Source organism: Schistocerca americana, chromosome X (genome assembly GCF_021461395.2).
Source record: "Schistocerca americana isolate TAMUIC-IGC-003095 chromosome X, iqSchAmer2.1, whole genome shotgun sequence".
Classification (NCBI taxonomy): Eukaryota; Metazoa; Arthropoda; class Insecta; order Orthoptera; family Acrididae; genus Schistocerca; species Schistocerca americana.
The window spans coordinates 965108776-966262208 of record NC_060130.1 but is presented as its reverse complement, the minus strand read 5'-3'; the positions used below and the strand labels follow the sequence as shown (position 1 = coordinate 966262208).

Here is a 1153433-nt window from a genome sequence, read left to right as displayed (position 1 = left end):
TAGAAGTGCAGAAATAGAAAAAGGAGATGTAATGTATCGCAGTTACTATGTGGCGTGTATTTAACCACACAGAGGAACAAAAGGGATCACATGAGCGTGTTTCGAGATGAATGTTACGTCTCTCATCACCTCATCATTGTATCAAGGCGTAATGAAGCCTAAAATGGTAAGAGTCCAAGTGGGTGTGTGGCTACAAGTCGACTGCTCGTCGATATACCGAAGCGTTCTGCTTGAAACTAACATTGACTCCTTGCTTAACTATTCACTTGAGATGAAGTTCATAATTCACGATAAATCTTCGGAGGATAGTTAAAAGGGGACACAGTGCAATGGGAGGGGCAATACCTCAGTAGTAATTGCTGGAAAAGTAACATAGAACTGGTACTGTTGGAGTGACGTAGTCGAGATTAGCCCAGACTAGTCTCTCCTCAAAAGAAGAAGAAAAACAGAATAGGTTCCATGACACAGTAGTAGAGTAAAAAAATGACGGAGGGAGCTAAAAAAATAACTGCAACGACATTCGACTACGATAGCACCGGGGTCACACTGGCAATAGAGGCGACTGTATTTGGTTCCTTGTCAATAGCTTAAGAAACCATGTCATTGAGAAGTTGTCCCCGTTCGTCCCTGTTCCCTTGGGTGAGAACTACGCAAACTAGCTAGCGGGTAACCAGGTCAAATGTGGCTAACGCAATCCCCATTTTCACGTGCTAGCACCATAAGATGGCCTGACAGCAAAACGGTGCATCCATGGATCCACTCGTATGTTTATTCATAGCCGGGGTAGTATCAACATAATGGCTACTCAAACATTAGATTTTTTAAATATGAGTAACTACTGCCAGGTCTTGATCTGATTAGCGTAACTACAGTTGAGAAAACAGGACAATGTTACTCGACCATAGTACATGTAGTCTAGTTCACGTTACCAAAACACGATGGAAAGATAACATGTATCACTTTAATACACAGAATAAATTTTCCCAAGGGATATTAAATCAGTCATCGGGTTATCCACAAAAGAAAGAACTAAAAGGAGTTTTAGAAAGAATATTAACACATCAAAGTATTTTACGAGTCAATTCCCCGCTGTTACAATTAAACACATAAGAAATGGTGTACACTGTTTATACATCATACCAGATAACTAGCCCTTAATCTTCAATATGACTCTATATACAGTACTGGCCATTAAATTTGCTACACCACGAAGATGACGTGCTACAGACGCGAAATTTAACCGACAGGAAGAAGATGCTGTGATATGCAAATGATTAGCATTTCAGAGCATTCACACAAGGTTCGCGCCGATGGTGACACCTACAACGTGCTGACATGAGGAAACTTTCCAACCGATTTCTCATACATAAACAGCAGTTGACCGGCGTTGCCTGGTGAAACGTTGTTGTGATGCCTCGTGTAAGGAGGAGAGATGCGTACCATCGCGTTTCCGACTTTGATAAAGGTCGGATTGTAGCCTATCGCGATTGCGGTTTATCGTATCGCGACATTGATGCTCGCGTTGGCCGAGATCCAATGACTGTTAGCAGAATATGGAATCTGTGGGTTCAGGAGGGTGATACGGAACGCCGTGCTGGATCCCAACGGCCTCGTATCACTAGCAGTCGAGATGACAGGCATCTTATCCACATGGCTGTAACGGATTGTGCAGCCACGTCTCGATCCCTGAGTCAACAGATGGGGACGTTTGCAAGACAACAACCATCTGCACGAACAGTTCGACGACTTTTGCAGCAGCATGGACTATCAGCTCTGAGACCATGGCTGCGGTTACCCTTGACGCTGCATCACAGACAGGAGCGCCTGTGATGGTGTACTCAACGACGAACCTGGTGCACGAATGGCAAAACGTCATTTTTTCGGATGAATCCAGGTTCTGTTTACAGCATCATGATGGTCGCATCCGTGTTTGGCGACATCGCTGTGAGCACACATTGGAAGCGTGTATTCATCATCGCCATACTGGCGTATCACCCAGCGTGATGATATGGGTGCCATTGTTACACGTCTCGGTCACCTCTTGTTCGCATTGACGGCACTTTGAACAGTGGACGTTACATTTCAGATGTGTTATGACCTATGGCTCTACCCTTCATTCGATGCCTACGAAACCCTACATTTGAGCAGGATAATGCACGACCGCATGTTGCAGGTCCTGTACGGGCCTTTCTGGATACAGAAAGTGTTCGACTCCTGCCCTGGCCAGCACATTCTCCAGATCTCTCACCAATTGAAAACGTCTGGTCACTGGTGGCCAAGCAACTGGCTCATCACAATACGCCAGTCACTACTCTTGATGAACTGTGGTATCGTGTTGAAGCTGGATGGGCAGCTGTACCTGTACATGCCATCCAAGCTCTGCTTGATTCAATGCCCAGGCGTATGAAGGCCGTTATTACGTCCAGAGGTGGTTATTCTGGGTACTGATTTCTCAGGACCTATGCACCCAAATTGCGTGAAAATGTAATCACATGTCAGTTCTAGTATAATATATTTATCCAATGAATACCCGTTTATCATCTGCATTTCTTGTTGGTGTAGCATTTTTAATGCCCAGTAGTGTAACACATACCATTACCCTGAACTTCCTAACAGTATAATTAATAGTTTCTATAAACCCCAAACTTAAACGTAGAATTTCATTTAAAGTACTTTCGCAATATGCCTACAGAACTAGTCTTGGCGAGCCTCAGTGGAAAGGGAGTCATAACCTTATTTCTGTTGCGTGGCAAAATGTAGAATAATACAGTGATGAGCCAAAACATTATGACCACCCGCTGAATAGCTTGTTTGTCTGTCTTTGGAAAGAAATACATCACTGATACTGCACATCAAGGACCTGGTAATTTGTTGGTAGCTTTGTGGAGGTATGTGGCATTAGTTATCTATGCACAGGTCATGTAATTTGTATAAATTACGGGCTGTTATTTGCATATATGGTGATGTTGCCCAATAATGACCCAGATAGGCTCCATACGAATTACATCAGGCGAATTTTGGCGCCAGGACATCAACGTGAGTTCACTGTAATGCTCCTCAAACCGCTGTAGCACCGTTCTGGTTCCGAGACATGGAGAATTATGCTGCTGAAAGATGACATCGGCATCGGGGAAGACATCAAGCATAAAGGGATGCAGGTAGTTCGCAGTTTTCTGCGTGTCTTCGATTCCTATCACAGGTCCCATGCAAGTGCAGACGAATGTCTCCCATAGCATAGTACTGCTCCCACAAGCCTGCATCGATGGTGTGCTACACATGTGGGCCACCGTTAGTAGGGGGACAAGGACGGCACCGTCCACATTGCGGATTTCTATGTCAGGGGCAAGTATACATTCAGGGGTAAACCTATTGTTCTCTTTTGATTGGCAAGTCCGTAACATATTGTTCGGTTAAGTGGTTTTCCATGTCACCTTTCCCTTTACCCTGCGAATCCTTCTCCTCCTCCTCCTCCTCCTCCTCCTCCTCCTCCCACACCTCTCTGGGGACTCCCCTCGCCGTTACAAGCACACTTTTGATATCAATTTGATTGAATAATTAATTAAATCTTTTAATTAATTAACCCATACCCCTCTGGGAAACCCCCACTATCCCCCTCCCCCACCGAGAAATTGGTAGGAAAAAGACTCAGTTGATTGGAGATTTGGTGGGAAACTGATTGCAGCGTATGGCATATTGTTTAAACAATTTACACAATGTGTGGAATATTGTTTATTTAAACAAAATGTGGGATACAAGACTGGTTATGAAAATAGCTTGTTTATTTATTTATATAAAGAATTTTGTGGGAAATCGATTACAGTGAATGGAAAATTGTTTAAGCAAATCAATGTGTCGAATATTGTTTATTTAAACAATAGGTAATATATGAAATATTTAAATAATGGCGACGGTTTTTCATTCCGATCACGTAAGGAAACGTGTTTACACTATTACAGACCACTTAAGCATGTCTGAAAAACTTTCTGGCGTCTCGCCACGCGCACGGGCACCCCGTGGGGCGACGTGTCCCACGCGCTAGTGTGCTCGCCGCACCGCTGTCGGCGGCTCCACAGCTGCGTGAAGTACCGTGCTAATCCCTAAACAAGAGCTTTGGGTGGCGGCAACCCTTTGATATTGTTACCTTAGAAACTCCTGTCGCCATCACCCCGCCCCGCCATCTCAAGTGGTCTGTATGCATGAATCAACCTGTTGGATACCAGCGCAAGCGATAGACACCTTCCACCCAAGTCAAGTACCTGATTGGGAACCGATCCTGAAATACTGCTGTAGTTAATAAATAATTAGTTTCCCGATCACATGATCCTGATTGTAGGGGATATAAGGCGGACATTGTAGCTATTTCATACACACACAAATTGACAATGTCATGAAGCTTGTAGCTTGAATCGAAATACACTTTAAAAAAAGATCGCTGCATACAAAGAGAGAGAGAGAGAGAGAGCGAGAGCTGTAGTTTGCTTTGCAGATGACATAGGAACTAGCATGGAATATTTCATTTCACCATGGGCTCTAAGCTGCCCCAGCCTTCCTGGCGCACTTTCTTGTGCTGCATTTAACGACTGCTTAAGGAGTTATTAAATCTGGTGCTGAGTATCACATCTTGAAGATGTCACAAATGTTGCTTCAGAAGACATGCCACAGGAAATATTAATTAAACCGTTAATAAAGCGTTTAAAAAATTTGCTTCACACAGTTTAAAACTTTTGCCGATGATGCTGTAGTATATCGAGAGGTTGTAACATGGAAAATTGTACTGAAATGCAGGAGGATGTGCAACGAATTGACGCATGGTGCAGGCAATGGTAATTGAATCTCAATGGAGACAATTGTAATGTGCTGTGAATACATAGAAAGAAAGATCCTTTATCATTTAGTTACAATAAAGCAGGTCAGCAACCGGAAGCAGTTAATTCCATAAATTATCTGGGAGTAGGCATTAGGAGTGATCTAAAATGGAATTACCATATAAAATTAATCGTCGGTAAAGCAGATGCCAGACTGAGATTCATTGGAAGAATCCTAAGGAAATGCAGTCCGAAAACAAACAAAAAAATGGTTCAAATGGCTCTGAGCACTATGGGACTTAACATCTGAGGTCATCAGTCCCCTAGAACTTAGAACTACTTAAACCTAACTAACCTAAGGACATCACACACATCCCTGCCCGAGGCAGGATTCGAACCTGCGACCGTAGCGGTCACGCGGTCCGAGACTGAAGCGCCTAGAACCACACGGCCAAAATGACCGGCCCGAAAACAAAGGAAGTAGGTTACAGTACACTTGTTCGCCCACTGCTTGAATACTGCAGAGATAGAGAAGATCCAACGGAGAGCAGCGCGCTTCGTTACAGGATCATTTAGTAATCGCGAAAGCGTTACGGAAATGATTGATAAACTCCAGTGGAAGACTCTGCAAGAGAGACGCTCAGTAGCTCGGTACGGGCTTTTGTTGAAGTTTCGAGAACTTACCTTCACTGAGGAGTCAAGCAGTATATTGTTCCCTCCTACGTATATCTCGCAAAGAGACCGTGAGGATAAAATCAGAGAGATTAGAGCCCACACAGAGGCATACTGACAATCTTTCTTTCCACGAACAATACGAGACTGGAATAGAAGGGAGAACTGATAGAAGTACTCAAGGTATCCTCCGCCACACACCATCAGGTGGCTTGCGGATTATGGATGTAGATGTACTCGGAATAAAAAAGATCAACACTGCACAGTAGTTTGCATGCATAGACAACGGCGTTATGTTTTTGACGACTAATTTCATTAAATATTCCAAACCTATTATTATTTGACGTCACGATTGGAACTGGTGATGTGTGGAATGATAATTGGAATTTATACTGTCACGGTTGTAGAGTTCTGGACCGCTACAGGTCTGCTAAGTGTATTTTCTTTTTTAAAGCGCTATAGAATTATTAAGTTGACTGGTTCTCTCCGCTACAGCAGAACGAAGAAGGAGGGAGGATAGGGTCTGCCACGTGAGGGGATAATAGTAACAACAACAACAACAACAAATACTTATGCAAGACAGAATCCACGGCGATGTATTCAGGAGTACTAAACACGACACACTTAAACCACGACCCAGTCCATAGCAGTAGTTGCTGTAGATAGATTTCGAAGATCGCTGCAACACCCGCACATCCCATGCCTCACCTTCCAGACATCCACATACAGTGCGCACATCGCCTCGTACACCACCAGCGCCGACGTTCAGGGACTAGAGGAAAGCACTACAGCAGTTGCAGCCACAGGCGTGCACTCGCGTGTGTGCCAGAGTGCACCGTCCCCCGGCCTGGAGGACATCAAGGGATAACTGGAGTGGTAGGAATTCGAATATTATCAATGCGCCTAGTCCATGTTTTTGAATCTTCACACACACACACACACACACACACACACACACACACACACACACACACACACACGTACGTCTGCTTCTGTCGCGCGCATCCATGCCGACTCCTCGTGACAGTCGCTGCAGCCATTTGTGGTGCACCGTGAAACAAGCAGCTACCGCTTGCACGATACTGTAGTTCTAAACAATTTCATCCCGACATAGACCCACCAGTTTAAAAAAAATCCACTTTACCCAATCTGAAATAGCAATGTTGTTGACCATACACCTCTAATTTATCACGTGAAATGTAGATTCCTCCTGTTTATACGAGTTATTTTCGAAGATAGAAGAAATCGGACAATATGTGCGTTTTAAATCGCGTAAGTATCGTTACTTCTTGTGAAAATCCTGTTCAGAACTATGGCATAGGCTATATTCCCTCTAAGTATTCTTTCATCACGTAGAAAAACATCTTTTCTCATCCGTCAAATTCTGCACCACTGGACTAGAATATTAAACTCATTTTTGGCTCATGATGGACTGCTCAAATCTACCTCTATCACAGGACACCTCCTCACTTTCGGACTCTTTCTTATGGTAGCAGCGCAGGGAAGTTGTAAATATAAGGTTTATACTACATATAACTCTATAAATTCGATAATACATCTGATATTATTATGATGATCGTCTCTCCCTTTATAGGCGAGAGATTCAAATATCATTAAAAGGTAACTTCGCAACGAAAAAAACGCCAAGTCAGTAATCATATCCGTGGTGCCCTAGTCATCGCCTCCATCTGACAGGTGGCATGTAACTGATAGTAAATTGATAAGCTAAAGCTATTAAATTGATCAGAGGAATCATTTTGCATGGCGAGTAATTTTTCTTTTCCAGTAGTCGAATTACGCTCAACAGGTAGTTCAAATGGGAATCCCTGGAGGGCAGGCGCTGTTCTTTTAGAGAAACGCTATTGAGAACCGACATTTGAAGCTGACCACAGAAGGACTCTACCACCAGCAACATTCATTTCGTGTGAGTAGCACACTGTTAAAAACATCATGACAACGACTATGTTACCGTCACCCTTCACAGAAACCGGTCTTGGTTCTACAGGCACACACAAGAGTCGCTGATAGCGTTATGCCTTCTAGTAGAAATGCCATCTGCGATTTGGAATCAAGTCTATGCAGTCAACCACATAATCGTGTGGTTCCTATGGAGATGTGTTTTAATGATTACAGCCACTGGTGAATCATATTCATGCCACTCTTATATCTCGAAACGAGTCACCTTTTTTGAACCTATTTGCTTCAGCAAAACTCCGGTATGGCTTTATACAGTCCCTCTGCGTCTTGTAACTGTTCGTCAGCCTTTGCCTGCCCTTCCTGCAACTTCGTCCATGTGATTGTCCCAATTTAAGTCGGAGTGTGCTGTATCTGCCACCTTCGGCATCCCATGGAGATAGAGGTTGAGCTGAGGTAATGCGACAGGACTGTCTTTATTGACCACTCGGTGGAAATAGGGACATTTTGTCGTAGCTTTGCCAATGGTGTACAATGTGTAAGCCCAGCGCCAGGATGAAGCTTTGTCCTGCAACATGAGGTAGCACGAAAGACAGTACAGGCACTGAAAGGAGGACGAGGATTTTGCTACTGTATTGCTGCGTGTATCTAAACTACTTAAAGATACTACAGTGCAGACGACATCTGTGCCCCTCAGGGTGCATTCACGTCTGTCACTCAAAAATTCTCTCTATCATCGTTATTTTGTACCATCCAACAGAGGAAAACTACGAACTGTGAAAGCTCCGCTAACCACATCCAACAGAAAACTCGTTAAGATTTTACCGCATCTCTCTCTCTCTTACGATATATCGAAAACAAATACCACCCGTGTGCTAGCATCTAGTATATGAGGCGATCCTATTAAATATGCAGGTATTGACCCACTGGAGCAGGTGGCCATTGATTGAGGTAACTTACACAGACCAGTGTAAAGTTTCATAGCCTGTAGACCCATACCCCACAGACTATCAGTCGCAAGAGAGGGTCCCTGTTTCCCTGTCTGATACATTGTTTTTTCTGGTGTTACTTGTCCAAGAAGTGTATTACTGCAGCTTTGAACACCGCCTACATTTTCTTTTTTTTTTCCCCCATCATGACTCCGAGGCCTGTGTCAGTTTCTAAACTGACATTAACATGTTTTGATCCATTGGCTTTCACAGAAAACTGGACATCGCATGGTGTAGATCATGTTGCTGCTGCTCCCACAGCACACACGCTGGATGATTGAAATAAAAACAGCCACAACATAAGGAAACTGAAGGAGTTTCGCGGCATTGCTTAGCGTTTCCAAACAACTGTACAAACGCGATTGATGACGTCTACATTTAAACTCATCTTTCACCGTGACGGGGTAGCAGATGACTCGTTGTTCTGTTTCAATTGATTCCTCATATTGCAGTCATGCACGTGATCACTGTTTTGGTGCTGGATATCCCCGGAAGGTGTTGTCCCCACCAAGACTCTCCATCTCAAACAAGTAATGTCAATCAATCAATCATTGTGTGGTAATCAACAGCATACCGGTGGACGGATGGGATGGAAAAGACACTGTCGATGTAATAAGTGCCACAGTTGATAGAGCGATCAATTCTAGAAATTTTACGAGTTTTTTCTGTAATTTCAGTGCTGACCAATGACAAGGCAGCATGCTTCCCAGTTTCTGTATCATCACTAAACCTTGCACTACTTTGCGAGTACTATTGCGAATTTAGATAGATGACTGTGCAGTACGTCCATTCATTGTTAATTCTCAAACATATACACCAAAGTATACCAGTCAGCGATCTACATATTTCTAGCACTTCGATCATAGGGTGTAATGTACGTTACGATTTATCATCTTTCCCTATATGGGTGGCAGTCACAGAGCATTCTCGATTTCTTCGGATAAAGTTAGAGGTTAAAAGACCTCCTCATGTTGTCTTTGACCACCATTCCCTGCAACATTGTCGCCGATTTAATTTGCAGATCACCAGAAGTAGATCGCTACATTCCACGTCTCGTGAAGGAACAGAGCAAGCCGAATTGGTAACTGCTGTCCCTCACCAATCTTACGCACTGCACCCATCCAGGTGAACTAGACCTCTCCATATGTGCACATTTCGAGGAGGTTAGGACCTATGATCGGTGTATAGTAGATATGAGAGTGATATGGTGATACAACAGATGGTTATGAAGAATAAACGTGTGTTAATGCATGATGGAGCTCCAGACAGATGGAGTTTGAGGCATTTTACGTAAACCAACTGCGCTATCAGTTCAGAAGTATTGTTCTAGTGTACGAGGTCAGTACTAAGAAGGTATTGATCAGAGAGAACATAAACACATGCACTCCTATGGCTACATGGTTCTGCACTTAAAACTTGCTATAACACTAGAGCAGTGCAGCTCCCGACCTATTAGCCGTGCGGAACGCAACACTTTTAATATTCCAATGTAAGAATTATATCCTCAGTGCATGACATGCATTCTCCTTGCAAGTTTCTCTACGATAAACCATGGTGACAAACTACAAAGGTTTCGAGAGATGTATGACACCCGCTGTTTATGAAGTTCATGCCCGATTACGGTTCTGAAATTGATATGTTCACAATAGCCCAATAAAGTGATCGCTGACAGCCGAAAATGCATACGAAGAAACAGTGACAGCTTAAGGAGTGAATAAACACTACGATCAGTAGCCAGGGGAGGTGTAACGGTCGTACTGCAGTTTACCACTGCCCCTGGTAACCTTCCCGTTGCACACAGACGTCATGGTCCGATGTGAGGCTGTATTGCTCATGTGCGGGATAATATTGCTGTTTCGTGTTGACGTCATGTCTGTAGAATGCCTCCTCTCTCCACTATTAAGGTGTGTATATGTAGCATCCGTACCCTCCTCTTCCAGAGCACGCAGTTTTATTGATTTTTCGCAGTACTCTTTTCATGGTATTTGTCTCTATTGCGTAATTTTACTAGGTCTTCGCGATTTTACGTATTTCATGGACTTTCCGTCAACTTATCTCACATAAATTTTTCGTGATTATACCACGTTTTCCTCGAATTTTACCTATTTTATGTCACCTTCCATATTTTTCCACAGTTTTCCGTATTTATGTGGTCATGTTGCTGACATACCTATGTGCGGTTTGATTTTCTGCGAGAGTATCTGCGCTTATTATACACCCACCTACCAGAAAGTCCTAAGACTTGCCCTCTCCCCAATGATCCACTTGAATGCATTTAGGATAGGACGAACATGAGAAGTATAGTAACAGTCCTTTCGTACCTATATGAAACTGAAGACTCGATTTACGTCCAAGATGTGGCAGTGAAATGGCCTACTTTGCGTAGATCTTCGTTCGTCTCCAGGAGGGTACCGAGACAGGTTTCCCATCGATGGACATGTTTCATCACACATGAACTGGGAGTCCTCTGGTGATTTTGGTTTGGAGAGGTTTGCTGTTAACGATCACATGTAGATAGTGCTCTAAGTCTCACACAGAACCGGTAGTTGTATACAAGTCTATCGCAGGTTATAACATACAACTGCCGCACACCGATAGAACAACGGAAAAACATGGTTAAGTGCGTGATAAATGACATGCAGCAACATTTTTCTCTGTCCCTCTCAGTTGATCACTCCCTGTACTTCCTATCGTCCTTTAACACAGATCCATTTAACGTTAGAGGTAGATGGCTCTCTTTCCCAGGAAAGCATCAAAGACAGCAGTCATCTTGCATGTATGACGATTACCTCAATAGACATGCTATAGAATGTTGCCATTCAGCAACTGTTTGCTAGCTGACACCGCAAGATTGTGACTGATAGAGAGTACAGAGAAACACATTGTAAATACTGTTTGTCCGGGTTAAGAACACCTAAACCGTCCTGTGCAGGATCAAACAAGCCATCCATTCTGTAGTTGTATACTGCAGTCACACCAGCAGGTAATACAACGCTCTGTAGCTAAGGACACTTTATAAAAATCTATAAGGCGTTTGCCAATAACTTTTGAGGAACATGTGGACTTGTGATCCGATATATACATATAAATTTTTTACTCTACATTTGGTGGTCATCCACGTTAAACATTCTATCCCAACCGTCTTGTAGCTGTCGACGAAAAATGACGTCGAAATTTGAAATTCCAACTATCATTTCATATATCACCACTTCCAATCGTGACGTCAGATAATAATAGGTTTGGATTATTTAATAAAATTTGTAGTCAAAAACATAACGCCGTTGTTTGTGCATTCAAACTAATGTGCATTGTTGATCTTTTTCATTCCGAGTAGTTTAAACTGTGTGAAGCAAATTATTTAACCGCTATATTAACGAGTTAATTACTATTTCCCTTGGCATATCATCTGAAGCAACATTTGTGACATCTTCAAGATGTGATACTCTGCACCAGATTTAATAACTCCTGAAGCAGTCGTTAAACGCAGCACAAGAAAGTGCGCCAGAAAGGCTGGGGCAGCTTGGAGCCCATGGTGGAATGAAATATCCCATGCTAGTTCGTAAGTCTCTGCAAGACAAACTACAGCTCTCTCTCTCTCTCTCTCTCTCTCTCTCTGTGTGTGTGTGTGTGTGTGTGTGTGTGTGTGTGTGTGTGTGTATGCAGCGATCTTTTTAAAAGTGTATTTCGAGTCAGCCTGCTACAATCTTCATGACATAGTCAAATTGTGTGTGTGAAGTAGCTACTGTATTCGCATTATATCCCCTACAATCAGAATCATGCGATTGGAAATTAATTATTAGCTTCAGCAGTATTCCAGGATCGGTTCCCAACCAAGTATTTGCTTTGGATGGAAAGCCTTTGCGCACGTATCTGACAGGTTGGTTTATGCATACAGACCACTTGAGATGGTGCGGTCAGGTGGGGAGGGGGGCGGGCGGTGATGGCGTCACGAGTTTCTCAGGTAACAATAGCAAATGGTTACCGCCACTGCCACCAATGCGCGTGGCGAGATGCGAGAGGCTTCTCAGATACACTACTGGCCATTAAAATTGCAACACCAACAAGAAATGCAGATGATAAACGGGTACTCATTGGACACATATCTTATACTAGAACTGACATGTGATTACATTTTCACGCAATTTGGGTGCATAGATCCTGAGAAATCAGTACCCCGAACAACCACCTCTGGACGTAATAACGGCCTTCATACGCCTGGGCATTGAGTCAAACACAGCTTGGATGGCGTGTACAGGTACAGCTGCCCATGTAGCTACAACACGATACCACAGTTCATCAAGAGTAGTGACTGGCGTATTGTGATGAGCCTGTTGCTCGGCCACCATTGACCAGACGTTTTCAATTGGTGAGAGATCTGGAGAATGTGCTGACCAGGGCAGGAGTCAAACATTTTCTGTATCCAGAAAGGCCCGTAAAAGACCTGCAACATGCGGTCGTGCATTATCCTGCTCAAATGTAGCGTTTCGCAGGGATCGAATAAAGGGTAGAGCCACGGGTCGTAACACATTTGAAATGTAACGTCCACTGTTCAAAGTGCCGTCAATGCGAACAAGAGGTGACCGAGACGTGTAACCAATGGCACCCCATGCCATCACGCCGGGTGATAGCCAGTATGGCGATGATGAATACACGCTTCCAAAGTGCTTTCACCGCGATGTCGCCAAACACAGATGCGACCATCATGATGCTGTGAACAGAACCTGGATTCATCCGAAAAAATGACGTTTTGCCATTTGTGCACCCAGGTTCGTCGTTGAGTACACCATCACAGGCGCTCCTGTCTGTGATGCAGCGTCAAGGGTAACCGCAGCCATGGTCTCCGAGCTGATAGTCCATGCTGCTGCAAACGACGTCGAACTGTTCGTGCAGATGGTTGTTGTCTTGCAAACGTCCCAATCTGTTGACTCAGGGATCGAGACGTGGCTGCACGATCCGTTACAGCCATGCGGATAAGATGCCTGTCATCTCGACTGCTAGTGATACGAGGCCGTTGGGATCCAGCACGGCGTTCCGTATCACCCTCCTGAACCCACCGATTCCATATTCTGCTAACAGTCATTGGATCTCGGCCAACGCGAGCATCAATGTCGCGATACGATAAACCGCAATCGCGATAGGCTACAATCCGACCTTTATCAAAGTCGGAAACGCGATGGTATGCATCTCTCCTCCTTACACGAGGCATCACAACAACGTTTCGCCAGGCAACGCCGATCAACTGCTGTTTGTGTATGTGAAATCGGTTGGAAAGTTTCCTCATGTCAGCACGTTGTAGGTGTCACCACCGGCGCGAAACTTGTGTGAATGCTCTGAAAAGCTAATCATTTGCATGTCACAGCATCTTGTTCTTGTCGGTTAAATTTCGCGTCTGTAGCACGTCATCTTCCTGGTGTAGCATTTTAATGGCCAGTTGTGTACTTTTAAGTGGTCTGTGACAGTGGAAATATGTGTTTCCTTACGTAATCTGAATTATAAGTCATCGCAGTTGTTTAAATATTTCATATATCACCTTCTATCCCATAAATTGATTAAATAAACAATATTTTGTACATTGTCTAAAGTGGTTAAACAATATTCCATACACTGCAATCGATATCCCGCCAATTTCTTTATATAAATAAGTAAACTATATCCCATACATGGTCTCATATCCCATCAATTGTTTATTTAAACAATATTCCACACATTGTGTAAATTGTTTGGACGCTATTCCATACACTGCAATCTGTTTCGAATCAAATCATGACTGAACTGAGTCTTTTTCCCAGCAATCTCCAACTGAGGGAGGGGAAGGGAAGACAAGACTGGGCTTTCACAGAGAGGTGGGGTTACTTAATTAATCCATTTAATTAATTAGCCTATCAAACTGATATCAAAAGTGGGAGAGGGCGACAGGGGGTTCCCAGAGAGATGTGCAAGGTGGTGGGGGAGAGGTGGCATGGAAAACCACTTAAGTGAACAATAGGTTAACGACCTGTCAATCAAAAGGACAGATTGTTCCGAGGGGGACATAAACCTTTAGTAGAACAATAGGTTAAGGACCTGTCAATCTAAAGAGAACAATAGGTTTGCCCCTGAATGTATATTTGCCCCTGACATAGGTGAGCTGCAATGTGGGGCGATACCACCCTTGTCCCCCTACTGCCATTCACCTCGATGATGCCGTTTTTGGAGAAGACCAGCGACCTAGTGTAGCAAAAATTTAATTCACCCGAAGAGCTGAAATGTTTCCATTGATCTACGATTGAATACTGATGGTCCCATGCCCACTGCAATCGTAATTGACGACGTCGTCGGGTCAACATGTGAAAGCTGCATGTTCACCATATACGATGAACTGTGTGCTCTGAAAACCTTGTACGTGCACTAGTATTGTACTCTTTGGGCAGAGTTGCCAGATATCATCATCTGTTCTACTTTACACAGCAGACAAGCCTCCGCACCCCACGTTCTGTGAAGAGTCGTGAATGTCCAACCATTTAGCGCCTAGTGGTAGTTTCACTGTCCTTCTACCTCTTTCTGTAGATGCTTATGACAGTAGCACATGAACATTCGACCAGCTTCGCCGTTTTCGAGATACTTGTTCTCAGGCTCTGCATACTAATAATAACAATAATCTGCCGTTTGTCAAGTAGCTTATCTCAATTGATTCCCCTTTTTCAGTCCACATCTTCGTTAGGGTGATCCTCTGTCTGCGTATGCTTTGCTTGAATGCTTTTGTTACCACATGATGTGTCCGCAACGGCACGAGGTAGCTTCTAACATTGCGGTGGGCAGTGGTCATAATGTTTTGGCTCACCAGTGTAACTCAAAATAGTAAAGCAGAGGCTCATACCATTTAAAATGACACAAATAAAATATATAAGCATATCATGCATAGCAAAGTAACTGGAGCAGGAACATGAGCAGTTAGCTCGTCATTGTGCAATTACCCTGTCCAGTCACATTAATATGACCATCTGTCAAAAGCCGAAATAACCACCTTTTGCAGGGTGGACCGCTGCGAGATGTGTGGGAAAAGATTCAGTGAGATTCTGGAAGATACGGAGAGTGATGTGGAGCCATGCCTGCTCCAGTGCTGTGGCCAGATACGCTAGATTTCTCGACTGAAGATTCGTGGTGCAAACAGCTCAACGAGATGTTTCCACAGATTCTCGATTGGGTTTAAATCAGGAAAGTTTAGTGGCGAGGAGAGTACATTGAACTCTTCCTGGTGCTGTTTGAGCTACGTGTGTACACTGTGAGCAATGTGACACATTGCATTATCGTGATGGTAGATGTCATCGTGCTGAGGAAAAACAAGCTGCATGTAAAGGTGGACATGGCCGCCAAGGATAGGTGCATACCTGCATTGATCCACTGTGCCTTCCAGAATGACGAGATCACCCAAGGAATGCCACGAAAACATTTCCCAGACCATAATGCTCCCTCCTCCTGCCTCGACCCTTCCGCCTATTGTTGCAGTGTGTTTACCATCTGCCCGATGGAGCATGAGAGGGCATATCATAGCGGCTGGCTTCGCTGACATATGGATCTCTGCTACTTACTCCTGTCGTAAATGGCAAAAAAGCACCCTGAATCTAACGAAAATTGTCGAGCATTTAGGGACCTAACAGCAATTGACAGTCATTTTCGCCACTAGAGTAAAGGAATCCACTGCCCATACTCTAGGCACACATTAGTTGATCTCAAATTGTTCATCGATGTTTTAAATTTAGCAATGAGTTTTATGTGTTGTACACTAAAAATGAGGATTGGTGACCACAGTCAACGCTGAACAACCCAATGAAAAGCAAGCAAAGCAACCCCAACAACAGAAAATTTCTAATACAGATTACAGTGTTGATAATGACAGGGGGCTGTAGTATATCCAGGGGTTTGTTCTAGGATAATTAGTTTTACAGGGTAGCTCACAGTTCGAGCGAGTCTTCTTTTGTGTCATCTCGGTAATGGATTACTATTGATCTTCATTCTTCGGCAGTCGGGAGCGACACGTGGGTTTGGCAGTGGACGGAGGTAGCGGTAGCACACGCTATCTCGAGCTGATATCATCTGACTGGCTAAGGCGACCAATGGCCATGCCCTGGCAGAATTGTTGTGGAGCGGGCCACGTGAGACGCCGAGGGCAGTCAGCACGGCTCACAGCTGTTTGTTTGTCATAGGCCTTTAGTCACAACTCGCAATTTCCCATAAAACTTCCAGTTAATTGTTATGCTGCCATTATACGACAGAATAACACTAAAGTCCTCTACCTGTTACCCCAGATTTGTTACTTGTTGAGTAGCTTGTTTCACTAGGTGAATCTTATAAAACACGGTACTCTACGCCTCAGATCATGAAGACCAGACTTACCTTTTGTTGTATTCTCATTTGCGTACAGAAAGCAGAATCATCTAACGAGCACAGTTGTTGGCAAACCATAACCGATGCTGCATCTTGTATGTGGGTCTGCTTGACTACTACCAAACTGTTGTAGTGTAAGTTGTTCATTGTTTACAAACGTTTAACACAACTCCCAGATACTGTTGCTCTATAAATTATCATTTTCCGCTGGTGTATACTACGAAAATCTTGGGCAACTTCAAATAATTGTGAATTGTAGATACTGTGGGAATGTGGCAAGTATGTGAAAGGATATTGCGGAGACATGGCTTAGCCACAGTCTGGGGGATGTTTCCAGAATGAGATTTTCACTCTGCAGCGGAGTGTGCGCTGATATGAAACTTCCTGGCAGATTAAAACTGTGTGCCGGACCGAGACTCGAACTCGGGACCTTTGCCTTTCGCGGGCAAGTGCTCTACCATCTGAGCACAACTCACGCCCCCTCCCCCAGGCTGTTGCTAAGCCATGTCTCCGCAATATCCTTTCTTTCAGGAGTGCTAGTTCTCCAGGGTTCGCAGGAGAGCTTCTGTAAAGTTTGGAAGGTAGGAGGCGAGAGACTGGCAGAACTAAAGCTGTGAGGACTGGGCGTTAGTCGTGCTTGGGTAGCTCAGTTGGTAGAGCACTTGCCCGCGAAAGGCAAAGGTCTCGAGTTCGAGTCTCGGTCCGGGACACAGTTTTAATCTGCCAGGAAGTTTCATATCAGCGCACACTCCGCTGCAGAGTGAAAATCTCATTCTGGAAACCTACGATATTGGTGGGAATTTTGGCGGGGATTTCTTTGGCCCAGGGTTGTGCTGACGTCCCACCCTACCCGGGAATTGACGGGAAATTAAAATTGGCCGTGCCCCTACTGAGACTTGATCCCTAGTCCTCCTAGATGGAAAGCCCAAGTGGATCCCCCAACACACTGAAACTGACCAGATACAGGAGATGAAGGTTAGGTTAGTATACTTTATTTATTTTGGTTGGGAAACTGAAGTGAAGATTGGTCCTAATTATGTAATTAATCATAAATTGACGATACCATACAACTGGTGTTATCCTGCTGGGACAAAATTTCGCAATACCATTCGAAACTAGCTACAGACATACTCAAACTTTACCCTACACCTACAAGCTAGCGGGAAAAAAGACTGGGATGTAAGGTACTATAAGAATTTTTAGCATATTGTAGCCCCGTCAGCAACTGTGATAGACTAATGTACTGAAAAATCCGGCTCAGTTGCGAAAATTTTCTGGTCTTTACCTATGTTTCGGCTAGAAGCTTAAAGTCGTAAAGGTAATTCTTAAACTTTATATACCCAACCAAGTAAATTCCCTACCATTTAATACAATTTGCGTATAGGTAATACACATAGGAACTTCATCTACATAGTGCTTAGTTTGCTTACAATTACGATTATCAGCTCCCAATACGTTATATACAGACAGCCAATGATATACAGCCTTGATTCTCCGTATGCGCACACGCACGAGTTGCTATGTGCTCAGTGCAATTCCGTGTGCAAAGGTCAGTGCCAACGTAGTTACCGCTGCCAAACGACCGCGTGGTGAAGTGATGCCGGGGCTGGATTTCAGTTAAGTAGTTTTAATTCGACACAGTTAAGGAGTTTTAATTCGACACGGTACCACGGTACTATAGGTCTTGATTTTTAATGTTGACTGTGCCTTACTCTGGCATGTTATAGTAATTTTGTGCTTCTGAAGGAGGCTAGATTACTCTAGCTGAAACCTAGTAAAGACCAGAGGATTTTCGCAACTGAGGCAGATTTTTCAATATATTAGTAAGGTACTATCTTTATTCTTTCTGACTAGAAATATGTTCAACTGATGGGATGCAGGTGTTGGACAGAGATGAGAACGGCCAGCCGCTCCGCCGAGCATCTCGCAGTCTTTCTCTGCCTCCGCTGCTCGCCGTTCGCTGTTTTTCTGCCAACCCTCTGCAGCCGCTGGCCGCACTTGGCCCTCCGTGATCACTCGCGATGCGCGGCATGCCTTGAGGCGGCGCCCCTTAGCACAACCCCGTCCCTCTGGAGAACGGTGCAGATGGCTTTTTCAAAAGTCGACTGCTTGCAAAACAGGAAGCCCCTTCCGCCTGAAGCGACCGCAGCCACACACCTCAGTGCCTTCAGTACACAGCGCGACGCCGGCATTCCTCAGAACATAACCATGATAAATGAGCGCTATCCCGACTGCCATTCTGTGCTGGAGAACAATTGTATTTGACGTGAATGCATCTATAATCAAACATCTATTAAAAAAGGAAAACACAATTGCTACGTAGTTAAATGTCCTCTTTCTAGGAAAATAGACGAAGTCCATTTTCTTTTAGTTTTATGAGCAAAATCGGTGTAGCTTTCATGTTGGACTGCAGGATACGATTCATATCTCATTATTTTGTGACATCCAGCAAAGTGCGGTGTCACCAATCACGAATGATCAAAATGGTTCAAATGGCTCTGAGCACTATGGGACTTAACATCTGCGGTCATCAGTCCCCTAGAACTTAGAACTACTTAAACCTAACTAACCTAAGGACATCAAGCACATCCATGCCCGAGGCAGGATTCGAACCTGCGACCGTAGCGTCTCAAATGATCAGCAAGACATGTCCATCCTGCGCAAAACCAGGAAAAAAAAAACTTCGACTATTTTGCTGCGAAAATTACCGATCACCGCAGAATGGCCTCGTTATCTCGAAACCATCACCAGAGTAAAGAAAAGGCGATAATTTAAACACAGAAGAGAATTTCTTTATGCTTGATGGACGAATTACATGACCTGAGAGCGTCTTTCGCGTTCAGTATCTGTAAATAAACTGTCATGCACGTGAAATAACATTAGAGAATACAGTCTATCAGGCCATTGGCTCACAAGTCAGAAAAAACACGATCATTTTACATTCGACAACAACAATCCACAGTTCAAGGGAACATAGCTGTTTTGTACACTATGACAGGTCCCCTTTTATCAATGCGATGCTATATCATACTTTCGTTAACGAAACAAATTTTGAGAGCCTGCCTTGCCCTGTGTAGGTGGGGGATTGAAATTTCGTTAAAAGATATCGCCGCAACGAAGAAAAAAGAAAAGAAAAATAAACTCTTGTCGAGAATCATTCCGTGGCGCCCTAACCTGAGAGTCACTGCATGGCGAGTATTTTCTTTTCTTTTTTTTTTTTTTTTTTTTTTTTTAGTAGTCGGATTACACTCGCCAGCTACGACAACTGGAAATCCATCGAGGGAACACGATGTTCATTTCGAGGAACACTATTACTAACGGGCTCAAACCTCTTTTGACAATTATCTATCATTCTCCAACTACAAACTTGCATTTAAATTTTCGACCTATCTGAAACCAAGTCACAATTCTGTCAGCACATAAAAGCATCCTAAGTTCCTCAATTCAGTCTCTGATTTTATCAAAGTATCTTTAATATCCTTAAAATTCTTCAGTTTCCTTAAGTGATCAGACACTTTTATAAAAATGATCTTTTTAAAAGATTATTTCAACAGTCAGCTTGAACTTATGGTAACCAACTGGCGATCAGACCCTGAAGAACACGCAATAGTCGACCGCCAGCCGTGTCATTCCCAGTCATTCATCATCGGATGCGGAATGCACGGGCATGGGGTGAGAACACCGCACTCCTGGCCGTTGTTACCGTTCCGATCTTGGGAGGCGCTACCTCTCAGTCGGGTAGCTCCTGTGTTGGCGCCACGAGGCTGAGTGCACCTCGGTCCAGTTACCACCAAGGAAAAATCCCGGGCAGTGCCGTGAATACAACCTGGGTCCTCCACATGAGAGACTGTCGTGTTGAGCTCTCGGCTACGGAGTCCAACTATTTGTTTATAAATCAAGGCCGAATACACGAACACTGTGCGCTACAATTTTGGAATCTTAACGTTGATTCACGGATTTGTATGACGTTTATTTACAAATACGTTAGAGTTGTGACGGTTGGACTCATTGTTCTGAGGATATTACAAATAAGATATTTCACAGTAGAGCATCGCTCTCGTAGTAAAATTTGAAGACATGATATATCGCTGTTCCACAAGTGAGCCATCCATTTGCACAGATACATTGTAAAAAATGACGATCGCTATCTACCTTCCAGTATAAATATCCCTGAACTACGCATCTTGGCGAAATCTTGCGCAAACCAACATTGTAATTAAATATTGTCTGCCCGAGAAAAAAATAACTATTCCCGAAATCAAAATAAGTACTATTACAAAAGTAACGAAAACATTTTTATATCTATGTTTCTACAACTTAAAAACATTACAGTTTAATGATAATCATAACAAATTTAAAAAAGCTTCAGTTAATTCACTATTACAAGAGTGTGGAGCGTGAATGGATCAGCACGTAAACGTGGTTGGGCGGGGGGGGGGGGGGGGGGGGGGCGAAGATGCAGGGCGCATTAGGCTCGGACGTACTCAAGCAACCCCCTGAAAAAACCCTTTAAATACGAACGAACCATGCCCCTTTCGCTCTCTACAGACCCTTTCTCCATCGTTCCGTATATTCGGTACCGGTTTTCATAATTAAGCACCGCCCAGGAGACGAAACTGGGCGATATTTTAATATTTGGGCTACTAATGAGAGAATTTTGAACAAATTTTTTAATGAAATGCAACCGTCGCCGCTTGGGCGATATTTTTGTTGATCAACGCGGTTTTTGGAAAACGCAGGTAAATCCAATAGTATTTTTATGCAATGATTTTAATTTCATGTTATTTGTAATGATGTTGATAGCTCAATTGCCGGCCGGAGTGGCCGTGCGGTTCTAGGCGCTACAGTCTGGAACCGAGCGACCGCTACGGTCGCAGGTTCGAATCCTGCCTCGGGCATGGATGTGTGTGATGTCCTTAGGTTAGTTAGGTTTAATTAGTTCTAAGTTCTAGGCGACTGATGACCTCAGAAGTTAAGTCGCGTAGTGCTCAGAGCCATTTGAACCAAGCCATAGCTCAATTCTGAAATAGCAAAATGTTGCAATCCAAAAGTTCTACCAGCCCCCAAATAACAACTTTACTGCTAAAATTACACTGCTGTATATAGGGAAGTAGGCAGTTCACACTGAGGTGACAAAAGTAATGGGCTACCTCTTAATATAATGTCGGGCCTCTTTTTCCCAGCATCGTGGAGCAACTCGGCATAGCATGGACTCAGTAAGTCGGTGGAAGTCCCCTTCTGAAATGTGGAGCCATAACTGTGAAAGAGTCACCAGTGCAGGATGTTGTGCACGAACTGACCTGCCTATGATGTCCCATAAATGTTCCATTGGGATACTTGTCGGACGATCTGAATGGCCAAATCATTCCCTCGAATTATCCAGACTGTCTTTCAAACCGACAACAAACGACTGTGGCCCAGTGACACACCACATTGGCATCCATGAAAATTCCATCCTTGTTTGGGAACATGTAGTCCATGAATTGCTTCAGATTGACCCCAAAACACAGAACATAACTATTTACAGTCCGTGGACCAAAGGACCCAGTCTATTCCATGTGAACACAGCCTAAACCTTTATCGAGCCGCCACCACCACCTTGCACAGTGCCTTGTTGACAACCTGGATCCATAGCTTCGTGGCGTCTTTGTCACACTGGAATCCTACCATCTCCTCTTACCAATTGAAATCGGAGTTCATCTGGCCAGGCCACGGTTTTCCAGTCGTCTAGGTTCCAACAGATATGGTCATGAGCCCAAGAGATGCCAACTGCAGATGTTGTGTTGCTGTTAGCAAAGGCACTCGTATCAGTTGTCTACTGCCATAGCCATTAACGCCATATTTCGCAGTACTGCCCTAACAGATACATTTGGTGTACATCCTACACTGATGTCTGTGGTTATTTCACGCCGTGTTGTTTATTTGTTAGCAATGACAACTCAAAGCAAACGCCATTGCTGTTGGTCTTTAAGCCAAGGCTGTCGCGCACTGCATTGCCCGTGGTCCGAGTAATGCCTGAAATTTGGTATTCTCAGCACACTCTTGACACTGTGAATCTTGTAATATTGAATTCCCTAACGTTTTCCGAAATGGAATGTCCCTTGCGTCTAGCTCCAACTAAAATTCCACATTCAAAGTCTATTAATTTCCGTTGTGCGGAAATAATCACGTCGGAAACCTTTTCACGTACATCAAAAGATGGGTCCGCCAATGCACCGCCCTTTTATACCTGTGACGCGAAACTGTCGCTATCTGTATATGTGGATATCAGTATCGGAAAACCTGCATACCACCCCAGCAAGTACCATTATCCAAGATGGCTACGATGACGTCATCCATGATGGCGGCAATGGTATCATCTAAGATGGCGCCTGTGACGTCATTCAAGATGGCAGTTTTGGCGGGACGTTTGAATTTTCGCGGGAAAGTGAACGCCCCCCTCGCCCAGAAAAATGGCGGGAAGTTCAAATTCCAACAGAATAATGCGTCACACCAAGAAAAATGGCTGGAAAAATGGACTTGTCTTTATTATATAACCAATTTCAAGCATGTGTGTTCTCCACGAGCTCTAGAGCCCAACTGGCCTAGTTTATATCGTTCGCCACCAGAACGCCACTGTGATGTCATCCAAGATGGCAACCGTGATGTCAATCAAGATGGCTGCGCCCAGTGTATCCACCATGTGGTGTAAGATTGGACACTTGGTCTTCCTCCACTAACCTAACCCCCTCCCCAATAAAATCGCGCTAAGTTCAAATTCCAACATGATAATGCGGCACAACTACGATAATGGCGGTAAAAACGGACTTGTCTTTATTATTTAACCAATTTCAAGCACATGTGTTCTCCACTGGGTCTGGACTCCAACTGGCTTAGTTCATATCGGTGCCGCCAAAGGGCGCTCTCCTCACGTCAGATAATGATCCAAGTATCGTTATTCAAGATGGATGCACTTGATGCATCCACCACGAGCTCCAGAGCTCAAGAGGCTTAGTTCATATCGTGACCACCAGAGGACGCTACCATGATGTCGAATGAAGACACAAGATCGTCTGCTCTCTCTCGTGCACGCTTTATAACCGGACACGTGCCGTGCCACCGGCCCGCGGGCGTCTAGCTGCTTACGTCACACACCCTCGGCCGCCCCTCCATAAACGCGCTGGACATAGTCTTCTGTAAATATGCTAACACTCACATCGCGCATCTAACCTATCAATTAGCTAACTAATTAATTGCATTTCAGTTTTAATCACATTCAATAATTCAATTTACAGTTTCAATCTTCAATGATGAAATTAAAAGTTCCACATTTTCCCACTATCAGCGAGGCGTTCGGTCATGACCTAGCACTCCCCCAGCCCTAGAACGTTGCACCAATAGTCACGTGACTCTACGTAAGAAAATTGTGGGAAAGAAAGGACACTTGTACTAGCCTCAGCCACCCGACCGCCACATCCTGCTAGGAACCGGTGCCAAGTTTGAATTCTGGCAGTAAAGAAAGGTCGCTTGTGCTTTCACTACCAACATAAGAAAATTGTTGCAAACGAAGCTCACCACCATCACTAACCTTAGTCACCAGGCCGCCACCTCTTCCTAGGGGTGGGTGGAGAAGGACTCAGTCCGCACTAGGCTGATGGAGAGAGGCAGGAGTGTACTTTATTTAACTGGGATCAGTTTATTTATGGATGGATTATATCTATCAACGAACACATGCTCTGACATGTCCCACATCATACAGACCTGCAAACTACTCCTACATAACACACTCTTGCTAATTGAAAACCATCAAAAATAACACATTGCACAGCCTACAGACATGCAAACCACTCAAAAACAATGCAGAGCATTTACGTCCAGATAGCCAAACAACTCCTAAATTGTCAAAATAATGATCCATGTAAAAGACTCTGCTTGCTAATCCTCAACTGTCGAAATCATACACCAGCCTTTATTTAAACAATTAGAGACAGCACCACCACTAAGTGTATTCGCCACTGAGTCCATAACCCAACTGACGTAGTTCATATCGATGCCACTAGAGGACGCTGTAGTGACGCAAGTACCGTAATCTAAGATGGCGTCACCTAGTGGGTTCACCACAAGCTCCAGATCCCAAGTGACTTAGTACATTTCCTCGCCGTCAGAGGATGCCACAGTGACACCAACTGATGACACAAGTACAGTTATCCATGATGGCGGCAAACAGTGTGTTCTCCATGAGGTCTGATAGTACCACCAGCAGAGGATGCTGTCGTCCATTTCCTGACGTAAACCAAGATTGTGAGGGAAAACGACTCAGCCTGCTCTGTGCTGCTGGGGAGAGCAACGAATGACTGTACTCTATTTATTTTCGAACAACTTATTTAGGCATGGATTATATTTATCACAAAACACCCACTCAGATGTGCCTGGGGTCATGTTGCACAGCCCAAAGACGCGCAAACAACTCCTAATTTCAATACACTACAGCAAACTGCTCCTAAATAATGCAGTATACATATCTGCAAACACGCTCAGTACACGTAAACTGTCCAAATAATGCATGTACTCTGGTACCCGAATATAATAATTTACACACAGGTATGCAGTTTTTAATATATTTTGTAGGCAAGAGAGTAATTTATGATATAAAATTAAAACAACGTTCTTACCCTAATTAATAGGTTTGTGGATGAAGTCTACTTTCCTCTCCTTCCTGCCAGCAAAGTGGTCAATTACAAGTTCATTAAAATTATGCTCATTCAAAAGTGGTTTTCTATAAAGTAAATAACTAACACACCAAGTCTGTCTTCTTTCATTATATTTCGGTTAAAAGTCTTCATTTTTTTCAGTGTTAAGGAACACTGTTGCTTTCCGCTGTTATCACAGGTATTCTACAAAGAATTCGCAAACATTTCTCCGAATCTGAAAAAACAGTTTCTAAGTTATTGTCGCAGATACAGTTCAGATGTGTTAAATCTTCGTTTGCAGTTTGGAAATCACTTCTACTTTATATGACTCTCAATTACTGTCGCAGTTCAGTTTTGCTTAAGTCATATAATTTAACCGTGGTCAGATTTTTTTTTTAGGCAATAACACCTTTTGTTTTAGAAACCAACTGGGCTGGAATAATATAGCTACTGACAAGTGATTGCTAAATGCGAAACGCTCGTCAGTGTTAGTCGTAATAAGGTCAAAGAATTCCATTGCAACAGTTTTATGGAAGTCTACGAAACGAAAAGGTTTTGGGCCGGAATACCTTCATTTCTACTCCCATTATTCCAGTGATGACTGCGGTCAAGAGAATTTCTCGCCACTTGTATCTCTGACTTGAAATCAGAGACGTTCTAGAGACTTTTCGTGCCCTCAGGGGCTCAGCATTCGTTCGCTGAGTACGGCTTGGCGATTCCGGTATTCGTGAGCTGGGGATTGGTAAGCGCCGCCAATCTCTACCGTAAGCTCTGGACATGCTTCAGTGACCACTGTATGGTGCAGCAGCGGAACGTTGTGTATCACAGGGAATGGGAATCTTGGCTTGACTGCCCGGATCGCGAGGGTGGTAAAAACCTCTATAAAAAAAAAAAACCCTCAATCTCAGGGTGTGCTGCGAGTGATAAAGATGCGTGGCTGTTGAGGCGGAACAGTCGTTAGCGAGCAACCTCGGGAGAACCTACCGCACCTCAGTTGTATAAGGCTTACTCAGGCACGCGAGGTTCTGTCTGAGTGGACCCTTGTTTCCCTAGCCGCTCGTGGGACCAAGACGGAACCCTCGAAATTATCTTCTCCTCCCACTGGGAAGGGTGTACCGCCTGGGAGTATTCACACCCAATTCTCCAAACGAATGAGGGAGGATAGCCCTCCTGGTAATCTGCATCAGTTGATTTATAATAATAGGGCTCAAGATGTGATAAATCAAAACGTGTTTTTGGTCACTAAGAGGAAGGAGGGGACGTTTGAAGAAGTGGCCCCCTTCTATATCCATAAAGACTGGGAAGGACTTGCGGGAAACCTGAAGTCTATTAAGCGGCTGTGGAATAGTTCCCTACTGGTCGAGACTATCAAGGAAGACCAGTTGGAACTACTTACAAAAACTGAAAAATTGGATGACTATTGATGTGTCGACAAAAGTGCCGACACAGTGTGATTTGAGGGGACCGCAATGCACGCTATAAACACACGAAGGATGGCGTGAGGTCTGAAACAGGATACGTAATGAATGCTATAAAGAAAAGTACGTAGCTTTTGGAATACTTAACTTTAATCCATCCTTGTTGTATACATCGTTCTTGATGAGACATGCTTTATACGATAAGTATCAATTGCTATGTAAGGCTAATGGCGCCTTGCTAGGTCGTAGCCATGGACTTAGCTGAAGGCTATTCTAACTATCTGCTCGGCAAAGGAGCGAGGCTTCGTCAGTGTAGTCGCTAGCAAAGTCGTCCGTACAACTGGGGCGAGTGATAGTCCGTATCTCGAGACCTGCCTTGTGGTGGCGCTCAGTCTGCGATCACTGACAGTGGCGACACGCGGGTCCGACATGTACTAATGGACCGCGGCCGATTTAAAGCTACCACCTAGCAAGTGTGGTGTCTGGCGGTGACACCACAACTGTGATGTAACTGTTGAACTGCATTTAATTCTCCAACGTTGCCTGACCACATCATGGCAGGTTTCCTCCGACTTAGGGTTAAGCCTTGTGTACCTAACTGTATGCGGTGCTACAAATGCCAGCGTTTTGGTCACACAATGCTGAGTTGTGGGGATGGAGCGACCTGTGGAAATGTGGAAATGGAGCCAATGAAGCTTTGGTTGGCTGTCCACCTTCAGCATTCTGCGTTAACTGCTCTGGGAGTTGCCCAGTCTGGAGGTGAGACTGCCCTGTTTTTGCAGAGGCACGAAAAATTCAAGAACTAAAAGTCACCTAATGGTTCCCCTATGCTGAAGCCAAAAAGGAGTATAAGGCGACGAAACCACCTGTCTTTACCACTTCTTATGCTTCCATGGCGCAGAAATTTGTTCCTAAGTTCGACCCTTCGACATTGACGTCGTCCAGTGTACAACCATCCACCACCACCACATATACTTGCATGTGTTCATGCCAAGGCAAAACGCCCCCTTTTCCCCTCATCCTCGAAGAGACAGTGCGCAGGGAAAGAAAGGTTCAAGATGTTTGGATCAAAAGTTGTCCTGAGCGCCATCAGATATCATTCTTTCATGTCTGAGTGATGAGGAAGACATCATAGAGTTAGATGTCTTGGCTCCAGGCAACCCCTCCACTCCACCTCGATCTACAAGTGCTTCACCTCCACAGTGCAAAGATAGGGGTAAATTAAAACCACATCGATGAAATGGCTCCTGTCCTGCAGTGGAACTTGCAGGGGTTCAGGATGCATGTGGAGGAACTCCGTCTCTTATGTCAGGGTAGACCACTATGTCTGTACCTCCAGGAGACTCATTTCCATCAATCCTATACCCCTAAGCTATGAGGCTATGTACGCCACAAAAAGGATGATCTGAGTGGAGAGAGAGCTAGAGGGGGTGTAGGCATTTTCGTCAGTACCAACTACCATGATTCACTTGATGAAGAGGCCCTAACCGACCCTATTACACAGCTACTCCTCCCCTTCATCCTCAGTGGTGCATTTAATGCACACAATCTGCTTTGGGGCTCTGCACTACCTGCCCCAGGGGCAAAGCAATTGAGAGGCTTCTTGCGTCATCATGTGTATCCTTGCTAAATGCAGGACACTTCTGCCCAGCAACTGGGTCGTTCTCTGCCATGGATCTCTCGCTTTCCTCTCCAGCTCTTGCTCACATTACTCAATGGGAAGTGGTCGATGTCTTACACGGAAGTGATCACTTCCCAACCTGGATTCACCTTCCAGATGTGCTGGAATCCAAAAGGAAACCACCAAAATGGGTGCTCAGTAGAGCCAACTGGACACTTTATAGCCAGTTGGCCCAGTTCAATTGTCGAGGTATGGGTGGATCATATTAACAAAATGATCCACCACGCCGCTGCAGTATGCATTCCACACTCCACAGGACAACAGAAGAGGCAAATTGTCCCTTGGTGGAGTGCCGAGTGCCACTCTGCAATCAGGACCAGGTGTGCGGCTCTGTGAAAGTTCAAGCATCGGCCAACTGCAGAGAATCTTGCAGCCTTTCGGGTGACGAGGGCAAAGTGTCGCCGAATTACTCGAGAGAGGAAGAAGAGGTCGTGGCAACAATTCCTGAACACCATTTAATCATTCCACTAAAAGTTATGTTGTGTGGGAGACCATCATGAGAATTTCTGGGAGGGAGGCAGGTGACTCCTGGCTGCTACAATGGAGAACAGCAGTCTCCAAACCAATCCGCGAGACATTCCCTCAGACTACGGCGGCGTATTTTGCCACAGTTACTGCAACAGCCAGTCAGGATCCAGGTTTCCAGCGCCGTAGAGCGGTTGCTGGGGGAAGTAGTTTGGACTTCTGGTTAGCCTCTGTTGGAGATTGCAGCTGCTCATTTTCCGTGTGTGAGCTCGATTCTGCATTGTCTGCAACTCCTGACACATCCCCTGGTCACGACAGGATCCATTACAGTATGTTTCAACACCTCAGAAGGTGAAACAAAAATCCTCTTCGCAGTTTTTAATGCTATTTGGTCATCAGGTCACTTTCCTGACTCGTGACGTGAGGCAATTTTAATTCCTCTTTTAAAACCTGGGAAAGACCGTACATGCCCAAGTAGTTACCATAGTGTTGCCCTCACCAGCTGCATGTGGATCTTAGAATCCAGGCAACTTCTTAGTCGCTTTCAGTGTGGGTTCAGGAGGTATCGCTCCACCTTTGATAACCTTGCCCTCCTGGAGATGTCTGTACAACAGGCTTTCCTACGCCGGCATCACCTTCTAGGTATATTTTTTTACACCGAGAAGGCCTACGATACTACTTGGAGGCGTCTTATCCTGGAGCAGCTTCACAAATGGGGTTTTCGTGGTTGTCTTCCCATTTTTATTCAGTCCTTCCTCTCGCCACGATATTGTAGATAACGAGTCGGTGACGTCCTGTCTGATCACTTTGAGCAGGAGAACGGTGTCCCTCAAGGTAGCGTTTTAAGTGTGACTGTCTTTACCATAACTATTAATAGCATTACGTCCATAATGAAAAGTGCTGTCCAGTGTTCTGTGTTTGTGGATGACTTCTCTGTGGTTTGCTTTTCTTCAAGCCTCGCAACGACAACACGTCAGTTGCAACTAACTCTTCGATGTTTGGATGAATGGGTGCAGAAGAGCGGTTTTAAGTTTTGCACCGAGAAGTCTGTTTGTTTTTTAACCGTTCTTGTTCCATTTTAAACTTTCCTGAGCGTAGGATGAGGGACACTCTCCTTACTGTTAAAGACACCATGAGGTTATGGGCCTCATATTTGACTCTACGCGTAAGTGGTTACCACATCTTAAGGACCTGAAAGAAGGTCACTTAAGGCTTTAAATATTTTAAAATGTCTTAGCCCCAGTACATTGGGAGCAGACAGGACTTGTCTGCTCCGGTTTTACAGGGCATTTGTGCGATCTCGGCTGTATTGGAGGTGCACAGTGTATGGGTCTGCGACATACTCTTATTTAAAGATGTTGGAACTCTTATTTAAAGATGTTGGACGTGGTGCACCATGAAGGGTTTCGGTTGGCCACTGGGGCATTCAGAACAAGCTCTATCCCAAGCCTCTGTGTAGAGGCTGGGGAACCGTCAATTCACGTCAGGCGACAGCCACTTACAGTGCGCCAGGCATATAAAACACTGTCCACACCATGCACACCCGCCTACCATACCATTGCTCAGCCTCCACTGGAAAGGCTTTTTTGTAACTGTCAAAAGGCAACGATGCCCTATGGGATTCATGCACAGGATTGCCTTCTAGAAATCGGTGTGGCTGGTCTTCATGTTTTACATCACGGTGGGAGCAGATTTCCACTTTGGCTTCTTCGGAGACCCAGGCTTATTTTAGACTTGACTAATTTTAGGGAAGATCGTACGTCAGATTTTACATTTCAATCTCTGTTTTTTAACATTTTAGATATGCATCACGGTTTCACAGTAGTGTACACTGATGACTCCAAACAGGGAATTCCTTTGGCTGCTCTTTCGTGTCCCACGACCATGTCACCAGGATTCGCCTTCCTAACGAGTATACCGTTTTCTCAGCAGAGCTCCGCGCGATCCTCAAGGCACTGGAGCAGATGCGTCGTATTCGGGGCAAACAATTTCTCATTTGCTCAGATTCTCTTGGAATCTGTACCCAGCTGAGGAGTTGGTACGGCTGATATATGACCAACTGTACTTACTCCAACAGCAAGCTGAGGAGTTGGCGCGGCTGATATATGACCAACTGTACTTGCTCCAACGGCAGGGTAAGTAAGTTTCATTCTTCTGGGTGCCAGGTCATATAGGGGTATGGGGAAATGAACAAGCCGATCGGGCTGCCAAGGAGGCCTGCAGAGGACAGGATGTGGCACAGTGTCCTATTCCCTTGCAGGTTGTCGTTTCTGCACTACACAGAAAGTGCATGCAGTTGTGGGATAAGGAATGGCTGTCGGTGACGGCTAATAAGCTACAATTGGTGAAGTCAACAACGCGGCTGTGGCGATCCTCCTGCCAGTTGCTCAGGCGAGATGAAGTGACCCTCACGCGTTTTAGAATTTGGCACTGCGCTCTCACACATAGCTTTTTACTATGGCGAGAGGATCCCCCATTTTGTGATGCTTGCGGCGTGCACATCTCTATCCGCCATATTTTAACGCAGTGCATTTTATATCGTGATGCAAGGGCAGAAGCAAATATTGGTTTATATCTGCCCTCTATTTTAGCTGATGATGAGACGAGTGTGACTAAGGTTTTAAAGTTTTGTGATGTGTGTGGACTCCGGCCTAAACTTTTAGGGTGGGTGTTTTAGTGTGTTGCAGAGTGGCGGCTTCTTCTTTTTTTATTCTTGTTGTCAGCCAGCCACAGCCATCTGCTATATTGTTTTAGGTCCTTATACCACTTTCTTCCTGTGTCGTTAATGTTTTACTACTGACGCAATACTTTGTTCCGTGGTTCTGTGCGGGTACGCACATAGTTTTCCAACTTTTGTTTCCTGCGTTTTTCGTGCTGTTTTAATTTCCTGTTTTGTGTATTTTACTGACACTCGTCTCAAACTGTTTTCGCGGGGGCGCTAAAGACCTTGCTGTCGTGCACCCATACAAATATGTCCATGTCCACTGAGAGCTCTCACAGCATCAACATTTGTAAGTTGCAGCTGTTCAAACAAAATGTCGCAGTATGGGAAGACCTTATTGAAAAACTCAGGCCAAAAGAGAGGAACTGTTGGTCGTTGTTGAGGAGTTTCCGAAGTCCAGGTGCTTTCCTGGTTGTTGAATATTTATTGCCATCATTATCCTCGATGATCCCAAGGGACTGAGCTATTTCTTTGTTATATTTAAATAGGTGCTCACATATCATGTTCTAAAATTCCATCTGCTGGCTGCATTTCATTCGATAAGATTCTTCATAACATTATACAGTACGGCAGTTCTCTTCTCTGACTTTAAGAAAGAAGCTGTGAATCCTGTAAATTGCCAAGCCAAGTTTTTTGGGTTGTGTTGCACAGCGCTCTACACTGAGGTTGAATTGGTGGGCATAGTAGTGTATAAAATTCATACTTACAATTCTTCCAGTATATTTTTCATTTGACGAAGGAGACAGGTACAGCCGACAGCTGCAAACCATTTATTCTTTACCGGATTTGGATATACATCATTTATCGTTTTTCAGAAACTGTAAACATTAGCACCTGCAATAGTACTTTCGGAAACAAACCACTCGCAACTGTTGGATGTATGTGGCTCCTTCGCCAAATAACATTGATATGCAGTGGCCGACAACAAGTTTATGACACTGAAATTCTGCAATGCAGGGAAAAAGATTTTTAAATAGATAAGTCATTTTTTTTACAAATTCTTTAACTGCATCCACAAAATCACATCCTTTTGTGTGGCCTTTCATGGTTATAATTGCTAAAAAATCTTCCTTTATTACCCCATCATTTGTGCAGTAACGCACAAATAATGAAAACTCAGCCATCGAAGCTAAATCTGTACTGGAATCACATACAAGACTGAAGTATTTGCATAGTTTGACTTTATTAATTACTGCCTGAAACATATATTTTGAAATATCTTCTATACGACGTGGACAGGTAGATTCTGAAAGTGTGAGCTTATTTATTTTAGCTGATATTTGTTTACTGTTGGAGAAATTGTGAAACAAAGTTTCAGAAACAGTCATCATACACTGCTTCACTAATTCAGCATCAGTAAAAGCTTTCATATCTTTTGCCAGAATATTACATACTTGGTATGGTGCTCTTGTGACAGCCTCACTTTGCCCAACTGCTGCTAACATAACGTTTTGTTGACGACGCATGGTAGATTTTGGATGAGCAATTTTTTCATTTCTTTCAATTGCATTCAGAGGAAAAGCTACTGTAAATTAATTGTACTTACTTTTGTAGTGGCGAAATAAATTGTATCTCTTCAGTCCCACAATCGTATCCCAGCATATTAAGCAAGTAGCAGTACGTTCTTTGTGTCCACTTATAAAGCAAAACTCTTCCTCCCATATTTCTTGGAAACATCTTTTCTCTTCACATATTTTCCTCTTAGTCACTGCTATTGAGGGTACGGCCGACATTATTTATTCCACTAATAATTATATCACCAAATATGAGCACAAATACACTCAATACGCGACGAACGCCCAGGGGCACCGAAACTTAGTTCACGACTGACACACTGACACGACAAAGCTAACAATGAGGCGGCAATATTGAGTGTGACCTGGTAAAAATAGCATCTGCAACGAACCATACAAATGTTGGCTTGGTTCCTGCTTTCATGCGGTATGACCGGCCCCAATTGAACACCTCTGTCAGGAGGGTCAATATGGAGGGAGATCAGCTGCTTCGGGCGGCTACTTTGTCATGCATAAGTTTGGTTCCTGTTGATGGTATTGGTAGATGGGACTTCACAAGACATGGTCTGCATCTCAATAGGAAAGGGAAGGTAAACTGGCTGGGATGATAGCAAGATCTTTGGGAGGGGGGGGGGGGGGGAGGGCACTGAAACTCATGGGAGTACTCTTTTAGGCTAAGATCAGTATCAAATCATCCTACATTGATTGAAATTAAGCTTAATGAAAACTCCAGACAGGCAGGTACTAGTGATGTGAAAATATCACAAAATTCTCATAACAGTACAGTGAAAATTAATGATAGTATGTCACAAGATTCACATAAAAGCACAGTATCAGGGGATTAAAAAACAAAGTAGATGAACTTCTTGTTTGTAGAGAAGATTTAGAAACTGAGGGTGGAATAGATGTACTATGCCTGTTTGAACATCATATAGTCACAGGTATGGAAATGGTAAATGCAGGTGGATATAAACTTTCAACACATGTAAATAGAGACACTATGGAGAGAGGAGTAGTTGCCATATATGTTAAAACCAGTCATAGTGTGAAAAATTGAAAAATAAAAAAGTTTGCGTAGAGCAACACATAGAAGCATGTGCATGTGAGATTAAATAAAATAAACGTACTTTAATAATTGTCGCCGTGTATAGGTCCCAATTGGGAAATTTTCGACTATTTTTGAAAAATTTGGATTCTTTGTTGTGCTACCTGTCAGACAAAGGAAAGCAAATTATTGTTTGTGGGGATTTCAACGTAGATTTTCTGAGAGTCAGATAGAAAGCGTGACCTTGAAGTATTACTTGGTTCTTTCAATTTGATATCAGTTATTGATTTTCCTACTCGGGTGGTACAGGAAATCAGCACACTGATAGATAACGTTTTCATAGACCAAGATAAATTCAATCAAATAAAAACTTTTCCTGTTAAGAATGGTCTGTCTGATCAAGATGCACATCTAGTTACAGTATATGATATATCTCTATGCAGTAATGAAAACCAGTCCTCCAAAATAGTGCGTTCCATTAACGATTTAACACTTCAAAATTTTAAGGAAAGCTTGCAACAGTTAGACTGGGATGAGGTGTACAGGGAACATGATGCTAACTAAAAATTTAACCTATTTCATGATACCCTTGTGAGTATATTTGAAAACAGTTTCCCTAAGAAAACAGTGAAATATAATTGTGTGAAACCATGTAAAAAGCCATGGCTTACTAAAGGGATAAAAATATCTTGTAAACAGAAAAGGGAAATGTATCTTATAGCTAGGAGGAGTAATGATCCCGAAACAATGAAACATTATAAAAACTATTGCACTGTATTAAGAAAAGTTATTAAAAAGTCCAGAAGTATGTGCATTATGTATGAGATTAGCACATCTGATAGTAAAAATAAAACAATTTGGAATATTATGAAAAGGGAAACAGGGCAACTGAGAGCACAGGAAGACTTTATTTCTATCAAACACAATGAAAAGTTTGTTAACAAGAAGTCAGAAGTAGAAAACATTTTTAATAATCATTTTTTAAGTGTTGTAGAGAACATAGGTTCCAGCTATTCATTATAAAATGCAAGGCAGTATATGGAAGAGGCAGTACCTACGCAATTTTATACAATTTAAATTCAACCCTCCCCCCCCTCTCCTACTGAAGTTAGGAATATAATAAATTCACTCAAAAGCAAAAGCTCACATGGAATTGATGGCATTTCCAACAGAGTACTAAAAGCTTGTTCCAAACAAATAAGTAGGATTCTCAGCCACATCTGTAGTAGCTCACTGAAATAGGAAATTTTTCCAGATAGACTGAAATATGCTATTGTTAAAAGGGGATAGATCTGATGCTAACAACTACCTCCCAATCTCACTTCTGACAGCTTTATCCAAAATTCTTGAAATAGTAATGTATTCAAGAAGAGCATCACAAATTTGTAAAAATGAATTACTAACAAAATGTCAATTTGGTTTTCAGAAAGGCTTTTCAACAGAAAATGCTATATATGCTTTCCCTGATCAAATATTAAATGCAGTGAATAACTGAGCATCACCCATTGGGATATTTTGTGATCTCTCAAAGGCTTTTGATTGTGTGAATCATGAAATTCTTCTAGATAAGCTTAAGTATTGTGGTATGAGTGTGACTGTGCACGAAAGGTTGAATTCATACTTAACTGGAAGAATGTAGAAGATTGAAATTAAGGGTACCGATAGTCTACAAAACGAGCAGAGTCCTCTAACTGGGGAGGTATCAAGAATGGTGTCCCACAGGGTTCAGTCTTGCGTCCCTTATTGTTCTTTATATATATTAACGACTTGCAACTCTGTATTCATGAAGATGCAAAGTTAGTTCTTTTTGCCGGTTATACAAGTATAGTAATCACACCCAAGAAGTAAGAATCAGCTGAGGAAATTGCAAATAATGACTGTCAGAAAATTATTAACTGGTTCTCTGTAAATGGACTGTCATTAAATTTTGAGAAAACACAGTTTATACAATTCTCTACAGTGAATGGCATAACACCATTGATAAATATAGACTATGAACGGAAGTCTGTTGCTAAGGTAGAATACTGAAAATTTCTGGGTGTGTGCATTGATGAGAAATTAAATTGGAAGAAACGCATTGATGATCTGCTGAAACGATTATGTTCAGCTACTTATGCTGTTAGAGTTATTGCAAATTTTGGTGATAAACATATCAGTAAATTAGCCTACTATGCCTATTTTCATTCACTGCTTTCATATGGCATCATATTTTGGGGCAATTCGTCATTGAGAGAGAAAGTATTCATTGCACAAAAGCGTGTAATCAGAATAATAGCTGGAGCCCACCCAAGATCACCTTGCAGACATTTATTTAAGGAACTCGGGATATTCACAGTACGTTTGCAATACATATATTCACTTATGAAATTTGTCATTAAAAACCCATCCCAATTCAAAAATAACAGCGAAGTGCATAGCTACAACAATAGAAGAAAGGATGATATTCACTATTCGGGATTAAATCTCACTTTGGCACAGAAAGGGGTGAATTATGCTGCCACAAAAATCTTTGGTCATTTGCCAAATAGTATTAAAAGTCTGACACATAGCCACCCAACATTTGAAAGCAAATTAAAAGAATTTCTGAATGACAACTCCTTCTATTCAATAGATGAATTCTTAGATATGAAGTAGTAACTGAAAAAAAAAAAATTAATTAATTATTTTCTGTAAAGAAAACTTATGTTAAAGTGACACGTTCCACATCATTACGAAGTGTGGTATTCATGATCTATGGAACAAGGATTAATGTATGTATGTATGCTGCAGGACAAGCCCGCCGCCGACAAACGAGCGGCCGTGGGCACGCGGCGCGTTTGATGCACGGCTCACATTGTTGGCCGCTCACGCCTTTAGCGCTGCAGAACACCGGCAAGTGGCGCGTTAAATGAAAGTGGTGGATGGTTTTCAGTTACCTAAGTACTTCCCCGACTTTAATCACAATTCTACGCAGTTTCCGTAAACAAAACACCGCTACGCCAGGCAAGTAGATAACTAATGCTACCCGTGCGAAGCCGATGAGGGTCGCGGACCGCACGAAAACATGATCTGGGCAGCATGCGGCCCGCGGGCCACAGTTTGACGACCACTGACCTAGAACGATGACATTTGGAAAGGAGCAGGATTTCAGAGACAAGCAAAGGAAAAAATCTGAAAACTTTAGTTTGTAGTTGTATCACATGAAAAAAATATTTTTTGTCATCTGTCATCCGACTGTCTGTCTCGGCATCAGTTAAGACCACCTTTTCTATGGAATGGGTAGATGTATATCTTGCCTGTATCGATATCAATAACAGATAAAAAACGAGATTCGCGGTTCCCGGTATGGATCTATCGGTAATTTAGTTTATACGAAACCCTCTTTGCGCGAGTCCTACTCACACGCGTCCGAATTTTGTTAGTGTTAACAGCAAATATATGATCTAAGGTCTCACTGGTTGTCGGAAATTTGGTTCTCGACCATTAAATGAACGAGTTCAGTTATAGGTCATACAGAGCGGTGAAATAGGTAGGCCCTAACAGCAGAACTTCATCAAGCAGCATTAGATTATTAGAATGTAAGTCCTACACTTGATTAAGTAAACCTGATTACTGGTAGCAGATGATTGAAACAGTGTGTTAGGTAACACCTTCAACACTGGGTGAGTGTTTAATAGGCATGAAATCTTAATCTCTTATCTCCAAAGTAGTTACGTATTTAAATAAGTACTTTGCTTGCTCATATATTCAATAACTTATTAGAGCATATCAAAGGTCCTGTAAGTGATAAAGATCAGTTTCAGAGTGAATTAAAGAACTTCCTGTTGGCCAACTCCTTCTACTCCATTGATGAATATCTTCACAAGGATTACAGCTCATAACTCTGTCTACATTAGAATTGTACAATATCCATGTATCTGAGGGGAAAAAAAAGAAAACTTTGACTCTTTCCACGTCTCAGAGACTCCTCTCCAAGGGATCCATGGAAAACGATAAATGTAATGTAACTGCAGACGAGAAAACAGTGAAATCTGACAGCAAAATTTGATATTAAAATGATGTTTGATGGTCAGTTCAAATACAACTCTTATGGGTATGTATTTGTCCATATGAAGCTCGATCAAAGAAGATATTTAGTGATGTAAGAAAACTCTCATAACTGGTTGGTGCCTGAAACACACTTTGTTACTTTAACTATTCCAACTGTCTGGTTAACATCAATATTGCATATGAATTGGTACAGTAAAAGTTCCTCTACCTCAAAACTTTAATTCTAATCTTCCAACAGCCAAGTTTTGATTAAATATCGTTTGCTATAGTGTGAATGTATTAATGAAAAGTCCATCTCACATTGTGTAAAAATCTTCGCCGAATGAAACTCAAAATTAATTATTATTTCGTGTATCACCACAGTGTTTTTCTCACTTCAAAGAACGTCTATATCAACATGTTAAAAAACTCAAGTTGGTGCTGAATAGTAGCACCCTCACATTCCTGTTAAGTGATGTATTTTTACTATGAAACACTGAAATGATTTCACATTAACTGTTGTCCACTGTATCACCAATTACGTTCAGTAATCAATTTAAACATTTATATTCTCACTTTGTCACAGCTCTCGTCACTTTGATCTTAATATACCATAACGTATAGTACAGCATTGTGCACTTATATTTTAGAAAGCAATTCATGCAGCTTCCTACACAGCAAAACCACAAATGGAGAACAGCAACTTAACTTTAACTGAAAACTGGTGCTGACAACCTAGCACAGTTTCATCATACTAAAATTCAAAACACAAAATGACTGACCAAACCACAAAATTATTGTCTTTAACATCAGTAAATCACTTTACCCCCCAAAATGAAATCCATTTCTACACAATAAAATACTGCATAAAATTCTTCGACAATGCATAAGGGTGCTTGTTTCTCAAGGCCTATCGAAGACTTCCTGGAGTAGGTTCAAATGGCTCTGAGTTCTATGCGCCTTAAATTCAGAGATAATCAGTCGCCTTGAACTTAGAACTAATTAAACCTAACTAACCTAAGGCCATCACACACATCCATGCCCGAGGCAGGATTCAAACCTGCGACCGTAGCGGTCGCTCGGCTCCAGAGCGTAGCGCCTAGAACCGCACGGCCATTATGGCTGGCTCTGGAGCAGGAACCTGTCCTTTTTCTTCCTGACTTTCTCCATAACAGTATCTCTATGTTGCAGTGAACTATTTTGAGATGGACTGGGTGACACTGCTGGGGGTGCTGGAGTTTCACTGTGATGTGGCTTTAACCGGTCAAAATATACTACCACATTACAGTCAGAATTTCTGCGTTTACAGGATGGGTCACTTGCCTGATGGATAAGGACCTTCATATTGAGACATGAATTTCTTGGTCTTTCGCTTCTTAACCACAGGGTTATGAAACTAGATCTCTGGGTCTATATGGGGGAGCACAGCTCATCTGTTACTTCATTGATTCTGTTTCTGAGGGGCTTACAATTTTTTTTGCCTTACCTAATTCGAGATAGCCATGAGACAGCGTGTCAGATCCACCCTAGGCAGAAATTTGTCAAGTTCGAATGGGGAGTTCATAGGCCATCCGTATACCCAGCTTATTCATGTCTCCAACTATTGTATGCAGAAGCTACGTCAGCAATATACATGTACAAGTCGCTTTGCGAGTGATTTACACTTGTAGACAACGTTCAAAATATTGTTCTATGGGCTAATTCAATGCGACCATTTGCCCTAAAATGAAAAGGTGTTGGTCTCCATTTTTTGATTTACAACAAGCTGCACATTTGCACAAACAGAGCGGACATGAAATTAGTCCACTGATTGGTGAAAATAGCATCAGGACTTCGGAAAGGTAAAACTAAATGATTGACAAAAGCACAGCCACTGTTTCTGCAGTAATATCTGCAAGTGATGCTAGAATTATGTAGCTAGAAAAGTCATGTATGACCTAAAGAAACTGGTACACCTGTCTAATATCGTGTAGGTCCCTCGCGAGCACGCAGAACTGCTGCAACATGACCTGGCATGGACTCGACTAATGATTGCAGTAGTGTTGGAGGGAACTGACATCAAGAATCCTACAGAACTGTAAATCTGTAAGATTACAAGGGGGTGGAGATCTCTTCTGAACAGCACGCTGCATGGCATTCCTGATATGCTCAATAATTTTCATGTCTAGGAAGTTTGGTGGCCAGCGGAAGTGTTTAAACTAGAAGAATGTTCCTGGAGCCACTCTCAGCATTGGAATCTCCAGTAATTTGCGGAAGGGTTGCACTTCTCTCACGTTGAATGATTTTCTTCAGTCGTCATTGGCCTCGTTCTTGCAGGATCCTTTTTTCGGCCGCAACGATGTCGGCGATTTGATGTTTTACCGGATTCCTGATATTGCGGTACACTCGTGAAATTGTCATATGGGAAAATCCTCACATCATCGTTATCTCAGAGATGCTGTGTGCCATAGTACGTGCGCCGACTGTAACACCACGCTCAGACACACTTAAATCTTCATAACCTGCCATTGCAGCAGCAGTAACCGATCTAACAACTGCGCCGGACACTTGTTGGCTTATATAGGCGTTGCCGACCTCATCGCCGTATTCTGCCTGTTTACGTATCTCTGTATTTGAAGCAGCATGTGTACACCAGTTTCTTTGGCGCTTCAGTGTATCTGCAAACTTAAAAAAAAAAAAAAAAACGTTTTCCTGTGGGTACCGTTACTTCTTCCTCTAATCCACTAATGTTGTAGTGCGATGGCTTAAGCGTGCGATTATCACAATGAGAAACAAGTAATACACTAATTTGAGACCCTGTATCCACTAATAATTTGACAGTCCTTCCTCTGTTTCTGCCTTTTAAAATTATGTTAGCCACCTCATTTACATTTCCGTATTGGACAGTATTAATTACTCATGTTGGGGGCGAGAGTTGGTGAAGGAGCCTGCCCTCTAACCGTTTCCCCACCCTGTATTCGTATTTTGTCTATTATTTTGCAGAGGATTCGCTGTTGATAATTCTGTCTACAATTTTGTGGGCAGCCATTAATTGCGTGTCGCGCCATATGGCATTTTGTACAACACAGTGTGCGACAGCACTTAGTGGTGTGATTTGGCGATGGAACGGAAGCTATTTGTGCAGCCTCCTCGTGTCACAGTTCTAATCTTACTGTCTCGCGTCGTTCTTCAATTCCACCAATACGTCAAACAGCACTAATGCTACAATGTTTGTTTATGAAACAAACCCTGATGAAATTAGGAACATAATAAAATTGTTACCCAATAAAATCTCTAGTGGCTATGATGAAGTACCTGACCTCATATTAAAGGTGTGTGCTCCCCATATAGTAAAGCCATTATCAACCATCTACAACCAATCATTAAAAACTGGCATTTTTCCAGATGCTCACAAAATAGCTAAAGTCTCACCATTACTAAAGAAAGGTTCCCCTGATTTAGTATCCAATTATAGACCATTATCCATATTAAACATCTTTTCAAAAATCCTAGAAAAACTTTTTTATGACAGGCTTATAAATTTAATAAAAAACCACGCACCAATCAGCATTCAACAACATGGTTTTAGTAAATCTTTATCCCCCAGACAGCAATTTTTGAACTGTTGGACCACATACTGAAATCAATTGACCAACATAATATAGCTGCAGGTATCTTCTTAGATCTCTCTAAAGCCTTTGACGTACTAGATCATAAAATACTGCTTGCTAAATTGGAAAGAAGAGGAATAAGAGGTGTGGCTCACAACTGGCTATGCTCTTACCTACAAAACCGCAGACAGAAGGTATCACTTCAATGCGATATTAATGTACAGAATAAAATAAATAACACAGTTTTCCTCTCGGAAGAAAGAACAATAAGATATGGTGATCCCCAGGGTTCTGTTCTAGGGCCATTACTTTTCCTCATTTACATAGATGATCTTGTTGAACATATGAGCCCACAAAAAACTATCCTGTTTGCTAATGATACAAGCATAGTGTTGACTGGCTCTAGCCCTGAATCCCTTCAGACAATATCTGATAACTCTATGAAAAAACTTTCTGAGTGGTTTAACAAAAATGGCCTAATTGTTAATAGTGGGAAAACTGTATGTATCAACTTCCATCTAATTCCCACATCCAATCAAAAAACTATCCAAGTAAAGTTAAATAATGATAAAATTGAAAATGTAAATGCAACAAAATTTTTGGGTCTACGGGTCCAACAAAATTTAAAATGGGACACAAACATAAACAACTTATCAAAGAAACTCTCATCATTGTGCTATGGACTAAGAATACTAAAATCTACTACAAGTAAATCCACACTAATGCAAGCATACCTGCGCAGTTACACTTATTGCTCCGCTATGGAATCATCTTTTGGGGAAATTCAATTCACAGCACAAATATATTTAAACTACAAAAAAGAGCACCGAGGATAATCTGTTGCCTCGACTGCTCTGGCTTCAGCTTCCTCGATTGACACGTCATTATATGTAGCATCCCGTCCTCTCGTGTATGTGCGGCATGACACAGCTTGTGTTCTATTGCTGAAAGCTTTGAAATCTTCATTCGGCTTTTGCTGTAGCGTGGATAGATGGTCTCCATAGTAGATGATGTCTCTTTTGTCTGAATAGTGCTCTGCTACTCTGTAAGGCAGGGCCTCAGATATTTCTGCGTCTTGTAACAAATCAGAGCAGATTCCACATACATATGTACATCACCTGTCAACTTTAGTCCCGCTATTTAGCAAAAATCCCTCTGGCCAAGCCCAAGTGCGCCCTAAATCATGTTTATTATGTAGAAAAGTGTTAACATTTGCCTTTAGCTTTCCCGAAAAAGTTGGTATAAAGCAGGAGCGCCCAATATTTCGGCTCATGGGCTGTGCGTGCACGGGAGTGCGAAAGTGCTCAACCACGATTCCCATTCTCCCCACCGCCATGCACACTGTCTAATCGTGAGGGAAAAGGGGAGAACTGGGAACGCGCTGCATTTAAATGAGTGTGCAGTCCCACTGCATTCTACTTGGTTTTATGTTTAACATTTCTCAACAACATAGGTCACAAACAAAACAAATTTTTAGTATTATTTAATTATTTTTGGCGCACTGAAAAAGTAACATAATTTAAATCTGTTACAGACTGTTGGCATACGGACAGATGCAGATAATTTCACAGAACTTTGCTCTCAAGTTGCCATGTACTATGACAAAAAAAAAGAGTGTCAGAATACGCCAGTGAAAATTAGGTGCTAGTGTTTTACATGGAAAGCAGCAGTGGTGATGACAAGCCATTAACAGTAGGGATGATGATGACGACGCTCTAAAATGTGGGTGCTCCACATTGGGCAGTGTCGGCGCACGCGGCAGCTCAAACTCTCATCGAATGTGGGTGTATCAGCGGTGGCAATGAGTGGCCTCAAGCACCCATGGCGGTGTGGCAGCAGGTCGACCTAGAGAATGAGTACACACAGGAAAGGGTCCATATCTAGTGGGAATGCTGTGGTCTTGTGCCATGCACATTTTTCACACAGCTCGGCATATATGGACACATCCGAATGCCAAGAAATGTTGCCTTACAGCACAGTCTGGCCCAGGTTTGCCACATATCTTAAGACAATGTAGCAATGCTGTGGGCTAACAACATTCAGGCAACTCCCTATCATTGACTTAATAATGCGGAATCCATCCACAAAACAAAGCATTCATATGTCAGACCAAACGGTGTGTTCTGCTCCTCCAGTTGACACCAGCTGTTAAAGACTGGACGAGGGTAAAGCGGCTGCGGGGTGTGTGCATCCCATCTGGGAGTGTATAAATTTCAGTGAATGTTAAAGTCGAACAACTGAATGAGTTTCAAAAACTGGCTGGTGTGCAAGGCTTATTCCAGAAGTCTACCTCTAAAGGATACAAGTGGCACCTGGGAGGCCGCCAACAGACTAAGTGGCATATTGGCCAAGAGGGGGATGCAGAAGGCACGTCTGATTGGGTTGAAAGCTGGCTGCCAAGAGAACATCAGCTCGGTTCTAGCGTGCTCTCGTCAGCCATCTGTGTGGTCCCTATACACCATTCACAGCCCTCTGATTGGTTGGTAGAGATATGTTCGAAGCATATCCTCATCAGCGACACTTGTCCTAAGTGTCATCTTGTCACCATTACTCACTGTGAGAATGGTATGCACATTAACAAGGTGTGTTTTGGCAATGCTATCCAGTGATAACCAGGCCTGAACCAGCCCATGCCAAGCCACGGCTCTGCAGTGAAACACAGTTCAGCAATATAAAGAAAGAAACTCTGAAAAATTATACATTTTGATTAAAATAAAACTTTTCCCACTCAGTTTGTCAGTCCACCAGTCACTCATCAGAACAAAGCAATCATAGTGCCTGCCCATGTTAAAGACAGGGGAAATATGCTTCATACCATTATTAAAATGTGGAACTATGCCTGATAAATACATACACACAAATGAAATTTAAGAGTTTAATCTAAAGAGCACACAGCGAACTCAAAATAAGTCACTTTGTATTAGCAGCTGCAGGGACAGAAGCTACCACTTGACTTGAATCCCAATGAAAACGTGTGGGCCAAAATGAAGTTTCACACGAATTTACATTGGCCTTGGGACCTAGATGGATGCATGGGAGAGTCTTGCGGATGATGAGATGTATTTCCAGAGGCTGACTACCTCAATGCATCATTGCGTGAGACAGGTAACAGATGCCAGTGGTTGGTGGACCTCATAGTAACCTCATCCCTGATGTGAAACATTCCTCAGCTTGCATTACTTCACATTATATTATGTTTGTTAATTTGAAACCTACATGAAAGAAGAATGTAATCATTCCAATCCCAAAGAAAGCAGGTGTTGACAGATGTGAAAATTACTGAACTATCAGTTTAATAAGTCACAGTTGCAAAATACTAATGCAAATTCTTTACAGACAAATGGAAAAACTGGTAGGAGCCGACTTCAGAGAAGATCAGTTTGGATTCCGTAGAAATGTTGGAACATGTGAGGCAATACCGACCTTACGACGTATCTTAGAAAAAAGATTAAGGAAAGGCAAACCTACATTTCTAGCATTTGTAGACTTGGAGAAAGCTTTTGACAATGTTGACTGGAATACTCTCTTTCAAATTCTGAAGGTGGCAGGGGTAAAATACAGGGAGCAAAAGGCTATTTACAATTTGTACAGAAAGCAGATGGCAGTTATAAGAGTCGAGGGGCATGAATGGGAAGCAGTGGTTGGGAAGGGAGTTAGACAGGGTTGTAGCCTCTCCCTGATACTATTCAATCTGTATATTGAGCAAGCAGTAAAGGAAAAAAAAGAAAACTTCAGAGTAGGTATTAAAATCCATGGAGAAGAAATAAAAACTTTGAGGTTCGCCGATGACATTGTAATTTTGTCAGAGACAGCAGAGGACTTGGAGGAGCAGTCAAACGAAATGGACAGTGTCTTGAAAGGAGGGTATAAGATGAACATCAACAAAAGCAAAACAAGGATAATGGAATGTAGTTGAATTAAGTCGGGTGATGCTGAGGGAATTAGATTAGGAAATGAGACACTTAAAATAGTAAAGGAGTTTTGCTATTTGGGGGGGCAAAATAACTGATGATGGTCAAAGTAGAGAGGATATAAAATGTAGACTGGCAATGGCAAGGAAAGCGTTTCTGAAAAAGAGAAATTTGTTAACATCGAGTATTGATTTAAGTGTCAGGAAGTCGTTTCTGAAAGTAATCGTATTTAGTGTGGCCATGTATGGAAGTGAAACATGGGCAATAAATAGTTTGGACAAGAAGAAAATTGAAGCTTTCAAAATGTGGTGCTACAAAAGAATGCTGAAGATTAGATGGGTAGATCACATAACTAATGAGGAGGTATTGAATAGAATTGGGGAGAAGAGGAGTTTGTGGCACAACTTGACCAGAAGAAGGGATCGGTTGGTAGAACATGTTCTGAGGCATCAAGGGATCACCAATTTATTACTGGAGGGCAGCGTGGAGGGTAAAAATTGTAGAGGGAGACCAAGAGATTAATACACTCAGCAGATTCAGAAGGATGTAGGCTGCAATAGGTACTGGGAGATGAAGAAGCTTGCACAGGATAGAGTAGCATGGAGAGCTGCATCAAACCAGTCTCACGACTGAAGACCACAAAAACAACATGAAATCATTGCACTTCAAATTGTATTTATTGAATTCATGCTACCTAGCACATAATACATCCAAATTTGAAATAAGCTCAACAAGTCAATTTGAATAGCATTAGAAATGGTGTCCTAATGTCAGACAGTCAGAGAAAACACTTAAATCAACCAGTATGAGAAGAGGTAAACTATAAGAGGGTAATATTCTCTTTCTTATTGCCTCCCCAACATTTTCTGCATTTATTGTACAAAAGCAATGCTGTTAGGGTGTACAAAAGCTCTTTTTCAAGACAACATTCTTTGGGAGCCCAAGGATAGCATTCCATGGCCCTGTGCCTATTTGTCTATGTTAATATTCAGAGAAACAACCACAGCAGAATACGGATTGAGTGTCTTCTTCTTCTTCTTCTTCTTCGGATTTTTCATCTGAAGCATTGTCCTCAATTAAATTTGTAGCCAACTACAAATGACTGGAAGACTGTTTCCTGCTTTTACCTCTTTTTCCTTGTCAAGAAGAAATCTTGCTTCTGCCTCCTATGACTCCTCTACAGGTTTTATCCTTTTGAATTGTTGCATACATTAGATTATGTTAGCTACTTAACAGTTTCAGAATCTGCGCATTTTACTAGATAAGGTGGCTCTTGAGGTAACTTCATTTTGGGAGCTGGCCAGATACCAGTTGGACTCACATTTACTCTATTGTTTGAATCTAGCATGTCCAGTTTTCCAGAAGTCTTTTATAGCATTTTCCATTGTTACTGCTTTCAAGTAGGCCACTTCAAGTAACTTCATAATAAAAGATGAGATGGCTACTTGACTTGGGTTATTTGCCCACCAGGCTTCTATTTCTCGGAGATAATGTGTTTTAAATGCTCACATGAATTCCACACAAGGGACTGTATTTTACATGTGGAATGGGGTAATAATCACACAATGTGAACAGTTTTCCCTTGATTTGTTGTGTCACGAAGATGAGAGATGATTCCCATCGAGTATTAGCACAACAGGATCACCTTCAGATGGCTTCACAAAATTGTCAACTCATTTAGTGAAAGCATCGGTCTGAATCCAGCTATTAGAGTGGCAAGATGAAATTACCCTAATATGACATAGAATGTACTAGGGTGGCAAAATGAAATTATCCTAATATGAGATGCAGTGTTAGTGTCACATATTAGGATACCCACGGTATCGCGTGTTAGGAATAAGCCATCTTATGCTAGAAACCTAGCCACATTGTTATACTGCTGGGTCTGAAGGACAGTTCATTATAGCGAATGAAAGAGTGCAGTGTGAAGAATGTAAACTTATGGATATTGTTGCAACAGCTACTCAACTTCAGATATTAAAATCCTACAAGTACACCTACTCAAAACACTTGAAACACAACACTTTTAAAATCAAGGACTCTTTACAAAATCCTGCTCCATAATTGTCTTATTGTGACTGCTGTACGCCTTGGACATTGTGAACACAAAGTTCTAATACCTCCCAACAGAGCTGAGTGCTTACTTTAGTCAGGTTCTAGCTTCCTCACAATATTGAACCCTCCCATAATGAGCAACTTTCCTCTATATTCAAAGTCATTTTTAGTAATGATAGTATCTTGTGGGTAAATTAAAAATAATCTCAAACTGGAACATAGATGGTCATTTTCTCAAATTAAATTCTCATTGCAGTAAGGCAAAAAGCATTGCATTGCATATGTGGCATCTGTAGTTGCATTCTTTTCTCATTTTTTCCTCATAGTGTAGTTCTTAAATTTCATATTTTTTTTTCTGTTTAAGAGATATAAGCTTGCATTTTGTAAGTGTAAGTTCAGGCAGTCTGTCACACAGTTTTTATTTCTTATGAAAAGCCAGCTATATTGGTCATCAAGGCATCTGCATCCATTAGTGACATATCAGGAGGGCAGCAAGTTGCATATCTAGGATTCTGTTTGCTTTTAAAGTTTCAGTTAGTCTTGCTAGGATGGGTAGGATGTGTGCATGCTGTGTGCAGGTGCAGGAGAAACTGGCTGCAGTTCACGAACAGCTGAATGCACTTTTGGCTATGACCAGTCACCTCCAGTCTGCTACCTCAGGGTGTAGAAGTGTCAGAGAATCTGACACATTGCATGGGACACCTCATGTGTTGCTTGTCCTTTGGTTTGGAGCTGAGTGGAGGATCTCAGTCAAAGGATTTGTCAACTCTGTGGTGGTCTTGGCTGCATGTTTCCAAACCTGCATAATCGGTTGGGGATTTGTAGAACTCCCCTTGATAGGTCAGGGTGCACTACACACTCGGGTAGTGGAATGCTTGTGGAATGCACAAGAGGATTCTTTAGGTTAGGTGGTAGTTTCAGATACAGTGATGAACACTCACCAGTCAGTATGCAGCAAGGGAAGTCAGTCGATATTCAGAATAAAGACATTTAGACTGCCAAAATTGTATCAGTAAATTGTCAAAGTATTCCTAACTAAGTTCCTGAATTTACTGCCCTCCAGGAAAGTTTTCACACTCAAATTATTCTCTGGACCAAGAGCTGTCTCAAACCTGAAATGGAAATGTCTTAGATGTTTAGCGAGTCATGTAATGTATATTGGAAAGACAGATCTGAGGCCATAGCATCTGACAAAAATATTCTCTTCACTGATGTCAAAGTTGAGTGTGACAGTGAAGTTATCTGGTCACGTATAACAGATTTAGGTGGAACCACATTATTGATTGGATGTTTTTACCGGCCACTCGATTCTGCTGTTACAGTTCTGGAGTCATTTAAAGAAAGCCTATGGTCAGTAGCGATTAATACCCAGATCATGCAATACTACTTGGAGACGACTTAAACCTTCTAGGCATAGACTGGGATGTCTATGGATTCATTGCAGGGGATATAGACAGATGGCCATGTGAAGTACTTTTGGACACGTTTTCTGAAAATGGTCTTGAGCAGCTAGTTCGGCAGCCCACACACGATGGAAATATCTTAGACCTTGTAGCTACAGACTTGGACCTTATCAATAACTTCAGTGTAGAAACAAGGATTAGTGGTCATGATGTCATTATAGCAACTATGGTTATAAAAGGTAATAAATCAGTTAAGAAGGCTAGGAGAGCTACTACCACTGTCATACCTTAGCAGAAGATCTGGCAGAGAACCTGAGAAAATTCAGGTCTTACGTAAAATTGCTAAGTCAGTCTAAGGCCTCCATCCAGACACTTGTTGACCAGTATGGTGTGGCAGTTGAAGATAAGAAAACAAATGCCAAATGCTGAAGTTTTAAATTTCACGTTTAAGAAATTATTCATGTAGGAAAATCATACAAACAAACCAGACATTTGACCATTGAACAGACTACCTTATGGACAGCCTAGTAATAAGCATCCTTGGTGTAGAGAAACAACTGAAAGAGTTGAAAACAAATAAGTCACTAGTACTGGATGGAATCTCAATTCAGTTTCTCAAAGAGTACTCTTACAACAGCAGACACTTATCTAGCTTGCATTTATCGTGAATCTCTCACCCAGTGTAAAGTCCCAAGTGAATGCAAAAAAGCACAAGTGACTCCTGCATATAAGAAGGGCAAAAGAATGGCCTCACAGAATTACAGACCACTATCGCTAACATCTATTTGCTGCAGAATCCTTGAACACATTCTCAGTTTGAATATAATAAATTTTCCTGAGACCAAGAATCTTATGTCCACAGATCAGCATGGTTTTAGACCATAACTCGTGTGAAACTCAGCCTGCCTATTCTCGCATCATGTACTGCAAACTAAGGATGAAGGGCAACATGCAGATTCCATATTTCTTGATTTCTGGAAAGCATGTAAATGGTGCCCACTGCAGGCTATTAAAGAAAGTATGAGCATATGGAATAGGTTTACAGATATGTGAGTGGCTTGAATACTTCTTAAGTTATATAACCCGGTATTTTTGTTTTTAACAGGGAGTATTCATCAAAGACAAGGATATCGCCAGGAGTGCTCCAGGGAAGTGTGATAGGTCTGCTATTATTCTCTACATATGTAAATGGTTTGTCAAACCAGGTGGGCAGCACTTTGTGGATCTTTGCTGATGAAACTGTAATGTATGGCAAGGTATCAGTGTTGAGAGACTGTAAGAGGATATAAGATGACTTAGAAAAAACTTCTAGTTGGTGTGATGAATGGCAGCTTGCTCTAATGTAGAAAAATGTAAGTTAATGCAGATGAGTAGGAAAAACAAACATGTAATGTTTGGAGACAGGAGTAGTGGTGTCTGCTTGACACAGTTACATCATTCAAATATCTGTGTGTAACAATGCAAAGCAACATGAAATGGAACAAGCATGTGAGGATTGTGATAGGGAAGGTGAGTGGCTGACTTCGGTTTATTGGGAGATTTTTAGCAAAGTGCGGTTAATTTGTAAAGGAGACTGCATATAGGACGCTAGTGTGACCAATTAGTGAGTACTGCTCAAGTGTTTGGGATCTGCACCAGGTTGGATTAAAGGGAGACACTGTAGCAGTTTAGGGACAGGCTGCTTGATTTGTTACCAATACATTCGAACAATACATAAGTGTTATGGAAATGCTTTGGTAATTCAAATGGGAATCCCTGGATGGAAGGCAACATTTTTTCAAGGAACACTATTGAGAAAATTTAGAGAACCAACTTTTGAAGCTGACTACAGAATGATTCTTCTGCCACCTACACATATTGCGTGTACAGACCATGAAGATAAGATACAAGAAATTAGGGCTAGTACAGAGGCATATAGGTAACCATTTTCCTTCACTCTATTTGTGAGTGGAACAGGAAAGGAAATGACTAGTATTGGTACAGGGTACCCTCCGCAATGCGCCGTATGATAGACTGCGGAGGGTCTATGTAAATGTAGATGTAGATGTACCGGGTGATTATAATTGAAGTAAAACTTTCAAAACACTGTAGAAATAACACCACTGGCCAGAATGACATCAAATTGCAATGGAATACTATCAGAGAAGGGGAAAAACCTATCGCAGAAGAAAAAAAATTGTGTGAAAATTGATCAATAGATGGTGCCATATGTGTCAGAATATGTAAATGAAAACACCTGTCATGTGCACGCCCCATTGAAGTTGGTATAAACATGCTGGGTTCATGGCTTTTCCTCCTTTCGCATCTGCGACGTTCACCACAACTGTCTCAATGCAGGATCATGCTCTGCTTGTAAAGCTGTATTACAAGAATGATGACTGTGCACACATCGCTCTGCAGAAATTTTGGACACTGAAGGGCTTGTAAAAAGGCATTGGTCTGATGACTGCCATGGGTCTGAAGAAAATGATTCAGAAATTCGAAAAGATTGGTTCTTTTGTTGTGCAACCTGGTAGAGGGAGGAAACGAATTGATTCGGGGTCAGTGGAAGCAGTGGCCACAGCAATGCAGGAGGAGACGAGTGGTGGTGTGTAAATGTGTAGTGCACAGAGAACTGCCCGAACATTGGACATACCCATGAGCATGGTGCGTAAAATCCTATGAAATATCCTTCTTTAGTATCCATTCAAAATTACCCATGTGCACGAGTTGCTTCCTGTTGACCTGCCAGCAAGAGAGACCTTTGCTATAGAAGTTCTTGCTCATATGGAAGTGGACAATGATTGGCTGTGAAAGATTTTGTGGACAGACGAAGCCCACTTCCATCTGACATGATATGTCAGTACACAGAATTGTCAAATATGGGAAACAGAAAATCCACACACAAATCAGCCAGTAACACTTCATCCTGAAAAGGTCACTGTGTGGTGCGGGCTTATGACATCATTTATCATAGGGCCATATTTTTTCCGAAGAGACAGGTGCTTCCGATCCTGTTACCCTTACCATCACTGGTAAGTGCTATGAGTGTCTTCTGCGCAACCACGTCATTCCAGCTCTCCAACAACATGTATGTGTGACTGGTATCATTTTTATGGAAGATGGCACTCCTCCACACATCGCAAATCCAGTTAAGCAGTTGCTGAAGCACCATTTCAGAAATGCTAGAATTATCAATCGCCATTTCCCTACCGCCTGGCCATCCCAATCATCTGATCTTAATCTGTGTGACTTCTGGCTGTGGGGCTATCTGAAAGATGTTGTGTTCAGTGTTCCGATTGAAAACTTAGCTGCATTGAAGGCACCACTGCGCAACACGATCTGAACATGACCCTCTAAACACTTTGATCAGTTGTGGAACATGCTGTTTCTCAATTTCAACTTGTTGCAGAAAATGGTGGGCTGCATATTGAACATGTTTTGTGCCAGTCACATGGAAATTAGTAATCTGATTTGATTCTGAGTGATGCTTTTTATGCATTTTTTGGCCTCATGACATTTAAAAACTGATGTTAGTGATGCTTTTTATGCAGTTTTTAGCCACAGGACAATTAAAAACCACAGTTTGTTTAGTGTGAAAAGTACACCTTAGGCATTGCTGTATGATTCATTTGTCATTTGTAGTTGACCACTATTAAATTATAATGCTTACAGCATCATCTATTGCTACATTTTTTAACTATTTTGTAACTGCAGTAGCATTCTGTTACTGCAGTTATGTCACAGAATTACATATCTCTCTCTCTCTCTCTCTCTCTCTCTCTCTCTCTCTCTCCCTCCCCCTCTCTCGCCTCCCCCTCCCCTCCCTCTCTCCAGAATCATGTGGAAATAAAACATGTATTACGGAAAGTGCATGTTCAGAGTAGCTGGTGTCTTTGTTTCAGAGTGTGGAAAAAAGCACATAGTGGAAGTGAGATCTGAGAGTTTATTGAATTACTTTTATTTCAGGCATTACAGCCATGAAGCCATATGCAGTCAACTGGATACAAGTATAATCTCCTTTATAAATTTTTATGGAATAATATTAACATAACATAAACCTCAGACTGCATTCTGTGTTTCCTTGAATGCAAGCTGAACCTGAACTCCACCAACAAAATTTCTGAAGTTGTTCAAGGATATTATCTGAGTATTTTGTTATAAGAGACTGGTGGCTTCCAAGGCTCTTTGCAGAGTAATAAATTATTATACAAGATACTTATGATTTATTCATTTAGTTATCCCAGTTACCTTTTTTTCTGTGAAAATCTGTTGACAGCAGAGAAAAAGCTTGTAATATGCAATTTCCAAAATGTACAACAAAAAACGCGGTAAAGTGCAACAACACTCAGACAGATACAAATGTACTATGAAGTAGTGGCTGTTGCTGAGGGAAGAGCTCAGCATAGTATTGTCATGCTGCTCTTTCACTGCATTCAGTTAACCCGTACATGAGGTGCATGTTGGCAAACTCTTTATCAGTAGATCTATTCATACTGCCATGTATCACAATTAATATGCAACTAACACTGGCAGAAAAACACAGCTGAGGCAGAACTGATCAGTACTGAATTGAAGCTTGAGGGAAAAGGCTGAACTGGGTATTATTGTTGTCACAGTACTTTGAGTGATTGAAACACATTTGTGTCCAAACAAGACACACACTCTGTGCCACTGACATTTGCACTGTTGAATGGATGTCTTCAATGCAGCACAGATGGAAAGCTAAATGGGAATAACAAACAAAATGCAATTAGTCTTTAATGAGCCATCAGAAATCACAGGTTCCTCATACCAAATTATCCCAGACCAACCTCCAAAATTATTTTGATGGAGTTCTGGTTCACACTGTATAAGCATCTCTCTCTCTTAATATTCAAATATTGTGTAATAGTTACAGAATTGTTGGGGCTTTTCGCTCATTCATTTGATTTATCTTATGATTTTAGACCCACAGTTCATGCTTTCGAGATCAAGAAAGTCAAAATATTATGGTAAGTATGCATCCAGTTTTCAGTCTTAATACATGACCAGTTTTCAATTTTAATGCATGACTATCTCAGTCTGTTAACCTTTTAACCTTGTTGAAGAATGCAGTTACTGTGAACATTGTGTCAATATTTCTACAGCTTACTGTGTTTGACTGTATTCCATCTACAATGTTTGAAATGAAAGACATGAAACTAGTAAGTCACTGAATAAGTTGTCTATTAGTTGAAACTTTATACTTTTGGAGATGTTCATACTCTGTTGACTACTTGTGTATGCTGCATACTGTGTGTTGGACTATGAGTCAAATCTGGGCTCCTATCTTTCAAATTCCATTTGAGCCATCTGCCATTCTTCGTTGACCAATTCACTGATTCAGCTTATCACTACTTCTTGAGATCTTTATCAAGCTCATCTGCTTAATCTGTAAGGGTAGAGGTTACTTTGAAGAGGCTGACTCTCCAAAAGCCTCAGGGCTGTTAATATACTAAAATCTTATACTCCTGGCAAATTGTTAGATATTGTTAAACTTCCTTCTGATCTGAGAACCAAACAGTAGCTTCCCATGGAGGTGCTCTTCCATTTAAGTCACTTGGGCACAACTGAAGAATAGATTCACAGCTTTGACCTGCAACGATCTTTTTCTTTTCATTCCGAGCTTCACTGCGGCCTTTCAGAATTAAAAGACGTGAATCTGTAAACAGCCCCAAAAATGTGTGTAATCTAGTCTCTTCACAATATTTTCCCACTCAGAGGTACTTTAAATGCTGGCTTATCAACAGAGTGTCTACAGTGTTTGGAACTGAAGGAGAGCTGTACTGTCAAGTTAAGGAATGTGCCAGTAAGAGAGTTGCTCCCAGATGGCTTGATTGGAGATTCCCAATTGCTATCCATTTTAACCTACCATGACTATTTAATATATAGGCTTTGTTTAAAGGTCTGAGGATAACTATTTATGATATTGCAATGAAAAAATTACTGAGAAAAAATCTCATTTGACATACATGAAACCTCCCCCCCCCCCCCTCTCCACACAAACATACATACACAAATTTGTTTTTAAAATTGTGAATTAAAAGAGTGTTTTTCCCAAACAGACACAGACAGATAGATAGATAGATAGAGAGAGAGAGAGAGAGAGAGAGAGAGAGAGAGAGAGAGAGAGAGAGAGAGAGAGAGAGAGAAATTCCACAAGGCTATTTTCTTAACTATATATTGTGTTGATATTCTCATTTTCAGATTTTGAAAAAACAACTAATTAGTTTGTAAACTACAGTTGTGTAATTTTGGACCTAAGGAAATCATACACACTGGTAATGTGTTTTTAATGTGCACTTTTCAACTTTGATGTGAATCAAAATATTTGATCAAGTGCATATCCACAGCTGAGGAAGATATTTATAGAATAAAAAACTGCTGCAATTGCCAGTAATTTCTTAATTTTTTCTGTGATTGCCTTCTGCCTAGTCACTTCCATGTCATGCTGTCTAGGTGGGCACAACAGTTGTTGAAAGAATTCCTTTTCTCAGCTGAGATTTTTTTAATGATGACAGTAGTTTTCTTGAAAATTTTGATGCAATATCTGCTGTGTAACACATTTTAAAATAACAACTGAAGGATAGCTTGTTTATTTTGTAATTGCTACCTCTGTATTGTAATTAAGATAGTACCTTAGGTTATTTTTCTGTTCTAGATGACTACATGAGGAAACTGAATTACCTTGTACATGATGCAAGATTTTTTGTTATGAAGAGCAGCTGTGTTGAAAATATAACATTATCAAAAGCAAAGGGAGTGTGGTCAACTTTACCACAAAATGAAGTCAAATTGAATGAAGCCTTCCAGGAAAATTCTAATGTGTTTCTTATATTTTCAATTAAGGGGAGTGGAAGGTTTGCAGGTAATAATAAGTTCTATAGTTTTGTTTTTATTTTTGCTGCATTGAAGATGTTTGTCTTTCTAAATCCATGATCAAGTACATTCAGCTTTGATTGTTGGACTTTATTTGATGCCAGGATACTTTAAAATGAGAGATATTACATTTTTTTGCATGTATAGCTTTGGGCAAAATCAAACTAAATGAAACTTGAAGTGCTAAGGAAGTGACAGTGTGACAGGAACTAGTGCAAACTGATTGCAAGGAAATATGACACCATTTGCAATCAGAGTTATTTGTTCAGCAGCTTAATCTTGTGTATTGGTATGTATGGATTTCTACAGGGTGATTGGAAATGGTCAGAAAAGGTTGCTAGGGTGTTACAAGATAGGTTGTTCTGAGAAATAACTCTTAAGAAAAAATTGTGATACATTGCATCATTTCTGAGTTGATTAGCATTGAAGATAGCCATTCAGCACATGTAAATTCAAGGAGCTCATCAAAGACAGTGTCAAATCGAAAGACTTGCACCCGGTGAATGGTCTACCCAACAGGAGGCCCTTGTCACACGACATTTTTTTTATCAGATCACCAAATGTGTTCTTTGTTTGGTTTCCCAAAACCAAACAAGAAAGTAATACAAAAATGGGACATGGGATGGTAGTAAGGACTGAACCCAAGCTAAAGGCTGAGCAGTCTCCTGTGCTATCATCTATGCTATACGAACAACTGACACTAAATGTATCTGGCAGACCGCTTGAATTTGTGCACACAATGGCCTGATTGACTAAATTCAATGCTAGCTAACTCAGAAACAGTGAAATATATCAATTTTTTCCTTAATGATTATTTCTCAGCACAACCTATCTTGCAACACGCTTACAAGGTTTTCAAACTGTTTCTGACCACCCTGTATACATAGGAATGTATCAAATGTAAATTTACACAAATTGCCCATGAAGATTTGAGACAGAGTTGTGATACACACTTAAGGTATGATTAAGACTGTTTTCAGGGATTTGCAGTGGAGCAATATAATAAAGGAAAAACTTCTAAATTTTGGTACCAATTGGATTCTGTTCAAGGCGGCTTGTTAGTTAAGTTTCAAAGTACTCATTCAAAGGTACAAGGTTTGATCAAAAATGGTTATTTTTGTGTCACATAACAACATCCATGTGTCACATTTAATTCATGCAAAGCTGAATGGGATATAAGTATTGCTGTAGAATCTCAACTTATCTGTTTGATGGGTCACTTGTTAGATGAGTAAAGATTCCACCTTTCAAATGATTTACAAAACTACTAAGAAACACTATGTATGTGGTACACACCACCTTGTTTTTTACTTATATTGGCATGCATATGAGTTACTGGTTGCTTGTAGAGTTACTGTCGCCTTCAGTTCTGGGGCTAGGACACTATGGTGGGTGGTGTATCAAGGTCAGAAGGTCGGTGGTTGACCACCCAAGTACATAAACCACAGTGAATTTTTGGAGGGTGGATACCTGTCTGGTGCACAAAGGCATTATTAAAGCAGTATAACAAGTTAAAGCATTTATTGTACTCAAAATATAGCAGTTGAGATATCAACTTTCACACAGCTTGCATGGAGAGGACCGGTAGCAGCATTCCGCCATGGGATATGCCAATGAGCACTCAGCACACAGTTGGGTGGTGCATTGTCTCAGCTACCATGATATCACAAGGCTGGTGACCTCATTCATTTTGGAATGCAGCTTTGTCCACACCAAGTGGGGCTGCACACAGTTTCCAGGAGATGATGGACAGGGCACCCATGACCCTGTCATAGACAGCACACAGGTTAGGTCTGTACCAGCTCTGATAAGGATACATGAGGTCACACAGAGAAGTGCTTTTGCCTCCTGATAGGAGTGAGAATGGCAGTATGAAAGTCTGCCACAGGAATGAAGGCGGGCGGTAGCAGCAGCAAACTGGTGCGATGGCAGATGACAGTCTGCTCCAATACCCTGTTAGTTAGGCCTCCAGGAAGCTTTTCAGATAGTGGCAGCCACAGCTATCAGAACAGAAGTAATATTTATGCAGGACAGGCTGATGTGCTCTGCTACAGTGTGGTAGCAATAACATTATTTGTCCTGCTTTTCTCATCTGGTCAGCTCTTCAGCTCTCTTCTTTGCTTCGCGATTTCACAACTTCACCTTTCAGACACTCTCTCTGGAATGTCAGTATACTAAATAGTTACTCTTGCATTTGACTAAGCTTTCTTGCAAGACTTTATGCAGTCATGATTATGAAAATATCTGTCTGTCCCTATGAGGTCATTTTGCTATGTTGCTGGCTTGAGTGCCCAGCTCATTCAGGGTGTCACAACAGCTTCTGTATTCACTGCTGTGTTGGCAATCCTTTCTTGCTGGAATTCTGCATGGCTATTGATCCACTTTCCTCTGCTTTTTGGTTGCAAAGGTAGGTCTTTGAAATATTTCTAGATGCACTAAGTATACTATTCTGCTGTGGAACATTCCACCAGCCTTTAAGAAATCTACCTCAGATTTCTCTCAGGAGCCTATGAAACAGTCGTGACATACATGCACAGAGTACAATTTATACAATGTTACTGGTTTAGTTCCTCCCTCATTCTGTCTAGTTTGAACCACATGGTTCCTCAGTTATGCTCTTAATTCTGTAACCTTATTTTCTTAAACTCACTTCAGGGAACTCATATTCTTAAGAAAACACTTTTATCCAAAATTACCATTTATACACAAATACAATCATTTTTCACATACCACACGCAAACATACAATTCACAAATGCATGCACTTATCCCCATTTAACTAGTAATTCATGACTCTAATTATTTGTTAACTACTTCAGTAAATCAGTCAACTTCTCTTGTTTCCACACATATTTATTACTCTATTAAATAATCATGTAAAGAACTAGCACAGTAAAATTACAAAACTCTTTCTCCTCAGCAAATTTTTCCTTTAGTGTTACCTTATGTTCAGCAGCTTCCTTCATCTGTCAGGTGATTGCTTAAACCACTATCTTGGTACACCATCGGGAACTTTGTCTTTGAAATAGAAGTTTTCCTTTGCTTTCTTAAAACAACCATCTTTAAAACTATGCTTAGACAAAAACTGCTTACAGTATTACCACATAAAATATGCTGGTCAGTAGTTCCAACTATTTCCTTTACAACTAGTTACAGGTTGTTGTACATTTCCTTCAACAGTAAACTTTCTTGTGCTCCTCGGCAATTTACCATCTACACTGTATCTTAGTGTTACCATACCCAGTTTATATGGTTCTGCTTTTGGGATAATAGATTCTTGTGAAAGTGTAAAACTTATGATTGTCTCCTTTGGCTAAAACAATTTCTCTCTGAGTTTGACTGTGCTTTTAAGAATGAACACATGATGTTTCTTCTTACCCTCATTACCTATAACATTGCTCCCCAGGCAAACATTCATGATAGGATTCAGTCTTATGGGCTCGATCTTTTACCTTAGAAGCATTGTTCTCCTCCTCTTCCTCCCTCCCCCATTTGGAGAAGGCAGTGCCACCAGAAGTGGCAACAAATCTGTGACCTACAGAAATAAAAGTGTCTGTACTTTTTACTCATCTGCAACAGAACTGACATCATCAATAGCTTCCATTGCATTCTCCATAGTTGTTGTTGTGGTCTTCAGTCCTGAGACTAGTTTGATACAGCTTTCCATGCTACTCTATCCTGTGCAAGTTTCTTCATCTCCCAGTACCCACTGCAACCTACATCCTTCTGAATCTGCTGAGTGTATTCATCTCTTGGTCTCCCTCTACGATTTTTACCCTCCACGCTGCCCTCCAATACTAAATTGGTGATCCCTTGATGTCTCAGAACATGTCCTACCAACCGATCCCTTCTTTTAGTCAAGTTGTGCCACAAACTCCTCTTCTCCCCAATTCTATTCAATACCTCCTCATTAGTTATGTGATCTACCCATCTAATCTTCAGCATTCTTCTGTAGCACCACATTTCGAAAGCTTCTATTCTCTTCTTGTCCAAACTACTTATCGTCCATGTTTCACTTCCATACATGGCTACACTCCATACAAATACTTTCAGAAACGACTTCCTGACACTTAAATCTATACTTGATGTTAACAAATTTCTCTTTTTCAGAAACACTTTCCTTGCCACTGCCAGTCTACATTTTATATCCTCTCCACCTCGACCAACATCAGTTATTTTGCCCCCCAAATAGCAAAACTACTTTACTACTTTAAGTGTCTCATTTCCTAATCTAATGCCCTCAGCATCACCCAACTTAATTCAACTACATTCCATTATCCTTGTTTTGCTTTTGTTGATGTTCATCTTATACCCTCCTTTCAAGACACTGTCCATTCCGTGCTCCATTGTATCTACAATAAAATCACTGTCTGCAGCTTTCCTCTGCATGACACTAAAGTCAATGGCACATGTGCTTCCCTCTACATCTGGTCCAGGCTCCACGACCTCAAAACAATAACAATTATCACCCAGTGGTGTATAGACTACTACTGCATGTAAATCACTATCATGCTTGGTGCTAATCACTCACTTATTTACTTCATTACATCACACATTCACTCCATCTGGTAGTACAGCCACTTCAGACTCTACAGTTGCACAATATATTGAAACTGATACTTTTACATTACTTTCTGTAACTTCCACAATGCCAGTACTCTGTGTGTCAAGTAAACTTACTGAAACTTCCACAACTTTCGATTCCTGACACATGTTCGGACTGTCTACTTCCACAGAAGCACCTTTTAGCCATAATCCTCCTGCTTCCTCCTAGCATTCTTTACTGCTGAACAGATATAATCAGTATTTTCCTCAAACCTAGCATTCAGATTTTTCCTCCTATCTCTTCTCCACTCCCTCTGGAATGGCAGAATGCCAATCTCACTTCCTCTCCTTTTCTACTGTAAAGCTGCTACGTCTGTATTCTTAGCCTGTACTTGCTTAAACATATTTGCATTGTTCACCTGTAAATTTGGTACTTCAATTGATTAAATTGCAGTGTTTCCTTTTGGCTAGCCCCCTGTGGAATTGACAGTGATACAGTTGACAGTCTAACAGTCACTCAACAAAACAGAAAAAACCAAACCAACATTGCAGGCATTTAAATACTCTGTTATAAAAACTTATTACAGCCTAACATTCTGCCCAAATGGCTATTCATGAACATCACTAATCCATACTGCAATACAATGAGCCCGATGCTCAAATGAAAATGCTTCACCTGTTCCTCATGGTACAGATTGACACACACTATCTTTGAACAGCATCTGCGTCGATGTCCTTCGTCTTCTGTGTACATGTGCAACTAGACATCTGATGAAAAACCCATTGACCTATCATTACCCTTGTGGTCAAAGAGAAACATGTGCATGCACCCCGCCACTCCCCTCTGCCCAACCCCCCCCCCCCCCCCCCCCCCCACACACACAAACACTCTCTGCACACTCACCAAACTGTAGTACTGGACTGCTAGGCAATGCTGCAGTGGAAATCCTGGAGCTGAACACACCTCTGACATTTAATGCCATTGTATGCCAACAGTTCTGATGCCTGGAGGCATTATTAAAAGAGTATTACAACATAAAACATTTATTATCAACAAAATGCAACAATTGAGATATCAACATTAAGGCACCAGTGGTGGTAGGACAAGTGGAGGTGTCCTGCTGTGCAGTATGCTGGTCAGCACAAGGCTTGCAGTTGGGTGGCATGTCGACTCAACTATCATAACATCTTGGAGCCGGTGACCTCACCTGATTTAGTGTGAAGTCATGCCCACACCAAGTGAGGCTGCACACAGCTTCCAGGAGGTGTTGGACATGACATCCACTACCCTGTTGTACAAAGCATACAGAGTAAGTTTTAGCAGCTCTGCTTGGAATACATGAAGTTGTGTAGAGAAGTGCTGTTTCCTTCCAATAAGAGTGAGATTAGCAGCATCGAGGTCTGCTACGGGAACAAAGATGGACAGCAGCAGCAGAACACTCTCGCGATGATGGATGATGAACTGCTCTCAGGCCCTACTAGTTATGCCTCCAGGAAACCTACCAACTGGTGATGGCAACAACTCCCCATCAGTCTTGACTTGGTAGTCAGTGCTGCAGGTCAAATCACCTAAGTCCTCCCAGATAGGTTTTGCTGCTTCATAGAAGATCAAAGGTGACTAGGCGAGCAGAGGGCTGACCACCGTGGGCTTTCCCTCTTTACAGGACAGCTGAAAACTGAATAGAATGGTGTGAGAACAGAAGTAATGTTTACACTGGACAGGCTTGTGCAGTTTCCTATGTTGAGGCAACAAAACATCTTTTTGCAAATTATCAACATGAGTTAGGTATTCATAGTAGAATTTCGTGATCTGATGGGTTCATGTGAAAGTCTCCAGCCATAAGGCATGCTCACATGGCTCACTAGTGTTACATGGTTGTTTACTCAATGCCTGATCTGCCCCCTTTTGTTCCTTGTTAATGGTTACTCTCTCTCTGTCTCTCTCTGTCTCTCTCTCTCTCTCTCTCTCTCTCTCTCTCTATTTATTTATGTCAAGCTCCATAGGACCAAATTGAGGAGCAAATCTCCAAGGTCATGGAATCTGTCAGTACATGAAATTACAACATAAAAGTAATAACAGATAAAAATAAAATGTTTATGAACCCAAAAAAGCTCAATCAATAAGTTTAAGTAAATGCAATCAACAATGCAACAAGAAGCAGCTTAATTTTTCAAAGAACTCCTCAACAAAATAGAAGGAGTGACCCATGAGTAAACTCCTCAGTTTTGATTTGAAAGCACGTGGATTACTGCCAAGATTTTTAAATTCGAATGGTAGCTTATTGGAAATGGATATAGCAGTATACTGCACACCTTTCTCCACAAGAGTTAAGGATGTCTGATCCAAATGCAGGTTTGATTTTTTCCGAGTATTAACTTAGTGAAAGCTGCTTATTCTTGGAAATAAGCTAATATTCTTAGCAAGAAATGACAGTAAGGAATATATTATATATTGGGAGGCCAATGTCAAAATACCCAGACTCGTGAACAGGGGTTGACAAAAGGTTTATGAACTTATACCATTTACTGCCCAAACCGCCTGTTTCTGAGGCAAAAATATCTTTTAGAATGGGAAGTGTTACTACAAAATATATTACTATACATCATAAGTGAATGAAAATAAGCAAAGTAGACTAATTTTTGTGTCAAATGATCACTCACTTCAGATACCGTTCCAATAGTAAAAATGGCAGCATTATGTCTTTGAACAAGATCCTGAACGTGGGCTTTCCACAACAGTTTACTATGTATCTGAATACGTAGAAATTTGAACTGTTCAGTTTTACTAATCATATGCCCAATATGTGAAATTAAAATGTCGGGTTTTGTTGAATTGTGTGTTAGAAACTGTAAAAACTGAGTCTTACTGTGATTTAGTGTTAGTTTATTTTTTACAAGCCATGAACTTCATAAACTGCACTATTTGAAACCGAGCCAGTGTTGCACACAACATTCTTTACTACCAAGCTAGTGTCATCAACAAACATAAATATTTTAGAGTTACCTGTAATATTAGAGAGCATGTCATTTATATAAATAAGGAACATGAGTGGCCCCAGCACTGATCCCTGGGGCACCCCCACTTGACCATACCCCACTCAGACCCTACATCACAGCTATTCTCAACGTCTTGAATAACGACCTTTTGCTGTCTGTCGCTAAAGTAAGAGGTGAACCAATTGTGAGCTACTACCTGCATTCCATAATGGTCCAACTTCTGGAGCAATATTTTGTGATCAACATAATCAAACACCTTACTTAAATAAAAAAATATGCCTAGTGTTCAAACCTTTTGTTTAACCCATCCAGTACCTCACAGAGAAAAGAGAATATAGCATTTTCAGTTGCGGAATGACTTCTAAAGCCAAACTGTACATTTGAAAGCAAATCGTGTGATATAAAATGATCAATTATCCTTAGAGACACAGCCTTTTCAATAACTTTAGCAAAAACTTATGGCATAGAAATAGGTCTAAAATTGTGTACATTATTTCTTTCTCCCTTTGTATAAAGCAGCTTTACTGTTGAGTACTTTAATCGTTCAGGAAACTGACCATTCCTAAAGGAAAAATTACAATTATGGCTAAACACAGGGCTAACATGTGCAGCACAGCACTTTAATATTCTGCTAGGCACTCCATCAAAACCATGAGAGTCCTTAGTCTTCAGTGATTTAATTATTGACTCAATCTCCCCTTGGCTCTATCACAGAGGCATATTTATTTTATTTATTGTATTTTTTTTGCATGGAGACACCAACTGGTGTCTTTTGCAAACGTCATAGCATTTTTTTACAAGTTTAGTACAGTCATATATACATATGTGATTACATATACATGATACAAATGTACCATTGTACCTAATAAGACACAATATTGGGTGTTACATCATACCTATTACAAATATTCAGATTTTACGCTATATATATATATATATATATATATATATATATCATCTTTGTTTTTAAATATATTTTTCCCGCGTGGAATGTTTCCCTCTATTTTTTTTTATATATATATATAATAGGGGGAAACATTCCACGCGGGAAAAATATATTTAAAAACAAAGATGATGTGACTTACCATACGAAAGCGCTGGCAGGTCGATAGAAACACAAACAGACACATACATACACACAAAATTCAAGCTTTCGCAACAAACTGTTGCCTCATCAGGAAAGAGGGAAGGAGAGGGAAAGACGAAAGGAAGTGGGTTTTAAGGGAGAGGGTAAGGAGTCATTCCAATCCCGGGAGCGGAAAGACTTACCTTAGGGGGAAAAAAGGACGGGTATACACTCGCACACACACAAACACACAAATCCATCCACACATATACAGACACAAGCAGACACACACACATACACACACACATATATATATATATATATATATATATATATATATATATATATATATATATATATATATATATATATATATAATTTATTTTAGTTTAATATTAATATTCACTTAAAGAATACAAACACTTGTCAATCAAGAAATATTTCAGTTTCACTTTGAATAAGTTCCCTTTGTGGCACCTTATAGAGCTCGGTAATCTGTTGTACCATATTTGACCACTAATGCGTGGACTATAGTCTGTTGTTTTTAATTTTGTTCTTTGTCTGTAGTAGCAGTCTTTATTTCTTGTATTATAGGCATACATATCAGAGCACTTTGTTGCTTTGTTTTGATGTGTCACAAAAAATATAATTAATTTGTAAAGATACAGTGAGTAGACTGTGAGGTATTTATGATGGACAAAGATTTCCCTGCATGAATCTCTATACCCTAGTCCATGGATAATTCTGATTGCTCTTTTCTGTAGGGTTAATATTCTGTTCATATGTATGTCAGCAGCACAACCCCATATCTCTATCCCGTAATTAATCTGTGCAAAAATGGTTCCATAATAAATTGTTTTTAATGTCTGATGTGGGACTACTTTTGATAACTGGCTGATTAGATGTAATGAACTGCTGATTTTATTGCATAAAAATTTGATATGGTTTACCCATCTTAGATTTTCATCTAGGTGAATACCTAGAAATCTGCAGCCTTCTGTGTCCACTACTTCCATTCCACCTATGTTACTGATAGAGGTTTGGTGTGAGTTTGTAAGTTTAAATGGCAATACCTGAGATTTACTGATATTAACTTTCAAACCTTGATCTTGGAAATAAGTAGTTATTTGACGTAGGCCCTCAATTGCTACCAACGTTAACTCATCATTTTGTTTACCAAGAAATAACAGTGAGGTATCGTCTGCATAGGTTACCAATTGGGAGTTGAAAGGTTGCTCTATATCATTTATGTACACTAGGAAAAAGGAAAGGGCCCAAAATTGAGCCCTGGGGTACACCTTGCGTGACTGTCTCATATTTGGACTGGAAATTAATGATCTGATTATTGATTTTGTAAGTCAGCTTTGTACACTGCTTGCGGTTAAATAAATATGTAGCCAGCAATTGCATGGATGCAGCATTTACATTGTATGACTCAAGTTTACTTAAAAGTAACTCATGGTTTACTGAGTCAAAGGCTTTAGTGAGGTCTAGAAATATGCCAGCTGTTTGCATTCCTTGATCAAGGGCACCATACGTTTTGTGAAGAAATTCCGTAATTGCTGTGATAGTACTATGATCCTTTCGGAATCCATGTTGTGTGTCTGTTAGGAACTTATTTTTCAAGAAATAGTCACTAAGTTGTGTCAGCAGCACAACTTCAAATACTTTGCTGAAGACAGGTATTAATGATATGAGCCTGAAATTTGAAACCTCTTCCTTGGATCCTTTTTTATGCACTGGTTTAACTGTGCTCCATTTCAATACATTTGGAAATGTATGTTCTCTAATACTGCAGTTTACCAGGTGGGTGATTATTTTAACTAATTCCTTATTACATTTTTTAATCAAAATACTACTCAAACCATCCCATCCAGATGAGTACTTATTCTTTAGGTTATTTGTTATCCTGCCTATTTCTTTTTCACTTACTTGTTTGAATTCAAAAGGTGGCTCTTCAAAGGGGCAGAGCTTTACCTCACTACTCTCAGTTGTGTTATTAACTGAACTAACAGCTGCAGATATAAAGTATTTATTGAAAACACTGCAGACCTTATTAGGATCTTTAATTGTGTTTCCTTCATGTCTTATATTTACAATTTCAGTTTCTGGCTTCGGTGTGGCTTTGCGGAATTGATTTTTCAATTCTCCATGAGGTCTTGGCTATATTGTCTGACTGAGCTATTTCACTGCTGTATATCTGTTTTCTTAGATTTGAAAGCTCTTTCTTAAAGATTTTGTTGGCTTCATTGTGCTTGGCCTTAAAAACCTGCAGGTTTGTTGACTTGTGTAACACATCCAGGTCCTGGATGTTTTGCCTGAGTTTTATCATATTTGCTGGAAGTATCAGTCTGTTGGTTTTTGCACTTTGGTTATGGGTGAACACTCTTTGTATTTTTTTAACAGGGCAGCATCTGTCAAAGTGTCTTAGCATAGTATCATAGAATTTGGTCCATTTGTTTTCAGATCCTTCAGTCTGGTAAACCAGATCCCTGTCCTCTATAGCTAATTTATTTCTTATGGCAAGGATGTTACCCTCTTTTAGGATTCTTTTATTTGCGGTAACTTTTGTCATTTTTGGGATGCTTGTGTTTACATACTCTACAAGCTGGCATTTGTGGTCAGAGTAGTGAAAATCCATATTCCAGCACCTAACACTGTCTTTAATATGTTTACATAGTATAACGTAATCAATTCTGCTAGATGTGGACTTTGTTACCCTGGTATCACTATTTACTACATTTACGAGATTATATGGGTTAAGAGTATCTATTAACCTCATATTACACAAACTGGAAGATTTTACCTCAATATTCAGATCACCAAGTATAGTTAGGTCACTGGGACCACAACGTCCCACTACTCTACTAAATTTGTCTATGAAGCTAACTACATCAGACTTTGGTGGATGATAAATCCCAATAACTTTATGTTTGCTCATAACCTCTCTACACTCTTTGGTGTGGACTTCGATGCCTGTCACTTCAATCAAGCCTTCTTTGTTGTACTGGTCTAGATAGTTTAATTTCTTGTACTCAAGATTCTCACTAATGTAAACTGCCACACCACCACCCTTATGTTGCTGTCTACAATAACTATTTGCTAAGGAGTAGCGCTCTAGTTTACAGTAAATAATTTCATCAGATTTTAATCCATGCTCAGTTAGCTTTACTATATGAGGTGACTGTTCATTTACAAAAACCTGTAATCTATTAAGCTTATTTCTAAGGTACTGTATGTTTAGGTGCATGAGCCTTAGTGGTGTTTTTAACTGGTCACTCTAATTATCTTCCTTTAAAATGCACTGAGTTGGTTCACTAACAGTTGGCTTTAAATGTAATAGTTCCCCTTCTTGTAATATACTAAGCACTTCACTTGCTCCCTTTGCTTCTGGTACTATGCAGTGATTTTTTTCAGTTTGTGTCATTAAACCTGGATCGTATCTTTGTCCGGTGTTTATATTCCTCTCACTATTGTCACACTGGTATTTAAGCTGGACAGTTTTACTTACATCTTTTTCCATGTTCTCTTTCTGCTTACTTGGTACCATAAAAAATCCTCACTTAGTGTAGCAGGTCTCCCAGTCCTCAGACATCTGTCTTGATTGGAAGCTGCTTCTGCTGTTGATCTCCCAGGCCTCAGGTACCTCTTCTGTCTGGTTGCTGTTGCTGGTGGCTCCTGTGCTCCCTGACTTGGTGACTGCCCTTCTTTGTTAGCTGCTGCAGCTAATGACCTTTGTATATTTTCCTCACATGCATTTTCATTGCCTTGAGGTAGTATTATGGGGTCTGCTGTTCTGGATGCTGTTGCTGATGACGACAGCTCCGCTGATGATTGTGGTGATTCTGCTGCTATTGGTTTATCTGACACTGCTGCTGAGAATATCTGAGCCTTTGCTGCTGCTACTGGTGTTTGTTGTAGCTCTACTGCAGATAATGATGGTTCCACTGTTACAGACAACTCTTGTTTTGGCGGAATTGGGATTGGAGACACTTCCATTACAGATGACTCATTAATAAATTTAAGTATTTCGGCACTAATAATCTTTTTCCCTTTTACGTTCATGTGGAGACCATGTCTTGTGAAGTGCTCTCTGTGAACACTGTTTATCTCTACGAAGGTCGTATTCTGGAAACCTCGACATATTTTCTCAAATAGCCTGTTTGCTGTAACAATATCGATGTTTACGCACGAGTTTTCCATCAGATCGTGTCTCCTGGGGATGTTAACAATGTAGAAATGCACTCGAGGCATCCTTTTGATTGTTTCCTTTAGGATTCTTGTTGCACTCCAAGTTTCATTACAGTAAACATCATTTGCGCCTCCAATTATGATGCAGCTGTTACCCGTCATTAATATGTTGTCACTGTTTTTCAGAATTTCGCGTAATGGCGCGCCTGGTTTGATGATGCCTGTTACATTAAGGTCTGGGTGATTTCTTCTCATAATTTCCGTAACTCCTCTCCCATGACTATCTGCAAAAATATATGTCTGTTGCTTGTATCCTTGCTTATACATAACCTGGTTGTTTACTTTTTTTTCTTTATGAATATTTACCATGTGTTTTTCTCCGTTTAATCCACTTGTATATTTTTGTGTGGGTAGTTTGTTCATATTTTTATCCATAGATGCACTATTAACACTTTCTTTTCTTGCGTTTAATTCACTTGTGTCTTTTTGAGTGATCAGTTCGTTCATATTTCTAGTTACAGTCGTACTGTTTACACTTTGTACATTTGGTTGTGCAGACCTACGAATTTTATGGCTAGCATTAATGAGATCTTGTTGCCTTGATGATTCAGACAGTTCCCATATGGTTAGTACTAAATTTTCCATTGTTTTTATATATTTTTTTATAATGTCAAGTTCTTTTTGAAGTTCGTCTTGCACGCTGTCTTCTATTCCCACGTAGCACTTTTCACTCGCGATCTCGCGGCCGTTACACTCTATGTCACATTTACACTGTATTTGTAAATCATCTTGAGCATAGCAGTGTGAATGGCACCATTTATATTTCAGACATCAATCTCAGAAAGGCATTTGCCAGGAAAGTTAGATGATTTCCTGCAGAAACTAAATTTTTATTTAATTCACCAGCAATGCTCAGAAATGGTTGTTAAATACTGTACATATATCTGATTTATCAGTAAAAGAAATATTTTTACTATGAACTGACTTTATATCGTCGACCTCGTGCTGCTGACCAGACACTTCCTTCACAACTGACCATATGGTTTTAACTGTATCCTGTGGGTTAGCTATTCTATTTGTATACCATGTACTCTTTGCCTTCCTAGTAACATTTTAAGCACCTTACAGTACTGTTTGTAATGGGCTACTGTAGCTTGGTTGTGACTACTTCTAACATTATGATGTAATTCTCACTTTGTTCTACATGATATCCTTATCCCACTAGTCAGCCAACCAGGCTGCCTATTACTGCTAGTACCCTGTTTAGACGGTTCTAATGGAAATAAACTCTCAAAGAGCACAAGAAATGTGTTAAGGAAAGCATTATATTTATCATCTCTGTTATCAGCTCTGTAAACATCCTGCCACTCTTGTTCCTTGACAAGGTGTAAAACACTCTCTATTGCTATTGGATTAACTTTCCTACATAGTTTGCAATTGTATGTGACATTTGTTTGAGTACAAAAGCCTTTTAGTGTTAACATTTGTGCATCATGGTCTGAAAGGCCATTTACCCATTTACTAACAGAATGCTGCTCTTCTTTGAACTGTCTCGATGCACTCTGTTAATTGTATCTGGTAAGGATCCCAGACTACACAACAGTACTCCAAAAGAGGATGGACAAGCATAGTGTAGGCAGTCTCTTTAGTAGATCTGTTACATTTTTTAAGTGTTCTGCCAATGAAATGCAGTGTTCCCCAGAACATTTTCTATGCTTAGTTTCCAATTTAAGTTGTTCATAAATGTAATTCCCAGGTATTTAGTTGAAATTGCATCCTTTAGATTTGGCTGATTTATCATTTAACTCAAGTTTAAAGGATTCCTTTTAGCACTTATGTGGTTGATATCACACTTTTCATTATTTAGGGTCAATTGTCAATTTTTGCAACAGACATATAGCTTTTCTAAATTGTTTTGCAATTTGTTTTGATCTTCTAATGATGAATTTACTAGATGATAAATGACAGCATCATCTGCAAAGAAATAAGATGGCTGCTCAGATGGTCTCCTAAATCATTTTTATAGATAAGGAACAGCAGAGGGCCTATAACACTACCTTGTGGAACACCAGAAAGCTTTCTGAAAATCTAGAAATATGAAATTAATTTGAAATCCCTTATCAATAGTACTCAGCACTTAGTATGATTAAAGAGCTAGCTGTATTCTTCAAGAACGATTTTTTTTTCTAAATCCACGTTGACTGTGTGTCAGTAGACCATTCTTAACATAAATTCACATTCTGAGTGTTTTTAGATTTGTTGTGTAAATAAGTTTATCTCTAGTTCCTCTGAGGCCCCATTGAATATAAATAGGGCTCCTGGATTAGGGCCATGTCCACCTCCTATCTTCTCTGAAGGTGACTTGATGTGGCAGTTGCCCCCTTAATGTTTTTCAAGATAATCTGGAACACTTCCATCCACCAGCTTGTGACTATTGTTGCTTCTGATCCTTAATCACCTTGATAGTAAGATGCTACAGCTCTAAATACTACTCTATGTCTTACCTTGCATTGCCTTCAGGGATTTTTCATAGATTTCCACTACAAGGGTTTGGCCATTAGATGCAATCTTCTGGTTATTTATCTTCCAATCACATGTTGAGACTCTCTGTTTCTGCATCCATACTTTCTCAGACAGGGTCCTTGGATAACAGATTTAAGTAGCTTAGGTATCCAGATTGATATCTTCATGGTCTTGAAGAGTTCCTTTAGTGTATTGACCAGCAGCTTCACCTCCTTCCATGGAGTTATCTTGTGCATGATCTCCTTCAGCCACTCTATTGTTGACATGCCCTCGCAAACAAGGATTATACACCTTTATCCAGGTGGACCCTCTTGATTTTGGGGCTTGACTTGCTCGCATCTTCCCCAATCTTTTCAAAGAGGGCTATTTGAACTAGCTTCTCCTGCTGTAAGGAGATGTTAACAAGCAAATATCCATGTTAGATTACAACCATCCTAAAAACTGAGACTGCAATACTATGAGTCTGTTTCTCTATTTCCTGCCTTGACTTTTTCTGGGTCTGGCTATTCATGGAAAAGAGAGTAACAGACTCCTCCCTCATTCTCTTATTCCCTGTCTTGAAATGGGAGAGATCTGTTTAGCCCCTTCACTCTGAGACACTCTTTTCTTGGAAGTCTTAAATATCTTTTAATTCTCTTAACTTGTCCTTAGGAAGCCATTCTTTCCCTTCCTTTTATCTTTCTCTTAGATGTTTGCATCTCCATGCCCCAGACGAGGGTCTGATCTTGATCTTGTCCAACTTCTCTGTGACTTTTTCCACCTCTTGGACTGGCCTGTCTCCCGATCCATTTGCAGAAACAGCTTCAGTCAGTTCCACACCCAATGTCTGACTATTTGAGGTATCATCATGTTCCACAGTATTTAAAATTTGTGTCTGTGTTCTCAGTTTTGATCTCATTAAAATTGTGGATACATCAGGTCAACACCAGCAGGGCTCTACACTAAGGCTAATTACTCAGGGAGATCACCAAGTATCCCTTAGGCTCTGCTTATGACACATCTTCCTGTGTGTCACACATCCCTCATTGCAGATTTCATCACACCTTGGTTTGGGGAAAGGGCTATAGGAATCAATGGAGCAGTGTGGGACATGCTTCATCAGGTTCATCCAGTGAGACCTGTCCAGCTTGGGAGACCCCGCCAGTAGCTGCACTACCACCATCATAGCCCTCAGTTGAACAAGAACATGCAAACCACTCTGCATGCATGGTCCATGGTGCTATAAAGCAGTGTCCCTTGGGGAGGACCTATTTGTCATAGGATGGACTTTAGAACTATTAGCCTAGCCAGCGATGTGAATGGCTTGCCTGAGAGAGTAAAGGTCATGGTTTATAGGTGTGATCTAAAAAGCTATTTTCTTCAATGCAAGGGAGACTTGTAGGTGCCTAAGATTTGGATCGGTATCTTCCCACTGAGGCAACGGCCTTGCCGCAGTGGATACACTGGTTCCCATGAGATTGCTAAAGTTAAGTGCTGTCGGACGTGGCCGGCACTTGGATGGGTCACCATCCAGGCTGCCATGTGCTGTTGCCATTTTTCAGGGTGCACTCAGCCTCATGATGCCAATTGAGAAGATACTGTACCATATAGTAGCGGCTTCAGTCAAGAATGCTATCTTACAACTGGGAGAGCGGTGTGCTGACCCCACACCCCTCCTATCCGCATCCTCCCCTGAGGATGACACGGCGGTCAGATGGTCCCGGTAGGCCACTCATTGCCTGAAGACCGAGTGTGATCTTCCCACTGAACTAATGAACCTAACTATGGGATGTGTGGAAAGACAACACATGAGGGCAGACTTTCTGAACAACCCCCTACATGCATAAACTTTATTCACCAAAATGTCCAGTTTTTAAGAGGGAGAAGAAATCAATGAGTGTAAAACTCCTGACTGCCTGTCATAACAAGATGTTGTGAAAATGTTTGAATGAATCCATCCATTCGATATGATGTCAAACTTTACAAACACTGTGACAAAAACCCCACCTAGAACAATGATGATGGGTCTCAAACACTAGTACCTGGTTCTAAACACATGTAGAAAGCCATTTTTTCAGTTGAGGGATAGGACATCAACTTCCTAGAGCCCCCAAAAACCACAGCACCGATGGTAACCACAACATCTTATTTTCCTCCAGCACACCAGGGAAGAAGGCACCTTCCAAACTGCCCTCTCCCAGAACAAAATAGACAAACAGTCCAACCCCAACCACTGACTGAAAGAGCCATAGGCTGCAGGTCATAGAAAAGAGCTGCAGGTCATAGAAAAGAGCTCTCACTTTCATCCCAGATGTTAAGACTGGAAAATCCTCGCAGACCGAGAAAGGAAAAATCAAAAGTGCAACCAGTTTATGCTGTTCTGTGCCATTGCACACCTCCCCTCCTAACACCCCCCTCCACCCACCCACCCTCCCTCGAGGTCGAGCATATGAATACAGATGTAGAAACACACATTCAGGTGGAGCATGAATCAACAGCAAAGTAATCCGTACTCCCATTTCCCCTTTGCTGCCTTTCCACATCCCAATCTCATGTACCTCCAATGAAACTGGAAGGAAGATTGGGTTTTATGTCCTGTTGACATCAAAGTCATTAGAGACGGAGCACAAGCTCAGGTTTTGTCAAGGATGGGGAAGGAAATTGGCCATGCCCTTTCAAAGGAACTATCCCAGCATTTGCTTGGAGGGGTTCAGGAAAATCACAGGAAAACCTAAATCTGGTTGGTCAGACGCAGGTTTGGACCATCGCCCTCCCGAATGTGAGTCTAGTGTGCTAGCCACTGCACCACTTTGCTCAGTCCTTCAATGAAATTGTAATATGTGCCTTTACTCCTGGCCAAACTCCATCACCTGTTGACTACTTACCCTGCAGTTAGCATGGCAGTTACAGAGATATGGTTCCCAGAAACTCAACTCCCTAACATTAAAATTACAAATGCTACTCTAAAAAACATCACATTATTACTAAGAGGGCATCCAGAGGAGTGTGCACGCTCATATCTGTGGACAGTTTCAGTGAACACATGTTTCTTGACACTGCAGTAGAAACTGTGCCAGTCCATGTCCACTTGTGGGTTAGATATACACCAGTACCCCATACTAGTACCTACGATGAAAAAAAAAAAAACCGGAACTGCAGATTTTGAGATGTGGTATAAGAGAACGTTTGCTGTGATTGAAGCAAAAACCATGTATTCACACTATTAAAATGCTCAGAAAACTATTAAAATAATGTTTTAAGATGTTTATGGTATTGGAACCTTTTTACAATCAAACAATGAGTTAGGTTAACAGTATGTAATATCTGTCTACCCTAGACAGATACACACCATATCTTGAGCTGCTGGAGCTAGCGAAACTGCCACCTCCACCCTCTCACCTACAGGAGGGTTTTAATGCTCACGGTCCTCTTTGGGACAGCAAAAATCCCTAGGTAGAAGTAACAGAACAGTTAATTTCAGGACTCAGAGTAAGCCTACTTAGCTCTATAACTGCAACACATTTCAGTATGACCCGGAGAACGTACTCTCCATATTACATTCTGCAACCTGAGCATTTCACCCTTGATACAGTGGAATGTCAGTGGTGACCTCTGTGACAGTGACCACTTTCCTATCACTTTCTCTTTCTAAAACCACCAACCAGTGGAACAAAAACCACATTGGTCACTTTGGAAAGCCAGCTGGCAAGCTGTCACATCCAAAGCAACTTTTAAAGCCAATCAAGAGAAGAATATCAAAGTAGTAGTACAAGATACTGTTAATATGACTATACACATTGCAGAAGCAACAGTACCCTATTATTTGGGCCCTTCCTGCCAGGAAACTGTGCCAAGGTGCTGAGAAGAAATAGCTGCAGCTATCAGAGAGTGTAGAAGGGCAGTTAAAAAAAACACAAAAACCATCCTTCTACAGAACATTTAATAGCATTTAAGAGACTTTGATTTAAGGCATAGGTTTTGATAACAAAGTAGGAGTGTTGGGAACAGTATGTGTCATCTGTGAGAGTCCACACCTGATTGTCTCAAGTATGGACTAAACCCTGCTGCATTTGTGTCCACCAACTGTCCACCATAGTTCCTGGTAGAACACTGTATATGCATGGGGAAGATGAGTGAGCAGCAGTCATTCCCCATCACTCGCTATTCATGCTGCACAGCCTCTCTTGCTTTCAGCAAGCAGGTACTTGCTGAGTGCGATCAAACAGGCATATGGCCTCTTCCATGTGGCTAAGTAAGCACAGTGGTTAGCTGTATTACAACACAGAGGAGCACTGAGCCTGCATAGACTGGAACTTTGCAGCCTACTAGCATCCATGTGCTATCTACATGCTATGCAAGCCACGCGAGTGGGTATGTCATTAGAACAGGTTGTGTCTGTTATCATCAGCAACTTCTGCCAAGCTGTGCAGAATGTATTTGCTGTCTTTCTTGCATGCTACAGCCAATTGAACTCCTCACAGCAAGGGCATGCACTTGTGGTATTCTAGTTCATGGCATCTCTTTCAGTTTTTACTGATCCCTCAGTCATTACTGAATGTTTTGCAGCACACTTTGACCAAGTGTATGCATGTAGTAACTACCATCCAAATTTCCTCACTGATAAATGCTTGATGGAGTGAAACTACTTACCCAGATGTGTACCAGACCTCGAATCATAAACTGTGGCATTTAGTGAATGGGGTCTGTGTGGCACTATAGCAGAGTGTCGAGAAACAGCCCATGGACCCAATAAAGCCACAACCAAAAATGCTTAAACTTTTAGCACTGACAGTGTAAAACAAATCCTCAGGTTCTTTAATCATATTTGCTGAGAATGGGTATTTTCTTACTAATGTCAGATGAGTATTAACATTCATATCCTGAAACCATGAAATACCCACAAATTTTCATTAATTAACAACCAATCTGTTTACTGAATGGATTGTGTAACTTTTTTGAGAGAGTGGTCTGTTGCCTGGAGGCCAGAGGACATTTATCACAATTTCAAAGTGGCATTCTGGTACTCTGATCTACTACAGACCATTTTGTACATCTGGACTCTGCAGTGCACAATGTTTTCACACATTGCCAAAGCCAGATCACCACCTTCTTTTACCTGCGGGGTTTGTACAACATCACCTGGCCCTATCACAGCCCATATTCACTGCACAAGTGGTGTATCTAGGGTTGCTTACCCATTTATGTACAGAATTTCCTACTGATCCAACTGTTCTGGACCTAGATAGTTTCAGCCCTCAGCAACCAATATAACAAGAAAATGGTGTCCCTTAGGGATCAGTTCTGAACATTACCCTCTTTGCCATTGCAATCAATCCTGTTGCGCCAATCAGAGTGGGTCCTGGCCAGGACAGAAGAAGATTTAGGCATCTGAAGGGAGTTCTTATAAATAAAATAATTAAATCTTAAACCAGATCAATATCTTATTTGATCCAGAATACATTTGGGCATGCTCGATGTGGTCTGTGAGGCTGTTAGTCAGTCAAGGTTGTCATGAAAAGACTTAGTTTTGCTGTCAGAACAAAGTCTGAAAAATAAGGAGAAAGAGGAGATGGTTCACTTCATAGCTAGCTGAAAGTGAGAACAAGAAAGAACATCCTGTCTTAATACAATGTTTCTAGCAATGGCAGGTACCCAACACAATTTCTCTTCCTCACTCTCTAGTGGCGATTGAAAGTGGTACATAGCAGCTTGTTGCTCAGCAAGTTTTCTAGGAATGAACAACCTCTGCTGAAGTGGCAATACTGCCCGGCATGTAAGCCACTGTGAATTTTACTCAGTTTACTTTATGTTACAGAATAAAATTTAAGTGAGAAAAATTTTGAAATAACAATAAAAATTCATAATACCCCCTAGACTGGCTAGGTGATCTGTGCATTCCTTCCCCTTTCTGTAAGTCCAGGTGTAGTTGCAGGTGATGACCCATTTGGGGGCTTGTAGCATGGGGTAGCAAGCCTTATTAGGTAAATTTGCCAGCTAGGTTTGCTACAAAAATTGTTTCCAACAATACTTGCTTTTCTATTTGACTGACCTGAACAATGACCAGAGGATGCTCTGGTGGTTGCTGGACACATGAAGTAATGGGTGTCAGACATGTGCAGCAGTTGAGTAACATTTGCAACAGGTACGTTGAGTAACATTTGCAACAGGTACAGTTAGTCTCCTGCAACAATTGTGTAGTTACCATCAGAGAGAGTATTGGGGAAAACATTACAAATCAGTATGGACATTGGGTAATGAGGCAAAACTTAACAAGTCATATATTGTTTAAATTCTGTCAGTTAATTTTACTCATAAATTTAAACATTTAAGGCCATACAAAAGAGAGTCAAGATACTAGCATAAAACTGCACTAACAGTGCCAATCAATTGCCTATATCATAAGTATTATGAAACATTATAACTGCCATAACATAAACATTCAATTAAATGACTATAAAATGCAAAAAAGAAAATGTCAGTCTATTTACTCATAACCATAGCATAAAATGGAGCATTCAGATCAATGTGGTCAATTCCTAAAAACTCATTACAGCTAAATCCAGTACTAAGAATGAGGGCAACACAAGTGAGCACACTTACTATATAAAAGTTTAATGAAAATGATTTTATGATGTAAAAATTCAGTGTGGAACAGTAAGCAGAAATTAAACTAGTAAGTTGCAAGTAAAGATCTAATTGAGGTGGAAAAATCCTTTTTAAAGGTATTAAAGCTTGAGTTACAGAAGACAGCCAATTAATCCCATTAGTTACTAAAAGGTGTGACCATAGTGAGATCTAAGGCCTCTGTTGAACTGGTGTAAATTGTCTAAATGGCATGCGTATTAAGGACAATCAACAAGATTGTTTAAAAATAGCATGTTGAAATTACAAATTTAGGTATAAATAAACATACTCAACAAAATTTGGCTGGGGAACCAACCAGAATTAAACTTTAACAAAGCTAAACTGAAGTTCCCTGAGGCCAAATAATCATAAAACATAAAAATGCAATGTAATTGGGGTTGGGAATCATAATTGCTTCAGAGTGAGTGTGCAAATTACACATAAATGTAACAATATTATGAAAAGGATAGTTGCTACTCACCATATAGTGGAGGTGCTGAGGATCAGATAGTGATCTTTCATCCAACAAGGCCTTTATCAAAAATATCCAACACACACACACACACACACACACACACACACACACACACACACACACACACACACAAATGCAACTCACACACACATGACCACAGTCTCTGGTAACTGAAGCCAGACTGCGTGCAGCAGCACAAAATGCAACTCACACACACATGACCACAGTCTCCGGTAATTGAAGCCAGACTGCATGCAGCAGCGCATGATGGAAGAAGCAGCTGTGTGGTGGGGGTAAGGATCATGCTGGGGCAGGGAGTGGGAGGGATAGCAGGGTAGGTATGGGGGACAGTAAAGTACTGCTTGTGGTAACGTACAGTTATGAGGTGGAGAGAGGGTAGGGCAGCTAGGTGCAATCGGGAGGTTAGAAGACGAGGGAGAGGGGCAGCGAAAAGGAGAGAAGTAAAAGAACTGAGGGTGCGTTGGTGGAATAGAGAGTTGTGTGGTGCTGGAATGGGAATAGGGAAGGGGCTAGATGGGTAAGGACAATGAGTAATGAAGGTTGAGGCCTGGAGCATTACTGGAATGTAGGATATATTACAGGGAGAGTTCCCACCCGCACAACTCAGAAAAGCTGGAAGGATCCAGAAGGCACAGTCTGTGAAGCAGTCATTGAAATGAAGAATGTCATGTTGGGCAGCGTGCTCAGCTATTGGGTGGCCCAGCTGTTTCTTGCCCACAGTTTGTCAGTGGCCATTCATGTGGGCAGACAGCTTGTTGGTTGTCATGCCCACATAGAATGCAGCATAGTGGTTGCAGCTTAGCTTGTAGGTCGCATGATTGGGTGCCCATAGCTGTACCCTGGATTTGTTTGCAGGTAATCCTTTCAAAGGAGAAGTAATTGTGGGTGAGGTTATGGTTGATCATGGTGACTATGGAGGAGGTTGTTGGTTTGGATTCCGTTGGGAGTTGGGAAAGGTAGTGTTCAGAAGCGGGAAGGCCATGGGCATTAATGATGGCATCAAAAGTGACAAGCAGGGCACCATGTGGTAAAGGAACAGGAAATGTGGAGAGGTGGTGGATGAAATGATTTGTATCTTTTATATAGAAGGGTAGGTTGCATGTAATAGGCTGAAGGTGTTGGTCTATGAGAGCAGAGAGTCTCGCAGTGGGGCCACAGTAACTGGCCACAGTGAGGTGTCCTGAGTGATAATATTGCAGTGCCTCTGTTGTTCAGAAGTACAATGAAGTGTTTCTCCAGACATGCATGCTTGCATGATTTTCTTTTAAAATGTCTTCCCTGTACCAGAATAAACACAATGAGTGTATGGTTGCAGGTCGTAGACACATGGTTGATGACATATGGGAGTTTGGGTTTGGATGTGAGTCATACTCGGATAACGTAATGGTAAGGTGTCTACTAGTGATAAGCAGGAAATTCGAGTTCGAGTCCCAGTCCAGTACAAATTTTCATTGTCATCATTCCATTGCACAGTAGATGGTTGTCCATATTTGCAACTGCAGACACATTTAATGTATTTCATAATGGCTGTAGTCACCACAGTGCCTGTTCTTTCAGACATGTAGAAGTTAGCGTAGTGGACTTTGATTCATGAGGACAATGGTTCAAACCCATGTCTGGCCATCCTGATTTAGGTTTTCCTTGATTTCTCGAAATTGCTTCAGGCAAATGCTGAGATGGTTCCTTTGAAAGGGCACGGCCAACTTCCTTCCCCATCCTTCAGTAATCTGATGGGACTGATGACCTTGCTGTTTGGTTCCCTCCCCCAAACCAACCAACCAATCCTTTGGATGTGCATGCATCTCCAAAGGAATATTGCATTGTACTTCTGAACAACACAGGCAGTGCATTATGATATTGTCTTTAATTTTAGGTTCAGGTTAGCTATTTGTAAATACAACAGAATTCTTCGTAACTATTTTACATGTTCCTTAATTGACCAAGAGAAGATGAATTGCTGGAAAGTATCAGGTGCATTTCTCAGTCCGGAAGGCATTCTGAGGGATTCGTATAGCCCAGAAGGCAGAACAAATATCTTCTTGGGTCTCTTCTGAGGAGCGGTGGGTACTTGATGGTAACCTGACCATGTATCTTGTGTGGTATAATGCTTGCAATTTCCAAAGTGTTAGTGTTTCATTGACATGGGGTAGTGGGCACATGTCCAGTATCATGTGCATTTTACTGCTCATGTCTCAGTACAGAGTTGGTAATGTGAGACATCAGTTTCTTGCAGCATATGCAATGCTCCGGTAACTTGCAGAGTTGCAGGTAAGGGATGTTGTCAACATCCACCCCTGATATTTCAGCAGGAGCACACCCTGCCATTTTAAAAACAAAACTGCAGCAAGAAAGCACTGTGCAAAGTAATTTAAAACCTCAGTTTGCAGAGAATCTCCAGAAAGATAACACACAGGATTCCTACTATTTCACTATCAATAATTCCTGACATCGGTCATCTTTATTTTGTGATGATACAAGTGTTTACAGAGAGAGGGGGAGAGAAAGAAAGAGAGAGATGGGGTGGGGGAGGGAGGGGAAAGAGAGAGAGAGAGAGAGAGAGAGAGAGAGAGAGAGAGAGAGAGTTTTTAAATTCTGTCCACCGCACTTTCTCACTGCAGTTTTGCCTTGAAAATGGCTGTCAAAATATCGATGATTATCAATGATGTCACCTGGCTGCATTAATGTAAGTATTTTTCTCCTGTGATATTTTTCGTGGTTACTGTGACAATGGGCAGTGCCCATGGGCTAAAAGAATGTTGAATAATTCCCAGCCTGACCACTGTTGAATACTTTCTTTTATGAATTGACTGTAAATGATAGGGAATATGGCAAGGTTTATGAGCTATCAGTTGATACACATCCCCAGGTAGAATTTCATGCTGTGTTATATCTGTGGCCAGTAAATACTGTCTTCCCTCAAACAGCCATGCAAATTCTTACAACACCAGATATGACAAGTTCCTGTCCATCTCTGGCAAATGCATTAACTTCGCTCTCAGTGTCTTTTTTTTCTTTTAATAGTTGGAATGTTGTATACATCTTCTGTTCAGCAGCCTTTTCTGATTCTTCAGACTGCTCTCTGTGTCTTCTAACACAATTGTGAGTCGTTGAAATTTCCTGGATACTATTTCTTCCATTTGATACTGTTCATTAGTTACTGTTGGGGCCAGGTATATTCAATAATTAGGATAGTTATAAGAATTGTATTAAGATTCAATGGGAAAATAATGAACTCTGATGCCCAAATAGCCCAGAAATTATGTCCGACATCATTACAGTGTGCTATGTGAAATTGTATGGAAATAGCTGAATGCACACGTGTGCATCACCCATTGCTGGAGGGTTCATACTTTTGGCTCAGCAAACTCTCTCTCTCTCTCTCGCTCTCTCTCTCTCTCTCTTTCTTGCCATGTACCTGGAGATGATCTAGCAGTGAGCTGATTGAACAGGGAGATCAGTTGTCATCCAGAGACCTCTCCCGGTTGCACCAAGGCTAATTTCAGGAGTGTATACTTCCTACACTAAGGTATGCAGTTTGGCATAAAATTCAGGAATAGGACTTTTTATGAGGACTACTCGTGCTTTTACTGTGTCATCACTACCAAATCAGTACACTAATTACTGTGTTAGAAAGCTTGCGACTGAAAGTGTACAATTACCATAAAATGGTGCAGGAAATGAAATCCTGTTCTCTTCTTCAAAGTACTTCCATATCAAATTTATGCTTCCTTTCACTGATCACCATTTTGACATGGCATGACCCCAGTGGACTAATATAGTTTCTGTAACCAGTCAACTGATGCAACAGGAAGACAGCTGTAATACCTCCTAATTGCCAAAGGCTACTATTAAAATGTTTACTGGTTTTCATTCTATGTTGTCTTTGACAATCACATTTGCCACCTCAGTTAACTCTGGAGACTAACAGGATTAACAGACAGTGCTCCTCCTTCCCAGGAAGTTAGGAGACTGATAAACAACTGCTTGCAGCTAAATGAACAGCCCTGTTTGGCTGTGATGCCAGTGCCCACAACCTGGTGTGGGGAAGCAGCGACACCAACAGCATAGGTGAGTACCTTCTTGAATACTTATTGGAGAGCAATATAGAGATACTGTATAGGGATAAGGAACCTACCTTCAGGAATAGAAGAAGGGAAGAAGTAGTTTACACAACTTTTGGGTCCATCTTAATGGGCAGTAATGCCAACAATAGCCTGTGGCAATGGAGTCACCCTTATCCGACCACATATATATTAAATTGTGGTTCAAATGGGTGCTAAACAGACCATAGTCTACAGGAATCCTTGACAAACAGACTAGGACTCATAAAGGAAAGACCTAAACTCACACTTATAAGAAATTAAAACACTGATAAGAAATCTAGCAGATTTAGAGGAAATAACAGATGAAGTGGCTTTTGCCATATGGGCCTCATGCTTAGAAAATTATCCAGTCACCAAGAAATGCACAAACAGGAATATACCTCATTGTAACAATAATTTTTGAGTTGCAAAAGAAGTAATCAAGAAGACTGTTCAACTCGGAAAGAACAATGGGTAAAAATATTAGGAGGCCCTTGCCAAATACAATTTTGCTGTTAACACATTCATCAGGCCACAGTGACTGCTGTAGTCCCCCAGCAGTTGTAAACTTTTTCAGCTTTTTTGTTTGGCTCCTGCTTTTAAGATGAAGGAGCAAAGGAGAGTACCATCTGTTTAAGAAAAACTGACATCGATTTCAAAACCATCATTGTCAATTTCAGAACCAGATTCTTCAAGCAGCTTCATCAGTAAAACTGTTCCCCATTTTATGACAAATTTTTGCGATCAAAACACCTATGGAAGAACACTGCGACAATGATTGTGCGGGAACTGGTCACACCTGTAATATGTTTATCAAATCCCATAGCACATGTTAAAGCAGAAAAATTCATCTAGCAGCTCTCCAAAGTTCTAAAAGAGCAAACAACTGACTTCAAGCTATCACTGTTCAGAAATAATGCATTGTGAGGTTACAATCCGAAAAGCCACACTCAGAGATACTTCAAACACTGACATTTAGGGCAATCACAATGTGCCCATAATTTTTATGGGCACTGATCAGAATGTATTAAGTAAGTGAAAGGGCACTGATCAGAACATGTTGAGTGAGTGAAACAAGCATCGTGGTAGGTATTCTGTGAGGAGTGGATGGTACAGCTGTCAGGGCAAGACTTCACAAAATCCTCCCAAGAATACCATCAAATCCAGGAAGTATGCAAAGGAAGGAAGAAGGTGGATACACAAGGACAGCGCAAGAGACGGTGGCCCTGCTCCTCAAGTCTGACTTCCCTCAGTACACTCTGGCAGATGGTACAGACCAAGATTCAGTCCCTGTGAGGTATTGGTTTACAGGTAACCAATGGGAGAACTGTTAATCTGCCAGATCTTGACTCAAAGAAAATACATTAGGCATTGGGAATGCTTTAACTGTTCAAGCAACCAGACCTAGAAGGAATTTTTGTGGCTGAATTGCATCAAGAAGGATAGAGATTAAATTCCTGGCTGAATTGCATCAAGAAGGATAGAGATTAATCAGACTCCTGCGCGGTCTGTTTGGAGTTAGTCTAGCAACAGGAGTCATTCCTAACACATAGAGGTTAGCAAAGATTGTTCTCATTCTGAAACCATGAAGAACTGATCATATCGATGCTAAGGATATTAGAGAAGTTTGTCTGTTCTTCTTTCTTTTAAAGATCTTAGAAAAACTGGTTAATGTGCATGTTAGTGAAAGGAGGCTAACTGAGGTTCCTCTGCATGATTTAAGACAACTGTATGAAGGTGATTTAAAACTATTCGGAGCAGACAAAAGGTAGAAGCTACGATGATGGATATGTAAACTGTGATCAACAGTACCAGAGGGTGTTCGAAAGGAGCGGTTTTATTTCCACTACTGTGTAACCTACTGGTTATGAGCTCATTAAGGAGTTAAATGCTAGAGATTACTATATCCAAGGGTACACAAATGTGATGGTAATACTTAGAAAATTTGCAAGTTCTGCTAGACAATAGCACAATGTGCTATGAACATTGAAATTCTACCAGTAGAGATGATAATGAAGTAACTAGGAGTAACCCTGGATGTGAAACTAACATGGATCCCTCACATAAAAAAGACAAGTTTCAAGGAAATGTGTTCTCATGGGCACTAGAAGGGCCTATAGCAAAAACTGGGATCCAAGCTGCAGGAGCTATACTGTATGTAGAACTCTGTAATAAGACCTATGATAATTTGTGCAGTTACACTATGGTGAAATAAAGTAGAACAAAAGGTGGCTGCTAAGAAAAGTGCAGAGATAAGCCTGACACACACAATGCTGGTCTGGAGACCATGGTGGACATGTCTCCAGTACACTGTTGGATTACAATGGAGGCTGTGGCAGTGTCATACTGGTTAAACATGGGGAAAAAACTGGAAACCTTTAGCAGACTCCCACACTAATATAATAAATGTGATCAATGTAGGAATGGTTGGAGTAATACCGGCTAACTATACAAAATCTTCCAGCTGCTTCAACAAACCTTTCAAAGTAACTGTTGAAAGTAGGGAACAGTAGAAGACTGAACCACGATACCCTTCATGAGGACCTTGTTTACTGATGGGTAAAGAACAGACAAAGATGCTCAGGCTGGGGTATACTGCATACAGCACAGACTAGAGAGTGCAGTATGTGTAGGGAAGCTGGTTGCCACATTCCAGGAGGAGATATCTAATGTCAGAGTGTGTGCAGAGGAGAATCTATAGCAGTGCTATTAGGATAATAGAATCTGCATTCATTGAGACAGCCAGGTAGCTCTGAAATCTTTATCAGACCTAGCTACAAGATCAACTGTCAAAGTCTCTCAGGAACTGGCGGGAGTGAACAAGGAGATAGGCTGGCTGGGGCTGGAACCTGTCTTAACCATCACTAGGGCGATGGTAAAATGTCAACAACATAGCTGATCAGGAGGAAGCACATATAATATCAGACTAAAATCCAGAAATAAAAATATGGTAAGCTCATGGTGTTGAAACCATGTTTTAAACAAGTTCTGCAATCTTGGGCTGGAACAAAAAGCAAATTAAACTCATTGTAGGTCTGATGACTGGCCATAGGTGTTTCAGAAACACCTGCACACAGTGTGTTGTGGGGAATGAAACCACACCACATTTAACATTGTAATGCGATGAACTGAAGGCCACATGACACACAATATTTGGGTCACTAATTCCTCAAGAGACTGTGTCTAACAAAGACCTAGTAAAGGGTCTCATACTTCTCTTCAATGGTACTGTCTGACTTCACTAGAATGATATGGAGAGAAACTGCACAATAAACTTAGTTTGGTGTGGGCAACAGGAGGCTAAGGTCGTTACTGTATTGTCTCCATAATTAAATCAAATCAGATGGGATTAACAAATTTTAATGACAGCTTGGAGAGGTAGCTGTGCTAACTCCCTTCCCACATATTGATCCAATCAAAATCCTCTGTGGCCTCTGTTTCCCCTATTCTGTGAGTGGTTGGAATTGGCACTTATGTGGTCAGTCTCTCTATAGTGAGAACAGCAAGGTGTACACCAACTATTGACTGTGTGCCTGCAGTGATTACAATGCCTAAAACTGGTCTCTGCTTTCAGTACACAATGGGAATCATTATTGTGAGAGTAGTGTGTAGTGCACAGCATTTTGTAAAGACAAAAGTGACAATACTTTATTTCTCTGCCAATTTGTGAATTTATCTCGTAAATGAACATGTCCACAGCTCTCATATCTGCTCCTTCAATGAGCTCATTATTACTCCTTTTGTCCAATTCCAGGACATAAGTATGACTGGATGTGTTTGGCTCAAAACCTTCTGTGGGCCACTGACAAACAGTGGGCAATTTGTCATGGCAAAATCTCATACCCTTTTTATTGACAAAATTGTCAGAAAACCTCTTGGTCAATGCATCCAAGCTACTGGAGTTCCATAGCGATTCTACTGATTCCACATAGGATATTGCATCTCCAGCCAACTTTAGACATGCAATATTCAGCTGAAACTTATCAGGACAAGAACACAAGTGGCCAACATCACACACATTTTCCAAAAATGTGATGATATTTGTAGATGTCTTCCTCAAGAATGTGAGTATGAAATTAACAGTGAGAAAACTATTTATCGCATCAGGTTGTGATACAAGTGAATGAGTTTCATCATGGGTAATGGACACACCTAGAGTTGCCTGAAGGCTTAAGTGTACTTTTTATCAGATGTTGGTGGTTGTTTTGCTTGCAGCTGATCCCACAGTTCCATGAACTTAAGAGCAGAAGGGGAAGAAATGGGCATAGATGAAGATGAGATGGGAGATATGATACTGCGGGAGAAATTTGACAGACCTCTGAAAGATCTAAGTCAAAACAAGGACCCAGGAGTAGATGATATTCCATCAGAACTACTGATAGCCTTGGGAGAGCCAGCCATGATAAAACTCTTCCATCTGGTGTGTGAGATGTATGAGACAGGTGAATATTGTCAGACTTCAAGAAGAATGTAATAATTCCAATTCCAAAGAAAGCTGTTGCTGACAAATGTGAAAGTTAATAAGTCATGGTTGCAAAATATTAACATAAATTCTTCACAGAAGAATGCAAAAACTGGTAGAAGCTACCTCGGGGAAGATCAGTTTTGATACTGGAGAAATGTAGGAACATGCAAGGCAATACTGACCCCACAACTTATCTTAGAAGCGTTTTTAAAGAAAGACAATCCCACATTTATGCATTTGTAGATTTAGAGAAAGCTTTTGAAAATGTTGACTGGAATACTGTCTTCAAAATTCTGAAGTAGCAGGGGTAAAAAGGCCATTTAGAACATGCACAGAAACCAGACATTAGTTATAAGAGTCGAGGGGCATGAAAGGGAAGCAGTAGTTGGGAGTGAGACAAGGCTGTAGCCTGTGCCTGCTGTTATTCACTCTGTACATTGAACAAGCAGTAAATAAAACCAAAGAAAAATTACGAGTAGGCATTAAAGTTCAGGGAAAAGAAATCAAAACTTTAAAGTTTGCCAATGATGTTGTAATTCTGTTGGATACAGCAAAGGACTTGGAAGAGTAGTTGAAGAGAATGATTATTGTCTTGAAAGGAGGATTTGACTTGAACATCAACAAAAGCAAAACAAGGATAATGTAATGTAATCAAATTAAATCAGGTGATACTGAGGCAATTAGATTATGAAACGAGACATTTAAAGTAGTAGTAGCTATTTGAGCAGCAAAAATGGTGATGGCTGAAATAGAGAGGATATAAAATGTAGACTGGTGATGGCAAGGAAAACATTTCTGAAGAAGAGAAATTTATCATCGAATATAGATTTAAATATTAGTGAAGTCTTTCCTGAAAGTATTTGTGTGAAGTGTAGCTATGTGTGGAAGTGAAAGATGGGTGATAAACAGATTAGACAAGATGAGAATAGAAGCTTTTGAAATGTGGTACTACAGAAGAATGTTGAAGATTTGATTGGCAGATCATGTAACTAATGAGGAGGTACTGAATGGAATTGGGGAAACAAGAAATTTGTTGCACAACTTGACCAAAAGAAGGGATCAGTTACTAGGTCACATTCTGAGGCATCAAGGGATCACCAGTTTAGCATTGGAGGGAAGTGTGGTGGGTCAAAGTTGTAGAGGGAGACCAAGAGGTGAATACAGTAAGTGGATTCAGAAGAATGTAGGTTGCAATAGTTATTTGGAGATGAAGAGGCTTTCACAGGATAGAGTAGTGTGGAGAGCTGCATCAAACCAGTTGTCACACTGAGGACAACAACAGCAGCAGCAGCAGCAGCAGCAGCAGCAGCAGCAGACAACATCACCATAGAAATACTGATATCCTTGGGAGAGTCAGCCTTGCAAAACTATTCATCCTGGTATGAAATATATATGAGGAAGGGGACTTACCCTCAAAATTCAAGATAAACATAATAATTCCGGTTCCAGAGTAAGCAGGTGCTGACAGTTGTGATTATATTACTGAACTGTCACTTTAATAAGATGCGATTCAAAATATTGACATGTAATTTTTACAGAAGAATGGAAAAATGGGCAGAAGCTGACCTTGGGAAAGATCAGTTTGGATTCTGGAGAAATGTGGGGACATACAAGACAACAGCACTGATAGTACAACTTACTTTAGTCATAGGTTAAAGAAAGGCAAACCTATGTTTATAGCATTTGTAGACTTAAAACATTTTTACAATGTTGATTGGAATACACTCTTTGAAATTGTGGAGGTAGCAGGAGTAAAACACAAAGAGCAAAAGGTTATGCACTGAGGTGACAAACATCAAGGGATGGCAATATGCACATATACTGATGGTGGTAATATCACATACACTAGGTATAAAGGTGCTGTGTATTGGCAGAATTGTCATGTCTACTCAAGTGATTCATATGAAAAGATTTGCGATGTGATTATGGCCACACAATGGGAATTAACAGACTTTGAATGCAGAATAATAGTTGGAGCTAGACACGTGGGACATTCCACTTTGGAAATCATTAGGGAATTCAATATTCTGAGGTCCACTGTGTCAAGAGTGTGCTGAGAATACCAAATTTTGGGTGTTACCTCTCACCATGGGCAATACAATGGCCAACAGCCTTCACTTAATGACTGAGAGCAGTGTAATCTGCATAGAGTTATCAGTGCTGACAGATAAGCAAAACTGCATGAAATAACCACAGAAATTAATGTGGAATGTACAGCAAACATGTACGGTAGGATAGTGCTGCGAAATTTAGCATTAGTGGGCTATGGCAGTGAACAGCTGATGTGAATGCCTTTGCTAGCAGCATGATATTGCCTGCAGCACCTCTCGTGGGCTTGTGTCCGTATTAGTTGGACCCTAGACGACTGGAAAACAATGGCTTGGTCAGGTGAGTCCCAATTTCAGTTGGTAAGAGTGATGGTAGGGTTTGAGTGTGGGGCAGATCCCATGAAATTATGGACACTGGCTGTCAAGGCACTGTGCAAGTTGATTGTGGCTACATAATGGTGTGGGCTCCATTTACATGAAATGGACAGGGTTCTCTGGTCCAACTGCACTGATCATTGACTGGAAGTGATCATATTCTGTTACTTGGAGACCGTTTGTAGCAATTCTGGGTTTCCAAACAATGATGGAATTTTTATGGATGACAGTGTACCATGTCGCTGGTCCAGAATTGTTTGTGATTGGTTTGAAAAACATTCTTGACAATTTGAGTGAATGATTTGGCCAATGTGATCATCCAACATGAATCCCATTGAACACGTATGGGACATAATCAAGAGGTAGTTCATGCACAAAATTCTGCACCAGTAACCTGTAGAGGCAGCACGGCTCAATATTTCTGCAGTGGACTTCCAGTGACTTGTTGAGTCGATACCACATTGAGTTTCTGCACTATGCCAGGCAAAAGGAGGTCCAACACAATATTAGGGGTATACCATGACTTTTGCCACCTTGGTGTATATAAATTGTATAGAAACCAGATGCCAGTTATGTGAGCTGAGGGGCATGAAAGGGAAGTAGAGATTGAGAACGGAGTGAGCCAGGGTTGTAGTCTATCCCAGATGAAGAGGAAAGGAAACCAGAAAAAACTTTGGAGAAAGAATTACAAGGAGAAGAAATAAAAACTTGTATGTTTACTGATGACATTTTAATTTTGGCAGAGGCATAAAAGGATTTGGAAGAGCACTTGAGTGGAATGGATGGTGTTTTGAAAAGAGGATGTAAGATGAACATCAATAAAAGCGAAAGAAGGGTAATGAGAAGTACATGAACTAAATCGGAGTATTCTGAGGGAATTAGATTAGGAAATGAGACCTTAAGAGTAATAGATGAATTTTGCTATTTATGCAGTAAAATAGTGGTGATTTCCAAAGTAGAGAGGATATAAAATGTAGACTGGTAATGGCAAGGAAAGAATTTCTGATGAGAAATTTGTCAACATCAAATATAGATTTAAGTGTAAGGAAGTCTTTTCTGAAGGTATTTTTCTGGAGTATAACCTTTTATCGAAATGAAACATGGATGATAAGCAGTTCAGACAAAAAGAGAACACAAGCCTCGATTGTGGCTCTGTAGAAGTAGGCCGAAGATTAAATGTGCAGATCATTTGACTAATCAGGAACTACTAAACAGAATTTATGAGAAAAGAAATTTGTTGCTTAACTTGATTAAAAGAAGGGATCAGTTGATAAGGCACATTCTGAGACATCAAAACGGATACAGGGATTAGTGAACACAGGGTTGTTTAGTGAGACTGAATATTGTAACTCCCAAATCCTCCAAAAATAAATGAAAAATATACCTGTTCAAAAAAGCAGTTAAATATGCACTTGATGTCTTCCTTAGAGACAATCTTAACTCCTTCCAAATTAACAATATAAGTGTAGACCAGATGTGGCTTGAATTCAGAGAGATAGTATCAGCAGCAATTAAGATATTTATACCAAATAAACTAACAAACAATGGAGCTGATCCTCCTTGGCACACAAAATGGTTCAGAATACTGTTGCAGAAATAACGAAACAAACATGCCTAATTTAAACAGACTCAAAATCCCCAAGATTGTCGACCTTTTACAGAAGCTCGAAATTTATCATGGACTTCATTGCAAGATGCTTACAATAGTTTCCACAACGAAACTTTATCTCAAAACCAGGCAGAAAATCCAAAGATATTCTGGACGTATCTAAAGTATGCTAGCGGCAAGACACAATGAATGCCTTCTCTGCATGATAGCAGTAGAGATATTATCAAAGACAGTGCTGCCAAAGCAGAGTTACTAAACATAGCCTTCCAAACCACCTTCACAAAAGACGATGAAGAAAATATTCCAGAATTCAAATCAATAACAGCTGCCAACATGAGTAACGTTGAAGTAAATATCCTCAGAGTAGTGAAGCAATTTAAATAAGTTAATAAGAGATGGGACTGATCCACCATGGTACACAAACACGTCGGAACACTGATGCAGAAGCAATGAAAAAAGCATGCCAAATTCAGAAGAACGCAAATTCCCCAAGAGTGGCTAAATTTCATGGAACGTCAAAATTTAGTGCAGACGTCACTGCAAAATGCTTTTAATAGTTTCCACAATGAAACATTATCTCAAAATATGGTAGAAAATCCAAAGAGATTCTGGTCATATGTAAAGTACACCAGTGGCAAAAAACAATCAATACTCTCACTGCGTGATAGCGATGGAAATGTTACCGATGATGGTGCCACTAAAGCAGAGTTACTAAATATAGTTTTCCGTAATTCCTTCACAAAAGAAGACAAAGTAAATATTCCAGAATTTGAAACCAGAACAGCTGTTAGCATGAGTGACATAAAATTAGATAGCTTAGGTGTTGCGAAACTACTCAAATCACTTAAGAAAGGCAAGTCTTCCAGCCCAGATGGTATACCAATCAGGTTCCTTTCAGAGTATGCAGACACAATAGTGCCTTTCTTAGTAATCATATACAACTGCTCACTTGATGAAGGGTCTGTTCCTAAAGACTGAAAAGTAGCACAGGTCACACCAATATTCAAGAAAGGAAATAGGAGTAAGCCATTGAATTACAGACCCATATCACTGACTTCAATTTGCAGTAGTAGGATTTTGGAGCATATTCTGTACTCGAACATTATGAATCACCTTGAAGAAAATGACTTATTGATACTTAATCAACACGGGTTCAGAAAATATCATTCTTGTGCAACATTTATTCCCATGAAGTAATGAGTGTTGTTGACAAGGGATCTCAGATCGATTCCATATTTCTAGATTTCCAGAAGGCTTTTGATACCATTTCTCACAAGCAACTATTAATCAAATTGTGTGCGTATGGAGTATCGTCTCAGTTGTGTGACTGGATTCATGATTTTCTCTCAGAGAGGTCACAGTTCATAGTGATAGACGGTAAATCATCGAATAGAACAGAAGTGATTTCTGGTGTTCCACAAGGTAGTGTCATAGGCCCTCTGCTGTTCCTGATTTACATAAATGATCTAGGTGATAATCTGAGCAGCCTCATTAGATTGTTTGCAGATGATGCTGTAATTTACCAACTAGTAAAATCATCAGATGATCAATTCCAATTACAAAATGATCTAGAGAAAATTTCTGTATGGTGCGAAAAGTGGTAATTGCCACTAAACAAAGAAAAGTGTGATGTCATCCACATAGCTACTAAAAGAAATCTAATAAATTTTGGGTATATGATAAATTGCACAAATCTAAGGGCTGTCAATTCGACTAAATACCTAGGAATTATGATTACGAGCAACTTAAATTGGAAAGACCATATAGATAATATTGTGGGGAAGGCAAAACAAAGGCTGCGCTTTGTTGGCAGAACTCTTAGAAGATGCAACAAACCCAGTAAAGAGACAGCCTACATTACACTTGTCCATCCTCTGCTGGAATATTGCTGCATGTTGTGGGATCCTTACCAGGTAGGATTGACGGAGGACATCAAAAAAGTGCAAAGGAGGGCAGCTCATCTCGTGTTGTCACAGAACAGGGGTGAGAGTGTCACTGATATGACATGCAAGTTGGGGTGGCAGTCACTGAAACAAAGGCAGTTTTCTTTGTGGCGAGGTCTATCTATGAAATTTCAATCACCAACTTTCTCTTCCGAATGTGAAAATATTTTGTTGACACCCAGCTACATATGGAGAAATTATCATTATAATGAAATAAGGTCTGCAGCTCGTGGTCTTGCAGTAGCGTTTTCACTTCCTGCGCACGGGGTCCCAGGTTCGATTCCTTGTGGGGTCAGAGATTTTTCCTGCCTCGAGACGACTGGGTGTTGTTGTGTCATCTTCATCATCATCATCATTCATCCCCATTATGGATGGAGGAAGGCAATGGCAAACCACCTCCACTAGGACCTTGCCTAGTTTGGCGCTGCAGGTCTCCCGCATCGTCCACAATGCTTCTCAGAGTATGGGACATCATCAATAAAATAAGAGAAAGAAGAGCTCAAATGGAAAGATTTAGGTGTTCCTTTTTCCCCACATGCCATTCGAGAGTGGAGTGGTAGAGAAGTAGTATGAAAATGGTTCGAAGAACCCTCTGCCAGGCACTTAGGTGTGAATTCCAGAGTGACCATGTAGATGCAGATGTAGATAAAAACAAGTCTTGTGGTTCAGATGGTATACCAATTAGGTTCCTTTCAGAGTATGCTGATGCAATAGCTCCATACTTAACAATCATATACAACTGTTTGCTTGACGAAAGATTCATACAAAAAGACTGGAAAGTTGCACAGTTCACACCAATATTCCAGAAAGGTAGTAAGTTAAATCCAGTAAATTACAGGACCATATCATTAATGTCAGTCTGCAGCAGGGTTTTGGAACATATATTGTGTTCAAATATTATGAATTACCTCAAACGAAATGGTCTATTGACATACTGTCAACATGGATTTAGAAAACACTGTTCTTGTGAAACACAACTAGCTCTTTACTCACATGAAGTGTTGAGTGCTATTGACAAGGGATTTCAGATTGTTTCCATATTTATGGATTTCTGAAGGCTTTTGACACTGTACCACACAAGCGGCTTGTACTGAAATTGCGTATGGAATATCATCTCAATTATGTGACTGGATTCATGATTTCCTGTCAGAGAGGTCACATTTCATAGTAACTGATAGAAAGTCATCAAGTAAAACAGAAGTGACTTCTGGTGTTCCCCAATGTAGTATTATAGGCCCTTTCCTATTCCTTAGCTGTATAAATAATTTGGGAGACAATCTGAGCAGCCCTCTTAGGTTGTTTGCAGATGACGCTGTCATTTATCGACTGATAAATTACAAAACAATTTAGAAAAGATATCTGTATGCCGAAAAAATTGGCAGTTGACTCTAAATAACAATAAGTGTGAGGTCATCCACATGAGTGCTAAAAGGAATCCATTAAATTTCAGTTAGACAATAAATCAGTCAAATCTAAAGGCCATAAATCAACTAAATACCTAAGAATTACAATTACGAACAGTTTAAATTGGAAGGAACACACAGAATATGTTGTGGGGAAGGCTAACCAAAGACTGCGTTTTATTGGCAGGACACACAGAAAATGTAACAGATCTACTAAAAACATTACCTACACATGCTCGACTGTCCTCTTTTAGAATACTGCTGCATGGTGTAGGATCCATACCATATAGGATTGATGGAGTACATTGAAGAATTTCAAAGAAGGGCAGCACATTTTGTATTATCGCGAAATAGGGCAGAAAGTGTCACTGAAATGATACAGGATTTGTGTTGAACATCATTAAAACAAAGGAGTTTTTCATTGTGGCGGAATATTCTCACAAAACTCCCATCACCAACTTTCTCCTCCCAATGTCAAAATATTTTGTTGACACCATGATGACCATGATAAAACAAGGGAAATCAGAGCCTGTACGGAAAGATATAGTTGTTCATTCCTTCCACATGCTATACGAGATTGGAATAATAGAGAATTGTGAAGGTGGTTCAATGAACCCTCTGCCAGGCACTTAAATGTGATTTGCAGAGTATCCATGTAGATGTAGATGTAAAAATCAGTTTAGTACTGGATGGAGAGGGGGGGAGGGGGGGGGGGTGGCGGAACTTGTAGTGGGACACAAGAGGCGAGTACAGTAAGTAGGTTAAAAGTGATGTCGGTTGCAACAGTTGTTTGGAGATGAAGAGGATTGCACATGATAGAGCAGCTTGCAGTGCTGCATCAAACATATCTTCAGATGGAAGACCACAATACCAAGAAAAGCAAGAAATGATATCTGATCTTGCGACACTTTAAAAAAACTACTACAGTCCGCCTATATTGTACCTTCAATCTGCAAGTGGGTAATAGACATTTTGCTCACTAAAGTTACTAACCAAAAATATACAGCAAATATTTAAATACAAATGTGCAAATATGTTAGGAGTTCTTCCTTGCGCTCATCACCTGAAAATGCATCAACATACAATCATTGTTTTCTCTTCAACAGCTGTTGGATCTCTGGCAAGATGTGGACTCCTGAAGTCACTCCTTTTAAATAACAGAGTTAATGTGAAACCAGATTAATATTTTCTCTGATATGGAATACATTCGGTATGTGTCTGAGTCAGTGTATTAGGCCATTAACCAGTCAAGGTGGTAATGAAGAGGTGTAGTTTTGGTTTTGGAACAAAACTTGAAAAGGAGTGAGGGAGAGAAGATGGTTCACATCATAGTGCCAACTTCAGGCAGCCTGGGTCCTGAAGCATGGGTATCAGTTTTCTCCCCCAAAAACTCATGTCATACAGTTTTGTTGACTCAGGACTGTGTATACTCATACAGAACATAACCTAGGTAACTAGTTGCTTAAAGTTGATGAAAATTTCAAATTTTTGGTCCTTTTATTCAACAGTATGTTTTTTTAAATCGTTACCACAGTCATAGTAGCTAAAGGCAAATTACATGAGGAAACTTAGTACCCAAAGATATATGAGCAATGCCTCCTGGAGAGCAGACCATACAGTTCTTCTGCACTCCTACAAAGCTTTGATCTTATCGCCCCCCCCCCCCCCCTCGCCCCCTCTCCCCCTGCATGCCATGGACTATGGATGTGTTGCTGACAGACTGGTAGCACAGTCAGTACTGAATTTGTTAGATTTTGCCCACCACAGTGTTGTATGTTTGGAAATTGGAGCCTGTCATACAAGTGTCATAGACAGTTTCCTCATGGAAGCTGGTATCTCAAAACAAGAGAAAGACACCCGAAACTCTTGGTGTCCTTTATTGTCACAATTCGTCAGATGCCCACCCAGCCATGTTACTTCAGCCTGTTTCACAACCAGCTGTTCATATTGCTCGCAAATCACCCAAAAATTGGTAGCCAAATGGGGTACCATTGGAAGCTCTGTGCAAGGATGTCCAATTTTCCCCTCCTGTCTGTGTACAAGGAGGTTGCTCGTGGCACTCTCCGTGGGGTATGCCCAGTCCTGTGATTGGGATGCACCTCTCCTGAAACCCCTGATGAAAATGAAGACTCAGCCATTCTTGTATACTTACACTGTTCAGTTCTCCACCACTACCCAAATTCAAGATGCGTCTACATAGGTGAATCGAAAGTCAGTGACACAGTTGGTTAGGTCTGTGCATACACAGGGTGGCACGAAAAGCATTCTCTGCTGAGTGCCTTCAGTATATTCACTGCAGAGTTGATAGCTAAATCTTGCACTTTCCAATACATTAAAACTCTCTCTACAAAGGACCACCTCACTTATAGCAAATTCATCAGCTGCTTACAAGGAATATATCAGTGTTACCACACAGATGTTTTTGGTCACTAACATCTGAGACATATTAATTAATCTCCACAGCTTAGGAGTCACCCTGACATTCACATGGACCCCTAGCCATGTGGGCATACCTGGAAATGAACTCGCTGGCAAAAGAGCTGTATAAGTAACCACAGGAGAAAAAGCTGAACTTGGAGTACCAGTCACAGACCTATGATTGCAACTGATTTGAAAACCTTGGATATGGAATACCAGGCTACCACATCTGCAAACAAGCTGGGGTGGTTAAAGAGAGCACCAAGGCATGGCATACTTCTCTCTGAGCCTCCCAGGAAGATGGATTTTTGCTGTGCCAACCATGTATCAGCCACACAAGACCTACCCACGAGTTCCTAGTTCATTGAGAGGACTCGCCCCAGTGCAGCTGTGGTATCCTTTAACAATAGTCTATATTCTCACAATGTGTACTCTGCTGCCTATTCTGAGATGACCAATGAACCTGTCTACCTCCCTACCCCAGATACTTGTGGAAGATGGGAAGGGAGCTTAGAAAGTCATACATTTCCAGAAAAAGCAGGTATCATAGGAAAATTTAATGCACTTCAATGTTTGACATCTTGGGCAGATGTGGAGGGAGTGCCTGTCACTGCGATGTGTACCCTGAGAGGCCTCCAGCTGCTATCTTCTCCTGCTTTGACATGCACCATTAAATATTTATATCGCTATTGTATTTATCACCAGCGTCACCCAATAAGATCTGTAGTGCATACAAGTCTTCATTTTCTTGCTCCATTTTAGTCACAGTGAATCTGATGGTCCATCTTGATGTACACTTTAGCAATGTCAGCATGGGATGGATACAGATGGTGTATTTCCTGCCACAGATATCTGCCATGGCTAGCTTTTAAGGTGCTGCTTCTGCATGCAATCCCTGTATGAGGGTTGGAACTTTAATAGTGGCAACTGTTTATTAACAGCTCATACAAATTAGATACATGTTTCAAAGTTTTACTGACCTTCAAAGTAGTCACCAGCATTGTGTATAACCTGTTGCCAGTGATGTGGAAGTCGTAGGATACTCTTAGCAGCGCCAGTTGTGTTGACAGTTGGAGCAGTGCAGTCTATTGCCTGACAAATTTGCAGCAGTTCTGAAGTGAATGCCTTGAAGTGTTTCCTTCAGTTTAGAAATCAAGTTGAACACATGAGGGCTTAAGTCAGGGGAGTGCAGTAGGCGGTATAGCACTTAGCAGCCCCATCAGTCAAACAAATCAGTAACATCTTGCACTCTACATGCTTGAGCATTATCCTGCAAAATGATGGTCAGGTCCTGCAGAAAGTGTCATCACTTCTGTCTCTATGTTGCTCGTTTTTGGAACACAACTTACGATCATAATGGATACAGCTGGTTTTTCATAAAAGTCCAGGAATGTTTTAAATTTGATTGTTTGCATGCATGAAATTGAGGTATGGTATGAAATGTTAATAGATCTATGAATATCATATTAAGCCCTCTACAAATATCATATTAAGCCCCAGCCTGGCATACTTTTCTAAACTTGTAAATATTAAATTTTAATCATTTTTTCCTTTGGGTGTGTTATCAAAATGTCAACAAAGGAAACCATTTTCAATGAAGAGTAATTAGATTCTGAAACAAACCCTTAATTTATTAGTTAAGGAAAGGACCAACCAATATACAAGGTTACTGTGACAAAAGGAAAATATCTTTTGATTTATCCAACATGGAATGTGACTTGTAATATATCATACTAAAGGAGTAGCTCATATGATTTTCCTTAACAGAGGATCAACCTTCTGTTAAAAACTTTTTTCTGTAAATCTACAAATTTCCCAAGAGAAAGAGGAAATGTTACTAGTAACAGCAAACTAGAAATCCACCCACACAGTCAATTACAAGCAAGTACTGATGTTTCAAACAAACTTTAGATAGTCAGTGTGTTAATGACAAAAACCTGCCCAGCAGTCAGTTGAATCATGTTTTATGAGGGGTGATGTTACGAAAACTGAAGCAATATGGACTTTGAAATTTTCATGAAATTTGTGTTCAGATGTTGGCAAGGCATCCAAACTGATGTTTCCAAACAGTGTAGTTGCTACTGAATTCACAGTGGGTGCAACAAAGTGCAAATATATTGTAAACTATTGTCACACTTTCAATTTCCCTGATGATCTTAAAAATAAGCTGTGTCATTGTGATTGTCTTATGTTTTGAAGAGTCATGAAGTTTCTTGATGTTAGTAGAATCAGAGTTCATACATGGTAGTTTAACAGTGTGGTTTTAGGTGGAGCTACTGCGCAAGATTTACATTGAAGTTATATTGTATGAATCTGACCATTAGATAAGGAAAAAAAAATAATTCTTCTGCTTTTTTTGGACTGACCTAATGTGAATCTTAAGTCTTTTGAGTAGGTTAGAGGAGACCATGGTGGAAGAGAATACTGATGGAAAAAAGCTCATTAACATTGGAGTTTGTGGGCTACATATTGTGAATGAAGCGAGAAAGTCTGCTCTGCAAACTGCAGAGTGGGATGGGGATGATTTTTTTCCAAAATGTGTATTGTATTATCAGTGACTTTCCTACCTGCCACATGAAACATAATTAAATGGAAAAAAGGTTTCTTTTAAAACACTGTACTACTTGATTGTTGGAAATTTGTCATTTGTTGATAGTTTTGCCAATTGTGAATGATATTATGTCATTGATTGATTCAAGAAAAAGTCTTAGTTACCAAACCATTAAGAAATATTTCACCACAAACGTAAGAAATTTAGATTAAATGTAAAACATAATCTTCCAATACTATTCCTTAAGAACATGAATCAGTTTTAAGATAGTTTCAAACTTCTGACCCATGTGTTCCCTATTTATTTTCAGATTTACAAATTCTTCTTAAAAATAAACCAAAAGACAAACTTACTTGATGTAAAATATATAGATATTGATTTTCAAATGAAAAGGTTTCTTGAAGAAGTAAAAGGAAATTATTCTCATATTCAAATGACTGGAGTGTCAAAACATACTGAAAATTTATTAGAAAAATACCCAATCAATTACAGAGCTGCACAGTGTTTAAGATTATTAGAGCCTAATAGAATTTTTAAATGAACAGACAAAGGATAATTAAGGGTTAACATTGTACTAGAATGATTTTACGCTGCTAATAGAATCTGTGACAGCATTGTTGAAAAATCCAAAATCCAGAATAGTAGCAGAATTACAATGAAGCATATACTGAACTAAATTTGAAAACTTATTTGGGAAAATGCAAATTTGTCTTCAAGACTAGATGACTTTTATTCATGTTTCATGTGCTAAAAATACCAGGATCTCTGGCAAGCTATGAAACTGAGTTTAGTCTTTTCACATGGGAATGCAAGAGTAGGGAGTTGTTTTTTTCTATAAATAGAAATGTAGTTGTTGAAAACTAACGTGAACAACATTTAGTTATCCATAGGACAGTAGGAAATGTAATAAGTTTCCATCAGAGCATTCACAATAGACATTACCCAAGCATTGTTGACAATGTTTAGAGCTGCCCACAGAAGATATGAGGAAAACCTCCAAGAATCAATAAAATCTGAAAAAGAATAGGAAAAGAAAAAGTTATCATTGGAAGTACCGAAACTTCAGAAGATGAGGAAAGTGAACAATCTTAAAGATTTAATAAAAGAAGAAAACATAAAATCTAAAATTAAAATTCTGGAGGAGAAAAAACAACAATAATGAATTTTTGTGGGTGCAGTAATGTTTGCATATTTCAGTCTTGTTTGTTGTTACAGATGCTGAAATTTGTGTTATTACTGTTAGTAATTTAGTACTATATATGTAATATAAAACTGATGTACTTCTTTACTGTTAGTTCTGTGTTTGAGTTCTGTAGGCTACAGTTTCAAATAAACTATATGAAAAATGTAACTCCCCAAGAAATTATAGAAAGGAGGGTGTCAGATGGCTGTGGGGATTGTGGAGGCTGATAAATAAAAGTTTAAAAAAAAGTCCTTAGAAAGTGACTGAAAATGTGTGTATTGAGAGTTGAAGGTTAGGGAAAGTTTATTTATTTATTTATTTAGTCATGAAAAGTCCAGGAAATCAATACCAAAATGAAAGTATGGACTATGTTAAGGCTGCTTTAAACAGTGTACACCATCATAGCATTTAACTGTTTGATCTCCTTAGTAGAGGTACAAAAAGAAAATATTCTGTATGTTTGTTTCATCTGTTTTGATTCAGGATTTGCAAGACTCAGATGTGAATCCCAGTGGGATATTCTGCCTGTATCCTGGATGCTACCTCCACAAATACCAGCAGAATCACTTGGAGGTGTGTTCAAAATCGACTGGCTGTGCAGGTGAGTGATATACACTACTCCTAAATTTATATATGCATTTGTCTGTGTGCATATGTGTTTGTGTGTGTGTGTGTGTGTGTGTGTGTGTGAGAGAGAGAGAGAGAGAGAGAGAGAGAGAGAGAGAGAGAGAGAGAGCGAGAGAGAGAGAGAGAGAGAGAGAGAGAGAGAGAGAGAGAGGATGCCAACAGTCTGGTGCAAGTTTTTTAGTGAGATGCCAATTTGGTAATTTGTTTGTTCATGAGCCAATGACATCTGGCATGCCCTGCCATCCAAGTACGAATAAGGCACAATGTTGCTTACATTAGGTGATTGGGTGAAAATCAGTGTTTCCAATTCAGCAAGGCCATTGGCAGACAGAATGCCACATACACACATATGCTGCCTTTGTCATTATTTGCTGCAGTGTCCCCCCACCCCCCCACCCCCCCTCCTCACATTTATTTATTTTTCGTTTTTCAGTGGTATTGCCTAACTCAATGAACTGCATCAGCCTCTAAGTGACTAGACTGTTGATGGTGTTGTAAATATTAAACCTTCTAAAACATATGGTAATTTGGCAGGTAGATATCATGAGTTCCAACAAACTAAATAAGTATTTTAAAATGAAGAATGTTACCTGGTTAAACAACACCAACTGGGGCAAAAGTGGTGACTAGAAGAAAGGAAGATAAATGTTTGATGTACAATCCATATCATGGAAAGCAGGTTCTTTTTTAATGAGATCCAAAACTTCCATGTTGGAGTCAAAAATTAAACGACTAGTGTTATGGAAAAAGTAATGTCTCTTTTGCCATGATGAATATGTAGCTCTGAGGGTTAGATTAAAATGGTGTGCATTAGAAAGGAGTGTATTTTACCCATCTAACTATGTACCTGCTTGTGTCTGAAAAGTGATCTTTCAGAGTAGGTGTGACCAATATACACCACTTCCCTCTTCACTTCATTATTATATGTGCAGAAGTCTGTCTGTGATGTCCTCAATGATTTTTTAGTACGATATATCATATATACAGGGTGGTCCATTGAACATTACCGGGCCAAATATCTCACGAAATAAGCGTCAAACAAAAAAACTACAAAGAACGAAACTTGTCTAGCTTGATGGGGGAAACAAGATGGAGCTATGGTTGGCCCGCTAGATGGCGCTGCCATAGGTCAAATGCATATTAACTGCATTTTTTAAAATAGGAACCCCCATTTTTTATTACATATTTGCGTAGTATGTAAAGAAATATGAATGTTTTAGTTGGACCACTTTTTTTGCTTTGTGATAGATGGTGCTATAATAGTCACAAACATATGGCTCACAATTTTAGACAAACAGTTGGTAACAGGTAGGTTTTTTTAAATTAAAATACAGAACATAGGTACATTTGAACATTTTATTTCAGTTGTTCCAATGTGATACATCTACCTTTTTGAACTTATCATCTCTGAGAACGCATGCTGTTACAGCGTGATTAACTGTAAATACCACGTTAATGCAATAAATGCTCAAAATGATGTCCGGCAACCTCAATGCATTTGGCAATATGTATAACGACATTCCTCTCAACAGCGAGTAGTTCACCTTCCGTAATGTTCGAACATGCATTGACAATGCGCTGACACATGTTGTCCGGTGTTGTCGGTGGATCACGATAGCAAATATCCTTCAACTTTCCCCACAGAAAAAAATCCGGGGACGTCAAGATCCGGTGAACGTGCGGGCAATGGTATGGTGCTTTGACGACCAATCCACCTGTCATGAAATATGCTACTCAATACCGCTTCAACCTCATGCGAGCTATGTGCCGGACATCCATCATGTTGGAAGTACATTGCCATTCTGTCATGCAGTGAAACATCTTGTAGTAACATTGGTAGAACATTACGTAGGAAATCAGCATACATTGCACCATTTAGATTGACATCGATAAAGAGGGGGCCAATTATCCTTCCACCCATAATGCCGCACCATACATTAACCTGCCAAGGTCGCTGATCTTCCACTTGTCGCAGCCATCGTGGATTTTCCATTGCCCAATAGTGCATATTATGCTGGTTTACATTACCGCTGTTGGTGAATGATGCTTCATTGCTAAATAGAACGTGTGCAAAAAATCTGCTCCCTACCGTCGTTGGATAAGCAGCTGCAGCAGCAAGTCGTATACTCCTAGCTCACTCATTTGCTACATAGTTTAATTCTTAATTTCTTTGCGTGTTTTTGGTACTTGCATTGTTTAATTCATAAATTTCTGGCGTATTATAGTATTTGAGAGTTGTAGCATCGCGTTTTAGTACCTGAATAGTGTAAATTCATGTAGTCTCCTTCCGCCGCCGAGCAGTGTGTCAGCAGTGCGCAAGTAGCAGCATTACTGCATTTACTAGGCAATCTTGTATTTTAATAACTGTTTAAATTTTGTGTCGATTTGTTTGCGCTCTCTGTAGATTAGTTCAGACATTCTTTGCACAACAGTTTTTTAGCATGGATAGGGACTGCAACTGCTGTGTTCGGATGCAGGCTGAGTTGGCATCCCGTCGCTCCCATCTTCAGGCGGTGTTGGCTTCGGTCACACAGCTTGAGGCTGTTGCCAATGGGCATCACTGTGGGGTTCCGGATGGGGGTTTGTTGGGGACGGCCAGCTCGTCCCACGCATCCCCCGATCGGACTATGACTGTGGTTGCCCGGGATCCCTCACCTGTGGTAGAGTGGGAGGTCGTCTCAAGGTGTGGCAGGGGGCGAAAGACATTCCTGGGGGCTGAACGGAAGGCCTCTCCAGTTTGTCTGACGAACCGGTTTCAGGCTCTGTCTCAGGCTGATACTGATCTTCGGCCTGACATGGCTGCTTGTCCTGTTCCAGAGGTTGCCCCTCAGTCTGCAAGATCCGAGCGGTCGCAGAGGGTGGGCTTACTGGTAGTTGGGAGCTCCAACATCAGGTGCGTAATGGGGCCCTTTAGGGATATGGCAGCAAGAGAAGGGAAGAAAACCAATGTGCACTCCGTGTGCATACCGGGGGGAGTCATTCCAGATGTGGAAAGGGTCCTTCCGGATGCCATGAAGGGTACAGGGTGCACCCAGCTGCAGGTGGTCGCTCATGTCGGCACCAATGAAGTGTGTCGCTATGGATCCGAGGAAATCCTCTCTGGCTTCCGGTGGCTATCTGATTTGGTGAAGACTGCCAATCTCGCTAGCAGGATGAAAGCAGAGCTCACCATCTGCAGCATCGTCGACAGGACTGACTGTGGACCTTTGGTACAGAGCCGAGTGGAGGGTCTGAGTCAGAGGCTGAGACGGTTCTGCGACCGTGTGGGCTGCAGATTCCTCGACTTGCGCCATAGGGTGGTGGGGTTTCGGGTTCTGCTGGATAGTTCAGGAGTCCACTACATGCAACAAGCGGCTACACGAGTAGCAGGGGTTGTGTGGCGTGGGCTGGGCGGTTTTTTAGGTTAGATGGCCTTGTGCAAGTACAGAAAGGGCAACAGCCTCAACAGGTGCAGGGCAAAGTCAGGACATGCGGGGACCAAGCAGCAATCGGTATTGTAATTGTAAACTGTCGAAGCTGTGTTGGTAAAGTACCGGAACTTCAAGCGCTGATAGAAATCACCGAAGCCGAAATCGTTATAGGTACAGAAAGCTGGTTGAAGCCAGAGATAATTTCTGCCGAAATTTTTACAAGGGTACAGACAGTGTTTAGAAAGGATAGATTGCATGCAACCGGTGGTGGAGTGTTCGTCGCTGTTAGTAGTAGTTTATCCTGTAGTGAAATACAAGTGGATAGTTCCTGTGAATTATTATGGGTGGAGGTTACGCTCAACAACCGAGCTAGGTTAATAATTGGCTCCTTTTACTGACCTCCCGACTCACCAGCATTAGTGGCAGAACAACTGAGAGAAAATTTGGAATACATTTCACATAAATTTTCTCAGCATGTTATAGTCTTAGGTGGAGATTTCAATTTACCAGATATAGACTGGGACACTCAGATGTTTAGGATGGGTGGTAGGGACAGAGCATCGAGTGACATTATACTGAGTGCACTATCTGAAAATTACCTCGAGCAATTAAACAGAGAACCGACTCGTGAAGATAACATCTTGGACCTACTGATAACAAACAGACCCGAACTTTTCGACTCTGTATGTACAGAACAGGGAATCAGTGATCATAAGGCCGTTGCAGCATCCCTGAATATGGAAGTTAGTAGGAATATAAAAAAAGGGAGGAAGGTTTATCTGTTTAGCAAGAGTAATAGAAGGCAGATTTCAGACTACCTAACAGATCAAAACGAAAATTTTTGTTCCGACACTGACAATGTTGAGTGTTTATGGAAAAAGTTCAAGGCAATCGTAAAATGCGTTTTAGACAGGTACGTGCCGAGTAAAACTGTGAGGGACGGGAAAAACCCACCGTGGTACAACAAAAAAGTTAGGAAACTACTGCAAAAGCAAAGAGAGCTTCACTCTAAGTTTAAACGCAGCCAAAACCTCTCTGACAAACAGAAGCTAAACGATGTCAAAGTTAGCGTAAGGAGGGCTATGCGTGAAGCGTTCAGTGAATTTGAAAGTAAAATTCTATGTACCGACTTGATAGAAAATCCTAGGAAGTTCTGGTCTTACGTTAAATCAGTAAGTGGCTCGAAACAGCATATCCAGACACTCCGGGATGATGATGGCATTGAAACAGAGGATGACACGCATAAAGCTGAAATACTAAACACCTTTTCCAAAGCTGTTTCACAGAGGAAGACCGCACTGCAGTTCCTTCTCTAAATCCTCGCACAAACGAAGAAATGGCTGACATCGAAATAAGTGTCCAAGGAATAGAAAAGCAACTGGAATCACTCAACAGAGGAAAGTTCACTGGACCTGATGGGATACCAATTTGATTCTACACAGAGTACGCGATAGAACTTGCCCCCCTTCTAACAGCCGTGTACCGCAAGTCTCTGGAGGAACGGAAGGTTCCAAATGATTGGAAAAGAGCACAGGTAGTCCCAGTCTTCAAGAAGGGTCGTCGAGCAGATGCGCAAAACTATAGACCTATATCTCTGACGTCGATCTGTTGTAGAATTTTAGAACATGTTTTTTGCTCGAGTATCATGTCATTTTTGGAAACCCAGAATCTACTATGTAGGAATCAACATGGATTCGGGAAACAGCGATCGTGTGAGACCCAACTCGCTTTATTTGTTCATGAGACCCAGAAAACATTAGATACAGGCTCCCAGGTATTTGCTATTTTTCTTGACTTCCGGAAGGCGTTCGATACAGTTCCACACTGTCGCCTGATAAACAAAGTAAGAGCCTACGGAATATCAGACCAGCTGTGTATGCGGCTTTTCGCGGATGATGCTGTAATATACAGAGAAGTTGCAGCATTAGAAAATTGTAGCGAAATGCAGGAAGATCTGCAGCGGATAGGCACTTGGTGCAGGGAGTGGCAACTGACCCTTGACATAGACAAATGTAATGTATTGGGAATACATAGAAAGAAGGATCCTTTATTGTATGATTATATGATAGCGGAACAAACACTGGTAGCAGTTACTTCTGTAAAATATCTGGGAGTATGCATGCGGAACGATTTGAAGTGGAATGATCATATAAAATTAATTGTTGGTAAGGCGGGTACCAGGTTGAGATTCATTGGGAGAGTCCTTAGAAAATGTAGTCCATCAACAAAGGAGGTGGCTTACAAAACACTCGTTCGACCTATACTTGAGTATTGCTCATCAGTGTGGGATCTGTACCAGATTGGGTTGACGGAGGAGATAGAGAAGATCCAAAGAAGAGCGGCGCGTTTTGTCACAGGGTTATTTGGTAACCATGATAGCGTTACGGAGATATTTAACAAACTCAAGTGGCAGACTCTGCAAGAGAGGAGTTCTGCATCGCGGTGTAGCTTGCTCGCCAGGTTTCGAGAGGGTGCGTTTCTGGATGAGGTATCGAATATATTGCTTCCCCCTACTTATACCTCCCGAGGAGATCACCAATGTAAAATTAGAGAGATTAGAGCGCGCACGGAGGCTTTCAGACAGTTGTTCTTCCCGCGAACCATACGCAACTGGAACAGGAAAGGGAGGTAATGACAGTGGCACACAAAGTGCCCTCCGCCACACACCGTTGGGTGGCTTGCAGAGTATAAATGTAGATGTAGATGTAGATGTAGATGTCCCGTAATTTCCCTTGTGTCCAGTGGCAGAACTGTACACAACGTTCAAAGTCGTCTCCATGCAATTCCTGCTGGATATAAATATGGTACGGGTGCAATTGATGTTGATGTAGCATTCTCAACAGCGACGTTTTTGAGATTCCCAATTTTGACGGAATTTTGTCTGCTACTGATATGCGGATTAGCCACGACAGCAGCTAAAACACCTACTTGGGCATCATCATTTGTGCAGGTTGTGATTGACATTTCACATGTGGCTAAACGCTTCCTGTTTGCTTAAATAACTTAACTATCCGGCGAACGGTCCAGACACTTGGATGATGTCATCCAGTATACTGAGCGGCATACATAGCACATGCCCATTGGGCATTTTGATCACAATAGCCATACATCAACACATTATCGGCCTTTTCCGCAATTGGTAAACGGTCCATTTTAACACGGGTAATGTATCATGAAGCAAATACCGTCTGCAGTGGCGGAATGTTACGTGATACCACATACGTATATGTTTGTGACTATTACAGCGCCATTTATCACAAAGTGAAAAAAGTGGTCCAACTAAAACATTCATATTTCTTTACATACTACACAAATATGTAGTAAAAAATGGGGTTTCCTACTTAAAAAATGCAGTTGATATCCGTTTGACCTATGGCAGCACCATCTAGTGGGCCAACCATAGCGCCATCTGGTTTCCCCCTTCAAGCTAGATGAGTTTCGTTCTTTGAAGTTTTTTCATTTGATGCTTATTTCGTGAGATATTTGGCCGGGTCACTATCAATAGACCACCCTGTATGGTGGAAGAAAGATGTGTGTTAACAGCTAAATCATCAGAAAACTGTTAACATGCAAAAGAAGTGAATTGTCTATTAGTTCCTGAAATCATTCTATACAGAAATGACAACCAACTAGTTTTCATCTGACACAAATAACTACTGCCAAACTGTCAATGAGTGTAAAATAACTTATTTAGTCGTTGTGTGTACATAGCCTGTTTTACATTTTCTGTATTCCTTTTTTAAGAGTTATTTCTTTATTAGCCTTGGTCCCATTTTGCTAGTACATTTAGCTGGTTTCTTCTTTTATAACCACACTTTTCATTCTGCATCTTCCTCTATCATCATCATCATCATCATCATCATCCCCCCCTCCCCTCTTTCTGCTTGTTATCTTTCCCTGCTCAGTCTAGATCATTGGTCACATCTGTTGTACTGCTTGTGTTCTAAAGAAGAATGGATGTCTGAAAGTTCAGCATTAATCTTCCACTAGGCATCTAACCCAAAGGGATCATGGTAGTCTTTCCACTCAGTCCTTACTCTGAATGAAGTCATATTCAGAATGAAATTGTTACTGTAAGGTGTTTAAAATTAGTTCTATAGTACTGTTACTGTTCACTTGTTTTGGACAGCTTAATGAAGCAACCTACAAAAAAACTGAAAAATTCTTTTTGAGAAATTGGCTTTTGGAGTTAATTGCCGTTAAATCATTTATTATTTTAAAATTGTTATTTTACTGCCAGTTATGCCCTTCTTAACTAGTGAAACAAGAATGTTCCCATTTACATTTGCTAATTAAAACTGTGGTATCAAATTATGTAAGAGGCAAGGATATTGATTTTGAAATATCAAAGATTAAAAGTAAAGCTTCCCTCAACCTTAATGCTGGTTTGAACAACACTCTGCTTTATTAGGCATGGGTCTGTTGCACATAACATACCCTTTCTTTGCTTGAACTGACATACTCAGCCAATTATAACACCTTTGAATGTTGTCTCCTGCAAGTCAAAGTACTATAAGTGACATTTTTTGTGAAAATCAGTTATGGCATATACGATGAATCGCTCGATATTGAGCATTGATTGTTAAAAGTTTCAACAGTGTAGATCTTGATTTTCCTACTACTACTGGTTTGAACTTGAACTGTCATCTCCACCATCATGTTAGATAAGAACTGTAAACACCCAGTAAAAATATCATATGTGCCTTGACAGTAATGTGGAATATCATAACTAACTGAACTACTATACCATAACCACCACAAATGTGCCAGAAATATTGGTACATTGCCAGTCTGAATTGAGGTGGCACTCTTGGTACTCATTTTTGCCAAATCTAAATTTGTAAGTTGTTAGGATTGTGTAATAGTCAGTCAGTCAACATGTCTAGAGCATTAGAGATGTTAAAAAGGGGTGGTGTGAAAGTCAAGTAGACCCATCGTAAGTAGTGCAAAGTCTGTATTCCAAGTGAAGCCGAAGCAAAGTGTGCTGGCCGTCTGCTCTTCAAGAACTGCCGAAAGTCGATAGGTGCTCTTAGAGCTCCACAGCATCGGCCAGAGGGCACTGTGGACAGTGAAGATCTTCCGCTCTCGTAGTGCCAACCTATGCTGTGGCATCAGAACTGTCGATACCACATCCCTTCACCCCTGAAACAGCACACCGCCGTGGAATAGGGCTTCCGATGGTGGGTGGATGGACCCAGGGGCAGCACAACTGAGAGGCCAGACAGCAGATCTGCCGGGGCATGCTGCCCACCCATATCCTCGAATTGCTTGCGAGGGGGCAAGGAAAACGCCCCGTTGAAAACCTCCCAGGGATGCGAACCGCCACTGGGTATGGTCGAATGAGGAGGCGGAGCAACAACCTCCATGGGCGGCGGCGGTAGTGGCATGACTACAGCCTCAGTGTCCATCGGTACTGGTACCACGAAGGCACACGGCAACGGCGGTGGCCGGATGTGGGGCCATGATGGTAGTGAGAGGCACTCGCCCAGCGCAGGAGACTGGACTGACAGAGGCATGAGTGCTCGCAGCGGCAGCAAGAGCGCCCACGGCGGAGGCGCGAGCGGCGGAGGCACCATCGGTGGAGCTGTGGGCTGAGGCAGTGGAAGCTGCAAAGCCTCCAATTCTGCCGGAAAAGGAACCAGTGGCAGAAAATGAGGGCGGCACAAACAGATCTGGTTCCACTGTCACTTGACAGAAATTAAAAACAAGGTGCGGCCAAGCTGGCAAAAAATGTACCCCTGCTCCCAGTGCTGCTTGGCAGAGAAAACGCGATAGAACACAAAATTTTGCGGCGCCAAGCCAGAACGAGGCAAAGCGGTGAGAGTGTGCAGCGGCGGGTGAAATAGCTGCAAGAGTGACCGATGGGCATGGCCATGTACCAATTCTGCTAGGGAAAGGGTGCTGCATGGCTGGGAGTGATAGGAAGCAAGGAAAGTCCATAGCACGTGCTAGCAAGAGTGCGTGGGGTTCAACTTGCTCATCTGCAATGTAAGCGTACGCACAAAGCGTTCAGCCTCACCGTTCAACTGGGGGCGGAAGGGGGCTGAGGTCAGATAGCGAATGCCATTACCAGCACAGAATGCTTCAAACTTGGAGGACACAAATTGGGGGCCATTGTTGGAGACAATAACTTCAGGAAGGCCCTCAATGCAAAAAAATAGACATAAAAGCCTGAATAGTATGGGCAGATGTAGTAGAAGACATAGGCACAACAAAAGGTAAGTTGCTGTATGAACCAGCGGATGTCCCAGACAGGACCCTCAAAATCAATATGAAAGTGCTGCCAAGGTGCAGTAGGAGTCGGCCGCACAAAGAAGCACTGGCGGGGAGCAGATTCATGCTCCACACAAGAGCAACAATTAGGAAGCAAATTCTCAATTTGTTTATCAATGTCAACCCAAGTGCAGTGACGACACACTAATTGCTTCATCCGCACTATACCCCAATGACCAGTGTGCAGTAATCAGACTGTTTCCGACTGCAACGAATGAGGAACAACCACACGAGATTGATCATTGTCAGTTCATAAAAAAATAACACCATGGTGTACGGACAAGTTGTGACGTTGCCCAAAGTAACGTTGAACAAGGGGAACCCTAATCTGCATTGCAGATGGAGGCAACTAAGTACGAATATACTGCAAAATAATCTGCAAAGAAGCGTCAGCAGCTGTCGCAGAAGCAATGTGATGAAAATCCACTGGAAAACCATCAGCTAATTCCTTATCTTGTGAATCAATAAACATGCATGAAAATTCGGAAGAATCAAACACTTTGTCAGGACCGATAGGTAGACGAGGCAAAGCATCGGCATTACCATGCTGGGCTGTAGGCCAAAACAAAACTTCATAGTTATAGTTAGACAAAAACAAAGACAGACATTGCAACTTTTCAACTTTTGTGCAATACGGGCTGGAACTGGCTTCGGTGGGTGAAACAACGACATCAAAGGCTTAAGGTCGGTGACCAAATAGAACTTGTGACTGTACAAAAAAATCATGAAACTTGGCCACTCCATAGACAATAGCTAAAGCTTCTTTCTCAATTCGAGAATAGTTTTGCAGGGTAGAATTGAGCAACTTAGATGCAAAAGCAATGGGGCAATTGATAGAATTAATGCGGTGCATGAGAACCGCCCCGGTGTTGTGAGAAGATGCGTTGACAGCCAAAACAACTGGTTTGGAGGGATCGAAAGGAATCAAACAACGATCACTCAACAAAGCAGATTTGAGCTTGTGAAAAGCAGCAACACATTCCGAAGAACAAACAAAAGGAACGTTCTTACGCCTAAGGTGATGCAAAGGTGCTGCAAGGTGTGCTGCATTTGGTATAAACTGAATATAATATGTAATTTTGCCCTACACAGACTGTAGTTCTTTCAAGTTCCTGGGTGCTGGCAAGTCTCTAATCGCACTGAGATGTGACGGTGAGGGGTGGATACCCTGTCAGTTAATCATATGTCCTAAATACTGAATCTCAGTTTGAAAAAATCTGCACTTGTCTCTGTTACACTTGAGTCCTGCCTGCAAAAGTACAGTAAATAAGGCACACAAATTCTGCAAATGTTTGTCAGGGGTGTGACATGATACAACTATATTGTCCAGATGATTGGAACAACCAGGGACAGTGGCACACACAATTGCTGCAAGTAAGACTGAAAAATAGCAGGAGCTGAAGTACAGCCAAACGGAAGGTGGCAAAACTTGAACAATCCAAGTTGAGTGTTGATCACAAAATAGTGCTGCAACTGTTCGTCGAGTGGAATTTGAAAGTATGCATCCTGCAAGTCTGTCATGGAAAAGAATTTTCCCGCACCAAGCTTATCAAAAATGTCTTCAGTACATGGTAAGGGAAACATAGCGACCACTGTCTGGGGATTTACTGTAGACTTAAGCTCAGCACAAATACGGAGACGACCATTTGGTTTTTTCACACACACTATAGGCGAAGCCCATTGTGAAGCAGAAACTGGTTCAATGACACCACTGTCTTGCAAATGCTTAAGTTCAGTTGCTATGGTGTCACGCAGTGCGTGCGATACCGGACATGCGCTCCGGGAAATAGGCATGGCATTCTCTTTAACTACAACATGTGCTGCAAAGTCTGTGGCATAACCCAGACCATCAGAAAAGGGTTCCGAAAAATCATCGCCTAGTGGGGCAACACTGGCGGCATGGTCACTAGCGTTGATGCACAGTATATTGTCCTTAATTGCGAGGCCAAAAAGTTTAAATGTGTCCATGCCAAAAATGTTCATAGCATCACTAGAGTGGAGCACATGGAAAGACACTGTACATGTCATTGCACCATACATGGCTTGCAAACTACACACGCTGAGCACAGAGATTTCCTGTCTAGTAAATGCAGTTAGTGTGGAATGTGAACGACAAAGCAGGAGCAAACCAAGCAAGTCGTATGTTGATCTGTTCAGTAAAGAAACAGACACACCAGTGTCCAGCTGCATGCAAACAGAACGTCCACAAATGTTCAAAGTCACAGAAAGTTTCCTCACATTGCGCTGAATGCGAGAGGAAGTGTCTGGCAAAGCTTTTGTATTCGCACGACGAGCTTTAGAAGCACATGAAGCTGAAGGCTTAGTATAAATGCCATCAACGCACATAGGCTGATGTGAATCATGATCACAGTGGTTCCCCTTTGTGGTGACACCCACACGAGTCACGCGAATGGGAGACAGGCTGGGAAGGAGAGTTTCTCTTGCTACACACAGCTTGCACATGTCCTTTCTTATTACAAAAATAACACTGCGCTTGATGGGATGGGCAACTGTCCTGTGGGTGGGCACAAAAACAGTTCGGACATGATTTCAGTTTCTTAGTGGGTGCCAGGCTTGAAACTTGTTTACTCGCATGTGAGCGGCGTGGTGTGGCCCGCTGTGCCGGGCCAGGGCGGGAGGGCACATGTTGCACCTCACTAACAGTACACACTCCCGGGGTCACGTTGAACACAGAGGTAGCCATGTCTAATGTATCTTGACTGTCTAGCAATTCCACTATTTCCTGCAAAGACGGATTTTTAAACCATAAGATTTGCTTGCGGATGCGGTGGTCTGCCACATTCTGCGCAATAGTGTCTCTAATAATGATATCCGCATATGAGCACCACAGGAGCAATTAAAGTCGCAATTAGGTGTTAGTCGCTGAAGGTCACCTAACCATGATTTATTTGACTGAGTAGGACCACGCCGGAGATGAAAGAATTTGTAGCATGCAGCTACCACATTTACACTGTCATGGAAGTGGGAATTCAAAGCATCAATCACTTCTGCGTAAGTTTTAGTCTCTGGGCGGGTGGTGGGAAATAATTTTATGAGCACACGGTATAACACAACACCTGCGTTGGCAATGAAAAAGGCAAGCTGCTCTGTACCTGGTATGTTGTATGCTGCGAAGTGTGCCTTGAGCTGGGCGATGTATTCTGGCCGGCGCTGTACGTCAGGATTGAAGGCATGAAATGGCGGCATTGGAGGCGTCATCGGCGATAGAGGCAGTGGTGTCGGAGGTGCCATAGTAGCTGCAGTTTGTAGTGTGACCAATCCATTTACAGCAGCAAGCAGCTGCATCATTTGCTGAGCTTGAAACCATGCAAGATCAGACAGCGAAGCCTGTTCCTGTGGTGAAGCCATCATTGATACAACTAAAAGTCTTACAGTGAAAGGTGGAAACACACACACACGCAGTCACACTGGGAAATGGACAAAGCTAAAGCAGTACTGAAAAGGGGGGGGGGGCAGATAAGACGAGAGACAAAAAAATTTTTTTGAATCCTCGTCAGCAATACTCATCACCAATATTTTTTTATCCCACCTGGAAGGGGGCACGTGGGTCTGAAATTTTAAAGGTTGGCCGAATGAAAGAGCGAGTAGGAGCAGGTGAGGAAAATCACGTCGGTACTGCAAGTAAAGTAGTAGAGAGAGAGAGAGACACACACACACACACACACACACACACACACACACACACACACACACACACACGCAACTTTGTACAGATGAGCATGTGTTGGTATGAAGCCTTAGACACGTCGTAAGTAGTGCAAAGTCTCTATTCCAAGCAAAGCTGAAGTGAAGTGTCCAGGCTGTCTGCTCATGAAGAACTGCCGAAAGTCAGGCGGAGCTTGTAGAGCTCCACAGTGTTGGCTAGAGGGTGCTGTGGTTGGCGAAGATCTTCCGCGCTCTTAGTGACAACCTATGCTGTGGCATCAGAACTAATGATACCACATTCTGAAAGTAAACCGTGTTCAGAGAATAAGAATGCACGTAATGAAAGTATTAGTGCAAGTGGAAACAGCTGTAATGATAAAAATTTAGAATAGAATGTATCTTTCATTTTGATGCCAGGTAATGAATTGCTGAATATTATATTAAGTACCATGGTTGTCAATGGGAAACCAGAAACAGTTGGTAGTCGAACACTGAAGCTGTCTAGTAGTGAGGGAAAAAAAGAAAACAATGATGGTACTCAAATTACAACACTTGAGCCTTCCTGTAAAAAGTACAAGGCAATCAACACATTCCAGTTGTTGCATCAGTAATTTTGGGCAATAGAGAAGAAGATAAAAGTGCTTCAGAGTATGGTATTGATGATCCTACCTGGAAACCATTGAGTGATGATGGAGAAGAAAACTGTGGCATACAAACAGTATTACAACCCAGCTATAAAGAAATACAGATTAGATTAGATTAGAGATTAGATTAGATTAGTACTTGTTCCATAGATCATGAATATAACACTTTGTAATGATGTGGAACGTGTCAGGTTAATAAAAGGTTTCTATACAAGATATTACATTACACAAAATATTACATGACACTTAATATTTTTAATTTTTTTTGGGTTGGGGGTTGGGGAAATTACTAACTTACTATATCCAAAAATTCATGTAATGAGTAGAAGGAGTTGCCATTAAGAAATTCTTTTAATTTCCTTTTAAATGCTATATGGCTATCTGTCAGACTTTTGATGCTATTAGGTAAGTGATAGCTATACTTGTATAATAGGCAAAAATTACCAGCTTTGCATCTTCGTGAATATAGAATGGCAAGTCATTAATATGTATTAAGAACAGCAGTGGACCCAAGACCGAACCTTGTGGCACCCCATTCTTGATTGTTCCCCAGTTTGAGAAATCACCAGTTTTTTGCATATTATGTGAACTGCTTATTTCAACTTTCTGCACTCTTCCAGTTAGGTATGATTTAAACCATTTGAGCACTGTCCCATTCATACCACAGTATTGAGCTTATCTAGAAGTATTCAAAGATTTACACAATCAAAAGCCTTTGATAGATCACAAAAAATCCCAACGGGTGACTTCCAGTTACTCAGAGCATTTAATATTTCATTAGTGAAAGTATATATAGCATTTTCCATTGAAAAACCCTTCGGGAAACCAAACTGACATTTTGTTAAAACTTTATTTTTACAAAGGTGTGAAGCTACTCTACAATACATTACTTTTTCAAGAATTTTGGATAAGGCAGTCAGAAGAGAGATTGGGCAGTAGTTGTTGACATCAGACGTATCCCCTTTTTTATGCAGTGGTTTAACAATGGCATACTTCAGTCTATCTGGGAAAATACCCTGCTTCAGACAGCTATTGCATATGTGGCTAAGAATCTCACTTATTTCTTGGGAACAAGCTTTTATTATCCTGCTGGAAATGCCATCAATTCCATGTGAGCTTTTATTCTTGAGAGAGTTTATTATCTTCCTAATTTGAAAAGGAGAGGTGGGTGGAATTTCAGTTGTATCAAATGGTGTGGGTAAGGCCTCTTCCATTAAGTGCCTTGCTTCTTCTAATGAACATTTAGATCCTATTTTCTCTACAACATTTAAAAAATGATTATTCAAAATGTTTTCAACTTCCGGATTGTTGTTTATAAAGTTTACTTGAGGATCAACATATCATATAGTCTCTCCAGCAACAAATTTGTGAGAATGTGAAGAAGCAGAAGGTAGAGGTAAGCAAGACATTGTTAATAATATGGGTAAGTTCACATTTAAAAAAAAAAGAATCTAAACAAAGGACAGGTAAAAAAAGAAACATACAATGGGGAAAGGAAAACCGATGAAACCAGATCCTTGCTATGGAAAAAGATGTCAAAATGATTGCTTATCAGTTAGTAATGATGAGCGATTATTGTTGTTTAGTGAGTACTATAAATTTAAATCTTATAAATTAAAGAAAAATTGGCTGTTAAATTGCATGACATACGGAAAAATTAGAAGAAAGAGAACAAAAACTGCAGTGCCTTGAAGAAGTAATACAACAGGATATGAAGTTAATAGTGCATGGGACAGAAGAAAGGGTGTGTCAGGAGTTTTTGTTGAAAACTTTAAACATTAACCGCCGGCCGGAGTGGTCGTGCGGTTCTAGGCGCTACAGTCTGGAACCGGGCGACCGCTACGGTCGCAGGTTCAAATCCTGCCTCGGGCATGGATGTGTGTGATGTCCTTAGGTTAGTTAGGTTTAATTAGTTCTAAGTTCTAGGCAACTGGTGACCTCAGAAGTTAAGTCGCATAGTGCTCAGAGCCATTTTTTTAAAACATTAACCAGATTACTTTAAGGCATACTTTTAAAAATGCTGTGAGTACTCACAACGTAAAACCAAAAATTTGGGGTTGGCATACATGTAAAAATAAGAACCCACAAGATATGGCACAAATTGAAACTATTTATCTTTATTGTGACAACTGCACTGTTCAGAACTAAATCAAGCAGTTCCTTGTCATGTTACAAGTATTTCTGAAAACATCTAAATATATAAAACAAATTGACCTAAAGTATCTCATTGTTGGTCATACGTACATGACTACAGATTCCATTCACTCTTCAGTTGATTCATTTATCTCTAAGAAGATAATTTAAGCACTATCTCAATGGCTAGTGGATATCTTCCTGGCAAGGTATGAACCTGAACCATACAAGGTCCCCTTTGTCTTACTTATTTTGATGACTGGGCCTCATCTGAAACAGAATCTAAATGTGTATCGAACTCCTCAGTACCTCTGCCTATAGAAGAAGATATGTCTGTTTCTGAACAAACAACTGCAATCCAAACCACGAAAGGAAAAGTCATTGCCTAAACGAAATTTAAATGTACTGGGACACCATTACATATTTTAACCGTTAATTCGACCTCAGTGAGCAAAACCGGTAAATCAGTGTTTATGAAAAACAGTTACGTAAATGGTCAGTGGAATGTATTTTTGGATGGTGTAAAAATATTAAGAGTGAAGAAAAGTTACTCTTCAAGAATTCCAATTTCCCCTAGTCCCATGACATTTACATTTACAATGCTCCCTCTGATCTTGATGAATGGTCACTTAGGAAAAATAACATAGTCCCTTATGGTATTCATACTCCTCATTAGAAATCAGTTAGAATAAGTAATGACTCCATGACAAATATTTTTAAGAGTAGTTTACAAGAGATGACCCAGGATGAAATTTGTAATTAAACAAATGCTAACTTAAAATTTGATCTGTTATATGATAAATTCAGATCATTATATGAAAATAGCTTTCAGCGTAAGGTAATCGGAAAGGACATTAAACAACCATGTTTTAAAAAAAATAAGGTTCACTAGAGGGATGAAAGTATCTTGTGAAATGAAATGAAAATATATCAGTTGACAAGAACAAGTAGAGATTCTGCAGTAGTTGCACACTATAAAAATTACTCAAAATTACTAAGAAAAGGTATTAAAAATCAAGAAACATGCACATAATTGAGAAATTCTGACAATACGCTTAATGTAGTGAAATGTAGTGAAATGAAAGACAGGATAAGCAGCCACAGAACAGGATAGCCACAGAACAGGATAACAAACAGAAGGGCTATAATGATGAGTCACAGGTAGCAAATATATTTGATAAACATTTCGTAAATATGGTGGAAAGTATAAGGAAAAACAGTTCAAGACAAAAATGGCAGGAGTGTGTTGAAACAGCAACTCTTATAAAATTCAGTCATATGAATGTATCACCAGCTTCTCCTTCTGAAATTAAGAAAATTATATATTCTCTCAAGAATAAAAGCTCATCTGGATTTGATGGTGTTTCCAATATAGTAATAAAGATTTGTTCCCACATAGTAAGACCCGCCTTGTCTGAAATATGTACTGCATCTCCAACTTAAGCCATTTTTCGAGGGAGAGTGAAATACACCACTGTCAGACCTTTCTTTAAGAAAGGTGATACGAGAGATGTAAATAACTACTGACATGTTTCACTACTGACTTCATTTTCTGAAATATCTGAGAAGGTGATGTATTGTAGAATAGTATCTCACCTTAGCAACAGTAACATCGTCAGCAAATGACAATTTTGGTTTCTGAGGCCATTTACATGTTCACTCATCAAGTTTTACAAGCCTTAAATAATGAAATAGTGTCAGTTGGTACTTTCTGTGACCTATCTGAGGCATTTGAATGTTTAAATTACAACATTCTGCTAGATAAACTGACATTTTATGAGAGGGATGGTATAGTCAACCAATGAATAATGACATATCTAACCAAAAGACTGCAGAAACTAATGTAGTCTGAAAACATTATTCTGACTGGGGAGAAATCACATATGAGATTCCCCAAGGCTCAATCGTAGGTCCACCATTGTTTTTCATATATGCAAATGATTTTCTGTCTAACATACAAGAAGCTGAATTAATTCTTTTTTCAGGTGACACTAGAATTGTAATCAATCTAAGACTACACACAGTAACAGAAGAAATGGCAAACAAGGCTCTTAAAAGTGTCATTGACTGGTTTTCTGCAAATGGACTCACCCTCAATTTTTAAAAGAGAGAACATATTCAGTTCTGCGCATCTAGGGGTACTACACCAATTATAAGTGTAACACACAGTAAGAAATAATAAATGGGGTTGAAACTTCAAAATTCTTAGGTGTCCATACTAATGAGAATTTAAATTGGAAAAAACACATTTTGGAACTTCTAAAAAACTTAGTTTAGCCACATCTGCACTTAGAATCATTTAAAATCTTGGGAGACACAAATCTGTAAGTTGACATCTTTTGCATAATTTTCTTTCAGTAATGTCATTTGAAATTTATGTGGTGCTCTCCCACATTAATCTTGTACATGTCTGTTTAAGGATTCCCTGCCACTAGGAACATTCAGAAGGAGTGTAGCACAGGACCTGAAAGAACATGCATTGTACTCCATTGGTGAATTCTTTTAATAGTGACCAAAGTGAATGGACAAACAAATATTGTTTCTATTAAGTATAAATGTCTTAATTTTGTGAATAGTTTTTTAAATGTATATATGTAATTGATCTTGATGCAGTGTGTCCAGTCATGGCAGGTAACTGACACAGATCTAGTAATTGGGGCATAATGAGTACTGCTTCACAGTAGACGTATTCCCTCATGAAGTTTGTAGTAAATAATCCAGTGCAGTTCAGGAGGAACAATGATGTGCGTAATTACAATACCAGAAGGAAAAATTACATTCATTACTCCACATTAAGCTTGTCTTTAGCACTGAAAGGCATGTACAGTGCTGCAACAAAAATTTTGGATCACTTACCCAGTGATATAAAATGTCTGACAGACACCAAAGTATAATTTGAAAACAAACTGAAAAAGTTTCTCCTTGATTACTCCTTTTATTCCGCAGAAGAATCTCCATTGGTGTAATGTGTAAAAGGTGGTTAGTAGGAACTACTAACTCAAATATGCATTTTTAATAATAATAATAATAATAATAATAATAATATTAATAATATAATTATATTATTAATGTAATTAATATTAAAAAACTCATATTAATGATCAGCATGTAGCCATATTTATAAATTAAGTTCTGATGTGAACATAAAATGACTCATTCCACATCATTACGATTTATCATACAAATCATCCATGGAACATGAAACTAACTACGTAATTAGGCTCCAGTAAAGCATACCGTAAGCATCATTGGCTATTGATTCCAGTGTTATCTAATAAAATTGTAAGCACCATTTATTTCAGCAGTTTTAGTGAATTTAATCTTTTACATCAAATGATTTGTTCAGTTACTTCAAATATGTCATTGTGGATATTAGAAAAGAGCATCAGTAATTATTTGTTGACCTGGAGACATATTCAGTTTTTATTGTCTCCTCTAAAGTTGGGATAATGGTGCTTACACTACTTTGCCTTATATGCATTGATATGTGTAGTATGACACTCACATTTTTGAAAAGTTATTATACGTAATCAGAGTGATTACTTCCAGGTATTAAGTTTATTAGCTTAACTGTATATTACAGTTGGTGACAATGCTACAGTTATTACTATGTTAGTAAAATATTTAATATTGTTGTATCATTCTTGCTGAGGGTTATACTGATGTGCATAGAAAAGGTGTTTAAAATTTGTCAGGGAAGTCCAGTCACACAGTAGTGATGAGAGACAGCTATTTCGCATACATAGTTTATTTGTAGCAACTGTTTCATGACAATAACTCTTTGCTATATACAACTGAGACACAAATAGTGTATTTATGTGAATATTTAAAGGTGAAACTATCTGTAACCTGCAATGCTGTACTAGGTAATCAACATACGCAGTTATCTGAACCTACAGTTAAATACGGTTCCTGAAAAACAATACAACTTGGTATTTTCACAGGTACAAATCATTGCCAAATGTAAATAATGCAGTAAATGACTTATAGAATGGCCTTTGCCCTCTACTTTGTCAACTGAAACATTTTTGATCTTCTTGATTTCACTAGCCATCTTCATTGGTCCTAATTGCAGTTTCGTGTGTGAACAGAAGCTGAAGAGACGGGCACTTTCTGAAACAATGTAGATGTTTAATAGTATACAGCTTGCAGGAAAATAAAATTTTATGGTTGATGTAAATCCTATAACCCTGTTTATATGTTTCTTCTCTTTTTTGTAGGAAAAGCCTTCTGTTCGTAGAAACAAACCATTTGTGCAACCCATGGAATGATGATAAACCTGTTAGAATAAGCAGAGATGGGCAGGTTTGTAAACTATTTTCAAATTTTTTGTGTTAACATGTTGCATTTCAACCTTCTTAAGATTTCTGTTTGTTTCAGGAAATTGAACCCCATGTTGGGAAGAAGCTGTGCAGATTATTTCCCATAGATGAAGGAATTGACTTAACAGCAATCCTACGTAAGTCAAAGATTCCAAGAAGAAGGCACAGAAGTAGCCATTCCAGGCACCGGTATATAGAACAAGAAGAAAGAGAATTCGATACCTATGGGCACAGCCACTCTTTTGGGAGGTATGAAGTACACTGTAGTTGTATGGGTCTGAATCAAACTGGGCTCTATTTCCTCTTGGACAGTTAATAAGTGAATCGAAAATTTCTTTAGTCTAAATTTAGTGTGTGAGATTCCACATTCGAAGGTCTGCTTAGTCGCTTCTCACAACTTGATGTAGTACAAATTTAGCATTTGAGATTCCACATTCAGTGGTCTGCTTAGTCCCTTCTCACAACTTGATTTAATTGTGATCCAGATGAAATGTGACATATTATTATTTCTCCCTCTCTGCATATACTGTGGCCACAAAGAAGTAAGAAGATGACTACATCGTGTATCAGTCGTATTACTTGTTTGAAGCAGGAAAGATCCAGTTTGTTTACTAATTTTATTCAGCAGAAGGGTACTCTGGATGTAGAAATGAGGTGCAGGGGTGCTAGATGAGTGTGCACAGCAATACTGGTGCCATAAGCCCTGAGTGAGTGTCCGTTAGTAAAATCTGAAATAAGCCTGCTTAGGTAAACTGTCTGTAGCTTCTAATCTGGAATAATGGGACTGCAGAGCTAAAATTTGCCTTACATGAGAGAGCAATATGGTGCCATCCCATTGAGGGAATAAAAACAGAATGTAGGAGCAACCGAGTGAGGCGGCACAGTGGTTAGCACACTGGACCTGCATTCAGGAGGATCACAGTTCAAACCTATATCCGACATTCCTGGTTTGTTTTCCATGATTTCTATGATTTCCCTAGATCACTTTAGGAAACTGCCAGGATGGTTCCTTTGAAAGGGCACAGCTGATTTCCTTCCCCATTGTACCCTAATCTGCACTTCTGATCTGTCCTTAAATTTTTTGGACCACACTTTAAATGTGGTTGACAACCGCATTGAATTTAATATTTTTTGGAAAAACACATTTTCCAACAATATTATACCTGCAGACTCAGCCCATCCGTATGCCCATAAGATGCCCTTTTTTCATTCTAATATTCATCGAGTTACAGCTATCCCTCTTGCACCAGATGCAGTAGAAACTGAACTGGTCACACTTGAGAATATTGCTATAAATAATGGCTATAGGCCTCAGTTGGTAAGACAGATGTATAACAAGAAAATAAATAAAAATAATATTATGTCTTCCGCCCTAGGGGATGCGTTAGATGACAAACAGGTGGCAGTGATATCTATCCCTTACATAGGCAATATAAGTTACAAATTGGGGTGTTTACTCAGAGCCCATGATTTCAGAGTCACATATTCTACTAATAATAGTTTACATAGGAATTTAATTAACTCCTTGCGGATTAAGAGCGATAAACTTTCCCAATCAAGAGTATATAAAATTACATGCGGGGATTGTCCAAAATTTTACATTGGACAAACGGGGCGAGCTCTGGGTCTCAGGTATAAAGAGCATATTCCTACTAGAAGCGGTGATGGTACTAAGGGCTCTACTTATGTGGAACACCTTGTGCAAACGGCTCATGCGCCAAGCCCTCCAGTTAATATCAAGTTACTTCATGCCGAGGTTAAGTGCTTAAAACTGGATGTTTTGGAAGAAATGTAGATCTTTAAGCATCTGCAACATGTTAAAGACAATATCCTCAATGACCAACTACTACTAAGAAATAAAGAATTTTTTGAAGGTTTTGCACCTATACTTTGTTCTTCATACTTGCAAATCTGATGATCTGGTGATTATCACATGCGCGCACTGATTGGCGAGTGCGGTTGGTCAAGCTGTTCATCTTCTTTCTTTTTATCCTCATTTTCCTTTTACAATGAAGGTGATTTTAGCCCGTTGAACACCTCACGTTTTATCCCTATATCTTTATTACCACAACGTCTTTAGATTACGTCCCCTCAGCCCCCCCCCCCCCCCCCCCCCGCCTCCCTCCCTAGGCTAAGTACAGGCTTTAGGTATAGTTTTTAAGAGTTCCTCCTGTTGTCATAGGTAGCTTCATATATAAGTTTCTTTACTAGCATAAGCAACTGTGTGCGGCTATTTTTATGTTTCATCTCCTATGTAGCTCGTCTCTTGTTCTATCCATTTCATTTTTTGATATACGTTGATCCACGCTTGGGAATACATGGGTTATTTAGCCCCGACCCATGTATAAACTTTCTCGCATTCGTATGCACAAGCGCATTCAAGTAACTTCCCTTGTCTTGCGAATGTGCATAGATAGCGGATCAGGCTTGTAAGCAAGCGACCATTTGTAGCTGCAAGTTTATGGTGAGTCATGGCCCATCGAACATAGGCTGGTGTGAGGTGGAGTATATACCATTAAGTTAAGTAGTGGTTTTGACTTTGTACATATGTACTGTTTGTGTTTTCCCTTTCTTTTTTGTTTATAAAAGTATAGCTATGGTGTTCTTTTAATCATTGACAAAGGTCTTCTGAGGCACTTGTTGGTTTTATTGTTGTACTGAACAAGGTGTAGTTATCTACGCCGAAACCTGGATCAACACTTAACACTAGGCGCTTTTTTCGCAATCGAGGCGGGTTTTTAGTTTTTTAATATATTAACCAACTATTGATGATGTGCTGTGATGTTAAAGGTACTATAAACATATGTTTGCCTTCCCTTAATCTATCCTCTAAATAAGTTGTGAAGTCAGTATCACTTTGTGTGTTGCTACATTTCTCCAAAATCCAACTAATCTTTTCTCCAAAATCCAACTGATCTTCCCAAGGTTGGCTTCTATCAGTTTTTTCATTCTTCTGTAAAGAGTTTGTGTTAGTATTTTGCAGTCATGAGTTATTAAACTGATAGTTCAGTAATTTTCACACTTGTTAGAACCTGTTGTCTTTGAATTTGCAATTATTACATTCTTCTAGAAATCTCATGGTATTTCACCTGTCTCATACATCTTGCACACCAGGTGGCTTTGTTTGAACTTAGGTCTTTCAGTGGTCTGTCAAATTCTCCTCGCTCTTCCCTTTATATCTCCAAAGGCCTCTTTAATTTCCCTGTAGGCAGTATCTAACTTTCCTCTAGTGAAATATTCTTCTAAGTCCTTATATTAGTCCCCTAGTCATTCCTGCATATCCATTTAACACTTCCTGTTAACCTCATTTTTTAGACATTTGTATTCCCTTTCATCTACTTAATTTGCTGCATTCTTAAATTTTCTCCTTTCATCAATAAAAATTCAATATCTCCTGTGTTACCCAAGGATTTCTACTTGACCTGATCTTTTTACCTATTTGATCCTCTGCTGCCTTTACTATTGCATCTCTTAAAGCTACCCATTCATCTTCTAGTTTTCCTTTCTCCTGTTCCAGTCATCCGTTGCCCAGTACTCCCTCTGAAACTTTCAACAACTGTAGTTCTGTCAATTTATGTAGGTCCCATCTTCTTAATTTCCTACCTTTTTCATTTTTTTCAGCTATAATCTATAGTTCATAACCAATAAAGTGTGGTCATAGTCCACATGTGCCCCTGGAAATGTCTCACAATTTAAAATCTGTTTCTGAAATCTCTCATCTTACCATTATGTAATCAGTCTGAAACATTCTGGTGTCTCAAGATCTCTTCCAGGTATATAACCTTCTGTCATGATTCTTAAACCAAGTGTTTGTGATGATTAAATTATGTTCTGTGTAAAATTCTATCAGGTGGCTTCCTCTTTCATTCCTTTCCCCCAGTCCATCTTTCCATATTCACTTACTATTTTTGGTTCTCTTTCTTTTCCTACTATTGAATTACAGCGCCCCCCCCCCCCCTCCCCCAATTACAATTAAATTTTTGTCTCCTTAACTATCTGAAAAATTCCTTTTATGTCGTGATACATTTCTTCAGTCTCTTCATCATCTGCAAAGGTAGTTGGCATATAAACTTGTATTACTGTCATTGGTGTTGGTTTTGTGTCTGTCTTCACTTGCAATTATTCTTCAATCCCTGAAAGCACTCAACATGTTGATAAAACCATTGAAGAATCAAAATTCAACAGGTGACAGTCTTAGAGTCACATTGAGACCAATTATGCCATCCACTGTGCTGTTCGTAGTAGCTTACCGTCATTCCTATTTTGTTATTCATTATTAAACCTACTCCTGCATTACACGAAATTTATTTTGTATTTATAACCCTGTATTCACCTCACCAGTAGTCCTGTTCCTCTTGCCACCAAACTTCACTAATTCCCACTATATCTAACTTCAACCTATCCTTTTCCCTTTTTAAATTTTCTAACTTACTTGCATGATTAAGGGACATAATACTCCACGTTTTGATCCATAGAGTGCCAGTTTTGTTTCTCCTGATGACAACATCCTTCTCAGTAGTCCCCTTCTGGAGATCTGAATGGAGGACTATTCTACCTGCAAAATATTTTACCCAAGAGCAACCCATCATTATTTAACCATACAGTAGAGCTGCACGGGCTCGGGAAAAATTATGACTCTAGTTTCTCCGTGCTTTCAGCCATTTGCAGCACCAGCACAGCAAGGTAATTTTGGCTAATGTTACAAGGCCAGATCAGTGTGTGTGTGTGTGTGTGTGTGTGTGTGTGTGTGTGTGTGTGTGTGAAGTGCTTCTGTTTGTGGGGGGACTAGTACAGGCAGAATGCATCAGTGTTGAATAGAGGCTAGGTATCATACAGAGCAGTGTAACCATGATTGACAAAATCTGGCTTTCAGTCAGTCCATGATTACTGTGTGTTGTTATTTTTCCATCTTTGCCAAAACTAGTTATGTTCTGTACTTGATGATGTCAGTACAATGCACAAAATGATATCTATTTGTCCTGATAAGCAGTGTGTAATGTTCATCAGACTTAACCCAAAGACAGTTTAGCTTACATGGGCACCAACTAATTTCTGACGAGAGTGAACAGGGGTTATATTCAAGTTTAATCGTGATCCAAGTTTGTGATGATTAGTCAAGCTTCAAAAAGGTATTACATGAGATGGCGAAGTAACAGTTCGCAACTATACTTCAAGCTCAGAAAACACTCAACCTGTTGATAAAACTGTTGAGTAGTCGGACTTCAAAAGTCTTAGGGTCACATTGAGATCAATTGTGCCATTCACTAAACTTCAGGTTTTGAATTTGGTATTTCTGATTTCTGGTGTAGGAAGTGGAGAAAATCATTCTTGCCTACAATGTTTGACAATGTCCCCAGATTAACCAACAGTGCTGAAATATTCAACAGAGTAGAAAGTTTTTACCAAAGTTTTTATCACATAAGACTGATTCAGTGAAAAACTAGATAGGGATTAGCATTTCATGTGCTGTATGATAGATAGGTGAAATGTCTATCAAGATTGCATGTGGGCTGAGTATGCATGCAAACACGTATGTCTGGGGGCGTGGGTGGGGGCATGGGCATGGGTGGGTTTGTGGGTGTGCAGGCATGTGCACGTAGTATGCCTCTCTGGAATGGTGGGTGATGGGATGGCATGGTTCTCACATAAGATGTAAATGAGTGCGTATGCAAGGTACTTTCTGGGTGGGATTCACTACAAACAATTTGAAGTAAATGACATGTGAAAAATCTGTCCAATTCTTAAAAAATTTCCCTGGTAGATTTGAGCATCAGTATTTTTATAGTCAGATGTTATTTGTCAAAGATTACGTAAATTGTAAGTATTTTGGGGGAAAAGCACAATGTAACTGAAATAGCTGAAAACTGAGTTGATGTGTATGTCATTGTGCAAGGGACACTTAGTCATGCTGAAATAGAAACTGAGTTTCTATACAGAATTTTGAGGGTAAAATGTTGTGTAATTCATCCTCCCTTTTGAGTGCTTCAGTTATAGTTGCAAAAGTGAATATCTTGTTTTTTCATGAGATTGTGATCATCTATGACACACTAATCACTGATTTAGTGTCTGGTGAGACAAATATGTGCCATATCCTCTCATGTTCTCAGTACCTCTTCACCGACATATCAACCAGCCACAAGGAAACACTACCATTAACATGCAGCACCATCACAGGCTGCAGCTACTGTAACAAATAATGTTGCGAATGTTACAAAGTACTTGTTCAAGGCAGCATTATCTACATTGGTTGCAATTAAACCAAAATTTTCTCATGATTAAACTTTTTGTATGAACTAAGAGCAATCTTTTGTGTGGCCCACCATGTTTTGACAAACTCTGTTCTGAGAAACTGATGTTTCTATTTTGTTAAGTTTGAATATTTTTGTAATAAAATAATTGTATTTAAAATGGTTCTGCATTGTTTTATCTTGCTATAGAACACTTGTAATATTGTTTTTATTTTTTTCTCTTAACCGTTAAAACTGTTGGTACACAATTCCAGTTTCATGGAATAGTGCAAAATGTATGGCAAATATCTAAAAACAAAGTTTTAAAAATTCCAATGAAAAAGCTTTTATTTTGAAATACCAGTAAATCCATTATCTCGAATTCTGAGAACACTTTTATTCCAATTATGAGTAAAATTGGAAAGGAAATATGAAGAGTTTGGCTACAATTTTGGAGCCATTCCCCTGCATGTGTGCCACACAGAAATATAATATTGCACTGTCATCAATTTAAACTGAAATTCTATTTGCATGCTGTAGACTGTAGAGTGAATACTGATTGAAAACTGTGAGCCACATACCCACACTTGCAAACATATTAAGTTCAGAAAGATTTGAATCAGAATATATTAAGAAACAAAAGCAAAGGAGAGATTTGTAGCAACTTTCAATCAAATAAAAATGAGGGGCTGGGGGGGGGGGGGGGGGGGTAAACAGTTCTAGAAATGCCCTATGTGACTGAGGTCAAGATGTTGAGTTGGCCACTTCATTTGGTGAATTGATTGCTGTTAGAGATATCTGTGCACAGGACAAGTCCATTGTAATGGAAAAATGTCATCTTATTTTGTGAAATCACCACCTACTGTAACAACTAAAATACTTGTATGAGCATGAAGGTTGTTCATAGAAGTCTACCAGTCTTCATGGTCATTATCAATATGAGTAAAATCTCTGATGTTGTTAGGACACATTATTTTCTTCTTCTCCATCATGAGCTCGATGTTTAGTTCCACTGTTGGGATTTTCCTTGCAATTTATCACACAGATGTATATTGCCAAATGGCAGAGCACATATGCTTGCAGTAAATGTTTTCACACTAAGTTCCTGGAGCAAGAACAAACTTTATCTGTTCACTGAAACACTAATGTGAACAATCCTCTAGAAGATAAGAATTGAGCACTGCATGATTCTTAGTTCAGTGACTGGTGTGAAATGGCATCCAAATAGCAATTAGTTTTAGCAGCCTTTTTGTAGATATATTCCTGGAGTCATGTAAGCTCTTCAACATGAGGGTTAATGCCTCTGAATTTTTTATGTAAAAACTCTTTAAGCTTTTTAAATAAAATGAATGTTATAAACCTTCTACCCCTTTATTCCTCGTGTCTACATATTTGCAGACCTCTGCCACTAGAGGGCCCTGAGTTTTAGCATGTTAAATGGTGTTCTGTAACTTCACTACATTATTGCCTGAGAAACAGTGTGCTACAATCAAGTTTTGAATTTGAAGAGTTTGTCCACACCTCAAGCACCATCTTCTTCAGCATGACAATGCCAGACCACACATGAGCACTGCAACATCTGCAACAATCAGACACCATAGGTTCACTGACATCCCTCATCCTCCACCCATCATGACTTGGCCCCATACAATTTTCATATGTTTCCAAAACTTAAAGAACACCTTTGAGAACTTCACTTTGATAGTTGTGAAGTGGTGCAAACAGAGGTGAGGTTTTGGCTCTGTCAACAAAGTCACACTCAAATATTCTACTGTGACGATATCAACAAACTGGTCTCTTGTCGAGAGAACTCTGTTCATTGTTAGGGTGACTGTGTTGAGAAATAAATATGTAGGCATGAAGAATAAAGATGTAGAATGTTAATAACATTTGTTTTATTAAAAAAGTCTTAAGAATTTTCACATAAAAAATTCCTAGGCGCTACTTTCCAGCAATCCCTCATAGATAAACATCTCAAAAAATGATGTTTGGAATTTAAGTGAATACCAGCATGCTTTCTTCAGGTACGTGATGGTTTTGTCCATCAGTACTATCAGTGTTTCCACATATGTACATTACATGTACGTACTCAGTATTAAATGCATGGTAAATGACTGATGGAATCACGTACTAGTTTTTACTGCACCCTCTGCCTCTTTTCATACCATCCACAGATGCTGCACAAGAGTGATGACTATATCCTACATGAATATGCCCCACCATCTCGAGTTTTATCATTATTGACTCTATATTATTATGTATGACTGTGAGAGGGAGACTATGAGCAGCATTTTTGTTGAAATATTCTACCAAAACAGGTCCTGCCGCAGGTTACTCACAACTCATTTGTAAGTATGTGCATGTTGAACATGGGGTCCTGAGCTATTGAAGCACTTCTTTCTTTCCTGTGCTACTATGTTACTTTCTGACTATATCTTTTCTCAGGCTTGGTCTATAGCACAGATTCCTTGGTGACAACCTAACTTGTATATAGTACGTTGATTACTGTTTATTTTGAAACACACATTTATGTTAGCTCATATTTGGTTCCCACATCTGGGTTTGATCTCTGTTTAATCATGACCTACCATTGTGATGTGGTACTGTATTTCTCCTCTGCGACATATTGCCTTAAATGCCAGCACTTCAGGTGTACATCTACCCATCATGTGAACAATCAAATTTGTGGAGACTGTGGATTCCCCATTACTCTTCTGAACAATGGCTTTTTTGTTGTGGTGAGATCTTTTCACGGAATTCCATTCACAAACTTTGACCTCCAAATATAGAAAATATTTTGTTGACTCCCACCTGCACAGGGAGGAATGATCATCATAATAAAATAAGAGAAAGCAGAGTTTGCACAGTAAGATTTAGGTGTTTATTTTTCCCATGTGCTACTAGACTGTGGAATAGTTGAGAAATAGGCTGAAAGTGGTTCCATGAACCCCAAAGGTGACAGATGGTCATCCTGGAGTGTGACCAGTCCTTTTGGTCCTTCTTGGTTAACCAGGATGACCACCAGCATGACCTTAACATGGTAATTCAGTGAAACGACAAGGGATATGTTACCTACTGTAAATGCAGTATCTAATGTCCTGTTCCGTGATACATGTCTCAATGATGGTACCATTACCCACTTAAATGCTGTTCACAAACCTTTTGCAGGTATTAATTTTATGATATCTTCCCCCAGGCTTGTGACTTTGCAACAGTGGTTGCTATACCATGATCTTTGTGACAGCAATCACTTTCCCCTCATTCTGTCACTTTCTTGTTACCATCTAATGGACCAATTGTCATGTTGGTGGATCTCTGATAGCCAATTGGCTGTATTATACCTCTGCTGTCACCTTTGTGTCACTTGTGTAAATGAAATTGTTCGGGACATCTCCACTGCAATCACCTGCTCCATTGGAACTGCCATCATCCTTTCTGGAGCCCTCCCCCAATCTGCCAACAACTACTCAGTCTCAAATGACATTTTTCACAGACCACTCTCATCTGTGTTAAGAGGCTCCTTGTAATGGCTTGCTAACTGATTAAACACAGTAAGAAGGAATTCTAGAACACTACGTCTCCTCTTTCAGAATGTATGCCTCTTCATCTCAGATGTGGGCTAAACTGCATGGTCTATTGGGCCACAACAGGGCAACAAAATTTTCAGGTTTGCTTCATCATGGTGATTCTACCAATGTCTCGGTTTTTGCTGAACACCTCATGATACACATTGCTATAAAGTTGGTGCCCTTTTCGTACCCGGTTACCTTTCAAACATATAAAAGACAAACTGACTACGCTGTCTGCCCTGTACCCTCCATAACTCTGAATTATATAATGAATGTTTCACTGACTCATCTCATGATAAAACCACAATCCCTGATTCGATTCATAATCAGATGTTTCAACATCTGAATGTGAATCACAGGGTCTTTCCCCCCCCCCCCCCCCCCCCCTATCAGTGTACTTTCTGGGAGACATGATACATAACTGATCATCTAGTTATGTTGGGAACAGCAATTTGACAGGTTTTTTGCAAACACCAACATGTCATTGGAGTCTTTCTTGACCTACATTAGAAATACAACACCACTTGGTACCATTACATTCCTTACATACCATGACTGGGGCTTTTGTGGTTCCCTTTCAGTTTTTATTTGTTGGCTTTTATCCCTCTAATAATTCTGAGTTAGAGTTGATGAATTTGATATATTCCTCTTATCCCCACGGCTACAAGAGAAAGACATCTGTCAGGGCTCCATGATGAGTGTTACATCCTCGCTTTTGACGACCGATGTGCTAGTGACCTCTTTTGGTCCAGTGATTACCCTGTACTGTAAGTTGATGTCTTTTGTATTTGATTTAACTCCCAGACTGTAGCTTTGGCTGAATGGCATGTTCAAAGGGCCTCTACTCCTGCTCTTTACCATGGTTTCATAACCCAGCCTCTACCTGGGTACCTAGCCCTAAGATATTGTGCAGTTCTGATTTTTGCGGCTCTTCTTTGATAAAAGCTGACATGACTGCTTCATATTTATAAACTTAAAGACTAGGTGTATATGACAGTTGAATGTTCTCTGCTCCCTTACTCATACTTCTTGGAGTGTGGTTCATGCTACTCTATTCCATATTTACCAGGCCCTAGTCCCATCACAACTGAACTGTGGTTGCCAGGTCTACTTCTGTGTGGCAGCTTCAGCCTTGAAATTATTGATCATCATTATTATCGCCTTACCAAAGTGAGGAACTTACCATACCAACCCTTGCTTTCTTATGCTATTACCACACAATAATTTCTTGATTACCAACTTATTGATTTCATTTTCATACAGTAGGTGACAACCCCTTGTGGCGACATCTGCCTACCAACCTCTCCGCCACCTCTCTTGGAGAATATTCTTGTGCACTCCTCTTTAGTTGGTACCCAGACCATGACTTAGGACCGATCTATTTCAAGGAGCTAAAGTTTAAGTTACCACCACGATATGTTCTTCTCAGTTCTTCTGGAGTATCAGAGTGCTACCGTCATTTACACTGACTACCCTAAAATCATGAAAAGGATGCTTTTACTTCTCATTCTGCTCAGGAACAACATTCTTTGCTGGGGACATGTGGTGTTTTTATGGTGGAGCTGAGCTGATAGCTGTTAATATAGTGTGATGTTTTATTAAACAGATCTCCCTCAACTGCATTTTAATTTGTATTGACACAATGAGTAGTGTCCTGGCAGTTGTTCGATGTTACTCTTCTCACCTTGTGATCTGCTGTTCTCAGTCTTCTCCCTGACCTTAGTCATACCACCTGACCAGTTGTCTCTCTCTGTATCTCAAGTCATGTGCATATCCTGGGTAATGCATTGGCTGACCATTGGCTAGAGAAGAAATTGCTCACCCAGCATTCACTGTGATGACCTCAGCCACAGATTTGTGGGCACAGATAAAATCTCTACTAACTCAGCGATGGAACAACATCTGGCAAGCTACGGTGCCCTCTAATAAACTCTGCACTGTCAAGGAGATTGGCTCCATCACATTCTTCCTTCCTTCTTCCAAGGAGAAATTCACTGGCCTATCTCAACTCCACAATTTTCATACCAGATTACCCCATAGTTTCATCTTATTTAATGAGCCACTTCCACTGAAATAGTATTTTAAAAAAGAAAGTTTTCTCTTTCGTGTGTCGCTCTTTAGTGATAAATGAAAAATACATTTTGATAAGAGCTAATTAAATGGAGTGTCATTAATTAAAAGAAGCAGCCAAGTTTAAATTATCACACAGCACAGATAAATTTACCACTAATAGAGAGAAAATTAATAACTCAAGATTTTATCTAACCTGCTTTGATATCATGGAGTGGACTGACCATGCACATCATTTGTTGGCCATATGCTGATCATTAATATTATGTGTTAAGCACAGAAGTGCTGCCTCCAAACTGCATTTACAGACTGGCTCAACAGATCTCAGGTATGTCCAAGTGGCCACTACAAATTCGAACATCAGTGATGTTCTGCAGCAGCAAGCAAATGATATGTCGGCAATCTTGCAGTTCACCTAACTGAAACATAAAAAAGTTGGCAGACAAAGTTAATGTTGTTGAAATGAAACATTGGTAAACAATAACAATTATTCATGTACTGAATATCTAACTATTTACAAAATATATGCATATTAAACTTGTTTACATTGAAACCATGTCTGCATAGAAATATCGTGTTGCTATAGAATTTACTCCAGTGGTCTGTTTTAACATTGCTACTGAGTGGCTCATATGTGCAAGATCATTGTCAACACATATGTGAGGCCATGACTATTCCATGTTGCCTAGTACAGGTGAAATTCCTATTCACGGCAAAGGAAAAATGACTGCAGAGATCAAAACATGAGAGATTCCCAAAAAAAGGTAAGCTAAACCTGAAGTTCATGTTTGCAAAATTAAACATTCTCAAAACCACATATGTCAAGCCTGTGTTTCATCTAGCATAAATGGTTCATCTCTTGGTCTGACAAAATTATGTTTACAGCAAGGCACATAAATGGCTGTTAATACTCCTTTACTACAGTGTTATCTGTGTCATGAATTGTATTCACAGAAAAATAAATTTAGATATATGTAATAAACAAACATCAGTAAAAAGAAAAATGAGCCAAAATTAACTAAATGTTTACTAACTATGAGTTCAAAAACTTAGAGCTAATATTTACATAGATCTGTGCATTTTATTATTTCTGTTGCACATTTCTGGTGGCAAATATGAGAATATTCTATTCGTGAAGCAAATATATCAATAATAAACCTTCTAATAAAACATTCGTTGAATAACTCAGCAAAGGTTCTTTAACCCTAGTAAAATGAAACATTAATAGGAGTCAGTAACACGACTGTATAGTCGTAGAGCTGTTTTGACAGTTTACTTTCCTGGCAACATTTCTCAGTTCATTTCAGTTCACATTTATTTTCTGTAAGCACTGAAGATGCTGTCTTTGTTCAGTTCATTAGTGACAGTGTCTGAATGACAATTATTAATGCAGGAATAAGCATAAAATATACAAACAAAGAGAAAACATAGAAATACGTATCTGCATTAGACTAATGTGTACATTGTATGCACTACTGTGCTTTCTCATTAATTAGTCAAATCTGGTTCTTTTGTTTATGTACAACTTTATAGTCTCTGTTTGTTCCTTTTATAGTCCATATTCTGTCTATCTTAATAAAGATATTAATACAAAATCCATAAGATAGCATAGATAATAATAATAATAATAATAATAAGGAAAATAATACAAAATGCTGCATGCCCTTGTTTACATAGATAAATATGAATTCTGTTCATCATTGTACATATTTCTTGAGATCATTTTGATGATATAAGCTCTTGATTTTCCTAAATTCTAGGTAGGCAAGCAAATAACTGCCTTCATGAGAAATGCATACTTCTGCCGTAGATGTAAAGAAGATTTTGGATGTGATCTCAGGAGGATATGATCTCTGACTTTATACTCTTGCACTTTGCCAAGCTTCCTGTCATAAGTACGCTTCCTAGTCTGTGCCGCAGCATTAATAGCAATGTGCTCGACTGATTCATTCCCCTCTGAATAATTCAGCATCAGAAAATTTTGGCAGAGGATTGACCCATTCATTCCTCTTTTTAGTATTGAATATAATACATGCTGGTGTAAGTTGTGTCATCATGTGGGGAAGATTGTTTACCACCTGCTCGAATGGTGAAACAAATCCCACCCATTTGGTTTATTCATTCGGTCTGTATGTTCGAATGAACCTATTGAATTCCTGGAAAATCCTTTCATGGGATTTAGTTCTGAATGGAAATTGATTATTAATATCTGGCAGAGACCATTTTACTTTACGAAGTTTCTCCATCTCTTGCCATTGAAATCTGGTGCATTGTTGGATAGAATAGCATCTGGCTTCCTGAAGCTGGGAATGAAATCTTCCCAGATTTGTTTAATGATGGGCACTGCTGTTGCTGACTTAGTGGCATACAAACATATATATTTTGAGAAGAGGTCATACAAGGTGACAATGTATTTGACACCTCCCCTCACCTGGGGGTTGGGACCGGAGATAACAATGGCCACCACCTCTCCTGGTTTATTAGTGATAATTGGATGCATTGCTATTTTATTGGAAAGATTAGAAGGCTTACTTTTCTGACAACCTCTACAGGCGTGATGTAATTTATACACACACCAGGGCAGGTTTGATATGTAACAGTACTGCTGAATTTTTCTCTTACACTTCTTCACCCCAAAGTACCGCCATGTGATATGGGTCTACCATATCACATGTTCCTTATACCTGTCCGGTATGCACACACACCATGACTCTGGCTGCTTGTGTTGATGGCGGAAAAGCACATTATTATGGACCGTAAAGTATTGTGACAATTTGTGGTGCGGCTGCTCGGCAAGCGTACGCTTCACTTGGACCTACCTGTCATCTGTATCCTGTAAATTAGCCATGTTCCTACACATTTCTAAATAGTACTGGTGGTGTAAAGGTTCTTCCATCAACATAATTTTGAAATTGGACATTTGTTCCACTAAGTCTGAATACTCAGGTAAACCTTGTGGTAAACAAGAGAGCACCTCTGCTACAATGTTCTCTCCACCACTTATATGCACAATCTCATAATCATATTCTTGGAGTAGCAGCCACCACTGTGCTGGTCACTGATACAACAATTTGCACGTTCAGAGAAAACTAAGTGCCTGGTGGTGCAATGACTGATAGTGAGATATGAGTGAACAGTGTGGCATTACATTATTTAATAAGTTATTTATAAAAAAAAGTATTGTATACCATGAGTAAATCTAATGATTGTCTCCTACTAGAAGTCTGGAAAAGTATGTGTATACGAATTAGCATATTTTAAATTGTTCTAAACTTTTAAATACTTTGACATGTCCTATATCCTTATAAAAAGAGATCTATGGATGAATAAAGCTACTACTACTACTACTACTACTACTACTACTTTCTGCTACGGCTTGCACAGCAGCCTGTACAAATTCACAATTCTGTTCAGAAGTCATTCCATTTTCTGTAAACAACCCCTGCCTCATGACCTGGTCATCATTGTACTGGAGCATACGCACATACTCTAGAACATTTCTGTCCCCAGTCTGTCCCGCGGCTGCCATCAGGGAGCACAGCTCAGCCGCACTTAGTTTGTCGATGGCGTCGTAGTTGAGGTTGGCACCTCTGCCACCTCAACTATGCACACTTCTTGTCTGTCAGCTCGGTCATCATTTTGATTCTGGGCACGCATGTTCGATGTGCTACATTGCCCTGATAATTATGGTTCCGGTTGTTGTTATTGTTTCTATAACCATTTCCCTTATTCCCGTTATTGTACTCAGGGTGGTGTCTGTTGTTGTTCTTGCATGATCTTTGCACGTACAATTGTTTTTGTGCCGTAATGCGATGCACAACCATTATGGTGTGAACCACTGGTGTTATGGCGATTTTTGCCATGTCCGTTATGCCTGTCATTCCATGTTCCTTGGTGCTGGTTGCTACTTCTTGCATCCTCTTGTATCAAATCAATATTGTCCAGGACCAAAAGGAAATGTTCTAAGTCCTGGTCTGGAACAGTAATTAATTATTGTAACTTTGCCTTTAACAGCTGGAGCACATCTCCTGCTGCCCACAAGGGGAATCATGTTCCTAAATGACTGGGTAAATACAACCGGGTGCACTGGATTCTTATCTGGTATGAATATTTGAAACTGCTTGTATTTTAATAGACTCTCATTCAGTAAAGTACCCATCAAATCATTGTTGCCCCAATCACCCTAGGTGAGTGTTGTATGTGGGGGTGCTCTCTCTGATACTCTTCATAAACTGATCCTGCACTTTCCGGATCAGATTCATACCCTTCACACATGTGTACGTCAGGCTGTGGTACACTATGTGATTGTTGCGCTAATTTTTCCCCAATATGATGAACTTTCTGCAATTGTGTCGCGGTTTCTTCGTGCCACTTTGGTATTTTGTCAGTCGAACCTGCTTAAGCTGCTCTATCCTGGTAGCTATTATTTTCTTAGTTTTGTTTAATTCTGCAACTTCTTCACTGCTAGCACTGGCTATCATGCTCTTTACATTGGATTTAATCAGATCACCTATCATTTTGCCTTTTTTTCTCAACCAGTCATGGAATTCTTTATTTGTTGTTGTTGTTGTTGTTGTGGTCTTCAGTCTAGAGACTGGTTTGATGCAGCTATCCATGCTACTCTATCCTGGATGATAGAATTTTGTCAGGGCTGGCTCTCCCAATGCTATCAGTAGTTCTAATGGAACGCTGTCTACTCCTGGGACCTTGTTTTGACTTAGGTCTTTCAGTACTCTATCAAATTCTTCACGCAGTGTCATACCTCCCATTTCATCTTCATCTACATCCTCTTCCTTTTTTATAATATACATACATTGGGCTTGTATAGACCCTTTATATACTCCTTCCACCTTTCTGATTTCCCTTCTCTGCTTAAACCTGGTTTTCCATCTGAGCTCTTGATATTCATGCAAGAGGTTCTCTTTTCTCTACAGGTCTCTTTAATTTTCCTGTAGGCAGTATCTATCTTACCGCTAGTGATATATACCTCTAAATCTTTACATTTGTCCTCTAGCCATCCCTGCTTAGACATTTTACACTTACTGTCAATCTCATTTTTTAGACATTTGTATTCTTCATTTATATTCTCACTTTGCTCAGTTATTTTAGCAATAGCAGCTAGATCTGGTTTGAGAGATAAACTATTTACTACCTGTGCTAATTGCGTAATGGACTCCTCCATCTACTTTTGCACCATTTGCACTGATTCTATTGTCTCTTCAATGGTTTTCTGTGCAGTTTGCACAGTACTGACATCATCCATTAATTTAGTTACTGTTTCAGCCAGGTCTTCAGTGACATTTTGCTTTGCTGAGACTTCTTTCATAATACTTTTGAAGCCAGCATTCAATTTCACTGCTAGTGCTTCATGGCATTCTTTCTCTTGCAGCTTCCATTTCATTGTGTTCTCTTTCTTTCGCCACTCGCATTTAATCACATTCCCTGTTTTGTTCTGTGGTTTGCTTAATGAGTGCTTTATCGTGTTCTCTTTCCCTAGCAGCTTGTGCTTTCTCACATTCTCTTTCTTTTGCAGCTTGCACTTCATCATGTTTGTTCATCAAGTGCCTGATTCTGTGTAATAAAGCTGCAATAGGGTCTACAGCGGGTGCAGGGCTTCGTTTGGCACCCCCTGCAGATTGAGACTGCTCAGTCATACCAACTGCTGTATTATCTGGCTCAGTTTCAATTACTACTGTGTCAGATGCAACATTGCTGACATCAGCAACATTTTCATTAGTAGTTTCTTGTACAGGGTCCATGTTTGCGAATTTACCAATTTTGGTCATTTCACAAACAACTGTGGCTAGAAATGGAACCCTCCTTTTATCTAACCTGAATAACAAAACAAAACTGTATAGACACAACAATGAAATTACCTAACTGGCAGAATAACAAGATAACTTTAACATAACACATGAAAATTTGCTTGCAGCTGGCACCCAGCTTAGCTAGCGATAGCTCTAATTCTATGGCACAGTGCAACAATAGCTACACTATTCTATGCTGAAAGTACAATAAAATGATTCTACTGACCACAGAATGATGTGACTGTGCACGGCAAAACTATTGCAATATACTGTGATGGCAACATGCAGGCGACCATACCTTTTATACACAACCGCAGCATGGAGTGGAGGTGAAACACATCATCTACTATAGGAATCTATTTTCTGCTTCAACATCTATTTCCACTAGTGCAGTTGATTCATGAAAAAAGAAATTTTTCTCTATTTTGTGTGGCACACCTTAGTGGTAACTGAAAAATAAATTTTGATGGGAGGAAATTAACTGGAGTGCCATTAATTAACAGAAGCAGCCAAGTTTTAATTATCACATGGCACAGATAAATTTACCACTAAGAGAGAGAAAATTAATAATTCAAGCTTTTGTCTAACCTGCTTTGATACTGTGGAGTGGACTGACCATGCACATCATTTGTTGCCCGTATGCTGATTGTTAATATTATGCATTATGCACAGAAGTGCTGGCCAGAAACATCAATGATGTTCAGCATCAGCCAGCAAATGGTGAGTTGGCACTTTTGCAGTTCTCGTAGCTGAAATGTAGAAAAGTTGGCAGGCGAGGTTAATATTGTTGACATGAAACATTGGTAAACAGTACCAGTTATTCATATATTGGCAATACTTTTACATAGATAAATACTTTACACCCCTTGAAAATATCTTTCGAGTACAACTGCCTGTTACAAAATCATTTGAGAGAGCAATCAATAAGAGAAAGTGATCAACACGAGTGAAGACACCAATAGAGAGCATGCCTCAGGAGAGAGAGCTGCATCACAATGTTTTGGAAGTGAAGACAATTGGCCATTCAGAACCGTCTTACAGCTTGGTACAAAAAAGTACACTGAAGTGGAACTGGTATAGGCATGTGTATTCAAATACAGAGATATGTAAGCAGGCAGAATACAGCACTGCAATTGGCAATGCCTACATAAGAGAACAAGTGTTTGGCACAGTGGTTAGATCAATTACTGCCACTACAATGACAGATTATCAAGATTTTAGTGATTTTGTATGTGGTGTTATAGTCAGTGCATGAGCATCTCCGAGGTAGCGATGAAGTGGGGATTCACCCATATGACCATTTCACGTATGTACCGTGAATACTGGGAATCTGGTAAAACACCAAATCTCCATCTTCACTGTGGCTGGAAAAAGATCCAGCAAGAATGGGCCTGTCAACACCGACATTGGACTGTTGATGACTGGAAACATGTTCGCTGGTCGGACGAGTCTCGTTTCAAATTGTATCGAGCAGATGGACATGTACGGGTATGGAGACAACCTCATGAATTTGTGGATCCTGCATGTCAGCAGGGAACTGCTCAAGTTGGCGGAGGCTCTGTAGTGGTGTGGGGCATGTGCGATTGGAGTGAAATGGGGCAGCTGATATGCCTAGATATGACTCTGATAGGTGATACATAATTAAGCATTCTGTCTGATCACCTGCAAATATGACTCTGACAGGTGATACATACATAAGCATCCTGTCTGTTCACCTGCATTTATTGATGTCCATTGTGTGTTCTGATGGACTTGGGCAATTCCAACAGGACAATGCGACACCCCACACATCCAGAACTGATACAGAGTGGCTACAGGAACACCCTTCTGAGTTTAAACGCTTCTGCTGGCCATCAAACTCCACAGACATGAACATTATTGAGCATGTATGGGATGCCTTGGAATTTGCTGTTCAGAAGAGATCTCCACCCCCTAGTACTCTTATGGATTTATGGACAGCCCTGCAGGATTCATGGTGTCAGTTCCCTCCAGCACTACTTCAGACATTAGTTGAGTCCATGCCACATTGCATTGTGGCACTTCAGTGTACTTGCAGGAGCCCTACACAATATAGGCAGGTGTACCAGTGTCTTTGGCACATCAGTGTACCAAAATTCTGTACTGGTACATGCCTGTTGTGAGCGTCAATGGCAGTCCTGGTGTGTATGGCATCAGACATGGCCCTGCCTTGAGACCATCCTAAGGTGCTGAAAAGCCTGTTGAGAGGTAGGTGACCACACAGATTTGATGTCCTTCCTACGTAGCTGATTTAGGGGGGCTGTGATTTGCACTGCTTCAGGAATACACTTGGCATAGTATGTGATTTTATCCAGGAACAATTGCAACCTTTTAAGGTTAATAGGGGTTGGCATATTAGTTGTTTGTTGGAATGGTCACACATGGGTGTGATACCCTTGTGGCTTAAAATGTGACTCAGCTAATTGATGCTGGCAGCAAAGAAACTGCACTTTTCCAGCTGAAAACTTAAGCCCTGTTCCTGGAGCCATTTGAAAAGCAATCTGAGGTTTCTGCTGCATTCCACGTGTCCTGACACCATAAAAAGGATGTCGTCAAAATAATTAACACAGCTTGGATTACCTTGAATCACTCATTCTATATGTTTTAGGAAAAGAGTGGGCGCACTAGCAACTACAAACAGTAAGTGGTGGTACCTAATTGTACATTTAAGACTAACAGCTGACTTGATGCATCATCAGCAGTAACTGTTGATACACTTCCTTTAGATCTGTCTTTGAAAAGTTGTGTTTTTTGGCCAGTTTAATTAACACATCTTCCAGACAAGGAACAGAATAGAGATTATTGTTAGACTAGGCATTTATGGTGGACTTAAAATTGTCACAAATGCACAAAGGCCTATTAGGTTCTTAAGGCAACCCTAGGCATCACCCATTGGCTGGTTGAAACTGGATATATGATACCTTGGTCCAGAAGCCATGCAAGTTCTGCTTGAACAGCCTCTTTAACCAAAAACAGTACCATGTGAGTTCTACAAAATTTTATCTCAGTTAAAGACTTCATAGAGACGGGAGCAGTAAAATTAGATCCTCACCTGAGTGTTGGTTCAAAAGTCTCTTTATATGTCACAGGGAGTGTCAAGGTCAGAATAAAGCACCATTTCAGACACTAAATTGACTTGGTCTACTACTTTGAAGCTAAAACTGGTAAAGGAAGAAGGGTGTTTCTGACCTACCCAGTTAACATTAAAAAAAAGAGTCACTTGACACTGAGAGAGGGAGCAGAATGATCAATTTATTTAAGTTTCTCACAAGACACTAGCAACCCAGATGACTATGGACTTAGATGCAAAATGAGGTAATTAGATGATGATGAATTAGAATCATCAGCTAGCCTTTGTTTGCAATGACAACTAACTACTTTTGAAACATGAATTTCATTTGTGAAATCTGCAGTTTCTGCACCTCTAAAGATTTAACAATGTCAAGCACTTCACAGAGACTCTGGTCAGATGTGACAAAAACTTTTGCTGTGATCTCCCTGGAGGCAAAGTGCACAATCCCATTCAGAATCAGTGATTCCACATACTAAACCTTACACTTCTGACATGTGAAATACGCCTGAGTGCAAGGCCTTGCAAGTCAGCAGCCCTTGCAGTATAAGACTATCCATATTGTTTATGACACTGACTAAACTTTAGCCTAGCCTGTACTGGTTGTTACCTATCTCGTTTCTTAGATAACTGAAAAATTGTGGAATCTTATGCGGTATATTGTGGTAGGACCACACTCTCACGACGTGTTTTTGAATAAGAATAATACAAGTAGTTCCAGCACAATTTCAGCAAGACTTATTTATAAGTAGCTGCTGAAAGATTACACACTGCAGATCTTGTTTGTCTAGGGGTTCTTGAAGTTTTGTCTGCAATATAATCATTCCAACAAGCATGGCCTGGGTTTTCTTCCTGTTTGAAATAAACACTACCGGATCTGAAATAATTTCTGCTAAAAATTATATTTATTCGTACTTTTTGTTAGTAACTACACCATTTTCACTATGAACATTGATACTCTAAATGCATTATACTGCACTTGTCACATAAACATGTCCATCTCCCTCCAATACCAACAAAGAACTGGCAGGCAAGCCAACATGTGCCCGGAAGTTGCAGACATTCCTGCATTCTAGATTCTTTGGTTTACTGACCTTAATAAACTCCAAAGATACGTATAAATAAATACATATAAATATACAGCATTTATCATCTCAAACGAATCCATTATTTATCATAAAAGACAATATTCATAATTAAATAAATTAAACACATTTTCTGGCAACATAATGAAATTGCCATAACTCTTTACTGTGGGCATCGTACTTTTCACATGTGATAAACTTTATCTCCAACAGTTAATTACATTACAATCCACAACAAGGGGTGTCTGATAACTATAGTATTCAGTTAACACAGTGCAGAAATCAGTGAAAGACAAAGCACTTGGGTCCAAGGGTGCTTGCAATTTCTGCACCTCTTGATATAAACAACTGTTAGAAGTAGAGACCACAGTACTTTGATTCTTCAAGAAATTCTGTAGGCAAAACAGTATGGTTCAAAATGACAGAATTAAGCTTCCCAGTTCTCTGAATATGCATTGAAAAGGCAGCTGAGACAGGAGCTGCATGAGAACAACATGCTCTTCTTGATGTTCCTGCCATTGTTCTGGGTACTGATGATGTTACAGTGACAGCTGTTGCTGGTACCATTCCTCATGAGCTGCAGATTGTTGCTGTTGTTGTTAGAGCTGTTGCTGCCCAAGTTCCAGAAACTTGGGATCAATAATATTGGCACCAGGTGTGAACATGTTACCAAAAGCACAATAAAGTAAGATCTATCACCACTTTTCTGTCTGCTGCCTGTGTGAAAGGATAATCCATGAACAAGCCATATTTATCAAGAGCAGAAGACTGAATAAAAGCCAATAACAAGAACAAGAAAGTTGAGGCACAATGCGGGACTGAAATAAAATAAGCAGAATGGTGTGATTGATAGTAGCTCATGCAACAGACTGTACAAGTTACATATTCCTGACATTGTCAGTTTGGGGGTGATCTGCAATGTATGATAACTGAAAAAAACTTCACAAACCAAGATCACTAAAAAAAAAGCATTTCATTGGATGCCCACTTTCAATAGATCTATGCTGACATTGTTGTATCTTATGCTTTAAATTTTTTTACAACATATTGTCCATCAGTATTGCAAGTTGAGATGCCAGTTTGTAGTGATCTTCATGGTAGTGGGAAGTACTTATGCAGTGTGAAGTGCCTTGCAAAACTGATAGACAGTATGTTGTAAAAATGTTAAAGCATAATATTTGATGATGACAGCATAGCTCTGTGGAAGATAACTGCTCTTTTTAGCAATCTTGGTTTGTGAAGTTTTCTTCAGTTATGAGACTGTACCAGACTGAATCATAGTCGTTTGGCCTATGTGGCATGTTGTGCATGCCCCTGGTGGCCATCATCTACATCTACATCTACATCTACATCCATACTCTGCAAGCCACCTGACTGTGTGTAGAAAATCATCAATGCTATGTCTAGTGCCTCTGAGCTGTGATTGTTGTTGGTCATTCGTTGGAAGGTTAAATAGTGATGGGAATGACCTGTATTCAACCACACTAAACTTTGCATTTCAGTACTGAATTCTGAGACAGAAATTAGCTGACATCTTTGTGTAATAGAGTTTGACATTTTTTTCTATTTATTATACCTTGCTTGTGTAATTTGCATTAGGCGCAGATGTAATGCAAATAACTATGCCTATAGACCACATGTGAAATGAAAATTTTTGAAACTGATCAGAATATACGAGTAGAAAACTATCTACTGATAACCTAATTATATTACTTCATGTTAAATAGTATTGACTGGGGGAGCATGTTACTATAAAGGGGGCACTGTAGACTTTTGACCTTTCTTGTTTCTGACACTCGCGACATCCCAGCCCATATCTCTCTCTCTCTCTCTCTCTCTCTCTCTCACACACACACACACACACACACACACACACACACACACACGCACGCGCGCACGGACCAACAACTGTCACAACTCAGAGGCACTAGACATAGCATTGATGATCACTGCCAGGGGCATGCACAGCATGTCACATGGGCCAAGCCTCTATGATTCAGTCTAGTACTGTCTCATAACAGAAGGAAACTTCACAAGCCAGGATTACTAAAAAAACATTTCACTTTGACAGAGCTATGCTCTCGTCATCAAATCTTATGCTTTAAAAATTTTACAACATATTGTCCGTCAGTGTTGCAAGTTGCTTCACACTGCATATGTACTTCCTACTACCATCACAACTGAACGGATATTTGGCCAGATCATGTGTCACATTATCTGAGCTGTAGTGTTTGTTGTAATAATTGGTGTGTCGCCCTCTGGGAAAACTCCTAAAATATGCCTAGTATTTACATACATGATTTATTTTATGAAGTAACTAGTGTATTAGATTCTTAGTTGTCGAAGTGTGAATCTTGGGCATGCTTAGTGTTCTAATATTACTACTGTAATAGGTGAATGTCTAGGGGCGGAAGATAAAATTTGGTATGTAAATACTAGGCATATTTTAAGGGTTTTTCCAGAGGGTGACAGACCAATTATTACAGCAAACACTATAGCTCAGATAATGTGACACATGATCTGGCCAAACATCTAAATCAGTTCAGCTGTGATGAACAAGTTTCTTAATATTTTGTGTAGAAAGATTCTTGCCTATTGTAGGTAGTTCACTAACATTTGTGAAAGTTTCAGCATAAACTAAGAATGGCCCAGTTCATATTAAAACTGGTTATAGAAGAGTGTGCCAGCATTGCTTTTCCTTTTGTGACAGAACATTGCCTGTGTTACACCAAACTTATTATGTACAGAGCCACCAACTGAAGAGTAAACAAGAAGGCAAGTGCCAGTATGGCTTGTCAACATGAAAGGGCTAAGTCATGTGAATAGAGTTCTTAGTTGAGGAAAGGATCCTGTTGCAAGGATGATTATCTTTAAAGCAGTTTATTCCACATAAACAAAGTTTATTTGTAAGTTTTTAAAAAATTGTACTCTGCAACAGTGGACTAGTTATGTCTTGTATTTTATTCTATATACAGGAACAAAAGCAGAAATCTGGTTCAGTAATACTGGGAAAAGTGGCCATGCATCAATAATGATATACTACTGTTTTGTGTTGACAACTGATATTGAAGTGCTGAATTATTTCTTTAACTTCACATACACTGAAATTTGTAGGATCATGCCAAAATTGCAGGAGAAGCTGAAGGGAGGTGGGATTCAGTTTATGTCAACAGATTGTGTGATGAGAGAAGTGTGGACGTCGGTCCCCATTAACACTAGAGAAATGCTGCCAGAAAGACTGATGGGAAGCCATTGAATACCTCAATAAATTGTAATGTGTGGGAGCAGTTGACCTATCAGAGATGCTACTGGATTTTGCTGTGTCTGCTCAAACAACTGTGAAATGCCACAGGAAGCTCAGTTTTCATGTTCTTGAGCTATGCATTTCAATTTCTGAAATTCTGCATAAGGTGGTGACAAGGTTACCATCTCGACATCTGGGGTAGTTTCCATCACCTCGGACACCGGCAGTTCACAGAGTTCACTTTGAGGTAAGCCATCAAGTCTACAGCTACATCTACATACATACTCCACAAGCCACCATATGGCACATTGTGGATGGTACCTTATACTGCTACTACTATTCTCTAACTGTCCTTACGGGAAATGTACACTGGCAGCAGCAGAACTGTTCTGCAGTCAGCCACAAATTCCAGTTCTTTAAATTTTCTCTATAGTGTTTCTCAAAAAGAACCATCTCTTTCCCTCTAGGAATTCCCATCTTAGTTCGCAAACCATAATACTTGCATGTCGATTGAGCCTATCAGTAACAAATCTAGTGCCACAGCTCTGAACCACTTCCTTTAATCTGACCTGGTGGGGATCACACACACTCAAGCAGTTTCAAGACTGAACCCATTTTCCTAGCATTCTCCCAATAAACTAAAATCAGCCATTGACCTTCCCCACTAGCGACCTTACCTGCTTATGAATTTACTACTGTGTCAAGCAGCACACCACCAATGCTGTATTTCATCATTACAGGATTGTTTTTTCTACTCATCTGCATTAAGTTACATTTTTCTACATTTGGAGCAAGCTACCAATCATCTAACAAAGCAGAAATTCTGCCTAAGTCACCCTGTATCCTCCTACAATCACTTAACAACACTTTTCTATTCATTACTGCATCATCAGAAAACAGCTGCAAAATACTGCTCATCCTATCGGCCAGGTCATTTATGAACTGAGAGAACAAGAGCAGTCCTATCACGTCTCTGTCACACTTCTGACGATATCCTCATCTCTGATGAACAGTTGCCAAGAAGCACAATGTACTGGGTTCTAATGGTTAAGAATAGTGTTTCATGGGGCTGCTCTGGTTGGGCTCTACTGGTAGACAGTGGAAAGCTTTTGAGACCCAAAAACTAAAGAGGACTGAATCGGTTGGTCCTCATGGTCCAATATAAGTAGGGAGCACTGTGCTTGCAATTGTTCAGGGTAGCCACTTGTGCCTATGGGTTGTATAGTTTTCTACTAGGGCATTGAGTGCTTGGATCTTCTTGGTGCAGCATGTGTGTGCAGTGGAGAGCTTCATGTGGTAGAAGGTACTAAGGGTAAACTGCCAACTGCATAGGCAGTTGGTTACAATGGTGGGTGACCCAACCACCTGTTGTTTTGACCTCCACCCTGTTCCAACTGCAACAGGTTTAACCTGGTTGACACCAGATTGTGCACATCAAGACATGAGTGCTTAAATGGTAGAAACCAGGATGTCAAGTAGTGACTGTCTGCAGCTGTAGATGCAGGATGTGCAGAAGCACCCCATGGTACTAGACAGGGAGCTTTCATACGGACTGCCCCCATTGAGTGGCACTCCCCAATAGTGTTAAGAAACAGTGTCAGTTCTGCCAGATGACTCCTCACACATGGCGTTCATATGAATGTTGAAATTGTGAGCATTTCCTCAGCCTCTACACTTAACTGTAAGTGGATCAACAGGCTAAGGAAGTGCTGGGTACCGTTATTTCTCCTGGATTCTGTGAAATTACGAAATCTGAATTGTGATCTATTGTCTGTGGTGATGACTCTTAGAAGTGCTTAATGTTGAGTACTTCACTTCAGTATTGTATGAGCATTGAAATTATTTTGCAACCTTGTTTAGATGATAATATAAATTCATATGTGCTGTTGCACAAATCATCTACACTGCTGGCCATTAAAATTGCAGCACCAGGAAATACAGCAAATAACAAAATTTTATAAGTTTCCTTTAATTTACGTCTATGGTCACAATCTTTTCTGTTTAATAGATTACTGGTTTCAGTCTTTAATGACCATCATCAGATCTGCAGCAAAAATGGGAAAAAATATAAATACACTCGCAAACTGTATACAGCTTAAGAACAATACATAGAGCATATTGAAAAGCAATACTGACAAAATTTACATTTGTGCACTTTAAATATGAAGAGGCATACCTGTCTCATAAAAACAAAGTCCTAATGTACTGCAGCCATAGTGGCATCATTAAATGTTAAATGAGGAATCAGCACCAGCATCGTCAAATACATATAAATCACATCAAATGCACGAGTCATTTTGTCAGTAAAACTACTGTTTAAAACAAGCTGCCGTACAGTAGCCACAAGATGTTTGTGTAGTAAGTTGACCAGATGTCGCTAATGTTGGCAGACACTAGTTTTCAATAATTAATTGAAACAGCGAAAATTTTTGCTGCAGATCTGATGATGGTCATAAAAGACCAAAACCGCTAATCTGTTAAACAGAAAAGATTGTGACCATAGACATAAATTAAAGGAAACTTATTACATATACAGGTCACTGTGTTTTTTCGTGACAATGTCACAGCTTGTGAAACTAGTGCCATGTCTGGCTTACGACAGCCCCCCCCCCCCCCCCCTCTTATTTTCGCTGTTCCAATTAATTATTGAAAACTAGTGTATGCTGACATTAGCGACCTCTGGTCAACTTACTGCACAAACATCTTGTGGCTATTGTACGGCAGCTTGTTTTAAACAGTAGTTTTACTGACAACATGACTCGTGCATGTGATGTGATTTATATGTATTTGACGATGCTGGTGCTGATTCCGCATTTAACATTTGATGATGCCACTATGGCTGCAGTACATTAGGACTTTGTTTTTATGAGACAGGTATGCCTCTTCATATTTAAAGCGCACAAATGTAAATTTTGTCAGTACTACTTTTCAATATGCTCTATGTATTGTTCTTAAGCTGTATACAGTTTGCAAGTGTATTTATATTTTTTTCCATTTCTGCTGCAGATCTGATGATGGTCATTAAAGACCGAAACCGGTAATCTGTTAAACAGAAAAGATTGTGACCATAGACATAAATTAAAGGAAACTTATTACATATACGGGTCACTGTGTTTCTTCGCGATGCTGTCGCAGCTTGTGAAACAAAATTTTATTTCTTGCACATATCCAGTATAGTTGGGAAAAACATGATTAAATTTGTAGGTGATTTGGAGGTGTGCAGGATGTGAAATTTGGTACACAGAGCTGCAACATCTGGCATCAACAATACCTCTATCCAGGCTGGACATCGAATCAAACTACTCTAGGATGGCAGATATGAGTACATCATTTTGTGCTGCTTCAACTCCAGTCCAGACTTTAATCAATCTAACACAGTGACTGAAAAGTGGTGCTCTGCCAGTTTGACAACTTGTGACCAGGCGTTTTCAATGGGTGAAAGATCTGGAGAATATACTGGCCAAGACAGCTGTTGAACCCCCTCTGCATTGAGACAAGTGATGATAGCACCATCAGAATGTGGTATTGCGTTATCTTGTTAAAAACGGAGACATCAAGGATAAGACACAGCTGCTTTACAAACTACCAGCTGTGCAATTCAGATGTGATTATTTTGTGTACCCAATGGCACCTCATACCACTAATGAGGGAGGCTATCTGTCAGTGTTCACTCTCAATCAAGCTTCCACACGTGATGCTGTACACAAAGCAGGAATTAGTTTGAAAGGATGATGTATTCCCATTCCTGTGTCCAGTGATGTTGGGCATACCACTTTCAGCACCCCTCTCTCTGTTACTGTGTCAGGGAAAGCCTTATCAGTGGTCACTGTGCTTGCAGTCAGCAGTGCCCCAGGCATCATAGAGAGCCTCATACAGATACTAGTCGTGCTGCAAATGAACCCATTTCCTGACTCAGTGTATGAGACCTGGCTGCACCATCCTGCATGGTGGAAAATGGTTCAAATGGGTTTGAGCACTATGGGACTTAACATCTTAGGTCATCAGTCCCCTAGAACTTAGAACTACTTAAACCTACCTAATCTAAGGACATCACACACATCCATGCCCAAGGCAGGATTCGAACCTGCGACCGTAGCAGTCCCGCGGTTCCGGACTGCAGCGCTAGAACCGCACGACCACCACGGCCGGCTGCATGGTGGAATAAACATTGTCTGCCCTCTCAGGCATTAGCAGTGTGCAGCCACTGAGAGGCTGCATGGTGTTGACTATGGCCCTCCTGAACCCAAAGATTCCATGCTTGCATGGCAGTCATGGGATCACAATCAACAATATTGTGAAACATCAAACTACAGTCTCATCAGGCCATAATCGTGCTGCTGTTGAATTATGACATGTGCTGGTGGACATTTCGCCTCCCTACTTGAGGCGTAACATGATCTTCTCACAAATGACAGACATTTGAATGCAGTTTCTTAATAAGGGAGCGATGCATAATCTTTCCTTATACACAATATATAAATGATGTTTGTCCTACCTAATTTGTGTGGTTGCACTGAAAAGGTAAACATTTGCATATCCAACCATGTAGTATACTTCATGATAATTTAATATTCATTGCATGCTGTCTTCATGGTGTTACAATTTTAATGGCAACCTGTCTATTTCATGAATGGGCATTGTATTTATTAATTCTTCCTGTGATACTTGTCCTAGGGGTGGGAAACTGCCCCTAAAGGCAGAAGAATCAGCAATGATCAATGGCATGGGGATGCAGAAGGCAGTGGAAACCACTGCATTAAAGACACATAATGTGTATCTGCAGGACATGTGGCCTGTAACTGAAGAAGTGTCATGATGATCTCTCCGTTTGAAAAAGATTCTGGAATAGGCCCCCATTTGGATCTCCAGGAGGGGACTGCCAAGGGGGAGGTTACCATGAGAAAAAGATTGAATAATCAACGGACAGATAACATTCTAAGAGTGGGGGTGTCTAATGTTAGAAGCTTGAACATGGTAGGGAAACTAGAAAATCTGAAAAGGGAAATGCAAGGGCTCAATCTAGATATAGTCGGGGTCAGTGAAGTGAAGTGGAAAGAAGACGAGGATTTCTGGTCAGATGAGTAGAGGGTAATATCAACAGCAGCAGAAAATGATATAACAGGAGTAGGATTCATTATGAATAGGAAGGAAGGGCAGAGAGTGTGTTACTGTGAACAGTTCAGTGATGGGGTTGTTCTTATCAGAATTGACAGCAAACCAACACCGACAACAGTAGTTCAGGTATACATATCGATGTCACAAGCTGAAGATGAAGAGATAGAGAAAGTGTATGAGGATATTGAAAGGGTAATACATTATGTAAAGGTATATGAAAATCTAATAAAAGGGTACAGGAGTATGTTGGCTTGGGACAAGGAATGAGAGAGGAGAAAGACTAATTGAGTTCTTTAACAAGTTTCAGCTACTTACAGTGAATACTCTGTTCAAGAATCACAAGAGGAGGAGGTATACTTGGAAAAGGCTGGGTGATATGGGAAGATTTCAGTTAGATTACATCATGGTCAGACAAAGATTCCAAAGTCAGATATTGGATTATAAGGCATACCCAGGAGCAGACATAGACTCAGATCACAATATGCTAGTGATGAAGAGTAGGCTGGAGTTTAAGACATTAGTCAGGAAGAATCAATACACAAAGAAGTGGGATACGGCAGTCCTAAGGAATGATGAGATACGGTTGAGGTTCTCTAAGGCTATAGATACAGCAATAAGGAATAGCTCAGTAGGCAGTGTAGTTGAAGAGGAATGGACATCTCTAAAAAGGGCCATCTCAGAAGTTGGGAAGGAAAACATTGGTACAAAGAAGGTAACTGTGAAGAAACCATGGGTAACAGTAGAAATACTTCAATTGATCGACAAAAGGAGGAAGTGCACAAACTTTCTGGAAAACTCAGGAATAGAGAAATACAAGTCGCTGAGGAAGAAAATAAATTGGAACTGCAGGGAAGCTAAGATGAAATGGCTGTAGGAAAAAAGTGAAGACATTGAAAAAGAAATTATTGTAGGAAGGACAGACTCAGCATACAGGAAAGTCACAACAACCTTCAGTGATATTGAAAGCAAGGGTGATAACACTAAGAGTGCAATGGGAATTCCACTGTTAAATGCAGAGGAGAGAGTGGTTAGGTGGAAAAAATACATTGAAAGACTCTATGAGGGGGAAGATTTGTCTGATATGATAGAAGAAGAAACACAACTCAATTTAGAAGAGACAGGGGATCCAGTATTAGAATCAGAATTTAAAAGAGCTTTGGAGGACTGAAGATCAGAATTTCTAAAATAATTGGGGGAAGTGGCAACAAAATGGCTGTTCACATTCGTGTGTAGAATGTATGAGTCTGGCTTTCGTAAAAGCATCATCCACACAATTCTGAAGAAGGCTAGAGCTGACAAGTGTAAGAATTACCGCACAATCAACTTAACAGCTCATGCATCGAAATTGCTTTCAAGAGTAATATACAGTAAAATGGGAAAGAAAATTGATCGTGTGCTAGATGACGATCAGTTTGGTTTTAGGAAAGGTAAAGGCATGAGAGAGGCAATTTTGACATTGCTGTTAATAATGGAAGCAAGACTAAAGAAAAACCGAGACGCGTTCACAGGATTTGTTGACCTGGAAAAAGCATTTGATAATGTAAAATGGTTCAAGATGTTCGCAATTCTGAGAAAAATAGGGGTAAGCTACAGGGAGAGACAGGTCATATACAATATTTACAACAGCCAAGAGGGAATAATAAGAGTGGATGACCAAGAACAAAGTGCTCATATTAAAAAGGGTGTAAGACAAAGATGTCGCCTTTTGCGCCTACTGTTCAATCTGTACATCGAGGAAGCAATGATGGAAATAAAAGAAAGGTTCAGGAGTGGAATTAAAATTCAAGGGGAAAGGATATCAGTGGCACAATTTGCTGATGACATTGCTATCCTGAGCGAAAGTGAAGAAGAATCACATGATCTGCTGAATGGAATGAATACAGTAATGAGTACAGATTATGGACTGAGAGTAGATGGAAGAAAGATGAAGGTAATGAGAAGTAGCAGGAAAGGGAACAGCGAGAAGCTTAACATCAGGACTGATGGTCACGAAGTAGATGAAGTTAAGGAATCCTGCTACCTAGGCAGTAAAATAACCAATGGTGAACAGAGCAAGGAGGACATCAAAAGCAGACTAGCAATGGCAAAAAGGGATTTCCTGGCCAATGGAAGTCTACTAATATCAGATATCATTTGCAATTTGTAATTTGTAATTTATTTGCGTGAAACATGTAATTACATGCCTAGCAATTGGTAGTACAATACAACAGTATACAATCTAATTTTCCTTCATAATAGGAACTTAAGAATGTAGTCCAAATTTTTGACATAATAGTACTTTAGATTTTAGTTTCTACAGTAGGCTATAGAAGCAGTGCTCAATGAGTCACAATTTTAGATGTTTTTTGAATGTCTCTCCAGTTATTACCTTCAGTTCATTTGGCAGTGCATTGAAGTATTTTGCTCCATTAATATATGGACTGTTTGCAGTTTTTTCAGTCTTGTGTGTATTACATGGTAATATTGTACTTATCTGGTGTTGTGATCATGAATTTCTGCATTACGATATGTATATTTCTTATCTTCTACAGTTAATACTGTTGTTTCAAACATATACATAGAATAGATAGAATTTTAAATTCTATAAACAAACCCTTACATGATGTTCTAGCATCTTTTTTGCTTACTATTCTCAAGGCTCTTTTCTGGAGTTTAAATACTCGGTCTACGTGAGTTTTGGAAGCCCCACTCTACAATGCAAGACCATATGCTAGAAATGGATGTATTAAACCAAAATACGGTATCCTCATTGTTTGGGTATTGACATATGGAGCTATTCTTCTTAAAACATATAGGCTAGATGATAGCCTTGCACATACATTGTCAATTTCTTGTGTCCATAGTAGTTTGCTATCTATGCATATACCTAGGAATTTACACTCACTGCAGATTTTCCCTAAAATATTACTATCTTGAGAATCAATACAAGTTTGAAAATCACCAGCATTGAAGGGGATTATAACTGTTTTTTGTAAGTTGACTTTTAGATTGTGGTTTTCAAACTTTTCCTTTGGAATATCTACACTCCTGGAAATTGAAATAAGAACACCGTGAATTCATTGTCCCAGGAAGGGGAACTTTATTGACACATGCCTGGGGTCAGATACATCACATGATCACACTGACAGAACCACAGGCACATAGACACAGGCAACAGAGCATGCACAATGTCGGCACTAGTACAGTGTATATCCACCTTTCGCAGCAATGCAGGCTGCTATTTTCCCATGGAGACGATCGTAGAGATGCTGGATGTAGTCCTGTGGAACGGCTTGCCATGCCATTTCCACCTGGCGCCTCAGTTGGACCAGCGTTCGTGCTGGACGTGGAGACCGCGTGAGACGACGCTTCATCCAGTCCCAAACATGCTCAATGGGGGACAGATCCGGAGATCTTGCTGGCCAGGGTAGTTGACTTACACCTTCTAGAGCACATTGGGTGGCACGGGATACATGCGGACGTGCATTGTCCTGTTGGAACAGCAAGTTCCCTTGCCGGTCTAGGAATGGTAGAACGATGGGTTCGATGACGGTTTGGATGTACCGTGCACTATTCAGTGTCCCCTCGACGATCACCAGTGGTGTACGGCCAGTGTAGGAGATCGCTCCCCACACCATGATGCCGGGTGTTGGCCCTGTGTGCCTCGGTCGTATGCAGTCCTGATTGTGGCGCTCACCTGCACGGCGCCAAACACGCATACGACCATCATTGGCACCAAGGCAGAAGCGACTCTCATCGCTGAAGACGACACGTCTCCATTCGTCCCTCCATTCACACCTGTCGCGACACCACTGGAGGCGGACTGCACGATGTTGGGTCGTGAGCGGAAGACGGCCTAACGGTGTGCGGGACCGTAGCCCAGCTTCATGGAGACGGTTGCGAATGGTCCTCGCCGATACCCCAGGAGCAACAGTGTCCCTAATTTGCTGGGAAGTGGCGGTGCGGTCCCCTACGGCACTGCGTAGGATCCTACGGTCTTGGCGTGCATCCGTGCGTCGCTGCGGTCCGGTCCCAGGTCGACGGGCACGTGCACCTTCCGCCAACCACTGGCGACAACATCGATGTACTGTGGAGACCTCACGCCCCACGTGTTGAGCAATTTGGCGGTACGTCCACCCGGCCTCCCGCATGCCCACTATACGCCCTCGCTCAAAGTCTGGCAACTGCACATACGGTTCACGTCCACGCTGTCGCGGCATGCTACCAGTGTTAAAGACTGCGATGGAGCTCCGTATGCCACGGCAAACTGGCTGACACTGACGGCGGCGGTGCACAAATGCTGCGCAGCTAGCGCCATTCGACGGCCAACACTGCGGTTCCTGGTGTGTCCGCTGTGCCGTGCGTGTGATCATTGCTTGTACAGCCCTCTCGCAGTGTCTGGAGCAAGTATGGTGGGTCTGACACACCGGTGTCAATGTGTTCTTTTTTCCATTTCCAGGAGTGTATAATTTTTTTTTTACCTCTATGCCAAGATTAAGAATATCATTTCCCCAACAACGGCCTGAAGTGTCATCTGCATACATTGTTATGAAGGTATCATTTTTGACCATCTTTGGGATATCATTAACGTAACATATAAAAAGGAAGGGACCAATTATCGATCCATGAGGCACACCATAGTTAATATTCCTGACCCTTGATGTATAACTTTTTAATGTTTCTCCATTATTGTGTGAGATTCAGGTACACTGTCTTCTATTTTTTTAAATATGATGTGATGGGGAGTTTTCCACTTATGCCACCTCTGGTCAGTTTTGTCAGAAGTCCTTTGATAGGTCTAGGAAAACTTCAGCTACTTGCATGTCTTCATCAATTTTGTCAAGAGCTTTCAGCGTAAATTGAAGTGTTGCAGTCATGGTGTTATGACCACTTCTGAAACCATGCTGAAAATCTCACAGGATGTGCTTATTATAATGCTCTAACATATATTTCAGAAATATTTTTTCAATTAACTTGCTAAAAATGGAAGTTAAAGCAAGTGGTCTGTAATTTTCTACTAGTTGTTTATCACCTTTTTTGTAGAAAGGTTTAACAATGGCTAATTTTAGTATGTCAGCAAACACTCATTCTTTTAAGACATTATTTATTAGATGCACCAAAGGATATGCAAGATTGTTTTTGCACTGTTTAAGTAAAAATGGAGAAATTTCATCCCAGCCAGTGGATTTTTTGTTTTTACATTCTCTGATGAGCTGCAAAATATCCTTGATTACAAGTTCATGAAGTTGATTAGCTTCAAAATTGCCCTCAGCAAGACTTCCAGCAGGTACTTTATCTGTGGTACAAAAGTCAGATTCTATGATATCTATGAAACCGTCATTAAAAATGTTACTGATCTCTTGAGGATTGGTGACATCAATATTGTTATTAGATATCTGTATGTTGATATTACCATTTAGTTTTGTTTTATTGTCTCTTATTTCATTTACTATTGACCAGCAGGTCTTGGAGATACAATCTGAATTTTGTATTTTCAAGTTAATCTGTTCAGCCTTCAATCTTTTGACTTGCTTGCAAAACTGGTACTTGTATTGTTTGTATTTGTCCCTGAGCTCATTGTTTTTGGTCTCCCTTTGTATCATATACATTTCTTTAATGTTTCCTTTCTGTTCTTTGGTAGAATTATCAAATTGAATGGGTCTTGACGGTCTTGCCTCATTCTTATTAATATTTATCTTTCAGATGGGAACAGTATTATTTAGATGATAAAATAATGTATCTATAAAGGCATCCCATTTATTATTCACTCCTTCGGCTTGAAATACTAGATGCCAAGATTCATGACCAAGGCACTCTCTCAGTTTGACAATGTTGATAACAGAGAGATTTCTTCTGTATTCATAAATTTTCTTTGGTTTTATACAAGGATCTCCCTTTAGCACTAATAGTTGGCCTAGATGGTCAGAGATGTGACCATTTACAACAGCAGCTGTGGCAATATTTTCACAATTAGTAATAACATGGTCTATAGAGCTTATACTAGCTGGAGTGATTCTAGTGGGTATGTCTCCCAACAGATCTTTTGCGCCATAAGAATAGATGCAGTCTTTGAAGCATTTACTTTCTTGGGAATCTTGTAACATGTTGACATTTATATCCCCTAATAATACAACATTTATATGTTCTTGCTTGGACATTAATTTACATATACTGTATCAAGGGGATTAAGAAATAATTCAAAATTTCCATTTGGTGATCTATGCAATGCTAAGATAAAGTATACAACAGACAAGAATTTTAACTTAATGGCTACAATTTCACAGTGCAAATCAGTGGAATACTCTTTTACCCAAGTGATATTTTCATAAGATTCTACTAAGTTATTTGTTCTCAGGTAGATAGCCACTCCTCCACCTTTATGGTTAGAATGACAGTAAAAATCAGCCTTAATTTGAGGAAGAAATTTCTGAGAATGTACGTGCGAAGTACAGTGTTGTATTTTGGTGAAAAATGGACTGTGGGAAAACCGGGACAGAAGAGAATAGAAGCATTTGAGATGTGGTGCTACAGACAAATGTTCAAAATTAGTTGGACAGATAAGGTAAGGAATGAGGAGGTTCTGCGCAGAATCAGAGAGGAAAGGAATGTGTGGAAAATACTGGTAAGGAGAAGGGTCAGGAATGATAGGACATCTGTTACGACATGAGGGAATGACTTCCATTGTACTAGAGGGAGCTGTAGAGGGCAAAAACTGTAGAGGAAGACAGAGATTGTAACACATCCAGCAAATAATTGAGGACGTAGGCTGCAAGTGCTACTCTGAGGTAAAGAGGTTAGCACAGAAGAGGAATTCGTAGCAGGCCGCATCAACCCAGTCAGGAGATTGATGAAAAAAAAAAAAAAAAAAGATATTTGTGTGTGAAATTCCTCTTGTCAGTATAAAATATGTGGCTAATTGTCGGTGAATTGGTTACTGTGGTAGTGAACTTAATTTTTAAAAAAGTAACCAAATTTGTAAGAGTGATGGATTTTCCAGTTCTCCAGAATCAACTTGGAATGTAACTTCCTGCTTCATTAGAAATTACATCTTGGTGTAGTGAGCTTAAACTTACAGAAAATTCGCTTTATGTAGATTCATGATGCTGAGGATAATATCATGACAATAACTTTTCACACATTATCTTAATGTCAGTCCTAATCGATCTGTAAAAAATTTCGTGTGCAGCCCTTCAGAAAATGGAAGAACGTTGTTGTTGTCCAGTACTTGAAATGCTGTGAACAGTCATTGCAGCACATGCAGCTACAATTCCCATCCTTCCTATGAGTCAGAGCAAGGCGGAAATGCAGGCAGCAGTGCTGGACTTGCTGTTTTGTACAGCCTTTACACTGATTGGAATTATTTGTGGCACTCCAGTTTTTCTCTATCAAAGCTGTCTGCTCCTTGTTGCACAGTTTTCGTGTTGCCGGTGGAATTTAAGCAGGTCAGCATCAAAGGTACACAAGTTTTGTAGAATGTTTTCTTGTTGCCTTGTGTGTCTATTTCTAAGAGGGAGTTGTTAAATCCCAGTTTATACATACACATATTACAGCCACAAAAGTCAAACATACTGACAATTACAAATTGTAATTGTTGGCAGAGAATAATTGAGCCTAAAATTGTATTGACACTTGTGTGTCCAGTGACACAGCACATGGCTGTCATAAAAGAAAACCAAATCTGTCCAAGAAAGTGAATCACATAAGTTCAGGGAATAAATAAGCACAGTTGTTTGGTTTCAGATAGTGAGGCAATTCTTAGGCAACTGTGAGGTCACTGAGGTACAGATGAAGTGTTGGCTTTTGGCTGTGTCAGTGACTGTGAGCTACAGTGCTGACCTCAAAGTTGACCAACCTTAACGGAACCATGGGCTCATCTCCACATCACACACCATCTGTAGAGTTCTCAACTCCATGCTTTCCAGCAGGCTGTTGAACTCACTGTTAGGACAGCATGTTAGAACAGTAACCCTATGAAAATTTGTACTGGGGTCATTACTCTAATACAGGTTTCTTGTTTTTCAAGAGCAATTGCATTTAGTGTTAGTCTAGCTAAACATACATTCAACACTAATTCTAATTTTCACTTTTTTTCTCCCAATTCCTGAAAACATGCACACAGAGGCTCACCCAACATGGAAATAGTGTCATTATAAGGGAGGGTGTTAACATGCTATATTTCTAAATAATTTTTAGACCTACTGTATTTATTGATTCTTGACAGTGCCAAAATCTAGAGCAACTGGTAGTGTGTTCAGTGTCACAAAAATATGAGCATAGGGCAAATCAGGCTGCAATATGCCATTCAGTCAGCAGCTCAAATGCTAGATGTTCAGAACAGGTACAAAGCAAGCCTACAACAAGCAGAGAGTTAATGGTAAACAAGAGCACCATAAGTCCATAACGTTTTAGGACATTATCAAAAACAGTCATGACAACATTTTTCCTAGTTTTACTGTCACAACCAAAGATTCACCTTCAGTTCTCAAACATACAAGTATTCATTCAAGAGAAAATGAGGCAAAAGTAAATGGAGTCACTGTTAGTATAACCCCCTAAATTGTGGCATCCAGTTATTTTTCACTAAAAAGGAATGTGTTCTCACAGGACATTCTTTCATCCACTGTGTAAATGCGTTCTATGTGTGATGTCTATATTTTGATGTTGTATGCCTGTGTTTGATTTATTGTGTTTATGTTATAACTCTATAATTTTAATAGTATCAAGTCAGCACAGGAGTTATGCACTGTTTTGTGTGCAACTTTGTAGCCATAAGAAATACTTTCTTTTAATGATTTAATGATTTTGATATCATCTTCAGTGGTCCCGTCACTGAAACCACTGGGTATTAGTGTTACATATAGTGTTCACTTTAGTAAATTTAATTCATGTGCAATTGTTTCTTTATAGTCCCTTACACTTTCTGAAGGAATAAGTCATAAAATGTAGTGACCAGTGCATGTGGTTTATCACAATGTGTCTGCTTGCTATTTTCTGTTTAGTCATATGCATGAGTTTTTGGTTTATTGTGGGTGCTTTACATTGTTTTATTCATGATGTGAGATTTTTTTCACACTTGGCAGAATGGAAGATGTGGCAGTACTGCTTTTAATGTAGTTTCTGGTTACAGACAATTTTCAGAATTGGCTGAAACTTCTTTATCTTGATACATGATACTTAGAGCTAAGATGTGAGCAAACACTTGTTATTCTCCCCCATTTTCTGTTGGCATTTATACTCCTCTGTTCTTGGAGAAACTATATTTAGAGTACGAACATATTTAAGAAGGTACCACATATCTCATCTACAATGTGTTCTTTGTAGTTCTCCTCCCCTGAGTGCAGTGTTGGATACAGAGAAACCTCAAGAAGGGGTAGCTAAAGATATCTTCAGCTACCTTTACTTTTATGATAATAAAAAATAATCAAGTCACATACAAAGTTTAGGAAAGTTTTATTTGAACTGATATACACATATACAAGACAATGCCATCTTACACTATAAAAAAGTTACAATTGTGGTTCTCTTATGATGAGTTCTATGCACCCTTCAGTCTAGATATTTCTTCTTCTGAATGTAAACTAGCTTTCTATTTGGCGAATAGTCCGTATTTATAACGCTACATATCGAAGGTTCTCTGTACAAGAAAACAGTAGAATATTCACAACTTTTCTTGAACAAATTCCAGACAGAATAATGTATCAAGATCACAAGAATGGCCGTGAGTTTTCTCGTAGGTATGTGTTAGCTAACTATGTGCCTGACTGAAACATATAAAATAGAACGACGTGGATGTGCGTGCTGCATAGGAAAGTACAACTACTCGATAACTCAATTCAGTTGAGTCAGCTGATGAAAGACATGAATGAATAGTATGTGGGCTGGTGCGGGTGGCAATGCGGGTGGCTCCGCAAGGGGGGCGGCCACGCTTTCCGCGTGCCCTGCCCCCCCCCCCATCACCCTTATGTTTCCGCCACTGCCTGAGTGTATATCATGCAAATTCTTGCAAATATTGTGACTGAACTACTATGTATAATTGTTTCCTCCAGAACCTATCTTTCAATAGCTAAACTCAGCTGGTATGTTTTGTTGTTGTCATTTGATCATTACAATCAGACAAACAGTTTATTGCATATTCTAATGTGCTTAAAACAGTTGGATGTAAAAACAAGTTTGCTGTGGGTGCTGCACTATGTAACTATACTCATCTACTGTAGACATTATTTTTGTGAAAAACCCTAACCTCGGTATCAGTTGCAGTATGTAGGTTTTGTCAGCATTATCTTTACCAAAATAACGCCAATTAATGAAAGTGGAGAAGATTTTGTTCAATGTATCATAACTGTTGTTTATAGCTTGTGGTTAGTCATTTGTCATAAACATCTTAAAGGGAACAAGACTATACTATAACACTTTGTCTCTCTCTGTCTGGCTGCTTAAACGATTTTCTACAAGACATATTGCAGTGGGCACTGTATACATTTATCTCATATTTCTGTTTCATGCATGTAAGTGTAGATTGTTGAAAAGCATCAGTCTGTGGGGCAATAATGAGCGAGAATGTACAAAGAAGCTACTGAAATTGTGACTTTCCTGCCATTTAGTAGCAATAATAACCAGAAAGTATAAAAACATTGAACATAGGCATTTAAGATTGTCCATGCTGTGCTAGCTCTAGTACATATTGTCAATCAAGATGATGCAGTAGTTAGCACACTAGACTCATGTTCAGTAGGAGTGGGGCTCAAATTCCTGTCTGATTAGCCATATTTAAGTTTCCATGAATTGATTAAGGTGAGTGGGATGATTCTGTCAGAAAGAGTACAGCCTACTTCCTCCCCATCCTTGTCTTATCCAAGCTTGTACCTCATCTGTAATCATCTTGTCATCAATGGGATGTTAAAGTCAAATATTTCTCCTTTTTCTTCAAATAAATAAAATACTGACTTGATGTACAGAGTTGATCTATGACATACTGTCTAAATTAACTAACAGTATATTTGTAGAGCATTACATAAAATTGTTTTATCAGATTTTTTCATCACCCCCATTCTACCATTAATGTGTTACTACAAGGGGAGTTTGGTGTAAAGCTTACATTACCAAATAAAAGAAATTTTCGGTGGGTTGGAGGGGGGCATTTAAAGGTAACTTTGTAATGTTTTTCTTGAATAACACGAATATTGCAAACAAGACAATTAAACTACATTACATTAAATTTTCTACAAAAAATGTCCTATTCATATTTTTCTCTAGCACTAAAAGATTGATTGTGACTTGTGGCTGTTGTACAGGCATAACTAAATAGTATTTTAATGGTATAAAATTAATCTTTACTGTGAAATGAAGTGGATTAAGAATGAATATTAAATGTTTGCACCACATCTATGTGCAGTAGAGCTGTAGACATGAGGGGAAGTGAGTCACCAGATTGTGGTCAGGCACTGTCCTCCTTCATAGGTCTGCAGACTGAAGAGTGAGTAGATGAGTCCCCACTCTTATCTACCCCTTCACACCACAAGAAACAACTACAGTGTGTTTCAGAAAGTTATACAAGTTATACCAACCCTTGACAGTGCACCTTGCTATAAACATGGCCGGAGGTACTTATTTTCCACGAAGTGAAGGGAATGGCTCATTGTCTGTGTAGCACCATATGCACAGGACACATCTCTGTTATTGCAGAGTCCCCATTTTAACACGGTGGTTTCAGTTCAGCCAATTCCAACATGAAGACGATTAAATGATCTCCATGATGGCCACAGTACATTGTCTCCTGGAGGTGGCTCCTCTTTTGGCGGTATCCAACCATGTTAAGCTCTGTCCTGCCAGCATGGAAATATCTCTTCTGTCATTACCTTCACTAAGGGACAGTACTTCCAATACCTGCTGTGAGCAACAGGTGAGTGGCTGTGAAGAGAGTATCTGTCATTGGTATCGACTTTGCTCCTCTCGGATTTGGCTGTTACTGTGTGTCTGATGTCAGATGGTGCTATAGCGGTCAGAATTTGGATCTTCTCGATTGGAATTGGTGTTGAGCATCTTGTCACCTGGCGGCAAGTTTGATGAAGAGCAATATCGAGCTGTCTAGCACTGGAAGATTCATACCTCACAGGCTGAAGCGTATGTGAGCTTGCTCCTCAACTTGTGCCTTTTGCATTTTCCTACGATATAATTTCTCGCTGTGATCTTCATTTTGACACTGCCACATTGCACCGTGAATTTCAGACCCCTATCGAGAATAACCCTGAGGTATTTAGTGGTAGAGTTAGAACTTCCCAGCCATAAGACTTCAAAATTTAATTGGCACATTTGTTGTGGAGGGGGAAAGCAATGACTGCGGTTTCGCCAAGATTTGGCTTAAGGCTGTGGGCTTCGTAATACTCTCCCAGGTTGTCAAGAGCAGAGGAAAGTTGTCTTTTGATGCCTTCAAATGCCTTGTATTGGGTCAAGAGGGGCAGGTCATTGACATAAATAAATGTGGTGCAAGCCTTGTTACATAGTTGGCGATTTGTGTAAAAGTTAAATAGTATGGGGGTGAGGATGCTTCCTTGGGAAGACCACTGTTTTTGTTTGCTGACACTAACTTTTCGTCTTATGAAAGCTAACATACATTTTCTGTTGCTGACTAGCTCTGGAATGATATTCATAAAGCTGTAATCTTTTGTAGCTCTGTACACCTTTGGGAGAGGTCTTCTGATGTTTACTGTGCTGTAGGCCGCACTCAGCTCAAGAAAGGCAACACCAGTTAAGAGGCCTGTTTTGGAGCCACCCTTCATCTGCTGGATAAGATACAAAACCTGCACTGTGCAAGACTGTCCATGTCAGAAGCTGGCTTGTCCTCTAATGAACTTACATTCGATAAGTAGAGTGAGGTGGGCCAAAAGAATTCATTAAAATAGCTTGAATGAGTGGTAGACAACTTTTTGGGTCTGGTAATTTTCCAGGCTCAATCAGAGCAATAAAATGAGCTTGTCTCTGGGGATTCAGAATGTTGAACATTTGCATGCAGTTGTTAAACATTTGGAGCAGCCAATCAGTACCTCTTTTCTGAAGATGTATTAGCAACTCTCGGTCGTGAAAAAAGATTCACCTGCCATTCCCTATAACAGTGCTATTGGGCTGGCCAAACCTCTTGCCATGATGGCAACCTAACATTTACTACCAGGTTAATAAATGGAAATGAAATTGTAGAATTATTTGAAATGAAACTATCAGAGCATGTTCTTTTCTTAATTGCCTTATTGCCAACTTCTGCCTCTCACTTCTCCACCCTATTTCTCTATTAACTCTCCATCTCTTGTCTAGCATTCTCTAGCTGTGACTGTAGGGCACATGTTGTCATTTACTGCTCCACTACAAGTTTATTCCTGCTATATATCCTGTAGGTAGAGGAGAGCACTTTGCTCAGTTTCTCACTAGTGTCTTCACAATGCAACCAACAATTAGCTTACCACAATTAATACACTTCTTGGTCATGATTAGATTTCACAACAGCTTCAAACACAATGAAATAACAGGAATTGTATCATAAAAAACATGCTATAAACTACTATGTAGCACATCTTATTAAAAACACAAAAGTTTTATTGGAGTATATACCTTTCCCTGTTTCAGTTACAGGTTGACAAATAAAAACTTTAAATACACTTGACAATGTTCAAGTGTGGGTGAGATCTACAGTAATGTGAAATATGGAAGTAAAAATACTCAAAAGGCAAGATTGATAATAATAACTGTATTTCTGATAGCTGGTTTCAGCAAATCTAAGCTGCCATCATCAGATCTTTAAAAGCATTGTTGTTGTTGTTGTTGTCTTCAGCCCTGAGACTGGTTTGATGCAGCTCTCCATGCTACTCTATCCTGTTCAAGCTTCTTCATCTCCCAGTACTTACTGCAACCTACATCCTTCTGAATCGGCTTAGTGTATTCATCTCTTGGTCTCCCTCTACGATTTTTACCCTCCTTGCTGCCCTCCAATGCTAAATTTGTGATCGCCTGATGTCTCAGAACATGTCCTACCCACCGCTCCATCAAGTTGTGCCACAAACTCCTCTTCTCCCCAATTCTATTCAATACCTCCTCATTAGTTATGTGATCTACCCATCTAATCTTCAGCATTCTTCTGTTGCATCACATTTCAATAGCTTCAATTCTCTTCTTGTCCAAACTATTTATCGTCCATGTTTCAGTTCCATGCATGGCTACTCTCCATACAAACACTTTCAGAAACGATTTCCTGACACTTAAATCTATACTCCATGTTAACAAATTTCTCTTTTTCAGAAACACTTTCCTTGCCATTGGCAGTATACATTTTATATCCTCTCTACTTCGACCATGATCAGTTATTTTGGTCCCCAAATAGCAAAACTCATTTACTACTTTAAGTGTCTTATTTCCTAATCTAATTCCCTCAGCATCACTCGATTTAATTCGACTACATTCCATTATCCTCATTTTTCCTTTGTTAATGTTCATCTTATACCCTCCTTTCAAGACACTGTCCATTCCCTTCAACTGCTCTTCCAAGTCCTGTGCTGTCTCTGACAGAATTGCAATATCATCGGCGAACCTCAAAGTTTTTATTTCTTCTCCATTGATTTTAATACCTACTCTGAATTTTTCTTTTGTTTCCTTTACTGCTTGCTGAATATACAGATTGAATAACATCGGGGAGAGGCTACAACCCTGTCTCACCCCCTTCCAAACCACTGCTTCCCTTTTGTGCCCCTCGACCCTTATAAGTGCCATCTGGTTTCTGTACACATTGTAAATAGCCTTTCACTCCCTTTATTTTACCCCTGCCACCTTTAGAATTTGAAAGAGAGTATTCCAGTCAACATTGTCAAAAGGTTTCTCTAGGTCTACAAATGATATAAACTTAGGTTTGCCTTTCCTTAATCTTTCTTCTAAGATAAGTCGTAAGGTCAGTATTGCCTCCTCCAGACATACATCCTCAGAAATTTCTTCCTCAAATTAAGGCTGGTATTTGATATTAGTAGACTTCTCTTGGCCAGAAATGCCTTTTTTGCCATAGCGAGTCTTCTTTTGATGTCCTCCTTGCTCCGTCCATCATTGGTTATTTTACTGCCTAGGTAGCAGGATTCCTTAACTTCATTGACTTCGTGACCATCAATCCTGATGTTAAGTTTCTCGCTGTTCTCATTTCTACTACTTCTCATTACCTTCGTCTTTCTCTGATTTACTCTCAAACCATACTGTGTACTCATTAGACTGTTCATTCCGTTCAGCAGATCATTTAATTCTTCTTCACTTTCACTCAGGATAGCAATGTCATCAGCGAATCGTATCATTGATATCCTTTCACCTTGTATTTTAATTCCACTCCTGAACCTTTCTTTTATTTCCATCATCGCTTCCTCGATGTACAGATTGAAGAGCAGGGGCGAGAGGCTACAGCCTTGTCTTACACCCTTCTTAATACAAGCACTTCGTTCGTGACCGTCCACTCTTATTATTCCCTCTTGGCTGTTGTACTATTGTACATGACCCGTCTCTCCCTATAGCTTACCCCTACTTTTTTCAGAATCTCGAACAGCTTGCACCATTTTATATTGTCGAACGGTTTTTCCAGGTTGACAAATCCTATGAAAGTGTCTTGATTTTTCTTTAGCCTTGCTTCCATTATTAGCCGTAACGTCAGAATTGCCTCTCTCGTCCCTTTACTTTTCCTAAAGCCAAACTGATAGTCACCTAGCGCATTCTCAATTTTCTTTTCCATTCTTCTGTATATTATTCTTGTAAGCAGCTTCGATGCATGAGCTGTTAAGCTGATTGTGCGATGATTCTCGCACTTGTCAGCTCTTGCCATCTTCGGAATTGTGTGGATGATGCTTTTCCGAAAGTCAGATGGTATGTCGCCAGAGTCATATATTCTACACACCAACGTGAATAGTCGTTTTGTTGCCACTTCCCCCAATGATTTTAGAAATTCTGATGGAATGTTATCTATCCCTTCTGCCTTATTTGACCGTAAGTCCTCCAAAGCTCTTTTAAATTCCGATTCTAAAATGGGATCCCCTATCTCTTTTAAATCGACTCCTGTTTCTTCTTCTATCACATCAGACAAATCTTCACCCTCATAGAGGCTTTCAATGTATTCTTTACACCTATCTGCTCTCTCCTCTGCATTTAACAGTGGAATTTCCGTTGCACTCTTAATGTTACCACCGTTGCTTTTAATGTCACCAAAGGTTGTTTTGACTTTCCTGTATGCTGAGTCTGTCCTTCCGACAATCATATCTTTTTCGATGTCTTCACATTTTTCCTGCAGCCATTTCATCTTAGCTTCCCTGCACTTCCTATTTATTTCATTCCTCAGTGACTTGTATTTCTGTATTCCTGATTTTCCCGGAACATGTTTGTACTTCCTCCTTTCATCAATCAACTGAAGTATTTCTTCTGTTACCCATGGTTTCTTTGCAGCTACCTTCTTTGTACTTATGTTTTCCTTCCCAACTTCTGTGATGGCCCTTTTTAGAGATGTCCATTCCTCTTCAACTGTACTGCCTACTGCGCTATTCCTTATTGCTGTATCTATAGCGTTAGAGAACTTCAAACGAATCTCGTCATTCCTTAGTACTTCCGTATCCCACTTCTTTGCGTATTGATTCTTCCTGACTAATGTCTTGAACTTTAGCCTACTCTTCATCACTACTATATTCTGATCTGAGTCTATATCTGCTCCTGGGTACGCCTTACAATCCAGTATCTGATTTCAGAATCTCTGTCTGACCATGATGTAATCTAATTGAAATCTTCCCGTATCTCCCGCCTTTTTCCAAGTTTACCTCCTCCTCTTGTGATTCTTGAACAGGGTATTCACTATTACTAGCTGAAACTTGTTACAGAACTCAATTAGTCTTTCTCCTCTTTCATTCCTTGTCCCAAGTCCATATTCTCCTGCAATCTTTTCTTCTACTCCTTCCCCTACAACTGCATTCCAGTCACCCATGACTATTAGATTTTCGTCCCCCTTTACATACTGCATTACCCTTTCAATATCCTCATACACTTTCTCTATCTGTTCATCTTCAGCTTGCGACGTTGGCATGCCCTCTGCCCTACCTTCCTATTCATAATGAATCCTACACCTGTTATACCATTTTCTGCTGCTGTTGATATTACCCGATACTCATCTGACCAGAAATCCTTGTCTTCCTTCCACTTCACTTCACTGACCCCTACTATATTTAGATTGAGCCTTTGCATTTCCCTTTTCTAGTTTCCCTACCACGTTCAAGCTTCTGACATTCCATGCCCCAACTCGTAGAACGCTATCCTTTCATTGATTATTCAATCTTTTTCTCATGGTAACCTCCCCCTTGGCAGTCCCCTCCCGGAGATCCGAATGGGGGACTATTCCGGAATCTTTTGCCAATGGAGAGGTCATCATGACACTTCTTCAATTATAGGCCACATGTCCTGTGGATACACGTTACGTGTCTTTAATGCAGTGGTTTCCATTGCCTTCTGCATTCTCATGTTGTTGGTCATTGCTGATTCTTCTGCCTTTAGGGGCAATTTCCCACCCCTAGGACAAGAGAGTACCCTGAACCTCTATCCACTTCTCTGCCCTCTTTGACAAGGCCGTTGGGAGAATGAGGCTGACTTCTTATGCCGGAAGTCTTCGGCCGCCAATGCTGATTATTTATCAAAATTTAGGCAGTGGCGGAGATCGAACCCGGGACCGAAGACGTTTTGATTATGAATCAAAGATGCTACCCCTAGACCACGGGTTAGTAGGTGAATATGGATTGGGGCTAAGAAATGAAAGAGGAAGCCGCCTGGTAGAATTTTGCACAGAGCATAACTTAATCATAGCTAACACTTGGTTCAAGAATCATGAAAGAAGGTTGTATACATCGAAGAACCCTGGAGATACTAAAAGGTTTCAGATAGATTATATAATGATTAGACAGAGATTTAGGAACCAGATTTTAAATTGTAAGACATTTCCAGGGGCAGATGTGGACTCTGACCACAATCTATTGGTTATGAACGGTATATTAAAACTGAAGAAACTGCAAAAAGGTGGGAATTTAAGGAGATTGGACCTGGATAGACTGAAAGAACCAGAGGTTGTACAGAGTTTCAGGGAGAGCAAAAGGGAACAATTGACAGGAATGGGGGAAAGAAATACAGTAGAAGAAGAATGGGTAGCTTTGAGGAATGGAATAGTGAAGGCAGCAGAGGATCAAGTAGGTAAAAAGACGAGGGCTAGTAGAAATCCTTGGGTAACAGAAGAAATATTGAATGAAATTGATGAAAGGAGAAAATACAACAATGCGGTAAGTGAAGCAGGCAAAAAGGAATACAAACGTCTCAAAAATGAGATCGACAGGAAGTGTAAAATGGCTAAGCAGGGATGGCTAGAGGACAAGAGTAAGAATGTAGAGGCTTATCTCATGAGGGGTAAGATAGATACTGCCTACAGGAAAATTAAAGAGATCTTTGGAGAAAAGAGAACCACTTGCATGAATATCAAGAGCTCAGATGGAAACCCAGTTCCAAGCAAAGAAGGGAAAGCAGAAAGGTGGAAGGAGGATATAGAGGGTCTATACAGGGGCGATGTTCTTGAGGACAATATTGTGGAAATGGAAGAGGAGGTAGATGAAGATGAAATGGGAGATATGATACTGCGTGAAGAGTTTGACAGAGCATTGAAAGACCTGAGTCAAAACAAGGCCCCTGGAGTAGACAACATTCCATTAGAACTACTGACAGGCTTGGGAGAGCCAGTCCTGACAAAACTCTACCATGTGGTGAGCAAGTTGTATGAGACAGGTGAAATTCCCTCAGACTTCAAGAAGACTATAATAATTCCAATCCCAAAGAAGGCAGATGTTAACAGATGTGAAAATTACTGAACTATCAGTTTAATAAGTCACAGCTGCAAAATACTAACGTGAATTCTTTGCAGACGAATGGAAAAACTGGTAGAAGCCGACCTCAGGGAAGATTAGTTAGGATTCCGTAGAAATGTTGGAACATGTGAGGCAATACTCACCCTACGACTTATCTTAGAAGAAAGATTAAGGAAAGGCAAACCTATGTTTGTAGCATTTGTAGACTTAGAGAAAGCTTTTGACAATGTTGACTGGAATACTCTCTTTCAAATTCTGAAGGTGGCAGGGGTAAAATACAGGGAGCAAAAGGCTATTAACAATTTGTACAGAAACCAGATGGCAGTTATAAGAGTCGAGGGGCATGAATGGGAAGCAGTGGTTGGGAAGGGAGTTAGACAGGGTTGTAGCCTCTCCCTGATACTATTCAATCTGTATATTGAGCAAGCAGTAAAGGAAAAAAAAGAAAACTTCCGAGTAGGTATTAAAATCCATGGAGAAGAAATAAAAACTTTGAGGTTCGCCGATGACATTGTAATTTTGTCAGAGACAGCAGAGGACTTGGAGGAGCAGTCAAACGGAATGGACAGTGTCTTGAAAGGAGGGTATAAGATGAACATCAACAAAAGCAAAACAAGGATAATGGAATGTAGTTGAATTAAGTCGGGTGATGCTGAGGGAATTAGGTTAGGAAATGAGACACTTAAAATAGTAAAGGAGTTTTGCTATTTGGGGGGCAAAATAACTGATGATGGTCAAAGTAGAGAGGATATAAAATGTAGACTGGCAATGGCAAGGAAAGCGTTTCTGAAAAAGAGAAATTTGTTAACATCGAGTATTGATTTAAGTGTCAGGAAGTCGTTTCTGAAAGTAATCGTATGGAGTGTGGCCATGTATGGAAGTGAAACATGGGCAATAAATAGTTTGGACAAGAAGAGAATAGAAGCTTTCAAAATGTGGTGCTACAAAAGAATGCTGAAGATTAGATGGGTAGATCACATAACTAATGAGGAGGTATTGAATAGAATTGGGGAGAAGAGGAGTTTGTGGCACAACTTGACCAGAAGAAGGGATCGGTTGGTAGAACATGTTCTGAGGCATCAAGGGATCACCAATTAATACTGGAGGGCAGAGTGGAGGGTAAAAATCGTAGAGGAAGACCAAGAGATGAATACACTAAGCAGATTCAGAAGGATGTAGACTGCAGTAGGTACTGGGAGATGAAGAAGCTTGCACAGGATAGAGTAGCATGGAGAGCTGCATCAAACCAGTCTCAGGACTGAAGACCACAACAACAACAACAACAGGTATCAGTCATAAAGAAGTGCAAAAATCAAATTTTTGGGCCAAATAGTTTTTGGGAAATCGAATGATAAGTGTGTCAAAGCAATCAGATAGCGCTGCTTCTCTTGGCGCGTGTGTCGTTTGCAACTGGCAACGCAGCAATCTCTCGCGTCTGGGTGGGCGTGCGCGAGCCGCCAAGATAAAAGAATTGAACTGTAGTACAGTCCTGAAACTAGAGATGTCTTAAGGCAGATGGTGCTGTTATACTAGAAAGGCATTTAAGCAGGTAGGTTTTACAGGAGATTATTGTACATATATAACTGATGTGCTTCTTCCATGTAAGATGTTCATCTACTGTAACACTCAGGAATTTATATTTATCAATTGTTTCAACTGATAGCCCTGGCTCAGCATCCACTTGTCTTGATTTATTATTTAGCAGAAACTCCATCAGAATTGTCTTGCCCTTATTAAGTAACCTTCTTTTTTTTTTTTTTTTTTTTTTTTTTTTTTGAGATATTCTGTGATGAGGCTAATGTTCTTTGTATTATTTTGCGCTGCCAAGTGTTTTGTAAAGCCACAGCTCATGAAAGAGATATTGTCAGCATAATGTACTAGGTAATTTCCTCAGCAGTTAAGTCCCATAGTGCTCAGAGCCATTTGAACCAATTTAGGTTTGAATTTTGTGGAATTATTATATTATTATATCATTGATGTACACAAGTTAAGATGACTTGGTGTGCATGACTACCTGTGACACATTTCAAAGACTTTTTTTTTTGCTTGATCGTCAAGAGCATGACATCCAATGTATATTAATTGCCAAAGAAACTTGTCAGGAATACAGTGCATGAAAATGTCTGTCCACAAGCTGCTGACTCATTGTTTAACCAGTAGGTAATCTTCTGATAGAAAGAAAGTGACCTAAAGTGATGCACAACAAATTGCAGTCATTGAAACCAACTGTCCAATCGCGGTGCACCTCTTTCCATTCACAGAGATGGGACAAAATGTGACTGATCAATCTTCCTTCAGGACATTGCCCTTGGACCCATGGTTTTGTAATCTTTTGAGAGGATGCACCTTTTTATGTTGCCTGTAATGTGTCTATTTCAGTTTTATGTCATGTGTGTTTTGTATTCTAGCTAAAGGGCAGTGTTAAATGACTCTGTCCTTCATTCTCCACATTTTTATCTACTAAGGATTAATTATCGTGATTCCATTTCATATTTCATCTTCATAAGTATGTCATTGTTATATGCCTTTTTGTGATTTAAATGCTAAAGCATCATTCAAAGATATTAATTAATATTTGTTGTCACCAGGGGAACATGGGGACATGACGAACCAGATTCCAGGAAGCATGCCAAGAAAGCAAGAGGTATGTTATTACTCGTGTACATGATGGTGATTTCAAGTTAAGTTAATAAGCAGTTGTTCCAAAAACTTTCATAAGAATCTCTTTCTACTGTTACACATCATTGAGAATTATCTGTCGGAAAATTGATGTGGTAGTACAAATTATTTATTTATTTACGTACTTACTTACATAATTACTTTCATACTTCCTTCTGTACATCTGATTATAGCTGCTACAGGCAATCAATTGAAAATGGGTCAGTGGAATGAAGTGTTGTTGAAGATTATTTTTGAAATAATAATTATTCATAAGTTGTGAGACATTTTTTCAAGTTTCTGGTTTGCTAAAAGAACTCAACTTTTAGAGTGGTATGCCTCACATTAGTGAATCCCTTACTTCACATTTTCAGAAACATGGCTGTCACATGGTGAAGCATTCCTCAGCCACAACCTTTGATTGCAACCCACATTTCATTAGTTTTAGAATGTGTAGGGAGATCTAACTACGAGTAAAGATAATACCATACAACAACATTATAATACACATTGATTTGAACTTGTATCACTGTATGAGTTTAGTGTGTTTCATGTTCCTAGGAAAAATATTCTTGGTTATTATTTTGTAAAGAATGAGGAAGAGACAAGTGTGTGATTTCATTTTTGTTAGAATTCTAGAGCCTTCTGTGCAAAGGGGAAAGAAAGTCTTGTATTTTAGGTTTGTACATGTTGCAACACATAAAGATGCTACTTTTAAGCTTTAAACTTTCAGCAACACATTTTGCTGTCTGGCATATTTTTATTTGTTTACTCCCAGTATTACATGTGCATCTGTACTTCACATGCCAACATTTGATGTGTTGGGGAGGGTAATTCTGGTACCATTCTGATTTTTAGCTCTCTTCTTGTTCCAGTTACAAATAATATCAGAAGAACAAATATCGGTAAGCCTCCATATGAGTTTGAATTTCTATGTTTTGCCTTATTAGTGACTACATTGATTTTCATAAATACATTTTGAATTTAGTATGTAATAGGTATTGATTGTGCCTGTTGCTGATGGATTCAATAAAAAGTGGGAAATGCTATTTTTTGTAGGGTTATCTCCTGGCAGCTCCAAGAAGAAAGAGAGACATGATCGGCATCCACAGCATTACCAACAGGAAAATGAAGAAGTAAGCTAGACTTATAATACAATAACATATAATATAAAACCAAAGCAGGCTGCAATTAATAGTATGATATGTACAACCATGCTTAATTTGTACATAAACTCTTTTACATCCTCTTCAGTGTATTCTTTCAATTGCTCTATAAGTTGTTTTGATATAAGTGGTTTGTTTATAGTTCATGTAGCTGTATATATGTGGCTGCTTTGTTTTTATATTTCCTTATATTGTCTCCCTAAGGAAGGAACAAACAGTTCTAAAAGCTGTGAATAGTTTTCTGTTCTTCTAAATGTGTATGTTAGCAATAATGAATTTTCCCTTCTGATGGTAAGCTGTGGGCAGCCATTCCATTTTCACGAGTACTTGATGTCACAAGTTATTTCATACTGGTGTCATTTACATTCTTTTTCAGCCCCATTACAGTCAGGTTACAACAATTTATCTGTTCATTCTAGACTTGCCCCAATTTGTATCTGATGATATCATTGTGTTAATTCACTGAAGCTTACTACTGTGGATGCGGAACAGAATAACTATTACTGAAGACAGACAGTTGTAATTTTGCCAGTGGTTTTCATATGTAGGAAGATGCCCTTATCTGTGTTAGTTCCCTCATTCATTTATTCTTTCTTTCATTGCTGTATTACAGTCTAGTTTGTGGAAAATGGTGATAGACTATGATGGTTCCAGTTTTGAATTATATAATGACAATATTACATTTACAGTAATGGGTTTGTTACATGCTGAATTTTAACATAAATTTACTGTATTTTTCATATTAAATGTATTGTAATTCTTTACTTGTGCAATTACATAGCTAACATTTTATTTATTACCTTCATGCTAATTGATGTGCTGTTTTCTATGACTAATTTTCCGATCCACAGTCAGGTGTCATTTTTGAGAAAAAGAGCAGTAGATTTTCGTAGGTTGTATGTGTTTTACATTTAGTTTTGTCACCCTTCTGTTGTTTGTTCTATCACTTGATTAATGAATATCTCCACCACCACCACCACTACTAGTACTAATACTTAGGCTACTAATACTATATTCCTATTCAGTGGTGGCTCATAGCTAAAATAAATGGGGATGTTTCTCCAGAAAATTATTTTTACCTTTTTGGTTTATAATTGTGTGAAAAGAAACATGTATAAAAACTAAATTTACTCAGAAACTTGATAAAATTCTAGAAGAACAAAAAGAAAACAACATTAACCTAAATTGTTGTAGTCAAAGCTTGATCTATTCATTTCAAAATCAAATCCATTCTTCTTCTTTTAATTTGCATGACAAGATCAGTATTTTTCCCCTTGACCTTTGGATGACAGTGCCCATTGAAAGTGTATTTAGTATTTTAGAATCCACTGGGCTTCTCAGAAAAAGTCTTTACGCTTTTCAGTGGTATATTATGGGTCAGGAAGGTTGAGTGTGTGGCAAATACAAAGAACCAGTTCCTTGGCCATTGTGGAATCATAAGTGCAGTGGTAACAGCAGCATATTTATTCAGCAGAATTCATACAGTTGAAGCAGATAATTTCCCAGTGGTATGCAATGACCCCAGGCAGTGGTGCTTGTCCAGCTTAATGCACAGCAGCAGAAGATGGTCACCAGTGAAGGAGCAGTGCGAGTGCCTCAGTGGGCATATGGATACATCAGACCTGCAGACATCAGGTGCAGAGCAGCAGCACTCTCATAAGCAGACCAGCGACACTGTTAGGCATGAATGCAGCACCCAGCTAGAAGCTCTCAGTTTGTTGGGTGCAGGAGGCATCACAGCATGGGTAGTGAACCAAAGATGCCTTGTAAGAGCCGAGAAGTCAGTTGATGCCCACCTGTACCAGGTCCAAGCTGGAAGGCAAAAGTTCAGACCCCAGTGACATTATTTCTAGGTGTGGCCCATAAAACTAGTGGCAGCTAGTTTTAGGTGAGACTGGATGACCCACATTGTGTCTACTGCTGACATGGTGACATTCCTGGTGTAAGTAGCAATAGACAATAGATACTGCATGGGTGGAGTGACCATTATTTACACAGGTATGCCCTGGTGTAGTTATGCAAAAGCGCCACTTCTTTTCACATATAGAGATCAGGCAGCAAAGGCCTGGTATGTGGTAAACACACTCACTATAGTGCCAGTGTTTTTGTGCTCCTCACATCAGAACTGAATAGGCAGCAAGCTATCCTGTCTACCCACAGACTGAGAGGTCACTAGGAAGATGTTGGCATAACAATTGAGAAGCAGCATTCTGCCTCAGATCTAGTCATGTTAACTGTCAAGAGGATTTTTATCAGTTTCATAACCTCACACAGAACATCATTTAGATTAGTTTTGAAGATAAATTTCAGCAGCTCAATAAATTTGCAATATCCATGAATGTTAACCACACACTAGAATACTTTTAGTTCAGTTTCAAGCTTTTCAGTGTCAATCATGGGCTGCACTTCAGTGGCCAGTACACTCTCTTTTGTATGATGTTAATTCTTAAAACTAATGAAGCATTTATTGTAGAACATTTTAGCCGGTACTAAGTGTTTAGCGAAATAATATCTGCCCATTACATCAACATAGGGTTTGTGAAAAAGATGGGAACACCACAAACGCAACACATTACCATGCCTCATACAGTGTAGGAAACTTGTTGGCATTCAAAACATCTTCCAGTCACCTCAGAATGTGTAAATACAGGTCCTGTATGGTTTATAGTGACAAGTTTGTGTAACTGTTCTCCTGGCAGATACTCATCACACACCCTTCTCACCAAAGTAGATAACGAAGGCTCAATAATATTGAGATCTGGCAACTGTAGTGGCCAGGGGAGATGTGACAATTTATGCTCATACTCTCAAAATCAGTCCTGGATGATACAAGCTGTGTGGATGGGAACCCTGTCATTTTGAAACACAGTATCACCACTGGGGACCAAACTTGGGTCTAATCACTCAAAATGGTTACATAATCCTTGACAGTAATGTGACCTTGCAGAATTTCCATGGAGCCCATTGAATATCATGAAATGGCTGTTCGAATCATCACAGAGCCGACGCCATGTTTCACTCTTGGAACATAAACTTGGTTGGACATTACAGTGTAACAAGACTCATCCAACCAAATGACATTCTTCCACTGCTTAATAGTCCAGGTTTTATGGCTTTGCCATCATATTTTACTATTACAGCGTTTTCATCACTGATTTTGAAATTCCAACTTGCCCTACAAGTCCCAGCTTGTGGAGCTCCCCTCATGTTTTTTTAATGCTAACAGGGTTCGCAAGTGTGACATTCAGTTCTGCAGTGAATTTTGCAGCTGTCATCATCCTATTTTTTGTCAGAACCATCTTCAATGACTGCCCATCATGACCAACCAACACACACTTTCATTCATGTTGTGACTTAGCAGCAGATGTTCTTCCAGTTTCACACAATGCCCCTCTCCATACCTGCATCCAGTGATACCTGTGGGCTAGGGATGAAATGGTGGCCGGTCGGTACCATTGGACCTTCATGGCCTGTTTGGGCAGAGTTTAATTTTCACTATGTGGTATAGATATTCTGGCACAATGCCTCTTGAAACACCAAAAATTTTTGCTACCTTGGTTATGTAAGCACCTGCCATACAAGTAACAATTTTCCCACATTCAAATCACTTAGCTCTAACATAATGCACTCAAAATTACACAGAACAGTGTTTTGACCACAACTGACACTTTCAACATGTTAAGGACTTTGTGCAGGTGCCATTCATGGTCAAATACAACAGTGCAGCCTGCAGGCTTGGCTAACATCATCATTTATGTTCAAGCATGCAATTCTCATAGTGTTCCCATATTTTTGTCCAACCTCTGAACAGTCACACTGTTCTTTAGCTACTGCCATCCATGGCTTTGAAGGATTCTCAAAGTACCTTGAATTTTGTAATTCAGAAATAGCTGTTTTGAAATTTGTTGTATATTCAGTAACTGAGGCACCTAGTAACAAACCGGCCAAGTCACAAAATTTTGAAAGTGAGCTAAAGTTATCAGTTTAATGCAGAAGTGTCTCACTGTCAAATGAAAAAAGAATATGCTTAAAAATCGGCCATGTCTTCATATTACAGAGTGCTGAATTCCTGGTTGTGCAACAGAATGGGCCAAGTCTTACAGGCAGTGAATTCATAACCCATCAGTCGAGGAACAAGCAACGAGCTTCGTGTCATAGGATTTTTGCCTGTAATTTTGTGTTGTTATATTATGCAACAATGTGACCATTTCAGTAGGCAAAACAAATCTTTCTTTTCTATATTCTTTGAAGTCATAATATTTCATTTGTTTGTTGAGTAACACCAATCTTTTGCACTAATTACTGTGTTCACGGTCTTCTTACTCTGATGAATATGAACAGATATTATCTGCTTTTCATCTGGGTGTGGCTTGTGAGTTGAATGATTGGAAATCACAGGCTGCTGATATATTGAAGCCTCCTTCTCAATGGCATTTTCCATTAGCTGCGACCAAAATAATTATTAAGAAGAAAACTGAGAAGGCACAAAATTCTGTCCATGTAAAATGTGAGGTATTTTACAGTAATGATATTGGGAAGTACCAAAGTCTGTGTAAAAAATGAAAACCGCTGACTCAAATGGCACCTCACATGGTGATCAAAGACATTACTCATTCTGTCTCTAAAACAAAAGATGTAAAAAATCTCCTGCAAGAAATGTTTTGGTCCAATCTGGGAAGATCTTCAGTCATTGCAGTTTTATAGAAAGTCATCAGCAAGTGGAATAGCTTGCACTAGTTATGAGAGTTTCAGAAAACTCTCTGAAATTTGGATTAGTGATTCATGTGAAATTCCTTGTATTGTAATCTAAATGAGAGCAAACTGAGGACAACAATATAACTCAGTAAGTGTTAAGAGGTCTGTCATAATAATCATTCTATTAACATACTTGGTTATGTGCAGATCATTTTCTTTGTATTGTATTCAAGATCTAAGTGAACTGCAAACTTTTAGTGAGAGAAATCCTGTTTCATATTCCCCTCAGTTTTCTGATAATCTCCCCGATATATTATTATCCAATTTAAAAACTTTTTTTTATTGCTATAAACAAGAGTAGTTACAATGTCACTTTATTGTCATTTAACTGCTTTTTCACAAGATTTTGGGATATAAAAAGAATACATTATTATGAAAAAAGACAGGGATTATGTAAAATTGCAACAAATATGGCCAAGTCAAAACTTTTAAGTTAACCAAAAAATGGGTTACTTATGAAGCAGATTTCAAAAAATCTAGAGGATTTTCATGAGAAATATGCATACAGTGTCCTGGCCAGTTTTGATGCTAGAAGACTCAGATTTAAATGCAGTAATTTCTCAAGATTGCATTTGGTTGTAAATTATTTCAGTATGAGATATAATCTGAGGAATATGCCCTAACCATATCTTGAAATTGTCATCATTCAGGTGTTTTAAAATTCTTGTTGCTTCTGCAATGGTTTTACCTGCCTTTGATGTTGACTGAATTTCAGTTAGACAGTTTTTTAAATGTTGCAAATTTTCATGAACACCCTTTTAAAATTAATATTTTATTAAATAAAATGTGTACAAGGATTTATTAGTTAACTAAAATTATCAACATTTGCATAGTGAAATGGTGACAAAGTTCTTTGTTTACTCTCAATGGTGTGATATGTATTGCAATATCTTCTGTGTGTGGTGCACTGTCAACTATCAGTGGGGTTATGATATGCTTTGGATGAGCATATTTGGACTGCCACCCTCATGTACAGGTGGTACAGCTGGAAGGTGACTTCCTTCCATTCACAGTTTATCATTGCTGGGGAGTTGAGGAGTCCATGATGTGTATCTCCTGTTTTTTTTGCCTCATGTCTTCCAGTCGTCTGGTGCTTCCTGAGGTTGATATCTGGTTATGAGCCACCATCAGGTCTTCAGTGAAGTAGGCTGTGTCTGCCAAGATGTAGGTTACTCTGTTCTGAGTGTATTTTGAGACACATAGTATTCTTTTCAGGTATGCTGACTTGAGTTTCTTTATAGCCGTTCAATATTTCGTTACATGAGGTGTCTTTGTATAAGCTGCATGCCATATGATGCATTCAGCACAACCTTTCTGTTGAATAATCTCACTGCTGTTCTTACAGGTAGTGGATTCAATAGGTGCCTTTTTTGCTCTTACTACTCTGCTTCAGTGTACTTGGAAAATGTATGATCTGTCATCCACAGTGTAATTCCTAGCTTTTGTCTATTTCCAGATCTTGTTCCCAACATGTGAATTTGCCTTTGTTTGCCAGGCCTCCACCTTTCCTGAATTTCATTCGTTTTATCTTATATTTATTTATAACCAGGTCATTCTCTTGGGACAATTTTTCCAGATTGTTAGTGTCTTCTTGCAGGGACTCTCTTCTTTCTGATGACAGAACCATATCAACAGCATACAGCCACCTTCTCAGTTCTTCTGACTGTATCCTTGAGATCACTTCATGGGTAATTATAGTGAATACAGTAGGACTGGTAGGGTCTCCCTGCAGTACTACATTTGTTCACTGGATTCCTTGGGCCTGAATTAATCCATCTGAATTGTGACTCTGTTTTCTTGGGGGAGGCTTGCTATGAACTCGAGGATCTGACTTTCTTCACCTAGTATTGTTTCTAATTTTTTCAATACTCTACTCCTGTTTATCCCATAAAAAGCTTGTTTACACTCAACAAAGACTGCATCTACACATCCTTTAGGTTCAGACAGGGCTTCGACTATGAACTGGAGAACATGTCCACTGCTTGGGTGGTTGACCTTCCAGGAATGAAGCTGTGCTGTTCCCAGGGTGTTGCAGTCAAGGGGTCGATATCGGTTTCCTAGGGGTCGACATAAACGAAAATTGATTTTGGGGGTCAGCGAGGTCTAAAAAATCGACCCCTATTAAATTAACACAAGAGTTGAGTACCATCAGCACAGATGAAGAGCTTAAGCAGAAGTTCAACCAAGGCTATCAGAAGTTCTGGTTGCAACGCAACATTGAAACACAGTATCCTACATTGTATAACATTGCTGAAAAATACCTTATCGCTTTTCCATCCTCATACCCACTTGAAAAAAGCTTCAGTGTGGTAACAAACATTTTGACAAAACAAAGAAACTGTTTGAAAATCAACGAACGTGGAGATTTAAGGCTGCAACTCACCAATATTGAACTGGATGTAGCTAGATTGGTAGATAGTCACCAGATTCATCCATCACACTGAATGTTTTATTTTCTCTTTGAGAATTAATACTTTTTTAAATATGATTTCCTACCTACTTAAGATTCTTTAAGTACTTAATTTGTAATAATCATTATAAATTAAACTTGATATTTACTGAATTGTACGTCTTTTTATTTTGTTAAATTTTGATGAGAAAATGAAGTCCACTTTACTCACTTAACCAAGTGCAAAGTTTTCCACTTGGTCTTATAGTACCTAGGTATTTTGTATCAATAGGAAAAAACTAAAGATAGGCCCCCTTATTCATAATAGTCTGCTAACTTAAAGCATTGCTAATTCTCACTCTGTCTTCCTCCATTGACCTAAATCAGAATGAAAAATAACACTCTGTAGCAGCTGTTTTAAGTTAGCGGACCGTTTTGAATAAGGGGGTTGATCTTAAAAGTAGGTAATTTGGCCATGGGGGTCTGAGGTAACAGTTGATTTTGGAAAAGGGGTCACTTGTCCAAAATAGTTTGGGGATCCCTGGTCTACATGAATCTGGTGAGTTCTGTTATCCTTTTCCTTTGTACATAACTTTAACTGTTAATTCTCTCCATGTTTTAGGGATGTCCACGATTTCTAGGCACTTGTTGAATAGTGCTGTCCAGAGTTTCACAGCATATAGCATTGTTCCTTTCATTAGCTCATACATGTTATTGTTTGAACTGACTACATTTTTGGTTTGCTTGTTTCAGTTACTCATCAGACTTCAGCTTCTGTTGTTATTTTGTTTTCAGGTAAAGACTGTTTCCCTCAAGCTGATAATGCGAGCTCTGCTTCTGGAGTAGGTTTATGAAGTGTTGTCATGAAGATGCTTGGAGTCATCTTTGGCTTCCCTGGTTCCAGGGCTTTGCTTCTGCTTCCTGTAGTAATTCTTCTTTCATCAGGGTATACTGTTGTTTCTTTTCTTTCAGCAGTGAGCTATATCTTGTTCTTGTAAGTATATAGCTTCATCACAGATTTTCGTTGCTCATGTTTTTCTTTCTCAGCTTATTCAGTTTTTCCAAGACTGCATCAGGGATTCAGTTGATCTCTGCAGTGCATCATTAGTGTTGCGTCTTTCTATTGTGGTTACTATTTTTCTGTCACTTATGTTCTATGCTGGTAGGCTGGGGGTGATTTTTCTTGGAGCCCACTGCTGTTCATTTTGTCTCTCTCTCTTTGTTGTCATGATCTGAAATTATGTCCTTACTAGGAGGTGTTTCCTTATATGCATGCTTGGAGAATCTGTGGTGGTTGTTAAGCTTTGGAGCATTATCTTATTTCCTCAGTAAAATATAAGATTCATGGCACTGGAAGCATTTTGTGAGGTGTAGGTTTTATTCTGTGCTCCGTTTGATGTGGGTAAAGCCTTCCTCTTCTGTGAGCTCCATAAGGACCTTTGTTTTGTTATTCGACCTGTCTATTCAGCAGTTTGGTTCTCTTGCCAGTAGGTTGGGGTCTCTTGAACCATTCTGGTCTAATGATTTCTACCACTTGGTCTTATATAGATTCCTATGATTTTGTGTTGTTCAACTGTATTATGATAGTCTTTTATCTCTGCATGCTTTGCTTGACCTAAGGCTGGGTTTTAGTCACTCCTACTGATGGGCTCCCTTCCATCTCAGCTTTAGCCAGTGCATTTGTGATATAGAAACTGTTTGTATTCCATGTTTCTTGGAGAAAGGTTTTGCAAAAATAGGAATATCACTGCTCAACATCATTTTGTCTGGTAAAATACTGAGTATGGATTTTCAGCCTTTTACATTCCATAGCAGTTTCAACATCATTATCTGTTTAACAGTCAGTTGCAAAACAGGAAGGGACAGAAGATTACTCCTTCTGGCCATAATTTCTGTCTCTCAGTTTTGTTTTGAGTGTCTTCACTGACTTCCAGTTTCAAACATTTGTTTCTTCCTCTGGTGCTTAATTCTAGGCATTCTTGTGTATCTTTGATGCCTCTCTTCTTTTGCTGTTTCATGATGCCTGTTCATCTGGACAGCCTGAAAATAGCCAATACAGTTTTGTTGCAGATTTTACCTTGCTGGTCTTTACCCTCCTCTTACTTTTGACATTGGAGGGGGCATTCTGCTGGCAGCTTGTAGGTTTCCCCCTTGACTTTCTGGTGTGCATGTGTTTTTTGGTAATCTGTTCCCACATCTCTACCTCCATGTGATTTTTGTTTATTATGGTTCTGGTAAGATTGTAGATTGTCTTTACCACACTTTGTGTTATTACCTTCCAGTTGAGTGGTGTTTTCAGGTGATATTATGTCCTTTTGATACAATTAATTCCATCATGGATCACTGAGCTGTGTTCAGTTTTTGAACTGTTCTCACACTGAAAGTCTAGGTCTGACTGCCATTAGTTAAAACTGGGAATTCACACTAATTGAAAATTTTCATCCATGTAATCGCTGTGTTAAGCTGCTCTAGACACAAGAAGTCATTGCCTGTGTTTTGTTCTATATTGCTTTGCAGGCCTGCTTCAGAACTTGCTCTGTTTAATTCGTCCATTCATTTTTGAAATTTATTTCCACTAATAGCTACCAAGAAAACTAAACTGAAGTGCCTGGGCATGGCAACAGCACAGTTATATTTATTCTCGAGAAACAAATGAGGGAGGTATTAATAGAGTACACTCCAGTATTCTTACCAGTGGAATGCTGTCATGCACATCAAGTCTGTATGCCAATTTCCTTCTTAGCAAAATAATTACTCCTCAGACACTATCACCTTCCCATTACTCATTCATTGTAATACATAAAAATACACATTTTGTCTAAATAAACCACTGGATACTTTAATTTAAATGTTTTCATAAAAATCTAATGTAGAATGCCTTTTTTGAAACTGTTTCAGCTTGTTTCCACAGTTTGTTTATTCTGGCACTTTTTGAAACAAGATCTCATAGACAGCAATTTTTCTCAGAGATCCTTTGCAACTCAAAGTCCACTTCTGCGTGACAAATGCTGTGAGGTTTTCACAGAGTTGGTATTTCCATGTAATATTCATAACATAGCTGAAATTGCTGCCTAATTACAGATTTAACTATATCAATGAGATATTTATTGTGTGCAGTTTGCTTCTTCTTTAGGGTTGATACTTACCACTCTGCTCAGCATATTACCCTTCCGATAGCAATTTGCATTAATCAGCTTACACCACTATAACATTTTCCCTGCATTACATGTTATTCACTTTTTTCATCCTTCTCACCATTAATAAATGTAACGGCTCTAACAGTGATACCCCACGACTGTCCACAGAGGCGTACCCCTGCAGTCACTTTCTGTGCTCCACTGTGAGGTAATGACACACACTACTTTGAACTGGGATGTGGCTGTACTTAGGCAAGTGATCGAGTCATTTCCCACTAAGCCTAGGACTATGACTCTTTTTGTCAAGTAATAGTAATTGAATTGATGCCTTAGTTCTCAAATGCTGATAGTACAGATTTTGTTGAAACTGAGCCAAAAGCATTCTCATAATCTATGCATCCCATGCAGAATGGGAATTCACACTCATTGCTCTGTTCTATAATTTTGTTCATATCTTGAGCAAGCCCTCATGCTATAACTACTTCTAAACACAATTTGTTCTCTTGCTTTATTATAATTCAATTGTTTTTTCTGTGTGGTAGTTTTAAGTCTAGAGAATGTCTCATATGCTATGAAGGGGAGAATGACAGGCCTATTGTTTTTCAGGTTTGGTGTTTATCTTATTTCATGTGAAGTAGAACAATGAAAACATTGGTAGCAGATGAGATACTGGCAGACGTCAAGCTCTGAGAGTTGGTTGTGAGTTGTGCTTGGGTAGCTCAGTTGTTAGAGCACTTGTCCACAACAAAGAAAGGTCCGAATTTCTTGTCTCAGTTCGACACACAGTTTTAATCTGCCAGGACATTTCAGTTAGAGCGTTGTTAAAATTTTGGGGAAATAACTTCCTCTGCAGGCATAGTGTAAAGTTATTTTTCAGGTTCCTTTTGTATTGCTTTTTCTTGTGGGTTTAATTATTTCTATTGAAATATCATTTTCTGTTGGCATTTTTCCTTCCTTTGTACATAGAATATATTGCATGCTACATCTGGCATAGCTTCTTGTATGTCATTATTTTCGTCATTACTGTCTTTTTTAAATCTATCTCTTGAACTAATCCAGTGTCTATAGAAATCTTTGAATGTTTGTAGAATTTTTATTCCTGATATTAGTTACTGTGTAATCTGCAATGTTAATTGTTAAAATGAGATGTATATGCAAGATAAGCGTGTAATTGACCAGTATTGTTTGCATTTTTTCTCTCAACTAATTTTTGTTGTACCTTCTTACTTCCTGTCAAAGATTTTTTTTCAAATTGTTTTGCTTATTTCAGCGAACTCTAACATGGCCTATTATCATTTGCTTGGAATGCTCAGTTTCTCCTTAACTGTTGTTTTGTTCCATTTGAAAGTACATTTTCTTTTGACTTCTCTAAAACTTGGGCATATTTTGCTGTTTACCTGTCTATCTTTTTAAGTAACTGACCCTTTTGTATATGCCTAGAAGGCAGCAATGAATCAGAGCATTCACAGTCGCCCATCATTAACCAGCCACACACAATATTAATTCTCTGCTAAGAACTGGAAATCTCAAGAACTGTACCACTGAAATTGATGAACCAAAATATTTTTTATAGCGGGGCTTCAGAAGATGAGAATTATCACAGAGGAGCCATTCAAATTTTGAGGATACAGTGTTTCACAGGGAACCTAGACAAATGGTTGTGATGCAAAACACCCAGTTTCAAATGGAGTTTACTATGAATGTAAAAATAATACATTCTATAATCGACTTCCAAGCCATTCCATCAGGAATTTCACCCTTAACCTTGAAAACTACAAACAAAATTTGTAACAATGAAAACATTCAATTATTGACAAAATTATTTAATTGGACAGATAAAAATCTACTCACCAAGCAGAACACATGCATAAAAGACTGTTGTAATTGGCAAGCTTTCGGAGTCATACACCCTCTGCCTATGCCCATTGTTCCTAATTGATAATTTGGTGGTAGTCATTCCAATGTAGCAGGCTGTACAATGTTTACATAATAGACGGCATATTATGTGTCGTTTCGCAGGTGGCTCTGCCTTTGGTAGTACATGTTTTGCCAGTTCTAGGGCTATTATAGGTGGTTGTAGGAGGGTGCACAGGGCAATTCTTGCAGTGGGGATGGTCACAGGGATAGGGGCCATAGGGTAGGGAGATGGGTGCAGAAGGAGCATAGGGCCTGACAAGAATATTGCAGAGATTGGGAGGGTGATGGAAAGCTATTCTAGGTGTGGTGGGCAAAATTTCCAACAGAATGGATCTCATTTCAGAGCATGATTTTATTAAGTCATGGCTCTGTCGATGTAGGTAATTAACACATTCCAGACCAGGATAATACTGAGTCACCAATGGCATGCTCCGAAGCTGTTTTGTGCTGGGATCAGCACTACCAGGATTGGATATGATGGCCCGAAAAATCTGCCTTTTAACTAGTTTGGTGGGGTCATGACATGCTGTGAAGGCTGAGGCGAGAATGGTGGTGTATCGCTGTAAGGAGTCTGCATCCGAGCAAATAAGATTTGCCTCAGATGCCAAGATTGTATTGGAGGCAACATGAAAGGATGGCAACTGTCAAAATGTAAGTAATGTTGTTTGTTGGTAGTAGTACAAAGACTCCTCTCCTATATCAAAGATACCAACCATTTCCTAGATCATCTGAAATCTGTGCCTGTCTCACTCCCACCACACCCCTTGCATGTCACCATTGATGCCAACTCCCTCTAAACCAATATCTCCCACATACATGGTCTGTCTGCTGCTGAACATTTTCTCGGTAAGTGCCACCTGATTCCAAACCTATGATATCCTTCCTACTGACCTTAATCAACTTTGCACTTACCAACAACTACTTCACCTTTGAGTGGCAGACATACAAACAGATCATGTGTATGGTCTTGGAGACAGGATGGCTCCTTTCTATGCCAACCTTTTCATGGGTCACTTGGAGGGGGCTTTCCTGGGATCCATAAGTCTTCAGCCCTTAGTTTGGTTTGGATACATTGATGACATCTTTACCATATGGACTCATGGTGAGGCTGACCTGTTAAAATTCCTAGAATCTCTGAATTCCTTCTCCCAATTAAATTTCACATGGTCCTATTCTGAATCTCGTGCCACTTTCCTTGATGTTATATTGTCCTCGCCAAAGGCCATCTACATGATTCCATCCACGTTAAACCTACCAACAAACAACAGTACTTACATTTTGACAGTTGCCATTCTTTCCGTGTCAGACGTTCCCTCCCATACAGTCTGGGCATCTGAGACAAACATATTTGTTCGGATGCAGACCCTTTACAGCAATATACCACCATTCTCACCTCAGCCTTCACTGCACATTGTGACCCCACAAACCTACTTGAAAAGCACATCCAATCCTGATCCCACTACAAAACAGCTTCAGAGGATGCCACTGGTGACTCAGTATTATCCTGGTCTGGAATGTGTTAATTACCTACTTTGACAGGGCCATGACTTCCTAAAATCATGCCCTGAAATTAAATCCATTCTGTTGGAACTTTTGCCCACCACACCTAGAATAGCTTTCCGTCACCTTCCCAACCTCCGCAATATTCTTGTCAGGCTCTATGCTCCTTCTGTACCCAACTCCCTACCCTATGGCTCATACCCCTGTGATCGTCCCTGCTGCAAGACTTGCCATATGCACTCTCCTGCCACTGCCTATAATAGCCCTGTAAATGGCAAAACATATACTATCAAAGGGAGAGCCACTGGCAAAACGACACATCTCATGTACCAGCTGTTATGTAAACACTCTACAGCATGCTACATCGGAATGCCTACCATCAAATTATCAATTAGGATCAATGGGCATAGGCAGAGGGTGTATACTGGCAACTCACAATATCCTATTGTAAAGCATGCTCTACAGCATGACATTTGTGACCTCGACACCTGTTTTACCACATGCACCATCTGGATTCTTCCCTTGGACTTCAGTTTCTCAGAACTCCGCAGGTGGGAACTAGCACTACAGCATGTCCTTGGTTTTAGCCACCCACCTGGCCTTAATTTACATTACTTCTTCTGTATCAGCATTTCTTCACTGTAACTACCCTTTGCTTCTCTCCATTTTAGTTTTCTACATCTTTCATTGTCTTTTCCGTCTATTTTCACTGCCCCCCTCCCACCTCTTTTATGTACAATGCACTTAGCTTTTCACTCTTATTAACTCGTGCATGGTGTTTAAGCAGTAATCTCTGTCTGCATATTACCCTGTCTTCTACCTTTAAGCTCTCAGGTTTTCAAATCTCATCCAATGCAGTCCCCGACAGTCAGTCTTTTCTTCTCATCCCATACAGTAAGTCTCCCCTCGCCTGCAGTTCTGGGAGACTTTCCCAAAATCTGCCACTTTTGCTAGACCTCTCCAGTCCTTTTCGTTCACCCCTCTTGCTTCCCCTTCAACCCTTCTGCCTGAAGAAGGAGTGACTGGCTCCAAAAACTTGGCAATTACAACAGTCTTTTATTTGTGTGTTCTGCCACCACTTGGTGAGTAAACAAAATTTGTAACATCATAAATGCCCATGCCTGAGGTAAAGAGAGAAATTTTCTAAGAAAAACCATGAAAGAAGTAGAAAAGTTATGAAATGTACTGAAGTACACAATGTCTCTTTAAATAAAACATGGTTAAGTTATTATTAGAGGATTTCAGTATGCAACTCCAGAAAGAAAACACAAGACATTGAGATATAATCTGGAAATAGGCTCCTCAGAAATACACCATCAGGAATGCCCAGAGACTTATTGAACTCTGTAGACAGCAATATCTCATCTCCAAACCCAAATAATTCAAAGGAGACCAAACAAACTTAAAACTTTGAAACGCCCTGACCAGATAAAAGGAAGTTGACAAGTGGAACAAATATAGATGGACACATTCTTTCACAGAAAAATCTATAATGTCAAGATCAAAATTAGTTTCCACCTATAAAGAAGGAAAAACTGAAAACCAAAGAAGATGAGAGGAATTATGATACCAATTAACCAGAAATAATAGTTGTTGAGAAATTACACAAACCATAAAATTAATGGACAGTTTAAAAGAACTTTACCAATTATGAAACAAGTTGAAAATTTAATCTCCGTAGACTCATGTTAAGTACTTGCCTGATAGACCTCAGAAAGAGACAAAATTCACGAAGAAAGTTACCAGGAGTGGCAACCTCAAAACTGCCTGAAAAATTTCACCCAAATTATTAGGTGAATCAAGAGAGAATATCAAAAATAGGTGATCAAGTTAATAGTGGAAACTAATACAAACCCTTTGAAAGATAAATACAAAAATAAAGTCCCTGCATCAATGCTACAAAGTGAGGACAAAAAAATGGCATACAGTAATAAGAAAAATGCTGCATTCGATAAACTTTTGAACTGCAAAGAACACCGGGAATTTTTTTAAAATTTGTGTATTAACATTAACATGCTAATAAAGGCCAACCATGAAAACATAAACTCCCTCCCCCTCCATTCCCCCCCCCCCCCCCCAAAAAAAAAAAGAGAAAGACAGAAATCCCAAGGAGTGGAAGCAGCAGTTAAGGAGCTGAAAACTTATAAAGTATGTGGGAAAGACCAACAAGTTTTCATAGAAACATGGAAATATGCCAGTGCTACAGTTTGGACACCCCTATACATGGCTGTACAAAAAATTGAATAACTATCCTTTTCATAATATTGTAACAGAAACAGTCCATATATATTGCATCATGGCTGTAATCCACCCCACTCCACAAAAAAGGAGATGAAGAGAAATATAAGTAATTACTAAGGTATAACTCCCTTACATGCAAAATTTGTTCTGAGTTTGATATTACAGAGTAAAACAGCTGTTACAGCCTGCCAGGGGAGAGGGATGGGGGGACTTCAGACTATTGAGAAGCTGAGCAGAAAAGATTACCACCTTAAAATTAGTGACAGCATATCACAAGAAACAAAACAAGCCTTTCGAGCCTTTCGCAATAACCATTGTAACTTTTAACATGGCATGACTGTGTCCATGAAAATCTTAAGAAATTTTCGACTTCACCTTAAATTAATCAAATTAATAAAACTTATTTTAAACAAGACAAAATTGAAAGCCAAGTTAAGAGAAGAATTTTTGGAGCTACACTCCATAAAGGCAGTTGTAAGACAGGGAGGCTGCTTGTCACCACTTCTGTTTAACTGTATATTGTGATACATGATGGGAGAATGGTACAAGGTTAACCAGAAGAACATCAAAGCTGGAATGTCTAAAGATAAGATTAAATTTAGCTGCCTGGCTATACAGATGTCCAACAACACTTATGAATCATAGCAAAAAGTTAAATCACCACAGGAAATAGTGAAGAAAATGAGGTTCAGTATATTCTTTGAAAAAACTGTCATTTTTTTAACCGAGTCATCCATCACAAAAAAGGACACAAGAAATCAAAATCATATGGAAAGTATATATTTAGGAGAAATCATGACATATAGCACCAACAAACATGCTGTGTGGCATTCAAGAATAAACAAATCGATGTAGCCACAATGTATCACCAAAATTACAAACAACAAAAGAGGCCTCACAATAACATCAAAACATTTATTTGCTGGTTTATCAGGCTTCAGTATAGCTATGGATTTTGTTCTTTTGAAGACTCTTGGTATTGTACCCAATAGCATAGTATTGGTGAAGAAGCCCATACGTCTTTTATGTGTCTTGTTTCCACAACTGATGACCTAATCTGGATGTATCCCATCCAATCCTGGAGTGTGCTGATTTGACCTCTTATAAGGGGAAGTTTCTGGGTTATTCTGATTTATTGTGTGCCATATTGCTTCAGATTGAGAAGCTCTTTCATAACAATTCATGTATGTGTCTTATATTAGGGTGCTGTGGAGAGTGAAGTTATTCTATGTGAAATCTGGTCTGGTGTTGCTTCAGAAACTTCGCAGGTAGGCTATCAGCTTTCTACTAGTTTTCTTCAGGTACTCATGCCTCTCTGCTTGACCTTTGAAAATCCATATTCTCTGTTTCTTTTCCCCACTATTTTTATGAGCTCCACCAAGATGTTTTAACAATTCCTTAACAGTGTCACAATCATTGATCATTAAATAGGGCCGACATAGGTCTTTGTTACTCTAGTCTGAAATATATTCTTTCTGGAATCACTTAGGCATGCACTTTTTGCTGTTGCTGAAACTACTTCATCAAATCTCATATTTTTTGCTTAATGGGACACTCCATCTGATCATTTTATCAAGTTCTTTGAAGAATTTAGCCCAGATAGCTTTTATGCAGTTTCACCTCGGTGTAGGGTTTGATCTAATTACAGGTATTTGAACTCCTACAGCAAGAATTGCAGAACAGTGTTGGCTATTTGGAATGCCTCCAAGGACCATCCTTAATGTATTGAGAGGTTGTCGCTGGGAATTATGACTTACAAAACATAGATCAGGTTTGGAATCCTTCTTCCAAGCTGCAGATTTAAATGTCCCCTTGTCCTTTGAGTAAAAAACTAGGTTAAGGTTGTTATGTTTAGCTCAGTTTATAAGGTCCTTACCATTTTCAGCTTTATCATTGTAGTTCCAATCACTCTGATGAGTACTGAAATTACCAAAATACCCTGAAGCACAAAAGGAACTGGTATAGGCATGGAAACTCAAATACAGAGATATGTAAACTTTCAGAATATGGTACTGTGGTCGGCAACACCTGTACAAGACAACAAGTGTCTGGTTTAGTTGTTAGATTGGTTACTGTGCTCTAATGGCAGGTTATCAAGATTTAAGTGAGTTTGAACGTGGTGTTATAGTTGGTGCACGAGTGATGGGACACAGCACAGCATCTCTGAGGTAGCAATAAACTGGAGATTTTCCCATATGACCATTTCACAAGTCTACCATGAATATCAGGAACCCGGTAAAACATCAGGTCTCTGACATCGCTGTGGCTGGAAAAAGATCCTGCAAGAATGGGACCAATGTTGACTGAAGAGAAATGTTTAATGTGACAGGATTGCAACCCTTCAGCAAATTGCTGCAGATTTCAATGCTGATCTATCAACAAGTGTCAGTTTGTGAACCATTCAATGAAACATCAATGACATGGGCTTTTGGTGCTGAAGGCCCATTCGTGTATTCCCGATGACTGCACGACATTAAGCTTTACACCTTTCCTCGCCTGGGCCCGTCAACACTGACATTGGACTGTTGACGACTGGAAACATGTTGCCCGGTTGGACAAATCTACTTTCAAATTATATCAAGTGGATGTATGTGTATGGATATAGAGACAACCTCATGAATCCATGGACCCTGCATGTCAACAGGGGATTGTTCAAGCTGGTGGAGGCTCTGTAATGGTGTGGGGGGTGTGCAGTTGGAGTGATATGTGACTCCTGATATATCTAGATATGACTCTGACAGTTGGCACATACATAAGCATCCTGTCTGATCATGTGTATCCATTTATGTCCATTGTACATTCCAAAGCACTTGGGCTATTCTAGCAGGACAAAGGGACACCCCACACATACAGATTTGCTACAGAGTGGCTGCAGGAACACTCTTCTGATTTTAAACACTTCCATGACCACCAAACTTCCCAGACATTAACATTAGCAAGCATATGTGGGGTGCATTGCAACGTGCTGTTCAGAAGAGATCTATACTCCCTGGTACTCTTCACAGGTTTATGGACAGTGGTGCAGAATTCTTGGTGTCAGTTCCCTCCAGCACTACTTCAGACATTAGTCAAGTCCATGCCACACTGTGATGCGGCACTTCTGCATGCTTGTGATGGCCCTAGACAATATTAGCCAGGTGTACCAGTTTCTTTGGCTCTTCAGTGTGTATTTTTGGATGCCAGGAAAAGGGGAAGAACCTGAGCTGTCCAGTTATCTGCTGGAGGCTTATAGACATTTGTTATACCAGCACCTTCAACTTCAACTGAGATAGTCTCAATATTTTGCACACAGTTCGCAGATATCAGGTGCATATTTTCAATATTTGTGCATAAATAAGTAGCACAGCCATAGATCTGATGATACATAGCTCCCAGGACTTTGTAACTAGCTATATGTCCTCTCAATTATAGGCTATCCTCAGCACCTATGTGTGTCTCTCGAATCACCGCCACATCCACATTGTTTTCAAGCAGTGTACTAGAGAGGTGTTGGGATTTGGAATGGCTATGTCCTTTAACATAAACTCTAAAATTTGAATGTTATGACCCAACTGTCTGATTGATTGGTCCTGAGAATAACAATCATGATGTAGTTGTGCATTTATGATTAAGCCAGGAGATCTTTATCTATCTATCCTATCTAGGTCTGGCTGCCAGCTTTGATATTCATCTAGCCATAAAATGAATGCACTGTATCAAAAATGCCTGTAAAAAGTTATTTTTATTAATTATAGGTTTGCCACCTCTTCAGTAAGAGCCAGGTGTTCTTCTCACATTGAACAGTAGTGACATCATTAACATCATTTCTTCTGTCAAGGCTTACACTACCTGACATGTAGGTCATACTTTCTTTTCAACAGCAGGCACTGCTCTAATAGCCTCTGCCAAAAATAAATAAATAAATAAATAAAAATAAAACCAATGCACATGATGAAAACGAAACTTCCTGGCAGATTAAAACTGCATGCTGGATCGAGACTCGGAACTCAGGAGAGCAAGTGCTCTACCAACTGAGCTATCCAAGCATGACTCACGACCCATCCTCACAGTTTTAATTCCACCAGTACCTCTTCTCCTACCTTCCAAATTTCACAGAAGCTCTTTGCGAACCATGCAGAACTAGTACTCCTGGAAGAAAGGATATTGCAGAGACATGGCTTAGCCACAGCCTGGGGTTTGTTTCCACAATGAGATTTTCACTCTGCAGTGGAGTGTGTGCTGATATGAAGCTGTCTGGCAGATTAAAACTGTGTGCCGGACCAAGACTCGAACTCGGCACCTTTGCCTTTCGTGGGCAAGTGCTCTACCAACTGAACTACCCAAGCACGACTCACCACCCATCCTCACAGCAAGTTTGGAAGGTAGGAGACGAGGTACTGGCAGAATTAACCACACCACATCCGTATATAACAATGCTGACGCTGCGCCAATGTGGGACAAAGGCAGAAGAAAAAGAAGAAGCAATTAAATATGATAAAAATAAAAGAAGTGAAGTTTCCAAAAAACAGTACCCGTATTGACAAAGAATAACAGGTTCTACATGTGCCATGTCATTGAAATCCTCTCTGAATGTTTTAATACAACAGAAAAAAGTATATAGTTTCATTAAAAAATAAAGGAAGTTTTTATCATAATTTCACAGTTATAAATGTTAAAAATTACTTCTATATGTCAGGGAATTCCTAACATTGCTCACTACAACTAAGTGGAACTGTACCTCAATATATTTACTCATTATGAATACATTTATAGTGGATGCTCTCAGCTGCCTCACCATGCATACCTGTACTGTTGTGGTGAATATTGTCCTTCTGTCTGTCTTTCTTACGATAATGAGTTTGCTGTGCTGTTTATAACAGCTTGTCTGTGTTTCCTATTTACATGTTAGTAAGTTAGTCAGTGAGTTACATGTTCCATAGCTTGTTTGAACAATTATTTTAATCAAAATTTTGTGGTATGAGTCAATTTACAGTATATGTATACATGATAAGTGTCAGCATTAATGAAGATATTATTTTCAGCCCTACTCATGCAAATACACTTAAAATTATTTTTTTTTAGTTAATTTTTGTACAGGCTGTCAGTTTTAGATAAAAATTCATCTGTGGAATAGAATGAGTTGTCAACAAGAAATGGTTTTAAGCTAGGTTTAAAACTTGCTTTTCTGCCTGTTAAGACATTTTATGTTATTGGAAAAATGATCAAAAATTTTTGTAAATGCATACTGAACACCTTGCTGAGTCACTGACAGTTTTAATTATGAATAATAAATGTCATATTTCTTCTAGTGTTGCAGATACGGACCTCACCATCCTATTCAAATTATTTTCTTTTTGGTTGGGCCCATAGTATACATCATAATGTGACATTTCATAGCGAATTTTTCCAGGCAAGCTGCATATAGTTTAATTAGTAGTGCTTCTTCCATACTACAAACTTGTTTCAGCTATAGTGCCATTCTCAAGTAAGCCCGTAGATGTTACAGTTGGTGGGTCAACTTATGTTTATAAAAGTTGCACATAAGGCTCAGCTTATGTATATACTTACAAATATCAGAATAGATGCCCATGTTGCATCAGTGAGTAAACTGTTGACTGTCTGTTTGTTGCTAGACTGTTATAAGTCTTGTAATTTCTGTTTGCATAGAATTTTTTAGACAGCTAGATTGACAATTTGTTCCCATTGATGCTTTATGTTTACAGTATAATTTTTGCCAGTCAGTGATGATGGTTGTATTTCATTGGTATTATAATTTTGTTATGATTTGTATCTATGGCTATCTTTCATTTTTGTTTACTGTGTGTTTATATCTGGTCTCATTTTCCAAAATATCAATAAAATTTTGTAAATAATTTTTGTGTTTAAGATCAGTTTGTTCATTGAGAATGTCATTTGGATGATTTTTCACGTGAGTATTTGAGGGGTGTTTGAAAAGTCCATGCAAAGTCCAAGAGATGGCACCACTGGCGTGTATCGAGGTCATGCCTAGTTAGTAGCATCTTTGGAAAGAACACACACCAAGTTTCAGCTGTAATGGTCTATTTCTTTGTGTTTGACATTTGTGTGAATCAAGGAAGTCAAATGATTGTCCAAAAAGAATTTCGTGTGGTGATTAAACATTACTTTTTGAAAGGCAAAATGCCTTAGGAGACTTAAGAGGTGCTTGATAAACATTACAGTGACTCTGCACTTTTGATTAGAACAGTTTATAAGTGGTTTCAACATTTTTGGAGTGCCCATATGTGCACAAGTGATGCTGAACGTTCTGGACGCCCTGTGGAGGTTACGACTCCAGAAATCATTGATAAAATCCATGATATGGTGATGGATGACAGAAGAGTTAAGGTGCATGAGATTGCTACTGCTGTGAGCATCTCGAATGAATGGGTACATAATATTTTGTATAAACATTTGGACATGAGAAAGCTATCCGCAAGATGGGTTCCATGATTGCTGACACTTGACCAAAAATGGAATCATGTGAAGTTGCAGCTGTTCAGGAGAAGTCGACAGGATTTAATGCATTGTTTTGTCACTGTGGATGAAACATGGATACATTACTATATTCCTGAGACCAAACAACAATCTAAACAATGGGTTACCAAGGGAGAATCTGCAACAAAAAAGGCGAAAACATTCCTTCAGCTGGAAAGGTTATGGCAACTGTCTTTTGGGATTTGCAAGGGGTAATCCTCATCGACTACCTGGAAAAGGGTAAAACTATTACAGTTGAATATTATTCATCATTATTGGACCGTTTGACAACCGAGCTTCAAGAAAAACACCGGCGATTGGACCACAAAAAAATCCTTTTCCATCACACCAATGAACCAGAACACACCTCAGCAGTTGTGGTCACAAAATTAATGGAAATAGGATTCCAACTCATTTCACATCCCCACTATTCTCCAGACTTGTCTCCCTTAGACTACTGTTTGTTCCCCAATTTGAAGAAATGTCTGATGATTGCAGCAACTAATAGCTGTTTTGCAGACTTGGACAATTCCTATTATTCAGAAGGGATCAACAAATTAGAACAGCATTGAATGAAATGTATAAGTTTAGAATGAGACTGTGTTGAAAAATAATAAAAGGTTTACCCTAAACACGTAAGTAGTTTTTATTTTTGCGCAGAATTTCCAAACATCCCTAGTATATACCTCTAATTCTTCCAGAATGTCCATAGCATGTCCTTTTGGTACTTTGTGTAGAGCTTGTAATGCATTTTTGATATGCTGTACTTTGTTGTGTTGATTTTTCAGATGTAGATAAAAGCTTGATTGACTGCTATCAAATTTTTTTGTGTGTTCTTTAAAGAAGTTCCCTTTAGAAGTCTCAGACATTGAGTTTCAATGATTTTTTCACTTTAGCATTATGAACTTCAATGATTTTTTCTGTAATTTAAATTTTTCCTTTCAGTGAATATTAAATATGAATAATCTGATCAAGGATTACTTAAGTTGTGTCACTCAAGTTGTAGATAATGTCACCTCTGTAACTGTATCATCTTATGTGAAGCAGGATGTTGAACAACTTGTTGCTGAAATGACAGTTCATATGCATCATCTTTTACCATAGGTTGATGATTCTGTGGAGCCTCAGTATCCACGCTATTATGATGGAGCACCTCTACCAGAATATTATCCTAGTATGAGAACCCACAACAGACATAAGTATTTGGTGAGTATGTTGTGATGTTGAGCATGTAAGACTTTTGTGTAGTGTACTTTATCTTTTCATAACTGACAAGTAGTGTCTCACATAATAGGCCATCAGTACATAAAACCATTGTCATGGCTTGGCTCTTCTGTGTATCTTCGATATGTATTCTGATATATACTGAGGTGACAAAAGTCATGGGATACCTCCTACTATTATATTGGACCTCTTTTTATCCAGAATAGTGCAGCAACTCGACATGGCATGGACTCAACTATTTGTTGAAGTCCCCTGCAGAAATACTGAGCCATGCTGCCTTTATAGGGTAATTGAGGTGTTGAGTTCAAAAGGGGGACATGTCACTCAACAATAGTTTTGAGATATGTTGAAAAAACTGTATAATCTTGAATAGTATTATTCCCTAGTGTTATAGTTATTCCCACATGCTCCTCAGGAAGAATACAATCTTATACGAAAACCTGTAATCACAGAATAAAGGCAAATAATAGAAAAAAGCAATATAAATGACTGACTTACCCCCTTTTTGATATAAGAAAGATTGTTTTGTTGTAAATACTGTGTAACTAAAAAAGGCATCTTTTTAACCAAAATATTTTTTTATCATCTGAACATGTTCATACACACTTATATTTGTATAAACATTCATAATTGAACAATACATCTCGAAATAGACAATATAATGGATGTTAGCATCCTTGTTACCACCCTTGCTTGTAATACAGAAGAGTTAATTCCACAGTTTTTACTTATTAAACAATCCTGTTTATTTTGACACACACATATGTTAATAAACTTGTCACTCTTTATCATTGTACCAAATGTCACTTCCAGATTCATTGTCTTCCTCTCCAACAGTCACCTTATTGATGACACATTTCTTTAAAATATCAAAATACTCTCAAAACTGCAAAGGGATAATATCAACCACGCGTGAAACATCTTGTAGTTTCTCAGGTGTCGGAGGAGTGATGTCCATATATACTTTCAGCACATTATGAAAATGAGGGACTATCCCAGTCTTAACCAGAATACTTCACTATTCCACCGCTACTGAGTGAAAGAGAGATGCGTTTTGACTGAACGGTGTACTCAAATGTTTTGTATTGTGTAACAGTCCATTTTTCTCCTTTCACAGTTACAGACTTCTTAAAAAATGAATCTATACATTTCTGATAGTCAAGAAATGCAACTTGTGTGCACAGTTCAACATGCATATGTTTCCTTTCTTTCTGTAGTACTATGAATCAATGGTGGGGAATATACACTATGTCCTGTTTCCTTTTTAGTAATTCCTGTCGCAAGCAATAGTATGAATGTCCCTGGGTTGAGAACATGTGGAAAACACTTGAAAATCTACCACTATGAACTAAAGTGTACCAAAATCGAACCATTGTGCAACTCCTGTTCTTTCCTGTACAGGAATCTGAAAATGCATGCAGGGTTTTCCCATTAGTGGCCAAATCTTTCGTTGTGAAATCCATAAAGAGAGAAACAATTGTATTAGGATCCTTCTTTGCAGTTACTTCATTGTATGTATAGATGAAAGCTATGTTATCAGAAAATCTATGAATTCCACATATAAATAACAATGACTGCCACAAATAAAACACATCAGTTCCTGCTATGTGTGTCTTTCTTCTAAATTCATGTAAATCATCTCTGGACTCAACTAATGGTTCCATCGCTGAAGTCATTTTGAAAACTCAGAGCTGTTTACTGCATCACACGATAGTGCTGCCATTATGTCTCAAGTTCTTTCATCCAATAAAGGGACTTGTCTCTGTGGCAAGTCCTCTTTTTGCATGAAACAAAATTTCAACACTGGTTTAGAACCAAAAAATGCAGAATTGTGTGAAAGTAACAACTGCAGTAATAAATCATACACCCCAAAAATGGTGACATGTCCCATTTTTTATTTCAGTGCCTCAATTGCAAAAGTGATGCCAGTGCAGTATTATGTGTGTGAACCGACCTTTCAATTATGTCTCATAAATGTTTGATGCGATTTATGATGGATGATCTGTGTGGCCAAATCAGTCGCTTGAATTGTCCAGAATGTTCTTCAAACCAATCATGAAAAATTGTGTCCAGTTGATGTGATGCATCATTGTCTGGGAACATGAAGTACATGAATGGCTGCAAAGGGTCTCCAGTTATCCTGACATAGCCATTTCCAGTCAATCATTGGTTCAATTGGACCAGAGGACCCAGTCCATTCAATGGAAACACAGCCCATACCATTATGGAACCACTACCAACTTGTGTAGTGCCTTGTTGACAACTTGAGTCCATGGCTACAACTAATTTGGTCCCGCTATGTACTGTCATAGCTTAAGCCCACTCTACAAACTTGAATGTGAGTGACAGTGAGTTAGTCCACCAGAGACTGGATTGACTGAGCTAGTGACTGCACTAGTTACTGAATGAGGCCCTCTGGTCAGTGGCAGCAGCCTAAATACTTGTGGTGTTGGGAGGGCGTTGGCGGCATGTTGCTTGCGAGTCTGTCCCTGGCCTCTCTTGTGAAAGGCGTGATTGATCGAGCACCTACTTCATGCTACATCTTTGCCAAGTGGTGTGTAGGTGACAGCTTACACCAGCACAGAATTCTCTAATGATTTCTAAAATGGAATGTCCCATACATCTAGCTCGAATTTCCATTCTGTTTTCAAAGTCCATTAATTCCTGTCATGTGGCCATAACCACATTAGAAACATTTTCACAAGAATCGGTTGAGTACAAGTGCAGCTCTGCCAATGTCTTGCCCTTTTGTACCTTGTGTATGTGATACTACTGCGACCTATATATGTGCATATTGCTATCCCAGATTTTTGTCACCTCATTGTAAAGACTGCAGATTTGTGTGGGTGTGGTGCCGAGGAGGGGGGGGGGGGGGGGGGGGGGGAAGAGCTTCTGGTTCTGTTTAGTGAACTTTGAGTGATGCTCAGTAACATTAAAAATGTCAAATTACATTGTATGGTTGTGTGGTGTAATGGGTACGATAACAGTTTCATGCAAGAAGTTGTGAGTGTTCAAATCTCAATAGATGCAATAATTTTTTTATTTTTAAATCTTTATCAAAATGACTCTGATCATTATTTTTGTACAGTTAATTAGTAAAATGTAATTTTTTATTTCTATTCCTTTGCACGTTGTTTTAAACACCATATGAACTTTTCTTAATGTTTTAAGTGTTTTCTTTATATCATTCTTTCTCTAACTGGAATTTTTGTGAATATGTATTTAATTATAATTATCTGTTATAATATTCAATTATTTGAAAATTCTGATCCACCAGTTAAAAAAAAAATCCAAATACTCTATTTATGTTGGCTGTGCAGTGGTGAGAAAAATGTATTTTTCATTACCAGATGTACCATTTTTAAGCATTGTTATCATCATACAAACATTTAAAACATAACGTAAATAGCTATTGCACTGTGGACAAAGTAACAAGTAAATAAAAGAATGATTTGTAAGTAACGAAATTCAAACAAAATGAGTAATAGATATAATGAATGGAAAAAAGCAGGATGATAAAACAAAAATGAATACACAAAATTAATTAAAAACAAATGAAGAAATATTTCAAGCAGAAAAAGAATGATAAGAAGGAATATGAGAGCAAACAAAGAAGTTATATTATGAGTCAAATGATGTGATAAGGGAATAGAAATAAAAAAATTACGTTTAAATCTGTTAAGTGAATACAAGTGATGATCAAAGGCATTTGATAAAGATTTAAAAATAAAATTACTGTATGTAGTGAGATTCAAATCAAAAGACTCATGTGAAGCCACTATTCTTACCATTCACCATGCAACCACACTACACAATTTATCTCTTCAATGCTATTGAGTGTTAGACAAAATTCTGATTTTTTTTGTCAATTACTCACAAATAAGGGCCCATCAGGGTGTACAGCTGGGGTGTGTGATACCTGGGATCTTAACCTACATGACTGTACAGACAGTTTAAAAAAGTTGATCCCACTACTGGGGATCTCTCCTTGTTAGTAAGTGTCCACAACTGTCCACTGTTGAAGTGAATGATGTGTCATAAGCTGATGCCACAAATACCAAGTTTCATCGCCAGTTCTTAGTAGACTTGTGTCTGTGAGTTATACTTGTATGAACTGCATGTTTTTTGTTTTGTCTACATCTGATTGACTAAGTCCAATAGCTGAATGGTATCTAGGAGTCTTTTTAAATGTGTCTGCCATTCAACAACCTCCTCTACATGGTGAATACCAATTGATCCTTTCCATATTTTTGTAGTTCTTAAATCTCTACCTTCCCAACTTGATCCACATATATAATGCTCCTCAAACTAGTTGTATACATCTTAAATTTGTTCTTTTAAAACTTATGTCACATTAGAAATGCGAGAAACAACACAGCAGTAATTGTGTAACTATAACAGGGGTAATTTGAAGTACATATTGCAAAAAACTGTTCAAAGAACTGGATATAATAACTACTGCTTCTCTATATATGTATGGCATTTGGTTTAAATGTCTAATTTTTCAACTGGCTCAAAGGCACTTACTTTGGTTCAAAAATGTATCCATTATCCAGAAGCATGCATTTTCAATAACTTCCCAACAACCATAAAAACTTCAGTTCTCCATAAAACAGATTAAGAAGAGTCTGTAAGATTTGTTGGTGGCCAAATTCTCCTACTCTACTGATGAGCTCTCTAATATCACATAACATTACTGCATTGTACTATAAGACTTCTGCACAACTTCAGGACAGTAATAAGGCAAACATATAGCCCACCTTTCCCCCAGTTTGGTATTGTTTGGCTACAGTAGTTAAGGTTATTTTAAGTAGTATTCTTTCTGATATCATCTATATTCGTGAGGACCTCTCTTATGAAACAAGTAATCTAATCTGAGTATGCCATGTAGCTCTCTGTTTCATATCCACTTTCTTCTTTTCAGATCTGAATATTTGCCATTGCCTGTTGAGATAGTTTCTAATCATTTTTGCCATCTGTTTTAAGTAGAGGTATCTTCTTTGATTTCTTAACTTTTTATTCTACACAAGAGATGTGTACTGCCATAATATCATTATAGTCACTGACTGCTGTATTTATAGTCACAGAATCTAATAGTCTAGCTATAGCAGTTGCCCTTCCTTATGAGTTGTATAAGCAATTGCTCAATGTAATTTAAAGGATATATGTTTAGTACAATGTTACAAGAATTTTTATCCTGACAACTGGTACTATGTGCAAGTATTTTCTAGTCTATAGATGAGAGATTGAAATCTCTGTTTATCACTATGGCATGATCAGTGAATTTATTTGCAATGTTTCTCAGATTTTCTGTGAAGCATTGTACCACTATAACACTTATGCTAGGCAGATGACAGAAATGTGATTTCTGTTTTCAACCTAACTTTGACATTTGATCTTGATCCTGACTATCCCACTTTCTGATGCTGTATTTATCTCACAAGATATTACTGAGTTCTTAAAGGTATTAAATATGCCACCACCATTTGTATATAACCTATATATCCTGTTTATTCTACTCTGAACTTCAGATTTTACCAGTTGTGGTTTCCTGTACCAAGTGTCACTCAAAATGTTTCTACCATTTATAACTTTGTGCAATTCTGATATGAACACTGATTGCTTTATATTAATTTTCATTATGGCAAGGAATAGTCTGTAACAGAAATAGCAAAGATAACAACTCACTGTACACTTGTGGAGTTGTGTGCATAATTGCCGCATAGACCAAAAACTTTGTTGAGCTTTCAGACAGATCCTCCTTCAGAGCTAACAGAATCAACATATTTCCAGAATGAGATTTTCACTCTGCAGCAGAGTGTGCGCTGATATGAAACTTCCTGGCAGATTAAAACTGCGTGGCCCGACCGAGACTTGAACTCGGGACCTTTGCCTTTCGCGGGCAAGTGCTCTACCATCTGAGCTACCGAAGCACGACTCACGCCCGGTCCTCACAGCTTTACTTCTTATCAGCGCACACTCCGCTGCAGAGTGAAAATCTCATTCTGGAAACATCCCCCAGGCTGTGGCTAAGCCATGTCTCCGCAGTATCCTTTCTTTCAGGAGTGCTAGTTTTGCAAGGTTCGCAGGAGAGCTTCTGTAAAGTTTGGAAGGTAGGAGACAAGATACTGGCAGAAGTAAAGCTGTGAGGACTGGGCGTGAGTCGTGCTTCGGTAGCTCAGATGGTAGAGCACTTGCCCGCGAAAGGCAAAGGTCCCGATTTCAAGTCTCGGTCAGGCGCACAGTTTTAATCTGCCAGGAAGTTTCATATCAGCGCACACTCCGCTGCAGAGTGAAAATCTCATTCTGGAAACATCCCCCAGGCTGTGGCTAAGCCATGTCTCTGCAGTATCGTTTCTTGCAGGAGTGCTAGTTCTGCAAGGTTTGCAGGAGAGCTTCTGTAAAGTTTGGAAGGTAGGAGACGAGATACTGGCAGAAGTAAAGCTGTGAGGACCGGGCGTGAGTCGTGCTTCGGTATCTCAGATGGTAGAGCACTAGCCCGCGAAAGGCAAAGGCCCTGAGTTCAAGTCTCGGTCGGGCACACAGTTTTAATCTGCCAGGAAGTTTCATATCAGTGCACACTCCGCTGCAGAGTGAAAATCTCATTCTGGAAACATCCCCCAGGCTGTGGCTAAGCCATGTCTCCGCAGTATCCCTTTTTTCAGGAGTGCTAGTTCTGCAAGGTTCGCAGGAGAGCTTCTGTAAAGTTTGGAAGGTAGGAGATGAGATACTGGCAGAAGTAAAGCTGTGAGGACCAGGCGTGAGTCGTGCTTCGGTAGCTCAGATGGTAGAGCACTTGCCCGCGAAAGGCAAAGGTCCCGAGTTCAAGTCTCAGTCGGGCACACAGTTTTAATCTGCCAGGAAGTTTCATATCAGCGCACACTCCGCTGCAGAGTGAAAATCTCATTCTGGAAACATCCCCCAGGCTGTGGCTAAGCCATGTCTCCGCAGTATCCTTTCTTTCAGGAGTGCTAGTTCTGCAAGGTTTGCAGGAGAGCTTTTGTAAAGTTTGGAAGGTAGGAGACAAGATACTGGCAGAAGTAAAGCTGTGAGCACCAGGCGTGAGTCGTGCTGCGGTAGCTCAGATGGTAGAGCACTTGCCCGCGAAAGGCAAAGGTCCCGAGTTCAAGTCTCGGTCGGGAACGCAGTTTTAATCTGCCAGGATGTTTCAGAATCAACATATATACACATGTATATACTGAACGGATACACGGCCCTTTTTATCTTCATGACACTTACACTGTAGCTCTGCTGGGTGAGCAGTTGTACAAGGTAGGATGAGTGAGTGGGTAAGAGGTTTGGGAGGAGGGGGAAGAGCTAGAGGAAAGGGTAGCTGACAGGTGGGAGTGAGAGGCAGCAAACACATTGGGTAAGAATTTGGCACCTGTCACCTTGCTATGGTGTTGTTGCACACAATGATGTTGCGGAGTGGACTGGGAGAGTGTAACAGAACAGAGGAAGGGAGAGAGAGACTGTGTAGCGGAGAATATGAGTGTAGAATAATCCAAATGTGCAGAGGGAGGGTGTGGGGGCGGGATAGAGCTAGATCTGGGACCAGGGCTAGCAGAGATTGAGTCTGAGACAGTTAATGGATTGGGGGATGTGTTCAAAGAACAGTTGACAGTTCAGAGAAACTGGTATTGGAAGGGAGGATCCAGATGGACAGCCATTGAAATAGAGCACCACTGAGTAGTCAGCTCTGCTCTTGGCCACAATTTGGCAGAAGCCATTTGTTCGGGTCAGTGGTAGGTTAGTGGTATTCACATATACACTGAAGTGCCAAAGGAACTGGTATATGCATGCATATTCAAACACATAGATATGTAAACAGGCAGAATGTGAGACTGTGGTCAGCAATGCCCATATAGGACAACAAGTGTCTGGCACTGTTGTTAGATCATTTACTGCTGCTACAATGGCAGGTTATCAAGACATAAGAGAGTTTGAACTTGTTGTTATAGTCTGCACACAAGTGATGGGACACAGCATCTCTGAGGTAGCAATGAAGTGGGGATTTTCCCATAAGACTATTTCACAAGTGTACTGTGAAATCTCTGACATTGCTACAGCTGGAAAAATATGCTGCAAAAATGGGACCAATGATGACTGAAGAGAATTTTTCAACATGACAGAAGTGTAACCCTTCCACAAATTGCTGCAGATTTCAATGCTGGCCCATCAACAAGTGTTAGTATGTGAACCATTCAATGAAACATCATCGATATGGGCTTTTGGAGCTGGAGGCCCACTCGTGTACCCTTGATGACTGCACAACACAAAGCTTTACACCTCACTTGGGTCCATCAACTCTGACATTGGACTATTGATGACTGGAAACATGTTGCCTGGTCGGATGAGTCTTGTTTCACATTGTATCGAGTGGATGGACATGTACGGGTATGGAGACAACTTCATGTGTCCCTGGACCCTGCGTGTCAGTAGCAAGCTGATGGAGGCTCTGTAATGGTGTGGGGCATGTTCAGTTGGAGTGATATATGACCCCTGATACGTCTGGACATGACTCTGACAGGTGATACATACATAAGCATCCTGCCTGATCACCTGCATTCATTCATGTCCATTGTGCATTCCGACGGACTTGGCCAGTTCCAGCAGGACAATGTGACACCCCACACATTCAGAAGTCTGCCGTTACACTCTTCTGAGTTTAAACACTTCTGCTGGCCACCAAACTCCCCAGACATAAACATATTGAGCATATCTTGGATGCCTTGCAACGCGCTGTTCAGAAGAGATCTCCGCCCACTGGTACTCTTAAGGATTTATGGACAGCGGTGCAGGATTCATGATGTCAGTTCCCTCCAGCATTACTTCATACATTAGTCGAGTCCATGCCACATCGTGTTGTGGCACTTCTGCATGTTTGCAGGGGCCCTAGATAATGTTAGGCAGGTGTACCAGTTTCTTGGTTCTTCAGTGTAAAAGGCTGTGCAGAAGTCACAACAAAGCTGATATACAATATGACTACTTTTACAAGTGACTTTGTCTCTGATAGGATAGGATATACGTGTGATGGGACTTGAATTTAATATGCTGGTTACTTGCGTGGGGAAAGTCTTATACCTGGTCCTTCCAAAGGGGTATGGCAAGATGTTGGGAGCAGGTATGCCATAAGGATGGACCAGGATATTTTTTTATATTGGATGCATTAGAGGTAAGTGTGGATATGGTATGGGAAATCTGTTTGCAGGCTGTATTGGTAGGGTAAAACCTATATGTGACAGCTTTAGTAATCACTACAGATGCACCATCCACAGGTTGACAGACACTATGGGATGGACTTTTTAATGTTGAAGGGGTGGCAGGTAACAAAATGGAAACACTGTTGATGGTTAATGCACATGATAATGTTAGATGTTTCTACAGAGCCCACAGAGAGCTGGAAGTCAGTGTCAAGGAAGGTGGTACATTGGGCTGAGAAGTACCAGGTGAATTGGATTTGAGGGAAGGTTATTATGAGACTGTGGATGAATGACAATAGTGTCTTGCCCCTCAGTCAAGGTCATGAAGATATCATCGGTGAACCTTAACCAGACACATTGTTCCCATATTTATTTCATGTGATATGGGTGAAGAAATAAGGAAAATAAGTTTCCTCTCTTTATAGTTGGCACATTCCCTCATCCACATCTTCCTCACTTTCTAGTGGCCACATTCCCTTACCCACACCCACCTCCATCCCTCCCACATCACTCATTCTGCACTCATTCTCCCAATCCCCCATTCTCCCTTATCCTCTGTACAATCACTCCTGCACTTCATTGTGTGCCATACGCAAATTCCTGACCTGCACCAGGGTAAGATCACATGTGTCATGTTCCTGTCCTGTACTCATGATGCCTCCCTATGTGAGCCATCCTTCTCTCCACTCATCCCTTCCCCTGCTTGCCTCCTTTCACCAACTCCACTCAGCACAATTCCTCACCCAGGTTCAGTGTGTGTGTGAGTGTGTGAGGGGTTCAATGGTATACTGAATTGTTTCCTTTATTGCTTCCATTATTATTTTTACTTTCTTCAGTTATGGTGCAAATACTCCATAGATTAGTATGTGTGAGCAAACTGCTTGCATGTGGAACAAGACAGTAAGAATATAAATAGAAATTGCTTATCCTAACCATTTCATACAATTTCCTTTTCCTTGTGCATTGTATACTAATCCCTTGTGTATACCTCTATTTCTTTTTTGATGTCTTATTGGAGCCATATTTTACTGTTTCCTGAGAAATGCAACTGTTAAAGATTGATAGGTATCCATGTAGAAATACAGTAAACACAGGATTGAGATTTTTTACATTATAAACAACATTCTAGTCTGCTTTCTTTGAAGTTGCCTTGAAACTGCATTTATTCACTCTAGCTGCATTGTCCATAGTGAAGTCCTGCTCTGCATATTATGGTACAATCTCATGTCTCTTCTGCATGGTGTTTTAATGTCCTTAGTTACTCAAACTGGTTGCTTACAAATACTCCATTTCTGTTTGCAATGTTTTAATGGTAAAGAAATATCGTTAAAAGTTATGGCTTGTACAAATCAGTTATTTTTGTCATTCTACTTTTCTGCATCATACATTTCTTGCCAATTGTGTCTTTTGATACCCCCTCCTGGGGGACACCTCTTTTTCGTAGGCACCTTTAGTGCCAGGTGGGACAACTTGTGTGCCGCAGTGACACTGAGGGCTGTGCCGGTGATAGCACAGCTACTTGCAGGGTCTTCCAAGCTGGATGGGCCTCAATGGAGGGGCCTGATGAAGAGTGTCCCATAACTTGGGAAATAGGAGGCTGTGTTTTTCCCAGGGAGATCTGCCAGCAATGGTTGGGTAAGGGTATAGTGATCCCAGGTGTCCCAAATTTGGGACTGACCAGTGCTGCCAGATGTCCTCTACGATAAACTCTGAGCATACTTCAAGGATCATTGCTAGGCACAGTGGTGGAACATTTTATGTTCCAGTGAGTGGGGGCTTTGGCTTCATCACCTGGACTGTGATAAAGGTACATACTCTTTTTTTTTTTTTTTTTTTTTTTTTTAAATACCTCTTAACCTCAAAGTGTGCTAAATGCTGATGAGGTGAGTGGCTGTTGAGATAAACCAATATCCAACAGGCAACCTGTGGGGCACCTGCCAACCCTCGGTTGTATAAGGCTTGCTCAGGAATGGGGGGCTCTCTCTGAGTGACATTTGTTTCCCTAGCAGCTCATGGAATCACTATGGAGCAACTTAAATTAATACCTATTCCTGATGGGACAGGTGCACCCACCTAACAGAGAGAGCTTATTTGGTCAGTCAATCCAAGAAGTGTCAGATTTATAGTAACAGGGCACTAGTCTGCCAAAACGTTTTCATTGCAATCAAGAGAGCAAATGGAATGTTTGATAAGGTCTCCTCTTTCTATATTCACAAGGCATTGGAGGGCCCTTAAAATGTGTTACATGACTTTGTAATGGAACACTTCTAGTTGAAACTGCTCCTAGGTAACTATCATGCTGCGGCTGAATTGCACAACACCCATAACTTCTGTAAAGGCATGGTTACTTGCTACGATATAATGGAGATGGACCCTGAGGAGTTATATGAAGAATGGAAAAATAGGGATGCCTTGGAAGTACAACACTATATGAGGAGGGTCAATGGAACTTGGAAAAAACTGCAACATTTATTCTAGCATTCAACACTCCAGAATTACCTGAACATATTCTTTCTGGCCATATCCATCTCAAAGTCTGACCATTTGTTCCCAACCCAATGCAATACTTCAAATGTCAGAGATTGGGTCATGCCACTATGGCATGTAATGGGAGGGCTACATGTGGAAATTGTGGAAGCTCAGCTCACAAGTAAGGCTATTCTTTTACACTTCCTCCAAAATGTATAAGCTGCTCTGTGTTTCGCCCATTATGGAGCAGGAAGTATGGGGTTTATAACAAGGCGTGAAAAAGTCAGGATTTGAAAGTTATGAGACACATACCCCATGGTGACGCCAAAAATGCTTTCGAAGCTATGCCACCTGCAGTGTTTGCTACTTCTTTTGCATTGGCCCTTAAGATGCCAGTTGCCAAGTGTGATGCCTCCACATACACCCAAACCACAAATTGAAGTATGAGCACATGTATTTGTCAGAGTACCTGTGAGGAACAAGCCATACGGGAACCCGAAATCATTCGGAAGCGGTGGAAAATGGACTTGGAACCTCAGCCATATACCACTGCACTCCATCAGAAACCCAGTGAGCCATCCTCTCTACCCATGCAAGCAATTCCTCCCATCAGTTAGGAAAACGTCACAACAATAGTCATTTGAAATCAAAGAAACTGGCAGCTACACCTTCAGATTTGTGAGCGCTCTTCCTTTTCATAGTGATTTTACTATTGAGGATATCAATATCCACGTGGAGGAACCAGAGAGCTGAGAACTGTCTATTGTTCTCTCTGACCTCTTGGTTAAATCACCACCACTGAGGGAGAAGGACAAGGACAAGGACCACCACTGCTAACAATTGGCTCCCACAGGGATTTCTGTGTCACAGTGGAACTTAAACATATGCCAGTCACATTTGGAAAATTACAGCTCGTGGCCCAGGAGAGACCATTCTGCATCTGCTTACAAGAACTCATTTTAAACACACTGACACACCTGTATTAAGGGGCTACCAGCCCTACAGGAGGCACGATGTTACTGGAGACAGTACTATGGGTGGAGTAGCTGTTTTCGACAATAACAGATTAATTGACGCCACTCCTCTCCTGTCCCACTTACTGTGGTCATACAAGCAGTTGCAGTGGAAGTTCTCAGACCAGTTAAAATCACTCTCTGTTCTTGGTATCTTCCACATCATGATCCACTAAAAGCAGATGCACTGACAGAAATCTTCTTGGCACTGCCCCACTGATTTCTCCTCGTGGAAGACTTCAGTGCACTCAGTATGCTGTGGTGCTCAGCTATGACTTGCTCCATGTGTCGAACTATCGAGTGCCTTGTCCAGTCGGAGAATATGTGCCTTTTGAACTGTGGTCAGATGACACACTTTTCTACAGCTACAGGGTCATTTCAGCCATTGACCTTTGTTTTTGCTCCACAGCTTTTCCAGACTCAGTTAAGTGGGAAGTGGCCACAGATTTGCATTCCAGTGACCACTTTCCAGTGTGGATTTGTCTGCTGACTCAGATGGTGGTCAACAAGAGATTGCGAAGATGGTTGGTTCAAAGAGCACATTGGTTGTGATACAGTCAGCAGGCCATCTTTCAATAACAGGACTATGTCCAGGAGATGGTGGACCATATCACCTGTGAGGTCTAATGAGCGGCCACAGATTCCGGTCCTCATTCTAGTAACCACTTCAGATGACGGCCTGTCCCTTGGTAGAGTGATGCTTGCCATCTCATAGATCTCTTCTTTCTTTCTTGTTCTAAAGCAGAATGTGGTATGAATAAGGAAACTGATTTGATTGTCTTATATGACATTTCTGAATGGTAATAACCATTTATTGTTACTGTTAACTTTCTCCACTAGGAGCAAACTTTGCAGAAGACCACATACCACTGCTTTCTACTGAGCTGTCTGATTAGCAATTTAATTGAACCGTGAACCAGTTCGTTCTGCAAACTTTCTTATGATCCGCAGATGAATCATTTCAAAGTCAAATTGTCATGATCAAGCCATACAGTCATTCACTATCACCACTTTCCAATGACTCTGCCAATGATCTTCTACTGCCCGTGGTGCTAAACACAGGGGGAAATTCTCCCATTGTTGTGGTGAGATTTACAGTGTTACTTAGTCTCAAAACTCAACACTGCTATTGCTTGCTTTGCTCATTTTGATACTCAGATGAGCTGTGAAAACAGTAACCATTCAACTTCCTGCAAGCTGCCTGACCTACACATCAGAGACATATGTCTGAAATTGAGGCACTTTCATTACTTCGTGGAGTTAGTTCCTAATGAAGGAAATAAGAATCTGTCTGCACCTACATAAATAATTCATAAGTCACCATATGGTGCATGGTGGAGTATACTTTGTACCACTGCTAGTCGTTTCCTTTCCTGTTCCACTTGCAAACAGTGTGAGGGAAAAATGAATGTTTGTATGCCTCCATACAAGTCCTAATTTATCTTATGTTATCTTCATGGCCCTTAGGCAGAACATACATTGGGAGCACTAGAATTGTTCTGCAGTCAGCTTTAAATGCAAGTTCTCTCATCTTTTTCAATAGTACATGAATCCTTACTGCAGAAAGATAACTAGTCCAAAATTTATAAATTTCTGTTTTTTCTTGATTTTGGTTCTGAGCAATTCAATGCATTGTTTACCACAAAAAGGAAATCTATTTGCACAATAACATGTGTCTGGCTATGTACAATTCTATTTTAAAACAAGTAACTGAATCCTAAAATTAATTTGAAAATCCAATATACTGCAGAAAGGGAATTTGCCCAACAACAACAAAGCCATCCCCCTCTTTTGACTTATGTCATACTTGACTATTACACATATATAATAAGAAAGTATATCTCTATCAAGAAACAATAAATACATGCCAGGAGAGAAACTGAATCAAACAGGTTTTATTCAGTTTTTTGTCTGTACTGTAAAAGTAAGAAATGTGTACATGTTTCCTTTCTGCAGTAAGTGGTTCATATACGGTCAACATCGTGTGAGTATGTGGGTGATCTAAAGTAATATGAAATACAGAAGTACCAACTTCAACAGCAAAGATTGCTAATTATAATTTTATTAATATTTTTAAAAATAAAATTACAATTATTGATCGGGGAGTGTTGGAGTTTTTACTTCTGTATTTCATATTTCTCAATAGTGTTCTACAAAAAGAACATTGTCTTCGTTCTATGCATTCCCATTTCAGTTCACAAAGCATCTATGTAATATTTGTGTGTAGATTTAATCTACCAGTAACAAGTCTGGCGGGCTTCCTCTGAGTTACTTCATTGTCTGCCTTTAATCTGACCTGCTGGAAATCCCAATCACTCAACCAGTACTCAAGTATGGGTCACATGAATGTTCTATATGCAGTCTCCTTTAAAGATGAGCCACACTTCCCTAAACTTCTACGAATGAACCAAAGTCAACCATTCACTTCCCTACTACCACCCTCAAGTGCTCGTTCCATTTCATGTCACTTTGCAATGTTACATATTGATATTTAGTAAATGTGAATTTGTCAAGCAGCACACTACCAATGCTGCATTCAAACATCATCAGATTCTTTTTCCTACTCATCTGTGTTAACTTAAACTTATCTAGATTTAGAGCAAGTTTCCATTTCCTGCCAACTAGAAATTTTGTCCAGGTCACCTCGTATCCTCCTGCAGTCACTCAATGACAACACAATCCTGTACACCACAGTGTCATCAGCAAACAGTGTGGTGTCATCATCAAACAGCCTCAGATTGATGCTGACACTGTCCACCAGATCATTGAAGTATGTGGAGGATAAGAGTGGCTCTATCACACTTCCCTGGTTACTCCTGACAATATACTTTTCAATGATGAACACTGACTATAAAGGACAGTGTACTGGGTTCTGTTACTTAAGAAGCTATTCTCATGTTTGGGAACCCCATGTGTATGCTTGAACCTTCATTATCCATCTGCAGTGGGGCACCATGTCAAATGCCTTCTGGAAATCATGAGCATGAGCATGAGCATACATTGATGAGCAAAGCATCATGACCACCTGCTTAATAGTTTGTTTGTCCATCTTTGGGATGAAATACAACACTGATTCTGTGTATCAGCAATCCAACAGTTTGTTGGTAGGTTTGTGGAGGTATGTATCATTAGGTGTCTATGTACAGGTCATGAAATTTGTGTAAATAATGGACTGCTGATTTGGGTGTACTGCAAAGGTGCCAGATAGTGACACAGATGGGTTCCATAGGATTTACATCAAGCAGATTTGGTCACCGGGACACCATCTTGAGTTCAGTATAATTCTCCTCAAACCACTGTAGCATGGTTCTCACTCTGAGACATGGACAATCAGACTGCTGAAAGATGACATCACTGTCGGGGAAGACGTCAAGCATGAAGGGATGCAAGTGGCCCGCAGCTATCAGCATGTCTTCAATTACTACCACAGGTCCAATGCAAGTGCAGGAGAATGTCTCCCATAGCGTAATACTGCTCCCATCAGCTTTCACTCGTGGCATACGGCACATTTTAAGCCACCATTCACCTCAGTGACGGCTTTTTTGCAAATGACCATCAACGTAGTGTACCAAAAAAGGTATTCACCCATAGAGCCGACACATCTCCATCGAGCTATGGGCAAATCCCAATGGTCCTATGCCCACTGCAGTCTTAATTGGTGATGGCTTTGGATCAACATGTGAACACATGGGGATGGTCTGCTGCGGAGCTCCATGTTCAACAATGTACGATGAATGGTGTGCTCCGAAACACCTGTGCATGCACCAGCAGTGTGCTCTTTCAGCTGAGATGCCACAGATCACCATCTGTACTACTTTACAGAGCAGACAAGCCTCTGAACCCCATGTTCTGTAAGGAGTCGTGGACACTCAACGATTTAGAGCCTAGTGATAGTTTTGCTGTCCTTCTACCTCTTTCCGTAGATGCTCACGACAGTAGCATGTGAACAGTTGACCAACTTTTGCCATTTTTCAGATAATCGTTCACAGGCTCTGCATAATAATAATCTGCCCTTTGTCAAAGTTGCTTATGTCAATGGATTTCTCCTTTTTCAGGCCATATCTTCACTAGTGTGATCCCCCATCCATGTCAGCTCTGCTTACATACCTTTGTTACCATGTTGTGTCCACAACATCACCAGGTGGCATCCAATGTTGCAGTGGGCAGGGGTCATAATGTACTGGCTGATCAATGTAGATTCCACCTGTTGCTCTTCATTGATGAGTTGCAGCATATCATGTGAGGAAATCTGACCTATGTCTCATGTTTTGTGCTTCACCACAATTGGACTATTAACAAAGCTGTTGTTCATATGGTATCAGAGGAATTGCAAACAATTGGATTGCTACATTCCTAACCAATCAGATGCAGAGAGTCAGCATGAAATACACTAATAGACAAAGCAACTCAATAACCAAAATACACTCCTGGAAATGGAAAAAAGAACACATTGACACCGGTGTGTCAGACCCACCATACTTGCTCTGGACACTGCGAGAGGGCTGTACAAGCAATGATCACACGCACGGCACAGCAGACACACCAGGAACCGCGGTGTTGGCCGTCGAATGGCGCTAGCTGCGCAGCATTTGTGCACCGCCGCCGTCAGTGTCAGCCAGTTTCCCATGGCATACGGAGCTCCATCACAGTCTTTAACACTGGTAGCATGCCGCGACAGCGTGGACGTGAACCGTATGTGCAGTTGACAGACTTTGAGCGAGGGCGTATAGTGGGCATGCGGGAGGCCGGGTGGACGTACCGCCGAATTGCTCAACACGTGGGGCGTGAGGTCTCCACTGTACATCGATGTTGTCGCCAGTGGTCGGCGGAAGGTGCACGTGCCCATCGACCTGGGACCGGACCGCAGCGACGCACGGATGCACGCCAAGACCGTAGGATCCTACGCAGTGCCGTAGGGGACCGCACCGCCACTTCCCAGCAAATTAGGGACACTGTTGTTCCTGGGGTATCGGCGAGGACCATTCGCAACCGTCTCCATGAAGCTGGGCTACGGTCCCGCACACCGTTAGGCCGTCTTCCGCTCACGCCCCAACATCGTGCAGCCCGCCTCCAGTGGTGTCGCGACAGGCGTGAATGGAGGGACGAATGGAGACGTGTCGTCTTCAGCGATGAGAGTCGCTTCTGCCTTGGTGCCAATGATGGTCGTATGCGTGTTTGGCGCAGTGCAGGTGAGCGCCACAATCAGGACTGCATACGACCGAGGCACACAGGGCCAACACCCGGCATCATGGTGTGGGGAGCGATCTCCTACACTGCCCGTACACCACTGGTGATCGTCGAGGGGACACTGAATAGTGCACGGTACATCCAAACCGTCATCGAACCCATCGTTCTACCATTCCTAGACCGGCAAGGGAACTTGCTGTTCCAACAGGACAATGCACGTCCGCATGTATCCCATGCCACCCAACGTGCTCTAGAAGGTGTAAGTCAACTACCCTGGCCAGCAAGATCTCCGGATCTGTCCCCCATTGAGCATGTTTGGGACTGGATGAAGCGTCGTCTCACGCGGTCTGCACGTCCAGCACGAACGCTGGTCCAAATGAGGCGCCAGGTGGAAATGGCATGGCAAGCCGTTCCACAGGACTACATCCAGCATCTCTACGATCGTCTCCATGGGAAAATAGCAGCCTGCATTGCTGCGAAAGGTGGATATACACTGTACTAGTGCCGACATTGTGCATGCTCTGTTGCCTGTGTCTATGTGCCTGTGGTTCTGTCAGTGTGATCATGTGATGTATCTGACCCCAGGAATGTGTCAATAAAGTTTCCCCTTCCTGGGACAATGAATTCACGGTGTTCTTATTTCAATTTCCAGGAGTGTACTATCAAGTAATAAAACTGTAAAACAAGGTGTTCCACAGGGACCCCTACTTTTCTTCCTGTATATTAATGACTTGAGCCTGACTGTTGATGCACACAAAATAATAATATTTGCTGATGAAACAACTGTACTCCTCAAAGGGGAGAATACAGAGGCTGTGCAAAAAGCTGTGAACTTTGCCACTAAACAACTCAGCAACTGGGCTAAAATCAACAGATTAACTATCAACACCAAAAAGACAGCTTCCATGAACTTTCACACAACACAAAATGCAAATTCCTCTCAGCCATTTGTCACTGTAAATAACCAGCCAATAGATACTGATACTGTTTGCAAATTCCTGGGTCTGTGGGTTCAAGATAACCTGAAATGGAATACACATACAGGAAAGGTAAGTGCCAGGATTTGTATTGGCTGTTATGCATTGAGTGTACTGAAATCATGTGCTAGCCTGAAAACATTAACCAGCACGTACTACGCTTACATACAAGCCCACCTAAAACGTGGTGTAATATTATGGGGAAATTCTGCAACTGCTCTGAGCACATTCAGAATCCAGAAGAGAGCAATGAGGATTATTACTGGGAGCAAACCCAGAGACTCCTGCAAACCCATCTTCAGAAAGTTGGAAATCTTTACACTGCCTTGCCTCTACATTCTTGAGACTCAAAAATTTTTCAGAAACCACATAGTGCCAACTGACACCAGAGTTGTAAAAAATAATGAAATACATGAACACAACACCAGGAAAACACAAATCTGCATGATATACGTACAAACACTCAACTGTGTAAAAAGGGGGCTTTCCACATGGACCTCCAACTGTTCAACAATCTTCCCACTAGTATTAAGTCCATCGAAGACAACATAAAATTTAGCAAAGCTGTGAAGTCATATTTCTTGTGTCACTGTTTTTACCCTGTAAATGAATATTTAGAACAGTAATCTTGCTATTTGTGTTAAATTGAAAACATTGAGCAATATAATACATTTGGATACTATAGGCCTATGTTAATATATGTTAACAATGTCAACTGATATTTTCTGACATTTGCAACACACTGTGTACCATCAGATCACATGGAATAAATAAATAAATAAATAAATACCTGTGGGAATGCACAATTAAACTCAAGTTCAATGAAAGCTTTTGGTGGCCAGTCTTCTGACATTCAAGATCAACTACTTAATTCAGTACGTGTAATCACACTTTATGACAAAACAGGCAATCTCAGGAAAATAACAATATTCAACATTAGTTTAAATGTGTCATGCATGTTTAAAAAGAACCTCATTCTAAAATTTGTTAAATAACTAATTTGCTAGTATGTTCAGAAGATACAAATCCCAGTACACTTTGTGGCAGTACTGACTTGCATTTCATAGTCACATGAAGAAGCACCAATCTTGATCACCTCAAAGCCGAAAGTTTAAATGAGTGTCAGATAGTGTTTGCATAACAATGTACACAACACCATATTTTAGATAACCTCACCACACACATTTTATGCTTTTCAAAGTTCAGTCATTAATTTTGGTGATCTGTTTTATATTACAAAAAAATATTCACACAACTATCCAAAAACAGGGCCCACAATTACAATGGTGAAGTTAGTTGTTCTATTGTGGTACAAAATAAACAGTTTGCATTGATGCAAAACCATCAAAGGTCACAATTAACACTATCTTGCATGGGTTTATAGAAGAAGATCAATTACGTCAGTCACTAATGAGATTCACCATTCTCAAAGGTCACACAACCTGATGACAATTACATTACACAGTACTTGTTGATTCAACACATTTCAATGAAATTATTAAATCTTCATGTACAGAATGGACATGTAGTGGCATGAGCCAACACTGAAAGCACACATGATCATAGACATTACTCGTGTACTTCCAAACCATGGACTGGCAGTTTTGGTTGACATCTGACTACCTATAGACAGGTGTAAGAACAAACTTATTTTGAAAACTGCATTATGCTTTAAAATTTGCCAATATTGGATTTTACTGTTTATGATGAACTACAAGATGTAATGTGATTTTAATTTATAGAAAATGTTGTAGGTCAAAAATTTAGAAACATATACGATCACACAGTGTGAATCCCTCTGTTTATATGAATGAGAGCCATAATGAAAATTAGAATGAACTACATGAAATTATTAAATGTTGTTGTTGTTGTGGTCTTCAGTCCAGGGACTGGTTTGACGCAGCTCTCCAAGCTACTCTATACTGTGCAAGCTTCTGCATCTCTGAGTAACTTCAGCAACCTACATCCTTCTGAATCTGTTTAGTGTATTCATCTCTTGATCACCCTCTATGATTTTTACCCTTCATGCTTCCCTCCAATACTAAATTGATGATCTCTTGATGCCTCAGAACATGTCCTACCAACCGATCCCATCTTATAGTCAATTTGTGCCATAAATTCCTCTTCTCCCCAATTCTATGCAGTACTTCCTTATTAGTTATGTGATCTACCCATTTAATCTTCAGAATTCTGCTGTAGTACCACATTTTAAAAGCTTCTATTCTCTTCTTGTCTAAACTATTTATCGCCCATGTTTCAATTCCATAAATGACTACACTCCATACACATACTTTCAGAAAAGACGTCCTGACACTTAAATCTATAGTCAATGTTAACAAATTTCTCTTCTTCAGAAACGCTTTCCTTGCCATTGCCAGTCTACATTTTATATCCTCTCTACTTCGACCATCATCAGTTATTTTGCTCCCCAAATAGCAAAACTCATCTACTACTTTAAGTGTCTCATTTCCTAATATAATTCCCTCAGCATAACCTGATTTAGTTTGATTACATTCCATTATCCTCATTTTGCTTCTGTTGATGTTTATCTTATATTCTTCTATCTAGACACTGTCAATTCTGTTCAACCGCTCTTCCAGGTCCTTTGCTGTCTCTGACAGAATTACAATGTCATCAGCAAACCTCAAAGTTTTTATTTCTTCTCCATGGATTTTAATTTGTACTCCAAATTTTTCTTTTGTTTCCTTTACTGCTTGCTCACTATGTAGATTGAATAACATCAGAGATTGGCTACAACCCTGTCTCACTACCTTCCCAACCACTGCTTCCCTTTCATGCCCCTTGACTCTTATAACTGCCATCTGGTTTCTGTACAAATTGTAAATAGCTCTTCGCTCCCTGTCTTTGGCCTGCCACCTTCAGAACTTCGAAGAGAGTACTCCAGTCAACACTATCAAGAGCTTTCTCCAAGTCTACAAATGCAAGAAATCTAGGTTTGCCTTTCCGTAATCTACCTTCTAAGATAACTCATAGTGTCAGTATTGCCTCATGTGTTTCAACATTTCTATGGAATCCAATCTGATCTCCCCGAAGGTCAGCTTCTACCAGTTTTTCCATTCATCTGTAAAGAATTCTTGTTAGTGTTTTGCAGACATGACTTACTAAACTGATAGTTCAGTATTTTTCACACCTGCTTTCTTTGAGATTGGAATTATTATATTCTTCTTGAAGTGTGAGGGTATTTTGCCTGTCTCATACATCTTGCCAACTATGCATAATTTCCTGTTTAACTGACCTATCAGTGTATTTTTTATATTACTGATATCTTAGCAGTATATTTAACAGCAGATTTAATGGCACTTTAAAATATTGTGTACCTCTGTGTGAATATTTACTGAAATTTGGAAATAGTTATTTAGATTTTAAATATGCACTATACCATTTAGAATGTTTTAAAAAATTTTGATTATCTGTGAATTGAAATGATAACACATGGAAAGTTCTGGTTGAGAATTATGAATTATTTAAGAATGAAGGAGACAGCTCACCGAAGCCAGAAGCACTGCATCATCAAAAGGTACACAAACAAAAGGTACAGAGCTTTGCTAGCTTTTAAAATGAACTACCTTTTTCAAGCTTCAAGGAAAAACATGCACATGAACACACACACTCACTCACATGCACATGCCTGTCTCCATAAATTGTGCTCAGTTGACTCCCAGCCCTTGCCTGGCTCACAGTGAGTGTACAGGGATAAGCTGGGGGTGTGGGGTAGAGTGAGGTGAGAGATGGAGAGAGGTGGGAGGCAAAGAAGGGTTTGGGGGGAAGCTGGTGTGAGAGTGGGGAGCCATCTGTGGCACAGCTGGGGTGCAGATAGAGGGGGCAGGTGGCTGACAGATAGGGACACGGTTACAGTCTAGAGCATGAGATAGCAGCACGCAACTACCTGACACGAATTGGGTGGGGTTGCTGGTGCAGGGGATGGTGTACATACACACACACACACACACACACACACACACACACACACACACATAGATAAAAAAAGCTGGTGGTAGTGGGGGACATCCAGATGGAGGTTGTGAAGAAGCCATTGAGATCTCACATTTTGTGCTCTGCTGCATGTTGTGCCACTGGGTCCACCTTGCTTATTGTGACATTTGGCAGTAGGCATTCATTCTAGTTGACAGCTGATTGGTTGCCATACCAATGTAGAACACTGTACAGTGGTTGCAGCAGAGCTGTTATATAACATGGCTGCTTTCACAGGTGGCCTGGCCTCTGACAGGGTTAGGATAATCCTGTGACAGAACTGGAGTAGGTGGTCTGAGTGGGTGGTTTGGGCAGGTCTTGCATCTGTGTGTTACACAAGGGTAGGATCCCTGTGGCAGGTGACTGGGGGTGGAAGTGGCGTAGGGATGGTCCAGGATGTTGTGGAAGTTGGGTGGGTGGTGGAACTCCATTTTGGGAGGGGATGGAAGTTTCTTGGTAGTTTCAGGCATGATGATAGATAATCAAAGGCCTGACCAGGAGATGGTTCAGTTGTTCCAGTCCCAGTTGGTATTGGGTAACAAGAAGGGTGCTTCTTTGTGGTTGGTTCTTCAGATGGATATGAGAATCAGGTGTGTGGGTGGGATATGGTGTGGGAGAACTGTTTATGAATTAGGTCTGGAGGATATTGCCTATCTGCAAAGGCCTTTGCGAGGCTTTCAGCATACTGGGTGAGGGAGCTATCATCACTGCAGATTCTTCTACCATGGGTGGCCAGGCTATATCTGAGGGATTTTTTGGGTGTGGAAGGGGTGGCAGCTGTCAAGTTGCAGGTACTGTTGGTGATTGATGGGTTTGATGTGGACCGAGGTGTGGATGGAGCCTTCTGAGAGGGGGAGATTGACATCTAGGAAGGTGGCATGATGGGTGGTGGAGGACCAGGTGAAGTGGATGGGAGAGAAGGTATTGAGATTGTGGAGGAATGAGTATAAGGTGTCCTTGCCCTGGGTCCAGATTATAAAGATGCCATCAATAAACCTGAACCAGACCAGGGGTTTGGGGAAGTTAGGAATGTTTCCTCTAGGTGGCCCATGAAGAGGTTGGCACATGGGGTGCCATGTGGGTGCCCATGGCTGTGCCACAAATTTGCTTGTATGCATTCCCTTCAAGGGAAAATAGTTATGGATTAGGATGTAGTTGTTCAAGTGTACTAGGAATGAAATGGTGGGTTTGGAATCTGCAGGGCATTGGGAGAGAGAGTGTTTAATCACTGCAAGGCCATGGGCATGAAGGATTTGGTATATAAGGAGGTCACATCAACAGTGATGAGTAGGGACCTGGGAGGTAAGAGTGTGGGGATGGCGGACAGCCAGTGCTGGTATCTTCCATGTGGGAGGCTAGGGTGTGGACAATCAGTTGCAGATGTTGGTCAACAAGGGGTGAGATTCTTTCAGTGGGGGCACTGTAACCTGCCACAATGGGGCACCCAGGATTGTTAGATTTGTGAATTTTGGGGAGCGTGTAGGTGGGTGTGTGGTCTGTTATTGAGGTGAGTAGGGAGATGGTTTCTGAGGAGAGGTAGTGTGAAAGGCCTAAGGATTTCAGAACTGATTGGAGGTTATATTGGACTTCTGGGATGGGGTCACTCTGGCAGAGTTTGTAGGTGGATGTGTCGGACAACTGGCAGAGGCCCTCTGCCAGGTAGTTACTCTGGTTCATGACAACAGTGGTGAAATCTTTGTCTGCCGAGAGGATAATCAGGTCAGGATCCATTTATAAATTGTGTAGGGCAGTCCTTTCTTCTGCTGAAAGGTTGCTGTTCTTAGGGAGGAACCTGGGCAAGGATGGTGAGGTCAAGTTGTAAGTTACGAATTCCTGGAAGGTGACTAGGGGATTGTTAGTCAGGCATATTGGAGGGTCACAGTTGGATGTGTTATGAAGTGGGGCAGTCAGGGTTCAATGTTGGGATTGAATTGGCTTTCACTGGGTTGGTTTGTGGAAAAGAAGTGTTTCCACTGTAGGGAGCGGGAGAAGGAGAGTAGGTCTTTCACAAGTTCAACATGGTTAAAACTGGGAGTAAGGCTGACCGTGAAGCCTTTGGATAGGACTGAAACTTCTGTGAAGTGAGGATTTTGGTGGAGAGGTTAACAACAGTGTTCTCAGATTGTTTTGGCTCTGAATTTTGTGGAGTGTTAGTAGGAGTTTTGGAGGATGTGGGAGGTTGAAAAGGTCAGCCGGGCAGGGTCTAGGTGCTATGAGGTGTTGATGAGGAGGAATACTGTGGGCAGGTTTGGGGTTGAATAGTGGTGCCCCAAGGTGGGAGTAGGATGTCAGCAGGATGGATAACTTGTGGAGGGGTGTTTGGAATGTTCTTCTAGGTGTTAAAGTGTAAGGATCTCAATTTGGCTGATGAGGTGTATATAGTTGGGATTGCATAGTACCAGTATTTTGCTGAGGAAATAGAGGTGGCTCAGTTATGCCTGTGCCACAGAGACATGTTTTTGTAGAACCACATTTGTGAGGGAAAGGGGCTGGCGGAATCTGAAAAGGTGAAGGTTATTGTGGAAGGAGGGGTGGGATCCAGAAATAGAGATTTTTATGGTTAGGCCATTGGGGTGGGGGGTGGGGGGGGAGATTCCATGGCTTAGGCAGTATTTAAGGAACAGGATGTGGGACAGGGTTTTGGCTACAGAAAGAGAAATTTTTCGAACTGATGCAGATAAATAGAGCAGGTTCCCATTGTGGAGGAGGGGGGGGGGGAGGGGGTTAACTGGGGAAAGAAGTTGGCACTGGAAATGGCTAATAAAGGTGTCAGGTGATTGCAGGGGGAGTTGAATCACGTTGACGGGTGTAAGGAGTGAAAGGAATTGTGATGGGGGCAGAGGGTAGTATTGTGATTGAAGTATATCTTATTGTGCTTGATATATCGTCATGCACACACAGTAAATTTGATTGCCCATGATTTATCATCACACATAAGAGATAAAAAGAAAACAAGGACAGGCAAATTGGGAGCAATATATGAAGGAGGGAACAATTTTGTGTTGCTAGAAGTGTGTTATGCTGTTATTGGGAGTCACATGGCACATGGAGTTGCATGCATGGCTGTCATAACAGATGCGGCCGTAAAAAGAGGGTGTAACAAAAGTCGCATGTGACCACACGTGTCGTGGCCATTATGGAGTGTGTGGTGAGAGGGCAGAAACATAAGAGAAAGAAAGGGACAGACAATAGAGTGGGAGCTAGATAAAGGAGACAGTAACAAAGGATGGACAACATGAGGTTTGGATTGAGGAGATCCACTAGGCAGTATAATAATGTATGGAAAGTTCTGGTTGAGAATTACGAGCTATTTAGGAATAAAGGAGATGACTCACTGAAGGGCAGAAGTGCTGCTTCATCTATAGGTACACAAACAAAAGCTATAGAGCTTTGCTAGCTTTCAGAATGAGTGCTTCTATCTCATGCCCTAGTCTGTGAAATCACGTGCTCAGCCATCTGCCACATGCCCCCTCTACCTGCACTCCCAGCTAGCCCACAGATGGATTCCCACCCTCCTACAAACCATTAGACACTTCCCCCCAACCTCTTCCCTGCCCCCTACTTCTATCCATCCCTTACCCCACCCCACACTGCACCCCCACCTAACCCCACCCTGCACCGCCACCTCACCAGAGTACACTCACCATGGGCCAGGCAAGAGCTAGCAGTCTACTGAGCAAAATATAGGGAGACAGGCATGTGCATGAGAGTGAGTGTGTGTATGTGTTTGACTGCATGTTTTTCCTTCAAGCTCAAAAAAGGCAGTTCATTCCAAAATCTAGCAAAGCTCTGTACCTTTTGTTTGCATACTTATCAATGACGCAGTACTTCTACCTTTCAGTGAGTCGTCTCCTTCATTCATTAATAATCGGTGAATCAAATTAGATTTGTAAGAGTATACATTTCCACAATATTCATTAAACAAAATGTTTAGATTTCATCATTGAATAAAACTTATTTATCTCTTGCACCGTCCAATTTGCATTATACCTCAAGCTTTCAGTATTGTCCTGAATTGCCTTTCATGTATTGTGGTAGTTTAAATATTATATGGTGAGGAATGCTGTGTGAACATGCCAAAAAGGCCAGAGATAAGGTCAGTGCCACAAGTATATGGTTACTTGAAGCTCAACGCCATCACATCAGAACATAAACCATCAAATATATGCATCTGTGATTTCTCTGCCTGTGACTGCATTATACCATATGCTTGCCAATTGTTGGTTGACCCCTATGAAAGGAAAATCCCAGGGAATTACTGGCTCTCAGTTACTTGCTCATGATAAAAGTGGTACATGCAGACTTGAAAGCAAGACTTTTTTTTTTTACACAGTTCTACGTGAGAAGAAGTAAAAAACATTGAAGCCAAGGACGTCATCACCGAAGACTAGCCATAAGTCTATTTGGCTCATTCTTGTTACCACTAATATTTCTTTAATACTACTGAGGAAACACCTCAGCAGCCTGTTAGATTTAGGTATCAGTTCGGAGACACACCACTGGACTATCCAGTGTGTCATGGTTTTCTCCTTCTGTATAAGTGGAAGTCGAATGAAAACAAAAAAGTGAGTAACATGTTTATTACTTCAAAAGTAATCACAATAACTATTAATACTTTTATCCTATTGTGAGGTAAGATGGTCAATGCCTTCATGGAAAAATGTTTGCAGTTGCCTACGGAACCATGATTGTACCCAGGTGTGGACCGCTTCGTCTGAAGTTGACAGCCATGAATGTCCATCTTCAGGGCTCCAAAAATATGGAAGTTGCATGGTGAGGTTTGCATCTGTATGGAGGCTATGTAAGGGCTCCCCAATGAAACTTCTGCAGTGTAATCAAAACAACTTTGGCAGCTTAAGGGCTACCCACATGTTGTAAAGTTTCTTTCAGTTATGCTGCAGAAGTTTATCTGGGAAGTCCTTACACATCCTCCATACAGCTGTGATCTCTCGTCATGATATTTCCATATTTTTGGAGCCCTAAAGATAGGCTTTTATGGCCATCGCTTTACTTCAGATGAAGTGTTGCCCACCTAGACATGCTCATGGTTCTGTAGGCAATTGCAAACATTTTTACATGAAGGCATTGACCATCTTGCTTCACTATGGGATAAGTGCATTAACAGTTATGGTGATTACTTTTCAAATAATAAACAGTTTACTTACCTTTTTCCATCTGCCTCATTTTCATTTGACTGCCCCTCATAAGTGTAGTCACGCCAACTTCTGCATTTTTCTTCTTCTAATTAATAAGTAAACTGTGTTGTACTAGGTTGTTAAGAGCTTCGAAGTATGTCCAGGATCTGCTAAGTTCAACATTCTGCATTTGAAAGATGTCAGTGAATAAACCGTATGTAGCATATGAAGAGCATGACAGTTATTTCAAAACTATATATGTATGTAATGATTTTTTTACTGTTTTTGCAGATTCAAGCATATATTTATAACACTAATTTTAGTGTAACACTGTGTAACTGTATGGTGGCTTTCATTGAAGCTGGTAGCAGCTACACTTTCTTTTGTGTTGGAACATGTATAGTGTTCTCTGCAATATTGTTATTTGAATCGTGGAATCAAAATATGTGAGCTCCAATTTGTACTTACTATCTGTGCATGCCTAATATTTTACCCATAGAAATATTCTGTAATCCTGCAGTTCAATACACAAATAACTTCATTTTGCTGTGATTAACTTTAGAACAAAACTTGTACTAGTCATTTTCAAGTTTATGTATAATCTTTAACATGTGCCTGCATAAGATGCAAATTTGGAGCTAAGTTTCTTTATTTAATGCCATTTCCTGATGTTATTTTTACCAGTTGACTGTTGTATGTCAGTATGTTCTCTTTTAAGTAGCAGCAATATTTTTTGTGTCTTCTACATTAATTGCAGTTTTTTATCCCCAGTGTGACCAACTGGCAGAAGATTCCCCAAGTAAAACAGCAGAAGGAAAACATATGAGCGATGAAGATCGCCACAAAAAGAAAGCCACTGATTAAGTCATAGTGTCTATGAATATCTTATTGTGTTTTTTAAAATTCTAAATGTTGTGTCAATGTGCTTTTCTTTAATCTAAATTTGAAGATTACTGAAATTTTGTTGAGTCTGAGAGAAACTGTCAATTGTTAGAAAACCTGCTTAGCCGTTATACAACATTCCATATTAGTTTGCAGCCACTGTGTACCATAAATATAGTTGATTTTACTTGATGTATTGGGTGCTACATGTGTAAAATGAGTGTTATATGTGTTGACTGGCTGTTCTACAAGTGAAAATGCATTGTTGGTGAATGGAGGGTGCTGACACATTCATGTTTAATGTATTGTCCACAACGTTAGTAGTATCAAGAAGCGTTAGATATCTATGAAGTGGTTCATTGTGATCTGCTGTTGGCTCATTGCCCGAAAACTTTAGTAACAAGTGTAATGGGTGTTAAGTCAATGATACCAATTTCTGTTTAATAAATGATGTGGTCATCTTGAGCAGATATTACCATGTGGAAGAGGGAAGGACAATTTGATTGTAATACTTTGAGTTAGAGCTATTTTATCCTCAAGATTTTATAGTGGTGCGAGACAAGACAAGAGTGTTAGGCAAGACAAGTGTGTTCGATATCCATAAGTTGGCATTTTACATATTATTGTGGTACTTATGGAAAGAAGGGAGATACTAGTCTGTTACAACTTACATGGCTCACTTAAAAGGAAAACTGAAGATTTGCAACTGAAGCAGTGGCTTTGCTGATGGATTAAATACTTCATCTTTGATATGTACCTAAAACAAAGTGTTCTTTTCCTGTCATTTACTTTGAAACACATTTTGATATTGAACAGATTGTAAATTCCAATACTACTTTATTGTGACTAACATCAAAGTAACATAACTGCCTCAGTGTATTTAGTTACTATTTGTAATGACAACATTGAAAATGTTGCACTTGTTTCATTGGGAATATTTGGTACTGTTACTCTCACAAATATTTAATTTCATTGCTATCACAAACATTTGGTGTTGTTGCTCTTTTGCTTCCTCGTTTGCCCATTTACCATTGGTACACAAAAACAAGTACTGTAATAATTTTCACACCTGTCCAAAAACTTAAATTGTAATTTGCTTTTCCAAATATCAAGCTCAGATAATTTCATAGGGATTGTATTGCACTAAATCTCTGTGAGACAGTATATCTAATGCCATAATACAAAATTTATGGACTGCAACTTCCATTGACTTCTGCAGTGCTCACTTTCATGCAAGTGTCCTATGAATTATGTAAATAGCAGGATATGGGTAGTTGGGGATTTGAAGAAAACGGTGAAAGAGGGTGACAGCTGAATGTTTGCTTTCATTGTGACCATTCATTTTTATACTTGTAGTTGAAAATTGGCTTGTACCCTACAAGAGATTTATTTCAATTAATTTTCTAAGAGACTAGTTCTCAAAGACTTTGAAAGTTTAATTTAAAAACTTAAGACTCATTAAAACTGGAAGCAGCTGCATGTGTACACAGCATGCTTTGCCCAATAGAATTTTGTAATGTCAGACTCCCTACAACACTTGACACATAGTTTTTGAGGTTCACTTGCTCCCTGTGCACTGGTTGCTTTTTTGCAGACATGAGCAACTATTCTTGTGATTACAGACATATGCCATTATAATCACAATAATGTGTACAGTGTACGATTCCAAATCATATCTGTCTCACATCATTGTCTTGTTTTTTTTTTTTTCCTCATATTTGTATTTGTCATGAGACTGATCACACATGAACATATGTTCCAAGCCAAAATCAGGTAAAGTCTAAGTTTCTTCAGAAATTTTCTATACTTTCCAGCTGTATTCTGTTCAGAAATTAGGTGGAGATCTGCTCTGGTAGTGAGGGAGTAATTACACTCTGTCTCCAGTACATTAAAAGAATTTATTTTTATTCAGTACAGGAAGTTTGGATGAGCTTCTAATTTAATTTTGTGGTGATAGGAAAAAAAAAACTTCTAGTGTATAGATAGTTATTACTGTTTATCTGTGTCTGGAGAGAGTGGGTAACACAGATTGGGTTAAGTGATTGTATGACACTGTAATGGTGATGTGATAACACTTTCAACAGGCTCAAAGTTGAAACATATTGTGTCCTTGTGTACAGCATTTGTGGGTTTATTGGTTCTTCAATCCATTTCAAAACCTCCACTTCAAATTATCTTAGTGCATAGTATGTCTAAACTGAGTGAAACCCGAACAAGTTTTTAGTCTTGCAAGCTTGGCATCAAATTGCATTCTGTTGAGCTGTAGATACGTTTGTCACATAGCTGTTAATGTTGATCAGCAGTCTGCACATAATATTTCATTAGAATATGATGTTATGTGAGATACAAATTTCTGTGTCTAAATTCCAGTAAAATGAAGATGAAGTTTTGATTTTGTTACATTATCATTCACTCATTTATTCAGAACTAATAATTGTATGGCTGGGGAAGTTATAGGTTAATTCACAACTGGAAATGATATTATTTCAAATCACAATTCACAGTAACAGCTCTTATGTCAAACATTTCTAATGTACAAAGAAGTGTCACAAAATTAACATCTTTAGCTGAGATGTAACTGTTCCCACAGTACCTTCGCTGTTGTGCCAAAGACTCCATGTAGTATTTACTTCAAGCCTCTCTCCATGTCTTGTGGAACATTACATATGTTCATGTTTTATTGACTGTGAGAATAATAGCTGATTTTAATTTCTAAGTACTCAGGAGATGCCAAAAATGTGCTCATATTTAAATGAGATTGATGTTTTGTGTGACCTGTAGTATCAAAATAATGTGCTCATATTTAAATGTGATTGATGTTCTGTGTCACCTGCAGTATCAAAATGTATGAAATATGTTCATTATCTCATGTACTATATTCTTAAGTTTATTTTATGTATGTTTTAGTAGACCTAGAATTCATTTCATACAGAAATTTATTCAGGTCTGGGAAGTATCAAAAGAAGACTGTATTTTTCACTTATAAATTATGAAATTATGGAAATCAAGAATTGCATGAATATTGCATGTGTTATTTGTGTCATTAATTTTCTATGTAAATGTTTATAAATTTTGGATGTTGTATAATGATGTATTAAAGAATTTTCATAATGAAATACATGTATTTAATATCTGAATCAAACATTGCTTTCTTTAAAGAGTTCGTTCCAAATTAGACAGGTTCTGTGAACAATAATGACAGTGTCTGCTAAAATCATTGTGCAAGATTCAAAAATCATTTTTTCTGTGGTTCTCAGCGAGATGTACCCAATTTACATACATAACATTTATAAGTTGCTTTATTGATAACTGTTGAATGACCATTTTAATTTACAAGTGCTTGTTGTTTCCTTATGAGTTTTTCACTTACAAAAATGAAATTTAGCAGATAATGTTTAGTAAGTGAGAGAAATGGCAGAGAAGAGCAATGGAGTAATGGAAAAGTGTTGGAAAGAAAAAGAAAAAATGGATGGAGAGAAATAACAACTCAGTATGTAGTCATAGGAACAGATAAAATATTTTAGGAAGGTTGATGGGGCTTGGGATGGTTGCAATCAAACTGGAGAGAAGGTCCATTGAAACTGCGTAAGTAATGAAAAAGTACAAGATAGTTGAGGGTTAAGCAGATTCAGCCATAGTCTTCAAAGGAAATGACCTATGCTGAACAGCAACTGAATTAGAGGTAGCTAATATCAGGGTGCCACTGATGTTGGCAAGTGGTACACCATGTGATAAATAGATGGAAGCTGTGGATAGCTGGAGTGGGAAATGGTTTGTGTCAACACTGCCAATGATAGCACTCATGTGTGCATGAGATGTGCTTGCTTGTGTGAATATGTGTGTTTCTTTTGTTGAAGAAGGCTTTGGCCAAAAGCTATAATGTGTAACAGTCTTTCAATTGTGCCTGTCTGCATCTCAGCAGATCATCTTTGTGGTGAATAACAGTCTATCCTTTTCCTAATATTGTTGATATTCCAACCAGGAGTTTCAACAGTAGAAAATAGTTGCACAAAACATGTGTGGATAACACAAATATTTCCACACTCAAAAATGGAAAACATGCATGCTGTCTTATTGAACACCAAAAGTTTGGCATTACATCAGTGTCACTTGTTTGCTCATCATTACCTATTCATCCGTAAGACAGCTGCTAATATTCCTTCTGATTGTTAGTTTTCCCAAGTGCTTTGCATAATGCCTATCCTTGTACAAAATTTTACTATGTCCTGACTTCAGCAATCATTAGTATTGCCAAGATGAAGCTCATGTTACAGATTAGTTCATTCTTTCATGCCATTTAATCAACTTTTTTATTAACTGATGGGCTTTGGCTACATAATTGGACATTAAGCAGTTTCAGTCCCAGTCAATGACTTATGCGGAACCCCAACTGAATCAGAGGTAGCGAACATGAGGGTGCCACTGACTTCAGCAAGTGGTACACCTGTGATAAACAAACAGACTGTTGGTAGCTGGTGCAGGAAATGGTTTCTGCCTTTGATCAAGGAGGGTAGGCTGCAAGTTAGGTGTTCGTCTACAAGCACAAAGATACTTTTAGTGTGAACACAGCTCAGACACACACACACACACAGAGAGAGAGAGAGAGAGAGAGGGAGGGAGAGAGAGAGTGCATGCCATATCTATATTCTGGTTTGCCTGATTCAGCTCCTCTTATATCTTGTACTTGATGAGCAACAAAATAAAGAATACATATTTTATATTTTGTTTACTGTGTTTATTATTCCATCGATTTGACAGATCCTAAGTCAAGTGGTCCTCAAGGAAGTGGAACAAATAAAAAAATCTGAAACTCATTTCAGTTTATCAATTAAAATGATAATGTTATAAACTTTTAAAAGTGTGCATTTTGTGTACTTTATTTGAAGCCATAGCCATACAAGAACCCATAGCAGTAATCCTCAATAGTTTATTGGAAAAAGTACCATAGACCCCCATATTCTGATTGCTAGATTTACTGAATTTGTCTACCTTATCGTAAATAATAACTGCTTCACTTTTATTTTTAACACTTATAATAATTTAATGACCTAGCGATGGGTAAAAAAAACAAAAAAAAACGATCAAAGACTGAAATGCCATAGTAGTAGTTCTATTGTAGCAAACAAAACAAACAAATTGAGAAAAATAACAAATCATGAAGCACAATTGCTGTTTGCTACTTACCATCAAGATGTGAAATGCGTAGTATTGCCAGTAAGCACATATACAAGTTAGTGGCACACTATTCTAGCTTTTGGATCTAATAATTCCTACCTTAGGGATGAGAGAGGGATAGGGCAAGGAAGGTTAAACAGGAGGGACAGGTCACTCAGAACCCAGGATAAGAGAGACACATCTCTCGTAAGGACATAGGTAGAAATTTTACTGCAGTACAGTAGATCTGTGACTCTACTGTATGTCTTATTCCAGTGGCACCTACTCTGATTTCCTAAAACATTATGACCATTACCCCACCACGGGACCGAATGTCACCTATTGGGATTGCAGGCATGTGATGTGGAAAGGAAAATCGATAAGCAGAGCAGAGATGAATGGCAGCTCATTGTAGTAATGATGGCCTGACATAGGGCAGATTGTTATGTCCAGGCAACTGGGAATGAGTACCCTTAAAGCAGCAAAGCTGGTCAGCTGTTTGCATACTACTGCTTTGAGCATCAGTCAAATGTCCACAAAGGACTGTGTAAATGACAAAGTGTTGGCCGTCTGTGCCTTGCAATGAATGTGGAGATCAGAGGTTTGCCTTCTCTGTAAAGCAGGATAGGTTGTGATGGCCTGTAACAGATCTGATGACAGAGTGCAATACTGGTATAGGTACAAGTTTCAGAACACACCATTGAGCCCACACTGTCGAACATGGGACTCTGCTGCAGAAGATCCCTGTGTGATCCTGTGTCAAACCAATGACATCAATAATTATGATTTATCAAGATTGTACTGTCAATCAGTAAAATTGTGTAGCCTGATTGGATGAATCACATTACTCATTATGCAGGGTTGTGTGTTAGTACACTGTCTGTGAACGAATGGCTATTCAAAATGTGCACTGTGCCATGGACTCATGCCGGTGGGAGAAGTATTATGCTATAGGGGCATTCAGCTGGATTTCCATGGGAGCTGTGGCAGAAATTGTGGACACCATGAAAACTGCAGACTATGTGAACATTATTGTGAAACACCTTCTCCCCTTCATGGTCAATGTTTTCCTGATGGTGATAACAGTACCCAACATGATAACTATTCATATCACATGTTACAGTGATTTGAAGGACATGACAGTAGGTTCATGTTGATGTGTTGGCCACCAGATTCATTTGATTTAAAACCAGTGGAAAACATCTAGTCTACTATTGAACAGCAGCTCTGGGTCCACAAATGATTGGCCTGCGATTTACAGGAATCGTGTGCTCTGTAGATAGATATAGGGTGCCACACAGCTCTGTAAACCTACCCAGAAGTTGACAGATCCAAGTCACAATGAATCACTGCTGTATTGCTTTCGAAAGGTGCATCAACACACTATTAAGATGGCTGTTATAATGTTTTGGTTCATCAGTGTATTTGTAAGGATGAGATGGCTGTACAATTAGAGATCCTTTTTAATCAATATTCTTATAAATGGACAGTACTTTTGTATATACCAATCTTCCTGCAAATAAGATTATATCGTATACAGTTGATAAAGGGGGCTGATGAAAGGGCCTCTATGAAACCAGCACACAATTTCAGTATTTTGTAAAGGACAGATTGTGACTCACCATACAGAGGAGACACTGAGTCACGGTCATGATGTCTGTGACGTTGTGCCTGTCTACAAATTAACATCTTCTCTGTATGGTGAATAGCAATCTTTCCTTTCCATAACACTATCGTTTAACTTCAGTGTTTTGTTAAATACACACTGACAGAAAAAAATCACAAAAAATTAATGTAGAGTGGTGAAATTTGAGGAATACGTACATGTAGGTAACATATTTAAGTGATTAAAATTGCAAGATCACACATTAATGAAAGTGCAATATAAGTCACAGCAAATTTGAAATGCTGGTTCAATTGATTTAACTGCCAGAATATTGAATTTGAGCATACAAATGTGCATGCATTGTGTTATACAATTGCCAGATGTCAGTTTGTGCATTGGAGTTCCACATCTGTTGCACCAGGTCAATCAGTACAGTGCTGGTTAATGCTGTTTGTGGATGATGCTGGAGTCGTTGTTCGATGTTATCCCATATGTGCTCATTTGGAGACAGATCTGGTGATTGAACAGGCCAAGGCAACATTTCGACACTCTGTAAAGCGTGCTGTGTTACAACAGCAGTATGTGGGAAAGCATTATCCTTTTGGAAAATACTCCTTGGAATACTGTTCATGAATGGCAGCATAACAGGTTGAATCACCAGACTGATGTACAATTTTGCACTCAGGGTTTGTGGGATAACCAGTGAGCTCTTGCTGTCATATGAAATCGCATCCCATACCACAATTTCAGGTGTAGGTCCAGTGTCTCCAGCATGCAGACAGGTTGGGTGCAGGTTCTCAACTGTCCTCCTCCTAACCAACACACATCCATCACTGGCACCAAGGCAGAACCAGTTTTCATCAGAAAACACAACAGACCTCCATCTGGCCCTCAAATGAGCTCTTGCTTGACACCACTGAAGCCCCAAATGGTGGTGGTTTGGAGTCAGCAGAAAGAACACTACAGGGCATCTGACGTAGAGATGTCCTTGAAGTAACCAATTTATAACAGTTCGTTGTGTCACTGTGTTGCCTACTGATGCTCAAATTGCTGCTGCAGATGCAGTATGTTGCAACAGAGTCATACTTCGAACATGACGGTCTTTTCAGTTTTGTAGAAATTTGATTTTTTTAAACAATGCAGTATTTTAAACACTTTGACAATTAAAAGAAAGCGAAATCTGGAGTATATTTTTATTTTATGAGTTACTAAAATAACAGCAAATAGTTAGCTCTCTACTCACACACAGATTTTCATCAGAGGGATTATATTACAAATTGATAATATAACTAGGTGGAAAAATCCAACTTGACATACGACAAATTGTGTGCTAAGTCAGCTTTCAGTTTATGACTCATCTTCGCAATGTAGAGTGAATATTTCAGTCCAGAAGTCTATGAATGGAGAAACTTTGTCACATTTTACTTCTAAAATTACAAGTAAAAACTAAATACTTTTACTCATGTGCCACTGAATCATACTTTAGTCAATTTCCACCTGCAAACACTTCACACAGACCTTCCTGGAACACTCCAAACAAATTGGAACACCACACTGTTGACATGGATACCTTGTTTTCCTCTTCAGACGAGGAGGGCAAAAGGCACACGTTTTTCGATCTCCGAATTCTTCTTTCGGTGTCTGAGGCTCATCTTGTAACTGAAGTATTCTTCTGATGGTGTTACTCAGCTATCGTGGCAAGTGTCCAATAGAAACTCTGCGCTTCATAATTATGAGGTTCAACTAGGTCTATTGCTAGAGTCTTCATGAAGCCCAATCTCGTCATTACCTCTGCCTTTGGATAAGATTGATGTACCACATAACAATTTACACTGCAAGCAACATCCACTAATTTGAAGGAAATGGCCAAAGGCCATCTTCTTGTCCAGCAACTTGATGAATAAGCTGCAAATCTTTGGTTGAGACAGTCCACACCACCTTTTGTTGTGTTATAAAACAGGATGATCTCAGGTTTTCCTGATTCAGGATCATTGTTTACTGAATGGTGCATAGAAGGTATTAGTATTGCAGCTTTGGACTTCTTGGGCATGAAGGAAACCAGAGTCATCTCTTCTGTAAAACCGTAAACAGATGTCTCCACACCACATTCCTTATTAGGTAAGAAGTTCTGTGAGATCTCCATTTTGTTCTTTTTCAGCGTACCAATGTATGTGAGACCATTTTTTTCTTTGAAAGTTCATTGACTAGTTCTACCGATGAATACCAGTTGTCACCTGTAACATTTCTCCTTGTGTTTTCAATGGGTTTCACCAATCAAAGAACAGACTGTGTGGGAACACTGTGACCTTTCTCATGGCTGGGAACGGTGTGACCGTCGCTGGCTTTTCCAGAATAAATGTATGCATTGTACAAGTAATTTGTATGAGCATCAATCAAACACTGAACTTTCAAGCCATACTTTGCCAGTTTGTTTGTCATGTACATTCTAAACCCACACCTTCCACAAAAAGGAACAAGCATTTTATCTACATACACTGTTGCACCTACAGAGTAGCAAAGTTGACTGTTTTCAATGAAACGCAAAAAGCTTTGTGTAATTGCTGCTGATTTGTCTATTTTCTTTCTTTCCACCCAATCATCTGGATTGTCAAATGGTAATGCAGACAATAAAAACAGAAATCTTTCTCTTCTACCAGTGCATCTGAAAGCATCTCTGCCTGTTCTATCATTTGCAAACAAGCTGTAAACAGACTCGTTCCCTGACTTGAAAATGGCTGAATACACTAACAGACGAATTAGAGCCTTCAGTTCAATGACATCAACATCTTGTAGACAGGATAAGCGATCATTAGCATACTGTGCTCTAAGCTTAGTTATTTTCAGATTTGTCCATCGAATGATTTCGTCTAGAATGTCTGGTGTAAAGAACAGTTTCCATACCTCCAAAACAGCAGGGATTTCTCTAAGACGTTTTGCCATCTGTCACAGTTCAGGAATCTGCAAGACAGTGTTGTGTTGCCTTGTTCTTATGTTAGCTGGTGGCTGCTTTTTTCTCCATCGAAAACATCTGTTCTTACCGAAAATGTAAGCTCCATCGTCATCAGCTGTCACACCTTCATCACTTTCAGTTTCCTGCTCTGAATTTGTGTCATGATCACTAAATATCTCAAAATCAGGGTCATTATCGCTGTCATCAAAGTCTTCATCCGAAGATTCAATGGGGTGATCTTGAACATCCACATGTGTCTCATATAACACACGTCACATAGAAGGCCTAGCTTTCCCCGCCATGAAGAAACAGTAGCATGCAACAAAAATGTGGCATGCAAACACTATGGTACGTCTGTGAGACCTCTCAAAGCTAATAATTACGAAACAGAGAGCAGCAACAATGCAAGAATGCTGGCACGTGTAGCTTGACAGCCAGTAGGAAGGTACGCACATGAGTCCATTTGTCTTTGCAGGGGTGTGAGAAATATTTCGACACAAAAATTTCTAGCGGTCTGAGAGATGGTCGATAGTAGTTAAGGGTTAAAGGCATTCTTGACTAACATCCAACTCACCATTTCCAATCTCAAAGGTAACTAATGCTCACAATCATTACTGCATGTATTCAAATCAAAGCTGATTTGGATACTCATAGTTGTGCTACTAGGAAATTTGAGCAGACATCATCTTCTAGTTGTAGAAATGCACCTAACAACCATCATTTATGTCAAACAACTCATTCTTGGTACTGCAAATTTTTTTATCCATCAATGTACTGCTGTGTGAAGAAAGGGTGCTGCTTTTCAATGTTACAATGAATTTTAGTGGTCTACTTTGTCTTATTTTCTTGTAACTATGTAATCCTATTTTCTTGTAACCAACATTTTGAAGAATGGTAGTTACAGGGAAAATATCATTAACACTTTAGTAAATCTAATGCATTTAAAACTGTTTGTTTAATGTTGTATGCTTTCTTCAGTGAATGGGAAGAGTGTACTTACTGATTTATTTAAAATGCGACTTAACATTCCTTCACAAACATACAGAATTACTTTTCAGAAAGATCGTATTTTGCTTCTATAAAATTACTATGGACAAACATCAAAGTTTCTAATATCTTCAACAGAGTCCTCTATGACCACTTGGAACTTCTCTATATTACCAGGAAATGCTTAAATTTTTTCCTTGTTCCGCCAAGTTCACATTGTCAATCGGTGCTATAGTTCTGTTGTTTATTTTTAAGGAGTGGTCACTTTGATGCTTTTTGTAGGATATGTGAAAGTTCATAGCTGCAGGATTTTCAATGTTTATTATTTGTGGTGTTGCATTGGAGTCTTCAGTCTGTAGACTGGCTAAATGCAGGTCCCACACTAGTCTATCCTGTGGAAGTCTCTTCATTTCTGTGTAACTACGCCAACCGACAATTGCTTGCAACTGTTTACCATATGTGAGCCTTGGTCTCTTCACACCACTGTGGATAATGCAGAGCTTGATGTTTCACTCAGAGGGGAGGAGGATTCACACACAGTTGTGACTGATGCATTGTCCCTCACTTGTTCAAACCATAAGAGCTGTTGTTAATCATACAAGCTATTGTATGCATCTGATGACGATGATGATGATTGGTTTGTGAGGTGTTCAACTGCGCGGTCATGAGTGCCGATACAAAGTCCAAATTTTTTCACACTCCAATGTTCTACACAATCCAATTGAGCCATTATCACAAATAATGATGATGATGAAATGATGAGGACAACACAAACACCCAGTCCCTGGGCAGAGAAAATCCCCAATTTGGTCGGGAATCGAATCTGGGACCCCGTGATTCAGAGGCAGCAACACTAGCCACTAGACCACGAGCTGCAGACAGATGCATTTGAACACTTCTACTAAGAGACTGCTTGTACAAATGATTACCAGAGACATCATATCTGACCAAAGTAATATCAGTGCTATAACAGTAATTTCAACTGCAGTTGGGTAAATGTAACCACAATTGGAAAAGGTACTATCCAGTTAAACATCGTCTAAGCAGTGAACATGTGGAGCTGAAAGAACATGCATTTGTTATCTTCCACCAAGATATAAGAACTCCCATAAATATATGATAGATTAACATTTAATATAAATACAGGAACATAAAAGTGCAAATGGACTATCAGGAGATGTGTTATGCTTAATTTATTTTAGTTATTTGCACATTCTGTGGCCTCACTAGGATGTGGAATGTATCATTATATTTACAAAATCATACATTTTCTCTCTCTCCACCCCATTTACAATATGTACAGAAACCAGATGGCAGGTATAAGAGTCGAGGGAAATGAAAGGGAAGCTGTGGTTGGGAAGGGAGTGAAACAGGGTTGTAGCCTTTCCTCGATATTATTCAATCTGTATATTGAGCAAGGAGTGAAGGAAACAAAAGAAAAATTGGGAGTAGGAATTAAAATCCATGGAGAAGAAATAAAAACTTTGAGGTTTGCCGATGACATTGTAATTCTGTCAGATACAGCAAAGGACTTGGAAGAGCAGTTGAACGGAATGGATAGTGTCTTGAAAGGAGTATATAAGATGAACGTCAACAAAAGCAAAACGAGGATAATGAATGTAGTCGAATTAAATCGGGTGATGCTGCAGGAATTGGATTTGGAAATGAGCCACTTAAAGCAGTAAATGAATTTTGCTATTTGGGGAGCAAAATAAGTGATTATGGTCGAAGTAGAGAGGATATAAAATGTAGACTGGCAATGGCAAGGAAAGTGTTACTGAAGAAGAGAAATTTAATAACATCAAATATAGATTTAAGTGCCAGGAAGTCATTTCTGAAAGTATTTGTATGGAGTGTAGCCATGTATGGAAGTGAAACATGGACGAGAAATAGTTTGGACAAGAAGAGAATAGAAGCTTTCGAAATGTGGTGCTACAGAAGAATGCTGAAGATTTTATGGGTAGATCACATGACTAATGAGGAGGTATTGAATAGGATTGGGGAGAAGAGAAATTTATGGCACAACTTGACTAGAAGAAGGGATTGGTTGGTAGGACATTGTTCTGAGGCATCAAGGGATCACCAATTTAGTATTAGAGGGCAGTGTGGAGGGTAAGAATCGTAGAGGGAGACCAAGAGATGAATACACTAAGCAGATTCAGAAGGATGTGGGTTGCAGTAGGTACTGGGAGATGAAGAAGCTTGCACAGGATAGAGTAGCATGGAGAGCTGCATCAAACCAGTCTCAGGACTGAAGACCACAACAACAACAACACATTTTCTCAGTGAAAGTATGACTAGATGCTGATCTTTTTTGAAATTGGACTTTTATGTTAATCTTAACATATCATAAGATTTGATAAATATGAGTCAAACATACACAGATCTTACCTGTTCAGAGATTCATGTATGGACTAGGAAGAGTTATAAGTAGAAATTATTTAAACGTGTTTGAAACCTGTTTGAATTTCCTGCCAGCATCTATTTTTCACAAGGTAGGTGGGCAAAACCTGTTGTGGCTGCATACTTTGCTCCTTTCTGCACGAACACAAGGCTGCATAGTGGACAGTAGATGCTATTTAAATGCTAGTGTTATTTTTCAAATTTTGAGTATTTCTTCACAATAAACTTCCTAAGTGTATATGCATTGTAGAACTGTTGTTAGTTTGCTTTGTTTGTTAAACATTTACTGACATGAAGTTCAAATTTGGACACCACGTACTATATTTGCAACACATTTCTGTGAAAATTCAACAAAATACATAGGTATTATAGTTATAAATACCTTAAATTGGAACAATCACATTGGTAATGTTGTGGAGAAAGCAAACCGAAGACCATGTTTTATTGGCAGAACACTTAGAAGATGCAACAGGTCTACTAAACAGACATCCTACACTACACTTGTCCATCCTTTTCTGGAGTATTGCTGTGCAGTATGAGATCCATATCAGGTAAAATTGATGGAGGACATCAAAAAAGTTCAAACAGAGGCAGCATGTTTTTGTTTGGACAATATCAACAACATTCTCCTCTGAGTGTGAAAATACATTGATGTAAAGAAAAACACAACACTAAAAAATAATTAATGTAGAGTAATGAAATTTCAGGAATATATTTGTGCAGGTATCATATTTAAGTGATTAACATTGTGTGAGATAAGCCATTGCAAAAATGAAATGCTGGTACTTTAATAACCAGTATAACAGCCAGAATGTTGAATACAAGAATAAATGTGCATGCATTGTGTTGTACAGGTGCTGGATGTCAGTTGGTGGGATGGAGTTCCATGCTTGTTGTGCTTGGTTGGTCAATACTGGGGCAGTTAATGCTGTTTGTGGAGGATGCTGTAGATAGCATTCAATGATGTTCTATATGTGCTCAATTGGAGACAGATCTGATGATTGAGCAGGCCAAAATAATACGTTGACAGTCTGTAGAGCATGTTGGATTACTACAGCGGTATGTGACAAGTGCCCCAGCAATGCTGCTCAGGTTGAATCACCAGGCTACTGTACAAATTTGCAGTCAGGGTGCATTGCATGGTATAATGATAAGAATGGTCTTGCTGTCACACCCCAGACCACAACTCCAGGTGTAGGTCCTGTGTATCCAGCAAGCAGACAAGTTTGAGAGTGGATAAGTAAAGAAACAGTCTAAAGAAGAATCGTCCTCCTCCTAGTCAACACACAACCATCACTGGCGTCGAGGAAGAGCCATCAGAAAACAGATAAGATCTCCATCCCACTCTCCAATGAGCTCTCACTTGACACCACTGAAGTTGCAAATGGTGGTGGTTTGAGGTCAGTGGAATGCATGCTACAGTGTCTGGTTTGGAGATGTCCTTGAAGTAACCTATTTTTAATAATTCATGTTGTTACAGTGGTGCCAACTGCTGCTCAGATTGCTGCTGCATGGGCAGTACAATGTGACAGAGTCGTATTCCGAACACAACAGTGTTTCTACTTGGTACTGCCATGTTGCCATCCAGAGCCCAAACTTCTTGTGACCATACATTCTTGTGATCACCACTGCCAACAGCCATGTACAATGAGTAAATTCCTGTCAAGTCTTTCTGCGATATTGCAGAAGGAACATCCAGCTTCTTGTAGACCTATTACATGACCTTGTTCAAACTCAGTGAGGTGTTGATAATGGCAGCTTCGTTGCCTTAAAGGCATTCTTGACTAACATCAGCTCACCACATCCCATCTCAAAGGTAACCAATACTGATGATCATTACAGCATGTATTTAAAGCAAACCTGAATTGCACCCTTATAGTGGTACTGCTAGCGCCACTCTTACAGGACTTGAGTGAAATTAAAAAAGACACCATCTTTTGTATGTAGAAACATGCCTACTGACTTTCTTTTATGTCGCACAACTCCTTCCTGGTGTTGGAATTTTTTTTTCCGTCAGTATATCTTGTTGGCACCCTTCTACACTGGGAGAAATGATCATAATAATAAAATAAGAGTAATCACAGCTCACCTGGAAAGATTTAAGTGTTCATTTTTCATAGAGTAGCATGGAGAGCTGCATCAAACCAGTCTCAGGACTGAAGACCACAACAACAACAACACATTTTCTCAGTGAAAGTATGACTAGATGCTGATCTTGTTTGAAATTGGACTTTTAAAGAACTAGTCTGAAGATGGTTCGATGAAGCCTGTGGCAAGCACTTAATCCTTGCAGTACCAAATGGTGGGTGTGGCGGAATTTGGGGGAGGGGGTACTTTATGCCCACCATTTGAAAATATTGGAATCTAGTCAGTTACTTCACACAGGGTGGGGCAAATAAAATTGGCCTGGAGAACAGGGTTTCAGGGTACAAACAAACACAGCAGAGGAAAGGAAATACATTATGAACCTGACTATAGCAGATGTTGAAAGTGACCACCATTCAGCTCTTGGCACTTCTGGGCCCTGATCAGCAAGTTGCTGAGGGCTGATAGAAACTGGAGTGCTGGAATTTCTAGTCTCATCAAAAATTTTCTGTGCAGTTCATGAAGACCATAAGGATTGTTGTGATACAACTTTGACTTGTGGGATCCCCACACAAAGTAATAGCACACTGACAGGTCAGGCGACCAGGGTGGCCAGCTAGGACTGCAACCAAACTGATCTCTGTTAACAACTCTGTCATGTGTGAAGAATGTATAAATGTGGTCCAAGGTTCAGCCAGCTGTATTGGCAATTGCTCCAGCCTGTTGGATGTGACTTTAGGTCTTTCCCTCCTCCATTAATGCTGCCATAAATGGTTTCAAAATATTGGCAATGTAAAGCACCCAAGTCAACCTCTGATGAAAGAAGATGGGAACAATAATGCGGCATGCAGACATTGCATACCAAATGCCAACCTTCTGATCATGCAGTAGTGTTTCGTGGAAGTTATGCAGATTCTCTGCTGCCCAGAACTTGTGATTCTGTGAGTTGACATAATCATGCACATGAAACCAGACTTCATCAGATATGAGGAATAGACACACGTCCAAGCCATTCATTGTTATCTCAGTAAACAGCCACTCACAAAACTGGAGGCACTGAGAAGCATCTGCTGGCTTTAATGCATGAACAACAGACTCTCTGTAGGGATGTATGTGCAGGTCTAGGTGGAGAATTTGTCCGCATGATTGATGTGATATGCTGGCGTCTTGCACCAGGCAACGGGTTGATTGGTAGGTCTCTGAAGCATTTTTTGGTGAACTGAAGCCACATTTACTGCTGTGTGGGCACTTTTTGGAATGTTATTTGACTTGTTTGAAACAGATCCTGTCTGACGCCATTTTTGGACTAACCATTGCCTGGCACCCTTTGCTGGCACCTTGACACCATTGAACTTCTCAGCAAACAACAGACCACACTATTTCCATGACTTTATTGTCACATAACATTTCATAACGTACACCTGCTGGTCCACTGTGAGTACCATCATTCCCTTTTCTCCACTCACACTGACACTGCCCACACTATGCTCTGGAATGGTGTGGATCACATGGTGGGTGCAGATGTGCTGTGCACATCTTGGGGTGTGGTTATATGCATACATTTACGTCCACTTTTATGCACTATGTGATCAAAAGTATCTGGACACCTGGCTGAAAGTGACTTACAAGTTCGTGGCACCCTCCATCAGTAATGCTGGAATTCAATATGGTGTTGGCTGACCCTTAGCCTTGATGACAGCTTCCACTCTCGCAGGCATATGTTCAGTCAGGTGCTGGAAGATTTCTTGGGGAATGACAGCCCATTCTTCACGGAGTTCTGCACTGAGGAGAGGTATCGATGTCAGTCAGTGAAGCCTGGCATGAAGTCAGTGTTATAAAACATCCCACAGGTGTTGTGTAGGATACAGGTTAGAACTCTATGCAGGCCAGTCCATTACAGGGATGCTATTGTCATGTAGCCACTCCGCCACAGGCCGTGCATCATCAACAGGTGCTCGATCATGTTGGAAGATGCAATCACCATCCCTGAATTGCTCTTCAACAGTGGGTAGCAAGAAGGTGCTTAAAACATCACTGTAGGCCTGCACTGTGATAGTGCCATGTAAAACAACAAGGTGTGCAAGCCCCCTCCATGAAAAACCTGACCACACCATAACACCACCGCCTCAGAATTTTACTGTTGGCACTACACACACTGGCAGATGACTTTCACTGGGCATTCGCCATACCTACACCCTGGCAGCAGATCACCACATTGTGTACCATGATTCATCATTCCATGCAACATTTTTCCACTGTTACGTTGTCCAATGTTTACGCTCCTTACACCAAGCGAGGTGTCGTTTGGCATTTACTGGCTTGATGTGTGGCTTATGAGCAGCTGCTTGATCATGAAATACAAGTTCTCTCACCTCTCGCTTAACTCTCATAGTACTTGTAGTGGATCCGGATGCAGTTTGGAATTCCTGTGTGGTGGTCTAGATAGATGTCTGCCTATTACACATTACGACCCTCTTCAACTGTTGGTGGTCTCTGTCAGTCAACAGACAAGGGTGGCCTTGTGCTGTATGTGCCCCTTCATGTTTCCACTTCACTATCGCATCCGAAACAGTGGACCTAGGGATGCTTAGGAGTGTGGAAATCTCGCGTACTGACGTATGACACAAGTGACAACCAATCACCTGACAATTTTTGAAGTTTGTGAGTTCCGCAGAGCAACCCATTCTGCTCTCTCACGATGTCTAATGACTAATAAGGTTGCTGATATGGAGTACCTCCCAGTAGGTGGCAGCACAATGCACTTAATATGAAAAACATAGGTTTTTGGGGGTGTCCAGATACTTTTGATCACATAGTGTACACTTGTCTGGGCCACTTTTATTTGCCCCACTCTGTATTTTAAAATTCTGAAGAAATAGTAATTTTTTAAAATGAATTCTTCTACCTGATGTTTTAAACTTTTCAGTTAAACTTGATCCAAAAATTTATGTGTTATTAGATGTCACTTTCCCCAGTGAGTGTCATTATAAATATTTTCAGGTTCAGGACCTTACTTACACATCAGTATCTCTCTAAAAAGTATATTGTGAGCAAAAATCAGCAAGAAATAACAAAATCTGCATTTTTAAAAATTATTTTTTAGGGTGATCATTAAGTACCTCTCCCCCCTCCTCCCCCCCCCCCCCCCCCACTCCACCCGCCACTCATCCCCCATAACATACATTGTTGAGAGTGTGTTGATATTGGTACAAGTGTGCCGAAAGATATTTTCATGCTTTCATGCCTTGGTATTGCTAGAGTTAATTGTGAATTGCAGAGTAGTCATGTAGATGTACAACTAATACTTTGTTTCTAATAGTGGATTTTCCCCAGAAAGTTTTTCTATATTAATAAATGGAAGTACACAAAGTAAGCCAACTTTCTGGTTCTTTTTTTCAACAAAATTATCAGTTACTTGCACAGCGAATGGACTACATTCAATGAGTTTTGGAAAACTGTGTGAAAAGTATGTGACCTCCAATTCAAATTCTTATCAATATGCACACCTAAGAATTTTGAACATTCAGTGGCAAGTTACTTAGATCGCAGAATTAGTGGGACCATCTGTTTTGAGGAAGTGGGGAGAAAAATATCGTTGTTGACTCTCCAAGCTCTGTAGGAGCACCCACATGACATATGATTGAGAGCTTACTAAATTTCCTAAAACGAGACCTAACATATGGAAACACTGCTAACTCATTCAAATTAATGTTCGTAATGTCATCCTGAATTATACAGAAGTTGAGTTTAAAGTGTGAACTGTTACCCACATCGCCATAATCATTCTTACTAATATATTTCCCTATATATTAATGTACAAATATCAAATGGCCCTGTGTTTATTTTCATATTCTTGTTACCTATGTTTTAATGTATTCTTAAAACTGGATAGTGAATTTTGATTTAACAGCACACTCACAGTTTTATAGTATGCTAATCATGGGAAAAGTCTGATGTCTCTTGTGATGCCAACACCCTCAATTTTTAAATGGTGTTTCAGTAATAGTAATTAACTTATCACCACCATCTTCTCTCTCTTTTTGCTAAGTATGACACTGAAGCCATAACCCCCACCATGATGATGGCAACCACCTCTTCTTTCTCTCTCTCTCTCTCTCTCTCTCTCTCTCTCTCTCTCTCTCTCTCTCTCTACCCCCGGCACCCCTCCCCCTCCTCCCCCCTCCATCCGGCTGGAAAAAAAAAATCATCATCTAATACATCAAAAACTTTTCTATCTGTATCTGGTTATCGGATTATGATGTCAATTGTTAGATCATTTTCCAAATAAATACTTGAGGATAGTATCTTGGAGATGGATGTCTAACACCATAACTCACATACAAATTACTGTCTGCTCTTAATGTTTCCTGAAAAAGATATTTACAAGATGAAAGTCATTTCTGGTTCTCAATAATTTAATGTAAAACTGATGGGGCAGAATGTAGCCTACAGTGCAATAATGATGCTATAAAACTGGTATGAAAGAGAATAGGTAACTACTCATTGAAAGGGTAAGGCACCAGGGAATGGACAAAACAAGAACACAGAAATGATAAAATGTTCAGCTTTCACACAGTTCATCATCCTTTTTCTGTGCTGTAGATGCCACTGCAAAGGACTCTTCTATTTAGTGAGTAGTTATATGCACTTATGTAAGATTTTTCATCAATATATACCGAAATACACAATGGTGTGCTATGACAAAAGTTCTTTAATTACAAGCTGTCACATAAATTACAATTCAGATGCTTTCATAACATGCAGAATTTACATAATATTTACATATCACACACACACACACACACACACACACACAGAGAGAGAGAGAGAGGAGAGAGAGAGAGAGAGAGAGAGAGAGAGAATCTGTCATATCTTTTCAACAATTGTGATTCAAAATGATGTATTTACAGTGAAAATATCTATCAACTTTTTACATATAAATAAGACCTCATTTATAAATAGTATAATTTTCAATAATAATCATCATCATCTGTGTAGTCAATACTTGACTGATATTCTATTGGAATATCCATGTCTCTTGTAAACTCCTGCAAAGTAAAGAGACATTAATCACTTTATAGCACAGTTCAGAGCAGATACAGTTCTTATTTTCACTTTTATATGAAAACTAGCTTACATTAATTTAAGGAAGAACTACAACTCAGGATGTAAGTTAGACATTAATAATAATGTATTAAAAGATATCTAAATGGTATGAACACACTTACTGGATCTATGTGTGATGGTACTGGATATTCACATGGAAAACATTCTGTGTAGCTTACACCATTATTGTGTGCAGTGCATTCACAAGCTTGACAGGTGAAAGGGGCAGCACTGTTGACAACTCTCTTAGAGAAGACATTAAGATATTTTTTAACAAAGCTCTTCTTCTCCATTTCAAGTTTCTTAGCCATAAAAACTGATCCTGCAAAAGTCACATGGGAGTAAAGTGTGATGTATGAACCTTTCAAAACTACAAATATTTGTTATTTTTATGTTGCTGTAAGCCATAAGTTACTGACAAAAACCCACTGACAGTTTTATCTCCTGGCATTAAAGGCAAATATAAGATAAGAGGATGTGGTCTCAGGGTCAATGTTTCAGTGCCAACATGAATTAAAAAGGAATGTGTATAGTTACAAACATGGTTTTGAAACAATATTTTAACACTTAAATATACTCACTTCAGTTATCCTGTAACACTAATAATTTCAGTAAATACTGACTAACAATATATTGTTTAATGCTGGGATGTCCAACCTTTCTGCTTACCTGGGCCACATTGGAAAAAGACAAGTATATTTGGGCTGCACATAATATACTTAACACTAACAATAATGGCTGACAAAAAAAGGATCAATGAGAGAATAGCAGGAGTTTGAAACTGAAAATGTCTATAATCACCGTAAGTGACAATGTGCAACTATTGACATACAAAGATTGAAGAATTCAGTTATAATGTAGGTAAATCAATAAATAAAGTTAAAAAGAAAAAGAGGAAATTTGATGCAGATATCCCTAGATTTTAATTAGGTTATAACATATGCAATGGCCTTTACATTCATATAAGACTACAGAAAGCTGTGAGTTATGAGTGCTTAACATAAAAATAATTTAGCTTGAGTCAGTTTCAGCAGAAACCACGAAACTTGGCAAACTACTTTCTCACAAATACAATTCACGAAATGATCATGGAAGAAAAATAAGAGAAATTCTCTTATGGGCTGTATGTGTATGGAACTGGAAAGGAAGGGAAACGATATTGATACCAGAGGTAACTCCTGTCACACACCATAATGTGGCTCATAGGCTACAAATGTAGATAAGTAAAGCAGTTATCAATTGGAAGACTGTTTTGAACACCACAGTGCTTTCTTAGACGTTTTCATGTTGGAGGTGGTATGCTGTTGCCTTTCTCTGACCTTTGAACTGAACTACACAGCCAGTTATAGGAGGACCTACAGTTTTATATGGATTCTGAAGCACTATGCAACTCAGAATTTTTCACATCAATTATAATTGCTAGAGGTGAAAGAAATGATGAGTGATGGATAAAAATCCTATGACTGAGTTAGAAACAACCTGCCCATTAGAATTGCTTCAAATACAAAGCAGCCCAAATCATCTGTCAATTGTAAGGGCATTTTGAACTTCTTCAGTAATGCTGAACTTGCTCTTCAGGAAGTGAAAGGCACAACTATCTACAATTATGATGAGACCAACATACAGACAACCTGGATCCAGAAACACAAAAAGGATAGAAAGGGTAAAAGAGCACAGCTGTGCTTCAATTAGCCAGATGGTATGCACATCTGCTTCCTCCTATGGTTGTGTACAAGGCACAGAATCTGTACAACAACTGGACTGCAGGTCTAAGGCTTCCATTCAATCACTCATCGACCAGTCTGGCTTGGCAGTAGCAGACAGCAAAAGAAAGTTTTAAATTCCACATTTAACAAAGCATTCATGCAATACATCGAAGCAATTCATAGGTGAGCTGCTAGATTTGCTACCAGTAGATTTGATCAGCGTGCAAGTGGGAGTCGCTGGAAGGAAGAATTCATTCATTTTGAAGAACACTATTGGGAAAGCTTGGAGAACTGGCATTTGAAGCAGATTGCAGAATGAACCTACTGCTGCCAACATACATTTTGTGTAGGGACCACAAAGATAAGATGCAAGAAATTAGAGCTGATGCAGAGGCATATAGACAGTCATATTTCCTTCACTCTATCTGTAAGTGGAACAGGAAAGGACATGACTAGTTGTGGTAGAGGGTATCTTCCACCACACACCGCATACTGGCTTGTGGAGTATCTATGTAGATGTAAATGTAGATGTAGAAGGTGGACCAGCTGGTACAAAATATGCCAGCAATCCAAGTGGTTGGTTTGACAGGAACCTCTCAAAGCATGGTTCTTTAAAATTTTATTGATACATTTGAAGCTACTCATGATCCTGAAGACTCAGTGATGTTATTAGGAGACAATCTTGCTAGTTACTTTTCTACTAAAGAGATTGAGACATGCAGACATAGTAAAATTTAAATCACTCTATTCCCACCATATGCAACACCTCACGTTGATGTTGCAGTATTTGCCCATGGAAATGAAAATGGAGAGGAATTTCGGACCAATGGAGAAAGGAGAGTTAGTATCATGGTTGTATTCCAAAAGAACAGTTTCCTATCTCATTAAACAGACTATAGATTGGAATTAGTGAAACCATGAGCAAAATTTTAGTATCAGCATTTATTGCTACTGGCCTACATCCACCAAACCCTACTGAGATGTTGAAAAGAATTCCTGATGGATTAGATGGTGAGGAAACAGACAGAAATTTAGGCAGGAGTTTGGTACATGCATATGCTGCATGTGTGCAGGAGATTGAAATAGAACCTCCTGTGAGTTTTTGTGTCTCAGCATTGACATAATCCTGCCAAAAAGGACTTTCATCCTCAAGTACCCAAAATCTTTGCAAAAACAGACCAGATTGTGTTAGGTGCAAAACAACTGTAGACACATTTATGTTTAGTATTTGCCACATAAACTGGGAAGGTTATAGAGGCCAATCTCATTGGATTGATTGTGTGAAATGTTGTAGATGGATCTGTAGCCCATGCACTGGTGGAAATACTGACATGTACTACAACTGCCCCCACTGTGAGGATTCAGATGATGAATCTGTAGAGGACAGTGACATGGACAAAAACTACATACCAGATCGAAAATCACAGAGCTTCAATGTGCCTTGCAATTACATTTAACCCTTTGAATACCAGTGTTTTCTGTCTGAAACCCCATTTATTTACTTTTATTTTAAAGTACCAGTGCACTTAGCATGAAACTATCAATCCTGTTGCAAGACAGAGACATCTTATGGTAAACTGAGGTGCTACAAATGTAGTGCATTGTTGCAGTCACATTAGTGTTCAAAACAATTTGGCACAGAGATTGTGCTATGTGTGGCTGTACTTAGGAGGTCATTGACAGTGAAAGCGATTATATCTAATGTTATTCTAGTGTATATTTGAGTTTGTGCTACCTCTTTTATGAGTGGTTTTGAAATAAAATCACTGGGGCAGTACATAGCTTTGATACAAAATTTATTAAATTTTAGGCCAATTTTTCTTGTTATTTAGAACAATAATTAGTTTTTGGCATTATTAGTTCATGAAAGTTTAGAGATGTGTGATTGTGTTTAGGGAAAATTGGGATTTTCTTTCAAATATATCACATGAATAATAGGTGGTTGAAAACTATATGCCCTAGTGGTTACAAAGTGAAACCACATCCTTAAGACAATATTGATCATTTACTTTTTGTCAGTTTCTTCTTTTAGTCATTCAAGAATGTGCATAAGATAGTTTGTGGGGGTGGGGCATAGACCTGGGGGTTTGAAGTATTTTTAATATTTGGAAGATGAATGGTTACTTGAAAGTAGCCATAAAAGGTTCCAGTTCCAGCTGTGTTAAAAAAACTGTGTAATACTGACTTTGAAATCTTTTCTTGAAAGAAAAACTCCTGATTACATTACATTTCTTCCTTTCTCTGAGAGCTAGGGCAGGGGTATGGAGATGGGAATGGTTCCCCCTTGCTCCTGGGCATGAGTGCCATTGTATCCGCTGATTACTTTGACAATAAACATTAATTTTGTGAAAAATTTTAAAACTGTATTCAAAAATAAAACAATTTGGTGTTACCTTTTTGATAATTTCTTCTTATATTCGTTGCTTGCTATGATTACAAATCTTAATTCTGTGACAAATTTCAAAATTTTATTAGTTTTTCATATGGTTGGGTTAACGTTTCTTAGATGTTAGTGATTTGGATGGTTTCCTATGTTATTAGTATTTTGATTTAATTTAATCATTTCATGTTAATGCATTGTTTTTCAGTTCATGTGTCATTTATGTATTTTGGACTGTCATGCCTGTGTGAGTCGCAGTTGTTGCTAGAAAGGCACCAAGAGCAGGACAAGTGTGGGCAGATGTAAGAGACTATAATAACATTAAGATCCTGCCCCACAATTGGTCACTGCAAATCCAGGTGTGGCCGCAATATTACATGGAGCAATGAGAGCATTGTAGATGACAATCAAGACGATGACTTCACATCTGCAATGAAGTGTGAGAATGTTGTATTTTTGTTCATGTCATAAAAATTGTGAGGTTTTACCTAGCAATGTCAAACGGTGTGCACTGGCAGGCCAATGTGAGGCACAATTGTTGCTAGTGAGACAACAAGATCAGGACAAGTGTGGACAGATGTTAGAGGCTAGATCCTGCCCCATAACTAGTCACTGTGAATCCAGGTGTGCACACAATATTACATGGAGTAATGGGAGCACTGTAGACAACAATGAAGGTGATGCTTAACATCTACAACAAACTATAAGAATGTTTTATTTTTGTTCATGTTATAAACTTTGTGAAGCATTACCCAGTGACATTCACAGTTAATTTTATTTCAGTAATAAATGTTGTGCATAAAAAGTATAGGTACTTGAGCTTGTCATTAACCTCAGTTATTGTCATCTACTTAGGGTTCCATTCCTTTGCAGTTATTGAATACCTGAGTGTTGTTATTTAAATAGTTGAAAGAAAAGTATTAAAAGTCTATCATCATAAATTCTGTTTGTTTCCTAAAAAGATAATTGCACGTAATTAACAATGAAGCCTCAATAAGCTAACAGTGTTGTTCAATTATATTCAGAGGCAATGCCATTCTTGCTAATTGAGTGCAACAAAGTAAAGTAAAGTAACTAAAGTTAAAGTAACTCTGGCAATCTCAAATTAAAGAAAAGAATAAATTAAATTTATATGTTTCATATCTGTGTCTATTGTAATAATGCTATTATGTACTGCCATAGTTCGTATTTTGCTGAAAGTCAACAGTTGCTTATTTGATCCAGTATATATATGTTCATAGAAATTATATTCTACTGAAAGTTAATAGCTTGCCATATCGAGGAAAACAGTGAATTTAAGCAAACATTAATCTTAGGTAATGTAGATTATTGCTGTAACAAAAGTGCTATCTCCAGTTAGTCATTTACTTTTCCACAATGAGTTTATTATTTAAATTAAAATAGTTGAATATTAATGATATAAGATGATTGCTTTCTTTGTTCATTATTATTTCATAATTTATTGTGATGTCAGGAATGTGTGTCAATTTTCTGTTGCCACATGTTCAGCCAAATGATTACATATTCAATACTGTCCACATTATGGACCAGATATTGGACAGACAGTGCCCAATTGGGCTGATAATCATACTAATTAATTTCTCTGTTATTTCAATTAGATTTGTTGTGAACACTGTAAGTCACGTATTACTCCTTTTAGTTTCATGAGTGATGCCACTGTTTATGTATTAATCCAAATCCAAATAAGTAGGAAGTGCAGCAGTAGAATCAATTGCTCATTAGAACAATTTGTTGTAGACTTCTTTCCACCAACCAGTCATATTTTCTTTGGAGACCGTAGTGTTGTCAAAAATAAAATTCATTAGACATACGCAATCACGGTAATATCATCACGTTAACCAAATAGTAAGGTGGGGCAGGGGAGGGGGGGTTGGAGGGAGAGTGCATGAGAGATACAGAGTTTTAAGGAAGTTTCTAAGCAATTGTTTTGCCCACAAATGCTGTGAATGTGAGAAGAGTTTGAGGTATGGTTACTCTTGTACCTGTTCATTCTAACTAAGTTCGATGTCTGACCTCAGTCCTTACTGTGAGGGCATATATTTTCAGTTTACTTAATGCAGTTATAATATCCATATCTATGAACATGCTGTTATGAATCGCTTAATTGCTGAATGCTTCACAAATTAAAATGGTCACTCCTCTCATAAAGGTTTTAACATAAAGCTTAAGTTTAGAATTCAATAGATATAGTCATATGCTACATATACATATTTTACACTAGTAACACATGTTGTGAAGTTTGAAATGCTCTTTTTGTGAGGTAGTCTTCAAATGGATGAATACTTTGTGTGTGACCATTTATCCTGTGTTGATGTGATTTTGTAAATGAGCAATTGTGTCCATCCTTTGCTTAAAATGAGAGAGAGGCCTAAAATTACTTAACTTTGTTGCACAAGATTTGTGTACTACCTTTTTGCAAATGAAAATTGACATGTCAAAGATTCCAGTATGGTATAGTGCTTCCTCTCACATCATAGTCTTTTTGATCACTTAAGCTGGATGCTTGTACACAGTGACGCATGTATATATAAAAACTGAGACTTTACACCAGTGAAGATAGATGCTCTCAAGATGGGCTTTTACAACATCCTGGATCTGATAGCAGATAAGTCAAAATATATATTTTTGCATATATTTTGCAAATTTTTGTAGATTACAAGTGAAAACAACTTTCATAAGCACTGTAACTTCAACACCTAGCTTCATGTAATCTACAAATTAAAGTTCTGATGATGAGTCTGTGGTAGTTTTAAATGTGGATAGTAGGAAAATAAATGTCTCCACATGTTAATAATATGATTTAGAGTTTCTTTCCAGCACACCCACTATTCAAACAATCATAGTGTTCAGAAGCTAGTAACGATAAGGTATAAGTCCCAGTCTCCTTTGCTCTACTGCTCATTGCTGCTGTGTTTGTCCTTAACCTAGATTCTTTGAGTCATTTTCAACACACAGTCAACATTAGCACATCTGAAAATGGCTGCACACTTACTCGCTGCATCATACTCTGACATGCACCAACACACCTCTGCGTATGTGGACTGCTGCCAGCGCCACTGTGCGACGACCGCAGGTCAAATGCACTGCATGGTCATACCCCGAGGTGATTTAAACCCGCAAACTGCCCACCAGAGTGTTGTTTTACCATGTATCAGCATTATCCCTAATTTATGAGCATGAGTGTAGTTACAAAAATAATGTTTTTGGTAATGTTACTGTATTACTTGTTTTAGTGGTATGTGGTGGGGGTGGAGGTGAACTGGTGGAAGGGTATTATGAAAATGCCTGATTGTTCAGAAATTATTTTTTCTTTGATAAATAATAGTTCACTGAACGTTAAACACTGAAAAACATGATATGAAAAGCTTTACGGCACTGAAAAATTAGGAAAAAAGTGAGGTGTAGACATTTACATAAAGAAATGAATGAAAATTGTATTCTGGAGGTCTATAGTGTAGTTGTTGTGAGAATGCTACCACACAGCACATGTTAATCCAATCACATTTTTTCAGAAAGTAAGTAAGTGTGAATGTCAAAACTGCTGAAATGGTTAACAAACAATGTTGATTAACTCTGAAGTGGAAATGCTGGAATGTAAGACAAAGAAAGGTAAAGATAAAATTTAGTTTCTTTAATCCTGTGATCTGTTAACTGAAGAAGTAGCACCACATAATATAAAATGCTCCACAGGATTACAAGCAGAGGCAAACTTTAATTTGCACATGAAAACGCAAAGTAGGGAACTTCCTCATTTCATTGGTAAATATGAAATTCTTAAAAAAAGCTGGAATAAATGTGTTACCTACCATTTGTTTCAAGAGCCAGTGCAGTACATACTCCAAGCAGAGTCTTTGGTAGTTTCACTTGCCGTCTCAGACCTTTGTCTCCCTTCAGATTTTTCACATCATTCTTGGTAAATGCAGTTTTTCCATCAATTCCTGTGATTCAAAGTGTAAAAGTAACTTGTAAGATCTTTTTTACAAACAATAATGTGTATATGAGACAAAATAATGAGGGAGAATCAGATCATTTTTGTATGGTTTTACTTCAGTTGATGCAGTAAATGAAAGAGTCACACACTAATTAACTGTTATTATTACAGAAGTAATTCCAGTAATTCCTGGGGCACAGGATGGCTAAACAAATCAGTGATAAGTTACCACACTGAAGAATCAGTATTAGATCAACTGAAGACATCATAATCCCATCAAAAGTATGGTCTAGTGCACTTACTAATAATGAAATTTGTTGTACAATACATTTTCAGCTTTCTTGTCAGGTGAATCTGAGTAAAATATTGAGCTTTTAACACAATATTACATTCACTTTTTCAGAAACAACTGACTAATATGACTGCTATTATGGTGACCATTTATAATTCAAAGCCCTTTGATGGCTTGCAATTAATCTATGTGTAACATCATTATGTCATTCTGGCAGAGATTGTATCCATGTCCATAGCAGTAGCACCACCACTCTCTCATAGGAAAGTAAACAGTCCGGCACATTTCTCTGTGTCTTCTTGGCATCAAGAGCCTGCTTCCACATACCACTAAGATTATAGCTGCTGTCCTAGTTGAAATTGTTCTTGCACATTCTGATTTCTACTGCTTGTTTAACAACAAAATACCCATTTCACAGGATGTACACTGTGGTTAAGAAATGACAGCCCAACAGTGAAACAGTATTTCATTCTAAGAAAAGTAAATTTATTTTATGGCCTTCCCTGGACCACTATGCAATTATACAAAAGTTTATATTATGAGGTATTATTCAATAATATAGTTGAATTCAATAAAAATTCAATAATACTATGCAATGGTTCTGCACACTGATGTGACAAATGTCATGGGATACCTTGTAATATTGTGTCAGACGTACTTTTGCAAGGCGTAACTTAATGTGGCATGGACTCTACAAGTCATTGGAAATCACCTGCATAAATACTGAACCTTGCTGTCTCGATAGCAATCCATAATTGCAGATGTGTTGCCACCTTTATTTGTAGTTTGGTTTGCTTGTCTAGCAATATTTTGTTTTGTATATTTTGTTTTTTAGGTCATCTATTGTAATTTGTAATTAACTTATATTTTCCTTAATTTCTGTAATCCATTCAATGTTGCTCTCACTATTTCACAATTTTCCTTTTATTCTCTTACTCATTTTGTTTTCTGCTATTCTGATCAGAAGTTTAAGAATGAAATGTGTTTCTTCCTGTTTCCACTTCCCTGTATACTGTTTCATTTGAAGCTATTCTCCAATCTCCATTCACTTGATATTGTTTTTTATTTTTTTACAAATGTCCTAATTATTCTTCTTTCTGTCTTTATGTATTCTGCCAGTTTCTGATGTATTAATTGTTTTGAAGATGGCTTCAACTGCATATGTTATTTCTGGGTATGTAGCTGTTTTATAATGTTTTAATTTTGCAGTTGTTAACAGGATTTATTGTTGTATGTGTTTTTGGTGATGTAATTTGCTCTGTTTAATTTCTTTTAATCTATTTTTCTATGTTAGTTTCTCATTTAGGTTGTAAGTTATGGTTTTACATAAATATCTAAATTTATCAAAAACTTTGATTTCCTGTTTTTCTATCGTAATTTTGTTTGCAATTGGTGGTTGAGTTAGCATCCCCCTCCTATCCAAACAGTAATTTTCTGTGAAATTTCTTGTAGCAGTTTAATCTGTTGTCTGGTTTCTTGAACGTTGGCAGCTGGGAGAGCAAAATCACCAGCGAAACCCAGACACTTTTGGAGCTTCTAATTCTTATGTTCCATGGGTTTTCCTTGTACCAGTCTCTTATTATCCCAGTGCACAGTTGAATAGTAATGATATTACACAGTAACCCAGCCTAAGGTCTGTTTTTATGGGGAATTGTTCAGAAATGTCTCTAAACTTGACTTTTGGTTTGGTGTTGGTCTGGATAAGTTCTACTAATTTATTCAGTGTTAGATGATGCCCAATAAGATTTAATACTGAATGTCTATGGAGAGAATCATATGCTTCCTTACAGTCTAGAACTGTTATTGCAAGATATTTTTTCTGTGTCCTGTAATATGCCATTTTTAACTTTAAACTAATGATCTGCTCTGCACAGTTTTTCCATGGTCTGAAACCTATATGGTGTTTCCTACCTACTTTTCTAGTTGTTTCTTCATTTTTCCACATAGCATCTTGGATAACATATTGTATGTGCAGTCTAGGAGAGGTTCCTCTGTAGTTATGCAAATTGCTCTTACCACCCTTCTTGTGTAGAAGGTTGGCGATGGAAATAGCCCAATGTTTGGGGAATTGTTCAGTTATCCAAATTTTTGTTATAGCCTTGTGTAAGGAGATTTTGACTGCATCACTTGAATATTTCCACATTTCAAAAAGATCCTGATCATCTCTACACATCATATATGTATTTATTTTGTCAGCAGAATGCTCCTTCTTGGTGAGATGGGGAAGTCTAACTTGTTGGGGTTCTGTTTTATTGGTGTATTTACATTGATTTGTAAGGGTTATTTTTTTTCATTAACAGAATGAATTTGATTTTAATTTTAACTGAGTAGTGGTACTTTAACTTTGTAAATTTCATTACTTTTATCCATACAGACATGGTATAGTTGCCATCCCCTTTCTCCAATGTGCATGTTTCACTATTTGACACTTGTCTGATTTCCTCCTGAATTATGTTGCTTTAGTTACAAAGTTGCGACCTCTGTAGCAATGTACAAGTCTCTACAGCATTCTACAAGTCTTTGTCTATTCTCATTTGTAAAGTTACGTTGACCTCATCCAGCAATTATATTTCCTTCCTTTATCAAACAGGAGATTTAAATCTCCCAGTAAGATCTTTTATCTATTCTGTTCACAGTTTGTTTGAAAAGTTTCCAAAAATTACTTATCTCTTCTCTTGTTTTTGTTAGATTTTTTTTTCATTTTTAGAAGCATGAGGAGTTATTATTATGTAAGTTGTATTCATTGTTTTAAAAGTTAGAGCAGCAATTTTTGGTGATGTTGCTTGAAAATCAGTTATTGAATCTGTTATTTTTATATTTACTAAAAATCTTTTATTACTGTGGAAATAGTAACAGAGAGAAACCCATTTTTAGCAACATGATTAAGAGTCCAGGGGCCCCACTTTCATCAGGAATGTCCCAGTTTGATGCTATGCTAAATGTTTTCTCGGAAATCTACATATAACAAATAGTTCAGTGGCCCACTCCTGATAGAAGGATAATTAGATCTAGCTAGTGTCCCATCCTGACTTCACACATGTAATACTAAACGCACACAGCCAGATGACTTCTTCTCTGTAGTGGTAATTTTTTTTACAGGCCACTGTCTAGAGTTATGATTAAAATTAGGTAACTGAATATCAACTCCAACTTCTAATCACTTAAATATAACTTAAACAATTTGAGCAGCTCATGCCATGTCAGTTCTCAGAAGGCATGAGTTATTCAACAACTAATATCAGAGTTAGCCAGTTTGCACAAAGTAAACACACATACTGTCCTCCCTTCACATACAGACAGAAAAATGCAGTGGGGACTTTAATGTGTAATATGTATAGACAGACAGATATAGACGTAAATATGTATAGTAAATATGACATATTAAAAATTAATTGTTTGACATAAGTTACTTGTTGATCATTGTTTATTTTACAAGACTAGTTTTGGGCACTGCCTATCATCAGTGATACCTGGATTACAAAAAAGTCACAGTTCTTTCAATAAGTTACTTAGGAGTATATATAGCAATGTTTTATGCACATGTGATTTTTCATATCCTTATAAAGTTACTTGCCTTATATGTAAAGCTTTCTAGCATATGTCAGTGATGATTTTTGATAAATATCTTGTAATAATAGAATTAAATGTTTTATATGTACATAAATGCAGTCAGCATTAGATATTTTTTATGTTTTTATGAAAATACGTGCAGTTGTCATTGGCAATAGCTGTACCTGCAAAGATTATTTTTTATTATATATTAAGCTAAAAAACACCAAATGTACAAGACAAAATATATATACATTCTGATTGAGCTTTGCTGCTCTCAGGAGCCCTCAGGGGATCAACATTAGTTTACTGGGTATGGACATGGCGACACGAGGCTTCCTAAGATGGGGAATGATAAGTGCCAGCAGTTCTTTGTCTCCGTAAGCTCTGAGAATGCTTCAGCAATCATCATACAATGCAGTGGTGGAACATTGTGTGCCACAGGGAACAGGTATCTTGGCTTGACTGCCTGGATTGCAAGGATAGTAAAAAGTCTACAAAAAGTTCTCATTCTTAAGGTGCTGTGTGCTATGTATGCTGATGAGAAGCATGGCTGTTGAGGTGGAACAGTCAGTAGCTGGCAACCTCTGGGAAAACTGCTGCAACTCAGTTGTATAAGGCTTACCTAGGTATGTGGGGCTCTGTATAGGTGGACCTTTATTTCCCTAGCTGCTTGGGGGCAGAGATGGAATCCTTGAAATTTTCTCCTGATTCTGGAATGGGTGGGCTGCTGGTAGGTACCACCACCTAGTCTAACAAGAGAGCTCGTGCAGCTAGTCCTCCTGACTCAGGGACTAATTCAGAGACTATTGTTTCTAATAATAGAATGCATGCTGCTAGTTGAAATGTGTTTTTAATAGAAAAGAAGGCAACTTTCACAAAGTTTCATCTTTCTACATCCAAAAAGGTTAAGAGGGCACTGTTGTCACCTCAAAATCTGTCAAGCAGTTACATAATGGAGCACTGTTGGTTGTAACCTCTAGTCCCCAACAGGTAACAAACTTGCAGAAAGTGAAAAGCCTTGGGGACTATGCCATTGAAAGTAAGGTCCACAACTCCTTGAAGTACAGCAAAGGCTTTGTGACATGCAGGCATTTGGTGGAAATGTTCAAACATTAACTTAAAGCTTAATGAGCCCAAGAAGGCACAGTTGACATCCAAAATACAATTAAAATGGTGGATTGCAATCTGGTAAAGTCAGACTCATTCACATTTACTTTTAACTGTATACCTACACTTTGGGCATACTACTCCTTGGAGTAAGGGAGAAGCCACTTGTCAGAAATTTGGTAAAGCTGCTGACCCTGGGAGTCGCCCTGTCTCGAGCAGGGATTGCAGTGTATATCTTGAAGCATGGAAGATACAAGAGCTTAAAACTATGAAGTGAATCCCATATGATGAGGCAAAAAAGCTGTAAAAAGCTATGTTGTCCCCTGCCTTCGCTACCTCCTTTGCTTCTGTTCTTAAACAGCCAGTTCAGAAGATAGGTGTGGCTACACAAATGGAGGTTGTTAGTGTCAGCACTAGTACCTGCATTTATCAATTTACTTGAACTACTGCAGTGCTTTTGAAGGCCATACCTCTTCCCAGTACATCAGAAAAGGCTATGTTGCCCCTCTAAAGGTTCAGTCTGGTCCACCATCCAGTGCTGCCACTACCACTTCTATGGTTTTGACTCTGGAGCCTCCCCAGGCAAAAAAGCCAAAGGCAGAGCATAAACCTCTAATTAAGACCGGAAGTAAGCAGTCTGTGGATGTTAATGTCACTCTCTTTGACATCTCTCATGATTCATCTTCAGCACCAATGGACTTTGATGTTGGCCTGGGTCCGCAGCTCGTGGTCGTGCGGTAGCGTTCTCGCTTCCCACACCTGGGTTCGATTCCCGGCGGGGTCAGGGATTTTCTCTGCCTCGTGATGACTGGGTGTTGTGTGATGTCCTTAGGTTAGTTAGGTTTAAGTAGTTCTCAGTTCTAGGGGACTGGTGACCATAGATGTTAAGTCCCATAGTGCTCAGAGCCATTTTTGTTGGCCTGGGGTACTCAGCTCACCCAAAAACTGAGCCTCCACCCACTACAGGTTCCCCTCTCCAGCAGAAAGACAGAGTGAAAGCACTATCCCCAAGATAAATGGCTCCCACACTACACTGGAACATTAATAGTTTCAGGACAAATGTGGAGGAACTGATACTCCTAGCACAGGAATGACCCCTGTGCTTGTGTTTGCAGGTAGTGCATTTTAAAATGACTGATGCCCATGTACTACAGGGCTATACTCTTCATCACAAAGATGACCTGACTGGTGAAAGGGCCAATGGAGGGGTTGTTGTGCTTGTCAGTAATGCAAACCACTCCTTTGTTCTCCTTGTTGTTACTGATGTGTAAGCAATTGCAGCTGAAATTCATGTGTGTCTGAGGATCACTGTTCACTGTATTTACTTCCACAAAATGAGACAGACTCTGAGGCCATAACAGACCTCACATAACAACTACCCTGACCATTTCTTCCACTGGGAGACTTCAATGACTATCATGTATTGTGGGGCTCAATCTCTACTTTCCATTGAGGTTGGGATTTAGAGAGCATCATGAAATCTCATCAGCTGTGCATCCTCAACTCTAGCACTCCCACTCATTTCTGTGCTGCTACTGCGTCATCCTCAGCCATACACCTCTCTTTCTGCTCTCCAGTCCTCATGGACTCTGTTCAGTGGGAAGTTACTGATGACCTTCATTCCAGTGACCACTTCCCACTCTGGATTGATCTCTGGATGGAGCTTTCCCTGAAAGGATGCAGCCAAGACAGATGATTGGCAGAGCCACCTGGATGATTTTCAGCCAGCTGGCTGTGCTTGACCACATCACACAAGGGTTCCACAAAGCCAATGATGTCTTTGTCTCAAAGTCCTCAGGTCATTTATGGAGGCAACCTGTCCCTTGGTGGACTGATGAGTGCCATTCAGTAAGCCAGGTAAGAAATATGGCTCTACGATGGTTTAAGTGACACTCAACAGTGGAAAACCTCACAGGCTTTCGAGTGGCAAGGGCCAAGGATTGATGCATTATCATGGGGAGCAAGGAAAGGACATAGGAAGCATTCCTGGTCTCCATCAACCATTACACTTGTTTAACTACAGTATGGGAACCCATCAGGAGGACTTCTGGTAAATACAGTTGGTCACCTACAGCAACGTTGAGACAGGGGTGCCTCCAAACACCACCTGGAGACGTTGTGCAGACAATGGCAGAGCATTTCATAATGACTATTATAACTGCCACTGCCAGCTAGGATCTAGTGTGCTGTCATTACTCACAGAGTTTGGAGTCCTACAATTGCAAACTCTCCATGTGGGACCTGGATTTGGCACTCAGTGTGGCTCGTGATGCTGCATCTGGTCATGACAAACTCTAATGCAGCACATTGCAGAACTTGAAAACAGCATCAAAGGAAGTCACCTTACAATGTTTTAATTCAATAAGGCAGACAGGTCGTTTTCTCAACTCCTGGACAGAGGCAATTTTGATACCTTTCCTCAAACCAGGAAAGGACTGAACATGTCCCAATAGTTACCACAGCATGACTGAGGAAAGAACTTGGAGCAAATGATTAATCATCATCTGATCTGGATGTTAGAGAGCAGGCACTCCTAATTGTTCTCCAAGTGGATTCAGGAGATGTTAATCATTATACAAGCTTAAAGCATTCATACTACTTATCTGTTCGAACAAATAATAAAGCATGTTAGTTCAAGAAACTTTTTTATCCTACATTTGTTGTTACCATTAGATACTACTGCATGAAAGCATCTTAACAACAGCATCTAAAATGGGAGAGTAACCTCTTGAAGATCACACAATCTGAATGCAGTCATGCAGTCTCTCCAGAGAGACTAGTATACTGATAAAGAGTGTAAACACACCCATAACAGAAACAGGCAGCAGAACAATGAAAGAGGCTTACAACTAGTTAATAGCAAATACTTAATCTTGCAGAGACTTGTATTATGCATTGCCATATATCACAATGACTTACAAGTCTCAGAAGATGAGGCACCAGTGCATGTATAAGTTTACCAAAAAGCCCAGGTCTGCTTGGTTTCCACTCAGAAATGTCTCTAATTGTGTTTACTTACATATGGGATTGTTAGCACGCTCTCATTGGAAATGAAAATGAGCCTTTGGCATCACTGGCCGGGATGATAAAGACAACACAAGACACAGTCCAGTCCCTGAGCAGAGAAAATTCCTGACCCACCCAGGAATCGAACCCGGGCCCCTTAGGACGGCAGTCCGTCACGCTGACCATTCAGGTATCAGGGTGGACACTTTCATTCAATATTGTGGCATTGCATAATCTTTTGGGACAATGAAACTAAGCCAAGTATTTGTTCTACAAAAGGATGCAATAAGAATAATGTGTAAATCTGATAACCAAACATCTTGCAGAAGCCTCTGCATGGACCAAGGGACATTGACATTGAACATCCAACACATATAATTCCTACAGGTAATGGCATCTGTAGTTAATTAGAAGAGTGAGTTGAGAGTGACCTGAGCAATTCACAGTGAGAATGCCATAAGTAAAAATAATTTCCATATAAAACAACCTTTCTAAAATAATCACGCCAAGTTGTTAAAAGTTTTGTTTTATTACTCTGGAACTCCAAACCTGACAATGCCATGCTATAAGCCAAGGCCACAGATTCCCATTGTGGTACGTAATCATGGTTTACATTTTAAAATTATAGTCATGTTGTATTCATCAGAAAAAATAAAAGTTCTACAGAATAGTGACCATTTGGTTGAAATTAGTTGCAAAATTATAAAAAAAACTGTGAACAGCTTGTTGCGATTATTGTGTATTTTATACAAGCTATGCTATATACTCTTAAGAAGAATTTCCATATAGTCTATGATAGGCTAATAACACATCAGGCAATAAATTGAAAATCTTCAGATAGTCAAAAACAGATTAAAAGAATACGTCATCACACTATTTGGACTCCTCAGGGATGCAATTTCCACATAATTATAACATTTATGTTGGCAGATCTTGACTTTGTCAGTCTATAGACAGCTGATAAAAGATATATGGAAAGGTACATAGATGATTTGTTTGAAGTATAGTAAAAGAAGCACACGAGTAGTATAGGAGGAGGTGCAATGGCTTTTTTTCAAAGAAGCTGTTTCTCTGCTAAAGTATATAAACATATACACTGAAGTACCAAAGAAACTGGTATAGGCATGTATATTCAAATACAGAGATATGTAAATACACAGAATACAACGTTACAGTTGGCAACACTTATATAAGACAACATCTGTCTGGTGCAGTTGTTAGATCAATTACTGCTGCTACAATTACAGTTTATCAAGAGTCAAGTGAGTTTGAACATAGTGTTATAGTTGGCACGTGAGCAATGGGACACAGCATCTCCAAGGTAGCGATGAAGTAGGGAATTTCCCGTACGACCATTTCATGAATGTACCATGTATATCAGGAATCCAGTAAAGCATCAAATCTCCGACAGCACTGTGGCCGGAAAAAGTTCCTGTAAGAATGGCACCAATGACAACTGAAGAGAATTGTTCAACATGATAGATGTGCAATCCATTGGAAAATTGCTGCAGATTTTAATGCTGAGAAATCAACAACTGTCAGTCCATGAACCATTCAATTAAACATTATCAGTATGAGCTTTTGGAGCCGAAGGCCCACTCCTGTGCACTTGATGTCTGCACAGCACAAAGCTTTACGTCTCAACTGGGCCCGTCAACACTGACATTGCACTGTTGATGACTGGAAACATGTTGCCTGGTCAGATGAGTCTCATTAAAAATTGTATCAAGCGGACGGATGTGTACAAGTATAGAGACAACCTCATGACTCCATGGACCCTGCATGTCAGCAGTGGACTGTTCAAGCTGGTGGAGGAACTGTAATGGTGTGGGGCATGTGCAGTTGGAGTGATATGGGACCCCTGATACATCTAGATGTGACTCTGACAGGTGATACGTATGTAAGCATCCTGTCTGATCACTTGTATCTATTCATGTGGATTGTGCATTCCAGCAGATTTGGACAATTCAACAACCCACACATCCAGAATTGCTACAGAGTGGCTCCAGGAACACGCTTCTTAGTTTAAACACTTCCGCTGGTCACCAAACTTCCCGGACATCAACATTATTGAGCATATCTCGAATGCCTTGCAATGTGCTGTTCAGAAGGGATCTCCACCTCCTCATACTCTTATGGATTTATGGACAGCCCTACATGATATCAGACAGGTGTACCAGTTTCTTTGGCTCTCTAGTGTATAAAGTAATTTTGAAGTAATTTCATAATATCTGTTGTTATTAATATGAGTAGATTCACACTAGTGATAATTTGTTATTAGTATGCTTCACATAAGCAGTGCCTGGTTCTGCCTATTAATGTTTAACTTGACTCCTTCCACATTCGTGAAGGCTGTCCTTCATGATGGGATCTGTAGGACATGATGTATGAAGAGAAAATGAATGCATGAATGGTATCTGTATGTCTATGTTTTAATACAGAGTCAGAAATAAAAAGCACATATTCATGGTCCAATGAAGCTAATTTGGTGGACAATCTCAGAAGAATGAGCAATACTGCAGCTGAACCAACAGCAACACCAGGAGCTGAAGAGCCATCAGTAGCAACAACAAAAGTGAATATGCAGTCAGGGTCATCGAGGAAAACACCAGAAACAGTTTTAGAAAAGAAGAAGGTATTCACAGTCAGCACTAAGTCACCAACAACATCCTATGCAAATATCTCGTCAAGTGCCACAAATCAGTAAGCCCGCGACATCCAAGTGGAAACAGCAAAAAATGTGCAGCCAAACTCCAAATCAGCACCACTGGAAACTGTGACAAGATCTTCAACACGAAAACGCAGACCTCCAGCCCACAGCCAGGATTTTTTATGGGCAAGAACACCAGTAGCTCCCTGCTAGCAGCAAACCAAAGGAAAACAGGTGCAGAGCAAAATTTTCATGAACCAAAACTACAAGAAAACCCGGTGAGTGGTGTCAAAAATCATTCCATTGGAAAACAGTCACTATTATCCTTTAAAATATTACACTATAATATGCAGTCAGTGGTTAATAAGTTACTAGAAATAGATCTCTTCCTAAAAACAAAGCCACACTTAGATGTTCTCTGTATTACTGAACACTGGTTTACAGAAGACAAAATTAAAATAACCCCACTTGGCGAATTTACTCTAGCTGGTTATTCTTGTCGGAACAAAAGTAAGGGAGGTGGTACAGCAATCTATGTCAAAAAATATTTAAGATACAAAAGCCTCACAAAGTACAATAATATGCAAATAGAAACAGACTTTGAATTCTCCTTAATTATCTTAACAGACTATAACCTATTGATACTGAATGTATATAGAGCCCCTGATGGAAACATCCAAACCTTCAAACACTCCCTCGAAGCATTACTCACAAAAATTCACTCACTAAACAAAAATCTATTAATAAGTGGAGACTTTAATATTGACTTCCTCACACCTGGAAAAAACAAAGACGAATTGTTGAATATTACAAATTCATTCAACCTATCCCCAACTGTAAACACACCAACCAGGATCACAAAAAATTCAAAAACAGCTCTAGATCAGATTTTCATAAACACAGACAAACTGCACCACTCAATCGAAGTCATCAGCACAGGTTACAGTGACCATGAAGCCCAAATACTAACAGCGAATTTAAATTACATAGGACAATATCCCACAATAACTAAAATGCAAAGGCAATTTAATGATGATAATATAAGGCTTTTTAACTATCTGTTAAGGGCTGAAAACTGGGCAGAGGTCTATAAAGAAAATGATGTAAACTACATATTTAATTCCTTCCATGAAACATTTCTCCAACACTTCAATACTGCATTTCCACTGAAATCCAGGAAAATCGGAAACAAACACACAAACTCATGAGTAAAAAAAGGGATAAGGATTTCCAGCCAAAAAAAGCGTGACTTAAAAAATCACATGAAACACCATGACGTCGATGATCAGTTTAGGTCATATTGTAAGACCTATTTTGCAATCTATAGGAAAGTTATCCAACAAGGAAAAAAATTATACAATGATAAATTTATAAAGGAATCTAACAATAAAATGAAAGGCTTGTGGACAGTTGTAAAAAATGAAACAAACAGTAAGCAGCATGTTATAAACAAAACATTAAAACTAAACCTAAATGATGAAGTCACAGCAGATCCCCAAAAAATAGTAAATGGTTTTAATGACTATTTTAGCAAAATAGCAGAAAACATGATAAAGAACAACTGCCACAGACCAAATGCTCAACACCAAACAGTAATAGAAACCGCACCGGTACAGGCATCAATGTTTCTTCACAAAGTCTCCAATCCTGAAGTACTTACAGTTATAAAAGGACTAAAGAATAAGTACTCCAGTGGTAGTGACAATATTCCTGATTTAATTGTTAAGAAATGTGGAGAATCCATTGCAGAACCCCTAACCCACATAATAAATGCATCCTTTACAAACGGAGCTTTCCCTGACCAACTAAAGACTTCTAAAATTACCCCACTTCACAAAAAGGGCTCTAAAAATGATGTAGCCTATTACGGACCCATAGCACAACTCAGCTCATTCTCAAAAATATTTGAAAAATTATTTTACACCAGATTGGAAGACTTTACTAATAAACTATCCTTATCGACAAAACACCAGCATGGTTTTAGAAAGCAAAAGACAACTACCACAGCTATTTATGAATATCTCAACGAAACCTTAAAAGCACTGGATAATAAGGAAATCACTACTGGTATCTTTTTAGATTTATCCAAAGCGTTTGATGTAATTGACCATACCATACTCCTTAAGAAGTTAGCAAATAAAGGTATAAGAGGAATTGCAAACAAATGGTTAGAATCTTACCTGTCAAACAGATTTCAAAAAGTTGAAATTAATTTTGAAAAAAGAATACAACCACCCATCAATCTACTGTCCACTCCTCTGACACAATGCCTATTAGATATGGTGTGCCATAAGGCTCAATCCTGGGACCCATACTGTTTCTGCTATACATTGATGATATAAGCACAAAGCTTGCTACAGGACATACCACACTATTTGCCGATGACACAAGTATTCTAATAACGGGTACTGATACAGAGGACCACAACCAAAAAATTAAACCGCTTATGTCGTCACTCAGCAAATGGTTCAACAAGAACAAACTGATTATAAACATACAGAAAACAACCTACATCAACTTCAGACTCTCATCCCAAAAACATGAAATGCCTGATGTGATTCTAAATAACGAAGAGCTTATGTGTGTGGACTCTGTCAAGTTTCTTGGCATATGGCTTGCAGAATTTCTTAAGTGGGAGACACACACAAATTATATCTCAAAAAAGCTCTCAACTGTGTGTTACATTTTAAGGATACTCAAAAAATCAGTCACAAAATCAGTTCTCATACATATATATTATGCTTACTTCCATTCTACATTACAGTATGGAATCATATTTTGGGGGAACTCACCTGGAGGTAGATATATTTTCAAAATGCAAAAAATTTTGCAATACGCATAATATGTAATCTAAGACATAACGAATCATGCAGACAACATTTCAAAACAAATGGCATTATGACACTGCGCTCTGCTTACATTTATAATATCGTCTCATTTGTCAAGTCATACCTGTTAAACAATGACTGCACACTAAAATTCAATGGAGATATTCATAACTATGCAACAAGGCAGCAATCTGACCTACATATGATTCAGTCCAGAACTACCTGCTACCAAAAAAGTGTTTTAAATGTTGGGATAAAAATGTATAATAATTTACCCAATGAAATCAAAGCAACAAAGAACCCAAGAGCCTTCACACATAAGTTAAAAAAATATCTCTTGGACCATTGCTTTTATGCAGTTGATCATTTTTTTGAAATGGGTTAAAAATGTAAAAAAATGATAAATGTTCAATTAGGTCTGAAAATTATATACTGTGCATGTCTATGAAATACACTGGACTACTTTACTATTACATTTGTATTGGCTGTTTGTATTTTACCATACAACATTTGCATTTACTGTTTTGTTAAAGATAGCTAACTTCCTCATTGCAAAATAATGTAAAATCAATTTATTAAATATTACCTGCAAATATGTTCCCTTGACGTATCCAATACCGTATGTAAAACCTTACATCTCTTTGATTTGTATTAACTGTTTTGTTGAAGATAGATAATTTCCTTGCTACAAAATAATGTATACATCAATTTGTAAAAATTACTGTAAATAGCTCTCTTGACCTATCCAATATCATATGTACAGCTGTACAATACTATGATTGCCTGGATCAATAAAAATACAATACAATACAATACAATACATTTGGGGTTTTAGAAGTTGCTCGCTTACCATACAATATTTTTTGCAGGCGTGGTTTTTCAAATCTAAATTCCTCATTCATGAGAATGTGGAGAGTAATACCATGGTCTAGAAGGCCCTGGTGGAGTGCAGAATAATCCAGCTGAAAACAACCATGAAATATGTAGTACTTTCCATTTGCTTTTAGTAAACTACAATATTTTACGAACTGAAAAATATTAACGTAATGGCATAAAAATTTTGTTTCCATAATTGAATTATTTTTATTCAGATGCAATAATAGCTTGACACAATTTTGTGTTGAAATGTTGCACTTAACACTATTACTGTTTTCCTCTTAAATACACAGGGTGTCCAAGGAGGATTGGTCAATATTCAGGGATATGACAGGAATGATCATTCAAAGCAAAAAATTCTAGTAAAAATAGGCTCTAAAATGGATACCTTTAGAGCTGTGATTACTTCCTCTTCGATAGTGTGAAACAAATCTCTTTTTACTGTGAGCTCTGTAATTTCCATATTTTTGAGAGGTGATAGTGTCAACCAGAAACAAGAAAAAGGTCCAGTAAATATGGCCTCTGAAGTGCATAACTTAAGAGCATGAGCATTTGTTAATCTTTGCTGGTGTGCAAAATGTCTCTTCTGCAGAACAGCTGCACATAGATCTTCGGGTATGCATTTTAGATCCTAGACCATATTTTCTTGTTTTGTTTCATACTAGGTCCTCCCAAAATACGGAAAGCAAGGAACTTACAGTAGAAGAGATGTGTTTCACAGTATCAAAGATGAAGGCTGCGTGGGGTAGCTGTGTGGTCTAGGGTGCCTTGCCATGGTTCGTGCGGCTGCCTCCATTGGAGGTTCAAATCCTCCCTCAGGCATGGGTATATGTGTTGTCCTTAGCATAAGGTAGTTTAAGTTAGATTAAGTAGTGTGTAAGCCTAGGGACCAATGACCTCAGCAGGTCCCATAGGAACTTACCACAAATTTTAAACATTAAGGAAGGCTCATACTCCTTAAGGAATACATTTTAGAGCACATGTTTTTGAGACTTTTTTGCATCAACGTGCCATATGCCTAAATACAGACCATTCCTCCTGGGACACCCTTTATACCACCTCAAACTACATCATCTCTAATGATCTCATTTTTGATCGGTTATTCAACTCTAATACTCCTTCTACAAATTACATGTGGTGTATTTTCAAGAATCATATGTCCTCCTTGTTAGTACATGTAGAACTAGTTTGATACAATGCCTTTCTCTACCTAATTTTAGAGTATAATTTATTATGAGGCCTGTACAGAAAGTAAGATTCATTTGTATTTTGTTCCACAACAGCATTACAGTCAGTTTGGAACATATGTGTTAGTTGCTTTGAGTCAAGATGAAGTAGATGACACCACTTTGATTTCTTTGTGGATTGTTTATGCTGATAGCGCTTGTTTGGAATGACAAAGTTGATTGATGTTGGATCAGTAACTTGTTTTCAGAATGCAAGAAACAATAAATGACATTTGACATTCATCGACAGATTTGTGAGGGTTATGGAGAAAATGTGATGAGTGATTCAATGGTAAGATAGTTCAGATAGGTCAATGAAGAATGCCATCAAATGTATGAAGACAAACAACGTGGGTGTCCAAGTTTGGTCAACAAAGAACTGGTTCATGAAGTTGAGGAACTCACAAAGGAAAACTGCTGCAATTTTACAATATCTTATCTTTCTATGAACTCTCTGAAAAATTTCAAGATCATTTCTTCATGAAATTGTTAATGAAAAAGTGAATTTTTGAAAACTGTGTTTTCACTGTGTGCCAAAAACTCTTACAGAGCAACAGACAGAATAATGACTGGTTGGTGCACTTGACTTTCTGACATGTTACAACAAAGAGGATGGTGATTTTCTAGTGGATGGTGGTGAGACATTTGATTTATTGATCCATTTTCATCTAAAGCTGCACACTGTGCAAGAGATATTTGGATTTTTATGTTAATATTAGCAGTTTTACATATAATATACCTTTGTACATAATAACACACATTAACATACCAATTAATGATGAATACTTAAATAAATGTTGTATCACTATATACAGAGAGATAATATACAAATGTTCTTCTGTACGAGACTACATTGGGTTAACATAGAAAAAATTGCTTTTGTAGGTATTCATTTACTGTGTAAAAGCATTGATCAACCAAGTACGACTTCAATTTAGATTTGAAGTGACCAATGTTTTGTATGTGTTTAATGGTACCTGGTAAGGCATTGTATAGTTTGATACTAGGATGGAAAAGACAGTTTTGAAATAACTTTGTGTTGGCACTTTGAACATGTACATCCAATTTTTGTCTTTTAGATGTTCTGAATAAGAGTTTAGCGAAAAATTTTTTCCCGTTTTAAAATCTTTCCGGACACCTCTTTAGTACATTACATTCTGCACAGAAATTAGAGTCATCTTAGATTTAAAAATCTAATCAATTGCCATGCTTCATTTCTGACTGTATCACTATTCGGCATCAGAATAATACGAATATAAACATGATATGATATCTATATACTCCCCGTTTGCTGTTGTCTCACACTAGTTTTGTAGTTTATTAGGCAGACAGGATTTAAATGAGATAGCAGCAAACACGAAAGAATACATGGCAAAATGTTTATATTCGTATTATTATTATGGTGAAGAGAATACTGCATGTAATTCACAATTCATAAAAGTTCCTATTAGCAACCATCTCTTCTCACAGGTAGGAAAAAATTCAGAACGCAGAGTTGGCCATGTTGACAAACATCCCAAACAGTCTTGCCAGTCAGATTTTCGTAGTACATTGAAATGCTGCTACATTCAAAGATGAACAAAACGGAATTTGTATTTACTTCATTGGATAATGTATGAAAATGCAGTGGTCGAAACTCAGGGCGGAGAAAAAAAGCTCTTCTTTCACCTTTTTTTTAATTTATTTACTGACGCAGAGGTTTTGGTGCCAGTATTTATCTTTGTGCCTGCGAAGCGCTACATATATTCGACGACAGAAGTTAGTTGTGGCAGCACCTACCAACGTTTTTCAGAACTTCTTCCGCTTTGCACTCGATTCTAAGCCGCAGACGGTTTTTTGGATTACAAAAACCGGAAAAAAAGTGCGGCTTGGATTCGAGTAAATATGGTATATTTTCAAGTATATATATGCAAGGTGCAAGGAAGTGGCAGGATCATCCTTTTTTTTTTAACAATGGTCTACATGATTTGCGATTATCTACCCCTTCCATTATTCTTATATATTTTTTTAAAATTTTGTATGTTTTGATGACATCCCATACCGGAGGTTAGAGTGACAACTTCGTAATATACACACTGAACAGTGTTGTAGCTGGTACAATTTTTTAATGTGTGTAACACAAAACAAGAAGTACTTAATTTTTTGTTCATTTGCTCAATATGTGTTTTCCATTTCAAGTTGTCTTGTAGATAAAGTCCAAGAAATTTGGTACAGGATGTTTTGGTAATTGTCTGTCCATTTGGGTGATATTAGTTTTTTTTTTTTTTTTTGGTGCTATGTGTATATCCATAGCTACAAATGGTTCAAATGGCTGTGAGCACTACGGGACTTAACTTCTGAGGTCATCAGTCACCTAGAACTTAGAACTACTTAAACCTAACTAACCTAAGGACATAACACACATCCATGCCCGAGGCAGGATTCGAACCTGCGACCATAGTGGTCGCTCATTTCCAGGCTGTAGCACCTAGAACTGCTCGGCCACCCTGGCCGGCTCCATAGCTACAGATTTCTAGTGTTTATTATTAACTCATTGTTATCAAAGTAACATGTTAGCCTGTCAGTGGTTTCTCTCATGTTTTTACAAGAGTTTCTTCTGAGTTTCCTGTAACTAGAACACTTGTCTCATAAGCAAATTGAAATATTTTACTGCTGTCATTGCTTATGTTTAGGTCATTTACATAGAGTGAGGACAGAACAGGACCCATTATTGATCCTTGTGGCACTCCATATTTAACAGTCAGCAGTCAGTAGCTTGGAATTATATGTCCTAATGACATTATCCCTTTCCTGATCTATTCCACATATTGTTCCCTGTTCTTAAGATAAGAGCTGAGCCAGTTGTTAGCTGTTCCCCTACTGCCAAGATTTTCTGGCTTGTGTAGCAATTTGTCATGATTTATGGTGTCAAATGCCTTTGACAAATCTAAAAATATGCCTATGGTAAGTACTTTGTTGTCTAATGCTATCAGTGCCTCTAATACAAAGGAGTGAACTGCTGATTCAGTTGAACAGTTTGCTCTAAATCCATGTTGAGATTCTGACAGAATGCCATTATCCTCTAAGAAGTCTGTTAGTCTCTTATTGAAGAGTCTTTCCAATATTTTTGAGAAAACAGACAGAAGTGCCAATGATCTGTAGTTGGAAATACTGTATCATCTTTGTTTCCTTTCTTGTATAATGGCTTTACTTTTGCCATCTTCAAACATGAAGGAAAAGTTCCTGTAGCAAAAGATAGGTTACATAGGTCAGTTAATGGCTCAGTGATCAAGTCCCCACATTTCTTTATAATGAAATCAGGTATATCATCTAATCCTGCAGAGTGTTTCATTTTGAGAATTTTTAGTGTAACCTGTAGTTCTTCTACATTTGTTGGGTACAGAAACATTGATTTGCTTGACACTTTTTTTGCCTGTTTTCTACCGCAGGTCTGTTCTAGTAGTTTCTCTGTTACATTTATGAAACAGCTCAATCAAAACAACAATCAGTAGAATATAAGCACATTGTGTCATCAGTAAAGACTAAAGCCAAGCAAATCTTGACACCTTGAAAAGTCATGAGCACAGTCACTTAGGATAGACACTGTGTTCTACCTGCACATTTTATACCACATGGTGAAACAATCAATGCAAATGTTTGCTGGAAAATGCTTGTGAAACTGCACTGTGCAATACAGAATAAGTGCTTCACATAGCTCACAAACAGTGTTGTTTTGATTGATGACAATGCCAGACCTCACACTTTGAACAAGACATGACAACTCTTACAGGACTTCAACTGTAACTGGTTAGACCACACTCCATACAGCTCTCCCATCGGCCCTAGAGACTTCCATCTCTTTTTGCACCAAAAAATGTTACTTATTGGTCAAAAACTGATGATGAGCTCAAAGATGATAAGCTCAAATAACACCTTACCACATGGTTGATAACAAAGATAGCAACATCCTATGACAAATCTCTGTTGGTCCATTATGGACATGGGACATTGGCTGGTTAAGTAATTGTCAGTGTCAATGAAATTCACCAACAGCTGTGTAGCTTAAGATGTTATTTTATTTTATTTTGAAGGCTACCAGTTTCAGCATTTCATTATGCTATCTCCAGGCTTGAGGTGGTATAATGAAATTCTGAAACTGTTAGCCTTCAGAATAACATATCTTAAGTTACATGGCTGTTGATGAACGTTCACAAAAACATTGTGAAGAGGCATTAACTCATCTCCATTAACATAATAACCATAATTAAATAACAAAATATAAAAAGTGGCTGCAAAAATGAAACTTTTTTCAAGGAAATTTCTAAAATGAAAAATAATGCAAATAGATAGATAAGAAATCTACTCACCAAGCAGCTGTAGGGGGACACGCATACAAAATGATTTAACTTGCACAAGCTTTCAGAGCCAGAAGAAGGAGCCACTGGCTCTGAAAGCTTGTAAAAGTTAAATTCTTGTTTATGTGTGGTCCCCTACTCTCACTTGTTGAGTAGATTGCTTATCTATCCATTTACATTATAATATCAATAACTGATACTATAAGAAGTTAGCTATAAGTGTTACTTTCTCATGTTATATACCTTAACATAAATTCAGAGCACAGTTATTCATTATTTGATGATTTAATAATGAAAATACATTTCTGAGTAATTTCAACTGCTATTATGTTGTAAATTGGAAGGAATTGGTTAGCAATATTCTTTGTAAACTTGATACAATACCGTCATATTTTCAGGTGCACATTCACTGCAGGGCAGAAGGATAAATGTTTTTGAAATTCCAGGTCTGTATATAAGTTTAGTAGCATAATTAATTGCACCAAAAATATCTCTGTTGCCATGTCCTAGGGGAAAAAAAACAAAATTTCAATTGAAGGTGTCAATTCAGATACATAAGACAAATAATAGAATGAATAATTCACTCTGCATGAGAGTGTGCACTGACAAAATACTGTTCAAGATATCATGAAAATTTAACAGAAAGTTATAACTTTTAACAGACCATAATCACAATACTACAAAATTTACAGAAACTATTTTTGTATCAGCTAGTCTAATCGCTCTGAAAATGCCTGTTTACTGTTTCTAACTTTAAAAAATTCCAAGTACACATGTACAGTATTAGAAAAAATGCTCAGAACAAGAACACTTGGAAAGTTCTTGCAATATTGGGAGTCAGGCTAATTTCACTGAGACCTTTACACATAGTCTGATTAAAATACTAAAAATTACTGTAATATTATTGGTGCATATGTTCTTTTCACTTATTTTACTCAGAGAACTTTGAATATTTCATTGCCTAAATTTCTTAAACATTTCAGATGATGTTTAGTTCTCAGCATAGTTTTAGTGGTACATTCTAAAATGACCACTGTATAGAACATACTGTATAGAAGATATTACAGTCATTGGTACAGTATGACATTGTGAAATCTCGTGACAAAAGAAAAGGTTATAATTTAGATCTAATGCTAACTCCTTATCTGAAATAATTTTATGATTCTATCTATTTGGCCGTTTTCCAGTGCCTTCTTACCTGTAACAACATTGTTAAAGTAGTCAGCTATGTGCTCTGATGATGTGAAGATCTTGTTGTTCATGACAATGCTGCGTGGTGCATCATAGACACCATCTCCTCCAAATACAATAAGAGAAAATCTGCAAAGCAAGGTTATAGCAGTACACTTGGTGTATAATTCAGTACATTAACATATGTTACTAGCTCTTAACTGACAACTGAACATCATAACCAGAAAATCTAGCTAGTATTAAAAAATTAACATTTTTAATAGCCATTGGGACATAAACAACACAAGATCTCATCAAGCAACTAGTGTAACAGCCATTGTGAAGAACAACTTGGAAGTCATGTCCATTTAAATAACAACACACTCTTTAATCAGCATATCTGATGTATCTCCACAACATATCAACAGAATGTAAGTATTTTATGAGCCATTTAGAGTTCATCTGTGACTTGGTGTAGTGCTGTCATGTTTTCTCACCATACAGAAAAAGACAACCACATATCATGATGTGCAGAAAGGACTGAGAAGGGGAGAGATACATTGTGGACACACACACACACACACACACACACACACACACACTTGTTGCTCTCTCTCTCATAATAGGGGCACTGATTTCTTGATTTCTGGAAACAGTCAGTCTTCCACAAGCCAGGTCCCTTTGGTATTCAGACATCGTATAGCTCCAACTAGTGACAGCTGTTTGTTTTCTGACATTACAGTGAGGTGGCTATATGTACATGTCGCAACCATGTAGGTGAGCAATGGCAATATCTTTAGTTACATAATGACAGCAATTGCAGCACCTGGATATGAAAAGGAGTGTCTCATTTTTGTGGTGGTCACACTGGTATTGTTTGGGAAGATGTGACAGAATGCTTATAATGTGACTGTCGAGAAGTGTATCTAGCAAACACTGCACGAAACTGATAAATGACTTACTGACTTGAGTCACCTTGTAAATATTTTGGGGACCGGACCATGGTATCTTTTAAGGGACTCAAGAAAAGCAAACTCTTTTTGTATCAACAGCAAAGTGTGAGGAGGTTACATTCATCTGAGGCCCTGCCTGCTCATGCCTTCATCACAATCCAATAATTTTCAAGACAGGTGCCTCCACAGGTGGACTCAGTAAAGTCATTTCACACTATGTGGTGGACAGCTCCAAACAACATATAACCTAAATTTCAAATGTCACATCTTCGGCTGAGAAGGGGGAAAAAAAATCTTAGCCACCAATGTGGGAACCACAAGTTTCATGATTCTTCAGTGTCCAATCTGAATGGATCATGGATCACCAATGGCTCTATGTCACTGTTGACCCTGAATGAAAATAGAGTGAATGGCACAATGAGTGTACTGCTGGTCATATTTTTAAAGCAATTACAAGTTCAGTATCATTTTTTAGTCATATTTTGGTGGCATTTTCTAGTGAAGTCCAACAATTTTTACGCCTTTGCTGATGTTTGGTGCTATGCAGAAGAGCCTTCTGCCACACCCCTGAAAAGACTTTCTGTTCATTGCGTTACACATCACAAATGTTGCAGCAATGGGCCATGTTCTGCTGTGCATCTGAAGCCACATTCAGGAAGGCCTTTGACCAATGCACCCACTACTTACATGAGTATTTCCCTCTAACATCTCTTGTGAATCTATCATCTGCATATGGAAATTGGACAATAAAACACATTCCAACTATAGTTATTTTCCTTTGTATATAAAGCTCACTGAGGCAAGTCCCAGGTGAAAGAGGCTGCAAAATGGCTATCAGTCAACCATAAAATTATGGTAATAGTTGGCCAGTCCCAGGAAGGTGTTGGAACTTTGCCAGAATTTTACGTGGTTGACCATCTTTTTACTGCATTTGATATTGAATCCATGAACCCTTTCTTGGGTTTTTTACACTGTTAAATTGACACTTTTTAATACATCAATGTAGTCACTTCACTCTATGGCTGACAATTTCAGATCCATATTTCCACTAAACACAGTAAACGGCACATGTTATTACACTTTCAGCCAGGGGCAATTCTAGAAGTTGGTAAGGTTGTTGGTTGTTTTTTGGGGAAGGAGACCAGACAGCGAGGTCATCGGTCTCATCGGATTAGGGAAGGACAGGGAAGGAAGTCGGCCGTGCCCTTTGAAAGGAACCATCCCGGCATTTGCCTGGAGCGATTTAGGGAAATCACGGAAAACCTAAATCAGGATGGCTGGACGCGGGATTGAACCGTCGTCCTCCCGAATGCGAGTCCAGTGTCTAACCACTGCGCCACCTCGCTCGGTAGTTGGTAAGGGGGATGGCTAATGGTGGGGGGTGGGAGGGGGGGGGGATGGAATATTGTCTAACAAAAGGAGAGTTGGGGGCCTCCACTGACAAACTGGTAAAATTTGGTGTTGCTTAAAGCAGTTTTTGATAACTGTTTTGGAGTTCAGAGTAAAAACATGTCCACAGAATGTGTGTGCCCAGGAAAACAATATGATTTGACCCAGATGTTCAGCGATCTCAAAGTTGTTGTCTGGGATCAGCAATTTAAGTGTTGGTAGGCATACCTGGCATATTTAGCTTTCTTGATTATTATTAAGTGGCACTCATACATTAATATACATCCAATGTATATTAATAAATAATGAGATGCCCATTTTAAGTTAACCCTTTGACTGATGCTGATATGTTAACTCGTCATGCCTCGCTGTTCCCCTGGCTTGCCTGACATGTATACACGTCGCCTTGGGTTTGCCCTACAGCGCTGAGGACGTGTTCAAGCATCCCATGCCACCGGCCTTCCCACCACTAGGGACGAGTTTAGGCACAATGAGACAGAGCTTCCTGAGTGCTATGGACGTGTATACATGCAGAGCTGTCTTTCCACCCTGCTCTTCTAGTAGCTGTTCAGTGGTCTGACTGTGTAGTTCAAGAGTGCATATATCTTTGTTGCTGTACTCGCTCTTTGCAGAATTTGACTTAGATTCCTGTAATTTTGTCAGCTTTCTTGTTTTCTATGTCCATGGTTGCACAGATAAAGAAATCCTGGATATGCTCACTAAGAGTGACAGTGAGTGTGAATTATCTGAACTTGCTAACAGTGATGAGTCTTCAACAGAATCTTGGAGTTGTAGTCCTCAGCCTTTTACATCAGAGGGGAGAGCAAGAAATACAGTCAGCAGTTCCTCTGAATCTGAGGAATCAGAAAGTGACAGTGAAATGGTTCAGAAAAGAGTGCACTTCAGTGATACATTTGACTGGAAAGAAACTGATTTCCATCCGTTAAACCATTACTTCGATGACTCGAGTGCAGGACAAAAATGTCAATTAGATACTGACCCAAGCATTCTTTCATTTTTTGTGATATTTCTGTCTCAAGATGTGTTGCAATTTATTGCAGATGAAACAAATCATTTTTACGTTTACACAAAAGAAAATACTACAGAATCTGTGAATTCTCGACCGTAAAAGTGGAAAGACACTGGATTTGTGGAAATGTATTGTTTTTATACTGTTTTCCTTCTAATGGAACAAGTTAAGATGTTAAAATTTAGTGATTATTGGTCCACAGATACACTTTTGAACACACCAGTTTTCAGCAAAATTATGTCCCGAGACCATTTTTGTCTGCTTCTGAGAATGTCACACTTCAGTGATAACTCTGAAACTACTGGAGGCAACAGTCTATTTAAAATTAGGATGATTGTTGACAAAGTTCGTAAGACGTTTCGTAACTCATATCACCCACATCACAAGTTTTGTATAGATGAAAGTCTCTTGCTGTTCAAAGGACGATTATCTTTTAAGGAATTTATTCCCACCAAGCGAAGTAGATTTGGAATAAAGACATTTGTACTGTGTGACTGTCAGAGTGGGTATATCAACAGGAACCACACCAATGTGTGACCCTGCACCTAACATAAGCAGCCGTTCCAACTCCAAATTAACTCTCTTGACAGAAGAGTTCAAATGAGGTTGGTCATGGTGCCCAAGAACAGATACAAACTCAACACTAGTATGCTTCAATGCTGATGCAATCTTTACCAGGCCACACTCTATACTGTACCCAGGATCTCTGTCAATACTATTACCTGCCCCACCCACTATAACCATGGTGACTTCCTTAGTGAAATCATTGCAAAGTGATCCTAAATCCTCTGTCACTTGCTAGAGACCATCACTAGGTTTAAAAAAATTGGTTACCTGATATTCTGATTCGAGTTCATCCTGCAAAAGTTGGCCAACACCTCTCCCATGGGAACTACCTAACAACAACACTTTCTTTCTCTTTACTGATTTCCCACCATTCTTACTTTTCAATTTGCTGTTGAAAGTTTGTTGTGCCCTGTCTACACCTGCAACTGTTTGAGGTTCACCAGCTTCTAACTGAAGAAACAGGTCAAATCTATTTCCACATTCACCATGAAGTTGTAAGACAAAGTTCTAGGCCTGTTTCTCCTGTTGCCTGTTGCCACTTCCCACCTCTCTTTACCCTTCTCCCTCCTTAACCTGTCAAGATTTCCCCTGGCCTTGTCTAACTCAGCCTGAAGGGCAGAAATTTTCCCCTCTTGTTCGAGTATCTTCCTATCTCTACTACATATCCTACAAAACCACTGATGAGTCTCATTTACTTCCCCTATTCCCACGCCACTACAGTCACCCACATGGAAAAAACTACAGCACCCATCACACCAAAAGCCCTGACCTAACAATTCTACAGCAAGTCAAGCACTTTTCACTCATGATAAACATAATTGTTTATTAAGAAAAAGTCAGTTAAATTACAGATAAACACGAAAATATGGTTCCACAAATTTGGCCTATATGCAACTGTGTGTAAACAAAAACAACAGTGGAAAGTTTCTGAAACAACAACTTAAAATTTACGCTACTTTCTGGAAATGTGAGTTAAATAATGTAGAGGTATGCTACAGTTAAATTTCTGGAGAGAGCAAAGATCAACTAAACAAAATTATATAGATTTGCTACGGCAAAACATAAACAGAAAATACGAATGTACAATCTTTTTGCATTTTCTGCTTTATTACATAAAGAAAAATGAAACCATTAATGGTATGCTTAAAAGGCACATTAATACACCTACTTTCCATGTAATCAATACTAAACTATATATTTTTATAATCTAAGAATGACTTATCTTTACGAGAACCCCCAAACTCGTGCTAGTCACCTGGCTGCAGCATGTGTGTCCAAGAGTTACGTGATTTAAAAAAAATATGTATTTAAGTGTAAACTTTGCCTTTTTTATAAAAATCTGGAAACAAACTGTTGCACAACTACTCTGGTAATTGTAATACAGTTCTCTGATAATGGAATGTGGAGGACAACTATGAGTGATGACATATGAAAAGTTAGGTTAATTTGATTATGTTATTCATTAATTGCAGGCATAAATGTAGAAACTCATATTTTTCCAGAGTGAATTTGGACATGCCATGGATATACAAAAATAATATTGGGTCAGCTGGCTGTAAAAAATACTGTAAGGCAAGCCTGCAGAAAGCTGTCAGTGATGTCAAGGCACGTAAATTATCAGTCAGGAATGCGTCCAAAAAATATGGAATACCACCTAGTACACTTTCAAAGAAATTAAATAACAAAAATTCTTTGAAAATAGGTGGACAAACTGTTTTTAGCTTAGAAGAAGAGAAGACATTAATCAGTGGATTATTTAAATGCGCAGAATGGGGCCAACCATTAATGACAAGTTAGATAAGGAATATTGTAAAGAGCTATTTGGACCAAAGGGGAAGAGTGGAAAAGAGGTTTGAAGACAAGAGGCCTGGATATGAGTAGGTGAAAAATCTGCTTTCATCGCAATAATTTGAGTGTACATTTGAGTGAAAATGTAAAGAGAGCTGGAGTTAAAGTGAACAGAGATGTCATAGCAAGCGATTTCAAGAATTTGGAGGAGACTGTGAGAGGGGTTCTGCCTAGCCACATAGTCAACTATGATGGAACCAGTTTCTCTGATGATCCTGGTGCTGTCAGTGTGTTAGTCAAGAGGGGATGTAAACTTCCTCATAGAATCATAGACTCATCCAAAACAAGTACATCTGTAATGATGGCTTCTGCAGGAGATCTTCTGCCACGTTATGTAGTTTATAAGGCCACTCATCTGTATCCAACCTGGATGGAAGGTGGAATGAATTGTACAGCATACAACAGAAACCAGAGTGGATGGCTGGACCTCAGTACATTTGAAGGTTGGTTTCAGACACTAGCTTTGCTGTCTCTTAAGATGGCTTGAAGGGGTCAAAGTTCTGATAAGAGAGAATCTCTCAAGCCACATTTCCTTGTTTGTAGTCTCCCAATGCGAGGAAAACAATATTACATTTTTGTTGCTCCCGCAAATGCAACACACATCTGCCAGCCTTGAGACATGGCATTCTTTCGCCTAATGAAGATGGCTTAGCGAAAAGCTTTGACTGATTGGAAGAAAGGCAATAGGGGTGTTCTTCCTAAAAGCGACTTCCATAAGACATTGAATGTCACATTTCACTACAAGGATGAGAAAACTGAAGACAATGCTATTGCAGGATTTCGTGCTTTTGGTGTTGTACCTTTCAATCCAGAAAAAGTATTATCCCTCTTACCTGTCAGTAGTTTGGAAAATGAAACAGGCGACCCAACGCAGGTTTGGTCTGACACCTTTGTGGAACACCTGAGAGATGTTCGTTATGGGTCTATTAATGCCCAACCCAAAGAAAGCCCATGATAGGAAACTGGAAGTTCTCCCTGGGAAAGGTGTCATGTAAGAGACAGAAATTTCAAATGATATAAGAGTGGACAGCAAGGAAAAGGAAGCCGATGATCCCAAAGTTTTGGAGCAAGAAACTGTAATATCTGAGACAACAACTGAAGAGGAATATGGACCTGGACCTTATGAGACACCTCCAATGATAATGGACAAAAAAGATTTTGTCTTTGTTAATCTTCCTGTTACAAAGTCTACCCATCCAAAATTATATGTAGGAAGGATTGAGGCTATGGAGCTGCATGATGACGTTTAAGTTAATTTCACGAGGAAGAAAATCAGTGAGAAACAAGAATACTTCTTTTTTCCTGACATTGTAGACATGTGTGTGGTGTCAAAAGCACAAGTTGTGATGAAGGTGACAGAAACTGATTTCCAATGAGGAAGAATGATATTTAAAACTCTAGAAGGCATTGACATCATGTAATGTAAACTGTTGTATTAAGTAATGAATGGTATGGTTTGTCTTTTGTAACATCAGTCTTATAAATGCATTTGTAAACTCAGAGATTTAATGGTTAATAAAGCTGGATGGTAATATTAAAAATATCAATTGGCATTAATTAATATAAAGTTGAGGTAGTATAAATGCATTTTTCTTAGTAAAAGTCCTGGGGAGATTTGAAACACTATTCAGATTAATATTTGAAGAAGGGTTATGGTAGAGCATTTTCATTCTTTTAACACATTGCTGTAGGAAGGATTAGAGATGCTGTATTTAAAATTTCAAAATTATAGTACAATATTTAGATATTAATTTTCAGTAAAACTTTCATTTTCCATCCCAGTTCACCCCAATTTACTGTATACCACCAACTGTGACTGCAGGTAAGCACAGACCATGTAACACCTACTGGAGTGTCTACTGTGCTCTGCATCTTGCACAGAAGAAGATCTCCTGCTTGCAACTCTGAGGTCAGCAGTAGTGTAGCTTGATACTTCTTTCTTTTATTGGCTTGTAGTGGCAATTACCATGTATTGTGTTTGCCTCTGACCCTAATAAATAATAATATACAGTGTTTTTTTAGGATTTTGTTTGTCAGTCCTGAGGTGTATCCAGCAAAATAATTTTGCTCCAGAGAATACCGCAGTGGTTTCATACATGCCATCAGGGATTGCATCATGCCATACTACCTGTATATAGCCACAATGATTATTGTCAGACAGTGGCACATTTGCTTGTAGTGTCTCAATCATTATAACTTCTTGTCTCAAGACCGTCACCTACCCTAGAAACTCCTGTCTCAAAAATAATTTCTGCCACCTGTGTAGGCACTGGCTCTGATAACTACAGGTCAGGGTCAACTGACGAGACTCAGAAACTGAGTAAACTTTTCTACAACCTAAGAGCCCCTAAAACAACTATAGATATGTCCTCGTAGTGCCAGTTCATCTTACATGTTGCCTTAGTTTACATTTTTTCTCAGACAACAAACAGTACAAGCTACCTCCATATCCTGAGGACAACAGCGCAGCAAACCATAGCAAAAAAGTCAATGCAGGAATTATTTTGTCATCTTGCTGTAGATGGCCTTCCATCAGAAGTCCATAACACTATTTTCTTAGGTTATTACCACAATCATTTGATAAATATCAACTGTCACCTTTTGAAGCTCAGTTGTTTTCACCAGAGGTTGTGGCACCCCAGATTATGAGGATGTTGAAATTACTTCCAACCATACTCAACATGCTTGGGATAGCAGGAAAGTAGAGATCATCTGCTTACTTTCAGCTGAAAATGGTTATATATGTATATACAAAGGGGATAAAATTCTGAAAATAAAGATTCCTCCATTTACCCATCAGTTACCGCTATTTTGCTAGCCACATCAAGCTTATTTTGGTTGAATGAGGGTTAGAAGTAGCTGCCATAATTCTCTCTCTCTCTCTCTCTCTCTCTCTCTCTCTCTCTCTCTCTCTCTCTCGACCATCACCCACATATATTTACAGAAATCATAGCAAACTGTGTTCCAAATGCTCTTTGTGTGTCCCTACACTACTCAATGCCTGCAGCATGTACTGAATGTTCATCATATAATTTTTTTTACTCCACCAAGGAATTTTCATTATTGCAAAAGAAATTGACTATCACTTATAGGTAATAGCACATCACTAGACATAGTCAAGATGGCACGCACTGGAAAGTGCAGTGACAAAATGCTCATAAATAGGTGAAAGCTAAATGGTGCATCGTGTAAAAAGTGTCAGAAATGGGTCGTATGAGGAGTTCTATGTGTGAAGAGCAACATGTGGCTGCATGAAAGATATGCAAAAATATGCCTAAAATTTATTTGTGAAGATATTCGCTGGCCATGCCTTGACTGTTTGCAGGATGGAAACACAAAACTAGCTTCCACAGTGAGTTTGCAGGAAGAAATTCTTAAAGTGCTTTGCAGAGGCACTGATGCTTTAAACACAGAATTATCAGTGCAGAAGCAAGAAAATTTTGACCTGAAGTGTGGGAAAAAATGTTTTTGCAAAACAGCTGAGTCAATAGACAAAAATAGCATAAAAATGGGTGGACTTATACAGTTAGCTCAAACAATGAGGCTGCTGCCCATAGGGAAGAAACTCATATGGGAGTCTCAAGAACCGAAAATAAATACAAGTGGACAAGTGTAACTTATAGTAAAAAGAATTCAAAATGTCTCAATAATGAAAAACAGAAGGAAAAAAAAATGAATTCCTTGTTATAGGTGATTCTCTGCTGAAAAACGTGGTAGTGCTGAATTCCACAATAGACGTTCATCCAGGTATCAGGACCCACCCTTTGAAGAAACACTTTAGCAACATATAAAGCTCACAGGATGGTTTAGCAGAGGCATCTTGGAAGAATTACAAAGGTGTCTTCATCCATGTATGTAACAAATTTTCTTAGAAGCAGCACTGAAGAGTAAACTGTAAGTGAAACAAGAAATATAATTCGATCTGACTGTAACCTCTACAGAATGTCTAAAATCTTGGTGAGTGGTATTATCTACAGAAGATCAATCAGTCATCAATATTTTGGAGAATAAACCATGATTTAAATGAAAACTGTAACAATCTAGGAGCTATGTTCATAAATCCCAATAAATTCTTAAGCAATAAATGTTTGGGTAAAGACAGTCTTCATTTAAATAGGTTAGAATCCAAAATTTTTAGTAAAATGTTTGCTGATACATGTAAAATTCTGCAAAATAGAGGAAACTTAAAAGAACTGATGGGGATGAGAAACAGTGTTTGGCAATGAAAATGGCAGGACTGAAACAGTCCCAAAGAAAGAGTATGCTTGAGACCATAACTAGAAAAGAATGTCCCTACATAATGCACTATAAATGGACTAACATGTAAATACTGACTTTTCAACCAAGGTCATAAAGTGGATGAATTACAAATCATTCCATCTGAATGTTGAAATATCAAAGTTATTTGCCTCAATGAACATTGGGTTACATCTGAAAATATTAAACTTCTTAATAAAATTGAAAATTTTGAATTAGCTAACAGCTTTTGTAGATGAGAGAAATCACATGGAAACTCTTGTATACATATTCATTCTGATATAAAATATGAAATAATAAATGATTTAATCATCTGATTGAAGAGTGTATATTTGAAAGCTGCTGAACTGAGTTGAGGGACCTAAATGTCATAGTAGTTTCCAATTATAGAGTACCAGAGGAAGCTACAGTTAAAGCTTTTCTCGTGAAATTTCATTGCCTGCTTGAAGAACTCAGTAAAGAAAAAAGGAAATACATAGTAATAACTGCTGATTTAAACATTAATATCATTGTTGAAAGCAATGATGTGTCCAAATTCACTGACTCACTGACTTAATAAAAATCTTTGGCTTCAAAATAAAATTCATGCAACCCATTAGAGTAAATGCACAGCCAACTACCTATATTGATAATATTCTAACAAATTATGTATTTGAAGATGTTTATAAATTTTAGATAGATTTAGGAATCACTGACCACTCTGCATTATTCATTGAACTACCAAAAATTAGGAAAGAAATTTCATATAACAAAAGGGATATGAGAAGAAACTTCAATGAAAAAAAATGTGTATCAGTTGTATTTAGAAATAAGTTAAGAAAGGTTGAATGGCCTTACAACAGCTGTATTTCAATTAATAGTAACGTCTGACAATTTTTAAAGTTGCTTTCTTGAAATATTTAAAGAAACTCTTCAACTTAGAACCACATGCAACAAAACGACTAATAAACTTAAATGGAGAACTCAGGGTACAAAAATGTCTAGTGCTAGGAAGAGGAAACTCCACAATTAACTGAAATATAATAAAAACAGACATTTTACTGAGTATGTTTGTCATTGTAAAGCTATATTTTAAAAAAAAAAGTTGTGAAGGCAGCCAAACAAATGGCGAACAAGGAGTTTATTGTACAAAATAAAAGTACAACAAAAGCAGTATGGTCTGTTGTCAAATCATAGGTAGGTGTTAGAGTTAGTAATAATGAACTATCTAGGATTAAAGTAGATGATAGCTATATTGTAAACCTGGCTCAAATATCTGAGTGTTTAAATGAATTCTTCATAAATGTGGCAAAGTCAGATGTTGATGCAGATTAAAGAAAATCCCTTTGGACTCCACCAAGAAGCTGAGTATCTTACAGATTTTAAAAAAGTCACAATAAAGCATGTGGAAAATGTTATAGTACCATTACAAAATTAAAACTCTGCTGGGTGGGATGGGATACCACTAAAGTGATTAAAACAGTGTGTAGCATAATAGCACCTCTCGAAACTAAAATATTCAACCAGTCTTTTGAACAGGGATGCTTTCCCAATGTTTTGAAGTATGCCAAAGTTAGACCTCTGTTCAAGAAAGTGTTGAGGGAAGACATGGGAAACTATCACCCCATTTCTATTCTTCCAGTTCTGACCAAAGTGTTAGAGAAAGTAGCTGCAAATCAGATGAAAAATTTTCTTGTGAGAAAGATATTATTATAAGTAACCAGCCTGGATTTAAACCAGGAAAAAACACTCTGGATACAGTGAATAATTTTATTGAAAAGATATGTAAATCACTGGGTCAGAGGAGTAAGTTGCAGGTATCTTCTGTGATCTCACAAAAGCAGTTGATTCCATCAACCATGACTTGCTTATCTACAAATTAAACATATACAGGATTAAGAACAATGCTCTAAACTGGCTAACATCATACTTACACAACAAAAAACAAAGGATAACTATAATCTCAGATGCAGTGAATTATTATTCTCAATGGAGTACAGTATCACAAGGTGTGCCTCAAAGCTCCATTTTGGGGCCAATCCTGTTCCTATTCTACGTAAATGACTTACCCATAAATAAAAATTCCTCTTCGGTTCTGTTTCCAGATTATTGAAGATGACAATGCACAAAAAATTATGAGCTCCATTGTAATCACACTGGTTCTAGTTAAATGGGTTGAAACTTGGTCCATTTCAAAACCAAACATTCAAAATTCGTGGAACTCAAAATACAATATAACAATCAACTTATGAAAGAAGTTGATATGGTTAAATTCCTGGGACTAAATGCGGACAAGAACTTAAGCTGGAATACACATATTGACTTCCTATCAAATAAAGTAACAAGTTTCACATTTGGAATGCAAATACTAACAAATTCCACTGACTAGAGTACATGCAAAATTTTGAATCTGTCATTAGATATGGGATAATATTCTGGGGAAATTGAAACAGTGATCTTGAATACTGGAACCGCAAAAGAAAATTTTTCGATATATGAGGGTCACTCCAAAAGAAATGCAAACTATTTTCAATTAAATACATCTTTTATTCTATTGTTTGAAAGTTTTACAGTGTGTAAATACATCCTTTAGGAACAATATTTTCATTTCTCCACATAATTTCCATCCCTCTCAACTGCCTTACGCCATCTTGCAACCAGCTCCTGTACACCCACACAGTTAAATTCTGGACCAACCTGTTGGAGCCACTGTTTGGCAGCGAACACAAGGGAGCCAACACTTTCAGTATTCTGCAAACACTTCCGTCCCCTATCCTAATGTAGTGTGACATTCGTTCACTGTGATGCGTCTGTCAGCAGTCACCAATTCAATAACTCTCTGCACATTGTGTGGAGTGTGTGCAGTACGAGGCCTGCCACTGTGAGGAGAATCCTCAATATTGCCATACCCACTTCCACCATGTAACCTGCTTGCCCACCAACTAACTGTACTGCGATTGACAGCAGCATCTCCATACACCTTTTTCAACCTCTTGTGGGTGTTTCCCACTGTCTCGTTTTCACAGCACAGGAATTCTATGACAGCATGTTGCTTCTGACAAACGTCTAGATGGCTGCTACAATCTTGAAGAAATGCTGTGACGGTGCCACTCACGGGAACAGTTTGAATTAAGTTTGAAAACAAGCGTGAAGGATGTGGTGGTGGTGGTTAGTGTTTAACGTCCCATCGACAACGAGGTCATTAGAGACGGAGCGCAAGCTCGGGTTAGGGAAGGATTGGGAAGGAAATCGGCCGTGCCCTTTCAAAGGAACCATCCCGGCATTTGCCTGAAACGATTTAGGGAAATCACGGAAAACCTAAATCAGGATGGCCGGAGATGGGATTGAACCGTCGTCCTCCCGAATGCGAGTCCAGTGTGCTAACCACTGCGCCACCTCGCTCGGTCGTGAAGGATGTATCTACACACTGTAAAACTTTCACACATGCAGAATGAAAACTGTATTTTTACAAAAATAGTGTGCATTTCTTTTGGAGTGACGCTCGTATCTGTACTGCACAGCAAACAGGGTCTTGTTGCCCATTAGTTTGGACATTACAAATCCTAACTGTTCCCTCCATATACATTTATGAAAATATAATCTTCTTACTGAGGAAGGCAATGGCAAACCACCTCCACTAGGACCTTGCCTAGTAAGGCGGCGCGGTTCTCCCGCGTCGCTCCCCTATGCTCTGTAAAGAAGTATGGGACTCATCATCATCATCAATCTTCTTACACAGCAGTCAAATATTATTTGAGGAGAATCATTTCAACCACACTTAGAACACAAGAAATTAAAATAATTTTAAACTACTCACACAACTGTTGAAATTATATGCATGGAGTCCACAGTACATGGTGATGACAATATACAGGGCAATTATAATTAGAGTTAAACTTTCAAAATGCTGTAGAAATAAGACCATGGATCAGAATGATGTCAAATTGCAAAGAAATATTATTGGATAAGGGAGAAAACGTATTGCAGAAGAAAAAAAATAGTGTGAAAATTGATCAATAGATGGAGCCGTATGTGTCAGAATACGTAAATGAAAACACCTGTCATGTGCATGACCCATTGAAGTTGGTATAAAGATGCTGGGTTCATGGCTTTTCCTCCTTTCGCATCTGTGACATTCACCATGTCTGTCTCAATGCAGGATCGTGCTCTGCTTGTAAAGCTGTATTACAAGAAAGATGACTGTGCGCATGTCGCTCTTCAGAAGTTCCAGACACTGATCATTCATTGTCATCAATCACAACATTTTGCTTAAGAAACTTGAAGCTGAAGGTATTAGGGGCCCAACCTATGAATGGATCAAATTTAATCTCCAAAATAGAGAGCAAGTAGTTGAGTTTGCTATCCAAGAAGGGAACAAGATAAAGTCCTACTGCTCAAAAAAGCAGAACATTAAGTACAGTGTACCACAAGGCTCAATTCTAGCACCAATTCTGTTTCTACTCTTTCCAAATGACTTGGAACTGACCAATTCACACCATAATTACATAAAATTTGCAGATGACACAAATGTGATAATAAAAGGAAGGGCCAGAATGCACGAGATTAAAAAGTGTACCACCCATATTTTAACAATTTAGTAATAAACATAGAAAAAACAGTTACAATGCACTTACACACCATGCAAAATAATTGTCCACTAACATCAGATATAGAGATGTTCACCAGAACCCTTGAAAATGTAAGCTCTACAAAATTTCTTGGCATATGAATCCAAAAAGATCTAAGATGGATCCAACATGCAAAATGCACAAATAAATTGAATACCATGTGTTATACTGTCAAAATTCTTTCTGGTTGTACCTTGAAAGAAACACTAAAAAATGTATACTTTGCCCAGGTAGAATCTCTACTGTAATGTGAAATAATCTTTTGGGGAAATGCATCTGCCAGCAAAAGTTGTTTTATATGCCAAAAGAGAATTTTAAGAGCAATAGAAAATGCTACCACCAGAAGCTCACACGAGACCTTATTTAAGGAACTTCTCATCCTTCCACAACCATGTCTAAATATCTTACAATAATAATATTGTTTAAGAAATAGCAACAGTCTTTTATTGACTAACCGGAGTATCCATCTGTGCAACACATGGAGAAAGCAGTATGTTCAACATAAATACACAACACTAAAACAGAATGGACTACTGCAAACAGGGAGCAGACTCTGCGATAAGCTACCTTATAACATTACAAAAATAAAAAGACACCTCAAAATTTAAAACTGCTGTCCATAAATATTTATTGCAAAGTATTGTTATAGTATGGATGAATATTTTGAAATATAAAAATTTGTTTTGTCCATGTTCTGTACTTTGTATGTAAACCCAAACACCTTAATGCGGAAGTATGTCATCTTTACTGTTTTACTATAGTAATGGATTTTTATTTCCATGTTACTTGCTTATAGTTTCTTTCCCTTAATAATGTGAACTTATTTAGAAATAGTGTGCAATTCTTGATTTTTCACGAAATATCCACCTATACACTTTTCTGTCCTTGGGATTACACATGTATTATGTGAACATTTGTATCATCATAAGATCACTGTCATACTCATTTTACCCATCTATCATCTCATCTCCATTTTTAACTTGTCCTATATCATCATGTGATTCTCTGCACACAACGTATGATCAACAGGATAAATAAAATTACAATTACAACTGAAGTAATAATAAGTACTGGGTGAAGCTTGTGTAACATTGATATATTTTTGTGGCAGCAAGATTATTTTGATTGTAAAATGTAGCCTCTGACAGACCATAAATATCTTTAAGTTTGTAACTTATGTTTGTCAAATCTAGCTCATTCATTAGCATCATTATATGCATATCTTCTACTGAGGACCAATGTCTCCACATTTTCTTTGGCTTTCAATTTAACAATTTTTTCTCAATAACAAAGAAACATACTTTACAGGTAAGTATATGTTAATTTACATTACTGATAACAAGAATCAATAAACACAACTTTAAAAATAAATATGTGGCTGCAGTGTTAAAATAGAGACTATTTACTTCTTTTTACCTGTTTGATACAAATCCATTATCAGTTAATTCTTTTGACAATGCGGATATCAACAAATCTATATTTCGATTTTCCCTGATATTTTTATTACACTCTGAAGCTTCAACAATAAAGACTATATCTGTGGAATGGGGAATAGAGGTTCCATTCAGCTGTAGAAAATCTCCTTCCACAAGATTTGTCCCATTTGGTAAGACACACCTGGACAAAGAATGATTCAATTAATTGATTAATAATAATAGTCTCCAAAGATTTCAAAAAGTTCTGACATCTTCAGAAGCTTGGATGTAAAATAAGAGTACCAAGAACACTTTCTGAAAGTTTCATAAGAGTAGATTTTAAATCTGAGGTACATGAATGGAAATAAGTTCCAAAACGTATTAAATGTTGAAACTGAGACAATAAATACTGTCATGAGATCAGTAAGTTTTACAATAATTGGAAAAAAATAATTTAAAATTTTCGCACGATTCCATACAGCTTGCTTTACATGTTCAACAGGAACATAATGTAGTTGTTTTTGATATTTAATGAATACACACACATTTGAAAAATAAATATATTAATTACATGTGTAATACAGTTATATATTTAATTTAAAACAGTGAGATAATAAGTACAGTGTCATTGCCAAATACAACTTGAAAATCATCCACAAGTCTTGAGGGATTTCTAAAGTTCAGTGAAGCTGACTGCCAGTTACAAAGGCATGGTTGTCTGTTATTGACATTCTCATTTATTACAAATGAGAATGCAGCATGAAAAGCGTATTCAATTTTTCATGGTGCACTAAATCTAATCTAGAGGAACTGCATTGGTATGAAGCAAAGTTTTCCCAAAATATGACACATAATCGTAAACTTCTGGGACCCCATATTCAGTACTGAGAAATGAAATGGACAAGATGGAAAGCTGTCAAAAAATAGAAAAATTATCAAAAAGAGCAACAGAATAAGAAAGAAAAGTAATGCAGGAAGATAACACAAAGGACAGAATGGAATGGGCAAAGTTAATAATATAAGGCTGAAAACAGACATTCATACCAAAACTGGGAATGTGTGCTGATGCCTTAATTAGGTTTGAGAATGAGGAATCATCGTAAGAAAAGACAAGCTGTTGCAACAGAAAAGAGAAAGAAGAAGGAAACAAGGAGAAATTCAACAGATAACCAACTTTATATTCATTTGCTAACCTGTTCAGTTTCTTGTCTTGTCAAAACTCTCAGTTCATGTAAGGATTATAAATATCTGGATGTTGCCCCCTATTCCATGAATTCCAGTGCTTGCATGCAGTGTCTCTTCTAATGCATCTCTATGTTGATTCCTAATCTGACAGGCTTGCCCCTCCTTCAATAGCCTTGACCACCTTTGGACCTTGAGACTTCTTTCATTTTACATTTGGCTTCTAAGTAAGGAAACTTTGCCATAAAAATCTCACACTGAATGTTGACCTTCTGGCATTGGTGTCAAGTGAATTATCATATTACCTACTTTTCATATTCTTGTCATTTTAACTGCATACTTCAGTTTATTTAGAAATGAACATGACATATCATCAAGGGACGCAGAAAGAGAATTGTGTTTTCTTCAAATAACAGCTGTCAGTAGCACAGTTCCAGAGTACTGAAAGACTTAGATGCAAGTAAGGGTATTGTTTCATTTCAACAAGAACAAACACTATGATAGATGTAACTGAGTTAGTTGTTTATCTGGTGGAATGTGTTGAAATACGAGAGAAACCATTAGGACATTTAGTAACTCTGAATGCTTTGTTTGTCATTTCACATTCACAGCTTCATAACAGAATTCAGCTGAAAGGTACCACACAATAAGTAAGCTGAAAAATATAATGTCAGACAAGAAAAACAAAGGCTATAATGAAATTAGTTATACATGAGCTACAGGTGCTTTGCAATATTTGATATTTGCAATGAATGTAAAAACACAATAAAAATACAGTATCACTCAATTTAAGACCTGGAAGCTGCTTAACAAGCTTCAATAACACATCATGAGACATAATGCAGAAACCAGTTATCAGCTTCGAAAGCTATATTTAAACAGATACTGCTTTGTTTATTAGAGCAGCCAGCAGTAGGATATGACTAAATAGAGAAGGATTGATAGATCATTCTCAGTATTTACAAGCCGTAGTCTATATAAGGAGTGAAATGTAGTTTCAAGAATGATAAACAATGCTCAAAAAGGATAGTGTACACCTAAGTGACCAAGTAACCAGAATGAGTCTATGTACTGTAGTGAAATCTCTGTATAGGGTTCATCAGGATAATTAATTGTGTTCTCTGCACAATAATCTACAGGCATTATGATACTAAATCTATGAACAATACTTTTCTTAGCTTTAGTATGACAGCACTTAGTTTACTAAATACCGTCTAAGACATATAGAGTCTAAAGATGGCCAATGTACTGCTGAAGCCAGTAATGACTCTTTAGAATCTGCAGAAGGTGTGACACTGCTGCTACTCAACATGGTTACCATGGATACTACACAGGCTGATGGTGATTTGGTAACAAACAGGGAACAGAACCCTGTTGTGGAATGAACTTTCCATGTGAACTGAACCATGGGACATGGAGAACCTGAACCCTTTTAGATACATGCACAATGATATACTCGGCATGTTGCTGGCACAGGTGGCTAATGACTGAACACCTGAAAACTTTAGGTATGAATCACAAGGCTAAGTCATGGCAGTCTAACTCTGCAGGAGCACTGGCGTGCTCTGGTTACTGCTAATTCCAAGTAAAAAGGTCTACCTATTGACACAAAGTGTGTGCCCTCCATGTTAGATTTTTGAACTACTCTGCTGTTCTACAAATGCCAGCTCATCTGCCTTCATCTGTGACATCTAATGGCAGGGATACTAAATCTCTCCCCCAGAGAAGGCAATGAAATGCTGAAAATTGCTAGGCCTGGGCCACAACCTCTGGTGTAAAGCCGGAGAATCTGGCAATGGGCTGACCACTAAAGGAAGCAACACCAATGCTGCTGGCTCCACTGGAGGGGTGAAAGGACATGGAGGCAGAGGATGGCAGTAGGGACAATACCACCTCCATCAATGAAAGGGGTGAGGAAGCAGAAGGGAAGGAGCAGGGGGAGGGGGTCAAAATCCATGGGCTCCACCATGGCAGGTGAAGGCATGAGCTGTGCTTGGACTCGAGACTGCAGGCAAAGGGAGGATGGTGGAGGGCATGGAGGGGGTGGCAAAGATGAGGTACACTGCTGCAAGTGTGGTCCTGCTCAAAGAACAACATTGTGATTGTCCCTGAAACTCAGCTGATTGGCAACTAATTGGCATCATGTGTCAGCTGCTCTCCACCAACATTAACCATAAAAAAACTGCAGACATTTTGTGGCCCACCACAACCCTTAGCAGCTACCCCAGTCACTGCCATAGGTCCAGGCCCACATGGCAGCCCAGGAGGAAAATGCAGCGAGCCATGGTGGTCAGTGGCATGTGACTCAGGGTGCAACAAATCCAGGTGGACCTGGGGCTGGTGCCCATGTAGACGTTCTGTCAGACTGAGCTGCACCCACTGACTGGCATTGCCCAGTACATAGACAGACAACTCAACAATACATCAATGTGGGAAGAGGCATGAACAGACATCTTCACATGAGTCTCGAATGTACGCACGAAGCACACCATCTCTGAGTTAGAAGTTGGGTGAAATGGGATGGTAGTCACTGTTTGAATACCACTGAAGATGCTAAAGTCTTCAAGACTCCAGTGATAAAAATTGCCTACTAGTATTGGTCGTGAGGGTCCTAGGGATTCCTCAATGGAAAAAAGTAACTGACAACAGGCAACTAGTGGCTGTTGATAATGTGGACGAGAGCTTAGCCAAGTGGTATGTGAATTTTGCCAGCACACTGACCACCAACAACCACATGCTGCTCAAAAATGGACCCACAAAATCATTATGCACGCTGTCCCAAGGACAGGACAAGGACTCTGGGTCTGACTAAGGAAGGAACTGGCACAGTAGTGCAGCCTGGTTCAGCAAGCCTGCACCAAGTGTTCAATGTAATGATCAATGAGTCAGTAGACATGACATCACACCAATGGCTTTATTTTGTCATATCCCAGGGGAAAGCATACAGCAACTGGAGAATGTGAGGACACAACACCTGGTGGCAGCCACTCAACAGCAATGCTCTTCTGTGGCAAGCATGAGGATTCCCTGCACAACATTGAGTTGAAAATACGCATGCCACACTGGATCGGCATCTGAAGAGACACACTCTGGGGACTCATCTGGACCACTGAAATGATTTTCTGGAAAAGCAGGTCAGCAGCCATGGTGAACATGACCTCTTGTGCTGTCAACTGAAAATCTGACAGGATTTGCTACAATTAATCATCCAATGTGAAGATGAGAGTCTCCAGCTGATCAAACCCCAGATCAGGCACTCCCAGTAACTGTGAAAGTGGATTAGTATTGGCACGCTAGGCATTGGAATGGTAACAAACGTCATAAGAATAGTTACTGAGAAAGATGGTCCCAAATTATATAATTTGGGACACCATGTATGTGACATCACAGATGGGCACACAGGTTGTCTTTCTATAGGAGGTGGTGACTCTACACACTTGAGCAATATTCTAAAATGGGACACACATGTGCTTAGTAAGCAATCTCCTTTGTATACTAATTGCACTTCTGCAGTGTCATACTAATGATTCCACCGTATGCAGACAGTTATGTTCATTGTGAGCCTATGAGATAATTTCATGAATGAGAGCTACAAGTAACGTTTTTAAACAGGCACTCATTTCAACCATTTTTGAACACACAGTTACCTAGTATCAGAGGCATACAGATCATCGCATACAGATCATCACAAATGCTTTTTACTGGATAATATTAGGCGTAAGAATTTTTCAAAATTACCTCCTCCATTTCACTTAGGTTATTGTTATTATTTGGAAAAATTTTGGATCAAAAATCTACATGAGGTGAAGTAGTATGAAAAGTAAATGTGTATAAAAAAGGAAATACTGCCTCAGAGTGAATAGACTTACCAAACAGTCTTCCACAGAAGTTGCGTTAATAATACTTTGGGCAGAACATTCATATGTTTAGCTATTTCTGTTACAATATTATTTAAAATAAACAAGAATTTTTTTTAACAATTTTAACTGTCTGAAAAAGTGTTCTGGCTAATTTTTGAGCTACATTTAGAACAGGCAAAAGTATATACATTGTGGATGTTCTGCATGCAAAGGATGCAGCCCATATCTCCTTGCCAACAACCACATTTTTGTTGTGACAAAATCACCATTACCATCATCAGATGGCACGGAGAATATTGTTTGTGCGTCACATCACTGCAAGTAGCTCAATGTGAACAGTTGCTAGGTTAATACTCCTGGCGAATTGCAATGTGCTTGCACCAAGCAGTGACATGCTGGCAGTGAAGTTGGAGCATAAATGTAGCCTTAGTCTCACTAGACATACAGGAGAGCTTTTGTGAAGTTTTGAAAGCAGGAGAGCTTCTGTGGTAGGTAGGAGTGAGGTACTGGCAGATGTAAAGCTGTGAGGGTAGATTGTGATAACTCAGACAGTAAGAGCATTTCTTGTGAAATGCAAGCTTCTCGGTCTGAATGTTGGTCTAGCACACAGTGTTAATCTGCCAGATATTCACACTGAAAGTTATTTCTGTGTCTACTGTTTGCTTTCCCTCAAAGATAATATGGGACACTCTGGCAATGAAGAACTGAGATATCGATATATTCTCTTTAATAGATATTTAATTGGTCATGAGTTACAGGATTTTGGCAAACGAAGAAACTTTCACTTTGTCTGTGCCTTTAGAACATCACGTTACAAGCATGAATTGTGTTTTGTGTGATTAATGTTTGTAGAATCTGTGCTAGTTATTATTATCTACTAAACGGGTCACTCTGTTCAGAGTTACACTGATATTAAATGGTAGTTCTATGACACTGCTCAGGAGTTTGCATCATTTGCATGATTTGTATGATTACAATCACACTAACTCAGTTATTGCAAGAACCTTCTTAAAACAACAGAAGTGTAGCATACAGAATGTTCCTAGTTTCAGTATAAAAATTTGAAATTACTTTTGTTGATGGACTGTTGAAAATAACAATGCACAATTTTGACACCTTTCCGCCCTTAAACTACAGAACTGGAGCCCATGTACAGAATGGTTTCCTATATTGTGTATATTAATTAAAAACAGTTCCTTTTAAACTAGAACATGACATGAAGTCTCAAGAGGAGCATTTATGCATGAAAGACAAAAGTAAAATTCAAAAACTTTTGAACAGTGGGAATGTAACTATACTGTAACATAGCTCTGAGATAGTATTGAATCCTTAATGACAATAACTCACTTTACACATGTATCTGGAATTCTTAATGGGGTGTGTTCCAGCAGACAAGCCTGCATATATGCAATTGCAGTTGCACAGGCCTCATTTTCATTCACTGGGTCACTGTTTGTGCACATATTCCAGAATGGTGTTGGATCAACCTGTAATTTTATTCAGATATCAGTCAAAATGAGCACCTCTAAATTGTATAAAAAATATTTCCACACTAAAATGATAATATAAGCTTCTTGAAGCATATACATGTATTCCATAAAAGAGAATCACATGCAGGGCGATCTGATGAACTGGGAACTTTGTACAGGGCATAGTACTCTGACCAAGGAAAACAAATTATTTAAAAAGGAAAATTTGCACAAGTGAAATGAGGCTCTAGTACTTCATTTAGCCACCTTTACAATAAATACATAATGTGGATAAATAGAGTTCCTCTATATCTTATTAATGTCAAAACTGAATATGAATGTCTTGCAGAAAATATCTTGCCTCCAGTAAGTTTTATATCACCCGTGTGAGAAGAGCCCTTACAACATGTATCACTATTGGTTTCCTGTTATGTACCCCTAGTTTGTACAATTTTCAGTAATCTCTAGTAGTGACATGAAGAATAGCGGTAGTACAAACATTGTGCAAATCATCTTGTGGTCATACCAATTATACACACTACCACTAGGCCTTTTATATTGAGTTACATTTAGAATGCTTCTGTCTGTTTGTATTGGCACATACAAGAACACAAAAATCTGCTCAAATGCAACTTGAAAAGCAAGAACTGGTGGAAGTGGTGTAAATAAAAAAATTAACCTTCAAGTACACTGCATAATGAAGCCACGCAAAAGAAAAGTAAAGATACGGAGTGAGTGGGTTGGTGAGTACAAATGCATATATATGTCTGATGAGTGCTGTGTTATTAATTGTGTAATGCTATTGTGGTGTAGCTGCATTTGTAAATTTCTAGTATGCTTATAAATTCTTCGGATAATTCCATACATTGACATGATCAGCATCACGTTGTACTATATATGCTGTTTTGCCTTTATGGCGTACAGGACTGTCTCCACACGTCTATAACACTTCTATATCCTATTATACTGCCTAATGTCTTGTCAATACAGCATAAATCAGAAGATCTGGCATACAGTTACCAAAATCTGTTGGCATTGAAGGTGTATAGCTACAATAGTAGACAACACAAACACACACATCCACACATTTCAAGGTACCATAAAGAGCTTGCACACCTCCATCTCATCGTTGGTCACATTCTGAATTTTTTTATTAAAATAGAAAACCACCTGGATGCAACACATTATCTTTGGGTACTTTTAAACACTCCTTATTATGCACTTTTTGGCAATGATTGTGGATTAAATTGCAATTTAAGACATGTGTCACTGAATATGAGTTGGAAGTTTCTACATTTACATCTGCACTCAGGAAAGCACTGTGGAGTGCATGGCAGAGAGCACTACCCACTGTATCTGTCATTACAGTTTCTTTCCATTCCATTCATGTGTGGAGAGTGGGACTAATGACTGCTTAAATGTCTGTGTGTGCTCAATATTTGTCAGGGATAACAAGTTGCTTGGGTGTCTCATGACAGAAGAATTGTAAATAATCTAGTAAACTGTACTTAAAGTAGGTTTTGTTCCTATATGAGGATAACAACAATTTGGCTTTAATACATTCAACAAATATTCACATTTTTTACTAACAAAAGATGTATCACTTGCAAAATTGGAACTTTCTTTAGTTCCTTTCTTAATCACCTCTGTTGTTTAATGATTTTTCATATCTGTCTATTAGTTTTATCATTTTTTGTCATAGTCAGTTGCCACAAGTCCTTTATATCAGTTGTTCAGTGCATTTTTGTCATCAGTTTCAATATGTTTCTTGCCCTTGAGTTTTGTGAAAGATAAAAATCACTAGAACCAACACCCAGGTCAAAATTTTCCACACAGATTGATTTAACAAGTGTATGGTTGCAGCAGCATGATGAAGCAAGGCATCGATGTGGAGAAGCACAACACTGTAGAAAGCATACTATGTCTACAATTTTGGAATCTTCATTGTAGTTGCCTTAGTATATCAAAATTTGACCTGCAATGGTTATAGTGCTTTTTGCATGAAATCCACCAAGGGAGCACCCTTACAATCTGGAAAAAAAAAAAAAAGTTTCCTTCTGTTTTTGTTTTCGGAGCAGTTTATTTCTTAGGTAATGAGAGTTGATGCCATTTGAGTGACTGATACTTGGTCTTTGGTGTGAAGTGAGATGCTCATACAGTATTTCATCACCAGCAAAAATTTTATCAAGAAAGGCATTTCCATCTACATTATACCATGTCAAAAATGTCAGTGATGCAGCTTTCAGTGTCTCTTGTGTTTGTCACTCAGCTGCAGGGAACCCACCGTTCATAAATTTTACTGTACCTGAGACGAATGGCCCCAATTTAAACAAGCAAAGAACAAAATATATTTGAGAAAGAAATGTGTGATGCATCTAGAGTTACATATCTGTCTTCCACAATTCCTTTATTCAATTTATTCTTCCAGTCATTGGTGATGAGTGGCAGAGATCTGGACTGAATTCCACTGTGTGCATTTGTCTGTCCATTGTTGAAAATTTCATACGGCTTCCTCTATTTCTCTTCATTCAGTACTGTATACCATATGACATCCTTACTTGACAGTAAATTTCTGCAGGTTTAAACTTCTGAGAGTTCAAAAACTGAATAACATGACTTCATAGTCAGCCATATTTTTATCATAGAGATGACAAACAGTCACAGTATTCATAATAATAACTTGTTTTGGGTGGATCTCAGATGACACTGACAAGATATTATGGAAACCATTTGACCTAGTATAACAGCACCATATCACACAGGGAATAGGTTTTTATTTCCCTGATTATTCATGTACATAATGAAAGGAATGAAACTGTGAGCAGCAACTTTCTCCAGTTATGTGCTGACTATAAGAGTTGGTAGGAAAACACTTTCCAGTTTCTCTTCATTTTCTTCACATTTCTCTTTCCTTTTGACTCCTAGTGTCTTTCCCATTGTTTTAAATCCTAGGACACCTGGACAAACAGTTGCTGTCATTCTTACAACATGTAACACCTTTATCAGCCTTGAAAACAACTGCAATTCACTGACTCTAAAATGGCTTTGATAACATTCAGAATATAGGAGTTACCAATGTCAACCTGTGAATGTCAGATGCTTAGCATACACTCTGTCGCTAACACTAAGCCAGCAAAATCCTGAGGCTTCACAAGTGGTAACTAGTGGATATCAGTTTCTTGAGTCCTAGCAGCTCTGTGTCATTGCTCTGATTCACAGAACCTGTCACCTTTAACATATGAAAGACAGATTAGATATTGCAGAATGAATTTTAACTCTGCAGCAGACTGTGTGCTGATTTTAATTTTCTGTTAGATCAAAACTGTCTGCTCAACCAGGAATTGAAACTGTGATCTTTGCCTTTTGTGGGCAAGTGCTCTGCCAACTGAGCTATCCCACCATGACACATGACCCGCACTCACAACTTCATTTCTGCCAATATCTCTCTGCTACATCCCAAAAATTCATAAAAATTCTCCTCATACATCATGGGTCTAGCACTCATGGAAGAACATACGGTCACTGCATAGGTCATTTGGTACAGTACTTGCCTGCAAAAGGTAAAGGCTCCAGGTATGAGTCCAGGTCCAACACAGAGTTTTAATAACCCAGCTCATTTTAAATTGTATGGGGCATTCAAAAAGAAATGAGCCACAAGCATAATTACATAAACCAGTAGCAGTATGTTAGAAGTACTGACCCTGGCTGTTGAGAAATTTGTCCCACTGCGACACATGGCGGTGAATGGCTGTCTCATAAAATTCCCGGGGCTGAGATGTTAACCAGTTCCGTTCATACCGCTGGATGTCGTCGTCCGAGGTGAATCATTTGCCGCCGCCTTTTAAAGGGGACCAAAAATGGTATAATCACAAGGAGAGAGGTCCAGACTGTATGGAGGGTGGCTGAGAACCTCCTATTTGAATTTCTGCGGGAGTGCTGCGATTGTGTTGGCTGTAAGAGGCTCTGCATTGTCATGGAGCAGAATGACCCCATGGGTGAGATTGCCTGGATGTTTTGATTTGATCACTTGGTGAAGGGTGGTCAAGGTTTGCGAGTAATGCTGGGCATTCACTGTTGTCCGGTGCTGCAGGAAGTGAATCAGAAGGGGGCCATCTTGGTCAAAGAAGAATGTCAGCATAACCTTTTGATTCACCTTGGATGATGACATCCAGCTGTACGTGCAGAGCTAGTTAACATCGCAGTCATTCACCACCTTGTATCACAGTGGAACAAGTCTCTCAACAGCCAGGATCAATACTTCTAACACACAGATACTGGTCTCTGTAATTATGTCTCTGGCTCATTTCTTTTTGAATGCCCCTTGTAGGAGACACACCAATGCAAAGTGAACATTCATAATGGAAACAATTCCCTAGGTTGTGACTAAGATATTTCTTCACAATATCCTTTCTTCCAGAAGTGCTAGTTCTGCAAGGAATGCAGAAGAACTTCTGTGAAGTTTAGGCAGTATAGGAAGAGGTACTGGCGGAAGTATAGTGTAGGTAGTGAGTGGTGCTTGGAAAGTTCGGTTGGTAGGGCACTTGCTCACAAAAATCAAATGTCCTAGGTTATAGTCCAGGTCAGCACACAGTTTTAATATGCCTGCAAGTTTTGGGTTAGAAATTCATGCATTTTTCTAATACACCTGGAAATATTTGTTATTTGAAAGGCACATCAACTATGAAGCTAAAAACATATCTAAAACTCAACCAAGTTATCGCTTTGTACCTAACATAATCAGCAACTGTTCTTTTATTTCTTCTAAATAGACTTATTTTTTTTCCTAGTAATTAGCCCACTACTATGTAATATGTTGTATCTACCATCTAGGACTCAATATTCCTTGAAAACTTAAAACATGTATCCATATATCAATAAACTACAATTTTCCTCTTACCATGGTGAAACAAGTGCTGAACTGAGAAGATTTACTTTTAAAAAATGCCTGGCACAAGTTTCTTAATTTTTCATTTGGCTGTGCTATATCTATTGCAAAGTTCTTATCTGAACTGCATTTGTGAGGTTCTAGAATCCAACTTTGGGTAAACCTTTCTACATCAGTTTCCACCTTTCCATATGAAGTTAAGAAATCATTTATTGGCTCATTATCCATTGTTCCCAGCAATCCAAATGTCTTGCCATAATGCCATCCTGAGAACAAAAATTGTATAGTTAAACATGATGTGGCAAAAGCAACTTTGATTTCTCCTGGACATTTTATAGTAAAGTGTTCATGTTTCTTTATAATTAACACAAAGTTTTAATGTTAATACCACTGAAAGCAACAAATTTCAAATATAAAAATACAAAATTTTTGTCTTTTATTCCTTTATAATAATTTTTTTGAAGGAATGATTCCTTTAATGTACCTTCACAATTTTAAGTAAGTAGTAACTTAGGTGAATGCTTTCTCATAACATAGTTATAGCCAAATTAGGCAAGGGGAAATGTAAGAGTATTGTAATGTTGCATCTATTAGATGTATATAAACTTCAGAAAATCCAGGATGGAATAACAAAAATATGAAAAGTATAGTTTGCCATTCACCATACAGAGGAGACACTGAGTGGCAGACACAGTGAAAATGACCACTAGATATTATCCACATGTTGGACTAAGTCCTTCATCGTAGGTAGACACGCTGCAGTCACAGGTTCGAATTCTGCCTCGGGCATGGATGTGTGTGATATCCCTAGGTTAGTTAGGTTTAAGTAGTTCTAAGTTCTAGGGGACTGATGACCTCAGAAGTTAAGTCGCATAGTGCTCAGAGCCATTTGAAACATTTGATTGCAAGTAGACAAAACCTGACTGTAACTGTGTCTGAGGTGACCAGCAATTTTTGCTGTGTAGGGTACTGGTGGTACAGAAGAGGTGTGGTGTGAGGGGCAGGTTGGATAACAGGTCAGATGTGGGGGGGCTGTGCTAGTGCTGCCCCTTGTGGGAGCATGTGGGGACAGAATTGTGGGCTACAAGGTGCAGCACCAGGAGACTATATTCGCGGAGGAGTGTGGGGAGAGGGATTGGGGGGAGGAGGGGACAGACCAATAGCAGAGAAGTAGAGAAAGAGAAAGGACTACGTAGGTGCCCTGACAGGATAGGAGGTGTGTGTAGGACTGATTGTGAGCAAGGAAGGGGTAGACAGGTGAATGACAGAGAAAACCAAAGGTTGAGGCCTATGGAGTTATGAGAATGAAGGATATACTACAAGTTCAGAAAATCTGGAGTTGATGGGAAGAATACATAGGCCCACTCTGTGAAGCAGTCACTGAAGTAATGCACATCATGTTAGGTAGGATGTTAGCAACCGAGTGGTCCAGCTGTCTCTTGGCCTTTGTTTGTCAGTGTCCATCCATGCACATAGGCAGCCTGTTAATCATCATGCCCTTGTAGACTGCCCATGTAGTTACAACTAAGTTGGTAGATCACATGGCTGTTTTCACAGATGGCCCTGCCTCTGAAGTGGTAGAAGATGTCATGACAGGACAGGAGTAGGTGGTAGTGGGAGGCTGTATGGGACAGGTCTTGCATCTAGGTCTATTGCAGGAATATGAGCCATGGTGCAAGAGGTTGCGAGCAGAGGTATAATAGGGACGCACAAAGATGTATAGGTTTGGTGGGCAATGAAATACCACTATGGGAGGGATGGGGAGGATACTGGGTTAGATGGGAGGATGTTTATCATTTCAGGGTGTGACAAGAGGTAATCAAAACCTTGGTGGAGAGTGTGATTCAGTTGCTCCTGTTGTGGGCAGTACTGACACATGGGAGGGCCACTCCTATTTGGTTGGACAGTGGGTATGTGGGGGACTGTAGATGACTGGTGGGACAAGACATGGGGGATGTCTTTCTGGGTAATATGGGAGGGTAATTTCTGTCTGTGAAGGTCTCAGTGAGGCCCTTGGCATATTTGCAGACGGGCGGTTCATCACTATATGAGTCACGACCATGAGCGGCTAGGCTGTATGGAAGGGACCTGTTGGTGGGGAATAGGTGGCTGCTGTCAAAGCGGAGGTGTTGTTGGTGTCTGATAGGTTTGATGTGGATGGAGGTAATGATTTAACCATCTTTGAGATGGAGGTCAACGTTGAGGAAGGTGGCTTGTTGGGCCAAGGAAGGCAGGTGAAACAATTGTGTTGAGGTTCTGGAAGAATGTGGACAGGGTATACCCACCCACAGACTAGGGTTTTGGGATTCTGTGAGGGTAGTAAGGATTCCTCTACATGGTCCATGAATGAGTTAACATAGGATGGTGCCATGTGGGCATCATCTTAAAATATGTCAAGCATCTGACTCAAGCCTTCACAGAATGAAATTACCTCCCCAACCTTATACAAAGAGAAATGTCCTATGTCTTCGCAAAATAATTGGCAAAAGTGTCACATGTTTCGACAGTTTGGATGCTGTGTCATCTGTTATGAGCTTTAAAGGATGACACATGTGAGAGCAGGTGTGAGGCAGTGAGACTTGGGCTATGCAAGCAGCAGGTAAGGATGTGTCAGTAGCTGGAAAAATCCACATGAGAGGGGTGTATGTTCTGTAACTAATGCTCACCTACTGGAAATGTACCATGATAGAAGAAAATGGCTACATGTGTATGGCAAAATGCTTAAATTGACAGGAAATTAGGAATATAGCTTCCAGATATGCTAGCACAAAAATTAACATACCTAATTAAGCAGAGCAATGAGATGACATGTTTATTTGTATTTGTATTTCTTCATTGGTCCTGTAAATCATGTTTAGGTACATATTTTGCACAAAAAATGTAGGACAGGTCAGGATAATGTGATGTCTGGCTTAAAAGTTATTAGCAATGATTACTTTAATGTTTATAAAACTCATAATGTGTACAGAGAGTTCAGAAAAAATGCTTCTGATAGCTTTAATAAAAGCTTACTACACCAGATACAAGATAAGCACAACTCAACAAATATGTGGTTCCATGATTTAATCTTCCAGGAAGTTCCAATATGTGGTTGTTCATATTTTTTGCAATAAACATGCCATTAGTAAAGAACTCCACAGAAATAAACCATACAAAACAAGCAAACATCCTAATGTGTTACCCAACCTATTGCTTGACTTGTACATATAAATTTTCTGGATAGTGTATAGTTTGAGTAGTAATGATAATTGTGACAAATTGCTGTTAAACTATAATATGTACATGAAATGAGCTGAATCATCCCCAGTAACAGATGAAAAAATGACCAAGAATATTTGTTTATATGTTGTTTTGCATTTATATGGCGAATTATTATCATTAACCAAGACAGTGTTCTTTCTTTAAATGTTTGTACTGGGTAGAGTAGTTGTCACATGACTGAATCTATACAAGGGTGAGTTCAGAAGGAAGCAGGGCTGTTTGGTCACTCGGCCATTTGAGCAAGGCTGGCTGTTGGCAGTTACACTGTTGCAGAGTTAGTAAGATTTGTGAGCAACATTGTAGGGCCTAAGAGTCATGTTTGAAGAACTTAGAAATATTTTCATTGGTGGCATGTTTGAGACTTTAACTTTTACGATACTGGTGGATTTTCATAACAGTGAATGTAGATTTTACATCAAAATGACTACTCTACAATTCAAAATTAGTTGCCTGGCAGAGGATTCATTAAACCACCTTAAAGTTATTTCTCTGCTGTTCCATTCTCAAACAGTGTGCCTGAACAATGAACACTTAAATCTTTCTGTGTGAGCTCTACTTTCCCTTATTTTATTACAATGACCATTTCTCACTATGTAGGTGGGTGCCAACAAACTATTTTCAAATTCCAAGTAAAAAGTTGGCGATTGAAAAAATTCAAGATACTATCGCAATGAAAAATGCCTTTGCTTAAATGACTGTCATCCCAACTCATGTGTCATATCCATGACGCTCTCTCCCCTTCTAATGCCATCTGATGTAAACCCCATACCATGCAGCAATACTCCAGAAGAGGACGGACAAACATAATGTAGGCAGTCTCTTTAGTAGATCTGTTGCATCTTCTAAGTGTTCTGCCAATAAATTACAGTCTTTTGTTAGCTTTCTGCACTACATTACCTATGTGATCATTCAAAATTTAAGTTATTCAAAATTGTAAGCCCAAGGTATTTAGTTGCCTTCACAACCTTTAGATCTATATGATTCTAAAAAGTGATGGGATTTGTTATTTCTGAGTACTGTTCAGTGCTTATATTCATTTGTGATTACATGAACTTTATTACTTTCAAAGCAGTTTGTGCAACAGTGAACTGTGTTCTTATGCTGCATCTCTGTTTTGGTTAAATCTGTTTCAGAATTTATTTTATTTTGCTTTATGTAGGTTGACACTGATGAAGCTGAGGCTTGGAATCTGACTTTTAGAAATTCTGTGGGAAACTTTAACGTACTTTGCAAACAGTTACTGAATACACATTGGCTGCACTGGTGAAAATTATGTGCTAACCTCTGCTGACACCCTGCATGCACAATGCAATTATTGTTCTGTTCTGTGAAGTTTTTGTACACCATCATTGTCACTATAGTATGTTAGACAAAAATATATTATATTTAAAGGTATTTCTGTAATTGGAGATGTTTATGTCCTTTGGGATTCAACCCAGTCATTCCTCAATTATTTCTTTATCTTCATTGTGTATCAATTTATTAATTTGGTAACACTGTCATACTACTCTTAAATTTCCTATTTACATATGTATTCCACAGTCCTCCTCACATATCCCACAGTGGTATTTTGCTGCCTGTTCACCTCATGCAGTATCCTGATCTGTCCCTATTCCACTCCTGCTCCCAACCCCTTGCCTCATGGCTCATATTCCTGCAATAGACCTTGATGCAAGACATGTCATATACATCCTCGCACCACTGCCTGCTCCTGCCCTGTCAAGGAAGCTCCTATCCCATCAGAGGCAGAGACAGCTATGGAAGCAGCTATGTTATCTACTATCTTAGTTGTAACTACATGGAATTCTACATGACCATGATGACTAACAAGTTGCCTGTCAGCATGGACGGCCACTGACAAACTGAGGCCAAGAGACAGCTGGACCACCCACTTGCTAGCATGCTATTCAAAACAGTGTGCTTACTTCAAGGACTGCTTCACAGCCTGTGCCATTTGGATTGTTTCCACCACACCAACTTTTCTGAACCTGCAACATATCCTTCGTGCTCATAACCCCCTCAGCCACAAACTTTGGTTCTCTCTGTTTTCTGCCTTGTATCCCCTACTCTGCTCCCATTCAGCCCTACACACACTTTCTATTTTGCCAGTGTACCAACATAGTTCTTTCTCATTCTGTCCCTGCATGCTTCCACAGGAGGCAGCACTAGGATATTTCACCACCCCTACCCTGCCCTACCCTGCTAGCCCTACTGCTAAAATCCCATGCCTCTTCTGTACCTCCACTAACCAACCCAGTAAAGATTACTGCCCAACTCAGATGCCATCACAGCTTAGCACCTGGAGAAGACAGTGACCATGTGTGTGCTGTCCTTCTGTGAATATGTGAATATGGTCTATGTCTGATGAAGCAGAGAGCAGCAGTCTATCTTTTCATATTCTTGTACATAAACTTTATATGATGACAATAGCTGCACATAAACATGTTTAAAGATGAATAAATATTCTGTTTTGTCCTGAGACACTACTGAGCAGCCTCTCTCTTTCTTTATGTAAATTTGAAGCATGATGCTGAAAATATACAATAATGATTTTTGTATTGATCAAATGTTTTCTTGTTGTTTGGTATATTTTGAGGTGAAAGAGCTGAGGTCATGGATAACTCAAGTATGAGACTTTCTTGCACTGGCGGAAGGGAATTAACTATCACATTAAATGTAGTTTCATGGCTACAAACAAGTAAAACAATACTTAACATTAGAGCAGAATTTTACGGAAAGAAAGTAGAATAGTGAAGCACATTTCTGTCACTCTACTATTGGCTTAGAAAACATAATAGACAAAAACTTAAAATATAAGTTCTGATTGTATCTTGGCTTCAGAAGCAAAAATTATTACAGACAAGTGAAAAATGGAGTCTGTGAAAAGCATTTAAAAGATAAGCAAAAGCCCTACTACAGCTCTCATCATTAATACAAGAAAACTTTTGAAACTTAATGTTCTCAACAAGTAAATCTGAGCAGCCACAATTCAGATCCTTGAAACTGAAGGGGGGAAAAGAATCAAATGGTTTTATAGCAAAATATTTTTTTTGTACCAGAATAATTGAGAAAGGAAGGAACTACACACAAAGACATGTATTATCATAAAGTCAGTTGTAAAAGCTACAGCTAACTGAGGACACACAGAGCAGTGTGGAAATATATCTATATATTAAAAAAAGCTATTATCAGTTTTAGATACAAATATCAGAATATTTACCTGAAAGTGTTATAGAGCAAAGATCAAATTTAAGATTACACTGTATGTGAACGCCACGAGCACTCTCTATAGTAATAATTTCAGTTTCCTGGTAAATGTACATATCTCCAACTTGGGCAGGAAGATGTGTAATAGCTCCCCTTTCAACTGTTACTGCCTGAAAAATAAAGAAGAGATTATTTAACAAATGTAGTGTGGAACAATTACTGAATATAAGAAAATCATACCATTCTAGCAGGTGGAAATATTTCACCATAATATAATTTTGTTCTGAAATGCAGCAAAATTTACAGAGTCTGTGAAGTTCAGGAAGGCAGGTAGCTATGGGGCATTGGAATGAGTCAAGAAAAAATAGAAAACAACTTCTTGCTAAGTACATGTGACAGTAAATATCAGACTTGTGAAGACTTTTTTGCACCCCAGAAGAAGGAGAAAACCAACTCAGCACCACACCCAACCAGGTCTCAGCAGAGAAGAGCAGCAAATGGAAGTAAACCAGAAACTTCTGAACTAAGTGCTGATCTTATAAGGTTTCACCAAATGTGCAGTCACTAATAAATAAAACTGATAAATTTCAAATACTGTACTGCTAGAAACTTAACTTAAAGATGTCACAGTCCAGAGTCTAACTGAAGACTAGCTGCAGGGAGACACACTGAAATTTGTATATCTTCCAGACTTCGCACTAGGCTGTCACTTCTACAGGAAAGGAAAAAGTTATGGGGGCAGCTGTATCCATGTTAAAAGTCATATCACATTTGTGCCCATTCAGTTCTCAGAAGATATTCCCAGAGAAAGCGGTCTGGAAATATTAGGTTGTGAACTACTACAGGGAAATATGGCCATAATTTGTTTGTACAGGACAATCAATAGTGACATGAATGCTTCGTTACAAAATTTAGAACATCTCCTTTACAAGATATCAAAAAATAACAGGTGTCAGATTATTCATGGTGACTTTAATATTGATTTTCCTGTGCAGTCCAAATAAAAAACTGACATACTGAACCTCCTCGTATTACACTGCTGCAAATTATGGTGCAAGGAGTGTGGCATAGTGGCTAGTGTCACTGCCTTGCATGCTGCAGGTTGCCAGTTCAAACCCAAGCACCAGCAATTATATATTTATGATTTATCATTTCTGGAAGTTTCTTGAAGCATCTTATGTTTGTGTATTCTGGAGTATTCAATATTTGTACAAATACCAATATTCTATAATATTCAATGTTTGTATAAATAGCTATAGTCTCTGTCCAAATCAGTACTATTCTGGATGTACATTTGTGATCCCAATGAATGTACTTTCAGTGCTAAGTATTGTATTTCACTGATGACCTAGCTTTTGGATTTGAACTTTAATGTGGTTACAGCATGATATCGTTTGGTGGAGACACTGGGTACAACCAAAACATCTATATCAGTGTGGCTCCAATTAGGCAATAAAAAATCTGTTTCCTAAATGGACAGGAACCAGAATACAAGTAGTACATCATTCCCATGATTCATAGATTCAGGTGACCAATGGATTCCAAGCTAGCTATAAGTCACAAGCACATCAAGCACCCATATCAGTGTTCTCTGAAAATTCTGGTCAGGACCTGATGAAATGACTACAAGATCCTGACTGATTCATCAAATACAAAAGGTAGAATGACATGATGTGTTTGGCAAATGTGTGGTTTTTACTTGGATGACACAGGCCAGCAGTAGTTTGATTGCAACAAACAGATGCTCTCAATAGCTGAGATAGGTTCCAGGCTGAGGTTTGGTGACAATTAGCAGCAAGTCTGCTTACTGTAGGAACAACTGAATAACAGGGTTCAACATCATGGGAAAATGACACAGTCCTATGTACAGATTGCTTTGGCCTATGTCATGCTGCGGGTCCAAATATTACAAAAGCTAACAAAATATCACACTAGATGAAAGAAGTTGCAAAGACATGTACCAAGCTCTTTTGGTAAAGAATGTCATAACAACCTAGGAATTCATCGAGTGGTGCCAGCACATCAAGAAAATGCAACAGAAGGGAGCTGGATAAAAGTATGGCTGACTCCCATACGTGGTCAGTACTGCAGTTATGGGATATTAGCAAAACTTTACCATGTGATATAGTACAGTGGTTAGCACACTGGACTCACATTCTGGAGAACAACAGTTTGAATCACAACCTGTCAATCCATATTTACGCTTCCTATGATTTCCCTAAATCACTACAGGGAAATGCTGGGATGGTTCCTTTGTAAAGGCCTCAGCGGATTTCATTCCCAATCCTTTTCTAAATCAACTTTGTGCTCTGTCCCTAAAGACCTTGCTGTTGACAGGACGTTAAACTCTAATCTCTCTTCTTTTTAGCATGACCTCACCTCCCTCATATGTCAGGTAGTGAGAGAAGCAATACAGTTGTTTATGGCAACCATAACTGTTGGACCAAGTAAGAAAGAGATGGTGGCAATGAATGTTGACCCTATAAATCAGGAGGTAACAGAAAATATTGAAGAAGAGGTGTATTGATCTTAAGCACCAATTTCTGCCATCATTTGAATATGCCAGGGAGAACAGACTAAGTCGGACTTCTCCCGCAGTCACTAAACGACAACACAGCAGCGACCGACGCAGGTCAAACCAACTCCTGCTCCAAATATAATGCCCCATAGAAGAACAGACATTTGGAAGACAGAGGACAACATGCCAGCATGTTTCCACTGTGTACACATTGCACGGGATTCCAGAGAAACAAAGTGAGTTTTTTTTAACGTTTCATCCACATTTTGCAGCTGTGAATGTGACTGTATTCAGTACTCAGGGAGTTGAATAAAAACGCCTTCAGCCAAAATTTTTTGTGTTTTATTAAATTATATGGTGCATTTCAGACTCTGTGGATCCATCTTCAGGTGCAAATCATCTCATACATAATTTACATTTGCTCTTAAGTGAGATGAAATGCGTTTTTCTGTTCTGAAAAAGTTAGATTTTAAGTTATTATTTTGTGAATCAAGTGCAGAAAATGTGGGAGAAACAGTGGAAAAAATAGTGAAAAACTTATTGAACAAAGAAGGGAGAACATTTTTAACCTTTTGAGGTCAGCAAACATTGACTTATTCAGTCTCTCATCACACACCATGTCACTAATAAATAAACCAATGTATGGTGACAACAAAAGGTTAAAAATGTTCTTCCTTTGTTTGTTCAGTATGTTTTTCACCATTTTTTCACTGTTTTTCACATATATTTCTGTGCTCAATTCACAAAATACTAAAACTTACAACTAACTTTCTCATAAGAGGAAAATACATTTCACCTCACTCACGAACAAATGTAAATTATGTATTAGATGATTTGTACTTGAAGATGGACCCACAGCTTCTAAAATGCAGATTTTAACAACCTGTGGGATGAAGACTATTGCTATACCTTGGATGACATTGCTCCCCAACATGTAATATCTGCTTCCCATTATCGTACCAAGGTACCAGCTGCTTGCCTACCAACCAACTTCAGGACAACTAAGCAAGGTGACCACCTATGGAGGTGAGACTGCCATAGATGCTATCTGGGGAACATCCACAAATTAGAAAGTGCTCATATAAAATGTCACCATCTGAATGACAGATAATTTGGGAAGAATAAAGACAGCTCATGGAATCTCCACACCAACTATCAATGACTGAACAAAATCATGAAGAAAGATTTCTATGAGTTTTAAGTTACGTTGTTTGGTTTGTGTAACACTCCAGCCACCTTCAAATGCATGACTGATTACCTGTTTCAAAACCTTAATGGACTCTGCATATTTGCTATCTGGATGTTTTTGAAGATGTACGAAGAAAATTTAAACTGCCTGACAACCATGTTAAAGTGTTTTCAGACTGTTGGCTTCCACCTGAATCCAAGAAAGTGCCTCTTTGGCATCTAACAAGGTGCTAGCATCTTCTCTAGTTTGAGCAATGCATAATTAAAATGCTGAGCCAGAACTTGACACTGATGCAGGGGTTACCAGATAGATGCACTTATAGTGCAAATTCAGGAAGGTGATGAAAAGGTGATATCTTATACTTCCAGATTTCTCTCCAAGTGTGAGATATTAAGCTATAACAGTGACAGAATGACCTGCAGCGGTTTGTGTCACCAATAAGTTGTGGTTGTATTTATTTGCTAATGTATGTGCTGGACACACCATTCTCTGTGCTGAGTGTTCAGTCTCGAAGATCTATTGGCTCAGCTGGCAAGGCAGGCACTGACGCTTTAGGAGTATATTGTCATAGCAGTACACAAAAGTGGGCACAAATACAAGTCTGATGATGTCTTTCAAGGAATCCTTTCTTGGAACCCAGCACCATGGATAACATCTTAGTTATCACCACATTAAATGACATTGTTGCTGAACAGAGGGAAGATTCAGCACTGCTAAAAGCCATAGAAGTCTTGAGGAAGAAGGAAATGACTAAAGGAGAATTCCAATTTATAAACAGAGCACTGTATAAGAGGAACTATGATCTAATGGGTTGGAAATGGTTGCTCATCTTAGTATATTCTCTACACCCAGCTATCCTTAAGTATTTCCACCTGGGATTCGTGTAGACAGAATCGGATGCAAATACCACTGACCAGAACTCTAACAATCCATTACACACTATACGTTCATTCTTTCAGCATCTTTAGGACATTCTCACATGGTTGAAGCAAACCTATGACCATTCATGCTGTCCTTCTTGATATCCAGTCAATATGCCCTCTTAGTTGTATTTGGTATGTGTCCCACACATTTGAGCAATACTCTAGGCTGAGTCACATGAGAGTTTTTATGGAATCTCCTTTGTAGACTCACTGTATTTCCCTAGTATGCTACCAATGAGCAGTCTGATACATGTTTTACTATGATTGAGCCCATGTGATTGTTTCACTTCATGCCCTGCAAATTGCTATGCTCAGGTATTTGTGTGAGTTGACCAATTCCAACTGTGACTCACTGATATTATAGTCATAATCTACATCATTTTCTCATTTTGTAAAGTGCACAATTTTATATTTTTGAACATTTAAGGCAAGTTGGCATTCTTGTAGACAATTGGAACCTATGCTTTCTTCCAGCTACAGGGCACAGCTTTTATGTTTATGGGATCTACAGTAGATTGTAGTTAAAAGATGGACTAACACTGCCAAAAATTCACTATGGAATATGATAGTTATTCCACTAGACTCTGGAGCTCTGTTCAGTTTTAATGATTTCAGCTGTTTCTAAGTGCCTCTGACATCAACATCTATTTCATTCATGTTTTCAATTGTATGAACATAAAATTGGAGCAATGCTCCTGGATTTTCCTGTGTAAAATGAACATTTGAAAATGGAGTTAAACTTTTCTGCTTTTTCTTTGCTCAATTTCAGTTCCTGTTCCATCCATGAGTGACTGGTCAGTATCTTTGGTTCTAATAACAATCTTGACATGTAACCAGATTTAGTTTAGGTTTTGTAAAAGATCTTTCACCAACATTCAACTGCAGTCATCACAGAAAGCTTCATGCATTGTTTTCTTGATAACCAAACATGTTTTATTCAGCATCTCTGTATCTATAGTCTTATGCTTTGTTTTACGCCTATTACACAGTATTCTCCATTTCTTTAGAAGTTTCTTTACTATGACTGTATACCACAGATGTTCCTGACCATCATGAATTGTCTTACTGGATGCCTGTCCATCCACAGCATGGTCTCCTATTCTTTTAAACTTGAGCCATAATTCATCAATGTGCTCCTGTCTTGAGCTAAAAGTTTCAAGTTCCTCATTGAGATATGACACTACTGCTTCACTATATGGTTTAGCAATTACCTAAATCTGTCTACTTCTTTTAGTTGCCCTTTGCACTTCAGTGGTCACTATTCCTAGGTCTGACTTGAGGTTTGCTGATAAAAGTTTTGATGTGGACATCCTCAAAAAGGTCAGATCTGTTTGTTTCCATTATATGTAATATGTTTCCAATATGAGTGCAGTTCCATACTGCCTGTGATAGCTAGTTTTCAGAGACATTATTTAATAATATTTTGCAGGATATCTTCTCATGCCTAATACTACCAAAACTGTGGTTATCTAAATTCAGTGTTGAATGATTAGTCTTCTGCTATAATAGCAGTATGATTAGCGCACTTACGTACTTGTGAGCTGAGATCTTCTCTTAAGTTTTCAGATATATTGGGAGATGACTCTGATGGTCAACAGAAGGATCCAATTATAGTTTTATGACTATCCCTCACACTTAGTTTACCCCAAACAATTTCATATGCAGCTCAGTGGATTTGAGTTTCTTGTCTACTCCAACAAATACATCACTTCCCATTAGCATTAGCATATCCTTTGATATGTGCTTAAATTTTCCCCAGAACCTCACTGCTGTCAAGTTTTAATTATAACCAACTTTCTGTACCTAATATTATAAGAGCCTCGCTGCATTTTAGGAGTGCTTCAAATTCTAGCACTTTGTTGTGAATGATTCAGCAGTTAACCACTCTGATTTTAATACTGTCACCTGCAGGAGGCACTGATTATTCCCAGTCTCCTACAGATTTCATTATCTGGACTGGGTAGAGTAACCTAACCTAAAAAACCTTTGTGTGCACACTGTGAACAGTCAGCTAACTAGGAAACAGCCCCTAATAAGAAGTGCTCACTTGATTCATATAGGGGAAACTTACAGTCTCACCCATATTATGAAAGTCTAGCAAATCACAGCCTAGCTTGTCACAGAATCTTTGAAGCCTCTGGTTCAAGCCCTCCACTTGACTCAGAAATAATGGGACATGATCTGTTCTGAGGAAAATACTGCAAATTGTGAGCTTCATTGGAACTTGAGCAGCTGTTCCTGCTAATCACTGGAATGATCCAGGTGTGACCTCAGATCCCAGATATCAGGCATCGTTTGTCCAAATGTATGGCACAACCTGCAGTGATTGCTAGAATAGCCTCTTCATCATGTTGAATGAGGCCCCCAGGCACACAGACAGGATGCTGACATGTCACTCACAGTCAAATGGAGAAGTACTGATAGATTATCTATTTCCTGCAGGAGAGGCAGGACCCACAGTATGTGAGGTATATTTGGTACCTCTGGTAGATGATTCTCAGTAGCTCTCACAACACAACCATTCACAGTAGTTTCATACTGCTTGACAGTAGTCAGGATGGTTTCTAGCTGATAATGAACAGCAACTAACTCAACCCGATCCTGAAAAGAGCATACACAGTGGGACTCCATTATCCCTGGTGCAATATTTTACAGAACAGTAAACAAATAGCTGCTGATCCTCTTTTAATTTATGGGTCTGGTATACTACAAGTATCACCACTACCCTTTGAGAGTTTAATCAATTGACAGCCAAATAAGATATCTATTATGACAACATAAAAACTTGGTACAAAATTTTGCTGTTACTCTCAAACATTTTATGGCCACTAACAAAGTTGACAATAGTGTTACTATATGAAAAATACAGATAACACGCTTCTGTTAAAATAGAAAACTAATCTTAAATGAAATGGTGATTATTTATGGTAACTGTAAATCACAAATACTGATTCACTACATAGTAGCTTATGCACAAGTTTCATAAATTATGAAACTTCTCGAAAATGTACATTTCCAAGTGTCTGAAAATAAATTATTCTCACATTAATATATAAAGATATCAGGGAATGACTGGTTTTGAATCAGGAGACTGTAGCCGAAAGTTTCTAGTTAACAACTGATAGACTTGTTTTGAATGAGGATACTGTAACCAAAAGGTTCTAAAATGCACAAATTAGTTAACAATTGATAATATACAACACGTTTTTCACACCATTCACATATTTTTGAAAACACACAATATATCACAATATACATGAGCATTAACACAAGCAATGAAAGATTATCTGAAAACAGCATGAGCAGTAGAATTTTAGAATGTAGAATTTTGAATTTGATCTTGTGGTATCAATAGTAATGATGCCACAGTATAGTTTCATAGGTTGGCACTACCACGAGACACCGACAACAGCGCCCTCTAGCTGGTGCTGTGCAGCTCTATGAGCTCCACTACAGATTCGCCCATTTAATCAGGTGCAGTCAGCCAGGACACTTTGCTTCAGTATCGTACCTACGTACAAAGTTATGTAATCATTTATCACCTTGTTATCACCTTGTTTTTGCACCAGTAAACCACATTCTTGCACTACCGAGTTGTATTACCTTTTCCAGTTCCTACCCACATGCTGCCTCACAGGTGGGATACAAAAAATGTTCAAATGTGTGTGAAATCTTACAGGACTTAACTGCTAAGCTCATCAGTCCCTAAGCTTACACACTACTTAACCTAAATTATCCTAAGGACAAACACACCACCCATGCTTGAGGGAGGACTCGAACTTCCACCGGGATACAAAATTTTGGCGACGAGGATGCCGCATTTCATCTCATATCATTTTCTTTTTTTGCTCGGTACTGCTTCAGCTTTTTTTTGTGATTTCACAGTGTGACTGTGTGGGTGTATGACTGTTTCCCCCAGTTGCTATATAACTTTCATTTGTGTACACCATGGCTTTGCCACAGTAACAGGCTTCGCTGTCCGATCTTGTACGTTTTAAGGCTCAGCAAATGATGCAGCTGCATACTGCCATAAATGGACTGGTCACACTACAAACTGCAGCCACTTCGGCACCTCTGACTCCACCGCCTGTACCGACACTGTCGCCATCGGCGCCGCCATTTTGTGCCTTCAATCCAGACGTTAAACACTGACCACAATACATCGCCCAGCTTGAGGCACACTTCGCAGCTTACAATGTACCAAGTACAGAGTGGCTTGCTTTTTTCATTGCCAACGTGGGTGTTGTGTTGTACCATGTGCTTGTGAAATTGTTTCCCACCACCCATCCAGAAACTAAAACGTACGACGAAGTGTTTGATGCTTTGAACTCCCACTTCTGTGACAGTGTAAATATGGCAGCTGCATGTTACAAATTCTTTCGTCTCTGGCATGGCCCTTCTCATTCAAATAAGTCTTGGTTAGTGGACCTGCAGGGACTAACTTCTGATTGTGATTTTAATTGCTCATGCAGACACTCATATGTGGATATAATGATTAGAGACGCTATTGCACAGAAAGTGGTGGATCACCACATCCGCAACAAATCCTCAGATTTAAAAACCTGTCTTTGCAGGAAGTAGTGGACTTGCTAGACAGACAAGATACTTTAGACATGGCTACTTCCATGTTCAATGTGACCTCACGTGTGTGTACTGTTAGTGTGGCACAACACATGCCCTTCCGCCCGGTCCCAGCCCAGCCAGCCACGACGCACCACTCACGTGCATGTAAACAAGTCTCAAACCAGGCACCCACTAAGAAACTAAAATCATGCCCAAACTGCTTTCATGCCCACCCACGGGACAGTTGCCCATCCCGTCAAGAACAGTGTTACTTTTGTAATAAGAAAGGACATGTGCAAGCTGTGTGCAGTACGAGAAACAATAATTCTGAACTTGTCTCCTGTTTGCTTAACTCGCGTGGGTGTCACTGCAATGCCAACTGCCATGATCATGATTCACATCAGCCGATGGATGTTAATGCCATTTATTCAAAGCCTTCTGCTTCTCATGTGACAATGGTTCATCATGTGAATCAAGTTTTGCCGGACACTTCCTCTCGCATTCAGAGCAATTCGAGGAAACTTTTTGTGACTTTGCACATTTGTGGACATTCTCTTTGCTTGCACCTGGACACTGGTACATCAGTTTCTTCACTGAACAAATCTACATATGACTTGCTTGGTTCGCCCCCACTTCATCATTCGCATTCCATACTGACTGCATTTACTGGACAGGAAATCTCAGTGCTCAGCGTGTGTAGTTTGCAAGCCACATATGGTGCAACGACCCATACAGTGTCTTTCCATGTGCTCCACTCTAGTGATGCTACAAACATTTTTGGCATGCATCCATTTGAACTTTTTGGCCTTGCAATTCAGGACAATGTACTTTGCATCAATGCTAGTGACCATGCTGACAGTGTTGCCGCACTGTGCAATGATTTTGCTGAACTCTTTAATGATGGCCTTGGTTGTGCAACAGACTTTGCAGTGCATGTTGTAGTTAAAGACAATGCCACGCCTATTTTCTGGCCCGCACGCCCAGTACCGCATGCACTGTGTGATGCCGTAGCTGCTGAACTTAAGCATTTGCAAGACAGTGGTGTCATTGAACCTGTTTCTGCTTCGCCATGGGCTTCACCTATCGTGTGTGTGAAGAAACCAAATGGTTGTCTCCATATTTGTGCTGACTTTAAGTCAACAGTAAATCCACAGACAGTGGTAGCTACATTTCCCTCACTGCGTCCGGAAGACATTTTTGATAAGCTTGGTGTGGGAAAATTCTTTTCCACGATTGACTTGCGGGACTCCTACTTTCAGATTCCACTCCATGAACAATCACAGCGCTATTTTGTGATCAACACCTGCCTTGTATTGTTCAAGTTTCACCGCCTTCTGCTCGGTTGTGCTTCGGCTCCAGCTATTTTACAGTCTTATTTGCATCAGTTGTGTGCCACTGTCCCTGGTTGTGTCAATTATCTGGATGATATAGTTGTATCAGGTCACACTCCTGACGAACATTTGCAGAATTTGGGTGCCTTGTTTACTGTACTTTTGCAGTCGGGACTAAAGTGTAACAGGGACAAGTGAAAATTTTTTCAAACTGAGATTCAGTATTTAGGACATGTGATTAACGGACAGGGTATCCACCCCTCAACACCACATCTCAGTGCAATTAGAGACTTGCCAGCACCCAGGAACTTGAAAGAACTTGAGTCTGTGTTGGGAAAAATCACTTACTATATTCGGTTTATACCAAATGCAGTGCAGATTGCGGTGCCTTTGCATCGCCTTTGGCTTAAGAACGTTCCTTTTGTTTGGGCTTCGGAATAAGCCACTGCTTTCCACAAGCTCAAATCTGCTTTGTTGAGTGATCGCTGTTTGATTCCTAGCGATCCCTCCAAACCAGTTGTTTTGGCTGTCGATGCATCTTCTCACACGCATCGGCGCGGTTCTCTCACCCTGCATTAATTCTGTCGATCGCCCGATCGCTTTTGTGTTTAAGTTGCTCAATTCTGCCCAGCAAAACTATTCTCAAATCAAGAAAGAAGCTTTAGCTATTGTATATGGCACAACTAAGTTTCATGATTTTTTGCATGCTCACAAGTTCTATTTGGTAACCAACCATAAGCCTTTGACATCGTCGATCCATCCATCAAAGCCAGTTCCGGCCCGTACTGCACCAAAGTTGTAACATTGGTCTTTGTTTTTGTTTAAGTACAATTACGAAATTTTGTTTCGGCCTACGGCCCAGCATGGCAATGTTGATGCATTGTCTCATCTGCCTGTCGGTCCTGATGAAGTGTTTGATTCTTCCGAACTGTCCTGCATGTTTATTGATTCGCAACATAAGGAATTAGCTGATGGTTTTCTGGTGGATTTTCATCGCATTGCTGCCACAACAGCCGCCGATGCTTCTTTGCAGATTCTTTTGCAGTATCTTCGTACTCAATGGCCTCCATTCGTCAACCACTTGTTTGACGTTACTTTGCATAACGTCACAACTTGTCTGTACATATCTTGTTACGAACTGACAATGATCAGTCTCATATGGTTGTACCTTGTTCGTTGCAGTCAGAAATCCTCTGACTGCTGCACACTGGTCATTGGGGTATAGTGCGGACAAAGCAATTAGCGCGTCATCACTGCACTTGGGTCGGCATTGATAGACAAATTGAGAATTTGCTTACTAACTGTCACTCTTGCTTGGAGCATCAATCTGCTCCCTGCCAGTGCTTCTTTGCGTAGCCAACTCCTACTGCGCTTGGCAGCACATTCATATTAATTTTGCGGGTCCTTTCTGCAACACCCACTGGTTGATCATTATTGATGCATACAGCAACTTTCCTTTTGTTGTAAATATGTCTTCTACTACATCTGCAAGTACTATTCGGGCTTTGACATCTATTTTTTGCATTGAGGGCCTTCCTGAAGTTATTGTCTCCAATAATGGTCCCCACTTTGTGTCCTCAGAGTTTGAAGCGTCCTGTGTTGCTAATGGCATTTGCCATCTGACCCCCGCCCCGTTCCACCCCCAGTCGAACGACGAGGCTGAATGCTTTGTGCATACATTTAAGTCACAGGTGAGCAAGTTGCATGCCACGCACTCAAAAAGACATATAATGTTTTTGACTGTCAACAAAACACCAGATACTAAAACAGCTGCAAATGAAAACATACATCAGAAACATGGCAAAAAAATTGGATGATTCAAGCCCAGAAATTAAAAAAATCCCATTACTTTCGCATCACAATTCTTAAATGAATGGTACATACCAGCAGATAAAGTTAACATATGTCAGCCATTATTTAGAGGAAGTCAAATTTTGCTGCCAATCGGGTTTCAAGTGGCCATGGTGCGCCCATCATGTCCTCACACATGAGGGTGTTTCATCCATGCCATACCTCCAGGAAAGAAAACAGCACATAGAGATAACATATGAAGTAAATGGGACATTCAAAACTCATCAGTCAAATTTAGTAGTTGTCAGACATGGAGTTCCCCAAGGTTCCATATTGGGACCAATTCTCTTCTTATTATATGTAAACAATTTACATATAAACAGTGAAAACAGTAAGCTATATCAATTTGTAGATGGCACCAGCATCTTAATTACAGGAAGTAGCAAAGAAAACTTTGAAAATGACATTAAGACCATTACAGCGAAGATAATACAGAACTTTGATGCAAACAGTTTGATTATAAGTCTGGAAAAAACTGTTCCACTGGACCACCCAGAACAGGACAACAGCAAATCCTCCTGTAGAAATAAGTGGACAAAAAATGGGGAGTACAAAATTTCTTGGTATATGGATTCAAAAAAATATGAAATGGGATACACACTTGGACTATGTGAACAAAAAACTGAGTAAAACATGTTTCGTAATGAGAGTAATAGAAGCTGTATATCAAATGATAATCTAAGGATCATATATTTTGCTTGTGTTCATTCAATATTGAAATATGGTGTAGTGTTTTGGAGAAATTGTGGAGCTGGACAGAAATCATTAAGATTGCAGAAAAAGATTATTAGATTACTGGAAGGGTTAGATCAAAGATCATCATGCAAGCCACTATTTAGGAAAAATAAAATACTACCACTTCCATGTATTCATATACTTCGAAATGTAATTATTATAAAAGAAAAACTAAAAAGCGGCAGTCTGATCATGACCCGTAATGAATCTGTACGTAGCTACCACACAAGACAAATAAATGATGTACATGTGCAACAGACAAACACAGCACTATTACAGAAAGGCATACTCCACCCTGGCATCCAATTATACAATGCACTACCCAAATCCACAAAAATAATAATGGACTTAAACAAGTTAAAATAAACTGTGAAGGATTACTTGGTTGAGCACTGCTTGTATACAGTAAGAGAATGCCTAGAAAAACAAATCTGCCTCACCGATTAAGACTGTTTTTACAAAATGTGTAGAGTAATAAATATTGTATAATTTTATCTCTCGTTAAAATGATGTCTGGAAAATAAGAAAAAAGTCAATGAATGTGTATTGTAATTAATGATTGGTCCAGTATCTTTTGTACACTGTACAGTCCTGTATTCACAGGACCAATAAATAAACAGGTAAATAAGTAGGCACCACGTATTTTTTGGAGGCTTTCAAGATTTTTACCATTGAGTGTGATGCTGCTTGATGAGCTGGTGACCATAGACATTCCCTATTTTTAAGAGATATCTGATCAGTGCAATTTGAACTCTTGGCATGTATAGTCCAAGAGAGACTATGCTAAATAACAGCTGCAATGTATTAACTTTACCTGCTGGTATGTTCCATCCACTTGTATGTGAAATTTATACAATTGTACATTGATGTTAACACATATGTGATTGTATTCTAATTAGTTCGTGTATTATCTCTAGCACTCATGATGGTCACTCAGTGACCAAAATCCAGATCTGCTACAATAAACACAAGTTGTGACTGATTACTATACTTTCTTTCACCAAGTGAGATAGCTACAGAGATTGGTGCTGTACCACATGGGTGCAAATGGTCCAATAAACTGATAACAGAAAGGCAAGCAGAAATAAATTGTATTTGCATCGTGCAAATGACACACTCATACAGCTAATATGTAAGAGTCACAAATAATTTTCATGGAACTATGTGATTTATAAAAGATAAGGTTAAGTAATCTCAAATGTTCATTTCAAGCAGGCACAATAGAGATTAGTACAGTAAAATTATAACTGCTAGAGTACAGTATATTACCAAAATGATATTACCACTGCCCACCATGGGATTGAATGCCACCTGGTGATGTTGTGGGTGCATAATACAGCAAGGAAAGTCTATAACTAGAGAAGAGACAAATGGCGTTATCATACCAGTGATAATATTGGCAGCAGATATGGAAATCACTAACATAGGTGACTCTGTCAAAGGGCAGATTGTTATGGCCTGGTGCCTGGGAAATTCCATCTTGGAAACTGAGAAGCTCACTGACTGTGCATTTTCTACAGTCATAGTCATCTACAGAAAGTCGCTGAAGGATGATAAAACCATGATTAGATGACAAGGCATTGACTGTCCATGCTTCACCACAGAATGTGGAAGTTGGAGGCTTGCATGATATGTAAAGCAACTCTAATGACAGAATACAATTCTGGTGCCCAGGTTGATGGTTGTGCCTAGATAAAATATCATCCAGGTGAACAGCTACTTGAATGGTGGCTGGTGAGGGCATTATTATGCCATAGGGGAAATTCACCTAGCCTTCTATGTAAGCTGCAGTAGTAATTGAAGGCACCATGGCAGCTGAGGGCTACATAAACATTATTTTCGGGGAAATTCAGCTTGACTTCTATGGGGTCTGCAGCAGTAATTAAAGGCACCATGGCAGCTCAGGACAGCATGAACATTACTGAAGGCCACCTGCATCCCTTCATGCCTGATGACATCCATGAGAGTGATGTTATCTTCCAGGAAGATAACTGTCCATGTCACAAGGTCATAATCATGCTACAGTTGTTTGAGGAGTGTGATAATGAATCCACGCCGATGTTTTGGCCACCAAATTTGCCTGATATACCATCAACATGTAATTCTGAGAATTATATGAGCTATACTAAGACATCTGGTGCCCCATACCTCCAGAAATCTGCCAACAATTTTTCAAATCCATTCCACCCACAATCACTGCTTCACTGATGATGATGATGATAATGTGTTATGGGCATGTAACAGCAAGGTCTTTGGTGTCTTGGTTACACTATTATATTTCAAAGGTCAACCAACACACTACTAATAAGGTGGTAATAAAGTTTGGGATAACCAATGTATGTTGCAAAGCTGTGTAACACACTCACTAGCAAATAAAGTTAAACACCTAGGAGGAATGGTATGACATACATGCAATCACATACACAAATATACCATCAGCAGGTATGTAAATCATTAAGAGTTGCCACTATCTATGACGCCAAACAGAGTGCATTAGTGTTGTCATTATGTGATCATGTTATGAGATCTGACAGTGTATGTACTGTGTCTGATGGTTACTGAGTATTGTGAAGAACCAGCACACTACAGCAACTACAAGAACAATGAGAACAACAACAATAATAATAATGTCACATACAAGAATAACCAGCGAGGATAGTTGAGCACTTTAAAATGATGCTTCTGGGAAATGGGGAAGTCAGTCTGTTCTGGATCATATCCACCTCACAGACTAATGATGAGGGCTGGAGGCATGGGTGAGGCTATTAGGTGGTTTTTGACATCCAACCAGGTAAATACTGCCCTGGTATTCACGTTGTGTCTCAGATACAAGCTAGCATGTAGAAAACTTTTCCCACACTTGAACACACATTTACCCTAGACACAGACACAGACAGATTGCATACATAGATTCCATACTGGGATAGTGATGGCCTCAGGAAGAGAATCTGGCCTCCAACTACCACTAACATTGCCCCAATCCTTATAACAATGCCGGCTGCATAAAAGAAATAGAACAAGGAAAAGGGACAAGAAGAAGATAAATAAATGAAAAAATAATAAAAGCATGTCCAATCCCATTAGAAACAGAAAATTCCTAAATTTTAAATCTTTATAGTTTATTCGTTGGATTTTAATCTTTTATCACTATGCTTGTGTTTTGTATGCTGTCCAGTCACATTAATGTGACCACCACCTATGTTTGATGTCAATGTGCAATAACCACTCACATGGATGGCAGCTGGTGACACTTGAAATGGAGAGTATATGAACTGTGTACGAAAGATGCAGAACATGTTATCATAGTGTGGAAATGGGAGCAATTTACCTAACATCCAAAAGTGTATGATCATTGGCTTTTGGGCCAAGGGTGGAATCATTTCCAATGCACCAAGTTCATAAACTGTGTTAAAGTATACCATGCATGGCAAAATGATGCTAAAAAAAATAAAATAATAGTAATAACAATAATAATATGCCAAGGTAACTGTGGTGTATCACGGGCCAGAAGTGACAGGAGTGAACGATGACTGCAGAGATGTGTATGGTTGAGTAGATGTGCAACTCTTGAGAAACTGACAACCCAGATGGATTGAGGGGCTATCAGCAGCATCTCCTTAATGGATGTTCAGTGAATATTGCTGCATATGGGACTGTGCCGCAGGTGCCTGGTTCATGCACCCATGCTGACTGCTGTTCATCGGTGGTGAAGGTGTGGAACTTGCACACCAAAACAACTGGACATCCACTGAGTGGCGACAGGTTTACTTTTCAGATGAATCATATTTTTTGCTGCATCGGACAGATGCCCTTTTGTGTGTACAGCCCTGCAACTATTGTTCAAAGGGTCCAGGACAGAGGAGGCAGAGGAGCAGGTCTGGGTATTGTTTTTGTGGCATTTCCTGGGTGATATTGTCATTCTGGAAGGCACAACAGACCAAGACAGGAATGCATTTGTCCTTGGGGAGCATGTCCATCCTTATGTGCAGTTTGTTTTTCCTCGGTATTATGGCATCTATCAGCAGGAAAATATGTCACACTGCTTGCAGTATATGTGTGCAATTCAAAAAGTAATAGCATGAGTTTACCATACTCCCCTGATCACCGTACCCCCCTGCCCTCCTCCCAGATTTAAACCAAATCAGGAATCTGTGGGACCACCTCGATTGGGCTGTTCATGTGCATGGACCCTCAGCCATGAAACCTATTGCAGCTGGCCATGGCCCTGGAATTGGCATTGCTCCACATTCCTGTTGATACCTTCCATATCCTCATTGACTCCCTTCATGTACATCTGCACTGCAAAAGATGGTTATGTTGGCTTCTGACAGGTGGTCACATTAACGTCACTGGACTTTGTACAACACAGTATAAAAATAGTGAAATATTAACTTGCCATCTTTATGTTTTAAATATTATTGCAGTAACCATATCATGGATGATCTCACACACTTACATCATTAAACAGATCCACTTGCACTTCGTGTTCATCAATTAGTAGCACAATGTCATACAAATGTCCTTCCATCACTGGGTCACTGACCAGCAGTATTGAAAAGTTCCTATCAGAAAAATCTGTTGACAGAAGGTAGGAGCAAGCTCCCCGGAATTCAAAAAATTTCTGATCAAATGTCATGAAGTGTTGTGGTGCAACTATCAATGCATGACCTGTAAAAAATAGTATATAAACAATTAATAGTGCAAAAATTTACTCACATTTTGTTCTTATTAGATATTTACTTATATTAACTAGAATAGATTCCACAGTAATACAAAAGTCCATAAGCTACAATATTATGTGGTAATGTGATTGTTGGTCTCAACAGAACAGTTACTATAGAACAAGTAAGTTTGGTTTGCATTAATAACTGTTTGCTAACACAAAACAGGAAAAATGAAAAGCCATTTATATAAATAATATCAGACCAGAAAAAGTTTCAGGTAAAAGCTTGATGTTAATAAGCCACAACAAGCCTCTCTGCATGTTTAAAACCTTCTACACAAGCATTTCAACCAAGAGATAGAACTCATTTTTGCATCACAGTTGATCAGTTAATATCAAGATATGTACAGATAAAGAGGAAAGGGTGCCAAAAAGCTGCCTTATCACATAATTTCTCAAGGAAAAATCAAAATAGAGAAAGTCATTTGCAGGGCCAGATATAATCCTATGCTTCCTTCTCCATAAAAGCAGCAAACTTATTAATGAACCATTACCTCACATTATAAATTCCCCATTCCTGAATGAAACACAAACTTATTAATAAACCATTACCTCACATTATAAATTCCCCATTCCTGAATGAAACACAAGATTGCAAAAGTTATACCTATACACAAAAAAGGAAGTAAAGATGATACTAGCAACTAAAGGCCAATTGCAGTACTCAGAATTTGGCAGTATGAGCCCATGTACTAGTATGATGTTACACCCTCTCTGGCATGGGTGCATGCACTGATTTGGTTAGGAACGGTATCATGAAGCTGTTCTATCCTCTTCTGAGGCAAACTGGTCCACAATTCTTGTAAATTGTCCTTGATACACTGGATATTCGCACTGGGACAGAATTGACATCTGAGCTGATCCCACACATTCTATCAGTACAAATCTGGGTTTCTAGCTGGCCACAGGACAGCCTCAGCCTCAGTGCACACAGTTCATAGAGAAGCGTGCCACATGTGGACAACCATTGTCCCGTTAGAAAATGGTGCTACGATATCGTCATAACAGAGGTAACATGTAAGGATGCAGGATGTCCCCGATGCTGTGAGAGCTCCCTCAATCACTACTAGCCATGACATGAAGTCATACCTGGTGGCTCCCTGCACCATTACACTAGTAATATCACCTCTGTGCTTGGGTGCTTCTCCCATTAGAAGAATGGCATCTCTCTCCAGGTCACCATCATATTTACCAACGATGGTCATTCAGGATAGTGCAGCACTGCAATTCATCACTGAAGATAATGCAATGGTGTTCATCATAGTCCATGATTCCCAGTCATGGAACCTTGCCAAATGCACCCATTTGTGTTGTGGTGTTATTAGCAGCCTACATATGGAATGGTAATTTCCTATTCATTTGCTACTATTCTCCAAACAAAGGTGTGGGATGACACACAATGTTGCTGGGAGTCAATTATTTGTTCTTGGATGGCAGGCCCAGGTGTGAAGGGTTATGTGTGCTTGGTGCACAGTATGACAATCCTACCCTTTGGTGGTCAGACACGATCAACTAGAAACTTGATGAAAGTTGCCCTACTGTTCCCACACAGTCCAATATTTTATCACTGTTACATCCAAATGTGCCACAAATCTGGATACTGCATGATTCAATCAGCTAGCCTAATAGAGACCAACAATAAGGCCCCTTTCAAACTCTGCAGTTCACTGATACCATTGTTTGATGTTAGTATGCAGCATTTCTGTGTCCTTCAAAGTGATCACTCAACATCTGATGCTGTTTGCACACCTTATATACCCTGGTAACAGCACTGAACATGAACAATACTAATGCACTCTGGTGGCTGCTCTATCTGTCATAGAGAATTGTGAATCTCATCATTTAGTTATCAACCAATGTTATGAACATTTAAGAAGTTACATTGAATGTGACCAAGTCTTCAAGTTGCTTCACTTTTCAAGTGGTGCATCTGAGTACATCAGACTAAATACATTCCTGAGGAACTGGAAAATTTTATCACCTGCTAAGTTTGGTTTCCAGGGAAAGAAAACAACAGCTGATGCACTACAGGAATTCCCACATTTTACCCTATGTCTGGCTGGGAAAAAACTACCAGCCATAGGTATTCTTCTTTATTGCACAAAGGCCATTAACACAATTAATTACAATATTTTTCTGCTAAGGAATTGTTATTATGGAATAATATTAACTGGCCATGCTTAGTTTAAAAGTTACCTCAAAGACTGAGAACAATATGTTCACATAAATCAGATCAAGCCTTCATGAATTTCCAGTAATGCAATTTAATCTACACAATTCATAAAACATGGGGTTTCACAAGATCAGTATTAGACACCTTATTGTTCTTGCTTCACATAAATGATCTTCCCTTAAAGTTACCCACCAACAAAATCTTTCTATTTACTGATGACACTATAATTCTCATATCTGATGCAATGAATAGCACATTCTAACTAAACTCATGGCTTAAATCAAACTGACTGCATCTTAATGCAGATAAAACAGCTGGCCTCAGAATAAAATGCAACTGGTCCAAAATAAAACTCTACTGGTCCCCACTGTATCACTAAATGATATCCATTTTGAATTTGTCAATGAAACCAATTTCCTATGATATCTATCGCTGACAAACTCATGTGGAAATGCCGCACTGACATAACCAGTACCAAACTGAGTACAGTATGTTTTATGGTCAGATAAATAAGAAATGTGGTAAATATTTGCACCTTGAAATTATTTTACTATGCTCTCATTCATTCAGTACTCATTTATGGAATTACAAAAGAAAGCAGTCAGAACAATACTCACCAAACAGTGTGTGTGTGTGTGTGTGTGTGTGTGTGTGTGTGTGTGTGTGTGTGTGTGTGTGTGTTTGTGTGTGTGTGGGAACCATTGTTTAAGAAACTGAATATATTATGCTGCCCATGTCAATTCATACTAGATAAACTATATTTTACAAAGAAAAATGTCAGTAAACTGGACAGGAACTATTTCTGTTCCTATTATGACACAAAATTGGTTCCTGCTGCTGCTTCATCTATATATTTGTTCCATTGAAATACAACAGGGCTTCACCCATCTGACTTCTAGCATGAATATATAATGTCTGAAGATAGCTTTTGTTTATTAATGTAAGTGACTGTTTGCATGCATAACTGTATGTCTCTATCTGTTAGTCCCTAAATTGTCTGGTAATTGTGGCTATTGGTCTATTATGTGGAGCAACAGGGTATTGTGTGTCTAGCTGGTGGATTAGTTGGTGGGGCAACGTTTAAGTCTTCTCATGTATAGTTACTGACTTTCTTGTTATGTATGTAAGGACAGACAGTTCACCTAACAGTTTTTTGACATGTGCATTGGGCATACATCTATCTTGATTTGCTATGGTACGGAGGATTCTATTACGTAGTGTTTGAAGTTTGTGCAAATGGATGTCTGCTGCCCTTGACCAAACTTCAGATCCATAAAGTACAGTAGGGAGGATGATAGCTCTGTACAGTCATAACTTTGTTTCTATTGTCAGCCCCACACCCTTGAGGAGTGGATATAGTTGATTAAATACAGCACAGCATCTCCTATGTGCGTTTTTACCTGTTTGGTGACTGTTAGCTTTTGTCTAATTGTAGACCTAGGTAGATTGCTGATTTGCTTGACTCGATATTTCTGCCTGCTACCAAAATCTGTCTGTTTGGGGGAGTTAGTTTTCTGGCAAACATGATTGCACCGTTTTGCCTAGATTTATTTTAATTTTCCATATTTTGCATCAGTTGACTATTTCATCCAGGTGTTCTCGTAGCTTCCTGATGATGAAGTTGAGGTTGCTATTACTTTTGTTCACCACTATGTCATCAGCGTATAGCACCGGTTCATTGCCTAACAGTTTTAGTACAGCACTCAAAACTGACCCCTGCTGGACCTCAGCTACAGCATCCCTGATAGTACTAACATGATTACCACACCTAACAGAGTATTGCCTCCCCATCAAGAATGAGTCAATCATGTGTATTATGTGTCCTGGAATGTATAACTAGAGTAATTTGTATATTAAGCCATCATGTCAGACATTGTTGAACACTTTCTCAATGTCGATAAATACCACTCCTGTGCTGTGTATTAAATCTCTCACCTTGCATATGTGTTTGGTATAGAAGCCAGACTGCTCAGGGGTGATTATGTTGTTGTATTGCAGGAACTGGATAAGGTCTCTGTGAATAAGGCAGTCCAGTACATTTCCTAGAAAGTGCAGGAGTGAGATGAATCTATACCTCTCAGGGAGGATGACATTTTTATTGGGTTTGGGTAAGGTTACAACCTGATCAGTTTTCCAAATGGTCCCTAGTGTTGACATTTGGTCACAGAGGTTTGTAGATCGAAATTATCTTTATCATCTGGTTACCTATTTTTAGTTCTATCTCGGCCACCTAAATCATTCAGTTGCTCAGTGGCAAATTGTCCACCTCACAATTACCGAAACTCCTCCCCCTGGGCGGTCTTGTCAATTGACCCTGTGGACCAAGTAACTGCGCATCTTAAATCAATCAGTCAGCAATAGATGCATCTCCATGATGCAGGTAACATCTATGGTGTGCCAGTCAAGAACGGACTGTAGCTGAAAGGTTTTGTCAGTGATGCCATAAGCATTCCAATTTAAGATTAAGAAAAATCTTTCTCTATTAAGGTCCATTGTCGAATAGCAACATCATGGCTTCTACTGTTACCATGAACTTTGAAAATCTATCGGTCTCTGCATGAACTTTTGTCAGTGTCTCTGCAGCTTTTTGCACCAGGGTACTCAGGTTTAGCCCCACAAACAGTGTCTGAGTTCCTTCAGTAAGCTGATGAGATCACCACTAGTACTTGGTGCCACCTGAGGTGACTCTGATGGGGTTTTTGGAGCTGTTCTAATAGCTTCATCTGTAGTAGCAGTTGACTGAGTTACTGGAGGATCCAACGGAAGGGACGCAGCTTCATCTCCAACAGCAGTTGAGTGAGCTGCTGGGGACTCTGCTGGTGGTTGTGCATTCACCTCTGGGACCACTGGAGGGTGTACCTCCACAGTGGAAATAGAGGGGGTAGGCCATACGGACTGTCCCGGACATTTTTCTGGAAATTCCCATGGCTGCAACTTAAATGGCTACATATTAAACTTTTCCTGTTTCCGAGCTTGGTTTTCAGGGGCAGTGCTAGCTGTTTCTGCTGCCTCTGGTTTTGTATCCTTCTTGCAGCAGCCTGTCCCTTCCCCTGGCTTCGAGAACTGGTGCACTGCTGACATTGAAGCCTTCATCTATCAGTTCCAGCTTGACATCTGGTTCCATGTCACTTAGTAGATGTTTTAAAACCAGCCTCAAGGCCTGTTTCAGTTGTATTGAGTATGTATGAAACTCTGCTTCCTTCTTTTCAGTTCATCTTTAATGAACATATAATCATCAACAGATTCTACCTATATTTTTGTTGTTCTTGCACAATAGAACAACATCAATTTTCCCTTTATCCCTCTGTGCAGTTCCTTCAACAGGGCTGAAATGCTTTGCACAATATAAGCTATGATAGGTGGAACACACTTCTTTTTTCATCTGACAGTCTGCACTTGATTTTTGCCTTCCGCATCTGCATCTCCCAGGGCAGAAAAAGCATTTGCAATTGACAAATTAGCTATCACCTGTTGCTCTTCTGTCTCTGCCTCTCCTCCGAATTCCTTTCCAGTTTTGTCTATGTGCCACTTGTCATCATCAGACTTGGTGCCTGAAACGCTGTCCTCTCATACTGACACAATCCTAGCCCTGTCTTTGAGTACAGATGTTGTTTGCACAGCCCTGCTTTGGTTTCACGTACTCACGCTAGTACCATGACAGACATGATGATGAGAATTCCATTAAAGTATTTGACATACCCACACTACTTGTGGTGGCAAGGAAAGAAAAGGATGTGGCAAAGAAAATGCAAAATGAACACCTCAGTTTTACAATTCAAGCCTGAAGCCTCTGCACCCAGCAGTATACCGGAGAACGATAGTGATACATATGCAAAATGCAAATCTGTCAAGATGCAACATGACAACTTTCCTCCAGAGCAGCAAGATACATGACAGTTTTGCATTTACCCATTCTCTCCAAAGGAGAGAGGTCCCTAACATGTCAATATGATAGTCAGCAAGCAGCATAGATTATATGTTCCTCTCGACAGTCCCCCCTTGACAGAACTGTGCATAAAAGGTGTTAAATATATTTTTCTCAACCGATTTGTCTGAGGTGTATCTGCAGATCCCATTGATGAAAAGTATCGATGAGTTTTGGTTTTGAATAATCCTTTTGGTCTCTATCAATATTTTCACCTTCCTTTTAGTGTGACTAGTGCCCCTGCTATTTTCCAATGACTTTAAAAGGAATTGACTATGCCTGTCCTGGGTAGCATTAATTATCTGGATGATATTGTTGAAAAATTTGTGCACTTTATTTTCTGTCTCACAGTCTGCACTCTTATGGTGCTACCTCTGCAATTTTGTCAACTTTCTGTTGTTTGTTTGGTGTTTGAGGTCTTGTGGAATGGGGTTCACCCTCTGAAAGATCACATCCTCACTGTTACGAGTATGCCTCGCCCCTCGTCGAAGGAGCTTCAGTCCTTCCTAGGGAAGATAGACTACTATCATTCTTCCTTCGGGCAGTCACATTGGCTTGCCATTGCATGCCTTGTTATGCAAGAATGTACCTTTTTACTGGAACCTAGATTGTGAACATGCTTCTCAGTTGTTGAAATCTGAACTACTCTTCGCAAGTGTTTAACGATGTTCTCTCTTGTACAGCACTTACTTTTGATGGCTGACACCTCAAAGTATGGGGTTAGTGCAGACCTAATGCACTGATATGCCGATGGCTCTGAATTACCTCTTGCTTTCAACTCTAAATCTCTCACACCAGCCCAGCAGTGTTACTTTGAGATGTAAAAAGAGGCTTTTGCCATAGTAAATCCTCGCCATAGTAAAATGCGTTTTAGACAGGTATGTGCCGAGTAAAACTGTGAGGGATGGGAAAAACCCACTGTGGTTCAACAACAAAGTTAGGAAACTACTGCGAAAGCAAAGAGAGCTTCGCTCCAAGTTTAAACACAGCTAAAACCTCTCAGACAAACAGAAGCTAAACATTGTCAAAGTTAGCGTAAGGAAGGCTATGCATGAAGCGTTCAGTGAATTCGAAAGTAAAATTCTATGTACCGACTTGACAGAAAATCCTAGGAAATTCTGGTCTTATGTTAAATCAGTAAGTGGATCGAAAAAGCATATCAAGACACCCTGGGATGATAATGGCATTGAAACAGAGGATGACACGCATAAAGCTGAAATACTTAACACCTTTTTCCAAAGCTGTTTCACAGAGGAAGACCGCACTGCAGTTCCTTCTCTAAATCCTCGCACAAACGAAAAAATGGCTGACATCGAAATAAGTGTCCAAGGAATAGAAAAGCAACTGGAATCACTCAACAGAGGAAAATCCACTGGACCTGACGAGATACCAATTCGATTCTACACAGAGTACGCGAAAGAACTTGCCCCCCTTGTAACAGCTGTGTACCGCAAGTCTCTAGAGGAACGGAAGGTTCCAAATGATTGAAAAAGAGCACAGGTAGTCCCAGTCTTCAAGAAGGGTTGTCGAGCAGATGCACAAAACTATAGACCTATATCTCTGATGTCGATCTGTTATAGAATTTTAGAACATGTTTTTTGCTCGCATATCATGTCGTTTTTGGAAACCCAGAAATCTACTCTGTAGGAGTCAACATGGATTCCGGAAACAGCGATCATGTGAGACCCAACTCTCTTGATTTGTTCATGAGACCCAGAAAATATTAGATACAGGCTCCCAGGTAGATGCTATTTTCCTTGGCCTCTGGAAGGGGTTTGATACAGTTCCGCACTGTCGCCTGATAAACAAAGTAAGAGCCTATGGAATATCAGACCAGCTGTGTGGCTGGATTGAAGAGTTTTTAGCAAACAGAACACAGCATGTTGTTATCAGTGGAGAGATGTCTACAGACGTTAAAGTAACCTCTGACGTGCCACAGGGGAGTGTTATGGGACCATTGCTTTTCACAATATATATAAATGACCTAGTAGATAGTGTCAGAAGTTCCATGCGGCTTTTCAGGGATGGTGCTGTAGTATACAGAGAAGTTGCAGCATTAGAAAATTGTAGCGAAATGCAGGAAGATCTGCAGCAGATAGGCACTTGGTGTAGGGAGTAGCAACTGACCCTTAACATAGACAAATGTAATGTATTGCGAATACATAGAAAGAAGGATCCTTTATTGTATGATTATATGATAGTGGAACAAACACTGGTAGCAGTTACTTCTGTAAAATATCTGAGAGTATGTGTATGGAATGATTTGAAGTGGAATGATCATATAAAATTAATTATTGGTAAGGCTTGAGATTCATTGGGAGAGTCCTTAGAAAATGTAGTCCACTAACAAAGGAGGTGGCTTACAAAACACTCGTTTTACCTATACTTGAGTATTGCTCATCAGTGTGGGATCCGTAACAGATAGGGTTGACAGAGGAGATAGAGAAGATCCAAAGAAGAGCGGCGCGTTTCGTCACAGGGTTATTTGGTAACCGTGATAGCGTTACGGAGATGTTTAGCAAACTCAAGTGGCAGACTCTGAAAGAGAGGCACTCTGCATCGTGGTGTAGCTTGCTCGCCAGGTTTCGAGAGGGTGCATTTCTACTTATACCTCCCGAGGAGATCACGAATGTAAAATTAGAGAGATTTGAGTGCGCATGGAGGCTTTCCGACAGTCGTTCTTCCCGCGAACCATGCGCGACTGGAACATAAAAGGGAGGTAATGACAGTTGCACGTAAAGGGCCCTCCACCACACACCGTAGGGTGGCTTGCGGAGTATAAATGTAGATGTAGATGTAGATGTAAATGTTCTACGAAAACTTTTTATTGCTCCAAGTTTCACCTTATTACTAAATATAAACCCTTGGTTTCCTTGTTTAACCCTTACACTGCCTTACTTGACAATGCAGCTTGCTGCCTACAATGCTGGGTGCTGTTTTTGTCTCACTATCATTATGAAATCAATTTTTGAACTATGCTAAATATGCCAATGAGGATGCCTTTCTCATCATCCTGTGGGTCCTGATCCTGACTTTGATCATAAGGAATCACTTTGATTCCATCTCGATACTGAAACACAGGCTGCAGTTGAGGGTTTAACAATTACAAGTTCTTGCACAGCAGCTGCCATTGCCACCGACCCAGTCCTTCACTGGGTGGTTCAGTTTGTTCAACAGGGCTGGCCAGATAAACCACCCTGTGCAACTATTTTGCTTATGGTTCCACCTCTCTTTTTTTGATCATGTTTTGATGATGTCCACAGAAGACCTCTCAGCATAGTCATTCCTACCATGTTACAACATGAGGTTCTACACCTTCTCCACCAGGGCCATTGGGAAGATTCTAACACTAAACTGTTAGCTAAGAGACATGTCTTTTGGCCAGGTATTGATGGCAAAAGAATCCATTCTACTCCAACTAGTGAGCAGTGCGCCCAACAATAGGCTGGCCCACTCCCTGCTAGCCACTGGAATGCATTCATTTAGACTTTGGGGGTCCTTTTTTGAATTCCTATTGGCTATTAGTTGTGGATGCATTTTCCTGGTTTCCTTAGATTCTTTGGTGTGTGTTGATATTGGTTGTGGTCACAATTTGTACACTTTTGAGGATTTTTTTTTATTGAGGCTTTGTCTTGTACCTTAGTTTCTCATAATGGGCCCCAGTTCATTTCTCACACCTTTCAATTGTTCTGTGGTTCAAAGAATCAGGATGCATTTCAGTAATTACAGGATGCATTGTTAAGTAGTCATTATCTGATTCATTTTGCTCCAGCTAAGCCTGTTGTGTTAGCTGTGGATGCATCTTCTTATGGGATTGGGGCTGTGCTCTCCCATGGAACTGGTTCATCAAATCAACCCATTGCTTCTGCCTCAAAGGCTCTCAACAAAGTGAAGTGCAATTACAGTCAACTTGAAAAAGTTCCAACAATGTTTGTATGGTTGGAACTTCTATTTGATTAGAGATCAACAGTCTTTAATAGTATTGTTCAATCCTTTCTAGCCTGTCCTTCCATGGACAGTGCAAAAATATCAAAGTTGGGCTCTGTTATTGTCTACTTATCAATACTAATTGTTGAAAAGCACAACATACAAACACTGACTTAATGTCTTGGTTACCAGACACAGCATATGATTCATATGAGGAATTATGTTATCAATAGGACACAGCACTACACGACAATGGTGTAGACATTTTGGGGAGAGTAATATGGTGTTGGCCACAGAAGGAAGTGTCATGCCAAAGTTGGTATGTCAAGATGGCACCACAAGCAAAGAGTCACTGAAATATGCAGTAACAAATCACACACATCAGGGTAGACATGCCGCCAAATGTTTCCTTATGCTGTCACAGCCATAATATTATTTGTGTCTGAGTACAGTGTCATTTAGCCCATTCTCTATGTAACTAGTGACCAGCTGTAATCCTCACTTATGACAATAGTATTATCACAATACAGATCTGGCTGTGTGTGACTACGATAGTTATACAGAAATTTATGTCATGTGAAAGGCAATTGGACTCTGATGACAATCCATTAGTCTGTAATGAAATGATAAATGTTATAAGCATCAGTGACGGCATTAGTTTCATGTCATCTGTGTGGATACTACTTCTTTCCAAAGTTAAGTATTTTTCATGTTCAGATTGTGATAAATTACTAATAATATGTGTGTGTAGTATCTGCTCGACCTCCTCCTGAAATAGACTTGTTGCAATATGCCACAGAAAGGTTTTTAATCTAAATCTAAGGTTACTAATAATAAAGCACTGCTTTTACAGCATACAGGAATTCTTACAATCTGACCAGCTGCAATAACCAGCAGCATGTCTGGAAACATGAGGCAAGTGTTTAAGTAATTTTATCCACCTGTGTTTACATATGAGTGCATGTAAATGGACAAATGAGTATAAATTTTATTGTTGCAGATCTAAAAGCCTGCAATTTACTCATATAATGTGGTAATGACACTGCCTGTAGAGTTCAAATACACCTTGTTATTTGTATGTGGATATTCTTTTGTAAATGTCTATTAGTTGTTTTTTTTCTTAATTATTTAGTATCCTTTTCCTCTCATATTATTAGCCATTTTGTAAAGCAATGTTTAAACATATTTTTTTTTAAATACGTTAGTCATGAATTTTCTGAAAGATTTAGTATATATTCTCTTCCATATTAACACCCATTTTATGACCAGTGTGCAACACCTATTAAATGAAACTTTCACAGCACTCCCCATCATCTACAGTACCTATTAAAATGTGACTTTCACAGCACTCCCCGTTATCCACCATCACATCACCCACTCTGACAAGAAACAATAAAAATACAATACAATACAGCACAAAAGTGTTTTGAGGAATGGATGTATACTTGGAGAATACTGTTGACATTTCCCTAATCTATCTGAATGACCCAGATTGTTTCATAGCAGTAGCTTTAATCTCAGGGATGTCCCTAATCAGTAGTACTTTCTTTATTTCTTCATCACTAAGCAAGGGTGTGACCTCAGAATTTTGCAGATGATGCAATTATCAATAATGAAGTACTGTCTGAAAGAAGATGCATAAATATTCAGTGAGCTCTTCATAAGATTTCAAAATGGGGCAAAGACTGGCAACTTGTATTAATTGAAAACTGTCTTGGTTGCAATTTTAGTTTTTTTATTTATCAACTACATGTTTCACATTATTTAGGCATCTTCAGGCTGATCTTAATTTGATATTTCTTAGGACAATCCTTTAGACAGTGTAGCTAAAGGGCATTGTTGAGTACATCAGGCCAACATCATCTTTGTTAACCTCAGTAAATACTTTCTAGATGGACATGAGTGACTCCAAAACCTGCATAACGCGTATACGATCACAGGAGCAAATTTTGCATTATTCAGCAAAATCACACTCCCTAATTAAGCACAGTTCTTTGTGAGTAGTAGTAGTAATAGTAGGTTTATTCGTCTGTTGATCTCTTTTTACAAGGATATAGGACATGTCAAAGTATTTACAAATTTAGATCAATTTAAAATAAGCTAATTTGTATACACATATATTTACAGACTTACAGTTAGAGACAATCATTAGATTTACTCTTGGTATACAATTTCTTTTTGTACAAATAACTTATTAAATAATGTAATGCCACACCGCTCACTCATATCTCACTATCAGCCACTACACACACTATACACACATTGATTCATAATACATCATCACTACACACACTAAAACACACACACACTCTCACACACACATTGGTGGTCTCTGGACCATTTTCTGTACCACAACTTCTCATTTGCTACTCTGAAAAACTAAGTCAGCATCCCTCCATAATGAGATAGATGTTGACCTCAGAAAGGGGAAGAGGTGTTAGTATTGTGCTGTGCATGGCTTGGGGGTAAGTATTTATAGAAAGGAAAGAAGAAGGAAAGAAAACATAAAGTGAAGGTGTTATATGGAATGTTGGATGTTTCATAATCATTATTATTGTTATTTATTTATATAACATTTTTTTATCAAGCCCCTACTCTGTTTTATCTAAGTAATCCTTCAATGTATAAAATGCATTGCATAACAGGTACTTTTTAGCTGCCTTTTCAAATAAGTGCCTTTTTGCAATTTCTTTAATCTCTTTTGGCAATTTATTGTATAGTTTTATTCCTTGGTAGAAAATGCTGTTTTGAGTTTATGTTTATTTTTTCTTGGTAAATGTAAGTTGAGTCTATCTCTTGTTGCATGGTCATGGACAGAGCTGTTTGTGCAGTAATTACCAATGTTATTTTTGATGTGTACAACTGACTGGTAAATAGAAATTTTGCATTTGTTGCACAGTCTATAGAGGTGCCATCCACATTTAATTAAACATTGCCATTTTTCCTCTTCAAACTGAAATTCATGGCATTAGTTTTCTTTATGTTCAGTATCACTTTATTGCTTATTGACTAATCATAAACCTCCTTGAGAGTTTCATTCGCTTTCTCAGCAAGGAGTTCTCTGGTTTTCTCAGTGACTATAATATTCCTGTCATCAGCGAAGAGAATTTTTTCACTATGAGTAACACTACTGGGAAAGTCATTGATGTATATCATGAACAGTATTGGTCCTAATATGCTACCTTGCGGAATCCCTATATTAATGTATTTTGATTCTGATAAGTGTTTTACTAAGTGTTTAGATATATTTGAAGTATATGTTATCTCTACTCTTTGTACCCTATCTGTTAGGTATGCTCGAAACCAGTCATTAGCTACCCCTCTTATTCCTAATGCTTCTACTTTATTTAATAGAATCTTGTGGTCAACTGTATCAAACACTTAGAAAGATCCAAAAATATGCCTGTGACACACTCATCTTTATCAAGAGCATCAAGTACAACTTTTGTGAATTCTACTATGTCTGACTCTGTATTTTTGCCACTTTGGAAACCAAACTGTGGTTCACTTAAAAGATTGTATTTATTCAGGTAATTTACTAATCTGTCTTTCATACTTGCTTCTATTATTCTTGAGAATGCTGACAGCAGGGAAATGGGACAGTAATTTTCTATGTCTTCTGCATTACCTTTCGTAAGCAAAGGTACAACTCTTGCCTGTTTTAACTGCTCTGGAAATGTCCCCGATGTGAAGGATCCATTTATTATATTTGTTAAGGGGTCTTGAATAATCCCTATGCATCATTTCAGTACAAACATTGGTACTTCTTCTAAGCCTACAGACTTTTTATTTTTTAGTTTTTGAACAGTTTTATTGACTTCATTCTCTGTGGTTGGAAGTAACATCATTGTATTTAGTGCAATATTATTTACAGGTGTTATATTTGTTTTGGGGAATTTTTGCTGTAACTTCTCTGCAATACTTAAAAAATGCTCGTTTACATAGTTTGTTAAATGTTGTGGATCATTTATTACCTTATCCCCCCTCCCTTAGCAGTATGTTATTCTGTGATTGTTTGCTCTACCGTTTCCTTTTTTATAACCTCCCAGACTGATTTGCTTTTATTCTCTGCATTATATATTATTTTGTCATTAAATGACTTTTTGCAGCAATCAGCACCTTCCTACAGATCTTTTTGTACCTGTGATAGAAATTTAAGAATTCTGGATCATTGTGAATCTTTTTCATGGAACTGAGGTGTTTAAGTGTTTAGGAGGACTTCTTAATACCTACTGTTATCCATCTGTTTTTGTGAGATGTTGATACAGACATGCATACCTTTGGAAATGCCTTTTCAAAGTTCAATTTAAATAATGAGGAAAATTTTGAGAATTTCATTATCACATTGGTTTCCTTGTACACTTCATCCCAACTTTGTTTCTCTAGCTCTTTTGAAAAATCTTTTATTTTGATTTCTGATCGATGTTGTTTATAGGTTTGTAGTTTAGGGTATGATTCGATGCCTGATTTTACTGTTGTTATTTGACTGAGATGGTCTGATAGTCCAAGATCTTTTACAGCTACATCCCATTTTTCCCTGTCCATATTTGTGGCCGCATGGTCAATTACTGATGCAGTCACTTTAGTAACCCTTGTTGCACTATTGACCGATAGGGACATGCCAAAACTTTGAAGGATGTTTATGAAGGTGTTGTTGGATTCATTTATGATATCAGTGTTGATGTTAATGTCCCCGCACAGAATTATGTTGACCTTTATACTTGAGACTTTATCTGAAACTTCTGTTAATTTATCAAAAAAGTGTCCACACTACCACTGGGAGATCTATACATGCACAAAATGATTAATTTCTTGGTGATATACAGCCCTGTTAATTCAATAGCTGATATTTCAAAGTGTTTGTTTTCACTTATGGTACTGAGGTCATGTCTTGATTTGAACTGTGTTCCTTTTCTGATATAAATGCATGATCCTGCACCCCTTGAAGTAGTTCTGCAGTAAGAGTTTGCTTTTTCATACAATTATAATACTACATGTTGGATTTCTGTGTCTCTACACTAGTGCTCAGTAATACAAACTACTGTGCAGTTCAAAGATTTGAGCTCAACTTCTAACAGTTGTATTTCATTTTTTATTGATTGCATGTTTTGATGGAGGATTGTTAAGTCTGTGAAATGCCCCCCATTACTCACTCCAATGGTTTGTTTTCCTTTGTGATATCTGGTTTATGTGATACTTGAAGTGTTAAAATCTGTTTTTAAGTGTTTTTTTCAGTATTTTTTAAACTGCTGGAGATACTCTTTAGGCAGTGGATACCTGTTGTCTGGATTTATCCTAAAAAAGACCTACTTCTCCTACTTATGACAACAGGTATTTGACTACGTGTGGCCCGAGATCCACCCCCTATACTTTCATGAATCAGATGTACCAATCTTCCCTTCCCAGTCCTGTTTAGGTGTAGGCCATGGCTAGTGAAACCCCATCTGTTGATAGTCCCGACAAGCACCAGAGAAACATAAGCAAGTTGGCTGTTCAGAGCCATCCCTAACCCCACACTGATTCGCCTCACAGCTCCATCAAGGTGTGGTCGATCATGATGCCAGAACAGCTTGACAAAGTGTATGTTGGTGCCAAGAGTCAGGGAAGCTATCTTGTACAGGTCACCACCTATGTCATATGCCCGATCCCTGTCCAATCTGTTTCCCGCCCCACCCACTACAACTACATGGTCCTCTTTTGTAAAGTCCTTACATAAAGACCCTAGGTCCTCTATCACATGACTTAGCCCTGACCAGCCACTACCACTACATGGTCCTCTTTTGTAAAGTCCTTACATAAAGACCCTAGGTCCTCTATCACATGACTTAGCCCTGACCAGCCACTACCACTACATGGTCCTCTTTTGTAAAGTCCTTACATAAAGACCCTAGGACCTCTATCACATGACTTAGCCCTGCATTTGGCTTGGAGATACTGGTGGCCTGGTACATTGTCCCTAACCTTTCCTGTAACTGAGGGCCTACACCTCGCTCATGGCTACTACCTGGCAGCAGCACTTTCTTGTTCCTAGCACTTTGTACATTCCTAGGCTTCTTGGCCTCGGTTGAAGTGTGCTGCACATTTGCTCCTCATTCTACCTGAGGCTCTTCTCCATTTAACTCTGGCAGTGGTAGATACCTGTTTCTGATGTTGATGACAAAACTGTCAGATCACACTCTCTATCTTTCTACCCTCCTACCAGCTGCCAGTTCCCAACCACCCTTCCCCCCCTCTCTCCCTTGATCGTTATGAGTTCCTTCCTTGCTTTCTCCAACTGTGCCTGAAGGGTGCAGATTTTCCTTTCCTGTTCCCCTATCAAAATGTTCCTACTTCATACTCTGCAGTTCCAGGAGAAAGCCTCTTCTGTTCTCCCAACATTCTCCCCACTGCATCCCTCGTAGTGAAAATATTTCCTACAAGATTGGCAACAAATCCCTCTACTCACTACCCTATAACAGCTCCTATATTTCTCACTCATGGTCAGTTTTGAAAGAATAATTAAGTTTATAGAATGTTTTAAATTTGTCAAGGATGTGAGATTGGCAGTGTGTAAACAAGAAACAACACAAAGGTCTTATGTGCAGTGGTTGTTGTTTTTGTACTGATTTAAAGATACAATGACAGAAGAATGAATTTGTAATTACTTTGCTTTTAGAGAATCTATGTTATCAGGCATGTTTGGTCAGGTTTTTAAACATTTATAACTCAGAAAATTTAGGACTAGATAGTGTCTATCTAGTAAACAATATGAAATGTGTTAGTTAAATATGATTTAGCAATGTTTAATTACTCTTTCATTGCAACAATAGACACTAATAAACTAGTAGCTGTCTTTGTTAAATTAATTTTGCACTAGCAAGAAAACTTGAATGGAATTTTTTGTGTTTATGTCTCTCAAAATTTCGGGTTATGTAGTGATTCTCGGGACTTCGCCTAAAGAACAAGTTTTTTCAAGAAAAAACTCTGCTGTGATGCTAATATTCAGTTGTCTGACGAGAACGGACCCTACAGCAAGTGTACAAAACAAAGAAAATTAAAATTTGACACTATTAAATAAGTGGACGAAGAAAATACCTGTGATCTCACTCAGCAGTTTGTCATGGCCTGAAAGGCCTCTGTCAATTGTTTTTGTAATATAAATAACAAGTAATAACTCGCTCAATAGTAAGGGTATGTAGTTGCCAACAGATACATAAAAGAGAGTAAAAACTATCTAGCTTTCTGATGAATTCCTGATGAATGTGGCAACTCTACTTTCCTCCTCTATGAAAGTGAGGTGCTAACCTAAATCCTGTGACACTTTACACATCTACACCAATGATCACACAATGTTCAGAGGGGTGGAAAATGTCAGCTAGATTTGATGGTTTTAATTCATCAATACAAATAAGCAAGCCATTAATTTTACTCCCCAGTCCCTGAAAATCCTGGTGCAACGAGGGAAGCTTTGCAGTTCATACTGACTGGGATATAATTATGTGGAAATAAAATGTCTAGTGATTGTCAAAAGTTTTCCATTCACAGCTGTTTGTAGTTGTGCTAGCAGTAATAGGAGTGTTTTATTCATCCATGGATCACTTTTGCAAGGATATTGGATACAGTATGCCATGGTGTTACAGTTCAAATAAGAAGGAAAAAAAACATGTCATATCTACATGGATTTACATGTTTACAGATATAGTTTGACAAGTATGATAAAACTGTGTTGTTTAGTTTATTTTTCAAAATGAAAATTAGTTTCACTAACAACCTCTGTTGAAACTTGGTACCTTTCTTTCATCTCTTCTCAAAAAGCTGGAAAGCTGACAACTGTAACCAATGGTATTTTATATCTCATGACAGTGACTTCCTCACCATATGAGACTGACCACGATGAATGAGAAAATGTACAAATTTAACACTAGAATGTCTTTATTTTAATATTATCTTTACCAGGCCAAGGTCACACTCTATTTTGTACTGTTCGTACTACTGCCTAGCCCACCCACTATAACCATGGTGACTTCTTCACTGAAATCTTTAGAAATTAATCCTAAATACTCTGACACTGGTGATCTAACAATTAATTATAATAAAACTAAAATAATCTATAATCAACATGTCAGCAACAAAATATTATAAATTAACAATGAAGTCATATAAAACCAGATGATGAGCTATTGTATGCAGATAGTTGAACAGAATGAATTGATGGGGAAATAAATAAATTAACAGAAGAGTAAAATGGTCTGTGATGACTTGTTGTACTGAATAGTGCTGTCAAAACTAAACTGTCATTATGTCTACGATGGATAATTTACAATAAGTATGTACTACCAATTTTGAATTATGCAAGTAAAACAAAGACTTTCATTGCAAAAACAATTCAAAAACTGTGGTTTCCTCAGAGAGCAATGGGGATGAGGGATGTATATTAATAAAAACTTGGAAAGACAGCAAAATAAAGAAAATTATCACAGAACAAACTGGAGTGAAAGGTGTAGTTATAATGATAATGAAAACAGAATGGAGTTGAGGGAGAGATGTGGCCCAGAAAGTAAATGTAAGGTAGACCACAAAAATTTTTTTGCTGGATTCCTAGAGATAATGGAAGATTAATACGATGACTCATGGGAACATTGGTGTATGACATTTGAAAACATTTAGGAGGATTTGTGGCATCTATTGCTGAAAGATGCAATGTATGGAAAACCTTGTATGACTTTATACAACAGTGGAAGTCAAATGCCTGGTGATAATGATGATCATGGACTTGAAACACTGTCATCAGAGTGTGTCCTGAAGAGATAAAAACATTCTTTTGTGAGTACTTATAAAAAACAGTTTTAAGCTAAAAAGAGCTAGTCCAAGAACTTTCCACAAGCAGAGAAAAAAAGCATTCACCTTCACATCTGGTATCCATATTTTATTTATTTATTTACTTATTTATTTTTCTTTGAACTGTTATGCATAATAGATGATGTGTCAAATACAACACCAAATATGCACACACACACACACACACACACGCACACACACACACACACACACACACACATGCACACACACACTTAGGCTTCACCACCATATTTCCAAGGCAATGGCACAATTACAGCATTGAGAGATGCTATTAACTACAGCTATAGAATTAAATTTTAAGCCTTCAAATGACATTCTAATGCTCAGACTTTTTCTCATCTTCCCGTGGCATAAGACGAGAATTTTGATACCTCAGCAGACATATATTGCCTGCAACAAGATCAGCTTCCAACATGTGTCGCAAACCTGCCACTAAATTCTCAACCCAATGTACATGCTACAGCACAGTAGGTCCCATAGTGAATTTACATCTTTACATGAGATTGATGACTCCATAGTTTCTAATCATGTCAAGCAAACCTACAAAATTATTTCCTCCTCCCATTATTAAAAAAAGTATAACATGATGGTCCCCACACTTTCTCCAAAAAATGAGACTAGTTTGTTAGCCCTGATTGCTGCAACTCCAGGTTTAGCTCTCCTGTAGGAGGCACACTGAAGAATGCAATGGGCCAGACAATTTCTTCTACCTGGTAATGAATAGAGACATCAACAAAATATTCAGCCAGCTCTGGATGTGAGTCTGACATCAGCCAGCACTATAACAGCCACTAGTGCGCCAAATCTTAGCCCCTACACATGGTTTCTGGGACTACATCCACAAAAAATTTTAAGTGATAGTTTACAATCTGAGGCTGATATGTCTCCCTTCTTTTGCAGATTGGATGACATTCACCATATTCTATCATCTCCATAAGATCCATCATCAAAAGGAACAGATGAGCAACTCATGCAAATCTTAAGGTTACACATGACCATTATCACTGAGAAGAGTCTGGCTGAGACTCTACACAGGAACCAAACAAGGATGGAATTCTGCCTTCTCTTTCCAGAGGATCAGAAATATCCAGTGTGTGCTCATATGCAGATACTGCCATTAATCCAGATGAAGGTACACTGATGGTGATGATGCAGATATCACTTGGGATACTACAGTGCCACGTCATCAAGATGTTACTTCCTCTCTGATGGGCCATCCACAATGGCAAGGGCCAGACCATTACAACATTGGCAATCAGGGAGCACATTGAGTGTACTCTCACACCAAGAGAAGCACTACCACTTTGGGTGACTGTAGCTCATTTCCAAAGATGGAGATGGTAAATGAAGTGTCGTGTGGCTAGGGCCTCCCATTAGGTAGACCAGTCGCCTGGTGCAAATCTTTTTAGTTGACACCACATCAGCAACTTGCATGTCGATGGTGATGAGATGATGATGAAGGCAACACAACACCCAGTCCCTGAGCCAGGAGAAACTCTGACCCAGGCGGGATCAAACCCTAAACCCCTTTGCATGGCATTCCGTCATGCTGACCACTCAGCTATGGCAGCGGAATAGATGGTAAATCAATCACCCACATAACGCCACCATAAGTACTTACTGAGGACATCATTCACCTCTACACCCTACTGGAAAACCATTGCCATTGAGCATGGCTGGCCTGCCAGGATTAGTAGCAGCACTGGCAACATTGAATTCCAGTCACACTTATCATTGTTGTGGGATAAGGGAGCTAATTCAAACTTTTCTCAAGCCAAATGATGCTAAATTGTTGCAGCTGCATTGAACTGTCCACAGAAACACAACTGTAGGCTGTTACCCTGTGAGGGGGAGCTGGGGCTTGTTTCACTGCACAGTTCCTAGCCATCTGGTAGCCAAATTCTAGTTTGTGTATGCTCATGGCCATCTGCCACTATATCGTGCTCACACTCTGTGCTGAAGTTCTTTTCCCAGTGTTAAAATAATTACTTTTGGTCCTAGTTCTACACTAAGTGAATTGGTAGTTCTATCTTTAGTGTTGTCAAGCATGGGCCACATGGCTGTGGATGCCCATGAAAGGTCAAAATTACGATTCTGGAGATTCTGCAATCATCGAATTGGGTGGGAAAAGGCAAATAATGTCCAGAAACACGTTAAATCAGAGACACATTCACGTCACTGATGGCAATATGATGCTGTTTTTCAACTGAACAATAATGTTTTGAAAGCTTAAATAAGCCAAAGGAAGAAAACAGAGGCCACAGTGGAAAAAAAAGCCGTTGAAGTTTTTGAAAAAGCAATCTTTCCAGTCATAAAGTTCACAATCAGCACCTTTTTAACAGTAAATTTCAAATAACTAAATCTTCACTTGCTTTCATCTACTTAGCATGACAATCTTTTAAATTTGTGCCCCTAATCAATCATTTATTTTTTATTCAGTATAGATGAAAATTTGGACAAAAATAGACATGAATTTTGCAAAACATAGATGCAAATTTTACCAAAAATATGTCCTACAGTCCCTAAATATAGTATACCTTGTCTAGTTCAGCTTTGTATTTGAAATTAGACACTATAAAGACATAATTGTATAAGGGGTAAAGGCACATGCTTTGAAGGGTGATTGTATTTGTGATTCTGAACAAAAAACTTCAGACAAGCAAATGCACAATTCCAAATGGTTTCTGATTAGATTAGATTAGATTTACTTTCATTCCAATTGATCCGTAGTGAGGAGGTCCTCCAGGATGTGGAACATGTCAGAAAAACAACAATACATGACAAATATTTAAACTAAAACAAATAAGCTAATGTACCATTCCACAGGTCCCAAGTGGAATGATCGTCATTTTTTAATGAACACTAAGAGTCATTTTACAAATACTATTGCACTGAATTTAAAATAAAAAAGTTTTATATTTATTTATAAGGTAAGAAACATGTAATACAACTACTGTAATACTTATTTACAATGAACACATTACTGCACTGAAATGGTGCAGAAGTTAGATTATACTTACACACACACACACACACACAAATTTTCAGTGAACACATTACTGCACTGAAATTGTGCAGAAGTTATGTTGTACTTATATACAAATCAGTTGGTTTTCCTCAGAAATTCATCAATGGAGTAGAAGGAGTTGGCCACCAATAAATCCTTTAGGCTTCTCTTAAACTGAATTTCATTGGTTGTTAAGCTTTTTATGGCTGCTGGCAAGTTATTGAAAATGTGTGTTCCTGAATAATGCACACCTTTTTGTACAAGACTAAGTGACTTTAAATCCTTGTGAAGATTATTCTTATTTCTAGTATTGATTCCATGAATTGAGCTGTTGGTTTGAAAAAGTGATATATTTTTAATGACAAATTTCATTAAGGAATAAATATATTGGGAAGCTGTAGTTAGTATCCCTAGTTCCCTAAACAGGCTTCTGCAGGATGTTCTTGAGTTCACACCACATATAATTCTTACTGCACGTTTTTGTGCCCGGAAAACTTTAGCTTGGCTTGATGAATTACCCCAGAAAATAATCCCATATGACATTATGGAATGAAAGTAAGCATAGTATGCCAGCTTTTTCATTTTTATATCCCCTATGTCTGACAAAATTCGCATTGCAAACAGAGATTTGTTAAGACGCTTCAGCAGTTCTGTGGTGTGCTCCTCCCAGTTGAATTTATTATCAAGCTGTAACCCCAAGAATTTAACACCGTCCACTTCTTCTATCTTCTTGTCATCATATGTTAGACATATACTCTTGGGACACCCCTTACAAGTTCTGAACTGCATGTAGTGTGTTTTTTCAAAGTTTAGTGACAAAGAATTGGCTAGGAACCAGTGATTAATGTCTACAAATATTTTATTGGCTGATCTTTCTAAGACTACACTTGATTTGCTATTTATTGCAATGTTTGTATCATCAGCAAACAAAACAAACTTGGCATCTGGTAATGTTACTGATGAAAGGTCATTGATATACACAAGAAAAAGTAAGGGCCCCAAAATGGAACCTTGTGGGACCCCACATGTAATTAGTTCCCAGTTGGATGATGCCTGATAGCTTGATACATGTCTCTTTCCTAATAACACCCTTTGTTTCCCGCCAGAGATATAAGATTTGAACCATTTTGCAGCATTTCCTGTTACACTATAATATTCTAGTTTACTTAAAAGGATATTGTGATTTACACAGTCAAATGCCTTTGACAGATCACAAAATATACCAGTTGCCTGCAATTTTTTGTCTAATGAATTAAGTACATTTTCACTGTAAGTGTAGATAGCCTTCTCAATATCAGAACCTTTTAGAAATCCAAACTGTGACTTTGACAGTATGTTATTTGAGATAAGATGGTTATAAAGACGACTGTACATTACTTTTTCGAAAATTTTTGAGAATGCTGGCAACAGTGGAATTGGACGGAAATTTGATGCTATTTCTTTATCTCCCTTCTTAAACAATGGCTTAACTTCAGCATATTTCAGCCATTCGGGAAATATTCCACTGATAAACGACTGGTTACACAGATAGCTTAATATGTTACTTAGCTCAGAATCACATTCTTTAATTAACTTTGTTGATATTTCATCATACCCACTAGATGTTTTTGATTTTAAAGATTTTATGATGGACATTATTTCTGTTGGGGTAGTGAGGGTCAAATTCATATTATGGAAGTTACTTGAAATGTCTGGTCTAAGGTAATCCATAGCAGCATCTACCGAACCTGACAACCCCATCTTTTCAGTAACAGTTATAAAATGTTTGTTAAAAAGTTCTGCAACACTATACACATCTGTCACCAATGCATCATTTACTCTTAATGCTATTTGTTCCTCTTCATGTCTGGTTCTACCAGTCTCCTCCTTCACTATATCTCATATTGTCTTTATTTTGTTATCTGATATGACTATCTTTTCCTTGTAATATATTTGCTTTGACATCCGTATTACAGTCTTTAATATTTTGCAGTATTTCTTATAATGTGCTATAGCATCAACATTGGAAATGTTTCGGATTGACAGATACAGTTTTCTTTTTGTTTTACAAGATACCCCTATTCCTCGAGTAATCCATGGCTTCTTTGTAGACTTTGCTCTAACCTTGGTAAGTTTTGGGGGAAAGCAGTGTTCAAATAAGGTAAGCACTTTATTAGCAAAAATGTTATATTTTTCATTCATGCCATGAGCACTGTAAACATCAGTCCAGTGAATGTCTCTGAGGAGTGTCCTAAAATAATCAATTTTTGGCTTACTGATTACCCTCTTGAGCTCAGATTTAACAGATTTTATATCCTGTTCAGTATTAACATTTAACAGAAGGAACTGCATGTCATGGTCTGAGAGGCCATTGACTATTGGTTTTGTAATATAATTTTGTTCATTTGACTTTTCTATAAAGATATTATCAATGGCTGTTTGTGAGCAAGTGGTTATCCTAGTGGGGAACTTTACTGTGGGAATTAAGTTGAATGATAGTGTTACTAACTCAAATAGGTTCTTATTGGGAGAGTCTTTAAGGAAATCTACATTGAAATCACCAGCAACCACTATTTCTTTGTTTTTGGTTGTTAAATGGGCCAGTACAGCTTCAAGGTGGTTTACAAACAGATTAAAGTTACCTGCAGGTGCTCGATATACACTTAATATTATGAAAGATTTTTTGTGAAAATCTAATTCTGTTGCACATGCTTCCATATGCTGTTCTAGGCAAAATTTATGAATGTCTATGTTCTTAAATTTATGACAGTTCCTGATGAATGTGGCAACTCCTCCTTTCTCCATTTCTGATCTACAATAGTGAGATGCTAACCTAAACCCTGTAACACTTAAAAGTTCTATACCAGTGGTCACATGATGTTCAGAGAGGCAGATTATGTCAGCTGGGTTTGAAGACTCTAATTCATCTATGCAGATAGTTAATTCATTAATTTTATTTCTCAGTCCTCGAATATTTTGATGCAATAAAGATAGCTGACATTTCACATTGTCTGACTTAAAATTGGATGGAGTTAAAATATCTGCTGACAGTTGAAAATTCTTAACCAATGGCTGTTTATGTTGATGTAAGCTGGAATTATGTTTTTTGATTTCTTTTTCAAACTGAAGGTTTGTCTCAGTTCTAACCTCTCTTAAAATTTGCTTTCTTTCTGTCCTCCCTACCCTAAAAAAGGGTCTTTTCTGAATCCTATAACCACTGGTATTTTACCACTCATGACAGTGCCTCCCCCCTTTAACTTTCCTGCTATTTCCCCAGCCAATTTACCCTTCCCCTTCCTGTTGAGGTGAAGGCCATGCCTAGTATAATCCCACCTACTGACAGAATCAACATGAACCACACCAATGTGTGACCCCGCACCCGACATGAGCAGCCGTTCCAGCTCCAAATTAACTCTCTTGACAGAAGAGTTCAAATGAGGTCGGTCATGGCGCCCAAGAACAGATACAAACTCAACACTGGTATGCCTCGATGCTGATGCAATCTTCGCCAGGTCACACTCTATGCTGTACCCAGGATCTCTGTCAATACTGTTACCTGCCCCACCCACTATAACCACGGTGTCTTCCTTAGTGAAATCTTTGCAAAGTGATCCTAAATCCTCTGTCACCTGCTCCAGACCAGCACTAGGTTTAAAAAAAATTGGTGACCTGGTATTCTGATCCTAGTTCATCCTGCAAGAGTTGGCCAACACCTCTTCCATGGGAACTACCTAACAACAACACTTTCTTTCTCTTTACTGATTTCCCTACATTCTTACTTTTCAATTTGCTGCTGAAAGTTTGTTGTGCCCTGTCTACACCTGTAACTGCTTGAGGCTCACCAGCTTCTAACTGAAGCAACAGGTCAAATCTATTTTCCACATTCACCATAAAGCTGTCAGACAAAGTTCTAGGCCTGTTCCTCCTGTTGCCTGTTGCCACTTCCCACCTCTCTTTACCCTTCTCCCTCCTTAACCTGTCCAGATCTCCCCTGGCCTTGTCTAACTCAGCCTGAAGGGCAGCAATTTTCCCCTCCTGTTCCAGTATCTTCCTATCTCTACTACAAATCCTACAAAACCACTGATGAGTCTCATTTACTTCCCCTATTCCCACGCCACTACAGTCACCCACATGGAAAAAACTACAGCACCCATCACACCAAAGCCCCGACCTAACAATTCTACGGCAAGTCAAGCACTTTTCACTCATGATAAACGTAATAATTTATTAAGAATAAGTCAGTTAAATTACAGATAAACACGAAAATATGGTTACACAAATTTGGCCTATACGCAACTGTGTGTAAACAAAAACAAAAGTGCAAAGTTTCTGAAACAACAAGTTAAACTTTACGCTACTTTCCGGAAATGCTAGTTAAATAACGAAGAGGTACGCTAAGTTAAATTGCTGGAGAGAGCAAGGAACAACTAAACGAAATTCTATAGATTTGCTGCAGCAGAACGTAAACAGAAAATACGACTGTACGGTCTTTTCGCGTTTTCTGCTATATTATGTAATGAGAAATGAAACCTTTAATGGTACACTTAAACGGCACACTAATACACTTATTTACCACGTAATCAGTACTAATCTATGTGTTTTATAATCTAAAATAACTTATCTTTACGACAACACATTTCATGCTCATTGTTATTTATTTCTGTATTATTCAAATATTGTCATTTTTTACAATGTACCACAGTAGTGTATGAGGTGTCACTGAAGATTTTCAACATTCTCATGCTGTCTTCACAGAAACTATTAGTCACAGAGAAGAAATGAATAGGACCTTTTTGTATGAAATGTAATGTAGTTTAATTTTGCACTGCACCAACTTTCACTGGAGGGAACGTTTTCAAGCTATCCAAGAAAAAAATCCAAAAAGTTATTCAAGAAAAACTTAGCAATGTTATATTAAATGTGTTCTATCACAGAAACCATTCAAAATAGACCATATGTCTATATGAAGTTTTTTTTTTCAGAACTGCCAATACTATCACCCCTCAAGACATGTACCTTTCCTCCTGGCTGATCCTGTATTGTGATTAGGACAACCAGAGAATTTCAATTTATAGAATCAGTATACTTACTGAGAGTTATAAAACAAACTGTATATACAATGTAGTAAATATATACAATGAAGTAAATATTTTATAGATCATGCATTGACTATGGGTGGACTGCACACATTCACATAGTTTTTGTGTTTACCATGGTGTTGAGACATCAAGCTTCTAAATAAAAGCATTGTGTATAAATTTGCTTGTAGGCAGATTGCACTTGTTAAAAGGAAGTTGTCAAGACCTTGCCAATGGCCTTGCCGTAGTGGTAGCAACGGTTCCCATCAGATCACTGAAGTTAAGCACTGTCAATTGGGGTACCCTCCGCCCTTGTGAGGCAAAACTGAGGAACTACTTGATTGAGAAGTAGCATCTCCAGGGTCAAAAACAGACATATGGCTGGGAGAGTGGTGTGCTGACCACATGCCCCTCCATATCTGCATCCAATGATGCCTATGGGCTGAGGATGACATAGCAGCCGGTCAATAGTCAATACTGTTGGGCCTCCATGGCCTGTTTGGGAGGAGGTCTTTTTTTTTTCTTCTTTTTTTTTCTCCTGCCCCCCCCCCCCCCCAAGGCCTTAATGAAGGCATCATGGTTGCCAGTTATATAGTGTGAGTCTTTATGTACTTATGTGGGACATAATGTTACAGAGACAAGAATCAATATTGCTTGAATAAGAACCGTGCGATGTAAAATAATGCTACTGCTGACGGTTAACAGCCTTGTTCATAGCTGTTTACCAATAAAGTTATATGTTATATACATTGTACTGAATGGGCTCCCATTGTTTTGATTACACTATAATCAATTTAAATAAAAAACTAAATCTCTTAAATTATCATGCCACTAACGTATGTCCTTACCTCTCTTGAGCCAACTGACTGCAATAGTAATTGGAAACCTCCAAGTACTTAAAAACCTAATCACCCACTGCATAACTGGCAACTTCCTTATAAACTGTAAAGAATTGTCTTGAGAAACACTTAGCTTTGATTGGTACAGCTACACCTAAACACTATAATATACATGCCAGATGATACTTTTTTTTACACCATATTCAAAACGTATTCCCAGTTTACTCATTGATGACATGTAAAGAGAATGATTGCTCATATGCCTCTGCATAAGCTGTTATTTGTTAATCCCCCAACCCTCCCCCACCAGATTTTAAGGACACGATGTGAAGGACACTTTAAGAATATTAGTGGAATTCCCATTGAGTACTGTTTATTGGTAGTATTTGAAAGATATTAGGTTTACCTCTCATTTCTAATATTCTTGAAAACTAATTAATTTTAAATTATGGAAATTTGGCTCTTTTTCATGTGTCAAACAATCTTCTTTGTGTACTCATTATTTTTCAAACCTGATGGAAAATTTATTACATTTTAGCACTTACCTTTGAATGGAGGCAGCCAGTTTGATGGGTCAATAAGTGACTTGTATTCATAATAGAGTGTCCAGAATGTCGTGTTTGATGTTGAGAAATAGTTTTGCATATCGCTTAACTTCTTATACTCTGGAATCTCCTGAAACATAGAGTTGATAAATGAAAGATGCTACAGCAGTTTATTATAGAGACATTTAAAGTATAGTCTTATTGACATTAATTTATCAATATGATACTCACACAAATACAATGAAAATTCCAAAATGAGATAACAATCTGTTACTACCAATCCAATGGAATAGTTTTACATACCACAGTTATATTACTATCTGTATAAATCCCAAAATGATTTTTTTCTTTATTAGTAAACTCTTCCCAGCAAGAAATGAGTAAACCCCCAATTGTTTACAGAATCAAACTCCCATGTATAAAACAGCTTTAAATAACTGACTACTTTCTAAATGAGTTGATGCGTTAAATATTTGACTTTAAGCATGTAAGTGAGAAGAAGTTTAGGAAATGTTTGAAATTATGCTTAAAGTTCATTGTAAGTCACTAAGTGCTCTTATTATGAAACACTGGATGAATGAAGTCAAGGAACTTTTACTTCATTTTAAGCAGAAGCTAGTTTTTCAAGCACCTTAATATTTATGGTGTCATATCTCCTGAACTATGTGTCATACAATGATATAATTTTACATGTGTGTTCAGTAACACATGTAGATTCTGTGTGCAAAGAGTGTTGCAAATATAATTAGTAGTGAAGATATAATAAATTAAAACATTATGTTTGATGCTGAAGTCTTACTAAACACCATTTTAAGCAAATTGTAGTTTTCACACATCTAAGTATTTATGACATCATTTCTCCTGAACTGTTTGTCATACACCTGTTATATTTTTGTAAGTACATTTATTGGTATATGTGGTTACTGCCTGCAAATTGTGTTGCAAGTAGAGTCATTGGTAAAGAAGTAATAAATTAAAATGTCATGCCTAATGTGACCACTTTACTGTATGAAAAGAGAAAATGTATTAAGTGTAAAACTTTTTTCCTTTCACCTGTGAGAAAGAGATTTGGAAAGGTTTGAAATAATGTGTAATGATTTTTGGATGTCACCAAGTGCTCCAGTTCTCAAATACCGGATGGATAAAGTCCAGATATTTGTGTGCTTTCAATTATGTTGCTTTGAGACAAACACACAGTTTCTAACTGTGATACTTCTCTTGTAAAACATGTGTGTATGTAAAATGTTTAACATAAGATTATACCTCTTAATGAGTAGATTATGATAGCATTTTAAATTTTTAAATTTGGTCAATAATTATACAAAATATTCAAAATCAAATTTTTTGTCCCTGGAAACCTGCAACTGGTACCAAGTTCCAGGTTCTAGGATAGCCACTTAGTAATATAGATAAATCTCTCTTAAAATATAATATTTTAAGTACCATTTTAGATGTTCTGTTGTTTTAATTTTACTGTAATCACCATCCTTGATTTTCCAGTTACTTTGTTTCCGTGGTGCAATACCTTAACTGTCACCATGACATGCATTATCATAAGATATCTGCAGAAATCATGTAGGCCATTCAATTATGAATTACGTTAACCTTGTTGTGTGTATTTGCATGTTTTAACTGTTTTTGTGTTGTGTTTGCACGGTATAGATTGGAAATCAGTTGACGTTCACTTACATGCCTGTAGGGGTCTGTCTAAATTTCAGTCCTAGGTTTGTCTGTGTACTAAACCAATAGATCAAGAATGAAGATTACTTGTGATGGATCTGAAAGAACTTCATAATATGTGACTACAGAATCAGTAAGAGCCTTTTCATGAATAAACTGTATATTCATAATTTTAATCTTTTGCTACTCATAAATTCAGAAAATAAAAAAATAAAAAATAAGAAATAAGACCAATTTATGAATGTACATACTTTGGGAAATATGCAGTGACAAGTATGGATGAAGGCCTTAAAAATATGAGAAGTGTCATAAAGTTGTTAATAAAACTGGTTTACTGCTCAGTAATACCAAGATTTCAAATAAGTTTTGCCATATTTCTATATTAGATAGTATTCATTATGGTAGTAGTTTAATCTTCTATGCATTAATGGTGACAGAAACTTTTCTCACAGAGGTACATATTTACGCTTCTTGGTTGCATCAATGAAGCTTATGAATAATGGCATGACAGTTTGTAACAGGATAAATGAATGTTTGCACTTAAGAAAGGTACAGTAACAGATAATATGATTCCAGTAACTTGATAGAAGGTAGTATTAGTGGTTACTCAGTGTGTATAGCTTCCAGTTTCAATGCCTATATCCACTGAGAGAACGTAAAAAAGATTTTGTTGTCAGAACATAGAATTTCACTTTGAATTCTGGATGTAGATAAACTGCTTTATGAGCAATGTTTTTGTATCCTATGTCACAGAGGAAAATTTCACTAGCCATACAAATCAAATTTTTGTTACCAGAGAGAGCTATCATTAAATAATGTGATATTCTACTAACAAACACTACTGTTAATTGTAGTAAATGTAACTTCAGCACAGGCATTAAAATCTTAAATGTAGACATATTGTTATAAATCAATTATTCTCAACAAAGGATGCATCATAAACTAATACAGAAACACAATATCAAAATCAGAACTTTATTCTTTCATTACATAAATATATAAGACCCGGATTTAATGTTTAGGAGACTAGTCAATGTATGTAATATAAATAAGGTAAATATAGTGGCAAAGTTCTGAAAGAATGTAAATTGTTTAGGAGTAAAGGAGACCACCAGTGGCCTTGCTGCAGTGCTAACACCAGCTCCCGTCAGATCACTGTCAGGCTTTGGCTTACACTAGAATGGGTTTCCAGTCGGGTCTGCCAAGCTCTGTTGGAAAGCAGGATGTACTCAACCCTGATGGGCCAACTGATGAGTTACTTGATTGAGAAGTAGCAGCTCTGGCTGTAAAAAGTGATAATGGCTGGGACAACAGTGTGCTGACAACATGCCCTTCCAGATTCGCATCCAATGATGCCTATCAGCTGAGGATGACACGGTGGTTGGTTGGTACCATTGGGCCTTCCAAGGCCTGTTCATATCGAGGAGAAAGGAGACCACACACTGGATAGTGAAAGCATTACAATCTTATACAGGTACACACAAAAGAGAAACAAAATTTGCTAGCTTTCAGAAAAATCTTGTCTAGAGCTAGAGTACATACACAAACACACATGACACTGTGTGTCCAACCGGCACTATGTAGAGGAACAGCTTTGTGTGTGTGTGTGTGTGTGTGTGTGTGTGTGTGTGTGTGTGTGTGTGTGTGTATACTCTAGCTACAGAAAGGATTTATCCTGAAAGCTAGCAAGTTTTCTTTCTGACAAAATTGAAATTCCGATCTTAGCTGTAATCAGGCATTGAAAAAAATTCAATGGTCACCGGTGAAAATTAGTGGTGCACCAGGACTAAAATCCGGATTTCCCACTGTATGCAAGCAGTCACCTTAACAACTTTGGCTACCAAAGCACACTTTCTGTCCAACCAATATTCCCAGCTTTTCACAAATTACAGGCATAGTGTCCCCTGTCCATTACCCGCAATCTTCACAGCCTCACTCTGACTCCTGCAGGAGTTCAGGTGAAGAGTAAATCTGCAGTGAATGGTGAATGATTATTGATTGTCATCAAGGTGCTTATATTTATATTTGTGTCGAGTCCATTCTTTTGGACATGTCCAAAAGAACAGACACCTTACACAAACGAAAGCAATCTTTCTCTATCGTGTGTGCCTGTCACTGACTCAGCACTTCTAATATTCAGTGAGTAGTCTCCTTTACTTATAAATAATGTAAATTAGATACAAAGAAAGCATCACAAAACCATAAATTAATTTGCAACAATCAGTACAAGTATATTACACTATTCCCAAAAGAAAGTTTTACTGCCATTTAAAAATCACGTGTTTTAACACTTAACATTTTTGTACTAGGATGCCATCTATTTTTTTCCTAGAAGATAATCAAATATGTTTATCACTTTACTCTACAAGTAAAGCTTTATTATTATTATTTAAATTTCTGTGTTTTAATAATGATACTTTGCACAAGGATAGCATCTAATTTTCCTTTCAGCAAACCTAATTGTGAAAGTCTTTTAATTTTAATTTATTATAAACTTTCATAGCCATGTACTGTAGAGTCTAAGAGTACAGTTTTAATCTATAATATGGTAACATTAAATTAACTTTGTTTCTATCATATGTGTTGTGAAAATAGTTTCCTACAAATAATTCTGGATTGTTCTGTATGAAGATAAACAGTTCATAAATACAAGTACATGGAATAGTTGAGTCTTCGATAGGCACACGTGACAGAATGAAACTTCAAAAGTAGCTGTACACATTTACATACCTCTGTTTGTGTGTGTGTGTGTGTGTGTGTGTGTGTGTGTGTGTGTTTGTGTGTCCTAGCTCAAAAAATTATTCATCCGATTGCTGGTGAAGATTCATTCTTTTATGTATGCCTGTACACAACTCAACATTACCACTATTTAGTAAGTTGTTTCCTTTACCACTAAATTATTTAAGTTCTACCAGAACTTTCCTTACAATATTTATACAGGGAATAGTTAAAATATTTAGATACCTAAATAGTGATGAATCCCAACGTCTAATGTTACACATATTTGTAATAACAGTTTTTAATAGTAATAATATCCTTTTGAAACCAAAGAAAGTATTTCATGTTAATAAAATTCCTGCTGAAATACAGTCTTATTAGTGATACTAGTATACATAAAATCCAAGTAAGAATTAGTGTGCATAATGGCTTGTAAAAGGCCCTAGAATGTGTAAACCTATACTTACTTCAAACCTTGGGGTTTCATTAAAGGCATGCCAAGACATTGGAAGCTTTTGTTCTAGTTCCACGTCACCATTTTCAGGCTCAAAGATAAATTTTGTTTTTGCCTCTCGATATCTGTAGGAGCAGATTATAAAAGATTAGTTAATATAACTGCAAAACTGCATTTGTAAATTGTGATACATTTAATTACATTTTTAAAACTTTCCTCCAAGTAAACATCCTGAAGACTTGTTTAAACACCACAGTGCTTAACCAGGCATGGTCCTGTTAGAGTTGGTATACTAGTGCCTTTCGCCAACCTCTGAACTGATTTACACAGCCAATTATAAGGGGGCCTACAGTTTAACATGGATTCCAAACCACAGTGTAACTCAGAATTTTTCGCATTAACAAACCTTGCCAGAGGTGAAAAAACTGAAAAGTGGTAGATAAAAGTTCTTGGACTGATATAACCTGAGACATTTCTATCTATAGACTAGCACTGTACCACTGACCCACAGTTTTTCAAGTTGAAAAGTAACCAGATATTATAACAGATAAGGTCAGAAGGAGTTCAGACATTAATTTATGAACTGATGCATCATTACTGAAATATATATGTTACAAACTAAAATATACATGCATAAGGTGTCTTTCAGAACAGGTAAACAATAGTAGAAACCATTTTACAAAATGAAAACACTCAAAAGTCCCTTTACACTTCATGGCATTGACAGTGGACAACTGTCTAGTAGAATAGTCTGGTGCTTGAAACACTAATGCAATTCTCCAATGAATGAACTTACAGTTCTACTCAATGGCCACCACAGAAAGATTAAGTTCTCCAAATGGAACTATGTCATATTTCTACTACCCATCACCCACTAATGGGACTGTAGCAGTGACTACATAGGAAAATAGAAATTACTAAACTAGACACTATGTGCACAATAGTCTCGGGAAGGTCAGTAGGTTGACTGGAACATGATATTTAGCTGATCCTCCACGTGCCACAGACACGATTACACTTTATCTTACAGAACTAAGGGAAAAATGCATCTACCCTTTTTTTTTCCTTTTTGTGAGGTTCACAAATATATGCATTTTCTAATTTCTGTGATGAATGTGCTTGTTGGGGGTCATGTTTTTTGTGCAATTTTCAGTATGGTATTTGCAGCTTTTAAGTAAAATATATATGGATATCTGAAAGACTATATTTGAGGGAAACTAATCTAGTAAACAAAAAAGTCCACAATTCCACAGCATCTGAGACTTACACATCACAATAAAATTGTGATGGGAGGAATGTCTGAAGAAACAATAAACCAAAACAGGTTTCAAAGTGCTACATCAAAATATTCAGTATCTAAGCAAAAAGTGCATACAATTACAGCAAACACTGATTGAGGAAAACCAGGTCAGATCCTTCTTGCAGAACATTTGTTTGTCAAACAATTTTTTTATTACAACTGTCACTCTGTCAAGCAATTTCAGTCAATCAGAGCACAAAAGTCAGGGCATGCTATATACTGTTCACAAAACTGGATTCCATCAGCAAATGAAGTGTCGAAATGACATCTGAAATTCCATCAATAAAGCTAGTGGTACAGAAAATGCAACTAATTGTTATAGGGCTGTATAATCCTCCTAAAAGCATAGCAAAAAATTTAAAAAAATTAACATTATATGTGGCAAATATAAGAACACAGATATTCTTTTAACTAGGGATACACTGATGGAAAAAAAGCAACACCAAAAAATAATTAATATAGAGTAATGAAATTTTGGGAATACATTTGTCTAGGTAACATATTTATGTGATTGACACTGCAAGATCACAGGTTACTGTAAGCATGAGATACACAATTGCAAATGTGAAATGTTGGTATATTAGTAACTGGTGTATTCATCAGAATGTTGAATGCAAGCATGCAAACGTGCATGCATTGTAAAACTTCCTGGCAGATTAAAACCGTGTGCCAGACCGAGACTCAAACAGAGCACATTGGGTGGCACGGGATACATGCGGACGTGCATTGTCCTGTTGGAACGGCAAGTTCCCTTGCCGGTCTAGGAATGGTAGAACGATGGGTTCGATGACGGTTTGGATGTACCGTGCACTATTCAGTGTCCCCTCGACGATCACCAGTGGTGTACAGCCAGTGTAGGAGATCGCTCCTCACACCATGATGCCGGGTGTTGGCCCTGTGTGGCTTGGTCGTATGCAGTCCTGATTGTGGCGCTCACCTGCACGGCGCCAAACACGCATACGACCATCATTGGCACCAAGGCAGAAGCGACTTTCATCGCTGAAGACGACATGTCTCCATTCGTCTCTCCATTCACGCCTGTCGCGACACCACTGGAGGCGGGCTGCATGATGTTGGGGCGTGTGCGGAAGACGGCCTAACGGTGTGCGGGACCGTAGCCCAACTTCATGGAGACGGTTGCGAATGGTCCTCGCCGATACCCCAGGAGCAACAGTGTCCCTAATTTGCTGGGAAGTGGCGGTGCGGTCCCCTACGGCACTGCGTAGGATCCTACGGTCTTGGCGTGCATCCGTGCGTCGCTGCGGTCCGGTCCCAGGTCGACGGGCACGTGCACCTTCCGCCGACCACTGGCGACAACATCGATGTACTGTGGAGACCTCACGCCCCACGTGTTGAGCAATTCGGCGGTACGTCCACCCGGCCTCCCACATGCCCACTATACGCCCTCGCTCAAAGTCCGTCAGCTGCACATACGGTTCACGTCGACGCTGTCGCGGCATGCTACCAGTGTTAAAGACTGCGATGGAGCTCCATATGCCACGGCAAACTGGCTGACACTGACGGCGGCGGTGCACAAATGCTGCGCAGCTAGCGCCATTCGACGGCCAACACCGCGGTTCCTGGTGTGTCCGCTGTGCCGTGCGTGTGATCATTGCTTGTACAGCCCTCTCGCAGTGTCCGGAGCAAGTATGGTGGGTCTGACACACCGGTGTCAATGTGTTCTTTTTTCCATTTCCAGGAGTGTATTTAAAGCCAACCTGATTTGCATTCTTGTAGTGGTGCTGCTAGTCCCATTCTTATGCGAATGATGAGAAATTTAAGTAGACATAATTTTTCAGATGTAGAAAAATACCTACCAACTTTTAATTGTGTGACACAACTGCTTCCCGATGTTGAAATTTTTTCCCTGTAAGTGTAGATTTGTTAAAGTACACTAGACATCATGGCAAGTAAAATGATATTCTATTTCGTTATAATTTGTCAAACAGAATTGATGGGCCAACCATAGTACCTAAAGACACTTATGAAAAATCATGTTTACACCAATTTAATTGACTGTAGAGTTGATGTAATAAACCTCCACCTCTCTAATCACCTTCAGCAGACCATTGAAATACTGAATAAACACAATTAATGAAGTATGCATGAGAAAAGGAAAAACAGACATGCAAATTAAAAATCTTTAGAGAACTTAAAGGCCTTATTTCAGTCTTTTGACATGGGATATTGTACATTGTGCAGAAATAGTGAAACAACTGAAGGAGAAAATGTTTATCATTATAAAAAAACCTACAGTGTTCCCATGGACATCTGGAAGGGATAACTGCCAACCTTCTCAGAGAGTCTATAAACAAGCCTTGAATATACACATAAGAAAATTTTAAACCAAAAAGTTACTAACTCAAGTAACATTAGCAAATCAGTATGCAACTCTGTAAATGAGAGACTTAACAGAAAACTAAAGTGTAGCATCAGCAGTATCCACGTAAGGAGTGACAGTGTAAACATTTTAGAACATTGCATGTTCAATAATGCTTTTAATTCCCTGTTTTATTAATGCAGGTAACTTAAGTGAGAATGCTGGTTAAGGTGATTATAGAGCTCCTATTAATGTAAAAAAAAAAACTGTGTATATTTATGAAACACATACAATTGATACTGAGAATGAAGTCTCTATTGGACAGAATGAAATTTTTGCGTTAATCTCTAAAAGATGTGAATGCTCACTCAGTACTGTTCTGGTTCACCGATTCAATGAATGTTTAAAGAAAGGTGTATTAAGGAAGGCAACTCAGTGTCATCTTGCTTAGGCAATCTGGTGCAAACGCTATCAATGAAAATAAATGAGAAAGAAAGGGTGACATGGTTCTTACTAGATGTATCACATGCATTTGACTCAGTATCTCATGAGGTGTTAGTTGATAAACTGGAAACATATGGTGTCTGACGAATAGCAATTAAGTCTCTTTAATAGTACTTGCAAGACAGATGTAGGGTTGTAAGCTGTCACACACAGAATCAGTAATATTATTACAAAGTACAGCACCAGTCCAACTAGAATAAAGTGTGGTGTGCCCCAAGGGTCAATTTTGCATTCTTTATTGTTCATCCTATTGTTGATGTGGCACACACAGTGCACAATAGCAATGTACTGAATTATAATGACAAACCCAACAATAATTATCTGACCTTTAATTGTTCTGGTGCCTTACTTGGCTTGAAATGTTACTTCCAAAATAACTGCACAAGTTTAAATTTCAATAAAACCACCAACCAGATGGATTGCAGTAGAATGTTGACTCTCATGATGGTATGGAAATAAAACTGGATGATACAACTGCCTTCCTTGGTGTAATGTTAGACAGCTACCTCTCTTGGGAACAAAACATTGATCTTCCTTGTCACAAATTAAGATAATCAATTTCTGCAATAACAACAATGTAACAAGTTCTCAATTATGAGCACATGAGTATGATCTATTATGTTCCACTGTACGCATACCTCACATATGGAACTGAAGTATGTGGGTGGGCTGCTGCCACACATGTACAAAGAGCACTCATACATAAGCTTTTTAACAATTCTCAAAATACAAAAAAGTACAACAGTCTAAATAGAGCTGTATATATTTACAACATTACTCTGATTATGCAGCGAGGGTAACATAAAAGGTACAGACAGCATCCCCTCTTACAATGAGATAAAATTTTAAATGTAACTTCCAAAGAATTTAAAGTCTGTTAATGGAAATTCCTTTGAAACAAGCCTTGATGGAGTTTTTGCCAATAATTATTTTTATATAGTTAAGAATCCCTTTCAAAGTTATAGAATACTTTCATTTGTACCAATAGTATTTATAAGTACCAGTGGTAGTTTGTTATTTAATGCTTGTAAAATCTGGTGAGTGAATAAGTAAATATCATTCTCAGTAGAGGAACTGTTCTGAAATTCAAACTGTGATTTGCTGAGGATATTACTGTTGCTCAGGTGAGATACTGTTTTAGAATACAGTACCTTCTCAAAATTTTTGGAAAACGATGTCAGCAGTGAAACAGGTTAGTAGTCATTGATATCTATCCTATTACTTTTCTTAAAGAGAAGTTTAACAATGGCATATTTCAGTTTTTCTGGAAAAATGCCTCAAGTTAGTGATGTAACACATATTTCAGGTAAGACAGGGCTTATTATATGGGAACAAATCTTTAGTACTCTACTGGAAACAGTATCAAAAGCAGATGAGTATTTGTTAGAGAATGAGTAATTTTCTTAATTTCAGAATGAGAAGTTGGTCACATGTTCATATGATTGAATTTTATGAGAGTTGCTATTTCAGCATATTTCTGTGATTTTTCTCCTGAACTGTTTGTCCCTGTTTTCTACTATATTTAAGAAATGATTATTAAATATATTTGCTACCTGTGATTCATAATTTACAACAGCCCTTATAAATTTTATCCCAGATGATTTTTTGTAAACTAGTCTCAAAAACATTTGTTTATGAGTAATTAATTATTCTAACTGATTTCCATGTAGGAGAGTGAATACTTTAAGGCACTATCTTATTTATCCTAACTAACTGTGCATCATGATCAGAGAGAGCATTTGTTACTGGGTAAACAGTTGTTTCATTGATTTGAGCTTCACCATAGAAAACATTATCAACTTGGTCCTACAGTGTTGGAAAGTTAATAACTGAAATGAAATTGTAGGATCCATATAAGGTTTTCAGAAGATTTTTCCTATCAGAATCCTTTAGAAAATCTACACTTAAGTCACCACAGACTATAGACTGCTTGTTGCCTTCTGACAGATAGCTTAGTAAGAGATACAAATTCCTAACAAACAGTTTATAATTATGCAATGGAGATGTATATACAGTTACAGTTAAAAGTGGACTATTTTTAGTATTAATTCACAAGCACACACTTCTACGTGCTGATCACTACAAAATCTGTTTGTCACAATGTTTTTGGACTTTACCAGAGAGTAATCTTTTATATGTAACTCCTCTAAAGTTGTGGATATGTTGTGCTCAGATAGGCACAGGATGTCTATCTTTTCAGAGCAATCTAAATTTTCCAAACAGACCAGAAGCTCTTCTACCATATTGCTCAATCCTCAAACATTTTGATGAAATAAACTAACCTTACTTTACTGTGCATTCTTATGCATTTTTGGAGCTCTTCTATTATTTTGACTTCTTTCAAAACTTGGTACCTAAAAGAGGTACTGCTTTGATACCAATAACCACAGTGAGCTTGCTTGGGTGATCATCTGCCCCCCCCCCCCCCCCCCCCACACACACACACACAACATGAAGGACACATTTTTGTATTTTATTAATATAAACTGGTACAAGTGAATAGAGACCTACAATTCTATCATCACCATTACTCATCTCTGTTTCTTCTAATGTTATCTACACTACATTACCTTCTTCCTTATTGACAACTGAATTGCCATGCTTGCCACTACTCAGTTTCCCAGAAACATAGTCTTAATTTATTCTACCTTTATCTTTGTAGATATAGTCACACTCTCTGCATACAAAAACATCCTGAAAGATGGTAAATTATTTGGGTCACTGTCGAACATTTACATTTTCAAAGACATGATTCTGCATTTCATTCCCATTGTGAAAATAATGTAAGTGGTCACAGAATGTTTTCACAAGTTTTCCTGGCATATATACTGCTTGAAAGTCTCTTCGGCATGCAGCCAGAATGATAGATCACTGTAGAACTTAATTTTTACGGTTTAACATGCCATAATCATCCATTTACACTTGCTGACTGATATCCTGGACCATACCAGTAGTCTCTCCCCTGCTCTGTCTCCATGTGTGGCCCACATGATGTGCCGGGCATGGTAGTGGTGGTAGCTCACAATCGGGAGCCGAGTGGCAGTTCTCAGTTTGCAATCTGCCTTCACCATGCTCATTGTTCCATTTCTGCTGTGTATGGAGAATTTTCAGTGCTGGAGCCCATGCCTGACTAAGACGAAAACCAGTCCAAATAGTGGGATGTGTTGTGCAGGATTTTTGTATCTTCATATTTCATTTCGTGGTTGGTTTCATGCAATGTTCAGCAATTTCTGATTTTGTGGGCTGACGAAGTCTGGTGTGTCATTTGTGTTCCATGCACATTTCTCCAATTGCATGTGTGATTTGTCCAACATACTCACTCTTGCAGTGGGCTGGTATGTAACACACTCCAGATTTGCAGAGTACCAGGTCATTTTTTACTGTCCCTGAAAGGAATTTGGTCTTTGCCAGTGGGCAGTATACATATTTGATATTTTGTTGTCATAAAACTCTACTGATTTTTCCCAATGCATTGCCTGCATATGGAATGTATGCTATCGTTTTCAGTTGGTCTTCATTAGGTGTTGACTGTGGTATGGTCTTTTGCTTGAAGACATGTCAAATTTTGTCAATGCTATAGCTGTTTTTTTGAAATGTGTTCCTGAAGTAGTCCAGTTCCAGTTCTAGGCTTTCTCCATCTGAGATGACACAAGCTCTGAGGGCCAGCATATTTAGCAATTCTTCCCTTTGTGATTGGTGATGACAGCTAGAGGTGTGAAGGTACTGGTCTGTGTGGTGTTCTCACAGATGCTATATTCCTGTGCTCTGTCTGGTTTCTCCATACAAGAACATCCAACAATGGCAGCTCACCATTTTACTCCCCCTCCATGGGGAATTACATTTGGTTGTGGATACAATTCAGGTGTTGCAAGAAAACATGAAGCTCATCTAGCTCCTGAGGCCAGATGATGAATGTATCATCAACATATATGTACAAGACTATTGGTTTTAGTGGTGCTGAGTCTAGTGCCTTGTCCTCAAAGTCCTTGATGGAGAAATTGGCCACCACAGGTGAAAGAGGACTACCAATAGGCATGCCATCAGTCTGTTCATTATACTGTCCATCAAAATGAAAATATGTGGACATGAGCTTATTTTCAGTAAGTTCCAGCGACTCACTGAGTGAAACTCTGGTGAAAAATGACAACATCATAACTGATCATGATATCCTGAGTTGGGCAGTTTGAATTTCTATAGATGTTCCATGAACTGAACTGAGTTTTTGATGTGGTGATCACATTCACCAGCCAATGGACTCAAGCTGGTACATTGGCACTCCTGTTGTACTTACCATTGGTCCCAGAGGTGTGCTCTCTTTGTGTACCTTTGGAAGCCCATAGAAACTAGGTGGTGGGGCAGTACCTGGCTGAAGTTTCTTCACTGTCTCTTCTATAAAGGTACTGCAGAGAAGTTCAATTGCCTTGCACTGCATCAGTTTGGTTTGATCTGTTGTCATCATCTTGTAAGCCTTGTTGTCTAGGAGTTTGTATATTTTCTCTGTGTGTTGGTAAGATGGTTATGTTCCCCTTATCTGCAGGGAAGATGCCAGTTTTAGATGTAGGGCAAAGAGTTTGCATCCTGGTATCATGTGTATTTGATCCTTTCAAGCAGCATAGTTGCTGGGAAAACCCTACAAACACAGATTAGTTTCTGCTCTAGGGAGAGACCACTACAGCAAGTCAAGAAGCTTGATAAGCTCTGAAATAAGAAACAATGTCTGCTGAATGCACTTGCCTTTTCGGAAAGGATTTGTGACATCCGCATTGTGCAAACCTTTGTCAAGATCATACATTATATTAAGACAGCAGCAAACCAAATTACCAGAAGAACCAACCTGACTGCAGTGTGCAAACAGATCAGAGACACATGCCATCAACTTGACTCTATAGGATGCAAACTCTTTGCCCTACATCCAGAATTTGAGTCTTTGCTCTCCCCCGTTACCTAGGAGTGTGTGGGCTGTTCGTCCTGAGTGCAAGCAGAGCAGGTACAAAGAACTGCATCTATGAAACAGTCTGGAAAATTCAATCAAAAAACATCAAAAGAGCCAAATGAAAGACTAGACAAACCATCATGAATTCTACAGTGAAAACCATCAATGGCAGTGCTTTGTCTATCCTTCAGAAAGGCTTAAACTTTTCCCCAACAACAGCAGCACTACCTGTTGCAGAAATCACCAGCAGAATGAAACAAGTTGCCTCACTCCACCACATGATATGGTGGGAGATACAGTGGGAAATGTGCCATGCTCTCACCAGCAGTGCATAACATCTCCAGATGGGAAAAAGGCATGTGCATTCTCTAAGTGATGATCCTGACATTGTATTCCTCCCAGTGGATAAGGGGAACATAACCATCTTACTGGGTGCAGAATACAAAGAGTAAATGTACAAATTCCTACAAGATGGTGATGGTGACAGATCCAACTAGCCAGCTGTAGTACAGACACCTGAACCTCTCTTCCTTTATAGAAGAGACAGCAAAGAAACTTCAGCCATGTGCTGCTGCACCATCTAGCTTCTATGGGCTTCTAAACGTACAAAAAGAGGGCACACCTCTGAGACCAATAGTGAGTACAATGGGAGTGCCAATGTAAAAACTAGTGAAACTCTTTATGTTAGTTTGAGACAGTTGGTTGGCAAATGTGAACACTACATCAAGAACTCAGCATGTTCATGGAACACCTACAAAAACCCAGATTGGCCAGTTCAGATCTCATGGTCAGTTTTGATATTGATTCACTTTTCTCCAGAGTTTCACTCAATGAGCTGCTGGAACTTATTGAAAAGAAATTTGAGCCCTCATTCACCAACCTTTTCAATTTTGTGCTCACGTTCACATATTTTCTTTTTGACAGACATTGCTATGAACAGACTGAGGGTGTGCCTGTGGGTAGCCCTCTCACCTGTGGTGGCCAATATGTGTGTAGAAGACTTTGAAGACAAGGCACTAGAGTCAGCACCACTAAAACCAACAGTCTTTCACAGATATATTGATGATACATTCATCTTTTGGCCTCATAGGCTTGCAACACCTGAATGCTGTCCACAACCAAATTTAATTCCCCATGATCAGCTGCCATTCTTGGATATTTTGGTATGAAGAAAATCAGATGGAACACTGGGACACATCATTTACCAGAAAATAACACACACAGACCAGTAACTTAACACATGCAGCTGTCTTCACCCATCATAAATGAAAGGAGTGTTAACATCCATGTCCACAGACTTTGAGTGGACTCTGATGAAGAAAGCCTGAAACTGGAACTGGACCATCTCAGAGATCTGTTCAAGAAAAACACATGGCTGAAGTTTCTTTGCTGTCGCTTCTATAAAGGAAGAGAAATTCAGGTGTCTGTACTGCAGCCGGCTAATTGGATCTGACATCATCATCATCTTGTAGGAATTTGTACATTTACTCTTTGTATTCCGCACCTAGTAAGACGGTTATGTTCCCCTAATCCAGTGGGAGGAAGACAATGTCAGGATCATCACTTAGAGAATGCACATGGCTTTTTCCACCAAGTTCAATCACACCTTCAAGCAAAAGACCACAGCACACCCAACACCCAATGAAGAACACCTAAAAAAAGATAACCTACATTCCATATGCAGGAACAAATTATCTGGAAAAATTGGTAGAATTTTACGATGACAAAGTATCAAATGTGTATACCAAACTACCCACTGGCAAAGACCATATCCCTTTCAGGGGCAGTAAGGGATGACCTGGTACTAGGAATGTAAATTTTCAGTTCTGTTTTATGTGTATCTATCGGCTGTACTGAGCTGAGGTAAGTACTGGCCAGCCCCTCTATCTCTTTGTTAGTATTTGTTTCACATCTTATATGAGATTTTCCATTAATCATTTAGATCACCTATATGGTCCACATCCTTCATTGTTTTGTCCCTTTTGTTAGCTATCACTTACGTCTGTCATCTTAACACTTTCTCTTCTTCAGTGTTTTATATATACATAAATAAATATTTTCGTCACCAACTGTGCTAGTTTTTTATTTATTGATTTATTTATTCAACATTCCATAGTTTTAACGTTCGTTATTCGCTGTTTCCCAGCCAACAATCACTGCCATCAATCTCTTCCACACCTACCAGTATCATCCATTTCCGTCGATTTCTTGTTGCTGGCGATATTTTTGTGCCATTGGCTATCTTTCTCTGCCACAAGAAAAATTTTTTGGGACATTTCTGCCCCACCCGCGATCTTTTTTGCGGCACGCGCGATCTTTCTTGCGGCACGGGCGATCTTTTTTGCGGCACGCGCGATCGCTTTTGCGGCACGCGCGATCGCTTTTGCGGCACGCGCGATCTTTTTTCGCCACTCGCTATCTCTGTTTTTGAGCTACGTGTGTTCTTTTTCCCCTGATCTGGACATACTTGCTTGGTCTGGTCAACTTTTTCCGTATTTTTCTTATTTAGTGGTCTTCCTTTGGTATTGAACATTACCAACACAATTTCTTTCCTTCTCGTCCTTCCCTCCGTGTTTTACTCCTCCTTATGATTACTATTTCAACTTTAGTTATTTAATTTCCCTACCCACCATTTACCCACTATGTACCCTAATCCTATACCACATTATTTACATTCATTCCGGAAACATGCATTCACCGTAGCCAAACTGCAATCCCACATACTTTTCCTCCAGTCCTGCTTAACCTTTGGAATTACCCCTAAAGGGCTTACCTTAAAAGTTCCCATCTCCGGGTGCAATTCCTCCTTCCACCAGTCTCTCCTGGACTTCCAGAACCTTCAATCCTTAGCCCTTACCCAACTTGTCCTGAATCTCTACACTACTTCATGTAACCACCACTCCCAACAGCTCCTATCTCTCTTCAAAGTCCTCCACCTCTCAAACCCTTGTTTGGAGAACACACTGAGGAACATCATCCTAGAAGCCAGCTGCAAACTTGAGTTCCATGCCAAACACCACCTGAAAAAACTATCCACAGTGCTAGTGCAACACCTAAGAAGTGGGGTCCCTCTCCCTATCCCTCACAAACACCAACCACAACAGAACCTTCAACAAACCCCCCTCATAGCCAACAAACCTAGCCTAGCCACCCTACTCAATCTCCCCATCCCAGCACATACCCCACACAGACCAAATCTCAACTATAACCACAGTCAAATGCCACATATCACCAGTCCCAATTCAGTCCTAAACCTCTCATCCAGATCCCTCTCTCCTCCAGAGACATCTGTTCTATCAAAAGGCTTAACCTTTAGCCCCACACCTAAATTCAACCACACTGCCCTGGTTAAAGATCTCCTCTCATTCACCCGGAACCTCAACTGGAAATATCACTTCACTACCCAAACACAGCCCCCAAGTACTAGACCCAGTGTTGAACCCTGTCTAGAACAGTTCCGACTGCCTTCTCAAAGGGTTCCTCCTCCCCTCCCCCAAAACCATCCCTTGCAGACATTTCAGGAATTCCTCACATCCAGTGTTGCCTCCCAGTCCTTCTTGAAGAACATCCCGACAACGCCCAACATCACCCCAGCTGAATCCTGTGCCATTAAGGAGCTGAAAATAGACTGCTCTATTGTCATCCTCCCGGCGGATAAAGGCTCCACAACTGTCATACTTGACCGTGTGGAGTATGTGGCAGAAGGACTGCGTCAACTCTCTGACACCTCAACCTACAAAGCTGTTACCCAGGATCCCATTCCCTCCATCCAGACTGAGCTGCAAAAAAATCCTAAAAATCCAAGGTCCCTCACAAGGCCTCACAACGGCTTCCATAGACTTACTCACTCCACCTGAGCCACGTACCCCTACCTTCTACCTATTACCCAAAATCCACAAAGAGAACCATCCTGGCCGTCCCATTGCAGCAGGCTTCAAATCCCCAACCGAACGTATCTCAGCTCTGGTAGACCAGCACCTACAACCTATCACCCGCAGACTCCCATCCTACATCAAAGACACAAACCACTTCCTAGAACGCCTCAAATCCATTCCCACTCCTCTCCCACCTGAAACCTTTCTTGTCACCATAGATCCTACATCCCTTTACACAAACATCCCACATACCCATGGTCTCTCTGCCCTTGAGCACTACCTCTCCCAACGCCCACCCAAAGATCTTCCAAAAACCTCGTTCCTTATCACACTTACCAACTTCATCCTCACCCATAATTACTTCACTTTTGAAGGCCAGACCTACAAACAAACCAGGGGAACGGCCATGGGAACCAGGATGGCTCCCTCCTATGCCAACCTCTTCATGGGCTGCATGGAGGAGGCTTTCCTGAAGACCCAACAGCTGCTTCCCCTGACCTGGTATAGGTTTATAGATGACATCTTTGTGGTCTGGACTCATGGTGAAGAAACACTCCTTAATTTCCTCCATAACCTCAACTCCTTTTCGAATCTGAATTTCACCTGGTCCTTCTCCAAAACCCACGCCACCTTCCTGGATGTTGACCTTCATCTTGTTGAAGCTCACATCCACACCTCTGTCCATATCAAACCCACAAACAAACAACAGTACCTTCACTTTGATAGCTGCCATCCTTTCCACATCAAACGCTCCCTTCCCTACAGCCTAGGTATTCGTGGCAAACGTATCTGCTCCAGTGACGAATCCCTCAACAACTACACCAATAACCTGACCAGTGCTTTCCTCTCCCGCAACTATCCTGCAGACCTTGTCCACAAACAGATTTCCCGAGCAATACATTCCTCCCCGTCCAACAACAATGTTCCTACCCCCAGACCACACAGAAGCATCCCCCTTGTCACCCAATATTATCCTGGCCTCGAAAACATCAACAAATTACTCCGCCAGGGATATGACTTTCTCAAGTCAACCCCTGAAATGAGATCATTCCTTGACAAAATTCTCCCCACACCACCCAGAGTCGCCTTTCGTCGCCCCCCTAACCTCCGTAACATCCTTGTTAAACCCTACAATATTCCCAGACTACCTTCTCTACCCAGCGGTTCCTACCCCTGTAACCGACCCCGCTGCAAAACCTGCCCCATGCATCCCCCCACAACCACCTACTCCAGCCCCGCTACTGGTAAAACATACACAATTCAAGGCAGGGCTACGTGTGAAACTACACATGTCATTTATCAACTGACATGCCTGCACTGCACAGCCTTTTACATCGGCATGACAACAACCAAACTGGCTGAGCGCATGAACGGACACAGACGAACTGTCCACCTAGGAGATGCCCAATACCCAGTAGTAGAGCATGCCCTCCAGCATAATTCTAGGGACCTAGGAACCTGCTACACTGTATGTGCCATTTGGCTTCTCCCACCCAACACCAGTCCCTCTGAACTGCGGAGATGGGAACTTGCACTCCAACACATCCTTTCATCCTGCCATCCCCCTGGACTGAACCTACGTTAAACAACCTCACTCCCATTCACTCTTCAGTCTTCTCCTCTTTCCCTTTCCTCTTTAGCCATTCACGCATCTTTTCATCCTACATAGTTGTGTTTATCTTTATACTATATACCTCTTTACTTCTGTATGCATCCTCTTTGGTTTGAAGCTGGCACAGTACTTACAGTAGAATATCTTTGGCTTCCCTCTGACAACCATGCCTCCATCCTTGCTACCCTCCCTGTTTACCTTTCCCTGTTGCTTCATAACCTGGGTTGTGAGTAACTGAATCCACTTTCCCTTCTTGCCTTTTTCCCCTCTCTCCTTCCTGATGAAGGAACAAAGTTCCGAAAGCTAGGAATGTAAATTTTCAGTTCTGTTTTATGTGTATCTATCGGCTGTACTGAGCTGAGGTAAGTACTGGCCAGCCCCTCTATCTCTTTGTTAGTATTTGTTACACAAACCATTCACACAGTTAGAGAAAGGTGCATGGAACACTAATGTCACACCTACCTCTGACAGCCATTCCTGAACATTGCCTTGAAACCAACAAAAAAATGATATATGAGGATAAAAATTTCGCACAATGGACTCCAGTGCTGAAAATTCTCCACATTGGAAATGGAATACAAAGAATGGTGAAGGTGGAGTGCTGACTGAAAACCCCACCACACAAGTCCCAACCAAGAGCTAGCTACCACCACCACCATGGCCAGCACATTGCTTGGTCCATACATAGGGTGAGTGGAGGGTTGGGGGGGGGGGGGGGGGGAGGATAAAAACTCTGCACAATGGACTCCAGTGCTGAAAATTCTCCACATTGGAAATGGAAATGGTTGTGTTTATTTGTGTGTCTATCGACGTGCCAGTGCTTTCGTGTGGTAAGTCACATAAGTCACATCATCTTTGTTTTTAAATATATATATATATATACAAAAAAAAAAACAAAGATTATGTGACTTACCATACGAAAGCGGCTGGCAGGTCGATAGAAACACAAACAGACACATACATACACACAATATTCAAGCTTTCGCAACAAACTGTTGCCTCATCAGGAAAGACGGAAGGAGAGGGAAAGACGAAAGGAAGTGGGTTTTAAGGGAGAGGGTAAGGAGTCATTCCAATCCCGGGAGCGGAAAGACTTACCTTAGGGGGAAAAAAGGACGGGTATACACTCACACACACACACATATCCATCCACACATATACAGACACAAGCAGACACTGACCAATCAATTCAGCTGCATGCCCAAGAGACTTCCAACTAGTGACCACAGAATCCCAAAGGAAAACTTCCAACTTTAAAGCTTTGCATACTATAGCACTGTGGGGTGAAAACGTTGTGCCTTATGCTAACAACTGTAAGCACATATGGAATTACAGCACCATATTATCACCATGAATCTTGTAAATGTTCAGCAATATTCCAAGAAAAAACTACAATTTTTAGGCCACAAGAGTGTCTAATTTAAATACTCCATATTTTCTAACTTACAGTTTAATGCTAATAACATTGATATTTGGGTGAGTATGTAAAGTGGCAGAATCATAATTATGCTACCTTCTGTTCCATCTTAAATATAAAATCTCACAAAAACATCTGAACTATTTTCTTGCTGTGAAAGGTTCATTTCATTATGCTGGTATAATTGAAGGAAATAAACTTACCGATTTTCTGCCTGTAGTGCTGTTTGTGTCATGTCAGTAAGTTTTGAATGTATCAAAATCACAGTCTTCTGTATTTTTGTGCCTAAATCAAAATAATTGTAAAACCAAATAACCTGAAAAAATTGTGAGTATATCAGATTAAATGGGTCTTCCCTATGATTGAGTTATTTTTCTCATGTTTCTAAGGAAACCTATAAATTAACATTTGAAATGGCATGTGCAGGTACTAAATTATCAAAGAATGTTTAAAAAATAAGCACATAACGAGAAGCATTTTATTTGTGGCATAAAGATACAAAGAGAAATCAAGAAAGCTACAAAGTGAATAAGGTAACAGAATGTTGTCACCAGAGAGATACTATCAACATAAAAAGTAAGTTTAAAAAATGCAAACTGAATTTTTATAAGCACATGGACAACTCTGCACAGTACATAACATTTAAAAGTGCAAGACAAAAAATTTTGCTCACCAGTAGTGTCTGTTTCTAAAGTATCACTCTAATGCAGCCTTCTGCATTACATTTGTCAATCACTCAATTCCATAAAAATGTATAAACTAATGTTTGTGGATATTATAAAAAAAGACATTTGACTGAACTGAACTTTATACAAAAGATTACATAAATGTCTATGCACAAATTATTATGATTTTGTGAGAATGGATTTTCATCTCAGACTTAGTGCAGAGGATGTAGCTATCTATAATGTAGCTCCATCTGGAAAAAGCTGCATAAATTCCCATTTAAATATGGATAAAATTTCAAAGTGACGCAAGGATTGGAAAACTGCTTTAAATGTTCAAGAATGTAAAATTGTAGGTAATCAAGTGGTAAAAATTAGTTCAGTAGCAGGATACTGGGAAAAAGTAACTTGTGTATAAACAAGGTCGTTTACAAATCCCTTGTGCATCTCATCTTAGAATATTGCTCAAGCATGTTGAACATGTACCAAATGAAACTAACAGTCTTATTGTAAATATTATTTGGGCCAGTTTTATTTTATCAACCCAGTACAATGAAGTGCATTGCGACTGGTCATAGGTTTGTTGGACTTACACAAAAGTGTCATAGAAAGATTGAAAGCCTTCAGTTGGCAGGCCCCCGAAGATAGATGCCAATTATCCCAAGAAAGACTACTTAGAAAGTTACAAGAACTTGTATTAAGTGAAGAAATGATACACATTCTTCAGTCCTCTACATATCATTCTTGTAGAAATCATGAAAACAAAATCAGAATAATTGCAGCATGCACAGAAGCATTTATGCAGACATTCTCCCACACATTGAATGTGATGGGAATGGTGAGAAGCCATAACATGTCATACAATAGGACATTCCCTCTGCCATGCACTTCACAGTGGTTTGCAGAGCATATAGGTAGAATTATTGATAAACAATGTAAATGATAGTGTGCATGTTTTTAGTACTGTAAAACATGGAGCTGATTTTGATTACGTAACTGCAAGTGTTAACGAAGAATGTTCTGATCTCACAATACATGATTGTTTTGTTCTTATAGGAGGTGATAATAACGACTACAGAAACAAAGCTAGTGCTTTCATTAAAAAATTGATCACAGTACTGCGGATCCTGCATTTCACCAATGTAATTGTAATGATGCTGCCACTACGACATGACTTACCAGACTGGTCATGCGTAAACAACGAAATTAGACATACTAATTTGAAAATAAAAAGCCTATGTTCAAATTTTGCAAATGTTAAGTTGTTAGAGGTTAGCAATTATGAAAGAAACTGTTTTACATGGCATGGTATGCATCTTAACAAATGTGGCAAAAGGGTGCTTGCATCTGTTATAAGTAGGGGCCTCGACGAGATAGCTATCGTTAATGAAAGGAAAAATAAATCTGTCGTTGTTCTAGGTGCTCCTCCTCAGAGAAACTAATAGATTGGATTAATTCCCATGGAATTTGGTTCAAAAATAACAAAATATCACCAAAATGCAACGTAGGAACATAGTCTCCCCAAAACTCAGATTCAGCTTTCGTTATATACACTCCTGGAAATTGAAATAAGAACACCGTGAATTCATTGTCCCAGGAAGGGGAAACTTTATTGACACATTCCTGGGGTCAGATACATCACATGATCACACTGACAGAACCACAGGCACATAGACACAGGCAACAGAGCATGCACAATGTCGGCACTAGTACAGTGTATATCCACCTTTCGCAGCAATGCAGGCTGCTATTCTCCCATGGAGACGATCGTAGAGATGCTGGATGTAGTCCTGTGGAACGGCTTGCCATGCCATTTCCACCTGGTGCCTCAGTTGGACCAGCGTTTGTGCTGGACGTGCAGACCGCGTGAGACGACGCTTCATCCAGTCCCAAACATGCTCAATGGGGGACAGATCCGGAGATCTTGCTGGCCAGGGTAGTTGACTTACACCTTCTAGAGCACGTTGGGTGGCACGGGATACATGCGGACGTGCATTGTCCTGTTGGAACAGCAAGTTCCCTTGCCGGTCTAGGAATGGTAGAACGATGGGTCCGATGACGGTTTGGATGTACCGTGCACTATTCAGTGTCCCCTCGACGATCACCAGTGGTGTACGGCCAGTGTAGGAGATCGCTCCCTACACCATGATGCCGGATGTTGGCCCTGTGTGCCTCGGTCGTATGCAGTCCTGATTGTGGTGCTCACCTGCACGGCGCCAAACACGCATACGACCATCATTGGCACCAAGGCAGAAGCGACTCTCATCGCTGAAGACGACACGTCTCCATTCGTCCCTCCATTCACGCCTGTCGCGACACCACTGGAGGCGGGCTGCACGATGTTGGGGCGTGAGCGGAAGACGGCCTAACGGTGTGCAGGACTGTAGCCCAGCTTCATGGAGACGGTTTCGAATGGTCCTCGCCGATACCCCAGGAGCAACAGTGTCCCTAATTTGCTGGGAAGTGGCAGTGCGGTCCCCTACGGCACTACGTAGGATCCTACGGTCTTGGCGTGCATCCGTGCGTCGCTGCGGTCCGGTCCCAGGTCGACGGGCACGTGCACCTTCCGCCAACCACTGGCGACAGCATCGATGTACTGTGGAGACCTCACGCCCCACGTGTTGAGCAATTTGGCGGTACGTCCACCCGGCCTCCCGCATGCCCACTATACGCCCTCGCTCAAAGTCCGTCAACTGCACATACGGTTCACGTCCATGCTGTCGCGGCATGCTACCAGTGTTAAAGACTGCGATGGAGCTCCGTATGCCACGGCAAACTGGCTGACACTGACGGCGGCGGTGCACAAATGCTGCATTCTGAAGATCCTGCTAATTGAAAAATGCCTTTGTCTTAATGACTACCACCCCAATTCCCACATTATGTCCATTGCATTGTCTCCCTTATTTTGAAATAGATAGAAAATAGATAGAAAATGAGGTGCTCTTCGTTGAACTTTTTCAGTGTCCCCCATCAGTTCCATCTGAAGCAGATCCCACACTGCACAGCAACACTCTAGAAGATGGCAGACAAGCATGGTGTAAGCAGTCTCTTTAGTATACCTGTTCCACATTCAAAGAGTTCTGCCAATAAACTGTAGTCTTTTATTTGGTTCTCTACAATATTATCTAAATGGTAATTCCAGTTTAAGTTATTTTTAGCTGTAATCCCTAAGTATTTAGTTGAATTTACATACAGCCTTTAGACTTGTGTGATCTGAGGTGTAACTGAAATTTAGCAGATTTCTTTTAGCACTCATGTCAATGACTTCACCCTTTTCATTATTTAGAATAAATTGTCACTTTTTCCACCATAAAGATATCTTGTCTAAATCGTTTTGCAATTGGTTTTGATCATTGGATGACTTTACAAGGTGGTAAATGACAGCATTGTGTGAAAAAAATTAGAGAGGGCTGTTCATATCATCTCATATACCATTTATGTGGATCAGGAACAGCAGAGGGCCTATATTATTCAATACACATGTTTCAACAAAGGAAATGTTTGCACAGTTTGATTCACAGAGATACCAGTGCAACCAAATTTCTGTATATTCCAGAAAACAGTGTGGCTGCTATGATGAGTAATACAATTACTACAACAAAAGCACAAAAACAGAATTTATTCCTCAATGGGTACCAAATTTATCACTAAAATTTAGAACTTGGAGATCTCACATTGTCCCTTTCAGTTAGGTATTGGTTCCAAGGAGGTTATTAGCCAACTGCAGCGTAGTGAAATCAGTAATAACCTACCAGTAGCCTGACGAATTTCTACTGCAGCTTTATCATAAAAGAGTAAAAGAATTTGAGAGGACACTTCAAATACTTTTATTTTGACTCAGAAACAGTCTGTACTCCCAAAACATGACAGTACAAGAGAGTGAACTGATGGTTATGGAGTAATTAGAAACTGCATGTATAAAACTAGAATAAACTTGTAAATTAGACTGATACTAAAAAATAAATCTTGTGATAATATATGATAGTGAACTGTGCACCACAAACAGTGCATAAAGTTTATGCAGATGTACTTACCTTTTCAGTTAGTTCATTCGTCTTCTCTATCACAAAGTTAACGGACTGAAGCTTCCTTAGTTCCTTGAATTCATTTATAATTTCAGTGAATACTTGTTTAAGTTCTTTACCTGAAAAGAAGGCACAACTTTCCATCTGTAAGTACATACCAAGTAATCAAGCTATGGTAATCCATGATTATCATATGCTTTCAAAATAAATATCTTCGAATATATTGAACAGTTAAGGAGTAGAGACATATTAACCTCTGCATGAAGTCTTATCATTTGCATTGTTATTGTACTGAGGAAAAAAAAATGCAGTCTACGATCAGAAAAATAGCAATATTCAGGATTAATGCAGTTACATTTTAAAGGAGTAAAATCAGTTTTCCTCCCATACCTACTTCTAGAAAAATACTAAAATCATAGTAGCATTATATTGTCAGCAATCAACAAACACATAGACATAATTTCACAACTTATGTTGATGGCCAGCAGTATATGGCAAGCTCCAATGCCATATAATTTAATTTTCTATATGTAATGCTTTCAAATTGAAGCACTTGATGCTGAAGTACTTTTCTCCTTTCACACAGCTGTCACAATACACGTATAATAACTCCTTGTAGTAAGGAAAGTTTTAGATTAGATCTATGGGGAATGACACAGATTGACACAATTTGCAAGCGATTCTCTCAGAATAATGAATGAGTTCAGGATGTTGTAAGATTCTTCCTCTCTGTCACAAAGTAAATTAGTTCAAGTATTTAATTTTACATTGCATTTTCCTCAACAACAAAATGAGGAGTTTTGCAAATCAGAAAAGTCTTAGAGCAGGAAATTGTACTTTCATAATGAATACTTAACTTGAACATTTTGTAGGTGATGCTCATTACTGTTCATGCTTATTCACTACAGAGGACATATGTCCATTGTAGTTTTGGATTATGGTGCATTTTTTAGCAATTCTCCTATTTTTACTACACTCCAACACTGATATTCCTATTATTTTCTTCATTTATTCAATCCTGACAACTGGCTGCAACTGTATTACAGCCTGAACTACCTGCTTACCAACTTACATTAACAACAACCTGGTAAAGAAGTAATTTGTGGTATTTGCAGTATTATTATAATTATATTTTATGTCATTTACAATGGTTTAGTTATGTGTCACAGTATATTCAGCCGAAAACATAGACATATTTAATATACATATTTTTGGAAAGACCAGTCTCTCTGAATTTTATATGATGAAAATTTTTAACAGTTAACATAACAATATGAAAATTTTCATTAAAAATAAATTATATTTCACTTGCCTACAGTCATTCACAAAAGGCAAAGGTCTCAGGTTAGAGTCGTGCTCTGGCATACAGCATTAATCTGCCAGGAACTTTCATTAAGCCCTCACTGAAAAGTCATTGCCACCAAACAATAATAAATAAAAATTAAGAAATATGAAAGACACAGCACATATCAAATTTCTTGGAACACTTTAGAAAATCTGGTAATAACTTACCAAATGGAACCAGAGCAAAATATTTATCTTCCAGGAATTGATAAATTATGTAAGAATACTTTTTTATGTTTGTAAGTGCATCATTTTTCAGCAAGTCTTTATAAATTTTGTCCAGATCTTGTGTGAAGTTGGCAAATTTGGAGAAATAGGGAGATTCTACAATCTCACTTCGTCTCTGATACAAGAAATCTAAAAGTGAAAGAAAACATAATCAAGAGGTAAGATGTTATACCAAGACAAATTATATGCAAGTGCATTTGCAGCCGTATTCCCATTCCTACTCCCACTCCCATCACTCCCATACCCACTCCCACTCCCCCCCCCTCCCTCCCCCCCCGGGTCTCTCTCTCTCTCTCTCTCTCTCTCTCTCTCTCTCACACACACACACACACACACACACACACACACACACAGATATGTAAATGAATAAACTCTCTATAATGGCTCAACAGACTAAGCATATATCAAACAGTAGATGGGTTATTATAATTATATTGACTTGAAATTGGATATGAGAGCAAAGCAGATGGGCAGAAAGTAAGTTGTAAAACTTCTTGCATTTTATCTTTCTTTCTGTTCTAGGTTTTACTTTCCGTTCATTCAAGTTTCTATCACTCTGAAATACCACTGCTTTATTGTCTCTGGTGTTCAACCTCATTTTCTGCTTTCTCTCTCTTTTACTCCTATATCACCTGTCTCTCTGGATACGAAAACAATGTAGCAGGGGTAAAATAAAGGGAACTAAAGGCTATTTACAACTTGTACAGAAACCAGATGGCAGTTATAGGAAATAATGGGCATGAAAAGGAAGCAATGGTTCAGAAGCAACTGAGACAAGGTTGTAGCCTACCCTTGATGATATTCAATTTGTACTGAGCAAGCAATAAATGAAACTAAAGACAAATTTGGTGAAGAAATTAAAGCTCAGGGAGGAGAAATACAACTTTGAAGTCTGCTGATGATATATTATTGTTTGAGAATTGCACTGATTACCATACACAGGGGATAGAAATAAGCATCCCTAGTGTAGAAAAACAACAGAAAGAGTTGAATGCAAATAAGTCACCAGGTTCAGACAGAATCACTGATTGGTTTTACAAAGAATACACTATGGCATTGGTCACTTAAATAACTTGCATTTATCACAAATCTCTCACCCAGTGCCAGGTCCCAAACAACAGGACAAAAGCACAGGTGACTCCTGTATATACGAAGGGCAAAGAATGTACCTTACAGTCCAATATCCTTAACATTGGTTTGGTGTAGAATTCTGAAAACATTCTGAATACAAGTATAATAAATTTCCTTGGGACAGAAAGGCTTTTATCCACAAATCAGCAGGGTTTCAGAAATCATCAGTAAAGTAAAACTTTGCTTGCAGTTTTCTCACATGATAGCCTGTGAACTATTGATGAAGGACAACAGTCGGACTCCATATTCCTAGATTTCCAAAAAGCATTTGATACAGTGTTCCAAAGTAGATTGTTAACAAAGGTATGAATACATTGAAAGGGTTTCTAGATATGGGAGTGACTCAAAGAACCCATTATGTTGTACTCAATAGTGAGTGTTCATCAGATACAAGGGTATTGTCTGGAGTGCCCCAGGGAAGTGTGATAGGACTGCTATTATTTTACATGTAAAAGAATGATCAGGCAAATGGTGTGAGCAGCAGTTTGCAGCTGTTTGCTGATGATGCAGTGGTGTGCAGGAAGGTATTGTTGTTGAGTGGCTGTAGGAGTATACAACATGACTTAAACAAAATTTCTAATTGGTGTATTGAATGGCAACTAGCTCTAAATGTAGAAAAATGTAAGTTGATGCAAATAAATAGGAAAAACCAACCTATAATGAGTAGATACAGCATTAGTAGTGTGCTGGTTGACACAGCCATATCAATGAAATATCTAGACATAGCACTGCAAAGCGATAGGAAATGGAATGAGTATGTAAGGATTGTAGTAGGAAAGGTGAAAGGTCAGTTTCAGTTTATTGGAAGAATTTTGGAAAAGTGTGGCTCATCCATAAACGAGACCACATATGGGACACTAGTGTGACCCATTATCAACTGTTTGCGAGCCCCACCAGGTCAGATTAAAGGAAGATGTCAAAGCAATTCAGAGGTGGGCTGCTAGATTTGTTTCCAGCAGGTACAAACAACACACAAGTATTACAGAGATACTTTGGGAATTCAAATGGGAATCCTTGCAGGGAATGCGAGTTTCTTTTGGAGGAACTTTATTGAGAAAATTTAGAGAACTGGCATTTTATGCTGACTGCTGAATGATTCTGCTGCTGCCAACATATATTTTTTGTAAGCACCATGAAGGTAACATAAGAGCAATTAGGGATTGTACAGAGGCAGACTAATAGCCATTTTTCCATGGCACTATTTACTGTAACAGGAAAGAAAATGACTAGTAAAGGTGCAGGTACCCTCCACCATGCACTGTATGGTATCTTGTGATGTACATATATAGATATAGGTGTAGATGTAGGCACTGTAATTCTGTAAGAGACAGCAAAGGACTAGGAATAGCAGCTGAATGGAATGGACAATGTCTTGAAAAGAAGATATGAGATGAATGCCAACAAAAGCCAAACAAGGGTAAGGGCATGTAGTTGAATTAAATCATGCTATGCTGAGAGGATTATGAGTAGATTAGGAAGGAATAACAAAATGCAGTACATGATGTGACTTCTGAATGCAGTACATGAGTTTTCCCATGTGGGAAGTAAAATAACTGATGATGGCCAAAATAGAGAGGCTATAAAATGTAGGTTGGCAATGGAAAAAAGACTTTCTGAAGAAGAGAAATTTGTTATCATCAAACATAGATTTAAGTTATTTATTTACTTACTCATCAAGTTCCACAGGACCAAATTGAGGAGCAAATCTCAAAGGTCATGGAATGTGTCATTATATGAAATTACAATATAAAAATAATAACAAATAAATATGAAATGTTTGTGAACCCAAAGAAAGTCAAGCTGTAAGTTTCAGTAAATGCAGTCAACACTATAACATAAGAATTAGCTTATTTTTTTAAGGACTGCCTCAACAGAATAGAAGGAGTGACCCATGAGGAAACTCTTCAGTTTTGATTTGAAAGCAGGTGGATTACTGCTAAGATTTTTTAATTCTTGTGGTAGCTTATTGAAAATGAATGCACCAGTATACCACACACCTTTCTGCACAAGAGTTAAGGAAGTCTGATATAAATGCAGGTTGGATTTCTGCCGAGTATTAACTGAGTGAAAGCTTATTCTTGGGAATAAGCTGATATTGTTAACAAGAAATGACAGTAAAGAATATGTACATTGAGACAAGTGAATAGGGGCCACAAAAGGTTTGTGAACCTACACCACTTATTAACCAAACTGCCCATTTCTGAGCCAAAAATACCCTTTTAGAATAGGAAGAGTTACCCCAAAATATAATACCATATGACGTAAACAAATGAAAATAAGCAAATCAGACTAATTTTCATGTCGAACAATCATTTACTTCAGATACTGTTCAAATTGTAAAAATTGCAGCATTAAATCTTTGAACAAGATCCTGAACAGTTTACTGTCTATGTGAACACCTACGAATTTGAACTGTTCAGTTTCACTAATCATATGCCCATACTGTGAAATTAAAATATTGGGTTTTCTTTAATTATGTGTCAGAAAATGTAAAAACTGGGCCTCACAGTGATTTAGTGTTAGTTTACTTTCTACAATCCATGAACTTATGTCATGAACTGCACTGTTTGAAACTGAGCCAGTGTTGCACACAACATCATTTACTACCACAAACAGAAATATTTTAGAGTTACTCGTAGTACTAGAGGGCATACCATTTACATAAATAAGGAATGGGAGTGGTCCCAACACCAAGAGACAAATGAAGCAAGCAGGTTCAGAAGAATGTAGGTCTCAGCAGTTATTTGGAGATGAAGAGGCTTGCACAGGATAAAGTAAGAGGGAGAGCTGCATCAGGCCAGTTGCTGGGCTGAAGACAATAACAATAACCGGGATAAAAGAACGGCAGTGTCATATTATGAAATAATATCATGAATTTTCAATACTGTTTACAGTTTTATCTAAAATACTTTTTTGTCTACACTGTTGTACAGTATGATTTTTTATCAACATTTACAAATGTACTGCTCATGAGAAAATACAGTGCAGGTCAGACAGTACTTCATACCAGTATTAGATATGCTTGGTGCTGTTAATTTTGTGAATATAGTGACAGAAAACGGACCTCATATGCCTCCACATGTGCCTTACTCTGTTTTTTCATCATTGTCTCTACAGAAGATGTAAAAGGGAGGCAGGAGATCTGTTGCACAGTCTACATCAAATAAGAGTTCTTGACATTTAGCGAACAGGGTTACTCAAGAACAAGGTTTTCTTTCTTCCAACAATTCTCACTTAATTTCCTATTAAAATGAAATCTGAGATTTGCAACACATTACAATCAAAGCAATGCATCACTGAGTTCCTCACACCAGTCATCACTGAGTTCCTGCAATGTCTTCCATAGGATTTACTTTATAATGAGGTTGGACACTGAAGTATCAGTAGAAGGAATCCATATTAGTCTTTTACATGGCTTGCTTAACACATACATGGCACTTTTCCTGATTACCTATGACAAATCCAAGCTTTCTATTCACATCTCCTACTAGAGGTTTCATGTGCTCATTCACAGTCTCAGACCTAAGTATTTAAACAATTTGTTTTGAAGGTTTGTTACTAATGTAGCATCAATGATAATAGGTGTTAAAAGGAATGTTAATATATTTAGAATAATATTTCTGCTTAGAATTGTGACAGGAAACAGACTGCAGATTACATGAGTAATCACCATCAAATTATCTTATCTGAGTAGGAAGATATGGAGTACCTGTGGATAAAATTCGAGAGTATTGTTTTATTTATTTATTTAGATTCCATAAATCTAATACAGCAATACTTTCACATGGATGAAGAATATGTCAGATTATTACAAACTATACAAAAGGAACACATAAAAACTCTCTAGCAAGAAGAGAGATAAGTATAAGACAAAATACACACATTAATTGGTATAGACAAAATTACATTTAAAATAGTTAAAATATAGGTAGATCTTAATAGCTACATAAAAGACATAGTAATGTTAACAATGATTCCAACTATCATAATGCACATCAGATTTATTTAAAAGAAAAAAATTGATTAGTGTTAACACAATCAAAATATTCTGCAATTGAATAAAAGGAATTATCTATTAGATACCATTTGAGCTGTTGCTTAAATTTGGGAAGATCATGGACAAGTGATTTAAGTGATGGCAAGAGAGCATTGAACACCTTGCAGCTCATGTAATGGACTCCTTTTTACCCAATACTAAGGTTTTTAAATTCATAATGGAGGTCCATCTTCGTCCTGGTATTGTGGGTATGGTATGAATCATTGGTTTTGTATAGTTGCTCATTTTTACCAATGAAACATAACAGGGAGTAGATATATTAAAATGAAGTTGTCAGTATCCCTAATTTTCTAAAAAGGTTTCTACAAGAATGTCTAGTCAGACTCTGCTCATTGTCCAAATAACTCTTTTTTTGGGAAATGAATACTTTTTTGGAAAGTGGCCAATTATCCCAGAAAACTATGCCATACAACAATAGTGCATGGAAATAAGCAGTTTTTGTGGTGTTTGAGTCACAGACAGTGAATTGCAAATGTTGCTGAGCTGAGTTTTTTGAGAAGTTATAAAATATGTTCACATCATTTTAGATTGCTGTCAATGTGTACACCTATGGACTTGGATTACTCAACTTGTAGTAAACTCCCTACCATTACATGTAATGCTTAACTGATACTCCACTTTCTTACTTACTTATAACTGAAAAACCTGGGTCTAGTTAACATTTAGTGATAACCCATTATTTTCTACCCAATTTAGTACTTAATTAAAGACAATACTGGTGGAATCCTCAAGATTATTTTTGCGGGGTTTGTTGATGAGGATGGAGGTGTCATCAGCAAAGAGAATAAAATGGGTTTTAAAGCTAGTACACAACAAAAGATCATTGATAAAGATGAGGAAGAGAATTGGACCAAATACAGAGTCCTGAGGAACACCACAGCCAATAGATCCCCAGCCATATGACACAGAGTGTCCCTCAGAGTCATTCAATATGACCTTCTACTTTGTCCTAGTTTGGTAGGATTTAATCCATGAGCCAGCTAATCCACTTATACAATAATATTTAGTATGCTTTAGAAATACAGTTTTGTTTTGTTGATTAACCTATAAATCTTTCCAGACTGTGGGATATGCTGAGCATTTCTTTGAAGAGTGGGAAAGAACTGCTGTGAATCAACAGACATATTAGAAAGATGCTTCAAAGGCACAGATATCTTCATCAAATATTTTAATGCAAATGAAGCCTTGTTGACAAACGTAATACTGCCTGCCACACACTGTAAGGGGGTTAGCAGAGTACTCTTTCATGGTTTTATACACATCATTTAGCAGTTATGCAAACAAGTAGTAACGGCCGCTGCATTTAGTCACAAATGATGTTCATTGCATATCTAGATTTTGGTCACTGTGTAGCCATCTTCAGTGCTAAATAAATGTAAAAAACCAGTTACAATAAGGTAACATGCATGCCTTATTAAGATACAGTTGGATAAGCTTTAAGTGTAAGCCAGTCATAAAATACATACCAATAAATGTAAGTTAAACCATTAAAACCACATGCACATACACCTAGTCCCAACTGGGCTATTCATGTGAGAGTTTACGTTCACAATGAGTCTGCTGTTTACAATTGCAACACAACTGGCTTCAGTGTTCATTACAGCAATCTACAGCACCCTCCTTACATGAATGATGGCTTGACAATATGTATATCATAGTATGTATGTTTTATCTTTTGATTTATTATTTTACACTTCATAAAAACTTATGTAACTAAAGCAAGGTGTAGCACAGGGCTCAGTATTGGGACCTCTACTTTTCCTCCTGTATTTTAATGACCTGAGCCTGAATGTAGATTCACACAAAACAATAATATTTGCTGATAACACAACTGTAATCCTCACAGGGGAGAATACAGAGGCTGTGCAAAATGCAGTGAATTTGGCCACTGAACAACTCAGCAACTGGGCTAAAATCAACGGATTAACTATCAACACCAAACAGACAGCTTCCATGAACTTTCACACAACACAAAATGAAAATTCCTCTCAGCCACTTGTCACTGTAAATAACCAGCCAATAGATACTGAAACCATTTTCGAATTCCTGGGTCTGTGGGTTCAAGATAACCTGAAATGTAATACACATACAGGAAAGGTAAATGCCAAAATTATTAATGGCTCTTATGCATTGAGTGTACTGAAATGATGTGCTAGCCTGAAAACTTTAACAAGCTCATACTATGCTTACATACAAGCCCACCTAAAATATTCTGGGGAAATTCTCCAACTGCCCTGAGCACATTCAAAATCCAGAAGAGAGCAATGAGGATCATTACTGGGAGCAAACCTAGGGACTCCTCCAAACCCATCTTCAGAAAGTTGAAAATCCTTATACTGCCTTGCCTATACATTCTCAAGATTTAAAAATTTTTTGGAAACCACATAGTGCAAACTGACTCCAGAGGCATAAAAAATAATGAAATACATAAACACAACACCAGGAAAAACTCAAATCTGCATGTTTTATGTACAAACACTCAACTGTGTAAAAATTGTGGTTTCAACATGGGCCAACAACTGTTCAACACTCTTCCCACAAGTATAAAGTCCAGCGAAGACAACATAAAATTTAGCAGAGCTGCGAAGTCATATTTGTTGTGTCATTGTTTTTACTCTATAAATGAATACCTGGAACAGTAATCTTGCTATTTATGTTAAACTGAAAACATTGAGCAATGGAGTGAAGTAAACTTAACCAATCTTTGCAATATAATATATCAGGACATCTGTAACATACTGTGTACCATCAGATCACATGGAATAAATAAATAAATAAATGTACATAAATCAAATAAGATATCTATAACTAAAACGAGTGACTAACGTTTTGTAGTTATCAGTGGTGGTAACTTAGTGAACTAGCCAATGGTGTCAGTTACTCCTGCACATTTTACAACTAAACATAATTTTAAAAATACAAACATCTTGCTCAAATACATACTGTAATAAATATTTTATTGAAACTGTGTTACATAGTAAGTGCAGTTAAAGGAATTTGAACAGATAAAATGGTGTTATAAGTCATCATACCATCAGCTGTATGTCAAAAGGGCAGGAATTTTTCTGGTTTAAAATACCCTCTTCTATGAGTTTCATACATAAATCCATTAGATTTTACACAGTTTGGCATTACAACAAATAAACTGTCATCTCTGTCATGTAATAATGTGGGATTTGGCTACTAAGCATCAATTCCAACAGCTACATTGAGCTGACAATAACGACCTAAATATTATTACACTCCTCCTAGATCACATATGAGTACAAAGTATCTGGAGACAAATGTAATGTATTTTCCACATTAATACATGATTTAGTTGACAGTCTATTAGTTTTAACATGAAACTGCATACATTATAATGGATTTGTTACTGAAACTCGTAAGAGACGACATTTAGAAGCAGCAACATTCCTGGCCTTTCTACATACTACTGCTGGAACTATAACTTGTAGCACCATTCTTGTCTGCTCCTTTTCCTTTACCGTATTTACTCGAATCTAAGCCGCACTCAAATCTAAGCCACACCTGAAAAATGAGACTCGAAATAAAGGAAAAAAAAATTTACCGAATCTAAGCCGCACCTGAAATTTGAGACTCGAAATTCAAGGGGAGAGAAAAGTTTTAGGCTGCACCTCCAAATCGAAACAAAGTTGGTCCATAGTAATATGAGACACAATTTAGGTCGAATGAATGACGATACAGCTACAGTAGTTTGGTTCGAGCCGTAAGCTTAGCAGTTAAGCTTTACCAGGCAGCCATTGCTATGCGTCAGGCGCTCCGTCCGTATTTATACGGGTACCCTTTGTTTTTCACGTGCTTCGTCTGGTTTGAATTGATTCCTTATTTTTCTTTGATCTGATAAGTGCCGTTCTCTTTGTTATATGTGTTTACATCACTCTAAGCTGAAAATGCATTACTGTACTGTGTCATGCATTGTTTGTCGCATTCTGATAATGAGTGTTACGACCTGTCGCCGCTCGCGGCATGGTTTGCTTTTGCGAAACAATGGCAAGAGACTGCTATTTGTTGTTATTTACTCTGCTGCTTGGTTTGATAATGATCAACAAGAACCAAATAATAAACTGCGTATGATAGAAGATGTTCTGAACGAGAGTTTTGCGAAAATTTTTCTCCGTTTGAAAATCTTTGCAGACGCCTCTTTAGTTCATCACTTTCTGCACAGAAATTAGAATCATCTTAGATTTAAAAATCTAGTCAATTCCATGCTTCATTTCTGACTGTATCTCTATTAGGCATAAGAATAATACGAATATAAACATGACATGATATGTGTATACTCCCACGTTTGCTGTTCTCACTCTAGTTTCGTAGTTTATTAGGCAGGCAGGATTTAAATGATGTAGCAGCAATCACTAAAGAATACATTGCAAAATGTTTATATTCGTATTATTCTTATGGTGAAGAGAATACTGCATGTGATTCACAATTCATAAAAGTTCCCGTTACCGACCATCTCTTCTCACAGGCAGGAAAAAATTCAGAACGTAGAATTGGCCGTACTGACAAACATCGCAGACACTCTTGCCAGTCAGATTTTTGTAGTACATTGAAATGCTGCTACATTCGAAGATTAACAATACAGAATTTGTATTTATTTCATTGGATAATGTATGAAAATAAAGTGATCGAATTTCGGGGCGGAGAAAATAAACTCGTCTTCCAACTTTTTTAAAATTTATTTACTGACGCAGAGGTTTTGGCGCCAGTATTTATCTTTGTGCTTGCAAAGCATGCCTGTGTAGCACTACATATATTCGACGGTAGAAGTTAATTGTGGCGGCACCTACCAACATATTTCAGAACTTCCGCTGACTTTGCACTCGATTCTAAGCCGCAGGTGATTTTTAGGATTACAAAAACCAGAAAAAAAGTGCGGCTTAGATTCAAGTAAAGACAGTAACTGTACTTAATATTTAGCATGGTTTTAATAAAAATGTTATTAACTGGGGTATTTGAAAATCATGTTTTGTATTTTTTAAACTATTTTCAATAACCACTATGTATAATGGTAAAACATTAGTCACTGGTTTTAATTACAACCACCTTATTTGCTTTATGAGCATAAGTATTTTGGTTTTATGTTCATAAGATTTTAGAAGGTATAAAATAACAAACAAAATGATAAAACATATGAACTGTAAAATAATGTTAATGCATTTTGTCAATCCATCATAGATGTAAGGAGGGTGCTGTAGATTGGTATGATGTACACTGAAGTCAGCTGTGTTGTAGCTGTAAACAGTGGACTCAGTGTGAACTCAGCCTCTGACATGAGTAGTCCAGATGGGAATATGTTCATAAACAAGTGGTATGGATTCTATGACTGACTTACATTTAAAGCTTATGCAACCAACTAACAGTTTAACAGTCATCAGATGATGTTTGAAGTGATTGCTGTATCAATCAGAAATCTACAGATACCAATCTTTGAATGTTGGCCCCTACTTTGGCTGAAACCAAGGTTGGAATCTTTCTACACATTGGTCAGAGGACCTGAAGATGGCGTAATATAATACTGAAACTGGTAGCCCAATAAAATAACAGTTTGGAAATTAGAGGGCTTCAAGGTGTTTGATTTGACATTCACTACTGACAAGTGGACTGAGTTTTTCTATAAGGTTTTTTGTTCAACTTGGTAAATGCCCCAGACGGCAAAAAAGTGTTCAACAACTGGTTTAAGAAAAGTTTTGTCAGTGCCGTCCTTTGAGTGTGAATTACACTTTGTTTGGATACTTCCTATTAATCTCAGAAGGGAATTTGCCATTCCCACAGTTATATTTGTGCATTAATTTCGTTTTGATTCATTCTGGTCAGTTATCCCTAGACATTATATGGTTGTGGCTAAGTCCTGTGAGTGATTTCAAATGTTTAATCCAATGATACCAGTTCTCTTCATCTATTAAGAAGAAATAAATGCTCTTCCTACATACAGTAACAAACTGGAAATGGTGTTACCTTACCATGCAAAACTGTGCCATTTGTGAATAGCCTCAGATAGCTGCAAATACACTCCTGGAAATGGAAAAAAGAACACATTGACACCGGTGTGTCAGACCCACCATACTTGCTCCGGACACTGCGAGAGGGCTGTACAAGCAATGATCACACGCACGGCACAGCGGACACACCAGGAACCGCGGTGTTGGCCGTCGAATGGCGCTAGCTGCGCAGCATTTGTGCACCGCCGCCGTCAGTGTCAGCAAGTTTGCCGTGGCATACGGAGCTCCATCGCAGTCTTTAACACTGGTAGCATGCCGCGACAGCGTGGACGTGAACCGTATGTGCAGTTGACGGACTTTGAGCGAGGGTGTATAGAGGGCATGCGGGAGGCCCGGTGGACGTACCGCCGAATTGCTCAACACGTGAGGCGTGAGGTCTCCACAGTACATCGATGTTGTCGCCAGTGGTCGGCGGAAGGTGCACGTGCCCGTCGACCTGGGACCGGACCGCAGCGACGCACAGATGCACGCCAAGACCGTTGGATCCTACGCAGTGCCGTAGGGGACCGCACCGCCACTTCCCAGCAAATTAGGGACACTGTTGCTCCTGGGGTATCGGCGAGGACCATTCGCAACCGTCTCCATGAAGCTGGGCTACGGTCCCGCACACCGTTAGGCCATCTTCCGCTCACGCCCCAACATTGTGCAGCCCGCCTCCAGTGGTGTCGCGACAGGCGTGAATGGAGGGACGAATGGAGACATGTCGTCTTCAGCGATGAGAGTCGCTTCTGCCTTGGTGCCAATGATAGTCATATGCGTGTTTGGCGCCGTGCAGGTGAGCGCCACAATCAGGACTGCATACGACCGAGGCACACAGGGCCAACACCCGGCATCATGGTGTGGGGAGCGATCTCCTACACTGGCCGTACACCACTGGTGATCGTCGAGGGGACACTGAATAGTGCACGGTACATCCAAACCGTCATCGAACCCATTGTTCTACTATTCCTAGACCGGCAAGGGAACTTGCTGTTCCAACAGGACAATGCACGTCCGCATGTATCCCGTGCCACCCAACGTGCTCTAGAAGGTGTAAGTCAACTACCCTCGCCAGCAAGATCTCTGGATCTGTCCCCCATTGAGCATGTTTGGGACTGGATGAAGCGTCGTCTCACGCGGTCTGCACGTCCAGCACGAACGCTGGTCCAACTGAGGCGCCAGGTGGAAATGGCATGGCAAGCCGTTCCACAGGACTACATCCAGCATCTCTACGATCGTCTCCATGGGAGAATAGCAGCCTGCATTGCTGCGAAAGGTGGATATACACTGTACTAGTGCCGACATTGTGCATGCTCTGTTGCCTGTGTCTATGTGCCTGTGGTTCTGTCAGTGTGATCATGTGATGTATCTGACCCCAGGAATGTGTCAATAAAGTTTCCCCTTCCTGGGACAATGAATTCACGGTGTTCTTATTTCAATTTCCAGGAGTGTATCTGCCAACTCATTAATAAAGAAAAATGATAGTCCCATCACACTTCCATGATCTGTGCCCTATTTTATTTTCACTTCTGATGTTTTCACAGTAAAACTTGCCTACTGATATCTGTTTGACTGGAAGACTTCAGTACATTTCTAGATTTATCCCATTATTTGGTAGACTTAGAGTTTGTTTGCTGGATGACAGTATGGAACTGTATAAAAACTTCCAAGGAAAAAATCCGCTGTAGGACTCTACTACATACAGTCTTCCTTGTTTCATGAATAAACTGTCAGGTTTGGGGGGACGGTCTATCGTCTGCCCTGCATTCTACAGTGGCATGCAGAGTATATACATGTAGGTGTAGTTATTATCGTTATGAAAGTGTCAACAGGGGTTGGCTTCTGACACATCACCAGCCTCTACGAAATAAATTACTGCACAGTAACAAATTTTCTTTACACAGAGAGTGTTTCAGCAGTGAAACTGCAAATTACTTGACTATAGACACTAACACACATGTGTACAAAACATTATGAAAGACATCTACTGAAATGAAATTTGTAGCATGATGTGTACCAGCAGGAACAGCCCACAATTTAAAAAAAGAAGTCAGAATACACTAATTAATTTTGTGTGAAGCTTTTGGGAAAATCAGTGCAAACATTTTGCCCTTTTTTTAGCTCCATTAGACACACACACACACACACACACACACACACACACACACACACACACACACATACACACAAGCCACCATAAATTCACTAGACATTACTGAAAAGAGTGCAATAATTTGGAGCCATACGACACACCATTCATTACTGTTTTCTGCTTGCAAGTGAAAAATCATTATCTGAATGAAATTTAAGATTTGTGTGTCATGCACCACATTTACACATCAGTTATAGGTAAAGTACGCACTAAAAATTAAATGCAGTAACATTTACCAAATAAAGAAAGTAGGTTGTTATAGAAAAATTATAACATATGGATAATCAACATTACCTAAAATTTCATTGCTTACTTCCAACGCAGCTGTCTCCACATAATGAGCAAATGTTACGAAACTAGGCTCAAATGTTCGGAGGAACTTATTCCAACATTCAAAAAGAAATACAGTCGTCTTATCCCACAAGTCTACAATATGCTTCCTGATTGCCACATTTAAATCTTTCATAAACTGCAAAGAAAGAAAATTATTAATGTTTTAATAACTCCACAATATTTCCATTGCACACCAGGAATAAACTGTCTTACATATTAATAAAATATTGATTACCTTGTCATATTTCTCAGCAAAGTTTTCAAGCATTTCTGCAATTTGGGCTGTTGATTCTCCTTTCAGGAAAGAGTTTATAAAATCCATTATCTTCATATATGAATTTTTAATCTGCAAAATAAAACACTGCACTGTTCACAGATTCCACAGCAATGTTTTAGTTTTAGAACTTATATTGATTTCAAAATAGTTACAGCTATGAATGTGGCCATTATGCAAATTCACAGACCAGACCTGAGAGAATTCCAACCATTCTCAAGGCTCATATCATATTAATTTCTTTTGTATTTTAATGATATGCCAAGTTATAGAACAATGACATATACACAACAGCAACATCTAGTATTGTTTCTTATATATGTTAATGACCATATGTCTAATATAAAACAAACAGAATAAGTTCTTTTTGTAGATACACTAGTATTTTAATCAATACAAAAACACGTACAACAAAAGAAGAAGTGGTAAACAATATTCATGAAAGTATTATTGAGTAGTTTTCTGACAATAGTCTCACTCTCAGTTTTAAAAATTCATAACATATTCACTTCTGCACTTCTCTCTGTACTCAACCAATGATAAATGCAACACACAGTGAGGAAATAATAACTAGGTTGGAAGTTTCAAAGTTTTAAACTAGAAAAAACACATTTTTAATTTCTACAACAACTCGTTTTACCCACATTTTCACTTAGAATCACTATAAATGTTGGGGAGAGATGAGTAACCATGTTAACATATTTTGTGTATTTTCATTCAATAATGTCATATGCTCTGGGATAATTCATCTTAAAGAAAGGAAGCTTTCAATGCTGTAGGTAAAATGAATGGCACTCACACACTATCATCTTATAGAGATCAGTTTAAGGGGTTATGTGTTTTGACTACTGCTTCACAGTATGTGTGTTCCCTCATGAAGTTTGTATGGCACTGTTGGCCAGGAGGACCCTATTCGGGGAAGTTCGGCTGCCAAGTGCAAGTCTTATTTCATTTGACGCCACGTGCCAGTGATGAGGATGAAATGATGATGAGGACAATACAACACCCAGGCCTCATGCGGAGAAAATCTCCAACCCAGCCGGGAATCAAACCCAGGCCGACTTGCATGAGACGCGAGTACTTTACCACCCAGCTAAGCAGACAGACAGTTTGTTGTAAATAACACAGTACAGATCAAAAGGAACAACAAGAACAACAATAATAATAGTAATAATGAAGATTTTATTGTCTTTAGGCCATTACAGCAACTGACAATGTCAAATGAAGATACAATTTGTAATACAGTGTGGTAAGGTATTGACTACTGAAATATTTTAGCTTATATTACAATAAATGTACAGTGGGTCATCTGTTGAATTACTGCATTTTACAGTTGAAGAATTCATTGATATCATAGAACAGGTGGTCAATAAACCATTCATGCAGTCTTTCTTTGAATGTATGTTCAGGATGATCCTGTATAGCATGTGGCAGCTTATTAAATAGTTTGTGCCCTGCGACTTCATAGCTATTTATAGATTTTGATAATCTGTGGTAAAGCGTGTATATGTGTTTGATGCTTCTTGTGTTGTAACAATGTATATTTTCTCTATGTTTGACATCTTGTAGGTTCTTCTTCATAAAGATTAAGACATTGTATATATAGAGGTTTATTACTGTCATAATTTTTTATTTAGTAAATAAGGATTTGCAGTGAGCCTTATGTGAAGAATTTTTAACTATCCTAATGGCTTTCTTCTGCAATAATAGGATGTCATGTATATGACTACAGTTACCACACAAGAAAATGCCATAGGATATTATACTTTGGAAAAATGCAAAATAAGATGATCTGATGTATGTTTCCGGTACACAATTTCTGAGTTGTCTTAATAAATAAATTACTCTAGATAGCTTACTACTAATATAGTTTGCATGTTGGCCCCAGGATAACTTTTCGTCTAAATAAACTCCTAGGAATTTACCAGAACTAGGGTCATCAGATAGTGGCTTGTCTCTTAGAGTGAAGATTATCTGCTGAGTTTTATTTTCATTTAGCAGGAAACCATTTGCTCTGAACCAATAGGTTGCGTGAGTGAGTGTATTTTCAGCACAGGTTTTAAGATCATTAAGATTGTTACTGCTATGAAGAAAAGTTGTATCATCTGCATACAATACAGTGGTGGATCTAATAAACAAGGGGAGGTCATTGATCATTAACAGAAACAGGAAGGGGCCCAATACAAATCCCTGAGGCACACCTACTTTAACATTTTCTATGTTTGACTTTTCCTTACAAACACAAACTACCTGTTTACAGTTGTTGAGATAAGCTTTTAATGCCGTAGACTTTGATACCGTAGAATTCTAGTTTCTCTAGTAGTGGCGTGTACTCAAAAGAGTCGAAGGCCTTGCTTAGGTCACAGAATGAGACCTGAGCAAAGCCTTTGTTCTCAAAAACTTTGAGGATGTAACTGATTTCTGTGTTGATCGCATCAATGGTCAACAGATTCTTGCTAAACCCGTATTGTGTAGCATTAATTATTCCTAGATTCTCAAAGTGAGATGATAATTGTTGGTACATGATGCATTCTATTACCTTGGAAAATGAGGGTACTATTGAAATAGGCCTGTAACTAGATGGAGAGTCTTTATCTCCCATTTTGTATACTGGGACGATCCTAGACAGTTTTAACTCATCAGGAAAATATCCCTCAAGTAAGCACTTGTTTATGCAATGGCTTAAAGGGTACAGAATGCCATCACACACTTTTTTAGCAGGTTGCATGATATGCCATATATATCTAAGCTATCAGATGATTTCAGTTGCTTTATGAGCCCTTGTACAAATATAGGTGATACTTCGGAGAAGGTTAGCATGCTTGTATTTAGTGACTGTCTACCCCAATTTTGGGAGAGTAACTCTGATGGACTAATGTCTGGTTTGATAATTGTCTCTCCTATTTCTTTCACTGAATTAATAAAAAACTCATTGAGTGTTTGAGGTGGGATATTAATTTTGTCTTTTTTAGTATCTGTGGTAGCACTGTTAATTACTTTCCAAGCGGTTTTGCATTTATTGGTGGAATTATGTATGCTGTTGCCATTGTAGGTTTTTTTGGCTTGCAGGATGGCTTTTTTGTATTCATTCCTGCATTCCACATAGGCTGATTTGGCATAGTCAGGCTTCATACTATTGTATATGTTGTACAGCAACAAAACTTGTTTCTTTAGATCTGTCAGCTGTTTAGTGTACCATATATTTTGTCTGTTTTGAGATCTGGATTTGAGGCCGCTGTCCATTATTTTGATTTTCTTTATGGGAATACTATGGTAAATAGGGTCAAGAATGCATTAAAAAATCTATCAAGTATTATTTTGGCTGGCAGGTCATTACTTTATGTGTAATGTCCATTGACACTACAATGGCCAAACCAGTCTCTGTCAGCTAGAGAATTATGAAATGAGAATACCAAAAGAAAAAGGACATCATTGTTCCACATTAAGGTTGTCTTTAGTGCAAGAAAGTGTGAAGATTGCTGCCACAAAATTTTTTGATCACTGACCCAACAATATGAAAATTTTGACCAACAAAGCAGTTAAATTTGCAAATGAAGCAAAAACGTTTATGCTGAATTTCTATTTATACAATATATAAAAGATGGTGGGCAGAAATTAGTAATTCACATGTGCATCTTTATAAAAATGTAACATGATTCTCAAATGCCTCATCCCACATCTTTGAAGTTAACTGTAATGAACTTTGCAAACCATATTAAAGAGGAAAAGTAATTGTGCATTATACACTCTACTATGAAAGTTTTTAAATAAGCTACTTCACCCCCCTCCCCTCTTATCACCCTCAAATCCTTTCATTCACTCATTGTGTTCCATAGATCCTATCATGAAGGAGAACATTCAGGGATGTGAAAATAGTTAATGCATACATTAACATGACCACAAAAATATTTAGCACAGAATAAGAATTTTAGAGGCCTATTTACAATGAAAATTGCTGCTTGTCATGAAGCTAAGAGCAATTTAAAATCACTGAGGCAATGTAATCATATAATTACCACATGAATAATGACCACATGAATATTTCTCACAGAATATGAAATTCAGAGGCCCACTTACAATGAACATTGCTGCTTGTCATGAAGCTAAAAACAATTTACATTCACTGAATCTATGTAATTATATAATTTGTAGAAATGGTAGCTAATACGTTATGACTTTAATTTAAGTCAGAATTTGTAGGGAATTCAATTTTGTTTTAATTATCAGCAAGAAGAGTCATTACGGAGATGCAATGGGAAAATTTTTAAAGGAGCCTTGGAAGATTTGCAGTTATCTACCTTACAAAATTTTTGTACTGCTCACTTTTGCTGAATAAATACCTCATTTGGTTTGGCAAGAATGCCTCAGAAGAAAATTCCATAATGCAACAGGGAATAAAAGTATGTTAAAAAGCCAGCACTATTGTCTAACACGAGCAGAATATGAACTACTACTAAGAATGAAACATGCTAGAATGAGCATGTATGTTATGTTATTCACATGTTGCCATTATTATAGCTCATTATTCTGTTGGACATCAATGACCTTCTGATATAATCTTTCATTTAATGTAAGACCATTAATGTGTGTTTTTCACACAGGCATTAGACAACTTCTTGTGAAATAAATATTTAAATTGTTTATTGTATTTTGAGTTATCATTAATGTTTAATTAAGATCCCTTACACTTTCATCACAAGCATTATAAATTCTGAACAATCCGTTAATGACAATGAAAGGGCCATTTATGTAGGCTTCAAGCAAGATTAAAACCCACATCGAACCTTGTGCTAACTGATGCATACACACACACAAAAATGTACACTGTACAATTTACTGTAACTTTTTTTTCGTGTGGTTGTATTTTTTACTTTTATCTTGTAATACAACATACAAGGTGTACAACTTTGCTTCCACCATTTTTTCACCAACATTTGAGGCTTTAATGAAACAAATTGGTTACACAAGTATCATTCAAAGTATTTTCCATCGCTGGCCACTACTTTCTCTCATCTTTCGGGCAGTGTATAAATCCCGCATCAGAAAAATTGTTCATCTTTTGAACTGATCCAAAAATCAATCCAAGAGATCCCATTTTAACATTTCCAAGTACGTTTTGACCTCTTTTGTAATGTGGAGTCGAGTGTTGTCGTGCTGCAAAAACATTTTATTGTGCCCTTCTCTGTATTGTGGCCGTTTGTCTTTTAATTCTCTGCTCAAATTGCATTCGATAACAAGCACCTGTGTTTGTTTCACTTGGTTTTAACACCTCATAGTACAAGACGCTGAGCTGGTCCCACCAAATGCAAAGCATGATCTTGGAGCCATGAATATTCAGTTTTGCCGTTGATGTGGAAGCATGGCCGGGATATCTTGATTTTTTTTTTTGCATTTAAGGTTATCATAATGAACCCATTTTTCATCCCCAATCACAATGCAATGCAGAAATCCCTTCCATTTTTCCCTCTGAATCAACTGTTCACAAACACACAAACACCATTCAACGTCTCTTGGTTTCAGCTCACACAGGACACAAGTTCCTTCTTTCTGAATCATGCCCATAGCCTTGAGACATTTTGAAATAGCTTGCTGTGTCACTCCCACTAACCATGCCAATTCTTCTGGAGTTTGGCATGAGTCTTCACTCAACAATGTCTCCAATTCAGCATTTTTGAAAACATTCTCTCTCCCACCACTATGGTGGTCTATGATGTTAAAATCACCGTTCTTGAAGCATTGAAACCACTCATGACATGTTCTTTCACTACTAGCGTCCTTACCATATGTACTTGAGAGCATTCAATGAGACTCAACCACTTTTTTCTTCATATTGAGATAAAACAGTAACATCTCCTGCAGAAGACGAGAATTAGGCTCGTAAACTGACATTTTCAATCAAGTACAACTTTATGATGCAGACACAAACCGACTAATGTCTGAATGAGGTTAGGTTGGCCAAGGTCCAAGCTAACTTCCTGATGTCTACAATCTGTTTCTTTCAACCGCTACTTACCGTTGTCGCCACCTATCAGCAAACAGTGGAAACAAAGTTGTACACCTTGTATAAAATTAAATGTACTAAGTTAACATACTTTTTATTCTAATTATTCTCTTTATTTTCTGATGGAGGAATCTCATTTACACTGTTCAAGGAACTGCTTACTGATGTATGGATGACTTGCGCACTTGTCATATGACTGAATACATGTCTTCCCTATTTCACTATCTGTACTTTTTTTATGTAGTTTTATGTTACATTCTTACTACAACTCACAAACTGCACATTGCTGCACTAGATATGAATAACTTCATGGTGCTCTTATGTTATCTGGAGTACCATTGGTGGTATTTTTTATAGTGTTACACTCATGTAATTTTTATATAATTACACCTCATTCTTTCTTTACCAACTTAGGTCTGAAGGTTATCTGTCAGTCAGATTAAAAATGATCATCAGTAATGATAAAATAATGATCCAGATGGTATTTTCCATTCACAAAGCTTTAAAAAGTGTCTGTTTTTTCAAGAAAATATGAAGTCAGCAGTAATGGATTAACAGCAACTACCATGAATAACTGGAAAAGTGTATCAGTTTTTAAAGCACTACCTGTTCTGATACTTATAGTATGTTCACATATAGCCTTCCTAGCAAAACAAATTTATTATAGTTATTTGTTAGTATAGCCAACAGAAGCTTTTTTCTGACAGTTACTTTCTTCTTCTAACTTATTGATCTCTTTCATGTATAGATCCTACGATAGGGCTGTCAATGACAAAGTGCATAAAGGTGATCTCTAATTATGGACCATCTCCCTCTTTTTGATATTTTCAAACTTTTTTAAACGTAGCTTATAACAGAATATTGAACCACCTTTCTGACAACAGCTTCTTAATGATCAGCAGAACTCAGGCTGTTAGTATAGGTTGTTAGCTGTCCCTGCATAGTTCAGTTGTTGAGAGCATTGTCCATGAAAGACAAGGTTTAGGGTTGAATTTTGCTCTGACACAGAGTTATAGACTGTAAAGAAGTTTCAAAACAGTGTACCCTTGCTGTAGAGTAGAAGGTTTATTCTGGATAAAGCCCCATAAGCTGTGGCTAAACAATTTCTTCACAAGATCCTTTCTTTCAAAAATCGTAGTCACAAGGCATGCTGGAAAGCTTCTGTGTATTTTGAAAAACAGGAGTGTGGTACTGACAGAACTGAATCTGTGAGGATTGGTAATGAGTTGTGCCTGGATAGTTCATTCAGTAGTAGCATTCTCAGTGAGGAGAAGGTTTCACATTTGTCTCTCAGTCCATCATACAGTTTTAATCTGTCAGAAAGTTTTAATACAAAACACACTCCACTGCAAACAGAAATTCATATAACAGAACCAGTCTCTTAGCCATGTCTAGGTCATTTCTCTGTAATAGTCCTTCCAGGAGAGCTATTCCTGCAAAATATGCAGGATAGCTTCTGTGCAGTTTGGAAAGTATGGGTGAGGTACTGGCAGAATTGAAGCTGTGAGAACAGATTATGAGTTATGCATAGATAGCTCAGTAGGAAAGAGCATTGCTCACAAAAGGTAAGATTCTGGTTTTCACAGTCCATCACAACAAATAATAATTACTTTTACATGCCAGAAGCGCCATTGGATAAACACTAAATGTAACACCACATGCTAAATTCCTTGTTGGGCATAGGTGAATGCAAGGGCTGGAGGGTGGTGGCTACATTTTTTATTAATTTCAGAATTTCACCTATTTCTAGAAATGATTATCTCTGATTCTACTCAGCTGCAGGTTAAGCATTGCCAACTGCAAGGAGGGATGTTGTATCTCAAGTAAACACTACATTGCTAGGTTATCAGGTTGTTCATAGGAAAACTACAACACTTTCTTGTCATTGTCATAGTTTACCCATTGTTTTGCAATCTTAGGGGTGTGAATCCTCACACGACATTACTGGAATAGAGTACCCAATCTTCTGTGTCTCACCTCTGTGTATAGCACTTCACAAGCAACAGAAAGGAACAGTTCAACATCTAGAGCACACTGGAATCGCATTCGGAAGGACGACGATTCAATCCCGTGGCCAGCAATCATGATTTAGGTTTTCTGTGATTTCCTTAAATCACTTCAGGCAAATTCCAGGATGACTCCTTTGAAGGAGCACAGCCAGATTCCTTCCCCATCCTTCCCTAATCCTATGAGACTGATGACCTCGCTGTTCGGTCTTGTTCCGCAAATCGACCCATCTCAACGTCTAGTTCAGCAGAAATATGACTGCAGTGTGCCTGCCTGACACCTGTCCCCAGTTACCAGATGATGAGTCCTGCTTGTTGCACATCTTAATTTCAACAATCGAATTACACTTGATCCATCAGGGCTTGCGAGACTTCATTCCATGTCACATGGTAGAGTGATTGTAGCAGACTATGAAGAAAACAAGCATGCCACGCTGTAGGTGTGGTCTGCTATACTTCACATATGGACCAAAATGCAGAAGAAATATCAATTTGTGCACTGGAAGGGAGGAAAAATGGTGAAATATCATGGTTAAAAAGATGTTTGGCTCTTCTTAAATTATATAGGATGCAACCCAGTGCGACATACAGCTACAGATTTATGAGTTCTGGATTCTAGTTATAATGACTACACACCTATGTGCAAAACAGGGGGAAACAAGGCCCATTTTGGTCCAGTCCTAGGCTGACTCAACTAATCAATTATTTTTAAAAAATGCCACTTCTGAAGTCTTGCCCCCTCTTGGACAAATTTCTGTGGACTCTCACTTTAACATCTATGTAAATAACAAACTGAGTAGCACCAGTACTTGGATAACAACAAATTCATTTGTCTCTTGCTATGATGATCTGCAGATGGTATACATAGTGTTGTTTGCATATTTTCACTCAGGACTGTTATAGAATAATAGACTGTGAATTTGGGTTATTAATAACAGTGCATTTAGCATGAACTGCAAATTTTAGAACCATACTACTGAGAGTAAAGCATTTTCCATGCAGACTATGTGTTCCAGTCTAGGATTCAGACAGAAGACAGAAGACTCTGATTGTTGTTGTGGTGGTCTTCAGTCCTGAGATTCGTTTGATGCAGCTCTCCATGCTACTCTATCCTGTGCAAGCCTCTTCATCTCCCAGTACCTACTGCAACCAACATCCTTCTGAATCTGCTTAGTGTATTCATCTCTTGGTCTCCCTCTATGATTTTTACCCTCCATGCTGCCCTCCAATGCTAAATTGGTAATCTCTTGATGCCTCAGAACATGTCCTACCAACCGATCCCTTCTTCTGGTCCAGTTGTGCCACAAACTTCTCTCCTCCCCAATCCTATTCAATACCTCCTCACTAGTTATGTGATCAGCCCATCTAATCTTCAGCATTCTTCTGTAGCACCACATTTCATAAGCTTCTATTCTCTTCTTGTCCAAACTATTTATCGTCCATGTTTCACTTCCGTACATGGCTACACTCCATACAAATACTTTCAGAAATGACTTCCTGACACTTAAATCAATACTCGATGTTAACAAATTTCACTTCTTCAGAAATGCTTTCCTTGCCATTGGCAGTCTACATTTTATATCCTCTCTACTTCAACCATCATCAGTTATTTTGCTCCCCAAATAGCAAAATTCCTTTACTACTTTAAGTGTCTCATTTCCTAATCTAATTCCCTCAGCATCACCCGACTTAATATGACTACATTCCATTATACTTGTTTTGCTTTTGTTGATGTTCATCTTATACCCTCCTATCAAGACACTATCCATTCCATTCAACTGCTCTTCCAAGTCCTTTGCTGTCTCTGACAGAATTACAATGTCATCGGCGAACCTCAAAGTTTTTATTTCTTCTCCATGGATTTTAATACCTACTCCAAATTTTTCTTTTGTTTCCTTCACTGCTTGCTCAATATAGAGATTGATTAACATTGGGGAGATGCTACAAACCCTGTCTCACTCCCTTCCCAACCACTGCTTCCCTTTCATGTCCCTCTACTCTTATAACTGGCGTCTGGTTTCCTTACAAATTGTAAATAGCATTTTGCTCCCTATATTTGACCCCTGCTACCTTCAGAATTTGAAAGAGAGTATTCCAGTCAACATTGTTAAAAGCTTTCTCTAAGTCTACAAATGCTAGGAATGTAGGTTTGCCTTTCCTTAATCTTTCTTCTAAGGTGAGTCGTAAGGTCAGTACTGCCTCATGGGTTCCAATATTTCTATGGAATCCAAACTGATCTTCCCCGAGGTCTGCTTCTACCAGTTTTTCCATTTGTCTGTAAAGAATTTTCGTTAGTATTTTGCAGCTGTGACCTATTAAACTGATAGTTTGGTAATTTTCACATCTGTCAACACCTGCTTTCTTTGGGATTGGAATTATTATATTCTTCTTGAAGTCTCACAGTATTTCGCCTGTCTCATACATCTTGCTCACCAGATGGTAGAGTTTTGTCAGGACTGGCTCTCCCAATGCTGTCAGTAGTTCTAATAGAATGTTGTCTACTCCCAGGGCCTTGTTTCGACTCAGGTGTTTCAGTGCTCTGTCATTCTCTTCACGCAGTATCGCATCTCCCATTTCGTCTTCATCTACATCCTCTTCCATTTCCATAATATTGTCCTCAAGTACATCTGCCTTGCATAGACCCTCTATATACTCCTTCCAACTTTCTGCTTTCCTTTCTTTGCTAAGAATTGGGTTTCCATCTGAGCTCTTGATGTTCATACAAGTGGTTCTCTTTTCTCCAAAGGTCTCTTTAATTTTCCTGTAGGCAGTATCTATCTAACCCCTAGTGAGATAGGCCTCTACATCCTTACATTTGTCCTCTAGCCATCCCAGCTTAGCCATTTTGCACTTCCTGTCGATCTCATTTTTGAGACGTTTGTATTCATTTTTGGCTGCTTCATTTATTGCATTTTTATATTTTCTCCTTTCATCAATTAAATTCAAAATTTCTTCTGTTACCCAAGGATTTCTACTATACCTTGTCTTTTTACCTACTTGATCCTCTGCTGCCTTCACTACTTCATCCCTCAGAGCTACCCATTCTTCTTCTACTGTATTTCTTTCCCCCATTCCTGTCAATTTTTCCCTTATACTCTCCCTGAAACTCTGTACAACCTCTGGTTTAGTCAGTTTATCCAGGTCCCATCTCCTTAAATTCCCACCTTTTTGCAATTTCTTCAGTTTTAATCTGTTCATAACCAATAGATTGTGGTCAAAGTCCACATCTGCCCCTGGAAATGTCTTACAATATAAAACCTGGTTCCTAAATCTCTGTCTTACCATTATATAATCTATCTGAAACCTTCTAGTATCTCCAGGGTTCTTCCATGTATACAACCTTCTTTTATGATTCTTGAACCAAGTGTTTGCTATGATTAAGTTGTGCTCTGTGCAAAATTCTACCAGGCGGCTTCTTCTTTCATTTCTTACCCCCAATCCATATTCACCTACTATGTTTCCTTCTCTCCCTTTTCCTAATATCAAATTCCAGTCACCCATGCCTATTAAATTTTTGTCTCCCTTCACTATCTGAATAATTTCTTTTATCTCAGCATAAACTTGTACTACTGTAGTGGGCGTGGGCTTCGTGTCTATCTTGGCCACAATAATGCGATCACTATGCTGTTTGTAGTAGCTTACCCACACTGCTATTTTTTTCTTCATTATTAAACCTACTCCTGCAGTACCCCTATTTGATTTTCTATTTATAACCCTGTATTCACCTGACCAAAAGTCTTGTTCCTCTTGCCACCTAACTTCACTAATTCCCACCATATCTATTTTTAATACCTTTCCATTTCCCTTTTTAAATTTTCTAACGTACCTGTCCCAATAAGGGATCTGACATTCCATGCTCCGATCTGTAGAACACCTGTTTTCTTTCTCCTGATAACAACATCCTCTTGCGTAGTCCCTGCCCGGAGATCCAAATGGGGGACTATTTTAACTCCAGAATATTTTACCCAAGAGGACTCCATCATCATTAACAATACAGTAAAGCTGCATGGCCTCGGGAAAAATTACAGCTGTAATTTCCCCTTGCTTTCAGCCGTTCGCAGTACCTGCACAGCAAGGCTGTTTTGGTTAGTGTTACAAGGCCAGATCAGTCAATCATCCAGACTGTGGCCCCTGCAACTACTGAAAATGCTGCTGCTCCTCTTCATGAACCACACATTTGTCTGGCCTCTCAACAGATACCCCTCCATTGTGGTTGCACCTACAGTACGGCCATCTGCATTGCTGAGGCATGCAAGCCTCCCCACCAACAACAAGGTCCATGGTTAATGGGGGAGGATACTCTGATACAAAAGTTTTTAATAGGTTTCCAACAGACATAGGCATGAAATCAAAATTCACATTCATTAAAAAATAGAAAGGTCTAACATTATTTACTCCACTGGCAGAGTGAAGCCTCAGGAAAGAGCAGTGACAATGAGTTCATAGGTTGTCAACCACAAAGAGCCTGTGCCAGGTTAACACCATACAGATTTGAGGCAGCATGGCAAGGGTTGAAAATGAGTGTAACACCAACATCTGCTGATCTGGTTTCTGAATAGTAATTTCTTGTGTGAATGCATGAAGAGGTTGTTATATGTTGCTGTTATTTGGTGCATGAACTGGAGGTGACTGCTGACGCTCAGTGCCATCTCATTAATCTAAAGATTAAATTTTGTTTGGTTCAAATTGAGGACCATTTCTAGTAATCACTATACAAGAAAGTTACTTTATGGCAAAGATTCAGGACAGAACTGTGACTGCAATCTCGGCTGTGGTGATGCTATTCATAGTGACTAAGTACAGAATTTTTGTAGAATGTTAATCATGATGAGAGAAATTTTGTTGAACAAAGTGTCCACATAGCCCATGTGCCAATCTTACATAGGTGAGTGTGTAGGCCACATCTTGAAAATTCTGCATGATACAATTTAATTTTTAACACACAGTGTACACTCACAAATAAGCCATACAATGTCAGCCAGACGTATTTGGTTGGTAAGAAGAAGGAGAACTGAACAATTTAACAATAAAACATGTAATTACTCATAAAATACACAAAGAATAGAGAAGTGCAAAATCTTAGTAGGCCATGCTAAACATTGTCTACCACTGGGCCACTAACAATAGCTTGTGCTAGAGCAGTGGCCACAAATACTTAAATCAGTAAGCATTTGAGATCAAACAATTTATTGGCAATCCAAGATGTTATTGGGTTACACTGGGAGCCTAGTTAGGGAATCTACAGTCATATATTTGTCTACTGGTTTATAATGAATCTGATAATGGTAAAGCTCTTCAGAGTATTTATCACCAGGATGGTAACATTTGTACTTTTCTCTGAGAGATTTTGTCATAAGTCTCAAATATGACAAGCACTGATTTGTGTTTGGTCATATTATAAAATCTTCCCCAATATAAGTATATACTGCAGTTCTTCATACAACACACTGTCACAGGAGCTTCAGTCATGTGTTGGGCATGGTTTAGCGTTTTCTACTGACATCTTCATTGAAAATCATAGTTCTGATTGAGTGTCTGCAGTGACTTACAACTGATTGGCAAGGATACAAGTCATGAGGCAAGTTGCTCAGTTTAGAATCTGTATGCAGTATCAAACACAGATGACCATCAAAAGAGAATGCCTTACGATTGGAGACACTTTGATCAAAACACAATTTGAATGGCATTTGTTATAAACTTAGCATCTTAATAGTCTTTCCTAAGAAAGTCTGCTGCTCGGTAACTTTTTTTAGGAATAGGTAGGACTTCATAACATATCAGTGTTGCATTAAAGGTGACATTCTACCAGTGCTTAGGATATGGCCCACATAGTCTATCTGTTCTTTTGAAACATTTTTATGTGTTGGATCTGCCTTTCAATCCAGTATTCTGTAGCTTTGGAAAAACCATGCACAAGTTCTTTATGTGCTGGTCTGTGTCACAGATGACAATATAATCCAAATGTTGTTGTTGTTGTGGTCGTCAGTCCTGAGACTGGTTTGATGCAGCTCTCCATGCTACTCTATCCTGTGCAAGCTTTTTCATCTCTCAGTACCTACTGCAACCTACATCCTTCTGAATCTGCTTAGTGTATTCATCTCTTGGTCTCCCTCTACGATTTTTACCTTCCACGCTGCCCTCCAATACTAAATTGGTGATCCCTTGATGCCTCAGAACATGTCCTACCAACCGATCCCTTCTTCTGGTCCAGTTGTGCCACAAACTTCTCTCCTCCCCAATCCTATTCAATACCTCCTCATTAGTTATGTGATCTACCCATCTAATCTTCAGCATTCTGCTGTAGCACCACATTTCGAAAGCTTCTATTCTCTTCTTGTCCAAACTATTTATCGTCCATGTTTCACTTCCATACATGGCTACACTCCATACGAATACTTTCAGAAATGACTTCCTGCCACTTAAATCAATACTGGATGTTAACAAATTTCTCTTCTTCAGAAACGCTTTCCTTGCCATTGCCCACCTACATTTTATATCCTCTCTACTTTGACCATCATCAGTTATTTTGCTCCCCAAATAGCAAAACTCCTTTACTACTTTAAGTGCCTCATTTCCTAATCTAATTCCCTCAGCATCACCGGACTTAATTAGACTACATTCCATTATCCTTGTTTTGCTTTTGTTGATGTTCATCTTATATCCTCCTTTCAAGACACTGTCCATTCCATTCAACTGCTCTTCCAAGTCCTTTGCTGTCTCTGACAGAATTACAATGTGATCGGCGAACCTCAAAGTTTTTATTTCTTCTCCATGAATTTTAATACCTACCCCGAATTTTTCTTTTGTTTCCTTTACTGCTTGCTCAATATACAGATTGAACAACATCGGGGAGAGGCTACAACCCTGTCTTACTCCCTTCCCAACCACTGCTTCCCTTTCATGTCCCTCGACTCTTATAACTGCCATCTGGTTTCTGTACAAATTGTAAATAGCCTTTCGCTCCCTGTATTTTACCCCTGCCACCTTTAGAATTTGAAAGAGAGTATTCCAGTCAACATTGTCAAAAGCTTTCTCTAAGTCTACAAATGCTAGAAACGTAGGTTTGCCTTTCCTTAGTCTTTCTTCTAAGATAAGTCGTAAGGTCAGTATTGCCTCACGTGTTCCAGTGTTTCTACGGAATCCGAACTGATCTTCCCTGAGGTTGGCTTCTACTAGTTTTTCCATTTGTCTGTAAAGAATTCGTGTTAGTATTTTGCAGCTGTGACTTATTAAGCTGATAGTTCGGTAATTTTCACATCTGTCAACACCTGCTTTCTTTGGGATTGGAATTATTATATTCTTCTTGAAGTCTGAGGGTATTTCACCAGTCTCATACATCTTGCTCACCAGATGGTAGAGTTTTGTCAGGACTGGCTCTCCCACGGCCGTCAGTAGTTCCAATGGAATATTGTCTACTCCGGGGGCCTTGTTTCGACTCAGGTCTTTCAGTGCTCTGTCAAACTCTTCACGCAGTATCGTATCTCCCATTTCATCTTCATCTACATCCTCTTCCACTTCCATAATATTGTCCTCAAGTACATCGCCCTTGTATAGACCCTCTATATACTCCTTCCACCTTTCTGCTTTCCCTTCTTTGCTTAGAACTGGGTTTCCATCTGAGCTCTTGATATTCATACAAGTCATTCTCTTATCTCCAAAGGTCTCTTTAATTTTCCTGTAGGCGGTATCTATCTTAACCCTAGTGAGATAGGCCTCTACATCCTTACATTTGTCCTCTAGCCATCCCTGCTTAGCCATTTTGCACTTCCTGTCGATCTCATTTTTGAGACGTTTGTATTCCTTTTTGCCTGTTTCACTTACTGCATTTTTGTATTTTCTCCTTTCATCAATTAAATTCAATATTTCTTCTGTTACCCAAGGATTTCTACTAGCCCTCGTCTTTTTACCTACTTGATCCTCGGCTGCCTTCACTACTTCATCCCTCAAAGCTACCCATTCTTCTTCTACTGTATTTATTTCCCCCATTCCTGTCAATTGCTCCCTTATGCTCTCCCTGAATCTCTGTACAACCTCTGGTTCTTTTAGTTTATCCAGGTCCCATCTCCTTAAATTCCCACCTTTTTGCAGTTTCTTCAGTTTTAATCTACAGGTCATAACCAATAGATTGTGGTCAGAGTCCACATCTGCCCCTGGAAATGTCTTACAGTTTAAAACCTGGTTCCTAAATCTCTGTCTTACCATTATATAATCTATCTGATACCTTTTAGTATCTCCAGGGATCTTCCATGTATACAGCCTTCTTTCATGATTCTTAAACCAAGTGTTAGTTATGATTATGTTGTGCTCTGTGCAAAATTCTACCAGGCGGCTTCCTCTTTCATTTCTGTTCCCCAATCCATATTCACCTACTATGTTTCCTTCTCTCCCTTTTCCTACACTCGAATTCCAGTCACCCATGACTATTAAATTTTCGTCTCCCTTCACAATCTGAATAATTTCTTTTATTTCATCATACATTTCTTCAATTTCTTCGTCATCTGCAGAGCTAGTTGGCATATAAACTTGTACTACTGTAGTAGGTGTGGGCTTCGTGTCTATCTTGGCCACAATAATGCGTTCACTATGCTGTTTGTAGTAGCTTACCCGCATTCCTATTTTCCTATTCATTATTAAACCTACTCCTGCATTACCCCTATTTGATTTTGTGTTTATAACCCTGTAGTCACCTGACCAGAAGTCTTGTACCTCCTGCCACCGAACTTCACTAATTCCCACTATATCTAACTTCAACCTATCCATTTCCCTTTTTAAATTTTCTAACCTACCTGCCCGATTAAGGGATCTGACATTCCACGCTCCGATCCGTAGAACGCCAGTTTTCTTTCTCCTGATAACGACATCCTCTTGAGTAGTCCCCGCCCGGAGATACGAATGGGGGACTATTTTACCTCCGGAATATTTTACCCAAGAGGACGCCATCATCATGTAATCATACAGTAAAGCTGCATGCCCTCGGGAAAAATTACGGCTGTAGTTTCCCCTTGCTTTCAGCCGTTCGCAGTACCAGCACAGCAAGGCCGTTTTCGTTATTGTTACAAGGCCAGATCAGTCAATCATCCAGACTGTTGCCCTTGCAACTACTGAAAAGGCTGCTGCCCCTCTTCAGGAACCACACGTTTGTCTGGCCTCTCAACAGATACCCCTCCGTTGTGGTTGCACCTACGGTACGGCTATCTGTATCGCTGAGGCACGCAAGCCTCCCCACCAACGGCAAGGTCCATGGTTCATGGGGGGGGATCATCCAAATAATTGGTATATTTAAGCATATGCAGGGTTTACTGTTTTCAGAAATGTTTAAATATACACATATGCTATAAATGCCACATGGAAACATTTGCATTTATGCATTCCAAAGAGATTACAGATGACTGTAATCTCCTGTGATTACTTGCAAAGTAAAAGTTTCAGGTACACATCTGTGAGGTCAATTTCTGCAAAAAGCCTGCAATATCAGTGATATCAACCAATACAAGGTGACCTGACAACTGGCTTGCCCTCAGTTTTTCCTTTGATGGCTGCTATAATCCAACTCTGCCTCTACAAAGTGAATTACTACCACTGCTGCCATTTGCATGGACTGGATTGGACTTGTGTATTCGGATGGTGGCTGCCACATTTTCCAAATCACTCCATGGTTAGTGATGGGTCTGTAACCTGCAGTCCATGAGGTGGTAAAACCATAGCTGTTGCTCAGTAACATCACTTCATGTGTTCAATAATCCTCATTAATGTAATTCAGCTAGTTCTGATTTAAGCTAGTCTTAATTTATTAATGGTATTAGCCTTTGCAAGGAGACAATGGATGAGCATCTGGTTTAAATGCACAATGAACTTGTAAGTTTTGTAGCATCACTACCTAGTATTGGGCAAAACTTGTAAAAATTTGTAAGAAACTGCTGTGGAGCATTGGGTTAACTATCACTGGCCAGTAAGCACAGTGCAGCAGCATATAGGTTATACCAAGATGTGTACAAAAGGAATGCAAGATGAACTAGCCATGCTCTGTGAAACCTGCACCATACAGTAAGAATAGCCAGAGTGGGCAGAATGTTGTCATCACATCAGGGCAAGGACCATGTTACGAGCTATGTGACCAAGAGCTTGGCATTAGTGCAACAAAGGCACCCCATAGCATTATAAATAACTGTAAATTTTGAGACAGATTCATTTGGAATCAGTAGTACTACCATGACACCAGGGCAATGCTAGATGATGTGACGACTGGGTGCTACCAGTTGCTGACAGATTTTCAAGAAGGAATAAGTGGTGGAGAAGCCAGCTCTTGCATTAAGTTCACCCTGTAAGACTTGGTGCATCAGTGCAACAGACCTGCCCTCTGTGCCTGCCACTGTCACACTCTTGCCTGGAAGCAGCGCATTGTGTCTTGTGAATGGCAGTCTTCCCTTGTCACCATAGAAAACGCAAGCTGTGCCTGGGTCTCCTGGGCCTGGGCGTTCAACAACAGAAGACATACACTGCAAGAAGAAGAAGCACACCATTGATGTTAGGGCCTTTGCCTACTGATGGACCTCCAGCTTGCTTTTGGGCTTGACATCAGCATCATAGGATGAAGAAGCAAGTACCATCCCAATGGGGAAAGTTGTCTGCTGAATATTGCAAGCTTGCTGGACTGGAATGGCATATGTCTGCCTCATACTGATGATGGAGAAATGTGCAACTGAAAAGTAATAAAGTGTTTTCCTTGACCACCAGTCTATCACTGGGCCCCACTAGTCTGCCTCTCAGTCCCACCCTTGGCCAGCCAGGCCACCTCAAGAGTGATCCAACACCTTATGGGTGGTTTATGGGTGGTACCAGAGGCTGCTACACTATGTGTCAGAAGTGCTGGCGATGCCACCTGTTGACAGTGGAGGGTGTGCCATCCCACACAGTGTGACATTTGAGCTGCAGCCTTCAGTGTGGCGTGAATGAAACAGTTGCTCTTAGTTTGTAGTAGATGTGGGGTCACAAATTAAAGTTCATCATAACTGCAAAGTTACTTTTGTGAGACCAAAAGTACTCATGGGGGTCTCCAAATTTAGGGGTAAGTGTAAGAATCATTGGTTGGAACCCACACGATATGCACAGTGTAATTCACTAGGTCATTCTAATCCTCAAGCTGAATCTGTGGCAATTGTCTGATTTGCGTGTCTTGTTGTATAGTCAAATAATGGTGGAACCTGAGATAATGGAGGAAGCCCAGGTGGCTCACAATTAGGTTTATGGAACAAGTATGATAGTATTGTTGACTAAGGATTGTTCTGTTGTTGTTACTGTTGGGTTTTGTAAATTATGAGTAAGAGTAGTGCAGTGGCAGAATCAAAGACACAAGATGTCACTGGCCCGAAAAGCAGTACAATCATTAGATAATGAAGAGGGGTGATTAAGAGCAGAAAACACATTTGCAAATAATGAGTTAACAGTAAGGAAGGAGGCATTGGAATTATTAAAATCATAGAGTCTAAGAATAGATATAGTTGTTGCAAAGCTTGTTACTCATTTTTCTGGTAGATCATCTGAGGTTGTATTATCATTTGTGGAGGATCTCTTGTCATTTGCTGAAATAGAGGGTTGGTTGAACACACAGTTGTTGTAAATAGCAAGATTGCCCCTTTGAGGACAATTGTAGTCCTTTGTATGATGCATGGGGTCACTAAAAAAGGCAGAGAATTCTGGCAGCTAAAACAAGAATTGTTGCCAAGATATAAGAAGCAGATTAGTGCAAGGTTTTCCCACAAGCAATTGCTAAGACATCTAAAGAAGGCATAGGGGATTTTTCAGAGGGGATTAAGATGTAAGAATTATGGCAGCATGATGAGGCAACCAAGGTGTTGTGTGTAGAGTATTATGGGAATAACAATAGGCGTGATCTGGTTGGTACTAACCATATATTAAACTCAAAAGGCAACCTCAGAATCACCAAAATGTGTTCCCAGTAAAAATGAATGCAGGAAATACGAATGCTGAGGTAGAATGCACCATACATACTTGGTGTACAAAGGTATAAGGTTCCATTAGACACAGGGGTGCATACGTCAGTGGCCTTGAGAGATTTAGTAGGCGGGAGACAATGGGACACTTACTGGGGCCCATGTATGGGGTGGGGACAGTAATATATAGTCACTGGGGTCAGTAATGGTGAGTTTTGGATTAGAGGCAACCAGATTAGGCCGTGTGTTGAAGTAGTGTCTTGTGTAAGCGAGGGCTACAGCGTGGTCCAAAGGCTAGACTTTGTCCATCAGCATCATGCCATAACTGGCCTTCAACACTATGTGATGTAACTTACTGGGGAAACATTCTCAGTAGAGGAAGCTGTTGTCAATGTTGATCAATAATGAGGAGTGTCGGTTGTAGTAGGTAATCCTGTTAACCATGGTTATTGCCATTAGTGCTTAATTTGCATGACTGTAAGTTAAGCGACACTAGGAAGTCACTGTAAATGGATACGGAGCCTGACTTACAGTTGGTACTTTATGTATAGTGGAACTTCTGGTGGATAGTGGCTTATTGGATACACCAAGACAAAGTAGTGTACACTCACGGGAGAATGACAAAGGCAAGGTAGTACACATCAATCTGGATAATTTTGGCAATGAGGAGGTTAAGTTGTTGAAAGGAACATTAGTGGCAATGTTAGAAATTCTGGAAGAGGAAGATTGCTGTACAAAAGGTGTACAGTATGAACAAGGACGGGGTGTCACTAAGAACACACTGCATGGAAGGTTAAGGATTTGAGGGGAACAAAGAGATCACAAATGAAGAACTGTTGTTAGAGTTCCAAGATTTGTTCTTTCCATGAAGGCGCCTGCAACATGTGATGCAACACAGGATTCCTAGGGGAATGAAGTGCTGGTGTACTGGAAGATGTACAGAATAGCATGATCCCTGCAGTCAATTTTAGGAGATTTTATCACTCAGCAGTTAGCTGACTGTAGTAGTAACCCAGTGAGGGCAGGAATTATAATTGTACCTGAAAAGTGTATGGATGGTTCAAGGAATTATTGATTCTGCTATGATTACCACAGCCAAGGAAGATATAAGAAAAAACGTAAAATCAAGATTTATTCAGACAGTTACGCTAGAGGATTAGCAGCTATGTTAACGGAAAGCGGACCTCGTGTGATTAACGAGTTTGAAATAGAAGGTACTGTTAAATCAGGAGCTGGTTTACTAGATGTTTCAACATCAATCAAGAAAGAAAGCACAGTCCTCGCGGACAGAGACTTTGTAGTGGTAATGGCCGGAGCAAACGATGTCAGCAGAAACGAAAGGAAGATTGCTACTTTGACACTGAAGAAGACTGTCGGAATGTTAACCCACACCAACGTGATTGTTGTTAATGTGCCACATCGACATGATTTGCCCCAGTGGTCACATGTGAATAAGGAAGTGGAGCAGACAAACAAGGAGTACAAAGCTATCTGTAAGCACTTTAAGAATGTTTCACTAATTAACACCAGTAATTGTAGCAGAGAATGGCATACCAAGCATGGTCAACATTTCAGTTATCTAGGTAAACGTGTTTTAAGTGATACAATTATCGGAATAGTATTGGTTAAGCTAGAGAAGGAAAAAAGACCAGTAATGTGTTTGGATTATGTTTCAACTGAGATGGCAAAAAATTTGTATGCATAGACCAGTTTGGGTGTTCTAGTAACATAAGGACACAACCTGGTCAACTTTCATGCAGTAACAGTAGGTCATGTCAACTAAGAGAATACGCAAAAAAAGAAATGCCTAAAGTAGAGTTTAAAATATGCTACCTCAATATTCAGGGCATGGCAGATAAAAACTTAATTGTCAACGAATTTTCAAATGAAAACATGATAGATATTCTATGTTTAAGTGAACATTGGTGTAAAGAGGATGAGCTTGGGTACAAAGTATTGGATGATTGCACACTACTTAGTTGCTATTGCAGAAAACAGCACTTACGTGGTGGGGTAGCAATATATGCAAAAACACCTCTTGCACCAAACTGTGGCGGGATAGATCTCAATACCCTTTGTGATGAAATGCATATATTTACAAATATTAAGAGAACTTGTATGTCCACTGATGTAATTAGTTTCCCTTTCTCAGACCATGATGCAGTATATCTTAGTCTTAATAATGTAACTTCAGACTGCACCAAACCAGAATCTAAAACTGTGATTACTAGACCAGTGAGCAGAGAGAGGATTGATAGGTTTAGACCCGCCCTCACTTATTTCAGTTGGGACATATGTTTTATTAGGCTTCAACACTGTTCAGCTGATATTGTATTCACAAAGTTTTTCTCCATCTTTTTAAATGTATTTGAAAATAGTATCCCTCTGAAAAAATGTAGAGTGAATATTAGTAGTAATTACAAGAAAAGGAAAACGAAGGAATGGTATACTCCACAGTTAGGGCAACTGAAAAATACTGTTATGCTGTATTCTAGTCTGTACAAAATCAGTAAATCAGAACTGTATAAAGACCTGTATGCTAAAGATAAATGCAAGTACAGGAAGGCAATAAATGAAGCAAAGAAACTGCATAAGATAGTAAACATTGAAAAATCTAACAATAAATGCAAGAAGGCCTGGAGTGTAATAAACTCCATTGCACACACTAAACACAAAGAGGAAATTGCCATTAGCCCAGAAGAATTTAATAAATATTCCATTGAGTCCATTGAAGAAATTAGTAGTTCTATAATCAAACCACCTGAAAATGCACTTAGTATTATGGACAGCTGCTTTGAAAAGCTTCCCCCAAGCACCTTCACTTTCACGGAAGTGAGCCCAAATAATATCCTAAAAATAGTGAAAAATTTCAAACCATCAGTTAGTGTTGATTACTATGATATGTCATGTAATTTGTTGAAAGATGTTATTGATTGTGTGATTTATCCTTTAACCTTTTGTGTTAACAAATGCCTAGTTGAAAGTAAGTTCCCCGACATACTAAAAATTTCTAGAGTTGTGCCCATATACAGAAAAGGGGAAAAGAACTGTCCCGCTAGTTACAGACCTATATCCATGACCCCAGTTTTTTCAAAAATTTTAGAAACGATTATGTATGAGCAAGTTAGTGCCTACTTGGGTAAACTAAATATAATTAGTGATAAACAGTTTGGATTTAGGAAAGGTAAATCCATAACAGATGCAATGGACTCCCTCGTAAAATTAGTCCTAGCTGTGTTCGAGGCTAGGGACTATGCCCAGGCTACATTTTGTGACCTGAGCAGAGCCTTTGACTGTATAGAGCATGACACTGTGCTGAATAAGCTAGTTTACTATGGTTTTGATGACAACAGTATAAATATGTTCAGGTCTTTTCTAGAGAACCGTCAACAAGTTGTGTGCATTAGTAGGGAGAAATCAAATTTGGTTCATGTTAGGTACAGAGTGCCTCAAGGGTTGGTGCTTGGACCTTTACTGTTTATACTAATGATTAATGACCTGCCCTTATTCATAAAATCTCATACAATATTGTATGCTGATGACACAACTTTTATACATAAAAGCTCTGATCTAGGTACACTGAAAACACTGACCGAAAATACCCTTGCTCAGTCGTCATTATGGTTCAAAGCTAATGGCTTCTTGCTAAATGAAAACAAAACCCAGACACTTTACTTTAGCCTCAGAGAGATTCCTAACTACCAGGAGTTAGAAACTGTTAAATTTTTAGTTGTTAGTATTGACAATAAATTGACGTGGGAACCACACATTAAAAATATATTGTCTAGGCTTTCAAGAGTGATTTATCTAATTAGAAATTTAAAAAGACATGTTCCCAATGACTATGTGAGATCAGCATATTTTGCCTTCTTCCAAAGCATAATCTCTTATGGAATTTTACTGTGGGGTAGTAGTTGTCATGTAAATGACATTTTACTTTTACAGAAGAAAGTAATAAGAATAATAACGGATTCTGATAAAACAGAACATTGTAAACCTCTGTTTATTAAATTGCAGTGTCTTACAGTAGTAAACATATTCATCAACAATGTTTTAATGTACATTAGAAACAATGTGTCTAATTTTGTGTTGAGAAGTGATATTCATAGCCATAATACTAGAAACAGAACATCTGTAGACGTACCATATCATAGATTATCAAAATTGCATAACTCTTACCTAGTTCTTGGACTAAGGATGTTTAATAGACTAAGTGCTGACTTTAAAGAACTGCCTGTAAATATCTTTAAAGCTAAATTATACAAGCTACTAGTGAACAATCCGTTTTACTCCATTGATGAATTCTTTGAAGATGAAAATACTGTATTCTAACGTGTACCTATTTTATGTAAACCAATTCACTTCGATATAGTAGTTTATGTAGAAATATATGCTCTTGACTTTGTCTATTGCTGTAATCAGCTGAACGACAATAAAATTATTACTATTATTATTATTATTATTATTTGAACTATAAGATGACTGCAGATGCTGACCCATTTGCAAACATCATGGAAACAATTGATACACTTGGACAGTGTCGGTATTTCTTGATGATGGATTTGCGGAGAGGGTACCATCAGTTGGAGGTGATTCCAGAAGACAGACCAAAGACTGCATTTTCATTACCTTGGGGAAATTATCAGTATAGAAGAATGCTGTTTGGTTTGAAAATTCATCAGCATTGGTTAGATGGTGTGTTGAAGGGGTTAAATCCTTGTCAATGTTTAGTGAATTTCGATAACTTATTTCTCAGAGAGCTGAAAGAACATAGGCAGTGACTGAGAGAAAAACAGGAGGTTACAGTCTGTACATTTAATTTGGATATGTAATTAGTACAGGTAGTGTGAGTACTGATCCAAGATTGATACAGGTAGTACAAGATTTTCCAGTACCAGGGTCTATTCTGGGTGTCACAAATTATTATAGTAAATTTGTGAGAGGGTCTACAGGTATAGTGTGACTGTTTACGCAACAGTTAAGAAAGGGTATCAGAATTCTGTGGTCTGAAGAGTATCAGAAAGCATTTGATGGATTAATGGAAGTATTGACATTGAGTCTAATGTTGGCATTCCTGAATTTTGAGAAGAAATTTATATTATTCCGCGATAGGTTGACCCATGTTCTTGGGCAAATTTTGAGTCAGGAGTTCAATGGAGAAGAACATTCTATTGCTTTTGTATTGAGATGACTGAATAGACCTGAAAGAAATTATTCTACTTCAGAGAAAGAGATGCTTAGCTGTACTTCCAGTTTTATCTTTACATGAGAAAGTTGTAAAAAAGTGATGGATCATGCTGCTTTGAAGTGGTTACTTAGTTTGAAGGATACTTCCAGTAGACTGGTGAGATGAGCACTAAAACTCAGTGAATTTGGATATGAATAAATCCACAAACTGGGGAAGAAACACTGGAATGTGGACACGCTATGAAGGAAGGTAGGGTGCACCAGCACTAGGTCGAGACCTCGCTGGGTGGCAAGCAGTGCAGAGTGCTGAAAGAGAGTGTAAGCAGTTCAGTAAGCAGCAGCATTTCAGCATGTGTGATGGGTTGCTATGTAAGGAGACAACACTGGGACCCCCAGTGGCAGCATCAGTGAAGCTGAGGGATAATGTGCTAAGAGAGATGAATGATCACATTTTGTTTGACCATGGAGGATGCAGAGCAACAAATTGGCTGGTAACAGAGAAGTTCTGGTGGGAAAGAAGAAAAGGTGATGTGAATCAGTATATCGAGCATTGTGTGAATTGAGCTCAACATGCAAATATGAATGGAAAATGAGTACCGTGGCAGAGATTGCTGCAAGTAATGAAACCATTTAGGTTTATTGGGGTGGATGTGTTAGGACCATTTAACTGAACACCAGCAAGGAATTGTTTTGTGTTCACCATTACAGACCATTTCTCTCATTATATCAAAATGGTGCCAATGCTGAACCATCAGGCAGTCACAGTCAAGGGAGCCAGCCACCCACTGACCATCGCTGGCTTGCCATGCCAGAGTGGAGTATGTCTGCCTCAGACTGATGTTGGAGGAATGTGTAACTGAAAAGTAATAAAGTGTTTTTCTTGACCATCAATATATGACTGGACACACCGGCCCACCACTCAGCCTCACCCTCAGCTAGCTGGGTCACCTCAGAATTATCACACCCATTCCAGTTGCTACCAGAGGATGCCATGCTATAGTTTGTCTCACAGTTAAGTTGGCAGAAAATGCTGTAGAAGATTTCCTGTACAATTATTCACTAAATATGATCGGCAATGAAAATGACTTTAAAATAAAAGAACTCTAAATTTTAAAAGCAAAGGCAGTGACTGTAACTAGTCACAATTCACATTTTGCTTAACATCTTGCAACCTAATCTATTCACGTGGAAACCATTTTTCCATGAACATTTGCCACCAAAAAACTTCTTAGGATCTCTTGAATACAGTTCCTAGTTAGTCATATTGCTATCTAATATTACAATTTATTATTGCTTTACATTTTTTGCCTAAACTGAAGTTGTCATCCATCCAGAGACTGGTTTGTGCACCACAGTGCTTTACTAGGAATGGTTCTGTTGTAGATGGTATGCTGTTGTCTTTCTCCAACCATCAAACAGACTTTCCCAGTTAGTTATTGGAGGACCTGCAGTTTACACCAGAGTCTGGATCATGATGCAAGACAGCATTTTGCACATCAACAACATTGCCAGAGGTGAAAGAAATGGTAAGTGACAGACAAAAATCCTAAGACGACCTAGGATTGAACCAAAGAACTTTTGATCCACAGGCGGGCACTTCACCTATTGAGCCACCACCAAGCCATAGTTCCTCATCTACAGTATATTATGTCACTAATTAAAGCTCTAACAGTCATGTAAAAGTTGCAGACCATTTGAAATATGTTCATTGTTTTACTGACCATATCTTCCTCAAATAATTGGCCTCCACATGTATGGAAACACCTGTACATTTCCTGCAAGATTCATCTGAAGATCCTTAATTGAAGTTAATATGTTCAAATGCTTACTAAATTTATGAAATCAATTTTCTGAACAGTCATCAGTATTTGAGTTAGACACATCAATATTTTTTAGTAAGGAGATGCCTATAATGGGAGATTCAAGTTTCACTACTGTTTCACCTATTTCTGTTTCTATTGCACATGACACTTATCTTTTATATTGTTTCCTGATTTAGGTTTTACAGTTAATTTTACATATGCATCTGCTACATACATGTTTGTTGAAACCTGAAACCTGGGTTTTGTAACTTCACAAGTTTCTACAGTTAAGTGTATCTGCTTCACTGCATGTGCTTGTGACTTCTCTGTACCAGAGAAGTCTGCCTCAGTTCTGTCTTTCGATTCTTATTGAATTTGAAGTGTGTCAGTTTCATACATTCTCATAACAGTAGGCAATCAGAATTTAAAGCAATTATACATGGTGCTGCACAACGTTCTGTCTTGTGGCCTCTATTATTTCTGATATACATAAATGATCTTCCACTTGCCATATCAGAAGACACAAATTTTGCCATTTTCAAAGGTGCTACAAGCATAGGAATAGAACATAGTACCACTCTCAGTACTTGTTTCCCTAATAATGGGTTACAAGAATTAGAAAGTGCTAAGTTTTTGGGACTACAGAAAGTTCACAGTTTTAATTGGAAAACACACTGCATACAATTTATCAAGCATCTTTGAACAGTTAAGTTTGCTGTGTGTATAGTGACTGTTGTATGTTATTTAAAAATGATGAAACTAGTATATTCTGTGTATTTCCATCATTCTACATCTACATCTACATTGATACTCCGCAAGCCACCCAACGGTGTGTGGCGGAGGGCACTTTACGTGCCACTGTCATTACCTCCCTTTCCTGTTCCAGTCGCGTATGGTTCGCGGGAAGAACGACTGTCTGAAAGCCTCCGTGCACGCTCTAATCTCTCTAATTTTACATTCGTGATCTCCTCGGGAAGTATAAGTAGGGGGAAGCAATATATTCGATACCTCATCCAGAAACGCACCCTCTCGAAACCTGGCGAGCAAGCTACACCGCGATGCAGAGCGCCTCTCTTGCTGAGTCTGCCACTTGAGTTTATTAAACATCTCCGTAATGCTATCACGGTTACCAAATAACCCAGTGACGAAACGCGCCGCTCTTCTTTGGATCTTTTCTATCTCCTCCGTCAACCCGACCTGGTACGGATCCCACACTGATGAGCAATACTCAAGTATAGGTCGAACGAGTGTTTTGTAAGCCACCTCCTTTGTTGATGGACTACATTTTCTAAGCACTCTCCCAATGAACCTCAACCTGGTACCTGCCTTACCAACAATTAGTTTTATATGATCATTCCACTTCAAATCGTTCCGTACGCATACTCCCAGATATTTTACAGAAGTAACTGCTACCAGTGTTTGTTCCGCTATCATATAATCATACAATAAAGGATCCTTCTTTCTATGTATTCGCAATACATTACATTTGTCTATGTTAAGGGTCAGTTGCCACTCCCTGCACCAAGTGCCTATCCGCTGCAGATCTTCCTGTATTTCGCTACAATTTTCTAATGCAGCAACTTCTCGGTATACTACAGCATCATCCGCGAAAAGCCGCATGGAATCTTCATTAATGAGTTAAGAAATCTTTTTTGGAGACACTCAACTTATAGTGACAGTATCTTCTTTATAAGGAAGTCTGTTATAGTAAGTATATCTGGTGTTAATACTAAAACATCCTGCAAAGCCCCATTAAAAAGGATCATATTTTGACAAACAGTTCACATTATTTGTTGACATCCCCTGTCAATACAAATATTTATTTTTTCTCATAAAATAGTGAAAAGCATGAATACGAGTACAGACTCAGATACAAGAGTACACATGTAATCAACAGCTTGTCAGAACACATTAAATGTCACATAGAGAATGTGGTGAAGTTAAAGATGAAATTAAAGACCTTTCTGTTGGATGATTCCTCCTACTCCATTGAAGAGCATCTTTACAGGAACTAAGGAATTTAAAAGTTTAGGCTACTTCGAGTTAGGACATTAATAGAGTAGTCTTTTAGAATTCTTTTAGAATTGCATTTAAATTAAATATATGTTTTTTTTTAATTTCTTTCCACATCCCACATGCCCCTATATATGAGATCAGTGGACTACAGCTAATGTAAATGTAAAATGTAAATGTAACTGCAGCAGATTCATTCAATATTCACAGCATTTCACATTTATCACATCTAACAAAATTTTGTTTCAGTAATTTCTGTCATATTTATCATTGGGACTATCAGCCAGATAACATAGGGTAGTAACAAGCACAGTAGCTTCACATAAGTTAATAAGTCAAGTACAGAATCTTCTTCACCAAACGTTCTATATTCACAAATGTTTGGTGCTTTCTATGGAAAATGCAGTGAAATTTTTCATGTATTCTTGTTGCTTGTTGGCAGATATGTATGGCATAACTAGTAGATATTTCTAAATGTCTTCAGTTTAGAGTATGTACTTACAGTATCAACTATCCACAAAATTGATTCCCTAACAGCTTCTCCTGATTCACCCATCATTTCCCATATTTCATTTACAATTTTTGGAAGTGATTCAATATGTTCCCTGTGAAAAGAAATGGAAAAAAGAATAGAGGTTCTTTTCCACCAATAATTAAATATGATTTCAACTTATATTCACTTTATGGCATGTGTACCACATCCATATTTCATTTTATAAACTGGAGTGGACATCACTCCTTATAATAGCTAAACATTTGATAAAACTAGCTAAAAATTTCATAACTGTAATAAAAGTGGGATAATACTTCTTATTAAATGTAAAAATGTGTGATGCACTAGTTAAGTAAGATATATCTAGCGTTAGGGTGTGTTGGTGGAGAAGGGGTGGGGTGGGGGAATCACCTTCAAATTAAAAATGAAACACTAAGTTATAAACAAAAGACAATGGAAAAAACTTTCTCAAAATCATAAAGGCAATGCCACTGATAAATCACTTCATTTATTGTATAATTTATTAGTAATTGCAGTCATAGTGTTGACAGAAACTATTTCATGTTTTAGGCTTTTATATTACCGAAAAGATATGATTCAAAATTTAAATAAATACCCTGTCAGTGGTCTCTACTGTAGAAGCAGTAAACAGTGTGTAGCTCAAGGTGCTTCCTGAGTTAATCTCCACCTCATATTGAGTTTACATATTGCCCAACCAGTCCAATACTTATTTCAAATTTTTCATTCAAATACTTTCTTGTAATGTTCAAGTATAATCCATTGTGGTCTATGTGCCAAGTAAATCTGTTGCTTCAGCAAAGATTGCTTGTTCCCATGGAACATAAATGTTGAAAAATCTGCCCACAATGCACTCCCTTTATGCTGACAATAGGGTTCGTATTGACTTTTGGCCATTGCCCAAAAGCATTAGCTCAAAGCCACGAGCTCTCTTTGCACTGGCTCAAAGCTAGCTAGGACATGTTTCCCTCCTAATTTCTTTCTGGACTCTAATTCCATAATGACTAACTTACATTTTTAAGGCAACATCTCTCTGCCCTACCATGAGTAGCTGGGAACTTGCAAACCAACCCAGGTGCACACAATTGTACTCTGTATATAGAATAAACTTACTTTTTATTCATAAAAATCTATGTCTTATGTTTAACATCCTCTAAAGACCGCCACACATTGACTATCGTGAGCAGATGCACTCTGCATCTACACTGAACTGCAGCATGAATTGACCTACACCTCAGTTATAAAATGTTTGATAGAAATTTGTAATATTCTGCTGTGCATATTCTGGACAGTATTGTGACAAATCCTATATCATGTAAATGATGAAAAGGATGATAATAAATGAAATGAAATTGCGGGACTCTGCTTAGTCCTTCAGCAATGTCAATATTCAGTTAATATTTGAATGAGTTCCAGCTTCCAACTATATTGTTTAAAAAAAAGATACATCTTTAACAACATGAAACTGAAAATCTTTTTTGTAATATTACATGATTCTGCTTTGAACCTTGGGCCTGATGGATGATCTTACAAGAAATTAGCAAATGCTTGCTTCTCGACAATCTGCGACCCTCCCCCCCCCCCCCCCCCCCCGCCCTGCCCTCCAACCCAATCACGTAGGGCACAATACAAGTCCATTATTAACATGTACTATTAATAAAATATAACTTCATCTCCAAGACACACTAAAGAAACTGAGTAATGGCACAACCAAGACTAGTATACATGTGATTGTCCTGATAATATGCAAGTATGCTGACTAAATATGAATGACACTGTAAAGAAAAGTGTCAAAAAATCTTAATTTCACTGAATATATTGCTACATAAGAGAATTAAACTGAGGCACAAGAGCTTGCAAGCATGACATGCCTATCTGTTACCAAGCCAACATTTGAAAAGAAAAACACACTTACTATTATAATAATCTAAAGTTATATATGTTAATATAAATTTGAATGTTTGCAAGTCTTTTCCAAAGGTATTTGTCTGGAATGTAGCAATGTTTGGAAATGGAAAGTGGGTGTTAAACAGTTCATGCAAGAAAAGAATAAATGTGTTTGAAGTGCCATGCTATAGGGGAATGCTGAGGGTTAGATGGGTAGACTGGCTAACTAATAAGCAGCCACAGAATCAAACTGGGAAAAAAAGGGAATTTATGTCACAATTTGACTAAAAGATGGGGTTAGTTAATAGAATACATCTTACGGTATAAAGCAATCATCAATTTGGCAACTGAAGGAATTGTGTAGGGAGAGGTATGCCAGCGTTTGACTATAGTAACCAGGGATGTAGACTGATTGTTGTTATACAAAAATGAAATGGCTTGTGAAGGACAGACTAGCTTAGATAGCTGTATCAAACCAGGCTTTCGACTGAAGATCAAAACTACAGCATTTGAAGAGACATTACAAATGATGTAGACAGAAAATAGCTATTTCACTTTAGGGCAACACCAAAATGTATTTGAATATTTTCTCCTGCTCAGTATAATACTTGCAGTTGATCATCTTCGCAGTCATTATTGTACTGGTTTCATATTGGGTCATAATTATGTGTTTTAAACACTTTTAAGTAGACAGATTACAGAGGTTGACTTCAGAAACTTGCATTTGTCATGTAGTCTTCAGAGTTTGAGCCTGTACACTCAAATTACTGATGGGAAACAATAAAGATAAAACACAATACATGCAACCCAGTAATGAACAATGCCTTACCATGCCATTAGCAATAATGCACAAGGGTAGATTAATAAATGATATACAATATTCTAAATTCTCAGGTGTTTATATTGGTGGGTTCATTGATCTAGGAGAAGGGGACAAAACAGCAAGGTCATCAGTCCCATCAGATTAGGGAAGGATGGGGAAGGAAGCTAGCCATGCCCTTTCAAAAGAATCATCCCACCATTTACCTGAAGTGATTTAGCGATATCACGGAAAACCTAAATCAGGATGCCCGGATGCAGGTTTGAACCATCATCCTCCTTAATGCGAGTCTAGTGTGCTAACCACTGTGCCACCTCACTTGATAGGTGTTTATATTGATAAGAACCTGAACTAGAAGTGACATGTTACAGATCTTTTTAAACATCTTAGTTCTGTAACTTTTGGATGACGTGTAACACCACAATTTGGAGATGAAAATGAGAAAAAAAACTTTACTTTCTTTTCTATTTTCCAACTCACCACTGAAGAAAGAAGTGTTTCTTGCACAGAGCTTTTAATAAGGATAATGTGTGGTGTCTACTATAAAACCTCTTATAACCAGCTCTCTGAAGAGTTCAACGTACTGACAACAGCCACAAAGTACATTTACTCACTCATGAAGTTGGTTTCCAACTCTCAATCACAGTTTGAAATCATCAGTAACATTCGCAAATATAACACTAGGAGGATAAATAATTAATACTATCCACCACTCAGCCTTAGTGTGGCACAGGAAGGAGTGAGGGATCCAGCCATCAAAACATTTCACCACCAACTCACTGATATAAAGAATGAAATGGATAATAAAGTTAACTGCAGTCACAAATTATGATCCCTGTAACATATAAATAACTAATTAGATGAGTAATTACCTAATAATATGAATGAAAATCCTCTTCCAAAGCATACATTTGAATAGGGTGTCAAATGAGAAATACATATATGATAAAAGAGGAACGTCATCTCCCTCAGCGCAAATTCTTCGCTCTAATACAGTTTAATTTTTATGTTTCCAAACTCATTTCAGTATCACTGGCACAAGACAACAAACATCATTTTGGTTCCTTATCTCTTTGATTAATGACATTTATTTTGTCATGAGTGGTATGATATTATCTCTGACACATTCACTCATTCATTGCATTCTGTTGATTCCATCATGATTGATGTTGAATCAGTCTAATTTTACTTTAACAACGAAAATTATCTTTTAATAAATGGACTGCTAATTAATTACTGCCGTAATTATTCTGCTTATACATGTAATTATCAATCAAGAAGCCTTAATTACATAGTGACACTGAAAAATAAAATTAATAAAATACATATTTCTACTAACTTAGCTTTTAATTGCAAAGAAATGTAGAAAGGATAAAATTTGTACCAAGAAATAGATGTTCTATGTTACATTTGGTTTTATGAGTCACTACAAATACCTGTGATCAGAATGAATGGATGAAAGAAAATTCTTTTGATTGATGATTGTGTCAACTAAAATTGTATTATATCCTGATATACAGAAAATGTGTCTTCCACAACTATGTCTTTTGACTAGTTCCTTGGTATGATACACTAAGAAGCATTCCTCAATGTTTGAGGCTTAACTACATCAGGAAAAAGTGTCTGGATTCTTTCCTGATTACCAAGCATGTTTCTGTCAGTCACTTCATCAGCAAAGTTGAGCAAGTAACTCTTTAAATGTTATTTGGGTGTTGGTTGCTGAATGATGCAACAAGCCACAAAAATTTTGGAAAGTTTTCTTTTAGTGTCATAACCAGTTTCGGACCACCATTCCCATCTTCAGATGGCTAATCATTTTCACTACACAGATGTTTTGATCAACAGCAGTCATCTGCTTCACACTGCACAAGAATATGTGCACAAGTATATGTTCCAGTAGATGGCGATTTGTTTTGTCATCTACTGGAATGTATGTAAGTGAAAACAACTATTTTGCTGCATGTATATAAAAAAATGTAAGCACTTCAGCATATTTTTATTAATGAAACAATTGATAAAGTAGCACTTAGTACTCAAATATTCTTGTGCAGTGTGGAGCAGATGACATGCTGTTGATCAAAACATCTGTGTAATGAAAATTATTAGCCAACAGAAGATGGGAATGGTAGCCTGAAACTGGTTGTATCACTAAAATACAACATTTAAAAGTATTTGTGGCTTGCTGTGTCATTCACCAACTAGCATTAACAGGTGTGGACTTCACAATATCCAACATGGATAAAATAATGTTGTTTAGGTAATTCTAAGGTCAGAAGCAAACCACAGCAGTTGTTAACTAAGGCACTTTATTCGAAGAGAAACAACTGAATTTGTTGATGCCCAGGATGAAGGCTGTGCTGTGGCCTTGCTAGATCTACAGGACTTCATTAGTAAGATGTTACAAAAGATCCACTGCTTATCCAAAGAAAACAATGAAAATGAAAATCACTACTGTACTCAATAGCAGCTCATTTACACGGGAAATCATACAAAAAACATTTCATTTTTGTTATAAAGTCTGCCCATCCTCCATTTCCCAACAAGATTTAGTCTATCAAAAACTCATAAATTGGCCTATTATGGACTACAATATGTCACATATCTCAGCTACTCACAACAATGTTGAGCACTCTGGTTTAGGGGGCTAAGGAAGTAGCTATACTTAAAGTTAAACAGGTATCTTATGAAACTTACAAGAGCTCTGTTCTGGTAACACCAGTATTTTATTAACTTTATATGCAGCTTCTCTTTTTAATTTTTCAATCTCGTTTTTTATAAACAACTGGCATTTATCAACCTCCACATAATTATTATTCAATGATCAATATAATAGAAGGAAACATTCCACGTGGGAAAAATTATATATAAAAACAAAGATGAGGTGACTTACCGAACGAAAGCGCTGGCAGGTTGATAGACACACAAACAAACACAAACATACACACAAAATTCAAGCTTTCGCAAACTGTTGCCTCATCAGGAAAGAGGGAAGGAGAGGGGAAGACGAAAGGAAGTGGGTTTTAAGGGAGAGGGTAAGGAGTCATTCCAATCCCGGGAGCGGAAAGACTTACCTTTGGGGGAAAAAAGGACAGGTATACACTCGCACACACGCACATATCCATCCACACATACAGACACAAGCAGACATATTTAAAGACCAAAATGTTTACAATCAGCAGAAGATTAGATGCCCTCTGTGGTGTGAATACATAAAAATTCCAGAAACTGAAAGGACAAGGGGAGATGCTCCCTATAAGATAACCTTTTTGGCCTATAAAGGGAACTGTTCAGTTGAAATTGGTTCTGTTTAATGAAAATACTATTAAAAAGGTGTTTTTCTTTAAGAACAGTTCCATACTCAGTTTTATTATTGACGACAGAGGCCTCCACAAGACTATGTTTACTGTGTTCCATGAAACTTTAGCATGTAATATATAGTTTTGACCACCAAGACTGCAAAAGATGACTCTAGTGAACATAAATTATGCCCTTGTTTACAACAGCCAAGCAGGTTTGTAATAGGAGATCACTGCCTCATTCCTTTTTCTCTTGTTACTCGTCTTTTTTATTTTGTGTTACAACACAATTGATTTTTATGTTACAACGTCTTGAGGGAATCAGTTTGGATTAAATTGGAGAATAACATCAGAAACAGGAAAGAACGGGTGTTAGCTAGATGTGTGTGTAAGCTGGCTCTTTGAGGAAACACCATGGGGATTAAGTGGGCCCACAGTGATGCCATAAAAATGTCTTTGCCGACAGTTATGTCTGGTTTTAGTTGTTGGGAACTGTCATTTATTCTAATTACAGGTATTTTACATTCTCTTTGATAGTCTGCACTAGTGTGGCCCTTCTCACCTTTGATTAAATTCATGAAACACCAACTGTATCCAATGCAGTTCATGACTTGCAAATAGCAGAGGATTTGCCAAATGAAATATCTATTCCATTTTTATGTTTATACACACTGAAATCAAGGGAACCTATTAAACCTTCCAGAATTACTTTCTCAAAATCATAATCATAAAACTTTTTTCTAATTATTGAGAAGCCTCATTTGGAAAAAAAAATAATCAAAATGAGTGTGATTATTCAACAGCTGCAAATAACTGAGTTGTTTACATTTCAAATTCAACTTACAGCAGTTACATGCATTTTCTTATTCTATTGTGAGATTTGTAAGAACTTACCTAATGGATAATTTATCAATTATGTACTGAAAATAATTGAAAATATCTTTAATGTAGAATTCATTTGCATTGTAGGAGTTGTTAAGGAATACTTTAAACTCTTCAAAATCGTCATTTACAGCTCTCAGTGACCTGAAACAGATAACCTTATTGAAAAATATTTAGCATCACTGTTTATTCCTGTCAATTTGTGTGTGAAAATAGAGGATTACTTTGCACCCTTTATGTGTCCTATAATAATATAATGAATAAGTGCAAATAAAATCAGTGTGGTGTGTCCTCAATGAGTGCATGCTGCAACAGAGCCAATCAAATTCAATTTACCTACAATATAATCTACAGTATTACAGTATCTTATTGGAACATATACTATTTATTGACATTTGAATCTAATCTGGAAGCAGCAGGGGATAAAATAAGTAGGAAGAGAAGGATTAGTAGTGTTGCTGACAACATTGCAATTCTGTAAGAGCCAGCAAATACTTTGGAAAAACAGTTGAACAGAATGGATAATGTCTTGAAGAGAGATTAGAAGATGAAGTGTAATCACATTATATCAGCTGATGACAAGGTAAATAGATTAGGAAGTGAGAAACTGAAAAGAGTAAATTGTTAGATATTTGGGCAGTAAAATAACTGATGGCTGAAGAAGACAGAATATAAAATGCAGACAGGGAATAGCAAGAATGTCATTTACGTAAAAGAGGAATTTTATAGCATCTAATATAAATTTAAATGTTGGGCCTTTTTTCTGAAGGTATTTGTCTGGAGTGTAGCTTTGAACGGAAATGAAAGGTAGATGTCAAGCATTTCAGACAAGAAGAGAATAGGAGCTTTTGAAATGTAGTGCCATAGAAGAATGTTGAAAATTAGATGGGTAAGTCAAATAACTAATGAGGAAGTACTGAATCAAACTAAAGAGGAAAGACATTCGTGGCACATTTTGACTGAAAGAGAGAATCAGTTGATAGGACACATCGTAAGGCTTCAAGTAATAGTCAAATTGGTAATTAATGGATGTGTGGGATGTAAAAATTCTAGAATGGGACATAGGCATGAATAGAGCAGGCAAGTCCAAATGGGTGTCACTTTCAGCAGTTATTTAAGAGATGAAGAGGCTTGTGCAGGATAGACTAGCATGAAGAGCTGCATCAAACCAGTCTACAGACTGAACACCACAGCAACAACAGCTACTACTACCAATAGTACTACTACTATGACCACTGCTCCTGAAAGGGAGTTCAATGAAGAGGTATGCAGTTTAGTCTAGAGATGTGACTTTAATGCAGCTGTTACAAAGGAGCAGGAAAAGACAAAGAAAAAACATTTCTGAGTGGTCAACAGATTAAGAGATTTTACTCTTCAGAAATGAAGTAGTAAGACACAAAACTGTTACAGTAATATTTATAACTGACCTTAGTCAAACATTAGGTTCTGTTTTCAACAAGAAAAACTGATCACAGTGGACAAATTAAGAGAGCATACTTTAACAACTAGAACAGTACAATAAAAAACCATAAATTTGTTGAAAACATAGATTGGTGTATTGTCGAGATAAAACAGACGTCTTATTTTTCCATTTTTCTGGTCTCTATTTCTTAATATTTTCCCACAGATGATTTAGAAAATCATCGCTGACTCTTCACTCACTTTGAAGGAACTTTATATTTGTGCAATGCCATTTCCATTAAAATCTAAATACATTTTATTTATTTTATTATCATTACTGTCTTTTAATTACTGTGCACCTACATGGCCATGGTGGGAATTATTATGGTATACAAAGAGTGTGTACATATGCTCAGATCGTTTGTTTATTTCTTTCAGCATCATAAGTGGAAATTAAAATCCTGCCACCCGATATAATTGTTTTGAGAATTTCAGTGATTGAAATTGCTTGTAGCTACAGTTTTGAATACATTCTTTATTGCTTTTGTCTGTAGCCATTCATCAACAGTCATGAGTCAACTTTGGTGATAACATATTGACCATATCACTTTCTGTCAACAATTCACAACCTCTTATACTCATCACCATGGACACTTCACATATATGTCACCCCACAAAACAACTGAGAGTGAATGACTTTAATGAACTTTGTTTTTAATTGCTATCAACCACAGGCTGATTACTCTGAAATTAAGAAATCAGTTAAATCATTTGAGTTTTATTCTTAGCCTTGTTCCAAAATCTGACTTTTCATTTTCTATGAATAAATAACCGTTTATCTCCGTCTCCGATGCTGATACAAACATGCAGGTCATCATTCCTACACATCAAAGGGATTGAATAAAGCATGTTACAAATGTCTCCACCAGCAACCACTCAAAAACATAGGACATCTTTACTGATCGTGAATCAACAAGGTCGTTACCTGGTGCATTACTACAGAAGTATTTTTGTTAGGGTGTGTGAGAGAAGTACCTTTAACCCGATCAAACTCAGCTAATAGTGTAAAGTGACACACATGAAATTATATGATAACAGAACCCCAAAAGTTCCAGTAAATATGGGTCCACAAACAAGCCATGTGTGTGATAATTGTGTACGTGTGGCTATGAGCCACCATTGACTTCAGTATGAAGTACTGCCATGTTTAATACAAATGCATTTGAAATTTAAAGTTTCTGCCCATGTCCCCATCTAACTTGGCTCAGATATCAACCATAATCTATATTAACAAGAAATTTAATACAATTTTTTTTTCAGAACTCCCCCAGATCTTCTTATAAATCCTGACATGATTGTACAGCTAACTGCCCTGGTTCTCCAACTATATCAAAAGAGTGCTGCACACTTCACTTTATGAGATGGGCCCAGAAAACAAATCCAGATGATTGAGGTCATGTGATCTTAGAAGTCAGGGTAAAGTTCCTGCTTGAACTGTCCATCTTGGATCACACTGGGGCATAAGATATCTTCTTACATCAGTAGCAAAATGTGACAGTGCCCAATCACACATGACCCACATTCTCCAATCATGGGCCATGGATGAAATTTTATTCCAATTATATACATTTCTACTAACATGGGCAGTATTTTGTACTGATTCAGTGGTGCCTCATAACCACACATATGAAATTATCATGCAAATGCCTCATTTGTGGACCTATCTTTACGGACATTTTTTGCTTAACTGAAATTTTTTGCTTTTATTATCACATACTTACATCCATGTCATATTTTGCTGTTAATTTTTATACGTCCTGTATATGCATAGGCAATGGAATTTGAGACACAGTTCTAATAGCATATAGCATCCCTGTTTACACTAATGATGACAATGATATGTTACTGCATAGACTCCACAAAACAGCAACAGCATTAGAAAGTGATCCTGGTCCACCTGGTCCATGACTGCTCAACAGCCTCCACAGTGTATGGGCATTGGTTGGAGATGGTAAAAAGTCCCACACACCTCACTTGATGGAGTCTCACATATAATGGGTAAAACTGTTGTCAATGACATACAGCATCTTCATCTCTGTAAATATTTCTCAAATAATTTTGACAGATTATGAGGGTGATGGACTGGTGCAATATCTTGCTCAAGTTGTACGTGTGGGATACTATAGTTAAATGACTGCACATGACTGTACCGATCAGTAGGTCCCTCCACTGTTCACTGGTGAAATATTGTGGCAGATATATCAAAGGCCACATTACAACCCTACAAACATACTTAAACATTAAAATACCTCTACCAACTCCACAAACAGTGTCCTGTTGATAAGCAGTATGCACTGCCCCATACAGTTTTTACTATACCTGTACCTCATCATTGTAACTTATCCTTGAGATAACCTTTTCCCTACTTTGAGCACCCAGTAGTATTTTTCCTGTATGTCTGTGTGTCCTTAGTTTACATGGGATGCTCAGTGAGCAACGGTACAAGTAAGGAGGGGGAGGGAGGGGGAGGGGGTGGCTTCTGTATCCAACAGCAAGTAGGTGATTCTGGATGCCATGGCAGTTCACTGATTGTAGTTATCTGGAATCAAAATGGTGAGTAATGATAAGAACTATGGTTCATCTATTACCTGTCATGAAACATAATAGATGGTTTGTCATCAACACTTTTTTGTTGACACTGGTGGAAGTGGTTTTCCCAGAGTTGAAATACTTGTGCCACACCTTTGATATAACATCACATTGAAAGGCCAGTGTCTGCAAGGGAATGGAGTGTTCCTATGTGATGTGCTGAAATATTCCTTTTGTCATTATGATAGAAACATTCTCACTCCAATGCAGCATCTACCCCAAATTCAACTGGTCATTAGTGTGAGTTTACAGTAATTTGTATTTACTTTTGTACAGAAGTTTACTGGAGAAGTGAGAAAAGATTATGAAGGTATTTTAAGGCACTAACTAAATTACTACCTATTTGTTATAAGACATCTTAGTTATTCATTTTTCTATAGAAAAAGTGAATGAAGGCACAAAAGTAATTATTGTGTAATTCTGATATGCTTTCCTATAAATTACAAGAAAATAATGTTCCCAATAAACACAATCAGCTATGTGAATTGAAAGTATAAATGAAAATGTGTTGAATACATACCTTAAATCATATATGAAGTTTTCTAAATATGGTTCGGCACTATCCCAAACACCTTTTAGTGCTTCATGAGTCTCAGATCTTATATATTTTCTCCAGTAATCAATTGTTTCATTTATACCTTCATGAAAGGTTCGGAAGCAGTACTCAACACCTTTCTGAAATGGAAAAATAGTTGGTAACTGTAGTGCGTATGACTTTATGATTATATAACAATATGTTTGTTATACATTCCAGTGTTGCTGTATACTCTACATCTGCAAACCAAACAAGCAAGTAAAGCAATTTGATCCAATTTTATTTGGTTGCAGTAAACATACTTAAACGATGCTGACAAAAACTCCTACTGATGAGGTTGCATACAGCAGGACATGTAAAATATTTTGGAAATGCATTCAGTTGCTGATGTTACTAAGTCTGTTGTCACTTAAGTGAAGAATTATATGTGCTTATGTGCTTGTGTTTCACTATAAAGCAGTCAGTTAAAATGATACCAAAGACAATCACCTCATTGCCATATACAGGTATCCAAGTTTGGTCAAAGCATTAGTTGCTGGCACTGCCAGTTCATTGTTCCCTGGTGGGTACTATCTTTGTTGATGTCAGGCCTTAAGTAACACTGAGACATAATTCCACATTTGCACAACTTGTATTCTGCTCACCTGAATTGTTATACTTTATTCTATGTGAATTTCCATGCAGTATGTTATAAAAAAACCTAAATACAGGGCTATTACAAATGATTGAAGCAATTTCATAAATTCACTGTAGCTCCATTCATTGACATATGGTCACGACACACTACAGATACGTAGAAAAACTCATAAAGTTTTGTTCGGCTGAAGCCGCACTTCAGGTTTCTGCCGCCAGAGCGCTCAAGAGCGCAGTGAGACAAAACGGCGACAGGAGCCGAGAAAGCGTATGTCGTGCTTGAAATGCACTCACATCAGTCAGTCATAACAGTGCAACGACACTTCAGGACGAAGTTCAACAAAGATCCACCAACTGCTAACTCCATTCGGCGATGGTATGCGCAGTTTAAAGCTTCTGGATGCCTCTGTAAGGGGAAATCAATGGGTTGGCCTGCAGTGAGCGAAGAAACGGTTGAACGTGTGCAGGCTAGTTTCACGCATAGCCCGCGGAAGTCGACGAATAAAGCAAGCAGGGAGCTAAACGTACCACAGCCGACGGTTTGGAAAATCTTATGGAAAAGGCTAAAGCAGAAGCCTTACCGTTTACAATCGCTACAAGCCCTGACACCCAATGACAAAGTCAAATGCTTAGAATTTTCAGCGCGGTTGCAGCAGCTCATGGAATAGGATGCGTTCAGTGCAAAACTTGTTTTCAGTGATGAAGCAACATTTTTTCTTAATGGTGAAGTGAACAGACACAATGTGCGAATCTGGGCGGTAGAGAATCCTCACACATTTGTGCAGCAAATTCGCAATTCACCAAAAGTTGAAATGTTTTGTGCAATCTCATGGTTTAAAGTTTACGGCCCCTTTTTCTTCTGTGAAAAAAACGTTACAGGACACGTGTATCTGGACATGCTGGAAAATCGGCTCATGCCACAACTGGAGACTGTCAGCGCCGACTTCATCTTTCAACAGGATAGTGCTCCACCGCACTTCCATCATGATGTTCGGCATTACTTAAACAGGAGATTGGAAAACCGATGGATCGGTCGTGGTGGAGATCATGATCAGCTGTTCATGTCATGGCCTCCACGCTCTCCCGACTTAACCCCATGCAATTTCTTTCTGTGTGGTTATGTGAAAGATTCAGTGGTTAAACCACCTCTGCCAGAACTGCGAGTTCGCATCAACGATGCTTTCGAACTCATTGATGGGGACATGCTGCGCCGAGTGTGGGAGGAACTTGATTATCGGCTTGATGTCTGCTGAATCACTAAAGGGGCACATATCGAACATTTGTGAATGCCTAAAAAAACTTTTTGAGTTTTTGTATATGTGTGCAAAGCATTGTGAAAATATCTCAAATAATAAAGTTATTGTAGAGCTGTGAAATCGCTTCAATCATTTGTAATAACCCTGTAGTTTAATTCAGTTATTTACCAGATCCACAGATCATGATTACAACCTCTCCCTGTGATATAAAGTGAATCAGCTTTACAATTACAATACACTTTCTCAGAGAAAAAAAGACACTATCTCCTGATTCTTCAGATGATTGTCTTAATCTACCTTTTTTTCTTAATACTAATTCTACAAAATAGAAGGAGTTTTCAAACAGATATGTTTTCAGTTTTTGTTTGAAGTTAATATCATCTAACAAATTCTTTATATAACTGGATAGATGTCAAAGGTTTTTATAGCACAATGCTTCATTCCTTTCTGTGCTATCCAGAGGATAAATTATAGATGGTGTAAGTCATTTCCCCTTCCAGACTTATATTTATCAATGTTATTATTGTTTCAGAACTGTGACTGACTGTTGACGACACATTTCATGAGAGAATAAATATACTGGGAGTCTGTTTAAAGACCTATCTACAAGAGACTACAGAGGAGGCACTGTATATTATCCTTACGAAAAGCTTCTCTACAACAAAATCTTTTGCCTCACTGATTAGTTTCCCAAGAAAGCTGTGAATAGGTTAGCTACATGTTTTTGACAAAGCACAGTAAATACCAGTTGGCAATATTTCATCATTTAACATGTTTAAATTTTGTACAATCTGATTATTGAAATGAGAGAGAGCATGTTCTGTGGAGAGTCCATTCTTAAATGCAAATTGAGATTAACCAATTATCTTATTTGGAGAGAGCTGTATTATAGTTTTTGCACCCATAACCTTTTCCCATACCTTTGAGCAGGAGGTAAGTAGTAAGACTGATCAGTAATTATTAATTTCTCTCTTACCACATTCCCTGTAAAAGGGTCTGACAGTAGCATATAGAAGTATATCACTTTGTGAGAAATTTTGGTATTCATGGAGTTAGTTACATCTTTAAATTCTTTGGCAGAGCATGGAGTAATTGTTGCATTTCTTCTTGCATGTATCATGTTACTTCATCCCTTCAGCTGTCCTTGCTAATAGTTGGAGTTACTTACAGGAAGTTGCTATTAAATATGTTGACTAACTGACAGCTATCATTACTTACATAGCTGTTTTCTTCCACATTCCTCAACTGGTTTTCCCATTTCTCTTAATTACAACCCTGTAGCTTTAACATTATTATCTGGTTTATGACATTATACAGAGGTTTTTTGATTTTTCAGTTACTATTCCTTATGACAGCACAATATGTATTATAATATTAAATTGGTTCTATTTCTGTGATTGCTCTAACAATTTTGTACAGTTTCCTTTTCCTTGTACTTGATATTTTGATACCTTTTGTAACCAACACTTTCTTCGTGTCACCTGAGTGACATACTTTATGGGAAAGTAGTATTTAAAGATTGAAAGAAACTCATCCAACAAAAAATTTAAATTTGGAATTGATATCTGTGTCATTATACACTGGTCTCCAGTCAGCTTCCTGTAGGACTGCCCTGAAACTTTCTATTTCCTCTTCATTAACTACTCTGTTTCTAAATATACCACTTCATCACAATTAGGTAAGTTATTTAGTATGGATACATGTGCATTGTGGACAGAGAGGCCATTTACTAATGGGAACATGTTTATATCATTGATTAAGTGTTCATCTACAAAAATGTTGACTACTAATGTACTGCTTTTCTGCGAGATACTGGTGGAAAATTAACAACAGGCCTCATATTATAAGTGTTTCATAAAATTCCAAATAGTTTCCATTATTTCAATTTTTCATAAAATTAATATTAAGATCTTCACAGATTATCATTTCCTTTCTTTTGTCCGTTGGTGAGATAATAATGACTCAAATTTTTTACAAATATTTGGATGTTCCCAATGGGGATGTATACACTGTAAAAACTATAAATGTCTTTTCTAGTAGCAGCAGTTAACAAGGAGAGGCTTCCAGCTATTGCTGAATGATGGAAGTGCACATTTCTATTTCAGTGTGACAAATAAATAGTTAAATTACATTTTTCATTGTGATTTAAATTAAAATACCATAACTCTCATTGTCAAACTGTTTCATTAGCAGTCATTCATTGGTTTCCAAAATCTAGGCATAAACATAAAAATGATTAGATTAGATTAGATTAGATTAATTATTCATTCCATAGACCCACAAAAGAGGGGATCCTCCTGGGTGTGGAACATGTCAGATAAATACATTACAAAAATGAAAGTAAAAAAAGACCTTGAGTTTCATTAATTTTAATGATCCTCAGTCAATAAACAGTAAAATTATGTACATGAATTAAAATTAAAATTCTAATATTTACAGGTTTAATACTTACATCTGCTTTCATTAAATCCATCATTCACACAGTAGCTAGTTACTTGGCTATTACAACCAACTATAGTCAAAAATTAAAGTAAATTATTCATTTCAAAGATTCTCAGTTATGAACAGTCAAATTACGTACAAGATTTAAAATTAAACTTCCACTATTTACAGACTTAAGAATTACATCTGCTTTCCGTACATCCATCATTCACACAGTAGGTAGTTACTTGGCTGTTACAACAAAAATTAAAGTATAATAAATTTTCATTAAAATGGTCTACTGCACTTGTTGAGAAATTATGTTTAAGTTGTGCCTTGTCAGAAACTGAACTCTTAATGGTTGCTGCTGACTCATTGAAAATATGCGTTGCTGAATACTGGACTCCTTTCTGGGCAAGAGTAAGTGATTTTAAATCTTTATGTATATTGTTCTTATTCCTAGCACTGATAATGTATACTAAGCAGTTAGTTGGAAAATGAGATGTATTATTTACAACAAACTTCATTAAGTAATAAATATACTGAGAAGCTGTGATCAGTATGCACAATTCTTTGAATAGGTTTTGACATGATGTTCTTGGATTTACATGACACATTACTCTAATTATATGCTTCTGTACTCTAAAAATTTTTTCTCTGTTTGTGGAGTTACCCCAAAATATGATACCATATGGCATAATGGAATGAAAATAAGCAAATATGCCAGTTTTTTATATTTATTTCTCCTATGTCTGACATCATTCGCATTGCAAACACAGACTTGTTTAGGTGCTTTAGTAGTTTGTTAGTATGTTGCTCCCAACTGAATTTATTATCAAGTTGTAATCCCAAAAATTTTATGCTCTCAGCTTCTCCTTTTTCCATGTAATCATATTTTATACACACACTAGAATGAAATCCCTTGGGAGTTCTGAACTGCATATAGTGGGTCTTTTCAAAGTTTAGTGACAGTGAATTGGCTATGAACCACTTATTAATGTCAGTAAAAATTTGATTAGCTGCTCTTTCTAAATTTATATTTGATATATTATTTATTGCAATGTTTGTATCAACTGCAAATAAGACAAACTTGGCATCTGGTAATGTAACAGATGACAGGTCATTAATACACACAAGAAAAAGTAGTGGACCTGGTATGGAAACTTGGGGAACACCACATGCAATTTCTTCCCAGTCAGATGATGTCTGATTGCCTACTGCTGAAGTGTTATGTAATGACACCCTTTGTTTTCTATTAGTAAGATAGAACTGAAACCACTCTGCAGCACTATCAGTGATTGCCATAATATTTTAATTTGCTTAAAATAATGCTGTGATTCACACAGTCAAAACCCTTTGACAGGTCACAGAATATGCCAGTTGCCTCTAATTTGTTGTCTAATAAATTAAGGACATTTTCACTGTAAGTGTAAATGGCCTTCTCAATATCAGAACCCTTAAGAAACCCAAAATATGACTTTGACAGTATGTTATTTTCACTAAGTTGTTTAAGTAGACGCTTGAACATAACCTTTTCAAAGATTTTTGAAAAAGCTGCCAAAAGTGAGATCGGTCTGTAATTTGGCAGCATTTCTTGTCCCCTTTCTTATGCAGAGGTATAACTTCAGCATATTTAAGCCAGTCTCGGAATGTTCCTGTGATAAGTGATTGATTACACAAATAACTTAAGATATGACTACTCTCAGATGAACACTCTTTTCTTAACTTTGGCGCTATGTTATCATAACCAATAGAATGCTTTTATTTCAAGGACTTTACCATGGATTCTATTTCTTTGGGTGAAGTAAGTGTCAGTTCCATTTTACTGAGATTGCTTGTGTGCATTGGCCTCAGATATTCCATTGCATTACTTTTTGAACCTGACGACCCCTGCATAATTTACTGAACCTGACGACCCCATGCTATCAGTAAGAGACAAAATATTTGTTTAAATGGTTTGCAACACAACATGCATGTGTTACCAAGGTTTCATTTATCTTTAGAGCTATTAGTTCCTCCTCATTTCTGGTCCTACCTGTCTCCCATATTGTTTTTATTTTATTGCCAGATGTATTTATCTTCTTCTCATAAAGCAGATGTTTTGATTTCTGGATAACCTACTTCAATATTTTGCAGTAATTTTTGTAATGAGCTATAATGCTAATATCAAAGGTGTCACTACATATCAGATAGAGTTTTCTTTTTGTCTCACATGATATCTTCATCCCTTGTTTGATCCATGGTTTCTTATTAGACTTCTGCTTAGTTTGAGTTACCTTCAGGGGAAAAAATCTTTCAAATAAGGTGATAACTTTATTAATAAATGTTTTATATTTTCCATTTGTGTCTTGGATGCTGTAAACATCCATCGAATTAATTTCTTTGAGCAATCTCCTAAATTTCTCAATTTTTGACTGTTTTATTGGCCTTCTGTACTCACTTCTGATAGAAATTTTACCCTGACAATTTTCAAAATTTAATGTTAGGTGTAGCATGTCATGGTCAGAGAGCCAATTTACTACTGGTTTTGTAATGTGGCTTAGCTGCCTAGAATTGTCTATAAAGATGTTATCAATGGCAGTCTTAGAACATTTGTATACACTAGTTGGGAAATTTACAGTAGAAATTAAATTGAATGACAATGTAACTGATTTCAATAACTTTTCACTGACAGTGTTTTTCAGGACATTTATATTAAAATCACCAGCAACCACTAGTTCTTTGTTTTTTCTTTTCTTTTTTTTTTTTTTTTTTTTTAAATTTTAGATGAGATAATAAAGCTTCAAGACCATTTCTAAACAGGTTGAAATTACCTCGAGGTGCTCTGTATATGGCTACTATTATAAAGGACCTATTATGAAATTCTATCTCTGTTGCACATGCTTCTAAGTGTTGCTCTAAGCAAAATTTATTAATGTCAGTATTCTTAAATTTAAAACTGTTTTTAACAAATGTGGTAACTCCTCCTTTCTCATTATTTTGTCTACAGAAGTAAGAGGCTAGCTTAAATTCTGTGCAGTTTAACATATCTATACCAGTGGTCACATGATGTTCAGAGAGGCAGATTGTATCAACTGGGTTTGATGACTAATTCATCAATGCACATAAGTAGTTCATTAATTTTACTTCTAAGCCCTCAAATATTTTGATGCACCAAAGATAGTTGGCATTTCACATTTACCGAGATGAAATTGTGCGGAAATAAAATTTCTGCTGATTGCTGTAAATTTTTTCACAACAGCTGTATTCGCTGAAGCAATTGGCCAGGATTATGCTGTTTGATTTCTTTCTCAAAACTGAAGATTTGTTTCAATCTTTACTTCTATCAGAACTTGACTTCAATCTTTTAAAGCTGTTTCCTATAATAAATGAAAGTGAGGAAGAGGTAATTAGCAAAAGTTTGTAGGTGGTGCCTTTAAATGCATAAAACATTAAATATAAATAGTTAACTAAATGAACAAGTTACTTGAACGCCACTCTCCCTTCATAAATTTCCATGGAGTAACGGTACGTTCCCTGATAATTAGGTGTGTCTTGTAACGGGACACCCTCATCTAGCATTACTTTTCCTCAACAGCAGTAGTCGATCCCAGTATTATTTTTTGAATTTTGCCCACGTCAGTATTATCTCAGCCGTCTTTTTCAAAACTTTCATATAAAATTTGTAGAGGGAGACCAAGAGATGAATACACTAAGCAGATTCAGAAGGATGTAGGTTGCAGTAGGTACTGGGAGATGAAGAAGCTTGCACAGGATAGAGTAGCATGATAGCAGTGCCACTTGGTGAGGAATAACTGCTACTCGGACATACACACGGTGCATCTAGTAACTGTGAGTGTGCTGTCCATCTGTAGATATTTTGTAAGAAACTGTACTAGTTTTCGTTGATCCATCCCCCTTAAGAAAATAAGACTTATGCCCCCACCACCCCGTCGCAACTCAGATTCTGGGGACGATCTTCACAAAATAATTTCACATTCGGGAGAGAAAGTTGGTGATTGAAATTTGGTAAATAGATCTCACCACAAAGAAAACTGCCTTTGTTTCAGTGACTACCACCCTAACTCGCGTATTATATCAGTGGCACTCTCACTCCTATTGCTTGATAACACGAAACGAGCTGCCCTTCTTTGCACTTTTTCGATGTCCTCCGTCAATCCTACCAGGTAAGGATCCCACACCACACATCAATATTCCAGCAGAGGATGGGCAAGTGTAATGTAGGCTGTCTCTTTAGTGGGTTTGTTGCATCTTCTAAGTGTTCTGCCAACAAAGCGCAGTCTTCGTTTCACCTTCCCCACAAAATTATCTATGTGGTCTTTCCAATTTATGTTGCTTGTAACTGTAATTCCTAGGTATTTAGTCAAATTGACAGCCCTTAGATTTGTGCAATTTATCGTATACCCAAAATTTATCAGATTTCTTTTAGAACCCATGAGGGTGACCTCAGTTTTCTTTGTTTAGTGCCAATTGCCACTTTTCGCACCATACATAAATCCTCTCTAGATCATTTTGTAATTGGAATTGATTGTCTGATGATTTTACTAGACGGAAAATAACAGCGTCATCTGCAAACAATTTAAGGGGGCTGCTCCGATTATCAGTTAGATCATTTATGTAAATCAGGAACAGCAGAGGGTCTATTACACTACCTTGCAGAACACCAGACATCACTTCTCTTCTACTCGATGATTTACTGTCTGTCACTATGAACTGTGACCTCTCTGAGAGAAAATCATGAATCCAGTCACACAACTGAGAAGATACTCCATATGCATGCAATTTGCTTAATAGTCACTTGTGAGGAATGGTATCAAAAGCCTTCTGGAAATCTAGGAATATGGAATCGATCTGAGATCCCTTGTCGACAGCACTCATTACTTCATGGGAATAAAGAGCTAGCTGCATTGCACAAGAACGATATTTTCTGAATCTGTGTTGGTTATGTATCAATAAGTCATTTTCTTCAAGGCAATTCATAACGTTCAAGTACAGTGTATGCTCCAAAATCCTACTGCAAATTGAGGTCAGTGGTATGGGTCTGTAATTCAATGGGTTACTCTTATTTCCCTTCTTGAATATTGTTGTGACCTGTGCTACTTTCCATTCTTTAGGAAGAGACATTTCGTCAAGTGAGCGGTTGTATATGATTGCTAAGAAAGGAGCTACTGTGTCTGTTTACTTTGAAAGGAACCCGATTGGTATACCATCTGGACCAGAAGACTTGCCTTTCTGAAGTGATTTGAGTTGTTTCCCAACACCTAAGATATCTACTTTTATGTAACTCATGCTAACAGCTGTTCTGGTTTCAAATTCAGGAATATTTACTTCTTCTTCTTTCATGAAGGAATTATGGAAACCAGTATTTAGTAACTCCACTTTAGTGGCACCATCATTGGTAACATTTCCATCACTATTGCGCAGTGATGGTATTGACTGTTTTTTGCCACTGGTGTACTTTACATATGACCAGAATCTCTTTGTGTTTTCTATCATATTTTGAGACAATATTTCATTGTGGAAACTATTAAAAGCATCTCGCATTCATGTCCACACTAAATTTTGAGCTTCCGTGTCACTTATCCAGTCTTGGGGATTTTGCGTTCTTCTGAATTTGGCATACTTTTTTCATTGGTTGTGCAACTGTGTTCTGACGTGTTTTGTGTACCATGATGGATCTGTCCCGTCTTTTATTAACTTATGTGGTATGAATCTATATTGCTGTTGATACTGTATCTTTGAATTTGAGCCATATCTGGTCTACACTTACTCAGTACCATAACATAATTCCCACCATCTGATCCAGAGTAGTGGTCCTTTTGCAGTGGTTTGGCTGTGGGTTGCTGCTGTTAACTTTGTGTGTTAACAATGAATGAGTAGGAGGCACAGTTTAGACGGAATGCCTGGTGCACACATGAGCATGGGCGCACTATCTTGCTGTGTGTAGGCCATTCTGCAGGTGCTGTTTCTGCCACTCCCTTTTGCCATGTTGAATCCTGGCCAGCCGTCACACCATCACCACCCAGACCCTTCGCAGCTCACTGCCAGTTGCTGTCTACCTGATGTCGAGCTATGACTGCTGCCTTTTCTTGTCATTACTGGGATGTTCATGGATTTGACACTCACAGTGTCCTTGCCTCACTGTTGTTGTCTCCAAGCCATTGTGACTTGCTTCCACTGCCACAGTCTTCCTGTGATGTCATTAATTTGAATGTCATTAGCCTCTGCTTTTGTATCCCATGACTCATCTGCCAGCAAATGTGCATACCATTTAGCAGCCTGGAGAGATCAGAATTTTAGTCTGCAGAGTCTGCTGTGAAGTCAGTATTATGTAATTCATTGTGCTCACAGTAGACTCCATTTGTTGTACCATGCCTCCACAAACTCGACCTCGAGATGAAAATGATTCAGAGAATGAAGAAGAAGATTATTCAGAGGACTTACAGCAAAAGTTTAGTGATGTGATGGTCAAAAATATAGATCGTATAACAAAACATCCCAAACAAGTAGGCTGGTCACATCAAAGGTAGATTTCAAGGGGCAAACTACTCTTGGTGAAGCCAGAGGATTGAAAGTAGATCTGCAACAACCTCATCTGCCCTATCTACTATTGTAAGTATTTTTCCACAGCCAATCTCATGCCATCCTTCTCAGGAAAGACCATAGGAAAAGCAGAAACCTTTTTGTGAATGTCCATGATGTATATTGCATTTGTGCCTTGACAGTTACTTTCTTGTTGAATGTGTCATGACTTAAGTTAGCTGGGGACACATCTGTCGATGTAGACTTGGTAGACACTTTAAAATATGCTACCAGATTTGAAACCCTTGCCAAAGAATTGACATAATGGTATTCCAACAAGCATGGCATTAGTTACTACCATGACAAACTGCCTACCCTACTATGGGGAAGATTTCAAACAACCTGCTGATCATATCCAAACCATTTCATGTAAAACCTATAGACTAGGCCAGGGTACAACCTACTTTGATGTTCTCCTAGAAGGAACTGAAGCACATGCATAATTTATCTGTGGTAATAATCCACAAACAGGTGAAAAGGTTGAAGTATTTTCCCTCATATCATGACATGAAGTAATTCATGTGGCATTGCTTCATGAGGATGCCAGCCACTTTCTTTCTGCTCAAGTGCAGAACAGCAAGCAGCACCATAGTTTTGCTACTAAAACAGAATGTGGCTGATGTAAATGCACTGGTCACACATCCAATACCTGTTTAGCACCATACTGCCCTCATTGCCAAGAGTTTGGATATTTAGGAACACACAGTCCACCTAACCAAAATTGATCATTCTGGGGCTGTGGTTACTGATCCAATAGCAGGGGAAATGTTTATTCTAATCCAGGAAACTGCAGAGGGGTGGCAGAGCCATCCAACAAAACCCCTGGTATAGGTAGTAAATCAAATGAATTATGGAGGTTTAAAGATGATGAGTACGACTATTAGAGGAGAGATACCAGGAAAGCCAGCCAGAGTTCTAGAGGATAAGGGCACAATTGTTTCTTTCTCCTAGTGACAAATTGCCCTTGAAACCATCCTGATGTTGTATCAGTGGTTTGTGTAGTGAAGTAGTAAACCCTGCAGGTGCACATTTACTTAAGCTGAATATTGATGACACTATCTATCAATTTGAGATGGAGATGATAAGGTAGAGAAGGTCTGATTTTCATGTCATACTGGGAAATTATTTATTATACCAGTACAAGGGCATGACTGGTTTATAGTCACATACTGTCAAATTCAATGAAGCAATTCACCAATTTGGCAGTGGCAGCACCATAAAGATTCAAGGAAATCTGGGGAAGGGGCTCATTCCCTGAAATTCCAACACACTGGTAGCCTGGTGTTGAAAGCAACCACCCCTGTAAAAGTAGATGGTGGTACTGGAAGGCTTCTAATGCCGAATCCTATGGGGAACTTCCTTTTGATTGACCAGCTAACGTGAAATGACATCATAAACAAACTGCAAGTGCATATTGAATGAAGCCTATGCTGAGTAGAATCCATAGGAAGTAAAGTCTGAATTCCTGTGTGTGTGGATAATTTTGGAATCTGAGATGTAGAAATACCCAGAGGAACCATATTGGCAAGTGCGCAAGAGGCAGCCAAGAGTGAAAAATCTGTTCCTGAAAAGAAAGTGAAGAGAACCGTTAGCAGCCAAAGAAGTGTAAGCAATTATACCACTTTTGTCGCAACAACTGCAGAATTAGACTCTGAGGAGGCATTTTTATACCCAGTTTTGCAGGAATTTTTGTGGCTATTCAAAGACAGACAATACTTTCCATCTGCTGATCTAGTATATCATGAGATTCCCACAGGAGATGCAAGGCCATCTGCCCAGAGACCATATAGAATTCTGTATCAATTACAGTCCATTGTGAAAGAAACACTACAACAACAACTTGGTCTCAGAATCATTCACCCATCTGATAGCCCTTGGATGAGTATGATTGTCATTGTCCTGAAGAAGTCTATTAATGGAGAGAAATCCTACAGTTTGTGCATGGACATGCGATCATTGGATAGATTAGGAAACTGCAAGTTTTTTACTACTCTATCATCAGATTTTGACAGCTCCTCAGGACCAACCTAAAACAGCTTCTGTTGTACCCTCTGGGTTATGTGAGTTTTTACAAATACATTTTGCCAAAGGAACACACTCAAAACATTTCAGAGATTAGCTGAGTTATTGTTAGGAGGTCTGTGATTAAACCCTTAACCAAGCATTAAAGAAAAGAGTAGCCTTTGAGTGGACCATAGACTATGAAACCACCATGCAAATTTTTAAAGGAGTTCTGATGAGTTCAGCTCTATTGATATATCCTGACTTCAAAAAACCATTTATACCATCATACAATGCCTTGAAGCATGTTGCTGGTGATGTTTTACTTCAAGAGGATGATAGTGAACAAAAACTTATTGTTTATGCTTCTAGCAGTTCAATAAAGCCAAAATAAATTACAGTACCACAGAAAATTCTTGTTGGCCTTGATGTTTTGCGTGAACTACTTTAAATGCAACCTGTATGGCAAAAAATTTACTACAGTAACTGACCATGCTGCTTTGTTATGGATGACAAATTTAAAAGACCCCTATAGCCACCTGACACATTGGGCTTTAAAACTAGTCAAATTTGACTATGAGGTATGCCACAAAATTCTTATAGCCTTCGTAGAAAAGTCTGAGAAGTACAAGCTTATGAGGTATTAATACCAGAATTAAGAGATCCCCACGGAAAGGATTCCAGTTGTTGAAAATTACTTGGTGATAGTTAATCCATAGTATCTGTTCTTGGGCGCCATGACCGACCTCATTTGAACTCTTCTGTCAAGAGAGTTAATTTGGAGCTGGAACGGCTGCTCATGTCGGGTGCGGGGTCACACATTGGTGTGGTTCATGTTGATTCTGTCAGTAGGTGGGATTATACTAGGCATGGCCTTCACCTCAACAGGAAGGGGAAGGGTAAATTGGCTGGGGAAATAGCAGGAAAGTTAAAGGGGGGAGGCACTGTCATGAGTGGTAAAATACCAGTGGTTATAGGATTCAGAAAAGACCCTTTTTTAGGGTAGGGAGGACAGAAAGAAAGCAAATTTTAAGAGAGGTTAGAACTGAGACAAACCTTCAGTTTGAAAAAGAAATCAAAAAACATAATTCCAGCTTATTACATCAGCATAAACAGCCATTGGTTAAGAATTTTCAACTGTCAGCAGATATTTTAACTCCACCCAATTTTAACTCAGACAATGTGAAATGTCAGCTATCTTTATTGCATCAAAATATTCGAGGACTGAGAAATAAAATTAATGAATTAACTATATGCATAGATGAATTAGAGTCTTCAAACCCAGCTGACATAATCTGCCTCTCTGAACATCATGTGACCACTGGTATAGAACTTTTAAGTGTTACAGGGTTTAGGTTAGCATCTCACTTTTGTAGATCAGAAATGGAGAAAGGAGGAGTTGCCACATTCATCAGGAACTGTCATAAATTTAAGAACATAGACACTCATAAATTTTGCCTAGAACAGCATATGGAAGCATGTGCAACAGAATTAGATTTTCACAAAAAATCTTTCATAATATTAAGTGTATATCGAGCACCTGCAGGTAACTTTAATCTGTTTGTAAACCACCTTGAAGCTGTACTGGCCCATTTAATAACCAAAAACAAAGAAATAGTGGTTGCTGGTGATTTCAATGTAGATTTCCTTAAAGACTCTCCGAATAAGAACTTATTTGAGTTAGTAACACTATCATTCAACTTAATTCCCACAGTAAAGTTCCCCACTAGGATAGCCACTTGCTCACAAACAGCCATTGATAATATCTTTATAGAAAAGTCCAATGAACAAAATTATATTACAAAACCAATAGCCAATGGCCTCTCAGACCATGACATGCAGTTCCTTCTGTTAAATGTTAATACTGAACAGGATATAAAATCTGTTAAATCTGAGCTCAAGAGGGTAATCAGTAAGCCAAAAATTGATTATTTTAGGACACTCCTCAGAGACATTCACTGGACTGATGTTTACAGTGCTCATGGCATGAATGAAAAATATAACATTTTTGCTAATAAAGTGCTTACCTTATTTGAAAACTGCTTTCCCCCAAAACTTACCAAGGTTAGAGCAAAGTCTACAAAGAAGCCATGGATTACTCGAGGAATAAGGGTATCTTGTAAAACAAAAAGAAAACTGTATCTGTCAATCCGAAACATTTCCAATGTTGATGCTATAGCACATTATAAGAAATACTGCAAAATATTAAAGACTGTAATATGGATGTCAAAGCAAATATATTACAAGGAAAAGATAGTCATATCAGATAACAAAATAAAGACAATATGGGATATAGTGAAGGAGGAGACCGGTAGGACCAGACATGAAGAGGAACAAATAGCATTAAGAGTAAATGATACATTGGTGACAGATGTGTATAGTGTTGCAGAACTTTTTAACAAACATTTTATAACTGTTACTGAAAAGATGGGGTTGTCAGGTTCGGTAGATGCTGCTATGGATTACCTTAGACCAGACATTTCAAGTAATTTCCATAATATGAATTTGACCCTCACTACCCCAACAGAAATAATGTCCATCATAAAATCTTTAAAATCAAAAAAATCTAGTGGGTATGATGAAATATCAACAAAGTTAATTAAAGAATGTGATTCTGAGCTAAGTAACATATTAAGCTATCTGTGTAACCAGTCGTTTATCAGTGGAATATTTCCTGAATGGCTGAAATATGCTGAAGTTAAGCCACTGTTTAAGAAGGGAGATAAAGAAATAGCATCAAATTTCCGTCCAATTTCACTGTTACCAGCATTCTCAAAAATTTTCGAAAAAGTAATGTACTGTCGTCTTTATAACCATCTTATCTCAAATAACATACTGTCAAAGTCACAGTTTGGATTTCTAAAAGGTTCTGATATTGAGAAGGCTATCTTCACTTACAGTGAAAATGTGCTTAATTCATTAGACAAAAAATTGCAGGCAACTGGTATATTTTGTGATCTATCAAAGGCATTTGACTGTGTAAATCACAATATCCTTTTAAGTAAACTAGAATATTATAGTGTAACAGGAAATGCTGCAAAATGGTTCAAATCTTATATCTCTGGCAGGAAACAAAGGGTGTTATTAGGAAAGAGCTTGATACATGTCTATCAGGCATCATCCAACTGGGAACTAATTACATGTGGGGTCCCACAAGGTTCCATTTTGGGGCCCTTACTTTTTCTTGTGTATATCAATGACCTTTCATCAGTAACATTACCAGATGCCAAGTTTGTTTTGTTTGCCGATGATACAAACATTGCAATAAATAGCAAATCAAGTGTAGTCTTAGAAAGATCAGCCAATAAAATATTTGTGGACATTAATCACTGGTTCCTAGCCAATTCTTTGTCACTAAACTTTGAAAAAACACACTACATGCAGTTCAGAACTTGTAAGGGGTGTCCCAAGAGTATATGTCTAACATATGATGACAAGAAGATAGAAGAAGTGGACAGTGTTAAATTCTTGGGATTACAGCTTGATAATAAATTCAATTGGGAGGAGCACACCACAGAACTGCTGAAGCGTCTTAACAAATCTCTGTTTGCAATGCGAATTTTGTCAGACGTAGGGGATATAAAAATGAAAAAGCTGGCATACTATGCTTACTTTCATTCCATAATGTCATATGGGATTATTTTTTGGGGTAATTCATCAAGCCAAGCTAAAGTTTTCCGGGCACAAAAACGTGCAGTAAGAATTATATGTGGTGTGAACTCAAGAACATCCTGCAGAAGCCTGTTTAGGGAACTAGGGATACTAACTACAGCTTCCCAGTATATTTATTCCTTAATGAAATTTGTCATTAAAAATATATCACTTTTTCAAACCAACAGCTCAATTCATGGAATCAATACTAGAAATAAGAATAATCTTCACAAGAATTTAAAGTCACTTAGTCTTGTACAAAAAGGTGTGCATTATTCAGGAACACACATTTTCAATAACTTGCCAGCAGCCATAAAAAGCTTAACAACCAATGAAATTCAGTTTAAGAGAAGCCTAAAGGATTTATTGGTGGCCAACTCCTTCTACTCCATTGATGAATTTCTTAGTAAAACCAACTGATTTGTATATAAGTACAACATAACTTCTGCACAATTTCAGTGCAGTAATGTGTTCACTGAAAATTTGTGTGTGTGTGTGTGTGTGTGTGTGTGTGTGTAAGTATAATCTAACTTCTGCACCATTTCAGTGCAGTAATGTGTTCATTGTAAATAAGTATTACAGTAGTTGTATTACATGTTTATTACCTTATAAATAAATAAAAAAACGTTTTTTATTTTAAATTCAGTGCATTAGTATTTGTAAAATGACTCTTAGTGTTCATTAAAAATGACGATCATTCCACTTGGGACCTGTGGAATGGTACATTACTTTATTTGTTTTAGTTGTAAATATTTGTCATGTATTGTTGTTTTTCTGACATGTTCCACATCCAGGAGGACCTCCTCACTAAGGATCAATTGGAATGAAAGTAAATCTAATCTAATCTAATCCCAAACTATTTCTCAATGCCATGATAGCAAACAAGCCTGTCATGGTGGTAGACAGGCTAAAAACACTATTATTGCTACATGATATTGGTGGCTTGGTCAGTTCCATGACATTGTAAGTATATCCAAACATTCACCAAGAAGTGAGAAGTCACAGCTGAATTGGTCATAAATTCCTTTGCAAACCTTAACAGAAGCTTCTGAAGCATTCAAAACTATGACTCTTGACGTAATGGAACCTTTCTATCAAATCCAGCAAGGAAACATGTACATACTGCCAATAATTTATCATTCTCCAGATACCAAATATCAGAACCAGTTACCAGTCAGGGGACTGAGACTGTGGCTAGAGCATCTGTAAATCACCTAGCACTCCATTTGGCAGTGCTGACACTATCTTAACTGATCAAGGCACAAACTTTATGTCCTCATTATTTGCACAAGTGTCTAAACTACTCAGAATAAAAAATGGCCAATCACACTTTCTCATCCTAAAGTGAATGGCCATGTTGAATGAGTTCATAAGATGATTAAATGGATGCTATCCTACTATGTAAACAGGGCACACGCAGAATAGGGTCACTATGTTCGTTTTTTGCATACAACAGCTGAGTGCACAAATCCACAGGACATACCTCCTTTGAGGTAGTCTATGGCCACCCCATGAGTTTACCCTTTGGTACAGATAAGCTACTGCCAGGAGTGGGTTTGAAAAGAGTAAGAGGTTTAGCACACAGACTTACAGCAATCTGAAATCTAGTCCAACACAATAATACAAAGACAGCACCTAACAGTTACCAGTCAGGGGACTGAGACTGTGGCTAGTGCATTTGTAATTCACCTGGCACTCCATTTGGCAGCACTGACACAATTTTAACTGATCAAGGAGAAAAAGTAAAAGAGCAGTACCACACCCTATCAGCCATGTGACTGGGTAAGGCTACACAGCCTTGCAGTTAAGAAAGGCAAAACTAAGAAGTTCACTCCACTTTTTGGTGATCCTTATCAAATCATACATTTCACTTCCTCTGTCAATGCATAAATATAATTGCCAGATTGTCCTGTGATAGTTAATTTCAATAGACTCTGTCATTGTCAGAGGAACACTGTGCTGCCCCAGCCTGTTGCTCTAACAGAGCCTAACAAAATGGTCAAATGGTTAAAATGAGACAGTCTGCATCAGAACTCTCCATCTATTCTTGCCTGCAGAATAGGCTGTCCAACATTTTTCAAGTATTCAAAAGTCTTCCACACCTAAACTTTTCATTTGTAATGAATACATTTATAATTTTATAATCAAACATTATTTTTCCTTAATTAATATCAGATACCACCTCATTTTCTTAGTTGGTATGGGAACAAATTTTTGATCTCTCAGGAGATAAACAAACAGAAAAACCTAACTAAACCTTGTCTCATTCAAAATTTTTGTGTTATTATGTGATTACAATTGTCAGGACTCTGTGTTAGTGAGCATCTTAATCACACAGTATCATACTCTGGTATGGTAATTCCTTATGCTTTTCCCACTAGATCTCGTAGCACCTCCTTCTGAATTTGTTTTGTACCCATAATTAAGGTTTAAAAACGTTTACACTGAACAATGTTGATAGCATAAGGAAGGTGTTAACCAACATTAAGTTCTGCTGTTGCCTTGTTTTCCTATTGTTCTTCTCCACAATTAATATTTTATTTCACTTACAAATGGCATGGTACCTAAAGACATCTCATTTCTACAAAGCTCAGCAGCACATCATATTAGCAACACAGTGATTGGCTGCAAGGGTCTTTTCAAGGAATATCCAGTTGTTAAAAATGGTGTGTATTCCATGTCCTTATGTCCACATGCCCATGTGTCCAGTAATGTAGTAGTGAAATGACAATGTCATGTAAATTGTGATGGTGGGGCAGGGAACATCTTGTAACTGTGTATATACTGATATGGCAACATGTTGCCAATACACAAATTTAAGCTCTAAGCTGAATGCAAGCTTACAGAAAAAGATAATAGCTTGCTAATCTATTGAACAAAGTTTTTCTTCAGAGCTAACACACACACACACACACACACACACACACACACACACACACACACACACACACACACACACACACATTGTGTTTTAATATTGTATCAACAATTAGACTGCAAGAAACACAGTACAAGCACATATAAGACATAGTTGGGGAAGGAAATTTGCTGTGTTCTTCCCAAAGTAATCATCATAGCATTCATTTTAATTAATAGTAAGAAAACAAGGAAAATATAAATCTGAATAGCTGGACAAGGATTCAAATTCCAATCCTCCTGGATTTAAGTACAGTGTCTTAAGCACTCTACTATTCATTTAGTTGTGTAGTCATGAACGAAACTTCTGAAGTTTTCAGTATTCTTACATGCACAGACTTGCCTCTCAGACAATGCTGCTGCTTTAAAGTAGTAAATAAGAGTACTGTAGATTTTTCTCAAAAAATCTGCTTTTCAAACTTCCTCCAAGATGATTATAACCCATTTGTGAAGTATACCACTGTGATTTATGCTTTTAATGCAATATGTTTATGAACAATACAATAAACTCTCTGCCTTGATCCAAAATCTCTCACGAGTGCTATACTCACATAATACTGCACCTGTGTTTTACATTGTGTGTTTTTCCCTTGTTAGTTCTCTGGACAGTTCAGATTTACATGGAACCCAGTTTAGAGTTGAATTGGTGACACCATATGATGGACTTTCAACAACAGGGCTACAGTCATTTGCATCAGTTGTGCTATGATCATGATTTGGAAAATCTGGTCCTCTTCATCATTAGAGCATTCAACAAAAGAAAACTTTATAACAGATGTTTACTTACCTGAACATCAGTTTGAAGATCAGGTCTCCAAAGCAGTTTCGATGTAATTAATCTCGAGTGGTTTAATCGGAGATAGAATGATATGTCGGACACATGGACATCATCATACTCTCTCCATACATTTAGAAGTGTGTTGCGAGAATCTGGTATCTTTCCATCCACATAAAAACTTTCTAAGACATCTGAAACAATTATTTATGAAAAATATTTCAATAAAGTACTGTTATAAATTCCTACTCTAATGTAAAATAGAGAAATAAATATTTAATTATTCTCAATTATGCAGTGTATGATTTATGATAGAAGACGTACTGTAAAGACAATATATGTTTTATCAATACTGTTTTAAGATACAAAAAAAATACTAGGTGAAATCCAAACAGTTTATGCTGCAAAAGGCATTGGAGGCAACCAGTTCTAAAGTTATGGAACATCAAAAGGATTAGTCACAAAATTATTGTCTGAAATTAAACTAATCCTTTCATTAGTGAGCTCTCTACTGTGCAGAAATTCCCTAGAGCAGTTCGAAACATTCTCGTCTATGATAATACACACATGTATACATAATTTCACAAATATCTTACTTTCTATAATTATAATTACTATCATCATCATCATCATCATAATCATCATCGTCATGCACATAAAGTCAGAAATCAATAATTCTGACAACAGATTTGAGGCTCTATGGAATTTAGTTAAATGGGAAACAGGACAAATGGCCGCAGAATAGAATAACTTCACTGTTGAACTGAATGGAAAGGCTATAAATGATGAGTCACAGGTAGCATATATATGTAATAATAATTTCTTAAATGTTGTAGAAAGTATAGGGGCAAAAAAAAAAAAAAAAATCAAAAAAGAAGCCACAGCACTAGGTGACACTCATAAACAGAAGCTCATCTGGTTTTGATGAGGTTTCCAATAGAGTACTAAAGATTTTTTCCCACATAATAAACCCAGTCTTATATGAAGTACATAATGCCTTATTAATTGAAGCTATTTTTCCAAAGAGACTGAAATATGCTATTGTCAAACACCAACTTAAGAAAGGTAATAGGAGAGATGTCAGTAACTACTGACATGCTTCACTGTTGAAATCACATTCCAAAATTTTTGACAGGTGATGTACTGGTATAGCATCCTAGTATCTCACCTCAGCAAATCACAGTTTTGATTTTAGAAGAGTTGCTCTACTGAAAATGCCATTTAAATAGTAACTCACCAAACTTTGCAAGCATTAAATAACAAAATAGCTCCAGCTGGTATTTTCTGTGACCAATCCAAGGCCTTTGACAGTGTGAATCACAATATTCTTCTAGATAAACTGAAGTTTTATGGGATTGATGGTAAAACCAACAAATGGATAACGTTATACCTAACCAAAAGAATGCAGAAAGTTGTACTTAGTAGTTCAATCAATATAGTCTGGGGATGTAATTATGACTGGGGAGAAGTCGCATGTGGGGATCCCCAAAGCTAACTCTCAGGTCCACTACTGTTCTTCACATATGTAAATGATCTTTCATCTAATACACAACAAGCAGAATTAGTACTTTTTGCAGTTGACACTAGTATTGTAATCAATCCAAGCACACATACAGAAAAAGAAGAAATGGTAGACAATGTTCTTAATAGTATCACTGACTGGTTTTTCGCAAATGGTCTCACCCTCAATTTTAAAAAGACATCAAATATCCAGTTGTTTAGATATAGAGATACCAATACCAATGATAAGGGTAATACAAGGCGAGGAAATAATAAATAGGGTGGAAACTTCAAAATTCTTAGTTGTCATATTGAAGAGAATTTATACTGGAAAAATCACAATTTTGAATTCCTAAAACAACTTAGTTCAGCCACATTTGCACTTAGAATCATCAAAAATCTTGGAAGGGACAAATCAGTAACTTGACAATTTTAGCTATTTTCAATCAATAATGTGATATGGAATAACATTCTGGGGTAACTCATCATTAAGAAAGAAAGTCTTCATTGTTCAAAACTGTGCTTGTACACATCTGTTTAAGGAACTGCCCATTCTGACTATTGCTTCGCAGTAGGCCTATATTTATTCCCATATGAAGTTTGTTGTAAATATTCAACTACAGTTCAAAAGGAACAATGATGTATGTAATTACAATACCAGAGGGAAAATGACAGTTATTACTTCACATTAATCTTTTCTTTAGCATGAAAAGGGGTGCACAATGCTGCAACTAAAAGTTTTGATAACTTATCCTGTGATTTAAACCATCTGACAGACAACAAACTGAAAAAGTATTTCCTTGACACCTCCTTCTGTTGTGTAGAAGGATTTCTGTTTTTTCTTTTTCTTATTTTTTTTCATTTTCCTCTCTCTCTCTCTCTCTCTCTCTCTCTCTCTCTCTCTCTCTCTCTCTCACTCACTCTCTCCCTTTTTGTGTGTAAAATGTGATCAGTAGAAATAACTAACTAAGATTTGTATGTTTAAAAAAATTATAAGTGGCAGCTTGTAGCCATATTTAAAAATTAATCTGGGACATGAATACAAAATAACTTGTTTCACATCATTACTATTTACTGTGCAAAATTACCCATGGAACGTGAAATAAACTAACTCATTAACTATGCCCGAAAGTTTTCATATTATGGCACAGTAGCTTTGGGAAAGATGGTTCAGTGGAACCCAAGAAGATCAATAAAAAGTAAAAATAACTGGTTAAATGACAATTAAACAAATAGTAGATGTGTTGAGTCATCAACAGGCACATAAATGACACACACCCACACACCCACACACCCACCCACACACACACACACACACACACACACACACACACACACACACATATATGCACCAGTACAGCTCCATTCTGGCAGTTGACAACACAATGAAGAGACTGCAGTTCAGCAGGTTGAATACTTGCTGTAGTTCCACCATTGTGCATTCACCTTTCACAATGCAGCTGCTGCACAAGTTTTTGTGTGTATGTGTGTGTGTGTGTGTGTGTGTGTGTGTGTGTGTGTGTGTGTGTGTGTGTGCATGCTCGCACCATTCTAAAGTAAAACTAAAGGCCCCCCGAACAGGCCATGAAGGCCCAACACTGACCTGCATGTCATCCTCAGCCCACAGGCATCACTGGATGCAGATATGGAGGGGTATGTGCTCAGCACACCACTCTCCTGGCCATAAGTCAGTTTACGGGACTGGAGCCACTACTTCTCAATCAAGTAGTTCCTCAGTTTTGTCTCACAAGGTCTGAGTGCACCCCTCTTGCCAACAGCACTCTGCAGACTGGATGGTCACCCATCCAAGTGATAGCCCATATCACCTTCAGTGATCTGATGGGAACCAATGTTACCACTACAGCAAGGCGGACGGGTTGCCCTGTGGCCTTGCCACCCATGTCCCCTGACCTCACATGTTTGGATTTCTTTCTCTTGTGACAGTTGGTGTATGAAACCTTGTGGAAATAGAAGACCTCACGGCTACAATTGCTGTCACTGCTGGTACCATTGGGGACATGCCGGGAATCTTCGGACGGACACTACAATCAAAGGCCCAGAACTTTCAATGCCATGGTCAAATGGCAAATCAGAGATACCAACTTTGTATAAAAAAAGATTCAAAATATAATTAAAACAAAGAAAAAAGTTTTATATAAATATTTTTATAGGAGTGAGAGGCTTAACATAGCATTTCTAGGGTGTGCCTATCAGCTAGTGCTGAGTGCTCTTATGAATGGCTTCATCAGTTTTTGGTGCCTGTGGGACTGTGGCTATTCTCCAGCCTGGACATAAAGAGTGGGGTTCCCCTAATCTTACTGAAGCAAAGTGGTATTATAAGACTCAGCTGTTTTTAAGGAATAGTGGACCCACTTAATGGTTCATGTTTCCTATTAACCTTTGGGAACAAACTACTGACAGTGTTGGCAAACGGTGGCATCTTACATCTGTACTATGAGCATTAACAGCAAATGGGCAGTCGAGGAGCATACTTTCTGTTCTGGTGGCTAACTGACTGACATGTCTGCAGATTAAAATAATTTAGTGGAGCTGTTGGCAGCTTGAGAAATTCAGAAGTCAGGCAGTGGCCCTTGTGCAATGCAGGGGCAAGTTTGGAGCCCTCTGTGGTGGAGGTGGTGTGGAGGTGTAATTTGGAAGCCTGTATTATGGTGTTGGTAAATTTATTCTCGAGAAAAGTTTGAAAATTTTTGGAAGTGCATTCCCTTGTGTTTGCATGGGAACCATCTTAGTCAATTGCCTGCTTTCTAAGGGGCGTTGCCATTTACCACGTGTACATTGACTGTTTAGGAAGAGGCCACCAATTGGAATGTGGAGCAACAAGCTAGCTGAAGCTGTTGACTAATGAATGATGAGGGTTAATGGAAGATGATAATTGTGCTTTTGCTCCAGTTGAAATTGGAAGTGTGGAGCTCTTGTGTATGCCCTTCCTTTTGTGAGTTTAGACTGTGGTGTTCTGTTGTTTGTAAAGGAAACAATAGAAAGTGGTTGGTGACAATGTGATAATTGATTACCCTTATTTAATTTGGTAGCATATGTGTAGAGGTGTATAGGCACTATCCAGGTCTCCGCATTATCCCGGTCCTTCAACAAATATTTTGAAGGAAATCTACAAACCAGTACATCATGTGATTTGTCTTCTACACAGCATGGTATGAAGAATTTGTGGACTCTGGCCATGGTTGTGACTACACATGCTACAGAAGGTCCAAGATGATGCATGGGAAGGAACATTTTACAAGGTCTGAGGAATACAGTGTAAAGATCCATCTACAAACTCATCCTCCATCCAATATGGCAGAAGGTATTATTTCAGAGCCACAACTGTGAAACCTTTTCCATCCAGTGTATTGTAAATGTCAATTCTAGAGTTCTACATATATTATGGTCTTCATATTTATGCATCCAACTTCCTTCTGAGCACTTTCTAACATTGATTACTTACCTTCCATCAGAACTATGATTTTTTGTAAGCAGCAATATGGAGATGAGTTGTTATTCAATGAATAGACGTGATGTTGAGCAGCAGAGAGAGAAAAGAACGTCAACCAGCTAAGCTTATGGACCAAGCCTCTGCTCAGAAACCTAACAAAGACACTACACAGATGTCACACTGACACATATCATTCACTGTAGCAGTACTGTGGCCTCTAGCCTCCAGTCTGCACATATGAAGAGACTGAGTCAGCATTCTGATTTTTATTCTATAGTATAAGGCATTCCCCACACTGACAAGGCAGAAATTGAGCTGCAACTGCCATGGCACATCTGATTCTTGTAACACATGCATGTAATGGAGCTGCACACACCTACACATTTCTCTGCCAGATAGTGCTGTGACAGCTTTTCCATTGAGCACCTTTTTCTGCATACTGTCTCCTGACTGCTGCAGACCATGTTTTCTGCTGTGGTGCTGTAGAACTATGCTACTGCACTGTGCATGTGTCCTTGATGCACACACGAGAAGACTGTTTGGTTAAATACTTTGATAGTTTCATGTCTTTTACACTCATATCACTACCTGACAACTAACTGGTAATCTTTTTATTATTGGTTATATTCATTATAATTTGAATTATATAACTTATTCACTGAGTTTGCATGGAAAAATGTAATCACTGGTTACTTTACATCTAGTGCGCTTTATTTAATACACCACTGCTTAAGAAATGTCACTAGCATATCAAAATTACTTTTATAGCTGAAAGCAATGTCATATCTATTTCCAGTCATGACTAACTAGATTTTAAATAGTGGAGGTGTGCAATGCCAAGCTGAATCATCACAGACAGAAATGTGTCCATCCAATTTCATTTCTTCATTTTCTGCCACAGTTAATGCTAATTCTTCTGTATAGGCATCAGTTCATTGCCAGCAGGCCATTTCTTACCTACAGTCATGGTTTTGGGGCTTTGAAATGTTGGGTCAGCAAGATACATCCTACTGTCTGTTGTATGTTCATCACTGTACTCATTATCATTCACTGTCACATTCTCAGGAGATACTGATACAGGTAATTATGCACGTCATGAATATGCCTTAAAGAGTATGGGGAACTAGTATATTGCACTTTTTTGTGATTCCAGCTATTTTTGGTGTGACAGAAATAGGAAACTGTTGTGCACCCACTGGTTCTCTCCATACAATAGAAACAGCAAAGAACACAGCATGTCACTAACATGACACATGTGACACAACGGAGGGTATCTGCCCTGGGCACCAATTTCAGGGGATGCCAAATTCATATTCATGAAGAAAAAAACTTTGTTTTACAAAGTGCCTTGTATCTAGAGCATTGTTGGTCTATCGATTATTCACACAATTTTGAAACACATCCCAATTAGTTTTTGAAATCTTTGAACACATTCTAAGTTGATTTCTGAATGAATCACAAGCTGATTTTTGAATGAGTGCATAGTGTGTGTAATGTCTCTGCTAGGGGAATCCCTCTTGCATCTAAAAATAAAAAACTTTCCCACACACAAGGGGACAGGTCATATGAGCTGAGACAAATAAACCTGAATGAGTGAATGCCAATCACTGTTTGTTTATGTGGTTGATTGAGTGTGCAAATGATCAATTTTGTTATAATTATTAGTAAAATCCATAGATTCAGACTAATAGAATGGAAGCAAATGACTAACCGGTATAACAGGTACATATTGATCTTCTTTGTGTATCCAAGAAAATGAAATTCCAAGTATTTTGACAGAAATGTTTTGCCAGATTGCTACACTACTAAGGGCCACATCTACAGTCCTATTTTTGGAATAGCATGGTAAATGTGTTTTATGAACGCATAACAACACCGAACCGGAAAATAAATGCAGGGTAACTAAACTGGTATTTCAGGCAGGGTTAGTGAAGTTAGCCAGAGAATAAGTTTTGAGACTGGCAGGAACTGTTACAGAATTAGTGTTGACAAGATTGTTTGCTGAGAAAAAATCTAAACATTACACAAATTATGTAGAAAATTATGATGATTCTAAATTTATATAAAAATTTCATACTATTACTTTTTGATCTCAAGCTTGGGAAACTGGAGTGTATGAATGAAATGTGAAACTATATCCAAACATAAAACTTGTTGCCTGTAGTAGGCCTAATATACATTGGTACTACGTGAGTTATGTTCTATCATGTTATTTATGTACATGAAGTAGATAAAAAGCCAAAACAGTCTCATTTATTTTGCATGTATAACAATTGCTGCAATATTAGAAAGGCTTATTTAATTTTATCTAGCAAACAGTGATGAAGTAGATGCAATAAAATCAAGAAACAACACCAGATTTGGGTGCTATTCATATTAACAGCTTTTTCGGTATTTGATGACAACATTTTGGTTTTTCATGTAGCAAATCTTCTGGCGAACTTCGTTGAGGTAATAGATACTTTCACAGAAAGGAAAGCACACTTGTGTAAAGCTACGCTGCAACCTAAGGATTGAAGAAATGTGTAAAGTCTTGCTTGTCTCTTGCCTTTTCTGGTTTTATGATTTCTGTATTTAATTTTGTGTCACACATTAGAGAAAGTTATTAGCTAATAGGCAATAAAGAGTACAAATTTTCTGAAGAGTTCTTATTCTCCCAGTTACAAATCATCCCACCCCATATTAATTGTGAGTTTTTTTAAGGGGGTAGGATGTTAAACCAGCTGACTGGGAGCAGGAGAGGCACCATGGGACACTTTCATTTCCACTGTCCTGCATACAGATTTGATGGCTTCCATTACAAAATTTACTTGTTTGAATTTCACAGAGCAAAATACAGTGACATGCGATGCAAAAATGCGGTGTGAAGAGGCATGGCTTTGCACTTTGGCACACTTAAGACCAAACAACATGTCTTATATTTCCTTGAACATATATGTTTTGTATATCAAACTCTTCAGAAATATGTGCACCACAAAATAAACATATTTTTTGAAAAATTTTTGACATCCTATCTAAAACACTCAAAAAAATGGTGGGGGGGGGGGGGGGCACTATAAAGGTTTGCCCTGGTTTGGAAATATAGTAGATCTGGGACTGCCATACATGAGCCACATTCCACAACCACAGCTTTATTTCCATCAGTATCTCATTTCCCACCTTCCAATCTTCACAGAAATTCACCTACAACATTGTGGGACTTGCGTTCTTGGAAGAAAGGACACTTCAGAGACAGTTTCTTAGCTACAGACAGAAGGATTGTTTCCACATTGAATTTTCAGTCTGCAGTGGAGTGAATGATGATTTGAAACTTCCTGGAAGTTTAAAACTGTGTTTCAGACCAGTACTTGAACCTTGGACCTTTGCCTTTAATGGGGAACTACTCTACCAACTGAGCTATCCTCACATGACTCTCAACCTGCCCTCACAGCTTTCCTTCACCAGTACCTTACCTCCTCCCTTCCAAACTTCACGGAAGTTCTCCTGGAACCTTGCAGGAGTGGAGTGTATCAGGCAGTGTCATACTGGACTGATTCCATTCATCATGGTGTGGGTAGTTACAATCTACAATGACAAAGTTTGTCCAACTGATTCTCAACAGTGCAGTATACATAAGTATCATGAATCCCACCTATTCTTGGCATGACCAGTGTTCAGCAGCTGGGCAGTCAGACAAGGAATGCTTGTTTTTGGACAAAGATGCTACTATATGCACTGTCCCCTTCTTCACAGTAATTTATCTCACCAGTTTCTAAGGCAGCATGTGGAACAAATCAACAACTAAGCAATATCTGGTGAATGTGCAAAACGTACCATGACCTGGCAGACAGTACTTCAAAAGTACATTAACCACAGCTCTGTTTAAGAAACAAGATACAGGAAAACTACATGTCTTTTATTTTTGGCCAAAAGAATCATTTCTAACTAGGAACCACACTGTAAAGTGTATTTTTATAGATTCTGGAGGCAAAAAAGGTGACAACATGGAAAATATCTCCTACAATATACAGTGTCTAACAAAAATATTGAACATCTAGAAGGGGAGGAGGAAATAAAATGTAACTTCATGGGCTGAGAGTGTATGTGATGTTATTTTCCTGATTGCAAAGTCAGGCCAAATTTATGAAGAACTTGGCAGTATGAGCCCACTTATCAGTACACATCCCCTTGGCATGGATGCAAGCGCTGATGCCTCTCCTGAGGCAAGCTGGCCCATAGCTATTGTAACTGGTCCTTGATATCCTTGATACTGGCCCTGGTACAGTGTTGACATTAAAGCTGGTCCCACACATGTTCTATCTGGGACAGATGTGAACAACTAATCATTTACATACCTGCCAATGTTGTGTAGATGTATGAGGGTAATCCCAAACATAAGGTCTCCTATTTTTTTTATAAGTACATTGACCCGTTTATTTCTACAATGGTTTGCATCAGTTTACAACTTAAACATTTATCTATTTTTCAACATAATCACCATTTCTATTAATGCATTTTTGTAGACGATGTAGCAGTTTTTGTTTGCCCATGTCATACTAGCTCACTGCCATGATGTTCAGAAAATTATGAACCTCTTCTTTCTCCTCATCACTGGAGCTGACTCTTTTTCTGGGCAAATGTTCTTTTAACCTAAGGAACAGGTGATAGTCATTGGGCACCAAATCAGGACTATAGGGTGGGTGGGTGATTAAGTTCCACTGAAACTGTTGCAGGAGAGCAACGGTTTGCTGAGCAATGTGTGGGCAATCGTTGTCATGGAGAATGTGTATGCCCTTGCTCAACATTTTTCTTCTCCAGTTCTGAATTTCCTGTTTCAGCTTTTTCAGAGTCTCACAGTACCTGTCAGTGTTAATTATGGTCCCAGTGACTCAGCTCAGATGACAAGGTGAAAGAAGAGGTTCATAACTTTCTGAACAGCATGGTGGAGAGCTGGTATGACACAGGCATACGAAAACTGCCACAGTGTCTACAAAAATGCATCGACAGAAATGGTGAATATGTCGAAAAATAGATAAATGTTCAAGCTGTAAACTGATGTAAACCATTGTAGAAATCAACAGCTCTATGCACTTACAAAAAGAAAAATAGAAGACCTTAATTTTGGGATTACTCTCATACAAAGTTACATCAACATCCAACAAGGTCTTTTGTGTGCTTCACTATTTTGTTGTCAGGCAGTGTATTTGGGAGCTCTCAGACATATTTAGTATACTTATTAAATTCATTAAATCCACAGTAGTGCACTGACTCACAAAACCCTGAAGATTGGACTTTTGAATTACTCTTCTATCTCTGTTTTTTATAAGTGTTTTCAAATATGACTGAATTATTGTAATTGCCATTATAAACACAACCTCTTATGCTTTTAAAAACTGCATCATTTATTGTGAAGAAAATAATTTCAGTATGTTCACTAGAAATCCAGTAGTGGTTGAACAACAAACTCCGTTGGACAACATAATGAATACTGTAAATAATGTATTAAATAATATCAAGCTGCAAGTTGTCATAATCAATACGATGAATATTTCTCGTTACCTGGCCTCTGGTTTAGAACAGTAACAGCCACAAGTTTCTCATCGAAGTTCAGGTAGAAGTGTCCAGTAGCATTCATTTCCTTATCTTTTAATACTGACCCATTTACTTTGTACTCTGGATATTTCCCAAAATATTTACCCTTCAGGTAAGACAGCTCATCCTGTGCTCTTTTCTGAAATAAGGTGAGAACAACAATTAGATTCACTAGTTAAATTTATAGTGAAAAATAGAAAATTCACAGGAAAATAAAATTTGAACCAGAAGTGAAAGATTTATGAGTCTTTACAATCCAATTCAATTCACAATTTTTTATTAATATTATTCTAAATTGAGCTATCTAAGCAAGACTAATATTTATAGGTTTATTTAATTTGCAAAACACAAGACAAAAATTACCCAGCTGTCAACAAAAGACTTTGAGAAGAAGAGCATGCCTCAGTTCTGAGAGTGCAAGTGTGTTATTGATGTTCCCAGCCCTTGAAATGAAACAAAGTCCACAAATTAAGAAAACCATTGAATTTCTTTCCCTTCAACTATTTCTCACACCTCAGAAACATCACACAATTGAGGGTGAATTACATTTACATTAAACCCTTTGACATTGCAAAAATTACAAGAAGTAGGGTTGCTTATTTTATAAACCATTCCATTTCGCTGTCATAAAAAGGAAACATGAACATATGAGAATCTTTGTGTACTGACACAAGGAGGATCTGTATATGCTAAACAGCGAATGGAAACCAGCTAAGCACTGTAAATAATCATATTTTCTGTTTCTTTGCTAGTCACTTAACTTTTAGTTACACCTATGTTAAAGTTTATTGTAAGGAGTATGTAAACAAAAACAGAAGGTATAAACAGGGTTGTGTAAATTGTTCTTTATCAAAATACTCATATAATGAATGAAGCACATAAATCTTATGAGACTTACAGATACAAAGGAGAATGTACACGCATCAAAAAAATTTTGCATGACCCCGGATCCCAGAACTCCTGAAGATAGACGTTTACTGTGGATATTGTATCACAGACACAGTCCCTTTGACTGTTCAGAGATGTCACTAAACCTGACCAAAGATGTAAGAAATTGCACATGAGCAGCACCTATTAGGCGGAGAGGATCCAATAGCCGATCAGTTCCAGTCATTCCACCAGGAAGAAGGTATGCAGCTCATGTTGTCTGTAGTCCAACCATGCCTAGACAGTCAGTACCATGGTTTGATCATGTCTGCATTGTTACTTTGTGCCAGGAAGGGCTCTCAACAGGGGAAGTGTCCAGGTGTCTCTGAGTGAACCAAAGCGATGTTGTTCGGACATGGAGGAGATACAGAGAGACAGGAACTGTCAATGACATGCCTTGCTTAGGGCACCCAAGGGCTACTGCTGCACTGGACGACCGTTGCCTACAGATTATGGCTCAGAGGAACCCTGACAGCAACAACACCATGTTGAATAATGCTTGTCGTGCAGCCACAGAATGTCATGTTATGACTCAAACTGTGTGTAATACGCTGCACGATGCTCATCTTCACTCCCGATGTTCATGGCGAGGTCCATCTTCGCAACCACAACACCATGCAGTGTGGTACAGATGGACCCAACAACACACCAAATGGACTGCTCGGCACTGGCATCATGTTTTCATCACCGATGAGTATCGACTTTGCCTTCAACCACACAATCATCAGAGATGTGGTTGGAGGCAACCCAGTCAGGCTGAATGCCTAAGACACATTTTCCAGTGAGTGCAGCAAGGCAGAGGTTCCCTGCTGTTTTGGGTAGCGTGATGCCGGGCCGACGTACGGCACTGGTGGTCACTGACGGCACCATAAGGGCTGTACGATATGTGGATACCATCCTCTAACTGATAGTGCAACCATATCAGCAGCATATTGGCATGGTATTCATCTTCATGAATGACAATTTGTGCCCCCATCATGCACATCTTGTGAATGACTTCCTTCAGGACAACGACATTGCTCGACTATAGGGGCAAGCATGTTCTCCAGACATGAACCCTATCAAACATGCCTGGGATAGATTGAAAAGGGCTGTTTATGGACAATGTCACTCACCATCCACTCAGAGGTATCTACACCAAATCGTTGTTGAGGAGTGGGACAATCTGGACCAACAGTGCCTTGATGGATTTGTGGATAGTATGCCACTACAAATACAGGCATGCATCAATGCAAGAGGTGGTGCTATTGGGTATTAGAGGTACCGGTGTGTACAGCAATCTGGTCCACCAGCTCTGAAGGTCTCACTGTATGGTGGTACAACATGCAAAGTGTGATTTTCATGAGCAATAAAAAGGGCAGAAATGATGTTTTTGTTGATCTCTATTCCAACTTTCTGTACAGGTTCCGGAATTCTCGGAACTGAGGTGATGCAAAACTTTTTTTGATATGTGTATAATACAACAAAATTATGTACTCCTCAGACAGCTGCCACTTGTCAAAATATTTTTTCAGTACTCTGAACAGTTCTCATCTTTCTTTTCTATTGGTAAGCCAGTATCTGACCTGTAACCCATTTAGGCTTCATTTGTTTTATGCCCACGGAAAGTTAGCTTTTTTCTTTACATACAGTTCCTTACTGAACCTCAAGCAATAAGTAAAATCATATGCTGTTACTTTTTTTCATTTTCGTTAGATACTTCCTACATTTTTTTCTCTACAGTATTTCTGAAAGTTCCTTTTCTGTTATTTCTCTCTGACACATTTAAATATCCAGGTATGACTATGGTATTGCAGTATCTAAAGGGTGGAAGGAATATCTATGTGTAATGTTCCATGGACAACAAGCTCATTAGAGAAAGAGCACATGTGGATGTAGACGTATTTATTTATTTATTTATTTATTGTTCTGTGGGACCAAATTAAGGAGAAGTCTCCATGGTCATGGAATGAGTCAATACATGAAATTATAACATGATATTAGAAACAGATAAAATGAAATATAAAAAAACATATTCAGGTGACAAGTCGTAAGTTTAAATGAAGAAAATCAACAATGTAACACTGGAATTCGGTTAATTTTTTAGCTCTTCCAGGAGCTCCTCGACAGAATAGAAGGAGTGAGCCATGAGGAAACTCTTCAGTTTAGACTTAAAAGAGTTTGGGCTACTGCTAAGATTTTTGAGTTCTTGTGGTAGCTTATTGAAAATGGATGCAGCAGAATACTGCACTCCTTTCTGCACAAGAGTCAAGGAAGTGCATTCTACATGCAGATTTGATTTCTGCCTAGTATTAACTGAGTGAAAGCTGCTAACTCTTGGGAATAGGCTAATATTGCTAACAACAAATGACATTAAAGAAAATATATACTGTGAGGGCTATGTCAGAATTCCCAGATTTTTGAATAGGGGTTGACAAGAGGTTCTCGAACTTACACCACATATAGCTCTAACAGCCTGTTTTTGAGCCAAAAATACCCTTTTTGAATCAGAAGAATTACCCCAAAAAATAATACCATACGACGTAAGTGTATGAAAATATGCAAAGTAGACTACTTTTCGTGTTGAAGTGTCACTTATTTCAGATACTGTTCTAATGGTAAATAAAGCAGCATTTAGCATCTGAACAAGATCCTGGACATGGGCTTTCCACAACAGCTTACCATCCATCCGAACGCCTAGGAACTTGAACTGTTCCATCTCGCTTATAATATGCCTATTCTGTCTGATCAAAATATCGGTTCTTGTTGAATTGTGAGTTAGAAACTGTAAAAACTGAGTCTTACTGTGATTTAGCATCAAATTATTTTCCACAAGCCACGAACTTATTTCATGAACTACATTATTTGTTACTGTTTCAATATTACACACAAGATCCTTCACCATCAAGCTGGTGTCATCAGCAAACATAAATATTTTTTAATCACCTGTAATACTAGAAGGCATATGATTTACATAAATAAGAAACAGCAGTGGCCCCAGCACCGACCCTTGGGGAACGCCCCACTTAACAGTGCCCCAATGAGAGTTCTTGGTCTTTAGTGATTTAATTGTTAACTCAATCTCCCTCAGGTCAGTATCATGGAGGAGCATTTCAGGTAACAGTCTCGGAACATTTTTTTCGAAGAGCGCTATATGATTCCCTATTGGGACTAGGTTTATATTTAGTTCGCCTGCTATATTCAGAAAGTGATTATTAAATACTGTATATATATGCGACTTATAAATCCTCGACCTGTCTCTGCAGACCAGCAACTTCCTTTACGACTGACCATATGGTTTTAATTTTATCCTGAGACTTAGCTATTCTATCTGCATACCACATACTTTTTGCCTTCCTAATAACATTTTTAAGCACCTTACAATACGGTTTGTAATGGGCTGCTGCATTTAGATTTTGACTGTTTCTAATGTTTTGATATAATTGCCGCTTTGTTCTACAAGATATTCTTATCCCTCTAGTCAGCCACACAGGCTGCCTGTTTGTGCTAGTTCCCTGTTTTAAATGTTCTAATGGAAAGCAACTTTCAAAGAGCATGAGAAAAGTCTTGAGAAAAGCATTATATTTATCGTCTACTGTATCAGCGCTATAAACATCTTGCCACTCTTGTTCCTTTATAAGGTTTACAAAGGTCCCTACAGCAACTGGATCAGCTTTCCTGAACAGCTGATGACTATATTTAACACGTGTTGCAGCACAAAAATCTTTTAAAGTTAAAATTTGTGCATCATGATCTGAAAGGCCATTCACATTTTTGCTAACAGAATGCCCTTCTAGTAATGATGAATGAACAAAAATGTTGTCTATGGTTGTTCTACTGTTCCCTTGCACTCTCGTTGGAAAGAATACGGTTTGCATAAGATTATATGAATTAAAGAGGTCTACCAGCATCCTCTTCCTTGCACAATCACTTATACAATTAATATTGAAGTCACCACATATAACTAACTTTTTGTATTTCCATATAAAGTGAACCAAGAACCTCCTCTAGCTTTAGCAAAAATGTTGTGAAATCGGAGTCTGGGAATCTATAAATAACAACAGTTAGAAGTTTAGCTCCGTTAAATTTAACCACATCTGCACAACATTCAAACACCTTTTCAGTGCAGTACTTTGAAACATCAATTGACTGAAATGGGATGCCGTTTTTCACATACATGGCTACTCCCCCACACCGCAAAGAGCTCCTCGAAAAGCTGCCAGCCAACCCGTATCCTGGTAAAGGAAGCCTCTGAATTATCTCCTTATTTAAGAAGTGTTCAGATATACCAATAATTTCAGAGTCAACATCTATAAGCAGTCCACTAACTTTATCTCTAATACCTCTAATGCTCAGAATCCAGAAGGATTGTGAGGAAAATGTAAATGTGGGTGGCTGGATGGGGATTTGAACTGCTATCATCCTGAATCCAGTGTCTTAATTTAGTACTACAAGATAAGAACTCACAATAAATAAGAATTTGGACTTGTAAATATCCTGGCATAGCTTTATTTATTTACTGTTTTCTGGTTAACATTTGGTTGTTCAGTCTTAACTTTCTGTGCCCTGAGATGTTTCCTCCTGGTGTTGTCAGGAGTAGGTTTTGTTATAATTTTTAATATTACTATTGCTATTACTACTATCCTACTGCTGCTGCTACTACTACTTCTACTACTAATACTGTTTCTTTCATGGTCAATACAACACAACTGTGACAAAATTTGGTTGTGATAATAAAGTCACCACACTGAACAAATAACCTTTGTAAAACAGGATAAAAGTCCCATGATATGTTCTGTACGACATGTTATAAGGTACTCAAGTGAAAGAAATAAAGAAAAAATCACTATTTATTGACATTATGTTTTGGAGTGAAATGATTCTGCCACCAGGAGGATTCAGTGTATGAGTATACATCTACATCTACATCTACATGACTACTCTGCAATTCACATTTAAGTGCTTGGCAGAGGGTTCCTCAAACCACAATCATACTATCTCTCTACCATTCCACTCCCTAACAGCGCGCAGGAAAAACGAACACCTAAACCTTCCTGTTCGAGCTCTGATTTCTCTTATTTTATTTTAATGATCATTCCTACCTATGTAGGTTGGGCTCAACAAAATATTTTCGCATTCGGAAGAGAAAGTTGGTGACTGAAATTTCCTAAATAGATCTCGCCATGACGGAAAACGTCTTTGCTTTAATGACTTCCATCCCAACTCGCGTATCATATCTGCCACACTCTCTCCCCTATTACATGATAATACAAAACGAGCTGCCCTTTTTTGCACCCTTTCGATGTCCTCTGTCAATCCCACCTGGTAAGGATCCCACACCGCACAGCAATATTCTAAAAGAGGACGAATGAGTGTAGTGTAAGCTGTCTCTTTAGTGGACTTGTTGCATCTTCTAAGTGTCCTGCCAATGAAACGCAACCTTTGGCTCGCCTTCCCCACAATATTATCCATGTGGTCTTTCCAACTGAAGTTGTTCATAATTTTAACACCCAGGTACTTAGTTGAATTGACAGCCTTGAGAATTGTACTATTTATCGAGTAACTGAATTCCAACGGATTTCTTTTGGAACTCATGTGGATCAGGAGTAGGTGTTGGTAATTTGTGGCATTGTTGTTTGGACACAGGTGACTTTTCCACACATGTGTGTAAATTGCATGCATCACTTTTCAGAAACTGGTATTAGTAGTCAACACAGCTTATGCCACATCAGTTCATGAGATGGAATAAGCATTTATGATACATTAACTGAATACTCAAGATGATGGAAGTAGCATACTCCAGAAGTCTGTGGCAACATACATTTAAGAACATGTAATAAATAACACAATAATCTCACAGTTGATCAGAGCATAATGAATACAAAAATTATCAAAATCATTAGTATAAGGTACAATTGTAATCAGGCATACATGAGGAAAACAACCAGCAAAAAATTATCCATAAAGAAAAGTAAGTTCTCTGGGGAAAGTGGATCTTGTTGAGAATCTGCAAATACATTACTGGGAATGCCTAACTTTCACATAAGATGGTGAGGACCCAATTAAGTTATTCCTCACACTGACATGGTACAAAGCACACTGCAACTGCTGCAGCATTTCTGAATTTTGTGACATGTGGTGTGTGATGGAGCTGCCCATACTGACACATTTGCCTCCCAGGTGGTGCTGCAGCAGATTTGGAGCTATGCAGTATTTCTTCTTGCACTGCTACCCGGTTTCAACAGACCATGTTTTCTGTTGCATTGCCTCACATTCATGTTGCTGCACTCTGCGTGATTACTTGAAATGCACACAAGAATTAAACTGTTCTGAAACTATTTTCATGAAAGTGTATGGTTAAAAAAAATTGATAATTTCATGTCCTATACTGACACCTCCACTTTACAACTGACTCGCAACTGTTTTATTATTGGTCATAGTTCTTATGCTTTGATGTAACTAAACCATTCTTTGAAATTGCATTGAAAAATGCAGTCACTGGCCACTTTCCATCTGCTTCACTTTAGGCAATATATTACAGAACAAGAAATGTAGCTAACACACTGAAGTCACTATTTAAGCTGAAAGCATAGTTATATCTATGTTCAGCCTATCATAAATAGATTTTAAATAGTGAAGGTATGTCATGTCACATTGCCCTCAAAACAGTGGAAAAAGACTATCAATTTCATATAATAGATATTCCACCTTGTTATCTGCAGTGTGAAAGCCTTATTCACAAAACACCATCCAGTTACAATTATTGCTAGCATAATATCAACAGCAGTTTTAAAAAAATTGAGTAAATATAGATGATTTTATGTTCAGTACATACACTTTCTAATCTGAAAGGGACATTAAAAAGATAGAATCATGTAGGACTGTTTGTGTCTTTTACTGATGCAATTTACAAAGCATCGTATCAGCTTTCAACTAAGTGATGAAAAAGAATTTAAGGTAATTGAAATGGCCAGTGGTTTTTTTGGAGGCTACTGATTCACAATTATTCGTATCCAGTTTAGAATGAGATTCTAAGTTGATGTAAAATAAATGCATGTTATTTTGACATAAGTATAAAACCATTTATTATCTTGATAAACCTGTGGCATTATTGGTATCTTTCTAAATTTATTTCACTCAGCAGCTGTCATGTTTCTTTTTTTTATCCCACTAACATGTATTATAATAATGTCTTTGGGTTTAACTGAAAAGCCTTTTAATTTGGCCACTATAGTTTTTGATATGAGGCTGAACATCTCATGTACATATGAGTCAGCCCTCCTTGTTTTCTTCATTTTCTAGCATAGACAATATTAATTTTTCACATACAGGCAGTAGCTCATTTCCAATAAGCCATTTTCCCCTACAATAATGCCTGTTTCTGCGGAAAGCTATAGTTTTGAAATACTGGGCCAGCAAGTAGATATCCTTTTCTCTCTTCTGTGTTCCTTTCTGTATGCATCTTCATTGAACACATTCTTAAGAGTCACCGCTATTGTACAAACAACTGTTCAATTAGGAATAGCCGATATAATGGATGGAGAATTAATATATTTCACAATTCTTATTTTGATTTTGAGGTGATTCCTACAATTTTTTGTGAGACAAAAATAGTGACCTGTTGTGTGATCATTTTGTTCTCTCAAAATCACGGAAACAGAAAAGAACAAGAGGTGTGATCCCGTCACCCAGACTGTCAGTAGTGATATATGTAAAAAAGTATACATCTGGAAACTTTCTTATACTGGTCACCAACCTTACACCCAAAATGAAATTCATAGTAGTTTTTTACAATAGGATTAATTTCCTTAAAAGCAATCAGCAGAAATTTTATGTCCATCCAATTTCATCTCAGTAAAGTGCCAGCGGTTTATAGAACATCAAAATATTTGAGGACTAAAAAGTAAAATTATTGAACTGCTTATCACAATTGATGAATTAGAGTCATCAAACCCAGTTGATATTATCTGCCTCTCTGAACATCATGTGGCCACCAGTATAAATGGGTGAACTGTCACAGGATTTAGGTTAGCATCTCAGTTTTGTAGAGCAGAAACAGAGAAAGTAGGATTTGGCATATTCATCAAGAACTGTCATAAATTTGAGAATGAAAATTCATACATTTTGCCTACAGTAGCATATGGTAGAATGTTAGACAGAAGTAAAATTTCTTAATAAATCCTTCATATCAGTATGTTTATGCTGAGCACCTACAGGTAATTATAATCTGTTCATAAATCACCTTGAAGCTCTATTGGTCTATTTAACTGCAAAGAAATGAAGATGTAGTGGTGATTGCAATGAAGATTTTTGTAATCACTCTTTCAATAAAAATTTATTATAGTCAAAAACAATCACTCAACTTAATTTCTACTGTAAACTTCCCAACTATAGTAGTTCACTTCTTCAAAACAACCATTGATAATATCTTTATAGAAAGGCCTAATGAAAGAAGTCAACCTCCATAGCTGACTGCCATGTGGGGTACCCAGTTTCAATTTCTGGTACTGCCAAAGATTTTTCCATGGTGGAAAGATTGGTGCAGTGTGAATTTAGCATTGCGATACCAACTGAGCAGTTACTTGATCAATCAGTAGCAGCTCCAGGTCACAAAATCTGAAAATCATCCAGAGAGCAGTGTGATGACCTCAGGCCCATCCACACAGAATTCAATGATGCAATTGGCAGAAGATGACACAGCAGCCTATTGGTACCAATGGGCCCACCATGGCCTGTGGATGGAGTTTATGTTTACTAATAAACAGAATTATATCACAAAACCAACACTCAATGGCTTCTCAGAGCATTACATGCAGTCACTTTTGTTAAATGTTAATACTGTACAGGGTATGAAATCTATTAAATCTGAAACTTCCTGGCAGATTAAAACTGTGTGCCGGACCGAGACTCAAACTCGGGACCTTTGCCTTTTTCGGGCAAGTGCTCTACCATCTGAGCTACCCAAGCACGACTCACGACCCGTCCTCACAGCTTTACTTCTGCCAGTATCTTGTCTCCTACCTTCAAAACTTTACAGAAGCTCTCCTGCAAACCAAGCAGAACTAGCACTCCTGAAAGAATGGATATAGTGGAGACATGGCTTAGCCACAGCCTAGAGGATGTTTCCATCATGTATCTGAATTGGCAGATGCTTGAAGATAGACACCAATTCATCCATGAGAGTCTGTTAACCATGTTTCAAGGAATAGTGCAAAATCTAGGAATATTCTACAACACTTTATGTATCACACTCAAAGGGATTTTGAAGACAGGATTGAGATAATTATGGTACGCAAAGAGACGTTTAAGCAATCATTTTTCCCATGCTTCAGATGAAAATGGACTGAGAAGAAATCATAATAAGTGGTTCAATGGGAAATACTCTCTGTCAGGCATTTGACAGTGATTTGGATAGCTTAGTTGTAGATTTTAAGGCTTTGAAAACCTTGCCAACTACTGATCTATGACATCCATTGTTTATTACAATACTATACAACCAGAACAATTCTCTGTCCATTTAAGTAGCCTGCTTATTAAATAAAAACTGTTTTTGTGGCTTCCTAGTATAACAGCATCTGTTGTTGCTGGCTAATGAAAAATGCCCAACACTTTCTTTTGCTGCATATTGGTGAGTAACAAACCAAACAAATAGTACTATTGTTATTCTGACCCTCTACTAAAATTTAACACTTTGTGTCCCGAACCCTTTGGAGCATGCATGTAACAGAATTCCGGGCATTTTTGGCATCTCTTTAATTAACTACCATTTCATTCTTGTAACCTTATTTAAAGATATGGAAACATTTTTTTAGAGGGAAAGGTTCCTATTTGATCCATTTGTAAAATAAAGCACATTTAAATACAAATTAGGACACAAATTTTATTTACATTGCAGTACATATTGAGTGAAAAAAAATTCTGTGCAGATTCTTATCTGTACATGTAACAATAATTTGCCATTGTATGGTACAATTTGAAACACTCTGGCATGCACAGTGGAATTTTACAGTCAGGACACCACCATACTGTTTCTTTTCTTGAAGACTTTCCATTGGACAGTTTTTTTTTTTCTGCACAAACTTTGCACACTCATGTGGGATGCACCTTCTTTTCAGTGGAAGGAAACCTGTCTGCAAAATGCCTTCCTAGAAGTCTGCTGCTACAGACGTTTTGGGGAGTACCAGTATGTTGATGTACAGCACCTTTCTTTGAAAATTCTTTACTTATTGCAGAAGAAAATTTGCCAAATGGCAGCCTTTGTTGTAATTGTTTCTTGTTTTACAGTACAAGATGAAAGCATTCACTGCTGCCATTATAAAAAGATGGGAAAACAGTTTCTTCCACCATTTCATTTGCCTTCTCTTGAAACGGTAGTAAGATATAAGTTGGTCATTTCTGTCTACACCTGTCTTGTTGAGGTTGTAGTATAGAATGGCATCAGGTTTCATTTTCTTTGTCAGCCCTATTTTGCTACGTACTTCTACTTCTGTTTTGGTCATCTTGTGAAGACTTGACAAACAGAGAACATCTCTTGGGTCCCTCCACTGCAGGGACAACAAATGTTCCTCCCTCATAAATATACAGTCACCATTTTTCAGTTTTTTGCTGACTACACCTTGCTGAGGCAGTCCTCTATGATTAGGCATGCACATCCCCACTGCTTTCATCTTAATCTCCCACAGGAAATCAAAAACAGCAGGTGAAGTGTAATATCTGTCCATATAAACAGTATGTCCCTTTATGAGGTAGCCAGACAGAAGTCTCTGAAAAAGGGCAGTGACTGAATTGTCTTCCTGCCCTTTAACTGTGTAAACTTCAGTGCGTAAAACATATCCTGTCTTTGCATCACACAAGGTAAACAGTTTGATACCATACTTGTCAGGTTTGTTTTTTATATAGACATGAAAAATAACTCTTCCCCTGAATCCACAGACACCTTCATCTATAGTGAGGTTTTCCTCAGGTGAAAATGATGCTGGTAACTGTGTGAGTAAATGATTCAGGAATGGTCTGACTTTGTGCATGGGATCATGCCCAGTTTCATTTCTTGGAACGTATGAGACATTGTTGTTTACATGTAGGCAAGAAAGAATAGCAAAAAATCTATTTATAGCTAGAACTGAACCTGGAAAAGCATGGAAACAAAGCTGTTTGTAGACCAGTAATCACGCAACCTATTTTCATTCACCCGGCACATGTGGATTGTGACATAAAGAACAAATACATTTCATGAAGCTGTAACCCAGTTCATGAGCTCCACATGCTACTGGGTTTCATTTTGCCTGATCTTTTCATTTTATCTGCAATAGATTTTGCATACCTGTTATTTTCTGCCTTGATGTGTTTTACCATTGATTTAGGGATAAAAATTGAAAAAAATATCAAAAGGACTGCTGCTGTCATCCACTTCTGCCACACATCCACTTTTCTCTTTGAATTCAGGCAATGAAGGTTGCATGTCCAATATAGTCCACCCTAATTCCGCATCTGAAGATTTTGGAACACTAGAATGCCTTCTCTTGCGTGGTGACTCTGTAGATGGCACTACATTTGAAGTACTGCCTTCAGTATTAGGCAGTACATTATATACTGACGGAAGTGAAAATTTGTCTGAAAACGCAATGGACATGTAACCTAAATAGCAGACTTATTACACAAAACAATGTATAACGATGGAAAGTAAAAATAATGTTGCTTTTGTACCTGAGTCTGCTTCAGAAGCTAAATCACTATATTCACTTTTAGAAACGTCCCCTTCAGAACCAGAATCTTCAATGCCTCATTCAAAAGCTTCTCAATCTCACTATTAGTCAAATACTTTGACATATTTATTTCAAAATGCACTGCAAGTGCAACAAGAAATACATGAAAACTATGGCACCACGTGTCAGTACAGTGGTTTCGAACAACTGAGGATTGTCCTTGACAATGCTGAAATAGTTTCAGAAATATCCACTTGATGGCAACACCATACAGTGAGCAGATCACAGCATGCCAAGCCTGAATATTAGATGTGAGTGCAACGAAAACAAAGCGAACAGGGGAAGACGAGCGGAGCTTGGGTATGGGATGCTCACAGCGCTCTGGCTTAGGACTAAAAGTGTTAGTACATAATCCAGTTACATTAATGTGATCACCTGTCAAAAGCTTAAATAACCAACTTTTGCAGCACAGACGTGAAAGACGAGTGTCAGTCAGGGTCTGGAGGGTACTGACAGGGGTGTGGAGTCATGTCACTCCAGTGCCATGGCCAGCTGTGTTAGGATTATTGTTGGTTGAGGATCCACAGCATGAACTGTCTGATCAAAGTGGTTCCAGAGATTTTCAACTGGGTTTAAATTTGGGGAGTTTGGAGGCCATGGAGTATGGTAAACTCTTTCTGGTGCTCTTGCAACCACACAAGTACACTGATAGCTGTGTGAATGTTGCATTATCCTGCTGGTAGATGCCTTTGTGACAAGAAAAAAACAAATGCGTGTAGTAGAGGACTTGGTCCCCAAGGGTGGATGCATACTTATTTTGATCTACCGTGCTATCCAGAATGATAGATGACCCAGGGAATGCAACATAAAACATCACCTAGATAATAACAATCCATTCTCTGGCCTGGCCACTTTCAATGATTGTTGCAGGGCCATATCTGCTAATGGTCATCTGTCCGATGGAGCACGAAACATGATTCATATGAAAAGGCCACATGTTACAACTCAGAGGACGTGCAGTTGTGGTATTGGCAAGCAAAAGTCAGCATTCATTGCCACTGAAAAGCAGTCAGCATGGGTGCTTGAACCAGGCACCTGCTGCAGACATCCACACCGAGCATGATTCATTGAATGGTCATTGAGGAGATGCTGTTGGTAGCCCCTTGGTTCATTTGGATAGTCAGTTATTCAACAGTTGCACATCTGTTCATCTATGCACATCTCCAGCTATCATTCACTGGTCATCTACGGCATACGGTGCAACACAGTTTCCTTGGCACCAGTTTTGGATAGCACCATTTTGCCATGTACAGTATTTTTAAATACAGTGGCATGCAAACAGTTAACAAATTTATGTGTTTCAGAAATGCTTCCACACTTGACCTGAAAGCCAATAATCATGCACTTTTGGATGTCAGATAAATCCTTCTGATTCCACATTATAATGACAACTGCACTGTTTTCAGTGTCCTTCAAGATGCTTTATGTACCCTCTGTTGGTAGTGCTGCCACCTGCTGTCTATGAGTGGGTACTGCATTTAGATGTCGAACATAGGTGATGGTCCCATTAACGTGAATGGGCAGTGTGTGTTTATTGAATGCACAGAATGCTTAATATCTTTGTGGAAGCCCTGAAGCAGCAAACGAATATCATCCATATAAAGCTTTTTGTAGACTAGATTGTGTGATATCCTGGTCTGGTGCATGCAAAGTATTCTAAATGACTGATAAAAATATCAACATACACCTGTGATGTTTTACTATCTACTTGCATTAGAATCTTCATTACACGGCATAGACATGCTCCCTGCTGTAACATATGTTTCCATATATGTGTCTTATTTTATTTTACTTGCCATATAGCATCAACCATATCTTCTTTCAACATTTATTACTTCAATTTTTTTAATTTTAAAATTATCTATTATATTAACACAATTTAAGGAAAAAGTTTGTTTCCTCGCTTAATGTAATAGGCTACACTCATCACGTTCCTCACTGACAAGTCATTTGCCACTGACTGCTATAAAATTACTGTATTTGATTGTCCTCTTACTTTTGATATTGTTTGTGTTTCGGAAAATGTAGGTTACTTGTAATCAAACAACCAAATGTCTCAGAAAAGAAATTATTAATCAAGCAAATTTCTGAGGTAATTGGTTAAATAAACTGCCAAGTATAGCACAAATTTTGGGAGTCCCATCATTTACAGTAAGCGAGTTATGTAATATCTAATAATGTGGTAGGTTACATTTGACATATGACAACTTCTGAGCTTTAAATTAGTGCAACCAGTGTCAATAAGAGCTCAATTTGCAATAAAAGATGTATTAAATTACCTCTAAGTGAATTTCTTTCTTGGCTGAGTTGTACATCGCCTTCAGTTCTCCAGTCTGGAGCGGGAGGTAAGATCTTCTATAACTTACAATATTATTAGTGCTGTATATGGAGTCACCAGTCCACATCCCACCTTTCATCTTCAGATCGAGGCTGCATCACACATAAATCATGAAACAATATACAGTGAAAATAATAGAAAATACATAGTAATAGTTCAATAAAATATCCTCAGTTTTCAAGCCACACTACTTCATCAATTTGAAGAAACATGACTCATAAACTGAGAAGATATGAGTCAGGCATGCCATCATGAAATACTCTGTGGTCACAGCACTAATATTTATGATAGTAATAAATATAAAATTAATAATACACTAAATGCCATACCTTTTACACCCTGTCTCTTGGAAGCCTTGTTTAGGCAGTTATTTTCCAATTTATAGGACAATAAATACCAGCAATTGGATTTCTTTGTAGTGTAATCACAACATGTATGATGATGAGGTCAGTTTATCTGGATGTTTTCAATAATGAATATTTAAAAATTGAAGAAATATTGGTCAAAACTTCTGGTTTCATTACAAAGTCTAATCTAGATGCGTTCTCTTTCTATCCTATTCTGCATAAATAGAACAAAATTTATGATCACGCATGCTGGTGGCAACTCAGAGACCAGTGGAATGAAAAGGGGGTTCCTGAGGTCAATGACAGCACGGTTTATGAAGTGAACAGTTATCCAAAAACAAAGTCCATAGTTTAGTGAAGTCATTGTAAGTGTGCACAAACAGCCCAGGGAGCAATCCAGATCAAAACATAATAATGTCAATCACTCATATAATCAATGGCATAAATCACAGAACTTCTAAGGCTAACTGGCAAGTGTTAAACCATGGTATTGATGTGGCTATGGTGGCATCCCATGCAGGAGCAAGCTGCAGCCATGTGATATTTACTCCACACTCATGTCAGTGGATGCAGTATGTTGCACCTGCATTGGTACACCATGCAGGAACAAGCTATTACCAGATTATGGAGCCTGAGTATATCTGAGCTGTCTTCCATGTCAATACCGAGGCTGGGCAGTGAATGCATATCATAGTTGGATACTAAATTCCTCTCCACTTCCACTGGCACATTGGGCAGAAAATTGCTTCACCTGTGCCATACTTCATCAAGGAATGGTCGGAGAGGTATTGGAAACCCCACCGAAGGCTTTTGTGGTAGTTACCCCAAATGATGAGCTGGAGTGGGCACTGGACTTCTCTGTAGCAGTCACAGTCAATCAATGAGTTCTAGGGCACAGTTTGGTCCTGTCTGCAGGAGACAGAGTGCTCCTGTGGCAGAGATTGGGACAATGGTTTGGCCTCTATGGGCACCATAGTTTGAAAACCCACATCTTCTATCAATTGTGTTGTTAGATGTTTCCCAATGTTGGTGGGAGCCAGAAGTGGTCCAGAGGGTGGAAGCAGATCTGCCATCACAGGCTCCCATAACTGACCATTGTCAACGCCCAGTCAATGCCTAACATGAGGGTCAAAGTTCTAGAAGGCGATTTGTCTTTGGTATGGCAGGTCTTGCCCAGTTGGTGGCTGATGGAAAAGGGTGGGGTGGGGGGGTGGGGGAGTGGGGGGGGGGGGGTGGGGGGGGTGGGGGGTGGGGGTGGGGGGGGCATTATGGCTCGTTGCATTTAGAGCTGATTACAAAATCTGACCAGATGCTCCTGGCTGACTGAAACCTCAAACATTTGCCACCTCCTATTGCTAATACTGATGCCTTATGTCCAAGTGGAGTGCCTGCCAAATGTACAAGCCCAGACTTGGGAACCCATGTGGTAACCGTCGACGTGGGATGTGGACCCGCTGAGTTGTGCACAGTAGGTTGATGAGGGTGCAGGGTCTGTTCCCATGTATAAGTTTGGCTGGACTACATCCATTTACAGGGGTGGACTGGTAGGTGGCAAGGAGCTGGTGAGTGCTTTCCCAGAGTTGGATATCATCATTGTGTTGAGCATCTGCATTTTCAATATAATGACCATTCATTTGGCTTGTGAAAGGGATGCAGGAAGGAAAGAGCTGATGGTTAGGTGATCAGTGTTGTTGCATTTAAAAACCTCCCAAAATGAAGATGCGTAAATTGAGTGCCATTGCCAGAAACCAGGGTGGAAGGAACCCCCTCTATTGCAAGTATGATGGACAGGGCACCAACAGTGGCTGCTGTGGTGGTACCCTTCTGAAACACACATGGAACATTAGGGAGAGCATGTATATCTAGCTACCACATTGCTCCCAAAACTGGTCTTGTGAAATCAACATGCACTCTTTGCCACAGGTGGTCAGTGAGTGGCCAAGTGTTGAAACACACTACTGGGGCAGATTGATTTTTGACGAAAGCCAGGCAGTTCCAGGTGGTATGTTTTATGCAATGTCAACTCAAGGCTATTGTCTCCATTCTGCGCGTTCCCCAAAGTGCAGTGTGGTGGGTGGAGTGTGGGAGGACGTACCATCCACCATTCAAAATCATCTGTGGCTAACAATATGATCACCATGAGTGACGTTAAGCTGGTACCATAATGAAAAATATGTGTGCCAAGCCAGGCTGGTGCTCCAGCCATCCCAGCCATACTGTAGTCAATGCCCTTTAGATAAGTCAATCAGGTCCTGTTTCTGTTTCTACTTTGTGTGCTGTAATCAGTAATTCATTGGGGGTGTGTCACTAATTTGTGTCTAAGACAGAACATAGTGCTGTGTGCCTGTCAAATTCTGCATCTGCGCCACAACACCAGTGGGAAAGTGCAACTGCATTTGAGTCCCACATGGTGGGCCAGTAATTGATCTCATAGGTATACTACTGCAGCCACTACATCATCTTATTGGGAAGTATTGAACGTGGAAAGGATAGCAAAATATGGGGCTTGTGAGTGGTGATCTGGTGAAAATTAGTACCATAAAGACATACATGAAACTTCTCAATGCCTCTTTGTTAGTTTGCAAATACTTCTCTGTGCTGCATTTAATGTTGTAGATGCAAATGTAGAAGGGTATTATGTGGCATCAACATATTTGTGGTGCAGCACTTCACCAAACCCACAATCTGACACATCAGTGGCAAGTGTTAAGTGTTGCCTGGTGGAACATTGCTAACCTAGGGGCTGCTCTAAGGAACTTTATAAGTTGCAAGAACGCTTTCTGGCATGGTTCTGACCACACAAATTTAGCACTTTTTTGTGCACCTGATTAAGCAGATGGGAAATCTGGGTTGTGTTTCACCTAATAATTGATTTTGCTCAGGGATGACTGTAGCCCTTTGATGTTTTTAGGAGCTGATAAGTTAGTGACTGTCCACATGACCATGTGTGAACACGAGTCCTTCTTTACTTAATGTATGTCCTAGGTACTTTACACTTGGTACATATAAACTACAGTACATTAGTCTAGATGACATTGCAGACCATGGGTTTGGAGCTACTTAAACAACATCTGCAGATTGTGCAGGTGCTGCCCATGCTTGACCCTGGTAATAAGCAAGCCATCTAAATGATTAAAACAGTTGAGAACACCTTGCATGAGTTGCTCACGTATCTTTAAAATCACACAGGAGCACTGGTGACTCCAAATGGGAGACTGTTACTAAAGTACATGACAAATGGCATATTGGTCACAAAAACTAGTTTCTCTTATCACCTACTGGCAATTCAAAGTAGGCATCTTTGAAAAATAATGGCCACAGCCAATTTTTCCTACAATTCTTCTTGCAGAGGCATCCAAATCAATGTTGGATACTAAATACTCAATTACAATAGTGATAAAAATATGGCACTGAGAATATAATGAACACTATTGGTAGGTAAAAATAGTCCATATTAAACAGAAATTTTTACCATGAATGGTGTTATTTCGTGAATTAGAACTGACAAAGGCTGTGCAAAATTTGAACAATATAAAAAAACATCCTGTTGAAGTGGGAATGGCAGTTAATTTACTTAAAATAGTCAAATAATTGTCATGGTTTACCATGTAATATACTATACATGGAATTTAGCAGCAGTCAGTGGTGAGCCAGTGGGTGTATTGGACCTTCCATCAAGCTACGGACCACCTTGAAGATGTCTCCCATAGTCGGAGACGAAACGTTGGGAATTGACACAGAATTCATCAACGGAGCACGGCATAACAGCCCGGATAATTATAATGGACATGATATCCATGCCTATACCTGTTTCTTTGGCACTTCAGTGTATAAATGTGAGAACTAACAAAATAAAGTTTCTTGTGTGTCCTTTTCCATCAGAAATGGCACTACCTGTCAGCTATTAATCACACATACATTTGCATTAAATTACCTAAGTAGTTGTCAAGTTTCTAATGAAATGAATTTTGAAAGAAAATATGTCATTCCCAGCCAATTTGTGAGTCCTACCTTGTCAGCATACAGCTAAATGGTTCAAATGGCTCTGAGCACTATGGGACTCAACTGCTGTGGTTATCAGTCCCCTAGAACTTAGAACTACTTAAACCTAACTAACCTAAGGACATCACACACATCCATGCCCGAGGCAGGATTCGAACCTGCGACCATAGCAGTCGCACGGTTCCGGACTGCGCGCCTAGCACAGCGTACAGCTAAGTAACTCTAGGAAGAAGACTCCCAGTCAGGGTCAAAATGACAGTGGAAGACCACAGGGGGAGAATATAAGTATCCAAAATGTTTTATGTTATATATCATTAATTAACTGATATTCCGGGTAATACCGTGATGTACTAAATAAAGCAAACTTTTCCTAAGTTAACTGTATCAACACTGTGAAGAATGCTTGCAGAATTCAGGATATGCATTGCTGCTATTGTGATAATCATTATAGGGTAATGCTACAAAGATGTACAATTCAAACTAAACAATCACGCAGATGTAATTTGTGACAAATGAGGCACATCCAAATTATTTGCACGGTGCTAAAGAAAATATAAGAAAACCTTTTTCTCATGATGTATCAATTATTATTACTATTACTATTATTATTATTATTATTATTAGTATTAGTATTGATATCATACTTCTGAAAAGGTAATCATCTTCAGTGGGACCAGGGTTTAAACAGTTTCTGGTTTGTTCAATTCTCAAAAATCTTTTGTAAACAATTGTTTCCTCAGCTTTCCAGGATTCCTATTTGAGAGCTTTGGTTGTTTTACAGTAGTATATTTAATGTTGTGGCTCTATCTAGTCATGCCGCACATTCCTTTCATTTGTTCCTACATTATATTTTCACCCCATTCAGATCTCATTTCTATGTCTCCATTCCTAAGCAGTAATGTGTATCTTGTCATCTTCTGAGAAGTCTCATGTTTATTTCATTGGACGTGATTGTAAATATATCATTCACTTGCGCACCATATTACTAAATCCCAATAACAAGGAGAACATTCACAGGTATGGTATGAGAAAGTACTACATCAGTCAACAGATGCAATTATTATATGTTTTCTACGTGTCAATAATTAATATATGTCAGCACATTCTTTTCTTCCAGTTATTTTCAATCAGAGTGTTATGGTACTAGCTATGCTGAAGGATGTAGTATTGAAACAGGCACATGATAATGTGTTGGCACACTAATGGGTTTGAAAAACCATGGAATGATGTACAGCCAAATAATCTTGGTAGAAACAAACCAGCAGATGTAGAACAGTATGTCAAGAGCTGTGTAACATGCACACAACAAGCTAAATTGAGTCATCAGCATATTTCGCTGCAGAGATCATCAGAAACCAGTAAACCATTTCAAATGATTGAATTGAACATCCCATGGCCTTTTTAACAAACACCGTCAGGGAATTGTTATGTATTAACAGTAATTGATCACTTTTTGCACTACCAAGAAATGGTGGATACTCCATAGCACCAAACCATCATAGTGGCTTAGGCCATGAAAAATTATTGGTTATTGAAGTTCAGTAGTCAATAGAAATTGAATAAAGATGAAGGCACTAAACTCATGTTGGAGTTAATGAAGCAGTTTTGTAATTTATTACCAAATCAAAAATTAAGAACAAGTGTGTAACACCCATGATCAAATGGGCAAGTGGAACAAGTTAACCTGGCAATAGGGAATACATTATGGCATTATATCAACAGTCACCACAATGATTGAGTACACTGTTACATTAAGTTGTGGCATCATATAATTCTAAGGTTCATAAGAGTATGGGTCTATCACTGTATGAGGTATTGTATGACCAGAAAATGCCATCATAATCTGAAGTAATGAATCAGAGTGCAGGGAAAATGAGGAATTTGTATGGAATTCCATGACAACTTCATGAAGGGTATGGGGTCAAGTGCAAAAAGTGTATCTGGAGGCCTTGAAATGATGAGAGCGAATGGGGCAATGGAATGCTAAGTTACTTAATTAATGTGTAAGGCAGTGGGTGACATTAACTAGCCCTTTCACCCCATAGGTAAAATAATAATAATAAAAATAATAATAATAATAATACTCATTATCAAGGTCCATACCAAGTAGTCAAGATGATGCCACTGGTAAACATGAAACTGCAGGTTCCTATTTCAACAACAGTAAACCACATTAGGAATGTTCAACCCTTTCTGGGCATGGTGGCATCTCCACCACCTTTATGAGCGTCATTCCCAAAAAAGGGGGGAGGGGTTTAGAAATGGAAGATGACACTGCAAGTTGAGCAAACCACTCCTGAGGAATGAAGTTTGGCATTTTCGTGAAGCATTCATGGGGATTCATGAGAAAGCTATAGAGAAAGGAGTGCTGAACAGAGTTCATGGGAAATATGAGGTGCTTTTGGACTCCCACGATCACAGCAGGACATAAATTTAGTTGTGCACTCTGAAAAGGCATCATCAGGGATGGATAGATGGAGGAGGAAGATTGTTAAAGGCTCTTTTTGGAACAGCTGATGCTGAAGATATAGGGAAGATGAATGACACATTGATTCACATGCAAGTAGAAACAAAGGGCAACAGAATTCTGGTGAAATGGCATCCTACCACACTGGCAAACCTGGAACACAGGATACCGAATAACAATGGGCTTTTTTGGGGCTGATGGTGGAGATGATTAGCTACATAAAGACTGTGGCCAATACGGTCAATTGAGATTTGGGTATACTGACAGCTCAACTAGACCTCCTACATACATAGTTAGCCTTGGCAAGGCTTCTGCACACTCTTGCCAATAGTATGAGAGATGCTCATGTAGAACTGGCAAAATTACAGGAAGCTATTCACCATGGGGTACAAGGACAGCTAACTCCTGCCCAACTACCACCAGGAAAATTTCTGGCAGTCTTTGTAAACATATTAGGACAGCAGCAGTGGCAATAGTCTAGCAATAAAATATTATATGGAATGGTCTTTATCATATAAAAGCACTTTTATTCATAAATGATGACCAGTTTTGAACCACTGTGGATGACCTTCAGATGTTACTCTGTAAATTAGAAATCAACAGAATAGCGGGAGACGCTTACTATTATTAACATTAAGTGAAACATAAATTATATGACGTTACACCCAGTAATGCAAAAATAGATACTGCCTACAGGAAAATTAAAGAGAACTTTGGAGAAAAGAGAACCACTTGTATGAATATCAAGAGCTTAGATGGAAACCCAGTTCTAAGCAAAGAAGGGAAAGCAGAAAGGTGGAAGGAGTATATAGAGGGTCTATACAGGGGCGATGTTCTTGAGGACAATATTATGGAAATGGAAGAGGATGTAGATCAAAAAGGTACGATACTGCGTGAAGAGTTCGACAGAGCACTGAAAGACCTGAGTCGAAACAAGGCCCCGGGAGTAGACAACATTCCATTAGAACTACTGACAGCCTTGGGAGAGCCAGTCCTGACAAATCTCTACCATCTGGTGAGCAAGATGTATGAAACAGGCGAAATTCCCTCAGACTTCAAGAAGAATATAATAATTTCAATCCCAAAGAAAGCAGGTGTTGACAGATGTGAAAATTACTGAACTATTAGTTTAATAAGTCACAGCTGCAAAATACTAATGTGAATTCTTTACAGATCAATGGAAAAACTGATAGAAGCCGAACTCAGGGAAGATCAGTTTGGATTCCATAGAAATGTTGGAACATGTGAGGCAATACTGACCTTACGACTTATCTTAGAAGAAAGATTAAGGAAAGGGAAACCTACATTTGTAGCATTTGTAGACTTAGAGAAAGTTTTTGACAATGTTGACTGGAATACTCTCTTTCAAATTCTGAAGGTGGCAGGGTTAAAATACAGGGAGCAGAAGGCTATTTACAATTTCTAAAGAAAGCAGATGGCAGTTATAAGAGTCGACGAACATGAAAGGGTAGCAGTGGTTGGAAAGGGAGTGAGACAGGGTTGCAGCCTCTCCCCAATGCTATTCAATCTGTATTTTGAGCAAGCAGTAAAGGGAACAAAAGGAAAATTCGGAGTAGGTATTAAAATCCATGGAGAAGAAATAAAAACTTTGAGGTTCACCGATGACACTGTAATTCTGTCAGAGACAGCAAAAGACTTGGAAGAGCAGTTGAACGGAGTGGACAGTGTCTTGAAAGGAGGATATAAGATGAACATCAACAAAAGCAAAACGAGGATAATGGAATGTAGTCAAATTAAGTCGGGTGATGCTGAGGGAATTAGATTAGGAAATGACACACTTAAAGTAGTAAAGGAGTTTTGCTGTTTGGGGAGCAAAATAACTGATGATGGTCGAAGTAGAGAGGATATAAAATGTAGACTGGCAATGGCAAGGAAAGCGTTTCTGAAGAAGAGAAATTTGTGAACATCGAGTGTTGATTTAAGTGTCAGGAAATTGTTTCTGAAAGTATTTGTATGGAGTGTAGCCGTGTATGGAAGTGAAACATGGACGATAAATAGTTTAGACAAGAAGAGAATAGAAGCTTTCGAAATGTGATGCTACAGAAGAATGCTGAAGATTAGATGGGTAGATCACATAACTAATGAGGAGGTATTGAATAGAATTGGGGAGAAGAGGAGTTTGTGGCACAACTTGACTAGAAGAAGGGATCGGTTTGTAGGACATGTTCTGAGGCATCAAGGCATCACCAATTTAGTACTAGAGGGCAGTGTGGAGGGTAAAAATCGTAGAAGGAGACCAAGAGATGAATACAAAAAGCAGATTCAGAAGGATGTAGGCTGCAGTAAGTACTGGGAGATGAAGAAGCTTGCACAGGATAGAGTAGCATGGAGAGCTGCAACAAACCAGTCTCAGGACTGAAGACCACAACAACAACAACCCAGTAATGATGTGTGGAGGTGATGGAATTGAGCAGGAGCTGTCAATACCACTCACTGATGTCAACTGTTGTGGCAATGTCATGGGGTTAAATAACAGAAGACCTGCGCCTTGCCTGTCATTCTAAGTCATTTTTGTCAATAGGATACAACATACATGATATGTGTCTTATGGTATACCTTAATACTATGGTGGATATTATTGAAAGTTATATGTAAGTAACACTTTATATGTCATACAGCTAAAATTTTATGTACTATAATGTCAAAAACTATAACTGACCAGCCAATGTCAATTAACAAATTACTAGACTGCTTTCTGGGGTCTTTGAGTACACCAAAGGTGGGCTGTAGGACGCTGCTGTTACCTAATGTCATGGAAGCCATATTGATATCTATCAAAAATGCTACACTGCTGCCATACTGCATTCAATTTGGCCATTTACTATCTTCACATTGGCACTGGTTGTAAGTTGTCCTTCAACGGTAACTGCCAACATTTTATGTAGTGCCATGTACTTCAGAAAATCCTTGTAACCATTGTGCAGCTATGTCAGTAACACAGTCGCCCTAATAATACATACAGAATGCTTTGTAATCATTGTCCTGAATTTTATTATGAATACTTGTTTGCAAAAGTTTTCTGCATTGGAGCTAAAATGTATAGGAAGTAGCATAATATATCATAAAAATTTACGTGTTATACAGTTAAGAGATTGCATAATATAACATGAAAAAATGTAATTAACAAGACAACAGCCTTCATTAACACATCAGGGGACTGCATTCTGCAGGATGTTGTGGACAACAATGATGGGCTGTAGGCTGCTACAGGTTGCCTAGCAACTGTGACGTCTTATTGACAGCAATCAAAAATGTCATGCAGCTGCCCTATGCCATTCGGTTTAACTGTGTATCATCTTTATAACTGCATTGGTTGCTAGAAGTCTTTCAGTGCCATCTGCCAGTTTTAATGCAGTGCCATGCACTGCAGAAAACTCATTTTGAATTTAGGTACAAATAACTGTTAAAATTTATTTTTGCAGTGGTGCTAAGACATATAGGAAGTAGCTTAATATACAAGTCATGAAATACATGATTGTCAATATGTAGTTAAATTTAAGAGAAGCAAGCAATTTTTTTGTAGCCAGTCATCAAACAGATCAAAAAATATCTTTCTTTGAAATCTGATGCTCAATGGGTAATAATGACTGATCTTTATTGTGCTGTAAGAAAATTTCAATTTCTTCCAATTTATTTACCAATAGATACTTTGTGGCACTGCATAAAATTTTCAAGTTATTTCAGTAGATCTGGAAGAATGTTTATTCTGTATTACATGCAGTCCAAATAGTGATTTGCTGCTAGCTATACTTACTGTGTCTTCACAAAATCTGATGTGGAAGTAATGTCCAATTTGCCCATTACTTTTTGTTTCTCCAACAAGTATAAAGTAATGCACAATAAGTAAGAATCCAAAGCAACCAACCAATTGCAACCAAAGGCAGTTTTAGTCAACCTTGACCACTATTTCAACCTCCTTCACAGATACATGTATCTAAAATATCACACAGGACAAACACCAAATAATAAAGCAACTGACATTTGTCCAATAAAAATATACTGTCAGCACATACCATTGTATAGATTATTAAATTTGTTGGCCCCTATAATCAGGGATTATCAAGTAAGAATGGTTAAATCCAGATGTAAAACCAAACAAATAATCAAATAAAATGTCAGGTCACGTTATGACCAGTCATTTTATGTGTTTGGTTTTATTTCTAGATTTTAACTATTCTTACTTGACAAGTCCTGATCACAGGGGCCAGCATACTTAATAATGTATGCAGTGATGTCCACTGACAATATGTTTTCATCGGACAAATACCAGATCCCTTCATTATTTGATGTTTCTCCAATGTGAAATTTTAGTTAGATGTATTTCTGAAGAATACATTTTACATCTGTTGATACAGTGGTCAAAGGTTGAATGAAACTGGGATTTGTTGCAACTGGTTGGCTGTTTTGTATTCATTTCTAACCACTGCTGAAGAGCAACCACATTCAAAATATTAATATGTGATATGTGTGACAGACAATACATCAGACAATGTGGCTTAATCATTGGTGAGGCTGGAAAAAGATCACATGTGTTTTCTACAGTGGAAGATACTGCACACAATATTGGCAGTTGGTACTAAAGGATGACTTGTGACCAATGCAAATATGAAGATCATACACAGCCAGACCGAAAGTAGTATGGTAGCAGCACAGCGTCTTTTATCACATCCCCATCACTGAGCAACCAGCAGCGGCCAACAGCCCAACTTTGGTGTCCACAAAATCCTGCTGGATGCAGTCACCAATACCTTAATGAATGCCCTTGGCTGGCTAATTACGTATTTTCATGTTATACTATGTAAAATTTTAACTGTATAAAATAAATATGTCTGCTTGTGTCTGTATATGTGTGGATGGATATGTGTGTGTGTGCGAGTGTATACCCATCCTTTTTTCCCCCTAAGGTAAGTCTTTCCGCTCTCGGGATTGGAATGACTCCTTAGCCTCTCCCTTAAAAAGCACATCCTTTCGTCTTTCTCTCTCCTTCCCTCTTTGCTGATGAGGCAACAGTTGGTTGCGAAAGCTTGAATTTTGTGTGTATGTTTGTGTTTGTTTGTGTGTCTATCGACCTGCCTGCGCTTTCGTTTGGTAAGTCACATCATCTTTGTTTTTAGATATATAAATAAAATATTATATTATATTTTAAGCTGCTTTCTATATATTTCAACTCCAATGCAAAAACTTTTACAAACAGTTATCCATAGTAAAATTCAGGACAATGGTTTCACAGATTTTCTGAAGTACAGGGCTATTACAAATGATTGAAGTGATTTCATAAATTCACTGTAGCTCCATTCATTGACATATGGTCACGACACACTACAGATACGTAGAAAAACTCATAAAGTTTTGTTCGGCTGAAGCCGCACTTCAGGTTTCTGCCACCAGAGCGCTCGAGAGCGCAGTGAGACAAAATGGCGACAGGAGCCGAGAAAGCGTATGTCGTGCTTGAAATGCACTCAAATCAGTCAGTCATAACAGTGCAACAACACTTCAGGACGAAGTTCAACAAAGATCCATCAACTGCTAACTCCATTTGGCGATGGTATGCGCAGTTTAAAGCTTCTGGATGCCTCTGTAAGGGGAAATCAACGGGTCGGCCTGCAGTGAGCGAAGAAACGGTTGAACGCATGCGGGCAAGTTTCACGCATAGTGATGTGAAAGATTCAGTGCTTAAACCTCCTCTACCAAGAAACGTGCCAGAACTGCGAGCTCACATCAACAATGCTTTCGAACTCATTGATGGGGACATGCTGCGCCGAGTGTGGGAGGAACTTGATTATCGGCTTGATGTCAGCCGAATTACTAAAGGGGCACATATCGAACATTTGTGAATGCCTAAAAAAACTTTTTGAGTTTTTGTATGTGTGTGCAAAGCATTGTGAAAATATCTCAAATAATAAAGTTATTGTAGAGCTGTGAAATCGCTTCAATCATTTGTAATAACCCTGTACATGGCATTACATAAAATGTTGGCAGTCACTGTTGAAGGACAATGTACAGCCAATGCCAATGTGAAGATTGTAAGTGGCCAAACTGAATGCAGTGTGGTAGCAGTGCAGCATTTGAAATGCAAAAGAGAGCAGTAAGAATTACAACGAAAAGCAGTAAGCAGGCCCACTGTGGCAAACTTTTCAAGTTGTTAGAAATTCTAACTGTTTCTTGTGAATTTATATTCCAAACCATAGTGTACATAAAAAAAATATAGAAAATTATAGCACAAATAGAGTTTTCATAACTGTAATACAAGAACAAGTCACTGTCTTCACCTAGACAGGAAGAATAAACATAAGACTCAAAATAGCTTCTTGTATGAAGGTGTAAAACTGTATAATAAACTGCCGCAGAAAATAAAAGAAAAAGATTACATATACCACTTTAGGAAAAATCTTAAATTGTTTTTGCAGGAACACTGCTTTTACACTGTAAGTGAATTCCTTAGTACAAAATGATTGTAAATAACTTTTGTTTCACAATATTTAACTACATGTAGCAACAAACTGTATAAATACGAGGCGTGGCTAGAAAAAAACCGGACTAGTACTGGTGAAACAATAAAACGAATGCAATAAGGCTGAAAGTCGCGTGGCCTGTCACGTGACTCTCGCTCCGCCTACTGCTCGAGTTTCATCTGCCTCCTGCACTCAGTCTGCCCGTGGCGTCTGTTTTAAGTAGTTGACATTTTGTCTGTGCGTCGGAAAATGTTGAGTGTACAGAAAGAACAGCGTGTTAACATCAAATTTTGTTTCAAACTAGGAAAATCTGCAAGTGAAACGTTTGTAATGTTACAACAAGTGTACGGTGATGATTGTTCATCGCGAACACAAGTGTTTGAGTGGTTAAAACGATTTAAAGATGGCCGCGATGACACTCACACTGGCAGACCATTGTGAGCAAAAACTATTGCAAACATTGAAAAAATCGGTAAACTTGTTCGACACTTCCCTTATCAACTCCTGTTAACTCAGGCACTGCTCTGATTGTTAAACGACGATCTTGTCAAACAAGTTTACCAATTTTTTCAATGTTTGCATCAGTTTTTGCTGACAATGGTCTGCCAGTGCGAGTGTCATCACTGGTGTCTTCGCGGCCATCTTTAAATCGTTTAAACCACTCAAACACTTGTGTTCGCGATAAACAATCATCGCCGTACACTTGTTGTAACATTACAAACGTTTCACTTGCAGATTTTCCTAGTTTGAAACAAAATTTGATGTTAACACGCTGTTCTTTCTGTACACTCAACATTTTCCGACGCACAGACAAAACGTCAACTACTTAAAACAGACGCCACAGGCAGACTGAGTGCAGGAGGCAGATGAAACTCGAGCAGTAGGCGGAGCGAGAGTCATGTGACAGGCCACGCGACTTTCAGCCTTATTGCATTCGTTTTATTGTTTCACCAGTACTAGTCCGGTTTTTTTCTAGCCACACCTCATATATGAATGTACACAAGCTGGCAACATTCATACATTTTAAAATGTCCACAGAGGCCAAATAAAATAAATAATTAAATATTTGATTGATATTGATATGTTGTCAATGTTGCTTGGTAGCCAGAAGCATCCTACAGCCCAACTTTGTTGTACACTAATTCCCCCAGGGAGCAGTCTAGTAACATGTCAACAGACACCATTGGCTGGTCAGTTATACTTTTTAACATTAAATTACATAAAATTTTAACTGTATCCATATGAATTGTTACTTACAAATAACTTACAATAATACTGACCATAGTATATACATTGTATATGTTGTATCATATACAACTTACAATAATACTCGCCATAGTATATGCATTGCATATGTTGTATCCTATTGACTAAAGATGACTTAGGGTGACAGGGGGCAGGTTATCTGCTATTTAACTTCATGACACAATCACAATCACATAGTCAGCAGTCGACAACAGTGTGTGGTATCTACAGTTCGTGCGCCATGCCATTGTCACCACACATCATCACTGGGTATAACATCATGTAACTTATGTTTAACTTAGTATTTATTACATTATATGTTTCCCTCTATTCTGTTACACTCTAAATTACAGAGTATTGTCTGAAGATTATCCATATAAAGTCAAAAGTGGTCACCCCTTATGAATGAAAGTGTTTTTATGTGATGAAGACTAATTTCTGTCAGGTCTATGATAGACCTGGTCTGAGATATCAGTCATGCTAGAATTTATTATGTCCCACAGGAAAATACCTTGCATGGACTGCCATCTCACAGCAGTGGAGATTGACGCTGTCCATGCCTGTCAACATTGACTGTGCCCACCTCCATGTGGTAATATGCTTACCAGCAGTGGGTACTAATGCCAAATACAAGTACAATGCATTTCATCCATATCCTATAAAATGGGGGACTTTAGGGAAATTTGTACATATTAGAGCAAAGCAGATTCTGCTGGTTGCAGCAGATAGGAAGAACCATGCACTGATGACAGTGGAAGAACTGCACCAATGCCACCAGGAACTATTTGTGATAGTAGAAAATGTCATGAGGACATTTCTTTGAGTGACAGATGTGGGGGTATGGCTAAGAACACATCTACATTATGAAAAGGTAGGACCTTACAGGGTATACTCAGTGATGACCCTGTCCTCCTGTAAGACAGGATACTCAAGGGGAACAGATCACTTGGAACTACAGGACAACGGGATACTATGGAACGGAACTTATTGTGACAGAACTGGTTTTTGGGCTTCCAGGAACAATGTAGGGTCTAAAGCTCTGAACCTAACATATCATCTTCTGTATTTACCCAATAATACCTCATAATGCCCAAAGACAACTAACATAAGTGAATAATAACCTAGATAACACCATACCAAGTTCTCTCAATGAGCTTATAGCAGCACAGAATGGAAAAAACAAGTGCAGGAAAGATGTTCCCCCATTTTAGATAAAAATGGAGTAGGTTTCAGCAATGGGTCATGGTAACAGGAATTTTATCCTCGGGAACCATTTTGATCCTTGTCCTTGCTTGTACAACCTATGTCCATCAGTCAATTACATACTAACCCAGTTGGTCATTCTTAAGTTTTGAATAAATGTGGATGTGCCAGTTGCCATATGTTGTGTAACAGAGTGTACAGGGAAGAAGAACAGTCAATGTAGAAAGTGTAAATAAGGATACTAGAGAAGAATCAACATAGTAGCAAGGGGAAAATGTAGACACAGCAGCAGTCTGAAAGTTAGTGCACTGAATTCTTCTACAGGGGAAGGAAGCATTGTGGCATCAACCACAGACCAGACTTCTCATGTAGGGCATGCTGATGGGCCAATTGAGAAATAATACTGCTAAAATATTACTGGTGTACTACACAGCAATACAGCAGCCTGCCACAGCAGTGGTCTGGTACACAACTGCCATGGCGCAATATTGCACATCTATAGCCAACTATGAGACAGGTGGGGGTCTCATGTAATGAAATACTTGTCTGGAGCAACTATAAATGCTCACTGCTCAGTGATTACCAGCACCTGTACTTGAATTGGTTCCTGGGCTTCTGTCTTAGCTGACACTTTGACAGTCTCCACACCAGCTGATGGTGCAATTTGAGGCTGAGCAGCTTCAAATTTGCCGAACAGTACCATCAGCTAGCCGCTAACTATGAGTTGCCAGTTACATATGATGGTCCCGTGTCTTGAGCTGGTACCATCAAGTGTTAGTCACCTCCATGGTCTTATCATCTGACACTCAGATTGACCCTGATGGTCCTGGATTTAGAACAAGTGAATGTGCTCCTAACCAACAGTTGGAGGCTGCCGGGAACCCAGCATAAGCATACCAACAGATAGGCTGATGCCATCCTTGCATCAGTAAGGCCACCCACAAGCTGCTGTTATTCTGCTGCAGTGGAAACCCACAGCCTAGCACACAGGGTAGTTATGCTGCGGTAGTAGGTCACTGCCTTCATGACCACACAGACTGCTAGGATGCTGTCAAGGACCTCTTATATGGAAGTAATGCTGAAGAATGGAGTACATTCACTCTGCTGTATTTCATCCACTCAGCATTTCCTCTACAGTAAAAAGTATTCCATTTATCACACTACTATCTACACTGATCAGCCAGAATACTATGACCACCAACCTACTATCGATATAAACTCATCTAGGCAATAGCAGTGCCACCTTGTGAGGAATGACTGCTACTCGGACATACACACAGTGCATCTAGTAACAGTGAGTGTGCTGTCCGTCTGTAGAATGAGGAATGCACACAATCCATCTGTGTTTGACTGAGGACAGATTTTGATGGCCTAGAGGTTTGCCACAAGCAGTCAAATCCTAATTTTCAACAAGCAACTGTATCTCTGTCAGTACCTGCTATTATGTGTAAAATGTCTGCACCTAGCCACCAGTCAATTAACGTCCCAATGTTGAAGTGTTCATGGAGGGAAAGTATTATTTAAAGTCCTGTCATCATTGTGGTCATTAGAGATGTTGCACAGGCTCAGATTATGGAAAGATTGAGAAGCAAATTGGCCTCACTTTTTTCAATTTAACCATCCCAGCATTTGTCTAGAGCAACTAAGGGGGTGACAGAAAACTTCAATCTGCACATCTTGGTGGGGATTTGAACTTTTATCCTCCAAAATGTGAGTCTAATGAGCTAACCACTGTATCACCTCACTCAGTAGAAGCACTCAATACAATTACATCATGTAATAATGTGTCTGAAGGTTTGTGGTTGGCAATCATCACTATAACATGTTTGTGTAAAATGTTCACAGTAAGAATTCATTTGGTTAACATCTCTTTCCCAAAGTGAGTGCAAAAGTCAGTCCTATGCTACATGTGTTTCTGACTCTATATGGATTGTCTTACAAACTGTGATGTATGGAAGATTAATGAGTAAGAAGCAAGAATGTCTCATACAGCATATCTTGTCACTAATAAAGTTCACAAAGTGTATGAGCTGGCCTGGTATTTGTGAAATATAGAAAGAAGTGTAAAGCAAACTGGTCACTACCCACATGTGATTTAATCAAAATAAATGTGCCAATAAGTCAACTTTAAATCAATTTTGTTTTGTTTGTTATTGATTAACTTAGTTAAAAGCCAAATTAATTTTTAGCAAGAGACTAAGAGTTACTTAATGCACTACAAGGGATAAGCCAGCTACAACCAATTTTGTAATATTAGATGGAGAAGTTATACTCTACCTATTAAAGGCAAGTATTACAGCTAGTTTACAGAAAATATCTCAATGCAAATGCACTAATGTAAAGAAAACTTTCATTAAACATATATAAACTACTAATCACCACTATGTTTACTTTCATCTAGAAGACAAACAAAATACAGGGATACCTTGTATCAGGGTGACTAGTCATCAGCTCAAACCCATAATTCCTTCTTTTCTTGTCTGAGTTATTTAATAATCTGCCAGATAATGAAAACTTTTTTTCTGGATCTGTAGAATATTCAAGGTCCATGTTAACATTCATAATGTCTATTTCATTACTCAGGTAGTGACCATTCAGAGTAACATCCTACAAAAAGAAACAAAAATTGATTATATAGCGTCACACAAATAATCAGACAGTTGAAGTTTAAAATTATGAATGCTTTTATTTTAAAGATTAGTACAAATAACATGCATAGTAAATATTGCTAGCCACATGAAAATTGTAGGAGATAAATATCATTAATTATGATACAGTATTGGTGTTAATTTAGTCACCAACAAAACTTCAGGAAATTTTCATGTGTTGAAAACTGGGATACAGTCACATAGAAAGTAGGGCTGCTGATAAAATATCGATATATTGATATTTTTTCCAGAAAAAATACGTGAAGAAATAGAACACCATTTGCATAAAAAAAACTATTTTTAATGCAATTAGTGTGCTATTCTTCACATCAGCATCCTTCAAAAACAGTTGCTGAAAATGGTGAACACAAATCTAAAAGACAGGATTGGTCTTTGCTGTGGATGGAGATGTGTCAAGGGAAATGCTGACGTAATTGGCGCTCAGCGCTACCAACACAAACTGCAACATTTAACTTTACCATGCAATTTTGACAGTATAACTGCTAGTTCACTGGCATTTGCAGAAGTAAAAAACAGAGAAGTCAACATGAAGTGTTCTGAACAAATCAGATAAGTGACAAAAGTGAATGACAGAGGCATTGGACACCTTTTATTGTGCCACTTACATGCAGTTGCCATTGCTGGCAAAGTGGGTCTTGCCTGGTGTGAATGTGTTTTGTGTTTCTTTCAATTCTTGCTCTGAGGGGGGACAAGAAGGCTGCTAGCATGATGATTTACGGAATATCTAATAATATACCAATACTTAAATGTACAGCTCTGAAAGTGGCAGTAAGTTTTTAATGTGCAATCAACATTTTTATAAGCTGGAACATTGATATTTTTTCAGTTGATATATTGATAGTTTATTTTGATATATCACGAGTGACAATGAATTTTTTTAAAATATCGATATACTAGATACCCGACTCTTTGAAAAATATCAACAGTTCTAATAGAAAGTATCTTATAACTCCAGTGGATTTTTCAATGAATGATGCCACAGAATGGAATACTTCACTACACCTATGTCTGGAGTGGTAATTACAAGTGGTGAACAACACAGCACCTCTGGCCAGAAGGTCAAATGGGCCCATCAACAACCAATTTAAGACCAAATGGTAGCAGGCCCAGCTCACTTCTGTTTTGTTAGTGATAAATGTATTAATAACAACTCTTTGGATCACCAGTTATTCTTTGATCTTAACTGTCTTATGACTGGGGCTGCTTGGGATCAGAATATACTGCTGTCTACCTATGGCTATTAATTTCTACTCCAGCAAACTGTGAGACGTTTCAGCTGAGTGACTAATTTCAGCCTTGCCTATGAGTGGTTTTCATCACCATAATTTATCTTATGCTACTACTAATTGTTTTCAGATGTAGTCCTGGGAAATTCACAAGATTAGTGACTATTACAAACTTTGTGTCATTTGTGTTGTATTTCAATGTGATTTACATAGTATTAATAAACAACTTATGTGACCTAAATTATTGACTACAAAATAGTATATCAATTTTATAACATAATTTTCTGACATAATACTGCAATCAGACTATCTGGAACACGGATCACATTTCAGATATGTTTTACAGAATATTAGGCAGAAAAAGTAAGTTTAATGGGATATTCACTGTTTACAAGAAGTTCATTTCAAAATAAATAAATGAATAATAAGGTGAAATATGCTACAATAAGCATTTGGAGAAGCAGTAGATGTACCTCAGTGGCAGTGGAATTGCCCAAGACCCATCTGACTAACAGTCACTGAATTCATTATCAATTAGTGATAGTAGTTAAAATCTAAAATTTTTGTTCAGGTAGATCATAATAATACATTTATTTTTCACAGCTCCAATAGCATTGTGTTCCAAGTGTAGAATTTACTTGAGTGTAATTTTATTGACTCATTTGAGTGAAAATATCTGTGATAGTATGCTGTAGTCAATGATGGCAACAGCTGTGATCTTTCTGAACTCTGAAAGGAAGAAGTTCCTGCTTGAACTTTCATTTTAAAGAGTTTGGGATGCACCATTCTCAAAAATAATTAATTATGAAAGAGAGAGTAATGATTTACTTGAGTAAATAAGACTTTTAAGTGAATCGCAGATCCGTTTCCACTGCAGTACAATTACAAAATAAGCCATAGTAGAATTCACAAAAGTGATACTTGACAATCTTGACACAAATGAATGTGTCACAGGTATATGTTTAGATCTCACTAAAGCTTTGGATACTGTTGACCATAACATTCTACTAAATAAGTTAGAGGCATTAGGAATACGAGGGTAGGTTATGAGTGGTTCTGATCATATTTTGCAGATATGGTACAAAGAGTAGAGAAGACATACCTCAAATAAGTACAATTTTAGCAAAACATTTATCAGAACCAAAATAAATTAATATGGGAGTTCCTCATGGTAGCATGTAAGGACTAATGCTGTTTTTGATATACATCAATGACTTTCTCAGTACCAGTACTATTAGTCATGCGGAAAAAGTCTGACAACAGCAATATTATAGTCACTGAGAAAACAAGAGAACTTCTTGCAGAGAAAGCAAATGAAACTCACAATGAAGTTTACAGTTGGTCAATAACCAATAAGGAGACATTAAACATAAACAAAGCTACTACCAGGAATTTCAGTCTGAGGAGAAATAATGACACTGTTAAATTAAACGTAGATGGTGCCTCTACATAAACAAATGCAAAATTTGTGGCAATGAATATTGACCTTCAGTTGAAATAGTGTGAACACACAAATATACTTGCAAACAGAATGTTATGCCCTTAGACTCCTATCATCAGTGTTTAATAGCCAGTGCCATTTAGTTACACACTATTTATATGTGCACTCAATTCTTAGCTATGGCATTCTTTTCTGGGGAACAACTACACAAAACTGAACACAACTTTCAAATGGCAGAAAAGAGCTATAAGAATAATAACCAAAAATAGTGGCTGAGCTTATAGTAAAAAAGCACATCAAAAATAACACTGATAATTACTGCTAAAACAGTTCTATTAATGACCATGGAACAAGAGATAGGCTGAACTTACATTCAGCAAGAAAGAGTAAACATAAAACTTAAAACAATATTTTCTACTAAGGAGTGAAACTGTACATTAAACTGACAAAGAAGATAAAAGAAATTGCTAAAACAAACGTATTTAAAAAGGCAATTAAAAAGTACCTGTTAAGCAATACATGCCATACATTGAAGGATTACATAGATAACACAGTATAGTAGTTTCATAAAAAAAGTGTAACAGATATTAATAATAATACCCAACATTCCTCATAACACTTTCTCACTATTTTTCCCTCCTTTTTTTCTTTTCTGGAAAAATTTACTACCATAGCTATGTATAATACTAACATCTTACTCTCCTTCTGAGCTCAACATCTCACTTAAGTCTTTGGTCACTTACCAAATAGTATCAAAAGTCTGACAGATAACCAACAAGTATTTAAGAAGAAATTAAAATAATTTCTGAATGACAACTCCTTCTACTCCATAGAGGAATTTTTAGATATAAATTCAGAAAAAAAGAAAAAGAAACAAACAAAAAAATTATAAAAAAATAAAAAAGTTGTTATATATAAAATCAAAGATGAGGTGACTTACCGAACGAAAGCGCTGGCAGGTCGATAGACACACAAACAAACACAAACATACACACAAAATTCAAGCTTTCGCAACAAACTGTTGCCTCATCAGGAAAGAGGGAAGGAGAGGGGAAGACAAAAGGAAGTGGGTTTTAAGGGAGAGGGTAAGGAGTCATTCCAATCCCGGGAGCGGAAAGACTTACCTTAGGGGGAAAAAAGGACAGGTATACACTCGCACACACGCACATATCCGTCCACACATACAGACACAAGCAGACATAACAGGATACCCTGTTCAGTGCAGTGTCTTTAAATCTGTCTGCTTGTGTCTGTATGTGTGGATGGATATGTGCGTGTGTGCGAGTGTATACCTGTCCTTTTTTCTTTCCGCTCCCGGGATTGGAATGACTCCTTACCCTCTCCCTTAAAACCCACTTCCTTTTGTCTTCCCCTCTCCTTCCCTCTTTCCTGATGAGGCAACAGTTTGTTGCGAAAGCTTGAATTTTGTGTGTATGTTTGTGTTTGTTTGTGTGTCTATCGACCTGCCAGCGCTTTCGTTCGGTAAGTCACCTCATCTTTGATTTTATATATAATTTTTCCCACGTGGAATGTTTCCTTCTATTATATAAAAAAGTTGTTATATTAACTTAGGTATGTTGTTAAATTAACTTAATTATGTCATGTATTGGAAAATTTGACTCGTTCCACATCATTACGAAATATCGTATTCATGATCCATGGAACTAGTGTTAATCTAATCTAATCTAATCTACTCATTACATAGGGATGCTGACTCAGTTCATCAGGCTAGAAAATGATAAGTTGCAGTCCACAAAAAGGTGCTGGCATCAGCTGATGGTATGTGTAGGGTTATGAAACAATGTGTGTATGGTACGTGTAGAGCGTGAAGCGACAAGGAGTGAGAAATGAATGGATAATGTAGTATTAGACTTTTACATTATTAAATAACTTATTTGTAAAATAGCATAGTACACTATGGATAAACCAAATGAGGTATCACAGCTTCAAATAGAGTGGCCATGTATTTAGGAGGATGAAGGCTCCAGTCTTCATCCACCCATCCTGATTTATGATTTCCATGACTTCCCTAACTGACTACCCATCTTTGTCATACTACATCTGTAAGTATGTAAATGCCTATGAGAATTACTTCAATTTTATTATTCTTAAATTTTAATATCAAAACATGTCCAATATCCTTGGAAAAGTGGTCTAAGGAAGAATAAAACTACTACTACTACTACTTCTACTACTACTCTGTTACTGCTATCTCATCTGCAATGTACTTCTGTTCTAGAATGGGTGTTAATGTACAGAGTGGCAATTACTGAACTTTATTAAATAAAATCATCATAGCTTCTGAACAGTTTGTGTTAGGATGTTCAAACAGCATGGTTCACGGTGGGGCATGATGGGAATTGGTATGCACATGCATACCATGCTCTAGCAACAAAGCCCACCTTCATTTGGCTGGTTTCATCAATACGCAAAATTTGCATATTTAGTGGACTAATAATCTGCATTTCATGATCGAGAGGTCTTTTCACCCTCAACAGGTGACTGTGTCGTGTGCAACGTCCAGTCATGGAATAACCAGTGCAGTGTTCCTGAATGGCACAGGGACTACCAAATTTTACATGAATGTTTTGGAAGATGATTTCATCCTCATTATCAAAAGCGTCCCTGTTTTCTACAAGATGTGGTTCATGCAAGATGGAGCTTGACCCCATCAAAACAGCATAGTGTTTGATGTCCTGGAGGAGCACTTTTGGGACCGCATTCTGGCTCTAGGATACCCAGAGGCCACTGGCATGGGTATCCATTGGCCACCATATTCTCCAGATCTGAACACTTGCAACTCTTTTTTGTGGCATTATTTTAAACACGAGGTATACAGCAATAACCCCAAAACCATTGCTGAGCTGAAAACAGCCATTCAGGAGGTAATCGTCAGCATCAATGTTCCGACACTTCAGTGGGTCATGCAGAATTTCACTATTTGTTTGCACCACATCATCGCCAATGATGGCAGGCATATTGAACGTGTCATACCCTAAATCTGAATGTCTGTAGTGATGTTTACATGTTGAATAAACTGTGTGCACACTGTAGTTTCTAACTAATTTAAGTTTCTTTCATATAGTTCAGTAACTGTCACGCTGTACATGTTATGGACAACACACACAAGGAAACTAATTTGTCTTGTATTAATTAATAATTCCTAATAATGCATAACCTGACCTTAATACCTGTAACTGCAAATTTTTGTCTCCATTGCTGAATCAGCAATGATGTATGGTACAGTGGCATGTTACCTTAAGAGAAAGACTTTGTCCCTGGTGTTATAACCACTCAAAAAGAGACAAAGAGGGTAAAGAGAGCACAATGTAAGGAAAGTTTTTATCGGATGCTAAACATCATACCCCGTAAGCATGAATATTAATCAGCTTATGATGCAAAAAAGTCCATTAGATGGCTGAATGATGAGGATTTTTAGTTAACCCTCAAGTGCGTGTGCCTATGTGCACAGTGTGCCAACCATAAATAAAATTATTTTGAGCTGTTCCATAGTTGTTACACAGTTCTAGTCCCATAAATATTCCTTCATTACTGCTTCAGCTAACACAGTCATAAACTGTGTTGCAGTACTGTCACATAGAGGAAGGTGTAAGAAGATGAATAACAAAGGTTTATTCAGCACTTGCACATACAAGAGCACGGAACGAACTGCCTCTGGCTAGAACACATATGGTATATATAAAGTTACAGAACATTCCAGTACAATGCTTTTGCCATTTGTGGATACTTCTAGAATGTACTTGAATCAAATATAAAAATTGAAATTTTTCAGTTCAGGTGAGTATTGAACTCACAATCCTCGATGCAACATTCTAGTGTCATAACCACTTTTTTTTTTAACTCAGTTTTTTTTATTACAGAGGGCAGATAACCCTCTGACCGAACACGCTTAGCTACCATGCCGGCTCCACTAGACTATGGCGACTGCTTTACTTGGCTTCTTCTGCAACATTGCTCCCTCATTAAGAGAACAGTGTCTCGATGTTATGTCCTCCTAATCCGGGAACAAGTCACCGATCCTGCATACTCCAACTCCCGATGACTGATGTTCATCCTGGCGGTGATCTTAGAAAATCCATTGCCACTACATTCTTCATTGCCTTTCTGCTTGTTGCCTGTTGCTGGAGCTTTGATTGTACCCTGGGTTGCAGGACCCTTATAGAGCTTCATTCGAAGGATGTGGACCATATCTCTGATCTTTCGTCATCTTGTGTCATGGTCAAAATCTTCAAATTCATAAGCAACATCAGACAACTGTCTTACAACTTTATAAGGTCCAAAGCAGCATGTGAGGAGCTTCTCAGAGAGACCAAGCTTCTGAAAAGGAGTGAAGATCCAGATGAGGTCACAAGGCTGGTAGAAAACAGGGCAGTGGCTTGCGTCATACCTACGGCGATCGTTTTCTGGAGCCTGTAGTGTGGGAAGTCGTGGTAACTGTTGAGCTTCCTCAGGTCAGGTTAACACCTGGTCAATGCAGTCATTGTCCACATTATCAGGATGTAACAGAAGCACAGTGTCCATCGTCGTAGTTGCCTCATGCCCATGCACCAGGAAAAATGGCTTAATCCTGTGGTGTCTTGTTTCGCGGTGTTGTAGGCAAACATCACAAGAGGTAGCACCTCATCCCAGTTGCTCTGCTCAACATTGATGAACATTGATAGCATATCGGCCAAGGTCTTATTAAGGCATTCAGTAAGCCCATTGGTTTGTGGATGATAGATAGTCGTCATGTGATGTGTAATGTTGCACTGACAGTTTATCTCTGTTACAAGATTTGACTGAAAAGCTTTCCCCTGATCCGTAATTAAAGACCTTGAGGCACCATGTTTTAATACAATGTCTTCTACAATGAATTTTGCTATCTCGAATGCTTTGGCTATTTTCACGGCTTTTGTAATGGCATAGAGTGTAGGGTAATCAGTGCAAACAATAATCCCTCTATTGCCACTAGCACAAATTGGAAATCATCTGAGGAGGTCAATCCCAACATACTGGAAATGCGTTTCGGCTTGTAGAATTGGTATGAGTCAGCCAGGTGGTCTCTGAGGAACTGCCCTTCTCCTCTGGCACTCTCGACAGTGCGACACATAGTGACGGTCACTCCTAAATAAACCTGGCCAGAAAAATCTCTTGTGGATTCTATTACATGTCTTAATAAATCCTAAATGTCTGGCCTCCAGTGTGTCATGGAATTTCTGTGGAACATCTAAGCGCATGTGTTTAGGAATCATTGGTAGCCACCTCTTTGCAAATGGATCAAAGTTTTTCTTGCAAAGTAATCCATTAACTACCTTAAATTGTCCTTTCACAGTCTCTGACCGATTTAAGGCAAGCATAATTTGAGATATCTTGGTGTCCTTTTTCTACTCAGCAGAGAGATCCTGGAGTGCAGTGAGACAGTCACTACCTTTGTCAAGTCTTGATGGTCTTGCACAGGGTTTCTTGAGAGACAGTTGGCAACTTGGTGTTTTTTTCCACTTTTGTACACTATGGTAATGTCATACTCTTGAAAACTTAGTGCCCACCTAATGAGTCGTCCTGTTGGAACCTTAAGACCTATCAACCAACAAAGTGAATGATGGTCTGTAACAACTGTGAATGGCCTACCATAGAGATACTGTCAACATTTGCACATGGCCCAGATCACAGCAACACGTTCTCTTTCTGTAGTTGAGTAGTTTCTTTTGGATTTTGTAAGTGTCCTAGAAGCATAGGCTATAACCTTCTCTTTTACATCCGAAATCTGCACCAGAACAGTACCGACCTCATACCCACTGGCATTTGTGTGTAGTTCTGTAGGTGCTCTCTCATCATACAGACCAAGTACAAGGTCAGTCATCAGAGCTTTTTGCAGCACATCAAAAGAATCTTGTTGAGCACCACCACAGATAAATTTAGCATCAGCTTTTAACAACTTTTGGAGTGGCCTGGCTTTGTTAGAAAAGTCTTTGATAAAACAACGGCAATAAGAACACAACCCAAGGAAGCTTCTCACATCTCTAATACTTTTAGGAATAGGAAATCCAGTTATAGCTCTCATGTTTTCTGGGTCTGTCCACACACCTTCATTTGACACAAGGTGCCCAAGCATTTTGATTTCTTTTGCTTCAAAGAGATGCATTCTTGGATTAACTTTCAGTCCGCCTTGTTGGATACACTTAAGAATGGCCCTCAGTCTTTCTATGTGTTCATCAAATGTCTCTGAGAACACTATTATGTCAGCTAAATAACAAAGACACATTGTCCACTTCAAGTGCTTTGGAAGATTATCCATCATTTGTTCAAAAGTTGGTGGTGCATTACACAAACCAAACAGCATTACCTTACATTCATACAAGCCCTCTGGTGTGAGAAATGTAGTTTTCTCACGATCAGCCTCATCTACTTCGATTTGCCAGTATCCCGAGTACATGCCCACGGTTGAGAAAAACTTAGCCCCCTTCAGACAATCTAGTGTATAATCAATTCGTGGAAGGGGGTAAACATCCTTTTTAGTTATCTTACTAACCTTCCTGTAATTAACACAAAAACGCCAACTACCATCCTTCTCCCTGACAAGATCCACTGACAATCATGGGCTCTGCAAAGGCTGAATGATGTCATTCGTCATCATTTTCTCTACCTCATCGCGAATTATTCCACATTCTGTTGCTGACACATGGTATGTTTTCTGGCTTATTGGCTGATGGTCTGCAGTGCTAATCCAGTGCTTCACCACCAATTTGTCTAATTTGCTCTTCACCTGTAGATTGAAGCATTCAGAGAACTCTTGAGGAATGGCATGTAGTTTCTTCTGTTGTTCGTTAGTGAGATCTGGTGATAGTCAAGCTAGATCTTGTCTCGTAGTGGTAGTGGTAGTTTAGCCCACAGACTCTTCATAGGAGGTTTCTACGACACTCAGCTGTTCTGCAATTAACGACTCAGCATGTGCTATGCATGTGCATCTTGGAAGGATCTGTAGTTCTCGGTGACAGTTAACTATCCACTATTCACCGAATCTGTTCTTAAACGAGATGACACAGGCTGGGATGACCAAGTTATTCTTCAGTGGTATGCTTCTCTTACATTCCACTACAAGATCCGTGGGTTGATGCATGGCATGACACATGACAGTTACCTTTCTAACACTGACTGCAGGAATGATCACTTCATCCAGCACACATAGTCTCCACACACTCAGATGTGCATCTTCCTGTCAACAGAATCTCATCTTGTCTAGCATAATCTTCGAGCGACCACAATATATTATTGCCTGAGAAGCTTTCAAAAAGTCCCATCTGAGAATGACGTCATGACTACAATCGTGTAAGACAGTGATTTCTAACGGCTGTGTATGGCCACTCATACCCACATCAGTGGTACATCTTCCTATAGGGTTTGCATATTTCCCATTAGCCACCTTCAGCAGAGATGTTTTGTTGTCAATGAATGCGGTTTTCTGCAACTGGTGATGGTACTTCTCCGAAATGACTGAATATGATGCTCCAGAGTCCACAAGAGTTTGGGGTGGTCGGCCATCCCTGATGTAATTTCCCATCATTTTTGTAGTTGTCAATGGTGGAGGATTTTCTCTTTAGTGGCGTCACCTCCACGGAAGGTCGTACCCTTTAGTTCTCTAGGTTGTGGCAGCTAGGTGATTGGCTGGAGCTTCTAAACGGTGATGGAGACCTTGATTGACATGTTGGGGAGCATCCTCTCCAGCAGCTAGCTTGTGGCAATGGTGACCCATGTCGTCCTGCAGCCACATCTTCTTGTTCATCTTCATCATCTTGGAGTTGGCGTTGTCTAAGATTGGGCTGCTATCTTCTGGTGTGGGCATCATCAAATACCCTCCGCATTTCTCAACAATAGCACACCACATTTTCCGGTCGTCTGCAGTGGAAACATACTGGTTAGTTATCTTGGGTCGTCCAGACATCAGTCTTCCTTGGTGTCCAAACAGGTTCCTCATGCAACATTGGAGGAACATAACTTCACCTGGGTCTCAATTTTTTTTACTGTTTTAAAGGGAAATGAATGATGAGAGACTGGGTTCACTGTCTGTTCCACTTTCTCCCTTATGACCTCTTGAAGCATCTTGGTTCTCAGCTCGCCATGCAATCCAGGTGCCTTCTGAACTTCCTCTCTGACTATCTAATGAAGAACACTTGCAAAATCAGTTTCTTCCACCATTACAGACATCAGTACGATGTTTGGAAGCCATCTAAACTTCTTGTGTGTAATTCTGTTTTGATGCATTGTGTCAATATACTAGCAGCATTTTATGAACTTGTCTGCTGTCGAAACCTTCTTCAGGAGTAGGACTTGATACATGTCTTCAGCAACACCTTTCGTGAGATGTGCAACTTTATCTTCCTCCTTCATTCAAGGATCCACTCTTTTACACAGCTCCAAGACATCTTGAATTTAGGATGCTATCTTTTCTCCTGGAAGCTGTGCCCTGCACTTTAATTAATCATCAGTCTGTCAATGTATGTCACCGAAATACTTATGCAGTTTCGCCTGGAATACTTCCCAGCTTGTGAACTTCTCCTTGTTGTTCTCATACCATTGCCTGGCAGTGCCTTCCAAGCAGAAAAATACATTAGCCAAACACACAGTGTCATCCCATTTGTTAAATTTGACTATACGCTAATATAACTTCAGCCACTTGTTTGGATATTGACCATTGTCACCAGAGAACGCAGAAGGATGTCTCATGTGGTGGCACACAGTTGCTGTCATCGTGACGTCCTCTTCTTCTCCTGTCTCTGATAGACTGTGATCTGTGGAATATGCCTTGAACTCGCCACGTAAATGTCATGGCCTGATGGAAGCCACTGTGTCATCAATAATGTGCGGTATCACAAGTTCCAATACCATCACCTCCACCAGAATAATGTCATGTAGAGGAAGGTGTAAGTAGATGAATGATGAACACTAACTTCACTTAACGAAGGTTTATTAAGCACTTGCACATACAAGAGCATCTACTGAACTGCCTTCAGCAAGATCACATATGGTATATATAGAGCTACAGAACATTAAAGTACAATGCTTCTTGCAATTTGTGGATACTTCTGGAATGTACTCGAACCGAATATAGAAATTAAAATTTTTCAGTTGAGGTGAGTTTTGAACTCACAAACCTTGAAGCAACAATTTAGTGTCATAAACACTTTTTTTTCATTTTGTTCATTATGGTTCAATGTATTTTGTCATAGCAGGCTTCACATGATATCTGTTGAAGTTTGTTGTTGATCTTTACACTCATTTTTTTTTATTACTCATGCCAGCCATGCACTAGACTACAGCAACTGCACTACTTGGCTTCTTATGCGACAATATGTCCAACTAAGGAAACAGTAATATAAAATAAACGATCAACCAGGTGAGAAAAAAATTTAAGTTCTGTGAAATGAAATGATGCAGATTATGAGCTAGCAGCACATTTCCACAACAGGGCAGTAGTCTACAAGATAATTAGTAATTCAGTAAGTGGCTGACTGGAATCTGATGAAGCTGCATTGCTTAATGTTTCGAGTGGTTCATTACTGTGAAGTAACACCTGTCCATGGCGTTACAGTGATATATTGAAAGTTTGTTTCATTATTATTTAATTAAATAGGGCTTTAGGTCATATTATATAAGTTTTTTTGATCATTGTTGAATGAAACTAAGATTAAACATTGATTATGCTTAGACATGTTTACCTTGGTAACATTAAGTCTGCTATTGTTCACATGTGTACAAAGTGCACCATGTGCCCACCAGTTTTATGAAAAACGGTATGCCTGTTTGAGCATTAAATTTATCACACCAGCATGTGTCTTTTATAGTCATTATTGTCTTTACTGTGATTACATTTATTTTGCAGTGTGAGATTATTTTTCTTATGTTGGAAATTAGCAGGAGTGATGTAAGACACAGTAGAGGCTATAACCAGATCACATATATGATCCATGAGCACATGATTAATGCAGAACAAAATCAGCTAAGGATAAAAAAACATTATTTATCTTTTGGTTGTGGCATCTGTGAACTTTTATCCATACCACACTATTGGTTAGTGGGGTACATGCTTTGTCATTGTCATTTGTTCTTGAACTTTTGGGTGCAGTCCTTTGCATAATTTGGAAGAAATTGCTAGTAATGAGTAAATCCTCAGATAGGGCACACAGACATTTTATCAGAGCTGCATAGAGTGCCTTGTGGAAGTAAGTAGGAGACACAAGAAAACATGTAGGAAAGTGGAGACAATTTATGGATGAGAAGCAATGTGCTCAATAAGTTCCTAATTGATACATAGAAGCTTTAACTGATTATGTATGGTAGTTACAGGAGGAAATTGGGTACCAAAATCAGGAAGTGTAAGGATAGCATTAAAAAGTGTTACAGAATAGTTAATAAGTTGAGGAAACTTGAGGTGAGTGTAATAATGTTTAGAAGAGCATGTGAGCTAAAATAGACCTTAAAAAGTTATGTCAATTGTAGAGTAGACTACATTAAATCTTGCATGGACATTGAAGCTTGTAAAATAGGAAAATGCCTATGTGAGAAGTGGAGGACACAAAGATTACCTCAAATAAATCATTGTTGGGGAAGCAGATAGCAGGACTGGTGTGGAAGGTGATAGAAGATAGCCAGGCATTTGAAAGAAAGTGATAAGATGTGCTGGTAAGACTAGATGAGAATAATGAGAGAATTGCAGTGGTGGAGAAGGACAATAAATTAATGCTGAATTCTAATGAATGGATAAATAGTGAAATAAATTGCACAAGGAATGAAATGAGTTGCAGAAAATGCAAAGTAAAGTATGTGGTTTAGGCTGTACAGATAATCAGGATATCGAGAAATTCCTTGAGGATACAGTATGGGGTATGGAGGTGATTTCTGGTTTGGCTGATGATGTGGTATTCATTACTAGGGACAAGAAAATTTTGCAAAAATTAGAACATAAAAAAAAATCCAAAAACAATTTTTTTAGTGAAATAATGTGAAATCACCAATTTTTACAAGATATTTTGAAATTTGTAATTTTACCAATAAACACGTTATAAATCTGAGGATGGCAGTTTCTTAATATTTGTAACCGTCAGTTACTGAATGTTAGTATTGCTTTTTGGCTTCTTATCTTCTCAAGGCTGAGGTTAGCATGCAATCTTAAAATGATAGTTCACCTAATTCATTTCATGTGTAAGTTTTCAAAAAAGCATCACCAAATTTGGCAGAAACATCCTCAAATGTAATAACAGAAACAGAATTTGAAAAAAATAGTTTGTAAAGGAAAAAAAAACACTGATTTTGAAAAGACACCAAATTTGGCATGAAAACAACATGGAATTTGGAAAAAAAACTGAACTTGGTGAACAACAATGAATTTTGAGAAAACACTGAATCTGGAAAAAGCACAGAATGTTTTAAAAAATAACACTGAATTTGGCAAAAAAAACCATCAAATTTAAAAAAAAAAAATCTGAATTTGGCAGCAAATATGGAATTTTAAGAAAGCAAACACCAAATTTTGAAGAAAAAAAATATGAAATTTGGCAAACAACAGCACCAAATATGGCAAATTACAAAATTGCAAAGGGCAAAAAACAACAAATTTGGCAAAAACTAACAATAAAATTAAAAAAAAAGGTATTTGGCTAAGAAATATCACTGCATTTGGAAAAACAGCATTGAATTTAATAAAAACACTCCTTATTAGACAAAAACCAAATCCAAATATATCTAATAACTTTCAATCTATATTTAATTATAGTTGTAAATCATATAATAGGTCAAGTTACTGTTTCAACTCGAGAGCTAGATTTAGTGATTTATACTTTTAGATTTGTTCAAAATTGTTGAAATAATGCAGCAATGATTTTATTAAGAGATCACCCAACTGACTGTAAAGTTTTTCTATATGTTTTAACATTAATAGTTATATGAAATTATTGTGAACATTATGAATGGTGGTCAAGATGAAAGTATCTGCACTGAAAGACCATATCTTTCAATAAGTGTGCAGGGCTGACATCATGACCTTTTGTCTGTCATGTTGTGCCTGGAGTCTTGATGAGTTATTTTTATCTTGGTTTTATCTGGAGGTGGTCAACCAAGGTGGTTGGTGGTAAGGTTACAAGAGGTGTGTATGCCACCAATTCCAATTTTTTTGTAGCAATGCTTTCCTATCTTGGGTATGTGTGATAAACTGTAAATCTGAGGACTCTGACTTCAGTCTTTAAAGGCAGTTTTGTTCCATGAGATCTCGTATGAGTGACTTTAGTTTGTAATTGCATGTCATTGCAGTTGTAAAGACTTTTGGTTATAATAGATTTGTATTGTGATGGACTTGAACTGATTTCGTTGGAATAGCATTGTTGACTGTGAAATCTAGAGCTATTGAGAATAACTCATGCTAATGAAAATTCAAAGATAGCTAGGTATTCAAGAGTTTATTGCACTACTGTGCGCTATTTAGCACATGTTGTTGGGTGTAAATGCTATGTCTGCACAAAATAATTACAAATATTGCACTGCTGATAGATACTGACCAGTTATTCAGTGAGTTATTTGTATGTGTCAACCATTCACATACATTGTGCATTTCTGAAAAATAAAAATGATTTATGTCAATGACAAAAGTGAATCTGTTTCGAGCAATATTCTTCTTCTTCAGGATTTCAACTAACAAATTCAACCTCAGTTCATTTATTATTAATTTATTCACTGATGTATATGACTGCTAGTATAATGTTTAGATAAAAGTCATCATTATGTTGAGTTGTTGGGCTGTAGAGCAATGGTGTACAGTCACCTCCTATTGATGATAGTCAGCCAGGTTCAAAGTTAATAAACATATATTGCCTGCACTCTGACAGAAATTATTACCATCTCATAATCATTTGTATTGAAAGGGATACACGACATGAGGAGGAGGAGCAAGACCCTATGAGTATCACTGTAAAGTGATATTATGAGTGAGTATAATATGAAAGGGGTTGCTTGCAAAAGAGAAGTGGGAACCATATCTAAACCAACTTAACAATATCAGCTGGAGGTACTAGGTCTGTGAAATTTATTTTTAAAGGTTTTACCAAGAGTGTGGAAAAATTTTCTTAAACTGGCCCTGCTCTAACTTCAGTTTCATGTGTCTAAAAATCCCAGATAAAGAAGTCCTTCCCCTTACTCTCTTCCAATGAGTCTGCATTGCCAATCAGTCTGAGACAACCTGAGAGAATTGTTGATATTTGAAACAGCACCTTCTCCAATGAATCTGTTGACTGAGAACAGTATGCCCAAGGAGAAAATGTGCCGTAATTGATGGTGGATACCTTCTACATACTGTTGTATATGACTCAACAGCTATGTTCAGATCAGTGTGCAAAACCTATGTAGATTATTTGCAAAAACACTGTGGATGTAATATCATAGTAGTTTCTGATGGATATCCTAGCAACATCTGTTACCAAAGAACGAAAGTAGCGTGTATCAGATGGAACTACCAAAAGCAAACTCATTTAAATTTTGATGGCTGAAATGGCTGCAAAGAGCATTGTGGTTAAGCAGACAATAGATAATCCATAAGATGGCATTGGTATCCTTATATTGCTGACAGCACTGACCTCTTCTCAAAATAACATCTGTTTCCTGAAGAGTGGGTGGGATAATTCTGTCAGTATTCTGTATGCATCTACATCATAAAAATTTAATCCTCTGGTTGTTCTTTCATTTCACACAGCAAGCAAGTGTGGCACTACCTCAGTCCCCTTTGGGAAACAGAAGAAGAATGTTAGCACCCTTTACATGAAAAACACTTCCCTGTCTGACTTTTTCTCCATCTGCATTTTCAAGCGGCTGGATGTAACAGCACATCAAATTTCTGAAGCAAGGGAAAGGTTTCTTGTGACACTATATGGCTCAATTTGATTAGCCACATAGGGCTCAAGGCATTAACTTCTTTGTGTGAATCTGTATTGTGTTATATGTTATTTTTTCCATTAACAGTAGCTTTCATTTTTTATATATAGGACATTTAGCTGGTAAGAAACGACATTATATAAGGAGAGGCAGAGGGGTGCTTTTGGGGTTACTAAATTTTGACATATAGAAGCACCTACCATGAGAAACATGAGTTTCTTGCCATTTTTATACAGCCTTAGCAAAATGAACATCCTATTGAGAACAGGGTTAGAGAGAGGGAAGGGGATGTAGGTTCTCAGTGGTAAGTATGGTTGGTATTGATCATTAGGGGCACCTGCCATCATGTCATTATACTTTATAAAATGTACAATCCAAATTACAAGGCTGAAACATGTGTCTCTCTCTCTCTGTCTCTCTCTCTCTCTCTCTCTGTCTCTCTCTCTCTGTCTCTCTCTCTCTCTCTCTCTCTCTCTCTTTCACACACACACACACACACACACACACACACACACACACACACACAAACACTTTTTTAAGAATTTTGTCATTCCTTTGAAGCTTTGTATCTTGGTATTTACGCAGTATCCATGCTCTATAACAAAGGGCTGAAGAATTCTTGCCACAGGAGGCACAGGAAAAAAATTATGGAGAAAAAAGCTGCATAATTTGACAATTTTTTCATGGCCCCCAAAGTTAGCACAGTGTTCTTGAGGTCAAAAACATTGATTCTATGCTAGACACAACCTACATACAGCATAGTGAAAGTTCATGAAATCAAGACCTGCTGCAAAGTCCAGCGTATCTGCTGTCCTCACAGCTTATTTATATTAAAACATCACTTTCAGTAGCAGGTGAGGTCAGAATTTTCTGTTAAAATTCTCATGGTCATTGCATGACCTTGTTATGAAATCATGAATCAGTAACTATCTCTCAGATGCTATGGATCGTAAAACATCTTTTACATCACAACAGTATCTTAACAAGTAAAGATATCTGTACATGGCTTTCTCCTGCTTCAGTATTTCAAGAATTCTCAGGTAGTGACAAGTAGCATAAATGTTTATGTGTCCCAGTTTGGAGAAAATGAAATACGGAAGAAATCGGCTCTCTCCAAAACTAAACTCGCTTCAAACTGTCAACATTCTGTCAGCCATTCTTAATTCTTAATGATTTTGTCAACTGAAGTGCCACATGTTTGAGTGGGTGCCACTGGGAATTTGTCATGAGGAAGCATTGGGTTTGAGAGGTGAATCTTGACTTAATTCATATCAGCTGTCCAATGAAACAGTCAGCTCATATGACATGATTATGTCTATGTATTTTACGCTTACAAGAGGACCTGTTCCACAGTATTAAAACAAAGAAATTTTTATGTTAAATTTTGATAATAATGGCCACTAGGCTGCATCATAGATAGTCTATGTTAAGTGCAGCTTCATTATATGGCAATCTTAAGAAGGTGTTCCATGTTACCACATTGGAGCCTAATGGGTTGGCATTCCAGTTAATACTCAGATCTTGAGGAAATCTGCTACAATTTACAATTTTTTAATAAATTTACTAATCCACTTATCCTCTTTAGGCAGTATATTAGCTTAACCTTCCATACTTCCTCTTTATGAATATGTATACTTTTAGCACAAATAAATTATACAGGGATTTGTAGGTATTACTCTAAAGATACTGTTTTTCAGCATTTTTATTTTTCCCCAAAGTGGAAAAAATTTTCATAAGTCATAGGGAATGGTAGGCTATTGATTTAACATCACTTGTCAGCAGGAAATACTAAATGCTTCATTTATAGATACAGTGTTTTATTGTGAAATGTTTATTTCACATGTTTACAAATTAGAGAATGAATCTTTCAAAACACTCAGGAACACAAAGGCCTGAGTTATATGGTCTACAGAAGTATTTGGTCTCTTTCCTCACTACCTTTCCTGCAGCTTTCCCTTGTTCCCAACAGGCCTTGCATCTTCGAGGGGTTTGTTTCCTTTTCTGTTGGTGGCAGTTTCTCAGGAAAATGACATACTGTGAGTCTGTTTGCACTTGCAGTTCCAGATGCTGAATGTGAGTCTTTATTTAGTTCTGCTCGTCCTTGTTGAACGAATTGCTTTGCTGATTTACAGATAAAATCTGATAATGCACACTTTTTTGACATTTTGATATTGTGAATAATGGTGACACTTACAACTGCCATCATAAAACTATGGAAGAAAATCTTTTTCCCCCATTTTGCAGTCTCTCACTGGAAAGGATAGTAACTCATCAGCTGGTCTCCTCTGTCAACACCTGTTTTAGACAAGTTGTAGTCTAGTATAATGTCTGGCTTTACTACCTCAACATATCCACTCCTGGTTTTTACACTGACATGTGAAGCAGTCATCTTATGCTGTGTTGACAACATGTGTACATCATGTTTGTCTTTCTATTTCAAGCAGAAAAAGTGTCCGTTGTGACAAAACATCCTTTCTCCTTTCTTTAGTTTTTGATTTATTAGGTTTCTAAGCAAACCTATCCTGTTCTTCATCACAGTTCCAACTTCCAATGCATTTATTTCCCATCGCTCTTCAAGGACTGCAGGACTTGTATAAAACCTGGTCATTTATACCACATGTCATTTTCCCAAGTAAGAGGAACATAGCCTCAGGAGCAGGAATTTGACAGAATTGTCAATATTTCCTTTCCCTCCAGTATAAACTTCAGCATTGCACATATAGCTTGTTTGAGCATCACTTATAACATACAGTTTTATCTCATATTTCTCTGGTTTGTGTTTCATATCTACACGGAATCCAGTTCTTGCTCAAAAAGGACATAGTGCTTCATCCACAGTCAGATTTTGTGATGGATAAAAGACTTTTCTGCATCTTTCTGTGAAAAGGTCCCAAACAGGTCTTATTTTATGCAGATGATCATGGCCTGGTTGTTGTTAAGGTATTCATAGCACATTATTGTTAACATGCAATATCCTTAATATGGCAAAAAATCTCTATCATAACATTAGCTGAGAAGCAAATTATGAACCAAGCACAGGGTCTTCAGAGCAATAACCCATATGTTTAGGTTTCTTTACAATACACGTATGCAAAACAATTGCAAAAAATGGATATACTTCATGTACCCTCACTGCTCTCCACTTCATGCATCCTCACTGCTCTCCACTTCTACTATAAAGATTTTGGTTTGATTCTGTTCTGATGGTGAAGTTCAGAAATATTATCAGTAGCATATGTATTTGTCTCTGACTTTACTTTTAGAAACATGCTGTGATCAAAAGATTGCAACAAACAGTCGAGTTCTGTTGATAATGTATGAACAGGAACCTGAATTCCACTCATTTCTTCAAACAGAGGTAATTCAGGGAGTCCATCAAAATGACACTATTCATTATGAAGGATGGGCTATTGAAATGAATGACAAACCTGACTAAGAGAAACTTGTGCATTAGCTTCTTCATACTCACTACCATCGTTTCTATCAGCAGCACAGATTTCACTCTCCAGCTCACATGGGTCATCGTTGTCTTCTGAAAAATCGCCCATGTTGCCCAAACGATTGTCAAGTTCTGAACCATTGTTCAAGAGTTCTTCAATCTCTAAGTTTGACAAGTGATGTTTGTTTTCTATATTCACTATTTATATGTTGTTACACATGGGAAGGATGCATACAATACCACAACCCCGCAGAGGACATAGAACAAAACAACCTTCAACAATATTCCGAGCGTGCGCGCAGTTCACATAACACTGGTACCATTCATGAGAGACTGGCGCCTGCTAGCCATCAACAATGCACTTATGACAAGCCAAACAATTAGTCTCACCATTTACAAATGTAAATCACATATTTAAATCACAAACAAATAAGTCAGAAGTGAAGAACATATGACATACATCCATCGGATTTTATGGTTAAAACATAGTGAAAATATCTATTATGTCCGTCGGCTCCAATGTGTTAAGAAGCAACAGGAAATGGAAATAATTGTGGGGATAAATAGTGTATTTGTGTAAGGTACATGGCTAAATCAAATGTGTCACAACGGAAATTTAGGTATCCTGATAGATATTAACTGGGCCTATTTCATTTGACAATGTCCTGAAATTCTGTTCTTGAAAACTTTGATGTGAAATGGACTAATTAATAATGAGAAAGGAAGATTTTATAAACTGTAATAACAATAGTCAAGAGATCTGAGGGTGTATGACTGACATGTTTAGCCCATGGAATTGCATATGTGATCTTTGGTGCAAGCATGCAATAAACATACTGGCTTTGTGTAGGGAAGCAAAGAATGATTCATCTTGAAAAATAATTGGTCAGATCCAATGTATTCATAAATGCTTGAGAGTTGCTTGAACCCTATAATAAAGTTGTAGTGGTACTTACAGTATATGAGGTGCTATTCAAAATTTTTGGGACTGGTGCTGCCATCTGTTGAAAACTTTACCTTTGGACTAATGGTCACTATCACCATCGAAGAAGTTCCAATCCACACATATACACTGGTCCCAGCACTTCTGTCACTGGTCAAACGTTTTCTGGAAGTCCTGTTCTTTGAGGGGGCTTATCACCGCAAGCAATGCTTCTTGAATCCTCTCTAGAGTGTCAAACCCTTGGCCTTTCAACTTGAGTTTCAGTTTTGGGAGTAGCGCAAATTTGCAAGGTGCCAAATCTGGTGAGTATGCTGGGTGGGGTAAACCGCCATGTTGTTTTTTGCCAAAAGGTCCTGATGAGGAAGGATGTGTGACAGGGCACGTTGTCATGATGTAGCAGCCAGTTCCCTTGGCACCAAAGTTCGGGCTGTCATCACCACACATTTTCACAGAGCTGTCACAAAACATCACAGTAGAATGTGGAATTCACTGTTTGGTTGGGTGGGATGAATTCTTTGTGCACAATTCCCTTGGTATCAAAGAAAAAGATGATCATGCTCTTCACTTTGCTCTTCACCTGCCTCATATTTTTGGGTCTTGGAGAGTACGGGGTCTTCCACTGGGACAATTGTCCCTTTGTCTCTGGGTCATAACCATAAATCCAGCTCTCGTCGCTGGTGACAACATGTGGCAAGAAGGTTGGACCATCAGATGCGGTCTGACGAAGGTCTGTTTCTGTTCGCAGATCCATCATAAAATTGCTACATGGCAAACACAGAGTATTACAGAAATCACTGTGGACATGCAACACTTCCTCCCAGCTGAATGCCACTCTGCACACTGACTCATCAGATATGCAGCTCTCGCCACCTAGTGGTGCAAAGATCTACTACTCCTACTTTCCAGATGGCAGCACCAGTACCGAAAATTTTGGATTCCACCTTATAAGGCTATTCCAGAGAAAGAGCAGTATAATTAGTTCCTTTGATGTAGAAGGCATGGAAACTTGGCTGGACCACCATCAAGGCTTGTGAACTTACTGAATCGTGCAGATATTACAGCTATTTTCAGACCAAATTAAGCAGTTTGTATGTGATATGTATTTTTAGTGTAATTTTATGCAATAATTGAAAAGAACATTGTGGACATCTATGGCGATTTTTGTGTGTGAGCATGTGTACTCATAACTTAATGTAGCTTGTACCATTTCCATTCAGTTTCATTAATTTTCTATATTTCCTAATAAATTTTTTTTTTTTTTTTTTACCAAATAGGTGAGCATATGCATTATTCAGGTACTTTTGACAAGAATTCTTTTTGATTTTTAAGTTAATATCTACCGCTTTTTCAAATTGTTGTCTGTCCCTGCAGGTTTATCCGGCCTGCTCTGTTTTAAGCAGGATCTCAGCATTATGCTTGCAATGCTGTAATGGCACAAGTAGCTTCAGAGATCCTCTAGAATTTGTAACAGCACGAAAAAAGCTGCTATTTAACTGATTATTACTCGGAAACACTTAACTGATTAGTACTCAGAAACACTTCATACTTCATCATCCAAGTTTTCTCCATTTACTGTTCCCTTCACACGTCAATTACCAAAAAAATTAGCTGGTGTATTTCTCTGAACAATATTAATGACTGCAGCTAAATTTCAATTAAAGTCAAGAGATACATCAGTTTATAGCTTTAAATACAATTACTCACTGTCAATAATATATTAATTATATTTTACATAAGGATATTTTTAAGAGGCGGAAAGTTTTTGGATTTGTTTTCAAATTATTACTTTTGCTTCAAAAATCAACTTATCCTTACCTTTTCAAATGAAGGATGTTTGATGACAATAAGGGCATGTTGAGCATTTGGAATTTCACTTATTCTTTTCCAGTCAATAATACCAGTAACAGTTTTCACATCTGCCTGTTTGTCCCACATTAGTGTCACCTCTGAGGACAAGGAATTGTTATCTGAACCATAGTGCCCAGTGACTGTGTAATTCCTTCGAGGATAAGCAAAATTAATTTCAAAGTGTTCTTCTTCCTTGTTGAGCTAAAACACAGTTAAAACAGATTTTAATGTGGTAACATACAACAGGAAATTGAGAAAAGATGAAATATACTCAATACTTACAGATGTTTTGTTGGTGAATGTAGTATCACAAGTGATCCATGCATCTGGTGTCAGGTGCAAAGTGGTTTTCTGCCAGAACTTAGAGTCAAGATATTGATAGTCTGTTTTAAGTTCCACTGTCCTGTTTGTATGTATCGCTGAAACATAATATAACTCCTTGACTGTGGCAAAAATAGTGTATAATCAAACCTAGGAAAAACTTGTATGAATCAAGACAAGTATGAGTTTATAAGGTCACTGAAATGAACAAAAATATTAAGTAAATAAGTTAATGGTTCATTAGTTTGTCCCACAATTTTACAATGATATTGCACATGCCATATCAACACAACAATTAAACACCAATAAAATTTAAGAATAAAACATAAATATTAAAAAAAAACATAAATGAAGATACACAATTTCTTACATATCTAGTGACACTAGCGTTTATAAATTGTATAATATGAATTTTTCTGGATAAGAATATGAAAAAATGTAGCTGATAATTCCAAAACGAATACCTCACTATTCATTCACATTTCATCACATACTGCACATCACTGCATTTTGGTCCAAACCCTTTCAGTTACCCATTAGAGACAAGTTGATACCCCTGCCTTCCACCAGAGTCTCCCTGTTTTCTTATTTGTCTGTCTGAAAAATCTGAATTTCCACTACTCCATTCTGAGCACAGGAAGGCAAAATTTAGTTAGCATGATCCATCACAGATTCTAGGCATAACAGTAGCTTGCATTAATTAGTGAATCATGATCCAGTCTCCATTGGGGAAACATCAGGAGAGTAGCAAGTTACTTCTTTACCTTTTTTGTGCGTTTCCATAGTTTAATTCTTGAATTCCTTGTGTGTTTTTGTATTTAAGAAGTGTGGACTCCCATATTAGTAACTGTAAAGTGTAGATCTGTGCATTCTGTGGTACAGTTGTCACTTGTTTGTTTAAAATGGCCAGCGGCCATTGGTCACAACTCAGTCAGGCTCCAGCCCCTGTTGCTGACACACTAAAAGTGTAGCAAGTTACATGTTTAGCTTTTTCTGTGAGATTCCATAATTTGATTTTTTTTCTTGCAAAATTTTGTATTTGAGGGGTTTTGCCTTGAATTTTAGCAGCTCTAAAGTGTAGATTTGTGCATTTCTTTTGAATGGCCAGCTTTACAGCTCAGCTAGGTGCCAGTCTCCATTGGTGACACACCAGGAGAGTAGCAAGTTACATCTATAGCTTTCTCTGTGTGCTTTTACAGTTAATTCTTAAGTTAGTAGTACTAGGATGGACAGGATATCTCCATGTTGTGTGTGGGTGCAGGAGGAGCCAGCCATAGTTCATGAACAGCTGAAAATGCATTTGGCCATGGTCAGTCATCTTCAAGCTGCTGTCTGAGAGTGTAAAGTAAACAGAATCTGGTACATCACATGGTACATCTCGGGTGCCACTTATTTTGCCCACGGGACCTGCTGCTGAGGCACCTTGCAGTGTAACCAAGATGGTGGATCTGCCTCCACCTCACAGTGAGTGGTAGGTTGTGACATGTTTGCATTGCTCAAGAGGGAATGTCTGATGAATGCTCACCAATCAAAATGCAGATAGCAATCCCCAACACCCAGTGACCCATAAATATGCTGCTTTTCAATCCATGATACATTGCCTAATATCCATCCCCATGAGTGAAGCTAACTTCCAAATGGAATTAAATGCAGTCAAACAAATAGTATCAAATAATGGCTATCCTCCTACCTTAGTGGACTCCATAATACACAAAAAGCAGAAACAACATGTATACTCTCATCTGTACTTTGCTCTTAGCCCACCAACTCAAGAATGCAATAAATGGGGCACAATCCCATACTTACGAAAAGTCTCATTGCATGTAGCCAGAAAGCATACATGCAGGAATGTAAAAACATGTTATGTGCTCAACACTGTTCGACACTTTTTGCCCAATGGGAAAGACAGTACTCCAGCTTTGGATAAGAGTGTAATATATAAAACTAATTGTAACTGTGGCAAATTCTATATAGGTCAGTCTGCCAGGGCATATATACCCACTTGAAGGAACACCACAGAAGTTGGAACTTAGAAAAGGAGACTCTACTTTTGCAGACTACCTGCTTGATGAAGGCCATGCTTACAAAGTGAAACATGAAGTATTACATCACCTCCACAAAGGAAGGAAGATGAACTGTCTTGAAACAATGGAAATTAATAAACATATACCCATCAACCTCAGCCTAGTACTGAATGACCAGATACAGTTCCTTTATTCACCACTTCTAACTGCAAAAACTACTTATCATTCCATCCAGGCCATGTTGTAAATTACTCCTCATACTCACATGCTCGATTTCCTTTATTTCAGTTACGATAATTTCTATTGTTATGTTTAAAAAATTTTGATTTGTATAATTACAGCTGCATCACTCACTGCTTAATATCACTGTTGCACTGAAGAGCCACAGAAACTGGTACACCTGCCTAATATTGTGTAGGGCCCCTGCAAGCATGCAGAAGGGTCACAACATGACATGGCATGGGCTTTACTAATATATGAAGTAGTGCTGGAGGGAAATGACACCATGAATCCTGCAGGGCTGTCCATAAATCTGTAAGAGTATGAGGGGGCAGAGATCTCTTCTGAACAGCATGTCGCAAGGCATCTCAGATATGCTCAATAATGTTCATGGCCAGGAACCTTGGTTGCCAGCATAAGTGTTTAAACTCAGAATAGTGTTCCTGGATCCACTCTGTAGCAATTTTGAATGTATGGGGTGTTGCATTGTCCTGTTGGAATTGTCCATATCCATCAGAATGCACAATGGACATGAATGGATGCAGATGATCAGACAGGACGCTTATGTATGAATCACCTGTCAGAGTAATATCTAAATGTTTAAGGGGCCCCATATCACTCCAACTGCACACACCATACACCATTACAGAGCCCCCACCCTGCTGACATACAGGGTCCATGGATCCATGAGGTTGTCTCTATGCCCATACGCGTCCATTCACTCAATAGAATTTTAAATGAGACTCATCTGATCAGGAAACATGTTTCCAGTCATCAACAGTCGAATGTCACTGTTGACAGGCCGGTGAAGCATAAAGCTTTGTGTAGTGCAGTCATCAAGGGTACATGAGTGGATCTTCAGCTCTGAAAGCCCATACTGATGATGTTTCATTGAATAGATCACATGCTGAAACTTGTTGATGGCCCAGCATTGGAATCTACAGCAATTTGTGAAAGGGTTGCACTTCTGTCACATTGAACGATTCTCTTCAGTCATCACTGGTCCCATTCTTGCAGGATCTTTTTGAAGCTGCAGTGACATTGGAGACTTTATGTTTTGCCAGATTCCTGATATTCATGGTACACTTGTGAAATGGTCATGTGGGAAAATCCCCATTTCATCAGTACCTTGGAGATGCTCGTGCATCGACTATAACACCATATTCAAAGTCACTTAAATCTTGATAACCTGTCATTGTAGCAGACATAACCGTTCTATAACCTGTGTCAGACACTAGTTGTCTTATACAGGATGAGTCACCTAACATTACCGCTGGATATATTTAGTAAACCACATCAAATACTGACGAACCAATTCCACAGACCAAACGTGAGGAGAGGGGCTAGTGTACTTGTTTAATACAAACCATACAAAAATGCGCGGAAGTACGTTTTTTAACACAAACCTACGTTTTTTTAAATGGAACCATGTTAGTTCTGTTAGCACATCTGAACATATAAACAAATACGTAATCAGTGCCGTTTGTTGCATTGTAAAATGTTAATTACATCCGGAGATATTGTAACCTAAAGTTGACACTTGAAACCTCCAACGTTCAGTTGCGTGTTGTAACAAACACGGGCCACGATTAGCGAGCAGCATCTGCAGGGACATGTTTACGATGACGACCGTGTTTACGAGTGTGGCTGTAGTGCACTGTTGTGGTTTGGTCTAACTGTCACAGTGTCCGCTTGTAGCGCTTGCTACTATTGTTATTCTGCATTTGTCTCCACCCACAGACCGACTGTAGTACACTGTGTTACCAGATGTCTGTGATAGTGTAGTGTTGTAGGAACTGTGACCATGGTGTATTCGAAATCTGAAAAGGCGGAGATGATACTCATCTATGGCGAGTGTTGACGAAATGCAGCTGAAGCCTGCAGGGTATATGCAGAACTGCACCCAGACAGAGAGCATCCAATGTGCCGCACATTGCAAAACATCTACCGCCAACTGTATGCAACAGGTATGGTCGTAGCACGCAAACGGGTCCATAACAGGCCCGTCACAGGAGAAGCGGGTGCAGTTGGTGTGTTAGCTGCTGTTGCCATGAACCCACACATGAGTACACGGGACATTATGAGAGCTGGTGGACTGAGTCAACGTAGTGTCATGCGCATACTGCATCATCAATACTTTCAGCCGTTTCATGTGTCGCTACGTCAGCAATTACATGGTGATGACTTTAATCATCGAGTGCAATTCTGTCAATGGGCATTAACAGAGAATGCGTTGCAGTTCTACCTGTTTACCAATGAAGCAGGTTTCACAAACCACTGGGCAGTGCATCTACAGAACATGCATTACTGGTCCGTGGACAATCCTCGCTGGCTCAGACAGGTAGAGCGACAGCGACCGTGGACTGTAAATGTATGGTGCGGAATCATTGGCGACCACCTCATTGGTCCTCACTTCATTGCAGGGGCCCAAACAGCTGCAACATACACCACATTTCTACAAAATGATCTGCCAACGTTGCTCCAAAATGTCCCACTGGAAACGCGTCGACGTATGTGGTATCAGCATGATGGTGCACCAGCACATTCCGCAATTAACACTAGGCTGACCCTTGACAGGATGTTCGACGGGCGTTTCATAGGATGTGGAGTACGCATAAATTGGCCAGCCTGTTCTCCTGATCTTACACCTCTGGACTTCTTTCTGTGGGGTACGTTAAAGGAGAATGTGTACTGTGATGTGCCTACAACCCCAGAGGATATGAAACAACGTATTGTGGCAGCCTGCGGTGACATTACACCAGATGTACTGCGGCATGTACGACATTCATTACGCTAAAGATTGCAATTGTATGCAGCAAATGATGGCCACCACATTGAACATCTATTGGCCTGACATGTCGGCACACACTCTATTCCACTCCGTAATTGAAAACGGAAACCACGTGTGTACGTGTACCTCACCCCTCATGGTAATGTACATGTGCGTCAGTGAAAAAGACCAATAAAAAGGTGTTCGCATGTGGACGTAATGTGCTGGTCCAGTCTCTTCTGTACCTAAGGTCCATCATCATTCCCTTTGGATCCCAACGTAATTCGGTGCTCTCCGATACACATGATCGAACAGCGGAGGAGTGGTACTCAAGCGTCAACTTGAGCTTACAATATCTCTGGATGTAATTAACATTTTACAATGCAACCAGGGGACTGATTACGTATTTGTTTATATGTTCAGATGTGCTAACAAAACTAATGTGGTTCCATTTAAAAAAACGTAGGTTTGTGTTGAAAATCAAACTTCCGTTTTTTGTTTTTTTTTTATGGTTTGTATTAACCAATTACACTAGCCCCTCTCCTCACATTCGGTCTGTGGAATCAATTTGTCAGTATTTGATGTGGTTTACGAAATATATCCAGCGGTAATGTTAGGTGACTCACCCTGTATAGGCGCTGTCAGCAACAGTGCCATATTCTGCCTGTATACATATCTCTGTATTTGAATACTCATGCATATACCAGTTTCTTTGGTGCTTCAGTGTATGTCTTACCTGTTTGTAATTTAGGATCTATTAAAGACAAGGTTATTTTGTTCGGCCACATCTTTGGAGTGCTTCAGCAAAGCTTATTGCTCAATTATGTTCTTCTGTGTACAACTGTTGTAATTTGTCTACAGTACATTCGTTAATGTGTCACATATTTTATCTTTATTAAATAATCTTACATCAAGTTTACACTGAAATAACCTTGCTTGTTTTATTCCTATACTAAAATTATCATCTTCATCTCTTTAAATGGTGATACTCTGTACATGCACTAGTTTAAAATCTTTGATCCAATATAATTTCACTGCTCCACATACTGATCTTTGTACCTGATGATGGCATAGCAGCCAAAAACTGGTTTGTGTAACAAACAATAAGTACTGTAGAATATTACACTGGTGTTGTGTATCTTTCACTCATAGAGTATGAAAAACAATCCCACTATGTTCAAATACTGCATTAGCATTTTGGTTCTTCAAACTGTCACATCAATTAAATATCTAGGCTGTTTTTTGTAAATGATTCTGTTGTTGTTGTTGTTGTGGTCTTCAGTCCTGAGGCTGGTTTGATGTAGCTCTCCATGCTACCCCTGCGCAAGCTTCTTCATCTCCCAGTACCTACTGCAGCCTACATCCTTCTGAATCTGCTTATTGTATTCATCTCTTGGTCTCCTTCTACGATTTTTACCCTCCACGCTGCCCTCCAGTACTAAATTGGTAATCCCTTGATGCCTCAGAACATGTCCTACCAACCGATCCCTTCTTCTAGTCAAGTTGTGCCACAAACTCCTCTTCTCCCCAATTCTATTCAATACCTCCTCATTAGTTATGTGATCTACCAATCTAATCTTCAGCATTCTTCTGTAGCACCACATTTCGAAAGCTTCTATTCTCTTCTTGTCCAAACTATTTATCGTCCATGTTTCACTTCCATACATGGCTACACTCCATACAAATACTTTCAGAAATGACTTCCTGACACTTAAATCTATACTCGATGTTAACAAATTCCTTTCTTCAGAAACGCTTTCCTTGCCATTGTCAGTGTACATTTTATATCCTCTCTACTTCGACCATCATCAGTTATTTTACTCCCCAAATAGCAAAACTCCTTTACTACTTTAAATGTCTCATTTCCTAATCTAATTCCCTCAGCATCACCAGACTTAATTCGACTACATTCCGTTATCCTCGTTTTGCTTTGTTGATGTTCATCTTATATCCTCCTTTCAAGATGCTGTCCATTCCGTTCAACTGCTCTTCCAAGTCCTTTGCTGTCTATGACAGAATTACAATGTCATCAGCGAACCTCAAAGTTTTTATTTGTTCTGCATCGATTTTAATGCCTACTCCGAACTTTTCTTTTGTTTCCTTTACTGCTTGCTCAATATACAGATTGAATAACATCGGGGAGAGGCTACAACCCTGTCTCACTCTCTTCCCAATGACTGCTTCCCTTTTCTGCCCCTCGACTCTTATAACTGCCATCTGGTTTCTGTACAAATTGTAAATAGCCTTTCGCTCCCTGTATTTTACCCCTGCCACTTTCACTCTTCACGCAGTATCATATCTCCCATTTCATCTTCATCTACATCCTCTTCCATTTCCATAGTATTGTCCTCAAGTACATCACCCCTGTATAGACCCTCTATATACTCATTCCAACTATCTGCTTTCCTTTCTTTGCGCTAAAACTGGGTTTCCATCTGAGTTCTTGATATTCATACAAGTGGATCGCTTTTCTCCAAAGGTCTCTTTAATTTTCCTGTAGGCAGTATCTATCTTGACCATAGTGAGATAAGCCTCTCCTTACATTTAACCTCTAGCCATCCCTGCTTAGCCATTTTGCACTTCTTGTCGATCTCATTTTTGAGAGGTTTGTATTCATTTTTGCCTGCTTCATTTACTGCATTTTTATATTTTCTCCTTTCATCAAATAAATTCAATATTTCTTCTGTTACCCAAGGATTTCTACTAACCCTTATCTTTTTACCTACTTGATCCTCTGCTGCCTTCACTACTTCATCCCTTAGAGCTACCCATTGTTCTTCTACTGTATTTCTTTCCCCCATTCCTGTCAATTGTTCCCTTATGCTCTCCCTGAAACATTGTACAACCTCTGGTTTAGTCAGTTTATCCAGGTCACATCTCCTTAAATTCCCACCTTTTTGCAGTTTCTTCAGTTTCAATCTACAGTTCATAACCAATAGATTGTGGTCAGAGTTCACATCTGCCCCTGGAAATGTCTTACAATTTAAAACCTAGTTCCTAAATCTCTCTCTTACCATTATATAATCTATCTGATACCTACTAGTATCTCCAGGATTCTTCCATGTATACAAACTTCTTTTATGATTCTTGAACCAAGTGTTAGCTATGGCTAAGTTATGCTCTGTGGAAAATTCTACCAGACGGCTTCCTCTTTCACTTCTTAACCCCAATCCATATTCACCTACTGTGTTTCCTTCTCTCCCTTTTCCTACTCTCGAATTCCAGTCACCCATGAATATTAAATTTTCATCTCCCTTCACTACCTGAATAATTTCTTTCATCTCATCATACATATCATAAATTTCTTCATCCTCTGCAGAGCTAGTTGGCATATAGACTTGTACTACTGTAGTAGGCATTGGCTTTGTGTCTATCTTAGCCACAATAATGCGTTCACTATGCTGTTTGTAGTAGCTTACCCGCACTCCTATTTTTTTATTCATTATTTAACCTACTCCTGCATTACCTCTATTTGATTTTGTATTTATAACCCTATATTCGCCTGACCAAAAGTCTTGTTCCTCCTGGCACCAAACTTCACTAGTTCCCACTATATCTAACTTTAACCTATGCATTTCACCTTTAAAATTTTCTAACCTACCTGCCCGATTAAGGGATCTGACATTCCACGCTCCGATCCGTAGAATGCCAGTTATCTTTCTCCTGATAACGACGTCCTCCTGAGTAGTCCCCGCCCGGAGATCCAAATGGGGGACTATTTTACCTCCGGAATATTTTACCCAAGAGGACACCATCATCATTTAACCATACAGTAAAGCTGCGTGCCCTCGGGAAAAATTATGGCTGTAGTTTCCCCTTGCTTTCAGCCGTTCGCAGTACCAGCATAGCAAGGGCGTTTTGGTTAGTGTTACAAGGCCAGATCAGTCAATCATCCAGACTGTTGCCCCTGCAACTACTGAAAAGGCTGCTGCCCCTCTTTAGGAACCACATGTTTGTCTGGCCTCTCAACAGATACCCCTCCGTTGTGGTTGCACCTACGGTATGGCCATCTGTATCACTGAGGCACGCAAGCCTCCCCACCAACAGCAAGGTCCATGGTTCTGTTATTATTATTATTAATTTTTCAGAGAGACTTGATAGTGATCTGCCTCTTGAGCATTTTAAATACCATTGGATGCTATCAGAGCTTGAAAATTCATTCATCGTGTTACTTAAGAGACAATATACTGTCTATGAAATCTTTCAGTGCCCTCCTATTGAACTTTTTTGTACTGCTTTCCCCAGTATACTCCTGCTGAATTTTTTTGTGTCGTTTTCCTGACCTTGCATTTATCTTTTGTTCAATAAATAATTTTAGTGCACTATTTGTACATATGATTCAAGAAAAAGTAAAAAGTAATACAGTTATTTTATATTTATAGTAATTAATACCAGATTACAAGTTCAACAACACCAGTGTAAATAATAATATAAACATAATATAAGGTGACAATAACATTGATAATATTTGTTAAATCATGTTTACTTAGTACAATGGTATAAAAATTAAGTGGTAGGAGAGAAACAGTGATAAAAAAAGCACAGTTTCAACTTTACTTAAAATGTGTTTAACATTGACATTTATTTTAGATATGAAAGCATGTGGCAGTATAACAACTCCAATATTATATACCATCTTGTACATTTTTGAGTACTTATTACACTTAGCTGCTGGTTAAATATCTACCTAATTCCTTATGACTGAAAATCATAGCTATCTTTGAAGATTTTTCTTCTTTCAAGATGATCCTTTCTGTGAAGTCTACTTTTTCGTGTTGTTGTTCTGTGGTCTTCAGTCTGAAGACTGGTTTAATGCTAATCAATACTGTGCATGCCTCTTAATCTCCACATAACTGCTACAACCTACAAATCATTTGAAAAAGCTTACTGTAGTCTCTATAACTCTCTTTTTCCTTTGATCTTCACTCTATTATCAACTTTCAATGGATGTGTCATATGAACTGATCCCTTCTTTTTCTTTCTTTTCTTTTTTCCTCAATCCAGTTCAATACCTCCTCATCAGGTATCTGATTTTACCATCTAATCTTCACCACATTTCTCAAACTTCTATTCTCTTCTTGTCTGAACTGTGTAGCATCCATGTGCTGCTTCTGTAAGAGGCTACTATTCAGTCAAACACCATCAGAAAATACTTCCTAATACTTAACTTTATATCTGATTTTAACAAATTTCTCTTTTTCAGAAGCTATTTTCTTGATATTACTAGTCAGCCTTTTACATTTTCTGTGATTCTTCCACCATTACTGATTTTGCTGCTCAAATAACGAAATTCATTAATTGCTTTTACTGTCTCATTTCCTAGTCTAATTACCTCTGGATTCCTTGATTTAACGTAATTTACTTTTGTTGCTTCCATCATATGAACTTCTCCTTGGTTTCCTTTACCACTTGATCAATGTAAAGACTGAGTAATATCAGGGATAAGCTACAGCCCTGTCCCATTCCCTTTTCAACTTCTGTGTCCTTTTCATGTCCTTCAACTCTTATAACTGCAGTCTGGTTCATGTACGAGTTTTAGACAATGTTTTATACATGTGTTTTATCACTGTTACCTTCAGAATTTTAAAGTGTGTCTTTCAGTCAACACTGTTAAAAGCTCTCTAATTTTGAAAATGCTATAAATGTAGGTTTGCCTTTCTTCAATCTACCTTCTAGGCTATGTGATAGTCAGTATTGCATCACATGAGCCTACATTTATCTGGATCTCAAATCTATCTTCTCCCAGGTTGGCTCCTGCCATCTTTCCAGTCTGCTGTATATAATTTGTGTCAAAACTGCAATGACTTACTAGTATTCACACCTGTCAGTAGCTGCCCTCTTTGGAGTTGGAATTATTACATTCTTCTTGAATTCAGAAGGTATTTTGCATGTCTCATATAAAATGCATACAAAGTGAAATAGTTTTGCCATTACATGTTCTCCTATGGAGCTCAGTAATACTGAGTTAATGGCTACTCCAGATGCCTTGCTATGACTTTTTTCTTTCAGTGTTCTGTTAAATATTTCTCACAGTATCATATCTCACTTAATTTTAATTAACTTCCTCTTCCCATTTTATAATCTTACGTTCAAGTTTGTTTGATTATAAAACAAGGTAGATGCAATATTTTCAGATTTCAAATAACAATCTTAAGGACTCCTTGAACTTCTTACTTTACCACTATGAAAATCTTTTTGTATATTCTAAAAGTTTTTTGCACATGATTGGGTTCCCCTTAGAAACAGTTATATACATGGTACAGTGTCATACTGAATGTCTCCTTCTATTTTGAGTGAGGGTCCTTACAGCATTTCTAAGTGTATTCAGTTTTTTTATGTAGACTTCAGAGTTGCATCTCCCATTTCAAGTACTCCTAAATACATATGCCTAAAAATTTTGTATCAATCACATTTGAGCTAGACTTGCTCATTAAGATAAAGACAGACTTTGCAGAGCAGAAATATTGTGTGCAGTTCTGAACCATTGCAATTACCTTTGTATTACTAATGGCCCAGTTTCCTATTGATTTTCCTCACTGTGTGTTATAACTAAAATATCTTTGTCACCAGCAAAGAGTATTGTGTTTCCATCAGTTTTTACTTTTCTACAAAATCATTTACATAGAGCAGAAATAGGAAATGTTCCCAAAATAATCTTTGAGGGACTCCGTACATGATTATTCCACATTACTTCAACGACTAGTTGATAATGGTAATCTTTGTTTTACTCTGTCTTTATACTTCATTTCTGTAGTCTGTTGATGATCACTGAAGTATGATGTGACAACCAACAACATTAAAGGCTTTACAAAGTCAACAAATACACTAAGTAGATGTTCTTTATTAATCACTGCTGTTAATATTTCATTTAATAAGGAAAAAAAATTGAACTCTTGCTTTCATACTGCCCACTTGTCATTAATAGAAATTAATTTCCACTTCGCAATAAAGTATGTGCTGCAATGAAACTTCCATATAGGTGAAAAGTGTTTGGTGCACTATTTGGAACTTTGCTTTTCACAATGTAAGAATTTCATAATGTAAGAATGCATAATTTTTAGGTGGTAACATTTACCAAAATATTTTCAGGCTTCCAGCTACATAAAGTGTTTAAAATGGCACAAGCTTTCAGCCAACTACTCCTTGGCCATGCTGCTGATGGGCTGATGGTATATCCTTATACACCCATGTTGTGATGTTATTGATGCTCATGGTGTCTCCATATATATGGACATACATTACCTTAGCATTAAATGCAGCCCATTCAATCACATGATCAGTGGATTGCACACCACATGAAGCTACAGACTGCTGTCTCTATCAACAGTTAGTTTGCTAGTCACTATATAGTGGAGATGTTGAGTCATAGGTAGGCAGAACAAAAAGACTGTCAGACATGTAAGCTTTTGGCTGAAAATGCCTTTGTCAGAATTAAATAAGATACACACACACACACACACACACACACACACACACACACACACACACACACACACACACACTCATGCAAATGCAACTCATACAAGCATGACTACAGTTTCTGGCTACCAAAGCCAGCCAGAGACTGTGGTCATGTGTGTGTGTGTGTGTGTATGTGAGCTACATTTGTGTGAGTGTGTGTATGCATGTATTTTGTGTAAGTCCAATGAAGGCCATTTTGGCTGGAAATTCATTGGTCTGACAGTCTTTTTGTTGTGCACATCTGTGACTCAGCATCTCCGCTATATGATTAGTAGCAAACTATCCTTCCCATAATATTTTATGTATATATACTGAAGTGGTGAGTGAAAATTTGTACCAAGACTGAGAATCAAACACGGGTCTCTTGCTTACTAGGCATGTGTGCTAGCCACTAAACCACATTGACACAGCATTTCACACAACTCCATGGGTTACCCTGGCTCACCTTCCTCACTCCTGCACCAGTCTACTTTAAATTCCCCCTTACACACAAAGAGTATTGCCGAGGCTCTCCATGATCTGGAATAGCATTTCAGCATCAAATGTAAATGCAGATTCAGCCTGAAACCCAGGTGCAGGTACTTATACAAACGAAATGACACGATTTCAGAGACTTTACTGGTCTCATACAGATATGATTTTATGTATATTGGCTGAAATAGCATGTGAAAATTTGTACCAAGGCTGGGAATTGAATCCAGGTCTCCTGCCCACTAAGCAGGTGTGCTAGTGACTAAGCCACCTGGGCACTGTGGTTCGCACAACTGCACGGATTACCCTGGCATATCTTCCTCCTCAATCCAAATTCTCACTGCCACCCCAGTCTACTTTAAATTCCCCATGAACAGAAACCAGTAAAGTCTCTTAAATTGTGTCATTTCATTTGCATAAGTACCTGCTGCTGGATTTCACACTGGATCCCCACTTTCTTTTGATGTTGAGGTGCTTTTACCAGAATCTGGAGAGCCTTGGCAATTCTGTTTGTGTGCAAGGGGGAACTTAAAGTAGCCTGAGGTGGCAGTGAGAATTTGGACTGAGGGGGAAGCCATGCCAGGGTAATCCATGCTGTTGTGCAAACCACTGTGACAAGGTGCCTTAGGGGTTAGCACACCTGCCTAGAGCAAGCAGCAGACCAGGTTCAATTCCTAGCCTTGGTACAAATTTTCTCTCTCCACTTCAGTCTATATGCATAAAATCATAGCTGAATGAGACCAGTAATGTCTCTGAAAGTGTGTCACTCCTTTTCATAATATTATCATTATTCCATTCCAAATTTTCCATTGCCTCTATTAATGGTATTGTTGCTAATTACACTGTCCTTAAAACCATTAGTTTGAGCTATATTAGTTTGAGCTATGATAGACATGTCAGCAATGGTCATTTTGTGATCATTTTCCGGAGCATGCTCAGCTGTAGCAGATTTTTTTAAGTACACTAGGTGATAACACCTCACACTCTTTTTTTGCATCCCTATGCAGTGTGCACTATTTGAGTAATGTAAGGATTTCTTGCACTCACAGGGTATTTATCAATGTGAGTTGTTTTGAGACCTGCTGCATCTTTTACTGGTCTTAGTAATTGGAGGATTGTTGATGGAGGCCCTAAGATCAATTTGGTTTTGTGTCTCTTTAAAAGGTGGCTTATCTTACAAGGTCAACAGCTGTGATGTGGTGGATACACTGGTTCCCATCGGATCACCAGTGTTAAGCACCATTGGACATGGTTAGCACATGGATGGGTGACCATCTGGGCTGCCATCCACTGTTGACCTATTGGGTTGCACTGAGCCTTGTGAAGCTAATTGAGGAGTTACTTTATCCTAGTAGCAGCTCTAGTTCATGAAAATTGACAATGGTGGGAGAGCCATTGGAAGCCATTCAAACTTCTTGCGTGTAATTCTTTTTTGATGCATTAACTTGATATACCAGCACCATTTTATGAAGTCAACTGCTGTCGAAACCTCCTTCAGGAGTACGGCTTGATACATGTCCTCAGCAACACCCTTCATGAGATGTGCAACCTTATCTTCCTCCTTCATTCTAGGTTCCACTATTTTACACAGCTCCAAGTCATCTTGAATGTAGGATGCTGTAGTTTCTCCTGGACACTGTGCCCTGCACTTTAATTTATCTTCAGCCTTGCCCTTCTGTTGTTGTGTGCCACCAAAATACTTGCGCAGTTCTGCCTGGAATACTTCCCAGCTTGTGAACTTTTCCTTGTTGTTCTCATACCATTGCTTGGCAGTGCCCTCCAAGTAGAAAAATACAAGGCCAAACACACGGTGTCGTCCCATTTGTTAAATTTGGCTATACACAGCCACTTGTTTGGATCTTGGCCATCGTTACCAGAGAACCCGGAAAGATGTCTCATGTGGTGGCACACAGTTACTGTTATCATAACATCCTATTCTTCTTCTACTTCTTCTGATCTGTTGAATATGGCTCGAACTTGGGTTTCCCGCCACGTAAACGGCAGCTCTGTCATGCGCTATCACAAGTTCCAGTACCCAGCGTCTCCACCAGAATGTTGTCACATAGAAGAAGTTGTAATTAGAGGAATGATGAACACTAACTTCACTTAATGAAGGTTTATTCAGCACTTGCACATACAAGAGCATGGAGCAAACTGTGTCTGTCCAGAACACATACAGTATATATACAGCTACAGAACATTCCAGTACAATGATTCTTTACATTTGCGGATACTTTCAGAATGTACTTGAACTGAATATAGAAATTAAAATTGTACAGTCCAGGTGAGTATGGAACTCACAACCCACCATGCAACAGTTTAGTATCATAACCACTATGCCATGGTGCTCCTCAGCTTATACTGCGACAATAATGTAACACAGTAAAAACAATAATTCTTGGAAGATTGTGGTGATAACACTCCATGTTATTATGGAAACTGAATAGCTGGGACAACATTACTGTCAACCAGCATTGCACCACTACACAGGTAGCACTTGTAAAGAAACTGGTTCAAGTCCTGCTGACACAAGTGTAACTCCCCTTTTACAAAAAAGACTACAAATTCTGTGGTATGTTATTGATAGTGCAAGAATGCAGTGGATTAATATAATATAAATTAATTTCTCATTTGCAAAAGAAAAAAAACTGTATGTAACATTTCTATTTACATAAAATGGAGAATGGACAATGTTCACAACCAAATTGACGGTGCCCTAGCACTATGTACTAGAGATACAATAATACCTCAAGTGGCAGTGTATTGGACCATCATTTTATGATCAGGGAATGAGAGGTTCCTCATTTTTAAAAGAGAGAAATAAAACTTGATAAACTTCTAACATTACAAATATAGAAATAAGAGATATATTATTACCTGTTAATTTTATTTCTTGTCCAGTTTGTGTTGTCCGGATATTAAGATCTCCACTGAGGCTAAATGCTGAGCGATTGTCTAGCCTAAATAAATCAATCTGCTTGAAATCCTGGAACAGAAATGATTAATGAACAGAAAGGAGCAACACATATGATCTCTCAAATTATGTAGCATGTAATGGTTTGTTTCATCCATGTTAGGAAAATTCAAGAACTTCATATATATACACAAAAAGAGAACTGTTTAACTAATATAGTATTTTGAATTCCTAACTATAAATTCAAGTTTCATCTAACAGTTTAACTGAAAAAGTATTGACTTTTGTCTATGAAGGTTTCCAATTCCACATCTTCATTTCGTTATTTTTGAAGGGGACCACACATTTCTCGTTTCAATGGCTATAATTTTTCTAATTTTGGTAATTCAGTTATTTTTATTCATTTACTTTCTCTTTCATCAGACCCATTAAAGTGATGGCTTTTGGAAACTTAAAAATATATTTTCCTTAAAACAAATAATGCAATTTATGTGAATTTTACTTGTGTATTGCACTGTACTTCATATGATACAATGACTGTCAAAGAAAGTGAAGGTATCAGATGGGATTGAGGAAATGAAACCTCACAGTTGAGAGGGTGTGTGATGTTATTTCCACGATTATAAAATCGATTCAAATTTACAAAGAACTTGGCAGTATGGGAAAACTTATTCGTAAGACATTGCATCTGCTCCAGCATGGATGCATGCACAGATTTCATTGGGAAAGATGTCTTCAAGCTATTGTATCCTCCCCTAAGGCAAGCTGTCCAGCAAATGTTGCAACAAATCCTTGATATTCTCAATACCGGCACTGGGACAGAGTTGATGACCAAGCTGGTTCCACACATTATCTAGCATGCACAGATTTGTGGATCTTGCTGGCTACTGGAGCATCTCACATAACACAGTTCATAAAGGCACATGCCATGCACGAAGAGCATTGTCCTGTTGAGTAACAACATGATGATACTGTCACATGAGAATTAATACATGAATATGCAGGACATCCATGATGTACTGTTCTGCCACCTGAGATCCATTGATTATTACCAGACATGAACTGAAGTCATATCCAATAGTTACCCTCACTATGTTTCCAGGAGTAACACTCCTGTGCCTCTCCAAAACACCAGAAGAATGAGACCTGTCACCAGGTTGCCGCCATTCTTGTCAATGATGGCCATCCGTGATTCAAAATGGGAGACAATGTAATGCTATTCATCAGCAGTCCATGATTCCTGGTCACAACACCATTCCAGACACAGCCATTTGCGTTGTCATTTGTGTTGTCATGTTAACCGCAGTCTATGCATGGGAGAGTAATTCCTAGTCCTGCTGCAGCTGGTCTTCAACCAATGGTATGGGATGACACAGAATGTTGCAGGAGTCCATTACTCATTCTAGAGTGAAAGGTGTAGATGTGAAGGTGTTATGAGGTGCTTGGCCAACAGTACAGTAATTCTCCCTTGTGGTGGTCAGGTGTGCTAAACTGGAACCTTGATGACAAGTATGGCTTCATTCATGTTCACATACAACCCACAATCAGGCCACTGTGATATCCAAATACCGCAGAAACTGGATATTGCACAATTCGACCAGCTAGCCAAACAGTGACCCACAACAAGATACCTTTCAAACAGTAAAGTGCTGATAATGTTGTATAACAAGTATGTTCTAAGTTCATGTCCTTCACAGTAACCATTCAATATCTGCCACTGTTCAGATCCCTTATATAACCTAAACAGCCTGGCAACAACACTAAACACAAACAAAACTATTCCACTCCGGTAGGTGTTCTACACATCACAGAGAATTGCAACTATCATCTACATACCCACCTATGGTGGGAACATGTGCCAAGTTTGACTGACATCCAGCAAAATCTTTAGAGTACTTCATCTTTTTATCAGGCAATTTGTATCACCAGAGAGCATTGATTGAGAAGGGAGTGAGACATGGTTGTTATTCAATCTACATATTCAGCAAGCAGCAAACAAAACAACAGAAAAATTTGGAATAGGAATTAGAATCCATGGAGAAGGAACAAAAACTTTGAGGTTTGCCAATGACATTGCAATTCTGTCAGAGACAGCAAGGGACCTGGAAGAGCATCTGTATGGAATGGGCAGTGTCTTGAAAGGAGGATATAAGATGAACTTCATAAAATTCTTCCAGTGAATCTCAGTCTGGCATCTGCTTTACCAACGATCAACTTTATATGATCATTCCATTTTAAATCACTCCCAATGCGAACTCCCAGATAATTTATGGAATTAACTGCTTCCAGTTGCTGACCTGCTATATTGTAGCTAAATGATAAGGGATCTTTCTTTCTGTGTATTTGCAGCACATTACACATGTCTATATTGAGATTCAATTGCCATTCCCTGCACCATGCGTCAATTCGCTGCAGATCCTCCTGCATTTCAGTACTATTTTCCATTGTTACAACCTCTCGATATACCACAGCATCATCTGCAAAAAGCCTCAGTGAACTTCTGATGTCATCCACAAGGTCATTTATGTATATTGTGAATAGCAACGGTCCTACGACACTCCCCTGTGGCACACCTGAAATCACTCTTACTTCGGAAGACTTCTCTCCATTGAGAATGACATGCTGCGTTCTGATATCTAGGAACTCTTCAATCACACAATTGGTCTGATAGTCCATATGCTCTTACTTTGTTCATTAAATGGCTGTGGGGAACTGTATCAAAATGTAGACTGGCTATGGCAAGGAAAGCATTACTGAAGAAGAGAAATTTGTTAACATCGAGTATAGATTTAAATGTTAGGAATTCTTTTCTGAAAGTATTTGTATGGATTGTTGCCATGTATGGAAGTGAAACATGGATTATAAACAGTGTAGACAAGAAGAGAATAGAAGCTTTTGAAATGTGGTGCTACAGAAGAATGCTGAAGATTAGACTTGTAGATCACATAACTAATAAGGTGGTACTGAATAGAATTGAGGAGAAGAGGAATTTGTAGCACAACTTGACTAGAAGATGGGATCAGTTGGTAGGACATACTCTGATGCAGCTAAGGATCACCAATTTAGTATTGGAGGGCAGCGTGGAGGGTAAAAATCATAGTGGGAGTCCAAGAGATGAATACAATAAGCAGATTCAGAAGGATGTAGGTTGCAGTAGTTATTCTGGGATGAAGAGACTTGCACAGGATTATGTGCTTACAGATGATTTAATGGCTATAAATGCAAATTATGAAGAACTTCGGGAGAAATATCAAGAACAGGAAATGAAATAGAAAGAGATAGAGCGAGATCATCATCTAGCGCACAACAGTGTTGTTAACTGTCGTTCTGTACAAAAAACATGGTGCATGCCAAATAAACAAACAGTGACTACAGTTCCTGTGATTCCACTATCAAATAAATTCACAGCACTGGACACAGATTATGATAAGACAATAAACAATGGTGAACTAAAATCAGTGACAAAATTTCAAATAGAGTGCACAGCCAAGGAAATGTCTAATACGAAAAATAAACCAGTGAACATCAAACGACGAGTTGTTGTACATGGTGATAGCCACGCCAAGAAAATTACTGACAAAATAAGTGAATACAGTATGTTATTCACGGCAACAGGTATGATGCACCTTTGACTGACATAATGAAGAACAGCAACTCACTTAATGAGCTATCTCACAATGATGCCATCATTATCATGGGTGGAAGTAATAATGTATACAGAAATAAGGGTAAACATATGACCCAGTGTCTAAAAACTACATTACTTGATCTCAAAGTTCCGAACATCATAGTTACTAGCTTGCCTCACAGATACGACCTGCAAGACAATTCCATCATAAGTCTGGAGCTTGCAAAAGTAAACAGACAGTTCTACAAAATATGCAAGTCCCATCAAAATGTAACATTTTTTTATTTTCCTGATGCAAGAGATTTGTTTACAAAACATGGACTACATTATAAAAATGCTGGCGAGTCATATGTTGGCAAAATCCTAGTGAAATTAATGCAAAAATATGATGATGTTGCAAGAAAACCAATTGCCATGCAACCAGTTTTGACCAAGGAAATGGAAAAATGGGAAAACAATTTCAAAATCACATACATAGTCACAGCCACAGCACCAGCTCAAACAGGATCAAGTCCAGAAGATGAGATGGTGCCAGTACCAGCCTCAGGAGATGCAGCAGAGATTGAAATTATTGTCAATAAAACTGTACCTACTCATTATCCAGACACTCACACACAGGAAAACTGATGAAAGGGGCCAATTCTTTCTGAATGTGGCCCAATACAACAAATCCATGACAAGCAGTCAACACTCAGGTGGACGCTCCATTACTTTATAGTCAAATTAGTTTTGAAGGCCCTCTACCTAATAATATATGCAGTAGTAATTTCATTATTCACTTAAACATCAGAGGTCTGTCTGAAGGAATGATCAGGAAGCTTTATGATATAGAAATTTTGCTAGAAAGTGTGAAACAATCTGTGAAAGTAATATGTTTTAATGAACATTGGCTAACATCTGAAAATATCAGTCTCCTGAATAAATTTACAGACTATAAACTGGCTACCAGCTTTTGCAGGACCAATGGATATGGAGGCTCTTGCATACTAGTTCATTCCTCAGTAGACTATGATATCAGACAGAATTTTAGCCATCTGAATGAAGAAGGTACATTTGAAAGTTGTTGTATAGAACTTAAAAAGAGTATAACATATTAATTATCAGCATATATTGCACTCCTGGGTACCATATAAGATCTGTATTTTTAGATAAGTTTGATACATTGCTACATAAATTAAAAAGTGAGAAACTGTACAAGAAAGTGGTTATATGTGCTGACTTCAACACAGATGTAAGGACTGATGACAAATTTTCTTCACATTTAAAGAACCTGGTAGCCACAAATGGGCTAAATCTCAATTTTAATCAGTATACAAGAATTACAGCAACCTCTGCAACATGCGTTGACAATATTGTAAGTAGTTATAATTATTATGTAGAAGAGAAGTTTCTTCTACATTTAGGAGTATCAGACCATAAAGCGCTATTTGTATCACTACCAAAGCAAAATTCAGGCTGCACAACAAAAAGATGTAGGAATTTCAGTCAAGAAAATGTGGAAGTATTTTGTAAAAAACTAAGCCAAACCAAGTGGACAGTCAGCAAACACAATTCCACATTCTTGTGTATATTCAATGAATGCTTCCCTTTTGTAACAGTGAGGACCAGGTCCCATAAAAGTAGATTATGGGTAACAAAAGGAATTAGCATGTCTATTGCTACTAAGAGGAAACTGCATATGGAGGCAAAAGTAAGTCACAGCCCTGAATTTCTTAAGTATGTAAGCACATACAAAAAAACATTTGACAAACTAGTTAAACTAGCAAAATGTACTGTGAATAATAACTTCATTTCAAATGCGAAAAACAAATAAAAAGCTGTTTGGTCTGTTATAAGAAGTGAAGTTGACAGTGAGGCAGAGAGAAAATGCCCCTCTAAAATAGTGATAAATGGTAGAGCTGTTACAGGAACCAGTGCCATTTGTGAATCATTCAATGACATTTTCATAAACTGTAACAAATTTGGTGACTGTTCACCACCAAAAACAAAGCCCATTATGAGAGACAGTAATTGCCCAAGTTTTAAGTTTTCTCATGTTTCCATCTCAGATGTCATCAAAATCATAATGTCCCTAAAAAATTCCAAATCTGTGGGGTGGGATGAGGTCCCCACTGAAATAATAAAAATAGTCCATCACAGATTATCCACTCTTTTTTCATAATCAACTAATCTTTTGATGAGGGATGTTTCCCAGATCCATTAAAATATGCAGAAGTTCAGCCAGTACATAAAAGAGGCAAACAAGATGAATTTGGCAACTATAGGCCAATCTCACTGTTACCAATTTTTCTCGAAAATATTTGAAAGAGCTGCATGTGATCAGATCGAAAATCACAAATCATCTTACAGCATTATCTTACACAATCAATATGGTTTCAGAAAAGGCCGCAGCACAAGCCATGTGATAAATGAATTAGTCACAAAAGTCAGCAGATGTCTTGATCATAGAATTTGTGTGTCAGGCATCTTTTGTGACCTGTGCAAAGCCTTCAACACAGTAAATCATGACCTGCTTCTCCAAAAATTGGCACGCTATGGTTTTCAAGGCAAATCTCTTAGCTGGATGCCATCATGCTTGGCAAACAGAAAACAAAGAGTACTTATTAACATCAATGGAAGAAATTTCTCTCTGGCTGGAAACACACTCAACTAGGTGTTCCACAACGTTCAATATTAGGGCCACTACTTTTTCTGTATTATATTAATGATATGCCATGCCAGGTCCAGTCTGATACTATCCTCTATGGAGATGACTCAACAGCTGTAGTCTGTTGTAAAAATGAGGTAGACCTAATTCGTCATAATGAACAAACACTTGGGGAAGTTTGGAGGCATGGGTCAAAAACAATAACTTGATATTAAATTTTACAAAAACAGAAATTGTTCATTTCACCACAAAACAATCTGCATATGTATGTATTATTAAATGGGAGGTAAGTGCTTGTGCCATGTCATTAGTACATTTGGGAAAGAGAAAAGGACCAAAACTAAACTAAGCTAAACCAAGAATGGAGACCAGAGGTAAACCTTGAATGGAGACCATTGGTGCTCCTGCATTACTATGTCACTGGTTGAATGAAAATTTAATTTATTATCCATTTTATATATCAGTTTTGTACAATGGATATGTGAATAGAAAATGCTTAGATAAATTCCTGCTATATGACTTCAGCTTTAATGGAAGTAACTCACACTTTACTGAGTTGAATTCTTTTGTCAGGCTTAAAATTATACCTGCAGTCAGCGTCCTTTGCTCCAGAGGACAGAGTAACTCCTGTGACTGCAGTGTAACTGTTAAGATCACGCTAGTTCTCTTCCAACACCAAGCTGTGCTCACACAACCAGATTGATATTTAAAGGGGTAGAGGGAGGAGAGGAGGTGGACCCCTCCCCCCCCCCCCCCCTTTTCATTTCACCATTTCACCACTTGTTCCTTATCCTTTTCCTCCATCTCATAACCAACTCACTCTCCATCCACTACTTTGCATTTAGTGTTCCATCTTTCCATTCCCCCACACCCCCACAACACCACACTACTCACAGTTTAAATCTTTAACTCCACCATTTTACTTCAGTTTCTCTTATCCATTAAACAAATTCACAGTAACACAATGAAATGACATAACACACAACATGATGAACTGAAGAGAGAGAACAAAAGAACAATTAGCAGTTAAATTGATTACATTACACAAAACACACGAGACATGTTCAGCCAAAAGGATGCAAACTAACAGTAGCTACATTGCATTGTGTTTTTCATTAAAAATACATAGTTCTACAAATTAATGTGAGATTAGGCCAGAATAAAAATGAAGGTAAACCTCAAAGAAGTGCAAGTAGACAGTGCTTCCTGACGTGAACAAAAATCACACATAAAATACTGTAAGTAAAAATCAACATTTTTCATAATATACTCTTTTTGACATAGTAACAATACAAATTGTAAATATCTTCCATTACAGACCACTAATGATGTTTTATTTCAGTAAAACAAAATATGTTTTCTGACAGAAATATGCATTTTCCTGCAGTTGAAATATGGATTGCTATTATCATTTAAAAGTGAGGTCCAAAGATAGGTTATTAGGTTACTTATTTCTAAGCCACGCTTTTCTCAAAGCTCTTCATCTCTGCATAACTAGTAAAATCAATCTAGATTAGATTAGATTGGATTAGATTAATACTAGTTCCATGGATCATGAATACGATATTTCGTAATGATATGGAAGGAGTCGAATTTTCCAATACATGACATAATTAGGTTAATTTAACAACATACTTAAGTTAATATAACAACTTTATTTTTTGTGTTTTTTTGTTTTTCTTTATTTTTTATTTTTATTTTTTTATTTTTTAAATTTTTTTAAATATTTTTGTTTTTTTTCTTTTTTTACTTAATTTATATCTAAAAATTCCTCTATGGAGTAGAAGGAGTTGTCATTCAGCAATTCTTTTAATTTCTTCTTAAATACTTGTTGGTTATCTGTCAGACTTTTGATACTATTTGGTAAGTGACCAAATACTTTAGTGCCAGTATAATTCACCCCTTTCTGTGCCAAAGTTAGATTTAATCTTGAATAGTGAAGGTCGTCCTTTCTCCTAGTATTGTAGTTATGCACACTGCTATTACTTTTGAATTGGGTTTGGTTGTTAATAACAAATTTTATAAGAGAGTATATATACTGAGAAGCTACTGTGAATATCCCTAGATCCTTAAATAAATGTCTGCAGGATGATCTTGGGTGGACTCCAGCTATTATTCTGATTACACGCTTTTGTGCAATAAATACTTTATTCCTCAGTGATGAATTACCCCAAAATACGATGTCATATGAAAGCAATGAGTGAAAATAGGCATAGTAAGCTAATTTACTAAGATGTTTATCACCAAAATTTGCAATGACCCTTATTGCATAAGTAGCTGAACTCAAACGTTTCAGCAGATCATCAATGTGTTTCTTCCAATTTAATCTCTCATCAATGGACATACCTAAAAATTTGGAATATTCTACCTTAGCTATATGGTTCTGATTAAGGTCTATATTTATTAATGGCGTCATACCATTCACTGTACAGAACTGTATGTACTGTGTCTTATCAAAATTCAGTGAGAGTCCGTTTACAAGGAACCACTTAGTAATTTTCTGAAAGACAGTATTGACAATTTCATCAGTTAATTCTTGTTTCTCAGGTGTGATTACTATACTTGTATCATCAGCGAAGAGAACTAACTTTGCCTCTTCATGAATATAGAATGGCAAGTCCATTTGAACCTGCTTACTGTAGTACTCTCTAAATTTTTGCCCTACAATACTTCCCTCCATTACCCAACTGACTATTCCTTAGCGCTTCAGGATGTGTCCTGTCAGCTGATTCATCCTTTTAGTCAAGTTGTGCCATAAATTTCTTTTCTCCTGGTGAAACACACTATATACACACCTACATTACATATACATTCTGACAACTCCTGTGAAGTGCACAGCCAAGGATGGTTAGCATGGTACCACATGTTTAGGTTTGTTCCCACTAGAATCATGAATGGAGTATGAGAAGAATGGTGGCTTAAATGCTGCTATCTATGCTATACTTGGTCTAATATTGTCATCATGTTTCATACAGAAGGTATATATAGGAGAATGAAGAGTTTGTCTATATTCTTCACTTGTATTAGTAATTGAATTTTATGGTCTAATCAGTATCTGTCTTCCAGCATCTGCCAATTCAGATTTTCCAGAATTTCCACGAAACTCTCCCATATAATGAACCTGCGATCATTTGTGTCACCCTTCTTTGTATACACTCCATATCCCTTGTTACACCTATATGGTAGTTGTTCCACACACTTCAACAACATTCAAAGATGGCACACAAAAGTGACTGTAAGCAGTGTCCTCTGCAGAGCGACTGCATTTCTCCAGTATCCTGCCAATGAACCAAAGTCTACCAGCTGCCTTGCATACAACTGAGCCTATGTGATCATTCCACTTCATACCCCTACAAATTGTTACACCCATGTATTTGTATGTGTTGACTTATTTCAATTTTAATTCACCAATGTTGTAGCCATCTACTTTCCTACATTTTGTGAAGTGCACAGTTTTATATATCTGAACATTTAAAACAAGTTGCCAATCTTTGTACCACTTTCATATCTTATTAATATATCTGTGCAGCTTTTTCAGATATTATAGATAACTGCATCATCTGCAAAAAGTCTGAGGTTAACTATTAACATTGCATGGCAAGTCATTAATTATACACTTGAACAATAAGTGTCTCAGCACACTTCCCTGGGCATGCCTGAAGTTACTTCTACTTCTGGTAATTACTCTTCATTCATGATAACATGCTGCATCCCCCTTACATGAAATACTCAATCCAGTCACAAATTTTGTTTTACATACTGTATAATTGAACTTTTATTAATAAGTTAATAATGTCTTCATTAGTTATCTGACTGAGCACTCTAATCTTCACTATGCTTCTGCAATGCCAAAGTCTCTCATTATCTGTACTATTTAGCATCCACATTACACTTCTGTATAAGACTACACCCCCAACAAATATATTTCGGAAAGTTCTCAAAAATTTTAATTTATATTTAACATTGGTAAATTTCTCTTTTCAGATAATACTTTTTTGCTATGGCAAATCTGCATTACTTCAGTCATTATCATTTATTCTGCTTCCCAAATAGTGAAACTTATCTCCTACTTCCAGTGTCACATTGCCTAATCTAATTCCCTCAGCATCACTTGATGCAGTTTGACCAATTTTCATTACTCTTGTTTAACTTTTGTTGATGTTCATGATGTAGCAGGTTTCTAAAACATTAACACATTTCATTCATTTTTTCTTCCAAATTCTTTGCCATTTCTGACATCATTAGTAAAACATAAAGATTTTATCACTCCGTCCTGAACTTAAATTCTCTTTTGAAATTTTTTATTGGTTTTCTGTACTACTTCCTCAATGTGCTGATTGAGTGACATACAGGATATGCTAGAAGGCCATCCCTCTTCCTTCTCAATCAATGCCTCCCTCTGTTTTATTGACCTTAGGCTCTTTCATCCGCAGTTGAGTGAAAGTTGTACAAGTTGTAGATAACATTTTGCTATGAAATGTCCAGGAGAGGACTGTAGTCTTCAAACTAAGCTATCGTTTGATTACCCTTTTACTATTTTCCTTTCTCTCTATCTCTGTCTCTCCCCCTTTTTCTTCTTTTTCTTCATCATCATCTTCCTTTTCTTCCTAATGGCACAATCATCACACACCACCACATGCCTGTAATACTGTTTGATCTAATCACACTTCATCGATCTAATCACCCATCATACTGACCTCCAAGTGTGGAATACCAAACTGACAAATCCATTTTGAATGAATAACCTTCCTCTAAGTTCCAATCAAAATTTTTACAGGAGACTGTTTATTATCATTTATTTGTGTCATGCCTTGTATACTGCTCTTTAGTTTAATTTCACATTTTTCTGAGATTCGCTGTAATTTTTTAGAGTTTATCCTCCATTTATGGAAACCACTACACATGTGATAAATTCTGCATCTAGGGTAACTTGCTATATTCTTGCATCTAGGGTAACTTGCTATGTTCTGTCTGTGAAAACATTTCTGAACAATATAATTAATAATCACATTTTGTATGGTTTTTGAAACAGCTTTTCATAACTCTATGCTTTCTTCACTTAAGTAATTGGTAATAATGCAAACAAAGCATGATGTTTTGGGAAGAACACAGTGCATGTATTACAGAGGTGGCAGTACCTTGTTCCCAGGTTGCTAAAGTTCAAAGAAAAGATAAGGGGAATTCTTATCTTGGCACTGTTGCACCTCTTTACCAGGAGTAGAGTGGGGACTGTTTTGAGTACTACCATTGGAAACTAGAGTATTTTTCATGAGGCAACAGGATGTAGTACTTACAAGCTGTCATTGGACACTGATGCTGATGTCATACACTTGTGAAATCGATAATGAGATGAGACATTTGGATTATGTGTTTATGGAATTACAGATGGAAATGGAAGGAAAAGGTGTACTGAAGGAGATGAGAAGTGAATATGTCAAGTTGCACCAGTCATATGAGCAACTGGGATAACAAATGCTGCACATAGTGGAAGTAGTGCTATACATGTTACAATGAAGTAAGTGAGATTCATTAGATGTAGACGGCAGTCTACTGAAAATGGTTTTTGTGACTGTGGATGTCAATAACATCTGGGAACTGAATGGCATGACAGAAAGAGTGAGTCATGAAGCAAGGATGTATAAGGCCACCATGGAATGGCACACTACACAGTTAACCAGTTTGAAATAAGGAGTATTGAACAACACACGGGTTTTACGGAGGGTAGCAATGGAGGTAATGCATCTGGTAAAAATGACAGTAAAGACCGTGAACCAGAACCTGGAAGTCATAGACACAGAGGTGCATACGTTGAATGGTAGAATGGCAGTAGCAAGATTGTTGCAATCTATTGGTGATAGCTTGTGGGTATGCTACTGATAGATTTTGACATAACTGGGCAGACCTTTCACCACTCAGCCTCTGTTACAGAGGAAAACAAGTTGAACATTACACAGCTGTAGTTGTACTGGTGAGAGAAGACACTAGCGATTCTTCCAGTGATAAATCAGACCTACCCGAATGAAACAGCAACCCCAACCTAATCCTAGTTTTAAACTGGCTAACAGATAAACAAGAAAGACATGTTTCAATAGAGAAAATGCTCTCACATGTACAGTAATACTATGAGGAGCAGCAGCTCATGATCAAGACTATAAGTGCCCCAACCACAGGCATCATGCCAGTTTTGACTCTGTTTTGTGCAACCTTCATCTACCTTAAGTGGAAGGCAACTCATCAATGCAGCCTACATCTACATCTGTATCTACACTCCTGGAAATTGAAATAAGAACACCGTGAATTCATTGTCCCAGGAAGGGGAAACTTTATTGACACATTCCTGCGGTCAGATACATCACATGATCACACTGACAGAACCACAGGCACATAGACACAGGCAACAGAGCATGCACAATGTCGGCACTAGTACAGTGTATATCCACCTTTCGCAGCAATGCAGGCTGCTATTCTCCCATGGAGACGATCGTAGAGATGCTGGATGTAGTCCTGTGGAACGGCTTGCCATGCCATTTCCACCTGGCGCCTCAGTTGGACCAGCGTTCGTGCTGGACGTGCAGACCGCGTGAGATGACGCTTCATCCAGTCCCAAACATGCTCAATGGGGGACAGATCCGGAGATCTTGCTGGCCAGGGTAGTTGACTTACACCTTCTAGAGCACGTTGGGTGGCACGGGATACATGCGGACGTGCATTGTCCTGTTGGAACAGCAAGTTCCCTTGCCGGTCTAGGAATGGTAGAACGATGGGTTCGATGACGGTTTGGATGTACCGTGCACTATTCAGTGTCCCCTCGATGATCACCAGTGGTGTACGGCCAGTGTAGGAGATCGCTCCCCACACCATGATGCCGGGTGTTGGCCCTGTGTGCCTCGGTCGTATGCAGTCCTGATTGTGGCGCTCACCTGCACGGCGCCAAACACGCATACGACCATCATTGGCACCAAGGCAGAAGCGACTCTCATTGCTGAAGACGACACGTCTCCATTCGTCCCTCCATTCACGCCTGTCGCGACACCACTGGAGGCGGGCTGCATGATGTTGGGGCGTGAGCGGAAGACGCCCTAACGGTGTGCGGGACCGTAGCCCAGCTTCATGGAGACGGTTGCGAATGGTCCTCGCCGATACCCCAGGAGCAACAGTGTCCCTAATTTGCTGGGAAGTGGCGGTGCGGTCCCCTACGGCACTGCGTAGGATCCTACGGTCTTGGCGTGCATCCGTGCGTCACTGCGGTCCGGTCCCAGGTCGACGGGCACGTGAACCTTCCGCCGACCACTGGCGACAACATCGATGTACTGTGGAGACCTCACGCCCCACGTGTTGAGCAATTCGGCGGTACGTCCACCCGGTCTCCCGCATGCCCACTATACGCCCTCGCTCAAAGTCCGTCAACTACACATACGGTTCACGTCCACGCTGTCGCGGCATGCTACCAGTGTTAAAGACTGCGATTGAGCTCCGTATGCCACGGCAAACTGGCTGACACTGACGGCGGTGGTGCACAAATGCTGCGCAGGTAGCGCCATTCGACGGCCAACACCGCGGTTCCTGGTGTGTCCGCTGTGCCGTGCGTGTGATCATTGCTTGTACCGCCCTCTCGCAGTGTCCGGAGCAAGTATGGTGGGTCTGACACACCGGTGTCAATGTGTTCTTTTTTCCATTTCCAGGAGTGTATATACATACACCACAAGCCACTGTACACAGCTACTAGTAATTTCCTTTCCTGTTCCACTCACAAATAGAGTGAGGGAAAAACAACTGTCTGTATGCCTCTGTACAAGCCTTAATTACTCATTTCTTATCTTGTTGCCCTTATGTGAAATGTACAATGACAGCAGTAGAATCATTTTGCAGTCAACTTCAAATGCTGGTTCTTCAAATTCTCTCAACAATGTTCCCTGAAAAGAACATCACCTTCCCTCCAGGGATTCACAGCTGAGTTTCCAAAGCACCTTTGTGAAATTTGCCAATCATTTGAACCCACTAGTAATACATCTAGCAGCCCACCTCTGATCTGCTTTGATGTCTCTCTTTAACCTGACTTGGTGCGGATCCCAAACGCAAAAGTAGTACTCAAGAATGGGTCACACTAGTGTCCAACATGTGGTCTCCTTTAGGGATGAACCACTCTTTCCTAAAATTCTCCCAATAAACTGAAATCAACCACTTACCTTCCCTACTACAATCCTTATATTTTTGTTCCAGTTCATACTGCTATGCAACTTTACTCCTAGTTATTTAGTTACTGGGACTGTGTCAAACTGCACACTACTAATGTGTATTCAAATATTATAGGTTTGTTTTTACTACTCATATGCATTAATTACATTTTTCTACATTTAGAGCTAGCTGCCATTCATCAAACCAACTAGAAACTTTGTCTAACTCATCTTGAACCATTTTGCAGTCTCTCAATTACAACACCTTCCCATACACCACATCATCAGCAAACAGCTACAGATTGCTGCTCATCCTGTCTGCCAGATCATTCCTCTGTATGGTAAATAACAGGTGTGCTATAACACTTCCCTCAGGAACCCCTGACGATGCCCTTCTCTCTGATGAACCCTCGAAGTCAAGGAAAAGGTATGGGATTCTGTTATTTAAGAAGTATTCAAGCCAATCACATATCTGGGAATGTATTATGCATGTTCATACCTTCATTAATAGTCTGCAGTAGAGCGCAGTCCCCAACACTTTATGGAAATCTGGGAATATGGAATCCACCTGTTGCCCCTCATCCACAGTTCACAGGGTATCATGTGAGAAAACTGCAAGCTGAATTCCACTCAAGCAATCATTTCTTAAACCATCTGATTTGTGGACAGAAGGTTTTCTGTCTCAAGGAAATTTATTATACTTGAACTGAGAATATGTTCAAGAATTCTGTAGCAAACTGATGTTAAAGATGAAACTTCCTGGCAGATTAAGACTGTGTGCCCGACCAAGACTCGAACTCGGGACCTTTGCCATTCGCGGGCAAGTGCTCTACCAACTGCGCTACCGAAGCACGACTCACGCCCGGTACTCACAGCTTTACTTCTGCCAGTATCTCGTCTCCTACATTCCAAACCTTACAGAAGCTCTCCTGCGAACCTTGCAGAACTAGCACTCCTGAAAGAAAGGATATTGCAGAGACATGGCTTAGCCACAGCCTGTGGGATGTTTCCAGAATGAGATTTTCACTCTGCAGTGAAGTGTGCGCCGATATGAAACTTCCTGGCAGATTAAAACTGTTTTAATCTGCCATGTAGTTTCATATCAGCACACACTCTGCTGCAGAGTGAAAATCCCATTCTGAGTTTACTCTTCTTATATACAGGAGTCACCTGCACTTTTTTCCATTACTTGGGACTTTCTACTGGGTGAGAGATTTGTGATAAATACAAGCTAAGTAAGAGGTCACTGCCATAGAGTACTCTTTGTGAAACTGAATTGGAATTCTGTCAGGACATGGAGATTTATTTGCTTTCAACTCTTTCATTTGCATCTCTACACCAGGTATGCTTATTACTGTGCCATTCATATGGGAGTCAGTTTGATAGTCAAACAATTGTATGTTTGTATGATTATCCTTTGTGATCTTGTATGATTCTCCTGTGTCAATCAATTCTTGAATCCAAAGTTTTCATTTTGCTGTCTTCTGCTGGCACACCAAACTGGCCAACGAGTGACTGGATAGAAGCCTTTGCCTGATAAGTGATTTTACATAGGACCATAATTTTCTTGTGTTCTCACCAAGATATTTTGCTAAGCTATAGCTTTGGTAGTTGTATATTTCATGCATTGATCTTTTTACAGATGTGTGAATTTCTATTAACTTTTGACTTCTGTCATTTGCACTTTCTCTTTGAATTGAGAGTGCAACAGCCTTAGCTTCCTCAGCATTTCGTAAAATTTGTTGTTGAATCATGGTGGGTCTTCTCCATCCTTAATCCACTTACTTGGCACATACTTCTCCAGAGTAAGATTTACAATCTGTTTAAACTTTGCCAATAGTTCCTTCTCTATCCATCATACTGCAACTAAATGAAATCAATTCATTGTCTTAAGTGGGATGCTGACAAATGCTTATCTGCTCTTTCTAGCAGAAATACTCTCCTAGCCTTCTTCATTGATTTATTAACTTCAGTAAACTTATTCACTATGATGACATCATGGTCACTAATCCCTCTCTCTATACTGACACCATCAATAAAGTCAGGCTTGTTTGTAGCTACAAGGACTAAAATATTTCCACTGCTTCTGGTCTGGCAAACTAGCTGCTCAAGACAGTTTTCAGAAAATTTGGCCAGTAGTATTTGGCAAGACTGTCTTTCTGTACCCCCCCCCCCCCCCCTTCCACAATAAATTCATAGACATCCCAATCTATACTCAGCAGGTACAGGTCACTTCCAATTAATACTGCATGATCTTGGTATTTCTATGCTACTGATGTAGACATTCTTTGAAAGACTCTAAAACTGTCACAGTGGAGTCAGGTGGTTGCTAAAAACATCCAACAATAATTTGATTTCATCTAGACCTGTTACATGTGACCAGATAAATTCACTCTCACATTCAAATTTGACCTCTATGGAGGCAACATTTTTGTCAACTACAATGAACATTCCCATCCTGTGGGACAACTGGGATGAACATTCCAATCCTATGGCATCTAATCTGTCTTTTAAATATACTTTCCATGAATTGCTCAATATCTCAGAACTTTTTAGTTTTGGTTTCAGGCAGCTCTTGGACCCAAGAAATTTCCTGGAGGGAAGTACATTCCAGAACTTTGTTACACATACTTTGACAATGTACTGATACAATTTTCGCATTCAAAGTGTCTTTACTTTTCATGTGGTCTGATTTTGCTATCTGTGATCCTCCAGTACAATGGATTTGGTTGGACTGGTTAACTGCTCATACATGAGAAGGTACAAAGGGTGAAAGAAGCTATATATAGTAATAAGAGAGTTGTATTGTAGTATATTATTAACTGTGACTCAGAAGAGAAGGGAACTTGAGTGGTGTTGAAACGAGCATTGTTGCTTACAGCATGAGATGCCATAAGGGCACAATGAGGTGATATTCATGTATATAGTTGTTTAATATTTTGGAGGGGTTAATGTTTAAGAGGTAGGTCAATGGAGATTGGAGGTGTTGTGTAGTCACATAACGACATAGAATGTGCCCCACTTTCTGAGCTTTGTTGCTTAATGTAAGGCAAAAAATGTAAATAGACTATGTTGTAATTTTGTATGTGAAGTCTCCTTTTACAGACTGGTCATGAGTTTGGACCCAAGATGCAGGACTTCCCAAAGAGGGTTAGGATATAATGCCATTGCTAAATTTCCTGCATTACTGAATTAAAAGCAGTGCCATTGCAGGTGTCTGTTGAGCAAGCAGGCAGGCACAGAGGTGCTAACATTTCACTAGTGAGCCTGTTTGTACACTGCAGTGTGGCCAGGCCAAGCTGCACAATCATGGTGACATTGCGGAAAGGACACACAACTGCAGTTCAGCCTGTGGGGAATTTCCACTCCATAGACAAACAGTGGTGTTAATTTGAACACGTCTGGGTACAATGTATGAGCACAAGTGTGCTATTAATCACAATAAATACCCTCTGATTGTAGCACAGTTATGCACTGTTTGTCAGCACCCTCCATGACATTGGGTCCCCACAAGTCCCCATCACTCTATGGGCCGGTCAGCATGCAACACTGGTCTGGACAGCCAGCTCCACCAGATCAGTCTACGTCCATGCCCATGGACTTAGAACAATGCCCTGGATGAGCCATCTCTCATACTATACAGTGGCACCAAATCTTTGTCTTGGAATGCAGTGGTTCACAGCTGGGGCACCACTTCTGCCATCCTTCCACACCAGAGTGAGCTTCTAACCCAGTAGCAGTGGACACATATGATGTATGCATTGGTGGCACTTATCACTAAGGACCACATGATGCCAACTCAGGCATATGCTGTCGAGTGGAGTAAACAGTAAAAGCAGAGCCGGATGGGACAACATATGGCCTTCTGACTTCATCAGCACCATCAGTGGACCATGCACCTGCAGACAGAATACTCAGGGGCATCACAGTACTCCAGTGTTGTAACACAAGGTGAAATAAAAAAATGTTGTATCTTGCAGTGGAGTATTCCTAGCCACCTGTTGCAAGCACCACCACATACACAACCCACCACTCTACCACCTCTACACCATAACAGCCCCCTAATCATTCCACAATGCTATAACAGATACATATCATACATAGGGCTTCTTGCATTTATTTAAGTAGAGAGAAGACAGCACTTGTATCTCACAAAATTATTACCGTCTGTTGACCATAACTAAATAAGAGCATATAAAATTAAGAATGTGTTTATTCAGCTTCTAACAGCATTTTCAATTATTTACAAACAGTTCTGTAAAGTTTACAAGAGCATAAATTTCCAATCCACACATGAACTCTTTATACAGGAGGTTCCTCATTATTCATTTATCAGTCCTTTCCTTTTAATGGTATATATTGACATTATCCAGCTTTCATCTCACACAAGGTAATATATATTGACATTATCCAGCTTTCATCTCACACAAGGTAAGTTACACAGATGACAGCCTCCTTCAGCTCTGCAGGAAATCTTCTATTGTTAATTTCATGTAGCTAACAGTTTCAAAGAAATAGTCAAATACTTCTTTGAAGGGTTGCTGAATATCAGTGGAATCGCATACATCATGGGATCAAATCTCAGGTGCACCACAGAATATTGGAGTTGGCCCTTAAACCGAGGCTTTACCTCTGAGTGATGTGAAGCTTCACCAAGAGTGACATGTGTTTCAGATTCCACATTAAACTGTAGGACACAAATAGTCAGCAGAATACCTAGGTTAGGTTAGGGACATGCAAGTCATGAAGTGGTGTAAAGACCATTGACCCACATGTAATTATTATTATTATACAGTCACAAACTGAATAAAAAAAACACAATACAAGTTGTCGCTGAGACAAGATAGCTTTTCCTTTTATACTCCTGGAATATGCCATGTTTTCCAACGTAAATGAGATGCTCAGAAACAGGAGCAGAGAGGGGGGCAGGGTTTGCACATATTCCATTGGTCACAATAAAGTCAATGATCTTTTTGAATCAGATATCAAACCAGAAATCTTACTCAGAAAATCTGGATTACTTACAACAGTTGGTAAATTTAAGCCATCCACACCATTACTGTATTCAAAGGAATGCACATAGTGTGTGCCTAGAGGAAAGTATTTGTTTTGTAATTCAATGTCTATTATGTCCTTCTCAAACCCAGCAGATGATTCTGATACACAATTATACTTTCCATCAATTTCTTTTTCACCATTGTACTTCACTGCAGCTACTCCATTTTGATGCAATGGTGTTTCCTTAAATGAAAAGAAAGGAACATAAAATTAAGTTATTTATACTTTATTGGAAAATATGTTAGGAGAATTAGGATGATTCCAATGTACCTGGTAGTTGTATTCAACCAAGCCAATGTGTCTTGTTGCTAAAGGAATCTCAAGATTGATTGTGCCCTCTACAAATGTTGCATGATTTTTAACTTCCCATTTGTTGATTGAATTAAACAATGCTGTATTGTTTGGCCAAATGAATTCAAAGTTGTAGATGTTATTAACACTGTAAAACACATGTAAATCTTAGCAGATTTGTAGCAAAAAACATAAAATAAAATAAAAAATAAGAATGTAAACAAACATATGAAAGATGGTACTACTATGCTGCTATCAGTTGTAACAATGGAACCACAACTGCTGTTTAGTTCAGCATTAAATCTGAGGGAATTCATAGTAAATAACTAGGTTAGTTTCTTCAACTATTTTTTTTATTTTTCATTCAGAAGCATGCAAACATAATACTTAAGACACTAAAAATAGCATACTTATTAGCTTTTAAATTGTTTTGGTATTAGAGTTCTGCACCTTTGGTCTAAAAGTAGACAAACACATACCCAAATATGTGTATTATGACAACAAAGAAATACTGTGCAGGCCAATATTGCGTTCCTCAAGTCGCGTGAAGTTTTGCAACTGAAATACCTCTACATCTCCACTAAAATGAAAACAGCACTGTAACCTTACTCAATCTGAAAAATAAATCTGTTCGATTAATCTATAGGTGAGTGAGTATTCTTACAAGCATACATTCAGGGGTTGGACAAATATAGAAACACCATGAGAAATCAATGCTTGAACATAAGCGCAGATGCTAGCCAGATACAGGGAAATCAGAAAAAAAAAAATCATCCACCAAGTGACAACAAGGACAAAAGTGTGTGTTGTGTGATCATGACAAACAGTCATTGAAAAGTTTTGTGATGAATAATAAGAGGATGCTGCAAGAGTCACTGAAGAATTGAGTGTTCCACTTCTGAACACTGTCATCAACAAAACAACATGAAGGAAGCTATATAAGTTGAGAACTGCAGGGTGAGCTGGAAATCCAAAACTACTAATTAGTGACGCAAATGCTGGTAACACAAAAATGTGGTGTTGAGGCCATAAAACCTGGACTAAGAAGCAATGGAAGCCTGTAATTTGGTCAAATGAGTCTTGTTTCACACTGATGAAGTTTTCTCAGGTTATCAGCTCAGTCAAGGCATTGTTCTGTGGCAGTATTTTGACAAGTTTCCTACTTTTCATTGTCAGCCTGAAGATGATGAGTAGGAAACTTGATAATCTGATAAAACTTCATAATTGAAATTTTCTGAAACAGCCTACATTTCCTTGTTTCACTGTTTCCACCCTCTGGGCAAGTTTGCATCACAAAAGCATGCATGTGGCACTTTCTGTGATGATTTGGGCAGCTATATCATGGTATTCTGAGGACCCCATGGGTGCTACAAAAGGTCACAGAAATGCCAAGGATTATGTGAAGGTGATGCTGTATTGTAAGATGACAGGGCTCCTGTTCACACGTCTCACATTGTCCAGGACTGATTATCTGAGGACTATGATGAACTGTTGCATCTAACCAAGCCACTACAATCACCAGATCTCAATATTATTGGTAATTTGTAGTCTACTTTGGAGAGAAGGCTGTGAGATTGCTATCTACCTCCATCATCAATATCTTAAATTGACACTATTATGCAGGAATAATAGTACAAATTTCCCTTAAAAATCACACAGGATATGTATATATCCATCCCAAGGCAACTGGAAGCCATTTTGAGTGCCAATGGTTTTCCTACAGTGTGTTAGGCATGGTAATGTGTTGTGTTTGTGGTGTTTAAATATTCTTATCCATTCCCTGCAGGAGATAGTGTTAATGGATAATCAGGAGCTTGAATTTTCTATTAGAGAAGGAGTATCTATTATTTGGAGGTAGCGCCTTTTGTTCCCATAGAATGTACCATATTGGAATAAAGAAATGTGTATGAACAACAGAGTAAATCAGGGTTGGTGCTTGACTTTGTTCTAAATCATGCCTGGGTAGTGAAGTGTGGTGATAATGTGTTGTGCCTCCAAAAAATTACAGAAAATCATACCATCAGAACTCCAAAATGTGAAAAGGTGATCAACATGATCCCACCAGTTGCTGGTTGCATTCTAAATTTCTTATGGACAGGCAATTCTACGTGTTTCCCCTACAGACTCTGATGCTTGCACTCTAGCTCATGATGATGTAATCAGTTTTCATTACAGATTTAAACCCTGTCCAAAAAGCACCTTTATTACTGAATAGATTTTTGAGATTGGTGACAATAAGCTCTCTAGGAACCCACCTTGTACAAGTCTCATGATAGTTCCATTTGTTTTGAGTGGTGATACTTGCAGTTCGTTCAACTGTAAGTTGCTGGTCTTCTCAGGTAAATGAATCAATACAAGCTTGCAACATGAAGCGTGATGCTGCTACTGGATGCCCAGAGGAATGTTTCTTAGTTATGCTTTTGCAGCCACATTTAATGATTTCCACCTATGCTTAAAAGCTCTTATGGTTCATGCATGTTAAACAGTCACCATAAAGGAGCTTCTACAGAAACAGAGACTACTGTATAACAGGTATAAAACAAGGCATAGGCCTATTGATAGAAAGCAATGAATGAAGTCTTCAATGACTCCCATAGCAGAATACCCCCAATCATAAGAAATTGCGGCTGTATGTAAAGGCTGTTAGTGGTACAAAAGTTAGTACACATTAATGGATAAGACATAAAATAAAATTGAGACTAGCAAAGCAAAAGCAGAAATGCTTAACTTTGTTTTCAAATGTTTAATTCTCTTACCACTGAGCAAATGAGTGAAATAGAAACTAGTATTAATAGAGTTGTTATGTCCAGTAGCTGGAAGAAAACACAAGTCACTTTTGTCTAAAACTAGGGCAGAAGTGATCCACAAAACTACTGCCCAATACCCTTGACATCCATTTGTTGTAGAATTTTAGAACAGATTCTGAGCACAAACATAGTGAGGTATCTCAAACACAATGACCTCCCCCATGTCATCCAACATGTATTTCGAAAACACAGATAATGAGAAACCCAACTCACACTTTTTTCACATCACATCCTGAAAGCCATGGATCAAGGCAGTCAGGTAGATGCAGTATTTCTTGATTTCCAAAAAGCACCTGACTCAGCACCACACAAATGCTTATTATCATACATACAACCATATGGGGCATCAGGTCAAATTTGTGCCTGAACTGATAATTTCTTGGTAGGGAGGCTGCAGCATATTATCTTTGGTAGAGAGTCATTGACAGATACAGAAGAAACTTAGGGTGTAGCCCAGGAAGTGTGTTGGGTCCATTGCTGTTCATGTTGTATATTAACAATCTTGCATACAATATTGATAGTAACCACAGATTTTTGCAGATGATGCAGTTATCTACATTGAAGTACAGACTGAACAAAACTGTACAAACATTCAGTTAGACTTTGATAAGATTTCAATGTGGTGCAATGATTGGCAGCTTGGTTTATATGTTAAAAAATGTAAAATTATACACTTCTCAAAACAAAAACAAAAAAAGCATAGTATCATATGAATGTAATATTGGTTTAATGCTTAGCAGGGACATGAAAAGGAATTATCACATTGGCTCAGTCGTGGGTAAAGCACATAGCAGACTTCAGTTTATTGGTAGAAAATTAGGGATATACAATCAGTTTACAAAAGCAATTGCTTACAAATCACTCATGTGACCCATCCTAGAATATTGCTGAAGTGTGTGGACCCATACCAAATAGGAGTAGCAGGAGATATTGAATGCCAACAGAGCACAGCAGAATGAATGGTCACAGATTTGTTTGATGCATGGGAGAGTGTCACATATATGTTGAAAGAACTGAATGGCAGACTCTTGAAGACAGATATAAACTATCCTGAGAAAGTCTACTAACAAAGTCTTAAGAACCAACTTTAAATGATGATTCAAGGATTATACTACAGCCCCCTATGTATTACTCCCACAGGGATTGTGAGGACAAGATTAAATTAATTACAGCACACACACACAGAGGCATTTAAACACTCATTCTTCTCATATGTGAATTGAATGGGCAAAATCCCTAATAATTGATGCAGAGGGACACATCCTCAGCTATACATCTGACAGTGGTTTGCAGAGTATGGATATAGATATAGATGAAGATGCGGCAAACATTTAGATCAGGAGCAGAATGCAAGAAATACACATCACTTATTTATTTCTAACAAGTGCTCAAACATATCCCAATATGAGACAAGAGAAACTCTCTTGTAACAATACAGTTACTAGAGAATAATGAACATACTATACAGATATATGACGTAAGTTCAGAGAAGACGTACAGATGGAATAACAAAACTATAATTAAGCTAAAAGAGATTATGTTCATTTTTACTGGATGCTTAAATGCTACATAGTACATAAATACAAATAACTTTGGTCCAGTTTCAAATATATCCAAAACACAATACCATATGTTTAGCTACTCACTGAAGAAAGTAGAAATAGGTGCCAGCACAATGAATTCAATTTGCTCCTTGGAAATTCAGTAATGTTTGCCAGTTACACTATAAGTTGCTCGGTTCTTTACATAACTAGCAAAAATGTGAATATTTGAGCATCATTTAATAGTATTGGTAAAGTTAGTGACTACAGAAAATCTACAAACTTGTTTGGTGACACAAAATTTGTTTTCAAGTGCAAAAGTGATTATGTATTGATGAATCTTATGAAGAGTATTCATAAAGTTTTAATAATCACTTCCAAAAATTATGTTTATGAGATTAATTTTTTATTTGATGCAGATCCCTGTCTTCATTCCTGGTACACATTGAAATCCCAATTCCACAGGACCACAGCACACCTCTAGAGGAACCAAAACAAAATGGCATAATCTGTTGGTAAAGTTCGGAATCAAGCAGCAGTAGAAATGTTGCATCTGTGTCAACATAACCCAGTGTCAACATAACCCAGATGACTTCTTTAGCCACTCAGATTTTCCTGATGCAGCTGAAATACTGCCAATGCTGCAAAAAATTAATTGCCTCATGATACCACATTTTATCAATGGGCTGTGCCATTTGATTTTGGCCCCTCTAGTAGTGCGATACAGTACTGTGATGTGAGGATTTCAATGTCTGCTAGGACTGCTGAAATTTACCTGCAAACAAACAAAAAATTAATAACAAACCTTTATTTTTTGCAGTGATAGGTAAAACTTTATTAGTACCCTTGTATAAGGGAAGACAATGTCCTGTGAAACTTAGTTATTATCACCATGTCTTACCTTTCATTCTTGATCAAAAAGTTGAGGGCTGCCCATGGAAGCATTTTGAATGGTGTAGTAGAATTTACAGTTCCTTTCATATCTGAAGCTGTTACATAATCAATATCAGCAGTAGCTACTCTACTACTTTCAGGCCAATACACATTTGCCCTGTAGAAAAATTAATATCTTCATCAATGTTATCAAACAAATAATGTCATGTAAATCCATTATTTCTACACCTACTTAACAGGATCACAGAAAATTATCTCTTAATTTGAATCTAATTTACATACTTCATATTCTGCTGTTTTCCCAGTGGTTTGAAAAGAGCTGTAGCAATGAATGTCTTTTCCGTATACATAGGTGTTTTCAGTGAATAAAACAAGTCTGTTAGGTCATTGATGTATTTCAGCTGCAATATATTCAGAATTTCTGATATCTGTCCATTTCCCCACTGTATCTGCAAACGACCATTTGTCCCTCCTTCCTGTGAGTCAAGCTGTTAAAGTAAAAGAAAACACCAATTTTGTAAACCATCTCTCTGTGGTAAATTCTGTAGCAGTAACACTATAAATGTTTTTTTAATTTTTTTATTGCAAATATAGTGATTAATATATTCTTACCAACACAGAATATCCATACAATGATCTTTTCTTGTAAGTAGAATATCTTGCAGTGCTATCAACATATGAATATGTTTCAGTAGAGTTCAGTTTTGTAAACACAGTGTAAACTTCAAAGTATGGTGGAGGCAGTTTTAGGTTGCATTCCATTTCAACATCTTTCTCAGAACTTGCCTTCATTGAAGCATTTGTGCCAAATCTGAATAACAACAAAGTTACAAATTTTTAATTTCAAGTGAAATCAAATGCATGCAATGGTGATTTCTTCCTGCAAATCATATCTGAAATTTTAGATTAAATCACACATTTTCTCATGGGGAATGTTTTTAATTGCATTAAAAATATTTTTTGTAAACTTGTATAGAATCATTACACACTGCATTCGAGTAAATAATGGTATAAATTCCCTTAAAACTGCCAATAATTATTACAAAAAACCCACACGTTTATGACAATTTAATTTTCCTTCACTGATTTCACTGCATCACATGCTTTCTGATATGGGGCACAACTTCTCTTCCTTCATTGTCTCCCTTCACCAGCGTCACCTCTATTTATTGTAAAAGAGTAAACATCCATCATGTTTGCAATCTACCTTCCATCTTTAGGAAGTGCTGCAGTGAATCGTTTCACTAACCAAAGCTTGATGTGAAGAGGAGGTAATAGTATCTTACTCAGTTGAACAACTTGTTCTGTTGTTACCATGTTTTATGGACTATAAGATGCTATGAACTATAAGAAGCACCTTAACTTTTATGCAGTTTTCTTTAAATAACATTTTTACCATTTTTATTACTAGACTGCAAAGTCACATGAAAAAAAAATCTTAGTTTTTAAAGCAAAGGTGACCTCTAAAATCCTTGAAAATCATAATCTGAACTTTCTTCTACTTCTTCCTCTTTGTCATCACCATTGTCCTCTTCATACATAAGATGGTCCTCACTGCCATCAAGAGTGTTACATCTGCCGCACTTCTTGAAAGGTTTGACACTGATGTCTTCTCTCACCCTGGTCGTGACTGTTTTATCCACAGACAAACTTGTTTGATAGTAAGTTGTTTTAAAGCTCCCTTCAGTGTGAATTCATGTTGGGTTTCGTCCATCATACATTTGTTCCATTCCTCTCTCAAATACACTTGAAATGTTTTATTTATAGAGACATCGAGAGGTTGCAATTGTGTAGTAAGTCCTCCTGGAATAATAATAAGCTCTGTATTTCCCTGTCTCAATTTCTCTTTCACAGAATTTTTCAAATGACTACTAAACTATCCATATATAAACTGGCCATTATAGAAATCCAGCACAAGAAGAGAAATCTTCTTCAATAAAGCACATTTCCTTCTCTCCCACTCTCTGTTGATCCATAACTGCATACAAGCCTCATCCATCCGATCCTTGTCATATACATGAACAACAACACCTGGCAGTATTTCAGAAGGTTTTGGCATTGTTTTGTGCTTGAAAATTATCATTGAACAAAGTTTAGTACCACCAGCACAACATGAAACGACAACAGGGTAGTGCATTTCTTCATGTCCACTTGTTTTTATAGTTACAGTTTTAGTACCTTTCATGGCAACAGTTCTATTGCTCAGCACATCAAATGTCAGAGAATTTCCATCCATATTAACTATTTGGCTTAGTTCAACACTGTTTTCTTTCAATATTGAATAATAAAGCAATGGAAAGATATAATCTTCTCTTCATACCTTTGTGACATTTTCTGAGTTATTTTGGCTTTGGTTTGCATGCTAAGTTCATGACACTTTATAAAACTGTTGCACCAACCAACTCCACCCTTAAAGACTTTTAAGTTCCACTGTAGCACCAGCTTACGTGCATGTATTTGAATCATTTTTGTATTAATTCCAATACCATTTTGAAGGTGTCCTTGAGTTCATTTCAATTGTTATCTTCTAATTTTGGCCATTTTACATTCAGTCCTCTATTTTCAGATTTAGTCTTCCTCATTTTTTTTCAGTTCTTTTTTCCTGGCATGCCAGTCATGAATTGCTTCTTTCTGTTGGTGGAGGGCTGAAATGCTGCTCAGCTGGTCTGTCTCCATATTCTTCTGCATATGCTATTACTTTCATTTGTAGCCTCCCTCATATGAATAACTTTTATTTTTTTCCATTACAAAACTAGCTATTAACAAAAATATTGTACTGTTACCGATGACACAAATCACTTTGAATTCAAGTACACTGGGACGGCAGACTGCAGTGATGCAGCATAGGGTAGGTACTGTTCTGGGTTTGTGATGGTGGGGTGGGAGGGAGACAGTGTTAACAAGCTTGTGAATCCCTGCTACTTATGGTCGTCGCATTGGTTCACTACTGTTACTAGCTGTATCCAGTGTTGGCATACTGAGATAGGTTTCCTGCAGCATTGAATATATGGCCATTTTTAAGGCTGGACATTTTTATATTAATTTCGAGTATAAGATGTGCCTGAATTTTTGAGGCAATTTTTCAAAGAAAAAAGTGCAACTTATTGTCCATTAAATACAATACATTCTCTGAACTGATCTTGAGGGGTTTTATTTTGAGCCAGTTAGTTACCTTCCAAAACTTGTCTTTGGTTTGGCTGTTCTATTCACAAATAAATCATAGATTTTTTATGTAGTTGGATTTTTGATCAAGTAGTGTACAATCTACATTCAAATCCCGAATATTGACCATGAATGGTTTTCATATTTCACACATTTAACCTCTGATTTGAGAGGTTTTCATACATCTCCTTGTGGGTACTGAATAGGCAACAGGTACTGACCCAAAAAAATTTTCATTTACTGAAAGTACATCTTTCAGGCTATGTTCTAACAAGTCTATAAATAACGCCCACTGACATGGATCATAGATGACATTTCATAAGTTCAAAAAACCTTCAATATCACAAACAAAAACTATATGGTCTTCATCTTTAAAGAATTTTATTAATTCCTTTTCCCTTTTGCTTTCAGTCTTGGTCCACATAATTCAGCGGCATCTCTTGTCAGATTCAAGTCACGAGTTAAATCATTTACTTTGTTTTGATAATATAATTCAGATGCAGAATCTTCTTCTGGTTTGTAATCACGATTATCATTGCATTCATTTTCTGAGCTGCTCTCATGTTGCAAATCTTCAGGTGGAACTGGAAATAGGGAGAGATTTACTATGTTTAATTGGTCATTACACCACAGAAACATTAGCATGTTTTATATCCATCTTACTTTTGCATTATGACCTTCACCATTAACCGCACAAAAATAATAATTCTACACATGATTTTGTGACTCCCTCCAAACCACTGGAATTCCAAAAGGCACTGATTTCCTCTTCCCATTTTCTTACAGTCTCAGACCCTCAGCACTTGTATGGCATAACTTGGGTGGTATCCAGCTTTTTTCTTGATCACTAAGCCTTACACAAAAGTATGCATAGTAGACTTTGTCATTAGACTATTAAAGTCCCTGTCTTTGCGTATTTGTGCTATTCAAACACTTATGAGAATATAAGAACCTGCAAGATTACATTCAACATCATAAATACAACATCACAGATTGGTAACATGTAAACAATAGGGTAAAGTTTCTCACCTACCAGCCAGATGGGCGTGACAAACACGGTCGACTACTTTATCTTAGTAACCTACAATTTCCCTTACTTGTACTAAAATTTCTCTGCATGGAACTTAAGTTTAAATGAAAAATGAATTTACTTGATACTGATAGGAAAAAAACTAATAACAGATCTGAAATCAGTGCAAAAAAGTACCTCTGGAACTGAAAATTACACAATATAAAAAATCATGATGCACAGTGTAATTAATGAGAATGTGCTGAACTGAATTGGGGAGAATTGAAATTTATGGCACAGAATGACTAAAAGAAGGGACCTGTTGACAGTACACATCCTGAGGCACCAGAAAATTGTCAATGTGGTAATGAAGTGAAGTTGGTGGGGGGAGGTGATGAGAAGATTGTAGGGGATTGAATACAGAAATCAGGTTCAAATGGATGTAGGTTGCAGTAGTTAGGCATAGCTGAAGAGACATGCACAGCATATACTAGCAAGGAGAGCTGCCTTAGACCAGTCTTCAAACAGAAGACTACAATAGGTATTTCTGTCATCCACTATACAGAAAATTAAGTATTTTAACTACATCATGACTATATATATATATATATATATATATATATATATTTTTTTTTTTTTTTTTTTTTTTTTTTTTTTGCAGGAAAATCAGGGTATTTAATTATCTACATATTTTAACTGTCCTCAGCCTGTATTATTTATCAATTCTGCATCTCTGAATATGACTATTTGGAGGAAATGATTTCAAGCTGTCTACAACAGAAGAAACAAATAAAATTTTATTTTTTCTTCTCAGATCAAAACCCAAACCTGCATGCCTTTCAAGAATGTGCATTCCAGGAGACTTTCTAAAAATGGAAAAAATGTTGTGAGTGGTATATTACCAGTGGAGGTGACTAGTTTGAGGGAGGTAGTGCTTAAAATGTAGTTCAATGGGCACTATAGGTGTTATAATCAAAGTTTGAAATCAAATCAGTGAAGTGGTGTGTATGTTTCATTTGGTTGTATGGAAGCAGAGCATTATGTTGTGGCAAGGAAGTTGCTCAATTTGCTGGTATATCAACATGGCTGTCCCATGCCTCTACAAGGAATGGTGCACCACTTGCAGACACATAACACAGCATAAGAACAGTGGTTTCAAATCTGACAGGAATTACTGCTATAAATGAATGCAGGTCCATTAAACCAGTTGCCTAACCAAACACTGTAGAGGGAACTGCATGCAACAGACATTTGGAGTTCGGTACCTTGCTAATTGACATTTTTCACAGTGGCACACTTCAATGGGCCGAACAACACAGAAACACTACAGTGGATCCAGAATGAGATTTCACTCTGCAGTGAAGTGTGCACTGATATGAAACTTCCTGGCAGATTAAAACTGTGTGCCGGACCGAAACTTGAACTCGGAACCTTTGCCTTTCACGGTCAAGTGCTCTACCAACTGAGGTACCCAAGCATGACTCATGCCCTGTCCTCACAGATTTACTTCTGCCAGTACCTCATCTCCTGCCTCCCAAACTTTACAGGAGCTCTCCTGCGAACCTTGCAGAACTAGCACTCCTCAAAGCACTTGCCCACGAAAGGCAAAGGTCTCAAGTTCGAGTCTCGGTCTGGCGCACAGTTTTAATCTGCCAGGAAGTTTCACTACAGTGGATGATTACAGGCATGTGTTGTCCAAAAAGTCACAATTTTGCTTCTTTTGAAACTATGGAGAGGTATTAAGTGCACCAACAGACCAATGAGACATATAATTTGCTGTGTGTTAAGAGTTTAGTTCAGGCTGAGGGGGTTTTGATAGTTTTTGGGGATGTTTTTTTGTGTCATGATTTGGGCTCACTCATTCAGGTTACTATGAACATGAGCCAGTATGTTTACTTCAACATGTTTGGCAAACTTGTGTTGCCCTTTCTTCTAGAGCTTTATGATGAATGCACTGTGGACAGCCCTGTCTTCCAAGATGACAACAGGGTTGCAAGGATTTTTTCCTAGTTTGGTGAACACTTAGGCATCAATAGTCCTGCTAAATCACCCCATCTTGATCACATAGCATTATCTGAAACCGTTTGGATAGCAGGTCAAACATAGCAGTCAACATCCCCACAATTTGGTAGCTCTACGGGATCTAATCACCAATGAATGGAATTAGCTCATTACGGAATATGTGAAAGAACATGTGGACTTTCTCCCTAACCAAACTGAGACCATTATCATGGCTATAGATGGTGTTAATGGCATTAGCATTACAATGAGGTGACAAAAAGCATGGGATACCCCTAATATCAAGTCAGACCACCTTTTCCAATTGGAGTGCAGCAACTCGATGTGGCATGGACTCAGTAAGTCATTGTAAGTCCCCTGGAGAAATATTGGGCCAATTCTCACTCTATAACCACCCATAATTGCAAAAGAGTTGCCAACACAGGATTTTGTGCAGGAACTGGCCTCTCAATTATGTCCCATAAATCTTCAATGGGATTCATGGGATCTGGGTGGCCGAATCATTTGCTGGAATTGTCAACAATGTTCTTCAAATCAATCATGAACAATTGTGGCCCAATGGCACAGCACATCATTGTTTGGAGACATGAAGTCCACGAATGGCTGCAAATGGTCTCCAAATAGCCAAACATTACCATTTCCACTCAATAATCAGTTTAGCTGGACCTGATTATCCAGTCTATTCCACGTAAACAGAGCCCACACCTTTATGGAGCCACCACCAACTTGCACAGTGGCTTGTTGACAACTTGTTTCCATGGACTCGTGGGATCTGCACCACACTTGAACATCATGATCAGCTCTTACCAACTGAAGTCGTGACTCATCTGCCCCGAGCACAAATTTCCAGTTATCTAGGACAAATTCCCTAACAATTTCCAAAATGAAATGTTGCATGCATCTAGCTCCAACTAACACGCTGTATTCAAAGTCTGTTAATTCCCACTGCGTGGCCATAATCATATCAGAAACCTCCCCACATGAATCATCTCAGTACTCTGCCAATGCACTGCATTTTTATACTTTGTGTAAATGATACTTACACCATATGTATATGTGCACATTAATGTCCCATGACTTTTGTCATCTCAATATATGTCTCCTGGGGCTGATTAAGTCTTTTGTATATTATGCATTTTCTTAATGGCAGCATTACAGTCAGTAGTAGCTAGATTTTTCTATTATGAGCATGAAGTTTATTTCTATGGATAACTTATGAAACACACTAATATTGTTCTATATGTATCTTTCAATTATTTCAAAATGTTCCTAATTATCACTGCAAAACAACTTAAAAATGGTAAAATTCTATTCAGAACATAATGAGCTACGTTTAAAAAATAACTGAACTGTGCTAATGGACTGAGCTAAAGCTGCTTCTGTCATCCATCATGACAGATCCTTCTTGTCTCACTGGTCATGTAAAATTGACACATGATTATGAATCTTCAACATGTTGTGTCCAAGTTTGTTGCACTTTCATCACTATACATTTCAATATTTATTAAGAATGAGTACTGTAATGAACAATAAGTCATTTGGACCATGTATGTTCTCAAATTTATGATCTTAACCTTTCTTCAATCTTATCTGAAATGTTTTAAACTCCAACTGTAAAATAGTGTATGACATGCTAACACAAATAATCCCTGTGATTAAAAAACAAATTTCATAAAATTACTGTACTACAAAAAGATATATTTTTGTTTATGTGAATATACGTTACCACAGTTGTTCTGTTGTGCTATTGAGTAAATTTAATTTTCTGTAAATTATTTATGATTTACTGTTCTATGTTTCATTCTTAGTATGACTTTATCTTTACTGATGTACTTTGGAATGATGTTAACTGGATGTGAGTTGGTTGTATGTTGTCTGGCAGGAAGGAAGGATGGAGAAATGGAAAGTTTTTTCTGGATTTGCGTATAAATGGAATGTATTTCACTGAGTGAACATTGTAATTGATGGCAGCAAGGCATCTAGGACTATTAAAAATGAAAATTAGATACAAATCAGTTTGTAATTTACGTTATTTCAAGAAACACATCAACCTATAAGGTTTCCAGACCTACAAGAGAACCTGGCTTCCAGACACAGGAAATTCAAGCAACAGATTGAAGGAGATCCTTAAAAAACAAGATGAGTATTTTTTCTTTAAAACTACCACTAGACCTGGTCAACAATATTTTAACACAATGAACATGTATTACAATTAAAGAGATTCCAATTGTGAATAACAAATGAGGTTGTTGAAGTGGTGGCATTGTGACCATGATACATTTACGTTTGGATTTTTGACTGTGTTTATGTTTCAGGTGAACAAAAAGGATATAATTGTGTTGCAAAGTGGAATGATTTTAAACTAAATACAGTTTGACATAGTACATGTGAAGAAGTTTTGGAATGATGCAACACTATGGACATACATGGTTGTAAAAGGTTGAAGCATTATTAGTAAAGTTGATGCCACCTACCCAATCCAGGACAATAATAAGCTAAGTATCAATTAAAACATTTATTTTTGTATTTTCTCAGTCCAGTGTTGTGTGAAAATTTTAACTGGTTTTTTCTTGCATTGACAATTTATGAACAAAGTTAAGAAAAAATGGATCAGGATCAGAACAATGAAATAAATATTCCGGACCTGCCAGCTTCAACTAGTGACTTTAAACAGGACATAGCCAATAAGACATGTTTCAGGATGTATTAGACAATAGTCAACCCAAACAGTTAAGGTGAACTGGAATGATGAAAATGACAAAATTAATGTTTTTTGGTTTTTTCATTATAAAATTATTTGGAGTTTTCTGAGTAAAACAAATCAAGTTTCACCCTTCTAAGTGAATTCTAAGTGTGTTTTTTATTGTTGCAAAGTTGACACGCTGTGTAAACGGTTGTAGCGACTTGGTGTGTCACCTCTGATGGCACTGCCCGCTGGCTGCAAGCAGGGTATCTCTGTGGAATTAGACAGTGTTTTGTTTTCCAACGTTGTAAGGTTTTATCTCTGTGATAAGTGACTGTTCATATTGGTAAACATAAATGCTATACCATGTGTGTTGACTTCTGGAGTTTGCTTTGTGTTGTTTAGCTGTTTAGTTTTGGATATTTGATAAATTTTGCTCGTACCTGTTATACGTATTTGGTTTGTGGGTATCAATATGCTCCATTTCAGTAATCGAGTGCTTAAGAAAAGGCACAATGAGTGGAAGAGGAAATCTTTTGTTGTTTTGGAGGGACATGCTGCTCAGACTGCTTCACCGACTACTCGAAATGAACGTGATAGAACTTCCTCCAGTAAGAAACTTTGTGACAGCAAAGAAAAATTTGAAAACTATGAAAGTGACAGTAATGATGTGAATGAAATAATGAACATTTCCTTGCTCTCTAATATTTTGAAACATAACATATTATGCCAAGTTTGCCAAGAAAGAGGACTGGAATTGAAAATAACTTCACACATTGGTTTGGCATACAAAATGTTATTGAAGTGTAACAAATGTGCTGCAGAGATTTTGTTTTCTAATTCTAACAGTATTTCTCATAGTGGTAATAGTGCAAAGAAGGTGTATGATATAAATGTTAGGCTATTGTTTGGCTTGCATTGCATTGGCAAGGGCAGTGCTGCAAGGACAATGTTATGTGGAATTATGAATTTGCCAAAACCACCAACCAAGTTTGGATTTTATAATGAATTGGTGGGCTCTTCTGCTGAAGATATTGCTCAAGCAACAATGAAGAAAGTAGTTGAAGAAGCTATGACAGATAATGGGAATTGTAGAGATTTAACTGTTACTTTAGTTGGATCATGGCAATGTAGAAGACATAAATCTCTAAATGGAGTTGTGACAGCTACCAGTGAAGACAGTAGCAAAGTAATTGATGTTGCTATTCTCTCAGAACATTGTAGATGTAAGGGCAATACCAAGGATGAACATAGTGAAGGTTGTGAAGCAAATTTTCTCGGAACGAGTGGAGGGGTATAAAGCTGTAGAGGAACTCAAACCTTGTGGCAATGAAATTCACATTAAAAAATAGGAGTGCATTAGACATGTGCAGAGGCGCATGGGGGCTCACTTGCGCAAACTAAAGCAGACATTGTGATTCCACAAGCTTAGTGGTGGTAAGACCCTTGGAGGAAGAGGAAGATTGACAGATGAAGCAATTGATAGATTGCAGAGGTATCATGGGTGTGCAATTAGGCAAAATACAAGAAGCATTGAGCATATGAGGAGAGCAGTATGGGCATTATTTTTTCATACTGCATCGACAAATGAGCACCCACAGCATGCACTGTACCCCACAGGTGATGACTCATGGTGTAAGTACCAATCAGGAAAGAAATATGCCCATAAAAACAGTTTGTCGAATGCTGTAATTGACGTAATTAAGGCCGTATTCAGAGATTTATCACAGTCAAGTTTATTGTAAAAGTGTTGACATGGGAAAACGCAAAATCCAAATGAAAGTGTAAATAACTGAATTTCGATTAGGATTCCCAAAAGAGTGTTTGTACAGATAAAAACATTGCATTTTGGAGTGTATGATAAAGTGGGAACATACAATGAAGGAAACATTATCAAATGTGATGTGCTGAAACGTTAAGGTTTCCAACCAGGACCCAACACCATTTCCACAATGCACCTAATTGATGAAGAAAGACTAAGAGGTGCAGCAAAACGAGACAAAAGCCTACAACATGCAGCAAAATGGCACAAAAGAACAGTGAAAAGGAAACTAACATTGGAAAAAGAAGAGGATGCTGATAATCTATCACATGGGGCAAGAATGTATTAAAAAACTTTGGAAGCTATGTCCCGTAACTTTAAAATTTTCATTTTTGAGGAACATTTTCTCAAAAACTGCTAACAGTACATCAATGAAATTTATACACAATATTGTTTACTTCTTTTCCTTCATTCTTATAACAAATGGTAAAAAAAATTATAATTCTAGCGTTATAGAAGAAAAAGTGTAAAATTTTAGAGAAAAAAATTAGTATCTGTTTAAAAAAAATTGTAAAACAAAAACCAATAAATATTTCTTAACATGGCGTTATAACTTTGTAGAGAAATATTCACTGAACATCTAGTCCAAATTTCAGAGCAATATATTTAACAGTTTTAGAAAAAATGTTCCTTCTATTTGCTGAATTTGACATGGAGGAGATCGATTGTGCTGGCTCCCCTTAAATGAAATCAGTGCAGACTCAGGATTTTTAGACAGTAGTGTGTTAGATTCGAGTTGAGACTGTGGGAAACAAGTACAGTCACACATACGCAAAACGATGCTGAGTGAAAAACCCAAACGGTTAAATTTAGAAGACATGTTTACTGCATTAATGTCATCAATGGAAAAAGAAGTGAAAAACGAAAAAAATTGTGAAAAACTTGAAAAAAACTGTCATCAATGGAAAAAATTTGTGAAAAACTTGAAAAGTGAATAGTCTTAGAATGTAATGTCATTAGAGCAGAGCTTAATGCACAAATTTCTATGGAGAAGTTGACAAGTATCTCAGATCTGAGATAGGTGCTGTTGAAGTTGGATGTAAAGATGCTCTTGGAGACACTAGTAAACAAGCTGTAAACTTTATAAATAAGCTAAATGAAAAAAATATACAGTAATGCCTCAGATGTAGATGAAAATGTTCAGAAGATAGCTAAGCTAACAGACTCAAATATGTCAGACTTACACAGTGATGTCACTATTATCAAAAAAACAAGTACAACTGTTAAAAGATGAGGCTTATCTAAAAACATTCTGCAATGTAGGACACCCAAGTTATCCTACTATCTACTAAAGAGTTTCACTGCTGACAAACTTTTTCATCCAGATGGTTTTATACAACATTGTCATGATAGTTTTCTCCGTAATATGAGTGTGAATTAAAAATTAAATTTATTAAAAGATCATTAGAAGGGGAAGCCTTGTCATGTGCCACCAACTTGACTGTAGCAATTTAACCACAGATGAATTTGAAAAGTGTTTATTGAAAAAGTTTTGGTCTGACACTGAACAGGCAAGGATAAAGAGTGAGTTTTTAAATGGTTTGATGTACAGGGAGCAGAGAGGGGGTATGAAAGAGTTTTGCAAAGACCAGATCATGAAACTTTAAAATTTTCATTTTTGAGGAACATTTTCTCAAAAACTGCTAACCCGACATCAATGAAATTTATACACAATATTGTTTACTTCTTTTCCTTCATTTTTATAACAAATTGTAAAACAAAATTGTATAATTCAAGAGTTACAGAAGAAAAAGTGCAAAATTTTAGAGAAAAAAATAAGCATCTGTTTGAAAAAATTGTAAAACAGAAATCAATAAATATTTCTTAAGATGACATTATAACTTTGTAGAGAAATATTCACTGAACATGTGATGAATTAACTCACATAGATGCACTTAAGAGAAGGCTACCAGAAAGAATTCAAATGGGGTTAGTTTATGAGCCAGATGATTCAGTAGACCAGTTCCTAAAATACGTAAAGAAGTTGGACAGGGCGTATAACTGGTTTGGCCAATATAGTACTGATTTCAGGAGGCCAAACTGGAGTAACCACGATCATAATAAAAATGCTAATAATAATGACAATTTTAACCAAGGACATAACAACAACACTCTGGGGAGGAATGGCGGGAATCCAAATAATTTTAGAAATTATCAGGAAGTAGAACCAAACCATGACGATTAACAGTTTTATGAGAATAGAAATCCTGGGAACAGAAATGGTGGTAGGAATTTTGAAAATAGATGTGGACAGTGGACAAATAATAACCAGCCCCCCCCCCCCACATGTGAGAGATAATGACAGTAGAGGTGATAGGTTAAACTGAAACCCTCTTGGTTGGCAGAAACATTGGTGAAAAGCCACTTTTGACAGTAAACAGAAACATAAAACCTATACTACACTGCTTATGTAAAATTCACAGAGTTAACATCTATTTGATCATTTTCTGAGTACAAAAGTAATGTAGGTGGATGTTTTTCTGTTTGTAGTAAAAAAAACTTGTTCGATTATACCAAAAAGGTAAGGTAATGGAATTTTACAAAATGTACAAGTATATCAAACTATGTTGCACACCCTGAGTACCCAGTAAACAAGTAAATGTAAAAGGTTGTATAATTGCAGGAGTAATGAGATTAGCACACAGTGTATTATACACAATTCTTGGTAAATTTTGATGTAATGATTACATACAGCAAAATAATAAAACATGTAAATAGTGTAATGTCAGTTTCTATCGTTAGAGGAAAAGCTATACCAGTTGTGAGGTCTGCTGCTATGTGGTGTTTTGTGTGGTTGATCTATTGTGTAATATGAAGCAGGTGATTTTTCTTACGTGATTATTATTATGGAGTACTTAGTGGAGTAATGAGGTGATATTATGAGGATATGAGGTGAAGTTATTATGTTGATGCAATGAGGAGATATTTGATGTATTTAATAAACTACTGATCTACTAGTGATGTAATAAGGAGAATGATCAAACAAATTTCGGGCTTGCAGCCGGTCGTTGTTCAATACTTTGCACGATATTTCAACTGGGCACGTGCCAGTCATCTTCATGTGAGCCGTCGCGATGGCTCACCTGAAGATGATTCGCAGGTGCCCAGTTGAAATATCATGAAAAGTAATGAACGACGGCTGGCTGCAAGCCCGAAATTTGTTTGAACAGTCAATTCGCCGGGAAAATTTTAAAATTCACAAGGAGAATGATATTTGCTAAGGACTGGTTAGGGAGCCTGTCTCTTCTTACTTTGGAAAAGTTTATGAAAAACACACAAGCAAAGTTTGTAATGCAAGTTGTTTTTGGAACAGATGCAAGTAAATACTCAATAAAATTTATGCAGAAAGATTGAGTCTATGTGCAGTGTGACATCTTTTGTAATTAGGCAATATGTCAGAAATCTGTACACTGAAAGATGATTAAGCATCTTGATGTTAATTAATGTGAAGAACGTGGCACTTGGAAATAGGAAGTAAACTGGAGAATGTTTTTAGTGAATTAACAACTACACCTATACATGCTACATACTTGTACACTGTTCAGAGGTAATGAGAAGCGAAAACTGTTTATTTCGGAACTCATGAAATTTTTTATACTTACACTAAATCATATGAGGTAAGTCAGGATGACACATTTGAACACTTGATGGTTGATGTATTCAGTACTCAAAAGGCTTTATAAACTGAACTAATTATTGTATCAGACTATATACTTGAAACATATAATTGTTTCATTACTGTTTCTGAAAATCTGTTGAGAGGTGGAAGTTATATTGTTACTTTTCTGAAAACATGATGAGGTTTATACTAGGTTTTTGAAACATTTTACCCTGGATGGGAGACTTTATGCTGAATTTGTCTTGTGCTTGGTGTGCACCAAGTGTTACAACTACATAGTGACTTATTGAAACATGTAATGATCAGCATTTATCTGTACAGAAATTCTAGTTTTAAAGTGCTTCAACATGACCATATCCCACACAATGACTTGTAAATATCTTAGTGCTATTGCATTTTTTCTTTGATGTTTTGTTATTTATGTAACTAACTATGAGTATGGGGATGGTTCTTGAACGATACTAACACATACAAAGCTACTTTGCCATTGAATACTATACCTATACCCCATAAATAGTGCATAACTTTTCATCATCTTTGTAAATACTTTGAAGATACTGTCTGGTAACTAGTAATATACGTATACTATGAACTACGTGTAAACAGTGTAGAAGGCATCATGCAATTTTACACAGATGTCTATGACACGAAACTCTGAAACAAACAAACCCTACCTTCACCGAAGTGCGTAAAAGGTATTAGAAGAGTTATTGAAACCGGTGGGTACTTGTTCATAAACTTTGAAACATAATATCATATGTGTACAGTATATAATTTTGTGTATTACCTAAGTGGACATTGTTCAGTTCTACGTAACTTTAAGTGAATTTTCAACCAGAAATGGTATGTAAATTTCAGACAACCCCATGATCTGGAGGAGGACATTTTCATATTTGTGCTTTAAGTGTTGGTTACATGACATGTTTCTATGGACACTCACCATAGGGGCTTATAAATATGTTATTTCATTGATGATGTATAGTATCCTCAACCATGAGTTGAACGAAATTGATAGTGAAGTTGGCTTTGTGTCTAAACACACTTCATGGTATCCTCAACTAGACTTGAACTTAAATTGTCAGAAAGTATAGTATCCTCAACCATGAGTTGAACCAAATTGATAGTGAACTTGGATTTGTGTCTAAACACACTACATGGTATGCTCAACTAGACTTGAACTTAAATTGTCAGAAAGGACTTTTAGTTTTGTGATAGATTTTACAGTATGGTATCCTCAATTGAAGTTGTGCCATGTTAGCACACCAGACTTATATTTCAACTACTATACACATAATCTAGTATGTAGAACACAGAACTTTACCAAATGCTTTGACATTTTAGTGGTTTCTATGCAGCACACAGTATTTCATGAACTACTGACAATATAAAATGGTATTGTAAGCCATGGTAGTGCCAAAAAGGCAAAGAGGACTTGCTTCTGAGATACGGTATCTCATTTTTTGGTTGTGAATTTGGTATCATAATCTGCAATTTTGCAAGTGGTATTGTATTTTACAGTTATGATGAAACTAACAGAAAACACTGTTTTCAGAACAGTATTAACTTTTCAAAAAATTACTTTGGGATGTCCAGTGTATAAGAGAACAAACCATTTATCTTATTATTTTCTGCATCCAAGTTAAAATGTACTGATTGTTGAGTGTTAGTTTTAGTCTTGATACTCTTAATACATTAATATTTGCTTTACAATTTTGTCTTAGTAGAAGTGTTTTCTTAATATTGCTAATTAGTATTTGTACAAAATTCAACAACATAATTACATCTGACAAAATGTAAAATTATTTTTGTGAAAAGCAAACTTTTTTTTATTTTATTTTATTTAAAAAAAAGATGAGTTAGCATTTGCTTTTCACATAACTTCAAATCAGTTAAGAAGTCATTTTGACATTTCTCTGTTTCTTTCTTTTTTTTCTTCAGATTCTGAGAGCCTTGATTACCTTGCAATTTTCTTATGAAATATTTCATATATGTGATTAGGGAACATTGGATTCTGAAGCTGATACACTGTGAAATGTTGTAGGAAATACCCTGGGAGTTGTGTCCAATCCTAAAAAAAAAAAAAATCATCAAGACCATCAGCAGAATGAAGAACCGTCGGGCACCACTCTCCAATTCAGCGCACAACAGCTGCCACTTTATACCCGTCTTCAACTATTCAGACAACCTATGATGCTATTTCGAAAAAACTTGTTTTACTGCATGTTCCACTTTTCAAATTTGTAAACATTGTGCATTCCTGCAAGACTTTCATTCGCAGTGGAATGCAAGCAAAACTCTCAGTCGGTGTGTAACAAGCAATAAGCCATTTGGACCACGTATATTTTCAAATTTATGATCTTATAATTTCTTCAATCTTATCTGAAATGCTTTAAACTCATACTGTAAAATAGTATATGACGTGCTAACACAATTAACCCCTGTGATTAAAAACAAATTTCATAAAATTACTGTACTACAAAAACATATATTTTTGTTTATGTGAATATATGTTACCATAATTCTTCTATTGTGCTACTGAATGTAATGTATTTCACTGAGTGAACATTGTAATTGATGGCAGAAAGGCATCTAGGAATATTAAAAATGATAATTATGTACAAATCAGTTTGTCGTCTATGTTATTTCAAGAAACACATCAACCTATACGGTTTCCAGGTCTACAAGAGATCCTGGCTTCCAGACAGAAGAACTTTAAGCAATGGATTGAAAGAGATCCTTAAAAAATAAGATGAGTATTTTTTCTTTAAAACTACCACTAGACCTGGCGAATAATATTTTAACTCCATAAACATTTATTACAATTAATGGTCTTCCAATTGTGCATAACAAAGGAGGTCATTAAAGTACTAAGAAGTTTTTTGTAATTCTTACACATGGTCCGTAAGCTCTTTCATTACCACAGTTTTTCAAACAGTTACTTGGATAATTTTTTTGTACACATTTGTTCTTTAGTTTGTTGAGAACAACTTTCCTTAACCATGAAACTTACTGCCAAATGCCTTTGTTGAGATTAACATCCACTCCAATAGCAACATATCGAGTTCTGCTAGGTATATTCTGGTAGAACATCTCCACAGTTCCATGTTTTGTAAAAGATTTGCTTTCCACAGAACCTTCAACCAAAACTTTCATATCTTCCTTCAATATCCACTTCCATTCTCCTAGAACATGTCCTTTAACAACTGGTAGGTTAAGAGCCGCTTTCAAAGCCCCAGAACTTTTCTGAAAACTAAAAGTATTGTTAAAAGAATGAATCAGAATTTCTTTAGTGAATACTGAATTCGCCAGGATTAATATAAAACACATTAAATTTAAGTAAGATATACAGTGATAGGAATGAAGGTTCTTAACATCTAATCAAAGATAACAATGAATTGACTGAAGTTGCTTGTACTCACTAATAATGCCCTATGGCTTCAATTTTTTCAAAATCCTTGAATGGAGTTTCTCCTGTAACTTCAACTGTGTAATTCATGTTATCATATATTAATATTTTTCCAGTCAGGGCACCACGTTTGTAAAATTTATGTGTACTACTTGCCTGTGGAAAAAATTGATGGAAATACACATTACACAGGATAAGAACAAAACTTGTAGCCTTTACCTCACAATAAAATTTCTGACATATGGATACAAAAAGAAGAACAATATTTATAAGAACAGAGTATATGCAGTGAATGTAGTAAAAGCTGTGTAGCATTGATAGTGTGCTGTTTGAAGCTTTCTCAACATAAGAACTGCTTGAAAGCTTCTAAGGCACTGCATTAGTTAGTGCTGCGGAAGTTGCACACTATTTCAATGAGACAGCTGCCTGTCACCATCAAGTGCAGCTGACAGCAGCTGTAGAGGTATTGATTATATACTGGTTTACTGTATAAGTACAGGTGCCAGAAGGTGGGGCTCAGTCATAGCTGAGGACCTTGATATCCAGAGCCCCTGCAATAAAAATAATCCACTGATCCAGTATAGGAAAGACCAGCTACAAGCAGTCATTCCTGCTTAAGTGGACCACAAGGTTGTCTGTACGTAGCTTAGTTGTCCTAGCTTTGAGCTCCCATCAGTGTGATCTCCCTGAATACAGTTCTCTGTTGCTGATGATTCCTTAGTGGTGCCACTGCTGACTCCCAAACTTTGTGACACTGAAGTCCTGTGTCTTTAGGAGTATAATGGTAAGATTACATTGGAGTGATGGGATAAAAGGGGGCAAACTATGAGGTCACCAGTCTCTTCATCCTGTATATATCAAGGCGAGCTGAGTCCTCAGAGGAAAAGAGCACAGATGATAAATTCTGATGAACCTTATTGTAATCGAGAATCAGTAAAACTGAGATATATAAGCAAGTTGAAGTGAGACAGAGATAAGTGGGTGAAGTTGTGTGATAAAGCAGCTGGAGGCCTCCAGGGTGCATTGTATAATGGGAGACCTGATCCCTGCATCTGAACATTGTTTCCTTACCTCCATTACCACAAGAAAACTAGTGACATTGGCACATTCATAAAATCTTAAGTAAGAGAACAACAGTGGTGAGACTGTAAACTGATGGCAGATGTAAAAGCATAAGAAGAATTAAAAAGATGGAGAGGGCAGGTGCCAGGCCATACCACTGAGCAACGGCAGCCATGGGCCCTGCAGGTGACAAGGTAGCCCTACAATCCCAGATGCAGCTGATGAGGAGAATGTGCCCTATCTCACAGAGGAGAACAGAAACCATCCACGTTGGCATCATCTACTAGCACTAGAGACAAAGTTTCAGCAAGTTTAAGGTTTTGCCATAAGGTGGCAGTCCAGTAGGATGTGGGCAATCATCAGGTGGGCACCACACTGACAGTGATATGGATCCTCATATCATAGGATGTGGCCACTGGTCAGTGAGGTGTGGCCCATGTGATACTGACAGATAATGGTACATTCCTTAAAAGAACCACAAAGGGACAACTGCCACATAGTCATGCCCCCTTTGTTGCTCACAGTTTGCTCACACAAACCAGGGTACACCAATCCATATTCCAAGTATCCAACAACTGACAGCACAGAGTTGAGTGAAGGTCTGGTTCCTGTACCCCCATCTCCAAAGTTGGCATCCTGGTAGACAACTCGACCAACTGGGTACTGTTTAACATGTTCATTCCCTGAGATGCCAATGTGACCTGCAGTCCAGACAAAGATGGCCAACCATCAAACTTGATGGAGGTCAGAAAGGTGATCCTGGATAGACATGACCAAAAGTTGTTGAGAATAGCACTGGTAAATAGCCCGAAGATTACTCAAGGAGACACTATCAATTCAGGATGTCTCATCGGTGCAGAGGAGCGAATGTGACTGAGGGTCCGTGCAGTGGCCACCAATTCTGCAGTAAATACACTGTGTCTGTTCAGCATGGAGTGTAGCTCACTGCACCTTGCATGTGTGTAGGCAAAACCGGTTCACCAATCGACTGTAGTGTATACCACATCCAAAGCAGGCTATGCAAGGATGGCCAGGAACAGATGGTGTAAAACCACTGGGTCAACAGACTCTTGTGATGATCTAAAGGATAGATTGAGAAGGATTGAAGTATGGGATACACACAATGGGGGCTGATGTGACTACTTCCTGACTAGAGGCGACAGTTGGGAACTTTGGAATTCAGGGAAGAGACACTGAATGCGAACTGCAATTGTGACTCCAGTCCTGGGCAATTGTTGTGGAAGGTGGATCCCCCTACAAGGAACAAGTGCATGGTAGTTTGAATGCTCAGAGGAGCAGCAAATGTGTATTGGATAGTTACAGCAGTTGTTGGCACCTGATCTGTACTGGAGAGGCTCCAGCCTCCACAAGTATGCTGTTCACAGGGCTGGTCCAAAATGTTCCTGTCGCAAGTCAGACCTCTCAATGTTGCTTTGGGTCCAGCATCTGCAATGCTGAAGGTCATGCTGACCCATATGCCAGACCCTCATAATGAAGACAAGATAAGATCAAAGCTTTGTAAAGCCACAAAAGTGTAGTGGTGTCTACAACCCAGCTGGTGTTACTGAGGCAGCAAAGAATATTAAGGTTTGATCAGCAAGTTCACATACATTGGCAAAGATAGGGAAGCCACATCAACTGGGAATTGGAGATTGGTCCCAGAAAGTGATAACACTCCACCACTCAGAGTAATTTGTCATCGAGGTAGAGTTCTGATTGTGGATGAACAGTATGACACAACAGAAATGTATGACATATGTCATGGTAGTTGAAAACTGGAAGTCATGGATGAGAGCCAAGGACTGGACCTTTACTATGGCACCCTGCAGTCAGCATTCATCGACACCCACAGTGGAGGAGCAATTGTAAATGCAGAAATCATCAGCATACAGGAAGGGTGACACACTAAAACACACAGCTGAATGTAGACCACTAATAGACACTATAAAAGATAGCACACTATATACAGAACACTGTGAGATGCAGTTCACTTGTATGTGGAATTACTGTGAGAAGCAGCAATTTGAATGCAGAAAGAATGGTGTGACAAGAAGTTCCAGACACAAATTGGGAGTGGGCCCCAGAGACCCCCCTTTCATGTAGGATAACAAGGATGTGATGATGCCATATGATGTCTTAAGTCTTTTGCAAGTCAATGAAGAGAGGAATAAGGTGTTGACATGAGGAAAAAGCTGGCTGAATAGCAGACTCCAGGCAGACTAAATTGTCAGCAGCAGAACAGCCTTGGAGAAAATTGCCCTGGGATGGAGCCAAAAGACCCTGAGGCTCAAAGCATCATCAAGGCTGCAGGCTCACCATACATTAGAGCAACTTGCAGAGAACATTAATGGCTGATAGCTGTCCACCTCAAGGGGTTGTTTACCTGGTTTCAGTACTGGAAACATCATGCTTTCTCACCAATAAGATGGGACCTCAACCCTCACTGCAGATACAGTTGAAAATGGCAAGGATGTGATGCATTCAATCCACCAATAGGTGTTTGGGCATTTTGTTGTGGATATTGTCTGCCTCTGTAAGCATGTCAGGGCAAGGGGCTAGGACATTGAGGAATTCTCACTCACTGAATGCGCCATTATATGTCTCTAGGTGAAGTGCAGTGAAAGGTAAGTGAATTTACTCCACCTGCTTTGTGAGGGCATGAAATGCAGAGGCTTGAACGTAATTCAGAGAAAAATGTTCAGTGACAGCATGTGTGTCAGTGCAGACAACACCATTCAGGGACACACCAGTACACCTGTGGGGGATTGGTGTCCATAGGGGCATCCAGCCTTTGCCTAAACCTCCACAGAAGGGGTACACAATCCATTGGTAGTGACACATATTTCACAGCTTTCTTGTTTCTGTCATTTTATTAGACAGCAAAACTGGGCATGGAGGCATTTAAAAGCAGTGAGGTGCTTCATTAATGGATGGTGCTTATGGTATTGGAGAGCCTGTCTGCAATCTCTAATGGCCATGGTCATTTCTGAAGTCCACCAAAGTACTCTTTTCCAATGGGACAGTCCAGAGAAACAGGGGATAGCTAAGCCTGCTGCCAATAGAATGATTGTGGTTGTGTTCTGGACAGCTGCATAGATACCTCCATGTGCCATGGTGGTAAGGTTGACTCGAGAGGCACAGGCATTCCAGTCAACATCGTTGAGAGCCCATCTGGGCCCAGGTGTGTGATACTGAGGAAGGGACTGGATGATAAGAAAAATGATCACTGTCACACAGGTCATCACTGACTCTTCAATATATGGAGATGAGAAGACCTGGGCTGCAAAAAGAAAGATCAATGGCTGAATAAAATCCATATGCCACAGTGAAGTTTGTGGGGGCACCGGTATCAAGAGACAAAGATCGAGTTCTACAGATTAAGTTTCAATAGCTTTACTGTGGCCTGTGGTCATAGTTCCACCCCACAAAGGGTTGTGGGCATTGAAGTTACCCACAATGAGGCAAACAGTGCAGAAAATGCTTTCTGAGGCACATCACCATCATGTTGGAGATTCATATTAAAGATGGTAAAATCCAGACACATCCTCACACAAACAACCACAGCCACTAAAGTTCAATTGAGTGGCATGTGTTAATTACAGACAGAGCCCAGAATGTACATGCAAACTCTGCTTGACATTCTGTCATAGTCACCACAATTCTTAAAACAGTCACAATAACCACGGAGGGTAGGTTTTTACAATGCCAATGGTACCAGCTGTTTATACACATCACAACTTACCAGGTCAGGTGGCCCCATATATTGAATCACACAATGTAGTATGCTGAGTATGCTGGCAAAAAGGGTATTACACTAGGCAATTATGGATAGCACTTGGTTGGGACAAGGAAGTTTGTGAGTACCAGGTCAGGTCAGGCCAATGCAGATAGTGGCTGATTGTATGCCTAGTTTGTTTAAATAGTGTTTCTATGTGAATTAGGAATTCACCAGTTGTCCAAGGGTCTACACTAGTAGATATGTGGTTTGATGTCCACAGAATGCCAGAGTCATTTGCATTTCTGTGCAGCATTCTTTCTGTTTATATTATTTCCTTGTGAAGTAACTGCAGAGCATGGTACAGTGCTGACACAATATCACAGCAATATCTTATAGTTTGAGTTTCTTGCCTTTACATCATGTAGGATAGTACGGTGGGTGCTGCAGGCTAGACGGAGGGCTGGTGAGAAGTGGTGAGGACGGAGGGGGGGGGGGGGGGGGGGGGGGGATGGAGGAAAGTAGCGGAAAAGGAGAGAGAAAAAAGAAAAGCTGGGTGTGGTGGTGGAATGCAGCTGTGTAGTGCTGGAATGGGAACAGGGAAGAGGCTGGATGGGTGAGGACAGTGACTAACGAAGGTTGAGGCCAGGAGGGTTAAGGGAATGTAGAATGTGTTGCAGGGAAAGTTCCCTCCTGTGCAGTTCAGAAAATCTGGTGTTGGTGGGAAGGATCCATGTGGCACAGGCAGTGAAGCAGTCATTGAAATGAATGATATGTTTGGCAGTGTGTTCAGCAACAGGGCGGTCAACTTGTTTCTTGGCCACAGTTTGTGGGTGGCCATTCATGCAGACAGTTTGTTGGTTGTCATACCTATATAAAATGCAGCACAGTGGTTGCAGCTTAGTAGCTTGTAGACCACATGACTGGTTTCACAGGTAGCTCTGCCTTTGATAGGATAGGTGATGTTAGTGACCAGAATGGAGTAGGTGGTGGTGGGAGGATGTATGGGACAGGTCTTGCATCTAGGTCTGTTACAGGGGTATGAGTCATAAGGCAAGGGATCGGGAGCAAGGGTTGTGTAAGGATGGACTAGTATATTGTGTAGGTATGGTGTATGGTGGAAAACCACTGTGAAGGGGGGGGGGGGGGGGGGGGGGAAGGGTAGTGGGCAGGACATTTCTCATTTCAGGGCATGACAAGAGGTAATCAAAACCCTGGTGGAAAACGTAATTCAGTTGCTCCAGTCCTGGGTGTTACTGAGTGACGAGGGGAATGCTCCTCTGTGGCTGGATGGTGGTACTTTGGGAGGTGGAGGGAGACTGGAAAGATAAGGCATGGGGGATTTGTTTTTGTACAGGTTGGGAGGATAATTACAGTTAGTGAATTCTTCAGTGAGAGCGACTGCTCGTCACTGCAGATCCTGCAACCATGGGTGGCTAGGCTGTACAGAAGGGACGTCTTGGTGGTATGGAATGGGTGGCAGTTGCCGAAGTGGAGGTATTGCTGGTGGTTAGTAGGTGTGATGTGGACTGAGGTACTGATGTAGCCTTCTTTGAGGTAGAGGTCAATATCTAGGAAGGCGGGTTGTTGGGTTGAGTAGGACCAGGTGAAGTAAATGGGCGGAGAGGTTGTTGAGGTTCTGGAGGAATGTGGATAGGGTGTCCTCATCTTTGATACAGATAGTGGTTGCAGGTGAACCAGATGAGAGGTTTAGGATTCTGAGCTTTTAGATGTTACATTCCACCACCACACCCAGTTTTTTTATTTCTCTCCTTTTCCTCTCCTCCCCCCCCCCCCCCCTTCCCCACCTCAGGCCTGCCTTCCATCTAACCTGCAGCACTTCACTGTCCACCACACCATATTATCCCTTCCCCCCGCCCACCTCCCAGCCTCCTCCTTACCACCACCCAGTCACTACTCCCATCACATGCTGGTGCTGCTGCTCGCAGAGTGGTTCCAATTGCCTGAGACTGCAGTCATGTATGTGAGTTGCATTTGTGTGAGAATATGTGCGTGCATATGTGTGTCTATTGTCAATGAAGGCTTATGGCCGAAAGTTTTAATTGTGAAAGTGTTTCTGTTATGCTTATCTGTGACTCAGCATCTCCACTGTTTGGTGAATAGCAACATTCCTTCTTATAATATTGTCTAAACCACTCAATGATATAATGAGTCATTGTATCAGGTATTAGGGAATTATGACGAAAAGAGAATTATTGAGTATTATAAAGTTGTATCAAGGGGCACAGACTGCAGCTAGTAAAACACTTTTGGTTGAGTCAATACATCAGTGGTATTACAGAGCTCATGAAGCATGATACATTGGATGGTTCCCTAAGGGATGAGAGGTGAAGTTTAGGGTTCAGGCAAAAGTTCTCTCATTATTATGATCTGCACTGTGACTGTATGATTTTATCACAGATTACTTTTTGTAAATAGATCACTCTAAGGTCTTCCTTCCAAACTTCACAACTTATTTAATATAATGTAGTGATAAGGTGCAACAGGCCACTGGATAGTGTGTCATGCGAAGAATGGGATAATTAGGTTGAGGAATACGTGTGGTACACTGTTAAGGTTAAGCACGAAGTCAAGGAGGTAACGCATGGGAAATGGTGGGAGTGGAAGTCTGTAAGGTTAACTTTTGTAGAATGCTTCCCAGACTCCCACCGACCTATTCCCATGAGATTGTTTGACACAGCAGCCATCACAGACTGAGAGAAAGTTATCGACTCCTCAGTGAGACAGCTTGGAGGGTGCCACAGGAAGCAGTGAGTGAACCATGACACAGAACTTAATTGTCAGTAGTGTAAGTGTGATAACATATCTTTGCTGTGTTTTCTCAGGACTAGGATCAGTTTTCAAGGGCTGCAACCATAAAAATTGTGGAGAAATTTCAATTATGTCTCAGTACCCATCTTAGCTACTGAAGTATCACAGATGGATTCTTATAGGTGTCGGCAATAAACTGTATGGAATTAGCTAGTTCCAGGTGCATTAACAGAGAGAATTTGTTGGGTCAAATTCTTCAAAGAGGGGAAGAGCAAAGGAACACAAGCCAAGGCAGATGTCTTGCCCATTTTGGCATGCGCTGAAGTAGCCAGTCATCGAGTCATCGACCATCATATGGGGTGTGTCCACCGTGAAGTCACCATTGCTTGTCATAATACTGACTGAACCACCTGCCAAAGGAGGGCAGCCAAGTGTTGAACTGTGGCTCTTCTAGTAACTGGGCTACTGGAGTGCTCACCAGTGCCAGCTGCTTTCAGCCAGCCTCCAGTCCAACTTTCACTCCCTGAATAAATCTGCCCATTACTGGTCATGGCCATGTAGGACTCAGCATCCTTCACTCACTGAGCAGTCACAGCCTGCTGCATCAGCCCTAATGCAGCACAGCTGCTGGGTGAAAGTGTTTGCAATGCAAGGTCCAACCATGCAAAATATGCTGAGCATAGCAGTGGGTTGTACCCTACTACAATATGTCAGTGCTATGGGGTCCATGAGCCACGGTCCACCTTCGAGTTGCCACGAGATGAGGGCTTGAGCTTGTAATTAATTGACACGGGGAGTCTGCTACCTTCTCCATACACATAATCTCAGGCCCGTGGAATGTGACCAGGCTTTTCTGCACAATGTACGTAGGGTCCATGGCTCATATCTCCAACAAAGGAATCTGGATATCAAGTCTCACAGGATAATGTTATAGCCCCACATCCTAAGGCTTGGGCTTCTGTAGCCAACCAAAATATGAACCGAGAGACCACTACAGCCTCCCAACAGCTAAACCCGAAGGTGACACATAGGTGTCTCATTGAAATACTGTGTAGTTTGCACAATACCATCCAATGAAACATTCTAGAAAACATTTTTACTATGTGAAAATACACTTGTAGGTGTTACTGAAACTGTACAGCCGACAGTTACTGATATCAATACATGAAGTTTATTCAGAACTTCTATAAACAATAGTGATTCAAATAATGTCTTTAGTCAGAAATAATTTTATTTTCACTCTTATAAAACATCATTTCTGGTTTTTTGAGACCAAAGTCAGGTATGTTGATTTCTACATCATGTCTAGAAATGTTCTCACATGATTCTATTTATGTCATATTATCACACAGAATCAAAAATGAAATACCAGTTACAAGAGTAGGACCATCAACAAGAACAAACACTTCACACTGAAAGTAACTTTATAAATAGTAAATGGAAGTACACACAGAGTTTAAATGACCTGCCTCAATGTGAAATGCTCCTGTGTAAACACATATAGAATGTTCTAGTATGACCCCTTTCTTACCAGTCACTGACTATAACTGCAGTGTCTTGGGTAAAAGAGCATTACATGCAAAAAATAAAATTTTTGAATCATCTGCCATGTTTAATGGCAGATCATTGATATATATGAAGAAAAGTAAGAGATTCAGAGCAGAATTCTGTGGCATGACCCCAGTCAGATTCAGTTATCTTCCATGTTTGTTGAGACAGTACAACAACATTTGCTTCCTCTTTTCTGGATATGAAGTGAAACATTGTTAAGCATTTTCCCTAATTGTGTAAAGTAACAACTTATGGAAGCATATTCCAATTAAGTGCTACCATTAAAGCAAATAAAATACCTACTGCCCTCAACCTATTATTTAACCCTGCTACCTAAGGCACAAAAGAATATGCATTTTACTGATGCCATACTGTGAGTCTAACAACAATTTATGTACTGAGGAGTGTCACTGCACTCTTATTTACAGATTTCTTGAAAACTTTGGAAAACTCAGTAGCAAAGAAAATGACGTAATTATCTCTTTCTCCATATTTAAATCTGTCGGGAAACTAACCACACCTGAAAGGCACACGGCGTAGAACAGAAATAGTTGATGTGATAGTCAGTACAATCCTTTTTATTCCATTTGTTGACTTATGAAACCTCGCCAAAAGGTCAGTTTCCATCCAGTGAAATGAAGAAACCAAAGGAGGAATTAGTATCAGATGGCTTGTGATAACTGAGGTACATGCACACATTTTTAGAATTCCATATGGAGGCTCATGTAATATCTGACAGATCAGTTGAGACTTGGCCAATGATACCTGTTTTATGTTTTATTAAGTGTCTTCACAAATTCCAGATGACCTGATATCAGAATGTTGTGAAAATATTTCAGAATGTCTGGCCATAAACAAGCTAAAATGCAAGCAACCTTTTGTCGTATCATTGATTCATAAACCCTCTCATATTTTCTTCCACCTTTTCCTTGGAAAACACAAGCAGAAATAATGCAGAATGGGTACAAAAAGTCCCAGAAGGCTTATGTGTCTATTTCAGTGGGCTGAGGGCTCTTTCAGGGCAGCATAGATTCATAATCTACAACAACAACTTATTATAAATGAAACAAGTGAACTTTATAATTTATAATGTACACTTGCTTTTTTAATGTATTTTTCTAATGTAATTACTGCTGCAAACAAAAATAAAACAATTATATTGATTGAAAGCTTGTACAACCTTATGTTTAGTATTTTATCCAGCTACAGCAACAATAGTCATATGTAATGAAATAATAAGTAACCAGTTGCATAAAAGAAATTTAATTTCTTTACTGGTTTTTGGCACTTAGTGCCCTTCTTCATAAGGTTATGCCTATTGCATTATTTGCAAGTGTCTGTATTACTGACACCTGCAAAAAATGCAATAGGCATAACCTTCTGAAGAAGGCCACTAAGTGCCCAAAACTGGCAAAGAAATTAAATTTCTTTCATGCCACTGGTTGCTTATTATTTCATTATATGATATGATGTGTATACAGTGACAACTGTATCAAGAAAATTAAATATCTGTGCTCACTGGGCAACCAACTTGATAATATTTGTCAATTCTGTTAACTGCTACAACTAAAATAAACATTTCTGTTTATTTTCATGGCCCCAATATCTACAATTTCTCCTGATATTGTGGACAACTAGCTACCAGGCAATATGTGATCAGTCAGGAACTTCATTTTTTTCAAAGGACTACATGGTACTTACATATGCATCTTCCAGTCCACTTCCCAAATCTTGTCATTTACTTTTTTCAGTTCTTTGCAGAAATTTGTTCAAAGGAAAACGAATTTTAACAGTAATAATTGGTAGCATTCAACCATTTTCTCTTCTACACATGGCTCAACAACGGGTTTCTAGGGACACTTTTGTCATCATCAGGTTGTCAAACTTAGCTCAAGAGGTTAAAATAGTAAAAAGCCTACCAAGACATTTGTGGCATTTAGACAATAAAATAGTACAAAAACACATTAGACTGAGTGTCCTCATCTTACATTAAAATCATTAACATCTGTTGGTAGTCATTCTGTCTCAAACCACATACCACACCTGGTCATGTCCCGATCTGGTATGCGCTGCAAGACAGTCAAGTTGACACTTCACCAGATGACTGGGGGATTGTTTTGAACTGATACACCCACAGAATTAATGTGTAAGTTAGCTATTTTCTCATCCATAATGCTATTCAATTGGTCTCCTACTTTTCCTCAGTTCCAAAAATGCTACTTGCATGGCATGGCGTCTGTGATCGTCAGCCTGTAGCTATTTCATCTAATAAATACTGCAAATTTATAACTATGCATCTGCTTTAAAATAATTATAAAAATCTGTTAAGAAATCTCATTCTGTTGACTTTCACTTTTACATTAAGAATATTGTTATTTCTTTTATCATGAATTGCAATCTACAATCCTTCCAGCATGTCAAGTTTTCATCCTTTCTTTTCTTATGTACGGGATTTCTAAGCCCTCTCCAATCCCCTTAAGAGGATTGCCTGCTTCATATGCATTGTTTCCAACCACTGATTTGTTGTAGTTATTTAGTCTGAATGTATGTTTAAGTTCCTTGTACATGATAGGAAACATTCTTCCCATCTGTCCAGTATACTTTGAATCACTGGATGTGCAACATATTTTATAAACACCTGATCTCTCAGATTTGTTTCCCTTCATACAAACATCATGCTACAAGCTATATCCAGCCACATTGTTTGTCTGGTACACAATTTTGATACCATGCTGGTTAAAAATATTCACAATCTTTTACAAGACTGTTCTATAGTACGGCATAGTGACTACATTAATTCCTTCTTTGTTAAGTTTATTATTTATATTCTTATTACTCTCACACTCATCTTTCTTCAAGAACATCTATTTGGTATACATTATAAATTCCTTCTCATTGGCACACAAACTACCATGAGTACTAAGGTATGAAAAGCAGACTCTTTATAAGCTTGTGAATGGTATGAGTCAATGGGAATTATAGCATCAGTCATTACTGGTTTCCTGTGGACAATGAATGCTTACTTACTGCCCTGCTATTTAATTTTCCAATAAACATTCAAATTTGACAAAGCCATTACAGGTAAAATAATTCTTATAATATTATGTAGATACACATTGTCACTTGTTGATGGTTCTGAGAAATATACAGAGAAAAAACTAATGATTCTCACAGATAAATTGAGTTTTTGATGGAGCATGACAATTACTTGATTTGAACATTAAAAGACAGGGAAATAAGCACACATTTACTGTCTACAATAAAGCAATGACAACTGACGCTGTAATTCATAATGATTCAACACACCATTGCCATCTAGCAAGTATTTGCACATTCGTCAAAGGAAGTTCTAGAAGTGGACAATGTGCATGTAACTCATGCCTTAGCAAAAGGCAATGGACTTTCACCCCTCGTAGTGCACAATGTGTTCCACTGTTCCACTGTTGTCCCAGAGCTGGGGACATAAACCTGTCCTGCAATTACATTTGGAAGAGATGCCAATCTTCTCAGCAGGTGGTCTGGGTGGTGCATCTTGACCCATCTCATCATGTTCTACAGTCTTCCGCACACACCCATCACACTGCCAGAACACTTCATCTCACATGAACAGCAATTTCCTAAGTGGATGCATCACATTATCTCATGCCAATAATGTGCTCTCTTTCAGACTCACTGATTTGACTGTACAGTTCACTCATACATCTTTGAGGCATCCTGCACGTCTGCTCAAGTCACACTGATCCATTACCTTTGATTTATTGTGACAACAAGAGCCACAGCCACATTTTACCAATAGGTGATGTTACGCCACAATATCAAAGTTGACCTTGATCCCACGGTTCGATATGGTTCAAATGCTAATCATTTCTGCAAAGCATACCGATGTACAAGTCCTGTGAATATGAACATCCTATCTCTAGTTGTTCAGGGAGTTCTGGTTTTTTTCTGAACAAGAGTGAAATAACAGAAAGAATAAACTTAAAAAAGAACACATAAAAGTGATCACTATACAATACTATGGAACAGTCTTGCAAAAGATTGTAAATATTTTTAAACCTGATGGTGTCAAAATTGGTTTCCAGACAAATAATATAGCTAATTACAGCCCAAAGCATGATGTCATAAAAAGAGAAACAAGTTTGAAAGACAATAAGGTTATAAAATACGCTGCACATCCTATGATGCAAAGTACTCTGGACAGATGGGAAGAACATTTTTGATTTGAAGTAGAAGCAGATCATCCCCTTAAGGATGTGGAAAATGGCTTAGAACTCCTGCACATAGACAAGTAAGGATGAAAAACCAACTTGAAGGAAGGAATGTTGATTGCCATTCAAGAAAAGAAACATAATAATATTCTTAGTATGTAAGCAAAAGACAACAGAACAAAGTATATTAATGGCTCTTTAGAAACGTTTTGAAGCAGATGCATAATAATAAATGTACATTACTTCTTTGACAAAATAGATGCAGCAGGGCCAGCCACAGCATGCAAAACTGCACCCAAGTAGGATTTGTCATCCATGTGTGTGCTGAGACCCACTTGCTTCAGCTTTGCTCAGTGAGTCTTGGAAGTAACCTGTACAGTGCAACATTTGATTTAGTACTGCAGTGTGCCATTTTTCAATCAGTACAACTCTCTTCATTTAAGCAGAATTGTGATGTCAGTGCCATTTACCCTCTGCTATTTGTTTACTGTATGAAGGATATTCACAGATCCATTGGCTGTTTGCACAAAAAGAAGCAGCATAGCAAACTATCATCATAAGCCTTTAAAAATGAATGGGAGTGACAGAAGACAGGGATGAGAATTTTCCACATCTGTTATGCAGTCACATAATCAATGGTTACTGCAAATTTGCTATGAAACAACATTACAGTACCATGCAGAAAGAATTTAAGGATTTAGCTGACAATCAAAGAGCAAAATATTACATTGTACGACAGATAGGATTCTGTTTTCTGTTCATTATGAAGCACTTTGCACAAAATTTGTGATCACAGAGGACATGTAGAAACTGATGGTATGAGTAGTAAACTTTCTGACGATGCTAGGATTATTCCACTGTCAGTTGCAACCGTTTTTGATAGAACTGAGCAACAAGTATGGAAATTTTGTATATTAATGCAGAGTATGTTGGTTAAGTCAAGGGGCATGCCTGGAATGATTTTTTTTAAATTTAAAACCCACTATTGTTTAATTTAGGTAGGAAAAATGAAATCAGGAATAATAATTAGAACATATGGAATTGATTGCAAATCCTCATATTTTAATTGGACTTGACCGCACACTGCCCACAGTAAGATACTGCAAGCCGGAAATGCCCACAGTAAGACACTGCAAGGTGAGAATCAACTTATTTCTGATTTGATGGGATACATTTCAATAGAAAATTGTATTGTGGAAGGAATAAATTCTGACCAACTCAGTCCACTTTCCTATGCTCACTGACATTAAAGAAAACATCAGATACAGAGAGTCCATTGGGGCCTTGAAAGAATCACAAGGACAGTTTTCTAAATGTTTTGCAGATACACACTTTTCTAAATGTTTTGCAGATACTGCCAATCTTAGAGCTGTTTCTGAGACTGATAGGCATTTTAGTTGAAAGTGCCCCTGTCTAAGTGCATAGGTAAGTGATGATATACTATGTAATTTCCATTTTAAAGATAGTTTAAAGTCGTACAAGATACATACATTGTTTTCCACAGGTAAAGTATCCATGTCTCCATAATGAGGTTGCAAAAGTGATACAATATTGCAATGGATATATGCATGTGAAAGACCTTTTTCTGATTATGAAGCTAAAGAAGTCATGATTATGTGGCAACCTGAGTTGGAAAATCATTCAAATTATCTGTGTCTGACTGTATGCCAACAATCTGAACCAGACAAAAATTATAGTGTGACTTCATCACAACAAAGATAATTAAATAATACTGACAATTTGTTTCATTTGTGATCTATGTTTCTGAAAAATATGAAATATGAAACAAAGTCATTTGCAGTGCACCTGCACTGCCAACTAAATATGACACTCTCACCATTTCCTCCCTCTTCCCTCCATTCCTGCTCACACCATGTGATGTGTTGGGGGAGGAAGTGTGCAGCCAAGTACAGAACTATGGCACGTGAGCTAGGGCATAGCTTGTGGGCCAAATTCTGGGCTGCCCCTGAGGAAGAGACTGACGATTGTAGACAACATGCAAAAGTCATTTTTGAAAATGATGGAAAGTAGGAGACCAATAGAATAACATTATGATTAAGCCAGTTGCTGTACTTACACAATAATATCATGGGCATGTCAGTTCACGAAAACCCTTGGAAATTTGGAGAAGTGTCAACTTGACACTCTTGAAGCCCATAACAGATCTGGAGAATATGACCTGGTACGATATGCTGTGTGAGATGGGATGACTCATCAACGTTAATGTAAGATTAGGACCCATAGTCCAATGTGTTTTTATTCTGTTTTATTGTTTGATTGCCACAAATGTGTCAGTAGACATTTTGGTCTTTTTACATCTTGAGCTAAGTTTTGACATTCTGATGCTGAAAGCATTGTCTCTAGAAATGCATTGTTGAGTATGTGTAATACAGAAAATGGTAGACTGCTGCCAATTATTACTGTTAATATACAGCAACTGCTACCTCACATAATTACTACTGTTGATATATAACAACCATTGCCTCACATGCTTAAAATGGATAATATTAAACTGTATTGAATTCCTTGGTTTCAGCAGCAACTAAGGCATATTATGAAATACTACCCTTACATGGTATAATATGCTGCACAATACACTGAGCAAGTGTCAATATTTTTAAAACTTTGCAGTCTTCCTAAGCATATGGTGAAAACCATCAATTCTAATTTATATGGTCAATATTATTGCACAAACTCATTGTTGTGCAATAGGTATTGAGTGTATGAGGGATCCTTCAGATTTTTATAATCTTCAGTAACTCAGGTTCTTCTCTTTGTTCATTTGCACTGCTTGGTACTGCAGTGATGACTGGGATATTACCAACACTTTGAAGTTTCTCCAGTAAAAGTCTCAAAAGGAAATTAGCACCCTTGTGTCTGCGTCAGTTTTAAGTGTATTACTGCAATGTATTCCTGAAGCTTAAATGCACATCTTGCCAATCATCCTGAAGGATTCTTCACGTTTGTCACCAAGTGAAAGATTGGGGATTGGTCACTGAATTGTCTACCATGCAAACAGGATCAAACTTACTGATTGCCCAAACAATTGCAATGCATTCTTTCTCTATCACATAATAATTCTTCTACTCAGAGAGTACTCTGGGAGCATATACAGTCACTCTTTCAGTGCCTTCCTGGATTTACACTGCAACTGCACCTACCCTATAACCACTAGTATGACTGTGCAGTTCCATCTTGGCATCATCATCAAAATGTGCCAGAGCTGAGAAAGAGTTCAGCATCCCCACATGCATACAGAAAAATCATCCTCATTCCTCACTGCAAGGATATTTGGTGTTTCTCTATGGCAATCCTTGCTGTAGTTGTGATTGGGAACTTAAATTTTTTTATGAAGCAACTGTAGTGGCAGCAGGAATTCTCTCACATCATGAATGTGCTGAGGAGTTAGAATATCTGTTATGGCTCTTACTTTCTGTGGATCAGGACAGCCTATATTTCCATTAACTAAAATCCCAAAGATTTTTATTTCTTGGGCAATGAAAAGCCACTTTCTCTGATTGAGACAAAGACCTGCATCATGTGAAACATTTAGTACAGTAGTCACACAGCTTAGATGCTCTTCAGATGCTCTGGAGAAAACTTTAGTGTCATCCAGGCACAACAGAAACATTGTCCATTTAACCATTTAAGATGCTGAAGTTTCCAAAGGTGGCAGGAGAACTGCAAAGCAAAATGGTATAATTTTGACCTCATATAGACTATCACATGTTCTGAAAACAATATTTTTATGGTCAGCCTCATCAGCATTGATTTGTGAGTAACCTGTCTGTACATCCATAATGTTGAACTACTTTGCTGTCTTCAGATTGTTCAAGGTATCATTAATTTCTGGCAATGAATGAACCTTCTTTATGGTTATTTTGTTCATCCACTAGTAATAGGTGCAGACACAGCTTGTGCCATCTTTCTTCTTCACCAGGGCACAATGAAAGACCATGGTCCTTCTAATGGTTAAACAATATAATCTCACAGCTTATCCTCCAGTTTCATCTGAATTATCCATTGCTGAACAGGAGATACCTTAGCTGAACAGTGTCTAATGAAGAGACAATCCACAGTGTTGATATGGTGTTATGTATTGGGTCATTTTGTCTACCTTGTTTCCAATTCAGAGTTGAACACAACCAAAAGTTGATACATAATAGCCAACACTCAGTAACATTGTTAATCAGTAACAATAGAACCTACTGGTAGCTGAACAAGAGGTTCCTTCAGTGAGTATTTGAAAAAAGTAATTACCATGATTCTCCATTAATGGCAGGCACTACTAGACTAGTTTTGCTGCCCCTATCCACTGTCTCTTAGAAATGAGCTGTTCATGGGTGACTCTGACCAAGAATCCCCTTATCCAGTAGTCATGGTTAATATTGTTGGTGCATATATATTTCTTTTGGGAGGTTGAGTATTCTGTTGCACTTGATTAGAGCATCTATTTAACTGAGCATCCAGACTGTAGACTTGAATTTATCTCATTGATGATTGTCGGATAAGTGTGTTTTCAATTGTAGACAAGAGCCCACAACAATCAATTTATTTCCAGCTTTTCTCCCTTTACCCAAGAAGTTTAGTGTAGCCCGCCACTTTGAGCAGCATACATTCCTGCTTAGTGCTGATGAGTAAGTGTTTCTTATAACAGATTACTCAAACAGCTTCATTGTTCTGAAATTACATTCTTCCACAGACTGTGGCTGTTTGTGATACATGCAAAGAGTCCCATCTGAGGATAACATTATGGCTGTATTTCAGTAAAAGTCAAACACAAAGGGTTGTGTTATGTCATTGATCGTTATTCCCACAGCAAAAGTTTTTATTTATTTATTTTATTTATTTATGCATTTATTTTACCTGGCAAGATTAGGGCCTTCAGGCCCTCTCTTACACCTAACCAGGCATACTCAGATTCAACAAATTTCAGTTTCTACAGAACATTAAGGACATATAACATGTTATACAGTATTAATGTTAAAGAAAAAAAAAATAGAGGTTTTAAAAGTAGTACAATGATAACTATAACAATCAAAAAAATAATTATAACAATCAAGAATAATAATAATAGTAATGACTATGTATATGAAAGTAAACATTGTCAGTCCTATTGCTAGTTGGGAATTTTCTCGTTATATTCTTGCAGCTTGTGAGTTATTGTCATCAAGCAGAGACATAAGACGATAGAATGGGGTGAAAGAGATATAGAAGAGGTAGATAGGTTAGAGGAAGAGAAATAGAATGGTAAAATTCGATGCTATGATGGAGAGGAGAAAGAAAGAGATGAGAGGGGCACAACAATGGTGGGTATACTGTCCCTAATATGTAAGTCTTGAGTTCCCTCTTGAATGTTGAGTGGTTTTTGGCAGTGGTATTTATTTTCCACTGGCAGCTTTCAGCACAATGGAATTTGGATGTCAGGACATAAATTCTCTTTAGCTTTACAATAAGTAACTGATATCACAGAAAGATATGCCCCACAATTAACAACGGTAATTATAGATTGGACGCATCACTCGAGGTGGAAGGCCAATGCGGAGACTGGCCACCTGGCCTCACCCCTTCACCCTGTGAATGGTCAGGTGGCTGCTCCTTCAGCAGGTTCCAAGCAGGTACATGGGGGGGATTTAGGTTTACTAGTTATTGGGAGCACCAATTTTAGGTGCAATATGGAGCCCCTTTGGCAGACAGCATTCAGGGCTGGAAAGAAAGCCAGTGTGCACTCAGTACGTCTGCCACGGGGCCTCACCTGAGATGTGGAGGCAGCCTTCCCTGTGGCTATCAAGCATGTAGTGTGCAGTCATCTGCAAGTTGTGGCTCACATCAGCACCAATGATGCCTATCACATGGATTCACAGGCCATCTTCAGTTCCTATTGGTGGCTGGCAGAGATGGTGAAGACTGCTGGCCTTGCACGCGAGGTGCAAGCAGAGCTTGCAATTTCCAGCATCATTCCCAGAGTTGATCATGGTCCTCTGGTATGGAGCTGAGTGGACAGTATCAACCAAAGGCTTTGTTGACTCTATGTCAGTCTTGGCTGCAGATTTCTAGTCTTGCATTATTGTGTGGGGATTTGTAGGACTCCCCTTGATAGGTCAGGAGGTGCAGTACACAAAGGAACAGCTACTTGGGTAGCAGAGTACTTATGGGGGGCACATGAGAGTTTCAAAGGCTAGACAGTAGTTTGAGGTGCTCTAATGAACTCTCACCAGTCAGTTCTCAGCAAGGAAAGTCAAACGACATTCAGAATAAAGACACTTTGACTGTCACAATTTTATCAGTAAACTGTCAAAGCATTCATGATAAAGTTCCCAAATTTACTGCCCTTCAGGAAAGTTCTTGCGCTCAGATTATTCTTGGGACTGAGAGCTGGTTGGAACCTGAGATTGAAAGCTCTGAGATATTCAGCAAGTTGTAGAACATATATTGGAAAGACAGATAAGAGGCCATAGGACGGGGAGCAATCATTGAAGTTGACAAAAATATAGTCTCTATTGAGGTTGAAGTTGAGTGTGATAGTGAAGTCATGTGGTCACGTATAACAGGTGTAGATGAAACTAAGTTAATTGTTGGATGTTTTTACCAGCCACCCAATTTCACTGTGACAGTTCTAGAGTCATTCAACGAGAGTCTACGGTCAATAGTGCATAATTTTCAGATCATGTAGTACTAGTTGGAGGCGACTGTAACCTACTGAGTGTAGACTGGAATGTCTATGAATTCATTTTGGGGGTTGCAGACAGACACTCTTGCGAAATACTTTTGAACACGTTTTCTGAAAATTGTCTTCACCAGCTAGCTCGGCAATCCACACAATGGAAATATCCCAGACCTCATAGCTACAAATAGGCTGGAACGTATTGGCAATGTCAGTATAGAAACAGGGATTAGCCATCATGATGTCATTTTAGAAACTATGATTATGAAAGTTAATGAACCAGTCAAGAAGCCTAAGAGAGTGTTTCTGCTAGACAGAGTAGATAAGCAGTTATTAACAACTCATTTAGACAGTGGATTGGCATCAATTAGTTCCAGTATGATGGGTGTAGAGGAATTATGGGCAAAGTTCAAGCAGATTGTAAATGGTGGTGTCAAGAGTTACATGCCTAGTAGTGGATAAAGGGTGGAAAAGGCCCACCATTGTTTAATAACGAAATTGTGCGGATGCTGAGGAAGCAGAGGCTGTTGCACTACAGATTCAAAAGGGGATGCACAAATGGTGACAAGCAAAGGTTAGTAGAGACTCATGTGTCTGTGAAAAGATGTATGCATGATGCATACAACAACCACCACCATCACACCTTAGCAAAAGATCTGGCAGAGAACCCTAGAAAATTCTGGTTGTACGTAAAATCGCTAAGCAGATCTAAGTCCCTTGTTGAGCAGTGTAAAGTGGGAGATAGCAACATGAAAGGCAAAGTTTTAAATTTCATATTCAAGAAATCATTCACACAGGAAAATGGTACAAACATACCATCATTTGACCATTGAAAACACTCCTGTATGGATAACATAGAAATAGGCATACCTGGCATAGAGAAAGAACTGAAAGATTTGAAAACAAATAAATCACAAAGTCTAGAAGGAATCACAGTTTGATTTTACAATGACTACTCTATGGCATTGGCCTCCTACCTAGCTTGTATTTACCATGAGTCCCTCACCCAGCACAAGGTCTCAAGTCACTTGAAAAAAGAGCAGGAGATTCCAATATGTAAGAAAGGAAAAAGAACAAACTCACAAAATTACATACCAATATCCCTAACTTCTGTTTGCTGCAGAATCTTTGAACATATTCTCAGTTCGAATACAATAAACTTTCTTGAGACTGAGAAACTTATGTTCATGAATCAGCATGGTTATAGAAAGCATCATTTGTGTGAAACTCAGTTTACCCTTTTCTCACATGATATACTGAGAACCACGGATAAAGGGCAACAGGCAGAGTCCATATACCTAGGTTTCTGGAAAGCATTCAACACGATGCCTCATTTCATGTTGTTAATGAAGGAATGAGCATGTGAAATTAGTTCACAGATAGGTGAGTGGCTAGAAGACTTCTTAAGTAATAGAACCCAGCATCTTGTCCTCAACAGCAAGTGTTCATCAGAGACAAGGGTATCGTTAGGAGTACCCCAGGGAAGCGTGATAGGACTGCTGTTGTTCTTTATATACATAAATGATTTGGTGGACAAGTTGGGCAGCAATCTGTGGTTGCTTGCTGTCATGGTGTACGGTAAGGTACCAAAGTTGAGTGACTGTAGGAAGATACAAGGTGACAGATAAAATTTCCAGTTGGTGTGATGAATGGCAGCTAGCACTAAATGTGGTAAAATGTAAGTTAATGCAGATGATTAGGAACAACAAACCTGTAACAGGGTGTATATGCGGACACAGAAAAAAAATTCCTGGAAGTTTCCCGGATTTCCCAGTTAAAAATAAACATTCTCCCGGGTGAAAACACACATCTTCTGTGTTAAGTGACATTATATTTCCATGGGAACTGCAAAACTTATCAATCCTTTGAATGGTTATGGTTTCATACACAGGGGTAGAATTTCCCGGCACTTTATAAAACGAAACTTAGGGAAAAAGAACCGTTTTTGGAAATATCTATGATGTGCAGCAACATGTACGTTGCGTATTTTCATATTACAAAAGTATACATTGGAATTCCACCAAACACCGTATGTTACTTTCTGAATCATTGAAATTGAGACTGTGATGCACTTTTGTAAGCCAGTCATAGCTCATGTTACATGATCTCGAAAGCTGATGACAGCGGATATTCAGAGCATAGAGCACGTGATGTAGTCAGCTAACAGCACCATCACTGTTAAGCAACACAAACACACAAACAGGGAAATTAAATTAATATACATAGTGTTGTTACAAGAAAAGCAAGGCTTTCACATATAAAATTGGTCTCCAAGGTTAATAAGCTGCAAGAGAAGTTAAGCTGTTGCACATAATGTTGATCTTTTTTCCTGCATGTTACACTTTAAGATATATCACACAAATGTGGCAGTAAAATTTTTAATGATGACATAAATGTCTGATCTTCAGGGTTTAAAATACTTCTAGATGGCTCATCATCAAAGAGTTGATTTTTAAATGAGGGTCAAACAATGTTTGATTTAAGAAATTCTTGGTACATTCTCACACACAGTTCAACTTACATATAAGTATATTTACTTTGAAAGTAATGCTTTTCAAACTACCATTCACAATATTTTCCCACGACCTGTTAGAAATAGGTTCATTTCACCAGTTGCCAGAGAGCACCAGATAACATGCGACACCATGCTTGTGCAGCTACCATGCTGTAGGAAGCCTGTATGTACGTACGTGTAAAACATTGAAAGATCATACATTATGTCATAAAAGAAACAAAACATCAGAGGATACTGCGAGAGCCACGGAATTTTGTGAACCATACTAAAATGTGCAAATTTGAAGTGCATACTTAAAGTGCACATTCATATGTCCAGATTCCCAATCAAGTAGACCTCGAGCTGATATTAAGCTTTTCAGTGTGGTTTACAGGATGTAAATTTTCTTGGAGCACCAGTACTGTATTATATCATGTTTGGTTCTTTATTGTGGCATAATGCCATAAATGCAGCAAACAGTTGAAACTAGCCAGTACCGTGGAATTAAACATTTCGTTTCAAACAGATTGAAAATGGTTCAAATGGCTCTGAGCACTATGGGACTCAACTGCTGAGGTCATTAGTCCCCTAGAACTTAGAACTAGTTAAACCTAACTAACCTAAGGACATCACAAACATCCATGCCCGAGGCAGGATTCGAACCTGCGACCGTAGCGGTCTTGCGGTTCCAGACTGCAGCGCCTTTAACCGCACAGCCACTTCGGCCGGCTCAAACACATTGACTTCCTCTGCAGGAAAGATTAATAAAAGTCAAATATCTTTAGCAAACAGACAAAAATAACTTCCTGTTCTGCAAGGCGATTAATGCTTGACTGTCAGAAAGGTGGAAATAAAATAAAATCTGAAACTAATAACATATTTTAGCCTTCCATAATTATGTGAATGTATTTTAATTCACTTGATAGCTCCCGATCACAGATATCTATTTTGTTTTCATTTGACGTGAGAGTAAACGAAGAGGAAACAGCAAAATCACTAAATGTAAACACGGGTCATGTGGAGACTACCCACTATAACTCAGACTGCTCTGTACATCAGCCCCGGATCTATGATATTTGCTAACTGGATCAATACTAAAATAATCAAATTTTCAAAAATATGTTCATCTTGTAGCGCACATCTTTCTGAAAAGTCTGAAACATAAAATGTGTGTTCGAGGAAATGTAAGACATGTTATTTGGTCTTAAGTGTGCCAAAGTGCAGTGCCACACCTCTTCATACAGCATTCTTCTATAACTCATCACTGTATTTCAATCTGTGAAATTGAAATGTGTATATTTAGTAATGGATTTCATCAAACCTATGCAGGACAGTGGAAACTGAAGTGTCCTGTGGCGCCTCTCCTGCTTCGAGTTGGCCCGTTTCACAGCCTCCCCCTCTTAAAAAACATCTCGCAATTAATAGCAGATGGGATTATTTGTAATTGGGAGAACAAGAACTCTTCAGAAAATCTGCACTCTTTATTGCCTATTAGCTAATAACTTGCTGTTTTGTGTGACATAAAATTAAATATAGGATACAAAAAACCAATAAAGACAAGAGACAAGCAAGAAAGTACACATTTCTTCAATCCTTAGCTCCTAGCATTTTTTTCTCTCTAATCTTGCTATAGCTTTACACGGCATGCTTTCCTTCCTGCAAAAGAATCTATTACCTCATCAAAGTTCGTCAAACGTTTTGCTACACGAAAAATCGAAATGTCGTTATCTAATACTGAAAAAGCTGTTAATACAAATAATATCCAAGACTGGTGTGGTTTCTCGATCTGATTACATCTATTTTATCAATGTCTGCTAGATAAAACAAAATAGGCCTTTCTAATACTGCAGCAATATTGTAGCACACACAATATAAATGAGACTATTTTGGCACAAATAGTCATTTTTATAACAAGACAGAATATAATTCATGAAGTACCAATATCAAATGCCTATAAGGCCTACTACAAGCAAACAGCTTTATGTTAGGAAATAGTTTCACATTTCATTCATACGCACCAGTTTCTCAAGCACGAGATCAAAAAGTAGTATCACGAAATTTTTTTATAATTTCAGAATCGTCTTATTCTTCCATAATTTGTGTGATGTCCCTGTTTCTTCTCCTGCCTCATTCTAACAATCACTCTTGTCATCAAGAATTCTGTAGCTATTCCTGCCATTGTCAAAATTTGTTCTCCAATTAACTTTACAAACCCTGCCAGAATCACAGGTTTAGTTAGTTATCCCACGATTATTCTCCGGTTAGGCACTGTTACATATTCGTACAACATGTTTTCCACGTTACTTCCAGAATAGAACTTAAGTGGCTGCTAGCCGGGGACTGTACAACTGGTCCTTATTAGTGTAGCAATCTGGTCAAAAATTTTCTGTCAAAATTTCATTTTCTTGGATACACTGAGAAGATAATACATAATCTTCTTCACCTGTTAGTCATTTATTTCTACTCTGGTAGTCTGAATCTATGGATTTTGCTAGTAATTATAACAATGATGAACATTTGCAAACCCAATCAACCACATCATCAGACAGCGATTGGCATTCATCCATTCGGCTTTACTCCGCTCAGGTCATATAGCCCCATCCCCTTTTGTCTGCAGAAAGTTTATTTCTAGATGCGACGAGGATTCTCCTGCAGGAACATCATGTACACTGTGCACAAATTCAAAAATCAACTTATGAATCATTCAGAAATCAACTTAAAATGTGTTAAAAAATGTTCAAAAACCTACAGGGATGCATTTCAAAATCATATGATTAATTGATAGACCAATGTGCGCTGGATGGTAGGCACTTTGTGAAACAGGATTTTTTCCCACAAGAATATGAATGTGGCACCCCCTTTTGCCAGTAGCATCTAGCTGCTTGCTGCGACTGCTTGCACAGCCAACAGCCACCAGCCACATTCCTGTTGCCAGAAGTGGTAAAATCTACTACTCAAATGTGACTCAACTGCGCATGCACATGAGCCCACTCGTAACTGCTAAAACAAATCTAATGTAAACAGTTGTGACTTCATGCTCACTGGAGGCAATTTGTTGTTATAAAGCATTGGATAGGCTTCCTAAAACCTTTGATACATTTTACTGTTGGTGGATGCTTGCCTCAGCACTGTCTGTCATTTCCTTTGCAATTTATTTTCATTTTTTTTTCTCGTTTATGTTTTATTGTTGAAGTATTATTTTGCAGTATGGGGATACAGTAATATCCTTTGGTAGAGTATCGGTTCTTACCAGTCAACATTACAAAAATTTAAGTGAAAACTAAAACAATGGAAAATTCCCTGAATTCTAAAAAAATTCCCAGGTTATTGCCAGTTTTCCCCCAGATGAAAAAATTCCCAGGTTTTTCCCAGATCTCCCGGTTGTCCCGGGTTGTATACACCCTGTGTAATGTTTGGATACAGTATTACTAGTGCCCTGGTTGACACAGTCAAGTCATTTAAGTATCTGGGTGTAGCATTGCAAAGCTATACGAGATGGAATGAGCATGTGAAAACTGTAGTAGGGAAGGCAAATGGTTGACTTCAGTTTATTGGGAGAATTTAAGGAGAGTGGTTCATCTGGAAAGGAGACCACATATAGGACACTGGAGCAACCTATTCTTTACAACTACTTGGTGTTTGTGATCCATACCAGGTGACATTGAAGGAAGATACTGAAGCAATTAAGAAGTAGGTTGTAGATTTGCTACTGATAGGTTCAAACATCACATACGTGTTACAAAGATGTTTCAGGAACTCAAATGGGAAGTTCTGGGGGGGGGGGGAGGGGGGGGGGGGTTCATTTCTAGAAACACTATTGAGAAAATGCAAAGAATTGGGATTTGAAGCTGGCTGCTGAACGATTCTATTGTTGCCAACATATATCATGCGTAAGGACAACAAAGATAAGATACAAGAAATTAGGTCTCATACGGAGGCATACAGACAGTAATTTTTTCCTTGCTCTATTTGCAAGTAGAACAGGAGGGCAAATGATGAGTAGTTGTATATGATACCCTCTGCCACACACTGTATGGTGGTTTGCAGAGTATCTATCTAGATGTAGATACATATAGATGTATACATCAGAAACAATGTAGACATTATTTCCTGACATCCTGTCAACTGTCATCCATGGGAGATTTCCATCTGCTGTGGCCTCACCTCTGTATATGGTCACACTTTTTGTGATTTTCCTGATTTCAGTGGCTGGGCAAAATGCTGAAACCTTCATACAGTATTGGGTATTGACTGAAATGCACTGGGGAATGACCTTATTGATAGGATAGATTTCCAAATGCTGATGATAATAGCAAAATTTAGTTCTAATGGAAACATTTTCTTTAAAGAAATATTAGTAGTTAATTATACATGCAAATCAGGTGAAGGTGAAATTTTTACTATTAGCAAATAGCTGTTTGTTTCTAAATTACTATAGTTCATTAGAAGTCCCTCATTCTCCTCTTTTCAACAAATGTTTTATTTTTTTTTCAAAAACTTCACATTTCAGAACTTATTCATAGTCAAAATTTTCATGTTCTAGGATGTTACAATCTTAAATAGTGATTATCTCCAAAATTCAAAACCATAGTTTCACAGCCCTGATTCCATAAATGCCTGCTTTCATCAAAATAACTAGTTAATTCGTTAATTATTTAAACAGAAAGTTTCTCTTTCTCAAGATCTTTCTAGCGAGCTTCAGAAATCGCCTTTTTGTTAATACTGCTCCCTCACAAAATAGCACTGCTGGTTTGAAAACTTCCTAATTATTCAAATATTAATGAAAAAACTGTGCTATTGGCAGATGAGCTGGTTGTAACATTGTTGTTGTGAACCTTGGATGTTGTCTGACAGTTGTAACACAAGTCTTAAGAGTTTCTAGCTATATTCTCAAGGTTGGTTTGCCTTGAAAATGTTAGTGCCAAGTATCGATGAACCTACTCTTAAATTAATAATACTAGCTCCTCCTGGCTGGACAGATCTTCTACACTGCTACTCCTGTCTATCTGGGATCAACATTAATAACTGTCATAAGCCTTCACATCTCTTCTCTGGTTGCCACATTAGTGATGCAATGTCATGATGGTCTTCCATGACTGCCATCAGTATGACACTGAGAATTCTGTCAACCTTCTTTTAGTGTCTTCTTTTCTGGTCCAGTGTGCCAATTTGCTGATGATATTGTCATGTTGTAACCACACTCAAATCCAAAATCCAAAAGCTGGGTCATCAGTTAAATACAACACTTAGCACTGAAAGCATGCTATTTAGAACACCAACATACCACGAAAACAGACACAATCTCCTGGGTGGAGAAAACAGGTATTTGTACAAACACAGAATGTCCCAGAAACCTAGTACTTATACAAGCACCAAATATTGCAGATATACAAACATTACACACATAAAATATGTAGAGCACCTTCCAGAAATGATAAATATGAAATAGCTGGTGGTCAGGTTCAAACTGGTGACACACATCACATCAGGAAGTGATACTAACCACTACATCACACTGATGGCACCGGAGCTTGTAGCAATATTAACAAAATAATATTAAATAAAACACCTACAACAATATTTTGAAAATATCACTTAGATGAAATCATGTGAAAATGTTTATGCTATTTAGTGGAAGAACAGGAAGAGACACATTCCTAGACTGAAATGTTACTGTGTTACTGTGAAAGACTGGAACTTAGGTAGTTTATGACTGAAGATGGCACTTACACAACTATTCTTTAATAATACATGATTTTTGTGTTATAGAACATAATCTATTTGCTGTGATGTACTACTGCTCTTTTTGAGAGCCTTCCACATCACATAAAATACAGCATAAATTAATGGGATGGTTGTGGTAAAAGTCACATTAAAAACAATTATATATATATTACTCACCTTGAAGTTCACACTATATTCTAAACCAGGTTTTGAAACAAAGTCACAGTGAAACTCTGCTTTTTCATTTGCTTTTGTTACAACAGATGTCAGCTCATAACCATAAGACTTCTTTGCTACATCCACTGTAAATGAAACCGTTTCCCCTTTGGTAGGAGAACTCAGCCTGGAGACAATCTGAAATTTAGAGTGATAGTAATGAATAAAATGTCTTACAAATACAAGTGTAGAAATTACATGAGAATTTGAAGTAACTAGAATGAAGAAATTGCTTTAGAACCTATCACTAGCAGCATCATATCACCTCCACCACCACCAGCATCAACAACAACAACAACAAAATTATCCAGCTACACTCTCTCAGATGTGATGATCACTTTCCATTCATAAACTTATTTTGAATTAAATTTATACTCTTGCCTACATTTTGATTGTCACATTACTTTTCCCATTTTACTTCTCTACACAAATATTTATACACTTATTTTTCAGTCTTGGTATTGTCTAGACTTGTTATATGCTCCGACTGCTGAATTCTCCGACTACATATAACATGAACAAGAGGTACTGTAATATTATTTCTGTTGTGACTCACTGATCATTCAAAGCGCCGCTGCGCAATTACATGCGTCCTCTACGTGCAGCGCTGTCTGCCAGCCATGCGGCAGCTGCACCACCTAAGCAGCCAGCCGAGCAGCGGCCGCTAGACTGGGACTCAGTGCTTATTCGAATGCTAACGTGTACACTTGTCTTGCTTCTCAACTTACTCTGTGACTTATATGTGTTGTATCATTCTGAAATATGTGTGTTCAACTTGACATTATAACAATTGGCGATGAGGTAGTGGATTTTTCCTTTTCACCGTTGACCCACAGGTTTCCATGGCTACTGTCGAGCAACTATTGCAAAATCTCCTTGAACAGCAAATGCTTCTAACAGCGGCGATTCGCGATTTCGTCGTGGCGTCAAATACGGCGCATTTCTCATCGTTGGCTATACCTCCTTTTCCTCCTTACGACGAGACGGCGGAAGACTGGTCTGATTATGGAAAAACGTCTTCGACAGCACTCCTTGGCATTTCATGTCATGGACAAACAACCATGTAAGTCTCTGTTCCTTTCCTGGATTTCTCCTCAAATGTGTCAGTTGTTGTTGCAGTTGGCTCCTTTGAGGGATCCTGCATCTTTGTCCTTTGCTGAAATGTGCTCACTTCTGTCTGTCTATATTCAAAAGCAAACACATGTGGTAGCCTCTCGTGTTGCCTTTTATCATTGTCAAAAACAGCGATATCAATCCTATCGCACTTGGGCTGCTGAACTTCACGGCCTCAGTCGAAAGTGTCAATTTGTTACTGATGTTCACAAAGAATCCTATGCCGATTCCATGGTATGGGATGCTATTATCCGGTCGGCGCCCGACAAAGAAGTTCAGCAACGTGCCCTTCAGTTGGCAAATCTGCCTCTAGATGAAGTTCTCTCCATTGCACAGTCTTTTGAAATTTCTCGCGCCACTGGGGCGCAAATAGATGGGGTGATGTCGGGGCAATACAACCTCTGTGCGCTGTTGACGACGCGTCGGCACGTCCCCGCCGGCCGACGTGGCCGCAATGCGATCCCACCCGCAGCCTCGGCCTAACCATAAACAACCCGATAAGAAACTGCAGCAAAACCCCCGGCAACTTCCTTCATGTCCGTCGTGTTTTACGAAACAGTCACGCGAGGATTGTCCCCAACGTTGGGCGGTGTGTCACAATTGCAAAAAGAAAGGTCATTTGTCTTCCATTTGCAAATCCGACCGCATACATGATGTTCATGAACATGACGCTGATTCTGATTCTGTGTTATCTGTCAATTGTACTTCTTCCCTTTCAGGGAAGTTATTCCTCACTGGTCGAGATGTTCGCATGCAGGTGGAAACCGGTTCTGCTGCCACTATAATTAATTCTCAGACGCATCTTCAGTTGGGTTCTCCACTCCTGTCACCTGTCACTCGGCAATTATGGACGTACAATAAACAGAAGAGTTCTCTCTTGGGACAGTTTCATGCTGAGGTATCTTACAAATCCATTGTTTGCACTGTTCCCATATTAGTGGTCGACCAGAGCAACGCGGAGAATCTTTTTGGTTTCGATGCCTTTCGCGTTTTTGGGTTCTCCATAGATGACTCTGTCAATATTGTCTCTGACGCTATTCCTTATGCTCAACTGGATTCCTTGTCGACGAAATTTTCGTCCCTTTTTTCTCCTGGGTTAGGCCGTGCAAACGACTTTGAAGCTCATATCACGCTCAAACCCACTGCTCCACCTAAGTTTATTTGAGCTCGGCCCATTCCTGTGGCCCTTTGTGATCAGGTAAAATGGGAGTTGGATCGTCTCACTATTTCAGGGGTCTTGCTTCCTGTCACTTCCAGTGAGTGGTCCTCTCCTGTCGTTGTCGTTGCTAAGCCAAATGGCGATATTCGTCTCTGTGGCGATTTCAAAGCCACTGTAAATGCTCAATGCCTCATCGACACTTACCCTATGCCCCGTCCTGAAGAACTGTTCACTAAACTTGCTGGAGGCCAGCATTTTTCTAAAATTGACCTGTCAGAAGCTTATCATCAACTTCCTCTCGATGCTGCTTCCCGGCAGTTTCTGGTCCTTAACACGCCTTTCGGCCTCTATCAATACCAACGCTTGCCATTCGGGGTTGCTAGCGCCCCTGCTCTCTTTCAGCGATTCTTGGAACAATTATTGCTCCCTGTCCCTGGGTGTATCAATTACATGGACGACATTGTTGTCACTGGCTCCACCACTGACGAACATCTTCAAAATCTCTGCACACTTTTTCATGTCTTACAGACTGCTGGTCTTAAGTGTAATCTTCAAAAATCAAAATTTTTCAGCCGTCTATCATGTACTTGGGGTTTCAACTCTCTCGGGATGGTATTCGTCCACTTCAGCAAACTCTCACTGCGATCAATGCCCTTCCTCACCCTACATCTGTTAAGGAACTGCAGGCCTTCTTGGGGAAAATAGCGTACTATCACAAGTTTTTACCGTCTGCGGCTTCGGTGGCTCAGCCATTGCATCACCTGTTGCATAAAAACGTGCTTTTTCACTGGTCTGCATCATGCGATGCGGCTTTCCAGAAATTGAAGACTATGCTGAAGCAGGCCCCATGCCTGGCTGCTTATCGACCTGGCCAACATCTTGTTCTTGCCACAGACACCTCTCTATATGGGGTTGGTGTACTCCTTGCGCACCATTTTCCTGACAGTTTGGAACAACCCATTGCTTATGCCTCCAAAACGCTCACGGATGCCCAACAAAAGTATTCTCAAATTGAAATTGAAAAAGAAGCTTTGGCCATTATTTATGCTCTTTATAAGTTTGGTGTTTTTCTCTATGGATCCAAATTTCATCTTGTTACGGATCACAAACCATTTGTTTCCTTGTTTCATCCATCAACGTCACTTCCCAACTAGGCTGCACACCGCCTCCAGCGTTGGGCTCTTCCCTTGTCTCGTTTCAATTATGAGATTCATTTCCAGTCAACGGCTCAACATGCAAATGCTGATGCTCTGTCTCTCCTTCCCATGGGTCCTGATCAGGCATTCGATAGGGATGAACTTTTGTGTTTCCACCTGGATGTTGCCGAGCAGCGGGTTGTGGACGGGTTCGCCATAACTGGGGACAGGCTGGTGGCTGCTACGGGTTCTGACCCTTCCCTCTCCCGGGTTTTACGTTGTATTCAGAAGGGTTGGCCAGATCGCCCATCTGCTAAGACTTCTGATCTGTTGCGGAACTACTACGCTTTGCGCTACCACCTCACGGCTAGGGATGGTGTTATCCTCCTTTCCACTGACAATGCTTCGCCGTGGGTTGTGGTACCTGCATCTTTGCATGCTTCGGTCTTGTGCCTCCTTCACCAAGGGCACTGGGGTGTGTCTCGCACAAAATATCTGGCACGCCGTCATGTGTATTGGCCTGGCATCAACTCTGAAATAGCACACATGGTCGCTGCCTGCGGCCCTTGTGTGTCACAGGCCGCTGCCCCGAAGTCATCTTTGTCACCGTGGCCTTCGCCTGAGGAGCCCTGGGAGCACATTCATGCTCACTTTGCGGGACCCTTTTTAGGTACATATTGGCTCCTCTTAATTGATGCCTACTTTAACTTTCCTTTCATTGTCCGTTGCACGTCGCCTACCACTGCGGCAACCACCAGTGCTTTCGCCCGTATTTTTTCTTTGGAAGGCCTGCCCTCTACTCTTGTTACTTATAATGGTCCGCAATTTGCCTCTTCTGCATTTGCGGATTTTTGTGCTCGACACGGCGTTATGCATGTCACGGCCCTGCCATTCCATCCACAATCCAACAGTGAGGCTGAATGACTGGTCCGCACATTTAAGGCTCAGATGCGGAAACTTCTGACTTCTTCTGCTGCTAATGATGCGCTTCTCCAATTTCTGGCATCTTACCATTTGACCCCCACGTGTGTCCACAGCCCAGCTGAGCTCTTACATGGCCGACAGCCCCGCATGCTACTTCATCTTCTGCGGCCTTCCATCTCACGGCCGCGGGTGCCTTCACTTGGCCGGTTCACTGCCGATGACCTCATCTGGGTACGGGGATATTGCAGGCGGCCAAAACAGAGCCCGGGCCATATCTTAAGACACCGTGGCAGACGCCTGTATGAAATCCAGATGGACACGGGTGTTGCAGTGCGTCATTCGGACCAGCTTTGGCCTCGTGTGCCGGCAACGCCTGTTCCGAATGCCGCTACACCACCTTCGGCTCTACCTGACGCTCGGGATCTTGGCATCTCTCAATACTCACAACGCAGCCCTCTCACCATCATCACGATGCCAGCACAAGGATGGACACCACCAGGAGACGTGCCCATGCAGGAACCAAATGACCATCCTCTGTCAGAGCAAATCTACTCGCCTCCTCCTCCAACGGACGCCGAAACTTCGCCCATGTCTCCTGTCATATGAACTGGACTTGCCGCAACGGGCGGATTGGTGCATGGGGCCCCAGCAGATTCGACCCCTACGTCTCCTGTCATCTTGACCCGTTATCCACGGGGACACTTCCGTCCGTACGGGAAGCCTCCTCCTCGAGACTTTACGGCAAGTCAAACAATGCCTATGGATGTTAGCCATCTCCAGGACACCTCCATCAAGACCAGTGCAACAATTTCAAAGGGGGGAAAAGTGTTGTGACTCGCCAATCATTCAAAGCGCCGCCGTGCAATTATGCGCGTCCTCTAGGTGCGGCGCTGTCTGCCAGCCATGCAGCAGCTGCGCCACCTAAGCGGCCAGCCGAACAGTGGCCGCTAGACTGCGACTCAGTGCTTATTCGAATGCTAATGTGTACACATGTCTTGCTTGTCAACTTACTCTGTGACTTATATGTGTTGTGTCGTTCTGAAATATATGTGTTAAACTTGACCTTATAACAATTTCTTTCCCTAGTTGACTCCATAGCAGACTCTGCCTTTAAAAACTTTCCCTTCAACAAAGGCATTATAATATACAACAGCCTGCCATCAGAAATTTAAAAACAGTAAGTCCCCAACTGTATTTAATAAAAAATTAAAATCATTTCTTCTTGATCTATGTTTCTACAGTGCAAGTGAATTTCTGCTCCACATGGGTGGAAAGAAACATGAAACAAATTGCAGCAAAGAATTTTGTAAAAAGTAAAACATTAATGCAACTATGTGCAAAAATCTTGCATCTATCTCATTTGCTACTAAGCAAATTAAGTGCAGAAAGAATATCGAACCAGCTAATGTTGTGTATATGTGTGAGAGGAACACAGCAGCAAAATACAAATGTGTAACTGAGTATGTAACTTGTGTGTTCATAAATGTATGTGTTCATAACTTCTCAGAAAATATGTATGTAAACTCATGTTTGTGTAAACTTTCGGCATATTACTTCATGCCAGCAAATTATCATAATGTCCAACATCAAATGTATGTTTGTGCATCACCATGTGCATGTCATGTACAGTATTGATTACAGGACAATAAAAAAATAAAAAAATCAATAATTTTACCCACTTTGGAATCAGAATCAGTCGTTCTCATGAACTTATATTTCTGCTACTAGGATTCTACTATGGTATCTTTTTTTAAGTATATGTTCCTAGTTTGTTAAATAAAAACTGGCATGAAGTATGTATGAAGCATTTGTTCTTTGATATTTTGCCATGGTGCAGAAGTATTCTCACTTCAGTTCAGAAATTTACTGCTTATTGGAATATTACGACCACTTCCTTAGAGTGATACTTAAAGCTATTTGAAGATCTATGTTAATAAATAATCTCAACCAAATGTGTAAATCATGCTGAAAACCAGAGTTGAGGTAGAGTTTTCAGTGAGAGAAGCACTGGATAAACCTGCACGCTGGGTGACTCATTGCTGTTTTCTCACTCTGTCTCTGTCTCTTTTCACGTACACTGCAATTCTTTCTATCCCCTCACTAACTTTTTACTGATTGATTAAAAATTTAATTCTTAATATTTATCATGCTTTCATTCATTTATCACTTCTTTTTTCAGTTCGATTAATGTCAGGCCTGGTGGTCTTGTGGTAAAGCACATGCCTGGAAACTGAGAGGTTGTGGAGGTCAAATCTTGTTTGGACCATGGATTTTTCAGTCTTAGTTTTAACACAGTCTTCACCTCTCAATGATGTGAGGAGACACCAAAAAAAACATGTGGTTTGGAGTCCATGTTAAACTAAAAATACCCTTTTACTGCTTGGATAACTGGGGTAGTTGAGGGACACACAAGTCACCAAAGTAATGACCAATGAAACACTTGCATGAGGCAATTAAGCCTCATGAAATTATTACTATTATTATTAATTCAATTAATCATAAAATCAAGCATCTCTGAAACTCATACTAATGCAGAAAATGGAAGTCCCATAGGCCAGAGCACATTTCAATTTCATGATCTTCATTTAATGTGCAAAGTTAAAATGAGTGACTGATACAATGTATTAATTATTTATTATGAAATGTTTTGCTGGCTATCAGAATCCCAGGATAAATTTTTGTCAGTCCCAAAACTCTTAAACATAATTAATTTCAATTACATAATATCTAAGTTTCCAATATGTGAATAATTCCGAATGACACCACGGCTTGGGTTTCTTAAAAACATCCAAGTCATTCCATGCAAGCTACATGATTTGTTTGTATAATAGAGGGTGATGAAAGTGAATGACTTTTATTGGTCTTGCCACAAAATGGTTACCTTTTTCTTAGAAAATTGTTATGGAAATAGTGTTTTAAGCATCAAACCAGTTGTAAGACTGATTACTTGAAGAAAATACAGTGTCTATCTATGAATGGATGTAGGTTCTAGCCTTGTTATACCTGGTAGTAATTCATTAGCTTATATCCATATGCTGAATACTGACTCAACAGCTCACAACATTTCTTATGAAGCCAAATCTTTTACAACAATGTTAGTAAGAAACATTCTACTCAGAAGGCAGAAATGTATGTGTAACACAATCAGAAATTAAAGCTACCTAAAAGTATGATATTATTCTTATAGTTACAAAGTACTTGCTATGTAATAATTGTGGAATCCAAGGGAAAACTGTTTATAGCACACTTTAAAAAATTAGAATTCCTGAGCTGTTACTACAGTTAATAGTGGGTCATTGTCCTAAGCTTATGCAGAAGTCTTCCCAATTTATGTACTAAAAATAATTTAATTAGTTAATACCAGTCATTATTGTGCTGTGGGTTCAAGTTCTGAATGTTCGTTAATGTAATCTGTTTCACATGACAACATACAAATTTATTTATCTTCCTACTCTTCATGCACTTTCAACCTCAAACTTCTTAGCAATAAGCAGTATTTCAGTTTTTCCATGATGTTGGAATCAGTCATTAGACATACTACACCAACACCTTCCTAGCAGACTTCACACTCTGTGGTCCAGGAAAGTGCTGAGGGCCATGATGCGGGCCACCAGCCCACTGTCACAGAGCACTGGGTTCGCTCGCATGCCACACTGCCTGGCTTCTCCATGTGACTTAAAGCAGCGCCTTGATTTGGGTGAGCCAGTATAAATAAAAACTGCTCCAGGCATTAACAATATCTGTTATCTAATGCTACCTACTCTTAGACTGCCTGCACGATGACTGTCAACCCAATGGGCATCACCCAGACTCATCTACAATTGGCTGCTGCTGCCGCTAGCAGCTGGTCTGTGGATGGCACCTATATCCAAAGCCACTGGGTTCTGAACTGGAACCACCTGACATCAACCAACCCTTGGGTATCTCCAATGGGTCTTTTGACCATAGGCTGCACCTGGGTGCCTCTCGCAGCTGCTGGGCTCACTACTGCCAGGCTACCGACACTACTGTCTGGTGTATTGGGACACACTTGCCAACACCTATCAGTGCTGCACGGTGCATCCAGTGTGAGGCTGGCCATGCAGCATCCCCATGTGATGCATCACCATGGGGAAATGGTTACAGTAGAAGGCAACTGCGCTGCTCTGCATTGGTGGGTGGAGGAACTACTGCTGGCACTATGTACTGCAGCATATTTTCTGTGGTAGGCACTGCTGCCTAAGAACAACAGCACCACCATGACACCATCCACAGTGGTTTATGAATTCTGCTGAATAAAATATGTTGGTAATGCTAATACGCTTATGATTCTTTGGTAAAGGGGAACTGGTTTTTCACACCTGCTGCTCAGCCAACCATCATGAGACAAATTCCTGATGTTATAGTGTCATTAATACTCATACAATCCTGCCTCCATAATAACTGTTGTATTTGGTCTGCATTTGGTGACATCAGTGCAGCACATTGAATGAAAATAAACTGTTTTCTTCTCCCTGTATTTCCATCGAGTACTGAGCAATGTTGAGATAACCAGATTGGCCAGCTCGTTTTAAAGTGAAATTTTTAAAGTTCAATGCAAGCGTAGACTTGAGTGAGTTTGAGGGTAATACGAGACAGACATATGCCAGTATGAGTCTGGTCAGGTGTGTGCAATGTAATTTATTAGGTAACAGTGTCCTCTGGGCTCAGTTGTCACCTCTAGTTTGTTTTAAGTATAGCAGGTATATTCATTAAGCCAGGGAAAGTCATGAGTGTTCCTGGTTGGCTCTCAGGTGTCAAGGATAAATACTGTAGGATGTGTTATATAATTGATAATATCTTCCTTGCATTTGTTCTATTGTGTTTTGTCCTGGCATGTTCAGTATAGGCTTCACAGTGAGTGAATCAGGGACACAGACATTTACCACTCAGGAAGTGGTTCAAACTTTTTTAGATCAAGTGGCTCAAATGAGGGTAGATAATATAGACTTCCATAGGCAGGTGCTTTCAAGGAGGGCAAATACTCATCCAGTTTGTTGGTATTCATCCTAGATGCTGGCACTGCAAGCCTAGTAGATCCTTTTTCAGGTAAGGCAGGAGAGGATGGAGTCGCATTTATGGATAACTTGTTCACAGCTATAAATCTGTGTTGTTGGACAGATAAACAGTTGTTACAGATGGCCAAATTATATTTAACAGGGAATGTTAAGACATATATAATGTAACATGATGACCTAAGAAATACATGAACTTTTAAAGTACTGAAAAAGGCTTAGTACAGTGGCACAGAAGACAGAATAGTTGTAGGTCCTATCACAATCAGTTAAACAGCATGTCACAGAAGCACAGCAAATCTATTGAAACTTTCATGAACAGAATAAAAAAACTCAATGTTAATACATATGAGTTAATGAACAGTGATGATATGAATAAGGTCCTTCTGCAAGAAGCAGAGCAGAGCATGTTAGATGCATTTTTGTGGGGGCTACCACCCGATGTGTCAAGGAAAGTACTCACAGAATTTCCAAAAGGTTAGCTGGAGCCATCGGCACAGCAATGGCTTATGGCTTAAGAGGAATTAAATGTGGTAAATTGAGACTATGATAAGAGAAGTACTTTTTCTACTGATGTCAAATGTTACTGTGTCAATGCACGGGCCACATAATGGCAAGATTGTCATCAGCCACAATGTAGGAAATGTGGGAAAGTTAGAAATGCAGAACAGGAATATAGTCAAAGTAGAGGGCATAATAAGAAGGTACAAAATGGAAATAACCAGCTGTTTAATAGCAATTGGAGTCCCAGAACCCTGGCCAAATGGCACACTATGCAGCTAAGATGTCTGAATCATGGAGTGTTGAACAATACCAGAATGCTATGTGAGGATGAAACTTGATTCGCATATAATAAAGGCCCAGCTAGACCAACTGGATGCCTGGCTGGCTGTGGCAAGGGCCATGCATGCCGACAGTATAGGTGAAGCCCACATTGAGATAACAGAGTTACAGAAATCCATACACCACTTGGAAAATGGCCAGTTAACCTTTACCCTGTTCCCACCAAGTCAATTCCTAGTTGGCTTGTGTCAGACATTATACTGATGGAGGAGAAAACTTGCTGTTTTACCATCTTGTGTCAGTGGGGTCAGAACTGACCACACTCATCTATATGTGCTAATTACTTTCCCAGTAGCAGGCATCAACATCCAATATGAGTATGACATGATTCACCCATATCCAGTGAGGTGGGTGGCTTGGAGAAGCTTGTGCAAGTCAGGACGAATGAAATACTAACAATTATGCCATGAGGGAAAAGCCACACACTGACATCATAAAATGAACTGTGGTGTTGACAATGAGAACGAGTTACAGTATGCTCATACAGGATAATCCAGACAGCCACTGGGAAGAGCAAAATAGAACTGGTATTAGGAGGGACTAGAGCAGGTGTGTGCCTGCAGGACATCCTTGCACTGCAACCTCATTTGCAAAAAGCACATGGGTGTACTCAGCATATGATCCAGTGGTAGTTATTGCAAATTGCTATGAGCAATGATCTAAAGGTGCAGGACATTTGGAACTGCAAGGTAGTAGTATATGTACAGTATGATGTGTCATGGTTTGGGACCAACTTCTTGGCTCACTTCCTACTACAACAGCAGTTACAATTTTGAACCTGACTTATTCCCTACTGCACCCGCCCAATGAAGCTTTGGTATCACAACCTCCAAGAACCAGAATTTCCTGAACAATGCCTTGGATTCCAAACAACTCAGTTCTCTAGTCAAGTTTATGGCAGTACAGAAGGGGCATATTTGAGCATAGCAAATGTTTTAACACATACAACAGTATTGTGGTCAACATCAACATAAAATCACAGTGATACATGTTGAATCATCAAATACCAATCTAAATCTGGTTTTCGTTTGGGCACTCTATATCTATCTATCCCACCCTCCTGAACTCTGCACCCACCATATACCAATTGAGCGGGTCACACTTACAGTGTAAGTAGTCACAAGGATACCAGTCAAAGGGAAGTTTGATTTCAACAGTACTATTGGAAAAACACAGAGGAAAATGTAAATAGCTACAGAAAGACAAGTGTAAAATGCCTGATACAGTGTTAACAGATTTAGCAGCAACCTGTGATTTGGTAGATCAGGTATTCTAAAGGAAAGAGAAGTGTGCGCAAGCACCTTCCTTGTGGACTTCACAATCCGTGGGCAGATGGACCAGCCTGCTGCCTGTGAATTTCTGATGTGTGGGACAGAAAAGTGCCGAGGGGCATGATGTTTGCCACCAACCCAATGCAGTGGAGTATTACCTCATGCTGCACTGCCTGGGCACCTCTACATGACACAAAGTGAGACTGGGGTAAGTCAGATTAAATAATAGCTACTGCAGTCTAACATTATCTATCATTGACTGCATCTGCTCAGAGAACTCCTCTACACCAGTCATTGATCCTATGTGGGGCATCCAGTTCCATCTTCCCATCTACAATTGGACCCTGTCTCCATCAGCCATTGGTCTATGGGTGGTGTCTTCAATCATTGTCATGGGGTCGGAACTGGTGCCATCTGCTTGGGGCCACCTGCTGGCTGACATCATCTGACCCCTGCGTGTTTCCAAAAGGTCTTTGATTTGGAGTCTGCATCTGGGTCCCTCCTGCACCTCACCTACTGCCGGGCTAATGATGGTCTACTCATCACCAAGGTCCTGGTTTCAGGGCACCACTCTCCTCACCCCCACACTGCCATGTGACACTGCGAGCAGCAACACCAGTGCACCCAGTTGGTGCATCCAGTGCACAGCCAGCCTTGTTGCAGCAGTTCAGCATAACTTGGACATAGTTACAGCCCAAGGACACCTCACTACTGTACTTTGCAAAGTGGAGCAACTACTGCTGCCACCACATTCTTCCACATGTTTTAGGGGAGGGCGCTGCTGCCTAGGATCAATGACACCACCATGACACCTTCAACAGTGGCCGTATAAATTCTGCTGAATAACAGTGGCCATATAAATTCTGCTGAATAAATTACGTTATTGATACCACTGCTCTTATGATTCCATGACAGCCACAGAACAGGTTTCTCCCTCCTACTGGCCAGCCAACCATCTTGAGAAAACTCCCTGACATTTTATGGGATGAATAATGTTTGGAACATTCTGGCAACATGATATGTAGGCATATTTCTAGTTTTCTTTTGTACACATATACAATTTACAGGGTGTATACATGGACAAGGAACAAAAATTCCCGGACTTTTCCTGGATTTCCCGGTTAAAAATACACTTTCCTTCAGGTGAAAACATGCTTTTTCCATGTTAAGTGACAGTATTTTTCCCCCTATCAATCCTTTGAATGGTTGAGGTTTTATACACGGGCGGAGAATTTCCTGGCACTTTAGAAAACGAAACTCAGAGAAAAAGACGCGTTTTAGAAATATCTTTTATGTGCAGCAACATGTACATTGCGTATTTTCGTACTACAAAAGTATACATTGGAATTCCACCAAACACCGCATGTTACTTTCCGATTAATTGAAATCGAGATTGGGATGTGTTTCTGTAAGCCAGTCATAGCTCATGTCATGTGATCTCGGCAGTCGATGGCAGCAGATACTGAGAGCATAGACAGATGATGTAGTCAGCCAACAGCAACATCACTTTTATGTAGTGTTGCTACAAGAAAGCAAAGCTTTCACATATAATATTGGTCTCTAAGGTTAATAAGCTGCAAGAGAAGCTACGATTTTGCATATAATGTTGATCTTTTTTATGCGTGTTACACTTTAAAAAGCACACAAATGTGCCAGTAAAATTTTGAATAATGACAAACCACCATTCGCAATATTTACCAGCAACCTGTTAGAAATAGGTTTGTTTCAGCAGTTTCCAGAGAGTGCACTGATAGGCAAACATTGAAAGATCATACATTATGTGGAAAAAAAAAAAAAAAAAAAATATCAGAGGATACTCCAAGAGCATCGGAATTTTGTGAACCATAACTAAAATGTGCACATTTAAAGTGCATACTTAAAACGCACATTCGTATGTCCAGATTCCCAATCAAGTAGACCTCAACCTGATATTAAGCTCTTCAGTGTGGTTTTCAGGATATAAGTTTTCTTGGAGCACCAGTACTGTAATATATCATGTTTGGTTCTTTCTTATGGCATAATGCCACACATGCTAGAAGATGAAAACGTGCACTTGAAATGCAGTGAACAGTTGAAATTAGCCAGTACTGTGAATTTTCATTTTTTTTCTTGTTTATGTTTCATTGTTGAAGTATTATTCTGCAGTAGCAGGATACAGTAATATCCTTGGTTCTTACCAGTCAAAATTACAAAAATTTTACTGAAAACGAAAACAATGAAAAATTCCCGGAATCCTAAAAGATTCCCGGGTTTTACCTGGTTTTCTCCTGGATGAAAAAATTCCTGGGTTTTCCCGGATCTCCTGGTTGTCCCAGGTCGTACACACCCTGAATTTACGAATCTGAATTCTGTCCACACCTAATTACTATGAATAAATACCACAAATCATCATAACACTTTCTATCATTTCTATTTTACGTTGTACAGAAGTAAATTAGCTCCCAAGTTTACACATTAGCATTTTTGCATTATTTATTTCCTCTATCAAACATTCTGCCTTCTACTGGAGTGATTTTTTCAATATTCTGTCACTTTTTGTGAGAACTAAAAATGGTAGAGCTCATGATCAGATCCCAAGTGAAACCTTATGAGCAAAATGAAAGTTAAATTGAATCAATTCACAACAAGACAAACATATTAAGCATTCAGTTACTGCTTCCACAACATAAAACATTCATCACACGTGATTAAATTAATGTATTTGTAAGCAATATAATACACACACACACACACACACACACACACACACACACACAAACATACACACACAGTAAATGCAGATTTATCATTTACCTTTACTGGATGCTGAGTATCACGCTCTATACTTCCAATCAATGTGTATGATGTTTCATCAGCATTTACATTCGCATTAATTAAGTTATTATTTTTTTGAACTTGTGAAATGGTGGCTTGCAAAACTGCATGCCTGTAAAAAATAAAGTAGGAAACACATGGATCATAAAGGTTCATTCCAATAAAACAATTTTTGATTGAAGATGTAGTTTTCCTAAAAAATAAAAAGCTTTTTAAACAAATCAAGATTTTTTAAAACTATAAAAATATTTGTGTGACCACAGATGCTGCCAAAAGATGTTTCTTCTATCATAATATGCATATTAAGAAAAGGAAAATTTCCTAGACTGAGGTACCATTTAACTCCATGTTAAGAAGTGTTTCATGCTGTGGAGCATATAAGTATAAAGAAACAGCTACTTGCACATACAGTTTGGTTGCTCAGTGCTATCTTTTCTTGTGTCACTCCATTTCTCAGACTGTTTCAGTTTTGGGACAAAGGTACTAGGCATGCTCAAATGTGGAACAATTAAAACAAACTTAAAGCATTACAGTTTATACGAATAATGAATACTGTAGTGCAACAAGATGATGACATATAAACTGTGCAAGCCATAATGGCATTGCAGAGTGATCTGTGGTCTTTCTGGAACAACTGTGTAGCTATGTGATGTTAGCATCTGACAGGCAGAATCAGCAGTAGTCATTATTAATACATTAATATATTCACTTCAAGAGATGACTTTTATGTAACTATATGCAAAAAAAATTGTTTCATGTTTGTGAAAGTAAATTGTGTATCTGGTTGTACAAATGTTAATACCGTAATTCTGTTTTGTGAACTATTTTTGGTCTGAGAGGGATATTGATCAAATCAATTTTGATTTATATAACAGATGGGAAAAAGCATCTGATACACAATTCTGTTACTGAATGCTGGTAACATAAATACCTATGAAAGAACATTGAGATTCCATGGCTTGTGTGTGATCCAAAACGTATGGACAACACTCACAAAAATGGCATGTAAAGCTAATTTACCAGTTACCATTAGCATGAAGAAAGTGGTGAAATGGGAATTTGAAGTCCTTGGCTTAGTTAAAAATAAATGGATATAATTTTATAAAAGAAGGATCCGACCAAGCAGAGCCATTAATATATCTATACACCACAGTATAATTACTTAAAGATCATTTACAATTTTGGAGATACAGTGGTATGTTTGGTACATAAAAAGAAGAATCACTTAGAGTGCCCCGGGTTGCTAAAAGGACTTACTTTTCTCTTACTATGATTTGTATGTATAACTTTTCATGGTCTCTCTGGTGTTGCTCAAATCCAAAAAGGTAATACATATCTGTCAGTACAAGGATCAGACTTCAATAGTTTATCTGCCATAAAGTAACTGGAAGTATCTATGTTTAGCTCATTTAGTTTTTCTGAATTTTGTGGCTAGGCCAGTTGCTGGTACCTCCATACAGCAATTGGCTTTGGTTATGATGTATTGTGAAGTGAGCTCGACAAGGGTACAGCAATAAGCTTTGTCCAAAAGCTTGATTATATTCACCTATAGATGACTAATGTGATTAGAAGAGTTGTGATGGTTGACATCTGACGGCATAGTAGTCATAAAAACTTGCTTTCTTTCTTTGCAGTAATGTACAACTTGTCCAGGGCACCATCATATTGACCTCTGTCCTCCAAATATATGTTCTTCAGTAGGGTGTTATACTTAGCAGAGAAGTCAGTTGTACTTGCTTTGGTTAGGCACTGGTTTGTTGTTTGATTGCAGCAGCATATGTCAGAGTAGACCGAGTCCATTCTTCCTGGCTCATTCGACTAGTGGCAGATATTGGAACAGAACCTTCTTCTATGTTCTCTATTACCTACTGTGGTATGGAATCTATATTCATGGCTGCTATCTCTCATTTACTTGGTGCCACAGTACTGGTTGCCATAAAATGCTGTTTCTCTTCTCTCACTACCTGGCATGTGTGAGAGATGAGGTCACCATGGCCTTTCATAACTGCCACAGGGGTCAGATTTGGCATTCAGTGTTACTTCTTTTCCCTTATTCTTTTCTGTTGCATATCCTAAATGTTCTGTCAACCCTTGATGATTTCCTCAGATGTTGCGACATCCTTTACTAGAAGGGCTTGATACATGTTTTCTGCAACTTTTTTGATCAAGTCTGAGATTTTATCAGCATCAGTCATATGTGGATCCAGAACTTGGCATAGGGCTAACACATTCCGTATGCAGATCTATTGTTTTAACATGATATTGGACTCTGTTCTCCAGTTGTTCTTCAGCTAAGCAGACTTGCTGCTGTTTGTTGCCCTGAATTTATCCCACCTATTGACTTCTCCTCATTGTTCTTGAACCAATGCTGTGTTGTGCCATCCAAGTAAAAACACACACTTGCCAAACATGTCATTTCATTCCACCTGTTGTATTTGGTAACTCAGCTGAATCATTTTTACCATTTTGTCAGATCCTGAGAAGTGTCTCTGGACAACACCAATGGAAGCAAGATGTGCAGCTTACTTACTGTTGGGTAGCAATCCATTGGGCTCCTGAATATATGGACTGCGAGAATGATGTACAGCTCATATTCTGGTTCTAGTCTGTATAGGCAACTGCCTTTATATTTAAATGCAAACATTTTATGTTTCCTATTTGGAACATTGGTCAAGTTCAGAGCTGAAAGCAGTCATCACTGAAATAAAACACTTATCACTGAAAGTACATTTATTATAAACACCAACAGACAGACAGAACAGAACTGAATTCCTGGACAGAGAAAACAGCTATTTATGAAAACATCAAACATTCCAGAATGCTGGCATTCACATACATTGAACATTCCAGAATATACAAGCATTATAAACAAAATAAATTTCAAGAACCTTTCAGTAATGGTAAATATTAAATAACAAATATTTACTGTTGATTAGGTTTGAACTGGCAACCACAGCACACTTATTAACTGAAATATATAATACTCCTAGAAGGTTTCTGAATGCCATTACCTACTGAAGTATGTCTAATTCCAGAAAATTAGTACCTCTGTACAGGCAAATTATAGCTGCAAGGGTGTACTGTGAGTTGTGCCTGCACAGTCTGGACAGCTCAACCAGTAGAACATCTTATTGGGAAAGGGAAAGTTTTAAGGTGTGCGTCCCAGTTTATCATACAGTTTCTTTTTTTTTTTTTTTTTTCAAAATGAATCTTATTTTTAAACGTACTGACATGTTCAACATCATTGAGAGTTATTGCAAATATAGTGCTCTGGTCTGTCAGTGTTCATATCATCATCTCTCTGCTCAGTTCTGGCATGATAAAAGTAATTTAATGTGTGTGCAAAAAGTGAGATGTTTACCATAGGTGCACAAACTGAATACAGAGGGCAGCTACATGACACTGACCTCTCTCAACATTGAAAAATCAAATTTTCATTACACTACATGCACAAAATAAAACCACTCAAACTACAATCTCCACATTTAATTCTGAGCTGGAATAATGGAGGTGGTATTCCCTTTTGAAAGATCAGTTTCAAGTAAGTGTACAGGAATGTCTCTCAAAAAAATATTTCCTTATGTAGTTTGGGACATTCCCAAATGATATACATCATTTTCCAGGTAGACATCTAGCCACACTTGAAGAAATCTGGCCTCTGCAGTTTCATGCTTTCTACAGCCACATCAGTATCTTCCAAATAAGTATGAACTGTGTGGCATAGAATAATTTTTATTGTACCATATTTAAGTTTTTCCCTGTTCAATTCATAGATGGGGTGGGGGAAGAATGACTGTATACTTTGTGTGTGATGTTATTGACTAACATCTACCTTTTTTATGTCTATGGAATCAATTTGTAGGGTAATAAAGAGTATTCACAGTTTCTGGCCTGAGTGTCAGTTCCTCCGGATTTCTAGGTAGGTTCTCATGAAATGTATTGTGTCCTTCAACAACTGTCTGCTTCTTAAGATTTCTGCTGTGGCTATTCACTGCGCTTCATTGTATATACACAATGTCCCACGTAAGACCAATTCCATATGGATCCAGTAGACTTCTGCAGCATTCAAGTAAGAGTCACACTAGAGTTCATTTATATCAATATCTACATACATACTCTGAAGCCCACTACAAGATGTATGATGGAGGGCACCTCGTACCAATCCTAGGCATTCCCTTTCCTGTTCCCCTTGCAAATGGAGCAAGGGCAAATGACTGTCTATATGCTTCGATATAAGCCCTAATTGCTCTTATCTTGCCTTCGCAGTCCTTACATACAATGTACATTATTCTACACCCATGATGACAATTTCACTTTGGATCTGTGGAAGATAAATTTGCTTTTTTTTTTTCTTTGTAAATATTTATTGTGTATTCTTGTTTTGTGACATGTTTTGCATCCTGAAGGATCTCCACACAATGGATCTATTGGAACAAAAATTACATCTAATCTAATCTCATCTATGCTGGTGGCAGTAGAAACATTCTACAGTCATTCACAAATGCCAGTCCTCTAAATTTCCTCAACAACATTACATGAAAGGAACACTGTCTTCCCACCAGGGATTCCCATTTGAGTTCACACAGCAACTTTATAATACTTAAGTATTGATTGAACATACTGGTGACAAATCTACCAGTGTGTACTGAATGCGTTTGATGTCTTCCTTTAATCTGACCTGGTGGTAACTCCAAACACTTGAGCAGTACTCAATATGGGTCACATGAGTGTTTTATATGTGGTCTCCTTTAAAGATGAGCCACATGATCCTTAAATTCTCCTAAGACACTGAACCTGATCATTCACCTAGACTACCACAGACCTTATGTGCTCATTCCATTTCATATCATTTTGCAATGTTACACCCAGATGTTGAATTGACATGACTGTGTCAAGCAGCACGCCATTAAAAAGGTATTTGAACATTACAGGATTGTTTTTTGTACTCATCTGCATTAAAAAGTATTTTTCTACATTTAATGCACGCTATCATTTATCATACCCAATAGAAACTCTGTCTAAGTCACCCTGTATCCTCCTACAGTCATTCAATGACAATACTTTCCTGTATACTACAGTGTCATCAGTGAACAGTTACCATTACAGCGACATTCCTGTATATCTATCCATCAGATAATTTATGTTTATGGAGAACAAGAACTGTTCTATCACACTTCCCTGGGGCTCTCCTGATAATACACTCATCTTTGATGTACACTTATTAATAAGGGCAACATACTGGTTCTATTACTTACGAAGTCTTTGAGCCACTCACATATCACCTATTCATCCATGGTTCACAGGATATCTTGTGAGAAAATGGCAAGCAAAGTTATATACAACAATGCTTTCTACATCCATGCTGATTTGTGGACAAAAGCTTTTCAATCTCAAGGAAATTTATTAGATTATAGCTTAGAATATGTCCAATGTCCAAGAATTCTGCAGCAAATCAATGTTAAGAATATTGGTGTGTATGGCTGTGGATCTATTCTTCTATCCTGCTTAGATTTAGGGATTTATAAGGGTCACCTGCACTTTTTTCCAGTCACTTAGGACTTTGAACTAGGCAAGAGAGTCACAATAACTGCAAGTTAAGTAAAGAGTCAATGCCAAAGGGTATACACTGTTAAACTAAATTGGAAATTCTGTCTGGGCCTGGCAACTTACTTATTTTCCATTCTTTCAGATGCTTCTCTATGCCAAGAATACGTATTACTATGTCCTCCATATAGGGGACTGAGTGACAGTATGTCTGAATGATCCTCCTCCATGAATGATTTCTTAAACATGAAATTTGAAACTACAGTTTTCATCTTGCTGTCTTCTATTGTCACACCAGAATGGTGAAAAAGTGACTGGACAGAAGGTTTCAACCTGCTCACTGATTTTATGTAAGACCAGAATTTTCTTGGGTTATCAGCAATATCTTTTTCTACATTATGATGTTGGAAGTTATTGTATGCTTAACTCATTGATCTGTTTTACAGATGCAAGTATTTCCACAAACTATGTCTGTCAACATTTCTGTTTTCTTTTTTCACTGACAGTGCAACAATCTCAGTTTCCTCAGCATTTTCTGAATTTTGTTTTAATCCATTGTTGGTCTTTTCCATCCTAAATCAGCCCATACTTCTGAAGAGTGCAATTAACAGTCAGTTTAAACTACGCCCATAGTTCCTCTACCTCCATCGTATGGTAACTAGGTGGTGTCCATTCCCAACGTAGGAGGCCGACAACTACTTATCTGCTCTTTCCAATATAAGTACTCCCTTACCGTTCTTGATGGATTTATTAAATTTCGTAATAATTGTCACTATAATGACATCATCAACAAGGTCAAGCACGTTTGTAGCTAAAAGGTCTAAAATATTTCCAGTGCATGTGGGTTGTCGAACTAGCTGCTCAAGAGAGTTTTTGGAAAATGTGCCCAGAAAACTGTCTGTACCACCTGCAATTAATCCATAGATGAACTTCCTGGCAGATTAAAACTGTGTGCTGGATCGAGACTCGAACTCAGGACCTTTGCCTTTCACAAGCAAGCACTTGCCCACGAAAGGCAAAGGTCTCGAGTTTGAGTCTTGGTCTGGCACACAGTTTTAATCTGCAAGAAAGTTTCATATCAGTGCACACTCCGCTGCAGAGTGAAAATGTCATTCTGAATCCATAGATGTATTAGTCTATACTCAGTAGGTTAAAGTCAGATTCAACTAACGTAATGTGACTGGGGTACATCCACAGTGCTGAGCACAGATTTTTCTCTGAATTATTTTACACCAGAATCAGGTGAACAATAAAGCAGCTGATGATTAATTTAGGGTCACTTGGGGTAGTTACTTGCTTCCAGATAACTTGGTAGTCAGACTCAATTTTGACCTTGATAAATACAATACTTTTGTTGACCGCAATGAACACCCCTCCTATGGTGTCCAACCTGTCTTTCCAATAAATGTTCTATGCCACATTAAATATTCTGAAGTTTCCTATTTTGGTTCCCTCCAGCTCTCTATTGTGAGTATAATTTCACCCTAACAATTTTACTGAAGGGCAGTTAATTCAGGAATTTTTTTTTATAAATGCTTCAACAATTTACTGCTAAAATTTTGACACGTGAGGCTGGCAAACAGCTGACCACAGACAGCAGTGTCTTCAGCTGTTCACAAACTATGGCCAGCTCCTCCAGCAACTGCACACAGCATGCCTACACCCTACACATTCTACAACTGAAATTTTAATGGGAAAATAAACCACACACAATACCAAGAGCTGTTGTCTTCACCATGAATTATCACTATAAAATTTGTTGAAAATGGAAACACAAGCTACTTGAAAGCACTGAGCCTCTCTGTGACCTTAGTTCACTGCATGCTTGCAAACACAAACAAACAACCTTCTCTCCTAGTGATTCAGGAATGGAGGCTGGTGCCTGGCTGAGCTATCTGCAATGATCATTAGTTGTTCAAAACAAATGACAACTGCACAACAACCAGTGTAAATCTGCACTAAACAGTTACTAAAACATGACACTACACCACTTAAATACTCAAACACACAAATAATTTGTGAACTGAATTATAAAAGTGCACAGAAAAATCGAAATACATAAGTTGATACTCTCCTGGTGGACCACAAACAGATTCTGTTTTGTTGGGAATCAGTATTGTAGACAAACTAAGCTTTGCTTTTACATATTGTGCAATAGGTGGCATTTGTCAAAAATTTCCTGATGTTGCTTGAACAGAAAGTGAGATATCTGTCATTTTAAATTATTCTGTTAGGTTTACATCATTCTATAACTTGAAAGACAACACATTTGAACTTGCACCACAGTTCCTCTAGATGTTCATCGTTCTTCACTCACACTACAACTGCATATAAGTTTTGTGGGGTTTTGTCAGCCAGTACTTTTTCTTTCTCTTCCCTCTTTAGTCTCCCTTCTCTAAATAAATATTACCCACACAGTAGTAGAAAAGCAATCGTTTTTGCTGATTCAGTTTCACTGTTTTATTTGTATTGTTTTAAATATCTTAATTGGAACTCTCCACATATTTTGTATTGCCAATAGTGTTGAATGCTGCAGTTAGGTGTTACACTTCTGCCCATGGACCTTCATAATCAAAGACAGTGTAGGCTGTACATAGAAATGTAACAAGCCTTAGAGTATAAATATTAGCAAATTTAAATAGCAGCCTACTGTAAATGTATGAATACTGCCTTATTTTGGTAATATACCACATCACTGAAGCACCTTTCAAAATTGGTGAATTATTCAGGCACTTTTCCTCAGAATGATATGATGATGAAGATATCCTTTGTAGAAGGGAAAAAAACGGGTAGTTTGAGGATTTTTCTGAATGAGCATGGAACTTCAAGGATTTTTCTGAATGAGCATTCATTTGTATTCACAATAAAATCTGTACCGAAAAGCAGATTAATAAAGAGAATGAGGTGTTGAAGCATGGGACTGATAGTACTATAAAGCCTGTTAAAAATTAATGGAAGAGATGTAAAGAAATTAAATTTCAAAAATATCAATATTTGGTATTGGCTGAATGAAAAATGGTAGATTCAGCAGTGGTTTTTATTGCCATTAACAAACTAAACAATTTCTCCTTACATAAAAAGTTACAATAAATAATTGATGTAAATTAAAAGCAGTATTGGGCAAAATACTTCACTTCACGGACACTTACAGTGAAAATTTTCTTAATCAGTAATTTGTGTATCTATAGATTTAAATCCATATGCAGAATGTGAGCTCACCATTCATTTGTAGTTTATATACTTTTTCTGGCATAGATTAAATTTGAAAAAAATGATGTTCCTTCAGTTTCAGGAGGTTGATGTGAGCATGACATAGACAAAATTTAGAGATCATTTTCGTATCATACTTACAGTATTAATAGTTCAAAATGAATGTATCACTAAGCTAACTTTGCTCAGTGATTAGAATACACATCGGCCATATAGATAAAAGTTTCTGTGGAACTAAATGTGATTAAAACCTACATCTACACTCTGCAAACTATTGCGATGGGATGATTTTTTCAGATGTGGCAAAGCCTCCATATGTCCATTTAACTGTAATAGCAGCAATAATTTATTTCACATCTACTGAACTATAAGAGGCAGTCAAACTACCACAATTCATTACTGCTTACAGGTAAATTAACATAGCCAATCATAATAACTACAAGATATACAATTTTATCTCCTATGTATTTATGGAACAAATTACAACTCAAATATAGACACAATTTTTCAACATATTAACTTCTCTGTAGGAGTGACAGCCACCATGGGTAGATGAAATGTCAGATTACCCAGTTCCTTAAATGAAAGTAGCTAATCAGTAACTGCATGTTATGTACAAGAGAAAATGTAGCCAAATCTACAGTGAAATGAATTTCTTGTCACCTCGAGTATAACACATTTTTCTGGTCTGAGAATTATAAAGAACTAGAGATGCAACGTTAACTATGCCTCATAAGTATCACTATATCAGATAATACTGCAAGGAATTTCACAGCTTATTTCAGATGGCACTGCAATACAAGTACCAACATTTTATAATAATAATACAAACCAATTAAACTAATGATATGGTTATTTAGTAATTCATACTATTGTAATTACACAAACCTTAAATTCTTTGATGGTGTATTCAGTTCTGCTGACAAGTGATCTTCTGTCATCATAGCATAAAATTTTATTTCATTTTCCACATTATGTTTGATCAAAAAGTTTAGACTACAAAAGTTTTCATCAAAATTAGAGGCCACCAGCCACTGTGATTCTAATGACTGTAATTTTTCCATAGGAGTAAGCAATTTCAGGGATGCTTTAATACTTGTATCATTTAAAACAAGCCAGTGACATTCTGTTTTGTACTGAAAGAAAATTATATTTTTAGTAAACATCATTTTCAGTTTGCTTCTTATAATACTAAAACTGTATTTTGTACAATGCACTTGTGCCACTGACATTCTCTGAGCAATAAAAATAAATTTCTCTTGCTATTAGATGGCCTAAGTCCTGAGGACCAATTATGATTTTCAGAGTGAATACAAGCAAACAAGGACATCAGTGTCACCAGAGGAAGACTTGGTAATGTACACTTTGGGAAAACAAGTTAACAAGTTTCCATTATGACTGTAATGTCATAGCAGTAGCTGAATTACTTTACAAATTGACTCGAGCCCGTTGTTTGATGTCTGAAACATTTTAACAAATTTTGTCATCTAAGGTTTAAATATATTAAAACTGTAAATTACTGTTTTGTGCAGAGACACTCTCAGTAGTTCACTTGATATTCACAACTCTCACTTAATATTATAACACATTGGGAAATGTCATATGGATTGAAGATAACGTGATGCATAACTACTTTCTGCAAAAGGTAGCAAGTGTGTTGTTTGTGGAACACTTTGCACAGAGCACAGAAATGCTGTCAAAAAACTGAGAGTAACAATGGTCTCAATGGCTTCTGCAAGCACTGAAATCCAAAAATCTAACAAGCATAATTAAAATGCCTGCCACCTATCTGAGGGACCAATGACCTTGCTATTTGGTCCCTTCTCCCAAACAAACCAACCAACTACCTAACTGATCAGCACTAATGTGCCTGAGTATTGATATATCATACTCTCGTGACAGCAGAATACTGACACTTCATTTGCTGTTGTGTACATTCCCACAAAGTTTATAATCAGTACTTAAGTGACTGAGAGAACGTGCAGAAATGGAATTAACGCACAATTACATTTTTACTGATAAATGGTACACTTGTGGTAGGAAGAGACTCAGAATTAATTTTCTGTTGTGTACATCTTTTTTTAGATGTCAATGAAAATGCTTGAATAACTCTTCAATATTTGTTTTTGCCATCATACCAACAAGAATGAAACATGTAAATTAAACACATATATTAGGTTTTTTAAACACTTCTCCCTACAGCAATGACAGAAGTGATAGCATAGTTATTTAGCACGTAACAGAAACTGCCCTTGCCAGTAGCCTTGACGCAGTGGTAACACCAGTTCCCGTGAGATAACCAAACTTAAGAGTGGTCAGGCAGGGCTAGCACTTGGATGGGTAACCATCCTGTCTGCCAAGCACTGTTGGCAAGCAAGGTGCACTCAGCCCTTGAGAGGCAAATTGAGGAGTTACTTGATAGAGAAGTAGTGGCTCTGGTCTTGTAAATTGACATATGGCTGGGAGACAGGTGTGTGGACCACATGCTCCTCCATATCTGCATCCAGTATTGTTTGTGGGCTGAGGATGACACAGCAGCTGGGTGGCACCATTGGGCCTTCACGCATTGTGTGTGGGAGTTCAGTTTAATTTTTTAGAAACTGTACTAGCTCAATAAGTGTAGAAAATCAATATTAGGTTCAGTCAGCATATAATGGTATGCAAAATGGAGAAACACAGCCAAGCTGCTCACTAGCTGTCCATGGCTTCCAAACGTATGCGAGTAGAGAACATGTCATTTTACAATTGCTATCGCCTGACAATGTTTCTCTTTAGATTATAATAGTCCATAATTTTTTTCATGGGAAGTACTGTGATGCAGTTACATTGAACTTTTACATGGTACTCATATTTTTCAAAAAATTAATAAAAACACCTTCAAACATAGTACAAAACTACGAATCTTGCCAAAGCATACTGTACATAGAGCTTTTGATGTTTATGTAATTTCTACTTCTGTCATGTCACCTGTTGTTATCATAAAAAGAGAAAATCTTTCATTAGAGAACAGAATAATAAGCAGTACCACTTGCCTTAAAGTGTTCCCTGGAACTTATACAAGGCTAGACTCTAGAACACAGCATACCTCTACCATGCCAACTCATTTCATTATTGTGTTGGCAACCAACCCTAAACATAGCTTCTATAAGGAACAACATCTATATGTTATAGAGTCAATAATATTTTCTCCTATTAAAAGTTGTTTACTTACTGTCTGAAGAGGTTTTCCCAGACGGTATAATGACATTCCTATCATATTCCCTGCTTTGCTGAAGTTTCTTGTAATTATAACATTAAATGTAGGTATACTCAAAATTGAGGAATTCAGGTTCATACCACCAGAGATTTCAGTGTATTCGCCATTTATCTAAAACAAAGAAAGTTTTATCAAGGCATAAAAATTGATATTAATGTCTTGAATTGAGTGATAATGACATAATTTCTGCAAAAGAATACACTTCTTAATACATTTATACACATTACTTTTACTTTTACTTTTAATTTTGTGACACAAATGGGATTAAATACACAAATATCACAAGCAAGAGATGAAGAACACTGACTATAGATCTCACTGTTCATAACTACAGATCAGCATCATAAATTCAGTTTGAGTAGAAAAGCTTTTTCATTGAGGCATTTCTTGTAATTGATGGAAAATTAATCAAAAGGAAAATCAGAACACATAAAATATTATTTTCAGACACAGAGAGCAGATGTTAAAAATGTAAAAATATAATAAAAAAGTTACAAGCAGCAAAATTTGATTAGAAATTAGTTAAATTTGAGTCTCTCAAAAGCAGTAATTTCTTCTCTTATATGCAAAGAGGAAATAAGAGAATTGGAAAATGTGACAAGGGGTTACAAGTTGACTGAGATAGAATCCAGTAAATAGTGAAGGTTCACTTTTAATATAATTTTATGTAATTATTCAGATAAATCCATGAAGTGGTCTCTTTGGAATGGAAAACAACCACTAAATCAAAAAAAATATTTCAAATCTGTACCCACTCTTGTTTATGTAAGCTACTTGGGAGAGTGTTCTAACTGTGTTATATAATTCTAATCAACTCACCACACCTTTATAGATCTGAGATTGAATGTAATCATTCAGTATATTCCAAAGTGCTGCTTCAGAGGGAAACTGCTTTGTTCATCATAACCTAGATTCTATGTACCAGTAACAAAAGTTGGTTCAGATATATAATAACAGACACTTATGGCCAACACACAAAATTGCTTGAAATTATCCAATTCTTTACATATCAATATTCTTACCCATATTTACTTTATCAGCTCTCTTCACGTGTTTCAAGTTTATGCATTTGATCTGTATTTTAAAAATTATCCCCAACTTTACTACAATGTATTGAGAGTCAGAACCCCCTCTTATACACACTGACATAACAATTGATGCATTCCAATCCTCGTGTGTGACAGCTACTTTTACTTAAAAGATAATGTTTTACTATTAATTGATTAAAACATCAATAAAGACATATCAATAATTTTCATAATACTTTGCCTACATAAAAACCAATTATGTTTTTGTAATCCTCTGGTCAAACAGAGTAATCTGGGATATATTTTGATAGCATTTTTATATTTTTATTTTAAGATTTTTCTGGTAATTTTTGTTTCTGTATATTTTTAACCTTTTCCAAACCTTTCACCCTGGTTCAATAAAAACACTGAAAACACACTCTGCATGCAGTCGTACCGGCAACTTATGAAGGATTCCCAATGTGATTTGAATACACTGAACGGTTTGTATTATTAGCCACCAACATAGTTTAAATTTACACAATATTTAATTTGAATCATTAGACATATTGTAATTCAAATGTAGGGCTTGTCTGATGATATGGGAATTATGTCATTAGCCCACAAAATAAAAGTGGCAGCCTCAACTGAATGGACATCTTTCTGGCTACAGCACTTAGGTGAGTGATTGTTGTGATAGGAGCCTTAACAGATGTGTGTATATTTACAAGAAGCAATGTTCTATTTTTGTCTATGATGAAAGTGGCAGTACTGACTCACTAATCATTCAGTGCACTGATGTGATGTTGTTTATGAACAGAAAAGTAATAAACCAAAATTAATCAGAGTGTCCATTTATTACTTATAAAGTTCAAAGATCACATCAGACACTCAGATAAAGCTGAGAACCAGCACTCTGGAGCAAACAACCACAAGTTAAATATATCCACAGGAGTTGTGGATCTGGGACTCCTCATTATTCATGAGGGTTTCAGTTAACCCCTATTAAAATAAACAATAGGCACACTACAAATGTAGTCAGTAAAATGTTCTTGTTATCTAAAAGGACATTTTCTCTGTTTTCTTGGACTTTCAGTAGTTTGGTGCATGTGATTCAGTACATATCCTATTCAAACAACATCTCCAGAACAGTCCTGACTGATACAAAAGCCTATGTACATACAAATATATTTGCTCAATTATAATAGGTAAGTGAATATTTACCTGTATACATGGTGATGCAGCTAAGACAGGGCACATCAAATGTATAAAGAACAGGAAAACATACCAGTGTGTGGACCCCACTAAGTTATAGGGACCAATGATGCAAATTTTCTGAAGTATACAAGAAATTTTTAGTGTTTTTAGCTGTCTAATTAAGCATTAACTGCACGTTTGTTTTATTGCTGAACTATACATTTCTCTGTGACATTTGAGATGGCCTTCAAAGAGACCCTCGAAAAGAGCCTTCAAAGCAAACTTCTATGACATAACATGTGTGTAATGTGATCAAGCAGTAACATGATAACACTGCCACAAACCACTGTCTTGTTGTCAGGAAAAAAAGGTCCGAAGAGTGTCTGCCCTACTGAACCACATGTAGAAAAACACATAACTCAGGTATGATTTATGTATTTATCTGTGCATTTGGAACCAATCAGTCTGTGCTCTGCTATTATAGCTATCAGATAACTGGCCTGTGAAACTATTAAGAATTTTACAGTGTATACAACAATCAAAAATATGGATACAGTTTGAATTTATGGTGAATTTCATCAAAATGTTAAAGCAGCCCTTACAATCTGTTCTTGTTAACATTATAAATTAAGTAAATAAATAAACAGTCTGTAAATGTGTAAAATGAAATTTAGTACAAAGAGCAGCCATCCAAGGCAGCACCAATGGCTCTACCTGAGGCGAGTATTGAGTCACATGAGCTCGGTTGACAGATATAGTTAAATCATTCCATGATGCTTCAACTCTACATCATAGTTGAAAAGTGGTGGCGTGCCAGTCTTTCAACAACCTATGACCAGATTTTTCCAGTTGGTGAGACATGCAAAGAATGTGTAGTCATGGGCAGGAGTTGAACAACCTCTGTATTTAGGTAGGTCAGGTGAGGATGAGAAACATGTGGTCTAACAGACAGAAAGCTAATGTCATAGGGACATCAAAGTTGGTGCACAGTCATCAGCCTTAGCCTTAGCCTTAACATATGAGAAATACAATAGTTTCTGTCAAATTTTGAACCAAAAGTGATTATGTTCTTAACTTTGTGGTACTCCATACCATCACACAAGATGCTGGCCCAGTATGATGATAACAAATGCAATTTGGCAACTTTTGTTCTCTTTGAAGCATCAACATCTGGATATATCAAATGTAATAGTGTAGGCAGAACCAGGACTCATGTTTCTGTAATGTACACAGAACTGGAATTCTTCTGCAACATCAACATGCGAATGCTGTGTCAGTGCTATCACTGGTCACATGACTGTTGACCCATTCAGTCTAAATAGAAGCTCCAACAGTGGTCTCTGCACTGACAGTCCATAGTGCTCTGGACACTGTCACACTGTCTGTGTTGATACTTGTCTTGCTGCAAGCCAGCACATTTTCTAAATCATGTTACAGGACACAGCTGTATGGTCCTGCACATCTGAATGAACAATGTGACTATGCTCTTGAGTGGTAATAATGTGATGTTGTTGAGATACTGCCTGGCATTAAGTATGACAGTCATGGGATGCACCAGAAATGAGCAGCAATATTGTGATATTGTGTAATAATAATCCACAATGCCATGATCCTGCTGTCAAATTCCAACATGTGCAGCTAGATGTTTCTCTTTCTGCATGTGACAGTCTCACAAACAACCAACACCCAAATACAAGTTATGATTGAGAAACCTGCTGCATTATGTTTCCTTACATATGGAATGTGCATTGCTCTGAAATGTTTATCATTTGTGTATCCAAGTCTGAAGTATGCTTCATGACAATTTGAGTGTTGTATAAGGCTTTCATGGTGTTGGAAAATTAATGGTCAGCAGTGATTGCAGTATATTATTCACAGATGAAGCATTTTTTATAAACTATGGATAGACCAATATTAATATTAAATGCTGGTTATTAATTAAATATCCACTCTGGAAGCATCACTGGTCACTGTTTAGTTGATGAGCCTGTACATCAATTTAAATTACTTTCAGCAAGTTGGGTGGTGGGACCAGCCACCACCCAATTGTAGTTCTTTCTCCAGTGCCATGATCTCTGTGTTCCTTTTCTGTAGGTATTTGCAGTGTCTAGTGAAGCATAGATGGATGCATGCTGACAACACTGCCCTTTCCCCCCTCCCCTTACTACTATCTGTCGATCACAAAGTAATTTTAATCAGAGTAAGAGATATGCTTATATACAGATCATACAAGATATGCTGTCGCACTTGGGAAGATGTTCCATTGGACATATGGTAATCCAAGTGGTATCAACATGGTGGGCAAAAAACCAAACAATGCAAACTCTAGGTTGGAATATCGGCAATATAAGGAAAAGACAGGTTGCTATAAAGATGACACATTGAGTTGCAGACAGGCACAATAAAGAGACAGTTATGCACTTAGCTTTTGGCCAAAACCTTCTTCAGAAAAGGGAACAGACACACATTCATTCACACAGGCAAGAAAACCTCACACACACATGACCACCATCTCTGGCATTCCAGTCTGAACTGCCAGAGATGGCAGTCATGTGGGCTTGAGGTGTGCTTGCTTATGTGAATGAATTTGTGTGTGTTTCCTTTTATGAAGAAGAATTTGGCCAAAACCTAAATGTGGCACTGTCTTTTCATTGTGCCTGTTTGCAGCTCAGTATGTCATCTTTACAGTGATCAACAATGTATGTTCTCTTCATATTGTCAGCATGATGGATGATGAAATTCGGCTTGCAATATTGACCGTCTGGAAATCCTTACAGCATGTATCAATGGCTTGATTTATGTGTTTGCTTACATTTGGTACAGTATGGCGGATGTTTGTGGGATCTCTTCTCCTGATGATATGGCAGTGGTTTGTGGTGTTTACCTTGTTATTACTGGTTCAAGTTCCACACATGTCTAAGTATTATTTTAGAAACAGCAATTAATGAAATTCTTGGGGACATTAATAAATGGTTCCTAGCCAATTCTTTGTCACTAACCTTCAAAAAGACACATTATAAGCAGTTCAGAACTTGTAAGAGTTATCCTTCCAGTACGTAAATGAAATATGATGACAAAGAACATAGAAGAGGTCAACGCAGTTAAAGTTCTTGGTACCAAAGTTTGATAGTAAGTTCAACTGAACTCAAGAAGGTCCTGCAGATATACCGGGTGATCAAAAGTCAGTATAAATTTGAAAACTTAATAAACCATGGGATAATGTAGATAGAGAAGTAAAAATTGAAACACATGCTTGGAATGACATGGGGTTTTATTAGGGAGGGAAAAAGTTCACAAAATGTCCAACAGATGGCGCAGGACAGCAAAACAGCAGTGACTGCACATGACAATCATGTATAAAAGGAGCTGTAATAGAGAGAGATAGAATCAGATGCGCCAGCAGTTGCAGCATGTTGACATTACCTGAAAAGGCGCTTTTAGTGAAGCTATATTATCAGATTGGGGAACGTGCTAGTTCAGTGTTATGATCCTATCACCATAGAAAGGGAATTCGAATGGGTAAAGGTCTGCTGACAAATGCAGCTGTGGCGAGAATGATTTCGAAGTTCAAAGCCATGGGTTGTTTAGACGATAGACCCTATAGTGGCCGACCGAGCACAAGGCGTATGCTGCTGAGGCAGTTCAGGAAGAAATGGAGACTGTAGCGGGTTTTTCTGTGCATGGGGAAGTCAGCGCACATGCAGTCGCACGTCGCATTGGCATTCCATACACTACTGTTTGGTTGGCTCTTAGGTGTACCCTCTGATGCTATCCGTACAAAATCCATCAGCATCATGAACTGTTACCTGGCGATTTAGTGAAGCAGAGAGCATTTGCGGTGTGGGTTTTTCAAAAGATGGCGGAAGATGACGATTGGTTGTGTAATGTGTTGTGGACCGACAAAGCTCATTTCACGCTCCGAGGGTCTGTCAATGCCCACAACTGCAGAATTTGGGTTACCAAAAATCCTAGGACTGTCGTGGAAACTCCATTGCATGACAAGAAAGACATGGTATGTGTTGGATTTACCACACCTACCATTATCGGGCCTTTTTTCTTCGAGGAAATGCGTGATTCTGGTTTTGTAGCTGCTACTGTGATGGGTGAGAGGTACGCCAATATGTTACAGAATCACATCATCCCCAGCCTGGCTGATAAACACCTGCTGCAATGTACGATGTTTATGCAGGATGGCGCTCCACTCCATATTGCTAGATGCATGAAAGGTCTCTTGCGCGCATCGTTTGGTGATGATCATTTGCTCAGCTGCCACTTTCGTTATGCTTGGCCTCCCAGGTCCCCAGACCTCAGTCCGTTCAATTATTGGCTTTGGGGTTACTGAAGTTGCAAGTGTATCGTGATCGACCGACATCTCTAGGGATGCTGAAAGACAACATCCGACGCCAATGCCTCACCATAACTCCGGACATGCTTTACAGTGCTGTTCACAACATTATTCCTTGACTACAGCTATTGTTGAGGAATGATGGTGGACATACTGAGCATTTCCTATAAAGAACATCATCTTCGCTTTGTCTTACTTTGTTATGCTAATTATTGCTATTCTGATCAGATGAAGTGCCATCTGTCGTACATTTTTTGAACTTTTGTATTTTTTTGGTTCTATTTATTTATTTATTCCATGTGATCTGATGGTACACAGTGTGTTTCAGATGTCGGAAAATATCAGTTAACATTGTTAACATATATTAACATAGACATATAGTATCCTAATGTATTATATTGCTCAGTGTTTTCAATTTAACACCAACAGCAAGATTACTGTTCTAAGTATTCATTTACAGCGTAAAAACAATGACACAACAAATATGACTTCACGGCTTTGCTAAATTTTATGTTGTCTTTGATGGACTTAATACTAGTGGGAAGATTGTTGAACAGTTGGAGGCCCATGTGGAAAGCTCCCTTTTTACACAGTTGAGTGTTTGTACGTATAACATGCAGGTTTGCATTTTTCCTGGTGTTGTGTTCATGTATTTCAATATTTTTTATGGCTCTGGGGTCAGTTGGCACTATGTGGTTTCTGAAAAATTTTAGAGTCTCAAGAATGTAGAGGCAAGGCAGTGTAAGGATTTCCAACTTTCTGAAGATGGGTTTACAGGATTCTCTGGGTTTGCTCCCAGTAATAATTCTCATTGCTCTCTTCTGGATTCTGAATGTGCTCAGAGCAGTTGGAGAATTTCCCCAGAATGTAACACCATATTTTAGGTGGGCTTGTATGTAAGTGTAGTATGCACTGGTTAATGCTTTCAGGCTAGCACATGTTTTCAGTACACTCAATGCATAACAGCCAGTACAAATCCTGGCATTTACCTTTCCTGCATGTGTATTCCATTTCAGGTTATCTTGAACCCACAGACCCAGGAATTTGAAAACAGTATCGGTATCTATTGACTGGTTATTTACAGTGACAAATGGCTGACAGGAATTTGCATTTTGTGTTGTGTGAAAGTTTATGGAAGCTGTCTTTTTGGTGTTGATAGTTAATCTGTTGATTTTATGCCAGTTGCTGAGTTGTTCAGAGGCCAGGTTCACAGCTTTTTGCGCAGCCTCTGTATTCTCCCCTTTGAGGAGTACAGTTGTGTCATCAGCAAATATTATTGTTTTGTGTGCATCAACATTCACGCTCAAGTAATTAATATACAGAAGGAAAAGTAGGGGTCCCAATACTGAGCCCTGTAGAACACCTTGCTTTACAGTTTTATTACTTGATAGTATTTCGGTTATTGAGTTGCTTTGTCTATTAGTATATTTCATGCTGACCCTCTGTATCTGATTGGTTAGGAATGATAGCAATCCAGTTGTTTGCAATTCCTCTGATACCATAGTGTTCTAATTTTTCCAGTAATATTTTGTGGTCAACAGTGTCAAAGCCTTTGACAGATCCATAAATATGCCAGTTATGTATTGTTTTCTATCTAACAGTTCTAATAGTGTATTTATGCAATCATATACTGCAGTTTAAGTAGATTTGTTGCTTTTGAACCCATGTTGAGCTAAACTTAGGAAATATTTTTTTCCAATGAAGTCCATAATTTTTTGTACATTATTTTTTCAAAAACTTTAGAAAAGCAGGATGAGATTGAGATAGGCCTGTAGTTATTCATATCTTTATTATCACCTTTTTTGAAGACAGGAATTGCTTTAGAAAGTTTCAGAGCTTCATGGAAGATACCTGCCTGATAAGAACAGTCACAGAGGTGAGTTAATGGTTTAGCAATTGTGTGTTCACAATTTTTGATTACAGCTCCTGGGATACCATCAATTCCAGCTGAATATGAATTTTTTAACTCTCTGAGGACTTTTGCAGCATCATTTTCAGCGACTTTGGTAATGAAAGTTGACTCTGCACATGTGTGATATTTTTTATTTGCTGGTTGGTAATTTGTGTTAGGATTATTTTGGACCAATTTTTCAGCAATGCTCGTAAAGAAATTCGGGATTAGATATAGATTCATTGTTGAGTTTGATTTCTATGTTCGTGTGTGAAGCTTTCATTTCCCCTCTTTCCCTTTCCATGAAACCCCATGTCATACCAAGCATGTGTGTCAATTTGTACCTCTCTATCTACATTATTCCGTGATTTATTCAGTTTTCAAATTTATACTGACTTTTTGATCACCCGGTATGTTCAAGAAACTGTGGGTATTGACTATGCTTCCCAATACTTTTATTCTTCAATGAAATTTGTTGTAAATATCTCTTCTACATTCCAATAGCTCAGTTCATGGAATCAGTACTACAAATAAGAATAACCTATATAAAGATTTAACATCACTTACTCTGGTCCAGCTTCAGGAACACATTTTTTTTAAGTTAATAGACTGTGTGCTTTTTTCTATGGAATAAGATAGAGCCTTTGAAGAAGACTTTAATTAGATTATATATGTAGACACACACTAAGATGCATATCATTATTCTTAGGCTGTTGTGCGCTGCATCAATGAACAGAAAAACAGTTTGCAACACTTATTCACATGGATCACGTATCTACACAGAAGATGCATAGGTAGCAGCTAATCCTGTAGGCTTCTTTTGAACTGAACTTTATTAGCAGTAGCTAAACATTTTATGTCTGTTTGTAAGATATTAAAATGGATATTCCTCAGAAATATGCTGTGGTGCTCACACAGTCATCCTGTAGACATGTGTAAGGAGTTGGACATTTTGATTACTGGTATTGCTCCACAGTATATTTACTTCCTCATGAAGTTTGTTTTAAATAACCACTACAGTTTAAAAGGAACAATGCTGTACATAATTAAAACACCTGAAAAAAAATGACATTCATTAACCCACTCTAAGATGTTAAGTTTGACTTTAACACAAGAATGGGTGCACAATGCTACCACAAAAACATTTATTCAGTTACCCAATTAAAGCCTCAGAAAGAGAGCAAAGTTAAAATTGAAGAAGTTTCCTTGGCAACTCCTCCTATTTTGTAGAAAGGATTCTATTTATGTAATATAAAAGATGGGGGGTAGGAATTATCCAATCACGTATATATTTGGAATAAATGCAATAACCTTGCAACTGGTCAACACACATCGATATGTACATAAGAATGTGTAATATGAATGTAAAATGGCTCATTTTAGATCACTATGTTTAACCATACAAATGATCCACGGCACATAAAACTAACTAACCTGAATAATAAACACCTTTCTGGACCATAGTAAGTGATTCTAAGCCTTATTCATGAACTGAGCTTATGGCATTATTGGTCATGGCATCCCATCTAGGGTAGTTCAGCCGTCTAGTGCAAGTCTTTCTATTTGATGCAATTATGGTGACTTGCATGAGAGGCAAAAGATACTCTCTGAACAATGTGGGAACAAATAAATATTCTGAAACATAATGCTATGAGAATGTAATACAATTTGTGAGGATCTGAGAAATATTTAATTTAGTACTGGAAGATGCTCCAAAATAAAAATAAAATTGAAGACATGAAAAAGATACACAATACAGAGCTCTGAGAGAATCTCATAAAATTATTGACCTATATGAATAAAATCTTAGGCTGATTGTAAATACTTTCTACAACTTTACTCAAATATCTAAATTTCACACCATTCTGACTGCAGTATAGGTACACAAATACACTGATGGTCTAAAACTTTATTAGCACATGCTTAATAGCATATTGGTGCACTTTCAGATGGCAATACAGCAGCAATTCTGCACAATATGGGTTCGACAAGTCCTTGGTATGCGGCACTGACTTCTATGCACAGGTCACACAGTTTTTTTGTGTGGATGGTGCGGATGCTGGATAATGTACCAGACATGTTCTACCAGGTTCAGACAAAGGAATTTGGTGGCCAAGATACCAATTTCAGCTCCTTATCATGCTCCTCAAACCACTGTAGCATGATTCTGGCCATCTGACGTTGACAGTTGTGATACTGGAAGATGCCATCACTATCAGGAATGACATCACTCATGAAGGGATGCAGATGGTCTGTAATAATGTTCACATAGATCACAGCCGTCATTATGACTTCAATTACAATCATAGGACCCAAGAAAACCCAATAAACATGACTCATCTGATGATGTGACACCTCCTCAGTCACCAGATGCTACAACAGTGCCTCCACACACCATAACAGCAGTTCCATCAATTCCTGTAGTAGCAGCCTCATCTACAATATCATCACAAGGAGGGAAGAGTAGGCATACAACAGTAGATGTGCTACCACTCCAAGTGAACAATTTTTAGTAAAAGGCAACAAGAGGCAGAAATCCAAAAGATAAGCCCTAAAAAAGGTTTGAAAACCAATCACCATAGTGTTCAGTGTGTAAGCAATAAGAGCATGGATCTTAAAATCTGTTACCTTAACGTTCAAGGACTGACAGATAAAGAACTTATCATAAATGAGTTTGGTCTTGATAACCAGTTTGATATTTTTTGTCTGAGTGAACACTGGGCTAATGAGAATGAACTTGCAGTTGCCAAATTTGACAATTTTAGTATAGTAAATAGCTATTGTAGGAAAGAGCACATTAGAGGTGGTGTGGCAATTTATTCCAACCAGTCACTCAGTTGAACAATAACCAAACTAGACCTAAATTCATTGTGTGATGAACAGCACTTTGAAGTTACGGGTATAATCATTAATAGTCATAAGCTAATAGTAGTATCCATGTACAGATCACCAAAGGGAAGCATTAACATATTTTTAGAAAAAATGGACATGCTATTGAGTGAATTAAGTAATATTAAATGTCTACACTATGATATTGCAATAGGAGGTGATTTGAATGCTGATTTTGATGTTACTAAATGTAAGGGTAGTGTTGCAGATCTGGAAAACTTACAAAAGACAATACAATTTACATCATGTTAATAACAGGCCCACAAGAAACAAAGCATGTTTAGATAACATCTTTGTATACTTCAAGACCACTGAAAAAACATGTGAAGTTGTAATGTTCCCATTCTCTGACCATGACTCCGTACCTCTAAATTATGCAAGTAAAATTCCCCTCAATAGGAGCAATGCAAACAGACCTGTCCCAACAGTTGTGATTACCAGACCTGTAACTGAGGATAAAATTAACACATTTCGTAATTCCCTTGCTGACAGAGACTGGTTTGGCCATTGTAGTGTCGATGGACATTACACATCAAGTAATGACCTGCCAGCCAAAATAATATTTGATACATTTTTTAATGCATTCTTGACCCTATTTAACTATAGTATTCCCATAAAGAAAATCAAAATAATGGACAGCAGCCACAAATCCAGATCTCAAAACAGACAAAATATATGGTACACTAAACAGCTGACAGATCTAAAGAAACAAGTTTTGTTACTGTACAACATATACAATAGTATGAAGTCTGACTGTGGCAAATCAGCCTATGTGGGATGCAGGAATGAATACAAAAAAGCCATCCTGCAAGCCAAAAAAACCTACAATGCCAACAGCATACATAATTCCACCAATAAATGCAAAACCGCTTGGAAAGTAATTAACAGTGCTGCCACAGATACTAAAAAAGACAAAATTAATATCCCACCACAAACACTCAATGAGTTTTCTATTAATTCAGTGAAAGAAATAGGAGACACAATTATCAAACCAGACATTAGTCCATCCGAGTTACTCTCCCAAAATTGGGGTGGACAGTCACTAAATACAAGCATCCTAACCTTCTCCGAAGTATTGCCTAGATATGTACAAGGGGTCATAAAACAACTGAAATCATCTGATAGCTTAGATATATATGGCATATCATGCAACCTGCTAAAAAAAGTGTGTGATTGCATTCTGTACCCTTTAACCCATTGCATAAACAAGTGCTTACTTGAGGGATATTTTCCTGATGAATTAAAACTGTCTAGGATTGTCCCAGTACACAAAAGGGGAGATAAAGACTCTCCATCTAGTTACAGGCCTATTTCAATAGTACCCGCATTCTCCAAGGTAATAGAATGCATCATGTACCAACAATTATCATCTCACTTCGAGAATCTAGGAATAATTAATGCTACACAATACGGCTTTAGGAAGAATCTGTCCACCATTGATGCAATCAACACAGTAATCAGTTACATCCTCAAAGTTTTTGAGAACAAAGGCTTTGCTCAGGTCTCATTCTGTGACCTAAGCAAGGCCTTCGACTGTGTTGAGCACACGCCACTACTAGAGAAACTAGAATTCTAAGGCATCAAAGGAAACAGTCTCAGACTATAAAAAGCTTATCTCAACAACCGTAAACAGGTAGTTTGTGTTGGTAAGTAAATGTCAAACATAGAAAATGTTAAAGTAGGTGTGCCTCAGGGATCTGTACTGGGGCCCTTCCTCTTTCTGATAATGATCAATGACCTCCCCTCATTTATTAGATCCACCACTTTATTGTATGCAGATGATACGACTTTTCTTCATAGCAGTAACAATCTTAATGATCTTAAAACCTGTGCTGAAAATACACTCACTCGTGCAGCATATTGGTTCAGAGCAAATGGTTTCCTGCTAAATGAAAATAAAACTCAGCAGATAATCTTCACTCTAAGAGACAAGCCACTATCTGATGACCCTAGTTCTGTTAAATTCCTGGGAGTTTATTTAGACGAAAAGTTATCCTGGAGCCAACATGTAAACTACACTCCTGGAAATGGAAAAAAGAACACATTGACACCGGTGTGTCAGACCCACCATACTTGCTCCGGACACTGCGAGAGGGCTGTACAAGCAATGATCACACGCATGGCACAGCGGACACACCAGGAACCGCGGTGTTGGCCGTCGAATGGCGCTAGCTGCGCAGCATTTGTGCACCGCTGCCGTCAGTGTCAGCCAGTTTGCCGTGGCATACGGAGCTCCATCGCAGTCTTTAACACTGGTAGCATGCCGCGACAGCGTGGACGTGAACCGTATGTGCAGTTGACGGACTTTGAGCGAGGGCATATAGTGGGCATGCGGGAGGCCGGGTGGACGTACCGCCGAATTGCTCAACACGTGGAGCGTGAGGTCTCCACAGTACATCGATGTCGTCGCCAGTGGCCGGTGGAAGGTGCACGTGCCCGTCAACCTGGGACCGGACCGCAGCGACGCACGGATGCACGCCAAGACCGTAGGATCCTACGCAGTGCCGTAGGGGACCGCACCGCCACTTCCCAGCAAATTAGGGACACTGTTGCTCCTGGGTATCGGCGAGGACCATTCGCAACCGTCTCCATGAAGCTGGGCTATGGTCCCGCACACCGTTAGGCCATCTTCCGCTCACGCCCCAACATCGTGCAGCCCGCCTCCAGTGGTGTCGCGACAGGCGTGAATGGAGGGACGAATGGAGACGTGTCGTCTTCAGCGATGAGAGTCGCTTCTGCCTTGGTGCCAATGATCGTCGTATGCATGTTTGGCGCCGTGCAGGTGAGCGCCACAATCAGGACTGCATACGACCAAGGCACACAGGGCCAACACCCGGCATCATGGTGTGGGGAGCGATCTCCTACACTGGCCGTACACCACTGGTGATCGTCGAGGGGACACTGAATAGTGCACGGTACATCCGAACCGTCATCGAACCCATCGTTCTACCATTCCTAGACCGGCAAGGAAACTTGCTGTTCCAACAGGACAATGCACGTCCGCATGTATCCCGTGCCACCCAACGTGCTCTAGAAGGTGTAAGACAACTACCCTGGCCAGCAAGATCTCCGGATCTGTCCCCCATTTAGCATGTTTGGGACTGGATGAAGCGTCGTCTCACGCGGTCTGCACGTCCAGCACGAACGCTGGTCCAACTGAGGCACCAGGTGGAAATGGCATGGCAAGCCGTTCCACAGGACTACATCCAGCATCTCTACAATCGTCTCCATGGGAGAATAGCAGCCTGCATTGCTGCAAAAGGTGGATATACACTGTACTAGTGCCGACCTTGTGCATGCTCTGTTGCCTATGTCTATGTGCCTGTGGTTCTGTCAGTGTGATCATGTGATGTATCTGACCCCAGGAATGTGTCAATAAAGTTTCCCCTTTCTGGGACAATGAATTCACGGTGTTCTTATTTCAATTTCCAGGAGTGTATATTAGTAGTAAGCTATCTAGAGTAATTTATTTATTAAGACAACTCAGAATTTGTGTACCTGAAACATACATCAGATCATCTTATTTTGCATTTTTCCAAAGTATAATATCCTATGGCATTATCTCGTGGGGTAACTGTAGTCATATACATGACATCCTATTATTGCAGAAGAAAGCCATTAGGATAATTAAAAATTCTTCACATAAGGCTCACTGCAAACCCTTATTTGCTAAACAAAAAATTATGACAGTAATAAACCTCTATATATATATATATATATATATATATATATATATATATACAATGTCTTAATCTTTACAAAGAAGAACCTACAAGATGTGAAACGTAGAGAAAATGTACATTGTTACAACACAAGAAGCATCAAACACATATACACGCCTTACCACAGACTATCAAAATCAATAAATAGCTATGAAGTCACAGGGCACAAACTATTTAATAAGCTGCCACATGCTATACAGGATCTTCCTGAACATACATTCAAAGAAAGACTGCATGAATGGTTTATTGCCCACCTGTTCTATGATATCAATGAGTTCTTCAACTGTAAAATGCAGTAATCCAACAGATGACCCACTGTACATTTATTGTAATATAAGCTAAAATATTTCAGTAGTCAATACCTTATCACACTGTATTGTAAATTGTGACTTCATTTGACGTTGTCAATTGCTGTAATGGCCTAAAGACAATAAAATCTTTATTATTATTATTATTATTATTATTATTATTTCATTGATTGATCTCTATGATCCCATGCCAATCACAATCATAATTGACTATGTCTTTTTTACAGAGTGGGCAAGTCAATGATCTCAGTGAACTCGTGATTTCACTGTTCGTCAACCTCTTTCCACAGATGCTCATGCCTCTAGCATGAAAAAGCCATCTAGCTGTACTGGATCTCAGATGCTTGTTCATGACAGTCTGCCCTTTGCCAAGGTCATGTATGTGGGCTGATTTCCTGTCTCCAACACATTTCTCACTAGAATGATTTCTCATGCATCTCTGCTCTGCTTAAATACTCTCCTTACTGTGTCACATTCCCACCATGATACCAGATGCAATTCAACCTCACAGTGGGCAGAGGTCATAATGCTTCAGTTCACCTTTGAATATCTCTAAAACTTCTTTTGAATTTCTAGTTGACTAGTTTTACATTTTTAATTTTAAGGTAGACACAAAAATGACTCAATGCTCTTACCTTAAGATTCCCAGTGGCAGCAACTGAAGTGTAATCAGTAGATAAATTAAAATTTGTATGATATAAGCCGTTTCCTGTTTGCAGTCCAGCTTTGACATCTACATTCTTGAATCTCTTGAATGGTGTATAAATGTTCATGTGCATATAATGAGTTTCGGGCCTATATATAGTGCTTTCCAAAGCTGTGTAATTCAGTAACATACCTGACTGTGAATAAACACAAATGTGTAATTAACAAATACATTTTAATAAAAATGAGTGTGTATTGTCATGAAATCAAATAACTTTCACTTTGCTCAGTCAAGCATAAGAGAAATTTATTTCATACATACCACTGCCCAGTTTCCATCTGTATCTTTGGATTTGAGGTCAAATAGCAAACCAAAAATTGTCTCAGTTATTTTGTAGTCCAGATCAGACTGTATCTCTTTAAAAGATGTAAATGGAGATGTTATAACCAACTTGTTAGTGATGGTGAAATAATCCTGTGAAAGTTCATATTAACACAAGCTTAATTTAAGTTTGAGATACTATTATGTACTATTTCAGACTGATCTATCCTGATTAACACACAACTAAGTAAAAAAACAGTATTACTTTTTAAATAGTATAGTAAAACTAAATTTGCATTACACTTAGTTCACAATTTATGGCAAAAATTAGAGAAACTTGGAGACACTGCATTGCAACATATATTGAATCCTGAGAAAAACTGGTTCATAAACATTAATAAACTAATGTTTGTTAATGTGAATGAAAAAGATAGTAAATTATACTTGGATCATCTATAAAATCTCCAAAGGAAAGGAAATAATCAAGGCCAAGGCAGTACTGATGGAAGTCAGTTTAAATGGAATGGCAATGCAGAGAACGTCTGACACATGTGGGAATAAACTGCAGAAAATAAAACTGTAGATAAATACATAGCTACAAAAGAGGAGAGCTGTCTTTCCAAAACAATGTAGGGCAGCAGACATTAAGTAAAATATTACAGATTTGATGAGACACATACTGGTAATTCATGATATTTTAACTCTTTCATGAGAGTATCACTGTTCACAGAATTTAAGGTATTGCCTCAATCACAAAATATTATATTATATATGATAACAAATTCTGATCTTTCAAAATGAACATAGATTAATATAGCCTATTTGAAAAGTAGCACACTCTTGAGGACAGAAACTAAAAATCCTCTTCCACTTATCCAGATTTAAATTTTCCATTGCCTCTAATCTGTTTAAGGGGAATGCTAAGTGTTTTTCTACATAAGGGATATTGCTATTTTTCTTCCGCATTCTTTCACAACCTGAACTTGTGTTCAATCCCTAATCAATTACTCATCACTGCTGGTTGTTAAACTCCAGTTTCTTTTCCTGTTCTTTTACTGAGAGTCTTTCTCTGTAGCTATTGTTTATAAACTCTATCCTACATGAAATTACACTAGCTACAGCAACTGAAGCTGAAGGGCAACACTGGATGTCAGTCTATGAAAATGCAGCATAAAATTACACAGAATTGCTGGCCAGTATCTATATACAGATGGCAAAAATCTTAATAGTTGCAATAGACACATATAAAAGTACAAGAAACTACGCTAGCTGTTGGAAATATTAGACCCTGCTTCGAGGAGGAGAGAGGTCACACAAGGTTAAAATGGAAGGATAAATCACTCGGACCACAGGATGATACGGACGAACCTATACTTAAGGCAAGGGCAGGTGGTTCAATGACTCAAATGTGATTCATCATTCCATGTCTGATATTTTAAAGCATATGGTAAAATGGGTTACAAGAAAGTAAATCACAGCATAATACACCATATTATACATGGTATAAACATGAAACTTCCTGGCAGATTAAACCTGTGTGCCAGACCAAGACTCGAACTCGGGACCTTTGCCTTTCGCAGGCAAGTGCTCTACCAACTCAGCTACCCAATCACGACTCACGCCCTGTCCTCACAGCTTTACTTCGGCCAGTACCTTGTCTCCTACCTTCCAAACTTCACAGAAACTCTCCTGCGAACCCTGCAGAACTAGCACTCCTGAAAGAAAGGATATTGCGGAGACATGGCTTAGCCACAGCCTGATATAAACATACTAAACTATAAAAATGATGTGACAAGCAAAACTATTTCAACTCAGAATTGCCATGTATTACTATCCTATTATCCCACTGTCCTTCCATTTCTGTAATTTTTGCTTCTTCCTATCCTTTGTCTTCCCTGAACCCCCACAACTGTGTTATACTGCCCTGAGCCATATAAGACAACTTCTAGAACCAGTCATGCCTCTGCGCCATAACAGAAGCTACCTGCATGTGTGTGTGTGTGTGTGTGTGTGTGTGTGTGTGTGTGTGTGTGGGTGTGTGTGGGTGGGTGGGTGGGTGTGGGGGGGGGGGGGGGGGGTTGGGTTGGGAACATGCACTCGCATTGGTGGACACACATGTGTGTCTAGATGCACGCCATCTGACTGAAAGTGCAAATTAAACTTCAGTGTTACAACATTTTATTTGTGTGCAAAATAAGTACTCAATGCTTCTTCTGTATGGTGCATGGTAGTATTTCCCTATAACTTTTTTTCAGTTCCTAATTCTAATGATATACTAAGGAAATGCTCCTTCTTGCTTATATATAAGTCTCTGAAGATTAATTGTAGTAAATGTAAGGCAGTAGACAGGTATATCAGAACACATCCCAGGATAAGCATGGAAATGTCATGACAATATAATATGCAATCCAAGTTTTAAAATCCACAGGAAATATGGATTAAGGTTCACAATAAAATGAGCCACTTGAGTTACTTTCAAGCACAAAATAATAATGATGAAATCAGAAAATTAAGGGAGGCAATCAACTTCCACAATGAGGCTCACAAGAAAGTTATGTTTCTTTTAGACTTAAGCACTATATGAGAAAGAGATTTAAAATAATTGTAACAGATGCAAGAAAATGTAGTTAATAATAATGGCAAATACATAGTTTTTGTGGTGCATGGTAATGGATATGAATAATTTTAATGGTCACTACTGTAAGGTACTTATGAACTGATAAATGTGCAAGTACTGTGGCGCATGCTGAAACATTTAAAAAAATGAAATCTGAAATCTGCTGTAATGCCAACAGTAGAGCTGCACCACTTGTTTGTCAATGAATCCCATACTGAAAACAGAATAGAGAAAATTTACAAACAATGCTGATTCATTAGCTATGTGAAGAATGAAATAAGCTACTAACAGGAAATTTATCAAAGGGTTCAAATACATATTTTGGGAAGATTTAAAGTCAAATGTTTCCTTTGTTTAGAAATGAAAAATTTATTGAGCTGTATAACTTTCTTCTAGGATGGCAAGTAAGTATTGCTAGATTCATTAAAGTATAACCTACATGTCTGGGCCAGTCTTATACACACCAAATATTCCATCATCCCCCAAGAAACATCTGAAAAGGAGCAACCACTCATCATCCACTACTAATCTCTACCCTGGACTAAACCATATCTGTTGCTTAGGCTTCAACTGTTCATCATTGTGCCCAGATATGAAGAACATCCTATCTCAGTCCCTTCCCACATGGGTAATGTTCCTGTGGAAGATCCAGGTGCAGCACCTGTCTGATGCACTCATCCAGCACTTCCTATTCTTGTCCCATCACAGACTTATTCTATCCCATCAAGTCCTTCCTGTGAAACCAGTCATGACATATACTAGCTCAGCTGCAGTTTCTGCACAGTATTTTATGTGGTCATGACCACCAACCAGTTGTCCACCAGAATGGACATCCACTGTCAAACAGTGGCCAGAAACAGTGTTGATCACCCAGAGGTGGAAAACGCTGCTAAGTACAAATATGCTTCAACTCAGTGGCTACTTCATAACCTGTGCCATGTGGATCATATCCCCAGCACCAGCTATTCTGAACCACAAACACTGGTGTTATCCTTGCAGGATATTCTTTGCTCCTGTAAGCCTCCTGGCCAAAGTCTCTGCTAACCCACTGAACCCACACTCTACTCAACAGTCTCCTATTCCTCTGTCCTGTCATCCACTCGCAATACATGTCTCCACATCATTGTCATCATGTGCCACACAAATCAACTGGCTCTGGTGCTCGTCTACGTGCTGCCTCTCCCTCCTGCACCCCTATCCCAAAAACCTGTGGCCTCCCTCTGAGTAGCCAGCTACTCCCCAGCCCTACCACATCCCCTATTTCTGCTGCCTCCTTCTCCTGGCTCTTAAATATTGTACTAACATGACACCCAGAATTGATCAAAAAAATTTCTCTGTAATATTCAATACACCAAAGATATGAACTGCTGCACAGTTTTAATGCAATATGAGCAGAAAGTGAAATTTCTTGAGAACCAAATGCACAAATTATCACAATTGTATCAAAGCAGTCTCAAATTATGTTTCAATTGGTGGTTACAACACAATAAAACTTTTGCACTGTTTCACTACAGCTGATAGAAAGAGAGGAGTATCATTGGCTATTTAAGCATCCTGATGGTTGATACTGAAAAAAACCTTCACTACGGCACATTACCTTACAGTATACTAGCAACATTGCCTCATTTTTGCAAATATTGGATCTAGATGATCCACATATTTGTCTTCATTTCAGAAAAATTATTTTCATCATAGAATTATTTGCTATTTGATGCCCCCTTTTAAATGCTGCATTAGTGGTACATATGGATAAACTATTTGGTCCCACTGTTCATGTACTACAATACACAAATGTGTCTGCATATATACGGCATCTGTCAGCTTAAAACTGTGGTGATCATGATTGAATAATGCAGCTGATCTATCTTAATGGTCCCTTGGGAATGGTCTTAATATATCACCTTCTAAATATTCTATGGTTTTCTTTGCACAAAAATGTGAAAGTATTCTGTGAATATGACAAGCTTTTGACCTTACAAACTGAATCTCAGAACATCAGAAAAGGCATTGAGACTTATTCTGGACAGAGCATATTAATCATATTGTTACAAAAATAGAAAAAGCTCTGAATGTCTTACATGCTGTTAAGTCATGAGTGGCGAGGAACTCAACTGGACATCCTCATCACATTATACTAGGCTGTTCCAGTGCCATCCCTGAAGGACGCAATCTCTCCCAGATACCCCTGAGATCCCTTGCAGGCTGGCAAAGCTAATAAAAGCTACCACAGGTGGCTCAATCACATGCATTCAGCATGTGCACTAACTATGTGACAACCCTGTCGGTTTGTGCTCAGCATGTTCAGAACCGTTGTGTTGGATCTGGCGCAGCTGCCTGGCTGCCTATACATCAGCGATTTGCCCACTTGTGCCCATGGGCATTCAAGCTGGAACAGTATATCTTATTCTATGGACTGAAACACTGGACTATAGGAGTCTTCTTTTTGCAAATGCCTCACAAAATGTACTACAAAAACTAAATGGACATATATGGTTCCTAGAATCATTTATATTGTCACCAACTAATGAAATTCTAATAGTGGCCAAAGAAATTTCTGTTGGTATCTGTAGAGAACTATTAAAAAAAATCTGATTAAAAAATCCATAACAATTAGTCATCCTATCATGGATAAAGATCAGTACTTTGCAGAAATAAGATATGCAGAAGGAAACAAATTGTCACCCCTGTTAGGCTTCTGCTGTCTCAGATTGACGTTTTCTTTGATGCAGAAGCACCAAGTGTCATCACTGTTTAGCCTAGATTATAAACAACAGTCTGTCAACCCTATGTCTTTTACCTGTGAGTCAGAACAGGTCACAGTGTAGCATAAATAATGTTATAATAAATTACTTTTAAGACAGATAGCCACATTTTCTGCTTATACACAGGGTGAAAATTAATAGGGACAAATTCGTGACTGGAAAAGGAGGAAAAAAAGCCCTATGAATTTATGTCCAGAAATGCATCATTGGTACAGTAGATGGTGCTGATAAATGAAAGTTCATCTGACCATATGCTGTGTGTTCCCTGTGTGATGCATGCTGCATGACTGACACAGTGTACAGTAAACAGCAGAATGATTCAGTATTCATGTCAGGAACAAGCCAAAATGGTGTTTGTGTATGGCCAAGCAGATGGAAATGGTCAAGAGGCAGCACAGCTATACCAAAACAAGTACTCTCACACACACCAATCACATCGCCCTTTTCAAGCCCTTTCTGGGTGTGATTATGAATACTTTCAGACAGACCAAAAGAGGTGGCATACTGTGCATATGCCAGATTTGGAGGAACAGGTTCTACACTTGTGATGCTATTTGGACAGAGGCCAGAATGTGTGAAAGAGTGCAGCAGTCCATGACGAGACATATGAATGAGTGCATCGCATCCCATGGAAGCCATTTTTATTCATCAGTGCCATCTAGCACGGCAGCGATGCATTTCCAGACACATGTTCATATTTTCCTCCATTTCCAGCTGGGAATCCATCCCTGGAGTTTGTCGGTTTTATTAATGTTCAACCTGTATATATGCAGAAAATGTGGCCAGTTATCTTACAAGTAATTTATTACAATATTATTTACTCTGCACTGTTGATCCATTCTGATTGGTAGGTAAAAGATATGAGGTTGATAGACTGTTGTTTATAATATTTATAAACACTGGTGACACTTCGCTCTCCTGTGTCAAAACATCAATTTGAGACAAGCCTTCACTATCAGTGGTGATGGATCCTCCCTTCTGGGTATCCTCTTTCTGCTGAATACTGAGCTTTATCCTTGACAGGATGTCTTTGACCATCCGTTGTGACCTGGATGCAATGCAGCTCCGTATCATGTTCTGGGATGATTTGTTGTTGCTGCATGCACACTGCCCATTTCTGGACACATGTTCATAGTAGGACCTTTTTTCCACCATTTCCAGTCAGGAATCCATCCCTGCAGTTTGTCGGTTGTATTAATGTTTACCTTCTATTTTGACAAATCCAAAACATACAAGGAAGTGGACTGTGAATATTATTGCCTATAAAAAGTTTTTGATGGTGTTGAGCCATAGTCATGCAACATTTTTTAAAGGAGTAAACTGCTATTTAATAGTGTATTAATATATTTATCTTCTGTACTATCTAGATTTCAGCTTTCATGCCTTTATCGGGTACAATGCTAAAAGTTGTTAGACAATTACTATGTTATATCTGTTAAGGCAGTCCAAAGGGCCAGCTATGGACTGTCTTAATAGATGTGACACAATAATGGACTAAAAACTTTTACCATGGTACTTGATAATGGCATAAAAGCCGAAATCTAGATAGTACAGGTTATACATATAGTAATACACAGTCAAATGGTGTTTTAAAAATTAAATTATCAGTTACATTTGGAACCAAAAAAGGGAGCAAATCATTAATTCTGACTATAATTTCTTCAGAGCAATTAGAGCATTGGAAGTGGAAATATGATAAAGCTGTATTTATGATGTGGTGGAATTAATAACAAAATTCAGGAAAGAAAATATAGTTGTTCATCTAAAGTGGTTAAAGGGGAACCCAGGTGTTCAGCATAATGAGGTAATAGATGGTCTTTCAAAAGTCACCATCAAAGAAGAGAATCCACTATTTGTACAGCTTCCATATTAAGACCTTCTTCGTGTTTCAAGAAATGAGACATAACAGCAATGGGAACAACAGTGGAAAATATCATGGGAAAAGAGATTTTCAATTGTTTCTGTACAGCACACTAATCCAACAAGAGCATAGTACACCCTGAAGGATCTTCCAAGGAGAACGTGATAGCAATTATTCAAATAATGTTGAAACATATGTTTTCTTGTATGCCTCTAAAGGAACAGAATGATAGACTCTTCCACATGTAGAAAACATCCACACAGATTTTAATCAAATCATTTTAGGATGTCCTAAATGTATGCCACACAAAAACAAACTGTGAGAAAAACTTGCAAAAATCAGACTCCCATGCCAACAAATGTTAAACTCTGATGAGTCAGAGCAGTTGACCACCCAACAGTTGTCAACAATGTGTGGGGTGGGGGGGAGGAATGGAATGCTCTCCTACAAGATCTCCATACCAATCTTGTGGACACCATGGGTGCACATTGCAGGGCATGCACTGCAGTCTGTGGTGATCATACACCATATTAAGAACCATCTCCCACATTTCCAAAAAGCCAGGGGATCATTATAAATTGCAGTGACTTCACTGTTATTATTGTCTTTGGATAAACATGTCACATCTGTTTGTCTCATTGTGTGTTTCTTTCAATTACTTTCTGCACTAAATTCGAGTAGTTCTTTCTATGTATGGTCCAAGTTTCAATGAGCTATGTTGCATGGCAGTGACACGTTGTGTACAAGTTACTTTTGTCTTTTTCACACATCAGTGTATTTACAAAATAACTAAAATAGTATCTATATGATATCTAAAATTCTTGTGCGGAAAAAAAATTGTTCATGTAGTATCATAACCATCTTACTTTGCTTGTCCTGTATTAGTAGTACACTCCTTGTACAACATGTACTCTACATGAGCAATTAAAAAATAAAATGCAATATGTTACAATCTTAAATTTAGAGTTTTTTCATTAATTCTTGGAGTGTACATGACCCTTTAAATGTCATGACTTGCTCCACATCATTACAATTTATGGTATAAAATGATCCGCAGAACATGAAACTACCTAACTAATTAACTATTCATTAAAAATGTAAATAGGTGCTCTATTTTTCTACAAATTCAGATTTTAAAATTTACAGTTGCAGTTCTGATACATTATTGTACACGATCTAGATAATATGCAATGGTAAGTCATTTTTCTACATTCAGCTTTAAAACAAAATACATAAATTTAAGTGCAATTCTGCGATTGCTCCATACTCACAATGAAGTCAAAGTCATCATAAAATTCTGCTGTTCCATTAGGCAAAACCAAGTAGCCATGCACTGCATACAGAGTGTCTTTCTCATCAATTTCCAAAAATCCTTTAATTGTTGGGTAGATAACGGCATCCAGTTCAACAAGACCTTCCCAGCTAAGTGCCTCTTCATATAGAGTATCATCATAATAGTCATCCTCTTCTGCTTCCAGAAAATTCAGTTTCTTGTTTGCTATTTGCAGATCAACTGGTGGACGTGGCTTATTAAGTCCTTTCACTTTCACTCCAATCTATAACATGCAATAGCTATGTTTCAAGGTGTCTGAGGCAACAAAGTATTTATATTGGTTCTCAAAGTGATTAAAAACTTCATTATATTGTAAAATTATATATTATTATACATACCTTCTTTCCGGCTAGTAGGAGGCTCATGTCAAAATCAAGTCCATTTCCATATAAAATCTTGGCAGTAAAGCCAGTCTCTTCAAACCTCTCTACTGGTGTGTAAATTTTATATGAATACTCAAAATTTGTAATATTCATATAATACCAAATTCCAGAAAATCCTAGGATTAGTTTGTTCCAGCCAACTTTGAAATTTGCCTGTAATAAATGAGAAGTATTGACAAACTTAATATTCTTTAAAATTACTTAAGCAATATTTAGCACTGTATTTCAAAACTAAAATAAATAAAAAATAAATAGAAGCATGTAGAGTAATGGAAAAATGATGAATGCTTGAACAATGAAAGTCCACCTGAATGAGCATAGTAAAAGGAATGTTAGCAAGTACAGGGACAACCACAGTGCTACATAGTGCTTAGCAAAGATGTTAAATGTGTAATTCTGGGCAGGATAGTACACTACTGCAAGGGAGACTGTTCCAGATTGGTTGGCCTCATATTTGGGCTGGCAAGTGCCCTTGGGTGACACAGGGAAGCAGAGCTCCCACAGTCAGCAAAGAGTGTACTGATACTGGTTATTAAGGGAATTGCTAGTAAGTAAATGTGAATATAATGGTATATGTTGTATGAAGATAGTTCAAACTATAAAGATATTGTGCTGTTTGGGACTTTCTTGATGTAAGAACTGCTTGAAGATTCTCAGGCACAGTGTCAGATCCTAGAGCCTAAAATGCATAATATTTACATGAAGCACCTGCTTGTCATCTCTACCTGTGACTGTGGCTAGCTGTTGTGTCTTGTCAGTATATACACTGGTTCACTAGAAAAGCATAGGTACCAAGAGGACTATATCATCGTCACAGGGAACATTGACATCAATACCCCTGTGTGGGAGGCTAGTGGCAGATGCTGCATGCATGGCATGGCAAAGTACAGGCACAAATTTTGGACCCCTGTGACTGGGTGTGGGAAAGATGTTGGTGCTGGCTTAGCTGAATTAGTTTGTCGGCAGCTGATGATTTCTTTGTTCCACCAATACTGGTTCCCATGCTTTTCTGAACTGAAAATATGTGTCTCTGGTCATTAAGTTGGTAGCTATAAATATTTCAACTTCTTCTTTTAATGACAAAAGTGAAGTATATGGAGGCTAACAAGATCTTGGTCTCTCCATAATTCATGCTGTGTCCTGTATCAAGATTGTTTTCACCAATAGATTTTTGGCTGACTTAATCTCATGTTTCATCTGGTTCATTGTATCTGCTTTCAACAGAGTGACACATTGGCTAGATGTGTCACTGCATTAAATACAGATATGATGAAGATAGACATCTGCCTCCACAAACTGAGACCCCATCATTAAAGAAGTAATCAAAGTCATACAGCTAACAACTTAATTAACAGAGGCAAAGCTTTTCAACTCAGCAAATTATGCGAACTATCACTGGTAGCACTAAGGAATCATCAGTCACAGACAAATAATTTCAGTGCAATTATACTGATGGGTAGTCAAAGCTGGGACAGTGTAAGTAACAACAAATAAAAGTCTCTTGCCACTGTTTCACTTATGAGACAATTCCTCTCTTTTTTTTGTTGTAAGTGGCGGTAGCAGGCACAAAAGCAAGCCATGCCACGAGAGGCGACAGGTCGAAAACACCCATTATCAGAATGCGACAAACAATGCATGACACAGTACAATAATGGTTGGTTGGTTGGTTGGTTTGGGGAAGGAGACCAGACAACGTGGTCATCGGTCACATCGGATTAGGGAAGGATGGGGAAGGAAGTCGGCTGTGCCCTTTCAGAGGAACCATCCCGGCATTTGCCTGGAGTGATTTAGGGAAATCACGGAAAACCTAAATCAGGATGGGTGGACGCGGGATTGAACCGTCGTCCTTCCGAATGCGAGTCCAGTGTCACAGTACAATAATGCATTTTCAGCTTAAGAGTGATGTAAACACCTATAACAAAGAGAACAGCGCTTATCAGATCAAAGCAAAATAAGCAATCGATTCAAATCAGACGAAGCATCTGAAAAAGGAAGGGTACCCGTATAAATATGGACAGAGTGCCTGAAACATAGCAATGGCTACTTGGTAAAGCTTGAATGTTAAGATTACAACTCAAACCAAACTACTGTAGCTGTATCTTCATCCATTTGACCAAAATTGTGTCTCATGTTACAACTGACCAACTTTGTTTTGATTTGGAGGTGCGGTCTAAAACTTTTCTCTCCTATTGAATTTTGAGTCTCAAATTTCAGGTGCGGCATAGAGTCAGGAAATTTTGTTTCCAATATTTTCAGCCTCATTTTTCAGGTGCGGCTTAGATTTGAGTACAGCTTAGATTTGAGTAAATACGGTAAATGTTTTGACAAGTAGATATGAAGTGAGGAAAACGAGACCAATGGTGGAAGAATATAGAGAGGAAAAGAGGGAATAAGTTATGTAGGGTGAAGAAAAGGCATTATGAAAGGAGGGAGAAAGAGTGATTGGATGAAATGAGGGACAATAATGAGATATAGAAATTTTATGAAAGGTGTACAGAACTGATGAGAGGATTCCAACTGAATGCAGTCTTCTATAAGGATGAAGATGGAAATGTATTTGCAGATAAAAGCAAAGCTTTGGTAAGATTGCAAGAGTATTTTACTGAATGACTGAGTGTAAAAGGCAGATTTAACAGACAGGAAGCCTTAAATGAGGAAGAGGAGTAACTGGATTTGGAACTGGAGTAAGAATTAGAAACACAGGAGCAGGAAGTAGAACCACCAGACATAGAGGAAGTAAAGAATACAAGTAAAAAGCAGCAGGATAACAAGGCACAGATGCCAAATCATTAAAATGTAGGGGGGGGGGGGGGGGGGGGAAGATGGAAATAGCTGTTAATGAATTAATAAACCAGTTATGGATAAATGAGGAAAAGCCTAAGGATTGGAGCATGGGAGTAATCTGCCCATCATCTAAGAAACACAATAAGTCAAGAGTGCAGCAGTTACCACAGGAATATTGTCTTGGATATATTGTATTAGTTCGTTAGTAAGATTTTAACCTCTCAACTAGAATACTGTGTGGAAAGGATACTGAAAAAAATATCTGGCTGTATTTAGGAGAAATAGATCTACAATGGACCAGATATTGTTTACTGGGGCAACTGCTCAAGAAAGCAACTTCATATGTTGTACATTGGTTTTAAAGAAGCGTGTGACAGTCTAGAGAAGAATAAGATTCCCCTGATTATTAATGATTTTATAATTCCACTAAAATTTGAGAGCCTGATGAAAATGACAATGAAAGTAACAGTTATCAATGTCAGAACAGGCAAGAGTTGTCAGAAGGATTCCATTTAGGGAGAGGGCTGCACTTCTCTTTAACTTAGGAGTAGAAAAGGTAATACATCAAATGCCAAAGAAACCAGGGGTAACAATATTTAACCTCAAGTCCAGCTGGTGGCATATGCAAATGATGTAGCATTAACTGCAAGAAATGTCAGAACTTTGCAGGATAATTACACTGCATAAGAAGTAGTGGTGTGGAGGTTAACACTGTATGTGAATACAAGCAAAACAAAGTATATGATGATAGGAGATCCTGGTAGGGATATAAAAGAAACTTCAATAAAATTAAATGGGAAAGAGTATGAAAGAGTGCAAGTGTATAAATATCTAACAGAAGATGATAAGACAGGAGTAGAAATTTAAGAAAGGACAGTAAGTGGAAAATTCCTTGTAGAATCTATTCAAATCTAGAAATGTTAGTAGGAATACAAAAATCAAAATATGTTTGTCTATTTTAAGATCTTTAGTAATAAAAACTTTGATGTTTGCCGATGACATTGTAATTCTGTCAGAGACAGCAAAGGACTTGGAAGAGCAGTTGAATGGAATGGACAGTGTCCTTAAAGGAGGATATAAGATGAACATTTACAAACGCAAAACGAGGATAATGCAATGTAGTCGAATTAAGTCAGGTGATGCTGAGGGAATTAGATTAGGAAATGAGACACTTAATGTAGTAAAGGAGTTTTGCTATTTGGGGAGCAAAGTAACTGATGATGGTCGAAGTAGAGAAGATATAAAACGTAGACTGGCAATGGCAAGGAAAGCATTTCTGAAGAAGAGAAATTTGTTAACATCGAATATGGATTTAAGTGTCAGGAAGTCGTTTCTGAAAGTATTTGTTTGGAGTGTAGCCATGTATGGAAGTGAAACATGGACAATAAATAGTTTGGACAGGAAGAGAACAGAAGCTTTCAAAATGTGGTGCTATAGAAGAATGCTGAAGATTAGATGGGTAGATCACATAACTAATGAGGAGGTATTGAATAGAATTGGGGAGAAGAGGAGTTTGTGGCACAACTTGACGAGAAGAAGGGACCGGTTGGTAGGACATGTTCTGAGGCATCAAGGGGTCACAAATTTAGCATTGGAGGGCAGTGTAGAGGGTAAAAATCGTAGAGGGAGACCAAGAGATGAATACACTAAGCAGATTCAGAAGGATGTAGGTTGCAGTAGGTACTGGGAGATGAAGAAACTTGCACAGGATAGGGTAGCATGGAGAGCTGCATCAAACCAGTCTCAGGACTGAAGACCACAACAACAACAACAGTAATGTATGGATCAGAAGGGTGGGTGATGACTACAAAAGAAGAAGGCTGGATACTGAGATTTGATAGGAAGGTTTCAAAAAATATATTTGTGGCAGTGAGAGAGGAAGAAAGCTGCAGAATAGGGACAAATGCAGAACTATAGACACTTCTTGAACAGATGAAAATTGTAGCAAAAATCAAGCATGGAAGAATAAGATGGGCTGGTCAAGTATAGAAAATGCAGTAAAAATCAAGCATGAAAGAATAAAATAGGCTGTTCAAGTACAGAGAATGCCAGAAACTTGGAGTGTTAAGAAATTTTTTACAAGAAACCTCAAGTGGAAAAGGAGAAGAGGAAACCTCAGGAAAAGGTGGCTTGGAGAAATGGAAGAGGATCTAAAAGCAATGAGAATCAGGAACTGGAGAAGGAAAGCAACAGATAGAGATTAATGGAGATAGGTGAAAAAGGTGGCCAAGGTTCTACAAGGACTGCAGCACCTACCAGTAAGTAAGTAAGTGCACAAATCACTGAGCCACAACAACTAGCCACAGTCACACATGCCGAAGGTGAGCAGCAACCTTGTGGAAAAATTGTGCTGTGTAGACAATACAATTAGATTCTGAGCCCAAGAACCTTTCAGACTATATACATTTTATATGTTTTCTGAAGCACCATATTTCTTTTTACTGACAAGTGTCAAATGAAATGCTTTCACACACTGAGCTGCTGAATGTGCAGAATCTTCATCAATAGTGGACAATGTAGATGGTATCTCCTTGGATTGTTATTAGTTTCATGACAAAAAAATAGTTGTTCACACAAACATGTATGCAAATATAAATGTGATTTGGCCTCACTGATGTGCATCTTGGGAAACACTATAAATCTGTGTTACACTATCACCATAACAAGTTCATTGTGGTGTATTAGATCCCCTTCAGCAGAGCAGAATTTATAAGAAAGTTATGTCTAGTTTTATTTCCAAAGGTACAAGTGATGCAAGTGGAAATAAAATACTACATAATTTAATATTTTATGCAACACTGGTCCTGAAAGCTTGTGTCTAAATTCTCATGGGGTTTCAAAATGTTTTGATGATAAATTGTGAGAATTCTTTATACATATCTAAGCCATTTACATGTTCTTTGTATCAGCAAAAAAGTCATTTATTACAATACATTTATGACAGAGTCACTCCTTTAATTTCCATAAACTGAGTGATTTACACCTGAAAAGAAAAGAACATATCTGAAAGCATTGTTTCTGTTAAATCATTGCACCATCCAAAAATTAAAATTTTAATTTACACCTCTTGCATTATTAACAATTCCATTTTGCATACATTAGTAATCTAGCGAAAATTGTATTGTGATCAGTATAAGTATTTCCCTATTATGAATTTTCAATAATGAACACCAAATTATTTGTAAATTACCGTGTTAGGCTTTAATTTTGCCATTATTACTGCTTCTCTTAGAAATTCCATTGGAGACAAAACTTGGAACACAATATCAAAATTTTTGGAGTTGAGAATATAGAATTGCACTTCTACTCCCAAACCACCAACTGGACTCTTCACAAGAGCAACCAAGTGTCGTTCTTCTTCAGAATATCCAAAACGACCAACTATCGTGCTATAATTTGGTATTGGAGTAGTGATATTGAAATAGAGGAAACTGTTTGTGAGCTTCTCAAAGTGACCTGTGTGTGAAAGAAAAGTTCATATATTACATATTGTAGTACTATATTGATAAGTACACAAATATAGACAATGGAGAAAAAACAGTAAAAGAAACAAAATTACTTCAATATTTTTGTATCTGTATTAAACAGTGTGGAGGATATTCATGGATATTGTTTTTTACTGAAACTTTCAGTGTGATAAATGAATGTATTTATGTATCTCATCACTTTGATCTCTACAGTAATGAAAGAAAGACAGAAAGGAAGGAAGAGTACGAGATGCCTTCTGACTAACTATACTTTTTTAATTTAATTACCCTACATCACACAAAAAACATGGTTTTGTATATGTTTCACAGGTTTATATTTTAGAAGACCTAGGTTTCAGGCTAGAAGCCCATTTCCAGTGTTACTGTGTCAAAGATGTTATTTGTGTGCTCTGGTGCATTAAAAATAAAAAAGTCTACAACATACAAAGAAATTAAGTGGTAATCTGAAATACATCAGAGCTTATGCAACAAAGAAATTATATGATGATATGAAATATTGCTGGTAGAATATCTGATGGATTACAGATTAAATATTAATTTAAGTTAACTGATTATTCTATCGCTTCATGAGAGAACACCATAATAACAAATAAAAATCACTATATTGCTTATGTTCTATAGGATCTTGTGATTTGTGCTAGAATTTCCCATCTCTTCCAGAGATGTCATAGCAGCCACACCTAAGGATCCACCATAGTGATAAGCTAGCAATTCATTCAATCTGGATTGCGGCAAGTACTTCCTTATGCAGACTCCACAGAACTTCATTTTTGAAAAAGGTGTCATGCACTTAATCTTTTCTAAGATGCCCTATTATTGCATCTGCAAGACAGCCAGTGTCAAGTAGTGATTACAGAGATTCTGTGCTCCCACATATTGCAACTCATGCATCAGTTCCACTGGGGCATTTCCAGAATGAAGGGTCTTGCCTGGTGGTATGTGTTCTGGCCATGTGTAGATGAGGATATTGTGAGAGTAGCTCAAAAATGTCAGGCATTCCAGTAGCAGCAATAAGTACTGTCCCAAACTATCCAGCCATGGCCTATGCCTGCTCACCCATGCATGAGGTCAAGAGCATGCTAATTTTACATGAAAGTTCCATGGGGCCACTTGGCTGATTCTAATATACAATCTTCTCATTTCCAATATGTAATAAAATGCATCAAAGCATTATGGAAAATACTGCCAAGATCTTGCAACTACATTTTGTACTCAGGACCCCCACTAACTCTTGTCTGAGGTTATGGTCTACCATTTGCTCTTTTGAATGTTCAGCAGTTTTGCACTCACAACGGAATTAACAATTTTACCACTACTACCATTTCACTCTGTGTCTAATGCCATTATATAATGTTTGTGATAATGTTTAAGATGCAGACTGAAAAAATCTTGACATCCACATCTATCAGTCTTGCACTGATGTCCTATTTGTCCTCATATCAGGCAACACCATTCTAAGATTGAATCCCTGTGAAACTTTTGTATGGATGCACTCATCACTTATTGCTAGAATTGATTCAGCCCCAATCAGCACAAGTTTGAAGAAGAAGTAGCTGCAACTTTTACAGTCAGAATCCTCATTTGGAAGTACATGTTCAGACACATATTTGGCTGGATATGTGACTCCATCTCCACCCAGCGAGGCCACCATCTGGTCCTGGTAGCCAAACCCAGAAGCATCCATTGCAAGTGCTGGACTCACACTTGTTGGGCCAACTCTACCTCTGGATATGCCACACTAGTGAGGGCAGCTTGCCTCATCCACTCCAAAGACTGATGAAAGCAATCTTATTATCCAGTAGTAAGATAACATTCATGCCAGTGGATGCCTGGCATTCCCAGTTTTTCAGCCATCATACATCACCCCAATGTATCTGGACCCAGATGATACATAAGAGGAAGGCCAATATGTGCCAGATCTGATTTCAGACCCACAGTCCACTCAGGAACCAGCAGGAAGCTGCAAGTCCAACCCACTGCCCACTTTGACATCTCTGGGGCCAGACTTAAGAGTGCCTCCTCTAACACCACCAGCATCAGGAGCTGCACCCCAGCCTTCGCAGCAGGCTGTTCTAAACTCACCTTATCCTGCCCCACATTGGCAAGGATGGTTCAATGGCAAATGAATTTTGTATTCCCGCTGGATATACAGGAGAGATCAGCCAGGATTTAATTAAACTATTATGCAGTTTCTTGTAATCCCACTTGTGATATGGATGGATCGGTTGACACTATTATGCATATGCACAGTGAGGTCACTTGGCGTGGCAAGGATTGATACATCCACCAGTACCAAGTCACATGGGTGAACAACAGTGGCAGATTTAAGAGCTACTGCAGATTGTTATTGTCTCACTTATCTCAGCTTGCTGATGTGTACTAAATGCTCTCTGATTGACAACCTTGTGATACTTGGCTATTTCCTGGACAATGATTTGGATTCTGTTATTCCTGACTGTCAACATTTATCTTGCATACAGACATTTTTATTTTCCTTGTGTGGAGAAGTCTCCATTCTCCATTCAACTGCATATTGTGTGTGACATGGGTGAATTAAGTGTGTTTGTGTGGAGACTTACAGAATTTTAACTGGAATTTGAGAGGCTACTGCAGGGTTTATTATTTCCTTTGCCTGCTTTCTTTCTTTTCTTTTTCTGCAGTATGCAGGAGTACACAGGGTGGGTTGACAACCATTGTTTAGAGCTTTAGTTTTGGCAATGCAGTGTTTTTAATGAACATCAGTTGTGGATATATGGACAGATGCCAGATATATATCATAAAGTGAAATGCAGCATGTTTATGCAGAAATGGATGCTCTGAAGGAGCTGGATAAGAGGAGTCTGTGAACGTATATTTACCCTGTACTTTAAACAAATTGTTGCTTCTTGTTTGGATATCTATACTTTGCTTTCATACTGATTTTATGTTTCATGTAAAAAACGAAACAGGTACAGCATAAAAAAGGGACAGAATGTTATCAAGGCCTTAACAACAGAGAGACAACAATGTGTTTAGCTCTATATAATTTTTTTTTTTTTTTTGGGGGGGGGGGGGGGGTGGTATGTATTTCCCCACAGTAAGGCTGTAGCTATTTTTCTATCAATGTATTCCTGGATACTTGTGTTTACACATTTCACTTCCTTACATTTTCTATTTGCTCCACAAGAAGGATGGGAAGCTTGAGATTATCCAAACCATATCCTCCTTCCATCTGCATTACTGGTGCACTTCATTTTTGGTAATTTGTATATCAGTTAAGTGGAACTGTTAAATACTAGTATACATTAGTTTAAGAGGCAAAGGTGTTATAAGTGTGGCAAATGTTTGGAAGTTATGCTAAATGTTCTCATTATATACTTTGACTTCATTTATCAGAATTGCTTTACTCTGCAATGGAGTTAATGTTAATAAAATATCTATTCAGAAAAAATAAAAACTTTAAAAATATTAAATACAGTGAACAGGAAATATATCTTGTAGATTCTTCTATTTAGATCTTATAATTATACATTCACTTCACATTACATTCACTTCTCAAATGTATCTGTTGCTAATAACAAAAACTAGCTTCTCATGAAATGTGATTTATCAACAATATATATATATATATATATATATATATATATATATATATATATATATATATATATATATATATATATATATATATAAATTTCTATGCAGATTTTGCCTCCTTGTCCAGGGTTCAGAGTACAGTTCAGTATTCTGGTTTAATATCTTCAACAAGCTCTCATCATACATATGGCAGTATATTGGCAATCATTCTACATTTTAGTGAAAATTAAAAACATATTATTAGCCACAGTTTACACAAATTATCCAAGTACATAGACTGCAGGATCAAACAATTTTGTAAGATGTATGACAGTGCTCACTGGGACCAGAATTCAGTTATTACAGGATGTAGGGAACTGTTATTCTCAATAAATATCAGAGTAGGCATGTTATAATCTTCGGCCTGCAGACTCGTTTGATGCAGCTTTCCACACTACTCTATCCATTACTAAATAAACTGTCCCTTGATAGTTCAGGATGGGTTCTGTCAACCTATCACTTCTTTTAATTAAGCTGCAACATAAATCTCTTCACCACCCAATTCAGTTCAGTACCCTTTCATTAGTTACCTTATCTTCCCTCTAACTTTCAGCACTGTTATATGGCACCACGTTTCAAGAGTTTCTATTTTCTTCTAGCTTGTACTGTTTATCATTCATGCTTCACTTCCATATAAAGCTACACTCCTGACTAACACTTTCAAAAAAAGAGTCAAATTTATACTTGATGTTAACAAATTTCTCTTTTTCACAAAATATTTTCTTCCTATCACCAGTCTGTGTTTTAGATCCTCTTTGTCATTATCAGTTATTTTGCTATCCAACTAGCAAAACTCATCTATTACCACTTGAAGGATCTCGTTCTCTCAGCATTGCCTAATGTACTTGGGCAACAATCTATTACCTTTTTTAAATTTTTGTTGATTTTCACAATGTAGCCTCCTTTCAGGCTGCTATAAGTTTCATTCAACTGATCTTCCAAGTCCTTCATCATCCCTAACATAGTTACAATGTCACTGTTAAACCTTAGAGTTATTATTTCCTCTTCTTGAGTTTTAATTCATATTCCTAATGCCCTCATTGGTTCCTTAATTTCTTGTACTATGTACGGGGTAGATAACATTCGTCGTAGGCTACAAATTTTTTCACTCCCATCTTTACTTCTGCTTCTCTTTCATGTCCATTGATTCTTGCAACTTGAAGTAATGTGTGCAGACTTCAAAGCCACACACATTAGCAGTGTGTTATCATCTGTGAGAATGAGCCATGAAAGAGCAATACTGTGAACTTCTAATAGAGCCTGCCACAGGTGAGTGCCTATTTCAATCTTGCTGTGATATGCTCATGCTCAGTTTTGTGTTATTATGTTTCACATTCATTTACCTTATCTTATTGTGTTCAGTGTATGTTATGGTGTTTGTCATACGTCCCACATTCTAATAAAGTTGTAGTAATATTCTTAGTTGTGTTCTGTGTCCAAGTTACAACACAAGTGATGATGAATGTGGGACTGTTCTTCACATGGTTTAAGCCTCCGGTTAGTACTTCATAGTGTCTACAATGTCTGACAGTGCTACTGATGAGCTTTTACACCAGCTGGTTGATCAGCATGGGGTTCCTGTTGTGACACTGCAGCATCTCAGTCAGCAGCAGGAGGTGTTTGCCACAGTTCAACACACTCAAACCCAAGTATTGCAAACACTTGTCTCTGTTTTGGCCAATTTGGATCTGTTTCAATTTAGATTGCCTACCATGTTACCTCTTGCATTTTCTGTTGTTTACCCCGCACCATTTCCAGCTTACAATGAGTCTGCTGAAGAATCGGAAGCCTACAAAAAATGGTTGTGGCAGCATTTTCATGCATCTGAATTGACTGATGTTACCTTATGCCCTGCTTTATTTTGGTCTTGGTTATAGCCTCACATGTATCAACTCCTTTGCCAACTGGCCAACCTGTAGGATCTGTCTTCACTCTGTTTTGATAACATGTGTGCCTTTCCTTTGAAATACTACCATAAATGGATGCACATCATTGTCACTCGAGTTGACTTCTATTGGTGTTGCATGAAACTAGAACATTCCTATAAGACTTGGGCAGCTGAGCTTCATGGTTGAGGCCATCATTGTCACTTTGTCACTGATGTGCATACGACCAAATGGTTTGTGATGCAATCATTCGCTTGGCCCCAATTTTGAGGTTCATGAGTGGGTCCTTCAATGTGAAAACCCCTCCCTCTCAAACGTTCTGGCTATTGCAACATCATTTGAGGTTTTGGGGGCTCTGGGTACTCTGGGTACTCAAACTGAATTGTGGTGTGAGGTGAGGTTGCAGAAGTTCAACCCACTTCCCCCTGCCATTTTCCCGACAGTTCACAGGGGAATGATACGGTGGCAAAGGTCCATGTGAAAGCAAAACATCATGCAAAATGCAAGCCCATCTCACTGTGCCCGAATGAACTTTTTGCTAAGCTTGCAGGTGATCAGTATTTTTTGAAGATCAACCTCTACAATGCATATTTGCAACTTCCCCATTGATACTGCCTCTCTATGGCTCTCAGTTGTTAACACACCTTTCGGCTTGTATCCATACTTGTGGCTACCATTTAGTGTGGCCAGCACCCCAGCAACTTTTCAATGGTTTCTTGAAAACCTCAAAGGGTCTGTGCCTGGCTGTGTCAACACCCCTGATGATATTGTGGTGTCCAGTTCTTCCACTGCTGAACATCTCAACGACTTACATACACTCTTTTCAGTGTCACAGACACCCAGGTTAAAACACAATTTGGAAAAGTGCAACTTCTTGCAGCCTTCTATTGTTTTCTTGGGTTCAAGGTCTCTAGCACTAGTATCAAACCACTTCATCAGAATGTCTCTGCCATTGTGTCTCTTCTGCATCCTACATCAGTGAAGGAACTCTAGGTTTTTCTAGGTAAGATTGCTTAATATCATCAGTTCTTGCCACATCCATTACATGACTTACTGTGTAAGGGGACATGTTTCCATTGGTTGCATGCATTTGAAATGGCATTTTCCAAACTGAAGTCTATGTTACAATCTGCATCTTGTCTCATAACCTACCAACCGGAAGAACATTTAGTGTTAGCAACAGACGCATCCCAGCAGGGGCTGTGGGTGGTGTTAGCTCATAAATATTCTGATGGCTCCAAGCAGCCTACTGCATATGCATTGAAGATGCTAAATGCAGCTCAGACTAGGTATTCACAGAGAGATAGAAAGAATCCCTCACCATTGTTTATCAGTTGGTGTGGGCTAGTACTACCGATCTGATTTTACAGACTGTGATAAATTGCGTACAACATGGCTGGCTTGAGACCCCTCCATTGTGGGCATCTGACCCCCTCCGTAACTACTATGTGTGTCAGCATAATTTCTCTGTCATTGATGGTATCCTATTCCTTGATATGGACCATTCAGGCCATCATGTAGTGGTTCCCTCAGCTCTCCATTCAGATATCATGCAATTGCTGCACTCTGATCACTGGAGGGTCTCACACAACAAGTGTTAGCCTGCTGTCATGTTTCTTGGCCTGGTTTGGATGGTGATATCACTCATTTGGTTACGGCATGTTCTCAATGCACATAGCAGCAAGCTGCTCCACAGTTGCAGCCTTCACAGGCCTGGGATCATCTCCACATTGATTCCACCAGCCCTTTCCTTAATGCATACTGGATAATAGTTCTCTCAGTTCCCATATGTTGTTTTTTGCCCATCAACTTTGACCTCTAACACCGTGGCAGTCCTGTCAAAAAAAATTTTCTATTGAAAGACTTCTGACAACATTGATCTCTGATAACAGCCATCAGTTTGTGTTGCTGGAGTTTGCTTCTTTCTGCAACACTTGCAGGATTCACCACATTTTGGCCCTGGCCGTCTGGACATGCGGGTTTGGTCGTCACCCAGAACGAATTCCCACCATCATCTCCTGATGCTACGGCTGCTGTCTCTGCAACATCCATACAGAGGAGGGTCTCTGTGCACATCATTATGACAAGTTGCTTTTGTGTATGGAACACCAGACAGCCCTATACAGGACACTGACATCGCTACGCCAGTCTGCATCTTTCAACAAATCACCTCATGTGGCTGGATCTCTGCCATGATGTACGAGGGGTCCCCCATCATTGGTGGAGGAATCTTCCACAACTTCTTCAATACTGCTACCAGTACTGATGCACCTGCCATCCACACCGGAGTTGTCTCCTCCATTTCAGCCGCCAACTGTGGGGGCACTACCACCAGCAGGCCCTGGACTTGATGTAGACATGGAGGTCATGCTGATGTGAACCATCCTACCGTATTGGTTGACACGAGAAGGTGGACTGTGATGCTGCCTGCACCCCAAGTACTTCCAACCATATGCCCCAGTATCAGTACATCATCTCAGTCACAGCCTCGTGGAGGAAGATGCCATGGACATCTCATGAATTCAAGCTGTTCCCCTAGGGAAGATGAATGAAGTAATGTGTACACATTGGCAGTGTGTTGTCATCTGAGAGAGTGCGCCATCAAAGAGCAATGCTGTGAACATCCAACAGAGCTCACCACAGGTGAGTGCCTATTTAAACCCTGTCACGCTACGCTCACACTCAATCATAATATTATTACAGTTCGCATACATTTGCCTAACATTATTTAGATTGGATTGTTAGGGGGAAGAGACCAAACAGCGAGGTCATCAGTCTCATAGGATTAGGAAAGGACAGGGAAGGAAGTCGGCCGTGCCCCTTCAAAGGAACCATCACGGCATTTTCCTGGAGTGATTTAGGGAAATCACAGAAAACCTAAATCAGGATGGGCGGACGCGGGATTGAACCATCGCCCTCCTGAATGCGAGTCCAGTGTGGTAACCACTGCGCCACCTCGCTCAGTGGTTCCTTACATTATGGTGTTCAGTATATGTTATGGTGATTGGTGTACATGCCACAGTCTAATAAAGTTGTACTAGCATTCTTAGTTGTGTTGGGTGTTCAAGTTGCAATACAACTGTAGTTGGGTTCCTTTACAAGTACCAAATAACATTTCCTCCCCATATTTTATCCCTGATGACTTCAAGATTTCAAAGAGTGTATTTCAATAGTAAGCATATAAATAATAAACAAGAATTAATATGTAAACTGCTATTACTTAGAATAACTGAAGAGGCCACAGCTTTTTCAAAGCAGTGTCTGCCCTGCTAAACTAATGTTGAATAAGCATGAGTTGCTTACAGAAGTTTAGTAGTAGTTAATTATTAAAGATGTTCCAAACTACTGCCTCTCTTTGTTGATGTATGTGTTGACCTATTTCACATTCCTGAAGGTTCAACTACATTAGACTGTTCCCACTTGAGTGAGCACCCATGGGCAAAGGTAGGAAAGTGTTGACAAACAGTTGACATGTGGGCAAGCAGGAAGTCAGTGCACTCATAAAATTCCAGCTGAGTAGCTGCAGGTAGGGATGCCCAAGTAGATTGCACATGGACAGAATGCATGCAATAGGACTGCCTGATGGGTAGTCTATAATATCTGCATTGCCTGTTAGGTAGTTGTAAAAGTTGCAGATAACATTACTCTACATATTTTATTCCTGACATTCTACATAGGCGAGCATTAGAACAGCCTGGACTACATGATTAATTATTTAATTTTCTACTGTTATCAATGTGATGTAACTGTCACACAATAGTTTTAACTGAAATTTGATAACACAAGAATAAACGTGATTGGATATCATTGCTACTTTAATGTCTGTCATACAATAACAAGTTAAGTAGTACAGTGGTTAAGTCATGGAATTTGCACTTGGGAGGATTTGGGATCAAATCCTTATTTAGCCATTCTGATGTCAAACTTTTGTTCTTTCTCTAAACTTCTCCTGGTCAATGCTTGAATGATTCTTTCAACATGACCTTCTTACATCTATATCAGTGCTCTGCAAATCACTGTTAAATGCTGTGGTTACTTTCCTATGTACCACATATTGTGGTTTCTACCCATTCCATTTTCTAATGGAGTGTAGGCAGAATGATAGCTAAAATGAGTCTGTGTAAACTGTAATTAGGCTAACCTTGTCTTTGTCATCCCTATGGGAGTTATAACAGGGGGATTGTAGTATTTTCCTAGTTTCTTCAGTTAACATTGATTTTTCAGTGTTTCCATGATACTCTGAGTGACCAGTCACGTTGCCCTCCCTTACATGCATTCACTATCCCCTGCTTGTCCAATTTTTTATGCATACCACACACTTGAGCAATATTCTGGAATGGGCTACAAGGAATGTTTTGTAAGCAATCTTCTGTCTGGATGAATTGCATGTTACAGTGTCCTACCTGAAACCAGGCAAAGCAAATCCCAGAAGACTTTATATCATTGGTTTAGAATGAAAACCTCATATCACAAAACTAAAACAGAATTATTTTTATTGAATTATTAGGTAGAAAACCTCTTATGCCTAGTGAAGGGAAAAGCAAACCATGTATATTGTTAGGCAACCATGTTAAGTGAGAAAAACCACTCATAACTGTTCTGAGATACAAGGTTCTCATTATAAGTCAACAACATTTTTCCAGAACCTTGTATCTCAGAACAGTTATGAGTGGCTTTTCTCACTTAACATGGTGTGTGTGTTAGGTTAGGTTAGTGATGTTTAACGTCCCGTCGACAACGAGGTCATTAGAGACGGAGCGCAAGCTCGGGTAAGGGAAGGATGGGGAAGGAAATCGGCCGTGCCCTTTCAAAGGAACCATCCCGGCATTTGCCTGAAACGATTTAGGGAAATCACGGAAAACCTAAATCAGGATGGCCGGAGACGGGATTGAACCGTTGTCCTCCCGAATGCGAGTCCAGAGTTGTGCCAGATTCTGTCCCGTTGACACATTAGATCATCAAAATCCCAAGCTGGTTGGAGGGCCCTGGCCCCTAATGCTCCAAATGTTGTCAATTGGGGTGTGATATGGCAATCTTGCTGCCCAAGGTAGGGTTTGGTAAGCACAAAGACAAGCAGCAGAAACTTTTACCATGTGAAACTTTTACCTTGCTGAAATCTAAGCCTAGGATGGTTTGCCATGAAGGACAACAAAACAAGGCATAGAACATCACTGACATATCACTGTGTTGTAAGAATGCTGTGGATGACAACCAACAGGGTCATGCTATGAAAAGAAATGGCACCCCAGACCATCACTCCTGGTTGTCAGGCTGTATGGCGGGCGACAGTCGAGGTCATATCCCACCACTGTCTGGGGCATCTCCAGACATGTTTTTGTTGGTCATCGTTGCTCAGTTCAAAGGAGAACTCATCACTTATGACAATTCCACTCCAGTCAATGAGATTCTAGGACAAAGATGTGGTGGGATACCAACCTGAATGTCACCCACCACATGGCCTGACAACCAGCAGTTATGGTCATGAGTGCCATTTTTTTTTCATAGCAGGATGCCTTTGGTTGTTATCCCTAGCACCATTACAGTATAGTGGTGCATTGACCATATTCTAGGCCCCTTTTTGTTGCACTTCAAGGAAAGCCTTCTTGGACTTACATTTCGGCAAGATAATGCCTTCCCACACACAGTGAGAGTTTCTACAGCTCGTCTTTGTGCTTTCCAAACCCTACCTTGGCCAGCAAGGTCACTGTGCGACCTCCAACCGTCTAAGGATTTTGATGATTTAACGCACCAACTGGGCAGAATTGGGAAAGGATATCCAACAACTCTACAAATCAATGCCATGGTGAATAACTGCTAGCATGAGGGCCAGAGGTGGACCAATGCATTATTGACTTGCTCAATTCGTGAAGCTCCTTCTCTTGAATAAATCATCCATTTTGTTTTCTTTTATTTATTTATTTTTTTTTTTTTTTGAAATTGTAATCATTTGTTTGTCTGTACGCATACATTACATCTACTGATTTCTGTATGATTCAGATAATTCCTTAATAGTGCATCATTTTTTTTTTGTCTTAGAGTTTATGATTCCTGCTGTTAATAGCCAACAAAATATAATTGCTCCCTATTATTAATGTATGATCAGGAAACTTGTATTTAATATCCTCAGCATTCTCACTGTAGTTTACTTATTACGCAGTAAGTAAGAATTTTCAATTTCCAACTGACAGAAAAAATTATCTGTCCTATACTTCACATCTTTTATGTGCAGTAGTCTCACTAGAGTAAACTGCATTACTTCTAGCAGTGGCTATACAATTTCTCTTGGGATCCAACTTGACTATCTGATACCTGATACAAGACTTGCTTGTGAATAATGCTTTCAGCAGTAATTACTAATGGTTTCCATCAGATAGTAAAACATTTCTATCACTGCCTTTGATAAGTGAGACTAATGCTGGAACACTACCAATAAAGGGAAGAAGGAAAGAAGGACAGTGAGGGTATAATGTTCTGATGAGGGCATTGGACATGATGGACAAGACAGGACTGGAGAAGGAATGAGAGCATCAGCCACTTACTTTTAAAAGGAATCATCCTGACATTTGCCACAATGAATTTAAAGAAACTGCTGAAAACCAGAATTTAGGTGGATATATAGGGGCAGTGCTTTAATCACTGTGCTAGTTCACTTTGAGGGAGACACCTCAAGTAAAAATGTCCTACATAGATTGTTCTCTATGATCCTTTTATAAATAAATTAGAAAGAGTTTATTTTTGAGAATTGTTAGGTGTTCACAAAATTATATTTTTGAAAATTTTTATAAGTTACCAGTACGAGTGTTGTGGACAACTTATTTAATAGGAAATCAGCGATTTTGATTCACAGTCACTGCAAAGAATAGATCACCTTGAATTTCAGTGTATAACAGTGCAAATAAATTTACATTTTCGAGAATTTTTGGAAGTTACTGTTATCTTATGCATAACCCAATTCATAGTAACTTAGCATTTGTAATTTAGTTACTATAGCAGATATTGTAGCTAACATATTGCATCACATCTAGGTTACCCTTCAAGAGAAGTATTTATTAACTATATTCATCATAAATTGACTCTGTTTTTGACTTTGTTAATGACTGTAACTAAACTCAAAAAATTTTAGGAAACTATTAATTTTTACCACAGGTTTTTATGTTGCCTTAATGGAAAACCCATTTTGTGTATTTGTTTCAATTCTGATAGGAAATTGGTAATTTTTTAGCTCAACAGGTTAAAAGACAGTTATCAGGTTTAGTTTAAAGTTATTTGTTCACTATCCTGTAATACTCTGCACCAGCCTCACTGTGAATGCTGTTCTAAAACACAGGATGAGTTGGTTGACATTTGTAATCAGTCGACTGGCAACTGCTATGTATCATTGTGTTGGAAGATCTCCTGAGAGTATTGTACCTGTGGTATAGGTACCACAGGTACCTCCAGTACTATCCTCTCCTGTGAATCGAGTCTCCTCTGCAGGATGTACAGGATCCGTCATTATCTATCCACTTGATCACAAGTTGTAGGTCAATGGTACATATAGGCATCCTGTGCAGGGTACATGGGTACCAGGGAGGACTCAGGGTGTTATACCAATCTTCCTAACCAAGTTCAAGGTGATTTCTTTCAGTGAAACAGTGGAACTCACTTCACCAGTTTTGGGAACCTTCTTTTGTCCTGTGTTGAAAGCAGGCAAACACAAAAGAGTAGGAGGTCTATTAATAATCCACAATTCTATCATACAGTATAATGGAATCTCTTCAGAAACTGGCAGCAAGAGACAGGGAAGAACACCAGGTGCACTCAGTGTGTATATCTAGGGGCCTCATTCAACATGTTGAAGAAGCTATTCTGGCAGCAACCAAGTGCAGATACTGGCAACAGTGGAACAAACAATACCTGTCACCTGGGCCTTAAGATCATACTTGGGTTATTCCAGCAACTGATAGAGAAGGTTAAGAAGACATACCTTGCACACAGAGTTTCAATGAAGTTTACTATTTGCAGCATTGTATCCTGATATGATCATGGCTCTATGGTTCTGAGCTGAGTGGAAGGACAGAACCAGAGACTTTTAAGGTTATGTGGCATGTCAGGCTGTGACTTCATGGAATTGCGCCATAGGGTTGAGAAATATAGGGTCCCTCTAAATGGATCACGCATGTGCTATACATCAGAGGCTGCTACCCAGGTAGCTGAATGTTTGTGGGGTGCACACAAAGGTATTTTACTTTAGGTAAATCTCCATCCAGTCCAGATAATGACAGCTATAGGAAACCCAAAAGTATAACATCCAAAAGAATGACCCACACAGGTGAGAGTATTATAATCCTAGTAGTTAACTGCATTTGCAACAAAATGGCACAGTCTGAAGTACTCCCAAATAGCAGTGAAGCGCACATAATACTGGGTATCAAAAGCTGGTTGATATCTGAAATGGATAATAGTGACACTTTTGGGAAAATTGTAAGTGTATATTGAAAGAATAGGCTAATGGAAAATGGTGGTGGTGTAATTGCTACAATAGACAAGAAACTCAAATCCTCTGAGATAAAAATTGAAGCATGTGAGATTGTTTGGACAAATCTCAGTATCAGGATTAGCATCAAATGGTAATTGGTTCCTTCTATTGCCCACCAGATTCATCTCATGATGTAACCAAAAACTTTCGAGGAAACCTTAGTTCATTTGTACATAAGTTACCCAATCATGCTGTAATCATTGGTGGATACTTTAATAATCCAACAATCAATTGGGAAAATTACAGTTTTGTTAGTGTTGGGCATCACAAGACATATTGAGAAACATTAATCAGTGCCTCCTCTGAAAACCACCCAGAACAGATAGTTCAGAACCCCACCCATGATGCAAATATATTGGATCTAATGGCAACAAATTGGCCTGATCCCTTGAGGATGTCCACATCAAAAATGGTATCAGTTACCATGATGCCGTCATAGCAACAATCATTACTAAAGTCCAAAGGCTAAATAAAACAAGTAGAAAGACATATATGTTCAGTAAACTAGATTAAAAAGCAGTATTGTCATATCACACTGAGGAACTTGAAACTTTCAGCACAGGACACAAGCATGTAGATGAACTGCGGCTGAAGTTTAAAAGAAGAGATGCCCATGCACTGGATAGTTAGGTAACCATCAGAGCAGGTGATACAGGAAGAACCCTCAATGGCAAAGATGCTTCTAGAGAAACAAGAGACTACTATACAATAGATGTCAAACAAAGCATAGGACTAAAGTCAGAGAGGTGCTGAATGAAATGCATTTGTCTGTCAAGAGAGCAACACATGAAGCCTTCAATGTCTACCATAGAGAACACTGCCAATTGATCTTTCACAAAACCCAAAGAAATTCTGATCATAAGTAAAGGCTGTTAGTGATGTCAAAGTTAGTGTCCAGTCACTTGTGAACGAGACAGGGACTGAAACTGAGGGTAGCAAAGCAAATGCAGAAATGCTTAAGTCTGTTTTCAAATATTCCTTTACATAGGAAAACCCAGAAGAATGGCCCCAATTTAATCCTTGTACCACTGAAAAGATAAGTGAAATAACTGCTAGCCTCAGTGCTGTTAAGAAATACAGGGTGACTATAATTAAAGTTAAATTTTCAAACTGCTGTAGAAATTACCCCACTGGTCAGAATGATGTCAAATTGCAATGGAATATTATCGGAGAAGGGGGAAAACGTATGGCAGAAGAAAAAAAGTTGTGTGAAAATCGATCAATAAATGGCACTGTATGTGTTAGAATACATAAATGAAAACTCCTGTCATGTGCATGACACATTGAAGTTGGTATAAACACACTGGGTACACAATCTTTCCTCCTTTTGCATCTGTGATGTTCACCATGACTGTCTCAATGCAGGATCGTGCTCTGTTTGTAAAGCTGCATCACAAGAATGATGAATGTGCATACGTTGCTCTTGTAATGTAATTAACTGTCAGAGATAAAGTTTCTCATGCAAAAAGTACGATGCCCACAGTTAAGAGTTGAGGTAATTTCATTATGTTGCCAGAAAATGTGTTTAATTTAACTATGCATATTTTTGTTTATGTTAAATAATGGATTCGTTAAAGATGTTAAATGCTGTATATTTATATGTATCTTTGGATTTTATTAAGGTCAGTAGACCAAAGAATCTAGAATGCAGGAATGTCTGCAACTTCCGGGCACATGTTGGTTTGCCCACCTCTTCTTTGTCGGTTTTGGAGGGAGATGGACGTGTTTATGTGACCAGTACAGGATAATGCATTTAGATTATCAATGTTCATAGTGAAAATGTTGTAGTTACCAAACAAAAAGTACGAATAAATATAATTTTTAGCTGAAAGTATTTCAGATCCAGTAGTGTTTATTTCAAACAAGAAGAAAACCCAGGCCATGCTTGTTGGAGTAATTATTTTGCAGACAAAAACTTCGAAAACCTCTAGACAAATGAGATCTGCAGTATGTAATGTTTCAGCAGCTACTAATAAATAAGTCTTGTTGAAATTGTGCTGGAACTAATCGTATTATTCTCATTCAAAGACACGTGGTGAGACTGTGGTCCTACCACAATATACCGCATAAGATTCCACAATTGCTCAGTTTTGAAGAAACGAGATAGGTAACAACCAGTACACTCTGTAGAAGTTCCGGACAGTGAAGGGTTTGCAAAAAGGCATTGGTCTGATGACTGCAGTGGGTCTGGAGAAAATGATTTGGAAATTCTAGGAGATGGGTTCTTTTGGTGTGCAACATGGTAGAGGGAGGAAACAAATTGATTCGACATCAGTGGAAGCAGTGGCAACAGCAATGTAGAAGGAGACACGTGGTGATGTGCAAACATATAGTGCACGGAGAACTGCCCGAACATTGGATGTACCCATGAGCACAGTGCGTAAAATCTTAGGAAACATTCTTCTTTGCTATCCATTCAATATTACCCATGTGCACGAGTTGCTACCTGTTGACCTGCCAGCAAAAGAGACCTTTGCTTTAGAATTTCTTGCTCACATGGAAATGGACAATGATTGGCTGTGGAAGATTTTGTGGAGAGACAAAGCCCACTTTTATCTGGCAGGATATGTCAGTACACAGAATTGCTGAATATGGGTAACAGAAAATCTACACCCAAATCAACCAGTACCACTTAATCCTGAAAAGGTTACTTTGTGGTGTGGGTTTACAGCATCATTTATGATAGGGCCATATTTTTTCAAACAGACAGGTGCTTCCAGTCCTGCTATCTGTACCATCACTGATAAGTACTATGAGTGGTGCAATCATGTCATACCAGCTCTCCAACGGCATGGATGGGACCATTTTTATGCAAGATGGCGCACCTCTGCACATTGAAAATCCAGTTAAGCAGCAGCTGAAGCACCACTTCATAAACCCTGGAATTATCAGCAGCCATTTCCCTACAGCCTAGCCATCCCAATCAATGGTCTTAATCTGTGTGACTTCTAGCTGTGGGCCTATCTGAAAGATGTGTTCAGTGTTCCGACTGCAAACTTAGCTGCGTTGAAGGCATGCATTGTGCAACACATCCTGAAAGTGACCATGGAAACACTTCAGTCTGTTGTGGAACATGATGTTTCTCAATTTCAACTTGTTGCAGAAATGGTGGACAGCATATTGAACATGTTTTGTGTCAGTCACACGGAAATTATTAATCCGATTTGATTTTGATTAATCCTTTTTATGCGGTTTATTGGCCTCATAACAATTAAAAACTGATGTGATTGATGCTTTTTATGCAGTTTTTGGCCTCAGGACAATTAAAAACTGATTTTAGCCATCTGATGTGATACGACCTCGCCTTGATCAATGGGCTTTTGTAACTACCAGTATCACACCTGTACACCCATCCACACTGAGTAGTAGAGTTTGTTTAATATCAAATGTACACCTTAGGCATTGTTGTATGATTCACTTGTCATTTGTAGTCAACCACAATTAAATTATGATGCTTACAGCACCATCTATTGCTACATTTTGTAACTATTTATTTTTCTTCTGCCATATGTTTTCCCCCTCTATGATAATATTCCACTGCAATTTGATGTCTTTCTGACCAGTGGTGTTATTTATACAGTGGTTTGAAAGTTTAACTTTAATTATAATGACCATGTAGCTGAAATTGTTAAAACTGAACAAAGCTCAAGCACCCAATGGAATCCCTATCAAGTTCTATACAACATTTGTGGCTGAGTGAGCCCTGTTATAACTATAACCGATCATGGGTCCCTTGAAAAAAAAACTGTGCACAGCAGTTGGAAGAAAGCACAGTTGACACCCATTTACAAGTAGAGCAATAGAAGTGATTCACAAAACTATTGTCCAGTATCCTTGACACTGATTTGTTGTAGAATCTTTGAACATATTCTGAGCCCACACATTCTGTGGCATCTTGAACATCATGACCTCCTCCATTTCAACCACCATGAAATCCAAAAACATCATACATGTGAAATCAAACTCACATTGATGAACACTGTCAGGTAGATACAGTAGTTCTTAATTTCCAAAAGCATTTGATTCAGTGCCACATCTACACTTATTGTCAGAAGTACAATCATATGGTGTATCAAGAGAAATTTGTGACTGGACTGAGGACTTTTTGGTAGGGAGCATGCAGCAAGTTATCTTGGATGGAGAGTCATCATCAGATGTAGAAGAAACTTCAGGTGTGTCCCAGGGAAGTGTGATGGAATGTTTGCTGTTCATTTTGTATATTAATAACCTTGCACATGTAACCTCAGACTTTTTGCATATGATGGTGTTATCTATAGTGAAGTACCATCTGAAAGAACCTGCATAAATATTCAGTCAGATGTTGATTCTATTTCAAAGTGGTGCAAAGGTTGGTAAACTGCTTTAACCATTCAGAAATGTAAAACTGAGCACTTCACAGAATGAAAAAAAAAACCCTAGTATCCTATCACTATAATATCAGTAAGTCACAGATGGAACCAGCCAACTCATAGAGATACATGGATGTTACACTTTGTAGAGATATGAAATGGAATGATCACACAGGCTCAAGCATGCATAAAGGCAATGATAGACTTTGGTCTATTGATATATTACTGTGCAAACGCAATCAGTCTGCAAAGGAGATTGCTTACAAATCACTCATGCATCTCATTGTAGAATTTGCTCAAGCATGTGGTATCCATACCAGATAGGACTGACAGAGGATATTATAGAGAGAAGGGCAGCGCAAATAGTCACAACTTTGTTTGACCCACTCAAGTGTGTCACAGAGATGCTGAAGAAACTAAACTGGCAAACTCTTGACAATAGACACAAATTATCCCATGAAAGCCTACTTACAATGTTTCAAGAACCAGCTTTAATTGGTGACTCTAGTAAATGTACTACAATCTCCTATGTGTTGCCCACACAGGGATCATGAAGACAAGAGGCAATTAAACAAGAATTCTTCCTGCACTCCATATATGAATGAAATGGGAGGACACCCTAATAACTGGTACAATGGCATGTACCTTCTGCTGTGCACTTCAAAGTGGTTTGCAGAGTACAAATGTAAATTTATATGTATTTCTTTATATTATTTCTTAAAGTAATCATGTTATGCATGTTTTTCTTGAATGAGTTAACTTGAATGCCCATCATAAGGTTATTTTGCTGTCTACCAGCAGTGGAAATCCATACAAACTTTGGTGATGGATTAGAAGAAATCTTCTTCTTCATTCTCAACAGCTGAGAAATGCATGGCTGAATTAAAACACATACTTCTATTAAAGATGATCTGTGTGAAGGATATCCCATACTGGCAATTCAAATATGAAATATCAAGAAACTGCACAATTGTGTATTGCTATTGTGTTGGATTATCAACAATTAAAAGTATATGAACTACCTGACACCATAGGGACATCAGATGAAAGAGTATGGTGCACTTTACATGAAGAATTAACTATGAGAAAGCTTTATGCAAGATGGGTGTCGCATGTATATTTCTTAGCAATGTTTTGACTACTTCAAAAAAGGTCCCACTGATTCTGTGAACTAATTTCATACTGTAGATCCACATCTTATACAAAGGTGAAATAAATAAATAAATAAATAAAATAAACAGCAACTCAAGCAGAGGATATAAGCTAGCAATCTGCATCACAAAGGGTGAAGTTCATTTTATCTGCAAGAAAGGTAATGGAAGTGTTTTCTTGGGTGCAAAAGAGGTTCTTCTTATTGGCTGCATCAAAAAACTAAAATAATAACTTGAAAATACTATACATGTCTTATGGACCAAATGTATAGAAAAACTCTATAAGAAGATTGCAAAATTGTGGAAGGAGGATGGTGGGGGATTCCATCAGAATGAAGGGGGTGGGTATATGTTCTTATTACAGTGAAAAAATTATGATAGTCATGGATGCCCATTTTTCTGACTTTCTGAGATCAGACTTCAAAGATGTGAGCTCCTCACTAGAAAAAATATGTAAACTGCAATGATAATTGGTGTAATAGTTTGCAATATTGAAAAATAAGTTGATTTTGTACCTAAAAACATAATAATTGCCTGCAAGTCTGAGAAAGTTTCACCTTGAGTCATTATGTAAAGGACGTCAACAGTTGCCCAATACCTCACTGTCCAACACATGTGCAGGAGGTTCAGTATTAGAAACTCTGTCAACAGATTCTTCATAGGTTAAATTTTGGCAGGTTAAAATTAATATCCAGCATCATTACTTGTGATTAAATGTGGCTACACTGATTTCACCCTAGTCAAAGTATCAGCCAATGACTCTCACCTCAGATGCTGCCCCAGTGAGGCTCAAGGACACAAAGAGTTTAGTCAAAATAAACATATGCACTCCCTTTGATGTAAATGAATGCCTCACCACTATCATCATTTGAAGGCAGAAAAATATGGTGAAAAATAATGTTTGCTTTAATAAAGAATCCAGGATAAAAAGGCAAATGACAGCTCAAAAGGTGGTCAAAAAATATGCATTTCTAAAAAAAGTCACAAATGCACAACTTTCACATCCACCTCACGTTACAGCCCAAAACAGTTTTTTATGTAATTTTGTATTTCCTCAATCGTCAAACAGCCATCTATGTACTTTTTTCATGCCATTGGAATCAGCTAATGTCTACAAAGAATTCCTGAATAACTTATTCAGTAATATATATCATGCAGCCTTTGCTAAGTGGCATGAAAAAGATGATATCCAGAGTACTGAGGAAAGATGTGAAATTGTTTCAAAGTACCAGGAGTCCCAGGAGGAATCATTAATGTTCAGGGATACAATAGGAATGCTCTTATGAAGCAAAAAACTTCTTATTGACTTATGCCCTACTCTGAATGGATTTGAGGTAGAACACATTTAATGTACAGCTATTTTTGGGCTAGTGGTGTGCACATATGTGTCTTTAGAAGAGCAAATGACAGGGCAGAATTACTTGGATTTTTTAGAAAATTTGTTTGTTGAAAACCTTGAGGACATTTCTTTGGCAACATGGATTGCAATGTACTTCAAGCATGATGGAGGCCCTCCACATTTTACCTGTCATGTGACAAAACACCTCAATCGCATTTAACAAACTCACTGGATTGATCATGGTAGTACAATTAAGTAGCCACCAAGATCACCAAACCTTGGGCCATTCAGTTGTTGTTTATGGGGCTGGATGAAGTCTGAGGTGTTCAAACAAAATTTGAATATGCAGGAGGAACTGCTTTGTCACATCATGGACATGTATCCCTCATTATCGAACATGAAGATGCACTCAGACAAGCAAAACAACATGTCCTCCCAAGAGTGCACAAATGCACTGAAGTTGATGGTGGGATATTTGAAGATATACTGTGAACTGTACAACAGCTGTGCTGTTGTGTGTACAAGAATGCTTACAGGTGAGTGTTAAAAAATACATACTTTTCAATTGACAGTTTGTGAAACACATTTTGTAAAGTTTATTAACTGTTGTACATTTGTAAATGTGTAAACCTGACAATGTACTGAATAATACAGAATATAAATATACAATGCACATTAAATGTGTTCTCTCTCAAAAACCATTCTCAATAAGGCATATGGCCATATAAAAATTTTTGCTTCAAATGATCATTCCTGTCATATCCCTTAATATTGATTATTCCTTCTGGGACACCCTGTATTGTCAACATTTAAAATTAATGCAGCAGAATTCAATGAATTCTTTGTATATACTGCCCTGGTAAAATGCTTCCACATAACTCAGTGGAGCTACATTGTACTTTCTTTCTTTTTATTCATACAGCTTTACTACTTGTCACCTCTTGTCGGCTCTGGTTTACAGTATATCTTCACATATTTCTTTTATCTGTACAAGACTTATCTTACCTTTCAGTGTTGTTGTATATTTTCTCCTGTTCATAGTTAATTCAGCAACTCCTGTAACGTCATTATCAGAGTCTACATGTATACGAGTGATTAATACTCCTTTCCGATATGATGAAAATGGAGAAATCAGCGACACCGTTCCAGTAAGATTTGTTGATTCTGAGCTTTGCTCTAATTCCCATAAACTCTTTACTGAAATTATGTTCTCTGGCATATACTGCAAGGAAAGAAGAACAGTTAGGCATTATTTTATAATAGTTTCTTTTAAAAATTAAGTAATAAGTGGAAGTTATGAATCACAGTACACAAGATATAATGACTGGGTTTGCAGAATCCTTGTACTTCAGCAAAAAGATTCATTAGTACAGTAAAATGAGATTTAGCTGTTTTATTTGTCTCTTAAATTGTCTATGGCATGTGACTTTTCAGGCTTTATATTTGGTTGATCTGTTGCAAATACCCTTGTGGAGAGGAGTTGGATAGGGATGTAGGCTGCAAGTGCAGATAATGTACACTTCATCTGCTGATACTGCAGTACACAAGACGGTGCATGTGAGCACAGCAGCTGTTCAGAGCAAACTTCCAGTGAAAGGCAGTGCTGTAGTAGAGCTCTGTCCTGCTGGCCATGCACAATATGTAGAAATTTTTGAAAGGTGCCTTCTCAGGTTTGGTGCCAGATAATATTGTGCATTTTCCCCAGAACTTCATCAAAACAACTGTTCAGCATCATCAGGTGATGCTAGTACTTGCTGTTGCCACTGCTGCAAGACATGACTGATGAGACTCACATGGGGGCATTGAAAGTTATCGGGGCCAAGAGCGGTTTTTAACCACATCAGTATCCGGCAGCTCTGTCGTTTCCCAATGCACACTCGTGGAAAGCCTCTCTTCAGTTCCTTGCAAGCTGCGAGTGCTTTTGCAACACATAGTTCCTGCTCGTGGACCCAACAAATTTAGACACTGTCATGTGAGTCTTACCAATTGCATCTTGCACCACTGATGACATAAAATACTACCACAGACAATGTTGAACAGTTATTTTGATTAGATATTGTGGGAATTGCACAATTGTATCCAGCAGAGTCCCTGAGAAGTTTTTTTCAGTCTAGGATATATTTTCCCTGTATGATCTTGCTGTATTAGATATAAAATCAGCTTCTCAATATATTCATTACATGATTTTACTGTAATGCTTAAATAAACACTTAATTTCTTCAACAAAATGTAATATTTGAATATTAATTTCCGAATGTGCAGAGTAGCAAACTTTTCTGACATTACTGATTATTTTAGCAGAAATATAAATGAGTAATTGATGGTTATATGCACAATAAGTAGAAATTTTTGAAAAATGTAACATGTTATATTTAGCCTATATATTTTTTAATCTGGTGATTAAATATATACTTTCAATGCCACAAAATTATTACACATTAGATTCATTCCTGAGACTAGGTAGGACTATGCTTTTAACTCAAAGATAGAGCAGCTGCAATCTGAACCTATTACAGTAAGAAAAAATATAACTACTACCTATTTTTACACTATATGTAATGGAGGTTTCAAGTCATAAATATGCTGTACACAGACATATTTACTCATTAATTCATTCACACCTACTATTCTACAAAACACCCTCAAGTAGGAGAGCCAGCAGGGATGTGCCAAATAACACATTAACATGCTGAAGCAACCACTGAGCACTGCTGGCCATCACTTGTCCTCAGGAGGTGAAATATTTAGTATTGCCACTAGATACATATAAAAGTGCGAGGGGAAGAGAGAGAAAAAAGTTTGCAAGGCTTAAAAATTAAGAGAGGTCACTCAGGCTCCTGATGAGAGGGACCAACCTCTATATGCAAAGAGAGGGTCAGTGCTTTCAGGAAATGTGTTCAGTGCTAGCAAAATATGGAGTAAATCACTCTATTCAAAGATTCTGAAAATTACGTAGGGGTAACTTAAGCCTTGCAGGCAACTCATGCTGAACTTTTCCATGGAGCACTTGAGAGAATATTGAATATGAAATCTAGTGGACAAATATTGGTGAATTATGCAAAGAATTTATGATGGCATCAAGGGTAAAAGTAAAGCATGTGTCTTTCCAAATAAAGTCAATTATTCAGTTAAAAGAAACCATGTGAAAAATGTATGGACAAAATTAGCAAACTGAATGAACTTGGAATAAATGCATAACTGTTGTGATGCGCCGATCATTCAAAGTGCCGTCGCGCAATTATGCGCGTCCCCTACTTGCGGCACTGTCTGCCAGCCATGCAGCAGCTGCGCCACCTAAGCGGCCAGCCGGCCAGGGTCCACTAGACTTGAACTTAGTGCAGATTTGACCATCACCATGTACACACGCTTTATGTGGTCTACTTGCTCTGTGACTTACATGTGTTGTGTCGTCTTTTGAAATATAAGTGTTCAACTTGACGTTATAACAATTGGCGACAAAGATGGGATTTTTCCTTTTCATCATTGACCCACAAGTTTCCATGGCTACTTTAGAGCAACTATTGCAAGGTCTCATTGAACAGCAAATGCTTCTCACATTGGCAATTTGCGATTTTGTCACGGCAGCCAATGCGGGGCGTTTCTCATTGTTGTCTATACCTTCTTTTCCTCCTTATGACGAGACGGCGGAAGACTGATCTGATTATGAAAAACGTCTTTGACAGCACTTCTTGGCATTCCATCTCAAGGATGAACAAACATGTAAGTCTCTGTTCCTTTCATGGATTTCACCTGTATCGATTGTTGTCGCAATTGGCTCCTTTGAAAGATCCTGCGTCTTTGTCCTTTGCTGAAGTGTGCTCACTTATGTCTGTATATCTTCATAAGCAAACGCATGTGGTAGCCTCTTGTGTTGCCTTTTATCATTGTCAGAAACAACCGAATCAATCCTATCACGCTTGGGCTGCTGAACTTCATGGCCTCAGTAGAAAGTGTCAATTTGTTCCTGACGTTCACAAAGAATCCTATGCCGATTCCATGGTATGGGATGCTTTTATCCAGTCGGCGCCCGACATAGAAGTAAGGCAACATGCCCTTCAGTTGGCAAATCTGACTCTAGATGAAGTCTTCTCCATCGCGCAGTCTTTTGAAATTTCTCACACTGATGGAGTGCAAATAGAGGGATGGGGTGACATTGGGGAAATACAACCTCTGTGCGCTGTTGAGAAAGCGTGTGGCATGTCCCCGCCGGCCGATGTGGCCACAGTTTGCTCCGAAGCACAGCCTCGGCCTAACCATAAACAAACCTCTAAGAAACTGCAGCGAAACCCTCGGCAACTTCCTTCATGTGCCCAGTGTTATACGAAACATTCATGGTAGGATTATCCCCTACGTTGAGCCGTGTGTCACAGCTGCAAAAAGAATGGTCATGTGTCATTCGTTTGCAAATCCGACTGCATACATGATGTTCATGAACATGACGCTGATTCTGATTCTGTGTTGTTCATCAATTGTACTTTTTCCCTTTCAGGGAAGTTATTCCTGACAGTCCAAATACTTGGTCGAGATGTTCGCATGCAGGAGGATACTGGTTCTGCTGCCACTATCATCAAGTCTCAGACGTATCTTCAGTTGGGTTCTCCAACCCTATCACCTTTCACTAGGCAATTACAGACGTACAATAAACAGAAGATTTCTCTCTTGGGACAATTTGATGCTGAGGTATGTTACAAATCTGTTCTTTGCACTGTTCCCATATTTGCGGTAGACCATAGTAACACGTAAAATCTTTTTGGTTTCAAAGCCTTTCGCGTTTTTGGGTTCTCCATAGATGACTCTGTCAATATCGTCTCTGATGTCATTCCTTATGCTCAATTAGATTCCTTGTCGACAACATTTTCGTCCCTTTTTTCTCCTGGGTTAGGCCGTGCAAACGAGTTTGAAGCTCACATCATGCACAAACCCACCGCTCGGCCTAAGTTTTTTCAGGCTTGGCCCATTCCTCTGGCCCTTCGTGATCGGGTAAAACAGGAGCTGGATCATCTCACTGCTTCCGGGGTCTTGCTTCCTGTCATTTCAAGTGAGTGGTCCTCTCCTGTCGTTGTCATTGCTAAGCCAAATGGTGATAATCGTCTCTGTCGCAATTTCAAAGCCACTGTAAATGCTCAATGCCTCATCGACACTTACCCTATGCCCCGACCTCAAGAACTGTTCACTAAACCTGCTGGAGGCCAGTATTATTCTAAAATTGACCTGTCAGAAGCTTGTCATTAATTTCCTCTCGACACTGCTTCCCGGCAGTTTCTGATCCTTAACAGGCCTTTCAGCCTCTATCAATACCAATGATTGCCATTCGTGGTTGCCAGTGCCCCTGCTCTCTTTCAGCGATTCTTGGAACAATTATTGCTCTCTGTCCCTGGGTGTATCAATTACATGGACGACATTGTTGTCACTAGCTCCACCACTGAGGAACATCTTCAGAATCTCCGCACACCTTTCATGTCTTACAGACTGCCAGTCTTAAGTGTAATCTTCAGAAATCACAATTTTTTCAGGAATCTATCACTTACTTGGGGGTTCAAACTCTCTCGGGATGGTATTCGTCCACTTGAGCAAACTGTCGCCGTGATCGATACCCTTCCTCACCCTACATCTGTTAAGGAAATACAGGCCTTCTTGGGGAACATAGCATACTATCACAGGTTTTTACCATCTGCTGCTTCAGTGGCTCAGCGGTTGCATCGCCTGTTGCATAAAAATGTGCATTTCACGGGTCCACGTCATGCGATGCGGCTTTCCAGAAATTGAAGATTATGCTGAAACAGACCCTGTGCCTGGTTACTTATCAACCTGGGCAACATCTAGTTCTTGCCATGGACGCCTCTCAATATGGGGTTGGTGCAGTCCTTGCGCACCATTTTTCTGACAGTTCTGAAGATCCCATTGCTTATGCCTCCAAAACGCTCACGGATGCCCAATGAAAATATTCTCAAATTGAAAAAGAAGCTTTGGCCATTATTTATGCTCTTTATACGTTTGGTGTTTTTCTTTATGGATCCAAATTTCATCTTGTTACAGACCACAGACCACTTGTTTCCTTGTTTCATCCATCAGCGTCACTTCCTGACAAGGCTGCACACCACCTCCAGCGTTGGGCTCTTTACGTGTCTCGTTTCAATTATGAGATTCATTTCTGGCCGACGGCTCAACATGCAAAAGGTGATGCACTGTCTTGCCTTCCCATGGGTCCTGATCTGGCATTTGATAGGGACGAACTTTTGTGTTTCCACCTGGATGTTGCCGAGCAGCGGGTTGTGGATGGATTCCCCATCACCGGGGACCGGCCGGCGGCTGCTACTGGTTCTGACCCTACCATCTCCCGGGTTTTACGCTGTATTCAGAAGGGTTGGCCAGATCGTCCGTCCGCTAAAACTTCTGATCCATTGTGGAACTACTACGCTTTGCGCTACCACCTCACGGCTAGGGATGATGTTATCCTCCTTTCCACCTACAATGCGTCGCCGCGTGTTGTGGTACCTGCGTCTTTGCATGCTTCTGTCTTGCGCCTCCTTCACCAAGGGCACTGGGTTGTCTCTCGCACAAAACCTCTGGTGCGCTGTTATGTGTACTGGCCTGGCATCAACTTTGAAATCGCACGCATGGTTGCTGCTTGCATTCCTTGTGCGTCACAGGCTGCCGCACCGAAGTCATCTTTGTCACCGTGGCCTTCGCCTGAGAAGCCCTGGGAGCGAAATCATGCTGACTTCGCAGGACCTTTTTTAGGTACTTATTGGCCACTCGTAATTGATGCCTACTCTAACTTTCCTTTCATTGTCGGTTGCACATCGCCTACCACCGCGGCAACCACAAATGCTCTAGTTTGCATTTTCTCTTTGGAAGGCCTTCCCTCTACTCTTGTTACTGATAATGGTCTGCAAATTGCCACTTCCAAATTTGCGGATTTTGTATGGGTACGGGGATATGGCAGGTGGCCAAAATGGAGTCCTGTCCGCATCTTACGACACCGTGGCCAATGCCTGTATGAAATCCAGACAGACACGGGTGTTGCAGTGCATCATTCGGACCAGCTTCCGGGTGCAGGCAACGCCTTTTCCGGATGCCACTACACCACCTTCACCTCTACCTGACGCTTGGGATCTTGGCATCTCTCATTACTCACAATGCAGCCCTCTCACCGTCATCTCTGTGCCAGCACAAGAACGGACGCCACCAGGTATGTGCCCATGTAGGAACCGGATGGTGCACTGGGCCCCAGCAGATTCGACCCCTATGTCTCCTGTCATCTCGACCCTTTATCATTGGGGACACTTCCGTCCATACGAGAAGCCTCCTCCTCGAGACCTCATCAGTCAAACAATGCCTATGGACATTAGTCATATACAGGCCACCTCCATCAAGACCAGTGCAAAAATTTCAAAGGGGAGGAAAAGTGTTGTGACGCGCCGATCATTCAAAGTGCCGCCGCGCAATTACACGCGTCCTCTATATGCGGTGCTGTCTGCCAGCCATGCAGCAGCCGCACCACCTAAGCGGCCAGCCGGCCAGCGTCCGCTAGACTTGGACTTAGTGCAGATTTGACCGTTATCGTGTACACATGCTTTACGTGGTCTACTCGCTCTGTGACTTACATGTATTGTGTCGTCTTTTAAAATATAAGTGTTCAACTTGACGTTATAACAATAACTAGTTTCCAGTTTATCATCAGTACTTAAAAAACTGATATTGAAAAATTACAGCTCAAAAAAAGTGAACTGCACAAGCTGAAATTCCCACATGATGGTGGAAATGCAGGTCTGTGTAGTTCTCATGAATGAGGTGAAGAGGAAAAGGACAATGTGAATAAATCAACAGAAGAAAATTTATCAATGCTGACAAAAATATGAAACCAAGCATAAATGTGAACAATGCAAATCTGCCAACCTAGAGGTGTGCTGAATTGTTAAGTGAAACAATGCAAAATGGCTTCCAGACTGTAAACTCCAATAGCAAACTGTTTGAGCTTCCAGGCAGCCATGGCCATGGTCTTACAAATAAACTAAGAGAAAAAACTAATATATATTCATGTGGTAGAGTGAAACTGGGAGCCCCACTTAGTGAAATTAAAAAGATGATTGCATCTACAGAGGTAAAAAATCTAGAGGATAAAAGACTTTGTCATACTTCTAGGAGGTTCTAATGATGTACATAAATGTGAAAAAGTGAGTGCTATATATGATCTTAAAAAGTCTCTGAAAAATATCACACATACAAATGTTGGAATTGTGAACATTCCATGTCACCAGTCATGTGTCAATACAATGTGCCAATAATCAGTTTGCTAAAATCTGCAGACATTTTAAAAATGTGAAATGCATTGATCTGAGTAATATAGAATATATATTCCACACATAACATGGACTACATCTGAATGGCTTAGGTAAAGAATATCTAGTTAACCTGATAAAAAAGGAAATAAAAAAAACACCAAAATAACTTCAAAACCAAACCAACAGTCACAATGCCAACGCCAGACCCAACAGGAACAACAAAAACATCTCAAAGAAATGTACAAATGAAAGAACCATCATCATCAGCAACAAAACAGGCAAAAAAGACAAGGAGTCAGCAGAAACAACAGTGGGTAGTGAAGGTAACAACAAGAAAACTATAGCTCCTCATCATCCAAATGGTTTTTTAGACAAAGACAGAAGAAAAATGAGAAGTCTTCAAAGTAAGAAGTGCTCAGTGTTCCTCAGTTCTCCACCACAATGCCCAATCCATAAGAAATAATGCGCAACAGGTAGAAGTGGAACTGCAGACTACTGATAGTTCATTTGTTTGCATGAAAGAACATTGGTGTAGCGATGGTGAAATTACACATATAGCTCTAAGCTAATATGATTATATTACACGCCACTGTAGTAGAAACACCATGAGAGGTGGTAGATCATGTATATATGTAAAGGAAAGTGTTATATATAAAGTTAGAAATGACATTTATTTCATTAAGTGGAGAAAAGCATGTAGAAATATCAGCTATAGCAATAAGAAAGCCACACGTTATAAAGACTAACTATATTATGTATTTACTGTTCTCTCAGTGGAGGCATAGATACATTCATAGCAAAACTAATCCAAGTATTGGACATGGTTACTAATCCTAAGGGTAAAATTCTCATTTATTAACACAGCCACAAGGGTAACTAAGCATTTGGCATCGATCATTGAGCATATACTAACTGATCCGAAAAAAGAACATTGTGATGTTATTGTAGGTAACCTAGGCCTTTCAGAACATTCCAGTCAGCTCTTAAAATTAAATATTGCTGTAGAAAACAAAACTTAAACACTCACACACAGAATGGCCTTCTCTAAGCAAGAAAGGGTTAAATTTACCATTTAAATGAACAATGAAACATTGGAAGAAGTGTACATGGAGACTAGCTTGGCTAGGAAGTTTTCAAAGTTCCTATCAAAATTTAAATTCAGGTTTGAAGAACTGTTTCTGTGAGTAGTATGAGTCACTAAAACACAAAACAAAAGTGACTGGGTACCCAACAGAATACGAAAATCCTCTGTAACCCTCAAACACCTCAGCAGCATAAAAAAACAACCAAAATCATCCTCCATTACAAAAATACTACCAAACATACAAAAACATATATAGAAAAGCTTTAGTAACAGCACAAGTATGCGATCTGAAGATTTTCCGGCGTATTTCAAATTTGAACAGTTGTTGGGTATCAGACCGTGTAGCATCGTCATTTCTCCACAATATTTCGGCAGACGTACATGCTGCCACCTCCAGGTGGTTCCTGATGAATGCTGTACTGTTCCTCTCAACACCCTATATATGTTAGCCATTACCCCCTCCACCGTTCCTCTCCTGGTGTATTTGGTGTGACCCAGCTTGCGGTCAGGTTTCCATTTCACCAGAACGTCAAGAAATGGTAGGGCACCATCCTGCTCCATCTCCATCATGAACTGTATGTTGGGTTGCAGCGAGTTGAGGTGTTCGAGAAATTCATTTAAGCTGTCCCGTCCATTTGACAGGACAGACAGATGGCGTCGCACATGGGGTGCCTGCTTTCACCGGGTGTAGCAAACTTTTTATGGAGAATTTAGAGGAGAAGACACTAGACAAGCCAAACAAAAACCAACTTGTTTCTTCTGCTACGTGGATGACACATTTGTTGTTTGGCCATGTGGATGGGACAGCTTAAATGAATTTCTCGAACACCTCAACTCGCTGCACCCGAACATACTGTTCACGATGGAGTTGGAGTAGGATGGTGCCTTAATGGAAACCTGACAGCAAGCTGGGACACAGTGTATACAGGAAACCTACACACACTGATTTGTACCTAAATGCCTTCAGTTGCCACCACAACTCCCAGCGTGAAGGCGCTTTGCACACACTTATTCACAGGGCACGATCGATCTGCGATCAGGTGAGCCTTCCAGCAGAACTGCAGCACGTTGAGACAACATTTCGGAAATATGGGTACAACCAGAAGCAAATAAGAGACGCATTCAGACAGACTGCACCAGGAGAACAAGAAGAAGAAACAGAAGCACACAAGTCATTGGCGTGCATTCCATTTGTAGGAAACACCTCAAGAAAAATCGGTAGAATCCTGGGGAAACAAAATGTGAAATGTGTATTCCGACCCCCTGCAAAAACCTTGACTCTACTGGATTCAGTGAAAAATGACCTAGGCTTTCAAAAACCAGGCGTTTATCAAATTCCCTGTCAGTGCATAAACTCATACACTGGGGAGACAGTCTGCACTGTAGAAGAGAGGTGCTGTGAACACAAGTGCCATACCTAATTACGCCAGGCCACTAAATCAGCCATGGTTGACCACTGTATGAAGACTGACCATACTATGGACCATGAAAAAACAAAAATACTCTGTCAATCCTCCTACTTCTGGGACTGCATTACTAAAGAGGCCGTCGAAACACGACTACAGGACAATCTAATTAATAAAGACAGCGGCCTTCAACTTAGTCAGGCTTGGAACCCTGCACTCAGCCTGGAGAGAAAGATGAGGTCCCAGAGATCGAGGACTGCCCCTGACGGTGGCAGCAGGGAGACTGCAGATTCCAGTTCAGACCCAGGCACTGCTTCCCCCACCACCTCCAGTAGTCGTCACGCCGGCCGCACCGAAGACACCAGGAGAGGAATGGTGGAGGGGGTAACAGCCAGTATATATAGGGCACTGAGGGGAACAGCACAGAATTCATCAGGAACCACCTGAAGATGGCAGCGTGTATGTCTGCCGAAATATCTGGGAGAAATTACGACACTACCCGGTCAGATACCCGAGAACTGTTCAAAAACAGCACAAGTGTCTCAAAATGATATAATTACAGAAAAGGCAGAAAATAAAAGTGGCCTAGAATGTCACCACACAGATGACAAATGGAAAAAATACAAAGCAGGTAAACATACAATTACAGCATAATGGTAATACAGTACATGATCCCAAAAAAATTGCAAACTATGCAAATCAATATTTCAGCATCATAGAAACCAGTTACACCACAAATTTGAAAAACTACAACCAGTACCAACACTGAACTATGTTCCAAACACAATGATGCTGCAACCGATCACTTCAGCAGAAATAAGCAATTTTGTTTGGAATGTAAAAAATAAAAACTCAGCAGGTACAGATGAAGTGCTTGTGTGCTTGCTGAAGGACCATATATACAGTATCAAAGACCGTACAGTGCACATCTTAAATGAATCATTCACCACAGGTTTCTTCCCAGAGGCACTAAAGCATGCAAAGGTCTTGTGCCTACATAAGATAGGAGACCATGAAAATATAAAAAAATTATAGGCCCAGCTCTTTCCTGTCGCCATTTTGAAAAGTAGCAGAAACCGTAACGAAAATTACACTCATGTGGTACCTACAAAGCAAAATCTTCTGTGTAAAGAACAGTTCAGATTCAGGCCTGGTAGAAGCACACAATCACCTATAGCTCATTTTACAAATGATGTTCTGGAAGCACTAGATAAAGGAGATCATATAACAGGCATCTTCCTTGACTTCAGAAAACCATTTAGTAGGGTATACCATGCAGTTCTGTTAAATAAACTGGAAGCTCTAGGTATAAGAGGAATAGCAAATTAGTGGTTTTGTTCATACTTAAAAAGCAGAGTGCAATGTGTAGAGATCTCTCAAACAAACTGCTGTCATACCATAAAACACATTTTTTACCCAATACATTAATATTGGAGCCCCCAGGGAAGCGTGTCTGGTCCAATACTCTTCTTGATATATATCAATGATTTTCTCCAGGGTATCAAACATGGTGAAATACGTATTATGATAAAAAGTAACAAGAATACTCACTGCACTGCACTGTTTAAATCTATGGGAATTTTGATTGTTCCATGTGAGTACATATTGCAAACAGTGATCCACATTCAAAAAGACTTTTATCAGGAAAAGGACTCTACATGCACATGGAAGCATATCCTCCCACAAATTACATCTCAATAGAAAAAACACAACAAAAACCTAAAATAGTGCGCTATGTAATGGAATTAAACTATACAATAAAAGTTAGATATAGTGGGAATTAGTGAAATTCGGTGGCAGGAAGAACAAGACTTTTGGTCAAGTGAACACAGGGTTATAAAAACAAAATCAAATAGGGGTAATGCAGGTGTAGGTTTAATGATGAATAAAAAAATAGGAGTGTGGGTAAGCTACTACAAACAGTGTAGTCAATGCATTATTGTGGCCAAGATAGACACGAAGCCCATGCCTACTACAGTAGTGCAAGTTTATATGCTAACTAGCTCTGCAGATGATGAAGAAATTGATGAAATGTATGATGAGATAAAAGAAATCATTCAGGTAGTGAAGAGAGACAAAAATTTAATAGCCATGGGTGACTGGAATTTGAGAGTAGGAAAAGGGAGAGAAGGAAACATAGTATGTGAATATGGATTGGGGGTAATAAATGAAAGAGAAAGCTGTCTGGTGGAATTTTGCACTTAATCATAACTAACACTTGGTTCAAGAATCATAAAAGAAGGTTGTATACATGGAAGAAGCCTAGAGATACTAGAAGGTATCTGATACATTATATAATGGTAAGACAGAGATTTAGGACCAGGTTTTAAATTGTAAGACATTTCCAGGGGCAGATGTGGACTCTGACCACAATCTATTGGTTATTAACTGTAGATTAAAACTGAAGAAACTGCAAAAAGGTGGGAATTTAAGGAGATGGGACCTGGATAAACTGACTAAACCAGAGGTTGTACAGAGTTTCAGGGAGAGGATAAGGGAACAATTGACAGAAATGGGGGAAAGAAGTACAAAGTACAGTAGAAGAAGAATGGGTAGCTTTGAGGGATGAAGTAGTGAAGGCAGCATAGGATCGACAGGAAGTGCAAAATGGCTAAGCAGGCATGGCTAGAGGACAAATGTAAGGATGTAGAGGCTTATCTCACTAGTCGTAAGATAGATACTGCCTACAGGAAAATTAAAGAGACCTTTGTTGAGAAGAGAACCACTTGTATGAATATCAACAGCTCAGATGGAAACCCAGTTCTAAGCAAAGAAGGGAAAGCAGAAAGGTGGAAGGAGTCTATAGAGGGAATGTACAAGGGCGATGTACTTCAGGACAATATTATGGAAATGGAAGAGAATATAGATGATGATGAAATGGGAGATACTATACTGCGTGAAGAGTTTGACAGAGCACTGAAAGCCCTGAGTTGAAAAAAGGCCCCGGGAGTAGACAACATTCCATTAGAACTACTGATGGCCTTGGGAGAGCCTGACAAAACTCTACCATCTGGTGAGCAAAATATATGACTCAGGTGAAATACCCTCAGACTTTAAGAAGATTATAATAATTCCAATCCCAAAGAAAGCAGGTGTTGACAGATGTGACAATTACCGAACTATCAGTTTAATATGTCACAGCTGCAAAATACTAACACAAATTCTTTACAGACAAATGAAAGAACTGGTTGGGGGCCGACCTTGGGGAAGATCAGTTTGGATTCCATAGAAATATTGGGACACGTGAGGCAATACTGACCTTACAACTTATCTTAGAAGAAAGATTAAGGAAAGGCAAACCCATGTTTCTAGCATTTGTAGACTTAGAGAAAGCTTTTGACAATGTTCACTGGAATACTCTCTTTCAAATTCTGAAGGTGGCAGGGATAAAATACAGGGAGCAAAAGGCTATTTACAATTTGTACAGAAACCAGATGGCAGTTATAGGAGTTGAGGGGCATGAAAGGGAAGCAGTGGTTCGGAAGGGAATGATACAGGGTTGTAGCCTCTTCCCAATGTTATTAAATCTGTATATTGAGCAAGCAGTAAAGGAAGCAAAAGAAAAATTTGGAGTAGGTATTAAAATCCGTGGAGAAGAAATAAAAACTTTGAGGTTCACCGATGACATTGCAATTCTGTCAGAGACAGCACAGGACTTGGAAGAGCAGTTGAAGGGAATGGACAGTGTCTTGAAAGGAGGGTATAAGATGAACATTAACAAAGGCAAAACGAGGATAATGGAGTGTAGTCGAATTAAATCGAGTGATGCTGAGGGAATTAGATTAGGAAATGAGACACTTAAAGTAGTAAAGGGGTTCTGCTATTTGGGGAGCAAAATAACTGATGATGGTCGAAGTAGAGAGGATATAAAATGTAGACTGGCAATGGCAAGGAAAGTATTTCTGAAGAAGAGAAATTTGTTAACATTGAGTATAGATTTAAGTCTCAGGAAGTCGTTTCTGAAAGAATTTGTATGGAGTGTAGCCATCTATGGAAGTGAAACATGGACGATAAATAGTTTAGACAAGAAGAGAATAGAAGCTTTTGAAATGTGGTGCTACAGAAGTATGCTGAAGATCAGGTGGGTAGATCACGTAACTAATGAGGAGGTACTGAATAGAATTGGGGAGAAGAGGAGTTTGTGGCACAACTTGACAAGAAGAAGGGTCTGGTTGGTAGGACACGTTCCGAAGCATCAAGGGATCACAAATTTAGCATTGGAGGGCAGTGTAGAGGGTAAAATTGTAGAGGGAGACCAAGAGATGAATACACTAAACACATACAGAAGGATGTAGGTTGCAGTAGGTACTGGGAGATGAAGAAGCTTGCACAGAATAGAGTAGCATGGAGAGCTGCATCAAACCAGTCTCTGGACTGAAGAACACAACAACAACAACAACCACAAGAGATCAAAGACAAAAGTGAAACACATTCCTTTCAGGCATATCCTAAAAAATTATCTGTTAGAAAAGTGCCATTTTTTACCATAAGGGATTACCTAAAATGATGTGGAAATTTTGTTGACAATTATGTTAATGATTAATAACTGCAATGAAGAGACATTTTACAATATGTTGTATAGAACAGTGGAATACAATGTATAAATGGGTAACTCAGTAAGGCAAGTAATGTATGCATTTATTTATGTGTGTAATTATGTATATTTATGAACCTCTCTGTCTGTATTTTATGCATTTGTGTGTTGACATCATCCACAAAATTTACATTGTCTACAGATGGATTAATAAATAAATAAAAAATAAAAATAAAAAACTAATTGAGAAGTCATAGTGTCAGGAACCTGTGACCACAAACACATTACTTATTGATTACCAGTATCCTTAAACATTTTTGAAGATTTGCGGATTTCAGTTTTTAGCAAATCATCTTTAATTAAATCAGAAGGCAGAGCTAGTCATTCTTACAGATGACAATTCTCTATTGTCAAACCAAGCAAAGAAGTGTCAACAGCAAAAATAGTAAATGATGTTTTTGTTACAATTATTGAATTGTTTTAGGCAAATAGGGTAGCTTTAAACAGCTCATCAAATCTGAACTGTCAAAAAGTCCCATCTCTAATTGCTAAAATTTGTAGGCTCAGTTGCTTTTCCCATATGAATAATTGACAACTATGAGGACATAGCAATCAGAAATTCAACTCATTTCAGATATTTTACTCATTGATATCTTGTGGAAAGTATTTGGATGTAACTCCTCATGTAAGGAAAGTGTATTCATTGCACAAAAGAAAGTTATTAGAATTATTTAAGTTGTTCATAACATGTACATCTAGCTGTAGGTTGAAGAAACTATTCACTCATATCCACAGCATATCACTACATTTATTTACTGGTGAAATTTGGTTATAGCAATCCACTGCTGCTTCAGAATAATATAGATGTTCATAAATGAAATATTAGAAGGAAAAATGATTTGTAATTCCTCCTGGTGATTCTAACTTTGGTACGGATAGGAGTATACTTCACTGCTATAGAACTCTTTAACAATTTCTTTATGGAAATAAAATGTCTGATCAGACAGCAGAAGTATTTGCAATGTAAATTTAACTTGTTTCGCCATAATATCTCTTTCCGTACCACAGAGGAAGTCTTAAACATGAATAAGTATTCATCATGAACCTGTAAATAGCTGTATATTCAATTGTTTATATAATATTTTGTCCCATTGACACATTCCATATTGTAATGTTTATAGTAAATATGATCAATGGAACATAGTACTAACCAAATTAGATAAGCTCATTCTTTGCACTATGACAGTAGTAGGTTTGTTCAATGAAAATGTCTTATGGCATGCTATGGCAAACCCAGAGCTTGCCATAAGACTTGGTGTTGAATTGACCCATTATTGTCATAATGCAAGGTATCATAAGACCTGATCTGAAGATGGTTTGCAGAAGAACCGCAACTGGTAATAAAAAAAAATTATTCTAATTCTGGCAGTTAATAAATATGCTGGGAATATTTCTGTGTGACAATGGAGGATATGCACCTGCTTCTAGTCAATCAGTTGAAGAGAAAGAATCTTTTCCTTTTTGTGAAAAAGGGAGATACTGCTTTTTATAAATTTATAAGTTATGACATCTGTACCAAAGTTGGAACATGCAAGGAAGGTGATTCACTTATTGGCAAATATGGAACACACAAAGAAATGGCAGAGGTGTGAGATTGGTTCAATTTGCAAAATGCAAGAAAACACCTATTATGAATATATTTTCTAAGAAGTATCTTAGTTGCAAATTGATTTGGATGGATCCTAACTCTAAAGTGAAAAATGAGATGGACTTTGGTTTAGCAACAGGCCTCAAAGTGTTAAAGATGTCTCTGTGCCGAACAATACAAACAGTGACCATCAATTAATAAGGGCAGGATTTGAAATGAATACAAAAGATGAAAGACTGCAATTAATTAAAGGAAAAAGAGTTTTAAATTTTAAAAACCTCAAAGAAAAGAAAGAGGAATTTCAAGAATGAATCAAGAGAAAATTAAAAGACTGAACTAGAAAACATATGTACTAATAACGACAGCTGAAGAGGTGGGTGTTTGGGAAACTCTAAAAAACAACTGAAGAAGCTGACAAATAAAATGATAAGTTTGATGAATAAAAGAAGAAAGGTCAGATAAACTGTGGAGTCCTAGAAGGCTCAGTACTGGGACCTCTCCTCTTTCTGTTCTTTATCAATGACCTCCCATTAAATCTAATGCTTCTCTTGTGTTGTTAGCAGATGACACAAATTTGCTCTTCCAGTTGGACTGAGCTCTGCAATTGAAGCTCATAATTAATGATACAACAGAAAGACTCCTCTCATTGCTCCACTCCAATAAATTACTGTTAATCAGAAGCAAGACAGCTCATGTGCTCTTCTACCAATCCCAAAACCATCCTGCCTGTATGGAACCCTTATATATTGGTGCCAAACCAATTAAACTAGTCACAGAAACAAAGTTTTTGTGAGTGTGGTTCAACAGTTCAATACCGTGGGACCACCACAGGGTAAAAATGTTAAGCAAGCATGGTTGTCTGTGGTATGCTTTCAGAATTCTTAGACAATGATGTGATATAAACAAACTAAAAACAGTTTGTCACAGGCTTGCACACTCAATAACAGCATGTGGCAGAAACAACTGAAATGATGAAAATGCCCAATAGAATCCCTATCTGATTCTATACTGAATTTATGGCTGAGCTAGCCCCTCTTTTAACTGTATTCTGTAATAGATCTCTTGTGTAGCAAATCCAGCCTGGTAGTTGGAAGAAAGCACAGGTCACACCCATTTACAAGAAGGGTAATAGAAGTGATCCACAAAACTTTTGCCCAGTAACACTGATTTGTTGTAGAATCTAGGCACATATTTCAGACATACTTCAGACATAGGAATAGAATGAGCAATAAGCCAACCAGCAGTGATTCTGAAAACATCTAACATGCAGAACACAATTCACACTTTTCTCAAATGAAATAATGAAAGCTTAGGATCGAGGTAGTCATGTAGATGCAGTATTTCTTTATTTCCAAAATGCATTGGATAGATATGTACCTATTAGAATAGTAGATAATGGAAAGACTCTCCTTGGTATACAGTCATGGTAAAGAAACTTGTACAGAAACAAAGACAACCACATAATACATATAAAACAAAGCATAGGCCTACATATAGAGAGATGCTTAATGAAACATATTGCCCCAATTTAATTTTCATACCACTGAAAATATGAGTTACTTGGATATTAGTGTCAGTGGTGATGAGAAGAAACTGAAATTGTTAAAAACTGAACAAAGCTCAAATGTGCAATGGAATCCCCAGCAGATTCTATACTGAATTTGCAGCTGAGTCAGTCCCTCTGTTACTGTATTGTAGACACTTGAACAAATAGCAATGTCCAGTAGTTGGAAGAAAGCACAGATCACACTCTTCTACAAGAAGAGTATGTCCAGTAGCTGTAAGAAAGAACAGGCCACATCCATCTACAAGAAGGGTAGCAGCAAAAGTGACACCCTAAAACTACTGTCTGATATCATTGACATCAGTTTGTTACAGAATTTTAGAACACGTTCTGAGCTCAAACAGAATGAAGTATATTGAAGTGTCTGATCTCCTCGATATTCGTCCTAAATAATATATCTCTTTTTCCAACAAACAGCTCAGTTCATACATACAATACCAGGAACAAAAATGATCTGCACAAGGACTTAAAAGCACTTACTTTAGTTCAAAAAGGGGTCCACTACTCAGGAACACACATCTTCAATAATTTGCCAGTAAACATAAAAAATTTAGTTACAAATAAAGATCAGTTTAAAACGAGCCTGAAAGACTTACTAGTGGCCAACTCCTTCTACTCCATTGATGAATTTTTTAATAGAAACAAATGATGTATTGTATATATTCATACTATTAGTATTGTTATTTCAGCGTAAAAAAAAATAAAATAAATTGACATGTTCCACATCCACGAGGATCTCCTCAGCACGGATCTATGGAACGAAAAACTAACCTAATCTGATCTAATCTGATATCAACCATCATGGATTCCAAAAGCATACATTGTGTGAAACCCAACTCACACTTCTTTCACATGGCATACTGAAAGCCTTGGATCAGGGTACTCAGGTAGAAGCAGTGCTTTTCAATTTACATAAAGCATTTGACTCAGTTCCATGTCCATGCTTATTGTCACAAATATGATCACACGGTTTATCAAGAAGAATTTGTGACTGGACTGAGGAGTTTTTGGTAGACAGCATGCAGCAAGTTATCTGGGATGGAGGGTTACTGACAGATGTAGAAGTATCTTCAGGTGTGCCCCAGGGAATGCGTTGGAACCTTTGCTATTCATGTTGTATATTAATGACCTTGTGGACAATGTTAATAGTAACTTCAGACTTTTTGCAGATGATGCAGTTATCTATAATGAACTACTGTCTGAAACAAGCTGCATAAATATTCAGTAAGACCTTGATATGATTTCAAAGTGGAGCAAGGATGGGCAGCTTGATTCACATGTTCAGAAATATAAAAGTGTGCACTTCACAAAATGAAAAAAAGGCAAGTTTACTATGACTTTACTAACACTGAGTCACAGTTGGAATTGGTTAATTCATGCAAATGCGTGGGTGTAAGGGTTTGGAGGGATATGAAATGAAATCATCTCAAAAGCTCAGTGATGAGTAGAGCAGGTGGCAGACTTCAGCTTATTGGTAGAAAACTAAGGAAACACAATCAGACTGCAAAGGAAATCGCTTACAAACCAATTGTGTGACCCACTCTAGAATATTTCTCAAATGTGTGGAATCCAAACTGATAGTGTATACTGAACAAATAGAGAGAAGGACTGCACAAATGGTCACAGATTTGTTTGACTTGTGGGAGAGTCTTACAGAGATGCTAAAGAAACTCAACTAGCAGACTCTTGATGACAGACATAAAGTATTCCAGGAATGTCTATTTACAATGTTAAAAGAACTGGTTTTGAATGATTAACTGGTTTTGAATGATTTACTGGTTTTGAATGCTGATGCAAGGAATTTACTACAACCCTCTATGTATCACTTCCTGTTGGGATTGTGAGGATGAGATTAGATTAATTACAACACACAAAGAAACATTTAAACAAACATTCTTCCTGTGGTCCCTATATGAATGGAATGGGAAGAAACCCTAATAATAAGTAAAATGGGACATACCCTTTGCCTTGTACTTCTCAATGGTGTTGCAGAGTATATACTTAGATGTTGCTATAGACTTCTTTGTGTGGCTTTAAAACTATGGGACTAAACATGTGGTAATGTTTGTATGAATGGGCATCACATGTCAAAACTATAGGAGAAACTGAAACAAGAAGAAACCCAGTTTATATTGCCCTATAGTCTACTAGACAATCAACACAGGCATGTATGATAATATCCTAAAACTCACAGAAATGCTTGAGATGTAACAAAATACCAGAATAACTGCAATTTGTTGTGGGTTAAAATTTCAATAAGGGCGCAGTTGAATGCCCTGGCATGCTACTGAGATCAGTGGAACAATGTGTAAGACATGAAATGGTACCAGAAAATTAATTTTTTGTGTCATAGGTTTATGCATTTTAATTTGTCATTGTTTCTACATAGCAGTTATGAGGTAAAATGCATCAATATTAGAAGACGATTTGTAGTAACTTGTGGAACAGGAAATGCAACATTTAATAGAGGAAGATCCTCTTATGCTGAGAATTACTTATTATTTACTGAGAGGCATCCTCCTCCAAATGTTGTTTTAAGGAAAAATTCCAAGGGAATTTATTAATGTGTAGATCTAAAATTAATTTGAAATAGAATGCATGCCAAGAAATTCAATGTGAATGCAAAACATGTAACTACCATAAGAATAACCATAACCAACAGCAAAGCCGAACTAAGACTAATATTTCTCCATTCCACCTGATCATCTGAAGATGACAGCAATTTTTAAATATATTTCATCAATAACTGCACCCAGCTGGATGCCTGAAAGCAATATGTACAGCGGTATCACTAGGAAACCTTAAGAACAGGCAATATTCGTGATGAGTGATTCAGAAATACCTGTTAGACCATTAATGGATTAATGCTTTTCTGGAAGTAGTACAGTAAAGTAATGCATGCTAAATGGCAGGAAAGGAGTCCTCTAGTCATCAGTCTGAATAATTTTACAATACACAGTACAGTTTTCAGAGGGAAAATTTGTATGATAGTGGTTATCACTAAGTGGGATCCAGAAACATTGAGCACAGGGTGAAGCAAACCTCTTGGGTAACTCAGGGCACATGGTGAAGGTTGCTGGATCAGACAATAATAACTCAGCACGCAATGTACCAAATATTTATGCAGTAGATGAGGGGTTGTAACAGTCTCTTGTCTAATTTTTCATTATGAAGTCATCAGATAGCTGTGCATCTTTGTCAACACAAAGTTTTTGATAAATGTTACACACAATTGCTAGATCTATAAAGTTCGCAGAAAACAACATTTTGAATATGTGAAGTAAACTACACGAATGCAGTTGTGTGAAAGTGAAAACTGATAACAATAAAGCTATGATTTTAATTTCTAGCCTTTGAAATATTTTACAGTTCTTGTGAACATTCCAGTCTACAACAGTAACTTGTTGTCTTTATTGTAAGCTTTATCTTTTGTAACTATCAATGGAACCCATTCAAATAAGCTGGGATGTTAATCCCACAACCCAGTCCAAATAGCTGCAGGCTTTGAACATTTTCACTTCATTGTTGATGGAGCATTAAAACTTACTCTTCCCATCTTTCTTCTCTGAATACATGCCTTTGATGATGAAATTACTTTCAATACTGGTCCTCAAAATTAATATGTTTGTTTACACTGAGACTCCATTTTTAGACTGAGACGAATAATTTCAGCTTACATTAATTCAGCTTTCGGGAAGGCTGCTTTTCTGCCAGAATCTGTACTGGTTTCATCTTGCTCAAATACCTACTGTCTTGATTTTATGTCAGTCTTTGGTAGATGAGGTACATACATGTATTGTATTTCTTGGCTTTGCTGGCATTATCACAAAGAAAAATTCACTGACATTCTGTGTAGTGTTACTCCATTTCATCTTCCACAAGCAATTTCTAAACATTGTTCTGATGTCTTCTTCCTGAATAGGATCAGAGAAAGTACTCCTTCTATGGAATCACATTTTTCATGATGAATTTTATCCCAGGGGACTCTTGAATAGTGTGAAAAAAAAAATAGCATTTACACCATGTTTTGCTACAGTTAGTGAATGCAGGCCATTTTATATGGCAATGAGTTAAATGTTGAATTATATATTCAAATATTCCTTCACAAGGGGGTGTTGTCATCATTCAATAGACACATTGCAATAAAAGTGAGCAAATGAATTATAGATGGCTGTTGTAGTGATAGAGAGCACTCCTATCATTATGACAAACTGAACTGTACGGTAAATCACACGAATGGGCTGTTGTCAGATTTTGCACTTGCAGTAGGCATGGAAGTCCAGCACAGGATGTTCAATGCATACAGGCACTGCATATTCACTCAGCAGTATGTTAAGTGTGTACCATAAATACTTCAATTAGCAGAAACCTGTAAGTTTCAGAGTCAACTGCTATGGTGAAGGACATGTTGATGATGGCAGTCACAGTTGACTGATGGATTTCAAAAGCCTTAGCACAGTAACTCACTCACCAACTGAATGCTGGATGAAACATCCAGTGAGCAGATGTATCAAGCAAAACCACATCCTCACTGTCTGGTGGAGAAGCCACAATCCTTCACATCTGCGTCTGCTTACCAAATGTCACAATCACAGAGATTAGCAAGGGCACATACGCACTGGCATTGGATGTTCAAAGGACAGAAAATGTCACTTTATCTGGTTCACCATGCTACGTGGTTCTGCATGATGATGGGAGGATATGAATGCATCAAAATCCACAGGAGTTTATGCACCTCACTTTTTAATAGGGCACTATTCATAAAGATGGTCTGTGTATCTCATCTAGGGTTGCTCACATGGCTGCTTGAAAGCCCCTCAAGTGTCTGCCATTGAATTTCACAGACAAATGATACAGAAATTTCCTGTCTGATCATGTCCATCTGTTCATTTATGTAGCACCCAACAGGTGATCTGTTAAAAAAAAATGGTTCAAATGGCTCTGAGCACTATGGGACTTAACATCTGTGGTCATCAGTCCCCTATAACTTAGAACTACTTAAACCTAACTAACCTAAGGACATCACACACATCCATGCCCAAGGCAGGATTCAAACCTGCGACCGTAGCGGTCACGCGGTTCCAGACTGAAGCGCCTGGAACTGCACGGACACACCGGCCGGCTAGGTGATCTGTACCTTCATCAAGACAATGTAATACCCCATCAGTCGCAAATTGTGTTAGTACAGTCAGAGGAAACACCTATGGGTATGACGATGCTCATGTGGATTCCCTAGTCATCTGAGGTAAATCCCTATCATTAAATGATGTCTTGGCATCTTGCACAGAGCTCTGAGCAATTTCTGTCAGTGGTGAGGGCTGACTGAGAAATACTGGTACAGGAGCTCATGCATGTAGATTGCAATACCAATAAGCCTGAAATAAAGTTGAAATCACAAAAACTCATCAAGGCTCTGACCTAACAAGGTCCATGTCAAGTTCTATATGATTTTAAGTTAATTATCTCCATAATTTACCACAGATCCTTAACAAGGTCCATGTCAAGTTCTATATGATTTTAAGTTAATTATCTCCATAATTTACCACAGATCCGCAATGATTTCAATAGATAAAATCTACAAAAAAAGTCGCAGAACTTATCAGTAGAACTACTGGCTGTGTCAAACCTTTTTTTATAGAACTGCAGAGTATATACTCAGTTCAAATAGGATAACTTACTTGGAATGTAATGACATTATCTGTGAGAACCGACATTGATTCATAAAGCACCTATCACTTGAAATGCACCTCCTATTCTTGAAACATGATCTCCTAAGAGATGTGAACAAAAATATCCAGATTATTTAGTATTTCTACATTCTCAAACAGATTTCAATTCAACACCCACTATGACACCTTCAGAAGAAAATATTTTTATGTGATGTACAGTACCTAGATATGTTTGTCAGAATAATGAAACAGACAGAATGCAAATTCTTACACTAGATGGAAGGTCACATAATGTCACACAGTCACTATCAGGTGTGTTAAAGAGAAGTTTGAGCAGATCATGACTGTTCACGTTTTATATTAATGATTTAGTGGGATTTATACAGTTTTAATGTCAGAAAATTTTTTGCAGGTGACAATTGCGTAGAAGGAAGTATTATCTAATGTAGAATCTTATATTCGATGGAGGGTCACACACTAATACACAAGCAACATCAGTTATATAACACAGAAGTGAGATATAGGGTCATTACTGTTGATTTTATACCAGGTGTCTCTCCTAAGAGTCACTCATAGACTGTCTTTGCCCACCCAGACTGCTGCTGCCATGCAGCACTGCTACTTAGTCATTACTAGAGTACTGGTTATTCTTGATCTTTTATTGTCTCTTTTAATATATATTCATAAAATGAATATCAGGCTGGACTAATTTTGGACCCCACTATTGAATGGTCACATAAAATTCTCTTTTCAAAATAATTTTGTTTGTAACAGGAAAGAAACAGACACTTTTCATAGACAGTGGGCATTGCATAAAACATGTGATGAGCAGTACTTATATGACGTGACTTCATCTACACATTGCAAAAGTGAAACTGCAAATACCTGTTGTAACATCAGAGAAAATGCACCAAGCAACTCTTAGGAGCAACACACTGTACATTAAGGATTTAGAGCATAGTAGTAGTAGTAGTAGTAGTAGTAGTTTATTCACCCAGAGACAATACATATTGCATGGATTTTGTCAGAAAATATGCATAATAAAAGGTACAAGGGTGTACAGTACCCTACATGATACAAGAGTGCACAGTACGAGGGTAATCCCAAAAGTAAGGTCTCCTACTTTCTTTATAAGAACATAGACCTGTTTATTTCTACAATGGTTTACATCAGTTTACAGCTTGAACATTTAGCTATTTTTTGAAATAATCACCATTTTGGTCAATGCATTTTTGTGACCGTGGCAGTTTTTGTATGCCCATGTCATACCAGCTCGCCTGTATGCCCATGTCATACCAGCTCGCCGCCATGCTGTTCAGAAAGTTATGAAACTCTTCTTTCATCTTGTTGTCGGAGCTGAATCACTTTCCGGCCAAATGTTCTTTTAACCTAGGGAACTGGTGATAGTCACTGGGTGCCAAGTCAGTAGTATAGGGTGGGTGAGTGATTATGTCCCATTGAAACTGTTGCAGGAGAGCAACGGTTTACCGAGTGATGTGTGGGTGAGCGTTGTCATGGAGAATGTGTACACCCTTGCTCAACATTCCTCTTCTCCAGCTCTGAATTGCCCGTTTGAATTTTTCAGAGTCTCACAATACCTGTCAGCATTAATTGTGGTCCCAGCGATTCAGCTCCGATGACGAGGTGACAGAAGAGGTTCATAACTTTCTGAACAGCATGGCGGTGAGCTGGTATGACATACGCATACAAAAACTTTCACAGCGTCTACAAAAATGCATCGACAGAAATGGTCATTATGTTGAAAAATAGTTAAATGTTCAAGCTGTAAACTGATGAAAACCATTGTAGAAATAAACAGGTCTATGTACTTATAAAAAAAAATAGGAGATCTTACTTTTGGGATTACCCTCGTACCTGACCCAACATCACATTCAAAATTGCAAATACAATTCTAATTAGAAAATGTGTAAGAAAAATGTATTCCATAGTTTACATTTACATACAAACAAAATCTCAGCTGCAACACCTATGTTCAAAGCATACATTCACATCATAGCAAGCACGTGGTTAAAAACCTTCTTGACAGATAGTAAATGAATATACTTATTTGTTACAAGTTTGTTACTGGTATTAATTTACACTGTAATGGCAGCAAGTCACTAAAAGTTTGGATACTGCTTCCTTAAATGAAGACAATTTTTTTTTATTTCTCTTATCGAAATCCGTTGTACAATTTTTTTTTTTTTTTTTTTTTTTTTTTTTTTTTTTTTTTTTTTTTTTTTTTTTTTTTTTTTAACAATGAAGATCTGAAACAAGTTTTGAAACTGTCAATTTAACTTTTTATACTAACTACACTTTTTGTATATAGAGTCAGAGAAAAGGCTGTTGAAATAATTGCTTGGAAGCTGTTAGCTAGAACTATTGGTAATTATTATAATAGCTTGTTTTTACACAGTGAAGATGGTTTTTAGGTTTGTCTTGTTATGATCTCAGAAGTTGATGCCTGGTTAATATCAAACTGGATGCATGAAGACTAGACCATTCAGCTAAACTATATACTACATATCTGCTATGCTGCTTAATACACACAGAACTAATTACATGTGCTAAGCAAATGGAAATATTTTCCATTAACATTGGTAGTAATATCTGGGCTAATCTTATAAAAATACTATACTGGTGCAAAAACTGTCAAGTAAATGTTAATTTAAAGTGAGAAATTTTAAGTCGCTTACTTAGTGAAATGCAGAGATCTAATAACCTCTGACCATGCAATTAATAAATAGCAACTAAAGTTATTCTATACCAATACTAGCAAGGAACAACAAGTTGATGTATAAGGTGCAACTATCAAACAGGTTATGTTGTGGTAAAGCTATGATTTATAAGTTGGATACTGGCAAACTGCAAATTTTTGACAAAAGAGATTTTTCATAAAACACTGTTCATGCCTTGTTTCTAAAATACTTTTCAAGTGTGTGTGATCCAAAACAGCTTGAACCACAACAGAACATCATGCATGTAAAAAGAAGGGCACTATGCATACTGATAAACTTATTTATTTCACAGGAGGGTTTAACTGAAATTTTGAAATACCTCAGCTGGCAGGTGCTGGAAGAATGATTAGCTTTTGCAGATCTACTTGCTAAATTCCTTGTACCTGTTTTCAGAACAAAACTAAAATACATGGTACGACAAAAAGTATACTTTGGCATGCACTCTAAATTGTATTGGAGAATATAGATGAACTAGATATAGAATAAATCAAAAACATATGCTATGACTAACAATTGGTATACATTTGAACTAAAAATATATAAAACTTCATGAAAAGTATAACAAAACAAATTTACATACCTTTAAGTATATCTTTGTTTCATATTTTTTGTTGCCTTGCTTGTGGAAAATGCTTCCTGACAGTGAAGGTATATGTTCAACTGTGCTCCATACTGAGGTGTTAAATTCACAAATAAATAGTTCATCAGACAAAGAATAATCACCAAACAGATTCAGAGCAACATTCTGATCATCTTTCCAGTGAACACTTCCATTAGCATGAAATAAATTTTCTTCCAAGTACAATCTGGAATTATTAATATAAAAGAATTTGTACTGAATTAAAAGCACTGAAATGGAATTAACAGATAGTAGAAAGAGTTTATTACATAAGTTACTGCCAAAATCAGGTTTTTACTGACACTGTGAACGCAACATTAAATATGAGTTGATATCATTATCTACCTTCCTGAGGCAGCAGTTGTCTTCCAGTTCTCAAAAGGAGTCAACAACTCTGACATTCCAGACACCATTACAACAGTGTCATATCTGTACGATGCTCCAAGTTTTACACTGATTGCTTCTGTAGGACTCCATTCCAAGTAAGCCTGTGATTCAAAAACTGGATCTGCAATGGTATTTCAAAATCATTTATATGTGTCATAAAACTAGACATAAAAGATTCTTGTATATGCTACCTGATGAGTTATCCTAAACTAATGTGTGAACTCACTACAAACTCCCATATATTTATTAAATTGTTCACAACAACTATTAAATTGCTACAGGCACAATATATTACCTTTTGCAGCAAAGAGGGCTCCTGCATTAATTGAGCGACCGGGATATGAAAGTTTAAATTTGGCACTGTAATTTAAGAATGCAGAGTTATCATAACGAGCAAATATAATGAATTTTTTTAATGGGTCTCTATTAGCATCCCATTCTATTTCCACACCAGCTTCCTTCATTGTTGGTTTGTTGAGACCTCTTACCAGCAGGTGTATATCTCTGCTCCTGCAAAACAAAAATCAGTGGTAGAATGTGAAATAACATTCAGTTGTATCACATTTATTTATTTATTTGTTCGCATTTTGTCCAATAAACCATGATTTAGCACATTGTTTGCACATATGATGTACAACAAGTCAGAGATAACAAAAGTAATTTAGAATAGCTCATACAATGTAGGCTTCCACTGCTAGCATTTCCTTCAGTTAAAACTTCTAGGGTAAGATGCCATGGTTCATGTATAAAACTGCTTCCTAACATTTACGTAGTTGCACAAAGTTACCAATTATCATTTATCTAAATATACAGAACATAACATAAAGCCTACATATGAGAAAGGACACAAAAAATGTTAAAAGTTAAACTTAGAATATGATATGGAATATAAATAATCCAGGAGTAAAGATAACAACTCACTGAATAAATGAGGCATTGATTTGTCAACAGTGTAATGTAATAGGCCAATATTCAACAAGTGAATAATACAGTACACACAGCCAGTACACATCAGGATATAGAATAATTTCATTATGTAAACATACATGTAGGATGATGTCCCAAGTTTTCAACTTATAACCCTGTATAGTGATATGATAATTAGTTGACAAAAGGAAGTAACTAAATGGAATTCTATTTACTGATGAACTTGCTGATCATAAAGTAAACAACTTTTGGTTTATGAGTTTTCAGTACAAAATGTATATGATTTAGTATTAGATTTGCCACTGTTATAAGCAAGTAAAATATTAATATATTTTTACTGAAAATTTGCATATGGTAATATTAATTGCTCATCATATTCATCTTACTAGGGTTATCATACAAAAACTTTGCATATTATGAAACTATTCATATGTCTGTGTTTCCTGTTGACCCCATAATCACATGTGATTTCATTTTTAAATGTTAATATTCACTGTAAATCACATAAATTACTGATTGTAATAATACGAAAAATACAATGCTGTATAAGTGCCAATGTTAGACCAATCAGGTGAAATTGTTATTTTGTTAGGGTCAGTGGTTGATGTAAGAAATTTGGCATAGTTTCATGAATAAATGAAGAAGATCAACAGGATATGTGTATTGGACGCTTTTTATTCCAAAGAACAGAAACCTAAATTTTGAATAAGAATCCAGTTAAAAACCAAAAAGATACATGTGTTGGACTTCTGCAGTAAACAAGAACGATGTAACAACTAGATCACAAATATGGACACCTTCAATATGTCAAGGCAAGTAAGAACAGAATGGTTAATGGTTTCCTGCTTGAAGAACTATTTTGCTGTAATTTACAGGTAACCCTTCTACATTTAGAATACAATGCATTGTATGAAATGACATATACATTAGACAAATACTTTTTAGCTCTAGAGTCAACATACATATGCTTCCTCTCGCAACCCCACATGCACACACACACCTGTAACACAATGTTGTGCCAGATGAATACACAATGCTGGAACTCCAGGTACACTTGGGTGAGGGGTCATGTCGCATGGAGTGGGTGAGAGGGGAACAGAGGCAGGAACAAAATGGGGAGTTGGGGAATGGTGGCTGATGGCTTAGAGGGAGGCAGAAGATGAACAAGATAGAAATGCAGGAGGGTCAGGCAGCAGGTTCACAGGATTGGAATGTGACACATGACAATAGAGACAGAGTGTAATTATTTCAGTCAGAGATGGAAAATAAATAATTTAGAAATACATAAATGATTGTTCTTGCTATGTTTTGATACATGTGGTGCGTGGTGAAATGATCTCAGCGACAAATCTAAAGTGTTCAGTGAGAACTATTTATGTGTGCAACAACGAGGATGCAGTGTGAATGCATTACATCTGTTGGATGAATGTTATGAAAACAAACACTTGAAACCGACGTTTCATGACAATTAATCTGTAAAAACACACCATATGTCATAAAGAAAGCATGTAAACCATCTGAGGATGAATCACAATGATTCAAAACCGGTAACGGTATCCTTTGAGTAAAGGAACTGAAAGTAAATTTGTGGCTGGTTGCTGTCCTCACACCATCAACAAAGAACTCTGTCACACACCATCAGTATCAGGGTCTGTATCAAGTAACTGAAATCACCTCACTGGTGAATGTAAAGCTACAGCTTCTGATACACACAATGGCAGTACATGTTGGATGTGTTTGTTCTTTTCAGCATGCACTACTGTCATTACTTCCATTAATAACATCAGTCATGAGAAAGTGGGAAGAAGGTAATACGAAGAAGGAAGGATAGGCTACAGCTATGCTACCTACTTGGACATTGATGTACACATTAAGGCCATAGAAGTGATGTGTAACTAGAATTTCTTGGGGTTTTTGGGGTTTATTAGGTACATGAACCATGGACCTTGCCATTGGTGGGGAGGCTTGTGTGCCTCAGCGACACAGATAGCCGTACCGTAGGTCCAACCACAACGGAGGGGTATCTGTTGAGAGGCCAGACAAACGTGTGGTTCCTGAAGAGGGGCAGCAGCCTTTTCAGTAGTTGCAGGGGCAACAGTCTGGATGATTGACTAATCTGGCCTTGTAACACTAACCAAAACGGCCTTGCTGTGCTGGTACTGCAAACGGCAGAAAGCAAGGGGAAACTACGGCCATAATTTTTCCCGAGGGCATGCAGCTTTACTGTATGGTTAAATGATGATGGCATCCTCTTGGGTAAAACATTCCAGAGGTAAAATAGTCCCCCATTTGGATCTCTGGGAGGGGACTACTCAAGAGGATGTCGTTACCCAGGAGAAAGAAAAGTGACATTCTACGGGTCGGAGCATGGAATGTCAGATCCCTTAATCGGGCAGATAGTTTAGAAAATTTAAAAAGGGAAATGGATAGGTTAAAGTTAGATGTAGTGGGAATTAGTGAAGTTCGGTGGAAGGAGGAACAAGACTTCTGGTCAGGTGACTACCGGGTTATAAACACAAAATCAAACAGGGGTAATGCAGGAGTAGGTTTAATAATGAATAGGAAAATAGGAATGTGGGTAAGCTACTACAAACAGCATAGAGAATGCATTATTGTGGCCAAGATAGATACAAAGCCCACGGCTACCACAGTAGTACAAGTTTATATGCCAAATAGCTCAGCAGATGACGAAGAAATTGAAGAAATGTATGATCAAATAAAAGAAATTATTCAGGTAGTGAAGGGAGATGAAAATTTAATAGTCATGGGTGACTGGAATTCGCCAGTAGGACAAGAGAGAGAAGGAAATGTAGTAGGTGAATATGGATTGGGGGTAAGAAACGAAAGAGGAAGCCGCCTGGTAGAATTTTGCACAGAGCACAACCTAATCATAGCTAACACTTGGTTCAAGAATCATAAAAGAGAATTGTATACATGGAAGAAGCCTGGAGATACTGACAGGTTTCAGATAGATTATATAATGGTAAGACAGAGATTTAGGAACCAGGTTTTAAATTGTAAGACATTTCCAGGGGCAGATGTGGACTCTGACCACAATCTATTGGTTATTAACTGTAGATTAAAACTGAAGAAACTGCAAAAAGGTGGGAATTTAAGGAGATGGGACCTGGATAAACTGACTAAACCAGAGGTTGTACAGAGTTTCAGGGAGAGCATAAGGGAACAATTGACAGGAATGGGGGAAAGAAATACAGTAGAAGAAGAATGGGTAGCTTTGAGGGATGAAGTGGTGAAGGCAGCAGAGGATCAAGTAGGTAAAAAGACGAGGAATAGTAGAAATATTGAATTTAATGGATGAAAGTAGAAAATATAAAAATTCAGTAAATGAAGCAGGCAAAAAGGAATACAAATGTCTCAAAAATGAGATCGACAGGAAGTGCAAAATGGCTAAGCAGGCATGGCTAGAGGACAAATGTAAGGATGTAGAGGCTTATGTCACTAGGGGTAAGATAGACACTGCCTACAGGAAAATTAAAGAGACCTTTGGAGAAAAGAGAACCACTTGTATGAATATCAGGAGCTCAGATGGAAACCCAGTTCTAAGCAAAGAAGGGAAAGCAGAAAGGTGGAAGGAGTATATAGGGGGTCTATACAAGGGCAATGTACTTGAGGACAATATTAGGGAAATGGCAGAGGATGTAGATGAAGATGAAATGGGAGATACTATACTGCGTGAAGAGTTTGATAGAGCACTTAAAGACCTGAGTTGAAAAAAGGCCCTGGGAGTAGACAACATTCCATTAGAACTACTGACGGCCTTGGGAGAGCCAGTCCTGACAAAACTCTACCATCTAGTGAGCAAGATGTATGTGACAGGCGAAATACCCTAAGACTTCAAGAAGAATATAATAATTCCAATCCCAAAGAAAGCAGGTGTTGACAGATGTGAAAATTACTGAACTATCAGTTTAATAAGTCATGGCTGCAAAATACTAACGTGAATTCTTTACAGACAAATGGAAAAGCTAGTAGAAGCACACCTCAGGGAAGATCAGTTTGGATTCCATAGAAATATTGGAACACATGAGGCAATACTGACCCTACGACATATCTTAGAAGAAAGATTAAGGAAAGGCAAACCTACATTTCTTGCATTTGTAGACTTAGAGAAAGCTTTTGACAATGTTGACTCGAATACTCTCTTTCAAATTCTGAAGGTGGCAGGGGTAAAATACAGGGAGCAAAAAGCTGTTTACAATTTGTACAGAAACCAAAAGGCAGTTATAAGAGTCAAAGGACATGAAAGGGAAGCAGTGGTTGGGAAGGGAGTGAGACAGGGTTTGTAGCCTCTCCCCGATGTTATTCAATCTCTATATTGAGCAAGCAGTCAAGGAAACAAAAGAAAAATTTGGTGTAGGTATTAAAATTCATGGAGAAGAAATAAAAACTTTGAGGTTCGCCGATGACATTGTAATTCTGTCAGAGACAGCAAAGGACTTGGAAGAGCATTTGAACGGAATGGATAGTGTCTTGAAAGGAGGATATAAGATGAACATCAACAAAAGCAAAACAAGGATAATGGAATGTAGTTGAATTAAATCGGGTGATGCTGAGGGAATTAGATTAGGAAATGAGAGACTTAAAGTAGTAAAGGAGTTTTGGTATTTGGGGAGCAAAATAACTGATGACGGTCGAAGTAGAGAGGATATAAAATGTAGACTGGCAATGGCAAGGAAAGCATTTCTGAATAAGAGAAATTTGTTAACATCGAGTATAGATTTAAGTGTCAGGAAGTCGTTTCTGAAAGAATTTGTATGGAGTGTAGCCATGTATGGAAGTGAAACATGGACGATAAATAGTTTGGACAAGAAGAGAATAGAAGCTGTCAAAATGTGGTGCTACAGAAGAATGCTGAAGATTAGATGGGTAGATCACATAACTAATGAGGAAGTATTGAATAGGATTGGGGAGAAGAGAAATTTGTGGCACAACTTGACTAGAAGAAGGGATCGGTTGGTAGGACATGTTCTGAGGCATCACGGGATCATCAGTTTAGTATTGGAGGGCAGTGTGGAGGGTAAAAATCGTAGAGGGAGACCAAGAGATGAATACAATAAGCAGATTCAGAAGGATATAGGTTGCAGTAGGTACTGGGAGATGAGGAAGTTTGCACAGGATAGAGTAGCATGGAGAGCTGCATCAAACCAGTCTCTGGACTGAAGACCACAACAACAACAATAGGTGCATTATTTTGTTTATTGTATGTACCTTGGTAATGAGAGTATGCAAAGTGGTTGTAATACAAATTATGAAGAATGATTTGTTTTTATTTATATGTAGGTATATATTTTCTTGAGAATTTATATAAATCTGTGAGTGCGGACTAGTTGTACCAGAAGACTATTGATACCTTTCCTCACAAGTGACTGTTAATCAAATTGCGTGCATATGGAATATTATCTCAGTTGTGTGACTGTATTCGTGATTTCCTCTCAGAGAGGTCACAGTTCATAGTGATAGATGGTAAATCATCGAGTTGAACACAAGCGATATCTGGCGTTCCACAAGGTAGTGTCATAGGCCCTCTGCTGTTCCTGATTTACATAAGTGATCTAGGTGACAATCTGAGCAGCCCCCTTAGATTGTTTCCAGATGATGCTGTAATTTACTGTCTAGTAAAATCATCAGATCATCAATTCCAATTACAAAATGATCTAGAGAGAATTTCTGTATGGTGCGAAACATGGCAATTGGCACTAAACAAAGAAAAGTGCAAGGTCATCCACGTGGGTACTAAAAGAAATCCAATAAATTTTGGGATAAATCTCACAAATCTAAGGACTGTCAGTCTGGCTAAATACCTATGAATTACAATTATGAGCAACTTAAATTTGAAAGACCACATAGATAATATTGTGGGGAAGGTGAAACAAAGACTGCACTTTGTTAGCAGAACACTTAGAAGATGCGACAAACCCACTAAATAGACAGCCTACATTACACTTGTTCATTCTCTGCTGGAATATTTCTGTGAGATGTGGGACTCTTACCAGGTGGGATTGATGGAGGACATTGAGAAAGTGCAAAGAAGGACAGCCCGTTTCATGTTATCGTGCAATAGGGGTAAGAGAGTCACTGATATGATACCCGAGTGGGGGTGGCAGTCACTGAAACAAAGGCAGTTTTCTTTGCGGCGAGATCTATTTACCAGATTTCAACCTACAACTTTCTCTTCCAAATGTGAAAATACTTTGTTGACAACCACTGACATAGGGAGAAATGATCATCATAATAAAATAAGAGAAATCAGAGCTCAAATGGAAAGATTTAGGTGTTCCTTTTTCCCAACCACCATTCAAGAGTGGAATGGTAGAGTAGTATGAAAATGGTTCAATGGACCCTCTGCCAGGCACTTAAGTGTGAATTGCAGAGTAATGTTGTAGATGTAGATGTAGATCATATGGCTGCAGATGGACATTCAAGTGTTGGCAGATGACAGGTACAATGTAATTCAGGGGTTATAATGTGTGAGTAAATTTTATTCTTGTGACAGGTAAACAGTTCTTTGGGGTATATCATGTGAATTTTTGTTGTACTACTTTAGGATTTTGTTGTGATTTCCTATGAGTTGTAGAGGATAGGCAATGATGTGTGTTTATTTTTCATGTACTGTAAGCAGCATTTAGTTATGAGTATTTTCAGATTGTATATTTAGATGGCATGGCAGAGGATGTGACTCACAGATAAAATGTGATGTATCATTCCAGAGTGCATCATGTCACAGAAATATAAGAAATGGAGCTGTTTCTAGGAGCGACAGGTGTGGAAGGGTGCCTAAGGGACATCCTTGCACTGCAAGTCTACACTGTGTATACTCAGTATATGATCCAGTAGCAGTTATCGCAAATTGCTATGAGCAATGATGATCTACGGGAACCGAACACTCAGAGCTGTGGGGCAGAACAATACTACTAAATGGTACAAAGTGTGACTTTTGGGGGAATCTTTTCTGCTTCCAGCATTTATAACAGGGGCTACAGCTCTGAACCATCTGCTACTGCACTTGCCTGATAAAACTTTAGAAATATTACCAGCTAAGAACCTGATCTACCTATACAACACCTTGAATCCCACCCACTCAATTCTATGGATAAGTTTACAGAGGCACAGAAGGGGTGTTTTAGTACAATAGAAATCTTCCAAGATATTCAACATACATCACAGTAGATACCATCACAAGATCATGGTGATAGGGATCTCATCATCAAGTATTATCTCTATGCTATTTCTTACTTCTGCAACCTGTGTCTGACTGTCTATGGCAGAGAACCACACATCCTGTCAAAGTCGCCATTCACTGTATACCAACCAAGTTGGTCACCCACTGAGTTTATGCAGTCATAAGTTCATAAGTCATTGTGCATTGTGAGCTGGACTGGACTAGTGGAAAGACAGTGTAAAAATTTAAATTGATATAGAAAGAGAAACGTGAAAATGTACTATCAAATACCGAAGAAATTCACAGATTTGATAGTGGAGGAGTTTGGTGCCAACACTTGTAAAAGCAGACATCACCATCCAAGGTCAGTTGATTTCCTGTGAAATTCCACTGTCATGGGCAAAATTATGCTGAGGCAGCACTATGCAAGACACCAGCCCTGAGCAGTGATGACCAGTGCTATCTCAGACCATCCACTAACGCTGCACTGCCTTGGCTTCTATGTAAATAGAGGTGTGACCTGGTTATAACAATCTGGGCAAAATTTGCTACAAATACTCACCACACCAGATGTAGCTAAGTCTGTCTTCGATGGCTGCATACACTGAGAGCTACTCCACACCAACTGTCCATCTGACGTGGGTCACCCATCCTTGTCTACAACTCATTGTCACCTCAGCTAGCTGCCAGTCTGTGTCCCACTCCTAAGTATGATGTTGTCAGTGTTTGAGTGGGCGCCATACGAATATGGCCTCCTCCAAGCTGTCATCAATCAGCTCCTCGGTGCCTCCGAGGAGTCCTCAATTTGCAGTTCACACTTAGACCTGCCTTGCACCTGACCCACTGCTGCTGGCTGTTGGTATCCAGTGCATATGCACCTGGCTGTCACTGGAACACCTGACTTAGCCATGCACCATAAGGCCACTGATGCTGCAACTCTGCCTGCTCCTGTCTGTGCATGACTAACATGCCCCCTTGTGTTACTATGAGGTGGGCTCAGCCACATGGAGTCAATACCCACTGTCAAAATGCTGTCAGTGGCTACTCTACAAGTTCTTGCTAAATAACATATGATGTTGATTTGGCTGCATTTCTGGTTCCACTAGTGCTAAGGAACTGGTCCCCCACACCCACTACACTGCTCACTATCCTTAGTCGATATCCTTTCATTTCACAGTGTAAATAGCCAATGGACCACAATTGACCATTCCAGCACCACAAAATAGTCTGTCCTGTGTAAGGCTCTTCATCTCTGAATAACTACTGCAGCCTACATCCATTTGAACCTGGCTACTGCACACATCACTTGGTCTCAATTCACAATTTTTAACCCCCCCCCCCCCCTCGCCGCCTCACTTCAATCCGTTATGAAATAAACAATTCCTTGATGACTCAGGATGTATCCCATCAACTGATTCCTTTAGTCGGTGATGTTGTGCCATAAATACTACTTTTCTTCAATTTAATTCAATATATACCTGGTAGTTACTTAACCAATGTGTCTAATCTTCAGCATTTTTCTGTAACACCACATTTCATAATCTTCTATTCTCTTCTTGGATGAACTGCTTATTGTGCATGTTTCACATCTGTAAAAGGCTATATTCCAGACGAAAACCTACAGAAAGAGTTTGTACCACTAAAAATTATGTCAGATGTTGACAATTTCTTCTTTTTCAGAAATGCTTTCTTGCTATAGCAAGTCTCCATTTTATGTCCTCTCTTCTTCAGCTATCATCAGTTACTTTGTTCCCCAAATAATAAAACTCGCCTTCTACCTTTATTGTCACATTTCCTAATCTAATTTCCTCAGAATCACCTAATTTAATTTGACTATATTCCATTTGTTAACATCGAGTATAGGTTTAAGTGTCAGGAAGTCGTTTCTGAAAGTATTTGTATAGAGTGTAGCCATGTATGGAAGTGAAACATGGACGATAAATAGTTTGGAGAAGAAGAGAATAGAAGCTTTCGAAATGTGGTGCTACAAAAGAATGCTGAAGATTAGATGGGTAGATCACATAACTAATGAGGAGGTACTGAATAGAATTGAGGAGAAGAGGAGTTTGTGGCACAGCTTGACAAGAAGAAGGGACCGGTTGGTAGGACATGTTCTGAGGCATCAGGGGATCTCAAATTTAGCATTAGAGGGCAGTGTGAAGGGTAGAAATAGTAGAGGGAGACCAAGAGATGAATACACTAAGCAGATTCAGAAGAATGTAGGTTGCAGTAATTACTGGGAGATGAAGAAGCTTGCACAGGATAGAGTAGCATGGAGAGCTGCATCAAACCAGTCTCAGGACTGAAGACCACAACAACAACAACATATTCCATTACCCTTGTTTTTCTTTTGTTGACGTTCATCTTATAACTTCTTTTCAAGACACTATACATTCTGTTCAGCTGCTCTTCAAAGTCTTGAGTGTCTCTGACAGAATTACAATCTCATTAACATATCTCAAAGATTTTTTCTTCTCCCTGAACTTTAATTCCTAAAAAGGAAGGAAGGAAGATTAGGGTTTAATGTCCTGTCAACATCGAGGGCACTAGAGATGGAGCATGAGCTCAGATTGTTTCAAGGATGAAGAGTGATTTAGGGAAATCATGGAAAATCTAAATGTGTATGGTCAGACACTGATTTTAACTGTCACCATACTGAATACAATGCCAGTGTGCTAACCACTCGACTACCTTCCTTGGTTTCAATGTAAAAATTGAATAACATCTGGGATAGTCTACAGCTCTGTCTCACTTCCTTCTCAGCTACTGTTTCTTTTTCATTTTTTTGACTCTTTGTAACAGCAGTCTGTTTCCCCTTCAAGTTGTGAATAACCTTTCACTCCCTGTATTTTATTCCTGATACCTTTGTAATTTCATAGAGCGTATTCCAGTCAGCACTGTCAAAAGCTTTATGTAAACAAATGCTGTAAAAGTAGAGCTATCTTTCTTTAACCTATCACCTCAGATATGTCATAGGGTCAGTACGGCCTTGCATCTTCCTACATTTCTCCATCCAGAACCCAAACTGATCTTCAGTGAATATGGCTACTACCAGTGTTTCCATTTTCCTGTGAATAACTGTTAGCACACAGCCTTCTTTCAAATTGGAATTATTACATTCTTCTAGATGTCTTAGGGTATTTCACCTGCCTCATATATTTTATACATGAGATGGACTACTTTGTTGGGCATGCATATTGGAATTACAATATTTAGCAAAGTTAAAATAAGTCTTATGGTGGTGGAAATCATTTGCTCATGAAGTAGTGTCAGTCTACAGAAATGTTATACCAGATCGTGCAGTAATCATGCCTATCACACTAGTCAGTAACTCAGTAAATCAGAATGCATGGCAGCCACTAACCAGATACATGCCAGTCCAGGTAAACAGGAGCATCAGTTGTTATTCACACCATAGAGACAGAATCAGATAGTAGCAGATAGCACAGGGAAACAGAAGGAGGGTAGGTCAGCTGCTGAGCGGTCTTACGTTGATCTGCTGCAATATTTAACATGGTTAGCCTGCAATACCATCAGTTTCCCTGCCTGAGGCACCCTCACCAGACACAGGTGATATTATATCAATACCTTCCATTTGCATGCCTGGTGAGGTTATCAAAAAGCCAGTCAGGTAGATGTTGTAATTATCAACTTTCAAAAAGCATTTGACTCTGTATCATACCCAGGTTACTGAAAAGTGTGATCATATGGGGGTATCAAATGAAATTTGTTACTACAGGAGAATTTCTTGGTAGGGAGGACACCTTACCCTTGGATGGGGAGTCATTGACAGATGCAGAATTAACTTCTGGCATGTCCCTGGGAAAATGTGTTGGGACTCTTGGTGTTAATTCTGTATGTTAATGAAGGGGCAGACAGCATTATTAACAACCTTTTGCTGAGGATGCAATTATCTATAACAAAATACTGCCCAAAAAAGTTATGCAAACATTCAGTCAGGTCTGGGTAGGATTTCAATGTGGCTGAAAAACTGGAAACTATCTTTAAATGCTCATAAATGTGGAACTTTGCATTTTCAAAATGCAAAAGTGTAGTATCCTATGCTTACTGAATTAATGATTCACAACTGGAATTAATGAATTCATACATATACCCAGGTGTAAACGGACTCTCACTGAATTTTGATAAGACACAGTACATACAGTTCCGTACAGTGAATGGTATGATGCCATTAATAAATATAGACCTTAATCAGAAGCATATAGCTAAGGTAGAATATTCCAAATTTTTAGGTATGTCCATTGATGAGAGATTAAATTGGAAGAAACACATTGATGATCTGCTGAAACGTTTGAGTTCAGCTACTTATGCAATAAGGGTCATTGCAAATTTTGGTGATAAACATCTTAGTAAATTAGCTTACTACGCCTATTTTCACTCATTGCTTTCATATGGCATCATATTTTGGGGTAATTCATCACTGAGGAATAAAGTATTTATTGCACAAAAGCGTGTAATCAGAATAATAGCTGGAGTCCACCCACGATCATCCTGCAGACATTTATTTAAGGATCTAGGGATATTCACAGTAGCTTCTCAGTATATATACTCTCTTATGAAATTTGTTATTAACAACCAAACCCAATTCAAAAGTAATAGCAGTGTGCATAACTACAATACTAGGAGAAAGGATGATCTTCACTATTCAAGATTAAATCTAACTTTGGCACAGAAAGGGGTGAATTATACTGGCACTAAAGTCTTTGGTCACTTACCAAATAGTATCAAAAGTCTGACAGACAACCAACAAATATTTAAGAAGAAATTAAAAGAATTTCTGAATGACAACTCCTTCTACTCCATAGAGGAATTTTTAGATATAAATTAAGAAAAAAATATTTAAAAAAAATAAAAATAAAAAATAAAGAAAAACAAAAAACACAAAAAAATAAAGTTGTTATATTAACTTAAGTATGTTGTTAAATTAACCTAATTATGTCATGTATTGGAAAATTCGACTCGTTCCACATCATTACGAAATATCGTATTCATGATCCATGGAACTAGTATTAATCTAATCTAATCTAATCTGTATAGATACAAACTGGAATGCTCACACAGGCTCTATTGTAAGTACAGCTGGTGGTAGACATCAGATCATTTGTAGGATACTGCAATGCAATGGGTTTACAAACAACACTGCTTACAAATCTCTCAAGCAATCCATCCTAGAATATTGCTAAACTGTGTGGGACCTATACCAAACAGAACTAACAGGGAATACAAAATGCATACAAAGGAGTTCAGTACAAATGATTATAAAAGTTATTTGACACAGCACCAGTGAGATTGTGAAAACCTGAACTGGCAGATGCTTGAGAAATGTGAAAGTTTTCAGGAAACAGGATGAATTGTGTAATCTAGCAATATTCTAAAAACCCCTATGCATTGCTCCTGTACTGACCACAGGATCAAGATTAGACTAACTGAAGTGACCTCAGAAGCATTTAAGCATACATTATTGCCATGCACCACATGCCAATAAAATAGGAATATGACGCGACTATCCAATAAAACATATTCTAATGTACATGATGTAACAGTTTTGTATTTGATTTATAGATATTTGAAGATAAAAGTGCCACACAAGTAACCCACAGAATATTGCAGCAAAGAAATAAAAAGAGGTATTTAAATGTGTTCTATCGATTATGATATATAATCCAGGAATGCTTTATTTACTTGGAAACTTAAATTTCTGGTGTTACTTACTGATCTATATGTAAATCTAGTGATATTTCTTTGTAATCTTCGAACGCAGCTGCTAGAGCAAGTGAATATACTTTTTCTATCCAACGCACTTCAACATACATTTCATAGTGTTCTGTAGATGGAGACACTTGTTTCACCAACACAGAATATTTGTCATCTTCGTGAGTAACCTGCAAAGATACAAAATATAGTACAGGTTGTCTTTGTTAGTTTTATCTTAATACACTAGTAATTTGCTTAAAATGTGTGAAGAAAAATACTTTCAATTAAAGCCATGAGAAAAAAAACATAATTGTTAAGACATTTACTCATTTTAACAAGAATGTTGTTAAAAAAAAATAAGAATTATGTGATGCATTGTCTAATGTTAAATAACAAAGATCAATGAAAACATGCTTCTTCAGCACAAATATTTGAATGGATTTATTTTGGACTTTAAATGTATTTCAGGACTTCCAAAGTATTTTACACAATAAGAATCAGGTATTTTGGAAGTATGTTTATTTAGTATAGCTTTCACCAAAATTATATAAGTTCATTCTTTATTTTGAAATTTACGCCTATGTCCCTGTAGTTAGCAATCAGATGCTATTTATTCAGCAATACTAATGAGCACCTGCATCACAACTGTAACAGTACTAGTAGTTTAGAGGAACTCATATACTTATATTGCTTCAAAACGCCATAGGTGAGATTTTGTTCACCAGCATACATTCCGTTAACACCATCTGTGAGATTTATTTATTTATTTTGGTTCCAAGAATCTTGTGTTATACAGTGTACAAAAGATATAGGACAAGTCATGCACATAATGATACAAAACTGTGGCTGAGAGATATGGTAAGGTACAACAATAAGCTATAATAATAAAATTATATAGCATATCTCAGCAGAAAGTATGTAATTTATGTGTCAGATTTATTAACTACAATTTAATAACAATGTAACATTCAAAGTAATATGAATTATTACACTAACAACAAGTGCACTAAAGATTCAAGTAGATTTACTACAAATTTACCTTTAACTCTGGATAAATTCAATGTATAAGTAAAATATTCTTAAATTTCTACATCTACATCCATACTCTGCAAGCCAGCTGACGGTTTGTGGCAGAGGGTACTTTGAGTACCTCTATCGGTTCTCCCTCCTATTCCAGTCTCGTATTGCATTTCCAAAATGCAAGAATGTAGTATCCTACATCTATTGTTATCACTGTTTTAATGACGTGAGGTTTGATTTATTGTACAGCACACTGCCCATATTAGTTGCCTCAACTAGATTCCTGGTCAGTCTTTGGCCTACACAACTAATGTTTGTACTGGAATGTGTACAATAATTATGAAGAGACTTCTTGACCTCAAACAAATGAAGTTATTATTAACAAATATCACAATCTCAAAAACACAGATACAGAGAGCAGGCAATATTTTTAATTATCTGAATATTAGTTTATTGGATATTTGAGGAGATATCTTATTCATTGTATTTATAAGTCTCTTTTGTATCTCAAAATTTTTCCTCTGCATTTGCCACTGGAAGAGATAGTTGAATGTACTAATGTAAAATAAACTGCCTTTAGTGTTGTGATATCACAGGACTGATATTGCAGGACTGACTAAGGGTTTAAAATGTCTGACACATTGTGCTCAATCTTTTGAGCAGCTTTTCTCTGTGAATATTTCATTGTAAGTGATTATCTATCCACACTAAAGAAGTTTATCTCCCTGGCTTGTTCTATTGCTTCATCACTTATTAGTATGGGGTACACATGGGGTGCATACGGGAAGATCCCAGTTAGATTACATCATGGTCAGGCAGAGATTCTGAAATCAGGTATTGAAATGTAAGGTGTACCCAGGAGCAGATATAGACTCAGATCACGATTTAGTAGTGATGAAGAGTTGGCTAACTTTTAACAGACTAGTCAAGAAGAGCCAATGCACAAAGATGTTGGACACAGAAGTATTGAGGAATGAATAAATACATTAGAAATTCTCTTACACTATATACTGCTGTAATGAATAACTCAGTAGTGAGTTCAGTTGAAGAGGAATGCACATCACTAAAAAGGGCAAGCACAGAAGTTGTAAAGAAAAACTTAAGTACATAGAAAATAACAGTGAAGAAACCATGAGTGACAGAAGAAATATTTCAGATGATCGACAAAAGAAGGAGGTATAGAAATGTTCATTGGAATTCAGGAAAACAGAAACACAATTCCCTTAGGAATGAAATATGTAGGAAGTACAGGGAAGCAACCATGAAATGGCTACATGAAAAACGTAAGGAAATAAAAACAGAAATGATTGTCAGAAGGACCTTGGTGAAATTAAAATCAAGGGCAGCAACATTAAGTGTACAATAAGAGTTCCACTGTTAAATGCAGAGGAGAGGGTGGATAGGTTGAAAGATTACATTGAAGGCCTCTATGGGATGGAGGACTTGTGATGATGTGATGGAAGAAGAAACAGCAGTCAACAGGGAAGAGATAGGGAATCCAGTATCAGAATTTAAAAGAGTTTTGTGTAACTTAAGATCAAATGAGGCAGAATGGGTAGATAACATTATATTGGAATTTCTATAATTATTGTGGGATGTGGCAACAAAATGACTATTCACATTGGTGTGTAGAATCTATGAGACTGGCAATATATCATCACACTTTTGGAAAAACTTCATCCACACAATTCTAGCCAACAAGTGCAAGAATTATCACACAATTAGCTTAACCACTTTCACAGTCAAATTACTGACAAGAATAATATACAGAAAAATGGAAAAGAAAATAGAGGATCAGTTAGATGACATTCAGTTTGGCTTTAGGAAAGATAAAGGCACCAGTGAGGCATTTCTGATGCCGTGATTGATAATAAAAGCACAACTGAAGAAAAATCAAGACATGTTCATAGGATTTGTTGACCTTGAAAAGCATTTGACAATATAAAATGGTGCAAGATGTTTGAAATTCTGAGAAAAATAGGGCTAAGCTCCTGGGAAGGGCAGGTAATATATAGTATGTACAAGAACCAGGAGGTAACAATAAGTCTGAAGTGCTCAGATTAAAAAGGGTTAAGATAGGGATGTAGCCTTTGGCCCCTACTGTTCAATCTATATGTCAAAGAAGCAGTGATAGAAATAAGAGAGATTCAAGAGTGGGAATAAAATTCATGATGAAATGATATCAGTGATAAGATTTGCTGAATACATTGCTATCCTCAGTGAAAGTGAAGAAGGGTTACAGGAATTGTTGAATGGAATGAACAGTCTAATAAGTACAGAATATGGATTGAGAGTAAATTGAAGAAAGATGAAAGTAATGAGAAGAAGCAGAAACTTAACATCAGAACTGGGGACTACAAAGTAGATGAAGTTAAGGAATTCTGCTACCTCGGCTGCAAAACATGATGGACAGAGCATGGAAGACATAGAAAAAAGACTTGCACTGGCAAGAAGAGTATTACTGACCAAGAGAAGTCTACAAATATCAAAATTAGGCCTTAATTTGAGGACAAAATTTCTGAGAATGAACGTCTGGAGCTCAGAGTTGTATGGTGGTAAGATATCGACTGGGGGAAAAATGGAATATAAGCAAATCAGAGCATCTGAGATGGGGTACTACACTGTAGACCAATGTTGAAAATCAGGTGGACTCATAAGGTAAGGAATCAGGAGGTTCTCCCCAGAATCAGCAAGAAAAGTAATATGTGGGAAACACTCTTCCATTAAGACGTCACAGATTAACTTCTGTGGTACTACAGGGAATTGTGGAGGTTAAAAGCTGTAGAGGAATATATCCAGCAAACAACTGAGGATGTAGCTTACAATTGTTACTCTGAAATTGAAAGTTTGGCTCAGGGGAGGAATTTGGTGGGCTGCATCAAACCCAGTCAGAAGCCAGATCGAAGGTTGGGGGGGGGGGGGGCTATTTTGAAGCATATCTATGTTTACTATTATTTAATAATAGTCTATTTGCTGATAACCTTGCTGTTGAGTATCCCTAAATGAGAAAATACACATACAAACACCCACAATGGTCTATTACCATACAGCCAGGTAACTAGTTTGTTTGTAGTGTCAGGTAATTCACTCACCATCATTTGAGTCAATGGATTTTGGAAAAGGGAATTTCTGTCACCTGAAAACAGTACAAGTAAGGGTTTAAGTAGATTCAGAGGAAGATCACTGATAGATAAAAGAAAAAGCAGGGGCCCCAGAACTCAGCCTTGAGGGACACCTTACTTAAGCACAGGTTCATTGGACAGAACTTTAATATCATCTTTACTAGAAATTTCAACTACTTGCTACTTGTTTGTAAGGGAAGACTGAAACAACTTTTCCCAAGCAGGCCCATACCGAGATGATCCTGCACCCTTGGCAGAACTACCAAAACTGCAACCCTGCTGCCTTTCCCCACAGAAAAACTACCTTTCTGCAATTTTTTCCTGCACTGATGTAGTAATTTTTAAAATGGGTTCAATAAAAGTTAACCTTCATTGAAAAATATTACATAAATGAGAGAAAAAAAAAATGCACACAACAAATTTGATGTGCTGTTGCAGTAAATAAATTACAAACTTTCTAAACAATTGAAAGTGAAACAAAATGTATGTCTTAATGTTTGTGGCAGCTACTGTACACAGATTTTATCATGAATCATAATAAAGAACAGATTTTCTATGCCTCCATTAAATTATTAACAGTGTATGAATCATTAATAGGAAATAAAAGAAGAAAGGGCTATAATTAATGTATTCCTTTTCAAGAATTGTGTTCTTATTATAATTTTACTTCCCATTTTCTTGTTATGACTGCAGAAAACTCACAGATAATGCCACTGAAGTCAAATTTAGCAGCTGTGTCACATAAATAAATAAATATTCTGTTGACAAGACAGCTGAATTTGATAGTCTGCTTCGTCTATACTCAACATTAAATAGTTTTTTAATCCACCTTAATTACCTGAAGCTGCATTCTAATTTTCATAAATATTCTCAAAACTATTTTGATGTTTAGATAATCACCTTGTAACCCATACTCTGGAGGGGGAAAAAATCAAAATGCCCCAATGGGAATGTGTGTCTGTGCTCTTCATCTTTCTTTGAAACCAGCTATTTCATTAGCTAGCTCTGCTGCATCAATATTTCTATTATATTTGTCACCAAAATCTGCTTGTGATTTTTCAGAATAAGATACAGAGTTCTCATTTAATGCTTTCCTGACAGCAAATTAAAGTGACATGAAATCAAATATTATATGTGAGAGCTGTTTCCCATTTCACTCAATATTTTATCACATATTTTGAACAGTCTAGCTTAAACAGTTTCACTCCAATCCTCAGTTGGAAGAAATCAGCAAAAATAGGAATCCTTTGGTTAAATAGCAAATTATTTGCTTCAAGACTCAGTGGCCAACCTTTTGAGATCCTACAATACTGTACCAAAGTAGGAACAAAAACTCTATTGTTGAACAAGAGCTAGCTGTGTAAGCAGGAGCAGTAGAAACCAAGTGCAATACTGACACATAATCCAACTGACACATGGTTGATAGTAGTCATTTCATTATGTGCTACTTGGATGAAATGACACTGTGATAACAGCATGCATTTTTAGTCCTTTGGCAAGGAAAAAGCTTCATCTTGCAGAAAGAAGATAGGAAGACATGTGGCAGGAAAATTCATGTGCCTTTCGTAGGTAAACTGGTCAGATTTCGCACCCCCTGTGTGCCTGTACCCTTTGTGGGGAGAGACATTTTGCCTTGCTCATGGCCAGACCTTAGATATTTCTGTATATTTTTAAATACACATGAAAATTGGGATCATCATTTTCTTTGCTTTCTACATGTAGAGTTTTCTTTTCATTGCACAAGAAGTGATTATTCCCACCATTTTTTTACAAACTCTTCTTCTTATATTTTGAATGTATGATCTTTTGAGGGGAAAGGCAATATTAAAATAATGGTGAACAGTGTCAACAAATAATTTTGTTGTCTGATGAGTATCATCCTCACTCCACACCTCCTCCGAAGACTCATATTTCAATGTGTATCTAAAATTATTTACATTACTAGGAACTTTAATTTGATGCCCATATGTAACTTTCGGATTTTTGGATGTATAAGTGTGTGGCAACTTCAGTTTTAATAAGATTCTGACAGGGTTTGTTAACACATCTGATATATTTTGAACATTCAGTAGCTTAATGCAGAAATTATCAATCAAAATTGCATTGGCAGAGACAGATAGAAGTTATTCTCTTGGGGGCTCCAAGAATATTTTCCATATTAAAGACAGCTATTTAATTACTTATATCAAAGGAATTGTGTGAAATACTGGCAAAAATAAAATGTATGTCCCCACATAAAATAATTTTGTTTCCCTTTGAAGTACACGTTCACATGACACAGTCCGGATTTGCTAAAAACTTGTGGCAAATACCACATGCAAACTGCATCTTCAAATAATGATTAATTTTAGATGTTTATGTTTTAGTACAAAGTAGTCAAAATATTTCTCAACATAAAGCTGATTCGTTTTGTTGGATTTACAGAAATTAATCCTGTTATTCACAAGAATTAGACAGCCACCATCCCCTTTACATGAGTGACTGGATCTACTACCAATAGTATAATTTGGAAAATTAGAGCCTGAGAGCCCTTCATTTTTGACCCAATACTGCTGTATTGTATTGCATTTTTATTGGCCCTGTTGTCTACAAAAGCAGTATATGCAGAAGACACTGGACAAGTCAATGTACGGGAGATGACATCTTCATAAGGAAGAGCTGTTGAGCAGAAAACTTCAAATTCTATCAATTTCTTTCTTACTGAGTGAACTGATCCAAACCAAAGTAAACCCAAGTTGCTGCTATGTTTCATATTTTGACACATACACTACTCGTCTCGAGGATCATGACAGCTGACCCCTTTCCCATACAATGTTCCAAGAATTTTGTTTATTCTCTTGTACTATGTTAATTGATTTTTGTTCTGAAGCAAGTATTGTTTCTTTTGTGATTAGATTCCTTAATAAACTCATCGTTAACTTTAATCTCCATACAATTTTATCTGTCTACCTGTAACTTTGGTAGAATAAATGCAGAGTTCTGAAGGCTTCAGATTAAATTTTATAATGTTTTCATCTTTGCTATTGCTACATAATTTGCTGGAAATATAACTACTTATTTATGTTACCTGTAGTGCTAAATATTTGTCTGCAGTAATTATGAGATGTGTTGCAAACAAATTGTTAAGACTATACAGCAGAAGTTTCTTCATACATACAATGTAGAGTATAGTGCAATTAAGTTCCTTGTGAAAAACAAATATATGAAAAGCAGCATACAGTAATAGTGTTTCTTACAAAGCAAAAAAGTCTGCAGTGTTCCCAAAATATGCTGACTAACATATAATCATGCCAATGATTAATTTCACCAACAGAATGAAACAGTAACAGATAATGTCCTTAATAAAATAATATATTACAGACAAAGGTGGATGAACTTATTTCTGTTCTGATTTAATTTTCAAACTACATTTTTGTATGAACTGAGGAAATATATTACCAGAATATTTGTTTTGAATTCTGTATCATCTTGGATTAACCGGAATGACACCGTAAGTTCATTAAAACTTGGAGACTTGACAGCAAGTTTCAAATGATGGTTCATTGTTTTTGAAGTACTTTTGTCTTGATACAGTCCTTTACCACTTATAGAATGTCCACTAAACCATGATCCAGAGAATTCAATCTGCCAAGAGAAAAGAAAAATGGATATAAGTGTTTACTAAGAAAGGTTGGAATAACTGCCAAAATGCAATGGTGAAAACTTCTAGACTATTTCACTGAATTACTTGAGAAAACACACACACACACACACACACACACACACACACACACACACACACACACACGATAAAATTAGGTAATATTTACTATTAACTTAACAGCAGCTTACATCATATTCTTTTGGAGATTTCTCATGTAACTTTAGTTCCACAACCATTGGATTGAAACCTGGTAATGTCAAGTTGAACATTGCCTCAAAAAATGTAAATGATGTATGAGGCATTTTTAATTTGAATTGCATAAGCACTTCTTTACCTGAAATGAAAAATAAAATGTATATTTGTGCATGATATACATGAGCAGATTGATGTTTATAGCTTTATGCAAGTATGCATTCCATGGCCATTATTAATAATGTATGAGTTCCACATGCCTCCACAAAGATAGCATATTATCAGAAGTTATTAAACATCCTCTGAGTAATGGTAAACTGCTACCTAACCATATGCCTAAACAGATATCTGAAAATTGGAGTTAATACAGGATGAGCTTAACTCAGAGATAGCAAAAAACAGCAGTCTGAGTAGTTTTGACAGGTGAAAACAGCAGGTCAAAGTTTTATGGGACTAAAATTTTTCAGATGACAGATGTGTTAACTTGAAAAAATTTTGCAAAGTATTTCTGAGAAGGTAGCAAATTTTTGAGCAACAGCTTTGTACGTTTCAACATTTCCTGCAGGTGTAGTGTAAAAAAAAAAAAAAAAAAATAAAATAAATAAAATAAAATAAATTAAAATAAAAAATTGGGACTCATTGGACTTTTAATTCATTTTCAACAGTGAATCACATGAACTTTACTACTGAACAGTAATGTACTGCACTGCACTTAGTATTTTTGTAATTGCAAGGGACTCAGTCTGTTATTGTGTTAATTCACAAACTTGACAATACAATAAACATTTTTTTTTTTTTATTTCCAAACATAAATCAGCTGGTATCTTGGACTTTATTAATTTTCACTACTGGTTACAATACTCCTTGCAGTTATTCATTATAAAGGAGTTAGCAGAACAATTTACAGTGACAGGTGTGTGTGTGTGTGTGTGTGTGTGTGTGTGTGTGTGTGTGTGTGTGACTAAACCTTAGGTGACAATGTAGCAAGTGAACATTAAAATCAGTCATTCATCTGACTGAGTTGCCAGAACTTTTAGAGTAAGCACTGGATGCTAGTATTACACAAAATGAATAAACTCCTAAAGCAAATAATATATGACTCCCTGGTGACATTGGGAGTGAGACATGAATTATTCCTAACAGTTCACTGAAATTCTCATTCTGATTAATAAGCCTACCATCTGTGGTACATTGGCAGTCAGTCGATGAGTCAATGTGTATATCCTGTAAGACTGAAATATACAGTAGCATGGAAGTGCAAACAAATTAAACTTTCTTCCTAGCTTTTTTAGATGTGAACTCTTTTACAGTCCTGGTATAATAAAATGAGTGGACTAACTCTGACTCTATTGTGATCAGAGTGAATCCAACATGCCACTCTTACTTGATTGTAACTTTCAAAGGATTTAGTCTTAACGTCTGCAGCAAAACTGAATGACTGCTCTGCAGTAGAAGGGCAGAAAATCTGTAAGGCTACCAATATATTTGGAAATAGCCTATGTTATTAAAATGGCTCTTGCGAAGACCATCTCATTTCCGATAGCCTGTGAAGGGACAGTCCAATATTTTCTTATAAAACTCTCCATCTTTGGGAACAGAGAAGTGTGGCAAGCAGGAGGTGCAAAAATTGTGGAGATAAACCAACACTCAAACACAGTAAGCAGATTCAAATTGATGTAGGTTGCAGTCATTATAATAACTGGTCTACAGAAAAAAAATCTTATCTTGTTAATCTTACAAAAACTCATACTGTGCAATTACAAAAAGATAAAAATTACTTGCAGGAACTAGAAGCAGCTCAGATGAAACTCTGCATTTGAAATTATTCAGTATTTACAGATATAACAAAGTTAGGTGAGACCAGTATGTGGCTAAGTTAATCAGGTATCTCAGTTCTGCTTGTTTTCCACTTATAAATCTTTTTCACCCATGGACAAAATGAAATTCTCTTTGATAATAAAACAACTTATGAAACCTGACTTTGTAAGTTATTAAACAGTTCATAGATCAGCACAATCTGAAGACTGTATTATACGTTAGTTTAGCATTTCTAATGGTGTTGGATGGGTGATCAAGGAAAGGTTTTAACATAACAGAGGAAACAATGAAATCTGTAGAAACCTGCCAGATACTACACCTACCACAGCCATAAGTCAGACCATCTTGGTAAGCATTCAATCGACGTGCTGCACAAGTACTGAGGCAGCCACCAGGGGCAGACAAATCACTGACAGCAGTCACCTTGTTCAATAAGTGTGTGCAGTGCAACAACAGTGGCACCAGCCAGGAACTGTATCTTTTTATGTGCATACTCAGAATCTGAACTCTCAGTTGTCAAATGTATTCTAGCTGTGTGTTTACTCTCTGTGTACTCATATTCTTGTTGTCATCCCGTGACCCAATGAAACTTAGTTATTTAAGACTATGTACTTCCTTGTGTCCCTAGTTAGAACAAAATCAAGCACCTTATCAGTATAGTGATAGGGGAATCAAGCACAATATTCTAAGATACAGGCACTGTAAATGCCAAGGTATCAGAGTGTACACTGCTAGTCGACAGTCTCTGTGAAGTAAAATTATATATGGATGCTTGTTTCCTGAAGAAATTACCTATGTCTCTGGATACTGCTCTGTCCTTTATTATCTTGTTATTAATGAATACTTGAGCACAGGTGCGGAACATACATTCAGCTGAATGTAGTGATTGTTATACTTTTTCCATTGGACAATGCATTTCAGTTACACAGCAGTACACACAAGTCAAAGATATCTGTAAAAACCCTTAGTTCTGTAATAAAATTTACAAATACTATCCATATAACATCTCACCTGGAGCATATCTTACTGTCACAAGTATGCTTGTTTCTGGTCCTGTATTGAGATATCCCAAACTAAATCTCATGTCAATGGATGAGATTGGTTTACTGATATGTACAGATGCATCAAATCTTACATTGTCATGGCCTCTTAGGAAACGAATCAATGTTGTTAGAACAAATTTTGATTTTATATCTTTCTGATGTGGTCCAACAACAATCTCCATCCAAAAATCCATTCGGTCACTATTTCTCTGAGACAGTAGAAGCATATATGTTACAATAATGATACTGATGGAAGTTTTCTTTATTATTAAAATTCACAAATGCTCTAAATAAAGCTTTAAAAATATACCACAGGCAGGGCATTACTGTTACACTAACTGCACACTGTGTTCTTTGAGACACAATGATCATCACACTAGCACAAGATAATGAAAGCACTGGTCAAGTTTATCAATTAATAATTGTTACCTTTCCATCTGAAATGCACAGAATGCCATTTGGGAACATAAAGATCCCTAATCATAGCTGTTAATTTAGAACTAAATTATTTCTCTCAGTTTATGTTGCTGTATGTTTTTAAACAGCTGCTTATGTGGGTTTAAAAAAGAAGCAAAAACTTAAAGTTTGAATCTGATGTTGGCTGAAATATCACCTAAAAATTAAGATGTTTTTTAGCAGTAAGAAAATGTTGGATACGTATAATTTATTTAAAAAGCAGTGTGTTGCTGAGTGTGTTGGTGAAATTTAGATAACTGGTTTCGTGATGTCATAGATTGAAGATTTTTAGGTAAACATTAAACTTCATATAATTTCTATGAAATGGGAGTGTGCTGAAAAGTAATATATCTGAATATTTTTATGTAAAAACTCTTAAAACTTTTTTAATAAAACAAATGTTATTAACATTCTATGCTTCCGTTCTTTGTGTCTACATATTTATTTCTCAACAAAGTACCCTGGAGACAAACACATTTTTCCTAATGAGAGACCAGTTTGTTGATACCATCACTGCAGAATGTTTGGTGTGAGTAATGGAGCCACAACATCACCTCTGCTTGCACTACTTCATTACTATGAAAGTAGAGTCCTCAAAGGTGTTCTTTAAGTTCTGAAAAGAGATGAAAATTGGATGGGGCCAAGTTGGGACTGTATGGAAGATGACCAATGACAGTGAACAAAACATGTCTCACTGCTGCACATGCTGCAGCATGCATGTATGGTCTGGTATTGTCATACTGAAGGAGAGAGTACTCCACGTGTGGACAAACTCTTCAAATTTGAAACTTGATTACAGCATACCAACATAGTCATGTTATGCACTGCCATGTTACATGCTACAGTTCAGAGACCTCTAGTAACTGAGGACTGCAAATATATAGACACAAAGAATAAAGAAGTAGAATGTTAATAACATTTGTTTCATTTAAAAATACATAAAAATCAGACACATTACTTTTCAGCATGCTCCCGAAAATATCACCCTAATAACACTACAGATCTACTATACAGTATTCATATATACACAGATATTAGTATCATTACAACATTTAATAGTACAAAAAAAATACTAATCAGTGGTGGTGGTGTGTGTGTGTGTGTGTGTGTGTGTGTGTGTGTGTGTGTGTGTGTGTGTGAAAAAAGAAAGAAAATACTGCAAATGAACTATGTTATCACAAGATTGAAATTATAATGTCAAAAAACACAAAGAGACACTGCTATACTCTGGCATGAAAATTTGGGTATCCAGATATGACATGTTCATGTTACTGAACTCCTCTAGTGACTATTGGATGAAGTGGTGAAGGTAAAACAGTACATCCAAGCGTAAGCTTGGGAAGTAAGAAGGTGAAGGAGAGGACTATTGGATACTGGCCACAGTATAAAAAAAATTTTAAAAATAATTTTAATAATGGTGGCACTAATTTAAAAGAGTCAGATTTATAAACAACATGGGAATATGTATTATGAATATATGTTTACTTTTTATTTGTACATAAAAAGAAAAAATGTTTACTTTAGATAGAAAATTGACTGTGGTGATGTTTATAGCATCCCTTTAGGAAAAAGCATTCCTTTAGGTACAAATTTATCACCACCAGCAACAATTTCAGTTGTTACAGGAACAATGCATGGTAGCAAATCCAAGAGTGCCTTCACCCTTCCCAGTGTTCAATAAAACTGTGGCTGATTTGGACAGATATCTACATCAACTACAACACTTCAAAGTGTTCCAGGTACTGAAAAACAACCTGCAGTACCCACTGTTTCTTTTTTGGGCTTGCCCTGATGTAATTTTTTCAGGTATGAAAATGAACTGTTAGTGTATTGTTCTTATGTTATGTTGCAGGTAAGAGACTAAAATTTCACCAAGAACTTAAGCCACAATAATAGTCATACTATATGCAAATCACTAGTTTACAATGGCTCAGTAGAGAGTGTACATCTACAAATCCCAATTAAGAACGCAAACAGTCCATACCGATTTGTTAACAATTGTTATGTCACCACCCCCATGAGTTACTGATTGCTGTGATCTATACACTGCTGACTTGTCACTTATGGCACTGAAAAACTTCTCATAAAAGGCAAGTTCAAAATAGAAGTATCCAATAAATGAACAGAATTATTCATTATTCAGCCCAGAGGCTGAGAACATATTTGGAGTGGATGCATTCACTATTTTCTTTATTTATCCCAGACAAGATCCATGTTGGTTTTGGCAGACACTCATTTTAAAAGCTTGAAGACTTACAGTCATAACTTACAACTATATTATGCTCGTTACAGTGCACAAACAATTAAATATAAACATCAAAATCCCATGGTTCTGCCAGGCATACATTATCTATTTTACATTACAAGCAATAGCCAAACAGGAATTAGACAAATGAATAGATCAAGGTGTCATGGAACCAGCACCACCCAGCATATGGATGACACAGTTGTATTATATGTGTCTAATGGATGGTTCTGTTCTTGCAGTTATTTTATCTTCTGCAGCTGCACTCTGCACACCAGCATGAAATGCACAGTGGATGGTACTTCCAGTTGTAGCATGTACTTCAGTTCCTACCCATTTCATTCACATATGGTGCATGAAAGCATGATTACTTGAATGTCTATGGGTACTGCAATTAGTCTAAACATGTCTTTACAGACCCTAGGTTTGTGGTTCCCAGAGTTATCCAGGTGGATCCCCAGAGGTCCATGGGAGACCAGACGGGGGTCCACATAGGTGTGAAAAAAAATTGGGGGTTCACAAGTTGTAAGTGGGGTTCCATGAAAATTTCTAACCACCTTAATTTTTTTGAGTATCTAGTGTATTTTAAGAAGGTCAGTGACTGCCACTTGCAAAAACAAGCATTTCGATATTCAGTACAATTCATGTAGAGACTTGTAAACTGCTGCCCGCACACCCACTCGCCCGGAATGCTTGTTTAGTCATGCAAAGGGATGAAATATGACTTGTACTATGTTTCCAAGCTTCACTAATATAAATATGAATGCCAAGGACAAAATGTTACTCATTTGTTTTCAGAATTTTGAGAATTTAAGTGTGAGTGAATCGATGTCAGTGTTTGCCAGTGTGAAGAAAAGTACTTGCCAATTTGTTACTCATATTTTTATTTTATATTATAATCATATTATATTTGTTATACTTGCATGTAGTAGTTACATAACAAAAATTAAATGCTGAGAGGAGCGATTATTCGATACTTCTATAAAAGAACAAAATAGCCAAGAAAGATTGAACTTTTAGTACTTTGTATTACAGAAATATTTATTTAGGCCACAGTGGCAATTCATTAAAAGAGAGATGTATGACTGACCTGCATGTTTGTACATATTTCAAAGTCCTCGTAGCTGCTAATGCTAAATGACAAAAAATATTTGGAAATGTATTAAAATGTAATTAATCAAAAAATATTTTATATTATAATAAAATAGGCTCAGCCTTTTTGTGAAAACCTCTATATGGGTATTAAAGCACAAGTGCAATATAACACGTTTCCACTATTAGCAGACGCAAAGACTAAGCTAGTTAATGAACGCCCCACCAGGTTGACAAACCATAGTCGATCTTGCCACGTAACGCTCAACATTTTTGACAGTAATATCTGTCCCTTGCACAATACCAGTTTATTGTATACTGGGTTGTTTATAAATTTAGCAATATACTAAATTTATAATAATTAGCTTTTCAAGGTTCTCAAGTCTTATTGTTTATATTAACAATAAAAACCAGTACTAATCAATAAGGCACTGCTCTTATTGAGTGCAGTACAACTAAATAATAATACAGTCCACTATTAAAGAGAATCTATGCTTATGAAATGAGGCATTGGTCTGATGAATTAGGTATATATTTTCTTTAAGCATTAATTAAAAACCAGCTATTTAAACTCGTGGCTGCTAAAGCTTCAACAATTAAACAATGGGTCTTAGCATTTTATTGCTTTTAATAATTAGAAACAGTTTTTCTGCTGGCATTTTGGTTTCTTTGTTGCAATAATTAATTCTATTCTATTCCGTTAAAATAGCCATATCCTGTTAAAATTGTCTCATGATTACTAAAACAAACATTTTTTTCTTTACTGGTTACAACTGATACAAAAAATCACTGCATCTAAGAAGAAATGTCGACCATACAGTCCTGATTATTTGAAATTTTGGTTTTCTTCCATCAAAGGCAGATAAACGATTGCCTATAAATCTTTTATGCAACACAGATTTGAGTAATGACTCTATGAAACCATCTAAGCTCGAAGATCATCTAGGAAGGTGTCATTCTGATGACATAGGTAAAGATTTGAAATACTTTCAAACATTGAACCAAAAATATGAAGAGAGACCCACTGTGGACAGTATGTTTGCTTCAACATCTCAAAGTAATGATGATGGCTTGCGAGTGTATTACAATACTTCATTGCTTGTAGCGAAGTCTGGAAAACCGTACACCATCAGAGAACAGTTAATTTTACCTGCTATTGAAGAGGTTTTAAAAATTGTTCTGCAGAAACCTCCATTTGATGTACTCAAAAGAATTCCTTTAAGTAACAACACTGTACAAAGACATATTGATGAAATGAGCTCTGATATTGAAAGCATCTTGTGTAATTATCTGCAAACCACTCATATTTCTATTCAGTTGGATGAGTCAACTTTACCTGATAATGAAGCATTATTATTGGCATATGTTCCATTTGTTATGGATGAAGAAATCCATGAAGAGCTGCTATTCATGAACACTCTGAAAATGGACACTAAAGGCGAATCAGTATTTAATGTCCTGAGTGATTTTTTTTAAGGAAAAATCAATTCCATTTACAACCATTATTTCAGTGGCAGCAGATGGAGCTCCTGCCTGTTCAGGCAATATCGTGCGCTTATAAGTCATCTTAAAAGAATGACTAACTACAATTCACCGCGTCATCCTCAGACAACACCTTGTAGCAAAAAATTTGAATGATACATTGCACCAATTGCTTCAATTTGTGATTAACACAGTTACCAAAATAAGAAGCAATGCATTTAATACCCATTTATTTGCACTATTGCACAATGAAAGTGGTGAAGGTTTCCAACAATTGCTCTTACATACTGGTTGTCGAAAGGTGCACGTTTATCAAGATTTTACTCCCTTTTTGAAACAGTTATAGAATTTCTGGAAACTAAAGATCCAAATTTAAAAGAAAATCTGATCAAATTTAAAGAAGACATTGTGTACTTGACAGATTTCTTCAACAAATTTAATGACTTTAACTTGCAGTTACAAGGTGACAGGCTAAATTTAATAAAAACAAAAGGTTTCATTTTGGTTTTTCTTGGTAAATTGAAATTTATGAAGCAAAATATTAGTCAGTGCAAATTCTCCCAGTTTCCGAAATTGTCACAGGCAGAATGTCTTGATGAGGATATTCAAACATATGCTTGACATTTAATTACCCTGCATGATGACTTCAAAAATAGATTTGAAGCTATTCTGGCAATGGAAACACCACCATGGATCATATGTCCATTTGATGAAATGGAAGTGGCAAATGTGGTATTACAAGAGGAGCTACTTGAGTTTAGCACCAATGAGGAGCTGAAGGTGAAATTTAAAAAAGGCTATCAAACATTTTGGCTGCAGGTAGAAATTCCCAAACAATAACCTGGGCTGCAGGAAATTGCAAGAAAATTTTTGATAGCGCTCCCCTCATCATATCTTGTCAAAAAAAAGTTTTAGTGTCATTACCAACCTAGTAACAAAATAAATCAGCAGATTGAACATCACAGAACAGGGAGATTGGAGGTTATCCCTTCCAAAACTGAAGCCAAATATTGATAATTTGCTGTCAATTCATCAAGCACATCTGACTCATTGAAATTATGACTATTTTTTTTTAACTGTTTATTTGCATTTTAAAGTTGATTGTTGATGTTTTGCCAATTGTTGATTAGTAAGTTATCAATATTTATTTTTAATCATATTAAATATATAATCATAAGTATTATTTTAATAAATAGAACACTTGAAAATGTGTTATTTTTCTTTTTCTTTTTACCACTATGAATTTAGGGTTGGGACTCCATGACATTTTTTAGGAGTTTTGGGAATATAGTAGAAATGCAGCAGCAGGGGGTCTACTGAAAACAGTAGAACTTTGAAAGTGGTGTATGAGAAAAAGAACTTTGGGAACCTCTGCCCTAAGGGATCAATATGTAGGGTGTAGTGGTACATTCCTAGATTTCTCACATAAAACTGTATCTTGAAATTTTGTATGTAGGCTTTTGGGCATAGTTGGAATCTATCTTGAAGCATCTGATAGGTCAGGTTCTTCAGCATCTCACTTGACATTCTGTCATGGGACAAACAAGCATGTAACAATTCATGCTGTCCTTTTTTGTATACATTCAATATCCCATTAGTCCTATATGGTATGAACCAACACATTTGATCATTCTGAGATAGGTCACATCAGTAAGCAATCTCTCTTGCAATCTCATTGCATATTTCCAATATCCTACCAATGAACTGAAGTCTACCATCTGCTTGACCTATGACTATGTCTATGTATTTTCATGCACCTACAGATAGCTGTACCCACATATTTGTAGGATTTGATTGATTCCAATTGTGACTTATTAATTAATTAGTCATGGGATACTATGTTTCTGCATTTTATACAATGAATAACTTTGGATTTTTGAACAACTGAAGTAAGTCATCAGATTTTGCAACAGTTTCAAAACTAATCAAATTCTGACTGAAAATTTGTACAGCATTTTTCAGACAATACTTCATTATAGGTAACTGTATCCTATTCAAAAAGTTTGATGTTGTAATTAATATTACCAGCCAGGCCATTATTACACAAAATGAACTGCATGGGTCCAAACATGCTCGTCTGTTGTATACTGGAAGTTACTCCTAAATCTGTTGATGACACTCTATCCAAGATTTTATGCTGTGTCCTCCCTGCCAAGAAGTTCTCATACAATACCAAATTTCATTTGATACCTCATACAATTGTACTTTCATTATCAAGAGCTTGTGTGGTACTGAGTCAAATACTTCTTGGAAGTCATGAAATACTGCCTCTACCCAACTGTCTTGATCCATAGCCTTCAGGATGTCTTGAGAAAAGCAGCATGAATTGGGTTTAGCATGCCTTATCTTCGCTGAATCCATGCTGATTGGCATGGTGTAGATCACTCTCTTCATAATTCCTCATTATGTAAATTATTTTCTTAGATTCTATCGCAAATGGCTGTCACTGGTATTGGAGGGCATTGTTGTGGATCATTTCTGCGAATCTTCCTGTAGACAGGTGTGATCTGTGCTGTCTTCCAATTAATGGGCAAAGTATTTTATTTGAGATATCGACAGTGATGAAAGAGAGGCTAGCCCAGGCACAAGTTGTTTTTGGAATCTGTTAGGATTCCATTAGGACTTGGAACTTTGTTTAGTTTTAGAAATCAATTATTTCTCAATTTTGCTGACAGTAAGATCTATATCATTCATCTTTCCAATGGTGTGAGAATTAAACTGGGTCAATGAACCTGGATTTTCCTTAGTAAAGGAACACTTGAAAACAGAGTTTAGCATTTCTGTTTTTGCTTTCCTGCCCTCCAATTCAGTTCCTGCGTCATCAGTGAATGTTTGTACACAAATTTTTGTGTCATTGGCAACCTTTATACGAAACCAGAATTTCATCAGTTTTTTGAAGAGTTCTGTCAAAAAATACTCCTATAACAGTCACTGAAGGCTTCATACATCACTCTACTGACAGGCAAACACATTCACTCTAGCATCTCACTATCTATAGCCTAGTGCTCTGTTTTAGATTTATCATAAAGTAATTGCTGTTTCTTTAGACATTTATTTACAGAAATTGTATACCACAGACAAGCTCTCTCAAAATTAACTGTTTTGCTAGGTACTATCTATTCATTGACTGGTCAATTATTCATCTAAAATTGAGCCACAGCTCTTCAAAATTCTCCTGCCCAGAGGTAAATGTTTTAAGTTTTTCATAGAGATATGACACTACTGTCTTTTTATTTATGTTACTGAACATGTAGATCTTTCTGCTAGTTTTATTTGCACTTTATACTTTGGTAAACATTCTTGCTAAAATTGTGTGTTATCTAGATCACTGTAAATCTTCCTACTTCTTTCAGTTGTCATTTGAAGTTTGGTAATCATTGCACCTACAAATGACTCATGGTCACTGAGATCAGTTTCAACACAAACACCCTCAAAGAGGTGAGGTCTACTTGTTAGTATTACATATAATAAATTTGCATGAAGATGGCAAAGACCATTATCCCCTACAACAGGGTTTGATCCAGTATGAACCATCACGTCTCCAGGATCACAGAAAGGAGCAAGTATTCTGGGCCTTCATGTATTTTCTGCAAGTTCAAGAAGACAGTAAATATAAACAATTGGTATCACAGACTGTCTCATAAGAGAATCCTAAATAAGAATGTTTTAAGACTCATTTTATGACTAGTACATGTTTGGAAAAGTGTCAAGACATATCTACTGCTTAGGCTTCATTTTCAGTACAAGCTTAGAGTTGACAGCTTTAAAATGACTTATAAAAGCAATTTTCCTACTGCAACCTGACAATTCAGTCTGCTATGCATTAAGGAAATTACTGGAAAGTTGCCAACTGTCATGGAAAATCCTCCATAATGTTCCAAGATGTGGTCACCTGGGATTCATGAAGGCTCTAGACACAAATTCATGTAGAAATCACTGGTTGGGCCTCTACCAACCCGTTAGAGACTGTGTGAGCCACTGTAAGGAATGCCAGCACTGGAAGCACATGCCGCAGTTCACTCTAAAAACTGAACGTCAACAAACAAGAACTGAATAATACCTAATCCATTATAATATCACCATAGCTGTGTCATCCAATGAAGTTTTGAAAATTGTGAAGTTCCTTGTAGAAGATATTGTTTTAAAGCACTGAGCACTCTGTGTGATCATCTGTGATTGTGACGAAGTTTTCCAGTCAAGACTTGTATCAGATGTAACTTCAGATTGCAGTGTCACCCACAGCAGGGCAACTACATATGATAGACTGATTAATTCCCTGATAGAACACAGATGTTGGCAGATATTTTCTCAGAGTACACTGATCTCAAACAGAGAGACTGGGATACAATACAGCATGTCATGATGTTCACATACAACACAGCACAGCAAGACACTACAGGAATCACACCATTCTTTCTGTTCCACAGTTGCTAGGTGGAAATTACATTGGATACATTGATCCCATTTCAACTGGACCATATTCAGGATGACTATGTGAAACATCTCATCACCAGGACCAAACAAGCAAAACAACTGGCTTACATACAGAACTTGGATACCCAACAGAAAGACAGAGATTTCTGTAACACCAAGCACTGGCAGTGAGATACAGCCCAGGAGTCTTGGTATTTAGTTTTATGCCTGGGTAGAAAGTAGGACTAGTAAAGTTACTAAAATATTATTTTCAGCGACATTGTATCCTTCATCTCTTGTTGGATGTCACATATGAAGTCAAGGACTGTGACCCTTTACCAAGAAGACAAAAGTGCAGAGACACTCTTCATGTCTTCTGTATGAAGCCCTGCTACAGCCCAGAGGTGAAGATGGAAATTTCAGGGACATTGAAGACAACTCACTGACTCAGAGGCTTCAATGGGATGGGCTAACTTAAGAGCGCACTACAATGAAGAGGATGCATCAACTTGACCAGACTTCAAGGAGGCACCAGCACCACCATACAGGAGACCACTGACAAGATCTAGATCCATGGTGCAGCTGTCAGTTTGAATGAGGACTTCTGCCTAGTGGTTCACTGGTTCTCCAGGAGAGTGAGCAATACTGCCAGCTGTAGTGCATGGAGCATAGTGTAATGGTTAGCATCATTGACTGCTGTTTTGCAGGTCATCAGTTCAAACCCAACAGCAAGTAATTGTTTTTTTAACTGAGTATTATCATTTCTGGAAGATTCTTGAACTATGTTATGTTTGTAATGTTGGTATATTCTGGAATATTTAATGCATATATAAATACATACAGTCTGAAATATTCAATGTAAGTATAAATAGCTGCACTCTCCATCCAGGAGTTCAGTTTTTGTTCTGACTGTAAGTTGGTGTTTCTAATAAATTTGAAGTGTTAAGTACTCTATTTGACTGATGACCCTGCTTTCAGATTTGGACTTGAGTGTGGTTACCACATTACAATATAATTTAATTATAATAAAGAGACTGATAATGAACACTTTCTAAGTGTATCTGAGTAGAAAGGCTGTACATCAGACTTACATGAGGCAATAGATATTCTCAAGCAGCAACCTCCTATAACCACAAAAAAGCTCAAAAACACCATTGCCTCATTAGAAAAGAAACATTCATATGGCTTTAAAAATATATCAAGTAAGCTATTGAAATGCTGCTCAAGAATGTAGAATACTGAGCCAGGTCCTTAACTCAGCAAGGTATCAAGTAACATTCTCAGAGAAGATGAAATATGCCACTACCTCAAATGTGAACAGTGAACAGTTAGAGATAAATAGCACTTCTTACAGTTTTAAAAATCTTTGAAAACTTGTTGCATGCTACGATTGTTAAACATGATTTTGTGCACAGATGTAGTTCAACAGCTGCAGAATATTTCAACACTGATAAAAAGTTAGTCATCAGCTGCAAAAGAAAACTTTATTTGGTCACTTTACTGGGTTTGACAGTCTAAATTGTCATCTTCAGAAGTGAAATTGGCCCACATAAGAATCAAACAGTAGTGTCTTTTGTTACAGAATCAATTAAATACCAATTGCTAAAAATATTTGATATGTGTGATATATGCACATATATCATATATTTTTAGTGATATCACTCCATTTTATCTTTGATACTTAAACTCCTTGAACACTTCAGTATGGGGTTTTAAATAAAAGGCAATTTGTTTTTCAAATTAATACATCAATTCAACAGGCAATCTTCACATTTGTAGGGTACTCTTAGAGTCCCTGAACAAGAGCAGTCACCAGTGGGTATCTTCTGTGATTTCACTAAAGACTATTAGAGAAAGCCCAGCAATATGGTATTCAGGTCCATTAAGCTACCTGCTGAAATTGTATCTCATCAGAAGAAGCAGAAAGTAATTTTGGGAGCTTCTTTCTTCTTCTGTAGTGGTCAATCCAAGGATTGGTTTGCAACAGCTACAATGGCAGCTTGTCTCCATTCTGTGTGTCTTTCAGCTTTTCTCTTCATTTCTTTATAGGTGTTACATCCCACATCTTTCACAATTTGATCCATGTACCTCAGTCGTGGTCTTCCTCTTGGTCTTTTTCCCTCGTCATATCTCTCTATGATTGTGTTCAGGAGTCCTTTATGTCTTAATACATGGCCTGTAAATTGCGCTCTTCTTTTAACAATGAAACTCCAGAAGCTTCTCTTCTCACCTGCTCTTTCCAGAAACACTTCATTTGTGACCTTGTCGATACATTTTATTTTGAGCATGCGTCTATAGCACCACATTTCAAAAGAATTTAGCTTCTGGTCTTCCTCTGTCCCGAGAGTCCATGTTTCACACCTATAGCATGCCACACTACACACATATGATTTCAAAAATCTTTTCCTGATTTCAAGGCTGATGGTCTTAGATGTTAATATGTTTTTCTTCTTGTTAAAAGCAGCCTTTGCTTGAGCTATTCTACTTCTCACTTCTGCCTTGCTCCTTCCATCCCTGGTAATATTACTGCCCAGATAAGTAAATTTATCAACTTGTTCAAGCAGTTCATTGCCTACATGAACTTCGACTTTCACTTGATCTTCTTTATCCATGCCATTACTTTTGTTTTTGCTTTATTAATTCTCATATTATATTCTTCACCCATAACTTTATCCATTCTATTCAGTAGGACTACAAGATCCTCTTCACTTTCAGCCAGGACAGCTATATCATCGGCATATCTTATCATATCTATTCATTGGCCATGAATTACTACACCCGTCTGTGAATTTTCCCTTACTTTTTTCAGTGCCTCTTCCTTGTATACGTTAAAGATAACAGGGGATAGTGCGCAACCTTGTCGGACACCTTTCCGTGTCTGCACCTCTTCTTGTTTTGTCCATCCACGGATAACTGCTGTCTCATTTTTGTAAAGGTTCCATATCATTTTTCTATCTTTATGGTCTAAGCTATGGCTTAGAAATTAGGAGTTCTTGTCACATGAGACTGGGCTGTTAATTATCACAGAATCCCACAGATTTTTGTCCTGGGTCCTTTATTGTTTTTGTTTTATGATACACACCTGCCTCCAGCTGAGAATGGTGATGAGTGCAAATTTGTTGCATTTGCAGCATCACTGACATTGTAATAGAAAATCTGTCAACCACAGTCATCTATAATTCTTTACACTTATTGTTTAACTCTCATTCTGCCAACCTACAGAATACAAATTTTATTCAAATCAAATCACAAAACCCACAGGAATACACAGTGATATACAGCAGCCAACAGCTACAGAGAATTGATAGCAGGAATTTCCTGGGTGTTCATTTAGAATCCAAACTAAACTGGTAACATCACACACTTCAAACTGTGGAGAGTTTGCACTCAGATGCCACTGCATTACAAGTGCTCTCTCATACTGGAAATTAAATGGGCACAAAGATAGTTTATTTTACTATGTGTCCTCCATTACATCACACAGCATAATCTTCTAAGGGAATTCTTTCATTTACTCAAAAAATCTTCATTGCTCAAAAAAGAGTGGTTAGAATCATTTGTAGAGTAAGTCCAAGGATCTATTGTCAAATTGTTTAGCCAGCTGGTAATACTTAAGCCTGGTTCTTACATGTTTTATTATAAAGACATATGCATGACACTATAAATAGTAATTACATACACTACCAATCAAAAATCTGTTCTAGATGCAGAAAGATGCTTAGCAGGCCAGTGAAAAATTTTCAGCTTTCTCTCCACTGAGCTTAAAAACTTCAGGTATCACGTTTTTTATTTATTTATTTATTTATTTATTTATTTTTTCAAAACAAAACATTGCCAACTGTTCTTGAATACCCTGTTCTAATCTGCTGAGGAATTTGGGGATGAGAAGTCCTTAATGTTAATAAAAGTGTTTTATGTAGATCAGATTATTTTAACTCAGTCTCTGTACAGTGTTAATATGTTTTTTATTACGTACATGTTGCTGAACTGTTTGCCCAGTAGCATGATAACAACTGTGCCTCTCAAACTGTTCTGAACATGTCGACACTGAAGAATGAAGATAATTATTTATTCATTTATCCATAATACTGTAGTTTATGTTTGTAAACCTGTTGAGTATTCAGTTGTAATTCAATATACATGTAATCATTATCTCGACATGCTCCACATCCATCATAAGCTGATCACTGCATGGAGTCATTGAGCACACAAAAATAGATAAAGTAAAATAAATCTTTACCAAATAATTGATAACACTTACAAGAAACATAAGTGAGGAAGTGAAATCAAACTGAGGGTATGCAGTTGATTGTAATTGTATTGATCCTTGTGCCTTGGTCATGGTTTTTGAAATAAATTTGGCCTCCATTTTGATGCTTTGTGGTTTTTCATCTTTAAATCTGTAATCCAGTCTCAAACTAGTAGCAAGAACTGTATCTGTCTTCTTTACATAGCCAAAGAGTTTTGTGAAAAATTTTCTTGTATTGAATTCCAGACTCACATCACACTGTGAAATATTCCTTTTTTCAACCCAGCGTACACGACCTGGAAAGAAAACAACACTAATGCGTCAATACCTATTTACTTCATTGTTACTATTTTTAGAAATGTGATCAGTATAGTAATTAAAGATTTTGTTACCTGACAGTTCAACGATTCTCGTGTCATTGATTGCCAGGAAGAAACGAGGTTCATATGTATTTCCATATTTTCCTGGTCTTGTTTTTAAGCTTATTTCAGCATCAAAGTTTTTCCTTCCATTTACATCAAGGCCAAAATTTAGATATTTGTCATTGGGTGTATTTTTGTACTTCCCTGGAATGTAAAACAAGTTGTAAATAATGTGCTTGAACCTTAGGAAGAAAAGTGTCTCAAGTTTTAATTTCTAATTACTCACTGAATCATCTATTATACAGAACCGCTTTTTGTCCTATCCAATGCCCCCCCCCCCCTCTTGTACTGTAATTGACTGATTTATTTTTGAAGTTTGTCATTCCTTTCCCACTCATTATTACTTGTTGACAGTAGACTGCACCTGCTTCGATTCTCAAACATTATTTCATTTGCTACATTTAATAACTGTTTAACATTTCCCTTGTTCTTTTTATAATTCTTATGCTTTCCATTTTGCAACTTTTTTGTCTTATTGTTTGGAAAATTATAACATTCCTGTAGCTTAAACTTTCATTCCTTAGAAGCAAAATATCACAGCTTAGAACATACAAAATAAACTGAAAACTTGAAATGTGACCATTTAACTCATGCTTTCACAATTACAGTTCCCACAGATTCCCCTTTCCACTAGCTATCTGTAACTTCACTAGATCACTACACAAAATTGCACTAGACAATTACTGGAATCTAAATAAATCTAATTGTGTGGAATTTGTACATCATTAACCTGCCATATAGCTGCAATTCATTATGGAATGGATTCATACAATGCATGCAATATTTCAAGATAACTGCTATACCTTTCAGCACTTTGTGCAACCATCAAGAATGAGGTCCATAAACTAGAACAAATTTTATTCTCTAAAATTGACTTCACATGTTTAAGATTTAAGACAGGAATTTGGAAGCACTGGTAAGGTGCCAACATTCACCGGCATGTTAACACCTCAATGAAACTACAAACACAGACTGGGGCATTGTCTACACAAGATGTATTTAGTCTCCTAAATTACTGGCATAGTCGTTGGTCAGAATTCCCTTTGTCAGTAACTACAGAAATGATGGTACATCATATGAAGGGCTCAGTGGAAGAAAGTTCTAATCCACAGTAGCATACTTTATTGCACATTGTAAGTTTGATTAAATTCAAAGTCAAGAACATAAAATAACAAGACAAATTAATTTATATAGAAGACAGTGATTTCTAGTGAGGTATAGGAAGTAACTGTTAGCAATATGTGGTGTATTCAAAAACACAATTCATTAAGATCAGCACTTTCGTCTGCCAACACCATCATACGTGTACCTGCAAACTACAGTATCACAGAGATATCTGCACATTTAATGACAGTGAGCACATAAATCAGACATGTAGCCAGAAGCAATGTGAAGAGACCTTCCTGGGCCAGATTACTCCTTTCCATTCATTGTTTCTTCATGTTTTTCCTGCCTGCATTTCAGTCACTTTGGCACACTCTTTAATGGTATCAGACATTAGCAGAGTGTCACCTGCACATGCAAGCTGACTTCAACGCAGACTGTTGTTGTGGAGGTTCTGATTTATTTCTGAGATCACTTGGATCACACTCACATTACCATTCTCATAAATGTTTGATAGTCCAGATTATGCTACTCTCTGATTAGAACCTCTTCTAACTCCTGTAGTGACAAGGGAGGCAGAAATCTGCTCTGGAGACTGTGTTCCAATACCGCCCACAAAGGTTCAATGATGTTCAAGTCTAGGGACTGTGCTGACCAGGGAAGACACTGCAGTTCAGTTGCATGCTCCTCATACCATGATTGTATTGTCCTGTCTGTGTCAATGTGTGCATTATTGTCCTGAAATATGGCATCACTGTTGGGGAACAACATTTGAATTCTGGGGTGCACCTGATCACCTAAAATGTTCACATAATCATTGGCTGTAACATGGCCTTTGACAGTAATGATGCGACCAGCAGAATACCATCATATGGCTGTCCAGACCATCACACTTCCACCTCCATGCTTAACCACTGGAAACAAGAAATCAGGATTGTAGGCTTCTTTTGGTGTTCTCCAGACGTAAACCTGGCCTGATGTTGGAAATAAAGGAAAAGTCGACTCGTTGGACCATATGACATGTTTCTATTGATCATTCATCCAGGATTTATGCTCCTGACACCATGTTTTATGCTTCCTTGCTTTGGTTGTTGTCAGTAATGGTTTCAGTATACAGTCCACCCTTGAATATTCCTTTACAGAGTTCTCGGTGGGCAGTGTCAATAGATAAGGGGTCTCGAAGATGGCTATTGAGCTCTGCAATCACTTTAGCTCCCCTAGTTTTGAACTGTTTTGACACAATTCATGTCAGTGTATGATAATCTCTGTCATTTAGTTTTGATTTCCGCCAACTATTACATTTACACAATGATGTCTTTCCAAGTTTTGTGTAGGCTGTCATGACTGTTGAAACAGTTGCTCTTGAAACATTCAGTAGGTTGGTTGTCTTGGTTACTGATGCTCCAGCTAATCGGGTCCTAACAATTTGCCCTTTTTGGAACTCTGTTAGGTCTTTTGTTGCAGGTCAACCTCAGCCTCTGAATGCAAATACAGAGTGTGCACTAGTCGTAAATGACCTGCACTGATGCCTAGTACATACTGAACATGCACAGTCCAGCGTGACACATGCCTTACCTGCCTTGTTGACCATTAAACATATCCGTCCCATTACTACCATTGTTCATATTATTTTGCCTATCCCCTCTATGTAATCTTAAAAATATTATCAAGCACTCAAAAAGTTTTCCCATTTATACTCAATGATATTTCAATGGACAGCCATTCTCTCACGATTGGCAAGTATTACTGTTACGCACACCTTCTACTATTAGCATGTTATTTATATTAAATTTCAAAGCACAATATATCTACTCAAATTAATTTCTTTCGAATTATATTTAATATCTTTTCAATTAATGATAAAGGGCAGTATTTCAGCACTCACCTAAGGCCTCATATGTATTGTTCCCAGAATGTATTAATAAAGTGACATTTTGACTATTTTTATCTAGATTTATCTTGAAACTAAGTTCACGCTTCAGTTTAGATCCTGGTGTGTCAAAAATGAAGCTCACAAATGTGGAATTCTGTTAACAAAGAGGACAGAAATAACTTTTACAACAATTTTGGATGCTTTATCCTGTATACTAAAAAGTACACAAGACACGTTACACCATAAAAAATAGTAATGTATATTAAAACCAATAAATATAAAACTACATGAAATAATGCACATAATTAAAATAGTCAGTGAAATGAATTTGTCTAAGTTTTGTAGAAGAGGAAACAAAGTGAAGAACCTTTTTCTCACAGGAGAAAGATAATACATAATCCATGTAAACATAATTTGTCGTATACTTCACGAACACAATCTACTCTCACCATCTGAGCCAACAACAATTATGCATGCTGGTTTGTCCCACACACTTGGAGTGTCAGTTCTCTTACTTTGTCATTTTTTGGTCTTGTCTTTTAAATCAACCACTCAGTGTAAACCTCATCAAATAAATGTATCATTCTCTATTATTGTACAGAACATCCATAATTAAAATTCCAGTTGCAAAATGCTGTAGAAAGAGAACCACTGCCCAGAATGAAAAATTAAACAGAATATTATTGACACCGGGGACAAGGTCATGAGGGAAAAAATTACCAGCAGATGGCACTGTAAGCATGTTAACATAGATGGGGCTCAGCTACAAATGACAGATGAATCACAATAGGACTCCTATGGTTTGAGTTGTACATTATGCCATCCATATTGTTCAATGTGCATGACTGCACAAGTTCGGCAGTCAACAATAGTGGCAATGTTGGTTAGGTAAGCCCACCGCTATGGCAAAGTCATACCACATTTGATGGGAAAAATTGGTTTTTAATCATCCTCAAGACCAAAAACATAAAAAGCAAAATGATATTGGTTTTTAATTGTCTTGGGGCCAAAAACCACATAAAGAGCAAAATTACATTTGTCTGTAATTGTTGTGAAATTGGTGCAAGACAGGTTCAATATGCTGTCCACTGTTTTCAGCCGTAAGTTGAAATCAAGAAACAGCATATTCCACAAAGGATCAGGATGTGTCAGGTGTCACATTTAGAATGTGTTGTGCAGTGAATTCCTTCAGTTCAGCCTTGTTTGTAATTGGAGCACTGAACACATCTGTCAGACAATCCCACACCCAGATCTTACATGGATTAAGATCATGTAATCTGGTCAGCTAGGCTGTATGGAAATGAGGGCTGATAATTCTAGCATTTCTGAAATGCCTCTGCAGCAGCTGCTTCACTGGCTCTGCAATGTGCAGAGAAGCACTTTCTTGCATAAAAATGATCTCGGCCACACATCCGTGTTGTTGAATGGTTGGAATGACACTGGTACACAAAAGACTCTCATAGTGTTTACCAGACACCATACAGGTAACAGAACCTGGAGAACTTATCTACTCAAAAAAATATGGCCTTATGATAAACAATGCCACCAACCCTCACAAACAGTCACCATTGCAGAATGAAATGGTATCAGTTGATGTGTTGCAGATTTTCTGTTGCCCACATTCAGCAATTCTGTATACTGACATGTCTTTGGAGATGGAAATAGGCTTCATCTGTCAACAGAATCTTCTTCCATGACTCTTCAGTGTCCACTTCCAGGTGATCAAGAAACTCTAGCAGTTAGCAAACTGGACTCGCATTCAGGGGGACAATGATTGAAACCTGCATCCCATCCTGATTTAAGTTTTCCATGATTTCCCTAAATTGCTTCAGGCTAACACTGGGATTGTTCCTTTGAAAGGGCATGGCCGACTTCCTTCCTCATCCTTCCCTAATCTGCTGGGACTGATGGCCTTGCTGTTTGGTCCCTTCCCTCAAATCAACCAACCTGGTAAACATTTACCTTGCTAGCATTTCAGCAGGAAGCAACTCCTGCAAATGAGTAATTTTGTACATACAGCAATGCAGGATGTTTCATGGGATTTTATTCAGAGTGCTCATGGGCATGGCCAACATTTGGCAATTCGCCATGCAATGCATGTTTGCACACTACCACTTGACCCCTCCTGCAATGCTGAGGACATATCTTTGACAGACATCAGATCAACTACGTTCATCCCTCTGCCACACTGCAATTCATAAGTACCTGTGTTTTTGAATTTTGTAATCAATTTCCCCATACCCTCAGCAGACATCAGAACAACACCTTTTTCCATACCGTTGAGTATCCGAAACTTATGCAGGGATACTGGTGCACATCCATCATTCTCGTAAAAGAGCTGTCCCAGCAGCACACAATTCTTCATGGAGACAAAAATTTGGGCATTTGAGATGGAAACTGAGGAACAGCAATGTGCTGTGTGTCTGGTGGTGTGCATATTATGGTGCTTACATTGCCATCTTTTGGTCAAATTATTATTATTATTATTATTTTTCCCCCATGATATTTCCCGTGTCAGTAATATGCTGACCAAATTTGACATCATTCTGAATACTGGTTCTCTTTCTACACTGTTTTGAAAGTGCAATATTATTTATGGGCACCTTGTATTAATTATATTTACATTGTATTAATCACATCCTATGAAACATCTTTTTTACCTTGCAGTTTAAGTTTAAACTGGATAAAACTGTAGCTTATTCCAAAACTGTGTTTCTCTGATTTAGGACAATAAAAGAAATTGGTGATGAAGAATTTGGAACATCACAAAAATGTTATTTGTTTCATAATGAAGATATGAGTGATTCCCCTCCATTATGCAACAAAGCATTCTAAAAGTCATAGAGCATCAGAACCAATAAAGCAATGGCATCTGCAACAACACCAACTACTTCTGCAGCATCTCATGGAATGCAGGCTATTAAAACACTGTCCACACCATACAGAACCTCATATCATTCAGTTGCTCTGACTACAATGGAAAGTTTCTTTCATAATCAACACCAACCAACTAGGCCCTTTGGGATTTGTGTGAAGGATTGCCTTTTAGAGATGGGTGTGGCTGGTCTTAACATTTTACACCAAAGCTGGAGAAGATTTCTCCCTTGGCTCCTACAGAAGCCCAGAATTATCTTAGACTTGATGAATTTTAAGAATGACTGTCCTGTCAATTCTACATTTCAGTTTCTAATTTCTAACATTTTAAATAGACATCACAGTTTTACAGTTGTGAACTCAGATGGCTCCCTTCAACGTTCAGTCGTATTCCCCAACCATCTCTTCAGGATTTGCTTTCCCCATTCCTACACTATCTTTTCTGCAGTGCTCCATGCACTCCTGGTGGCAATGGAGTTGATGAGGCATCTTCAGGGCAAACAATTTCTCATCTGCTCTGACTCCCTTAGTGTTCTACAGCCCTGGCAGCATAGGTACCAAGCAGAAAAAACAGTCCACATTATAAATGGTCAACTGTGTTTCCTACAGTAATGGGGGAAGAATGTGTCATTCAGCTGGGTACAATGACATGTTGGAATTTTGGGGAATGAACAGGCTGACAATGCTGCCAAGGTGGATTGCAGGGAACGCAACATTTTAGAATGGATGGTTCCCCTAAAGGCAGTCATTTCACTGGTTGGTCACATACCATACATTGCAGGAGCAAGAGTGGCTGGCAGTGATGGACAATAAGCCATAGTTGGTGGAGTCAGCTGTTCAGGTGTGGCGATTCTCATGATGTTTGTTCTGGTGAGATGAGGTAGCCCTGACCTGCCTTCAAAACAGGCACTGTCCTCTAACACTTGGACTTTTGCTCCAGCAAGAAGACCCCCAACTTTTTGATACCTGTTGTGTGCATGTCAGTGTATGCCACACTTTAACTCAGTGCATTTTAACTTGTGAAGAGCAGGCAGAATTTAAGAGGAATCAACCCTCTAGTTTATCTGGCAATGAGACAGGTGTGGTCAAACTTTTAAAATTTGGTGGTGTGTTTGGACTCTGACCTAAGCGTTTAGGCTGGAGATTTTAGTGTGCTGCAGAGTGGCTGGCTCATCATATATTATTCTTTCTTATTCCTTTTTTATGGCTTCTTTCATTTCCACAATTTGTTTCCATTTTTACTGTGTGTTAGATCAGAAAATGTGAGTTTTGTTGTTTTTGTGTGTGAGAGCATGTGTGTAAGTTTTCAGGACTTCCATTAAATTTTTATTTCCAGTTCTCATTTTATTAATTTTGCTATCTACCTCTGCAGTGTCTCATTGCATTTTTGGGCCAGTCCTAAGACCTTACTGTTGTACAACCACAAAGACTTTTCATCATCATCATTTTCACCACCACCACCACTTCTGCCATAATAGATGCAATATCTTCAATAAATTCAGTGGCAGCTACCCCTTGTCCAAATACTTCTATAATAAAATGCACTGTTGACTATATTTCCATCACTAACACCTTGAACCCTTGTTCCATTCTTGGCATTTGACAGTGTCACTGAGGAGTGGTTTTCATGGTTATTTCCTGGTCTACTGGGGCTGGAATTCTTCTGACTACAGCTAGAGGGTTTTTCTTTGATGGGAGTCTTTGTCATTCTGCCATAAGGAAAGGAAACTGTGAAGATGTCACCACAGTATTTTGACAGAAGGATGTCCAATTGTTTTTGATTCTTTACAATAAGGGACAATAATGTCAGACTTATGTACAACAGACCACCAGGGTCAAGGTTTAAGTCAATGTTAACATTTTATGTGCTGCAGCTTGGTGTGGCACAAGTGACGTTACATGCTCAAGCCCTCAATCTAGACATTTCATCTCTTAGAGACATTCTCAAAATTGTTGTATCAATAGAAATGATGTATGCTGCTCCAAATATCAAATCATGGGATACAATCATATCATGTGTCTATCAATGGGGACAATCACAATGTCCAGATTTGACATCCCAGCACTTCCACGATTTCCCATCATACTCCAAATGGTTCAAGTAGTATGAAGCAGTACAGTGGCACCACCGATGTGCTTCTTGTAACACTATTGGTCATACTTGTCACACAGCATCAGCCTTGTTGTAGAAACAATAGGAAGCCATGCAGGTCACTTCTGGAGACAGTGGGTGTATGTGCACAGCTCTTATTTTCATGGTGAGGGAAATATTGTTAGTCTTCTATCACCCTCCTTTAACTGCTATTCAGAGACTCCAGTACTTGTTATTAGCACAAGTTATATTGATGCAGTCTGCATGACCTGCAGCCTTCTCATTTCTGTTTCCCATTTTTCTGTGTCAGTGTGTAAATTATCATGATGAAAAATGTGTGTATTGCACAGTCATAAAGTCTAATTGTAATTAACTTTCTTGTTCAACAACTCAGACCTATAAACATCATTCTTAATTATTTTTGAAAATAAATATTAGACTGGTGCATTGATTTGTTTCCATGTCTTGCTCTGTATACCAGAGTAGTATTTTGACATTAAAGAAAAATTGTAAATCCTGAGTTAAAAGTATGTGGGTGTGATGAAAAGTAATGCTCCTGAATTTCTAATGCAAAAACTCTTAAGGCTTTTGAAATGAAACTAATGTTCTTAACAGTCTACATCTTTATTCTTCATTTCTACATATTTGCAGCCCTCAACTGCTAGAGAGCTCCAAATTTTAGTGTGTAACACGTCAGTGTGGAATCTAACTCTGTCACTGTGTGACAAACAACATGCTGCAATTGAGTTTTGAATTTGAGGAGTTCGTCCACACATGGAGCACCCTCTCCTTCAGTATGACAGTACCAGACAACACATGAATGCTGCATCATCTGTAACAATCTGATGCTTTGTGATCACTGTCTCGATTATACTCCACACAATTCCAACTTGGCCAAATCTGATTTCCATTTGTTTTCAAAACTGAAACAACTGCTTTGAGGACTTCACTTTGATAATGATGAAGCGATGCAAGCAGAGGTAGCATTGTGGCTCTGTCAATGAAGTCGAACATCCTACAGTGATGGTATCAACATAATGGTCTCCCACTGGGAGAAATATCTTTGCCACCAGCGTAATTATGTTGAGAAATAAATATGTAGGCATGAATAATAGAGATGCAGAATGTTAATAACATGTGTTTTATTTAAAAATCCTTAAGAGTTTCCACATAAAATCCACAGGCATAATATTTTGGGGTTCCACAACAGGGTGCCTAAAACAAATTTTTTTGTTGCAGAAGAGGGCCATCCGAATAATAACTCACAGTCATCCACAGACACACTGCAAACCCATATTCAAAAAGCTTAGAATACTTACTATACCATCATTATACATATACAAATGTGTATTGTATGTCAGGACCCACATTGCAGATTTTCAGACAAATGCCGACGTTCATAACTACAATACCCGTAATAGCGCAGCACTCCATACTCAGCGAACAAAAAGAACGAATACACAAAGGCATGTGAGCCATATCGGTGCAAAACTGTACAATGCACTGCCAGTCAACATCAGGAAGTTAGAAGATGATGACAAATTTAAAACAGAATTTAAAAAATTTCTATTAGAACAATGTTTTTATTGTGTAAATGACTATGTAGCTCAATAAATATTTTCTGATGATATTTATAAAGGCAAAATGGAAAATACTCAATATGTAGGCCCTACCTAATCATTCATTACCTAATCATTCATTACATTACATACTTAAAGGACAGCTGTTGTGTGATGTAAATATATACTTAAGCAGTGTGGTGTATATAAGGACTTGCCGTTTAGGGAGGACAAAACTAAAGCCTTATGAAGAACAGACTATGCATTTAAAATAACAAGCAGGGATGTATATAGGCTATATTACTTACATTGTATTATTATTAACCTCATTGTATTATTTTGTTTTGTACTTTTTTACGTATATATTGTTTGTGTCCATTTCTTTGAAATGGCTTGACAACATCCATACAATATTTATTGTCAACGGATGGATAAATAAAATAAATAATTTTCAGCACACCCTGTTAATATAAAAAATATAAAAAGGCACTTACTTCACTAGAATCCCATTTATACTCCATTAGATATTTCTTTGCAGTTGGATCTGCTTTTTTTAGAAAAATTTGAAACTTTGTTGGGCCGTTCAATATAAATGCAGCTACATCAGTTCTGAAGCTTGTATTGGGAAACTGATAATCAGCACAAACCATTAAACCTAGTGTCTCATCTACAGAAGGCCAAGTGCAGACTTTTTCTTGTATTCTGTCTTCCTCAATTCCACCCTGCTGCTCCTCTGCACCATGTTTCATCACCAGCAATTCAGACCTACATGCAGACAAAATCACTAAATGAATGAATCTTGGATTTTAATGGCACTGAATTTTTGTGAGTTATTGTCAAAGATGGATGCACAGTTATTTGATAAATATAATATTGGTGGTTCAAATCGAAGTCAAAGAAAAAATATTTTTGATGGATAGATAAATATCATATACGAAAAATGCCCTTGTTATGGTATTATGCACCACTTACAAGGAGCCAACAAATGAAACATAACTCAGCATAAAATTATGGGACAGGATTGTACTGTTCTGTATATTTGTTTCACAAGAACATTTAGGGATAATAAATAATACTAACACAAAATGAATTTGGCTTAAAGTTCCATGTAACAGTACAAACAAAAACATATAGTTGTGTTATGCATGATCTGACATCAAAAAAAGGCTGACACTATTCTGTTTGAAATTTAAGTTGTCTGAGTTTTATCTCTAGAAGTAAAGATATAAGGACAAATATACCCGTGCTAAAATATAGACTTCCTACAAGTAAAAATATGTTTTTTTTCTATTTTTTGTAAAAACTTTATAAAACATTCATTACTGACAGCCATTGATCACAGATTACAGTACTCTTACTTAGCTATATTATCAGCAGTTTTGTGAATGTTATCTGTGATTAGCTTACTGTAATAAGGTGAGATTTTTTCTTTTATTAGCAGGACTACTTTATAACTAATCCAGTAACATTATAAAAGAAATGTCTTGTTTCTTCATCTACATTTACATCTACGTAACTACTCTGCAATTCACACTTAAGTGTCTGGCAGAGGGTTCTCCGGACCACCTTCAGAATACTTCCCTGCCATTCCACTCTCTAACAGTGCATGGGAAAAATGAACACTCAATTCTTTTTGTATGATCTCCTAGTTCTCTTATTTTATTATGATGATCATTTCTCTCTATGTAGGTCGGCAACAACAGAATATTTTTAACATTCAGAGGAGAAAGTTGGTGGGGGAAATTTCATGAAAAGATCTCACTGCAATGAGAAAAGCCCTTTGATTTAATGATTACCAACCCAACTTGCTTATCATATGTTACACCCTCTCCCCTATTTTGTGGTAGTACAAAATGATCTCCCTCTGTTGAACTTTTTCAGTGTCCTTCATCAAATCGATATCATAAGGATCCCATACAGCACAGCAATACTCTCAAAGAGGATGAGCAAGTGTAGTGTAGGCAGTCTCTTTAGTAGACCTGATGCACCTTCTAAGCATTCTCCCAATAAAATGTAGTCTTTGGTTTGCCTTCCCCACAATATCATCTATGTTATCATTGCAATTTAAGTTGTGTGTAACTGTGGTTCAAGGATATATAGTCAAACTGACAGCATATAAATTGTGTGATTTATCATGTAACCGAAATGTAATGGATTTCTTTTTGTACTCGTATGGATGACCTCACATTTTTTCTTACTGAGAGACAATTGCAACTTTTCGCACCATACAGACATCATGTCTAAGTCATTTTGCTATTGGTTTTGACTTTCTAATGACTTTCTTACATGGCAAATGACAGTATCATCTGCAAACAAGAGGGCTACACAGATTGTCTCCTATTATATGTATTGGGAACAGCAGAGGGCCTATAACACTTCCTTGGGGAATGCTGATTATCACTTCTGCTTTTATCAATGATTTTCTGTTCATTACAATGTACTCTGACCTTCCTGACAGGTAATCATGAATCCAGTCACACAACTGAAGTGACACTCCATAGGCATGCAGTTTGATTAGAAGTCTCTTGTGAAGTACAGGGTCAAAAGCCTTCTGGAAATCTAAAAATATGGAATCAATTGGAGATCTCCCGTTGATAGCACACACTGCTTTGTGTGAATGAACAGCTAGCTGTGTTTCACAAGTACAATATTTTCTGAATCTGTTCTGACTAAGTTTCAATAGACAGTTTTCTTCAAGGTAACTCATAATGTTCATACACAGTATACGTTCTATAATCATTCTGCAAATTGACATCAGTGATACAGGTCAGTAATTCATCAGATTTCTTTTACTTCCTATTTTTTATAGTATTGGTATGACCTGAGCAACTTTCCAGTCTTTTGGTATGGATCTTGTGTTGAACGAGTGGTTGTATATAATTACTATGTATGGGACTACTATACCAGCATACTCTGAAATGGACCTAAGTAGTACGCTATCTGCACTTAAAGATTTGTCTTGTTAAGTGATTTAAGGTGCTTCGTTACACTGAGGATATCTACACACCTGGAAATGGAAAAAAGAACACATTGACACCGGTGTGTCAGACCCACCATACTTGCTCCGGACACTGCGAGAGGGCTGTACAAGCAATGATCACACGCACAGCACAATGGACACACCAGGAACCGCGGTGTTGGCCGTCGAATGGTGCTAGCTGCGCAGCATTTGTGCACCGCCGCCGTCAGTGTCAGCCAGTTTGCCGTGGCATATGGAGCTCCATCGCAGTCTTTAACACTGGTAGCATGCCGCGACAGCGTGGACGTGAACCGTATGTGCAGTTGACGGACTTTGAGCGAGGGCGTATAGTGGGCATGCGGGAGGTCGGGTGGACGTACCACCGAATTGCTCAACATGTGGGGCGTGAGGTCTCCACAGTACATCGATCTTGTCGCCAGTGGTCGGCGGAAGGTGCACGTGCCCGTCGACCTGGGACCGGACCGCAGCGACGCACGGATGCACGCCAAGACCGTAGGATCCTACGCAGTGCTGTAGGGGACCGCACCGCCACTTCCCAGCAAATTAGGGACACTGTTGCTCCTGGGGTATCGGCGAGGACCATTCGCAACCGTCTCCATGAAGCTGGGCTACGGTCCCGCACACCGTTAGGCCGTCTTCCGCTCATGACCCAACATCGTGCAGCCCGCCTCCAGTGGTGTCGCGACAGGCGTGAATGGAGGGACGAATGGAGACGTGTCGTCTTCAGCGATGAGAGTCGCTTCTGCCTTGGTGCCAATGATGGTCGTATGCGTGTTTGGCGCAGTGCAGGTGAGCGCCACAATCAGGACTGCATACGACCGAGGCACACAGGGCCAACACCCGGCATCATGGTGTGGGGAGCGATCTCCTACACTGGCCGTACACCACTGGTGATCGTCGAGGGGACACTGAATAGTGCACGGTACATCCAAACCGTCATCGAACCCATCGTTCTACCATTCCTAGACCGGCAAGGGAACTTGCTGTTCTAACAGGACAGTGCACGTCCACATGTATCCCGTGCCACTCAACATGCTCTAGAAGGTGCAAGTCAACTACCCCGGCCAGCAAGATCTCCGGATCTGTCCCCCATTGAGCATGTTGGGGACTGGATGAAGCGTCGTCTCACGCGGTCTGCATGTCCAGCACGAACGCTGGTCCAACTGAGGCGCCAGGTGGAAATGGCATGGCAAGCCGTTCCACAGGACTACATCCAGCATCTCTACGATTGTCTCCATGGGAGAATAGCAGCCTGCATTGCTGCGAAAGGTGGATATACACTGTACTAGTGCCGACATTGTGCATGCTCTGTTGCCTGTGTCTATGTGCCTGTGGTTCTGTCAGTGTGATCATGTGATGCATCTGACCCCAGGAACGTGTCAATAAAGTTTCCCCTTCCTGGGACAATGAATTCACGGTGTTCTTATTTCAATTTCCAGGAGTGTACTTCTAAGTCACTCATGCTGGCAGGTGTTCTTGATTCGAATTCTGCAATATTTATTTTTTGGTGAAGGAATTTCATAAACCAACGTTAGCTTTAGTGACATTATCATCAGTAATACTATCATCACTATCACACAGTGAATACACTGATTGTGTCATGCCACTGGTGTACTTTATGGATGCCCAGAATTTCTTTGGATTTCTTGTCAGATTTTAAGGCAGAGTTTCACTGTGGAAGCTATTAAAAGCACCTCACATTGAAGTCTGCACTGAGTATTGAGCTTCAGTAAAACATTGCCAATTTCAGAGATTTTGTGTTCTTTCAAACTCGGTATGCTTTTTTCACTGCTTCTGCTACACTGTTATGATCTCTTTTGTGTACGACAGAGGTCAGTACCATCATTTATTAATTTATTCAGTATAAATCTCTCAGTTGCCTCAGATACTTTTTCTACAGTGAATTTAATCCGAATCTAGTCTACACTTATTTAGTTAGTTGGGAACAATTGGAGGCTGACTCTTAGGAAGGTGCCAAACAAATTTTTGTGTGCTTTTTTAAATAGATATATTTTGCATTTAATTTTGATAGGTTTGGATGTTGCAGTAGGCAATCTCACTACAATGACCTTGAGGTCACTAATCCTTGTATCCACCTTGATGCTTCCTATTTGCTCAAGACTCTTTGTTAGTACGAGATCAGACATGTCTTGACAACCAAGTACAGTTTGAGTGGGCTCCTGAAAAATTGCTCAAAACAATTTTTGTAGAAAGCATTTATTGCAGTTTTACAGTTTCTGACAATGTTTTATGCCTACTACTGGCTTTGAATATGTATTTTCGCCAACACGGTGAGAGTAGATTGAAGACTGTAGGAGTGGGGTACCTGTTTGTGATGAGACTCAAGTTTTCTTTGAAATGTTCAGCAACTGAAACATATTAAACTATATGATTCCAGAGACTCTTTCAAGTCTCAAGCATCTATGATTTATATACACAGACTGAAGTGACAAATGAAAATTTGTACCAAGGCTGCGATTCACACCTGGGTCTCCTGCTCAATAGGCAGATGTGCTAACCACTATGCCACCATGGCACAGTGTCTTTCCACGAATGCAGAACTACCCTAGCATGTCTCCCACCTCAACCCAAATTATCATTCATGCCCCTGCCCACTTGGAGTTCCCCTTAAACTCGAACAGCATTGCAGGGGCTCTCCAACTGCATTGGAATAGCACTACAGCATCAAACAAAATGGGGTTCCTCCCTAAAACCCAGGCATAGGTGCTTTAATCAAATTAAACTACATGGTTCCACAGACCATTTCAAGCCCCAAACATATATTACGTAAATATGCAGACTGAAATGAGAAATGAAAATTTATACCAAGGCTGAGATTCAAACCCGGGTTTCCTGCTTAATAGGCAGATGCACTAACCACTATGCCACCAAAGCACAGTGGCTTCGCACAACTGCATGGATTACCCTAGCACTTCTCCTCTCCCACCTCACTTGAATTGAGGCATGCTAGGATAGGCTATGCAGTTGTGCAAAGCCACTGTGCCAGGATGGCATAGTGGCTGGCATATCTGCTTTGTGAACAAGAGACCCAGGTTCAAATCATGGCCTTGATACAAATTTTGATTTGTCACTTCAATCTGCATGTATACACCATAGATGTTTCATTAGATGCTCAGCTGCTGTTCCAATACAGTTGGAAAGCCTCTGCAACACTGTTCATGTTTAGGGGGAATGCCAAGAGGGCTGAGGTGTGAAGGGGTATTTGGACTGTGGAGGGAAACATGCTAGGGTAGTACATGCAGTTGTGCAAAGCCACCATGCCAGGGTGGCATAGTGGTTAGCACATCTGTCTAGTGAGTAGGAGAATGGGTACCATATTTACTCGAATCTAAGCTGCACCTTTTTTCCTGTTTTTGTAATCCAAAAAACTACCTGCGGCTTAGAATCAAGTGCAAAGTAAGCATAAGTTCTTAAAAATGTTGGTAGGTGTCACCACAACTAACATCTGCCGTCGAATATTTGTAGCGCTACACAGGCATGCTTTGCAGGCACAAAGATAAATACTGGCACCATAACCTCTGCGTCAGTAAATAAATTTTAAAAAATGTGGAAGACGAGGTTTTTTCTCCACCCCGAGTTTTGACCACTGCTTTTCATACATTATCCAATGAAGTAAATACAAATTCTGTATTGTTCATCTTCGAATGTAGCAGCCTTTCAATGTACTATGAAAATCCGACTGCAAGACTGTTTGGGATGTTTGTCTGTCAATATGGCTAACTCTACATTCTGAATTTTTTCGTACCTGTGACAAGAGATGGTTGCTAATAGGAACTTTTATGAATTGTGAATCACATGCAGTATTCTCTTCACCACAAGAATAATACAAATGTAAACATTTTGTCATGTATTCTTTCGTGTTTGCTGCTATCTCATTTAAATTCTGTCTGCCTAATAAACTACGAAACTAAGAGTGAGACAACAGCAAACACGGAAGAATATACATATCATGTCATGTTTATATTCATATTATTCTTATGCCGAATAGTGATACAGCCAGAAATGAAGCACGGCAACTGACTAGATTTTCAAATCTAGGATGACTCTAATTTCTGTGCAGAATGTAATGTACTAAAGATTTTCAAACGGAGAAAAATTTTCGATAAACTCTCGTTTAGAACATCTTCTATAATACGCAGTCTATTATTTGGTTCTTGTTTATCATTATCAAAGAAAGCAGCAGTGTAAGTAACAACAAATAGCAGTCTCTTGCCATTGTTTCGCTAATGAGATGATTCCTCTCTTTTCTTTTAATTGTAAGTGGCGGTAGCACACACAAAAGCAAGTCATGCAGCGACAAACAATGCATGACACCATACAATAATGCATTTTCAGCTTAGAGTGATGTAAAAACCTATAACAAAGAGAATGGCACTTATCAGATCAAAGAAATATAAGCTATCACTTCAAACCAGACGAAGCACGTGAAAAAGAAAGGGTAGCCGTATAAATATCGGTGGAGCACCTGACGCATAGAAATGCCTACCTGGTAAAGCTTAACTGCTAAGCTTACAACTCGAACCAAACTACTGTAGCTGTATTGTCATTCATTTGACCTAAATTGTGTCTCATATTACAATGGACCAACTTTGTTTCGATTTGGAGGTGCGGTCTAAAACTTTTCTCTCTCCTTGAATTTTGAGCCTCAAATTTCAGGTGCGGCTTAGATTCGGGAATTTTTTTTTCTTGATTTCGAGTCTCATTTTTCAGGTGTGGCTTAGATTCGAGTGTGGCTTAGATTCGAGTAATTACGGTATTGAATTCCGGCCTTGGGACAAATTTTCATTTTTTGCATGAATCTGGATATATGAATCATGTGAGTGAGGGGAAGGGGGGGGGGGGGTTGATAAAAGGAGCCAATTATTAACTTATTCCAGTTGTCATGTGTCACCTTTAACCATACTAGCTCACAAGAAATATCTACTTCCATTTCACTATGAGGTAAATTACTTCTAACAGCAACAAAGACACCAACAACAATTGTATTTAATCTATCCTTTTTGAACACCACTAGGTCCTTTGTAAAAATTTTGGCTGAACTTATCTTCAGCTTTGGCCAGCTTTCAGTATCTATAACAATTTGAGCTTCAGTGCTCCCTATTAGCACTTGGAGCTCTGGATCTTTCCCAACACTGTTACTACAGTTTGCAACTACAATATTGATTGTTGCTATGTCTACCCTCTGTCTGTATTCTTCCTGCACCCTTTGAAACTGAAGCCCTTTGTGCACTTTCCCCGAGACCCTCTGACCTAAAATGCCACCTGGGCCATCCCGAACAGTCCCTGCTAGCTGTGTAGCCACCTCGTACGTATAGTGGACACCTGAACTATTAAGTGGAACCCAAAACCCCATCACTCTATGGCACGAATCGAGGATTCTGCCACCTTCATGGTCAGAGAACCATTTACGTCTCTGATTCAGGCCCTCCACTCAGTTCTATACCAAATGTCCACAACCAGTCCTCTTTCTGTCTGAGCTACTGGACATTAATAACAGCCTCTTTTTACATTTACAGTTAAAACTCTAAGAGTGCACATTTCATGAAGAGTCAGGTAACATATTTCTTCTTCCAGCATATGTCTCACAAAATTTAGGTAACTGCAAGCTCCCAACTGTCATTCTTCTAGCTGAGCATGGAGCAGGAACATGGGGAAATTACAGTAGTACCAGAAGGACTCTCTGCCACATATCATATGATGGCTTGTGGAATATACTTACAGATATAGGTATGTTGAGAAGCTGGTTGTTAGTAACTTTCATTGTAAAGTGCATAACCATATTTTTCACTTTGCTGAGGAACATACAGGCTTCCTCAGTATAGTGTACACAACTTATATCATGACTATACATGTCATCAGTTGCTACAAAAATACTTATCTTGTTGCTCTATGTGCTATCACAGCATTTAAAAATTAACAAATGAGTCTCAAAGCATGAACTGTGGTGACTGACTAGACAGATCAATTTGCCATCATGTTTCTGTATTATAAAAGGCTATTAATTTTTTCTTGGGCTAGTAATCATAATTTGAAACAAATAGTTAAGAAGCATAGTAGTTTTAGTAAAACATTATTGTTAACTAAGATGTATCACATGTGCTACCTTCCATTCACTAATTAATATCAGTGAGGCCCACTGAAAAGGTAAGGAGTGAGGACATTACCCACAGAATCAGGGAAGAAAGGAATGCATGCAAAACGCTTACAAAATGAGTGGACAGGATAATAGGACATGTGATAAGACATCAGGGAATAATTCCCATGGTACAAGAGAGAGCTGCGGAGGGTAAAAAGAGTAGAGGAAGACAGAGATTGGAAAACATATATAAATAGTAGAGGATATGGACTACTAATGCCACTCTGAGATAAAAGAGTTTAGGACAGGAGGGAATCTGTGGTGGGCCACATCAAGCCAGTCAGAAGACTGATGACTGAAATTGTATCTTAAGTTATCTCACAGAACTCATTAAATTACATAATTATTCATAGGTACAAATTACACACACACACACACACACACACACACACACACACACACACACACACACACACACACACACACACATTTAATACGAGAGGACAGAACAAAGAACAGGTAGGGTCAAACAAATATACTTACTGGGCCTTGATGATTTCAAATTTCTGCTTTGGCAAGCTAAATGAGAGGCTTACTAATTTAGTTCCTCTGACTTTCAACTGACCCTCCACAGCAGAAGATGAGTACAAATTTGTTTTCAGCTTTATACCAGTCTTTCCATAGTAAGCATCCAGACCCATGGTACCAACAACATCAATAGCAACACTGAAACATGACATATAAGAGGTAACTATGACATCTCGCAATTTCTTACATTCTGTTAGATGACATAAACCATTAGTTCTTATATTGTAAAATAATACCCACATAAAGAGGAGTATTACATTTTCTAGGATGTAATGTAAGTCAGTAAGAAATTATTGACTTTATAGTAAAATATTATGTAGTAATGCACACATCAAAAAAGTTTTTCATCACCTTGGTTCTGAAAGTTCCGGAGCCTGCACAGAAAACTGGAATAGAGATCAACACAAACATCTTTTCTGCCCCTTTTTATTGCTCATGAAAACCACACATTGCATGTTGTACCATCATACAGCAAGACCTTCAGAGGTGGTGGTCCTGATTGCTATACACACCAATACCTCTAATATGCAGTAGCATGTCCTCTTGCACTGATGCATGCCAGGACAGACTAAAAGAACTTGTTAAAGACTGATAATCAGATATGTTCTAATAAAATGTGGACCCAGTAAGATACTGGAAAGCCACTACAACAAAAACAAAGGGAAAATCATAGCAAGCAGAAGGATATAAGTGTCCCCTCAGTGCAATGAATAGTTTTTAATCTATTCTATGTTAAACAGCTTGTAAACCGTAAGAATTTTAAAAAATTGTAACTCAGTGAAAACTACACCAAATTTCATAAACAGAGTGTCAATGGGTAGAGCCCATGGAGATCTATCAGAGAATTAAACCAAAATTGTGATAAACATTAATATTTTTCAGCTATAGGCTTGAATGTACATTCCATCAAAAAAGTTGGCAAATTTAGCCATAAGATTAATTTATATCATAAAAGTAGCAGCAGCGTTCAAGAATAACTATAGTTAGGAAATTAGAGATAGATTCACAATTAATTGTTTATATTTATTAACAATAATATCACTAAAACAAATGTTTTTCATGTTGAAAGTGTGATTTATGTGAAAAACCAGTTTATGTACTAAAAATCTAACTTCAGCACTGAAAAGCTGTTAAAATTTGGAAGTGAGTTCATAAATAATACTTGTATATAACAATAAATTTATATTTTGACATGATCAGCAAGCAAAAATATTTAATTTGACTCATTTTCTAGAATATAAATACCCAGCTGCCACCCTGGCTCAGCCTGGCAAGTTTGGGCAGTATTTGTAAGCTGTCTTAGATATGAAGTAGTATTCATGATCTATGGAACATGGAATAATGTATGTATGTATGTATGTATGTCTCTGTGTGAGTTGGATGGGTGGTGAGTCAGTCACTTTGTGAAAGTACTGCGATTTTTCTAAGTGCCACGTTGGGAATCTTCTGCACTTGTTGCCAGTGAACATGTAGGAATATTTTCACACTGGGCACTTAGAAAATTTTTGAGTGTGTCACCGTGAAATATTGTTTCATAATGGACTTACGTAACTTTCATGCATGTCACCAGTGAACATTTAGTAACATTTTCAAGCTGTGAACTTAAGAGTATTTTCCATCAGGGACAATTCTGAACTCTGAAATTTTACTACTGATCTAGTGTATATATTTGGATATTTGGACTTGTGGTTTTTGCTAGTTAGTATCTGAAGTCTTTAACTTTAATCTGAAGCATACTGGACTTAAAATTTTTTGAGGATTTGGAGTGAGTGAGGACCTAGTTGAGATACTGCCTAGTTATTTACATTCTCACATAGGATAAACATTCACCCTTGGAAGTTGATTAAACTTGTTGCTGCAGATCATAAGGAAAATAATTCTAACAAATTCATGCAACTCAGACCCCTGTGAGTTTTAAACTTCATTACACAAATCCCTTCCTGCATTTCTGACTGGTAATTGTAATTTTCCATTGAATAATTTGGGCAAATGCAATGAGTGAATGGTTGGTCCCTAGAAGTTAATGCAGGCAGACTTTAGAAAAATCCATCCTTTCACTGTGACCCATTAATGTGTGCTAATAACTAAAACTTTAATAAATAGATAATTTGCATAGTAGTGCTAGGGCCTCAAAGGTGTTTCAATGATCCATTGGACATTGAATTTCAAGTAACATTTGTTGAGGTAAGTATTTCAATTTTACGTTTACATTTTCAAGTTAGCTAGTGCATATAGGAATTAGTGGACAGTGCATTACAATCACATATGGGGGCTCATCTGGGACTGTTCATGCTGGGATCCAGAAAGCAGAGTAGGGTTGCTAGTGAAAACAGTACTATGATCTATGAGGAACACCGCAGCAGCAGCAACAGCAGCCTGAGTATGAGCTACACCTGTCACTCCACTGGGGATCACAGCTTCAATAACCGAGAGTCAGCATAGCACTGCACCCCATCATGTGACTTAGCAGCTCAGCTAGCACTTGGTGGGAAGCAGTCTACAGCAGTTCTACATACACCTCACTGCAGCAGCAGCTGTCACCAGTGTCAGCAGAGGCACAGCTAGCAAGAAAGTTTCACAGCAGACACATTAATTGTTGCTTTTAATTTCAGCTCTCTTGCTCTTGGAGCACAAGATGAAGCAGTCACCCAGTAATTGTGATTTAATGGGAGTGGGAATGAGCCTCAGAGTCCACAAAAACAAGAATTACTAGAAATGACCAAGGAAGAAATGCTTAATATTTTGTTGATTCAGGTGGAGAGCTTAGAAACCAAAATTAAGCTGGTCTAGAAAGCTCTAGGGGAAATTCGGACAGCAAAACTGTAAATCTAAAACTTTCAGTCAATAAAAAATTGGAAGTTTAGAAAATTGAATGAGTGGATTAAAAATGAAATAATGGCTGATTGAGACAAAAACTTTTAGGATGTGATGGGAAAATTTGGGGCAGTGAAACAGCACCTGCTAACCAGAATTGGCACTGTTGAGGTTGAGTTGAAGGGAGGGAGTGACTCAGTGAGACAGGTGTGTGCTGCTATAAATGAAGACAGGCTCTAGTTAATGTGGATAAGAAGATTGTGGCCAGCTGTGATGAGACCAAGATGATGCTGATAGGTAAACTGGAAAGCACAGCAGGCATTTGGGAAAGAGGCAGAACACTGGAAAGCACAGCAGGCAATTTGGGAAAGATATGGAACAGATGGCTGCTGAGAACAATATTGAAATTAACAAAGTAAACAACACTTTAACTAACATAGAATTGTGTAGAGGTGGTGGCCTGTATGCAGATACCCAGTGATAAGACTTTTTCAGGTGAGAGTAAATACCATGCTGTAGATTCTGTTGCAGCTTGCGAAGATTGTTTTATGCCTGGTATGTCTGACCAATGTATGTTTAAATTTGTGAGGAGGTAGTTAAAAGTTTCTGCTCAAACATGGGCAAATAAAAGGGCTGATCAGTTTGTTTCAGTTGAAGCATTTGAAAAATTGTTTTTGAATACGCATTGGAGGCAAGCAAAGCAAAGTAGGTTGCAAAATGTGAGACCTGAGTTTCTCCTGGCATATACAACTTTCAAATAACTTCCGGGAATTCAGCCAGGTAACACTTTCAGCGACCGCCGATATTTCGGCGGGAGAACACCCCGCCATTTTCAAGGCAAACTGCAACGGACAGGCGACATACATGCAAATTTAATACCTCGGTTCTCGGACCCAAGCAGGAAAGATAACACACACACACTGAACACTAGTGCCACCAAAGATGGCCAAAGTCAGAGCTATCGATAGTGAGACTATGAATTCGCAGGTGAGGTAGCATTGAGTCTGTCCCTCTGTTTCTTGACAAGGGAGAGAGCCGGATTCCAAACAGAGTTTAAACAGAAACCTCCATCCCTGTTAACAAGGTTGCTCGCTAATTTAATCTCAACTGCCTCCCGAATCACACTGTCCCAATAGCTGGACGTTCACGTCAATATCTCGGTGTTATTATATAACATGGAGTGACCAGTATCCAAGCAATGTTCGGCAATGTTTGCTCTCTCCCTTGTCAAGAAACAGAGGGACAGACTCAATGCTACCTCACCTGCGAATTCATAGTCTCACTATCGATAGCTCTGACTTTGGCCATCTTTGGTGGCACTAGTGTTCAGTGTGTGTGTGTTATCTTTCCTGCTTGGGTCCGAGAACCGAGGTATTAAATTTGCATGTATGTCGCCTGTCCGTTGCAGTTTGCCTTGAAAATGGCGGGGTGTTCTCCCGCCAAAATATCGGCGGTCGCTGAAAGTGTTACTTGGCTGAATTCCCGGAAGTTATTTGTAGGTTGCAAAATGATTTTCTGAATGGTCCAATATACTGGGTGGGGAGGGGGGGGGGGGGGATATACCATGAAATAATTTTTCCACGAAGAGTTAAGAAAGTTGGCACATTTAGACAGACCATTGTGTCTACCCACTGAGATTTATACTTTTAGGAGGAGATTGCCAGAAACTTTTCAGTGGGTTGATACATTGTCCAACCCATTCTATTGAAAATTTTCTAGGTTTTATTGGAAGGATGAATCAGGCACTGTCCCGCAAACCAATTTACAAGGGAAATGATCATGTAAGCAGTAAGAGGGAACAGTATGATAATAGGAGTAACAAGAACTGGAGAAATAGCCAGCAGAATTACACTTTGTGATCAAAAGTATCTGGACACCTGGCTGAAAATGACTTACAAGTCCATGGTGCCCTTCATCAGTAATGCTACAATTCAATATGGTGTTGGCCCACCCTTAGCCTTGATGACAGCTGCCACTCTCACAGGCACATGTTCAGTCGGGTGTTGGAAGTTTTCTTGGGGAATGGGAGTCCATTCTTCACGGAGTGTTGCACTGGGGAGAGGTATTGATGTTAGTCAGAGAGGCCTGGCAAGAAATCAGCGTTAAAAAACATACCAAAGGTGTTGTATAGGATGCAGCTCAGGACTCTGTGCAATACCGGTCCATTACAGGGAAGTTATTGTCATGTAACAACTATGATACAGGCTGTGAATTATGAACAGGTGCTCGATCATGTTGAAGGATGCAATCGCTATCCCCAAATTGCTCTTCAACAGCTGGAAGCACGAAGGTGCTTACAACCTCATTGTAGGTCTGTGCTGTGATAGTGCCGTGCAAAACAACAAGAGATGCAAGCTCCCTCCATGAAAAACACAACCACACCGTAACACCTCCACCCCCGAATTTTACTGCTGGCACAACACATGCTGGCAGATGACATTCATCAGGCATTTGCCATACCCACACCCTGAAATCAGATCACCACATTTTGTACCATGATTCATCATTCCACACATTTTCCCACTGTTCTATTGCACAATGTTTATGCTCCTTACACCAAGGGAGGTGTCATTTGGCATTTATTGGCATGATATGTGGCTTATGAGCAGTCGCTCGACCATGGAATCCAAGTTTTCTCACCTCCCGCCTAAATGTCATAGTATTTGCAATGGATCCTGATGCAGTTTGGAACTCCTGTGTGATGGTCTGAATAGATGTCTGCCTATTACACATTATGACCCTCTTCAACTGTCGGCGGTCTCTGTCAGTCAACAGATGAGGTCGGCCTGTATGCTTTTGTGCTGTAGGTGTCCCTTCACGTTTCCACTTCACTATCACATCAGAACTGTGGAGATAGGGATGTTTAGGAGAGTGGAAATCTCATGTACAGACATATGATACAAGTGACACCCAATTACCTGACCACGTTCGAAGTCCATGAGTTCCGCAGGGCATCTCATTCTGCTCTCTCATGATGTCCAATGACTACTGAGGTCACTGATATGGAGTGCCTGGCAGTAGGTGGCAGCACAATGCACCTAATATGAAAAACATATGTTTTTTTTTTTTTTGGGGGGGGGGGGGTCCAGATACTTTTGATCACATAGTGTACAATAGACAGAGGAATATGGAAGAAAGTTGGGGATGAAACAGGGGAAGGTATGGCAATGAGAATAGGTATCAAAGGGGTTCATGGGAAAATGATAACAGAATTGAACCAAGGCCAATGTAAGACAATGGAACTAGGAGAGGAGAGCAGAATAATAGAGATCAACAGGGGTGGAGTTCAAAAAACTAGTAATTGTTCCAAATGAAGTCCACTTTGGGACAAGAAAAATGCAAGAAATTGGACCAAGAGATGGGATAATAGTTACAGGCAGAACACCAGAAAGTGTTTCAGGAATAATAATAACCACAGCAGGAGAAAGAGGTAAGAGGAGAAAGAATTTGTGGAATCAATGCCCTGGTAGTGCAGTAAGTATTGAAGAAAATAGTATTGGTTTGGCCTCTGTATTGAATGAATCAGGATCAGATGTACAACCTGAGAGGATGAATGCGTGTTGTGATGTTCAAAGTGAGTGTGTAAATGACAACAGTAATAATATTGATTTGGGTACAGTTGAATCAGCTTCAGTGGATTCTATTGTTGTTACTGTTGAGGCCATAGTCCCTGAATGTGGTGGTTTTGGGGATGGTAGAGGCCACAGTGTCTGCACAGAGTGTTTCTGTGAATTGAGGTTTACCTAAGAGTACCCACTCCAGTGATATAGATGAGAGTATTTATAAGCAGGTAGGGATTCTTCCATCAAATGATTTTTATGAGCAGGCAGTGGGACTTGTCTCTAAAGGTCATGGGGAAAGTGACTGTGATTTGCAGGATGCAGCTGCAAATAATATCTTTGTTGTAGAAGCTGTATCCAATTCAATGGAGCCTGATGAAATAAACGCTGTTGACATCTGTGTGAATAAGGTTGGGTGGCCATCTTTATTTTTAGAACCATGGGAGGATAAAAGGGAGAGTAATTTTGATTGGGTAGACATGGACATGTGGATCTGGAAGTGGGCACCAGATGATTGGGCATTTAGCAAATGTGATTACATTAATTAGTTATGGAAGTGAAGTGAGAAGGATAATGGACACAATGTGCCCTTACAGAAATATTTGATGGAGATAGAGAATTTGATGTATTAAGGGGAGAGTATGTGTTCATGGTGAGAAAAGATAGGATGGGGAGTAATAAAACTACAGTAATCTATAAATGACGTAGTGGAAAAAGGGATGAAGATGATGAATTCAAGAATTTCTTGATTTATATAGATGAATAGTATATGGGTGTGAGTGAGGATGAATAAAATACAGAGTGGATGGAGAAAGATGAAAGCAACTGTGAGGCCAGTGATTCGGACAGTTTTGCAAAATATATCCAGAAAATGGATACAAAAATATGGGAGAAGGAAAAAATTAAATTCATCAGGGAGCTACGGAGGTTGAATTTAGGGAATACAGAATTTCAAAATTCATTTGAGTTAATATTTGCAGAGGATGATTGAGATAGAACCACATAGTGGGGGTCAGGTGTGTACCATGGTGAAAAACTGTTTACATGAAGTAGAGGAGGACCTCCTAGATGAGAGAGAATTAAAGCATGAATACATTCATAAGGTGCAGCCAATAATTGATGATAAAGTGGGAAAAGTATGTGAAAAAGTATGTGAGACTGCTCTGGTAGTCACTAGCAGTTCCATTAGTCAAATAGCAGAACATTTTTATAATCATCTCAGGACTGGCAAGACAGTTGAATTTCCAGTCAGGGGGATGAGAATTAAAAATGCCATTGGGAATAATAGAAAATCAGTGAGGAAGGACACTGTATTAGATACAGACATAGGGAGAGAATTGAATAGTTATGCATTCCTTATGAGTGGAAAATTTGGTGCTTGGCATTGATTTTTTGAGTGAGAATGGGGCACATATTAACTGTAGGGGTACATATTAACTGTAAAGATCATGTGTTGGAACTGAGTGTTGGAGGAGGCATGAATAGAGTAAAATTCAAAGGTGCAATAAATGATGATGTCTTTTGGCAAGCTTCCATCTGGCTCAGTGTATAATGGATGAGGTGAAGGTTGAGGAAGAGATAAAAAGAAAGGTAGTGAATGGAAAACTAGAACATTGTAGTACATCCTTTGGAAGTAGGGTCCTGTCAAAACATAACACACCTATGGCATGTCAGAGAATTTTTGGCAGTTCCAGTAACAGATTGAACATAACAAGGAGACGAATGATGTAGTTGTTGAGAAGTTTTCACATATGCCAGTGGGGGGTGAGGACAATGCTGAAGAGGAGGAGGAACATACTGAATTCATAATGATGTACGCAAAGGAGGTAGGTGAAGAGAAAAATATTAGAAGTATATGCAACGACATAAGACAGATACAGAATACTGATCCTAATCTAAACATACTGAAGAGCAGGTTCACAACAGAGGAGTAAGAGAAACTTGATAAATTTTGAAAATTTGCAAGGGGGTACTATTTCATAGAAAAAACATAGACAAAGAGGAGTGGTGACTGTGTTGGACTGAGGAAAATGTGCAGTCCATCATAAATTACGTACATTTGGGCCATGATCACCATGGCACACATAAATGCTTGGGGGTGTTACAAGACTATGTCTCATTCAATAATATGGATTGTAGAGTTAGGAAACAGCTGGGTGCATGTGACAGGTGCTAATGAGTTAAGCACAATACAATTACCGGTCAAGGGGAGACACAAAACATTCAACCTCAGGGTGTGGGAAAAAATCGAAATGAGCATATGGCATCATTGGCCAGGAGACCCTATGAAGAACTGTACAGAATTAAAAGAGCTACTGGTAAAACTTTGGTATCATAATTGGAGATGGATTATTTGAAAAAACTCAGGAAGCTGGACGGCACTGTTTTCAGATAACAGTTCACAATTTATTTCCATGCGGTGGAAGGATTATACAGCAAGCAGGCATAAAGTAAGTTTACAACCAGGAAAATAACCCAGCTGAATACTATACGCACAAGCTCAAAAGATTATGCCAAACATATTGCTATCAAAATCATACATCATGGGCTGAACACATTGCCTCATTCAAGGATGTGATGAATAGCATTAAAAACAAGGCAACAGGATTCCAACCATGTGAAGTGATGCTAAATAAGAAAGCAGGAGCCTGATAGGTGAAACTGTGGAATTTCCACCTGGGCTGCTATTGTCAAGCAGGAATGGATGAAGTCAATCATAGTGATATATGCCAATTTGAGACATTATAACAAAAATAATCAAATAAAACAACAGTTAATTCTGGTTTTTATTATAATTAACCGTTGGTTAATGCTATTATTTCGGTTATAATGTCTCAAATAGACGTATATCACTGTCTGTGCCTGATAGGTGGCGCAACTTGTGTCTTGTTTTCATAGCAGCAGTGTAAGCTACTGGGCCTTTCAGTCTGATGTTGTTCCTTGCAGGTACATGCACTGAAGGCTGGAAGTTTTTAATTTTTGACTTGAGCACATCTGCTCTAAACTTTGACTATTGCCTTCTTGCAAAGCAACTTTACCTAAGTAACCTCTCTATGTTATGACATTCTTCATTTTGGTTTCTGTCAAACTTATTTTTCAATGTACTATGTTATAGGGTTTTTAAATTTTCATTCTAATAAAGACACCCTTGGAAGTGTTAAAACCTAGGTAAGTGTATTAAACAATTACTTGCAACTGGTTGACTGTGTTATTTCTCCATTGAAAAATATTTTTACAATTTTTATTATTAGATTACAAAATTGGGGTAAAAAAATCTTAGTTTATGAAATTGAACTAACCTTTAAAAATCCCTGAATACCATCATCTGAACTTTCTCATTCTTCTTCTTCTTCATTGTTGTTCTCTTCATACATAATATGGTCTTCACTGCCATCAAGAGAAATATTTAACAGTAACTGCCATCAAGAGAAAGATTTAACAGTAACGTCTTCTTTCACTCTAGACCATGACTGTTTTATATAATGACACACATATTTGATTGCAGGTCATTTTAAAGCTTCTTTTGCCATGAATTCATGTCGGATTTCATCCATCATCCATTTGTTCCATTCCTCTCTCATATACACTTTACATGGTTCATTTACCAAGACATTAAGAGGTTGCAATTGCAAAGTAAGTCATCCCAGAATAACAGCAAGCTCTGTATTTCCCTGTCTCAATACCTCTTTCAAATGACTACTAAACTGATCTAGCACAAGAAGAGAACTCTTCTTGAATAAAGCCCTACCCTTCCCTCCCACACTCTGTTAATCCATAATTTCAGACCAGCCTTGCCCATCCAACCCTTGTCATGTACATTAACACCTGGTGGTATTTTTGAAGGTTTTGGCATTGTTTTGCACTTGAAAATGATCATTGGATTAAGTTTAGTACCATCAGATTTCGCTTAGTTCCACATCAGTTTGCTTTCAATATTGCATAATAACGTGGTGGAGAAACAACAATACTCTTGTGGAAATTTCTGAGATATTTTGGTTTTGGCCTGCATGCTAAGTCCATGATGCTTTCTAAACCTGTAGCACCAACCAACACAACCCTTAAAGTCTTTTAAGTTCCACTGTAGTAGTAGCTTAAGAGCATGTGTTTCAAACATTTTTGTATTAATTCAAATGTCATTTTGACAGTGTCCTTGAATGCATTTCAATACATCATCTTCTAGTTTTGGCCATTTTGCATTCAGTCCTCCTTTTGCATACTTAGTGTTCCTCATTTTCTTAAGTTCTTCTTTACTAGCCCACTGAACATGAATAACATTATTGGTGGAGCATCAAAATGCCACTCAGCTGCTCTGTTTCCATGTCCTTCTGTGTATGCTATTACTTTCAATTTATAGCCCGCATCATATGAATACCTTTTTTTTTTATTACGAAACTACCTACTAACAAAAATATTCTACTGTTACCAATAACACAAATCACTTTCAATTCAAGTTCACTGGCACCATAGACTGCAATGATGCATCATAGGCTAGACATTGTTCTGTGTTTGAGATGGCAGAGCAGGAGAGAGACTCTGTTAGCAAGCTTATGAATCCCTGTAACTCATATTCATCTCATCAGTGCGCTGCTACCGCCAGCTGAATCTAATGTTGCCAGATAGAGATAGGTTCACCAATGCATCAAATATATGGCCATTTTTAAGACTGGTGGGAATTTTAAATCAGACACTCGAAATTTTTTTTATTAGTTTTGAGTATGGGACCCACCTGAATTTTTGAGGCAATCTTTTGAAGACAAAAGTGCATCTTATATTCCATAAAATATGGTACATGTTTGCAATATTTGACATCTGCTATTGGAGCAGTCACCCTGTATGACAAATTCTGATGCTTATCAGATGACAAAAACTCCCTCTGAAAGCATGTGGCCAGATTTCCCAGTGCTGAAAAGTCGTTGAGTAGAAAAAAATGTTGGAAAAGGCCACCATGACAGAATAAAGGAACCTATGAAAGACTGAAAATCAGGGATGTTCAAACAAAATGTGAACCCAGTAAGATACTGTAAAGCCAGTAAGCACAGAAATAAAGGGAAAATTATAGTGTGAATGAGAGTATAAGTGCACCCTCAGGGCAATGAACAGTTTTTAAGTCATTCTGTGTTAAACAACTTATAAACCAAATGAATTTTAAAATTTTTTTAACTTGGTGACAGTTGCATCATTTTCATAAACAAAATGTCAATGGATAGGTCTCATAGAGACCTGTTAGAGAATTAAACCAAAATAGTGATAAGCACCAACATTTTGTAACTATAGGCCAGAATGTGTATTTTGTGTTGAAAACTTGGCACATCTGACCACAAGATTAATTTATATTATAAAAGTAGCAGCGGAATTAAAGAAAAACAATAGTTAGGAAATTATAAATGGTTTCATATTAATTGTTTATATTTATTAACAATAATATCACCAAAAGTGACGTTTCTCATTTTAAAAGTGTAATTTTTTTGAAGACCAGTATGTGTATTAAAAATCTAATTTCAGGACTAAAAGCTGGTAAAATTTGGAAGGGATTTCATATATAATACTTGTTTGACTCATGTAACCTATGCAAGAATTTAAATATCTGGCCACCAGTTAACTCATGCAGTCTGATTTGTGCTGTATTTCCCAGCAGTCTCTATGTGAGTTGAAAAGGTGGCAAGTCAATTGCTTTGTGAAAGTATTGAGATTTTTCTAAGTGCTGCATTGTGGACTTAGAAAATGTTTGCCTGTGTCACCAGTGAATTCTTTAAAATATTGTCATATTGGTAAATTAGAAAATTTTTGAGTGTGTCACGGATACACACTTAAAAATACTGTCGCATTGTGGACTTAGAAAATTTCACGTATTTCACCAGTGAATATTTAGTAATATTTTCAAGTTGTTGACTTCAAGTATTTTATTCAGTAGGGGATGATTCTGAACTCTGAAATTTTACTGCTGATCTAGATTGTAGATTCAGTCTTGTAATTTTTGCCTGTTAGCATATGAAAACTTTAATTTGAATCTGAAGCAAGTTGGACTTGTAATTTTTCAAGGCTTTAGAGTGAGTAAGGATGTATTTGAGATAATGCCTGGTTACTTACATTCTGCATAGGAGAAACATTCATTCTTGGTAGTTGATTACACTTGTTGCTGCAGGTCACAAGGAAAATAAATCTAACAATTTCCTTAAACACAAACTCCTTTGAGTTGTGAACTTTATTCAGCAAATCCCTGTCTGCATTTTTGACTGGTAATTGCAATTTTCTACTGAATAATTTGAGCAAATGCAACAAGAGAATGGTTGATCCCTAGAAGTTAATGCAGCCAGAATTTAGAAAAATCCATCCTTTCACTGTGGCCCATGATGGTGTGCAACTAACCAAAACATTAATAAATAGATTAAATGCACAATAGTGCTGGGAGCTTAGAGCTGTTTCAGTGATCCATAGGACACTGACTTTCAAGTGGCATTTTTTCAGTTCAGTACTTACATTTTCACGTTAGTTAGTGCATATAGGAATAAGTGGACAGTGCAGTACAATGTTGTGTACTACATATTAAAATTCCAGTGCCAACTTGTTCCAGTGAGTTCTAGTGAGTTAAAAAAATTCCCTGGGAGGTGCTAAAATGTTGTATGGACATATTCCAGTCAAAATTATCCCTGGCACTGTTGACAACTGAGATAGTACCTTGAAGTCTCTCCATAATTACACAACTGTTAAACTTGAACTCTGCCCCTGTATGAAGATATCAAGCTACATTCATGCTCATGATCCAACATTAATTTTCTCATAAGCTTTGACATTTTGTATAGCTTCACTTTCTACATATGATTTTATAATTTTAAAATCCTTATTTTGTAAGCAAATTAAGCTGTTTATAAACATTTTAGTGAAAATAAACATCTTAGATGGTCCTGAAACCGAATTACTGTAATATAAACTGATAGCCTCATTTTCAAATCGCTGTGTTCATACATAATAAAATTTGGGATGCATAATAACGAATCAAATTAGGATAGAATGCTACTAACAATTTATAGGAGGTGCTGATTGCCAGACAGGCACATTTAGAAGTAGGCTGTTGGATATTATTCTGCTACCAAACAAAGTTGTTCATCAGATGCAAAAAAGCAAACACACACTTTCATACATGCACAACTTGCACCCATATGGCTACAGAGTCCAAAGCTGAAAGTGGCCATGTGAGTTGGTCACTTTGTAGAATAGCTGAATAATAGCCAATCATCTTCTTTTAAATGTGCCTGTCTGTTGCTCAATGCCTCCACTATGTGGTGAGTAGCACTCTCCATTATAATTCTTATGTTTAAATAATTTTATTCGTATTTTAACCTTTGTAATAAATGTACTAACAACACATATGCATACATCACAATGTATGAGATATGGAGCTAACATTTATCAAGATGATAACACCCAACAGAGATGTACTTTCATATACAACAGTGGAGCTGTTGACAATTTCCTGCTGATGCTCATGGTAGAAAGTGTCTTCTTGTGATTTAGGCAGCCTGACACATTTATTATGTGTATCTCTGTCAGCTGTTACTACAAATAACTTATATGACTGGGAATAATTAATGGTTCTAGTTTTATTTTCTCTTTATTCTAAATCTAGAGCTGAAAATGATCTAATATGGACAAAACCAGTTAGTATAGTTAAATAAAAAGTGTGATCAAAACTGTTCTCTTCACCACACAAGAGATTTGTCGTACCTTGGTTTTATTTCTCCTTTTAAATCCAGGTGACCTGAAGAATTGAAATCAGTAATATTGAGCTGACCAGACATTTTTAGATGAACAGCAGCAGTGCCGACAGCATTCAAGTTGATTGGAAATCCACTTCCAGTAGGAACAACATAGTTTGTATCCAAAAACATCAAAGACTTCTTGAGAAATACTTCCTAGAAGATATACACATCTAATTGACATAGGTTACAATAAAAACTTTCCCCATCATAAATGTTTCAGGCTAAAATTAAATGCTTTAGAATTACACAGTTAACAAACAACTTAAATACAGTTTGCTGTTTCAGTACATCTATCAATGAAATCAGCACAATATGGTTAGGAACCACACTGCTATTCATGATATTAGCAATACAGTGAATTCCTGCTTTAACTGTTAGAAAGGAAAACTATTTATTGATCAGAAATTATAAGAATAGTTAAACGCGCAAAAATTTCATTTCCATATTAATAAAAAAATGTTATGCTACTGAGCCTATATATCACTGGCATCAAAACAGAAGCCCTTTAAGTTTTGTGTTAAAAAAAAGTAAGTTGAATACTCTTCAGTATTTAAATTTCTCTTTTTTGGTCTAAATTAATGATTTCCCATCACACATTAGGGATTCTGAACCAGTACTGTTTGCAGATGACACCAGATTGTTGATTGAAGGGAATAAAGAAGAAAATTTTACTGCATCTGCGAAAGATATTACAAAACGAGTGTCTGAACGATTTACCAGAAACAGGCTAGTAGTTAAGCCCCAAAAATCGGTACTCATGAATTTCCACACTGATCAAAATAAAAATCTGGCACAACCTGTAATATTTATAGATAACCAAAACATTAGTGCTGTCAATGAAACTAAATTTCTTGGGATTCATATCAAGGAAAATCTTAAATAGAGCACTCATATCACATCCCTAAATTCAAAACTAGCAAAAATGAGCTATGTAGTAAGAATTCTTTGCAACAACACTAGTGCAGAAACAGTTGGGGCTGTATACTTTGCTCATGCACATTCAATACTGAAGTACTGTATCATTTTTTGGGGAAATGTACACCAGGCCATAACAGTTTTCAGGAAACAAAAGGCAATTATAAGAATAATGAAACAAGTAAGCAGTATAAAACAATGCAAACCTTTCTTTAAAGATCTAAAGATCCTACCCTTTCCCTACAATTGTATACTGGAAGTAGTCATGCATGTCAAAAAAAGCATACTGAGAAAAGAAAACCTTTTTCCTCAAAACAAAAGTGTCCATGATTACAGTACCAGGTCAGACAGTGACATACATGTTAATCATTGTAGCACCACATTATGCCAAAAAGGTGTATATCATGCAAGAACAAAACTTTACAACAGATTACCAAGACATATAAAATCTCTTCCTGAACTACAAAGCTTTAAAAAGTCTGTGACAGCCTACCTTCTGAAAAATTGCTACTATTCAATCTCACAGTATCTTATGCAATAAAAAATGTAGTTTCTATCTTTAATTGTAGAAATAAGTTATAATATACAGTATTTCAAAAAATTTGTAATTATTAACTGTATAGATCCAATTCACTATAAAAAATAAATAATGTATGTTAGATGTTTGAAAAACCAATAGATAAAAAGGTTTTCTGTCCAATATCCTATGTAAAATATATGTACTGAAAAAGAGTTTTATATGGACAAATAAATATATAAGTAATAAATAAATCAACTAGTTTTACAGCTAGGCTTACAACATACAACAAATATTACTGAGAACTTTGAAAAACATGTAAACTATAAAAACACATTAAAATTGATTTAATTAAACTTCAGGTTATTTAATTATAGATTAACTAATGAAATTGCTATCGGAGCAATCAAAAGTTCTTTATCTGAGTAAATCATCCTTTTTGGACCTACAAATTGTTTATGTGCCTGTCTGCAACTCTCAACTATTCAGTGAGTTGTGGCCTTCACTCTGAAATTATTTAGAACTGAAGACACATTTAGTAATTTCTCTCAGCACTGTATTCATGTAAGTTACTGTTACTTAGAAACTGGAATTGATTATCAATGAGAGAATCGATGTCCTGTAGAACTATTAGTAATTTAACTACTGCTTGGACACATACCTATACACAACTGTAGGTGAACATAGCATACGGTTACCATTACATCATTCTGTGCAGTTGGGAGGTTCTTCAAAATAGGTGACTGCCAAGTCATTTTTGAATAACAGTACTCTGATGTATCATCACTCATGTCATGTGCAATTCCAGAGACTGCACATCCATACAGTTCACAGGCCTGCTTATAGAGGCCACTTGGGTCAGCCCCCTGGCATGCACAGGTGTGCCGCCAAAGAAACACTGTTATTTAAGTAAACACAATCAAGTGCTCATCCTACCCTGTACCCGGTTTTACTGTTGTCCAATCAACATGTTCAGGGCAATGCACAACCTGTGTCTTACAAGTTGCTCTATAAAGTACTATGTTCCATAAATTGTACCAAGCAAGGTGGCACAGTGGTTAGCACACTGGGACTGGCCAGCCTGATTAAGTTTTTCACGATTTCCCTAAATCACTTCAGGCAAATGCTGAGACAGTTCCTTTGAAAGGGCATGGTCGACTCCCTTCCCCATCTTCTGTAATCCAGTGGGACCAGTGACCTCACTGTTTGGTCCCTTCCCCCAAATCAACCAACCAACCATCCATAAATCATGTTTGTTCTTATTTTTAACAATTCAAATATGAGTAATTACATAACATTTTACACTTTACAGTTAGTGTTCTGAAAATGGATGTAACGAAACTATAAGAAGACAACACTGAACTGAAAATGCTAAAATTAGTGCATGACAGAATGATCCTTCTGAAAAAATGGACAAAAATGAAAATCAGTAGCTACAAACAGAAAGATAAACATTGAGAAAACTGTGAAAGCAATTAATGTTTGGCACATGACGACGTCTTTCATGAACTTTCTACAACAGATTGTAGAAGTGCAGTACACAGTTCTCGTTGTCATCCTTTATACAGCTGATAGTTGTTCATATTTGAAACTGTGAATACATCTCATGTACTTGAAAAGTAAGGTATTTGAGGTCGATCCAATGTTTGGATCAGTTTATTCCTGAGCAATTGTAAACAAGTGCATCAAGCACACTAATGGCAACCTTAAAACTGTTTCTGAATACTTATCAGAGTGTAATCTAATGAAACATATTGTACCTCAAGTACCAGGAATGGGGCCACATCTGTTCCTTTCGCCCATTAATGATCTAAGCTGAAACATGGATTCTCATAAAGCAATGTTATTTGGAGCACCACAAAAAAGGGAAACTGAGTAAAACTTACAGCAATCAGTAAATTCTGTTACAAAAAAACTTACCAGCTTGGTGTAGAATTAAATTTTTTTTTTAAACTATCACATTAAAATTTCACAATGCTCCAAATAAGAATATGTCCATTCCATTTCTCTTAAGCAACAATGAATGACTTGTTCCGTCCCTGGTACGAATTTCCGTTCTGACCTCCATGTATTTTCTCTTTAATGGAGAATACTATGAACAAACACAAGGAGTCGCAAAGTCCCAATGGGGAGCCCACTCTCACCTGTGGTAGCGAATTTCTATTTGGAGTACTTCAAGGAGGAAGCTTTGGCATCATCCAAATGGAAACCTACTTGTTTTCTACATTATGTGGATGACTTGTTAGTGATCTGGCCCCATGAAAGGGAAAAGCTCCTAGACTTCCTTACACACCTGAACTCCATATATCTGAACATCAAATTCACTATGGAGACCGAAGGAGAAGGAAGATTATGATTCCTGGATGTCATGGTCAAAAGAAGAGGCCATGGGGTGTAAAGGAAGAAAATGCACACTGACCTGTATTTGCAAGCAGATAGCTGCCACCACACTGCGCAGAGGAATGGGGTGCTAAAAACACTGGTGCACAGGGTATACACCATCTGTGATGCAGAGAGTCTGCCCTGAGAGCTGGAACACCTCAAAACTGTATTCAGGAAAAATGGGTACTCGGAATGGCAGATCAGATATGCTCTCTGCCCCACCTCTACAGTACAACGTGTGGAGATGGAAGAAGTCATGGAGAAAGAGATAGCCACTGACTATATACTGTATACTGGCACACTATCAGGACAAATATTGAGGAAACACCGAGTAGGAACTTTTTTTTTCCCCACCAAATAAAACATGAGCACTAGTGGGAAGTGTCAAAGACGATCTCAGTTTGTGGAAGGCCGGCATATACCAAATTCCATATCAATGTGGGAAGACTTATATTGGACAGACAGTGTGCACCGTCAAAGATTGTTGCCGACATCAGAGGCACACTCAACTTGGGCACCCCAACAAGACGGCAGTCACAGAGCACTGTTTGTCCAAAAATCACGAAATGGACTACCAACATACCAGGGTCTTGGCACAGACATCTAAATAATGTGACAGTGTCGTTAGAGAGGCTATCGAAATTCGTACCAGGGATGGACTTGTGGCGATGTCATTTATCCACTGCACCAAAAACAGCGGGTGAAAGCTGCAGCTGATAGATATTTATCTTTGCCATAGTCGGCTTGGTTACGAGTTGTTTATTCTTGTTAGTTTTTGATGTGTGCTTGGAAAATAAAATGTTTTCTCATCTCATGAAAAAGCTGTTACTTCATAAAATATAAAGGCTTCCATAGACTCATCAACCAAGATTGCAGCTACAACCTCAGCCGAGCATGGGAATCAGCACTGAGTCTAATTAAAAAGATGCTCAGCAAAGGAAACAAACAGGCAACTAGGGTGGATGAGGCAATTACCCCGACGTCACTACAGACGCCGACGCCAGCATCTCGGTGACCACTGATGTGTGGGCACAGACCACAGGGAGTACCGCTCATGAGGGGAGGGGATTTAAGACAGCCGCTCACCCTCAGGAGCTCAGTTTGTCAGCGCACCTGATGATAGCAACATGTCTTATCGCCAAAATATTGTGCCCGTTGGATACTATGGACCGGCAGTACACCTGTGGACTGGTCGAGCAAAAAAAAAAAAAGTACTGATTTAGTGTTGTGGGGACCTCACCATCAATAAAGTAAAATATTTTACAACAAGACTCTGTGATGACAAGTGTGGTCTCTTCCAGAGAGACTATGTTTCACTTGCTAAGTTTGTTGTGAACAATTGTCTGTGCATACATATTTATTTTATATAAATGTTTACAAATACAGTGTGTAGTAAGTGCATTTACTGGCATTCTGCTTCTTCCTGTGAACATTCCCAGCTGGAATTCCCACAATGGTAACACACCGGATATGGATGCTGTGACTCATCAAACTACAGTCATAGATACAGCTGGCAATGATCTCACACAATAGCGAAATGATGGAAAGCAAATTAGTCCTGGCTGACAGATTTTTTGCTAACCTACAGCAATGACAATAGATGGATGTCACGGACTACAATGACTGCCATCAGTACATTCCTGGTGTAACACATTTCCTGCAGCCATGACCAACAGACATGATCTGAACGATTACATACACTCACAGGTGATGTCACTAGGCCTAACATTCCTGACATAGCCAAGCTGACACAACTGGCTGTGTTGGGTTCATGCTCAAATTGGTGACATGGCATTCAACAGCTCCACACTGTGCAAAATATATGAATACAATGAACTTGCTTAAGCTACTAACAGCTCAAACAAGTGGACCAAACTAGTTTTGCTCCACTTCTGACTGACTGTAGTAGACTCTACATGTAATGCAACTCAACAAATCAATACTACCTCACTGACACTGGTTTGGAAGTATGCAAAAAACTACCAACAGAGCTTACAACATTTGCCATTCAACTATGGGCTGCAAATGATATCATATCAAACTTTTCAAAACTGTCACATGCACGTGGACCGCAGTCTATTTGAGAAATTGCCATGGCATTTTCTGGTTGCACATGTTCAAGAATGAATCTTGGATGCAGATTTTCTCTGTTACATTTCTCTCTTCCCAGATCTAATATGAGATAACCTCAGATAGACCAGCAGTGAAGAGTCAGTTCCCGATATCACAGGAAATCCAACACCAGTTCCACAGGCAGTTCCTGAAGGGACTGTGCATGAACACCACACTCAGTCTCTACACATGACACCTGTCTGTAAATGCTTCATGACTGTCAAGTTTTAGAATTGGAAATACAAAAGGTGACAATGAGTTATGAAAAAGTGAAAAAGGAGATCAAGCTACACAATGTGAATCTTGAAGCACATACCACAATACTTTCATTATGTAGTGAAATAGATTCCACACATTCTTACATGTGGCACATAAAGCAGGAATGTCATCATCATCTCCAAATAATACCCACTGCGAACCAGACAGCACCTTCTGTGATGCCAGCAGGTGACACATACAAGGGTGAGTCAAATGAAAACCTTAAATTTGTAATAACAAATAAAAATTTTCCACAGTTATCCTCAAATTTGGTAAGCATGCTACAAACAGCATGCAGAATCACCTGTAGATGGCTGCATAGTGCAGATGCACAGATGCTGTCGCAGTATCAGTATAAAGATGGCCGTCCCACTTGCGACTTGCACCAGGGAAGAACAGTGTTCTGTTATTTGGTTTTTGCATAGTGCAGGTGTGAAACCTATTGAAATTCCTTGATGAACTAAGGTTAAGTATGGTGATACATGTTTGTCATAGCAGCAAGTCTACGAATGGAGTAGGAAGTTCGCAAATAGTGTGACTTCGGTGGAAGATGCTCCTCATCCAGGTCAGGCACAACGAGTAGTGACTCCACAGAACATTACAGCAGTTGAAGCCATAGTGAAGGAAAACCACTGAATGACATTGCAGCATGTTTACAGATTAGTCATGGGTCAGCACACCACATTGTGCATGATGTGCTCCAGTTTCACAAAGTGTCTGCAAGATGGGTGCCACAGTAGCTGATTCCTGAAATGAGAGAATGACGTGTTGATACTTGTGAAGAACTTCTTCAGCGCTTTGAATGAGAAGGTGATGGCTTCCTTGCAAGAATCTTTACTGGGGACAAAACCTGGGTTCACTGCCAACAACCGGAAATGAAGAGAGCAAGCAAGGAATGGCGCCATTCCTCATCACCAAAACCAAAGAAGTTTCGAACAGGACCATCAGCAGGGAAGGGTATGCTGACTCTCTTTTGGGACGAAAAAGGCGTCATTTTGGAGCATTACATGCCTTGAGGGACCACTGTCACCAGTGCATCATACACAGATCTCCTAAAAAATCATCTGCAGCCTGCAATCAAATCAAAGTGACTTGGATTGCTGTCAGCAGGAGTGTCTTCCTCATCCACCATACTCACCAGACCTTGCCTCAAGTGATTTCCATATGTTTGGACCACTTAAAGATGCGATGGGAGGAAAGAAGTTCCGTTCTGATGAAGAGGTACGCCACGCGGTGCATGAGTGGTTATGTGGACTACCAAAAGAATTTTTTTCCACAGGAATATAAGCACTTTGTAAGTGTTGGAGGCCTTGCATTGAGCGTGGGGGAGATTATGTTGAAAAGTGATACAGCTTTGTACCACTACTACACAATAAATAATATTTCAAAAAATATTTAAGGTTTTTATTTGACTCACCCTCGTATGTACAGCTGGGAGTCGGGACATATCACACTCCGCAACTCATCCCAAATACAGGCCAGTACAGTGAACTTTTCTAACAGTGTGCATGCATCTCCCATGCACCAACCTTGCTGACCCTCCATTTCCCTTCCTTGTTCACCAATGAATGGTGTGCCATTTAAACAGAGGAGACCAGACGTACTACAAGCAGCTAAAACTGCTATTGATGACTTACTGCAAGGTGAAATAGCCAGGCAGTCAGATGCCCTGTGGGCTTCACCCATACATTTAATTCCCAGGAAAGATGAAATGTACAAATTATCTGATGAATACTGGGCCCTCAATGCTCACACAGTACCTAACAGTGACTCAATACCGAACATCCAAAACTTTACTCACACTGTAGCAGGAGCTGCTGTGTTTAGTGTTCTAGACTGTAAAAAAGCTCGCCTGCAAATTCCCAAGGCTACTGTGGACATATCCAAAAATAAGATATCACCACCATTTGGACTCTACAAATTTTTGTTCATGCCTTATGGTTTGACAAATTCAGTCCAAAGTTGGCAACACTTCACTAATAACATACTCTTCAAATTTCCATTCTGTCACACAAACCTGGATGATATTTTGATTTTTTTGGCATAACTGAAAGATCTTGAGGAGCCTTATGCACTCATTGTTGTGATCCTTCAACATTAAGGTGTAATGATAAATGACAACAAGAACCAATTTCGACAAACTGAAGTGACACTCCTGAGACACTATGTTACTCTAAATCGGGTTCAACCCAATGCCTAACACACAGAACTTATTTGTTACCTTCCGTGGCTCAGGACTTATCATGAGTTACAGGAATATATTAGCATAATTAATTTCTACAGACATCACTTGTGACCTATGCTGGCACCATTGACAGATGCATTGGCTGTTAATAACACATGCAGCAAGCAGGCTCTCACTTGAACCCCTCAAATGGAACAACAATTTAACTGAATTAAATACAACTTATTCTATGTTATAATGGTAGTCTATCTAATTAAGACAACTCTCACATCAATTACTTCTGATGCGAGGGATACTGCAATCTAAGCTGTGCTTCAGCAGAAAGTTGCAGGTGAGCTACAACCATTATGCTTCTAGATACAGTTTTCTAGCATATGCTAACGACTTACATTCAGACTTGTTTTGCCACCTTGATTATGTTGCACAACTAACATTCAGCATCTCAAGGGTGGGGACAATGTTACTGCTGATTACCTATCTCAAGCAAATGTATTCTCAGCTGACATCAACTATGATGAACTGACCAAGGTCCAACAACAGTATATGCAAATCTTCAATCTTCTGCAAGATACTATAACTGAATTGAAGCTTGAGCAGCACACTATCCCTGGTTCCTCCGTGTAGATCTGGTGTGATGTGTCACAACACTATCATCTTTCACTGGTCCCACTCCCTTGGAGGAAGCCATTTTCAATAGCTTGTACAGACTGTCACACCTGAGGGTACATCCCACTACTAAACTTGTTAGGACCATTTTTTACTGCCCAGATGTGAAGTGGGACTGCAAACTGTGGACCAAAACCTGCTTGGTTTGTCAGCATTGCAAGACTGATTGACAAACATATTTGAAATGCAGATGGCATGAAATACACAACGTCTGGTTGCAGCATGTCCACTTCAACCTGGTCAGCCCCCTACTGGAGTCAGAAGGTTTCCAGTATATGCTTTCCATGAGTGATCGCATCATCTGTTGGGTGAGGCAAAATTCACACCAGACATAATGGTGGAAACATGGCAAGGACATTTTCACAACTGCAGATATTGCGTTTTGGCTGCCTAACATTCATCACTACAAACCAAGGCCATCTATTTGGCCCTATGTTGTTCTCCAAACTACACTATGTGATCAAAAGTATCCCAACACCCCCAAAAACTTACATTTTTCATATTAGGTGTATTGTGTTGTCACCAACTGCCAGGTACTCTGTATCATCGACCTCAATATCATTAGACATCATGAGAGGGCAGAATGGTGTGCTCCGTGGAACACACGGACCTTGAACGTGGTCAGGTGATTTGGCGTCACTTGTTCATATGTCTATATGTGAGATTTACGCACTCCAAAAGACATCCCTAGATCCACAGTTTCTGATGTGACAGTGAAGTGGAAACATGAAGGGACACATACAGCTCAAAAGCGTACAGGCCGACCTTGTCTGTTGACTGACAGAGACCGCCGACAGTTGAAGAGGGTTGTAATGTGTAATAGGCAGACATCTATCCAGCCCATCACACAGAAATTCAAAACTGCACCAGGATCCACTACAAGTACTATGACAGGTAGGCAAGAGGTGAGAAAACTTGGATTTCATGGTCGAGCGGCTGCTCATAAGTCACACATCACGCTGGTAAATGGCAAATGACACCTCGCTTGGTGGAAGGAGCGTAAGCATTGGATGACTGAGCAGTGGAAAAACATTATGTGGAGTGATGAATCATGGTACACAATGTGACGATCCAATGGCAGGATGTGCATATGGGAAATGCCCAGTGAACGTCATCTGCCAGCGTGTGTAGTGCCAACAGTAAAATTCGGAGGCGGTGGTGTTATGGTGTGGTCAGGTTTTTCATGGAGGGGGCTTGCACCCATTGTTGTTTTGCATGGCACTATCGCAGCATAGGCCTACAATGATGTTTTAAGCACCTTCTTGCTTCCTACTGTTGAAGAGCAATTTGGGGATGGTGGTTGAACTTGCAACGCGATCGAGCACCTGTTCATAATGCAAGGCCTGTGGTGGAGTGCTTACACGACTTTAACATCCCTGTAATGGACTGACCTGCACAGAGTCCTGACCTGGATCCTATAGAACACCTTTGGCATGTTTTGGATCACTGTCTTACTGCCAGGCCTCACTGACTGACATCGATATCTCACCTCAGTGCAGCAGTCCATGAAGAATGGGCTGCCATTCCCCAAGAAATCTCCCAGCACCTGATTGAATGCATGTCTGCAAGAGTAGAAACTGTCATCAAGGCTAAGGGTGGGCCAACACCATATCGAATTCCAGAATTACCGATGGCGGACACTATGAACTTGTAAGTTATTTTCAGCCAGGTGTCCAGATACTTTTGATCACATAGTGTATTTATCCTTTACGGTGCACAGTGGTACCACACTACAGGCTACCATCCACAGAGCAATTGTTTGGTGGACTGCTTGTATTGAACACACAAAGAGGCCCTTATGTGTCACGGAGGTCAGCAGACAGTCCTTACCATTGGTTCATTTAGGTTTGCATTTCGTGTTCAAAGAAGACCTCCATGCCTCTCTACTAGCACAGATTTATTCATGGAACTGCTCAGTTTACCAGCAGATTTCATCTTCCTAGCGCAACCATCAATGACTAAGGAGCTACCAGCTCTAATACAGACAGTGAAACAACACACTCCATAACTAAGAATACTGCCGACCCATGGCTTAACAAGAATTTTTGTGCACGAGGCTTTCGCAGACTGTGGGTATGTCATGTTACAGGATGATCAGACAAGCACTGCAGCCACCATATTCTGACCCACTTCAGATACTGCATAGGGAAGACAATTCTTTTCATAATTTACTACATACGAAGCCAGTCACCATTTCAGTGCATTGTCTCAAACTCACCTGGGTTTTACATTACACAAGCAGATAGCTGATGCAGTGACTGCTTCAACTGATGACAGCACTCACCTTACTCTAGAGCATGACAGAACATCAAACAGAAAGAATACTAAAAATGCATTCAAGGTGAGCCTTGATGAGCAACCATGTCAACCAAATGACGTAAATATGAAACTGGTAGATGAATTCGTTGTGGTTAAAGGACAGCATGAGGAATGACTGGTTGAGAATGTTTTTATTTCTAGGCAGTTCACATGCTATTTCAAACTACTTGATGGCATTTAACCTGCAGTGATAAGATCACAGCTATCAGCTTACAGTTTTGTAACAACCATGGCCACTAGGAAACGACTACCACCAGTAAGCATGTAAGAATGATGGGTAGCACTGCATCTTCTCTACTATCACCCCCACAGCCATGTGCTCCATCAACGCAACTTGATAATTTCAACACCAACCAGCAATCCTGCTATGGTAACCCCCCCCCCCCCCCCCCTCATCCCTCCAACCTTCATTATTATCACCTGTACTAATAAGGGGAGAGGGACACCAGCACAAAGTCTTCCCTTCTCACCAAGAAGTGGTCCAACCATGTCCTGCACTGCAGCCACCTGTGGCATGGCTGGACATACAGAACTGCATGAAGATAATGTCAGCAACTGCAGCCTTCAGTGACTTCTTTCTGCCAGTGCGCTGCTCTTTCGGCAGAGGGTCGAGGGGGAAGGGAAGAGGGGGGAGTAGGGAGGTGGGAGAGGTTCTGTGGGGACTTCACCATTGATTATGTAAAATATTAGGAAACAAGACTGTTTCTGTAGCAAATTTAGCCTCTCATAGGGTACATATCTTTGACTCATTCAGTTCATTATGATCAATTGTGTCATGCAGAAGCGTTTTTTGTATATCCGTGTTTGGTAATAATGAGTGTTTTAATAGTATGTAATGGCATTCTGCTTCTTTGAGTGAGCATTCCCAGATGGAATTCCCAGAGGGTTATTAGATCACAGTACTTGGGTCATCAAAATTACTTCAATGCCATTGAAAGAAAAAAAGCTCACTTAATAAATATAAATGAATTTTTTTACAGTAGACTGTGTAATCTTTGTAAATATCTCAAATAATGAGTCCTCAGCATAAGTGTTGTCCCAAACAAATATCAATGATGGGCATAACTCCTTTTCTTCAATCTTCATGAAATAGTTTGAGATTTGCTTACCAAAGAAGCTGTCAAGAATTAGATACCATGGCAGCACAAAGCCAAGTTCTTGGATCACATTTGGCATTATATATTCTGTCAGGACTCTAAACCGAACTTATTTTGAAAATGAAAACATCAACAAATCCACAGCTTATAGAATATATAAAGAATTACAAGAAGGTAGATCAAAATTTAATTGCTCCTGAAAAATTTCTGACCAATGACAGCTTAATAGGGCAGTCTGATAACAGGTAGAAAACTGTATGGGGAATTGTGAAGACTGAAACAGAGAAGAGAAATGAAGACCAGGACATCATTCTCAAAAATGAAGAAAATGTTGATATTAGAAAAGACAATTGGCCAGTATAATTAAGCTCAAAATTCACAAATAAAGGAAAACCAGAATATTCAAAATTTGTTTGCAGCATGCAGAATGAGTATAGATCCAACAAATTAACATGAAGTGTTAAAAGTGAAGAGAGCTGGAAATCTAAAATACCAGCAGGAGTTGATGAGGTGCTGGTGTCTATCTCTATCGAGACAGCTCCTAAGATTGCAATGCCCATGGCATGCATTGTCACCTTGTCGTTTCATTAAGGAGAATGTTTTGAAAGATTGAAAATTTCATAAGTGGAGCCATTATTTTAAGATGGCAACAATTACATGTTAAAAAGCTGTCAGTCAGTATCAGTCCTTCTGGCATTCTCAAAAATAAGAAAAATATATGACACACAAAACCAAAATATATCTAAATGGTCATAAGTTGCTGAAAAAAAAATCAGTGCGGCTTTCAGCCAGGTACAAACACACACAAACCTAACAAATAATCAGATAGAAACCATAGCAATATAGATATCTCCAAAACATTTGATACTGTCAGTCATGACATTCCATTAGAAGAATTGGAAGTGCTAGGTATTTAAGGGACAGGCTATTAGTGGTTCATACCATACCTACAAAACTGAACACAGATTGTGGGACTGATGTCAGCTTACTCTAATGACAAATTCAGTTTAATATCAGATGCAGCAGGAAGGGGAAATACGGGTACCACAAGGCAGCATTGTATATCCCCTATTATTTCTTATTCATATAAATGACATACACTCCTCAGATAGTATAGCCAATATCATGTCATTCACACATTTTGCTACTTTGATTATAAGTGCTGATCAAATCCTCAAGTATGTCTACTCTTGGTTCAATGCAAAGAGCTTGACATTAAATCTAGATTTGGGAAAATAAGTAAAAATGTAAATCTAGATATAATATTGGGTGACAAAGCCATACACAGAGTAATCTTTACTACCTTGATGGGTGATTCACATTGATAGAAACTTAAATTTTAATGGTCATGCAATAAAACGTACAGAGAAACTTAATTCAGCCTGCTTTACTTGAAGAATTATCACAAACTTTTGTATCTCAGAAGGTGCCAGGAGGCATACTTTGCCTATTTTGAGTGCCTTGCAACACATGGAATAATATTTATGTGTTTTGCTACCTGACTACTAAACTAAATTTTGTCGTTACAGAAGAGAATTACTTCAATCCAAATAATACCACACCATCCTCCACAGACAACTGCAAACCTCTCTTCAGAAAATAATACCCAAAACATCACAGCATTCCACAAACAGTACAACAGTACAAAGAAAGCTGACGCACATAGGCATTGAACCGCGTCAGTGTTAAACTTTAGAACAGAGCAATAGTCCTCATTAGAAAGTTGTGAATGAAAATAAATTTAAAGCAGACTTTAAAAAGTTTCTACTCAAACAACATTTTTGCTCAAATATTTGAACAAAGCAAGAACAAGAAATTATTGTTCAAATTTTTACAGCCAAAGAAAAATTAAGAAATGGACAAATGTGGTATCAAATTGACCACTGTGAGGTCCACTTTTGCAACAGACTGGTTTACGTGCTTGAAGATAATCAGGGTAATCAAGGAAAACTTAATTATTGATTTCAGGGAAAACTGAAATTTTTCATGAGAAGTTTCCACTAGCTATGTAAACAAATTGTCAAAAACATAATCTCTTCAAGTAGGTTTTGCACATAAAAAGTAAGATTGGTGTGATATTTAACTGTTAATAAAAAATTTTAAATAAAAAAATGGAAAAAAGTTAAATTTTTGTCCAATACCTTGTCTAAAAGTAATAAATGAAACAGATTAGAGTAACATTTGTAGGACCTCTGAACGATGCTTGAATTCGTATAATGCAAATTAGATGGTGATTGTAAATTTAAAGTTGAAAGTTTAAACTAAAATCTTAGAATTTTAAAGAGCTCTTGAGGATATTTGGTGAACTGTGCAGTCTTATTTGCTGTGGTTTAAAGCATCATTTGGAGATGCGTCAAATGTTTCTCTAATTTCTTTCAGTTCTTACATTTAGACTAATCATTTCACAAAACATTTGACCTTTTTTTCAATTTTTCTATTAACTGGAAAGCAACATTTTTCTGATAGTGTTTATATTACGCTTAAACAAAAATGTCCCTTAACATTTTAATTACACGTTCATATCTAAAAGACAGCTGTTGTCTGATGTAAAACCTTTACTGTACTGAATCACTGTTGTATATAAAAGGCTTTGTTGGTAAGGACAGTCATAAGTAAAAGCCTATGAGGAACATGCTATGAACTTACAATAAGAAAAGTATGTGGGTATACAAATTTGTATTACTTTATAAATTATATCACTTTGTATCATCTTTTGTGTATTATTTTATGTATGTGTTTGTGTTTACCACTTCCTTGTAATGATTTCACGTAACATTTATATACACATTTGGACAACATTCATACAATATTTACTGTCTATGGATGGATAAAAGTTAAATGTAAAATAAAATAATTAATCTTTTCATCATGTTACTAATGTCTGATATTAAAAATTTGTCAAGTTGTACTATTATTATTTCAAAGAAAAGCCAGTAAATACAAGGGTAATCCCAAAAGTAAGGCTCCTATTTTTATATAAGTACATAGACCCATTTATTTCTACAATGGTTTACGTCAGTTTACAGCTTGAACATTTAGCAATTTTTTGACAAAATCACCATTTCTGTCGATGCATTTTTGTAGACGCTGTGGCAGTTTTTGCATGCCCATGTCATACCAGCTCACCACCATGCTTTTCAGAAAGTTATGAACTGGCGCGATTGTTGCTAGGTCTCAGGTGTAAAGTGGTATGCCCAGGTTTCGTCAACCCATGACAACTGAGTACAAAAAGTTGTCCTGTTCAGCTGCAAGACTGTGAAGAAATGCACAGGAAGCATCAAATCATTGCTGCATGAGGTCTTCAGTCAGCATGCGTGGCACCCATCTTGCACACATCTTCCAGTAGTTCAATGTTTCCGTTAAAATTCTGTGATTGGTGCTTCTGGAAACCTCAGGAACCAATGTGCAGAGATCATCCAGGGTGATATGCCAATCTTCACACGTGCTTCGTTCAACTTTCAACACTGTCTCCTCAGAAATTGACGGTCTCCCGCTTCTTTGTTGGTCGTGAATTTCAGTCCGACCAGCTGCAAACTCTCTACACCACATACGAACATTTTTGACATTCATGCACAACTCACCAAACACTTCTGTCAATTGGTGATGGATTTCAATCAGTGCAGTGCCCTTTGCATCCAAAAACTGAATAACTGTGCACAATTCGCACTTAGCGGTAACATCCAACGGGAGCTCTGTTCTCAACGGCTACCAAGCGAAGACTGAGAGCCTCAGCGTGGCGTGTGCATGTTTACACACAGCGCATGAAGCACTCTTCATAACAGTGTGATCAACTGCCACGCTAACAGAGTTTTATGTATATATATATATATATATATATATATATATATATATATATATATATATATATATATATATATATATATATGAAACCTTACTTTTGGGATTACCCTCGTGTTTTTTTGTATGATTTCAATCTTACTATTTTTAACACCTCTCATTAAATACAGAGTTCATGTTATTTTTCTATATAAGACAGGATACAACTCATTCAAAATACCAGAACACAGAGGAAAGAAATATTTCGGAGTATGTTTCTTGGTCACAGCCATAATTGTAAATTATCTGTGTTTTCTGAAATGCTCCGGATCAACAACTTCTGCTCTGGGTGTGATAGCTGATTAGTGCGGTGGAAGCATCAAAACATTGGCTTGATTTCCATATTTCTAATTTTCATTTCATCTGAAATAACAACATACTGGAACTCTTGTACACTTAGACACAAAGTACGCCATAGGCAAAGATGTAAAATAAGGATGTATGTGGTATACTTCCTTAAACCTCCTACATACGCAACAGCACATTCTAATAAGAGTTCTAAGTCTGTCACTGTGAATCCATCACAATTTGACAACACTGGCATTCATAAATATGCCACTATAAAAAAAAATTATCTTCATTTGTCATGACTTAAACTGGCCGTGGTACAAAAAATTATGTACCTACAGAACAATTTGTTGGTAAGCAAATAAAAGAATTTAGACATAACAGAAAACATTTTTTATTGAAACCTTATAGAAGAATTTTTGAACGAGAGAGAGAGAGAGAGAGAGAGAGAGAGAGAGAGAGAGAGAGAGAGAGACAGAGAGAGAGAGAGAGAGAGAGAGAGAGAGAGAGAGACAGAGGGAGAGAAGAGAGAGAGAGAGAGACAGACAGAGGGAGAGAAGAGAGAGAGAGAGAGAGAGAGAGAGAGAGAGAGAGAGAGTGAGTGAGTGAGTGAGTGAGTATGTGTGTGTGTGTGTGTGCGTGTGTGTGTGTGTGTGTGTGTGTGTGTGTGTGTGTAAGTGTGTGTGTGTGTGTATGTGTGTGTGTGCGTGCTCATCATAGTGTGGACAATTTACAAGATACATCTGCAAATAAATATCGCAAAAAGAAATTCATTGAGAAAAGAGAGTAGCCTTATCAAATTAATTCGAAAACTCTGCACAACAGTTGCTAATCAACAGTGTGTTCTATGGAGCATGCAGTTAGCAAAGTGCATAGCTAACTACTTTAATTCTTCTTTGAAGTTACTTCAACAGGCATTTATTCCAGATTTAAAACATTTGCTAAAATTCTTCCAATGTATGATCATGCACATATTTTGTTGTTCAGATTTTAAAGTAGGCCAATGATCATTACCTTTCCTGAAAGGATCTGCTGCAGCTTTCTGAATGGGTTCAGAGACTGCAGGAGCTCACTGACTTCATCCTGACCTTCAACGCTCCCATATTTGAGTTCATTTCCAAAAATCTTGAGCCCTAGAGAGGCCTATGACAAAAATAACATCACATTCTGAGGTAGTCAGCATATTTCTAAATCACAAAGAAGATATTTTCAACTGCTGTACAGCCTATACTGCTGAAATCAGTCTATCTTCTGTAATTTTTAACATACTAATTTCAGAGAGCAAGTACCTGTTTTTGAATGTTATATCTTGGAACTAGGCAACTGATTGCTTCAGAATTATGGTTTTTATTGTTTCAACTATATGAACATCTATTTCACTGTAATTATATAACAAAAATATTCTTAACCACTAGTGTTATATCACTTACTCCTTGCTCATCATTTTAAAAATTAAAATTAAAAATAAAATACATTTAAAAATTAAAAAATAAAATATAGCTAACTGTAGCAACCAATATCAAATTATTGCTTTATCTGAAACTTCTTTTAATGTATTTATCTACCAGCTGTCATTAGCACATCATATCAAATTGCTAACTAACAAAATTCAGAAATTATCAGGTGAAAGTTCAGTGTTCAAATAAGTCATACCATTTCAGTCATTCCAGAGAATGCATACAGAGAAGTGAACACTAAAGTCTATGTCAAAACAGAAATGACAGTTCAGGTACTTCATGTTAAATGAAGAGACTGCTAGTGGAAGGTGATATAGATGTATTTGTATAATGTACTTCACTGGTAATATGTGTATTTGCTTACTTATGCAGTTGAAGAATCACGATAGCTCCCTACTTAGGAATCATATACAACCACTCGCTCACCGATAGATCTGTACATACAGATTGGAAAATTGCGCAGGTCGCACCAGTGTTTAAGAAGGGTAGTAGGAGTAATCCATTGAACTACAGACCTATATCATTGTCATCGGTTTGCAGTAGGGTTTTGGAGCATATACTGTATTCAAACATTATGAATCACCTCAAAGTGAACGATCTATTGATACGTAATCAGCATGGTTTCAGAAAACATCGTTCTTGTGCAACGCAGCTAGCTCTTTATTTGCATGAAGTAATGGCCACTATCGACAGGGGATCTCAAGTTGATTCCATATTTCTAGATTTTTGGAAAGCTTTTGACACCGTTCCTCACAAGCAACTTTTAATCAAGCTACGGGCATATGGGATATCATCTCAGTTGTGCGACTGGGTTCGTGATTTCCTGTCAGGAAGGTCGCAGTTCGTAGTAACAGATGGCAAATCATCGAGTAAAACTGAAGTGATGTCAGGTGTTCCCCAGGGAAGAGTCCTGGGACCTCTGCTGTTCCTGATCTACACTCCTGGAAATTGAAATAAGAACACTGTGAATTCATTGTCCCAGGAAGGGGAAACTTTATTGACACATTCCTGGGGTCAGATAAATCACATGATCACACTGACAGAACCACAGGCACATAGACACAGGCAACAGAGCATGCACAATGTCGGCACTAGTACAGTGTATATCCACCTTTCGCAGCAATGCAGGCTGCTATTCTCCCATGGAGACGATCGTAGAGATGCTGGATGTAGTCCTGTGGAACGGCTTGCCATGCCATTTCCACCTGGCGCCTCAGTTGGACCAGCGTTCGTGCTGGACGTGCAGACCGCATGAGACGACGTTTCATCCAGTCCCAAACATGCTCAATGGGGGACAGATCCGGAGATCTTGCTGGCCAGGGTAGTTGACTTACACCTTCTAGAGCACGTTGGGTGGCACGGGATACATGCGGATGTGCATTGTCCTGTTGGAACAGCAAGTTCCCTTGCCGGTCTAGGAATGGTAGAACGATGGGTTCGATGACGGTTTGGATGTACCGTGCACTATTCAGTGTCCCCTCGACGATCACCAGTGGTGTACGGCCAGTGTAGGAGATCGCTCCCCACACCATGATGCCGGGTGTTGGCCCTGTGTGCCTCGGTCGTATGCAGTCCTGATTGTGGCGCTCACCTGCACGGCGCCAAATACGCATACGACCATCATTGGAACCAAGGCAGAAGCGACTCTCATCGCTGAAGACGACACGTCTCCATTCGTCCCTCCATTCACGCCTGTCGCGACACCATTGGAGGCGGACTGCACGATGTTGGGGCGTGAGCGGAAAACGGCCTAACGGTGTGCGGGACCGTAGCCCAGCTTCATGGAGACGGTTGCGAATGGTCCTCGCCGATACCCCAGGAGCAACAGTGTCCCTAATTTGCTGGGAAGTGGCGGTGCGGTCCCCTACGGCACTGCGTAGGATCCTACGGTCTTGGCGTGCATCCGTGCGTCGCTGCGGTCCGGTCCCAGGTCGACGGGCACGTGCACCTTCCGCCGACCACTGGCGACAAGATCGATGTACTGTGGAGACCTCACACCCCACGTGTTGAGCAATTCGGCGGTACGTCCACCCGGCCTCCCGCATGCCCACTATACGCCCTCGCTCAAAGTCCGTCAACTGTGCATACGGTTCACTTCCACGCTGTCGCGGCATGCTACCAGTGTTAAAGACTGCGATGGAGCTCCGTATGCCACGGCAAACTGGCTGACACTGACGGCGGCGGTGCACAAATGCTGCGCAGCTAGCGCCATTTGACGGCCAACACCGCGGTTCCTGGTGTGTCCGCTGTGCCGTGCGTGTGATCATTGCTTGTACAGCCCTCTCGCAGTGTCCGGAGCAAGTATGGTGGGTCTGACACACCGGTGTCAATGTGTTCTATTTTCCATTTCCAGGAGTGTATATAAATGACCTGGGTGACAATCTGAGCAGTTCTCTTAGGTTGCTCGCAGATGATGCTGTAATTTACCATCTAGTAAGGTCATCCGAAGACCAGTATCAGTTGCAAAGCGATTTAGAAAAGATTGCTGTATGATGTGGCAGGTGGAAGTTGATGCTAAATAACGAAAAGTGTGAGGTGATCCACATGAGTTCCAAAAGAAATCCGTTGGGATTCGATTACTCGATAAATAGTACAATTCTCAAGGCTGTCAATTCAACTAAGTACCTGGGTGTTAAAATTATGAACAACTTCAGTTGGAAAGACCACGTAGATAATATTGTGTGGAAGGGCAGCCAAAGGTTGCATTTCATTGGCAGGACACTTAGAAAATGCAACAAGTCCACTAAAGAGACAGCTTACACTACACTCGTTCGTCCTCTGTTAGAATATTGCTGCACGGTGTGGGATCCTTACCAGGTGGGATTGACGGAGGACATCGAAAGGGTGCAAAAAAGGGCAGCTCATTTTGTATTATCACGTAATAGGGGAGAGAGTGTGGCAGATATGATACGCGAGTTGGGATGGAAGTCATTAAAGCAAAGACGTTTTTCGTCGCGGCGAGATCTATTTACGAAATTTCAGTCACCAGCTTTATTTTCCGAGTGCGAAAATATTTTTTTGAACCCAACCTACATAGGTAGGAATGATCATCAAAATAAAATAAGAGAAATCAGAGCTCGAACGGAACGGTTTAGGTGTTCGTTTACCTGCACTCTGTTCGGGAGTGGAATGGTAGAGAGATAGTATGATTGTGGTTCGATGAACCCTCTGCCAAGCACTTAAATGTGAATTGCAGAGTAATCACATAGATGTAGATGTAGACAAATCATGTAAAACTGGGAGAATAATGTAAGAATAATGAATTACTAGAGGTGGGGGGGGGGGGGGGGGGGGCTGGGAAGAACATGACATAGTGTCCAATACATACTGGATAAAAAGATCTAGGGATTACAATTGCTACTTGCTATTAAACATTTGAGTGCCCTGCAAAGTATGAAGTCATTGAGAACACTCACCCAACACTGCTTTGCGAATGTATAGCAGAGCTCTATGAATATACTTTAGATGCAATGGGACAGTCTGTTCCTACATAATGTGATAAATTTTTGAATTTTTGACAGAGGAGCTAGTCAAGCTCCAAGAAGTCTTCTAAACAAATCTTAGACATCCTCTATACCATTTACATTCACAGACCACATCTGCCATTCCACTTGAATCAGACCCTCATCTGTTTTTCTTTGGAGACAAGCACTCCCATGTACTAAAGACCAGTATTACCAATGGCACCAGCACAAGTCAGAACAAAGTACCATATGATCTTATGGATAAACCTTCAAGTGTTTATTTTTGATGAATTGGAGATTCATACATCTCTCAGTTCTGATTTTTGGGCACACAATCAGTCCCAATCACATTATACATTATTTTGCCCATGATTCTGAAATGACATTTGTCCTGCCATATTGCTGATGTAGGTATTTTGTCAATGTCTCATTCATACCAAGGAATGGCCTTGCTAGTTCATGACTGTAAAAAAATGATAACCGGATAACGGATAAACCATGAAGTGAAAACAGCCAGAGAGAACCTTGAGGCTTTTCCAATCTGCAATGCTAAAGAATAGCAATAATAGTAGACTAAATGTAGAATTTAAGAAGTATCATGATTATGACATAGATCTGTTGATAGAAACTCAAAGAAAATACATAGCCGCAATATTAAGTAACTTTGTTAACACTGGGTTGCCTATTTGGGAAGCTATAAATAGCTTTCGACATTGTAATGACAAATAAAACAGTTATCTTACGATCAACTATTATGAGAGTATCATCAAATGCCAATATCAGATCACAGATGTTTTTAATGAGTACTTTTTCTGTTGGAAAATCCATCAAGACCATCTCAACAATCTTCAGTACAGACATAAGGGCATTCCAGTCAAACCTAGCATATACTTGGGCCCAACTAACAGCAAGGAAATAAAATGCTTAGTAAGGTCACAAAAATTACAAAATTAGCAGGCTATGATGGATTGTCTATCAACACATTAAAAATTTGCATAGACAACATTTCTGAAGCCATGGAAACAGCAATAAATGGTAAAACTACATCTGGTAGTTTCCCAGACTATTTAAAGACAGCATAAGTAACCATGATTTACAAGATAAAATCTAAACCTGAAAAATACCAACCCATCTTAATCATACCTGCAGACTGAGAATGTCATCCCTGAGTCCTCATTAAAAACATTTGTGATCTGATATTGGCATTTGATGATAATCTAATAATAGTTGATCGTAAGATCACTGGTTTATTTGTCATTACAATGTCAAGACAATCTAATATTTCAGAACCAGAATGGTTTTATGAAGAACAAGTCTACTTCAGTAGCTACAGCACAACTAACAGACAATTAATAACTGTCATAGAAACAAGGAGTATGTTACTGGAGTGTTCCTTGATCTAGAAAAACTTTTGATTGTGTCAACACCACTATATTACTTGACAAGCTGTGGATCCTGGGTATTAGAGGAACTGGCAGTGAGTTAATAAAATTGTATATGAGCAATAGGACCCCTTCTTTTCTTGATTTATGTTAATGATATACAGTACTGTTCTCCTACCTGTAAAAAAATATTATATGCAGACAATACATCAATTGTGTGCAAACACAAAGCCTACAACTGTCTGGAGGTGCTGTGCGACAGTTTAAATGATAAAATAGCCAAGTATGTCAATGATAGCCATTTAAATGTTAAGTGTTTTAAACACTGCAATAATTGAATTTAACACCAGGGAATAAATAGAATTTCATATGAAATTATCCATCTGAAATGACATTGTAAGAAAGCAAAAATGGACAAAATTCTTGGGAATCGCAAACTAGGACATCCTAAAATTGTACATGCATATAGATTCCTTAGCCCATAAGCTGTCCAAAATGTATTTGCAATAAACATGATTAGCAAATTTTGTAAGGCTGTGTCTGTACTAAAAACTGTTGATAATTCATTACCTCATCAAATTTAAGCTATGTAGTAGAAATACGGGGTGCAACAATACAAACCAACCTAAGCACATTATTAACACTACAGAAAAGCTATCAAAATTACTGTGATGTCAAACATACAGAATCATGTTGGTACCTGTTTCCACAATTAGGTGTGCTTACCATTATAGGCTATATGCTATATATATTAAAAGTAATATTTCTTGTGAAAACAATAAATCCAAGCTTAAACTGCGATCTACAGCAGCATGCTTAAACTGTGACCTACAGCAGCATAATACAAGACAAAAATTGAAATACAATGCAATAGCCACAGAACAACTTCATATGAAAAAAACTGCTCTCCATCATGAGCTGAAGCTAGCCAGTGCCCTAGCAAAAAGTCTCACAACCCTTCCTACCAGTGATTTAAAAGACCAGCTAAAAATAATTTTAACTGAAAATCCGTTATGTTCCCAAGATGAGTTCTTTATCTATATCAACAGTGCTTTATATGTATGTCAAGCTCACAGTTTTAGATGATACACAAGTGATCTAATGATAATACAAACTACTCATAATACTTCTATTTGTATATTAACAAAAGTTAAATGCTATAAAATGTAAAAATTATTGTATCACACAAATATTTAGTTTGTGTGTTCTAACCTGTCATATTCTGAAGAATAATCTGTACAATGTCTTGAAACTGTATTATTTTCAGGAACTGTATTTGGCAATTTGACGTTGAATAAAAATTATTATTAAAAACATTTGATTAATTTAATAGAAGTAAGTACATAAGAGTGAATCAACCTTACTTTGGGGTCATAGAAGTTAGTGTCAATTACATTCGGCAAGCTGTTGACACTCTCCTTCAGATCACCATTTGCACTTCTGTAAAAGCGTTTGTGTATTTCTTGTTTCACTTTCTGTCCATTAAAGGGTCCTTTTGGTCCAAACATTGTTTCCACATAATGCTCAAATCCCTCCATTCTTCCTGACAGCTACAAAATTACAAAACCATGATATTCAAATTAATTTCAGACACATATACATCAGTTTTGAAGCTAACAGTTGTAACATGTGTACAGTACATATATAAATAAACAATGGAAAATCTTGGGTGGAATATCAATAATATGAGATGGATAGAATGCTCTCACCACTTAAAGGAGACATTGAGTGGCAGATAGGAACATTGAGTAAAAGACTGCTAGATATTATTAACTACCAGACTATGTCCTTCATCAGACAGAGACAAAACAAAACACACACACACATTCACATATGCATAACACACACACACATGGCCACTGTCACCTCAGGGTAAAGCTCCAATTTCTTTTCTCAGTGTGTCTGTCTGCCATTCAACACCTCCTCTGTGATTTTCCAAAATATCAGTCACCAAAGAAAACTACAGCTACTACACAGTTGTTATAAAAATTGCACATTGTTGATATCTAAATGAAAGTACCTAAATTATTATAACTGAGTGCTATGCTAGAACTCAACTTTGACTCATTGTGTTTCACAGGAAATTATTTACACTCAATTCTATAACCAATGTTATGATGTGGCTAAATCTATTCTTTGTCATAGTCCTTCTCCCAAACTTGCTATTCCACCAGGATGTTAAGAAGAATCTCAGTAAGGTTTAGAAAATTGAGCTAAGATACTAGAAAATCTAAGGCTCAGGTTAGGTCACAAGACATGCAATGATTGCTCAGTAGAATGGTTTCCTCGGAAGGCAAAGAACTGTTTTTGAGTTTTGGTATGGCACAGAGTTTATTCTGGTGGCAGTTTTCTTTCCTAGGCACACAAGCAAAAATAAGTCAGGAATCCAAGAAAGTACTTGCAAGGTGTTAACGCCCACACTGGCTTTAAATTGACCAGATATTTGACAGTTGCAGTCTTGCAGGTAAAACCATATTGCTCTACCATTTCATGAGATAAATGTATAAATATCCTGAGTGACCTACCATATAGTTTGTTAGGAAGTGGTCTAGTTGGGAGAAATCACCCATTGCATTCAACAGACATAAATGCTCACAAATGTGATAGAATGTGCCCAAGCACTTCTCACAACCTTATATCAAAGTAAATTCCTGTGATTCTCAGTGTACCAGTGAATGGAAGTGTTAATATGCATGACAGCAGTAATCACTTAGAGACTCATGGTAACAATGATACTGACTGTTTGGAACAAATGCACAAAAACAGTGAAGAAAATGGCAGATGGTGAAGACAAGATCAAATGTATTACATCAGTGAGAAATGTGAAATGAAGCAGGTTGGAATTGTGAAGAAGTTGAAAGCTCTAACATGCTTTGAAAACAATGTTTGTTGATAAATGTACACCTACAAAACAGGTATTAAACACACCAATTTTCTGAGCACCAAGACAGATTCAAACCACTTTGCAGATTCTTCATTTTGTAAGTGATGAGACACTGAATGCATTTCAGAGGAATAAAATATTGTTCAAGCTAAGCTCAGTTATACAGCACTTGAACAATAGTTTAAAAATTCATTCAACATGGCAATGAAAATCCACCAACCTCTAAAAATCAGCAAATTTAGAAATAAAGTCCAATGGGACTTGCAAATTATCTACAGGATATTTGCGATAAATTGTTGCTTATATAGTTAGTTCCACAGACATAAAAATGAAATTTCTTTCCATGCAGACCTCAAAAACCAGTCAGATTGTTGTAAAGATTTCTGAGCCTCTTTTTAATGGATGGAGAATTATTATAACTTATATTTACATATGTTTAGAGGAACAGAACTATGAGTATGGCTGTCACATTAAAATCAAATAGGAGGAATGTATCTGATGCCCCAAAATTTGCACAATTCCAAAAAAGTGAATTCATACCAATCACTCACAGGGCATTATGATGCTGAAACGAGGGGACAAGAAATATGTGGCCTTTATTTCAACATTCTATAATGTTATAGTTGCTACAGTAAGCAAATGGTTCAATGAGGTAAGTAAGCCTCAAATTATGAAATAATACAATTCTTTAATGGGGAATGTAGATTCAAAAGATCAGGAGGCACAAACTTGCCTCATGGAAAGACAAAAAAGGTGTAAAGTGGTATCAAAAATGTTTAGTAGGTTGATGAATATTTCTGTTCACAATGATTTTATTGTTTATCAAGCCAGCAACAAGACAAAGGACATACATTTCAGGCTGTCTCTCATATTAGGATTTCTAGAAATCAATGGGAAGATTTTAGCTTCATCTTGATGTGGACAATCTTCAAAAGCTGCTAGGCCTAAACAGTTCACAGAAAGACATTTCACTTAAAAGGTCCCACAAACAGAGAAGAAGAGTAAGCCTACAAAGAGATGTTCAGTATGCTATAAAAAGATAGGGAAATGGAATATAAATCCGATGCAGAGAATACGGCATAGGACTTTGTTTAAAGATAGCTTCAATGTATAATACAGAAAGAATTAATGTGCTAATGTATGTTTTAAACATAATAAAGGCATGTTATTCGCAATTCCTGAACATTTCATTACTTTTCCACAAATAATTCCTGTGTTAGAGCAGTTCAAATAAAATGCTGCATCCCTGTACAAAACGGTCACATAAACTACCACCAGTATGTAATGTACAATGGATAAAAGTCTTACCACCAGTATGTGTTGCACGTGAACGGAATCCAGGTTGAAAGGTTAGAATGTATGTTTATTTGAAAGATTAACATAAATCTTTGGTGAAATGGGAAAGGGATGAAAATAATTAGCTTGGAAGCATGCTGAAATTATGGGTTAAAATGAGAGTTACAGATACTCAAATATAGTGAAGCAAACAATTCAAAAATATTCAGTATGGTTCAATAAAATGCAATGGTTAGTCTGAAATATCAAGGTAACACTCATTAACATTTAATTAAAGGTGGATCGTTCCCATAATTATTTAGTCTGTGGCAGTTAAAGTTACAATAATGTAAAATAAAACAGCTTTGGATTGGCTCTAAAACACATAGTATTAACTGTAAATATTGTACTAATGTAATTATTTGTTCTTCTATGTGTTGTTTAATGTTTCATCTGAGTATAGTTAAAATGAAAATGGCAGTTCCCACAATGGCACAGGTCTATGGCATTCTGTTGCTGTAGCTGGGCTTATTTCACTCAAAAAATTCATATGTCCAGTTACCAGTTTGAGTACTTTTTTGGGGACATTATGTAATAAAAACTGAGGTTGTTGCTATAGTAATTTAATGATCTGTTTATTGTGATGGATCCATCTATCATCATTGGTACTTATATCCATCCATCATCAGTTGTCACTGTCACTCTGTATTGTATTACAGCATAATATAGGTTTAAGATTATTATGCTATAAGCTGTTTTGTGGTTTGTTCCTGTTTTTAGTCATTCTTTCTTGCAATTTTCTAATTTGACATTTCATCATCAGATGTGACAGACTGACAGTTGTCCAAAGATGGTATGTGGTTAGAGTTGCTATGGTTTGTTGATGTTATCATTTTGGGATGTATGTATGAACTTTCTAATCAATGTTGTCTGTGGATAGTTTTTTGTGTCTATGTGTTATGTTTGGTTAAGAATTCAATAAAATTGTCTGTGTAATCCCACAGACAAATAATAACATCAACACACCATACCAACTGTACCCATACAGTATCTTTGGCTAACTGTCACAAGTGTCAGTCTGTCAACTCTGAAAATAAAACACAAAATTATAAAATTACAAGAAAGAACTATTAACAACAGGAGAAAACCACAAAACAGCTTACAGCATGAGTCCTAAACTTACACCACATAGTAATACAATAGAGTGTGACCGCCACCACTGATGATGAATGGACCAAGTATCAAATTTGTTTTTCCAAATATGTGATTAACCAAAATTATAATAAAACAGAAAATGTTATATAGCTTTTTCCAGATGGTCTGAAGATGGTACTCTAGCCAAAATGCATCCATCACAATAAATACATTATTAAACTACTATTGTAGCAATCTGTATTTTGTTACATAATGTCTTTAAGGGATATCTTAAATGCTGCAGGCCCACTGGATCATAATTTGACTACAATTTGAGGGAATTTAAATTCCCATCATGGAGTTTATTAAACATAATACCAGAATGCTCGAACTGGCATGATTTGTTATGAAGTTGTTCAAATAATAAACATTTGTGGTGTTGATCCACGAATTGATAGGCCAGAACATCATATGTGTATTATGTCTTCGAGTTGATCTTTGTTTTATATACTTCCGGGACCTCAGTTCCCACCTAGTCTTCGACCTGTATGTTTGTCATGTAGTAAAAGTATTGATGATTAGAAGAAAGAACTGTGGTCATTATCTTATCACATTGATATCCCCTTCAGTGGTGACCCCGAAGTTTGAATAATCTGTTGAACCGAGTACAAAGTGACTACCGCGCCAGCTTCCACATTCTGCGTGGACCTTTGTTCGCTACACAATGGCCTTCTACAACACGCCACTGCCACCCAGTTTTCACCAGCAACAGCAACTAAATTCAAGCACACCAGCTGTAGTCAGTGCCCAACGTGAATTTCCACTGTCCTATAGCCTCGAGAACCCAGGGACCTCGTCAGGTGCAGTGGTTTCGAACATGACATCAGCGATCTCCTACTCCAGCTTTGTTAGCCCTGAAGTGCTTCAGTTTTTGCTGCACAGCAGTACAAGAAACCACTGCACATTGATACTGAACTTTAATGCAAGTACTGTAAATAGTGGGGAGCATAGTTTTCATAATGTGCCACAACAGGATGCCTTTTTGAATGTGAAAGCTCCACATGTGTATCACTCCATGCCGGTTGCACACTATGTGAATGACATTTGCCAGCCTGTTACTCAGAGTGTTCATCAGTGCAGTAATTTGAGTGCATCAGGTTCCACCAAGCTCATCAGTGACTCTGTGATGGACAATTTCGCTGCAGATGTGGTGGACCAATTGCATAATAACCTGTCAAGCAACCGCCGTGGCCCCTTTGACCTTCCGCCGCAACAACCGGTCCCACTTCCCTCCATGCTGGGCTTCCTGCTAACGGATTTTGCTTCCCCTCCAGCTACTATGAACACAGCCAGCACATCTGCTTCCTCTCTACCACCCTCATGACGCAGAGTTAACTTTGACTTGGCTACTCCTGCGTCCGCAAGTGGCTGCCCGCATTCTTCGACTGCCAGTTCGTCAAATCTACCGAAACTTTTGGCATTCAAACCTGCCCACCTGGAATTCTGGTTCAAACTGGTCAAACAAACTTTCAGTGTCTGTGCACTTGATGACAACACCCATTTCACATGCCTCATGAACCACCTCCACGACCATGTCGACTTAATTTATGACATGGTTAAGTCACCTCCACCAGACGAGAAGTACGCTACAGCTAAACAAACAATACTGTAACGCGTCTCCAAGACAAGAAGAGAAAATGTTCGGCAGCTCGTCTATGAAGAACACCTTGGTGACAGATCTCTGTCCCAGCTGTGGCGATGCCTTCGACTTCTCGTCGGTGAATGCGACATGCCGGACGCCACACTCACCGAGATTCGGACAGAAAAGCTGCCTCTGTCTGTCCAAACGGCCATCTCCGCCTATGAAGATAGACCAAATAGCGAAAGCTTGCACGCCGTGACCAAGCTTAGTCCACTCTACTACACAAATGCCGTGCCCAGCAGTCCGGCAGCTACGCCAGTTTCCAACGACAACCAGGGCCCCAACGTGGACACCCCACTAAACCTAAGTCTGTCAAGCTCACCGCACTACCGGCACCTTCACATCCACACAACAACAGCACATCTGACTCTGCGGAAGATACTGGGCCGCTGCTGTCTGACCACTCTCAGGAGCAGAGGTTTGCCCATAAATACTGTTTCTTCCATGCAAAATTCGGGGAACAATCATGCAATTGTAAACTGCCGTGCTCCTACCCAAACTCCAACCACAGGTAGGCAGTGGCGCCACCTCCTGCAATGTAAACAACAGGCGCCGTCCCACACTCCATTCTGTGTGCAACACTAATGCTCCAAATGGACGAGTCTATGTCTGCGACTTGAACTCTGACACATACTTTCTCATCGGCACGGGCGCAGATGTTTCCCTACTTCCATCTCGTCTTACTACCGAAAAGGTTCAACTACACAAAACTGTCCTATGTGCTATAAACTCATCTAGTTTGTCATGCTTATGTTCTACTTCATATGCAGTGTCCCTCTCGCCTGAGTGCAACCTGAAGTGGTCCTTCCTGGTGGCTGACATCGACGATCCCATTTTGGGCATCGACTTTCTCCAACGGCACAAACTGTGGCCTGACCTTGTCAATAATCAGTGTTCTACCACCCTATGCAGGAACACATCCCGTGTGCTTCATCGAGTGTCAATAGTACTGCTAAACAGGTCCACCTGGCTAGGAAGTGGACCAATAAGTGGCTCACGGAGCGTGTCGAGTCCACACGCCTGCGTTTGGAAAACTTGAGCTACGCTGTCACCTCAATGACTTAAGTAACGAGTTATCTTCAGCACGGCAGCAGCTTGCAGCAGATGATGCCTCGGCAACACACGAGGTTAGTCGGTGCCACTACAGTATTCTCGCACCCGAGTGCATTTGTGACTGTGTGCCACATAAAATGTACAGTGTCCGCACTCCTGGCAGCTCTAACTGTGTTAATTCGAGCACACATTCACCCCCCTCCTCGCTTGGGCAGCTAACTTCGCAAGCGCAGGTTAATGTTTTTGATTTACTGCCACCAGCTGCTCATTCACGCCCGCTACTGCCACCAAGCTCGACAGCAGCGCCTTTGGTTACTAATAAACAGTGTACCAACCTTGTTTCGAATAGCTCACTGGTTTGTCACTCCCAACCACCCAACAGTTGGCACTTATGCAAACTTTCGCCATCCGCACCACAACCCCGCCTAGCAGCCGCCGTGCACACTATACCACAGACAGCCAGCTGGAGTGGCCGAGCGGTTCTAGGCACTACAATCTGGAACCGCATGACCGCTATGGCCACAGGTTCAAATCTTGCCTGGGGCATATATGTGTGTGATGTCCTTAGGTTAGTTAGGTGTAAGTAGTTCTAAGTTCTAGGGGACTGATGACCTCAGAAGTTAAGTCCCATAGTGCTCAGGGCCATTATACCACAGACAGTCACCTCGTGTACCGCGTCGCGCATTTTCGTGGTTACAGATGGCACCGCCCACAAACTTCGCTTGCAAGACGGACCGCCTATCTCTTGCCAACCATGCCATCTCAAGCCAGAACTCATGAAAGTGGCTTGCGAACAAATAGACGATCTCTTAACAGCCGGTGTAATCGAGCCATCTGCCAGATGCTGGGTCTCGCCTGTCCACTTTGTCACAAAAAGCGACAGCACCTGGCATATGGTTGGCGACTATACTAAGTTGAACTCTCATACTATCATAGACAAGCACCCAGTTCCTAACGTCGTGGATTTTAACCATGCTCTTGCAGGCGCCAAATATTTTTCGGTAGTGGACTGTAGGAGGGCCTATCATCAAATTCCGATGGCACCAGATGATATTGAAAAGACAGCTGTTACAACACCTTTCGGCCATTTCCAGTACTGGTTCATGCCCTTTGGCATCCGCAACGCTGCACAAACTTGGCATAGATTCATAAACCAGGTGTTGTTTCATCTGGATTTTTGTTTTGTTTACTTGGACGACATTCTTATTTTCAGTCTTACTTTGCAAAAGAACAAGGAACATTTGCAGATTGTTAAAGACACTCTTACCACTGCCGGTGTTGAATTGAATAATAAGAAGCTCCAGTTGCACCAGACTTTGGTAAGATTCTTAGGCTACATCATGTCAGCTAAGGGCCTGACTCCTCAAGAGGGTAAAATCAAACCTGCTTTGGATTTGCCACACCTTCACTCATTTAAAGAGCTGCGCAGATTTGTCGGAACAGTTATCTATTATATGAAGCACTTGCCTGCCGTAGCCAAGGTTCAGGCTCCCCTAACAGACGCCCTTGCCGGTTAAAATACGACCGCCATCCACCCGATCCCCTGGACCCCTGCCATGGAACAAGCTTGTGACAAACTGAAGCACCTACTAGCAAATGCAGTGACTGTTGCCCAACCGCATCCGGATGATACATTTTTTATTACTGCGGATGCCAGTGATACTGCAGTAGGTGCTGTCCACAGCCAAGCCGTCGGAGATACTACCTGTCCTTTGCAGTTCTTTTCTAAGAAGCTCAACGGCGCTCAAAAAAATTACTCAGCCTTTGATAGGGAGCTCTTGGCAGTTTACGAGGCTGTGAAACACTTTCACGCCGAGGTTGAGGGTAGGGACTTCTACATTTTAACCGACCATAAACCCTTGGTGGCTGCTGTAAAAAACCTCCACCTAGACGCTTCCATCATTTGGACTTTATATTGCAATTTACCTCTGACATACGATATATCAAGGGTGCAGATAATGTGGTCGCACTTTTTTTGTCTCGTGTCAGTGCTCTCACAACTCTGATAGACCTCTCTAACTTGCGTCAGCTGCAGTCTGCCGACACGGACACTATGGACCTTATTTCTGATCACAGCTCATCACTCAAAGCTGTGCGATCCACCTTTCCCGGTGTCATAGGCGAGGCTTGGTGTGACAAATCAACTGGTACACTGCGTCCCTTCATACCCAAACCTCTACAGAGACAAGTGTTTGATAAATTACACAACCTAGCTCATCCAGGTGTGAGAGCCTCTACCAGACTTATTTCAGAGCGCTTCGCCTGGTGTGACATGCATCGCGACTGCCAAGCATGGGCCCATGCCTGCATTCTGTGCCAACAAAATAAAGTTTCACGGCACACATCACCTCCACTAGGCAGCTTCAGTTGTGAAGCAGTGGTTTGAATTTTACCTTCAAGATAGAACTCAGGTGGTAGAAATAATCGCAGAGCATTAAAATCAGAAAATCAAGTGGGTCTCAGATGCAAAGAAATTGGAAATAGGTGTCCCACAGGGCAGTGTTCTCGGTCCCTTATTATTCTTGCTTTATATAAATGACATAAAAAATCCTAATATTTCTACCAAATAATGTTGTTCGCAGATGACACTAGCATAATTATAAGTAATGATAAAAAATCATTAACCACCACAGCTGATATAGTCCTGAAATATATTCAACATTGGTTTAATGCTAATGAGTTAACACTTAATCTAAGTAAAACAAATTATATACAGTATGGCAAAGCAACTCAAGATATGGACCTCCAGTTAAAACTAATGGATAAGAAGATAGAGAGTGTATAACCCACAAAGTTTTTGGGCATGCACATTGATCAAAACTTAAGCTGGAAAGACCATCTCAAGTACTTATCCCACAGGCTCAATTCGGCATGTTTTGCATTGAGGATATTATCTAGAGTATGCTGTACAGAATGTACTAGAATAGTGTATTTTGCTTACTTTCAGTCCATCGTGTCTTATGGCATAGTGTTCTGGGGTAAAACTAAATCAAGCTTAACAGATATCTTCAAATTTCAGAAAAGAGCTGTACTAATCATAACACATAACTCTCCAAGAACTCATTGTAGGCCCCTTTTCAAAGAACTGCAGATACTCACAATACCATCACTGTATATTTTTAAAAGCATTCTGTGTACAAGAGCACATATGAAAAATCTATGTACAAATGAGGACTGCCATAACTATAATACTAGAACTCGTAAGAATTTGTATGTAGAAAGGGTAAGGACAACACAAACCCAAAAGCATGTAAGTTATTTTGGAATAAAACTCTACAATTCTCTGCCAGTGTACATGAAGGCAATAACAGATGAAGTAAAATCTAAGACTGAACTTAAAAATTACCTTTTAAGCAAAACTTTCTATGACGTAGATGAGTACTTTGATTGTGTGTAAATTTATTGCCAAAAATTTTAATTTGTATGTCTAAATTTGTACTTTTAAAAAATGCCTTGAAAGTGATATTCTATTATTATGTCTGTAGTACTTGTACTAGTATGATAACTTTTTCGTGACAATTCCTACATCATGTAAATGATATACAGGAAGATAATAAAATGAAATGAAATGAAATGACTCACTCTAAAATCTCGCAATAAATGCAAATAACATTCTCATTTACCCTACTTTTAGTTTGTTCATGTCAATAGGCATTGTTCCATTAAGAAAAGTGTATGTTTGCACTTCTGTAAATACCACACATCAATAGCACTTTCCATTTCTGCAATATATGTGCGTAAGTTTTAGGTGATTCACCCTGTATATCACTGGCTTCAAATGCTATTTGTGACTATTTAGTGCAAAAAGTGGATGTAATTGTATTAATATATTCAAAATAGCTTCTCTCATAAGTATAAATACTGTTTTTATGTTTTTTAAGACAGCTGGCTTGAGATATCAGTGAACAAGAGAGTAATGGTATGAATATTTACTGATGGCCTTTGAGGCACTTGTCTTCAGAGCTGTTTTTGTGTTGAGGTAGCATTTTCCACCTGTGGATGTACCATTCTCATTCTTCTGATGTAAATGATGGTAAATTCAATTCATGGTAACATATCCTATGTTATAAAGTATGAAATCAATATGTGAATCATTTAAAAGCATAGCTACAGTTAGTTTTCTTCCAAATATGTAATCAAATAGGTTGTCGCGAATTATGTTTGTAGTTACATGGAATTGCACTGATTATATTCCACAAAATGCTTCTTATAATAAAGGATGAACATTGCAGTTAATAAATTCTCAAAAATATTACCTGGTGAGATAATATAAATTATTTCTGCTAACAGCACACATGTAGGATCATTACAAAAAATATGCAACATGACAAAAACAATTTAAGCACACATTTGAATGTAACAGGCATGTTGTTTACTTATTTCTTGCTGGTTTCTACAGTTAGAGTGATCATACTGCCATTCATGAATACTTCTTTTAGCTCTATAAGACTGACTTCACAGAGATGGCATAGTTCCAGGACAATTGAAGTTCTGGCTGACGATGCAATGAACTACTGGGAAAAGGTTACAGAAGAGCATGCAGAAGATGTAGAATTTTGAATAAACCTTGATTCACATTACATAGCTATTATTTTTACACTTTCCAACACTACTACAGTAACTGATGGTAGTCCGGATAACACAGTGTCAAATGGACCAATGGGTAAAACATATAATACAGATACTGCAGGTAAGGTAGACTGATTGCATGTGCCTGAAGAAGCATTTAATGAAGCAGGTAGTACATTCTGCCATTTACTTATTCACAGTGGTTTGCAGGGTATAGATGTAAATGTACAGTAGATGCAGAAAGTCATGAAATTGACTCTTATACTGAAGTGATTACAAATGTGAATTTATATGCTGGGTATAAAGTTGGTCATGCATCCTAGTCCTTTCAAAATTATCTTCCTCCTGATGGCATATGTTTACTATCAGAAGCTAACATTGCTAAGTTCTTGGAGATTTTTTTTTTTTTTTTTTTTTTTTTCAAACTGTTGTGACACAGATTTTGTGCTCCTGATTCATTAGTATGAATATATTCCACCCCAAAACTCATGGTGGACTTAGAATTAGATAACAAATTAAGCAGTTTAATTACTATTTCAAAAGAGCACATCCTGACATGTATTTTGCTGTTATGCTGGATACAACATTTTGCCACTTAAAAGTTTAGTGACTTCCTTTTCCAAGAAGGGGAAAAAATAATTGAAAAAAATAAAACAATGTATTCAGTTATGTCTTAAAATTACATTTGTGCTGATACTAAGCTATACTTCGACTTTTTCACATTGAGTAAAAATTGATAGATGTATGCACAGTACAGCCCTACTGTAGCTCATAGAAGCAAGATCTAAATGGAGCTGTGATTTATTTGTAAAAGTATCAACATTTTATCACTCAACAGATAGTTAACAAGATACAGTATTGTGAACACAGATCATGAACAAAATAATTAGTGAGTTACACATACCTCTAAGATGTTAATAGAGTGTCCAAATAAATCAACTGTCAAGTTTAATGATCCTGAGCGTGGAAGGTAAGACCGTGGGGAAAAAATAATATTTCCTTCATAATTTCCACCTAAAATGAGATTTTTACAATTATGTTATAGTTTTCAAAAGAACAGATTACATAACAAATAGCACGATTTACAATAAATTGAGATCTAATCTGCTACATCTCTGACATTACTTACCAACATTATATTCATCAACAAATACTGAGCCCTCGTAGTTATGAGAAAATTTCCTTATATCACTGCTGAACTTCTTCCCTATGTCAGTATCTTGTAGTAAACCTTGAATTTCCACCCTGTTTGGATTAGATGACTTCAATAAATTTTTTAGGTGACTCCATACAAATGACCCCACTGTAAAAAAGTAACCTTATTTTGATACTGTCTAAACAGACAAGAATGTTGTAAAATATTTTATGAAATTTCTTTATATAATAAAAATGCTTTTCTTGTTTACACTTTATGGGGAACTTAAAGTTCTGAACTTGACTTCATTGTCAGCAACCATTTGCAAAGTAAAATTAACAGCAATAGCAGCACTCGGTCACTAAAATAGAGTCTTTTGACCTAGGTTTCGGCACTGCTATGAGTGCCTTCATCAGAAATAAAAGTCCCAAATTGGCACGTCATGTATTAATCTAAAATCAAGCAATAAATTTTTAATCACAAAAAGCTTTCTTTCTTGATTTTTAGTTTGATATGTGACATGCCAATTTGAGTGTTTTATTTCACACTCATAGCAGTGCCGAAAGCTAGGTCAGTAGACTTCTTTTTTGCAACTGACAGCTGCTATTGCTACTAATTTTATTTTAATTTATGGAGAACACTCATTAATTTGATATATTGATTCATTCACACATGCATCATGTTGTATATACTATATTATGAATGACAACCTGTAGGTACGTAGAATGAGGCAAGATGCATATTACCACTGATATCAAAGCCTTGTACCATGTAATGAATTTATTATCAACTACCACTTGTCAAAATTTACACTTTTGTGTTTACATAGGCAATAAATAAAACATGGTAACACTTAGCAGAAAAGCAACTACTTTGGAAAGACTTTGGAAAGAAACCTGCTTCTCCAGTTACACTACTCCAGTACTTCTCAACTGCACTATTATGTTTCTGTTTACATCCTGCAGCTTGTTTTATGTTGGGTCTTTATTGATTATTTTAAAGTTTTGACATAAAATTCATATAGTATGTTGCCAGACAAGTCAATGTGCAATATTTTTTTACTTGTTATCATGAACAGATATACATTTGGAACTGTACATAACCACATACACATTTACAGAACATAAGAAAATTTAAGTAAACTTAATGTCAGCTGTGCCTTCACTCAAGATGGTAGAATTAAGACAAAGTTTGGTCAGCTGTCAAACATGAACCAGGAAGCAAATTAAACAGTCAAGCAATCTGAAAAATAAAATAAAAACATTAATGTTACGTAAACATTTGTATCTGAGTGACATATGATGCATACACACACATGGTGTTGTTGTTGATGATGATGATGTTGATGTTATTGTCTTCAGTCTGAAGACTAGTACCATGCAGTTCTCCATGCTAGTCTGACCTGTGAAAGTCTCTGAATAGCTATTAGAACTACTGCACACTACATCCACTTAAACCTGATTACTGTAGTGAAGCCTTTGTCTTCCTTTACAAATTATATTCATACATCCCATCATTATCAAATCAACTATTACTTTATGCTTCAGTATGTGGCCCATCAACAAACTACTTCTTTTACTCATGTTGTGCCATAAATTTTATTTCTCCCCAATTTGCTTTATCCAATCCAACCATCTAATCTTCACATTCAGATATAACATGACATTTCAGAGGCTACAATTCCCTTCACAATAAGAATGTCAATCAAAACACTTTCAGCCATCTAAATTTCCAGTTTTACTTTATTTTTGGAACCAGTTTCAGCACTGCACTAAGCCATCTACAGGCCTGTATGTAAAGGCAATAATGATAAAAATTTAAGATACATAAATAACAAAAGAGACAGTGTAAAATTTAAGAAATCAAATTATATACAGTGATATTTTGGGTAAACTATGACATAATTACATATATTTTGTTCTGCAACACATTTATGGCTTCTCGTGTCATAACTTTTGCCCTCATAAGAATCTTGTCATAAGTATCTTGATATCCCACCCCTCATAATCATGTTTTTAATATGTGACAAGTGGATCTGATCAATATTGGAGGTTCATTTAACCTGTTGTTTTTCTGGTTGTAGGTCACACATACCTCTGTCATACCATACATAGTGGCTGTATGTCATATAGAGGTATGTGTCTTTCATTGTTCTCATTGAAATGAATGTGTTTCTGATTTATTGTGTATGTATTGCAGTACATGTCTTTAGACTTACTTCATAGTTTATAGTTTGGTATATCACCTAGCCACATCCCTGCCTACCAACAGACTTCTCAATTTCATGATAATGTTTGTTATGACTTTTTCCAAATGATATTTTGATACTTCCTGCTTAGTGGGAATTCATTGTGGTATATTACATTAGCTTTACATTTTAGTTCATTAAAATGTTTTTTTTACATAACTTTATATTCTTGTTTTATTAGTTATTAGTTAGGTAGTTAATGTGGGGGTTGACCTCCAGCAAATGGCTTTATGTTTTATTACTAGATGACAACATATAAATGAATATTTTACCTTTAGATTGCACTCATCAGTATACAACTGTGATTGTTTTGCTTCAGACTATTCACATGTTTTGCCATCAGCATTACATACTGGTTATTTGTGAATATGTGACACCATGGTTATCAATGAATAACATGTAACTGTGACCTCCGATTAGGTGGTTCTGTTTTACTATTATATGACATGTATATATATTGGTCCCCTAGTCTACATTAATATACTGTGCAACTTTTCTCTCTTTTTACTCCTTAATTTATTTGTAACTTTGATGCCACTCCCTGTACAGTTGCTTTTTATTATGTTTTTACCACGTATTACCACTGTATATAATCTGATTTCTTAAATTTTACACTTCCCCATTTGTTATGTATTTCACACTGTTATCATTGTTGTCTTTACACAGGGGACTGAAGATGGTGTAGTATAATGCTGGACCTGGTAGCAAAAATAAAACAAAACTGGAAATTTAGATGGCTGAAGGTATTTTGATTTGACATTTTATAGTCTACTGAACAGCTAAAGTCCTGTAACCATCCAGTATAAGGATGGACTTACAGAGACAATTACCTTCTTCTTTTTACTGTTTATGATACACATTTTGTCTCCATACAAGGCTACATGCCACATAAATACTTTCAGAATAGACTACTTAGGACTTAAATTCCCATTAAATTTTAACAAATTTCTCTTTTTAGAAGAGTATTTCTTGCTATGAAAGTCTGTATTTTATATTCTCTTCACCTCTGACTTAGTCAGTTATTTCATTATCACCATTTAGCTTTTGTTGCAGGAAATGAAGGTACCCATTACCAATAAGTCACGCTAGTAGGAAATTTGGCCCTATTAACTGCTCACCAAAGTCACCTGCAAACATTAACAGAAAATCTCTGTTGATGTTCCTTCTCAATGGTAGTGTGTAGGTTCTCAAAAGCCCAAATGTGCTGTCTTGGGTAAAGCAAGCATCATCTATAAATACATGCACATGGAACTGTGGATCATTCCCACATTGCACTGGCAGTAGGCAACCCTATCTGGAAAGTTGGATGTGGCTGGAGTTTGCACACTTTGAGAAGAAGAAATCTATATCACAGACACTTTTTGACTTTAGTAAGGCATTTGACTGCACTCCCCATAAGATGCTCCTAAACAAGGTCAGTAAATATGGTGTTGGAGCACTGTTCTGGCAACCCTCTAATCTTATTTTGAAAACAGAAGGCAGATTGTATCAGTACGAAGTGCACTATCATGTGAATACAAGTTGGAATATGGTGTGCCAAAGGGATCAGTAATGGGCTCCCTCCTGTTCCTAGCGCTTGTAAATGATTTAAACTCTCATGGACAGTACATGCAATTTGCAGATGATGCAACCCTGTACTCGAAAGGAATTGGTGCCAGCAAGACTCAAGAAGAAGTAGATACTTTGTTTGATGCTACAACAGAATGGGTTGTTACAAACAAAATTTAAAAAAAATGAATAAGAAATAAAAAAAAAGGATTCCTAAAAAGCGCAGGAACTGTGAAGTTTCTGGGGTTCATGCACATATATGTGACAAAGTGTCATGGGTCATACACCTGCTGAGGAAACTGAAGCATGTGATAACTGAGCAGTATCTGCTGATGGTATATTATTCACTGTTCCACAGCCATTTCAGCTATGGCCTAATACTATGGTGTCACAATACAGTCTGCAAGAGAATTTTGCTACTAAAAAAAAAAAAAAAAAAAAAAAAAAAAAAAAAAAAAAAAAAAAAAAAAAAAAACCAATGAGGATCATAACATCAAGCAGGAAACTGGACCACTGCAAACCCCTCTTCACATGTCTAGGAGTGATAACAATTTTCAGTCAGTATGTCTTCACCTGTCTCATGTACAGGGTGACAATTATTGACTATACGAAATAAAATTATTATAACTTCTGAACAGTTTGTGTTAGGATGTTCAAACTACAGTGTTGGCCAAGGATCATGATAGGAATTAGTATGCACTGTATGGTTTGGTTTAGTGACAAATTCCACTTTCATTTGGATGGGTTTGCCAGTAAGCAAAATTGGCACATTTGGGAGACTGAGAATCTGCGTTTCATGATTGAGAAGTCTCGTCACCCTCAACAGGTGACTGCATGGTGTGCAACGTCTACTCACAGAATAACTGCTGCAATATTCCTCAATGACACGGTGACTACTGAATGGTACGTGAAGGTTTTGGATGATGATTTCATCCCCATTATCCAAAGTGACACTGATTTCAACAAGATGTGGTTCATGGAAGATGGAGTGTGACCCCATCAAAGCAGGAGAGTGTTTTATGTCATGTAGGTGCACTTTTGGGGCCACATTCTGGCTCTGAGGTACCCAAAGGCCTCTGGCATAGGCCTTCATTGGCCAAAATATTCTCCGGATCTGAACACATGCAACTCCTTTTTGTGGTGCTATATTAAAGACAAAGTGTACAGCAATAATCCCAAAACCATTGCTGAGCTGAAAACGGCCGTTCAGGTGGTCATACACAGCACTGATGTTTCAACACTTCAGAACGCCTTGCAGAATTTTGCTATTTGTCTGTGCCACTTCATTTCCAATGATGACAGGCATATTGAACATATCATAACATAAATCCAAATATCTGAAGTGACGTTTATATGTTGAATAAAGTGTGTGCATGCTGTAGTTTGTAACTAATTTTCATTTTTTCCATATAGTTCAATAATTTTCACTCTTTACCTGAAATAAAATCGTGAAACATTCACCAACAGGAGTGACATCCACAATTCTAACACATGTGGTATGAAGATACAGACATCCCAAGCTGTTGACTATGATATGGGACAGTCTTCCAGCAGTAGCTATTAAAATATTCAAGCACCTAAACACTAAAATACAGTTTTTGGACTTGGTGAAATTTGGAAGAATGATATCACAAAATCTATGCCAAAAACCACTGTACAGTTTAAATGAGTTCTTTAACAGTGGAACAGCAAACTGGACTCCCTAAACAACGCACTGCCATATGAAATGAAGTGAACATCTACTTGTAAAAAATTTCTGACTCTATATGTCATTAAGTATTATGCTATACTTATGCAAATTTGTTCTGTGTTGTATGCACACTCACGCTAATTTTTTTCTGTGTTATACAAGGGGGGAACCAAAAAGAAGCAAAAAAAAATTGTTTTAAAGCTATATATTTTCAAATGGTTAACAAAACAATCTTATCCTCTTCAAAATACTCTCCATTACAACTAAAATTTGTCCCACCTGTACTTCCACTGTTTGAAACATCTTCAGAAATGGCTGACAACTTCTCCATTGCTTTTTTTCTCGACTTCTTCAGTGTTGTTAAATCGGTGTCATTTCATGCTCTTTGTCATGGGTGGCAATAAGAAAAAGTTGCACGGAGCTGGGTGAGGTGAGTGAGGTACATGGGGCAGTGGAACCATGCCATCTTTAGCCAAAAACTGTTTAACAGAGATGGCTGTATGTGCAGGTGCATTGTCATGGTGGAAAAATCAGTCTCCTGTCTGCCACAAATCAGGCCTTTTTTACGAACACTGTCGTGCAATCCTCTTAAAACTTCCAAATAAAAGATTTTATTGATTGTCTGACCTGGGGGAACAAACTCTGAATGAACTATTCCCTTGACATCAAAAAGCAAATCAGCATTGTTTTGATGTTTGATTTGACTTGATGACATTTTTTTGTACTGTCATGATTATGTCTTCCATTGGCTTGCCTGTTTCTTTATTTCTGGGTCACAACCATAGCACCATGACTAATCACCAGTAATGGCCTTTAACAGAAAATCTGGATCAATTTCAAACTGTTGTTTCAAAGCATAAAATGTTTCAACCTGACACTGCTTTTGATTGTCAGTCAAAACTCAACGAACAAACTTGACAGCAACCATTTTCATTCCCAAATCTTCCACTAAAATTCACTGAACCAGGGTCCAAGATAACCCACTAATCTCCGACAGTTCATTGATTGTCCATCGACAGTCTGTGAGTACAAACTCTAGAATTTTTTCAATATATTCGTCAATTTTGGCAGCTGATGGATGTCCAGAATGAGGTTTGACAGAAATCGACATGTCACCATTTTTAAACTGAGCAGACCACTTGTACACTTCAATTTTTCCCATAGCATCATCTAGGCAAGATGTTTTCAGCATTAAAACATTTCCAGTGGCATTTTTGCCGTGTAGAATACAAAGTTTCACAGGTGCACATTGTTGAATTAAATTTGCCATCACAAAAAATGAAGCAAGTACAAAACAGTGTTAGCAAAAACAATCAAACAGAATGAACCAGGTCAACAACACAGGCAGCACTGAAATTCCAATGAGATGCGCTATACATGCCTAGAGTCAGAAAAGAGTACTACACCAGCTCCACCCGTGGCAATATTATTCTGACTTTTTTTGGGTACCTCTCATAATGCTTGTGTAATCTTAACCTTGTAATTCTGATGCAGTCCATCCAGTCTTGACTGATGAAGAAATAGCTAAATGATAATGATATGCATACAACTGCCCCTCATGTAATATCTGATATACTGTGGAGAGCAAAAAGCATTCTGCTGGAGCAATCCTTCTAACACTTGTGCCAGGTATTGCACCATGTCTTGCAATACTTGCCCCTCCATTCATGGTGTCAACACTCTTCTTGGGGCACCTGCATGTTGGATGGTGGGTTTAAATAAAGCACTCTCATGCAGGCATTAATGGGACTTCACGAACACTGCTGTATGGCTGTCTTCTCTGAGGATACACTTCATGATACATTCATACTGCCTCCCATGCATTGTCATTAGTACTCCAAAACATGAAGTTGATGTCAGTCATTTCTTCTTTTGAACATGTGTGGGGAGCCATGGCAACTGCTTCACGTGCTAGAAGTTCACTGTTCACGATAGAAAATGGTACCTGGAAAATAAGTCTGCATTTATGCTGCAGCCTTGGCATTTGTGTATCACAGGAACTACCCAAAAGTTGAGCTGTGACTGCTTGCTCTGGATCACTCTACACTTCACAGCAATGAACTTAACATACTCAATCAACAGACAGGAATTTGCTGGCATTGAAGCTGCACCTTAAATGTAGCCTTGTGCATATGTCGTATCGGAGATTAATAGAGTCAAACATCTGCTACACATGGTACTTCCATTTCATATAAATATGACAATGCTTGTTTGGTTTATTACTTTGACTGTACAATTTTTACATATGCTTATTCGACATGATTAGGAAATTGTGTATATTCTGGTCTGAAGATAGTCATTACTGAGTGAAATGAATCAACTGCAATAAAAATTTTGTATCTATGACTGAGACTACTCCCTTTCATATAACAACAAACTGTTAATCCAGATATTTCTATGAATTGGCTACTTTCTGCATTTTGGGAAGTGCATAGTTTTACCTTTCTGGGCATTTAGAGCAAGTTGTCAATCTTTGAACCACTTTGAAATCTTATCAATATCTGACTAAATATTTTCACAGCTTTTTTTCACACAGTACTTCATTACAGATAATTGCATTATCTGCTAAAAAGTCTGAGGTTACTATTAACATGGGCTGTTAGCTCATTAATTCAAATGGACTTGACACAGTGGTAACACCAGTTCCCATCAGATCACTGAATTTAAGTGCGATAAGGTTTGGTAAACACTTGGATGGCTGACTGTCTAGGTCTGCCAAGCACTATTGCCACATCTTGACTGATATGAGAAGTATGGACTCCAGTCATGGAAGCTGTCAACAGTCAGGAGAGTGGTGTGCGGACCACATTCCCCTCCATATCCGTATCCAGTGACACCTGTAGGCTGAGGATGACACACTGGTTAGTCAGTACCATTGGGCCTTCAAGGCTTGTTTGTATGGAGTTTATTTTGTTTGTCAGATTGTTAATACACAACATGAACAGCAAGGGTCCTCCAAACACATTTTCCAGTGGCAAGTCTTTAATAAGTTTAATATCTGTCAATGATTATTCATTAAAGATAATATGCAGCATACTCCCTACCAATAAGCCCTCAATCCAGTCATACGTTTCACTTGATACACCACAGGTTGGTAATTTTGATAATAAACATTGGTGTGATAGTGAGTCAAATGCTTTTTGGAAGTCGAGATCTACTGCGCCTATCTGACTGACTTTATCTATGGCTTTCAGAATTTCATATGAGAGAAGCACTAGTTGGGTTGCACATAGCCATTGTCATTGGAACCCATGCTAGTTGGAGGTAGGAGTTCACTCAGTTCTAAATACCATATGTAAGCTTTGAGGATGTTCCAAGATTCTACATCAGATGGATGTCACAGATATTATATGGTAGTTTTGTGGATCACTTCTTCTGTCCTAGGATATGTATGCTATTTTGTGGTTAAAAGAGTGAGTAACTCAGTCACAAATTCTGTATACAGTCTGATAGGGGATTCAATGGGGCCACTGGGCTTTATTGTTTTAGCAATTTCAACTTTGTCTCAATGCCATTCACACTAATGTCTATTTTACTTATCCTTGCAGTGGTGCAAGAATTAAAGTGGGATTTTCTTTTGCAAAGAAACATTTGAAGATATAGTTTGACATGTCTGCTTTTTCAGTTTCAGTTTTTGCCATACATGAGTATCCTGAGAATAACTTTCATGCCCCTAACATCCTTCATGTGTAATCAGAATTCCTTTGGGTTTTGTGAGAGATCATCCCATAATATTCTGTAACAACAGTCATTAAAGGTTTCACAAATTATCCCTTTGACAATCAAAGTTTAAAAGGAGCCTGAAAGACATACTAGTGGCCAATTCCTTCAACTCCATTGACGAATTTTTTAATAGAAACAAATGATGTACTGTACATATTCATACTATTACTATTGTTATTTCAGCTTTAAAAAAAAAAAATGTTCCACACCCACAAGGATCTCCTCAGCATGGATCTATGGAACGAGAAACTAATCTAATCTAATCTAAAAGATGTTTCATTCAGTGTCTGTCCATATATATGCCTATTCTTTGTTTCACACCTATTATGTGGTAGTCTCTGTTTCTTTAGAAATTTCTTTCTGATAGTGCAAAATTCATTTTTAAAAATGACAGCTACTAGTTTCACCAGTATCTACTGTCACAATAAAAGTGTAATTAAACGTTTCTAAATTGTATTTAACTAACACATTTCATACTGTTTTCTAGTTAGATAGACATGATCTAAGCCAAAATTTTCCAAGTTATAAACTTGTAAAAACCTGACCAAACATGCCTGATAAAGTAAATTCTCTAAAAGCAAAGGGATTACAAATTCATTCTTCTAAATCAATACAAAAACAACAACCACTGCAGATAAGACCTTTGTGTCATTTTTCGTTTATACACAGCCAATCTCACATCCTCAACAAATTTAAAACATTCTTTAAACTTAATTATTCTTTTGAAACTGACCATGAGTGAGAAATGTGGGAGCTGTTATAGGGTAGTGAGTAGAGGGATTTGTTGCCAATCTTTGAGGAAATATTTCCAAGGGGTGGGGGGAGTATTCAGTAGGAACATTTTGATTGGGGAATAGGAAAGGAAACAAGGAAGGAAACTCTTAAGGATCAAGGGAGATAGGGGGGAGGAGGGTGTTTGGGAACTGGCAGCTGGTAGAAGGATAGGAAGAAAGAGAATGTGATCTGACAGTTTATCATCAACACCAAAAACAGGTATCTACCACTGCCAGAGTTAAGTGGAGAAGAGCCTCAGGTAGAACAAGGAGCAGGAAATGTGCAGCACACTTCAACCAAGGCCAAGAAGCCTAGGAATGTACAAAGTGTTAAGAAGAAGAAAGTGCTGCTGCTAGGTAGTAGTCATGGGCGAAGTGTAGGCCCTTAGTTACAGGCAAGTTTAGAGGCAGCATACCAGGCCAACAGTATCTTCAAGCCAAATGCAGGGCTAAGTCATGTGGTAGAGGAGCTAGGGTTGTTATGTAAGGACTTTACAAAAGAGGACCATGTGGTGATAGTGGGTGAGGTGGGAAACGGTTTGGACAGGGATGGGGCATATGACATAGGTGGTGACCTGGAAAAGATAGCTTCCCTGATTCATGGCACAAACATACACTTTGTTGAGTTGTTCTGGTGTCATGATTGACCACACCTTGATGGAGCTGTGAGGTGAATTAATGTAGGGTTAGGGATGGCTCTGAGGACAGCCAACTTTGCTCATGTTTCTCTGATGCCTGTCGGGACTATCAACAGATGGGGTTTCACTAGGTATGGCCTACACCTAAACAGGACTGGGAAGGGAAGACTAGTACAGCTGATTCATGAAAGTATAGGGGGTGGATCTCAGGCCACACATGGTCAAATACCTGTTGTCACAGGTAGGAAAAGTAGGTCTTTCTTAGGATAAGTCCAGACAACAGGTTTACCTGTCAAAAGAGTATCTCCAGCAGTTTAAAAAATACTGAAATAATTTCGCACAAGACAGATTTGAACACTTCTAATATCACACATACCAGATGTCACAAAGAAAAACAAACCATTGGATAGAGTAACATGGGGTGTTTCACAGACTTAACAATCCTCCATCAAAACACGCGATCAATAAAAAATAAAATGCAACTATTAGAAGTTGACCTCCAATCTTTGAGCTGCATAGTAGTTTGTATTACTGAGCATTGGTGTAGAGACACAGAAATCCAACTTGTAGTATTATAATTGTATGAAAAAGCAAACTCTTACTGCAGAACCACTTCAAGGGGTGCAGGATCATGCATTTATATCAGAAAAGGAACACAGTTCAAATCAAGACATGACCTCAGTACCGTAAGTGAAGACAAACACTTTGAAATATCTGCTATTGAATTAACAGGGATTTATATCACCAAGAAATTAATCATTTTGTGCATGTATAGATCTCCCAGTGATAGTGTGGACACTTTTTTTTATACATTAACAGAAGTTGCAGATAAAGTCTCAAGTATAAAGGTCAACATAATTCTGTGTGGGGACATTAACATCAACACTAATATCATAAATGAATCCAGCAACACCTTCATAAACATCCTTCAAAGTTTTGGCACGTCCCTATTGGTCAATAGTGCAACAAGGGTTACTAAAATGACTGCATCAGTAATTGACCATGCGGCCACAAATACGGACAGGGAAAAATGTGATGTAGCTGTAAAAGGTCTCTGACTATCAGACCATCTCTGTCAAATAACAACAATAAAATCAGGCATCAAATCATTCCCTAAACTACAAACCTATAAACAACATCAATCAGAAATCAAAATAAAAAAATATTTTTCAAAAGAGCTAGAGAAACAAAGTTGGGATGCAGTGTATAAGGAAACCAATGTGATAATGAAATTCTCTAAATTTTCCTCATTGTTTAAATTGAACTTTGAAAAGGCATTTCCAATGGTATGCATGTCTGTATCAACATCTCACAAAAACAGATGGATAACAGCAGGTATTAGAAAGTCCTGCACACCTCAGTTGCACGAAAAAGATTCACAATGATCCAGAATTCTTAAATTTCTATAATAGATACAAAAGGATCTATAGGAAGGTGCTGATTGCTGCAAAAAAGTCATTTAATGACAAAATAATATATAATGCACAGAATAAAAGCAAAGCAGTCTGTGATGTTATAAAAAAGGACAGGAAGAGGCAGACAAATGCAGAATAACATACTGCTAAGAGAGGGAGATAAGGTAATAAATGATCCACAACCCTTAGCAAACTATGTAAATGAGCATTTTTCAAGTATTGCAGAGAAGTTACAGCAAAAATTCCCCAAAACAAATATAACACCTGTAAATAATGTTGTACTAAATACAATGATGTTACTTCCAACCATAGAGAATGAAGTCAATAAAACTGTTCAAAAACTAAAAAATAAGAAGTCAGTAGGCTTAGATGAAGTACCAATGTGTGTACTGAAGTCGGCCGGGGTGGCCGAGCGGTTCTAGGTGCTACAGTCTGGAACTGCGTGAAAACTACGGTCACAGGTTCGAATCCTGCCTCGGGCATGGATGTGAGTGATGTCCTTAGGTTAGTTAGGTTTAAGTAGTTCTACGTTCTAGGGGACTGATGGCCTCAGAAGTTAAGTCCCATAGTGCTCAGAGCCATCTGAACCATTTTTTTCTGTACTGAAACACAGGGATTATACAAGGCCCATTAACAAATATAATAAATGAATCCTTCACATCAGGGACATTTCCAGGGCAGTTAAAACAGGCAAGAGTTGTATCTTTGCTTAAGAAAGATAATGCAGAAGACATAGAAATTTACTGGCCCATTTCCCTGCTGCCGGCATTCTCAAAAATAATAGAAGCAATTATATATGACGGATTAATGAATTACCTGAATAAATACAATCTCTTAAGAGAATCACAGTTTGGTTTCTGAAGTGTGAAAGATATTGAGTCAGCCTTAGTGGAATTCACAAAAATTGTACTTGATGCTCTTGATAAAGATGAGTGTGTCACAGGTATATTTTTGGATCTTTCTAAGGTGTCTGATACAGTCGACCACAAGATTGTATTAAATAAATTAGAAGCATTGGGAATGAGGGGGGTAGCTAATGACTGGTTTCGATCATACCTAGCAGATAGGGTACAAAGAGTATAGATAACACATACTTCAAATAGATCTAAACATTTTAGTAAAACACTTATCAGAACCAAAATACATTAATATAGGGGTTCCACAAGGTACCATATTAGGACCAATACTATTCCTGATATACATCAATGACTTTCCCAGTAGTGTTACTCAAGGTGAAGAAATTCTCTTTGCTGATGACAGCAAGATTATAGTCACTGAGAAAACAAGAGAACTCCTTGCCAAGAAAGCAAATGAAACTCTCAAGGAAGTTTATGATTGGCCAATAAGCAATAAAGTGACATTGAACATAATAAAAACTAATGCCATGAATTTCAGTTTGAAGAGGAAAAATGACAATGTTAAATTAAATGTAGATGGCACCTCTATTGACTGTGTAACAAATGCAAAATTTCTAAGAAGGAATATTGATTCTCAGTTGAAGTGGTGTGAACACACAAAGGTACTTGCAAACAGAATGTCATCAGCATGTTATGCCCTTAGAATCCTATCATCAGTGTGTAACATGTAGTGTCTTTTAGTTACATATTAATCATATGTACACTCAATTGTTAGCTATGTCATTCTTTTTTGGGGAACAAATGCACAAAGTATGAACACAATTTTCAAACTCCAGAAAAGAGACATAAGAATAATATCCAAAAATACTAGCCGAGCTCATTGTAAAGATCTGTTCAAAACACAGGGGACTTTAACTGCTCCATGTGAGTACATTTACCAGTCATTGCACGCATCAAAAATAAAATTGGTAATTACTGCACAAACAGCTCTGTCCATGGCCATGCAACAAGAGATAGACTCAACTTACACTTACCATGAAAAAATAAAAATATAACTCAAAACAGCATTTTCTACCAAGGAATAAAACTGTAGAATAAATTACCAAAAGAGATTAAAGAAATTGCAAAAATACACTTATTTAAAAGACAGCTAAAAAGTACCTATTATGCAATACATTTTATACATTGAAGGATTACTTAGATAAAACAGAGTAGGGGTTTGACAAAAAATGTTATACAAATAAATAATAGTAATAATAAGAAGAATTATTATAAAACACCCAACATTCCACATAACACCTTCACTTTATGTTTTTTTCCTTCTTTTTTCCTTTTGAGAAATGCTTACTCCCAAGCTATGCATAGCACAAATCTCTTCCTCTTTCTGAGCTCAACATCTCACTCATTATGGAGGGATGCTGACTCAGTTTTTCAGAATAGCAAATGGAAAACATACATACTAGCAAACTGTTTTTTTTTTTTTTTTCTAAAGTTTTCAGTTACATCTGGGGATGAATCTGGTGGTTGATAGAAATGGCATCATTACGAAATGTCGTATTCATGATCTATGGAACAGGGATTAATGTACGAATGTATGTATGTATCCAATTATAAGTTTATGGCTCTCCTTGGTAAGTCTTATCCACTGTCTTGCCCAGGTTTCTGCTTTTTCATCCCATCTCAGCACAATATTTCAACAATGTAACTTGTCATCATCACCAGTTAGTACCTGATGTACTGAGCCCACAGAGCTGCTGTTACATGAACAAATTGAAACAAAACAGCAATGGTAGAGAGTAAACTAATGAAAATAATTTTGTGGAATTTACACCAATACATGCTACAGTCATCCATTCAGGCAGTATGAAATATTAACCACAGCCTCCCCACAAAGAAAATTTGTTGTCAAGAACGAATTTGAATTTGAGCAAATAAAACTAGAAGTAAACATTATATGCATTTCTATTAAGTGAATCAAGCTGTGGTTCTATCTGGGGCAGTGACAGGAAAATGTAGCTGTGTATTTGTGTGTTCAGCAGTCAAAAGGCATGAATGAGAGCTGCGGTGTATAATTGGAAATATTGTTTATGTGTTCTTCTACTACCTAAAACTTCCTCTGTATGATGAGTGATTACCTTTTCTTGTCTAACTGCTTGGCTTGAAAGAAATCAAATAATCAAATGTAGTTTGACAATCTACATACAGTCATAAAACGTGTGCCTGGCAAAAGCGTTTTTTTTTTTAAATGCAAAGGGAACTTGTTTCTCTGTCACATCTCTTTCCACTCCATTAGTGCACCCTTGAATAAATATAACAAGCCTTTTATACACTTGTGACCAAAACACTTCTCATGATTATAATCTATTAAATTTAAATAAATTACCTAGAATGAAATCTACCATAATAACATAGAATATCCCACTGTGAAATGATGTGCCAATCCAAAAATAAATTAACTGTAATTACGTAAATAGAACTTGTGAAATACGAATGAAACTAAAAACAACAGCACTGTAAAGGGTAGAAGAAGCAAGAAACAAAGCAAACCTGACAGGGACAGAAAAGAAAAGCAAAAAATTAACACACACATCTATTGATGGAATTTATGTCATCGTTATATGAAAAGAATTGGAGAATAGAGGGAATGTAAAACAGAATGGAAAAGCCAGAAATACATGTGAGAGACCAGGTTTTCATATGGAGACTGTAAAGCACTGTGTTTGTATGGGATAGTTAATGATTAGGGTATAATGTCTAATGAAGGTGGGGTGTTATAAATGGAGCATAAGCCAAAGTAATAGTTCAGGCACACAGCAATTTTACTATGAAAGTTTTGAAAATCTGCTCATGTATTTTTCTAATTTTACCACCCTGGAATTTGATCAGAGATATTTAAAAAAGGAAAAAAGTTTTATACTATTCTTTAATTTTAATTAGAAAACAATTCATTTCTGAGTATCATCATTATCTACCATATTATAAGTTTTTTTTTAATCCTCCTTGCTTCCTTACTGATAGTCTGCTTCTCCAATACACTTTCTCAGTAATCACTATTATAAATATTACTCCCACTAGTAAGATGGTTTGGCTCAAGCCAATATGAGGAGCAGAGGAAGAATGACATAGCTTACATATCTAAAGGGGTCATGAGCAGGGGAATGTTTACTTGTTTCTGGGTCAATACTGCCAACCCACTGATGCGCTCATCTTGTATCAACCAGCAGCTATGGTATAAATAAGACACAGAAGTCACAAGGATTCATAAAAGTGGATAATAAAGTCATTCATGTTTAAACACACTCATCAGATTATTTATTTCTCAAATGATTCACACAACACAACATTTTGCAATGCATCAAAAGAGTCAGTACTGATTGGTTGCTTTGCACTCTAAAAACCTTCTCTCAATTTGTGGAGCTATTCCAAAATATGATACTGTGTGACAGAATAGAGTAGAAGTAAGAAAAGTATGCCAGATTTTTTCATATATATTTATATCTCCCTTGTTACCCATTATAAGAAAATGTGATGCAGCTGTCCAGTTAGAATTTATTGTGAGTAAATCTCACTTAAACCTCATTTAAAATTATGGTCAGATGTTTGTCATCTCCCTTAAAACCACAGTCAAATATTGTTCACCGTAGTACTAAATTTAAGAAACTAAAACCCAGCTAAAATCCCCTACAATTTTGAACCCAATGACTTTTTAATCCATTGCATCATTTTGCAGTAATGGCTAGTGACAATGACTGCAGCTGGTGTCATTTCAGTTCATTTTTTTGTCATTTAATCATACACAGGAGATATATTGTCATGTGTGTGTGTGTGTGTGTGTGTGTGTGTGTGTGTGTGTGTGTGTGTGTGTGTGTGTGTCGAGAGAGAGAGAGAGAGAGAGAGAGAGAATTACAATTTGTAGACAAATATTTACAACAATAAAAACATTTCACTCAATCTTTGCACATTACATTCGTTAAATTACAGATGTAACAAACTTTTTTTCATATTGACATCCAGATAGTTAAAAAAATTAGACTCTCTTCATATATTTGAAGAGATATGTGAGATCTAACTGTATGTGTTCTAGTGATTTGTGTCACTTGTCATTACAGACAAAGTTCTAATTTTGATAATTTGTTCTATTATTCATGCAATTAAAATACTTCTTACATTCTTATTTGACTTGTTCTTATTTCACAAGGCAGATGTTGGTCAACATTCTTAATTATTTTTATAAAAGAAAAAAAAAACCTGTATGGCTGCTCACTTCCATTGCTGAACAGAATATACTATCCATCTGTTGCTATTATGTCTGGAAAAGTCTGAAGACATTGTAACAATGTTTGTCCAAACTCATCATTGAATTTCTCAGGTCATTTTGTACATTCCCTGGAATCTTTTTTTCAGTCATTGTATACAAAATTTAATTTAGTCTTATGAAGTTAGATTTTATCATGTAGATACTGTGATATTATTGCCAATCCACACAATAAACAATTAATTTTAATTGTGAGGACAGTTATAGTTGACCACAACTGTTTGGCATGACCTTGTGGGAGTCAGAGAAAATAACTGCATGGCGAATCAAAGTGTTGTGGCTAGGAGGGACTGGAGAGACATTACTACTACTCTTTGTTGTTTTTAGTACTTCTGTGGTTGTTAAGGATTTGTTATTCGCAATTTGTTTCTGTTCTCACAATGCTGAATAAAGAGTTTCTTCATAATTTTAAGTTGGTCTATGTTATTTGCATAGCACTTGTAGTGAATATTGCCATGAAGTGGTGACTCTGCAAGCAACTAGAGCTAAAGTTTGCACAAATGGATGTGCAAAATCAGGTGGTATAACAAGGTAAAGACACGTCAAAAGAAGAGACGAGGACTCAGTTGCCAGCATTATAGGGCAAATTGCAGAGACAATTTGCAGACCTGCAATTAGTGATGTCAGAGCAAACAAGTCCAGCAACCAGTCTGTAACCACAAACTGGGACTATATGTGCTATTATGGGAAGGCTGCACTGCATGTATGGATGCTGAAGCTCCTACTGAACAAACTAGCACTCAGTTTTTGATGCTAGAACTGGCATTTGAACAAAATGAGATAATAGGTGGGGGTACAAAATTCACAGCCGTGGTCAATGAATTAGATGCCAGGGTGGGCACTATCGGCACAGACAAAATACTCGAGGTGCCTGAGAAGCAACAATACACATGCTTGAAAAAAAGCACTAACCAACTGCATGAGTAAGCCACTGGATCAGTGCATCCAGCATTTGTCACATTAAGAGGGACAAAACTATCTCTGAGTATTAGCAACACTTGTATGGCATTATAGGAATTGCAGATTTACCAGCTGGAATGCTGAGACATGTATGGTTAGCACAACTACTAGACCAGTAAAACCAGCAGTGGTTGCTTTGGAAAATGATGATATTATTGCATTGATAATGCTAGCAGACAAAGGTCTGTGCAACATTAAATAACTTAAAGACAGTGAGCATCGCACTGGTTTCTGACGACTGTGAAAAACAAGAGGCAGTAGTTATACAGAGAAGCCAACAATCAGATCTTAATGAACAGCTGCATAAACTACAAAAGAAGGTCAAGTCATGACAGAAACAGATGTTTAGTTGCTTTGAGTGACAGAAGAGCTCAACAATGCAAGACAATAGGAACAGAATGAGATGAATCAAAATAGTTTTCAGCAGCAGGTCTTTTGCTGCCATCGGCAGTTAGGTGACAGGACGATGAGGTGCAAGGCATCGTGCAGCTATCATAAAACACTGGCAGCAAGGAGGTGAGCAAAGGAGCTGAACACAATGAGCGGTTTGCGTGAAAACGCTACAGAATTTTTTACAAGCTAATAAATGCAGAAACACAGTAGTTGCCACACTTCCTCATAGGCATGATCTGATTTATAATTCGTGTGTAAACAAAGAAATTCGGAAAACAAACATTAAAATAAGGAAAATGTGTTCTCAATACACTAAGTGCGATGTACTGGATATAAGCAAGCTGCATGGAAATCTGCACACGAAGCATGGAATGCATTTGAACTATGATGGGAAAAGATTTGTTTGTGATCGTGTTAGTGAAATAATCAAAGAAAGACTTGAAAGGGATAGAACAATTTATCAGCTTCCTGAACATCCTTCCAACAGCGAGGAAAACAAAATAAACAAGAAAGAAGAACGAAAATACAACGCTGCTGACGTTCCTAATTTAAACTAGAGGTATGTGATGCTGTAAATATGATTCCCAATTACCAAATCGTGAATACGCCCGAACTAAAAATTTATCACCATAATGTGCAATCCCTGCGTAATAAGATCGATGAAATTAACGTTATATTAACACATGAACTTAATGATATCTCAGTGTTATGCATTTCTGAGCACTGGTTTAACCCAGAATTAATCCAGAATACGAAAATAAACAAATTTGTCTTGGCTGCTTACTACTGCAGGAAAAACAGCAAACAGGGTGGGGTAGCAATTTACACAAAGGAAAATGTAGATTTTATTACACTACCTGACTTAACTAGGGCAAATGTCGAAAAGGATTATGAAATTGCAGCTATAAAAATTACTCAGTTCAACCTGGTTATTGCTACAGTTTACCGATCACCGTCCGGGAATTTTGAACTTTTCTTAAACAAATTGGAGTCATTGCTAAATAAAGTAAATAAAATAGATTGTGAATTGATAATCTGTGGTGACTTCAATATTGACTTCCTCACGAATAGTGGAAATAGGGAGACCATTTTGAACCTTGCAACGTCCTACAATTTAAAGGCTGAAGTAAAAGCAGCTACCCGAGTATCAGAAACTTGTCAAACAGCTCTTGATCAGTTTCTAGTAAAGAAGAGTTTACATAACACCTCACTAAAAATTTTCAATGCAGGTTTTAGTGATCATCTTGCTCAAATATTAAGCGTAAAAGTACAAGGCAGTATTATTAACAACATGTCTCTTAGAACAGCATATCGAAGCTATAATCAGCATAATGTGAACTACTTCAACAACTTATTACAGAAAGAAAAATGGCTAGGAGTGTACAAAATGAACGATATAAATGAAAAATTCGACACTTTCATTGATACATTAACCCATTTCTTTGAACTTGCATTCCCACTGAAAACATTAACCATACAGGGAAACTCTAGAACAAACAGCTGGATCACAAAGGGAATAAGGGTTTCATGCCAGAAGAAAAGACTACTTCATGATATATGTAACTCAAAAAATTCCTCACCTGTAGTACGCGCATACTATAAAAAATACTCCAATATATTAAGAAAAGTAATAAAAGCAGCAAAAACAATGCATAATGATGAAATCATTTATAATTCAGCTAATAAATCAAAGGCTATGTGGAGTATTATAAAAAAAGAATGTGGAGAATACAGACAACCTTGGAAAAATATAACACTATCACATAAAAATAAAAAAGTAACAAACCCCTTAGAAGTAGCTAACAAATTTAACAACTTTTTCACAGGTGTTGCTGAAAATATGTTACAATCAAACTTTAAGAGCATCCAGGCAAATGAATATAAAATAAGTACATGCAGAGGATCAATGTACATCAGTTCTGTTTCACAAGATGAAGTAGCTAAAGCAATAAAAGGACTAAAAAATTCCAAATCGGCAGGTATTGATGGTATACCTGCAACAATGTTAAAGAAGAGCGCATCAAACCTAATTGAAGTACTCACACATTTATGCGACTGCTCACTTCAGGCAGGCACTTTCCCTGATGTGTTAAAAACATCAAAAGTTATTCCTGTATATAAAAAAGGGGATAAAGACAATGTAAATAACTACAGACCCATCACAATTTCCTCCTGCATCTCTAAAGTACTGGAAAAAGTTATGTATGAGAAACTTATGAAATTTATAAATAAAAACAGCATCCTATGTAATGAACAACATGGATTCAGAAATAAGAGGTCAACGACAACTGCTGTCTATGAGTGCATCAATTCCATCCTAAACCTGATGGACAAAAAACAGGAAACAATAGGAGTCTTTATTGACTTGTCAAAAGCTTTTGACATGGTGGACCATAAAATTCTGCTATCAAAGCTAGAAAGATATGGTATTCGAGGTCTGTCCAACAAGTGGATCAGTTCCTTCCTGACAAATCGTATGCAGGCAGTGTGCGTCAAGCACACAAATATTGAACTAAAAACTGTATCTAATCACTTATCTGACTATAAACAAATAAAATGTGGTGTACCCCAAGGATCTGTATTGGGACCCCTTCTGTTTCTTCTGTACATAAATGATCTAAGCTTAAATATTGATGCACACAAATCAATCATATTTGCAGATGACACCACGATTCTATTAAAAGGAGATGACGATGAACAGTTACAGCAGACAGTAAACACGGTCACGAAACAACTTAGCAGCTGGGCACAGAGTAACCAGCTTGTAATAAACAGTAAGAAAACCGTTGCTCTAAAATTCCACAATGTTCCTAACAAGGACATGTTTATCCCATCAGTCTCTATCAATGACGAACCAGTTGGTAACGGTACTGAAACCAAATTCTTAGGACTTTGGCTGCAGAGTAACATCAGATGGAATAAGCATATTGAATGTCTCAATACAGAACTGAGCAAAACATGTTATCTTCTTTGTTCATTAAAATCATGCTGTAGTGAGAAAACAGTAATGAGTGCATATCATGCGTACTTTCATTCTCGTCTTAGATATGGGGTCACCTTCTGGGGAAACTCTAAAATAGCTAATAGCACATTTAAACTACAAAAAAGGGCCATTAGAATCTTGTTTGGGTGCAAGCCTAGAGACTCTTGTAAACCCCTGTTTAAGAAATCTGGTATTCCCCCATTACCGTGTGTATACATTATGGAAACCCTTTTGTTCTTTAAATTAAATGTAATAGGCAAGGACCAGAGGCTACAAAAAAACTGTGATATACATGAGCACTTTACCAGACAAAACAGGAACTTACATATGACTCAAATCAGCACAGCACTGTGCCAAAAAGGTACTTTTCACATGGGAGTTAAGCTTTATAACAAACTTCCTGAAAACATAAAAGCTATCACTGAGGTCAATACATTTGGAAAATCTCTAAAGTCATATTTACAGCATCACTGCTTTTATTCCATTGATGAATATTTAAATTTATGAAATGTGTTATATAAATACTTGTGTGTAAAGTATATTATTGTAAGCTTAAATATGTATGCCTTGAAATTACTTTCAGCCTGTATATTTATAACTTGACTTGTCCAGTGTCTTATGCATAAGCTGCTATGTAGACAACAGGACCAATAAAATACAATCTACAATCTACAACTTACCCCATGTATTTATCCTGTCCCATACACTGTATGTCAGAGACATGTGTTCAGGCCATTAATATCTCATAGGCTCTTGATCAAACATTAGTGTACTGTTGGCATGAAGCTGTACAGTGACAGGAAAATCTCCACAAGAAGGCCTCATGGCAGCCAATAAATTACTGATGTCCACGCACAGTAAATGTACATTAAAAGTCAGCTTGGTTTTCTGGCATAGTCATGAGTGAACTTTTCTTATAGCAGAAGTACTAGATTGGACTGATTTTCTTTAGCACACCAGAATGGAAGTCAAAATTAGTGCTGCACTGGTTTGCAAAGGCAATGGTCAGAGGCATATTGGGACAGGCAGTGACCCATGTGAGTATATTATCATCATCAGGTTTGAGCAGCACTGAAGCATCACCTATACAGCAAGTAGCACACAATATGGTGTACCACATTCAAATGACAACAGGTCAGCCAGTATTGCAATGCCCAAGGGGTTTAGATCCAGAATTGTATGTAGCAGTGAAAGCAGAATTTGAAGACTTACTGCAAAATGGCATGATATACAGATCTGACAGCCCATGGCCCTCACCATTGCATTTTGTGAAGAAAAAAGGTGGTACTTGGAGGCACTGTGGTGATTATAGGGCACTTAACACCCTCACACTCCTGAATCGGTACCAAATACCCAATATCAGAGACTTATCAGTGTACTGGCAGGTATGGCTGCAAGAAGGCTTACCACAAAATTCTGGTCAGTAACAGATGATGACATTGACAAGACAGCAGTAGCTAGTTCAAATATGCAAGACTGCCTTTTGGCCTAAAAAATGTGGCATAGATGTGGCAATGCTTTATTGATGAGGTACTGCATTGATTAAAGTGTTGTTTTATGTAGTTATTTAACATTTTAGTATTTTCAAAGTCAGTAAGTCATCATCAAGGACACCTCAAGGTTGTATTCAAGTGCATAAAGAGATATAGAGTTGCAGTCAATGAAGAGAAATGTACACTCCGGCACAAAAGAGTAACATTTCTGGGGTACAATGTATCTGCCCTCTGAAGGACAAAATAGCTTTCATAAAGAAAATACCACCTCCACAGATTATTAACAACTAAGAAGGTTTCTCAGAACACTCAGTTTCTATACTCAGCATTTACCAGGTAGAGCCAAGATGAGGACACCATTGAGAGCAACTCTAGTGGGCAGACACATGACAGGCCAACATCCCCTAAAATGTTCCCCTGAGATGCAAAAAGCCTTTGAAAAAGTAAAATCCAGCCTGCAGAACACTTTCCTGTTGGCACATCTGGTTCCATGAGCACATTTAGTCATAGTCATTGATGCCAGTCAACAGGCAATTGGAGCAACCTCCAACAAAATGTAGATGGACTCTGGTAGCCAATAGGGGTCTTTCCATGCAAACTTACAGCAGCACAAATCAAATGGAGTGCCTGGCAGAGAGTTACTTGCAATATGTGAGCCAGTGCAATACTTTCTCACATACAGAGAAGCAAGAGCACGTACACTCTACACTGACTCTAAGCCTACCACCCGCACATTTATCAAGAACACGGTCACCTGCTACCCATGATAATTTAGATGGCTAGAATTTATTGCCCAGTTGATGACAGATGACAGATGACAGAGATATAGAGTTGCAGTCAATGAAGAGAAATGTACACTCCGGCACAAAAGAGTAACATTTCTGGGGTACAATGTATCTGCCCTCTGATGGACAAAATAGCTTTCATAAAGAAAATATCACCTCCACAGATTATTAACAACTTAGAAGGTTTCTCAGAACACTCAGTTTCTATACTCAGCATTTACCAGGTAGAGCCACTGCTGCCTACTACCCAGTCAGTAATGGAATGGTTGAGAGATGGCACTGGACATTAAAGGACATGTTGTTGTGTCATAACAGCAGAGAACATAATTGCCTATTTCTTGTCAAGGGTGGAAGCCATATCACAAACAACTGATTAAAACCAACTGGCAATGGCTCAAACACTTGACCCACAACATAAAAAGTACAGGCACAACATCTCTATAGGACAGCAGTTCAAACAAGTATGACAAACAGGAACATGGACTGAGGTTTGTTGTGGCATGTCACAAGGCAAGCCACACACATTTCTCCCTGTGGGACAGAAAAAACATGCTTCGAAAGTATTCATGGACTGACCCACTCAAGTGCGAACACCACATAAAGCTCATGAAGGACTGGTTCATTTGACCAAACATAAAGAAAGATTACCATAGATGAGCAAGGGCATGCATGGCATGCCAGACTAGCAAAATCAGCTGCCTTGTCCACAAACCAGTAAGAGACTTTCCACAAATGATAGATTAGTTGCACACATTTTCTTGGACATTGTGGGACTACTGTCACCATCTTAAGGCTTTTGTTATCTCCTGACAGTAGTAGATCAATATACAAGATGGACCTAAGCAGTGTTTCTAATGGAAATATCAGCAGAGGCAGTAGCATGGGTCTTTCTGGCCACATGGATGGCAGGATTTGGTTACCCTTTGCACATGACTGCAGGCCAGGGATGCCAGTTCAAGTCTATTTTATTCACAGAGCTGTCCAGACCATGCAGATTCAGATATCATCACACTGCTGCCTACTACCCAGTCAGTAATGGAATGGTTGAGAGATGGCACTGGACATTAAAGGACATGTTGTTGTGTCACAAGACAGCTGGGCCTCAGCCTTGCCAGTGGTGCTACTAGAACTGTGAACTGCTTACAAACCATATTTAACAGCATCTATGGTAGATATGGTCTGTGGAGAGACCTTGCAGCTATTAGTGGAGTTCTTTGTGGTTCAAAGACAGTTGATGACCATGTAACTGCCACATGTCTTACAACATGTAAAGGACCAGATACCTAAACTCTGACCTTCACCAGGACCAAGACATGGAGATGTAAGAGCATTCTAAAATAAGGAGCTTCACACCCTCCCACATGTCATCCTCACAACAGACTCAGTTAAACTGCCACTGCACCTGCCTTATTCAGGGCCATACAGGGTATTGATAAGGGGTAAACATTCATTGCAGATAGATATAAACAGCAAGACACAGACCATCTCATTAAAGGGAGCGAAGCTCACTCACATACTAGCAAATGATGAAGAAATCACTGAATCTTTGTTCCCACAAGGAGTGCAGGAAAACAGACCAGGACATAGAAATGCCACACGACCTTCAAGAGATCAGACACCCATGGGAGAGAAGATGCAGGTGACACAGGGACCAAAAGGATGCTCTCAAGCAGGTCATAAGATCACATAAAGATAACCATATATCCCAGGAGCTCTACTCTTCCACAGTGGTGCTGTGTGGGAGTCACTGTGATCAGAGAAAATAAATGTACAGTGAAACAAAGAGTTGTGTTCTGGAGGGAGTAGAGTGACATTACCATTACTATTTGTTTTTATAACACTTCGAAAGTTGTTATGGATTTGTTATTCTCGATTTGATTTTGTTCTCTCAGAGTTGAGTAAAGAGTTTCTTCATAGCTTTATGATGGTGCATGTTATTTGCATAGTATTTGTAGTAAATATCACCATAGCCTCCTTGTTGAAACTTCTTTGTATGAGCAGCAAACAGTTTTTCTAGGATACATCATTTCTGACATTTTTCATGGAATGTTGATATTCTTTCTTGACATGAATGAACTTCCACACACCCAGCTTTTTCAAATATTTACAAGCTATTGTATTTTATTTCTGTCATTGCACTTCCACCCTCCACTGCACTTTTAACCCTAAGGCATTATCACAAGAAAACACTTGAAGCTCATCACTTTGTTTGAAACCATAACACCAACACATGGAATACACTGTGAAAATAAACAAAAATAACTGGTAGTGCCTTGTGAAAATGAAGTTAAAGCTAGTATGGGATTATGGCAAGTGAAAGAATGAAGAATCAGACAAACGAGCCCCACCTGCAGGTGGTATACGTAGACTGAGACAAAAATAGGTAGTGAAAGTGGATAGAATGAAGGGAGTGAATGAGAATGCAAAAAAGAAAAGAGCACCCTGGAGACAGAAAATGCTGCAAAAGACACCTTATTTTGATGCACACCTGCTCCAAACCAGCAAACCAAACAATGAAAAATGTTAGGTTCAGAACTTTTAGGGAATTTAGACCTGGTTAATTTAGTGTAGAAAATTGGATTTCTATTTGGATATTAGCCAACACTTGCATGGCAAAAACTAGACAAAAAGTGATTTTCTGTATATTTCAAGGATAATTCATAGATCATTGCCACCTATGATTTGACACCAAAAAGTTAAAAGTAAACTAAACTTGATTACTCCAGGCTTAAAAGTATCTAGTGCTCAAAAATGAGAGCTACACAAAGAAATGAAACACAATAAAAACCCTGAATTTGTTAACTATCTGAGATGTTATAAAGTTGTATTTAAAAGTGCTGTTAAAGTTGCCAAATGAATGTCAAATGAGAAGTTCATTTTAGGACATAAGAATAAGCCTAAAGCAGTATGGTCTGTTATTAAATCAGAATTAGCTACAACAGTTAATCAGAAGGAAATTTTAAAAATCAAACAAAACAATGATACTATTTCAAACCTTCTCAAATAGCTGAACATTTTTTATAAGTTTCTCATAAATATAACAAAATCTCATGTAAATGTGACTACTAATCAAAACAGTGTGAATTTCTTTGGCCTTGCTGCCCTTGTGACATTTAGTAAAGTCTCAGCCCAAGATGTAACAAATTCTATTTTGGTCTTAAAAAACAAAAACTCTGCAGGGTGGGATCTAATACCCAACAAAGTAATTAAATTTGTATATGATAAAATAGTACACCCCGTGTCCTTAATAATCTATCAGTCATTTGAGCAAACTAACTTCCCTTGTGTGCTTAAGTATGCAGAGGTAAAATCACTTCACAAAAAAAGATCAGAATAGGATATGGGAAATTACTGCCCTATCTCTATCCTCCTAGTGCTATCCAAAGTATCTGAAAAAATATCTGCAGTCCAGATAAATTTTATTTTGAAACATGGTGTTATTCTTAAAAACCAATATGGATTCCAAAACGGGAAAAGCACCATGAGTGCTATGAATGAATTCACTGAAAAAAATCTGCTCCTCACTAGACAAAAGCAACAAAGTAGCAAATATCTTTTGTGACCTTACAAAGGCATTCGATTCTGTGAATCGCTCCTTGCTGCTTCATAAACTAGACACATATGACATCAGACTAAATGCACTGCAATGGCTCAGGTCTTATCTGACAATCAGGATGCACATAACATCTAACACCATAAATTATGCACCTCTGTGAGATGCAATATCACAGTGAGTCCCTCAAGGATCAATCTTAGGACCAATATTGTTTCTCTTTTACATAAATGATTTACCTCTTAATATCAATGCCAAGCCACTCATGTTTGCTGATGATACTTCAGCACTCCTTGAAAAACAAACTGTGGGAGAAATTCCAGATGGTGTTATAAACATACTAAACAACCTAGATTCATGGTTTCAACAAAATGGCCTTAAACGTAACTTCTCAAAGACCTTCTTTATGCAGTTTAGAACCAAATAATAAAAAAACAGCGACATCACTATTGCACATAAAAATCAAGTTATGGGCAAAGCTCAGTCCATTAAATTCTTGGGACTAAACTTGGACAAAAATCTAAGCTGGCAAGCACATATAGATCATTTAACTACAAAATTAAACAACCTTGCCTTTGCAATGGATATACTATCTGGTATAACAGACATAAGCTGCAGGAAAGTGGTGTACCACAGTTACTTTGAATCCATAATTAGATATGGTTTAATTTTTGGGGAAAATTCAAGCTACATGTCAGGAACCCTGTTACTTCAAAAAAGAATTGTTAAAAAAATGTGTGCTGACCCTCCAAGAACATCCTGCCTCCATTATTCAAGATTCTAAAAATATTACCTTTCCCTGCATTGTAAATATTTGAAATTATCATCTTTTTACATAGTAAACCCGAGCCAATGGAAGAAAACTATTTCAAACATATCACTTAAAACTCTGCCAACAGACACACCAGTACTTGGATCTAAACTTACAATGAACTCAAGGGTAGATATTTACTGAGGATATATAGAGGTTCACTGAAGGAAAAACTATATGATCTACTGGTGGAAAAATGTTACTATTCCACTGAGGAATTTATAAATGATAAAATTGTCATTGGCATAGTGTGACTGTTTAATATTATAGCATTGTGTGTGCGTAAAATATATATATATATATATATATATATATATATATATATATATATATATATATATATATATATATAAACAAAGATGAGGTGACTTACCGAACAAAAGCGCTGGCAGGTTGATAGACATACAAACAAACACAAACATACACACAAAATTCAAGCTTTCACAACAAACTGTTGCCTCATCAGGAAAGAGGGAAGGAGAGGGGAAGACGAAAGGAAGTGGGTTTTAAGGGAGAGGGTAAGGAGTCATTCCAATCCCGGGAGCGGAAAGACTTACCTTAGGGGGAAAAAAGGACAGGTATACACTCGCACACACGCACATATGTGCGTATACCTGTCCTTTTTTCCCCCTAAGGTAAGTCTTTCCGCTCCCGGGATTGGAATGACTCCTTACCCTCTCCCTTAAAACCCACTTCCTTTCGTCTTCCCCTCTCCTTCCCTCTTTCCTGATGAGGCAACAGTTTGTTGCGAAAGCTTGAATTTTGTGTGTATGTTTGTGTTTGTTTGTGTGTCTATCGACCTGCCAGCGCTTTTGTTCGGTAAGTCACCTCATCTTTGTTTTTATATATAATTTTTCCCACGTGGAATGTTTCCTTCCATTATATATATATATATATTCAGGGTATTACAAAAAGGTACGGCCAAACTTTCAGGAAACATTCCTCACACCCAAAGAAAGAAAATATGTTATGTGAACATGTTTCCAAAAACGCTTACTTTCCATGTTAGACCTCATTTTATTACTTCTCTTCAAATCACATTAATCATGAAATGGAAACACACAGCAACAGAACGTACCAGTGTGACTTCAAACACTTTGTTACAGGAACTGTTCAAAATTTCCTCCGTTAGCGAGGATACATGCATCCACCCTCCGTTGCATGGAGTCCCTGATGTGCTGATGCAGCCCTGGAGTATGGCGTATTGTATCATAGCTGTCCACAATACGAACACGAAGAGTCTCTACGTTTGGTGCCGGGGTTGCGTATGGTACCGGGATTGCATAGACAAAAGCTTCCAAATGCCCCCATAAATGAAAGTCAAGAGGGTTGAGGTCTGGAGAGCGTGGAGGCCATGGAATTGGTCCGCCTCTACCAATCCATCGGTCACCGAATCTGTTGTTGAGACGCGTACGAACACTTCGGCTGAAATGTGCAGGAGCTCCATCGTGCATGAACCACATGTTGTGTCGTGCTTGTAAAGGCACATGTTCTAGCAGCACAGGTAGAGTATCCTGAATGAAATCATGATAACGTGCTCCATTGAGCATCAGTGGAAGAACATGGGGCCCAATCAAGACATCACCAACAATGCCTGCCCAAACGTTCACAGAAAATGTGTGTTGATGACGTGATTGCACAATTGCGTACAGATTCGCGTCAGCCCACACATGTTGACTGTGAAAATTTACAATTTGATCAGTACATACTGACGAAACTAAAATGAGCTCTAACATGGAAATTAAGCATTTCCTGACACATGTCCACATAACATCTTTTCTTTATTTGTATGTGAGGAATGTTTCCTGAAAGTTTGGCTGTAACTTTTTGTAACACCCTGTATTTATATATATATATAAGAAAACAATTTAATAATATTACTATGTCCAATATCTACCTGAACTCATAAAAAGTAGTGTTAGGGACATATGTAATTATGTATATCATTAGGCTAAAAATTTATGTCTCCTGTACAGCATGATCGGATGATCTGTAAATGTATGTTATGAGATGAATAAAGTACAAATACAAATAGCTAACTTCAAATTTAAAAAATTAAGAATGTCTCCAAAACACCCCAACAAGAGCTGTTTCTGGTCACCACATCACTGGAGGATGGTGGGACAGGAAATCGGTCATGTCATTATCAAAGGAATCATCAGAACATTAACCTTAATCTGTATTAGTTCTTGTTTCTTCTATACAACATCTTATTTCACCTCATGTATAAGTACAGGTAACAACATAGATGCTGATGATCACAACAGTAACTAGTAAGTAAAGTTTTAAAAAATGCAACCCTTTGGTTAGTTTTTCCTTAAGCAAATGTTGCTTTAAAATTATCAGAAATTCATACCTTGGTTGACTTCCTCTTCAATTAGAGCATGCTTTATTGTTTTTATGACAATATAATTTGGACATCTCATTATCTGCAAATATGCAGCAATCCGAATTTCAGGATCAATTGCATGATTTCTATATATATCAATGAAATAGTCCCTCTCTGGTTCACAAGGAAATCGTCTGAAAATACATTTATTGAAAGTTACATAACAATAAAGTTTATGAAGGTTGTCACTGAACTGATGTGCACCAAGTATTATAATGGTGATAATAATAATAATAATAATAATAATAATAAATAATCTTTAAGTGAACCAAAATGTAACTCTATAGTGCGAAAAATGAAGAAAAACAGTAGTAAACAGTGCATACCTGTTTACTGGTTAACAGTTTCATAAAACAGCTTTTCCCTAGGGTCCAGAAAAGAGTGTTTGCAATATATTTAGGCATTTTGGAGATGTTCTCACTTCTACTAATGACAGATCTGTTCTATGAGAAGAAATCCAAAATTTTGGGACTGGTACTGCCATCTGGAAAGCAGGAGTAGTAGATCTTTGCACCATTAGGTGGCGAGAGCTGCAAATCTGATGAATCAGTGTGCGGAGTGGCATTCAGCTGGGAGGACGTGTTGTGTGTCCACAGTGATTTCCGTAATACTCTGTGTTTGGTGTGTGGTGATTTTATGATGGATCCGTGAACACAACAGCACATGTGTATCAAATTCCGTACAAATCTCGGGAAAAGTGCTACAGAGACCTTTGCAATGACTCAACAAGTGTTCGGTGGACAGAGCATGAGCCATACGTGTGTGTTTCAGTGGCATGCTTGGTTCAAGGCCGGCTGTACAGACATCGAAGATAATGCTCACACTGGAAGGCCTGTTGTGCGGGTCGATGTCGAACCATTCAAGACCTTGCAGATGAAGTGGGTATTGGTTATGGGACATGTCAACGAATGTTGACTGATGAACTGGGCGTGCATTGTGTGAGTGCAAAATTTGTGCCAAGCATCTTGACTGCAGATCAGAAGGCACAGCATGTTGAAGTGTGCACAGACCTTCATCAGACCACATTTAATGATCCAACCTGCTTGTCATGGATTATCACTGGCAACAAGAGCTGGGTTTATGGTTATGACCCAGAGACAAAGCAACAATTGTCCCAGTGGAAGAGCTCAATAAAGTGAGACAGGTGAAGAGCAAAGTGAAGAGCATGATCATCATTTCCTTTGATACCAAGGGAATCGTGCACAAAGAATTTGTCCCACCCAACCAAACAGTGAATTCTGCATACTACTGTGATGTTTTGTGACGGCTCCGTGAAAATGTGCAGCGATGATGGCCCAAACTTTGGCATCAAGGGAACTGGCTGCTGCAACACGACAACAAGCCCTGTCACATGTCCTTGCTCACCAGAAGCTTTTTGGCAAAAAACAACATGGTGGTTGTACCCCACCCACCATACTCACCAGATTTGGCACCTTGCAACTTTGTGCTATTCCCAAAACTAAAACTTAAGTTGAAAGGCCATCAATTCGATACTCTAGAGAGGATTCAAGAAGCATCACCACGCCCTCAAAGAACAGGACTTACAGAAAACGTTTGACCAGTGGCAGAAGTGCTGAGTCCAGTGTGTACATGTGGATGGGAACTACTTCAAGGGTGATGGTGAAAGTTAGTTCATAGGTAAGGTTTTCAACAGATGGCAGCACCAGTCCCGAAAATTTTTGGATAGCACCTCGTACATGATGAGATATGCTTTTTTGAGAAAGACTTGTATTTCATATTAGTCTGATGTCTTTTTATATATAAATAGATATATAAATAAGTGTTTGTACTTTAAAATGGCCTCAGGCTGAAAACTGGACTGTATAATAATGAAAGGAAAATTATTATACTCAAATGATGGCAGTATCATTAAAAAAATGTGCCATGACTGTGACTCCAGCCAAAATAAAAATTACCTTCTCATGTTAGTGTGGCAAGTCCCACCCACAGTACTACTCCATAAGACAAGAAAGGGTACACTACTCCAAAATATACAGTCCTTAGGGTATCAGAATTAATGTATGGTAAAAATCACCTTAATACACATAGACTGAAGTGTTTCTCCCCCCTCTCCATCTACCGATCTGTTTTGCACTTTGCCAAGAGCATTAGTAACTGTTACACCAAAATTAAAATTCATAATTATGGAATATGAGACAACCTCAACTTACTTGTCGTAAGAAAAAATAAACACAAAGCGTCATTTTCTATCTGGGAATAAAATTTTAGAATAAATTTTCCAGGAAAATCAAAGTGCTAACCAAAAGTCAAATATTTAAAAAGGCCATAAAAGCATGCCTCTTAAATAGTACAAAATACAAAGCCAAACATTATTTAGTGAGCACAATGTAGGGCTAGGTATAAAGTTAACATAAACCAATAATAAACATCACTGACATTCTTCTGCACACAGTTAAAATATAATGCATGTCACTGTAAATTCTGAGGCCCAAGATCTGAGGTGGATAACATAAAAACCTTCTTCCACTTTCCTGAGCTCAATGTCCCATTCACAAGCTGATGGCTGTGGCCAAAATAGCATTGAACACAAAATAAAAATATCCAATCAGGAAAAATTGTCTGTGATTATATGGCTGTCTGTACAAAATCATCAACTTTTTAACTGTTTATTTTTGTATTAGGATGACATGTAAAAATTATTATGTAAATGTTCATGGATGGATAAACTAACAAATTAACAAAGGGAAGCTAATGCTCTTTGAAAAATTGCTTAAATACATACACTCACAAAGATAAATCACACTATAATTGGAAATTTGTTTCGTTTTATACCACATTATTTCATGTCATTACTTCATTTACTTTCTGCTAACGACCTATCACATTTATCTACAATTTTATTCAGTTGCTTCTAAGAATACTGATAGTGATATCCTGCTAAATTCATTGATTTTAACATCTCACTGACTTAATCACTCTAGGACCACAGACAGAAAGAAACTGTCCAGTGTTATCTATTTAAAACATAATTATTGTGTTCAGTTGTATGTAACAAAAATTACCTGCTAAATAAATATTTTCTGGCTATTAACAGACCCCCAAATTACCTGTATGTTTCAATGGCAGATACTCTCAGTTCCATTGGTAGTTCTTCATTTTCTAAGCAGTTATGCAAAACAGATGATAAATTTGCATTATTCACACCAATGTTCCCAAGTGTTTTAAGAGCAACTATCACCTGAAAAATTCAAATCTGTTACTCATCTTTAAACATTTTTACATGCAATCAGTGTCCTCCAATGAAGTAATTACATATGCATCAATAAGTATATGAAAATAATTCAAGACAGTTACACTGCACAATTAAGTAAATGACAATAAAAATAAATAATTAGATGATACATTACTTACAATAGACACATTTAGGAGAATGACGAATACAATTAATAATTATACACATAGGCGTTAAAGAGATTTGCCCCTCCTTTCTAACTTTCAACAACCATCACCCGTTTTCCTCTCTGATGAAGAAACTACCAGTTCAGAAACTATGTATAGATCTTTCTACTTTTAAACGTATTTATCAGCAGTAGTTGGGAGTTTCACCCCCTGAAAATAAGTTCTTACCATCCATTCTGTCTAATAGTGGTTTTAGTTTCCTCAAGTGAATTTTCCTTTTAAAACAAACAAAATTCAGTTAATATATAAGCATCCATTGTTGGTAGCATGAAAATAGGAACTATATCTTTTTCTGAAATGAATTGTAACAGTGAACATCCAGTTTTCAGATATGCATTCCACCAGTTACTGGGAGGTTTTCCACTTAACAGTCTTATAGAAGAGGAGTTTTGATATAATGGATCCCCAGATAATTTAGTGTACAATGTTCATGAATGCATAACCAGACTTCCTGTGAAAACTGACTTGGCTGAAATGCCATCTTTATGAAATATCTAGAATGCTTGTGACTTTCATATAAGAAGTTCAGGGATATTTACTTAATTTGACAGTGTTTCCTGTAATGTTGTCATATATACATCCAAACTGGAATGATTTTGAAGATCTTCAGTAGGTGTAGTCTTTGTAGCTGCATTATAATTTAGTTTTTAAATCTATGAAGATTTTTTCTTATTAAACATTAATAGGTATTGCAATAAGGTATGGACTGGGCTTACAATTTTGGAACAACTTTTCTTATCTTAGACTGCATTATTTCCCACTCAAAAAATCCAACAGTTAGTAAATCACCTTGTACAATGTGGATAGATACGCTAATGGAATCAATGTTGGAAACAGGCTATATTACTTTATGCACAATATGAAATTTGAGATCAATATTTTTGGTAAAATACAAGGAAGAATGTACATTACTTCATGCTAAATCTGCATTCCTGTAGTTGAAAGGCAATTTGTTGAAAAAAATAAATATAAATAATTCAAATGAAAATCAATGCAAGGGTTTAAAATCATGATGTAAACAAAAAATGAGTGGCAGTTTTTATTCCAGAAATTTACAAAGTTGTAGTAAAGGCACCGTAATCTGAATTACATGCAACCAAATGAGAATTACAATTCTGCATCAATAAAATACACTCCTGGAAATTGAAATAAGAACACCGTGAATTCATTGTCCCAGGAAGGGGAAACTTTATTGACACATTTCTGGGGTCAGATACATCACATGATCACACTGACAGAACCACAGGCACATAGACACAGGTAACAGAGCATGCACAATGTCGGCACTAGTACAGTGTATATCCACCTTTCGCAGCAATGCAGGCTGCTATTCTACCATGGAGACGATCGTAGAGATGCTGGATGTAGTCCTGTGGAACGGCTTGCCATGCCATTTCCACCTGGCGCCTCAGTTGGACCAGCGTTCGTGTTGGACGTGCAGACCGCGTGAGATGACGCTTCATCCAGTCCCAAACATGCTCAATGGGGGACAGATCCGGAGATCTTGCTGGCCAGGGTAGTTGACTTACACCTTCTAGAGCACGTTGGGTGGCACGGGATACATGCGGACGTGCATTGTCCTGTTGGAACAGCAAGTTCCCTTGCCGGTCTAGGAATGGTAGAACAATGGGTTCGATGACGGTTTGGATGTACCGTGCACTATTCAGTGTCCCCTCGACAATCACCAGTGGTGTACGGCCAGTGTAGGAGATCGCTCCCTACACCATGATGCCGGGTGTTGGCCCTGTGTGCCTCGGTCGTATGCAGTCCTGATTGTGGCGCTCACCTGCACGGCGCCAAACACGCATACGACCATCATTGGCACCAAGGCAGAAGCGACTCTCATCGCTGAAGACGACACGTCTCCATTCGTCCCTCCATTCACGCCTGTCGCGACACCACTGGAGGCGGGCTGCACGATGTTGGGGCGTGAGCGGAAGACGGCCTAACGGTGTGCGGGACCGCAGCCCAGCTTCATGGAGACGGTTGCGAATGGTCCTCGCCGATACCCCAGGAGCAACAGTGTCCCTAATTTGCTGGGAAGTGGCGGTGCGGTCCCCTACGGCACTGCGTAGGATCCTACGGTCTTGGCGTGCATCCGTGGGTCGCTGCGGTCCGGTCCCAGGTCGACGGGCACGTGCACCTTCCGCCGACCACTGGCGACAACATCGATGTACTGTGGAGACCTCACGCCCCACGTGTTGAGCAATTCGGCGGTACGTCCACCCGGCCTCCCGCATGCCCACTATACGCCCTCGCTCAAAGTCCGTCAACTGCACAAACGGTTCACGTCCACGCTGTCGCGGCATGCTAGCAGTGTTAAAGACTGCGATGGAGCTCCGTATGCCACGGCAAACTGGCTGACACTGACGGCGGCGGTGCACAAATGCTGCGCAGCTAGCGCCATTCGACGGCCAACACCGCGGTTCCTGGTGTGTCTGCTGTGCCGTGCGTGTGATCATTGCTTGTACAGCCCTCTCGCAGTGTCCGGAGCAAGTATGGTGGGTCTGACACACCGGTGTCAATGTGTTCTTTTTTCCATTTCCAGGAGTGTATACAGGTTGTCCCCAGAGAAATGGACAATATTGAGGGATATGATGGGAATGAAGCAAAATAGCCTAGTAAAGATGTGCTCTAAAATGTATACATAAAGAGCTATGAGCACTTCTTCATCCTCCAGTAGAAGAGATCTGTTTCACAGTACCAAAGATGAATATGTGCTCATAGCTCTTAGTATATGAATTTTAGAGGCCATGTCTAAAAGCCCTCCTTTGCTTTGAATGATCATTCCTGTTAAATCCTTCATGGGACATGCTCTATATGCAAGGAAATTCTACAGTAAAACAATACATACAAATCTAGGAATTTAACTATATCTTAAGTCTCCTAAGTTCTCATAACCTCCCTGGCCTCAGTCTTCCTTAGTTCCTGTCCTTCACCCACCTATCCCCTTCCCGGATACCACTCCAGCAGCACACAGCCTTCTATTCCACCAATGCACCCTCTAGTCTCTCTCTCTCTCACTCTCACTCCCCCCCACCCACCCCCCCCACACACACACACCTTCCTCTACTTCTCTCCTTTCCTGATTCCCCCCCCCCCCCTCCTCCTCCTTCCTGTCTGACCTCCTGATTGAACATAGCTGTCCTACCCTGTCCTCATGACTTCCCCACTTCCCCGCATGTTCTCCCAAGCAGCACTTTACCATTCCCCACCTCTACCCTGTTCTCCCTTCCCACCCTTGCCCCAGCCTCTCCCTTACCCCCAACACACAGATTGCTACTCCCTTCACACGTAGTTACTCGCAGTCTGGCCTCTGTGTCCAGAGACTGTGGCCATGTTTGTGTGAGTTGTGCTTGCATGAATGTGCACATGTTGTCTACTTAAGAAGAAGGGCTTTGGCATAATCAGTCTTTTTAGTGTGCCTGTCTGCAACACAATAGCTCCTCTATATGACAGGTAGCAGTCTGTTCTTTTGATAATACTGTGTCAAGAAACTTGGTTCAAATGCTCATCAGATTATTTTGATGTAAGTTATCTGAAGTTTCCCTAAATGATTGGAAGTAAATTCCAGAAAGGTTCCATCAACAAAGTTGAGGCTAATTCACTGTTCCATCTTTGTGTAACTGTGATACTGGTCCTTTTATATTTAGTTAAAGTCTGACTATCTTTCATTAACTTTTGAGCTCCCCAATGTATTTTACTCAAAAATTCATCTTTTAATGAACTTTCCACAAAATAATGATTTTTCTGCCACTCAAATAAGTGTCTGAATAATCTGCTTTGCATAGTTTTGATCGTTTAAGAGAATAAAATTGTCATCACTGATCTTGTTTCATTAGTGAGTGACTTAGCCCAGCTTTATATACTTGTAGCACACACATCCATTTCATTAAAGGTGTCCAATTTGTGTTTAATAAGTAATTATACACAAAAAAGATTGATATGTTTTGCACAGTTAAAGCTCATACCTTTCCTTTATCTACATAGGTGTTGAAGTAACTGAAGTTTGTTTGTAAATTTAAGTAATTTACAATCTTTTATCACTTTCAATAGCCCATGAAAAGGGAAGGACTCTGGTAAAAGGTGTCAGTTATTTCACTGAAACGTTTTTCAGTTTTAGACAAAATACAGCCTGAACCCTCCCTAAAACCATACAGTTTTACCTGTAATGAAGAATAAAATGTGATACCTTGTCTGTTATGTCAGCCATACAAACTAGAGTAATACTGTTCTTATGTTCTCATTGGTCACCATTTCACTTGTGCTAATGATCCAAAAAAATTACTTCTTCTACCAATGTCAGGCAGTGGTGCAAATGATTAGAATATATAATTTTCTACACCAATTCATGTGCAGAAAATGAATCAAAATTCACAAAATCTCATTTCTCCCAACAAATTTTTCAACCATTCTACTAATATTCCTATAATGTGAGGGCACACATGTAGTCTACCAACTGACCTCCAAACAGATGCAAATTTCAATCAACATATTATATCAACTTGACCCACCAAGCTGCCATGTCCAATTACTGTTGACTATGCTACCAAATACAACAGGAACCTGAGCACTTGTTTCAATACTTGTGGCATTCAGAACCTCCATTAGCACCAGTGGTTCCAAACTTCAAATATGTGGACTGACTTGCAGACTAGTACTAAGCACTTTCCACTCATCCGTTCTTACATTGCATCAGCTTTCTGTACTTTGCCCCTCCATTTCTTCTCAACTGTCCACCTTTCTTTTCTATTTCTGTTTTCCATCCTTCCTGCCCCCCTCTCTCTCATTTTCTCCCATCCCCATTCTCCCTCACCGGTGTTTGTCTCCAAATCTGTGGTGAATGGAGCTGAAATATGTCATGACTCTGTAAATTAATCTTACATTTTGTTTCAGAAAAAAGTTTGTAATTCTATATTGTATTTGAGGGTTGCATGAAAACACAATGAGACAGTAATCTGCAGCACTACAATACGAAAAACGTAATGATAATTGCCAAAAATGAGGTAAACTGAAGTAATCAAAAAAGTATAGAAGAAGAAAAGTACTGTAAGTGCAAATTTTATTTTTATTTATTTAGTTATTTTTTGTTTGAAAATTTTTCGTTATCTTTGTTAATATGGAGGACAACAGGGAAGTTGACGTAAATAATTAGAATGGTGTAAATGTTAGTGGGGAGTAGTGTCTTAGAATATATTTTGCAAGAAGCAGGTAATTGCTTAAGTAAGATGTGCGTCAGTGTTGTAAGCATGTCAGTATAATTATGACATGATTTAGAATAAAGGCTCTGAAACGAAATGTTTGTATTGATCATTCATGGTGTAAAAACCATGTTACAGTTAACAACATGAGCTTGTGGCAGCAGCAGATATAAAGCAAATGGATGAGTACACCTTACAAAATTACAAGCTTTGTTAATATTAAATTTCACATGTGGCGAATTTTGCAGTGTGCATTGCAGCTGTAGTGGTTATAAAGCTAAGTACTGACAAACTTATTTGTGCACTGTTATACAGTTATTAAATGTAATAATTTTCAGAGGTGTTTCATGCCCTTTGTGGCAAAATAACGATTTAACAAACTTTTGGAATCGTTTTCTGTGCATTGAAGTCGTTTAGTAAATTTCTTGCTTTAGTTTTCAAGTGATGTTTCTTATTGTTTCTAGTGAAATATTTCAGTAAAATTTTCATTTAGTGTTTTAACTTCTTTTAGTGTCCCAGTGGCCATTTGAATCTTTTGGTTTTAGATAATAATTTTGTGAAGTTTTGTTGGTATTGGTATTAGCTGTGGTGTAGTAGTATTAATACAAGTAGTTACTTTCTTAGTAGGCGGAGAATTTTGAGACCATTATTGTTAGTTCTATAAATAGTTCTACTGGTGTAACTGAACTTTTACAGATGTATAGCTTTTTTCAGTAACTGTGAAATTTTACCATGAGTGAGAAGTTTGGGCTCTGTCGTAGGTTTGTAAGTAGTGGGTTGCAGTGCGGGATTTGTTCAAAGTATTTTCACTGGAGGGAATGCAGTGGGGAAGCCAATGGTCATTTTAGTGAGCTCCCTTCCTGGGAATGCAGAATCTGTAGTAGAAATAAGTTGACAGAGGAGCAGGAGAGTAAGATCTGTGCCCTTCAGGTGCAGTTACAATGCACAAAGGAGGAACTCGATAGCGTGAAGGGTTGTGATGAATGGGAACTGGCAGTTGGCAAGAAGGCAGCTAGGAAGAGGAGGTATGCAGACAGTTTTACTTTGCATGTATGCAATAGATTTGACCAACTGTCAGAGTTGAGTGGAGAGGAGCCTCGTGTAGCTGTAGATGTAGGGAACATGCATCAGTCCTCAGCAATAAGGGGGCCTAGGTTAGTCTCAAAGTCTAGCAGAAAGGAGAAGGTTCTGCTGCTAGGTAGTTCTCATGGTAGAGGTGTGGGCCAGGAGTTGCAGGAAGTGTTGGGGCATGAGTACCAGGTCACCAGCATTGTGAAGCCTAGTGCAGGGCTGGCCCAAGTGACTGACAGCATAGGGGAGTTATGTAGGAATTTTATGAAGGAGGATCAGGTAGTGATAGTGAGTGAAGCAGCGAACAGTCTTGATAGGGATGGGGAATATGATGTAGGGGGTGACCTGGTAAAGATAGCTACTCAAACTGGTGGCACTAACGTGCATTTTGCACAACTGTTTCAGCATCATTATTGGCCTCACCTTAATGTGGCTGTTAGGCATATTAACATGGGGCTGGGGAGAGTGCTGATGGCAGAGGGCATGGGTCACATCCCAGTGGTGCCAGTTGGGTCTATCAGTAGATCGGGTTTCACTAGGCATGGCCTGCACCTCAATAGGTATGGGAAGGGGGGGCTGGTTAAGCTTATTGGTCACAGTGTAGTGGGTGGTGGTAGTGGTGGTGGGGTCACTCATGGAAAAATTCCTGTAGTAGTTGGAGTCAGAGCTGCACATTTTTTAGATTGAAGTCAGCTGATAGGTATAATTGCTTAAACTAAACCTCTAACTAAGGGCTCACCTTCCAAGGATGTAACGTTCCCAAGTAGAGAAGGAATTAGCTTATTTCATCAAAATATAAGAGGCATTAGAGATAAAGTTAGTGAACTGCTTATAGATGTTGACTGAAATTATTGGTATATCAGAGCATCACTTAAATAATTTGACAATTCAGAGGCTTCCTTTACAAGGATACAGATTAGATGGCTGTTTCTCAAGGAGCTCCTTGAGGGGTGGGGCAGTGGCTATGTACGTAAAAAACAGTATTCCATTTGAGTCAATAGACTTATCACGACACTGCACTGAACAGATATTTGAATAATGTGCAGGGGTAGTTGAATTTAGTGAAATTAAACTTCTAATTGTTGTTGTTTATAGGTCCCCTAACTTCAACTTCAGAGGATTTCTGCTCAAGCTACATGGTTCTTGACTCACTTCATAGGAAGTACGACAAACTAGTTATATGTGGTGACTTCAATATAAATTTTGTATGTGATGGTGCAAGAAAAATGTTGTTGGTGGATCTCCTAAATTCGTATGATCTGATGCAGACTGTGTTTTTTTCCAACTAGGGTGCAGGGGAAGAATACTGCAGCCATAGACAATATTTTTATTCATTCTTCATTACTAGATGGGCATTTTGTTAGTAAAAGTGTGAGTGACCTTTGAGACAATGATGCACAAATTTTTCACACTAAAAGGCTTTTGTACTCAAAACAATGTCATATTTAATTACAAACTATGTAGGAAAGTTAATCCAACAGCAATAGAGAGTTTTTTATACCTTGTCAAGGAACAAGAGTGACAGGGTGTTTATAGTACCGAGCCACCGTGGTACAACAACCAAGTTAGAAAACTGCTGTGGAAGCAAAAGGAACTTCACAGCAAACATAAACATAGTCAAAGCCTTGCAGACAAACAAAAATTACACGAAGCGAAATGTAGTGTGAGGAGGGCTATGCGAGACGCGTTCAATGATTCGAAAGTAAAGTTCTATGTACTGACTTGGCAGAAAATCCTAAGAAATTTTGGTCTTATGTCAAAGCGGTAGGTGGATCAAAACAAAATGTCCAGACACTCTGTGACCAAAATGGTACTGAAACAGAGGATGACAGACTAAAGGCCGAAATACTAAATGTCTTTTTCCAAAGCTGTTTCACAGAGGAAGACTGCACTGTAGTTCCTTCTCTAGATTGTCGCACAGATGACAAAATGGTAGATATCGAAATAGACAACAGAGGGATAGAGAAACAATTAAAATCGCTCAAAAGAGGAATGGCCGCTGGACCTGATGGGATACCAGTTCGATTTTACACAGAGTACGCGAAGGAACTTGCCCCCCTTCTTGCAGCGGTGTACCGTAGGTCTCTAGAAGAGCATGGCATTCCAAAGGATTGGAAAAGGGCACAGGTCATCCCCGTTTTCAAGAATGGACGTCGAACACATGTGCAGAACTAAAGACCTATATCTCTAACGTCGATTAGTTGTAGAATTTTGGAACACATATTATGTTCGAGTATAATGACTTTTCTGGAGACTAGAAATCTACTCTGTAGGAATCAGCATGGGTTTTGAAAAAGACAGTTGTGTGAAACCCAGCTCGCGCTATTCGTCCACGAGACTCAGAGGGCCATAGACATGGGTTCACAGGTAGATGCCGTGTTTCTTGACTTCCGCAAGGCGTTCGATACAGTCCCCCACAGTCGTTTAATGAACAAAGTAAGAGCATATGGACTATCAGACCAATTGTGTGATTGGATTGAAGAGTTCCTAGATAACAGAACACAGCATGTCATTCTCAATGGAGAGAAGTCTTCCGAAGTAAGAGTGATTTCAGGTGTGCCGCAGGGGAGTGTCATAGGACCGTTGCTATTTACAATATACATAAATGACCTTGTGGATGACATTGGAAGTTCACTGAGGCTTTTTGCAGATGATGCTGTGGTGTATCGAGAGATTGTAACAATGGAAAATTGTACTGAAATGCAGGAGGATATGCAGCGAATTGATGCATGGTGCAGGGAATGGCAATTCAACCTCAATGTAGACAAGTGTAATGTGCTGCGAACACACAGAAAAATAGATCCCTTATCATTTAGCTAAAAAATAGCAGGTCAGCAACTGGAAGCAGTTAATTCCATAAATTATCTGGGAGTATGCATTAGGAGTGATTTAAAATGGAATGATCATATAAAGTTGATCGTCGGTAAAGCAGATGCCAGACTGAGATTCATTGGAAGAATCCTAAGGAAATACAATCTGAAAACAAGGGAAGTAGGTTACAGTATGCTTGTTCACCCACTGCTTGAATACTGCTCAGCAGTGTGGGATCTGTACCAGATAGCGTTGATAGAAGAGATAGAGAAAATCCAACGGAGAGCAGCGTGCTTCATTACAGGATCATTTAGTAATCGCAAAAGCGTTACAGAGATGATAGATAAATTCCAGTGGAAGACTCTGCAGGAGAGATGCTCAGTAGCTTGGTATGGGCTTTTGTTAAAGTTTCGAGAACATCCCTTCACCGAAGAGTCAAGCAGTATATTGCTCCCTCCTACGTATATCTCGCGAAGAGACCGTGAGGATAAAATCAGAGAGATTAGAGCCCACACAGAAGCATACCAACAATTCTTCTTTCCACGAACAATACGAGACTGGAATAGAAGGGAGAACTGATAGAGGTACTCAGGGTACCCTCCGCCACACACCATCAGGTGGCTTGCGGAGTATGGATGTAGATGTAGAACATATGTGATAAATACAATGCTTTCCTTAACACATTTCTCATGCTCTTTCGGATTTGCTTTCCATTGGAACATTCCAAATGGGATACTAGCAGTAATAGGCAGCCCGGGTGGCTGACTAGTGGGATAAGGATATCTTGCAGAACAAAGCGGGAATTACATCAAAATGTTAGAAGTAGTCACAATCAAGCTACATTAGCCCATTAGAAACAGTATTGTAAGGTGCTTAAAAATGTTATTAGAAAGGCAAATAGTATGTGGTATGCAAATAGAATCGTTAATTCACGGGATAAAATTAAAACCATGTGCTCAGTTGTGAAGGAAGTGTCTGGTCAGCAGCACAAGGTCAACAATATAAAGTCAGTTCATAGTAAAAATATATCTTTTACTGATAAATCAGATATTTGTACAGTATTTAACAATAATTTTCTGAGCATTGCTGGTGAATTAAATAAAAATTTAGTTTCTACAGGAAATCATGTAACTTTCTTGGCAAATGCCTTTCCGAGATTGATGTCTGAAATACTCCTCTGTGATACAGGCAAGAGGGAGATTGAGTCAATAATTAAATCACTGAAGACTAAGGACTCTCATGGTTATGATGGAGTGACTAGCAGAATATTAAAGTATTGTCCTGCATATATTAGCCCTGTATTCAGCCATATTTGTAATTTTTCCTTTAGGAATTGTCAGTTTCCTGAACGATTAAAGTACTCAGTAGTAAAGACACTTTATAAAAAGGGAGAAAGGGATAATGTAGATAATTTTAGATCTATTTCTGCTGGCCAGTGTGGCCAAGCACTTCTAGGCGCTTCAGTCTGGACCCGCGCAACCGCTACGGTCGCAGGTTCGAATCCTGCCTCGGGCACGGATGTGTGTGATTTTCCTTAGATTAGTTAGGTTTAAGTAGTTCTAAGTTCTAGGAGACTGATGACCTCAGATGTTACGTCCCGTAGTGCCCAGAGCCATTCGAACCATTTGAAGACCTATTTCTATGCCATCAGTGTTTGCAAAGGTTGTTGAAATGGCTGTGTATGTAATGATAATTGATCATTTTATATCACACGATTTGCTATCAAATGTACAGTTCAGCTTTAGAAGTCGTTTAACAACTGAAAATGCTATATTCTCTTCTCTCTGTGAGGTACTGGATAGGCTAAACATAAGGTTTTGAACACTTGGCATATTTTTGATTTAACTAAGGCATTTGATTGTGTTGATCACAAAATATTGCTCCAGAAGTGGGACCATTACGGAATACGGGGAGTAACTCACAATTGGTTCACCTCTTACTTTAACAACAGGCAGTAAAATGTCATTATTCACAATGTTGATAATGGCTGTGATGTGGGGTCTGAGTGGGTTACTGTCAAGTGCGGGGTGCCCAGGGATCAGTGTTAGGACCACTCCTGGTCCTTATTTGCACAAATGATATGCCCTCCAGTATTATGGGTAACTCTAAAAAATTTCTGTTTGCTGATGACACTAGCTTGGTACTAAAGGATGTTGTTTGCAACATAGGCTCGGTTGGAAATAGTGCAGTAGATGACCTAAGTTCATGGCTTGTAGAAAACAGACTAATGCTAAATCACAGTAAGACTCAGTTTTTACAGATTCTAACACACAAGTCAACAAAACCTGACGTTTTAATTTCAAAGTATGGGCATATGATAAGTGAAACTGAACAGTTCAAATTTCTAGGTGTTCAGATAGATAGTAAGCTGTCATGGAAATCCCACATTCAGGATCTTGTTCAAAGACTTAATACTGCCATTTTTACTATTCGAACGGTATCACAAGTGAGTGATCATTCGACATGAAAATTAGTCTACTTTGCTTATTTTCATTCACTTACGTCATATGGTATTATATTTTAGGGTAACTCTTCCCATTCTAAAAGGATATCTTTGGCTCAGAAATGGGTGGTTCGGGCAATAAGTGGTGTAAGTTCACGAGCCTCTTGTCGACCCCTGTTCACGAGTCTGGGTATTTTGACATTGTCCTCTCGATATATTTATATTACTTACTGACATTTCTTGTTAACAATATTAGCTTATTCCCAAAAATAAGCAGCTTTCACTCAGTTAATACTTGGCAGAAATCAAACCTGCATTTGGATCGGACTTCCTTAACTCTTGTGCAGAAAGGTGTGCAGTATACTGCTGCATCCATTTTCAGTTAGCTACAACTTAAAAATAAATTAAAAAATCTTGGCAGTAATCCACACGCTTTCAAATCAAAACTGAAGGGTTTCCTCATGGGTCACTCCTTCTATTCTGTTGATGAGTTCCTTGAAAAATTAAGCTAATTCTTACTGTATTGTTGATTGCGCTTACTTAAACTAATGGACTGTCTTTTTCTGGCTTCATGAACATTTATTTTTATCTGTCATTACTTTTATGTTGTAATTTCATGTGCTGACACATTCCATGACCTAGCAGATTTGCTCCTCAATTTGGTCCTACTTAACTTGACAAGTAAATAAAATAAAAATAAATCTAATATTCTATTCTTTATATCTGTGTATTATTACACCACTAAATTAATGTTTTCCCAGCATCTTGTTAACTCAAAATATATGTTCTATAGTAACTCATATGATGTATGTATGAAAATGAATATTTAACATCATACATGACAATTCCTCACACTTTACCTGAGAGTATGGAATCTTGTTATTTCTTGTATTTTGACAACCACTTAGCACCAGTTCTTGTAGGTGTGAGACAGTGTCCTGTACTTGAGTAGCATTTTCACAACCACTATTCTTCTTGCAGTATGTATGAACCACAGATGATAAACTGAGTAATGCTTCAGTATTGGATGTCTCACTTGATAATAATGGAGACATAATAGTAATTGTTTCAAGACTGGGTCTGAAATTAACATTTTTAATTATTATTTGGATAAGTCACAGTTTTTTAAAATACATTTACAACTGAAATATGGAAACGTACAAAGGAAATAAGATAAAAATGTTTATACATGTATCTCTGTTTCGAGATCTTTATTTCTTCACAGCTTTTCCCTTTTATACTGTAGTTTCTCACAAACATTCTAAGGATATTACACAGCAGCTAAGTTACTAATAACATAACTTAAGCCAGCATGTTAGCATTTAATAATTATTGTCTTTTGGTCATGTATGCATTAACTTTCATAAATCTGCTCATAATTGTATTAATCTGAAATATGCAATATTTTTCACCCATAAACAATAATCATCTTGGAGACAGGTTTCCACTGTTTTAAACTCTCACAATTCTGGTGGATGTCATACTGAATGTTAAGGAACACATTAGTGCAGTGTCTGTTGCTACAATTGAGAGATGGGTATGAAGTAGACACGGCCTACACCTAAATAAGAGAGGGAAAAAAATAGGTCACCTGAGCTTTTGCAGAAAATGTGTGAGGGGCCACCATCATATAACGCAAGATCCGAGCTTCTTGTCTGCTTCAAAGATTCAGAGAACTCTGAAGAAATAGATGTCCTTTGCCTATCTGAGAACCACATTGTCTTAATCTGAGATATAGATAACAATGCAGCCCCAATTAACCTCAGTTTATTCATCCAAATACAAATGAACTACAAACATAGGAGTTGATACAAGTAGGATTCCAGTAGGTGGCACGGCAGCTGCCTTGCCATGTGTGCACATCCTGTGACCCACCGCTGGCAGCCTCTTGTCGCTGGCCCATGCAGGTGCCATTGACAGATGATTTGAAGTGTTGCCCACTGGCGACCTGGTGCCACAGCATGAATCCAGGTATTGGAAACAGGCTTATAGCAGACACAAACACAGGGTTAGAAAAGTTAAATATAAGAGATTACACACTAACATGAACCCTCCCCCCCTCACCCCCCCCCCCCCCCCCCATTAACCATGGAACATTGCTGTTAGTGGGGAGGCGTGCATGCATGCATGCATCAGCAATACTGATAGCCGTACTGCAGGTGCAACCACAACGGAGGGGTATCTGTTGATGGGCCAGACAAATGTGTGGTTCCTGAAGAGAGGCAGCAGCCTTTTCAGTAGTTGATGGGGCAACAGTCTGGATGATTGACTGATCTGTCCTTGTAACATTAACCAAAACAGCCTTGCTGTGATGGTACTGTGAACAGCTGAAAGCAAAGGGAAACTACAGCCACAATTTTTTCCAAGGGCATGTAGCTTTACTGTATGGTTAAATGATGGTAGCATCCTCTTGGGTAAAATATTCTGGAGGTAAAATAATCCCCCATTCGGATCTCTGGGCGGAAACTACTCAGGAGGACATCGTTATCAGGAGAAAGAAAACCGGTGTCTTACGAATCAGAGCGTGGAATGTCAGATCCCTTATTTGGGGAGGTAGGTTAGAAAATTTAAAAAGGGAAATGGATAGGTTAAAGTTAGATATAGTGGGAATTAGTAAAGTTCAGTGGAAGGAGGAGCAAGACTTCTGGTCAGGTGAATACAGGGTTACAAATACAAAATCAAATAGGGGTAATGCAGAAGTAGGTTTAATATTGAATGAAAAAATAGGAACGCAGGTCAGCTACTACGAACAGCATAGTGAACACATTATTGTAGCCAAGTTAGACATGAAGCCCATGCCTACCACAGTACTACAAGTTTATACGCCAAATAGCTCTGCAGATTATGAAGAGATTTAGGAGATGTATGAAGAGATAAAAGAAATTATTCAGATACTGAAGGGAGACAAAATTTAATAGTCATGGGGGACTGATCTTTGACAGTAGAAGAGAAGGAAAAGTAGTGGGTTCATGTGGAATGGGGGTAATGAATGAAAGAGGAAGCTGCCTGGTAGAATTTTGCACAGGGCATAACTTAATGATAGCCTAATACTTAGTTTAAGAATCATGAAAGAAGGTTATATATGTGGAAGAGGTATGGAGACACTGGAAGGTTTCAAATAGATTACATAATGGTAAGACAGGGATTTAAGTACCAGGTTTTAAATTGTAAGACATTTCCAGGGGCAGATGTGGACTCTGACCACAATCTGTCGGTTATGAGCCGTATATTAAAACTGAAGAAACTACAAAAAGGTGGGAATTTAAGGAGATGGGACCTGGATAAACTGAAAGAACAGCAGTTTGTAGAGAGTTACAGAGAGAGCGTTAGGAAACAGTTGACAAATACGGGGAGAAAGACATACAGTAGAAGAAGAGATGAAATAGTGAAGGCAGCAGAGGATCAAGTAGGTAAAAAGATGAAGGCTAGCAGAAATCCTTGGGTAACAGAAGAGATATTTAATTTAATTGATGAAAGGAGAAAATAGAAAAATGCAGTAAAAGAAACAGGGAAAAAGGAGTACAAACGTCTCAAAAATGAGACCGACAGGAAGTGCAAAATTGCTAAGCAGGGATGGCTAGAGGACAAATGTAAGGATGTAGAGGCATATATTACCAGGGGTAAGATAGATATTGCCTACAGGAAAATTAAAGAGACCTTTGGAGAAAAGAGAATCACCTGTATGAATACCAAGAGCTCAGATGGAAAACCAGTTCTAAGCAAAGAAGGGAAAGCAGAAAGGTGGAAGGAGTATACAACATTCTGTTAGAGCTACTGATAGCACTGGGAGAGCCAGCCACGACAAAACTCTTCCACCTGGTGAGCAAGATGTAAGAGACAGGCGAAATACCTTCAGACTTCAAGAAGAATATAATAATTCCAGTCCCAAAGAAAGCAGGTGTTGACAGGTGTGAAAATTACTAAACTATCAGTTGAATAAGTCATGGCTGCAAATACTAACATGAATTCTTTACAGAGGAATGGAAGAACTGGTAGAAGCTGACCTCAGTTTGGATTCCATGGAAATGCTGGAACAAGTCAGGCAATACTGACCCTACAACGTGCCTTAGAATGCAGATTAAGGAAAGGCAGACCTACCTTTCTAGCATTTGTAAACTAAGAAAAGCTTTTCACAATGTTGACTGGAATACTCTCTTTCAAATTCTGAAGGTGGCTGAGGTGAAATACAGGGAGAAAAAAGCTATTTGCAATTTGTACAGAAACCAGATGGCAGTTATACAAGTCAAACGATGTGCAAGAGAACCAGTGGTTGGGAAGGGAAAGAGACAGGGTTATAGCCTATACCCATTGTTACTCAATCTGTATACTGAGCAAGCAGTAAAGGAAGCAAAATAAAAATTTGGAATAGGAATTAAAATTCATGGAGAATAAATAAAACCTTTGAGGTTTGCCAATGACATTGTAATTCTGTCAGACAGCAAAGGACCTGGAAGAGCCATTGAATGCAATGGACAGTGCCTTGAAAGGAGGATATTAGATGAATATCAACAAAAGCAAAACGAGAATAATGGAATGTAGTAGTGTTAAATTGAGTGATGCTGAGGGAATTAGTTTAGGAAATGAAACACTTAAAGTAGTAGATGAGTTTTGCTATTTGGGGAGCAAAATAACTCGTAATGGCCAAAGTAGAGAGGATATAAAATGTTGACTGGCAATGGCAAGGAAAGCGTTTCTGAAGAAGGGAAACTTGTTAACATCGAGTGTAGATTTAAGTGTCAGGAAGTCTTTTCTGAAAGCATTTGTATGGAGTGTAGCCCTGTATGGAAGTAAAACACGGGTGATAAGTAGTTTAGACAAGAAGAGAATAGAAGCTTTTAAAATGTGGTGCTACAGAAGAATGCTGAAGATTAGATGGGTAGATTACGTAACTAATGAGGAAGTACTGAACATAATTGGGGTGAAGAGAAATTTGTGGCACAACTTGACTAGGAATGTAGGTTGCAGTATGTACTTGGAAATGAAGAAGCTTGCACAGGATAGAGTAGCTTGGAAAGCTGCATCAACCCAGTCTCTGGACTGAAGACCACAACAGCAACAACAACAACAACTAATATGGAAAAAAGAGGAGTTGTTACATATATTACAACAAAATGCAAATTCAAAAACATTCAGACAAGTAAATTTTGTAGTGATTAACACACAGAAATGTGTGCTTGTTAATTAATTCTGAAAAATATTCGCTTTTAATTGCAACTGTACATAGATCCCCCACTGGGAAATTTTGGATTCCTTACTGTGCTATCTGTCAGACAGCAGCATGCAGTGAATACCCTCTGGTTATTTCAGTGTAGAACTTCAGAAAGGTTATCATAAGAAAAAATGAACTGTACACGTTATTTGGATCCTACAATTTAATTTCAAATTTGTACCAAGGCTGGAATATGAACCTGGGTCTCCTTCTCACTAAACAATTGCATTGAACCAACAACTGTGCCGCCCTGGCACAGTGGCTTTACTCAACTGTACAGACTACCTAGCATACCCCCTCCATCAATCCAAATTCCCACTGATGCCTCAGCCCACTTGGTATTCCCCCTAAAAAGTAACAGCATTGCAGAGGCTGTCCAAATATGTTGGGGTAACACCCCATCATCAAATGAAATGGTGGCTCATAGATGTTTGAGGCTTAGAAAGGTTCCTAGAACCATATAGTTTCATTTGATTAAAAATACCTGTGCCTGGGTTTCAGGCAGGATCCCACATTTTATTTGAAGATCAAACAGATCTACTAAAGAGACTACATACACTATGCTTGTCCATCCTCTTTTGGAGTACTGCTGCACTGTATGGGATCCTTACCAGAGAGGATTAATGTAGTATATCAAGAAAGTTCAAAGAAGGGCAGCATGTTTTGTATTATCGAGAAATAGGGGAGAGAGTGTCATGGCCATGATATAGGATTTGTGGTGGACATCATTAATACAAAGGTGTTTCTCATTGCAGCAGGATATTCACATGAAATTTAAATCACTGATTTTCTCCTCTGCATTCGAAAATATTTTGTTGATGCTGACCTACATAGGGAGAAACAATCATCACAAAAAATAAGAGAAATAAGAGGTCACATGCAAAGATATAGGTGTTCATTTTTTCCACATGCTGTTTGAGAGTGGAATAACACACAATTATTGTGAAGGTGGTTTAACAAACCCTCTGCCAGGCACTTAAAAGTGATTTGCACAGTAGTGATGTAGATGTAGTAAATATATTTAACAATCATTTCTTAAATTTGGTAAGAAGTATAGGGATAAACAGTTCAAGAGGAAAATAACTCTCACAAAATTCAGTTCTATCAATGTGTCACCAACATCTCATTCTGAAATTAATAAAATTACTTATTCTCTTGAAAATAAAATCTCTTCTGGTTTTGATGGTGTTTCCAATACAGTATCACAGATTTGTTCCCACATAATAAGCCCAGTCCTTTCTAAAATATGTAATACATCACTGTCTCAAGGCATTTTGCCAGACTGGACTCGCATTCGGGAGGACGACGGTTCCATCCCGCGTCCGGCCATCCTGATTTAGGTTTTCCGTGATTTCCCTAAATCGCTCCAGGCAAATGCCAGGATGGTTCCTTTCAAAGGGCACGGCCGACTTCCTTCCTTGTCCTTCGCTAATCTGATGAGACCGATGACCTCGCTGTCTGGTCTCCTTCCCCAAAAATAGAACAAAAAAAAAAACATTTTGTCAGAGAGACTGAAATATGCCATTGTTAAACCACTCTTTAATAAAAGTGATAAGGGAGATGTCAATAACTTCTGACTTTTTTCACTACTGACATCATTTTCCAAATTTGTTGAGAAGGTAATGTATTCGAGAATAGTATTCAATCTCAGCAGCAATAATTTCCTCAGTAAATCACAGTTTGAATTTCAGAAGAGTTGGTCTACTGAGAATGCCACTTACATGTTCACTCATCAAATTTTACAAGCTTTAAATAACAAAGTGGCACCTATGGGTCTGTGACCTGTCTAATGCATTTGAATGTGTGAATCACAATATTCTCCTAGATAAACTGAAGTTTATGGAATTAATAGTATAGCCTTCCAATGGGTAATGCCATAGCTAACCAAAAGAATCCAGAAAGCTGAACTTTGTAATTCAGCCAGTGTAACCAGGGAAGCTTCCACTGACTGGGGAGAAATCATGTACAGAGTTCCTCATAGCTCAATCTTAGGTACGCTATTGTCCCTCGTATACATAAATGATCTTCTGTCTAATATAAAACAAGCAGAGTTAGTTCTTTTTGGGTATTACAGTAGTATTTTAATCAATCCAAGCATAAAAACAACAGAAGAAATGGTAAACTATGTTAATAGTGTCATTGACTGGTTTTCTGCAAATGGTCTCAGTCTCAATTTTCAAATGACACAACATATTCAGTTCTGCATATCTAGAAGTATACACTCAATATGAGTATAAGACACAGTGAGCAAATAATAAGTAGCTCAACCACGTTTACAATCAGAATCATTGCAAATATTGGGGGCAGGAAGACAGTAAGTTGACTATTTTCCATATTTTCATTCAATAGTGTCATATGGAATAATGTTCTAGGATAAATATTCTTTAAAAAAGGAAGTCTTCGTTGCTCAAAAATGTGTTGCAAGAAAAATATGTTGTACTCAGCCATCATCCTGTACACATCTGATTAAGGCCTTGAAGGCCTTGGACATTGTGACTACTGACATTATGAGGGGGTACACACACACACACACACACACACACACACACACACACACACACACACACACACACACACACACAAAAAAAACCAACAGAATAACATTGCTGTGGGCGGGGCTTCTGTAGTACACATTTCGCCCACTAGGTGTGTATAGCGCAACTCATTGCCAGTTCAGTGCCGCCTGTGTTATCACCATGGCTTGTTCTGTTCATCTGCAGTGATTGTTTTTGCTAGCATTGTTTTGTTCTTGTTTTGTTTTTTATGATACCAAGTTTAATTGAACAAAGTGCAGCTGTGAAATTTTGTTTTCTGCTCAATAAAAATACTGCTCAAACTGTGTTACTGTTGAGAACAGTTTACCAAAATGATGCTATGGGAAAAACTCAAGTGTAGGAGTGGTTTGCTTGATTTAAAAATGGTGACACATTGACTGATGACAAACCTCATTTTGGACAGCCATCATCTGCCCAAATTGACAAATATGTTGAAAAGATTCAAGAATTTGCACTCACAGACCATCAAAGAACCACTGATCAACTGTCAGAGATTAGTGGGTTATCCTGGAGCATAGTTCAGTGAATTTTAATGGAAGATTTGGGAATGAAGAGTGTTGCTGCCAAGTTTATTCCTCGGTTTCTGACTGGCAATCAAAACGTACATCAAGTTGAAACATGTTGTATTTTGAAACAACAGCTTGAAACTGATCCAGATTTTCTGTCAAAGGTCATTACTGGTGTTGGGTAATGATGATATGGTTATGACCCAGAAACAAAGCAACAGTCAAGCCAATGGAAGACGTCATCATCACCCAGCTGAAAAAATGTCATCAAGTCAAATCAAATATCAAAACAATGCTTATTTCCTTTTTTTATGCTAAGGGTGTAATCCATTCAGAGATTATTCCCTCAGGTCAGACAATCAATCAAACCTTTTATTTGGAAGTTTTAAGAATATTGCACAACAGTGTTCATCACAAAAGACTTGATTTGTGGCAGGCAGGAGACGGGATCTTCTGCCATGACAACACACCTGTTCACACAGCCATCTCTGTTTTTGGCTAAAAATGGCATGGTTCCACTGCACCTTACTCACCTCACCTTGCTCTGTGCAATGCTTTCTTATTTCCATGCACGAAAAGGGGCATGGAAGGTCACTGATTTGACAACACTGAAGAAGTCAAGAAGAAAAACGAGAGAGGATCTGTCTGCCATTTCTAAAGATGGCTACAAAAAAATGTTCTGAATGGTGGAAGCACCAGTGGGAAAAATGTATCACTTGCAATGAAGAGCATTTTGAAGGGGATAAAGTTGTTTTCTAAACAATTTGATAATACATAGCTTTAAAAAATAATTCCAGTTTTTTTGAGTACCCCTCATATATTTACCTCCTCATAAATTTTGTTTTAAATAATCCACTGTAGTCCAAAAGGAATGTTTGTGTATGTAACTACAATACCACAAAGAAAAATGACATTCATCACTCCACATTAAGGTTGTCTTTAGCACGAAAAGTGATACAAAACACTACAACAAAAATTTTTTATCACTTACCCAATGATATAAAATGATTGAGAGACAGCCAAGTAAAATTTGAAAACAAACTGAAAAAAGTTTCTCCTTGACAATTCCCATACCATAGAAGAATTTCTATTATTATAATGCGTAAATGGTGGTGGGTAGGAATTGCCTCATGCCTGTATTTAATAATAATACTAATAATAATAATAAGCAAAAAACTTAGGAACCAACACAACTGGATACAGATCACAAGTATACACAACATTTATTACCAGATGCCCAGAATTAAAATTTTTAACAGAACAACGAGTAGCTGATCAGATCCGTGTAATAATCAAAAATAACAGGATACCACAGTCAGAATTAGAAAACATCAAACAACAAGTACAACTAATACTGGAACAAAATAATGTGCAATCAGAAGAAGAAGAAAATACAGTAATGGACTCAAACATCCCAGAGCAAACAAACAAAGAACAACACGCATCAATTAAACAATCAGAGGAAAACGAAATATTAAGACAGCCACCAGATCAAGTACAAATAGAACATGAAGTGACACACATGTTAGATATAGAAGAAAAATTTAGCTGACATATATCGAATACAGAGACACAAATACAGACATTAGACCATTCTTGCATAGACCACCAAATAACCCACAAGTCGAAACAACAATAACAACAATCAACACAATCATACACAACATAACAAATGAAAATACAACTATGGAAGAGTTACAACTACTGGTTTATATAGGAGCACTCACTACACTAAACATACACACTAGGCAGAGATCAGAACCAACCAACACACAGCAGAAACCCACAAAACCAGCATGGCAACACAGGCTACAGATCAGAATAGAAAAACTGAGAAAAGATATTGGACAGCTAACACAATTTATAAGAAACGAAATATCAGACTAAAAACGAAAATGGTTAGGTAAAATCTCACAACAAGAGGTGATAGAGCAATTAGATGAAAAGAAGTAGAAATTACAAGCATTGGCCAAACGACTTAGAAGATACAAAAAAAGTTAAAATAGAAGGAAACAAAACCAAACATTCAACACAAACCAAAAGAAATTTTACCAGAAAATAGATAACACACACATTAAAATAGACAATCCACCAAACATAACAGACATGGAACACTTCTGGAGCAACATATGGTCAAACCCAGTACAACATAACAGGCATGCATGGTGGATACAAGCAGAAACAGACACAAACAAGATGATACCACAAAAGCCTGAAGTGATAATTTTGCAACATGAAGTCACCCAAGCAATTAATTCTACGCACAAATGGAAAGCCCCTGGAAAAGATAAAATAGCAAATTTCTGGCTAAAGAAGTTCACCTCAACACATTCACATCTAACTAAATTATTTAACAGTTACATTGCAGACCCATACACAGTCCCTGATACAGTTACACAAGAAATAACTTATCTGAAGCCTAAAGATCAAGTAGACAAAGCAAACCCAGCAAAATATCGCCCCATAACATGCCTACCAACAATATACAAAATATTAACTTCAGTCATTACACAGAAATTAATGACACATACAACACAGAACTAAATTATAAATGAAGAACAAAAATGCTGTTGCAAAGGAGCACGAGGATGTAAAGAGCAACTGATAACAGATGCAGAGGTGACATATCAAGCTAAAACTAAACAAAGGTCACTACACTATGCATACATTGATTACCAAAAAGCTTTTGATAGTGTACCCCACTCATGGTTACTACAAATATTGGAAATATACAAAGTAGATCCTAAATTGATACAGTTCATAAACATAGTAATGAAGAATTGGAAAACCACACTTAATATCCAAACAAATTCAAATAATATCACATGACAGCCAATACAGATTAAGTGTGGAATATACCAAGGAGACTCATTAAGTCCTTTCTGGTTCTGCCTTGCTCTGAATCCACTATCCAACATGCTAAATAATACAAATTATGGATATAATATTAGTGGAGCATACCAACACAAAATCACACATTTGCTATACATGGATGATCTAAAACTACTGGCAGCAACAAATCAACAACTCAACCAATTACTAAAGATAACATAAGTATTCAGCAATGATATAAATATGGCTTTTGGAACAGACAAATGTAATAAAAATAGCATAGTCAAGAGAAAACACACTAAACAAGAAGATTACATATTGAATAACCACAGTGACTGCATAGAAGTGATGGAAAAAAACAGATGCCTATAAATATCTAGGATACAGACAAAAATAGGAATAGATAATACAAATATTAAAGAAGAACTAAAAGAAAAATATAGACAAAGACTAACAAAAATATTGAAAACAGAATTGACAGCAGCTATAAATACTTATGCTATACCAATATTGACCTACTCATTTGGAGTAGTGAAATGGAGTAACACAGACCTAGAAGCACTCAATACACTTACACGATCACAATGCCACAAATATAGAATACATCACACACATTCAGCAACAGAAAGATTCACATTAAGCAGAAAGGAAGGAGGAACGGGATTTATCGACATAAAAACCTACGTTATGGACATGTAGACAATTTAAGAAAATTCTTTATAGAACGAGCAGAAACTAGCAAAATACACAAAGCAATCACTCATATAAATACATCGGCTACACTGTTGCAATTTCATAACCACTTCTACAGCCCTTTAGATCACATAATATCAGCAGATATGAAGAAAGTAAATTGGAAAAAGTAAACACTACATGGCAAGCACCCGTATCATGTAACACAGCCACACATCAATCAAGATGCATCCAACACATGGCTAAGAAAAGGCAATATATACAGTGAGATGGAAGGATTCATGATTGGAATACAGGATCAAACAATAAACACCAGATATTACAGCAAGCATATTATTAAAGATCCGAATACCACAACAGATAAATGCAGACTTTGCAAACAACAAATAGAAACAGTAGATCACATCACAAGCAGATGTACAATACTACCAACTACAGAATACCCCAGAAGACATGACAATGTAGCAAAAACAATACATCAACAACTTGCCATACAACATAAACTAATAAAACAACACGTTCCCACATATAAGTATGCACCACAAAATGTACTGGAGAATGATGAATAGAAATTATACTGAAACAGAACCATTATAACAGGTAAAACAACACCACATAACAAACCTGACATCATACTCACCAATAAAAAGAAGAAATTAACACAACTAATCGAAATATGCATACCCAATACAACAAATATACAGAAGAAAACAGGATAAAAAATTGAAAAATACATCCAACTGGCTGAGGAAGTCAAGGATATGTGGAATCAGGATAAAGTTGACATTATACCAATTATACTATCAACTACAGGAGTCATACCACACAATATCGACCAGTACATCAATGCAATACAGCTACATCCAAACGTATATGTACAACTACGGAAATCTGTAGTTATTGATACATGTTCAGTTACCCGAAAGTTCCTAAATGCAATGTAACATATACCGTACAGTTAAAAGGAAATCACGCTTGATCAAGGTCCGCGTCACTTTCCATTTTTAACCAGACATAACATCTGAGAAAGGAAAGAAATAATAATAATAATAATAATAATAATAATTATTATTATTATTATTATTATTATTATTATTATTATAACAGAAAATCTTATAAATGTTCAACATGCAACTATATTTACAAATTAATTTGTGATGTGAATGTAAGATGACTCTATAACATGACCTTTGAGTGCATGCTAAATTATGATGATGTTACTGGCTCCCACAGAGCCATTAATTGAGGCACATACATTCCACTGATTCATGGTTTGAGGAAGCAGATAATGATAGGCACAGTGAACAACAGTTACTGTTAGTAATTTGTTAACAAAATGACTTACTGTCAAAAACACAGCTCATAGCAAACACTTTCAAATATGCACAATTAATTAAGGTACTGCGTGCCACTGTGCAACATTGATCATTTCACACTGAAACTCTCAAGGGAACCAATGTGGCATGAATTAGCATATGACGAATGGATCAACAATTTCAACCAAACAGTGCTATCTTGCGGATGGTCTCAACCCAATAGCTTAACTCTGCCTTCCGACTGCTACTATGTACTTGGGCCCACCAATTACAATCAGACATTCTCAACCAGCAACAAACACTTTGAAATTGTGCCTTGATGAAACCAGAGGTAGCTACACCATACTCACTGTGATGAAGTAGTTTGATAATTGACTCTCACATGAAATTAGTAGCATATCATCATATCATCTGGTTGACCAAATTCATTTAATATAATAATTAATGTCCTATATTATGAAAATGAAGGAGCAATGATGTTCATGTGTCTGGTACCCCAGTCCGACAATTTGGACAGTCTGCCAGAAGGCATGAACGTAGACAACAGCCGCTAGTCAGTGCCCCCATAACCTGTAAGCACTGCTGTTGCTGCCACCATGCTGCATGCAGGCCGTGCCTACTGCACCAGACTATCAGCACTCATAGGGGACCTATAAAGCCAGCAGTGCATGGGCTCAGAAGTCAGTCATGTTCCGACTGTGCTCTTGTGTTGTTCAACATATGCATCGTTGTCAATTTCTGATCTCGCTGCATCTAGGTTATCGATTTGGTTCACTTTTCAGACTTTCAGACTGTCATATCTATCTGCAGCTGTTGTCTTCATTGTTGTCCATTGCTGTCATCTTTCTGTGATTTTCTGGTGATTCGCCAGCAATGCCATTGGCCGGTTGGCCTGCGTCTCCCAGTTGTGTCAGATTCCGGTTACCAGAATTGGCAATGAGGCGAAATGTTAACAGTGCATTATGGACGCAAAACCTGCACTGCTTATGGAACAGCAACATCAACAGCTGCTCCTGCAGCAGCAATTGCAACAGTGGTTCCATCAGCAATTCCAGCAGCAAATGGATCTTCTGCATCAGGAAATTCAGCTGCTGTCAGACCGATTACAGCTGCAAGGTTCACAACCCATCCCCACTGTGGTCATCTCCCAGACAGAGTCTCACCCACCCACATTTCCACCATTTAATGATACCAAGGAGGATTGGGACACATATTTGCAGTGGCTGAAACAGCAGTTCCCTGCTTTTCTGATGACACTCTCCGATGGCCGCGCTTTCTTTCTTGGGCTTCCCCAAAGACATTTTTCTTATTTAGGAAGTTGGCTCCCCTTCCAAACATGGTTGTACTCACTTTCTAGCAAATTTGTTCATTACTGTTGACGTATTATTCACACTGGTTCCATGTGGCCGCATTGCACCTAGAGTTCCATAAGTACCACAAGCAAATGGGTCAGTCTTATCACTTGTGGGTGATAGATTTGCAAAGTCTGAGACATAATTGTAATTTTACCTGTGACAACCCATCTTGCAAAACCACATTTGCTGATTCCCGGATCTGTGATGTAGTGGTCCAATTGACTCTCAATCCAGAAGTTCACACTGCAGCCTTCCAACTCAACAATCCCTCCTTGGACAACATATTGAAAATCGTGCATGCTTTCAAGATCACGCAAACAGCAAATGAATGTCTTATGGACCAGCCCCAGTTCACTGTGGTTCAACCACCACCATGGGGATGGAATTGTGACAAGCCTTCTTCCCAATGTCGGCATTGTGATTCATCACTTTCGGACACATCAATGATCTCTGAGCAGCCAGTCCAGCCACATCGGCGCAACCATCATGGTCTGCCTTCTTGTCCTGACTGTTTTGTGATGCACCAGCAGGCAGACAGCCCTGATTGTTGGGCACACTGCACCTGTTGTTGCAAGGATGGACATCATCTCTGAATTGTCTGCCATCACCATCAGGTTAGTCTAACTCCAGTCCTAACTTGCATCATGGGACACTGCGTGAACTTTGGGCCATCATGCCCCAGGGCAATCCTTAATATTTTGGGGAAAGTGAATTATTATTCTAAGTACCTCCACAGGCAGCACACATTATGCATCCCCTCATCCAGTTGCAGGAGAAAGGCATTCCATTTCAGTGGTTGGCAGCCTGCGAGCAGGCCTTCACACAGCTGAAGCACATGTAACATTCTGCACCCTGCCTTATCACCTTTTCCCCATCCCTGTTCCCTGTTCTGGCTGCAGATGCTTCTCCCTAAGGCACTGATGCAGTCTGGCACACTGTAATGATGATGGTTTGGAACAACCTATCGCCTATGTATCCAAAGCTGACACCTGTCCAATGTAGTTACTACCAGATCCAGAAAGAGGCATTGACGATCATCTTTGTCTGGAGAAATTCCATGTGTACCTATTTGGGTCCCAGTTTACCTTCATTACAGACCATAAAACATCTAGATCTACATCTAAATCTACATTTATTCTCCGCAAGCCACCCAACGGTGTGTGGCGGAGGGCACTTTACGTGCCACTGTCATTACCTCCCTTTTCTGTTCCAGTCGTGTATGGTTCGCGGGAAGAACGACTGTCTGAAAGCCTCCGTGCGCGCTCTAATCTCTCTAATTTTACATTCGTGATCTCCTCGGGAGGTATAAGTAGGGGGAAGCAATATATTCGATACCTCATCCAGAAATGCACCCTCTCGAAACCTGGCGAGCAAGCTACACCGCGATGCAGAGCGCTTCTCTCGCAGAGTCTGCCACTTGAGTTTGTTAAACATCTCCATAACGCTATCACGGTTACCAAATAACCCTATGATGAAACGCACTGCTCTTCTTTGGATCTTCTCTATCTCCTCCGTCAACCTGATCTGGTACGGATCCCACACTGATGAGCAATACTCAAGTATAGGTCGAACGAGTGTTTTGTAAGCCACCTCCTTTGTTGATGGACTACATTTTCTAAGGACTCTCCCAATGAATCTCAACCTGGTACCCGCCTTACCAACAATTAATTTTATATGATCATTCCACTTCAAATCGTTCCACACGCATACTCCCAGATATTTTACAGAAGTAACTGCTACCAGTGTTTGTTCCGCTATCATATAATCGTACAATAAAGAATCCTTCTTTCTATGTATTCGCAACACATTACATTTGTCTATGTTAAGGGTCAGTTGCCACTCCCTGCACCAGGTGCCTATCCACTGCAGATCTTCCTGCATTTTGCTACAATTTTCTATTGCTGCAACTTCTCTGTATACTACAGCATCATCCGCGAAAAGCCGCATGGGACTTCCGACACTATCTACTAGGTCATTTATATATATATTGTGAAAAGCAATGGTCCCATAACACTCCCCTGTGGCATGCCAGAGGTTACTTTAACGTCTGTAGACGTCTGTCCATTGACAACAACATGCTGTGTTCTGTTTGCTAAAAACTCTTCAATCCAGCCACACAGCTGGTCTGATATTCCGTAGGCTCTTACTTTGTTTATCAGGCGACAGTGCAGAACTGTATCGAACGCCTTCCGGAAGTCAAGAAAAATAGCATCTACCTGGGAGCCTGTATCTAATATTTTCTGGGTCTCATGAACAAATAAAGCAAGTTGGGTCTCACACGATCGCTGTTTCCGGAATCCATGTTGATTCCTACATAGTAGATTCTGGGTTTCCAAAAACGACATGATACTCGAGCAAAAAACATGTTCTAAAATTCTACAACAGATCAACGTCAGAGATATAGGTCTATAGTTTTGCGCATCTGTTCAATGACCCTTCTTGAAAACTGGGACTACCTGTGCTCTTTTCCAATCATTTGGAACCTTCCGTTCCTCTAGAGACTTGCGGTACACGGCTGTTAGAAGGGGGGCAAGTTCTTTCGCATACTCTGTGTAGAATCGAATTGGTATCCCGTCAGGTCCAGTGGACTTTCCTCTGTTGAGTGATTCCAGTTGCTTTTCTATTCCTTGGACACTTATTTCGATGTCAGCCATTTTTTCATTTGTGCGAGGATTTAGAGAAGGAACTGCAGTGCGGTCTTCCTTTGTGAAACAGCTTTGGAAAAAGGTGTTAAGTATTTCAGCCATCATCATCCCGGAGTGTCTGGATACGCTGTTTCGAGCCACTTACTGATTTAACGTAAGATCAGAACTTCCTAGGATTTTCTGCCAAGTCGGTACATAGAATTTTAATTTCTAATTCACTGAACGCTTCACGCATAGCCCTCCTTATGCTAATTTGACATCGTTTAGCTTCTGTTTGTCTGAGAGGTTTTGGCTGCGTTTAAACTTGGAGTGAAGCTCTCTTTGCTTTTGCAGTAGTTTCCTAACTTTGTTGTTGTACCACGGTGGGTTTTTCCCATCCCTCACAGTTTTACTCGGCACGTACCTATCTAAAACGCATTTTATGATTGCCTTGAACTTTTTCCATAAACACTCAACATTGTCAGTGTTGGAACAGAAATTTTCATTTTGATCTGTTAGGTAGTCTGAAATCAGCCTTCTATTACTCTTGCTAAACAGATAAGCCTTCCTCCCTTTTTTTATATTCCTACTAACTTCCATATTCAGGGATGCTGCAACAGCCTTATGATCACTGATTCCCTGTTCTGTACATACAGAGTCGAAAAGTTCGGGTCTGTTTGTTGTCAGTAGGTCCATGAGTCAGTTCTCTGTTTAATTGCTCGAGGTAATTTTCAGATAGCGCACTCAGTATAATGTCACTCGATGCTCTGTCCCTACCACCCGTCCTAAACATCTGAGTGTCCCAGTCTATATCTGGTAAATTGAAATCTCTTCCTAAGACTATAACATGCTGAGAAAATTTATGTGAAATGTATTCCAAATTTTCTCTCAGTTGTTCTGCCACTAATGCTGCTGAGTCGGGAGGTCGGTAAAAGGAGCCAATTATTAACCTAGGTCGGTTGTTGAGTGTAACCTCCACCCATAATAATTCACAGGAACTATCCACTTCTACTTCACTACAGGATAAGCTACTACTAACAGCGACGAACACTCCACCACCGGTTGCATGCACTCTATCCTTTCTAAACACCATCTGTACCTTTGTAAAAATTTCGGCAGAATTTATCTCTGGCTTCAGCCAGCTTTCTGTACCTATAAAGATTTCACCTTCGGTGCTTTCTATCAGCGCTTGAAGTTCTGGTACTTTACCAATGGAGCTTCGACAGTTTACAATTACAATACCGATTGCTGCTTGGTCCCCGCATGTCCTGACTTTGCCCCGCACCCGTTGAGGCTGTTGCCCTTTCTGTACTTGCCCAAGGCCATCTAACCTTAAAAACCACCCAGCCCACGCCACACAACCCCTGCTACCCGTGTAGCCGCTTGTTGCATGTAGTGGACTCCTGACCTATCCAGCGGAACCCGAAACCCCACCACCCTATGATGCAAGTCGAGGAATCTGCAGCCCACACGGTCGCAGAACCGTCTCAGCCTCTGATTCAGACCCTCCACTCGGCTCTGTACCAAAGGTCCGCAGTCAGTCCTGTCGACGATGCTGCAGATGGTGAGCTCTGCTTTCATCCCGCTAGCGAGACTGGCAGTCTTCACTAAATCAGATAGCCACCGGAAGCCAGAGAGGATTTCCTTGCATCCATAGTGACACACATCATTGGTGCCAACATGAGCGACCACCTGCAGATGGGTGCACCCTGTACGCTTCATGGCATCCGGAAGGACCCTTTCCACATCTGGAATGACTCCCCCCGGTATGCACACGGAGTACACATTGGTTTTCTTCCCCTCTCTTGCTGCCATATCCCTAAGGGGCCCCATTACGCGCCTGACGTTGGAGCTCCCAACTACCAGTAAGCCCACCCTCTGTGACCGCCCGGAACTTGCAGACTGAGGGGCAGCCTTTGGAACAGGACAAGCAGCCATGTCAGGCCGAAGATCAGTATCAGCCTGAGACAGAGCCTGAAACCGGTTCATCAGACAAACTGGAGAGGCCTTCCGTTCAGCCCTCCGGAATGTCTTTCGCCCCCTGCCACACCTTGAGACGACCTCCCACTCTACCACAGGTGAGGGATCAGCCTCAATGCGGGCAGTATCCCGGGCAACCACAGTCGTAGTCCAATCGGGGGATGTGTGGGACGAGCTGGCCGTCCCCGACAAACCCCCATCCGGAACCCCACAGTGATGCCCATTGGCAACAGCCTCAAGCTGTGTGACCGAAGCCAACACTGCCTGAAGCTGGGAGCGAAGGGATGCCAACTCAGCCTGCATCCGAACACAGCAGTTGCAGTCCCTATCCATGTTAAAAACTGTTGTGCAAAGAACGTCTGAACTAATCTACAGAGAGCGCAAACAATTCGACACAAAATTTAAACGGTTATTAAAATACAAAATTGCCTAGTAAATGCAGTAATGCTGCTACTTGCGCACTGCTGACACTGCTCGCCGGTGGAAGGAGACTACGTGAATTTACACTATTCAGTACTAATACGCGATGCTACATTTGTAGTACTCTTTGGGCCGCACTCCCAGCTCCATAGTGGACAGCCCAAAGGCTCCAGCATTGGACTCTTTTCCTTAGTTCATACAATTACACCATCAAGTACAGGCCTACATCAAACATGCAAATGCAGATGCTCGCTCATGTTTACTCTCACCACCAGACCCAGCATTTGACCAACTGGAGCTCTCTTGTTTACACATCAACATGGATGACAACCCACCTTGGATGGGTTTCCCGTTACTGCTACTCACGTTGCGGCAGACACACACTACAACTCTATCTTGTGGGATGTTGTACACTAGGTCCTCCATGGGTGACCAGCTTATTTTTCAAAGTCAGCTACTCCCAGTGTCGTAGCGGTCCCTTATCTGTTACAGGGCTGCTGACCTCCCTTCAAGAGCTCAGATCAAAACATCACCAGTGGGTGCAAAGATCAACAGACTTTCTGCACAAACATGGCACTACATCATGAAAAGCCATATGACAGAGATCGGCCAACTGAAACTAATGTTACTATAAATAGCACTCCGCTGAATCAATGTTATAAGCACGCCAGCAGTCAGATCGGCCGTGTGTACATACAGCTAAGACAGCTCTGGCCAATACCTACACGGGCTGTAACCTAGTAGACACTCACCACAGACTTCAGTAGAAAGTTGTATCTTGTTGGGCGTAATGTCACTTTGTAATTGTGTAGAGTAGTATTTTGGTTATTATTTCTTTTCATTGTCTTGTACTCTTATCTGGCTTATGCCATCACAAGAATTGTTGTACTTTTTGTTGGGCTTGCATTTTAAATTTAGTGCATGCCAAGAAGGTGTTTTTGTTAAATAAAGTATGTTCAAACTTGATTGTTAGTTCCTTCCTGCTGATGGCAGGTCACTACAGTTACTGGGATTTTCATTTTAGGATGAAATGGTCTCCTTAGCAGAATTTCTTCAGTCCTTGACAGAAAATCTGCAGCAGATTCAGCCAACACTCACAAAGTCAGCACATTGCCCTCACTCCTGAGCTTTGCAAGAGGTAGCTCACAGAGTGGATTCCATTACAGGTAAATTGGGACACTTTGCACGTGTCTCCACCAATGTTTCCAGCTTTCGATAGGTCTGTTGAAGCGTGGTCAAAGTATGTCAAGCAGTTGGAACACATTTACTGGCACATGGGATCCACAATGAAAATCAAAGTCGGACTTTTTTTAGCAACAGTCGGTCCACAGGTGTATCATTTAATTTAACAATTGAATCCCGAGCAGTCCCCTCGAAATATCTCCTATACCCATATTAAGGGCTGCCTTTTTGAATACTTTGACACACATATACAAATCACCTCCGCTCATCAGACTTTCTTTTCTTGTCAAAAGTCCCCATGTCAGACATATCAGGAATGGATTATGATGCTCCAGCGTCTCTCCCATGATTGCAAATTCCAGGGCACCAACGTTGCCTGCAAGCAGTCTCATGCCTCTCTGTAGATTTGCGATATGGTGGTGTTTCACACAGCAGACAAGGGTCTTCGGGCTAATATTTTAAAGTTACAGGGCCCTTTATCTCGACACCTGTCTGCTGATCATTCATGTGTTTGAACAAGCACCGCATCTTGATCCAGCTGTTTTTGCAGCTCACCAGTTCCCTAGCACCGAGTGGGAGTGTCATCAGTCCATTAGTACGTCCCATGACAGAAAGTCTTTTGCCTGTTTTCCATACTGTTTCCAGACTCACCAACAGTTGGAGTGCCCCCACCGGTGAGCAAGGTGCACGGCTTGCAGCCAAACGGGCCATATCGTCGTTGTGTGTCAGGCTTCGCAGAAACATTGTGTGGATACCATGCTTCCTGCAGACACACAGGCCCATCAAAAATCATCACCACAGGACCTGCAAGCCTCGCATTCCATTGATGAACAAGTATTCTCCATCATTGTGCAGTCAGGAGCCCATTTCCTCCTTAACTTGGAGGTCACACATATTCCTGTGGTCTTCCAAATTGAAATGGCATCTTCCATTTCTATTGTGATTGGTGCTACACAACAACACATGGGCTTGCCGGATTTGTATCCATACACTCATGCCTTGCACAGTTTCAGTAATCATATATCAGCCGATAGCATTTTTTCAACACAGATATCCTACAACGGTCATTCCTTTACCTCTCAGTGTTTGTTGGTTGGCTCCCCTAGCACTATTAACCTTCTGGGTGTGGACATGTTTGCTCGTCTGGGTTTGTCCGTGCAGGATGAGGTACAGGTGGTTTCGATACCCTCCTTGGATATCCTCCTCGCCCCATTGCTCAACAAATATGAAATGTTGTTCTCATCCACCACACCAGGTGTGAAGGGTTTCACTGCACATATTCAGCTTTTTCCGTCTGGATATGTCATTTTTTAAGACCTGCCCAGTCCCCTTTGCTCTCTGAGATAGGTTCCAGGTGGAACTTCGCCACTTACAAGACAAAGGTACCCTTTCTCCCATTGTGCACAGTTGCTGGGTAGTGCCTATCATGTTAGTTGAGAAGCCAAGGGCGCTTTACACATCTGTGGCAATTTTAAAGTCATGGTAAATTCTCAGTCTGTCATCGATGCATATCCTGTCCCATTGGTGGATGACACTCACATATCATGTGGGTTCAACCGTTTTTGCCTAAATTGATTTGCTCATTGCTTATTTGCAGCTCCCATTGGATGAGGTATCACAGCAGATCCTAGTTATCAAACCCCATGTGGCCTTTTCTGGTACAACCGCCTCCTGTTTGACATTGCCAGCACCCCTGCCATTTTTCAACATTATTTGGAACGTCTCACAAGTCAGGTGCCTGGTGCAGCAAATTATCTGGACAATGTCATCACCAGTGGATCATCCACAGTGGACCTCATGGACAAGCTGGATAGGCTGTTTCAGGTTTTTTCTAATGCTAACCTGCACTGCCAGAAAGAAAAGTGTGACTTTTTTGCATGCGAGGTCAACTATCTTGGGTTCATGATAAATGCCCACAGCCTACATGCCTCTAAGGAGTATGTCAAGGTGATTCAAAACCTGCCTCCTCCCACCAATGTGAAGCAACTACAATCTGTCCTTGGTCAAATTAACTATTATCAGCATTTTATACCCCACACCGCCAAGATTTTGGCGCCCCTGACAGGGTTGTGGCGCAAGGGTGTGCATTGGTTTTGTGACACAGCATATGAGCAGGCTTTCACTAGTCTCAAGTCAGCTCCCTTTCACCCTTCTTGTCTGCCCACTTGTGACCCTTCCCTGTCCCTTATCGTTGCCACCAATGCATCGGACCATGGTCTGGGTGCAGTCCTCTCGCAAGTGGTCCATGCTGTTGAGAGGCCAGTGGATTTTGCATCCAAAAAAATTGACCAACACTCAAACCAAATATTGTCAAATTGAAAAGGAAGATTTAGTACCAGTTTTTGCCCTGATAAAATTCTACGATTTCATGTATGGTCATCATTTCACTCTGCAGACCAACCAAAAACCTTTGGTTTCTTTATTTCACCCGGGTGCCACAGTGCTCACCCAGACAGCATGAAGCCTCCAGTGTTGGGCGCTCTTCCTGGCGACATTCAACTTTGGAATTGTCTATCACACCTCTGAATGGCATACAAATGCCGATTTCCTTTCCTGGCTGCCTGCTGGAGTGGATCATGAGTTTGATGCCTCCCACTTGGTTTGCTTCCATGTGGAACCAAACGTGGATGTAGCTCTGAACATGCCTCCGTTGGATGCTGTTGTGGTCCAGTGGGCCACCAATCAGGATCATACGCTGTAAGCTCTCTGCCGCTAAATCGCTGCGGGTTGGCCGACCAGCCATCATTGCACCCACGATGGGGAAGTCCAGCGTTTTTAGGATCACTGGCACAGTCTCTTTTACTGCAGTGCCATCATCCTTTTGCATAGTGATTCGGATGTTCCATGCGTGGTCATACCACATGCATTGTGCTGCCGTGTTCTCAACCTCCTCCACACTGGCCATTGGGGAACAGTCCTCACCAAACAGCTGGCCCATGACCAACTTTATTGGCGAGGATTGGATAAAGACATTGCTTCCTTTGTGACCACCAGCACCACGTGCCAAACATGTCAGGCAGCACCACCGCACCAGTATTTTTTGTAGCCAGATGCAGCTGCTCTGTGGGAATGTCTCCACTTGAATTTCACAGCGCCATTTCATAATTCCCAGTGGCTCATCCTGATCGACTCTGGGTTGGGATACACTTACATATCCTGCATGATGAACATCACATCTGCTGAGACTAGAAAAATTCTCCAGTGCCTCTTTGCTGTTTAGGGATTCACGAAAATGATCATTACGGATCATGGTCCACATTTTACTTTGACCAGGTTTAAGCAGTTCTGTGCTGCCAATGGGATTTCCCTTGTCTGCACCACCCCATTTCACCCTGCATTAAATGACCAGGCTGAACATTTTGTGTGGACATTCAAGACCCTGCTCGATAAGCTGCTGAGCCATCACCCGCCATCACCTGCTGGAGGAGGCTGTGCCTCTATTTTTGGCTACATACCACCCATGCAAGTAAAAGTCCAGCAGAGGTACTTCACGGTTGACCATTCCGCTTTCCCTTATCTGTCGTTGTCCTCCTCCCCCCCACTCCTGTGCACACCGTCCACACTGGGGGCAGGAGGTCTGTGTGTGGATCTTCTATCATCAGTGGGTGCGCTGGGCATCTGCCGTCATCACCAAGCTCTGTGGCCATGCAATGATGTCTCTCCAGTGGGCCCTTGGTTCCGAAACCCACTGGCACCTCAACCAAGTCTGCCCCCTCTGGTCGACCACGATGCCCTGGGGGAACTGCCAGTGTTTGTTGCCACCCACCCTGTGACAGAATCTCCACTTCCGCCTCTTCCTCAGCCACTGCCTCCACCACCTCCAGACCCTGCCAGCCATGAACCATGGATGTTGACCAGGACACCCCTACTTCTATGGATGTTTGTGGTGCTGTGCATTCTTTTTCCAGGGTGAGAAATGTCGTAGGAGCCCTTTATCAGTTAGAGGGCCCACACAAAAGACAAGCAAGGTTGGCTGCCGACCTCCCTCCAAGAGCTCAGAGTAAAACATCGCCAGTGGATGTAAACATCAACAAACTTTCCGCATGAACATGGAACTACTTTGTGCAAAGACATGTGACAGAGATCCACCAATTGAAACTAATGTGCCTAGGTGTAGCACTCTGCCAAATTGATGTTGTAAGCATGCCAGCAGAATAAGACCGGCAGTGTGTACCTACAGCTAAGACACCCCCAGCCTGCCAGCCGGAGTGGCTGTGCGGTTCTAGGCGCTACAGTCTGGAACCGGGCGACTGCTATGCTCACAGGTTCGAATCCTGCCTCGGGGATGGATGTGTGTGATGTCCTTCGGTTAGTTAGGTTTAATTAGTTCTAAGTTCTAGGTGACTCATGACCTCAGAAGTTAAGTTGCATAGTGCTCAGAGCCATTTTTGAACAGCTCCAGCCAATACCTACGCTGGCTCCAGCCTAGCAGACACTCACCATAGCCTTCAGTAGAAAGTTGTATCTTGTTGGGTGTTAATGTCACTTTGTAATTGTGTAGAGTAGTATTTTTGTTATTATTTCTTTTCATTGTCTTGTACTCTTATCTGGCTTTTGCTGCCACAAGAATTGTTGTGCTTTTTGTTGTTCTTGCATTTGGAAATTAGTGCACACCAAGAAGGTGTTTTATTTAAACAAAGTGTGTTCAAACTTGATCATTAGTTCTTTCCTGCCAACCGCAGGACACAACACCCAGGCACTGGGTCTGGGCTCATCTCGCTCATCATTTGTACATCACCTCCAATGTGCTCCTGCTGGATGTGGAGGCAGGTACCCACCATAGTGTCATCCTGACTATCTTACGCACTCACTTCTTGAGACTCCTCCATCGTAGGCACTGGGGCATGTCTTGGATGAAAGCAATTGCCAGGCAACACATCTACTGGCCTGAACTGAGTAATGATGTGGAGGCTATGGTGCGCTGCTGTTATCCCTGTGCCCAACATCAGGCTTCTCCACCTCAGTTTTTTGTCCCCTTGTCTACTATCCCATTGCCCTTGTGACCACATCCATCTAGATTTTGCTGGCCCCTTCCTCAGCTTGAAGTGGCTTATTGTCATGGATCCTCATTCAAACTACCCCTATATGGTCAACATGATGTCCACCACCACAGCTGCCATGCTCAATGGCCTTCTGCAGGTTTTTGCCACTGAAAGGCTTCCCTGCATCATTGTAACTGACAATTGGCCTAATTGCATCTACCATGATAGTAGCACTCACGATGTTCCTGAGCACCTACAGGTCCACCTCTGTCTATGACCCTAACCCAGCAGAACTTCTCCATTGCTGACAGCCACGTAACCTCCTCCAATTCCTGGTGCCCCAACCCAAGGAACCCCAGACCAGACATGCTGGTCGATACCCTCCTTGTGCAGCTGCTTGGGCATGTTCCTATGGGGCAAAACCCACATGGATGCCAGCTATGGTACTGGCCACTGATGAGTGGTGCTTTATGACATTTGATACGCCGAGAGGTTTGGAGTGTTGGCACATGAACCAACTCTGTCCCTGCTACAGCCTACCCCTCCAGCAGTGGATCACTTGGAGTTGGAGTACCCACCCCCACACATCCCTCAGCCCCATGAATACCATTTGAGCTCCAGGGCGTGATCAGCAGCTCCTGTAGGCACAGGCATGGAGGAACAGACATCACCACAGCCCCTGTCTGCTCCACAGTCATTCCCCACACTGTAATTCCCCAGTGCAGTGCCCGATGTCTCATGTTCATTCTCCCAGCTGGCGGCCTCCACTGATGGGACACCACCTTTTCACCTCCCACAACATCAGCCAGGGCACTTGAGGCCCTATGTGCTCATTTCAGGGGGAAGCAATCTGGCATCCCAGTCCAACAATTTGGACAGCAGGCACGGACATAGACAACAGCCCCTGTAACCTGCAAACACTGCTGTTACCGCCACAGAACTGTGCACGTGCCATGCCCACTGTGCCAGCCTAATGGCACTTATGGTGTCGCCGGCCGCGGTGGTCTCACGGTTCTAGGCGCGCAGTCCGGAACCGTGCGACTGCTACGGTCGCAGGTTCGCATCCTGCCTCGGGCATGGATGTGTGTGATGTCCTTAGGTTAGTTAGGTTTAAGTAGTTCTAAGTTCTAGGGGACTGATGACCACAGCTGTTAAGTCCCATAGTGCTCAGAGCCATTTGAACCATTAGAACTTATGGTGTCCCTATAAAGCCAGCAGTACAGAGGCTCAGAAGTCAGTAATGTTCTGACTGTACTCTTTGTTGTTCACTTATGCATCGTTGTTGGTTCCTGATCTTGCCGTGTCTAGGCTCTCAATTTTGTTAACTCTTTGGATTTGCATACCGTCATATCCACTCGTAGCTGTTGTCATCTTCATTGTTGTCCATTGCTGTTGTCTTCCTGTGGGTTTTTGGTGACTCACCATCGATGCCCTCGGCTGGTCGGCCTATGTCTTCCGGTCGTGTCAGATTCTGGTTACTAGAGTGTGTACACTGGCTACTATTGAATTATTTATTTACAAAGAACAATATTCCCTACAGCAGGCTGTTCCACAGCTGCCCCGTAGGGCACATACATCCCCGGACGCCACCTTGCTCACCCAAGGGCAGGTACAGCTAGTAAAAGCTACCAACCAGGTGGCCCCATCATAGAAGTTCTGTGTAAGTGAGCTACATGCCCACCTCTGCTGTGGCAATAAGGTCAAGTGTGCTATAGCCTGACTGCCCAACTGCCCATGTACCACTCTACACAGAACCTACCCTACAGTACTAACAGTTTTCTGTTAACAGAATAGAGCTATTCAGATAATTTATAGGACTAATGATGTAGAGGGTACACTTCTAATTTTGTTATGAGCAGAGGAAAGAAAACACTCCTTTTAATGTTCCACAAATGAAAACATCATTATAGGTGGAGCTGTAGCCTTTGTTGAGGAAACACTCTACCACTCACCACAGTGATTCAGGTGAACTGCACACAACCAAACTGAATGTGTCTGACTGGGGATCTGGACATTGCTTCTGTCTAATATAAGTTTAGTGATTCAAATGCTATACTTCCTTTCTCAGAAGTTTAATTCCAGATTTCTGAAGGCTTCTACAGTTTTTCCATATAGCTCTTGGCAAGGTGTTAAACACTTCTTTTAAAAGCAAGATTGAAAAACTTCACTTTGTGTAGCATAGACAGTTGTGCAGAATACATATCAGTTTCCTTTTTATATAAAGCAGAAAGGTTTCTTATCAGGGTGTATACATGGGCAAGGAAAAAAAATCCCGGATTTTTCTCGGATTTCCCGGTTAAAAAAACACTTTCTCCCAGGTGAAAATACACTTTTCCGTGTTAAGTGACAGTATACTCTTCCTCAGCACAGTAAAACTCATCAATCCTTTGCGTATTTTTGGTTATATATACTGGAGTAGAATTTCCTGGCACTTTAGAAAACAAAACTCAGGAGGGAAAGACGCATTTTGGAAATATCTTTGATGTGCAGCAACATGCACACTGCATATTTTCGTATCACAAAGGTATAAATTTGAGTTCCATCAAACACCGCATGTTACTTTCCGAAACTTTGAAATCAAGATTGCAATGCACTTTTGTAAGACAGCCATAGCTCATGGCATGTGATATCACCATCTGATGGCAGCATAGGGCATGTGATGTAGTAAGCCAATAGCAAGATCACTCTTCAGTAGCGCAAACACACAAATAAGAAAAGTTAATAGTTTAAATTAATATACATAGCATTCACATATAACATTGGTCTCGAAGATTAATAAGCTGGAAGAGAAGCTAAGCTTCCACGTATAATGTGGATCTTTTTTGCGCGTGTTACACTTTAAGAACATCACACAAATGTGCCAATAAAATTATTAATAACGATGTAAGTGTCTGATTTTCTGAGCTCAAAAGTTTTCTAAATGGTTCTCCTCAAAGAGTTGATTTTTAAATGAGAGTCAAATGCCTTGTGATTTAAGAAATTCATTGTACATTCTTGCACATAGTTCATCTTGCGTAAAAGAAAATCTGCTTTGAATGTAACGCTTTTCAAACCACCATTCGCAATATCTTCCCACGACCTGTTAGAAATAGATTCATTTCAGCAGTTGCAAGAGAGCGCCAGATAACAGGCGTCACCGCACTTGCGCAGTTACGATGACACAGGAAGCCCGTATGTTCATAGATGTAAAACATTAAAAGATCTTACTGAGCCGTGGTAAAAATTGCTGTTTTGAAGAGCGCGCCGCAACACGTAGTGTGAAGCAGTTGCCGTCCATTTCTGGCGGTGGCGCCACTGTGGCAATAGCAGCTTTGGTGTCTCCCTCTGGTGGGAAACGTGCATTTAAGGGGCGCTATGAGCTCGCCAGTGCTGCAGTCTGGGTCAGTCTCTCATCCCCAGCTTGCTAGTCTGTCTCTCGTCCGCATTTGTTAGGCAGTTAGTGTCTGTCTGTCATTCAGAGTGCTAGTGTGTCTGTCGTTCGGGTCAACCTTTAAAGCCAGCAAAATGAGAGTCTTTCCACTCCGCCAGCAAGAGAACTCAGCGAGTGGTCACCCGGTCGGGGCTTAGCTCCTGCATCTGAGTCTGCACGTTAGGCTGCCAGTCTGCTCGAGTTTGCTCATATATTCATATATGCTCATATATTCAAAGAATAATCTTCGAAAATAAATCATGGTTCACTTACATTATTTCATAAAAGAAACAAGACAAAAGAGGATACTTCAAGAGCATCAGAATTTCGTGAACTATTAACGCAGAATTCAGCTTAAAATGCACATTCATATGTAAATTTTCTTGTAATACCAGTACTGTATTATCTCATGTTTGGTTCTTTATTATGGCATAATGACATACGTGCACTTGAAATGCAGCGAACAGTTGAAACTAGCAAATAGTATGAAATTAAACACTTCATTTAAAATAAATTGACTGCCTCAGCAGAAAAGATTAATTTTAAGCCAAATCTCTTTAGCAAACTGGAAAAAATAACTTCATTGTTCTGTAAGGCAATTAATGCTTGACTGTCAGAAAGGTGGAAATACAATCTGAAACTAATAACATATTTTAGCCCTCCATAATTATGTGAACGTATTTTAATTCATTTGATAGTTCCCGGCCACAAAAATCTGTTTTTCTATCATTTAATGTGAGAGCATTAAATGAAGAGGAAACAACAAAATCACTGAACGTAAACACAGGTCATGTGGAGACTCCCCACCTCAACTCAGACTGCTCTGTGCATCAGCCCCAGATTTACTGTATTTCCGAACTGGGGCAATATTAAGTAGTGCCGCCCAGCCACACCTCTGTAACCAGAAGCGGGAGAAGGTATTACTCATGCGCAACTCAACTGTGCATGCTCAAGAGCCTACCCACAACAGCTCAAATGAATCTAATTTAAACAGTTGTCACGTCATGCTCATCGGAGGCAATTTATTGTTATGAAGCATTACATAATCTTTGTACAGTCTTTGGCACACTTTGTTGTTGGCAGACGTTTGTATGAGCACTGTTTTGTTGTTGTATGTGGCGTATTTCCTTAGCAACTTAAGTTTTTTTTCCGTTCATGTTTTGTTGTTGCAGTATTATTCTGCAGTAGTGGGATACAGTAATATCCTTTGTTAGAGTATTGCTTCTTACCAGTCAAAATCACCAAAATTTAACTGAAAACTAAAACAATGAAAAATTCATAGAAATCTAGACAATTCGTGAAATTTTCCCAGTTTTCTCCTGGATGAAAAAATTCCCGGATTTTTCCCAGATCTCCCGGTTGTCCCGGGTCATATACACCCTGTTTTTGTTAGTTAATCTGAAACTAGCTGTTATTATTACCTATGAAATATATAGAGCAGATTTCTGCAGAAGTAATTGTTTATTAATCATAGCCCTAGAATAGCACCATATAAGATGACAGGACGTTCAAGTAAGTAAATATCCTAGCATTATTGTGCAAAAGTAAAGTGAATTAGTATGGTATGATGCACTGAACTGAGGGTTTTGATTAACTCATTAATTTGTTGATTATATTTTAATTTATTATTCATCCAGAGAGCAGTCATAGCTTAGTTTTACTCCAGTGATTATGTCAGTTAATGTGACATTCTGTTTTCTGTTATTGAGATAAGACTGCAGTGCTACAAGTGGGGTTCCAAGGATACCCACAATGTAATAATAAATTATGTGGAAGTTTATGATATTTCCAACAAAAGGTGTTGACTGTACTATATAAAATGTAAGCAGGATATTATAGCTCACCTGGCTGAAAAGTTGAAGCAACTTCCATACCACCTAAAGTGAGCACAACTTATGCACCGCATCATCACTATTCTTGGAACATAACATATTAATGGATAAGCGCTCTAAACATACCCACAACAGCTGTTTCACATAGCAAAAAGGCTGCTTGCTAATTCAGTTTTTAATGACTAGAATTAAATTAGATGAAGAAATAATAATGATGTAATACAGAATAATCAGTCCCCAGACAAACTCTCTAGCACAATAAAAAGAGTGTTGGTAGTCCCTGGAATCACTGATACATGAATGTAATATACCCATTTATATGTAACATGCAGCCATCTCTCTTTGAGACATATTACAGTATTAACAATTCTTTTGGTGTCAATCTGCACTAAATTATTCAGTCTACCATGTGTCTCTCCTTTGTACATCACATCTCTCCTCTTCCTCTTGTATCAGCCACTCTGTCTTCCTGCTCTTTCTACATGGCTGTCTTTCAGCACCTACTTTCCATTTGCATGATTTTTGGATCAACTAATCTCCTTTTATGCCTCTGGCATACTAGAGACCATTCATTTCACCTTGCAGGTTGGTATCAGATATTTCACTATCTTTGCAACCAATGAAATCATTTACTATTTTTTTATGTCAGATAAGAAATAAAATTTGTTTTTTTTTTTTCTTTATTTTGCATACATGTCAGTAAAAGTGTCATGATAGCAATCAAAATTATAAAAGTATTTCTTACCTTGGGATGAAAGCCATAGCAAACAACCACTCATTTGCGGTACTTGTTGGAATGTCTCCCTCTAGAATTGCATCTGTCATTACTTGTACGGCAGCATTGCTTCCGAGCAGGGGTAATGCATCAGTCATGTGCCTCCTAAAAAAAGTAACTATCTTATTAAATGGTGTAAAAAGTTTATCACTACATTAATTTACACTTACTGAATGCCAGAGACAAACAGAAATGAATTACTGAGTATTAACATCAGTATTTTCAAGTAACAGAAATCTCTATGGAATATAATACTGGGAAACCATTTGTTGAATATAAACAACTGAATGGTAAACAACGACTACACACAGTACAGTAAAGGCACTGACTCAGATTAATCACATAAAGAAAACTTGAATATATTAACTTAGATATGAATTTTAAACATTTCCCCAACAAATCGGATGTTCAAAGACATTTTGTGCCTGCAGCTCATCATCATTAACTATGCTTCATGATATTTTCACTTCATACCTGCTTGTCATCCTCAGTTTCGCCATTGAAGACTAACAAAGACATCCCCTATTCTGGAAGTTATTAGTGTATGGAGAACATTCTGTGCATGTATCAAGGTAGTGATGAAGACTGGCCACACTACCCAGTGGGCAGTGCTTTCACTGGAGGATCTACAGTCTCAGTTGTTCACAAGGTCTGGTGGAAAATCTGATAACCGCGATAGTTGCTACCAGTTGGATAATACGTGGAACACTATCATCTCCATAATTTGCACTAACTGTAGATCACAGTGTATGCCAATGGGCATGGGTCAGTGGCAACCCTGAGGAGAGATGAGGCTGCAATTCCACCAACGAAAGCACTGCCCACTGGGTAGTGTGGTCAGTCTCTCACCACAATCTTGATACATGCACAGAATACTCTCAGCACATTAATAATTTGCATAATAGTGGACATCTTCATCAGTCTTCAATAGCTCACCTGAGGATGACAAGAAAGTGTGCAGTTAAAATATCATGAAGTTTAGTTAATGATGATCAGCTGCAAGCATAAAAGGTGTGTGAAGTTTCAATTTTTATGGGAAAATTTTTAAAATTCGTATCTGCACTAGTATGTTAGATGGGTTCTTTCATAATGAGCATCAAAAAAGATTTTGTTGTGACCAAAATTATTGTTTTACCATACTCCACTGACTGTCTGATGGATATACAATGTTCAACAACAGCAGACTTGTTTGGTTGCAAAAAGCATGCCTAGCATAGATGTTCAGTGCAGCATTCTTCTACAGTGTTCATGGTCTTGCCTATGTAAGTCATACCATATTAACAAGGCACTGTGTAAAATCCAGCCTTCTGAAAAAACAAATTGATTCCACAAGCTCTGCAATCAGTGACCCTTAAACCAACTGTATTTTAGTGGTATGTGCATGAAACTTACAAAGTGTGGCCTCATGGCAATAATATAGCATGCTAACTCTGCCAAAAGAGGTAAGAGAAACAACTTTTCTGTATACTTTTATTTACAAAAGTCCTGATATGTGTAAACATCATAAGATTACAGAATACCAGCTGAAATCAGACAGAATTTTCTCAGTTAGCATATCTGGCTATACATTAGCATCTCACTACAGCAGAAAAAGTCAGAAAGGTGGAGATACTATGATATTTATAAAAAATTCCATAAAATATAGAAATTTTCACCAGTATGGTCAAACCACTCCAGACGTGGAGGTACTGGAAAATAGACCACCTGGTGTGGACCAAAACTAGTACAGGCAGGAGAGGCTCGCAAAGCCATTGTGAAGGTAACTTTCCAAGGCGTAGAGCACCTCAAAATCAATACAGCTAGCCCTACAGGTTGGGGGTTGTGCAGAGGGTTACTAACCCACACTTAAAGTGGTCAGGATACTCAGTGCATGCCTCACAAGCATGACAGGATATATGGGAACAAAATTTGGCAAAGCTACAATGATTTCTCTTTTGGTTCTTGGAATATCATAAGCCTATACCACCCTGAAAGTGCCCAGATACTAGTAAACAAACAAGAAAAATACAGGCTACAACTGATAGCTCTCCAAGAAGTAAGATGGCATGGAATGGTGTCACTGAAAATGGGAGACAGGACATTAATGTACACAGATTGCAGTCAATGCAATAAAATTTGGAACTGGATTCTACATTCGTAAGTTAATAGCTGACTCGATAAAGAGTTCAAACATGTTTTTGATAATGGAATATCAAACCTCAGTATTCAGGCTAAGTAGTTAACTGAGCAGTGATTTCCCTAAATTGCTCCACGCAAAAGCTGTGATGGTTCATTTGAAAGGGCATGACCGATTTCCTTCCTCAATCTTGACACAATCTGGGCTTGTGTTCCATCTTTAATGATCTCAGTGCTGCCAAGACATTAAACCCAATCTTCCTTCATTCCTCCTTCCCACCAAATAGTTCAACATTACATTTTTAAATGCACATGCACCAATGGAAGGAACAATTCTACAGTCAGCTGGAACACACATACAAGTCAATAAGTATAAATAATGTACAAACAGTGTTAGTAGATTTTGATGCCAGAGTAGGAAGTGAGGAAATTTACAAGCCAACCATTGGAAATTTCAGATGACACAAGGAAAATTAAGAAAATGGGGTTTGACTTATAAAGTTTGCAATGAAGAATGATCTCACACTAAGCAACACAAACTTTGAACACAAACACATTCATTTACAGACTTGGATATCACCAGATGGAGAGGTAGTGACTGACCATGTAGCTATCCAAAAGAGATTCCAAAACAGTATTAAAGATGTTAAAACCTTTAGGAGTGCAAATTGTGGTACAACATAGGAAATCTGGCGGGAATAAATACAAAATAAAACTTTAAAAAAGAAATGGAAAGTAACCTAACAAAAACTAGACTGGCCAACAGGGAACAACAAGATGACAAAAGCAGACACCTGAAGAACAGTAATCAAGAAGTAACTTCCAAAATTATAGGAAAAAGAAAATGACCTAACAAAATTTGTTTTAACATAAAGAGCCAAGAAAAAATGCTGGGGAGAAGAAATGTGAGAAAAGCATAGATTAAAGACAGGAACAACATGTCACTGAAGAAGATATGCTATAAAATACACCAGGAAACATTGAGACAAGAGAAAAAGGAATACTGCAACAATATCATAAGAGAAGCAAAAGATGATTTCAAGCATCACAGGGCAAGGTAGATTTATCAAAATATAAAAACAATCTTTTGGTTAATTTTCTTAAAGAGAACAGTTTATAAATGATTAGCACAGGAAAAAACTGACCAACAAGAGCGATATACAAAAAATTTGGAAGACATAATTTTCACAACCACTCAACTGCAGTGACTCATAGTCTTACTTTAAATCTGAAGATCCTGATACAGCTGATATACAAGTCATCACCCCATGAGTAAATGAAATACAGCAAGTAATAAAGAAATTAACAGGGCTCATGCTGAAGACCAGATATGCACTGAACAGTTATAGGATGGTGGACTGCAGCTAGAATTAGAACAACGGTCCTAAATAGAAACAATTTGGGAGACAGAAACCATATCTGCAGACAGGAAAACCCATATTTAAAAAGTATGATCCCCTTGTCTGTAATAATTACATAGAATTTGCATTATTGGATGTGACCTGTAAAATCCTATTGATGTGCCTATTAAACAGACTGATCCCAACAACTGAGGAACTAATTGATGACTACCAATGCGGTTTCCACAGAAATATATCCACATTAGATCACTTATACCTCCTAAAAAGGCTGGCTGGAGTGGCCGAGCAGTTCTTGTCGCTACAGTCTGCTACCGCACGACAACTATGGTCGCAGGTTCGAATCCTGCCTCGGGCATGGATGTGTCTGATGTCCTTAGGTTAGTTAGGTTTAAGTAGTTCTGAGTTCTAGGGGACTGATGACCTCAGAAGTTAAGTCCCATAGTGCTCAGAGCCATTTGAAACTCATAAAAAAATAACTGAGAAAGCTTGGGAATTCACTGTATACGTCCACATATTACTTATAAATTTAGCTTACACTGGAGACACTCCTAAATGTAATGATGGAATTTGAAATAGCATCAGAGCTAATCAGATTAGCTAAAATCTGTATAGATGAAACTTCATGTGATATATAGTTCCTGTAAGAGAACCCGAAAATTTTAAGGTGACAGGGGGATAACATTTCACTTATTTATTTAACCTTGTCTTAAAGAATCCATGAGGAAGCCAAATGCAGAAGTTGAACGTTAGTAGACTTGCCTCTGCAAATGATGTAGCATTAATAAATACTTCTGAAACAGAATTAGTCAAAATCATGTAAAATTATTACAAAATTGCTGACAAAAGTTCGACTGCTGTGTTCAGATGCGAGCTGAGTTGGCACCCCTTCACTCCCAGCTTCAGGCAGTGTTGGCTTCAGTCACATGGCTTGAAGCTGTTGCCAATGGGCATCACTGTGGGGGTCTGGAGGGGGGTTTGTTGGGGATGGCTAGCTCGTCCCACGCATCCCCCGATTGGACGACGACTGTGGATGCCCAGGAGACTGCCCACATTGAGGCTGACCCCTCTCCCGTGGTAGAGTGGGAAGTCGTCTCGAGGTGTGGCAGGGGGCGAAAGCCATTCCAGAGGGCTAAACGGAAGGCCTCTCCAGTTTGTCTGTCGAACCAGTTTCAGGCTCTGTCTCCTGCTTATACTGATCTTTGGCCAGACATGGCTGCTGGTCCTGTTCCAGAAGTTGCCCCTCAGTCTGCAAGATCTGGGAGGTCACAGAGGGTGGGCTTACTGGTAGTTGGAAGCTCCAACATCAGGCGCGTAATGGGGCCTGTTAGGGATATGGCTGCAAGGGAGGGGAAGAAACCCAATGTGCACTCTGTGTGAATACTGGGGGGAGTCATTCCAGATGTGGAAAGGGTCCTTCTGGATGCCATGAAGGGCACAGGGTACACCCATCTGCAGGTGGTCTCTCATGTCGGCACCAATGATGTGTGTCACTATGGATCGGAGGAAACCCTCTATGGCTTCCGGTGCTATCTGATTTGGTGAAGACTGCCAGTCTCACTAGCGGGATGAAATCAGAGCTCACCGTCTGCAGCATCGTCGACAGGACTGACTGTGGATCTTTGGTAAAGAGCCGAGTGGAGGGTCTGAATCAGAGGCTGAGACGGTTCTGTGACCATGTGGGCTGCAGATTCCTCGACTTGCACTATAGGCTGGTGGGGTTTCGGGTTCCTCTGGATAGGTCAGGAGTCCACTACACACAGCGGGTGGCTACACAGATAGCAGGGGTTGTGTGGCGTGGACTAGGCAGTTTTTTAGGTTAGATGGCCTTGGGCAAGTACAGAAAGGGCAACAGCCTCAAAGGGTGTGGGGCAAAGTCAGGACATGCAGGGACCAATCAGCAATTGTAAACTGTCAAAGTGGCATTGGTAAAGTACTGGAACTTCAAGCACTGATAGAAAGTACTGAAGCTGAAATCATTATAGGTATGGAATGCTGGCTGAAGCCAGAGATCAATTCTGCCAAAATTTAACAAAGCACAGACGGTGTTTAGAAAGGATAGATTGCATGCAACCGGTGGTGGTGTGTTTGTCACTGTTAGTAGTAGTTTATCCTGTAGTGAAATAGAAATGAATAGTTCCTGTGAATTATTATGGGTGGAGGCTATACTCAACAACCTCCCAATTCAGCAGCATTAGTGGCAGAACAACTGAGAGAAAATCTGGAATACATTTCACATAAATTTCCTCAGCATTTTATAGTCTTAGGTAGAGATTTTAATTTACCAGATATAGACTGGGACACTCAGATGTTTAGGATGGGTGGTAGGGACAGAGCATCGAGTGACATTATACTGAGTGCACTATCCAAAAATTACCTCTAGCAATTAAACACATAACCGACTCATGGAGATAACATCTTGGACCTACTGATAACAAACAGACCCAAACTTTTCGACTCTGTAAGCGCAGAACAGGGAATCAGTGATCATAAGGCCATTGTCGCATCCCTGAATATGGAAGTAAATAGGAATATAAAAAATGGAGGAAGGTTTATCTGTTTAGCAAGAGTAATAGGAGGCAGATTTCAGACTATCTAATAGATCAAAACAAAAATTTCTGTTCTGACACTGACAATGTTGAGTGTTTATGGAAAAAGTTGAAGGCAATCGTAAAATGCTTTTTAGATGGGTATGGGCCGAGTAAAACTGTGAGAAACGGCAAAAACACACTGTGGTTCAACAACAAAGTTAGGAAACTACTGCAAAAGCAAAGAGAGCTTCACTGCAAATTTAACCACAGCCAAAACCTCCCAGACAAACAGAAGCTAAACAATGTCAAAGTTAGCATAAGGAGGGCTATGCGTTAAGCGTTTTGTGAATTCGAAAGTAAAATTCTATGTACCGACTTGACAGAAAATCCTAGGAAGTTCTGGTCTTACGTTAAATCAGTAAGTGGCTCGAAACAGCATATCCAGACACTCCGGGATGATGATGGCATGAAACAGAGGATGACACACATAAAGCTGAAATACTAAACACCCTTTTCCAAAGCTGTTTCACAGAGGAACACCGCACTGCAGTTCCTTCTCTAAATCCTCGCATGAATGAAAAATGGTTGACATCGAAATAAGTGTCCAAGGAATAGAAAAGCAACTGAAATCACTCAACAGAGGAAAGTCCACTAGACCTGATGGGATACCAATTTGATTCTACACAGAGTACGCAAAAGAACTTGCCCCCCTTCTAACAGCCGTGTACCGCAAGTCTCTAGAGGAATGGAAGGTTCCAAATGTTTGGAAAAGAGCAGAGGTAGTTCCAGTTTTCAAGAAGGGTCGTCGAGCAGATGCGCAAAACTATAGGCCTATATTTCTGACATCCATCTGTTGTACAATTTTATAACATTTTTGCTCGCATATCATGTCATTTCTGGAAACCCAGAATCTACTCTGTAGGAATCAACATGGATTCAAGAAACAGCGATCGTGTCAGACCCAACTCGCTTTATTTGTTCATGAGACTCAGAAAATATTAGATACAGGCTCCCAGGTAGATGACATTATCCTTGACTTCTGGAAGGCGTTCAATACAGTTCCGCACTGTCGCCTGATAAACAAAGTAAGAGCCTACGGAATATCAGACCAGCTGTGTGGCTGCATTGAAGAGTTTTTAGCAAACAGAACACAGCATGTTGTTCTCAAAGGAGAGATGTCTACAGACATTAAAGTAACCTCTGGCGTGCCACAGGGGAGTGTTATGGGACCATTGCTTTTCACAATGTATATAAATGACCTAGTAGATAGTGTTGGAAGTTCCATGCAGCTTTTTGCAGATGATGCTGTAGTATACAGTGAACTTGCAGCATTAGAAAATTGCAGTGAAATGCAGGAAGATCTGCAGCTGATAGGCACTTGGTGCAGGGAGTGGCAACTGACCCTTAACATAGGCAAATATAATGTATTGTGAATACATAGAAAGAAGTATCCTTTACTGTATGATTATATGATAGCAGAACAAATACTGTTAGCAGTTACTTCTGTAAAATATCTGGGAGTACGCATACAGAGCAATTTGAAGTGGAATGATCACATAAAATTAATTGTTGGTAAGGCGGGTGCCAGGTTCAGATTCATTGGGAGAGTCCTCAGAAAATGTAGTCCATCAACAAAGGAGGTGGCTTACAAAACACTCGTTCAACCTATACTTGAGTATTGCTCATTAGTATGGGATCCGTACCAGGTCGGGTTGACAGAGGAGATAGAGAAGATCCAGAGAAGAGTGGCGTGTTTCGTCACAGGGTTTTTTGATAAACGTGATAGCATTATAGAGATGTTAAGCAAACTCAAGTGGCAGACTCTGCAAGAGAGGTGCTCTGTATCATGGTGTAGCTTGCTGTCCAGGTTTCGATAGGTAGAGGTCTTGGGCACAGTGACCACTATAGCCTTCATCCAGAGGTTCTTTGAAGTGGTACAGACAGTTTATAAATATCTGCTCTAGAGTTGTTTTGGTGTGATTTTTACATCCTGTGGGCAATGTTGATGTGGCTTGTAGATGGAACAAGTTTGCAAGATTCCATAGACATTCTCTCACATGCCATAGAGACTGAAAATCAACATTAAATTCACCACATAAAATTAGTACTTCTTTGCTTTGGTGAGGTTTGTTTAGGAGTATTTCAAGATGTTTAAAAAATTGCCTATTTGGAAATGGTAAAAGCATGCAATGATTCTATACTTTCCTTTTACTTTACTTTACATGTGGCATGTTGAGTGCACTGTTCACCCATTTTGTGTTGATGTTCATCCTAACTGTTTCCTCCTGGATGCTAAGTCACCACCTAATTCTGGGACTTCCCCTTCCTCTTGTTCCATCTGGTGTCCTGCTGAATGCGTATTTTAGGTAGTCTATTGTCTGTCGTTCCTGCTGTATGACCAGCCCAATTCAACCTTTCCTCTTTTACACTTTGACAATGTTACAGAGTTTGTGCAGGTCTCTGAAGTGATAATTTTTTCTCAGCCTCCATTCCATGTTTTTTCATCATATATTGGTTTCAAACTTTTCTTAGAATTTTTCTTTTGACTATTAACAGTTTTTCTCCATCTTGCTTTCTAAACATTAATTCTTCACGTTCCTTTAATGTTACAAGTATAATAGTTTATTTATAGAAGCAGATTTTGAAGTCAGTACTAAGTGATACGAGGTGTGGCTAGAAAAAAACCGGACTAGTACTGGTGAAACAATAAAATGAATGCAATAAGGCTGAAAGTCACGTGGCCTGTCACGTGACTCTCGCTCCGCCTACTGCTCGAGTTTCATCTGCCTCCTGCACTCAGTCTGCCCATGGCATCTGTTTTAAGTAGTTGACATTTTGTCTGTGCGTCGGAAAATGTTGAGTGTACAGAAAGAACAGCGTGTTAACATCAAATTTTGTTTCAAACTAGGAAAATGTGCAAGTGAAACGTTTGTAATGTTACAACAAGTGTACGACGATGATTGTTTATCGTGAACACAAGTGTTTGAGTGGTTTAAACGATTTAAAGATGGCCGCGAAGACACCAGTGATGACACTCGCACTGGCAGACCATTGTCAGCAAAAACTGATGCAAACATTGAAAAAATCGGTAAACTTGTTCGACAAGATCGCCGTTTAACAATCAGAGCAGTGTCTGAGTTAACAGGAGTTGACAAGGAAAGTGTTAGGCAGATTCTTCATGAAAGTTTCAACATGAACAAAGTGTGTTCAAAAATGGTTCCAAAGTGTCTCACAATTGAACAGAAGGAACGCCGAAGAATGATTTGTTCTGACATCCTGGAAAACATTGAAAGTGATCCCACCTTCTTACGAAATGTTATTACTTGCGATGAATCGTGGGTTTTTACTTATGATCCCGAAACTAAACGCCAATCGATGCATTGGAAAACTCCTGGTTCTCCATGACAAAAAAAAAAAACACGAATGTCAAAATCGAAATTCAAGGCAATGATGATTGTGTTTTTTGACATCAAAGGGATTGTGCACATTGATTGGGTACCAGAGGGACAAACAGTGAATCAGGATTACTACATTAGCATCCTGGCTACCCTACGTGAGCGAGTACAGAGAAAACGGAACAATTTGTGGAGAAAAAAGTCATGGATCCTTCACCAAGACAATGCCCCAGCTCACAGTGCATTGTCAGTGAAGACGTTTTTGGCAAAACACAACATTCCCATCTTAGATCATCCACCCTACTCACCTGATTTGGCCCCCTGTGACTTTTTTCTTTTCCCTAAAGTCAAGTCAGCTTTGAAAGGAACTAGATTTGAGACTGTTGAAGCAGTAAAAGAAAAAGCAACGCAAGTAATGTATGGACTTACCGAAAATGATCTGCAGCATTGCTATGAACAGTGGAAAATTCGTATGGAGCGGTGTAGAGACCGAGGAGGAGAGTACATTGAAGGAGATAACATGAAATTGTAAATAATTGTAAATAAATGTTTTTTCCAGCATCAGTCCAGTTTTTTTCTAGCCGCACCTCGTATTTTCTTTAAGATTTTGATGAAACTAAAAGGTGTTTTGTTTGCTGTTGCTAGATGGGCTATTTCTATATACATTCTATTGTTGTTACTGAAACAACTCTAAGTATTTGAACAATGAACTGTCTTGAAAGTGAATCCAACTACAACCAATGGTGCATCTCTTTGGACTTTCCTGCTTATGACCAGATATTCTGTCTTTTCTTTATTAACATATAATCTACATCTACATCTACATTTATACTCTGCAAGCCACCCAACAGTGTGTAGCTTCTTCGCATAGAACTTCCCAGAAAAAAAGGCAAAGATGGGGGAGAGAAGTTCTGGAAAGACTTTTAATGAAAAAAAGGAGAGAAGTTTTGGAAAGACTTTTAATGAAAAAAAAGGAGAAAAGTTTTGGAAAGGCCTTTGATTTGCAGCAACATATACACTGCATATTTTTGTATTACAAAAGTATAAATTCGAATTGCACCAATCACATCGCGTTAGTTTGTGGATCATTGAAACCGAGCTTGCGATGTCCTTTTGTAAGCCAATCATATCTCATGCCACTTGATCTCACCAGCCGATAACAGCAGATATTCAGAGCATCGGACACATGTTATCATCAGTCAACAGCAAGATCACTGGTTACATAGCGTGAACACACAAAGAGCAAAAATTAACAGTTTACATTAATATACATAGTACAGCTACTAGAAAATCTAAGATTTCACATATAATATTGGTTTCTAAGATTAACAAGCTACAACAGAAGCTAAGCTTTTACATGTAATATTGATATTTTTTTGCGTATGTTGTACTTTAAGATACATTACACAAATGTGCCAGTAAATTTAAAATTATGACATAAATGTCTGAGCTCAAAATTCTTGTAAGTGGCTGGTCCTCAAAGTGTTCAGTTTTAAACGCTCTGTGATTTAGAAATTCATCCCACTTTCTCACATGTAATTCATCTTGCGTAAAAAGAAATTTACTTTGAAAGTAATGCTTTTTGAACCACCCTTCACTATACTATCCAGAGACTGTTAGAAATAGGTTTGATTTACCAGTTGCCAGACAGCGCCAGAAAACATGCATTATTGCGCATACGTAGCTGTAGTGGTGTAGGAAGCCCGCATGTTCATATGTATGAAGCACTAAGAGACCTTACATTACACCATAAAAGAAACAGGGCATTAGAAGATATTCCCAAGAGCATCAGAATTTTGTAACCATACTAAAATGCATAATTCTGCTTGAAGCGCACATTGGTTTTTTCCAGATTCACAATGAAATAGGTCCCATCCGATATTAAGCTTTTCAGTGTGGTTTTTGGGATGTAAATTTTCATGGAGCACCAGTACTATACTATCTCATATTTGGTTCTTTATTATGGCATAATATCAAAAATGGCAGAAGGTGAAAAATCTGCACTTGAAATTCAGCAAATAGTTTGTACTAGCCAGTACTGTGGAATGAAACCATTCATTTCAAATAAATTGATTGGTCCAGTGGAAAGATTAATAAAGCCAAATTTCTTTAGCAAACTTGCAAAAATAACTTCATTGTTCTGCAAGGCAATTAATGCTTGACGGCTAATAATTTGTAAATAAAATAAAATCAGAAAACTGAAACTAATAATATATTTTTGCCCTCCATAATTATGTGAATGTATTTTAATTCACTTGATAGCTCACAGGTACATAAATCCATTTTGTTTTCATTTGGCATGGGAACTGTAAACGAAGAAAAGCAGCAAAATCACTTAATGCAAATGAGGGTCACGTGGAGACTAACGCCCTCCCCACTACAGCTCTGTGCATGCACGAATCTGGCAGCTAGGGTGCTCAAGAAAATGTTTTCTCATTTGCATCTGGCTGCTTGCTGCTACTGTCGATACAGCTAACGGCCACACTTCAAGTAGTGTAAAGTGGGAGAAGGTACTGCTCATATGTGAGTCAACTGCCATGCACATCAGCCAGCTGGCAAGTGGTCAAATGAACCTAATGTGAACAGTTGTGACATCATGCTCATAGCAAGCAGTTTATTGTTACGAAGAATTACAGTCTTCGCCCTATGGCCTTTGACGTATTTTTGTTATTTGCAGACGCTTGTGCGTGCTCGGTGTTTTGTTGTTGTGAATTGCACATTTCCTTTGCCACTAACATTTTATTTTTTTCCCTCTCATTTATATTTTATTTTGCAGCATAATTCTCCAGTAGCAGGATACAGTAACATTCTTCACTAGAGAATCAATTCTTACCAGTCAAAATCCCAAAAATTTAACTGAAAGCTAAAACAACGAAAAATTCCCGGGTTTTTCCCAGTTTTCTCCCGGATGAAAAAATTACTGGGTTTTTCCCGGATTTCCAAGTTGTCTCGGGTCATATACACCCTGATTAAGTAGGGTACTCCACTGCAGTTGGTCAGTGGGCACGGTTGGAGCATGAAGGAAGTTTTAATATGAGGTCAGTCATTATGTCAATGAAAAGAGAATATGTGGTTGGAGTATTGGGAATACATAGCATGGGAGATCTGTCCTTAGTCCAGATATGTGATGGAGGTACAGTTTGCAAAGGCCTAGTTCAGGTCTTAAGTACAGTGGGCATGAGATTGCTCCTCTGTGCATATGTGATGCTTGCAGTTAATGAGACTGTACAAAAGACTTTTTGGTGTTGAATGTACGGCAACTACAATCAAAGTTGAGCTATTACTGATGGTTGGTGGATTTTATATGGATGGGGGTTTTCATAGAGCCATCAGGAAGGTGGAGGTCAAACTCTATGAAAGCAGCCCATGGGGCTAATGAGATCCAGTTGAAACACAGGGGAGAAAATGTGATAAGGCTGTGAAGGAATGAAGACACATTTTCTTGGCGCTGAATCCTGTTCATGAATCTATCATCAGTAAACTTAAACTGTATAAGGAGTTAGGAACTTTTGGCAGCTTAGAAGGACTTCTTTTGGTAGTCCATAAACTTTTAATGTGTAAGGGCATCACGTGAATGGCAGTGGTTGTGCCACAGACTTCTGCGAACACATTTTCCTGCAGGAGAAGTAGTTGTGGATGTGGATGCAGTCCATCTTTTGTGAAAGGAACAATGGGGTAGATTTGGAGTTGGCAAGCACAGTAAGGTCACACAGAACTTGTAATGGATGTTGTGTGACTTCAGATTCCTGAAGAGATGTGTTTGCATTCACAACAGTTCATTTGATTTATTAGTACCACACAAGTAAATCAATTACAGCTCACACACACACACACACACACACACACACATACACACACACACACACACAGAGAGAGAGAGAGAGAGAGAGAGAGAGAGAGAGAGAGAGAATTAAAAATAGTGTGCAAAAAAAATCTGAATGTTTACTGCAATTGTTTTACAGATAATAAGTGTTAATTACTGAGTGATAAAATTTATTTTTAATTTCGATAATTAAGAACACATTTCTTACAGTGCACTTTCACAGAGTGTAGGAGCTTCATCATACAGTGCCTGGAGTGCATCATGGGACAAAAGCCGAGCAATGTGTATGAAGTGGGAGAAGGCATCAGGAAACTCTGGCTCGACACCATCCTGAAAATTTGAAGACATAGAAAATAATAATAGAAATCTCTCATTTACCTCATATAAGAGAATTTGAAAGAAAGTCAATAAGGGAAAACTTTAAAATATAGAAATATTTATTAAAAACTTATGAATATTGATGGTAAAGAGAAACAGAAATATATGTGATGCTTGAATTAACTATGAAACAGTGAATACATTGTAAATACTCAGAGATTGGTACAGAATCTTGTGTTTACTGAAAAAAAAGTTTACTTCTTGTGAACATCAAAATAGAGAAGTTGAAAAAGTTGTGTAAAATGAGATTGTTGTTCATGCTATTTAAGTACAACAACTGAAATCCACTCAGATATGGGAGCAATGGAGTACATACGAGTTTCTGAATCAAATTTTTGTCATGGCCTATGAAATGGTACAATACTAGGCCCTGGTAGGCATCTGTTTTATGGGACTATAATCATCAACATATATTCTACAAAGCAACTGGTAGAACACAAACATTTTTTTTAAAATTTGTATTAACTTTGGACAACCTTTATTAAAGTTATTCAGTGACAGACTGAATCATAGATCAATTTACTTTAACTCTTTTAGTACTGACAGTGATTCCAAAAAAATTTGCCTTGATATCAGTCAACAACATTATTGAAGGTTAACACATTGCACCTAGAATGCATGTCTGCAACTTACTATTTTTTCAATCACACTGTAGAGTTATAGATAAATCCTGAAAATCATTACACTGATAGCAAAAAGAAATGTGACAAAAAGAATCATACGTTACAATCTACATCAGCATCTACATGATAAATCTGCAACTCACAATTAAGTGAATGGTAGAGAGTTCAATGAACCACCTTGAAGCTACTTCTCTGATGCTCCATTCACAAACAGCATGCATGAAAAACAAAGCTCCAATTTCTCTTATTTTATTATAATGATCATTTCTCTCTAAGCAGATAAACACAAACAAAACATTTTTGCATTTACAGGAGAAAGTTGGTGACTAAAATTTCATGAACAGATCCTGCTGCAGTGGAAAATGCCTTTGTTTTAATGATTACCATCCCAATTTGTGTATCATATTCACATCCATTATAATTATCCGGGCTGTTATGCTGTGGTCGGTTGATGAATTCTGTGTCAATTCCCAACATTTCATCTCCATCTATGGAGGACATCTTCAAGGGGGTCTGTAGCTCAATGGAAGGTCCAATACACCCACTGGCTCGCTACCGACTGCCGCTAAATTCCATGTCCGCACGCTCGCATGCCGAGGTGTGACATTTGAAAACGTCAGTGCAATTGGCCGCTGTCCATTGCCATCGATCAGCTGTTGTGGAGCATGCTTTCCAGCCAGGTAACCACCATATTCGTTTTGAGGAGACACAAGTACTAATGGCCACAAGCGGATATCATGAAAGGCTCTACAGGGAGGCAATCAAAATCGTCAAACACCCTAATAATTTCAAACGAAAGGAGGAGGGCGTGAAATTAAATGGTATATGGATGCTGGTGTTGAAGAAGTTGTGTACCACCTGTCCACTACTGGGTGATGGCAACGGCAATCGACAGCAGTGGACAGCGGCCAATTGCACTGACATTTTCAAAACAAGTGATGTCACGTCTCGGCACGGGAGCGCACAGACACAGAATTTAGCGGCAGTCAGTAGTGAGCCAGTGGATGTGTTGGACCTTCCATTGACCTACAGACCCCCTTGAAGATGTCCTCCGCAGACGGGGATGAAACGTTGGGAATTGACACAGAATTCATCAACCAACCACGACACAACAGCCCAGATAATTATAATCGACATGACATTTCTGGCCATGAAAGTCTACATTTTAGTATCATATTCATAGTAATCTCTCTCCTATTTTGCAATAATTCAACATGATCTGCCCTTCTTTGAACTTTTTCAATGTCACCAATTACTATGAACTGTGACCTTTCAGAATGGAAATAATGAATCCAGTCCCACAACAGGAATAATACTTTGTAGGTGTGCAATTTTATTAGAAGTCACTCATCAGGAACAGTGTCAAAAGCCTTCTGGAAATCTAAAAATATGGATTAAATATGACATCCCCTGTTGATAGCACACATTACTGTGTAAGAATAAATAGCTAGTTGTGTTTCACAAGAACGATATTTTCTGAATCCATGTTGACTACCTGTGAATAAATTTGAAGTGATTCATAATGCTGTTACTTATTTCTAAAAGTAACCTTAAGACTTAATGGTAGTCATGAAAAACAAAGGATACGTTACAGCAACAAAACATCTGAGAATATTGTACAGAATTATCAAGATTACTACAAAGACCTTCTGGTTAAGTTTAGATGTAAACATGCAGTTACAATATTAATGGATTCAAATAAAATACAAGTAGGTGTTTGTAATACAGTACATAGCTTTAGATATGTGAAGTTTAATAACATCTAGCGAACTCATCATTAATTTCAATGAGAAAAGGTTGTTCCATCACTACAAGTAGGCTCAGACTAGGCAAGGACATGAAAAGAAACTGGCTGTGGTCTTGCATGCAGTGTGAAATAACACACACACACACACACACACACACACACACACACACACACACACACACACACGCGCGCGCGCGCGCGCGCGCACATGCTGGCACACTTTTGTAGGGGGGAGGGAGAGGGGAGAAAAGAGAGGGAGGGGAAAAGGGGGGGGAGATAGAGAGAGAGAGAGAGAGAGAGAGAGAGAGAGAGAGAGAGAGAGAGAGGATGGAAGTGGGAGAAGAACTGCTTCAAAAATCTAAGTACCTTGAACTTTACATCTGTGTACATACACTCCTGGATATAGAAATAAGAACACCGTGAATTCATTGTCCCAGGAAGGGGAAACTTTATTGACACATTCCTGGGGTCACATACATCACATGATCACACTGACAGAACCACAGGCACATAGACACAGGCAACAGAGCATGCACAATGTCGGCACTAGTACAGTGTATATCCACCTTTCGCAGCAATGCAGGCTGCTATTCTCCCATGGAGACAATCGTAGAGATGCTGGATGTAGTCCTGTGGAACGGCTTGCCATGCCATTTCCACCTGGCGCCTCAGTTGGACCAGCGTTCGTGCTGGACGTGCAGACCGCGTGAGACAACGCTTCATCCAGTCCCAAACATGCTCAATGGGGGACAGATCCGGAGATCTTGCTGGCCAGGGTAGTTGACTTACACCTTCTAGAGCACGTTGGGTGGCACGGGATACATGCGGACGTGCATTGTCCTGTTGGAACAGCAAGTTCCCTTGCCGGTCTAGGAATGGTAGAACGATGGGTTCGATGACGGTTTGGATGTACCGTGCACTATTCAGTGTCCCCTCGACGATCACCAGTGGTGTACGGCCAGTGTAGGAGATCGCTCCCCACACCATGATGCCGGGTGTTGGCCCTGTGTGCCTCGGTCGTATGCAGTCCTGATTGTGGCGCTCACCTGCACGGCGCCAAACACACATACGACCATCATTGGCACCAAGGCAGAAGCGACTCTCATCGCTGAAGACGACACGTCTCCATTCGTCCCTCCATTCACGCCTGTCACGACACCACTGGAGGCGGGCTGCACGATGTTGGGGCGTGAGCGGAAGATGGCCTAACGGTGTGCGGGACCGTAGCCCAGCTTCATGGAGACTGTTGCGAATGGTCCTCGCCGATACCCCAGGAGCAACAGTGTCCCTAATTTGCTGGGAAGTGGCGGTGTGGTCCCCTACGGCACTGCGTAGGATCCTACGGTCTTGGCGTGCATCCGTGCGTCGCTGCGGTCCGGTCCCAGGTCGACGGGCACGTGCACCTTCCACCGACCACTGGCGACAACATCGATGTACTGTGGAGACCTCACGCCCCACGTGTTGAGCAATTCGGCGGTACGTCCACCCGGCCTCCCGCATGCCCACTATACGCCCTCGCTCAAAGTCCGTCAACTGCACATACGGTTCACGTCCACGCTGTCGCGTCATGCTACCAGTGTTAAAGACTGCGATAGAGCTCCGTATGCCACGGCAAACTGGCTGACACTGACGGCGGCGGTGCACAAACGCTGCGCAGCTAGCGCCATTCGACGGCCAACACCGCGGTTCCTGGTGTGTCCGCTGTGCCGTGCGTGTGATCATTGCTTGTACAGCCCTCTCGCAGTGTCCGGAGCAAGTATGGTGGGTCTGACACACCGGTGTCAATGTGTTCTTTTTCCATTTCCAGGAGTGTATATAAAGCAACAATATTGCTACGAGATGTGCCATATGCAGTGAGTAGCAATGATTAGCATCACTGGCTGATGTGCTGTAGGTTGCCACTTGAAGTCCAGTTACCTTAAATACTTATTATTTAGTACTATATTTATCATTTCTGGAAAGTTCTCAAAATTTCTTATGTTTGTAAAGTTTGCACATTCTGGAAAATCTGATAGTACTCTACAATCTGTCTGTATATTGGTGTCCATAACAAACATGCTTTCAGTGCTATGTGTTGTGCTTCATTCACAAATGTGCTTTTGGATTTGGGCTTGATTATGTTTATGAAATGACATTGTTTGGTGGATACACTGGGCATTCAAAACATCTGCACTGCCATGGCTTCATTAAGCAACGTAAAAACCATAGTCTTAATGGACAGGGACTGAAAACAGATTGTACATCATTTCCAGGGTCTCTATATTCAGGAGAAGAATGAATTCTAAAACAGCAGGACGTCAGCTGCATATCAGGCATCCATCAGTGTTTTCTGAAGACACTGGTCAGCAACTGATGAAAGGATTTGACCAAGTCACCAAATACAACAGGTTAGATGACATGAAGTGTGTGGTATCTGTGTACTTTATCTTGGATGACACAGCCCTGAACTGGTACAAGAAAAACAAAGGTAAGCTTGCCACCTGAGATAAATTCCAGGCTGAACTGACAAAAACTTTTGGTGACAATTGGCAGCAAGAACAACTGAAGAACAGGGCTCAACATCATGGGCAAATGACACAGCCTTGCATACAGAAGGTCTTGGCAATATGTCACAGAAGCCAACAGAATCTCACATTTGGTGACAGGAGTTGCGGAAGATATGGACCAATCTCTTCTGGTAAAAGGCATCATAACAGTAGAGGAATTCACCAACTGATGCCATCACATAGAGGAAATGCAACAGAAAAGGGTCAGAAAAGAGAGTTATGACCATCTCCGAAATGTGGTACCTACAGTAGTTGTGGAAGATCACCATGACCCTACCTCTCTCATACTCCAGGTAGCAAGTGAAGAGATACAGCAGTTTATGGCAGCCAGAAATGTTAGACTATGTACACAAGTGATATCAGCCATGAATGTTGAATGTTAATCCCATACTTTAGCAAGTAATGGAGAATGTTAAAGAAGAGATGTGTTGATCTTTAGTAACAATCTCCTTCTCCAATTGAACATGTCATAATGAATGGACTGGTTTCACAGCCTTCAAACTATGACCAATAATCTGAACAATGCAGATATAGCCCACTTCTATGCCAAGTATAATTCCCCATGGGAGAGCAGACATTTGGAGGGCGGTGGACAACAGGCCTGTGTGTTTCTACTGTGGACACCTTATACACTCTGCATGATCCTGCACCAAAGAAGATGAGTGTTCAATAACTATCTCATGGTGAGACATCAACCATCACAACACTTCTATCAATGCCAGTCAATTGTAAAATAATTATAGTCAACTTGTCAGACGAAGCCCATCACCATACTCTGAACAAGGTTGCTCCACAACATGCCATAACATTTTCTCCCTGCCATACAGAATTAATAGCTCCTTGCCTAGTCACCAAATCCAGGAAAATGAAGCAAGGCAGCCACCTATGGAGGTGAAGCCACCACAGATGAAAACCCTCCACAGATGACAGCTACCAAGGTGTCAGGAAATCTCCTCAAAAGTCATCACTGATGACCAACCTGTCTGGCCAATAGTCAACTAAGAGGATTCTTTTCCTGTAATGTCACATGCGTTTTGCCACCAACTAAAGGAGACTATGTTCTGTGACACAAAAATAGTTGTGCTGCACATCACAAATGGGATATACACTGAAGAGCCAAAGAAACTGGTACACCTGCCTAATATCGTGTAGGGCCCCTGCGAGTATGCAGAAGTGCCGCAACACCATGTGGCATTGACTTGGATAATGTCTAAAGTAGTGCTGGAGAGAATTGACACCATGAATCCTGCAGGACTGTCCATAAATCCATAAGAGTATGAGAGGGTGAAGTTATCTTCTGAACAGCATGTTGCAAGGCGTCCCAGATATGCTCAATAATATTCATGTCTGGGAGTTTGGTGGCCACTGGAAGTGTTATTTGGTAAACCACTCACTGTTGTTGTGGACCACCATTTCTGATGGAACACCATTCTGTATGTTGGCTGACTAGCCTGAAGGATCTGTTGGATCAAATGCAGAGATGGGCACTGAGACTTCTGGAGTACAATGTGACAGTGGTATACAAAAGCAGATGCAAACACGAAGAGACTGCCTACCTTTCACGGAACCCTTTGATGGAACACAGCACTGTGGGTGATATGTCAGTCATCATTGCATTAAATGACATTATTCCTGGACAGAGGTGATCCACCATTGCTGAAAGCCATAGAAGTCCTGAAGGAGAAGCAATGACTGAAGGAGAATTCTAATTAATAAACAGAACTTTGAATAAGAGCAACTATGATCGAATGGGGTGAAAACAGTTGCCCTTCACTCCAACTCATTTATAGCAAGCTATCTGGAATTATTTACACAGAGCTCCTTTCGGGTGCTTCAGTCCAGGACGGTGTCCAATCATTACCCTATTCCACATTTGCACAGCAATGACCTGTGTGGTGCAACTGTTTTTAGCAAAGTGGACTGTGCAAAAGTATTTATGCAGATGCCAGTTACTCCTAATGATAAGGTGTAAAGAGCCTTTAATGCATCTTTTGGCCTCTTCAAGAATGTTTTCATGTGATTTGGGCTCTGAAACGCCATCCTGACGTGGCAGTTCTTCCTTGAAAACATCTTACGTGGTGGTTCAGGGTGTCTTGCTTACTTGGATGATATTCTGATTTACAAATGCAACTTTACAGAGCACCACTGCTGTTTCTGGGAGGTATTCTCTCATCTCCAGGAGGTGGCTGTCATTATCAAGCTCGTGAAATGCATTTTTAGTATTCTGGAGATCAACTTCCTGGGGCACAGGATATCATCCACAGGCTCCTGCCCCTTTGACGAGAAGGTGTGGACTGTGTCTTAGTTCCCATGCCCCATTACATAGAAGGAACTCAAACTATCCTGAAGGACTTCATGAGCGTGCAAGCGCTGATCATGGCCACATTCCATGGTGACCACAGAAAGGTCAAGAGGTCCATTCACTGGATGGTACACATGTCAGACATTTTTGATCAATAGAAGCATGAACTCTCACAAGCTGCCCTCCTATCCCACCCCTCACTAACCGCCTTCTTCACAATTGCTGCCAGTACCAGCCAGTCTGCAACAGGCACAGTCCTGCAGCAACATATCGACTGGACTTGACAGCCTCTGGCATTTGTCTTAGCAAAGTGCACTGAGCTGCAGCAGCATTGGGCCAGGTATAATCACATGCTCCTCACTGTGTGTAAGATGATTAGGAATTTCTTCCCCTCAGAGGAGGGGTGCCATTCAGAGTTTTTGCTGATCACCACCTCAACAATGGGTTTCTGTCACAAGGAGAGCACATAGAACTCACCCCAACAATTCTGACAGTGGAAATATCTTGCACAGTTTACTGCGGATGTGTGGCATGTGGCTGGCATAAAAAATAATCAATTGCCTCATTGATTGTGGGCCTTGCTGCTCCCCTTGACTACAAGGCACTTGCCGCCACCCAGGCTGTAGACCCCATTCTCCTGTGGTTGAGCAATGACAAAAATACAAGTCTTAAGTTGCAACCCCACCCACTGTCAGGTATCCATAAAATGATCTGGTGCAACATTCATTCCAGTACTGGCCACCACGGCCCCCCATCCCCCAGACTTCCACAAGGCGGCTTATGAAAATCTGGATGGCTTGTCCCACTTCTCATACATACACGTGAATGTCCCTGCCATCATCCAACAGATACTCATATTCCCTTACTGCAACTGACAGATTCACCTGGTAGCCAAAAGCTGCTGTCAGACATAATAACAGACACAGTGGCCTAGGCCTTTATTAACATTGGGGTCTTGTGTGTTGGGTGCCCCCACAATGTCACCATGGACCGCAGATGGTAGTTCATGTTTTGTTTATTGAAGGCTCTCATGTAAACTTGTGGTATGCTCATGTGCTTTACAACAAGCTAAACCCTACCTCCAGATTCATGATGGACCATTTTCATAGGTCTTTAAAAGCTGCCCTTACATGCCACCCCAACTTGGTATGCCAACTCCCTTTAGTCCTCTTAGGTCCACTGCCAAGCTCATGCATGGGCAGCTGCTCATCATCTCAGGTGACCTTACTGAGCCACCACCCTGCCACCCATGACCTGTGTCCCAGCCTTTGTGCAGCAGCTGCACAACTCACTGGCACACCTGCACCCATCCCCCACCCCCCTCTCCCTCCCCCGAATGGCATGATGAGGGCCAGCCTACCATGCACTGCGATCTTGGAATGTACACACACGTAACGCTCCAGGCGAATGCCAGTCAGTCACCACTCCACCACAATACTTGGGTCCACACCACGTCCCCTCATGTGTCACCAAGGAGTTCTCCATGCAGCTCCAAGGCACCATCACTAATGTTTGCAATTATCATCTGCTGCTGGTGTACACTCTCAACACCATGAGCACATACATATTGCTGCCCATCGAGATTGAGGTGGCGCCGAACAATGCTGAAGGCGTCTCAGCAAACACTGCTGATCCAAATGGTGGCCCATGGGACCCTGTGTCTGCAGCTGCCCTGCCATTTGTGCCACCTCATGCCCTGTCAGAACCATACAAGAGGTCCACCACTCCACCCCTGCTGCTGAACATGTTCCTGGCCACCAGACCCAAATGATTAGGCAGTAACACTGCACTCCTGGCGCCAAGGGACTGGTCACTGTCATCACAACACCAGTGTACACCTCCGCAGTGACATGTGACCTAGCCTAGCAAAGAAGGGCACCAGCAGTGGGTACACACAGCACTGGCACAGGACGGTGCACATTGCACCATCAATGCAGGGTGCATTTTCCACCACCCACCATGCATTACCTGCTCAAATACCAGCACAATTGACTGTGGTGCTATACCACCCCTTGTCCTGCCTGGCAGTGCGGCATCATGTCACCCTCGCACTGGGCTCGCTGTGGGGCAGCACCAGCTATGCTCGTTGCTCTACCTGCCATCATGGCACACAAGCATGTTCGCAAGTTATAGATTGCTTGGTGCCTTTTTGATGGGGTCATGTGTGATAAATGGTGTCCACACTTCAAACTGTGGGAACCCACTGTGTCTCACCCACCACAACTTATTTACAGTTTGTTTCTGCTCCCTCTAAGACAAATACAGACAGCCCCCCTCTAATCAAATGTACACCAAAGGGTATTACGTTAAGTGACACAGATACCTTCAAGTTAGTACGTTAGTATTTAGTTTTGCTTTGGTACATACACAAGATCCAAGTGCGTGCAAACAGTAATGTCCATAAGGAGAGAACCAGTGTTTTTTTTTGGTACAGATTAAGTTAGTACATTATCCTATGTAATCGTACTATATGTTATATGTAGTTGTGTCCTGTTGAAGCCTACTTACGTAGTTATGATGACTAGTTTTAGGTGTGTAAGCTAAGAACATACTACAGCCCACTATGTATCACCCCCACAGTGACCATGAAAATGAGGCTAAATTAATTACAGCAGACACAGAGGTATTTAAGCAGTCATTCTTCCCATGTCTCATAATTATTTTTTAAAGTTTAAATAGTAGAATCTGTAAGCTAAATTAAACAGTAAAAATGTAAACAGTGGAACCAGTTTTTGGATGATCTGAAGATTTTTTCATTCTCAGAATGCCTCCCCTGAAAGTAGACTGTTTAAAATTTGTGGTTCTGATAGTATCAGTAACTACTCCACTCTAGTAACTTTGAAATTCCTCCTTTCCTCCATTGTAACCTTTGCCACTCTTTCAAATATCACCATTTATTTTTCATCCTTTACATTTTCTGGCATATGTTTTTATTTCTATTTTTCTTTATCTCCACTAACGGCTTCTTTTTTTGTTTTTCATTTGCTGTCATTTCGTTGTTCATTTGATTCTGGTCTTGTACTATTGTGTTCCCCTTCAACCACACTACTAAATAACTTTCTACATGATGTATCAGTGGCTCCATTACAGGTAACATTTTCCTTTCTTTCTCCACATGTAGGATCCTGCAGTCCCAAAAGTTAGTTTTCTTCCATCTTCATTGGGGTGCAGTTTCAGTTTCCCTTGCTTTAAGAAATTTGTCTGTATGACATTATTTGGCTCCTAACATTCAACAACACACTTAAAAATAAGATGCACCATGAAGGAGCTACACAAATTGGCCACAAATCAATATTCATATGGGTATCAATGGAAAATGCAAAACTGTAAACTTCGGTGGCTGATGGCTGAATGTGTGATGCTGCAGCACAATTTCACGCACAGATGGCAAAAATAGTAAATGGGGACATGTAAATACCAGGGTTTAAATTGTTTGTAAATTTCATTCCATGTATTCAGTTGGACAGTAACTATGCCATGCGATCAGGTGCGTAAAAAATATACGCAGATGTCGAGGACATGCAGTTGGGCTCAAAGAAGTTGGTTATAGTAATCAAAAAATTGTTTGACATCTGAATAGGAGCGATGCCACTCTTTGACAATGTTGGAAGGAATGTGTGAACCACAGCCAAACAGAGTGTCAAGATGGAAGTGCTCAACCTAGGGAGACGACAGAATTTGATGATCAAGCAATCATCAGAGAGGCACTCTGGCCCTCTGGATTCATCATTATCATTGATTAAACATGCAACTTGTGCTTCAGTGACCAAAGGACCATTAATAGGTGGCTCCCAGAAAGGGGCTGAGATCATGGCACCCCTTCCACTGACTACCATTGTCCTCTGTACACCAACAAGCCCTTTTGAAGTGGTATTGGGCACATCCAGCCTGGAATTTCACTGACAAGAGTAGAATTATCTCCACTGATGAGTCCCTCTTCAGTGATGAGTCCCACTTCAAACTGAGCCCTGAAGACATGTCTGGAGAGACTACGCACAGTGGTGGGATAACAATTTGAATGTCACCCGCCATCCTGTCTGACAACCAGGAGTAAGTCTGGGGCACCATTTCATTTCATAGCATGACCCCTTTGGTTGTCATCTGCAGCACCCTTATATCACAGCAGCATAGTTTTGTTGCCCTTCATGGCAAGCTATTCTGTGCTTACATTTCAGCAAGATAATGTCTGCCCACATATAGCAAGAGTTTCTACTGCTTGTCTTTGTGCTTGCCAAATTCTACCTTGGTCAGCAATGTCACTGGGTCTCTCCTCAATTGATAATATTTGGATTTTGGAGCATTATCGTCAGGGCCCTCCAACCAGCAAACGATTCTGATGTCCTAATGTGACCTAGCCCTGTGGTCTAGGGGTAGCGTCTTTGATTCATAATCAAAACGTCTTCGGTACTGGGTTCAAATCCCGCTGCTGCTTAAATTTTGATTAATAATCAGCATTGGTGGCCAAAGACTTTCCACATAAGAAGTCACCCTCATTCTGACAATGGCCTTGTCAAAGAGAGTGGAGGAGTGGACAGAGGTTCAGGGCACTCTCTTGTCCTAGGAGTGGGAAACTGCCCCTCAAGGCGGAAGAATCAGCAGTGATCAACAGCATGAGGGTGCAGAAGGCAATGAAAACCACTGCATTAAAGACACATAATGTGTATCTTCAGGACATGTGGCCTGTAATTGAAGAAGTGTCATGATGGTCTCTCCATTGGCAAAAAATTATGGAATAGTCCCCCATTCGGATCTCCGGGGGGGGGACCTCCAAGGGGAAGGTTACCATGAGAAAAAGATTTAATAATTAATTCATGACAGGCCGCTTCAAACCAGTCAGAAGAGTGATTGGGGGAAAATAATAAAAAAATAAAAAGGTACTTCACATCTACCAATTTCGATCTCACTCAGATAATTCCTTTGTGGCATGTCTTTGTTTGTCCTAGAGTGCATTTTTGGTAGATGCAAATAACTCACAATATTATGGGATAAGGAAGGTTTCACGTAAGTTCATATTATGACTCCTAGGTCATATTACAACATAATGTCATAATCCTGTTATGTCTCTTAATATTGTGGTCTATTTGCAGCTATGATAATCGAGTGAAATGATTATTGAGGCCCATAAGTGTGTGTAGAGGCACTGTGATTTGATTTGTAGTGATAAGTAGGAAACGTTCAATATTAAGTATGTATTCATATTGCACTGTATCTTTTGTGTTGCTAAGATATTATATTTTACATTCAAATTTATTTGAATGCAGTTTATATGTTATACTATATTACACAGAAAACACTGCAATAGACCTTACTTGTGAAAAATATATTAATAATGGTTGTCTTCCCCTCCCAAAGAGTTCTGCAACATGAGATGCAAATGATACTTAAGTACACAACTTACATCATTCAGTTCACACATTAACATAAGAAGGTCTCTTGATGTTCCAAGATCAGCAGACATAGGCTTTGGAGTTTGTATATGGTCAAATGAAAGGGATGTTCTTCTAGTGATTGTATCTGAAAACAAGCATGTAACTTTAATTTTATTTTTCAACTTTTCCAAATGTTCCTTTTTTAAATTTTTTACTTTTGAAATTAAAATTTGAACATTATTAGCTTCAAATTTTCATACCTATATCATCAATTGTTACATTTGACTCTGAGGTTAGAGTCAAAACTTGATGAATTATAGTTTTCGCTCCACTTTGCTTGTATGAAAATGGTTGGAATAAGTGAACTTCTTCACAATCAATTTTGCTGTATATATTGTGGTCCACATGCAGTTGACATGAACTGTTTGACTTCATAATTGGAAGAGGCTGGAAATTCTATGGGAAAAAAACATAATTTAGATTTTAGTTTTTGAATAATTCATTTTTAATGCATTTACAAACAAAACAATCCACAAATTTAAGGTGACATAATTTTGACAGGATCAGCTGCACAGAGTTAATATGATCATTGAACAGGTCCTTTGTAAAAATCAACGTGTCGTCTACAAGCAATAATCATGAGAAACTCTGCTTGCTGCGTTTGTTTACTAGTTCCAGAAGGTTGTAGATATTATAGACTATATCTATTACATGTTTCATGACTTCTGGAAAGCCTTTGATAGAGTTTGGTACTGTAACTCATTGAAAAAAACACATACTTATGGAATATACGAAGAGGAATGAAAATGGACTGAAGACTCCACCAATATCAGTATATAATTCCTAATGGAGAGAAATAATCAGAATCAATAGTATCATCTTATTTACCTTACAGAAATGCAGTAGAACTGTTACTGTTCATGATAAGTATAAATGACATGGGATATTAAATTTCTGGGTCCCTGATGATCGTTGCAAATGATGCAGTTATTTAGTGAGGCTGTCAGAGAATTGTTCCAAAAACTAAGATGAGATGCAGATGATCAGCACTTGGTGCTCAGGTCAACTGACTTCCAACACAAATAAATATAATTTAATATGTACAAAGAGACACAAAATATATTAATTGTCTAAATGATCAGTGATGAGTCAATGGAAACAGTCACAAGTTTGAAACATCCAGAAGTAGCTGTCCAAATAATCTAGAGTGAAATAACATTGAAAATCTAGCTGTGTAGAAGCCAGATGTTAGACTAAGATTTAGCAGCAAAATATTGGTGTTGCTGCTGCTGGTGTCTTCAGTCCATAGACTGGTTTGATTGTTTACAAAACCCTTGTTTGACTAATTTTTTGAGTATTATTGTCAATGAAAACGTCATGGAAAGAGCAAATAGTTTATGTTTGTAAGAAATTCAGTACTAATATATATCTATTGAAATATGCCTCAGTCTTCCTGGCCCATGATACCTTAAGGCATACATATTTTGGATTGATATATCAACAACTTCACAATGGTATTGAGATTAGGGGTGGTTAAAGTACTTACCATCAACTCTACATACATCCAGCAGGAAATCATGACAGTGAAGCTAAACCCAGAAGATAATGTAATACACAGCAATGTACATGAAACTGCCTGTCAGATTAAAACTGTGTGCCAGACCAAGACTCGAACTCCGGATCTCTGACTTTCACTGGGCAAGTGCTCGGCTGGCTGAGCAACCCAAGCATGACATACAGCCCATAGTCACAGCTTTACTTCCAATTGTACCTCATATCCTACCTATCAGTATCTCATCTCCTACCTTTCTAATTTCACATAAGTTCTCCTGTGATGGTTGTAGTACTAGCACCCGTAGAAGAAAGCATATTGCAGAGAGGTATGTTTCCAGAATGAAATTTTCATTCTGCAGTGGAATGTGCACTGATATAAAACTTCCTGTCAGATGAACTCCGTGTGCTGGACCGAGACTTGTACTCAGGACCTTTACTTTGTTGGAAAAGTGCTCTACTGACTGAGCTATCCAAGCATGTCTCACACCCCACCCTCACAGCTTTACTTCTGCCAGTATCTCATCTCCTACCTTCCAAAATTTGCAGGAGAATGTCAGTGAATTCTGGAAGGTAAGAGATAAGTTACTGGTGGAAGCAAAACTATGAGGATGGGGTGTGAGTTGTGCTTTGGTAGCTCAGTCATTGAGCACACATGCCAGCAAAATCCAAAGCTTGATTTTCTCCACATGTAATCTTATAGTCATTATCTTAGGTGTAAGTTAGAGGAAGTAATATTTTCCTTACACTGTACTGGAATGTGGGTCTCGGTCCAGCACACAATTTTAATCTGCAGTTTCATATCAGTTCACACTCCATAGTCACAAATCCTTTCTGGATGCAATGTACATATCTATAATATATGGGTAAAACAAAATTTTCACAGAATTACAACTAATAAAAAATTTGCTGACTACAGTCCACAGAAAACAGAAACAATTATTTTACAACAGACTACCATACAATCTTAAGATATCTAATTTAAACACCTTAAAAACAAACTTAAGGTTTTATTAATAGAGAAATGGTGTTATTCAACAGAAGATTTCAAGCAGTAATGTCTCTTTGTAAAATTGTTAATGTCTATAATTTGTTTTTGTAGGAAGTAATTGATAATTCCTTATCTACACATTTATATCAGTGTATGCATTTATGGACATGTGAAGTAAAGCAATGATGATGTCTGGAAACTGACTCTTATATGAACAGACAATAGAACTGTGCAATGCAGAGATCCCTACCTACAAAATTGCCAAGAGCCCACATTCCAGTATGATGTAGGGAAAATATTACTTCCTCTAACTTACACCTATGATAATGACCATAAGATTACATATGGAGAAAATCAAGCTTACACGAATGGGTTCTGTTTGAAGAGTGAATGAAATGATGAGGAAGTGCTTCTAGTACTCAACATAAACTCTAACATATGTTGTACAGTATCAGATAAACACAAAACACAAACTAACTAGTTTTGTGTCAAACAAGCAATAAAAGACACAAAGTGTAACAATTTTTAATGATGGTTTTCATGCAGAATAGACGCACTTATTATATACGTGATCAATAATCTGACTAGAAAACTGGAGCAGCTAACTGAAACATTAGACTGTCAAATCAAAATATTTGATGAATGTTTCAAAAGGATCAAATACTTTCACTGCTAGCCTAATGGGTTACATAGTTATTTGACATTGTCAAATGGGACGATTTGCAATCTGTGATGTTAAAATATGTGGAAAGAAAATACAAGGTCAAGATCACTAAAATTGCTTTATTTGATAACTAGTTTCAGCTCACTGATGAGTCATCTTCATATCTAAAATACAGAAAATTGCATAATGGAAGTGAACAATAGTGTAGTAGATTTTATATTTAAACTTCCATTCTATGAGACATACCAATGAAACTTTTATTTCATGTATACCACTCATATGACATTACTCATTGTCATAATCTGTTCAGCTGAATCACTCTCATTGTCATGTACAAACTGAAAAAAATCTATGTAGTTCATGACAAAATAAAGAAACATTTTATAGGGATTGTGACAAAATAAAGATTTACAATGTGCATTTGGTAAGTGGCACATAGATGTGATCTCACCTAAAGTAGGCCCCCATGGTTACATACAGTCTATCACTAACCATGTGTGCCACTTGTAATGTTACAGGAACAAGGATGTAGATCAATGACAGCTGTCAGAAAACTAGGCACATGTGCAGCACTATTGTTAGAGAGGGTGCTACTAGCCAATGAAGTTCTCCAAAGATGTGCCTCTATAGTACTATAGGAAATGACAATGTAATGAACTTTCTACTAGATTTATGTTATTTAAATTGTAAGGAACTATGTTCCACATCTACAATCCGAGGTAACCATATACTGAGCATAGGCTTTTCATTAAGTAGTAACAAACAAGAAAACATTAAAAACAGAAGAAATAAAATGGTCACTATTGAAAGCAGTGCAATATTTACAGTATAGTGAAGTATGTATGGTACCAATAATCAAAAACCACAATACTCAATAACAAAGGGTGTTATACTGTAACTTGAAGTCTAGGTGGCACTTAGAATCGGTGTAAAAAGTGGATTTAATTACACCGGTAAATGGACAGATAACCAAAGTCTATTTGATGTTATATGCAATGGTAGTATGAAAAGGATAGTTCCTACTCACCAAATAGTGGAGACAATGATCGCACATAGGCACTACAAAAAGACTGTCACAAAGTGAGCGTTTCGCCAAAAAAGCCTTCATCAAAAATAGACAACATACACACAACCTATCATGCAAATGCAACTCACACACACACATGACTGCAGTATATGGCTGCAGAGGCTGCACTGTGAGCAGCAGCGCATGATGGGAGAAGCAACTGGTTGGTGGGGCTAAGGAGGCTGGGGCTGGGAGGGGGAGGGATAACAGCACAGGTGAGGGATGCTAAAGTGCTGCATGTGGGAGCATGGCATGGACAAGGTAGAGTGAGGGTAGGGCAGCTGGGTGCAGTCAGGTGGTTAGACAGAGGGCAAGGGGGGGTGGGGGAGTGGGAGGGGGCGTTAGGGGAAAAGGAATGAAGTGAAAAGACTGTGGGTACATTGGTGGAAAGAGTACTCTGTAGTGCTGGAATGAGAATAGGCAAGGGGCTAGATGGGCAAGTACAATGACTAACTAAGGTTGAGACCAGGAGAGCTATGGAAATGTAGAATGTGTTGCAGGGAGAGTTCCCACTTGCACAATTCAGAAAAGCTGGTATTGGTAGGAAGGATCTAGATGGCACAGGGTGTGAAGCAGTCTTTGAAATGAAGAATGTCACGTAGGGCAGCATTCTTAACAATGGGGTGATCCAGCTGTTTCTTGGCCACAGTTTGACAGTGGACAGACAGCTTCTTGGTTGTCATGTCCACATAGAATGTAGCACAGAGGTTGCAGCTTAGCTTGTAGATCGCATGACTGGTTTCACAGGTAGCCTTTGATGGGGTAGGTGATGCTTGTGACTGGGCTGGGGTAGGTGGTGGTGGGAGGATGTATGGGACAGGTCTTGCATCTAGATCTATTACAGGGATATGAGCCATAAGCCAAGGGGTTGGGAGCAGGGGATGTGTGGGGATGGATGAGGATATTGTGTGGGTTTGGTGGGCAGTGGAATATCAATGTGGGAGATGTGGGAAGGATGGTGGGGAGGACATTTTATATCAAGGCACAACGAGTGGAAGTCAAAACCCTGGTGGAGAATGTGATTCAGTTGCTCCAATCCTGGGTGATACTGAGTCATGAGGGGAATGCTCTTCTGTAGCTGGACGGTGGGACTTCGGGGGGTGGTAGGTGATTGGAGAAATAAGGAACGGGAGATCTGTTTTTGCACAATTGTACAAGGTTGTGAGGATAACTTTGGTCTGTGAAGGCCACAGTGAGGCCTTCAGTGTATTTCGAGAGGGACCACTCGTCACTGCAAATGTGACCGTGGGTGGCTAAGCTGTATGGAAGGGAATTCTTGGTATGGGATAGGTGGCAGCTGTCAAAGTGGAGGTACTGCTAGTCGTTGGAGGTTCAATGTGGACAGAGGTACTGATGTAGCATCTTTGAGGTGGAGGTCGTCACTGAGGAATGTGGCATTGGAGGTCCAAGTAAAGTGAATGGGGGAAAAGGTGCTGAGATTCTGGAGAAATATGGATAAGTTGTCCTCACCCTCAAACCATGTCATGAAGATGCCATCAATGAATTTGAAGCAGGTGAGGAGTTTGGGGTTCTGGGTGTTCCAGAAGGATTCCTCTAGATGGACGACAAATAGGTTGGCATAAGATGGTGCCATATGCATGCCCATAGCCGTACCTTGGATTTGTTTGTAGGTAATGCCTTCAAAGGAGAAGTAGTTGTGGCCCAGGATATAGTTGGTCGTGGTGAATAGGAAGAAGGGTGTAGGTTTGTAATCTGTCGGGCATTGGGAAATGTAGTGTTCAACAGTGGTAAGGCCATGGACATTAACGATGTTAGTGTAAAGGGAGGTGGCATAAATAGTGGTCATCAGAACACCATGTGGTAAAGGAACAGGAGCTGTGGAGAGCTGGTGGAGGAAATGGTTGGTATGTTTTTAGTAGGAGGGTAGGTTGCGGGTAATAGGCTGAAGGTGTTGGTCTATGAGAGCAGAGATTCTCTCAGTGGAGGCACAGTAACTGGCCACACTGGGGTGTCCTGAGTGGTTGGGTTTATGGACTTTAAGAAGCATGTAGAAGGTAAGAGTGCAGTGGTAGTGATGAGGAGAGAGATCGACTCTGGGGAGAGGTTCTGGGATGGACCTAAGGATTTGTGGAGAGACCGGATATCCTGCTGGATTTCTGGAATGGGGTCACTGTGGCAGGGTTTGTAGGTGGATGAATCTGACAGTTGGAGGAATCTTTCTGTCATTTAATCCTTACAGTTCAAAACAACAGTGGTGGAGCCTGTCAGCATGTAGGATTATAAGGTCAGGATCAGTTTTTAGGTGGTGGATTGTAGTTCTTTCTGTAGATGTAAGGATAGTTTGCATGTTGAGGGATTTGGGGAATGATGTAGAGGCAAGGTTCAAGGTTAAGAAATTCTGGAAAGTTAGCAAGGAGTGATTAGGGGACAGCGGTTGGATGGAGGAGTGGACTGAGTCAGGTAGGATTCAGCATTGGTCTTTGGTTGAGTCTGGTAGGATTGATAGTGGAAATTTGTTAATTGTATGGACTGGGATAAGGAGAGAAGGTCTTTAACAAGCCCTGCATGATTAAATTTGGGGCCAGGCAAAAGGTGAGCCTTTTGGAAAGGACTGATACGTCTGCGGTTGGAGGAAAGGTTCACGACTGTGTTTAGGTTCTGATTTCTGTATGGTGATGGGAGGGAGTGTTCGAAGGTGAGGTAAATGTAGTAGGTCTGGAAGGCAGGGTTTGTTAGCTATGAGGGGATGGGTGGGAGGTTTGGAGGTTGTTGTAGAGGTGGTGGATAGTGGTAGTCCATGGCAGAGTTAGGAAGCGAACAGGGTGGAGAGTTTTTTCAAGGTGGCATTGTGCACGTTGCTCTAGTTCTTGAAGGGCAAGTGTTTCAATGTGTGATGTGGGATCCAGGCATTTGGGATTGCATAGCAGGAGAATTTTACAGACGGAAAGGAGGTATTGCAAGGATTGATTGATATGGTTTTGCAGGACTGTGTTGATGAGGGTTAAGGACTGGCGGAATCTGAACAGATGGAGGTCATTGAGGAAGGAAGTGTGGCAGATGGAGATGGATGATTTGATGGTAAGGGCATTTGGGGGGATTCTATGAGCCAGTAAATGTAGCAGGAACAGGGTTCTGCCTAGGGATAAGAAAACTTTTCTGTACTGATGAAGATGGAAGGAGGAAAGATCTATGCTGGAGGATAGAAACGCATAAAAATACATAAATATCGTAGAAGTACATCTGAAAAAATTCACAAAAATATACCTGCAACCAATGTGCCATATTCTATGTAGGCATGACAACCAACAAGCTGTCTGTCCGCATGAATGGCTGCAGATGTCTGTGGCCAAGAAACAGATGGACCATCCAATTGCTGGGTACACTGCACAACACAATGTTCTTCATTTCAATGACTGCTTAACAGCCTGTGCCATCTGGATCATTCCCACTGATTCCTGCTTTTCTGAACTGCACAGGTGTAACTCTCACTGCAATATATCTTAGATTCCTGTAATACTTCTGGCCTCAGCCTTCATCAGTCACTGGTAAGTCTCTGAAGGTTGCATATATTGGCCTATTTTTTGCCTATTTCAGTCACACTGCAGCATCTGCTATGGGGACATTCCTGCCTCCAGAGTGAAATTCTGAAGAAAGGTGTGTGTATGTGGGGAGGGAGGGAGGGGGTGATCAGAACACTGAGCAAAGTTACACCTAAAGTACGCTGCTGTACCCTCTTTACCAAGCTCCAGGTATTACCTGCAATGCTTTACATCAAAAGTAGCTTAAATGAGTTCACCACCCGAAAGAATACACACCCTTAAAATACCAGAGGCAAACTGAACCTCAATATACCATGATACAAAGACTGCAAACTCACACAAAATAACAGGTTCAGAAGTTTTTAATAAACTTATAATATCTGCTTGGACATTGTCCTAATATATATTCAAAATTAAGATGATTCGTAACTGAAACATACATTTTCAAGATAGCTGAACTATTTAAAATAAACAAGATTTATATTGGTACTTAAGGATATTTCCAACAGATATGGAAGTAAATTGTAAAAAAATTACTGTAAAAATTATTCTTAGTTGTATATTTAATCTACAAACCTATTCCACTGTAAGTGGTCAATGGTGAATCAACAGAATTTCTTGATGTTTCAGGATGTGTCCCATCAACTAGTCCCTTCTTTTAGTCAGTTTGTGCCATAAATTTCTTTATTCTCCCAGTTTGATTCTAAAATTTTTACCCTCCATACTTCCTCCCATTACAAAAATGACTATTTCTTGATTCCTCATGATGCATCCCATGAACCAGTTTTTTCTTTTAGTTAGTTTGTAGCATAAGTTTCCCCAACCCCCCCCCCCCCCCCCCCAGTTTGATTCAGTACCTCCTCATTAGTTATTCAGTCTGCCCATATAATTTTCAGCATTCTCCTACCGCACCACATTTCTAAAGCTTCTGTTCTCTTTTTATTTATCATTCACATAGTCCTTCTGTACAGAGCTATACTCTAGACACATTCCTTCAGAAAAGACTGCCTAACACTTAGATTAATGTAGATATTAATTCTTTCTGCAGTTTATTTCCCATTTGCTTAAGCCATAATCAGTTATTTTGCTGCCCAAGTAACAAAACTCATCATCTACTACTTTTAGTGCTATAATGTTGAATGTTTACCTTCACTCATCTGTCCATGAAACATGATTATTTAAGAAAAGTATGTGGGTGTCTAATTACGCTGTCATTTATATTGAAATTTTGTGATACTAACCGATCTAAATGAATATGGTGTTGTCTGAATCACTGACTGATGCTGATATCTGTTGTTACAAGATCCAATTTCTTTAACCTTCTTAATAATCAGTGTAGTTTTTTCTGCACCAACAAGGCTGTAGTGTGTCGGACAATTTCCATTCACATCCATCTGAAAAAAGGGCAGTTGCATAGTGGGTCATTAATGTGTGGAATATAATTTAAAAAAATAAAAACATACAAAAACTATATTGTACAATACACTACCCAAATGTGCCCTTGACACGATTATAAATAATAACTATGAAAGATAACTGAGTTAAATACATTACAAGCTTTCTTTTGTTTTTAACTCCCATGTTCACTTTTTATTTTGTAGGACATGTACTTAGTACAGTAACACTGTCCTCTATCTGAAGATTTGTTTGAACATCATAGTCATATTATAGGTGGTATGCCTTTGCATTTCTCCTGCCTTTGAACTGATTTACCCTGGCAGTTATAAGGGAAGAAACAGTTTAATGTGGACTTTAAATCACAGTGAAACTTGGCATTTTTCACAGTAACAAATTATTCCTTGAGGTGAAAGAAGCAATAACTGACTTGGGAAAAAAGTGAAAATTACTTCTAAATTTGTAGTCTGGCACTTAACTCAATCAGGCATTATAAAATCCAAAAACAGTTTCTGAATGTTAACTACATTCCAGTCCAGTATAACTATTCCAAGTGACTTCGAATTCTTAAACTTTTTTTTTTCCCCAAATAATGTTTTTCAGTACGGCTGCTTTTTGTAATGTCACAAACTGCTGAAATTGAAAAACAATATACTGTGACTAATCATCATATGTCGCTTGACTACTACTTTAATTACCTATGTCCATAAGACAATTTTATAATTTCTGCTTATTTTTTAAAAATTAGAAATCCAGATATCAAAAGGTGAAATTTTCGAAGTTTTGTTGAATAATGTCAATAGAAATTATGTATATTTTATTTCACACTCTTATCATTGTTTCTATCTGCCACATTTGTGAAGAATCATGCCTTTCTTGATAAATGTCACTCCTGTCATAACCCAGGTTTGACTCTTGAATGTGTACCATCCCTCTCAAGTGTATTGTTCTTTTCTAAGACATCACTTGATAATAAGGATAATATAATTATGATGAGTCTTGTAATGTCCCTTATTTGACAGTTATTTATGCATCCCTTATACAGCAGCAATAATTTAACTTAAAATGAATATATGCATTTTGCACATGTGTGAACGGCATTATAAATATCACCATAACGATTCTGGATCAAACCTGCTTATGGCCACAAGCATACAAAAGTACCAGTTTATTAAAGCATAAAGTAGAAGTGACAAAACAATAGGAAACCTATTATGACTGAAATTAACATTATTCATACTGAAAATCAAATAGCAACATCTATTACTTTATTCTTCTTAAATTTCATGACATTCTGGCAGTTTGGAGTTTTTCTCTTTTTTACATATTTGAACTGCAATCACTCTAGTAACTTGGCCACTTACCCCATCAAAATTTAAAAGTTTATGAATGAATGAAGTCATATGACCTTGTGTATACAACAGACATTTCATCCTACAACACTACAGTAATGAAGGTATCCTATTAATTTTATTCACCATCATTTGTTTTACCTTCATTAGCAAGCTTTGCAACATTCACAATGTTACTGTGTGTCAGTTTACTTTAGGATACCACAACAGAATGCAGGTGATTATCTGATGATGGCCCAATGTTCACAACCATTTATGGACTGAAACAGTTATCTAACAATTTTTTCCCTCCTGATTGGTTAGAGTATTTTTTGTTAAGCTCTACAAGTCTGATCTGAGATCATATAACAAGTACCATGTTCTGTTATTTCTCCTAAAGAGCAACAGGTCATCATCCTTTTATGCCTATGTATCACAGGTGGATATAATTCAGACAAAACAATACATCTTTGTTATTGTTATTGGTATTGTTATTGTTATTCACTTATTTCTGGCTAGATGCATTTCTCGTTATCTGCTGTTAACAACTGCTGCCATTCTCACTCCAGTGATACTCTTCAACTCATGAGTGTGTGTGCAGCCCATATATCAGTACAGTAAGTAAACTACATCTACTATATGTCCAAAATCTCTTTGAATAAGTAACTACTCATCGCACCAGAAAAACATCATTATTCACATTTTGGCAGGCATATGGATTGCTACACAGTCAGTATATGATAGTAGTCTGCAAGGATCTTGGATGCAACCAAACATTGTGACATCAACTTTGTTCTCACAATTTAGAACATTCTACTGAAACAGAAATCTAAAAATTTAAGTCATTAAGTGTAGTAGTTTATGTTTTTACAGTTGTTACAAGTATCAAAGTTTTCAACATCCACAACATTGGACAAAACTGGGAATTGTGTGACTGTCAAGTTCATTGAGGAGGAATTAACACTAAATTTAATTCATTTGAAGCTGATGAAAATGTGAGAGGACCCTTATCCATCATTTTTCACTATTTAGGAATGGACTGTTGAGCTTATATGTTGGCATACAGCCTACTAATAATCCAAAAGAGTGTCTAAGAAGTTTAACACAAGCAGCAATTATCACAAATGTGCATCTACATCTACATCTACATCTACATTGATACTCCGCAAGCCACCCAACGGTGTGTGGCGGAGGGCACTTTACGTGCCACTGTCATTACCTCCCTTTCCTGTTCCAGTCGCGTATGGTTCGCGGGAAGAACGACTGTCTGAAAGCCTCCGTGCGCGCTCTAATCTCTCTAATTTTACATTCGTGATCTCCTCGGGAAGTGTAAGTAGGGGGAAGCAATATATTCGATACCTCATCCAGAAACGCACCCTCTCGAAACCTGGCGAGCAAGCTACACCGCGATGCAGAGCGCCTCTCTTGCAGAGTCTGCCACTTGAGTTTATTAAACATCTCCGTAACGCTATCACGGTTACCAAATAACCCAGTGACGAAACGCGCCGCTCTTCTTTGGATCTTCTCTATCTCCTCCGTCAACCCGACCTGGTACGGATCCCACACTGATGAGCAATACTCAAGTATAGGTCGAACGAGTGTTTTGTAAGCCACCTCCTTTGTTGATGGACTACATTTTCTAAGCACTCTCCCAATGAATCTCAACCTGGTACCCGCCTTACCAACAATTAGTTTTATATGATCATTCCACTTCAAATCGTTTCGTACGCATACTCCCAGATATTTTACAGAAGTAACTGCTACCAGTGTTTGTTCCGCTATCATATAATCATACAATAAAGGATCCTTCTTTCTATGTATTCGCAATACATTACATTTGTCTATGTTAAGGGTCAGTTACCACTCCCTGCACCAAGTGCCTATCCGCTGCAGATCTTCCTGTATTTCGCTACAATTTTCTAATGCAGCAACTTCTCTGTATACTACAGCATCATCCGCGAAAAGCCGCATGGAACTTCCGACACTATCTACTAAGTCATTTATATATATTGTGAAAAGCAATGGTCCCATAACACTCCCCTGTGGCACGCCAGAGGTTACTTTAACGTCTGTAGACGTCTCTCCATTGATAACAACATGCTGTGTTCTGTTTGCTAAAAACTCTTCAATCCAGCCACACAGCTGGTCTGATATTCCGTAGGCTCTTACTTTGTGCAGAGCTGAAACACTCATAATTCAAACTGCACTACATCTAAAAATTGCAAAGGAATATGTTCAGTACATTTTTTTATCAGAAATTACACATGAGAAAGCTTTGATGAATTAGTTTCACATCCCATTGATAATATGTTGAAAAATAAATGCTGTTTATATCACTTTCATTTTAAATGTTAGACGAAAATGTTTTGCAGTCTAACTTTATGTGAAAAATTTGGTTGTAATGATAATTCTTTGAAGTAGTTTAAAATATTCATTCTCATGCAGTTTTCCTTTATAACACACAAAATACACACCAAAAGTCAAATTTTCCTGGCAGAAATTCATTTCCTTTCAAAAAAAATTCAAAATATGAAGAAAATTTGACATGATAGTCCAGTTTCTACTATGTTTTGACTTACGTTTTATTATTATCAATTTAGTTAGTTATTTAGTTAATTTTATGTTCAATGGAGCATTTTGTATAGTAAATCATAATGTTGTGGAATTTCATAAATTAAGAAAAACAGCAGAAACACATCACAGTGTTCACCTTTCCTGAAAATTGACTTTAGTTTAAAAAAGTCTGAGTAAAGTTTTTACCAAAATATGTGATCACTTTCATAAAAATGTAGAATGATTGACACACAACAGAATTTAATGTGAAAGCAAACTGATGAAGTTTTTATTTGATAGTTTACATGTAACATTGGGCAAAAGATTCATATATTTTCTTCTCTATGAACAGAATTTTTTTTTACTAAATATAGAGTCACATAATAAAAGAGCATGTATATGAGTTACATTACTACTGATTACCATGCAGCTATGTGCGGATATCAAGTAATTATACTGTCTCCAAACAAAATAGGGCAATTAATTAGATTAACACTGAAATGAAGATTTAGATGTGTGTTTTCTGCTTGTGAACATTTACATTTACTTAATACTTGAAAGTTAGATAGAAAAAGAGAAGCCTAACATAACTATGCAGAGTTCATATTTCATTGTTGGAAATATTTGTATGACTATTTATGACAGATACATTCTCTTTAACAATTTCTAAACGATGGCTTTGAAAAGTATGTAACTATTTGAAATTTAAATTTCCAAGCATTTCATATATGGTTGTTTCTGGAATTTAATGTGAAGAGTGCATGGTTCTGTATTGTATTTTATTGGTCCTGTTGTCTAGAAAAGCAAATTATGTATCAAACAGTAAACAAGTCAATTTTTATACCAGTGAAAGTGATATCTATGACTACTTTTTAAAAAACTACGAATAATACACTCAACAAATTTACACAGACAAAATAAACATTGCAAAAGCTAGGATGTTTAATTTATTTGCCAAGAAGTCTATATGTGTCTTCCAGTTCAAAGTTTTGTCAAGGTTTAGGGCCAGAACATGACACGATTTGCTTCTGTCTTCACTTAATCACAATGAGTTATTTTTACAGGACATATTGCTGATTTAGAGACAAAACTGCAGTATCTGAGTCTTTGTGACATTCAGTTTTAGTCTGTTTTTATGGAAGCAGGATTCAAGTTTTCCTGTAACATTCTGTAAATTATCTGGAATTTTTTCTATAGTCTCATTCTCTGGCAGACTGAGGTGCATTCTGTGAACACAACTGAGAGTGCATCAATATTTAATGGTCAATCATTAGCATACTACAAGAAATGGTACATGGACCCTGCAGAATCCCTTGGGAAATTGTTTTCCATTTGGAGTAGTAAACTGAATCTGGTCATAAAATAACTCCTTGTTTCCTTTCTATCAAATAAGAGCTGAACCCCTGTAATGCAGCATTCATCATAACTGCTGTAATGCAACATTCTTCATCCCATAGCTCTTGAGTTTTTAAAGTAGTATTGAATGGTTCACTGAATCAAAGTCTTTTGTTAGACCACAGAATATTCCTGAAACATTTGTACCCTGGTCTAATGAGATGCTTATTTTTCCTGTGGATTCTCTGATGGCATTTACAATGCCTTTTCTTCTTTGAAAACCAAGCTGATTTTCAGAAATATAAGAATACTCTCTCTTTGTGTTGCCACAATTTTCGACTACTTTAAGAAAGACCAAATGAGAGTTATAGTATGCATTCCATCTCTCTTTCTTGCGTTATATAGACTGAAAGGGAAGACAACAAAATTAAAAAGTTGTCCTCATTTTCTGGGAAATGTTTTCAGTATTATATGTAGGGCCTATGTGCAGAAGAAACTTACAACTAGCACTTGCAGATAAACCACACAGACACAGAATGGAGTTTACATTAACATATTTAAGACACATTAAATTACAGAATGACTCACCTCCTCAGTTTCGTGATCTACATCAAATCGTTTCATAGAGTTCTGCAACGCTGACAGTATCCCATTTTTAAAATTAAGTACCCATGCCGTCTCTTCTGGATGTGGGCAAACTTCAGAAATTGTTCCATCTTGGAATGAAAACCTTTAACAGAATCAGTTGCCAAGCATTTTTACAGATTATTTTTGAAATTTCCATTGTAAGTCATGCAAACTACAAGGGCAGTTCAATAAGTAATGCAACACATTTTTTTTCTCGGCCAATTTTGGTTGAAAAAACCGGAAATTTCTTGTGGAATATTTTCAAACATTCCCGCTTTGTCTCGTATAGATTCATTGACTTCCGACAGGTGGCAGCGCTGTACGGAGCTGTTAAAATGGCGTCTGTAACGGATGTGCGTTGCAAACAACGGGCAGTGATCGAGTTTCTTTTGGCGAAAACCAGGGCATCTCAGATATTCATAGGCACTTGCAGAATGTCTACGGTGATCTGGCAGTGGACAAAAGCACGGTGAGTCGTTGGGCAAAGCGTGTGTCATCATTGCCGCAAGGTCAAGCAAGACTGTCTGATCTCCCGCGTGTGGGCCGGCCGTGCACAGCTGTGACTCCTGCAATGGCGGAGCGTGCGAACACACTCGTTCGAGATGATCGACGGATCACCATCAAACAACTCAGTGCTCAACTTAACATCTCTGTTGGTAGTGCTGTCACAATTGTTCACCATTTGGGATATTCAAAGGTTTGTTCCTGCTGGGTCCCTCGTTGTCTAACTGAACACCATAAAGAGCAAAGGAGAACCATCTGCGCGGAATTGCTTGCTCGTCATGTGGCTGAGGGTGACAATTTCTTGTCAAAGATTGTTACAGGCGATGAAACATGGGTTCATCACTTCGAACCTGAAACAAAACGGCAATCAATGGAGTGGCGCCACACCCACTCCCCTACCAAGAAAAAGTTTAAAGCCATACCCTCAGCCGGTAAAGTCATGGTTACAGTCTTCTGGGACGCTGAAGGGGCTACTCTGTTCGATGTCCTTCCCCATGGTCAAACGATCAACACTGAAGTGTATTGTGCTACTCTTCAGAAATTGAAGAAACGACTTCAGCGTGTTCGTAGGCACAAAAATCTGAACGAACTTCTCCTTCTTCATGACAACGCAAGACCTCACACAAGTCTTCGTACCCAAGAGGTGCTCACAAAACTTCAGTGGACTGTTCTTCCTCATGCACCTTACAGCCCCGATCTCGCACCGTCGGATTTCCATATGTTTGGCCCAATGAAGGACGCAATCCGTGGGAGGCACTACGCGGATGATGAAGAAGTTATTGATGCAGTACGACGTTGGCTCCGACATCGACCAGTGGAATGGTACCGTGCAGGCATACAGGCCCTCATTTCAAGGTGGCGTAAGGCCGTAGCATTGAATGGAGATTACGTTGAAAAATAGTGTTGTGTAGCTAAAAGATTGGGGAATAACCTGGTGTATTTCAATGCTGAATAAAACAACCCCTGTTTCAGAAAAAAAATGCGTTGCATTACTTATTGAACTGCCCTCGTACTATGTGCAGTATGTGTACTGCTAGCTCCAAATGATACACACCAAACACATGTTTACTGAGCCTGAAAATTAATTATCTGTTCTCCCTAGGAGTCTAGACAATCACATTACAATAAACTTGATAAATTTATACATTTATCCATTCACACACTAATCTATGATGTTATACAATTATAGAGATGAAGCAACATTGAAATGCTTATGTGGACTACGTTAATAAATAACTGCTATTAAATACAGAGAACTTATTTTATTTGTCAGTGGCTCTTGTCATTGTTAATCAGCTCTTAAGAAGAAAAGTGACAACTCCAAAATGAGCTACAGTTTTTATAAGTATACTATTCACTTATGTTCATCTATAACAACATGCTTAACCTTCAACAACCCTTTTTTCATACATGATCTACATTTTAAATAATGTATATTCAGAAACTGCCCTATATTTTGTGTGAATATTAACCATATCTTACTTGATATACTAGATAGAATGACCACATAAGCCGCTTAATCACTTCCAGAATGTCTTAAGTGTCACGTGCCACCACTGACAACTGGTTTATGAGCAGCCAAGTGTGCGCTAATGAAGGCAAAATTAATACTGTTTACTATGGTTTACTTTCACCGCAGTGCTAAAAAGTGGTTAACAGTTCTCTGACTCCAAACCAAAGTAAATGATGTGTAGTAATTCTGCAATTGAAGAGAAATAGCAAAAGAAACAAACACACTGATATTTCTTAGAGATGGATACTGTCAAAACTCCAGAGTACACTAATACTGAAAATGGAAACACCTATGTAGGAAATATTGAAATTCAGGAAGAGAAGAGTGGTGGTGGAGGTGGACCTACACAAAGAATAAATAAATTCAATCATTACCACCACCACCCACACAGTACAAATTTCCTCACACGTGACAGAAAAGGCTTCTGAAAAAATAGCAGGTAAAGATGCATAGCACTGGATTGCTCAAGACTAACAAATGTAATATGTTATGATATGAATGTAACGTGTTCTTTTTTCTTATTTCATTAAGAAATTATCTTGGGTTTTTAGGTTAGAGGAACCCCTATTGGGATCAGGCACAAACTGCCTGCAAAATTGAAGATACATCAGCCACAATGTTCTCAGAGAACGCTCATCTTCATAGATTACATATAGAAAAGGTTAGTAAGATATCAGTAAACTGCAGGAGCACCCAACGAAAGGAGCATCCAAGCTTATAATGCCCACATTGTTTAGGAACAGGAAGTTGGTTGAAACTGGAAGTGAATAGCAATGAACTCCTAAGTTCAGATTGGAATATTCATCATAAGGATACATTAGTCACCAATGGCGGCAGCATATTTATTGCAATAAACAACTTGATACTGTTTAATGGTGTTATCACAGATTCCAAAAGTAAATTAATCTCGCTGAAGTTCAGTATCAAAGGTCAATCAAAAATGGAGTCATATGCTTTCTTTTTTATAGGCTGACTGGGTCAGGAGCTGTAGTAGTGGAGCAGTTCAAAGGGAACTTGCAGAATATCGATAATAACTTCCCTGATCATGCTGTTGTAATAGGGGGTGACTTCAACCTGCCAGGTATAGATTGAGAAAGACATGCTATCATAACCGGCCAATGGCCTTGCCACAGTGGTAACACAGGTTCCCATCAGATCACCAAAGTTAAGCACTGTCAGGCTAGGCTAGCACTTGGCTGCGTGCTCATTTGGTCTGCCGAGCGCTGTTGGCAAGCAGGATGCACTCAGCCCTTGTGAGGCAAACTGAGGAGCTACTTGATTGAGAAGTAGTGGCTCCAGTCTCGGAATCTGACATACAACTGGGAGAGCGGTGTGCCCTCCATACCCACATCCAGTGACGCCTATGAGCTGAGGATGACACGGCAGCTGGTCAGTACCATTGGGCCTTCATGGCCTATTCGGGAGGAGTTTGGTTTTAGTTTTATGATATCATAACTGGTACCAGAGTTAAGCATGCATATGGCATTATTTTAAATGTATTTTCATAAAATTACTTCAAGCAGATAATTAGAAAAGCAACCCATGAAGGTAAAATCTTGGATCTCCTGGCAACAAATAGACCTCGACTTATTGAATCTGTCAACACAGTGGAAAACAAGTGATCATGCAGCTGTGATAGCAACTACAACTACGGGTATAACAAAAAAAGTTGAGATAGACAGGAAAATATTTTTACTTAGCAACAGTCACAGGATACAAACTGTCAAGTATCTAAGCAGTCAGCATCAAATATTCACTGCCGAGGATGAAGAAACTGAGCACAAATGGAAAAAATTCAAAACCATCGTTCATTATGCCTTGGACAAATATGTCCCAAGCTAGGTCTTAAACAATGGGAAAGACCCACCGTGGTTTAATATCTGGGTTAAAAAACTGCTAAGTAAACAAAAAGAGCTTCATAACATATTCAAGAGAAGACAAAACCTAGATAAACAGAAGCTGAATGACGCAAAGATGAGCATAAGGAGAGCAATGAGAGAAGCATTCAATGATTTTGAAAGAAAAATTTTGTCAACTGATTTGACTAAAAATCCTAAGAGTTTTTGGGCGCATGCATGCTGGCACTAGACTTTGAATTCTAAAAACTGTTCAAGTCTGGTTTACAGGCACATATTGTGGGGCAACAATTTTCAATGGTATAGACATCTAATCCTTTAAACAACATTGTATCTTAACAGTGGGACAGAAATGGTCTTTTTTGAGTTTAGTACTCACCCTTAACATTTCAATAATTGTCCTTACCTTAACGGATGTGCTGTCACAGCAACCGAAAATGCTATAGCTGCATCAGGATCATTATTACCATCATCCCTCAATGAAATACCTTGGATCTGTTGAAATCCATGTTATTAGCACATTGTTATACACATACTGAATTTTCAGTTTAATCAACATATAATTTTTCATACCTTCAGCATTCCATCACATTCTGATATGAACTCTATAGACAGCTCAGCACTGATGTGTAGTGTAGATTCATTTCTACTCGTTCCAGCAAACAGTGTTTTTACATCAATGGAGTAATCATATTCATACCTAGCATTTGGTAAATACTTAAATTTTCCACCACCTGTTGAGAGAAAGACAGACGTGATTAACATATTCACACAGTTTGACACAATGAATAAGATTACTTCAGTGTTTCACTGTTTCAGAAATATTTCATTTTCCTAATTATAAGATAAATATAAAAGTAAAGCTGAAATGTGTTGATAAGAAGATAGTGCAGCATTTCCCTTGATTATAGGCTCCACAAATGTGAGAAAACTTAGATATTGTGTTTTTTCGCAATTTGATTTTGCATCTAGCACTTTCAGCCTTGGCTACAAACCAGTGTGTGTGTGTGTGTGTGTGTGTGTGTGTGTGTGTGTGTGTGTGTGTGTGTGTGTGTGTCAGTGTGTGCATGTGTGTGAAGAGAGAGAGGAGTAGTTCGGCAAATCAAAAGACACTATATTGAAGTGAATTATGCAGTATTCACTGAACAACCTGATCCATATTCTGTCATGTTACACAAATATTAAAATTCATAACTTTGTCTATACATTTATGTCAGTTACTTGTAAATTTGTTAAAACTGAAATATATGCTAAACTCAAGCAGTCAGCCATGTTAACATTACTGTATTTACTGTTCACATGTAATCTGTGTTGAAGATATACATGTACGTACCACTTGAAAATATATTATAAATGTTGGTAAAACTGGAAATGAATGGATTAATTCAGACTAAACAACTATATAATGTCACAACTGCAAATTTCATAAATCTCAGATATAATAATCAAATACTTTGTTATTTTGAGTGATCAATCTATATTTACATTTCATTATGTACACCACAGAGCTATCTAACAGAACCACCATCAACTTTTATAATTGTAAAATTATTAAAATTGTAGCTTCAACAATAAATATACTAATTCCAGTTGTCATAATTTTATAAGTAGTCAGGTACCTGAGCTATGTGGGCTGTCTCAGTCAGTTTGTAATTGGGTCACCTTCTATATATATTTGGTATTTGGAAAAACTGCTAAATTTTATTAGAAAACATTTCAAAGTTAAACCATATGTTTGCATTTCCATTAAAAGCTTATAACAAATGTTTTCCATATTTTAAACCTGGGATATATTAATCGACAGCACTGTCAACAGATGAAAGAGATGTATTGCAATTATTTATTGTATGTTACCACTGCCCAAATTCTATGTTGCATACTTCATATTGATTATTCCAAGGAAGCACAAAACAGAGTTAAAATTGTTGTTTCGGTCTTCAGTCCAGTGACTGGTTTGATGCAGCTCTCCATTCTACTCTATCCTGTGCAAGCTTCTTCATCTTCCAGTACCTACTGCAACTTACATCCTTCTGAAACTGTTTAGTGTTTTCATCTCTTGGTCTCCCACTACGATTTTTACCCTCCATGCTGCCATCCAGTACTAAATTGGTGATCCCTTGATGCCTCAGATATGAAAGCTTCTACTCTCTTCCTGTCTAAACTATTTATCGTCCATGTTTCACTTCCACACATGGCTACACTCTATACAAATACTTTCAGAAACGACTTCCTGAGACTTAAATCTATACTTGATGTTAACAAATTTCTCTTCTTCAGAAATACTTTCCTTGCCATTGCCAGTGTACATTTTATATACCCTCTACTTCGACCATCATCAATTATTGTGCTCCCCAAACAGGAAAACTCATTTACTACTTTAAGCATCTCATTTCGTAATCTAATTCCTTCAGCATCACCCGATTTAATTCGACTACATTCCATTACCCTCGTTTTGCTTTTGTTGATGTTCATCTTATATCCTCTTTCAAGACACTGTCCATTCTGTTCAGCTGCACTTTCAGGTCCTTTGTTGTCTGTGATAGAATTACAATGTCATCAGCGAACCTCAAAGTTTTTATTTCTTCTCCATGGATTCTAATTCGTACTCCGAATACACTCCTGGAAATGGAAAAAAGAACACATTGACACCGGTGTGTCAGACCCACCATACTTGCTCCGGACACTGCGAGAGGGCTGTACAAGCAATGATCACACGCACGGCACAGCGGACACACCAGGAACCGCGGTGTTGGCCGTCGAATGGCGCTAGCTGCGCAGCATTTGTGCACCGCTGCCGTCAGCATCAGCCAGTTTGCCGTGGCATACGGAGCTCCATCGCAGTCTTTAACACTGGTAGCATGCCGCGACAGCATGGACGTGAACCGTATGTGCAGTTGACGGACTTTGAGCCAGGGCGTATAGTGGGCATGCGGGAGGCCGGGTGGACGTACCGCCGAATTGCTCAACACGTGGGGCGTGAGGTCTCCACAGTACATCGATGTTGTCGCCAGTGGTCGGCGGAAGGTGCACGTGCCCGTCGACCTGGCACCGGACCGCAACGACGCACGGATGCACGCCAAGACCGTAGGATCCTACGCAGTGCCGTAGGGGACCGCACCGCCACTTCCCAGCAAATTAGGGACACTGTTGCTCCTGGGGTATCGGCGAGGACCATTCGCAACCGTCTCCATGAAGCTGGGCTACGGTCCCGCACACCGTTAGGCCGTCTTCCGCTCACACCCCAACATCGTGCAGCCCGCCTCCAGTGGTGTCGCGACAGGCGTGAATGGAGGGACGAATGGAGACGTGTCATCTTCAGCGATGAGAGTCGCTTCTGCCTTGGTGCCAATGATGGTCGTATGCGTGTTTGGCGCTGTGCAGGTGAGCGCCACAATCAGGACTGCATACGACCAAGGCACACAGGGCCAACACCCGGCATCATGGTGTGGGGAGCGATCTCCTACACTGGCCGTACACCACTGGTGATCATTGAGGGGACACTGAATAGTGCACGGTACATCCAAACCGTCATCGAACCCATCGTTCTACCATTCCTAGACCGGCAAGGGAACTTGCTGTTCCAACAGGACAATGCACGTCCGCATGTATCCCGTGCCACCCAACGTCCTCTAGAAGGTGTAAGTCAACTACCCTGGCCAGCAAGATCTCCGGATCTGTCCCCCATTCAGCATGTTTGGGACTGGATGAAGCGTCATCTCACGCGGTCTGCACGTCCAGCACGAACGCTGGTCCAACTGAGGCGCCAGGTGGAAATGCCATGGCAGGCCGTTCCACAGGACTACATCCAGCATCTCTACGATTGTCTCCATGGGAGAATAGCAGCCTGCATTGCTGTGAAAGGTGGATATACACTGTACTAGTGCCGACATTGTGCATGGTCTGTTGCCTGTGTCTATGTGCCTGTGGTTCTGTCAGTGTGATCATGTGATGTATCTGACCCCAGGAATGTGTCAATAAAGTTTCCCCTTCCTGGGACAATGAATTCACGGTGTTCTTATTTCAATTTCCAGGAGTGTATTTCTTTTGTTTCCTTTACTGCTTGCTTAATATACAGATTGAACAACAATGGGGATAGGCTACAACCCTGTCTCACTCCCTTCCCAACCACTGCTTCCCTTTCATGCCCCTTGACTCTATGGAGACACTCTGATTCCTACTGCTCCTTTACAGAAATGCAGATAAAGCCAACATACACTCAGAGTAGAAGAAATAACAAACTCAGACTTCCAGCCAACCTTATTAAACTTAGGCAGAATATTCATGACCTAGATGTCCTGGACAAATCAACAAGACTGCATATTTTCAAACAAAAATATAATGCAGACAAAAATATTTGGAACCAGAACTCTCAAACCTTACATAACAAGTCCACCATAATGAAATATCACAGCCTACCAATGTAAGCAAGGTGTCCTTGAAACAGATCAATGGCTAATGGGGATAATGAAGATAATGGGCAAGGAACACTACATTTGTAGTGTGTGGATAAGTTGAGAAATTATGTCTGGTGGGAGGCGTGCTAAGGTAGTCTGTGTAGCTGCAATGACCATTGTGTCCAGATGATTCAGTAGTCAGAGTATTTACCTAGTAAGCAGGGGATCTGGTTTCAAATCCTGGTCTGGCACAAATTTTCAGATGTATCCAATGATTTCAACCAATGCCTGCTCACAGAAAAGGTCTGTAATTCCTTAGTGTATTGATTAATAAGTATTGAGAGACCTCCACAACTAAGGTTAGCAAATCCTTATGTGTACAGGATGGTAACATTATAAAAACCCAAAAGTTATATGTAACCTTTTTAATAGATTTATCATGTCACCAACATGAAATGCACCACACCCTATAGACGTGCAGCAAGAGATACTGAATCACAGTACTCAAACAAAGGATTTTTCAATGTGGTGAGGTTAATGAAAATGAAATAAGCAAGATAGTCTTCACATTAAAGAACAAATATTCAGATGAATGGGACTGTATGTTGGGTACTGTAGTTAAGAAAATCATAAAAGAAATAGTTAAACCACTGACTTACCTTATAAACTGTAATATTTTGGGAAACACTTATGCTAGTAGTTTAAAAATAAGCATTGTTGAACCACCCATAAGAAGGGAAGTACAAAAGAGGTTCAAACTATCACCAAGTATCATTGATCCCTACATTCAGTAAGCTCTTTGAAATGGTTACCCTTTCTCAGCTGTCTGGTTATTTTACAAAAAACAAATCATTAACAGAAACACAGCATGGCTTTAGGAAAGATTGCTGCACAGCAACTATAGTTACTGAACTCCTCCATACAGTATGCACCCTCCCATATGAAGAAGCCTTTAAATTAGTCATACAATTAAGAAATAGGAAGTATAAAACATCAAAGACTCATCAATGCATTTACTGTCCACATACTTAACAAACTACAAGCAGTGTAAAACTTTCATGCAAAATAGATAACACAGTCACAGAGTTCTCATCTCCTAGAGATACAATAATCCAGGGGTGCTGCAGGGGTCAATCATAGGCCCCTTATACTTGGTCTCTGTCAATAACATTACACAACCATTCAACTCCTCTGTAGTAAGCTATGCTGAGCCTTTTATTTTGTGAGAAAGACTTTCACGCATTATAGTCAGTTGCAACTAAAAGTGTAATGGGAGTATCCATATATTTTCTACTCCAAGGCCTACACACTAATATCAGTAAATCCCAGCTGCTAATATTTAAGACAGCTGGCTCCCATAAGGTTGAAATAGATGGTATATGTGGTAGTGCATCAGTAGAAACTGATAACATTTAATTTCTTGGTTTCCACCTGGACATAAATCTTTGTTGGGTAAACCACATTAATCCTGTATGTGAGAAAATCAGCAGCAGTTTGTATCCAATTAGCCAACTGGCAAAAATAGTTCCAAGTCAAACCTTAAAAATTATATATTGTTGAACAGTTTATCCATTTGTTAAGTATGGTATTGAACTAAGGGGCTTTGCGGCAGACCTGTATCTGAATACAATATTGGTACAACAGAAGAGAGCAATTACATTAATCCATGAACTGAGGTCCAGGGAATCCTGTCGTGAAACCTGTGTCCAACATAAATAGTTAATCACATATTCCTTATATTTGTACAAACTTATTACATTTTTTTGTGGATAGTAAAAACCGAGGTACATAAGTGCAATGACATACATAATTATGACACTAGAAGTAAGGGTAACTATGTCAGGCAGAAGGTAAAATTAAAAATAATTGATGATAGTCCTTATATTGCAATGGGCAGGTATGGTTCAAAAAGCTGCCATGTACTCTGAAAACTTGTGAAGCAAAGCTGTTCCACAGTGAGTTAAAAGGTTTCTTACTAGACAAGTATTTTTACTCACTCAGTGAATTTTAAGCTAGACGTCCTTTGTTGCAGCATGTAATTTATGTAGAATATTAAGATTAATATATGTACCACTACTATACATAAGTATTATTTACATCAATTTATTACTAAATCTACGTACGACATTTGCAAAAGTCATCAGCTTGATGGTTACATGCAAAAAAGTGTAAATAAATAAACAGAAGAGCTTCATAGCAGCTGTGATAAGCTGATGGGCATCAAAAAAAATAATCACTGACAAAGTGGCATCAGCTATGATTTTTCAAAAGCAGAGAAGCAGGAAACAGATTTAAAAATTTTAATGCTTTCTAGACAGTGTTCATAACATACTTTTATAAACTTTGGAGTATCTTCTTCACACTGATACAAGAAAAAAGGGCCTGATAAGTACATATCCAAAAAATCTTCCGTTTTATAGCTATAATCCAAGTTTATGATCAATACATTCAAAATAAAACTCAACAACTGAAGTTATTAATCAATAATTGTCACAAAAACATACTTGAACTCTTAGCAATCAATAATTCTGACCAAATATGGAGCATAATGACAGAAACAGGGATTAGTGACCACAAGTTCGTTGTAGCTAGACTGAATACTGTAGCATCCAAACCCACCAAATGTAAAAATGAAAATACATCTACTTAAAAATGAGATAAAAATTTGCTTGACAATTTCCTAAAAGACAGTCTCCGTTCCTTCCAGTCTGACTATGTAAGTATAGACCAGATGTGGTTTAAATTCAAAGAAATAGAGTTGACAGTAGTTGAGAGATATATACCAAATAAAGTAATAGGAGACAGTACTGATCCCCCATGGTACACAAAAGAGGTCAGAAAACTGTTGCAGAAGCAATGAAAAAAGGATGCCAAACTTAAAAGAACACAAAGATACAAGAGTGTCGAAGTTTTACAATTACTCAAAATTTAGCATAAGCTTCATTGTGAGATGCTTTTAATAGTTTCCACAATGAAACTCTCTCTGAAAATCTGGCAGAAAACTCAAAGAGATTCTGCTTGTATATAAAGTACACCAGTAGTAAGACATAATCAATACTTTCATTGGCCAATAACAATGGTGATGTAACTGGTGACAGTGTTACTAAAGTAGAGTTACTGAATATGGTTCTCCAAAATTCCTTCACAAAAGAAGTTGAAGTAAATATTTCAGAATTCAATTCAAGAACAACTGCCAACATGAGTAACTTGGAAGTAGATATCCTTGGTGTGGTGAAGCAGCAAGTTCATATAAATGCAATCAACAATATAGCATACAAATCAGCTTAATTTTCCAAGAAACTCCTCGACAGAATAGAAGCAGTGACCTATGAGGAAACTCTTTAGTTTTGATTTGAAAGCACATGGATTACTGCTAAGACTTTTAATTCTTGTGGTAGCTTATTGAAAATGGATGCAGCACTACTGCTCACCTTTCTGAACAAGAATCAAGGAAGTATGATTCAGATGCAGATTGGATTACTGCATAGTATTAACTGAGTAAAAGCTGCTAATTCTTTGGAATAAGCTGATATTGTTAACAAGAAACAACAGTAAAAAATGTATATATTTATAGCCTAATGTCAGAATACCAGGACTAGTGAACAGGGGTCGTCAAGAGGACCACAAACTTACACCACTTATTGCCCAAACTGCCCATTTCTGAGCCAAAAATATCCTTTGAGCATGGGAAGAGTTACACCAAAATATAACACCATACAACATAAGCTAATGAAAATAATCAAAGTAGACTACTTTTCCTGTTGAACTATCACTTACTTCAGATACTGTTCGAATAGTAAAAAATGGCAGCATTAAGTCTCTGAACAAGATCCTGAATATGGGCTTTCTATGACAGTTTACTATCTTTTATTTATTTATTTATTATCATCCCAATGATCACATTTGTGATATAGGATTTGTCAGGGTTCATTTTAACAACTATATAATATCTTTATAAAATTTTTATCTGTGCTGAATTCATATTAATCTATCTTATGTTTACTACAATATACAACTAATAAGTGTTTTTATAACATAATTTCTGATGCACTGATGTAATTTCATTTGTCACATTAACTTAAACATATATTGTTATACAGTTGCGCAGAGATATTCACTTATGCTGTAATAACATTTGTCAAGCATGTGGTTCTTTATAACAGTTTTAAATTTATCCTCGTTTTCCAGCTCTTTGATATGTTTTGGTAGTGCATTAAAAAGTTTGATGCCTTGATTACATACATGTTTCTGGCTTGTTACAGCTTGTATGTGGAGATCTTTACATTGCCGTGTATCGTAATTATGGAAGTCTGTATTGGTTTTCATTTTGTCCTGATTTCTTTTGATCACCAACAGACATTTCAGAATGTATAATGACAGAATTGTTTAAATTTTCAATGCTTTAAAAAGGGGCCTACAATGTGTTTGAGGTGGGCTGTGGGTCATTATCCGAATAGCACGTTTTTGTAATTTGAAAATCTCATTTAGACGACAATTTGTTTTCCCCAGAATACTATCCCATAGGATGCAATGGACTGAAAATAGCCAAAATGTACTACTCTGGTACAGTCATTACTACAAACTCTTGAAATTATTCTAAGCACAAAACATGCTGAATTTAGTTTTAGTGCTAAGCTCACCACATAGTCCTTCCAATTAATCTTCTCATCAATGTGCATACCCAGGAATTTTGTATATTGTACTCTTTCAAGGTGTTTGCCCTCCATGGTGGGATTTAGGTCGTCCTGTTCACTTATTTTTCCATATTGCACGTAATTAGTCTTTTTTGCATTCAGTGTTAGTTTGTTAGCACTAAACCATTTTTGTATATCTTGTAGGACATGGTCCACAGTACTGTGCAATGACTGCTTCATATCACTAACTATTAAACTAGTATCATCAGCAAATAACACGATTCTAGCTTTTCTCTCTGACTCCTGAATATCATTAACCTGAACACCTAGAAATCTGAACTGCTCAGTTTCACTAATCATACTCCCATTCTGTTAAATTAAAAGGATGTTGATTGATCCCATATTTTCAGATTTCCAGAAGGCTTCACCTAACTGTGAATTGCAGACTAATCAAGTAGATGAATTAAAATTCATTTACTTACTTAGTTACATATTCTATAGATAATTTGAATTATTCTTCTATCGAAATGATGTGGGACGAATTAGTTTATAGGATATGTTTATGTGATTATTGTTAACATTAATAAACACATGATTATTTTTACTCCTACTAATGCAACTGCACTTATTTATGTGTTTCCCATTTTGTAATCCCACTGGTAGAAGTCAGTATGATGATGTAATAACTGTGTCTTCAGCGGTGATGAAAAAAGCTGCTATGCTCAAAAAGGAAACTGAAGCATGAAATGAAGGTATTGAGCAAATATTTTAAAGTGCCAGAGTTGACAATCTTCATATGTTCACTAGTAACATGACTGCTTAGAATATACAGAATATACTATCAGATCATTTTAAATAGAAACTAACTCCTTTAAGCTTTTAACAGCTTCAAATAGAGGTACTTCTCCACAGACTTATCATGAGGATTGAAAACTTATGTTACCTGATTCTGCAGCCCATGTTCTTGAATAAATATGTTTATTGCACTTGCACAGTAATTTTACAGTGGTGTACAAGGAAGTCTCCACAAAATTCTTTGGGAACCATTGAAAACAAACTTTAAAATAACTGTTACCCATGTAACAAAGTCAACTATGTTCAAACTCTGCATGTATGCTAAGCATCCCTGCAATAAATAGATTATTGAAGTACATTCACAAGACATGCTATTTGGCAAAGTGAACACAGGAGAGTACAAAAATATCCTGAAGTAAAATTTGAACTAGCCACAGCTGAACATTGTCTATTTTGTCTCTACCAATATGTATTCCATGGGCCTGGTGCATAAAAACATTAGCCAATGAGAGTAACATTTTCCTATTCTGTAGACCATTCCTGCATAATTGCTGACTTCTCTATTGACCCATTACACCCTGCTCATTAGATATAATGACAGCAAACAGACCTGACTTCTTAGAGCATGTCCATATTGAAACTGGTATCAGCAACATGAGGCATTTGTAACAACAATGATTACCAAAATACAAAGTGAACTAAAACAAGTAGAAATAATTATATGTTCAGTAAGCTAGATAAAGAAGCAGCAATGTCACATGTCAATGAAGAACTTGTAATTTTACAAAACCCAAAGAAAATATCGTTGTACATAAAGGCCATTAGGGTCACCAAAATTAGTGTCCACACAGCCATAGATGATACAGGAACTGAAACTGAAGTTAGCAAAGCAAAAAAAGCAAAAATGGCTAACACCATTTTCAAATGTTTCTTTACAAATGAAAACCCAGGAATATTTCACAATTTAATTATCACAGTGCTGAAAAGGTGGGTGAAATAAGTAGCGGTGTTAGAGGCAATCAGAAACAGCTGAAATCATTAAAACTGAACAAAACTGAAGGGCCAGAAGGAATCCCTGTTAGATCCTATACTCAATTTGAAGCTGAGTTAGCTCCTCTTTTAACTGTAATTACAATGTAACTTTTAATCTATCTTGATTGGAAAATGTTTATTCATATGACCGGTTTCAGTTCCTCTAGAACCATTTCAGATCTGATATTTCGGTTATAGGAGTTAACCCGTCCAAATACAGCAACTTTCACATGCTGTGACGCAGCATGTGAAAGTTGCTGTATTTGGACGGGTTAACTCCTATAACCGAAATATCATACCTCAAGATGGTTCTAGAGGAACCAAAACCAGTCATATGAACAAACATTTTGCAGTCAAGACAGATTAAAAGTTACATTGTAAAATCACTGATTGCGGCTATCCTATCATACATTATGTCTTTTTTTGCAAAAAAAAAGTTAACTGTAATTTACTGCAGATCTGTATACAAAAAACCTTGGCCAGTAATTGGAAGAAAGCACAGATCACACCCATGTCCAAGACAGGCAGCAGACATGATCCACAAAGCTACTGTCCAATATTCTTGACATCCATTTGTTGCTGGCTCTTAGAACAAATCCTGAGCTAAACGTAATGAGGCATCTCAAACAGCATGATCTCATTCATGCCAAACAGCATGGATTCTGGTAACACCAATCATGTGAAATCAAATTGCCAGTTTTCTCACATGACATACAGAAAGCCATGAATCTAGGTAGTCAGATAGATGCAGTATTTCTCCATTTCTGAAAAGAATTTGACTTAGTACCACATCAAAGCTTATTATCAAAAATAGAGTATCAAGGGAAATTTGTGACTGGGTTGAGTATTTTTTGGTAGGTAGGATGCAGCAAGTCATCTTGAATGGAGGGTCTTCGACAGATGTATTGCCCCATGGAAGTGTGTTGGGTCCCTTGCTGATCCTACTGTAAATCAACGTTCTTGCTGACAATGTTACCAGTAACCTCAGACTTTTGCAGATGATGCAGTTATCTACAACACATCAGTATGAACAAAACTGAACAAATATTCAGTCATACTTTGATAAGATTCCAAAATGATGCAAAGATTAGCAACTTTCTTTAAATGTACAGAAATGTAAATTGTCCACCTCACAAAACGAAGTAACTTAGCAACCTATGAGTACGACATCAGTGAGTCACCCACTATCCATACAACAATAAAGCAGTAAATATGGGCTGCAGTGATCATGAGATTCTGTTGCTAACACTGGAGTTTTGTGTAGAGAAAGTATCACCCATTAAAATGATTGAGTGTAGGGATCTCAGTGATGTTAATATAGTAAACTTTTGCCACCTATTAAGCCATGAAACATGAGATGAATTGTTCAATGAAACAGATGTAAATTGAATGTTTAATAACTTTCATGGAACATTTCACATTACTTTGACACAGCCTTCCCACTTAAGAGACATAAATTAAAGCCCACTAGAAACAAAAATTGGATCACTGCAGTGCAAAGAAAAGATTCTGAAGTCATACAAAAAACAAAATACTGTATCATTAGAGATTCAAAATTCTATCAACAGTAAGACAAAGTAATTAAAGGTGCAAAAAAAGGGTCATGATGAATACATCTGCAAATCAAAATACAAGACATGGGGCACATGGAACATCATCCATTCTGAAACAAGCACAAAGCCAGGGGCAACGAGTGTTAGCCTAAGTCTGGAAAATGGACAAGTATCTGATGCCACTGCAGTAGCTAATACCTTCAATGAATACTTTAGCAAAATAGCAAATGATCTCATCCAAAGTAACTTCCAAACTCTTAATATGCACCACACTGAAAACCAAAAACTCACAGTGGGTCTATGATTCTCAAACAGGTTACACACAAAGAGCTCACGCTGGCAGTTAGATAATTAAAGAAACCTTCATGTAGCTTTGATGATATTCTGGACTATGTAAAAAACCATACAGGATATTTAATTGTAGAACTTCTGAACCATATTATTAATCACTCCTTCTCTATTGATACATTTCCAAATCCCCATAAACTTGCGAAGGTAACCCCCTTGCACAAAAATGGAGCCACAGACAATGTTAACAAATACAGGCCTGTAGCTCAGCTTAGCGGCTTCTCGAAGATCTTTGAGAAGCTCGTTTACAATAGATTGCTAGAGTTTATTAACAAAAACTCTTTGCTGTCAAATCATCAGTACTGTTTCAGGCAGTCAAGATCCACAACCACAGCAGTCTATGAATTCCTGCATGCTATCCTAAAAGCTATAGATGGACAGGAATTCGCTACTGGAATCTTCTTAGACCTATCCAAAGCATTTTATATTATACATCACACTATTCTATTACATAAATTGGAAAGAATGGGAATTAGAGGTATTCCAAGTGAGTGCATTACGTCATACATTACTAATCAACAACACAACATTGTTCTTAAACAGAATAAAATCACTGGAAACATTATAAGAACTACATACATATGAGAAAAAGCTAGGATGAAATATGGTGTGCCACAAGGGTTGACATTAGGTCCAATCATCTTTCTTTTATATATAGCTGAACTGAATGAAACTGTCCACGCCAAACAGAAAACTTTATTTGCTGATGATATCAGCATTTTGATAACAGGGTTAAACCAAAAACACCTTCACACATCTACAGACACATCATTTCTGGAGCTAACACAGTGATTTGAAAAAAATAAACTTATCATAAACACTGATAAAATTTTAGTCATGAAATTTCACATATCTGACCCTAAACAACAAAATAACAACTCACTGAAAATAAATTGGTTGATGACATAAAATTCTTAGGAATATATTTCCACAGCAATCTAAAATGGAACACCCATATTAAAGTTCTTACAAATAAAATGCCATCAATCTGTTATATGCTATGGATACTTAAGCTGTAACAGATAAACAGTAACAGGCATACCATGCACATTTCCAGTCAGCAATCAGATATGGAATAATATTCTGGGGGAATGCACGTTGTAGCCAATGCATATTCAAAACCCAAAAACGAGCTATCAGAATCAAACGGAAGGTAAAGAAACAAGAGTTGTGTCACCCTCTTTTCCTGACATTGAAGATACTGAACATTCGATGCTTGTACATATTTGAAATGTTAGCCATTACAAGAGAATATTTAGGAACCTCCAGTTCATATCAGCAAAACAGCTCTGCACACAGCTGTGGAACAAGAAACATTATCAAATCAACATCCATTCACCTATGCCAGGATATCAACCTATCAGAAAAGTGTTCTTCATATAGATATGCAATTGTATAATTACGTTTCTAACAACATCAAATTATTAAAGGAAGAAAGCTCATTAAAAAAAAAAAAAAAAAAAAAAAAAAAGCTTAAGTCATTTCTGATGGGTCACAGATTCTACTCTGTAAATGAATTCTTCACCAACTGAAGTGGAATCTTATAATGTGAAATTATCAAATGTGATGTAGTAATCATGTGTGTGATAAATCACACTAATTGTATGTGTGATATTGTATTAAAATAGCCATTTGCATTCACTTGAAACTTCTGGTATATAGAATTTATCACAAGTGACTGCTTCGGGCAAGTTTGGTATATCTATACCTGTACAAGATGTCATAGGGCCAAAATTAAATAAATAAATGAAATAAACTCATAAAAAACCTAAGTGTAACAATTTATAGAGATATGAAATGGAACGATCACATAGCCTCAGTCGCAGTTAAAGGAGGTGGCAGTATGTACTAGCGAAATGAAATCAGTCTACAAAGGAGACTGCATACAGAACATTTGTGTGATCCATGTTATAATATTGCTCAAGTGTGTAGGACACATGGCAAAGAGGAGTAGCAGGGGATACCGAATGGTTACAAAGATGGGCAGCCAGAATGGTCACGTGTTTGTTTGACCCATACCCATGGAAAAGTGTCACGAAGATGCTGTAAGAACTGAACTGGCAGATGTTTGAAGATAGACGCACACTGATGTGACTATGAAGGCTTTCCCAGCGTAATGATTGATAATATTCTTCCTGGGTGTGCTGCCAGATCATATCGTCATCTTGACACAATATTTCAGCAGTCCACCTGGCCGCCATCTTCAGGTGAGTGTGCTGGTACACGATCTCGCCAGAACTGACTTCTCAGCACTTTTCGGCCAAGAGACATAACATATAGACACAGAAGACAGAGAAAACATAAAAACATGGTAATCACATGATGAATACGGCACAATAAATTAGTATTCGTTCGACGGAAGGCACTGTACATGAAGGGTGGTATCAGCTGAACAGATGAAGACATCCAGGTGGAGATGCAAACGTAGTAGAACACTGATGAAAACACTGTACACAAACGGAGAGACACTGACACACGGAAACACTGTCGACCATCATCGGCGAAGCACTCACACTGATGAAGGAGTGGGGGGTGGGGGCTTCCCCCATGTCAAAGGTAGAGGTAGGGGGGTGCGATGGAGGGGAGTGGAGCCAGTGGTAGAAGGAAGGGAGAGTGGGGGGGAGGAGAGGGGAGAGCTTGGAAGCCCGGGGAGGGGGGTGGAAGTGGGAGATGTGGGAGAGAGGAGGAGGGAAAAAGGAAGGTGAGGAGGGAGAGAGGGAGTCCTGGGGGAAAGGGGGGAAAGGGAAGGGAGAGTCAGAGCTGGTAGGAGGGGTAGATGGATGGGACAAGGACATCATCAGGTAGGGGGAGTTGGCAGAAGCCACCTTGGGAGAGGGTATGGAGGGTGTGAAGATGGAGAGCAGGTCGGATGCAAGAATACAGGCATGGCAGCGGGCTGGGATGGGCGAGGATGGGAGAGACTAGCAGGTGTGGGGGATCGAGCCTGCAGTAGGTGTAAAGGATCCGTATCCATTCGAGGAAAAGAAGAAAGTGCAGGAAGGAAATCAAGTTGTATAGGATCCGCATGGGGGATGGGAGATGGATGCGATAGGCGTGGCATTCAAGGATTTGGAGGAACTTATAGTAGGTGGGAGGGACGGAGATCCAGGCGGGATGGGCAAAGCAGAGGACATGGCGGATGAGGGATTTATAAGTGTGGTGGATGGTGTAGGGGTCCAGACCCCATGTGAGGCCAGAGAGGAGTTTGAGGAGGCGGAGTCGGGAACATGCCTTGGCTTGGATCGTCCAGAGATGAGGGGCCCAGGAGAAGCGATGGTCAAGGGTGACTCCAAGGTACTTGAGGGTGGGGATGAGGTTGATAGGACGGCCATAGATGGTGACATAAAAATGAAGGAGGTGGAAGGAAGGGGGGGGGGGGAAGGGTTGCCTACAATGATCGCCTAGGTCTTGGAAGGATTGACCTTGAGGAGCCACTGGTTACATCAAGTGGTGAACTGGTCAAGATGGAATTGGAGAAGGTGCTGGCAGCGTTGCAGGGTGGGGGCGAGGGCAAGGAAGGCGGTGTCATCGGCGTACTGGAGACGGTGTAAGGGGGGTGAAGGCGGCGGCATGTCCGCCGTGCAAAGAAGGTAGAGAAGAGGGGAGGGGACGGAACCTTGGAGCACACCAGCGGAGGGGTAGAAGGTGTAGAAATCCGTGTTTGTATGGTGACTTACAAAGGACAGTGGGAAAGAAAGGAGAAGATCAGACGGACGTAGTTAATAGGAAGGTCGAAGGTTTGGAACTTGACTTCTCAGCGCAAGCGGAGGCCCCTAAACAGGCCGCAGAAGGTCCACAACGCGTGCGCGAAAAGGTGCCATAACTGACGCCCCAGTGGCAGAAACAGGAAAAATCGAGATACCGCTTTAAAAATTAAAATTTTTTCCGACGATCGAAACACAGACCGTTGTTTTTTAATGTCTGATAACACCGGGTTCCAAGTCTTACTTAAAAGGTAACCCTTGTCTCTATTAATAAGACTATCAGATAATCGAATCTCTATGGATTCTTTTAAAACACAGTCCCAATACCGAGATGCAGGGACAACCATTTGTGTCTCGTCATACAGCATTCTATGTCCCTCGGCGAGACAGTGCTCCACCACAACGCAGATTTCTTTCGCTTATGAGAAGTGGTGCTCAAGAAATCGGTCCTGAATGGTCCAGATTGTCTGACCAATATAAGCCTTCCCACAGTGGCAAGGGATCCTGTACACACCGGGCTTCCTCAAACCCAAGTCATCCTTAGCGGAGCCAAGAAGCGCTCTAATCTTGGCTGGCGGACGAAAAATACTTTTGATATGATACCTTTTTAGAATTCTTCCTATTTTCGAGGAAATGCTCCCAGCAAAAGGTAGAAAAACCCCCGATTTGCAGGTATCTTCTGGTGGTTCAGGCGAAGGTCCAGACTGGAAAGCACGACGGATCAGTTTACCTGTATAGCCATTCTGCTTGAACACAACCTTGAGATGGTCCACTTCTTGTGTCAAGCTTTCTCCATCTGAAATGGCATAAGCTCTTCTCGCCAATGTCCGCAGGACCCCCGTACGTTGGAACAATGGATGACAGCTAGAAGCATGCAGGTAACGATAAACACTGTGTCCCAGCGCCCCATCATCCTTTCTGTACACCAGAACATCCAGAAATGGAAGCTTTCCATCACTTTCCACCTCCATGGTAAACTTGATGCTAGGATGCGGGGAATTAAAATGATCTAGGAGGCGGCCAAGAGCTTCTCTCCCATGAGCCCACACCATAAACGTATCGTCCACGTACCTCCAGAAACAGGTTGGTTTTAAAGACGCCATCTTCAGCGCCATGTCCTCAAAATCCTCCATAAAAAGATTGGCGACTATTGGGGACAATGGGCTCCCCATAGCCACTTTGTCAGTCTGTTCAAAATATTTGTCATTGAGTAAAAAGTACGTCGACGTCAGGTTGGTGAGAAACTGGATGAGGAAACAACCAAGCTTTGTCGCCAATTTCTGGAATCAACTTTAACTGATGAATCGATGAATATATTACAATTTCCTACATATTTCACCCACAGGGATCACGAAGATGATATTAAACTAATTAGAATGCGCGCTCATCCATTTAAGAAATCATTATTCCCGTGCTCCAGATGGGAATGAAACGGTAAAAAGCCGTAATAACTGGTACAATGGGATGTACTCTCCGCCATACACTTAACAGAGATTTGCAGAATATGGACTGATATGTACGCGCAGACTTCCTTTTATGCCATTGAGGCAGGGAGGCAAGGTGGTCCTGAGACTGTTAAACGTTAAGAGTTAGAAGTACCTACTATGAAAAACCTGTTTTTTTTCTTTTTTTTCACAGCCTTAGCTGCAATGAACATTCTATTGAAGTGTTATGTGGTCGGTTTTTCTCTGAAACTGTCACGCAACATATTTCACAATATGCTGTGCTCATTCCCTCGATCTATGTAGTCGACTCCTGACGCTGTGTGAAATTGCAATCAACATTCGGTACCACCAGTGGCTGTCGCTTTCATTACCGTAGACGGGCTTCTATTTTTAGTACAGTGAAGCGACTGCACAGTTGAGAGCTTATCAGCTAGTTAGCAAAAGACAAGGGAGCTGGCTACCACAAAATGTGCAGAGTACAAAGCTTGGTCTCATCTCAGGCGACCAGAGCGGCATTCATTTCCCCCACCACCGCACTCCAGGTGGTGGACTGGACTGCTATCTCGCGGTGCAAAAAACAGCATTGTTCAAAGAAGCCTTTTAGGGAGATAAATAAACTAGCCAGGTGTCGCTCTCCCTAGGCTAGCGTGTGAATTTCCGTTACCTCAGGTGCAATGTCACAAAATAACGTTATGTTAGATTTAAATTTCAGTATCCAGCCTTCCAGTTGGTTGTTACTGTTATTTTCTGTGGAGCATACAATTTCTCGTTGGTGGCACGTGTTGGCCGTGTGTTAGGTCTGTTTCGAAATTGTACCATGGAGTGAGAGTGATTTCTGCCTGCCTTTGTACCCCATGGCTGTATTGGTTAAACGTAGTGTAAATCTTGTTTAGCATCTTTAGTTGAGTCTTACTGGCGGGAACTCGCAATGTCTGCCACGATTGGCCGGCGAGTTTCCAGTTCCAGACTGTAAAGTTTCAGGGCGCCCCGAAAGAGTACACTTGCTGCTAGGAGATAGAAGAGTAAAGGCAGATGCTGCTCGGAAATGATGGAGTAAATATGAAGCCGAAGTTTTGGTAAAATGGGCCAGCACTGCGATCACTGATTCAGTGGATACACAATATTGGTTCAATCCCTTCACTAGCTAGTTATTCCGTTTTACTGCATTGCAGCCATCTATTTGCTTTCGATATGCATTTTTACTGGTGTTCGAACCTATTTTTCCATGTTCTTCCTTTAATTTACTAACCATGCTTACACTCACTGGTCGTATTCATGTGCCACTGGCATTACTTTGCTTTTATCATGCCCACCCATTTGTGCCATGGTTAGAGTACATTAGAATTCCTTTATCTAAGTATTAAAAGTTCAGTTGTTTGTCTCATTGGGTAACTCATGTGTTTTGATTTTCGATAACAAACCTCGTTGTTATAGTGAACACTTATTTCTGTAATAGATTAGATGATTTTTTTCTCTCATTAATATATCTATGTTCATGGTTTGGTATCCGTATTATCATGCTTGATTGGGCCACTTCTATAATTATGATTCAGTAAGACGTTTCCGTTGTGCGACGTTTAACCCTAGCACCACTAAGGGGGGAATTGCCCGCAGTATTTGTTTTATTTGTGTAATATATCTATTTGTTGGAATGAAAAAGCAAGAATTTAGTTAGTTGTAGAAAATATCCAGAGTATGTGCTCCCATGGTTTTATAATTTTTGTGAATTATCTAAATCTGCCTATTATATTTAAATTTAATTTAAGTGCGGACAGTATCGATAGTATAGGTTTAGTGCATTAGCAATGCTCTTCCTAGATATGGGCGCACTTCAGTGAAAATGTTTGTAACTTGTCATTTCCCGGCCCTGTTCGCTTTTGTAGTCGGTGCAGGGGAAAATGGGGTTTTTTCCCTAATTCTCCTAAACGAGTGGAAGTCACGGAGGATTAGGCTCCTAGCAAGGACGGTTTCCGCGATGGCTTGTGTTCTCCAAAGTTCGCAGGGAAAGTTCCAAAAGCCCTAGGAGGAAGCGTTATTACCTCGACAGGGAAATGACCAGTGAAACTACATGGATGCAGCCACTGAGTCTGAAAGCTCTGAATGTTAAATAATTTCATGTTGCTCGACCGGGAGCCGTGGTGCGGCTGAAGCAGCCAGTCGTGTGCCCTCCGCGCGGCTGGTGTTGGGGAGCTAGTGGTCCTCCGTGATCGACGACATTACTTCCAGTACAGAACCTTTATTACGCATTCGGAAGTGCGTTCCCATGCGCGGGTGTCGAATTCTGATTATGTATTTTCCTCTTTCTCTTGGAGAGTTTTGTGGTTAGTGAACGTTAGTTCGGTCAAAAGAGGCATCAGAGCATTAGCTAGCTGGAGGTGGTGTTAAATAAAAGTGACGTCTTGGCTAGGGTTATTTCATGCCAATAGATGTCATTTGTTGCCTTATAAATTTGAGTGTACTGTTTCTGTGAGACTTTTCCTTTAATTGAAGTTGAACTGGATTGCTGTTTCGCTGAGGGGAGATTATGGACAGGACATGCTAGGGGCCAGTTAGCGGCGGTGTATGGGCTGTTAATAGTGAACAAATTCCAGTCCAGTAGTCGTATCTCACAAGGGACATCTTTGACTTCGAACACTTGGAACCGCACAAAACCAAGATCAGAATAACAACCTATCACAAAAACAACAGTGATCTGTGTCATTTCAGTGTAAAACGTTGCATTCTACCAGAAGTGACATTTCAATACAGAGGAACAAAGTACCAAGATATCAATAGCACAGGAGGAAAATTATACGTAGTTCAATGAAGCCAATGTATCATTACATTTTCAATCAACAGTGACAAAAACCCTCTGCTTAAAGTGATTATAATACCGCAAAGCACACATATCCTACACACCTGATAGTGCCCATGTTAGTCCTCGCAGTGCAGGCATTTCGATCTAGTGTTAAAACAAACAGCAGGAAGAGAACACTGTGCACACTTCACTACAGCCACGTCTTTACATTCAAAAACACTTCCGCGTTCACGCAGTACAGTATCAAAAACGACACTAAATACATTCTCAAATGATGATATGAATATACACTCCTGGAAATGGAAAAAAGAACACATTGACACCGGTGTGTCAGACCCACCATACTTGCTCCGGACACTGCGAGAGGGCTGTACAAGCAATGATCACACGCACGGCACAGCGGACACACCAGGAACCGCGGTGTTGGCCGTCGAATGGCGCTAGCTGCGCAGCATTTGTGCACCGCCGCCGTCAGTGTCAGCCAGTTTGCCGTGGCATACGGAGCTCCATCGCAGTCTTTAACACTGGTAGCATGCCGCGACAGCGTGGACGTGAACCGTATGTGCAGTTGACGGACTTTGAGCGAGGGCGTATAGTGGGCATGCGGGAGGCCGGGTGGACGTACCGCCGAATTGCTCAACACGTGGGGCGTGAGGTCTCCACAGTACATCGATGTTGTCGCCAGTGGTCGGCGGAAGGTGCACGTGCCCGTCGACCTGGGACCGGACCGCAGCGACGCACGGATGCACGCCAAGACCGTAGGATCCTACGCAGTGCCGTAGGGGACCGCACCGCCACTTCCCAGCAAATTAGGGACACTGTTGCTCCTGGGGTATCGGCGAGGACCATTCGCAACAGTCTCCATGAAGCTGGGCTACGGTCCCGCACACCGTTAGGCCGTCTTCCGCTCACGCCCCAACATCGTGCAGCCCGCCTCCAGTGGTGTCGCGACAGGCGTGAATGGAGGGACGAATGGAGACGTGTCGTCTTCAGCGATGAGAGTCGCTTCTGCCTTGGTGCCAATGATGGTCGTATGCGTGTTTGGCGCCGTGCAGGTGAGCGCCACAATCAGGACTGCATACGACCGAGGCACACAGGGCCAACACCCGGCATCATGGTGTGGGGAGCGATCTCCTACACTGGCCGTACACCACTGGTGATCGTCGAGGGGACACTGAATAGTGCACGGTACATCCAAACCGTCATCGAACCCATCGTTCTACCATTCCTAGACCGGCAAGGGAACTTGCTGTTCCAACAGGACAATGCACGTCCGCATGTATGCCGTGCCACCCAACGTGCTCTAGAAGGTGTAAGTCAACTACCCTGGCCAGCAAGATCTCCGGATCTGTCCCCCATTGAGCATGTTTGGGAGTGGATGAAGCGTCGTCTCACGCGGTCTGCACGTCCAGCACGAACGCTGGTCCAACTGAGGCGCCAGGTGGAAATGGCATGGCAAGCCGTTCCACAGGACTACATCCAGCATCTCTACGATCGTCTCCATGGGAGAATAGCAGCCTGCATTGCTGCGAAAGGTGGATATACACTGTACTAGTGCCGACATTGTGCATGCTCTGTTGCCTGTGTCTATGTGCCTGTGGTTCTGTCAGTGTGATCATGTGATGTATCTGACCCCAGGAATGTGTCAATAAAGTTTCCCCTTCCTGGGACAATGAATTCACGGTGTTCTTATTTCAATTTCCAGGAGTGTATCAATGTCATTACCTGCCTTTCGTGAAGCATACTGCAACATTGGTGCAGAAAACTGATTGTAAATAACAGAGTGAAGTTTGAAGATGAAATAACAATCATGTATCTTCACTTGCGGTTTGGCATATTGTAGTCTTACAAAATAGCAATCCTTATGATGCAGAGAGCTTATACTGCTGAAAGAAGCAAACATCAAGGGTTTGGCAATATTTTGATGTTTTAGGCAGCAATATCTTCTACTTAACAACTTTGTTTGGAAAACTTGCTTCTAGAAGGGTACGATCTGTGTGACTTGACCAGGAACCACACTGCATTAGGCTCTATTCACTTGTTACATGATGGTCAAAAACTGAAGTTATAAAACGTTTCTTGTGTTCTTTAGTCATTTATCCACTTTCGCTTGCCTCCACATGAAAAGTTTCGTGGTCAGGTTGTTTCACGTTTCTTTGTAATATTTGAGCCGAAAGTGCCTTATGCCTCTTGAGAACAGATGTAAAACTTGTTTCTACTCGTAGAAAACCGCGCCTTCAAAGACAATGGCCGTGTACAGCGATGTGTTGATGACTGGGGTTACTGCTTATCGTTCACTCTAATAGCGGAGCGGATGTACGTGTCACTGCACAAGTAAGGACACGTTAGTTACACACTGTGATCAGACGTAGCGTCCTGTGTCACCAATCCGCTATGGGATACAGCAATCACGTCTATCTCATCTCACTACATGCTATAGGGCACCACAGAGATTAGCATGACAGCAGGAACACGTCACTGAACATTCTAACAAGGGAACCTTCCCATCGCACCCCTCTCAGATTTAGTTATAAGTTGGCACAGTGGATAGGCCTTGAAAAACTGAAGACAGATCAACTGAGAAAACAGGAAGAAGTTGTGCGGAACTGTGAAAAAATAAGCAAAATATACAAACTGAGTAGTTCATGGCAAGATAGGCAACAGTAAGGACGAAGGGACCGCAGCAGCGCCGTGGTAACGTGAGCAGCTGCGGAACGAAAGGTCCTTGGTTCAAATCTTCCATTGAGTGAAGACTTTAATTTTTTATTTTCAGTTTATGTGACAAACTCTTACGTTTTCATCACTTTTTTGGGAGTGGTTATCACATCCACAAGAAAACCTAAATCGGGCAAGGTAGAAGAATCTTTTTACCCATTCGCCAAGTGTACAAGTTAGGTGGGTCGACAACATATTCCTGTCATATGACGCACATGCCGTCACCAGTGTCGTATAGAATATATCAGATGTGTTTTCCTGTGGAGGAATCGGTTGACCTATGACCTTGCGATCAAATGTTTTCGGTTCCCATTGCAGAGGCACGACCTTTCGTCTACTAATCGCACGGTTTTGCGATGCGGTCGCAAAACACAGACACTAAACTTATTACACTGAACAGAGACGTCAATGAACGAACGGACAGATAATAACTATGCAAAAATAAAGACAGTAAAATTTTCACTCGTTGGAAGACTTGAACCAAGGACCTCTCCTTCTGCAGCTGCTCACTCTACCACGGGACCACGTCGCTCCTGAGTCCCCGTTCTCCTTTATGTTGCCTATGTGGCCAAGACTGATGACCAGTTTGTATATTTTGCTTATTTTTTCACAGTTCCACACAACTTCTTCCTGTTTTCTCAATTGATCTGTGTTCAGTTTATCAAGGCCTATCCACTGTGCCAAGTTATAACTAAATCTGAGGGGGGTGCGATGGGGAGGTTCCCTTGTAAGCACGCATGAAGATTGCCTGGACTGATGAGCCATGGTACACGATGGTGGCAGCGTACAAGTACGTCTGAGTCCACAGGAAAAGACGAAAGGCATCGCTCGGGCAAGCGTTAGCAGGGGATAAAATAAGGCCACTGATACGACTGCCATCGTTGCTCTTCGTCAAGCAGGAACTCAGTTCCAGCTCGTGTGCGTAAATTTGTTGGCATACACCAAACTCTGTCAAGACAATGCTCAAATGCCTCGATCCAGAAGGGTTTTATGACTAGTCCACGGACATAGCGGTGCTAGTGTGGTCCCCAGCCCATCTCATGCCAATCGTACAGAGCACGGCTGCGATATCACCGAGCGAGATATGCTTGCCTTGGATCTAGCTGCGACCCTTCACCTCGAGTTGTGGGTGGAGAAGCCATGGACAAGGACATCTACGCAGCGATTTCAGTGTCTAGTGTAGTCATTGCCATGACCTATCGTTGCCGTCATCAGTACGAAAGTGACTTTTGCGCGCCACTACGTCGGTGACTCTGCTCAAGAATTTAAGGACGTAGGTTAACTGGAACAAATCCTGCCTTTATGCGCTCTCAGTAACACTAGCGAAATGAACGTGAGTGTTAAGGTGGCTGTTGTTATTTCTTCGTTCACACTCTACATTATATGTTCTACATCACTTACATTAACATTTCCTTATTCATCATCGACTGAGCTTTCGTCACGCCTTTTCATGACGCATTTATTGCAATAGTGTGTTAATTAGCTAGTTACATGTTCCATGGATCATTCTGCATGATAGATCGTAATGATGTGGGATGAGTCATTTTACATTCACATCGCTAGTTAATTTGTACATGTGGTTACTTTCCGAACATTTCTAAGTCTTTTGCAGTCAATGGCATTATTTGAACTTACGAATTTAATTTCCGTCCCAACAGACGAAAAATACAGGATATTTGAGGAACGACGCAACCGCCGTGTCCAGCGTTGCACGAGAACCTCGCATGGCAGGCTCCGATCACCGGGTACGCTCTGGACGGTTCCTCAGACTGTGGCAGGTGGTTACTGTGACTATCAGTTGCAATCTGTGCACGATGGAGAAGTCGATCCTCTAATGCTCCACTTTTCCGATTAAGCATGGCTGCGTTTATAGGGCTACGTGAACCTGCATAACAGTTGACGCCCGAGTGCTGCAAATCTTCATCGGTCACATCGATCTACCCGAAAAGATGCGATTGTTATCGCGACCGCTTCTGGGACAGGTAGATACGCCAGCACCGGATCGAATCCGCCCGGCGGATTAACGACGATGTATCGGTGTGCCGGTCAGCCTAGATATGGTTTTTAGGCGGTTTCCCACAACCCAAGAGGTGAAAACGAGGCTAGTTTCCATGTTCCGCCTCAGATACGCGCTACTAAAACATTTAGAACACTTTCTCGCACTTGCACACAGAATTTACTCTCTGCGCAGACAGAACGGGTACACTGGTTCGGTCCTGGGGGATGAATAGGAGATTGATGAATTTCGCTGTTTGGTCTCCTTAAACACTCAATCAGCACCAAGAGGAATATGGTGTGCACTTTGCGCCACGCATATTATTAGTTCGATCTTTTTCCACGAAACTATAAAATCTTATACGTATACTAAAATATCTTATAAGCATGTAAAAAATATTCTGTAACCTATCTTTCGGAGAAGTAACAACTAACGAAAATACATACGGTTATTTCGTGCAGAAATCGCGAGAACAACCAGCGTCAAATGGTCTGCGACAGCATTACGAGGTGTTTTTGTTGACAAGTTAGCTCAAAAATGGTTCAAATGGCTCTGAGCACTATGGGACTTAACATCTGAGGTCATCAGTCCCCTAGAACTTGGAACTGCTTAAACCTAACTAACCTAAGAACATCACACACATTTATGCTCAAGGCAGGATGCGAACCTGCGACTGTAGCAGTCCCGCGGTTTCGGAATGAAGCGCCTAGAACCGCTCGGCCACCGCGGCCGGCGACAAGTTATTTACAATAGCCAGTTGCAGTACTGAAATCGACCAACAGCATCTGAATTAGTCATTCGATGCACTGCCGTTATTTTGATAGGTTTCTGTTTGAGTGTGTGCACAGCTTTGTGACACATCAGACTGAAGTACTAAATGCCCCCCCCCCCCCCCCTCCCGAGGTTCGAGTCCTCCCTCGGGCATGGGTGTGTGTGTCGTCCTTAGTGTAAGGTAGTTTAAGTAGTGTGCAAGCTTAGGGATCGATGACCTCAGCAGTTTGGTCCCTTAACACCTTACCACAAATTTCCAAAATTTTTACTAAATAGCACTCGATGTTCGTCGAACTTCTCTCCGAGGCCGCTCTTATCTAGGCAAATTTGGTCACAACCGATACACCAGCTATCATACGTGAACGAAGCCCACTTCCCCGCTACCGGTTCCGGCATAACGCCGGAAACATCGCTTCAACATCCCGTACGCCGTCGGTTCTCCCACATACTCGGGCAGGGATTCCCAGACGGTACCAGATGACGACTATCCGCAGCATCGTTGCACGTCGAAACGGGCTATTAAGCCGATGTCCACCACGTTCCACAGTCAGGCCTAAGGATCGTCGCTGACGCATGTCGAGAGCTTACAGCTACAGAGGCCTATAGGTGTTTATCAGCCGCAGCTCCGGACTCCCGGGTTCGGCAAAACCAAACTCTGCTGTTTAGACTGAGCTCCCTCAAGTATGCCGCCTCCCTCCCCACTGCTTATTTTATAGAGACTGAACAATTCAAGATTTGGGGTAAAACATAGCGGTAATTTACAGTGACCATTCATTTTTTTATCTTTCAGATATCTCTCTTCCTCTTCCTGCAGCGCCTGATGGTAGGCAAACGTAATCTAAAGGTGTCAAAGGGGTTGTCTATCCCTCAGGCGCTAGAGCAGCCGTAAGGCCGAGCTGGTGTCGAAGTTTCTGACAGGCACATTTTTAGCGTACTCATGGAAGGTCCGTGGGTGGCACAGACGGGGTTGTCGGTCTGGGTGGTCTTAGAGGGACACTTTGCCATTTTATTCACGCATGTGTCAATCTCGAACCCTCCTGTGATTAAGCCACAGAAGGGTGCGAAAAAGGATGGTTGAAAAAGTATAAAAACATTTTCCTGTCTCAGATTGCGTTCAAATTTCGTCGAATTTTTTGAAGAATCCCTAGTTGTTCCACCCTGTATGGCACAACAAAAACTGCAATAGCTGAGACAACGTTCAGTGGAGTTCCAGCCTCACAATGTCCAAAGAGTAGGGTTTAAATGCGCAGGAAGTAGCAGCAGTGGTCAAATTTCTCAAGAACGTCGCCCTATTTCCCATCTTACTGCGAACTGTCGTTTTCGACAGCGAATATATGTGTGTGGGAATCAACAGGCCAAAGAAAGGGTGCTTTCGTTGACGCCCTTTATGCCACTCCATGAAGCCTTTTCCGTCGATTCTGAGCGCCGGTGTGACTGAAATGTTTTCCTCGGCCACCCAAAAGGAAAACACGTGATTTCAACGCTGGGTGTCGTGGTTCTGACCTCATCCCAGAGGCGTCAAACAAAGTGGTGAAATATGGGTAAGACGAAGTGAGGCGACCTTCCCATCGTGGAGTTGAGCAGAATTATGATGAAGCTCTGTTAGAAATGTGACATCATTAACCCATCCTAAATCTCACACGAACGTCTGAGGTGTAGCATTTCTTTCCATGTGTCGACACCTTGCTGTCTGAAGCGTCGCAGAGCGCCATGCTTTTGTACGATTACCGAGGAAGGTTGTGGGCACCTTTGAGCCATATTTCAAACTTCGTGTTGCAGTGGGAGACAGTTACGGGGTTCTAAAAAAGTGATCCTTTAATTTTGTTGGGCAGTGTATTTTGAATCACTATACACAGCCACCTGTGTAATCGGATTAAAAGTAAATCTGCGTTCTAAGCGTAGTTCAGTGGAGAGTGCTGAGTGTCTAACTGTGAACGGGACAATGTGGCTTGAGAAAACTGATCAGTCGGTCAACATATCTCGAAGATCATTTTGAGCTTAAACGGTCCATCCGTGATCACTTTACGACAGCACGGGAAATTGCCCTGTGAATTAGTGCACACAACAGGGATACATATGTATATGCAACAGGTATATGTCGTGCACCAACCAAGAGGTACACAAAAAATACCACGTGACGCCGCTGCCGCGACCACTCGTCTGTGCAATGTCCTCAACATGTCGCAGGTGCCAGTCAAGGTCGGAACAGAGATTTATGTAGCTGTGAGCGCATTGTGTCGGAGCCATTCGAACGTGAGCAGATTGTTGTTGTTCGTATGATGGATACTTGAGTAAGCAAGATAGCCGACGTGTTTGGTGTTTCAAGAGGCACTGTATCGCAGGTTCATAAATGGTTCAAGTGGCTCTGAGCACTATGGGACTTATCATCTATGGTCATCAGTCCCCTAGAACTTATAACTACTTAAACCTAACTAACCTAAGGACATCACACAACACCAGTCATCACGAGGCAGAGAAAATCCCCGACCCCGCCGGGAATCGAACCAGGGAACCAGGGCGGGGGAAGCGAGAACGCTACCGCACGACCACGAGCTGCGGACCGTATCGCAGGTTTATACCGCATACACGGAAGGCGGAGAAACATCATCCGCTACGTCAAAATGCGGACGAAAGTATGTGTTGAATGATCGTTACAGACGGCGATTGAAGAGGATTGTGGCGAAAAATAGGAGGACGACAGCTGGAAATGTCACTGCAGAACAGAGTGACGCACTCAGGAACCCTGTCAGCAACACGAAGAAAGCTCCATACGATGGGAATTGCAGGGTGAACTGAAATCCCAAAACCAGTCATCAGTGATGCCAACGCTTGTAACAGGAAAATGTGGCGCCGAAGCCATAAAATCTGGACTATCGAGCAATGGAAGCAATTCAGTTGGTCGGATGAGTATTGCTTCTCTGTGTTTACATCTTCTGCCCGAGTTTACATCTACATTTATACCAACACTCCCCAAGCCACCTGACAACGTGGGGCAGAGGGTACTTCTGGTACCACTAACTGATTCCGCCTTCCTAATTCCATTTGCGAATGGCGAGTGGGAAGAATGACTGTCGGTAAGCCTCCGTATTAACTCTAACGTCTCGAATTTTTTCTTCGTGGTCATTTCGCAAGATGTATGTGGGAGGAAGTAATATGTTGTACGACTCTTCCCGGACAGTACACTCCCGAAATTTCAATAGTAAACCTCTCTGTGATGCACAACGTCTCTCGAGTATCGTCTGCCACTGGACCTTGTTGGACATATCTGTGAACCTGTCGCGCAGAGTAAATGATCCCGTGACGAGACTCACCGCTCTTCGTTGGATCTTTTCTAATTCTTCTTCTCAAGAATCGGTCGAACGAGCGCTTTGTAAGCCACTTCTCGTGGGTAGTTACATTTCCTCAGGATTCTTCGTATGAACCTCAGTCTGGATCTGCTTTTACTACTGCATGTTTTACGTTTACTTAGGGACATTTATTTTCGTTCAGGGTCAACTGCCAGAGCCTGAACCATTCGTCAATCCTCTGTGGGTAATTTCGGAAATCGATACTGTCTTCTGGCGTTGCTACTTTCTTATAGACAACCGCATCATCTGTAAACAGTTTCGGAGCTTCCGACACTTTCTACTATATCACTGATGTACACTGTAATCAGTAATGGTCGTATCACATATCCTTGGGATACTCCGGAAATTACCTTTACATCTGTCGACTTTTTTAAGAGCGACGTGTTGAGTTCTGTCTGTAAGGAAGTCTTGAATCAATCTCAAGTCTGATCCCATACCCGGAGAGCTGGTATTTTTCCCAGGGAGTTGGGTGGTGATTTGGGCGGCCACATCGTGGTATTCTACGAGCCCCATGGGTACTCTGGAAGGTCGCATTTCTGCCAAGGATTACCTGTCTAGTCGGCTGAACATATAAATCTTTTTGCTGGTTTTAGTTACCCTTTGTACTTCTGTACTCATTGGTGCTATAACAGCCTCAGGGTCACTGATACCAGTTTCTATGTGGACTTCCTCAAAGAGGTTAAGCTTGTTTGTTACCGTTAGACATATTTTCATCACGAATGTGGTTGTGAATTATGTTTCTAGGTCATAACATGTAAGCTTTCACGGCCGGCGTCTTCATTAATTAAAACTTCCGGGCTGAATTGCCGTGGTCCATATACAAAACTACTTCTCCTTCCTGACGTTTCGTTGCCTACTGCGGGCAACATCTGAGGTGAGTCGGCGACTGCCTAGCAGCCAGTCGCCGACTCACTTCAGAAGATGTTGCCCGCAGTAGGCAACGAAACGTCAGGAAGGAGAAGAAGTTTTATATATGGACCACTGCAAGTCAGCCCGGAAGTTTTAATTAATATGTTTCTAGGTATTTTTCAAAGACAGTGAAGAGTAGTGTTTCACAGTATCTCTTGTCGTGCCTAACATGAACAAAACTATAATTGTGCCAATTGATGTTGGATGATTAAAGTCTCCTTCAATGGTTACAATATGATTAGGAAACTTACGTACAAGCGAACTCAGGTTTTCTCGGAAGTTTTCGGTTACATCAGGATTGCAATTTTATGCTCACCCTTGATACTGAGTCTTGCCCAAACAATATCACACACAGCTTCAATTTCTATGTCGGTGGATTTGAGTTTCTTGTCTACTGCGAAAAATACACCACCTCCATTTCCCATTTCCCTTTCCTTTCGGTATACGCTTGGATTTTCCCCAAAGATCTCACTACTGCCCACTTAAGGTTTTAACCAGCTTTCTGTGCCTTGTATTATGTGAGCTTCAGTGCTCTTTAGGAGCGCTTCATTTATATAAATCTTGTGTGCACACCGCACACACAGGCAGCTACTGTACCTGGGTAGCTGCCTCTGATGTGTAGTGCACACCTGACCCATTTAAGGGAACACTACAAGTCTGCCGGGCGGGTGGCCGAGCGGTTCTAGGGGCTACAGTCTGGAACCGCGCGACCGCTGCGGTCGCAGGTTCCAATCCTGCCTCGGGCGTGGATGTGTGTGATGTACTTAGGTTAGTTAGGTTTAAGTAGTTCTAAGTTCTAGAGAACTGATGACCTCAGAAGTTAAGTCCTATAGTGCTCAGAACCTACAAGTCTCAGCCCTATGGTGCAAGTCTAAGAAGTCTCACCCTAGCGCGTCACAGAACCTTCGGAGTCTCTGGTTTAAGCCTTCCACTAGACTCAGAACCGGGGGGCCACGATCTGTGCTAGGAACAAAGCTGCAGATTATGAGCTTCGCTGAAACTCCATGAGCAAGGCTGGTATCCTCAACCTTCTCTGCTAGTCGCTGGAATGGTCCAGGTACGACCTTGGAGCCCAGACGACAGGCATCGTTTCTTCCAACGTTAGTCACAATCTATGTAGTTGGTTGCACCTTGTTTCCTCAACAGCTACCGGAACAGTCTCTTTAACACGCCGAATGAGGCCTCCAGACTGACTCACTGAGTGCACCTGGAGTTCCTTTCCTCTCCCTTGCTGCCATTTCCCTAGAGGTACCATTATTGGCTGTATGTTTGAACTGCAGACGATGCACCTTGACACAGGACACAGTAGGTTTCACAACAGATGAAACGAGTCTTACTGGCTCAAATTCGGTTCTGGTGGAAGACATCTCCCCAACGGTGATGCTGTGTTCGAAGACGACTGGGACCCTGTTCACATAGCTCTCACTCTCCAGGGCTATTTTGTGAGCACGAGGTTCAATTGTCGCATCTTCCCTGGCCACTACATTCACCAGATCTCAATGTTATTGAGCGTTTGTGGTCTACTTTGGAGAAAATGGTGCGCGATCGCTCTCCACCTCAATCATCGTTACCTGAGCTTGCTACTATTTTGCAGGAATAATGCTATAAGATTCCATTGTAAACGATCAGGACCTGTGTTTATCCATTCCTAGACCGCTGGAAGCTGTTTCGAATGCCAACAACTTTTCTGCGCCGTATGAGGCATGGCAATTTGTTGTGGTTGCGGTGTTTCCATATTTCAGTCCACCCCCTGTAGATTGCAACGCTCTACCAGTTGATTGGCCAGAAACCTCATGGCAAAAAGTAATCAGAAAGCCCACAACTGATGGCAAAATAAATGAATTTACTAATATACTCACTGCTGTCTACGACAAACACGATACTCCTCGTACACTCCGTATAAGAAAACCGCCTGCTTCTTGACCGACAACTGAATTACCGTATATCAAACTACGAACAATGCAGATGTTCGTCATATGCGTCTCAAGGCAAAACCGAAACCTGAACGCTACGAAGAACACAGAAAGCTGCGTTCGGAAAGGTACGGCCGTTCCTTTGTATGCATTCAGAAATTGCCTTTCAGGTCTCGGCCGATGAAGTGAATGAATTTTCCTCAACGCGAGTCAACCACCATGTGGCAAAAAACAATCGCCCACGAGAATCTCAAGCCGAAATAACTAACCACGGCGCTTTCCACCTAAAGCACGTAACAATAAATACAACAAGAAAATCTCTTCTGATGTAACATGGAGCGACGGTATCAGTATAACCATGATCAATAACGCTCCCGACAGTTTAGTATCTGAACAGACGTACTTCATTTCTCTCTAGTGAATGGAACATATCCCACTCCGTGGAAAAAAAGAGTAGTCCGACTCATCCATAACACCGAAAATCCGCAATCGCCTTGTGATTACCGACCAATCAGCATATTATCTACTGCATCCAAAGGTTCGGAATATATCGTCCATGAACAAATTACTGAATATTTACGCGAATTCAATTTATATGACAAATATCAATCTTGATTCGTAAACACCATAGCACACACACTGCACTATTTAAGATAAGCATGACCTGAAATGTGCCATGGACAACAGTGAGGCTACAGTTTCGACAATACAAGGCTTTAGCAAAGTTTATGGTACTGTCAGCTTTGTCATACAGCTAAGAAAAATGCGACAGCTAAATTTTTCAGAAAGTTCGCGGAATTAGTTAGAAAGCTACTTGCAAAATAGGCAGCAATTTGTTGACTTTCGGCATTAGCGATTATCCTGGACGCATATTCTCTGAAGGACGCCATATGGGTCGGTCCTAGGCTAACTTTTGGTTTCATTGTATGTCAATGATATTTCGTCGGTTCTACCCTCATGTAAACACCATTTTTATACCGACAACTTCACGCTTTACCTAAGTGACAGACCTTAAGATATCACTATTGGGATAGTCCAGATGAATGATGATGACTGTTCGGTGGTAACATGGGCGAAAAACTAGGGAATTAGTGCGAAAAAAGTCACAGTATCTCGCATCGGAGATTGAATACTTCATTTCATCGTAATCGACACTTATCTAGTGTGTTATCTGTGCCTGTTCATGAAACAAAATGTTCGCGAAATTACTCCATGTTGCTGCTGCCCGCCTCTGAAACAGGCCGCTCTGCGCACAGTTCTATTTCCTGTTGCTTTTAAAGAGAACCTAAAGCTCTTTTTTCTGTCATCCTCAAAACGTTTATCCAAAAATTAGCGTGTATGTCCAAGTTTCCCCCTGTCAAACAGTAAAGCTAATGCTCGTATCTTCCAGTTACACTTCTTTCTTTTCCCTAACTTCCAGTAGCTGCCAGTTACCACGTTCCTTTTTTTCTCCCTGTTCAGACCCTTTCTCCCATGCCCGTTGTTGCTAGTTCTCACAATTAAAACCTGTCTTCCCGTAATTGCTAATTATTGTACACTGAAGAGCCAAAGAAACTGGTATATCCATGCGTTTTAAAATACGGAGATATGCAAAAAGGCAGAGTACGGCGCTGCCGTCAGCAACGCCTATAAAAGACAACAAGCGTCTGGCGCAGCTGTTAGATCGGTTACTGCTGCTACAATGGCAGGTTATCAAGACTTAAAGGAGTTTGAACGTGATGTTATTGTCGGCGCACGAGCGATGGGACACAGCATCTCAGAGGTAGCGACGAAAGGGGGATCCTCCTGTACGACCATTCACGAGTGTACCGTGAATATTAGGAATCCGGTAAAACATGACCATCACCAAGTGTCTGCGTGCGAAGCAGTCAACCGAACATCATCGATATGGGCTTTTGGAGCCTAAGGTCCACTCGTGTACCCTTGATGACTGCACGACACAAAGCTTTACGCCTCGCCTGGGCCCGTCAACACTGACATTGGACTGTTGATGATTGGCAACATGTTGCCCGGTCGGACGAGTCTCGTTTCAAAGTGTGTCGAGCGGATGGGCATGTACGGCTAAGGAGACAACCTCATGAATCCATGGACCCTGCATGTCTTCAGTGTATGTAGGAATATAAAGTATGGGTGTGTGTGTGCGCGCGCGTTATTTTTATTTGTGCTATAGTAATTTTTAGTTTCGAAATGTATTATAACGCGCTTATCGGAGCACAGGTAATGTGGAATGTGTGAAATCTTATGGGACTTAACTGCTAAGGTTATCAGTCACTAAGCTTACACACTACTTAACCTAAATTATCCTAAGGACAAACACGCACACCCATGCCCGAGGGAGGACTTGAACCTCCGCCGGGACCAGCCGCAGCCATGACTGCAGCGCCTTAGACCGAATAGGTAGAAGGCTTGGTTAAATATAAGAGAGGGCGTGATGGCACTAATCTTATCAACTTAAATAAATCAGCAAATAAAAAATTGGAAATATGGTGATACAGAGGATCAATGACATGAGGGGTGGCTCGCTGTGTGTGAAAATGAGTTTCACGCAAAAATGGAGGTCGGAGATCACGCAGAGAAGGGGTGTCACACTTCATTACTTTTCATTATTAATATTGGAAATCATAATTTATTTGTTATATATGAACTACCGGGGGAACCGTCTACGGCATTGGCGACGATTGTAGTATTATTACAGCAGCAAACGTTCAATTTTTCTAAACAAATGTCGGGCATGTGGTCTCCCGAGAATACGCTAGCTGATCAAACATATTTGGACTCCCCTATGTAATGCGTACTGGTCCACTAGCTAGGTCGGTCAGGAGAGCCCATTGATTTCGAACGTGAACTAGTCGCTGCAGGTCACTTGAATGAGAAATCCCTCAGTGACATTTCGATCCATCTAAAGCTGCTCCAGTCGACTGTTGGCGATGGAAGAATAAAGCGAGACGGAGACCAGGCAGGCCTCACCTGCCGATGGACAGGGAGTGTCGGGCATCGCGGAGGTTGGTTGTACACGGTAGCACGAAATCAACGGAAGGAATCATTTACGACTTCAAAAGAGTTACCAACAGCCCAGTTATCATAATACTTGTGCGTCGGGAATTTAAAAAAGTGAGGTACAGTGGTCGGGCAGCTCCTTACGAGCCACGTGTTTCTGTAGTCGCTGCTAAGCGACGCTCGGTGTCGTGTAAAGAGCGACGCGGAAACGAGTGATGACCCACGCTATACTCTGTGGCACGATGGAAGTATATGATTTTGGCGACTGCCTTGAGAACGCCGGCCGCGGTGGCCGTGCGGTTCTAGGCGCTGCAGTCCGGAACCGCGGGACTGCTACGGTCGCAGGTTCGAATCCTGCCTCGGGCATGGATGTGTGTGATGTCCTTAGGTTAGTTAGGTTTAAGTAGTTCTAACTTCTAGGGGACTGATGACATAAGATGTTAAGTCCCATAGTGCTCAGAGCCATTTGAACCATTTGAACCTTGAGAACGTTACCTACCAGCATGTGTGGTATAACGGTATGTGGGTGTGGTCATCTTATTAAGCCTGATAAAACGCTAAATGCGGACGGATATGAACCAATTTTACAGCATTGTGTACTGCATGCAGTAGAGAAACAGGTCGGAGACGATGACTGTTTGCATTAGCACAACAGTGCATCTTATCATAAATGAGAATCTGTGAGACAATGATTTGTTGACAAAAAGTTCCTGAAATGGAGTAATCTGCCCAGGGTTCCGACCTGAACACACTGGAACACCTTTGGGATGAGACAGAACGTCGAATTTGCCCCAGGCCCCAGCGTACATTACTATCTTCTCTCGTTTCGGCCTCCACTGACATTTAGACATCTCTCAGACTCTGCACATACTACAAACCTAGTGGTCGAACACTACGCTCCCTAGCGTGCACGTTGTGCCAGAACTGTGGCGCGCCCAAAGGTGTTTACAGGGTGGTCCATTGATAGTGACCGCGCCAAATAGCTCACGAAATAAGCATCAAACGAAAAAACTACAAAGAACGAAACTTGTCTAGCTTGAAGGGGGAAACCAGATGGCGCTATGGTTGGCCCGCTAGATTGCGCTACTATAGGTCAAACGGATATCAACTGCGTTTTTTTTAAAATAGAAACCGCCGTTTTTATTACGTATTCGTGTAGTACGTAAAGAAATACGAATGTTTTAGTTGGACCACTTTTTTAGCCTTGTTATAGATGGACCTGCAATAGTCACAAACGTATAAGTACGTGGTATCACGTAACATTCCGCCAGGGAGGACGGTATTTGCTTCGTGATACATTACCCGTGTTAAAATGGACCGTTTAACAAGATCGATACCGTGTTGATGTGTGGCTATTGTGATCAAAATGCCCAAAATGCCCAACGTGTGCTATGTATGCTGCTCCGTATCCTGGACGACATCGTCCAAGTGTCCGGACCGTTCGCCGGATAGTTACGTTATTTAAGGAAACAGGAAGTGTTCAGCCACATGTGAAACGTCAACCACGACCTGAAACAAATGATGATGCCCAAGTAGGTGTTTTAGCTGCTGTCACGGCTAATCCGCACATCAGTAGCAGACAAATTGCGCGAGAATCGGGAATCTCAAAAACGTTGGTGTTGAGAATACTACATCAACATCGATTGCACCCGTACCATATTTCTATGCACCACGGATTGCATAGCGACGACTTTGAACGTCGTGTACAGTTCTGCAGCTGGGCACAAGAGAAATTACGGGACGACGACAGATTTTTTTCCACGCGTTCTATTTAGCGACGAAGTGTCATTCACCAACAGCCGTAACGTAAACCGGCATAATATGCACTATTGGGCAACGGAAAATCCACGATGGCTGCGACAAGTGGAACATCAGCGACCTTGGCGGGTTAATGTATGGTGCGGCATTATTGGAGGAAGGATAATTGACCCCCATTTTATCGATGGCAATCTAAATGGTGCAAATGTGTGCTGATTTCCTACGTAATGTTCTACCGATGTTACTACAACGTGTTTCACTGCATGACAGAATGGCGATGTACTTCCAAAGTGATGGATGTCCGGCACATAGCTCGCGTGCGGTTGAAGCGGTATTGAGCAGCATATTTCATGACAGGTGGATTGGTCGTCGAAGCACCATACCATGGCCCACACGTTCACCGGATCTGACTTCCCCGGATTTCTTTCTGTGGGGAAAGTTGAAGGATATTTGCCATCGTGATCCACCGACAACGCCTGACAACATGCGTCAGCGCGTTGTCAATGCATGTGCGAACATTACGGAAGGCGAACTACTCGCTGTTGAGAGGAATATCGTTACACGTATTGCCAAATGCATTGAGGTTGACGGTCATCACTTTGAGCATTTATTGCATTAATGTGGTATTTACAAGTAATTACGCTGTAACAGCATGCGTCCTCAGAAATGATAAGTTCACAACGGTACATGTATCACACGGGAACAGCCGAAATAAAACGTTCAACCGTACTTACGTTCTGTATTTTAATTTAAAAAACCTACCCGTTACCAACTGTTCGTCTAAAATTGTGAGCCATATGTTTGTGACTATTACAGCGCCATCTGTCACAAAGTGAAAAAAGTGGTCCAAATAAAACATTCGTATTTCTTTACGTACTACACGAATATGTAATAAAAAATGGGGGTTCCTATTTTAAAAAAACGCAGTTGCTTTCCGTTTGATCTATGGCAGCGCCATCTAGCGGGCCAACCATAGTGCCATCTGGTTTCCCCCTTCAAGCTAGACAAGGTTCGTTCTTTGTAGTTTTTTCGTTTGACGCTTATTTCGTGACATATTTGGCCCTGTCACGATCAATGGACCACCCTGTATATCCATGCTCACTCTCAACGGCCTCTTTTCATAAACAGTGACAGAAGAGGGCAGTTTAAGCCCTGTGATATGGCCTTCACTATTCATTAAGCAGTTTCTTGCAGAACACTAGCGTAGAAGTAAACGTGAAACACAGACGACAGGATTGTGAAGTGAATGAACACCCTTTAAAAGCAAAAACTACAAATATCGGCCAGAATAACTGATACAGTTAAGACGAAGTTACTGCAGAATGAAGAAAGACGTATAATTTGGTTACAGTAGATAAACTGTCATTCACTCGTGAGACAGACCGTCATACGCGAGGACGTAAGTTGAATCATAGAGTTTCGAGTAAATATGGCGAAAAAGCTCTTGCCACCTTGTGGAAGATTAACGCGATTTCAGAGCACGAGATAATTTTTTGGTACATAAGCAGAAATGTATTATCTGCGGGAGGGCGGGTTTACGTTACCTGTACATGTCGGCCTTCCACACACTTTCGGGTCCTTGAGGGGATCTGAAACAAAATAATCGTACATTAGTAATGGTAATAAAATGCTATTGATTGTAACTAGAAATTATTTTGCGGGAAAGACAAATGAATACAAAAAGTAAATAAAAAGCTGTAGCCCTTGAATTTTTTTTAAAAAAATTGTTTATTCATCCACAAAAGTAGTACCCTACGTTCACCGACAACCGCTTTCTGACTAAACAAAAAACTAAAACAATCTAGATATAAAAAAACACAAAAATAAAGTTAATTATTATAAAGTGAATCTGTCATGCCGCGTAACTGTCGCGGTAGTTAATTAACAGATTACTGAATGTTCAAAGAGACGTGACATCAAAACTGAGCTGAACTTTCATCACATCATATTGTAAAATAGACAGAAACAACAGCAAGCTGTTGTGAATATGCTAATAACACCATGTGGCTACAGTTGAGTCAGCGAAGTGTTTCGGGTGATAGCTAAAAACAATGTTAAAATTGGACGAGTAATACCCAGTCAAATTTCTAAAAAAATCATCACGAAACTACTACAATGCCCATAATAGCTCGAATAAATGCCGTTATCCAAAAAAGGATGACATAACAAAGAAGTAACAGAAAGTATAAAAGATTTTCTCCTAAAGTATCCTAAGTTTAAATTATTTTGCCGAATAATGTACTTAAAAACTTTTCAGTAAATTTTTTAAACACCTTTTTATGTTAACATTTTAAATTCATATTAGCAGGGAGTAGTTTAAAGTAAAGGCATTTTATGCTACGATGTAAACATATGAAACAAATGTTCTGAGATATAAATATGTGTATTAGAAATTGATAGTCTCCTACTATCAGAGAATGTACAATTACTTAGAAAGTTCAACACCATTCGAACTGGTATTTCATTCCAGGCACCCATACATTGAAGGTGAAGAGGACAAGAAACAGACAGTAGTTTAAAGCAAGTCATGCTTACCTCCATTACCAAACAGGCAAATCACTTATGACTCAAGATGTGACCTACCAATCGATTCCCTTCTTTTAGTCAAGTTATGCTACTTTTTTTCTTCTCAGTTCGAATTGATACCTCCTTAGTTACCTGGTCAATCAAACCGATCTTTAGTATTCTTCTGCAACACTAAATCAAAAGATTCTCTTCTTTTCTTGTCAGAAATGTTTATCGTCTACGTTTCGGTTGCATACAAGGCTGCACTAAAGGTAAATACCTTTAAGAAAGACTTCTCAACATTTAAATTTATATTGCAGATGTTAATATGTTTCTTATTCTCAGAAAAGGTTCTCTTGATATTGCAAATTCCCAATTTACATTTTCTTTAGTTCTGTCACCATCAGATGTTGCTATCCAAATAGCAAACCGCGTTTACTATGTCTTGTCTCTGGGTACACATACCGGGTGATAATAATGAAAGTTCAGTTCCTCACAGAGGTCCAGTGTGGGCTGTTAGATATTGTAACGCGTTAATGCGGAATCGATTTGCGCTGAAAAACAAAATTGTTCCAATTTTGGCCGCCAGGTGCAAATCTGGCACTGTGAATGCAAGAAAGGCGTATAGAAATGTTCCAATATGTAATGAATTAGAAATGGGACGTGCGCAGAAAAGGTCAAACAAGTGAGAAAGGCATAATGTTGATTTTATTATTAACCGCTGCTTACACAATTCGTTCAATATGAACGCCAGAGACTCCAAAGAGATACTGTACAGTGCCAGATTTGCAACTGGTGGCCAAAGCTGTAACAATTTTTTTCAACGTAAATATGTCCCGCATTAACGAAATAGCATATTTACCAAGTTTCGCAACCGTACGATAATTATAGCCCACACTACACCTTTGTGAGTAGCTGCACTTTATAACCGCCCGGTATTAAAGTAAAAAAATACGTAATGGAAGATTCGTACCAATGCTGACGAGCTATAATTAAAGCTTTCTGTCAACAACTTTGCCGAATTCTATACAACGAATTTTCATAAAACAACAATGGGTTCCATTCGCATGTATAAATCACATTACGGATAGAGAAATCTAATGTTTTTCGAAACAGAAGGTAAACTAAAGGACGGGATTTTGAACATTGTTTTCAGAAACTACGTCGTAGAGGTAGAGGGACAGGTCCTCTGATAGAGCGTCGCGCAGATTCAAACGTGGAAGATGTAGAGATAAGCGTTAGCCGTATCGAAAAGCCATTAAGACTGATACATACAGCAACACGCGGTCACGATCGATCTCTCCTTACGTTCTATACTGAATACATAATACAAGGGGCCGTTCCGTTCTAGCTGCCGTTTGTCCTTGACTGCCGAAGCGGCGGCGTGTCCCTTGCGGCTAGAAGAGAAAAGGAGGCCGGAGTTTAAGGTCCCGTCTACACGGAATTTATTAGACGGAACACTGGCTAGGATACAGAAACGTGGAGGAAGGGATCGGTTGTGGCCTACATACCACGAAATTGGAATACAGTTCCGCTGATAAAATAGGTCACATGGACGACGTGTAAAAATAACAGATCCTTATCGCTTACATAAGCTTTTCAGTGTATTTTTAATGCATTTAACATTCAAATGTGTTGACTTTCGTTGCGGTTAAATACCTCCTTCGGAACAAAATCTTTTACGGGTCGTGGAAAGAGTAAACTTCCGTTACTCGGCACGTCCAGAGACCGAAGTCGTGTAGTAGTTTGCTGGAGGACCGGGATTCAGATTCTCGTCAGGCCATTTTAATAGAGATTTTCCGTGGATTTCTAAATGTCCGCCTCAGTAGAAGATTGGGCACCGTGTCTGAATCCCATGTGGAAGACCCGTGTTCAGTTCACGTTGGTGTCAAGAATTTTCGTTCGGTGACAGGACTGGAACGTGGTATACTCAGTTAACGATGCAAGATGAGGAGCTACTCTAATGAAAAATAGCTAGCAACAGTTGCGAGAGCGGCGTGCGGAGCCCATGCTCACCCGAATGACGCCACTCACACATGATGGCTGAGCGGCTGGTCACATCGCGTATCCTCAGGTTGGGATCGCGGAGTTAGTGCATTTCGTAAATAAGGAGAAAGATGAAATACTTCCTTCGCAAAGAGCAAGAAAGGCTTCTTTTACCATCCGTGTGTAACACCGTTATGGATTTAAGTAGTTTATACAATGTAATTATGTGTATGCAACTATGAAATGTTTGGTCTTTAATGACGAATGTCTTTGAATTGCCAGAGGGAAGTGAAAGTTTGTGATGGACATTTAAAAAAAAAAAAAATAACAGTGTGTTTAAATAGTGCAACTTAATAAAATATGCCTGTTTAAAAAAGACAAATTCTATGTAGAAAACTGGTTGATACTTAGGGAAGTTGTATTATAAGGAAGGAAAAGAGGTGTAGGGAACCCCCTCCTCTACGAAAGTGGATTGGCGCGGGAAAAGGTGGGAGTGGCGGTCAATCTGGGCGGCAAGAGAGAGAGAGCACACTAGGCAGTCAGTGGCCAGCAGTTGTTCAGTCAACACCGCGGGAGCCAAGTGAGGAATTCAGAAACCGATTTATGATGGAATGGCCTCGGATGTGGTTTCGGCTGTAAAATGGTGCTCTCGCATTTTGGAATGGCTCTAAAATGATTAATACGTCGCCAAGATGATTTGAATAGAGCGTGAAACCGCCAGAGGTGAGTCCAGTTAGCCGCCACGCGCTTGCCACCACTACTGCGGCACTGCTTCATCAACTTTGGAATTCGGGTATGTTGTGGTTGGCAGGAGAGCCAACACCGTGTAACTAGAGGAAGCCGAAAGGCACGCGTTTTAGCTCACGCAGGCAGGCGTGAGGTCTGGAACAGGACAAGGAAATTAGAATGTAGAAAAAACGGACGTAGCTGGTGGAATACTTAACTTTAATCCATTAATGGTGAACGTCGCTTTTGACGGTACATTATTCACAGTATCAATAGTAACTGGTAATGGCGCCTTGCTAGGTCGTAGCAAATGACGTAGCTGAAGGCCATGCTAACTATCGTCTCGGCAAATGAGAGCGTATTTTGTCAGTGAACCATCGCTAGCAAAGTCGGTTGTACAACTGGGGCGAGTGCTAGGATGTCTCTCTAGACCTGCCGTGTGGCGGCGCTCGGTCTGCAATCACTGATAGTGGCGACACGCGGGTCCGACGTATACTAACGGATCGCGGCCGATTTAAAGGCTTCCACCTAGCAAGTGTGGTGTCTGGCGGTGACACCACAAGATACGTATACCAGTATGAACCAGTATGCTTGTGTGTGAGTGTTTTTCAATAATATTTTTCAGTTATAAAAATTCGTGTTTGAACTTTGAAACTGTCCTGTTCATGAAACCATACAGGGTCTTATCCTAAACGTGCTAAAGACCGAGCGTCTTGTTTATGAAGAACCACTAACTTGTTTCTATTTGAATGTGCTTAAGTTTCAGTGTTAAAGCATATAAATGTTGCTAGTTAAATTACTTATTTCACAGGTAAAGAAAGAGGCACATAATTTGGAACTTACAAAAAAACTTTATTTTGATTTGCATTGTTTCTACTTTGAACGTGCCAAAGTCTTAGTGCTAAATGGTATAAATGTTGTTAATTAAAATCGTTAATTAAGAATAATGATAGTGTAAATTGCTATAAAGCATTGAAAAATAGCCGCGCGGGATTAGCCGAGCGGTCTAAGGCGCTGCAGTCATGGACTGTGCGGCTGGTCCCGGCGGAGGTGTGTGTGTTTGTCCTCAGGATAGTTTAGGTTAAGTAGTGTGTAAGCTTAGGGACTGATGACCTTAGCAAAGTCACGTAACGCAAGAAAGCGTGCACAGGCTACTTTTACTCAAACTAAACATAAATGACTTACAAACCATTAAAGCCAACTTTTACGATTATGCTCTATTGCGAATCTGAAGGTAGTATACAAACCCTGAAAGTTGATAAAAAAAATGACGCAATGCGTTTCAGACGAACTATCAAATGGCTCTGAGCACTATGGGACTTAACTTCTGAGGTCATCAGTCCCCTAGAACTTAGAACAACTTAAACCTAACTAGCCTAAGGACATCACACACATCCTTGCCCGAGGCACGATTCGAACCTGCGACCGTAGCGGTCGCGCAGTTCCAGACTGAACCGCCTAGAACCGCTCGGTCACAATGGCCATCAGACGAACTTGCGCGTGATATAAACAAATCTATTAAAAACTGAACTCACGTCAACAATAAATTACATTGAGGTGACAAAAGTCATGGGAAACCTCTTAATATCGTGTGGGACCGCCTTTTTCCTGGCGCAGTGCAGCAAGTTGATGTGGCATGGACTCAACAAGTCGTTGGATGTGCCCTGCAGAAATATTGAGCCATGTTGCCTCAGTAGTCGTACGTAATTGCTATAGCGTTGCCGGTGTAAGATTTTATGCACGAACTGACCTCTCGATTATGTCCCATAAATGTTCGATGCGATTCATGTCGGGCGATCTGGATGGCCGAATCTTTCGCTCGAATTGTCCAGAATGTTCTTCAAGCCAATCTTGAACAATTGCGTCCCGGTGACATGGCGCACCGTCATCCATTAAAATTTCATCGTTGTTTGGGAATATGATGTCCATGAATGGCTGCATATGCTCTCTAAGTAGCCGATTGTAATCACTTCCGATATTACAATGCCTGTGTTATTCCGAATTACGATGCGAGCTTCTTTCAGAGGTGCATCCATGTCCGTAGGAACAGGTACTGCGGCGACTGCAGCCGTTATGAAATTCATGAAATGTATTCGCAGTTGCGAATATGGACAACCATCTTCTGCATAATGGAATGATGACAATGCAAATTTGTGGCGAACCGGGATTCGAAGCCAGATTTTCCGCTTTCGCTAGCGGTCGCATTACCATTTGACTATGCGAGCACGGTTCGCGTCCCGACCCAAACTTCTACATGCCGTCAGCCATGTGTCTACAACCTGCACTCGTACATGCATTCACATCCGAAGGAACTTTGTATCGGAATTCCACAGGCTCTGCAGTATCATATTTATCTGCCGACACCAGGTAAGCGACTTTCAAGTGAAATGTGTCTCCTGTACGGGAATATACTTTTTCTACAAAATTGTTCAGATATGTACGGAAAATGTTGGTCTGCTCCCAGTCTGACGGATGTGAAACACCAATTGTCGATGGAGGAGCCCCTCTCATTAGCTAGTTGTTCATGTTCTTACGTGGGAATATGGTCAAGGAAGGGCATAGTGTTCAGAACCACTCATACATGCAGTCACCGTAATTGCACCTCGCTCAGCAGAAGTAAGGGCAGCAATCTGTCGCTTTTGTTTCCGTCCAGTAATAAGAGGATTTTCACTTTGTACAACTGTTAATCCCGTCTCATCTACATTGTAGGTCCGGTCAGCCGGAAAATTGTGTTTTAGGTAAGCTTCCTAAAATACATTACAGAAAATTTCAACATTTACTTTATTAAATCCTATAACACGAGAAAAATAAGTTCTACAGGGCTTACGTAATGAGACAGTCTTATTATTACATAGCAAAAATAGATCCACCCAAGCTCTTCCTGCCTCTATATTCTTAAATAGATGTTTTAGACCATTCCCTGTCGATGAATGGTAAGCCATTAGTCTTAGGTTACCATGTGTGAAGCCATGAAACATCTCTTTTACGTGAAGTAGCTAAGACCCCGGCGCCTTTTCCAGTTCTGCGCCTGATACAGAGTCTTCCAGTTTTCTGAGAAATTAATTTTGAAGGAGAACTTCAGCCTTGCAAAATGCGTATAATGTCGATCGTGGTACATTAAATACTTCAGCAGCCTTCACTGTCCCCATAGTTTTACCTCTGACTGCACGAATCACCTTGGTCATATCTGTTTGATTCCATTTCTTCCTCTTTCACTGAAGTGACAAAAAGTAATGTGATAGCGATATGCACACACACAGATGGCGGTACTGTTGCGTACACGAGGTATAAAAGGGCAGTGCACTGGCTGAGCTGCGACGATCCCCAGTTCGATTACTCCCTCTTCCCGGATGTTGGCGATCGAACTGACACCTCTGTCCCTCCCCTCGCTCCTGGTTTCCAGTCCTTGGACAATATTGCACACACGGAACTCAATGCCCCCATCACTACACAGGATCTCATTCCTACACTCCGCACAAAACGCAACACCGCTCGAGACCGATGACCTCTGCAGTCTGGTCCTTCAACCCCACGAACCAAGCAACCGAGCGCAACACCACTCCTGGTCACGATCGTGTCACCTACCGCCACCTTCGTGAAGCTCCTGTCTCTTTCCTCTCCACCCTGGCCAGCCTCTACAATGTAGTCCTGTCCACTGGCTACTACCCTGACCTGTGGAAAACCTCCCGTATCCTGACGTTCCTTAAACCCGGTAAACCGCCGTCCGCCGTCTCCTCCTACCGTCCCATCAGCCTTACCTCGGTCTTCAGCAAGGTCCTGGAATCCATCCTCAGCCGATGCATCCACCAGCATCTCTCTGCCAGAAAAGTTTTATCATTGTTTTAAAATTCACGTTGTAAATCTTATACAGGACGATTGATGTTACAAACTTCCAGCGATGATGGAGAAGGGTAAATGTATCAGTTTGGGATAAGGGATCCTGGTCTGGGAACGACCGAGTCGACAGATATAAAAGAAAATCGTTCAGATACCTCTTATAGGGGAATACATGTATCGATACTGCTGTTGTTAAGATTGTAGTGTAGGCAATCCCGATGTGCTCTTAGCTGTAGAAGTTGGAATAATATCTCAACTAATCCAATGCAGACACCGTACTGTATGCTGACGTGAGTAGTCTTGATGTATAATGCCTGTACTGTAGTTGACTGCAGGCTGCGTTTACAAGTCGAAGTACTTACGACGATCAACCCCATCAAAGTGGAATTGTACCAGCTGACAGAACTTGGAGATATGATTTTCGTGGCTGGGCAAACAAATGGAAGCAGTAGAGAAGCAGAAAGGTTGCACACAACCAAATATCCGCGTAGAGGACATCTGTCTCCATCATGTTTCCAAGACTGTTCCAATAGTTCAGTGAAACTGGACAATTTGCCTCACAGTATAACGACCGAAGAGGACGACGAACTTCACAGACCCCCGACTTCGAAGATGCAGTGCTTGCTCGTTTTGAAACAGGCAAAGCTTAAAAACAGTGAAACATCTAATGCACAAACTACAACGTTATCGACTCCGCTACAAATGTAATGTGCAGCTCTGAATAACTATATCTGATACAGCCTCTTGGAAAAATCCAAAGCCGATTGTGTCTGTAACTTTATGACAAACATTACGAACAACCTATTTGTCGACACTTTTTAATTATGTTCCACACGCGTGTTTCACTACGGAACAGGAAGCAGCCTCGGCCATTTTCATACAGCGCGACAATTAGAGTACAACAGTGCAGAGCTGTGACTGTACACGATTTTAGAAATAAAAACTACGTAGCTAAAGCGCGATCAAGAAAAACGTTAATGGTTGTTAATACATTTGAATATCTAAAAGCTTCATTTACTGTAACTTAGTTGTAATATATGTAATACATAAGGAGGACCTACTTCCAAGAGTCTAACAACACCAGTGTAGGTGTGCTACGGCTTCTGACCAATCATCCCAGTTCTGTTTGTTTACATCAGGTTTATTCTTATGATGAACGGAGTATAGTCCAGCAACAGAGAAAATTATCTGAGGGCATTGAGCAGTATTCACTTGGAATTACGCACGCCATGATCAGGGTTTGGAAGTTGGGGCTCTTAGTTTGAGCGCTGCGCACGACTAATATGGAACTTGAGTAGATTTCAGTTTATAACTTTTGACTCAATTGTTTCCGGACTAGGGCCCCTTACCTCAGACTGATACATTTACCCTTCTCCATCATAACTGAAAGTTTGTGACATCAGCAGATAATCACCCTGCATTTATTCTTACATGTATTCTTTTCATTAAAATCGCCGGGCGGGATAGCGCAGTGGTTAGCACACTGGACTCGTATTCAGGAGGACGTCGGTTGAAACCCGTGTCCGGTCATCCTAATTTAGGTTTTCCCTGATTTCCCTAAATCACTTAAGGCAAATGCCGGGATGGTTCCTTCGAAAGGACAAGGCCACTTTCTTTCTCCATCTTTTCCTAATCTGAGCTTGTGCTCCGTCTCTAATGACCACATTGTCGACTAGACGATAAACACTAATCTCCTCCTCCTCCTCCTCCTCCTCCTACTCCTCCTACTCCTCTTTTCACCAAAATAAAAGTCAGTCTTCAACTGCACATAATTTTTAATTTTATTTACCAGGTTCCACAGATTAATCTGCCATCTTAAACTTCTGAAGATGACAGATTAATCTGTTGAAACCAGTAACGCGGAATTAAAACATTCTGTGCAGCTGATGACTGATTTTTATTTTGGTGAAAATAATAAATTATGTATGAACTTGATTGCATCTTGTTGAAAGAATGTTTTGCAGCTCTGTGATCATGACAGTAGTGCTGAAATTTGCGTGAATTTACTTGTGTTATAGACATTTGCAAGAATTCTGTTATTTTCATATTGATAGGTGTAATGATGTTTAACATTATCTCAAATACGCTTCTTCCCAGCACCCATAGATCTACATAACTACAAGGTCTTACACAATTACTGTATATACTAAGTTATTTATTATTTAAATTAAATGTTATGTTTCTTCTGCTTCAGTACTCGTTCACAATGATAAGTGAAATGTTTAGTGTTAAATCTTTACTTTACCACTCGTCATACAATTTTTTGTACTTGCAACCCTGTCATTGCTTTACGATAGCTGTTTTGACTTTTTTATTCTGTTTTTGTCCTGATTGTATCTAGATACTGAGAATAATGTGCATTCTTAAAGAAAATACAGACTATGAATCGTATACGTTCCTGTTGGTAAAACAGTCGACCAAATGATGAAACCAAAAACTTAGGGAATGATCATAACAAGCACAGAAATGTAAGCAAAAGAAAAAAAAGGAAACTTGGGATATAATGAATGTAATGGTGACCATAGCGTGAAGACGGTTTATTACAAAAAATTGTTCAAAAATTTCATGATACACATCTAATTTCTTTATCAATTTAAACCTTTTCATTTAATGTGTGTGACAGAAATGATGTTATTACAGTAAATGCGATAAAAATTATTATTACACAGCTTTTAAGCCTCGTGAATCTTAAAAGTGTGTTCTGAGTGAACACTGTTGCTTGTAAGGTAAGTGCTTTCCTATATATTTTCTTCACACATATATGTCTAAGCAATATAACTTATTTCTTTTTTACATGAAGAAAATATACAGCGAAGTATTTCTTTTGCAAGAAAGAAGATATTCACTTTTTAATAACAAGTTTTTAATTTTCCCATAAAACACAAAAATTCATAATTAATTGAGCTAAAACAATTTGCTGTAGAACGATGGTTATTATTATTACTACCGTTTTGTAATTTTATACTAATTATGATTCCTCATTATTGAAATCTGTTTTCGTTCAGTGCCATTCACAACATAGTTATGGTTAATTTACAAATACCAAAGACACCAACACTTTACATAAATGTCTGTAACTGATTATGACCTGTGGTGAACTCCACCTTTAACACATTTCCTCTCATTCTGATGCATGCATCATGGCAGAATCTCATGCATAAGTTTTGTGCATGATATTCTGGGGCGGAACGTACCAGATAGATTCATTTAGTTTACCATTCGATACACTCCAATAGTGATGTGCCCAATAAAAGAGTGTGGAATGGTTTTACAACTACATACAACATTTTGTCAATTGCTAGAGGATCTGCCAGCATGCATCCATGAGACTGAGAGGAGATGTGTAAAAGGTGGTGGCACAAGCTGGAGACAGATCAGCACAGTTACAGACATTTATGCAAAGAAAGGTGATTGTGTTAATCTGCAAATTAAACAGAACTCTATTATAGCACAGCTAATATCAAGAAAATTAATTATTCAAAAACGAGATAATGTTAATTTTTAAAGTATAATTCAAAATGTAACAAGAAGCTAGATAAACTAAAATGTGTAACTCCTACATGAGATCTTGTGAAAATGGTAACAGGTGAAATAGTTTTGTACTTAGTACGAAACTGAGGGTTATTCATACCTAATTGTCTAGAAACAACATTAATCACAAATATGTATAAAAAACTTTCTCGAAAATTTTGCTTGTCTAACATTTTTTCCTCTTTTTGAAAAAAATATTGTACTCAAAATTTCAAAATAAGTGATTTTCAGGTGCAACTTTAATTTTATAGACATGTCTACAACAGCTGATAGAACTGTAATTGTTATGATTCTACTTATAGCTGGGCGCCGAAACCTTCGAAGCTAGTGAATAAGTTAGTCGATTTTAGTTCATGCATGGTTGGATCTGAGGCGTGGCTATGTTGTAAAGTTCCAGACAATGTAGTGTCTAATTGCATACAAAACAATCTTTATAATTTCTGGGAGCGCACAAAAGAGATCATATGTGCATGAATTTCGCACTATCCATCTGCAGCGAAATAATTACTATGACCCCATTATTGACATGGAGATCAAGAGTTAAGTATGTGGAGTGTACCATCTGGCAGAGTTTATTTGATGTATTGTAATAAGCTTCAAAAACACCTGAAGCAAAATACGCATATATTAGGCTGTAATTTAAATTATAATTCGATTTCTAGTTGATTGTTACAAGACTCATGAACTACAGTAATATCAAACTAGCTACCGTGCCTGAAAAAGAATGTTTTACATTAAAGCCAAACTTTAAAGTTGCAGTGGCCGAGCGGTTCTAGGCGCTACACTCTGGAACCGCGCGACGGCTACGGTCACAAGTTCGAATTCTGTCTCGGGCATGGATGTGTATGATGTCCTTAGGTTGGTTAGGTTTAAGTAGTTCTAAGCTCTAGGGGGCTAATGGCCTCAGAAGTTAAGTCCCATAGTGCTCAGAGGCATTTGAACCATTAGTTTAAAGTTGCACTTTTGAGTCTAGCGTACATACACACATCTCTAACGTATCCCGTCAACCAAAAAAAGTTTCGGGGCTGGATTAATAATAAACAGAGGAAGATGTTGGTTTTAACGCTTCTGGTGTTCTACATGGTCGTCTCACCACCTCCCCCACTTCCCCCTTTCGCTTCAGTACAGTTATGCAACCATGTGAAACTTTTAAGAAATGTCCTTTTTTGGGATGTTGTTCAACTTGCACGTCACATTGGCTTGAATGTCGGTCACATCGTCAAAGCGTTGACCCTTCATGTAAATTTCTGCACTGGCTGTTATCAATTTTAACCTACCACAAAACTCCAAAATTTCGTCATCCGTGATGGTTTATTTCCAGAAAAAGATTATCCATGCTTAACATCTCAATGAAGTCACAGCAGGCAACCAAGCTTTGTTTTCTGTTTGGGAGCCAAGATGTTTGCAGGCTTGGCTCAGGTGACTGACAACATAGGGGAGTTATGTAGGAATTTTACAAAGGAGGATCAGGTAGTGATAGTAGGCGGAGCAGGGAACTGTCTTGACAGGGATGGGGAATGTGACGTAGGTGGTGACCTGGTAAAGATAGCAACTCACACTGCTGGCACTAACCTGCATTTCATGCAACTGTTTCAGCGTCATGATCGGCCCCATCTTACTGCGGCTGTTTGGCGCGTTAACATCGGGCTGGGGAGGGCGCTGATGGCAGGGGGTATGGATCACATTTCAGTGGTGCCAGTAGGGGTTATCAGTAGATCGGGTTTCACTAGGCATGGCTTGCACCTAAATAGGTGGCAAAGCTCATAGGTGACAGTGTAGTGGGTGGTGGTGGGTTCACTCATGGAAAAATTCGTGTAGTAGTTGGTGTTAGAGCTGCACCTTTTAGTCAGCTGATAAATATACATGCTTAAAGAAAGTCCCTCTAACTAAGGGTTCACCTTCAGGTGACGCCATGTTTCCAAGTAGAGAACGAATTAGCATATTTCATCAAAATATAAGAGGTATTCGAGATAAAGTTAGTGAACTGCTTGTAGATGTTGACTATAAAATTATTGGTGTGTCGGAGCACCACCTAAATAATTTGACAATTCAGAGGCTTCCTCTAGCAAGATACAGATTAGCTGGCTGTTTTTCAAGGAGTTCCTTGCGGGGTGGGGGAGTGGTTATGTACGTAAAAAAAAAAAAAAAACAGTATTCCATTTGAGTCCATACATGTATCACAGCACTGCACCGAACAGATATTTGAATGTTGTGCAGGGGCAGTTGAATTTAGTGAAACTAAACTTCTAATTGTTGTTGTTTATAGGTAGGTCCCCTAACTCTGACTTCAGAGCATTTCTGCTCAAGCTAGAGAAGGTTCTTGATTCACTTTGGAGGGAGTACCAGAAATTAGTTACATGTGGTGACTTCAATATAAATTTTGTATATGAAGGTGCAAGAAAAAGGATGTTGGTAGATCTCTTAAATTCATATGATCTGATGCAGACTGTGTTTTTTCCAACTAGGGTGCAGGGGAACAGTAGCGCAGCCATAAACAATATTTTTACTCATTCTTCATTACTAGAAGGGCATTCTGTTACTAAATGGGTGAATGGCCTTTCAGACCATGATGCATAAATTTTAACACTAAAAGGCTTTTGTACCCAAACAAATGTCACATATAATTACAAACTATGTAGGAAAGTTAATCCAACAGCAATAGAGAGTTTTTTAAACCTTGTCAAGTACCAAGAGTGGCAGGATGTTTATTGTGCCGATAGCATAGATGATAAATAAAATGCTTTCCTTAACACATATCCCATGCTCTTTGAGAGTTGCTTTCCATTAGAACGTTCTAAATGGGGTACTAGCAGTAATACGCAGCCCGCGTGTCTGACTAGTGGGATAAGGATATCATGTAGAACAAGGTGGGAATTATATCAAAATGTTAGAAGTAGTCGCAATCAAGCTACAGTAGCCCATTACAAACAGTATTGTGAGGTGCTTAAAAATGTTATTAGGAAAGCAAAGAGTATGTGATATGAAAATAGAATAGCTAATTCACAGGATAAAATTAAAACCATATGGTAAGTTGTGAAGGAAGTGTCTGGTCAGCAGCACAAGGTCGACGATATAAAGTCAGTTCGTAGTAAAAATATATCTTCTACTGATAAATCAAATATATTTACAGTATTTAACAATCATTTTCTGAGCATTGCTAGTGAATTAAATACAAATTTAGTTTCTACAGGAAATCATGTAACTTTCTTGGCAAATGCCTTTCCGAGATTGATGTCTGAAATACTTCTGTGTGATACAGACAAGAGGGAGATTGAGTCAATAATTAAATCACTGAAGACTAAGGACTCTCATGGTTATGCTGGAGTGCCTAGCAGAATACTAAAGTACTGTGCTGCACATGTTACCCCTGTATTTAGCCATATGTGTAATTTTTCCTTTAGGAATGGTCAGTTTCCTGAACGATTAAAATACTCAGTAGTAAAGCCGATTTATAAAAAGGGAGAAATGGAGAATGTAGATAATTTAGACCTATTTCTATGCCATCAGTGTTTGCTAAAGTATTGAAAAGGCTGTGTATGTAAGAAAAATTGATCATTTTATATCACACGATTTGCTATCAAATGTTCAGTTCGGCGTTAGAAGTCGTTTAACAACTGAAAGTACTATATTGTATTTTCTCTGTGAGGTACTGGATGGATTAAACAAAAGGGTTCGGACGCTAGGCATATTTTTTGATTCAACTAATGCGTTTGATTGTGTTGATCACAAAATATTGCTCCGGAAGCTGGATCATTACAGAATACGGGGAGTAGCTCACAACTGGTTCACCACTTACTTTAGTAACAGACAGCAAAAGGTCATTATTCACAATGTTGAGAATGTCTGTGATGTGGGGTGGTCTGAGTGACGTATGGTCAAGTGGGTGGGGGGGGGCATGGTTCAGTGTTGGGGCCACTCCTGTTCCTTATTTATATAAATGATATGCCCTCTAATATTATGGGTAACTCTAAAATATTTCTGTTTGCTGATGATACTAGCATGGTAGGAAAGGATGTTGTGTGCAACGTTGGGTCGGTTTCAAATAATGCAGTTCATGACATAAGATCATGGCTCGTAGAAAATAAATTAACGCTAAATCACAGTAAGTCTCAGTTTTTACAGTTTCTAACACACAATTCAACAAAACCTGACGTTTTAATTTCACAGAATGGTCATGTGATTAGTGAAACTGAACAGCTCAAATTTCTAGGTGTTCAGATAGAAAACTGTCGTGGAAAGCCCACGTTCAGAATCTTGTTCAAAGACTTAATGCTGCCATTTTTACTATTCGAACGGTATCAGAAGTGAGTGATCGTTCGACACGAAAATTAGTCTACTTTGCTTATTTTCATTCGCTTATTTCGTATGGTATTATATTTTGGGGTAACTCTTCCCATTCTAAAAGGATATTTTTGGCTCAGAAATGGGCGGTTCGGGCAATAAGTGGTGTAAGCTCACGAACCTCTTGTCGACCCATGTTCACGAGCCTGGGTACTTTGACATTGGCCTCTCAATACATACATTCCTTACTGTCATTTCTTGTTAACAATATTAGCTTATTCCAAAGAATAAACAGCTTTCACTCAGTTAATACTCGGCAGAATCAAACCTACAATTGGATCGGACTTCCGTAACTCCTGTGCAGAAAGGAGTGCAGTATACTGCTGCATCCATTTTCAATAAGCTGCCACTCGAATTCAAAAAGCTTAGCAGTAATCCACGCTCTTTCAAATCGAAACTGCAGAGTTTCCTCATGGGTCACTCCTATTCTGTCGAAGAGTTCCTTGAAAAATTAAGCTTATTGTTGATGTATTGTTGACTGCGTTTACTGAAGCTTATGGATTGACTTTTTTCTGGTTCATAAACATTTTATTTTTATTTGTTATTACTTTTACGCTGTAATTTCATGTACTGACACGTTCCATGACCTTCGAGATCTGCTCCTCAATTTGGTCCTACAGGACTTCACGTGTATATAAATAAAAAACAGAAAAGTCTGCACACACTTTTCACTTCTTCAAAACATCCTAGGGAATGTTGCTCCATTGAGATTTGTAACAACAAATTTGACACTATGTTTGTACGTGGACTACTTAACACTGCCTACTGTCAACTGACTAGCAGAATGCACATCCATTTTCTAAAATTGTTAGCCAAGCTGCCACAGCAGTTACTGAGCTGACGTCGCCCATACGCCAGGAATATAACCAGTCTCGGAATTTCTGGACGGACGGTGTATACGGCTGTTGCGCAGTAAAATCCTTGATGGTATGTATCCAGCAAGATGATGATGTTTTTGGACTGGATAATTCGTACAGTCCAGAATAATATGGTTTAGGTCTGCTTCCAGATGGCATTAACAGCTGGGTAAGTCGACAACTTTGGTTGTATACACGGAGTTGGCGACATAAGTGACCTAACAGAATACTGATAATGGTAACTGGGTGTCTGATTCTACGCTTAGTGTGACTACCAGCTTTCAAGGTGTCCAATGTTGAATGACATTCTTTCGCCTTGTGATGCGTTTCACTGTATAGACCATTTTCTTCGATGTCTTCGTTTACTTTATGCAAGAAATTTGTGCGTAGAAGCTGTATCCATAGTCTCGTATCTTGTAGAATTCTCTTTTGCTCATTAGTCTATTTCTCATTGCGATTTATGTCAGAACGACGTCTTATTCACACCAAAGGAACGTTTAATCTTCATTTCTATCTGACAGGAGTGCTTCAGTCACGTCAAAAATATACATGTACGTGCACAAGCTCCATTTAATATGTTCCAGTTGTAGAAAGATGCATCTAGAGTCAAAACTTGAATTTTACTACAATAGTTTGTATCAAACATTACTGCTAGTATTTCTGCAGCATACATGCTCGCTCACGAGAAAACTTTCTTTGCGATTCCTAACGGAGGACAGTAGTCAGGGGCGTAACTAGGCTGGGGGAAACCTGGTTATGCTCCCCCCCCCCTCCCCCGTTCCTAGAGGAAAAATGGGAAAAAAAGGAAGGGGGAAAATCAGAAAAAATTAAAATGGAAAGGAAAAGTTGAGAAATTAAAAATACGACATGCAAACTTTCTCAGCTTGTTGGTGTTCAACAGCTGAGTTCCGGAGTTAATTCTTCAAATGCTATAGTGGCGTCGGTGAAAGATCCCAGACGGCTGGCAGTGGTGCTGTCAACTTTCAACTGCGAAGCCATAACAGCTGAAAGCGAAAACAGTCGTCGTCTATAGAGCTGTGAAAACCCTGAGGCGTTGCCATAGGGAGTGTTAAAAATAGCATTACATTTTTGGATGAGAAAGATGGGCGAAGCAGCCGCGCCAAACCCACTGTAAATATCAGGCTCTTCCGCTGACTCTGCCATAGCTAAATGGATGTCGGTCCGTTTAATGTGCCAGCAGTTCACTGAAAGTCTATGCGTGTATGCCGAGCACTTGGCTGTCGCCAGCATACCACCTCAGGAGGTAAGTACTTCATGAAGCGAAAAGGGCAGATATCCTTAGAGCAACAAACTACGGTCGTCTGCCCCAAAGGAAAATGGTTCAAATGGCTCTGAGCACTATGGGACTCAACTGCTGAGGTCATTAGTCCCCTAGAACTTAGAACTACTTAAACCTAACTAACCTAAGGACATCACACACATCCATGTCCGAGGCAGGATTCGAACCTGCGACCGTAGCGGTCTCGCGGTTCCAGACTGCAGCGCCAGAACCGCGCGGCCATTTCGCCCCACAAGAAAGCACGACTTGACGGCTCAGTGAAATTAATACGTAGTAGATAGCCGTGTAGAAAGAGATGAAAGAATTGTGTGAATGGCAAGGAAAAGCGCCACAGGTGAGCTCTCCAACTGACAGAACATCTCCGGCCACTAACGTTAAGCCTGAACAGAAGACGTGACTCAGAGGCAAGTTGTTGCTTGCTCAGACACGTATATTTCCTGGTCGAATCGACTAGCTGCATTTCCATCGCACTCTGCCTCCACTTAGCACTCCTGGCATTGTGGACAAACCTTTACCAATATGGCGCAAGCATTCCCGTTTCTTAGAAATTTATCGAGCAGTTTATGTTTTGAACGGGATATACTCGATTACTGAAGAAGTTTTCCATTACTGAATTTCGCTAGCGCCCATTTTTGTTAGTAAATACAATTTACGACTACGAAAAGAACAGATCAACATGGCGTGATAAAATGTGGGGAAAAGAAAAGATACAAAGACATGGGAAAGTCTTTCTCATTATCAATATTGCCGAATCATACATCAAAAAGAGGAAGATTTCAGGATATAGCATTATTACGTCCACAGTTATGGATTATTTTTTATCGTTGTGCCGCTACAACTGTGCATCCGGTTAACAATAAACACAGAAGAAAAAAAACAATGGCCTGTTACTGCATTTAATAGAGTTTATCGAATTCAGTTACAGAGCTGACAAAAGTCGTGGGATAGCGATATGCACATATACAAATGCCAGTAGTATCGCGTACACAAGGTATAAAAGGGCAGTGCATTGGCGCAGTTGTCATTTGCATTCAGGTGATTCAAGTGAAAAGGTTTCAGACGTGATTATGGTTGTACTACGCGATTTAATGGAGTTTGAACGCGGAATTTCGCAAATTTGTGTTAAGTTCCTATGGGACCAAACTGCTAAGGTCATCTGTCCCTAGGCTTACATACTACTTAATCTAACTTAAACTAACTTACACTAACGACAACACACACACCCGTGCCCCAGAGAGGACTCGAACCTCCGGCGGGGGGAGCCGCGCGAACTATGTCAAGGCGCCCAAGACCGCACGGCTACCCCGCGCCACCGCGGAATTGTAGTTGGAGCTAGATGCATGAGGCATTTCGGAAATCATTAGGGAATTCCCTATTCCGAGATTCACAGTGCAGAGAATACCAAATTTCGGCTATTACCTCTCACCGCTGACAACGCTGTGGCCGACGGCCTTCACTTAACAACTGAGAGCAGCGAATTTTGCGTGGATGGTTGGTTGGTGGTTAGTGTTTAACGTCCCGTCGACAACGAGGTCATTAGAGACGGAGCGCAAGCTCGGGTTAGGGAAGGATTGGGGAGGAAATCGGCCGTGCCCTTTCAAAGGAACCATCCCGGCATTTGCCTGAAACGATTTAGGGAAATCACGGAAAACCTAAATCAGGATGGCTGGAGACGGGATTGAACCGTCGTCCTCCCGAATGCGAGTCCAGTGTGCTAACCACTGCGCCACCTCGCTCGGTCTTTTGCGTGGAGTTGCCACTGCTAACAGACAAGCAACATTGAGTGTAGTAACAGCAGAAATTAATAAGTGACGTACCATGAATGTATCCGTTAGGACAGTGATGCGAAATTTGGCGTCAATGGGCTATGGCAGCAGATGACCGACGCGAGTGAGATACTCCCATTCATAAAAAATAGGGCACAACTTACACGTGATGCGTTCGTCGTAGTTAAGGTATGTACTCTAGCACAACTGGCAGCATTCATCTGATAGCAAATAAAACTAAGAAAGGCACACCACCCGTCGAAAGTACAAACCGTACGTTTTATGGACTCATGTAAGCCCTGAGGCTCTCCATTCATACAGAGTCGAATAACTGAGCAAGGGTCAGCCACTCGTTGTTGACGTTTGTGACTAGCAAAAAAATTTCGAAAGATGCTGGAGGAAGAAGTATTGATGCGCAGTGAAATGAAGGACGTAAGATTAGGGTTTAACCTCCCTTCGGCAGCGTCGCTAGAAACGGGGCACAGGCCCTTTTGGGAGGATGGGGAAGGAAATCCGTGGCCTTTTACAAGAACCATCTCACCTTCAACCCTTACCGATTTAGGGAAACCTAAATCTGGATGACGGTAGGGGGATTCGAAACCCCCGCCCTCTCCCCCATGAATGCCAGTCCACTGTGTTCATCGCCTTAATCGCCTCGATCGTTAGAAACGAAAGAAAATAACTGCAAGTACAGGGTGTTCCATTTATCTGATGGCCGCACGAGTGGGGTTGTGTTTCTGGCCACAGGAGCCGCGCAGACCGGTCGAATGGAACGATTCCTGCGCCTGCCTGTTAATGCCGCACTGTGCACCTTTTCGGCTAGTGTCATTTAAAAGTTGAAACAAACATCACAAGTGTAACACTAAAGTCTGCGAACGCAACAACGGCCAGACAGATTTATTCCATTCCACAACGACTGGTTATTTACAATTCGTATGTGCGTAGAGTACATTCGTATTATCCGGAGATTGTTTGAACAGAGGTTTCCAGGTGTTCACATTCCCAATCGTGATACAATTCACAAATCAGCGAATAAATTTCGTCAACTGGAAGTGTTCATGACAAGAAGCGTAAACGACGACGTACAGTGCTCACAGAAGCTCATCTGCATGACACTGCATACCGCTTGCAAAATTCTCATAAAGGCCTCCTAAGCTTCTTTCACAGCAAACGCAAATTTCTTGCAGCTCTGTGCAAAGAGTTTGCAACTTATTTGGGCTAAGGCACTATAACGTAATAGTAGTGCAAAAACTTAAACTTGGTGATACCGCGCACTGGGTTTGGTTTTGCGAATGACTTTTGAAACAAGTGCATGACGGTGAAATGGGTCCTTATCTCATTCTGTTTTCAGACGAAGCTTGGTTCAGTTTACATGGGTAAGTCAACTCCCAAAACTGTCAACATTGGAGCACCGATACGACTATTCTGCTATATGAGGAATCCCTTCACGATCACAAAATAGGAGTGTGGTGCGCTGTTAGGAATCACTTCACGATCAGAAAACTGGAGCGTGGTGCGCAGTTAGTGCCAGAATAATGGGAACAATTTTTTTTCGTGACACAGTTAACAGCGAAAGATGTGCAAACATATTTGCAAACGTTTTTTAACGAACTGAGTGAAAGAGAACGAAGGTTCGCGTTTTTGTAACAAGATTGGAAAATGTCGCATACGGCGAATGTTTCTTTTCGCGTAATTCACGATGGGTTCCATGGCAGAGTCATCAGCAACATCGGGCGCGCTCGAATTCACCGCCAACCGAGTGATTTCTATTTGTGGGGAGCACTAAAGGATGAAGTATACACTACAAATCTGCACACGTTACAAGAACTCAAGGATAATATGCTATCAACGAGTCAGTGCAGTTTCTCACAGAGAATTGCATTCAAATGGTTCTGAGCACTATGGGACTCAACTTCTGAGGTCATCAGTCCCCTAGAACTTAGAACTACTTAAACCTAACTAACCTAAGGACATCACACACATCCATGCCCGAGGCAGGATTCGAACCTGCGACCGTAGCCGTCTCGCGGTTCCAGACTGTAGCGCCTAGAACCGCTCGGTCACCCAAGAGAATTACATCCTGCGATGAATAATTTCTTGGGTCGACTTCAGAAATGCGTTGACAACAATGGCAGGCAGTTCCAGCATCACTCTACAGGACATGGGTGAGTACAAAATTTATTTGCATATTCCTTAAATTTAGTTCTGCAGCAGTAGACGGGCGACACGGCATCTGATTCGCCGGCTAACGGAGTACTCGCTTCGCGCCATCTACCGTGCAGTGTATGGAGTAGTAATCAGGTAAATGAAACACCCTGTGCTTATGAAGTTACTTTAAGTTAAATCAATCTATGCTCGTGATATTTCTAACAAGGAAAGTAGTGGAACTGGAACTACTAGAACCAAACAAAAATAATTTTAAAATACGGAGAAGTACGTTCCGCAACTCATCATGCTGATTTATCTGCGAAGATCTGTATTTGTGTACAATAAATGGGTGATATGTAACGAATCTGCCGGCCGGGGTGGCCGAGCAGTTCTACGCGCTACAGTCTGGAACCGCGCGACCGTTACGATCGCAGGTTCGAATCCTGCTTCGGGCATGGATGTGTGTGATGTCCTTAGGTTAGTTGGGTTTAAGTAGCTCTAAGTTCTAGGGAACTGATGGCCTCAGATGTTAAGTCCGATAGTGCTCAGAGCCATTTGAACCATTTGTAACGAATCTAAGAACAACAGAACGACTCAACGGGCTAAAGAAGCGCAAATTTTTTTGGCCAGTACAGAGTCTATGTCAGACTGCAGGCAGCGTGTCACATTTTTACCCTTGCATTAAAACTAACGAACTGCAGGTCATGTCGCATGGGTGATATTCCATAAGCTGTTTATGCTCTGTTATGTGCAACCTATACATCTACATCATAATCCGCAAGCCACCCTACGATGCATGGCCGAGGGTGCCACATATTACTACTGGCCATTTCCTTTCCTGTCTTGTCCGCAGATCGTGGTCTTGCGGTCGCGTTCTCGCCGGGTTCGATTCCCGGCGGGGTCAGGGATTTTCACCTGCCTCGAGATGACTGTGTGTTCGTGTTGTGCACATCATTTCATCATCATTCGTAAAAGTGGCGAGATTGGACTGAGCAAAGGTTGGGACTTTGTACGGTCGCTGATAACCGCGCAGTTGAGAGCCCCACAAACCACACACCATCATCATCCTTTCGTCTTACACTCGCAATATGCCTCTGAAGGAGCCATAATTTCCCTCATTTTAGCTTCGTGATCCTTACGCGAAATGCTGGTTTTCTAAATTTCAGCGACAGTGCCTCAGAAGGAGTGTCGTCTTCCTTCGAGGGATTCCCGTTTTGAAATCACAAAGTATTTCCGTATCCTTGCGTGCTGATCGAACCTAACGGTAACAAATCTAGCATCACGCGTCTGAACTGCTTCGATCTTCGATGTTTTCCTTTAATCCGATCTGGTGGGGGTCCCAAACACTCGAGAAGAACTCAAGAATGGGTCGCACTAGCGTTCTATATCTCGTCTCCTTATAGACGAGCTATACTTTCCCAAAATTCTCCCAATCGATGCGGCTGTGTCAAGTAGCGCTTTACTAAATGCTGTTTTCGAACGTTACAGAATTGTTTAGCCGGCCGCGGTGGTCTCGCGGTTCTCGTCGCTCAGTTCGGAACTGCGCGACTGCTACGGTCGCAGGTTCGAATCCTGCCTCGGGCATGGATGTGTGTGATGTCCTTAGGTTAGTTAGGTTTAAGTAGTTCTAAGTTCTAGGGGACTGATGACCACAGATGTTAAGTCCCATAGTGCTCAGAGCCATTTGAACCATTTTGAACAGAATTGTTTTTCCTACTCATCCGCACTAACGTTTTTCTACATTTAGAACAAACTGCCATTCATCACACCAACTAGGAATTCTAATGGCTCTGAGCACTATGGGACTCAACTGCTGTGGTCATATGTCCCCTAGAACTTAGAACTACTTAAACCTAACTAGCCTAAGGATATCACACACATCCATGCCCGAGGCAGGATTCGAACCTGCGACCGTAGCGGTCGTGCGGTTACAGACTGTAGCGCCTTTAACCGCTCGGCCACTCCGGCTGGCTTAGGAATTCTAAGTCATCTTGTATCCGCCTACCGTCACTCAAGGACAAACACCTTCCCATACAATCTCAGCGTTATCAGGAAACAGCCGTAAATTCCATTCACGCCGTCCGCCAGATTATTTATGTATACAGAGAGTAAGGGCGGTCCTATCACACTTCCCTGGGGTACTCCTGACGATATCCTAGCTTCTGATTAATACTCGCCGTCGAGGACAACGTACTGGATTCAGTTGTTTAAAAAGTCTTCGAGAGACGTTTCTTGGAACCCAATCTGTATGCTCCAGTGGGACACCGTGTCAAACGCCTATTGCCCTACGTTCATGGTTTGTAGGATATCATGTGAGAAAAGGGCATGCTGAGTTTCGGACGAGCGACGCTGTCTATACACGTGCTCATTTGTGCACAGTAGCTTTTCTATCTCAGGGAAATTTATTATTTTCGAGCTCAGAATGTTTTCAAGAATTCTGCAAAAAATGAATGTTAAGGATATTTTTCTGTAATTATGCGGGCCATTTGTTTTACCTTTCTGTGCCAGGATTCAGAGCTATGTCAACATAACGCTTACAAAGAGCACGTTAAGAAATTGACACCACATCTACATCTACATCTACATTTATACTCCGCAAGCCACCCAACGGTGTGTGGCGGAGGGCACTTTACGTGCCACTGTCATTACCTCCCTTTCCTGTTCCAGTCGCGTATGGTTCGCGGGAAGAACGACTGCCGGAAAGCCTCCGTGCGTGCTCGAATTACTCTAATTTTACATTCGTGATCTCCTCGGGAGGTATAAGTAGGGGGAAGCAATATATTCGATACCTCATCCAGAAACGCACCCTCTCGAAACCTGGACAGCAAGCTACACCGCGATGCAGAGCGCCTCTCTTGCAGAGTCTGCCACTTGAGTTTGCTAAATATCTCCGTAACGCTAGCACGCTTACCAAATAACCCTGTGACGAAACGCGCCGCTCTTCTTTGGATCTTCTCTATCTCCTCTGTCAACCCGACCTGGTACGGATCCCACACTGATGAGCAATACTCAAGTATAGGTCGAACGAGTGTTCTGTAAGCCACCTCCATTGTTGATGGACTACATTTTCTAAGGACTCTCCCAATGAATCTCAACCTGGCACCCGCCTTACCAACAAACCACTTGTGTTGCATAATTTGATAATACGAGTACTGAGCCTTTTTATACTGAAATACAGCAGTGTGGCTACATCGAAAATGGTGGCGTGTGTCACCATGTTCCCCTTTTCATGTACACATACTGTTCCATTTCATTGTGTTTTAATCACTGCACAGAAACTCCACATTTGCAGATCGATGACGAATAGTGGAAGAACGTAAGATTCAGTAGTTTCTGTTTTGGGAAACATGACTCAGTAAGTAATGTATGTGTTAACAATTATCGCTACACGCAAATGTTTAACTTTTTTCCAAATAATACCACATTTGTGACTCGTGAATCTGCTGATTATAACTGTCTGTTACGTAGTACTGTTTCTTCCCCAACTGGTGTTTCTCTGGTCTTTAGTTTCTTTATAACCATTAACGTAGGTATACAAATGCAAAGTTTTACAGGTACACGACCTCGACCGATTGTAGAAGACACACATCTCCGTATCTTAAAATCATTTTTATCGAGTTTTAGCCTTTCGAGCTGGGATAATTCAGTCGTATGGTAGAACTGGAAACCTGGAATAACATTTCTGTTTCATGAAACTTCCTGATAGATTCTACTCATCAGCAGAATGAAGCTCTGAGGCTGTACCAGCTCTGAGGCTGCGTTCAGAAATCTACAGAAGCATTCTTAGATACTTAGATGCGCTTATACACCAGAGTGAATCGGAGAGAATGATCTAGCCTCATCCTACAAGTTGGTTCACAGCGCAGCGTGTGTTGATTAATTTACACTAGTTCTTCTCCATCAAAGTGTATAGGAGAATGTATGGTAGTTGCAAATGGGAAAAGAATGTGGCTTTGAATAGAGCTCTCAGACACGCTCCATGACTAAATTGGAACAGCAAAGATTTGTTTTAGTGTCACACTCCAGCTGACAGATTGATTCTGACGGATAAGTTCGCTTCCACATATACTCAGCTTCGGAGCGGAACCTACAACTAGACTATGGTTAAGCCATTCCCTGCCATATGTTTAACCAGAGCCGACCAAATGCAGGACACTGTGAAAAGGCGCGAAAGAGCGGCACAGATGCGCACATCTCACAAGGGAACTCCCCATCGCACCCCTCTCAGATTTAGTGGTAAAATGGCTCAGTAGATGCTCCTTCAAAAACTGAACGCAGATCAAGCATGAAAACAAAAAGAAGGTGTACTGAACTGTTAAAAAAGAAGCAAAATAGAAACGATGAACGGTCCGAGATGTACAACATCGAGCTACTCGCGAGAAGCACGCCGTCGTGGTTGTGTGGTCACGATGTTGGACTACATAACGGGAAACCCGTGTTCAGACCTCCCTCGTGCTCCATTTCTTTTTGCCACATATTTGTGAACTATCCGTTCGGTCACTGACGTGTCTATTCCCTTCTGTAGTCTTGGCATTAGGCTATTTTCCTGTGTTGAAAATATGGTCCCGTTTGCTGTTCCTCGTATTCTGATTGATTACAACATGTAAACAGCATTTACGGTCAATATTTTCACGAAATATCTGCTATTTTTATGTAATTAAAGCTTAAAAATCAATAAATATAAAAATCTGGTCACGTGATCGAAAACACACTGCTAGTGGCCAATGCTCTGGTGACGTTACAGACTAGGAGTACGACGAAGCTATACGTGTGTTATAGGAGCGTTAGCCAAAGTCATGAGGTTTTTACGCGCTTTTTCTGCAAGCAATTTACCCTTTTAGTGATGGAAAACGCAGTTACAACTTTTAAGTAACAATAGAAAGGGATTTTGTGAACGCTGATAGCAGAAGACTTGCGAAGGCTGATGCGTTTATGCTACCCCATTTAGAGCGGCGATATGTACAACGACGGACATTCTTTACCTCCCTCCCTGCAACATCGTTAAAATCGCGCAAAACTAAGGAATTGTAGCACTTTTGCAAATGAGTCCGTATATTATAACTAGATTGTCGACTATCAATCATGAGCTAAGACCGAAAGCACAATAAAATTATTCTTGGCAATATCTTAGTACTGATTTCATCTGTAGAAGATAACACATCATCAAGCAGGAGTGCCGTGACGTAACGGATAGCGCATCCAACTGCAGAGGAAAAAGTCGTGTCTTCGAATTCTGGCAGGGTAATACATTTTTAAAACTTTTACACGAAATACAAAAAGTAGGGTTAGCCAGAAGTGATTGTCGCAGTTGTTTCGATTGTGGGTTGTGTTATTTATAGCTTCACATTACTCTTACAAGGGGAGGCCGCCAATTGTGAAATTCAGATTCGATTCATACTGCGCATAATAAAAGCACATGGCCAGAGGTGTAATGTGGCAAAGCACCAAGATGCACTTCTCAGCCGTTGTCGAGAAAATCGACAGTTAAAAGAAACCGTTGCGGTGAAATTAGTAATTTTCTACAACGTGGTGGTGCAGCGGTAAGCGCTCGGGTTCGTAATCCGAAGGTCGCCGGATCGAATCTCGCGCCATGCAACTTTCTTTTTAGTATTTGTTTTTTGTGAATTGCAAAAAACTAATAATAAAAAAAATATTGCATGGCTCGAGATTCGATCCGGCGACCTTCGGATTACGAACCCGAGCGCTTACCGCTGCACCACCACGTTGTAGAAAATTACTAATTTCACCGCAACGGTTTCTTTTAACTGTCGATTTTCTCGACAACGGCTGAGAAGTGCATCTTGGTGCTTTGCCACATTACACCTCTGGCCATGTGCTTTTATTATGCGCAATATGAATCGAATCTGAATTTCACAATTGGCGGCCTCCCCTTGTTAGTCTGAGAAACGGACAACACAGGATAAATGCATTTACTTTGCAAACAAACAATTCATTTTTTTGGTAAGCATTGCCAGTACTGAATATACACCATACGCCCGCATTACAACGAAGTGTAGGACGATGAGGTTATGCGGGAAGATATAAAGCATGTACAATATGCAGGCGACCCAAACGCAAGGGCTGCGATGTTTGTGAGTGTGAACTACCGTTAGTGTCTGAGGCAGGCTTACTTCCTCTCTATATAAGATAATGAAAATGCAAAAATAACAACAAAAGGAGCCTCGCTGGACAGTACGAATACAAAAACATTGTTTTTAACGAAGTATAAAGTGTGTGGTCACATTAACTACAACTTTGAACGTGACGTGTGTGAATAGCGATTGCAAAAGTAAGTGCATGTAAATAGCATGGGAAACAATAATATTCCGTTTCTGATTAGTGTGATGGAAATTCTGTAATTGCGATTTGGTTTTCATATGAGTGGACTGTCGAGTCGTTTCACAAATAAGTTAAAATGTTCTTTGAGGGTAGATTCGAACCATCGATCTATGGACATTGTCTTGTAAAATTCGACGGTCTTCTGTTCTAATAACTGGGCTCCCGAATAACTGCCGTGTAGTCGGGTAAAACGAAAATATTTTTTATCAGTTTAATTTCGCTGAATGACGCCATCCTTCCGTTGTAACAGTGGGAGAGCATATCTCGAAGGTAAATTAATGTTAACTTCACACTACAACACATTTTTAATTAAGTCAGTGAACTTGTGCATCGACGTGGTGGCAATTTGCCGGTATAGCGCAACCACATTTTACCCATCTTCTCATTCTCTGGAACACTCGAAAAAAACTTTTCTGGAGTTTTTGTAGCTGTAATTGTATAGTGTGGTATTACATTGCATTTGTAACCCATTTTCCGAAACGTAAATTCCCAAACAAGACCACTGTCAATTAGCATTATGACAGTAGGAGCGGAGAGCTAGCCAGTGACGTCACAAGCACCACATGGCTCGAATGCGGCGTTTTAGCTGGCGTTCAGATTATATGAATTTCAGTTCAATTTTTATAGAAGAGTACAGATAGTCAAGTGGAAGAAAAGCATGTTAGGAGCCTAATATGACATAATTAATCATTGAAGACAATTTCCAGAAAGTAGTCAAATACCCTAATGTCATCTATACATTGATAACAGAATTTAAGTCATGTGGTAAGAATATATTACCGTCGCAAGTAAATGTGATGAATAGTGAGAGCAGGCGAGATGCCTCATAGACCTCTCACAGGAAAGTGTGTGTGTACGTGTGTGTGCGAATTCCTAAGGGGCCAAACTGCTGAGGTCATCGGTCCTTAGATTTACACACTACCTAAACTAACTCACGCCAAGGACACCACACACACACATGCCAGAGGGAGGACTCGAATCTCCGGCGGGAGGGGCCGCGCAATCCGTGACATGGCGGCTCTAGCCGCGCGGCCTCTTAAGAATGAAAACAACAAATAAACGGGTGTGAACTATGTTACAACGACGGAATTGAAAAGTCAAAACTTCAAAACGGAACGCAAAAGGCATAACGTGTGATACTTGTATAGAACAAATTGGAGGTACGTACGTCTGGAGGTCCCTGCGTTACACGTCGCTGTTGCAAAGGGACTTTACAACACGATAGAGACACAAATTTGAATATAGCGAACAGGTACGCCAGTGACCGGACGGACAGTTCATAGTTTTGTGCAAAACAAAAAAAAAGAGGGATCCTGAGGGATCTTCCTACGGTCATGCTTGATCTCTGCTAATTTTTTGACAAGCTATCCCAAATACCTTCTTACCACTAAATCTGAAGGCGGTGCCATAGGGAGTTTCGCTTGTCAGCCAGCAGGCAAAGCGGAACAGCGGCATCTGTAACTAGACACGTATACCAAATGAGCGGCGACCGTCTTGCCTCCCTCTGACGACTGCAGTATTACGTGAGACGTACTGAGAAATGGCGAATATAGCAAATGGCGAATATAGCAAAAAAAGCAGAGAACTGGAGATCTGTGTCCTCAGTCATATACGAGTGAGAACTGCAATTCTTCTTTACAGCAGTAGGTGAAAACTCAGTGATTGCCGTGCCACCGAATAATAAGGGGCCAGCACAAGTCCGCGAAAAAAGACACTACAACTCACTTCATACTTACGAGTATAGTGTACTGAACAGTGAAGAAAGGCAAGCCAAATTAAGCGCGTTTGGGAAATTTTATGAGGTAAATCAATAGGATTTTAATGTAAGTCATACTACACTACTGGCCATTAAAATTGCTACACCACGAAGATGACGTGCTACAGATACGAAATTTAACCGACAGGAAGAAGATGCTGTGATATGCAAATGATTAGCTTTTCAGAGCATTCACACAACGTTGGCGCCGGAGGCGACACCTACAACGTACTGACATGAGGAAAGTTTCCAACCGATTTCTCATACACAAACAGCAGTTGACAGGCGTTGCCTGGTGAAACGTTGTTGTGATGCCTCGTGTAAGGAGGAGAAATGCGTACCATCATGTTTCCGACTTTGATAAAGGTTGGATTGTAGCCTATCACGATTGCGGTTTATCGTATGGCGACATTGCTGCTCGCGTTGGTCCAGATCCAATGAATGTTAGCAGAATATGGAATCCGTGGGTGCTGGATCCCAACGGCCTCGTATCACTAGCAGTCGAGATGACAGGCATTTAATCCGCATGCCTGTAACGGATCGTGCAGTCACGTCTCGATCCCTGAGTCAACATATGGGGACGTTTGTAAGACAACAACCATCTGCTCGCACAGTTCGACGACGTTTGCAGCAGCATGGGCTATCAGCTCGGAGACCATGGCTGCGGTTACCCTTGACGCTGCATCACAGACAGGAGGGCCTGTGATGGTGTACTCAACGACGAACCTGGGTGCACGAATGGCAAAATGTCATTTTTTCGGATGAATCCAGGTTCTGTTTACAGCATCATGATGGTCGCATCCGTGTTTGGCGACATCGTAGTGAACGCACTTTGGAAGCGCGTATTCGTCATCGCCATACTGGCTTATCACCCGGCGTGATGGTATGGGATGGCATTGGTTACACGTCTCGGTCACCTCTTGCTCGCACTGACAGCACTTTCAACAGTGGATGTTACATTTTAGATGTGTTACGACCCGTGGCTCTACCCTTCATTCGATCCCTGGGAAACCCTACATTTCAGCAGGATGATGGTTCAAATGGCTCTGAGCTCTATGGGACTCAACTGCTGTGGTCATCAGTCCCCTTGAACTTAGAACTACTTAAACCTAACTAACCTAAGGACATCACACACACCCATGCCCGAGGCAGGATTCGAACCCGCGACCGTAGCAGCAGCGCGGCTCCGGACTGGAGCGCCTAGAACCGCACGGCCACCGCGGCCGGCGCAGGATAATGCACGACCGCATGTTGCAGGTCCTGTACAGGCCTTTCTGGATAGAGAAAATGTTCGACTGCTGCCCTGGCCAGCACATTCTCCAGATCTCTCACCAATTGAAAACGTCTGGTCAGTGGTGGCCGAGCACCTGGCTTGTCACAATACGCCAGTCACTACTCTTGATGAATTGTGGTATCGTGTTGAAGCTGCGTGGGCAGCTGTACCTGCACAAGCCATCCAAGCTCTGTTTGTCTCAATGCCCAGGCGTATCAAGGCCGCCGTTATTACGGCCAGAGGTGGTTGTTCTGGGTGCAGATTTCTCAGGATCTATGCACCCAAATTGCGTGAAAATGTAATCACATATCAGTTCTAGTATAATATATTTGTCCAATGAATACACGTTTATCATCTGTATTTCTTCTTGGTGTAGCAATTTTAATGGGCAGTAGTGTATTTGATACCTCTTGAAGTCTTCGTTTGCTGTGTTACATTCGTATCTATTTTACTGTGAAACGTACTGTTCTAAATTTTCCAAAATGACAGTCACAGCACATCTGCCCTGCGAGCGTTTCAAAACTACATTGACGATTGCACGAGCCGGGAAACCATTTTCCGAAGGGAAGTTTGTAAAAGACTGTCTCATTGATGCTGCAGAACTTTTGTGTCCCAAGAAAGTTAGTAGGTTTCAAGAAATCGGTCTCTCCAAACAAACAGTGACACGACGTATAAGTGTCATGGCCGGCAGTTAATAAATAGGACTAAGGACTTTGTTGTTCTGTGTGTTGCGTTTAATAAAACAAGAGATTTTACAGCTACTGCTCAGGTAGTGATATACATACGAAGTGCCGATGACGCTCTGTGTATAACAGAGGACGTTTTAGACTTAGTGCCTTTGAAAGGGACTACGGCAGGTATGGACTTACTCCAAGCTGTCGAGAAGGCTATTGATAGTGAGAGATATTGAGAGAAAGAGAGAGAGAGAGAGAGAGAGAGAGAGAGAGAGAGAGAGAGAGAGGTGTAAGATAGTTGTGTAAAGTGTGAGGGAAACTGACAAAGTCCTCTAATGTTCACTCACGTTAATTTTACTCCATTCTTGTTTTGAGGTCCATCATTACTATTACTACGTCAGTGTCAACAATGGTTCGCAACTGTGCGATTTTGTGAGCCAAATTCTTGTGAGATAATGCTTCAGAAACCATCAGCTCACCATACACACACATGTGAGAAGAATGGAAAAATGTAGCTTGCCATCCTAAATATTATCAACTGATTATAATTTTGTTCCGAAGTCCGCTGACCAATACACGTCAGAGCTACAACTCTGTTCAAATGGTTCAAATGGCTCTGAGCACTATGGGACTTAACATCTGAGGTCATCAGTCCCCTAGACTTAGAACTACTTAAACCTAACTAACCTAAGGACATCACACACAGCCATGCCCGAGGCAGGATTCGAACCTGCGACCGTAGCAGCAGGGCGGTTCCGCACTGTAGCATCTAGAACCGCTCGGTCACAACGGCCGGCTACAAGTCTGTCAGATCTGCCCCTACGATATCAACAGTCAGTATCTCAAATAATCACTGCATGTAAGTAGCTAAAAAAATAATCCCTGAGAAAAAATTCACATGTCTTATTATGGTGCGACAAAACATGAACAACATTATAGCTTGTTCCCACTTTGTTGTCCCTGTTTAGTTTCTTCACCCTATGTGCCATGACAGCCAGTTGCGTACTGGGAGACCAGCTCCTTGGCATTCTCATAATGTTGAAATACATCGGTCACGCTGCAGTGTGCGAGGCTTCTAGAACTCCGTAGCTTACGCTGCTCTGCTGTACGATGCCGATGTCTTTGTAAGCGCGTTGCGAAATTCGAATGTTTATTCTGAAAAATCTCGTTAAATTCTGCAGCACGTCGAGAGAGCTACACACAAAAGTACTCTGATATCTATCTTCATGATGATGGAAAACAATCTCCGCTCATTTTACAAGGCACTTACATTGAGTCGTAACTTACGATACCGTCAGAATTCGCCCTTAACTGTAGCTGACAGGTAGCTTAGCAACTAAATAAACTCCCAACCGTTAGTTTTTATTGTAATTTTCTTCTATTTTTTGTCTATTTTTGAGTATTCATGCACTATCTAGTACAACAAAATCATTTTATGTCATCATCTGAAAGCGCACACATACTATGAGGACAAACTGTAAGAATAGATCTGCTACTATCAGAAGGACTGATCTGATCTGAAGATGGATTACCGATAACAACCCTCCCCCCCCCCCCCCTTCCCGTAAAGGAAGAGTGTCTCTTCTTTCAATGGCATTTTTCATGTAAACATATATATGAGTACCTTTGCCAATGAAGAACAGCACTCTTGCTCAGCTATAACCCGTACACGCTGTTCCGAAATTCCCAGTACAAAATTCTAGGGCTTGTAAAGAGAAGTGAGTACATAATATTTTGAATAGAAACCTATGTCCGGAAACGTCATCCAACGGCGCCACGGAGCATGAAAGTTATAGGCGCCGGTGCCTGTGTGATTCCGTGGTGATATTACAAACTTTCTGGGATATGGACAGGGATAAATATATCAAATTCAGGTAAGGGTTCCTGCACCAGAAACTAACGACTCGAAGTGAAAACCTTTCTGATACCTCTGACAGTGGAACACATGTACTGGTACTGTTGTTGCTAAGATTCTAGGATAGGCAACTATAAGAGGTGGTAATATGAACCAAAAGAAGAAAAACTGTCTAGAAAGCGTGGGTTCTAAAATGCATATCTTAAGAGCTATAAGCACTTATTCAGTAGAGGAGATGTTTTTCACAGTAGCGAAGATGAACAAGTGCTTATAGCTCCTCAATTATGCATTTCAGTACCCATGTTTGCTGGACCTTTTTTCCTTGTTTTGGTCCATATTACCACCTCTGAAAGTTTCTTGCCCTGTCAGTGGTATCAGAACCGTTTTCGCTTATAACGTACGACTAGTTCGTTTCCGGTACAGCGACCCTCCTCTCAAATTTATACCTTACCCTTCTCCAGCATCCTACAAAATCGTCACGGAATCACCCTGTATCTACATCCGTTCACAAGCGCCGGCGTCTATCACTTTGACGATCTGTAGCCTCGTTGGATGACGTTTCCAGACTTGGGTTCCCTCATCAAAATCTTATGTACTCACTCCCCGCTACAAATTCTACAAGTTTGTGACGGGAATTTCACCCTGTATATAGTTAGAAAAATTCTTTATCGCCGTCTCCCGGAGGACACTTCTTCGTCTTGTCATCGGTTTTACCGACAGCAGATGCAGACGGAAGTTTGGCATCTCACAGGCTGATGTAATCCTTCTACTTGAAGTGTTTCCTTTCAAACACGGCAGTGTGTGATATAATGAGCAGCGAGTACGTCAGCCACTTGAAAGGAAAGCACAATGCTTGCTCCAGTTCTAACTCCATCATTGCTGCTGGGTTGGCAGCTCTGCTGCCAGGCGGACGCTCTCACTAAGTTAAGCGATTAATGTTAAAATAAGAGCTAATTTAGTTAATATTATATTTTGGACTAGTGCTTTTACTTCTTATCTAATCTGTCTATTGAAGGTTTCGCTTTTCTAAACGTAATTACATCGAAAAGGAAGTATTTCGTAAAGTCCGGTAGTCGCGAGTTTGTTTACATACTTAGGCGTAAATTTCGTACGAGCGTAGACATTTGTTTTTGACTAGACTTAGCGCTTCAAAGTTAAATTAATTCGTGTCTCTCATCCAGAATTTGTGTGGTTAATTAAAAGTTTCTGAAGCAAGTTCATAAGTGTGTTTAGTTAGTGTTTAGTTACATATTAGTACAGGTTACGAAACTATTGTGTTGTTGAAGTAATTTTCTGCTTTTTTGTTACGTTTTACTATCAAACCATGTGTGACAAGTGTGGTGGTTGCCGTAGAAATTTGAAAGAGGGGGTGTTCTGTATAGACTGTAGGTCGAGGTTTCATTGGGACAAGTGCAGCGGAGAGTAAATGAGGGTAGATAATGAGGCTCTTCCATGGCAGTGTAGGTTATGTAGAAAGGGCAGAAAAATCGCGGAACAGGAGGCAAAGTTTTGTGCCCTTAAGGCTAAATTAGAAATCTAATATTTGGAATTATGTAAGCTAAGGGAGGAAAAGGACTCTGGGCGCTGGAAAAAGGTAACAAGAAAAGGGCGAAAGCGGGAAACAATTGATAAAACTTCTGAAATTAAGTTAGCAAATCAGTTTGGCGTGCTATCTGAAGTAGTGGAGGAAGGGCCTCATTCAGATGTAGTTGAATGTCGGTTGAAGCAGAATACTAGCTTAAAGAAAAAAGACAGGTCGGGATCAGACCAGAATAGGAAAAGAAGAATTCTGCTTATAGGTAGCAGTCATGGGAGGGGTGTGGGCCAACAGCTTCAGGAGAAATTAGGGACAGAGTACCAGGTCACAAGTTTTGTGAAACCAAGTGCTAGTCTTAGCCAGGTGACAGAAAACTTAGGTCAGCTATGCAAGGACTTTGAGAAGGAAGATCAGGTAATTATAGTTGGGGGAGCAGGAAACAGCGTGGCTATGAATCCACGATATAGTATTAGGAGTGTTCCGAATAATATAGGAGCAGAAACTGGGCACACGAATGTGGGGTTTGTAGAGGTCTTTCAGCGTCATGATCAGCCCTGGGTAAACACTGCTGTAAGGCATGTTAACACCGAGCCCTGAACGGGTTGCTCCAGACACCGACACAGTCTCACATGAGTGTTGTTCCAGTTGATGCTATTGGTAGGTTGGGTTACACTAAACATGGCCTGCACCTTAATAGGAAGGGGAAAGATAAGTTAGCTTCTCTATTAGCAGATACTGTAAGGGGGGTCACAGTCACACAATGGGTGATCCCTGTGGTTATTGGGACCAGGCCGACAGGTTTTTTAGGTTAAAGCCAAATTCCAGACAGACAACAACCAAGGAAAATAGAAGAAAAGAAACTTCACTCACAGCAAATAGGGATAAAGCTAAGGATGGTATCAACTTACTTCACCAAAATATCAGGTGAATAAAAAATAAAGTAGATGATCTCAAAAATACGAATGAGATTGATATACTTTGTCTGTCTGAGCACCACGTAACTGTGGAGATGGAAAATGTCAGTATAAATGGGTATAATTTAGCATCTTACACTTGTAGATCTAGTATGGATAAAGGAGGAGTTGCCATTTTCGTAAAACATGGGTATAAATACAGAACAGTTGAAGTAAGCAAATTTTGTGTTGATCAGCACTTTGAGGTTTGTGCATGTGAACTTTAGCTAGATAATGTTGTGTTGTTATTAGCAACAGTATACAGGTCTCCACTAGGAGATTGGGAACTATTCATAAAAAAGTTTGACTCCCTATTATGCTGTCTGTCAGACAAAAATAAGAAGTTATTAATCTGTGGTGATTTCAGTATTAACTTTCTAAGCAATTCTGATAGGAAAAGTGAACTAAAAGTGTTGTTAACAACATACAACTTAGAATCAGTGATCAATTTCCCTACACGTATAGCTCAGGACAGTAGTACTCTAACAAAAAATGTATTTGTACAGCAAGAGGATGTAGAACAAACAATGCTTTCCCTGTGGTAAATGGATTATCTGACCATGATGCACAACTGATTAACTTACAAAACCTAACAGGGTGTACACTTCAGAAACCATTAAGTAAAAGTGTCAGGGTGCTCAACCCGGTATCTGTGGAACACTTCAGAGAAAGTTTTGGAAATGTAAACTGGGAAGATGTATATAATGGGCCTAATGCTAATGATAAATGCAGCATATTTCTTGATACATTTATATCCCTTTTTGAACATTGTTTTCCAAAGAAAATTACTAAATGCAACACCACAAACTTTTCAAAGAAACCTTGGATTACTACAGGTATTAAAGTGTCTCGAGAAAGAAAAAGAAAAGTGTATGAGACAGCAAGAACTAGTAAAGATCCAGAAGTAGTTTTACACTATAAAAATTATTGTAACATACTAAGAAAAGTTGTAAGGAAATCAAGAAATATGTATGTTACAGAAGAAGTTAATAACTCCAGCAATAAAATCAAATCAAGGGAGACGGGAAAAGTAGCCACTGGGGTAGTAGTATTCCTGTTAAAGAGAATGAGACCATCTTAAGCATCAGTACACAGGTAGCCAATGTATTTAACAATCACTTCTTAAATGTAGGAGAAAAAATTGGTGAGAATAGTTCAAAAGAAAAACCCAGGCAGTACATGGAAGAGTCAGTTTTGAAAAATTTTAGTCAGATTAAGTTTCATCTAACAACCTCTTGTGAAATAAGGAAAATTATTAAATCTTTGAAAAATAAATGTTCTCTTGGAGTAGATGACATCTCTAACAAGTTATTAAAACAATGTGGAGCAATTACAGCTGATGTTTTGAGTCGCATGTGTAATGCATCACTGACTCAGGATATTTTTCCAGAGAGATTAAAATATGCCATTGTCAGGCCTCTCTACAAAAAGGGGGAAACCACAGATGTCAATAATTACCGGTCAGTACCCTTGCTTACAGCATTTTCAAAAATCTTTGAGAAATTAATGTACTCGTAATCAAGAGTGGTTAGCTATCTCAACAGTAATGGGATACTTCGTAAATCACAGTTCGGATTTCAGAAATGGTGTCCCACTGAGACAGCAATATAAAATTTCACTGTCCACATAATAGAATCTTTAAATAGTATAATGTCACCAATAGGCTTTAAATAGTATAATGTCACCAATAGGAATATTCTGTGACTTATCCAAAGCATCTGATTGTGTGAGCCATGATATTATGTTAGAGAAATTACAATTCTATGGTATAAATGGAATAGCATATGAGCGATTTAAGTCATATCTACAGAACAGGAAGCAAAAAGTCTCTTTATATGCTTGAAGTGATTCAAAGGAGTTTGCCACTTCATCTAACTGGGGTGAAATTACATTAGGTGTTCCACAAGGTTCGATCATGGGTTCCCTCCTGATCTTGATATATGTGAATGACCTCCTTTCTTATGTGAAATAAGATGCTGAACTGACACTGTTTGCTGATGATACAAGCATAATTATTAATCCAGTAAAAGAAAGTCCAATAGAAAATGATACAAATAAGGTCTTTGGAAAAGTTATTAATTGATATTCTGCGAATGGGCTTGCTCTGAACTTTGGAAAAACACAGTACATCCAATTTTCTCCTGCAAAAAGTATAATTCCTTCAATAAACATAACACACATCAAAAGAAGTCAGTAGCCAGGGTAGAGCATGCTAAGTTTTTGGATGTACATATGGATGAGAATCTTAATTGGAAAATTCATATTTTGGATCTCCTAAAGCGACTAGGTTCAGCAACTTTTGCAATCAGGATAATTGCCAATTTTGAGGATGTAGAAATTAGTAAGCTAACATACTTTGCATACTTCCACTCTCTGATGTCATACGGAATAATATTCTGGGGCACCTCAACACTTAGGCAAAAGGTATTCACTGGCTAATGTGTGGGGTTCATAGTCGCACATCTTGTAGGCATCTGTTTAAAAGGTTAGGAATTCTTAAAACTGCTTCACAGTACATTTACTCAGTAATGAAATTTTTTCTCAACAACATGGACCACTTTAAAATCAACAGCGACATTCATGTTTACAATACCAGAAAAAAGAAAGACCTACACTATCCTTCACTTAACCTATCTTTGGTACAGAAAGGAGTAAAATATGCTGCTATAAAACTTTTTCATAAATTACGAGATGAAATAAAATGTCTAACAGACAGCAGTAATAGTTTCAAAAACAAATTGAAATCATACCTCCTTGACAACTCCTTCTATACCATAGATGAATTCTTGAATATGAATATGAGTAAATAAATCTGTAGAAATTATATCTGCATTTTGTGCCATTTAAGGGAATGGGATAGATAATAGAAATATTTAGGTGTAACACTATAATGTAAATAAAAAACTTGTTTCCTGTGCACATTTCTTGTGCATTTGACACATCATAACGGTTTTCCGTGCTATGGATCAATGGAACACGTAACTAACTAACTAACCAAGCACCGAACGTATTACGTGTGATTAGTGCACGTTTTTTACGGTAGTACGAGTCGCGCTCAATTTTGGTCCTAGCATAAGGACGGTTTGACTATCGTTCTAATAATAGTGTGTCGTTGAGGGCGCGAAGAGTTCAAAAAAAGAATCTGAATATTTTATGTTCAAAGCACATTGAAATCCAAGGCATGAACTTTATTCAAAGTCCAAAAATAAGATCGACACTTGATCCTCAACGTAAGTAAATAGTTCCTAATCGGAAGAAGAGACCCTTTAGTGTTCGATTACACACTTACTGACTAATCATCGGAGTCAAAGGCAGGAAAATTAGGGTTCAGCATGCCATCGACGACGAGATCCTTAGACATGGAGCACAAACTCAGTTTTATGAGTAACAGGGAAGGAAATCGACCGCGTCGTTTTGAGAGGAACCATCCCGGCAATGGCCTAAATTGCCTTAGGGAAACCACGGGGAATATATATCATTAAGGCCGGACGGAGATTTGAACCGTCGCCCTCCCACTGTGACACCTCGTCCTCTTTCGCTTTCATAGGTGCGTTATACATAGCAAACGATTAAATTTGGAATCGCCGCATAAATCTTACTGTACACGAGGCACATTCGTTTGTGGAATATTATGGAAATGAAATCTCAAAAATGAGGTAGCTTACAACATTCATCCGATGGATTTCTTGACTATTATTGATCAGTGTGGGACTCTTACAGAGTTGGATTACCGGAATAGAAGAGATTCAAAGATGACCTGCGCCCTTCGTTTCCGAATTTGCAGAATCGGCCGGAAAGTGTTGCCGAGTGCCCAACAACATCAACCGCAAGTCGCTACAAGCAGGGCATTGCATATAATTGAAAAGTTTACTGTGTGCCCGACCGAGACTCGAACTCGGGACCTTTGCCTTTCGCGGGCAAGTGCTCTACCATCTGAGCTACCGAAGCACGACTCACGCCCGGTACTCACAGCTCTACTTCTGCCAGTATCTCAGATACTCAGAGCACTTGCCCGCGAAAGGCAAAGGTCCCGAGTTCGAGTCTCGGTCGGGCACACAGTTTTAATCTGCCAGGAAGTTTCATATCAGCGCACACTCCGCTGCAGAGTGAAAATCTCATTCTGAAAAGTTTACTTCTAAAATTCGAAGAAAGGAGGTTCCGCGAGGAATAAGGAACATATTACTTGGCCTCCATACATTTCAAGTAATGACTATCACAATAAAATTACAGATATTGGGTATTATACGGAGTGTACAGACAACAGGAGAATGAAAGACGGAAAACTTATTTTATTATGCCGTACGCGTTTCGCCGCATATCGTACAGTGACTGGCGCAGTACAGATGAAGACGTAAATTGAACAACGAGGCTTTGGTGCGACCGTGGCAAATCATAATTACCAAGCGAGCTTTGTTTTCTATGAGGCGTATTTATTGTAACAGAACTTTTCTGATAGATGACAAACATAGGTTCGCAACATAATAAACAAAACAATAGAAAATGACATTTGTCTGGTTGCCGTTTACAGCCAAATGCCAATCTGCCTTCGCTGCAGCAACAGGGCTAAAAGTGTTTTGACTGTCCGATTCACAAAACTCGAGCTCAAACAACGAAATTGTTTTCAGTTTCTATGTAACGACATACATTTTCAGACTCGAAACGCAGAGGGTGATTTCATATAACTTTAAAACTTATTTAAGTTATGTTCAATGTAAAAAATATAGGTCTCGTCAAGATACACTCATTCTGCAGCGGAGCCGTCTTTGTGATGAAGCTTCCCGATTGACTACAAGTGTGTGTTGATCCAGGCACAACGCATGCTCACTGAACTTTACACTCAAGTATCTCGGCCAACTTCAAAGGGCCGGCCGGCGTGGCCGAGCGTTTCTAGGCGCTACAGTCTGGAACCGCGCGACTGCTACGGTCGCAGGTTCGAATCCTGCATCGGGCATGGATGTGTGTGGTGTCCTTAGGTTAGTTAGGTTTAAGTAGTTCTAAGTACTAGGGGACTGATGACCTCAGAAGTTAAGTCTCATAGTGCTGAGAGCCATTTGAACCAACTTCAAAGTTTCAATCTGTCAGCATCTCTTCCCTTATTTCTAAAATACCCTTACAAAAAAAAAAAAAAAAAAAAAAAAAAAAAAAAAAAAAAAAAAAAAAAAACCCGGCGCACCACGAAGGATATCCTAATGGTACGGAAATCGGTAGATGTGATGTACATGTAGAGACAAATGATTACCGTTTCAGAAAAATTGGTGATTTATTCAAGAGAAAGAGCGTCACAAATTGAGCAACTCAATAACGCCTTAGTCCACCTCTGTTCCTTACGCAAGCAGTTATTCGGCTTGAAACTGATTGGCAGAGTTGTTGGATGTCATCCTGAGGGGCATCGTGCCAAATTCTGTGCACGTGGTGCGTTACATCGACAAATCCCCCAGCTGATTGGAGGGCGCTCCAAACGTTCTCTATTGGGAAGAGATACGACGTCCTTGTTGGGCAAGGTAGGGTTTCTCAAGCACAAAGACAAGCCGTAGGAATTCTCACGAGCGGGCATTATCTTGCTGAAATGTAAGCCGAGGATAGCTTGTCATGAAGGGCAAAAGAATGTGGTGTAGAATTCTGTCCGCGTACCGCCATGCTATAAGGTGCTGCGGATGTCAACCAAAGTGGTCCTGCTATAAAAAGAAACGGAAGTGGAAATGTCGGGTTGTATGACGGGCGACAGTGTGGTTGGTATCCCACCGTTGCCCGAAGCGTCTCTAGCTCGTCTTCATTCTGGGATTTCATTGACTGGAGTAGAACTGTCTTCATTGATGACTCCCGATTCGAATTCAGCCCCGATGACTAGCGAATATGCGTCTGGAGATGCCCTGGTCAGCGGTGGGATAGTATCCTGACCGTCACCCGCCATAAGGCCCAACAACCAGGGGTGACGGTCTGGCGTGCAGCACTCGTTTGACTCGCATCCGCGGCAACCTTACAGCATAGCGGTACTCCACGATATTCTCGCCCTGTTTTGTTGGCCTTCATGGCAAGCCATCCTGGGCTTATAGTTCAGGAAGATAGTATCTGCCAGCACACGGCAAAGAGTTTCTTTGGCTTGTTTTCGTGCTTGCAAACCTTTATCTTGGCCAGCAAGGCCACCGGATGTCTCATCAGTTGAGAAAAGAATGTTTGGATTATCATGGGCAGGGCCCCGCAACCATTTCCGGATTCTGACGATCTAACGCGGCAGTTTTACAGGATTTGGCGTGTTATCCTTCAGAAAGGCCGTTGAACAGCTGCATCAGTCAATGCCAAGCCGAATAATTGTTTGCAGAAGGGGTAGACAAGGACCAATGAGTTAGTGACTTGCTCAGTTTTTTGAAGCTCTCTCTCTTGAATAAAACATTCATTTTTTCTGAAATTGTAATCATTAGTTAGTGTCAGATTGTACCCGCGAAAGAGAAAAGAAATGACAATTTTAAACTGACAGGAAGTTTCAGTTAGCGCAGTTCTGCAATTCCGAAACGTAGAACACAATTCGCAAAACCAACTCTACGAGCATAGGCTCATCGGTCGATTCTACATATTTTGATTCAGTTCTCCAGGTCAGCTGTTAGCACCCTGGGCTTGCATTCGAGAAAGTTGCGAGAAAAATCCTCTACCGACCATTCCAGTTTTCCTTTGGTTTTCCTAAATCAGTTGTGACATGTCTGTATACAACCTAGTACATGTAATTTATATTGTGCTGGACGCGTTCTGGTCTCTATAGACTTTTTCTTTGCGACTAATATTATTTAATTTTAATTTTTATATTTGAATGGTGTGTTTCAATAAACCACATGCAATAAAAATTATCGTCTTCAGTACCCAGACGGTTCAAAAGGTCGACAAGTGATGTGCGAGAGTCACGAAGGCTGGAGAGCAAGATTACGGTTTAGAGTCCCGCCAATGACGAGATCATTAGAGACGGAGCACAAACGTGAATCGGTGAAGGATGAGGAAAGTAATAACCAATGGCCCGGATGTAGCTTAATAAATGTCGGTAAACGACGGGAAACCTAACTGTAAATGTCTGAACCACGATCTGAACCTCGGTCTTACTGGATGTGAGTTCAGTTCGCCACCTAGCTCGGTCTGCGCACGACAGCAGCCACATCCAAAACGACGTCTGCCCTCACTACGATCATCGGCAAAAATACAGTGTTTGTGTATCGAGACGCATATCTCGAGGCGGGCTGACATTTCATGTTTGTTCGAGTCCTCCCTCGGGCATGGGTGTGTGTGTTGTCCTTAGCGTAAGTTCGTTTAAGTTAGATTAAGTAGTGCTTTAGCCTAGGGACTGATGACCTCAGCAGTTTTGTCCCATAGTCCTTACCAGAAATTTCCAAATTTTCTTCAGTCATGGCATTCTTGCTGTAAATGCGCATCCCTGTTCCCTTCCAAAGCGAGCTGATTTCATCCTACAGAACAACAACAATCTGTCGCTCATTGCCCCTCTCTTGAACGGTTATCTTCAGTAGCAGACAGCTCAGCGTATGATGAGGATTTAACTCAATTTTGCAACTTCATTCACATGGAGCACGTTTGGAAAGCTGCGAAGAGTGTATTCCTGTTCACAGACTTACTCCTTACATCGTTACCAAGCTAAGAGGAACTTGATAAAAAAAAAATTATATCTACTTCGTAAGGTTCTAACAAAAACTATTACTAAGGGAATCACATATCTCTGTAAATGCGGTATTACACTCCGTATTGTCATTATTCGTACAGCATCACACTGGCACATATACAATATATGCGGATCATATAAACGGTATGAGTGCTGCAATGCAGTTTACTTTTAACCCAAAAGTAAGTCGAGCTGCCATATTCCTCAGCAGTATGTGAAAGGTGTATGCTTTTGTAATAAACAAAACTATCTTTCTTGAATGAATGAACATTCAGTGTATATAACTGCTTTGAAAAATGGGCACTCCAACAAAATGCGTGTTTTGTAGACTTGAAACATGTTCCACCTTCGAACATAAAGTCCTTGGCTTAAACTGTGTCTTGATGGCTCTTTATGTGTCGATGTGTATTCTAACAAAAAAACTTATTTATTACCGTTTGTTGATATTTCCTTGACTTAAAACCGGCATGGTAAAATAAAAATTGTACTATCACAAATGGTGACTGGTTTCAATTATTTCTGAAAATTTTTATTCGTCACAGTCGCAGTGTATGACATTCGTAATGGATAATAGTTCTGTTTAATACTTTGTGAAAGATCAGGAAGGAGAAGACAAGACTTTTTGTAGTGTGCACGAAAGCATTGAGAAAGGTATTTTGTGCTCGCTCCGAGAGCGAATAGAACAGGAAAGAAGGTGAGCAACACAGTTACAAAGCATTCTCCGCCAGTTACGAAGCATTTCCCGCTAAGCAGTGCGCGGTTTCTTACTGTGTACGTAATCTAATTGCAAATGACATGTGCGCTAGGAATCAAAAGTGGTAGAGTTGTGATAGTGCGGGCAACACAGCAAAAAGTAAAAGTTGTGAAATTGCGGCGTGTGGCGCCGCCGTCAGGCCGGCCACGTTAAGCTGCTTGCGCCCCGTGTGCCGTCATTCCGCTCCCCTCCACCTCATCCATAATGCGCACATCCTCTCCTGCCCTACACTGCCAGTTGGCTGCCTCTCATCTCTTTGAGCATTGTGTAACGTTGCAACGCTTTACAGAAGTCCCGCGCTAGTGTGAAACAGAATTCTCCGTGTCGAGTGTTTGCGTATATTCGTAACTGAGAGGGAAGAAGCAACGAAGCCCACGTCGCGACGACGGTGAGATCATTAGCGACGGAGTACAAGGTCGGATAGGGAAAGAAAGTAGGTCACTCTTTCAAAGGATCCATCTCGGCACACCTTACCCTACTTCGAAAAAATATGGTAAACCTAATCACGAGCGCAAAGGCAAAGGTTTGAACCCCGCTCCACCCGAGGGCTGTCCAGTGTATTACTATAGCACCACTTCGCTTGTTCGAGAGCAAGTGTGTGAAGCAATACGAGGATACCACCTTGAATATTCAAAGAGTAAAGTGACGTGTACAGGAACGTCACGATACTGTGCACATCCACAGCACATTTGAAGTATTTGAAAAGCTCTTCGCCCTTACAACGAGACCCACGGAAGAGGGTGGCTCATTGGATAAGATGCTGGACTCCTATTCGGTAGAAGCAGGCTCCAAATACCCCTCTCGATACCACTGCTTAAGATTCACTTATTTCCCGGGAGGATTGGTACAGACCACGACCGCATCCATTCCTCGTCCTACTCCAGTCGAATTACTATCCTGTCACTAATGACTCCTTCCTCCGTACAAAACATCAACAAGCAAACAATATCTCTGACACAGATTTCCGTGGGAAGATATTGTTGAACATACAGTGTACCGGCCTGCGAGACTAGATCAACGGTCGTCCCGGTACATTTGTCACGCTGTGATTTTTGGGTTTGCCACACTTATCTAGATAAATGCTGTGCTCGTTCCACATATAAGCCTCATAAACAGATGACGCAAACAGTTAAAACGAGAATATACACAAATGTCTGTCAGGAGACCGATGACGCACGCGACTTCTTCATTCACACTAACAAGGGAACATTACCGAGTGTAGGCAAACGATCTTGATGAAACATGGCGGGTGTGTAGAGGGAGCAAAATAATGCAATATGTATTTTTTTGTTTGTGCCTAATTCCACTTTTAAGGGATCAAACACACCCCGAAAGCCGGCCGGAGTGGCCAAGAGGTTCTAGGCGCTAAGTCTCGAACCGCGCGACCGCTACGGTCGCAAGTTCGAATCCTGCCTCGGGCATAGATGTGTGTGTGATGTTCTTAGGTTAGTTAGGTTTAAGTAGTTCTAAGTTCTAAGGGACTGATGACCTCAGCAGTAAATTCCCATAGTTCTCAGAGCCATTTAAACCATTTGAACACCCCGAAAGGTAATCTGGCATATCAGGTTTAGAGCGAATGTCGCCGAAAAGATAATATATGAAAATGTTTTTCATGTAAAAGTAGATATGTACTTAACGTTCTTGAAAACTGTATAATCAGTCTTCGTAATAATTTGAAATTTTAGTAAATACTTCACCTCAAATAATTAATTTTGAAAAATGAAAACTTTTATTTATATATAAATTAAAGAACTTACAAGCCTCATACATCGATGTGTTATAAAGCTGGTTTCTGAAATATCATTGTAGGAAAATAAGCTGCACACAATGTGTTGCCGGCCGGGGTGGCCGAGCGGTTCTAGGCGCTACAGTCTGGAACCGCGGGATCGCTACGGTCGCAGGTTCGAGTCCTGCCTCGGGCATGGATGTTTGTGATATCCTTAGGTTAGTTAGGTTTAAGTAGTTCTAAGTTCTAGGGGACTGATGACCTCAGAAGTTAAGTCCCACAGTACTCAGAGCCATTTGAACGACAATGTGTTGTCGGAATATTTTCACCACACCTAATTACAATATCTAGCCATACATTATTATTCTAATTATTTATTTTGCTTACATTTGTTTTACGCTTTAAATTATTATTTTACGATTTACATTATTTTCTTTTAGGTTACCGTTTACATACCTGCATTTTTTTAATTGACGATAGTAAGTAACTCATAATTATGATACAGAATCATTACAAGAATGATAATCTGTAAAGAAATGCTTAAAATATAACGTTTTATACACTATGCATATAAAATGAACGAAATTTCTTCGTGTAATATACACGACGGAGAACTCAGTATAAAACAAAATTCAACAGGATTTCAAATTGTTGCGGGTGGTCCTCTAAATATTCTGATCTGTATCAAGCATACACCGACGGGACGAAAGTCATGTGATAACTCCAAGTGACGTGTCCAACCTCCTTTCTGAGGGAGTAGTGTGACAACTCGACGGGGCATGGACTCAACAAGTCGAGGGGGAGATACACTGAGCCATGCTGCCTCTGAAGCCGTCCATCGTCGTGAAACTGTTGCCGGTGCAGGATTTTGTGCACGAACTGACCTCTCGATTATGTCCCATAAATGTTCGATGAGATTCATGTCAGGTGATCAGGGTGGCCGAATCATTTGCTCGAATTGTCCAGAATGTTCTTCAAGCCAATCGAGTACAATTGTGGCCTGGTGACGTGTTTGGGAATATGAAGTCTGTGAGCGGCTGCAAATGGTCTCCAAGTAGCCGAACATAATCATTCACAGTCAATGATCGGTTCAGCTGGACCAGAGCCCCAGTCCATTCCATGTAAACACAGCCCACACTATGATGCAACCACCGTCATCTTGCACAGTGCCTCGGTGACAACTTGGGTCCATACCCTCGCGGTGTCTGTGTAAGAGAGGCTCTGGAGGCTATGTCGTGTTATCAGCAAAGGAAATCTCGTCGGTCGTCTGCTGCCATAGCCTATTAACGCCAAATTTCGCCACACGATCGTCGTACGTCCCACATTGATTTCTGCTACTATTTCACGTAGTGCTGCTTGGCTGACGCAAACGCCGCTACTATTATTCGTAAAATGAGGTCGTCGGCCACTGCATTGTCAGTGGTGAGAGGTAATGGCTTAAATCTGGCGTTCTCGGCGCACTCTTCGCACTGTGGGTCTCGGAGTATTGAGTTCCGTTACGATCGAAATGGAATGTCCCCATGCGTCTAGCTCCAACTACACACTCCGCGATCAAAGTCAGAGTCTGTTAATTCCTGTCTTGCCGCCGTAACCACGTCGGAAACTTTTAACATGAATCATATGGCAGCTCAGCAAATCCACCGTCCTTTTATACCTTGTGTATTCGATACTGCCGTCATCTGTATGACGCCGGCCGTTGTGGCCGAGCGGTTTTACGCGCTTCAGTCCAGAACCACTCTGCTGCTACGGTCGCAAGTTCGAATCCTGTCTCAGGCATGGATGTGTGTGCTGTCCTTAGGTTAGTTAGGTTTAAGTAGTTCTAAGTCTAGGGGACTGATGACCTCAGACGTTAAGTCCCATAGTCCTCAGAGCCATTTGAACCATTTCATCTGTATGTACACACATCTATCCCAGTACTTTGGTAAATCTTGGCTAAGAGAACTGACTATGAACTAGTGACTGCAGCTTGATTATATTGTTCCTCAAGCGGAGACTGCCATCATAATCATTCTAGAGAACGAGATCTGAAAATCTTCTTACAAATGTATTCCAAAATCGAAAGCCGTATCCGTGCCTGCACCTGTGCTGTTGAGCCCTTTGGAATTACCAGATGAACAACTTTCTTGGGCTCCGGTACGACGCTTTTAACTTTTTTTTTCACAGTGGCCACCGGCTTTTCATAGTTTTAAATGGAACTAACGGTGAGTCTGGATGGGGAATTTTAAAATATCTTCTTGAAGCCAGAAATGTCCTTGTGACACCATAGAAATCTTGTAAACTCACTTCTGACCACGTCAAAAGATATTTGAAAGATGTTTTCTTTCTTAGTGAGTGAGAAAAATCTGTATTATTGTTAGATTCTTGGGGTTGACAATGTGAAAGAATCGTTTAGAGAAAGTACCTGAGGGCAAACAACTTGTTCATCCGGCGATCCCAAGGGACCTGAAGGCAAAGGGTCAGCCATGGGACGTATATAAACAAAACTGGCGCAATTGGGGGACTGAGAATTCGCATTTAGCGATCGAAAAGTCTCTTCACCCTCAACGGGCGACTGTGTGGTATGCAATGTCCAGTCACGGAATAATCAGTGCGATATTCCTCGACGGCACGGTCACTACCGAACGGTACGTGAATGTTCTGGAAGATGATTTCCTCCCCATTATACAAAGTGATCCTGATTTCGACACGATGTGATTCATCCAAGACGGAGCTTGACCCCATCGAAGCAGGAGTGTGTGATGTCATGGAGGAGCACTTTGGAGACCGCGTTCTGGCTCTGGGGTACCCAGAGGCCACTGGCATGGGCCTCAACTGGCCGCCATATTCTCCGGATCTGAACACATGCGCCTCCTGTTTGTGGGGCTATATTAAAGATAAGGTGAACAGCAATAACCCCAAAACCATTGCTGAGCTAAAAACAGCCTTTCAGGAGATCATCGACAGCATCGATGTTCTGATACTTCAGCGGCTCATGCAAAATTTCGCTATTCGTCTGCGCCACATCATCGCCAATGATGTAAGCCATATCGAACATGTCATAACCTAAATCCGAATGTTTGTAGTGACGTTTACATGTTGAATAAAGTGTGTGTATGCCATAGTTTGTAACTAATTTACGTTTTTTCATGTAGTTCAATAATTGTCACCCTGTATCACCTTATAAATGAAGAAAATTTTTTATATATCATCGTTTCGATGATATTCGCTCTTTTCCTGATATGCCAAATTACATTTCGGAGTGTGTTTACAACTTAAGGGTGTAATTTGGCACAAACAAACAAAAATATATATATTGTATTATTTTGGCCCCTTTACACACCAGCCAATTTCAATCAAGATCGTTTACGTACACTTGGAAAAGTTCCCTTGCACATGACAATTATGGCGACAGAAAGCGTATGCCGACAGAAAATAATAACTGCCAAAAACTGGATGGACGATTGCCCGTCTGCAGCAAACCAAGTAACAGGCGGAAAAACTATACTGAATCGAAGAAGACTCGTGGAAACTGCTACGGTCGTTTCTGGAGTTGACACACTCCTTCAAAATGAGGCTGTAGCATTTGAAAATTTTAGTCCAGACATCCTGTTACAGATTTTTATAAACCAATTACTGCTAACTATACCAAAATGTAAGTCTTCGACCAGGCTTCAGCACAATAGATGACAGCCACTATCTACGGAAAGTTATCATACGAACCGATGACTATAAAATGTCTCGTTGTTTGGCCTTCATAGCGTTCAAAAAATCATTTGACTCAGCCAGGCAAACATCCATCATTAAGGTTCCATTGGAACAAAGAGTAGAACAAACCAGCCACACAACAGTCACAAGGCTCCTAACACAAAAAGGAATAGAATAAGCCTATGTTCAGATGATCCACGACACCTATAGGACATAAACAGCATTCATCATAGTAGGGAAGTGCACCAAGGAAATTTTCATAGAAAGAAGCATAAAGCAAGGAGACCCAATATCACCAAAACTGTTTATAGCTGTGGTGGAAATGTCAGTGACCTAGATCAAGACCGGCCGGAGTGGCCGTGCGGTTCTAGGCGCTACAGTCTGGAACCGAGCAACCGCTACGGTCGCAGGTTCGAATCCTGACTCGGGCATGGATGTGTGTGATGTCCTTAGGTTAGTTAGGTTTAATTAGTTATAAGTTCTAGGCGACTGATGACCTCAGAAGTTAAGTCGCATAGTGCTCAGAGCCATTTGAACCATTTGAACCTAGATCAAGGTCAAGGAAAGAGGATCAGAATTATCAGAATTACTACATATCAGCTATATACCTTACGGTTTGCAGTTGATATTATACTACTAGAAAAAATCTTAGAGGAACTGAAATATTTGGTATCCCTCTTTATAGGAGATACGGAGAAGGTGGATTTGAGGCAAACACCTGGAAGACGAAAACTATGTTTTATAAGACGACAGTGAACGGAAAAGTAATGATTAGGTCAAACATGCGACAGACAGTTAATAAGTATGTATGCCTTGGTCAGTTATTGAAACAATACAGGTGACATTAACACAGATCTTTCGCCGTATAAAACTAGAGTGGGAGAAAAAATATATTAGATTTGAAAAGAAAAGTTTTCGACTAGTGTTTTCTTTCCATTTTAACTTACGCCTGAAACAAAGTGAAACGGCGCAAGTGAAATTGAAAACTGCGTAGAGAGACGTGGAAAGATCGATGTTTGGTCTAACTGGGAAGGCTCACCAAAGATATCCGTGCACTGACAAAAGTCAGTGATGTACTATAACTGGTTCAGGAACTGAAATATAAATGAGCAGACTATGTGGCGTGTAGAAACGACGGCAGTTGCACGGAGACAGTCCACAAGTAATAAGTGCGCCCTGCTAGAGATAACCGTCCTCTAGCGAGACCTCTCGACAGGTGGGATAACAACATTAAGTGAGTCGCTGGCTTCAACGGGCGTAAGACCTCTAGAGCGAGACACTAGTTAGATTACAGAAGCTGCATCACATTACAGAATGAAAACAACTGCAAAATATAAAATTGTAGGTACATAGGGACTTAAGAAATTAAGTTACACACGTTATCCCCCACGAAGTTTTAGCGCAAGCACAACATCTCAGACCAGAGATATTCCAGGCATACATTTTAAATATATCCCTAAAATAAGATTAAATTAACTGATCTGACCATCAAAAAATGTGATAAAAATTGAAAATAGCACATTTATTCGTTGTGCGCAAACAGGCAGGTAATGATCACATATAAATTTTAACTAGTGACCTACTACTTAAATAAAAAATACTAGCAAAATACTTACGTTTCAATGCAAATACAAAATTCTGAAGCGCCTTGCCACGGTTCGCGCGGCTCCCCCCCCCCCCCCCCCCCCCCTCCCGTCGGAGGTTCGAGTCCTCCCTTGGGCATGGGTTACGTGTTGTCCTTAGCGTAAGTTACTTTAAGTTGGAATAGTGTGAACTGGTATTTAATAAATTTTATCTCCCATTTGACGATATGGGAAGTGTAGTTCCTTATATCATACAATTAGACAAATGAATATTCAGTGGAACAATATACTAGCCATATAACACACATGTAACTCCATTATGTGTATACGACCTCCTCTAATATTTCCGTCCTCTACTCGGCCAAACCTGCCTTAGCGAACCATGTAATGCGAGCTCTGTTTCTAACATCGCCACTAGTAGCGCAATTCCAACATTTTAGCGTCTTTTACGTGTGATCTGTATGACACTACAAAAGCGCGTGATTGTTAAAGCTAAGCACTAAATTTCCAGAAATATACGAAAAAAACAGGGTTTTTCCATGATTTTCCCCCTAACTTTACAATTCCCTGATATTTCCCGGTTTCCACGTAAGTCATTGCACAACAGGAGTGGTGCATTGTCAGAAGAGACTACATGTTTCGAATTTCCTGCAGCCGCAGATCAGCTGCTGGCCGTGCGTTTCTAGGCGCTTCAGCCCGGAACCGCGCGACTGCTACGGTCGCAGATTCGAATCCTGCCTCGGGCATGGATGTGTGTGTGATGTCCTTAGGTTAGTTAGGTTTAAGTAGTTCTAAGTTCTAGGGGACTGATGACCTCAGATGTTAAGTCCCATAGTACTCAGAGCCATTTGAACCAGATCGACTGCGGTATGGATAACAAGTGCATCGCAGCGTGGAAGTGAAATTGCGTAGCAACAGGAACCGTACTCCAAAGTTGAAGTACGCTGGTCAGAACAATTCTTGTGGGCAAGAAGTCCAAACTGCAAACAGATTCACCGTGAGTGGAAAATGCGCCAGATGCAATCTCGCGTCCAGCCGTCGTGAATTTGCCTGTGGCCGCACAGATGTAGGTGATGCTGATTTAGAAGTCCATATCTCGTACCACACAATTTCCATCTTTTCGGTAAGCTGAAAGAACATTTGAGGTGATGAAATTTTCCAGAGATGAGGACGTTCATATAGCGGTTCTCGGATGTCTTTGTGCCAAAAGAGCGGATTTCTATCATCATGAAATTGCTAGACCTCTCCGACCACTGCCTGCAGAGCCTTAGTGATTATGTAAAAAAATGGTTCAAATGGCTCTGAGCACTATGCGACTTAACTTCTGAGGTCATCAGTCACCTAGAACTTAGAACTATTTGAACCTAACTTAAGGACATCACACACATCCATGCCCCAGGCAGGATTCGAACCTGTGACCGTAGCGGTCGCTCGGTTCCAGACTGTAGCGCCTAGAACCGCACGGCCACTACGGCCGGCAATAGCGTGTAACCTGTTTTTGAAAGTCCCCCTCGCATATAGGTGAAAAGTGTCGGTATACGTCAAAATTGTGGAATTGCAAGTCTGTGAAAACTACTCCGAAAAGAACTAAAGAATTTTTTTAAATCTGTGGCAGACGACAGTATTTCCTGACTAATGCTATCTAGTTTTTGGGACAGTACCGGAATACAATGAGATAAAATGAATAAGTATCGCCGTAGCGCTATTTCTCACTCTGCGAGGAAGAAGGGAAGGAAGATCAGGTTTTAATGCTTTGTCGACGACGAGATTGCTAAGAGACGGAGCACAAGCTCGGACTAAGGAAGGATGGAGTACGAAAGCGGCCGTATCCTTTTCTAGAGACCCATCCTCTCATATGCCTTAAGCGATTTACGGAAATCTAAACCTAGATGGCATAACGGGGATATGAACTGCCTTTCTCACAAATGCGAGTCCAATGTGTTACTGCTGCGCCACCTCACTCGATGGCCGTCTTCGATCATTCGTATCGATCTCTGGAGTGATAGCGCGATAAGTTCGAAACAATTGACAATACTACGGCAGCACATTGAAACAGGAGCTGAACCGACCTGGAATCATAGACACCGCCTTGAACAAACAGTTCCAATAGTGATTCTTCAGTTTCTCCCGGCGTATTTGTTGATCGAACAATCCACGCGTGTACTGCCGGCTTGTAATGTCCAACGGGCACAATATTTCGGCCATCAGACAAGTCGCTATCGTCAGCGCACCTGACGATGGCGACATGTCTGATTGCCGAAATATTGTGTCTTTTGGACACTACGAACCGGCAGTACACCCGTGGACTGTTCGATGACATCAGATAGTCACCGTTACTTGGAGGGTTTTTGAAATGGATCTTTGTCTCACATTAACCCTGAATACTTCACATGGACGAGGGTCTGAGCCTTTCTCAGGCAGTGTTTTACCTGTCGAGCTAACCGCAACCGAAAGCTAGCTTATGATTATTAGTGGAGGGTGCTTTATGTACAACTACCATTCCTCTTCCTTCCCTTTTCCTTCAGCATTGTCGAATGATACCAGAAAAGAACAATTCTAGGTAATCCCCTATATATGCTCGAATTCCTCCGACTTCGTCCTCACAGTCATGTCACGAGATTTTAATTAAAATATATTCTCTGAGAATTTTAAGACTATCAGTACGTGTGATGCACAATGTCTCTCCTGTAGCGTCTGCCACTGGAATTGTATGATTATTTTCATGATGCTCTAGCGATTATGTTAACAGGGGTTGAAAGACGCTGACTTTCTTTTCGTCTTCTCTGTCTTTTCTATTAATCCTCTATTAATCCCAGAGAGCGTGGCAATACTCGCGAATCGGCAGAACGAAGGTTTTGCTAACTACTTCTTTCGTTGGTTGGTTACATTTCTTTACGATCTTTTAAACGAATATGGCATTTGCCCGTCCTGCTACTAGTTTCGTATTGTCATACAATTTTAAATCGCCCCAGGCGAAGTTGCTGTTGTGCTCGTCATTCCGAGAACGTTTAATGCAGCGCTCCAGGTTCATCTATTCTGAGCAAGTGTCTAAACCGGAATTGAAACTCCCTCTTTCTGTAAGTATAAAAATTATTTTCCTTCATTTCTTTCGGTGACGAACGCCGGAGAATGCTGTTCAGACGAAGCGAAGTCAACAGAAAGGACTCATTAAATTCAACAACGTTTAGCTGTGGTAGTGAGAACATTAACAGCAAGGGCCTGCATCTTTAACAGATAACACTTCCGTTTCACTCGATGACTTCCTGTCAATTACTGTCAACTGTGTTTTTCCGACAGGTGATCACGAATCCGGTTCCACAACTGTGACGATACTTCATAGGCACACAATGCGATTAGAATTTGCTTGTGAGGGACGGTGTCAAAAGACTTCTGGAGATTCTAGCAACGTGGAATCAACTTGATATCCCCTATCCATAACACTCACTACTCTGTGTGAATAAAGAGGCACTTACGTTTCACACGAACGATCTTTCATGAATCCGTGCTCTCTACGTGTCAATAGTTCGTCTTTGTCGAGGTATTTCATAATGTTCCAACAAAGTATATATTCCAAAATCCTACTGTACATCGATGTTAATGATATGGGTCTATAATTGAGTGAATTACTTCAATTTCCTTGTGCTGTATTATGGCATACAGTTAATTCAGTAAGTTTAAGATAACCTTATACCGCAAGTATGAGAATCAGGGTACAGATAAATAATGTTATTAGCTGGTATGTGTGTCGGTAAGATTTTGAATCAGAGGCAGATCCTCAAAGCATGAAGCATGCCGCTTCACCAAGTCGATGACGGCGACATGTCGGGGCGCAGGACACCCGGAAGCATTCTGTAAGCATGATAGCTCAACCGGCGGCAATAAGGAACTCATTGGAGCATGGGTATTGTCAGCGAAGTACCTTCACACCCATCAAGTGTTCATCGAAAAACTGCCACAACCCGAAAGCCAACGATATCGACTTAATTAATTTTACTGAAGCGAAATTAATTAAAATAATGGGAATAAAATCAATGAAGATGCAGTGAGATGGCAATGAAATCGATGAAGCAAGGATCAGGAATGCTGAAATCCAAAGTAATGACTGTGAGATAACTAATAAAACTCTGGGCCAGACCCTCACACGAACCCGGGTTCCTTTCAGGTTTCGTTTCGTAGCCTATTAGAATGCATAGCAGTGTGAAATACATTGATGAAATATCAAGCCTTTAGACAACTACTTTAGGCGAATAAGCAGGAAAATAATCTGCCAGAAGATCGTTGTAACGTTCGCTTGTGAGAGGCGATGATAGACATACCAGGGATCCTATTTCACCCCACATAAACAGTCCGCATACGATAATACCACCACCAGCGTGATCTGCACTCCATAAGCTCAATGCATACGTATAGCACGAAGAGCTCGAATTTTGCAACTTTTAATATTTAGTTAAACCCTGTTTACTTTGTTTGTTTCTCTCTCTCGTTCTTTTCTCCGGAGAGGAGAATAACATGCATTTTAAAAAGTTATAGTATGGATTCTACTTTTCACTTGCGCTGAGTACTCCAACAGATTGATTTCTTTCTTTCCGAAGTATACCAGGGCACAACGTAGCAACTCGCTACCTCGGTAATGCACCACATACTGTGTCCACGTAGAAAAGACTGTTGGAGTGACTAAAGGATGCATCAATACCAGAATTACCGAACACAAACGGTTGGGACAGGTGGAGAAATCGGCCGTGGCGGGGCACGCACTGTGTGAGAGGCACCACATACTAAAATCCGGCGACACGGAGTTTCTCGCTGTGGAGAAGAGTTGCCATGCCCGCTTGTTCAGGGAAGCTATAGAAATTTACAAACATGAGAACAGTTTCAAAAAGAAAGAAGAAAGCTACAAGGTGCACGAGCCTGGATTCGCGTGATGCAGCGAACGATTGTTGCAGGTGGCAAGGGGAGAACCACAACAGTAATGAGCTGAAAAGCCCGCAGACGGCACGACAGGTATATATAATCCTCTGTCCCGACGTCGATTCCTGCGTCCCACCAACAATGAAGGGTGGACCTTTAACAATACCAGCCACTCGTGTTGGCGAAATGTTAGTAAAATTATTTAAAACATCAGTCGAAAATCCCAGGACAGAAGCCAACAAGCAAAACATCCAGTAACAACGAAAGCCTCAACAATACTGTAATTTAGAAATTATTTTATTTTCTCTCTCGAAGATCAGTTGGATAGTAGAAGCGATTACCCACATCTAGCCTTCTACGTAACCTAAAGATTAAAATTATAAGTTTCGAATTTTCCTGCAGATTTTAAAATTAACAGTTAGGAAACATGCAGGATATGTCACAGGAAAACAGTGAAAATTCATCCTTAGTTCTATTGAAATTCTTCAATTTCGGAAGAACTATCCATATTTGCTACCGTACCTGGTTTCTGTTATTCGGCTTTTCCATGTGAAGATTAAAGTCATTGTGTACGATTTCTTCAATGTACCTTGCGTAAATATGTTTTCTGGGTTACGTTTATGTATCGATTCGCAGAATTAATAAAAAGTCGTAGGAGCAATAATCCTGTCAACGTATTAAGGATGCCGGCCGGGGTGGCCGAGCGGTTCTAGGCGCTACAGTCTGGAACCGCACGACCGCTACGGTCGCAGGTTCGAATCCTGCCTCTGGCATGGATGTGTGTGATGTCCTTAGGTTAGTTAGGTTTAAGTAGTTCTAACTTCTAGGGAACTGATGACCTCAGAGGTTAAGTCCCATAGTGCTCAGAGCCATTTGAACCATTTTTGTATTAAGGAGTATCGAAGACTCAGATACCAAGCTCAGTTCAATATGTTGAAATGTGTGTGAAATCTTATGGGACTTAACTGCTAAGGTCCTCAGTCCCTAAGCTTACACACTACTTAACCTAAATTAACCTAAGGACAAACACACACACCCATGCCTCAGGGAGGACTCGAACCTCCGACGGGACCAGCCGCACAGTCCATGACTGCAGCGCCTCAGATCGCACGGCTAATCCCGCGCGGCACCAAGCTCAGTCATTCAACTTAATCTGTGTGTACGATTGGACGACAAAGGCAAAAAGAAGTCCTCCGAGACTGAAAACGAGCGAAAGTCACACTTTTCAACAATAGGGGTAGCACAAATGATAACCGAAAACGTTGCAAGTGTGGACGCAGTGACCTCTCTTGAGCAAAACTGGAGGCAGTCTTAATTTACTGGTTTCCCTAAATCACATGAGGCGGATCCCTGGATGGGTCGTTCAGTAAAATCACAGTCCATTCTCTCCCTCGGCCTCGACCAGCTATTCTGTCTCTAGTGACTTCCCCCTCTGCAGGAGTTTAAACTCTTTCAGACTGGCTGGCTCTGAGCACTATGGGACTTAACTTCTGAGGCCATCAGTCCACTCTTTCAGACTCTCTCCTTGCTTAACCACTAGTGTTTTCGACATGATCGGTCAAGATTACTATTTCTTGAAGACCATTAGTAAATGCCAATTGTAAATATTACGTGTGAAAATTGGCAGCGCCGTTTAGTGCGTTGGTTACGTTGAATACGAATCTACTGGTTTCTACGATGCACATTCTCTGATGAGCAACAATCTGTGGATGTGAGATGACCAACTGACAGCATGCGAAATCGTTCAAAGTCTACTCTGTACGTTCAGTGTTTACTGTGGGGGCCGGTGAAGCTGCTCGACTAATCGTGTACTATCGCTGTTTAAACAACAAACAACGGGCTACACTGCAGCCGCTAGGCGGCGCCTTCGGGGTTACGTGTACAGAATGTGTACTGGAATCTACGTAGACGCACTCACCAATCGTTTTCCACGCTTTGACTGAATCTCCTTTTCATATTTAAGCACAGAAAATTTGACAGAAGCCCTGAAACACAGTTACAAATGCTCTCATAATATGTAGCCTACACACCACAAAGAACATTGTACAAATTACATATTAAGTCATAGAAACCCTTGGCCGCCGAGATTAGCCGGGCGGTCCAGGGCGCTGCAGTCATGGGCTGTGCGGCTGGTCCCGGTGGAGGTTCGAGTCCTCCCTCGGGCATGGGTGTGTGTGTTAGTCCTTAGGATAATTTAGGTTAAGTAGTGTGTAAGCTTAGGGACTGATGACCTTAGCAGTTAAGTCCCATAAGATTTCACACACATTTGAACATTTTTGAACATAGAAACCCTTGAGTTATTGTACGAGGACCCTTCAGAATGTAAGTTACACATTATTATGGCAAGCTAAGTAACTTATATTCAGTGCTGCACTGCTCTTCAAAGGAAACAGAGAAATGACACTATTTTTAAACACAGTCACCAAGTTTCTATAAACAACAGTCGGAACATTGCACCAATCGTTCAGTTGCTTGACGATGGAAATCCGCTCCTTGGTCACGCAGCCATTCGGAAACCGCTGTATGAACGTCCTCATGGCCGAAAAATCTCTTTCACCCTCTCCCCCTCCCCCCCCCCCCCCTAGACGTTCTTCCTCGATTGCCTGGACTTTGTCGCCTGTAATCGTTGTCCATGGCCTTTCTTCCCGATCAGCATCACACATGTCTTTGTGACCTCAGTGAAATTGTTGGCATCAGTTCACGAGTACTGAATGCGATATTGCATTTCGTCCATATATCGCCACAATTCCGCGGTGAATCTGTGAGCAATATACATGTTTTTCCCCTAACGATCGTACTGTCCAGCGCACTTCAGCATCAGAATACGTTCCCAGTTGCCGCGCCATTTCACTGTCACCATGTGATGCACCTGTTACATACAGCGCGTCCGCCTCGGCAGCTGAGCACTCAACGCGGCAGAATACCATGCAGGGGGTCCGGCGTTCGATTCCCAGCTGGGTCAGAGATTTTCTCCGCTTGTGGACTGGTTGGTGTGTTGTCCTCATCATCAAACCATCCTCATCGACACGCAAGTCGCCGAAGTGGCGTCAATTAAAAATACTTGCGCCAGGCAACCGGTCTACCCGACGGGAGGCCATAGCCACCCATTTCATTCCACCTGTACCGCAGCAAAGCTGTTTCTAAAGGGAGTACGTAACATATGCTGTCTTCTGACAATGCACCACTCCTGTTGCCCAATGGTCTTAGCGTGACATAACACGTATAATTTATGTTATTAAGTCACTGCGCATCTACTGCATCTGGAGACGAAGAATGAATGGATAGCAAAAGAAATAAACAGCATGACTAAAACTCGTTTCTAACGCTTTTAATAAACGAAAGAGTTTTCAAACCAAGCTGTCAATGAGTTTAAATGGGAAGTTTGTAATAAATGTGTACTACCAGATCGAGATTAAGGCAGTGAGACAACAATTTTTAATGTAAAAACTTATCATAACTGAAGGCTCCTCACAGAGTATCAGGTAGATGCACGTTGGCAATTACCAAGGGAGACAGGGGAAAACTGGAGTGGAAGGCGTATTTGCGATTGTAATGAAAATGAGGTGGAGGTAGGCAAATGGGTGGCCGATGGACTGGCTGGTTTTGCAGAAGATAACGTATGACCAAGCAATCCTTTATCCGGCACTGGGTGCCAAATTGATTATGGTTACGATGGTGCGGGCAAGTTACGCCCGTATGCGATAAGATTTTTGATTTACTTCTTTTACTACAGCGTGGTATGACTTTATTCTTCAGCAGTACAGCATTCAACGAACGATTCGTCGCAACAGTTTCATACGTTTACGTAAGCTAACAAAAATAATGAAAGACAAAAATGGTGATGTTACTTGAAAGAGGCAAACGTTTACAGTTTGCTGCACTGTACTGAACAACTTTCCACTGTCGCAGGAAGGTATACAGATACGCCTGTGTGTCAACCCCTAGTGTACAACCCACCTGTCAGCCACCGGGACTGCATATGCACGAGGCGGAGCTAGGATGATCGTATTTCGGCAGACCTCTGCAGACGTTGCTTACGGCAAGGGACTATGTTGCACACCATTTGTCACGTGCAGCCAATCGTCTGAAGATGTATCACCCCACGCAGCCAATAAGGCGGAGACCTGACATCACTTCCTGATAGCAGCCAACAGTGCAGAGCCATAGTATCACTCCGCACTGTTACATACGAGAGGCGTTCAGAAAGTTACGCAACACACTTTTCTCTCGGTCAGTTTCGGTTGAAAAAATGCGGAATTTGTTATAGGACATCGTGGAATATTCTCGCTTCAGCCCCTACAGTTTCATAAAGTTCCGATTGGTAGCGGCACTATGCGTATCCTTCAAAATGGTGTCTATAACGAGGGTGCGTTCCAAGCAGAGAACCGCGCGGGGTAGCCGCGTGGTCTCAGGCGTCTTGTCACGGTTCGCGCTGCTTCCCCCGTTGGAGATTCGAGTGCCCCCTCGGGAATGGGTGTGCCTGTGTGTTGTCCTTAGTATAAGTTAGTTTATGTTAGTTTAAGTAGTGTGTAAGCTTAGGGAGTGATGACCTCAGCAGTTTGGTCCCATAACATCTTACCACATATTTCCAAATTCCCAAGCAGAGAGTTATCACTGAATTTCTTTTGGCGGAAAACCAGAGCATTCTAGATATTCATAGGCGCTCGCAGAATTTCTATGTAGACCTGGCAGTGAATAAAAGCACGATGAGTCGTTGGGTGAGGTGTCTGCCATCGTCGCAACAAGGTCGCGAAAACATGTTCGATACCCCGCGTGCCGGCCGGCGCACACAGCTGTGACGTGCGGACACTCTCACTCGAGATGATCGACGGATCACAACCAAACATCCCGCTGCACAGCACACGTCTCTGTTGGTAGCGCTGACACACCCGTCCATCACTCTGGGTACTCAAAGGTGTGTGCCCGCTGCGTTCCTCACTGCCTAACAGAAGACCATGAAGAGCAACGAAGGACCACCTGCGCGGAATTGATTGCGCGTTACGAGGCGAATCGTGACAATATTTATTGAACATCGGGACGGAAACTGCGGATAGGTGGTCCTAGGTGGGAATGTGGGTCAGCCGGGGAGCGTGCTGAGTTGCATGATTTAGTACCTTGTGGATAACAGTGTCCGCATGGCGCAGTGTTTAACACGATTGCCTAGTAAGCTAGAGATCCCGGGTTCAACTCCCGGTCCACCATACATTTTCACTCGTCGCTGCCGATTCCGTATCAAATCCCGATGCATCTGATATCATCAGTTCCTTCCCTTTCCTCTCTCCCCCCTCCACTTTAAATTTATACAAACACCTCCGTGTTAAAAGCGTAAAATTGCAACATTAATAAGAAATAAAATCAGCGTGAGGGCAGGATTGTGAGCCGAAAGGAACTCCCCAAACCATCGCCATACGCAGTGTGAAGATAGGCTAGCGATCACAGCCATGAATTACAGTATTAAACAAATACTACTCCAGACAACGTACATTATGCTGAAGTGACTGCGCCGCACAGCAGATTGATTTGAGAACGCAACTTCTTCACCGGGTGCTGCACTGAGGAGAGGTATGGATGGCGGTCGGTGAGGCCTAACACGAAGTCGCCGTTCCAAAACATCCCAAAGGTGTTCTATAGGATTCACGTCAGGACTCTGTGCAGGCCAGTCCATTACAGGGATGTTATTGTTATGCAACCAATCTGCCACAGGCCGTGCATTATGAACAGGTGCTCAATCGTGTTGAAAGATGCAATCGCCATTCCCGAATTGCTCTTCAACAATGGGAAGCAAGAAGGTGCTTAAAACATCAATGTAGACCTGTGCTGTGATAGTGCCACGCAAAACAACAAGGGGTGCAAGCCCCCTTCATGAAAAACACGACTACACCATAACACTACCGCCTCCGAATTTTACTGTTGGCACTACACACGCTGGCAGATCACGTTCACCGGGCGTTAGCCATATCCACGCCCTGCCATCGGATCGCCACATTGCGTACCGTGGTTCGTCACTCCACACAACGTTTTTCCACTGTTCAATCGTCCAATGTTTTCCCTCTTTACACCAAGCAAGGCGTCGTTTGCCATTTACCGGCGTGATGTGTGGCTTATGAGCAACTGCTCGACCATAAAATACAAGTTTTCTCACCTCCCGCCTAACTGTCAAGTACTTACAGTGGATATTGATGCAGTTTGGAATCCCTGTGTGATAGTCTGGATAGATGTCTGCCTATTACACATTACGGCCCTCTTCAACTGTCGGCGGTCTCTGTCAGTCAACAGACGAGGTCAGCCTTTAACGCTTTTGTGCTCTACGTGTCCCTTCACGTTTCCACTTCACTATCACATAGGAAACAGTGGACCTAGGAATGTTTAGGAATGTGGAAAACTCGCGTACAAACGTATGGCACAAGTGACGCTGAATCACCTGACCACGTTCGAAGTCCGTGAGTTCCTCGGAGTGCCCCATTCTGCTCTCTCACGTCTAATTACTACTGAGGTCGCTGATATGGAGTACCTTGCAGTAGGTGGCAACACAATGCATCTAATATGAAAAACGCATGTCTTTGGGAGTGCCCGGATACTTTTGATCACATAGCGTATTTATAATAGGAAAGTATTTTCTTGCTAAGATGGCATTGTTGCTTGAAGTATTTATTCTCTAGGCTGTTAACAAAGAACAACCATCTAGACAATTCCCCACCGCTAACGCGTCATTTTGTTTGTGTATTTGGTAGTTAAAGGAAAAGAAGTTATATGAAGTAATAATTCTGAGGATTGGTGCAAGTTCATGAATTTTGTGTTTGATCAGTGAACTTCTTTTAGTAATATGGTCGGTAATGATGCTAATGGTTTCATCGATGGGTGTGTTAGTATATAAACTCTTCACATCGATTGAAGCTAAAGTACAAGAAAGTGGGAATGTTTTGCCTTGAAGTCTATCAACGAGCACTTTCCTATTTCGAATCGAGAAACTGTCATCAGAAACATAGAACTGCCTTAACATTTGTAAGATAATAAGAATAAACTGTTATGTAAGAAGATTGTCACTAATAATTAAAGATAATCTGAAGATGCGCTAACCGCGCGAAACTCTTTATTATTAACAGAAAGAACTTGCAACATAACAGTCTGGCTGTAAGAAAACGCTCACTGACTAATCCGAGCTGCAATCTGTTGGGCGCATAACTAACTTGGAACTGCTACAGTCGCTGTCTATGAATGCGAATTGATCAGTGATACCTGCAGCACATGTTGTCAAGTTTTCTATTTCATTTAATGTTTATATATTTTTCTCAACTCATGAGTAACTGAAATTTTATAACACAATTCAAATATTTGTTAAAATCTTCTGTAAATAACACATACTTTTGTGGCTGATACATTGTAGTACAATGCAAGTATTTGTAAAAATCTTTAGTAAATGTTGTTGTGGTCTTCAGTCCTGAGACTGGTTTGATGCAGCTCTCCATGCTACTCTATCCTGTGCAAGCTTCTTCATCTCCCAGTACCTACTGCAACCTACATCCTTCTGAATCTGCTTAGTGTATTCATCCCTTGGTCTCCCTCTACGATTTTTACCCTCCACGCTGCCCTCCAATACTAAATTGGTGATCCCTTGATGCCTCAGAACATGTCCTACCAACCGATCCCTTCTTCTGGTCAAGTTGTGCCACAAACTTCTCTTCTCCCCAATCCTATTCAATACTTCCTCATTAGTTATGTGATCTACCCATCTAATCTTCAGCATTCTTCTGTAGCACCACATTTCGAAAGCTTCTATTCTCTTCTTGTCCAAACTATTTATCGTCCATGTTTCACTTCCATACATGGCTACACTCCATACGAATACTTTCAGAAATGACTTCCTGACACTTAAATCAATACTGGATGTTAACAAATTTCTCTTCTTCAGAAACGCTTTCCTTGCCATTGCCAGCCTACATTTTATATCCTCTCTACTTCGACCATCATCAGTTATTTTGCTCCCCAAATAGCAAAACTCCTTTACTACTTTAAGTGCCTCATTTCCTAATCTAATTCCCTCAGCATCACCCGACTTAATTAGACTACATTCCATTATCCTTGTTTTGCTTTTGTTGATGTTCATCTTATATCCTCCTTTCAAGACACTGTCCATTCCATTCAACTGCTCTTCCAAGTCCTTTGCTGTCTCTGACAGAATTACAATGTCATCGGCGAACCTCAAAGTTTTTATTTCTTCTCCATGAATTTTAATACCTACTCCGAATTTTTCTTTTGTTTCCTTTACTGCTTGCTCAATATACAGATTGAACAACATCGGGGAGAGGCTACAACCCTGTCTTACTCCCTTCCCAACCACTGCTTCCCTTTCATGTCCCTCGACTCTTATAACTGCCATCTGGTTTCTGTACAAATTGTAAATAGCCTTTCGCTCCCTGTATTTTACCCCTGCCACCTTTAGAATTTGAAAGAGAGTATTCCAGTCAACATTGTCAAAAGCTTTCTCTAAGTCTACAAATGCTAGAAACGTAGGTTTGCCTTTCCTTAATCTTTCTTCTAAGATAAGTCGTAAGGTCAGTATTGCCTCACGTGTTCCAGTGTTTCTACGGAATCCAAACTGATCTTCCCCCAGGTTGCCTTCTACTAGTTTTTCCATTCGTCTGTAAAGAATTCGTGTTAATATTTTGCAGCTGTGACTTATTAAGCTGATAGTTCGGTAATTTTCACATCTGTCAACACCTGCTTTCTTTGGGATTGGAATTATTATATTCTTCTTGAAGTCTGAGGGTATTTCGCCTGTTTCATACATCTTACTCACCAGATGGTAGAGTTTTGTCAGGACTGGCTCTCCCACGGCCGTCAGTAGTTCCAATGGAATATTGTCTACTCCAGGGGCCTTGTTTCGACTCAGGTCTTTCAGTGCTCTGTCAAACTCTTCACGCAGTATCATATCTCCCATTTCATCTTCATCTACATCCTCTTCCATTTCCATAATATTGTCCTCAAGTACATCGCCCTTGTATAGACCCTCTATATACTCCTTCCACCTTTCTGCTTTCCCTTCTTTGCTTAGAATTGGGTTTCCATCTGAGCTCTTGATATTCATACAAGGCGTTCTCTTATCTCCAAAGGTCTCTTTAATTTTCCTGTAGGCGGTATCTATCTTACCCCTAGTGAGATAGGCCTCTACATCCTTACATTTGTCCTCTAGCCATCCCTGCTTAGCCATTTTGCACTTCCTGTCGATCTCATTTTTGAGACGTTTGTATTCCTTTTTGCCTGTTTCACTTACTGCATTTTTATATTTTCTCCTTTCATCAATTAAATTCAATATTTCTTCTGTTACCCAAGGATTTCTACTAGCCCTCGTCTTTTTACCTACTTGATCCTCTGCTGCCTTCACTACTTCATCCCTCAAAGCTACCCATTCTTCTTCTACTGTATTTATTTCCCCCATTCCTGTCAATTGCTCCCTTATGCTCTCCCTGAATCTCTGTACAACCTCTGGTTCTTTTAGTTTATCCAGGTCCCATCTCCTTAAATTCCCACCTTTTTGCAGTTTCTTCAGTTTTAATCTACAGGTCATAACCAATAGATTGTGGTCAGAGTCCACATCTGCCCCTGGAAATGTCTTACAATTTAAAACCTGGTTCCTAAATCTCTGTCTTACCATTATATAATCTATCTGATACCTTTTAGTATCTCCAGGGTTCTTCCATGTATACAACCTTCTTTCATGATTCTTAAACCAAGTGTTAGTTATGATTATGTTGTGCTCCGTGCAAAATTCGACCAGGCGGCTTCCTCTTTCATTTCTGTCCCCCAATCCATATTCACCTACTATGTTTCCTTCTCTCCCTTTTCCTACACTCGAATTCCAGTCACCCATCACTATTAAATTTTCGTCTCCCTTCACTATCTGAATAATTTCTTTTATTTCATCATACATTTCTTCAATTTCTTCGTCATCTGCAGAGCTAGTTGGCATGTAAACTTGTACTACTGTAGTAGGCGTGGGCTTCGTATCTATCTTGGCCACAATAATGCGTTCACTATGCTGTTTGTAGTAGCTTACCCGCACTCCTATTTTCCTATTCATTATTAAACCTACTCCTGCATTACCCCTATTTGATTTTGTGTTTATAACCCTGTAGTCACCTGACCAGAAGTCTTGTTCCTCCTGCCACCGAACTTCACTAATTCCCACTATATCTAACTTCAACCTATCCATTTCCCTTTTTAAATTTTCTAACCTACCTGCCCGATTAAGGGATCTGACATTCCACGCTCCGATCCGTAGAATGCCAGTTTTCTTTCTCTTGATAACGACATCCTCTTGAGTAGTCCCCGCCCGGAGATCCGAATGGGGGACTATTTTACCTCCGGAATATTTTACCCAAGAGGACGCCATCATCATGTAATCATACAGTAAAGCTTTAGTAAATAACAAATACTTTTGTAAGTGGTCAGTAGGATATAATAACTTCTTTGGAAGTAGCTGTGTGGCACTTCTGAGACCCAGGCAGCACGGGTACAATGTTTTGTTTGGTGAATGTAGATGACTGTGTTTGCTACTCGTTTTGCTGAATGATCTATTATCCCATATTGAAGAGGTTATTTGTGAAATACACCGCCGCGCCATTATTCACCGACGTGCAGTGCGTTTAATCAAAGATGGACTGGAGCGTTCATGAAACTGCAGATTCTGGAAACATCTTACCAAGCATCAACGACTACGGTAACGTTCTGTGAACTACTATACTACAGTTACGCATCATTTAGACTGTGAACCAACACTCAGTACATTCTTACACTTCTTAAAGGACAATAAAATTACTTAAAAATGAACTTCACGTCTGTTTTTCTGTTAGTGTGGAATCAGTAACTATACCTCTGACCTGCAGTATAGACATCAACCATTATTATTTCAGTAAATAAGAGCTTAAAACACATTTTAAAAGTTTTTCTTGTAGTTATGGGTCTAAAAACAAATATTGAAATTATACTGCATTGCACTTAGAAACTGTTATAGTGAACTTAAGATACCATCTGCCGCTACATTGCGCTTAAGCAGATGGCATAATACTGATTATCTATTTTGAATGTAGAGTGCGCGCAGACATATGAATGGCATGTGTTCACACTGACGACGATGCAAGTCGCTACTTTGTGATAGAATCTACGTTATAAAATTGAGTTGCATACTGATATTGTTATGTGTGGTGTTTATTTGTAGAATCTTTGACTTTGTTGAGGAAGTCATTATCGAAGTGAAGTGCTCGAACGTGTTCTTTAAGTTTTGGAAACAGATGAAATTTGTTTGGGGTCAAGTCATGATTGTATGGAGGATGATCGATGACAGAACCAGAGGCGTCGTATGGTTGTAGACGTCGAAGCTCTCATATGTGGTCTGGCACTGAAAGTGCTCCATGTGTTGATAAACTTAATGGAAGAAGTACGCAATAGTAAGAGAGTAAGTCTGATAGGTAATAGCCATAATATACCAGGATTTTTGGAAAGAGTAGGAGAAATCGATAAATGGCAAGGGACTTATAATTCCAGACATAATGATGGTTTGCCGGAGGAGAGAAGATCTTTGAATGATATGAGCCGTAGACGTATGAGAGGAGGAAGAGGGTGTCGTAACTTTAGAGAACGTGGAGATTACTATAACCATAGAAGATCAGAATCCCAAATGGGAAACACCATGCCGCAGCAGTGAAGGTCTGATCTGTCGCGGGTGAGCGGATAAGACGAGCCTACTGCTGGAAGTGTCATAATGAGCCCCCACACACCTACACTGTTTTATCTGGAAAAGGCAAGGTATATGGTAACAAAAGATGCAACCTGTGAATGGTCGAAGCACGAAAGGACGAATTATCTAGCTCACAATTATAATAAGAATGGTGTTGAAGATAGAGTGAATGTTTGTGATGTTCAAGATTCAATGTGCAAAATGCTGGTAAGTAATGATGCACAATATAGGAAAGAGATGAGAGAGCAATATGTTGATGAAATGTATCAGATGTGTAAAGGGTTGACAGTATATGAAACTGAGCAACAGATAAGAAAGCGTGATGAAAAGGGGAAAGAGGAAAATGAAAGGAACAGTAGGGAATCTGGTGAAGGTGATAGCAACAAAGATAGTAATGCTGGGAGTGAGTCTGATACGGAGGAATCTGAAATACAGTTATTTGAGGAAAGAGATAAAGATTCAAGTGTCTTGGGTGAGAGGGAGTTAAGTGTCAAAACCTATACAATCCTCTAGAGAGCGTAGAACGTGATAATGAGAAACTAGATAAGGAAGAAGGAATTAAATTATTCCATATAAGAAAAGTTGCTGGAAAGCTAACAGAAAACAATGAGAAGCGTGAGACGAAACTGTGTTCTATGAAGAAAGTTGTTACAAGAGGAGCGGAGGAAAATCTAGATAGGTGGACTGCAGAGACAACTGAAGATCTTAAGCGAAAAGATGATGCCACACTACCACCAATCATAAAATCTTGTATTATTATTCTCCTTAACACATAAAGTAATAGCATCTAAATTATTGTGCTTGATTTGTTGAAACCTTATAAAAGTCTAACCTACGAATATTGATTACTTTACGCTCGCTGTCCCATCTATGTACGCATTTTTAATTTGTTTTATGCAGTCAGTTATGTGCCAAACATTCATCGCATTGAAACAAAAGAAAATTAGCTGTTCAAAACTATTGCTAATGAGAGCATATGTAACGTAAAATAAATAAGAAGTCAGATATTATGTTTCACAAAGAACATGTAACTCATTATTATTTAACAGTAACTATTTTACATACTGTAATCTTGCATTGTGGCTCGACTATCACATTACTGATTTCGGAACATACTAATATCTGTTACGCTTTCATGTTTGCAAAATCTCAGTATACGTGTTATTTTTATAATATTATGAATTTAGCAACCAACAGCCGAATTCAAAAACCTTAGGAACTTCTTAAAATGCAACTTTCCTGCTCAGTAAATAAAATTAAAAAATTACTTCCAGGGATAGTAATAGTTTACGATGTGCTTCATTTTAATTGACGTTGGTTAATTTCACCGTCAGCTTCGTGGAGTTGGCCTCCTACCTGTGGGGCAGAGGGGTAAGTGGCGCAGTCACCTATGGTGTTACTGTTCCAAAAGTAGCCAAAAAGTTGTTTCAGAAGTCTAGTATTAGGTAAGCGACAAATGTGGCCCAAAAATGCAAGCTTTCTTTTCCCATTGTATCTGCAGCTTATTCACTTTCTTCGTAAACCAATGAATTGGGCAAGAGTTTCCACGCACCATTAACTTGGTGTTTTTTTTTGCTGATAATCGTTCGGAGTATTCTTCAGCCCCTTTCTGCATTTATCAGTTGTTGCTCGAGTGTTTAGTTTAAATGATGTTTCACTTGCACACGTTGCCTCCGGTTTAACAACGGAAGAATAATGCCGACGTTTAGCATTTACTGAAAGAAATCGTTTTTTGTAAGTTGGCTACGTAGTTCTCTGTGCTCGTTGTAGTTTTGATGTTCTACTATCTAGTGATGGTCTTCCATTGCCATTCCAAATAATAATCTCACCAAGATATTTAACGTTTTTACTACCTTAATCTTTAGGGTATTGTGAAGTATAATATGAGACGTGTTAACTGGGAAGATGGGCATCATTTCTGTTTCCTCAAAAGAAATTTGCAAGCCCGTTTTTGCTGTTGATCGTTCTAGTTCTTCATTCTAAAACTTTGCTTCATCGATACTGTTTGCTAACAACGCCGAATCGTCTGCTAATGAGAGACAGTTAAGTAGAATCTTTCTTCCAATCTTAACAGATGGTGAACATATCTTGTTCCATTCATACACGACTTTCTCCAGCACACAGTTAAACAGTAATGGAGTCCCGCAACCATTTCTGAAAGGATAGACATACAGTGTGTAAAAGGAGGCGGAGACTATTGTGTTGTCTGTAGAGTAGCAATGAGAGGAGAATTGGTAGGTGAAGAGATTGGTTCAAATGGCTCTGAGCACTATGGGACTTAACTTCTGAGGTCATCAGTCCCCTAGAACGTAGAACTACGCAAACCTAACTAACCTAAGGACATCACACACATCCATGCCCGAGGCAGGATTCGAACCTGTGACCATAGCGGTCGTGCGGTTCCAGAGTGTAGCGCCTAGAACCGCTCGGCCACTCCTGCCAGCAGTAATGGAGACAATCCACCACCTTGTCGAAGGGCAGTTCGAATCTCAAAATGTTCAGAGACTGATTTCTGAATCTCACTATAGATTTAGTATCTAGAAGAGTGACCGCAATGTTGACAAGTTTCTGATGTAAACCAAATTCTATAAGGATAAACGGAGATTCACGATGGATATTGCCATAGGCTTTCTTTAAAAACGGCGAAGGTGATCACTAGCTTCCTGCTCCTCATCCTCTGGTGTTTCATTATCCATTTAAGATTAATACTTTGATCATTACAGCTTCGTCCTACACGAAAACCTCCTTGATATTCACGTAATTCACCGTCAAACTTTTCATGAATTCTGAAACACAAAACCTCCTTAGAGAAAATTTTATAAGTGGTATCCAGTAAACAAATAGTCCTATAATTATTTGGATCTAATCTATTTCCTTTCTTGTGTAACGTACATTCCATTATTCTGGCACTTTCTCAGTATCCCAAATCTCTATAAGATGCTTGTGTAAATTCAGAATTGTTTTTACTATTGCATACTTGTAAAGTTCTGCCACTAGTTGATTCTCACCTGCTCCCTTATAATTCCGAAGCGAATTAATCACTTTTTGAACTCCATCAGGATGTGGTGGTGTAACTTTTCTGGACCCGTTTTATTTCTCTGATAAGTGTCAAATTCCAAATAATTTTCAAGTCCTGTCCTATTTAATAACTGTTTGAAGTATTCAGCCCAAACCATTGAATTGTCGTAATTGTTATGCGCTACCTTTCCGCTCATAGCCTTCATCATAAGAGTAGATGGAGTGCATTTCGGTTGGTACTCTTTAAATGTCTGATAGTAATCTCTCGTCTTATGGTGACTGAAAGCCTCCTCGATAGATTTTAGTGAGTCCTGATGAAATTTCCCCTTGACCCTTCTAATTTCTTTAGCCATGGATCGTCTAGCATTGATTAATTCCTTCCTGGAACTGTCAGTTTTCCATTGTTGATCACTTAACAAAGCGTTATGCCTGCGCAGGATTGTTATATAGCATTCCTCATTGCACCAAGTATGTTAGTTCCGTTTTCGTTAAGAGAGCAACTTCTTCAGCCAAGGCTTTTCATCCATTGTTGCTAGACTGTCACTGAAAGGTGTTGTACACTTCTCGTAATAAATCTGGTTATTAATTATGTACCTAGGACCGTAAGTTCTCTTTCTACCTAACTTTTGAGATTTGTTTTTCTTTTTAGGTGTCAGTTTGATTTTAATTTTTGACATATAGTTTTCTGAATCAATATCGACGCCACGGAGAATTTTTATGAAATTTTCTATCTATGGCCACATGATCTCTCCTAGCTTGACTCTGGGACATTTCCATTTCATTAGTATCCGGTATGGTCTTACCAGCTGGTTAAGTTCATCCCAAAATTTTGCTGTTCCATCCTTATCAGTTCTATTTTTAACATTGGTTGTAGCATGAACATTTATCAGTCTGTAGATTTTGTTTTCCACCTTAATTGTTAACAATGCCATTCGTTCGGAATTAGATGAAAAATCCTCAGGAGAGTGCAACATTCTACTGTGTAACAAGAAACCCACCCTGAACTGGGGAACATTTTCTATTGTCCATTCTGCTGGTGGTCCTTTATTCTAGGCACTTCCGTCTGGTACCGCGCGACCGCTACGGTCGCAGGTTCGAATCCTGCCTCGGGCATGGATGTGTGTGATGTCCTTAGGTTAGTTAGGTTTAAGTAGTTCTAAGTTCTAGGGGACTGATGACCTCAGAAGTTAAGTCCCATAGTGCTCAGAGCCATTAAGCCGATATCCTCCCGATTCAATCGGGTCCTGATCAGTATTACGTAGCTCAAGAGCTATGATAAGTAGGTGTTAGATGTTTCAACTTACCGACTTTCCTTAAAGACTTGATATTTACTATTGAAAAACACGAAAAACTTTCTAGTTTGTTAAATTTTAGCCTATATGTTGCATGTTTGTTTGTTTGTTCATTGCGTTGCTAGACGTTCCGACTCGCGTTAGTCCTCTGTGTGAGACCTCACCGTATCGTGTCTTCGCCTGGATAATCTTGTTATGATTGTCCAAACCGGTGGATTCTTTCGATAGAAGACTTCTCATATTTGTTTGATTGTCTGATCAATGATCAAGTGTCTGACAGAAGTCAGGGTTTACAATTCCAGATGTGATGTGGAAAGGTGATGGATGAAACATTGGTATGATGAAAACTGAGACTGATGGAACGTGTGTTTGGTCCGCGAGAACTATTTTATTTCGCTCAAGTGGGCCAGTAAAGCTGGTGAGGAACCCCATCTGCCCCCTGGGACGCTCGCCACGTAGGAGTGCACCTCTCCTCCTATTACGACACCGTAACAGATAATATCAATATAATTACAGTTATTAATCGATTTATCATCCGCAGACATAGACAAGACAACACTTCGGCAGCCAATATTACAATATGACAATTTACGGGTAGCTGAGGGTAATAGCAAACTGTAACAGGGAACAGTCAACACGAAGCGTTCCGAACAGTTCCGACTTTTAACGGTCAGTACTTAACTTATCCCGCCCTTGCAAGTCTATTGGGGGCTCATAACATGATAATTTATGTGGGTTGTCAATTAATAATAAGATTGGTACATATGCAGGCGAGGTGCCAGCCTACAATGTTATTTTGGCTCTTGAACAAAAAGTTTGACAATCACTGCTCTAATCTCTCTGATCATAAATTCTGTATTCGAATTTAAGCGCGTTCGATGCTATGAGATCACTTCTCATCTACAGTTAATAATATTCTAGGTGGCATTAATAGGTGAAAATCGGAATATGATAGTTCAAATTATTACTTTGGTAACAAAAGTGCTATTAAAACTTGGATACGCCATCTAATGTAAGTATATTCATCTTTACTGCTTCGTTACGTCCTATGATTTCACCTTATGGCTCCCTTTACGTCACGAAATTTTCCTTTTAGGGTGAACCGTGTTCTCCAACAGTAAATGTGGAAACATGAAGCTGAAAGTATAATCACGTGAAGCTGGGCATATGCTCGAAACGGTTTCTGATTTAAATAAACAATCTTCAGCTGCGATTGGTGGCGGATTTTATGTTTTAGTACGGTTGAAGGCAAACAAACGCTAAGTATACAACGTAGTTCCAAAGGATATAGAACTCCTAAATAGCGATCCTAGAGATATTTTATTTATTTTATGTATGGTACTCCCAGTTCGAGCTAGAACAGAGTCAACTACAGAACATCCAACTCCCTCCAATCATTAACAGTTGAAAAAGCGTGCACTGGAATGTGAGTGAAATAGAAACAATAAAGACAAGATTTGCACAGCTAGAGCGAAGCAGAAAACTCATCACTATTACGGAACATATCATAAAAGGTATACTTCAAGAAAGTAAAAATATTAAAACGAAACAGGTTAAATCACACGTTAAACTGTTAAGTATGCATAGTTGACGAACCTTATACAGAGTTTGATATGGCGGACTCAAATCGCTACGAACAATGAAAGTAAGAAAAGTGAAAGAAATGCGATAACATCTTTCCGGAATCAAGAACATCAAAACCAGGAAGACGTTCAACGAGCTACGTCATGACGTTTATAGTGAAGTTTATCCATGGAACAAGGAACTAACTGATGTCTAAACTGCACACAGGTTCACCGTTAAATTCTGGCGGTATATCGAACAAATCCAATGTCGTGTGCGGCTATAGTGAAATAATGCCTGTAATTTGACAAAGGCTCCGCAGAGATGAGTGTTTGTGATCGGGGAGCAAGGACATCGACGTCGACCATAAAGCACAATTAGAGGACAATGTCCAGGCAATCGAGGAAGAAATCTGGGGGGAGGGGGGGAGGAGATTTTCGAACTATGAGGGCTTACTCGCAGCGCTTCTCGAATGGCTCCGCAGGAAACGGATTTCTGTCGTCGAGGAATTGAACGATTGGAGGTACGCTCGTAATGTTGCTTCCTGAGACTTGAGGTGAGGGTTGAAACACAGTTTCACGCAGCTGTATCATTTTGAACTCTAGTGCAGCATTCAATAAGAATTACTTGGCGTAATATTGCGTAACTTGACTTTTTCAAATCCTCTCATGTTTCATTTGTGACGTATAGTATTCCATCTGTGACGAAAACAACAGACATCTTTCATTCGAAAATTAAAGTCAAAAGACAGTGAAAGACAGACACACAGAAAAAGAAGGAAATTGATATTTAGATAAATACAGTTTGATTGTTTGTCTTTCGAATGTGGTTCATGTAAACCAAAAGAAGATGCAAATGGAATTCAAACATATGGTGGACACCAGTTAGTTCTTACTGCGTTACTTTCAGTAGATATGTAGTGTCTAATTTTAAATACTACGGTAAATCAAAAGGCGATGCAAATGGAATTCAAACACATGATGTGACAACAGTTATTTCTTAATGCATTAGTTTCAGTAGAGTTATAGTATCTACTCGTAAATACTAAGAATTGGACTCAGTAAGTATGTCTTTCTCAAATTGTGGCGAGGTGGGATACGGAGGTCATTATGTGAGCCACAGCCACACGAGGATTTTAGTGAGTAACTGAAATTGAAAAGACCCAAACGACGATGATTTTGGTGTACTTTTGAGCATGATCCGCTCAACACATCTTGGATGTGATATGACAGGTACCTGTCAGAAATATTAAGACATATCTAATGATGAAGTGCAGTATGTCATGCTTCATCACTCATTTTGTAGTTCTCGAAGTGCAGATTTCAGAATTTACTTCAGACCTCAGAGTTGATGGAATAACTTCAATCACAAAATTTTAATATTCATAAAGTTTGAAACCACACGTATAATTCTTTTATTGATTAGGTATATGGAATGAATAACACAAAAGCTTAGCAATTTTTCTTTTATACGATACTGATAATCAAAGCCGTTCATTAATTTATACTGACGATTACAATTTTACAATGAAGCGAGAAAAGCTGTAAGAAAATAGTTGTCGCAGGAAAACACTTGCAATACACTGAGGGAAAATCATGATAAAAACATTCCAAGTACAATTATACCGAAACCAGTGCAAAACTTGTGCTCTGGTTTAAAAAAACCAGTCCTGATTCTGTGTCATCATGGAAACAGTATAGATCACAGAGTCCACGCCACTTGGTAACCGCGAAACTTACGACGTTAAGACCATACATTTAAGGTCCGTGGCGACAGAACAATAGACACGCTTGTACGAGCACAACACAATAAATTCCTGCTCGTATCAGTAATGTATTTTTTCATAAATAAATAATGTACCAACAAAAGACAGCACATTTGTGACAAAAACTCATCTTTATTAGTAAAAGGAGACAAAATAACATAAATTTTGTATCTACCTGAAAGCGATTCCTTACAGCAAAATAGAGTATTATTTTGAGCAAAGAAAATTTTCCTTTGCTGTATACCTCACCACATGAATGTCAAAGTGTTAGATTTCATGCACATGAGGAGGTCCTTCATATGAGGTGACTAGTGCTCCCATGTAATGTACTAGTCAACACAGAACTATAAGCAGCTTTCATTTAACATGTACAAAAAAAGACGCTTTGAAACGAGTGTCCATCAGTCCACACGAATCTGCAATGAATGTGAAAACCGAAGAAATCGTCTAATTCTCCAAATCGCTTTCGCTGAATTAAATGTCCATAACTGTTGTACCGCCAATGTCGTAAGTTGCTTATGGTTTTGAGAAGCCTTATGAAATTCGTGCTACAGGGTGTGTTCCGTAGACAGCAGAACAATTAGATTACCATTTACTGTGTTCATGTATCGAGTTACTCCAATTGAAGAAGGAAGTAAAACAAGGTTGCTTAGAGAGGAATGAGCAGAAAAAATGTTGCTTAGAGTGAGCAGAACAAAAATTTGCTTAGAGTGAGCCGAACAAAAACAACATTTACGCCACTCAGTTTAAATTTCGATGTTGTCTCGATTGGCTATGAAATTAATACAGGAGTCTATAACTCTGCAGTGTACGATGGGGAAAAATAAGTATCGAAGACTGTAAACAGGAATAATAATTAGAAAACTGATTTATTTTTTTGTTCTGGAAAAAAACAGTTACACTATAAAACAGTGAAATGTAGGCTGGGTCAAAAGAATGAAACAAAAAGGAAACACAAAGAAGCATTCATCTGCAGATGTGAGAAGAAGTCTGCTGCGCCAAGCCCAGTTAAAAATGTCGAAACGAATTCAAGAACACAGTTCTCAAAGGTAATTGTTTTTAGTGAAATGAGGAAAAAACGACACAAACGGATTAAAGAACTTTCAGATAGATTTGTTTATACAAGAAACGGCAACGATGAAGACAACCAACAAGCGATTAATCCGTAGATGAAACATGCAGAGGTTAAATCTATGATAAACGTGCCTGTCTTGCATCCCATTTCTTCCGAATGCGAATATAATTTCTTAACTACTTAATACTAGCACATGTGATGAAAGTTTCTTCTATATTATAGAGACCAGGGAGCACTGAAATACTGAATCTCACAAGGCAGAATGTTCAGCAGGAAAGTTTGAAGAGATAAAAAGAACAATATTTCATTCCTGTGCAAACGCACGATGAATAAGAACAAATGCCATTTAATTTGTAAACGTACGCTGTCAGACGTTTAAGCATCAGAACAAATGTAAACAAAATTTTGTCACATGCTACCGAAATTTTAAGAGCTATACTTGCAGTAGTTATTCGGAGATGGAAGAGACTTGCACAGGACTGAGTAGCATGGAGCGCTGCATCAAACCAGTCTTCGGACTTAAGACCACAACAACACACGAATATTAGGGAAGACATGGTAATTTTAGTAGCACTAGGGAAAAAATTTAATTGCAGAAGTATATAGAAGAGAAATACGTGCGTAGATTCGACGGTTGTCTCGTGAGAATAGAATAAAGTGGAAAAAAAATGTGGGAAGTGGAAATTTGACATACAGGCTTTAGGAGTTGTATGAAGTATGTACCAGTATCAAGTGGCCACATATAGTATTCACTAAACAATATCAGGATACGAAAAACTGTGCAGATCTCTTTCTTCAAGCGTGCACTGGAATGTACACTAGTGACTAAAAATTGCAAGCCAAGCGGTGGAATGGAACACAGTACAACGCGCAGAAAATGTTGGCTACCATGCATGTACTGAAATGAAGAAGGAAGGGCAAGATAGAAAACCCAGTACGATATATTTTCAATGGTTTCACAAAATTATCAGAACGAACAAAAGATTGTTTACAGTGCACTTTCTGTTTCAGATCCACACGAGATGGAATGTTTCTGCTGTGATTTTACAAAGCTTTTATTCCCAAACACAATAACCGCTTTGCTCTATTTACGAGCTGGGTAAGAGAGCGAGAGCAAATATTTTTTTCCTCTTATAGTGATAAAGTTAGTTCCAGAACAAAAGCAACAGCACAGTTTCTGCCTGCCATGTTCCACTGTTGTCCAGAGAATGAAAATTTTAGTTGTAAGGTCTGGAAATACGCTTTTCAAATATCTGTATTTACGACGAAAACTGAACGGAACGCAGCGGTTCAGCTAAATCACCAGTTCGAACAAGCATCGTAGTACTGACTATAAATTTTCTCTCAAGAAACAAATTATTGCCGACATTTTTTTACAAAACGATGTATAACGGATTGGGAGACGTTTGTTGGACTAGTATAAGATAAAATAATGCAGTCTGAATTAAAGTGTGGTAGGCCCTACATGATTAGAGTCCAGATAACAATGACAATTTAAGAAAGTAAAACAAGAATAAAAGTTATTTATGCATCTGCAAGTGTATACAACAGCTTTGCTAAGGGATCTTCAAACGCTGAAGAAAAATTAATTTTTGGCCACAGATAGTGCGTGAAATTAGCAGCCATTGAAAATTCTAACTCACAAACGTACGTACGACATGCGATTGCGTAATAACGCAGACCACACGTGTTCTATAAAAGCACCATTTACAATCTACATATTTAATTACAGGTTGCGTTATCTTGGAGGTACTTCGTCTCAATATAGGCACGCGAGTCGGGGTATGTCACTTTGAAAGAACTGTTTTTGTCGAAAATGTACACATATTACATGGATCAACTATAAGAACTGTGAGCCGAAACATGTACTTAAGCAACAAATGATGAGCAAGGACATGTAATTGCTATCGTAAAACATTAAATACGCTTGTAAGCAGAACTTTGCGGCAGGCTACAACTGGGCCTCGAGCACAGACTGCAGGCCAAATGCGCTTCTATCTGCAAAGAAAGTCTTGCTGAACATATCCAGCAGCGTCTTCCTAACCGAGACTAGAATGCTTCTCAGGCTTAGTCAACAGATCATTTACGGCTCAAACAGCGCGTCAATTTCTGTTACTCTGACGTCTACAATTGCAATTTGGATAATTGGAAACTGTAATGAGTAAATATATTTTTATTATTCCCCAAAACGACATAGCTGTGTATTATCTAAATGATAATAAACAAATGTCAACTTTTCATGGATCTGTCAACTTCACAAAACGTGAAATAAATTATTTTTCTGAGATCACTGCACCGTTACTACCCTCTAAATGATTTATCTGACTCTAAACCCAAGAATAGCCTGATTGTTCATCGCTAGTGCAGTCTTTATAGAATTTCCGTAGGAAACATTGTGGTCTGATAATAACTGACCTCAATATTTCTCATAAAAGTTATCTCCTAATCTACAATTAGGGTTGCCAACGATAGCGGTCAGTGTAAGCCCAGTTTGTTTCATTGGCGACCCGCAACAACCATCTAACAGAACGTCTGCTCAGCGGAAATAGCAGGTCAGTTGCTGAAGAAACATGGTTTCGAGATTTACTGGAACATTCAGGATGGCGACAGTTTTAGTCAACTCTCCTGTTGGCTCCCACCATATTTACATGTAGAGAAAAGGAATAGCGTGGTTGATAGGAGTGCAAAACTATTAAACAAACATTTTGAACATTCATCATCTCGAAGAAAGCTTTCTTAATATCACTTGCTGGTAATTGTGGTGAGAATACACATGAGTAGTGACAAGCCTTTTTTACTATTCTAAAGAAAATTATGTTTCCACCACCACACGCAATACACAACGTCATCAGCCTCCCCCCTCCCAATCTTTCTTGCAAAAAAAGTTACTTTATATGTTTCTTTGCCTAGTTGCTTCTCTAAGGCATCTATGGAGTTTTAATGGCAGGACAATGGGACATTAGAAACTGAGACTGCACGAGCTTTATATACAGACATACCGTGGACAATCACTGTCAGCGTTTAAAACTGACGTTTGTTAACATAGAAATAATTGGTGTTATCATTTAGTATGTGTGTCACGAGGACCTAAGACCACACTCTTCAAATATTTCCTTTAACAATTTTTGTGTTAAGATTGGTGCCATCAACAGCATCATGCTGTTGTTCAAAATACTAAATAAGAACTCAGTAAAATGGAGAGTACTATTTTAGTTTTACTACAAATATCAAGAAAGAAATTTTACTCAGCTGCATATCTTTGCAAAGAAAGAGGGTGAAAGATACGTTGTGCATCTCCTTCCCCATCCCCCCTTGCATTTTTCGTAATTTCTGTACGATATATGCACATAACACGCGTCAAAATATTCGTCGGAGACTGGTCCATTATCTGATATGCGTCTTCTGAATTTACCTTGTAATCTTATTATTATAAAAAGTGCGTTAAATATGGCAAAGTACGTTTAAAAATGGGGCGAACGAAAACACCGGGTTGATACCTCTGTCTTTATCTGGAGTTCTCATTCGTTAACTTTGCAACCTCGGGCTACTCAACCGATTAGTCTGAATACACCTAGTATAATGCCCATGACTAAATTGGCGAAATTCTGACTTACACTGCCGGTTGTCAAAACCGTCCTCGGATATAATCTGAGAACGGAACAAGAAGGGTAGAAAATTCATTCTGAACGACGAAATGCGGTGTGAAGCATTCAGATATATGTAGTAAATGAATGAGTAAATCCACAAAGAACAAACAAACTGGATATTCGTTGAGAATCTATCAGTTCACACAAGAAATGCTGCATCTTCAGCAACGTCTATACGAAGTTCACTTGACGATAGTTGTGCAGATTTTTGTGTCGTTTCAACGATACAACAGCGCTTCTAACAGAAACAATCCTGCTTGCCCTCAGCAAGCAGAAATTAATCTCTATGCTTACCGACGTTGTTCACTGGGGGATTGCCAGCAAAGTCTTCTTCGTAGCAGGTTATTCATCCGAACAGCAGATTATAAACTTAAGATGTCCTTTTGCCGCAAACAGCACTCACTACTTAAACAAATTATTTTGCACAGAAAGCCCAACCAGGGGCATAAGTGTCAAACATGTCTCATCACAAAGCAGAAACGTGACGTGGCAAACACTAGCATCCGGGGCTGGGACTACCTCTCTTCCTCTAATGTCTGAAAGGCGGTCGCTTCAATAATTCATTACATTCCGTCGCACCATTTATTTGTAAAATGTATGTGCCCCGCTATAATTTCTGTGTCCATTGCGCCCGATTTTAACGAAATGGTCCCACGAAACCGCGCTCTTTGCAACATTATTCGCAACACTCCAATATATGAAGAAATTTCGCCAAGTGTTGGTGGGAAAAAAAGGTCAAGAACTAAAGAGCACACGGTAGTTACGTAAGAACACGCCCGAAAGACGTGGTGGATTTCCTTTGTCTTGTTACAAATGTCACTGTGGCGTTTTGCGACGCTTTCGGCTGTCGCGAAGATGATAACCTAATTCACCGGTCAGGAATTTAACGAAATGGTCCCACAAAACCGTTCTCTTGGCAACATTATCCATAACACTCCAATACATGAACACTTTCCTTGACCTTTGTGGGGAGAAAAAAGTCAAGAACTACAGAGCACTCGATAGTTACGTGCGAACGCGCCCTGAAGACGTGATGGTATCCCTTTGTCTTGGTACAGGTGTCGCTGTTGCGTCTTGCTCTTGCGCACACGGCTTGCACGAAAATAATAACCTAATCCAGCTATCACGATTTTAACGAAATGATTTCAGAAAACTGCTCTCTCTGCAATATTATCCACAACACTCCAATTTATGAACAATTTGCGCTGACCGTTGGTGGGAAAAAAAGGTCAAGAACTGAAGAGTGCTCGAAAGCTGCGTTTGAAGACGTCCAAAAGACGTAATGGTGTTCATTTCTCTTGTAACAGATGTCACCTGTGGGTAGTGCCACAGTTGGAGGCAATAAATATTAACAGAATCACTCGCTGTAGGAGAACTTTACAGTCCGACACGACGGAGGTGGCGCAGACAGCTGTAGAGGAAGGAGGACTTACTTGCAGACGCAGCGGCCAGCAGGGCCAGCAGAAGCGGGAGTCGTGACAACCGCCTCCCATGCATGCTGCCTAGCTACTGATTCGAGCTGACCTGCGACCGCTTATCGCCGCTACCCCCAACATCGCAGCCCGCGCCCCACTACCGGCCTTTGACATCACTCGCTACACACCACGTCTGGACTCCTGACCGCACGATTACACAATTAACGTGATGGCGCACGGTCGTATAGCGCCAGACACTCAAGTCATCAGTCTCATATGCAGCTGGACACACGGCGTGGAATTTAATTAAACTTCGTCTTGAATAATGACTGAGAGGTTCGACACAAAAAGGAAAGGAGAAAAGCAGTAAGCAGAAAGTAAAGTACAGGAAATTTGTGAACCTTCGACTGCATTACACACGCTTTCCAGCCGTCAACATTTACAGCCACAGACAGCAAGACACTGTAAAATGCACGGCAGAAAGTACACTACCGGCCAATAAAATTGCTACACCACGAAGATGATGTGCTACAGATGCGAAATTTAACCGACAGGAAGAAGACGCTATGATATGCAAATGATTAGCTTTTCAGAGCATTCACACAAGGTTGGCGCCGGTGGCGACACCTACAACGTGCTGACATGAGGAAAGTTTCCAACCGATTTCTCATACACAAACAGCAGTTGACCGGCGTTGCCTGGTGAAACGCTGTTGTGACGCATCGTGTAAGGAGGAGAAATGCGTACCATCACGTTTCCGACTTTGATAAAGGTCGGATTGTAGCCTATCGCGATTGCGGTTTGTCGTATCGCGACATTGCTGCTCGCGTTGGTCCAGATCCAATGACCGTTAGCAGAATATGGAATCGGTGGGTTCAGGAGGGTAATACGGAACGCCGTACTGGATCCCAACGGCCTCGTATCACTAGCAGTAGAGATGACAGGCATCTTATCCGCATGGCTGTAACGGATCGTGCCCTGAGTCAACAGATGGGGACTTTTGCAAGACAACAACCATCTGCACGAACAGTCGACGACGTTTGCAGCAACATGGACTATCAGCTCGGAGACCATGGCTGCGGTTACCCTTGACGCTGCATCACAGACAGGATCGCCTGCGATGGTGTACTCAATGACGAACCTGGGTGCACGAATGGGAAAACATCATTTTTTCGAATGAATCCAGGTTCTGTTTACAGAATCATGATGGTCGCATCCGTGTTTGGCGACATCGTGGTGAACGCACATTGGAAGCGTGTATTCGTCATCGCCATACTGGCGTATCACCAGGCGTGATGGTATGGAGTGCCATTGGTTACACGTCTCGGTCACCTCTTGTTCGCATTGATGGCACTTTGAACAGTGGACGTTACAGTTCAGATGTGTTACGACCCGTGGCTCTACCCTTCATTCGATCCCTGCGAAACCCTACATTTCAGCAGGATAATGCACGACCGCATGTTGCAGGTCCTGTACGGGCCTTTCTGGATACACAAAATATTCGACTGCTGCCCTGGCCAACACATTCTCCAGATTTCCCACCAACTGAAAACGTCTGGTCAATGGTGGCCGAGCAACTGGCTCGTCACAATACGCCAGTCACTACTCTTGATAAACAGTGGTGTCGTGTTGAAGCTGCATGGGCAGCTGTACCTGTACACGCCATCCAATCTCTGTTTGACTCAATGCCCAGGCGTATCAAGGCCGTTATTACGGCCAGAGGTGGTTGTTCTGGGTACTGATTTCTCAAATATCTATGCACCCAAACTGCGTGCAAATGTAATCACATGTCAGTTCTAGTATAATATATTTGTCCAGTGAATACCCGTTTATCATCTGCATTTCTTCTTGGTGAAGCAATTTTAATGGCCAGTAGTGTATTTCAAATTGTACCACATTTCAGAGTTTCCTCCCCTCCTATTCGCGTCTGGAGAGCAGGAGAATGGCATTTTGAATGTCTCTGTGCGGATTGTAAACAATGTACTCTTGTCTCGCGATCCCTACGGGAACAATGTGTCGGACGGCAATAGTGTATTACCCGCTTCAGTAGCTACTATAAGTGGTCAGGGTAGCTGTTGCCACGTGAAGGACTCGGGTAAAATTCCCGGTACTGTCAGGGAGTTTTCCTTGGTAGGAGGACTGGAACGGGATTGACTCAGCCTCGTGGTGTTACTTGAGCAGCTTCTTGATTGAGAAGTAGCGGCACCAACGCGTGCAAAGCCGACAACGACGGAGAGAGCGGTGTACTGACCCCACGTACCTCCATACCGCATTCAGATGACGCCATTGGCGAAGACTGACGCAGCGGCCGGTTCCGATTGGCCCACCTGAGGCTAGATTCCTTATTCAATACTGATTCCTTAAACTCTGTTTACTACATCTAATTCTTATTGAACAATATTCTCAGATGGGACAGACGAGTGTTCTGTAAGGAGTATGCTGCCAATGAACTGAAGTCTGCCAGCTGTTTTATATAGTTTGAGCCTATGCAGTCAAACACACACAAATTGTTACATCTAGGTATTTATAAGAGTTGAATGATTCCAGTTGTGACTCATTCATGTTGCAGTCACAGGACACTATTTTTCTGCGTTTTGTGAAGTGGTTCAAATGGCTCTGAGCAATATGGGACTTAACTTCTGAGGTCATCAGTCCCCTAGAACTTAGAACTACTTAAATCTAACTAACCTAAGGACATCACACACATGCATGCCCGAGGCAGGATTCGAACCTGCGACCGTAGCGGTCTCGCGGTTCCAGACTGTAGCGCCTAGAACCGCTCGGCCACTCCGGCCGGCTTTGTGAAGTGCACACCTTCCGTATGTTCAAAGCCAGTCGCCAATCTTTGCACCACTTCATATCTTCATCAGGTTACCTTCAATTCAGAAGGCTGTTGCACGCAGCGACTGTTATATTGACTTGTAAGTAATAGATTTCAGCTATCAGTCGTCCTTTTTAATTTTTTTTTATTGGCAGATCCAGATTTCAGCTAGAAACTAGCCGTTCTCAGTGCACTATAATTTTTGACCAATGCATGTAATGCCTGTTGGGCGTCATCCACAGTTCATTGAATACTCAATGAACTGTGAATATTCATATTGAATATTCAATGAACTGTGGATAAAGCCCGACCAATAGGCGTTACATGCATTGGTCAAAAATGATAGCGCATTGAAAATGGCTAGTTTCTAGCTGAGATCTAGATGTGCCACAAAAAAGAAATTTCAGAAGGACGACTGATAGCTGAAATCTGTTATTTACAACTTAATATCTTATTAAGTCTGACCGCATATTTGTGCTGTTTTTTTCCTTCAAATAAGACTTCCATATAGATAACTGCATCATCCCCAAACAAGTTGAGGCTGCTATTAATATTGTTCACTAGGTCATTTATAAACAAAACGAACAGCAGTGTGTCGATACTTTTCGCTGGGGGCTCTTTGAAGTTACTTCTGTTTCTCTTGTTGAGTCTTCATCCAGGATAACATACTACGACTTCGTTATCAAGAAATCCTCAATCTAGTCACAGATTTCGTTTGATACCCCGTATGATCATACTTTAGTTACTAAACATTAGTGTGGCACTGAATGAAGAACTGTACAGCTTACTTGTATTTTACTACTATTCTTTCGAAATGCCTGTAAACTGTGTGGCAAAAAGTACACAGCTCAAAAGAATTAGGGGAACGTGACTTTTGGTGTCTTCCATATTCCATTGAGAAATAATTGAGAACTGGGTATCTTACCAACATATACCTACATGTGTCACAAATTAAGTACATGACAGAACATTCTCGTTCATTTACATAATAAAAACTGCGACAGGTGCGAAAAACGAAGTGGAAACAGTCATTCATCCCGTCATCCTGGGTGCTTTTCATTGGACTTTGGGATGTTTAATAACGCGTATATCTTCTGTGAGTGTTTATCACCGCCTCGCAGCTACGTGGCATGCTCTGAATAAGTATACGGAGATCATCCTGTAGTATGAGTTCCCTCCCTTCAATGAGGGCTCTTGGGAGTTCCTGGAGAGTCAGGCGACCACGGACAACGACAAGATCCGTGCGGCTGTGGACACTGATGCTTACCCACACGATCCCAGAACCTTGACCGAAGATGTCGATTTCCTGGACAAGGCTTTGCGGGTACCGGTCACCACTGCATCTCCACACACGAACACCGCCATCATCTTGCGTCTGAGGAAATCTGGACTCGTCTGTGAATGAAGTGACGAAGTTGCCAGTTGATATCGGAATGGCAGTATTGAAGGCGAGCTGTGAGATATTGTTGTGTCAAGCTGATATCTCGAAAAGAGCGTCTGGGCCGCACGGTCCTTTCTCGTGACCTGTTCATTACAGCCTTATCGTACAGCCGTATCCAGCGGCCCTTCTGAGATGTCTTACCGTGCTTTGGTGGTATCCATGCGACGCTGCAACGCAGAGGTGGCCAGATACCGGTCTTCACGTCGGGTTGTGATGCATCGGCGACATTTTCCAAATCGCCTTATATATTGACATGTCTGCCTGTAACGTGTCCACAATCTATGGATCACAGATGGTGGGACATTAGCATCCACAGCAACACGACAGAAAGTCCATCCTTCATGGATCAAACAGGCTACCCTTTCAACTCGCACTGCAGTAAGAAGTCGCATTGCATGCTCTCAGTTGAATACAACGTCCACAAATTATAAATGCTGTCTGTGTACCTCGCCAGAGAACACTGGCACACCAGTTCCCACTTACTTCCTGAGGGGATCACCTGGTATTGTAACGCGTAACACAGCCGATAGATGGCGAATGACTTTAGTTGTTGCATACACCGTAAGCGAAGATCTCAAGCTATGCAATGAGACCACGACTACCGCCTGTATCAAGATAGATTTAACGTTCCGGACACTGATAGACCTGTTCTCTTAATTCTTTTGGACAGAGTATTATTTGTTGTGTCAAGTGTGTCTTAAGGATGGAGTTGCTTTACATCTAACTATCCTGATTTTATCTTCACGATATATGTAAGTAGCTTAAGAATATTCATGAATTACACCGTGAACGCAGTTACTTTCAATTCTCTAAACAAATTATTTGAACTATTAGTTGTCTTTCTTTGACTGTCCTATAGTTCTTATTTTCATGCATTTCAGTATCAGTCTCCTGGGAGTAAAACAAGCCAACGAACATTAATGCTGGCCTATATGCTCAGTGTCCACTTCTAGTTCTGTGTGATGGACCTTACACGCTTGACGAGTACAAGTGTTTTGTAAGCCATATTTTTCTTAATATAAATATGGTTAACCAGTATCCTACTGAGAGTCGAAACCTATCATTTGATTTATACAAGGTGTAACTAAATTCCCTTTGCTGAATTTGAGGACAGGTTCCTTACACCAAAACAAGAAAAAATGACGAGTAATAATGAGCTCTAAAATGGATACTTTAAGAGTTATGAGCAATTGTGAAACACATCTCCTCTACTGAAAGCTTTCCCTATTTGCAGAGGAAGTATTGTGGACCAAACCGAGGAAAAATGTTCAGTAAACATGGGCTAAAAAATGAATACCTTAAGGGCTTGTTCAATAGAAGAGAGGGTGTTTCACAGTATCGAACATGAACAAGTGCTCATAACTCCTAAGGTATACATTTTAGAGCCCATGTTTACTAGGCTTTCTTCTTGTTTTGGTGAAAGGACCCTATCCTCAAAGTTTGTAAAAGGAATTTAGTTAAACCTTGTGTACAAGTGAGCCGAGTAATAGTTGCATTCATTTCTACATCTTCACATATACTCCTCAAGCCAGCATACAAGATAGAAGAGTACTTCTTACATTAGCAATATAAGGAGCAGTCAGATGAAAACGAGACAGATGGAAAAAAGTAAATATACTGTTTATTACTTCAAAAGTAATAGCAATAACTGTCAATACATTTATCCCACTGTGAGACAAGAGGGTCAGTGGCATAATGTAAAAGTATTCGCTTCACGACAGCAGATGGGAAAGAGTGACTGCTTTCCCATTCTTGACGATTAGTCAGGAGGAAGGTTGATGGTATGTTGGGACATGCTGTTTACTGGAAGCCTACTCACCCCGAACTGTATCTACAGACTGATAGTTGTCACCATCCGGTTCAGTAAGGAGGGACACTTCGTACCTTGGTGCACAGAGCCCACGTGATTTCAGAACCTGAGATTTTGTTCATCACACTCCTAAAAGGAATCTTGTAGTGCGGTTACCAGGGAACAAAAACGAAGCAAGACACGTAAAGAGCGCTGTGGATGTTTGGAAGCTGTGCTTTACAAAAGAAAATTTAGATTTGATTTCAGAATGGGAATGGAAATGAAGTCGCGTCCTTCTTGACAGAGCGTAGGGGAACGATGCGGGAGACCCGCACCGCCGTACTAGGCAAGGTCCTTATGGAGATGGTTAGCCGTTGCCTTCCTCCGACCGTAATGGGGATGAACGATGATGATAAAGACGACACAACAGCACCCAGTCAGCTCGGGGCGTATTTGGTACGGTAAATAAATGAGAGATTTTTCCATCGCCCTCAGCATCAAGGGGAGAGAGGTAAATTCTGCAATGTTCTGTTTCAGTGGTAACCTTACCCTGTTATGATACTGGCCTCCTAAACAGAAGAAACAGAATGTTCTTATGCTGTCAACTATGCATGGAACAGGGGATGAATCAAATACAGTAGAACTCCTGGAAATTATTCAGTTTTATAACTCTACCAAACGAGGTGTTGACATGCTAGATCAGTTATGTCATTCGTATTCTTGTGCTAGGAAAACCTATGGGTGGCCTCTCTTCCTATTCTATAACTTGTTAAACATTACTGGACACAGCTCGAGCTCTGCAGGTGATAAGGAAATATTTCAGAACAGTCGATCTTACTTAAAGACATTGGCTGTAGATATGATGCGACCAGACATGTTACGACGTTTGGAAAACGAAAAGTGTCTTCAGTAGTGTATTTTTTTTTCTTTGTCAGCATGTTTTCTATTTTCCCGCGCCCAAGTTCCCGGGTTCGATTCCCGGCGGGGTCTTGGATTTTCTCTGCCTCGTGATGACTGGGTGTTGTGTGATGTCCTTAGGTTAGTTAGGTTTAAGTAGTTCTAAGTTCTAGGGGACTGATGACCATAGATGTTAAGTCCCATAGTGCTCAGAGCCATTTGAACCATGTTTTCTATTTTCTTAAGTTTGATTTAAGTATTTATTATATTATTTTGAAACAAAATTAAACATTTTAAAAGTCCGTTTTTCTTTGAGGTGCACCTGTATTCCAGTGTAGCAGATCCTTCGATGAAAATAAGTGTAGCATTCCAGGATTAATGGCTTCATTTCTGTGTAACACCTCACAAAGTAAATTAAGCAAACGTGGAACTATGCGTTAATAAAATTAGTTTGCACGTGTACATTTTTGTTTATTTGTTTCATTTGTAGCAATTATACCTCATTCGGTGATTCCCAAGCAGCGGGTGGCGGATTTAAATTGATTGACGAACAGGTTGCGCAGCTGTTCCGTCCCCCATTCGACTCTACAGTCGGCTCCACCCACAGAACACCAATATAGTAGAAGTGCAAAGACCACGTTATTATACGGAAACACAGAACGACACCAGCGCTACTTGTGGCCTGGCTGTGAACTTCAATACGAAAAAATATGGCGCGAAAATCTCTTATGTTTATTTCTAAATACGCGAATTAGATGACAATATTTTTCATTTAATCTTTGAATGTGGGGCGCATAGTGCAGTAATAAAGGTTTTTGAGATCTTGCAAAGTAATATATAAAAGAAATCGCAATCAAAAACAAACATTAACTACCCGTAGCTGCAGTTTACATTGTGAAAATTTTCGTAAATTACGACGTCACCTTTTGAATGACATTTTTTTGTAAAACTCAATATTGCGATTTTGGCCGTGTAGCCATTATCATGTGGAAATAAACGAGCTTTAGCACATGTCAGACTAAAAAATCATATGACATTGCATGCGTATATAAATGATTTTTACGTTTCCACATATTCTAAAGCACATTATGTCCACTCGCATGATCGAAAGTGGAATAGTAGGTTACACAAATAAATAACTACACAGCTAATGGATAACCAAGAGGTCATTTACAAAAAAAATCTGTGGTACAAACCAAGGATGTACTGTAAAGTCTACAAAACCCGATTTATTATTTTTTCTGTTGATTGCTATTTATGGATATTCAGTCATCTGAAATTGAACTTCTGCACAGTTCAAATAAATTTATGAAACACACAAAATACTACTTTACATCAACTGAAAAACAAATTGGGAGCAGAGCAGGTAGACACTCCATGAATGTAGCCAAAATGTTTTTGCCAATGAGACATACAAAGAAAATGAACTGCAACACACAACATTTTTTTTTCTTTTTTCGCCAACTTGGCTGCTATTTTGGCAACACCCAATATGTTTAAATAATGAAAGAAGACGCTGGTACAACATTTATTTTTAACATTTTTATTTATTTACTTCCTCTTTGAAAACTTTGTTTGGTACACTACTGAAAATTAACACTAATTCCCCTTGACAGCACTTTATTCATTATACTTTTAGAATCCAATCATCACATCTAGAAAGTGTTAAGTTATGTTCCTGCTGAATTACCAGATTTTGTCATAACAAATCAAAGGCATGATTTTGATACAAGAACATGTAATTCTCTGCTTTTAACACAACATTTGTATATGTATAGGGAGCTTACTCTCATTGTACACATAATAAACAAAATACAAAGTCTTTTAACATGATTTGAACTTCTTTTTAAGTTATTGCATACGAATTTCCTCTTGTTTGTAAATTTCTTTTCTTTCACATACTTGTATATTATAAATGGAATACTTGTCTTCAGAAGTCTCTCTTCAATATCATGTTTATTACAAATTGTTGCATGAGACAGAACAAATGTTTTTTTTTAAATTATCATGTAGTCTTGTGTGACCATGACTATTTAGATACTCACACAGCTGATCATGGAGTGCCCTTAGGAAAATCATGACTCTTTCACTTGCATATTTCAAATGAGAATGCTCCTCACTATTCTCTTTAAATGAGGTAAACAAATGATTTTCAGTCACAACAGAGGATTAGAGACTGGTACTACATGTTTCACAATCATCTGGTACATCTATGGCTTTTAGTACATAGCCTGCTACATAGGCTAAGGATTGTTGATCTTCTACAGACTCGATGATACCATCTGAGTAAGAATAAATTTGCTCAGGTGTATCAGTGTCATTCATCTCACATTCACTTAAATGTTCACTCCCACCACTAGCTGCCGAAAAGTGACACAAACTGCTCAAGGGAGTGTAATCATCATTTTCACAGTTACTAAAACTCATGGCTTTGAACGGCAAAGTCATATGATTGACAACACAAGTCTTCAGAGCTTGTACAAACTTAAAACAAGTTGGGTTTGTATTAGCAATACCATGTTGTCTTATACAACAAAAGAAATTTTCTAAAGCATCTTGATTGAACGCCATTAAATTTAAGTACTTAAAGCCAACCACTTTCAAGGTCTTCCACAAGTAAATAATAGACTGTAATGTAATCTGCCAACCTTTTATGAAGCTAAACATATTAGTCTTGTTTCTTCCCGTTTTTATATCTATTATTTGCCAGCTGCCTATTTCCCTCAACATGCTATACCACATTTCTAAATGTGGCGAATTTTCTCATAAAGCACACCTAAATTGTTTCCCATCTCTGGGATATTGCTCATTACTGTTGAGTGAATCAAAGAGATTATCTACCTTTTCCACAAACTCAGCTGTGTGTATAGCTTCAGATGGTAATGTGTGAGTAGAAACATATGTTTCAATTGCAGCTGCAACAGTATGGCTCATTTGTGCAGCAGCAACTTTTACCTTCATTTTGACATGGGAATCAGAAAAGTTAAAGTGTTGTGCTTTTAATTTGGATAGAGTTTTGAACCGTTTTTTTAATCCAAAAAGAACACTGTACTGATGTACTCAAACTTTGCTGCTTTGTGAGGTTCAAATTGAATTTTATTATCTATCAAAGCATTTCTAGTGTTTTTGAGCAGATGTGGTACATCATAAATGGTAACAATTGGTTGATCATTGACGACAGAATGAAATATACTGGGCTTCAACAAATTTGCTTCACACAGTTGTTTAAGGGCCTTTTGGTTTGTTGCATTCTGGTCACATACAGTACAAACCACTTTGAACCCAATATTCTGTAGTTCACTTATGATGTGAACAATGTGTGATTTCAAATGGGTGTAGTGGAAAGTGGTTGCGGTAAAGTAATATGCTAGACCTTGTTTCCAAGTTCTGTGAATGCCCTTCAGCATAAAAACCAATGCTTGACTAGCAGCTACAGGTGAACGTCCTAAATGACCCAAGTCCTGATACCCATAGATTAGCTGCTTGTGTGCATCATAGTACACACCATCATCCAGAGACATTTCATCAAAAAGTAGAGCACAATAATTGTCATTTTCATGCATATTACTTACTTCCCTTGCTAAAAAGTTTAATAAAGCTGGATTAAGTCCTGTATCAAATGGTATGTGGGAAAGCACTCCCTTGAGCAGCATGACAGATTGAAGGGAGAAGTATGTGGCCAAATATCTGTACAACCGGGGACTACACTTATAAATAGATAAAGCAAATGCCTTATCTTGTATAGACCACCGTACTGCTGTGGGCTGCGTATTGGCATTTCTTAACTGACTATTAATAAAAGTTTTAGTCACATCATTCAACTCTTCTTCAATTAACTGAAATTTCCTGTCATCATACAGCTCTTTTAGAATTTTCAATTTATTCCTCTCATTCTGCAGCTGTTTTTTCAATTTACACACTCCGGAAACTGTAATTCTATGCAGTTTATACATTTTGTGTTTTCTTGGAGTTAAATCACGTTTAGAAACGCCAGATCCCATTACACCTGGACTACTTTCAACATCATAAACAGGTGAGGATAAAAAGCTGTACTCACCATCATCTGTGCTCTGTAAAGGGGGACTGCTTCGTTGTATTACTGTAGATTTTGCATTGTGACCTGTCTCGTGCACACTTACATTTGCACGCGATGTGGTGAAACCGCCACCGCCGCCACCACCACCACCACCACCACCAGTGTAACACAGATGGGTTGGGGGAGGGTGATACAACACCAATTCCATGCGCTTTGGTATAACACCAGGATTTAGCCTGTATCTAGTAAAGTTCACAAAATCTGCTTCATAAAAGTGATCCTCACACACATAATAATAATTACAGTTGACACCTTCATCTATATTACAGATCAATTTCCACTTCCTTAAAGTCTCACTTTTTGATGCAGCTGGAAATTTATAGAAATGTTTATTCTTGTATTTGGAATTTGTTTTTACATAATAACTACTCCTGCATCCGGGAAACTTGCACGAGTATTTCAATTTCAATCTCAAACTGGATTCTTCTCTTCCTGTATGATCCATCCTCATGTGTCTGAAATGTTATTCAAACCAAAAATTAGGAACGAGAAAAAAGATCAGGTATGGTTTACATTGATTAATGTTAAAAAAAACTCAATGTGAAATTAATTTCACTATCAAAAATCATATTAGCTTATGTCTAAATACAACTATCCTGTACTGAAGTATTGATAACTGTTATCATGGCTTGTAATCTGATGTGGTATTGCTACAAAATAGTGAAAAAACGAAACAAATTCTCATTTCTACTACGGATATGCACATCACTCTATATATAGCCGCGTGAGCGTAGTTGCACTATATTCTATATTCAACACTACTTCGTTAAACAGTGCTATCAGGCAGTAGAAACACTGCTTATTGTACCATTTCAGTATATTTCAGCATCTAGATACCATGGTAGATACCAAATTCAACTGTACATTATCAGTAACAGTTACAGCTGTAATTCTGTATTACATTGTGGAGGAGGAGGAGATTAGTGTTTAACGTCCCGTCGACAACGAGGTCATTAGAGGGAGCGCAAGGATGAGGGAAGGGTGAGGGAAGGATGGGGAAGGAAATCGGTCGTGCCCTTTCAAAGGAACCATCCCGGCATTTGCCTGAAGCGATTTAGGGAAATCACGGAAAACCTAAATCAGGATGGCCGGAGACGGGATTGAACCGTCGTCCTCCCGAATGCGAGTCCAGTGTGCTAACCACTGCGCCACCTCGCTCGGTATATTACATTGTGTTGAGCATTAAAGTGCGAGAAGATTTCTACTGCATTGGATATTGCCACAATAATACGTGTAAATGTCCAACTGCTTGAAGGACCTGCTTTGTGTGACTTCCAAACAAATGTCTTATTATGTGAGAACACAACCTTTGTCGATACAACAGCAACAAACACTTTTTACCTGGATAGAGTGTTATGTACTGTACAGAATATTTACTGTCGAAAACGGGAAACAGAACACACTCGAGGCATTACGAATCAATTGTAACACGTCCAATATTTGGTATGTAGTAAACGGCACAATAAATGGTACTTATTATGTCACTAAGAGTACTTTGTGGCAAAAAGGAAGATGAATCAAAGCCAGAATTATATTCCATTACAGGATTCGGAAAGTTGAATACCAACTATGTCAAAAGCTGCTAGCAGGGGATTCTCTATGAAATACAAGGAAATATGAACAGAAATAAGAAATATACTTACCCTTTAAGTAAACTGAGCAACGGAAATTGTATTTCTTTGCAGGAACAAATATACAAGAGTCCACAGAACGTAATGTGATGATACAAACTCGTGTTCTATACGAAACAAAAGTAAAAAAGTAAATACTGAATCATCACACTATCAAATATTACGAATGCATCCAAAAATTAAGCAGAATAATAGTAACATACTTACACTGCAATTTAAACGAAAAATCACGATCACGTTGCTACGCTACCAAAACAATTATGGAAGACTACGTCATCCAATAGGAACACGAGACTATAAATTGCTAAACTTGCAGCGCTCCAAGTGGCCTGGGACCAAACCAACGTCGTGTTACCGGAAATCCCTATATGAGTTTCACCCCCCTGGCTCCACCCTCCTCCACTTGTGCAGTAGTGGGGGTGCTCCGTGCTGTCGCCTTGCTGTTCACAGCTTGTTCCACGAGCACGTACGCTGCGAAGCCCTGCGGTAGACAGTGCATCGCCAGCGAAGAATCCGACAGTGATTCTGATCCGATCTGGCAAATCACTCGTGCGTATAAAGAGCATTAGTGGCCCTATTTTGATTTGTTGGAGCTGGTACGATTTTGATTTCGTTTTTATTGAACATTCGTCGTCTAGAATCTTGTACTGGGATCAGTTAGTCACAAATTTGCAAGATATCGCTTATGGACGTTATCGACATGAGACCACGAATATATTATTTTACCCTTTTCGTAAATAGGAATGATTTACGTTCTTTTGCATTCCCACTTACAAGACATCCGCAAGCATTGTTATTGACTGATATTTGTGCGAGATGACCGATTTCAGTTGTGACTCGTTAATCTAGTTGTCAAAAGCTACTACAATTATATGTTTCGTGAATTTTTAACCTTAAATAAAGTCTTAAACTGCAAACTAGTAGTATTTGCTAAGTCAAGATTATAATTATCACACTTCACTAGGTGACGTCAGAAAGTAATTCATTGTCTCTGTCTATACATAACTGTCAGTTCAGTGGCACGTGCTGCATTATGCCTCACAAGTTGTTCTCACTGTAGTTGCAAATCCGATATGAACATATTCAACACTAACGTATTTACCGCAGGAAGATACTGTGCAGTACTAATTCATTTAGCAGATTATATCCGTTGGGTTACGAGAAAAGAAAGTTGTGGCTGTCGCGGAGTGGGGAGGTAGGTAAAACTGTAAATTGACAACGACTCAGTTAGCAAGAGCAGCTGGTAAACAGCAGATGGTCAGGTGTCAGCAACGTCCTTTCTCGCGTTCAACGTGTGAACCAAAGAACTGCGGCAAGTGCTCTTTCAGTAGTCCAAAAAACACTTCGAGACATGTTACTACAATCCAGGCTCTGACAGAATTACTGCCGTGTGTTACATTGCGTGAGCTGCGCTCTTAACCACATTTATAGCTTACATTTATTACGAATCTCTCGCTCAGTGAATAGCCCAAGCAGCTGGAGGAAAAAAAGCAGGTTATTCCTCTTCATAAGAGAGGTTACACGAACAACTGTGCAAAATTATACACCAATACGAATACTACACGGATGATAGTATCTAACTGGTACAATATTTCGGCGAAGTACCGCGTCATCATTATGGGGTATTCTACAAACGGAAAGCCATATTCGCATGTATTCAACTGTGATAGTTTATTGAAATTTATAAATAGGTTTTTCAGAGACCGCTACCAGTCATAAATCGTTTTTTAACATGCTCAGATAATTTAATACTGCAACATATTTCGCTCACGCGAAAACATTTAGAACGAGACACACTGATGTAGTAGTTTTCCACCTGAATATGTACTGTGGATAACCTACGAAAAAAGAGACTGAAACATACCTGAGAAATCGTTTACTTTGCTGGTCCGCTGCTGACACTAACCTAAATAATTACTCACTTTGTTCATTAGAAATGGCTGTCGTCTTGTGGCGTTATATCTTCCATTGCTGTGGTTACGTGGATTTTTGTTGTCCGCTGTTTGCAATATCGCGAAGAACGCTAGTAACATGTTATTTATTTTAATCAACACCACTGTGCACTAGAATTAAAATATCTGTGGAAACGAAGCTCATAATCAATGTGTCGATCCTCGTGTTATATGTCACTTTGTGCTGCTTTTCCACACTTACGTGAAGTGTTAATCGTGAAATCGAACCAAGCTTTGTTTTGATCGCCGTCCTGATTCTAATCCACAGTGGTGTCGACTATAATAAACAACGGAGAACATGCAGAAAGAAGGTCGCACGATCTATACGCAGATCTCGCATGTGTGGACTTACTATCAATCGCAGCTATCGATCGCTGATAGCTCGTAATTACCAAGCAATCCGATGAATCGGATTCGACGTGGCGCGCTATAGCTGTATACATGAGGCTCGTTTGTCTACTTATTAAGCGTAGTTATGTAGTTTTGTGTTGTTTTGCTATGCCCACATGGAGTGTAGACTAAGTTAGAATTTACAGATATTCAGGGAACAGGAACTAGCGGAGTTGCCACTGATATTAAGTAGGTGTACAAATTCAGAAACACTGATACTTGCAAATTTTGTGGTAGTTGTGCTGTAGTAGTAGAAATTCACGGGAAGTCACAATATAGTGGGCTCCAGCTGGTGAGCTTCAGTTACTTGTGAGTCAACCAGACGCGTTATTACAGATTTTAATTTTTAAATGGAATGAGCTAGTATTAAGTTGACATTTAATGCATATGTTTAGGACACACCTATGCTACAGCTATAATCCCTTGTCATTTCACATAGTCTAACTCTAGTCTTACCGAAGCTGTGGTCAATTAAACATCGTACGCGAGCGCTCTCCGAAATCAAGTCCATTTCTTCAGCATGCAGTATCTCGGAAAGTGAGTATTGACTAACAGAATACACAGTTAAGCGATATACAGTAGCGGTTTGAAATAGTGACTGAGTGATGTTTGGTGGGCTCCACGGCGAAGGAGGGGGCAACCCGTGACACCGGCCGGCTTGCTTCCGCCGACGACGCATTGATGTTATCAACGGTTGCTGAGGCTGTAATGCAAGCTGGAAGTACTGTGAAGAGTTTTACAGACCCAAAAGTGAGCTTAGACATGGATGTAGACTGTAGCAATGCGGATAAGTGTAGTGTTAGGAAATGCGTAGCATGCCTGCAAGGAAAATGTGGAGCTGATGAACGAATGGCATTAGGTGACGACGTGACAGGTCAGGAAATGCAAGACATAACACATGTGAATCATTCAGGCATATCTCAGGTAGACAAACCCGCAGTAGCGCGGAACAGGGAATGATTATGCAGAATTCTAAATGAGTAAAGACAACAATAAACGGCTGTTCAGAATGAAAGATCTAGCTCCTTATATTGTGGTTCATTGAAGGGAAGACTAGCAACTTAGGATTTGTCCATCCCATGGCAACGGAAAAAACGTTTTACGAAAATATACTGGGAGTAAGAGACCGAATTGGAATATTAAAATGTAAATGACGTACGGCATAGTTCGAAAGGTGTGGGTTCAGCCGCCTGTCGGAAAGGATGTTGTTCCTCCGCGCACATTGGCCCTTTCCTTGTGGATATGTGAGAGTTGTGTCGTACACATATTTGTAGCTTATAGGTCAGTGTGTGGTGGACTCGTATGCCTTTATAGTGTAGTGTAAATTTTTTTTTTTTGTATGATGCTGACGAGGGAAGGAAGAGGGTGACATTCAGTGCCGGCACATTGTCTATTCGTGTCGAATAGCACCAAGGGGGCCCCAAGCTCATCGTACCCATCGATGGACGGATTATCATCAACAGTGTCACATGCTATCACTTCATGAGACACTGGGGGAGAGGTTTGGACATTGACGCAAAGATTGCTGGCCACATACTGGCAGTGAAAATGTCATCCACCACCAGAATTCGAACCGGTTTACCTCCGAGTCGAGCGCCACCATACAGGCGCGCGTTAGCGACCCTGGCTACGGGTGCAGGTTTTTGAATTTTACACTAGCTTGAGGAAGTAGACTGATATCCAGAAATGTATTCTCATTTGCGAGTATGGACAACCATCACCTGTATAATGGAATGCCGACAATGTAAATTTGTGACGGACTGGGACTGGAACACGGATTTGCCGTGTATCGCCTTACCATTAGGTGTAACACGTCCGGCCATCCTGATTTAGATTTTCTGTGATTTCACTAAATCGCTCCAGGTAAATGCCGGGATGGTTCCTTTGAAAGGGCACGGCCGACCTCCTTCCCCGTCCATCCCTAAACCGATGAGACCGATGACCTTGCAGTTTAGTCTCTTACCCCAAAACAACCCCAACCCGTTAGGTGTAACATACCTAGAACTAATAAAGCCTATGTCATTTTTTGAAAATTGACTCGATAGACAACCTGAGCTATCAGTAATCGGAATCTAATCTTCATAACACTGTGTGAGTGTTGTATGAGAGTCAGTTTCACTATCATTTAAGCTCTCAACAGATCGTTACATGAAAAACTTAAAACTAACATTTGGATAAGCTATCTGACTGCATAACTGAATATAAAAAACTGCTGTAACAATGAATACCTAAGCTCTCTGACTGCGTATCTGAATAAGAATTTACAAGTGATACAGAATCTGGCTTGTGCAACGGAATTTACTGTATTAGAGTATATGACATGTTGTTGTGTGCCGGTGTTTCTGTTTTGGCCCTAAGTTTTGCACTCACCTCTTTAGATGACTGCCTTTTTCCTAGTGGTTCACAGCAATTCGCAGCAGCGGCTAAAGCTTATTGTTACTAAGAATGAATTTAATGAAAAGGAGTTTGCTTGGGTCCTGTCAACTACTAAATAACTTGTAAGAAGGGATTTCATAAATTAAGTCCGTTTAAACTTCAGAAATCATCATGGCCAATAATAGTTTGACAAGTATTAATGATGGCGAAATGCGTGACAATGACCTTATAAGTATCGATAATGGCTGAGTGCCAAATTAACAAATTATTTCAGTTTCAAAGTTACATTAACATTTAATAACCATAGCATATTTAAGAATTAGATGTGGAGAATAATTATTATCATTTTGAGGATAAAGAATCTTCTTTAACAGACAAACAAAACATGGGATTATTGCAAAATCGGACTAACGATTACGAGCCTAACCCTGCAACTGTGCTTTACGCTATGCGTGCGAATTTTACCTTGAACTGCATCTTCAAGCGTAGTTAAGCCATCTAAATCTGTCCTGACCATATAAATGAAATCAGGCCTTGAGTGTGGTAAGATCTGCCAGCACCGGCGTGAGGGCAGCGTGACACGTCTTCTGTCTCCGGGCTCTCGACCAACACTGCTGAAATTTTACTCTCGCAGACAGACCACGTCTCACAACAATGCTTACTCGTAGAATCTCGCTACCATGTTTCGCCCTCAGATTGTTACTGTCGATATCTGAGTGCTTATTTATTTCCATAGAGAATCGCAGAATCATACACAATGCAAAGAATAGCCTTAAGTTGGCTATATTGTTTTTGATACTCACTGTAATATTTAATCAATGTAATGGATAGTTCTAACACACTCCTTACATAGGCTATCCGAGTACGCTGCCAGGCGTCTCCTGCTCCTATAGTGGCGACAGTATTAAGTATTCGATTCGTTTTCACATGCAACATGGCTACAACTAACGTAAACTCCATGCTAAATTTTGCAATTGATGATATTTCATACGCTACACAGTCTCGGTTCCTTGTGGGTGATTTTCATTACTTGCATGCAAATCTTTGGGAATGACTGTCCTAAAGGTCAAACTGCACGCGTAACTGTGTTCCTAAAATTCTGTCTATGAACCTGAGCGCCATGGTTCCACCTGCTTTCAGAAGCACATACAGATCCACCCTTTGTTATAATTAGCTGCTGGCGACCGTAACTACAGCTCAACGTCATAGTCATATGAGTATATAAAAGTTTCTCTCTCTTCTCTTTTCATAAACCTGACTTTGGGGTAAAATATATGATCCACCTAACCGACACCCATTCTCCGAGGCCATTGGGCCAGATATGCTAATTTTGTTTGTAGTATATGATGCACTGGTTGTGCGCATACTAGGTTTGGAGTCGAATGATATTCAGTTGTCCAAAGTCACCGATTCCAGCACGAATGTAGTGATGGGAACGACCCCACTACATAAAAATCTGTGGTATGGCTACGTGTGTATACATGCGACGTATGATCCGATCCATTCTGTTGGGAATTGCACGTATAGTCATGTTTATCTGTCAGCTGCATGCAGTACAAACGGGAATAGTCCATTAGCTTGATTTACAAAGTCAGACCAGAGTGATTCAAAATATCACTGATGACTAAGTGGAGATTTCGGATCTAGTATGTATTACTAACCTAACATGTTATTGACATATCAACAGTGAAGGGATATTTTAAACGTGAGATTTAATACTTGGAATCAAATTGCAAATACGGAGTTATAAATGTGTAAATGGAGTTGTGAATGTTTTGTAGCACATCAACAGCACATAAGATTTATCGCCACACATCACAAAGGTATGTCTTTATTACTCTGTCATGCCACTTTTGGAAAACTTTTAAACCCCCATTTTTAAATGAGAGGCAATGTAGGTGATAATGAAGACATTTATGTACAGGAAGTGTCCTTACATTTCAGTTCTGTCGTAGTCTTGCGTCAATTATCATGGAAAAGAAGTAATTCTTCAACTTATCTCTAACAACATATGCTCTGTTAATACCCTTTCTTTACAATAAATTATGTAGCCTTGTGACAACATAAGAGGGAACGAACCCACATAACGATCTTATCCCAACGTCACGCCCACGCCTCTGGCGCACTTGCATGTACCACATTCGAGGTGACAATGTAACTCGACATCTGTCACGTGCCCTCCCACGCCTGCCAGGCAACTAAGTGACTGAAAATGGCTGGATACAGAAGGTCACGCATCCACTGCAGGCATTTTGGCACCAAAATCAAGGTCATCCCCTCCCCCATCTGGTTTTGGGACAACAGGGTGAGTTAAATCGTGTCCCCCTCATCCCCTCCGCATTTTTATTACTATTACAAATGTGTGAGTTTCGTCATTCGTGGTCTGTACGCTGTAGTGAAAATACCATCAGCAGCAGAGTGTTCATACTTACAAAAGATGGTAAATGTTACCATAATTTATGCGGTAAGACCATTTGGCTCAATAATGCGTGACTGTGGGGCAGCTGAATTACTATAATTTAATGACGCCATGGCATATTCTGCAAAACGGCCGAAAATAGTAAGATAATTTATGATGCAAGATACTTTGAAATTAATGTGTGTGTGTGACTGAGGCATTGCTGAAATACTGTTAATTAAAGACATCACGACTGTCGTAACCGCTCTAACGTGTGAGCACCTCCAACTGCTATTTGCAATTTTAGGCTAATTTGTCATAATATCAATTTTTTAATATGTACTTCTCAAAAACGCATGTAAATACAAGTCTGTAAATGTTAAATAGCTAGCACAGTACATTTTTTAACAAATACACTGGCACCCCACTTTAAACAAATAGATGGCGAACACAGTCCTGGGATACTTTCAGCCATGCCTGCTCGACCAGTCACGTAGTTCTGTAAGAGTTGTTGGTTGGCGATTCTCACAGGTCACATCTCGTCCCATAATATCCCACACGTGTTTGTTTGGAGACACGTCAGGAGATTGTACTGGCCAGGGAAATTGCTGTACTTCTTGCAGAGCACGTTGAGTTTCAAGGACACTGTGTGAGCGAGCATTATCCTGTTGGAACAATGCATCACCTTCCTGTTGCAAGAACGTCAAAGGAACAGGTCTAAAACCATTCTGCAAGTACCGAGCGCTCGTTAGCGTCCTCTCCAGAAACACCGAAGGTGAATGAGAGTTGCAGCTTATCGTACCCCAGGCACTGTAATGTGTGAATTCCTAAGGGACCAAACTGCTGAGGTCATCGGTCCCTAGGCTTACACGCTACTTAAACTAACGTATGCTAAGAACAACACACACACCCATGCCCGAGGGAGGGCATGAACCTCCGGCGGGACGGGCCGCGCAATCCGTTACATGGCGCCTCAAACCGAGCGGCCACTCCTCGCAGTCCAAGCACTGTCTACGAGGCCGTGCTCACCAGGTTTACATCGTAAGCGCAGACTACCATCACTTGTATGCATGCAGAAAATGCTTCCATCGCTGAAGACCACCGCGCAATATTCCGTCTTCCAAGTGATCCTCCGACGACACAAGTCGAGTTGTGCACGTCAGTGCTGTAGCGTGAGGGGGAATACGGGCTTGAGGTGCGACAGCATGTAGGCCCTCTGCAACAGTCCGTATTGACACGTCTGGGCTCACAAGCCCTCTTATCTGTGTGTAATATTCCTCCTTTTGACTTGTGTGGGTTATTTACTGTACTGATATGTAGAACCAGATCTAATACCTGCGTGTATTTTGTATTCTCTGAATTGGTTTACAAAACATACTGTCATGCAAAGCCAACTGTAATATTCTTATACTACACTGTTAATAATAAGCAATGTAACAAACAGAAATACAGTTACCTATCCGGACAGCAAACCACAAAAACAAGTGTAATAACCGTGTGTGTTAACTTACGGAATAAGCATCAGACTTTAACTCGTTTCTTCAAATAAGTCGTTATTTCAGAGGTATGGCAAATAACAGTAGTTAGACTACTATTCTGCATCGATAATAATATATGTGGTTGGTTGTACACTATTATTCGCCAGTCTAATTAGGCACACGTAATGAAACTGAGTAGGACAGCAGAAAAGTTTGCAACTCACTACTTACCAAACAGACTTCCCTTTAGATTTACATAAATGATGGTTCAGCAATACAAGAAAAGTTTAGCCGCTCGAAACAAAACTACAGCACCCAATTGCTTAATCAAACAGACTGATTTCGTGAAAACGAAAGTAAATTTGGACAGGGGGGGTTTCTACATCAACATATTTGGTACTCAACATTTCATTGATTCACTATAAACTGTTTAACGTTACTATTTATCATGATTAATCATCAACTTAATATTTCCTTTCATTAATACGTAATGTGAAAGCAGCAAACAATTTATCTAATGTGGTCTCTGAATCTGGCATAACCTAACGTAACTATTTTGACACAGAAAATAATAGCAATGTTAATTATGAAATTCTCGGTTATTCTTTCCATCAATTATTTCACTGATTAATCACTGATTTGCCAACAATATGTTAAAGATTTCAGTCTTAGCTGAATACAGGTCACTCGGAATTTTCATTTACCAGGTTAGGATCCTGCTCGGTTTATGTGCGGGATAAATTACCAGGTGGACACAATTGTTAATTTGGATGATGGTTATTATTCTTAAAGCACATTTCAACTTCCTGGCGCACACTATAATATACAGCTAAAATTTCGTACCCTGTAATCCGTGATCAGCGACGGTGGCGTTGGTGGCAACAACTGCATTAATATCAGAACGGCCAAGAGCAGTTATCCATGTCGGACTTATTCCCTCTTCATAGCGATGATCTATCTTATAATCAATAGTCCGTTTTCTCCCAATACCAGGCCGTGATAAACTGCAGTTTCAACGGAGGCAAGATGCAACAATATGCCGCACTCCACACTATGCTGGCGCTGTACGTGCTGCCTCTAAGATCACTGGCCACCGACTGACTTCGTTCACGCCCGCCAAAGCGCGCCAAACGTTTCCGCTCCCACCTTTTCCTACGCTTACACAGCTTTCCGTTCCTGACGGAACTACTCTATCTTTTATACTACACATATCTCATACAGCCCTAAGTCAATGCCAGTAACTATTACATACATAATTACATTATAGCACCTTTCTACATTTAATAATTATAACAAATAGATATCTTTGCAATACTTCAAAGTAAATATTACACCGCCGGCCGAAGTGGCCGTGCGGTTAAAGGCGCTGCAGTCTGGAACCGCAAGACCGCTACGGTCGCAGGTTCGAATCCTGCCTCGGGCATGGATGTTTGTGATGTCCTTAGGTTAGTTAGGTTTAACTAGTTCTAAGTTCTAGGGGACTAATGACCTCAGCAGTTGAGTCCCATAGTGCTCAGAGCCATTTGAACCATTTTTTAAATATTACACCCTTTTTCTTAATATGTACATTCATTTTAATCTTATCAAAGCGTTTCAGTATCGATTTCGCTTCAAACAAGATGTCTCTACCTCTGCTTTAACAGTTTCAATAAAATATTTTCAATTTTTTAAAAAAAAATATGAACAATAATGTCACATGTGCTGTGGTGGCTGTACGACCTGCCACTGCTGCACTTACAGTACCATCATCCTGGCGGGCGTCTGTACTGCATGGATGTCTAGAATCTCGTCTACTGGTGTGAGAATGTTCATGTGCCCACAGATACCACCATTGTTGCACGACTGACGCAACAAGTCCAACTTACGTGCCAACTATCCCACCACTCGGAAGGTCACATATTGACCCGTTTCAAACTCGCTCAGGTGGCTGTAGGAAGCACAAGTACGTCTCCGTGACATGGTTGCCTGCTGGCTTCACACGTCTGGACCACCCGGAGCCTTCTGGCCTTGAGCATTCCCTATTAAAGACACAGATGGCGCTATGGTAACTATGCCACAGTGCTATCTGTTGGCGGATGAATTTGAAAACATTATCAGTACATCTACTATCCCCCAGGTGGCACACATGCCGTCACCGGATTAAAGTCGACGTCGTTGTTCCAGGTGTACAATTTTTTTTTTCCGGCAGTGTGAATCATAACAGCTTGGTTGGGAGACCAAAGTTTGCTTGAGAGAGAGAGAGATGTGGAATAGCCTCTTTTGTGGCACTGTCAAACGCATCTGAGACAGGCAATGGCTGAACGCCTGCGTTACTGAGATTAGACCAGTGTGCTATTAGAAGCAGCCAACAACTCGCGGACACAGAATGAAGCCAGTCTAATACTTTTTTAATTGCACGGCTTTCTAATTCCCGGAGGTACTTCCAGTAAAGAGTCGTTGTTAAAATAATTACATCACAAGTGGCATTCATCCAAATGTGTACTACACTCCTGGAAATGGAAAAAAGAACACATTGACACCGGTGTGTCAGACCCACCATACTTGCTCCGGACACTGCGAGAGGGCTGTACAAGCAATGATCACACGCACGGCACAGCGGACACACCAGGAACCGCGGTGTTGGCCGTCGAATGGCGCTAGCTGCGCAGCATCTGTGCACCGCCGCCGTCAGTGTCAGCCAGTTTGCCGTGGCATACGGAGCTCCATCGCAGTCTTTAACACTGGTAGCATGCCGCGACAGCGTGGACGTGAACCTTATGTGCAGTTGACGGACTTTGAGCGAGGGCGTATAGTGGGCATGCGGGAGGCCGGGTGGACGTACCGCCGAATTGCTCAACACGTGGGGCGTGAGGTCTCCACAGTACATCGATGTTGTCGCCAGTGGTCGGCGGAAGGTGCACGTGCCCGTCGACCTGGGACCGGACCGCAGCGACGCACAGATGCACGCCAAGACCGTAGGATCCTACGCAGTGCCGTAGGGGACCGCATCGCCACTTCCCAGCAAATTAGGGACACTGTTGCTCCTGGGGTATCGGCGAGGACCATTCGCAACCGTCTCCATGAAGCTGGGCTACGGTCCCGCACACCGTTAGGCCGTCTTCCGCTCACGCCCCAACATCGTGCAGCCCGCCTCCAGTGGTGTCGCGACAGGCGTGAATGGAGGGTCGAATGGAGACGTGTCGTCTTCAGCGATGAGAGTCGCTTCTGCCTTGGTGCCAATGATGGTCGTATGCGTGTTTGGCGCCGTGCAGGTGAGCGCCACAATCAGGACTGCATACGTCCGAGGCACACAGGGCCAACACCCGGCATCATGGTGTGGGGAGCGATCTCCTACACTGGCCGTACACCACTGGTGATCGTCGAGGGGACACTGAATAGTGCACGGTACATCCAAACCGTCATCGAACCCATCGTTCTACCATTCCTAGACCGGCAAGGGAACTTGCTGTTCCAACAGGACAATGCACGTCCGCATGTATCCCGTGCCACCCAACGTGCTCTAGAAGGTGTAAGTCAACTACCCTGGCCAGCAAGATCTCCGGATCTGTCCCCCATTGAGCATGTTTGGGACTGGATGAAGCGTCGTCTCACGCGGTCTGCACGTCCAGGACGAACGCTGGTCCAACTGAGGCGCCAGGTGGAAATGGCATGGCAAGCCGTTCCACAGGACTACATCCAGCATCTCTACGATCGTCTTCATGGGAGAATAGCAGCCTGCATTGCTGCGAAAGGTGGATATACACTGTACTAGTGCCGACATTGTGCATGCTCTGTTGCCTGTGTCTATGTGCCTGTGGTTCTGTCAGTGTGATCATGTGATGTATCTGACCCCAGGAATGTGTCAATAAAGTTTCCCCTTCCTGGGACAATGAATTCACGGTGTTCTTATTTCAATTTCCAGGAGTGTATTTCCTCATTATTTTTCTGTTGTGTTAAACTCATTCTACAACTATGAAACTGGTTGTGTTGCAATTATTTCCGCCTGGAGTTGACAGTGGCTGTTACATATTTTCCATTCATGGGGAAAGATGAAATACAGTACTGATCTTTTACGCTATCACTGGTATCTCTAGCTACGATAAACCTGTAGGAGTACCGAAAAGTCGGGATGAGAGAAATTCGAATCACCCCTGAAAGATGTGGTAAAAAAGGTATTGGTTGTGTCTGACCAGCGAAGCAGGCATATCATGTGGATGTTAGGATTGTGTACTCCATTGAAAATGTAACAGATAGTAAGCTTGGTGAAAGACGACATATTTCTCGCGAAAATAAGGGAGATTAGGACATGTAAGGAGGTATAAAGATAATTACTCGATCAGCAGGTGAGAGTGGAATGGAAGGAGAGTCCTTCACACCCTACCATGTACCCTTCACCGTGCTCTGTACAGCTAGGTATTTGTCTAGTTATAGTCCGCCTGCTTAGCTGGGTGGTAACGTGCTCGCCTCCCGTGCAAGCGGGCCCGGGTTCTATTCCTGGCCGGGTTGGAGATTTTCTCCGCTCGGGGACTGGGTGTTGTGTTGTCCTCATCATCATTTCATCCTCCTCACCGGCGCGCAAGTCGCCTAATGTGGCGTCGAATGAAATAAGATTTGCACTTGGCGGCCGAACTTCCCCGAATAGGGGCCTCCTGGCCAACGATGCCATACGCTCATATCCATTTGTCTAGTTATAGAATGTTCACAGATGATCATGTTTTCGATAAAAAGGCAGCATAGAATTCCAACAATACTGGTGGAGGATCGTCGATTGCTGGTGTAGCTGACCTGAACACTAATAAATGTAACTCAAAATGGTTCAAATGACTCTTAGTACTATGGGACTCAACTGCTGAGGTCATTAAGTCCCAGAACTACTTAAACCTAACTAACCTAAGGACATCACTCACATCCATGCCCGAGGCAGGATTCGAACCTGCGACCGTAGCGGTTGTTCTTATAACTTATAGAATGACTGTAATGCTACATACAGGGTACTCTGAAAGCCCCCTTGCAAACTTCTAGCAGTTGTAGAGGGGCTGAGTACACAAGATTTTGAATTGGAACCCATGTCCGGAAACGTGCCATTTCCTTGCTATAGTCGTTTGATAACATGTTTGCAAGGTGTGAAACAGGGTAGTATTGGTGGAGGGAACTTACGTCGAATCTGATGTCATCTGACGTGGTCAAGCTTTGATTATTTAAATATGTTTAAATGGAAAATAATGTAGAATAAGCTGTAGCCAATCAGACGGACGGCTTCAGGAAAGGGAACTGCCCTAGACTGTTGAACGATATTCGGCAAGCGGGAAACGCGGACGGGGACGGGCAGGGGGCAGTTCGGCTGGAGATACCAAAGTGGACAGTTCGGATTGAGACGCGAGAGCGGACAGTCGGTCTTTAGGCAGCTATGAAGTGAAACGACTTGGAAAATTTCGCGTTGTGTGGTATCGCGGGACTTAGTCTCTGAGCGGTGAGCAGCCGCGCGCTTGGTGTTAACTCAAACTTTTCGTGTAGACGACGAGGTGGAGTTTCGGACTTGTGTTTCGGAATGAGATTGTGAATGATCGAACTGTGTCAAATGGATATGCGCTCGAGTGTAACAGTAAGTCTAAATACGACCACTTTCGCTATTAGTTTGCCTTCTGAATAAACATTATTCTAACCAAATCGCAACTGTGTGGCCTACATCATTTATGGGTCGTTAATTTAGTTCCCGATATTATTATTACTGTTATTATATGTTATGTTTCCCTTGTATTTCGCAAACTTGCCATCAGCCATACATTTTAACCAAAGGGTCAGAAGTGTTTAATTTAGGGCGTGTAATGCGAAATGTGTTGTTCAACCCCTAGACGAGTTTGAGCCAAGACATAAAACTTCCTTGCTGGGACAAAACCAGTGTTATCCTCTGGGAGGAGTTTTAACCGTGCGTGCGTCTAATGGATGAACGTATCGGACCGTAATTTTCAATATATTGTAATTAATAGAAAAACTAAACAGGCATTTCATTTGGGGATAATGAAAGTAGTAAAGCACCAGTTTGCTTTTGTTCTACAGTATTATTTTTATTGCTAACCGGTTTTCGGCTTACAAGGCCATCTTCAGGCATTTACTGAGTATTATCACCAAAGAAGTTAAATGTTAGCAGACAACACTGGAAGAGAAGTAACACATCTAGAGTGAAGTATGTGTTACTTCTCTTCCAGTGTTGTCTGCTAACATTTAACTTCTTTGGTGATAATACTCAGTAAATGCCTGAAGATGGCCTTGTAAGCCGAAAACCGGTTAGCAATAAAAATAATATTGTAGAACAAAAGCAAACTGGTGCTTTTCATTTATTATTATAATGTTGTTCTACCAAGAACCGACGGAAGATTCTGTTAATATGAAAGTAGTAAAGTTTACATACGAATGAAAAATCGTACGGTCGCCAACCCAATTAGGCACATTAATTTGAAAATGTTCAAGATAAATGACTATTAGTTGTTGTAGTGACTTTCAGTAACACTTCTACATCTACATCTACATCCATACTCCGCAAGTCACCTGTCGGTGTGTGGCGGAGGGTACCCTGAGTACCTCTATCGGTTCTCCCTTCTATTCCAGTCTCGTATTGTTCGTGGAAAGGAGGATTGTCGGTATGCTTCTGTGCGGGCTCTAATCTCTCTGATTTTATCCTCATGGACTCTTCGCGAGATATACGTAGGAGGGAGCAATATACTGCTTGACTCTTCGGTGAAAGTATGTTCTCGAAACTTTAACAAAAGCCCGTACCGAGCTACTGAGCGTCTCTCCTGCACAGTCGCTTTCGCGATTACTAAATGATCCTGTAACGAAGCGCGCTGCTCTCCGTTGGATCTTCTCTATCTCTTCAATCAACCCTATCTGGTACGGATCCCACACTGTTGAGCAGTATTCAAGCAGTGGGCGAACAAGCGTACTGTAACCTACTTCCTTTGTTTTCGGATTGCATTTCCTTAGGATTCTTCCAATGAATCTCAGTCTGGCATCTGCTTTACCGACGATCAAATTTATATGATAATTCCATTTTAAATCACTCCTAATGCGTACTCCCAGATAATTTATGGAATTAATTGCTTCCAGTTGCCGACCTGCTATTTTGTAGCTAAATGATACGGGAACTATCTATGTATTCGCAGCACATTACACTTGTCTACATTGAGATTCAATTGCCATTCCCTGCACTATGCGTCAATTCGCTGCAGATCCTCCTGCATTTCAGTACAATTTTCCATTGTTACAACCTCTCGATACACCACAGCATCATCTGCAAAAAGATTCAGTGAACTTCCGATGTCATCCGCAAGGTCATTTATGTATATTGTGAATAGCAACGGTCCTATGACACTCCCCTGCGGCACACCTGAAATCACTCTTACTTCGGAATACTTCTCTCCATTAAGAATGACTTGCTGCGTTCTGTTATCTAGGAACTATTCAATCCAATCACACAATCGGTCTGATAGTCCACATTCTCTTACTATGTTCATTAAACGACTGTGGGGAACTGTATCGAACGCCTTGCGGAAGTCAAGAAACACGGCATCTACCTGTGAACCCGTGTCTATGCTCTCTGAGTCTCGTGAACGAATAGCGCGAGCTGGGTTTCACACGACCGTCTTTTTCGAAACCCATGCTGATTCCTACAGAGTAGATTGCTAGTCTCCAGAAAAGTCATTATACTCGAAAATAATACGTGTTCCAAAATTCTACAACTGATCGACGTTAGAGATATAGGTCTATAGTTCTGCACATGTGTTCGACGTCCCTTCTTGAAAACGGGGATGACCTCCGCCCTTTTCCAATCCTTTGGAACGCTACGCTCTTCTAGAGACCTACGGTACACCGCTGCAAGAAGGGGGGGGGCAAGTTCCTTCCCGTACCCTGCGTAAAATCGAACTGGTATCCCATCAGGTCCAGCGGCCTTTCCTCTTTTGAGCGATTTTAATTGTTTCTCTATCCCTCTGTCGTCTATTTCGATATCTACCATTTTATCATCTGTGCGACAATCTAGAGAAGGAACTACAGTGCAGTCTTCCTTTGTGAAACAGCTTTGGAAAAAGACATTTAGTATTTCGGCCTTTAGTCTGTCATCCTCTGTTTCAGTACAATTTTGGTCACAGAGTGTCTGGACATTTTGTTTTGATCCACCTACCGCTTTGACATAATACCAAAATTTCTCAGGATTTTCTGCCAAGTCAGTACATAGAACTTTTCTTTCGAATTCATTGAACGCCTCTCGCATAGCCCTCCTCACACTACATTTCGCTTCGCGTAATTTTTGTTTGTCTGCAAGGCTTTGGCTATGTTTATGTTTGCTGTGAAGTTCCCTTTGCTTCCGCAGCAGTTTCCTAACTCGGTTGTTGTACCACGGTGGCTCTTTTCCATCTCTTACAATCTTGCTTGGCACATATTCATCGAACGCATATTGTACGATGGTTTTGAACTTTTTCCACTGATCCTCAACACTATATGTGCTTGAGACAAAACTTTTGTGTTGAGCCGTCAGGTACTCTGTAATCTGCTTTTTGTCACTTTTGCTAAACAGAAAAACCCTCCTACCTTTTTAAATATTTCTATTTACGGCTGAAATCATCGATGCAGTAACCGCTTTATGATCGCTGATTCCCTGTTCTGCGTTAACTGTTTCAAATAGTTCGGGTCTGTTTGTCACCAGAGTCGGTTCTCTGTTTAACTGCTCAAGGTAGTTTTCAGATAAAGCACTTGAAAAAATTTCACTGGATTCTTTGTCCCTGCCACCCGTTATGAACGTTTGAGTCTCCCAGTCTATATACGGCAAATTGAAATCTCCACCCAGAACTATAACATGGTGGGGAAATCTACTCGAAATATTATCCAAATTATCCTTCAGGTGCTCAGCCACAACAGCTTCCTTTGAATTACACACTGGATACGCACGAATACAGGGCAATCTACTTTGTGGGTACCAGTAGTTACCATTAATGCACTAATCAGTAATAATAGAAAGCAAAATTGTACCCCACTCATAATAATAATAACAGTTAAAATCACGATCATTACGTGACTCAGTACTGAGATGTTACTGCAGGAAGCACTGATCTAAAGTTGGACATGGAAAGGTTTCTGACGTAACTGACATATGAAAATACAAATAAAATTATAATACTACAGTTGCACTGTTTATACTCCAGTTTATAGAAGTGTATCAGCTTTATTTAGTAGCAATAATATTCTAATTATCTTTCCAATATGAGAAAATTATGGTGGGTACCCATAAACTGATACTGTATCACTAGTCAAACTATGGTTATTTCAGTAGTGATTCAATTCAACTAAATTTAATTCTTAGCCCCACTTGGAATCGTATGTTTTCATCCTTCAGAGCAAATTACCCAACACTGAGTTCGATTGACCTAAAAAAATTGTTCATGATAGCAATCAAGGGTATTTTATGTTTCAAATGAGTTTAGCTTGTGTGCCTTTTTCATCACCTGTGAAGTAGGTATTTTAGACAGTAACATTTACACAGTCTGGCACTGAATTTTAGTACATTTAATACGCACAAATAAATCACTAATTCGTTTGAAACAGGATACTCGGTTTCCTGAACACTTAGGAGGGGACCCTGCATAGGTTCATGATTAGGATAAAACTTAAGGTTCTAAACACAGGTTTATAGCACTTAGGTTATTATTGAAAACACTCACACAGATTAACTGGTCCATGCTCTGATAAATATCTATATGCCTGAAGTTGATAGAACAGTGGCGAAGTAGTGGTGGCAAGCGACGTGGCGGCTAACTGTAATCAATGCTCTTTACAATTTCTTCTTGGCGACGGATTCTTAGCATGTTAGAGCCATTCCTAATTGCCGAGAGTATCATGCAACAGCCAGATCCACATCCGAGACAAAATTCCTTGTAAAACGGCTCCCAAATGCCTTCCTTGGCACCCCTGATGTGTGCCGAGCAACGGCTAGCCACTGACTGCGTACCGTTCCCACCAAGGAGCCGACCAGTTCTGTGGTATCGATAGCTACGATGCCACGGCGTAAGTGCAAGTTCGTAGGTTGGCACTACGACACCGACACAGACGACAGCGCCCTCTTGGTGTCGCTGTGCAGCTCTACGAGCGCCGCTCCAGATTCAGCCCATTTGATGCCGAGCAGACGACCAAACAACATTGTTTCTATTCCATAGTGAGCTTGCAGCGGTACTTTCGCGTTCGCGTCAATACGGTACCAGAACGTTTAAGTTCTACCACTGTAAAGACGGAAGATCCGCGATTCGGAATGTCAGAACTGTGTAGTAAGTAGCGGCAGGAACACCACCACAAAATCACGCAGCACTAACACTCCAAACCATCGTCTCTCGGAGAGAGATTTTAACAGTGTTCAACCCAATGGAAAAGTATCGAACTATTTTTCTCCAAATCATACAGTCTGGGGGAAAAGCAGTGAGAATAATTACTTTTGGACACCTTTTATCAGACAAAGCCTGTTATAACAATAAACTGTTTCGCTTAATAAAACGGCCGCTAGCCCAAATCGGGCACAGTGTCTACACAAAAAGATGAAGTCAATTTTCGACACTGAATAAATAACTACTTTCACTTACTACGGTCACTTGGCAGTAAGTACTATTAAACCCACTTTCTGTTACTTGCGGAATTTATCACTATACTTCAGTAATTATTTAAAGAAGACACACATATGTTTCAACAAGGATACAAAAAATATTAAACTTACAGTTATCATTCATATGACCAAAACTATTATTTAACACGACTAAATTTCACTTCTTTAGGACTGTTATTTGTTAACGTTTTACTAACACCAATATTTGTGTGGCTTTCTTTGACATGGAGAAGCAACACGAACAATTACTGTTAAGATTGTTGCAGTTAAACAATTATGTTACTTTACTTTCAGAAATACTATTTAAAATTTATCCTCATGGCCACGCAAAGCGGTGGCCCTTAAACTGATACGTGCAAACTTGAGTATTTAATAATGATTTTCTGAATTTACTACCACAACAGTTTTTTTCCCTTTATTGTAATTTTCATCACCTGATACAGGCGGGCTGTCAGCAGCATAGTACGCTGCTCTTCAGCCTTAAGCGGAACAATAACAAGACATATGGGTGATACAGACACTACAGTAAAAACGGCGGGCAAAAAAAAGGAGATTTAAAAAACAATAAACATGAAGCCCTTCACGCTGGACTCGAAAAAACAGGAAACACTTGGTGACATGGCGCACAGAACACGGATGACGGCGACGGCACACGTGAACAGTTGATGCGTGACGGTCACAGAACACTAAACACACATCGAGGCACACACACGACACACAGATGGCGATGATCTCCGGCGCGCGAATGTTCACTGAGCGTGTACGAGTCCGGGGACCTGCCAAGAGAGGAGGTGGAGGAGGAGGAAGGGGAGTGGGAGAGCGAGAGGGGAGAGCAGAGATGCCACGGGCAGGGGAGATAAGGGGGGAGGGAGGAAGGGGGAGGGGAAGCCCGGGGGAAGAGGGGTGGAGGGAGGGGATGGGGGAAAAGGAAAGAGAAGGGATGGAAAGAGAAGGGAGGGAGGGTGCCTGAAGGAAAGGACACCGGAAGTGGGGGGTGGGGCAGGGTCAAAGCTGATAGGAGGGGTAGATGGAGGGGAGGAGGACATCATCAGTGAGGGGGAGCTGGCGGAAGCCACCTACCACAACAGTACTCTTGCCAGTAATTTACTATTATTCGAGCTTCAATAAACATCAGGATACTCGGAATAAATTCGTTTAGGTAAGGACCCTACTGAGGTAAATGACATAGGAAAATCACGTTTAAACACAAAGGTACATTTAACACTTATATTCCACTGATTGAAGATGGATGGTTCATACTGTGATACACTTCTAAATAAAGTACTTTGCCTGTTACTGATGTCGAAGGTGGCGTGAGGCGGTGCTGCGTAGTAACATTGCGCAGGTACGGCTCTTGATGTACATAGCTCTGTCTTCCTCTTGGTGGCGACGATAAAATTACAAATTTCTGAGCTATTAATTTATTGCCGTACTGCGCCAGTCATGTAGAACACGTCCGAGGCCAAAAACCCAGTCTTGCAGGTAAATTCGGGGCATCTAGTGCTTGACCAACGTAATGCGTGCTCACTACTTGCAGGGCAGCTACCGGCTATATTAGCCACTTGCTGGCCAAATCTCACTCGCGCGCCCCACCACCTTTTCCATTCCAGCACAGAACGGAGTTCCGTTCTACCTATGATCCCTACATCTTTTCAGTTTACACTTCTGCTTACAAAAACCATAAGTATGAACCATCTATAATTGCATGACAGCATATACATACAAAATTGACATAATTAATTACAGTTGGACTTGAAATAGTACATAATTATTTACAAAATGTTTTAATACATTTATTCCACCTACGTCAAGGAGGTTATTTTAAATAGGTAAACTATACTTAACAAGAGCTTACTCTCGTTATAATATTTTCTTAATTTTTCAAAATTGTTATGGAACAAAAAATATTTTAAAATATACTGATTAATGGCAGTATTATATTTACAATAGCATTACAAGCTAGCCACTACAGATTTTGCCTGTGTAACTTCTGTGAGCTTGAGACATCTGGCTTCGCACCTGCGTGCTCCTCAGTGCAAAGTTGTGTATTCATCTTCTTGCTAAAGTAAAGGTGATTTAAATTCACACTGCAATACCGAGTGTTCTACCTCACCTGCTCCTCCTAGCTTCCTACATTCGGCCTACCCTTCAGTATACATGAGCAGACCCACGCGCCGCCTTCCAGGTGGGATACAAAAACTGGCGATGAGGATGGGAATAGAAATTTCTTTTTCCCTATCCTATCATTTCTTTTTTTGCGCGGTACTGCTTTCTTTTCGTGCTAGATTCAGTGTAAGACAGCTTCCCCCAGTCGCTATAAGACTTTCATTTGTGTAACCCATGGCCTCGCCACAGGAACAGGGTTCGCTGTGTGCTCCTGAAGTTGTTTCCCACAACCTGCCCAGAAACTAGAACTTACGACGAAGTGGTTGATGCTTTGAACTCCCACTTCCGTGACAGTGTAAATGTGGTAGCTGCACGCTACAAATTCTTTCGTCTCCGGCGTGGCCCTACTCCGTCCAATAAATCTTGGTTAGCGGTTCTTCAGAGACTTGTGATTGTGACTTTAATTGCTCGTGTGGACGCTCATATGCGGATACGCTATTGCACAGAATGTGGCGGATCCCTGCATCCGCGAGCAAATTCTCAAATTTAAAAACCCGTCTTTGCAGGAAGTAGTGGACTTGCTAGACAGACAAGACACATTTGACATGGCTACTTCGGCGTTCGACGTGACCCCGGGCGTGTGTACTGTTAGCGCGGCACAACACATGCCCTCCAGCCCAGCCAGCCGCACTGCGCCGCTCGCGCGCAAGTTAACACGTCTCAAACCAGGCACCCACTAACAAACTGAAATCATGTCCGAACTGCTTTCGAACCCACCCACGGGACAGTTGCAATCTGTGTGCAGTAAAGTACTCCGTCTTCAGGCCACGATTGGCCTACCGGGACCATCCGACAGCCGTATCATCCTCAGAGGAGGACGCGGATAGGAGGGGTTGGGGGCAGCACACTGCTCTCCCGGTCGTTATGATGGTATTCTTGACCGAAGCCGCTACTATTCGGTCGAGTAGCTCCTCAATTGGCATCACGAGGCTGAGTGAACCCCGAAAAATGGCAACAGCGCATGGCGGTTTGATGGTCACCCATCCAAATGCCGGCCACGCCGAACAGCACTTAACTTCGGTGATCTCACGGAAACCGGTGTATCCACTGCGGCAAGGCCGTTGGCCTGTGTGCAGTAAGAGAAGCAATAATTCCGAACTTGTCTCTCGTTCGCGTGGCTCACATTGGCGTCACCGCAACGGAAACCACTGAGATCATGATTCGCATCAACCTATGGACGTTAATGCCATTTATTCAAAGCCTTCTGTTTCACTTGCTTCTACAGCTCGTCGTGTGAATCAAGTTCTACGAACATTTTTGACATGGACGCATTTGAAATTTTTGGCCTCTCAATTTAGGACAGTGTACTTCTACATCTACATCTACATGAATACTCTGCAAATCACATTTAAGTGCCTGGCAGAGGGTTCATCGAAGCACCTTCACAATTCTCCATGATTCCAATCTCGTATAGCGCACGGAAAGAATGAACAGCTTTATCTTTCTGCAAGAGCTCTGATTTCCCTTATTTTATCTTGGTGATCGTTCCACCCTATGTAGGTCGTTGTCAACAAAATATTTTCGCACTCGAAGGCGAAACGCGCAGGATTAGCCGAGCGGTCTAGGGCGCTGCGGTCGTGGACTGTGCGGCTGGTCCCGGCGGAGGTTCGAGTCCTCCCTCGGGCATGGGTGTGTGTGTTTGTCTTTAGGATACTTTAGATTAAGTAGTGTGTAAGCTTAGGGACTGATGACCTTAGCAGTTAAGTCCCATAAGATTTCACACACATTTGAACATTCGGAGGCGAAAATTGGTGATTGGAATTTCCGTCGCAAGAAGATTCCGTCGCAACGAAAAACGCCTTTCTTTTAATAATTTCCAGCCCAAATCCTGTATCATTTCTGTGACACTCTCTCCAATATTTCGCGATAATGCAAAAAGTGCTGCCCTTCTTTGAACTTTTCCGATGTACTCCGTCAGTCCTATCTCGTAAGGATCCCACACTGCGCAGAAGTATTCTAAAAGAGGACGGACAAGCGTAGTGTGGCAGTCTCTTTAGTAGACCTGTTACCTTTTCTAAGTGTCCTGCCAATAAAACGCAGACTTTGGCTGGCCTGCTCCACAACATTTTCTATGCGTTCCTTCCAATTTAAGTTGTTCGTAATTGTAATACCTAGGTATTTAGTTGAATTTACGGCTTTTAGATTAGACTGATTCGTCGTGTAACCGAAGTTTAACGAGTTCCTTTTAGCACTCATGTGGATGACCTCACACTTTTCGTTATTCACGGTCAACTGCCATTTTTCGCACCATTCAGACATTTTTTCTAAATCGTTTTGCAGTTTGTTTTGATCTTCTGATGACTTTATTAGCCGATAAACGACAGCGGCATCTGCAAACAACCGAAGACGTCTGCTCAGATTGTCTCCCAAATCGTTTATATAAATAAGGAACAGCAAAGGGCCTATAACACTACCTTGGTGAACGCCACAAATTACTTAAGTCTTACTCGATGATTTTCCGTCAGTTACTACGAACTGTGACCTCTCTTACACGAAATCACAAATCCCGTCACATAACTGAGGCGATATTCCATAAGCGCGCAATTTCACTACGAGCCGCTTGTGTGGTACAGTGTCATCAACGTCAGTGACCATGCAGACAGTATTGTCGCACTACGCGATGATTTTGTTGAACTCTTTTCTGATGGCCTTGGTTGTGCCACGGACTATGCAGCGCCTGTTGTAGTTAAAGACAATGCCATGCCTGTTTTCCGGCGCGCACGCCCGGTACCGCACGCACTGCGTGACGCCGTAGCCGCTGAACTTCAGCATTTGCAAGACAGTGGTGTAACTGAAGCTGTTTCTGCTTCGCTATGGACCTCACCTATAGTGTGTGTGTGTGAAGAAACCAAATGGTCGTCTCCGTATTTGTGCTGACTTTAAGTCTACAGTAAATCCCCAGACAGTGGTAGCTATGTTTTCCTTACCGCGTCCTGAAGACATTGTTGATAAGCTTGGTGCGGGAAAATTCTTTTCCACGACTGACTTGCGGGATGCATACTTTCCGATTCCGCTTGACGAACAGTCGCAGCGCTGTTTTGTGATCAACACCCACCTTGGGTTGTTAAAGTTTAACCGCCTTCCGATCGGTTGTGCTTCGGCTCACGCTATTTTTCAGTCTTACTTGCAGCAGTTGTGTGCCACTGTTCTTGGTCGTTCCAACTATCTGGACGATATTGTAGTATCAGGCGGCTCCCCTCACGAACATTTGCAGAATTTGCGTGCCTTATTTACTGTACTTTTGCAGGCCGGACTAAAGTGTAAGAGACAAGTGCAAATTTTTGAAACTGAAATTCAGTATTTAGGACATATGATTAACAGACAGGGTATCCACCCCTCGCCGTCACATCTCAGTGCCATTAGAAACTTGCCAGCACCCAGGAACTTGAAAGAACTTGAGTCTGTGTTGGGCAAAATTACGTATTATGTTCAGTTTATACCAAATGCAGGGCAGATTTCTGCGCCTTTGCATCACCTTCGGCGTAAGAACGTTCCTTTTGTTTGGTCTTCGGAATGTGATGCTGCTTTCCACAAGCTCAAATCTGCTTTGTTGAGTGATCGCTGTCTGATTCCTTTCGATCCCTCCAAACCAGTTGCTTTGGCTGTCGATGCATGTTCTCACGGCATCGGAGCGGTTCTCTCACACCGCATAAATTCTGTCGATCGCCCGATCGCTTTTGCGTCTGAGTTGCTCAGTTCTGCCCAGCAAAACTATTCTCAAATCGAGAAAGAAGCTTTAGCTATTGTATATGGAGTGACAAAGTTTCATGATTTTTTGTACGGTCACAAGTTCTATTTGGCGACCGACCATAAGCCTTTGACGTCGTTGTTCCACCCGTCAAAGCCAGTTACGGCCCGTACTGCACAAAAGTTGCAACGTTGATCTTTGTTTTTGTCTAACTAAAATTACGAAATCTTGTTTCGGCCTACGGCCCAGCATGGCAATGCTGATGCTTTGTTTCCTCTACCTATCGGTCCTGACGAAGTGCTCGATTATTCCGAATTGTCTTGCATGTTTATTGATTCGCAAGATAAGATATTAATTGATGGTTTTCTGGTGGATTTTCGTCGCATTGCTTCCGCGACGGCCGCCGATGCTTCTTTGCAGATTATTTTGCAGTATCTTCCTACTCAATGGCCTCCAACTGCTATGAAGATTCGTCATCCACTTGTTCGACGTCACTTTGCGCAACGTCGCAATTTGTATGTACACCACGGTGTTATCTTGTTGCGATCTGACAATGACCAGTCTTGTCTGGTTTTACCTCGTTCGTTGCAGCCGGAAATCCTCCGATTACTGCACGCTGGTCATTGGGGTGTAGTGCGAACGAAGCAGTTAGCGCGTCGTCACTGCACTTGGGTCGGCATTGATAAACTAATTGAGAATTTGCTTGCTAATTGTCGCTCTTGCGTGGAGCATCAATTTGCTCCTCGCGAGCGCTTCTTTGCGTGGCCGACTCCTACTGCGCCTTGGCAGCGCGTTCATATTGATTTTGCGGGTCCTTTCTGGGACACCCGCTGGTTGATAGTCATTGGCACGTGCAGGAACTTTCCTTTTGTTGTACCTGTGCCTTCTACTACATCTGCCAGTACTATTCGGGCTTTGACGTCTGTTTTTGATACTGAGGGCCTTCATGAAGTTACTGTCTCTGACAATGGCCCCCAATTCGTGTCCTCAGAGTTTGAAGCGTTCAGTACTGGTAATGGCATTCGCCATCTGACCTCAGTCCCATCCCACCCCCAGTCGAACGGCGAGGCTGAACGCTTTGTACGCAGATGAGAAAGTTGCGCGCCATGCACTCTTGCGAGCGCGCGCTCGGGACTTTCCTTGCTTCATATCGCTCCCAGCCGAGCGGCACCCGTTCTCCAGCGGAATTGCTACATGGTCGTGCCCATCGGTCACTCCTGCAGCTATTGCTCCCGCTGCTTCGTCTCGTTCTGGTTTGGTGCCGCACGATTCGGTGTTCTATCGCGTTTTCTCTGGCAGGCAGCGCTGGGAGCAGTGGCGCATTCATCGCCAGCTTTGGCCGGGCTTTATTTGTCATTCATGGTCCCTCTGGCACTGTCAAGCAACACCGGAACCATGTCCGTTTGTGCCGTCCTCGGTTTTCTGCCGCTGGTTGTTTTCCGGCAGAATTGGAGTCTTTGCTGCTTTCGCCGCCTCCGCCCACGACTCCACAGACGGCGCCTCCGCCGCGGGCGCTCCTGCCGACGCCGCCGCTGCCGGTCCGGTCACCTGCAGCGGACGGGCACCTCTCGCCGCGGCCACGGCCCCACCTCCGGCCGCCACCGTCGCCGCCACCGCCGTGTTCCTCCGCGGTGCCGGAACTGATGGACGCTGAGGCTGCAGTCACGCCGCCGCCGCCGCCGTCGCCCATGGAGGTCGTCACCTCATCCGAGCATACCAGTGGCAGTGCGCGGCCGGAGCAGGTTTTCTACGGGGCGTTTTCCTAGCACCCTCGCGAGCAATTCGGGAACGTGGGTGGACAGCGCGCCCCGGCAGTTCGGCTGTCCACCCCCTGGGTCCCTCCACCCGCCGTCTGAAGCCCTACTCAACGACGGTGCGTCGTTTCAGGGGGGAGGGATGTGGTATTGATAGCTACGATGCCACGGCGTAGTTGCAAGTTCATACAGGGTGTTTCAAAAATGACCGGTATATTTGAAACGGCAATAAAAACTAAACGAGCAGCGATAGAAATACACCGTTTGTTGCAATATGCTTGGGACAACAGTACATTTTCAGGCAGACAAACTTTCGAAATTACAGTAGTTACAATTTTCAACAACAGATGGCGCTGCGGTCTGGGAAACTCTATAGTACGATATTTTCCACATATCCACCATGCGTAGCAATAATATGGCGTAGTCTCTGAATGAAACCTTTGACAACGTGTCTGGCGGAATGGCTTCACATGCAGATGAGATCTACTGCTTCAGCTGTTCAATTGTTTCTGGATTCTGGCGGTACACCTGGTCTTTCACGTGTCCCCACAGAAAGAAGTCACAGGGGTTCATGTCTGGCGAATAGGGAGGCCAATCCACGCCGCCTCCTGTATGTTTCGGATAGCCCAAAGCAATCACACGATCATCGAAATATTCATTCAGGAAATTAAAGACGTCGGCCGTGCGATGTGGCCGGGCACCATCTTGCATAAACAACGAGGTGTTTGCAGTGTCGTCTAAGGCAGTTTGTACCGCCACAAATTCACGAAGAATGTCCAGATAGCGTGATGCAGTAATCGTTTCGGATCTGAAAAATGGGCCAATGATTCCTTTGGAAGAAATGGCAGCCCAGACCAGTACTTTTTGAGGATGCAGGGACGATGGGACTGCAACATGGGGCTTTTCGGTTCCCCGTATGCGCCAGTTCTGTTTATTGACGAAGCCGTCCAGGTAAAAATAAGCTTCGTCAGTAAACCAAATGCTGCCCACATGCATATCGCCGTCATCAATCCTGTGCACTATATCGTTAGCGAATGTCTCTCGTGCAGCAATGGTAGTGGCGCTGAGGGGTTGCCGCGTTTGAATTTTGTATGGATAGAGGTGTAAACTCTGGCGCATGAGACGATACGTGGACGTTGGCGTCATTTGGACCGCAGCTGCAACACGGTGAACGGAAACCCGAGGCCGCTTTTGGATCACCTGCTGCACTAGCTGCGCGTTGCCCTCTGTGGTTGCCGTACGCGGTCGCCCCACCTTTCCAGCACGTTCATCCGTCATGTTCCCAGTCCGTTGAAATTTTTCAAACAGATCCTTTATTGTATCGCTTTTCGGTCCTTTGGTTACATTAAACCTCCGTTGAAAACTTCGTCTTGTTGCAACAACACTGTGTTCTAGGCGGTGGAATTCCAACACCAGAAAAATCCTCTGTTCTAAGGAATAAACCATGTTGTCTACAGCACACTTGCACGTTGTGAACAGCACACGCTTACAGCAGAAAGACGACGTACAGAATGGCGCACACACAGACTGCGTTGTCTTCTATATATTTCACATCACTTGCAGCGCCATCTGTTGTTGAAAATTGTAACTACTGTAATTTCGAAAGTTTGTCCGCCTGAAAATGTACTGTTGTCCCAAGCATATTGCAACAAACGGTGTATTTCTATCGTTGCTCGTTTAGTTTTTATTGCCGTTTCAAATATACCAGACATTTTTGAAACACCCTGTAGGTTTTGCTCTACGACACCGACACAGACGAGAGCGCTCCCTAGCCGGCGCTGTGCAGCTCTACTAGCGGCGCTCCAGATTCAGCCCATTTGATGCCGAGCAGACGACCGAGCAACATTGTTTCTATTTCATAGTGGGCGAGCCACTACAGATTTTGCCTGTGTAACTTCTGTGAGCTTGAGACATCGGGCTTCGCACCTGCGTGCTCCTCAGTGCAAAGTTATGTATTCATCTTCTTGCTAAAGGAAAGGTGATTTAAATTCACACTGCAGTACCGAGTATTCTACCTCACCTGCTCCTCCTAGCTTCCTACATTCGGCCTACTCTTCAGTTTACAGGAGCAGACCAACGCGCCGCCTTCCAGGAGGGATACAAAAAGTTCGACCGCCAAAACCACCTTTTACATCGCACCAAGGCACTTCCCTTGTGGAGGGCTTCTCTACATCTTTTATGTTATACAATACAACTGTCGTAAGCATGAACCAGCTTCCAGTATACAATGTTTTTCTTATAAACATACATATATTATAAAATTTCATTAATTTAAACATTATTTATTTTTTTCCGTATATACATTACAAAATTTAAATTTCCTGACACAAATCAATGACCTTAACTAACAAAGAACAAACACTTCATTACAAAGACACAGTTACAAATCACAACATTTCAATGAAGGGGAACCGCATGTGAGCTGGAAGATCTTTGGGATGTTAGCGATCAGTAGGTACAATATGTGCACCGAACTTGGTCGTCGCTACATCGAACCTTACTTGTAGTGTATCAGAATGCTAACGCTCCTTTGAAAAGGACAAAAATGGTTTAAGTTTAACTGCAAACAAGTGTCTGAAAATTAAGTTTATTTTTTCTTTGGTTATTAATGAGTGAATTGTACAATTAGTGATATGCTGGATCACGCCTAATAAATTATCTGTGGTCACGTTACCAACATATTTTCAAATGGTGTTAGCACAGAAACGGTACTTTTCCAGGCGTGTGTTCCAATTCAAGATGTTATCTATTCAGCCGCTCTACAGGTCCTAAATGTTTGTAAGGGGAATTTTGGAGCATCCTGTATATGCCTTATTTTCGAAATGTTTAATGGGGAATGGTTTAGGGCTGAACAACACTTTGGTTCATTTCATATATTAGTCATCTCTATGCGTGTTGCATCAGTATAAAAAGAGCTTGAATGAAGAAAAATGTTTCCCATCTTTAATATGGCATGTATTTATGATGCCTACGTCATATTTGTTACAAATATCCTCCTACCTTTTAGGAGTATAATTAAAACTATAGGCAGACAGAAAATGCCCCCCAGAAGATAAAGTGAAAGTTAAAGTAGTGCTACAGTATTATAGTCCTTCTATTTCAGAGAAACAGATTTTTTCTGTAACCTTTCGTGATAATAAAGGCACAGTGTGTGGTTTACAGCCAATATCTGTAATTTTCATTTGGGAACTTGTGAGACAGTGAAATTCTGGATTTTTTCGTTTTCATTGCCAGATAACGTAGAAGACTCAGATGTCGAAACTGATGACGATGATGCTCAGGAAGAGTTAATTAGGCTGTTATTTGTCTACCCCAAGCACCCAATGAGAAACGTGGACAAACAATTTTACAGAACAGATTGGCAATAGCAGTGTACATCCTGATCCTTTGATAGATGAAAACAACAGTGATGCGTGTGAAACAGAAGTGATTTATGAACAAAATGATAAAACTGCTGGTTCTGCAGAATCTGATTCTTATGGTGATGCAACACATTTTGAAGCGCTAAATTTGCCTTCAGTGACTGAATCAAAACAAAACAAAAAATACTTCACTTTCACAGACAATAAATTTGTGTATTTTGAAAACGTATTTGATTATTCTGTGATGCAACATATCTGCTATCAAATGAATGTGTATGTCAAGAAGGAGAACAGTGCACAGTATAGAGAACTCACAGTTCAGAAACTAAAAGATTCTCTGGACATGATAATAGTAATGGTAATCAATTACCTGAAGCGGACAATTACTGGAGCTCAGACCTATATCTAGTGCAATATCCAATGTGATGGCACTTACTTGCTATAGTAATATAATACTGAACCTTCGCTGCAGTGATAGTTTTAGTCAGCAACGAAGATCGAGGTTATTATAAGTTGCATAAAATCAGACCCCTTATCTTGACACTAAGTAAAAACTTTTTGAAAGTCTATCACCCTTCTACTTCACGTGCTGTTGAACAGTCAGTGGTAGCATTCAAAGGTAGAGCGAGTCTTAAACAGTACATATCCATGAAACCTAAGAGGTTACAATATTTAGTGGTTTGCTCATTCAAACACAGGTTTCATTTCAAATTCTCAAGTTTACACAGGTAAATCTCGTGCCACTAAAGGGGAATTCAAAGACTTCCAAATGTGCGAAAGAGTAGTGCTGGAACTCTGTACAAACTTTTGTAATTCGAAGAGAACTGTCGTTGCTCGCAATTTCTTGTAACATAAAGACTAACGAAAGAACTGAGAAAACAAGAGCTCTATAACTGCAGTACTGTCAGAGATAACAGAAAAGGGCTACCTGAATTTTTGCGAGTAAAATACCTAGGCTGAACAGTGGCTAGTTCACGTTTGCTGCCAAATCTGATGTCGCTCTGTTAAGTGGCAGGACAGTAAAGCAGCCTGTCTCCTTTCCACTCCACATAATCCGAAAGATGTTGTATTCACCAGAAGAAAGTTGAAGGACGGATCCACAGTTAGCATTTCATGTCCTACAGTAGTACATGTTTATAATTGTACTGTGGGTAGAGTAGATAGTTTTGACAAGTTAAGACGAAGGTATACGATTGGCGGGCATTTGATCAAAGGATGACGCAGACTATTTATTTTTTTGTTGACTTATCCGGTGTCAACTTTTATATGTTATTACAACTCTAAAGACGAAAAACAAATGCGCTGTCAATTCGAATGAAGAAGGGTCCGTCACCTTAATTCCGAGGAAAATATGTCCCAGAAATAATTAGTGGGACGTGAGCAAACCACTTTTTTTTATGGTGTGTGTTAAAAGTGGGTAAAGACGTATTTTTAATCCTGACTCAAGTGGGTATTTGGAACAAAATCTACAAAATTATAACAAATTACCCTAAAATGGTAGATAGCAATGGGAGATGCTCATACGTTGGAGTACTTACAGGAAGTATCATAGCACCATTCACACACTCTAATGTCAAAGTGTCTTACGTCGTAAATTATGGTAATATTTACCACAATTTTTTTAAGTAGTGCTTTTCCGCTTCTAGTGGCACGTTCACAACAGCTTAGGTCCTCGAATGACGACACTCACACAATTGCAGTAGTAATAAATACGGGTGAGGCAGAGGGAGGACTTGATTTAAGTCACCCCATTGTCATAGGGCGAGAAGGGGGAGGAGTTGATCTTTACTTGGGAGCCAGAATGTCCACAATGGCTAGGTGACGTTCTGTGTCTCACCAATGTTTTACTCTCACAATTTTCCAAGAGCCGTGGGGTTACACATGACGAATGTCAGGTTACAATGTGACCGTGAATGAACCACACGAAAGTCCCCAGAGGTGTGGGCGTAATCTTGAGATAAAATCGGTATCTGGGCTCTATCTTTGTTTGATATACTACAGTTACTGTCTGCATCACGTTCTCTACCAATTATTACTTTAAGAAACAAACGTACAAATACTACATGTCAGTTGGTAGACCTGATAGCAAATATAAACTCTGTAACTTGCCTAGACTTTGTCAAAAGTTCGTTGAATATATCTTTCTTAGGTCTTAAACTCCATTGTGGATAAGAACACAAGAAGCAAGGTCTTAAAAATTTCTTTTTGTCCTCAAGAAGCGTACGAGGCAAATCTAATTCACCACCTGGTAAAAACTTCTCCACAGTCACATTTAGAGCGCCGCTATTTAACAGCCGTGATATAGTAGAGAGAGAAAATATTCCGCCTCTTCTCTCTTTTCTTGAAGTTATTCCAAACTAACTGTGAAGCCGATAACGTTAATTATTTAAATCGTCTCACAGTGGTGAAATTCAGCAAGTCGTTCTCTGCTTTTATACAGAATTTTCACCCATTCCTCCCTCTTTTTCCGCCGTTTCAGCGTTCGTCTAAGAAAAAGAGAATTGTCGTCTGCTAAACACGCGGCAGTTTGAATAATAATTGAGTAATATGTGAGCTCCAGTCAAACGATTGTGGTCTACGATGTCGAGGAACGTTTTCATTATGTGAAATCGCAAGCAGTGTGGGTGCAGCCTTCGGGTCGCCCCCACGAATATTACGTGTCCTTGTGAAAGAGCTGCATCTCTGGAAAGATGAATCTTAATTATTGTCTGAAGCAAGACCTCAGATTGAAAGTACATTTAGAATATTAAGGAACGATTTTCCGTCACATTTTAATGTCTCCTTCGTGCATGCTGAAGTCGTATAAAACGTTGCGTTGTGCTTCGTACTATTGCCCTTACTAGAGATAGAGTAAAATATAAACAGTTCTTGTAATGTGAAGTTTCGCTGGATCATAACCTGACTCGGTCGCAACATGCAGTTAGAATACAGCGAAAACAATTAGCAACCGTTTAACAGGCTAATTCGTACGACATAGTGCGAAACACGAATGCCAGTACTCTCCATCCCCTGAAAAATATACAGATCAAACAAAGTAATTTATATATTATTGTTGTCTTTTATCACGAAAATAACTGCAGTAGAATGTTACAGTTTTGAATGTTTGTACGATAAATATGTACAGTGGCGTATGCGTGTTTGTGAAGGGGGGGGGGGGGGGAGGGAAGGGAGGCGGCTGGGCAGAGGATTGTATTTATTTCTGTGTTCCAATTTTGTCCTATAACATATTGTCCACTAGTCAACAAGAGCCTCTAAACTACTAAGGTCGGTAGCCTGAAAATTGTCGAAAAAGAGTTACCAGTAATGTGCATCCCACTTTCTCCCATTTCTAGACCTCCATCACTGAAATAAAACTCTTACTTGACACTGTGCGGTGAAATTATTGAAGAAATGTTCCAAGAAGAAGCATCCATCTATTAAAATCTCCTTTGTAGCACACGCACAAAGCATAAACATTCCGTGTAACTGATTTCTTTTCCTGCACCTGGCACAGATCAGAATCAAAATCCTATTTACAATTCAATTAATTACACATTCTGCCTCTATTAAACATTGTCCGGTGTAGTTAAAGACAATTTAGTTCGCTTGCATGTGGAAAGTTTATCGTTCCTCTCGCCATGTGGATTTTGAATGCAGCATGGAACTCGCCAACTAGGCACGGAGTAATTGTCAAATGAACACACGAAAGTTCAGTTTTATACAACGCGCGTCGAGTACGACCATAGTCTCTCTCACGATAACTTTAAGTTCTTCTATAGCCATTCGAGGCTAGCGCTCACGGTTGACTGTATGCTCCTACCTGTTAAAGGAGGTGTTCCACGTGTTGTCCTCGCATATGAATTAGAGGTCAGAGATGAGCTAAAAGGTCCTATGAAGTTATCTCCAAACTCAGCTGATTGGTTATCAGTGACAATATATAATCTCTGTTTAGAGAATGTCCAACAGTTACGTTTGTAGTGGTTCCTTAACCCTTCCTAACTAGTCAACTAATTATGGTTAGATACAGAATGTTCCTGACTTGACATACAACCATGTCTGACATGCTAACATGCAAATTGTTCTTTGCGAATTGTTGCACCTTGAAGGTTACGTTGACTAATTCACGATGAAGATGTCTAGCAATTGTACTTATTCCCTGGCTTGACAAAAGGAGAGGTAGGCTTACCACATTTCTTCTAAGTTGTCTCGATTTTCCCATTGGATTCCTTCTCCACGTGCTGCTGCTGCGGTCGCAGGTTCGAATCCTGCCTCGGGCATGGATTTGTGTGATGTCCTTAGGTTACTTAGGTTTAAGTAGTTCTAAGTCTAGGAGACTGATGACGTCAGATGTGAAGTCCCATAGTGCTTAGAGCCATTTGAACCAACTTACTCCGTGGGCCACAGAATAACTAACAAAATAATGGAATGGCAAGTGGGAATATCTCAGTGTTGTATCTCGGGTAGTCACAACAATAATTCGTAGACTAGGAAGCAGGAGCTGAACTTGGTAGCTATACACACTACAGAATATCAATAGACAACGCTATTATTGAATAATCAAACACATTTGCTTATTCTTTGAGAAGCAGTTGTGTGGAACATGCCCTGTAATTTCAATCTCTGAATAAAGCGCTTTGTTAACTCAACAGTAAGCTATCTTTCTAGATGCGCTTGTTCTCGCAGACCTAACTAATTATGAGTAATAGGCCAAAGCCAGTTCTACACCACTTTTGATATAAAATTAATCATGAGAATTAAGTAATTGATAAATTAATTATCCCCGTCCACTGATGGCATCATAGGTTTTCCCCAGCCAGCATGTGGGTCCCTTCCCCTTTCCTTCCCCTCCCCTGCTCTCCCCTCCCCACCACACACTCCTGGAAATAACAGGAAGTTCAGATTTATTGGTGACTATATCAAATTTGTGTGTTCACCTTCAGGTTCAGAGACTATCTGATCTAGTTCACAACACCACTAGAGAGTGCTGTTGGCCCTCCCCCACTCCACACTGCCCACTCTACACTCCAGACATCCCATTCCCCTTCCCATCTGGAAATTGGCGGATAGGACAGATGTAAATATTTTGTATGCAGTACGGAATATTGTTTATTTAAACGATCTGAGGTGGTTAGTGGTAGCTGCCATTGATCAAGCACTAGACAGCAGCTCCATCCAGTTTCATCAATAACTGCAGGATGTGGTGTGGGTATTTTCGCTATTAGTCTAGCACTACAGCCAGTCTAGGAGCACAAGGACTGGGACAGGAGAAGTGAGAAGGACAGGGGGGAGGAGGGGGAGGAGGAGGGAGGAGGGAGGAAACAATGGAGGGGGTAGGGGAAGGAGAGGGATCTCAAGCACATCATCTGAGATGGGGAGACGTTGCAAGTTCCTTTGGGAGAGGAAGTGGAGGGTGTGGAGATGGAGAGAGGGTGGGACACATCGGTAAAGGTGCGGCAGTAGGCGGGGAGTAGCGAGGAAAGGAAGCATTAGGGGGTGAGGGGGATCAAGGTGGCAGTTGGTGTAGAGGATACAGATGTGTTCAAGGAAAAGGAGATGTGGGAAGGGGATGGGCCATAGAGGGGACAGTAGGCGGATACGGAAAGTGAGGTGGAGTGCATGGCGATTAAGGATTTGGAGGTCTTTATAGAATTTAGGAGGGGCAGAGGTCCAAGCAACACTGTCGTAATAAAGGATGGGATGGATCAAAGATTTGTAGGTATGAAGGATAACGGAAGGGTACAACCCCCATGTCTGGACAGACATGAGTTTCAGGAGGCAGTACATCTGTATTTTTTTTTCCTTTATTGATTTTCAATTCCCCCCGAAGGGGGCGGGCTGACAGCAGCTTAGTACGCTGCTCTACAGCCTACAGACTTTTATTTTAAAAAACGGAATAAGAAAAAAAGCAAGAAAAACAGGTGATAAAACGGTGACGTCAAGAGGTGTACTGGAAGGGGGGGGGGGGGTTGGGCCATATCTGTACAGGAGGTAGAGGAGAGGGGAGAGGACAGAGCCCTGGGGCACACCTGCAGAGGGGTAGAAGGTGTGGGAATTGGCATTATGGATGGTAACATAGGAGAGGCGGTGGGAGAGGAAGGAGGCCATCAGACGGATGTAGCTGATAGGAAGGGCGTAGGTTTTGAGTTTAAACAGGAGACTGGGATGCCAGACACGGTCGTAGGCCTTTTCGAGGTCAAGGGAGATAAAAATGGCGGAGCGACGGGAGTTAAGCTGGAGGGAGAGGAGATGAGTGAGGCGGAGGAGTTGGTCATCAGCAGAGAAGGAAGATTGAAAGCCACGTTGGGTGTTGGGGAGGAGGTGGGTTTGGCAGAGGTGGTGATGGATGCGCCGGGAAAGGATGGATTCCAAGAGATTGCTGAACACCGATGTGAGACAGATAGGACGATAGGGACAGGCAATAGATGGAGGCTTGTTGGGTTTGGAGAACATCAGGATATGGGAGGTTTTCCACTGGTCGGGATAGAAACCAGTGGTAAGGATGACATTGTAGAGGGTGGCAAGGATGGAAAGGAAGGAGGGAGGGCAGTGTTTGAGGTGGTGGTAGGTAATGCAGTCGTGGCCGGGAGCAGTGTTGCGTTTAGTGCGGAGTGTGAGGCTGATGTCCTGTGTTGTGAAGGGAGTGTTAAGTTCAGATGGTGGTGTGTGGCCCAAGTACTAGAAGCTAGGAGCAAGGGGAGGAACAGAGGTATTCGTATGGTCCATCACGTCAGGGAAGAGGGAATAATCAAAGTGGGGATACATCTGTAACACCCTGTCGCTATTTACAGGATTCTTGTAGCAACATCATTTGGGAATGAAACACACTTATACCTATTTATGAGTCGCAAGTCTCATCCTTGCCCAAAGAAACATGGGAAATACATTGTAGAATATTTTTTACGAATGTAGTGCTCATTGTCTTCCCCAAACACAGCGTCTCAAGATGAAAAAGAAAAGTAACTAGTCACCTGCAGTCTAGTCCAGCGCCCTCTACGGAGTGTGTTGTGTATCTGAAAAGCCGGCCAGCCAGTGAGCTGTCACTCACTACGATCAGAAGCCTCGAATTCCCGTCGCCCAACTCCTCATGACCACTACTGCCCCTGACCGTGGCAAAATGTGGTGCGACTTGGACTCCTCAGTTTAAGAAATCCGAAACGGGGATGTTGTTTTGTCAATAAACATCGAATTTCTCACATGAAATGTGGATTCCGCTCCTTTATACGAGTTATTTTCGAAAACAGAAAAAATCAGACCATACTCGCGTCGTCACATCGCTAAAGTATCGTTACTTGTTGCGAAAATCCTGTGCAACACTATGGCATAGGCTATATTTCGTGGGGTACACCAGAGCGTATTGCGCGATATCCATGGTCGGCAGACCAGCACCAATTTGTCCTGTGTGCTCAGACCAGCATTCATCAGCAGGTAGGGAGCAATGCCACACTCCTATTGATTCCCTGGGGAAATGTTCGGTGGACGGGGAAGAGGTTATATAATCCCTTCTCGTGGTGTAATCGCTCTCATTCTGCCATCGTCAATTCGCCTGTGTGTTTGCGTCAGTTCTGTTTCGATAAGAATGAAGAACCAACAGTAGCATCAGCGTCAGCAGCAAGAGACGTAGAATTTTATCTGTTTAGGAAGAGTAATAGAAGGCAGATTTCAGACTACCTAACAGATCAAAACGAAAATTTCTGTTCCGACACTGACAATGTTGAGTGTTTATGGAAAAAGTTCAAGGCAATCGTAAAATGCGTTTTAGACAGGTACGTGCCGAGTAAAACTGTGAGGGATGGGAAAAACCCACCGTGGTACAACAACAAAGTTAGGAAACTACTGCGAAAGCAAAGAGAGCTCCACTCCAAGTTTAAACGCAGCCAAAACCTCTCAGACAAACAGAAGCTAAACGATGTCAAAGTTAGCGTAAGGAGGGCTATGCGTGAAGCGTTCATTGAATTCGAAAGTGAAATTCTATGTACCGACTTGACAGAAAATCCTAGGAAGTTCTGGTCTTACGTTAAATCAGTAAGTGGCTCGAAACAGCATATCCAGACACTACGGGATGATGATGGCATTGAAACAGAGGATGACACGCGTAAAGCTGAAATACTAAACACCTTTTTCCAAAGCTGTTTCACAGAGGAAGACCGCACTGCAGTTCCTTCTCTAAATCCTCGCACAAACGAAAAAATGGCTGACATCGAAATAAGTGTCCAAGGAATAGAAAAGCAACTGGAATCACTCAATAGAGGAAAGTCCACTGGACCTGACGGGATACCAATTCGATTCTACACAGAGTACGCGAAAGAACTTGCCCCCCTTCTAACAGCCGTGTACCGCAAGTCTCTAGAGGAACGGAGGGTTCCAAATGATTGGAAAAGAGCACAGATAGTCCCAGTCTTCAAGAAGGGTCGTCGAGCAGATGCGCAAAACTATAGACCTATATCTCTTACGTCGATCTCTTGTAGAATTTTAGAACATGTTTTTTGCTCGCGTATCATGTCATTTCTGGAAACCCAGAATCTACTATGTAGGAATCAACATGGATTCCGGAAACAGCGATCGTGTGAGACCCAACTCGCCTTATTTGTTCATGAGACCCAGAAAATATTAGATACAGGCTCCCAGGTAGATGCTATTTTTCTTGACTTCCGGAAGGCGTTCGATACAGTTCCGCACTGTCGCCTGATAAACAAAGTAAGAGCCTACGGAATATCAGACCAGCTGTGTGGCTGGATTGAAGAGTTTTTAGCAAACACAACACAGCATGTTGTTATCAATGGAGAGACGTCTACAGACGTTAAAGTAACCTCTGGCGTGCCACAGGGGAGTGTTATGGGACCATTGCTTTTCACAATATATATAAACGACTTAGTAGATAGTGTCGGAAGTTCCATGCGGCTTTTCGCGGATGATGCTGTAGTATACAGAGAAGTTGCAGCATTAGAAAATTGTAGCGAAATGCAGGAAGATCTGCAGCGGATAGGCACTTGGTGCAGGGAGTGGCAACTGACCCTTAACATAGACAAATGTAATGTATTGCGAATACATAGAAAGAAGGATCCTTTATTGTATGATTATATGATAGCGGAACAAACACTGGTAGCACTTACTTCTGTAAAATATCTGGGAGTATGCGTGCGGAACGATTTGAAGTGGAATGATCAAATAAAATTAATTGTTGGTAAGGCGGGTACCAGGTTGAGATTCATTGGGAGAGTGCTTAGAAAATGTAGTCCATCAACAAAGGAGGTGGCTTACAAAACACTCGTTCGACCTATACTTGAGTATTGCTCATCAGTGTGGGATCCGTACCAGATCGGTCTGACGGAGGAGATAGAGAAGATCCAAAGAAGAGCGGCGCGTTTCGTCACAGGGTTATTTGGTAACCGTGATAGCGTTACGGAGATGTTTAATAAACTCAAGTGGCAGACTCTGCAAGAGAGGCGCTCTGCATCGCGGTGTAGCTTGCTCGCCAGGTTTCGAGAGGTTGCGTTTCTGGATGAGGTATCGAATATATTGCTTCCCCCTACTTATACCTCCCGAGGAGATCACGAATGTAAAATTAGAGAGATTAGAGCGCGCACGGAGGCTTTCAGACAGTCGTTCTTCCCGCGAACCATACGCGACTGGAACAGGAAAGGGAGGTAATGACAGTGGCACGTAAAGTGCCCTCCGCCACACACCGTTGGGTGGCTTGCGGAGTATCAATGTAGATGTAGAATTGAAGAATACGAACTACCATTTAAGTAAATAATAATTTGTTTTTGTACATATGTGGTTATGGTGTAGAAATCGTGTAAAAATTTCATATGTTACAAAATTCTCGTCAGTAATTCTGTTTCTTTTCCGTTGTTATAGCGCAGCTCAAGGATTTTTTCCTGGAATGCGAGGAAAGTCGGGGGGAGGAGGAGCGAACTCTTCCTGTGGAAAGCCCACAACAAGAACTGCCATGTGAGTATTAAAAACAAAGCTCTTCATGGTAGTAGTATAATATATTCTTGCATTGTATCGGTGGTTTATTTCTCGTTCTTGTTATAACTTACATAGCTGAAATGGAAGCCAATTTTGTGACGATGCCGGAGGGCGAAAAAATAAACCACCAAAACGTTCTGGAACAGCCTCCAGCGGAGAAATCACTGCAGCAACCGTGACGTAAATATAGAAAAAAAAATCTATTAGTAGTAGAAGCTGTGTAATTAAAAAATATATGTTTTGTCTTGTTACAGCAACAATTTTAGAGGCACTAGACACCGTAGACAGACAGCTGGCCACTGTTCACCAACTGCAGTTGTTAGATGTGTTACTGCTGCTACAATGACAGGTTATCAGGATTTAAGTGAGTTTGAACGTGGTGTTATAGTCGGCGCACTAGCGATGGGACACAGCATCTCCGAGGTAGCGATGAAGTGGGGATTTTCCCGTACGGCCCTTTCACGGGTGTACCCTGAATATCAGGAATCCGGTAAAAACATCAAATCTCCAACAACGCTGCGGCCGCAAAAAGATCCTGCAAGAATTGGACCAACGACGACTGAAGAGAACCGTTCAACGTGACAGAAGTGCAACCCTTCCGCTAATTGCTGCAGGTTTCAATTTTGGGCCATCAACAAGTGTCAGCTTGCGAACAATTCAACCGACCATCATCGATATGGGCTTTCGGAACCGAAGGACCATTCGTGTACCTTTGATGACTGCACGACACAAAATTTTATGCCTCGCCTGTGCTCGTCAAAACCGATATTGGACTGTTGATGACTGGAAACATGTTGCCTGCTCGGAGGAGTCTCCTTTTAAATTGTATCGAGCCGATGGACGTCTACGGGTAAGGAGAAAACCTCATGAATCAGTGGACACTGCATGTCAGCAGGGGACTGTTCATCCTGGTGGAGGCTCTGTAATGGTGTGGCGGGTGTGCAGTTGGAGTGATATGGGACCCCTGATACATCTAGATATGGCTCTGACAAGTGATACATACATAAGCATCCTGTCTTATCACCTGCATCCATTCATGTAAATTGTGCATTCCGACAGACTTGGGAAATTCCAGCAGAACAATGCAACACCTCATACGTCCAGAATTGCTATAGAGTGGCTCCAGAAACACTCTTCTGAGTTTAAACACTTCTGCTGGCCACCAAATCCCCAGACATGAAGATTATTGAGCATATCTGGGATGCCTTGCAACGTGCTGTTCAGAAGAGATCTCCACTCCCTCGTACTCTTCCGGATTCATGGCCAGCTTTGCAGGATTCATGGTGCCAATTGCCTCCAGCACTACTTCAGACATTAGTCGAGTCCATGTGGCGCTTCTGCATGCTCGTAGGGGTCTTACGCGGTATTAGGTAGGTGTACCAGTGGCCTTGGCTCTTCAGTGTATATCTGCGCACCGTGTGCGTCATGTAAAAAAAAAATAGTTTTTAAGTTTCACCTACCACTATCCATTCAGTCCGATTAGTTTCTATACTTTTTAATTGTAGATGTATAAGATGCGTTCAAAAAGAAACGAGTGGGAGTGTGGAATGTGCAAACCGGTGACAAGAGGGCAATATCGTGGAGTGTGTAACGAGGTGTGGTTCCGACCAACGTGTGGAAGTTCACAGCCCGTCGCTAGAGGGCTGTCACCTGACCATGCAGAGCTAGCAGCAGCATGCATCAATCATCCAGTGCTGCCAGTCGCATTGCAAATAGTGACATGGAGGCGTCAAAAGAAGAACAAAGAGGCGTTTCTCGTTTTCTGACAGCGGAAGGAGTAGGAGGAACGGACATTCATCGACGAATGTCACAAGCGTTCGACGAACACTGCATGGCCCTTGCAAGGGTCAAGGCGTGCACAAGCGCTTCAGGGAAGGATGGGCGTTGTTAGCCGATGATGCACAGTCTGCAGCACCACAGTGCATTACCGACGACGTCGTCCAGCTGGTGGATGCACTCATTACCCAGGACCGCTGAGTGACAGTGACAGTGAAAGTCAAAGTCCCATTAAAAAGGCTCTGATGGTGAATCGATTCACCTCGGACGACGATGTCCAGCTGTACGTGCGGAACTCGCTAATATCGCAGCCCCGGGAATTTTATGAGACAGCCATTCACCGCCTTGTGTCACAGTGGGACAAGTGTCTCAACAGCCAGGGTCAATACTTCTAACATACAGGTACTGGTTTCTGTAATTATGCCTCTGGCTCGTTTCTTTTTGAACGCCCCTTTTATATAGATCCACCCATTTCATTGTAAATGATTTCGTCGGTTTGGGGTGGACGTGTAGATCCACCCAGTTCATTGCAAATGATTTCGTCTCTTTGGGTGGAATTTCCTTAGTATTAGTATTAGTGTAAGACGAAAAAGTACATTTGCATTAGTTACAGTCCTTAGTATCTATGATGCGATCGAAAATATTTCAAACAGTACCACTTTGAATCTGTGATATGACTAAAAATATTTCATAATGTTACTTAAAATCCGTCTTGATTGCAAAATTTTTTTTTTTTATTATTCATATGACCGGTTTCGGTTCATTCAGAACCATCTTCAGATCTGATATTTAAGTTACAGGAATAACCCGTCCAATTCAGCAACTTTCACATGCTACGTCACATGTGAAAGTTGCTGAATTGGACGGGTTACTCCTGTAACTTAAATATCAGATCTGAAGATGGTTCTGAATGAACCGAAACCGGTCATATGAATAATAAAAAAAAAAATTTTGCAATCAAGACGGATTTTAAGTAACATTATAAAATCACTGATTGCGGTTGTCCCATAAGACATTATGTCTGTTTTTGTAAAAATATTTCAAACAGTGTTGCTTTGAATATGTTATGTGTACTAAAATAACTCGGTAAAATATTTCAAACATTGCTACTTTGAATCTGTGATGTGATCCAAAAGAGTTCAATCAGTGATACTTTGATTTTGTAATGTGTACCATAAGCACTCTCTCTGTAAAATATTTCAAACAGCTGTGATATGAACCAAAAGAACTCTGTAAAATATTTCACATATCATAGATATTTCAGATTAAATGTGAATTTGTTACTACACCTCTTTGTTGTTATTTCGCAAATCCCTGCCCTCCCAAACGTATATAAAGCCTGTGCAAGACGCACAAGATGTTGGTTTGAAGCATGAGGTAGGTGACTTTTGAGATGGAGAAAAACAAAATACATGAAATGGTGACATAGGACTTTGCCTAGTGTGCTGCCCATATTGGGTTATGACAGCAGGTAGCACTTGACCGTGTCTGTTTCCAAAGACGAATAGCAAACATCGCCAGTGCTTCACGAAAATCACAGGTGCAGCATTTAGGCTAAACTACATGGATCAGTGTGCACACAGTATAGAAAGTACACACATATTATGAGGTAAAAATTTATTTATTTCTCATCTAACTTAAAAGTTGCAGTATCCACTGCTCCGCACGGAGCAGCGCCGCGCACCATTAAGCGCGGCCGAGCAACGCATCGTTAGCCGCACTTCTCTGTTCGCTGCCCGCTCTCTGACATTGGTGGACGCCTTCGTGCGCTCGCGTTTCAAACCACAACGATTGGCCACCCGTGACGTTCAGCGACTGGCCGTCCAGAATATACAGCGACCCCAGCCGCCGACTCCAGTAACTATTGAACTTTATTTAACGCCGCTACTGATGTCTACAAATTAGTTCTCATCGTGCCATGTTCTGCTCCACATCTCGAAAGTGTTACGGCGCAGTGGACCTGCTGTTCGATGTTGATTTGGCTGCGCTCCTGGACTTAGAATCCGAATGCTATATTAGAACTTTGACTTCAACATTCACTAGGCTTAGTATGTCAGCGGACTTGTGATTTCCACCAGAAGTCTGCATTTTACTTGCATTTGCTGGACATTGGTATAGCCACCATCAATTTATATAATTTTCCGTAAAGTTATCATATACAACTTGGTACTTGGTAACAGAATTATTTGTATTAGTTCTGTGTCAATAAACCGTACAACGGTGGTACATTTATTGCGTTATTCTTGGTTATAACAAATGTAATTTTACATTTTCATAAGCAGGCATGACACTGTTTTCATGCATCTTCTTCTTTGTCCTGAGTCGATGGAGAGCAGGAGACCCATAGAATTTCAGGTCTTGAATAGCAGAAGGCTGTGCGGGGTATCCGCCACGGTTCGTGTGGCTTTCCCCATTGGAGGATCGAGTCCTTTCTCGGGCATGTGTGTGTGTGTGTGTTGTCCTTAGCGTAAGTTTGTTTAAGGTAGAATAAGTAGTGTGTAAGCCTAGGAATCGATGACCTCAGCAGTTTGGCCTCATAGGAACTTACCACAAATTTCCAAATAGCAGCAAACTTGAAAATTCGGCACGTCTGTGCAATATTTTCCTTCCCCTTCACATAGATGATTGTATCCCTGTCATCGAATAATCGAAGCGATGTCACCATATCGTTATAGGGTATGCCAGGATCATCCCAATGAATCCCATCGTAGAAATGTGTTAACCACTTTGCACTCCTCCGTGTTTTAGTACACTTCCTTGAAAGACCTTGGTGATGCAATGTTTGCTGAAAATGTCTCTGCTACACCTGCTTCTTCTGTGTATGCTATGAAAGCAACTTCTTTAAATATGAACTGTCTACGCTCATCATCGTAGAAACCCTGATCGTCTGCAATGATGTTCATACCTTGAGGTACCATTGTGCAGTGCTATGGGTATAGTGCAGCACCTGTTCATTTATACAGCTCGTTGCTCAACACCAGTGAGCAGGCAGTAGTTAATCACACGGTCATGTAGAACTAGAGCGTATGCTGCAGTGTGTTCCGGGAACTTTGCCGAAGATTCAGATTCAATTCGTACAGCTATATGTCCAGATTCAATTACCTTGCTCTGCTTTGAGCAGTCTATTACAATGATTGGCGCCACCTCCTTGAATTTTCCTCTTCATAGTATGAAGCACAGAACCTCGCATACTTGTCACATGCTAGACTGTATACATTTTCATCTCACTGCAGCTGTAAATTACGAGGGTTGTTCAGAAAGTAAGTTTGGTCACGAAATGGAAACCAGAGTGAAAACCAGAAACGTTTTATTTGCAACAGTCAGGTACACCTTCCACCTACTTCTCTACATAGTCATCACTCCAACTTCAAGTTTTCTCGTAGTGTTGTATCAACTTTCCGATATCCTCTTCATAGAAAGCAGCCAACTGTGCTTTTGACCAGTTATCTGCACTGGTCTGCAGCTCGTTGTCTGTGGAAAAATTTTGTCTTCATAGCCAGCGGTTCCTGTGAGCAGAGATGAGACTCAGGGGGAACCAATTATGAACTGTATTGTTGGTGACCAAACACTTCTCATCAGAAACGCTCCAGGAGTATCTTCATTGCCCCTGCAGTGTGCGGCCGAGGAATGACATGAACAAGCAACTGCACGACAGTTGTGTTATGTGGGCTGCATGACACAGGCGAAATCTCTAACCAGGCCCTCATACTTGGCGGGAGACGCTATTCCCTACGCATCTTTACGTGCTCACTGTTCACTCAAAACTGAAAATAGCTACACAACACGATAGATGAGCATACTAGAGACACTACCCAACACATCTGTGCACAGTTTTACCGGATTTTTCGAGTGCTTTACATTTCGCGACCGATTGGAACTTACTTTCTGGATAACCTTTGTATCATATGGGTAGAATTCGCAGTTGGGGTAGACTCTAGCATTAGTTAACTTGCAGTTATCAAATTTGGTGGAATCATTTGCTATATTCCCTCTTCTATTTGTCTGGAACGCAAGTATGATGAACCTGGGCGTCTCCAGTTGAGCAGACGTTTTAATAGACCACGTTTCCCGGCCTGCAGTCGGTAGCAATGGGTACACGAAAACCTCCCATATTTGAATGTGTGAATTGTTATCCGCTGCTCTCCGTATCAGAATAAGTTCCTGTATAGCATACAGAACAATTCGCCCCATGTCTTCAAATTATTCCATAAGCAATTTTAAGGTTATACATTCAGTAAATCCCCTGTACTATTTCACTGCTCTATCTAATGGCTCATCTATGAACCATCCAGCATTTTTTGAAGTGTTCAAATCCGAGGGAGAAGTATAGATATAGGTTTTAAGAGTTGATATTATGCCTATATTGCATGTGCGGTCAATTTCGACCCCGTTATGTTCATATTGTATCTCATGGAACAGGAATGCTAAGGAATTATGTGGAAGGTACGATGCCACTGTAGCAATGCCATCCCTTTCTGTAAAAATTACATCAAGATATACGAAACTCCTGTATGGGAAGGTTAAAGTGTCTTGGTGTTGAATGAAAATCCTAATTTCATCGTTCTTGTTAAATGTGGTTGATGTATAGGGTTTTTACAAGAAGTATTCATGGCGCATAGTACTGTCGTCATCTTTCACTAGGATAGTTGTGCGTGACTTCAGACCTACTGATTTAAGAAACTCGTAGTTTGCACAAGTTATCACCTTGCTGTTCTGTTTTGAAGTGCCACGCTGTCCATTGTGCACTTTGGTTTTCTACCTTACACCCATCCTGTCTTCGTTGAGAATACGGGGATGTTGCAATCCCTGACTGGTTGAAGCTCACGGCCAACGCTTCCGGTGCGGCAAGTTAAAGGTTGTCGAATCTGCGTGCAATAGATCCCAGATGGTTGCAGGCCACCGCCACTTCTTGGTCTCTGCACATTCAAGGTAACTACAGGTTCTGCTTTAGATATAGTCATACACTGATTTCCTCACTATGAAAGTCGACAAGTTGATCATCCTGATCCCCAGTATGCAGCTCTAGATAATCCCGTGCCTTCACTGTTACTGGGAGGTAAATAGCGTTGTTAGCAAGCTTATACTCTGTCCCTGCTGAGCTAAGAGTTTGTTGCGATGTTGAATATGATACAGATTGTACTGACAGGAGTAGTTGTTGCCAAATTTATTCAAGATGGTGGATCCGAGATGGCGGCGATAGTTATGGCAATGTCGCAATGATGCCACGGTGGGAAGTTCAAATTTTGGCGGGAAAATAGGTCGTTGGCCCAACTCTACTGACATAACCCACTCTACTCCCCTCCCCACCCCCAGAAAATGCCAGGAAGCTCAAATCCCACCAGGACAATGCAACACACCACGGGTGCCTCTTCCAACCTAAGAAAACGGCGGGAAAAAGGGCACTTGGGCTACCCCCACTAACCTAAGTCATTCGACATTCACCTATTCCTAGGAAGGACCCAGCCTGTGCTGGATAGGATGGATATGTATATTTATTTAAACAGTCTGTATTTAAAGAATTTGAGGCAGTACTACCATCAAGTGTGTTCACCGTGGGGTCCATTGTCCAACTGACCTAGTGCACAGTACCACCACCAGAGGGTTATGTCGTCCCTTCCATGATATAATCCAAGATGGCGGTCTTGGAGGGAAAAGGACTCAGCCTGTGCTGGGCTGCTGGATGGGATGGACATAAGTCTTCATTTTGCAGGCAGTCTTTATTTAAACAGTTAGAGATAGTACCTCCACCCAGTGTGTTCACCATGAGGTCCAGAGCCCAACTGACCTAATACACAGTACTACCACCTGAGGGCGCTGTCGTCCCTTCTGCGACGTAATCCAAGATGGCGGTATGGAGTGGGAAAATGGCGGTAAAAGGACTCAGCCTGTTCTGGGTTGCTGGAGAGAGGAAGGAGTGTACTTTATTTACTTTTGGAACAATTTATTTAGGGACAGATTTCACATAGTATATTTATTACACTGATATAAAACACTCGCTCTAACATGCTTGGGGTCACAATACACAGTTTACAGACCTACAAACTACTCGTAAGTAATGCAGTACACTGATAAGCGGACACGAAAACAACTCGTTAATTGCCGAAATAATGCAGTACACAGCATGCAGACACGTAAAACCTCCAAAATTGCCAAAATAATGCATGTATAATGCTCTTCAAACACGCTTGCTATTTGTAAACTGTAGAAATAATGCATTGCACGCAAACTACTCGTAACTCACCGAGATACTGCAGTACACTGGTGTATAGACACGAAAACAACTCCTAAGCTGTCGGAATAATGCATGCAATTTATTTAGAGACGGATTTCACGTAGTTTACTTACTACACTGATACAAAACACTCATCTTAACGTGCTTGGGGTCTCAGTAAATAGTTTACAGACATACAAAATACCTGTAAATCACCGAAATAACGCAGTACAGTGATGTACAGACAAAAATGTCGTAAACTGTCTAAATAATGCATTGTGCAGCATACAGACGTGCAAACTACTCGTAAGCTGGTGCGGTTGCACGTCACCGACAGTGTACCCTCGTAACAAAATTACCGAATTTTGAAAGTGATTCAGGTAAGGAGTATGGTAAGAACCCAGTATTTGCAATTCCCTCACGCCGCTGTCACTAGATAATTCTCCATTATTTGTACCGCATTCTGTCTCGATGCCATGTCATAGGTTCGGTGATATATCAAATGGGCTATAGGCGATGGTTGATTGAGGAGGATCACAAACAGTAGTAGATGGTGTGCTGATTGAGATCATAAGAAGTGTACACTAGCTTTTCAGATCTCTAGTGCTACGCTTTTGGTAGATATGCTGTCTGGGATTTGGAATCAAGTCTTTCCATTCAACCACATACCTGCGTTGGATCCTATGGGGAAGTGCTTTAATGATTACAGCCACTAGTGGATCATATTTCTGGCACTCTCATATCTCGAAACAGGTCACCTTTCTCGAACCTATCTGCTACAGTCAAATTCCAACGTGGTTTTAGGTAGTCCCTATGCATCTTCCAACTGCCCTTCAGACCCTGCACTACCATACCTGCAGTTTTGCGCATGTGATCATTCCAATGTAAGTCGGAACTGAGTAGAAGTCAGAGAAAGCTATATCTACCACCTTCTGCATCCCATGTAGAGACAGGCTAAGCTGAGTTACTGCGACAGGACTGTGTTTTGACCATTCGATGAAAACGAGAACTGAGAGAAGGACGGGGACTTTGCTACTGCACTGTGGTGCATCTTCAAACTACACACAAGTACTACTGATTTGGGTCCTTCAGGCCCATTCACGTCCATCACTCCAACATGCTATCTTCTTTATTTTGTACCATTCAACAGTGGAAAACTACGAACTATAAAAGCTACACCAACTTCGTCCGATAGAGAACTCAATAAGATTTTTACTGCACCTCTCTCCCCGCATACATCGAAAACAAATACCACATGCGTGCCGTCATCGAGAACATGTGATGATCCTATTAAATATACATGTATTGATCAACTGCACAGGCCAGTTTAAAGTTTCATCACCTGTAGTGTACGAGGATGATCGTATCCCACTGACTATACTGTAAGTCGCAAGAGAAGCTCCCTGTGACACTGTGTCGTTGTTTGAAACATTGTTTTTTCTGCTGTAACTTGCTTTGTACACTGCCATACATTTTGTTTTTCCGCCACGACTTCAAGGTCTGTGTCAGGTTCTAAACTGACATTAAAACGTTCTGATCCATTGCCTCTCGCAGAAAACTAGACGTTGCATGGTGTAAATCATGTTGTTACTGCTGCTACCATAACACACCACACACAAGGGTAGAGTTTGGCAGCGTTGTGGAGAGTTTCCAAACTGCAGTCCCAAGGTGATTGACGATCTCTACATTTAAACTCATCTGTCACAGTGACGGAATAGCTGATGGCTCTGTGTTCCGTTTCCACTGATTCCTCAAATTGCAGTTATGTATGCGATCACTATTTCGGTGCTAGCCATCCCCAGACAGTGTTACTTCTCCACCAAAACTCTTTCTCCAACTCAAACAAGTGATGTCAGTCAATCATTATCTGGTAACCCATAGCGGGCCAGTGGACAGATGGGATGGAAAAGACACCGTCGATGTACTGTAATAATAAGCATAACAGTTGATAGTGCGAAATATTTTAGCAATTTTACAGTAATTTCAGTGCTGACCAATGATGCGACAGTATGTTTCCCAAATTCAGTATCATAGTTAAACAGCCCCTTCTCTATTTTGGGAGTATCATTGCGGATGTAGATAGCTGACCGTGCAGCACGTCCATTAATTGTTAATTATCGAACACATACGTTAATAAGACAGCGCTTTACATATTTCTAACACCTCGAGCATAGTGCTTCATTTACGATCTGTCTCTATGCGGATGGGAGTTACAGAGCATTCTCGCAGTCTTAGGATAAAATTAGAGACTGAAAGACCCCCTCGCACTGTGTTTGTTTGACCAACCCACTCTGCAGCACAGTTACCGATTTAATCTGCAACTGACCAGAAGTAGACCGCTACATACTGTGTCTCGTGAATGAATGAAGCTTGCCAAGTCCTTGCCTGTCCAAGTGCACAAAATTTCCCCAGATGCGCCCATGTCGAGGAGGTTAGCACCCATTATCGGTGTATAGTAATCAGAACCTTTTACACCGCCACGCGGTCTTAGGCGCCTTGCCACGGATCGCGTGGCTCTCCCCAGTCGGAGGTTCGAGTCTTCCCACGGACATGAGTGTCTGTGTTGTCCTTAGCGTAAGTTAGTTTAAGTAGTGGGTAAGCCTAGGGAACGATGACCTCAGCAGTTTGGTCCCATAGGAACTTACCACCACCACCTCCTTTTACACCAGCAAGAAAAAGAGTGAATATGTGATGGCTTTTAGATTGGTAAGAAACATAATAAGTGATGATGCATGCCCTTGGAAAAATCTCGTCCACTTACACTATAACAACTTCTGCATAAATTTAAAAAAAAGCAGGTAGACTAGATAAATCTGATATGTTTAATGAATGAAATTAATCTTTTACGCCAGCAAGAAAAAGAATGAATATGTGATGGCTTATTAGACTGTCAAGTAACATAACAGAGGATGATATGTAGCTTTGGAAAAATACTATCCTCCTCCAAACAAACAGGAACCATTATTTCCAATCTGTCCTTAACTTCTGTAAAACCCAAAAGAAAGAGTCGAATCAAATTGGAAAAATAATTCTCCAACAGAATATTAAATATGAATCAGTACCAGTGATTTCCAATATTTAGCTACATATATTACAATTTCTTATGTTGAATTGCATGTACTCCAAAATAAGAAGCCACTAAGAAAGCTGGACGGAGGAACACACTGTAGGCTAATAAAATCGGCAGTGAACCAGCCCCCAGCGGTATTCGCACAAGTGCCACCTGCAAATGTGCAAAGGACCACAGTCGGGCCGAACAGTGCATTGAAGGAAGGCCGTTTTCGCTGGCCGACCAAGTGGCAATGCAGATTATATCTCCAGGACGCGTGGAGACAACAGAGATTGTTTCTAGTAAGATGTGTGGTCGGGTGTGCGTGCCGTTTTTGCCGGAGTCCCGGAAGAACTGCTATTGTGGAAAGAATTGCAGGTAAGCAAAATTCACCGAAAAACGTAGGCTGTAAAGACAAAATTATAGAAAGTGGCATCGGAACACAACGTTTAGGGCTCTTCTGAAGACTGTGAGACACCGACACCGTGCTCATATCTTACCAAAACTGAATGTGTAAGAAAATGTAAAAACGGCTACAATTGGTTCACATAAATAATTGAGAAGTTGGAGTAAGGCGTAAGGCTGTGCTTACAGAGATCCAACCTTATTGGGCGGCACAGGAACATAGACACAAAGAAGGGACGCAGGTTCGAATCCTGCCTCGGGCATGGATGTGTGTGATGTCCTTAGGTTAGTTAGGTTTAAGTAGTTCTAAGTTCTAGGGGACTGATGACCACAGATGTTAAGTCCCATAGTGCTCAGAGCCATTTGAACCAAGAATAAGCAGCTTTCACTTAGGTAATACTCGGCAGAAATCAAACCTGCATTTGGATCGCACTTCCTAACTCCTGTGCAGAAAGGTGTGCAGTATACTGTTGTATCCATTTTCAAAAAGCTACCTCTAGTATTCAAAAATCTTAGCAGTAATCCACGCGCTTTCAAATCAAAACTGAAGAGTTTCCTCATGGATCACTCCTTCTATTCTGTCGAGGTGTTCCTTGAAAAGTTAAGTTGATTCTTCTTGTGTTGTTGATTGCGTTTACTTAAACTTATGGCTTGACTTTTTCCGTGTTCACAAACATTTTACTTTTATCTGTTATTACTTTTATGTTGTAATTTCATGTAATGACACGTTCCATGACCTTGGAGATTTGCTCCTCAATTTGGTCCCACAGAACTTGACGTGTAAATAAATAATACATAAAGAAATATTAGTGTGATTTAGCGAAGGATTTTGTGACTTGCAGTATGTGGTTTTTTTAACGTACATACATTCCTGTAGAAACGCACCACCTTAAATGTTTTGAAATTTCCGCCTTTTTCATAAGCCAGCTATAATATTATATTATCAGACTCCTCTAAGACAACCATGGTTTGATAGTAATGTCATAGTGTGTCATGAATTAAATTAATTAATATAAGGGTCACATAAATTGTTAGATATCTTTAAGTACAGTGCTGCAGTGTGTCTGTAGAAACTTCCCTACATGTTTCTTAGAGTGGGGGAAAAATCTTGAATTTCCATGAGGTCATAGTGGGTGATAAATTATGCTAGATAAGTACACGCGATGTCTAATGTTTGGGTTATGAATTATAGTTACTAAGGTAAGTCAATCAATAGGATAGTGCCCCCTTTGAATTCTTCGCCATTTGCACTCATCCATTGTAATATCAAAGTGCCTTGATAGTCATTACGTCAGTTTAGAGCCGTAAATTGTAGTAATCAAGATAATTCAATCAAACCCACCATTCATACGTCACCCAACTGGTCCAGTGGGGTGGGGAGAGGGGACTTGGAAGGAAAGTGGCCTTTTTGTGCGTCAGAAATTATAGTAATTAAGATAAGGGTGAGTGTATGCTTACGTATATAGGCAACCACGTTTGACTGTGACATCATGATTTACAGTAAATGGCTCTGAGCACTATGGGACTCAACGTCTGAGGTCATCAGTGCCCTAGAACTTAGAGCTACTTAAAGCTAACTAACCTAAGGACATCACACACATCCATGCCCGAGGCAGGATTCGAACCTGCGACTGTAGCGGTATCGTGGTTCCACACTGAAGCGCCTAGAACCGCCCACCCCCCTCCCCCCACCCGGCTACAGTAAATAAGGTAATAAACGGGATGTTATGACAGTGGCCCATAAATAATAGTCACTAAGATGACTGGGTCATAAATTATACTTACACAAACGAAACATAAGAGCAAAAGTGGCCAGTTTGCTTACATAACGGTTCCAATCAAGTGGCGAGTTCGGTTAGATAAATGAGAACAATGGAGCCCTTGTGATCATGTGAACCTGGCTTCCCTCAATACGAAATCTTCAGAACCATTTTGGTGATTCTTGGTGATATTGCCACTTTCTTCTATTTATTTACGCTCTGTGTTTTCATGAATAGTTTTGTGTGAGGCTTGCTGTATTTGTACCACATAGTAAGTTCTTCGTCACTTAGCAACTGATACCTAAAGACTACCATTTGAACCTTTGCCGTAGAGATGCCACAGGCGTTCAGCTGTAGTCGTTCATTTGCAGTGGCCGACATTTTTGTTGCAATTGGTGTCTTGAAGCCGCCCGCTTGCAGATTCTCAGTCCACCGGTGGAGACGGGGGGGGGGGGGGGGGGGCAGATTTCGTAATGTATCTGGCTGGCCACCTAATGTGTTTTTTTAGTCACTTAGACTTGTTTTGATTGACGTAGTCAGTCCAAAGAGATATCCAGGGAGTCCCAGTTATCAAACCTTCCACATGTTCTTGTGCAGGAACCTCATTCTTGATTACAAGATGTCCGCATAAGATTTCTCTACAAATTTCAATGGTAGAGAAACAAATAATGGAAGAGCTACAGATGATACAGTACCAATTAAAAGTGTAGAAGAATTTCATCATCATATAAAGATCAGTCTGGAACATTATCCACAAAATCTCCCAAAACGGGAATAAATAAAAATCAGTGAAGTTCAAGCTACCCATAATACGAAACAGAAGCTCCACTTGTGCCCAGAGACGACGAAGTTTGTTCAAGCGATGAAAATACGTTATGAATTGTATATGGAGAGTATTCTTCCCAAGAAAAGTGAGAAGAAAATGAATAAAGAGTTGAAAATACGTGGGGTGATGTCACTGGCTGTTTTCATTTCCACGAAAAGTAAAATGCGTTGTTTCCGTCCATTCTACGAGAACATGGAAGGAGCAATATATGATCTTTGAAATGCAGCGACAAGCATGATTTGTTGTGACTTTAGCTGTAACGTACATGTATGTCGCACACTGAGCCATCAGTTGCAGCTGGAACGGCCTCTTCGACACGTTCACACAGAAAGACACAGAGACAGAAGCAAAAATGGATCAACGATAGTTACACCACCATGCACGGGAATAGGCACTAGATAAATCGAAACTCTTAATGGTACCAGTGCTAATCACTAAACAAACTAAGTCCAGAACCTCGATCTGTTCAAATGGTTCAAATGGCTCTGAGCACTATGGGACTTAACATCTATGGTCATCAGTCCCCTAGAACTTAGAACTACTTAAACCTAACTAACCTAAGGACATCACACAACACCCAGTCATCACGAGGCAGAGAAAATCCCTGACCCCGCCTGGAATCCAACCCGGGAACCCGGGCGCGGGAAGCGAGAACGCTACCGCACGACCACGAGCTGCGGACCCTCGATCTGTTGGTCAAAATCTAACACTCCTTAAAACAATTAATAAAGAAAAGCTGATCACAGGAGTAAATACACACTAAATTTCTGGGGAACAAGATTGTTCGACCAGGATTTAGGAAATACACAAATATTGGCCAAAGCTATCAGTTTTATATGAACCTGGTAAACTTACTACGCATATAAACTTTTCATAATTATATAGTAATACACAATATATCAAAATTCAACTATAGTTATAAGCAGCAGACGAACGATAGAAGGAATCCCAACGTAATAAAGTTCTTATTTTGCATGAAACAAATTGTGTTTTATGCCCTTTTTTCATATCCACAATATCTTAGTTGCACATAAATGAAAGCCTGATGTCACCTAAATTTTGCAACAGACGACAAGAATTTGTAAAACTTTTTCTCACTTACCCCTTTGAATAACTTAACACCTCATGCACTGGCGTCTCAAACATGAAGACTGTAACTTCAAAATATCAAAAAATTAGGAGCGCATGAGCGTTGTGTCTTTCCCATTTCAGATAGCCAACCGTTTGTGCGTTTTACAAACTCTACAGAGGATATCTTGCAATACTTCTGTGAGAATAGGTATAACGGGTAATGTATTAGCTAAAGTAGTTATGAATCCCAGCTTGTTATAAACTCGAAGGGATGAAAATCCACGACCAGGATTGTTTACAGCGTTAGAAAAGTTACCCGTTAAATGTTAATCATGATGGTTGTGAAAGATAAGTTAAAAGCTACAATGTAGTAGTTTCTTACCTAGGGTTCACATCGTTTGCTCCGAGCCCACAGATAACTGCAGCGCGATAGCTTTTAACTTATCTTAGTGACTAATTACATCTCACCTCATCAACGCTGTAAACAGTTCCGGTTCTGGATCTTCATTCATTCCAGTCCGTAATAAGCAGTCACTCTCCTGCGCTCCATAAGCGAACGGGAGGAAGCCGTAAAGCCTGCTGCAATGGGAAGTACCCCTTGGAGTGTACTGCAGAGTATGAATGTAGATGTGGATTCCCAATTCCCACTGCGTAAGGCTTGCGCGCGACGCGCAGCCAATGAACATTGCGTGCAGGTAGCCCCTTCACCATTGTATTGCGTTCTTTTCAGTCTTATATATATATAAAAAAAAATCAAAGGAGTAACCAATTTTTTACTGTTAGTGTATACTCTCTTTACCGTCTCCAACTGTTCCTTAATTTTAGGCATTATCTATATGTAAAAATAAGAAATGCGAATGAACACTGCAAATATTTACCTATATACTGTCAAAATGAGGTAGTTTTACATCAATTCATGTCCAGCGAAAATGATGAAATTATACCATTCGGTGTTAATATGCTGTACCTATGAAATATTTTATGCATATCTGCCAGAGGGGTAATTATCTCATTACTGAATCCTTCTTTATATGTAATGAAGCTGTCATTTGCACGAGTAGCGTTAATCTGTAAACACTCATTAAACTGGATACGAAAAGTCAAAGTGGTAATTGTGTCATATCTGCAACATTCTTTATGAAAGTGTCACTTACACTAGCAAAATCCACATTACTATCATTACGTCCGAATCTTTCACAGATACAGTTACAATATTAAACGCAGTGAAGAGTAGAGCGAACATTACCGCATTACATGTGTTTCAACTTGGCGCATGAAATAAATGTCACCGTAATTTGTATACGGATATTTACATCCACAGCTATATGCGGCGAATCTCTATAAAACCACTTATTAACTCGTTTTCCTGTCCCGTTCACGTAAAAAACATGGAGAGATCGATTGCTTATGTGCTTCTCCACCAGCTATTAGACTTGCGTTATCTTCATTATTCCTACGAGACCGATGTGTGGTGGGCTGAATAATATCAGCGAACTCTGCCCTGAGAAACAGTTCTAGGGTGGTGTCAGGCAGTTGCTGACAGGTCACGCCTTTGACTGCCTTGAGAGAACCAAGATTCGTTTTTCGGTACTTAAGGGATTTTTCATTGGCAGGAGAACTGGAATGGCATTCACTCAGCCACGTGAGGGCAGTGGAGGAGTTGCTAGCATACGAAGTAGAGACTCCAAAGTCGGATAGCTGCCAACGGTTGGGACAGCGGCGTGGTTCAAATGGTTCAAATGGCTCAGAGCACTATGCGACTTAACTTCTGAGGTCATCAGTCGCCTAGAACTTAGAACTAATTAAACCTAACTAACCTAAGGACATCACACACATCCACGCCCGAGGCAGGATTCGAACCTGCGACCGTAGCGGTCGCTCGGTTCCAGACTGTAGCGCCTAGAACCGCGCGGCCACTCCGGCCGGCGACAGCGGCGTGCTGGTCAGAATCGCGTCGTCTTCAGGGCCTGACAGCAGAGCTGATTAGTAAGGAATATTTTAAAGAGGTTTTCTTGAGATTTTTGCCGCATATCTTAAACGTCCTTCAGATGAAATTCCTGATCTCAGTGATCATTGTGTTGCTCTCTTTTGGTACTGGGTTCCCCGCTAGAACGGCCTAATACGGACACCACTGAGAACTATTCTGTTCAGGCGTCGTACAAGCGTTTCGTAAGCAATGTCTTTTCTAGGCGATCTACAGTTTCTCAGTATCCTACCAGTGAATCGGGGCTTGCCGTTACCATTATCCACAACTTAACTGATCTTTTGGCTGCTTTTCATATCTACTCAATTCCTATGCGCAGTGAATCGTATGACATGACGAATATAAACTGTGACTCCTTTAAAGTCAAGGAAACAACACTTCTGAAATTTCACAGTCTTAGCTTTTTCTACTTTATGAGAAAGTGGCCAGCATTTGCATTAGGCGATGTTTATCCAAATCTAATCAGGATATTACTAAGGTTTATTCTGATAATATTTCCTCAATATAATTACGCTACTTGTGGTATGTCTGATAAGTCATTACTATATAGTATTACAAGAATAGTTATTAATGTGTCACACTTCCCTGGAGTATACGTAAATTACCTCTGTGTCAATATACGGCCCCATTTACGATAACAGTATGCCTGTCAATAAGCTTACAATCCACTCACAAACCCGACTAGATATCCCATAATCTGATTTATCAGGCGCTATTGTGGTATAGCATCTAAGCTTTTTGAAAATCTAGGAACACTCAGTGTAACTAATTATCAGCATCTAAGGTGAAGATATATGAAGGATCCAAGTTGAATTTCACGTGATAATGCTTTCGACAGCCATGTTGGTTAGCATGGGAAGTTTCATTATTGTTCAGATTCGTCATTAAGTTTGAACTTGTAGTAGTTTCTATAATTCTGCAGCAAATAGAGGAGAGGGATCAGTTCGGTACTTCTACGGATCAGATTTTCTGCCTTTTTTTTTTGTAAATATGTGTAATCTGTGTTCTTTTCCAGTCGTTGGAAACAATTCTCTCCTCAACGGATTTGTATTAAATTGCGCTCATAGGTGAAGCTAATTCATTTTCAAATACGATATAGTACATGATGAAGTGTTCAATGAGCTTGTGACCTTGGTAAGTCTTAACGATTTCATTTACATCTTACCATTACAAGAATGGACATGTATTACTCATCTCTCCAGAAACACGGCAACTAAAAATATTTAACGACAGAAATCAGTACTAAATGGGTCAAATGGCTCTGAGCACTATGGGACTCAACTGCTGAGGTCATTAGTCCCCTAGAACTTAGAACTGGTTAAACCTAACTAACCTAAGGACATCACAAACATCCATGCCCGAGGCAGGATTCGAACCTGCGACCGTAGCGGTCTTGCGGTTCCAGACTGCAGCGCCTTTAACCGCACGGCCACTTCGGCCGGCAGAAATCAGTACTCTGACTTTCTTTCACTATTGTCTACTTCTGTACCTGTGTCATCAACGGTTATCTGAACATCAAGTTACGGCCTGACACTGGATACGATTTGTGTGGATTTTGAAATCTTCGCGCATTGTCCTTATAGTAGTAAAGCAGAAACTTCCTTATATTGGTTGTGCATCAAATGAGATTGCTGTGTTAAGCAATTACGATAGGTACTGATCATATCCACTTGAACGTGAGCTACAGTTACTCTAGATGTCCTTTTCTGAATCATAAGCCTTTACAAAGGGTGGGGGCACAAACAACACAACATACTACAGCGTAGCAAAACCGCTGCCATTCAAAACAGCTTCCAGTAGTCTCGAAATGGATAAACACAGGTCCTGTATGGTCTTCAGGAGGGATCTTATGTTATTCTTTCTGCAAAATAATGGCAAGCTGAGATAAATTGATGGAGGTGGGTAGCGATCACGTACCAATATTGAGACTGATGACTGTGGTGGGGAGGGGGTTGGGGGAGAGACGCGACAATTCAATCTCGTCTTCATAAAACCTCTCCTGAACGATGCGACCTGTGTGAAGAAACAGATAGCAGGTCATCTTGGAACACAGCATCACTGTTGAGAAGCAAACATTGTACCATGGAATGGACATGATTAGCTAAAATGGTCGCCTACTCCTTAGCGGTAATGCGACCTTGCAGATAGCATCGTAGACCATGGGGTACCACGATATGTCTTCCCAAATCATCATCAAGCCTCTCTTGGGACGTAAACCCGTCCAGAAGTTGGAAACAGTGTGAAACAAGACTCGTCCGATCAAATGACAGTCTTCCTTCCATTGCCCCATAGTGTAGGTTCTATGACTTGGGCACCACGTTTTCCTGTTATGGGCATTTGCCTCTATGACAAGGTTTTGGAATTCCAGCTCGCTTCGTGTTGTTTTGGTGCTGACAGTGTTCGCGAGTGGATCATTCAGTTATGCAGTGACTCCTACATCACTCGTCCTCTTATTTTTGTCCGCAGTCCTCTTCAGTGACCGTCCGTTACGATCTCTCAACACACACTTTCATCCGCATTGTGACGTAGTGAATGATGTTTTCCCTCTTTCCCTGTACGTGGTATAAATCTTCGATATGGTGCTTCTTGAAGTACCAAGTGCCTCGAGGCTACCTTGGTTGCGGAAGATCCATCATACGAGCAGCAACAATTTGCCGCATAATTCGCTCACCTCCGACATAAGGCGTTCACAACTACACAGAACACTGATCTGGCCACCACTGATATTTGCAAGACACTGCGCAGCTGCCGTTCGTGGTCAAATACAACAGCGCAACCTGCAGGTTTGGCTAGTATCTGTAGTCATGTTCAAGCATGCATTTCTTATGGTGTTTCCATGTTTCTGTCAAACCCCTGTTTCTCCTATCTGAGAAATATCCTCCCCCTCATCGATTTCATCGAACACATTTACAAATTCATGATTCTTGTTGAAATAAATTCACCACAGTCAACGCCTGCGTGATTTGTTGTATGCCGTTAACAATAGCTGCCGAATTTTATATTGAAATTATTAATTCCATTAACTTTTGTAATCCGTTCAGTACATTTAATATGCTACATGAAAGTAACAACTCCTTGCGGGTCTCCTTGCTTCAGGACACTTAGTGTTGCTAATGTTGTTAGGCTGTTTTCACGTCGTGGGACATCTAGTGAAGTACTCTGGTGCTAAATTTTACAAGAAACGTTATTGGAAACGTTTTATCTGCAGTTTCCTGAATAGAATGCAGACATTATAAAAATGTTCTGTACCCAGCTAGTTTTCATCACATATTTAAAAAAGAATTTCAGCTTTGATTGCAATGTCGTAGGTAGTTTCATTAAAAATATTTTACAATGACGAGAGTCAGTGTGGTTGGTGGTATACTACTACGTGTTTCGACTTGTATCATATGGTAATAGTTAAAATGAATAGAAGCTTAAAAAATTGTGACAGACGTAAAATTCCATAATGTCAAAAAAGCGTTTGTGCTATAGAAATGAGGTGATCAATACAAAAATTACAGAGAATGTCTTATATTTAATAGATGTGTTACAGATTTTCAGGTAACTGTTTGTTAATCAAATGAAGTGTCATACGATTTGGATTTGTGATTTCCTGTCAGAGAGGTCGCAGTTCGTAGTATTTGACGGGAAGTCATTGAGTAAAACAGAAGTAACTTTTGGCGCTCCCCAAGGTAGTGTTATAGGCCCTTTGCTGTTCGTTATCTATATTAGCGATTTGGGAGACAATCCGAGCAGCCGTCTTCGGTCGTTTGCAGAGGACGCTGTCGTTTATCGACTAATAAAGTCATCAGAAGGTCAAAACAAACTGCAAAACGATTTAGAAGAAATATCGGAATGGTGCGAAAAGTGGCAGTTGGCCCTAAATAACGAAAAGTGTGAGGTCATCCACATGAGTGCTAAAAGGAACTCGTTAAACTTCGGTTACACGATAAATCAGTCTAATCTAAAAGCCGTAAATTCAACTAAATACCTAGGTATTACAATTACGAACAACTTAAATTGAAAGGAACACATAGCAAATGTTGTGGAGAAGGCTAACCAAAGACTGCGTTTTATTGGCAGGACACTTAGAAAATGTAACAGACCTACTAAGGAGAATGCCCACACTACGCTTGTCCGTCCTCTTTTAGAATACTGCTGCGCGGTGTGGGATCCTTACCAGATAGGACTGAAGGAGTACATCGAAAAAGTTCAAAGAAAGGCAGCACGTTTTGTATTATCGCGAAATATGGGAGACAGTGTCACAGAAATGATACAGGATTTGGGCTGGAAATCATTAAAAGAAAGGCGTTTTTCGTTGCGACGGAATCTTCTCACGAAATTCCAATCACCAACTTTCTCCTCCGAAGGCGAAAATATTTTGTTGACACCGACCTGCATAGGGAGGAACAATCACCACGATAAAATAAGGGAAATCAGAGCTCGTACGGAAAGATACAGGTGTTCATTCTTTCCGCGCGTTATACAAGATTGGAGTAATAGAGATTTGTGAAGGAGGTTCGATGAACCGTCTGACAGGCACTTGAATGTGATTTGCAGAGTATCCATGTAGATGTAGACTCCTGAGCAAAGAATAAAACAAAACACTTTTGAAACTTTAAACTATCTCACGTAAGAAAATGAAACACTTACACCCGTTCTTATCGTGTCATTTGTTGTATGGCTACCAGTTTCAGAGCTTCATTGCACCATCTTCACGTCTTAGCTGATGCTGAAGAGGTTATCACCATCCGCATACACGATGCATCAGTGGCCAACATAACTGATTTACGCAGACTACCCGTAACTGTGATGTTGTCTCTCCAGCCATCAACTGTCAACTGTTGACAGTCGATGGTTTGGAGTAAACCAGTTACGCTGGTGGCGACTGATGCATCGTATATACAGATGGTGTTAACCCCTTCAGCATCAACTAAGGCCTGAAGATGGTGCACTGAAGCGCCGAAATTGGTAGTCGAACAATAAATGACATCATAAGGACGGCTGTAGAAGTTTCATTTTTTTATATATGTGAATGGCTGTAGTCTCCTAGACCTCCAGTCACAAGGATAGACATATAAAAATTTAAAACTCTCTGGACATACTGTAAGTTAAGAAAACACATTCACAAATCAGTATTCCATAGCATTTGATATTATTTTGTTTACGTAATAAAAATGGCGCTATTAGGAGATATTGATGTTTCCCTCTTAAAAGCTCCATAGGTATAATTCTTAATCACTTATTCAAAACATAATTCATGCCGACGAAATCTTCTCGGGCTCCATCCGGACGTTGCGGTGGGTGTCATCACTGTAGCATCTTCTGCCGAAACGTGGAGATTACGGGGGGAGCCACATACACTACTGGCCATTAAAGTTGCTACACCACGAAGATGACGTGCTACAGACGCGAAATTTAACCGATAGGAAGAAGATGCTGTGATATGCAAATGATTAGCTTTCCAGAGCATTCACACAAGGTTGGCGCCGGTGGCGACACCTACAACGTGCTGACATGAGGGAAGTTTCCAACCGATTTCTCACAGACAAACAGCAGATGACCGGCGTTGTCTGGTGAAACGTTGTTGTGACGCATCGTGTAAGGAGGAGAAATGCGTACCATCACGTTTCCGACTTTGATAAAGGTCGGATTGTAGCCTATCGCGATTGCGGTTTATCGTATCGCGACATTGCTGCCCGCGTTGGTCGAGGTCCAATGACCGTTCTCAAAATATGGAATCGGTGGGTTCAGGAGGGTAATACGGAACGCCGTACTGGATCCCAACGGCCTCGTATCACTAGGAGTCGAGATGACAGGCATCTTATCCGCATGGCTGTAACGGATCGTGCACCCACGTCTCGATCCCTGAGTCAAACGATGGGGCCGTTTGCAAGACAACAACCACCTGCACGAACGGTTCCACGACGTTTGTAGCAGCATGGACTATCAGCTCGGAGACCATGGCTGCGGTAACCTTTGACGCTACATCGGAGACAGGAGCGCCTGCGATAGTGTACTCAACGACGAATATGGGTGCACGAATGGCAAAACATCATTTTTTCGGATGAATCCAGGTTCTGTTTACAGCATCATGATGGTCGCATCCGTGTTTGGCGACATCGTGGTGAACGCACATTGGAAGCGTGTATTCGTCATCGCCATACTGGCGTATCACCCGGCGTGATGGTACTGGGTTCCATTGGGTACACGTCTCGGTCACCTTTTGTTCGCATTGACGGTACTTTGAGCAGTGGACGTTACATTTCCGATGTGTTACTACCCGTGGCTCTACCCTTCATTCGATTCCTGCGAAGCCCTACATTTCAGCAGGATAATGCACGACCGCATGTTGGAGGTCCTATACGGGCCTTTCTGGATAGAGGAAATGTTCGACTGCTGCCCTAGCCAGCACATTCTCCAGATCTCTCATCAATTGAAAACGTCTGGTCAATGGTGGCCGAGCAACTGGCTCGTCACAATACGCCAGTCACTACTCTTTGTGTTGAAGCTGCATGGGCAGATGTACCTGTACACGCCATCCAAGCTGTGTTTGACTCAATGCCCAGGCGTATCAAGGCCGTTATTACGGCCAGAGGTGGTTGTTCTGGGTACTGACTTCTCAGGATCTATGTACCCTAATTGCGTGAAAATGTAATCACATGTCAGTTCCAGTATAATATATCTGTCCCCCGTTTATCATCTGCATTTATTTCTCGTGTAGCAATTTTAATGGCCAGTAGTGTATATACCTAAGGGGCAGAGCCTTTTCCACCTCCCTTACCCGTGGCGCGGCAATCGGCGTCCCGTGGTGAGAGGCGGAGCGCCGTTCAACGCGGCGCATTGTCTTGCCCATACTAGAGCAGCGTTTACTGCTGGAACCGGTCTCGGCATATAGCTGCCACGCGAAACCTACCTGGTAGCTCCCTTCCTTGTCGACGAGACTGTCACGGCGTTTCATCTCAATTCACTCTAAAATAATGCTATCGAAAGAACCACTAGCTCAGCACAACGTCTTTGTTTCCTCAAAATCAAAAGTATGTCCTTCGATGAGGCTATGTTCTGTCACTACTGACTTATGTTCACGCCACAGACGTACACATCCAGTGTGTTCCCTGCAGCGTTGCGACATGCAGCGCTATGTTTTCCCGATGTCGTAACGGCCACACCTACAAGTGATGCTATATGTCCCGGATATTTTGAGTTGCAATTTTTCCTTTACCTAGGCATGAATATCTTTCGTTTCTTGTGGTGATCGAAAGATTGTTTTCATGTTGCTTTTTCCGAGGATTCTCGCAATTTTGACTGAAGGACGCCAATTATAAGGGATAAGGCGAGTTTATCTTTCTCTACATCTTTGAAGTACTGTGTATTAATCGTTTTCTTCAAATTCTCATCTAATCTGCATTTTGCTGTACCCATTTTGGCGAAACAAGTCTTTACGCTATTGTAGCTCAGCTCGCAGGCTGTCTTTGTCGCAAATTGCGCGTACCGTGTGAAGTAGAGTCGTTAGGACAGTTTACCGCTGCGCTAAATGACGATGACTGCTCGTTGAACTTAGCTACAGGAGTGCATTGTAGAAAAATAGTGATATAGCCATCTGTAAAGAGGAGGTAGAGAAACTTGCCTTTATCCCCTGTATGCCTCCTTCAGCCAAAATTGCGAAACTCTTAGAAGAAAATACCATCAAAGCTATCTTTCGACCATCCCAAAAAAAATTTGTGCTGTCGCAACACTGCGTGAAACACATTAGATGCGTACTTCTGGGGCTTAAAGACAGAAGATTTCATCAACAGCATACGCAGGGAAAGTATACATTCACATGTTACGTCTTTTGTAAAAAGGTCTATACAATTAGCAGAGCATATACATAATTTAATGATACAAACTTAAATTTGTGTTTATTTGTGCCTAACTTAACATTAAATCTAATGTGGTTTGTTGTCCTCGTGTGTAGTAGATTTTGGGGAACATTCGTTTGTGTTTACATTCGTTCACACAATCTTGTCAATAGAAAGAGACACCTTAGTGATTTGGATGCCAATATCGGCGCTATTATGTGTCGAAACTGTTGACTCTCTCTATAGTCACTGTATTGTATCTGTCTGGGCCTTGTAAGAAGAGAATAGCTGGATTGCACTGTCGTTTGTGTGTTCATCTGTATCTCATTTAATTCTATCATTTAGTCCAGTGTGAGAGGCTTCATTTGTGTACTAGATGCTTGTTACAAAGGAAAAATTGAAGGCACTGGTGCAGTAACCAGATACGTCCATCTCTGGCTGAAAATGAGATTCCACTACCATTTTATAGTTTGAAAATTCTTCTATCGCGTGGTACAAGAACCAGACCTGTCCATGGGACCAATTCACAATAGCATTGGGAATGGACTTTTCGACGTCGGTTGGTTGGGGCAAGAAATAGTCATGTCTGTGGATCGTTTTGCCATTGCACGAAACAGTAGTCAGATTCTTGCATGCGAAAGACATCCAAGGAGATCAGTGTAATTGACGTTACACAAAAGCTGTTTCTAGACTTGTTTCACTCAAAAACGCTGTTTCGGTCTAAAATTAAAAGTGCTGATAATGATAAGTTTATTCTTTCAAAGCACAGGTTTTTTAAGTACTCTAGTGCACACAAGCATCAACGTACCTATCATTATTTCGTCATTCAGAAAGCTTGAACTACATAGACTATAAATGACGAAAAACTTTATAAGGTGCCTCCGCCGGTTAAATCTGAGAAATACAAAAATGTCACCAACTTTGTCAAGGAGTTCGTGCCAGCCTCAGACATGGATTTTTATAATAAGATAGTTTGTGACACACCTGTTTATCCGATGCTAAATGCAGTTAATCAGAAGCACGCTGAACTTCTTATAACCTTGCACATCTATGACTTTTATTAGGGTATCCATTTTTTTAAATTTTCAGACCCTTCTTCACATTCAGTAACGTATAAAGTGCTAATAGTTGTTGTTTCTTTAGTTACTTGTTAATTTTTGACATCATATTCAAAAAACAAAGTTGACTGGTGCAAGAGCGAAACAAGATCAGTTTTCTAAAAATTAAATATACACCATAATAAATATTTGATTGAGTTTGTAGTAAGCTATCACGGTGTGTTGGTGTCCGAAATAAAGGTTAGGAAAAGACAAGACCGATTAATAAAGTGTTCCAGTTTTCGGACAGTTTTTTGTGTTTCACTCGAAAGTATGCAAACGTGATTTATCTGGTTATTGCACTAACGCCTTCGAGTAAGCTTTACGTCCCGTGGACGAATACATCATTAGAAAAAAATACTCCAGCTGGAATAAGAGGACGATGTCGAAGGAAAACGGCCATATTCTTTTCCAAAGAACCACCCAGCACTCGGTTTAAATGACTACAGCAGTGAAATCAGAATGTTCCACTGTACCAGACTGTTGCACGTGGTCGGTGCTTGCAAGGTGGAGATGGACCTGCCCTATTATACGAACTTTCGTCTTTCCAAGAAAATCGTGCGACCAAAGCTGGACATTAGGAGCTACAAAATCACGATTTGCTCAGACATGGTGCTTCCATTCCCATTTTATTCAAATAAGAGCTCTTATGTGGAGCTTTTCGTAGCAGATAACAAAATACTGTGAAGCATATTTTAACCGAGAGTCTGTTAACCAGAACAGATTTTTTTCGTATGTGATATTTCCGCCTACGATGAGGATGGAAGAGGATGAAAATGCTATAAAGCTACTTATGAAGAGAAAGAACGTTCTAGGATAGTACTTACCTTTTGGAATGTTGAGTATTGTTGTAGAGTCCGTGCATCAGGCGTTTCTGTAACAGTTTCTGTTCTACTCAAATAATGTTCCTGATGCACAAATCCTGAATTCGTGTAAAAATTTCGCGGTAAATGCAGTGGGAATAGAGCTTAGTAGTTAGTCAAAGTTGACCATAATTCATTATGATCCAGAAAAAGAGAATATGTATGTGAATTTAAGCAAGCTCTAATCGTTCTTTTTTTCTTTGCCAACGTGTACATAGTTACCAGTGTCGAAGAACCAGATATTCATTCTGACGTTACGAGCTTCGTGCGTAATGGGCATTCCCTCTTGGTGGATTAGACATTTATTTCTGTGACTAAATGTCTTTTCGTCACTTTGGGTTGTTGACATGCTTAGTTCTCAAATTACTGTGTGTGTTGCGGAGGGTGCATTTCACTGTATTAGATATAAAAGCTAATCAGTTCCTTTATGTTGACTTCCACAGCCAGTATATATACATGCTTATTAAAGACATCAGTTCTCCGTCAAGGTTGTAAATTATTGCAGGCATTGTGAACTTAATTATGTCATTAAATGACGGTCCTAGAATGTAGGTCACACACACACACACACACACACACACACACACACACACACACACACACAAATGAGAATGCATTTCGAAATTAGCATGTAGTGATGTAATGAAATTTATATATTTGAAGGAAGATTACAGCCGTAGCGTAAAACTGATATTATCTTCAACAAGCAAAAGGGCTTTCCCTCTTGCGGAACGTAAGGAAAGAATGGGCAGTCATTACAGCGAAGATACGGGGCGCAAATGCGGAAATCCACTGATATAAGCGGTTTTGACAAAGGCCACATTCTCTAAGCACGTCCGACGTTACCTGAATGACACCATTCCAGGACGTTGGACTGAAAGAGAAGGATCAGAAAATGAACTTAATCGTCGGTGGCCTCCCAGGTCTGCAGACCTCACACGTTGTGACTTTCATCTGTAGGGTTACGTAAAAGACAGCGTTTTTATCCCCCCTGTGCCTGACACTCTTGAAGTCTGTGATATCGCATTGTGAAAGCTCTGAATTCGATAACGAGACACCAGCTGCTTCATCTGTGGCAAGAAATGAGCCACAGTTTTGATATTTGCCGTGTAACACATAGTGCTCACACTGAATGCATAAAAAATTGAAATTTTCTCTTTCCAGGAACGTTGGAATTGTGTTTCTAGCTTTTGTAGTTTGTAAGCAATAAATGTTTGAAATCTGATCCTTCTTTTTGAATTACCCTGTATTCTCAGTTCGAATATAATAAACTTTCCACGAATCAACATGGTTTTAGAAAAGCATCGCTCGTGAGCAGGACGAACAAACCGCTAATGTTCTGTTACGGTATTACTAGTGTCCTGTTTCACGCAGTCAAGTCGTTTAAATATCTGGGCGTAACGATGCAAAGCGACATGAAATGGAACGGTCGTGTGAGAACTGTTGTAGGGAAGGCGAATGGGAGGATTTTAGGAAAGACTGGTTCACCAGTAAAGGAGACCACATATAGGAGTTACTGTTAGGTTAGAACAGCACGTAAGTGTTACGGAGATGCTTCGGGAACTGAAATGGGAATCCCTGGAGGGAAGGCGACGTTTCTTTCGAGAAACACTATTCAGAAAATTTAGGGAACCGGCATTTGAAGCTGACTACCGAACGATTCTACTGCCACCGACATACTTTGCGCACACAGGGCCACAAAATAAGATTCGAGAAATTAGGGCTCATACGGAGGTTTATATAGAGTCGTTTTTACCTCGCTCTATTTGCGAGTGGAACAGGAAAGAAATGGTTAGTAGTGATACAGGGTACCCTCCGCCACGCACCGTACGGTGGCTTGCAGAGTCTCTATGTAGATGCGGAACAAAATCGTTTTTGTACTTTATTTGAGAAGTGGACAAAACACTGTTAAACAGGTGCTCATAATTTTTTGGCTCATCGGTGTATGTCTTGTACCACAAAGAAATAACCATTATCGTCAATAGACAAAGAGAAGCACTTTTTTGAAATCTGCTTTCAGAATAGTTTTATCTGACTGGAAGACAGAATCTGAAGTTTTTTTTATTGGAAATTCTCTGGTTTTTCCGTGGAAGATGCTGAAAGAAAACGCACTTCACAAATAAAATGCATATTTCATTACTATCTTAATGGAGTTCTCGCATTTTATGTCGCGGTGTACAGCGTGTCTGAATAAAGACAGTCGGAGACGGGTTGGATATATTGGGAAGTTCCGTAGCGCAGCATCACTCGTGTTGTCATTGTTGCTGCCATTGTTACTCGTACGTGTTACCCCCGCTGAACTTATATTTGCAATGAAAAGCAGATAGTAAAGAAAACAGGTTTATTGCATAAAATTTTTTTACATATTTCAACAACAGATATGATGTAACAAAAGGATCCACGGAAGTTAGTTACCATTCATACGTCGTCTGCTTACCTCTTGTTCAGCTACAAATAACACTAGCCACAGGTGTTATGGTGAAGCAATTGCGCTACGAATACTATACACAGTTAGCACAGACAAGGACAGATTTCAAGACTCACTCACTAACCACGTACCGCTTCAAAAGAAGCTATCAATATTTTCTTCAACATGAGAAATATTGTATTTACTGTTTCCTTCAATGCATTCCAAAGATATTAAAGGAATTTTTAAATTAATCGTCACATATACGCTCGTACGACACATAGATATGCATTTGATTGATTATGTCTTACGTGAAAACTCACACAACGTAGCTTTGTTTCATACAGGCCGAGGAAGGAATAGGAATACATACGGGTGAAGTAC

At 39.4% G+C, this 1153433-nt stretch overlaps 3 protein-coding genes and 1 long non-coding RNA gene across 4 annotated transcripts in view; 2 read left to right on the top strand and 2 right to left on the bottom strand.

The window, feature by feature from the left end:
* Positions 1 to 229067, top strand: part of LOC124555342 — an 856442-nt gene extending 627375 nt beyond the window's left edge. The window contains exons 32-40 of the mRNA XM_047129223.1: positions 54154 to 54198; positions 55887 to 56093; positions 101085 to 101202; positions 121575 to 121659; positions 121735 to 121925; positions 173336 to 173391; positions 174465 to 174541; positions 198089 to 198190; positions 226957 to 229067. Of these exons, the coding sequence (XP_046985179.1) occupies positions 54154 to 54198; positions 55887 to 56093; positions 101085 to 101202; positions 121575 to 121659; positions 121735 to 121925; positions 173336 to 173391; positions 174465 to 174541; positions 198089 to 198190; positions 226957 to 227049 (974 nt within the window). The 3' untranslated portion in view covers positions 227050 to 229067. The remainder of the gene's footprint in view (positions 1 to 54153; positions 54199 to 55886; positions 56094 to 101084; positions 101203 to 121574; positions 121660 to 121734; positions 121926 to 173335; positions 173392 to 174464; positions 174542 to 198088; positions 198191 to 226956) is intronic.
* Positions 229068 to 247135: 18068 nt separating this feature from the next.
* LOC124555064 lies at positions 247136 to 951368 on the bottom strand. The gene is made up of 73 exons (XM_047128850.1): positions 951233 to 951368; positions 951066 to 951154; positions 946748 to 946889; positions 940787 to 940939; positions 932034 to 932229; positions 931803 to 931918; positions 919017 to 919138; positions 905557 to 905691; positions 874777 to 874996; positions 862039 to 862169; positions 858938 to 859104; positions 828391 to 828564; positions 828166 to 828275; positions 816009 to 816194; positions 809356 to 809484; positions 791731 to 791918; positions 777590 to 777772; positions 768464 to 768734; positions 761457 to 761598; positions 758438 to 758611; positions 758058 to 758341; positions 744077 to 744317; positions 741244 to 741389; positions 740851 to 741036; positions 733289 to 733458; positions 719744 to 719958; positions 719407 to 719569; positions 719023 to 719248; positions 692520 to 692736; positions 670359 to 670624; positions 664340 to 664537; positions 663940 to 664224; positions 655429 to 655581; positions 655097 to 655303; positions 639058 to 639213; positions 636735 to 636982; positions 627072 to 627204; positions 612761 to 612937; positions 584407 to 584549; positions 583998 to 584237; positions 567286 to 567484; positions 566956 to 567161; positions 566681 to 566830; positions 561411 to 561579; positions 561108 to 561323; positions 541597 to 541705; positions 525736 to 525872; positions 525421 to 525654; positions 502402 to 502583; positions 484181 to 484331; positions 469201 to 469372; positions 458724 to 458905; positions 438462 to 438616; positions 433904 to 434035; positions 426998 to 427100; positions 397497 to 397607; positions 397223 to 397397; positions 383527 to 383715; positions 382024 to 382133; positions 377528 to 377640; positions 361377 to 361488; positions 356512 to 356641; positions 327934 to 328145; positions 310381 to 310537; positions 303912 to 304165; positions 298893 to 299032; positions 292505 to 292705; positions 276466 to 276587; positions 275652 to 275773; positions 269682 to 269793; positions 255272 to 255403; positions 247481 to 247680; positions 247136 to 247300 (listed from the first exon to the last, which is right to left on the bottom strand). Exons 1-73 carry the CDS (start codon positions 951239 to 951241, stop codon positions 247223 to 247225), a joined length of 12258 nt encoding a protein of 4085 aa, XP_046984806.1. The 5' UTR covers positions 951242 to 951368; the 3' UTR covers positions 247136 to 247222.
* A 126121-nt stretch (positions 951369 to 1077489) lies between these two features.
* Positions 1077490 to 1077933, top strand: LOC124556424. Its single transcript, XM_047130381.1, has 2 exons — positions 1077490 to 1077531; positions 1077598 to 1077933. The coding sequence occupies exons 1-2, from the start codon at positions 1077490 to 1077492 to the stop codon at positions 1077931 to 1077933; spliced, it is 378 nt and encodes a 125-aa protein (XP_046986337.1).
* Positions 1077934 to 1082409: 4476 nt separating this feature from the next.
* Positions 1082410 to 1083894, bottom strand: LOC124554854. The gene is made up of 3 exons (XR_006968476.1): positions 1083852 to 1083894; positions 1083657 to 1083751; positions 1082410 to 1082468 (listed from the first exon to the last, which is right to left on the bottom strand). It is a non-coding gene; the product is annotated as an uncharacterized LOC124554854 (long non-coding RNA).
* Positions 1083895 to 1153433: the final 69539 nt, after the last annotated feature.

What these genes read in the sequence shown, in the direction of transcription:
- LOC124555064 (XM_047128850.1), bottom strand. An exon ending in GTGACAGCACATCCGTTAAG is followed by an intron (nt 946,890 to 951,065) that starts GTAAGGACAATT and finishes ATTCTGTTAAAG; the next exon opens with GTTTTCATTCCAAGATGGAA. An exon ending in TCCTACTAGCCGGAAAGAAG is followed by an intron (nt 664,225 to 664,339) that starts GTATGTATAATA and finishes TGCATGTTATAG; the next exon opens with ATTGGAGTGAAAGTGAAAGG.
- LOC124556424 (XM_047130381.1), top strand. Translation starts at nt 1,077,490, where the DNA reads ATGAGAGATTTTTCCATCGCCCTCAGCATCAAGGGGAGAGAG. An exon ending in TCAGCATCAAGGGGAGAGAG is followed by an intron (nt 1,077,532 to 1,077,597) that starts GTAAATTCTGCA and finishes CCTCCTAAACAG; the next exon opens with AAGAAACAGAATGTTCTTAT.